The 1,153,433-nt window shown below is 46.9% G+C and overlaps 2 protein-coding genes and 1 long non-coding RNA gene across 3 annotated transcripts; 2 read left to right on the forward strand and 1 right to left on the reverse strand.

The window, feature by feature from the left end:
• Positions 1–22,630: 22,630 nt before the first annotated feature.
• LOC138299772 (uncharacterized) lies at positions 22,631–624,306 on the reverse strand. The gene is made up of 4 exons (XR_011204833.1): positions 624,254–624,306; positions 588,195–588,271; positions 232,880–232,956; positions 22,631–28,262 (listed from the first exon to the last, which is right to left on the reverse strand). It is a non-coding gene; the product is annotated as an uncharacterized lncRNA (long non-coding RNA).
• LOC138302216 (olfactory receptor 10A2-like) lies at positions 33,356–34,306 on the forward strand. Its single transcript, XM_069242547.1, has one exon. It carries the CDS (start codon positions 33,356–33,358, stop codon positions 34,304–34,306), a length of 951 nt encoding a protein of 316 aa, XP_069098648.1.
• Positions 624,307–968,185: 343,879 nt separating the features above from the next.
• LOC138301569 (olfactory receptor 6B1-like) lies at positions 968,186–1,129,838 on the forward strand. Its single transcript, XM_069242087.1, has 5 exons — positions 968,186–968,506; positions 1,089,065–1,089,220; positions 1,112,014–1,112,998; positions 1,122,384–1,122,508; positions 1,129,791–1,129,838. Exons 1-5 carry the CDS (start codon positions 968,186–968,188, stop codon positions 1,129,836–1,129,838), a joined length of 1,635 nt encoding a protein of 544 aa, XP_069098188.1.
• The last annotated feature ends 23,595 nt before the right edge of the window (positions 1,129,839–1,153,433 follow it).

The raw sequence follows: 1,153,433 nt of genomic DNA on the forward strand, positions 1-1,153,433 counted from the left end.
ACAACTCCACTCCACCCACAGAAGAGGCCCACAGTGACGATAGCAGCTCTGCCCTACTGGATCCTGATGACCAGCCCGGACCATCGTGGGCCTCGGGACAGTCGGTTCCCCTTGCACAGGGACAGCCCAACACTGACCTTCCACCCTATGGTAACACCAGCACAGCACCCACCCAGCGGGCCCAAACCTCCGTACCCAGGACAGGTCAATCAGCGGTGTGTCCACCACTACAAGGGAACCCAGGGTAACCCACCACCCCAACAACAACAGGGACCTGGGGGCAGTGGTAGTGGGCACACGGTCCAGGGGACGGAGGCACAGGAACACAGGGGAACTGGGAGGGCTGCTGTGCGACAGGGGGCGGACAGGCCAAGGGAACCCACTCTCCACGAGGCCCTATCCTCCATCATGGGAGCATACCACCACTTCCAGGAGACGATGGCGACGGTCCTGGACAAGTTTCAGGAGACCCTGCGCCTGCAGGAGGAACAGTATTTGGGGCTCAGGGAGGAGCTCAGGACCATCAGCTCCGCCTTGGGCACCATCGTAGAGGTGCTGAAGGACATACAGCAGACCTTGAGGGACACCGTGGCACTCCAAGGGGCCCCTGACACTAGCCAGGACGATGAATTGCCCACCACCTCCGCCGCCTCCAGTGGACAGGACACCCCGCCACAGGACCACCACACCAGCACCCCACCCCCTGCAGACGGACAACCACCTCGCAAGCAGTCCCTGAGATCCAGGAATAGGACAGAGCAAGATGGCAAGACCCCCGCCAGGAAATGAGACCACCCTGATTGTCCTCCCACTGTCCCACTTTGTTACCCTGTCCATACTTAAACTGCCCCAGCTCCACTTCCTATGCCCAGATGTACAGTGCACCTGTGAGACTAATAGACTGGACTCTGCCATGGACATTCCTCCACCATCCCCACTCACCATTTGACAACCCCCCTCCATTTTTGAGCACTTCAATAAACACCCTTGAACCACAAAAAAATCTGGAGTCAATCTATGATTTGGTAATATGTATTATCAATGACAGTGTCAAAATGCGTTTCTATTTGTAAAGGCAACATACCTATGTCACACATCACAAGTCCTTGAAGGATGCATGCAGATGACACACGTTGGTAACCACACCTGTGAAACCGTGATGGAAAGGAACAACTCAGTTACCAAATAATGCTATGAAATAACACACAGGATAGAGGAAGACGTGTGACAGTGAATGCAATTTAAAAAATGAAAATTTTCTCACCTGTGTGTCACTGGAAATATTGCTGTATGACTGACTCCCTGTTGTCGTTGTCTTCTTCCTCAGCTTCCTCCTCATCACTGTCCACAGGCTCCACAGGCTCCACAGCTGCCACAACACCGTCATCTGGACTATCCTCCTGCAGAAAAGGCACCTGGCATCGCAATGCAAGATTGTGAAGCATGGAGCAGGCGAAGATGGTCTGGCACACCTTCTTCGGTGAGTAGAATAGGGAACCACCTGTCATGTGGAGGCACCTGAACCTGGCCTTCAGGAGGCCGAAGGTGCGTTCGATCACCCTCCTAGTCTGCCCATGGGCCTCATTGTAGCGTTCCTCTGCCCTAGTCCTGGGATTCCTCACTGGGGTCAATAGCCAGGACAGGTTGGGGTAACCAGAGTCCCCTAATAGCCACACACGGTTCCTCTGGAGTTGACCCATCATATCAGGGATGCTGCTATTCCGCAGGATGTAGGTGTCATGCACTGAGCCAGGGAACACAGCATTAACCTGGGAGATGTTCTGGTCTGCCAAACAGACCATCTGTTCACTCATAGAATGATAACTCTTCCTGTTCCTGTACACCTGTTCACTCCTGTGGGGGGGGGGGGTACCAGAGCTACATGGGTCCCATCAATAGTACCTATGATGTTGGGGATATGTCCAAGAGCATAGAAGTCACCTTTCACTGTAGCCAAATCTTCCACCTCAGGGAAAATGATGTATCTCCTTACGTGTTTCAGCAGGGCAGACAAAACTCTGGACAGGTCGTTGGAAAACATAGGCTGGGACATCCCTGATGCCATGGCCACTGTTGTCTGAAAAGACCCACTTGCAAGGAAATGGAGCACTGACAGCACCTGCACGTCAGGGGGGATTCCAGTGGGATGGCGGATTGGTGGCATCAGGTCTGGCTCCAACTGGGTACATAGTTCCTGGATTGTGGCACGGTCAAACCGGTAGGTGACGATGACATGTCACTCCTCCATTGTCAACAGGTCCACAAGGGGTCGGTACACCGGAGGATTCCGCCACCTTCTCAAATGTCCCAGCTGACGGTGCCTAGGAAGGACAATAGCGACGACCGAGTCAAATTGTAGCAAGGTATGTACCCACAGTTACACAGAAGACGACACCAAACACAAAACACAAAACCCTTCCTGCATGTGTGTTGAGTGTAGGCCTAGCTATGTGTGACGCAGAAGTAAATGAAGCCATGTGGGCCCCTGAAATGGCGGCTGCCTGACCTCTACACTGAGACAATGGGATTGTGGGGTAACTGCATTGGCGTTGCACACCGTCGCGGTAGGCAGTCGTAGACCGCGGCGCAATGCTGCATTGGTTAACATCGGACCCTATGGGTCCCAGGAGCCAATGAACAAGTGCGCTGGTGGTGATGATACGCACCGCCGCGGACGTCACCGCCATTTTCTATCTGTTCAATCACTAGATACCTGACCTTCGACAGGAGAGGACCTACACTGCAAGTGCTGCTGTGACCTCGGTCTGGAAGTGACGATGGCTACTGCGTCTAGGGAAAGGGTCCCTGCCTTCACTGCTCAGGAGTTGAAGAAACTAGTAGACCGGGTCATCCCCCAGTACACGCTACTCTACGGTCCTCCAGACCAACAGGTAAGTACACAGGGAGCACGTTGTATGGGCTAGGCCTGGGTGGAGAGGGCTGGGTGTAAGAGGGAAGGGGGCAGAGTTCATGGAACATGATTGCACGTGCCAAATGGCAAGGGTAGGGAGGGGGGACACTTACATCTACGGTGCAGTTGGTAATGGCTTCTCTTCTTCCCTTGTGCATGTCATGTAGGTCAGCGCCCACCAGAAGAAGGACATTTGGCGTGCCATCGCCAAGGATGTCCGGAGCCTGGGGGCCCACCAGAGACGGGGCATCCACTGCCGGAAGAGATGGGAGGACACTCGCCGCTGCAGCAAGAAGACGGCGGAGGCTCAGCTGGGGATGGCCTTCCAACGTGGGAGGCATGCCCGTCGCACCATGACCCCCCTGATGTTCCGGATCCTGGCGGTGGCCTATTCTGAGTTGGATGGGCGCTTGAGGGCATCACAGCAGACACAAGGGGGTGAGTACAACCTCATTCTGCAGAGTTTGCTCGCAGTGGAGGGGTCTGGGTGGGGGAGGAGGGCTGTGGGTGTAGCTAGGCCAGGCAGATATACGTAGACTAGGCCCCTCTGTAATGCAGGCCATGTGGCACTCTACCCCACCGCAGTATAGTGGCAAGTACAGGTATAGATGCCCCTGTGACATCCATGTGTGCAGATGTCCACCATAGCCATGTAGGCCAGATCCCAGGAATTGCATCTGCAGAGGCCAGGAGCACAGCGTAGTGCAGGGGGCAGCTGTGTCTGTATTGTCCGCCAACGGTAGCGGTATGCCATGCACTCAATCTGTTCTTCTTCTGTCTCCCCCCCCCTTTTTGTGCTTTTCCTGCTCTTTTGTGCATCAGCATCATCAGGCGGAGGTACAGTGGCACCGGAGCACGAGGGAGCTGCATCCCACATGGCCATGGAGGGCCACACCACGGACTCTGAATGCCCCAGTGGGACGGAGGGCGAGGGGAGCTTCACATCGGCCACTGGATCACCAACCAGCGACACGGACTCGTCTGCCGATGGGAGCTCCCTTGTGGTGGCGGCACCTTCTGTGCGCCCCACTTCTACAGGTACAGCCGCCACCTCCCCTACCAGCACCGCCCTCCCAGCAGCCCCTCAGCGTTCGCCCCGTGCCCGCTCACCCAGGAGGGTGGGCATCACCTTCGCCCCAGGCACCTCAGGCCCTGCCCCAGTCACCTCTGCTGCCCTCAGTGAGGAGGCCATTGACCTCCTCAGGTCACTCACTGTTGGCCAGTCTACCATTGTGAATGCCATCCAGGGTGTAGAAAGAGAGTTGCAACACGGTAATGCATTCCTGGATGGCATTCATTCTGGTCAGGCTGTCCTTCAGCGAACCCTGCAATCTCTGGCCTCAGCACTGATGGCAGCCATTGTCCCTGTATCTAGCCTCCCCCCTCCAACCTCCTCCACCCAGACCCAATCCCCTGTACCCCAGCCCATCCCAAGCACACCTACAGACCAGCATGCACACACGTCAACACCCAAGGGAAGCTCTGGCAAACATAGGCACCACACAACCCACAGGCACTCAAACAAGCATCACACACATGCAGACACACCAACAGCCACTGCCTCCACTGTGTCCCCCTCCTCCTCGTCTGCCTCCTCCCTCCCAGTCTCGTCTACACTCTCACCTGCATGCACTACATCTACAGGCATCAGGAATCGCACCAGGACACCCAGCACCACAAGCCGCTCACCTGCACTCACCACCTCCACTCCAATTTACACGTCCCCTGTGTCCTCTCCCAGTGTGTCTGTGACGCCCCCACCCAAAGTACACAAACGCGGGCACCCACACACCCAACATCAATCCACCTCACGACAGCCTCCAGTACCTGCACCTGCACCCAAAACACCTAAAGTGACACCTCCTACAACCACCTCCTCTTCCTCCACTCCCAGACCCCTTCCAACTACCCATCCCAGTGTTCGTCAGATACTGTCCCTCTGTAAAATTGACCTTTTTACCCCCTCCAATTCATCAGTCCCGTCGTAGCGCCTCAGCCAAAAAGCCTCCAGTACCAGTGGTGCCTGTTCAAGGTGTGTGGAGTGCACCGGCCACCAGGGCAGGCAGTGTGACCCGGAGCCAAGGCATTGGCAGCCCACCCCCTGTAAAGGCTCTGAAATTGGAAGGTGGCCGACGGGACCATGTGCAGACTCCTGGAGGCAAAACAACTCACAGGGGTTCCAGGGGTATTGCAGAGTCACCTGTGACTCCTCCAAAGGTGGGGAAGGGCCAGAGGAAGTCTGCACAGCCTGGTGTGAGCATCACGGCGGAGAAGGGCGGCATCCTTCCCGGCGGTCAGGATGCCACCACCAGCACCGTCGTTACTGGTCCGGAGACCACCGCCAGAGTCAGTGCCCAGGAGGGCCCAAGTATCGTCACTGGTCAGGAGACCACCGCCGGAGTCAGTGCCCAGGAGGGCCCAAGTATCGTCACTGGTCAGGAGACCACCGCCGGAGTCAGTGCCCAGAAGGGCCCAAGTATCGTCACTGGTCAGGAGACCACCTCTGGAGTCAGTGCCCAGGAGGGCCCCGGCTGCCACAGCCCAGCTGGGCAATGAGGAAACGTCATGCCACACACCAATGCCCAGTCCAGGGAACGTCATGCTACACACCAATGCCCAATCCAGGCAACGTCATGCCACACACCAATGCACAGTCCAGAGTCTGCCATGGCAAAGCACCGCTGAACAGTCCAGAGACCGCCATGGCAAAGCACCGCTGAACAGTCCAGAGACCGCCATGGCAAAGCACCACTGATCACTCGAGAACCGCCATGGCAAAGCACCGCTGAACAGTCCAGAGACCGCCATGGCAAAGCACCGCTGAACAGTCCAGAGACCGCCATGGCAAAGCACCGCTGATCAATCGAGAACCGCCATGGCAAAGCACCGCTGATCACTTGAGAACCGCCATGGCAAAGCACCTCTGAACAGTACAGAGACCGCCATGGCAAAGCACTGCTGAACAGTCCAGAGACTGCCATGGCAAAGCACTGCTGATCACTCGAGAACCGCCATGGCAAAGCACCGCTGATTACTCGAGAACCGCCATGGCAAAGCACCGCTGAACAGTCCAGAGACCGCCATGGCAAAGCACCGCTGAACAGGGCATGAACCGGGGAAGGATGGCAAGGCCGCCACATCACGCATCATTATCCCATGTGCAGCTAGGACAGTGACGGGAGAGGAACTGTCAGAGGGAGACTAATCCAGTCTGGGCACCAGTCCCCCTACAGAACCAGGGGAGGCTGTTATCTACTTGCGATAACTGTGGCTTTGCACTCCCCAGGATGGTCCAGTGGGCAAGCCAGCCACTGTAGAGACTTGAGAGACTGTGGCTTTGCACTCCCCAGGATGGTCCAGTGGGCAAGCCATCCACTGTAGAGACTTGAGAGACTGTGGCTTTGCACTCCCCAGGATGGTCCAGTGGGCAAGCCACCCACTGTAGAGACTTGAGAGACTGTGGCTTTGCACTCCCCAGAATGGTCTAGTGGGCAAGCCACCCACTGTAGAGACTTGAGAGACTGTGGCTTTGCACTCCCCGGGATGGTCCAGTGGGCAACCCACCCACTGTAGAGACTTGAGAGACTGTGGCTTTGCACTCCCCAGGATACATCAATGGGCATGGAGCCCCGTTGTGGATCTAGCTTTGCTGTCATCCGGCTGAGGTGCCCTCCCTTCCCTTCCCCCTGAGGTGCCTGTAGTATTTCTCTCTGATGCCCCGGCAGTGTTCTCTCCGTCTGTGGACAGGTATCTTTTGTGGGCCTCGCCCATGCGTGTTTGGACTAGTGATGCACGGACATTGATATGTGCATATCTGCACTACTTCTCGTAATGTATATACATTTGACTGATTTAATGATATATCTGTATATTTTTGAGACATCTATATTGCTACATTACAATGTTTGAACTAATTTCGTTTGGTCTTTGCATTCTTCCGGGGGGGTTGTGTGTTGTTCCTGAGATTTTGTAAATGCATTGGTGTGTGTGTTGTACTATGCGTGGGTGGGGGTGAGGGTGGGGGTGTTTCGTGTGTGTGTCCCTAACTTTTGCCTCCCCCCTCCCCTATGTTGTAGGTGCAGTACTCACTGTTGTCTTCGCCGGCGCTGGCGTTGGTCTTCATAGATGAGTAGGAATACAAGTGCCGGTAGGATTTGCAATTCCGGCTCCATGGAGTCCTCCTTCCTCGTGGGATGTGTTCAGGTGAGCATTTTCCCATTGCAGAAACTGTTTCCGCCATGTTTTTATCCACGGTGAAACCGCCCCAGAAAAGGTGGCGGATTGGCGGGTTGTGATACGGTGGGTGGTACATTGTCTTCCGCCTGTAGATTGCCGGTGACCGCCGCACTGCTTGTCTGTACCGCCGTGGCGGGCGGTGTGTTAAAGTGGATGTCTTTGTTGGCGGTTTCCGCCTGGGTCATAATTCCCTTTTTTGGTCCGCCGGCCTGTTTGTGGTATTACCGCACCTTTAACACCGTCCGCCAGGGTTGTAATGACCACCATAGTGATGTTTTGGTGTGATTTGGCGCTTCTTCAAAAAGTATTTTTTTATCATATTGTGTAAACATTTTTGATGATTTATAGGCTTTTTCTGATTCCCTTATTTGCATGCTCTTGAGGTCTTATAATCTGGCCTCTTAATTTTGGTAGGGGTCAAGCCGGTGACTGTTCTGGAGGTGGGTGCTGACCAGTGATTGACCACAGCATGAATATGGTGTTGGGGGGTTTGAAGGTGAAGATCTTGGTTTCCCTTGTGAACCCGGGCAAGCCCGGGGTGTGGGAGTGGGAGTGGCAGAGAGTTGGGAGTGGTGGTTTGATGCCTGGGAGGAGGGTGGCTATGACCGTGATAACGCTAAATAGTTTTTTTGTTGGTTGCAGTCTTGGTATCAAAAGTCAGGTATTTATGCAGAGTAATACAGTAATCTGAGTTTTTAACATTTGAGGATGGCCAATACAATTGGTATCTGTAGCCAGGACTTACACTTGATCAGTTGGAAGATTAACGGTCTGATATTGACTGCTAAGTGTTGATATGTCAAGGAGGATCTCACCTTCATTGTCTCCAAGAGACCCATCTACCCCTGTCAGAGATTAAACATCTGAATATCTGGGACTATAGCATACTTGTTGCATTAGGTGGGCATGGGTATCAGGGAGGGATGGCCTGATAGTAAGGAATCAAGGGTGGAGGTTGTACAAGTCTAAAATTCACCTGTTAGGCAGACGGTCTATTGCAGAGATAGGGAAGGACAATGTCTAATTGACGGTGTGTGTGGTGTACGTATCAAGTAACGATGAGCCATTCATTTTCAAATTCTTGCTATCTGAATTGAGCCAATGAGGCACCTCCTTTTTAGGTCGAGCCTAGGCAGCGCGCATGCGCTGTCTCTCGAACTGTTGTAATTGCTCTGTGGGCTCTATGCCCACCTACTGGCTTGTTATTGGCTGTGTGCTTGTTGTAATTATATTCTTTGTTTGCTATTGGTTTCTGGCATGCATTTGTCATGCCTCCCTTCGTGTTTATCCCTCCCAAAGCGCAGCAACCAAGTACAATCTTCTTACACAGGTTTCCTTTTTTTAGATGTTTGTGGAACTTTTTTTTTTAGTATCTGTTGTCGCACTGTAGCGATCAGTCTGTTAAGCGCCGGTTGCACGTTGCCTTTAACTTGTGTTTGCACAGCTTTGGTTAGTACATTTTAAAATGTGTTTAAAAATAACAGTGCGCGCGTTGTTTTATTGTTAATGTTTGAACAGTTTCGTTTATTATTAATTATTTTGCAATACATGCTTTCTTACACAAACACGGTCTCATGCACATCACACATCTTTCTCCCACACAGAAGTGCTCTCTTTTACACACACATGCTCTGCCTCAAACACATCACTCACAGAGACATTCATATAGAGTTTATTCGAAGTTTTCACCATGTCAGGTTAATACCGCAGCACGCTTCCCCTTTGATCTCGTGTTTGCACAGTTTCTGTTATTAATTGCCTTGCTTCCATATTATGCAGAGTTTATGTGCTGTAAATTGACAAATCTTGACAGTGTCAGCACGGTTCAAATTATACACTGACCCTATTTCAAACACTGCCAGTACAGGCTTAGTTGTGCTTGCTTAATATTTAGGTATGTATTGGCATTTTTAGAAGACGACAAGTGGTATCGTAAACTTTTACATTTCTTCCGCACAGCTTAAAATAACACGTTACGGTTCAGCTGTGCCTGTTTAAATGTTATTATTTATTAACATTTATTTAAAGCCTATCAGTGAGAACTTTGTACTTTGTTTAGTGTTTGCACAGCTTAAAATACTCCTATTTACAACTCACCCTTCTATTATGCAGAGGCACATTTTTATTGAATTACTAATGGTGGTTCAGTTATTTTTTAGGCACCAGTATTGCACAGTTTTTTATAATCTTTTATTATTACCAAACAACGTGCAAAAACAAGTCTATTGACATGCAGCACAATAATCTGAAGCCTTTGAAGGTTACTTTTGATCCTTAAAGGTATGTGCGCCTAGTTTTTTCCAAGGAACAAAAGTCATTTAGGCACAAAGAAAGAGCCTTTAAGTGGCCAGACAGGGTTCAGTAGTTTGTTGATGTGTTGAGAAAGATATTGCTTAGCTTCAGTTGCAAGAGAATTAGCATAGCTTTAAAGATCGTTATCATGAACCTAAACAGCAGATGCGGATGTTGATGGTGATGTTTACAACTATGTTAATTCTCTCTTCAATGAAGACGAGTGGGATTTTTGATGAATACAGCCTAGTTTTTAACAATTTCACACCTCTCCAGACTTTGTCCTTATTTTTGTTTAGTAATTTTATAAACGTTTGTAAATCTAGCAGGTTATAGGTTGCCTTTTATATCGTGTTTGCACATCTTTAGTTTTAACATTGGAAATAATGCCTACATTTAACATTGCGCTATTTGTTTTTTCTGTAAGGTATGCACAGATTTAGTTAGTAAATTTCAAAACATGTTTAAATATAACATTGCCCGCATATGCATTTCACTTCGGTTGGCCCAGTTTTAGGGATTAAATATCTTGCAGCGATATCATGCTAAATTACCGTGCCATTACATTGGTCTTAATAACACACACACACTCTTTCAAACATACAGGCTCTCACAAACATACACACATCCTCTTTCCAACACATATGTTTTTCTCTCACTCTCTATAACACATACACTCTCTTTTTTTCTATCTCTCTCTTTCCATCTGTTTTATTCACACAGCACTGTCTCTTTCTTTCTCTCTAGCACACACTCCGTTACACACAGCACTATTTCTCTCGCACAACCGCTGTCTCTCTTTTTCATCTTTTCTTCCCTTTTTCTTTAACAGATACACACACAAACAAGCTTTCACGCACATACACACATCCTTTCTCACATACACACGTACTCTCTTTTACACACACATACTATGGCCCATATTTATACTTTTTGACGCTAAACTGCGCTAACGCAGTTTAGCGTCAAAAAGTTTTGCGCCGTCTAACGCCATTCTGAAGCGCCATGCGGGCGCCGTATTTATGGAATGGCGTTAGACGGCGCAATCAGACCGGCGCTGCCTGGTTTGCGTGGGAAAAAACCACGTAGACCAGACAGCGCCGGCGTAGGGGGAAAATGGCGCATGGGCGTCTTAAAATGGGGCAAGTCAGGTTACGTCGAAAAAATCGTCTTAACCCGACTTGCGCCATTTTTTAACGACGCCCATCCCCCATCAACATGACTCCTATCATTGTAAAGATAGGAGTCATGCCCCTTTGCCCAATGGCGATGCCCAGGGGACTTCTGTCCCCTGGGCATGGTCATTGGGCATAGTGGCATGTAGGGGGGCACAAATAAGGCCCCCCTATGCCACCAAAAAAAAATATAAAAAATAAAAAATTATACTTACCTGAACTTACCTGAATGTCCCTGGGGTGGGTCCCTCCATCCTTGGGGGTCCTCCTGGGGTGGGCAAGGGTGGCAGGGGGGGTCCCTGGGGGCATGGGAGGGCACCTGTGGGCTCATTTTGAGCCCACAGGCCCCTTAACGCCTGCCCTGAGCAGGCGTTAAAAAGTGGCGCAAATGCGCCGTTTTTTGCCACGCCAACTCCCGGGCGTCTCTTTTGCCCGGGAGTATAAATACCACGTAAAGGCCTGGGAGTCATTTTTTAGACGGGAACGCCTCCCTTGCATATCATTAACGCAAGGAAGGGGTTCACGCTAAAAAATTACGCACATTCCGGGAACTTTGGCGCTATTCGCCTCTAACGCCATAGTATAAATATGGCGTTAGTTGGCGTTAGTTTTGCGTCGAAATTGCGTCAAAAAAAACGACGCAATTTCGGCGCAAACGGAGTATAAATATGGCCCTATGTCTCACAAACATCACTCACAGAAACCTTCAGATACATTTTATTATAAATTTACACCATGTCAGGTCGACATTACGGTGCGCGCCTTGCTTTTCAAATCGTGTTTTCTGTTTTTTCGTTTAGTAATCTTTAAACGTACTTAAATATAGCACTGTGCGCAATAACTTTCATCTGGTGTTTGCATTGTTACTTTGGGTCATAATTTTTAAAACGTGATTAGATATAGTAGTGCTTGCATTTGTTTTTATCGCATTTGCACAGTTTTGAATAATAATTAGCTTGCAGGTATATTAGTAAAAAATCTGTGCCGTTACATTAGATATTATAACACACACACGCTCTCTCACATAAACCCCCTCTCACGGACATACACACATCCTCTCTCTCACACCATTGCTTTTTATCTCTCTCTCAAACATAAATTATTTTTCAGTTTTTTGTTTATTTCTCACTTTCTCATTCACACAGCACTCTCTTTCTGTCTCTCTCTTTCCCTCTGTCACTCACTGCACTAACTTTTTCACATACACACTGTCTCTCTCTCTCACATTATCCTCTCTTTCTTTCACACACACATACGCTCTGTTACTTATACAAGCTCTCACTCACATGCATACATCCTTTTTGTAATACACACGCGCTCTCTCTTACACACACATGCTGTCTCACACACATCACTCACAGAGACATTCACATAGATTTTATTCTAAGTTTTGACCATGTCAGGTTAATACCGCAGCGCGCGCTTTGCCTTTCATCTTGTGTTTCCACAGTCTCAGTTATTAATTAACTCGCTGCCATATTATGCAGAGTTTTCGTGCTGTTAATTGACAAACAGTGTCCGCACAGTTTTAATTATACACTGCCACAATTTTAAACACTGCCAGTACAGGCTTAGTTGTGCCTGCTTAATATTTTCGTATGTATTGGCATTTTTAAAAGACCAGAAGTGCTCTCGTAAACTTTTAATTTAGTTCCGCACAGCTTAAAATAACACCAGTTACGGTTTAGCCATGCCTGTTTAAAATGTATTATTTATTAACATCAATTTAAAGCCCATTAGTGAAAACTTTGTATTTTGTTTAGCGTTTGCACAGTTTAAAATATTCTTATTTACAACTCAGCCTTTCAGTATACAGAGCCATATTTTATTTAAATACATGCCAGCTACTTTTTCCCAAGGAAGTAAAGCAATTTAGCCACAAAAAAGGGTCCTCAGTGGCCAGACAGAGTTCTGGAGTTTGTTGATGTGTTTTGGAAGATATGCCTAGCTTCAGTAGGAAGAGAATTAGCATAGCTTGAAAGATCGTTATCATGAACCTACACAGCAGATGTGGATGTTGATGGTGATGTTTACAACTATGCTAATTCTCTCTTCATTGAAGACCAGCGTGATCTTTGATGAATACAGCTTGGTTTTTTTACAATTTCACACCACTACAGACTTTGTCCTTATTTTCGTTTAGTAATTTTATAAACCTTTATAAATCTAGCAGGATATGGGTTGCCTTTTATATTGTGTTTGCTCATTTTTAGTTTTAACATTGGACAAAAATGCCTAAATTTAACATTGCGCTTTTTGTGTTTTCTGTAAGGTATGCACAGATTTAGTAGAAAATTTCGAGACATATTTAAATATAACATTGCGAGCATATACATTTCACTTCGGTTGGCCCACTTTTAGGGATTAAATATTTTGCAGCGATCTTATGCAAAGTTTATTTGCTGGTATATTGGTACTCATAACACACATGCACTCTCTCACATATATACGCTCCTACGGACGGACACTATTTTCGTTTACACACATACGGTATTTCACTTTCTCTTACTTACACACTCTCTGTCTTTCTTTTTCTCTGTCTCTATTCCACTCACTCATTCATACAGCATTCTCTCTCTTTCTCGCACACCTTCCTCACACACAGCAATAACTCTCTTACACACACACAGTCTTTTTGTTTACTTTATTCTCTAGATGTCATCTAGTCATCAAAGACATTCTTCAAGAAATGTTCTCAATATAAACTAATAAATGAACATGCTTTATATTTAGACCAATGCTTTTACTGCTATTCAAATCAACAATCTGCACCAAAATTAAAATACTGCATATATATGTATATATATATATATATATACTGTATATATATGTATATATATATATATATATATATAATATATACTAAAAACAAATAAAATCATTTTTTTTAAAAAATACCGTATTTTCTGAAATTACACTTACTTGTTGAAGCAAACATACCATTATATGATCACAATACCATTTGTATTATAATACAATAACATAAGCAACACCAATAGCTCAAATGATCACAAATGCGAGACCTATTGCATTGCAAATGCTTGTTAATAGGGTGATTTTAATTTGATATTAGTACCGCAACTTGATACTGCATTAGACTTGCTGCTAGGTGAATCGTACATGAAAAAATCTTGCGCTGCATTGAGTTAGGTCATTATCTCTCATCTCTTTATTAATATATGGTGTGCAGGTTGGGGTTCTGCGCCACGCCACACGTTTTACTTGGCATCACATGAAGCCCCTTCTTGGATTGCTACGATTCTTGCAAGTAACACTGTTACTTGTGCCCTCTCTGTTGATCAAATTTTATCCATGTGTTATTGTGAGAAAGTAGCCTCTTTCTAGCATGTGGACCCCCACTTTTGGCCTGTTTGTGAGTGTGTGTCAGTGTGTTTGTTCTGTGTCACTTGTATCCTGCTAGCCAGGACCCCAGTGCTCATAGTGAAAACCCTATGTCAGTGTTGTTTGCCTGTCTCACTGGGATCCTGCTAGCTAGGACCCCATTGCTAATAGTTTGTGGCCTAATGTGTCTGTTGTCAGTAGTGCTTAACTGTGTCAGTGAGGCTCTGCTAACCAGATCCCCAGTGCTTATGCTCTCTCTGCTTCTAACTTTGTCACTATAGGCTAGTGAATTAATTTACCAATTCCAATTGGCATTCCGGACCCCCCTTATAAGTCCCTAGTAATTGGTATCTAGGTACCCAGGGCATTGAGGTTCCAGGAGATCCTTATGGGCACAAGCATTTCTTTTGCCATCTATAAGGAGCTCAGACAAACCCTTTCACAGGACTGCCACTGCATAACTCCGAACATGGCCATGTAAAGTGTCTAAGATCATGGAATTGTCCCCCATTCCAAATCTGGCATTAAGAAGCCAATTCCATGCATCCTGGGGGCTCCACCATGGACCCCCAGTACTGCCAAACCAACTCTGAGGCTTGCACTGCAGCTACAGCTGTTGCCACCTCACAGACAGGGTTCTGCCCTCCTGGGGTCTGAGCAGCTCAGTCCCAGGAAGGCAGAACAAAACATTTCCTTTGGGAGGAGAGTGTTACAGCCTCTCCCTTTGGAAATGGGTGTTACAGGCTTGAGAGGTGTAGCCTCCCAGAGCCTCTGGAAATGCTTTGAAGGGCACAGATGATGCCCTCCTTCCGTAAGCCACTCTACACCGGTTCAGGGACCCCCAGTCCCTGCTCTGGCACAACACTTGACAAAGGAAAGGGGAGTGACCACTTCCCTGTCCATTACCTTCGTAGGGATGGTGTCCAAGGCTCCTCCAGTGTGTCCCAGACATCAACCATCTTGTTTTCCAAGGTATGGGGCACTCTGGAGGCCTCTGAGTGGCCAGTGCCAGCAGGTGACGTCGGAGACCCCTCCTGATAGGTCCATACCTGATAAGGTAGCCAATCCTCCTCTCAGGGCTATTTAGGGTCTCTGCTGTGGGTTCTCTTCAGCTTCTGCTTGCAAGTTTCCATCAGGACCCTCTGGAAATACTACTTTATACTCTGACCGCGGATTGACCACAGACTGCTCCAGACACCGCAGTAACTGCAACAAAGTATACAGAAGGGCTACTTTGACTCTGCAACTTCAGCTCCAGCCAGCAACTGCAACAGTTTCCATGGTGTGCATGCTATTGGGACTCCCTGTCTTCACCCTGCACCAGAAGGACCAAAGAATTCTCCCATGGGGTGACAGAGTCACTTCCCTGCTCCAGCAGGCACCTTCTAAGATAACAACCGGTTCTCTTGGACTCCTCTCCTGGAAACGAGCATGCTCCTTGGAACACAAATGGTGGGCCCCTTTGACACAGACTGCTCTAAGGTCCTGCTGTCCAAATTTGGAGGAGGTAAGAGGTTGCCTTCCCTGCTTGCGACAGTACCCCTGTGCACTTCATCATGGTCACCTTCTTAGACCTCTTTGTACTATTTGCAAGAATCCTTCATGCACAGCTTGGCCCAGTTCCCCAGCACTCTATCCTGCAATGCTCAACTCACTGAGTTGTTCTCCGGCGGCGTGGGACCATCTTTTGTAGTGCTGCAGCAACCACAATTTGCACCTTCTTTGTCCCCATGTCCTGGGACCTCCGTGGGTGCTGCCTGGTCATCTGTGGGTTCCCTCCAGTGTTGGGAGCCCCCTCTGGCTCCTCAGTCTGAGTTGAAGCCCCCAGGTCTCTCCTGGGTCCAGGCAGCACCATTTTGATGCAATTTCTGACATTGTTTGAACCAAGGACTTTTGGACCAATCCAGAGCTGTAACTCGCCTTCATCCAACATCTCAACGTGGGACTTCCTTTGCATCAAGCAGGAATCCGCAGCCATCTTCCTTGGTGCTTTTCTGCAGTCTTCTTCCAACCGGAGACTCCTCTTTTGCACCATCTTCTATGTTGGCAGGGGCTCCTGTCCTTCATGGAATCTTCTGCGGCTTCTGCACTTGGTCTCCTCTCTTTACACATCTTCTGGTCCAGGAATCCACCATTTGTTGCTTGCAGTCTTGCTTTGTTCTTTCAATAACTCTAATCACGACTTGTAGTGTGTACTAAGGAAACTTGCAGTACTTTAATCCTACTTTCCTGGGCCCTGGGGTGGGGTATTTTACTCACCTTTGTAGTTTTCTTACTCTCTCACTCATTCTCTACACACTACACTTGTCTAGGGGAGAATATGTGATTCACATTCCACTTTCTTAGTATATGGTTTGTGTTGCGCCTACATCTATTTCTTCCTATGGCATTCTATGGTATTTCCTATTGTTTGCACTATCCTATGACTATTTATTACCTGCATTAGATGTCTAGTATAATATTGTGTATAATACTTACCTCCAGATTGAGTATTGCCTCCAAGATATTTTGGGCCTTGTGTCACTAAAATACATTTTTGGTAACAATGACTATTGCCTTTTATTGTGTATAAGTACTGTGTAACTATAGTGGTATTGCAGGAGCTTTGCGTGTCTCCTAGTTCAGCCTAAGCGGCTCTGCTACAGCTACCTCTATCAGCCTAAGCTGCTAGAACACTACTACATTTCACTAATAAGGGATAACTGGACCTGGTATAAGGTGTAAGTACCCGAGGTACCCACTACAAACCAGGCCAGCCTCCTGCAGATATCTCAGATCATAATGCTCTATCTGTATTTATTACATTGAGCTTGAGTGCCATCATTGCTACCCCCTCTAGGTGGTTCTTGGACCACATCTTGCTGCTGGAGAAGTGCTATCTGAGCCATATATCAGCTTGTTTGGAAGAATACTTTCTTTATGATAAAAATGGGCTCTCCTATAATAGTTTGGGATGCAATGAAAGCTGATGTGTGTGGGCAGACTCTTAGCTACACTATTCAGTAGGATAAGAGGAATAGAACTAGGGCAGAGAAGGTTCCCGCTGATCTTCTGTCCTTGGAATTAGAACATTCTAACACTCTGGTTAATGGTATTTCTGTTAAAGTAGAAAAGATATTAAAACAATTAACATTTATGCCCATGATGCTACAAAAAGGATCTGGGACAAAGATGGAAGACAAAACAGCCTCTTTGCCTTCAACACAGTGAAGAGATAGGTTGGCTTCTATCTTTACATATCCGAGATAGATAATTCAGGAATACAATCATCAGTATTCAGAATTTGACACATCAGGCCCGGTCAGGTCCCGCGGACATCCTATCTGTATTTCAGGTATTTTATGCTGCTCTATACCACAAGAAGACTCCCCCTCATTATCAGCTATTAAGGAATACTTGCAGGGATTGATTTTGCCCTGCTTATCTACCACTCAAGCAAGATTATTGATGTTCCCATCAAGTCAAAATAGATAAGGAAAGCCCTGTCTCCATTAGCCTCAGGAAAAGCTTGAGGCCCGACTCTTTACTCTTGAATTTTATAAAACCTTTGCAGATATTCTTGTACCTATACTGGAAGGGCTGGTTAATTATCCAGCCTTTTCACAATTGGTGCCTGCGTCATGGGGGGGAGGGGCATATACTTCAATCTTAAGGTTTTTGGATAACATTCCCCCACCTCTTAATCAGTTCTTGGGTAAGGAAATTGCTTATTCAGACAAAACCACCATCCTCTCATCATCTCCTGAGCAAGCACTCATCAGTATTGAGGCTGCAATCACTGACTTTGGTACAATCTCTGTTAAAGTACACTGTTCACAATTGACTTGGACCTCAGCCACAATTGACCATCCACAATGGAAGGGAGGTTGGATAGCCCAAGTGGGTCATAGTGGTCAAAGATTTTACCCTCTGACTTAGGGCCTGGTTTAGGTTTTGACAGAGGGAATACTCCATCGCTAATGTGACGGATATCCTCTCTGTCATAATATAATTCCCATAGGAGATAATGGGATCGTAATATGGCAGACTGGATATCTGTCACCGCCAAGACCTGAATCAAGCCCTTAGTATTGAAATGGAAGACAAAATCCTTTTGCAGGGCAAAATTGAAGACTGTATCCCGTGAATTCCTCTTAAAGCTCGATTCAGACGTGTAATGCTGCTCAAGTTCCCATTGAAGCAATTGCTTTTGGTTGGAAAATGTCTGGGTAGGAAAAGTCAAAATTTTGTGATGGCCAATAACCAGATCAGTAGATAACTTTCACACGTTTGCCCGGTCACGATTTCTACCTTTAGCCTTAGTGCTTGATTTGAGATTTGGCAGATGGGTGACTTCATTGCAAATGTTATAGATATACCATTCATCTTATTATGAGTCTATTATATTCTATAACACTTGCAGAAACAGGCATATGAGAAATGTTATTAACGCTCAAGTAAATAAAGCTAGTACAGAGGAGAGAGAGAGAGCGACACATTGCTATTGCTGTTCATGTCCTGTAGCTATTTTCTTAGTGCAAAATGCATCATCAAGCCCATTTTGGATTTGAGGCTGCATTTGTTACTACGAAAATAGTGCTAAATGCTTGATTACACTTCTCTTGCAATTACACCTAATTACAATCAAGTTTGAGTTAATTAGGAGTAATTATGCTAGAGAAAGTTATGCCAGTTACACCCACCCACTAGTAGAAATGTGGGTGAGGCATGCATCATGTTTGGGAAAGTGTGCCTGCCCCCCAGCCTTTGAATCATACCCTTAGTCTTTTTTATGGAACTAAAAATGTCCATGTATCTGAAGACCTCTTGAAATTGAACACCTTTGCTGTGAAGTCCCACGGAAGCTCTGGACGTCTTGAAATTTCAAAAGTGTTCTAACTCTCAACTTTTCTGACTAGAGCAGCTAGAGCAACTCCTCTTGGCCACTTTTAAGACAGTCATGACCTCAGGGACAGGACTTACTCTCCAGGGCTCACTCCAGAATAGGCCTTCAGAAGGGTCTAGCACAGATCTAATTGTAACTCTTCCCTTCAGGGAAAAGGCTTGTGGCCAACTGACCTTTAGAACCCACCACTCATTCCTGGGTACAGGTGGTAGATGATCTAGCCTCTCAGGTCTCCAAACAGTTTGCAGACAGTAACAAGAGCAATCCTTCCATCTTTTGCAGTACATCCTGTTAACCTAAAGGCAAAAAATTTCTCAATGCACAATTCTGAGCAAAATCCATCATGGTATTACCCTTCTGCTCCCGGATGTTAGTGGTGCACCTGTTAGGGGTGAGTTTAGGGAAACACCCCTCACTTTCACCTCACCTATGCTATACTATTTCTGTGACCAGCTCCCTCTCCTATCGTCTGGTGCTAAGCTGGCTGCAGTTGGCTCAGGGAACAAAGTATTCTCTACCCCACGCCTACAGTTTAACAACTCTGAATGGGCAGGCTTCACCCTGTTCTCTTTTAAGTTAAAAAATGTCCTCAACTGTCCGCAGCTGTTGATCTTGAAGGAGCTTCCAAACGTCATTACGGGAAAGAACTGACAGGGGATGAGAGGCTAGTGCTAATTAGCCCACCGGAGATTCTGGCAATATTTAACCTTTTAAAAGTTATTTTTACTAAGTATTTATACAAAATTCAACTTTGCCAGTGAATTCCACTTTTAATAAATATTAAAAGTAGTGGATAAATCAGTCTGTTAGTTTTTCCAGAATCTGAGCTAGCAGAATAATATTTTATTCAGATCTTTAGTTTTTCTCATAGGACAAAACTAAACGCCTTTTAAACTCAAAATAGCATTTGAAAATCATTCACTGTCAGCACGTGCCATCACTAAATTCTTACATGTATTACTTTTAAATTCTAGATACAACATCTTGTGTGATATAATGGCTATTTATTAGTGAATTATTTAATATTTAAAAGTATGGTCCTTTGCTGCCAAAAAACGTTTGCCTTGTTTTATTTTTTATTGGAAAGTATCGAGAAACAAAACGCAATAAGCAATACAATATTAACACTTCATTACAGTAATAGTTCTATAAAGAAGCAAATATTTGAAGAAACATTAGTACAGCACCATATCTCTGAAATGTAAAGATCCTGAAAGAAATTCTTACGTGGCCAACTTATTCAATTTCTGAATTATTTAAAATCCCTGAAAGGTGGACAAAAAACACAAATCTCCCTAGCCGGTTCCCAGAGCTTTTTAAAATGTTTGCCTTTTTGGGTTATAGTAAATGATCCTTAATTCCAAGCCACAGGCAGGAATAAACTTGTGCTATTACGTCCTAGGATCAGGTTATTCACTCTGCAGCCAAGCCCTAGCAATACATAGTCCAGCCACTGTAATAGCATAAAATTAGATCAAAGCCAGATTGTACCAGATAGAGCTTGAACAGCCCAACATAAGGAGATTTGGATCACAAGCTAGTTCCTATTGTAATATGTAATTTAATTTATTAACTATTGAAGTGCAAAATAAAGAAAGGGAAGGGCAGGTGGCGAAACTAGGAGTACTATCGGTTCCTGGGGCCGAGCAATGAAAGAAGTCAAAGGTTGCCCGGACACCCATTTTGCACAATTTATAAGGAGTGTAATATATATCATATAAGGTCTTAAAACATGAGCATTAAATTGTGACACATTAAGTATGACATGTGCCAGGTAAACGCTGACCTGGATATCCTCCTCGGTCACCCTCAAGCCTAACTTCTTTTTCCATTTATTTGCTGTTATATACTATTGGAAATGTCGTTCATTGGATCCACTGGAGACCAAGGTGTTATACAGAATGCTAATAGAACCAGCTTTAGGGAATAGAGCAAACCATTCCAAAAATAGATTGGGACACATAGAAATATCATTAGCCAGCGGAAGGGTAACAAAAATCCCTTAGCTGGAGGTATCTAAAGAAACCCTGCAAATGTGTACCACGGGGGCCACAAAGAGACTCACAAGAGTGGAATATCCCATTAGAGAACAATTGGCCACGTTGTTTAATACCACCCTGTTGCCAGGATTGCAAATAACAGTCGCGAAAATGCAGTGACAAGTTAGGTTGTCATCCGAGGGGAGTATACCGATTAAAGGGTAAAATACTGCAATATGTGTTAATTGAAGTCCAAATCCTATGATAGTTGGCCAACGTCTTAAACCTTGTATATTTCCATTAGACTGTATTTGTCAAGCCCTGGGTGGGTATTGTAGTACATTTAAAAATCTGATATTCTGGAAACAGATACAATAGCTGCCAGTTGAACCTACCCATAACGAACAGGAGTCGGTATCCAAATGAAGAATGAAAGAGAGAAAAAACAGCCACTGTGAGGTAAGGGCCACACTGCCCATATTACGTGGTATCTGTTGATATCCCTACATAAATCCCTGCCAGCTAGTCCCTACCATTTAAAAAATATAACTGCTTAGAAAGATAAAGTGGTATGAACCAAAACAAAGTACAAAATCTGAGGGAAGATGACCGTTTTAAATAATTGCTGCGCCCAGTAAGCCCCAAATGAGCTTATTCTATTTCAGGAAAAGTGAAAAAGATTCATGATAAAGCCCCCCATGATTAAATTCGACTGTGTCCCTCATGGACGGGGAGATGCGGACATCTAGAGAAATAGGTTCCCTGACACGGCAAAAATTTGAGGCTTCTAACGCAGAGCTAGATATTTTTACAGCTACTCAGTTTATATTTACACTTTAGGTTTTCATTGTCCTTTTTACCCTTACATCATATAAATTTATATCTCAGGTTTCCCTTATGGGACTTTAGGCATTTTCTTGTCCTTTTTCTGATTCAGTTTCTTTCTGTTTTAGCAACTGGTTGTGGTATTTTTATTGTGTTGTGAATGGACTTCGTAATTTTTTGGTACTGCTAAAAATTTAATATTTCTTATGTTAAGCCTGTCTGCATGGTTGAGACCAGGTATATTTATTGAACCTGTGCGTTAAATCTAACAATATGTTATTCCTAACATATGGAAATGACTCACATCCTCCTCAACGAATGGCCCCTCTTCTTACAATATAATAAGTCATCTGCTATGGAATATCATGCAGGAGCTATTAAGAAAGGTTAGTAACATTCCTGCATGACCAATTGATAAATGGAAAACAGTTCATAGTAATCCTATCCCTAGTGTAAGTGTGTTGGAAATGTGTCTATGAGTTGTGTAGCCATCACAAGTAACAGATTGTCCTCAATGGGAACTATACACTCTATTGCTACACTCTATTGTAGCACTTCGCACTCATAGGGTAGCGAAACGGAGAGGTCCAATGCCTACTCAAGGAAGATGGTGTGGACTAGTAATCACCAATCACTGGCATGCATTAATATGCACTCAAAGATTGATTGCCCAGTCAGTATTTTGTTTTTAGGAAAAGGAAAAATACATTTATTGCGCATGCACTACTAAATATTATGCAATAATTTACAAATATAGACAATGGCAGATGGGACATATCATAGATGGTATTGTGTAATCACCTGCGTGTGTACTCCCCAGAGTGGTCGCCCTACCTTATCAAGTTAGTTTTAACAGTAGTTATACAGTATAATAGGCATGTTGATTTTGCGTGTCATTGTCATTATTGCAATAATGATGAACACATAAAATATGTATAATCATTATGAAAACCCAATAATACATTTACCAGGGATAAAATCTGTGTTTGTGCATTCTTTCATATATTTGGCGCTAGACTGTAATTATAAAAATAACCCCTAACGGGCATCACAGTTGTTTCTTGAATGTGGATTTGCTTAAAAAAAATGAAAGACAAGAGGTGATTGGCAAAACAGGAACAGATGGTTTAATTAAAATCAGCGGCCGGGAGAGCAGTACAGAGTTAGGGTCTCATGACTGTCTCAAAGCACATTGGTTCTGAGCACCCTTACATATATTTCTCAAAGCATCATAAAACATTTCTATGCATTCTTTAGAGAAAGGAATCCGGACCTAGTCACAGAGCTATAAGTCTGACCATCTGATAAAGTACGCAGGTGGGTCTTGACCTTGCGTGCACATTAGACGGGCCAGTAGGTAACATGTCCAGGTGTCCAGCATGGGGAGCACATGATCAGTGCATGTTGTGTTTGTGTCCTGTTCTGATAAGCTGAGTGTTCCTAACTTTATGTGGTGTCTAACTTTTATGGTGTTTGGGAACGTGCACCCCTCCGGTCAAATATGGTTTATTGGTGGACAATCTCCTAGGACCATTGTGGTTTCACTGTCTATCTGACGGATCTATTTGGGTTTTTCCTGTTTGCATGTTTGTCTACGAGCTACGTGTCACCCCACCTGTGATCCATTAATCAGATCCTTCAGGCCTAGGTCACAGGGCTTGACTGACCATGTATTTCTGACTCTGGGTTGAGGTTGAGTTCACAACGGGTGTATTAGACAACAATGATGCAAATTCGTTGTTATGCGTTCACATATCATGGTGTACATTGACATAGTTGTTATCAATATTAACGCTGTGATAAAAGCATTGTGAAAAAGCACTGCATTACAATCATACAATCAGGCCCTAGAGGGTGTAACAAGAGGAACAGTGCATTACACATTTATAAGCCTCCAGGCCTTTTGAGGTGTGACCATTCACGAGGCATCTAGAGGACGAGCCACTCGCCGCTTTTTCTTTGTAAAGTGGCCTTGTATTGTGCTTTAGGGGGGTGCCTGGTCCCACCCAGGCACCCCAGTTGCAGTTCTTTGTAGGGGGCAGCTCTGGGAGCCCACCCTTGGTTGCCCTCACTGGCTCCCCATGCCAGCAGCACAATTGTGTAGCCTCCATTTGGGTATGCCGCTCCAGCAGGCAGGCATGCACTTACCTCTCGTTCCCTTCAGACACAGGCACAGGTAGTGGGGAGAGCGGACCACGTGGGGTGTGTGTCGCACTCCTCTGTCCTTATCCTCCATAACAGGGCCCAGGGATGGGGTCCTGGGCCCTTCCCACCTTCTGCGGGGGACCACAATGGCACTCTCCCATAATTAAAACTCCAGGGAAGAATGATGCCGCTTCCCTACATCACTGCATCACTCAGGGGTCTGGGGATGGGATCTGGGCCCCCATGTTGGAATTCACCCAGGGGATGTGGTTCCCGGGAGAGGTAGCAGAATGAGTAAGGTGGTGTCCCACACATGCCCTCATCCCCAAGCTGATTAATCCCAGCTTCTTGGTGCCACCCCCCGCATTGGTCCGCCAAGTGGAAATTATTAGTATGGCAGCGGAGCCTCAAGTGCTCCAGAGGAAAAATATGTCAAAGGGCACCTAACTTTAGAATTCCATAACTCTGGCCTTGTTGAGCTGATGTGGATGAACCTGGACTCATTGTGCCCCTGGAGGTGAGCTCTATACACCAGCTGCAACACCCTCTTCACCATCAAAGTGGTCCAGTCCTCAAAATGCTGGTCCTCCTGGCTCCCTACAGCAATTCTCCTTTGGTGCTTTGTTGGTAGGTACAGGTAAGTCCAGGGCTTTCCCTCAACTGGTCCTCAGACGGTTTAAGGAGGGCAGTATCACTGGCCCTTGGGGAGGCCCACTGGTCCTGAGGCCAAATGAGCAGAGTCTTGGATCCTGAGTTTGGTTACATTTTGCAATGGCAGTCCAAGGATCCATCAGCAAATTAGGTAGACAATCTGTTGCAAGAAAAAGTTTTCCCCTTGTGCAAGAGTTTATAAAGGGGAGAGAGAAAAGTTCCAGAAGACAGGCACCCCAAGCCAAACCCGGGTTGCCACATCACCTCCCTATCACTGTTCCAACCCTCCTGCACAGCATGTGGGACAATTTTAAATTACATCATTGAGGAGCCACTGGCTACATCAGTTCCTGGGGTCTCAGCTCCACCCCTCACTGACATCACTGCCAGGAACTTGCACACTAGAATTTCAATTGTAGTCCCAAAGGGGGTTGGCCCCAGTTATCTGGGTACTCTTCTATGTTCAGTGGGCATGGACAGGCTCATCCCTGGTGCATTGCGACAGCTGGGTGACTGATACAGACCATTTCTCCCACTCTTTTTCATCCTCGGGGGCTGAGAGATATTCTGCTAATTGCTTCTTTTGTGTGGGGCGGCCTTTGTTCCTGCTCATGGAGAATATGTAATAACTGGGCATATTTTAGGGTGCTACAAGGTCTGGGGTCTGATCTTGAGCTGAGCCAAGACAATACGAACATTCAGAATGACCCATCAGATGTAGTTTCATTTTGGAAGTTACAAATATGGCTTTCTTCAGAGGCTACAGTTCAATTCAAGATGTAATGGTCTGTGTAGGCCAAGGGGAAGTGGAGCTACATTCTAAGGCAGTTCCTTCTGTATGTGTATAATGGGGTGGCCTATATGGACTGAGTAGACCTAAGGCTACTCTTGGCCTGGGTCATGCAAAACTGCATCCACCACAATGTTTCTGGCAAAGGGTCTAGTGCCTCTGCACTGATTCCAAAACAAATGATAGGTCTAAAACCTGTCCCCTGGAACACTGGGGGTCCCCCCACTGAAGAAGACACAAACTAGTACCCCCATTGAACTGAGTCATATAAGCCCCTGAACAAGCTGCTGACCTTCACCCTCAATAGTTACTCTGCATCTATGCTGCCATCACCATTTTGGTATGACTATGTCCCCTAAGGGGACTCCAATCCAATCACTTAGTTCTCCTAGATAAGAGTCACCTCCACAGTTCCCACTACAGGAACCCTTCACCTGTGGATTCCCTCCAGCCCCACTGGGGCACCAGAAGTGATGCAGGACACTGAGTGGGTCATGCCCGAGTCAGGCACCATGGAAACCAAATTACAACCTCCATGCCACAACCATAAAGACCAATGGGGATTACGCAGGTTACTACAGTGAAAGGTTCTACATGTCAAAACAAGGCCAACACATGCCTCCTTCCAGCACACTCAGCAGAGGACTTGTCCCCTCTGACTGAGCCTTTGCTTGGTGAACCACAACTTTGAGGGGGCCCAAGGCATCCACCCTAAGGCTGACACACAATAATGCACCATGCATTTACCTATTCCCTCAGGGCCTCCTGCGCTCCATCACAAGGGCCATTCACCCCTCCAGTACACCCACCTAGAGTGCAGTTCACAGAAGTCTGTCAGGCTTAGTCCTGGAAAGCTCTGCCCATTTGACAGCCCAAATCAACAGTGCTCAACAGAAGTGACTATACCACTCCAGTCCGAAGAACAGGGTCCTTTCACTTAAAATAAGTCCCCACCTGGCCTCATGGTTGGGTCACTGTGGGCAGAACCACCTTCTGCACTTGGCTGTGGGCCACACTGCCCAGTACGTCAAATGCCTGGCTACCTTTGGCATCTAAGGGCCCCAGGGCATCCCCAAGGCTACACCAGTAATGCACCAGTAGGCAGGGGGTTGCTTAAGGTAGAGCCTCCGACCCACCTGCTCCATACTCAGGTGCCGAAACCACCATCCAAAGCCTTCCTATCTATTTAGCTCTTATCTGGCAAACCAGGATTTCAATGGCCCTCAAGGCATTTTCGAGGCTGGTACACCCAGCAATGCACCAGGAAGGGGTGTGCTTAAGGCAGAACCTCCTGCATTTCCTCAGATTATGCTGAGGCCATAGACCACAAGTATAGGGCTTCTACCCTCATTCCGGGGACCTTATACCACAGGACCCACCTGATTGGCCTACCAGCTGGTCACCACCCCAGCCTTCACCTCTTGTATAGGAAAAAAGTCCTAGGATGACATTCTACAATGCTCTTGGGCAGTTGTCTGCCCTACCCTGACACCTCAGGGTCAGCCACTACACCTTCACCTCAGGGAACATCCCTCTTCAGGCCCTCCCCTTCCCCATCAGATAACAAATGGAGACCATGAGAACCACAGCTTTCTCACACCCCCATAGTCGGAAAATGTCTCTGGAACCTCCCACCCTCCTGTTGAGAACCTGTGGGGGGGCACTAATTCTAGGTACTCAAATGATTTCTGGCCTGCACCAATGCCAGGAAAAAGGCTGTACAAAGAAAGACTCACAGTGGGCCACCTTGCCAGGAAATCTGGACTGCCCAAGGCAAGTGTGAGCATTTTCTGGAGGCCCCAAACACTTCCTAGACCCTTGAAAGCAGATCTATGGTGTGGGTAACTGTTGTTGCCCCTAAACCTATAGAGAAGAATCCTCCTCATACAGGCCCAGTGTATTGTGCAGAGATTTGAAGGACACTTTAAAGTTTGTAATACTCTAGTGGGAACATTGTTTGTAAAAGCCTAACCCGGCATCACATAATTTAAAAAATGTAAGCTGGCCGTAACTAACACACTTAATACATTAGTCAACAATCAGTGCTTTTACATGACATGTGTGTGGAGACTTTTCCCTCACACATCTAGAGTTCACCAAACCAAACCTTTGAATCCCCCTCAGAGCCTTGTGCTTTGATATTTGCACAATAATGCATAAGTAATGTGTGGCAAAACTGGACTTATCAAATCTTATCACTTTGTACTGGAACTGTGATACTATATCCCACCACTGCCACCAATGTTGGATATTGGGCTGTTAGTTGTGTGGCCATCACAAGTAACAGATCCACAATTGTCCTGAGTGGGAACCAAATACTCCATTGTAGCACTTGCCTCTCACAAGGTAGAGAAGTGGAACAGTCTAAGGCCAAGTCAAGGGATGTGGTATCAATCAGACCCATCAATCAGGGGGTTCTTATACAGCACAAGCTTTTCACTAGGAGGGTCTCTAGGCACTTATTTGGTGTTGCAGATCCATCCCGGTTGGCGGTGGTGGTCAAAGAGGCAGGACTTGAGCTGCTTTCTGAAGTCTGGATGTGTGCAGGTCTAAGGGGCAGGTTGCTCCAGATTTTGGCAGCGAGGTGGGAGAAGGTGCACCCTTTGATAATCTCAGGATAGATGTGGGGGGCGTGTGCCTGTGCAAGGGGGACTGAGTGTAGTTTTCTGGTTGCTCGTTGGAACATGAGGTTGTTGATATAGGTGAGTCCGATATTATGGAGGGACTTGTAGGCATGGGTATGGAGTTTAAAGATGCATCTGTGCTGTACGGGGAGCCAGTAGAGGGCCTTGAGTTGAGGCGAGATGCTGGTTCTTCTGGGAGGGTCGAGGATGAGCCTAGCTGCAGAGTTCTGGATGGTTTGGATGCTGTTAAAGAGCTGTTTTGTGGTTCCAGCATACAATGCGTTGCCATTGTCGAGGCAGCTGGAGATGAGGGCCTGTGTGACTGTTTTTCTGGTGGAGATGACTATCAGTTGAAAGATCTTGTGGAGCATGCGGAGGATGTTGTATGTGCTAATGATCACCAATCACTGAAACACAAAAATAACATTCAGTAAATGATTGCGCAGTCAATACGTTTTCTTTAGGAAGTGAAGTACATTTATTACATACTCTACTAAATACTGAACCATAATTTACAAAAGTATACAATGGCAGATGGAACCTACCATAGATGACATTGTGTAATCACTGATGACCCACACAGAGGTCACCCAATCATATCAAGTGAGTTTCAACAGTTGGTAATGAATAAATACCATGAGTCATTGTCATTATTGTGATACACTCAAATATAAGACCTCAATGGTCTCTATAGGCCACGGGGAAGTGAAACTACAACCTAAGGCAGTTACCTCCCTCTGTGTATAATGGGGTGTCACTATAGTTCAACAGTAAAGCACACTGACTTCCTCTAATAGTATACACTACCCTCATGAGGCTTATCCTAGGTAAATACCTAATCCAGCAAAGTCCCCATTGCGCCAGGCTACCTATGCGCTGTTAACAGGCTGCACATAACAGCAGTCATCCACATGCAGCCCACACACAAATGCACATGCATGTGAACACGTGTTCATGTATAACATCCAAGTTCCTTTTCACTTGCTGTGTTGCAGTGCCTTATCTTAAAAGGTAGACACTGACAGTAAACATGCACAGTCCTTTTGCCATGATTATCGTGGGTCAGACATTGGTAGTGAGACTTACTCACTGAAAAAAGCCCCAAAAAACGAGTAATCAGAAAAGCAAAACAATCCAGGCGTACTGCATGGGCAGAACCCAGTGCAACAGGGTGTATAGAAATCTATTAATACATTTTTAAACTAGGAACACATGAAATAGTTACAACATCTCAAGAGTTTGAATGTTTTTCCAGTAAGCAATAAAACCTTTTTCCAAACCACTATAGATATTTAATTTCTTCTTTTCAATTAATTTAATGTAAATAAATACAACAACTCAAAACTAGGGGTCTTTCTAGATACCTTTGATTATGATTACCAAAAGTATCCTTTTCCCTCTGTATCCCTGAAATCAAAGAGAAATGACCATAACTATGGGAACACCTTCGGAATACAACTACATTTTCTTAAGTGTAACCTTTCCTTAAGTAAGCAGGAGACACCTGCTGGACCCCATTTTCACCTCTAGCCATTGCGTCAAATTCAGCCATGTACAGAACTCATGTGGACCGATCACTCCGTTGTCCACTTCAGAATCTCCAGCCCCTGCACCTCCAGCCCCAAGATGATCAGCACTCCCCACCAGAGGTAGAACAAAATCTCAGAGACCAGCTGAGTGGATGCCCTAAACACCTCCAATCCCACTACCGTGACCAACCTAGAACAGGGAGTGAAAAACATCAATGCCTGGATCACCAATTGCACCAACAGCATTGTCCCCATCAAGTGCAACATCCACAGCAAATCCTCCAAAAAAGCCAGTTGGTACACCTGAGAACTCAGAACAGCAAATCAAGACAGCAAACAGCTGAAGAGAAGATGGCATGCCAGCAAGGGCACCTCTGACAGAGCAACCTATAAGACCTCCCTCAACCTCTACTACCACTTGCTGAGGGCAACAAAAAAGACAGTCTTACCAACATCATTAAGGGATTCCCTAACCCGGCTTCCAGCGAAAGCAACATCACATCCTCTCAGGAGCTGTGTGACAATCTTGGCCACTTCTTCCATGACAAGATTGCAACCATCTACAGAAACTTCGAGCCCCAACTCACACCTACAGACTTCCTTGACAGATACACCACCACTGTAATCAACACAAACCACATACTGACCATTTTGACCATCCTCTACACCCAGGACATCACCTCTGCCATGAAATCCATCCACTCTGGAGCTACCACAGACCCATGCCCGCACTACATCTTCAACCTTAGAAACCAAAGGATCAGCCATGAACTCACCACCCTGCTCAACACCTCTATCAACACTGCAACATTTCCAGATGCCTGGAAACACCCCAAATTCAGACCACTACTCAAAAAACCCTCCACCGACCCCAGTGAACCCAAAAACTATTGGCCAATATCCCTGCTCCCATTCCCAGCGGAGGTACTGGAAAAGATCATCAGCAAGCAAATCATGACATACCTGGAGCAGAAGCAACTATTCGATGCCTCCCAATCCAGCTTCTGGAGCAATCACAGCACCGAAACTGTCCTGATCCCAGCAACCAACGACACCCAAACCCTCATTGACTGAGGAAAAACAGCAGATTTGATCCTCCTTGACCTCTCAGCAGCCTTTGACACCTTATCCCATCACGTGCTGATAAAAAAAACTCCACCACATCAGCATCAAAGCGGATGAGCTCAGATGGATCACCTCCTTCCTCTCCAGATGAGCCCAGAAGATCTATCTCCCTCTGAACCCAAGGAGATCATCTGTGGTGTCCCTCAGGGCTCATCCCTCAGCCCCATGCTCTACAGCGCATATATGACCCTGCTGGCCAACATTGTCAGATCCCATAGTCTCAACATAATTTTCTACGCAGATGACACACAACTCATGCTCTCACTCACTAACAACTTCCACAGATGCATGAGAAGCGTTCCTGACTGGATGAAGGAAGTACTGATCTTTGGCAACAGCAGCACCACATGGAACAACTCCTGGTGGCCATCAGATCTAGAACCCACTCCCTCTGACCACACTAGAAACCTCAGAATCATCATTGACAGCAAGCTCATATAACCATGCCATTTCCTTTGCATGCTTCCTCATCTTGTGCATGCTATGTAAGATCTTCATGTGTCTCCCTGCATGCGATGCACCATAACAAAGGCCCTCATCAACAGCCAACTGGACTATGGCAATGCGCTCTATGAAGGAATCACTGCACACCTCCTACAGAGACTTCAGACCATACAGAATGCACAGCCAGACTCATTCTCAGCGTTCCTTGATGAACCCACATCACACCCCACCTCAGGCAACTCCACTGGCTTCCCCTACAGAAGAGATGCCAATTCAAACTGCTGACCCATGCACAAAAGGCTCTACACAACCAATGACCCACATACACTAACCACCACCTGAACTTCCACGAACCGTCAAGAAGACTACGCTCTGCCTCCCTTTCACTTGCCCATACTCCCTGCTTCTACCGAAGCAGAAGTGGAGGATACTCCTTCTGTTACATCACAGCAAAAACCTGGAACAGCCTCCCCAACACCTTCCGGCCCTCACCTCACAACCGGAATTCTGAATGGCCCTCACGATCTGGCTGATCAAATAAGCCTCTGGGACCTGCAAGCATCTGGATACTCTATTAGGTGTTTAGCCATGCATTATAAATCCTGATTGATTGCTTGATTGATTGAGACTGAATATGATGCTTCCTTTCCGCAAAGTGTGGCACAGAGTGGATCCATCTTTGAACAGGGCAAATCAATCACCAGCATTCTGATCCACATCTGTGTGAATGATATCTATTAATACCACTTATGTAGCATTCTGATAGTTTATCTATAATCCTGTTACATGAGGGCTTCCTCACTGCAAAATTGAATGAAACTTTGTTCATAATTGTAGGAAAGAACCATCTTGCCTGGCATGTTACCCCCATATTTCACTGTATATATGTTGTTTCAGTGTATGTGCCACTGGGACCCTGCCAGCCAGGGCCCCAGTGCTCATAAGTGTGCCCTGTATGTGTTCCCTGTGTCATGACTAACTGTCTCACTGAGGCCCTGCTAATCAGAACCTCAGTGGTTATGCTCTCTCTGCTTTCTAAATTGTCACTAACAGGCTAGTGACCAATTTCACCAATTCACATTGGCATACTGGAACACCCTTATAATTCCCTAGTATATGGTACTGAGGTACCCAGGGTATTGGGGTTCCAGGAGATCCCTATGGGGTGCAGCATTTCTTTTGCCACCCATAGGGAGCTCTGACAATTCTTACACAGGCCTGCCACTGCAGCCTGAGTGAAATAACGTCCACGTTCTTTCACAGCCATTTACCACTGCACTTAAGTAACTTATAAGTCACCTATATGTCTAACCTTTACCTGGTAAAGGTTGGGTGCTAAGTTACTTAGTGTGTGGGCACCCTGGCACTAGCCAAGGTGCCCCCAAATCGTTCAGGGCAGATTCCCCAGACTTTGTGAGTGAGGGGACACCATTTCACACGTGCACTATACATAGGTCACTTTGTCGCGACTCTTGGACTTGGTCCCCTTGTTCCACAGGTACTCTCGTCTGGAAATCCACTTTGGTTGCATTGCTGGTGTTGGTCTTCCTTGCAGAATTCCCCTATCATGACTTCTGTGCTCTCTGGGGAATATAGGTGCACTTTACACCTACTTTTCAGGGTCTTTGGGTGGGCTATTATTCTAACCCTCATTGTTTTCTTACAGTTCCAGCGACCCTCTACAAGCTCACATAAGTTTGGGGTCCATTCGTGGTTCGCATTCCACTTTTGGAGTATATGGTTTGTGTTGCACCTATACCTATGTGCTCCTATTGCAATCTACTGTAACTTTACATTGCTTGCATTACTTCCTTTTGCTATTACTGCATATTTTTGGTATTGTGTACATATATCTTGTGTATATTTGGCATCCTCATACTGAGGGTACTCACTGAGATACTTTTGGCATGTTGTCATAAAAATAAAGTACCTTTATTTTTAGTATATCTGTGTATTGTGTTTTCTTATGATATTGTGATATGACACCAGTGGTATAGTAGGAGCTTTGCATGTCTCCTAGTTCAGCCTAAGCTGCTCTGCTATAGCTACCTTCTATCAGCCTAAGCTGCTAGAAACACCTTTTCTACACTAATAAGGGATAACTGGACCTGGTACAGAGTGTAGGTACCCCTTGGTACCCACTACAAGCCAGGCCTGCCTCCTACAATAATGAACTGGGTTTAATCATTTAGGATCTTAACACTTCTTTTGTGAAAGCCATTGCATTTCACAATAAAGTACTTGAAAGAAGGCTCTGTAGAAATGTTGATGAAATAGATTCTTGTTTTTTACCTGCATCATACTTTCTACTTTCGGTTAAAACTAGATCAGCATTCTATGATGAAAGTGTGTAAACTTTTTTCAAATGATAATCTGTGCTATGTATCTCTCTGCAGATGGCGATGTCTATATCAGCAAGAAATGACACTCAGTCTTCAGTGACTCACTTCATTTTAGTTGGCTTCTCTGACATGTCGACTGCACATCAGGGATGGCTTTCTGCACTGTTTCTCTGCATCTACCTGCTGACAATAATCTGGAATACAATTATGATTCTCTTGGTGACCTTTGACCCTCTTCTACAAACCACTATGTACCTGTTCCTCAGAAACCTTTCCTTCTTAGAGATTTGTTACTCATCAACCACTCTCCCCAAATTGCTGATAATATTTTTCTTAGGGGTTAAATATATTTCATTTGTAGGATGTGCATTCCAAATGTATTTCTTTTTCTCAGTTGGGGTTACAGAGTGTTTTCTTTTAGCTTTCATGTCTTATGACAGATATGTTGCAATCTGTATCCCTTTGAGGTACCCCACCATCATGACCAAGTCTATGTGCAATTCCTTGACAGCTGTTTCATTTATGGGTGGTTTCTTTGAATCTCTTGTACAGACAGGATACATTTTCAGTCTGCCATATTGTGACTTTAATATAATAAACCATTTCTTTTGTGATATCCCATCAGTTTTAAGACTGGCCTGTACAAACACATTCAACAATGAAGTGTTCTTCTGGGCCTGCACTGTTGTGTTTGCAGTCATTCCTTTTATGTTGGTCCTCTCATCATATGTCCAAATCCTCCTCTCCATTCTCAGGATCCAGTCGATATCCGGGAGATATAAAGCCTTCTGTACCTGCTCATCACACCTAACATCTGTTATTCTGTTCTATGGGACTGGGACATTCACCTACTTAAGGCCAAGGTCCAGTCATTCACCTAAGAGAGACAAGCTTCTTGCTTTGCTTTATAGTATTATGACACCAATGATGAACCCTCTCATCTACAGTTTAAGGAATCAAGAAGTACAAGCATCCCTAATGAAAATTATGTCTCTGAGAAAAAGAGAATAAGTTAATAGGTTAAAGTCCAAGAAAGGGCAACCTAACTTTTAATGTCTTTCTCCATTTCATATACTTTGGGTGAGCTGGTGTCCTTGAGTGAACAATAATTTATATATGGGAATAGATGTGAAAATGGATGTGGAGGTCAGATGTGGGACAGGTACTACTCTGGCAGTAGATCACAAGTAGTTAAAGCCAATCTAAAGAGAATGAACTTAATTAGATTGCTGTATTTTTTGTTTTTAGAAGAGATGGATCTGGTCAGTTTGGGTAGGAAGACCACTGTACAGTTTACCTGACACTTGCATTCCATTGGCACAATTCTTAGTCAAATGTTTATATAAATAATTCATGTAAACGTTTCAGTCAACAAGGTGCGAGAAGCCCCAAGGGCCATGAGAGTGAGTTGGCATTGCATTCAATGAAGTAGCAGCTTGCTCATATGGGCATCAGGGCTCGTCCCACCTTACTTTCGTAATCTTTTTGTATTATTCCAATGGTTACCAATACCCTATTATTTACTATTCACCTGTCACCCCACACATTCTCAGTTCATTACACAGTTCGAAAAGGGTGGTGTCAGAAAGTAAGAGGCTGACAGTTTGCACCTACTGCTGTACAGGTTCAAACATTCAGTTTACTGCTTCAGTGCTGCTTGAGGTGGGAAGGAGGAGTATTCCTGCAGAAAAGAGTCAATAGTAACAGCTCAAACAGTACCTGAGATGTTAAAACCTCTGCACTACCCTGATCCAAGTTATCTGTGGCACCCTCCTCACTCAGCACTATGGGCCAGATGTAGCAACCCGTTTGCGAGTCGCTAATGGCGAAAATCGCCGTTTGCGACTCGCAAACGTGGGTTTGCAATTCAGAAATGCATATTGCGAGTCGTTACCGACTCGCAATATGCATTTCCGACTCGCAAATAGGAAGGGGTGTTCCCGTCCTATTTGCGAGTCGCATTGGGATGCAATACCATTTGCGACTGCATATGCGGTCGCAAATGGCATCGCAGTTACCATCCACTTCAAGTGGATGGTAACCCAATCGCAAATTGGAAGGGGTGCCCATGGGACCCCTTCCAGTTTGTGACTGGACCCCAAAATATTTTTTCAGGGCAGGGAGTGGTCCAAGGGACCACTCCCTGCCCTGAAAAAAAACCGAAACTAAAGGAAAACGGGCTACACTTAAAAAAAAAACAACTGCTTTATTTAAAAGCAGGTCGCTAACATGGAGGTCTGCTGACGTCAGCAGGCCTCCATGTTAGCGAGTGCCTATACTCGCAATGGGGCCGCAATTTGCGACCCACCTCATGAATATTCATGAGGTGGGTCATTGCGACCCCATTGCGAGTTGCAGTCGGTGTCTGAGACACCGTACTGCATAGCAATTTGCGACTTGCAAATTGCGAGTCGCAGGGACTCGCAATTTGCAAGTCGCAAATTGATTTTTTGCTACATCTGGCCCTATATTGCTAACACTTGGGGTAGGCACACAAGTCTGCAGCTGCTTGTTCCTAGCACTGATGCCATCTCCATTCATGCATGCAGAGTGGTAACATTTTAAGCACTTGAGCTGGTAAAGCCCCAGGGTGTCTTCCCAAAGAACCCCCCACACCCTTTGTATGGTTAGAGGATGATTGAGACAGCCCTTTGACTGAACGCTCTTTTGGGGGTCTTTAAAGAACACCTCTTGGTTTTCACTGTCCCCCCATCTTCCTGTTGAGGGGCTTTCGAAGCACCTTTCTTGCGGTCCCCCTTGGGTACCTTTCTGGTCTCCCTGGGATGGATGCAGTGGTTGGCCACTTTCCCAAGCTATCTGGGTACAGTTAACACCGAATCAATTAGATGCTGGACCAGCTGTGCAAAACAATTACTCAAAAGGTGCCCATTAATCATTAGATTTTAAAGCCCATCATAATCATTCACTTTGATGTCCATTGCCTAACCATCTTGATAAAACCTCAAAATTAACAAGTGACTGACATGACTACTTCTGGCTATACCTGAACTTCAGGCAATGTTTCTCAGGGGTCAGACCACACTCTGTCATGCCAGGGCAACCAATTCAGCCTCAGCACTCCCTCTCACCTTGCCTGTTCTCCAACTGTGACTGGGTGAAGCTGCTGGAGCACACTGATCTGTACTCTGAACAAACAGGTGACCTGGATCCCATATGTACCTCCTCCTCCACTAGCACTGAGACCATGGCAGGGCTATCCCCATCTACCTCCTCTTTTTCATACTCTACTCCATCATCCTCGTGCTCCAGTGTGGTGGAATGTAGCAGATGGGCTTAATCCCATGCTCTGAAGGCTGTCTGACACTCTTCCTCCTTGGATCCCTTTGACAGTTTCTGCACTCTCTCCTTGCATAGCTTCCTCAACTACGCCATTCCAAGGCCCTCATTGCTACTCAGATCCACTTCCATCCTTTGAAAAATGATAGGTGCAAAATAGAAGGGTAGGAGTGAAATGTAGGGAAAAAATGGCCAATTAGGCAGGCAGGCTTAACTTAGAGGCAGAGTTTAAAGTAATTAGGCAGTAATCAAACAGTGTTAAAGTCAAAACACAAAACAAGTATAATCCCAAACAAACTTAGAAAAATAAAGTACATTTTAATTAATAAATTGACACAAAATTATGAAAATCTAGTAAGAGAAACCAACGCTTTGAATTTTTAATTCTCAATTTTTAAAATAGTGCCAAAAAGTGTTAAGCTCCAACCGAGGTCATCTGCTTGCACTTTTCCAGTACCTAGGTGCAAATCACCAGTGACCAGGGTAGAGCGAGTTTTCAATGCTTGACCCACCCAGAAGTTTTATCTTCAGACTTAGCCCATATTTATACTTTTTAGTGCTGCATGTGCGTTGTTTTTAATGCAAAATTGGCGCAAAGTTACAAAATACAATTGTATTTTTTTAGGGTGCGCCGATTTTGCATCCAAAAAAGTATAAATATGGGCCTTGGTGTCTAAAATGGAAGTAAAAAATCATCAATGAGGCAAGGCAGTAGGATGCGGATGAAGAGGGCTCCACATCATTGACTAGCCACTGGACAAGGGCTAGTTGAAGCCATTGACTTTTGGTGGGAAAGCTGAGAGCAGGAGAAATGTAAACCAGCAGAATATAGTTGTGCCTTTGCCTCGTGATGGGTTATACCTTTGGACTTAGTCACTGTTATAAGGGTCAGCCTTATGACCCTTGAAGTCACCTTCAATGTTCTGGGTGCAGGAGGGAGAGCAGATCCAGTCTTCTAGACACTTCTCATGTTACAGACAGCAGGTCAAATCCTTCCGCAAGTTCAGTGTACTGTGGGTGCCAAAGTAATGCCTGGCACCAGCCTGGGAGGGGAGAAGATGCATGGCCGACATTCCTAACCAATAAGGTAAAACTTCTCAAGGGCAACTCTATCTAAATTTGAAGCACTTTCTATGTGTCCTACTGAAATCAATCCTGCAGTGCTCTCTCTGCCTAAATCCTAAATGGTAAAAACCTACGCCCCTAGTGCAGATCCTGTACATCTACTCTAGAGGTGTGGCCAGGTAAATGAGCAACCCCTCCTCTGTAATGACTCTAAACCAGTTCTTGGGGCAGCTCTGGGTTTGGAACATGCTTGGCTGGGGGAAAAAGAAGGGCCTGCCCAGATATCACCTAACATTTCCCTGTTTCAAGAGTATGCTACAGCTGGCTAATACTGAGCTTCAGAAAATCTGAAATGCATGGTATCTATCCAGGTGAAGGTAAGGAGTAGCCATGTTGAATTTAGGGCTTCTCTGAATTATTACATGAAAGTAGATGTAAAACAAGGAGATGGCTGTGTTGCAGAGTAGGCCCTTTTTTAAGTTAATTAAGTTTCTGGGTATTGCCCTGATGGTCACCCTGCCAGTGGAACAGTACACCTCCCTACAGCCAAGGTCTTTGTCTCAACTCTGGGAGCAACTTTACACCTTATCAAGGGAGTATTTCAGCTGCCACGTAACAGCTAGGCTCATGCAAATGATCATCCAGAGTCTTTTGTGCAAGGAAAAGGTAACTTCCTAAATGTAGCTTTTACAAATTAGCCACTACAAATCTGACTTCACCAGTGAATCAGGTCTGTAATACATATTTCCAACATCCAAGAAACCTTTGTAACGGCTTACTAAGCACAAATAATAATATTAGATGCATTATTGTATCCCAGTGATTTCCTTTAGAGCAGTCAACCCTGCTTCCATAGAAAATAGTGTATAGGGTTTTTTCACTGCTAAGGACATGTTTGACTTTAACATGTCCTACTTTTAAATACCATCCGGTTTTATGCCTACCTACTGGTGACTTATTACTATTTAAAACAAAGATTTAGGCTGTGTAAGGGGATTATTTTGCAGGCTGAAGAGGCAGTTTAAAACTGCCCAGCTAGGCTAAACCTGGCAGACTTGCAGTCATGTTTGCACTATCATTGCATTGTATGGGATAGCACAACTGGTGCTGTATTCCACTAGTGACATTTAACTTATAGGCTCTGGGTCCCCTTTTGTACTATATACTAGGGACCTATAGGCAAGTGATTTATACAAATTAGGATTATTCCAATTTCATCATTTTGAAAGGAGAATCACAGGCACTTTACCACTGGTTAGCAGAAGTAAAGTGCAATTTGTTCTTCAGCCAGCAGAAAGAGTAAATGCAAATATATGGGAGGTACACCATGCAAAATAAGGCCATTTCCCAAAGTTCTGAATTTGAATGCTGATTGCAACTCATCCTGCAAAGTCATTTAACATCAGGTTTTAAGTGCACCATGATAAAGGAACTGGTCATATCCACTTGACTCCACTCTCAAGGGGGAAGCTCTTAAGTTGCTGTCCTTTGACTGATCCACTAAAATGGGGAAACCTTGTGTAAAATCAGAAAAACATCAGAAAACCCAGAAGGTTTTTGTGGCAGGCATAACTTGCATCCATATTCAATATTGTGGTCAATTGCCTCATCCCACCGCTGTAAATTTCCTTTTATCTTCAGACACATCACCAAATGGAGCCTTAGAGATGGCATATCTGTACTAATGCATTGTGAGTTACTCTTGGCTACCTGAATGAATTAAATTGTGGAAGAGACACGTTGCTCTAAGTCAAAGATCACACCATAGTTTTCGACTTTCTGAACTAGGTGTATGGCTATTACTAAAGATCGAAGATTTCTTCAGGACTCTACTACAACTGGCTATTACTGGACTTCAAATACTCTGAAATGCATGATGTCTCTCCAGGTGGATGTAATTACTAGCCATTTTGGATTCAGGGCTTCTCTGAGTTATTAAATGAAAGTAAAAGTGGAGAAAGGAGTTGGCAGTAGGGCAAAAATGTAGATATGAATGAGTGGAAAAAATAATCCAGTCTCGTGCTAGTGCACAGGACACAACTGGCATCCCAGCACCACCTACTGAGTATGTCCCTGGACCTGCAAAAATTATATTTAGAAATATGAAGGCGCTGCTTGAAGAAAGGTGACTTAAGCATTCCTGACTCCTGCTGGTACCCAGGGCCTGAAACTGTTCTCCAAGTATTAATGAGTTGGCCTCATGTTTTACTGCTATAGGGACACAAAAAGCAGAAAGACTCCCAATGGGCCACTGGCGAGAGAGAGACCTTGTTCCTCGAAGCCTGCTGTCAGAAAGCACTAACTTTAAACTGTGGTCCCAACAGGAGAGATGCAGTCATATGTCCCTTACTTCCTCCACCATCAATAACACAATAAAATATATTGTTCTGTGAATCTACACAGGGAAGGAGGAATGTCATAATAGAGAAAAAGAGACACTGATATTACCACCCTGATCCTTTTACTTTGCTTGGCACTAACGTCTGAAGGTTGAAGTGGATATATAAAGACAAGATCAGATATCTTAATAACGTACCACTAAGGTGGTGTGTATAATCTCAAAAGCAAGCTGATATACATTGTAAGTATCTATACACTTTCTGTGTTTTGAAGTGAAATTGAAGTTTCTGAAAAAGTAAAAATAATATGATTAAAATAACAGCAAAAGTAATACTAAATAACCTTTATTGAAAAAATGACTACCTTCTGTTTTGTGAATCTGTGCTCTCTGGTGATGATGAACTTAGTTTCTATAATGAACATTTCTGTTTAGCTAACACCTGTTGGAAAATGGGTCAATGGTAAGGGTGGGTAAGTACCTACACTTAGCAATAGGCCAATAACCTCCACTTAGGTCCAATTAGGTCTCAATAAATTAAACCCAGCTCAACCCTTGGCAGCTTGGCAACGAGCAGCAAAGCTTAACTCAGGAGACATATGTGTAAAGCATTTAAAAATCACAAAACACTGAGTAGGTAAAACACAAAACACAATACAAATGCAACACCAACTTATAAACATAGATAATATTTGTATTTTTAAAATGACACCAAAACTAATTAAATCAGATCAGGGGAACCAGAGATATGAATTTTTAAAGAATTAATGCTTTTTAGCGCTTAGAAATGAATTGCGCCAATCTGGTCATATGGTCCCAACTCGACCGGGGCAAAGTCAAAGTTAGAGGCCGACCGCGATGGAGCCCTGCTCGGCTACAGCTCGCAGGAGGCCTTGGTCAAAAGTTTACCTTCAGACTTAGTCGTTTTTCTGGAGATTTTCTTCAGCGGGACCAAGTCGCCATTCCAATCAGACCTCCTGGAACTCTTCCTCGGATATGCATAGCCCTCCGTGGAGATTTTTACCTTTTGATTTAGTCATTTTTTTTAGATGAAAATCCTACGACCGGGCAAACCTGAATCTTGATCTGACGTCTCTGGAGCCCTCTTCGGAAACACTGACTGGGAGGTCCCGGTCAACTTCCTACATTCGGACTTAGTCACTTTTTCTGGGATTTTCTTCACCGGGACGAACCTGCAAATTAGGCCGGGTCGCGGTGGAGGCAGGGCGGCTAGAGTTGCTGTGGCGGGTCGGTCCCTTTATGGAGCTTTTTTTCCAAAAGTTCTCCAAACTTCTCCAAACTTATGGATCTTCTTCCAGATGTTCCTTTAAGGTTCTTGTGAGGTCCACATCTCACCCCAATGTTCCAGAAGCTCTCAAATGCTCCTTGAGGGGTGCAGACTACAACTCCCAGAATGCACCTGGAACAATCTCCTTTTTGTTCGCTGGACAGTGATCAGCTGGTCAGTTTATTCAGGGGTTGGTGCAGGGGACTCTGGTTAGCAAGTTTTCACCAATTTAAGCCCAGCAAAGTCCATCCTGTGGTGAAGTCCAAGTGTGCAGCTGGTGCAGTCCTCCAGAGTGCAGTGTCTGGGTGCAGGTCAGGGGTCCAGCAGGGCAGTCCTTCTTCTTCTGTAGTTATTCCTTGTTGGAATTTGGCAGGGATCTGAGGTGTGGGTGCAGGTCTGCCAGTTTTATCCTTGCTCATGGGTGAAAAACAGTGGGGTTCTGGTTCTCCAGTCAGGTGCAGGGTACTTCCCCCCGCGATGACCACTTCCTGGGAAGTGGCAAAAGTCAATCCCAGGGAGCAACATTCCTCAAAAATCCATCATGGCTGAAACTGATTTTTGGATGTTACATCTGGCTGAACCCACCCACTGGTATGCCTAAAAACCTTAAACACACCCTTTTCCTGCCCTCTCCTAACATAATGACGGAGGTGCTGGGTTGCTCCAAATGTCCTTCCCTGCCTTTCAAGTCCAGTTTGGCAGCCCTCCCACCTTCCTGCCTCTCCATCTGCTGAGGGAAGATCTCCTCCCCCGGGCACATGTCTTTTTGTGGAGTCAGGCCACTTCACCCCTCATCAAGCAGTCTGGCCAGGCTGCCAGAGGCTGGTCAATCAGAGCAAAGCAGCAAAACACTGCATGGCTGAAGGTGGCAACTGTTCAGGTAAAGTTTAAAACTCTTTACCTGAACAAGTTATATTAAATCCAACAGCTGGAAGTTGTGGGATTTATTATAACAATTATTTTTATATCAAACTTGAGGTATCATTTACTTAACGGGACTTTTAAAATTAAAATAAAGTCTTTCCATTCTAGCCTATGGAGGCCATTCACTACAATGAGGGAAAAATGAATTTGGCTGTTTTACCTCACCAGGGTTTATAAAATTATTTTATAAGGTCCTGCTTATAGTTATACGGCACACAGCCGTAAGGGCACATAGGGCACACCTTAGGGGTGACTTATATGTAAAAATAAGGTAGTTTAAGACTTTGGAACTACTTTTAATTCCAAAGTCGAATTTGCATGTAACTTTAATTTAAAAGCAGCCAGCAAGGCAGGCCTGCAGTTGAAATGACACTGGGTACCTCAGCAGTGCACTGTAGGGACACCACCTATGCTGGGGTCCCTAATCCTACATGCCCTACCATATACTAGAGACTTATAGGTAGTTTGACTTAGCCAATTATAATTAGCCTAATTTGCATTCTCATTTCATACAGAGCACAGGCCCTGGAACTTGTTAGCAGTACCCAGGACACCATCAGAGTCAGGAAAACATCAGCAAAATGTGAAAAATGGGGGCAAAAAGTAAGGGGGCCTCTGCAATCAGCCCTGTTTTCCCACAATACCTTTCACACAGTTTGACGAATCTTCACTAAACTTTCCATAAAATGTTAGTCCCTTTTTTCTAATAATTTGTTTCTTCAGCATATATGCTATTACAATTATAAGAACAATACCATAATTAATACAAACATCTGCAAAGATTTAAAATAATTACATTCAACAAACTGAATTCATATTAAAAAAATCCTGTTTAGGGACAGAATTTAAGCTAAAAGCTCATTGTTTGGAAGCATACATTCCTAACACAGATCTAGGCTAATAATAATACTAAACATTCGTGCAATCAATAGAACATGCACCCGGCCTTGCATAGATAGTAGTTGATCATGGCTGGCAAAAATCATTAGATTACACATACAAATATACATAAAACACTAGCATAATTGCTCAGTCAATCACAAGGTTTATTTGATCAGCATGTGACAATAAAAAAATTATAAAACCAATACAACTTTTAAAACACATTTTCCTTCGAAATAACAGTTGCCCACTGCCATTTAGTACATTGAGCACATTTTACGGTTAACAACTAGATCCTTGCTGTTGTCACTGACTGCAGAAATGCCACAGCAGCCCTACAATATTTGAGTTTGGCCTGTTTTAAAAAAAGGTAAAATATGGACCTTTCTCAGTAATGTATTATGTTTACAAAAAAGCATAAAGTGCATTGCACAGAAAAGCCATCACAAGGACACAGGTAATTTGGGAATGTAGTTGCCCTGCGCAGGGTAGGCCACTAGAATATGTACAATATTCAGTCCGAACTTCTCTAGCAAAAATCTGTGATGAAGGTTGCTGGCCCAAGCTAGATAACGCTCAATACCATTGCTAGTGCAGATAACAGCATATGCCTGAAAGGTGAGCTTATCAGCTGCTAACCTCTGTCTCTTGTCATTGCATTTGTCTAGAAACATAGACTTTGATAGCGCGTCAGAGCCTTGATAAGTAAACTTACAAGGGGACACGCCTAGGTCGATGAACCTTTGGACCACGTTTGGAGACTTCCCAGTACAAAATATTTTCTTGGCATAATCGATCAACAGATCAATATTCAAATCCATAAAACTAATCACTAATCAATAAACAATCCAATAAGAATCAGTAACTGAACACACCATGACCTTTCAGTCATGAATAACCATGCCAGTTTAGTTAAGTGTTAGGATATTTATTTCCCTATTTGTTACAAACTAATATCATGTTTATTAGTCTCAATAGCAATAAGCTCATCAAAACCACTATTATTTTGCAATCAGAACACAACTTAATCAATGCATAGATTATGTCAATTCGGTATTTAAGAACATCGTTAATATGTATCAAATTTGCACAGTCTCATTAATACATGATTCAACAAAGCAAGAATTCAGTCATTTGTCTATTTGCATCAGATATTAGTGAACAACTTAACTAACCTCGAATTAGCATTAGCATGTTGGGCTTTATGCAAAGCATTTTTAGCAAACAAGAATTTAGAAAACATCTAAACTAAGGCCTCTATCAAAAGAGCAGTTGGTACCTAGAAAGAAAAGGCAAAGAGACAATTACAATTTTTCATCAGATACTTACCAATCCAACAGATCAGCAAACAGCGTCAGTCTTCATCCTCAGGACATCAGTCGATTCGCCATCAGCAGAGATAGAACGGGGCAAAGTCTCAATATAACATAGCTAAGAAATAGGATCTTCCCTCATATGGAGGAGAAGTTAGCAGCAAGCAAAGAATGGTAGAAGATGTTTTAAAATATAAGGACAAAGCAAAAAGGAAACAATCAAGACTCTGGGGGTGATTCCTACTTTGGCTGGCGGCGGGCGCCGCCAGCCAAACGGGAAGCGCCAGAATACCGCTGCGCGGTCAGAAGACTGCCGCGGTTATTCTGAGTTACCCCCTTCCATGAGGATTCCGGCTCCGAATGGAGCCGGCGGAGTGGAAGGGGTGCGACGGGTGCAGTTGCACCCGTCGCGATTTGCAGACACTGAAAATCTTGGTGGGGCCCTGTTATGGGGGCCCCTGCAGTGCCCATGCCATTGGCATGGGCACTGCAGGGGCCCCCAGGGGCCCCACGACACCCCATACCGCCATCCTGTTCCTGGCGGCCAAAACCGCCAGAAACAGGATGGCGGTATGGGGGTCGGAATCCCCATGGCGGCGCAGCATGGAGGATTCCCCAGGGCAGCGGGTTTCCGTTTCTGACCGCGGCTGTACTGCCGCGGTCAGAATGCCCATGGGAGCACCGCCAGCCTGTTGGCGGTGCTCCCGCGGTCGTTGGCCCTGACGGTCCATGACCGCCAGGGTCAGAATGACCCCCTCTGTCTCTCTGAGTCTCTCTCTCTTTTTCTTGTTGGGTCACTCCGTTATATCAAAACTACTCAATTAGCCCATAAATGCTCATTGAATCATAATTGGTGCATCGTTATCTCTGTCCAAAATTTTCCACGCACTTCACCAGAATTTTCCACAAACCACAGTTCTCATGTTGCTGATTGGCCCTTGTCATTGATGTCTTCATCAGTTGGAATGTCAGGTCAGAAAAGTTACAGTTTACACTCCAGTCAGTGTCCCAATTGTTTTCTCGTGCTCCAGGCAGCCTTGCACCTGTTACAAATTACACTGTTGCATTCAGCAAGAATGTCTCCTTGAGCAAGTCGAGTCTCATGAGAAAGAATTTACTACAGCTACACACACATAACTTCTGGAAAAGTACAGCTTTGTGTCCTTAAGGAAAACAGCACAATGCACGTTAGAAAGTACAGTTTAATATGAGACCAAGCAGCTAGGCCCAGACCCTCGCTAAGCTAAGGCCTAATGATTTAATAAGCAAACTCCTAATACATGACTTTAATTATGATATGTTAATATAAATTCAAAACATTAGTACAAATTTAATTCAGCATTTATATGTTTCATTAGTCTTCGTATACATTGGTAGTCCTTCCCCATGGGCACGTTTCAAACATGTGCATTATTTTCTATGTTAACACATTTTTCCATGCAGCTTCATCACACAATATATTTCAAGCTTTTCATGTTAATATTGTTTTTGGAAAAACACACTCCAACAATCCCTCCTCTGATGACTCTTGTCATCACACAAAACCTTTACCTGAATTTTACACCCTAAAATTCTCTCATCTCAATTTCTTCCCTTATTGGCTTCACTTTTGATTTTGCCCTAAACAAATTTTCCCTTTGTTTTTCTTCCCTCCTCTTATTATTTTTCACCATCTTCAATTTTATTCTTTTACTAATTTTACATGCTACCCATAACCCAAATAAGCAAGCTATAACAATCAATATCCCCTATATTACTTTAGACAATATCCTATGCCAAATGTTACTAAGCCAAGTTCCCACTGAAGCAAATCCCTTTCCAACCTTCTCCTAAACACCTGGTTCCTTCAATTCCTTCAAATCTGTACTATCCCTAGTCAAGTTAATAAGCATACTTCTAATCTCATTACTACTATCTGGTATATAGGCACAACAATGACGCTCATTAAGCATCTTACAAACTCTGCCATTTTTCACTAAAAGAATGTCTAAATCAAGCCTGTTTTGAAGAGTCATAGCCCTCTCCGCAGCAAGTTCAGTATCCATCAGGAGTATAGCCCCTGAAAAATTTGTCAGCATGTTATCCACAATAGTAGACAACTTTCAAATCATTATGGAGTTTAAGATAACTCCCACTGAAGGAATTATTGCCCCAAATATGTCTCCTACTACACCAGTAGCAGTCTCTCTCTTTTGTGTAGTACGATGTAATTCAGACAATTTTGGAAACCTTTTCAAATCGTCAAGTTGATATATCTTTGGGTAAACTATCCACAAATAACATATCCTATACCATCCCTTTGGAAGATGGTAATAAGCATTAAGTCCACATATGTAATAGATCTCTGGGATCGCAGGATCCTGTCCATTTAACATGAACGTCCATTTACTCTGAATCAAAAAACACATGCTTACATTCACTCATTCCCACAAACACATTGTCATAATATGATTTTGGCCTAGATATGCAAAGCTTCCCTACGTGTAGTGCATCTAAAGCTAGCTTCCCTTGCTCCCTAATTGCACCATAACCCTCATTACTAGCAAAAGCCTTCTGTTGTAATCCTTTCTCTAGTTTACCCTTTAATGCTTTTCTTCTATCTTCCGTGTGATCTAGAAAGCTTTTCTCTACAGGTGTAAGAAAGCATGTCAAATTATTGCGGTGTGCATAAGATGTACTAATTGTTAATGTCGGCTCAATGAATCCTTTGACTAACTTTATACTATAGTACTTAGCTACCCTATTCAAATCCTCTATTATAGGCACATAAGAAAGCACAAGGTCATAATTCGAGTGAAAGTATTGAATCTCGTCCTGGTTATAGAATCTTCTTAGTAACAGACTACAACTTATCCCATATGTTAGTGGCAGACTATGATAAGTAACCACCTCTTGTACTGATACAGGAATCTGTGGACACACAAAGCAATCCTTCGCATCCATTGTGTCAACATACTCACTCAGCAAGCAATAGAAAACGTTAGTGGAGAGTTCCCCTTTTGCGTTAGTTCCCTCATGCAAATATCTCGTATCCAGCTCAGACCTCTCCCAAGTTGTTAGTGCAGTGGAAGTCTTAGGAATTGTAGCTCTGTTCGTCCCACTCTTATCCATTAGTGTCATACCCACAACCACAACCATAATGAATATCAGACACACAACACCTAAACCAACACCCACATATCTACAACGCCTACTTCCTGTATTATCCTCTCCAATGTTAGCCATGATCTGTAAAGAATCAGAAAGTGAAGGATGGTTAATTCAAACAACAACAGAGGATGGTTAAAATGCAATTTTCTCCTTTTTTTTCTGCAGCAGGTAAAACAAGCGAAAGTCCTCCTTCAGTAGTTATTTACAGCTTCACTTTCACTCCCAGGATCCTTGTCAATTCAGGTTAGCAGCTTGTCAAAATCAGGTTCAAAGTCAATCCAGGTTATCAAAGTCTCATCCGGTAAATTCTCAGTCTCTTTTTCTCAATTTTGTTTCTACTTTAGTTCAATCTTTATACCAATTCAGTCTCCTGCGGTCAGGCTCAGGTGCCAAAGTACTTACCTGGAATCTCTCGATCAAAGCAAAACGACAAGAACTCTTGTTGCCATTCAGCTGTCGTTGCATACGTCCATTCAGGACCTGCGTATCTTCTGTTTGCTACTCTCTTTCTCTTCAACTTACGATCACCTTGCAACTCTCCTTCACTCAGACCTTCTCTCCTTGTTGTATCAACTTCTTCCTCTATTGCATCTACGACAACCACTTCTCCCTTTTTCACTTCACTTGCAATTCTGGCCACTTGTCTCCTTTCAGTATCTCTCTTGCCTTTGATCTCTCTTGTGGCGACCCTTCACCCTCCTCTGGCTCTATGGTTTTTTCTCTTGATGGACCTGCAATTTTCTCAGGTGGAGTGTGGACACTCTGACTCTCTTCCACCTCAACTCCTTCGCCTTCTGGGTCTGTCAAATGCTCTAGCTCATTTCCATAATCGTCTGCTTCTGGGAGAACCTCTCTCTGATTAGGCTCTCCTGCTGCCTCAGTTGAGATAGGCTATCATTCCTGCGTGTAGGGTACACTTCAACCCAATGACTAAAGATACACACAATCACCAGCACATATCTCAAACCTCCACACACGGGCATCTCAATGAAATCCAATTGCATTCTGCTAAATGGAACTCCATCTCTCCTAATGTGGCTCAAATTCACCACTGTCCCTTTCCCCGCATTCATCTGTTGACAGATGATACACCTATGGAAAATCACTTCTGCAGCTTGTCTGAACTTTGGGTTAAACCAGTCAATTTTGAACAACTTGATCATTGGTCCCCTCCCAATATGTGCTTGATCATGGTAAAACCTTGCAAATTGTGACAAAAGACTGTTTGGCAAAACCATTTTCCCTTCATCTGAGAATAATTATACCAAATCCAGGCTAATTCAAGCGTCATGAATGTATGTTAACCAGATGATTTTCAAACAATGATCCTACTGCCTGTTTGAAGGAGTTTTTTGTTTTTGTCCAAATTGATAATCATAGAAGGAGTGGCTGCGTCTTTAAGGTGTTGCTAATAAACCCTAACACAGTTTCAGAGTGGCAGACAAACAAACTGGTGGATTTTGGAACAGCAAATAGCCTTTCTTGGCCCCTTCCATCCCTTTGGTCACTATAGCCCCAAACACAAGCACAATAGCTGGCGGTTGCACAGCACTTTCTTTCGCATACAGTAGTGAGCTCTTTGCTAGGTTTACTTCCTATCCAGGAGGCAAAACCAAAAACTGCACAATGGTTTTTATGAGAACCGCAACCCTCAAACTCCTCAGTAGACTACAAATCTCATTGAATGGTATGCCTGTGAGAAAGTAGCCTCTTTCCAGCATGGCTACCCCCAATTTTGGCCTGTTTGTCAGTGTGTTTGACTCTTTCTGTGCACTTCTCTCTCCCCATTAAATTTGGTTGCTGGATATTGCTAACACAGGATTCCACTCATAATTGGCCTAATGGTGCCCCCTTATAAGTCCCTAGTATATGGTACCTAGGTACCCACGGCATTGGGGTTCCAGGGGATACCTATGGGCTGCAGCATTACTTTTGCCACCCATAGGGAGCCCATGCAAAGGCTTCTACAGAACTGCCCTTGCCGCCTGTGTGAAATGATGCATGCACCCTTCCACCGACATTTCCACTGTACCAGGTCACTTATAAGTCACCTATATGTCAGGCCTTCAAATCCTGAAGGCTGGGTGCAAAGTACTTGTGTGTGAGGGCACCCCTAGACTAGCAGACGTGCCCCCATATCTTCAGGACCATTTTCCTGGACGTCGTGGGTGTGAGGACGCCATTTTACGTGTGCACTGGACATAGGTCAATACATATGTTCAGCTGCACAATGGTAACTCCGAATATGACCATGTAAGGTGTCTAACATCTTGGAATTATACACCAATACTGATTCTAGTATTGGTTGTATAATTCCATGCACTCTGGGGGCTCCACAGTGGACCCCCAGTACTGCCATACCAGCCTTTTGAGGTTTTCCAGGCAGCCCCAGCTGCTGACACCTCACAGACAGGTTTCTGCCCTCAAGCAGTTCAATCCGAGGAAGGCAGAACACAGCATTTCCTTTGGGAGAGGGGTTTTACACCCTCCCCCTTTGTAAATAGATGTTACAGGCATAGGAGGGATAGCCCACCAGAGCCTCTGGAAATGCATTGAAGGGCACAGTTGGTGCCCTCCTTGCATAATCCAGTCTACACTGGTTCAGGGACCTCCAGTCCTTGCTCTGACAAGAAACTGGACAAAGGGCAGGGGAGTGACCACTCCCCTGTCCATCACTGTAGGAGGCTGGACTGGCTAGTAGTGAGTACCAAGGGGTACTTACACCTTGCACCAGGCCCAGGTATCCCTTATTAGTGTATAGGGTGTCTAGCAGCTTAGGCTGATAGATAATGGTAGCTTAGCAGAGCAGCTTAGGCTGAACTAGGAGACGAGTGAAGCTCCTACAGTACCACTAGTGTCACTTGCACAATATAATAAGAAAACACAATACACAGATATACTAAAAATAAAGGTACTTTATTTTTATGACAATATGCCAAAGTATCTCAGTGAGTACCCTCAGTATGAGGATAGCAAATATACACAAGATATATGTACACAATACCAAAAATATGCAGTATAGTCTTAGAAAACAGTGCAAACAATGTATAGTTACAATAGGATGCAAAGGGGACACATAGGATAGGGGCAACACAAACCATATACTCCAAAAGTGGAATGAGAACCACGAATGGACCCCAAACCTATGTGACCTTGTAGAGGGTCACTGGGACTGTAAGAAAACAGTGAGGGTTAGAAAAATAGCCCACCCCAAGACCCTGAAAAGTGAGTGCAAAGTGCACTAAAGTTCCCCAAAGAGCACAGAAGTCGTGATAGGGGAATTCTGCAGGAAAGACACAAACCAGCAATGCAACAATGATGGCTTTCCAGTCGAGGGTACCTGTGGAACAAGGGGACCAAGTCCAAAAGTCACAAGCAAGTCAGAGATGGGCAGATGCCCAGGAAATGCCAGCTGTGGGTGCAAAGAAGCTGCTACTAGGCAGTAGAAGCTGAGGATTCTGCAGGAACGACAAGGGCTAGAAACTTCCCCTTTGGAGGATGGATGTCCCACGTCGTGAAGAGCAGAAGTATTTTCCCGCCGAAAGACCGCCAACAAGCCTTGCTAGCTGCAAATCGTACGGTTAGGGTTTTTGGATGCTGCTGTGGCCCAGGAGGGACCAGGATGTCGCCAATTGAGTCAGAGGGGGCATAAAGCAAGACAAATAGCCCTCTCAGAAGCAGGCATCACCTGCAGAAGTGCCAGAACAGGCACTACAAAGAGGAGTGAAACGGTGCTCACCCGAAGTTGCACAAAGGAGTCCCACGCTGCCGGAGGACAACTTAAAAAGTCGTGCAATGCAGGTTAGAGTGCCGTGGACCCAGGCTTGGCTGTGCACAAAGGATTTCCGCCGGAAGTGCACAGAGGCCGGAGTAGCTGCAAAAGACGCGGTTCCCAGCAATGCAGTCTGGCGTGGGGAGGCAAGGACTTACCTCCACCAAACTTGGACTGAAGAGTCACTGGACTGTGGGAGTCACTTGGACAGAGTTGCTGGATTCAAGGGACCTCGCTCGTCGTGCTGAGAGGAGACCCTGGGGACCGGTGATGCAGTTCTTTGGTGCCTGCGGTAGCAGGGGGAAGATTACGTCGACCCACTGGAGATTTCTTCGGAGCTTCTAGTGCAGAGAGGAGGTAGACTACCCCCACAGCATGCACCACCAGGAAAACAGTCGAGAAGGCGGGAGGATCAGCGTTACAGAGTTGCAGTAGTCGTCTTTGCTACTTTGTTGCAGTTTTGCAGGCTTCCAGTGCGGTCAGCAGTCGATTCCTTGGTAGAAGGTGAAGAGAGAGATGCAGAGGAACTCTGATGAGCTCTTGCATTCGTTATCTAAGGAATTCCCCAAAGCAGAGACCCTAAATAGCCAGAAAAGAGGGTTTGGCTACTTAGGAGAGAGGATAGGCTAGCAACACCTGAAGAAGCCTATCAGAAGGAGTCTCTGACGTCACCTGCTGGCCCTGGCCACTCAGAGCAGTCCAGTGTGCCAGCAGCACCTCTGTTTCCAAGATGGCAGAGGTCTGGAGCACACTGGAGGATCTCTGGGCACCTCCCAGGGGAGGTGCAGGTCAGGGGAGTGGTCACTCCCCTTTCCTTTGTCCAGTTTCGTGCCAGAGCAGGGCTGAGGGGTCCCTGAACCGGTGTAGACTGGCTTATGCAGAAATGGGCACCATCTGTGCCCATGAAAGCATTTCCAGAGGCTGGGGGAGGCTACTCCTCTCCTGCCTTAACACCTTTTTCCAAAGGGAGAGGGTGTAACACCCTTTCTCTGAGGAAGTCCTTTGTTCTGCCATCCTGGGCCAAGCCTGGCTGGACCCCAGGAGGGCAGAAACCTGTCTGAGGGGTTGGCAGCAGCAGCAGCTGCAGTGAAACCCCTGAAAAGGCAGTTTGGCAGTACCCGGGTCTGTGCTACAGACCCGTGGGATCATGGGATTGTGCCAACAATGCCAGGATGGCATAGAGGGGGCAATTCCATGATCTTAGACATGTTACATGGCCATATTCAGAGTTACCATTGTGAAGCTATACATAGGTATTGACCTATGTATAGTGCACACGTGTAATGGTGTCCCTGCACTCACAAAGTCCGGGGAATTTGCCCTGAACAATGTGGGAGCACCTTGGCTAGTGCCAGGGTGCCCACACACTAAGTAACTTTGCACCTAACCTTTACTAAGTAAAGGTTAGACATATAGGCGACTTATAAGTTACTTAAGTGCAGTGAAAATGGCTGTGAAATAATGTGTGCATTATTTCACTCAGGCTGCAGTGGCAGGCCTGTGTAAGAATTGTCAGAGCTCCATATGGGTGGCAAAAGAAATGCTGCAGCCCATAGGGATCTCCTGGAACCCCAACACCCTGGGTACCTCAGTACCATATACTAGGGAATTTTAAGGGTGTTCCAGTATGCCAATGTGAATTGGTGAAATTGGTCACTAGCCTGTTAGTGACAATTTGGAAATAAATGAGAGAGCATAACCACTGAGGTTCTGGATAGCAGAGCCTCAGTGAGACAGTTAGTCATACCACAGGTAACACATTCAGGCACACTTATGAGCACTGGGGCCCTGGCTGGCAGGGTCCCAGTGACACATACAACTAAAATAACATATATACAGTGAAAAATGGGGGTAACATGCCAGGCAAGATGGTACTTTCCTACACAACCCCCCCACAAACAAAGGACAATAAGACTAGTCATTACCTGATGGGTCTTCATTGTCTAAGTGGAAATATCTGGAGAGTCCATCTGCATTGGAGTGGGTACTCCCAGGTCTATGTTCCACTGTATAGTCCATTCCCTGTAGGTATATGGACCACCTCAACAATTTAGGATTTTCACCTTTCATTTGTTTTAGCCAAAGTAGAGGTTTGTGGTCTGTCTGAACAATGAAGTGAGTGCCAAATAGGTATGGCCTCAACTTCTTTAGTGCCCAGACCACAGCAAAGGCCTCTCTCTCTATGGCAGACCAACGCTTTTCTCTAGGGGTCAACCTCCTGCTAATAAAAGCAACAGGTTGATCCTGGCCCTCAGAATTCAGTTGTGATAGGACTGCCCCTACTCCTAATTCAGATGCATCAGTTTGGACATACATTTTTTTAGAGTAACAGGGGCTTTTCAGGACAGGTGCAGAGCACATGGCCTGCTTCAGCTCCTCAAAAGCTTTCTGACAGTTTGCTGTCCATAATACCTTCTTAGGCATTTTCTTGGATGTGAGGTCATTAAGAGGGGCTGCAATGGAGCCATAGTTCTTTATGAACCTCCTGTAATACCCAGTGAGGCCTAAAAAGGCTCTCACCTGAGTCTGAGTAGTAGGGGGAACCCAATCTATAATAGTTTTGATTTTCCCCTGAAGTGGTGCAATCTGTTCCCCACTAACCAGGTGTCCCAGATAAACCACCTTCCCCTGCCCTATCTGGCACTTTGAAGCCTTGATAGTGAGGCCTGCCTTTTGCAGGGCCTCTAAAACTTTCCATAGGTGGACCAGGTGATCATCCCAGCTGGAGCTAAAGACAGCTATATCGTCTAGATATGCTGCACTAAAAGCTTCCAGCCCTTGCAGGACTGTGTTCACCAACCTCTGAAAAGTGGCAGGTGCATTTTTCAATCCAAAAGGCATTACTGTGAATTGGTAATGGCCTCCAATGGTTGAAAAGGCAGTTTTTGCTTTTGCATCTTCTGATAATTTGATCTGCCAATACCCTGCAGTCAAGTCAAAAGTGTTTAGATACTTGGCAGATGCCAGTGTATCTATGAGCTCATCTGCCCTGGGTATAGGGTGAGCGTCAGTTTTGGTTACCTGGTTGAGACCTCTGTAGTCTACACAAAACCGCATTTCCTTCTTTCCATCTTTGGAATGAGGTTTTGGTACAAGTACCACAGGAGAGGCCCATGGACTTTCAGAGTGCTCAACCACTCCCAGTTCTAACATTTTCTGCACCTCTTGCTTTCTGCAGTCTCTGGCATGGTCAGGCTGCCTATAAATCTTACTTTTGACAGGCAAGCTGTCTCCAGTATCTATAGTGTGCTCACACCAAGAAGTGGTACCTGGCATAGTAGAGAAGAGTTCAGAAAACTGACCCAGGAGATTTATGCAGTGGTCTTTCTGCTCAGCAGTAAGACAATCTGCCAGTACAACACCTTCCACTAGAGCATCTTGTTCTGTAGAAGAGAAGAGATCAGGGAGAGGGTCACTCTCTTCTTCCTGTCCCTCATCAGTTGCCATGAGCAGGGTGAGATCAGCCCTGTCATAGTAGGGTTTCAGGCGATTGACATGGAGCACCCTAAGGGGACTCCTGGCAGTGCCTTAGTCAACTAAGTAGGTGACTTCACCCTTTTTCTCAACAATTGTATGGTGTCCACTCCATTTGTCTTGGAGTGCTCTTGGGGCCACAGGCTCCAAGACCCACACTTTCTGCCCTGGTTGGTACTGAACCAAAACAGCGTTCTGGTCATGCCATTGCTTCTGGAGCTCTTGGCTGGTCTGAAGGTTTTTACTGGCCTTTTTCATGTACTCAGCCATCCTTGATCTGAGGCCAAGTACAGAGTCCACTCTGTCTTGCTTTGGAGCTTTTAAAGGTTGTTCCCAATCCTCCTTAACAAGTGTTAGAGGACCTCTCACGGGGTGACCAAATAGGAGTTCAAAGGGGCTGAAGCCCACTCCTTTCTGGGGTACCTCCCTGTAAGCAAAAAGGAGGCATGGTAAAAGAATATCCCATCTCCTGCTGAGTTTTTCAGGGAGACCCATAATCATGCCTTTGAGAGTTTTGTTAAATCTCTCCACCAGTCCATTTGTTTGTGGATGATAGGGTGTGGTGAACTTGTATGTAACACCACACTCTTTCCACATGGCCTTTAAGTAAGCGGACATGAAATTGCTTCCCCTGTCTGATACCACCTCTTTTGGGAAGCCCACCCTGGAAAAGATTCCCAGGAGGGCTTTTGCCACTGCAGGAGCTGTAGTGGTCCTTAGAGGAATTGCTTCAGGATATCTGGTGGCATGGTCCACTACCACGAAGATAAACCTATTGCCTGAAGCAGTAAGAGGGTCAAGGGGGCCAACTATGTCAACCCCTACCCTTTCAAAGGGAACCCCAACCACATGCAGTGGAATAAGGGGTGCCTTTGGAGTGCCACCTGTCTTGCCACTGGCTTGACAGGTTTCACATGACTTACAAAATTGTTTTGTGTCCTCTGACATTCTAGGCCAATGAAACAAGTGAACAAGCCTTTCTCAAGTTTTCATTTGCCCCGAATGTCCAGCTAAGGGAATGTCATGAGCAAGAGTTAGGAGGAACTTTCTGTACTCCTGAGGAATCACCAATCTCCTGGCAGCTCCAGGTTTTGGATCCCTTGCTTCAGTGTACAAGAGGTTGTCCTCCCAGTAAACTCTGTGAGAGTCACTGACATCCCCATTTGCTTGTTTGACAGCTTGCTACTTTAGACCCTCTAGTGTGGGACAGGTCTGCTGTGCCACACTCAGCTCCTCCCTGGCAGGCCCCCCTTCACCCAAAAGGTCAGCAGTGTCTGCTTTCAGCTCCTCTGGTGTAGGTTCTGCACAGGGTAGAAATTCTTCTTCCTCAGAAGTAGAATCCACTGTAGAGGGAGGGATAGTAGGTAGTGATTTACCTCTACTAACCCTAGCTTTAGGGAGCACTTGGTCCATTCTTCCAGGATCCAAGTCACCCTGTCCTTTTTGCTTTTTGGCCTGAGCCCTGGTCAAAGCAAAAATATGCCCTGGAATGCCCAGCATTGCTGCATGAGCCTCCAACTCCACTTCTGCCCAAGCTGATGTCTCTAAATCATTCCCTAATAGACAGTCTACAGGTAAATCTGAGGCAACCACAACTTTCTTTGGGCCAGTAACCCCCCCCCCCAGTTGAGATTCACAACAGCCATGGGGTGGCAAAGGGTGTTGTTATGAGCATCGGTTACTTGGTACTGGTGACCAAGTAGGTGTTGTTCAGGGTGGACCAGTTTCTCTATTACCATTGTAACACTGGCTCCAGTGTCCCTGTAGGCCTGAGCCTCAACACCAGTTATTAGGGGTAGTTGCTTGTACTTATCCATGTTAAGGGGACAAGCAACCAAGGTGGCTAAATCAATAGTCCCCTCAGAGACTAACACAGCCTCTGTGGTCTCCCTAATCAGACCAACCCCAACTAAGTTACCAATAGTGAGCCCTGCTACTCCCTTGGATTGGGTATTAGTAGGTTTGCTCCCACCACCACTGCTATTAGTAGGGACACTTGGTGTAGCAGTAGGGGTTGTAGTGGTAGGAGGCTTGGTGCTTTTCTTTTGACAACTGGGATCTGCTGTCCAATAGCACCATGGTTTCTTTTCTTTGTTTTGATTTGAAGAGGATTTGGGCCCACCACCCCCACCAGACTGTTTTTGTGGGCCTGATGAAGACTCATTTTTAGATTTGTCCCCACCCTTGTCAGAAGACTTACCATCCTTCTTCTTATTGCCATCTTTGTCACCCCCTGTATGAACTTTTCTGTTCACCCTTGTTCTGACCCATTTGTCTGCCTTCTTTCCCAATTCTTGGGGAGAGGTCGGATCAGAGTCCACCAAGTACTGGTGCAACAAATCAGACACACAATTATTAAGAATATGCTCTCTCAGGATCAAGTTATACAGGCTTTCATAATCAGTAACTTTACTGCCATGTAACCACCCCTCCAAGGCCTTCACTGAATGGTCAACAAAGTCTACCCAGTCTTGTGAAGACTCCTTTTTGGTCTCTCTGAACTTCATCCTGTACTGTTCAGTGGTTAGGCCATAACCATCCAGGAGTGCATTCTTAAGAACTGTACATTTATTGGCATCTTTTTCTTTCACAGTAAGGAGCCTATCCCTACCCTTTCCACTAAATGATAGCCATAGGATAGCAGCCCACTGCCTTTGAGGGACATCTTGTACAACACAGGCCCTCTCAAGTGCAGCAAACCACTTGTTAATGTCATCCCCCTCCTTATAAGGGGGAACTATCTTGTGCAGATTCCTAGAATCATGCTCTTTTGCAGGATGACTATTTGGAATACTGCTGCTGCCACCATGGGGTCCAAACCCCAACCTCTGCCTTTCTTTTTCTAAGTCAAATGATTCCCTGTCTAGATCCAGCTGTTGCTTTTTAAGCTTCAGCCTGGCCTCTTCCACTCTCAATCTATTGAGTTCCCTTTCTAACACTCTGTCATCAGGGTGGGTGGGTTGGGCATGCCTTGACACAGAAGAATGGTGTGAATGAACAGAGGGAGACCTGTCCCTACCCAATGGCACCCTAACAACCTGGCCTAAAGGAGTAATCTCTACACTATGTTGAGAACTCACATAAGTACCAGCCCTGCTAGGTGGTCTGCTAAGGGGCAGGTTGGAAAGATTCCCTCCCAAATCTTTTGCTAGGGGTGCCCCAGAATCAGAATGGGAACCATCAGCTAATCTCTCACCAGAAGTGTCACCTAAGGTCTTATCTTGTTCAATGAGCATATTAACTAACAGTTGTCTTGAGGGATTCTTCCCTACCCCTAAACCTCTATCTACACAGAGACTCCTTGCTTCCTTCCAGCTAAGGTTGTCATAAGTTGTGTTGGCCAGATCAAGAGTCTGGCCTGTACCAGACATAATAGAAAAGGTTTAAGGGACAGAAAAAGAAATCAAAAGTTTTCAGTACTTTTTAAGGAACAGAAAAAAACTTTTTAAACTTTTTAATAACTTTTTAGAAAGTTAGAAGTACTTTTCAGCACTTAGAAAATAAGTGAAAGAAGAAAAGCAAAACTTTTTGGCTATGTGTACACACACTGAACTTGTTTTGTATATTTTTCTCTTATGAAAAGTACAGTGACAAAAGTGGTAAGTAGTTGCAAAGTACTTATCCCACCGCTGCACAACCAATGTAGGAGGCTGGACTGGCTTGTAGTGAGTACCAAGGGGTACTTACTCCTTGCACCAGGCCCAGGTATCCCTTATTAGTGTATAGGGTGTCTAGCAGCTTAGGCTGATAGATAATGGCAGCTTAGCAGAACAGCTTAGGCTGAACTTGGAGACGAGTGAAGCTCCTACAGTACCACTAGTGTCACTTGCACAATATCATAAGAAAACACAATACACAGATATACTAAAAATAAAGGTACTTTATTTTTATGAGAATATGCCAAAGTATCTCAGTGAGTACCCTCAGTATGAGGATAGCAAATATACAGAAGATATATGTATACAATACCAAAAATATGCAGTATAGTCTTAGAAAACAGTGCAAACAATGTATAGTTACAATAGGATGCAAAGGGGACACATAGGGATAGGGGCAACACAAACCATATACTCCAAAAGTGGAATGCGAACCACGAATGGACCCCAAACCTATGTGACCTTGTAGAGGGTCGCTGGGACTGTAAGAAAACAGTGAGGGTTAGAAAAATAGCCCACCCCAAGACCCTGAAAAGTGAGTGCAAAGTGCACTAAAGTTCTCCAAAGAGCACAGAAGTCGTGATAGGGGAATTCTGCAGGAAAGACACAAACCAGCAATGCAACAACAATGGATTTCCAGTCGAGGGTACCTGTGGAATAAGGGGACCAAGTCCAAAAGTCACAAGCAAGTCGGAGATGGGCAGATGCCCAGGAAATGCCAGCTGTGGGTGCAAAGAAGCTGCTACTAGGCAGTAGAAGCTGAGGATTCTGCAGGAACGACAAAGGCTAGACACTTCCGCCTTGGAGGATGGATGTCCCACGTCGTGAAGAGTTGTGCAAAAGTATTTTCCAGCTGAAAAACTACCAACAAGCCTTGCTAGCTGCAAATCATGCGGTTAGGGTTTTTGGACGCTGCTGTGGCCCAGGAGGGACCAGGATGTCGCCAATTGCGTCTGGGGACAGAGGGGGCGTCGAGCAAGACAAGGAGATCTCTCAGAAGCAGGCAGCACCCACAGAAGTGCCAGAACAGGCACTACAAAGAGGAGTGAAATGGTTCTCACCCGAAGTTGCACAAAGGAGTCCCAAGCTGCCGGAGGACAACTTAGAAAGTCGTGCAATGCAGGTTAGAGTGCCTTGGACCGAGGCTTGGCTGTGCACAAAGGATTTCTGCCAGAAGTGCACAGAGGCCGGAGTAGCTGCAAAAGACGCGGTTCCCAGCAATGCAGTCTGGCGTGGGGAGGCAAGGACTTACCTCCACCAAACTTGGACTGAAGAGTCACTGGACTGTGGGAGTCACTTGGACAGTGTTTCTGGATTCAAGGGACCTCGCTCATCGTGCTGAGAGGAGACCCAGGGGACGGGTGATGCAGTTCTTTGGTGCCTGCGGTAGCAGGGGGAAGATTCCGTCAACCCACGGGAGATTTCTTCGGAGCTTCTAGTGCAGAGAGGAGGTAGACTACCCCCACAGCATGCACCACCAGGAAAACAGTCGAGAAGGTGGCAGGATCAGCATTACAGAGTTGCAGTAGTCGTCTTTGCTACTTTGTTGCAGTTTTGCAGGCTTCCAGCGCGGTCAGCAGTCGATTCCTTGGTAGAAGGTGAAGAGAGAGATGCAGAGGAACTCTGATGAGCTCTTGCATTCGTTATCTAAGGAATTCCCCAAAGCAGAGACCCTAAATAGCCAGAAAAGAGGGTTTGGCTACTTAGGAGAGAGGATAGGCTAGCAACACCTGAAGAAGCCTATCAGAAGGAGTCTCTGACGTCACCTGCTGGCCCTGGCCACTCAAACTGTCCAGTGTGCCAGCAGCACCTTTGTTTCCAAGATGGCAGAGGTCTGGAGCACACTGGAGGAGCTCTGGGCACCTCCCAGGGGAGGTGCAGGTCAGGGGAGTGTTCCCTCCCCTTTCCTTTGTCCAGTTTCGCGCCAGAGCAGGGCTGATGCAGAAATGGGCACCATCTGTGCCCATGAAAGCATTTCCAGAGGCTGGAGGAGGCTACTCCTCCCCTGCCTTAACACCTTTTTCCAAAGGGAGAGGGTGTAACACCCTCTCTCTGAGGAAGTCCTTTGTTCTGCCTTCTTGGGCCATGCCTGGCTGGACCCCAGGAGGGCAGAAACCTGTCTGAGGGGTTGGCAGCAGCTGCAGTGAAACCCCTGAAAAGGCAGTTTGGCAGTACCCGGGTCTGTGCTACAGATCCGTGGGATCATGGGATTGTGCCAACAATGCCAGGATGGCATAGAGGGGGCAATTCCATGATCTTAGACATGTTACATGGCCATATTCGGAGTTACCATTGTGAAGCTATACATAGGTATTCACCTATGTATAGTGCACGCGTGTAATGGTGTCCCCGCACTCACAAAGTCCGGGGAATTTGCCCTGAACAATGTGGGAGCACCTTGGCTAGTGCCAGGGTGCCCACACACTAAGTAACTTTGCACCTAACCTTTACTAAGTAAAGGTTAGTCATATAGGTGACTTATAAGTTACTTAAGTGCAGTGAAAATGGCTGTGAAATAATGTGTGCATTATTTTACTCAGGCTGCAGTGGCAGGCCTGTGTAAGAATTGTCAGAGCTCCCAATGGGTGGCAAAAGAAATGCTGCAGCCCATAGGGATCTCCTGGAACCCCAATACCCTGGGTACCTCAGTACCATATACTAGGGAATTATAAGGGTGTTCCAGTATGCCAATGTGAATTGGTGAAATTGGTCACTAGCCTGTTAGTGACAATTTGGAAAGAAATGAGAGAGCATAACCACTGAGGTTCTGGATAGCAGAGCCTCAGTGAGACAGTTAGTCATAACACAGGTAACACATTCAGGCACACTTATGAGCACTGGGGCCCTGGCTGGCAGGGTCCCAGTGACACATACAACTAAAACAACATATATACAGAGAAAAATGGGGATAACATGCCAGGCAAGATGGTACTTTCCTACAATCACTACCCCAGGGGTGGTGCCCAGAGCTCCTCCAGAGTGTCCCTGGATTTTGCCATCTTGAATCCAAGGTTGGCAGGGAACTCTGGGAGCATCTGAGTGGCCAGGCAGGAGAAGTCAGAGCCCCCTTTCTGATAGGTGGTCTCCCAGCTAGGTGACCAGTCATCCTTTCAGGGCTATTTAAGGTCTCTCTTTTGGGTGGTACCTCAGATTTGGCTTGCATGATTCCAGCAGGATTCCTCTGCATCCCTTGCTTCGACTTCTGACCAAAGAAACTGCAGCTGGTCTCTCCCGGACCCTACAATCTGCAACAATGATTGCAACATTGATTCCACAGCTCCTTCCAGCTTCTGCAACATTTCCCTGGTCGGGCATCCTCTGAGGACAGTCCATCTTCAGTCTGCACAGGAAAGAAGAAGGAATCTCCCTTGAAGTAAAGGAGTCACTCCCCTGCATCTGCAAGCACCAACAGAAATGACAACTAGCTGTGTGGATCCCCTCTCCACTGAGCTGCATTGACCCTGCAACATGGGTGGTAGTCAGAAGTGGTCCAGAATGTTCTCTATACCAGCTGTCCAACTTGGGTGGAGGTAAGACCTTGCCTTCCCATGCAGGACAGTACCCCCGTGCACTGTGTCTTTTGCAGGTGCCAAGGTTTATTGTCACTTCTTCCAAGGGGTCTTTAGTCTTCATGTAGCTCTAGCCTCCAGCACTCCTTCTTGCGGCGGACAGCTCCCTGAGTGATTCTTCTGCTACGTGGAACTCCTTTTCTTACTGCTGCATGTGCTCCTTTTGCACCTTCTGTGTCCCCGTCCTGTGGCACTCCTGTGAGTGTTGACTGTGCTTCTGTAGGCTCTCTGTGATGCTGAGGGCTCCCTCTGACTCCCTGTCCTGGGTTGAGTCCTCTTGTGCCTTGCTGGTCCCCTGCAGCAAAACTTTCTTCCAACTGTGAGTTTTGCCTGTGCCAAGGCTTGTTGGTGGAATCCAGACACACACACCTGACTGCAATCTTCCTTCTGGCATGGGGCATCACCTGCATCCTCCAGGAACTCGACTCCGACTCCGACTCCAGGGCTGCAGTGCTGATTCTTCTTCCTCATTGTTGACCAAATCCTGCTATCCTCAGCTTGGTGGGTAAGGGGTACTGCACCCACTGGACTCTTCTGTGTTTTCTGGACTTTGTCCCCTCTTTTCATGGGTCTTCCTCTCCAGGAATCCACTGTTGGGTTCTTGCAGTCATCTCTGGGTTGTCCAGTTTTCTTCTTTTCTTCTAAGTAGGTGTTCTGGGGGAATTCTAGTAAATTACTCCTGGTTGCTGGGGAGTGTTGTAGCACTTACCTTTGTGAGCAACCCTCTACACACTCCACTTATTGAGGTGGGGGTGACACTCTTGCATTCCATTTCTTTAGTATATGGTTCGTGCTCCCCCTAAGCCCACTATTCTCTATTGTGTTTTACACTATTTGCACTGTTTTCTAACTATTCATATGCTTATTATTGACAATTGGTGTATCTATCTACATATATGTATTGTGTATTACTTATGTCCTAAGGGAGTATTGCCTCTATAGTAATTTTGGTGTTGTGTTGCCGTAGTAAAGTACCTTTATTTTTGTAACACTGAGGCCCTCAGTATGACATTGGCGGTAAGTGCTGCTTACCACCATGCCGACTGCCGCCAACATACCGTGGCCGCAGTGGTTTACCGCTACCCATATTATGACACACACATAGCAATCCATCACTATACAGCAACACACACAAGTCCACCAGCTCAAAGTGATAAACTGGTGGTAGCAAAACCCACACCATTATGCCAACAGAACCACACCCACAGCGTTATGACCCATAAATCACTGAGGCGCACATTCAACCGCGGTAAACCATTGGCAGTACATACTGCTGTGCTCAAAATACACACACACACATACAAACCAACACTACATTGGACAGTTCAAACTACACACACCTGACACACATACACACACCACACCCACATTAACCAAAACCCTTCACGACTCAAAAAAATTGACAACTGAGAGAGAGAGACACACACCAAGAGCACTCACAGAACCATAGCCACAGAACACCATCACCAATACACCACCCACGCACCTTATAGCACACACCCCAACACATCACCCCACACTCCCTCACACACACCACACACTACACCCATGGCACTACAAAGACACTCCAGGTTCTCAGAGGAGTAGCTAAGGGTCATGGTGGAGTAACTCATCCGGGTAGAACCACAGCTATTTGGATCACAAGTGCAGTAGACATCCATTGCCAGGAAGATGGAGCTATGGCAGAGAATCGTGGACACGGTCAACACCAAGCGACAGCACCCCAGAGCAAGGGATGATATTGGAAGAGGTGGAACGACTTCGGGGGAAGGTGCATTCCGTGATAGCAAGACACCAGATAGCAGTACAGAGAACTGGGCAGTGTCCCTCCATTTGTATATATGTATAAACTGTTTTGATTTTTTCTTATTACACTCACTTTAATCAATTCCTTTTGTCCTTGCATTATACCTGAGGGGTACTGGGAGAATATGTTATGTTACTGCTCCTGGATGTGTGTATGGTGTTGGGGGTGGGGGTGTTGGGTGTTGCGTGTGTGTATGTCACTCTCTTTTTCCTCCCCCCTCCCTTGTGTGCGAGGCAGCAGTAGTTACCGTGGTCATCTTCACCAGCGTTGCTGTTCGTAGTGCATGAAGAGGTATACAAGCATGTGGAAGATATGCAACTCTGGCTCCATGGCGTCATGGTTCTTCCTTGAGTGTCCAGAGGTGAGTCCTTTGCCTTCTGTGTACTGTTTCCACCGAGCTTTTGATGTCGTTGGTACCGACCCGGAAAAGGTGGCTGATAGGCCTGTTGAAATAGTGTGGGTTGTACATTGTCTTCCGCCTGGCTGTTGGCGGTGACCGTCGCAGTGCTTGTTGCTACCGCCGTGGCGGTCGGTGTGTTAAAGTGGCTGTCTGTGTGAGCGGTTTCCGCCATGGTCATAATTCCATTTTTTTACCGCCGGCCTGTTGGCGGTATTACCGCCGCTTTAACACCGACCGCTAGGGATGTAATGATTGCCTGAGTGTATTCTTTCATGTGTGTGAGTGCTGTGTGACTACAGTGGTATTTCATGAGCTTTGCATGTCTCCTAGATAAGCCTGGGCTCATCCACAGCTACCTCTAGAGAGTCTGGCTTCTAGACACTGCCTACATCACACTAATAGTGGATACCTGGGCCTGGTATAAAATGTAAGCAACATAGGTACCCACCACACACCAGGCCAGCTTCCTACAGAATTGAAGTGTTATCTGCTGATAAAGGAATATATTCTATCACTAAAACATGCCATGAATTGTGAAAGAACTGTTAAAGTCAATGTTTAAAATGTAACTTGAACTTACGTTGAAAGAAGAGACATCTGATTCATAAACCAGATGAGTAAACAAAGGTATTATCCTGAAAGACATGCAACAGATATTTGGACCAGGGGGCCAATTAATTACATTAATTTTCCTTGCGTATGTGGTAGAAAGCTGTAAACATGAGCCTTCTGCCAGAGAGCCAGATGAAACCAACTTTCTGATGTGGTACCTGCAATCAGCTTAACTCAGGGGTACAGCTTACTGTGCAATTGTTGGGAAATCAGGAGAATTCTACAGTGATACTAATGCAGTCTCAGTATGTGATCATGGTGTAAAATAGGATACTTTCAAGGTGGTGAGACAGAAGTTACACATTGGTATGCCCTGTTGTCCATGTACCTCGTTCTTAGGACCATGAACAATCTTGCAAATGCAAGTTATCATAGACAGTTCCCTCTGTGAACACCAATGCTGTGCCAACTCAGATTATACAGGATGAATAATTCTGTACTTTTTGTACTACCATGTATAAACTGCTAGACAACACTGGGAGGAATGTAAGCCAGAGTGTCTTTAGCATGACTGCTTTGTGATCTCAAAAGACACTTTACAAACTCAGCCTTGAAGGCAGATGAAAGTTTCATTGTTTCTCATGGGAGGAAATCAATGTGATATTCCACTCATTGTACTGTAATTAATTTGAGAGGCTCGATCACATCATGTTAGAGATAGTTGATTGGGAAATGCTTTCATTGGTAACCTCATTGGACACTGACAAGATCTTTGAAATGGAAACGGAATGATCTACATATGCATGCTCTGTGCTTGAAATAGGTATCAGTTGCTACTGAGAAGGGCCAACACTCTCTCATTAAATGTATTTCACCTCTGCTAAGAAATGCTGGCGTTCTTCCTTTCAAATAAATAATAGCACATGTACCTGGAACTTGACAGTACTTTTATTTTTGAAAGCACTGAGCACACTCCAACGCCTACAATAATGTCAGAACTACAGGTGAATTTGGACACATTCTGCCTCGTTCTGCCTTATCTCATCACTGAATCGGAACTGGAGGCAATGGATCCTTCCTCCTTAAACCTTGTAGCTGCAAGGAATCCCTTATGATTTCATTCTAAATGGACAGGGACCTTGTTTGATATTTCAGCTTTGCCAGAGAGGACATTACATCATATCCTATTTAAAAACGTCCTTCTATTCCCAGCATTATAAATGCACTTTGAGAAGTAGTGATATCAAAAGAAAACACAACAAAAGAAATATCTCCCACCCATGTAAAAACAGAGCAAGATTTAATGAATTATTTGAGACCAAAATTCCTTCTATTCCCAACAGTATAAATGCACTTTGAGAAGTAGTGCTATCAAAAGAAAACACAACAAAATAAATATCTCCCACCCATGTAAAAATAGCGCAAACTTTTATGCATTATTTGAGACCAAAGTGACAAAAAATCAATCAGTAGAACCGGAGATATGCAATCTTAAATACTTCTGTGAATTTAGGCAAAAAAACACAACACTTCAACTATGGACATCTGGTTGCAATCGTGTGGGACAAATTGCACGTTCAGTCTAATTAGGATGGGGCACGGGCTGGCTACCGGGACCCACTTTGGTCCGCTGAGCACAGTACCTTAATTTTGGCTGTGAAGAGATGCGGAGTCTCACGTAGAGGGTGCATGACGCAGCAGAATTGATGCATAGCTCAGCTGTGTTTCCAGGAAGCTGCAGTGAGCAATGAGATGTCCCTGTGTGGCGATGCCTCACAGAGCAGCAGTTTCAGTGGTCTGCTGTAGGCGATGCTGAGGCCTTGCATGGGGGTGCATTACACAGCAGCATTTCTAGCAGGCTGCTGTAGGTGAGACAATGTCCATGCATTGGGGAAGTCCATGCAGCCGAGGTGATGCATGAGTTCTGCTTGGGGCTTTGCCACACAGCAGAGGACATGCATAAGTTCTGCTGGGTCCACAGATGGGCTGTCAGAGCACCTTCAAGCCCTCTTCCAAGAGTCCAGGTCTGAGGTGGCACCACTTGGCAGGGTAGGGTTCACAGTTGCAAAGTCCAGGTGCTGATTACAAGAGAATAGTCCTTGGAGTCCCTCTGTTGTCCCTCTGTACAGGTAGAGGGTCTCATGAAGTCAAAAGGGGTGCAGGGCCAAAGTACCGTAAAATGGCAGACTTTTTAACAGCACAGCAGTGCTTACTCTAGGGGTGAGTTATATGTTTAAAAAAAGGAAGGTTTGGTCCTTGTAAAAGGTTTTTTTGCCAGGTCAAAATGGCAGTTTAAAACTACACACAGGCTGCAATGGCAGACCTGAGAGAGGTTTAAAGGACTACTTAAGTGGGGGCACAATCAGTGCTGCAGCTCCGTTCTTAGAATTCAATTTACAGGCCCTGGGTACATGTAGTGCCACTTTGCCAGGGACTTAGAAGTATATTAAATATGCCAATTGGGAGTAAGGCAATTTCATTATGTATAAAGTAGAGAGCACAAGCACATTGGCACTAGTTAGCAGAGTCCTAAACGCCAACAAAAAGAAGTTCAGAAAACAGGAGGATGAAGGCAAAATGTTTGTGGATGACCCTGCAGAAAGGGCCAAGTCCAAACCAGCCTTCACAAATACACCTCCTGGTCTCTGCAGAAAGCCAGTTGTACCTGATGGATGGTTGGTATTAGCCCATCAGGTCCTTTTGATGCAGCCAAGCTACCCAAGCCAAAATTAAATGTACCTCTCCCTTTTCTGCCTAAGACCCGCATCCCCTGCAAAATAGCTGCCCAGAAAGACCCATTTCACATCCACCAAGATCAACTTAAAATTATCTCAAGATGAAAAGCAGAGCCTGAAACCTGAAAATATGCTCTCCAACAGTTAGAATAATTTTCTGCCAGATTTGTACAATCCTCAATACTTTGGAAAAGTGCAGTGCCCTGATTGGGCAGATCTGGCTCCCATTGGAGGGTAAGCACTTGTTTCTCTTAGCTAGTTCTTTGTGTACAATTTGACTCAACACAAAGTATGACCTGTGGGACAGCATTCGAAAGAAAGAAGAATGAAACATCCAGGAATGAAATCCACATTCCATTCAGATTGAGCAAATCCTGTGAAGTTGCCATGCTGCTTAATTTGAAGAGAGAGAGAGAGAAAGAAGACCTGGCTGCTTGTCAAAGGAGCTGGATTACGCCTGTCAGGAAAATGTTACCTGATCTAAGGTGAGAGAAGCAAGGCCCACCTCTCTGAAAGTACATGTATGTGTAAATATCTCCATGTATGGGAATATTGTCCAGGATCCCTGAGGTAACCCCAACCCAGCTGTCCAAGAGAATCAAAAAAGAGGCACAGTATAAGTGGCAGTCTCCATCTCTACTCTGCTTGACAAGTACCTCAAGCTACTTTCTTTGTCACTGCTGTATGAGATCCAGACAATTGAGCTTCATCCCCCAGATTGTAGGTCCTCATGGCTGTAGTGTGTTGCTCTTGACCCGTATCACTTTGGACCATTAATGTAGCACTCACAGCTAGGGGAGTGTGAAATTCCCATAATTACGTGAAATAGAAATCTGCCATTTAGTACTGTTTTTAGTGTCAAATGGGTCTTTGCATCACTTTTTGAGGCAGGTGCACATTTCACAGTAGAAGAATTGCACAAAAAACATAAGTGGTGCGATCAATAGCTAATCACGTTCAGGCCATATGCCTGATTCCCACTCACTAGTGAAAACAGCACGTAACTACACAGTTTTAAAAGTTTCACATGGCAATCATAAAGTGCAATTCCTGAAATTACACCTTCAAAATGTAAACATCATCTAGTTCAATACATAGCACCAGCAACATTGCTATTTAAAGACACAGTGCTATACGGGTTCATATTGGATGCTCCTCATCCAAGTGGGTGCCCTTCAACTGCAAAATATCTAATATAACCAGTAGATTCTGAGATGCAGGCCCTCGCAAAAGACACAAACTATGGGAAATGGCCCACTAGGTTACCAAGTGTCGCCAATCAAGTGTACCAGTGAATAACTATGATGTGTGTTGGTCAACAGTGGCTAGCCCACCTTGCCAGTAGTGCTCACTAAGGAAGTGGCAAGTACTATCAAGAGAGGGTATTTATTGCTTGGGTTGATATTTTGGAAAATCCATCTAAAAGGCTATCGGTTGCCTCTATTTTTAGGAATGCCTTTTTCTAATCTAGTCCAAATCAAACCAGATCAATCCGCATATTAAGAGGAAAATAGAGACAAAATGAAATAGAAACTAAAGAGATTCCTCTTCGGCATGTTGTAGCACCAATCTAGATAGTAATCAACATATAATTAGAATGTAGGGACTAACGTAGTACAATCATTAAATGTGATTGCTTTGTATACCATTTATACAGAAGTGGAAAAGAGAAGTTGACACAGTGCTCAGTGTGAATATAAAATTAGAGAATAATTCTATAAAACAGTAGATAATGAATTCCCATTGAAATATATAAGTGGTGGTCAGGTAGGAAGACAAAGAACCTAACCAGGCCTTGTGAATCATTCCAAACAAAATCTGATTGCCAAATGTGTGGTTTAGAAGAGCAATGAGCAACATTTGAGTGTCAGTGAAAATTATGAGCAGCATCCAAACCTTAATGGAAAATATTGGCACAGATGATTTGGTCATTGAAGCGTGATTTAGGTCTTTATTGAACATAATATCCATAAAAATGCATAATATTTTTAGTAAGAAACAACACTTGGGATGGGCAATTTAGTGGCACACAGACTTTTTATATCAATCAGAGGTCATTTTCAGTGATCACAATTTGATATGGTTAAACAAAATTATAGTGGGTAAAGGTTCTTCTTAAGAAAATAATAGTTTGTTAATTGTTGTAGGAAAGTACCATCTTGCCTGGCATGTTACCCCCATTTTTACTATATGTATGTTTGTTTTTGCCTATGTATCACTGGAATCCTGCTAGCCAGGACACCAGTGCTCATAAAGTATGCCCTTTATGTGTTCCCTGTGTGGTGCCTAACTGTACCACTGAGGCTCTGCTAACCAGAACCTCAGTGTTTATGCTCTCTCTGCTTTTAAAATTGTCACTGCAGGCTAGTGACTAATTTGACCAATTCTGATTTGCACACTGGAACACCCTTATAATTCCCTAGTATATGGTACCTAGGTACCCAGGGTATTGGGGTTTCAGGAGATCCCTATGGGCTGCAGCATTTCTTTTGCCACCCATAGGACGCTCAGACAATTCTTACACAGGACTGCCACAGCAGCCTGAGTGAAATAACGTCCATGTTATTTCACAGCCATCTTACATTGCACTTAAGTAACTTATAAGTCACCTATATGTCTAACCCTCAGTTAGTGAAAGTTATGGGGAAAAGTTACTTAGTGTGAGGGCACCCTGGCACTAGCCAAGGTGCCCCCACATTGTTCAGGGCAATTTCCCCAGACTTTGTGAGTGCGGGGACACTATTACACGCGTGCACTACATATAGGTCAATACCTATATGTAGCGTCACCATGGTAACTCCGAACATAGCCATGTTACATGTCTAGGATCATGGAATTGTCACCCCAATACTATTCTGATATTGGGGGGACAATTCCATGCATCTCCGGGTCTCCAGCATAGAGCCTGGGTACTGCCAAACTAACTTTCCGGGGTTTTCTCTGCAGCTACCACTGCTGCCAACCCTCAGACAGGTTTCTGCCCCCCTGGGGCCTGGGCAGCCCAGTCCAAGGAAGGCAGAACAAAGGATTTTCTCTGAGAGAGGGTGTTATACCCTCTCCCTTTAGAAATAGGTGTGAAGGGCCTGGGAGCACTAGCCTCTCTTGGCCTCTGGAAATGCTTTGAAGGGCACAGATGGTGCCCTCCTTGCAAAAGCCAGTCTACACCTGTTCAGGGATCCTCCCAGCCCTACTCTGGCGTGAAACTGGTCAAAGGAAAGGGGAGTGACCACTCCCCTGACCAGCACCTCCCAGGGGAGGTGCCCAGAGCTCCTCCAGTGTGTCCCAGACCTCTGCCATCTTGAATGCAGAGGTGTGAGGGCACAATGGACACCTCTGAGCGGCCAGTGCCAGCAGGTGACGTCAGAGACCCTTCCTGATAGGTGCTTACGTTTCTCTGTAGCCAATCCTCCTCTGAGGGCTATTTAGGGTCTCTCCTGTGGGTGTCTCACCAAATAACGAATGCAAGAGCTCACCAGAGTTCCTCTGTACTTCCCTTTTTGACTTCTGCCAAGGAGCGACCCCTGACTGCTCAAGGATGCCTGCAAAATGGCAAAAACGTAGCAAGAAGACTACCAGCAACATTGTAGCGCCTCATCCTGCCGGCTTTCTGTTTCCTGGTGGTGCGTGCTCTGAGGGCTGTCTGCCTTCACCCTGCACTGGAAGCCAAGAAGAAATCTCCTGTTGGTCGACGGAATCTTCCCCCTGCCAACGCAGGCATCAAACTTCTGCATCACCAGTCCTCTTGGTCCCCTCTCATCCTGATGAGCGTGGTCCCTGGAACACAGGAGCTGGGTCCAAGTGTCCCCGACAGTCCAGTGGCCCTTCTGTCCAACTTTGGTGGAGGTAAGTCCTTGCATCCCCACACCAGACAGTAATCCTGTGTACTGCGTGAACTGCAGCTGCTTGGGCTTCTGTGCACTCTTGCAAGACTTTTTTTTCAACAGCCTAGCCCAGGTTCCCAGCACTCCGTCCTGCATTGGCCAACTCGCTGAGTTGGACTCCAACATTGTGGGACCCTCTTTTGTTGTGCTGAGTCGACCGTCGTTCTCAGCTTGTCTGAATGCCTGTTCAGGTGCTTTTGCGGGTGCTGCCTGCTTCTGCATGGGCTCTCTGTGTTGCTGAGCGCCCCCTCTGTCTCCTCCTTCAAGGGGCGACCTCCTGGTCCTTCCTGGGGCCTGGCAGCACCCAAAATCCTCAACTGCAACTTTTGCAACTAGCAAGGCTTGTTTGCAGTCTTTCCGCAACTCTGCATCCTCCAGCACGCCGTGGGACATCTTCTGACCAAAGGAGAAGTTCCTGGCACCTTCCGTTGTTGCATAATCTTCGGCTTCTTCCACCCGGAGGCAGTCCTTTTGCACCTTCATCCGGGGTTTAGTGGGCTCCTGCCCCCCAGGACACTTCCGTGACTCTTGGTCTTGGTCCCCTTCCTTTGCAGGTCCTCAGGTCCAGGAATCTGTCTTCAGTACTTTGCAGTCAGTTGTTGTCCTTGCAGAATCCCCTATCTCGACTTCACTGTCTTTCTGGGGTAGTAGGGTAACTTTACTCCTACTTTTCAGGGTCTTGGGGAGGGGTATCTTGGACACCCTTAGTGTTTTCTTACACTCCCAGCGACCCTCTACACACTACACTAGGCCTGGGGACCATTCGTGGTTCGCATTCCACTTTTGGAGTATATGGTTTGTGTTGCCCATAGGCCTATTCTTCCCTATTGCATTCTATTGTGTTCTACAGTGTTTGCACTATCTTTCTAACTGTATACTTACCTGATTTGGTTTGTGTGTGTATATTTTGTGAATATTACTTACCTCCTAAGGGAGGATAGCCTCTGAGATACTTTTGGCATATTGTCACCAAAATAAAGTACCTTTATTTTTAGTAACTCTGAGTATTGTGTTTTCTTCAGATATAGGCGGTCATTACAACATTGGCTGGAAAAGCCGCTTACCGCCGTGCAGAAGTCAGCCAACACACCGTCGCGGTCACGGAATTCCGCCACAGCTATTATGACCCACATTTCGGAATCTGCCAAAATTCAGACACCCACACAAGTCCGCCACACCAAAGATCAGTGATAAGCGGGCGAAAACAAAACTTCCACCGCCACGGCAACAGAAATAAGCCCACACTATAACGACACACGAATCCACGCGCCGGTCTTTCAACTGCGGTATTCCATTGGCGGTACACACCGCCGCGCTCAAAATACACACACACATACAAAACACAGCCACATTGGACAATTCGAAATACACACACCTGATACACATAAACACACCACTCCCACACATCCAATACTATATAAACCACACACCCACATCACACACAAACCCCTACTACCAAAAATTCGAACGAAGCACAGAGAGAGACATCACCAGCAAGTACAACAGCATCCACAGGCACATAACACCATCAACCACACAACTTCCACGCACCTCACACAACACACCACTACATATCACCACACTTATCACCCCACACACCACCCCACATATCACCCACACCACCCCATGGCACGGCAAAGACACCCCAGGTTCTCGGAGGAGGAGCTCAGGGTCATGGTGGAGGAAATCGTCCGGGAAGAGCCACAGCCATTTGGATCATAGGTTCAGCACACCTCAATTGCAAGGAAGATGGAGCTATGGCGAAGAATAGTCGACAGGGTCAACGCAGTGGGACAACACCCAATAAATCGGGAGGACATCAGGAAAAGGTGGAACAACCTACGGGGGAAGGTGCATTCCGGGGTCTCAAGACACCACCTGGCGGTTCAGCGGACTGGCGGCGAAACCCCACCTCCTCCCCCACAACTAACAACATGGGAGGAGCAGGTCTTGGCGATTCTGCATCCTGAGGGCCTCTCAGGAGTTGGTGGAGGAATGGACTCTGGTAAGTCAAATCTTAACTATTACATCCCCCACCCTACCTGCATGCTATCACATACCCCCATATCACTCCAACTCCTCACAAATGTACCAATATCACAAACCACCCATCCCAACACCAAGCCCTGCATGCAACAACAAAGCATGGACACCCATCACTAAAGCATGCCCACTGCACATACCCATACAACCCCCTAAACCATCATCACACAAGGTCCCACACAGGAATGCTAGCACTGGGGTACACGGTCACCCACCCATTGCACACTATGACACACACAGATGCACTAATCATGCCTTTCCACCCCTGCAGGACTACTACCCAACGTCACCAGACAGGAGGGTCCAGACATGTCCATTCCACCCACAGAAGAGGCCCACAGTGATGACAGCAGCTCTGTCCAACTGGATCTAGATGACCAGCCCGGACCATCGGGACCTCTGGACAGTCGGTTCCCCTCACACAGGCACAGGCCATCACAGACCTTCCCCCCTCTGGAAACACCAGCACAGCACCCACCCAGCGGGCCCATACCTCCGTCCCCAGGACACGTCAATCAGCTGTGTGTCCACCACGACAGGGAACCCAGGATAACCCACCACCCCAACAACAACAGGGACCTGGGGGCAGTGGCAGTGGGCACATGGTCCAGGGGACGGAGGCCCAGGAACACAGGGGAACTGGGAGGGCTGCCGTGCGACAGGGGGCGGACAGGCCAAGGGAACTCACTCTCCTCGAGGCCCTCTCCTCCATCATGGGAGCATACCACCACTCCTAGGAGACGATGGCAACGGTACTGGCCAAGTTTCAGGAGACCCAGCGCATGCAGGAGGAACAGTATATGGGCTTCAGGGAGGAACTCAGAACCATCAGCTCCGCCCTGGGCACCATCGTAGGGGTGCTGAAGGAACTACTTAACACCAGGAGGGACACTGTGGCACTACAAGGGGCCCCTGACACTAGCATGGAAGATGAACTGCCCAATACCTCCGCCGGCGCTAGTGGACAGGACGCCCCGCCACAGGACCACCACACCAGCACCCCACCCCCTGCAGACGCAGAACCACACCGCAAACGGTCACTGAGATCCAGGAACAAGAAAGAGCACGATGCCAAGACCCCCGCCAAGAAATGAGACCACCCTGATTGTCATCCCACTGTCCCACTTTTTCACCCTGTCCATAATTAAACTGCCCAAGCTCCACTTCCAATGCCCATATGGGCAATGCACCTGTGAGACTAATAGACTGGACTCTGCCATGGACACTCCTCCGCCATCATCCCTCACCATTTAACTTCCCCCTCCAATATTTTGCATTTAAATAAACACACCTAAAGCACAAAATGATCTGGAGTCTGTCTGTGATTTCGAAATAGTGTATTTGCAATTACAGTGACAAAATGTTCTTGAAATTGTAATGTCAACATACTTATGTCACACAGCTCTAGTCCATGAGGAATCTCAGCAGATGACACACGTTGGGACCCACATCTGTGAAACCATAAGGGAAAGTGACAACTCAGTGACCATACACTGGGTGAAAACGACAGACAGTAGAGAGGTAGTAGTTGAAAAGTACATGTAGTAGGCAGGAATGTATTCTCACCTGTGTTTCACTGGAAATATTGCTGGATCACTGCGTCCCTGTTCTGCATGTCTTCTTCCTCTGCTTCATCCTCATCACTGTCCACAGGCTCCACAGCTGCCACAACACCGCCATCTGGACCATCCTCCTTCAGAAAAGGCACCTGTCGTCGCAAAGCCAAGTTGTGAAGCATACAGCAGGCCACAATGATCTGGCACACCTTCTTTGGTGAGTAGAATAGGGATCCACCTGACATATGCAGGCACCTGAACCTGGCCTTCAGGAGGCCAAACGACCGCTCGATCACCCTCCTAGTTCGCCCATGGGCCTCATTGTAGCGTTCCTCTGCCCTTGTCCTGGGATTCCTCACTGGGGTCAGTAGCCATGACAGGTTGGGGTAACCAGAGTAACCTGCAAATGGCAAGGGACAACTGTTAGACACACACTAACCTGTAGGGATAACCCCAGACAACCATTCCCACTGTCTTGCTCCAGGGGCTCACCCAATAGCCACACACGGTTCCTCTGGAGTTGACCCATCACATAAGGGATGCTGCTATTCCGCAGGATGTAGGCGTCATGCACTGAGCCAGGGAACATGGCATTCACATGGGAGATGTACTGGTCTGCCAAACATACCATCTGTACATTCATGGAATGATAACTCTTCCGCTTTCTGTACACCTGTTCACTCCTGTGGGGGGGGGGACCAAAGCCACATGGGTCCCATCAATGGCACCTATGATGTTGGGGATATGTCCAAGGGCATAGAAGTCACCTTTCACTGTAGGCAAATCGTCCACCTGAGGGAAAACAATGTAGCTCCTCGTGTGTTTCAGCATGACAGACAACACTCTGGAAAATATGTTGGAAAACATAGGCTGGGACATCCCTGATGCCATTGCCACTGTTGTTTAAAAATACCCACTTGCAAGGAAATGGAGCACTGATAGCACCTGCACTTGAGGGGGGATTCCTGTGGGGTGACATCAGGTCTGGCTCCAACTGGGTACACAGTTCCTGGATTGTGGCACAGTCAAACCTGTAGGTGATTATCAAATGTCTTTCCTCCATTGTCGACAGGTCCACCAGCGGTCGGTACACCGGAGGATTCTGCCATCTCCTCTCATGTCCCAGCGGACGGTGCCATTGAAGGACAACAGCGGGCAGCCCCATCCCAGCTTCCCAGGAGGGCCCCGCCAGCCCCAGCCCAGCTGCCCAGGAGGGTCCCGCCAGCCCAGCTGCCCAGGAGGGCCCCGCCAGCCCGAGCCCAGATGGGCCATGAAGGGCCGCCAGCACAAGACCCGCTGGACCATGAAGGACCGCCAACTGAAGCACGCTGAACAGGGCACCGCCAACTCAAGCACCGCTGAACAGGGCACCGCCAACTCAAGCACCGCTGTACAGGGCACCGCCAACTCAAGCACCGCTGAACAGGGCAAGCACCGCTGAACAGGGCACCTCCAACTCAAGCACCGCTGGACAGGGCACCGCCAACTCAAGCACCGCTGAACAGGGCACCGCCAACTCAAGCACCTCTAGCCCATGAGCGGCAGGGACACTGACGCAACTGGGACCGTCACGGGGTGAGTGATGCACTCTGGGCACCAGTCCCCCTCCAGAACTAGTGGAAACATGCATCCACTACCTCTGTCCTTCAAAGGATGAAGCACTCTGGGCACCAGTCCCCCTCCAGAACCAGTGGAGACTGTTATCCACTTGAGAGACTGTGGCTTTGCACTCCCCAGGGTAAAGCAGTGGGCAACCCTCCCACTGGAGAGACTTGAGAGACTGTAGCTTTGCACTCCCCAGGATAATGCAGTGGGCAAACCACCCACTGGAGAGACTTGAGAGACTGTGGCTTTGCACTCCCCAGGATAATGCAGTGGGAAAACCACCCACTGTAGAGACTTGAGAGACTGTGGCTTTGCACTCCCCAGGATAAGGCAGTGGGCAAACCACCCACTGTAGAGACTTGTGAGACTGTGCAGTTGCATTCCCCAGGATAATGCAGTAGGCAAACCACCCACTGTAGAGACTTGAGAGACTGTGGCTTTACACTCCCCAGGATAATGCAGTGGGCAAACCACCCACTGTAGAGACTTGAGAGACTGTGGCTTTGCACTCCCCAGGATAATGCTGTGGGCAAACCACCCACTGTAGAGACTTGAGAGACTGTGGCTTTACACTCCCCAGGATAATGCAGTGGGCAAACCACCCATTGTAGAGACTTGAGAGACTGTGGCTTTGCACTCCCCAGGATTGAACAGTGGGCATTGAGACCCCTCGTGGATCTGGCGTCGTGCACGCATCCGGCTGAGGTGCCCCCTCTTCCCTTCCCCCTGAGGTGCCTGTTATTTTTCTATCTGATGCCCCTGCAGTGTTCCCTCTGTTTTGATCTGGTATCGAGTGTGGGCCTCGCCCATGAATTTTGGGCCCAGTGGTCCACGGACTATAAATGGTGCAATACCTGGACTACTATTCTTGGTGAATATTTTGTTAATAGTGTAAATATGTATATTTTTTGTACTGCATTTTAATAGATTACAATGGTTACACTCATTTCCTTTTGTCTTTGCATTCTTCCGGGGGGTTGGGGGTGTAACAATAATGTATAGATATGTATTAGTGTGTGTGTTGTAGTGGGTGAGGGTGGGGGTGGGGGTGTTGCGTGTTGCGTGTCCGTGTTTTTTGCCTCCCCCCTCCCCTGTGTCGTAGGTGCAGTACTCACCATGCTCTTTGCCGCAGGTGTTCGTGCTCCTGGTACAGGAGCAGGAAGACTATTGCAGGTAAGATTTGGAGTTCCGGTTCCATGGTGTCCTCGTTCCTCGTGGAGTGTGATGAGGTGAGCGTTTTCCCTTCGAAATTCCAGTTTCCGACTTGTTTTTATCCCCAGAAACGGTGGCAGATTGGTCTGTCATAATAGTGTGGGCGGTACATTGTCTCCCGCCTGTCTGTTGGTGGTGACAGCCGCGCTGTTTGTTTGTACCGCCGTGGCGGTCGGAGTGTTAAAGTGGCTGTCTTTGTTGGCGGTTTCCGCCACGGTCGTAATTGCAATTTTTTTTCCGCCGGCCTGTTGGCGGTCTTACCGCCGCTTTAACACCGTCCGCCAGGTTTGTAATGACCACCATAGTGCTAAGTAATATAAGTGGTATAGCAGGAGCTTTACATGTCTCCTAGTTCAGCCTAAGCTGCTCTGCTATAGCTACCTCTATCAGCCTAAGCTGCTAGAACACCTCTAATCTACTAATAAGGGATAACTGGAACTGGCACAAGGTGTAAGTACCACAAGGTACCCACTATAAGCCAGGCCAGCCTCCTACAATTGTGACGAACATTGTTTTGAACTGGATGGATTTATGGATATCCCCACAAGGATGTCAATATCTCCTTTCCATAGATATTTGGAGAGTTGAAGGCCAGATTGTGTGTTAATAAAAACAGTAACATTGGTTAAAATTGATTAAACCTCAAATATCATTTTATATAGAGATTTTGAGTGTTCTCACCAAAGAACTTGCAACAAATGTAGTGAAAGTTATGTAATTTAACTACATTAGTCTTGTAACATTAATAGAAAAATTAGGATATAAATGGGAGGTTGTGATTCTCCTTCAGTGATTTTGTGGGAGAGTCATGGACAAAAGGTGCATCTTTTATCAAAACAGGCTAGTAATTGTGGAACTTGGTTGGATGTAGGACCACTTGACAAGAGAGCACTTTTATCATTTTCATAATGGCAGTGGTGTAACACTTTGCATCTCTACATTGTCAGATTCTGCTCTGGAACCTTCTACCGCTGTGCATTCTTTACAAATTCCATAATAGTCTTTTACACAAATGTAAAGGCAGGCACCAAAATATCTCAGGTCCTAATTAAAAATTAATTTTTATCTAACCTTATTAGACACGGTTCCTGTACCAGATCTGTCAAGTATCAGTGCAACTTTCTGAGATACATGGGGCCCATTAACGAGAATGTCACCCAGGACAGTTCAGCAGGTCACCTTGCTGCACTGCACTGCATGACAGAGAAAGTGCAGGAATGTGTCATATTTAAAGCAATACAGTGCATTCCTCCCTTTTCCCCTGCACTCATGCCCTTTTGGCAGCCTAGCACCAATGCAGGCACCTTTGCACATTCCCAGGTCTGCTAGTTCTGATGAATCTAGGAGTGCATCAAAAACATAGGAGTAGCATGTGAACACCCAAGCAATGTCAATGAAATGCCTTCCCAGAGAAGAGTTAGGCAACGCACTGATTTTCACTGAGTTGCCTTACGCGGGATTTATAGAGTCTCTCAGAGCCATGCAAATTGGTCTTGCATGGCTTCATAAATCACATGTAATGTTCGCAAGAGTGAAAGAAATGGCTCATAAATAGGCCCTATGGTATTTACTTCACAATTCCATTATCAACCCAAATGCAAAAGCCAGGGTGTTTAAAGTTCCCTTAATTCACTAGCAACACAATTTTTAGTTTTTTGGGAATGTCCCGCTAGCAAGCATTGCTATTTTCCAAAGTGCCATAACCAACACATTAGGGGGCATTTTTACAAGATGTGGTGCATTAGTTATGATGCACCACTTTTCTTGCAACTCCCTGCACCCCCTATCATCACCATGGTAGTGCCATATTTACAATATGTCACATCATGGCACACATTAGCACAATAGCCTCAACATTATGGTGCTAGTCCAGCAGTACATGGGGAGGCCCATTGGAAACAAGCAGACTGTGGCGTGAAGAATTTCAAAGTGGCACACAGTTTGCATTGCACCACTTTGTAGATCTGGTGTGGGGAAAATTCTTGTTGATGCTGCCTTAGCGTAAAAAACAAATGACACTAGGACAACAAAAGAAGGCACTAGGGGCTTGTAAATATGCCCCTTGATTTTTCCATATTTTTCCAGTTAATCTATTTTGCAAGCCTCCACAATGCTAATAGTGCATACTCTTGCACAAGTCCATAGTGCCCACTTTTCCCACATTCATGTACTATAAATAGTTTCCTAGCTGGCACACTTGTCACATTTATTACTCTTGTTAGTAAAATGCATGATTTATACCTGACTGTGGGTAGTTTGGCCCTAGTACGTTGGAAGACGAAAATTGAATGAGGTAAGGCTTTATGTGATGTTCATGGATTCACATTCTTCCCATGCATTACATTTCCTGTTTTGCTTCAAAATAAGAAAGCATCATCAAGGGCATAGCATTGTTGGTGTTTCAGGTCGAAGAGCAAGAATGCAGATGTTTTCACTCTTCCTGCTCATCCTTTCCCTGTTCATTGCCATGTACCTTATGCATCCTGCAGTTTTCTCTGAGGGAGAAGTATGTTTGCAGAACCCTTTCAGTGACACCAACATACCATTAAAGAGGGCATGCCTTCTCTACCTCTAACTCAAGGATCCTGGGCCCTTTGTGTTTTTTCAAGCCTTGCCTCAGGGATATACGTTTTAGGAGAGTAGCCCCTCAAGTGACAACAAACCTTGGAATTGGATCATCTGGTTAGCAACATTTTGCTTGTGGTCAGCAACATACTGCTCACTACATACCTATTGGAGACCACTGGTTTAGATGTTTTGGGCAATTAGGTCTAATCACTGGATCATCATCAGGACAGTAAAAAAAGAAAAAGGAAATGGCATTTGAGATAATAGAAATGGGATAAATATGGGTCTTCATACTTGATGGTGTAATGTAGAAATTATGAAGAGTGGATCCAATTATTAGAATGCATTATATTGAGCTTGTTGAAGTAGTCAACAGCTGCTAGTGGACAGTGACAGTTACTGCTACCCGACATACAAACATATTCAGTTAAGCTGCGTCAGTGCACTTGATACAACGCATCCTAGTGTTTTTCTTACTTTTTTTGATCTAGAGGGTATTTGAGTACCTGGAGTTGTTACATCATAGCAATGCCTTAGTGACCGTATCTCTAGCTTTATCCTGTAACTCAAAACTTGATTTTAGGGGACAACCATGAATGGTTCTAAGCATGACCATGAAGCCCCAAGCTATTCCTCACAGAAGAATATGTGCTGTTTCAATATTCAGCTATTTTTTGTTATCTACCATTAGTGAGATACAACAACATTTGTTGGTTGGTTATCTTGCCCAGCTGGGACTGGCACTTCTGATTTCAAAGTGATACAGGGCCTTTTTTAGAGTTTGGCGGATGGGTTATTCCACTACAAATGTGACAGATATCCCGTCCGCCGTGGACAACATATCCATTATATTTGTAAAAGAGTAACTGCCCTCTCCAAACTCTAAATCAGGCCCAAAGTCTTTTTCTTCCTAGAAAATACAAATTGTCTAGATATTCAAGTTTTTAGCTGCAATTGAAAGTGTTATACTGTTGACAATTTTCTAACCCATACTCCTAATGTAAACCTTGACTACTTGAGACCACTGCCCTGGGAGAATCAGTTGCAACAGAAATGGAGGCCTTGACTAATCAGTGAAGAATACTGTGGCATCAGGACAGTAGAAGTGAGTTTTAATAATCCTAAATGCTACATCAAATCCTAAACAGATGGTAAAACATCTTCCTATGACATTGTTGTTTATGATGTTATTACAACAACATCAGAAGTTAGCATACCACACCTCCGAGGTGTGAGATCTTGTATACTGGCACCACTCTTCAGTGCCCCAACTATTGTATCAAGCTAAGGTATTTCAGTTCCAGCCCCATACAGCTGTGCTTAGATATGCAACTCTTAAAACAAGTACATGCCCTTACTGTTCAAGACAGCTTACATATTAAGTGTCATGGTAATTGCCTGAAGCGCATGGATGTGAGTTTCTCAGAACAGACAGTGTTCATTTTCCTAAAGGACTTATGGTATTTATTTCAAGGCAAGAGATTTAGGTCCTCATTATCAGTTAATCATGATTCCTAATTTCAGCTGAAACTGTAGTTTCTACCTGAAGTGATGCAGCATTAGTTCAGGCAGTAATAAAGTAGACTTTACTGCACCTATTTGCCAACTCAAACCTGACTGAAAATGTCTCTGGAAAATGGTGTACAACTTAGGAATCAGCTATGCAAATTACCTTTGAAATTGATGTGATTTTCCACAATTCCCTTTTCTACAGTGAGCAAATCAAAATCCTATGGTAATATTGCACCCCGAAGTTACTGACAACCAATGGTATCAGATTGCTTGTCCCTGGATGCTGACTTTAGTCACATGATATGGGACTGCTCAGACACTCACCAATTCTGAGAAATAGTGATCAGCACTATTAATGAGGTTCTGGATCGTACACTGTTTTGCACAGCAGAGATGTGCCTGCTGGGGCTGTTCCCTAGGCTAAGACCCAAGAGCGTGGACAGCAGATTTACAGATCTGGCTTTAGCCAGAAGCTCCATAGCACAGCACTGGAAGGTGTGTGTGCGACCGATGGTACCTGCCTAGGTACGAGTGGTGACATTGTGGGCCAGAGCAGAGGAGAGAGAGTTGATTAGAGAAGATTCTCAGGGAGTGAGACAACAGCCACTGATGGGACTGACTGTGGTCAGCGGTGCTGGAGGCCTGGGAGCTTCAAAGAGAAGATTCAGAGAATGACACAAGTGTTCAGGTCATGCCTCCTGGGGAGACAGGATAGACCATATAGGATGCCTTTACTAATAAGGTTCATCCAACTTAACAGTTCTGATTTCTGACCCGCATAGACTGCCCAAGGTTGGTGGTTCTAGCCGCATGATTCTTCACAACCTACCCTCCTCTTGGACTCCTGCCCTGACCACACATGGGCATGCACTGGAACAACAACATATTCTGAAACTATCCACCTCGAGATCACTCAATGCAGACTGGAGGTCAGACCCCCAGGGTGGAGCTCGGTTTACTTTAACCCCTTCTGTGCCGCGGACGTAGTGGTTACGTCCTGCGGCACAGTGCTGCTGTGCCGAGGACGTAACCACTACGTCCTCGGCACACAGCCCAGAGGGAGCGCTCTCGCTCCCTCTGTGTGCTTCCCCCCACACCCCAAAGTCAGGGATGGAAGGGGAAGCCCTTCCCCTTACACCCCCGACCCCCCCACCCCCCCATAATGAAGTCAGCGCGCGATCGCGCGCTGACTTCATTATCGGGTGCCGTCGCACAGGAAGCCATTTGCTTCCTGTGCGGCGTGGTGTGAAGAGGTGAGTTCCTCTTCCCGGTGGGTGGGGGGTTTGGGCTAAAGAGGCACCGGGGGAAAGGAATGGCTTTTCCTTTCCCCCGGTGTCTCTTTGAGCATTCCTGCTGCCCGATCGCATTGCAGGAATGCCCACTAGACACCAGGGATTGTTTTTTTTTTATGTATTTGCCGATTTCGGCTTGCGGGGAGTGGCCCCTTGGGCAAGGGTCGCTCCCCTTTAGGGGGCAATTACATAGGCCATTTCTGCCCCCCTTGGGGGCAGATTGGCTACTTTTTAGCCAGATCTGCCCCCAAGGGGGGCAGAAAACACTAGATCACCAGGGATTTATATTTTTATGTGCATTTATGTGTGGGGGGTGCCACCTTGGGCAAGGGGCGCCCCCCCAAGGGGGCAGAGAACTGTTGGCCTTTTCTGCCCCCCTTGGGGGCAGATCGGCCTATTTTTTTTAGGTCCATCTGCCCCCAAGGGGGGCAGAAGCCACTTAGGCACCAGGGATTGTGTGTGTAGTGGATGGGGGGGTGCCCCCTTGGGCAAGGGTCGCTCCCCTTTGGAGGGCATGTCTTTTAGGGCCATTTCTGCCCCCCTTGAGGGCAGATTGGCAACTTTTTAGCCAGATCTGCCCCCAAGGGGGGCAGAAAACACTAGATCACCAGGGTTTTTTATTTTTATGTGTATTTATGTGGGGGGGGTGCCCCCTTGGGCAAGGGGCGCCCCCCCCAAGGGGTCAGAGAACTGTTGGCCTTTTCTGCCCCCCTTGGGGGCAAATAGGCCTATTTGTTTTAGGTCCATCTGCCCCCAAGGGGGGCAGAAGCCACTTAGGCACCAGGGATTGTGTGTGTAGTGGATGGGGGGGGCGCCCCCTTGGGCAAGGGTCGCTCCCCTTTGGGGGGCATGTCTTTTAGGGCCATTTCTGCCCCCCTTGAGGGCAGATCAGCCTATTATTTTTAGGCTGATCTGCCCCAAGGGGGGCAGAAACCACTAGAACGCCAGGGATTTTTTTTTATGTGTTTATTTTTGTGGGGGGGCGTCCCCTTGGGCACGGGGCGCCCCCCCCCCGAGGGGGGCATTGACCTGTTGGCCATTTCTACACCCCCTGGGGCAGATGGGCCTATTTTGTTAGGCCCACCTGCCACCAAGGGGGGCAGAAGCCACTTAGACACCAGGGATAGTGTGTGTGTGTGTGTGTGTTAGTGGATGGGGGGGGGGGGCCTTGGGCAAGGGTCGCCCCCCACTTTGGGGGCACATGTACCCAGGCCATTTCTGCACCCTTTGGAGACAGATCAGCCTATTATTTTTAGGCTGGTCTGCCCCCAAGGTGGGCAGAAACCACTAGAACGCCAGTTTTTTTTTTTTATTTGTTTATTTTTGTGGGGGGGGCGTCCCCTTGGTCACGGGGCGCCCCCCCAAGGGGGGCATTGACCTGTTGGCCATTTCTACACCCCCTGGGGGCAGATGGGCCTATTTTGTTAGGCCCACCTGCCCCGAGGGGGGCAGAAACCACTTAGACACCAGGGATAGTGTGTGTGTGTGTGTGTGTTAGTGGATGGGGGGGGCCTTGGGCAAGGGTCGCCCCCCACTTTGGGGGCACATGTACCCAGGCCATTTCTGCACCCTTTGGAGACAGATCAGCCTATTATTTTTTAGGCTGGTCTGCCCCCAAGGGGGGCAGAAACCACTAGAACGCCAGGGATTTTTTTTTATTTGTTTATTTTTGTGGGGGGCCGTCCCCTTGGTCACGGGGCGCCCCCCCAAGGGGGGCATTGACCTGTTGGCCATTTCTACACCCCCTGGGGCAGATGGGCCTATTTTGTTAGGCCCACCTGCCCCCAAGGGGGGCAGAAGCCACTTAGACACCAGGGATAGTGTGTGTGTGTGTTGTGTGTTAGTGAATGGGGGGGGCCTTGGGCAAGGGTCGCCCCCCACTTTGGGGGCACATGTACCCAGGCCATTTCTGCACCCCTTGGACACAGATCAGCCTATTATTTGTAGGGGGGCAGAAGCCACTTAGGCACCAGGGATAGTGTTGTGTGTGTTTTTTTGTTTTTTTGTTTGATTGAGGGCTGTCCCCTTTGGCAAGGGTCGCTCTCCATGGGGACACACTACTAAAGCTATTTTCTGGCTTCCTTGGGGCAGACAGGCCTATTTTTTTAGTAGGCCCATCTGCCCCTATGGCAGAATCCACTTAGGCACCAATTTCTAAATGTTTGATGGTGGGGTGTTTGTCAACTGAAGAAGTCTTTGCATTTGTGATAAAAAATGTTTTCCTCCTTTTTGTTCTAGTTCAAAGCTTTTGCTTTATTTGCTGTGGCTCCTTGCGGTTTTGGCGGTGGTTGACCTGCAGTTTGCAAAGTTGCATGTTTTAGGTGAGTAAAAACAATTTACTCCAAAGGAGTATTGTTGCAATGCATGAATGACATGTTTGTAGGGGGTGTACTAAATGCAGGATTGTGTGTGAAATTGTCCTTAGGTTTGTGCACAATGATAGTTGTTTTGTCTTATTTCTAATTTGCCTTTCTTTATTTATTTTTAGTGGGATATCATTGGTGATTGCTGTGTAGTTGCTGGTGAATCAAGCTTTTTCAGGCAAGCGAGCGGTATAGTTTTTGAGTTTATAACTCTTACTAACAAAGCTACACTTTGTTACTTGTCTTACACAGTGCTGGTTGTTGGTGGTGAATTTGTCCAGTTAATTTTAGCAGGAGAAATCATGGCTAGCCGCAGGATGACCGCTCAGCAGGTGGTTGGTATGCTTTTTGAGTCACAGTCTGATCATGACTATGAGACGGACTCTGCATCTGAGGCAGAGGAGGAAGTCAGAGATTCTGGCAGTGATGTTTCTGTTGGAGGGGAATCTTCTGATGATGAAGCCACACTCAGTGCAGATGAAGGGCCTGTTTTAGAGGAGGACATTGATGTGCCAATAGTGCAGCAACCTGGGGCTGAAAGGTTTCCCGTTATAAGACCTGATGTCTGGGTTGCCCCAAACATGGAGCAGCCAGAGTTGCCTGCCTTTACTGGTCTCCCGGGGTGTAACGCCAATACAGAGAACTTTATGCCTATCAATTTCTTTGAGTTATTCATGGATGATATGTTTTTGGAAGAGATTGTTGAGCAGACTAATTTGTATGCGGAGCAGCATTTGAGGGACAACGCTGCTAGACTTAGGCCACACTCTAGAGCTGCCCAGTGGATTCCCACAAATTTGGAGGAGTTAAAAAAGTTTTTGGGTTTGACTTTTTTGATGGGGCTGATAAGGAAGCCGTCACTGGCTTCGTATTGGTCTACTAGTCCCTTGATGGCAACAGCTATATTTCCAGCGACCATGAGTCATAATCGGTATTTGCTTCTTCTTAGGATGCTGCATTTTGTTGACAATGCAATAGCCTTGCCACGAGATCACCCAGATTCTGACCGTCTTTTTAAGATTAGGCCTGTACTTGATAATTTTGTAGATCGGTTTTCAGAGGTCTATGTTCCAGGCAAAGAGTTAAGTGTGGACGAATCTTTGGTCCTCTTCAAGGGTCGTTTGGTTTTTAGGCAGTACATTCCTAGCAAAAGGGCACGATATGGAATTAAATTGTATATGCTGTCTGAAAGTAGGACAGGATATGTGTATAGTTTCCGTGTGTACACTGGTAGGGATTCCAATATTGACCCCCCTGGTAGTCCTCCCACTTTTGGAGTTACTGAGAAAATTGTGTGGGATCTTGGTAGACGACTGTTCAACAAAGGTCACCATTTGTATGTAGATAACTTCTACACTGGTGTGCAATTGTTCAAGGAATTGTTTAGAGTGGACACAGTTGCTTGTGGCACAATCCATTCTAACCGGAAAGGCTATCCAAGGGAGCTTGTCTGTAAAAAACTTGAGAGAGGACAGTGCTGTGCCTTGCGGAACGAGGAGCTGCTAGCTTTGAAATTTTCAGACAAGAGGGATGTCTACATGCTAAGTACCATCCATGATGAGAGTACTTCCCCTGTGACTGTTTGGGGCCAGGTTGCTGAAGTGCGCAAACCTGTGTGCATTTTAGATTATAATAAGCACATGGGAGGTGTAGATAGAGTTGACCAGAGGTTGGAACCTTATACTGCTATTCGTAAGTCTTACGTTTGGTATAAGAAGTTAGCACTTCACCTCTTCCACTTAGCAACCTTCAATGCTTTTATTGTGTTTAGGGATAGGTCTCCAGAGTCAAAGATGACATTTGTGAAATTTCAGGAGTCAGTGATAGAGAGCCTTATTGTGGTGGAACAGGCCAGAGTTCCTAGAGAAGCAGTGGTGGAGGATGTGGCTAGATTGAAAGATCGCCACTTTGCTGAGCACATTCCTCCCACACCCAAAAAAGACTTTCCAGCTCAGAAATGTAGAGTGTGTTTTCGAAGAGGTATCTGGAGGGAGACTTGAATGTACTGCCCAGATTGTCCTTCAAAGCCTGGGCTGTGTGTCGGTGCTTGTTTTAAGAATTACCACACCCAGAAGAATTTCTGGGAACAACCATGAGTGTAAACTCATGTCTGTTTTGTATTTTCATGTGTTTAGTTTCATGGTTAGCATTTCTGTCATGTTCTTAGTTAGAGCTTTTGTGTTTGTAGTTTTGTAATTCTTTCTACTTAGTTAGGGGTTCCTCTGTTAAAAAAAAAAAAAAAAAATGATGCCATTGTGTGTGGAGTGGGGCTTGGCTGAGAGTGTACATATTGACTTGCTGTTGGCTACTGCAACACACTGCCAGCCAAACACCAGTCCACACACTCCCATCAGCTGGTGTGATTGTTGTATCAGGCATGTGGGCGTATGTAAGTGATGGGCCCTTGAGTGGCGCTGTCTGTCGATGTGAGTGTTGTAATGTGCTGGGCCCGTGGCTGGCGGTGTGAATGGCCTTGTGTGTGTCATGTATGAAAGTTGTGTGAATGGACTGTAAAGCGGTTGGTGCCTTGTCGCGGCTTTACAGCTCACGAGCTGTGAGTCATAGGTTCAGTTTTTTGCCTTTCAGTTACTAACCGTGCATTTCATTTTTGTGAAAGCTCTTGTTAGTAAAATTTGATCCACTGAACCATCACTCACCCTCGTGCCAAATCCAACCAGTATGTGTGGTAAAAATGACAAAACCTGCTCCGCTGTAATCAGGCGTCGCAGCACACCTGTGACACGCTAGGTGCCTCAGGTGGGACCCAGATGATGAAGCATGCCACCAACTTGGTTGGTGGGTGAGGGGTCTTTTTCACATAACCTAAGTGTGTTTCTTTTCAAAATTTTAGTGTTTGGCACATCACGGACGTATGTGGGCACATCAAAACGATATATTACAAAACTACCTGTGTTTTGGGGGGGAGAGGGCACCTATGTTTTTGTTCCTGTGTGCGGCCTCCATCTAGGGAAACCTACCAAACCCAGACATTTTTTAAAACTAGACACCCCAAGGAGTCCAGGGAGGTGTGGCTTGCGTGGATCCCCCAACATTTTCTTACCCAGACTCCTCTGTAAACCTCAAAATGTACTTAGAAAAGCATATTTTCCTTACTTTTCTTCGTAGGATCACCACTCCAGCACAAAATTCCTACTCCCCAGTGTTCCCCTCAGTCTCCCAAGTAAAATAACACCTCACTTATGTGGGTCCCCAAAGCAGAGTCAGTCTAAAGATGTATAAAAGAATATGTCCTTATAAACTTGCTGTGCTATCCCCTCTATCTCTACAAGTTTTGGGCCTTATTCTGTTGCAGGCACCTGGCCCACCACACAAGTGAGGTATCATTTTTATCGGGAGACTTGGGGGAACGCTGGGTGGAAGGAAATTTGTGGCTCCACTGAGATTCCAGAACTTTCTGTCACCGAAATGTGAGGAAAATGTGTTTTTTTAGACAGAATTTGAGGCTTGCAAAGGATTCTGGGTAACAGAACCTGGTCAGAGCCCCGCATGTCACCCCATCTTGGATTCCCCTAGGTCTCTAGTTTTCATAAATGCACAGGTTTCGTAGGTTTCCCTAGGTGCCGGCTGAGCTAGAGGCCAAAATCTACAGGTAGGCACTGTTTTCAATGAAAAAATGTGATGTGTCCACGTTGCGTTTTGGGGTGTCTCCTGTTGCGGGCGCTAGGCCTACCCACACAAGTGAGGTATCATTTTTATCGGGAGACGTGGGGGAACGCTGGGTGGAAGGAAATTTGTGGCTCCTCTCAGATTCCAGAACTTTCTGCCACAGAAATGTGAGGAACATGTGTTTTTTTAGCCAAATTTTGAGGTTTGCAATGGATTCTGGGTAACAGAACCCGGTCCGAACCACACAAGTCACCCCATCTTGGATTCCCCTAGGTCTCTAGTTTTCAGAAATGCACAGGTTTGGTAGGTTTCCCTAGGTGGCGGCTGAGCTACAGGCCAAAATTTACAGGTAGGCACTTTGCAAAAAACACCTCTTTTTTCCTTCAAAAATTTGGCTGTCCACGTTGCGCTTTGAGGCGTTTCCTGTCGTGGGCGCTAGGCCTACCCACACAAGTGAGGTATCATTTTTATTGGGAGACGTGGGGGAATGCTGGGTGGAAGGCAATTCGTGGCTCCTCTCAGATTCCAGAACTTTCTGCCACAGAAATGTGAGGAACATGTGTTTTTTTAGCCAAATTTTGAGGTTTGCAAAGGATTCTGGGTAACAGAACCTGGTCCGAACCACACAAGTCACCCCATCTTGGATTCCCCTAGGTCTCTAGTTTTGAGAAATGCACAGGTTTGGTAGGTTTCCCTAGGTGGCGGCTGAGCTTCAAGCCAAAATCTACAGGTAGGCACTTTGCAAAAAACACCTCTGTTTTCCTTCACAAACTTGGATGTGTCCACGTTGCGCTTTGGGGCGTTTCCTGTCGCGGGCGCTAGGCCTACCCACACAAGTGAGGTATCATTTTTATCGGGAGACGTGGGGGAACGCTGGGTGGAAGGAAATTTGTGGCTCCTCTCAGATTCCAGAACTTTCTGCCACAGAAATGTTAGGAACATGTGTTTTTTTAGCCAAATTTTGAGGTTTGCAAAGGATTCTGGGTAACAGAACCTGGTCCGAGCCACACAAGTCACCCCATCTTGGATTCCCCCAGGTTTCTAGTTTTCAGAAATGCACAGGTTTGGTAGGTTTCCCTAGGTGGTGGCTGAGCTACAGGCCAAAATCTACAGGTAGGCACTTTGCAAAAAACACCTCTGTTTTCCTTCAAAAATTTGGCTGTGTCCACGTTGCGCTTTGGGGCATTTCCTGTCACGGGCGCTAGGCCTACCCACACAAGTGAGGTATCATTTTTATCGGGAGACGTGGGGGAACGCTGGGTGGAAGGAAATTTGTGGCTCCTCTCAGATTCCAGAACTTTCTGCCACAGAAATGTGAGGAACATGTGTTTTTTTAGCCAAATTTTGAGGTTTGCAATGGATTCTGGGTAACAGAACCTGGTCCGAACCACACAAGTCACCCCATCTTGGATTCCCCTAGGTCTCTAGTTTTCAGAAATGCACAGGTTTGGTAGGTTTCCCTAGGTGGTGGCTGAGCTACAGGCCAAAATCTACAGGTAGGCACTTTGCAAAAAACACCTCTGTTTTCCTTCAAAAATTTGGCTGTGTCCACGTTGCGCTTTGGGGCATTTCCTGTCACGGGCGCTAGGCCTACCCACACAAGTGAGGTATAATTTTTATCGGGAGACGTGGGGGAACGCTGGGTGGAAGGAAATTAGTGGCTCCTCTCAGATTCCAGAACTTTCTGCCACAGAAATTTGAGGAACATGTGTTTTTTTAGCCAAATTTTGAGGTTTGCAAAGGATTCTGGGTAACAGAACCTGGTCCGAGCCACACAAGTCACCCCATCTTGGATTCCCCTAGGTCTCTAGTTTTCAGACATGCACAGGTTTGGTAGGTTTCCCTAGGTGGCGGCTGAGCTACAGGCCAAAATTTACAGGTAGGCACTTTGCAAAAAACACCTCTGTTTTCCTTCAAAAATTTGGCTGTCCACGTTGCGCTTTGGGGCATTTCCTGTCACGGGCCCTAGGCCTACCCACACAAGTGAGGTATCATTTTTATCGGGAGACGTGGGGGAACGCTGGGTCGAAGGAAATTCGTGGCTCCTCTCAGATTCCAGAACTTTCTGCCACAGAAATGTAAGGAACATGTGTTTTGTTAGCCAAATTTGGAGGTTTGCAAAGGATTCTGGGTAACAGAACCTGGTTCGAGCCACACAAGTCACCCCATCTTGGATTCCCCTAGGTCTCTAGTTTTCAGAAATGCACAGGTTTGGTAGGTTTCCCTAGGTGGTGGCTGAGCTACAGGCCAAAATCTACAGGTAGGCACTTTGCAAAAAACACCTCTGTTTTCCTTCAAAAATTTGGCTGTGTCCACGTTGCGCTTTGGGGCATTTCCTGTCACGGGCGCTAGGCCTACCCACACAAGTGAGGTATAATTTTTATCGGGAGACGTGGGGGAACGCTGGGTGGAAGGAAATTAGTGGCTCCTCTCAGATTCCAGAACTTTCTGCCACAGAAATTTGAGGAACATGTGTTTTTTTAGCCAAATTTTGAGGTTTGCAAAGGATTCTGGGTAACAGAACCTGGTCCGAGCCACACAAGTCACCCCATCTTGGATTCCCCTAGGTCTCTAGTTTTCAGACATGCACAGGTTTGGTAGGTTTCCCTAGGTGGCGGCTGAGCTACAGGCCAAAATTTACAGGTAGGCACTTTGCAAAAAACACCTCTGTTTTCCTTCAAAAATTTGTCTGTCCACGTTGCGCTTTGGGGCGTTTCCTGTCACGGGCGCTAGGCCTACCCACACAAGTGAGGTATCATTTTTATCGGGAGACGTGGGGGAACGCTGGGTCGAAGGAAATTCGTGGCTCCTCTCAGATTCCAGAACTTTCTGCCACAGAAATGTAAGGAACATGTGTTTTGTTAGCCAAATATGGAGGTTTGCAAAGGATTCTGGGTAACAGAACCTGGTTCGAGCCACGCAAGTCACCCCATCTTGGATTCCCCTAGGTCTCTAGTTTTCAGACATGCACAGGTTTGGTAGGTTTCCCTAGGTGGCGGCTGAGCTACAGGCCAAAATTTACAGGTAGGCACTTTGCAAAAAACACCTCTGTTTTCCTTCAAAAATGTGGCTGTCCACGTTACGCTTTGGGGCGTTTCCTGTCACGGGCGCTAGGCCTACCCACACAAGTGAGGTATAATTTTTATCGGGAGACGTGGGGGAACGCTGGGTGGAAGGAAATTAGTGGCTCCTCTCAGATTCCAGAACTTTCTGCCACAGAAATTTGAGGAACATGTGTTTTTTTAGCCAAATTTTGAGGTTTGCAAAGGATTCTGGGTAACAGAACCTGGTCCGAGCCACACAAGTCACCCCATCTTGGATTCCCCTAGGTCTCTAGTTTTCAGACATGCACAGGTTTGGTAGGTTTCCCTAGGTGGCGGCTGAGCTACAGGCCAAAATTTACAGGTAGGCACTTTGCAAAAAACACCTCTGTTTTCCTTCAAAAATTTGGCTGTCCACGTTGCGCTTTGGGGTGTTTCCTGTCACGGGCGCTAGGCCTACCCACACAAGTGAGGTATCATTTTTATCGGGAGACGTGGGGGAACGCTGGGTCGAAGGAAATTCGTGGCTCCTCTCAGATTCCAGAACTTTCTGCCACAGAAATTTGAGGAACATGTGTTTTTTTAGCCAAATTTTGAGGTTTGCAAAGGATTCTGGGTAACAGAACCTGGTCCGAGCCACACAAGTCACCCCATCTTGGATTCCCCTAGGTCTCTAGTTTTCAGACATGCACAGGTTTGGTAGGTTTCCCTAGGTGGCGGCTGAGCTACAGGCCAAAATTTACAGGTAGGCACTTTGCAAAAAACACCTCTGTTTTCCTTCAAAAATTTGGCTGTGCACGTTGCGCTTTGGGGCGTTTCCTGTCACGGGCGCTAGGCCTACCCACACAAGTGAGGTATCATTTTTATCGGGAGACGTGGGGGAACGCTGGGTCGAAGGAAATTCGTGGCTCCTCTCAGATTCCAGAACTTTCTGCCACAGAAATGTAAGGAACATGTGTTTTGTTAGCCAAATTTGGAGGTTTGCAAAGGATTCTGGGTAACAGAACCTGGTTCGAGCCACACAAGTCACCCCATCTTGGATTCCCCTAGGTCTCTAGTTTTCAGAAATGCACAGGTTTGGTAGGTTTCCCTAGGTGGCGGCTGAGCTACAGGCCAAAATCTACAGGTAGGCACTTTGCAAAAAACACCTCTGTTTTCCTTCAAAAATTTGGCTGTCCACGTTGCGCTTTGGGGTGTTTCCTGTCACGGGCGCTAGGCCTACCCACACAAGTGAGGTATCATTTTTATCGGGAGACGTGGGGGAACGCTGGGTCGAAGGAAATTCGTGGCTCCTCTCAGATTCCAGAACTTTCTGCCACAGAAATTTGAGGAACATGTGTTTTTTTAGCCAAATTTTGAGGTTTGCAAAGGATTCTGGGTAACAGAACCTGGTCCGAGCCACACAAGTCACCCCATCTTGGATTCCCCTAGGTCTCTAGTTTTCAGACATGCACAGGTTTGGTAGGTTTCCCTAGGTGGCGGCTGAGCTACAGGCCAAAATTTACAGGTAGGCACTTTGCAAAAAACACCTCTGTTTTCCTTCAAAAATTTGGCTGTGCACGTTGCGCTTTGGGGCGTTTCCTGTCACGGGCGCTAGGCCTACCCACACAAGTGAGGTATCATTTTTATCGGGAGACGTGGGGGAACGCTGGGTCGAAGGAAATTCGTGGCTCCTCTCAGATTCCAGAACTTTCTGCCACAGAAATGTAAGGAACATGTGTTTTGTTAGCCAAATTTGGAGGTTTGCAAAGGATTCTGGGTAACAGAACCTGGTTCGAGCCACACAAGTCACCCCATCTTGGATTCCCCTACGTCTCTAGTTTTCAGAAATGCACAGGTTTGGTAGGTTTCCCTAGGTGGCGGCTGAGCTACAGGCCAAAATCTACAGGTAGGCACTTTGCAAAAAACACCTCTGTTTTCCTTCAAAAATTTGGCTGTGTCCACGTTGCGCTTTGGGGCATTTCCTGTCACGGGCGCTAGGCCTACCCACACAAGTGAGGTATAATTTTTATCGGGAGACATGGGGGAACGCTGGGTGGAAGGAAATTAGTGGCTCCTCTCAGATTCCAGAACTTTCTGCCACAGAAATTTGAGGAACATGTGTTTTTTTAGCCAAATTTTGAGGTTTGCAAAGGATTCTGGGTAACAGAACCTGGTCCGAGCCACACAAGTCACCCCATCTTGGATTCCCCTAGGTCTCTAGTTTTCAGAAATGCACAGGTTTGGTAGGTTTCCCTAGGTGGCGGCTGAGCTACAAGCCAAAATCTACAGGTAGGCACTTTGCAAAAAACACCTCTGTTTTCCTTCACAAATTTGGATGTGTCCACGTTGCGCTTTGGGGCGTTTTCTGTCGCGGACGCTAGGACTACCCACACAAGTGAGGTATCATTTTTATCGGGAGACGTGGGGGAACGCTGGGTGGAAGGAAATTTGTGGCTCCTCTCAGATTCCAGAATTTTCTGCCACAGAAATGTTAGGAACATGTGTTTTTTTAGCCAAATTTTGAGGTTTGCAAAGGATTCTGGGTAACAGAACCTGGTCCGAGCCACACAAGTCACCCCATCTTGGATTCCCCTAGGTCTCTAGTTTTCAGAAATGCACAGGTTTGGTAGGTTTCACTAGGTGGCGGCTGAGCTACAAGCCAAAATCTACAGGTAGGCACTTTGCAAAAAACACCTCTGTTTTCCTTCACAAATTTGGATGTGTCCACGTTGCGCTTTGGGGCGTTTCCTGTCGCAGGCGCTAGGCCTACCCACACAAGTGAGGTATCATTTTTATCGGGAGACGTGGGGGAACGCTGGGTGGAAGGAAATTCGTGGCTCCTCTCAGATTCCAGAACTTTCTGCCACAGAAATGTGAGGAACATGTGTTTTTTTAGCCAAATTTTGAGTTTTGCAAAGGATTCTGGGTAACAGAACCTGGTCCGAGACACACAAGTCACCCCATCTTGGATTCCCCTTGGTCTCTAGCTTTCAGAAATGCACAGGTTTGGTAGGTTTCCCTAGGTGGCGGCTGAGCTACAAGCCAAAATCTACAGGTAGGCACTTTGCAAAAAACACCTCTGTTTTTCCTTCACAAATTTGGATGTGTCCACGTTGCGCTTTGGGGCGTTTCCTGTCGCGGGCGCTAGGCCTACCCACACAAGTGAGGTATCATTTTTATTCGGAGACGTGGGGGAACGCTGGGTGGAAGGAAATTTGTGGCTCCTTTCAGATTCCAGAACTTTCTGCCACAGAAATGTTAGGAACATGTGTTTATTTAGCCAAATTTTGAGGTTTGCAAAGGATTCTGGGTAACAGAACCTGGTCCGAGCCACACAAGTCACCCCATCTTGGATTCCCCTAGGTCTCTAGTTTTCAGAAATGCACAGGTTTGGTAGGTTTCTCTAGGTGGCGGCTGAGCTACAGGCCAAAATCTACAGGTAGGCACTTTGCAAAAAACACCTCTGTTTTCCTTCAAAAATTTGGCTGTGTCCACGTTGCGCTTTGGGGCATTTCCTGTCACGGGCGCTAGGCCTACGCACACAAGTGAGGTATCATTTTTATCGGGAGACGTGGGGGAACGCTGGGTGGAAGGAAATTCGTGGCTCCTCTCAGATTCCAGAACTTTCTGCCACAGAAATGTGAGGAACATGTGTTTTTTTAGCCAAATTTTGAGGTTTGCAAAGGATTCTGGGTAACAGAACCTGGTCCGAGCCACACAAGTCACCCCATCTTGGATTCCCCTAGGTCTCTAGTTTTCAGAAATGCACAGGTTTGGTAGGTTTCCCTAGGTGGCGGCTGAGCTACAAGCCAAAATCTACAGGTAGGCACTTTGCAAAAAACACCTCTGTTTTCCTTCACAAATTTGGATGTGTCCACGTTGCGCTTTGGGGCGTTTCCTGTCGCGGGCGCTAGGCCTACCCACACAAGTGAGGTATCATTTTTATCGGGAGACGTGGGGGATCGCTGGGTGGAAGGAAATTTGTGGCTCCTCTCAGATTCCAGAACTTTCTGCCACAGAAATGTAAGGAACATGTGTTTTGTTAGCCAAATTTGGAGGTTTGCAAAGGATTCTGGGTAACAGAACCTGGTTCGAGCCACACAAGTCACCCCATCTTGGATTCCCCTAGGTCTCTAGTTTTCAGAAATGCACAGGTTTGGTAGGTTTCCCTAGGTGGCGGCTGAGCTACAGGCCAAAATCTACAGGTAGGCACTTTGCAAAAAACACCTCTGTTTTCCTTCAAAAATTTGGCTGTCCACGTTGCGCTTTGGGGTGTTTCCTGTCACGGGCGCTAGGCCTACCCACACAAGTGAGGTATCATTTTTATCGGGAGACGTGGGGGAACGCTGGGTCGAAGGAAATTCGTGGCTCCTCTCAGATTCCAGAACTTTCTGCCACAGAAATTTGAGGAACATGTGTTTTTTTAGCCAAATTTTGAGGTTTGCAAAGGATTCTGGGTAACAGAACCTGGTCCGAGCCACACAAGTCACCCCATCTTGGATTCCCCTAGGTCTCTAGTTTTCAGACATGCACAGGTTTGGTAGGTTTCCCTAGGTGGCGGCTGAGCTACAGGCCAAAATTTACAGGTAGGCACTTTGCAAAAAACACCTCTGTTTTCCTTCAAAAATTTGGCTGTGCACGTTGCGCTTTGGGGCGTTTCCTGTCACGGGCGCTAGGCCTACCCACACAAGTGAGGTATCATTTTTATCGGGAGACGTGGGGGAACGCTGGGTCGAAGGAAATTCGTGGCTCCTCTCAGATTCCAGAACTTTCTGCCACAGAAATGTAAGGAACATGTGTTTTGTTAGCCAAATTTGGAGGTTTGCAAAGGATTCTGGGTAACAGAACCTGGTTCGAGCCACACAAGTCACCCCATCTTGGATTCCCCTACGTCTCTAGTTTTCAGAAATGCACAGGTTTGGTAGGTTTCCCTAGGTGGCGGCTGAGCTACAGGCCAAAATCTACAGGTAGGCACTTTGCAAAAAACACCTCTGTTTTCCTTCAAAAATTTGGCTGTGTCCACGTTGCGCTTTGGGGCATTTCCTGTCACGGGCGCTAGGCCTACCCACACAAGTGAGGTATAATTTTTATCGGGAGACATGGGGGAACGCTGGGTGGAAGGAAATTAGTGGCTCCTCTCAGATTCCAGAACTTTCTGCCACAGAAATTTGAGGAACATGTGTTTTTTTAGCCAAATTTTGAGGTTTGCAAAGGATTCTGGGTAACAGAACCTGGTCCGAGCCACACAAGTCACCCCATCTTGGATTCCCCTAGGTCTCTAGTTTTCAGAAATGCACAGGTTTGGTAGGTTTCCCTAGGTGGCGGCTGAGCTACAAGCCAAAATCTACAGGTAGGCACTTTGCAAAAAACACCTCTGTTTTCCTTCACAAATTTGGATGTGTCCACGTTGCGCTTTGGGGCGTTTTCTGTCGCGGACGCTAGGACTACCCACACAAGTGAGGTATCATTTTTATCGGGAGACGTGGGGGAACGCTGGGTGGAAGGAAATTTGTGGCTCCTCTCAGATTCCAGAATTTTCTGCCACAGAAATGTTAGGAACATGTGTTTTTTTAGCCAAATTTTGAGGTTTGCAAAGGATTCTGGGTAACAGAACCTGGTCCGAGCCACACAAGTCACCCCATCTTGGATTCCCCTAGGTCTCTAGTTTTCAGAAATGCACAGGTTTGGTAGGTTTCACTAGGTGGCGGCTGAGCTACAAGCCAAAATCTACAGGTAGGCACTTTGCAAAAAACACCTCTGTTTTCCTTCACAAATTTGGATGTGTCCACGTTGCGCTTTGGGGCGTTTCCTGTCGCGGGCGCTAGGCCTACCCACACAAGTGAGGTATCATTTTTATCGGGAGACGTGGGGGAACGCTGGGTGGAAGGAAATTCGTGGCTCCTCTCAGATTCCAGAACTTTCTGCCACAGAAATGTGAGGAACATGTGTTTTTTTAGCCAAATTTTGAGTTTTGCAAAGGATTCTGGGTAACAGAACCTGGTCCGAGACACACAAGTCACCCCATCTTGGATTCCCCTTGGTCTCTAGCTTTCAGAAATGCACAGGTTTGGTAGGTTTCCCTAGGTGGCGGCTGAGCTACAAGCCAAAATCTACAGGTAGGCACTTTGCAAAAAACACCTCTGTTTTTCCTTCACAAATTTGGATGTGTCCACGTTGCGCTTTGGGGCGTTTCCTGTCGCGGGCGCTAGGCCTACCCACACAAGTGAGGTATCATTTTTATTCGGAGACGTGGGGGAACGCTGGGTGGAAGGAAATTTGTGGCTCCTTTCAGATTCCAGAACTTTCTGCCACAGAAATGTTAGGAACATGTGTTTATTTAGCCAAATTTTGAGGTTTGCAAAGGATTCTGGGTAACAGAACCTGGTCCGAGCCACACAAGTCACCCCATCTTGGATTCCCCTAGGTCTCTAGTTTTCAGAAATGCACAGGTTTGGTAGGTTTCTCTAGGTGGCGGCTGAGCTACAGGCCAAAATCTACAGGTAGGCACTTTGCAAAAAACACCTCTGTTTTCCTTCAAAAATTTGGCTGTGTCCACGTTGCGCTTTGGGGCATTTCCTGTCACGGGCGCTAGGCCTACGCACACAAGTGAGGTATCATTTTTATCGGGAGACGTGGGGGAACGCTGGGTGGAAGGAAATTCGTGGCTCCTCTCAGATTCCAGAACTTTCTGCCACAGAAATGTGAGGAACATGTGTTTTTTTAGCCAAATTTTGAGGTTTGCAAAGGATTCTGGGTAACAGAACCTGGTCCGAGCCACACAAGTCACCCCATCTTGGATTCCCCTAGGTCTCTAGTTTTCAGAAATGCACAGGTTTGGTAGGTTTCCCTAGGTGGCGGCTGAGCTACAAGCCAAAATCTACAGGTAGGCACTTTGCAAAAAACACCTCTGTTTTCCTTCACAAATTTGGATGTGTCCACGTTGCGCTTTGGGGCGTTTCCTGTCGCGGGCGCTAGGCCTACCCACACAAGTGAGGTATCATTTTTATCGGGAGACGTGGGGGATCACTGGGTGGAAGGAAATTTGTGGCTCCTCTCAGATTCCAGAACTTTCTGCCACAGAAATGTTAGGAACATGTGTTTTTTTAGCCAAATTTTGAGGTTTGCAAAGGATTCTGGGTAACAGAACCTGGTCCGAGCCACACAAGTCATCCCATCTTGGATTCCCCTAGGTCTCTAGTTTTCAGAAATGCACAAGTTTGGTAGGTTTCCCTAAGTGGCGGCTGAGCTACAAGCCAAAATCTACAGGTAGGCACTTTGCAAAAAACACGTCTGTTTTCCTTCACAAATTTGGATGTGTCCACGTTGCGCTTTGGGGCGTTTTCTGTCACGGGCGCTAGGCCTACCCACACAAGTGAGGTATCATTTTTATCGGGAGACGTGGGGGAACGCTGGGTGGAAGGAAATTGGTGGCTCCTCTCAGATTCCAGAACTTTCTGCCACAGAAATGTTAGGAACATGTGTTTTTTTAGCCAAATTTTGAGATTTGCAAAGGATTCAGGGTAACAGAACCTGGTCCGAGCCACACAAGTCACCCCATCTTGGATTCCCCTAGGTCTCTAGTTTTCAGAAATGCACAGGTTTTGAAGGTTTCCCTAGGTGGCGGCTGAGCTACAAGCCAAAATCTACAGGTAGGCACTTTGCAAAAAACACCTCTGTTTTCCTTCAAAAATTTGGCTGTGTCTATGTTGCGCTTTGGGGCGTTTCCTGTCGCGGGCGCTAGGCCTACCCACACAAGTGAGGTATCATTTTTATCGGGAGACGTGGGGGAACGCTGGGTGGAAGGAAATTCGTGGCTCCTCTCAGATTCCAGAACTTTCTGCCACAGAAATGTGAGGAACATGTGTTTTTTTAGCCAAATTTTGAGGTTTGCAAAGGATTCTGGGTAACAGAACCTGGTCCGAGCCACACAAGTCACCCCATCTTGGATTCCCCTAGGTCTCTAGTTTTCAGACATGCACAGGTTTGGTAGGTTTCCCTAGGTGGCGGCTGAGCTACAGGCCAAAATTTACAGGTAGGCACTTTGCAAAAAACACCTCTGTTTTCCTTCAAAAATGTGGCTGTCCACGTTGCGCTTTGGGGCGTTTCCTGTCACGGGCGCTAGGGCTACCCACACAAGTGAGGTATCATTTTTATCGGGAGACGTGGGGGAACGCTGGGTCGAAGGAAATTCGTGGCTCCTCTCAGATTCCAGAACTTTCTGCCACAGAAATGTAAGGAACATGTGTTTTGTTAGCCAAATTTGGAGGTTTGCAAAGGATTCTGGGTAACAGAACCTGGTTCGAGCCACACAAGTCACCCCATCTTGGATTCCCCTAGGTCTCTAGTTTTCAGAAATGCACAGGTTTGGTAGGTTTCCCTAGGTGGCGGCTGAGCTACAGGCCAAAATCTACAGGTAGGCACTTTGCAAAAAACACCTCTGTTTTCCTTCAAAAATTTGGCTGTGTCCACGTTGCGCTTTGGGGCATTTCCTGTCACGGGCGCTAGGCCTACCCACACAAGTGAGGTATAATTTTTATCGGGAGACGTGGGGGAACGCTGGGTGGAAGGAAATTAGTGGCTCCTCTCAGATTCCAGAACTTTCTGCCACAGAAATTTGAGGAACATGTGTTTTTTTAGCCAAATTTTGAGGTTTGCAAAGGATTCTGGGTAACAGAACCTGGTCCGAGCCACACAAGTCACCCCATCTTGGATTCCCCTAGGTCTCTAGTTTTCAGAAATGCACAGGTTTGGTAGGTTTCCCTAGGTGGCGGCTGAGCTACAAGCCAAAATCTACAGGTAGGCACTTTGCAAAAAACACCTCTGTTTTCCTTCACAAATTTGGATGTGTCCACGTTGCGCTTTGGGGCGTTTTCTGTCGCGGACGCTAGGACTACCCACACAAGTGAGGTATCATTTTTATCGGGAGACGTGGGGGAACGCTGGGTGGAAGGAAATTTGTGGCTCCTCTCAGATTCCAGAATTTTCTGCCACAGAAATGTTAGGAACATGTGTTTTTTTAGCCAAATTTTGAGGTTTGCAAAGGATTCTGGGTAACAGAACCTGGTCCGAGCCACACAAGTCACCCCATCTTGGATTCCCCTAGGTCTCTAGTTTTCAGAAATGCACAGGTTTGGTAGGTTTCACTAGGTGGAGGCTGAGCTACAAGCCAAAATCTACAGGTAGGCACTTTGCAAAAAACACCTCTGTTTTCCTTCACAAATTTGGATGTGTCCACGTTGCGCTTTGGGGCGTTTCCTGTCGCAGGCGCTAGGCCTACCCACACAAGTGAGGTATCATTTTTATCGGGAGACGTGGGGGAACGCTGGGTGGAAGGAAATTCGTGGCTCCTCTCAGATTCCAGAACTTTCTGCCACAGAAATGTGAGGAACATGTGTTTTTTTAGCCAAATTTTGAGTTTTGCAAAGGATTCTGGGTAACAGAACCTGGTCCGAGACACACAAGTCACCCCATCTTGGATTCCCCTTGGTCTCTAGCTTTCAGAAATGCACAGGTTTGGTAGGTTTCCCTAGGTGGCGGCTGAGCTACAAGCCAAAATCTACAGGTAGGCACTTTGCAAAAAACACCTCTGTTTTCCTTCACAAATTTGGATGTGTCCACGTTGCGCTTTGGGGCGTTTCCTGTCGCGGGCGCTAGGCCTACCCACACAAGTGAGGTATCATTTTTATTCGGAGACGTGGGGGAACGCTGGGTGGAAGGAAATTTGTGGCTCCTCTCAGATTCCAGAACTTTCTGCCACAGAAATGTTAGGAACATGTGTTTATTTAGCCAAATTTTGAGGTTTGCAAAGGATTCTGGGTAACAGAACCTGGTCCGAGCCACACAAGTTACCCCATCTTGGATTCCCCTAGGTCTCTAGTTTTCAGAAATGCACAGGTTTGGTAGGTTTCTCTAGGTGGCGGCTGAGCTACAGGCCAAAATCTACAGGTAGGCACTTTGCAAAAAACACCTCTGTTTTCCTTCAAAAATTTGGCTGTGTCCACGTTGCGCTTTGGGGCATTTCCTGTCACGGGCGCTAGGCCTACGCACACAAGTGAGGTATCATTTTTATCGGGAGACGTGGGGGAACGCTGGGTGGAAGGAAATTCGTGGCTCCTCTCAGATTCCAGAACTTTCTGCCACAGAAATGTGAGGAACATGTGTTTTTTTAGCCAAATTTTGAGGTTTGCAAAGGATTCTGGGTAACAGAACCTGGTCCGAGCCACACAAGTCACCCCATCTTGGATTCCCCTAGGTCTCTAGTTTTCAGAAATGCACAGGTTTGGTAGGTTTCCCTAGGTGGCGGCTGAGCTACAAGCCAAAATCTACAGGTAGGCACTTTGCAAAAAACACCTCTGTTTTCCTTCACAAGTTTGGATGTGTCCACGTTGCGCTTTGGGGCGTTTTCTGTCGCGGACGCTAGGACTACCCACACAAGTGAGGTATCATTTTTATCGGGAGACGTGGGGGAACGCTGGGTGGAAGGAAATTTGTGGCTCCTCTCAGATTCCAGAATTTTCTGCCACAGAAATGTTAGGAACATGTGTTTTTTTAGCCAAATTTTGAGGTTTGCAAAGGATTCTGGGTAACAGAACCTGGTCCGAGCCACACAAGTCACCCCATCTTGGATTCCCCTAGGTCTCTAGTTTTCAGAAATGCACAGGTTTGGTAGGTTTCCCTAGGTGGCGGCTGAGCTACAAGCCAAAATCTACAGGTAGGCACTTTGCAAAAAACACCTCTGTTTTCCTTCACAAATTTGGATGTGTCCACGTTGCGCTTTGGGGCGTTTCCTGTCGCGGGCGCTAGGCCTACCCACACAAGTGAGGTATCATTTTTATTCGGAGACGTGGGGGAACGCTGGGTGGAAGGAAATTTGTGGCTCCTCTCAGATTCCAGAACTTTCTGCCACAGAAATGTGAGGAACATATGTTTTTTTAGCCAAATTTTGAGTTTTGCAAAGGATTCTGGGTAACAGAACCTGGTCCGAGACACACAAGTCACCCCATCTTGGATTCCCCTTGGTCTCTAGCTTTCAGAAATGCACAGGTTTGGTAGGTTTCCCTAGGTGGCGGCTGAGCTACAAGCCAAAATCTACAGGTAGGCACTTTGCCAAAAACACCTCTGTTTTCCTTCACAAATTTGGATGTGTCCACGTTGCGCTTTGGGGCGTTTCCTGTCGCGGGCGCTAGGCCTACCCACACAAGTGAGGTATCATTTTTATTCGGAGACGTGGGGGAACGCTGGGTGGAAGGAAATTTGTGGCTCCTCTCAGATTCCAGAACTTTCTGCCACAGAAATGTTAGGAACATGTGTTTATTTAGCCAAATTTTGAGGTTTGCAAAGGATTCTGGGTAACAGAACCTGGTCCGAGCCACACAAGTCACCCCATCTTGGATTCCCCTAGGTCTCTAGTTTTCAGAAATGCACAGGTTTGGTAGGTTTCTCTAGGTGGCGGCTGAGCTACAGGCCAAAATCTACAGGTAGGCACTTTGCAAAAAACACCTCTGTTTTCCTTCAAAAATTTGGCTGTGTCCACGTTGCGCTTTGGGGCATTTCCTGTCACGGGCGCTAGGCCTACGCACACAAGTGAGGTATCATTTTTATCGGGAGACGTGGGGGAACGCTGGGTGGAAGGAAATTCGTGGCTCCTCTCAGATTCCAGAACTTTCTGCCACAGAAATGTGAGGAACATGTGTTTTTTTAGCCAAATTTTGAGGTTTGCAAAGGATTCTGGGTAACAGAACCTGGTCCGAGCCACACAAGTCACCCCATCTTGGATTCCCCTAGGTCTCTAGTTTTCAGAAATGCACAGGTTTGGTAGGTTTCCCTAGGTGGCGGCTGAGCTACAAGCCAAAATCTACAGGTAGGCACTTTGCAAAAAACACCTCTGTTTTCCTTCAAAAATTTGGCTGTGTCTATGTTGCGCTTTGGGGCGTTTCCTGTCGCGGGCGCTAGGCCTACGCACACAAGTGAGGTATCATTTTTATCGGGAGACGTGGGGGAACGCTGGGTGGAAGGAAATTCGTGGCTCCTCTCAGATTCCAGAACTTTCTGCCACAGAAATGTGAGGAACATGTGTTTTTTTAGCCAAATTTTGAGGTTTGCAAAGGATTCTGGGTAACAGAACCTGGTCCGAGCCACACAAGTCACCCCATCTTGGATTCCCCTAGGTCTCTAGTTTTCAGAAATGCACAGGTTAGGTAGGTTTCCCTAGGTGGCGGCTGAGCTACAAGCCAAAATCTACAGGTAGGCACTTTGCAAAAAACACCTCTGTTTTCCTTCACAAATTTGGATGTGTCCACGTTGCGCTTTGGGGCGTTTCCTGTCGCGGGCGCTAGGCCTACCCACACAAGTGAGGTATCATTTTTATCGGGAGACGTGGGGGAACGCTGGGTGGAAGGAAATTCGTGGCTCCTCTCTGATTCCAGAACTTTCTGCCACAGAAATGTGAGGAACATGTGTTTTTTTAGCCAAATTTTGAGTTTTGCAAAGGATTCTGGGTAACAGAACCTGGTCCGAGCCACACAAGTCACCCCATCTTGGATTCCCCTAGGTCTCTAGTTTTCAGAAATGCACAGGTTTGGTAGGTTTCCCTAGGTGGCGGCTGAGCTACAGGCCAAAATCTACAGGTAGGCACTTTGCAAAACACACCTCTGTTTTCCTTCACAAATTTGGATGTGTCCACGTTGCGCTTTGGGGCGTTTTCTGTCGCGGGCGCTAGGCCTACCGACACAAGTGAGGTATCATTTTTATCGGGAGACGTGGGGGAACGCTGGGTGGAAGGAAATTTGTGGCTCCTCTCAGATTCCAGAACTTTCTGCCACAGAAATGTTAGGAACATGTGTTTTTTTTGCCAAATTTTGAGGTTTGCAAAGGATTCAGGGTAACAGAACCTGGTCCGAGCCACACAAGTCACCCCATATTGGATTCCCCTAGGTCTCTAGTTTTCAGAAATGCACAGGTTTGGTAGGTTTCCCTAGGTGGCGGCTGAGCTAGAGGCCAAAATCTACAGGTAGGCACTTTGCTAAAAACAGCTCTGTTTTCAGTGATGTGTCCACGTTGTGTTTTGGGGCATATCCTGTCGCGGGCGCTAGGCCTACCCACACAAGTGAGGTATCATTTTTATCGGGAGACTTGGGGGAACATAGAATAGCAAAACAAGTGTTATTGCCCCTTGTCTTTCTCTACATTTTTTCCTTCCAAATGGAAGACAGTGTGTAAAAAAGACATCTATTTGAGAAATGCCCTGTAATTCACATGCTAGTATGGGCACCCCGGAATTCAGAGATGTGCAAATAACCACTGCTTCTCAACACCTTATCTTGTGCCCTTTTTGGAAATACAAAGGTTTTCTTGATAGCTATTTTTTACTCTTTATATTTCAGCAAATGAATTGCTGTATACCCGGCATAGATTGAAAACCCACTGCAGGGTGCAGGTCATTTATTGGATCTGGGTACCTAGAGTTCTTTATGAACCTATAAGCCCTATATATCCCTGCAACCAGAAGAGTCCAGCAGACGTAACGGTATATTGCTTTCGAAAATCTGACATTGCTGGAAAAAGTTACAGAGTAAAACGTAGAGAAAAATTGATGTTTTTTTCACCTCAATTTCAAAATATCTTTCTTTTTCAGTTGTTATTTTCTGTAGGAAACCCTTGTATGATCTACACAAATTACCCCTTGCTGAATTCAGATTTTTGTCTACTTTTCAAAACTGTTGCGGTTTCTGGGATCCAGCGTTGGTTTCATGGCCATTTCTGTCACTGACTGGAAGGAGGCTGAAAGCACAAAAAATCTTAAAAATGGGGTATGTCCCAGTAAAATGCCAAAATTGTGTTGAAAAATTGGGTTTTCCGACTCAAGTCTGCCTGTTCCTGAAAGCTGGGAAGCTGGTGATTTTATCACCGCAAACCCTTTGTTGATGCCCTTTTCAGGGAAAAAACCACAAGCCTTCTTCTGTAGCCCATTTTTCCAATTTTTTTTAAAAAAAACGAAATTTTCACAGTTTTTTGGCTAATTTCTTGGCCTCCTTCTGGGGAACCCACAAAGTCTGGGTACCTCTAGAATCCCTAGGATGTTGGAAAAAAAGGACGCAAATTTGGCATGGGTAGCTTATGTGAACAAAAAGTTATGAGGGCTTAAGCGCGAACTGCTCCAAATAGCCAAAAAAAGGCTCGGCACAGGAGGGGGAAAAGGCCTGGCAGCGAAGGGGTTAAGTTTGATGTTTACATACTGTAGAGTTAGATGTCTAATGGCCACTACAACATCTTTACTATCCCCGTGCTAGGAGTAATACACACAAAAGGTTGATACATGCTGCTGAAATGTGGGTCCAAAATGTAATGCATTGACCACCTTGTTACTCACCAGTTTATCTTCAACATCTGCCTGCGAAATGTAAACAAAACAGCTGGCTGTATATGCATGCATAGTTTCTTGTAAATGGCAATAAAAATATGTTTAAAAAAACGATGGCCTCAGATAATTATGGTGTAACATTATTGCACTGGAATAGCAAATCCACTTTTTTTGAGGGCCTTTCTGAGGACTACTGGAATCATGTGTCATTGGAGGACTAAGTTATTAAGCCTGAACAAAACTTGCTTAGTTTAATTTGCAGAAATAATGTGAAACGCCAAAACACCATATTAAATTATGCTTCATTATGTGAAATGCTGGTTCTGCAGATCATGTTCAAAGTGAGCATATGGATGCATTTCACACTAAAAATCATTATGAAATCGCAAGATTTGCAAACAACAGCCGCTTGCATTTGGTTTGTTTGCATGGTTCTGTGCTCCAAAAATAGGATTTTCATCCCAGCAAAATCTTGTTAATGTTCAGAATCTCAGGCATTTTGCATAACAATTGTAATGTGAAAAGTCAGAAATGATGCAAACTTATACCAGCATAAAGAAAATATTCCATGGGCTTCAAATAATATGGCAGGGTTGTCAAACGTTTGTCGAATACATCCAATTATGTAAATATAGTATGGTACATCTAAGCTGGATCTGATGGCTTCGTGGATGAACACATCCACTCTTGGAGTCTTTGTTTGACTGCATTGTCACAGGTTTGAATCCTGACAAGGCCACTCAGCCTTTCATCGTTCTGAGGTAAAACAATTGAGTTGGGCAGCAATAAACGTCTGTTATTTCAGTCACGGCCAATATATCCCTGCTGGAGTGAATGTACGCTTTACAAATGCACATGTTAGGTTCTGTAAAAATGTTATGTCATCATTTAACCCCTTCACTGCCAAGCTTTTACCCCCTGAGGTGCTAGGCCTTTTTTTGGTTATTTGAAGCATTTCGTGCTTAGGCCCTCATAACTTTTTGTCCACATAAGTCACCCACGCCAAAGTTGCATCCTTCTTTTTCCAACACCCTAGGGATTCTAGAGGTACCCAGAGTTTGTGGGTTCCCCTGGAGGGGACCAAGAAATTAGCCAAAATAGAGCAACAATGTATTTTTTTTTTTTTAAATGGGAAGAAAGGGCTGTCTGAATTCCAGGGTTACCATACTAGCATGTGAATTACAGGGCATTTCTTAAACAGATGTCTTTTACGCACACTGTCCTACATTTGGAAGGAAAAATGTACAGAAAGACAACAGTTGTTCTTCTACTCTGTGTTCCCCTAGGTACCCCGATAAAAATGGTACCTCACTTGTGTGGGTAGGCCTAATACCGGCGACAGGAAATGCAACATGGACACATCACATTTTGCTAAAGAAAACGACCTGTTTTTTCCAAAGTGCCTAGCTGTGGAATTTCACCTCTAGCTCAGCCGGCACCTAGGAAAACCTCCAAAACCTGGACATTTCTAAAAACTAGACACCAAGCGGAATTCATAATGGGGTGACTTGTGGGGCTCTCACCAGGTTCTGTTACCCAGAATCCTTTGCAAACCTAAAAATTTGGCAAAAAAAAACTTTTTCCTCACATTTCGGTGATAGAAAGTTCTGGAATCTAAGAGGAGCCACACATTTCCTTCCACCCAGCATTTCCCGAAGTCTCCCGATAAAAATGGTACAGTCACTTTTGCGGGTAGGCCTACTGCCCCCAAAAGGAAATGTCTCAAAACACTAAGTAGACACATCAAAATGATCAAACACAAAACTACCTATTTTTGCAGTGTGGGCACCTGCGTTTTTGGTCCTGGTCTCAGCAGACATATAGGGAACCCTGCCAAACCCAAACATTTCTGAAAACTGGACACTCGAGGGAGTCCAGGGAGGTGTGACTTGCGTGCATCCCCTAGTGTTTTCCTACACAGAATCCTCAGCAAACCTCAAATGTAGCTAAAAAAATCACATTTTCCCACATTTCTGTGTGGGATCAATGCACGAGTACCAATTTCCTACCACTCAATGTTCCCCTCAGTCTCCCAATAAGAATGATACCTCACTTGTGTAGGTGGGCCAAGTGCCTGTGACAGGGAAGAGCCAAAAACATGTTGAAATTGAGGGGGAACCAAAGCGGGTCTAAAAGGCAGTTTGAAAAAAACATTTTTAGGCAGAATTGTTATCGGTATAGATGTAACAATGCTGGGTGGTAGGAATTACGTGGATTCCTGCAGATTCTGTAAGGTTTCATCACAAAATTGTGGGAAAAATGTGTGATTTCCCATCAAAGTTGGAGGTTTGCAGGGCATTGTGGGTAAGAAAATGTGACAGGGTGCATATGAAACACACCACCCGGGACTCACCCAGATGTTTAGTTTTCATATGTGTCTAGGTCTCATCGATTTTTCTAGATGGCAGCGTCCCAAAGTCCAAAAAGTGCAGCCCTCACCATTCCAAGTGGGATGATTTTGAGAGTTAGACAAGCTCTCATGGCCCAAATGTAAAACCAAAACCCAAAATAATCAAATGTCCTCTTGCTTGCTGTGGGATAAGATGTTTTAGTGTGTGGGGAGTGAGCTAAAAGACTGTTACCCCCTTCAGTTGGGGTGCGGGCATAACCAGGCCCATACTGGTTGGTAGCCACCACCCCACTATTTTGTTATTTTTTTAAAATTCCCTGGCATCTGGTAGACTTTCTGCCCCTCAGGGGAGTGGATTGGGGGTACTTGTCCTATCTGCCCACCGGTGGGCAGAACAACTTTGGCCCTCATTTATTTGGGGGTGGGGGTATGGCCATGCTGGGGTTTCTGCCCCACCTGGGGGCAGACGAGCCTTCCAAAAATAGGCTGATCTGCCCCCAAAAGGGGCAGATATGGCCAACAGTAATGTGCCCCCATGAGGAGTGGCCCTTGCCGAAAGGGCTGCCCCGCCCAAACAAAACACACACATACACACACACCAATCAATGGTGCCTAAGTGGTTTCTGCCCCCCCAGGGGGACAGAAATGGCCGAAAAAATGTTTGCCCTCCTAGGGCAGTGACCCTTGCCTAAGGGGTCACTCCCCTTGCATGAAATTAGTGCAAAATAAATATCACTGGTGCCTAACGGTTTCTGTTCCCCGTGGGGGCAGATCGGCCTAATAAACATAGGCTGATCTGCCCTCAATAGGGGCACAAATTGCCTAAAATAAATTTGCCCCCCCAGGAGAACAACCCTTGCCTAAGGGGTCACTCCCCTTGCATGAAATTGACGCAGAAAAAAAGAAAATCTATGGTGTCCTAGTGGTTTCAACTCCCCTTGGGGGCAGATTAGCGTAATAGAAATAGGCTGATCGGCCCCCAAAGGTCTAAAATAAATTGCCCCTTGTTAGAAATGGGGTCTTTGGTTGGCAGTCAGGTTACCCCCGTCTAAGCAAGGACCCTCACTCTAGTCAGGGTAAAGGAGAATCACCCTCAGTTAAGCCCCGCTCACCCCCTTGGTAACTTGGCACAAGCAGGCAGGCTTAACATCTACGTGTAAAGTATTTGTACCAACACACACACTACCTCAGTGAAAACACTACAAAATGACACAACACCAGTTTAGAAAAATAGGAAATATTTATCTAAACAAAACAAGACCAAAACGACAAAAAAACAACATACACAAGTCAAGTTATTAATTTTAAAAACAAAAAAGTCTTAAATCCTTTAGTACATAGTAAAAACACTGTTAGTGTTGAAAAGTACCTGGGTAGCATCAAAGTGCCACACACAGGTGAGTGTGCATCGAAAAATGTTAGCGATGCATCAGTTGCTCACCCGCAAGCGAGACCGTGCGTCATTTCTCCTTCTCCGGTCAGGTCAGCGTGCTTCGTTTTTCCTATCCACAGGAGAGCGATGCATCAATCCAGGCAAGCACTCGGGTCTGGGCAGGCATTGCATAGTTTTTTCAGCACCCAGCAAGGTTTGCAAGAAAATCCTGTCGCATTGGTATCAACAAAACCACGCAATGTGGGTTTCGACGTTATCAGCCTCCATCAGCAGGTGTTGCGCATCGTTTCTCCAGCTCCGTACATCGATCTTCCAGCCGCGATGCCGGTGGAACGTCAATTTCTGCCGCAAAGCCAGCAGTGTGTCATTTTTCAGCCGCATCTCAGAAGGTGCATCGATATTTTCTCCACACGGCGGTCTGTGTGTGGGTTTTCAGTCTTGGTCTGCCAGCTTCACCTTCCAATGCTCCAGGAACTGGATAGGGCACCACTTGGCAGGGCAGGAGTCTCAGCAGAGAATCCAGGTGCTGGCAGGAGAGGTCTTTGATGGCCCTGAGACCTCAACAACAGGAGGCAAGCTCAGGGCAAACCCTTGGACATTTCTTCACAAGCAGGTGTGCACAACAAAGTCCAGTTTTTGTCCCCTTGCACAGGCAGAAGCAGTAACTGCGGGATAACTCCACAAAGCACAGTTACAGGTAGGGCAGCACTCCTCCTCAGCTCTTAAGCTCTTCTCCAGGCAGAGGTTCCTCTTGATGTCCAGAAGTGGTCTAAAGTCTATGATTTTGGGTGCTCTTCTTATACCCATTTTGCCCTTTGAAGTAGGCCTACTTCAAAGGAAAAACTCTCTTGTTTGTAAGGTCCTGCCTTGCCCAGGCCAGGCCCCAGGCACACACCAGGGGGTTGGAGACTGCATTGTGTGAGGGCAGGCACAGCCCTTTCAGGTGTGAGTGACCTCTCCTTCCCTCCCTCTCACCACAGATGGCTCATCAGGATGTGCAGGCTTCACCCCTGCTCCCTTTGTGCCTCTGTCTAGAGTAGAGGTACAAACAGCCCAACTGTCAAACTGACCCAGAGAGGGAATCCATGAACAGGCAGAGTCACAGAATGGTATAAGCAAGAAAAAAACTATTTTCTAAAAGTGCCATTTTCAAACACACAATCTTAAAACCAACTTTACTAAAAAATGTATTTTTAAATTGTGAGCTCAGAGACCCTAAACTCCAAACTTCCATCTGCTCCCAAAGGGAATCTGCACTTTAATACTATTTAAAGGCAGCTCCCACGTTAACCTATTAGAGAGATAAGCCTTGCACAGTGAAAACCATATTTGGCAGTATTTCACTGTCAGGACATATCAAACACATTAGTATGTTCCTACCTTATACATACAGTGCACCCTGGCCGTGGGGCTACCTAGGGCCTACCTTAGGGGTTGCCTTCCATGTAAGGTAAAGGAAGGTTTAGGCCTGGCAAGTTGGTACACTTGCCAGGTCGAATCAGCAGTTAAAACTGCATACACAGACACTGCAATGGCAGGTCTAAGCCATGTTTACAGGGCTACTAATGTGGGTGGCACAACCAGTGCTTCAGGCCCACAAGTAGCATTTGATTCACAGGCCCTGGGCACCTCTAGTGCACTGTACTACTGAAGTACTAGTAAAGCAAATATTCCAATCACAGACAGCCAATTGCACATACATTTCACATAGGACCACTTGCACTTTAGCACTGAAAAGCAGTGGGAAAGTGCTCAGAGTATCAACAACAGCAAAAACAGAGTCCAGCACACATCAACAACCAGAGGAACAGAGGCAAAACGTTAGGGGAGACTATGCCAAGGATGCCAAGTCTAACAATGGTCAAGAAATAAAACAAATCTTACTGCCATGCCGTGGGAGAAATGGTGAGAAATCTTGCTGTATGAAGAAAAGAAACATGATGGTGAGTGTACATTCTTTCTCAATCTATCAGCAGATAAATATGTATAAGATAAATAGGCAGCACACCGCATATATAGAATAAATAGAAGTCCTCCTTGCTTTCCAAAGGTGGCTGATCTTACACGTGTTATTACTTAATCAAGATGGATATAATCTTCCATGGTGACGATGAATTGTGCAAAGACGTTAGAGTACAGCAGCATTTAAAACATCACTCCTTCTTGCTGGATACCTAGTACTCTCTCTTGCCTGAAATGAGCAGGATTCAGTTTTGTTACAATTTAGCTAAGCTGGTGGCACTTCCTGATTTCAGTTTCCCTGTGAACACGTACAACTATCATTGTCAGGTGCAGATTGGGGCATCCCTGTACATATTTATTAACAGTTGAATAATTTCTGACTTGTCTTCACGCAGAATGTTTGGTCATGGCACTCCACCTTTGTGAAACAATTATCAAAATTGATGGGCTTCTCAAGAAATCTGTTTCTTGTGTGGTCTAACGTTTATTTTCTGTACATTGGCACTACAATATTTGTGGCAGGTGACATTAGAGAGGGCCAACCAGTCTGCCCGGTTCCCTACCTCATTTAACACCATTCACCATATTGCATTATGCCTGCTCTTTGCTTTCACACTTACATGGGCATATCTGTTACTAACTTTTTTCAATTGTTTCATGACTCCTGCAAAATTACATTCTAAACCCCCCATCAAAAACAGTTTCAAATTAATTCCACATGTCATTGCAAAGCAGGGAAATACTCAAGGACGCACTTGATAGTTATTTTACAGTGTGAGTTTTCACAATGTTTGTATCATTTTATGGTGTGTTCAAATATTTGTTATTCATATTCTCAAACATGTGATCCTATATCAGTGAAAGGCCCATATGCAGTCCCCCATTTTTTTACCACATATGCTTGGCAGACTTCTCTGGGTATCTGGCATTATGTGGCACAGAGCAAGCACTAGCTGCTTCTAAACTATCTGTTCCTGGCTGAGGTTCCTGAAGACTCAGAGAGGCTTTGGGGGGTGGAAGTTGTTTCCAAATAGCAATACATATGCTAATGTGGCCGTGTTTTCCTGTGTTTATGTCTTCTGCATGAAGGTTAGGCTAGGGAAACTAACGCTTTGTTTTGTAAAGTTACTTCCTGTTCAGACTTGGCCTCTCAGCTCTTTCTCATCAAACAAAAACAATTAGTATTTAAAAAACCCAAGTGTCTTTAATGTAAACTCTTAAGAATGTTAAGGCTAGTGCAGCAACATAGGACTAAAGTGTAAAGAAGTTAGACCCTTTTAGGGTCGACTGCAAAGTGCTCGGTCACTGGTGTAATCTCTCTATGGGCTATTAACCACGGCCAAGTCAAGCCCATCCATTTGGTTGGTTTGTGGGCTTGCCTTTTAAAATTAGCTTGATTTCATTAGTTGGAATCATGCATATGTCATGCCTCTTCTGGTGTTTAGCCCTCCTCGAGCACATCGGCCAACTACTGAAAAAATACGAGGCTCCATGTTTTCGGTATGGTGTATGCACTATTTTTTCTCTTTGTGTCGTTGACACTGCTATCTCACTGGGCAGAAGTCGAGTGCTTTGCATGACATCGACCCTGTTACATCGATATTTGCACTTTTGCCAGTTTACATGGATAATTGCACTTTTGAGGTTATATGGATAATTGCACTTTTGCCGATAAATTCCACTGCGAGCGGACTTCTGTATCCTTTTGTTTTTTTGCTTCGTGCTCATGGTGGCCATCAGTTCGCTTATGTGAAACTGTTCTACTTTTCAGTTTATGTCGCAAGAAAAGTACGGTTAGGAGTATACAACACTAATAGCTTTAACTCGAGTAAACATGAGACCCATTGCATTGCATATGATTGTGAAATAGATTCTATCCGAGTCCCCTTGTTTTAAAAGGCCCCTCAGGAAGGCACTGTGCTGTACTCAATTCAGAGGAAGTGGTTTAAAACATGTTCTTCAGGTAAGTGCGTTATAAACAGAAAATGTTTGCACGTTATTCATGAACATATCAGATTGCGGACCCACCACGAAGGGTTGTATGTCACCACCTGAAATACAACAGAGTCCATATACAGCTACTGTAGGAAGTTGGCTCTGTATGCACTATTTCAAAGTAAGGAATAGTATGCACAGAGTCCAAGGGTTCCCCTTAGAGGTAAGATAGTGGCAAAAAGAGATAATACTAATGCTCTATTTTGTGGTAGTGTGGTCGAGCAGTAGGCTTATCAAAGGAGTAGTGTTAAGCATTTGTTGTACATACACACAGGCAATAAATGAGGAACACACACTCAGAGACAAATCCAGCCAATATGTTTTGTTATAGAAAAATATATTTTCTTAGTTTATTTTAAGAACCACAGGTTCAAATTCTACATGTAATATCTCATTTGAAAGGTATTGCAGGTAAGTACTTTAGGAACTTTGAATAATCACAGTAGCATATATACTTTTTACATAAAACACAATAAGCTGTTTTAAAAGTGGACAGTGCAATTTTCACAGTTCCTGGGGGAGGTAAAGTATTGTTATTTTTAACAGGTAAGTAAGTCACTTACAGGTCTCAGTTTTTGGTCCAAGGTAGCCCACCGTTGGGGGTTCAGAGCAACCCCAAAGTCACCACACCAGCAGCTCAGGGCCGGTCAGGTGCAGAGGTCAAAGAAGTGCCCAAAACACATAGGCTTCAATGGAGAGAAGGGGGCGCCCCGGTTCCAGTCTGCCAGCAGGTAAGTACCCGTGTCTTCGGAGGGCAGACCAGGGGGGTTTTGTAGGGCACCGGGGGGGACACGAGTCAGCACAAAAAGTACACCCTCAGCAGCGCGGGGGCGGCCGGGTGCAGTGTGTAAACACGCGTCGGGTTTCCAATAGTTTCCTATGGGAGACCAAGGGGTCTCTTCAGCGATGCAGGCAGGCAAGGGGGGGGCTCCTCGGGGTAGCCACCACCTGGGCAAGGGAGAGGGCCTCCTGGGGGTCACTCCTGCACAGAAGTTCCGTTCCTTCAGGTGCTGGGGGCTGCGGGTGCAGGGTCTTTTCCAGCCGTCGGGACTTTAGGTTCAGGCAGTCGCGGTCAGGGGGGGCTCAGGGGGGACAACTTTGGTTACTCACGGTCTTGGAGTCGCCGGAGGGTCCTCCCTGAGGTGTTGGTTCTCCACCAGTCGAGTCGGGGTCGCCGGGTGCAGTGTTGCAAGTCTCACGCTTCTTGCGGGGATTTGAAGGGGTCTTTAAATCTGCTCCTCTGTAACAAAGTTGCAGTTCTTTTGGAGCAGTGCCGCTGTCCTCAGGAGTTTCTTGTCTTTCTTGAAGCAGGGCAGTCCTCAGAGGATTCAGAGGTCGCTGGTCCCTTGGAAAGCGTCGCTGGAGCAGGTTTCTTTGGAAGGCAGGAGACAGGCCGGTAAGTCTGGGGCCTGAGCAGTTGGTGTCTTCTGTTCTTCCTCTGCAGGGGTTTTTCAGCTCAGCAGTCCTCTTCTTCTTGTTGCTTCAGGAATCTAAATTCTTAGGTTCAGGGGAGCCCTTAAATACTAAATTTAAGGGCGTGTTTAGGTCTGGGGGGTTAGTAGCCAATGGCTACTAGCCCTGAGGGTGGGTACACCCTCTTTGTGCCTCCTCCCAAAGGGAGGGGGTCACATTCCTATCCCTATTGGGGTAATCCTCCTTCTACAAGATGGAGGATTTCTAAAAGTCAGAGTCACCTCAGCTCAGGACACCTTAGGGGCTGTCCTGACTGGCCAGTGACTCCTTCTTGTTTTTCTCATTATCTCTCCTGGACTTGCCGCCAAAAGTGGGTGCTGTGTCCAGGGGGCGGGCATCTCCACTAGCTGGAGTGCACTGGGGCATTGTAACACAAAGCTTGAGCCTTTGAAGCTCACTGCTAGGTGTTACAGTTCCTGCAGGGGGGAGGTGTGAAGCACCTCCACCCAGAGCAGGCTTTGTTTCTGTCCTCAGAGAGCACAAAGGCTCTCACCGCATGGGGTCAGAAACTCGTCTCTCAGCAGCAGGCTGGCACAGACCAGTCAGTCCTGCACTGAACAATTGGGTAAAATACAGGGGGTATCTCTAAGATGCCCTCTGTGTGCATTTTTTAATAAATCCAACACTGGCATCAGTGTGGGTTTATTATTCTGAGAAGTTTGATACTAAACTTCCCAGTATTCAGTGTAGCCATTATGGAGCTGTGGAGTTCGTTTTTGACAGACTCCCAGCCCATATACTCTTATGGCTACCCTGCACTTACAATGTCTAAGGTTTTGCTTAGACACTGAAGGGGCATAGTGCTCATGCACATATGCCCTCACCTGTGGTATAGTGCACCCTGCCTTAGGGCTGTAAGGGCTACTAGAGGGGTGACCTACCTATGCCACAGGCAGTGGGAGGTTGGCATGGCACCCTGAGGGGAGTGCCATGTCGACTTAGTCATTTTCTCCCCACCAGCACACACAAGCTGGCAAGCAGTGTGTCTGTGCTGAGTGAGGGGTCCCTAGGGTGGCATAAGACATGCTGCAGCCCTTAGAGACCTTCCCTGGCATCAGGGCCCTTGGTACCAGGGGTACCAGTAACAAGGGACTTACCTAGGTGCCAGGGTTGTGCCAATTGTGGAAACAATGGTACATTTTAGGTAAAAGAACACTGGTGCTGGGGCCTGGTTAGCAGAGTCCCAGCACACTTCTCAGTCAAGTCAGCATCAGTATCAGGCAAAAAGTGGGGGGTAACTGCAACAGGGAGCCATTTCTTTACAGCTACATAGAATCTACTACACTGAAATGAGCCCCTCTGAGATTTCAACTGCAGGTATTTCCACTCCTGAGGTTACCACCCTTGAAATTACCACTGCAGCGATTACCACTGCTGAGATTACCACTACTGTGATTACTATCTGTGAGATTATAACTGCAGGGATTACCACTGCTGAATTGCCACTATTGAGATTACTACCTCTGAGAGTACCACTGCGGGGATTACCACTGCTGAGATTACAACTGCTGTGATTACTACCTTTGAGATTACCCCTGCAGGGACTACTACTGCTGACATTACCACTGCTGAATTCCCACTACTGTGATTACTATCTCTGAGAGTACCACTGCAGGGATTACCACTGCTGAGATTACCACTACTGTGATTACTAACTCTGAGATTACCACTGCTAATATTACCACTACTGTGATTATACCTCTGAGATTACCTGTGTAAGGGGTTACCACTGCTGTGATTACTACCTCTGAGATTACCAGTGCAGGGATTACCTGTGCTGAGATTACCACTGTTGAAATTATCACTGCAGGGGTTACCACTGATGAGATTACCACTACTGGGATTACTACCTCTGAAATTACCACTGCAGAGATTACCACTGCTGAGATTACCACTGATGTGATTACTACCACTGAGATTACCACTACTGATATTGCCACTACTGTGATTACTACCTCTGAGATTACCACTGCAGGGATTACCACTGCTGAGATTACCACTACTGTGATTACTACCGCTGAGATTACCACAGCAGGGTTCACCACTGTTGAGATTACCACTTCTGAGTTTACCACTACATTGAGTAAAATAGATTTCAAGATTAAGTGTACTGACCCTATGCTAACCTACATCTTAAAATTAAACCTTACTTTATAACTACCCACCACCCTATCTTTAAGGCCATACAGTGCCCTCTCCTTAACCTAGGGGTTACATTGCACCGGGGGGTGCCAGTGGGCCTACCAGTATATATTTTGGAGGACCGGGACTCTTCCACTCTCTCCAATGGTGGTCCTATTGGTATTTACAATGCATGGGCCTGCCCTGTCCATTAGTCCCACCCAGGCATAGACATGACTGTAGCATTCTCAAGTGGCAGGAACACCAAGCGTTTCATTTTCCTGCATCCATTCTTATGTTAAAACATTCTGTGCCCAGGCAAAGACACTCTTTCATTTTCATAAAATAATATTTTGTTACCTTGTAACAAGTACAGCATTTCAGGATTTTTATTGAGTATTTCCCTGTTCTTTGTCCATGTACACAGGCATGGTAGATCAGCCCCTTCTATATTTTAGTAGATGCTGCTTTGTTTCACTCTTTGTCTTTTTTTCAGTAGAACACTAAAATGTGTTAAGCATGTTCTAGAACTGCTTCTGCTTCATAAAGGGTGTTTGGGAAAAAAGGCTGCATTTACTTCTTCACTTCCTGTTTCTCTGCAGTTCTAAATTGCCAGCTAACTTATTCACTCTAACTCACATTCTCTCACTTACTCATTCTCACTCCAACTCAGGGGCGTAGCTTCAGGAGGGGCACTTATAAATGTATATTATGATGAATTGTTGGATACAGGTGCTTTCATTTGGGGATGGTGAGTTGTCTGCGAGGTTCACCTGGGATTTATGAATGCACACACTGACAAAGCACACACACTCTTTGCTTTGTTCTCATGGTGGCCGTCGGCTCGCTTAAGTGAAACTGTTTTACTTTCAAGTTCATGTGGCAAGAAAAGTGTTTAGGAGTTTATAACGCTAATAGCTTTAACTCGAGTAAACGCGAGACTCATATGCATTGCAAATGCTTATTTCTGTAGCAGTTATTATGCCCTGTAACAGGAGACATTTGGAACCTGTCCAAACGCACAGACAATTACAAAGTATCTGTATCTGTATGTGACTCATCTGTTTAACAATGTGATCTTTGCAGAGCTTTATTATTCTAGCTATCAGCAAAGAAGTATGTGCACATTCATGAACTGCATACCTATTGTGGTAGTAGCTTATCCTAATTCTTTGGCCTTTCATCAGGTTTGATTTGCGTGTTATCTGTGTCATTTAAACATGAGCTCTAGTACACAAAAAGGGACACAAGCACACGTTATGCCTGTATTTGCTGTGCCTTAAGATCAGCATAAATTATGCTCACTCATGTTTAGCTATTGTTATCACCATCTTTGTGCTCATTGTCATAGCATATAAAGTAAAAATTGCAGCAAAATCATGCACAAAACGGGAACAAAACATACATGTCCACATTTGCTTCCTTTTTTTAAATCAGGTGTAAAGAATAAGTGCCCATTACAGATTGTTTTGTGCTGGTGAAGTGTGTTTAAATTACCTGGTGTTTTAACCACCTCCTGTCTACAGGGGCGGAGCTGAGCATAAAAATTAACACACTTGGGGTCCCCACAAGATCAAATTTAAAAAAGTTGTGAAAATTTGCAGACAGGATTATAAAGTTGTTTTATGACATTTGGAAGGCATTGAACTGTGGGGACTTGGGTTCAGGTCCCCACAGTGAAATCAAGTCCCTACAGCGTGAGTGTGTTATCACACCCTAGTCCCCACAAGGATAGTAACACAAACTCACACACACACACACACACACACGTGTTATCATCCTTGTGAGGACGATGGCCCTCATTACAAGTTTGGCGGACGGCAACCGCCACCCGCCAAGTTGTATCCGCCGTGCGGCCGCCAATGCGGGCGCACTCCCACGGTGGCCATAACAACATCCCCGCTGGGCCGGCGGGCGTAAACCAAGTTTCCCCCTGCTGGTCCAGCGGGGATGTCAGCCGCAACACAGGAGCCGGCTCGAAATGGAGCTGGCGGTGTTGTGGCGGTGCGACAGTGCGACGGGTGCAGTTGCACCCGTCGCGCTTTTCACTGTCTGCTATGCAGACAGTGAAAAGCTCCATGGGGCCGTGCAGGGGCCCCCAGGGGCCCTGCGACTCCCCTTTCCGCCAGCCTTTTCATGGCAGTTCCTACCGCCATGAAAAGGCTGGCGGGAGGGAGACTCGTAATGCCCCAAGCAAGCAGCGCTGCCCTGGGGGATTACAACTGCCGGGACCAATGTGGTGGGAAACCGCCGGTCCTGGTGGAGCGGCCGCGCCGCTTACGCCGCAGTCATAATCCCCGAGTTTGTACCGCCAGCCTGTTGGCGGTACAAACTCCAGAACAGCCCTGTCGGTCTTTGACCGCCAGGGTTGTAATGTGGCTACCTGCCTTGTGGGGACTAACCTTTCCTAATGTTTTTAAAATATACTAATAACAGAAAAAGTTTCAAATATATTGTTATTTAATTGCGTGCACAGAACCATCCTTGTGGGGACTTGAACATGTGCTACCATCCTTGTAAGGACCTAGTCCATAATACTATTTTTGATTGTACACGGTCAAAAGCACGTGGATAAATGTTTATTTTATCAAGAATACACACAAACAGCATTATAATCTATTCATATATGAATTGCTACAAATATACTAGGGGTGTACTCAAAATACAGATTGTGTTAAGGTGTCAGAAAATCTCATATCATAATTACAGAAAGGCATTTACAACTGTATTTAGCATATTTATTAGTGTTCAAAACCTTTGGAGATGAGGGTACCAATACAAAGAAATTAACACATGGAACCAAGGAACATGGTCAAGTGGAACCCAGAAAATTACGGGCACTGAAAAGCGTGACAGGTGCAATCGCACCCAACGCACCACAACATTGCCGCCGGATTCTTCTGCCTTGGTCTTTGTGGGCCACCTCATGTTAGAGCAACTACCAATGGGCAGTGGCACGTGACCCTCTTATGTTTTTACTAGCATTCAGGTTGAAGCTCCTGGCTACCCACACACATAGGCCAGGCACCATTTGGGGGATCTGTCTGCCAGACAGAATCCATGCAATGTCACTCTATGTGGATGACATCTTATTTTATATCAGGGACCTCGCAGAGGCTAACTCCAGGATCTTTGACCTCCTATAGACCTTTGAGACATTATCAGGTCTCTAGGTCAACTGGGACAAATCATGTTTGTTACCTGTGGTTCAGCTGTAGCACAGGAGGACTTGCTCCTGGGAGAGGTCAGGTACATTGGAAGGCCTCATCCTTCTGGTATCTGGCGATCTGAATTTTTCATGAATACCAGGACCTCCTGGATGGTAACCTTACAGCAGCAGTGACGCCTCTCTGTGCTTAGGTGACCTTTAGGGGCGGCTTCTCCTGTCTCCATTGGGCAACCTTGCCATCACCAAGATGATGATGCCTGTTGGACTTTTGCTTATGCAGGGTCATCCCGAATCTTTTTGCCTCCTGCCTCCTATTTTTTCTGACCTGCCGCTGTTGGCTTTTGAACTCTGAGCACTTTACCACTGCTAACCAGTGCTAAAGTGCATATGCTCTCCGTGTAAATTGTATATAATTGGTTTATCCATGATTGGCCTATTTGATTTACTAGTAAGTCCCTAGTAAGGTGCACTAGAGGTGCCAGGGCCTGTAAATCAAATGCTACTAGTGGGCCTGCAGCACTGGTTGTGCCACCCACATAAGTAGCTCTGTAATCATGTCTCAGACCTGCCACTGCAGTGTCTGTAAGTGTATTTTTACACTGTAAATTCGACTTAGCAAGTGTGCCCACTTGCCAGGCCTAAACCTTCCCTTTTCTTACATGTAAGGCACCCCTAAGGTAGGCTCTAGATAGCCCCAAGGGCAGGGTGCAGTGTATGGATAAGGTGGGACATATAGTAATGTGGTTTATATGTCCTGACAGTGAAATACTGCCAATTTCGTTTTTCACTGTTGCAAGGCCTGTCTCTCTCATAGGATAACATGGGGGTTACCTTTAAATATGATTAAAGTGTAGATTCCCCTAGAGAGTAGATAGACATTTGGAGTTTGGGGTCCCTCAACTCACAATTTAAAAATACATCTTTTAGTAAAGTTGATTTTGAGATTGTGCGTTTGAAAATGCCACTTTTAGAAAGTGGGCATTTTCTTGCTTAAACCATTCTGTGACTCTGCCGTGTTTGTGGATTCCCTGTCTGGGTCAGTTTGACAGTTGGGTTGTTTTTCACCTCACACCAGACAGTGACACAAAGGGAGCTGGGGTGTAACCTGAATTTCCTGATAAGCCATCTCTGCTAGGAGGGAGGGGTGGAGTGGTCACTTTCATCTGAAAGGACTGTGCCTGCCTCTGACAATGCCGGCTCCAACCCCCTGCTGTGTGTCTGATGCCTTGCCTGGGCAAGGCAGGATTTCACAAGTAGGTGTGAGTCCCCTTTGAAGAAAGGTGACTTCAAAGACTAAAATGGGTATAAGAAGGGCACCCAAATCTACAGACTTGAGAAACACTTCTGGAACCAAGAGGAACCTCTGCCTGGAGAAGAGCTGATAGCTGAGGAAGAAGTGCTGCCCTTCCTGTGACTGTGCTTTGTGGAGCTTTCCTGCAGTGCTGCTTCTGCCAGAGTAAGAGGGCAAAGACTGGACTTTGTGTGCCTTCCATCTTGTGAAGAAATCTCCAAGGGCTTGATTAGAGCTTGCCTCCTGTTGTTTGAAGTCTCAGGGACAGCAAAGACTTCTCTCTGCCAGCACCTGGAGTCTCTGGAGAGACTCCTGCTCTGACAAGTGGTGCCCTATCCAGTCCCTGGGCCCTTGAAAGGAAAGCTGGTGGAAATCGACTTCAGACGACTCCGGACCGACGCCGCTGCTGAATCTGGTAACGCCGCCTGCACCTGACGCCGTGACCTTCGCTGGAACGCGACGCTCTTCGCAGGCCCGACGCCGCAGCAGCCCCGCTGAAGTCCACGACTCCGTGGAAGTCGCCGCACCTCGTCGTGACCGACGCCGCTTGAAGTGCACGGATTCAACGTTTCGCACAGACGCCGCGATTCCCGACTTTGCGCATCGGCTTGTTTTCACTCTTCACCAAAGGTACTGTACTTGGGGGTCTACACGACTCCGTGTCCGGCGCCGCTGGTGTCGGCTTGTTGTGAACGACTCCGTCACGACGCCGTGTTAACATCTCATTGAAGCATTTTTTGTTTCTAAGTGCTATTTTTGAGTTTAATCTTTAAAAATTCATAACTTGACTTGTGTATGTCGGATTTTTGTTGTTTTGGTCTTGTTTTGTTTAGATAAATATTTCCTATTTTTCTAAACCAGTGTTGTGTCATTTTGTAGTGTTTTCATTAAGTTACTGTGTGTGTTGGTACAAATACTTTACACCTAGCACTCTGAGGTTAAGCCTACTGCTCTGCCAAGCTACCAAGGGGGTAAGCAGGGGTTAGCTGAGGGTGATTCTCTTTTACCCTGACTAGAGTGAGGGTCCTTGCTTGAACAGGGGGTAACCTGACTGTCAACCAAAGACCCCATTTCTAACAATGTCCCTTGACGTTTGACTTATTTTGCCAATCTTCCACTGGCACTTCTCTGTACTCAATAGACTACTTGGCGAACTTATCCTGCATAACTCTTGCCATAAGATAGCTCTAACCATCAGCTCCTACTGGAGTCAATGGCATGGGGACCCTAATTTTGAGTTCTTCTGCTTGTCAATTGAGGTGCAGTGGTCAGCCCACTGGATTTCTGAGTCCTACTTGGAGGATACTGGTACCCATAATCCCTCGCTATCAGAAGAGAGGGCTTTAGCAGTACTGGTCCTCAGAGCTGATCGTCGGGTCAACTTTCCTTGTTTTTTATTGGTGGCCCAGAACAGCCTTGCAAGAGGCTTTTGTATTACTCAGGGCTCTCCTCCTTACAGCCAATTGTTGCCTCTGAACCATCTTCCAGAGGAGCAGGAACATTTGACTAAGCAGGAACTGCGATATGGAGACCAGGCAGGAATCTCCATGTTGGGGTAACTTTTTCACGACAGCCAACTATTAACGTTTGCAGAGCTTACTGAGTATTCAGCTCTCTGGAGGAGGTACAATTCACCAAATATTCCTGAGTACATCATGCCCTAGCAACCCTGGAATGCACGGAAATCTGAACCAGCTACCAACCAGCTTTCTAATCCCCTACACACATTGATGATGGGAAGTAGCCTCATAATCCGGCTAAATAGGCCATTGGTAGCTCATTCGCAAAATTGCCCTACAACCCATCAGAGACACATGGTTGACAGAGATAGGCAGAATCCTTCACAATAAGGAATGGTCCAGGATTCTTGAACAACCCAGGAAGGTCTCCCAGAATGCTCGCTTTAAATTAATCCAGTTCTGTATCTTCCGTAGAGCCTACCTCTGGTCACCTGTGCCCATTGCAATACCTCAGAAGCAGATTTTAAACACACTGTTTAGGAACCTAGGCTGAGCCTATACTGGACTGAGGTGACCTGTAAACTCTCTGCCATTGCAGGTGCAGCAAGCCACCTTTCTGCGCTGCACTGCCTGATTGGGATAGGACAGGAATGTCCCATATTTAACATTATACAGCACATTTCTATTGTTTCCTTCTGCTCGCGCACAATGTGCTGCCTAGTGCCAACCACTGTGCAAGGGTTGTAAACTGGATTGTTTTTTTTCAGGAAGGGACACCTTCCTGCACATAAACAATCCTCTAAGGCATTTCCTCTTTCTATGTTTGCATGGCACAAGGGTGATGCAACTCTTTGATAAATATGCTGTGTAGTGTCTTATTATAATGTTATTCATGCCCGACCAAGATAGTGTTTCATTATAGCAGTGTTGAAGCCCCTAGAAAGATCGTGTGTGGGCAATTGTGATATCTAAGCCCCCACAAAGATAGTGTGTAAAGATAACATTTGTCAAGTCCCTTTAGAAAAGTGCATAAAGGCAATCTTCAGGTCTACCCACTGATAGTGTGAAGATAAGTATGTTCAAATCGAAAGAGAGATAGTGCGGGATTATAGGAATGTTCAAGTGCCCCCAGAGATGGTGTGTGAAGGTAATCATGTCAAAGTCCCCACAATCATAGTAACTAATTTCATGTTAAAGTCCTCACAGAGATAGTGTGTGCTTATAGGGATGTTCATGCCCACAAGGCATTCTACACCATGAGGGAGTATGTGGCTGTCAGAGTGTTATGTTCATAATCATTCTATACCGGAAGTGTTTTGATTTTATGGATAGGTGACCAGAGAGGTGCTCTTCTCTTGCCTTGGGGCACCGTGCCTATGAGTAGAGCAGGAGCTGTGAGAGATAGGTTTGCAATTTATAATATAGTTAGAATTAACACATATAGGCAGGGCCGATGGAATCATTTGATTCTGCGGCAATGGTGATTTTTTTTTATAATTATGTATTTGCCGCATTTGCCACGTAATCCATCATCTACTGCTTAATCTGCAGTCGGTTTTAGCTCAAACGGTTAAAAAGTTACAAAGTAATATAGTGACTCAGATTCCCACTCATTGGAACGTTTTTTCCAAAGTTTGACAGTTCATTTTTAAGTTGCTTATTTCTGCATTTGGGTATTAAATTGTTACTAATAAACTGAACTCTATTACTAGACACTAATGCCATATATAAAAATGAAAAAATAATGAAGCACCACTATCACAAAATGTGCAGCATTATGCTGCATAATTTGCATTTTGCTTGCCACATAATTTGTTCAACCCTTCCACATAACTTAGCCCTCCTATGCTGCATAATTTCAGTGGCCCTGCCTACAGACAGCAGCACAGCACTAGCCTAGTCAGCAGGACAGCAAGGTGATGTACATATACACTAAAAAAAGAGAGACAATCAGAGAAGGCCTATTAATCCATCTGGCAACATCTGAAAGGCAGCTATCCTGCCAAATGTGTAGAATGACAGAGCATGTGAAATTTGCATCATTTACTTTTGTGTAATTATGTGAAATTTCAGGAAAACTATGCAAAATGACATGTAATTACGCAATTGCAAATCTATTATTTAGTGCTGTATGTGAGCTCAAAAAGAGCTTTGCATAAAAACAGCATAAAAAACATAAATGGCACATGCAACAACCGGTCACATTCTGGGCATTCACATTATTGCCATTCACTTGTGTGGCTCATAGTTATTTGAAGTGGCACACTTTCTGGAATCCTGCATAATACATAATAAGTGAAGCGTGAAATTCTAGAAATTACATGAATCACACACCTTAATTTAAATTTCAAACGCCCTAAAAACTATGCCACACAGTAATAATGAGAGTTGGTGCTACATTTTTTAAAGGCAGAGATACTGCCTGGTAATGTAGAATTATACGTCATTGTAGAAGATCACCATGAGATGTGAGAAGATCAGTCCAGTGAAAGACTTTTAACCAGGCCCACTGGGATTACGCGGCAGGGGAGGGCAACATTTAGCATCAGGTTTCAGTAAATTATGCAGTTTATATAGGCAAATTATATGGCATAATGCAACACATTTTGTGATAGTATTACTTCATGACTGCCATTTTTTAACTGGTTAATACTGCCTGTGCATTAGTATGACTCTGAAATATATCAATAAGCCACACAACACATTTTACTATGTTCTTAGAAACTTTTGAACCGATTTTGCTGGAAACAAGTTTTTGTTAAAATCACCAGATTGTGCATCAGATGATGAATTATGTGGAAAATGCAGCAAATCTATACTTATACAGAAATCGTTGTAGCCGCACAATCGCATAGTTTCAACAGCCCTGCTTTTAACTAAAAGAAATGCTGCTCATGCTGTGATTTAATAAAGGGGAGGGTAAGTTATAAGAAAAAGACGACCATTAGACTGTAAGGGACCTGCTGATAAAAAAAACACAGTCTTTAGCGTGCAGTCAACATTTGTACCTAAATATATATTTAAGTCACAAGTATAGGTTTTCCTTCTAGTTCTAGAAAGAAAAATTACAATATAAATGTGTTTTGTTGGACATTTGCCTCTGTCCCAAGGCCTTTAAAGAATGTGAACTATTTCCTCACTTGACTAAAGGCTTCAGGAGCCTATTTGGGCACTATTAGTTGGGCTGCTTTGTTTTATCACACACACAGGATTGTAAATATTAAAATGAAACTACAGACATTGTACTCTGTCGTGTAGTCCGTGAAACAGCAATCTCGAACTATGTCTGAATAAAACCGCTGTTGATATTTTATGTGTATAATTAACAAAATGATAAATAAAGATGAAATTTTTTTTTAAAGGGCTGCAGCTTTGAAAACGTTTATTTTTCACTGCAAGACATGCCGTACTTTCAGGCTTGTGTGCTGTGGGGATGTAAGAGTTTGTGAAGTGAGTACAGTCCACAGAAATCTACAGACACTGGTGCCTAGGGGTCAAGGAGACTGGCTGGAGCTGGAAGTGTCAAGGTCGAGGACCTTTGTCATTCAGAGCTGCCTGGGAGAGCGCTCATTGGCACCTCTTCCTGGGACACAAGAATGACAATGGAAACCCTCACCTCGCTTATCAACAGGAGGGGGAAGGAACTGTCTCGGAGGATGGAGTGGGAATCGCGCTTTTCTCAGTTTGTAATGGTCTCCCTATGCAGTACAGCAAAGGGTGTTTCCATTCTTAAGCAGGGAGAAGGTTATAGGAAAGTACGATCTTGCCTGGCATGTTACCCCCATTTTTACTTGTGTGTCAGTTTGTTTTGCCTGTCTCACTGGGATCCTGCTAGCCAGGACCCCAGTGCTCATAGTTTGTGGCCTGAATGTGTGTCCCTGTGTAGTGACTGACTGTGTCACTGAGGCTCTGCTAACCAGAACCTCAGTGCTTATGCTCTCTGTCTGCCCATAAAATTGTCACTGCAGGCTAGTGACCATTTTCACCAATTCTAATTGGGACACTGGAACACCCTTATAATTCCCTAGTATATGGTACCTAGGTATCCAGGGTATTGGGGTTCCAGGAGATCCCTATGGGCTGCAGCATTTCTTTTGCCACCCACAGGGAGCTCAATCAAATCTTACACAGGACTGCCACTGCAGCCTGAGTGAAAAAATGTCCACGTTATTTCACAGCCATTTTACACTGCACTTAAGTAACCTATAAGTCACCTATATGTCTAACCCACAGTGACGGTTAGGTGCAAAGTTACTAAGTGTGAGGGCACCCTGGCACTAGCTAAGGAGCTCCTACATAGTTCATGGCAATTTCCCCGTACGCTGTGAGTGCGGGGACACCATTACACGCGTGCACTACATATAGGTCAATACCTATATGTAGCTTCACAATGGTAACTCCGAATATGGCCATGTAACATGTCTAAGATCATGGAATTGTCCCCCCATGCTAAATCTGGTATTGGGGTGCCAATCCCATGCATCTCCGGGGCTCCAGCTTGGACCCTGAGTACTGCCAAACCAGATTTCTGGGGTCTTCTCTGCAGCTACCGCTGCTGCCAACCCACAGACAGGCTTCTGCCCTCCTGGGGTCTGAGCAGCCTAGTCCCAAGAAGGCAGAACAAAGGATTTCCTCTGAGAGAGTGTGTTACACCCTCTCCCTTTGGAAATAGGTATTGAGGGCCTGAGAGGAGTAGCCTCTCTAGGCCTCTGGAAATGCTTTGAAGGGCACAGGTGGTGTCCTCCTTGCATAAACCAGTCTACACCTGTTTAGGGAACCCCCAGCCCCTGCTCTGGTGCGAAACTGGACAAAGGAAAGGGGAGTAACCACTCCCCTATCCATCACCACCCCAGGGTTGGTGCCCAGAGCTCCTCCAGTGTGTCCCAGACCTCTGCCATCTTGAATCCAGAGGTGTGAGAGCACAATGGAGGCCTCTGAGTGGCCAGTGCCAGCAGGTGACGTCAGAGACCCCTCCTGATAGGTGCTTCCCTGACTAAGTGGCCAACCCTCCTCTGAGGGCTATTTAGGGTCTCTCCTGTTGGCTTTTCCTCAGATAACGATTTGCAGGAGCTCACCAGAGTTCCTCTGCATCTCCCTCTTCGACTTCTGCCACGGATCGACCGCTGACTGCTCCAGGACACCTGCAAAAATGCAACAAAGTAGCAAGAAGACTACCAGTGACATTGCAGCGCCTAATCCTGCCAGCTTTCTCAACTGTTTCCTGGTGATGCATGCTCTGGGGGCTGTCTGCCTTCACCCTGCACTGGAAGCCAAGAAGAAATCTCCTGTGGGTCGACGGAAACTTCCCCCTGCTAATGTAGGCACCAAACTTCAACTTCACCAGTCCTCTGGGTCCCCTCTCATCGTGACGAGCGTGGTCCCTGGAACACAGGAGCTGGATCCAAGTGACCCCCACCGTCCAGTGGTCCATCTGTCCAAATTTAGAGAAAGTAAGTCCTTGCCTCCCCTCGCCAGACAGTAATCCTGTGTACTGCGTGAAGAGCAGCTGCTAGGGCTTCTGTGCACTTTTGTAAGGAATCCTTTGTGCACAGCCTAGCCCAGGCTCCCAGCACTCCGTCCTGCATTGCTCAACTCGTTGAGGTGACCACCGGCTTCATGGGACCCTCCTTTTTAGTGTTGAGATGACTGCCATGCGCAGTTTTCTTAAACCCGTGTTTGAGTACTTCTGCGGGTGCTGCATTCTTCTGCATGGGCCCTCTGTGTTGCTGATGGTCCCCTATGTCTCCTCTTCCAAATGACGACCTCCTGGTCCTTCCTGGTCCCGGGAAACACCCATTTTCTTCACCCACAACCTTTGCAGCTAGCAAGGCTTGTTTGCAGTCTTTCTCCAAAGAAACAACTCTGTGTCCTTCAGCACTCCGTGGGGCATCTTCTGTGCAAAGGAAAAGTTCCTGGCACCTTCATTGTTGCAGAATCTTTAGCTTCTTCCACCCGAAGGCAGCCATTTTGCACCTTCATCCGGGGTTTAGTGGGCTCCTGCCCCCCCAGACACTTTTGTGACTCTTGGACCTGGTCCCTTTCCTTTACAGGTCCTCAGGTCCAGGAATCCGTCTTCAGTGCTTTGCAGTCAGTTGTGGTCTTTGCAGAATCTCCTATCACAACTTTAGTTTGTTTCTGGGGCAGTAGGGTCACTTTACTCCTACTTTTCAGGGTCTTAGGGTGGGGTACCTTGGACACCCTTAGTGTTTTCTTACACTCCCAGTGACCCTCTACACACTACACTAGGCCAGGGGCCCCTAAGTGGTTCGCATTCCACTTTCTTAGTATATGGTTTGTGTTGCCCCTAGCCTATTGCATCCTATTGTATTCTACAGTGTTTGCACTAGTTTTCTGTTTACTTACCTGATTTTGTTTTTTGTGCATATTTTGTGTATTTTTCTTACCTCCTAAGGGAGTATATCCTTTGAGATATTTTTGGCAAATTGTCACTAAAATAAAGTACCTTTAGTTTTGGTAACTCTGAGTGTTGTGATTCTTATGATATAGTGCTATATGATATAAGTGGTATAGTAGGAGCTATGTATGTCTCCTAGTTCAGCCTAAGCTGCTCTGCTATAGCTACCTCTATCAGCCTAAGCTGCTAGAACACTACTAATCTACTAATAAGGGATAACTGGACCTGGCACAAGGTGTAAGTACCATCAGGTACACACTATACGCCAGGCCATCCTCCTACAAAGGTGCAATACAACAAAGGCATTTGCCAGTCAATAAGGTCACAGAGGGTCAGGATCTGCAATGGAACATACCTGCAGGGTATCAATCAATCAATTATTTGTTAAGCGCGCTTCTCACCCAGTACGGTCTCAAGGTGCTAAGTGGGGAGGGGGTGCTACTGCTCGAAAAGCCAGGTCTTGAGACACTTCATGAAGGACAGACGGTCCTAGGCCAGATGTGGAGCCAGTGCAGGTCTCTGAGGTGGGCTGAGATGTGTTCGTGGCGAGGGTGGTTAAGGATGAGTCATGCTGAGGCATTCTGAATGCGCTGAAGTTTTCTCTGGAGCTTGGTCGTTCTTCCCACGTAGAGTGCTTTGCCGTAGTCCAGTCTACTGCTGATGAGGGCGTGGGTGACCGTTCTTCTGATTTCAATGGGGATCCATCTGAAGGTCTTGCAAAGCATGTAGAGGGTGTTGAAACATGAGGATGAGATGGTGTTGACTTGCTGGGTCATGGTGAGCGATGAGTCCAGTATGAAGCTGAGGTTGCGTGCGTGGGTGGTGGGAGTTGGAGCAGCTCCTTTAGTGGCAGGCCACCAGGAGTCGTCCCATGCTGATTTGTTGGAGCCGAGGATGACGATCTCATCTTATCTGAGTTCAGTTTGAGGCGGCTTACCTCCATCCATTTGGCAATGGTGTGAAGTCCATTGTGTAGGTTGGTCTTGACAGTGGTGGGGTCCTTCGTGAGAGAGAAGATCAGTTGTGTGTCGTCCGCGTAGGAGACAATGCTGAGGCCATGGGATCAGATGATGTTGGCAAGCATCGCCTTGTAGACGTTGAAAAGGGTGGGGCTGAGAGAGGATCCTTGGGGTACTCCGCAGATGGTCTTGGTGGCTTTTGCCAGGAACGGGGGGGAGGCGTACTCTCTGACTTCTGCAGGAGAGGAAGGATGTGATCCAGTCCAGGGCCTTGTGGCTGATTCCAGCATTGTGGAGGCGTGTGCAAAGTGTGTGGTGACAGACGGTGTCGAAGGCTGCCGAGATGTCAAGGAGGATGAGGGCCACGGTTTCACCTTTGTCCAGCATGATCCTGATATTGTCTGTAGCAGCGATAAGAGCAGTCTCAGTGCTGTGGTTCGTGCGGAAACCGGACTGGGAGATGTCGAGCAGGCTGTTGTCCTCCAGGAAGCGTGATAGTTGGCTGTTGACTATCTTCTTTGTGACCTTTGTTCGAAAGGGGAGTAGGGAGATGGGTTGGTAATTCTTGAGGTCTTCAGGGTTGGCCTTGTGTTTTTTGAGCTGAGCGTTGACTTCGACATGTTTCCAACTCTCCAGGAAGGTGGCGGTCTCAATGGAGCTGCTGATGATGGTACGGAGCTGGGGAGCGATGATTTGGCTGGCTTTATTGAAGACATGGTGAGGGCATGGGTCGGCGGGTGATCCGCGAGTGGATGGTGCTCATGGTCTTGGTGGTTTCCTCGTCATTGGTGTGGGTCCAGGCACTCAGGAGATTGGTGTGGTTGGGTGCATTGGGGTTGGCGTCGGCAACTGTGGTCATGGGGATCGGGGAGGCAAAACTGCTGTGGATGTCCGTGATCTTGCTGTGAAAAAAGGTGGCGAGGGAGTCGCAGAGGTCTTGGGAGCGGGAGGGGTAGGTGGAGCAGGACTTGGGGTTGGTGAGTTCTTTGATGATGCTAAAGAGCTCCTTGCTGTTGTGTGCATTGTTGTCGATTCGTTGTTTGTAGAATGATCGTTTGGTGGTCCAGATGAGCTGGTGATGTTTGCAGATGGCAGTCTTGAGGAAAGTGTGGTTGCTCTGTGTTTGTTCTTGGCGCCAGATGTTCTCGGTTTTCCGGCACTCCCGCTTGGAGGCCTGAAGGTCGGCGGTGAACCAAGGTGCTTTCTTGCTGGTGCGGGTGTTGGTTGATTTCCTAAGTGGAGCGAGGGTGTTGGTGCAGTCGTCTAGCCATTGTCTGAGGTTGAGGGCGGCGGTATTGAGGTTGCTGGTGTTGGGTGGAGGGTGGAGATCAGTTGGTCCTTTGAGATCTTGTTCCAGCTGCGGTGAGGGGTCCATTGTTGTTGGTGGTGAGCAGTGGGTTCCTGGAAGAAAAAGTGGACACAGCAGTGGTCTGTCCAGTGGTGTTCGGTGGTATGAGTGAAGGTGATGTGGCTGCTGTTGGAGAAGATGGGGTCGAGGGTGTGGCCAGCTGAATGTGTGGGTGTTGTGACGAGTTGTTTGAGACCGAGGTTGGCGAGGTTGTGGAGCAGGGCTGAGGATTTGTTGTCGTCGGTGTTCTCCAGTTGAAAATTCAGGTCACAGAGAAGCATGTAGTCCGTGGAGGCGAGGGCGTGGGTGCTGATTGCATCGGTGATGGCGTCGCCGAATGGTGGCCATGGGGGTCTGTAGACAAGGGTTCCCCGCTGGGTGGTGTTGGCGTTGATGTACATCTGAAAAAGCAGGTGTTCGGTGGAATTAAAGGTGTCATGGGTGTTGGTTGAGATCCTGATGGTGCTCCTGTGGACTATGGCGATTCCTCTTTCCTGGTTTGTTGGTGCGGTCTCTTTGGGTAATTTTGTAGCCTTCAGGAATGGCTATGGCGATGTCAGGTTACGAGGAGGGATTCATCCATGTTTCGGTGAGGAAGGTGATGTCTGGGAAGGTTGAGGTGAGCAGGTCCCAGAGTTCGACGGCGTGCTTGTGGATGGAGCGGGTGTTGAGGAGGATGTAGCTGAGGTGGTTGTTATGGGTGGAGTTGTTGTGGTGCTTGGTGTCTTGGGCGCAGGTGAAGTTGCACGTCGGGCACGAGAAGGGTCCATGGTTGTGCCTTAGGGAGGTCTGCACACAGGCAGTGGAGCGGCCAGGGTTGAGTGTGTGGAGTTTTTTGGCGGTGTAGTGGCATCTGGTGGCATGGCGGGTGCGTTGGACAGGGGGACTAGCGCTAAGCTCGGTCCAGGGTATACAAGTTCAGTAGCGGCTTGACATTATCATGTGCTGTGATTTTATTTTGGCTTAGATTTCATTTATCCTGATGCTGTTTATTTTTTCACATTAAAAGTAAACATTACATGGTGCATGCGAAGACAGTGGCTGCCTTTTTAGCTATGTTTCCTCTGTGCTTTACAGCAACCTTCAAAAGTAAAGTTAGTAATCCATGACATTCAGTTTTAATGTGGCTTTAAAGGGTGTTTCAATCCCCACAGCCACAGCCCCTCTTTGGAGCAATTATCTGCCTGGACAAGGTCACTTGAGCTTTACTTTCTGATGACTGCATTCAAGTCTTCAAAGATGTGAGTGTTCCTCCGTCCTAATTGTTGAGGTAAATGACATAGGGACAGATGTATCAAACAATTTTGCATTTGCAAACAGTACGAATCACAAAATTCCACCGTTTGTGAATGCAAAATAGTCTTCCACAATTTATGAAAGTCATTCTCAGTGAAATTTTAAGTTTTAAGGAATAGCTAAAATAGTAATTCCCTCAAGTTGTGACTCAATTTTGCAAATCACTAATTATGACTCCCTAAATGAGAAATAGCAAATAGGGAATTCCTATTTGCTATTCCCTATGCACATGTATCACGCATTTCCTAAATGCGAACTGGGAATTTAGGAAATGCAATTACCACCAACTCCAAGTTGGTGGTTACCATGTGCAGTTTTAAAAGAATGCATTAAATGCATTTTTTAAAGTGTTATGTACGGCATGTGTGCACTTCACATGTGCACAATTAAATGTGCACAATTACATTTTGGGGTGCCTCAAAGGGGGCCTTCAGGCCTTGGGCCTCCTTGGTTTTGCATTTCCTAATTTGTGATTCCCTAATAATGAAACGCAGATTAGGAAATGCAACTCCATTCGCACCTATGGACCTGAAAGCCCATAGGAACGAATGGAGTTGCATTTCTTAATAGCGATTCCTTAATAGCAATTGCGACTCTGTGGGAATCCCTATTAGAGAATCGCTATTTTCTTACATACCATTTTGCATTTCATGTATAGCGATTTCTTAATATTCATTATTTAAGAAATACAAAACAGTAATTTAATAATCTGTGCTTAAATACATTAAAAAATGTAAGACCAAGAAACCAATGCATCACACTTTCCTGGTTGGTAGAAACACTCATTTTTGTTACTAAAAAGCATAGATCCCGTGCTTAAAGCATAAACCTTGTGCTTTTATCATAAGCACTTGAAATAGAACATTTGATTTTGTGATTTGTATTTCACCCAGTTAGATTAAAATGTGGTGTTAAAAATCAAGAGATGTGGGGTCAAAAGGAAAGCTATTGATTGTTTTGGTCTAGTGTAATCAGGCGCATCTTAACTGGTTTCCCTAAAACATGGTACAGCAATGGCATGGGCAGGAATGGTGTAAGCCTCCTTAACACAAGGAACACATTCGATACAAGTAGCAAATGCAACACGTGGAACTGCAGAAGACACAATATCCTTCCACTCAGTCTTCTTGGATCGGATCATGGCAGTTTACACACAGAATTCAGTAATAGGCAGTCGTCCCATCAGCTTTTCTAATTAGGATTTAACATGTAACCGTGCTGGCCTCTGAAGTGTTTTCAGCTGATCAATTACTAAAGTTAGAAATGGGGTCTATAGTTGGCAGTCAGTTTACTCCCTGTCCAAGTAGGTACCCTCACTCTAGTCTGGGTAAGGGAGTCACACACACCTAAGATACCTCCTTCTTACCACCTTGGTAGCTTGGCACAAGCAGTCAGGCTTATCTTGGAGGCAATGTGTAAAGTATTTGTACCCACACACACGCACAGTAACACAGTACCAACACTGCAAACGTACTCCACACTCGTTTAGAACATAGCCAATATTTATCCAAGTTGAACAAGACCAAAATGACAAAAATCCAACATACACAAAAAAAGATATCAATTTGTAAATTAAGAGTCTTAAACTATAGGAAACAATGGATGTGCTGTTTTAGCACAAAGTACCTTGTATATTTAAAAAATAAAGCTGCAGGAGAGGTGATGCTTCAGAAAATCATGTTATGCTTTAATTCCTTACTTGCAAGTGAGGCTGCGTGCCAATACTTTCCCTTCTGAGTAGGTGATGTGTTGATTCTTCCACCACAGGAAAACGTGATATTGATTTCCAGCCACGCAACCTCCGTTCCTTGCACTGATGTAGGAGATTTGACGAGCAGGGCCGATGCTTGGAAAATCTAGATGCACAGCAGCGATGGATCCACACTGAAGCAGGCGATATATCAATCTCGCTGGCCCTGCATCAATTTTTTTGCTTCAGTGCAGGATCTGCATCAATTTTTCAGCCGCAACGACCATAGTGCGTGGATTTTTCTTTAGGTCACCAGCTTCCACTTCAAAGGTCCCAGGGACTGGATTTGGCACGACTTGGCAAGTAAGGACTCTCAGTAGAAGAGCCTGGGCACTGGTGATGAAGTCTTTAATTTCCCTGAGACTTCACATAGGAAGCAAGCTCAGTTCAAGCCCTGGGAGAACCTTGGAAAGCAGGATGTAGAAAACAAAGTCGGGTCCTTTCACTCCCAGGGCAGAAGTAGCAGAAGCAGGCCAGCACAGGAAGCAGCAGGCAGAGTGGCAGGTCCTCCTCAAGCATCCAGCTCTTCTCTCTGGCAGGATGTCCTCAGTCCAGAAGCGTTCTGAACTTGTGGGTTCAGCAGTCCAATACTTATACTCATTTCTGCCTTTGAAGTAAGCAAACTTCAAAGGAAAGTCTTGGTAGTGCACACAACCCGTTGCAGTACAGAGCAGTTGACAGCATTGGTGTATTGCGGGTTCCAATTCTCCATTTCCCAAGTGCTAAGTCCCCGAGTGGTAGCAATGTTCCTTCTCAATGAGGGTCTGTTTCATGGGTTATCCCATAGGCAGTCCACCCTGCTATTCCCCCAGTGCTCCCTCATCTGCCATCAGTTTCAGCCAACGTAGTTGCAGGCTTAGCAAGTAAGGTGTACAGGTGCGGGTTCGCTGTGAGCAGCGTCACCAGCATTGCTGTACCACCACGTGGGAGGCGCCGCTGGGGAACTAAGAGGACTGAGAAGATACCCAACAGATGAGGAAGCTAGGTGATAGTTCCCCTCTCTGGGTGCATTGTATAGTATATCTTTTACTTAAACCATTGCAACTGTGCTGTTAATTAGTGTGTCTTTAGGTCTGGTGCTGCCATTTCGCCCCTCGTCACATGGTGCTGCACAATGCCATTCTGTGTCTACCCATCCCCAGATCAGCTCCAACAATAAGGAGTTCATGCCTTGGAACAGACGGCATGGAACCAGCAGAGGCAATACGGAGAAAAAGTAATCTCTGGAGTGCCACCATCATGGCCACTGCTATCCTACCTGCGATGGATAATGACAATGATTTCCAGAAATTTACACTGGATTCGAGCACTCCAACAGCTGCTCCGATATTACCATCTAACAGGTCTTGGTGATCATGGTATACTTTAGCTCCTAACTATTGCAGACAGGCAGGGTTCCTGGTGAGGCCACTCAGGATCTGGGGCAGGGTGGCGTCTCTACAGACTGGAAATAAATGGAACTTCTTCCAATTAATGTGCAGGCCTGACACTGTACCAAAGCACCCTAGTAGATCTATTGCCCTAGGGGAGTCTAGCTCTACGTCTCGGAGGAACAGCAATATGTCATGTGCATACAATGCTGCATACTGGTAGTGTCCTTCTAACTTCTAATCCATGACAAAATCTACCTGTGCACATTCTGCAAGACAGTTACTTCACTGCTATGATGAACAATATTGGGAAGAGGAGACACTCATGTCTGGCTCCATGACCTACAGTGTATGAGTCAGATATGGGTCTAGCAGTGTGGATTCACACTGTGGGACCTGACTGTGCTGTGACCAGATAGAGGAAGTCCCAACTCAGGCAGTCGAAGGCCTTCTGTGTGCCTATTGCCATAACAGCTGCTGTTCCCTTGTCCACGGAGTCATCATTCATAATCGAGAGGAGCCTGCGAATTTTGAGCACAGTGTCATGCCCTGGGTTAAAACCCGTTTGATCGGTCTGAATCAAGGTTGACATACAGGATAGAAGCCGAGTTGCCAATATTTGACTAAGAGCCTTATATTCCACGTTTATTGTGGACAAGAGGCAGTAGGCTCGAACATCTGTGGGAGGGCAACTTAGTTTCAGGAATGAAATAATCAGGGCCTCAAAGGTGGAGATTGAGAGGTGGAGATTGAGAGGTGGGCTACGTCATAAGCTGCAGTGTAAAGATCAACCAGCTTCGGCATTAGATTGTCCCAATAGGAAACGGAAAACTCAACTGGCAGACCATATGCACTGGGGCACTTTACCCGGCATCATATGTTTAATGTCAGCCCTAACCTCTTTGATCATGATGGTGCCCCTCAGCTCATCAGCATCATCTTGTGCAAGCACTGCGACAACATGTTTGAAGTCCTCAAATATGTGGTTTTGCACCACGGATGATGGGGCATAAAGGGTTGTGTAACAGTCCTGGGACCTAGCATTCATGGCAGTCAGGTCATAGATGGGCTTGCCGGTAGTGGATTCCACCTCCAAGATTAAGGAACCCCGAGTGTTGGGATTAGGGTGTCTGTTATATCACTCGACATGGGCACAGGTAAAGTATTCATGGTAATCAAAGCAGTAAAGTATCTTGACTCGGGCTGCTAGCAATTTCTGTGCTTCTAATAGTGGGAGTGGGTGCTTGAGTGCTGGATTTCCGGGGCTCCATTTTTCGAGGTCTCTCAGGACTTTACCTTGCTCCTCAACCTAACCCATTAGTGTGTGTCACACTCCCAGTATTTCAGCAACATGCTGGCCCCGGATAACTGTTTTAAAAGTGTCTCACTAGATCAGAGGAGGGGCAGCTGTCCCAGAGTTATCAGCAAAGTAGTTAGTTATGGCCGCACAGATGTTATGCTGAAGATGAAAACAGAGCTCCAGAGCTGGAGAGGGTCCAAAGTCACTATTCTCCTGTAAAAAAATGCCTTGTTCATGAAGTGGGGGACTTGACCAGAGGACAAGGTCCCACGTCCTCTAGAAGGGGTATACAATACAAACAGAAGGTAAAGTCCCACTCAAGAAGTTCTTGAGGTTATCAAATTAGAAATGTATTTCATTATTGTACAGACGTTTTGATTCCAAAAGCTCAAAGAGTCACTTATTTTCAAAACAAAAGCAATATCCAAAATGATGACAAGGGATGCGAGGATCAGCCAACACATGTTTCGCCCCCTCTGGCTATATAAGCTGGGGCTTTCTCAAGGCTGAAAAAGAAGAGAAAAGTCAAATTCTCTAATAGAGTTAATCATTTAGGACGAAAAGAAAAAAGATACCATCAAACACCATCAAATGGTGAGCAAAGAACGAATCCCGTGCGAAGTAGTTTCTGATGTGATATTCCAAAATTGGAAATTCTTGAGCCCAGGCATGAGAAGAGTTAGAAGGTGATTAGAGTGGAATTCGAGGTTTGACAGTCCATAAGAGTCAGAAAAAAGAGCACTGGAAAGTCAAACAAGGACCAGGCGTGCTGCAAAATCTGTAATGTTACAGAATCTGTGATATTAGAGAAGGAAAAGATCTGTGATTACAGCAAAAATCAGGCGATAACCAAGGGTCAATCAGCTAGTATCATAATCACTTCAATTTTGAGAAGAGATTTACGAAAAAAGGTTTATAGCAACTAAGCATGTAGTGCCCAAGTTCAGAAAAGACCTAAAAAACTGCCCCAAAGGAATGAACAAACCAATGCTTAGAAATGAGAAATAGTGATAGAAGAATATTAAGGTGTTAGCAAACATACCGTAAAAAGTAAGGCAAACATATTATAATTTGGATACTGAATTAGTCATGTTCTGTAAAGAAACAAAGTCAATTGTTTGAGGCATACCAAACTTTGAAAAAGAATGTAGAACAAACTATGTGTAACAATAGTATCAACTGTGATATAAATAAATTGCTAACTGAGAAGGACATGCAAATTATATTTAGCCGTTTAGACAATCATTCGGTATTCAATAATGAAATACATTTCTAATTTGATAAACTCAAGAACTTCTTGAGTGGGACTTTACCTTCTGTTTGTATTGTGATGTTATGCTGAAGACTGGCTCACCCATTGCTTCAACCTGTATCTGTCAATTGGGGATGCAAGGACACCGATGTCGCCAACTTACGAAGAGTAACACCAGAATATAATCGGAGGCTGTTCAGCACAGACATTGTGAATCACTCCATGGACAGCTGATGCACAGAGGATTTTATCAAGGCGAACATGAAGTTGATGCATGCCTAAGTAGAATGAGTAGTCACGTGCCACCGTGGAGGCATCTCCAAGAGTTCACCAGTCCCCACTGCCTCTGTCAATCTGAGAAAGCACGTGCAAAGCAGGTCACCATAGAGTCTCCTAGAGGCGGGTGGGACAGATCAAGGGCGGGACCAGCAATGCTATTGAAGCATCCTCCCAGAAGTATGTTTTGCGTTAAATAGGGGCTAAGATTCTAGCGAGCTCAACAAAGAATCCTCCCTGATCTGTTTTGGGGGCATATACTCCAACTATTTCAAGGTCACATCCTACCAATCTCCCTGTAACCATTATGTATCTACCCTCTGGCTCAATGAGTTCAGTTGTCTTCTGGAAGGGTACCCCTGGCCTTACTCATAACAGAACCCCCCTGGCAAATTCCAAATAGATTGTTGCTGCTGCCTGGCCACGCCATCTCTTATGAAGTGCCAAACCTTAAGCTACAGTAAGGTTTCTTGCAGTAGGGCTATACATGTTTCTCGTCTTTTAAGGTACTTATTTACTTTATTTCTCTTGGACATATTGTTAAGGCCCTGGCCATTCCAGGAGATGAAGTTTTAAGTCAAGGGGGTTGCTATTGGGGAAAGCTAACGCTATATGGCAGATTTCCTTGTGTCATTTTTTATGGCACTTTTAACGCCTGCTCGGAGCAGGTGTTAAAAGAGGTCCCTATGTACTATGCAGCACTAGCATCAATATTTTGACGCTACTCCTGCAGAGTACATCAATAGCATCATGAAAAATGACGTCTTTGCCCCCTACCCTGCACCGTGGTGCACCGTATTTTAAATACGGTGCACCCATGGTGGCAGTAAGGGGACAGTAAAGGGCACAAGAAAAGTGGCGCTGCATACAGTGCAGCATCACTTTTCTTAAATATGCCCCTAAGTGTCTTGGGGTTCACCTTCACTGTTAAGAGATGTGGAGAGCAGCCCAGTGCTTATGGCAGGCACTGCCTCCACCACCCACTGGAATCTTGGGGTACCTGGTACTGGGATGGAGCAGCTCCCTTCTGAGGTGGTTGCCGGCTGTGTCATTTGTTCTTGTTCTTCAATGAGGTGTCACCACCCTGTTGAGTGAAGCGATCCAACCATTCCCATAATGCTTGAGGGGATGTAAAGAAAGGCACTTCATCTCCCATAGCCTCGGCCTTGCTGGAAATAGCATAGCATAATTGAGACCTAGGTGACTGAGGCATTGTTTGGCATCAGTGAATGAGACTCTGTTTTTGGATCTCTCATGGGAAGTCAGGAAAAACATGATTTTGTGTTTTTTAACCATAATATCCCCCTGGAATCTGGCCTGATTCCCAGTATGGTCATAGTCGCTGTACTGTAAACGTTTCACCACTAATGGGCAAGGAGCTGCTCCAGGTAGCGGAAGTTGTGCCGAAGTGATGAGCATGCTCTAGTGCATAGAAAGGGGAGGGACTCTCTGGGGCCACCTTCTCCCTATTCCATTTTTCCAGGAAGTTTTGTGGCCGTACCTTCAATACACTCTGGGAGCCTAATGATTCTAACATTGTTCTGGTGTGCTCTATTGTTGGCACCTTCAGCCCTGGTCTCTAAGGGGCTGATTTAAGAGCTCCTAGCGCCATCCTAACAACATATTAGCATAATTTTTTATGCTAATGTGGTGTTGGATGGGCAAAAACGCTGCACAATATTTACAAAGTGGAGCAATGCATGCATTGTGCCACTTTGTAACCCTTTACGCTACATTATGCCTGTGATAAGCATAATGTATGCAAAGGGGACGCTCCCCCAAAAGGGGCGGGGGGCAAAAAAATGACACAAGGAAATCTGAAGATTTTCCTTGCACCCTTTTTCTCAGCACTTTTAAAGCCTGCTCAGAGCAGGCGTTAAAAGGGGGCATGCTGTTGAATATAATGCACCCTAATGTACTCTGCAGGAGTAGCGCCAACATTTTGGCACTAATCCTGCAGAGTTTAAAGTGTAAAAACAATTACGCTACTGCTCCCTACCCTGCACTATGGTGCAATGTATTTTAAACATGGCACACACATGGTGGTAGGGGAGCAGTAGGGGAGGCGCTAAGGGGCGTAGGAAAGTGGCGCTGCACTGGGTGCAGCACCAGTTTTCTCAAATCAGCCCCTAAGTTTTTGATCTTGGTTTCCATGGTGGACATCTGGTTCTGTACTGAATTAATTTCTAAGGTTAGGTTACCCACAGCACTTTCAGTGGCGGTAACTCATTCAGCCAGTCTCTATTGGTCATCTCGCAAAAGGCCCATGTTCGCCACCATTTTATTGATCTTTAATTTAAGTGCCTCCCTAGAGGCAGCAATGGCTTGTAGGATTGTGTTCAGGGTTGGCCCTCAGGATGCCCCTCCTGGGGTCCCCAAATCAGGGGCCGAACCATCCATGTCCTGAGCCCCCAGCATCTGAGAGATGAGGGGCTTAGCTGCCTCTTTCATATGCTCTTTACCATGATGGCAGTCACACTGCCCAGGTTGAGGAATTCATTCCTGGGCTAGTGGCCCCAATGCTAAGGTTCATCCTAGGGCAGAGGCCATGACGATCAACGTAGTTATTCAGTCAAATGAAAGATTGGGCCCAGCATCCACAAAGTCCCCAGATCAGCCATGCCAGGTAGTAAAAAGTGCTCTTGTGAAGCCAGGCATTGTTTGAAGGCTGCGGACTGGGCTCTGTGCTCCTGGAAACCTAGGGCACCATTCTCTTTCATATTATACTATCAGTCAGACAGTATTCTTGGTCCCGTTGAAGTTTGGACTTTGGGCTTGGGAAGCAGTAGTAGTGGGCAGAGGTAGGGGAGAGGAAAGCAGATAAGCAGGCCTCCCAAGGCAATCCAAGCTTGTCAAGCTGCCGGAACCACCAGATTCCAAAAAGTGGGGCAACCAAAGTGTATGACTTACAGGATGCAGCATGTTCTAAAGTCCCCACAGGTCAGCTGAGAAGCCATGGGATGGTGGAGAGAAAAAAGTGCCAATCACCCCAGTCGCATGCCAATGATAGAGGTCTGCAGTGGTGAACCATTCAGATAGAGGTGCACCTCTCATCACCCACGCTTTGTGCAGGGTCCCATAGTGTTTATGGTTGCTCCTCTCCTGTCTGCCTCAGTCAGCTACAGGGATCTCTGAAGGCCAGCTGCCACAGCAAGTAAAGGCATAGTAGAGTGAGGCACAGAATATAGCTCCTGTGCTCTGCAGACTCGCACCTGCCCCCCCCATCATGTCACTTCACCTTTACAAGCCCAATTAGTGTGCAGTCCTCACCTCTTTAGATACCGCAGCTGCTGGGGTGTGTTGTGTTCAGGGTTGGCCCTCAGGATGCCCCTCCTGGGGTCCCCAAATCAGGGGCCGAACCATCCATGTCCTGAGCCCCCAGCATCTGAGAGATGAGGGGCTTAGCTGCCTCTTTTATATGCTCTTTACCATGATGGCAGTCACACTGCCCAGGTTGAGGAATTCATTCCTGGGCTAGTGGCCCCAATGCTAAGGTTCATCCTAGGGCAGAGGCCATGACGATCAACGTAGTTATTCAGTCAAATGAAAGATTGGGCCCAGCATCCACAAAGTCCCCAGATCAGCCATGCCAGGTAGTAAAAAGTGCTCTTGTGAAGCCAGGCATTGTTTGAAGGCTGCAGACTGGGCTCTGTGCTCCTGGAAACCTAGGGCACCATTCTCTTTCATATTATACTATCAGTCAGACAGTATTCTTGGTCCCGTTGAAGTTTGGACTTTGGGCTTGGGAAGCAGTAGTAGTGGGCAGAGGTAGGGGAGAGGAAAGCAGATAAGCAGGCCTCCCAAGGCAATCCAAGCTTGTCAAGCTGCCGGAACCACCAGATTCCAAAAAGTGGGGCAACCAAAGTGTATGACTTACAGGATGCAGCATGTTCTAAAGTCCCTGCAGGTCAGCTGAGAAGCCATGGGACGGTGGAGAGAAAAAAGTGCCAATCACCCCAGTCGCATGCCAATGATCGAGGTCTGCAGTGGTGAACCATTCAGATAGAGGTGCACCTCTCATCACCCACGCTTTGTGCAGGGTCCCATAGTGTTTATGGTTGCTCCTCTCCTGTCTGCCTCAGTCAGCTACAGGGATCTCTGAAGGCCAGCTGCCACAGCAAGTAAAGGCATAGTAGAGTGAGGCACAGAATATAGCTCCTGTGCTCTGCTGACTCGCACCTGCCCCCCCCATCATGTCACTTCACCTTTACAAGCCCAATTAGTGTGCAGTCCTCACCTCTTTAGATACCGCGGCTGCTGGGGTATGTAGTGGGCAGGGGCTCCGTAAGAGCAGAGTAGCTGATTGAATGGCTCTACGCCATGTGGTATGTCCTGGAGATTGAGGGCTATTGACTGATGAAACAGCATCAAGGGTTGAGTTGCTGGCAGACAATATGTAGGAGGCTGGACTGGCTTGTAGTGAGTACCAAGGGGTACTTACACCTTGCACCAGGCCCAGGTATCCCTTATTAGTGTATAGGGGTGTCTAGCAGCTTAGGCTGATAGAAAAGGTAGCTTAGCAGAGCAACTTAGGCTGAACTAGGAGACGAGTGAAGCTCCTACAGTACCACTAGTGTCACTTGCACAATATCATAACAAAACACAATACACAGATATACTAAAAATAAAGGTACTTTATTTTTATGACAATATGCCCTCAGTATGAGGATAGCAAATATACACAAGATATATGTACACAACACAAAAATATGCAGTAATAGCAGTAGAAAACACTGCAAACAATGTATAGTCACAATAGAATGCAAAGGGGGCACATAGGGATAGGGGCAACACAAACCATATACTCCAGAAGTGGAATGCGAACCACGAATGGACCCCAAACCTATGCAACCTTGTAGAGGGTCGCTGGGACTGTAGGAATAATGAGGGTTAGAAAAATAGCCCACCCCAAGACCCTGAAAAGTGAGTGCAAAGTGCACTAAAGTTCCCCAAAGAGCACAGAAGTCGTGATAGGGGAATTCTGCAGGAAAGACCAACACCAGCAATGCAACAATGATGGATTTCCAGACGAGAGTACCTGTGGAACAAGGGGACCAAGTCCAAAAGTCACGATCAAGTCAAGAGTGGGCAGATGCCTAGGAAATGCCAGCTGTGGGTGCAAAGAAGCTGCTACTGGACAGTAGAAGCTGAGGGGAAACTTCCCCTTTGGAGGATGGATGTCCCACATCGTGAAGAGTCGTGCAGAAGTGTTTTCCTGAAGAAAGACCGCAAACAAGCCTTGCTAGCTGCAAAGCTTGCGGTTATGGTTTTTGGATACTGCTGTGGCCCAGGAGGGACCAGGATGTCGCCAATTGCATGAGAGGACAGAGGGGGCGTCCAGCAAGACAAGGAGCCCTCTCAGAAGCAAGCAGCACCCAGAGAAGTGCCGGAACAGGCACTACAAAGTGGAGTGAAACGGTGCTCACCTGAAGTTGCACAAGAGAGTCCCACGCCGCCGGAGGACAACTCAGGAGGTCGTGCAATGCAGGTTAGAGTGCCGTGGACCCAGGCTTGGCTGTGCACAAAGGAAATCCTGGAAAAGTGCACAGGAGCCAGAGCAGCTGCAAAAGACGCGGTTCTCAGCAATGCAGTCTGGCGTGGGGAGGCAAGGACTTACCTCCACCAAACTAGGACTGAAGAGTCACTGGACTGTGGGAGTCACTTGGACAGAGTTGCTGAGTTCAAGGGATCTCACTCGTCGTGCTGAGAGGAGACCCAGAGGACCGGTGATGCAGTTCTTTGGTGCCTGCGGTTGCAGGGGGAAGATTCTGTCGACCCACAGGAGATTTCTTCGGAGCTTCTAGTGCAGAGAGGAGGCAGACTACCCCCACAGCATGCACCACCAGGAAAACAGTCGAGAAGGCGGCAGGATCAGCGTTACAAGGTCGCAGTAGTCGTCTTTGCTACTTTGTTGCAGTTTTGCAGGCTTCCAGCGCGGTCAGCAGTCGATTCCTTGGCAGAAGGTGAAGAGAGAGATGCAGAGGAACTCTGATGAGCTCTTGCATTCGTTATCTAAGGAATTCCCCAAAGCAGAGACCCCAAATAGCAAGAAAAGAGGGTTTGGCTACTTAGGAGAGAGGATAGGCTAGCAACACCTGAAGGAGCCTATCAGAAGGAGTCTCTGACGTCAACTGCTGGCCCTGGCCACTCAGAGCAGTCCAGTGTGCCAGCAGCACCTCTGTTTCCAAGATGGCAGAGGTCTGGAGCACACTGGAGGAGCTCTGGGCACCTCCCAGGGGAGGTGCAGGTCAGGGGAGTGGTCACTCCCCTTTCCTTTGTCCAGTTTCGTGCCAGAGCAGGGCTGAGGGGTCCCTGAACCGGTGTGGACTGGCTTATGCAGAAATGGGCACCATCTGTGCCCATGAAAGCATTTCCAGAGGCTGGGGGAGGCTACTCCTCCCCTGCCTTAACACCTTTTTCCAAAGGGAGAGGGTGTAACACCCTCTCTCTGAGGAAGTCCTTTGTTCTGTCTTCCAGGGCCAAGCCTGGCTGGACCCCAGGAGGGCAGAAACCTGTCTGAGGGGTTGGCAGCAGCAGCAGCTGCAGTGAAACCCCTGAAAAGGCAGTTTGGCAGTACCCGGGTCTGTGCTAGAGACCCGTGGGATCATTGGATTGTGTCAACAATGCCAGGATGGCATAGAGGGGGCAATTCCATGATCTTAGACATGTTACATGGCCATATTTGGAGTTACCATTGTGAAGCTATACATAGGTAGTGACCTATGTATAGTGCACGCATGTAATGGTGTCCCCGCACTCACAAAGTCCGGAGAATTTGCCCTGAACAATGTGGGAGCACCTTGGCTAGTGCCAGGGTGCCCACACACTAAGTAACTTAGCCCCCAACCTTTACTAGGTAAAGGTTAGACATATAGGTGACTTATAAGTTACTTAAGTGCAGTGAAAATGGCTGTGAAATAATGTGTGCATTATTTCACTCAGGCTGCAGTTGCAGACCTGTGTAAGAATTTTCAGAGCTCCCTATGGGTGGCAAAAGAATTGCTGCAGCCCATAGGGATCTCCTGGAACCCCAATACCCTGGGTACCTCAGTACCATATACTAGGGAATTATAAGGGTGTTCCCGTATGCCAATGTAAATTGGTGAAATTGGTCACTAGCCTGTTAGTGACAATTTGGAAAGAAATAAGAGAGCATAACCACCGAGGTTCTGGATAGCAGAGCCTCAGTGAGACAGTTAGTCATAACACAGGTAACACATACAGGGCACACTTATGAGCACTGGGGCCCTGGCTGGCAGGGTCCCAGTGACACATACAACTAGAACAAGATATATACAGTGAAATATGGGGGTAACATGCCAGGCAAGATGGTACTTTCCTACACAACACCCCCCAAACGAAGGACAATAAGACTAGCCATGACCTGATGAGTCTTCATTGTCTAAGTGGAAATATCTGGAGAGTCCATCTGCATTGAAGTGGGTACTCCCAGGTCTATGTTCCACTGTAAAGTCCATCCCCTGTAGGGATGTGGACCACCTCAACAATTTAGGTTTTTCACCTTTCCTTTGTTTTAGCCAAAGTAGAGGTTTGTGGTCTGTCTGAACAATGAAGTGAGTGGCAAACAGGTATGGCCTCAACTTCTTCAGTGCCCAGACCACAGCAAAGGCCTCCCTCTCTATGGCAGACCAATGCTTTTCTCTAGGGGTCAATCTACTGCTAATAAAAGCAACAGGTTGATCCTGGCCCTCAGAATTAAGTTGTGATAAGACTGCCCCTACCCCTAATTCAGATGCTTCAGTCTGGACAATGAATTGTTTGGAGTAACAGGGGCTTTTCAGGACAGGTGCAGAGCACATGGCCTGCTTCAGCTCCTCAAAAGCTTTCTGACAGTTTGCTATCCATAATACCATCTTAGGCATGTTTTTAGATGTGAGGTCATTAAGAGGGGCTGCAATAGAGCCATAGTTCTTTATGAACCTCCTATAGTACCCAGTGAGGCCTAAAAAGGCTCTCACCTGAGTCTGTGTTGTAGGGGGAACCCAATCTATAATAGTTTGGATTTTCCCCTGAAGTGGTGCAATCTGTTCTCCACCTACCAGGTGTCCCAGATAAACCTCCTTCCCCTGCCCTATCTGGCACTTTGAAGCCTTGATAGTGAGGCCTGCCTTTTGCAGGGCCTCCAAAACTTTCCATAGGTGGACCAGGTGATCATCCCAACTGGAGCTAAAGACAGCTATATTGTCTAAATATGCTGCACTAAAAGCTTCCAGCCCTTGCAGGACTGTATTCATCAACCTTTGAAAAGTGGCAGGTGCATTTTTCAATCCAAAAGGCATTACTGTGAATTGGTAATGGCCTCCAATGGTTGAAAATGCAGTTTTTGCTTTTGCATCTTCTGATAATTTGATCTGCCAATACCCTGCAGTCAAGTCAAAAGTGCTTAGATACTTGGCAGATGCCAGTGTATCTATTAGCTCATCTGCCCTGGGTATAGGGTGAGCATCAGTTTTGGTTACCTGGTTGAGACCTCTGTAGTCAACACAAAACCGCATTTCCTTCTTTCCATCCTTGGAATGAGGTTTTGGTACAAGTACCACAGGAGAGGCCCATGGACTTTCAGAGTGCTCAACCACTCCCAGTTCTAACATTTTCTGCACCTCTTGCTTTATGCAGTCTCTGACATGGTCAGGCTGCCTATAGATCTTACTTTTGACAGGCAAGCTGTCTCCAGTATCTATAGTGTGCTCACACCAAGAAGTGGTACCTGGCACAGTTGAAAAGAGTTCAGAAAACTGACCCAGGAGATTTATGCAGTGGTCTTTCTGCTCAGCAGTAAGACAATCTGCTAGTACTACACCTTCCACTAGAGCATCTTGTTCTGTGGAAGAGAAGAGATCAGGGAGAGGGTCACTCTCTTCTTCCTGTCCCTCATCTGTTGCCATGAGCAGGGTGAGATCAGCCCTATCGTAGTAGGGTTTCAGGCGATTGACATGGAGCACCCTAAGGGGACTCCTGGCAGTGCCTAAGTCAACTAAGTAGGTGACTTCACCCTTCTTTTCAACAATTGTGTGGGGTCCACTCCATTTGTCTTGGAGTGCTCTTGGGGCCACAGGCTCCAAGACCCACACTTTCTGCCCTGGTTGGTACTGAACCAAAACAGCCTTCTGGTCATGCCATTGCTTTTGGAGCTCTTGGCTGGCCTGAAGGTTTTTACTGGCCTTTTTCATGTACTCAGCCATTCTAGATCTTAGGCCAAGTACATAGTCCACTATGTCTTGCTTTGGAGCTTTTAAAGGTTGTTCCCAACCCTCCTTAACAAGTGTTAGAGGACCTCTTACAGGGTGTCCAAATAGGAGTTCAAAGGGGCTGAAGCCCACTCCTTTTTGGGGTACCTCCCTGTAAGCAAAAAGGAGGCAAGGTAACAGGATATCCCATCTCATGCAGAGTTTTTCAGGGAGTCCCATAATCATGCCTTTGAGAGTTTTGTTAAATCTCTCCACCAGTTCATTTGTTTGTGGATGATAGGGTGTTGTGAACTTGTATGTCACACCACACTCCTTCCACATGGCCTTTAAGTAAGCAGACATGAAATTGCTTCCCCTGTCTGATACCACCTCTTTTGGGAAGCCCACCCTGGAAAAGATTCCCAGGAGGGCCTTTGCCACTGCAGGAGCTGTAGTGGTCCTTAGAGGAATTGCTTCAGGATATCTGGTGGCATGGTCCACTACCACCAAGATAAACCTATTGCCTGAAGCAGTAGGAGGGTCAAGGTGGCCAACTATGTCAACCCCTACCCTTTCAAAGGTAACCCCAACCACAGGCAGTGGAATAAGAGGTGCCTTTGGGGTGCCACCTGTCTTGCCACTGGCTTGACAGGTTTCACAGGACTTACAAAATTCTTTTGTGTCCTCTGACATTCTAGGCCAATGAAACAGGGGAACAAGCCTGTCCCAAGTTTTCATTTGCCCCAAATGTCCAGCTAAGGGAATGTCGTGGGCTAGAGTTAGGAGGAACTTTCTGTACTCCTGAGGAATCACCAATCTCCTGGCAGCTCCAGGTTTTGGATCCCTTGCTTCAGTGTACAAGAGGTTGTCCTCCCAGTAAACTCTGTGAGAGTCACTGACATCCCCATTTGCTTGCTTGACAGCTTGCTGCCTTAGACCCTCTAGTGTGGGACAGGTCTGCTGTGCCACACTCAGCTCCTCCCTGGCAGGCCCCCCTTCACCCAAAAGCTCAGCAGTGTCTGCTTCCAGCTCCTCTGGTGTAGGTTCTGCAGAGGGTGGAAATTCTTCTTCCTCAGAATAAGAATCCACTGTAGAGGGAGGGATAGTAGGTAGTGTTTTACCTTTACTAACCCTAGCTTTAGGGAGCACTTGGTCCATTCTTCCAGGATCCAAGTCACCCTGTCCTTTTTGCTTTTTGGCCTGAGCCCTGGTCAAAGCTAAAATATGCCCTGGAATGCCCAGCATTGCTGCATGAGCCTCCAACTCCACTTCTGCCCAAGCTGATGTCTCTAAATCGTTCCCTAATAGACAGTCTACAGGTAAATCTGAGGCAACCACAACTTTATTTGGGTCAGTAACCCCCCCCCCACCCAGTTGAGATTCACAACAGCCATGGGGTGGTTAAGGGTGTTGTTATGAGCATCGGTTACTTGGTACTGGTGACCAAGTAGGTGTTGTTCAGGGTGGACCAGTTTCTCTATTACCATTGTAACACTGGCACCTGTGTCCCTGTAGGCCTGAACCTCAACACCATTTATTAGGGGTAGTTGCTTGTACTTATCCATGTTAAGGGGACAAGCAACCAAGGTGGCTAAATCAATAGCCCCCTCAGAGACTAACACAGCCTCTGTGGTCTCCCTAATCAGACCAACCCCAACTAAGTTACCAAAGGTGAGCCCAGCTACTCCCTTGGACTGGCTATTAGTAGGTTTGCTCCCACCACCACTGCTATTTCTAGGGGTACTAGGTGTAGCAGCAGGGGTTGTAGTAGTAGGAGGCTTGGTGCTTTTCTTTGGACAACTGGGATCTGTTGTCCAATGGCCTTTTATTTTACATAAATAGCACCATGGTTTCTTTTCTTTGTTTTGATTTGAAGAGGATTTGGGCCCACCACCCCCACCAGAGTGTTTTTGTGGGCCTGATGAAGACTCATTTTTAGATTTGTCCCCACCCTTGTCAGAAGACTTACCATCCTTCTTCTTGCCATCTTTGTCACCCCCTGTATGAACCTTTCTGTTCACCCTTGTTCTGACCCATTTGTCTGCCTTCTTTCCCAATTCTTGGGGAGAGGTCAGATCAGAGTCTACCAGGTACTGGTGTAACAACTCAGACACACAATTATTAAGAATATGCTCTTTCAGGATTAAGTTATACAGGCTTTCATAATCAGTAACTTTACTGCCATGTAACCACTCCTCCAAGGCCTTCACTGAATGGTCAACAAAGTCTACCCAGTCTTGTGAAGACTCTTTTTTGGTCTCTCTGAACTTGATCCTGTACTGTTCAGTGGTTAAGCCATAACCATCAAGGAGTGCATTCTTAAGAACTGTAAAATTATTGGAATCACTTTCTTTCACAGTAAGGAGCCTATCCCTACCCTTTCCACTAAATGATAGCCATAGGATAGCAGCCCACTGCCTTTGAGGGACATCCTGTACAACACAGGCCCTCTCAAGTGCAGCAAACCACTTGTTAATGTCATCCCCCTCCTTATAAGGGGGAACTATCTTGTGCAGATTCCTAGAATCATGCTCTTTTTCAGGATGACTATTTGGAATACTGCTGCTGCCACCATGGGGTCCAAACCCCAACCTCTGCCTTTCTTTTTCTAAGTCAAATGTTTCCCTGTCTAAATCCAGCTGTTGCTTTTTAAGCTTCAGCCTGGACTCTTCCACTCTCAATCTATTGAGTTCCCTTTCTAACACACTGTCATCAGGGTGGGTGGGTGGGGCATGCCTTGACACAGAAGAATGGTGTGAATGAACAGAGGGAGACCTGTCCCTAACAGATGGCACTCTAACAACCTGGCCTAAGGGGAGTAATCTCTATACTGTGATGAGAACTCACATAAGTACCAGCCCTGCTAGGTGGCCTGCTAAGGGGCAGGTTGGAAAGATTCCCTCCCAAATCTTTTGCTAGGGGTGCCCCAGAATCAGAATGGGAACCATCAGCTAATATCTCACCAGAAGTGCCACCTAAGGTCTTATCTTGTTCAATGAGCATATTAACTAACAATTGTCTTGAGGGATTCTTCCCTACCCCTAAACCTCTATCTACACAGAGACTCCTTGCTTCCTTCCAGCTAAGGTTGTCATAAGTTGTGCTGGCCAGATCAAGAGTTTGGCCTGTACCAGACATGATAGAAAAGGTTTAAGGGACAGAAAAAGAAAGAAAAAGTTTCCGAACTTTTTAAGTAACAGAAAAAAAACTTTTACAACTTTTTAAGAACTTTTTAGAAAGTTTAGATGTACTTTTCAGCACTTAGCAAATAAGTGAAAGAAGAAAAGCAAAACTTTTTGGTTATGTGTACACACACTGAACTTGTGTTGTATATTTTTCTCTTATGAAAAGTACAATGACAAAAGTGGTAAGTAGTTGCAAAGTACTTATCCCACCGCTGCACAACCAATGTAGGAGGCTGGACTGGCTTGTAGTGAGTACCAAGGGGTACTTACACCTTGCACCAGGCCCAGGTATCCCTTATTAGTGTATAGGGGTGTCTAGCAGCTTAGGCTGATAGAAAAGGTAGCTTAGCAGAGCAGCTTAGGCTGAACTAGGAGACGAGTGAAGCTCCTACAGTACCACTAGTGTCACTTGCACAATATCATAAGAAAACACAATACACAGATATACTAAAAATAAAGGTACTTTATTTTTATGACAATATGCCAAAGTATCTCAGTGAGTACCCTCAGTATGAGGATAGCAAATATACACAAGATATATGTACACAACACAAAAATATGCAGTAATAGCAATAGAAAACAGTGCAAACAATGTATAGTCACAATAGAATGCAATGGGGACACATAGGGATAGGGGCAACACAAACCATATACTCCAGAAGTGGAATGCGAACCACGAATGGACCCCAAACCTATGTGACCTTGTAGAGGGTCGCTGGGACTGTAAGAATACAGTGAGGGTTAGAAAAATAGCCCACCCCAAGACCCTGAAAAGTGAGTGCAAAGTGCACTAAAGTTCCCCAAAGAGCACAGAAGTCGTGATAGGGGAATTCTGCAGGAAAGACCAACACCAGCAATGCAACAACAATGGATTTCCAGACGAGAGTACCTGTGGAACAAGGGGACCAAGTCCAAAAGTCACGATCAAGACGAGAGTGGGCAGATGCCCAGGAAATGCCAGCTGTGGGTGCAAAGAAGCTGCTACTGGACAGTAGAAGCTGAGGATTCTGCAAGAACGACAAGGGCTAGAAACTTCCCCTTTGGAGGATGGATGTCGCACGTCAAGAAGAGTCGTGCAGAAGTATTTTCCTGAAGAAAGACTGCAAACAAGCCTTGCTAGCTGCAAAGCTTGTGGTTAATGTTTTTGGATGCTGCTGTGGCCCAGGAGGGACCAGGATGTCGCCAATTGCGTGAGGGGACAGAAGGGGCGTCCAGCAAGACAATGAGCCCTCTCAGAAGCAAGCTGCACCCAGAGAAGTGCTGGAACAGGCACTACGAAGTGGAGTGAAACGGTGCTCACCCGAAGTTGCACAAGAGAGTCCCACGCCGCCGGAGGACAACTCAGGAGGTCATGCAATGCAGGTTAGAGTGCCGTGGACCCAGGCTTGGCTGTGCACAAAGGAAATCCTGGAAAAAAGCACAGGAGCCGGAGCAGCTGCAAAAGACGCGGTTCTCAGCAATGCAGTCTGGCGTGGGGAGGCAAGGACTTACCTCCACCAAATTTGGACTGAAGAGTCACTGGACTGTGCGAGTCACTTGAACAGAGTTGCTGAGTTCAAGGGACCTCGCTCGTCATGCTGAGAGGAGACCCAGAGGACTGGTGATGCAGTTCTTTGGTGTCTGCGGTTGCAGGGGGAAGATTCCGTCGACCCACAGGAGATTTCTTCGGAGCTTCTAGTGCAGAGAGGAGGCAGACTACCCCCCCAGCATGCACCACCAGGAAAACAGTCGAGAAGGCGGCAGGATCAGCGTTACAAGGTCGCAGTAGTCGTCTTTGCTATTTTGTTGCAGTTTTGCAGGCTTCCAGCGCGGTCAGCAGTCGATGGCAGAAGGTGAAGAGAGAGATGCAGAGGAACTCTGATGAGCTCTTGCATTTGTTATCTAAGGAATTCCCCAAAGCAGAGACCCTAAATAGCAAGAAAAGAGGGTTTGGCTACTTAGGAGAGAGGATAGGCTAGCCACACCTGAAGGAGCCTATCAGAAGGAGTCTCTGACGTCACCTTCTGGCCCTGGCCACTCAGAGCAGTCCAGTGTGCCAGCAGCACCTCTGTTTCCAAGATGGCAGAGGTCTGGAGCACACTGGAGGAGCTCTGGGCACCTCCCAGGGGAGGTGCAGGTCAGGGGAGTGGTCACTCCCCTTTCCTTTGTCCAGTTTTGCGCCAGAGCAGGGCTGAGGGGTCCCTGAACCGGTGTAGACTGGCTTATGCAGAAATGGGCACCATCTGTGCCCATGAAAGCATTTCCAGAGGCTGGGGGAGGCTACTCCTCCCCTGCCTTAACACCTTTTTCCAAAGGGAGAGGGTGTAACACCCTCTCTCTGAGGAAGTCCTTTGTTCTGCCTTCCTGGGCCAAGCCTGGCTGGACCCCAGGAGGGCAGAAACCTGTCTGAGGGGTTGGCAGCAGCAGCAGCTGCAGTGAAACCCCTGAAAAGGCAGTTTGGCAGTTCCCGGGTCTGTGCTAGAGACCCGTGGGATCATGGGATTGTGCCAACAATGCCAGGATGGCATAGAGGGGGCAATTCCATGATCTTAGACATGTTACATGGCCATATTCGGAGTTACCATTGTGAAGCTATACATAGGTAGTGACCTATGTATAGTGCACACATGTAATGGTGTCCCCGCACTCACAAAGTCCGGGGAATTTGCCCTGAACAATGTGGGAGCACCTTGGCTAGTGCCAGGGTGCCCACACACTTAGTAACTTAGCACCCAACCTTTACTAGGTAAAGGTTAGACATATAGGTGACTTATAAGTTACTTAAGTGCAGTGAAAATGGCTGTGAAATAATGTGTGCATTATTTCACTCAGGCTGCAGTGGCAGGCCTGTGTAAGAATTGTCAGAGCTCCCTATGGGTGGCAAAATAATTGCTACAGCCCATAGGGATCTCCTGGAACCCCAATACCCTGGGTACCTCAGTACCATATACTAGGGAATTATAAGGGTGTTCCAGTATGCCAATGTAAATTGGTGAAATTGGTCACTAGCCTGTTAGTGACAATTTGGAAAGAAATGAGAGAGCATAACCACTGAGGTTCTGGATAGCAGAGCCTCAGTGAGACAGTTAGTCATAACACAGGTAACACATACAGGGCACACTTATGAGCACTGGGGCCCTGGCTGGCAGGGACCCAGTGACACATACAACTAAAACAACATATATACAGTGAAATATGGGGGTAACATGCCATGCAAGATGGTACTTTCCTACACTATACTCTCAGAGAGAGAGTGATTTTGTAATTGTTAAAAGCATGCAAAGCCAAATTGCATGGTTTTTTTTACATGATAGTATAATGTTATTTTGTGCACACAACACATTTTTGCAACTTACAAGAGGGTATTTCGCATATCACTGAAACTTCAATACAATGTTCCAAAAGGTAATTCGGAGCTGGATCCTGTGCAGACAATTAAGATTTCCAACCACACCATCCACTTGTATCATTCTCATTCATAAAGGGAAAGCAGCCTGGCTAGTTCAAAGACCACAGCAACACCACATCAACACATTTAAAATGAATGGGATTCCACCCCTTCCTTCTCAGGCTAAAAGGAACAACATCACCTTTCACTGTTTTGAAACTCAACCATCTGTACATGCTCCGGTAGTGTCCTGCTCCTGAAGTGAATAAAGAGCACACGTTTTGAAGATGTTTTCACTTTTTTATTTAGTTTTTTTCTTACTTGAGAAGGAGCTAAGAAGAATAGATAGTATCATCCCAGTGGCTATTTCTCTATTTTCATGTTTAGAAGCGAGCTGTTAGGACACTGCCTACACAAGTCACCTATTTTGGTATTTCCTCCTTTTTATATAATTGTCCTTCACCCACCCTTTGGAATATGAAAAAAAATGTTATAATTTGTAAAGTTTTAGAGACACTTTTTAAAGTAAGCAATTCAAATGATTTAAATGCAATTACATAATATGACAAAATTTGAATAAATCTTCCAAGAAGATTATTAATTTTATAACATGACTTTTCTGTTAAAAATAAACTTTGCAGCGCTGAGGGTATAACATTGCTTCTGTTCTCTGTCTGCGAGAACACAGTCCTTAGCAAAAGTGACCCAAGTCACTCATTCATCTAGCCATCGTCTAAAAGAACAAATTGCACTGTGCATATTAATACGTAAACAAAGGAAAAGCAACTTAAGACTCTGAAATCCTAGTACAAGCATTGACATATATCATTAGGCAATGATGCATGTAGGTTACATGCAAAAAAAGATTAAATCAGTTTATATTGAATCACAGTGTAGTGTGCCATCATTTTTTAATTGCAGGTAAAAATCAAATGGCAATAGTGAAGTTAATGGGATTTAAAACTGACCCAATTTGCTTTTAGTAATGTTCATCAAAGCACTAGCAATTTTCAAACAAAAAAGTCTAAATTCAAAAGCTCCATGTAAATAAAGTTTTATTTTAATAAAAGAGAGGAAAGGTTAATATGCATGAAAAATATTTGGATAAACACCAGTTATGAAGCTTTTTCAATTGAAATGCATGTCCATTTTGCTGTTACCGAGTGTATCTGGTGAATAAAGTGTGTTTAAATGCAAAGTGTGTTTAAGATTGCAGTACTGCCTTCTGCCTACAAGGGCAGAGCTGAGCAAAAATATAAACACACTTGATGAATACTGGTCCCCACAAGGCCATTTTTAAAAAAGTTGTAAAAATTGGCACAGATGTTCCTGAAGTCATTTTTTATCATTTAGAAGACATTGCCTTGTGGGGACCTGAGTTTAGGTCCCCACAGTGCAATCTTGTCCCCACAGCGTGAGTGTGTTATCACACTCAAGTTCTCACAAAGATAGTAACACAAACCCACACACACACACACACACAAACCTCAGGTGCTGCCGGCACCATTATAGTTATAGTTAGGTGAGACTTTCCACAGGGAAGGAATTTTCCCTTCATTAATATCGTGGTTGATAAAACAGCACAAAACTTTTTAAAAAATGTTTGTTTACTTTGGGCCTGATTTAGATCTTGGTGCGACTACTGCTATCTTTCTGCGGCAGCGGTAAAATGAACTCCATCAGTTTGATGGAGTTCTGGCCTCCGGGTTTAGATGTCTTGCAGTTGAAATGTCAAATGCCATGACAGAATGTTCTTCCTCGCCGCCAGTCTGGGGGGCTCCCGCCGACCCCACCTAGATGTTGCAGTTCAGCCAGCAGTGTACTGTCAATGGATTGCTGATGGAGGAAGCCCATCACGGGAACCAATATGCATTGTATTATGACGGTGGCTATTGAATAGAGGCACATTACACACACACCTTGTACCTAGGTTATACGTGTCCACTTATATAACACACTACACAACACACTACATATACACTAATATCCCTAGCCATTCTACCACAGCACAAGCTGTACATGCCGAAAACACACAATGGCATACATCCATAACACAAAATATACACACTATTGACATTACACTCACATACAACACAACCACAACAACCAACAAAATTACACAGTAATCTACACAAACACACTCATACAAAAGCTCAAATGGACACATCCCAGCAACAACCACAATAAAACTGCAACAGTCAAGGTGAATGTTGTACACATATACACAACATAAAACCAAACAAACACAACAGACACCTGACCTACATACAAGTGGCATGCATACACACAGCCACATCACCCACACCAGCTCCCTCTACCTCAACCAACCAATCCATTCCCACCCCTCCCAAGTAAAAGCTTTGAGGTGCCAGATATGTTCCCAATGAATGTCCATACATGAGGGGGACACCCCTGGACTATAGGTAGGACACAAGTCAAGAGCAACACAGCCAGGGGCAGTCACATATGTCACATGTTAGTCACTTTGCTATCAAATTAGTAGGAAAGTAGTAGAAGTACATCTCTGAAAACAGGAGTCCAACTTTCACTCAGTATGGCCCACATTGAGTATTGAAGTATAAGTCATTGTGTCATTGGGCTGGTTTTGCAGTTACAGTGATATACATGTACTGACTTTCATTTGCATCTGGAAGCATTACACTCACAGGTCCCATTGCAAAAGTGCGCACATGGACACAGTTTACAATTGTGATGGTCAGTGTTTTATGGTGTAAGAATAAATGTATTAATGAATATGTATTCCAAAATAAGATTTGTGTACATGATCTGCATTTTCAAATGCAGGTGTGTCCAAATTTTTTTTTATAGACTTGTTACAAGTTGTTACAAAATAACAATACTGTGACGTATATTACTGCACTGGTTCTGAGACAACGTTAATTGCTAAGACAATGTTCACTGGTAATATGTAATGCCTGCCTTTGAGTCCAGCAATAGCGGTGTCTTGTTTTCTTCATGGTCCAGTGACAGCAGCGATGGCAGGTCTTGTCCAGTTGTATCCAGACAGAAACGGAAATGGAAATGGAAAAAGGTAGACTTTTACCTCATTTCCTTTCCAATCTGCCAACTCAGGTGTGGAGGTAACACTGCCACAGTTGGCTTGAGGGCCAGGCATATTGTGATTGGCTGGCAGAAACAGTGGCTGGAGTCCCACCACCATCCACTGTCACCACTAATGTGGGTGGAGATCCTGGCGGACTTGGCAGGAATCGGGTGGTCTTTCGTCTATGGTCCCACCAAGATCTAAATCCCAAGGCCAAGCCACCAAGTCAGCAGTCAGGTTTTTTTATGGAAAACCAATGGCGGAACTGTTACTGCCAAGATCTAAATCAGGCCCTTAGGCTCCTTTACTGAATGTTTTATGCAAATCTGTGAAACGGGGACAAAGAAAATTATCAGGTCATAAAAAATGCTTTTCTATTTCAATCTCCATAGGAAACTTTGCACTTTGATACAAAAAAAGTGGCTGAACAGATTCACACCAAATGTGGCACATAGGTAGAACTTTGCTCAGAAAGTGTGCTATTGTGGCTGAGTGTAAATCTGTTTAGCCGTTTTGAACAATTGTTGTAAAATTAGCATTTAAAGATGGTGGGTTGGGCATTAAGGAGTTAACACACAGAAAAAAGTTAAACAGATGCTTATTCCTGTGGTACTCCCGGGTTCTGGTGCTGTAAAACACCCATAAACTCTGAAGGCCTGACTTTGCGGACAACGTTCACCTCACAGTTAATATGCAAATGGGGGTTGGGTGCCCCATAAGGGCATGGCCACAAGCCAGGACCTGCGCCAAAGACTGTGCCCTGATGGAGTTTGTCACCCAACAGTATGTTGGGTGCTGGCCATGTAAGGCTAGAGTTGTCCTCTCCATGGAAGATTAAGAACTGGACCAACTAAGAAGAACACAAAAACATGCACAAACTTTATTTTTTTAAATCTATATCCTTATAGTGCTTGCACTGGAAGGATATTTTTTAGGGGTGTACTAGTGGGTGGTTCATGTCAGCCACCCTAGAGAGGTAGTATAGCTGACAGAATGGTTTATCAGCCACACTAAAGTGGTTAATGACCTGAATCTCCTTAGTAGTGATTATATAATTTGACTATGCAGGTGGGAGTTGCATAGAAAAGTAACCTTCAGAGGTGAATCTGACCTTTGATTGTATTTCTCTGCAATAAAGCATCTCCTAGAAGTAGAATCCATCTCAACAATTAAAGGCTATAGTACCATAAGGGTTTCTGGCAGGGAACGGGAAGAGGCACTTCTACCGTCGGGAGCACCCCCCCATCAGGACACCACCAGGCCGAAGTATTGTTCATAATACGGCAGGCGGTGCCCTACTGGTGGGGCGGGGCCAGTGGTGCAACCACCAAAGCGCCTCAACCTGCCAGTACAACTACTGCCTGATTTTCAACCAAAGTGTGTCAGAAATCCAGCAGTACCTGTGATATTGTGGGCAAAAGACCGCTAGCACTGGTTGGCTTCTGGTGCCCGTAGGTTTGGATGTCTTCATGGAAGACCGCCTAAGTCATAATGAGGGTCAGAGTGTCTAGATAATAGCTAAGTGGTTGCATGTCCTTTAAATGTGTAGTAATTGTTGAATGTTACAAAGCACAGAGAAAACATTGACATCACTTGAGGGTGCACACTCTGAGAGTCAATGCAAAGTCAATGAAATCTGAAAAATTGAAAAAATTACAATGTTTGTTCAAGGAAGTCTTCTTGGACTGTAGCTTCCCTGTACAGTGGAAACATAAGACCTAGCAGGTGATGCCCATTCCACGTTTCAGAATTAGCAGGTTTGTAGAGCCAAATTTCAGTCAGAAGGATTAGGCATTAAGTTATGTCCCAGAGGACCTCCACCTGTGCTCTCAGTCAATTTTGAATCACTGTCTGTAAATTCAAAATTAGGTAGTTCATTTGTGACACCTCAATCAGAGGTCTTTGCAGGGATTAGATGACACTGTGCAGGACACCGCTTGATATGAAACTAGTAAGATTGCTTAGAATTTGAAACGACAATACTGACTAACCTGACTTGTTAATAGTAATGTTACCAGCAAAGCAGGCTACCACAGATCCATTCAACATATCCAGCTAAATGTGTCTTTCTCGTCTTGCACATGCAATTGCACTCATACTGATACTGCATTCATGACTGATATCCTGTGCTTAACTCTATTTTGTTTATTTTAAGTCCTTCAGATATGTTTAGTTTTGCCTCAATTATAACTGTACAATTACATATTCAATGCAAATTGATGTAATTATGCTTTTGTTTGATGATACCACCCCAGGTATAATATACAAAACAGCAAACAAGGTAAGTAGATTAAACAAATTATGTCAGAATTACAGTAAAAACAATGATATAAATTCAAGGTCAAAATGTGAAGACTGGCAGGCTAGCCTTTCAAGTCTTTGTGTGGGCTACCGATGAAACATGATATACCTTTGAATATAAAGGTAATTATCATGTTGCACAACTAACTTCCATTCATGTAAGCAAGCACAGTGATCTTTACTGTTCTAGGCAACGTACAATGCCAAATATGTGTCATACATTTATATCCGTGTAGCAGAGTGTCAAAGTGTCAGACCAACTTCTTATTAATTTGGGCTTCACTGGGAAGCAGAAAGGAGAACCATTGTGGTTAACCATACAGAGTTGATGCTTGTACAACAGGCCTCTGGTCACAGTATATGAATAAAGTTTGTAGTGGTGCTAAAAATGAAATATGAAATGGAAAAGATAATTTCTCACTGTCTTTTACTGATTAGCTGACTTAGCTAAAACCCTTGACACTAGTAATCATTATCTAGATCAATCTCAATCAATTGTACAGTCACAAGAACATCACAAAACATTTACAAATGCTGCACCATACTAGTGAAATAACCTAAAAATCAAACTGACTTGAATTGTGGTGTTGCAAACATGAGTATAAAAAAAATGTATAAAACAAAGGAAATCAAATTATCTGCATACATAAAATGCTGGAAATGTGCAATATAGCCTCTACATTTATATTTTCAATATGCTTCCAGAGGAACTCATAAGTCAATAATAATGGAAATATGTTTACTGATCTCTGCCTTTCATGTTAGAGTACTCCTGAGATGATGTTGGTGCAAGAATGGAAACCTTTTGACATATGTAGACCAAACACCTTCATAATCGATTGGTTCACTAGAGCAAATGCATAAAATATTACAGATGTGCAGTGCATTGAGCGTATGCTTGAAACTGGGAGCACTCTCACATTGTACCTTGAACGGTGGACAGCCATAAATGTTCAATTGGAGGATGCAGCAAATCCATCTTTTCTGCATGGACATCCCAGATTATTTACCCTTTTCTTGATTTTATTCTTTCTGGGTTTCAACCTCTGTGCACCTTTACCCTTGTTAAACAGGAGTAAAGTGCCTGTGTTCCATCTTTAAACATTACATTAGATTTCTTAACTTGGCGTGAGGGTTCCATTTTGTCTAACCTTTAATCTCCATTCTGTATATGGTACGAGCACAATTGTATGCCTTCAGCAGCCCTGATTATTTTAGTTTCTCACAAATTTGCTGGTTTCTTAGAATTGTTTTTGAAACTTTGCAGAGGGCCTAACCGCCCCATGCTCTCAGAAATGTTATTTATGTGCTTGACCATCCTGTTCTTGTGGTTCAACAGTGTTACAGAAAATGTTTGCTTGAACGTGTTTGGAAATTATGACGCATGTTTAGTGTGGTAAAGTGGGTACTGCAATAAGACATAGGAAGAAAGGAGACGAGGTCAGTTGCTCTTGGCCAGAGAGTGTCATTGATACTCTTTGGAGGTGATCCGCTGCAGCAAAATAAAATGCTATCTTGAAGCATACTCCGAATCCTTGTATTCTAACTTGTAGAAATTCAGCCTTTTACAGGAAGACTCATAAATTTATTTCACACAACCTGTCCCTAGTATATAGGCCTCATTATGACTTTGGCGGTCTACAACGTAGACCGCCGAAGTCCCACCAGCCACAAGATCGCCAGTGATGAACACAACACCACCACGCCTATTAGGACTTAGTAGTAGGCATGACAGTGTAGTATTGGCTGGGCGCTGGTGGCAGAGCAAGGCGCCATGGCATTTGAACGAAAGGGGAGGGGGAGGGAGGTGTCGAGTGTTGTGTGCATGAAGGGGGTGTGTGTTTGTGTGAATGGAGGGGGGTGTGTGTTTGTGTGCATGTGTAAGCAAGTGTATGTGTGCGTGTGTAAATGCATGTATGTGGGGGGTTGTTGAGGCCGTGTGTGCCTGTGTGTGTGAATGAGTGTGCATGTATGTGTGCATGTATGTATGTATGTGTGATGTGTGTCTGCATGGATGTACGGGGGTGGGGCATCGGATGGGTTTGGAATGGTGATTGGGAGTTGGGCATTGGACTGGGGATTGGGGCTGGGGTTTGGAATGGGGATCACTCCTTGGGGGCTGGAGGGCTTCAGATGGGGTTGGGAGTGGGGGGTTCTACATGGAGGGGGGGGCTGGGGAGTCCTGCAGTGGCAATAGGAATGAGCATTCCTGTCGCTAGTATCGCTTCCCCCAGGGATTCCGTGGATGGGCTGCCACCACAGAATCCCTGGTGATAAGGATGCACAAAATACCATGGGCGGTATTAGGTGGACCACCGGTCGAAAGTGGTCACCCTTCAGCCAAGCGGACCCACCACCCTGGCAGTACAGGTGGTGAACTGGCTGCAATGCAGCTAGTTCACTTCCACTGTCAACATTTGGCGTTTCTGCACTGCCACGCTTTCGGCGGTCTGGCCGCCACCACCAGCATAGTAGAGCAGAACCACCAGGGTCATAATGACCCCCTTCATGCAGAAAATGCCTTTAGGGCCACAAAGTTAAATATCACCTGTGGACTGCAGCACCTAATTGCCATTCACAAAGTGGGTCGGTAAAACGTGGCTTTAACCCCTTCGCTGCCAGGCCTTTTCCCCCTCCTGTGCCAGGCCTTTTTTTGCCTATTTGGAATAGTTCTTGCTTAGGCCCTGTTGGACCTGGCTTTTTGACAGGGTCATCCCCAAACTTTTTGCCTCCTTCCCCCTATTTTTTCTGACCTGTTGTTGTTGGCTTTTGAACTCTGGGCACTTTACCACTGCTAACCAGTGCTAAAGTGCATATGCTCACTGTATAAATTGTACTGTTGATTGGTTTATCCATGATTGGCTATTTAATTTACTTGTAAGACCCTAGTAGAGTGCACTATATGTGCCTAGGGCCTGTAGATTAAATGCTACTAGTGGGCCTGCAGCACTGGTTGTGCCACCCACTTCAGTAGCCCCTTAACCTTGTCTCAGGCCTGCCATTGGAAGGCCTGGGTGTGCAGTTTTACTACCACTTCGACTTGGCATTTAAAAGTACTTGCCAAACCTAAAACTCCCCTTTTTCTACATATAAGTCACCCCGAATGTGTGCCCTAAGTAACCCCTAGAGCAGGGTGCTGTGTGGGTAAAAGGCAGGACATGTACGTGTAGTTTATATGTCCTGGTAGTGTAAAATTCCTAAATTCGTTTTTACACTAATGTGAGGCCTGCTCCCTTTATAGGCTAACATTGAGACTGCCCTCATACATTGTTGAAGTGGCAGCTGCTGATCTGAAAGGAGCAGGAAGGTCATATTTAGTATGGCCAGAATGGTAATACAAAATCCTGCTGACTGGTGAATTTGGATTTAATATTACTATTCTAGAAATGCCACTTTTAGAAAGTGAACATTTCTTTGCACATAAATCTTTCTGTGCCTTACAATCCACGTCTGACTAGGTTTAGTTGACAGCTCCATGTGCATTCATTCAGACACACCCCAAACACAGGGTACTCGGCCTCACTTGCATACATCTGCATTTTGAATGGGTCTTCCTGGGGTGGGAGGGTGGAGGGCCTGCCCTCACACAAAGGACTGCCACACCCCCTACTGGGACCCTGGCAGACAGGATTGAACTGAAAGAGGACATGGTGCATTTCTTAGCCACTCTTTGAAGTCACCCCCACTTCAAAGGCACAATTTAGTATAAAACAGGGCCTCTGCCCTACCTCATCAGACACTTGCTGGAGAAGAAACCTGAACCAGAACCTACATCCTGCCAAGAAGAACTGCCTGGCTGCTCAAAGGACTCGCCTGTCTGCTTTCTAAGAAGGACTGCTGCCTTGCTGTTGGCCTGCTGCCTTGCTGAACTCTTGTCTGGCTGTAAAAGTGCTTTCCAAGGGCTTGGATAGAGCTTGCCTCCTGTTCCCTGAAGTCTCAGGACCAAAAAGACTTCTCGTTTTCATTTGGACTCCTCTTGCGCCGAAAGGTTCGATGCACAGCTTGTTCCGCGGTTAGAAATTCACTGTACGCTGATCGAGAAAGACGCAGCTTGACACGACGTCTGCAGTGCAACCAGAACTTCGAAGCACGGGCTCGCATGGACAACGCCGCCTGACTTCCAGAGAGGAAATCGACACGACGCCTGCCGTGAGAAAGAGAATTCCACGCACAGCCTCCCGGAACGACGCGCAGCCGGATAACAAGCCGAGGAATCCACGCACAGACCCTGGGACATCTGGTAATCCCACGATCCATAGAAGGAGACGGTCCGCATGCCGGAAAATGACGCACGTCTTCCCCGAGTGAAAAATAATGACGCAAGTCCGTGTGTGAAGGGGCGCAACCGACGCACACACCATTTTTCCTCCCGTAGAACGACGCACGTCTCCCCGTGTGAAAAATAACGACGGAAGTCTGTGTGTGAAGGGGCGTAACTGACGCACACACCATTTTTCCACGCATCTCCTCTTCTGCGGCCCACTGCAGAGATTTTCCACACCAAACCAGGTACTTTGTACTTGAAAGAGACTTTGTTTACTTTTTAAATAATTAAGACCCTCTATATCACTTTTCAGTGATATCTTTACAAATTCATATTGCATCTTTGATCGTTTTGACCTGCAAATACTCAGATGAATATTATATATTTTTCTAAACACTGTGTGGTGTATTTTTGTGGTGCTATGTTGCGTTATTGTATGATTTATTGCACAAATGCTTTACACATTCTAAGTTAATCCTGACTGCTCGTGCCAAGCTACCAGAGGGTGGGCACAGGATAATTTGAATTGTGTGTGACTTACCCTGACTAGAGTGAGGGTTCTTGCTTGGACAGAGGGCAACCTGACTGCCAACCAAAAACCTCATTTCTAACAGGCCCTCATAACTTTTTGTCCACATAAGCTACCCACGCCAAATTTGCGTCCTTTATTTCCAACATCCTAGGGATTCTAGAGGTACCCAGACTCTGTGGGTTCCCCTGAAAGAGACCAAGAAATTAGCCAAAATACACTGAACATTTTATTATTTGATTTTTTTAAAAATTGGAAAAAGGGGCTGCAGTAAAAGGCTTGTTTTTTTCCCCCTGAAAATGGCATCAACAAAGGCTTTGCAGTGCTACAATCACCAGCTTTCCAGCTTTCATGAACAGGCAGACTTGAATCAGAAAACCCAATTTTTCAACACAATTTTGGCATTTTACTGGGACATACCCCATTTTTACGATTTTTTGTGCTTTTAGCCTACTTCTAGTCAGTGACAGAAATGGGTGTGAAACCAAAGCTGGATCCCAGAAACCTAAGCATTTCTGAAAAGTAGACAATATTCTGAATTCAGCAATGGGTAATTTGTGTAGATCCTACAAGGGTTTCCTTCAGAAAATAACAACTGAAATAAAAAAATATTGAAATTGAGGTAAAAAAACAAGCATTTTTCTCTACGTTTTACTCTGTAACGTTTTCCTGCAATGTCACATTTTTTAAAGCAATATACTGTTACGTCCGCTGGACTCTTCTGGTTGCGGGGATATATAGGGGTTGTAGGTTCATCAAGAACCCTAGGCACCCAGAGCCAATAAATGAGCTGCACCTTGCAGTGGGTTTTCATTCTATATCGGGTACACAGCAATTAATTTGCTGAAATATAAAGAGACAAAAATAGGTATCAAGAAAACCTTTGTATTTCCAAAATGGGCACAAGATAAGGTGCTGAGGAGCAGTGGTTATTTTCACATCTCTGAATTCCGGGGTGCCCACACTAGCATGTGAATTACAGGGCATTTCTCAAATAGACGTCTTTTTTACACACGGTCTTATATTTGGAAGGAAAGCATGTAGAGAAAGACAATGGGCAATAACACTTGTTTTGCTATTCTATGTTCACCCAAGTCTCCCAATAAAAATGGAACCTTACTTGTGTGGGTAGGCCTAGTGCCCGCGACAGAATATGCCACAAAACACAACGTGGACACATCACATTTTTCCACAGAAAACAGAGGTGTTTTTTGCAAAGTGCTTACCTATGGATTTTGGCCTCTAGCTCAGCCGGCACCTAGGGAAACCTACCAAACCTGTGCATTTGTGAAAACTAGAGACCTAGGGGAATCCAGTACAGGGTGACTTGTGGGGTTCTCACCAGGTTCTGTTAACCAGAATCCTTTGCAAACCTCAAAATTTGGATAAAACAACACTTTTTCCTCACATTTCGGTGACAGAGAGTTCTGGAATCTGAGAGGAGCCACAAATTTCCTCCCAACCAGCGTTCCCCAAGTCTCCCGATAAAAATGGTACCTCACTTGTCTGGGTAGGCCTAGTGCCCCCGACAGGAAATGCCCCAAAACACAAAGTGGACACATCACATTTTCTCAAAGAAAACAGAGGTGTTTTTTTGCAAAGTGCCTACCTGTGGATTTTGGCCTCTAGCTCAGCAGGCACCTAGGGAATCCTACCAAGCCTGCGCATTTTTGAAAACTAGAGACCTAGGGGAATCCAAGACGGGGTGACTTGTGTGGCTCTCACCAGGTTATGTTACCCAGAATCCTTTGCAAACCACAAAATGTGGCTAAAAAAACACTTTTTCCTCACATTTTGGTGACAGAGAGTTCTGGAATCTGAGACGAGCCACAAATTTCCTTCCATCCAGCGTTCCTCAAGTCTCCCGATATAAAATGGTACCTCACTTTTTGTCTGGGTAGGCCTAGTGCCCCCGACAGTAAATGCCCCAAAACACAACGTGGACACATCACATTTTTCCACAGAAAACAGAGGTGTTTTTTGCAAAGTGCCTCCCTGTGGATTTTGGCCTCTAGCTCAGCCGACACCTAGGTAAACCTACCAAACCCGTGCATTATTGAAAACTAGAGACGTAGGTGAATCTAAGATGGGGTGACTTGTCAGGCTCTCACCAGGTTCTGTTACCCAGAATCCTTTGCAAACCTCAAAATGTGGCTAAAAAAAATACTTTTTCCTCATATTTCGGTGACAGAAAGTTATGGAATCTGAGAGGAGCCACAAATTTCCTCCCACCCAGCGTTCCCTAAGACTCCCGATAAAAATGGTACCTCACTTGTGTGGGTAGGCCTAGTGCCCGCGACAGGAAATGCCCCAAAACACAAAGTGGACACATCACATTTTCTCAAAGAAAACAAAGGTGTTTTTTGCAAAGTGCCTACCTGTGGATTTTGGCCTCTAGCTCAGCCGCCACGTGGGGAAACCTACCAAACCTGTGCATTTTTTAAAACTAGAGACCTAGGGGAATCCAAGATGGGGTTACTTGTCGGACTGTTATCAGATTCTGTTACACAGAATCCTTTGCAAACCTCAAAATGTGGCTAAAAAAACACTTTTTCCTCACATTTTGGTGTCAGAGAGTTTTGGAATCTGAGACGAGCCACAAATTTCCTTCCACCCAGCGTTCCACAAGTCTCCCGATAAAAATGGTACCTCACTTGTCTGGGTAGGCCTAGTGCCCCCGACAGGAAATGCCCCAAAACACGACGTGGACACATCACATTTTTCCACAGAAAACAGAGGTGTTTTTTGCAAAGTGCCTCTCTGTGGATTTTGGCTTCTAGCTCAGCGGACACCTAGGTAAACCTACTAAACCTGTGCATTATTGAAAACTAGAGACGTAGGTGAATCCAAGATGGGGTGACTTGTCGGGCTCTCACCAGGTTCTGTTACCCAGAATCCTTTGCAAACCTCAAAATGTGGCTAAAAAAACACTTTTTCCTCACATTTTGGTGTCAGAGAGTTCTGGAATCTGAGACGAGCCATAAATTTCCTTCCACCCACCGTTACCCAAGTCTCCCGATAAAAATGGTACCTCACTTGTCTGGGTAGGCCTAGTGCCCCCGACAGGAAATGCCCCAAAACACAAAGTGGACACATCACATTTTCCCAAAGAAAACAGAGGTTTTTTTTTGCAGAGTACCTACCTGTGGATTTTGGCCTCTAGCTCAGCCGCCACCTAGGGAAACCTACCAAACCTGTGCATTTTTTTAAAACTAGTGACCTAGGGGAATCCAGTACAGGGTGACTTATGGGGCTCTCACCAGGTTCTGTTACCCAGAATCCTTTGCAAACCTCAAAATTTGGATAAAACAACACTTTTTCCTCATATTTCGGTGACAGAGAGTTCTGGAATCTGAGAGGAGCCACAAATTTCCTCCCAACCAGCGTTCCCCCAAGTCTTCCGATAAAATTGGTACCTCACTTGTGTGGGTAGGCCTAGTGCCCGCAACAGGAAATGCCCCAAAACACAAAGTGAACACATCACATTTTCTCAAAGAAAACAAAGATGTTTTTTGCAAAGTGCCTACCTGTGGATTTTGGCGTCTAGCTCAGCCGCTACCTGGGGAAACCTACCAAACCTGTGCATTTTTTAAAACTAGAGACCTAGGGGAATCCAAGATGGGGTTACTTGTCGGGCTGTCATCAGGTTCTGTTACCCAGAATCCTTTGCAAACCTCAAAATGTGGGTAAAAAAACACTTTTTCCTCACATTTTGGTGTCAGAGAGTTCTGGAATCTGAGACGAGCCACAAATTTCCTTCCACCCAGCGTTCCACAAGTCTCCCGATAAAAATGGTACCTCACTTGTCTGGGTAGGCCTAGTGCCCCCGACAGGAAATGCCCCAAAACACGACGTGGACACATCACATTTTTCCACAGAAAACAGAGGTGTTTTTTGCAAAGTGCCTCCCTGTGGATTTTGGCTTCTAGCTCAGCGGACACCTAGGTAAACCTACCAAACCTGTGCATTATTGAAAACTAGAGACGTAGGTGAATCCAAGATGGGGTGACTTGTCGGGCTCTCACCAGGTTCTGTTACCCAGAATCCTTTGCAAACCTCAAAATGTGGCTAAAAAAACACTTTTTCCTCACATTTTGGTGTCAGAGAGTTCTGGAATCTGAGACGAGCCACAAATTTCCTTCCACCCACCGTTACCCAAGTCTCCCGATAAAAATGGTACCTCACTTGTCTGGGTAGGCCTAGTGCCCCCGACAGGAAATGCCCCAAAACACAAAGTGGACACATCACATTTTCCCAAAGAAAACAGAGGTGTTTTTTGCAGAGTGCCTAACTGTGGATTTTGGCCTCTAGCTCAGCCGCCACCTAGGGAAACCTACCAAACCTGTGCATTTTTTTAAAACTGGTGACCTAGGGGAATCCAGTACAGGGTGACTTATGGGGCTCTCACCAGGTTCTGTTACCCAGAATCCTTTGCAAACCTCAAAATTTGGATAAAACAACACTTTTTCCTCATATTTCGGTGACAGAGAGTTCTGGAATCTGAGAGGAGCCACAAATTTCCTCCCAACCAGCGTTCCCCCAAGTCTTCCGATAAAATTGGTACCTCACTTGTGTTGGTAGGCCTAGTGCCCGCAACAGGAAATGCCCCAAAACACAAAGTGAACACATCACATTTTCTCAAAGAAAACAAAGATGTTTTTTGCAAAGTGCCTACCTGTGGATTTTGGCATCTAGCTCAGCCGCCACCTGGGGGAACCTACCAAACCTGTGCATTTTTTAAAACTAGAGACCTAGGGGAATCCAAGATGGGGTTACTTGTCGGGCTGTCATCAGGTTCTGTTACCCAGAATCCTTTGCAAACCTCAAAATGTGGCTAAAAAAACACTTTTTCCTCACATTTTGGTGTCAGAGAGTTCTGGAATCTGAGACGAGCCACAAATTTCCTTCCACCCAGGGTTCCACAAGTCTCCCGATAAAAATGGTACCTCACTTGTCTGGGTAGGCCTAGTGCCCCCGACAGGAAATGCCCCAAAACACGACGTGGACACATCACATTTTTCCACAGAAAACAGAGGTGTTTTTTGCAAAGTGCCTCCCTGTGGATTTTGGCTTCTAGCTCAGCGGACACCTAGGTAAACCTACCAAACCTGTGCATTATTGAAAACTAGAGACGTAGGTGAATCCAAGATGGGGTGACTTGGGCTCTCACCAGGTTCTGTTACCCAGAATCCTTTGCAAACCTCAAAATGTGGCTAAAAAAACACTTTTTCCTCACATTTTGGTGTCAGAGAGTTCTGGAATCTGAGACGAGCCACAAATTTCCTTCCACCCACCGTTACCCAAGTCTCCCGATAAAAATGGTACCTCACTTGTCTGGGTAGGCCTAGCGCCCCTGACAGGAAATGCCCCAAAACACAAAGTGGACACATCACATTTTCCCAAAGAAAACAGAGGTGTTTTTTGCAGAGTGCCTAACTGTGGATTTTGGCCTCTAGCTCAGCCGCCACCTAGGGAAACCTACCAAACCTGTGCATTTTTTTAAAACTGGTGACCTAGGGGAATCCAGTACAGGGTGACTTATGGGGCTCTCACCAGGTTCTGTTACCCAGAATCCTTTGCAAACCTCAAAATTTGGATAAAACAACACTTTTTCCTCCTATTTCGGTGACAGAGTTCTGGAATCTGAGAGGAGCCACAAATTTCCTCCCAACCAGCGTTCCCCCAAGTCTTCCGATAAAATTGGTACCTCACTTGTGTGGGTAGGCCTAGTGTCCGCAACAGGAAATGCCCCAAAACACAAAGTGAACACATCACATTTTCTCAAAGAAAACAAAGATGTTTTTTGCAAAGTGCCTACCTGTGGAGTTTGGCGTCTAGCTCAGCCGCCACCTGGGGAAACCTACCAAACCTGTGCATTTTTAAAAATTAGAGACCTAGCGGAATCCAAGACGGGGGGACTTGTGTGGCTCTCACCAGGTTATGTTACCCAGAATCGTTTGCAAACCTCAAAATGTGGCTAAAAAACACTTTTTCCTCACATTTTGGTGACAGAGAGTTCTGGAATCTGAGACGAGCCACAAATGTCCTTCCACCCAGCGTTCCCCAAGTCTCCCGATAAAAATGGTACCTCACTTGTCTGGGTAGGCCTAGTGCCCCCGACAGGAAATGCCCCAAAACACAAAGTGGACACATCACATTTTCTCAAAGAAAACAGGTGTTTTTTTTGCAAAGTGCCTACCTGTGGATTTTGGCCTCTAGCTCAGCCGGCACCTAGGGAATCCTACCAAATCTTCGCATTTTTGAAAACTAGAGACCTAGGGGAATCCAAGACATAGTGACTTGTGTGGCTCTCACCAGGTTATGTTACCCAGAATCCTTTGGAAACCTAAAAATGTAGCTAAATAAACACTTTTCCTCACATTTTGGTGACAGAGAGTTCTGGAATCTGAGATGAGCCACAAATGTCCTTCCATCCAGCGTTCCCTAAGTCTCCCGATAAAAATGGTACCTCACTTGTCTGACAGCAAATACCCCAAAACACAACGTGGACACATCACATTTTTCCACAGAAAACAGAGGTGTTTTTTGCAAAGTGCCTACCTGTGGATTTTGGCCTCTAGCTCAGCCGACACCTAGGTAAAGCTACCAAATTGTGCATTATTGAAAACTAGAGACGTAGGTGAATCCAAGATGGCGTGACTTGTCAGGCTCTCACCAGGTTCTGTTGCCCAGAATCCTTTGCAAACCTCAAAATGTAGCTAAAAAAATACTTTTTCCTCATATTTCGGTGACAGATAGTTATGGATTCTGAGAGGAGCCACACATTTCCTTCCACCCATCGTTCCCCAAGACTCCAGATAAAAATGGTACCTCACTTGTGTGGGTAGGCCTAGTGCCCGCAACAGGAAATGCCCCAAAACACAAAGTGGACACATCACATTTTCTCAGAGAAAACAAAGGTGTTTTTTGCAAAGTGCCTACCTGTGGATTTTGGCCTCTAGCTCAGCCGCCACCTGGGGAAACCTACCAAACCTGTGCATTTTCTAAAACTAGAGACCTAGGGGAATCTAAGATGGGGTGACTTGTCGGGCTCTCACCAGGTTCTGTTACCCAGAATCCTTTGCAAACCTCAAAATGTGGCTAAAAAAACACTTTTTCCTCACATTTTGGTGTCAGAGAGTTCTGGAATCTGAGACGAGCCACAAATTTCCTTCCACCCAGCTTTTCCCAAGTCTCCTGATAAAAATGGTACCTCACTTGTCTGGGTAGTTCTAGTGCCCCGACAGGAAATGCCCCAAAACACAACGTGGACACATCACATTTTTCCACAGAAAACAGAGGTGTTTTTTGCAAAGTGCCTACCTGTGGATTTTGGCTTCTAGCTCAGCCGACACCTAGGTAAACCTACCAAACCTGTGCATTATTGAAAACTAGAGACGTAGGTGAATCCACGATGGGGTGAGTTGTCGGGCTCTCACCAGGTTCTGTTACCCAGAATCCTTTGCAAACCTCAAAATGTGGCTAAAAAAATACTTTTTCCTCATATTTCGGTGACAGAAAGCTATGGAATCTGAGAGGAGCCACAAATTTCCTTCCACCCAGCGTTCCCCAAGTCTCCCGATAGAAATGGTACCTCACTTGTGTGGGTAGGCCTAGTGCCCGCGACAGGAAATGACCCAAAACACAAAGTGGACACATTATATTTTCTCAAAGAAAACAGAGTTGGTCATTACAACCCTGGCGGTCTGTGTTAAAGCAGCGGTAAGACCCCCAACAGGCCGGCGGTAAAAGAAATTGGAATCACGACCGTGGCTGAAACCGCCAACAAAGACAGCCACTTTAACACAAACAAACAGCGCGGCGGTCACCGCCAACAGACAGATGGGAGACAATGTACCGCCCACACTATTATGACAGGCCAATCCGCCACCTTTTCCGGGGCAGATTCACCGCAGATAAAAACACGGCGGAAACAGGAATCACTAAGGGAAAATTCTCACCTATACACACACCCCACAAGGCACGAGGACGCCATGGACCCGGAACTCCAAATTCTACCTGCAATAGTCTTCCTGCTCCTCTACCAGGAGCACGAACGTCGGCGGCGAAGACCACAGTGAGTACTGCACCTACGACACAGGGGAGGGGGAAGGTAAAAAACAGGGACACGCAACACGCAACATCCCCACCCCCACCCTCACCCACTACAACACATACACTAATACATAGCTATACATTATAGTTACACCCTCAACCCCCCGCGGAAGAATGCAAAGACAATAGAAAATGAGTGTAACCATTGTAATATATTAAAAGCAATTAGGCAGAAATATATATATACACCATGTACATAATATATACCAATTATAGTAGTCCAGGTAGTGTTCTAAGAAAGTCCGTGGAACACTGGGACCACTCGGTATGGGCGAGGCCCACATAAGATCCACGACCATGACGGAGAGAACACTGCAGGGGCATCAGAGAGCAACTAAACAGGCATCTCAGGGGGAGGGAAAGGGGGTGCACCTCAGCCGCTGAGTGCATGACGCCAAATCCACGAGGGGGCCACATGTCCACTGTCACATCCTGGGGAGTGCCAAGCCACAGTCACACAAGTCTCTACAGTGGGTGGCTTGCCCACTGTTCAATCTTGGGGAGTGCAAAGCCACAGTCTCTCAAGTCTCTACAGTGGGTGGGTTACCCACTGCTTTCTCCTGGGGAGTGCAAAGCCACAGTCTCTCAAGCCTCTACAGTGGGTGGGTTGCCCACTATATTCACCTGGGGAGTGCAAAGCCACAGTCTCTCAAGTCTCGACAGTGGGTGGGTTGCCCACTGCTTTCTCCTGGGGAGTGCAAAGCCACAGTCTCTCCAGCCGCTACAGTGGGTGGCTTGCCCACTGTTAAATCCTGGGGAGTGCAAAGCCACAGTCTCACAGGTGGATGCCTTACTCCACTAGTTCTGGAGGGGGCATTGTGCCCAGAGTGCTTCATCCTGCTAAGGACAGAGGTAGTGGATGCCTTACTCCACTGGTTCTGGAGGGGGCATTGTGCCCAGAGTGCTTCAGCGTGCTAAGGACAGAGGTAGTGGATGTATCTCTCCAATGGTTCTGGAGGGGGCATTGTGCCCAGAGCGCTTCATCCTGCTAAGGACAGAGGTAGTGGATGTATCTCTCCACTGGTTCTGGAGGGGGCATGGTTCCCAGAGTGCATCATTCACCCTGTGACGGACTCAGTTGCGTCAGTGCCCTTGCTGCTCATGGGCCAGTGGTGCTTGAGATGGCGGTGCCCTGCTCAGCGGTGCTTGAGATGGCGGTCTCCATTGCAGGGTCTCAGCTGCTGGCGGTCCTTCATGGCCCAATGGGGCTTTTGCTGGCAGTCCTTCATGGCCCAACTGGGCTTTTTCTGGCGGTCCTTCATTGCCCAACGGGGCTTTTGCTGGTGGTACTTCATGGCCCAGTGGGGCTGGTGCTGGCGGTGGCCTCCTGGGCAGCTGGGATGGTGCTGGCGGTGGCCTCCTGGGCAGCTGGGATGGTGCTGGCGGTGGCCTCCTGGGCAGTTGGGCTGGTGCTGGCGGTAGCCTCCTGGGCAGCTGGGATGGTGCTGGCTGTGGCCTCCTGGGCAGCTGGGATGGTGCTGGCGGTGGCCTCCTGGGCAGCTGGGATGGTGCTGGCGGTGACCTCCTGGGCAGCGGGGATGATGGCGGTCTTCTCCACCGTGCTGCTCTTCCCGGACTTGACGGGTTTCTTGTGGCCCTTACCCACCTTGGAAGGTGTCACAGCTGACTCCACACTCCCACTGGGACATCTGGGAACGGATTTGGTGGCAAGAGTCTTCCCCCTCTCCCGCCGGGCACTGGCCAACTTTTGATGATTTACAGGTGGGGGACTGTCTGTGCTGTGGCTTCGTGCCACACTGGCTGCCCTGGTGGCCGGTGCACTCCAGATTCCGGTGACTACAGGCACCAATGGTCCCGGAGATGTTGTGGCTGAGGCGCTAGTTCGGGACCTAGGAGATGGACGGGGTGGAGGAGGTGTGGGAAAGAGGTCAAGGGTGGACAGGAAAAGTTTTTGGGATACACTGGGACGGGTAGCTGGAGGGGGTTTGGGAGTGGACGAAGAGGTGGTGGTTGTAGGAGGTGTACGTTTGGTGACTTTGGGTGAAGGTGCATGCGCTGGAGGCTGTCGTGAGGTGGATGGCTGTTGGGTGGGTGTGTGCCTGTGTTTGTGTATCTTGGGAGGGGGTGTCAAAGACACACTGGGAGAGGACACAGGAGACGAGTGAATGGTAGTGGGGGTGGTGACTGCACGTGAGCGGGGTGTGGTGGTGGGTATGCTGGAGAGGGACGTAGTGGCTGTAGAGGTAGTGCTTGCAGGTGTGAGTGTAGACGAGACTTGGAGGGAGGATGGAGACAAGGAGGAGGGGACACAGTGGAGGCAGTGGAAGTTGGTGTGTCTGTATGTGTGTGATGCTTGCGTGAGTGCCTGTGGGATGTGTGGTGCTTATGTTTGCCTGAGCTACCCTTGGGTTTTGACGTGTGTGCATGTTGGTGTGCTTGGGTACAGGGGATTGGGTTGGGGTGGAAGAAGTTGGAGGGGGAGGCTAGAGACGGGGACAATGGATGCCATCAGTGCTGAGGCCAGAGTCTGAAAAGCTCAGTGAAGGGCCGCCTGACCAGAATGAATGCCCTCCAGGAATGCATTAGTTTATTGCAACTGCCTCTCTACACCCTGGATGGCATTCAAAATGGTAGACTGCCCAACAGTGAGGGACCTGAGGAGTTCAATGGCCTCCTCACTGAGGGCAGCAGGGGTGACTGGGGCAGGGCCTGAGGTGCCTGGGGCGAAGGTGATGTCCACCCTCCTGGTGAGTGGGCACGGGGCAAAGGCTGAGGGGCTTCTGGGAGGGCGGTGCTGGTAGTGGGGGGTGGCGGCTGTACCTGTAGATGCGGGGGCACAGATGTTGCCGCCACCACAAGGTAGCTCGCATTAGAGGACGAGTCAGTATCGCTGTCTCAGCTCCTGTCCCCGCCGTGGAGCTCCCCTCGCCCTCCGTCCCACTGGTGAATTCTGACTCCGTAGTGTCGCCCTCCAGGGCCATGTGGGATGCAGCTCCCTTGTGCTCAGGTGCCACTGCTCCTCCGCCTGATGATGCTAATGCACACAAGAACAGGGAGACCACAAAAAGGGGGGGAAGACAGAAGAGACATGTTGAGTGCATGCATTACCGCTACCGTTGGCCGACACAACAGACAAAGAAGTCCCCTGCACTACGCCGCGCTCTTGGGCTCCACTGTTCAATTCTGGGTAAATGGCCTACAAGGCTATGGACGACATCTGCACACATAGATGACACAGGGGCATGACTAGGTGTACTTGGCACTCTACAGAAATGGGCTGGGGTGTCACATGGCCTGCCTTACGGAGGGGTCTTGCCTACGGAACTCGCCCTGGCCTAGGGAAACCCACAGCCCACCTCCCCCACCCAGACCCCTCCACTGTGCGCAAAGTCAGCAGATTGAGAGTGTACTCACCCCCTTGTGTCTTCTGTGATGCCCTCAAGCGCCCATCCAACTCCGGGTAGGCCACCGCCAGGATCCGTAACATCAGGGGGGTCATGGTGCGACCGGCACCCCTCTCACGTTGGGAGGCCATCACCAGCTGAGCCTCCGTCGTCTTCTTGCTCCAGCGGCGAATGTCCTCCCATCTTTTACGGCAGTGGGTGCTCCGTCTGTGGTAGACCCCCAGGGTCCGGACGTCCTTGGCGATGGCACGCCAAATATCTTTTTTCTGGTGGGCGCTGACCTACATGAAATGTACAGGGGAAAAAGAGAAGTTATTACCAACTGCACCGTCAAAGTGATTGGCCCCCATCCCTACCCTTACCATGTGGCACATGCATTCACCGTCTTTCATGCACGCAGCACTCTCCCCCCTTCCTTCTTACATCCAGCCCTCTCCACACAGGCATAGCCCATACAACATGCTCCCTGTGTACATACCTGTTTGTCTGGAGGACCGTAGAGTAGTGTGTACTGGGGTAGAACCCCATCCACAAGCTTCTCCAACTCCTCAGAGGTGAAGGCAGGGGCCCTTTCCCCAGACACTCGAGCCATTGTCTCTTCCAGACCGAGGTCACAGCAGCACTTGCAGTGTAGGTCCTCTCCTGTCGAAGATCCGGTAGTGAGTGATTGAACAGATAGAAAATGGCGGTCACGTCCGCAGCGGTGCGTACCGTCACTGCTGGCACACATCGTCATTGGCTTCTGGGACCCATAGGGTCCAATGTTAACCAATGCAGCATTGCGCAGCGGTCTTCGACCGCCTACCGCAACGATGTACAACGCCAGCGCAGTTACCTCACATCCCATTGTCCCACTTTAGAGGTCAGGCAGGCACCATTTCAGGGGCCCACATGGCTTCATTTCCAACTGCGTCACACATACCTAGGCCTAGACTCAACACACATACAGGCCACTTTTTGAGTATGAATGGTGTTCTGTGTAAGCTGTGGGTACGTACCTCTGAGTTGTTTGACTCTGTGCTCGCTGTTGTCCTTCATAGGCACCGTCCGCTGGGACATGTGAAGAGATGACGGCTTCCTCCAGTGTACTGACCGTTGGTGGACATGTCGACAATGGAGGAACGACATGTGATTATCACATACAGGCTTGACCGTGCCACAATCCAGGAACTGTGTACCCAGTTGGAGCCAGACCTGATGTCAGCTATCCGCCATCCCACAGGAATCCCCCTCTCAAGTGCAGGTGCTGTCAGTGCTCCATTTCCTTTAACGTGGGTCATTTCAAACAACAGTGGTCATAGCATCAGGGATGTCCCAGCCTGTTTTCCAACGTATTGTCCAGAGTGTTGTCTGCCCTGCTGAAACACATGCTTAGCTACATCGTTTTCCCTCAGGTGGAGGATTTGCCTATAGTAAAAGGTGATTTCTATGCCCTGGGACAAATCCCCAACATCATAGGTGCCATTGATGGGACCCATGTGGCTTTGGCCCCCTCTCACAGGAGTGAACAGGTGTACAGAAACCGGATGAGTTATCATTCTATGAATGTACAGATGGTATGTTTGGCCGACCAGTACATCTCCCATGTTAATGCCAAGTTCCCTGGCTCAGTGCATGACGCCTACATCCTTCGGAATACCAGCATCCCTTATGTGATGGGGCAACTCCAGAGGCACCGTGTGTGGCTATTAGGTGAGCACCTGGAGGCAAGTCAGTGGGAATGGTTGTCTGCGTCTGGGGTTACACTACAGGTTAGTGTGTGTCTAATACTTGTCCCTCGCCATTTGCAGGTGACCCTGGTTACCCCAACCTGTCATGGCTACTGACCCCAGTGAGGAATCCCAGGACAAGGGCAGAGGAACGCTACAATGAGGCCCGTGGGCGAACTAGGATGGCGATCGAAGGCCAGGTTCCAGTGCCTCCATATGACAGGTGGATCCCTATTCTACTCACCAAAGAAGGTGTGCCAGATCATCGTGGCCTGCTGTATGCTTCATAACTTGGCATTGCGACGACAGGTGCCTTTTCTGCAGGATGATGGTCCAGATGGCGGTGTTGTTGCAGCTGTGGAGCCTGTGGACAGTGAAGACGAGGAAGCAGAGGAAGAAGAAATGAACAACAGGGAATCAGTGATCCAGCAATATTTCCAGTGAGACACAGGTAAGAGTACAGACCTGCCTACTACATGTACTTTAATACTACTACCTCTCTACTGTCTGTCATTTTCACCCAGTGTATGGTCACTGAGTTGTCACTTTCCCTTACGATTTCACAGATGTGGATCCCACTGTGTGACATCTGCTTTGATTCCCCATGGACTTGAGGTGTGTGACATAGGTATGTTGACATTACAATTGAAAGAGCATTTTGTCACTGTACTTGCTAATACACTATTTCAAAATCACAGAGAGACTCCAGGTTGTTTTGTGTTTTAAGTGTGTTTATTTAAGTGCTCTATATTGGAGGGGGTAGTGAAATGGTGAGGGGTGATGGCGGAGGAATGTCCATGGCAGAGTCCAGTCTATTAGTCTCACAGGTGCACTGCCCAAATGGGCATAGGAAGTGGAGCTGGGGCAGTTTAAGTATGGACAGGGTGACAAAGTGGGACAGTAGGATGACAATCAGGGTGGTCTCATTTCTTGGCGGGGGTCTTGGCATCATGCTCTATCTTTGTCCTGGATCTCAGGGACCGTTTGCGGGGCGGTTCTCCCTCTGCAGGGGGTGGGGTGCTGGTGTGGTGGTCCTGTGGCAGTGCCTCCTATCCACTAGCGCCGGCGGAGGTGGTGGGCAGTTCATCGTTCATGCTAGTGTCAGGGGCCCCTTGTAGTGCCACAGTGTCCCTCCTGGTGTTGAGTAGTTCCTTCAGCACCCCTATGATGGTGCCCAGGGTGGAGCTGATGGTTCTGAGTTCCTCCCTGAAGCCCATATACTGTTCCTCCTGCAGGCGCTGGGTCTCCTGAAACTTGGCCAGTACTGTTGCCATCGTCTCCTGGGAGTGGTGGTAGGCTCCCATGATGGAGGAGAGGGCCTTGTGGAGAGTGTGTTCCCTTGGCCTGTCCGCCCCCTGTCGCAGAGCAGCCCTCCCAGTTCCCCTGTGTTCCTGGGCCTCCGTCCCCTGGACCGTGTGCCTGGCTGCTGTGCGACATGGGGCGGACAGGCCAAGGGAACCCACTCTCCACGAGGCCCTCTCCTCCATCATGGGAGCATACCACCACTCCCAGGAGATGATGGCTACGGTCCTGGCCAAGTTTCAGGAGACCCAGCGCCTGCAGGAGGAACAGTATTTGGGGTTCAGGGAGGAACTCAGAACCATCAGCTCCGCCCTGGGCCCCATCGTAGGGGTGCTGAAGGACATACAGAACACCATGAGGGACACCGTGGCACTCCAAGGGGCCCCTGACACTAGCATGGACGATGAACTGCCCATCACCTCCGTTGGCGCTAGTGGACAGGACTCCCCGGCACAGGACCATCACACCAGCCCCCCACCCCCTGCAGACGGAGAACCGTCCCGCAAGTGGTCCCTGAGATCCAGGAACAGGACAGAGCACAATGGCAAGAACCCCGCAAAGAAATGAGACCACTCTGATTGTCATCCCACTGTCCCACTTTGTAACCCTGTACATATTGGGACTGCCCCAGCTCCACTTCCTATGCCCATATGGGCAGTGCACCTGTGAGAATAATAGACTGGACTCTGCCATGGAAATTCCTCCACCATCACCCCTCACCATTTTACCACTCCCTCCAATAATTAGCACTTCAATAAACACCCTTGAAGCACAAAACAATCTGGAGTCAGTCTGTGATTTAGAAAATGTGTATTAGCTATGACAGTGACAAAATCCGTTCTCAAATGTAATGTCAACATACCTATGTCACACATCACAAGTCCATGAAGGATGCAAGCAGACGACACACGTTGGTAACCACACCTGCGAAACCGTAATGGAAATGTACAACTCAGTTACCAAATACTTCTTGAAATTGACAGACAGGATAGAGGTAGAAGTGCGAAAGTACTTGTAGTAGGCAAGAAAGTGTTCTCACCTGTGTGTCACTGGAAATATTGCTGGATGACTGAGCCCCTGTTGTCAATGTTTTCTTCCTCTGCTTCCTCCTCATCACTGTCCACATGCTCCACAGCTGCCACAACACCGTCATCTGGACCATCCTCCTGCAGAAAAGGCACCTGGCGTTGCAAAGCAAGATTGTGAAGCATACAGTAGGCGATGATGATCTGGCGCACCTTCCTTGGTGAGTAGAATAGGGAACCACCTGTCATATGGAGGCACCTGAACGTGGCCTTCAGGAGGCCGAAGGTGCGTTCGATCACCCTCCTAGTCCGCCCATGGGCCTCATTGTAGCGTTCCTCTGCCCTGGTCCTGGGATTCCTCACTGGGGTCAGTAGCCATGACAGGTTGGGGTAACCAGAGTCGCCTAATAGCCACACATGGTGCCTCTGGAGTTGACCCATCACATAAGGGATGCTGCTATTCCACAGGATGTAGGCGTCATGCACTGAGCCAGGGAACATAGCATTTACCTGGGAGATGTACTGGTCTGCCAAACATACCATCTGTACATTCATCGAATGATAACTCTTCTGGTTCCTGTACACCTGTTCACTCCTGTGGGGGGGACCAAAGCCACATGGGTCTCATCAATGGCACCTATGATGTTAGGGATATGTCCAAGGGCATAAAATTCACCTTTAACAGTAGCCAAATCCTCCACCTGAGGGAAAACGATGTAGCTCCTCATGTGTTTCAGCAGGGCAGACAACACTCTGGACAACACGTTGGAAAACATAGTCTGGGAAATCCCTGATGCCATGGCCACTGTTGTTTGAAAAGACCCACTTGCAAGGAAATGGAGCACTGATAGCACCTGCACTTGAGGGGGGATTCCTGTGGGATGGCGGATTGCTGACATCAGGTCAGGCTCCAACTGGGTACACAATTCCTGGATTGTGGCACGGTCAAACCTGTATGTGATGATTAAATGTTGCTCCTCCAGTGTCAAAAGGTCCACCAGCGGTCGGTACACCGGAGGATTCCGCCATCTCCTCACATGTCCCAGCTGACGGTGCCTAGGAAGGACAACAGCGACCACAGAGTCAAGCAACTCAGAGGTATGTACCCACAGCTACGCAGAACACGAAACATAATCCAAAAAGTTGTCTGTATGTGTGTTGAGTCCAGGCCTAGGTATCTGTGACGCAGTTGAAACTGAAGCCATATGGGCCCCTGAAATGGCGGCTGCCTGACCTCTAAAGTGAGACAATGGGATGTGAGGTAACTGCGCTGGCGTTGTACACCGTCGCGGTAGGCGATGGAAGACCGCTGCGCAATGCTGCATTGGTTAACATTGGACCCTACGGGTCCCAGGAGCCAATGACGAAGTGCGCCAGTGGTGATGATACGCACCGCCGCGAACGTGACCGCCATTTTCTATCTGTTGAATCACTCGATACCTGATCTTCGACAGGAGAGGACCTATACTGCAAGTGCTGCTGTGACCTCAGTCTGGAAGAGACAATGGCTTGTGTGTCTGGGGAAAGGGTCCCTGCCTTCACTGCACAGGATTTGGAGAAGCTTGTGGACGGGGTCCTCCCCCAGTACATGCTACTCTACGGTCCTCCAGACCAACAGGTGAGTACATAGGGTGCAAGTTGTATGGGCTATGCCTGGGTGGAGAGGTCTGGTTGTAAGAAGGAAGGGGCAGAGTTCTGCGAGCATGAAGGACTGTGAATGCATGTGCCACATGGTAAGGGTAGGGATGGGGGCCAATCACTTTGATGGTGCAGTTGGTAATAACTTCTCTTTTTCCCCTGTAAGTTTCATGTAGGTCAGCACCCACCAGAAGAAGGATATTTGGCGTGCCATCGCCAAGGACGTCTGTACCCTGGGGGTCCACCAAAGACAGAGCACCCACTGCCGGAAAAGATGGGAGGACATTTGCCGCTGGAGCAAGAAGATGGCGGAGGCTCAGCTGGTGATGGCCTCCCAACGTGGGAGGGGTGCCCATCGCACCATGACCCCCCTGATGTTACGGATCCTGGCGGTGGCCTACCCTGAGTTGGATGGGCGCTTGAGGGCATCACAGCAGACACAAGGGAGTGAGTACACTCTCTTTCAGCGGACTTTGCGTGCAGTGAAGGTGTCTGGGTGGGGGAGGAGGGCTGTGGGTTTCCGAAGGCCAGGGCGAGTTCCGTAGGCTATGCCCCTCCGTAATGCAGGCCATGTAGCACTCCACCCCACCTCTGTAGAGTGCCAAGTACAGGAATACATGCCCCTGTGTCATCTATGTGTGCTGATGTCCACCATAGCCATGTAGGCCATATCCCAGGAACTGCATCAGTAGAGGCCAACAGCACGGCGTAGTGCAGGGTACTGCTGTGTCTGTATTGTCCGCCAACGGTAGCGGTAAGCCATGCACTCAACCTGTCTTTCTTCTGTCGTCCCCCCCCCCTTTTTGTGCTCTCGCTGTTCTTTTGTGCAATCATCAGGCGGAGGTACAGTGGCACCGGAGCACGAGGGAGCTGCATCCTACATGGCCATGGAGGGCCACACCACGGACTCTGAATACACCAGTGGGTTGGAGGGTGAGGGGAGCTTCACGGCGGTCACCGGATCAGCAACCAGCGACACAGACTCGTCCTCCGATGGGAGCTCCCTTGTGGTGGCGGCAAAATCTGTGCCCCCACTTCTACAGATACAGCCGCCACCCCCCCTACCAGCACCGCCCTCCCAGCAGCCCCTCAGCCTTTGCCCCGTGCCCGCTCACCCAGGAGGGTGGGCATCACCTTCGCCCCAGGCACCTCAGGCCCTGCCCCAGTCACCCCTGCTGCCCTCAGTGAGGAGGCCATTGACCTCCTCAGGTCACTCACTGTTGGGCAGTCTACCATTGTGAATGCCATCCAGAGTGTAGAAAGTGAGTTGCAACACACTAATGCATTCCTGGAGGGCATTCATTCTGGTCAGGCTGCCCATCATCGAACCCTGCAATCTCTGGCCTCAGCACTGATGGCAGCCATTGTCCCTGTCTCTAGCCTCTCCTCCAAATTCCTCCACCCAGACCCAATCCCCTTTACCTCTGCCTATCCCAAGCACACCATCAGACCAGCCTGCACACACCTCAACACACAAGGGAAGCTCAGGCAAACATAAGCACCACACATCCCACAGGCACTCACACAAGCATCACACAAATACAGACACAGCAACATCCAGTGCCTCCACTGTGTCCCCCTCCTCGTCGTCTCCCTCCTCCCTCCCAGTGTCGTCTACACTCTCACCTGCATGCACTACCACTACAGCCACTAGGTCCCGCACCAGCACACCCACCACCACACCCCGCTCACCTGCACTCACCACCCCCACTACCATTTACACGTCCCCTGTGTCCTCTCCCAGTGCGTCTGTGACGCCCCCTCCCAAAGTACACAAACGCAGGCACACACACACCCAACATCCATCCACCTCACGACAGCCTCCAGCGCATGCACCTGCACCCAAATCATCAAAAGTGACACCTCCTACAACCACCTCCTCTTCCTCCACTCCCATACCCCCTCCAGCTACCCGTCCCAGTGTTCGTAAGAAACTTTTCCTGAGCAACCTTGACCTCTTTCCCACCAACCCCCTCCTCCAATTCATAGGTCCCGTACTAGCACCTCAGCCAAAAAATCTCCGGTACCAGTGGTGCCTGTTAGACGTATGTGGAGTGCACCGGGCACCAGGGCAGCCAGTGTGACACGGAGCCACAGCAAAGCCAGTTCCCCCTGTGAAGCACCAGAAGTTGAACAGTGCCCGACGGGATAGGGGGAAGACTCCAGCTGGCAAAGCCGCTCACAAGGGTCCCGGGGGGACTGTCCACTCAGCTGTGACTCCTCCCAAGGTGGGTAAGGGGCAAAAGAAAGCGCCAAAGTCTGGGAAGAGCAGCACGGGGGAGAAGCCCGCCATCATCCCCGCTGCCCAGGAGGCCACCGCCAGCCCGATCGTCACTAGCCAGGAGGCCACCGCCAGAGTCAGTGCCCAGGAGGGCAGCCCGATCATCTCTGGCCAGGAGGTCACCGCCAGAGTCAGTGCCCAGGAGGGCAGTCCCATCGTCACTGGCCAGGAGGACACCGCCAGAGTCAGTGCCCAGGAGGGCAGTCCCATCGTCACTGGCCAGGAGGCCACCGTCAGAGTCAGTGCCCAGGAGGGCTCCGGCAGCCACAGCCCGCCTGGGCAATGAGGGACCGCCATGGCAAACACCGCTGCACAGGTCAGAGACAGCAAATTCAAGCACCGCTGAACAGGGAAAGACCGCCATGGCATGCACAGCAGAACAGGTCAGAGACAGCAAAGTCAAGCACTGCTGAACAGGGCAAAGACCGCAATGGCAAGCACCGCTGAACAGGGCAAGCACCTCTGAACAGGGCAAAGATCACCATGGCAAGCACCGCTGAACAGGGCAAAGACCGCCATGGCAAGCACCGCTGAACAGGGCAAGCACCGCTGAACAGGGCAAAGACCGCCATGGCATGCACCGCTGAACAGGTCAGAGACAGCAAAGTCAAGCACCGCTGAACAGGGCAAAGACCGCCATGGCAAGCACCGCTGAACAGGGCAAGCACCGCTAGCCCATGTGTGGCAGGGGCACTGACGGAACTGGGACCGTCACAGGGACAGTGATGCACTCTGGGCACCAGTCCCCCTCTAGAACCAGTGGAGAACAGCATCCACTCCGTCTGTCCTTAACAGGATGAAGCACTCTGGGCACCAGTCCCCCTCCAGAACCAGTGGAGAACGGCATCCACTCCGTCTGTCCTTAACAGGATGAAGCACTCTGGGCACCAGTCCCCCTCCAGAACCAGTGGAGACTGTTATCGACTTGAGAGAATGTGGCTTTGCACTCCCCAGGATATGGCAGTGGGCAACCCACCCACTGTAGAGACTTGAGAGACTGTGGCTTTGCACTCCCCAGGATATGGCAGTGGGCAACCCACCCACTGTAGAGACTTGAGAGACTGTGGCTTTGCACTCCCCAGGATATGGCAGTGGGCAATCCACCCACTGTAGAGACTTGAGAGACTGTGGCTTTGCACTCCCCAGGATATGGCAGTGGTCAACCCACCCACCTGTAGAGACTTGAGAGACTGTGGGTTTGCACTCCCCAGGATGGTACAGTGGGCAAACCACCCACTGTAGAGACTTGAGAGACTGTGGCTTTGCACTCCCCAGGATACATCAATGGGCATGGAGCCTCCTCATGGATCTGGCGTGGTGCTGTCATCCGGCTGAGGTGCCCCCCTTCCCTGTCCCCTGAGGTGCCTGTTGTATTTCTATCTGATGCCCCAGCATTGTTCTCTCTGTTTTGATCAGGTATCTGGTGAGGGCCTCGCCCATGCATTTTGGGCCCAGTGGTCCACGGACATCGAATGGTGCATTACCTGCACTACTACTCGTGATGTACATTTTGTTTAATGTGTATATATATGTATTTTGATATATTACAATGGTTGCACTCATTTCCTTTTGTCTTTGCATTCTTCCGGGGGTTTTGGGGTTGTTACTGTTATGTTTGGATATGCATTGGTGTGTGTGTTGTAGTGGGTGAGGGTCGGGGTGGGGGTGGGGGTGTTGCGTGTGTGTGTCCCTGACTTTTGCCTCCCCTCACCCCTATGTCATAGGTGCAGTACTCACCGTTGACTTCAGCGCCGGCGTTGATGATGATTGTACAGGAGCAGGAAGACTATCGCAGGGAGTATTTGGAGTTCCGGCTCCATGGTGTCCTCCTTCCTCGTGGAGTGTGTAGAGGTGAGCGTTTTCCCATTGAAATGGCTGTTTCCGCCGTGTTTTTATCCACGGTGAATCTGCCCCGGAAAAGGTGGCGGATTGGTAGGTTGTGATACTGTGGGCGGTACTTTGTCTTCTGTCTGTCTGTTGGCAGTAACCGCCGCGCTGTTTGTCTGTGCAGCTATGGCGGTCGGAGTGTTAAAGTGGCTGTCTTTGTTGTCAGTTTCCGCCACGGTCATAATTCCCTTTTTTTTTTCGCCGGCCTGTTTGCGGTCTTACCGCCGCTTTAACACCGTCCGCCAGGGTTGTAATGACCCCCAGAGTGTTTTTTGCAAAGTGCTTACCTGTGGATTTTGGCCTCTAGCTCAGCGGCCACCTGGGAAACCTACCAAACCTGTGCATTTTTTAAAACTAGAGACCTAGGGGAATCCAGGATGGGGTGACTTGTCGGGCTCTCACCAGGTTCTGTTACCCAGAATCCTTTGCAAACCTCAAAATGTGGCTAAAGAAATACTTTTTCCTCACATTTCGGTGACAGAAAGTTCTGGAATCTGAGAGGAGCCACAAATTTCCTTTCACCCTAGCGTTCCCCCAAGTCGCCCGATAAAAATGGTACCTCACTTGTGTGGGTAGGCCTAGTACCCGCGACAGGAAATGCCCCAAAACAGAAAGTGGACCCATCACAGTTTCTCAAAGAAAACAAAGGTGTTTTTTGCAAAGGGCCTACCTGTGGATTTTGGACTCAAGGGCAGCCGCCACCTGGGGAAACCTACCAAACCTGTGCATTTTTGAAAACTAGGTACCTAGGGGAATCCAAGATGGGGTGACTTGTGTGGCTCACACCAGGTTCTGTCACCCAGAATCCTTTGCAAACCTCAAAATGTGTCTAAAAAAATACTTTTTCCTCATGTTTTGGTGACAGAAAGTTCTGGAATCGTAGAGGAGCCCCAAATTTCCTTCCACCCAGCATTTCCCCAAGTCTCCCGATAAAAATGGTACTTCACTTGTGTGGGTAGGCCTAGTGTCCGTGACAGGAAATGCCCCAAAACACAAAGTGGACACATCAAATTTTCCCAAAGAAAACAGAGGTGTTTTTTGCAAAGTGCCTTCCTGTGGATTTTGGCCTCTAGCTCAGCCGGCACCTAGGGAAACCTATCAAACCTGCGCATTTTTGAAAACTAGAGACCTAGGGAAATCCAAGACGGGGTGACTTGTGTGGCTCTCACAGGGTTCTGTTACCCAGAATCCTTTGCAAACCTCAAAATGTGGCAAAAAAAACACTTTTTCATCACATTTTGGTGACAGAGAGTTCTGGAATCTGAGAGGAGCCACACATTTCCTTCCACCTGGCGTTTTCCCAAGTCTCCCGATAAAAATGGTACCTCACTTGTGTGGGTAGGCCTAGTGCCCGCAACAGGAAATGCCCCAAAACACAAAGTGGAGACATCACATTTTCTCAAAGAAAACAGAGGTGTTTTTTGCAAAGTGCCTGCCTGTAGATTTTGGCCTCTAGCTCAACCGGCACCTAGGGAAACCTATCAAACCTGCGCATTTTTGAAAACTAGAGACCTAGGGGAATCCAAGACGGGGTGACTTGTGTGGCTCTCACAGGGTTCTGTTACCCAGAATCCTTTGCAAACCTCAAAATTGGCCTAAAAAAACACTTTTTCCTCACATTTTGGTGACAGAGAGGTCTGGAATCTGACAGAAGCCACAACTTTCCTCCCACCCAGCGTTTTCCCAAGTCTCCCGATAAAAATGGTACCTCACTTGAGTGGGTAGGCCTAGTGCCTACGACAGGAAATGCCCCAAAACACAAAGTGGAGACATCACATTTTCTCGAAGAAAACAGAGGTGTTTTTTTGCAAAGTGCCTACCTGTGGATTTTAGCCTCTAGCTCAGCCGGCACCTAGGGAAACCTACCAAACCTGCGCATTTTTGAAAACTAGAGACCTAGGGAAATCCAAGACGGGGTGACTTGTGTGGCTCTCACAGGGTTCTGTTTCCCAGAATCCTTTGCAAACCTCAAAATGTGGCAAAAAAAACACTTTTTCCTCACATTTTGGTGACAGAGAGTTCTGGAATCTGAGAGGAACCACATATTTCCTTCCACCCAGCGTTTCCCCAAGTCTCCCGATAAAAATGGTGCCTCACTTGTGTGGGTAGGACTAGTGTCCGCGACAGGAAATGCCCCAAAACACAAAGTGGACACATCGCATTTTCTCAAAGAAAACAGACGTGTTTTTTGCAAAGTGCCTGCCTGTGGATTTTGGCCTTTAGCTCAACCGGCACCTAGGGAAACCTATCAAACCTGCGCATTTTTGAAAACTAGAGACCTAGGGGAATCCAAGACGGGGTGACTTGTGTGGCTCTCACGAGGTTCTGTTAACCAGAATCCTTTGCAAACCTCGAAATTTGGCAAAAAAAACACCTTTTCCTCACATTTTGGTGACAGAGAGTTCTGGAATCCGAGAGGAGCCACAAATTTCCTTCCACCCAGCGTTTTCCCAAGTCTCCCGATAAAAATGGTACCTCACTTGTTGAGGTAGCCCTAGTGCCCGTGACAAGAAATGCCCCAAAACACAAAGTGGACACATCACATTTTCTCAAAGAAAACAGAGGTGTTTTTTGCAAAGTGCCTACCTGTGGATTTTGGCCTCTAGCTCAGCCGCCACCTGAGAAAACCTATCAAATCTGCGCATTTTTTAAAACTAGAGACCTAGGGGAATCCAAGACGGGGTGACTTGTGTGGCTCTCACAGGGTTCTGTTACCCAGAATCCTTTGCAAACCTCAACATTTGGCTAAAAAAACACTTTTTCCTCCCATTATTGGTGACAGGGAGGTCTGGAATCTGAGAGGAGCCATACATTTCCTTCCTCCCAGCATTTCCCCAAGTCTCCCGATAAAAATGGTACCTCACTTGTGTGGGTAGGCCTAGTGCCCGCAACAGGAAATGCCCAAAACACAAAGTGGACACATCACATTTTCTCGAAGAAAACAGAGGTGTTTTTTTGCAAAGTGCCTACCTGTGGATTTTGGCCACTAGCTCAGCCGGCACCTAGGGAAACCTATCAAACCTGTGCATTTTTGAAAACTAGAGACCTAGGGGAATCTAAGACGGGGTGACTTGTGTGGCTCTCACCAGGTTATGCTACCCAGAATCCTTTGCAAACCTCAAAATGTTGCTAAAAAAACATTTTTTCCTCACTTTTTGGTGACAGAGAGTTCTGGAATCTGAGACGAGCCACAAATTTCCTTCCACCCAGCGTTCCCCCAAGTCTCCTGATAAAAATGGTACCTCACTTGTGTGGGTAGGCCTAGTGCCCGCGACAGGAAATGTCCCATAGTACAACGTGGAACCATCACATTTTTCCACAGAAAACAGAGTTGTTTTTTGCAAAGTGCCTACTCGTGGATTTTGACCTCTAGCTCAGCCGCCACCTGGGGAAACCTACCAAACCTGTGCATTTTGTAAAACTATAGACCTAGGGGAATCCAAGATGGGGTGACTTGTCAGGCTCTCACCAGGTTCTGTTACCCAGAATCCTTTCCAAACCTCAAAATGTGGCTAAAGAAATACTTTTTCCTTACATTTCGGTGACAGAAAGTTCTGGAATCTGAGAAGAGCCCCAAATTTCCTTCCACCCAGCGTTTCCCCAAGTCTTCCGATAAAAATGGTACCTCACTTGTGTGGGTAGGCCTAGTGCCCGCAACAGGAAATGCCCCAAAACACAACGTGGACACATCACATTTTTCCACAGAAAACAGAGGTGTTTTTTGCAAAGTGCCTACCTGTGGATTTTGGCCTCTAGCTTAGCCGGCACCTAGGGAAACCTACCAAACTGGGCAGTGTTGAAAACTAGGGACACAGGGGAATCCAAGATGGGGTGACTTGTGCAGCTCTCACCAGGTTCTGTTACCCAGAATCCTTTGCAAACCCTTAAAATTTGGCTAAAAATACACCTTTTCCTCATATTTTGGTGACAGAGAGTTCTGGAATCTGAGAGGAGCCGCAAATATCCGTCCACCCAATGTTTTCCCAAGTCTCCCGATAAAAATGGTACCTCACTTGTGTGGGTAGGCCTAGTGCCCGTGACAAGAAATGCCCCAAAACACAAAGTGGACACATCACATTTTCTCAAAGAAAACTGAGGTGTTTTTTGCAAAGTGCCTACCTGTGGATTTTGTCCTCTAGCTCAGCCGCCACCTGAGGAAACCTATCAAACCTGCGCATTTTTGAAAACTAGAGACCTAGGGGAATCTAAGACGGGGTGACTTGTGTGGCTGTCAACAGGTTATGCTACCCAGAATCCTTTGCAAACCTCAAAATTTGGCTAAAAAAACATTTTTTCCTCACATTTTGGTGACAGAGAGTTCTGAAATCTGAGAGGAGCCGCAAATTTCCTTCCACCCAATATTTTCCCAAGTCTCCCGATAAAAATGGCACCTCACTTGTGTGGGTAGGCCTAGTGCCCGTGACAAGAAATGCCCCAAAACACAAAGTGGACACATCACATTTTCTCAAAGAAAACAGAGGTGTTTTTTGCAAAGTGCCTACCTGTGGATGTTGTCCTCTAGCTCAGCCGCCACCAGAGGAAACCTATCAAACCTGCGCATTTTTGAAAACTAGAGACCTAGGGGAATCTAAGACGGGTGACTTGTGTGGCTGTCAACAGGTTATGCTACCCAGAATCCTTTGCAAACCTCAAAAGTTGGCTAAAAAAACATTTTTTCCTCACATTTTGGTGACAGAGAGTTCTGGAATCTGAGACGAGCCACAAATTTCCTTCCACCCAGCGTTCCCCCAAGTCTCCAGATAAAAATGGTACCTCACTTGTGTGGGTAGGCCTAGTGCCCGCAACAGGAAATGTCCCAAAACATAAAGTGGAAACATCAGATTTTTCCACAGAAAACAGTGGTGTTTTTTTAAAAGTGCCTACCCGTGGATTTTGGCCTCTAGCTCAGCCGATACCTAGGTAAACCTACCAAACCTGTGCATTTTTTAAAACTAGAGACCTAGGTGAATCCAAGATGGGGTGACTTGTCGGGCTCTCACCAGGTTCTGTTACCCAGAATCCTTTGCAAACCTCAAAATGTGGCTAAAAAAAATACTTTTTGCTCATATTTCAGTGACAGAAAGTTATGGAATCTGAGGGGAGCCACAAATTTCCTTCCACCCAGCGTTCCTCAAGTCTCCTGATAAAAATGGTACCTCACTTGTGTGGGTAGGCCTAGTGCCCGCGACAGGAAATGCCCCAAAACACAAAGTGGACATATCACATTTTCTCAAAGAAAACAAAGGTGTTTTTTGCAAAGTGCCTACCTGTGGATTTTGGCCTCTAGCTCAGCCGCCACCTGGGGAAACCTTTCAAACCTGTGCATTTATTAAAACTAGAGACCTAGGGGAATCCAAGACGGGGTGACTTGTGTGGCTCTCACGAGGTTCTGTTACCCAGAATCCTTTGCAAACCTCGAAATTTGGCAAAAAAAACACCTTTTCCTCACATTTTGGTGACAGAGAGTTCTGGAATCCATGAGGAGCCACAAATTTCCTTCCACCCAGCGTTTTCCCAAGTCTCCCGATAAAAATGGTACCTCACTTGTTGAGGTAGCCCTAGTGCCCGTGACAAGAAATGCCCCAAAACACAAAGTGGACACATCACATTTTCTCAAAGAAAACAGAGGTGTTTTTTGCAAAGTGCCTACCTGTGGATTTTGGCCTCTAGCTCAGCCGCCACCTGAGAAAACCTATCAAATCTGCGCATTTTTTAAAACTAGAGACCTAGGGGAATCCAAGACGGGGTGACTTGTGTGGCTCTCACAGGGTTCTGTTACCCAGAATCCTTTGCAAACCTCAACATTTGGCTAAAAAAACACTTTTTCCTCCCATTATTGGTGACAGGGAGGTCTGGAATCTGAGAGGAGCCACAAATTTCCTTCCTCCCAGCATTTCCCCAAGTCTCCCGATAAAAATGGTACCTCACTTGTGTGGGTAGGCCTAGTGCCCGCAACAGGAAATGCCCAAAACACAAAGTGGACACATCACATTTTCTCGAAGAAAACAGAGGTGTTTTTTTGCAAAGTGCCTACCTGTGGATTTTGGCCACTAGCTCAGCCGGCACCTAGGGAAACCTATCAAACCTGTGCATTTTTGAAAACTAGAGACCTAGGGGAATCTAAGACGGGGTGACTTGTGTGGCTCTCACCAGGTTATGCTACCCAGAATCGTTTGAAAACCTCAAAATGTTGCTAAAAAAACATTTTTTCCTCACATTTTGGTGACAGAGAGTTCTGGAATCTGAGACGAGCCACAAATTTCCTTCCACCCAGCGTTCGCCCAAGTCTCCTGATAAAAATGGTACCTCACTTGTGTGGGTAGGCCTAGTGCCCGCGACAGGAAATGTCCCATAGTACAAAGTGGAACCATCACATTTTTCCACAGAAAACAGAGTTGTTTTTTGCAAAGTGCCTACTCGTGGATTTTGACCTCTAGCTCAGCCGCCACCTGGGGAAACCTACCAAACCTGTGCATTTTGTAAAACTATAGACCTAGGGGAATCCAAGATGGGGTGACTTGTCAGGCTCTCACCAGGTTCTGTTACCCAGAATCCTTTCCAAACCTCAAAATGTGGCTAAAGAAATACTTTTTCCTTACATTTCGGTGACAGAAAGTTCTGGAATCTGAGAAGAGCCCCAAATTTCCTTCCACCCAGCGTTTCCCCAAGTCTTCCGATAAAAATGGTACCTCACTTGTGTGGGTAGGCCTAGTGCCCGCAACAGGAAATGCCCCAAAACACAACGTGGACACATCACATTTTTCCACAGAAAACAGAGGTGTTTTTTGCAAAGTGCCTGCCTGTGGATTTTGGCCTCTAGCTTAGCCGGCACCTAGGGAAACCTACCAAACTGGGCAGTGTTGAAAACTAGGGACACAGGGGAATCCAAGATGGGGTGACTTGTGCGGCTCTCACCAGGTTCTGTTACCCAGAATCCTTTGCAAACCTCAAAATTTGGCTAAAAATACACCTTTTCCTCACATTTTGGTGACAGAGAGTTCTGGAATCTGAGAGGAGCCGCAAATATCCGTCCACCCAATGTTTTCCCAAGTCTCCCGATAAAAATGGTACCTCACTTGTGTGGGTAGGCCTAGTGCCCGTGACAAGAAATGCCCCAAAACACAAAGTGGACACATCACATTTTCTCAAAGAAAACTGAGGTGTTTTTTGCAAAGTGCCTACCTGTGGATTTTGTCCTCTAGCTCAGCCGCCACCTGAGGAAACCTATCAAACCTGCGCATTTTTGAAAACTAGAGACCTAGGGGAATCTAAGACGGGGTGACTTGTGTGGCTGTCAACAGGTTATGCTACCCAGAATCCTTTGCAAACCTCAAAATTTGGCTAAAAAAACATTTTTTCCTCACATTTTGGTGACAGAGAGTTCTGAAATCTGAGAGGAGCCGCAAATTTCCTTCCACCCAATATTTTCCCAAGTCTCCCGATAAAAATGGCACCTCACTTGTGTGGGTAGGCCTAGTGCCCGTGACAAGAAATGCCCCAAAACACAAAGTGGACACATCACATTTTCTCAAAGAAAACAGAGGTGTTTTTTGCAAAGTGCCTACCTGTGGATGTTGTCCTCTAGCTCAGCCGCCACCAGAGGAAACCTATCAAACCTGCGCATTTTTGAAAACTAGAGACCTAGGGGAATCTAAGACGGGTGACTTGTGTGGCTGTCAACAGGTTATGCTACCCAGAATCCTTTGCAAACCTCAAAAGTTGGCTAAAAAAACATTTTTTCCTCACATTTTGGTGACAGAGAGTTCTGGAATCTGAGACGAGCCACAAATTTCCTTCCACCCAGCGTTCCCCCAAGTCTCCAGATAAAAATGGTACCTCACTTGTGTGGGTAGGCCTAGTGCCCGCAACAGGAAATGTCCCAAAACATAAAGTGGAAACATCAGATTTTTCCACAGAAAACAGTGGTGTTTTTTTAAAAGTGCCTACCCGTGGATTTTGGCCTCTAGCTCAGCCGATACCTAGGTAAACCTACCAAACCTGTGCATTTTTTAAAACTAGAGACCTAGGTGAATCCAAGATGGGGTGACTTGTCGGGCTCTCACCAGGTTCTGTTACCCAGAATCCTTTGCAAACCTCAAAATGTGGCTAAAAAAAATACTTTTTGCTCATATTTCAGTGACAGAAAGTTATGGAATCTGAGGGGAGCCACAAATTTCCTTCCACCCAGCGTTCCTCAAGTCTCCTGATAAAAATGGTACCTCACTTGTGTGGGTAGGCCTAGTGCCCGCGACAGGAAATGCCCCAAAACACAAAGTGGACATATCACATTTTCTCAAAGAAAACAAAGGTGTTTTTTGCAAAGTGCCTACCTGTGGATTTTGGCCTCTAGCTCAGCCGCCACCTGGGGAAACCTTTCAAACCTGTGCATTTATTAAAACTAGAGACCTAGGGGAATCCAAGACGGGGTGACTTGTGTGGCTCTCACGAGGTTCTGTTACCCAGAATCCTTTGCAAACCTCGAAATTTGGCAAAAAAAACACCTTTTCCTCACATTTTGGTGACAGAGAGTTCTGGAATCCAAGAGGAGCCACAAATTTCCTTCCACCCAGCGTTTTCCCAAGTCTCCCGATAAAAATGGTACCTCACTTGTTGAGGTAGCCCTAGTGCCCGTGACAAGAAATGCCCCAAAACACAAAGTGGACACATCACATTTTCTCAAAGAAAACAGAGGTGTTTTTTGCAAAGTGCCTACCTGTGGATTTTGGCCTCTAGCTCAGCCGCCACCTGAGAAAACCTATCAAATCTGCGCATTTTTTAAAACTAGAGACCTAGGGGAATCCAAGACGGGGTGACTTGTGTGGCTCTCACAGGGTTCTGTTACCCAGAATCCTTTGCAAACCTCAACATTTGGCTAAAAAAACACTTTTTCCTCCCATTATTGGTGACAGGGAGGTCTGGAATCTGAGAGGAGCCACAAATTTCCTTCCTCCCAGCATTTCCCCAAGTCTCCCGATAAAAATGGTACCTCACTTGTGTGGGTAGGCCTAGTGCCCGCAACAGGAAATGCCCAAAACACAAAGTGGACACATCACATTTTCTCGAAGAAAACAGAGGTGTTTTTTTGCAAAGTGCCTACCTGTGGATTTTGGCCACTAGCTCAGCCGGCACCTAGGGAAACCTATCAAACCTGTGCATTTTTGAAAACTAGAGACCTAGGGGAATCTAAGACGGGGTGACTTGTGTGGCTCTCACCAGGTTATGCTACCCAGAATCGTTTGAAAACCTCAAAATGTTGCTAAAAAAACATTTTTTCCTCACATTTTGGTGACAGAGAGTTCTGGAATCTGAGACGAGCCACAAATTTCCTTCCACCCAGCGTTCGCCCAAGTCTCCTGATAAAAATGGTACCTCACTTGTGTGGGTAGGCCTAGTGCCCGCGACAGGAAATGTCCCATAGTACAAAGTGGAACCATCACATTTTTCCACAGAAAACAGAGTTGTTTTTTGCAAAGTGCCTACTCGTGGATTTTGACCTCTAGCTCAGCCGCCACCTGGGGAAACCTACCAAACCTGTGCATTTTGTAAAACTATAGACCTAGGGGAATCCAAGATGGGGTGACTTGTCAGGCTCTCACCAGGTTCTGTTACCCAGAATCCTTTCCAAACCTCAAAATGTGGCTAAAGAAATACTTTTTCCTTACATTTCGGTGACAGAAAGTTCTGAAATCTGAGAAGAGCCCCAAATTTCCTTCCACCCAGCGTTTCCCCAAGTCTTCCGATAAAAATGGTACCTCACTTGTGTGGGTAGGCCTAGTGCCCGCAACAGGAAATGCCCCAAAACACAACGTGGACACATCACATTTTTCCACAGAAAACAGAGGTGTTTTTTGCAAAGTGCCTGCCTGTGGATTTTGGCCTCTAGCTTAGCCGGCACCTAGGGAAACCTACCAAACTGGGCAGTGTTGAAAACTAGGGACACAGGGGAATCCAAGATGGGGTGACTTGTGCGGCTCTCACCAGGTTCTGTTACCCAGAATCCTTTGCAAACCTCAAAATTTGGCTAAAAATACACCTTTTCCTCACATTTTGGTGACAGAGAGTTCTGGAATCTGAGAGGAGCCGCAAATATCCGTCCACCCAATGTTTTCCCAAGTCTCCCGATAAAAATGGTACCTCACTTGTGTGGGTAGGCCTAGTGCCCGTGACAAGAAATGCCCCAAAACACAAAGTGGACACATCACATTTTCTCAAAGAAAACTGAGGTGTTTTTTGCAAAGTGCCTACCTGTGGATTTTTTCCTCTAGCTCAGCCGCCACCTGAGGAAACCTATCAAACCTGCGCATTTTTGAAAACTAGAGACCTAGGGGAATCTAAGACGGGGTGACTTGTGTGGCTGTCAACAGGTTATGCTACCCAGAATCCTTTGCAAACCTCAAAATTTGGCTAAAAAAACATTTTTTCCTCACATTTTGGTGACAGAGAGTTCTGAAATCTGAGAGGAGCCGCAAATTTCCTTCCACCCAATATTTTCCCAAGTCTCCCGATAAAAATGGTACCTCACTTGTGTGGGTAGGCCTAGTGCCCGTGACAAGAAATGCCCCAAAACACAAAGTGGACACATCACATTTTCTCAAAGAAAACAGAGGTGTTTTTTGCAAAGTGCCTACCTGTGGATGTTGTCCTCTAGCTCAGCCGCCACCAGAGGAAACCTATCAAACCTGCGCATTTTTGAAAACTAGAGACCTAGGGGAATCTAAGACGGGGTGACTTGTGTGGCTGTCAACAGGTTATGCTACCCAGAATCCTTTGCAAACCTCAAAAGTTGGCTAAAAAAACATTTTTTCCTCACATTTTGGTGACAGAGAGTTCTGGAATCTGAGACGAGCCACAAATTTCCTTCCACCCAGCGTTCCCCCAAGTCTCCAGATAAAAATGGTATCTCACTTGTGTGGGTAGGCCTAGTGCCCGCAACAGGAAATGTCCCAAAACATAAAGTGGAAACATCAGATTTTTCCACAGAAAACAGTGGTGTTTTTTTAAAAGTGCCTACCCGTGGATTTTGGCCTCTAGCTCAGCCGATACCTAGGTAAACCTACCAAACCTGTGCATTTTTTAAAACTAGAGACCTAGGTGAATCCAAGATGGGGTGACTTGTCGGGCTCTCACCAGGTTCTGTTACCCAGAATCCTTTGCAAACCTCAAAATGTGGCTAAAAAAAATACTTTTTGCTCATATTTCAGTGACAGAAAGTTATGGAATCTGAGAGGAGCCACAAATTTCCTTCCACCCAACGTTCCTCAAGTCTCCTGATAAAAATGGTACCTCACTTGTGTGGGTAGGCCTAGTGCCCGCGACAGGAAATGCCCCAAAACACAAAGTGGACATATCACATTTTCTCAAAGAAAACAAAGGTGTTTTTTGCAAAGTGCCTACCTGTGGATTTTGGCCTCTAGCTCAGCCGCCACCTGGGGAAACCTTTCAAACCTGTGCATTTATTAAAACTAGAGACCTAGGGGAATCCAAGATGGGGTGACTTGTCGGGCTCTCACCAGGTTCTGTTACCCAGAATCCTTTGCAAACATAAAAATGTGGCTAAAGAAATACTTTTTAATCACATTTCGGTGACAGAAAGTTCTGGAATCTGAGAGGAGCCCCAAATTTCCTTCCACCCAGCGTTCCCCCAAGTCTCCCAATAAAAATGGTACCTCACTTGTGTGGGTAGGCCTAGTGCCCGCGACAGGAAAGGCCCCAAAACACAACGTGGACACATCACATTTTTCCACAGAAAACAGAGGTGTTTTTTGCAAAGTGCCTACCTGTGGATTTTGGCCTCTAGCTCAGCCGGCACCTAGGGAAACCTACCAAACCTGTCCTTTTTTGAAAACTAGAGACCTAGAGGAATCCAAGATGGGTTGACTTGTCGGGCTCTCAACAGGTTCTGTTACCCAGAATTGTTTGCAAACCTCAAAATGTGGCTAAACAAATACTTTTTCCTCGTATTTCGGTGACAGAAAGTTGTGGAATCTGAGAGGAGCCACAAATTTCTTTCCACCCAGCGTTCCCCAAGTCTCCCTATAAAAATGGTTCCTCACTTGTGTGGGTAGGTCTAGTGCCCACGTCAGGAAATGCCCCAAAACACAACGTGGACACATCACATTTTTCCACAGAAAACAGAGGTGTTTTTTGCAAAGTGCCTACCTGTGGATTTTGGCCTCTAGCTCAGCCGGCACCTAGGGAAACCTACCAAACCTGTCCTTTTTTGAAAACTAGAGACCTAGAGGAATCCAAGATGGGTTGACTTGTCGGGCTCTCAACAGGTTCTGTTACCCAGAATTGTTTGCAAACCTCAAAATGTGGCTAAACAAATACTTTTTCCTCGTATTTCGGTGACAGAAAGTTGTGGAATCTGAGAGGAGCCACAAATTTCTTTCCACCCAGCGTTCCCCAAGTCTCCCTATAAAAATGGTTCCTCACTTGTGTGGGTAGGTCTAGTGCCCACGTCAGGAAATGCCCCAAAACACAAAGTGGACACATCACATTTTCTCAAAAAAAACAAAGGTGTTTTTTGCAAAGTGCCTACCTGTGGATTTTGGCCTCTAGCTCAGCCACCACCTGGGGAAACCTACCACACCTGTGCATTTTGTAAAACTAGAGACATAGGGGAATCCAAGATGGGGTGACTTGTCAGGCTCTCACCAGGTTCTGTTACACAGAATCTTTTCCAAACCTCAAAATGTGGCTTAAGAAATACTTTTTCCTCACATTTCGGTGACAGAAAGTTCTGGAATCTGAGAAGAGCCCCAAATTTCCTTTCACCCAGCGTTTCCCCAAGTCTCCCGATAAAAACGTTCCCCTCAGTCTCCTGGTGAAAATTATACCTCACTTGTGTAGGTGGGCCAAGTGTTTGTGACAGTGAAGAGCCAAAAACACGTAAAAATTGAGGGGGAACCAAATTGGGTCCAAAAGGGCAGTTTAAAAATAAAACATTTTTAGGCTGACAAGTGCAGCAGAAATTTTATCAGTATAGATGAGACAATGCTGGGTGGTAAGAATTTTGGTAATTACAGCAGATTCCGGAAGGTTCCATCACAAAAATGTGTGCTTTCCAGCAAAGTTGCAGGTTTGCATGGAATTGTGGGTAAGGAAATGGTGCGGGGTGAATGTGAAGCACACCACCCTGGAATCAACTAGATGTTTAGTTTTCAGAAGTGTCTAGGTCTTGTGGATTTTTGTACATGGTAGCGCCCCAAACTAAAAAAAGTGCATCCCTCACCATTCCTAGTGGGACGATTTTGAGAGTTACCAAGCTCTCATGGCCCAAATGTCAAACAAAAACCAAAAATAATCAAATGTCCTCTTGCTTGCCATGGGATAAGATGTTTTAGTGTGCGGGGGAGAGCTGAAAGACTGTTAGCCCCTTCAGTTCGGGTGGGGGCATAACCAGGCCCATACTGGTTGGTAGCCACCACCCCACTATTTTCTTTTCTTTTTTATATTCCCTGGCATCTAGTATACTTTCTGTCCCCCCGGGGTGTGGATCGTGGGTAATTGCCCAATCTGCCCACTGGTGGGCAGAACAACTTTGGCCTCATTTATTTGGGGTGGGGATATGGCCATACCGCCAACCTCTTATTTTGAAAAAAAATCTTCCCTGGTCTCTGGTGGGCTTTCTGGCCCCCTTGGGGGCAGATGGGCCTTCCAAAATAGGCCAGTCTGCCCCCAAGGGGGGGCAGGTATGGCCAACAGTAATGTGCCCCCATGGGGAGAGACCCTTGCCCAAGGGGCTGCCCCCTCCAAACAAAACACACACATACACACACACCAATTCATGGTGTCTAGAGGTTTCTGCCCCACTGGGGGTAGCTCGGCCTAATTTTATTAGGGCGATCTGCCCCCAGAGGGTGCAGAAATGGCCTAATAATGGTTTGCCCCCCCCCCCCAGAGCGACCCTTGCCCAAGGGGTTGCTCCCCAAACATAAAAAATTAAAAAAATTATCCCTGGTGTCTAGTGGATTTCTGCCCCCCGGGCCTAATAATATGGCCTAGAAATAATTTGCTCCCCCCCAAGGGGGGCAGAAATGGCCTAGAAAAGTTTTTGCCCCCAGGGGAGCGACCCTTGCCTAAGGGGTCCCTCCCCACAAATAAAAAAATAATTTAAAAAAAAACCTATCCCTGGTGTCTAAGGGATTTTTCCCTCCCCCCCCCCCCCCCGGGGGCAGAAACAGTAAAAAATAAATTGCCCCCCTTGAGAGCGGCCCTTGCCCAAGGGGCCACTCTCCTTATTTAGTAAATAAAATTTGTAAAAAATCCCTGATGTCTAGTGGCATTTTTGCTGCCCGATCGCATCGCGATCGGGCAGCAGAAATGCTCAGAGATGCCTGAAAGGAGAGGAAAGGCCTTTCCTCTCCTTCCAGGCTTCTTTCTCTGACCCCCTCCATGTTATTGGAGGAGAAATGCAAAGCATTTCTCCTCCGATCTGGCACTGGAAGCTGAGCTTCCAGCTCAGGAGGGAAGGCCTCTGATGAAGTCAGCGTGCAAAAGCGTGCTGACGTCATCAGACGCCACAGGGGTGTCACGGGGGGGGCCGAGGTGGAAGGGGAAGCGATTCCCCTTCCATCCCTGCCTAGGGGAGGGGTGTGCCTTGGCATCGGGGTGCGCTAGCGCCCCCCCCCCCCCCCCGGGAACCCATAGCAGGACAAGGTAATCTCGTCCATGGCACCGGGGAACCGGTGCCTTGGACAAGATCACCTCATCCTGGGCACACTAGAGGTTAAGCCAGCCATGTGTAGCTTTACTACGTCAGCCTCAAAACTTGCTGTCAAACCTGCCAAAACAATCCTTTATGACTAGGGGAAACCCAGTGTTTAAATATTAAGAAATCATTCAGGTGTGAAAGTAAGGTTGGCATGTTCCTCAAATGACTAGGGTTGTTGCAGTTATTACGTGTGCTGGTATGCATATGTGCTGATGTTATTTCTATTATTTTGTATACGCTTTGATCTTTTGTAATGATTTTAAGTAACTGTCCAATAAACTATGAAACAACAACTTCTAGGAGTATACCTGAAAGCCAACAATCCGAAAGGTATATCCAGACAGAGATTAATATATGTAAGCCTACGAATCATTGAGAAAAAATGCAGTCCAGATTCAGAATAGTTCTTTGAGCACTTATGAATGTTCAGCAACAGTACATGATAATAAGGTGTTGAAAGGTCAAGTGGAAGTAGTACTGCTACTCTATTCAAGTTAACTGTTGTTTTCATATTATCCCATGTGGTGGTCTGTGTTGCTTCAGTGTCAAAGCTAGGAGGGGTGTAGTTCAATAATACAAAGGAAGGTTAGTGTTTTTTATGCTGTGCTTTATTTCAGCAGAAATGGACCCCAAGAGCTGGTATTGGAAGGAAATTGTACAACCAAGGCACTTTTAGTGTATATTTTCCCTTTGTGATTGTAACTTTACCTTAGAGACTTCCATTTGCTGTGAAGCGTTTGATGATGTCTGAGTAAAGGATTTCTACAGAGCCTTTAAGGAGGATGTCTTTACATGTGTAGGTCAACCAGGGATTTGCTTCTAAGCCCCATACTTTATGAGTGTGGTGATGTTTTCGGAGATTATGGGATGAAGAAGAGTAATCTCTCTTGTTGACCTGTTGTGAACGTTAAAGGTGTGATGGATACTGTATACTGTTTTCATTTGGTTTAATTCAACCCGGTATTTTACATGGAGTATGGCTTTTGCCAGAAAGTCTCATAGCTCATTAGATAAATTATCTGAATTCTTATTCATTTGTTTAGACAAATTGCTGTAATACTCCCAATATTGTGTTTTATGTTTTATCAGTTATATGATGTGTTGTTTGATGTGTGCTGTAGGGAACTAGTAGGCAATAAGCACCCTTGTTGATTGATTTATTAACCCCTTAGCTGCTGGGCCTTTTCCCCCCCAGTGCTGAGCCCTTTTTTGGCTATTTGGGGTAGTTCGCGCTTAGGGCTTCATAACTTTTTGTCCACATAAGCTAACCACGCCAAATTTGCGTCCTTTTTTTCCAACATCCTAGGGATTCTAATGGTACCCAGAGTTTGTGGTTTACCCTGGAGGAGACCAAGAAAATAGCCAAAATACAGTGAAAATTTAGTTTTTTCCAAAAAAATGGGAAAAAAGGGCCGCCGAAGAAGGCTTGTGGTTTTTTCCCTGAAAATGCCATCAACAAAGGGTTTCTGGTGCTGAAATCACTATCTCCCCACCTTTCAGGAACGGGCAGACTTGAATCAGAAAACCACATTTTCCAACACAAATTTGGCATTTTACTGGGACATACCCCATTTTTACTATTTTTGGTGCTTTCAACCTCCTTCCAGTTAGTGACAGGAATGGGTGTGACACCAATGCTGGATCCCGGAAAGCTAAACATTTCTGAAAACTAGACAAAATTCTGAATTCAGCAAGGGGTCATTTGTGTAGATCCTACAAGGTTTTCCTACAGAAAATAACAGCTGAAATAAAAAAATATTGAAATTGAGCTGAAAACAACAGCCATTTTTCTTTATGTTTTACTCTGTAACTTTTTCCTGCGATGTCAGATTTCTGAAAGCAATATACCGTTTTGTCTGCTGGACTCTTCTGGTTGCGGGGATATAAAGGGCTTATAGGTTCATCAAGAACCCTAGGTACCCAGAGCCAATAAATGAGGTGCACCCTGCAGTTGGTTTTCATTCTATACTGGGTATACAGCAATTCATTTGCTGAAATATGAGGAGTGAAAAAGAGGTATCAAGAAAACCTTTGCATTTCCAAAATGGGATCAAGATAAGGTTTTGAGGAGCAGTGGTTATTTGCACATCTTTGAATTCCGAGGTGCCCATACTAGCATGTGAATTGCAGGGCATTTCTCAAATAGACGTCTTTTTTACACACTCTCTTATATTTGGAAGGAAAAAATGTAGAGAAAGATAAGGGGCAATAACACTTGTTTTGCTATTCTATGTTCCCCCAAGTCTCCCGAAAAAAATGATACCTCACTTGTGTGGGTAGGCCTAGCGCCCGCGACAGGAAATGCCCCAAAACACAACGTGGACACATCCCATTTTTTCACAAAATACAGAGCTGTTTTTTTGCAAAGTGCCTACCTGTGGATTATGGCCTCTAGCTCAGCCGGCACATAGGGAAACCTACCAAACCTGTACATTTTTGAAAACTAGAGACCTAGGGGAATCCAAGATGGGGTGACTCGCGGGGCTCTGACCAGGTTCTGTTACCCAGAATCCTTTGCAAACCTCAAAAAGTGGCTAAAAAAAACAAGTTTTCCTCACATTTCGGTGACAGAAAGTTCTGGAATCTGAGAGGAGCCTCAAATTTCCTTCCACCCAGCGTCCCCCCAAGTCTCCCGATAAAAATGATACCTCACTTGTGTGGGTAGGCCTAGCGCCCGCGACAGGAAATGCCCCAAAACACAACGTGGACACATCACAGAAAACAGAGCTGTTTTTTGCAAAGTGCCTACCTGTAGATTTTGGCCTCTAGCTCAGCCGGCACCTAGGGAAACCTACCAAACCTGTACATTTTTGAAAACTAGAGACCTAGGGGAATCCAAGATGGGGTGACTCGCGGGTCTCTGACCAGGTTCTGTTACCCAGAATCCTTTGCAAACCTCAAAAAGTGGCTAAAAAAACAAGTTTTCCTCACATTTCGGTGACAGAAAGTTCTGGAATCGGAGAGGAGCCTCAAATTTCCTTCCACCCAGCGTCCCCCCACGTCTCCCGATAAAAATGATACCTCACTTGTGTGGGTAGGCCTAGCGCCCGCAACAGGAAATGCCCCAAAACACAACGTGGACACATCACAGAAAACAGAGCTGTTTTTTGCAAAGTGCCTACCTGTAGATTTTGGCCTCTAGCTCAGCCGGCACCTAGGGAAACCTACCAAACCTGTACATTTTTGAAAACTAGAGACCTAGGGGAATCCAAGATGGGGTGACTCGCGGGGCTCTGACCAGGTTCTGTTACCCAGAATCCTTTGCAAACCTCAAAAAGTGGCTAAAAAAACAAGTTTTCCTCACATTTCGGTGACAGAAAGTTCTGGAATCGGAGAGGAGCCTCAAATTTCCTTCCACCCAGCGTCCCCCCAAGTCTCCCGATACAAATGATACCTCACTTGTGTGGGTAGGCCTAGCGCCCGCGACAGGAAATGCCCCAAAACACAACGTGGACACATCACAGAAAACAGAGCTGTTTTTTGCAAAGTGCCTACCTGTAGATTTTGGCCTCTAGCTCAGCCGGCACCTAGGGAAACCTACCAAACCTGTACATTTTTGAAAACTAGAGACCTAGGGGAATCCAAGATGGGGTGACTCGCGGGGCTCAGACCAGGTTCTGTTACCCAGAATCCTTTGCAAACCTCAAAAAGTGGCAAAAAAAACAAGTTTTCCTCACATTTCGGTGACAGAAAGTTCTGGAATCGGAGAGGAGCCTCAAATTTCCTTCCACGCAGCGTCCCCCCAAGTCTCCCGATAAAAATGATACCTCACTTGTGTGGGTAGGCCTAGCGCCCGCGACAGGAAATGCCCCAAAACACAACGTGGACACATCACAGAAAACAGAGCTGTTTTTTGCAAAGTGCCTACCTGTAGATTTTGGCCTCTAGCTCAGCCGGCACCTAGGGAAACCTACCAAATCTGTACATTTTTGAAAACTAGAGACCTAGGGGAATCCAAGATGGGGTGACTCGCGGGGCTCTGACCAGGTTCTGTTACCCAGAATCCTTTGCAAACCTCAAAAAGTGGCTAAAAAAACAAGTTTTCCTCACATTTCGGTGACAGAAAGTTCTGGAATCGGAGAGGAGCCTCAAATTTCCTTCCACGCAGCGTCCCCCCAAGTCTCCCGATAAAAATGATACCTCACTTGTGTGGGTAGGCCTAGCGCCCGCGACAGGAAATGCCCCAAAACACAACGTGGACACATCACAGAAAACAGAGCTGTTTTTTGCAAAGTGCCTACCTGTAGATTTTGGCCTCTAGCTCAGCCGGCACCTAGGGAAACCTACCAAATCTGTACATTTTTGAAAACTAGAGACCTAGGGGAATCCAAGATGGGGTGACTCGCGGGGCTCTGACCAGGTTCTGTTACCCAGAATCCTTTGCAAACCTCAAAAAGTGGCTAAAAAAACAAGTTTTCCTCACATTTCGGTGACAGAAAGTTCTGGAATCGGAGAGGAGCCTCAAATTTCCTTCCACGCAGCGTCCCCCCAAGTCTCCCGATAAAAATGATACCTCACTTGTGTGGGTAGGCCTAGCGCACGCGACAGGAAATGCCCCAAAACACAACGTGGACACATCACAGAAAACAGAGCTGTTTTTTGCAAAGTGCCTACCTGTAGATTTTGGCCTCTAGCTCAGCCGGCACCTAGGGAAACCTACCAAACCTGTACATTTCTGAAAACTAGAGACCTAGGGGAATCCAAGATGGGGTGACTCGCGGGGCTCGGACCAGGTTCTGTTACCCAGAATCCTTTGCAAACCTCAAAAAGTGGCTAAAAAAACAAGTTTTCCTCACATTTCGGTGACAGAAAGTTCTGGAATTGGAGAGGAGCCTCAAATTTCCTTCCACCCAGCGTCCCCCCAAGTCTCCCGATAAAAATGATACCTCACTTGTGTGGGTAGGCCTGGTGCCTGCGACAGGAATAGATCACACAATGGTCAATGTTGGTCCTTACGTGAGGCAGCTGTTGACCCTGGGGTGATCCATTCCTGACACAGACACTAGGTGTAGGCACTCAAGTGGGGTAGTGTTTTTATCAGGACAGGTGAGGAGTCACTGGGTGGTAGGAATATTGTGGATCCCAGCATATTCCTGTAGTTTGTGTGACAGAAATGCGAGAAACATTTAGGTTTTTTTCAACATTTCAGCTTTGCAGGGTATTCTGGGTAAGAAAACTTTGGGGAAGCCACACAAGTCACACCTCTGTGGACTCCCCCGAATGTCTAGTTTCCAGAAATGTTTGGGTTTAGTGTGTTTCTCTATATGGCCGCCGAATCCAGGACCAAAAACACAGGTGCCTGCCTTACAAAACCAGTTTCTTTTGCCATGGATAATTTTGATGTCTCCACAATATGATTTGGGTGGTGGAATTTGGGGCTGAACTAAATTGGGGAGCTCCCAAGAGAGCACTCTCTCTCTGCTTGCCGCCACATTCACCTGCTCTCTGGGTTGACCTAACCCACTATTACCCAGTTGCACAAACAGCTTGCGAAGGGACAGCAGGACTGTCCTCATCACCTCCCTCATAATGTACTGGAAGAGGAGTTATCGAATGGGACTCCTCTGACTGAAAAATCACTCCCAGAGTCTGCACCATTGTCCTATCCCTCAGATGCTGTCTCAGTATCTGATGTCTCAGTCTCTGATCCTATGTCAGAGCGGTCCTCTATAACCCGAGTGTAGGCAGCAGTCATCCATCAAGATGCCATCTCTGCTATTGGCTAAACTGTTGCTCTAAAACACTAGCCTACGTAGACAGTCACAAAATCGATGGTGTGTGAGATACGTGCAACAGTAGAGGCCACCTTACCTGCGCTTCTTCCCTCAATCAGCACGTACTTTCAAGACACTCAAAAAACACCTTGTCACATACCATTCGTCACAGTCTTTAGCACCTCCTGCGCCCAGTCCAACAATCATTATTGGTGCTCCCACTCCCTCCTCCTCGGATTCCCTCATTACCACCCAGCAAAAGTGCCCTTCATCTCTCCATAGACTTTGCTAATGTACTCAGCTATTTACATAAAATACAGATTTGCTCTTTGCAGTAGGCATATAAACCTTCTGCGCTTCTTTATGGCACTAAAACTGCCACTAGAAAAGTCGGACCCTTTTCCCCCCAAGGAAACCACACACATATTGACAAAAGTGATATATATATGACCGCCAATCACCTGAAACTCAACTCAAGCAAAACCGAAATAATCCTCTTTGGCCCACACAAAAACACCTGGGACCCCTCATGGTGGCCCACCACGCTAGGCCCTGCACCCACCCCCGCCAACCACGCACGCAACCTCAGCATCATCCTAGACTCCTCCCTCTCGATGACCCAACAAATCAACGCTCTCACCTCCTCATGCTTCAACACACTCCGTATACTGAAAAACATTCAAATGGATCCCCACAGAGACCAGAAAAACTGTCACTCACGCACACATCAGCAGCAGGCTTGATTACGGAAACGCCCTCTACGCCGGCACCACTCTAAAACTCAAGCGCAAACTACACGCATCTAGAACTCAGCAGCACGACTCATCCTCGACCTCCGCCGACACGAACACATCTCTCCACACCTCAAATCCCTCCACTGGCTCCCCATTGACAAAAGGATCACCTTCAAGATCCTCATCCTCGCACACAAATCACTCCACAACACAGGCCCTGCCTACCTCAACGAGAGTCACCTTCCACACCCCCACACGAAACGTCCGCTCAGCTGACCTCTCTCTCGCCTCTGTCCCCCGCATCAAACACACCACCACCGGGGGCAGATCCTTCTCCTACCTTGCACCCAAAACCTGGAACGCCCTCACAACCCACCTTCGCAAGACCCAAAACCTACTTCTTTTCAGGAAGGGCCTCAAAACCTGGCTTTTCGAACAGTGAACCTCCCAGCCCCTTTCCCTCCCCCCGCCCCCCCCCCAAGCGCCTTGAGACCCTCACAGGTGAGTAGCACACTTTATAAATCTCTTTGGTATATATAGATCTACCTCTATATATATATATATATATCTATGTACATAGATATATCTATAGATATATCCATGTACATAGATATATCTATCTACATAGATATATAAATATAGATCTATATATAGATCTATTTTTTTTAGTTGTTGTATAGTTTCCTTGGGGGCCAAAATGGCCCCCAGGGAAACCCTACAACATCTAAAAAAAAAATTGCCCCCACAGGGGGTCACCCTGCCGACGGGCGACCCCCTGACATTTTTTATTGTTTTTTCATTATTTAAAAAAAAAAAAAAAAACAATCCCCTGGGGGGGAGGGGCGCGATCGCGCCCCCCCCCCCAGGGGGCACCTACCTTTTTTTATTTTTATTAATTATGCCCCCGGGGGGGGGGGCGGCCCATTTTCCGAGGGGGCCGCCCCCCCAAAGTGAAATCCCTGGCGTCTAGTGGTGTTTCCTGGCCCCCGATCGCAGCTGTGCTGCGATCGGGGGCCAGGAAACACTTTGAGAAGGCCTCGTAAGAAAGGGGAGACTCTCCCCTTTCTTACGAGGCCTTCCCGAACGTGAGAAAGGCCGTTTTCCCCATCAAAGCAGGAAGCGGCCGCAAGGCTGCTTCCTGCTTTGATGGGGAAAACACCTTTGCAACGTCAGCGCGCCGCGAGGCGCGCTGACGTCACAAAGGGGCGGGTGGGGGGGCGGGGGGAGACACGGAAGCTTCCGTGTTTCCCGGGGGGGGTTTAAAAAAAAAAAAAAATCCTCGGGTGCGACGCACCCGAGGATTTATTGATACCCTTCCTGGTGTCGGCCACTGGTCGTGACCCGCACCAGGGAGGGTGTGTGGGCGTCGGCCAGTGGCCGACACCCGCACCTATCAGGTTAAGTAAACCACTTAGGTGTGGTTGTTTCATTTTTGGGTTTTCATGCTTTCTTGAAACTGATAATCGTAAATTATATTGGGGGTCATTACAACATTGGCGGTAAAAGCCGCTTACTGCCGTGCAGAAGACCGCCAGCACACCGCCGTGGCTGCGGAAATCCGCCACAGCTATTATGACACACAGCCCGAAATCTGCCAAAATTCAGACACCCACACAAGTCCGCCACACCAAAGGTCAGTGATAAACTGGCGAAAACAAATCCTCCACCGTCACGCCAACAGAAATACGCCCATGCAATCACGACCCACGAATCCACGCGGCGGTCTTTCAACCGCGGTATTACATTGGCGGTACACACCGCCGCGCTCAAAATACACACACATCTCCAAAACACCACCACATTGAACAATTCGAAATACACACACCTGATACACATACACACACCACTCCCACTCACTCAATACTATATAAAACACACACCCACATCACTCACAAACCCCTACGACCTCCATTACAGTGAGAAGGCCAGAGAGAGACACCACCATCTACAAACTAGCAGCCACAGGCACTCAACACCATCACCCACACTACTTCCACACACAAAACACCACACACCACTACATATCACCACACTTATCACCACACACACCACCCCACACATCACCTACACCACCCAATGGCACTGCAAAGACACCCCAGGTTCTCGGAGGAGGAGCTCAGGGTCATGGTGGAGGAAATCATCCGGGTAGAGCCACAGCTATTCGGATCACAGGTGCAGCACACCTCAATAGCAAGGAAGATGGAGCTATGGCGAAGAATAGTCGACAGGCTCAACGCAGTGGGACAGCACCCAAGAAATCGGGACGACATCAGGAAGAGGTGGAACGACCTACGGGGGAAGGTGCGTTCCGTGGTCTCCAGACACAACATCGCGGTACAGCGGACTGGCGGCCGAACCCGACCTCCTCCCCCACAACTAACAACATGGGAGAAGCAGGTCTTGACTATTATGCATCCTGAGGGCCTCGCAGGAGTCGGTGGAGGAATGGACTCTGGTAAGTCAAATCTTAACTATCATATCCCCCACCCTACCGGCATGCTATCACAGACCCCCACCGCAATGCAGGACGGAGTGCTGTGGACCTAGGCTAGGCTGTGCACAAAGGAAGTCTTGAAAAGTGCACAGAAGTCCTGGCAGTTCACGCAGTACACAGGATTACTGTCTGGCGTGGGGAGGCAAGGACTTACCTTCACCAAATTTGGACAGAAGGGCCACTGGACTGTCGAAGACACTTGGACCCAGCTCCTGTGTTCCAGGGACTACACTCGTCAGGATGAGAGGGGACCCAGAGTACCGGTGATGAAGAAGTTTGGTAACTGCGTTGGCAGGGGGAAGATTCCGTCGACCCACAGGAGATTTCTCCTTGGCTTCCAGTACAGGGTGAAGGCAGACAGCCCTCAGAACATGCACCACCAGGAAACAGTTGAGAAAGCCGGCAGGATGAGGCGCTACAATGTTGCTGGTAGTTTTCTTGCTACTTTGTTGCAGTTATGCAGGTGTCCTGGATCAGTCAGGGGTCGATCCTTGGCAAAAGTCGAAGAGGGAAGTGCAGAGGAACTCCGGTGAGCTCTTGCATTCGTTATCTGGTGAGATGCCCACAGGAGAGACCCAAAATAGCCCTCAGAGTAGGATTGGCTACAGAGAAAGGTAAGCACCTATCAGGAGGGGTCTCTGACCTCACCTGCTAGCACTGGCCACTCAGAGCTGTCCATTGCGCCCTCACGCCTCTGCATCCAAGATGGCAGAGGTCTGGAACACACTGGAGGAGCTCTGGGCACCTCCCCTGGGAGGTGCTGGTCAGGGAAGTGGTCACTCCCCTTTCCTTTGTCCATTTTTGCGCCAGAGCAGGGCTGGGGGATCCCTGAATCGGTGAAGACTGGCTTATGCAGAGAGGGCACCATCTGTGCCCTTCAAAGCATTTCCAGAGGCCAGGGGAGGCTACTCCTCCCAGGCCCTTCACACCTATTTCCAAAGGGAGAGGGTGTAACACCCTCTCTCAGAGGAAATCCTTTGTTATGCCTTCCTGTGACCAGGCTGCCCAGGCCCCAGGGGGGCAGAAACCTGTCTGAGGGGTTGGCAGCAGCAGTAGCTGCAGTGGACACCCCGGAAAGCTAGTTTGGCAGTACCCGGGCTCTATGCTGGAGACCCAGGGATGCATGGAATTGTCACCCCAATACCAGGATGGTATTGGGTTGACATTTACATGATCCTAGACATGTTACATGGCCATGTTCGGAGTTACCATTGTGACGCTACATATAGGTATTGACCTATATGTAGTGCACACGTGTAATGGTGTCCCCGCACTCACAAAGTCCAGGGAATTTGCCCTGAACAATGTGGGGGCACCTTTGCTAGTGCCAGGGTGCCCACACACTAAGTAACTTTGCGACTAAACTTCACTAAGTGAGGGTTAGACATATAGGTGACTTATTAGTTACTTTAGTGCAGTGTAAAATGGCTATGAAATAATGTGGACGTTATTTCACTGAGGCTGCAGTGGCAGTCCTGTGTAAGAATTGTCTGAGCTCCCTATGGGTGGCAAAAGAAATGCTGCAGCCCATAGGGATCTCCTGGACCCCCAATACCCTGGGTTCCTAGGTACCATGTTCTAGGGAATTATAAGGGTGTTCCAGCGTGCCAGTCAAAATGGAAACCGGCTCAGGAATCCCCCAGCCCTGCTCCTGCGCGAAACTGGACAAAGGAAAGGGGACTGACCACCCCCCTGACCAGAACCTCCCAGGGCCCAGAGCTCCTCCAGTGTGTCCCAGACCTCTGCCATCTTGGAAACAGAGGTGTTGGGGGCACACTGGACAGCTCTGAGTGGCCAGTGCCAGCAGGTGACGTCAGAGATACGTCTGATAGGCACTTACCGCTCTTGGTAGCCAATCCACCTTTCTTTGTAGCCAAACCTCCTTTTCTGGTTATGTAGGGTCTCTCCTCTGGGGAATTCTTCAGATAATGAATGCAAAAGCTCACCAGAGTTCCTCTGCACTTCCCTCTTCGACTTCTGCTAAGGATCGACTGCTGACTGCTCCAGGACGCCTGCAAAACCACAACAAAGTAGCAAGACGACTACCAGCAACATTGTAGCGCCTCATCCTATCGGCTTTCTCAACTGTTTCCTGGTGGTGCATGCTCTGGGGGTCACCTGCCTTCACCCTGAACTGGAAGAAAAGAAGAAATCTCCAGTGGGTCGATGGAATCTTCCCCCTGCATCACCGGTCCTCTGGGTCCCCTCTCATCCTAACGAGTGTTGTCCCTGGAACACAGGAACTCTATCCAAGTGACTCCCACAATCCAGTGATCCTTCAGTCCAAGTTTGGTGGAGGTAAGTCCTTGCCTCCTCACGCTAGACTGCAAACTTGTGTACTCCGTGATTTGCAGCTCCTCTGGCTCCTGTGCACTCTTCCAGGATTGCCCTCGTGCACAGCCTAGCCTGGGTCCCCAGCACTCTGTCCTGCAGTGCTCAACCCTCTGAGTTGGCCTCCGGCGTAGTGGGACCCTCCTTTCTGACTCTGAGCCAGCTCCGGTTCACAAATATTCTAAGTGCCTGTTTGGGTACTTCTGCGGGTGCTGCCTGCTTCTGTGGGGGCTTTCTGAGTTGCTGAGCGCCCCATCTGTCTCCTCCTCCAAGGGGCAACATCCTGGTCCTTCCTGGTCCCCAGCAGCACCCAAAAACCTCGACTGTGACCCTTGGGTACTTCTGCGGGTGCTGCCTGCTTCTGTGGGGGCTTTCTGAGTTGCTGAGCGCCCCATCTGTCTCCTCCTCCAAGGGGCAACATCCTGGTCCTTCCTGGTCCCCAGCAGCACCCAAAAACCTCTACCGTGACCCTTGCAGCTAGCAAGACTTGTTTGCGGTATTTCTGCGTGGGAACACTTCTGTAACCTTCATCGCGACGTGGGACATCTTCCATCCAAAGGAGAAGTTCCTAGTCCTCTTCGTTGTTGCAGAGCTCCAAGCTTCTCCCCTCCGGAGGCAGCTTCCTTGCACCTTTATCCGGGGTTTCCTGGGCTCCTGCCCCCCTGGACACTATCGCGACTCTTGGACTTGGTCCCCTTGCCTTGCAGGTCCTCAGGTCCATGAATCCACCTTCAGTGCTTTGCTGGTGTTTGTTGTTCTTGCAGAATTCCCCTATCACGACTGTTGTGTCCTTTTGGGGTAGTAGGTGTACTTTACTCCCACTTTTCAGGATCTTGGGGTGGGGTATCTTGGACACCCTGACTGTTTTCTTACAATCCCAGCGACCCTCTACAAGCTCCCATAGGTCTGGGGTCCATTCGTGATTCGCATTCCACTTTTAGAGTATATGGTTTGGGTTGTCCCTAGACCTATGGTCACCTATTGCATCCTTTTGTAATCCTACACTGTTTGCATTACTTTTCCTACTATTACTTACCTGTTTTGGGTTTGTGTACATATAACTTGTGTATATTACTTTCCTTCTTACTGAGAGTACTCACTGAGATACTTGAGGCATATTGTCATAAAAATAAAGTACCTTTATTTTTAGTAACTCTGAGTATTGTGTTTTCTGATGATATTGTGCATATGATGTAAGTGGTATAGTAGGAGCTTTGCATGTCTCCTAGCCTAAGCTGCTTTGCCATAGCTACCTTCTATCAGCCTAAGCTGCTAGAAACACCTCTATTCTACTAATAAGGGATAACGTGACCTGGCACAGGGTGTAGGTACCACAGGGTACCCACTATAAGCCAGGCCATCCTCCTACAATTAGTCACTAGCCGCAGTGACAATTTTAAAAGCAGAGAGAGCATAAACACTGAGGTCCTGGTTAGAAGAGCCTCAGTGATACAGTTAGGCACCACAAAGGGAAGACATATAGGCCACAAACGTATGAGCACTGGGGTCCTGGGTAGCAGGATCCCAGTGAGACAGAAAAACACCCTGACATCTACTCACAAACAGGCCAAAAGTGGGGGTAACAAGGCTAGAAAGAGGCTACCTTCCTACAGGTAGCAAATTGTCTGTGATGGTTAGCTGATAGGGATCGAGATAAAGAAGAGAAGGATGAGTCTGATGATCAAGTGACAGTATACTCATTAACAAGAGTACACATAGGTGAAGAGCATGTTCAATAACAGAAGTATGCATAGGTGAGGATGAGTGGAAACAAAAGGTTAAGAATGTTGACATTTTTTAAGAAGCTGTAGAGAATTTGGGGACAGGGAGTGAAAGGTAGAATGGAGTCATGGGATAGTATGATGAGATGTCATTAGAGCAGGATTCCCCAATGAGTAGCTCATGAGCAACTGGTAGCTCTCCAGCTACCTGTGAGTAGCTTTCCTGTGTGCAGCTTAGCCAACTAAATTAGCAGCTTGTGCCTGGTTGAATTAAGATATGTATACCAAAATTGAAAGGCATGTATTTTCACAAAGGAATGTGTATTTTCAAAAGTCATATGCTGATGTGTGAAGAAAAATTGTCAAAATGCCAAAAACTATTTAAAATGATAATTCAGTGAAAAAAATCAAACCATGTTATGGAGGTCTACTGCTAATATTAACTTGGTGGCAGGAGCATTGGTTCTATTGATCTTATGTCTTACTCATGTAGAGGCATTCCACCTTGACAGAGCACTTTTACAATACTGCTAAGTAATGGAACCTGATGCACTGAAGGGATCACTGCTGGTCATCTTTGTATATGGTGGCCACTATTCTAATCTTGTCCGATATGGTTACTGTTACATCTTTAATGTTAGTAGCTTGCTAGGATTTTCATCGAATATAAGTAGCTCTTATCACAGAAAAGGTTAGAAACCCGGGCATTTAATAATCTTGGAGTAATTTTGAGGAACTAAAAGGTGAAATCTGTCTAGAAGCTGTGATGCATATGGAATACATCTTATTCTTTGATCACCATTTCCTATGTCTAGCGTCCAACTTGCAGTGCATCTAAAAGATGTACTCTAAGATTCTCTAATGGCATGCCACATTCTATCCTGTGCCTCGATTCTATAAGATGACTTCACATCTATTCAGTGTACATGGGCAAACTAACACATACAAACTAAGGGCCATATGTATGAAAACTGGAGCTTGCGAATCACAAATAGCGATTTTTAAAAAATCGCTATTTCCGAGTCGCAATTGGCCATGCAACAATATTGCGATTTGGAAATAGCGATTTTATAAAAAATCGCTATTTGTGATTTGCGAGGCACATTTACCGAATCGCAATTTGCATTTTCGCAAATTGCGATTTTTTTGCGATTCGGTAAAAAATCGCAAATTGCAAGAAAGTTTGAGAAAGCACACCTGGAGGAGCCTGATGACATCACCAGCAGGAAATGAGTCATCCCAGGCAGTTTCAGGTGCCACACCCAAACCAGCATCCTGAGAGAGAGCAGCCCAGCCACACAGAGCAGCACTCAGGAGCAAGAACACCTGAGCAAGGATGGATACCCCAGGCCAAGCACAGGAGAAGGGTGAAAGGAAGCGCAAGCTGAAATTCAGCGAGCAGGAGCTTGAGGTACTAACTGAGGAGGTGGTGAGGAGCCATGACCGCCTGTTTGGAAAAAGCTCACTCCAGGTGCCTGAGAGTGAGAAGAGGAGACTATGGTTGGAAATACAGTCCAAAATCTGCGCAATTGGAGTGGCACAGCGCTCCATTGAAGAGATAAAAAAAAGGTGGTATGACCTGCGGTCCCGTGCAAAGGAGAGGGTGGCAAGGAGACGTGCGGAGGCCAGGGGAACAGGAGGCGGGCCACCCACAGAGGCACCATCAACACCATTGGAGGACCTAGTGGAGTCCACACTCCTCTCTGAAGCTGTGACTGGGGTCACAGAGATCGACACCTCCGGCACACCAAGTACCAGCCCAGGTAAGTGCAATATTGTTGTGTAACCCCATATGTGTATGCACAAAAGCCCCTTAGGAATTAGCAAGTAATGTGAAACAGTGTGAGAAGTAGTCCAGTCCACATCTTAGAAGCAGCACAACAATGCATTATGGGAGTGGCAGTCCACAACCCAGAACTGAAAGTAGCACAACAATGTATTTAAATAGAGTGACACCCAGAGGAGCACAACACACACAACACCGTGTAGAGAAGTACCTGTACCTTTAATGCCATTGTCTGACTGAAAATGTAACATACATAACTGACATGCTGCATATTGTTGTTGCAGGTGGGCCAGGCCCAGCAGCCACAACATCTGCATGGGTAGGTGAGACAGACACCCATCTGGCCTCAGATTCTAACACCAGTGGGTCCCTCAACATAGCGACTGTCCGACGCAGGCCCAGGGCACTGCCACTGCCAGAGCTCAGCAACGACTCCGATGAGCAGCAGGAAGGGCCAAGTACCCCATCAGCAACAGACAGGCGCAGTCAGATTCAGGAGGGCAGGTGTCATCCAACCACAGCACCACGCAAGATTGCGACAGATTCCTGGGCACAGCAGCATGAGTCAGGTGAGGGTCCCTCCTTATTTGGTGGCCTGAAAGCTGCTATATTTCAGCAGCAGCGTCTACAAAATAAGCGGATCCTTGCATTAGATAAAAACCTGCGCAAACATAACCGCAACATGATGGGCCTGCATCGCCAACTTGACTCCCTCAATAGTAACATTGTACAGCTGCGTGAGGGACAGGTACAGGCATCACAGGACACCAGGGACCTTACAAGTGCTGTCCTGGAAGTCTGCCAGGAGCCGTGCCATGAGAGGGTGAGCCAGGGCAGACAGGAGCGTAGATTCCATACCATGTTTGGCAGCTTCTGTCGTTCCTCTAACAGGATGGCAAATTCTACAGCAATGATTGCCCGTCGTGCAGTGGCTGCACAAGTGGAGGCAGCACACAGCAGCAGGGACGTTGTCAATGGACTTGTGCAGATCACAAATGTGATCAAACACATTATGGGACCAAGATCAGCCACTCCGAGTGAGCTAGCACTGGGGGACACTAAGGACAGTTCCAGCCTCAGAAGTGTTGCCGTACCAGCAGCGGACACCAGACGGTGCAGTGCCAGGCACAGCACTGCCACTGAGGGTGACAAAAGAGGTGCCAGTGACGTAACTGGGCACCCGAGTGGTGTGCGTGGGCGCAAAAAATTACTCTAGCTGCCATTGGACTGCTGTTGACACTATGAAGTAATAGTGCGTAACTCTGGCTCTTTATTGGTTTGCGTTTATCACATTACCTGTTTTTTGTTATTCCTCTTAGTACATTACCTGACTTAAGGTAATACATTTATTTCACTACAGGTACAGTTGTCAGAGGATTTGTGTCATTAATACTCACGTCTGAAATGGTTGTGTGTGATGTCGGCACGCCTTTGCCTTCCCTCTGCTGCACTTGTCCTGTCTGCTGGCTGTAGAGGTGGTATGGGATCGTCATCCTCATCTGATTCAGTATCACATATTTCTACAGGTATGCCCCTGGTGATAGCTATATTGTGCAGGATTCCACAAGTAGCCACTATTCTGCATGTTGTCTCTGGACTGTACTGTAGTGCCCCTCCACTTTTGTGGAGGCACCGGAAGTGACTTTCAGCAGTCTAAATGTGCGCTCCACCACGTTGCGGGTTGCCCTGTGTGCTGCATTGTATCTCCGTTCAGCTGGTGTTGTAGGATTGAGGTAGGGCGTCATCATGTAGGTGCGCACTGCGTAAGCACTGTCTCCTGGAAGGGACAGAGGGTGTGATGAGTAACTGAGCCACCTGACATTGGTACGCCATCAATGCGCCAGTGTACAGAGGGACATTGCCTAGTAGATATCCTTCACCAAACTCCCCAGCTAGCAGTCTTGTGTGAATCCCGCTATGGCGAAAGATGTAAGAATCATGTGTGTCCCCTGGGTACCTGGCCACCAGATCAGTAATGATGTAGGAGGCATTGCATATCACCTGTATATTCATGGAATGTGGGTATTTCCTGTTGCGGTACACAACCTCTGTGGCTGATGGTGGACAGATTGCCACATGTGTGCCATCTTTGGCAACTAGGATGTGGGGGAACTGTGCTATCTTTTAAAACTCTATTTTTGTCTGCTGTAATTCCTGTGGGGTGTGAGGGAATCTGATGTACTGTTGTAGTTTGCTCAGCATGGCGTTGATGAATGCATTGAAAAATCTGGAGAGGGTACTCTGTGTGACCCCTCCAGCTGCTGGTATGACCCCTTGATAGGTCCCTGAGGCGAATAGGTGGAGGGAGCATAATACCTGCACATGGGTGGGTATGCTGTGAGTCCTTAGTGTTCTGCGCTGCAGTATGGATTGTAGCTCAGCTATCAGATCAAGTATCATGGCTGAGTTCAACCTATACCTCTCATATTTTTCCTCCTCTGTCAGGTCAAAAAGTGTAATGCGCACTCTGAAAATGCGCTCCTGTCGTCTCCTCCCTCTCCTCAAACCTGCCAAGATCCTCATTCTCGTCGCCATGACGTAGAGTGCAGCCATTGTGGAAAAGAGGCTGAGGCATTCTGGGCCTCTTTATATAGGTTGCCCTTTGTTACCACCTGGTTTCAGTTCATGGTATTTTGCATGTGCAAAATGCCATTCTGAGAAAAATCGCAATTTGCGATTTTTTTATGCATCTCTTTGCGACTTGGATTTTGCGAATCGCAATTTGCGCCTCGCAATTTCCTACTGGAAATACTGAATCGCAAAATGCGACACGCAAAACCTGGTTGCAACGCAAAAAATAGCAAATATTTCGATTTCTTATTTTTGGTCTGCGAATGCCTTTCATGCATCGCAGACCACGTTCTTGCACTCTCAAACGGCCGATTTTTGCGATTCGCACCATTTGCGAGTGCAAAAATAATTATACATCTGGCCCCAAATTATTTACATTGCCACAAGCTTATTTTCAGTGACTCCCTGCTATACTCTTTGGGTCATAACCTATAGGTGAGAAAGACCAAACAATGCCCCCTCACCTATTTGTTGATTTGTTATACAACAACTCCAACTTCCTTCCAAGAAGCATTTGACTGTTATCTGAGGGGCTGACTGTGGCCAACAGTCTTCAGTATTTGTATATTGGAGAATGCCTGATTAAGGTCAATAAAGGAATTTTGACACTGACTAAAACATGTTACCCACCTGGGGTGTGGGAACAAACTATCACATCCTGGGTTTTGGCTTTGAGATGCTGATCATTTCAACTAGCCAACTGGTGCCAAAAATAGACCATTTAGAATTGAATAGCATGTCTTGTTATCTTTGATGTTCAACTCATTCATGTAATGCAGTGGTCAACCTTTGGATGTAATCTAAGTCCTCTTCAAAGCTATTGATAATGTTAGCAATGTTAAGATATGACTCATAATAGGCTTCTAGACTTACCACCTCAAAGCTCAATGGAGCCTGGAATGAATCTGGCCCATTTTTTAAGCCAGAGGTCAATATAATAAAGTTATATGAGACCTCATGTCTAAGGAATATTCTTGTGTCTTTGGGTTTAATGCAAAGACAATCAAATCTAACAATCTGTGCACAAAGGAGATCAGGAAGAGTTAGAAGACCTGTGGGTAAGAGTGTGTTCCCTGGCCTCAGAGGACTGGTGATGGTTCTTTCAGCCCCTCCTGTACTGCCATTTGATGAATTTTGTTTTGACCAATGACTTTGTGTTTCACCACTGCGCATATTAGTTGCTCAATGTTCACCAGTAGCACATTGTATGTTTTGTTCAGCCTAGCCGCCTATTGGCTTTGACATGGCATTAGCCATTACTTTCTGTATTCAGTTTAGCTGCCTATTGGCTTTGACATTGCATTAGCCATTACATTCTGTATTCTGCCTATTGTCTTTGACATGCTGTATCCAGTTTAGCCGCTTATTGGCTTTGACATTGCATTCATATTGGCTTTGACATGATGTATTCAGTTTAGCTGCCTATTGACTTTGACATGCTATTAGATATTCTGCCTATTGGCTTTGACATGATATCATATATTACATTTTGTATTCAGCTCAGCTGCCTATTGGCTTTGACATGATATTAGACATTGCATTTTATATTCAGCTCAGCTGCCTGTTGGCTTTGATATGACATTAGACATTGCATTTGATATTTAGGTTAGCTGCCTATTGCCTTTAACGTGGAGTTAGACATTGCAGTTGAGAATCCAAGCTGTATTTTTCCAAGCTGTGTTTTTGCACAAGATGAACTAAGATGTTTTTCTCACAGTAGACTAGACCTGATAAGAGAGGGTACACTGGTTGTTTTTCTCTCCGCTTGAGCCTGGGAAGAGGAGAAGTCTCGGAGACCTGGCCAGTCTCCAAAGACTTACTCAGTTTTTCCGAGTCTGAGAGGAGGGGGCACACCTTTGTAACGAATGTCACAGGCTGCAGAGATTCAGATTCGAATCTGCCTGACTTCGTGCTGGAACGAGGAGCCCGTTGCCAGTATCCCGTGTGGGTAGATGAATCTCTTTCTCGCGGCTGACAGGGGGTCATCAGCTTGCAGACCTTAGAAAGATGAAGCTGTAAATAGTTTCCCACACGGTGAAGTATTTGTTTTGCTTTGCATTCAATATCTTATAAATATAACCTGCTGTGTATATTGCAAACTGATATATTTTTTTGATTAACGCGGGCTTGAAAGCTACTAATTCGTCAACATAAAAATTGTGGTTGGGGAAGAATTAACAACAATAAAAGTCTTCTTTGAACTCAGAAGTGCATTTCTGGTGTGTTATGTTAGTGCTTAGAAACTAGATAAGAGGAAAGCACTACAATTGGTACCAGAAGTGGGGTCGATCATTAAGAGTTGATTAAAGGTCATTGACGAATTAGTAGATTTCTACGTGCACACTTTAAAAGTGTAATTGTTTTTTGTTGTTTTGAGAATTACAGAAATAGTTTTTTGTTGTTTGGAGAATCACAGTAGCACGGCAGACCATGTCTGAGAATGCATGTGTTGTTAAACTGCCCGATGGTGCTATGAAAAACTGTGAATTGTTTTCTGTTTGGGGAATTACAGAAGCACGGCAGACCATGTTTGAAAATGCATGTGTAGCTAAACTGCCTGATAGTGCTTTGAGAAATAATTTCTGTTGTACATATGTAGAAAATGTGTCTTTCGAAAGTAATGATGACACTTTTGTATATGGTCACTGTGAAAAATAATATGCAGCTGCGTGCTTGTGATTTGGCAAATGAAATAATGCAGACTTTAGGTTTCTGCGCAGTGCAAGAAGGAAAAACTGATGTACATGTAATTCAAAAACAAGGAAAGAAAATAGTGCCCCTAGCTAGAATCATACACTGGATCTGGTACTTGCAAGACAGGGCTAGAGTACCACAGGTAAAAGAGTTACCAGTAAAATTGAGTGCACCATTTGAATTTGTGTCCACTGAAGAGAAAAAGCATGTTTGTTTTACTAATGATTCATTGACGGAAATGTTGTTTTATGGCACGTTAGAAGGAACAGCGTTGTATAATGTGTGTCAGATTTTAAAGCAAGAGCTACTTGAGATGTGTCATTTTTACGCTGATTTTTGGTTCATTGCTAATGTTTTAGCACCTAACTGGTTCAATTACCTTGCAGATGTTAATGAGAAAAATTCAGAGAGAGAAGTGTACACCCAGAATTCTGCCTTAGTGGGGATGGCTAAGTGGGTGCCCCAGAAATGTGAACAGCTGAGAGAAAAGGCCACTTACAGGTGGGCAGAGATGAGAGAGATGCACATTCCCCTAGATTTGATAAAAACTGTGCAGCACGCACAAAAGCAATCTGTCATGCAAGCAGTAACAGAGCAGTTGGGGAGAGGAAAGTTACCAGGACAGAAATGGCAAATTGATCAGGTTTTAGGGAGAGTGATTGCTGCAAATTACCAAGGAAAAATCGAAATTATGCTGATAACTAGAAAAGAATCTGATTCACTCATACAAATTGGAGACAGAATGGCCCAAATTGACAAAAATGCAGTGAATGGAGGTTTGGTAAAGAAGGAGTCTGCCCCAGCCCTCTGACAGTGCAAGAAAAGGGAAGCTGTGGTGCAGCAGATAAAAACCTCAGTGCTGATGTGTGGGCTGAAGCCCCAAGTGATCCTCCAGAACCTGCAGAGAATATAACAAAGGGCCCCAAAAACGTCCTGCTGATTATAAAACAGGGAAAGAAAGAGGAAGGGTGCAGTTTAAATGAAAAATGTTATTTGCAAGAAAAGTCATACTTGTTTCTTTTGCAGATCCTACCACGTTTCGCCACTGTCCCTGAGTGTGCTGTGTGGTCCCCCTTCCGGTGTGTGCGTGTGGGGTCGGGGAAGGGACCGAACCCCCAACCTGAACCTGGCAGAGTAAAGTGCCAGCACCATGGATCCATTTTGCGCAAACTGCTCCTTCAGTTCAAGTTCAACTTGTTTGATTGCATTCTTCCACTGGAACTAAGCTGTGTTTTTTGTTTTTTTTGTTTTTTTTTCCCTTCTCGTATGGAACTCTGACTTTTGCTTACCTTCCAGCATACCTTTCAGATGGACCGTGCACCTTTACATGAGTAGAACTCATGCTACATCAAATTGCTAACACTGTTGAATTAGAGACTCATTCAGAGTACAAATTGCTCAGTCTTTTCTATGTAGATGTATCTGATGTGAAAGGTTATGAGATCAATGTGTTAATTCACTTCTATTGCTTTACAGGGATTGCTTTGATCATTCAAATGTGACTTGCTGATAATGTTTTTTTTGTGCTGATGTTTTTTGTTTTTTGTTTTTGTTTGAAACAAGAGATATGTGAAACAAAAATTCATTGGTCAAAGGGCGGAATGTACTGCCATTTGATGAATTTTGTTTTGACCAATGACTTTGTGTTTCACCACTGCGCATATTAGTTGCTCAATGTTCACCAGTAGCACATTGTATGTTTTGTTCAGCCTAGCCACCTATTGGCTTTGACATGGCATTAGCCATTACTTTCTGTATTCAGTTTAGCCGCCTATTGGCTTTGACATTGCATTAGCCATTACATTCTGTATTCTGCCATTTGGCTTTGACATGCTGTATCCAGTTTAGCCGCTTATTGGCTTTGACATTGCATTCCTATTGGCTTTGACATGATGTATTCAGTTTAGCTGCCTATTGACTTTGACATGCTATTAGATATTCTGCCTATTGGCTTTGACATGATATCATATATTACATTTTGTATTCAGCTCAGCTGCCTATTGGCTTTGACATGATATTAGACATTGCATTTTATATTCAGCTCAGCTGCCTGTTGGCTTTGATATGACATTAGACATTGCATTTGATATTTAGGTTTAGCGGCCTATTGCCTTTAACGTGGAGTTAGACATTGCAGTTGAGAATCCAAGCTGTATTTTTCCAAGCTGTGTTTTTGCACAAGATGAACCAAGATGTTTTTCTCACAGTAGACTAGACCTGATAAGAGAGGGTACACTGGTTGTTTTTCTCTCCGCTTGAGCCTGGGAAGAGGAGAAGTCTCGGAGACCTGGCCAGTCTCCAAAGACTTACTCAGTTTTCCCGAGTCTGAGAGGAGGGGGCACACCTTTGTAACGAAACAGGCTGCAGAGATTCAGATTCGAATCTGCCTGACTTCGTGCTGGAACGAGGCGCCCGTTGCCAGTATCCCGTGTGGGTAGATGAATCTCTTTCTCGCGGCTGACAGGGGGTCATCAGCTTGCAGACCTTAGAAAGATGAAGCTGTAAATAGTTTCCCACACGGTGAAGTATTTGTTTTGCTTTGCATTCAATATCTTATAAATATAACCTGCTGTGTATATTGCAAACTGATATATTTTGTTTGATTAACGCGGACTTGAAAGCTACTAATTCACCAACATAAAAATTGTGGTTGGGGAAGAATTAACAACAATAAAAGTCTTCTTTGAACTCAGAAGTGCATTTCTGGTGTGTTATGTTAGTGCTTAGAAACTAGATAAGAGGAAAGCACTACACCTCCTTATAACCCTTCCTCTGCATTGGGTTTGATATTTAGAATGGTTCAACACCCTCAGCAAAACACACATATCTTAGCTTGACTCCACAAAATATCATGTTTCACACCAATTACTAGCATCATGGTTACATCTCTCTTTAACAATGTGTAATATGTTTAGTCAGATAATGGGTTGTTCTCCATGGGTCATCCGTTGTATTTGCTCAGTCCCTTGCTTTCCATCAGTGTATGGTGTTGTTCTCCCAAAACAGGTTCAAAGAGCCATCCATTTGCTCATGAAGGCCTATGTGAGTATATGTGTTGTATTGTGTGCTCATCTCCACTATAGTCATTGAAAGAGTTATGTGTAACTCACTTTTTAAACAAGTATTGTCTTTGGTGTCAACAGATGACTACAACTACCATGATGCACTGTGTTTCGATCTTCAAAACAATAGTACAATGCAATGTTGTTCCACCTTTCTTTACTTCCATGTTAGAAATTAGGTCTCTAGTTGGCAGAGATATACACCCTTGTCCAAGTAGGGACCACAATCCTAGTCAGAGTAAGTCACAACACATTCCAAATTATCCTGTGCTCACCCTATGGTAGTGTGGCACTGAGCAGACTGGTTTAACTTAGAAAGCAATGTGTAAAGTATTTATGCAATAACTCATATAGTAACACAGTGAAAACACAACAAAAAGATCTCCACACCAGTGTAGAAAAATAAATAACGTTTATCTGAATAAAATAAGATCAAAGTAATAAAAATCCAATGTGCAAGAGCCAGGATATCACTTTGTAAAGGTTTAAAAGATTTTTAATCCTTAAGAATCAGTGGTTGTATCCTTGTAACTGGGAAGCATCAAAAATAGTGATGCACGGGAGCTGCAGAGGAGGAGATGTGTTGAAAAATAAGGCGCTGTGTTGGATTATCCGGTGTTGCACAGACGATGCATTGTTTATTTCCACAATGCTAGGTGATGTATCAATTTCCAGGAGTGCAGCCTTGGTTCCTTAATGCGATCCAGGGATAATTGGATGCCCATGGATGATGCATTGAAAATTCTTGACATGCTGGTAAGAAGGAGCAGGCGCTGTGTGGATCCGGTAGGCAATGCAGTGTTTTTTATAGCCGCAAGGCGGGTGCTGCATCGATTCCTGCAGACGTTGCATTGATTTTTCAATGCAACAGAATTTCCTTCTATAGGGTTAAGTCTTTGTGGTACTGAGACTTCAGAACAGGAGGCAAGCTCAATCCAAGCCCGTGGAGAACACTTGTGGGGACGGCGGAGTCCTTCCAGCAGAGTCAAAGGCCAGCAAGTAACAGGGAAACACGCAGGGTATAGGCAACAGGGAAACAAGCAGGGTATCAGTCCTTCTCAGCAAAGTATTCCAGAGGAGACCTTTGGGCAGCCAAGCAGTTCTCTGATAGAGTCCAGGTGTAGAACCAGAAGTGTCTCATTTGGTGGTGTCAGAGACCCAGTATACATGCCTAAAATGCATTTGAAGTGGGAGAAACGTCAAAGAGTGGTTTTGAAGTGCACAAGTTCCCCTTTTTCCCAGTCCCGTCGGCCAAGATCATTGTGGGGGGTTATCAGTCCTTTGTGTGAGGGCAGACCACAGACCTTTAAAGTGTAAGAGAGACCCTTCCTGACCATGGATACCCATTGAGTATGCAGATGAATGCAGATGTGACTGAATGTCCCGTGTTTATGGCTGTCTGGTTGGAATGCACAAGGGAAGCTGTCAACCAGCACAGACCAGACATGGGTTGGAGACAGGCTGTAAGGCACAGATGGCATTAAGTGCAGAGAAATGCCCACTTTCTAAAAGTGGCATTTCTAAAATAGTAATATTAAATTCAGCTTCACCAGTAAACAGGATTTTCCTTTACCATTTTGGCCATACTAAACATGACACAGCTACTTCTTTCAGATCAAAATCTGTCACTTAAAAGTATAAGGGCAGTTCTAATGCCTGCCTATGGGAGGAGCAGGACCCACAGTAGTGGAAAATGAATTTGTGAGTTTTCCACCACCAGGACATGTAAAACCCACAAGTACAGCTCCTGCCTTTTACTTACACAGCACCCTGCCCTATGGGTTACCTAGGGCTTACCTTAGGGGTGACTTATATGTATACAAAAGGGGAGTTTAAGGCTTGGCAATTAGTTTTAAATGGCAAGTCAAAGTGGAAGTGAGCGAACCAGCACATACAATGGCAAGCCTATGACATGGTTAAGGGGCTACCTATGTGGGTGGCACAATTAGTGCTGCAGGCCCACTGGTAGCATTAAATGTACATGCCCTGGACCCATGTAGTACTCTTTACTAGGGACTTACAAGTAAATTAAGTATGCCAATTGGGTATGAGCCAATGTTACCATGTTTTTAGGGAGAGAGTACGTGCACTTCAGCACTGGTTAGCAGTGGTAAAGTGTCCAGAGTCCTAAAGTCAACAAAATGATGTCAGAAAAAGAGGAGGATGAAGGCAAAAGGTTTGTGGTGACCCTTCCGAGAGGGCCATTTTCCAACATTCCATATGTGCACACATCTCAACAACTTGTGCATTTTACAGCCACAATATCATGCTATGACTTAAAACGTCACTTGTGTATCTCAAGCATATTGATACCTTCTCATAGCTACACTGATGGAAATGCTCACATAATTCATAGTCTTTTCAATCCAAGTTTTCCTGAAATGTGATGTGGAATGCTGAACAGAAGTAGTAGCTGCATATAATTTACTTTGCACTGGATATATGATAGCTAATGACATTATCAATATTAATTTGAACCACAGAATGTTTTATAGCCTACTAGCCTTTCCAGTATTCTAATCTCCACACCACTGTGTTGGGTTGAATGTGCAATTCAGAAATAACACTTTTGAGTTTCTGGTCATCTCTACAATGTCATCACTGGAGTTGGCATCTGTGGAAATCTGCCTGCATGTGTAAAACAATGAAAATCACAGAAACTTCTAATCAGTCTGTTAGTCTGCTTTCCTTTTTTAGGTGGCCCCATTTGTAGCTGAAGGCACATATGATGCACAAACTAGATATTAATTGCATATTTTCTGCATTCTTCTCAGGTCCAAACCCCCAGGCGAGTGGACCACAGTCTGTCACCTAAGACACCTCCACTCCAGAGCAGGAGCAACTTTAGTGAGGATTCCACTCCTGCAAGTCCAGATGATTGAGAGGCAGCTGGTTCATCTGGTGTCTCTGCCCAGACTGCTCTAGTGAGTCACACTTGGCCCACTCCTGTACCTCCCAACCCAGCTGCAATACCATCTCAGTATAAGGACACCTCCAATTCCTGTGTACTGAGAAGCTACACACCAATCCTTTACCCCAAACCCCAGTCCTTGCTGCTGTTGAGACAACCCCAACACCACCTCCAGTTATGCCAGGACCCACTGGAGTGGAGCACACTGCTGAAAGGGCACAGGGTATTAAGGAAGGGCTCATGGGAGGGAATCTATAGGTCAGCTATTTGAGGCCACTGGGGTCTTTGTCAACCAGACCACTATTGGGCAACTCTTGGGAGCAATACAACAGTCCCAAGGCTTGATGGGCCAGGTTGTAACTGAGCTCCAGGAGATCACAGAGGTGTAGAAAGAGCACATGTTGGAAACATGCAACCACAATGGTAATATGAGCTCCCTGACTGGGGTAGTTTACGGCATCTACCACCACATGAGCAGGGCTTTTCCTGTTCTGTATGCCCCTGTCTATGTTCTTTCTACATTTGGCCCAAGTACACTACTGCCAGCCACAGACAGGGAGGCCCTGCCAAATGTGGAGCATGCTCCTCCCACACAAGTCCCTACACCTGTGTCCCCCTTTTTCCCAGCAGGGACAGTCATATGGACTACCATGAGAGGATGGAAAGACCTTCACCACTACCATCTCCAAGAGATGCAGATCCTAATTTCCTACAGCATGTGTCTACCATTCATTCTGTGGAATATTTCAGGGACACATTTACCTTTTCGGAGGGAAGTTGTATTTTGTATATTTGACTTTAAACTGCTTTTGACTCTGCTACTATCCTTTCATCCTTTCATCCACTACAATAGACTTTTTTTGTTAATTTTCACAATTGTTGAATCACCTTTCTGTTCTTTTCTATCATGCAAATTGATTGAGACAAATTACAAACTGTTGGATTTATTGGGACATTTCATTTGTCATGTCTGTCTTCCACCATCATGTTGTCTAATCTTTTAATCATTTATTGGCAAAGGAAAATTAGAAAATTAGAAATGACAAAAAGAGGTAATGTGTTACCCATTTAATTCAAAGAAAACAAAACAAATTCCCAATATTTTGTCCACAAAGATATGTATGTAACAAGTCCTCATGGACATTCGAGCTGAGTTACACAAACCATGCATTACCTCAATAGTCTGTGTCATTTAGAGATAGACAAACCCCAATCTTGACACCGTGGAAGAAAGGGAATATTGTATGGGATCAAATAGGAGAACTATAAATTATTTATGACCTTAGGTGGAATCATACTTCCTGCCCTCACAATAGGAGTCAAACATCAATAACACCAATAGTCCACATCATGGCAGTATAAAAATTGGAGGCCACATGATCTTTACAGGACACTGTGGCAGTATCTGCTGCAATGTCCCAAACACCATTCAGTGCTGTACTAAAAATAGTTCAGTCAGCATCTTCCACAGAACACAAATTGAAGATTTAGTCAATGTGAAGGAAGAACAGTATGCTATGGCTGAGCATACACATATAGTTTGAGCAGGTTAAGTGGCACATTGTCAAGCACTAAACTGCTTCTCCCATGGAGACACAATGTTAAAGTAGGATTTATGCAAGAGATCCTCCAGGCATATTGTACTTACCAAGCCAGGCCCTCTCTGGTCCAAGTTGTAAGATTTGCAGACTTTTTGCATATTGATGGAGTGGAAGTTGGTCCAATTGTGGTAGACCTGTTCCCTTTTATGTGGTAGCACCAAGATAATATACATGCTAGCTATTGCTCCAACAATATGCGGTAGTCCACCCAAAACATAAAATTTTCCCTTCTCACTGGCCAAATACTTTTGCTGTGGGAACTCGGTGTAGCTGTTGATGTGTCTCAGCATTGAAGAAAGGACTTCTTGTAGAATACCACTGAAAGTTGGTTGGAACATGCCCCGAATACTGCCACAGTGTATTGAAAGGCACCAGTGGCCAGAAAATGAAGTACTTTCATGAGTTTCACTATTGGTGTTATTGCTGTTGTATTTATATTGTGAAGCAGGAGATCAGGCTCCAGCTGGTGACACGGCTCCAGGATAGTTTGCCAATTTAGCCAAAACTTTTTTATCACTGTTTTCTTCTATGGTGGCAAGGTCTAAAAAAGTCCTGAAGACCTGAGATCATCATCTCCTACCCATGTCTGGGTTCAAATGACTGCATGTGTGGAAAGGAAAATATCTGTTTAACTGGTCACATAACACATACAATATCTTAATATCATTATGAATCTCATTGTGGCATATAGGTACATACAATGTTTCTAAAAAAATTGCAAAGTCAAAAAACACTTTTTCCTCTGTCTTTTTTTATATTATGTGCAAGTACCTGATTTGAGAGGTATTATTTGCAAATATTTTTTTCTTTAGATTTTTTTCAAATGCTGTCAATGGAGATATTCCTTCCACCGAGACACTATCAATGTCAAACACATTCATGGTTCACTTTTAATGTGTGATATCTTGCCAAAAACAGTGCAGTTTATGCCTCTCTTTTGTAAATACACGAGGCTCCATTGCACTAACAATTAAAAAATACACAGCTTCACACCCTAAGATGGTGGATTCCTGGCCTTATTGTCAGGACAGTCGCTACCCAACAGCTGTAGGTGGAAGTTGAGCGCATAGTAGGTGGTACCCCGCAGGACAGTACCTGTCATAGATGAACATGTATGACGGCTATGCACGAAAGCCAGTGGTTGTGTCCATTACTGTCACTGATCGCATTAGCTTTGTACTTGTATGCAGCATATTGAAAAAAAGCTCACTTGCCTCCTAGCACTGCAGCCAACAAGACCTCCACACTTTATGATGCTGCTACTGACCTGAGGGAGCCATGACACCATGCAAAGTAGGTAACATAGCCTGTCTTCAAAAGAGAAAAGCTGGAGTTTCTTGCCAGGGAGATCCTGTTTTTTGGGACTCGAGAGGAACACTAAAATGTCTGATTGGGAAATGTTTGACTAACTAACCTTTTTTGTTCACAGCCTATTTTGCCCCTGTTCCGTCATGAAAGAGCTATTGTGATTCTCTCTCTACCCTCCCTCTTCTCCCCTCCGTTGGCCATAGATGCCCCCTAAAAGGAGTAACGTCACCTTTCTGCCTGCACCTCCTGCCCTGCCCTGGTGTCCCAGGCTGCTCTCAATCAGGAGGTTGTTAATCTTTGAAGGACAATTGCTGTAGGCCAGACCATGTTACTAAATGCCACCCATACAGAGTGCCCTGCCTGCCCTACAGTGTGCAGCCTCCCACCCACCCCAACCTCATGCCCAGGCTTTTACCGCCTCTCAATCCAAAATCTCTCCAACCAGTCCTATCCCAAGTATACTCAAACATGTGTGTGCACCCACTACAACTACTACAAGCAGCACATCTGCACACCGACATAGTAGGAAACACAGACGCAAACACACACATGCAGGCACTCACAGCCCACTACCACAACCACCACAAACATACCCACCCAGCACCACACCCACCATGACACAAATACACACACTCGCTACCAGCACACCTGCAGGCATCATATCCACTATGACACAGATATACATACTTACCACAAGTACACCTGCAGACACCACACTCACCTCTACCCTTACACCCACACACACAAACCATTACACATGCAGTCAGCACAACCACCACTACACCAACACCCACACCCACACACACCACCAGCACTCCCACAGACATCACAAAATCACACACCACCTCCACAACAGACACATCAACACATACAAATACCAAACAGAATGCCCATATTCACCCACCCATTAGACACCCAGTAAGAAACACAAATCAAAACATACAGTACATACACCCGACCCTCAGGTGCCCACGCCTTCAACAGACACATGCACATCAGACACTTCTACTCCCTCCACCTCCCAACCCAAACTCCCTGCTAAACTCTCTTCACATTTTCCCTGGAAAGACCTTCTTTTTTTCCTGGCCCTGACCCCTTCAACATCCCAAAACACCCCCCAAATGTCTTTCCATCCCTTCCACATCTCAAACCACCCATTTAGCATTCCAACTGACCACTCTCGAATGTGTATCCACCCTCCCAAACATCTCAATTCACCCCTTCCAAATCCCAACTCACCCCTTCCAAATCCCAACCCACCCCTCTCAAACTCAAACCCAACACTCCCAAACCCAAGGACCCCACCCAACAGTGGCATCATTGAGGTGCCAGGTCCCTGTCCCACATAGGCTCCTTCCGGAGGAGGTTTATTTTAGCAGTGACAGTAGGAGGCAATTTGTGGCCATGCAACTCATGCTATGGACTAATGAACTTGTGCCATTGTTTCTTTCTTTGCTGTATTCCAAAGTTTCCTTCTGAAAGAGTTATCTCATTACATACATGATTTTCATTTTGAGACTACCTTTGTCATGGTCTTATTTAATGATTGTTACTAATTGTTAACTGATAATGTTATTTCTGATAATATGTGTGTATGCTCTTACTCTTATTTGTGAAAGTGACCATCACAGTTTGCAGATTATAGCTATTTTTAATAAATGCAAAGAATTTACGTTGCAACTGGACACTTAAACCAACATTAATTGTGTTTCTCCTATTGTGACTGGAGAATTCATGTGAGTTTATGCTGACATGATGTGTTCATGATATGTACATATGCATTACATAGGGACAATGGCACTTTGCAGTTAAGTTATATCTGATGTTTGTGATATATTGCGCACACCAAGGGGACATGTGACCTTCATATATCTCTGCCATGTTTGCAGTTTGGAGGTAAGATTGGTAGTACATTCTGTTCATACTCACTTGTAAAATGTGGTAGTGGAATTGCTACTTTATCATGGGATTGAATAGTTCCTATTGGGTATTTTGTTTTTAATGGGAAATTATTGCACACATCTGTATGGACACATTCCTATTTGTGATTGCTGTGACTTTTGTGTAGGTGTCAATTGCCATGAAGGAAGTTCGTACGAGATTGGTGTGTTCTACTAATAACTCAAGGTGTCTTATGATACATTTCCTAGTACAACACTACACATATAAGCATTGCCCATCATCATGGGGTTGTTTGCCAAACTTTTTTACACATGCATGAGCCCAGTGGTACTGTACAGCAACAATTCTGAGGATAGGAAGTATGACAGTGACTTACATTGTGTTCCGGTGATGACAGGATTGATTTCCATCTTGGCCCAGGAGCAGCAGCAACGCCTGGATTTGCATGATTGGCTTCATGGTGGCAGAAAAAGGGAAAAGTGAAAAAAATGTGTTACATCCTTTTATCCTTCCCAATCTGCCAACTCCGGTGTTGAGTTTTAGCCTCCACAGTTGCATTGGCAGGAATACATATCATGATTGGCTCAACGGTAAAAGGGGCTGATGTACTGCCACCAGCTGCTTTAACATATGGTACCATCGACATGGGTAGAGATTCTTGGGGGTGACGGCAAACCTTTGGTGATCATTCACCTGTGCTCCAGCATACATCTAAATAGGGCATGTGGACAATTCTGGCAGCAGTTGGGTTTGATGGCAGAAAATCAATGGTGGTCCCTATGTTTCCATGCACAGGAACCCAATAGGAAGGGGCTGAGTTACCGCATGGGAGCATAACTTGAGCACCACACTCACGCTGATAAACCTCCACATTCCTCAAAAGTGGGTGGGAAGAACAACAAGGAGAACAGGGTGGCAATGAGGACAAAATAGGAATGTGGGGTCTCCATGACAGGACTATTTATCTATATGTTTTTCTAACATAGAGCACTACAACATTGTAGATTTGTTGATATCTTATGGATGTAATGCACATAAAGCCTCTACTGACCAAATCTTGCTCTTAAAAAAATGTATACATCAGATTTCAATTGTGAAATATTGTGTCAACATTCACAAAATTGTTTGGTGTATTTTATTTCATATTTCTCATTCTGAGTGATGATTTATTTTCAGATGTTTTTCCTGTGTGTACGTTAATATAATATAATATAATATAATATAATATAATATAATATACAACTTCACATAGGCGCACTTAGTAGAGTACACTACTGTTTCAAAGGTTTTCAGTTTTTTGGCAATCCAAGATAGTGTAGCACTTCAAACATGGATAGGTTCCAACATTTCACTGTGTATCTTTTGTTGCTTGAAACTCTGCTATTAACAATTTGTTGGAATGGACATACTTGGTGTCATATTCCCCCAAACTGTTTGCCTTCACACCTTCTGTTTGGCTGAAATCGTTTTTGTTGGTTTTACGACTCTGTGCAATTTACCACTAGCTAACCAGTGCTAACCAGCGCTAAAGTGCTTGTGCTCTGTACTCCAAACATAGTAAAAGTTGGCTACATCTAATGGGCATATTCAATTTACTTGTCAGTTCCTAGTATGTGGTACGACCTGTACTCAGCGCCTGTTAATTAGTTGTTACCAGTAGGCCTGCTGTCCTTATTGTGCCACCCAGTAAAGTAGCACTTGCCTCAGGCCTGCCATTGTCCCTTCCCTTCAAAGGGCTTGCCTCCATCACACATTGAGGATTGTGACACCAGAGTTTTGTCACCCCAGATATCTTGGATTCTTCACAGGGGGGTGGGAGAGCTTTCTAGAGACAAACCACTTGACCCTTGCAGAGTAGTTCAAGTCTGTGGGTACCGGTAAGAGTCAGGAGACCATAAGTTACTTTCTTCCAGCAAGAGTCAAGAGTCTTATTTCTTCCAATAGGGACTTCTTTATCACGAGGACTCTTCCCAAGGCCTGGGAATGTCCTGAAGAGGTAGCGAATAGTTGCCAGTCTTATTCTATGTATCAGCTAGTGATTTGATCATTTTCCCTACCCTATTCCGGATACTTTTTTTACCCTATGACCCCCTTTACCCTATTAGCACTTCCTTATGCAGCACATCCATTTTGCATGTAAAAATATCCATGAAACTCTATTTAAAGATGTTACAACCAGTCTGCGACCAGAGAGGCTTCTCTCCTGCTTGCAGGCCACTCCCCTGTTTAGATAAACTCTCCTCCAACATGATAGGATCACAACTGGTTCTTCCTGGTGCTGATGAGGGGGTACATTCTGTAAGCTTCATTTGAGATCAACAAGCCAAATCAACTTTTAGAGATGTCTTTGCCATCTCTGAACTTGTAATACATGACAGAATTGGATTTAAGCCACTTTTGTCTTAGGCTTCACAAAGTAAATTTTTGTAAAATGATCTTTCCTCTGAAATAATCAAATTAAGAGAAAAATATCAATAAATGACCTTTTCAGCATTTTCCAAAGTGAGGACGAAAAAGAATGACCTGTCTTTCTGGAGCTGAACCTACATAGTGGGAATAGTTTTCAGGCCTTCAGTGTTTAACAATAGCATTTAAGGACACAGCACATACACTAGCACTGAAAATGAATATCACAGTGCACCCACTCCCAGTATCAGCAAAAATAAGCTACAGAAAAAGGCAAAAAGTAGGGTGAGGATGCAAAAAGGCAAATTTGTGATATTGTCAAACAATCAATCAATCAATCAATGCATTGGTATAGCATAGAACTAGCACCCCTAAGGGTATGTTGGTACTGAGGATGATGTGTCTCTGTCACAAAAAAAAGTGTCTGGAGAAGTCCAGAGGTGGAGGGGCAGGTTTGAGAACTTGGCTGTGATGTAGGAGAAGGTGCGATGGATGCAGAAGGTGTGTCTGAGGTTGAGCATGGAGGGGTGCAGTTGGCTTGCGCGGGCATGGAAACTTAGTCGGTGGTTGATGTAGAATGGCCCTTTGTTGTGCAGAACCTTGTTTGTGAGTGTGAAGATCTTGAACTGGCATCTCTTTTGGATTGGAAGCCAGTAGAGATCTCTGAGGTGAGGGATGATGCTGGAGCATTTGGGGAGGTTCAGGATGAGTCCGGCGGCAATGTTCTGTAAAGTCTGAAATCTTTTGAGTTACTGAGTGAAAAATTCGGTATTGAGAGCGTTGCCGTAGTCCAGGCAGCTAGTGACCAGTGTACATGTGACTTTTTTTCTGTTGTCAGTAGGGATCCATTTTAAAATACGGTGGAGCATTCAGAGGATATGGAAGTGGAAGGTGGCAACTGAATTTACTTGTTAATTCAGGGACAATTGGCTGTCCAGGATGTTGTTGATCTGATGGAGTGGGTATTGAACCGAGTTCTGCTGGCCACCAGCTATGGTCCCATATGGAGGTGATTCTCCTGAATATCAAGACTTCCTTTTTGTCGGTGTTTCATTTAAGGCAGCTGCCTTTTATCCATGTTGCTAAGTTGGTCATGGTGTTGTGGAAGTTGGTTGTGGGAGTCCTCCGTGAGTGAAAGAATCAGTTGGGTTTCATTGGCGTAGAGGACTATGTTGAGTCCATGGTCTGACAATATCTTTGAGGGGTTCAGTAGAAAAGGTTTAGGCTGTGTCAAATGCCGCAGAGAGGTCCAGGAGGATTAAACCCGCAGTTTTTTCTCGGTTGAGGAGGGTACTGATGTCATCTGTGGTGACAGTCAGTGCGGTCTTCCTGCTGTGGTGAGCCTGGAATCCTGATTGTGAGGTATCTAGAAGGTAGTTTTGTATGAGGTATTCGTCAAGCAGTTGATTGATGGCTTTCTCAATGTATTTTGGCAGGGTAGGGGAGCAGGGTAATCGGTCTATCATTTTTGGGGTCGCTGGGGTCGGTGGAAAGTTTCTTAAGGAGGGGAATGACCTCTGCGTACTTCCATCCATCTAGGAAGGTTGCAATGGATATGGAGGTTTTGAGGATGCTGGTTAGTTCTCTGCTGATAGTGTTGGTTCTGAGGTTGAAGAGACAGTGGGGGCAGGGGTTGGTAGGTGCCCCTGAGTAGATGGAAGACATGATGGCTGCTGTCATCTGTGTGCTGACTGAGGACCAGGTTGTTTTCATGTGGTTGTTTTTGCTGGTTCAAGGGGTTGCCTAGGCTGGAAATGGTGGTTTGGGAGTCAAAGTCGGTGTAGATGCTGGTGATCTTGCTATGGAGGTAGTCTTGAGAGGGTGTCACAGAGCTCCTGAAATGGGTGGATGGTGGTCTCTGTGGCTGTTGGGTTGGAGAATTCCTTGATGATTTTGAAGAGTTCTTTCATGTGGTTGGGTGCGGTGCGAATGAGGGTGGTGATGACTGCTCTCCTGAATACCTTGATGTGCAAGTGGTAGTTGTTGAGGGCTGTCTTGTGAGCTGCTCTGTCAGAAGGGTCTTTGGTCATGCTCCATTGTTTCTCAAGATGGTGGCAGTTGCGGGTGGAGTTTCTGAGCTTCAGAATGTTCCATCTAGCTTGCTTGGAAGTGTTCTTTTTTTCCTGGTTTCAATGGGGTGACTCTTTCGACACATCTGGTAATCCAGGTGGTGGAGTTCTGGATGGCCTGGGCTTGAGTTGTGTCTCTGTGGATCTCTGTCCATAGGGCCTTGGTTACCTTGGCCCAGAATTGGTGGAGGGTGCTGTGGTGCTTGCAGATAGTGTGCTGGTCATCAGAAATGGTGGAGTGGATGATAATGTGGTCAGTCCAGGTGTGTTCAGTTACGTGGGTAAATTTGATTCTATCCCTGGAAGTGAAGATGGCATAAAGTGTGTGACCAGCTTTGTGCATGGGTTTGGTGACCAGGTGGGTAAGGCCGATGTTGCTGAGGTTTTCCAGGAGAGAGGTGGACTTGGTGTTGCAGGTGATGACATTGCAGAAAGCTGGACATGGTCCTGGGGTCTGTACACAAGGGTACCTCGCATTGTGGTGTTGGCATTGGTCTGGAGTCAGAAGTTGAGGTGTTCCATGAGGGGTGCTGGGTCATCACTGTTGATTGTGCATTTGATGGTTTGCTTGAATATGATGGAGACGCCCATGCCACGTTTGTTGGTGTGGTCTCAGTGTATCATCTTGTAGCTGTCGGGGTGGCCATGGCAATGTCGGGGTTTGAGGAGGGATTTAGTCATCTTTAGCCATGTTTTGGTGAGGAATGCAATGTTCTGGTCATAGGTAATGAGGGCGTCCCAGATTTCTGTGGCATGTTTGCATAGGGAGTGGGCTTTGAGTAAGATGCACTGGAAAGGTTCTGGGTTGTTCATAGTCCCCTGCTTCAGTGCGGTGCAGGCATCCGTGTGGGCAGGTGGGCCAGTGTTGCAGAAGAACCAGCAGTGTCTGGAGCTGAAGGGTCTTTTGATTGATCGTCGGAAGGTGGTAAAGGAGCTGTCCTTGTGGAGTCCAATGTTCAGCACCTGGAGCTCCTTTGTGGTGTAGCGATAGATGGTGGGAGGACCAGGGGTTGTGGTGCTGGGCGCAGTCTAGGTGTGGACGACTACAGAGGGGTGCAGATGGGTTTGCCTTTGGTGCGCCAGTAGTCTTCATGAAATGTCCTGCGGGGTTGGAGGGGTCGGAGTGGGAGGTGGGAGGGCAGGAGGGCTGAAGTGGCAGAGGTGGGAAAAGAGCATTAGAAGATCAAGTAAAGAGGAACGTAGTTGGAGCTGTCATTTGAAGGGAAGGCCTAGGAGCATCTGGGGAGCTGTTGCCCTCCCAAGGAGGTCAGGCACTTCTCATCCAAACCACGCAGTGGCCTCAATTAAATATCCTGGGAGGTGGGAGGGCTCAGGGTTGGAGGTGGGAAGGCAAGAGCAGCAGAGGCAGAAAAAGAGCATCAGCAGACATAAGCGAAGAAGAATATGGGTGTAGCTGTCAATCAGCAGGAAAGCCTTGGAGCCACTGGAGAGCTGTGGCTGGCCAAAGGAGGTAAGGCACTGCCCATCCAGTCTGCGCTGCGGGCTCCAATAAATGTCCTCGGAGGTGGGAGGGGCCAGGGTGGGAGGTGGAAGGGCGGGAGCGGCAGAGGTGTGAAAGTAACATCAGCAGACATGAGCAAAGAGGAATGCAGGTGGAGGTGTCAATGGGCGCGAAAATCCAGAAGCAGCTGAGGAGCTGTGGATGGCCACAGGAGGTCAGGCACTGCTCATCCACTCCACGCAGAGGCCTCCATTAAATGTCCAAGGTGGTGGAGGGGCAAGGGTGATAGGCAACAAGGTGGGAGGGGAGAGTGGCAGAGGCCAGAATCAGCAGGCGCAAGCAAAGAGGAATGCAGGCAGAGCTGTCAATCGGCGGGAAGGCCTAGGAGTGGCTAGGAGCTGTAACTGGCCCAAGAAGTCAGGCACCACTCATTCAGTCCACACAGCGGCCTTGGCCAACTGTCCGGGGTGGTGGGAGGGGCTGGAGTGGGAGGAAGGTGGGTGGGAGCAGCAGAGGTGGGAAAAGAATGTCAGCAGATGTGAGCTTTATCAAATTCACGTTAATGGTGATATGTTTTACAATTCATTTTGTTATCAAAAATGAGCTAATGTTGCCTCTGTTATTTAATATTTCCATCTCCTCAATTATCTCTAAATCATTTGAAAAGCATAGGGATAGGGGAAATACAGCTTTGAATGCTTTGGTATTTTTCAAATTTTGTTTATTTATTAAATACCTTGTGTATAAAATATTACCGTATATGAGACAACACAAAGAAAGGTTTGAGTGGTTCAGGGGTACATTTGAGTAGTCAACCTTGGTAACTTGACGAATGTAGTGATGTACTTCTTTACTTTCTCCCAGGGCCTGCGTGGAAGTTGGTCGCCACCACCAGTACCCCCAAGTGAGTAAATACTTGTTTCTAAGTTTTCTATTCCATCACCATACCCCCAGGTGTTTGTGATAATGAAGTCCTTTTGTGTCACCCTTCCATCAGACATTGATATTGCTAGTCTGAGGGCGAATTGTGGAAAGGGAGCTGACACCCGTACCCAATACCATGACGTAAGATACATCAACAAAACGAAAGGAAAAATGTCTAAATAATCAAAGTGGCCCATGCGGAGTGAATAGAGAACTCTAGAGTGAAGAGATGTTATCTGAGTCTTAACAGGGTGTCCCTGAACCTGTCTGTTAGACTTGTTATCACAATCCCAAAAGAACAACAATTCTAAGACCCTTCAAGGACATAGACCAGTTCCCCAGCAGTATAGGTTTACAGCCCTTTTCTTCCTCTGTCACAACTCACTCATCGCATTAGCCACAATTCTCCTGAGTTGTGCTGGGCTGCTGTATCTTGTCTATTAGCGGTCACCACTCCTTCGACCAGGTTTCTAGTGCTCTCTCTGTCCCTCTGTCTCCGGCAAACTCGTTAGCTTCTTTTTCAGCTGGGCTCCCCAATCCTCTGGCACTACCTCTTCCAAGGGGCACCCTGAAGTTCTTGTCACCCCTGATTACCAATCAGCTGTCTTTTTCTCAGACCTGGTCCCGCCGCTATGCTCCTGCAGAAAGAAGCCTGTTTTCAATTACTGGTACTGAAAGATCTCTGGGTGTCATTCCAACCCTGGCGGTCGGTGTTAAAGCGGCGGCCAACCCGCCAACAGGCAGGCGGTCAAAAAAATGGAATTCTGACCCTGGCGGGAACCGCCAACAGAGACCGCCACTTTAACACTTCGACCGCCACGGCGGAACAAACAAACAGCGCGGCGGTCACCGCCAACAGACAGGCGGCAGACAATGTACCGCCCACCCTATCACAACTCACCAATCTGCCACCTTTTCCGGGGCGGGAGCCCTGCCGATAAAAACACGGCGGAAACATACTACGATCAGGAAAACGCTCACCTCTACACACTCCACGAGGAATCTGGACAGCATGGAACCAGAACTACACATCCTACCAGCTATTGTCTACCTGCTCCTGTACCAGGAGCAGGAACGCCGGCGCAGAAGACAACGGTGAGTACTGCACCTACGCCACAGGGGAGGGAAAAAATTACAGGGACACACATACGCGACACACCCACCCTCACCCTCACCCACAACTACATACACATCAATGCAGAGCAACAACTCAGAGTGACACCCCCCACACCCTCCGGAAGAATGCAAAGACAAATTAAATTGATCATGAAATTGAAATATATATTGTACGGCTAAGTTAAAATATTTTTACGAACATCTATAACTGTATACACATATGTAAATTGTCCTGTCCAAATTGGGTTTCAGTCATTGTACGTGGACCAATGGGCCTGAACACATGGGCAAAGCACACACAGGAGACCCGAATCCATTGGAGAGAACACTGCAGGGGCATCAGATAGCAAAACTACAGGCAACTCAGGGGGAAAGGAAGGGGGGGCACCTCAGCCACATGAGTCCACAACACCAGATCCACGAGGGGCCTCCATGGCCACTGTCCCATCCTGGGGAGTGCAAAGCCACAGTCTCTCAAGTCTCTACAGTGGGTGGGTTGCCCAGTGTGTCATCCTGGGGAGTGCAAAGCCACAGTCTCTCAAGTCTCTACAGTGGATGGGTTGCCCACTGTGCCATCCTGGGGAGTGCAAAGCCACAGTCTCTCAAGTCTCTACAGTGGGTGGGTTGCCCACTGTGCCACCCTGGGGAGTGCAAAGCCACAGTCTCTCAAGTCTATACAGTGGGTGGCTTGCCCACTGTGCCATCCTGGGGAGTGCAAAGCCACAGTCTCTCAAGTAGATAACAGTTGGTGGGTTGCCCACTGTACCATCCTGGGGAGTGCCAAGCCACAGTCTCTCAAGTCTATACAGTTGGTGGCTTGCCCACTGTGCCATCCTGGGGAGTGCAAAGCCACAGTCTCTCAAGTCTATACAGTGGGTGGCTTGCCCACTGTGCCATCCTGGGGAGTGCAAAGCCACAGTCTCTCAAGTGGATTACAGATTCCACTGGTACTGGAGGAGGCATGGTGCCCAGAGTGCATCGTGCAGCCCTGCCCGACACAGATCCGGGCCTGCCCCTTCTGCCAATGGGCCAGCGGTGCTTGACTTGAAGGGCCCAGCGGAGCGGTGCTTGAGATGAAGGGCCCAGCAGAGCGGTGCTTGAGAGGAAAGGGCCCAGCGGAGCGGTGCTTGAGATGAAGGGCCCTGTTCAGCGGTGCTTGAGAGGAAGGGCCCAGCGGAGCAGTGCTTGATAGGAAGGGCCCAGCGGAGCGGTGCTTGAGAGGAAGGGCCCAGCGGAGCGGGGCTTGAGATAAAGGGCCCAGCGGAGCGGTGCTTGAGGTGAAGGACCCTGTTCAGCGGTGCTTGAGAGGAACGGCCCAGCGGAGCGGTGCTTGAGATGAAGGGCCCTGTTCAGCAGTGCTTGAGATGAAGGGTCCAGCGGAGCGGTGCTTGAGATGAAGGGCCCTGTTCAGCGGTGCTTGAGAGGAAGGGCCCAGCGGAGCGGTGCTTGAGAGGAAGGGCCCGGCGGAGCGGTGCAGAAACAGCGGTGCCCAGCGGAGCGGTGCAGAGACGGCGGTGCCCAGCGGAGCGGTGCTTGAGATGAAGGGCCCAGCGGAGCGGTGCTTGAGAGGAAGGGCCCAGCAGAGCGGTGCTTGAGAGGAAGGGCCCAGTGGAGCGGTGCTTGAGAGGAAGGGACCAGCGGAGCGGTGCTTGAGATGAAGGGCCCTGTTCAGCGGTGCTTGAGATGAAGGGCCCAGCGGAGCGGTGCTTGAGATGAAGGGCCCTGTTCAGCTGTGCTTGAGAGGAAGGGCCCAGCGGAGCGGTGCTTGAGAGGAAGGGCCCAGCGGAGCGGTGCAGAGATGGCGGTGCCCAGCGGAGCGGTGCAGAGACGGCGGTGCGGAGCGGTGCTTGAGCTGAAGGGCCCAGCGGAGCGGTGCTTGAGATGAAGGGCCCAGCAGAGCGGTGCTTGAGAGGAAGGGCCCAGCGGAGCGGTGCTTGAGAGGAAGGGCCCAGCGGAGCGGTGCTTGAGAGGAAGGGCCCAGCGGAGAGGTGCTTGAGATGAAGGGCCCTGTTCAGCGGTACTTGAGAGGAAGGGCCCAGCGGAGCGGTGCTTGAGAGGAAGGGCCCAGCGGAGCGGTGCAGAGACGGCGGTGCCCAGTGGAGCGGTGCTTGAGATGAAGGGCCCTGTTCAGCTGTGCTTGAGAGGAAGGGCCCAGCGGAGCGGTGCTTGAGATGAAGGGCCCTGTTCAGCGGCTCTTGAGACGGCGGTGGTGCCCTGTTTAGCGGTGCTTGTCTTGAAGGGCGCTGTTCAGCAGTGCTTGTCTTGAAGGGCCCTGTTCAGCGGTTCTTGAGACAGCGGTGCCCTGTTCAGCGGTGCTTGACATGTGTCACCAGGGCACCAGATCCGCCCAACATTTGGAGTTCACTCGCCATCCGACTTCTCGCTTGCGGGGCCCTCCTGTGCTGGAGTCCTGGGTCCGTGGGTGTCCTCCTTCACACCCGGAATGGGGCTGGTGGGGCCCTCCTGGGCAGCTCGCCTGCTGCCGGACTTGTCGGCCGTGCTGCCCTTGCCATCCTTCCGTGATTCTCTGTGGCCCTTGCCTCCCTTTGTCAAAGTGCCAGGTGGCACCCCACTTCCTGACGGTGCCAGGGTAGTGCCTTTGGAGGCTGCCTTCTCTGGCCTCTCGCGCCGGGCCTTGCCTTTCTTTGATTTCTTCCCAGGGGGTGGGCTGGCTGTCCCTTTACTGCTGGCAGATGTAGCCCTCGAAGGTGGTGGACTCCAATATCCCTGGACTATGGTCCTTGTAGGTCCAGGGGTTGTGGTGGCTGAGGTGCTGATTGGACTCTTACGAGATGGAGGGGGTGGGTCAGGTGATGGAAAGAGGTTAATTTTGGACAGGAAAAACTTTTTAGGAGCAGTGGGAAGGGTAGGTGCAGTGGGTATGGGAGTGGAGGAGAGGATGTGGTTGTAGGAGAGTCAAGTGTGGTGTCTTTGGGTGCAGGTGCTTGTGACAGAGGCTGTAGTGAGGTGGATGGCTGTTGGGTGGGTGGCTGCCTGCGTTTGTGTGGTTTGGAAGAGGGGGTGACAGACACAGTGGGAGAGGACACAGGGGACGTGTAAATGGCAGTGGGGGTGGTGACTGCACGTGTGCGGAGTGTTCTGGTGGGTGTGCTGGTGATGGACGTAGTGGCTGATGATGTTGTGCATGCAAGTGTGAGTGGAGACGTCACAGGGAGGGAGGAGGGAGACGAGGAGGAGGGGGACACAGAGGAGGCAGTGGCTGTTGGCATGTCTGCATGTGGCTGTTGCTTGTGTGAATGCTTGTGTGATGTGTGGTGCTTCTGTCTGGATGAGCTGCCCTTGGGTGTTGAGGTGTGTGCAGGCTGGTCTGTAGGTGTGTCTGGGATAGGCAGAGGAACAGGGTAGTGGGACTGGGTTGAGGAAATTGGAGGAGGGAGGCAGGAGACAGGGACAATGGCTGCCGTCAGTGCTGAGGCCAGAGCGTTGAACGATCGCTGATGGGCAGCCTGACCCGAATTAATGCCCTCCAGGTATGCATTGCTCCGGTGCACCTCCCTTTCTACACCCTGGATGGCATTCAAAAGGGTAGACTGCCCAACAATGAGCGTCCTGAGGAGGTCAATGACCTCCTCACTGAGGGCAGCAGGGGTAACTGGGGCAGGGCCTGAGGTGCCTGGGGCGAAGGAGATGCCCGCCTTCGTGTGCGATCGGGCACGGTGCGAACGCTGAGGTGCTGCTTGGAGGGCGAAGCTGGTGCGCTGGGTGGCGGCTGTACCTGTTGTTGCGGTGGGCACGGATGTTGCCGCCACCACAAGGGAGCTCCCTTCCGAGGACGTGTCTGTGTCGCTGATGTCTCCACGTGCTCCCGTTGTGGAGCTCCCCTCGCCCTCCGTCTCACTGGTGAACGCCGAGTCGGTTGCATGGCCCTCCGGGGCCATGTGAGATGCATCTCCCTCGTGCTCCGATGCCACTTCTCCTCCGCCTGATGATGCTAATGCACACATGTACAGGAAGAGCAGCAAAACAGGGGGGGGGGAATAAAGACATGTTGAGTGTATGCATTGGCAACACAGTTGGCGGAGAGGACAGACAAAGAAGCCCCCTGCACTACGCCGCGCACTTGGGGTACACTACTCAATCATTGGGACTTGGCCTTCAAGCCTATGGACGACAATTGCACACATAGATGACACAGGGCCATGGATAGCTGTACTTGGCACCCTACAGAGGTGGGGGGCGGGGGCACAGGGCCATGCCTTACGGAGGGGCCTAGCCTACAGAAATAGCCCTGGCCTAGGGATACCCACAGCCCTCCTCCCCCACCCAGACACCTCCACTGCACGCTAAGACAGCAGAATGTGCTGGTACTCACCCCCTTGTGTCTGCTGTTCAAGGGCCCACATGGCTTAATTCCTACTGCATCACACATACCTAGGCCTTGCATCAACACTCATACAAGCCATTCAATGCAATGTGAATAGTGTACTGTGCAAGCTGTGGGAACGTACCTGTGGGTTGATTGACTCTGTGCTCCATGTTGTCCTTCCTAGGCACCGTCCGCTGGGACTTGCGAGGAGATGGAGGAATCTTCCCGTGTACAGACCGCTGGTGGACCTGTCGACAATGGAAGAAAGACATGTCATACTGACATACAGGCTTGACCGAGCCACTATACAGGAACTGTGTGCCCAGCTGGAGCCAGACCTGATGTCACCCATCCGCCAACCCACAGGGATTCCCCCTCTAGTGCAGGTTCTGTCAGTACTCCATTTTTTGGCAAGTGGGTCATTTCAATCAACAGTGGCCATTTCATCAGGGATGTCTCAGCCAATGTTTTCAAAGGTGTTGTCCAGAGTGTTATCTGCCCTGATGAAATACATGCAGAGCTACATCGTTTTCCCTGAGGTGGGGGATTTGCCTACAGTGAAGGGTGATTTCTATGCCCTTGGACATATTCCCAACATAATTGGTGCCATTGATGGGACACATGTTGCTTTGGTCCCCCCCAGCAGGAGTGAACAGGTGTACAGGAACAGAAAAAGTTATCATTCGATGAATGTCCAGGTGGTCTGTTTGGCTGACCAGTACATCTCCCATGTAAATGCCAAGTTCCCTGGGTCAGTGCATGACGCGTACATCATGCGAAATAGCAGCATCCCTTATGTGATGCAACAACTACAGAGACACCGTGTGTGGCTAATTGGTGACTCTGGTTACCCCAACCTGTCGTGGCTACTGACCCCAGTGAGGATCCCAGGACCAGGGCAGAGGAACGGCACAATGAGGCCCATGGGCGGACTAGGAGGGTGATCGAACGCACCTTCGGCCTCCTGAAGGCCAGGTTTAGGTGCCTGCATATGACAGGTGGATCCCTAATGTACTCACCGAAGAAGGTGTGTCATATCATCGTGGCCTGCTGTATGCTTCACAACCTGGCTTTGCGACGCCAGGTGCCTTTCCTGCAGGAGGATGCTCCAGATGGTGGTGTAGTAGCAGCTGTGGAGCCTGTGGAGAGTGAAGAGGAGGAAGACGACGAGGACGACACAGACAACAGGGACACAGTAATAGAGCAGAATTTTCAATAACACACAGGTAAGAATCAACACCAGCATTTTACATTTACTTACAGTCTCCTGCCTCTCTACTGTCTGTCCTATTCCCCCAGTGTATGTTAACTGAGTTGTGACTTTCCCTTCCAATTTCAGAGATGTGGGCCCCACTGCGTGACCTCTGCTTTGTTTGCCCATGGACTACAGCTGTGTGACAGTGGTATGTTGTCATCAGATTGTAACTTGACATTTTGCAACGGTTAAGTCTAATACATTTGTTCAAAATACAGGCAGACTCCAGATTATTTTTGTGCAATAAGTGTTTTTATTAAAGTGCTGTTTTTAGGGACATGGTTGAAAAATCGGTGATGGGTGATGGTGGAGGAATGTCGATGGCAGAGTCCAGCTTTTCAGTCTCACAGGTGCATTGTCCATATGCCTGTGGAAGGTGGAGCAGGGGCAGTTTAAGGTTGGACAGGGTGACAATGTGGGACAGTGGGATGATATCAGGGGGTATCCTTTCCTGGCGGGGGTCTTGGCATCCTACTCTGTCTTCTTCCTAGATCTCAGGCCCGCTTGCGGGGTGGTTCTCCTTCTGCAGGGGGTGGGGTTCTGGTGGCCTGTTGTTCTTGCGTGGGGGCCTCCTGTCCACTAGCGCCGGCGGAGGTGGTAGCCTGTTCTTGGTCCATGCTAGTGACAGGGGCCCTTTGTGGTGCCACAGTCTCCCGCAATGTGGCGACAATCTGGTTGAGAGCCACGACGATGGTGCCCATTGCGGAAGTAATGTTTCTCAGTTCTTCCCTGAACCCCATAAACTGTTCCTCCTGCAGTACCTGGATCTCCTGGAACCTGGCCAGTACCGTCGCCATCGTCTCCTGGGAGTGGTGGTAGGCTCCCATGATGGAGGAGAGGGCCTCGTGGAGAGTGGGTTCCCTGGGCCTGCCCCCCCCCCCTGTCGCACAGTAGCCCTCCCAGGTCCCTGTTGTTGTTGGGGTAGTGGGTTAACCTGGGTGCCCTGTAGTGGTGGACACACCGCTGATTTACGTGTCCTGGAGACAGAGGCATGGGCCCGCTGGGTGGGTTCTGTGCTGGTGTTCCCAGAGGGGGGTAGGTCTGCTGTGGCCTGTGGCTGTGTGAGGGGAACCAACAGTCCTGAGGTCCCCGATAGGCCGGGCTGGTTATCTGGGTCCAGGGAGACAGAGCTGCTGTCATCACTGGGGGCATCTTCTCGGGGTGGGATGGACATTTCTGGACCCTCCTGGGCGGTGTGGTGGCGTTCGGGTCCTGCAGGGGTATAAGAGTATGGTTATTGCTTCTGTGTGTGCCATATCGTGCAATGGGTGGGTGCCCGTGTACCCCAGTGCTGGCATTTCCTTGTGGGGGCTGTAGTGACAGTGGTTTGTGGGGGAGATGGGTATGTGCAGTGGGCATGCTTAGGTGATGGGTGTCCATGGTTTGTGTTGGCATGCAGGGTTTGGTGTTGGGATGGGTGGGTTGTGATGGTGAGACATTAGCAAGGAGGATGTGTGATGGGGGTGAGGGTGGGGGTATGAGTTGGCATGCTGGATGGGGTGGGGGGATGAAGTAGTGAAGATTTCACTTACCAGAGTCCATTCCTCCAGCTACTCCTGCGAGGCCCTCAGGATGCAGGATGTTCAAGACTTGCTCCTCCCATGCTGTAAATTCTGGGGGTTGAGGTGGGGGTCCGCCGCCAGTCTTCTGCACCGCAATGTTGTGTCTGGATACCATGGAACGCACCTTCCCCCGTAGGTCATTCCAACGCTTCCTGATGTCGTCCCGATTCCATGGATGCTGTCCCACAGCGTTGACCCTGTCCACTATTATTTGCCATAGCTCCATCTTCCTGGCAATGCTGGTGTGCTGCACCTGTGTCCCGAAGAGCTGGGGCTCTACCCGAACTATTTCCTCCACCATGACCCTGAGTTCTGCGTCTGAGAACCTGGGGTGTCTTTGGGGTGCCATGGAGTGGTGTGGATGAGGTGTGGAGTGGAGTATGTGTTGATGAGTGTGGTGAGTGTGGTGGTGTGTGGTGTTTTGTGCGTGGATGTTGTGTGGGTGATGGTGTATTGTGCCTCTGTGTGATGGTGTTCTCTATTCTGTGCTGTCTATCTCTGGCCTTCTCTCGGTATTTGTGGTCATAGGGGTTTGTGGGTGATGTGGGTGTGTGTTTTATATTGTATTGGGTGTGTGGGAGTGGTGTGTGTATGTGTATCAGGTGTGTGTATTTTGAATTGTCCAATGTGGTTGTGTTTTGTAAGTGTGTGTGTATTTTGAGCGCGGCGGTGTGTACCGTCAATGGAATACCGCGGGTGAAAGACCGCTGCGTGGATTCGTGGGTCGGAATGGCATGGGTGTATTTCTGTTGGCGTGACGGTGGAGGTTTGGTCATCGCCAGTTTTTCGCTGCCCTTTGATGTGGCGGACTTTTGTGAATGTCGGGCTTTTGGCGGTTTGCCTGTTGCGGGTCAGAATGACCGTGGCTGTTTACTTGCCTCCCTTTGTCAAAGTGCCAGGTGGCACCCCACTTCCTGACGGTGCCAGGGTAGTGCCTTTGGAGGCTGCCTTCTCTGGCCTCTCGCGCCGGGCCTTGCCTTTCTTTGATTTCTTCCCAGGGGGTGGGCTGGCTGTCCCTTTACTGCTGGCAGATGTAGCCCTCGAAGGTGGTGGACTCCAATATCCCTGGACTATGGTCCTTGTAGGTCCAGGGGTTGTGGTGGCTGAGGTGCTGATTGGACTCTTACGAGATGGAGGGGGTGGGTCAGGTGATGGAAAGAGGTTAATTTTGGACAGGAAAAACTTTTTAGGAGCAGTGGGAAGGGTAGGTGCAGTGGGTATGGGAGTGGAGGAGAGGATGTGGTTGTAGGAGAGTCAAGTGTGGTGTCTTTGGGTGCAGGTGCTTGTGACAGAGGCTGTAGTGAGGTGGATGGCTGTTGGGTGGGTGGCTGCCTGCGTTTGTGTGGTTTGGAAGAGGGGGTGACAGACACAGTGGGAGAGGACACAGGGGACGTGTAAATGGCAGTGGGGGTGGTGACTGCACGTGTGCGGAGTGTTCTGGTGGGTGTGCTGGTGATGGACGTAGTGGCTGATGATGTTGTGCATGCAAGTGTGAGTGGAGACGTCACAGGGAGGGAGGAGGGAGACGAGGAGGAGGGGGACACAGAGGAGGCAGTGGCTGTTGGCATGTCTGCATGTGGCTGTTGCTTGTGTGAATGCTTGTGTGATGTGTGGTGCTTCTGTCTGGATGAGCTGCCCTTGGGTGTTGAGGTGTGTGCAGGCTGGTCTGTAGGTGTGTCTGGGATAGGCAGAGGAACAGGGTAGTGGGACTGGGTTGAGGAAATTGGAGGAGGGAGGCAGGAGACAGGGACAATGGCTGCCGTCAGTGCTGAGGCCAGAGCGTTGAACGATCGCTGATGGGCAGCCTGACCCGAATTAATGCCCTCCAGGTATGCATTGCTCCGGTGCACCTCCCTTTCTACACCCTGGATGGCATTCAAAAGGGTAGACTGCCCAACAATGAGCGTCCTGAGGAGGTCAATGACCTCCTCACTGAGGGCAGCAGGGGTAACTGGGGCAGGGCCTGAGGTGCCTGGGGCGAAGGAGATGCCCGCCTTCGTGTGCGATCGGGCACGGTGCGAACGCTGAGGTGCTGCTTGGAGGGCGAAGCTGGTGCGCTGGGTGGCGGCTGTACCTGTTGTTGCGGTGGGCACGGATGTTGCCGCCACCACAAGGGAGCTCCCTTCCGAGGACGTGTCTGTGTCGCTGATGTCTCCACGTGCTCCCGTTGTGGAGCTCCCCTCGCCCTCCGTCTCACTGGTGAACGCCGAGTCGGTTGCATGGCCCTCCGGGGCCATGTGAGATGCATCTCCCTCGTGCTCCGATGCCACTTCTCCTCCGCCTGATGATGCTAATGCACACATGTACAGGAAGAGCAGCAAAACAGGGGGGGGGGAATAAAGACATGTTGAGTGTATGCATTGGCAACACAGTTGGCGGAGAGGACAGACAAAGAAGCCCCCTGCACTACGCCGCGCACTTGGGGTACACTACTCAATCATTGGGACTTGGCCTACAAGCCTATGGACGACAATTGCACACATAGATGACACAGGGCCATGGATAGCTGTACTTGGCACCCTACAGAGGTGGGGGGCGGGGGCACAGGGCCATGCCTTACGGAGGGGCCTAGCCTACAGAAATAGCCCTGGCCTAGGGATACCCACAGCCCTCCTCCCCCACCCAGACACCTCCACTGCACGCTAAGACAGCAGAATGTGCTGGTACTCACCCCCTTGTGTCTGCTGTTCAAGGGCCCACATGGCTTAATTCCTACTGCATCACACATACCTAGGCCTTGCATCAACACTCATACAAGCCATTCAATGCAATGTGAATAGTGTACTGTGCAAGCTGTGGGAACGTACCTGTGGGTTGATTGACTCTGTGCTCCATGTTGTCCTTCCTAGGCACCGTCCGCTGGGACTTGCGAGGAGATGGAGGAATCTTCCCGTGTACAGACCGCTGGTGGACCTGTCGACAATGGAAGAAAGACATGTCATACTGACATACAGGCTTGACCGAGCCACTATACAGGAACTGTGTGCCCAGCTGGAGCCAGACCTGATGTCACCCATCCGCCAACCCACAGGGATTCCCCCTCTAGTGCAGGTTCTGTCAGTACTCCATTTTTTGGCAAGTGGGTCATTTCAATCAACAGTGGCCATTTCATCAGGGATGTCTCAGCCAATGTTTTCAAAGGTGTTGTCCAGAGTGTTATCTGCCCTGATGAAATACATGCAGAGCTACATCGTTTTCCCTGAGGTGGGGGATTTGCCTACAGTGAAGGGTGATTTCTATGCCCTTGGACATATTCCCAACATAATTGGTGCCATTGATGGGACACATGTTGCTTTGGTCCCCCCCAGCAGGAGTGAACAGGTGTACAGGAACAGAAAAAGTTATCATTCGATGAATGTCCAGGTGGTCTGTTTGGCTGACCAGTACATCTCCCATGTAAATGCCAAGTTCCCTGGGTCAGTGCATGACGCGTACATCATGCGAAATAGCAGCATCCCTTATGTGATGCAACAACTACAGAGACACCGTGTGTGGCTAATTGGTGACTCTGGTTACCCCAACCTGTCGTGGCTACTGACCCCAGTGAGGATCCCAGGACCAGGGCAGAGGAACGGCACAATGAGGCCCATGGGCGGACTAGGAGGGTGATCGAACGCACCTTCGGCCTCCTGAAGGCCAGGTTTAGGTGCCTGCATATGACAGGTGGATCCCTAATGTACTCACCGAAGAAGGTGTGTCATATCATCGTGGCCTGCTGTATGCTTCACAACCTGGCTTTGCGACGCCAGGTGCCTTTCCTGCAGGAGGATGCTCCAGATGGTGGTGTAGTAGCAGCTGTGGAGCCTGTGGAGAGTGAAGAGGAGGAAGACGACGAGGACGACACAGACAACAGGGACACAGTAATAGAGCAGAATTTTCAATAACACACAGGTAAGAATCAACACCGGCATTTTACATTTACTTACAGTCTCCTGCCTCTCTACTGTCTGTCCTATTCCCCCAGTGTATGTTAACTGAGTTGTGACTTTCCCTTCCAATTTCAGAGATGTGGGCCCCACTGCGTGACCTCTGCTTTGTTTGCCCATGGACTACAGCTGTGTGACAGTGGTATGTTGTCATCAGATTGTAACTTGACATTTTGCAACGGTTAAGTCTAATACATTTGTTCAAAATACAGGCAGACTCCAGATTATTTTTGTGCAATAAGTGTTTTTATTAAAGTGCTGTTTTTAGGGACATGGTTGAAAAATCGGTGATGGGTGATGGTGGAGGAATGTCGATGGCAGAGTCCAGCTTTTCAGTCTCACAGGTGCATTGTCCATATGCCTGTGGAAGGTGGAGCAGGGGCAGTTTAAGGTTGGACAGGGTGACAATGTGGGACAGTGGGATGATATCAGGGGGTATCCTTTCCTGGCGGGGGTCTTGGCATCCTACTCTGTCTTCTTCCTAGATCTCAGGCCCGCTTGCGGGGTGGTTCTCCTTCTGCAGGGGGTGGGGTTCTGGTGGCCTGTTGTTCTTGCGTGGGGGCCTCCTGTCCACTAGCGCCGGCGGAGGTGGTAGCCTGTTCTTGGTCCATGCTAGTGACAGGGGCCCTTTGTGGTGCCACAGTCTCCCGCAATGTGGCGACAATCTGGTTGAGAGCCACGACGATGGTGCCCATTGCGGAAGTAATGTTTCTCAGTTCTTCCCTGAACCCCATAAACTGTTCCTCCTGCAGTACCTGGATCTCCTGGAACCTGGCCAGTACCGTCGCCATCGTCTCCTGGGAGTGGTGGTAGGCTCCCATGATGGAGGAGAGGGCCTCGTGGAGAGTGGGTTCCCTGGGCCTGCCCCCCCCCCCCTGTCGCACAGTAGCCCTCCCAGGTCCCTGTTGTTGTTGGGGTAGTGGGTTAACCTGGGTGCCCTGTAGTGGTGGACACACCGCTGATTTACGTGTCCTGGAGACAGAGGCATGGGCCCGCTGGGTGGGTTCTGTGCTGGTGTTCCCAGAGGGGGGTAGGTCTGCTGTGGCCTGTGGCTGTGTGAGGGGAACCAACAGTCCTGAGGTCCCCGATAGGCCGGGCTGGTTATCTGGGTCCAGGGAGACAGAGCTGCTGTCATCACTGGGGGCATCTTCTCGGGGTGGGATGGACATTTCTGGACCCTCCTGGGCGGTGTGGTGGCGTTCGGGTCCTGCAGGGGTATAAGAGTATGGTTATTGCTTCTGTGTGTGCCATATCGTGCAATGGGTGGGTGCCCGTGTACCCCAGTGCTGGCATTTCCTTGTGGGGGCTGTAGTGACAGTGGTTTGTGGGGGAGATGGGTATGTGCAGTGGGCATGCTTAGGTGATGGGTGTCCATGGTTTGTGTTGGCATGCAGGGTTTGGTGTTGGGATGGGTGGGTTGTGATGGTGAGACATTAGCAAGGAGGATGTGTGATGGGGGTGAGGGTGGGGGTATGAGTTGGCATGCTGGATGGGGTGGGGGGATGAAGTAGTGAAGATTTCACTTACCAGAGTCCATTCCTCCAGCTACTCCTGCGAGGCCCTCAGGATGCAGGATGTTCAAGACTTGCTCCTCCCATGCTGTAAATTCTGGGGGTTGAGGTGGGGGTCCGCCGCCAGTCTTCTGCACCGCAATGTTGTGTCTGGATACCATGGAACGCACCTTCCCCCGTAGGTCATTCCAACGCTTCCTGATGTCGTCCCGATTCCATGGATGCTGTCCCACAGCGTTGACCCTGTCCACTATTATTTGCCATAGCTCCATCTTCCTGGCAATGCTGGTGTGCTGCACCTGTGTCCCGAAGAGCTGGGGCTCTACCCGAACTATTTCCTCCACCATGACCCTGAGTTCTGCGTCTGAGAACCTGGGGTGTCTTTGGGGTGCCATGGAGTGGTGTGGATGAGGTGTGGAGTGGAGTATGTGTTGATGAGTGTGGTGAGTGTGGTGGTGTGTGGTGTTTTGTGCGTGGATGTTGTGTGGGTGATGGTGTATTGTGCCTCTGTGTGATGGTGTTCTCTATTCTGTGCTGTCTATCTCTGGCCTTCTCTCGGTATTTGTGGTCATAGGGGTTTGTGGGTGATGTGGGTGTGTGTTTTATATTGTATTGGGTGTGTGGGAGTGGTGTGTGTATGTGTATCAGGTGTGTGTATTTTGAATTGTCCAATGTGGTTGTGTTTTGTAAGTGTGTGTGTATTTTGAGCGCGGCGGTGTGTACCGTCAATGGAATACCGCGGGTGAAAGACCGCTGCGTGGATTCGTGGGTCGGAATGGCATGGGTGTATTTCTGTTGGCGTGACGGTGGAGGTTTGGTCATCGCCAGTTTTTCGCTGCCCTTTGATGTGGCGGACTTTTGTGAATGTCGGGCTTTTGGCGGTTTGCCTGTTGCGGGTCAGAATGACCGTGGCGGTTTACCGCGACCGCGGCGGTGTTGTGGCGGTCTTCTGACCGGCGGTAAGCGCCTTTTACCACCGAGGTTGGAATGACCCCCTCTGTCTGTTGTTATGTCAATAACAGTTTGTCCCTTTTCTTTTGCAGATATTGTCATTCACAGGGCCCTGAGGACAGAGATATATCACTATTCCCATTTTTATCAGGTAAGAAGAAGGAAGAAGGAAAGACAAGAGAAAGACCCCTCACAGTCTTTTTCATGTAAGGAAATTGACTTCACCACTTACATTCCTTTTATTTATTTTTTATGACAAACCAGTGGTATTTTTAACTATATTGGTGCAAACTGTAGCAACCCTAACACGTATTTAATTTAAAAACAAAGAGTGAGTCAATTCTATAAACATTCATAACTAAAGAAAAACTTTCTTACAAATGGGCAAAAATAAATGTCTTCCCAGTTTTATGACTAGTCACCCGTTAAAAACACAAATCATTTAGGGCCATATGTACGAACACATTTTCCCATTGACACAGAATGGGAAAAACCCTTTGCTACATCTGGCCCTTAGATTGATAACATATCCTTAGAAGCAAAGGTATCACTTACATTGAGGAAAGATGGCATCAAACTTTTGAATGGAAGAGAGGCAAATAGTAGCAGGAAGGGCATGCAATATAGTTTTAATAGAACTGCCCTGTCTCAAGGGAAAGGTGGTGTCATAAGTGACAATTGGAACACTTCTGCCACTGCAAAGTGGATGAATGTGGCAAAAGCAGAAATTCATGAGAGGATCTTTAATTTAAGAGGGACAAAGAAAGGCACCACAACACCTTTGATGGAATAGTTGAAAGATGAAGAGTGTTGACAAAGGGCCGGATTTAGAGATTGGCAGACGGCTACTCCATCACAGACGTGACGAATATCCCGTCCTCTGTATTATGATCCCATAATAGCCTGTAGAGATAGTAATACAACGGAAGGGATATCCGTCATGTTTGTGACGGAGTAACCTGTCCACCACACTCTAAATCATGCCAAACTCCAGTACTTAGTTGATGGGCAGCCTCTAATGGCTCTACTGGTTAGCTATGGCCAGAGAGAAGGAAGGCTGGTAGAATAATTTATAAGCCTAACTACCTGAAGCTCAGAATGCCTCTTAAGATTTGGGACTGGTTGGATGAATGTTATAAGGAAGAATGTGCCTGCCCTATACCAACTACTGGAAAATCATTTTATTTTTATTTTTCCGCCAGTGAAGGGAAGAATATTTTAATGGGGAGTTCAACAATTGAGGAATGGGGGTCTTTTCTCTTGTTGCATCCATTTCACTGTGCTTGCAAGTAAAAAAGAATTGATGTGGGTGGTATAAGAGACACATTTTACAGGACTGTTCCATTGGTTTAAAAAAGAAGGAGGGTTTAAGGTTTTAAGGTTGAAAATGGGTTAATTGTGACCTACAATTAATTTGATAATGATTTTAATACTGGCCATCCTTAGAAGGATAACATCAAGATCAACTCATGCAATGTGTGGTACCCTGACCAAACATGAATAGACCTACCTCAAGGCAGATGTGAGTTTCCTATGAAAGATACATGTTAAATGAGATGCATTCAAATCTTCACTCTATATTTTCCATAGTTGGCAGTCAGTTTATATCCTGTCCAAGTAGGGACCCACACAGATCGGATAACCCCTGCTCACCTCCTTGGTAGCTTGACACAAGCAGTCGGGCTTATCTCAGAGGCAATGTGTTAAGTGTTTGTACCCACACACAGTAACGGAGTGAAAACACTACAAATGGCCACCCACAAGTTTAGAAACTTAGACAATATTTATCTAAGTGAAACAAAACCAAATTGACAAATATCAAACATACACAATCAAAGATATACATTTGTAAACATTAAATCCCAATTGTCAGGGAGACCAGATCCTCGGGTCCTGCGCATGTTCCCAAAATGTCCACCCCTAGACATCTCCAAAACTCCAATAGATATGCCACTGAGCCTGAGAGAGTCCAAGTGGGGGAAAAGGGGATTAGGTAGGGAACAGCTGGGAAGGAGACCTGTAGGAAGCAAGAGGTTCAATAACACAATGTCAAGATATAATTACATTGACTTTCAGTAGACTATGGTTCTAAGAATTCGTATACTGTAATCATGGATAACCTAGGACATGACTATAACTAGGCCTCAAGAAATCTAGGTACCTGGAAAAATCAAGAATGGGTTGATACAATGTTTCATTTGAGCTTTATAGGAAATATCATATACTGTCTAGAATACAAGAACCTTCTTCAAAATAGTTTCAGAATAAACATTGCATTTTTACAGGAGGACAAAGGCTATCTGAGCATTCCATGAAAAAAACAACAGGAAATGTACCAGGAGCTTAATTAGCACAAAGAATGCTGCACTTTGAATTAAATGTTTCGAGAAAACCAAAAGCTCAGGATAAATGTGTGTACCTCAACAAACAGTGCACACCAAAGTACTCAATGCCATGAAAAGATCGCGTGCACAGCCGATCTAAAAATCAAGAGTTTACTGCCAGAAAAGAATAGCCCACCTTGCTGCCGATTTGAAGTTTCACAATGCTAATGTCATGAAATGATCGCGCACACTGGCGATCTGAATGTCAAGAGTTTTTATGTCAGGAAATGAATTGCGCACCCTGCCGATTCGAAATACACAATGCAAATATCATGAAAAGATCGCCCACACTGTTGCCGATCTGAATGTCAAGGTTAAATGCCAGGAAATGAATCGCGCACCTTGCTGATTTGAAATACACAATGCAAAAATCATGATATGATCGCGCACACTGTTGCCGATCTGAATGTCAAAGTTTAAAGCCAGAAAATGAATTGCGCACCTTGCCGATTCGAAATACACAATGTAAATATCATGAAATGATTGCGCACACTGTTGCCGATCTGAATGTCAAGAATCATATGCCAGAATTGAATTGCGTACCTGGCCGATTCAAGCAAGAATATGTAAATGTCATGAAAACACAATCACACACACAAGGAGTTTCACAACTAGGCCCAAAAACTCGAATGTCTTTGAAAACTGGGGTCAGGGACCAAGCCCAACCTCCGCCTTACCGCCCTGCTAAAGGATCGTCAATATAATGAGGGCAGGCCTGGAAATATCATTGTAGGCCTCCGGGACCGGAGCTCAGGAAGTTGCTGCTGTTCTGCACCGTGACCTCTGAATAGTGAGCTAGAGTCAAGCCCAGCCCACAAACCACACCCAGTCATGGGGCAGGGAAAGCTTCTAGAAGGTCCAAGAAAGGGACCACACCCTGACACACTTGGTAAGCCTGCAGCAATACCTTGCAAATGAACAGTTATTACAAACATCATTAATAGTGTTTTTCAAGGTTAAACTCTGCAATGCAAAAGGTTAACAAACTGTATATAAACATAATGTTTTTGCATTTTAGTCGCCCGTAGAGTGCGCACTGTCCTGATGTTGACACCAATAATGTGTTTAGAAACACAGAAGCTCCAATTGGTGTTATCATGGCATCGTGATGGAGTTGTTTGCAACAGTCCAGCACCACTCATGAGGGGATGCGGCTCCAGGCACAGAGTCGCTTGGACCCCAGGTACTGCATCTTAGAATGATGCAGAGTCAAATACATGGCACAGAGTTCGGGAGGTGAGGTGTCGCTTGAGCTGGTGCAGCATTGGTTCCGTGCAGCCACGCAGAAGGTGAGGCGTCGGTTTGTTACAGAAGTGAGGTGGCATTGGCAGTGAGGCATCAGTTCCTGATTATCTGGCGGGGTCAATGAGTCCAGTGGGTCAAGACTCAATGAGGTGACTTCACAGGATTGCAGACATACCACCAGGACACAGGTACCACGGCGAAGTCAGATGTCACGGACATCGGTGGCACAGCACTCAGGACTGTTGCAGGACTTCAGCGTTGATGCGGCGGCATTGGGCCTGCTGCTTCAAACAAGTGCAGTTGCTGCACTTCAGCAGGGACCATGGCTTCAAGTTGCAGTCAGCTCCATAGTCATGCAGTGGCACCCATTATGGAGTTGTCCGGAGTCTGTGTGCCAGGTTCTTCTTGTTTTTAGGCCAGCTTTCACTCCCTAGGTCCCAGGAACTGCAGTGGGCATCACTTGGCAAGTCAGGGTCCTCAGCGTAAGAACTCAGAGGCTGGCAGGAGATGTCTGTGCTGTTCTTGAAACTTCTTAACAGGAGGATAGCTCAGTCCAAGCTCTTAGAGAAACTTCACAAGCAGATTACACAGCAAAATCCAGTCCTGAGTTAAGATGGGAAAGCGGGGCTCAAAGAGCAGGGTTATCCTATCAGGGTTCGATGCAGGCCTCAGGCAGCAAAGCAGTACTTCCAGGTGCAACCAAACAGTCTTGCAGAATACACAGAAGGCCATAGCAACAGGCAGTCTTCTGAGAAGCTTCTGCAGTTCCATAACGTGAACTGAAGAGTGGGTATGAGGGCCATCTGTATTATACCTGGTACCTTCTTTGATATGGTGGAAGTTTCTAGAGGTTTCTCTTTGAAGTATGTGGAATTTACTGACTCCCCTGTACTGGCTACAAGCTAACTGTAGAGAGAATGCAGTGGTGATAAGTCCTTTGTGTGAAGGCAGAAGACAGCCTATTCATTTACAAATGAGCCTGTGCTCATCCTGACAATCCCTCTATCGTATGACAGTCTGTAAGGAACTCCCAGTCATGTGACTAAGGGGAGGCTGCAGGTAGCAATGGGTAAGGGAAGGAAAATGCCAACTTTCTAAAACTGGCATTTTCAAAATTGTATGATAATACTCAACATAATCATTAAATAGGACTTTTAATTACAATCTAATAGATCAAAAACATGAAATGCTTATCCTTCTCCAGTCAACGTTAAGCACCAATTAAATGTAATTAGTTAGCCCAATGTTATTCTATTGAACAGGTAGGCCTCAGAATAACTGATTTAGGGGTTTTCAGTACTAAGACATGTAAAACTTAAATGTACATGTCCACAATTTAATTACTGTGCACCCTCCCTGAGGGCTACCTAGGGACTACCTTAAAGGTGACATATGCAATAAAAGGAGAGTTTAATGCTTGGCAGGGTATATTTGCCCAGTTGAATTGGCAGTTTAAAATTACATTCAGGTGGCTATGACAGACCTGTACATGCTTTAAGGGACTACATAAGCGGGGGGTGTTGGAAAATGGGTTATTGGTAAGGGCAGGTAGGTACCTACACTTAGCAATAGGCCACTAACCTCCACTAAGGTCCAGTTAGGTCTCAGTAAATTAACCCCAGCTCAACGCTTGGTAGATTGGCAATGAGCATCAAGGCTTAACTTAGGAGTGTAAAGCATTCAAATATCACAAAACAATAATTAAATAAAACACAGGAAACAGTTTAAAAATCCAAAACCAATTTAAAAAATAGATTATATTTTTATCTTTAAAATGACACAAAAACGAATAAAATCGGATAAGGGGAACCGGAGATATGAATTTTTAAAGAATGAATGTTTTTTAGCGCCTAGAAACAAAAAACGCCAATCGGGTCATCTGCTTGCACCTTGACCGGGCAAAGTCAAAGTTTAAGGCCGACCGCGATGGAGCCCTGTTCGGCTACACCCCGCGGGAGGCCGGGGTTAAAATTTTACCTTCACACTTAGGGGGTCATTACAACCCTGGCGGACGGTGTTAAAGTGGCGGTAAGACCGCAAACAGGCCGGCGGAAAAAAATGGGAATTATGACCGTGGCGGAAACCGCCAACAAAGACAGCCACTTTAACACTCCCACCGCTACGGCGGTACAGACAAACAGCACGGCGGTCACCGGCAACAGACAGGTGGAAGACAAAGTACCGCCCACAGTATCACAACCTACCAATCTGCCACCTTTTCCAGGGCGGATTCACCGCGGATAAAAACACGGTGGAAACAGCCATTTCAAAGGGAAAACGCTCACCTCTACACACTCCACGAGGAATGATGACGCCATGGAACCGGAACTCCAAATACTCCCTGCGATAGTCTTCCTGCTCCTGTACGACCATCATCAACGCCGGTGCCGAAGACAACGGTGAGTACTGCACCTACGACATAGTGGAGGGGGAGGCAAAAGTCAGGGACAAACACACGCAACACCCCCACCCCCACACCGACCCTCACCCACTACAACACACACACCAATGCATATCCAAACATTACAGTAACAACCCCCAAGCCCCCCGGAAGAATGCAAAGACAAAATGAAATGAGCGCAACCAATGTAATATATCAAAAGACAGTAACCAAATATATACAGATAAATATACATAGTCAACAAAATATACATCACGATTAGTAGTGCAGGTAATGCACCATTCAATGTCTGTCGACCACTGGGCCCAAAATGCATGGGCGAGGCCCACATCGGATACCTGATCAAAATGGAGAGAACACTGCTGGGGCATCAGATAGAAATACAACAGGCACCTCAGGGGGAAGGGAAGGGGGGGCACCTCAGCTGGATGAGTGCACCACGCGAGATCCATGAGGGGGCTCCATGCCCATTGATGTATCCTGGGGAGTGCAAAGCCACAGTCTCTCAAGTCTCTACAGTGGTTGGTTTGCCCACTGTTCAATCCTGGGGAGTGCAAAGCCACAGTCTCTCAAGTGGATAACAGTCTCCACTGGTTCTGGAGGGGGACTGGTGCCCAGAGTGCTTCATCCTGTTAAGGACAGATGGAGTGGATGCTGTTCTCCACTGGTTCTGGAGGGGGACTGGTGCCCACAGTGCATCACTCTCCCCGTGACGATCCCAGTTCTGTCACTGCCCCTGCCGCACATGGGCTAGCGGTGCTTGACTTTGCAGGACTGACCTGTTCAGCGATGCTTGCCATGGCGGTCTTTGCCCCTGTTCAGCGGTGCTTGCCCTGTTTCAGCGGTGCTTGCCCTGTTCAGCGGTGCTTGCCATGGCGGTCCTTTATTGTCCAGCTGGGCTGGGGTAGGAGGTCCTTCATTGCCCAGTGGGCTGTGGCTGCCGGGGCCCTCGTGGGCACTGACTCTGGTGGTGGCCTCCTGGCTAGTGACGATGGTGCTGCCCTCCTGGGCACTGAATCTGGCGGTGGCCTTCTGGCCACTGACGATGGTGCTGCCCTCCTGCGCACTGACTCTGGAGGTGGCCTCCTGGCCAGTGACGATGGAGCTGCCCTCCTGGGCACTGACTCTGGTGGTGGCCTCCTGGCCAGTGACGATGGTGCTGCCGGTGGCCTCCTGGGCAGCGGGGATGATGGCGGTCTTCTCCGCCGTGCTGCTCTTCCCAGACTTTGGCAATTTCTTCTGCCCCTTCCCCACCTTGGGAGGAGTCACAGCTGAGTGGACACTTCCCCCGGGACCCTTGTGAGCGGCTTAGCCGGCTGGAGCCTTCCCTCACTCCCGCCGGGCACTGTCCAACTTCTGGTGCTTCACAGGGGGGGACTGGCTGTGCTGTGGCTCCGTGTCACACTGGCTGCCCTGGTGCCCGGTGCACTCCACATACCTCTAACAGGCACCACTGGTACCGGTGATTTTTTGGCTGAGGTGCTAGTACGGGACCTATGAATTGGAGGAGGGGTGGTGGGAAAGAGGTCAAGCTTGCTCAGAAAAAGTTTCTTAGGAACACTGGTATGGGTAGCTGGAGGGGGTCTGGGAGTGGAGGAAGAGGAGGTGGTTGTAGGAGGTGTAACTTTTGTGGCTTTGGGTGCAGGTGCATGCCCTGGAGGCTGTCGTGAGGTGGATGGATGTTGGGTGGGTGTGTGCCTGCGTTTGTGTACTTTGGGAGGGGACGTCACAGAAACACTGGGAGAGGACACAGGGGACGTGTAAATGGTTGTGGGGGTGGTGAGTGCAGGTGAGGGAGGTGTGGTGGTGGGTGTGCTGGTGCGGGACCTAGTGGCTGTAGTGGCAGTGCATGCAGGTGAGAGTGTAGACGACACTGGGAGGGATGAGGGAGTCGACAAGGAGGGGGACACAGTGGAGGCAGTGGATGTTGGTATGTCTGTATGTGTGTGATGCTTGAGTGTCTGTGGGATGTGTGGTGCTTATGTTTGCCTGAGCTTCCCTTGTGTGTTGACGTGTGTGCAGGCTGGTCTGAAGGTGTGCTTGGGATAGGCAGAGGTACAGGGGATTGGGTCTGGGTGGAGGATGTTGGAAGGGGGAGGCTAGACACAGGGACAATGGCTGCCATCAGTGCTGAGGCCTGAGATTGCAGGGTCCGATGAAGGGCAGCCTGACCAGAATGAATGCCCTCCAGGAATGCATTTGTGTGTTGCAATTCCCTTTCTACACCCTGGATGGCATTCAAAATGGTAGACTGCCCAACAGTGAGTGACCTGAGGAGGTTGATGGCCTCCTCACTGAGGGCAGCAGAGGTGACAGGGGCAGGGGCTGAGGTGCCTGGGGTGAAGGTAATGCCCACCATCCTGGGTGAGCGGGCACGGGCGAAGGCTGAGGGGCTGCTGGGAGGGCGGTGCTGGTAGGGGGATGGCGGCTGTACCTGTAGAAGTGGGGGGCACAGATTTTGCCGCCACCACAAGGGAGCTCCCATCGGAGGACGAGTCCGTGTCGCTGGTTGCTGATCCTGTGACCACCGTGGAGCTCCCCTCGCCCTCCGTCCCACTGGTGTATTCAGAGTCCGTGGTGTGGCCCTCCATGGCCCTCCATAGCCATATGGGATGCAGCTCCCTCGTGCTCCGGTGCCACTGTACCTCCGCCTGATGATGCTGATGCACACAGGAACAGGGAGAGCACAAAAAGGGGTGGGGGCGACAGAAGAAAGACAGGTTGAGTGCATGGCTTACCGCTACCATTGGCAGACAATACAGACACAGCAGCCCCCTGCACTACGCCGCGCTGTTGGCCTCACAGATGCAGTTCCTGGAATATGGCCTACATGGCTATGGTGGACATCAGCACACTTAGATGGCACAGGCGCATGTATACCTGTACTTGGCACTCTATAGAGGTGGGGTGGAGTGCCACATGGCCTGCATTATGGAGGGGCCTAGCCTACGTAACTCGCCCTGGCCTAGGGAAACCCACAGCCCTCCTACCCCACCCAGACCCCTTCTCTGCGCAAAGTCCGCACAATGATGCCCTCAAGCGCCCATCCAACTCAGGGTAGGCCACCGCCAGGGCCCTGACCATCAGGGGGGTCATGGTGCGACGGGCACCCCTCCCACATTGGGAGGCCATCCCCAGCTGAGCATCCGCCGTCTTGCTCCAGCAGCGAATGTCCTCCCATCTTTTACGGCAGTGGGTGCTCCGTCTCTGGTGGACCTCCAGGGTCCGGACGTCCTTGGCGATGGCACGCCAAATATCCTTCTTCTGGTGGGCGCTGACCTACATGACATGTACAGGGGAAGAAGAGAAGTCATTACCAACTGCACCGTCAAAGTGAGTGGCCCACATCCCTACCCTTGCCATGTGGCACATGCATTCACAGTCCTTCATGCACGCAGAACTGTTGCACCTTCCTTCTTACAACCAGCCCTCTCCACACAGGCATAGCCCATAAAACTAGCTCCCTGTGTACTCACCTGTTGGTCTGGAGATCCGTAGAGTAGCGTGTACTAGGGGAGGACCCCGTCCACGAGCCTCTCCAACTCCTGTGCAGTGAAGGCAGGGGCCCTTTCCCCAGACGCACAACCCATTGTCTCTTCCAGATCGAGGTCACAGCAGCACTTGCAATGTAGGTCCTCTCCTGTCGAAGTGATTCAACAGATAGAAAATGGCGGTCACGTCAGCGTCGGTGACGTCCGCGGCGGTGCGTATCATCACCGCCGGCGCACTTCGTCATTGGCTCCTGGGACACATAGGGTCCAACGTTAACCAATGCAGCATTGCGCCGCGGTCTTCGTCCGCCTACCGCCACGGTGTACAATGCCAGCGCAGTTACCTCACATCCCATTGTCCCAGTTTAGAGGTCAGGCAGCCGCCATTTCAGGGGCCCACATGGCTTCATTTTCAACTGCGTCACACATACCTAGGCCTGGACTCAACCCACATACAGACAACTTTTTGGATTCATTTCCGTGTTCTGTGTAGACTGTGGGTACATACCTCTGAGTTGTTTGACTCTGTGGTCGCTGTTGTCCTTCCTAGGCACCGTCAGCTGGGACATGTGAGAAGATGGCGGAATCCTCCGGTGTACAGACCGCTGATGGACCTGTTGACAATGGAGGAACGACATTTAATCATCACCTACAGGTTTGACTGTGCCACAATCCAGGAACTGTGTACCCAGTTGGAGCTTGACCTGATGTCAGCTATCCGCCATCCCACAGGGATGCCCCCCCAAGTGCAGGTGCTATCAGTGCTCCATTTCCTTGCAAGTGGGTCTTTTCAAACAACAGTGGCCATGGCATCAGGGATGTCCCAACCTATGTTTTCCAACGTGTTGTCCGGAGTGTTGTCTGCCCTGCTGAAACACATGCGGAGCTACATCGTTTTCCCTCAGGTGGAGAATTTGGCTACAGTGAAAGGTGACTTCTATGCCCTTGGACATATCCCTAACATCATAGGTGCCATTGATGGGACCCATGGAGCTCTGGTCCCCCCCCCCCACAGGAGTGAACAGGTGTACAGGAACCGGAAGAGTTATCATTCGATGAATGTACAGATGGTATGTTTGGCAGACCAGTACATCTCCCAGGTAAATGCTATGTTCCCTGGCTCTGTGCATGACGCCTACATCCTGCGGAATAGCAGCATCCCTTATGTGATGGGTCAACTCCAGAGGCACCGGGTGTGGCTATTAGGGGACTCTGGTTACCCCAACCTGTCATGGCTACTGACTCCAGTGAGGAATCCCAGGACCAGGGCAGAGGAACACTACAATGAGGCCCCTGGGCAGACTAGGAGGGTGATCGAACGTACCTTCGGGCTCCTGAAGGCCAGGTTCAGGTGCCTCCATATGACAGGTCGTTCCCTATTCTACTCACCAAGGAAGGTGTGCCAGATCATCATCGCCTGCTGTATGCTCCACAATCTGGCTTTGCGACGCCAGGTGCCTTTTCTGCAGGAGGATGGTCCAGATCACGGTGTTGTGGCAGCTGTGGAGCCTGTGGACAGTGATGAGGAGGAAGCAGAGGAAGAAGACATTGACAACAGGGACTCAGTTATCCAGCAATATTTCCAATGACACACAGGTGAGAACACCTTCCTGCCTACTATAAGTACTTTCCCACTTCTACCTCTATCCTGTCTGTCAATTTCAACCTGTATTTGGTAATTGAGTTGTACATTTCCCTTACGGTTTCACAGGTGTTGTTACCAACGTGTGTCATCTGCTTAGATTCCTCATGGAGTTGAGATGTGTGACATAGGTATGTTGCCATTACATTTGAGAACGGATTTTGTCACTTTCATTGCTAATACACATTTTCAAAATCACAGACTGACTCCAGATTGTTTTGTGCTTCAAGGGTATTTATTGCAGTGCTAAATATTGGAGGGGGGTGGTAAAATGGTGAGGGTTGATGGTAGAGGAATGTCCATGGCAGAGTCCAGTCTATTAGTCTCACAGGTGCACTGCCCATATGGGCATAGGAAGTGGAGCTGGGGCAGTTCCAATATGGACAGGGTTACAAAGTGGGACAGTGGGATGACAATCAGGTTGGTCTCATTTCTTGGCGGGAGTCTTGCCATCCTGCTCTGTCCTGTTCCTGGATCTCAGTGACCGCTTGCGGGGTGGTTCTCTGTCTGCAGGGGGTGGGGTGCTGGTGTGGTGGTCCTGTGACGGGGCGTCCTGCCCACTAGCGCCGGCGGAGGTGGTGGGCAGTTCATCGTCCATGCTAGTGTCAGCGGCCCCTTGGAGTGCCACGGTATCCCTCCTGGTGTTCAGTATCTCCTTCAGCACCCCTACGATGGTGCCCAGGGCGGAGCTGATTGTTCTGAGTTCCTCCCTGAACCCCAAATACTGTTCCTCCTGCAGGCGCTGGGTCTCCTGAAACTTGGCCAGGACCGTAGCCATCGTCTCCTGGGAGGGTTGGTAGGCTCCCATGATGAGGAGAGGGCCTCGTGGAGAGTGGGTTCCCTTGGCCTGTCCGCCCCCTGTCGCACAGCAGCCCTCCCAGTTCCCCTGTGATCATGGGCCTCCGTCCCCTGGACTGTGTGCCCACTACTACTGCCCCGAGGTCCCTGTTGTTGTTGGGGTGGTGGGTTATCCTGGGTTCCCTGTAGTGGTGGACACACAGCTGATTGACGTGTTCTGGGTACAGAGGTATGGGCCCGCTGGGTGGGTGCTGTGCTAGTGTTACCAGAGGGTGGAAGGTCTGTGGTGACTGGGTGTGGGGAACCGACTGTCCCGAGGCCCACGATGGTCCGGGCTGGGCATCTAGATCCAGTTGGCCAGAGCTGCTGTCATCACTGTGGGCCTCTTCTGTTGGTGGGGTGGAGATGTCTGGACCCTCCTGTCTGGTGACGTTGGGTAGTGGTCCTGCAGGGGTGTAAAAGCATGATTATTGCATCTGTGTGTGTCATGGTGTGCAATGGGTGGGTGACCGTGTACCCCAGTGGTAGCATTCCTATGTGGGGACTTGTGTGATGATGATTGGGGGGGTTTTATGGGTATGTGCAGTGGGCGTGCTTTAGTGATGGGTGTCCATGCTTTGTTGTGTCATGCAGGGCTTGGGGTTGGGATGGGTGGTTTGTGTTAGTAGTACACATGTGAGGAGTTGGAGTGATTGGGGAGGGGGTGAGGGTGGTGGTCTGTGATAGCATGCAGGTAGGGTGGGGGATATGATAGTTAAGATTTGACTTACCAGAGTCCATTCCTCCACCGACTCCTCCGAGGCCCTCAGGATGCATAATGGTCAAGACCTGCTCCTCCCATGTTGTTAGTTGTGGGGGAGGAGGTGAGGGTCCGCCGCCAGTCCGCTGTACCGCGATGTTGTGCCTGGAGACCACGGAACGCACCTTCCCCCGTAGGTCGTTCCACCTCTTCCTGATGTCGTCCCGATTTCTTGGGTGCTGTCCCACTGAGTTGACCCTGTCAACTATTCTTCGCCATAGCTCCATCTTCCTAGCTATGGAGGTGTGCTGCACCTGTGATCCAAATAGCTGTGGCTCTACCCGTATGATTTCCTGCACCATGACCCTGAGCTCCTCCTCCGAGAACCTGGGGTGACTTTGCGGTGCCATGGGGTGGTGTAGGTGATGTGTGGGGTGGTGTGTGTGGTGATATGTAGTGGTGTGTGGTTTTTTGAGCGTGGATGTTGTGTGGGTGATGGTGTTGTGTGCCTCTGTGTGGTGGGGTTGTCTATGCTGTGCTGTCTCTCTAGCCTTTGTCAACATTTTTGGTAGTAGGGGTATGCGGGTGATGTGGGTGTGTGTTTCATATTGTATTGATTGTGTGAGAGTGGTGTTTGTATGTGTATCAGGTGTGTGTATTTCGAATTGTCCAATGTGGCAGTGTTTTGGAGATGTGTGTGTATTTTGAGTGCGGCGGTGTGTACCACCAATGGAATACTGCGGTTGAAAGACCGCCACGTGGGTTGTGATAGCATGGGAGTGTTTTTGTTGGCGTGACGGTGGAGGTTTTGTTTTCGCCAGTTTATCACTGACCTTTGGTGTGGCGGACTTGTGTGGGTGTCTGAATTTCGGCAGATTCCGAGATGTGGGTCATAATAGCTGTGGCAGATTTCCACGGCCGCAGCGGTGTATCGGCAGTCTTCTGCACTGCGGTAAGCAGCTTTTACCGCCAATGTTGTAATGACCCCCTTAGTCTCTTTTTCGAAGATTTTCTTCAGCGGGACGAACCTGCCAGTCCAATCCGACCTCCTGGAGCCCTTATCCGGATACGCGATGCGGGAATCCTTGGTGGAGATTTTTACCTTCGGACTTAGTCGTTTTTTCGAGGTGAAAATCCTTCGACCGGGGTAAACCTGGATCTTGATCCGACGTCCCTGGAGCCCTCCTCGGATATGCTGCCTGGGAGGTCCCGGTCACCTTTTTACCTTCGGACTTAGGGGGTCATTCTGACCCTGGCGGTAATTACCGCCATGGCCGAGGTTGGCGGTAGCACCGCCAACAGGCTGGCGGTGCTCCGCCGGGCATTCTGACCGCGGCGGTACAGCCGCGGGCAGAAGCGGAAAGCCGGCGGAAAGCCGGCGGTGTACCGCCGACTTTCCGCTGCCCATGGGAATCCGCCATGGCGGCGCAGCTTGCTGCGCCGCCATGGGGATTCTGACAGCCCATACCGCCATCCTGTTCCTGGCGGTTCACCCGCCATGAACAGGATGGCGGTATGGGGTGTCGTGGGGCCCCTGGGGGCCCCTGCAGTGCCCATGCCAATGGCATGGGCACTGCAGGGGCCCCCGCAACAGGGCCCCACAAAGAATTTCAGGGTCTGCTTTGCAGACACTGAAATTCGCGACGGGTGCAACTGCACCCAGCGCACCTTCCCACTCCGCCGGCTCCATTCTGAGCCGGCTTCCTCGTGGGAAGGGTGTTTCCCGCTGGGCTGGCGGACTTTCGGCGGTCGCCCGCCAGCCCAGTGCGAAAGCCAGAATGACCGCCGCGGTCTTTCGGCGGGAACCGCTTGGCGGGCGGCGACCGCCGTCCGCCGCGGTCAGAATCACCCCCTTAGTCTCTTTTTAGGAGATTTTCTTTACTGGGACGAACCAGCAAATCAGGCCGGGTCGCGGTTGAAGCAAGTGGGCTAGAGTTGCCGCGGCGGGTCGGTCCCTTTATGGAACTTTTTTTACAAAAGTTCTCCAAACTTCTCCAAACTTCTGGGGCTTCTCCCAGATGTCCTTTTAAGGTTCTTTTGAGGTCCACAGCTCACCCCAAGGGTCCAGAGGTTCTGAGATGGTCCTTGGCGGTGCGGACTACAACTCCCAGAATGCACCTGGCACAAACTCCTTTTTGGCCACTGGGCAGTGGCCATCTGGTTGATTTCTTCAGGAGTTGGTGCTGGGTGAGCAATTTTTCACCTGTAGCAAACAGGGAGTCCCTCCTTCAACCAGTTGAAGCCAGGCAAAGTCATTCTTGTAGTGAAGCCCAAGTGTGCAGCTGGTGCAGTCCTTCTGAGTGCAGGTTCAAGGTACAGGCCAGGGGTCCAGCAGAGCAGTCCTTCTTCTCCTTTGGTTCTTCCTTGTTGGAATCTGATGGGGATCTGAGGTGTGAGTGCAGGTTTGCCAGTTTTATCCTTGCTCCTGGGTGAAAAGCAGGGGGGCCCGGGTTCTCCAATCAGGTGCAGGGTTCTTCCCCCTGTGATGACCACTTCCTGGGAAGTGTGGCAAAAATCAGTCCCAGGAGGCAACATTCTCCAAAAATCCATCATGTCTGAATCTGATTTTTGGAGGTTACATCTGGCTGAGCCCACCCACTGGTAGTTAAAAATCATAAACACACCCCTCTCCTGCCCTCTCCTAATCTAATCAAGGGGGCACCTAGTTGTCTGAGGTTGCAGGATGTGGGAGTGTTGCTGGTTGCTCCAAATGTCCTTCTCTGCCTTTGAAGACCAGTTTGGCAGCCCTCCCTCTTCCTGCCTCACTATCTGCTGAGGGGAGATTCCCTCCCGCAGGCACATTCCTTTGTGTGAAGCCAGGCCACTTCACACCTCATCAAGGAAGCCTGGCCAGGCTGCTAGAGGCTGGCCAATCAGAGCGCAGCAGCAAAAACAATGCAGGCCTGAAATTGGCAACTTTTCAGGTAAAGTTTAAAACTCTTTACCTGAACAAGTTATATTAAATCCCACAACTGGAAGTTGTGGGATTTATTAGAACAATTAATTTGATACCAAACTCTTGGTATCCATCATTTAAGGGGACTTTAAAAATTAATTAGTCTCCCCATTCTAGCCTATGAAGGCCATTTACTACAATGAGGGAAAAACGAATTTGGCTGTTTTTACCTCACCAGGGCTTATAAAACTATTGGTATAAGGTCCCTGCTTATAGTTACATGGCACCCAGCCCTAGGGGCACATAGGGCACACCTTAGGGGTGACTTATATGTAAAAATAAGGTAGTTTGAGGCTTTGGAACTACTTTTAATTCCAAAGTCGAATTTGCATATAACTTTAATTTAAAAGCAGCCAGCAAGGCAGGCCGGCATTTAAAATGACACTGGGCACCTCAGCAGTGCACCTATGGGTGCACTACCTATGCTGTGGTCCCTAAACCTCCATGCCCTACCATATACTAGGGACTTATAGGTAGGTTAACTTAGCAAATTATAATTAGTCTAATTTGCAGAATGATTTTACACAGAGCACAGGCCCTGGGACTGGTTAGCAGTACCCAGGGTACCATCAGAGCCAGGAAAACACCAGCAAAAAGTGACAAATGGGGGCAAAAAGTTAGGGGGCCTTTGCAATCAGCCCTGTTTTCTTACAGGGGGCACAATAAGTGCTTCAGGCACGCTGGTAGCATTTCATATACATGCCCTAGGTAAATGGTATACCACTCTACAAGGTGCTTGAGAGTAAATTAAATATACCAGTTGGGTAATAGAGTCCTAAGGCGTACAAAAATGAATTTCAGCAGAAAGATTGAGGGAAACAAGCAAAATGTGTGGGGAAAGACCCCATACACCTGACAGGTCTAACAACAGGAGTCCAAGCTGTTCAGTAAACTAATAGAATGTCAGGTTAGAGTGGCCAGCAACATGTTACAGATATATAAAATACTAAAACAATGGTCATTGTTAGGCTACTCTTTCAGGTACAACAGAATATGGAACATGGCAGAGGTTTACAACTTAGTTGAGATGCACAGGAATCAAGACCATGGTAGAAAGCCACTATATTAGTCTCCTGCTGACATCTGGTGCTGGTTTATCTCCACATCTTGTATCACTATAGATTGGACATTTGCTGCATGGGTATTCATAGATGGCTGACATTACACATATCCCCTAACTCTGTCTGGCTTTCGCCACCTTTCAGGACAACATGTTGGGAGGCATACATCAGGCATGATAGGCCCAGCTGATGAAGAACATGAAAGTGATCTTGTTGGGAAGTCTCTAAAGGTGATCAACCAATTAAGACATAAGTTTGGCAGGTCAATATCACATCTTCTTCTGATTGCAAATTATGTATTTATATGGTAGTGAGGCAATCCCAAGATTTGAGGGTGCAGACAGTCTGGACACTTCAAGTAGGGGCAGGTAAATTATGAGATAGATGTTTGTGGTGTGGGAAAAAAAGAAGGGTAAGGGCTGTGGAAGTATTTAAGTGGCAGGATAGGGGCTTTGGCTCGATGTTATGCACTGTTCTGTTATCTCCTGCCTGCTGTGGGAGCCTGCCTGTTGTTGTCTCCGGCCGGTTGTGGGAGCAGAGACTTAAGAAGTTGTGAGAATACAACAAGTGAATCAGTGCATGTGAAATCCCTGAGCCTCAAACAGGCAGTAAAAAGGGGCCATCTTATCTTCCACTGACCATCTCCTTCCACAAACCACCCAGACACCTCCAATTCCCAGGACTCCAATTTGCACACATCCCAAGCATACATAAAACCAGATCAGGAGTGCTGGTATTTTCTTACGTCACTGCTAAAGCATGAAACAGCCTTCTCCACACCAGAGCCTTCTCCTCTCTTTAACCAACTGTAGACGTAATTTAAAGTGTACACAGTTTTTTGTTTAGAGGTCCTTTTTCACATACGATAGGCTGACATACTGGAATGTGCTTGATCCATGGAATGTGGACACAAATGTTTCTTCTGGCTACATTTAAGGTAATGAGATTTCCAACAAGATACACAATACTTGTTTACATGGCTGCCAAACAGAGGGTGAAATTGCATTAAAGCAGTAGTCCATTGGGGAAATGCAATATAGGAGAGAGAAGACATTTTACATCACTATTCCTCTAGTGCACTCTTAACCCTACTGATATTTACATTTTGGAGATACCCTAAGCTCGGTACCTCCACACCTCCTTTATCCAGGCACACCTAAACGCACAAAGTACAGACCCCCAACTTTGGCATGCTGGTAAAAAGGTCTGTGTACCATGATTATAGATAGAGCCCTTAGATCTGCTGTGAAGCCACCTACATAATCACATAGAGTGACAGTCAGAGTACTTTTGGCACAGGTGTTTTGGAGAGAAAAGGCTACGAGGTGTGTCCGAGTGGTGAAATATTCAGCACAAGTGTACTTAGCTACTGTCCCAGGAATGTTCTACCTTGCAAGGTAGTTTTACATTATATCCCAATATTGATGAAAACATACAGGTACAAATAACCGACTGCTATGGGTGATCCAGCCCTGAATTATTCACACTGCTGTTTCTAGGAATGACTAGTTTGGTTTGCAGAACTGATGAGCAGTAGCTACTAACATTGGATCAAGTGTCAAAGATAGAAGTGTTTTCCTCCTTCCATATACCAAAAACATTTGATTATCTCATTAATCATGTAAGGATAGAATATTTCCTAAAGGTAAGACAGTACACAATTTTCAAATACAAAGTATATATGCTATTGTATGGCCTCAGCTGAACTATGTGCTGACTATAGCTGTCCTTATATTAAATCTCATTTTCTTCGAACATGTCATGTGCAGTAAACTATGAGGTTGTGAGGGAGAATTATCTGTAATCAAGTATTTTACAATGTTTGCCATGCTGCATTTTAAGATATCTATGGAAATTCATTTATGTAGTTTACTACATAGTTATTCATAGCAAATCTTTGCAAATAGAATATTTTGTGGAATAGCAATTAAATAAATTCAAAAGTGATAATTGTTCTGCTTCTTAAAAGTATGACACAATTAAGAGTCTAATTTCACCCAATTAATCATGTACATACAGCATACTATTACACAATAAATATGAGAACATACAGCATACTACTCTAGAAATGGGTGGGGTACAGGCAACGTGATGGCCATTCATTACTTTGCTGTCTGGGGGATGAGGTCCTTGGACCGTAAATAAGCAAATGCAGAACCATCTTCCCTGGCCTCATGTCTTCTTGCGTCAGCCCCCAGGGAAATGAGAGCCCAAGGGACAATCCAAAGATGGGGTTTGGGGCCCTATGCATGCTTGCTCTACAGCAATATTTTAATGAGTGTTGAATCATCCCATTGGGGCTTGGACCTTTCCCAAGGAAATAAGGAGAAGAATGATGGAACCTCACATGCTCCGTTGCTCAGTTTGGGTTTGTTCAAATAGGACCATTGTTAAATGTTAAATGTGTTGTAAGCTCATTGTACTCCTGGTGTGGAGTTCTAGCCATCAGGAGCAGATTCTGTGAGAGCTGGTTTCACTGTCTCCTGTGCCAGTCTTCTCCTCTGTTGTGCCCTTCATGGTCCCCATAGTCTCCTAGATGTCTTACGGGCATTTGGAGCAGAGGAGTCCAAGTCTTCCCACATCCAGCACTGAGGAAGTGAAAGGGAATTAGTCTCTCTGGCCATTGATGAGAACCACTGGTCCTGTGTTCAGTTGTAGACAGAGGCCCTCATTACAACCCTGGTGGTAAATCCCGCTTTCTGCCGTGCAGAAGACTGCCAACATATCGCTGCGACCGTGAAATTCCGCTACAGGTATTACGACCCACAGTTCGGAATCCGCCACAATACAGACACCCACACAAGTCCACCACACCAAAGGTCAGTGATAAACTGGTAATAACAAAACCGACACCATCACGCCAACAGGAATACACCCACAGTATCATGACATATGAATCAACGTGGCGGTCTTTCAACCGTGGTATTCCATTGACGGTGCACACCACCGTGCTCAAAATACACACACATTTACAAAACACAATCCCATTGGACAATTCGAAATACACACACCTGATACACATACACACACCACTCCCACACACCCAATCCAATATAAAGCACACACCCACATCACCCACAAACCCTTACTACCAAACCTTTGAAAGAAGGCCAGAGAGAGACAACACCAGCATCCACAGACACTCAACACCATCACTTATACAACATCCATGCACCTCAAACAACACCCACCAACACATTGCCTCACACATTACAATAGACACCACCTCACACATCACCCACACCACATCTTGACACCTCAACGACACCCCAGGTTTTCCGAGGAGGAGCTCAGGGTCATGGTGGAGGAAATCGTCCGGGTAGAGCCACAGCTATTTGGATCACAGGTGCAGCAGACATCCATTGCTAGGAAGATGGAGCTAAGGCAGAGAATCATCGACTGGGTCAACGCAGTGGGACAGCATTCAAGAACACAGGATGACATCAGGAAGAGGTGGAACGACCTACGGGGGAAGGTACGTTCCGTGGTATCCAGACACTAGATTGCTGTACAGAGGCCTGGTGGTGGAGCCCCACCTCCTCCCCCACAACTAACAACATGGGAGGAGCAAGTATTGGCAATTATGCATCCTGAGGGCCTCGCAGGAGTAACAGGAGGACTGGACTCTGGTAAGACATATCTTTACTACTTTATCCCCACACCCCACCTGCATGCCATCACATACCACCACCCTTACCCTCACACCCATCACCCCAACAACCCATAGATACCCCACTAACACAACCCACACATACCATAATCGAGCCCTGCATGTAACACCAATGCATGGACACCCATCACCAAAGCATGTCCCCTACAGAGACTCACTCATGCCCTAAAAATCACCAATCACACAAGGACCAAGCCAATAATGCAAGCACAGGAGTAGAGGGTCACTCACCCATTGCACCAGATGGCACACACAGATACAATAACTATGCATTTACACCCCAACAGGACCCATACCCAACGTCAGCGGAGGTGCCAGCAACATCCAGTCCCCCCACAGAAGAGACCCACAGTGATGACAGCAGCTCTGCACGCCTGGATCAAGATCACCAGCCAGGCCCATCAGGGACCTCGGGACAGTCGGTTCCCCTGACACAGTCAAAAACCACCACAGAGCCTCCCGACTTAGGAAACACCACCACAGCACCCACCCAGCGGGCCCATCCCTCTGTCCCCAGGACACGTCAATCTGCAGTGTGTCCACTACTACAGGGAATCCTGGCAACCCCACTAACACCGGATGATCAGGGACCTGGGGGCAGAGGCAGTGGGCACAGGGGACAGAGGCACAGGATAACAGGGAAGCTGGGAGGACTGCTGTGTGACAGGGGGAGGACAGGCCCAGGGAACCCACTCTCCATGAGGCACTCTCCAACATCATGCGAGCATACCACCATTCCCAGGAGACCATGGGCACGGTACTCGCCAAGTTTCAGGAGACCCAGCGGATGCAGGAGGAACACTACCTGGGGATCAGGGAGGACTTGAAGTTCATTAACAACACCCTAGTCACCATTGCAGGGGTGCTGGCACACCTACTCAACACCAGGAGGGACACAGTGGCACACCAACGGGCCCCTGACACTAGCCTGAACGATGAACAGCCCTTCACCTCCGCAGGCGCTAGTGGACAGGAGGCACCACCACAGGACCAACAGGCCACCAGCACCCCACCCCCTGCAGAAGGAGAACCACCCCGCAAACGGTCCCTGAGATCCAGGAACAAGACAGAGAATGTTACCCTTCTGTGCCACTTTGTCACCCTGTCCACCTTAAACTGCCATTGCTACCCTTCCTCTGCCCCATTGGACAATGCACCTGTGAGACCAATAGACTGGACTCTGCCATGGACATACCTCCACCATCACCCTAGCCCATTTTACAACCCCCTCCACTTATTTGCACAGGAAAAAACACACTTCAATCACAAAACAATCTGGAGTCAGTCTGTGCTTTCACAAATGTGTAATTGCAATTTCTATGGAATATTATGTCAATTTACTTGTTCACATACCAATGTAACACAGCTGTAGGCCAGGAGTAAACAGCAGAGGGCACAAAGTGGGACCCAGATCTGTGAAATGGAAAGTCAAAGTGACAAGTCAGTGTCCATACACTGAGTGAAAATGACAGACGTATGCTAGCTCCAACAATAGTATAGATGTGGGAAGCAGTTACATCTTCTCACCTGTGTCTCACTGGAAGTATTGCATGATGATGTTGTTTCGGTTGTCGATATCCTCTTCTTCTGCCTCCTCTTCCTCACTGTCCACATTCTCCATAGTTGCCACAAGACCACCATCTGGCCCCTCCTCCTGCAGAAAAGGCACCTGCCGTCGCAAAGCCAGGTTGTGCAGCATACAGCAGGCCACGAGCATCTGGCACACCTTCTTCAGTGAGTAGTATAGGGAACCACCTGTCAGATGGAGGCACCCGAATCTGGCCTTCAGGAGGCCGAAGGTGCGTTTGATTATCCTCCTAGTTCGCCCATGTGCCTCATTGTAGCGTTCCTCTGCCCCTGGCCTGGGATTCCTCACTGGGGTCAGTAGCCATGACAGGTTGGGGTAACCAGAGTCACCTGCAAATGTCGAGGGACAACTGTTAGACACACACTAACCCTTAGGGACAACCCCAGACCCAGACACCTATGTCAACTGTATTGGGACCTTGGTCTCATCTATTAGCCACACACGGTGCTTCAGGAGTTGCCCCATCACATAAGGGATGCTGCTATTCCTCAAAATGTAAGCGTCATGCACAGAGCATGGATGCTAGGCATTGACATGGGAGATGTACTGGTCTGCCAAACATACCATCTGCACATTCATCGAATGGTAGCTCTTCCGGTTTCTGTACAACTGTTCATTCTTGCAGGGGAGGGACAAATGGCACTTGTGTCCCATCAATGGCACCAATGATGTTGGGGATATGTCCCAGGGCAGAGAAGTGACCTTTCACTGTGGGCTAATCCTCCACCTGAGGGAAAACGATGTAGCTGCGTACGTGTTTCAGCAGGACAGACAACAATCTGGACAACACGTTAGAGAATATTGGCTGGGACATCCCTGATGCCATGAACACTGTTGTTTGAAAAGACCCACTGGCCAGGAAATGGAGTACAGAAAGGACCTGCACCAGAGGGGGGTATCCCTGTGGGATGGCGGATAGCTGACATCAGGTCTGGCTCCAACTGGGCACACAGTTCCTGGATTGTTACACGATCAAGTCTGTATGTGATAATTATGTGTCTCTCTTACATTGTGGACAGGTCCACCAGGGGTCTGTACACCGGAGGATGCCGCCATCTCATCACCTGCCCCAGCAGACGTGCCCTATGGAGGAGAACAGGGAGCAAAGAGTCATCCAACACTGAGGTATCACAATGTGTTATTTGCAGAAACGTTTGTAATCTGCTATGTGCCTGTATATGTCTGTATTCTCGGCCTAGATAGGTGTGACGCAGTTTGTTTCCATGCCATGTGGGCCCCTGAAATGGCAGCTGCCTGACCTGTAAAGTGGGACAAGGAGATATGAGGTAACTGTGCTGGCGTTGTACACGGTCGCAGTGGGCGGTCGAAGACCGCTGCGCTATTCTGCATTGGTTAACATTGGGCCCTATGGGTCCCAGGAGCCAATGACGATGTACGCCGGCAGTGACGGTATGCACCTGCGTGGATGTGACCGCCATTTTCTATCTGTTCACTCACTTGATATCTGACCTTCAACAGTAGAGGACCTACACTGCAAGTGCTGCTGTGACCTGTGTCTGGAAGCGACGATGGCTACAGTGTCTGGGGAAAGGGCCCCTGCCTTCTCTTCGGAGGAGTTGGAGAAACTAGTGGATGGGGTCCTCCCCCAGTACACGCAACTGTACGGTCCTCCAGACAAACAGGTGAGTACACTGTGAGCATGCTGCATGGGCAATGCCTGCTTTGAGTGGTGTGGATGGAAGATACACGGGTGGGGCTGAGGCCTGCATGTGCGGATGGGGAGTGTATGTGCGTCAGGGCATGGGTAGGAACTGGTGGGCAATGACTATGACTGTCCTGACGGGTGAGTAATTTCCTTTCCCTCTGTACCATTCCTCTAGGTCAGCGCCCACCAGAAGAAGGGTATTTGGCGTGCCATCGCCAAGGACATCCGGAGGCTCGGAGTCTACCACAGACGGAGCACCCACTGCCGTAAATGATGGGAGGGCCTGCGCCGCTGGAGCAAGAAGATGGCCGAGGCCCAGATGGGGATGGCCTCCCAACGTGGAAGGGGTGCCGATCGCACCATGACCCCCCTGATGTCCCGGATCCTGGCGGTGGCGTATCCGGAGTTGGATGGGCGCTTGAGGGCGTCACAGCAGCCAAAAAGGGGTGAGTACACTCTCATTCAGCTGACTCTGCACGCATAACGAGGTGTCTGGGTGGGGGAGGTGGGCAGTGGTGGGCAAGGTCCCTTGTGAGGCAGGCTATGTGGCACCCCAACCCCACTAGTGGTAAGAACCATCTACACCTAGTCAGGCTCCTATGACTTCCAGGTGTGCAGCAATTGGGCTTAGGCCTTGTACCCCATGGTCATGTGAAATCTCTAGGAACTGTTAGTGCATGGCGTAGTGAAGAGGGCTGCTCCCTGTGTGTTGTGTCCGCCAACGGTAGTGGTGTTGCATGCACTGAACATGTTTTTCTTCTGTCTCCCCCCCTTTTTGTGGTCTCCCTGTTCTTGTGTGCAATAGCATCATCAGGCGGAGGAGCATTGGCACCGGAGCAGGAGAGAGCTGCAACCTACTTGGCCCTGGAGGGTGAAGCAATGGAGTCTGAAGCTACCAGTGGGATGGAGGGTGAGGGGAGCTTCACGGCGGGGACAAGAGCAGACATCAGTGACAGCGACTCCTCCTCTGATAGGAGCTCCCTTGCAGTGGCGGGCACCTCTGTGCCCACCGCATCAACAGGTACAGCCGCCACCCCCCCTACTAGCACCGCCCTCCCAGCAGCCCCTCAGCGTGTGTCCCGTGCCCGCTCACACAGGAGGGTGGGCATCTCCTTCACCCCAGGCACCTCAGGCCTCTCCTCCCTCAGCCCTACGTTGTTCAACGTCTACATGGCCCCCCTCGCTCAACTGGCCCGCCAACATCATCTCAGCATCATCTCCTACGCCGACGACACCCAGCTCGTCCTCTCCCTGACCAAAGACCCGCTCACCGCCAAAACAAACCTCCACGAGGGACTAAAATCCATCGCCGATTGGATGAACAACAGTCGCCTGAAACTCAACTCCGACAAGACGGAAGTCCTCATCCTCGGGCGCACTCCCTCGGCCTGGAACGACTCATGGTGGCCCTCCGTCCTCGGACCCCCGCCCACCCCTGCCAGCCACGCAAGAAACCTCGGCTTCATCCTGGACTCCGCCCTCACCATGTCCAAACAGGTCAGCGCCGTCTCCTCCTCCTGTTTCAACACCCTTTGAATGCTCCGCAGAATCTTCAAGTGGATCCCAACAGAAACCAGAAAGACGGTGACCCAGGCCCTCGTCAGCAGCAGACTTGACTACGGCAACGCACTCTACACAGGCATCCCAACCAAAGACATCAAACGACTCCAACGCATCCAAAATGCCTCCGCCCGACTGATCCTCGACATACCCCGCCGAAGTCACATCTCCCCTCACCTAAAGGAACTCCACTGGCTCCCGATAGACAAGAGGATCACCTTTAAACTCCTGACCCACGCTCACAAGGCACTTCACAACACCGGACCCTCCTACCTCAACACCAGACTTAACTTCTACACTCGAACACGTCAACTCCGATCCGCCAACCTCGCCCTCGCCATCGTACCCCGAATCCAGCGCAAGACATCCGGCGGCAGATCCTTCTCCTTCTTCGCCGCCAAGACCTGGAACTCTCTCCCCACATCTCTTCGCCAGACCCAGGACATCCTCGCATTCAGAAGGCTCCTCAAGACCTGGCTTTTCGACCGCTAAATCAGCAGCGCTCCCCCCCCCCTCTCAGCGCCTCGAAACCCTGACGGGTACATAGCGCGCTTTATAAATACTATGATTGATTGATTGATTGATTGAGGCCCTGCCCCAGTCAGCCCAGCGGCCCTCAGTGAGGAGGCTATTGACCTCCTGAGATCCCTCACTGTTGGGCAATCTACCATTTTGAATGCCATCCAGGGTGTTGAGAGGCATTTGCAACAAACAAATGCATACCTGGAGGGCATTCATTCTGGGCAGGCAGCCCAACAGAGAGTATTTCAGGCTCTGGCTTCAGCACTGATGGCAGCCATTGTCCCTGTGTCCAGCCTCCCCCCTCCAACTTCCTCCACCCAGACCCAATCCCCTGTACCTCAGCCTATCCCAAGCACACCATCAGACCAGCACGCACACACATCAACACACAACAGTGGCTCAGGCAAACATAAGCACCACACATCCCACAGGCACTCACAGAAGCACCATCCCCATGCAGACACACCAACATCCACTGTCTCCACAGTGTCCTCTCTCCACGTTCTCCTCCTCCCTCCCTGTCTCGTCTTCACTCACAGCTGCATGCACTACATCCTCAGCCACTACCTCCATCACAGCACGCCCATCACCACACACCGCTCATGTGCAATCACCACCCCCACTGCTATTCACACATCCCCAGTGTCCTCTGCCAGTGTGTCTGTGAGCCCTCATCCCAAAGTACACAAACGCAGGCACACACCCTCCCAACAGCCATCCACCTCACAACAGCCTCCGGCCCATGCACCTTCACCCAAATTCAGCAGACATACACCTCCTACAACCACTACCTCTTCCTCCACTACTAAACTCCCTCCATCTTCCCGTCCCAGTGTGTCTAAAACCTTTTCCTGGCAAACTTTGACCTCTTCCCTTCACCTCCCCCCCGTCCTTCCCCTAGGGCCAGGCTTTCCAGGTCCCAGCCCAGCACCTCAGCCACAAAATCCCTAGGCACAGTGGAGAAGTGAAGCTGAGCCATATAAGATTGGCAATTATGGATGACCTATGAGGTGTATGTGGGAAAGGTATCCTTTTTGCCTTGATCACCCCAGCAAACCTTTGAACTGATAATGGTGGTTACTGACTCTGACTGTGCCCTGGGCACTGTTAACCAGTGTAGGAAGGTAGCCTCTTTCTAGCCTTGTTACCCCCACTTTTGGCCTGTTTGTGAGTTTATGTCAGGGTGTTTTTACTGTCTCACTGGGATCCTGCTAGCCAGGGCCCAGTGTTCATAGTGAAAACCCTAAGTTGTCAGTGTGTTTGATATGTGTCACTGGGATCCTGCTAGCCAGGACCCCAGTGCTCATAGGTTTGTGGCCTGTATGTGTTCCCTGTGTCATGCCTAACTGTATCACTGAGGCTCTGTTAACCAGAATCTCAGTGTTTATGCTCTCTCTGCTTTTAAAATTGACACATCAGGCTATTGACTAATTTTACCAATTCTCATTGGCACACTGGAACACCCTTATAATTCCCTTGTATATGATACCTAGGTACCCGGGGTATTGGGGTTCCAGGAGATCCCTATGGGCTGCAGCATTTCTTTTGCCTCCCATAGAGAACTCAGACAATTCTTACACAGGTCTGCCACTGCAGCCTGAGTGAAATTATGGTCACGTTATTTCACAGCCATTTTACACTGCACTTAAGTAACTTATAAGTCACCTATATGTCTAACCCTCACTTAGTGAAGGTTAGGTGCAAAGTTACTTAGTGTGCAGGCACCCTGGCACTAGCCAAGGTGCCCCCACATTATTCAGGGCAAAGTCCCCGGACTTTGTGAGTGCGGGGACACCATTACACGTGTGCACTACATACAGGTCAATACCTATATGTAGCTTCACCATGGTAACTTCGAACACGGCCATGTAACATGTCTAGGATCATGGAATTGTCACCGCAATACCATTCTGGTAATGGGGGGAATATTCCATGCATCCCCGGGTCTCTAGCGCAGAACCCGGGTACTGCCAAACCACTGCTGCTGCCAACCCCAGGTTTCTGCCCCAGGTTTCTGCCCCCCCGGGGCCTGGTCCCAGGAAGGCAGAACAAAGAATTTCCTCTGAGAGAGGGTGTTACACCCTCTCCCTTTGGAAATAAGTGTGAACGGCTGGGGAGGAGTAGACTCCCCTAGCCTCTGGAAATGCTTTGATGGGCACAGATGGTGCCCTCTCTGCATAAGCCAGTCTACACCGGTTCAGGGATCCCCCAGCCCTACTCTGGCGTGAAACTGGACAAAGGAAAGGGGAGTGACCACTCCCCTGACCAGCACCTCCCAGGGGAGGTGCACAGAGCTCCTCCTGGGTGTCCCAGACCTCTGCCATCTTAGATACAGAGGTGTGAGGGCACAATGGACAGCTCTGAGTGGCCAGTGCCAGCAGGTGGCGTCAGAGACCCCTCCTGATAGGTGCTTACCTTTCTCAGTAGCCAATCCTCCTCTGAGTGCTATTTAGGGTCTCTCCTCTGGCTATTCCTCAGATAATGAATGCAAGAGCTCACCAGCGTTCCTCTGCACTTCCCTCTTCGACTTCTGCCAAGGACCCACTGCTGACTGATCCAGGGCCCCTGCAAAACCGCAACAAAGTAGCAAGACGACTACCAGCAACATTGTAGTGCCTCATCCTGCTGGCTTTCTTTACTGTTTCCTGGTGGTGCATGCTCTGAAGGCTGTCTGCCTTCACCCTGCACCGGAAACCAAGAAGAAATCTCCCGTGGGTCGACGGAATCTTCCCCCTGCTAATGCAGGCACCAAACTTCTGCATCACCTGTTCTCTGGGTCCCCTCTCATCCTGACGAGCATGGTCCCTGGAACACAGGAGCTGGGTCCAAGAGTCTCTCACAGTCCAGTGGCCCTTCTGTCCAAATTTGGTGGAGGTAAATCCTTGCTTCCCCTCGCCAGACAGTAATCCTGTGTGATCTGCAGCTGCTTGGCCTTCTGTGCACTTGTCCAAGACTTCCTTGGTGCAAAGCCTAGCCTGGGTCCCCGTCCTGCATTGCCCAACTCGCTGAGTTGGACTCCGACGTCGTGGGACCACTGTCCTCAGATCTTCTAAGTGCCTTTTCTGATACTTCTGCGGGTGCTGCCTGCTTCTCTGGGGGCTCTCTGAGTTGCTGAGCGCCTCTCTGTCCCCTCCTCCAAGGGGCGACCTCCTGGTTCTTCCTGGGCCCCTGCAGCACCCAAAATCCTCAAGCGCAACTCTTGCAGCTAGCAAGGCTTGTTTGAGGTTTTTCTGCATGGAAACAACTCTGCATCCTCTGGTACACCACGGGACATCTTCTGACCAAAAGAGAAGTTCCTGGTACCTTCCGTTGTTGCAGAATCTTTGGCTTCTTCAACACAGAGGCAGCCCTTTTGCACCTTCATCCGGGGTTTAGTGGGCTCCTGCCCCCCTTGGACACTTGCGTGACTCTTGGACTTGGTCCCCTTCCTTTACAGGTCCTCAGGTTCAGGAATCCGTCTTCAGTGTTTTGCTGGCAGTTGTTGTTCTTGCAGAATACCCTATCTCGACTTTACTGTCTTTCTGGGGTAGTAGGGTAACTTTACTCCTACTTTTCAGGGTCTTGGGGTGGGGTATCTTGGACACCCTTAGTGTTTTCTGACACTCTCAGGGACTCTCTACAACCTACACTAGGCCTGGGGTCCATTCGTAGTTCGCATTCCACTTTTGGAGTATATGGTTTGTGTTGCCCCTAGGCCTATTTCTACCTATTGCATCCTATTGTGATTCTACATTGTTTGCACTACTTTTCTTACTGTTACTTACCTGATTTTGGTATGTGTACATATAATTTGTGTATATTACTTACCTCCTAAGTGAGGGTATCCTCTGAGATACTTTTGGCATATTGTCACTAAAATAAAGTACCTTTATTTTTAGTAACTCTGAGTATTGTGTTTTCTTGTGATATAGTGCTATATGATATAAGTGGTATAGTAGGAGCTTTGCATGTCTCCTAGTTCAGCCTAAGCTGCTCAGCTATAGCTACCTCTATCAGCCTAAGCTGCTAGAACACCTCTATTCTACTAATAATGGATAACTGGACCTGGCACAAGGTGTAAGTACCACAAGGTACCCACTATAAGCCAGGACAGCCTCCTACAACCAATCCCAGGGTCAGTGCTCTGTGCTCTGTGTAAAATGGTATATGCAAATTAGACCTAATTATAATTGCCCCTGACAACCTACCTGTAAGTCCCTAGTATACGGTGGGGCATGTAGATTTATGGACCCCAACATAAGTCGAGCACACATAGGTGCAGTGCTGTGGTATTCAGTGTCATTTTCAAAGCCAGGCCTGCCTTGCTGGCGGCTTTTAAGTTAAAAGTACCCCATATTTGACTTTAGAAACAAAAGTACTTCCAAAGTCTCAAACTACCTAATCAATCAATCAGCATTTTAAAAGTGACTAATCACCCAGGGGGGCTCAAGACACTATCTGGGGGACACGGGTCAGTCAAAAAGCCAGGTCTTGAGGTCTTACCTGAACTGAGCCAGCAAGGGGGACTGCCTGAGGAGGAGCAGCATTGTGTTCCAGGTCTGCTCAGAGAGGTAGGAGAACGATCTCAGTAGTGGTGGGGCCCAAGATGAGAATCTCTTTCTTGTCCGAGTTGAGCTTGCGTTTGTGGCAGCTGTCTCTCATCCAGTCATCAACTACCTTCATATCAATTCTTTCTGGCTGTTGATGGTTCATCCGTGAGGGAGAGAATGAGCTGTGTGTCATTGGCATATGAGATGATGTTGAGCCTGTGGTGTCTGCCAATCTCGGTGAGTGAGGTCTTGAAGACGTTAAAAAGGGTGAAGCTCAGGGAGGTGCCCTGGAGAACTCCGCATCTGGTTTCCATCAGCTTTGAGGTGAAAGGTGGGACCTTGAGTCTCTGGGTTTGGCCAGTTAGGAAGACGCAGATCCATTCCAGGGCTTTGTGGCAGGTGCTGGCACTGTGTAGTCTGGTGCACAAGATGGTATGAGAGACGGTGTGAAAGGCAGCAGAGAGGTCGTGGAGGATGAGGATTGCTGTTTCGCCGTGGTCTAGTAGAGTGCAGATATCATCTGTGGCTGCTAGGAGTGCAGTTTTGGTGCTGTGGTTGCTCCTGAATCCTGAATGGGAGGGGTTGAGGATGTGGTTGGTCTCTATGCAGTCAGTGAGCTGTGTGTTAATTGCTTTTTCAATTACCTGGGCTGGAAAAGGGAGCAGTGAGATCGGAAAAGGTTGGCGGAGAACAGGTGCAGGGGATCACAGGGGGGCCCCTGCACTGCCTATGCACTTGGGATGGGCAGTGCAGGGGCCCCCATGGCCAGCACCCTTGCAATGTTCACTGTCCACTTTGCAGACAGTGTACATTGAGAAGGTGCTGGTGCACCCTGCAGGCTGCAGCACTGCCGCCGGATCAATTATTAGCCAGAGACAATGCTGTAGCCTGTTTCCCGCTAAGTCTAAGTTTGCGCTCGCCGATCTAGCAGAAAACCGATAATAGCACCGGGGGGGGGGGAGGTCGCTGCGTAGGCAGCAGTCACCCTGTCAGGAGTTTGGAGGATGGATTTTTCCGCCAAACCAACAATGGGGCCCTATATCTGACGGATCTTGAACATCACTGTAACCATATACTACACTGTTAGGGTTTAAACATAATATCCTTCACATACCATCTCAGTGGGGATTTGAGCATTCCTACATAGCTACACTATCTTTGGGGGGATTTAAACATCATTATATTCACACATAAACTTTTTATGATTTGCACATCCCTATAAGTACAAATAATCTATGTGGAGGGTCCAACATGCCTATAACTGCACAGGGCCTGAATCATAAATGTAAATGTGCACTGCTGTGTTTACATTTGTACGGCAATCACATAACTGCATTTTAACCATAAGTTTATGAGTGCAGAGATTCTGCAGTCAGGGCAGGGAACTCCGCACATAAAAAGATAGGCATGTTGTATCTTTTTAAATGCAGAGTTTTCCACCCCAACTGCAGAGTCTCCACACTTTTGAATTTACTATTAAAATGCAGTTTCGTGAATTCCAAACAAATATATAATTACACAAAATTGAGAGTTTACCTTTGTGAATTAGGCCCACACTGTTTCTGTTCTCTTTTATTTTCATGCAGAACGTAGGCACTCAAACATTATCTTTAGGCACTATCACCAAGGAGCATGAATACACTCACACACTATTTCTGTAGGATCTGATTGGCCCTATAATCATCCCATGAACACAACTATATTCACACATTATCTGTGTGTAGACATGAACATGCAATATAAACAGAATGGGCCCAATTCAGAAAGGTAAACAGACTGAAAGTCAAGTTTACGAATTTCGGTATTAACAGAGGTAAGTTATGAGTAGTATCTTTACATATGCACTTGGGGTGGAATCTCTGTACCTGAAGTGGAATCTCCACACTCGTGGTGGAATCTCCGCACTCGTGGAGATTCCACCCCGAGTGTGCATGTTAAAATACTCCCCGTAACTTACCTTTGTTAATATCAAAAAGTAGTAAAGTTAGACTTTTGGTCTAAACCTGGATCTAACTTTATCTTTGTGAATCAAGTCCTTTATCTCTGGACATGAACTTCATTATCCTCACACATTATGTGTGAGGGGACTTGCACATTACCTTTACACACTACCTTAGTGGGTCTTGAACATGATTATCTTAACACACTGTCTCTGGGGGACTTGAACATCCCTATTACCACACACTGGTGGTCATTATAACCCTGACGGTCGGTGTTAAAGCAGCGGTAAGACCGCCAACAGGCCGTCGGTAAAAAATTAGCAATTACGACCGTGGCGGAAACCGCCAACAAAGACAGCCACTTTAACACTCAGACCGCCACGGCGGTACAAACAAACAGCGCAGCGGTCACCCCCAACAGACAGGCGGAGGACAATGTACCGCCCACACTATTATGACAGGCCAATCCGCCACCTTTTCCGGGGCGGATTCACCGCGGATAAAAACACAGCAGAAACAGGAATCCCAAAGGGAAAACGCTCACCTCTACACACCCCACGAGGAACAAGGACGCCTTGGACCCAGAACTCCAAATTCTTCCTGCAGTAGTCTTCCTGCTCCTCTACCAGGAGCACGAACGCCAGCGGCAAAGACCACGGTGAGTACTGCACCTACGACACAGGGGAGGCAAAAAACAGGGACACACACACGCAACACCCCCACCCTCACCCACTACAACACACACACTAATGCATATCAATACATCACAGTTACACCCCACAAACCCCCCGGAAGAATGTAAAGACAATAGAAAATGAGTGTAACCATTCTAATATATTAAAAGCAAGTAGGCAGAAATATATATATATACACCATGTACATAATATATACCAAGCATAGTAGTCCAGGTAGTGCTCTAAGAAAGTCAGTGGAACACTGGGACCACACGGTATGGGCAAGGCCCACACAAGATCCCCGACCATGACGGAGAGAACACTGCAGGGGCATCAGCCAGCAACTAAAGAGGCACCTCAGAGGGAGGGAAAGGGGTGCAACTCAGCCGCTTGAGTGCATAATGCCAAATCCACAAGGGGGCCACATGCCCACTGTTAAATCCTGGGGAGTGCAAAGCCACAGTCTCTCAAGTCTCTACAGTGGGTGGCTTGCCCACTGTTCAATCCTGGGGAGTGCAAAGCCACAGTCTCTCAAGTGGATAACAGTCTCCACTGGTTCTGGAGGGGGCATGGGGCCCAAAGTGCTTCATCCTGCTAAGGACAGAGGTAGTGGATGACAGTCTCCACTGGTTCTGGAGGGGGCATGGTGCCCAGAGTGCTTCATCCTGCTAAGGACAGAGGTAGTGGATGACAGAGTGCATCATTCACCCCGTGACGGACTCAGTTGCGTCAGTGCCCTTGCCGCTCATGGGCCAGCGGTGCTTGAGATGGAGGTGCCCTGTTCAGTGGTGCTTGAGATGGCGTTGCCCTGTTCAGCGGTGCTTGAGATGGCGGTGCCCTGTTCAGCGATGCTTGAGATGGCAGTGCCCTGTTCAGCGGTACATGAGATGGCAGTCTCCATTGCAGGGTCTCAGCTGCTGCGGTCCTTCATTGCCCAGCGTGGCTTTTGCTGGCGGTCCTTCATGGCCCAGCGGGGCTTTTGCTGGCGGTGGCCTCCTGGGCAGCTGGGCTGGTGCTGGCGGTGGCCTCCTGGCCAGCTGGGCTGGTGCTGGCGGTGGCCTCCTGGGCAGCTGGGCTGGTGCTGGCGGTGGCCTCCTGGGCAGGTGGGCTGGTGCTGGCGGTGGCCTCCTGGGCAGCTGGGCTGGTGCAGGCTGTGGCCTCCTGGGCAGCTGGGCTGGTGCTGGCGGTCCTCTCCTGGGCAGCTGGGCTAGTACTGGAGGTGGCCTCCTGGGCAGCGGGGATGATGGCGGTCTTCTCCACCGTGCTGCTCTTCCCAGACTTGCCGGGTTTCTTGTGGCCCTTCCCCACCTTGGAAGGTGTGACAGCTGACTCCACACTCCCACTGGGACTCCTGGGAGCGGCTTTGGTGGCTGGAGTCATCCTCCTCTCCCGCCGGGCACCGGCCAACTTCTGATGCTTTACAGGTGGGGGACTGTCTGTGCTGTGGCTTCGTGCCACACTGGCTGCCCTGGTGGCCGGTGCACTCCAGATTCCGGTGACTACAGGCACCACTGGTCCCGGAGATGTTGTGGCTGAGGTGCTAGTTCGGGCCCTAGGAGACGGACGGGGTGGGGGAGGTGTGGGAAAGAGGTCAAGGGTGTACAGGAAAAGTTTTTGGGAGACACTGGGACGGGTAGCTGGAGGGGGTTTGGGAGTGGAGGAAGAGGTGGTGGTTGTAGGAGACAGACACTCGAGCCATTGTCTCTTCCCGACCGAGGTCACAGCAGCACTTGCAGTGTAGGTCCTCTCCTGTCGAAGATCAGATATCGAGTGATTGAACAGATGGAAAATGGCGGTCACGTCCGCAGCGGTGCGTACCGTCACCGCCGGCGTACATCGTCATTGGCTCCTGGGACCCAAAGGGTCCAATGTTAACCAATGCAGCATTGCGCCGCGGTCATCGACCCCCTACCGTGACGGTGTACAACGCCAGCACAGTTACCTCACATCCCATTGACCCACTTTACAGGTCAGGCAGCCGCCATTTCAGGGGCCCACATGGCTTCATTTTCAACTGCGTCACACATACCTAGGCCTAGACTCAACACACATACAGGCCACCTTTTGTGTATGACTGGTGTTCTGGCTAAACTGTGGGTACGTACCTCTGAGTTGTTTGACTCTGTGCTCGCTGTTGTCCTTCATAGGCACCGTCCGCTGGGACATGTGAGGAGATGGCGGCATCCTCCGGTGTACCGACCGTTGGTGGACCTGTCGACAATGGAGGAGCGAGATCAGATTATCACAAACAGGCTTGACCGTGCCACAATCCAATCCAGGAACTGTGTACCCAGTTGGAGCCAGACCTGATGTCAGCAATCCGCCATCCCACAGGAATCCCCCCTCAAGTGCAGGTGCTGTCAGTGCTCCATTTCCTTGCAATTGGGTCTTTTCAAACAACAGTGGCCACAGCATCAGGGATGTCCCAGCCTATGTTTTCCAACGTATTGTCCAGAGTGTTGTCTGCCCTTCTGAAACACATGCAGAGCTACATCGTTTTTCCTCAGGTGGAGGATTTGCCTACAGTAAAAAGGTGATTTCTATGCCCTGGGACACATCCCCAACATCATAGGTGCCATTGATGGGACCCATGTGGCTTTGATCGCCCCTCACAGGAGTGAACAGGTGTACAGAAACCGGAAGAGTTATCATTCCATGAATGCACAGATGGTATGTTTGGCAGACCAGTACATCTCCCATGTGAATGCCATGTTCCCTGGCTCAGTGCATGACGCCTACATCCTGCGTAATAGCAGCATCCCTTATGTGATGGGGCAAATCCAGAGGCACCGTGTGTGGCTATTAGGTGAGCAGCTGGAAGCAAGTCAGTGGGAATTGTTGTCTGGGTCTGGGGATATCCCTACACGTTAGTGTGTGTCTAACAGTTGTCCCTCGCCATTTGCAGGTGACTCTGGTTACCCCAACCTGTCATGGCTACTGACCCCAGTGAGGAATCCCAGGACAAGGGCAGAGGAACGCTTCAATGAGGCCCATGGGCGAACTAGGAGGGTGATCGAGCGGACCTTCCGCCTCCTGAAAGCCAGGTTCAGGTGCCTCCATATGACAGGTGGATCCCTATTCTACTCACCAAAGAAGGTGTGCCAGATCATCGTGGCCTGCTGTATGCTTCACAACTTGGCTTTGCGACGACAGGTGCCTTTTCTGCAGGAGGATGGTCCGGATGGCGGTGTTGTGGCAGCTGTGTAGCTTGTGGACAGTGAAGACGAGGAAGCAGAGGAAGAAGACATGAACAACAGGGACTCAGTGTTCCAGCAATATTTCCAGTGAGACACAGGTAAGAGTACAGACCTGCCTACTACATGTACTTTAACACTACTACCTCTCTACTGTCTGTCGTTTTCCCCCAGTGTATGGTCACTGAGTTGTCACTTTCCCTTACGATTTCACAGATGTGGGTCCCACTGTGTGACATCTGCTTAGATTCTTCATGGACTACAGCTGTGTGACATAGGTATGTTGACATTACAATTGAAATAGCATTTTGTCACTGTAATTGCTAATACACTATTTCGAAATCACAGACTGACTCCAGATTGTTTTGTGCTTTAAGGGTGTTTATTTTAGTGCTCAAAATTGGAGGGGGTAGCAAAATGGTGAGGGGTGATGGCGGAGGAATGTCCATGGCAGAGTCCAGTCTATTAGTCTCACAGGTGCACTGCCCAAATGGGCATAGGAAGTGGAGCTGGGGCAGTTTAAGTATGGACAGGGTGACAAAGTGAGACAGTAGGATGACAATCAGGGTGGTCTCATTTCTTGGCGGGGGTCTTGGCATCGTGCTCTGTCTTGTTCCTGGATCTCAGGGACCATTTGCATGGTGGTTCTCCCTCTGCAGGGGGTGGGGTGTTGGTGTGGTGGTCCTGTGGCGGGGTGTCCTCTCCACTAGCGCCGGCGGAGGTGGTGGGCAGTTCATCCTCCATGCTAGTGTCAGGGGCCCCTTGTAGTGCCACAGTGTCCCTCCTGGTGTTGAGTACTTCCTTCAGCACCCCTACGATGGTGCCCAGGGTGGAGCTGAGGGTTCTGAGTTCCTCCCTGAAGCCCATATACTATTCCTCCTGCAGGCGCTGGGTTTCCTGAAACTTGGCCAGTACTGTTGCCATCCTCTCCTGGGAGTGGTGGTAGGCTCCCATGATGGAGGAGAGGGCCTCGTGGAGAGTGGGTAGCCTTGGCCTTTCAGCCCCCTGTCGCACAGCAGCCCTCCCAGTTCCCCTGTGTTCCTGGGTCTCCGTCCCCTGGACCGTGTGCCCACTGCCACTTCCCCCAGGTCCCTGTTGTTGTTGAGGTGGTGGGTTATCCTGGGTTCCCTGTAGTGGTGGACACACAGCTGATTGACGTGTCCTGGGGACGGAGGTATGGGCCCGCTGGGTGGGTGCTGTGCTGGTGTTTCCAAAGGGGGGAAGGTCTGTGGTGACCTGTGACTGGGTGAGGGGAACCGACTGTCCTGAGGTCCCTGATGGGCCGGGCTGGTCATCTAGATCCAGTTGGACAGAGCTGCTGTCATCACTGTGGGCCTCTTCTGTTGGTGGTGTGGACATGTGTGGACCCCCCCGTCTGGTGACGTTGGGTAGGGGTCCTGCAGGGGTATAAAAGGATGGTATTACATCTGTGTGTGTCATGGTGTGCAATGGGTGGGTGACCGTGTACCCCAGTGCTTGCATTCCTGTGTGGGACCTTGTGTGATGATGGTTTAGGGGGTTGTATGGGTATGTGCAGTGGACATGCATTGGTGATGGGTGTCCATGCATTGGTGTTGCATGCAGGGCTTGGTGTTGGGATGTGTGGTTTGTGATGTTGGGACATATGTGAGGAGTTGGGGTGCTGGGGGTGAGGTTAAGGGTGGGGGTATGTGCTGGCATGCAGGTAGGGTGGGGGATGTAATAATTAAGATTTGTCTTACCAGAGTCCAGTCCTCCTACTACTCCTGCGAGGCCCTCAGGATGCATGATCACCAAGACTTGCTCCTCCCATGTTGTTAGTTGTGGGGGAGGAGGTGGGGGTCCACCGCCAGTCCTCTGTACAGCAATCTGGTGTCTGGATACCACGGAACGTACCTTCCCCTGTAGGTCGTTCCACCTGTTCCTGATGTCATCCCGTGTTCTTGGATGCTGTCCTACTGCGTTAACCCTGTTGACAATTCTGCGCTATAGCTCCATCTTCCTTGCAATGGGTGTCTGCTGCACCTGTGATCCGAATAGCTGTGGCTCTACCCGGACGATTTCCTCCACCAGTACCCTGAGCTCCTCCTCAGAGAACCTGGGGTGTTTTTGAGGTGCCATGATGTGGTGTGGGTGATGTGTGAGGTGGTGTCTGTTGTGATGTGTGAGGGGATGTGTTGGTGTGTGTTGCTTGAGGTGCGTGGATGTTGTATGAGTGATGGTGGTGTGTGTCTGTGGATGCTGGTGTTGTGTTAGGTATTCTCTCTCTCTGGCCTTCTTTCAAACTTTTGGTTGTAAGGGATTGTGGGTGATGTGGGTGTGTGCTTTATATTGGATTGGGTGTGTGGGTGTGGTGTGTGTATGTGTATCAGGTGTGTGTATTTTGTCCAATGTGGTTGTGTTTTGTTAGTGTGTGTGTATTTTGAGCCGCGTTGATTCGTGGGTCGTGATACTGTGGGCGTATTCCTGTTGGCGTGACGATGTATGTTTTAGTATCGCCAGTTTATCAATGACCTTTGGTGTGGCGGACTTCTGTGGGTGTCTGTATTGTGGCGGATTCCGAGCTGTGGGTCGTAATACTTGTAGCGGAATTCTGCTGCTGCAACGGTATGTTGGAGGTCTTCTGCACGGCGGAAAGCAGGATTTACCACCAGGGTTGTAATGAGGGCCTAGGTACTGAGTCAATACCATTCCTGAGGTAGCGTCATGGTAGTGTCCCTTGCAGTCACACCTTGCAACTGCCTTGCTTCATTGCCCAAACACGTGTGCTGCATCTCACAGCACACAAGCCATTGTAACTGTCTTAACAGTATCCAGACATGTGCTGGTAGCACCACCACCCAGCACATTGACTACACATCCACATAAGGCAGCCGCCACTCCAACATACAGTCAGGGTGCCCCCTGGGTGCAAGGAACAATGAACTGAACAGGCGCTGAGGAAATAGCAGGCTGGTCCTGTATCAATGGTAACATGCCACTAACCAGACCAACTAAACTGCATTAGTGTTGAACCACACATCTTGATGCTGAACTGAAATTTGCCACTACAGAAAATATGTACCACTGATAGCAAACAGTAGGTCACAACAGTCACAGGCTGAGCCCACAACTATTCTGACACAACCATGTGGGACACATCTGAATGGGGAAATGAACACACACATACAATACATGGGGTATGACTGTGAACATAATGGTGTAAAATTCCACATCGAGGGGTGGGGGATGGTGCATGGGCAAGTCCGGTGTTGGTAAGACTGCTAGTGCAGTGTACCCTTTGCGGGTTGGCAGTATGAGTCACACGTTGGGATGATGACTGGAAATCTGTCTGCTCATGGTAGCTCTGTGGGGCACTTAGTACAACATTGTTGATGGATCAGATAGACTCAGTGCTAGTTTTGGGCTGCATTGGGTGTGACAGGACACAATGCACTCAGCCCTGCAAATCAGGCACTGGAAAGGGCAAAGGGCCAGGGCATAGGACCCTTTGCACTGCCCATGCCAAGTGCATGGGCTGTGCAAGGGCACCCAGGGGCATACCACATCACATCACCATCAACTTTTGCATGGGGGTTTCAGTGCCATGCAAAGGCTGGTGGAAATGAGGAAACAGACCTGGAGGGTAGCGTTGAACGTAATACTGTTCTGGTGTCACAGGACAGCTGACATAAGCAGTCTGTAAGCTGCTGGAAACCTGCCAGTGCCAGGCCATTGGCCCATGGGGCATTCCACATTGACAACAGTTTCCACTACCACCTGTGCTGTTGGGGGTTGTCTAATAGACAATGGCAGTCAGGTGCCCATAGGACTGACGAACTTGAAATGAGGGACCAGTATGACTACCTGCAGAATCACCTCAAACTAGCTTCAGGCCCTGACCTAAGTACAACTGTTAACTGGCTATGTCCATAGACTCATTTACCATCAGGCACTGTCATATGCATGATGATGTACACAGCAGAAATTTCATACCCATGCTGGCCATCCCTAGCTCTAACCCTGTTCATGTGTCAAATTAGCTGCACTCCCACCATGCTGCACTCATGTATGATAGTGCAAGGAGGACTACATTGAGGAGGAGGACATAGGTGTGTAGGAAGGGAAACACACCTGCACAGACAGAAGATGAAACTGAACTCTGCTAGGTCCTTGACTACTATGCAATGTAGCACACATACACAAACATCAACATGAGAAGCCATCAATGGTAACAAGAGCATAGTGTCCTTGCAATGCCATCCCTGGGGTGGTTCAGGGTCTCAGCACTGCATGTAAAACATGTAAGTCTGGTACAGGGGAAAATTACTGTGTGTGGTGCTGTGGCATGAGCAACACCCATTGCAAGGCCTCATCATGCAAATGATGCATAGGGAGGGTTGACAATGACAAGATGGTGTCAAGCCACAAAAAGGAAATACATCACACCCAGAAGATATGACGCAGCCAATTGCACCAACTAGGCTTCCTTCTATGTGACACGCAGGTGGGACAGAGGGCTGATAGACTGCAGCCATGATGTACAGGAACAACATTTTGGAACTAAGATGTTATTGAGCCTCAAATGGCAAGTCAGTGACGTGATATATCAACTGCTACAACACAGATAGACTGATTTTACACCATCTCATTGTGGAGGATGATGGATCTCCTGTGGATCTGCCTGTCCTGGAGTACCCTGATGACATGGATGACAAGCTGACAACCATCAGCCAAGAGACCCTCCAAGAAGTCCTTGCTAACCTCCAGACACCACCTCCAGTCGCAAGGAGGAGTATTAATGTAGCAGCCATCCCACAGGCCCCACCTCACACCCTAATAGTATGACCTTCCAGCACCGACACAGCTGAGGACCCAGGGACCAGCTTTGAGAGGACTGTGGTAGGAGTCCAGCGGGAGCTGGCCAAGGAGGTGCAGGTGGGGATGCAAAGTATGGCAGCCAGCCTTGAGGGTATGCACACGTGTCTTGTTATGGCTACTGAACAGACTGCAGCCAACCAAGGCACACTCTCCCCAATGCATGGAGTCCAGCAGTGTATGAGGGACATAGCTGCTGCCATGAGGAAGAGGCCACAACAACTACCCTCCCAAACTGGCATCAGCATGCTTGAGGACAAGATGAACTCCTTGCACCTGGAAATGGCCTCCCTCAGGGCAGACATGGCTGCCTACCACAGGGATGTTGCTGCTATACTAAAAAATCATCAGTTCCTCCTTGCTGCAGTGATGCCATATGTTGTTCCACAGACGGCAGCTGCTGGGAATTGGGAGTCCACATCTCCAACCACTGTAGTGTGTATGGCCCCCTCCACCTCCCCACTACCACAACCAAGGGCAGATGAGACACCACACACATCGGAGGATAAAGATGTGGAACAGATCATCTTCACCCGTAGGAGTTCCCGGTAGCACCAGCCCATGCCACATAGGCAGTGTTTTCCTTTGTCCTGTGTTTGACATCATGCCATTGTTAGCACAGTTGCAGGTATGCACTCTTCACCGACACACTGTTGACCTTTCTGCTATGGACTGCAATTGTCTCTTACTTTTCAATTCGGAATTCATGTTCCCCTGCTCTGAAAGGCACTTTACCCAAGCATGTCCTATGACGTGTCCCTCAAACCTGGACTTGTGTTGTGTCACAATTGGATGGATTCCACTAAACGGGTCACAGACCTGGACATTGTAAATATTTCACTACGACACTTAAATAAACATCGCCTACACAACCAGCATGTCTTTGGGTATTGTGACACATCTACTACACTTATGAATTGTGATGCTGTTTTGATGGACAATTGGCTGTTTCTGTGTGTGCAGCAGTATGCAGCATGCATTGGGGGCACAATCATCCGAGTTCAAAGCACAGTCAACTTCCTTATTGCAACCTGCATACCCCTGCATACCCCTGGGGTAGTGTTTGTTGTTGGCACTGCCTCAGGATTTAGGTGACACCTACATCTGAGTAAGCATCATCTTGCTGTGACAGACCTGCAGCAACACACATTTCACACCCCTTCCACGCTACATACTGCATGGGAGGGTGGCCGATTTACAATGTGGCTTTAAGTCATTAAAAAATTGTAATCTGCCAAGTTGTACATACAGTGCCGGCCATGACAGAGGTCCCTTGGTGATCCAGAGTAGCAGTTAATGTTTGTGGCAACCATGAGTTGCCCAAGGGTGTGTAACCCATAGTTACAGGATGGTCAACATAACTACCACTGTCTCACCTATCTTTCAGCACATGATTTAGCATTTATACTGTCAACACATGCACAGTGCAGGCTATGGGATGGAGCTCAGCTACTTAGCAAATGTGTTCCTTCGCACAGTGCATGTGAGGTCAGTGATGTCCTGTATTCTCCTACAGGGTCCCACTATGACATCCATGATCTGCACAGTCTGACAGTGACTATGCCCCATTGTGGGCCACTTATTGTATCTGGTACAGACGTGATGGTGTTGTGGGTCACTAAGTGGTGCATGTGAGGTGACACTACAGTGGGTGTGGTACCACTTATCACACTTCTGGCACATGGTATGTGATGGGCACTGATCTTGTATTTCTATGTGTGTGAGCCAATGCATCAGGCAGATGTCTCTACACACTACAGGTAAGTCAGGTATTTGTTGATGAGATGTAGTTGGTATAGGCAGCAGTTGTCTAGCGTTTCATGTTTGTTATGGCAGTGGCTTGCACGGCATGATTTGAGGGATCTGTGTCTATATGGAACTTACATTTCATGAGCATGGTGTATGCCATTGACATGGCTGTGCTGCTATTATTTGTTTGGTGTACTGTGTGTGACGTGTACATAGTAGGCAACCTGTGGGCACTTGTAGTAGTCTGTGTAGTTCTTCTGTTAGCAAAGGGTACATGTCTGCACCTGTCCTTCATGTGGTGTGCCTGTCAAGTAGTGGGTGTGTTACGTACATGTGGGTGTATGTGTTTGTGGTGTGCACTGATTGTGCTGTACTGCAGCATGGTGCATATGTGTTGTTACATGGACATCTGTGTTACCCTGGCCATGTGTTAATGTAGTGGTGTATGTCTTGGTGTGTAGTGTGTATATTGCTAGGTTTGTTGACTTACCCACAAGTAGTCCATTTCCATATTACCCATCCTGGAATTGTTCATTGATCCTGCTGTGCCAGAATATTAAGGCATCATGGATACTCCGAGGATACTCTGCTAAACTGTTTATGAATAGTCCCCGGTGGTCCACTATGGCCTGCACTTCAATGGAATACGTGTGCTTACTATTCTGGAATAAGTGCTCGGTTGCTGCATGACATACGAGCCGGACATGGGTGCAGTCAATTGCACCAAGCACATGCGGGAAGCCATAGATTTGTTAGAACCCATGTTTTGTCTCCTGCTGCTTTTGCTGGGTGTCGGGGAAGCTGATGTGGAGGGGAGTCAGGGAGATTATAGCATCTAACACATTTGACAGGAGTGCAGAGAATGACAGCTGTGAGACACTAGCAACCAGGGCACCCATTGTTAAGAATGAGCCACATGCCAGAATGTGCAGGACAGCTAGAAGCTTTGTCACAGGTGGTATGATGTGTGGGGTCTGCAGGCTAATTGTGATTTGTGGCTCAATGTGTTGCAGCAGGTGTAGTCCTTATAATGTCCTGGTCCCTGAGGCCAAGGAGGGTTTTCCTGGTTCTGAAGACCCTCTACTGCCTTCTGAGTTGCTTTTGTGGGCTGTGTGGTGGTGGTGATTGCTGTACTTGTTGCAGTCCTCTGGATCAGTATCACCTCCATCTTCTCCTGTGGGTTGGTAATGTTGCTTCTGTGTGTTCTCCTAAGTAGTGATGTGTATTCCTCATTTTAATGCTTGCCCCGACCCACGCTTTAAATTTTGATGCAAATCGGAGTTAACGTCATTTGTTGGGTCCGCCTCTCACCCGTGCGTCAGTTTTGCCCTGGTGGAGAAATATGGCGCTAGAGGGTTAGAGTCATTTTTTGGACATGAACGCCTACCTTGCATCTCATTGACGCAAGGAGGTTTCACGCACCTGAAAAATGACGTTAACACCAATATTTTGATGCTCGACTGGTCTAAATATTAATATGGCGTTAAGGTTACACTGAATTAGCATAAAAAATGATGCTAATTCAGCGCAAACAGAGTATAAATATGCCTCTCAGACTGGTCTGACAAATTGAAGCAACAAAGAACTTCATATTCTGAGCAACCATGATTGTGCTTTAACAGTAAATAATCAATAGTGGCTCTGTTTTGTAATGCAGCCTTTCTAGTACCTCATATATCTAGCAATAATTCAGCTAAAGCAATGGAAGTATGATTGATATTCTTAACCATTAAACATGATAACTTTTTAATAACCCAAGTATTATTAACAGCTAATCCTGGAACTCCTACAATCAACAGACTTAAGCGTATATATTCTAATTTAGATAATAATTGAATTTCAGAATCACACTCCTTGCTTAATTGAACTTTTTCCTTTGGATAGCGAGCATGTACAGCATGAAATGGAAACATCATCAGTCCTAACTGTGTTAAGGTATATGGTCCATCAGTTATTTTAGCAGGAATGTATGTAAAGATGGTATTTCCACAAGAGAAGAACCATCACCCTTGTAGTTTGTCATGTTTGATGTGACTAGTAGCAGTCACAATGTGAAGCCAAGACATGCCATTGTCTACGCGTTTGCAAAGATTTTTGGTTCAATAGTAACATAGAGTTTGTTGTTCCCACGGGATCTTTTGAGGAGACCACGTTGTTGCCTCTAGGCGCAGTTGAGCACATTTTCTGATTTTGTGAGAATCACAGGTCATAGCATAACATACTTTGCCATGATTATATTGTGAGTAATCACTTGGGTCAAGTTGTCCCACTGTGTCCATTACTTCTTCGCAAGATCTACATTACGTGTAGGGACTAAAAATAGGATAACACATCACTTTCTTGTACATCTCCATCTTTGTTAGTGACATTAAAAATCTCGAGTAAAACTTTTGCAGGGGTTGGTATGGCCACCAGACAGGTGGATATAACATCCACCGTACTTTGCATGGGAGTCACACAAAAGTACGACCTGTTGAGTACGGTTCGTGCCAGATGTGTCCATTTTCGGTCAAGTGCAGTAAAGGTGTTGATCAGCGTGGTCGATCAATCATTTCAGAGCTGGGGGCTTTCGTTCCCTCTCGACCCCACATGCACATGACCCAAAGGAGACCATGTAGCACAGCTAGCACACAGACACCTCATAGTATGACCTGTGAAAGAGGCAGGGATGATCATTCTCGCAAATAAAATTCGTTAGCTGGTACATGCTCCAACTTTTCTTTTCCTAGTTTTATGACTAGAGGGATATTATCCCGGCCTTTCGCTATAATTTCTGCCGGTTCAGGAGGACAATTTGGGGATCCTACCCACACCTTAGCACCAGGGTTTTTATCAGTTGAGGCAAAACCTCCCTCCCGATGGACTGTAAGAAGGCCTGGGACAGTCCCCTTTTTCAGTATCCCTCCATGCATACGTATGATCACAATCTGAACAATTCTGTCTCCAGACTGTATTATCAAGTCAGTATCTCCACAATTCAGGAGAATGATTTTAATTTCTGTTTGTTAGTCTGCATCGATCACTCCCCCCAAGCGCTAAATACTTTTGAGTGCCAACCCAGATCTGGGAGCAATCAATCCGAAATGTTCCAAATTCCAATACCTGTATCACAGAGTACCATGTCTCTTGATTTCAATGTGTAAGCTTCTAAAGCATGTAGATCTAGACCTGCAGATCCTGGGGTGGCTCGGTAAGGAGCTAAGGCTCCTGGTTTTATTTCCCAAAACTTTATGGTGTTAGTCGCCACATGGGGTTTTATCTGTAAGGTTGGGGTTAACATTCTCATCAATGGAGTCTCTGCATTTGTTTGTTTTTCAAACTTCCATCTGACAGTTTTCATAATTGGGCTTTCAGAAAGCCGTTCATTCTCTCATTCAGTACTGCAGCTTGTGGATAACATGGAATGTGATAAATCCACTCCATATTGTGTTGTTAACAGTAATCTTATATCAATTTTCCTTTGAAATGTGAACCAGTGACACTCTGGACAGGAAGTGGGACTCCATAATATAACATTAACAAGTCCAGATTCTTGATAGTGTTATATTGGGTGGCATGTTTGCGGGGACAGCAATTAGGTAACCAGAATAAGTGTCTACTACTGTACAAACGTATTGACACCCGCGACTAATCAGTAGTGGCCAAATATAATCAATTTGCCATAACTGTCTCAGTAATTTCCCTCTCCCCAACTGACCTTTGAATGTTTGCGGGATAGATCTCTGTTGCGTGTGTTGACAAGAAGGACATTGCATGATCACAGTTTTGATCAAGTGTAGGGGAATGTGCATCCCTCTAATCACTGCCCACCTGCATGTGGCTTTCTCTCCCATGTGTCCACACTTTTGGTGCGCCTACTTAGCCATCCCCACAAAGTCAGAATCCTATGGTACCACTGCCTCTGAAATTTTGGCTTTGTTGTCTGCACGAGAATTGAACCATTGTTCTAGTGAATCAGTGGGGTAGTGGGCATCTACATGATACACAGTAACAGTACTTTGCTCTAGTATTTCTCACATTTCTTGCCACAACTCTTTGCCCCACACTTCCTTAGAATGTATTTGTCAGTTATGTGCATGCCATGTGGGAAGCCGGGTGGCTAACCCATTGGCGGTAGACCACGAATCAGTGTAAATGTGACAAGTCCGAGGTAATTCTTGTTTCAGTGCCTGATACACAGCGTATAATTCTGCATATTGACTAATCTTCCCTTCTCCTGTAGTAGTTAACAACTTCTTGGTGAATGGGTTATGAGACACTGCTGTTTAATGTCTTTTAGCCACCACATACTTGGCTGAACCATCTGTAAACCATACATGATTCTTATCATCAGGGGATAAGGATTTAAAAGGCTCACCCCACCTCACTGGTGACTCTTTTATTTGCAGTACCTCCTGCACCCTTTCCTCATCCTCCACAGCGGCTTGTGACACTTTGTTTATGTAGAGCAGCTGTCCCTGCTGGTCCCACTGGGGCCCTATCCTGCATGTACCATTTCCAAAATATGATACTAGCTTCTTCATCATCCACTATGTTATTGGAATCTCAGGTCTCAGAATCACATTATGACCTACAATCATTTGCTCAGTATCCACTAGAGCCCAGTAACAATCAAGAAACTGCTTCTCAAAAGGAGTATATCGTTCTCCAGCATCAGGCAGCTTTTTAGTCCAGAAACCCTGGGGCACACTAGTTCTTCCCCGTTTTTGCCACATGTTCCAATTGGCATATTGCCCCTGAATGGTTACGTGCAACTCAATGTCTCCTTCCTGTACTGGCCATAAGTCTAAAGCCTGTTGAATTACCTCCTTTGTCAAGTCAAATGCACACTTCTGCAGTTCACCCCATTCAAACGCTTTTGTGTCACTTTGTACAAAGGGGGCAAAATCCGACTCAAGTGAGGGATATGTTGTCTCCAAAAAACCAAACAATCCAATGATCGCTGTGTCTCCTGCTCAGTGCGGGGAATGGCAAACTCTAAAATCTTTCGTTTCGCCTCTGGCAATACTTCTCTATGTCTCTGATTCCACTAAATTTCTAGAACCTACACATTTTGTGAGGGTCCCTCTGTCTTGTCTGGATTAATCTCCTTGAATCATCACATCATCAATGTAATGGGGCAGTTGTACCCCTGTAATGACAGATACTTCATCCAGGTGCTCTGCCACCAGCTGGTGACAGATGGTGCGGCTATGTACTTACCCCATAGGCAAAGATAACATCTTAAATTGTATGCCACAATGTTAGAAGCTGAATTGCTCTTGACACTCAGAGGAGAATGGTATAGAAAAGAAAGCATAAGCAATATCAACGGTGGCATATCAGATCCCTTTATGATTCTGTATTCTTTCCATCAAAGTGATGGTGTACAGAATCACGGCCATCAAAAGGGGTGCATGTTTATTCAGCTCGCGATAATCAACTGTCATTCTTTAGCGCCCATCAGGTCGGCGAACGGGCCACAGAGAATTATTCCATTCATTGGTGACTGGAGATATCGAAAGACAGTCTGGCTGAAATACAAGCAGGGGAAAGGGGAGTGGAAGAGAAAAGAGAGACTACCTCCAGAGTCAGGTGTTCTCCTTATTTTAGAAATGGCTTAAGGGCATTCAGGGACGCCATGGCTTTGTTGGGGGTCCAACTCCAGTACTCCTCTCCATTTCATCCAGAGGGAGATTAAAGACCGAGAACAACAACTGTATGCTGATTGCCGAATGCTTCGCTACAGATGCTAATGCAGACTGCAGGCCTTTGCTCAGGTATGGGGGATGATGTCTTCCCAGGAGAACCTGAGGGGCAGAATTAGAGCTTAACATGCTGTGCTCTATTATAGCTTAGGTAGAAGTTAGTCTAGTGACCATAGTGACAAAATGATAGCGTCATTTATATGCTTCATTCTCCTCATCACAATTTTAATACTGTCATGCTGTGTCGTCCTGGTTATTGCAGCTCACGCTTTGCTATTTAAGATGCAGTCGCTTCATTAAAACATTATTGAAAGATATACTGCCTCTGTTTGTCATTTATATATGAGACTAAGGTAACTGAGAGAAACAGATGAGACCTGAGTGACCACGGCTTCCCTGAGAAACCAATTATGTCATGCGCTCGGCTGCCCAGTCATCCCTGCCCTTGGGTAGAGATGAGGCACTGCTAGGTAGCCGGAGCAAAACCTGTATTAGAGTGACAGGTGTCACCCTCAGTGGGTCAGACTTAGTCTCCCACGCCGCAGGCAATTCTGCAGCTCAAAATCCAGTAGTCTCATTAGAATAATGAGAACCTATGCGACATGGCAGGGCCCTCGTCTGAGTGGAAAGCAGCAATCGCATATGTACAGATAGAGACTCGCAAATCTTTAATAACAGTTTGAGCGTCAGCCGAGTATTGTGGCCACACCCATAAAAGCCTAAGCGCGTCTTAAATTTGATTAGCTGCAACACCTACAAAACAATAAATAAAGCAACTAAATATATATTATTCTGTTAAAGATATCCATTCTTCTTGTTTCTTCACCGTTTAACCTTGAATATATTAACTGTCTCTGGACAAGGATAATGTCGGAATAAACATTTAAATAATATCTTGGACTGAACTGAACGCTGCCTTATATTAGTAGCTTCCTGACATTTTAAGTTGAAGAAGGGAAGTCTCTTCTTGCAGTCAATTTGATAAACCTCTCTCTTATTTGAAAAATCACTGACAGTCATAATTTCAATGACAATTCAGCCAAGACTTCTTCAGAAATAGCAGTTTATTAGAACATTACAATCGTCCAGAAAATGAGTTGGGTTGGGACAAAATATGAGGAATTTCAAGTCCTGAAATAGTATCAGACAGCAGCGCTGAAGAAATACTACTCTCCTTGAAGTACGACGGTTGAAGTTCGCATTCTCTGGGAGCACTGTGGTGAGGAGAAGTCAGCACAAGGAAGTCATAGAAAGACTAGAGCGCTGAACACTAGAGCTGCCATCCTAAGGGTGGAAGTAAACGACAGCCTTTGGAGCAGGGCTCCAAGTAAGGACCACAATAGATTCTTTCTCAGTTTCAGACGAGAATGAAGAGGGAATCTTCCACCAAATAATGAGTGAGTTAGAGTATTGGCTACTGTATTTCTGACACTTTGAAGTAGCTTAAATAGTATTATTGTAGAAACATGTTTTATGTCAAATCCTTATGTGCCCTACTTTTAAATATCATGCACCCTGCCTTATGGTCAGAAAGAGCTAACTAGGGTTGGCTTTTTTTTCATCTTAACCCCTTAGGTGCCCTAGACATAATGGTTCTGTCTATGGCTACAGTGCTGCTGTGCCTAGCACATAACCCTTGCGTCCAGGGACTGACACATGGGGAAAGCAATGGTGGTCCTCCCTTGGGCCACCCACCCACAGGCCCCAACCGGGGATGACATCAGAAGACCTTCCGCTGATGATGAGGGTCTGTGTGCACAGCATGTGAACATCATCAGAGCAGGCTGGGGCAGCATTGGAAATAAATATTCCAGTGCAGTCAGAGGAAAGGTAAGTTTCCTTCCTCCAGGGAGAGTTTGGGGGCAGCAAAGAGAAATTGGGGAAAGGAAGGAGTTTTTCTTTCCCCGATGTCACTTTGCAGTGCACTCCTGCTGCTCGATCATAAGTAGGGGCCACGATCATGTAGCAGGAATGCACCCACTAGTCCACCAGGGATTTTTTGGGGAATTGGGAGTGGGCCCAGTTTCCCAAAAGTTGTGATGGCAAGGAGATGTACATTACAGAGAGAGTATGCATTGAAAGTAAAAAGCAAAAAAAACAGCAAAACATTACTGCACACATACCCCTTAGTCAATAACAGGCATACTGGTTGGATTTGTCACAAGGGCAAGTAAATGATCATAAAACAAACTAGTTTTCAGAAATGTCTGGGTATGGTAGGCTTCCTTAGCTGACTGCCCACCCCGGGACAAAAACTTCAGGTTACTTCCTTGCAACACCAAATCATTTTGCAATAGATAATTTTGGTGTCTCCACAAAATGTTTCAGGGAGTTTCTGTTGCGGGCACTAGGCCTATCCACACAAATGAGGTACCATTTTATTCAGGACACTTGGGTGAATGCTGGGTTGAAGACATTTTGAGGTTGGAGGTGTGCAAAGGATTTTGGGTGACAGAACCTGGTGAAAGTCCCATAAGTCACCTGATCCTCAATTCCCCTAGGGGTCTAGTTTTCAAGGACGTACAGGTTTGTACGTTTCCCTAAGTGCCAGCTGAGCTATATCCCAAAGTCCACAGCTAAAAATGCAAACAATGCATCAGTTTTCAGTGTAAAAATGTTATGTGTCCACGCTGCGTTTTGGGGCATTTTCTGCATGGTCTTTAGGCCTACCCACAAAAGTGAGGTACCATTTTAATCAGAAGACTTAGGGGAATAGTGGTAGGAAGTTTGAGGCTCTCCTCAGATTCCAGAAGTTTCCGACCATCAAAATGTTGAGGTTTGCAAAGGATTCTGGGTAACAGAACCTGATAAGAGCCCCACAAGTGACCTCATACAGAATATCTCTAGGTGTCTGGTGTTAAAAAATGCACAGGTTTTGTAGGTTTTCCTAAGTGCCGGCTGAGGAAGAGCCCAAAATCCACTGCTAGGCACTAGGCAAAAAAGCACTTGTTTTCTGTGTAAAAATGTAAATGTAATGTGTCCACTTTGAGTTTTGGGACATTTCCTGTCGCGGGCATCAGGCCTAACCACACAAGTGAGGTACCACTTTCACCGGGAGACTTAGGGGATCAAGAATAGAAGTGTGACTGCCAATTGTCTTTCTCTACTTTTGTGCCTTCTAATTTTAAAACAGTGTGTAAGAAATAAGGCCTTTTGAGAAATGCCCTTTAATGCACACACTAGTATGGGTACAGCAAATTCAGAGATGTGAAAAATAACCACTGCTTCTAAACTCCATTTCTTGTGCTCATTTCAGAAATACATACGTTTCCTTGATACCTATTTTTTCCACTCTTTATATTTTACCAGATAAATTGTTGTATACCTGATATACAATGAAAACGCATTGCAAGGTACAGCTCATTTATGTGCTCTGTGTACCTTGGTTCTTGATGAACCTACAAGCCCTTTATATCCCTGCAACAAGAAGGGTCCAGCAGACTTAATGGTATATTTCTTTCAAAATTCTACAATAGCTGTAAAAAGTTACAGAAGAAAAAGTAGTTGGAAATGGTTGGGTTTTTTCAACTCAATGTCAATATTTTTTATTTGCAACTGTTAGATTCTATAGGAAAAACCTGATGGATCTTCACAAATGACCCCTTGCTAAATCCAGAATTGTATCTACTTTTTTAAATGTTCAGTTGTCCAGGATCCACCATTGATTTCATGTCCATTTCTGTCACTAATTGGAAGGAGCTGAAAGCACAAAAAGTAGTAAAAATGGGGTATGTCCCAGTAAAGTGTCAAAACTGTGTTGAAAAATGTGATTTTCTGATTCAATCCTGCCTGTTCCTGAAAGTTGGAAAAATTGGGATTTTAGTACCACAAACCTTTTTCTGATCCTATTTTCAGGGAAACAATACAGATGCTTTCTTCTGCAGAAAATATTTCCCATTTAAAAAAAAAAAAAACAATGCTTAGCTATGTTTTGGCTATTTCCTCAGTCTCCTCCAGAAAAACCCACAAATTCTGGGTGCATTTGGAATCCCCAGGATGTGGGAAAAGAAGGATGCAAATTTGTCAGGGATAGTTTATCTGAACAAAAAGTTATGAGGTCCTAGGCACAAACTACCCCAAATAGCCAAAAAAGGCTTGGCACAGGAGTGGGAAAAGGTCTGGCAGCGAAGGGGTTGAAAGGACGTTTAGGCCTATCAAAAAGGGTTAGTTTGACAAGTCAAATTTGAAGTTTTAACCCGCAAAGTCAGCCTACACTTAGCAGGCCTGCAGTCTAGTTTACACCATCACTGTAGTTGGAATGGGTGTAACAGTCCACTAATGTCATTTACCTTACAGGTCCTGTCCCACATACTAGGAATTTATACATATGTCAAATATTCCATTTAGGAGAATGCTACTTTCATTATGTTGAAAGAGAGTGCACAGGCACTTTACCACTTATTAGCAAGGATAAACTGCACAGAGTTCTACAGCCAGCAATTAAGTCAAATCAAAAATCTGGGGGCACTCCACACAAAAACTGGTCACTTTAAACAATATTGGTACCCGGATCTTTATTTTAAAAAATTCAAAAGGAAACCTGATAGCACATCTTTTATGGCTTCCTTTAATTTATCATTAGAGACTTTGGGCCTTATTACGAGGCTGTCGGCCTGACTGCCACATTACAAGGTTGGTGGGTGAACCCACTGACAGACCTCCATCACCACCAGGCTCAGCGATCCTGGTGGGCTAATGTCAGTCTTGGTTGCAATCAGCCAGGGCGGCTATGAAGTCAGCACCACCCTCCTGATTACAACCTTGTTCTCTGCCAGCCTTTTCATGGTGAGTTCACTGCCATGAAAATGCTGGTGGGGAACAAGTGCTGGGGGCCACAGGAGGGCCCCTGCACTGTCCATGCCCAGCACTCTTGAAATGTGCACTTTCTGCTGTACAGACAGTGTGTATTTCAAGGATGCTGGTGCACACTGTGTGCTGCAGCATTGCCACAGGCACAGTGATGATCTGGCGGCAACCTAGTGGTAAAGTAGTACTTGGGCCAGTGGGGAGACCACCATTACCAGGGCAATATCCTCATCTGGCGTTTGGCGGTTGATGTTTCTGACGGCCAAACTCGTAATGACCCCCTTTATGTTCATCTGTGGCTTCATCAGGTATGCACAGAACTGGAAGATGTTCAAACAAGTAAAAGTTTGGGTGCAAAGAATCTTCATTGTTTCCCCAGGAGTATACCTGCTCACAAAGTCTTGAAATCTTGTGTGATATTGATTGATTAGCAATTGGGCCTGCTGTTATTCAAATTTTTGGAATTGAATGGGTAGCTTCTTTTTGTTTTATTTTTTAAAAAAATATATATGTTTAAATTTTCATAAACGTGAGATACAAGCACAGCCAAATGGTACAGAAAGGTAGAACAAAATATATCAGCTGAGTGGCCGACGCTGCAAAGGTCTTATTTGTTAATTAAGTGACAATTTGGGAAGCAGTCACATGGAGTAATAACACAGAAGGGTCGGAGATTATGGCATAACTGAGCGGTAGGATAGCATATGCATCGGGGAGAGGCCCTTTGATGCCCAGCAGGAGGAGTGGGAGGGAAGTTATGCACTGCAGGAAATGGTGGGGGGGCACAGTGGTGCCTGTTGTGTGTTTAAAAGTAAGCAAGCTCACAAAACTAGAAGTTTAGTCCTCCTGGGTTAGTGCAAGGTCTTGGTTCAAAAAGGGGATTCAAATATGTATGGGTGTTTGGAGAAAAATCTCTGTTGTCACAGAGAAAGGTGTTGCAGCAGTGTGTCGGCAAAGGACTATATCCCTCAGGAAGAAGGGGGATGAAAAAACGGGATAGCAGATCATTGTTTAAGAACAGTGCCCATACCTTTTGATAGTTTGTCAGAAAGCTTATAGATGGGCTTCTCATACAAGGCCATCTAAAACATCTCAGTCAACCAGTGTGTGTTTTAGTGTTTGTTGGGAACACCAGTAGAAGAATATTTAGAGTATGGTCATGGTTAGTGCTGAAGAAAGAAAGCAGCATTTTTGGTGTGTTAGCAGGGAGCTGTCTGCCTTGTCATGTAGAATTACCAAATGCCTTGGTACTGGGGAGGGGAGAAGCAGGGTGCTACATAATGTATTTTCCACTGCGGTCCACAGACACTCAATATTCGGGCAGTCATATAGGATGTGTACTGTGTTGAAGACAAGGCGGTTGCAGTATTGTGAGAGATGTAGGAGTCTCTCATGCTCTAATTTTGAAGGGGTCCAGTACCAGCCCTGCATGGTTTTAAAAAGGCAGAATTTCATCCTAATTTCCTTTACCTCTCATTCCTGTTTATCCAGAACTTTGGCCCAGTCATCTTCTGTATAGTCTATTTGCAGTCATTCCTGCTGTGCGGTCGGCAGTTGTTTTGACTCTGGTAGGGAATACTTTTGTTATCTCAAGAGGCTTATAGACCAGACATAACGCTAAAAGGCAGAAATAGGTAACAATAAGGAATTGTGTCTCCAACCATTGTTTCATGCCCAGTTTATTGAAGAAACAGTGACAGAGTTGTAAGTACTGCCATTTCTGGTGTAAGGAGACATGGAATTCCTCCCTTAGGATGGAACAGGGTTTGAGGCAGTGCCAATCAATGACCTGCGAGATTGTTTCAATAGCTGTTTAGCACCATATCAGTCAATTGGGTAAGGGTCTCCCTCTGCTGATGCTGGTGTTCTGCTAGAGGGTGCAGCGTTGTGGACATAGGGATCGCTCAAGAGAAGAGTGTGGGCACATCACCATTGCTTGGATCATTGGTTTGGAAATTTGTGAAGCAGGAGCACCATGCATGTATAGTGAGTGCAATCCCGGCAGTTTCTGGAAAGATTTTTCTCTATCAGAACACAAACAAGGGGGTCCGGTGACCTTTGCTGAATTTAGACATGTTGTGCAAGGCAGAGTTTTAAACTATAAAGGTCAAGTGAGGGGAGCCTCAGACCACCATGTTTTCTGTGTGCCATTAGTTTGGACATTGCCAGTCATGGTCTAGCGATAACTCTGATGAAACGCTTGACATCTTTTTCAATAAGAGCAATAGCGAGATCAGAAGTGGGAGCTTCCCAAGAACATATGTAAATCTAGGAATGGTAACCATTTTAACAGCTTGTGTCCCACCCCAGAGTGAGATATTAAGGTGTGTATGGTTCTAGGTTATACAGTGTCATTTGTACAGGCCCCTGTTAAAGTAGACTTAAAGATATCTGAGGCAGTACAGCCTCCAGTAGAATTGATAGCCCTGAATGGTAGCCATTGTCATAGTATTTGAGACTGGTAGGGCTTCACTCTTATTACAGTCTTCTTGGTATCCAGCTATTGCTGCAAACATTGTGATGAGATTAAGAGTGTTGGGAGGGATCTGGAGAGGTAAGCAAATGTCAACAGCATGTCACCTGCATTGAGGAGCGCTGATGAGGGGCCTCTTGTGGTGAGTATGCACACAATGTTTGCTGGTTGGTTGATGGCTGAGGCCCTGGGTTTAAGGGTGCTTAGGAAGAGCACTGGGGCAGCGGACACCCCTGTTGCGTCATGCAGTCCTGCATCAGACCAGGAAGGGGGCAGACAAGAACCCCCTCACCGTTAACCTGCTCAATGGGGGAGTGGTGTATATTAACCTCCAGATATAAATCATTAGCAGCTACAGGATAATGGCTCCATAAGTGGCTTGGGGAGTCTCGTTATCAGGGCACAGTTAAATATCAGCCACAATCCACCTGTCTGATCTCCCTCCTGTAGGCAGCATGGAGGGAGTCTACTATGTCAGATGTTGTCCATTTGTAGAACTCCGCTGGGATATAGAATGCAGAGCCTCCTCTTTAGTGATCTCCCCTGAGAGCAGTGCCCATTCATCTTCGTTAAGTTGGGCAAGGCTAATGTTTTTGAAGAAATTGTCAATCTTGGCATCATCTGTGGTGATCAAAAGGGGTATGAAGAACTTTAAAGCACTAAGGCCCTCATCATGATATTCGTGGTAAATCCCACTTACCACCATGCTGACTGCCGCCAACTTACCCCCCGTACGGATATCCATTCACCATATTATGACACACACACACCAATCCGTCAGTATTCAGCCACATACACAAATCTGCCACACCAAGGTCAGTGATAAACTGGCAGTATCAAAACCCACACCGTTATGCCAACAGAACTACGCCCACCACATTATGACCCATGAATCACCACGGCGGACATTCAACTGCAGTAAACCATTGGCGGTACATATCGCTGTGCTCAAAATGGACACCTACAGATAAAACAACACCACATTGGACAATTCAAATAACACACACCTGAAACCCATACACACACCACACCTACTCATCCACACCACTATAATACACACACCCACAGTACCCACAACCCTTTACCATTCCAAACCATTGCCAGCAGAGAGACATCAAGACCACAGATACAACCAGAGCCACACACTATACACACCTATTCATCACTCATGCACCCCAAATCACACACCCCAATACATTACCCAACACACCCTCACCTACACACCTCCCATGGCACCACAAAGACACCCCTGTTTCACAGAGGAGGAGCTAAGGGTCATGGTGGAGGAAATCATCAGGGTAGAGCCACAGTTATTTGGAGCACAGGTGCAGCAGATATAGATAGCTAGGAAGATGGAGCTATGGCGGAGAGTCGTGGACAGGGTCAACACCGAGGAACAGCACCCAAGAACTAGGGATGACATCGGGAACAGGTGGAACGACATACAGGGAAGGTACATTCCATGGCAGCAAGTCACCAGCTCGCGATCAAGAGGGCTGGCAGTGGACCCCCCCCCCACAACTCACAGCATGGGAGGAGCACTTCTTGGCAATCCTGCATCCTGAGGGCCTGGCTGGAGTAGGAAGAGGACTGGACTCTGGTAAGTCAACTCTCTACCCCTATCACCCCCCTACCTACATGCCATCACATACCACCACCCTCACCCTCACTCCCACCACTCCACCACTTCCCACACACCACCATCACATCTCACTCATCCCAATGCTCTACCAATGCATGGATACGCCTCACAGCCCTGTATGGACACTCATCACGAAAGCATGCACACTATAGAGAACTAATCATCCACCATACACCAACGTACACAAGTGAAAGCTGCCAAGGCAAATACAACCAAAGAGGGCAAGCCATGGATGCACAATGTGTCAGACACAGAAACCATAACACATCATTTACATCCCCACAGGTACCCCAGCCAATGTCAGCGGAAAGGAGGTGCCAGCAATATCCAGTCCCCCAATAGAAGAGGCCCACAGTGATGACAGCAACTCTGGTCTTCAGAATCTGGATGACCAACCTGGCCCATCAGGGACCTCTGGACAGCCGGTTACACAGGCCCAGTCACACACCACCACAGAGCCTCCCCCATCAGGAAACACCACCACAGCACAGCACCACCCAGCGTACCCACACCTCTGTCCCCAGGACACATCAATGAGCAGTGTGTCCACCTCTACAGGGACCCCAGGCCACTCCTCATACCCAAGACAATCAGGGACCAGGGGTCAGAGGCAGTGGGCACACGGTTCAGGGGACAGAGGCACAGGCCAACAGGGAAACCGGGAGGAGTGCTGTGCGCCAGGGGGAGGACAGGCCCAGGGAAACAGCTCTCTGGGAGGCACTTGCAGAGATCCTGGGAGCCAATCGACATTCACAGGACATGATGGGCCAGATCCTGGACAATGTGCAGGAGAACAGGCGGCTGCAGGAGGTACAGTACCAGGGGATCAGGGAGGACTTGTAGGCCATCAACACCACCCTGATCTCCATAGCAGGGGTGCTGGCAGACATGGCCAATATTATGAGGGAGGCAGTCACACAATAGCAGGCCCCTGCCACTAGCTAGATATCTGAACAGCCTTCCACCTCTGCTACCGCTAGGGGACAGGAGGCCCCGCCACAGGACTGTGGAGGAGGAGTGCCTTTCTTCGGACATTTTGCATCATTTTGTAACAAAAGGTATTAAACAGCAAGAAGCTTGAATAGAAGCTTGAATAGAGAGCTTCAGTCCCAGGTTAAGCAATACGGGTGTGGAGAGTGATCAAAGCGCACACCATCTAGATTGGTAGCATCCTCCACAATTTATTTGAGGGACTCGTTGTAGTTGAGCCTTGACTGGTACCATCAAAAAGGGAGAGGTAAGTATACATCTTCTCGGTAGAGAAGGTGCCAGATGTCAAGAGGTCTGTGGTCCAACGGTATGTCCCTTAAGATCACTCGGTGTGTGTTGATGGCCCTATCCAATGTGCCAGTGCGGTCTAACATCGCAACCAGAGCCAGGTTGCAGTAACCCAGGTGGAATGTGGTCCCCTGTGCCCAATTCAGTTAGGCTGTGATATAAGCAGGGAAGGAATGTTGCTTTCATCCATATTGGGGTGTTGATCCAGGCCACACACAGAACTTTGTCAAAGGAATATCTGACCTCAGGATCTGTCCATGTCTTAAGTACTATGCAGGGGAGCATTTAAGTCTGTCTGCCTTTAAGGCTGGTGAGGTGGGTTTTCTGCAAAAGAGCAATGTCCCCAGGTTTGGAGCTCAGGTAAGAAGCATTATTTGCATTTGATGTAGGGAGTAAGGCAGTGGACGGTCCAGGTTAGGACAGTCAAGGGCATTGTCATCATGGAGTATAATTGGTGTATATGACCGGGGGGGCAAAGGTGGAGTAGGGTGGGGAAGATGATGTCATTTGCATGAAGGTTATAGGATGAAAGGGCCAGTGCTGATGGGTTTAAGGCCTCTCTGGCGGGAGGTTGGGGGGTAGAAAGGATGGGGGGAAGGTCATACCTTAAGGAAGAACATATAATGCAGCCAGTCGACAAATTCCAGAGGTGGGAGTCCACCGGGAAAAAAAAAAGGGGGGAGAGAATTGAGGGGCTTCTCTCAGGTTGTAACTTTGACCGGTAGAGCAAAAACATCTTGAGTTCTGGTATTCTGTCTCCACAGAAGAGGAGAAATTGAGTCAGTACCCCAGGGAGAGAGGAGTATGATGATGACAGTGTCTGAGAAGTAGTGAAGCTCCCTGAGGGGGCCAGGGCTTCACCATGCCTGAATGAGTGGAAAGACCCATGGGTGCCCAGTGGTGCCATTGGGAGAAGGAGCAGCAGCGGCTGGGGACGGAGCCATTTTACTTATAAGACTGTGAGCAAATGGCCTGCGTGAAGAGAATGTTGGGCTGTCAGGGAACAGGAGGCCTTGTTTACATCAGAACTGTAGAACCACTCTCATTAGCAACTTGGAACAGCATTGAACATCATACAAAACAATGAACAGGTGCATATGTAGATGCAAAGGCTGTTACAGAGACAGAGACAGAGACAGCTGATACTCAGCTAGCTCTCAGTCATCGGGGTGGAGGGAGGTCGCAAGGGTGCTAGATGACCATCATCAGTCTGGTCTTCAGCCATGGAGATCTTCAGCAGTGAGCGGGAACTGTCCTATTCTGATTTGCATGTGAGTTCCACCACTGTCCTAATTGTTTTGTCCCGACTGCTTTGGGATTCCTCAGTCCTGTAGGCTGCCCATGTGTAGTGCTTTCCTCTTATCTAGTTTCTAAGCACTAACATAACACAACAGAAATGCACTTCTGAGGTCAAAGAAGACTTTTATTGTTGTTAATTCTTCCCCAACCACAATATTTATGAATGACGAATTAGTAGCTTTCAAGTCCGCGTTAATCAAACAAAATATATCAGTTTGCAATATACACAGCAGGTTATATTTATAAGATATTGAATGCAAAGCAAAACAAATACTTCACCGTGTGGGAACTATCTACAGCTTCATCTTTCTAAGGTCTGCAAGCTGATGACCCCTGTCAGCCGCGAGAAAGAGAGATTCATCTACCCACACGGGATTGCTGGCAGCCTGCGCCAAGCTCCAGCACGAGGTCCGGCAGATTCGAATCTGACTCTCTGCAGCCTGTTACATTTGTTACAAAGGTGTGCCCCCTCCTCTCAGACCTGGGAAACTGAGCAAGCCTTTTGGAGACTGGCCAGGTCTCCAAGACTACTCCTGTTCCCAAGCTCAAGCGAAGAAAAAACAACACCCATGTACTCTCTCTTATCATGTCTAGTCTACTGTGAGAAAAACATCTTGGTTCTCTGGTGCAAAAACACAGCTTGGAAAAATACAGCTTGGATTCTCAACTGCAATGTCTAACTCCACGTTAAAGGCAATGGGCAGCTAACCTAAATATCAAATGCAATGTCTAGTGTCATGTCAAAGCGAATAAGCATCTAAGCTGAATACAAAATGCAATGTCTTATATCATGTCAAAGCCCATAGGCAGCTGAGCTGAATACAAAATGCAATGTATAATATGTCAAAGCCAATAGGCAGCTGAGCTGAATATATGATATCATGTCAAAGCCCATAGGCAGAATATCGAATAGCATGTCAAAGTCAATAGGCAGCTAAATTGAATACATCATGTCAAAGCCAATAGGAATGCAATGTCAAAGCCAATAGGCGGCTAGACTGGATACAGCATGTCAAAGCCAATAGGCAGAATACAGAATGTAATGGCTAATGCAATGTCAAAGCCCATAGGCGGCTCAACTGAATACAGAAAGTAATGGCTAATGCCATGTCAAAGCCAATAGGCAGAATACAGAATGTAATGACTAATGCAATGTCAAAGCCCATAGGCGGCTAAACTGAACAAAACATACCATGTGCTACTGGTGAACATTGAGCAACTAATATGCGCAGTGGTGAAACACAAAGTCATTGGTCAAAACAAACTTTAACAAATGGCAGTACATTCCGCCCTTTGACCAATGAATTTTTGTTTCACATATCTCTTGTTTCAAACAAAAACAAAAAAAACATCAGATCAAAGCAATCCCTGTAAAGCAATAGAAGTGGATTAACACATTGATCTCATAACCTTTCACATCAGCTACATCTACACAGAAAAGACTGGGCAATTTTTATACTCTGAATGAGTCTCTAATTCAACAGTGTTAGCAATTTGATGTGGCATGAGTTCTACTCATGTAAAGATGCACGGTCCATCTGAAAGGTATACTGGAAGGTAAGCAAAAGTCAGAGTTCCATACGAGAAGGGAAAAAAAAAAAAAAAAAACACAGCTTAGTTCCAGTGGAAGAATGCAATCAAACAAGTTGAACTTGAACTGAAGGCGCAGTTTGCGCAAAATGGATCCATGGTGCTGGCACTTTACTCAGCCAGGTTCAGGTTGGGGATTCGGTCCCTTCCCCGACCCCACACGCACACACCGGAAGGGGGACCACACAGCACACTCAGGGACAGTGGCGAAACGTGGTAGGATCTGCAAAAGAAACAAGTATGACTTTTCTTGCAAATAACATTTTTCATTTAAAATGTACCCTTCCTCTTTCTTTCCCTGTTTTATGATCAGCAGGACGTTTTTGGGGCCCTTTGTTATATTCACTGCAGGTTCTGGAGGGTCACTTGGGGCTTCAGCCCACACATCAGTACTGAGGTTTTTATCTGCTGCGCCACAGCTTCCCTTTTCTTGCACTGTCAGAAGGGCTGGGGCAGACTCCTTCTTTAACAAACCTCCATTCACTGCACTTTTGCCAATTTGGGCCATTCTGTCTCCAATTTGTATGCATGAATCAGATTCTTTTCTAGGTATCAGCATAATTTCGATTTTTCCTTGGTAATCTGCAGCAATCACTCTCCCTAAAACATGATCAATTTGCCATTTCTGTCCTGGTAACTTTCCTCTCCCCAACTGCTCTGTGACTGCTTGCATGACATTTTGCTTTTGTGCGTGCTGCACAGTTTTTATCAAATCTAGGGGAATGTGCTTCTCTCTCATCTCTGCCCACCTGTAAGTGGCTTTTTCTCTCAGCTGTTCACATTTCTGGGGCACCCACTTAGCCATCCCCACTAAGGCAGAATTCTGGGTGAACACTTCTCTCTCTGAATTTTTCTCATTAACATCTGCAAGGTAATTGAACCAGTTAGGTGCTAAAACATTAGCAATGAACCAAAAATCAGCGTAAAAATGACCCATCTCACGTAGCTCTTGCTTTAAAATCTGACACACATTATACAACTCCATTCCTTCTCCTGTGCCAGAAAACAACATTTCAGTCAATGAATCATTAGTGAAACAAACATGCTTTTTATCTTCAGTGGACACGAATTCAAATGGTGCACACAACTTCATTGGTAATTCTTGTATCTGTGGTACTCTAGCCCTGTCTTGCAAGTACCAGATCCATTGTATGATTCTAGCTAGGGGCACTATTTTCTTCCCTTGTTCATGATTTACATGTACATCAGTTTTTCCTTCTTGCACTGCGCAGAAACCTAAAGTCTGCATTATTTCATTTGCCAAATCACAAGCGCGCAGCTGCATATAATTTTTCACAGTGACCATATACAAAAGTGTTAGGATTTCTCTCAAATGAGGGCTATTCTTTTTCCAAAAATCAAACAAGCTAATGAAAGTCGGTGTCTCTTTCTCTAAAATCTTTCGTTTTACTTGTGCATTTTGCAAGGTAACTCGTAAATCACATTCCGAGCTCTCTCGTCCGTGTTATCAGTTAAGGAATGCATTTTGTCTGCCAAAAACCCTGGCTCACACGAAAGCTCAGTGCAGCTCGGAGCTGTCTTAACCCCCTCATTACTGGAATGGGACAAGAAAGATTCTTCAAAAACAGCCCTTTTATAACTTTCAGTCGGGCTAATTTGCTCACGTAAATTCCTATTTTCATGTTCCAACTTCTTACATTTCTCCTGCATTTCTCTGTAAGCAGATAAAGGTATCCAGACCTTTCTGTCATCATTACTTCCAAAAGACACGTTTTCTACATTAGGCATTTTAGCTACACATGCATTTTCTTCTGTAATTCCCCAAACAGAAAACAATTCACAGTTTTTCTTAGCACCATCAGGCAGTTTATCAACACATGTCTCAGACATGGTCTGCCGTGCTACTGTGATTCCCCAAACAGAAAACAATTTCTGTAATTCTCCAAACAACAAAAAACAATTACACTTTTAAAGTGTGCACTTAGAAATCTACCAACTCGTCAACACCCTCTTAATCACCTCTTAATGACCGACCCCACGACTCCTGGTACCAATTGTAGTGCTTTCCTCTTATCTAGTTTCTAAGCACTAACATAACACAACAGAAATGCACTTCTGAGGTCAAAGAAGACTTTTATTGTTGTTAATTCTTCCCCAACCACAATATTTATGAATGACGAATTAGTAGCTTTCAAGTCCGCGTTAATCAAACAAAATATATCAGTTTGCAATATACACAGGAGGTTATATTTATAAGATATTGAATGCAAAGCAAAACAAATACTTCACCGTGTGGGAACTATCTACAGCTTCATCTTTCTAAGGTCTGCAAGCTGATGACCCCTGTCAGCCGCGAGAAAGAGAGATTCATCTACCCACACGGGATTGCTGGCAGCCTGCGCCAAGCTCCAGCACGAGGTCCGGCAGATTCGAATCTGACTCTCTGCAGCCTGTTACATTCGTTACAAAGGTGTGCCCCCTCCTCTCAGACCTGGGAAACTGAGCAAGCCTTTTGGAGACTGGCCAGGTCTCCAAGACTACTCCTGTTCCCAAGCTCAAGCGAAGAAAAAACAACACCCATGTACTCTCTCTTATCATGTCTAGTCTACTGTGAGAAAAACATCTTGGTTCTCTGGTGCAAAAACACAGCTTGGAAAAATACAGCTTGGATTCTCAACTGCAATGTCTAACTCCACGTTAAAGGCAATGGGCAGCTAACCTAAATATCAAATGCAATGTCTAGTGTCATGTCAAAGCCAATAAGCATCTAAGCTGAATACAAAATGCAATGTCTTATATCATGTCAAAGCCCATAGGCAGCTGAGCTGAATACAAAATGCAATGTATAATATGTCAAAGCCAATAGGCAGCTGAGCTGAATATATGATATCATGTCAAAGCCCATAGGCAGAATATCTAATAGCATGTCAAAGTCAATAGGCAGCTAAATTGAATACATCATGTCAAAGCCAATAGGAATGCAATGTCAAAGCCAATAGGCGGCTAGACTGGATACAGCATGTCAAAGCCAATAGGCAGAATACAGAATGTAATGGCTAATGCAATGTCAAAGCCCATAGGCGGCTCAACTGAATACAGAAAGTAATGGCTAATGCCATGTCAAAGCCAATAGGCAGAATACAGAATGTAATGACTAATGCAATGTCAAAGCCCATAGGCGGCTAAACTGAACAAAACATACCATGTGCTACTGGTGAACATTGAGCAACTAATATGCGCAGTGGTGAAACACAAAGTCATTGGTCAAAACAAACTTTAACAAATGGCAGTACACCATGTGACAAGATCGTCTTTCATCCCTGGATGTGGCACATTCTTGGTAGATGCAGGGATAGGTATTCTGTCCATAGTAGCATCTTGCATGCTGTCCAAGAAGGCATGCAAGTCCTCTGTCTCAAGAAAGTCTTTGGACTTCCCAACTATGGAGCTCCACATGTGTGTAGGCTCAAGCAATTCGTATTTGTGCAACATTGGTTGCAGTGACAGAAAGGCTCTCCATTTCTCTTTTGTTTCTATGGAGTAATCCAGTGATATGCAGATGTTGCTACCTTCATAGTCGTAGAGGCAATGACTGTGGGAAACAGCTAGGACTTGGCAGACCTATGTGTGCCTCAGAGAGCATGTGATAAATATGTAGGGATTATCTATAGTAGCGAGTCTGCAGGTACAAATGTGGTGGACTATTTGGAAATCTATTGGTGGGATAAAGAGCTGTGGAAATGGGTCACACAGGAAGCCCCCTTTAACAGTCAGTGACCTTGTGCCACAGGTATGAGAGTTCTGATTCCCTGGAATGTGATTGGAATGTGATTGGGCCATTTGGTAATCCAGTGTGGTAATCCAACTGTCTATCCCATCCAGCCAGCCATCTCCATATCCCCAGTCACGGTTTTGATGGATTTTGTGTCCGATGTGAGCTCCTTAATCTTGGTGTGCATCATTTCCAGTCAGTGACCAACTGCCATTATTTTTGGTAGTGCTAGGTTCATCGTGTTTTCCGGGCATCAATGACAGTGTGGATGACTTGTGCTGAGGGGTCGCATCCCGGGTCGTCATGGGAAGCGAGTGTAGCTGATAGTAAAGAGTTCATCCTGACACTGTCACACATGTGAGGAAGAGCAGGCTCAAAATGTGGAAATGAAGTGGAGAGTCACCAAGATCAAGTGAGGTTATGACCAGTGGCTGGTGGTTGATGATTTTTGGCCGGATGCCAGGCCCACAGGTAATCCTCCAAGGCAGTGTGACTGCAGTGATTGGGAAAGAAAGGCTTGGTCTTGAAATGGTAGGCACTGCATGTATAAGATGATGGACATGATGATTGAGCAGGATCCGGTGGGGCTTCCTGCATGTGGAGGTGGGTGTCCCGAGTATGGAGCTAGAACACTACCCTTTAGAAAGTACTTCTCTCCAATGGGGCCCCACAGAGTTATGTGAAGTAAAGTTGCAATGGCACACTGGATGGGCCCCAGTGGGGGACCCATGTTGAGTGGTTGTGCCTTTTATGGAGGCCGAAGACAAAGACTATCAGTATTTGGAGGGGGGGGGAGAGAAAGTCTTGCTCCCACTGCTCTTCAATGTGGGGACCACAGGGCCACACAAATGTGAGTCTGTTGGCTGCCACTGTAGACCTATGAAGATGTCTGGGTGGGGCAGGGCTCCCCCACCCACTCAAAGGTACTGATAAAGTCCTGCAACCAGCCATGGTGAGTGAATGCAGGCCACACCAGGGATCCCGGCTGCTCCCAAGGGGAGTCAGTGCAGGTCAGAAAAGGTTGGGAGGACCATTTCTGGGGGCTTGCAAGGGCTATCTCTTTGGCAATCTTCCACACTCCCCTGTGCCACTGTAGGCATTTAATTATGTCACGTGTGCCCCAGGATGCCAGTATGGCAAGATGGTGTAGGACTCACCAAGAATTCTGTCCACTCCTATAACCCCTTCGCTGCCAGGCCTTTTCCTTCTCCTGTGGCGAGCCTTTTTTTGGCTATTTGGGGCAGTTTGCGCTTAGGCCCTCATAACTTTTTGTTCACAAAAGCTACCCACGCCAAATGTGCGTCATTTTCTTTCAACATCCTACGGATTCTAGAGGTACCCAGACTTTCTGGGTTCCCCAGAAGGAGGCCAAGAAATTAGCCAAAATACAGTGAAAAGGTTTTTTTTTTCAAACAAATGGGAAAAAGGGGCTGCAGAAGAAGGCTTGTGTTTTTTCTCTGAAAATGGCATCAACAAAGGGTTTGCGGTGCTAAAATCACCAGCTTCCTAGCTTTCAGGAACAGGCAGACTTGAATCAGAAAACCCAATTTTTCAACACAATTTTGGCATTTTACTGGAACATACCCCATTTTTATGATTTTTTTGGCTTTCAGTCTCCTTCCAGTCAGTGAGAGAAATGGCGTGAAACCAATGCTGGATCCCAGAAACCGAAACATTCCTGAAAAGTAGACAAAATTCTGAATTCAGCAAGGGGTAATTTGTGTAGATCCTATAAGGGTTTCCTACAAAAAATAACAACTGAAAAAAAAAATATTGAAATTGAGGTGAAAAAAACTGCAATTTTTCTCTACATTTTACTCTGTAACTTTTTCCTGCAATGTCACATTTTTCAAAGCAATATACCGTTACGTCTGCTGGACTCTTATGGTTGTGGGGATATATAGGACTTGTGGGTTCATCAAGAACTCTAGGTACCCAGAGCCAATAAATGAGCTGCACCCTGCAGTGGGTTTTCATCCTACACCGGGTATACAGCAATTCATTTACTGAAATATAAAGAGTAAAAAATAGCTATCAAGAAAACCTTTGTATTTCCAAAATGGGCACAAGATAAGGTGTTGAGGAGCAGTGGTTATTGGCACATCTCTGAATTCCAGGGTGCCCATACTAGCATGTGAATTACAGGGCGTTTCTCAAATAGACGTCTTTTTTACACACTCTCTTATATTTGGAAGGAAATAATGTAGAGAAAGACAAGGGGCAATAACACTTGTTTTGCTATTCTATGTTCCCCCAAGTCTCCCGATAAAAATGGTACCTCACTTATGTGGGTAGACCTAGCGCCCGCAACAGGAAATGCCCCAAAACACAACGTGGACACATCCCATTTTTTCACAGAAAAGAGAGGTGTTTTTTGCAAATGGCCTACCTGTGGATTTTGGCCTCTAGATCAGCCGGCCCCAGGGGGGGCAGAAATGGACTAAAATAAATTTGCCCCTCAACCCCCCCGGGGAGCGACCCTTGCCTAAGGGGTCACTCCCCCTGCGTGACATTGGCACAAAAAAAAGATCCCCGGTGCCTAGCTGTTTCTTGGCCTAAAATCGGCTAATGTGCCCGCAATGGGGGCAGAAATGGTCTAAATACAATTTGCCCCCCAGGGGAGCGACCCTTGCCTAATGGGTCGCTCCCCATCTCTAAAAAAACATACAAACAAACAAAAACCACACAAAAGAAATTGCCCTGGCGCCTAGAGATTTCTGCCCCCCCTCGGGGCAGCGATCTGCCCCCGGGGGGCAGAAATGGCCTAAAATAAATTTGCCCCCCAACCCCTCCCCCCGGGAAGGACCCTTGCCTCCGGGGTCGCTCCCATTGCTTGACATTGGCGCAAAAAATAAATCCCCGGTGCCTAATTGTTTCTGCCCCCCTTGAGTGGAGATTGACCTAAAATCAGCCGATCTGCCCCCAAAGGGGGCAGAAATGGCCTAAAGATCATTTGCCCCCTAGGGGAGAGACCCTTGCCTAAGGGGGTCGCTCCCCACCTCAAAAATACAAAACAAAACAAAAACAACAACAACAACAAAAAAATGATCCCTGGTGCATAGAGGTTTCTGCCCCCCCTTGGGGCAGATCGTCCTAATTATAGGCCGATCTGCCCCTGGGGGGGGGGCAGAAAAGGCCTTTAAAAAAAAATGCCCCACCTGGGAGCAACCCTTGCCCAAGGGGTCACTCCCCTCATGCCAATTTCATTTTAGAACAACATCCCTGGTGTCTAGTGGGAGTTTTGACTGCCGGATTGCTTTGCAATCCGGCTGCCAAAACGCTGAGAGAGACTTCAAAGGGAAGGAAATAACTTTCCTTCCCTTTGAAGTCTCTCTGCCTCCTCCACGTGATCGGAAGGGAAATAATTTTTGCATGTCACAGGGGGGTTGGGATGGTTGGGGGTGGAAGGGGAAGGGCTTCCCCTTCCATCCCTGCCTTGGTGGGGTGGGGGGGAACCCCAGAGAGGGAGCGCTAGCGTTCCCTCTGGGCTCTGTGCCCAGGACGTAATGGTTACGTCCTGGGCACACGGGCACTGCGCCTCAGGACGTAACCATTACGTCCTGGGCACAGAAGGGGATAATGAACTGGCGTGGACCAGGTGAGGTCGGAAGTTATCTCACAAGTTCCTGTCCTAATCTAAGGGTAGGGGAAGTATTGAGCATCTGCAAGGGGAGAGGCCTTCCACTCTCCCTGGTCTCATTGTGAATGGGGCAAAGATGGTGACTGGGTGTGTCCCAGGGGTTCAGGGATCAATTACTGCTAAGAAGATGGGTGGTTCCCATCAGGACATGTTGTGTTCTTCTTCAATAGCCTGAAACGCCCAGGAGACTTGGCGTTTGGGAGGAATCTTTGTTGGTGGCAAGCCAAGCCCCTTTCCATTTGCTTTAAATGTTGTGCCTATTGATGCCCCAATTTTTCACCAAAGTTCAGAACCTTTGTAGCTTGAGTCAAAAGACAGCATTTTCTGGTGACTGGAGCCTTCTATTATGGCCAGTTATTTACTATCTTCACTGCTCTAAATGGTGTTGTAGATCTGCAGTTTGTTTCTGGGATAGGGAAGAGTCTTGCATCAGCTGTTCTCCCCTACATGTCTTACATGCTGCTCAGGGTATCTGTGATGAGCAGACCACATGCTCATTATCAGCCATATTATCCTTTATATTGGGCCTCCAATTTCATGTTTTGCATCCAAAGGGTTGAACTTCTAGACAGGCATTCTCTATCCCCACTTTTAGGGATCAGAATTCTCAGTTCAAGTTCTATCTTTACTAGTGAATGGTATGGTATGAGAGCCAATTATCAATGGTAACACAGGATTGCAAAGTGGATTGTTCCCTTTTCTCTGATACATGTACAGGAGTAAAAACTGTTCTGTTTTTTTTTTCCTGTTGGGTGGAGCGGGTTCCAGTACTCCAAATGGGCATGATCTGTTAATAAATCATTCTGAAATATTCTATCCCTGTTGGACCTGTTTCTGGGGGACCCATGCAACGTTACATCTCGCGTTATAAGCCTAGTATGGCCGAACTCAGGAAACAGCCTAGTTAATTTAGAAATGTAGGCCGGCTTGGTTCCATTAGGAGTATAAATATTACCAAGTATTATATATGAAGATTGTATGCAAAGTTTGGCAAAGACATAGGGCCTCATTACGACCCTGCTGGTCTAATGACTGCCAGGGTCGTGGTGGCAATCGGACCACCGCCAATGCGGTGGTCCAAACACCACATTACGACCGCAGTGGTAGTGCCGTGGTCGGACTGCCATGACTGTCAGTTTTTGTCTCCACGACGGTCTGGCGGTGCTGGATGTCCTAATCTGCCAGGGCAGCACTGCAAGCAGCACTGCCCTAGGGATTATGAACCCCTTCTCCGCCAGGGGTTTCATGGCGATAACCCCAACATGAAAAGGCTGATGGGGATGAGGAGCAAGGTGCCCCAAGGGGGCCCATGCACTTGGCATGGGCAGTGGGGAGGCCCCCTGGTCAGCCAGGTTGCAATGTTCATTGTCTGCTTAGCAGACAGTGAAATTTGCAATGAGTGCTGGTGCACCCTACGCACTACAGCATTGCTGCTGGCTCGATTACGAGCAGGAGACAATGCTGTCGGTCGTTTCCTGCTGGGCCAGCGGGCAGAAACTGTATTTCCACCTGCTAACCTAGTTGGAAACTCACAATAGCCCCTGAGGGGAGGCAGCCACAATGGCGGCAACCTCCCGTCAGAACTGTAATGAGGGCCATAGCCTTCATCAGGATCCAACCACTTTTTCCATTTACAGTCCATTACATTTTTATGGAGCAATATTGCATTTACTCCTTTTTTATACATACCTCCCATTGTAAAAATAACTTTTCTCAATCAGACTTTTTGAAATTTGTCAGATACTGCTGTAGAAAGATGGGTTTCTTGGAGTACAACCACATCTGGTTCTCAGTTATAAATAGAGCTACTTTTTACATTTAAAATAACTTTTAAAAACCCTTGCATTCATTCAAAGTATTTTCAGGCCTTGAAGTGTGGTTGTCTATGAAGCACAAGAAATATTAGACCCAACAGAAAACTTCCATTGTGAACCTTACTTTTCTCAACCAGTCTTGACCCTATGACTACATGTGGGCACCATAAAATAACAATATCTTGATGTGAACCCTTTCTTTTCAGGCCATTATGATTTTGTTGTCCAAGATGTTCATCACCTGATACTTTCCAGCTTGTTCTTCAGTCCTCTCCAGCAGGGTCTGCAAGTGATAGACATTTGCTTTAGAATGGTACCACAGTTATGTCGCTGTCCTAATCCTTTAGCAGCTTTATGAACTGTTCCAGACTGATGAGGTAATAAAATTCTCTAGTGTATCATCAATTGACATCTCATCTGGGTTAAGTATCCCTTACCTCAAATATCTTTGGGTGAGTTGAGGTCTCAGTGCCAGGATATGTTTAGTGGACAATGTTTGTTTCCTATAAAAACTCCACAGCAATGACAATTTTATGTCTGTTATACTGAAAAGGACCATGAGGTTTGTATATAGGTCTTGTTGGAGCTCAATAAATTAAACCCAGCTCAACCCTTGGTAGCTTGGCAACAAGCGACAAGTCTTAACTTGGGAGACAAGTGTGTAAAACATTTAAAAATCACAAAACAGTAAATAAGTAAAACACCAATTTATAAAAATAGATTATACTTTTATCTTTAAAATGACACCAAAATGATAAAAAAAACGGATAAGGGTAACTGGAGATTTGATTTTTTTTTTTTATAATGTTTTCTAGCGCATAGAAGCAACTTGCGCTCAAAGGGTTAAAAAAGGTCACACTGGAGAGGGACAAAGTCCAGAGTTCAGGCCACTCAAGAAGTAACCCTGTTACACTTACTTTCCGAAGTGTTTCTTGATTCAGGAAAGTGGACCACAGGACCAGCCAATGGTTCAGAGGCTCTAGTTTGCCTCTTGGAGTCTGGGACCACAACTCCCACAATGCACCGCTTCAGTTTATGGAGTTACTCCAAACATCTCCATCTGGATCTTCTTCTGGGGGTCCTTTTTGGGTCCTTGAAGTGTACACAACTTGATCCAAGGTTCCAGAAGCTCTCAGTGCCGCCTTGGGAGTTGGGAGTACAATTCCCAGAATGCACCTGGTCAGAATCCTCAATATGGTCACTGGACGCTGGTCAGCTGGGCTCTGCATGCAGGACTTGATGCAGGGGACTCTGGGCTGCTCCTTTGTACCTGTAGAAAACAGGAGGTCCCTTTTTGAAGGTGTAGAAGACAGGCAAAGTCCTTTTAGTGTTGAAGCCCAAGTATGCAGCTGGTGCAGTCCTTCAGAGTACAATGTCCAGGAGCAGGTCAGGGGTCCAGCAGGGCAGTCCTTCTTCTTCTTTGTCTTGTTCCTTGTAGGGATCTGATGTGTGGGTGCAGCTATGCCATATTTATCCTTGCTCCTGGGTGGAAAGCAGCGGGGTCCTGGTTATCCAATCACAGAAAGGCTCCTATCCCCTTTGAAGCCCACTTCCTGGGAAGTGTGGTAAAAATCAATCCCAGCGAGCAAAATTGTTACAAAATCCAACATGGCTGAAAGTGATTCTTGGAGGTTAGATCCAGATGAGCCCACCCTCAGGTGTGGCTAAAAATCATAAACACCCCCTTCTCATGCCTTCTCCTAATCTAATCAAGAGGGCACCTAATTGTCTGGAATGCAGGATGGGAGGGTGGTCCTGAGCTGCTCCAAATTGTCCTTCCCTGCCTTTGAAGACCAGTTTGGCTGCTCTTCCCCCCATCCTGTTTCCCCATGTGTTGAGGCAGATATCCTCCCCCAGGCACATCCTTTGTGCTCAGCCCAGGCCACTTCACACCTCATCAAGGCAGCCTAGTCAGGCTGCCAGAGGCTGGCCAATCAGAGAAGAGACCTACAGAGCTGAAGATAGCAACTTCCAGGGGAGTTTTAAAACTCTTTACCTGAACTAGTTATTTTAAATCCAACAATTGTAAGTTGTGGGATTTATTATAACAATTAATTTGATACCTAATGCAAGGTATCTGACACTTAAGGGGGCGTTGGCCCTGATTATGACATTGGCGGTAAATCCCACGCGGACTTCCGTCATCTTACCACCGCGGCGGCGGATATCCGTTCACCATATTATGACACACACACACACGCACACCAAACCGTCACTATTCAGCCACATACACAATTCCGCCACACCAAAGGTCAGTGATAAATTGGCGGTATCAAAACTTACACCGTTACGACAACAGAACAACGCCTATCACATTATGACCCACAAATCACCATGGCGGACATTCAATGGCAGTAAATCATTGGCAGTACATACCGCCACACTCAAAATACGCACATACAAACAAAACAACACCACATTGGACGATTCACATAACACAAACCTGACACCCATACACACACAACACCCACCCACTCACACCACTATAAAACACACACCCACATTACCCATAAACCTTTACCATTACAAACAATTGCCACCAGAGAGACAGCAAGACCACAGACACTACCAGAGCCGCACACTACCTACACCTATACACCACCCACGCACACCACATCACACACCCCACCACATTACCCAACACACCCTCACCTACACACCTCACACAATACGAATGGCACCACAAAGACACCCCCGCTTCACAAAGGAGGAGCTAATTGTCATGGTGGATGAAATCATCAGGGTAGAGCCACCGCTATTTGGAGCACAGGTGCAACAGATATCGATAGCTAGGAAGATGGATCTATGGTGGGGAATCGTGGACAGGGTCAACGCCGTGGGACAGCACCGAAGAAGAAGGGGTGACATCAGGATGAGGTGGAACGACCTACGGGGAAGGTACGTTCCACTGCAGCAAGACACCAACTCGCTGTACAGAGGACTGGTGGTGGACCCCCACATCCTCCCCCACAACTAATAACATGGGAGGAGCAAGTCTTGGCAATCATGCATCCTGAGGGCCTGGCCCAAGTAGGAGGAGGACCGGACTCTGGTAAGTCAACTCTTTACTACTATCACCCCCCCTACCTGCATGCTATCACATATCCCCACCCTCACCCTCACTCCCATCACTTCAACACCTTCCACACCCCCCACCATCGCATCTCAGTCATCCCATTGTCAAGCTCTGCATGCCATATCAATGCATGGACACCACTCACAGCCCTGCATGGTCACCTATCACTAAAGCATGCACACTAGAGAGAATCAGCTATCCCACCACATAGCAACTTACACAAGGGAAAGCTGTCAGGGCAAATACAACAAAAGAGGGCAAGCCACGGATGCACAATATGTCAGACACAGAAACAATAACACATCATTTCACATCCAGACAGGTATCCCAGCCAGTGTCAGCGGAGAGGAGGTGCCAGCAATATGCAGTCCCCCAAATGAAGAGGCCCACAGCGATGACAGCAACTCTGGTCTTCTGGATCTGGATGACCAACCTGGCCCATCAGGGACCTCTAGATAGTCGGTTACCCAGGCCCAGTCACACACCACCACAGTGCCTCCCCCATCAGGAAACACCACCACATCACCCACCCAGCATACCCACACCTCTGTCCCCAGGACACATCAATCAGCAGTGTGTCCACCTCTACAGGGACCCCAGGCCACACCTCATACCCAAGACAATCAGGGACCTGGGGTCAGTGGCAGGGGCACATGGTTCAGGGGAAACAGGCAGAGGCCAACAGGGAACCTGGGAGGAGTGCTGTGCACCAGGGGGAGGACAGGCCCAGGGAAACAACTCTCCAGGAGGCACTTGCAGAGATCCTGGGAGCCTATCAACATTCCCAGGACACGATGGGCCAGATCCTGGACAATGTGGAGGAGAACAGGCGGCTGCAGGAGGGTCAGTGCCAGGGGATCAGGGAGGACTTGTAGTCCATCAACACCACTCTGGTCTCCATAGAAGGAGTGCTGGCAGACATAGCCAATATTATGAGGGAGGAAGTCACACAACAGCGGGCGGCTGTCACTAGCCAGACATTTGAACTGCCTTCCACCTCTGCTGCTGCTAGTGGACAGGAGGCCCTGCCACAGCACCAACAGGCCACTAGCATACCTCCCCCTGCAGAAGGAGAACTACCCCGCAAACGTTCCTTGCGTTCTAGACAGTAGCCTGAGACACTTGCAAAGACCCCTGCCAGGAAATGAGACTCTCCTGATTGTCACCCTTGTGTCCCACCCTGTTCACCTTGAACTGCCATTGCTCCCCTTCCTATGACTCCTTGGACAGTGCAGCTGTGCTCCAGACTGGAACAATACCCTGGAATTTCCTCCATCATCAGCCCATCCCCTTGCACTTGCCACTCAATATTTTAGTACTCCAGTAAACACTCTTGGAAAAAATAGAAGTATGGAGTATGTCAATTTTTTCAAGTATGTGTTCATTTAAAAAGGTTCAAACATTGCAATTCAACTGTACAGTAAATGAGCACATGTTAGTGACCTGTAGCTGGCTGCAGTGATCATGGCAGGAGCTATTGTGAGTCACCAACATCTGTAAAAATGAATTGCCAAAGAGTAGAGTAAGTGGGCAAAGAAGTGGGAAATAACAGCATGCCAGTGCCACAGAAATTCAAACAAATGTCATTGAAATGTGAATTAACACTGTCTTACCTGTGTGTCATTGGACATTTGTCTGATGACTGCTGTTCTATTGTCCTCATCCTCATCCTCTGCCTCTTCATCCTCACATTCTACAGGGTCCACTGCTGCCGCACGGGCATCTCCAGCCTCTTCCTACTGCACAAAAGGCACATGGCTTCTCAGGGTAAGGTTGTGCAACATGCACCATGCCACGATTATCTGGCAGGCATTCTTGAGTGAGTAGCACTGTTAGATGGAGGCACCTGAACCTGGCCTTCAAAAGGCCATAGGTCCTTTCTATAATCCTTCTCATTCGCCCATGTGCCTCATTGTAATGTTCTCCTGCCCTTGAACTGGCATTCCTCACAGGGGTCAGCAGCCAAAATACGTTGGGGTAACCAGAGTCACCTGCAATATTGAGGAACAACATTTAGCAACACACTATCCCATATGGCCCACACCATACCCATACACCAACATATACTGGTGGGGACCAGGGCTCACCTATGAGCCACACCCTGTGCCTCCGTAGTTGGTCCATCACATTTGGGATGCTGATATTCCTCAGGATAAAGGCATCATGCACCGACCCAGGATACTTAGCATTGACGTGGGAGATGTACTGGTCCGCCAAGCACACCATCTGTACATTCATAGAGTGGAAACTCTTACGATTTCTGAACACCTGTTCATTTTGATTGGGAGACAAATGCAATATGTGTTCCATCATTCTCCCCAATTATGTTGGGGATGTGTCCCATTGCATAGAAGTCGGCCTTCACCGTGGCCAAATCTTTCACCTGGGGAAATTCAATGAAGCTGCACATGTGTTTAATCAGGGCACACAACACTCTTGTCATCACGTTTGAGAACATTGGCTGTGACATTCCTGCTGCCGAGCCCACCGTCACTAGGAAAGAACCATGTTGCCAGGAAATGGAGCACAGATAGAACTTGCACAAGAAGGGGGATCCCAGTGGGGTGATGAATAGCAGATATCAGGTCAGGCTCCAATTGGGCACACACCTCTGAGATTGTGGCCCTGTCAAGTCTATAGGTGAGGATGATGTGCCTGTCCTCCATTGTTGCCAAGTCCACCAGGGGTCTGTACACGGGGGTATGTCTCCATCTCCTATTCATTTGCAGCGTTAGCAATCTATGGGGCAAAAGATTGAGGAGACGATCACAAACTGAACAATGGGGATACAACAGAACATTGCTGTGGGAAAGTACCATCTTGCCTGCCATGTTACCCCCATATTTCACTGTATACATGTTATTTTAGTCTATGTGTCACTGGGACCCTGCCAGGAAGGGCCCCAGTGCTCATAAGTATGTGCCCTGTATGTGTTCCCTGTGTGATGCCTAACTGTCTCACTGAGGCTCTGCTAGCCAGAACCTCAGTGGTTATGCTCTCTCTGCTTTCCAAATTTGTCACTAACAGGCTAGTGACTGAATTTACCAATTCACATTGGCATACTGGTACACCCATATAATTCCCTAGTATATGGTACTGAGGTACTGGGTACTGGGTATTGGGATTCCAGGAGATCCCTATGGGCTGCAGCATTTCTTTGCCACCCATAGGGAGCTCTGACAATTCTTACACAGGCCTGCCACTGCAGCCTGCGTGAAATAACATTCATGTTATTTCACAGCCATTTACCACGGCACTTAAGTAACTTATAAGTCACCTATATGTCTAACCTTCACCTGGTGAAGGTTGGGTGCAAAGCTACTTAGTGTGTGGGCACCCTGGCACTAGCCAAGATGCTCCCACATCGTTCAGGGCAAATTCCCCGGACTTTGTGAGTGCGGGGACACCATTACACGTGTGCACTATACATAGGTCAATATCTATGTATAGCGTCACAATGGTAACTCCGAACATGGCCATGTAACATGTCTATGATCATGACCATTCTGGCATTGGGGTGACAATTCCATGATCCCCCGGGTTTCTAGCATAGTACCGGGGTACTGCCAAACTGCCTTTCCGGGGTCTCCACTGCAGCTGCTGCTGCTGCCAACCCCTCAGATAGGTTTCTGCCCTCCTGGGGTCCAGGCAGCACTGGCCCAGAAAGGCAGAACAAAGGATTTTCTCTGGGAGAGGGTGTTACACCCTCTCCCTTTGGAAATAGGTGTGAAGGCTGGGCAGGAGTAGCCTCCCCCAGCCTCTGAAAATGCTTTGATGAGCACAGATTGTGCCCACCTCTGCATAAGCCAATCTACATTGGTTTAGGGATCCCCCAGCCCTGCTCTGGTGCGAAACTGGACAAAGGAAAGGGGAGTGACCACTCCCCTGACCTGCACCTCCCAGGGGAGGTACCCAGAGCTCCTCCAGTGTGTCCCAGACCTCTGCCATCTTGGAAACAGAGGTGTTTAGGGCACACTGGATTGCTCTGAGTGGCCAGTGCCATCAGGTGATGTCAGAGGCTCCTTCTGATAGGCTCTTACCTCTCTTGGTAGCCATTCCTCCAAACCTGATAGCCAAACCTCCTTTTCTGGCTATTTAGGGTCTCTGCTTTGGGGAATTCTTTAGCTAACGAATGGAAGAGCTCACCAGAGTTCCTCTGCATCTCCCTCTTCACCTTCTACCAAAGGTTCGACCGCTAACTGCTCAGGACACCTGCAAAACCGCAACAAAGTAGCAAGACGACTACTAGCAACCTTGTATCCCCTCATCCTGCCGGCTTTCTCAACTGTTTCCAGGTGGTGCATGCTCTGGGGGTAGCCTGCCTTCACCCTGCACCAGGAGCTCTGAAGAAATCTCCCATGGGTCGACGGAATCTTCCCCCTGCTAACGCAGGCACCAAAAGACTGCAACACTGGTCCTCTGGGTCCCCTCTTATCCTGACGAACATGGTCCCTGGAACTCAGAAACTCTGTCCAAGTGACTCCCACAGTCCAGTGACTCTTCAGTCCAAGTTTGGTGGAGGTAAGTCCTTGCCTTCCCACGCTAGACTGCATTGCTGGGTACCACGTGTTTTGCAGCTGCTCCGGCTCCTGTGCACTCTTCCGGGATTTCATTCGTGCACAACCAAGCCTGGGTCCCTGACACTCCTTCCTGCAGTGCACATCCTTCTGAGTTGTCCTCCGGCATCGTGGGACTCCCTTTTGTGACTTCGCATGGACTCCGGTACACTTTCCTTCCAAGTGCCTCTTCAGGTACTTTTGCATGTGTGCCTGCTTCTGTGAGGGCTTCCCGAGTTGCTGGGTGCCTCCTCTGTCTCTTCCTCCAAGTGGGGTCATCCTGGCCCCTTCTGGGCCACAGCAGGACCCAAAATCCTCTTCTGCAACCCTTGCAGCTAGCAAGGCTTTTTTGCAGTCTTTCTGCATGGAAACACCTCTGCAATCTTCATCGCGACATGTGACATCCGTCTTCCAAAGGAGAAGTCCCTAGCTCTCTTCTTTCTTGCAGAACTCCAAGCTTCTTCCATCCAGTGGCTGCTTCCTTGCACCCTCAGCAGGCATTTCCTGGGCTCCTGCCCACTCTCGACACTGTCGCGACTATTGGACTTGGTTCCCTTGTCTTACAGGTACTCAGGTCCAGAAATCCACTGTTGTTGCATTGCTGGTGTTTGTTCTTCCTGCAGAATACCCCTATCACGACCTCTGTGCTCTCTGGGGGTAGTAGGTGAACTTTACACCTACCTTTCAGGGTCTTGGGTTGGGCTATTTTTCTAACCCTCAAGGTTTTCTTACAGTCCCAATGACCCTCTACAAGCTCACATAGGTTTGGGGTCCATTCGTTGTTCGCATTCCACTTTTGGAGTATATGGTTTGTGTTGCCCCTATACCTACGTGCTCCTATTGCAATCTATTGTAATTCTACACTGTTTGCATTACTTTTCTTGCTATTACTTACCTAATTTTGGTTTGTGTACATATATCTTGTGTATATAACTTATCCTCATACTGAGGGTACTCACTGAGATACTTTTGGCATATTGTCATAAAAATAAAGTACCTTTATTTTTAGTAACTCTGTGTATTGTGTTTTTAGTAACTCTGTGATATTGTGCATATGACACCAGTGGTATAGTAGGCGCTTTACATGTCTCCTAGTTCAGCCGAAGCTGCTTTGCCATAGCTACCTTCTATCAGCCTACGCTGCTAGAATCACCTCTTCTATACTAATAAGAGATAACTGGACCAGGCAGAAGGTGTAAGTACCTCCGGTACCCACTACAAGCCAGGCCATCCTCCTACAATTGCTTGCTGTTAACTTGTAATGGGTCAGTGTAAATTGTCCAGTATGCCCAAATTTAAACAGTGACGCAGCAGTTATGCAGGGCCTGCAACCCCCTGAAATGGTGTCTGCCTGTCCTGTGTGGAGGAACAGGTGGAAGTGAGGTAATTCCGCTGACGTTGTGTGCCGTTGTGGAAGGCGGTCGAGATCCGCTGTGCAACTCCTCATTGGTTATCATTGGGCCCTATGGGTTACAGTGCCCAATGGTGATCTACGCCGGCGGTGATATTATGCACCGCCACGAACGTGACTACCATTTTATAACAGATTCCTCACTTTCTACCTGACCTTCAACAGGAGAGGACCTACACTGCATGTGCTGCTGTGACCTGTGTCTGGAACCTACAATGGCCCTTGTGACTGTGGAAAGGGCCCCTGCCTTCACTTCAGCGGATTTGAAGTGACTGGTGGATGATGTCCTACCCCAGTACAGACTGCTGTATGGGCCTCCAGACCAACAGGTGAGTAAACTGTGGGCACGATGCATGTGGCATGAATGCATGGAGTGGTGTGTGAAGGCCTTGTGTAAGGGGGGTGGGTGGATATCTTCTGGGCAGTGTATTGGTTGTGTGCTGAGCCATGTGTGTTGAAATGGTGATGTGAAGGAGTATGGTGGGCCATAAGTATAACAGGCAGGACTGTCTGACTAATACTATTTTCCTTGACTGTATTTCCTCTGCAGGTCAGTGCCCATCAAAATAAGGGTATATGGCATGCCATCGCCAAGGATGTGCAAACCCTGGGGTTCTTGGGCAGGTAAAGCACCCACTGTCGGAAACGGTGGGAGGACCCGAGACGCTGGACACGGGGATGGCCTCCCAACGAGGAAGGGGTGCCCATCAAACCCTGACCCCCCTGATGGCCCGCATACTGGTGGTGGCCTATCCAGAGCTGGATGGGTGCTTGAGGGCATCACAGCAGCCACAAGGGGGTGAGTACAGTGTCCATCATTACTACTAATGCCTGGTGGGGTGGTTTCCGGGTGGTGGATGTGTATCAGTGGGTGCCCCTAGGACAGGCATGACATTGTAGTGTAGGTCCACTGGTGGCTAGGGTTCTGAAGGGATAATCCTGCTACCTAGCTTGTAGGCATCCACTACTGGTTAGGGCTGCGTGGGTCCCAGGTGTGCTGGATTTGCTGGTGTGTGCCCCTCCCCATGTCTTGGTGGGTAGCAATATCACTAGTAGTGCAATGCATAGTGTGTAGGCCTGTTCCTTGTGTATGATTGTGCTGTGTACGCCAACGGTTGTATTCGTGCAGCCATTGATCAAGTGTCTCCCACCCTTTTTGTTTTGTCACCCTGTCCTTATGTGCATTAGCATCGTTTGGCGGAGAGCTGCATCCCACATGACCCAGGAGACAGAGCCCACCGACACTGAGGGCACCAGTGGGACTGAGGGCCAGGGGAGCACCACGGCAGAGACCGAAGGGGACAGTTCTGACACAGATACCTCCTCCGATGGAAGCTCCCTGGTGGTGACGGACACCTCTGTGACCACACCTCACTGGCAGACGCCGCCACAACAGCCATGCACACGCCCCCTGTGTCCTCTCGCACTGTGTCTGTCCTCCCCCTCCCAAGGTACACAAGCGAAAGCAATCAGACACCCAACAGACATCCACCTCACAACAGCATCCAGCCATGCACCCAACAGGCACCTCCTACAACCACTTCCTCTTCCTCCACTCCTAAACCTTCTCTCTCTTCCCACCCAAATGTCCTAAAAACCTGTTCCTATGCACCATTGACATCTTCCCCGCCCCTCCCCCCATCCTGCATGTCTGGCCAGGGTAGCAAAAACCCAGCCAAGCACCTCAGCCACCCAGTCCATGGGCCCAGTCGTCACCACACTCACTCGTGGTGGAAAAGGATCCATGGCACATGTCCTGAGGGTGAAGGAGCATGCACCAGGCAGCCTCAAGGCAAAGAAGCCTGCCGTAGCTGCCGAAAGGAGCAAGGAGCCTGCCCAAGCTGCTGCTAGGAAGACAAAGGAGCCTGCCCCAGCTACTGCTAGGAAGACTAAGGATCCTGACCCAGCTGCCAGGAAGAGCAAGGAGCCAGCACCAGCAGGCAGGAAGGGCAAGGGGCCTGGGGCAGGAACTGTGACGGAGCCCCTACCACCAACCATGGTTGTTCAGCCGTCTGAGGCTGCAGGGGATGGGCAGGAGCCTCCCGCCACCAGCAGCACCTCCACCACCATTGAGCAGCCGTACAAGGTTGCAGAGGATGGGCAGAAGCCTCCCCCCCAGCAGCACGACCACCCCCATTGAGCAGCCGTACGAGGTTGCAGGGGATGGGCTGGAGCCTCTCCCCCCAGCAGCAGCAGCACCACCACCACCACCACCACCATTGAGCAGCCTTCCAAAGTTGCAGGGGATGGGCAGGAGCCTCCCTCCCCAGCATCATCACCACCAGTGAGCAGATGTCATCGCCGACGATGGTATGCAATTCTGCGGATGTGACACCCACCTAAGAGACTGTGACCTTGCACTCCCCAGGATCAAAAGCACAGGGCACGATGCGCCCTCCAGAACCACTGGGTAAGACACCTACCAACCCTAGACTCCCAAGGATCAAGAGCACAGGGCATGTTGCCCCTTCTAGAGCATGTGGGGCAAGTCACCTACTTGAGAGACTGTGGTCTTGGACTCCCCAGGACCAAACACAGGGCATGTTGCCCCCTCCAGGGCATGTGGGAAAGTCACCCACTTGAGATACTGTGGCTTTGCACTTCCCAGGCCCAAGCACAGGGCATTTTGCCCCTCCCAGAACCAGTGGTCTTGTTCCATCTGCCGACTGAGGTGCCCCCCATCTCCCGTCCTCCTGAGGTGCCTGCCTATTTCCAAACTGATGCCCCTGCAGTGTTCTTTCCGTGTTGAGGCAGGTGCCATGTGAGGCCTTGGAATTTGGCCTGTGGCCATGTGGACAATGTACATTGTGGACTGGGCTGTGTCTCTTTTTATGTACACATGTATATATCTATTATCTTGCCTCACCTATTTATCTTGATGTGTTGCTCTCATTACATTCACTTTTTCTAAAACGTTTTGTCCTTGCATTATTCATGCGAGGTACGGGGAGAATATGTTTAAGTACTGCAGCTGATTGTGTGTATGGTGTTGGGGGTGTGTGCTGTGGGTGTGTGTTACCCTCGTTTTCCTCCCCTCCCTTGTGTGCTTTGTGGCTATACTCACCGTTGTCATTTCCTCCGTTGTTGGTGTTCATGGTGGAGTGCACATAGAATACCATGGGGAAGACATGCAGCTCGGGTTCCATGGCGGAGTGGTTGTTCCCTGTGTCTCCAATGGTGAGTCCTTTCCCTTCTGAGCTCAGTTTCTGCCAGGCTTTTGATGTTGTTGGTCCCGCCCTAGAAAAGGTGGCGGTTTCCTAGGTCATAATATGGAGGGCGGAGCATTGATTTCCGCCTGTCTGTAAGCGGCTACAACCGTGGTGGCTGTTGTTTCCTACCTGGCTGTTGGTTTGGTACATTGGCTCTCTATCACAGATAATACCGCCATGCTCATAATTTGGCGGTAGTTACCACCAGCCTGTTGGCTGTATTACCGCCACTTTTACACCAACCGCCAGGGTTGCAATGAGGGCCGTTGTTAATTAAAATAAAGTCTTCCCATTCTAGCCTATGGAGGCCATTCACTAGAGTGTGGGAAAACGATTTGGCTATTTTATCAGGGCTTATAAAAAAAAATTGTAAGGTCCCTGCTTATAGTAACATGGCACCCAAGCCTAGGGGCACATAGGGCACACCTTAGGGGTGACATGTGTAAACATAAGGTAGTTTAATACTTTGGAAGTACTTTTAATTCCAAAGTCGAATTTGCATATAACTTTAGTTTAAAAACCACCAGCAAGGCAGGCCTGTCTTTAAAATGACACTGGGAACCTCAGCAGTGTACCTATTGGTATACTACCTATGCTGGGGTCCCTAAACCCACATGCCCTACCATATACTAGGGACGTATAGGTAGATTGATACTTCCAATTATAATTAGCCTAATTTGCATATACACTGTACACAGAGCACTGGTCCTGGGAGTGAGTAACCATCAGTATCTGTCCAAATAGTTTTTGGGATGACCAGGGCAAAAAGGAGGACTTTCCTGCACTGCCCCCCCCAGATGAAAGGTGATGGGTATTAACCAAAACCCTGGTAGTCCTCATCAGCTAAGTGGAAACATCTGGAAAGGCCATCTGCATTGGCATCAGCACTTCCAGGTCTATGTTCCACTTTGAAGTCCATCACGCGTGGGTTGTATCACGATTGGCAGTGGCATAATTTCACTTATGAACAATTCGAAAAAAATAAAATAAAAAAAGCTTTTAAAACACATGAGCAGTGTCCAAGGGCATCTAGTGCATACTATGGTAAAGCATTGTTAATCTTCAGTATGCAGACTTTAATGCAGAATGGGGACAGCCTCAGGGTGAATATTGGAAGCCCATACAGTTTCACGGTGAGAAAGAAATGTGTTAATGCTACCCAGATAAGAGGCAATCAGGCACTACGCACAAGTTACCTTTGCTAAATTTGATATGGCAGCTAAATACACCAAGGATACAGCCATACTGAAGACCATAAACACTAAACAGTTTATGCACAGCTTATGCACACTGCTTCATGTATCCAGCAAATAACTGAGCATCATTGGTATGACATCTTCTTAGGCTGGGCACTAGGAGCTATAAAGACGCTAACTATAGTGTTACAACAGCTAATTTGGTTATTGATTGTTTGTGTTACGCTAATGATTATACTATGTGGACTACATGTATGCACAAAGCAGCTTCATACTAAAGATGCAAGCGCTTAGAATAACGTTGACCAGTATTAGTAGCAACCTAGCTAGCGGAATGTCAAAGTAAATGATATCTGTTTCAACATGCATCACGCTAATCTAAGGGGTGGAGTGTTCAGTATAGGGAAAGATGCGGAAGACATTGTCACACGAAAGGTTAATTAGCTTGAGCAGTGTAGATGAGTGTAATGCCTGTTGAAACCCCCTCCCAAACATTGTGGAAAAGTTCATATTATTTTCAAGCTTGTTTGTGTAGAAGACTCCGTCTCAACCTTGAGAACGAGAGTACAGGGAGAAGATGGAATGAAAACAAAGGCTGGAGAAGGGCAGAGCAGCCAAGTACTGATAACATAGCTAGAAAATGCCAGAATGAGATAGAATCCAAGCTTCGAGTTATTTAAGCACTGAAGTGTGGGTGAGGGATTTGGAAGCTCGCAGATGGAATTGTGGAAGCTGCCATGGCCCAGCGCTGCCTCCCTGTTTTGCTGACCGTGGTGCTTGAGGGAGAGAGAGGTTCAAGCAGGCGGTAGAGGGCTTCCCAGCATGTCGTGGACTAAGTTAAGTTTCCACACAGGGGTTAAAGGCCATTGTTTCTCTGCTCTATTATTATGACTAATTATTTATGCTTGCACTGTGTTTATAACCTGAAGTATTCAGCTCGTTTATATCTTGCTTTCTAAACCTCTTAGTGTGAACTGTTACAATAACTGAAACATGCATGTTGGTGTGCAGTAAATCAAAGCTTATCTGAAGTATTCAGTTTGTTTATATTTTGCCTCCTGAACATCGTAGTGAGAGCCTGCTGCAGTAATTGAAACATGCATTTTGGTGTGCAGTAAATCAAAGCTTATCTGAAGTATTCGACTCATTTATATTCTGCTTCCTGAATATCGTACTGTGATGCATTTTATGTAGTGTGATGCATTTTAGTATACAGTTAATCAAAACCTATATCTGTCAATGAACACTTTGCTTATATATATATATATATACATATATATATATATATTTATAAATAGATGCTCCTTGTAGTGTACTTTTATATATATAAACAGATGCTTTTCATTGCTATTCTTATTCTACTATTGTTAATGTGCTGAATGCCTACATTTTACCTGCAATTCTAATAAAGCTAAATTGTATTTATAATTGGCGTGTGGGCCTTCATTGAGAGTCCTTATTGACTTATACCGAACAGGTGTCAACCAGTCACCTGGATAAGACAGCCCTCTTCATTAACTTGTACTAACACTGCCCCAATCCCTTCATCTGAAGCATCTCTTTGCACTATAAACTATTTGCTACAGTCAGGGGCCAGTAACACTGCTGCTGAACACATAGGCGGTCATTCTGACCCTGGCGGTCAAAGACCGCCAGGGCGGAGTACCGCGGGAGCACCGCCGACAGGCCGGCGGTGCTCCAATGGGGATTCCGACCGCGGCGGTAAAGCCGCGGTCGGACCGGCACCACTGGCGGGCTCCCGCCAGTGTACCGCCGCCCCATTGAATCCTCCAAGGCGGAGCAGCTTGCTGCGCCGCCGAGGGGATTCCGACCCCCCCTACCGCCATCCAGATCCCGGCGGTCCGACCGCCGGGATCCGGATGGCGGTAGGGGGGGTCGCGGGGCCCCTGGGGGCCCCTGCAGTGCCCATGCCACTGGCATGGGCATTGCAGGGGCCCCCGTAAGAGGGCCCCTACATGTATTTCACTGTCTGCTGCGCAGACAGTGAAATACGCGACGGGTGAAACTGCACCCGTCGCACAGCTTCCACTCCGCCGGCTCGATTCCGAGCCGGCTTCATCGTGGAAGCCTCTTTCCCGCTGGGCTGGCGGGCGGTCTGAAGGCGACCGCCCGCCAGCCCAGCGGGAAAGTCAGAATTACCGCCGCGGTCTTTCGACCGCGGAACGGTAACCTGACGGCGGGACTTTGGCGGGCGGCCTCCGCCGCCCGCCAAGGTCAGAATGAGGGCCATAGACTGTTTCAGAGTGCCAATGCCTTTTTAACACTCTGGAGTCCAAATGACTAACTTGGGCTGTATATTTGTGGTGAGTTTTGTCAGAAGGGCCACTATGGCCCCATAATTTTGAACAAACCTTCTGTAGTACCCAGTCAGGCCACAAAAGGCCCTGACGGGCGTCTGGGTTTTAGGAGCCTCCCAATCCAGGTTGGTCTGGATCTTAGGCCGGAGAGATTGTACATGGCCTCCACCAAAAAGGTGTCCCATGTACACCACTCAACTCTGCCCAATCTGGCACTTGCTTGCCTTGATAGTCATGACTGCTTAGAGCAGGGCCTGAAGCACTTCCTTCCAGTGGAACAGGTTGTCCTCTCAGGTGGATCTGAATAGAGCTATATCATCCAGATAAGCTGCATTGAAAGATTTCAACCCACACAGGACTCTGTTCACCAACCGTTGGGAGGTGGCAGGAGAATTGTCCAGGCCAAAGGGCATCACTTTAAACTGAAAGTAGCCCTCTGGAGTAGAAAATGCAGACTTCTCCTTAGCTCCTGGACTTAAGGCAATCTGCCAGTGTCCTGAGGTCAGATCAAATGTACTCAGAACTTGGCAGCCCCAACCTATCAATGAGCTCATCAGCTCTAGGTGTGGGGTGAGCATCAGTCATGATGACTGCATTAGACGTCTGTTGTCTACACAGAATCCTAATTTCCTTTTCCCACCTTGGGGATAGGGTTTGGGTACCAGAAGCACTGGGCTGGCCCAAGGACTATCAGAGGGCTCAATTTCCTTGAGATCAAACATATTAGCCACCTCAGCTTTGATGTCGGCCTTGACCTGCTCAGACAGCCTGTACAGCTTGTTCTTGAAAGGTAACCTGTCACCAGTGTCAATATCATGGACACACCAATTGGTGAGTCCATGGGTCAGAGAAAACAGGCCAGCAAACTGCTCCAAAACTTGTCTGCAGTCTTTTTGCTGCTGGGCTGTCAACTTGGGAGAGAGTACCACTCACTCCACTGACCCATCCTGTGCATTTGTGGAAAGAAGGTCTGCATAGGTTCACTCTCCTCCTCTTTCCCTTCATCAGTGACCATAAGCATTTCATGTCTGCCCTGTCCTGGTGGGGTTTCAGTCTATTTACATGCAGGATCCTATTAGGATTCCTGGCGGTGCCAAGGTCTACCAGGTAGGAGACCTTCTTTTCCAAAATTGGATAGGGCCCAGCCCATTTCGCCAGAAGTGCCCTGGGAGCCAAAGTCTCCAAAACTCACACCAGCTGACTAGAGTGATACTCAGGCATGGTAGCCTTCTGGTCATGCCAGAGCTTCATAAGATTTTGGCTGGCCTCCAGGTTGCTGCTTGCCTTCTTCATATACTCAGCCATGCGTGACCGCAGGCCCAGCACGTAATCCAGCACATTCTGCTTGGACTCTTTGAGAGGCTTCTCCCAAGGTTCTCTCACCAAGCACAATGGGCCTCTTACAGGGTGCCCGCACAGTAACTCAAAGGGGATGAATCCAACCCCTTTTTGTGGCACCTCCCTGTATGCAAACAGTAGACATGGGAGGATATCATCTCATCTCCTCCTGAGTTTGTCAGACAAACCCATGATCATTCCCTTCAGGGTCTTGTTAAATCTTTCCGCCAGACCCTTGGTCGGGGGATAATAGGGGGGGTGGTGAACTTATATGTAACACCACACTCAATGCCACATTGCATTCAGATAGGCTGATATTAAATTTGTGCACCTATCTGAGACCACCTCCTTTTGGTAATCCCAATCTTGTGAACACACCAAGTAGGGCCCTAGCCACTGTGTGAGCAGTGACTGTTCTGTGGGATATTACCTCAGGGTACCTGTTGGCATGGTCCATAACCACCAAAATATACCTGTTGCCTGAGGAGGTTGGTAGGTCTAGGGGACCAACAATGTCAATACTCACCCTCTCAAAGGGAGTCCCAACCACTGGCAGTGGAATCAAGGGAGCCTTTGGCTTCCCTCCTGCCTTGCCACTGGCCTGGCAGGTGACACAGGTACTGCAAAACTCCTTGACTTTCTCTGACATGTGGGGCCAATACAAATAGTTGACCATCAGGTTCCAGGTCTTGGTCTGCACCAAATGTCCAGCTAAAGGAATATCATGGCTTAATGTCAGGAGGAACTCTCTATACTTCAGGTGAACCCACACTCCCCTGGTTGCCCCTGGTTTGGGGTTCCTTGAGTCAGTGTAGAAAACTCTATGCTCCCAATAAACCATGCGGGTCCCACTGGTATCCCCTTGTTTGTGCCTGGGACCCTCTCTTAGTCCCTGGCACAAACCTTCTCTGGTGGGCCCACCTGCACCTTGCAGTTCTGCCAAGTCAGGCAAAGCTTGCAGGAGAAGGGACCCTCTGTCAGAGGTCAGATCCTCCTCCTCTAGTTTGTATTCCTCCATACTCTCTGTACTTGGTGGAGCTTGCAAGCCAGACCCACTGCACTTTCTCTTCTTCTTGGAGACTTGCCCCATTGTTCCAGGGTCCAAGTGTTTAGTACTTCCCTGTTGTGCTGCCTGTGACCGGGTCACATCACACACCCATTCAGGGAGGTCCAGCATCTGTGCATGGACCTTTCTTTCCACTTCTGGCCATTCAGATGCTTCCAGATCATTTCCCAGCAGACATTCTACTGGGAGGGCAGGAGCTACTGCTACCTTCTTAGGGCCAGTCACACCTCCCCAATCCAGGCTCACGATGGCCATGGGATGGAGTTTGGTTCTGCTATCTGCATATGTTACTTGGTGGAAGACACCAGGTAAGACCTGTTCTGGAGAAAACAATTTTTCTGAACTATGGTCACACTGGTTCCTATATCTCTCAGAGCTTCCACCTCTGTCCCATTGACTTTAGACCTCTGCCTATACCTCTCCATGCTGGGAGGTAAGGTGGCTATAGTTGCAATGTCTACCCTAGCCACAGACAATAAGGCGAGCTCTGTGTACCCTGATCCAAGCCCTGGGCCAACTTCCACCACATACCTACACTAGCAATCCCATGGGACTGCCCACCAGTGGGGGCCTTTGGAGCAGATAGCATCCCCTCTTTTGTGTCCAGATTGATGACACTCAAAACACTTGCTGGCCTTAGCAAGCTCCTGAAACCTTCCCACCTTAACAGGATCAAAATGCTTCCCCTGGTACCCATTCCCCTTAGAAGTGGCATGGCTTGGGGCTCCCCAACCTTAAGAAAGTTTTGGAGACTCTTGTGAGGACTCTTTAGACTTTTTATCATCTTTTCTTTTGTTCTTCCCCTGAGATGAACCATGTCCTTCCTTTTTCTGGTCACCCCCTAGGGATTTCTAGTTAACTCTAGTTCTTAACCAGTCAACTGCTGCCTTCCCCAGCTCACTGGGATTGGTCAACATACAGTCAACTGGATACTGTTGGAGCTTCTCTTGAGCATAATTAGTGAGAAGGTGCTCCCTCATAATCAAATTGTTACACCCCTCAAATGTACTCTCCTTGTTGCCCTGTATTCAACACTCTAGTGCCTTAACTGGGATGTCCACAAAATCAACCCAATGCTGGGTAGCTGTCTTCTGTGTGTCCCTAAACTTAAGACTATATTGTGCTGGGGTCAGACCAAACGTTTTAGTTAAGCAGCTGATCATACTAGGGTATGAATCAGCCTCCTCCCCACTTAAGGTCAGAAGCCTATCCCTCCCAGTGTTGGGGACCAAGGGCCAGATGTAGCAATTTCCGATTTTGCGAATCGGAAATTGCGTGTCGGTGCGACTCGCAATTTCCGATTCGCAAAATCGGATGCAGTACGGTGTCTCAGACACCGACTGCGAGTCGCTATGGGGTCACAAAGACCCACTTCATTAATATTAATGAGGTGGGTCGCATTTTGCGACCCCATAGCGAGTCCCTGCACTCACAGGGATGGTGGCCTGTTGAAGTCAGCAGACCTCGATGTCTGTGGCTGCTTTTTAAATAAAGCTGTTTTTTATTTTTTATTTTGCAGTCCGTTTTCCTTAAAGGAAAACGAGTTGCAAAATAAAAAAAATAACAAAACCTTTTGGTTTCGGTTTTTCAGAGCAGGCAGTGGTCCATTGGACCACTGCCTGCTCTGAAAAACCCTTATTGGCAACATTCACAAAGGGGAAGGGGGTCCCGATTGCGAATGGGTTACCACCAGTGTGACACTGGTGGTAACTGCGAATTGCTTTGCGACCGCATTCGCGGCCACAATGCAATTTAGCATAGCGATGCGAGTCGCAAATAGGAAGGGAACACCCCTTCCTATTTGCAAGTCGCATTCACAATTTGCGAGTCGGTACTGACTTGCAAATTGTGAATGTTCAGCGCAAAAGGCATTTTGCATGGCGCAAACTGCGAATTTCGCAGTTTGCACCATGCAAAATGCTTTCTGCATCTGGCCCTATCTCCCATAAAAGGGAACCGCAGTATTGAGGCTTAACTCTCCTCATCTAGAGACCTCCAGCTATTTATCTATATCATCCCTCCTCTACATAAGCAGGAACCACCCCCTTGGGTAGACTGGACCAAAACCTCCACCCATGGACATTTCAGCTTCGCTGTCACTGCCACCATCTCTTTTTTCTTTGCTTGCCCACTTTTGTTTCCAGCGCCTGCTTCTCTGCCTCCAAAGCTAAATGTACTAGCTGGGCCTCCAGCTCACTTTCTCTAAGGAACAGGTTCTCTCTGTCTGAAGGGACCCCCTTCCCCCAACTAGCTTTTGGTATGGCCCTAGAAACTGTGTGCAGTGAGGACCGGTATTCCTCAAACTCACCAAGGCTCAGATGCCTTCACTCCCCAGAGTGGTTAGATCTGGTATCCTCCCCTACTTCTTCCTCCCCTAGAGCTTCCTCTTTGCCTACGTCTCGGGCCTCAGCCCAGGCTGTAAGGGATTTAATGAAAACATTTCTTCTGAGGTTAGTAGCTGCAGACAACCCCCTCTCAGTTCACAACGCCCTAAGCTGGACTACCGTCATTGTGGGTAGGCTAGTCAAATCAAGCTCCATGGTTACCTAGTTTTGTGTGAACAAAAACATTTTGCAAAAATTGGAATCAAGAATTTAGAAAAATCACAAAAATGCAATAATTGAAATTAATCCAAATTAAAAATCAAAAGATTTTTTGCACTAGGACAATTTAAAGGATTTTTCATTTACTCTACTTAAAACTGTAGTGTGATACTGAACACAAGTACTGGATCCCTCCACTGTGCACCAAAAATGTTAGAAAGTGGATTATTGATAAGGGCAGGTAAGTACCTACACCTAGCAATAGCCCACTAACCCCACTAAGGACCCGTAAGGTCTCATCAAATTAAACCCAGCTCAACCCTTGGTAGCTTGGCAATGAGGAACAAGGCTTAACTTAGGAGACAAGTGTGTAAAGCATTTAAAAATAAAAAAAAACAGTGAATAAGTAAAACACAAAACACAATAAAATTAAACTCTGTCATAGTCTCCTTCTGTCTCACAGTGTTTCCATTTGCAATTTCTCTTTCTTGGAGTATCTTCTAGCTTTTCTTTCTCAATGACAGTCTTACTCTCCATGTCTCCTTCAAGATCTTGAAGTGAGCCCATGTATGAATTCTGACTTAAAGTTGAGCTAGCACTTTAATACATTTAGGGGGTTATTCTAACTTTGGAGGAGTGTTAATCCGTCCCAAAAGTGACGGTAAAGTGACGGATATACCACCAGCCGTATTACGAGTTCCATAGGATATAATGGACTCGTAATACTGCTGGTGGTAAATCCGTCACTTTTCCGTCACTTTTGGGACGGATTAACACCTCCTCCAAAGTTAGAATAACCCCCTTAGTCTCTGGCCTCTTTCTCTACATTGAATCTCTTTTTCCCAAAAGAGGTCTTTTTCACCTTAATTAAGAACTGTAACTTGTTTCTGTTTTGATAAGAGATGATTTTTTTTGCTTCCACTTGTGCTTTGCTTTTCAGCACTGTAGCAGTTCTTATCTCTGATCACTATGAAACTGGACTTCTGGACTTTCAGTATCTTCATCTGAATGTTTACTCACCTGAAACTGTTTCTTTTGTTTTTGGACTTTACCCTCAACAGTTCTATCCCTTCTCCCCCGGGTTAATGCTGCAAAACTACACTTGACTTTGAGCTTTATCTTGTACAGACTGTGGGGGTCATTACGACCCTGGCGGAACAAGTCCGCCAGGGCCGTGGGACGCGGTGGCACCGCCGACAGGCCGGCGGTGCCCCGCGGGGCATTCTGACCGCGGCGGCTCAGCCGCGGTCAGAGAAGGGAAACCGGCGGTCTCCCGCCGGTTTCCCGCTGCCCCAAAGGAATCCTCCAAGCCGGCGCAGCATGCTGCGCCGGCATGGGGATTCCGACTCCCCCTCCCGCCATCCAGTTCCTGGCGGTTCTCCCGCCGGGAACCGGATGGCGGGAGGGGGAGTCGCGGGGCCCCTGGGGGCCCCTGCCGTGCCCATGCCTATGCCTATGGCATGGGCACGGCAGGGGCCCCCGTAAGAGGGCCCCTAAAAGTATTTCAGTGTCTGCAAAGCAGACACTGAAATACGCGACGGGTGCAACTGCACCCGTCGCACCTTCCCACTCCGCCGGCTCTATTACGAGCCGGCGTCATCGTGGGAAGGGAGTTTTCCCCTGGGCTGGCGGGCGGTCTTGTGAAGACCGCCCGCCAGCCCAGGGGAAAACTCGGAATACCCTCCGCGGTCTTACGACCGCGGAGCGGTATTTCGGAGGGGGGAAGCCTGGCGGGCGGCCTCCGCCGCCCGCCAGGCTCGGAATGAGGGCCTGTGTATTTTGATCATTAATCTCATTCACTGTTCCAGGTGCTCTTACCTTCTTTGTGTGAGCTGCATGGATCTTCTGAGACACGCCTGTGCATCTGGCTTCTCGATTTGCAGTCAAAATTACTTTGAAAGGCCCTTGCCATCTTTTTTGAGACAACCCTCACAAAAACATTTTTTAATTACCAACTTGTCACCAGCTTTCAGCCCATTGTAGGGTGTGTCTTTATAGTCTTCTGTTGATATATTCACCTTGTGAATGACAGATTTTACGATATTAGTCAAACCCCTGCAATAATCCAGAACAATGTCATCAGTTATTGAAACTAGTGCAACTGAAGGTATATATGCAAGCCTCATTGCTCCGTCTGTTCCTATCTCATGAGGAGATAAACCAGTTTTTCTGTCAGAAGTATTTCTCATATTTGTGAAAGGAAGATGACGACCATCACACCATTTGAGGTCATTAAGGCCCATATTTATACTTTTTGACGCTAAACTGCGCTAACGCAGTTTAGCGTCAAAAAATTTTGCGCCGTCTAACGCCATTCTGAAGCGCCATGCGGGCGCCGTATTTATGGAATGGCGTTAGACGGCGCAATCAGACCGGCGCTGCCTGGTTTGCGTGGGAAAAAACCACGTAGACCAGACAGCGCCGGCGTAGGGGGAAAATGGCGTATGGGCGTCTTAAAATGGGGCAAGTCAGGTTACGTCGAAAAAATCGTCGTAACCCGACTTGCGCCATTTTTTTTCGACGCCCATCCCCCATCAACATGACTCCTATCATTGTAAAGATAGGAGTCATGCCCCCTTGCCCAATGGCCATGCCCAGGGGACTTCTGTCCCCTGGGCATGGTCATTGGGCATAGTGGCATGTAGGGGGGCACAAATCAGGCCCCCCTATGCCACAAAAAATTTAAAAAAAAATACTTACCTGAACTTACCTTAATGTCCATGGGATGGGTCCCTCCGTCCTTGGGTGTCCTCCTGGGGTGGGCAAGGGTGGCAGGGGGGGTCCCTGGGGGCAGGGGAGGGCACTCTGGGCTCATTTTGAGCCCACTTGTCCCTTAACGCCATGCCTGACCCAGGCGTTAAAAAGCGGCGCAAATGCGCCGTTTTTAGCCACGCCCACTCCCGGGCGTCTCTTTTGCCCGGGAGTATAAATACCACGTAAAGGCCTGGGAGTCATTTTTTAAGACGGGAACGCCTCCCTTGCATATCATTAACGCAAGGAAGGGGTTCACGCTAAAAAATGACGCACATTCCGGGAACTTTGGCGCTAGACGCCTCTAACGCCATAGTATAAATATGGCGTTAGTTGGCGTTAGTTTAGCGTCGAATTTGCGTCGAAAAAAACGACGCAAATTCGGCGCAAACGGAGTATAAATACGGGCCTAAATGTGCAAACCTTCAATAGTTTAGAGAGTTTTGTTTGTATGTTCCACCAAGCCTAAAGATTCTGGTTGATAACTACAATAAAGCCTCTGTTTGATCTCAAAAGCTGTACAAGTTACTTGTTCTTTGTTCTTTAGGTATGCACTATAATCAGTCTCAATAGAAGTCGGGAGGGCAAATCTCAGATTCAACTCCCTCAACAACAATTGGCAATTGTAATTCTATCTTTGCTCATTGTAGGAAACACTTTCATCCATTTGGAGGACTGGTGTCCCCCAGCATGATTTTTGAGCACTAGGACAGAATCCAGTGACATTTTCCAAACGTCACAAGAGATCAAGACCATTCATGCTGAGAAAATTGGCACTCGAGTAAAAAATCTATTTGAGCCGCAGCCAAACCACGAGCAGGTAAGGTGATTGGCGGACAGGGGAAGGGGAGGCAGGGAGGAGGGGGTGTTGAGTGTTATGTGTGTGAGTCGGGGTGTGAGTGTGTGTGAATGGAGGGGAGGGTTTTTGTGTGTGTGTGTGTGCACATGTATCTGTGTGAATGTGTGAATGTGTGTCAGCGGGGTGAGAGGGTGTCATGGAGGCATGTATGTTTGTGAATGTGTGTGCGTGGATGGTTGAGTGTGAATGTGGTGTGTGCATGCAGAGATGGGGGCTGAAGGGTATGTATGGGGTTCAGGGGTGGGGGAGGGTGATGTCTACATGGTCCAGTGGGGTACGAGGGGGGCCGTGGCTATTTTGGGGGGTGTGGGGGAGTCACATACTGGTGACAGGAATGTTAATTGAGTGAAAAATCTAGTGGACTGTTAATATGCTAGATAATCAAACATGTGTCATATAACTTTCCGCTCATCTATATCCACAATAGTTATATTGTAAGGTTATTAATGCATTTAGTTAGAAATTTTATGGACTAACATTGTGTTATATAAACAGGAGAATAATATTGTAATATACATGTATATTAGCACAACACGCTCACGGACCATTAGCAGTATTTATTAATAGTAATTGTTCTGCATTTTGTAATTGCTGTGTAATTATGAGTGCGAATTTCACATTAGTTTAAGATGGCCCTCGTATTTTCATGTCTTTCTCTGCACTTTATCACTTGGTCTCTCTTTTATGTTTATAATGAAAGGAGTGATTTCCTGTCTTAAGGATACTCGCTATGCACGTTGGGTAGGTGATCAAGGCTGCTGTGTGGCAGAAACATTTTCATTGTTTGCCATAGTTTTGCCATTGAAGCAATTTTTCGCTATAGTATGACCCAGAGTGAGTGTTTCCTTGAGGATTATTGGTGTTCGAGTTTGATATGGGGGCAGCTTGCTTGCCCTCCATGGCATGGGATTTCTGGTCGGAGCTTTATTTCTTTATATGGGTCTTTGAATATATACATACACACGCACACACAAATATATACTTATGTACATACACTCACTCACACACACATATATATAAACACATACACACACACATATAAATATATATATAAATATATACATATAGATATATATAACAACAAGACAGATTCTTGTAGTAACAAGAAAGGTCAGGACACTTCCAGTGAAATTGAAGCTTTTACTCTCCACAGATTATTCTGGTGGGGAGGAATAATCTGTGGAGAGTAAAAGCTTCAATTTCACTGGAAGTGTCCTGACCTTTCTTGTTACTACAAGAATCTGTCTTGTTATATTTATGGTGTTTCTCAAAACCATGGTCGGACCGCCACTTTTTTGAGCCTCTGTAATTCGGGTCTCCTTAGCGAATATATGTATATATATATATATATACATATATATGTATATATATATGTATATATATAATAATTATTCCTTTTAAAAATCAAAGGTTACAGGGACTTATTGATCTGAATTTCCTGGCAGAGAACCCTAGAAATTCAGGAGTCATAGATAGAGTTATTTAAGGTAACTATAAATCACACAGTAAGGTAACTATAACTTGCATCCCCGCTATGCACAGTTTTTTCTTTAATACTTTCACTGCTAACGTTAATTTATATTTTAAATTATATTATAGAGGTTTTCATGATTGGTGTAATATGTGGGGTAATTAACAATGTAACCTTTGGTTTTTTAAGCAAGATGATATGTTTTTTTTAAATGTAAAATTAATTTATTTGCTATACACTATACATTAATCCAACTACTGCCACTCACAAGCCAGTCCCTGCGGTCAACCCCCTATAACCACCCAACCCCTTTAGCCAACCCTGCATGTGTTAGAGGTTGCATGAGTCTCTGAGTGTGTCTATGAGTGAATGCATTAGTATCTGAATGAGTCTGTAAATGTATTTTTAAAAATGTTTTCACCAATATTTGCAAATTCTTCATTCTGCATAAAAAAACTGTTTTTCTGCATATTATACATATGAGTGGTCCCTCAAAGACCCCTATATTCCACCCATGGGGTGAGGGCACTCTACTCTGACCCCTTTTAGCCATATTGATTTGAAATTTCAGCAGTGTACCATTTCCTAAAATGATGGACACAAATTTCTGCTCAAGTTGCGGCCAGCCAGTTGCAACATTCTTCTTAGCACGCACATTGGCAAATTTGGTGCAATAACCACAAATACTTTGCCAAAAGATCCACGGCCCTAGATATTCAAATTTCTTTTCCACGAATATCTCGTCAACTACTGAACAAATATAAACCAAATAAAAAACACAATCTATGGAACAAACTCTAGCTTTCTGCCAAATTTGGTGTAAATCTGTCCAACGGTTCATGCTGTGGTCATGTTGAAAACTCCTATGGGAATTAATATGCAAACATACTTTTTTGGACCCCTGTCTTTTTCCTGGACCCCGCTTAAGGGATCACCGCAAAACTTTCCATGCACAACAAGAATCACCGGCATACCTTTTTTGGGAAACGTTTGTGAAGATTCAACAAGCGAAGTCAAAGAGATAGTTATTGTTAGAGCTCTTTCAAGTAACTATAGCTTGCATCTTAAAGTAATTGTAGCTCGCACCCCCACCATGCACAGCTTTTTCTTAAAAAATGTGACTGCTAATGTTTTATTTATAGTTTTAAAGACATTATAGAAGTTGTCATGACTGCGGCAATATTTGGGGAAGTTAGCAGTGCATGGCAAGTGTCAAATTACAGTTACATTAGGGCTCAAGTTATAGTTACTTGGAAGAACTCTAACTATGGTTTTGCATGATTAAATTAATAACATAACTATAATGTGCCTGTAATCTTTGTTTTTTTTTCAATGAATATCTAGGTTTTTTTTCATTCTATTACCTAACTATAATGTTCCTGTAACTTTTAGTTTTTTCAGTGAATTTCGACAATTTTTTTATATGTTAATCCAACCACCACTGCGCACATCCTTCGGCCGTGCACAGCGGCAGTTGGCTGCATGGCCTGGCCTTAGGCACTGAGCGTTCATTGTAGTTTTCTTCTGCATTCCCAGCTCTTTTGGCATGTATGCCCGTGGTGTGTCACCATAACAGATTTTATACACTAGTTTGTTACTGAAGAAAAAAATTGCAATACCTTTATTTACATCGCTAGGATTTTATGGAGGCTATACTGGAATTTCCTGTTGCGCCTGCCAATTTATTTACACAAAACATAGTTGTAAAGCCTTCAGCTAGACAAATTCTAACAGCATTAGGATATTATGAACTGAAATTCCTCTTTAACAATAGGACAGGCCTCTTTTAAAAAACTTGAAAACTTCAATATTGGTTCCATTTTTTCAGTAGATATTCTCATAGTATGTTCGACTAGATTCCTTGTTTAGATGGCTGGCACAATCACGTAAAGACTGCAGCATGCTGCATGCTGGTAAACTCTGCTCTGACATCAGCTGGTGGAGTATTTTGTGCTGAACTCCGTACTCTGCTTGGAGAATGGAATACCTGAACTCTGTGAACTCCAACAGCGGAGCGAAGTTCACTGCCCAACCCTAGTTATAACTAGGACCTAGTTTCTATCGGAAAGGGTTTTCTTTGGTGCCATTTGCCGAATCTTCAGGGTATTTTTGTACATGGAAAGTTTCAGGGTGATTTGTCAAATGGGCCCAAGATAAAGCAGGTCAAAAAAGTGTGTTTCCCATGTAAATTCCAATACAGATTTTGAAGATGACTACAGCCCAAACCACTAGACAGAATTACAGTAATTTGGCAGAAAGAAAGCATGCTTTTTGTTATTTGGTGTAAATACGTTCAGCAGTTTTTGAGAAATAAAAAAAAATCCAACCTTGTTTATATAGGATTGCAAATGTTTGTGAATTCTCCCAATCTAATGCAGAGATCTGATTAGCTGTTAACGCTTCAACCAAGATGTGTTGGCAGCCATTTTGGAACTCGGACTCAGTTGAGTCCAACACAAAAACATAACAAATGAAGAAAAGTGGTCAGGGTATAAATATCCTGATCCTCTATCCTGCTCATGTGTTTATTCCTGACTCTTTTTCTCTATTTTTTTAATCTTTTTTGCTTAGGACTCAGCTTTTATTTGCTTTCTTCACTTTAGCAAGGCCATACATGGCACAGGATTGACTGTGTATAGGGGATAGGTTGCAGGGATTGGCAACTGGCCAGGCCCTGCAGACTACCCCAGCCATGTACTGCCAAATGGCACGGGTTTGGTGCAAATTATCCCACATATTACATAAATAATAAAATCTTTCATAACATACTTTAGAAAATGAACGTAACATTTGCAGTAAAATTATTGAGGACAAAACTGTGGCTGGTGGGGGCTTGATGTATAGATTCCTTAGGGTAAGAGTAATAGTAGCTTGAGATAACTATAGCTATAACTGCTGAATTTCTAATGCTTACTGCGAGTAAATTCAGAACCTAACTATAACATCCATGTAACAGTTGGTTATGCATATATGCACAGTTTGTTCGTCAAAATCTTTTACTGCATCTAATACATTGATATTAGCAATAATATTATGAAAGAAGTCCTGAGTGCTGTAATTTGTAGGGGGATTAGCAGTGCATGGCAAGGGCCCAGTTATAATTACCTTAGGGCATGAGTTATAGTTACTTGAAATAACTCTAACTATCACAGGTGAATTTCTTTGGTTTGGTACTTTTAAAGGTGAGCCTAACCATAACGTCCCTGTAACCTTTGTTTTTTTAAGAGAATGTCTATGTTTTTTTAAAATTCTATCTCCTAACCATAACCTTTAACGTAAATCCAACCACCACTGCCCTTGGCCTGTGGCCAGGCCCAGCAGCCAACATCCCTAACCACCCAACCCCATGCTGTGTACACCCTTTGTCCATGCATAGCTAGAGTAGGCCCCAGGTCCATAAGCCCCCTCCCCAGGGCAATCTCAGCCCCAGGGACCCCATCCTCTGGGGTCCAGCCTAAATACTTATTTTTTTTAGGGAGGGGGACGCATGGTCCCCCTCACCAGGGCCAATCTTGGCTGCGGTGACCCCATCCCTGTCTGACCTGTCTGCCCTCCAGGGCGCTCAGTGACAATGTTGTAGATATAAAGAAAAGACTCACTCCAAATCACTCAAATATTTAATTCTATCGATTTCTAAATTCCGTAGATTAATATCTCTTTTCATTAACCATGATTTTCGATCATTTTAACACAAAACATAATTCGTGAGAGCGACCGAACAGAAAACATAACGATGTTGACGGTCACGAAATTGCCCATATTCTAAATCTATTTCGCTTACATTGCGATAATCGTTGTTTTGCTAAAGCGATCATGTGATATATAAGGAAACAAAACATGGCAACCATCAGGTTGACAAAGGCAGAAATGTCAAAACGCTTTCCTGTTGGTCAATAAACCCGTTTTTATACTTCCTTTGCTTGTGGAGTGCCGTACTTCTAGATGAAAGAGGAAAGTGCGGATATGTAGTTGCGGTGGCACGCGTCATTTATTCGGTACCACCGGCCGTTAGGTGCGGGAAGGTCACGCTGTAGTGAAGTGCTTGTTCATTTACCTTTCTGCTCCCGCTTTGGATTTGGATATAATTGCACTGCCGAAGCCATGTAAGGGCCCGCTGTGGGGTCAGAGAGCACCGGAGCAGGAAACACATTGGCTAGAGGTAAGCATGACAAGTTATTATTATATAGGCGGAGCCGGGTGCCACTGAACTTTGCAGTCTATAACGATGATATTTTAACAGACAAACAAGCGTTTGGACTATTGATTTATTAACAACTGGAAGAGAGAAGAGAGTATACGAAGATGGCTAGCAAAATACACAGTGCCTATGGCAATAGAAAGCAGAGAGCTGAAATGGTGTTTGCAAAAACCATGAGTAATGTGATGAATCAGCAAGGACCTGAACGAGTTAAAAGTGGAACAAACGTTTATGGTCTATTCAAGGAACTGGAGAGGGTTAAGAAAAGAGAATTAAATAAATGGTGGGAATGTGAATCGCTAAAAAGATGTTTTGATGCAGAAAGCGTCCCCAGAGGAATAAGAATTTTCATTACACCAACATATGATGATCCCAATCAAGATATGTTAAAAGAAGGGGCAACACACAATGCACAAAGCTCAGCGGGAATGATGAAAATACTAATTAAATATGGACAGATAGACAGAGACAATGTGATTGAAAAGATAGAGGCCCTCATTATGACATTGGTGGTAAATCCCACTTACCGCCACGCTGACTGCCGCCAACATACCACGGCGGCAGATATCCGTTCACCATATTATGACACACACACATCAATCCGTCACTATTCAGCCACATACACAATTCCACCACAACAAAGGTCAGTGATAAACTGGTAGTTTCAAAACCCACACCATTACTCCAACAGAACTACGCCCATCACATCATGACCCATGAATCACCACGGCGGACATTCAATGGTGGTAAACCATTGGCAGTCCATACTGCTGAGCTCAAAATGCACACACACATACAAAACAACACCACATTTAACAATTTAAATAACACACACCTGACACCCATACACACACCACACCCACACACCCACACCACTATAAAACACACGCCCACAATACCCACAACCCTTTATGACTACAAACCATTGGCACGAGACAGACACCACAACAGACAAGACCAGAGCCATACACCACCATCACCTATACACCACTCACGCACCCCATATCACACACCCCAACACATCACCCTACAAACCCTCATCCTCACAACTCACACAACACCCATAGCACCACAAAGACACCCCAGATTCTTAGAGGAGGAGCTAAGGGTCATGGTGGAGGAAATCATCAGGGTAGAGCCACAGCTATTTGGATAACAGGTGCAGCAGATATCTATTGCAAGGAAGATGGAGGTATGGTGGAGGATCGTGGACAGGGTCAACGGCGTGGGACAGCACCAAAGAACCACGGACAACATCAGAAAGAGGTGGAACGACCTACAGGGGAAGGTACGTTCCATTGCAGCAAGACACCAACTCACTGTACAGAGGACTGGCGGTGGACCCCCACCTCCTCCCTCACAACTAACAGCATGAGAGGAGCAAGTCTTGGCAATCATGCATCCTGAGGGCCTGGCTGGAGTAGCAGGAGGACTGGACTCTGGTAAGTCAACTCTATTCTACTACTACCCCCCTACCTGCATGCCATCACATCCCCCCACTCTCACTCCCATCACTTCACTCCATCCCACACACCCCACCATCACATCCCACTCATCCCAATGCCAAGCCCTGCGTGCCATACCAATGCATGGACACAACTCACAGCCCTGCATGGACACCCATCACCAAAGAATGTGCACTAGAGAGAATCAGCTAGCCCACCACATACCAACTTACAGAAGGTAAAGCTGCCAGGGCAAATACAACCAAAGAGGGCAACCCACTGATGCACAATATGTCACACACAGAAATAATAACACTGCATTTACATCCCCAGAGGTACCCCAGCCTATATCAGTGGCAAAAAGGTGCCAGTAATATCCAGTCCCCTAACAGAAGAGGCCCTCAGTGACGACAGCAACTCTGGTTGCCTGGATCTGGATGACCAACCTGGCCCATCAGGGACCTCTGGACAGTCGGATACCCAGCCACAGTCACACACCACCACAGAGCCTCCCCCATCAGGAAACACCACCACAGCACTCACCCAGAATACCCATACCTCTGTCCCCAGGACACGTCAATCAGCAGTGTGTCCACCACTACAGGGACCCCAGGGTACACCTCGCCCCCAAGACAATCAGGGACCTGGGGTCAGTGGCAGTTGGCACACAGTTCAGGGGAAAGAGGCACAGGACAACAGGGACACTGGGAGGACTGCTATGTGCCAGCGGGAGAACAGGACCAGGGAACTGACTCTCCAGGAGACACTTACCGAGATCCTGGGAGCATACCAACATTCCCAGGGTACTCTGGGCCACATCCTGGCCAAAGTGCAGGGGAACGGGTGGCTGCAGGAGGGACAATACCAGGGGATCAGGGAGGACTTGCAGGCCATTAACACCACCCAGGTCTCCACAGCAGGGGTGGTGGCAGACATGGCCAACATTATGAGGGAGGCAGTCTTACAACAGCAGGCCTGTGCCACTAGCCAGACATCTGAACTGCCTTCTACCTCCTCTGCCGCTAGTGGACAGGAATTCCCACCACAAGACCAACAGGCCACCAGCACCCCCCCCCCTGCAGAAGGAGAACCATCCTGCAAACGTTCCCTGTGATCCAGGCAGAAGCCAGAGACTATTGCCAAGACCCCACCAGGAAATGAGACTCTCCTGATTGTCACCCTTGTGTCCCACTCTGTCACCCTGTTCACCTTGAACTGCCATTGCTCCCCTTCCAATGTCCCCTTGGACAATGCACCTGTGTAGTAAATAGACTGGAACAATAACCTGGACTTTTCTCCATCATCACCCCATCCCAATGCACTTTCCCCTTTACTTCTTAGCACTTAAATAAACACCCTTTGAAAAAATACAGGTATTGAGTATGTCAAACTTATTTAAGTCTGTATTCGTTTAACCATGTTCAAATATTGCAATTCAACTGTACAGTAATGGTCAAATCGGACAGACCTGTTGTTGGCTGCAGTGATCACACCAGGAGCGTTAGTGGGGCACCAACATCTGCAAAATGAGTTGCCAAAGGGTACAGTAAGTGGGCATAGAAGTGGGAAATAACAGCATGCCAGTGCCAAAGATATTCAAATAATTTTTAATGAAATGTGAAGTACCACTGTCTTACTTGTGTGTCATTTGAAGTATTGTTGAATCACTGCAGTTCTGTTGTCCTCATCCTCATCCTCTGCCTCCTCTTCCTCACTGTCCACAGGGTCCACTGCTGCCACACAGCCATCTCCAGCCTCCTCCTCCTGCAGAAAAGGCACATGGCGTCTTAGGGCCAGGTTGTGCAACATGCAGCATGCCACGGTTATTTGGCAGACCTTCTTGGGTGGTAGCACCTGTTAAATGGAGGCACCAAAACTTGGCCTTCAGGAGGCCAAAGGTACATTCAATAATCCTTCTTGTTCTCCCATGTGCCTCATTGTAACGCCCCTCTTCCCTTGTCCTGGGATTCCTCACAGGGGTCAGTAGCCATGATAGGTTTGGGTAACCAGAGTCACCTGCAAATATCGAGGGACAACATTTAGCCACACACTATGCCACATGGCCCATACCATAACCATACACCAACATATACTAGGTGGGAACCGAGGCTCACCTATTAGCCACACCCTGTGCCTCTGTAGTTGGCCCATCACATTTGGGATGCTGCTATTCCTCAGGATAAAGGCATCCTGCACTGACCCAGGATACTTAGCATTGACATAGGAGATGTACTGGTCTGCAAAGCACACCATCTGGACATTCATTGAGTGAAAACCCTTTCGATTTCTGAACACCTTTTCATTTTGCCGGGTGGGGGGATAAATGCAATATGTGTACCATCAATTGCCCCAATGATGTTGAGGCTATGTTCCATTGCATAGAAGTCAGCTTTCACTGTGGCCAAATCCTCCATCTGGGGGAAAACAATGTAGCTGCATATGTGTTTAATCAGGGCAGACAACACTCTGGTCTGCACTATTCAGAACATTGGCTGTGACATTCCTGCTGCCAAGCCCACTGTCACTTGAAAAGAACCAGTTGCCAAGAAATGGAGAACAGACAGGACTTTTACAAGAGGGGGGATCCCAGTGGGGCAGATATGAGGTCAGGCTCCAGTTGGGGACACAGCTCCATTATTGTGGCCCTGTCAAGTCTGTAGGTGAGTATTATGTGCCTATTCTCCATTGTTGCCAAGTCTATCAGTGGTCTGTACACAGGGGTATGTCTCAATCTCCTATTCATCCGCAGAGGTGGCAATCTAAGGGGCTAAAGAGTGAGGAGCCGGTCACAAACTGAACAATGGGGCTACAACAGTACAATGCATGGTTTTATTTTGAAATGTATATGTGGCATTTGCCCTGTATGTACAATTGTGAACTGTGTTGTAGATATAATCCAGGGCCTGCCCCCCCTCGAAATGGCATCCGCCTGTCCAGTGTGGAGGAACAGGTGGAAGTGAGGTAATTCCATTGACGTTGTGTGCTGTTGCGGGAGGCGGTCGCGATCTGCTGTGCAACTCCTCATTGGTTATTTTTGGGCCCTATGGGGTACAGTGGCCAATGGTGATCTATGCCGGCGGTGATGGTATGCACCGCCGCACACGTAACCGCCATTTTCTATCTGCTCACTCACTTGCTACCTGACCTTCAACACGAGAGGACCTATACTTCATGTGCTGCTGTGACCTGTGTCTGGAACCTACCATGGCTCGTGTGACTGGGGAAAGGGCCCCTGCCTTCACCTCGGCGGAGATGGGGCAAATGGTGGCAGGGTACAGACTGCTATATGGGCCTCCAGACCAACAGGTGAGTACACTGTGAGCACGATGCATGGGGCATGAATGCATGGAGTGGTATGTGTGAAGACCTCGTGTGATGTCCCCTGGGTGGGTGCAGCTTGTGTGATGGGCCCTGTGTGTGCAAGTGGCGATGTGAAGGGGTATGGTGGGCTATAAGTGTATCAGTCAGGACGGTCTAACTGATACCTTTTCCTGTGTGTATTTCTCTGCAGATCAGCATCCATCAAAAGAAGGGTATATGGCGTGCCATCGCCAAGGACGTGCGGACCCTGGGGGTCTACGGCAGGCTGAGCACCCACTGTCAGAAACGGTGGGAGGACCTGAGACGCCGGGCACGGAAGACAGCAGAGGTCCAGCTGGGGATGGCCTCCAATGAGGAAGGGGTGCGCGTCGAGCCCTGAACCCCCTGATGGCCCGCATACTGGCAGTGGCTTCTCTGGAGCTAGATAGGTGCTTGAGGTCATCACAGCAGCCACAAGGGGGTGAGTACAGTTCCCATCATTGCAACTTACACATAGCAGGGGGGTACCCGGGTGGGGGATGTGGGTCAGTGGGTTCCCCTAGCCCAGGTCTGACATTGCAGAGTAGGTCCCATGTTGAGCAGGGTTCTGAAGTGATAATCCTGCTACCTGTCTTGTAGGCATACCCTACTGGGCATGGCTGTGTGGGTGGCAGGTGTGCTGCATTTGGCAGTGTGTGCCCCTCACCATGCCTTGGTAGTGCTATGGCATATTGCGTAGGGCTGTTCCCTGTGTCTGAGTGTGCTGTGTACCCCAACGGTGGTGTTGGTGCAGCCATTGACTAAGTGTATCCTTTGTCTCTTCCCCCCTTTTAGTTTCGTCACCCTGTCCTTATGTGCATTAGCATCATCTGGCGGAGGAGCAGAGGCACCGGCGACGGAGGGAGCTGCATCCCACAGGACCCAGGAGGCAGAGTCCACCGATGGTGAGGGCACCAGTGGGGCGAAGGGCAGGGGAGCTCTATGGCAGAGACAGGAGGGGACAGTTCGGATACAGATACCTCCTCCGATGGAAGCTCCCTGGTGGTGGCGGAACCCTCTGTGCCCCTCCAGGGGCTGGCAGCCCAAATGGAACAGACAAATACATTTCTGGAGGGCATTCACACTGACTTGGCGGCCCAACAAAGACCAATCCAGGCTCCTCCTCTCTGATGGCAGACTTTGTCCCTGTTCCCACCCTCCCCCTCCAACTTCCTCTACCCAATCCCATTCCCCTCAACCCTAACCTATCCCAAGCACACCGGCAGACCAACATGCACACAAGACAACACACAAGAGTGGTTCAGGCAAACATAAGCACCACACTTCATCCCACAGGCACTCACACAAACACCATCCAGATGCGTCTACGCTCACACCTTCATGCACTACATCCTCATCCACTACCAGCATCACCACCACACCTAGCAGAACACACACCTCACTGGCAGAGACCACCCCAACAGCCATGCACACGTCCCCTGTGTCCTCTCCCACTTTGTCTGTGCCCCCCCTCCTAAGGTACACAAACGCAAGCACTCAGACGACCTACAGCCATCCACCTCACAACAACATCCATCCTATGCACCGGCACCCAAACACAGCAGACAGACACCTCCTACAACCACTCCCTCTTCCTTCACTCCCAAACCTTCTCCCTCTTCCCGCCCCAATGTCCCTAAGCAGCTTTTCCTCTCCACCATTGACCTCTTCCCTAGCCCACCCTACCTCCTTCATGTATGGCCATGGTAGCTAAAACCCAGGCAAGCACCTCAGCCACCCAGTCCACGGGCCCAGTAGTGTCCACAGCAACTCGTGGTGTGAAAGGATCGGGCACCAGGCAGCCTGACGGAAAGGGTGCCTACCCCTGCTGCTGGCTGGAAGGGCAAGGAGCCGTACGCAGCTGCTGCCCGGAAGGGCAAGGAGCCATCCCCAGCTGCTGCCAGGAAGGGCAAGGGGCCTGCACCAGCTGCTGCCCTGAAGAGCAAGGAGTCATTCACAGCTGCTGCCAGGAAGGGCAAAGGGCGTGCACCAGCAGGCAGGAAGGACAAGGGGCCTGGTGCAGGGACTCAGTCGGAGCCCCCACCACCAACAATGGTTGTTCAGCCATCCAAGGCTGCAGAGGGTGGGCAGGAGCTTCCCCCCACAACCACCACCAGCAGCAGCACCACCACCACCAGCAGTGGTCAGCCGTCCGAGGCTGCAGGGGATGGGCTGGAGCATCCCACCACCACCAGCAGCAGTAGCAGCACCACCAGTGGGCTGCCGTCCAAGGCTGCAGGAGATGGGCTGGAGCTCCCCCCCCACTACCACCACCAGCAGTACCACAACCACCAGGGGGCAGCCATCCGAGGCTGCACGGGATGGGCTGGAGCCACCCCCCACCACCACCAGCAGCTGGAGCAATACTGAGCAGCCGTCACAGCCGGCGGACAGTCTATAATCCTGCATCCATGGGTTGTTGTGCGGCCTGCACCCTGCAAATCCTGTGGGTATGACACCCAGCTGTGAGACTGTGACCTTGCACTCCCCAAGATCTGCATCATGGGGCACAATGCCCCCTCCAGAACCAGTTGGTATGGCGCTCACTCAACCCATCCTCAGCAGGATCTGAAGCGCAGGGCACAATCCCCTCTCCAGGACCAGTAGGCAAGTCACCCACTTGAGAGACTGTGGCCTTGTACTCCCAGGACCAAGCAGTGGGCATATAACCCACTTGGGAGACTGTGGCCTTGCACTCCCCAGGACCAAGCACAGGGCATGTTGCCCCCTCTAGAACCAGTGGTGTTGCTCTACCTGCCAGCTGAGGTGCCCCCCCATTCCCCGTCCCCCTGAGGTGCCTGCCTATTTTCGAACTGATGCCCCTGCAGTGTTCTCTCCATGTTGTTGCAGGAGACAAGTGGGGCCTTGGACTTTGTCATTTGGCCCTGTGGCCCACGCACATTGAGGACTGGGCAGTGTCCCTTGATTTGTACATATGTATATACTTTTAGATTGTCTATACGTATTTTTTATGTATTTATATTATTACACTCACTTTCATCTATTCGTGTTCTCCTTTCATTATTCCTGAGGGGTACAGAGTAAATATGTTTTCTTACTGTATCTGATTGTGTGTATGGTAGTGGGGGCGGGGGGGTGTTGTGCGTGTGTGTGTCACTCTCTTTGTCCTTCCCCCTCTCCTGTGTGTTGGCTGCTGTACTCACCGTGGTCGTCTTCACCGTCTAACACAAGCGGCCATTGTGTTTCAAATTTTAATTGGTCTAAAAGCCCATATTATCAAATCAAGCGCAGCCCACATAGAACATCAACAACTACACTCACGATCCGCATTTGGCAACATCGTGAAACACATTTTGAAGAGCCATAAAAAAACCTGACTGTTTACATTTTAAGCTTGTTGCGGACTTCACAGCTTATCACAGACTGCAGATATAGCGCCCGCATGTCATTGCCACACAAGATCAAGGTAAATGACAATGAACTGCATTAATGTAGAGTAATTCCCACACATAGATTCTGCCTGTGCACCCCACCCCCTTTCTTCATCGTTAACTTCCAAAACACCAACTGCAAAATCTGGTAAGGGGCGCAGAAGTGCGTTCTGACCCCCATGAAAAAAACACAGGCATGGGAGAGGTGTGCGGAAACCAGGAGCTAATTATAACATTTATAAAGATACAGAACATTTGTCTGCACCAAACTACTAATTCCCAGCCAGCAGCCATTAGACCTAATACAATCCGGGTCCAGCTTTTCACACATTGGAAAACATTACCACCCAAGGGTAAAGCAATCATAAATGAACTAACCTCTACTTTATATCACACACATAAGACCATACACAATGAAATCTATCTCTTCCAATGGTCACGCACATTGGCCTAAAATATAAATACCAACTAAATCTTACAACCACCAGATCATACACATCTCACAACTAAAGCTCATCCACAACTCTAGTTTTGGACTGAAATCAGCACGCCATACAAAATAGAATCCACCCATACCAATGGTCATACACACCAGACTATTTATAATGAAACCCATTACCAGAGCTACCAAAGTACACGAAATTGAAACCATGTCAAAGTTTCATAAAAACAGCTGACCACATGCAATAGAATCAATCCTTCAGAAAAGGCCACACACGAAAAAGAATACTATTACCAGCTCATACACAACGGACTACCCACACCACAAGCGCATCACAAACGAATATATAATAGTACAGTATTATAAACAAATGAATCCAAGGTTAGCACTTGGGACGAACATCCCACCATAATTTAAGTAAAAACCAAAAGACCATTCATCTCCTCCATCTAGGGATGCAGCTGTCAGGCCATACACAATATAATCTATTAACACCTTGTAGACACAAACACAATGCATTGTTTTATTTAACTCCGACATGGCCACCAGACATATAGCAAACCAAATTATCTACATATCAATCTCTATCCAAACACACAACCATAAACAGCGTGATTTATCTACACCCACTGGCACAACCACCAATAAACTCATGGGTGGTCATTACAACCCTGGCGGTCGGTGGTAATGCGGCGGTAAGACCGCCAACAGGCCGGCGATAAAAGAAATGGAATTACGACCGTGGCGGAAACCGCCAACATAGTCAGCCACTTTAACACTCCGACCGCCACGGCGGTACAAACAAACAGCGCAGCGGTCACCACCAACAGAAAGGCGGAAGACAACGTACAGCCAACAGTATCACAACCAACCAATCCGCCACCTTTTCTGGGGCGGATTAACCGCGAACAAAAGCACGGCGGAAACAGGACTTTAAAGGGAAAACGCTCACCTCTACACCCACGAGGAACCAGGACGCCATGGAACCAGAACTTCACATTTTCCCAGCTTTCATCTTCTTGCTCCTCTACCAGGAGCATGAATGCCGGTGGCGAAGACCACAGTGAGTACTGCACCTACGACACAGGGGAGGGAAAAAACAGGGACAGACACAGGCAACACGCAACACCCCCACCCCCACCCTCACCCACGACAACACACACACTAATACATATTGATACATCACAGTTACACTCCCCAATCCCCCCAGAAGAATGCAAAGACAAAATTAAATGAGTGTAACCATTGTAATCTATTAAAATCCAGTACGCAAAAATATATATAGACTATTAACAAATATATACACCAAGAATAGAAGTCCAGGTATTGCTCCATTTAAGTCCGTGGAACACTGGGCCCACACTGCATGGGCGAGGCCCACACAAGGTACCCAACCATGATGGAGAGAACACTGCAGGGGCATCAGATAGAAATAAAAACAGGCACCTCAGGGGGAAGGGAAAGGGGGGGCACCTCAGCCAGAGGAGTGCACAATGCCAAATCCACGAGGGGGCCACATGCCCACTGTTCAATCCTGGGGAGTGCAAAGCCACAGTCTCTCATGTCTCTACAGTAGGTGGTTTGCCCACTGCTATATCCTGGGGAGTGCAAAGCCACAGTCTCTCAAGTCTCTACAGTGGGTGGGTTGCCCACTGTTCAATCCTGGGGAGTGCAAAGCCACAGTCTCTCAAGTCTCTAATGCGGGTGGGTTGCCCACTGTTCAATCCTGGGGTGTGCAAAGCCACAGTCTCTCAAGTCTCTACAGTGGGTGGGTTGCCCACTGTTCAATCCTGGGGAGTGCAAAGCCACAGTCTCTCAAGTCTCTAATGCGGGTGGGTTGCCCACTGTTCAATCCTGGGGAGTGCAAAGCCACAGTCTCTCAGGTGGATAACAGTCTCCACTGGTTCTGGAGGGGCTTTGTGCCCAGAGTTCTTCATCCTGCCAAGGACAGAGGTAGTGGATGTAAATCTCCACCGGTTCTGGAGGGGGCTTTGTGCCCAGAGTGCCTCATCCTGTCAAAGACTGAGGTAGTGAATGTAAATCTCCACTGGTCCTGGAGGGAACTTTGTGCCCAGAGTGCTTCATCCTGCTCGTGGGGGACTCAGTAGTGTCAGTGCTCTTGGCGCTCATGGGCCAATGGTGCTTGTGGCGGCAGTGTCCATTGCAGCGGTGCTTGTGGCGGCGGTGTCCTTGGCAGCGACTCAGCTGCAGGCGGTCCTGTCTGGGCCAGCAGGGCTGGTGCTGGCGGTCGCATCCTGGCCAGCAGAGCTGGTGCTGGCGGTCCTGTCTGGGCCAGCGGGGCTGGTGCTGGCGGTCGCATCCTGGGCAGCGGGGCTGATGGCGGTCGCCTCCTGGGCAGCGAGGCTGATGGCTGTTGCCTCCTGGGCAGCGAGGCTGATGGCACTCTTCTCCGCCGTGCCGATCTTCCCAGACTTGCCGTGTTTCTTGTGCCCCTTCCCCACCTTGGAAGGTGTTGCAGCTGACTCCACACTCCCACCTGTACCCCTGGGAGCGGCTTTGGTGGCTGGTGTCTTCCCCCTCTCCCGCCGGGCACTTGCCAACTTTTGATGCTTGACAGGTGGGGGACTGTCCGTGCTGTGGCTCCTTGCCACACTGGCTGCCCTGCTGCCTGGTGCACTCCAGAATCCAGTGACTACTGGCACCATTAATCCTGCCAATGTCGTGGCTGAGGTGCTATGGTGGGACCTGGAGAGTCAGGCCCTAGGGGACTGATGGGGTGGGGGAGGTGAGGGAAAGAGGTCAAAGGTGGACAGGAAAGGTTTCTTGGAAACACTGGGACAGGTAGCTGGAGGGTGTTTGGGGGTGGAGGAAGAGGTTGTGGTTGTAGGAGGTGTACGTTTGGTGATTTTGGGTGAAGGTGCATGTGCTGGAGGATGTCGCGAGGTGGATGGCTGTTGGGTGGGTGTGTGCCTGCGTTTGTGTACCTTGGGAGGTGGCGTCACAGACACACTGGGAGAGGACACAGGGGATGTGTGAATTGTAGTGGGGGTGGTGACTGCACGTGAGCGGGTGTGGTGGTGATGGAAGTAGTGGCTGTAGATGTAGTGCATGCAGGTGTGAGTGGAGACGTGACTGGGAGGGAGGAGGGAGATTAGGAGGAGGGGGACACAGTGGAGGCAGTGGATGTTGCTATGTCTTCATGTGTGTGATGTTTGCGTGAATGCCTGTGGGATGTGTGGTGCTTATGTTTGCCTGAGCTTCCTTTGTGTGTTGGGGTGTGTGCATGCTGGTCTGATGGTGTGCTTGGTATAGGCTGAGGTACAGGGGTGTGGGTCTGGGTGGAGGAAGTTGGAGGGGGGAGGCTAGAGACAGGGACAATGGCTGCCATCAGTGCTGAGGCCAGAGTCTGAAAAGCTCGCTTAAAGGCTGCCTGACCAGAATGAATGCCCTCCAGGAATGCATTTGTCTGTTGCAACTGCCTCTCTACACCCTGGATGGCATTCAAAATGGTAGACTGCCCAACAGTGAGGGACCTGATGAGGTCAATGGCCTCCTCACTGAGGGCAGCAGGGGTGACTGGGGCAGGGCCTGAGGTGCCTGGTGCGAAGGTGATGCCCACCCTCCTGGGTGAGCGGGCACGGGGCAAAGGCTGAGGGGCTGCTGGGAGGGCGGTGCTGGAATGGGGGGGTGGTGGCTGTACTTGTAGATGGGGGGGCACAGATGGGCCTGCCACCACAAGGGAACTTCCATCAGAGGACGAGTCCGTATCACTGGTCTCAGCTCCTGTCCCCGCCGTGGAGCTCCCCTCGCCCTCCGTCCCACTGGTGAAATCCGACTCTGCAGTGTCACCCTCCAGGGCCATGTGGGATGCAGCTCCCTCCTGCTCTGGTGCCACTGCTCCTCCGTCTGATGATGATTATTCACACAAGAACAGGGAGACCACAAAAAGGGGGGGGAACAGAAGAATAACATGTTGAGTGCATTCATTACCGCTACCATTGGTGGACACAACAGACACAGAAGCCCCCTGCACTACGCCTCACACTTGGGGTCCATTATTCAATCCCTGGGACATGGCCTACAAGGCTATGGGTGACATCTGCACAAATGGATGTCACAGGAGCCTGACTAGGTGTAGTTGGCACTGTACCCAGGTGGGGTGGGGTGCCACAGGGCCTGCCTGAAAAAGGAGACCTAACTAGCACACTCGCCCTGGCCTGGGGGAACACACAGCCCACCTCCACTGTGCGCTGAATCAGCAGAATGAGAGTGTACTCACCCCCTTGTTGCTGCTGTGATGCCCTCATGCGCCCATCCAACTCCGGGTACGCCACCGCCAGGATCCTGAACATCAGGGGGCTCATGGTGCGACGGGCACCCCTCCCACGTTGGGAGGCCATCCCCAGATGGGCTTCCTCCGTCTTCTTGCTCCAGCGGCGAATGTCCTCCCATCTCTTACGGCAGTGGGTGCTCTGTCTGTGATAGACCCCTAGGGTCCGGACGTCCTTGGCGATGGCACGCCAAATATCCTTCTTCTGGCGGGCGCTGACCTACAGGAATTGTACAGTGGAAAAAGAGAAGTTATTTCTAATTGCACCGTCACAGTCATTGGCCCGCATCCCTACCCTTGCCATGTGGCAAATGCACTCACCGTCGTTTCATGCAAGCCTCATTCTCCCCCCCCTATCTTTCATCCACCCCACTCCACACAGCCATAGCCCATACAGCATGCTCCCAGTGTACTTACCCCACTCCACACAGCCATAGCCCATACAGCATGCTCCCAGTGTACTTACCTGTTTGTCTGGAGGACCGTAGAGTAGCATGTACTGGGGGAGGACCCCATCCACGAGTTTCTCCAACTCCTCTGATGTGAAGGCAGGGGCCCTTTCCCAGACGCATGAACCATTGTTTCTTCCAGATTGAGGTCACAGCAGCATTTGCAGTGTAGTTCCTCTCCTGTTGAAGATCAGGTATCAAGTGATTGAGCAAATAGAAAATGGCGGTCACGTACACGGCGGTACGTACCGTCACCGCCGGTGTACATCGTCATTGGCTCCTGGGACCCATACGGTCCAATGTTAACCAATGCAGAATTGTGCCGTGGTCTTCGACCACCTACCGCGATGGTGTACAACGCCAGCGCACTTACCTCATATCCCATTGTCCCACTTTACAGGTCAGGCAGCCGCCATTTCAGGGGCCCACATGGCTCTATTTTTAACTGCGTCACACATAACTAGGCCTTGCCTCAACACTCATACATGCTTATTTCGGATTATGAATCTTGTTCTGTGTAAGCTGTGTGCATGTACCTCTGAGTTGGTTGACTCTATGTTCGCTATTGTCCTTCATAGTCACCATCCACTGGGACATGTGAGGAGATGGTGGCATCCTCCGGTGTACAGACCGCTGGTGGACCTGTTGATAATGGAGGAAAGACATGTAATCATCACATACAGGCTAGACCGTGCCACAATCCTGGAACTGTGTGCCCAGTTGGGTCCCACAGGAATCCCCCTCAAGTGCAGGTGATGTCAGTACTCGATTTCATTTCAAACAACAGTGGCCATAGCATCAAGGATGTCCCAGTCTATGTTTTCCAACGTGTTGTCCAGAGTGTTGTCTGCCCTGCTGAAACACATGCAGAGCTACATCGTTTTCCCTCAGGTGGAGGATTTGCCTACAGTGAAAGGTGACTTCTATGCCCAGGACATATCCCCAACATCACAGGTGCGATTGATGGGACACATGTGGCCTTGGTACCCCCCCGCAGGAGTGAACAGGCGTACAGAAACTGGAAGTGTTATCATTCGATGAATGTGCAGATGGTGTGTTTGGCCGACCAGTACATCTACCATGTGAATGCCAAATTCCCTGGCTCAGTGCATGATGCTTACATCTGCAGAATAGCAGCATCCCTTATGTGATGGGGCAACTCCAGAGGCACCGGGTGTGGCTATTAGGTGAGCACATGGAACCAAATCAGTGGGAATAGTTGTCTGGGTCTGGGGATATCCCTACAGGTTAGTGTGTGTCTAACAGTTGCCCCTCACCTTTTTCAGGTGACCATGCTCCTAGAAAACAATCTCCCTTGGCCAGGTCAATGGACATCTGACTTCCCAGCTCAATGAAAACATCAAATTTCTTCAGAATGCCACAGACACTGAACACCAGAAAGGTCTTTAGTAGAGTCAGCTCATTTTACTTTCATGTTAACTAACAAAAAACTCTACTATACAAGACTTTTAGGAAATCACTTCTAACAATCACTACCAAACACAAACCAAACATCCATTGTTAATTGATTGATATAAATCTCCCAATGTATGCAAGGGCACAAATACTATAAAAGCACTATAATGGCGTGCTAATGGTACATGCCTATAAAGAATAGATAACATGACAACATTACATTACTTTAGAAAACACAGTGCTCGCAAATTAACCCTCTACTTCTCAGGCTAATGTCCCTTGGCATACTCTACTAACTCAGCATTGCAAATATTTGCCCAGGGTCCCCAATTCAACAATAATGTAGTGATTTGCCCTGTTTCCACAATGTCCACAATACAACAACAGTAGACGTTTAACGCAGTGTAGCACAACTCATTGACACACTGGTGAAATAATTGTGTAACAAGCGGGCACACATATACAGAGGCCTATAAAGTCAGATTCATTGAGCAAACACCAGCAAACAGGTTTACAGTAGCACACAGACGTGCACATAAACAGACTAACAGTACAAAAGCACTGTCTCTTGCAAGCCACCCACACAGCCACTCACCAGTTTGCTGCCTGACATTTAGACATGACCAAGGTTGTGTAGGCAGAGGAATGCACTTCATACAGAGAAACTGGGGCAGAAGTGTAGATAGACATTTGGTGTACAGGCAAAAGGTGGCAGGAAAGCATTTGAGAAAATCAGCCTTTTGCCATGCAACACACAATGGGAAAGGTCATGCAGTTTTCCACAGTGCTCCTTCTCTATGTACCTATTCTCTGTCTTCTGCCTCCACCCCTGCCCCTCTGTGCACATCTCACTACAAATGTTTCTCCAACTGGCGACCAGGTGACTCTGGTTACCCCAACCTGTCATGGCTACTGACCCCAGTGAGGAATCCCAGGACAAGGGCAGAGGAACGCTACAATGAGGCCCATGGGCGAACTAGGAGGATTATAGAGCGGACCTTTGGCCTACTGAAGGCCAGGTTCTGGTGCCTCTATATGACAGGTGGTTCCCTATTCTACTCACCAAAGAAGGTGTGGCAGATCATCGTGGCCTGCTGTATGCTTCACAACTTAGCTTTGCGACGACAGGTGCCTTTTTTGCAGGAGGATGGACCTGATGGAGGCGTTGTTGCAGCTGTGGAGCCTGTGCACAGTGAAGGCGAGGAAGCAGAAGAAGAGGACATCGACATCAGGAACTCCGTTATCCTGCAATACTTACAGTGAGACACAGGTAGGAAGACAAACCTGCCTACTACAAGTAATGTAACACTACTACCTCTCTACTGTCTGTCCTTTTCACCCAGTGTACGGTCACTGAGTTTTCACTTTCCCTTATGATTTCACAACTGTGGGTCCCAAAGTGTGACATCTGCTTTGTTTCCTCATGGACTAGAGCTGTGTGACATAGGTATGTTGACATTACAATTGTAAGAGCATTTTGTCGCTGTAATTGCTAATACACTATTTTGTGCCTTAAGGGTGTTTATTTAAGTGCTCAATATTGGAGGGTGCTGTAAATGGGGAGGGGTGATGGTGGAGGAATGTCCATGGCAGAGTCCGGTCTATCAGTCTCACAGGTGCATTGTCCAAAGGGGCATAGGAAGTGGAGCTGGGGCAGTTTGAGGATGGACAGGGTGACAAGGTGGGACAAAAGGATGACATTCAGGGCGGTCTCATTTCTTGGCGGGGGTCTTGGCATTGTTCTCTGTCTTTGTCCTGGATCTCAGGGACCGTGTGCAGGGTGGTTCTCCATCTGCAGGGGGTGGGGTGCTGGTGTGGTGGTCCTGTGGTGGTGCCTCCTGTCCACTAGCGCCGGCGGAGGTGGTGTGCAGTTCATCATCCAGGCTAGTGTCAGGGGCCCCTTGTTGTGCCACAGTGTCCCTCCTGGTGTTGAGGACTTCCTTCAGCACCCCTACGATGGTGCCCAGGGTGGAGTTGATGGATCTGAGTTCCTCCCTGAAGCCCAAATATTGTTTCTCCTGCAGCCGCTGGGTCTCCTGAAACTTGGGCAGTGCCGTTGCCATCGTCTCCTGGGAATGATGGTACGCTCCCATGATGTTGGAGATGGCCTCATGGAGAGTGGGTTCCCTGGGCCTGTCCTCCCCCTGTCACACAGCAGCCCTCCCAGTTCCCCTGTTTCCCTGGGCCTCTGTCGCTTGAATGGTGTGCCCACTGCCACTGTCCCCAGGTCCCTGTGGTTGTTGGGGTGGTGGGTTAGCCTGGGTTCCCTGTAGTGGTGGACACACTGCTGATTGACGTGTCCTGGGGACAGAGGTATGGGCCTGCTGGGTGGGTGCTGTGCTGGTGTTTCCAGAGGGGGGAAGCTCTGTGGTGGCCTGTGACTGTGTGAGGGGAACCGACTGTCCTGAGGTCCCAGATGGGCCGGGCTGGTCGTCTAGATCCAGATGGACAGAGCTGCTGTCATCAATGTGGGCCTCTTCTGTTGGTGGTGTGGACATGTGTGGACCCTCCTGTGCGGTGACGTTGGGTAGGGGTCCTGCAGGGGTGTAAAAGCATGATTGCTGCATCTGTGTGTACCATGGTGTGCAATGGGTGGGTGACCATGTACCCCAGTGCTTGCATTCCTGTGTGGGACCCTGTGTGATGATGGTTTAGGGGGGTGTATGGGTATGTGCAGTGGCCATGCATTGGTGATGGGTGTCCATGCTTTGGTGTTGCATGCAGGGCTTGGTGTTGGGATGTGTAGTTTGTGATAGTGAGACATGTGTGAGGAGTTGGAGTGATAAGGGTGAGGGCGGGGGTATGTGATGGCATGCATGTAGGGTTGTAATAGTTAAGGTTTGACTTACCAGAGTCTATTCCTCCAGCTACTCCTTTGAGGCCCTCAGGATGCAGAATCGCCAAGACTTGCTCCTCCCATGTTGTTAGTTGTGGGGGAGAAAATGGGGGTCCGCCGCCTGTCCTCTGTAGCGCAAGGTGGTGTCTGGATACCACAGAACGCACCTTCCCCCATAGGTCGTTCTACCCCTTCCTGATGTCAACCCTATTTCTTGGGTGTTGTCCCACCGCGTTGACCCTGTGCACTACTCTGCGCCATAGCTCCATCTTCCTAGCTATGGAGGTGGCTGCACCTGTGATCCGAATAGCTGTGGTTCTACCCGGATAATTTCCTCCACCATGACCCTGAGCTCCTCCTCAGAGAACCTGGGGTGTCTTTGCTGTGCCATGGGGTGGTGTGGGTCATGTGTGGGGTGGTGTGTGTTATGATATGTGGGGTGATATTTAGTGGTGTGTTGGGTGTGTGGATGTTATGTGGGTGATGGTGTTATGTGCCTGTGGATGCCTGGTGATAGATTGTGGTGTCTCTCTCTGGCCTTTTATCGCAATTGTGGTCGTAAGGGTTTGTGGGTGATGTGGGTGTGTGTTTTATATTGTATTGGGTGTGTGGGAGTGGTGTGTGTATGTGTATCAGGTGTGTGTATTTCGAATTGTCCAATGGGGTAGTGTTTTGTAAATGTGTGTGTATATTGAGCGCGGCGGTGTGTACCGCCAATGGAATACCACAGTTGAAAGACCGCTGCGTGGATTAGTGTGGCGTGATAGTGTGGGTGTATTTCTGTTGGCATGACGGTGGAGGAATTATTTTCGCCAGTTTATCACTGGCCTTTGGTGTGGCGGACTTGTGTGGGTGTCTGAATTTTGGCGGATTCCGAGCTGTGGGTCATAATAGCTGTGGCGGTTTTCCGCGGCCCCAGCGGTGTGTTGGCGGTCTTCTGCACGGCGGTAAGCGGCTTTTACCACCAATGTTGTAATGACCCCCATAATGTCTCCCACCTAAAATTAAGGGACCCACCAATGGCCCAGACATATTATTTAAGGCAACATCTACGCAGATTGCTGTTTTATGAAAAATATGGTTTCACTGACGAGTATAGCCAAATGAAGAACACTACACAACGTACATCGATTGAAAACTGCATGTAGCCTATCTTAGAAGGACAGTATTACTAGTGCCCCCTGCACACAGATTATAACTGCATCTCTGTTGAGATGCTGCGTGGTCAGACAGCAGCTTCGAAAATGATGTCACTGTATTACGTCCGGTAGTTTCAGTGAGTGAGCAGTTCCCAACTCGTCCCCCCATCTCCAGTTTCGCTTGAAAGGATAACACCGTTTGGTTTCGATTCGTATCCATGCAGCTGTGCCCTGTTCCCCGTTCAGCCATGGGGGTCTCTCATACAGAGGATGGCTTACAGGCTTTTCCAGGAAGTGTCATGGGGATTGTGTGAGCCCCGCCCCCACCTGCTAATAGCCATAATGCACAGCTGCCCTGCTCAGAATATGGCGTGTAGCTACAGAAGGCCTGAGGCAAAGATGCAGTCCTCGCTCTTTTTAAACCATCTTTGGAGGGAAAAAAGCAGAACCTTAGTTATTTGATTGCGGAATTCTCCTATTGGACTACACACTACCTGCCCTTACAGCATACATGCTGCCTTAGCAGCACTATAGAACAGGCCCTGGGTGCTGCTCTGTACTGCCAGGATTAAGTAGGTTACCAAGTCACGCTGTTTCCATTCTACTCCAGTACTCGTTTTTCTTCACAGAGCACTATGGGCTAGGGTATACTGAGGCAGATGTGCGGTGGTGCCCTCTTTTAGAGAGGAGTGCCGGTGTCATCTTGCAGCCGTGCCAGGGTACTCATTCAAGAGCAGAAAGGGGCTAGTTTCTTCTTTGCTGCTGCCACCCCTTCTCTCCCAGTCTGAGGATGATAAAGGGTGCCCAAGCATTATTCAATGGGGCATGCGGTAGGCAGGGCCTGCCCCTCTGCTGGAGTCTGTGTAGGAGCAGAGGGGGGTTCAGTGACAACCAATGGCGCTGCACCACGTCCATGTGGTGTGGCTATAAGTGTAGAAAGGGCTTTTAGGTTTTTTACATTTTGTACGTCGTTGCAAACATGCCATGGCGGTAATACACCAGAGTTGCTGCTCGCCAGTTAAGTCTTAGCAGAGCTCCAGTTCTTTTAGGCCTCCCATGCCGAACTTACTATACCCAGCCGGCACAGATGGGAGCCAGCATAATTTAGTCTGGACAGAGTTGTGCTCAGCACCAGTCTTTCCCAGGAACTGTCATCACAGCCTTCTTGGGACCCTCCTTTGTAGTGTTGAGATGACCGCCATGCTCTGATTTCTTGAACCCATGTTCAAGTGCTTCTGCGGGTGCTGCCTGCTTCTGCATTGGCTCTCTGTGCTGCTGAGCACCCCCTCTGTCTCCTCCTCCAAGGGGCGACCTCCTGGTCCTTCCTGGGCCCAGGCAGCACCCATTTTCTTCAACTGTGACCTTTGCAGCTAACAAGGCTTGTTTGCGGTCTTCTGCGTGGAAACAACTCTGCATCCTCCAGCACGCCATGGGACATATTCTGTGCAAAGGAGAAGTTCCTGGCATCTTCCGTTGTTACAGAATCTTCAGCTTCTTCTACCCGAAGGCAGCCATTTTGCACCTTCATCTGGGGGTTAGTGGGCTCCTGCCCCTCGGACACTTTTGTGACTCTTGGACTTGGTCCCCTTCCTTTGCAGGTCCTCAGGTCCAGGAATACGTCTTCAGAGCTTTGCAGTCTGTTGTTGTCTTTGCAGAATCTCCTATCATGACTTTAGTGTGTTTCTGGGGAAGAAGGGTAACTTTACTCCTACTTTTCAGGGTCTTGTGGTGGGGTATCTTGGACACCCTTAGTGTTTTCTAACACTCCCAGCGACCCTCTACACACTACACTAGGCCTGGGGTCCCTAAGTGGCTCGCATTCCACTTTTGGAGTATATGGTTTGTGTTGCCCCTAGGCCTAATGCATCCTATTGTATTCTACAGTGTTTGTGCTACTTTTCTAACTGTTTACTTACCTGATTTTGGTTTGTGTGTATATTTTGTGTATTTTACTGACCTCCTAAGGAAGTATATCCTCTGAGATATTTTTGGCACATTGTCACTAAAATAAAGTACCTTTAGTTTTAATAACTCTGAGTATTGTGATTTTTATGATATAGTGCTACATGATATAAGTGGTATAGTAGGAGCTTTGCATGTCTCCTAGTTCAGCCTAAGCGGCTCTGCTATAACTACCTCTATCAGCCTAAGCTGCTAGAACACTACTAATCTACTAATAAGGGATAACTGAACCTGGCACAAGGTGTAAGTACCATCTGGTACCCACTATAAGCCAGGCCAGTCTCCTACAACTTCCCCTTGGCTGTAGGTGGCTACCACTGTGGTGGCTGTTGTTTCCGCCCTGGCGGTCGGTGTGGTAATGTGGCTGTCTATCTGAGCTCTTTGCGCCATGGTCATAATTTAGCGGTAGTTACCCCCAGCCTGTTGACTGTATTACAGCCACTTTATCACCGACCGCCAGGGTTGTAATGAGGGCCATAGTGTGATAGATGGGATAGCTAAAGATATCAGAGGAGGAGATGGAGAAAAGAAATTGAGGACACTAGAGTCAAGATATATAATAGCCCTAGATACCTTGGAACCAATGGACTCAACAGTAGTGAAGAGCTTTATATACATTTACATTGAAACTAATATGTCTTTAGATGTAGTGAGAAGAAGGGTATGCGAATGAATAAAGAATAGAAATTTATTTAATTGGAAAAAAACTATTTCACTCTTTCAAGAAATCAATGATAATAATTTTGTAGTAGGGAACACGAACATATCAATACACATTATATTTATGGAAAGGCCATATGATGCAATATGGAATGAAAAACTCAATCTACAGTACAGACACTATTTAAATAAATATGAATTTCTTTTTTGGATTATAACCACTAAAGTGTCTGTAGAAGTGGAAATTATCGCAATCTAAGAGAAATAGATGTAGAATACGGCTAATTATGTGACTGTCAACATAGTTATGTTTTCTGTTCGGGTGCTCTCACGAATTATGTTTTTTGTTAAAACGATCGAAAATCATTGTTAATGACAAGAGATATTAATCTAAGGAATTTAGAAATGATAGAATGAAATATTTGAGTGAAAAGAATGGTGACCATCAGGTTTGCAAAGGCAAAAATGCTGAAACACGTTCCTGTGTGTCAATAAACTTGTTTTTATACTTCCTTTACTTGTGGAGTGCTGTACTTATGGATGAAAGAAGAAAGTTTTCATATAAAGACGCGTTGCCGCACGTCATTTATTCGGCCCCAGCGGCGATTAGGTGCAGGAAGGTCACACCGCAGTGAAGTGCTTGTTATATACACTTGGATTTCCTTTATTGTCTCAAAAACTGCTGACTGGAATTACACCAAATAACAAAAAGTGTGCTTTCTTGACAAAGAACCACATTTCTGCCAAATTTGGTGTCATTCCATCCAGCGGTTTGGGCTGTAGGGAATTAACATGGGAATCACACTCTTCTTTATCCCACCTGTTTCTCAGTTCTGGCTTGATGGATCACTCTTAAACTTTCCATGTACAGCAAGATTCAGAAGATTCATCAAATGGCACCAAAGATGTAGCCAAGTCAAAAACACATTTCCAATGGAAGCTAAGCCCTAACTAACTGCAAAAGGTAATAGGTATATTGAATAGAAAAGCAAAAGATTGCACGGACATTATAGTTAGGCATTGAATTTAGCTAAATAAATTTACAATTTTATGGCAAGACCGGAGGCTCATATTATGCATTTTCTTTTCAAAGGCCAAACGAAAAATTGGCCAATGGGAGCAAAACAGTAGTTTCAAGTGTCCACCAATGACAGGGCACCAATCCCCTAAATACGTATCTTGACTGTGAACAGCCCTCTTTTCTTGCTGCTCGCAGTCAAGATAAGTATTACTTTGTTTCTGCTCGTCTTATCATTGTTTGCTTTTACATTTTTATTGTCTGTTTTACATTAACTGTGGTGTTTTGCCTATGCGCAGCTTTGGTGTCCCACTGTACTCTCCCCCAGTCAGCTTGTAGCGGCATACTTCCTTTCATCAGCGCGCCTCTCCTCGTGTGTCGGCATTCTAAACTGCTGTTTCTGTCAGCGCGTCTTCATTCTGACAGACGCCTGACAGAAATGGAAGCGTTTACTGCTGTTCTTCGTGTGTCAAAAAAGCTCCCTATTGTTTATTTAATCTCCGCTTTCCGACGCCCTGTTCCTCACCTGTTCAGCCGAATCCTGCGCTCCGTACCCGCCCAAAAGCCGGAGGACGCGGTTCCTCACAAGGCTCCGTCTAAGGAGGGTTCTTCTATTTTCAACTCTACATCGTCTGTAAAAGTGCCCTAAAAAACCAAGCATATTACTGCGCCTATTGTTGTTTCCAATATTTTGGATACTGACGATGCTGATTCTGATTCCACTTCTGGTGTACCCAATTCAGATGATGACGACTCTGTTTTGCCTCCTCCTCCAAAGAAGGCGAAGTTAATCGCGCAAGAGGCTGCCCAACCTCTAATCATATCTGATGGAGAAGGGGTTCTTATGTTCAACCCAAACAATATCCATCACCCGAACTCAACGGAATGGTTCCCAATAGATCATGTGGGTAATTATGTGGCGTCTAGGTTCCGAACGTCGACGGACAAACAAACCAGAGCCAAACTCCATTCTGAATGCCCTCGTCCCTCTTTTTCATCAAAAATTACGGCCCAACCATTGACCCATCTCTTATTACTTTCTTCTCTAAATTTGGTAATGATCCACAGAAAAGAGTGGACAAAGCCTGGTCCACGTGCCAGGATAAGACTTTGGATGTTGTTGGTCCTCTCACCCGCATTTTTGATTTGGCTGAAGCTGCCCTTCTGGATAATTCTCCCATTGATCCAGTGGACCTCTCTCTCTGGGTTCAGAGATCCTTTTGTCTTCTAGGCAATGCCAATGCTGCTATCACACATGAGAGAAGAAAAGGTCTCCTTCTCAAGTTAGATCCAAAGTTGGTCAATCTGGCTGTGTCAGACCCACGAATCAAGGCTGAAGGACTCCTTTTTGGTGATTCATTTATCAAGGAGTTGAGTAAATATGTTTCCACCTTTGTCTCTTTGGGCAAGGGCCAACAATCCCTCTAAAAGATGTTTCATGATCGGGTTTCAGCAGGGCCGGCAGAGGTAGGAACCGCTTTGTCGGCCACTCGTACAACAACCAAGGTTCCCCTGGCTCCTTCAATGCCTCCTACCAAGACTACAAGCCACAGTTTTACCCCCAGAGAGGACGCGGTTTCCGCCGCAGAGGCAGCCGACCTTCCAGGCACGCAACCCAAGCCGGTAAGTCTGTCTTCTGGCCAACCTATTATAGGGGCCGTCTTTTGTTGTTTCTTCCAAAGTGGCAGTCGATTACTGCAGATCCTTGGGGTTTGAACACAGTTCAAGGTTACAATATCGAGCTATACACCAAGCCTGTTCAGACTCATTTTCCTTACCCTCCCAAATATTCACACAAAATGATGTTGGCAATATCAGCGGAAAATCAAGCTTTACTTCAAAAACACACCATCGTCCCCTTTCAGCTGGATCCTTCAGGCTTCATCATTTCTATATTCCTAGTTCTCAAAAAGAACACAAAGATGTGCCCAGTCATCAACCCAAAGCATTTCAATCAGTTTGTGGTTTACCGTCATTTCAAGATGGAAACTATTCTCAATCTCAGAGACTCTCTTCTTCAGGGCGATTGGATGGTTCGTTTGGATCTACAGGACGCTTACCTGTCAGTTCCTATGCATCCAGACTCCAGGAAAATACTTCAGTTCAAATGGACAAATCACTTCTATCATTTTTCTTCCCTACCCTTCGGGCTCTCTTCTGCCCCTTGGTGTTTCACAAAACTCATGAGGCCAGTCGTGGCTTTTCTCAGGTCACAAGGTATCAGGCTAATCATTTATTTGGATGATATCCTTATTATGAACCAAAATTGAACTTCCCTTCAATATCATCTTCTCTTGACCTCCACTCTTCTCATCGATCTCGGTTTCCTTATAAACAACGAAAAGTCTTTCCTAGTCCAAGTCCAGCGCATAGACTTTCTAGGGTTTTTAGTAGATTCGGTATCAGCTCCTCTTCATCTTTCCCCCGCAAAAGTAAAGTCTATCAAATCCGAAATTATTCACACTCTTTGCAAATCCCTTATATCCCTCAGATCTTTGGCAAGGATTGTAGGCCTTCTTTCTTCGTCCATCCAAGCAATACTTCCGGGTCCTCTTCACTACAGAGCCCTTCAAAGAGTCCAAATTAATCATCTTCAAAAGGGGCTCGCTTATACAGACAACGTGGCTTTAGATCTCGATTTTCGCGTAGAGCTCCAATAGTGGATAGACCATTTAGATGCCTGGAATGGCAGGACCATATTTGCATCAGCCCTAGATCTAGTATTAGAATCCGATGCAAGCCTCTCAGGTTGGGGAGCCCGATGTGGTACAATCTCGACTGGGGGCACATGGTCTCTTCAGGAATCACAGTTGCACATCAACTGTTTAGAGATGCTTGCCGGTTCCTTTGCCATCAAGAGTTTGGCAAGAAATTGAGTTTGCTGTTCAGTCCTTCTCAGGATGGACAGCATTTCAGCTGTCAGATATATCAACCGTTTGGGAGTCACAAGATCCAAACCTTTAGCAAATTAGCAAAAGGGTTCTGGGAGTTTTGTCTTCAAAGAAAAATCTCAGCCCAGGCAGAATATATCCCAGGCAATCTCAATACCGTAGCGGATTGGCATTCTTGCTTTCTCCAGGATTCCAGCGACTGGAAACTTCATCCCGAAATTTTCAGGGCTATTTTTTGCAAATGGGGTACATTTCGAATAGACCTTTTTGCATCACGTCTCAACACTCAGTTGCCTCAGTTCTTCAGTTGGCGCCCAGATCCGTTAGCTCTGGCCTTCGATGCTTTTTCTCAGGATTGGTCTTCTGCTCTCAATTACGCTTTCCCCCCTTTCATTATGATAAACAAGCTCTTGGCTCACATCAGAGGTCAGCAAGCAGTGGTGGTACTTGTAGCCCCCTTTTGGCAATCCCATGTATGGTTTCCGTCTCTTCTAGAATTAGCAATAGATTCCCCTTTTCTTCTTCCTTCCTTTCCAGACCTTCTTACCAACCCTCTTGGGTTTCCTCACAACTTGATTCTAGACAATCTTCTCTCCCTCTCAGTTTGGAAATTGTCGGGGATTCCCAAGCAATCCCTCAGATTTTGGCAGAAGATTCTAGCCTCATTGAACAGTCCTGGGCGCCTGGCACAAAAAAGTCCTATAGCTCAGCTTTATTCTTATGGCATAGCTGGTGCATGGGAAAAGTATTGATTCCCTTTCAGCAGATATAACCTTTATAGTTAATTTCCTGGCAGCTGAAGTTAGCAAACATAAGTCCTATCGTACTATTAACCTGTACAGATCTGTGATTTCTTCCCATCACCCATACATCAAAGGTAAACCAGTTGGGGAACATCCTCTGGTTTGTTGTTTATTAAAGGGGGTAACGTTTTCTAATTCTCCTTTACCCAGATACAGCTCTTTATGGGATGTCAATGTTGTGTTTAATCTGTTTTTATCCTGGCCTGACAATGATATGCTTTCATAAAAACAATTGTCTGCAAAGTTGGCTGTGTTACTATGTTTGGTTTCATTTAAACGCCTTTCAGATGTCAGAGCTATGGATATCTCTGCCCGTCATTTTACCCCATCCGGTGTTTTATTTAATATTCACAGACGCACAAAGACTAATTTGTCATCAGTTTTTATCCTTATTTTCCTGATCACCCTAAACTCTGTGTAGGTCAATGTTTAAAATCATATGAACATCAAACAGCCGATTTGAGATCTTCTGCTTCCCAACTCCTTATTACTTTTAAAAGACCTTTCAAACCAGTCTCCTCCCCTACTCTTGCTTGTTGGGTTAAACGGATTATGTCCTTAGCTGGTATTGACACTTCCATTTTTGGTGCACATTCCACCAGAGGTGCTATGGCCTCCAAGGCTTTTTGGGGAGGTTCCCGTCTTGAGGATATTCTCAAATTGACTGATTGGTCTAATGATAATGTGTTAAAATTATTTTATTGCAAACCCATACATCATGCTGCGTTGGATGTGATTAATTTTCTTTAAACTTGCATAATATGAGCCTCCGGTTTTGCCATAAAATGTAGATTTTCCTAGTAAGATTTGACGGAAAGTCTTAATTTGATTACAGACACGGAGGCGAGTATTATCCCGCCTCAGCAACTAATGGTCTTCATTGTTTTTCCCTCCCTTCCAGCATCAACTACTTCGTCACAGCCTGCAGTGTAACCGCCAGTTTTCAGTGGATCTACTTTGTTCAACTCCATTGGGTCCTCTTCCTTATCCACATCGGCTCCATTCCGAAGTCATCCTTCCTTTGTCGGAAATCCAGTTATTGAATGTTTGTCAAGACTTTCTGGCTTTCATAATGGCTCTCTGCATCATTTATTCTATCCTACCTTTGTTTCATACTTTTTGGCCCTCGCACAAGAAAAGAGGGCTGTTCACAGTCAAGATACGTATTTAGGGGCACTGTCATTGGTGGACACTTGAAACTACTGTTTTGCTCCCATTGGCCATTTTTTCGTTTGGCCTTGTGGGAGTTGTTGTTTTTCTTGACTGCTGCTGTTTAATAAACAAGAAAAGAAAATGCATAATACTCGCCTCCGTGTCTTTAATAAAATTAAGACTTTCCATCATATCTTACTAGGAAAATCTACATTACCAGCCATAACTATAACTTACACTATTGGAATGCACTGCTTATGACCTCACATATTTCATTCAATCATGGCATGGTCAGTAACGTCACTGATGACATCTCAAATTACATCAATTATGAAATCAGCTATTCTGTATATGTGTTTGCATAAATGTTTATCTGAGTTAAAGATACATACTAAGGTATTGCTTATGTTAAATAAGTACTCGTCCAGACCTATTGATCAGTGATAGTATTTGTAATGGATGTCCTCTGAGGGGATATGTCTGTGTCTGCATTTGTATGTGAGTGGTTGTGTGAGTGGCTATACAGTTGGGTGATTGACTGGCAGTAGTTGTTTTACTTAGTGATTGGGTTTCTATGTAGTTGTGTGGATAAACAAGTGGATGTGTGAATAGTTCTATGTGTGAGTGATTTTTTTTGTCAAGTAGTTTTAGTGCTGAGTGACTGTTTGCATGCTTCTATGCTGAGTGAGTGACTATGTGAGTGGCTCTTTGAGTGATTTAGAGGCTGTGTCAGTATCTGTATGGGCAAGTTAGTGGTATGTCAGTGACTGTACACATGAGTGAGTGTGTCATTGAATATATGGGTGAGTGTGGATTGTATCAGTGGATTAATAGGAGAGTGAGTTTATTTGTTAGTATCTCTATGATTAAGTGAGGGGGTGTGTGAGTTATTGTGTGGGTGAGTGAGTGGGTGTACAACTAGTTGTATGGGTGAGTGTATACCTTTATGATTGGATGTCTGTGTGGCTGTATTGCTGAGAAAGTGGGTGTATGAGTGGGTGTATTGGTGTCTGGCTCAGTCAGAGGCTGTATATGAGTATAAGTGAAGATTGTATTAGCTGTGTAGGTGGCTGCTTAGCTATGTCAGTGAATGAGTAATTGCAAGGCAAAGTAAGTGGTTGTGTGAATGGCCATATGAGTAAGTGGATGGATGTGTGAGTGTATTTTCAAATGAGTGAGTGTTTGTAGTATGAGTGTGTGAATGGGTATGTGAGTAGTTGTATGAGGGTGTGAGTGGGTGTATGTGAGGTTTGTATGGGCGCTTGACCTTTAACCTTTGTTTTTTTCATTGAAGCTCTAAGGTTTTTGTATTCTATTTCCTAACTATAACATCCCTATAAAATGTTGGTTTTTTAAGTGAATTTGTATGTTTTTTTTAAAAAAAGCAGTAGGAGTTTGTCCAGAAGGCCTGGTCTATTGCCAGGCCCTGTGGCCAACCTTCTGCATTGTTCCTACTTCCCCCTACAAGTACAAGTAAAAAAGAATAAAAAGGTAGTTCTAAAATATAGCAAAAAGGAAGGAGAAAGTACTAAAAGTATGGAAATGTGTGTGCATGGATGTGTATATCAGTATGTGCCTGGGTGTTTCAGTGTATGCATCAGTTTGTACCCAGGGTGTGTTAGTGTTTGCATAAGTGTGTGTTTGGGTATGAAAGAGTATGTATCTGTGTGCGCTTGGGTGTGTCAGTGTGTGTAACAGTGTATGCCTGGGTGTGCTACTGCATACATCGGTGTGTGTCTGGGTATGTTAGTGCATGCTTAAGTGTGTGCCTGGGTATGTTAGTGTATAATCAGTGTATGCTTGGGTGTGTTACTGCATATATATCAGTATGTGCCTGAGCATGTTAGTGCATGCTTAAGTATGTATTTGCACATGTTAGTGTGTGTATCAGTGTGTGTTTGGGTATGTCAGTATATGTAACAGTGTGTGCCTGAGTGTGTTAGTGCATGCTTAACTGTGTGCCTGGGAATGTTAGTGTATGCATCACTCTATGTCTGGGGTTGTTAGTGTATGCATGAGTGTGTGTTTGGGTGTGTTAATATATGCATGAGTGTGTACCTGGGTATGTCAGCGTAGACATTAGTGTGTCCCTGGGGATCTTACTGTATGTAGCAGCATGTGCATAAGTATATTACATCAGTGTGTGCTTAGGTGTGTCAGTGTTTGTATCAGTGTGTGTCTGAGTGTGTTTGTGCATGCTAAACAGCATGCTTGGGTATGTTAGTGTATGTATCAGTATGTGCCTGGCTATATTACTGTATGCATGAGTGTGTGCCGAGGTGTGTTATAGTATGCATGCATGTGCATACTATAACACGGGTGTGTTAGTGTGTGTATCAGTGTGTACCCAAGTTTGTTAGTGAATGCATCAGTATGAACCCATGTGTGTCAATGTATTCATTAGTGTTTGCTTGGGTGTATCAGTGTAAGCATGAGTGTGTGCCTGGATGTGTTACTGTATGCATCAGTGTGTTCCTGGGTGTGTCAGCGTATAAATTAGTGTGTGACTGGGTTTATTAGTCCATGCATGAGTAAGTGCATGAGTGTGTAAGCATATTTATCAGTGTGTGTCTGGGTGTGTTAGTGTATGTATCAGTGTGTGCTCGGGTGTGTTAGTGTATGTGTCAGTGTGTGCCCGGGTGTGTGAATGTATACATCAGTGAGAGCCTAGGTGTGTCAGCATGTGCATTAGTGTGTGCCAGGATATGTTAGGTTATGCAGTAGTGTGACTGAATATGAAAGCATATTAGAGGTTAGGAATCCTTGTCTGCCTGTGCTTGTTTGTTTGTAGGTGCATTTATGTATGTCTGAGTGCGTAATTGTATGTATCAGTGTATGTCTAGGTATCTTAGTCTGCGCATCCATCTGTGTCTGGGTGTGTCAGTATATATGTAACTATGAGGTGGGGTATGTTAGTACATATAACGGTGTGTGCCCGGGTATGTCAGTCTATGCATCAGTATGGGCCTGGGTGTATGATCAGATGCATTACTATCTGACAGGATGTATCAGTATCCACATATGTATGTGCCTGGGTATTTTACTGTGTCTGCTAGTGTATGACTGGCTGTCTCAGTGTATGCATACATCTGTGTATGGGTGTGTCAGTGACTGTATCAATGAATGACTGAATGTGTCAGTATATTAATTAGTCCGTCCCTTGGTGAGGTAAACAACATGCAGTGGCTGTATCAGTGTTTTCATTAGTGTGTGTTAGTGTATCACTATGTTTGGTTGGGGTATATTTATGGATGTTGTTTGAATGGAGAAAGAGGTAATCATTTACCTACATTACCACAATAAATAGGTTTGTCAGTCTTGGTAAAAAGAAAGAAATAGAAGTTAAAGTTTCATATTTTAAATGTGCCTATTAAAGTTATACAATCTGTAATAAAAAAAAAGCTATTGTTAATATTAAAACACAATACATTTATGCCATTTTATAGTAATTATACATATTATTTAATTATCTAATTTTCTCTGTTTTACTGTTTTCATCTTCCATACTTTTATACCATAAATGAAGTGGTGTATGGATACTCATCACTGAACAGTGGTGGAAAACAGTCATGTAGGCCATAAAACAAAACATAAGAGGATAGTACATTATTTTAAATTAACATTACTATGCGTCACACCCACTACAACTAAATACTTAACTGTTTTACCTCTACTTATTAAGTTATGTAATAGACATATGCTTAAGATAAGATTTTTTGTTTTTACTAACAGCGTCATAATACAATTACTATATCTGAAAGATGGCACTACATGAAAAACCTACAGGTAGGCTGCGCAATGTCATAGAATCTGTTAATCCACTAAATAGGAGTAGAGTATATTAGAGTTCCAATTATAATTTTGTAGCTGTTGTTCCAGTTTCTCGTCCATTGTTACATTTTTCTTATGATTTTCAGTCTATCTTGTTTACCTTTTTAAAAACAAGTTCAATATCTGCAAATGTGTTGAACTTTTTTTACTTTAGTAGCATTTCTTTCTGTATCAAATATTTTTTTCATCCAGTTTTAGTTTGCGACCTCTATTTCTAATTTAGTGGTATCTCTGATGTTTTGTTCCATGAGTGCATTTCAGCATTTGGAATCCCTTATGTTGACATTACCCTTGGTAGGGCATATGTTGTCTTAACTCATTAGGTTCAAGAAAGAGTAGATAGGAATTTGGTAGTTTATAAGGTACTATCTACTTGAATGTAAAGTTGCTGTTGTTACTCTCTGTCCATCCAGTTGTATTTTTTGAGTAGATGGTGTAGGGTCCAGGTGTAATACGTAGTCCTTCACGAAAAATCATCGCTATACAGCTATATGCTTTACCAGAAAATAGAGATTTGTTAAGCTTTAAAATTTGTAAGTTGTGTTTCCAATTGAGTTCTATTCACTGTGCATAGTGTACCAATAGGATTACATATTTGCCAGTTCTTCTTATAATCAAAGTTGACAGTGCTGAGTGGCATTTTGTGCATGTATTATTCTGTGATGCATCTTTATGCAATTTGTCAAAACTAACAGTTTTACAGTCTGGTTAACTTAAGTAGATAAGTCCAACTAGGTCATCAATAGGTACCATCTTTTTTTCTAAAATACCAAGTACAACCATCAAGAATTATTGTGCATCTTCCTGAGTGTCTTGAGAGAAATGCCCAGATCCACTAGACAGCTATGCAAGATCTTTAATACAAGATGAAGAATATGTTTTTGTTTTATCACTGCACAAGCGCCACCACAAAGTTGAGAGTGCAGAGCACAATCTTTATTTTTTTTTCTTGCGTGAACGAGATGAGATGAAGAGAATAGATCATTCAGAACGACATTGGCATAGTACTTGACTCCAGAGGGGTTTTACAACTGGTAACCAACTATTTTACCAGCAATTTCATTTGTTCTCCAAATATTCTTTCCTGTCTTTCTTGCATTTTGTCTCAGGAATGCCACTTTTATTCCTTGAAGCCTTTTGTTTTGCTAAGATTCTAGCCCTTTTTTAAACTGGATACTGTCCTAAATGAAGAACATATAGGCTTCTCAAATGATTATACTTTTTAGCACAATTTGAATTGGCATTTACACTGTTGTCATCAAACTCCATGAGATACAAACCTGACAAGGTTATAACTGCTGCAATGCTACATAAGACATACCTTCCTTGAAAACAGTACTACCAATGTTAATGAAGGCTGCATTTACACTTAGACCTCAAGATTTATGGATTGTTACAGCATATGCTAGAGGCACTGGGAACTGTTTCCTTCGGACACACAAGCCTTTGCAAGCAAGAAACGTGCTATCTGTTCGACACCTTCAAGTTGATCAAACTTAACTGCCAGGTATTCAACCTCATTTCTGTTTTGATAGAAAATGAAATCAACTATTTTACCTATGGCACTATTGACTTATCCTTCCTCAATGTTTAAATTATGACATGAAATTACCCTACAGTTTTTACAAACATGTAACACTTGTCTAATCCCCCAGTTTTGGAAACAGACATCTCTAGTTTTTCAGTTAACAGTATTGCCACTCCTTGGTGTCCCATTTTATCAATTGCTATGAGATCCAATATTTCTTATTTTTCTATTTGAAGCAATTGTTCATTAATAGAGATCCATTCCTGAAGAGTAGGCATTAGACATTCATGGATTTATGTTGTTGAACAAAGTCAAACATTAGCTGTGCTGCAGATTTTTTAAAGTAATCTCATTATGACCCCGGCAGTCGGCGATTATGTGGCCGTAGTACCGCCAACAGGCTTCGGTAGGCTCCATCAGTGACAGGGAATTCCTTCCCTGTCACTGATAGGGGGTGCCCCCTACCTTGCCAAAGACCCCTCACCCCCCCCACCTCTCCAAAGACCCCCCACTCCACCCCCTACATCCACCCCCATTCACACACACACGCATACACACACTCATTCACACATACATACACGCATGGATACAGCCACACACACACACACATCCGCACACACTTCCAAACATACACGCAGACATGCATTACAATTTCTAAACATACACGCACTCACACTTCCATACATTCACGCACACAATCAACACTCAGCACACACCCGCAATCACACACACACATACATGCACCCCCCACACACACAACACCCCCCACTGCCCTCCCCAGTCAGAGACCCGAGTTAACTGGATCCCGTGGGTCTATCGGCAAGAGACGGGACAGGGCGCTGCTACCACCAGCAGAACATCACCAGGCTGTATTATTTTTCATAATATGGCTGGGGGCGGTCTACTGGCATGGCGATGCGGGTGGTAGCAGCGCCACCTTACTGCCTTCCGCCAGTATGGCCACAGCTGGACTTCCGCCCTTCTTGTGGCAGAAAACCAGCTGTGGTCATAATATGGTGGACGGCTGGTAGCCACAGCGAAGGTCTTTTGGTGGCCATCGCAGCGGCGGTGGGTGGTTTTTATCACCAATGTGATAATGAGGGTGTATGTTCCTTATTAGGCGAGTTTGTAAGCAACTTTTTCCTTCTTTTCACAGTAATCCTACTCTAATCTCCTTCAAAATGTTTGCATATTGCATATCAGATGCTTGACGCATGTTTTTGATAAGTTATTTGCATCGGAAATTAAACCAAATGTTCATATTTCCAATACTTCCTAAAAACTTTGAGTTTCTTCATATAGAGTTGTCTTAAACACAGGCTGTCCATTCACGGAGACAAGTTGCAATAAATTATCAAAAACAATTACATGCATTCCTCCTAAAAGTACATCATACTCTGGCTTCAGTATGTGTTGCATTCTAAACTGGACAAAAACAAGCATTGACACTATGCTCACCTCATCGATGTGTAAAAGTTTCAATTTCTTTGAAACTCTGAAAACTTTGTGACATGCTTCACCAGATAATGTTTGGTACTCCAGTTTATTATTGTTTTCAACAAGTAGCATAAGTAGACAATCCAAGGTAATTCCTTTTCTATTGTGTGCAGCTAATCCAGTAGGTGCTGTTACTACATACACAAAAATGGAGTGTTCAGTTCTTTGTAGGTAAGTGGTTAGAACTTGGATTAAAAAGCTTTTTCCCCATGCCTGCTTGTCTGCTGACTTACAATAGAATTGGCGTGAAAGTTTGACTTTTTCCTTTCACTACCACACATCTTTCTTTCTGTTCATTATTCAGGTGTCCACCTAACTGTTCCAAGTCAACATTTTCTTCTTTTGCTTGAAGCATTGCTGTCTCCACCTCATTCAGGACTATGGCAGCTTCATTCATCTTGACTGAGAGGTATGGAACTGTGGCTGCATTGTGAACTATCCTTTGCTATCTCAGTGGCATTTCTTTGCTCTTGTTCAATTTCTTCATTTAACATTTTGAGGTAGTTGGGAAAGATGCTGTCTTTTAAAGCATTGAAAGAGTGTTCATAACAGTCATGCCGTCCAAGTAACTGTGTTTCAGAATGCTAAGGCTTGAATAGTTAAAGAAATGCTAAGTAGAAAACAACTCTTTTCTCAGCAGTTTGACAACTAAGTTTTCTGTGGTTTATTAAGTTACCTTTTGCACGTCAAACCAAACAGCCATTGCAATCAACTGCAGCATATTTCCCTTCATTGATGTTTTCCTTCACATTGTTTCTGTAACTATAATGTTGCAGAATATCGTAAAGGCACTTGTTTTCGAGGTACGGACTTCTTCTTGGATAGTAGGTATCAAACATATTTATTTTTTTACAATATCTGTACTCTCTGGATCAAACTCTGATAGGTACTGAATTTATGGGAATGACTTCAAGACTCTGTTTTGCATGTTGGCAAGGCTTAGGCTGGCCCAAACAATTCCCTTAGACTTTGAATACAAGGTAGTTGAACTCAACTTATCACAGCACTCATAGGAACTTATCTCCTTGTGCAAAAGCATTTTCAAGCTGAAGTTGTACATTTTCTTTTTTGCAGAAATCTCCACCCACATTTCCTTCATCTCAGATTTCTCTTATTTTGTAATGTTTGAAGTGACATAGAGCGCCACAGCAAAGGAGTTGCCTGCAACAAACTGTATGTCTATGTATTTTTGTGGTGATGTTTGTGTCAGTGAATGCAGATAAAAGGCTGCAGATAAAAGGCTTTTCAGTTTTCCTTTGGAATTGATAGGTCTTAGAAATCCATAACAACACCTTATATAACATTTTCCTTTACATCTGTACCTTCAGTGATAATATTCATCTATGTGTTTGGAAGCATATAACCTGGTGTCCTAGGCCTTTGTCATCATTGTCTTTTGGAATGGTACATGTAACACACAGACTCAAAACTGTACTTTCCAAATATTGGCACATCCTTTATCCATAATAGTAGGTGTATATAAGGAACACTTCTTGCCCAGGGCTCTTAACGCTACAAGAAATCTGTAACTTCACCAAGTAGAATGTTTGTTCTATTGCATATCAAATAGAGCATTGCTTGAAAAATGTGAATAAAATATCTACACACAATAGCAGGATCTAAAGATCAAAGTTCTCCTGCTGTCTTCAAATTAATTTATTTAATGTTAGAGTTTGCTTCTCTTATAAACTCAAGTAAATCATCCCAAACATACTCTTTGCAACTCAGTGTGACAAACCAAGTAGGCACACCTGAGTTTCACAGCATACATTTAATTTCTCCATGAATTTATACCAATACTCGTTATTACCACTTTGACATGCCATCAAATTAATTAAGTTGTGCTCTAGGTTTCTGTCCTCACCTTGTACTTTGTCAACATATTCCCTTGCAGAGAGATTTTGCAGATTAACTCCTGTCTTTAGAAAAAAAATGTTTCACAGCCTAAGACAGTCCTGACAAGTCACTCTCAAATAGTAGATGGAATATATAGGATACACACTGACGAAACTTTAGGTCCTCTGAATATAGTATTTTTGATCTATATTATGCTGCTGGTATGTGTACAGGCCAGTAATCATATTGGCAACTTACTCCTGTGGGAAATTAGCATGGAAAGCACCGGCCTCTTAACTTTTTTCCCACACACTCATTTGAGCTTCTAAAGCTGGTTTCATTTAGAACAGATCAATGGCATCCCCAACAGATTTACTGATTATAATTCTTCATCACTGGTACACGTTACATCTCCAACAATATCCAACCTTTTATTAAAAAAACATTTTCTTTCAAGTATAATGTACTTCTTTTTACTTTACTTATATTTACTAATTCCTGCCATATTTTTGGAATGATTAGTGGTTCATCAATACCTCTCAATATAAATCTAGAGGTAAGTACACTAATCTTCCTTTAAGTCCTTTCTGTAGCTCTGTTGATGGGAGTTTCCCTGTCTTCTGTTCCATTCAAACTACTTCTTGAAAAGGATATATACTTTGAATGATAATTGATTCATAAACATTTAATTGATGCAGTTCTACTGGGATCAATACCAATACTAATCTGTTATGCACCTCTCTAGCTGGCATTTTATTATCCTCTAACTTATCATCACAATATTTACATATTGTTTGCTTTGTGGCTAAATCAAAGCCTTCTTCTCCAAATAGATATGCACTAAATTCTTGCCATCTATCTCTGTTTTCATCCTCAATTTTACAAAATACAATTACTTTATGAGTTTGGCTTTTGTAGTGAGTGCTGCAACAACAAATGTAAACATACTCTGGTTTCTCTGAAGATACTGCTTTAAACTTAACTATTTCTCCCACACTTTTGTCAGTACTAATCTCTGTGCCCTGTTGCTCTACACATGCAGTTATTACCGCCTTATTTTCCATATACTCATCTTCTGGTCCAAAGAAACAAATCTGAACATTCTCACAGTCTTTCTCTGCCACAGTATCATGCACTAGAGTTCAATAAATCTCTCCTAAGAGTAAAGCTGGAGTTTTTACATAGTAAACTCCCTTAACTAAATTTCACATTTTTGAATGATGCACAGCTAACATTCTAAAGTGATGGAAAGTTTTTTGCACACATTCTTTGAAAGATATGCCATTGAATGCCCTTTTAAGTTAGTGTATGTCCTAACTTTACATGAATTTAATCCTTGCAGCATTGTAATTTTCTGTTTTAGACTTCTACATGAAAATTCTTTAAGGAGACATCTCAATTTATCAATTGATTCCTGACAGACAATACTACTGCAATAACACTACACTTTCACTTGTACATAGGGGCTTGTCTACATCTTCCTTGTACCTCTTCAGCTATCACTTCGTCTACATTCCTAGGAACTATCTCTTCTTTTTCTAAGGGAGTATCATCTTTTACTTCATAGCAACAACCAGTTGTGTCAGCTGTATACACTAATGTGTTCTATTGAATGTTGCACTCTTCATTAAAAAACATTCTGTACTAGATTTGTGCACCCATTCACCTTTAAAATATATATTAAAGGTGAAGCAGACCCCTGTAGGTGCTGTGTGCATCTTTTAATTGTTTTATTGTGCAGTTTAAAATTTTATTTTTTCATGTTGTGAGTACCGTGGCAGCATATTTTTTAAACATTTAGTTTAAAATTACAATTTCAGTTACCTTTAGTGTATTTTGGTGGGGTTGTGTTTGGTGGGTAGGTGGGGCCTTCTCCTATGGTTTTTCTTTTCTTTTCCCAACACCCTTCGGTCTGCCGTAGCCACATTCACTGATTGTGTGGAGAGGGTGCTGCCTTCGTTTTCTGTTTTTGTTTTGTCCCCCCACTTCTATTGTGTGCATTCTAACATTGCGTAGGTTGGTGGATAGTAGTTCTTGATGTCTCTGCTTTTACCCTTTATAAACAGCATGCCAGAGTGGATGCGCAGCGGACCCCTGGTTCTCCGGCTCTTGCAACAACTTTTTTGTTTTGCTGTTTAATTTTTTTTCAATATTGAGAGGACCGTGGCAGCTTACATTTTTAAACATTTGGCTTAAAATTGCAATTTCAATTACCTTCAGTGCTTTTTGGTGAGGTGTTGTTTAGCAGCTAGGTGGGGCCTTTTCCTATGGTTTTTTTTTCTTTACTCTTCTGGACACTCTCTGGTCTGCTGCAGCCATATTGACTGACTGTACAGAGAGGGTGCCATCTTCATTTTCCCTCACTTCCGTTGTGAGCATCCAGCCATTGGATAGGTTGCCGCACAATAAAGCTAATTTAGACTTTTCTCAGACCAATACCCCATGTATGGTAACCTTACATTCTGGAAAGTTGCCATGCGTCCTGTTTTAAACTCGCTCACTAGTTAAACATAACATTGAAACACATTGTAGGAGGCTGGACTGGCTTGTAGTGAGTACCAAGGGGTACTTGCACCTTGCACCAGGCCCAGTTATCCCTTATTAGTGTATAGGGTGTCTAGCAGCTTAGGCTGATAGATAATGGTAGCTTAGCAGAGCAGCTTAGGCTGAACTAGGAGACGTGTGAAGCTACTACTGTACCACCTAGTGTCATATGCACAATATCATAAGAAAACACAATACACAGTTATACTAAAAATAAAGGTACTTTATTTTTATGACAATATGCCAAAGTATCTTAGAGTGTACCCTCAGTGAGAGGATAGGAAATATACACAAGATATATATACACAATAGCAAAAATATGCAGTATAGTCTTAGAAAACAGTGCAAACCATGTAAAGTTACAATAGGATGCAATGGGGAAACATAGGGATAGGGGCAACACAAACCATATACTCCAAAAGGGGAATGCGAACCACGAATGGACCCCAAACCTATGTGACCTTGTAGAGGGTCGCTGGGACTATTAGAAAATAGTGAGAGTTAGGAAAATAACCCTCCCCAAGACCCTGAAAAGTGAGTGCAAAGTGCACTAAAGTTCCCCTAAGGACAAAGAAGTCGTGTTAGAGGAATAATGCAGGAAAGACACAAACCAACAATGCAACAACTGTGGATTTCCAATCTGGGGTACCTGTGGAACAAGTTGACCAAGTCCAAATGTCAAAAGTAAGTCGGAGATGGGCAGATGCCCATGAAATGCCAGCTTCGGGTGCAAAGAAGCTTCTACTGGACAGAAGAAGCTGCGGTTTCTGCAGGAACGCAAAGGGCTAGAGACTTTCCCTTTGGAGGACAGATCCCTCTCGCCTTGTAGAGTCGTGCAGAAGTATTTTCCCGCCGAAAGAATGCCAAAAAGCCTTGCTAGCTGCAAGTTGTGCGGTTAGCGTTTTTGGATACTGCTGTGGCCCAGGAGGGACCAGGAGGTCGCAAATTAGACCAGGAGGTAGAGGGGACGTCGAGCAAGACAAGGAACCCTCTTAGCAGCAGGTAGCACCTGGAGAAGTGCCAGAAACAGGCACGACGAGGATGCGTGAAACGGTGCTCACCCGAAGTCGCACAAAGAAGTCCCACGTCGCCGGAGAACAACTTAGGAGGTCGTGCAATGCAGGTTAGAGTGCCGTTGACCCAGGCTGGACTGTGCACAAAGGATTTCCGCCGGAAGTGCACGGAGGCCGGAGTAGCTGCAAAAGTCATGGTTCCCAGCAATGCAGTCTAGCGAGGTGAGGCAAGGACTTACCTCCACCAAACTTGGACTGAAGAGTCACTGGACTGTGGGGGCCACTTGGACAGAGTTGCTGGATTCGAGGGACCTCGCTCATCGTGCTGAGAGGAGACCCAAGGGACCGGTAATGCAGCTTTTTGGTGCCTGCGGTTGCAGGGGGAAGATTCCGTCGACCCACGGGAGATTTCTTCGGAGCTTCTAGTGCAGAGAGGAGGCAGACTACCCCCACAGCATGCACCACCAGGAAAACAGTCGAGAAGGCGGCAGGATCAGCGTTACAGAGTTGCAGTAGTCGTCTTTGCTACTATGTTGCAGGTTTGCAGGCTTCCAGCGCGGTCAGCAGTCGATTCCTTGGCAGAAGGTGAAGAGAGAGATGCAGAGGAACTCGGATGAGCTCTTGCATTCGTTATCTAAAGTTTCCCCAGAGACAGAGACCCTAAATAGCCAGAAAAGAGGGTTTGGCTACCTAGGAGAGAGGATAGGCTAGCAACACCTGAAGGAGCCTATCAGAAGGAGTCTCTGACGTCACCTGGTGGCACTGGCCACTCAGAGCAGTCCAGTGTGCCAGCAGCACCTCTGTTTCCAAGATGGCAGAGGTCTGGAGCACACTGGAGGAGCTCTGGACACCTCTCAGGGGAGGTGCAGGTCAGGGGAGTGGTCACTCCCCTTTCCTTTGTCCAGTTTCGCGCCAGAGCAGGGCTAAGGGGTCCCCTGAACCGGTGTAAACTGGCTTATGCAGAATTGGGCACATCTGTGCCCAAGAAAGCATTTCCAGAGGCTGGGGGAGGCTACTCCTCCCCTGCCTTCACACCATTTTCCAAAGGGAGAGGGTGTCACACCCTCTCTCAGAGGAAGTTCTTTGTTCTGCCATCCTGGGCCAGGCCTGGCTGGACCCCAGGAGGGCAGATGCCTGTCTGAGGGGTTGGCAGCAGCAGCAGCTGCAGTGAAACCCCAGGAAGGGCAGTTTGGCAGTACCAGGGTCTGTGCTACAGACCACTGGGATCATGGGATTGTGCCAACTATGCCAGGATGGCATAGAGGGGGCAATTCCATGATCATAGACATGTTACATGGCCATATTCGGAGTTACCATTGTGAAGCTACATATAGGTAGTGACCTATATGTAGTGCACGCGTGTAATGGTGTCCCCGCACTCACAAAGTCCGGGGAATTGGCCCTGAACAATGTGGGGGCACCTTGGCTAGTGCCAGGGTGCCCTCACACTAAGTAACTTTGCACCTAACCTTTACCAGGTAAAGGTTAGACATATAGGTGACTTATAAGTTACTTAAGTGCAGTGTAAAATGGCTGTGAAATAACGTGGACGTTATTTCACTCAGGCTGCAGTGGCAGGCCTGTGTAAGAATTGTCAGAGCTCCCTATGGGTGGCAAAAGAAATGCTGCAGCCCATAGGGATCTCCTGGAACCCCAATACCCTGGGTACCTCAGTACCATATACTAGGGAATTATAAGGGTGTTCCAGTAAGCCAATGTAAATTGGTAAAAATGGTCACTAGCCTGTTAGTGAGAATTTGGAAAGAAATGAGAGAGCATAACCACTGAGGTTCTGATTAGCAGAGCCTCAGTGAGATAGTTAGTCACTACACAAGTAACACATTCAGGCACACTTATGAGCACTGGGGCCATGGTGAACAGGGTCCCAGTGACACATACAACTAAACAACATATATACAGTGAAAAATGGGGGTAACATGCCAGGCAAGATGGTACTTTCCTTCACAACCCCCCCCCCAAACGAAGGACAATAAGACTAGCCATGACCTGATGAGTCTTCATTGTCTAAGTGGAAATATCTGGAGAGTCCATCTGCATTGGAGTGGCTACTCCCAGGTCCATGTTTCACTGTATAGTCCATTCCCTGTAGGGATATGGACCACCTCAACAATTTAGGATTTTCACCTTCCATTTGTTTTAGCCAAAGTAGAGGTTTGTGGTCTGTCTGAACAATGAAGTGAGTGCCAAACAGGTATGGCCTCAACTACTTCAGAGCCCAGACCACAGCAATGGCCTCCCTCTCTATGGCAGACCAACGCTTTTCCCTAGGGGTCAACCTCCTACTAATAAAAGCAACAGGTTGATCCTGGCCCTCAGAATTAAGTTGTGATAGGACTGCCCCTACTCCTAATTCAGATGCATCAGTTTGGACATAGAATTTTTTAGAGTAACAAGGGCTTTTTAGGACAGGTGCAGAGCACATGGCCTGCTTCAGCTCCTCAAAAGCTTTCTGACAGCTAGCTGTCCACAATACCTTTTTAGGCATCTTTTTGGATGTGAGGTCATTAAGAGGGGCTGCAATGGAGCCATAGTTCTTAATGAACCTCCTGTAATACCCAGTGAGGCCTAGGAAGGCTCTCACCTGAGTCTGAGTGGTAGGGGGAACCCAATCAATAATTGTTTGGATTTTCCCCTGAAGTGGTGCAATCTGTTCCCCACCAACAAGGTGTCCCAGATAAACCACCTTCCCCTGCCCGATCTGGCACTTTGAAGCCTTGATAGTGAGGCCTGCCTTCTGCAGGGCCTCCAAAACTTTCCATAGGTGGACCAGGTGATCATCCCAGCTGGAGCTAAAGACAGCTATATCGTCCAAATATGCTGCACTGAAAGCTTCCAGCCCTTGCAGGACTGTGTTCACCAACCTTTGAAAAGTGGCAGGTGCATTTTTCAAACCAAAAGGCATTACAGTAAACTGGTAATGTCCTCCAATGGTAGAAAATGCAGTCTTAGGTTTAGCATCTTCTGACAATTTGATCTGCCAATACCCTGCAGTCAAATCAAAAGTGCTTAGATACTTGGCAGATGCCAGTGTATCTATGAGCTCATCTGCCCTGGGTATAGGGTGAGCATCAGTTTTGGTTACCAAGTTGAGACCTCTATAGTCTACACAAAACCACATTTCCTTCTTTCCATCTTTGGAATGGGGTTTTGGTACAAGTACCACCGGAGAAGCCCATGGACTTTCAGAGTGCTCAACCACTCCTAGTTCTAACATTTTCTGGACCTCTTGCTTTATGCAGTCCCTGACATGGTCAGGCTGCCTATAGATCTTACTTTTGACAGGTAAACTGTCTCCAGTATCTATAGTGTGCTCACACCAAGAAGTGGTACCTGGCACAGTAGAGAAGAGTTCAGAGAATTGATCTAGGAGATTTATGCAATGGTCTTTCTGCTCAGCAGTAAGACAATCAGCCAAAACTACCCTTTCCACAAGAGCATCTTGTTCTGTGGAAGAGAAGAGATCAGGTAGAGGATCACTGTCTTCTTCCTGTCCCTCATCAGTTGCCATGAGCAGGGTGAGATCAGCCCTGTCATAGTAGGGTTTCAGGCGGTTGACATGGAGCACCCTAAGGGGACTCCTGGCAGTGCCTAAGTCAACTAAATAGGTGACTTCTCCCTTCTTTTCAACAATTGTGTGGGGTCCACTCCATTTATCTTGGAGTGCTCTTGGGGCCACAGGCTCCAAGACCCACACTTTCTGCCCTGGTTGGTACTGAACCAAAACAGCCTTCTGATCATGCCATTGCTTCTGGAGCTCTTGGCTGGCCTGAAGGTTTTTGCTGGCCTTTTTCATGTACTCAGCCATCCTTGATCTGAGGCCAAGTACATAATCCACAATATCCTGCTTAGGAGCTTTTAAAGGTTGTTCCCAACCCTCCATTACAAGTGTGAGTGGACCCCTAACAGGGTGTCCAAAAAGAAGTTCAAAGGGGCTGAAGCCCACTCCTTTCTGGGGTACCTCCCTGTAGGCAAAAAAGAGGCATGGTAGAAGGATATCCCATCTCCTGCGGAGTTTTTCAGGAAGACCCATAATCATGCCTTTGAGAGTTTTATTAAATCTCTCCACCAGTCCATTTGTTTGTGGATGATAGGGTGTAGTGAACTTGTAAGTTACACCACAATCCTTCCACATGGCCTTTAAGTATGCAGACATGAAATTGCTTCCCCTGTCTGATACTACTTCCTTTGGGAAGCCCACTCTGGAAAATATTCCCAGGAGGGCCTTTGCCACTGCAGGTGCTGTAGTGGTCCTTAAAGGAATTGCTTCAGGGTATCTTGTGGCATGGTCCACTACGACCAAGATAAACCTATTGCCTGAAGCAGTAGGAGGGTCAAGGGGGCCAACTATGTCAACCCCTACCCTTTCAAAGGGAACCCCAACCACAGGCAGTGGAATAAGGGGTGCCTTTGGAGTGCCACCTGTCTTGCCACTGGCTTGACAGGTTTCACAGGACTTACAAAAATCTTTTGTGTCCTCAGACATCCTAGGCCAATGAAACGAGGGAACCAGTCTGTCCCAAGTTTTCATTTGTCCCAGGTGCCCAGCTAGGGGAATGTCGTGGGCAAGAGTTAGGAGGAACTTTCTGTACTCCTGAGGAATCACTAATCTCCTGGCAGCTCCAGGTTTAGGATCCCTATGCTCAGTGTACAAGAGGTTGTCCTCCCAGTAAACTCTGTGAGAGTCACTGACATCCCCATTAGCCTGTTTGACAGCTTGCTGTCTGAGACCCTCTAATGTGGGACAGGTTTGCTGTGCTACACTCAGCTCCTCCCTGGCAGGCCCCCCTTCACCCAAAAGCTCAGCAGTGTCTGCTTGAAGCTCCTCTGGTGTAGGTTCTGCACAGGGAGGGAATTCTTCTTCCTCAGAAGTTGAATCCACTGTAGAGGGAGGGATAGTAGGAAGTGGTTTGCTTCTACTAGCCCTAGCTTTAGGGAGCACTTGGTCCATTGTTCCAGGATCCAAGCTTCCCTGTCCTTTTTGCTTTTTGGCCTGAGCCCTTGTCAAAGCAAAAATATGCCCTGGGATGCCCAGCATTGCTGCATGGGCCTCCAACTCCACATCTGACCAAGCTGATGTCTCCAAATCATTTCCTAGTAGACAGTCTACAGGTAAATCTGTGGCTACCACAACTTTCTTTGGACCAGTAACCCCCCCCCAGTTGAGATTAACAACAGCCATGGGGTGGCTAAGTGTGTTGTTGTGAGCATCGGTTACTTGGTACTGGTGACCAAGTAGGTGTTGTTCAGGGTGGACCAGTTTCTCTATGACCATAGTCACACTGGCTCCAGTGTCCCTGTAGGCCTGAACCTCAACACCATTTATTAGGGGTAGCTGCTTGTACTTATCCATATTAAGGGGACAAGCAACTAAGGTGGCTAAATCAATAGCCCCCTCAGAGACTAACACAGCCTCTGTGGCCTCCCTAACAAGGCCAACCCCAACTAAGTTACCAATAGTGAGCCCAGCTACTCCCTTGGATTGGCTATTAGTAGGTTTGCTCCCACCACCACTGCTATTAGTAGGGACACTAGGGGTAGCAGTAGGGGTTGTAGTGGTAGGAGCATTGGTGCTTTTCTTTGGACAACTGGGGTCTGTTGTCCAATGGCCTTTTATTTTACATAACTAGCACCATGGTTTCTTTTCCTTGTTCTGATTAAAAGAGGATTTGGGCCCACCACCCCCACCAGAGTGTTTTTGTGGGCCTGACGAAAACTAATTTTTAGATTTGTCCCCACCCTTGTCAGAAGACTTACCATCCTTCTTTTTGTTGCCATCTTTGTCACCCCCTGTATGAACTTTTCTTTTCACCCTTGTTCTGACCCATTTGTCTGCCTTCTTTTCCAATTCTTGGGGAGAGGTCAGATCAGAGTCCACCAAGTACTGGTGCAACAAATCAGACACACAATTATTAAGAATATTCTCTCTCAGGATCAAGTTATACAGGCTGTCATAATCAGTAACTTTACTGCCATGTAACCACCCCTCCAAGGCCTTCACTGAATGGTCAATGAAATCAACCCAGTCTTGTGAAGCCTCCTTTTTGGTCTCTCTGAACTTTATCCTGTATTGTTCAGTGGTTAAGCCATAACCATCCAGGAGTGCATTCTTAAGAACTTGGAAATTATTGGCATCATTTTCTTTCACAGTAAGGAGCCTATCCCTACCTTTTCCACTAAATGATAGCCATAGGATAGCAGCCCGCTGCCTTTGAGGGACATCCTGTACAACACAGGCCCTCTCAAGTGCAGCAAACCACTTGTTAATGTCATCCCCCTCCTTATAAGGGGGAACTATCTTGTGCAGATTCCTGGAATCATGCTCTTTTGCAGGATGACTATGGGGAATACTGCTGCTGCCACCATGGGTATCTAAACCCATTTCTGTCTTTCCTTCTCTAGTTCAAAAGACTGTCGATCCAAATCCAGCTGTTGCTTTTTAAGCTTCAGTCTGGTTTGTTCCACCCTCAACTTATTGAGTTCCCTCTCTAACATTCTGTCATCAGGGTTGGTGGGAGGGACATTCCTAGATACAGAGGTATGATGGGAATGAACAGAAGGAGACCTGTCTCTTACAGAAGCCACCCTAACAGCTTGGCTAACAGAAACATTACTACCAGTATGGTGAGAATAAATGCTTTTGCTATGATGTGAGACAACACTATTTGTATGGTGTGGCTCATCATCATTACCAACTATGCTAGACTGTCTAGTAATGGGCAGGCTAGGAAGTTTCTTTCCTGAATCTTTTCCTGGGGGAGTCCCTGAATCAGATTGGGAACTATTAGGTACTTTTTCAACAGATGGGGCACTTATAGCCTTATCTTGTTCTCTAAGCATGTTAATTAACAATTCCAAGGAAGGATTCTTCCCTACACTCAAACCTCTCTCTATGCAGAGACTCCTTGCTCCTTTCCAGCTAAGGTGATCATATGCAAGTTTGGACAGATCAACATTTTGGCATGTGGCAGACATTTTTTTAGAGAGAGTTAAAGTGATAGAAAAAGAGAAAAAAAGTTTGTCAGAGCTTTTAGAAAGACAGAGAAAAAAACATTTTACACTTTTTAGAACTTTTTAGAAAGTTAGAAGTACTTTTCAGCACTTAGAAAAGAGTGAAAAGAGGAAATGCAAAACTTTTTGGCTATGTGTATATACACTGACCTTGTTTTGTATATTTTTCTCTTATGAAAAGTACAATGACAAGAGTGGTAAGTAGTCTCAAAGCACTTATCCCACCGCTGCACAACCAATGTAGGAGGCTGGACTGGCTTGTAGTGAGTACCAAGGGGTACTTGCACCTTGCACCAGGCCCAGTTATCCCTTATCAGTGTATAGGGTGTCTAGCAGCTTAGGCTGATAGATAATGGTAGCTTAGCAGAGCAGCTTAGGCTGAACTAGGAGACGTGTGAAGCTACTACAGTACCACCTAGTGTCACATGCACAATATCATAAGAAAACACAATACACAGTTATACTAAAAATAAAGGTACTTTATTTTTATGACAATATGCCAAAGTATCTTAGAGTGTACCCTCAGTGAGAGGATAGGAAATATACACAAGATATATATACACAATAGCAAAAATACGCAGTATAGTCTTAGAAAACAGTGCAAACCATGTATAGTTACAATAGGATGCAATGGGGAAACATAGGGATAGGGGCAACACAAACCATATGCTCCAAAAGTGGAATGCGAACCACGAATGGACCCCAAACCTATGTGACCTTGTAGAGGGTCGCTGGGACTATTAGAAAATAGTGAGAGTTAGGAAAATAACCCTCCCCAAGACCCTGAAAAGTGAGTGCAAAGTGCACTAAAGTTCCCCTAAGGACAAAGAAGTCGTGTTAGAGGAATAATGCAGGAAAGACACAAACCAACAATGCAACAGCTGTGGATTTCCAATCTGGGGTACCTGTGGAACAAGGTGACCAAGTCCAAAAGTCCCAAGTAAGTCGGAGATGGGCAGATGCCCAGGAAATGCCAGCTGCAGGTGCAAAGAAGCTTCTACTGGACAGAAGAAGCTGCGGTTTCTGCAGGAACGCAAAGGGCTAGAGACTTCCCCTTTGGAGGACGGATCCCTCTTGCCTTGTAGAGTCGTGCAGAAGTATTTTCCCGCCGAAAGAACGCCAACAAGCCTTGCTAGCTGCAAGTCATGCGGTTAGCGTTTTTGGATGCTGCTGTGGCCCAGGAGGGACCAGGAGGTCGCAAATTGGACCAGGAGGTAGAGGGGACGTCAAGCAAGACAAAGAGCCCTCTTAGCAGCTGGTAGCACCCAGAGAAGTGCCAGAAACAGGCACTACGAGGATGCATGAAACAGTGCTCACATGAAGTCGCACAAAGAAGTCCCACGTCGCCGGAGAACAACTTAGGAGGTCGTGCAATGCAGGTTAGAGTGCCGTGGACCCAGGCTAGACTGTGCACAAAGGATTTCCACCGGAAGTGCACGGAGGCCGAAGTAGCTGCAAAAGTCATGGTTCCCAGCAATGCAATCTAGCGAGGTGAGGCAAGGACTTACCTCCACCAAACTTGGACTGAAGAGTCACTGGACTGTGGGGGCCACTTGGACAGAGTTGCTGGATTCGAGGGACCTCGCTCGTCGTGCTGAGAGGAGACCCAAGGGACTGGTAATGAAGCTTTTTGGTGCCTGCGGTTGCAGGGGGAAGATTCCGTCGACCCACGGGAGATTTCTTCGGAGCTTCTAGTGCAGAGAGGAGGCAGACTACCCCCACAGTATGCACCACCAGGAAAACAGTTGAGAAGGCGGCAGGATCAGCGTTACAGAGTTGCAGTAGTCGTCTTTGCTACTATGTTGCAGGTTTGCAGGCTTCCAGCGCGGTCAGCAGTCGATTCCTTGGCAGAATGTGAAGAGAGAGATGCAGAGGAACTCGGATGAGCTCTTGCATTCGTTATCTAAAGTTTCCCCAGAGACAGAGACCCTAAATAGCCAGAAAAGAGGGTTTGGCTACCTAGGAGAGAGGATAGGCTAGCAACACCTGAAGGAGCCTATCAGAAGGAGTCTCTGACGTCACCTGGTGGCACTGGCCACTCAGAGCAGTCCAGTGTGCCAGCAGCACCTCTGTTTCCAAGATGGCAGAGGTCTGGAGCACACTGGAGGAGCTCTGGACACCTCCCAGGGGAGGTGCAGGTGAGGGGAGTGGTCACTCCCCTTTCCTTTGTCCAGTTTCGCGCCAGAGCAGGGCTAAGGGGTCCCCTGAACCGGTGTAGACTGGCTTATGCAGAATTGGGCACATCTGTGCCCAAGAAAGCATTTCCAGAGGCTGGGGGAGGCTACTCCTCCCCTGCCTTCACACCATTTTCCAAAGGGAGAGGGTGTCACACCCTCTCTCAGAGGAAGTTCTTTGTTCTGCCATCCTGGGCCAGGCCTGGCTGGACCCCAGGAGGGCAGATGCCTGTCTGAGGGGTTGGCAGCAGCAGCAGCTGCAGTGAAACCCCAGGAAGGGCAGTTTGGCAGTACCAGGGTCTGTGCTACAGACCACTGGGATCATGGGATTGTGCCAACTATGCCAGGATGGCATAGAGGGGGCAATTCCATGATCATAGACATGTTACATGGCCATATTCGGAGTTACCATTGTGAAGCTACATATAGGTAGTGACCTATATGTAGTGCACGCGTGTAATGGTGTCCCCGCACTCACAAAGTCCGGGGAATTGGCCCTGAACAATGTGGGGGCACCTTGGCTAGTGCCAGGGTGCCCTCACACTAAGTAACTTTGCACCTAACCTTTACCAGGTAAAGGTTAGACATATAGGTGACTTATAAGTTACTTAAGTGCAGTGTAAAATGGCTGTGAAATAACGTGGACGTTATTTCACTCAGGCTGCAGTGGCAGGCCTGTGTAAGAATTGTCAGAGCTCCCTATGGGTGGCAAAAGAAATGCTGCAGCCCATAGGGATCTCCTGGAACCCCAATACCCTGGGTAACTCAGTACCATATACTAGGAAATTATAAGGGTGTTCCAGTAAGCCAATGTAAATTGGTAACAATGGTCACTAGCCTGTTAGTGACAATTTGGAAAGAAATGAGAGAGCATAACCACTGAGGTTCTGATTAGCAGAGCCTCAGTGAGACAGTTAGTCACTACACAGGTAACACATTCAGGCACACTTATGAGCACTGGGGCCCTGGTGAACAGGGTCCCAGTGACACATACAACTAAAACAACATATATACAGTGAAAAAGGGGGTAACATGCCAGGCAAGATGGTACTTTCCTACACACATGACCTAATTTTAATTAAGGCTCTAGATTGCGTTTTTATTACTGAGACTTGAGCCAAAGCTGATTAAGACCCTGACCTTATTGACGTCATTCCGCCCAGCTACTCTATTCTTAGACATGATCATCAAGATCGGATGGGTGGGGGCCATGCAATTATCTTCAGAAATACTTCTTACTGCACATTAGACTCAATATCCCCCAACATCAAAGATGGCACTGAGGCAGCCTTTTTTAGACTCAACGTCCCCACGGAGAACACTTTTTCAGGGATCTCAGTTTATAGAACACCTGATACAAGGGTTCTCTTTTTTATACGATCTCAGGCTCAGACTATTGTACCTTATATCAATTATAAATTCATCACTATTGTAGGGGTATTTAATTTTCATTTTGACGATCCACCCAATAAGCATACTTCCTCACTGGTTGAGTCAATGTCTAATCTTGAATTGTCCCAGAGAGTTAGGAGATTTACTCATTCCTCAGGACACATCTTTGATGGCATTTTTGTGAATCATCCTGGTCTCAGTATAAATGAAATTTGCCCTCTTAGTTGGACAAACCACTGCATTATTCTTTTTAGTATCCTTTTGGCCCATCTCAATGTTAATCAAGTCCCTACATAGCATATAACGTGTAGAACTGTAAGCAAGATTACCCTCGTCGATTTTGAACTGGTCTCTGTAATCTAAATCAAAACATTGAGCTTCTCAGGTGAACCTTTTGACACATGGGTCTCTTCCTCCTTAGGCCCCCATCGCCACTTTAAGAACTAAGACCATGACCAGAACCAAACCAGTTGAACTTAAGGAACTGCGTTTGAAATGTTGCCGACAAGCGTGCAAGTGGTTGCTTACTACTACTGCTGAGGGAAAACTCCTGCAAAAAGCAAAACAGAATTTTGCTGTTACATTCTAAATCAGCTATGAGGGCCACTAAAACAGCTTTTTTTACTGATAAAATTAGGATGGCAGGTAATTCTACTAAACGATTATTTAAATCTATCATGGATCTGACCGCCCCTCTTTCCCAGAATCAGACTGCTACCTCCAAAGCTTTTTGTGATGGTATGGCACTCTTCTTCAAAAAAGTTCCTAGACCTATATTCCATCTTTGATAATTCCTTAGAGGGCGGACTCCTCCTTATAGACTCCCATGGACTAAAATTCATGGAGTTTCCAATTATTTCTTATCAGCAAACCAAAGAACTAATTTTTTGTTTGAAAATATTTTCTTTGTAAATCATGAGTTATCTGGGACAAGGGGGGGACCTTCAAGGACTCCACCGCGGTCCCAATCACGTTTTTTATTTTTATTTTTGGAGACCCTTTATGGGCTATTTGGGACCACAGGGGCTGTGTGAGTAGGACTTTGCTCCAGCATGCAGGGACCTGCTTTTAATAGCAACTCCCTGAATGCTGGAGCAATGTTTTAATCTGTCTTCCCTGCATGCACATCTGTATGCAGGGAAGACAGACGAAAACTCTGCTTTCTGACAGTGGGACCTGTTAGATAGGTCCCGCTGTCAGAAAGCGGAGTTATGTTTGCCCTGACTTGGCTGCAGCTGTCAAAGCTTCAGCCAAGCTATAGCACACAGCTATGTCCAGGGGGAGATGACCCTGGGGTATAGAAGGAGCTGGTCCTGGGGGATGGCATTCCCCAGGGCCATAATTGGCTCTTCAATGGGGGCTGCGCGGCTCCCCTACAATATGTAAGTAGCCCTGAGGAGAAGATGGTCCCTTGGGCTTGGGACATTATTTTTACAAATTGCCCTCAGGGAGGTGGTGGTCCCTAGGGCTGTGGGGCGGATATGTGCCCCCCAGACCATATAAGATAAAAGCCTCGGGTGGTGCTCCCTGGGGCAGTGGAAGGGCCATGCAGCCCCCTGGATGATATTTGTATGGTTGGGAGGTGAGGTATAGTTACCTTAGGACATGAGTTATATTTATTAAAGGTCAATCTAACTATAACTGGTCAAATACTATGGTTTGGTACGTTTAAAGTATGAGCCTAACTATAACATCCCTGTAATCAGTTTTTTTAAAATATATATATATATATATATATATATATATATATATATATATATATATATATGCACACACATAATAAATTCACAGAAACTACTGAACTAATCTACATTAATTATAGCAAAGTCACTTCTTTGAGTCATTGGGGGTCATTCTGACCCTGGCTGGCGGTGCTCCCAAGGGCATTCTGACCGCGGCGGTTCAGCCGCGGTCAGAAAGGGTAAACCGGCGGTCTCCCGCCGGTTTACCGCTGCCCCAATGAATCCTCCATGGCGGCGGAGCGCGCTCCGCCGCCATGGGGATTCAGACACCCCCTACCGCCATCCTGTTCATGGCGGGAAACCCGCCATGAACAGGATGGCGGTAGGGGGTGCCGCGGGGCCCCTGGGGGCCCCTGCAGTGCCCATGCCAATGGCATGGGCACTGCAGGGGCCCCCGTAAGAGGGCCCTGCATAGTATTTCAGTGTCTGCTTTGCAGACACTGAAATACGCGACGGGTGCAACTGCACCCGTCGCACCCCTGCAACTACGCCGGCTCAATTCTGAGCCGGCGTCCTCGTTGCAGGGGCATTTCTGCTGGGCCGGCGGGCGCTCTTTTGGAGAGCGCCCGCCGGCCCAGCGGAAATGTCTGAATGGCCGCTGCGGTCTTTTGACCGCGGTGCGGTCATTCGGCGGCGGAACCTTGGCGGACGGCCTCCGCCGTCCGCCAAGGTCTGAATCACCCCCATAGTTTCCTGCTGTATTTGGAGTGATTGCTAGAAAATCATAGGAAGAGCAATTTATGTTTTTTGTTTTGCTTATAACATTTGAACTGTTTGCTGAATCTTCAAAATTACAATAAAAAGTTCATCCACCTGAGCAAGCACTTCAGCAAAGAGGTAAAGAGAGTAATCTAAAAACACCTTTTCTCCATGGAATTTCCAAAGGGAATTGTACACATATATACAGAAAACACAGGTGGCTAAAATTAAACCAGATTGCAATTTAAGCAAGAGCTTAACAACAGAAAGCGTGGTTTTTGTGATTTAGTGTAAATCTGTTCAGCAATTCTTGAGAAATCAAAGTTAACATATGGAGCTTTCTGGACACTTGAATTTGTTGGAGTCCCCAGAGAATACTGCAAGACTGCAACAAAATATACATACCATAAGCTGACCCGAGAAATTTGATTGGATACTGCAACTAGAAGGAAAATGTTACGACTGCTATAACTGGACACATAAAATCAGGATAAAGTTTGTGTAGGGGCTCTGCAGGATTACCTCTGTTGCTTGGACACAACATGAACAATTTGTTGTTTGTTGTGGCAACTATTATACCACTCAAGGATATAGGCCCTCTTTATGACACTGGCGGTAAGTGCCGCTTAATGCCATGCTGACTACCGCCAACATACCGTGACCGCGGAGGTATACCGCTACTTGTGTTATGACCCACACATAGAAATCCGCCACTATACAGACACACACAGAAGTCCACCAGACCAAAGGTTAGTGATAAACTGGCAGTACCAAAACCCACACTGTTACGCCAACAAAACTACACCCACAGCATTATGAGCCACGAATCACCACAGCAGATATTCAACCGCGGTAAACCATTGGTGGTACATACCACCACGGTCAAAATACACACACTCTAACAAAACAACACCACATTGGACAACTCAAACTGCACACACCTGACACACATACATACACCACACCCACACACCACTATAAAACACACACCCAGATTACCCACAACCCATTACCACTACAAACAATTTACAACAGAGAGAGAGACACACACCAGGAGAACCAACAGAACCAGAGCCACAGAACACCATCACCAATACACCATCCACGCACCTCACAGCACACACTCCAACACATCACCCCACACACACTCACACACACCACACATACTACACCCATGGCACCACAAAGACACCTCAGGTTCTCATAGAAGGAGCTAAGGGTCCTGGTGGAGGAAATCATCAAGGTAGAGCCATGGCTATTCGGATCACCGGTGCAGCAGACATCCATTGCAGGGAAGATGGAGCTATGGCAGAGGATCGTGGACAGAGTCAACACCATGGGACAGCAGCCCAGAACAAGGGATGACATCAGGAAGAGGGGGAACGACCTACCGGGGAAGGTGCGTTTCGTGTTTGCAAGACACCAGATAGCTGTACAGAGGACTGGCATTGGACCCCCCACTTCCTCCCTCACAACTAACAACATGGGAGGAGCAAGTCTTGGCAATCATGCATCCTGAGGGCCTGGCAGGTGTAACAGGAGGACTGGACTCTGGTAAGTCAAATCTTTACTACTCTCACCCCCCCTACCTGTATGCCATCACATACCCCCACCCATACCCTCACCCCCATCAACCCACCACCTCACATACACCCCACCATCACAACCCACCCATCCCAGTTCCCAGCACTGCATGCAACACCAATGCATGGACACCACTCACAGCCCTGCTTGGATACCCATCACCACAGCATGCACAGTAGTGACAAGCTCTTAGCCAACCAAATAAAAACTCACACAAGCCAAAGATGCCTTGGAGAGAAACATACCCATGCACAAGATGTCACACGCAGAAACAATAACACTGCATTTGCATCCCCACAGGACCCACACACAACGTTACCGGAGAGAAGGTGCCAGCAACATCCAGTCCCCCCACAGAAGACGCCCACAGTGATGACAGCAGCTCTGCACGCCTGGATAAGGATGACTAACCTGGCCCATTAGGGACCTCTGAACAGTCGGTTACCCAGGCACAGTCCCATCCCACCACAGAGCTTCCTCACTCAGGAAACATCAGCACAGCACCCACCCAGCAGGCCCCTACCACTGTCCCCAGGACACGTCAATCAGCAGTGTGTCCACCACTACAGGGACCCCAGGAAACCCCACAAACACAGGACGATCAGGGACCTGGGGTCAGTGGCAGTGGGCACATGGTTCAAGGGACAGAGGCACAGGACAACAGGGGAGCTGGGGGGACTGCTGTGCGACAGGGGGAGGACATGCCCAGGGAACCGCCTCTCCACGAGGCACTCACCAATATCCAGGGAGCATACCACTATTCCCAGGAGACCATGGGCCAGATACTGGCCAAGTTGCAGGAGACCCTGTGACTGCAGGAGGCACAGTACCTGGGGATCAGGGAGGACCTGAGGGACATCCACACCACCCTGGTCACCATTGCAGGGGTGCTGACAGACATGGCCAACACCATGAGGGAGGCAGTGGCACACCAACGGGACCCTGACACTTGCCACACCGATGAACAGCATTCCACCTCCGCTGACGCTAGAGGACAGGAAGGCCCACCACAGGAACATAACAGGCCACCAGCACCTCACCCCCTGCAGAAGGAGAACCACCCCGCAGACGGTCCCCGCGACCCAGGCAGAAGCCAGAGAACATTGCCAAGAAACCTGCCAGGAAATAAGACTCTCCTGATTGTCACACTTGTGTCCCACTCTGTTACCCTGTCCACCTTGAACTGACATTGCTCCCCTTCCAATCCCCCCTTGGACAATGCACCTGTGATACCAATAGATTGGACTCTATCCTGGACTTTCCTCCACCGTCACCCAAGCCCAATGCATTGCATATCCCCATGTACTTCTCAGCACTGAAATAAACACCTTTGGAGAAAACAAGTATGGAGTATGTCAAATGGTTTAAGGATGTAGTTCTTTAACAATCTGTAGACATTGCAAACAGACTGTACAGTGATGTATCTATAGTTGTGACCTGTAATGTGCTGCAGTCAATACACCAGGAGCCACAGGAGAGCACAAATATCTGCAAAGAGGCATGTAAAGGGTAAAATAAGTGGCCTTTGTAGTGGGAACAGCAGCCAGCCAGAGAAAATTCACTTCACAAAACAGCAATGGAAGGTGAGGTTACAGTGTCTTACCTGTGTGTCACTGGAAGTACTGTTGTATTATAGTTGTCTGTTGTCCATATCCTCTTCCTCTGCCTCCTCCTCGTCACTGTCCACAGGCTTCACCGCTGCCACACGAACATCTCCAGCCTCGTCCTCCTGCAGAAAAGGCACCTGGCGTCTCAAGGATAGGTTGTGCAACATGCAACATGCAACGATGCTCTGGCAGACCTTCTTGCGTGAGTAGCACAGGGATCCACCAGTCAGATAGAGGCACCTGAACCTGGCCTTCAGAAGGCCAAAGCTGTGCTCAATAATCCTCCTAAATATCGAGGAATACCTGTTAGCCAGACTCTCCCCCTTAGGGCCAACCCCACACCCATATACCAACATGCACTGAGTGGGAACCATGGGCTCACCTATTAGCCACACCCGGTGCCTCTGGAGTTGAGCCATCACATATGGGATGCTGCTCTTCTTTCGAATATAGGCATCATGCACAGACTCAGGATACTATGCACTCACACTGGAGATGTACTGGTCTGCCAGGCACACTATCTGCACATTCATAGAGTGATAGCTCTTTCGATTTCTGTACACCTGATCATTTTTCCGGGGGGGGACAAAGGCAATATGTGGATCATCAATGGCACCAATAATGTTGGGGATATGTCGCATTTCATAGAAGTCAGCCTTCACTGTGGCCAAATCCTCCACCTGGGGGGAAATGATGTAGCAGCACATGTGTTTCATCAGGGCACACAACACTGATCAGCACGTTTGAGAACATAGGCTGTGACATCCCTGCTGCTATGGCCGCTGTCACTTGGTAGGAGCCACTTGCCAAGAAATGGAGCACTGATAGGACTTGCACAAGAGGGGGGATCCCAGTGAGGTGACTGATAGCTGAGATCAGGTCTGCCTCCAATTGGGCACACAGCTCTTGGATTGTGGACCTATCAAGTCTGTAGCTGAGAATAATGTGCCTGTCCTCCAATGTTGCCAGGTCCACAAGGGGTCTGTACAAGTGGGTATGCCTCCATCTCCTATTCATCCTCAGCGGTTGAACTCTAGGGTAAAAAATGGTGAGCAGATGGTCATGTTCAAACATATCCTCAGAGTAAAATGCCTTGCATGTTGTGACAGAAACAGTATGTTAACATGCAGTCCCGTAAATGTGCCTACGTCTGCTGTGACTCAGTTAGATGCCATGGCCTGTTCCCCTCTGAAATGGCCACCTGACCTGTGTGGAGGGACAAGTGGAAATTAGGTAATTCCGCTGACATTGGGCACCGTTGCGGGAGGCGGTTGAGGACCGCTGGGGCAACACCTCATTGGTTATCATTGGGCCCTATGGGTTCTAGTACCCAACGGTGATGTACGCCGGCGGTGACGATACACACTGCGGCGGGTGTAACCGCCATTTTCTATCTGTTCACTCACTTGCTACCTGACCTGTGTCTGGAAGTGACCATGGCTTGAATGTCTGGGGAAAGGGCCCCTGCCTTCACTTCGGAGGAGTTGGAGAGACTAGTGGATGGGGTCCTACCCCAGTACTGTTTACTGTATGGTCCTCCAGACCAACAGGTGAGTACACTGTGAGCATGATGCATGGGGAATGAATGCATGGAGTGCTTCGTGTAAGGAGGGTGGCTGAGGGGTCCTGGGCAGAGTGCTGCATGTATGGTGGTCAATGTCTGTGTGTAAGGAGATGGGAGGGATATGGTGGGCCATGAGTGTAACAGGCCGGACGGTATGGCTGATCCCATTTCCTATCTATCATTGTCTTCAGGTCAGCGCCCATCAGAAAAAGGGTATTTGGTGTGCCATCGTCAAGGAGGTACTGACCCTGGGGGTCTTTGACAGGTGGAGCACCCACTGTTGCAAACTTTGGGAGGACCTGCACCGCTGGGCAAGGAAGACGATGGAGGCCCAGCTGGGGATGGCCTCCCAATGAGGAAGGGGTGCCCGTTGAACCCTGATCCCCCGGATGTTCCGCATCCTGGCGGTGGCCTATCCAGAGTTGGATGGGCACTTGAAGGCATCACAGCAGCCACAAGGGGGTGAGTACAGTTTCAGATTCATAAAATTGCGCGTGGTGAGGTGTTATCTGGGTGGGGGATGTGGGCCTGTGGATGGGCCTAGGCCAGGACGAACATGGCAGGGTAGGTTCCATGTTGGGCAGGGTCTGATGCACTCCAGCCCCAAATATGCTAGTGGGCATCTACTACTGGGCAGGGTCCTGTGGGGTTCAGGTGTGCTGCTATTGGCCTTAGGCATTATACTCCATGGCCTGTTGACTAGCTTTGTAACTGGGAGTGCATGGCCTAGTGCATAGGACTGTTCCCTGTGTGTTGTGTACGCCAGCAGTGGTGTTGTTTCTGGCATTGACCAAGTGTATCCTCTGTCTCTTCCCCCCTTTTTGTTTTGTCACCCTGTCCTTGTGTGCATTAGCATCCTCTGGTGGAGGAGCAGAGGCACCGGTGACAGAGGGAGCTGCATCCTACATGGCCCATGAGGCCGAATCCACCAAGGGTGAGGGCACCAGTGGGACGGCGGGCAAGGGGAGCACCACGGCGCAGCCTGGAGAGGACAGATCGGACAGCGACACCTCCTCCGATGGAAGCTCCCTGGTGGTGGTGGCCCTCCCAGCAGCCCCTCAGCGTGTTTCCTGGGCCTGCTCACCCAGGAGGGTGGGCATCTCCTTCGCCCCTGGCAGGTCAGGCCATGGCCCAGTCAGCCCTGCTGCCCTCAGTGAGGAGTCTATTGACCTCCTGTGATCCATCTCTGTTGGGCAGTCAACCATTGTGAATGCCATCCAAAGGATGGCAGGGCATTTGCAACAAACAAATGCATTCCTGTAGGGCATTCACTCTGGAGTGGCTGTCCAACAGAGATCATTCCAGGCTCTGGCCAACTCCCTGATGGCAGCCATTGTCCCTGTCTCTAGCTTCCCCCCTCCAACTTCCTCTACCTAGTCCCATCTCCCTCAGCCCCGGCCTAACCCAAGCACACTATCAGACCAGCATGCACCCAAATCAACACACAGAAGTAGCCCAGACAAACACAAGCACCAAACTTCATCCCACAGGCACTCACACAAGCACCATCCAGATGCAGATACACCAACATCCACTGCCTTCACTGTGTCCCCCTCCTCCTCCTCATCCACCTCCCTCCCAGTAGCATCTCCACTCACACCTGCATGAACTACATCCTCATTCACTACCCCATCACCATCATGCCCATCAGTACATGCCCCTCACTGGCAGTCACCACCCCCACATCCATGCACACTTCCCCTGTGTCCTCTTCCACTGTGTCTGTGCCGCCTCCTACCAAAGTACAAAAGCGCAAGCACTCAGACACCCAACAGCCATCCACCTCACGATAGCATCCAGCCCATACACCTGCACCCAAACACAGCAGACAGACAACTCCTACCACCACTCCTTCTTCCTCCACTCCCAAACCTTCACTCTATTCCAGCCCTAGTGTCCCTAAAAAGATTTTCCTCTCCACCCTTGACCTATTCCCTGCCCCTCCGTCCCCCATCCTTCACTTCAGGCAAGGGTGGTCAGGACCCAGGCTAGCACCTCAGCCACCCAGTCCACGGCCACTGTCGTTTCTGCAGCAAGTGCAGTTGTGAGAGGCTCCGAGAAGACACCCATCCACACAGTCAGAGTGCATGTACCAGCTGCCAAGGGCAAAAAGGGAGAACCAGCTGGCAAAGCCAAAAAGGGAGCACCAGCTGGCAAAGGCAAAGAGGCACCACCTGTTGCCAAAAGCAAGGAGGCACCACCAGCTGGAAAAAGGAGGCACCACCAGCTGGCAAAGTCTAGGAGGTACCATCTGCTGCCAAAAGCAAGGAGGCACCACTAGCTGGCAAAGGCAAGCAGGGGCCACCACTTGCTAAGGGCAGTAAAGGGCCACCAGGTGCCAATGGCAATGATAAAGGCACAGACGGGATGGATATGGAGCCTGGTGCTGGAGCAGCATCTGAGCAAACAACACCAGTCATGGCACTTCAGCTGTCCGAGGCTGCAGGGGATAGGCTGGAGCCTCCCCCCACCACCGGCAGCACCGCTGCCAGCACCGCCACCTGCACCACCACCAGCAGCAGCAGCCCCAGTGGGCAGCCGTCCGAGGCTGCAGAGGAAGGGCTGGAGCCTCCACCCACCACTAGCAGCTCCACCGCCACCGCCACCACCACCGCCACCACCACCACCTACACCGCTGCCACCACCACCTGCACCGCCATCAGCACCACTGCTAGCAGCAGCAGCCCCAGTGGGCAGCCGTCCGAGGCTGCAGGGGAAGGGCTGGAGCCTCCCCCCACCACTGGCAGCGCTGCAGCCAGCACCGCAGCCAGCACCACCACCTGCACCGCCGCCAGCACCACCATCTGCACCGCCACAAGCACCACTGCCATCAGCAGAAGCCCCAGTGGGCAGCCGTCTGTGGCTGCAGGGGAAGGGCTGGAGCCTCCCCTCACCACTTGCAGCACCACCGCAGGCACTGCCACCACTGAGCAGCCGTCACCACCGGGGGGCAGTGTGTAGTCGTGCCTCCATGGGCTGTAGCGTGTCCGGGCCCCTGCAAAAACTGTAGGTGTGACACCCAGGTGAGGGACTGTGACCTTGCACTCCCCATGTGCTGCATCACAGGGCACAAAGCCCTCTCCAGAACCAGTGGAAGAAGGCATCCACTCACCCCCTCCTTTCCAGGATGAAGCACACTGGGCACAAAGCCCCCTCCAGAACCATTGGAAGAAGGCATCCACTCAACCCCTCATTGCCAGGATGAAGCACACTGGGCACAAATCCCCCTCCAGAACCAGTGGAAGAAGGCATCCACTCACTCCCTCCTTGCCAGGATGAAGCACACTGGGCACAAAGCCCCCTCCAGAACCAGTGGAGAAGGCATCCACTTGAGAGACTGTGTCTTTGCACTCCCCAGGACCAAGCAGTGGGCAGACCACCCACTAGAGAGACTGTGGCTTTGTACTCCCCAGGACAGAGTGATGGGCATGTGGCCCCCTCCAGGACCAGTGGCGTTGTACCATCTTCCGGCTGAGGTGCCCCCCTTCGCCTTCCCCTGAGGTGCCTGTGTATTTTCGACCTGATGCCCCAGCAGTGTTCTCTCTGTATTGAGGCAGGAGTCAAGTGGGGCCTTGGCCTATGTGATATGGCCCTGTGGCTTACGGACATTATGGACTGGGCAGTGTCCCTCCATTTGTATATATTGAAGACACTGTTTTGTGCTTTGAGGACATATTTCTAGAAATGTATATTATTACACTGACTTTACTCACTTCCTTTTGTCCTTATGTTATTCCTGAGGTGTACGGGGTGGATATGTAATGTTGTTGCATCTGTCTGTGTGTATGGTGTTGGGGGTGGGGGTGGAGGTGTTGAGTGTTGAGTGTGTGTCACTCTCTTTTTCCTTCCCCTTCTTTGTGTGCTAGGTGCGGTACTCACCATGGTCATCTTCGCCATCGTTGGAATTCCTGGTGTAAGAGGAGGTAAACCAGCATGGGCAACACCTGTAGTTCGGGCTCCATGGCGTTGTGGTTCTTCCTTGAGTGTCCAGAGGTGAGTCGTTTCCCTTCTGTGTACTGTCTCCGCTGTGCTTTTGATGGCGTTGATACCACCCCAGTATCTGGTGGATTGGCTTGTTGTAATAGGGTGGGTGGTACATTGCCTTCTGCCTGGCTGTTGGCAGTTAACTCCGCGGTGCTTGTTGCTACCGCCATGGCAGTTGGTGTGTTAAAGTGGCGGTCTATTTTGGCGGTTTCCGTCGTGGTCATAATTCAATTTTTTTTACCGCCGGCCTGTTATCAGTGGTAAAATTCAATACTGGGGCCTGATTATAAATTGGGCGGCTGAACTGCCACAACTCTAATATGGTGGTGGTGAGGCAGCCGTCGAGCCGGAGGCCTCACTACCATCATATGTTTCCACCAGGCTGACCAGTGGAAACATCATATTACGATGTTTCCACTGGTCAGCCAGTGGAAACAGAGCAGCGGCATTGGCCTTGGCCCCTTCAGGGATCCGAGGCCAATGCCCTCACATACAGCACCTTCGGACTGCACACTGTGTGCTAGTGTGCATTCTGAGGATGCTAACTTGAACCCCTGCACTGCTCACAACATGGTGATGGGCTGTGGAGAGGCCCCCCTGTGGCCTCCAATGCTGCCTTTCCACCAGGCTTTTCAAGGCAGGGACCTCGCCATTCAAAGGCTGGTGGAAAGCAAAGTCATGATCAGCATTGGGATGCCAAACTTGGCATTGCCGTGGCTGACTATGACTTTGTCAGCCGCCAACCCGTCGGGATCAATGATCCCAGTGGAGGCAATGGTCCACTGGTGGTCCTACCACCATGATCGTAATCTGGTGGTCGGAGTGCGAAGAATGCGGCAGTCCAACCGCCACCACAAGTTTGGTAGTTCTAGTACCGCCAAACTCATAACGAGGCCCTGAGGCTGCAGACTACTGGTGCAGACCTAGAATGTGTCCATTTGCTTAATGGTCTGTATTCTTGTTACTGAAATGACAGACTCTGTAATGTGACCATGGGTTGCCTGTGTCTGTAAGTGTTTGTAAGCTCTCACAAGTTTTTTGACTCCACTACCCAATTATTTTTTATTTTGACGTTTTTGGAGTCATTTATGTGCCACACCAATTTGGCCTGGGGACCACAGTGTGCAACCCTTCCCCTTTATGTGTCCTTTGTTTTGTTTTTTTGTTTCGGGATGTGAGGAACATGCTCATCACCATTTGATGAGGCAAGCAAAAGAAAAAATCCTCTTGCAGCCAGTCAATTAATTAGAAACTTCAGTTCTGCAAACCCAACTTGGAGTTTATTGACCCTGAATGGAAAATGAGAAAAAACGCGCATGCCGAATTGCAAGCCTTTTTGTTTTAAATTTGAGTCCTCTAACTCTCCTTAAACCAAGGTTCGAGGACAGTGCATTAACGTTCTACTTTTCAACACTTTTAAAGTATCCTGGCAATTTTTTGCTATGCTGAATTGGGAGAAATTACTGAACTCTTTTAACCCAAAGCCAGCAAAGGCACCTCTTCGAACCGATGTAACTCTTTTGAGCGTTTTCTTCCCTTACAGAGAGTACATTTTATTCTACTTGCCCCAGACAGATCTGCATAATATTGTCAGTGCCAAAACCAAATTGGATAGTTTGTGTTTTAAGGTTTCATGCGAATTCTTTGAACAAAACTAAAAAGCAGTTTTATAATGGAAATTATGAGCTAACCTTCACTACAGCTTTGTTATGCCTGTCTGTATAATATATTTCAAGACTGTTGGCGCTGAGATGCTCATAGTGGGTGGTAATACAGTGACATATTTGCTCATAACTGGCTTGTTTATTCAAATTTACAGGTAATAGTGTTTTTTACAGAGAGACGTAGTCTTTAATTTACCTATACAATCCACAAAATATACCTTCATCCAGGCAAACAGTTATGAAAAGCAATGTCTCACACAGCGAAACATTTCAATAATGCATCACAGAATTTATTACAAGTGAAAGAGAATTCTGTTAAGTTTTACGAGTAAAATATTTAATTGTGCCAAAATAAAATGAAGGACACAAAAAGTAGGCTACTCCATGGTAAATTAAGGATACTTAAATCCTAATTTGAGAAAAAGTCCCACAAGGTAGATGAGGTGATGCTGGAGTTTGCGACCAATCAATTCACTCACTAAATAAGTAGGATCTTTTGAACAGGTTTGATGTTGATGATCAAATATTTTGAAATATAATGAGCTCTGTGCATTTCCACTTTACCTCAAAGACATCATATGCTGCATAGGAGAAGATATTCTGGCAAGAAGAAAATCAGTTTTATTCTGGAGATACTAAATATAAAAAAGAGCACACACCAGGCATTTTCTTGTCTAGCCTCAGGACTTTGGAATAAGATCCCTGAAAACATCAACCGAATCATAACATTATCTTTTTTAGAATAAATCTTAAGACTTAAAAGCTTTATCTACTTCTTCCCATTTTATGGCCTGATTTAGATCTTGGTGACAAGTTATTCCGTCACAATGGTGACGGATATCCCATCCGTCAGAATATAAATCCCATAGGATATAAGACCTGATTTAGAGTTTGGTGGGTGGGTTACTCCATTACAAACATGACTGATATCCCGTTCACTATATTAAGATTCCCATAGGATATAATGGGATCATAATGCAGTAGGCGGGATGTCCATCACAATTGTCATGGAGTAACCCCATCCATCAATTTCTATATCACGCCCATAATGAGATTTATATTTTGGCAGTCGGGATATCCATCACCGTTGTGACAGAGTAACTCATCTGTCAAGATCTCAATCAGGCCCTTAGGGGGTCATTCCGACCCTGGCGATCCATGACCGCCAGGGCCGGGGATAGCGGAAGCACCGCCAACAGGCTGGCGGTGCTTCCTGGGCCCTTCTGACCGTGGCGGTAAAGCCGCGGTCAGAAAAGGGGAACCGGCGGTTTCCCGCCGGTTTACCCCTGGCCCAGGGAATCCTCCATCAGCGCCGCCATGGGGATTCCGACCCCCTTCCCGCCAGCCTGTTTCTGGCGGTTTTCACCGCCAGAACCAGGCTGGTGGGAACGGGTGTTGTGGGGCCCCTGGGGGCCCCTGCACTGCCCATGCCACTGGCATGGGCAGTGCAGGGGCCCCCTAACAGGGCCCCACAAAGATTTTCAGTGTCTGCTTTGCAGACACTGAAAATCGCGACGGGTGCCACTGCACCCGTTGCACCCCTGCAAATCCGCTGTCTCCATTCGGAGCCGGCTTCCTCTTTGCAGGGGCTTTCCCGCTGGGCCGGCGGGCGATCTTTTGGAGATCGCCCGCCGGCCCAGCGTGAAAGTTAGAATGACCCCGCGGTCATTTGACTGCGGTGCGGTCTTTTGGCGGTTTCCGCCCGGCGGGCGGCGCTCGCCGCCCGCCGGGGTCGGAATGACCCCCTTAGTCTTCTACAGTCTTCCATTTTTTTGTTCCATTTCCACTGCTTTACTGGTTGTTTTTTTTATTTCTTCTGAAAACTATTGTACCTGTGTTACGTTCTATGACCCGGGGGCTAAGTTTGTGCTTTAGAACCGCCCCCCATAATAATTAAATAAATAAACACAAGAATAAATATATTCTTTAGTTAAGAGGATGTCTTCTGTACATAAGTTGATTTAACACCTGTTTCACTGTTTTATTGCTGAAAGTGTAAATGAAAGGATTCATCACAGGATAAATAATGCTGCTAAACATTTGCACTGCTTTGTAAACCTCTTTTGATGGATTTAGTGCTGGACTCATTTCAGTAAATATAGCACTCCCATAGCCTATTGTTACCATTGCTAGGTGAGAGCTGCAGGTGGAGAAAGCCTTCCGTCTTCCACTTGTTATTGGGATTCGAAGCACAGTTGAAATGATGAAGATGTAGGAGACAATGATTAACCCCAACGTGCTCAGCAGCAAAGAGAGAGCAGAGATTATGATCATCCAAGCGATTAATTCAGTGCTGGCGCATCCTAGACTCAAAAGCGCCAAACTGTCACAGAAAAAATGGTTTATAATATTAGGGCCACAGAAAGGAAGCCTGGCAACTAGAATCACTGGTCCAATGATGCAAAGGAGAGATCCCACCCAGGAAACAATGACTGATTGAATGCAGAACCTACCATTCACAATAGTGGTGTAACGCAAGGGATTGCATACAGCTACATAACGGTCATATGACATGACAGGCAGAAGGAAAAAAACAATAGTGGCAAAGTAAACATAGAAAAAAGACTGGGTGAAGCAATAAGCTAATGATGTTGATGTGTGTACTGAAAAAATATGTACTAGTATAAAAGGGACAGTGTTAGAGATGTTCAAGGTCTCCACCAAAGATACATTCCACAGAAAAAAATACATAGGGGTGTGCAGACGATGGTCCAAGTATATTATGATTAGCAAGGTGAGGTTCCCTGCCAGTGCTACTACGTAGATCAACAGTAGAATGATGAACATTGAAATCTTCATCACAGGCCCTCCAATGAACCCCACAAGAATAAATTCTGTCACTGTGGACTGATTACTCATATCCACAACGTCCTAAGAGTGCCTAAAGGAAAGATTGATATTAAACGATTGTCAAACTTCTGTACCATATTCAAATTAAAGTTAAAACAAGTCAAGTTAATGCTGCACCCTCTACTGACTACTTACTGTTAAAATAACCAAATTCAATAAGGTAAATAAAGTGGAAGAATAAAGAAGGAGATATGCAGAAAACATGAGAGAACGTGAAAAAGGCACACAAAGAGACAACAGACAAATATACACTTACACTCTTTGTGGGAGAAAATGTCAGTTACCACACTCACCAATGAGCAGTAATCCGTTTATTATTCTTATAGTTGTGCTTCTGCAGTGACATAGAATATACCTTAGGTACATCCCTACCACACAAAGCAGAAAGTGTTTTCCAAAAGTAAGGTACTTTTGCACTGTTGGAATTAATAATAGACAAATTTGGTAAAAAAAGGCTCAAATATCGCAATCAAAGTACTGGTATATATAAAACCGTCATTATACAAGAGATAAAACAGGAGTGTAACAGATTTTAATGGATGCCGACAGTAGCCTTCTCCGTAATGTAATATGCAAACAAGAAAGAGGATAGTTGATTATGTTTTAAATCACAATATAAACACAAAAATGCTATTTCTCCTAAAATGTTGCAAAGAAACCCAAAAAACTGGATTGTGTGTAGTTGTAGGTCTGTAAATTGCTGTGAAATACAGTGGCGGGTTGCCTGGGTTGCAGGGTGCTGGGTTGCGCACTGGGGCAAGGTGGAGCGTTTAGGATTGGAAGATATTAATAATAAAAAATAATTAAAAAACGTACCTCCTCTCTGCGCTGCCGCTCCTTCTTCCTCACAGGAGGCACAGGCTCCCAGCCTGCCCTGCGCCAATCCTGACGCTGCTCAGAGCAGTGTTAGCATTGGCTGAGAGCACCCAGCCAGGGTGCTCCCAGGCATAGTGGGAGCCTGTGCCTGCTCTCTCCAGCCCTGTGCTGGGCTGGAGAGAGCACATTGTGCATGTATGTTTGGCTGGCCGGAGATGGCCAGCCAAACATATATGTGCTATGAGGGGGAGTGCTGAGCACTCCCCCTCAGTCCTGTCATCCCCAGTGCTGCGCAGCTTGTACTACAAATGATAATAAACGTTGTTTGTTACCTTTTTGTAGTAAAAGGCTTGCAGATGCTGCTGCTGTAGGGGGAGGATAATGTTCCTCCGCCATAGTGGAGGAACCGCCACTGGTGGAATAATAGTGCACCAATCCCATAAGATCATCTGGATACACATGTGTCAAAACACACAACACATGCTGCAGTCCGATATGAACTGTAAACAGTAGATATAATCGGTGAGTACCGGACTGGAAAATATAGCCACCTTATTTATACATAAAATCAAGTGCACCAGGAAATGAGGGCCAAAAGTCTCATAGAAAGAGAAGTCTAAGGAACAAGTACTGTTAATGAAAGTGTTTAGAACATGCAGTAAATGCAGTAGAGTAGAAGGTTAATGTGAGCTGGGAGGTAAATTTTGGTGTTCTAGGAGTGGGTAAGGGTTACAAATTGGGTCTCTTGTTGGCAGAAATATGAACCCTGTCCAAGTAGGGACCACAGTCATAGTCAGGGTAAGTCAGATACACACCCTAAATTAACCTATGCTCACTCTCTGGCATCTTAGCACAGAGCAGTCAGGGTTAACCTAAGAGGCATTATGTAAAGTACCTGTGTAATACGCACTCATAACAAAATGAAACCACCACAAAGAGGACTACACACCAAATTACAAAGAATAGAGAATATTTATCTAAGTAAATCAAGACCAGAACTACAAAAAATCAAATCAATAGAAGTCAAGATATTCATTTTTGAAGTTCAAATGTGAAATAGTGCTTAGACGTCACTAGCTGTCAAAATGTTACTTGAGGTTGCAAGGGACTGGTGCAAATTCAAAGTTCTGGCCAACCACCATGGAGGGTAGGCTGGCTACAGAACTCACCAAGGTCTGGAGAGAAACTACCTTGTACGGAGCAAAGCGTCAAAACTGAAGGGATGATGCATCAGTATTTTCCACGCAGTCTGGTCACTGCATCATCGTTGGGCTTCATAGAGATTGATACAATGTGTCATTGTCGGTCTGCACAGGCTGTGGGCCCTATGTTATCGGGCAGCTTCTGCATTGGTGTCGAAGGAGCGATGCAGCAACATTTTACAGGCACTCCAGGGGATGCGTCGAGCTTTGCAGGATTCAGCTGCAGAACCCACTTCAGAGGCCCAGGACTGGAGAAGGGCACCTCAGGCAAGGGTAGAACTCACAGATGGCAGAGTCCAGCAGCACCAGGAGAGTTGCAAGCAGCCTTATATGTCCCTGAGACTGAAAAAGGACAGGGGGCAAGCCAGCAAGCCCTTGGAGAAACTTTTGTTCAACAGAATGGATTCAGTCCTTGTCCTTGCGGGGCTGAGATCAGCAGGTAGCATGGTAGCTCAATCAATCAATCCATCAATCAATCAGTACATTTGTAAAGTGTGCTACCTACCAGTGAGGGTCTCAAGGCACTGAGGGGGGAGGTGGGAAGGGGAGTCTGCTACTGATCGAACAGCGAGGTCTTGAGGTGTCTCCTGAAGGTCGGTAGGTCCTTGGTCTGCCGTAGGTGGATGGGGAGGGTGTTCCAGGTCTTGGAGGCGAGGTAGGAGAATGATCTGCTGTCCTTAGGATGCGTGGAATGGTGGCGAGGGCAAGTTTGGCAGAGCGGAGCTGTTCATTCCGGGGTGTAGAAGGTGAGTCGTGCATTGAGGTATGCTGGCCCGGCGTTGTGGAATGCTTTGTGAGCGTGGGTGAGGAGCTTGAAGGTGATCCTCTTGTTGATGGGGAGCCAGTGCAGGTCTCTCAGGTGGCTGCAGCAGGGGATGTCGAGGATGAAGCGTGCTGAGGCGTTCTGAATGTGTTGCAGTCTTTTCTGGAGATTGGCTGTGGTTCCAGCGTAGAGAGCATTGCCGTAGTCCAGTCTGCTGCTGACAGGGGCCTGGGTGACCGTCCTTCTGGTTTCGGTGGGGATCCACTTGTAGATCTTGTGGAGCATGCGGAGGGTGTTGAAACAGGAGGATGAAATAGTGTTGATTTGCTGGGTCATGGAGAGCGATGAGTCCAGGATGAACCCCAGGTTGCGTGCTTGGTCGGTGGGTGTTGGTGCGGCTGCCAGTGTGGCTGGCCACCTGGAGTTGTCCCAGGCAGAGGGGGTGGAGCCGAGGATGAGGACCTCCGTCTTGTCCGAGTTCAGTTTCAGGTGACTGTTTTCCATCCAATTGGCGACGGCCTTTATTCCTTTGTGGAGGTTGTGTTTGGCGGTGGCGTGGTCCTTGGTGAGGGAGAGGATCAGCTGGGTGTCGTCGGTGTATGAGATGATGTTGAGGTTGTGAGATCGGACGATGTTGGCGAGCGGTGCCATGTAGACGTTGAAGAGGGTCGGGCTGAGGGAAGATCCTTGGGGTACGCCGCAGATGGTCTTGGTGATTTCGGATCGGAAGGGAGGGAGGCAGAGTCTCTGGGTTAGGCCAGTGAGGAAGAAGGTGATCCAGTACAGGGCTTTGTTTTCTCTCTCTGTCCTAAACCCTTTCTGTCGTGTCTGCAGTAGAGCTTACTCCCACAGTTGTCCAGGCAACATATGGTAATTTAAACTTTAAACGTTTGAGGGGTCTCTGCATTGAAAGAGTTTAGCCATTGGTAAGAATCCTACCAAAGATCTTCTCCTTAGTCTTCCCCTAGAAAGTGACCAGATCCTGTCTGGCCCATCCCAGGATCAGGAAGTAGAGGAGGGGGGTACCCAGAAAGACTGAGAGGAGTCCGCTGAGGATGCTGAGGAGGGTTCTTCCAAGGACCTGTCAGCTAACAGGCCATCTAGTGACACTGGTAGGGGGAGGGGGTCACACACTAGTGGGACACCTTTCACTCTTAAAGGTCAGGTTACTTGAGTCCAGCCAGTTAGAGACAGGTCTCTCTGCCAAGTCCCACATTTCTTCTGTGTCTCACAATTCCCAAGCCTCCCACCCTGAGGATAACTTAATGGAAAGGGAACTCAGAAAGCTGAGGTTGGAAGAGGCCAGGCTGGAGCTTAAACAGCAGCAGCAGGCCTTAGACAGGGAATCTCTGGATGTGGAAAGGAAACGGCAGAGGTTAGGGTTAGTTCCCCATGGTGGCATCAGCAGTGCTTTTGATAATAATCCTGTTAGAGAGCAAGATTCCAGAAACCTGCTGTAGGAGGCTGGCCTGGCTTATAGTGGGTACCTTGTGGTACTTACACCTTGTGCCAGGTGTCCAGTTATCCCTTATTAGTAGATTAGAAGTGTTCTAGCAGCTTAGGCTGATAGAGGTAGCCATAGCAGAGCAGCTTAGACTGAACTAGGAGACATGCAAAGCTACTACTATACCACTTATATCACTTAACACTATATCATAAGAAAACACAATACTCAGAGTTACTAAAAATAAAGGTATTTTATTTTAGTGACTGTAGGAGGCTGGACTGGCTTGTAGTGAGTACCAAGGGGTACTTACACCTTGCACCAGGCCCAGGTATCCCTTATTAGTGTATAGGGTGTCTAGCAGATTAGGCTGATAGATAATGGTAGCTTAGCAGAGCAGCTTAGGCTGAACTAGGAGACGAGTGAAGCTCCTACATTACCACTAGTGTCACTTGCACAATATCATAAGAAAAAACAATACACAGATATACTAAAAATAAAGGTACTTTATTTTTATGACAATATGCCAAAGTATCTCAGTGAGTACCCTCAGTATGAGGATAGCAAATATACACAAGAAATATGTACACAATACCAGAAATATGCAGTATAGTCTTAGAAAACAGTGCAAACAATGTATAGTTACAATAGGATGCAATGGGAGCACATAGGGATAGGGGCAACACAAACCATATACTCCAAAAGTGGAATGCGAACCACGAATGGACCCCAAACCTATGTGACCTTGTAGAGGGTCGCTGGGACTGTAAGAAAACAGTGAGGGTTAGAAAAATAGCCCACCCCAAGACCCTGAAAAGTGAGTGCAAAGTGCACTAAAGTTCCCCAAAGAGCACAGAAGTCATGATAGGGGAATTCTGCAGGAAAGACACAAACCAGCAATGCAACAATGATGGATTTCCAGACGAGAGTACCTGTGGAACAAGGGGACCAAGTCCAAAAGTCACGATCAAGTCGAGAGTGGGCAGATGCCCAGGAAATGCCAGCTGTGGGTGCAAAGAAGCTGCTACTAGGCAGTAGAAGCTGAGGATTCTGCAAGAACGACAAGGGCTAGAAACTTCCCCTTCGGAGGATGGATGTCCACGTCGTGAAGAGTCGTGCAGAAGTGTTTTCCTGAAGAAAGACTGAAAACAAGCCTTGCTAGCTGCAAATCGTGCAGTTAAGGTTTTTGGATGCTGCTGTGGCCCAGGAGGGACCAGGATGTCGCCAATTGCGTCAGGGGACAGAGGGGGCACCCAGCAGGACAAGGAGCCCTCTCAGAAGCAAGCAGTACCCGGAGAGGTGCCGGAACAGGCACTACAAAGTGGAGTGAAATGGTGCTCACCCGAAGTTGCACAAGAGAGTCCCACGCCACAGGAGGACAACTCAGGAGGTCGTGCAATGCAGGTTAGAGTGCCGTGGACCCAGGCTTGGCTGTGCACAAAGGATTTATGCCGGAAGTGCACAGAGGCCGGAGTAGCTGCAAAAGACGTGGTTCCCAGCAATGCAGTCTGGCGTGGGGAGGCAAGGACTTACCTCCACCAAACTTGGACTGAAGAGTCACTAGACTGTGGGAGTCACTTGGACAGAGTTGCTGGATTCAAGGGACCTCGCTCGTCATGCTGAGAGGAGACCCAGGGGACCGGTGATGCAGTTCTTTGGTGCCTGCGGTTGCAGGGGGACGATTCCGTTGACCAACGGGAGATTTCTTCGGAGCTTCTAGTGCAGAGAGGAGGCAGACTACCCCCACAGCATGCACCACCAGGAAAAGTTGAGAAGGCGGCAGGATCAGCGTTACAGAGTTGCAGTAGTCGTCTTTGCTACTTTGTTGCAGTTTTGCAGGCTTCCAGCGCGGTCAGCAGTCGATTCCTTGGCAGAAGGTGAAGAGAGAGATGCAGAGGAACTCTGATGAGCTCTTGCATTCGTTATCTAAGGAATTCCCCAAAGCAGAGACCCTAAATAGCCAGAATAGAGGGTTTGGCTACTTAGGAGAGGGGATAGGCTAGCAACACCTGAAGGAGCCTATCAGAAGGAATCTCTGACGTCACCTGCTGGCCCTGGCCACTCAGAGCAGTCCAGTGTGCCAGCAGCACCTCTGTTTCCACGATGGCAGAGGTCTGGAGCACAATGGAGGAGCTCTGGGCACCTCCCAGGGGAGGTGCAGGTCAGGGGAGTGGTCACTCCCCTTTCCTTTGTCCAGTTTCACGCCAGAGCAGGGCTGAGGGGTCCCTGAACCGGTGTAGACTGGCTTATGCAGAAATGGGCACCATCTGTGCCCATGAAAGCATTTCCAGAGGCTGGGGGAGGCTACTCCACCCCTGCCTTCACACCTTTTTCCAAAGGGAGAGAGTGTAACACCCTCTCTCTGAGGAAGTCCTTTGTTCTGCCTTCCTGGGCCAAGCCTGGCTGGACCCCAGGAGGGCAGAAACCTGTCTGAGGGGTTGGCAGCAGCAGCAGCTGCAGTGAAACCCCTGAAAAGGCAGTTTGGCAGTACCCGGGTCTGTGCTACAGACCCGTTGGATCATGGGATTGTGCCAACAATGCCAGGATGGCATAGAGGGGGCAATTCCATGATCTTAGACATGTTACATGGCCATATTCGGAGTTACCATTGTGAAGCTACATATAGGTAGTGACCTATGTGTAGTGCACGCGTGTAATGGTGTCCCCGCACTCACAAAGTCCAGGGAATTTGCCCTGAACAATGTGGGGGCACCTTGGCTAGTGCCAGGGTGCCCACACACTAAGTAACTTTGCACCTAACCTTTACCAGGTAAAGGTTAGACATATAGGTGACTTATAAGTTACTTAAGTGCAGTGGTAAATGGCTGTGAAATAACGTGGACGTTATTTCACTCAGGCTGCAGTGGCAGGCATGTGTAAGAATTGTCAGAGCTCCCTATGGGTGGCAAAAGAAATGCTGCAGCCCATAGGGATCTCCTGGAACCCCAATACCCTGGGTACCTCAGTACCATATACTAGGGAATTATAAGGGTGTTCCAGTATGCCAATGTGAATTGGTGAAATTCGTCACTAGCCTGTTAGTGACAATTTGGAAAGAAATGAGAGAGCATAACCACTGAGGTTCTGGATAGCAGAGCCTCAGTGAGACAGTTAGTCATAACACAGGTAACACATTCAGGGCACACTTATGAGCACTGGGGCCCTGACTGGCAGGGTCCCAGTGACACATACAACTAAAACAACATATATACATTGAAAAATGGGGGTAACATGCCAGGCAAGATGGTACTTTCCTACACAACCCCCCCCCCCCCCCCCCAAACAAAGGACAATAAGACTACCTAGTCTCTAGTCATTACCTGATGGGTCTTCATTGTCTAAGTGGAAATATCTGGAGAGTCCATCTGCATTGGAGTGGGTACTCCCAGGTCTATGTTCCACTGTATAGTCCATTCCCTGTAGGGATATGGACCACCTCAACAATTTAGGATTTTCACCTTTCATTTGTTTTAGCCAAAGTAGAGGTTTGTTGTCTGTCTGAACAATGAAGTGAGTGCCAAACAGGTATGGCCTCAACTTCTTCACTGCCCAGACCACAGCAAAGGCCTCCCTCTCTATGGCAGACCAATGCTTTTATCTAGGGGTCAACCTCCTGCTGATAAAAGCAACAGATTGATCCTGGCCCTCAGAATTAAGTTGTGATAAGACTGCCCCTACCCCTAATTCAGATGCATCAGTTTGGACAATTAATTTCTTGGAGTAACAGGGGCTTTTCAGGACAGGTGCAGAGCACATGGCCTGCTTCAGCTCCTCAAAAGCTTTCTGACAGTTTGCTGTCCATAATACCTTCTTAGGCATTTTCTTTGAAGTGAGGTCATTAAGAGGGGCTTCAATGGAGCCATAGTTCTTTATGAACCTCCTATAGTACCCAGTGAGGCCTAAAAAGGCTCTCATCTGAGTCTGAGCAGTAGGGGGAACCCAATTTATAATTGTTTTGATTTTCCCCTGAAGTGGTGCAATCTGTTCTCCACCAACCAGGTGTCCCAGATAAACCACCTTCCCCTGCCCTATCTGGCACTTAGAAGCCTTGATAGTGAGCCCTGCCTTTTGCAGGGCCTCTAAAGCTTTCCATAGGTGGACCAGGTGCTCATCCCAGCTGGAGCTAAAGACAGCTATATCGTCTAGATATGCTGCACTAAAAGCTTCCAGCCCTTGCAGGACTGTGTTCACCAACCTCTGAAAAGTGGCAGGTGCATTTTTCAATCCAAAAGGCATTACTGTGAATTGGTAATGGCCTCCAATGGTTGAAAATGCAGTTTTTGCTTTTGCATCTTCTGATAATTTGATCTGCCAATACCCTGCAGTCAAATCAAAAGTGCTTAGATACTTGGCAGATGCCAGTGTATCTATGAGCTCATCTTCCCTGGGTATAGGGTGAGCATCAGTTTTGGTTACCTGGTTGAGACCTCTGTAGTCTACACAAAACCGCATTTCCTTCTTTCCATCTTTGGAATGAGGTTTTGGTAAAAGTACCACAGGAGAAGCCCATGGACTTTCAGAGTGCTCAACCACTCCTAGTTCAAGCATTGTCTGCACCTCTTGCTTTATGCAGTCTCTGACATGGTCTGGCTGCCTATAGATCTTACTTTTGACAGGCAAGCTGTCTCCAGTATCTATAGTGTGCTCACACCAAGATGTGGTACCTGGCACAGTAGAGAAGAGTTCAGAAAACTGACCCAGGAGATTTATGCAGTGGTCTTTCTGCTCAGCAGTAAGACAATCTGCCAAAACTACACCTTCCACTAGAGCATCTTGTTCTGTGGAAGAGAAGAGAACAGGGAGAGGGTCACTCTCTTCTTCCTGTCCCTCATCAGTTGCCATGAGCAGGGTGAGATCAGCCCTGTCATAGTAGGGTTTCAGGCGATTGACATGGAGCACCCTAAGGGGACTCCTGGCAGTGCCTAAGTCAACTAAGTAGGTGACTTCACCCTTCTTTTCAACAATTATGTGGGGTCCACTCCATTTGTCTTGGAGTGCTCTTGGGGCCACAGGCTCCAAGACCCACACTTTCTGCCCTGGTTGGAACTGAACCAAAACAGCCTTCTGGTCATGCCATTGCTTCTGGAGCTCTTGGCTGGCCTGAAGGTTTTTACTGGCCTTTTTCATGTACTCAGCCATCCTTGATCTGAGGCCAAGTACATAGTCCACTATGTCTTGCTTTGGAGCTTTTAAAGGTTGTTCCCAACCCTCCTTAACAAGTGTTAGAGGACCTCTCACAGGGTGACCAAATAGGAGTTCAAATCCCCTTTCTGGGGTACCTCCCTGTAAGCAAAAAGGAGGCATGGTACCAGGATATCCCATCTCCTGCGGAGTCTTTCAGGGAGTCCCATAATCATGCCATTGAGAGTTTTGTTAAATCTCTCCACCAGTCCATTTGTTTGTGGATGATAGGGTGTAGTGAACTTGTATGTCACACCACACTCCTTCCACATGGCCTTTGAGTAAGCAGACATGAAATTGCTTCCCCTGTCTGATACCACCTTTTTTGGGAAGCCCACCCTGGAAAAGATTCCCAGGAGGGCCTTTGCCACTGCAGGAGCTGTAGTGGTCCTTAGAGGAATTGCTTCAGGATATCTGGTGGCATGGTCCACTACCACCAAGATAAACCTATTGCCTGAAGCAGTAGGAGGGTCAAGGGGGCCAACTATGTCAACCCCTACCCTTTCAAAGGGAACCCCAACCACAGGCAGTGGAATAAGGGGTGCCTTTGGAGTGCCACTTGTCTTGCCACTGGCTTGACTGGTTTCACAGGACTTACAAAATTCCTTTGTGTCCTCTGACATTCTAGGCCAATGAAACAAGGGAACAAGCCTGTCCCAAGTTTTCATTTGCCCCAAATGTCCAGCTAAGGAAATGTCGTGAGCAAGAGTTAGGAGGAACTTTCTGTACTCTTGAGGAATCACCAATCTCCTGGCAGCTCCAGGTTTTGGATCCCTTGCTTCAGTGTACAAGAGGTTGTCCTCCCAGTAAACTCTGTGAGAGTCACTGACATCCCCATTTGCTTGTTTGACAGTTTGCTGCCTTAGACCCTCTAGTGTGGGACAGGTCTGCTGTGCCACACTCAGCTCCTCCCTGGCAGGCCCCCCTTCACCTAAAAGCTCAGCAGTGTTTGCTTCCAGCTCCTCTGGTGTAGGTTCTGCACAGGGTGGAAATTCTTCTTCCTCAGAAGTAGAATCCACTGTAGAGGGAGGGATAGTAGGTAGTGATTTACCTTTACTAACCCTAGCTTTAGGGAGCACTTGGTCCATTCTTCAAGGATCCAAGTCACCCTGTCCTTTTTGCTTTTTGGCCTGAGCCCTGGTCAAAGCAAAAATATGCCCTGGAATGCCCAACATTGCTGCATGAGCCTACAACTCCACTTCTGACCAAGCTGATGTCTCTAAATCATTTCCTGATAGACAGTCTACAGGTAAATCTGAGGCGACCACAACTTTCTTTGGGCCAGTAACCCCCCCCCCCAGTTGAGATTCACAACAGCCATGGGGTGGCTAAGGGTGTTGTTGTGAGCATCGGTTACTTGGTACTGGTGACCAAGTAGGTGTTGTTCAGGGTGGACCAGTTTCTCTATTACCATTGTAACACTGGCACCTGTGTCCCTGTAGGCCTGAACCTCAACACCATTTATTAGGGGTAGTTGCTTGTACTTATCCATGTTAAGGGGACAAGCAACCAAGGTGGCTAAATCAATAGCCCCCTCACAGACTAACACAGCCTCTGTGGTCTCCCTAATCAGACCAACCCCAACTAAGTTACCAATAGTGAGCCCAGCTACTCCCTTGGATTGGCTATTAGTGGGTTTGCTCCCACTACCACTGCTATTAGTAGGGACACTAGGTGTAGCAGTAGGGGTTGTAGTGGTAGGAGGCTTGGTGCTTTTCTTTGGACAACTGGGATCTGTTGTCCAATGGCCTTTTATTTTACATAAATAGTACCATGGTTTCTTTTCTTTGTTTTGATTTGAAGAGGATTTGGGCCCACCACCCCCACCAGAGTGTTTTTGTGGGCCTGATGAAGACTCATTTTTAGATTTGTCCCCACCCTTGTCAGAAGACTTACCATCCTTCTTCTTATTGCCATCTTTGTCACCCCCTGTATGAACTTTTCTGTTCACCCTTGTTCTGACCCATTTGTCTGCCTTCTTTCCCAATTCTTGGGGAGAGGTCAGATCAGAGACCACCAAGTACTGGTGCAACAAATCAGACACACAATTATTAAGAATATGCTCTCTCAGGATTAAGTTATACAGGCTTTCATAATCAGCAACTTTACTGCCATGTAACCACCCCTCCAAGGCCTTCACTGAATGGTCAACAAAGTCTACCCAGTCTTGTGAAGACTCCTTTTTGGTCTCTCTGAACTTCATCCTGTACTGTTCAGTGGTTAAGCAAAAACCATCCAGGAGTGCATTCTTAAGAACTGCAAAATTATTGGCATCACTTTCTTTCACAGTAAGGAGCCTATCCCTACCCTTTCCACTAAATGATAGCCATAGGATAGCAGCCCACTGCCTTTGAGGGACATCCTGTACAACACAGGCCCTCTCAAGTGCAGCAAACCACTTGTTAATGTCATCCCCCTCCTTATAAGGGGGAACTATCTTGTGCAGATTCCTTGAATCATGCTCTCTTGCAGGATGACTATGGGGAATACTGCTGCTGCCACCATGGGTTTCAAACCCAATTTTCTGTCTTTCTCTTTCTATCTCTAAGGACTGGCTATCTAAATCCAGCTGTTGCTTCTTGAGCTTCAGCCTGGATTCCTCCACTCTCAATCTATTGAGCTCCCTTTCAGACACTCTGTCATCAGGGTGGGTGGGAGGGACATGCCTAGAAACTGAAGTATTGTGAGAATGAACAGAAGGAGACCTGTTCCTAACAGATGGAACCCTAACAGCTTGGCTAACAGAATCAGCACTTCTACTATGATGAGAAGGAATACTCTTACTGTGATGTGAGACCACACTATCTGTATGATGTGATTCTACATCAGTTCCAGCTATGCTAGATTGTCTGCTAATGGGCAGGCTAGGAAGTTTCCCTTCCAAATCTTTTGCTAGGGGTGCCCCAGGATCAGATTGGGAACCATCAGCTAACTTTTCAACAGAAGTGCCACCTCTGGCCTTATCCTGTTCAACAAGCATATTCACCAACAGTTCTCTAGGGGGATTCTTCCCTACACTTAAACCTCTTTCTATGCAGAGACTGCTTGCTCCTTTCCAGCTAAGGTGATCATAAGCAAGTTTGGACAGATCAACAGTTTGGCCTGTGCCAGACATTTTAGAAAGTGTTTAAGTGATAGAAAAAGTGAGAAAAAGTTTTTCAGAACTTTTGGAAAGACAGAAAAAATCTTTTTAAACTTTTTTAAGAACTTTTTAGAAAGTTTAGAGGTACTTTTCAGCACTTAGAAAAGAAGTGAAAAGAGGAAATGCAAAACTTTTTGGTTAGGTGTACATACACTGAACTTGTTTTGTATATTTTTCTCTTATGAAAAGTACAATGACAAAAGTGGTAAGTAGTTGATACTTATCCCACCGCTGCACAACCAATGTAGGAGGCTGGACTGGCTTGTAGTGAGTACCAAGGGGTACTTACACCTTGCACCAGGCCCAGGTATCCCTTATTAGTGTATAGGGTGTCTAGCAGCTTAGGCTGATAGATAATGGTAGCTTAGCAGAGCAGCTTAGGCTGAACTAGGAGACGAGTGAAGCTCCTACAGTACCACTAGTGTCACTTGCACAATATCATAAGAAAACACAATACACAGATATACTAAAAATAAAGGTACTTTATTTTTATGACAATATGCCAAAGTATCTCAGTGAGTACCCTCAGTATGAGGATAGCAAATATACACAAGATATATGTACACAATACCAAAAATATGCAGTATAGTCTTAGAAAACAGTGCAAACAATGTATAGTTACAATAGGATGCAATGGGAGCACATAGGGATAGGGGCAACACAAACCATATACTCCAAAAGTGGAATGCGAACCACGAATGGACCCCAAACCTATGTGACCTTGTAGAGGGTCGCTGGGACTGTAAGAAAACAGTGAGGGTTAGAAAAATAGCCCACCCCAAGACCCTGAAAAGTGAGTGCAAAGTGCACTAAAGTTCCCCAAAGAGCACAGAAGTCGTGATAGGGGAATTCTGCAGGAAAGACACAAACCAGCAATGCAACAACGATGGATTTCCAGACGAGAGTACCTGCGGAACAAGGGGACCAAGTCCAAAAGTCACGATCAAGTCGAGAGTGGGCAGATGCCCAGGAAATGCCAGCTGTGGGTGCAAAGAAGCTGCTACTAGGCAGTAGAAGCTGAGGATTCTGCAGGAACAACAAGGGCTAGAAACTTCCCCTTTAGAGGATGGATGTCCCACGTCGTGAAGAGTCGTGCAGAAGTGTTTTCCTGAAGAAATACCGAAAACAAGCCTTGCTAGCTGCAAATCGTGCAGTTAGGGTTTTTGGATGCTGCTGTGGCCCAGGAGGGACCAGAATGTCGCCAATTGCGTCAGGGGACAGAGGGGGTGCCCAGCAGGACAAGGAGCCCTCTCAGAAGCATGCAGCACCCATAGAAGTGCCAGAACAGGCACTACAAAGTGGAGTGAAACGGTGCTCACCTGAAGTTGCACAAGAGAGTCCCAGGCCGCCGGAGGACAACTCAGGAGGTCGTGCAATGCAGGTTAGAGTGCTGTGGACCCAGGCTTGGCTGTGCACAAAGGATTTCCGCCGGAAGTGCACAGAGGCCGGAGTAGCTGTAAAAGACGTGGTTCCCAGCAATGCAGTCTGGCGTGGGGAGGCAAGGACTTACCTCCACCAAACTTGGACTGGAGAGTCACTGTGGGAGTCACTTGGACAGAGTTGCTGGATTCAAGGGACCTTGCTCGTCATGCTGAGAGGAGACCCAGGGGACCGGTGATGCAGTTCTTTGGTGCCTGCGGTTGCAGGGGGACGATTCCATCGACCCACAGGAGATTTCATCGGAGCTTCTAGTGCAGAGAGGAGGCAGACTACCCCCACAGCAAGCACCACCAGGAAAACAGTCGAGAAGGCGGCAGGATCAGCGTTACAGAGATGCAGTAGTCGTCTTTGCTACTTTGTTGCAGTTTTGCAGGCTTCCAGCGCGGTCAGCAGTCGATTCCTTGGCAGAAGGTGAAGAGAGAGATGCAGAGGAACTCTGATGAGCTCTTGCATTCGTTATCTAAGGAATTCCCCAAAGCAGAGACCCTAAATACCCAGAAAAGAGGGTTTGGCTACTTAGGAGAGGGGATAGGCTAGCAACACCTGAAGGAGCCTATCAGAAGGAGTCTCTGACATTGCCTGCTGGCCCTGGCCACTCAGAGCAGACCAGTGTGCCAGCAGCACCTCTGTTTCCAAGATGGCAGAGGTCTGGAGCACAATGGAGGAGCTCTGGGCACCTCCCAGGGGAGGTGCAGGTCAGGGGAGTGGTCACTCCCGTTTCCTTTGTCCAGTTTCGCGCCAGAGCAGGGCTGAGGGGTCCCTGAACCGGTGTAGACTGGCTTATGCAGAAATGGGCACCATCTGTGCCCATGAAAGCATTTCCAGAGGCTGGGGGAGGCCACTCCTCCCCTGCCTTCACACCTTTTTCCAAAGGGAGAGGGTGTAACACCCTCTCTCTGAGGAAGTCCTTTGTTCTGCCTTCCTGGGCCAAGCCTGGCTGGACCCCAGGAGGGCAGAAACCTGTCTGAGGGGTTGGCAGCAGCAGCAGCTGCAGTGAAACCCCTGAAAAGGCAGTTTGGCAGTACCAGGGTCTGTGCTACAGACTCGTGGGATCATGGGATTGTGCCAACAATGCCAGGATGGCATAGAGGGGGCAATTCCATGATCTTAGACATGTTACATGGCCATATTCGGAGTTACCATTGTGAAGCTACACATAGGTAGTGACCTATGTGTAGTGCACGCGTGTAATGGTGTCCCCGCACTCACAAAGTCCGGGGAATTTGCCCTGAACAATGTGGGGGCACCTTGGCTAGTGCCAGGGTGCCCACACACTAAGTAACTTTGCACCTAACCTTTACCAGGTAAAGGTTAGACATATAGGTGACTTATAAGTTACTTAAGTGCAGTGGTAAATGGCTGTGAAATAACGTGGACGTTATTTCACTCAGGCTGCAGTGGCAGGCCTGTGTAAGAATTGTCAGCGCTCCCCATGGGTGGCAAAAGAAATGCTGCAGCCCATAGGGATCTCCTGGAACCCCAATACCCTGGGTACCTCAGTACCATATACTATGGAATTATAAGGGTGTTCCAGTATGCCAATGTGAATTGGTGAAATTCGTCACTAGCCTGTTAGTGACACTTTGGAAAGAAATGAGAGAGCATAACCACTGAGGTTCTGGATAACAGAACCTCAGTGACACAGTTAGTCATAACACAGGTAACACATTCAGGGCACACTTATGAGCACTGGGGCCCTGACTGGCAGGGTCCCAGTGACACATACAACTAAAACAACATATATACAGTGAAAAATGGGGGTAACATGCCAGGCAAGATGGTACTTTCCTACAGTGACAATATGCCAAAATTATCTCAGAGGATATACTCCCTTGGGAGGTAAGTAATATACACAAAATATACACACAAACCAAAATCAGGGAAGTAAACAGTTATAAAAGTAGTGCAAACACTGTAGATCACAATAGAATGCAATAGGAGACAATAGGCCTAGGGACAACACAAACCATATACTCCAGAAGTGGAATGCGAACCACAAATGGACCCCAGGCCTAGTGTAGTGTGTAGAGGGTCACTGGGAGTGTAAGAAAACACTAAGGGTGTCCAAGATACCCCAACCCAAGACCCTGAAAAGTAGGAATAAAGTTACCCTACTACCCCAGAAAGACAGTAAAGTTGGGATAGGGGATCCTGCAAAGAAAACAACTGACTGCAAAGCACTGAAAATGAATACCTGGACCTGGGGACCTGCAAATGAAGGGGTCCAAGTCCAAGAGTCACGCAAGTGTCCAGGGGGGGCAGGAGCCCACTAAACCCCTGATGAAGGTGCAAACGGGGTGCCTCTGGGTGGAAGAAGCTGAAGATTCTGCAACAACAGAAGGTGCCAGGAACTTCTCCTTTGGCCAGAGTATGTGCCACGGAGTGCTGGAGGATGCAGAGTTATTTCAATGCAGAAAGACTGCAAACAAGCCTTGCTAGCTGCAAGAGTCGCTTTTGAAGGTTTTGGGTACTGCCTGGGCCCAGGAAGAACCAGGAGGTCGCCCCTTGCAGGATGAGACAGAGGGGGCACCCAGCAACACAGCGAGCCCATGCAGAAGCAGGCAGCCGTCGCAGAAGCACCTGAACAGGCATTCAGAAGATCTGAGCACAGCAGTCATCTGAGCACAACAAAAGAGAGTCCCACGAAGTCGGAGTCCAACTCAGCGAGTTGGGCAATGCAGGACGGAGTGCTGGGGACCTGGGCTAGGCTGTGCACAAAAGAAGTCTTGCAAAAGTGCACAGAAGTCCTAGAAGCTGCATTTCACACAGTAAACAGGATTACTGTCTGGTGTGGGGAGGCAAGGACTTACCTCCACCAAATTTGGACAGAAGGGCCACTGGACTGTTGGGGGACACTTGGATCCAGCTCCTGTGTTCCAGGGACCACGCTCGTCAAGACGAGAGGGGACCCAGAGGACCGGTGATGCAGATGTTTGGTACCTGCGTTGGCAGGAGGAAGATTCCGTCGACCCACAAGAGATTTCTTCTTGGCTTCTAGTGCAGGGTGAAGGCAGACAGCCCTCAGAGCATGCACCACCATTAAACAGTCGAGAAAGCTGGCAGGATGAGGGTCTACAATCTTGCTGGTAGTCTTCTTGCTACTTTGTTGTGGTTTTGCAGGCGTCCTGGGGCAGTCAACGGTCGATCCTTGGCAGAAGTCGAAGAGGGAAGTGCAGAGGAACTCTGGTGAGCTCTTGCATTCGTTATCTCATGAGAAACCCACAGGAGAGACCCTAAATAGCCCTCAGAGGAGGATTGGTTACAGAGAAAGGTAAGCACCTATGAGGAGGGGTCTCTGAAGTCACGTGCTGGCACTTGCCACAGAGGTGTCCATTGTGCCCTCACACCTCTGCATCCAAGATGGCAGAGGTCTGGGACACACTGGAGGAGCTCTGGACACCTCCCCTTGGGAGGTGCTGGTCAGGGGAGTGGTCACTCCCCTTTCTTTTGTCCAGTTTCACACCAGAGTAGGGCTGGGGGGATCCCTGAACTGGTGTAGACTGGCTTATGCAAGGAGGGCACCATCTGTGCGCTTCAATGTATTTCCAGAGGCCAGGAGAGGCTACTCCTCTCAGGCCCTTAACACCTATTTCCAAAGGGAGAGTGTGTAACACCCTCTCTCAGAGGAAATCCTTTGTTCTGCCTTCCTGGGACTGGGCTGCCCAGACCAGAGGAGGGCAGAAACCTCTCTGAGGGTTGGCAGAGAAAACCCCGGAGAGTTAGTTTGGCAGTACCCGGGCTCTATGCTGGAGCCCCGGGATGCATGGAATTGTCACCCCAATACCAGAATGGTATTGGGGTGACAATTCCATGATCCTAGACGTGTTTTATGGCCATGTTTGGATTTACCATTGTGACGCTACATATAAGTATTGACCTATATGCAGTGCACACGTGTAAGGGTGTCCCCGCACTCACAAAGTGTGGGGAAATTAGCCTGAACAATGTAAATTTGCACCTAACCTTCACTAAGTGAGGGTTAGACATATAGGTGACTTATAAGTTACTTAAGTGCAGTGTAAAATGTCTGTGAAATAACATGGACGTTATTTCACTCAGGCTGCAGTGGCAGTCCTGTGAAAGAATTTTCTGAGCTCCCTATTGGTGGTAAAATAATTGCTGCAGCCCATAGGGATCTCCTGGAACCCCAATACCCTGGGTACCTAGGTACCATATACTAGGGAATTATAAGGTTGTTCCAATGTGCCAATCAGAATTGGTAAAATTAGTCACTAGCCTGCAGTGACAATTTTAAAAGCAGAGAGAACAGAAACACTGAAGCTCTGGTTAGCAGAGCCTCAGTGATACAGATAGGCACCACACAGGGAAAAAATACAGGGCACACTTTATGAGCACTGGGGTCCTGGCTAGCAGGATCCCAGTGACACAGGCAAAACAAACATACATACAAGTAAAAATGGGGGTAACATTCCAGGCAAGATGGTACTTTCCTACATAACCCCCCTAAATGAGGGACGATAAGGCTAACCTTGTCCAAATGAGTCTTCATTGTCTAAGTGGAAATATGTGGAGAGTCAGTCTTTACTGGAGTGAGTTATCCCAGGTCTATGTTCCACTGTATAGTCCATTCCCTGTAGGGATATGGACCACCTCAACAATTTAGGGTTTTCACCTTTCATTTGTTTTAGCCAAAGTAGAGGTTTGTGGTCTGTCGGAACAATAAAGTGAGTACCAAACAGGTATGGTCTCAACTTTTTCAGTGCCCAGACCACAGCAAAAGCCTCCCTCTCTATGGCAGACCAATGCTTTTCTCTAGGGGTCAACCTCCTGCTGATAAAAGCAACAGGTTAATCTTGGCCCTCAGTATTAAGCTGTGATAGCACTGCCCCAACCCCCCTAATTCAGAAGCATCAGTCTGGACTATGAACTTTTTGGAGTAGCAAGGGCTTTTTAGGACAGGTGCAGAGCAGATGGCCTGTTTGAGGTCATCAAAAGCTAGCTGTCCACGATACCTTATTAGGCATCCTTTTTACTAGTGAGGTCATTAAGAGGATCTGCAATGGAGCCATACTGTTTAATAAACCTCTTATAGTACTCAGTGAGGCCTAAAAAGGCTCTCACCTGGGTTTGAGTTGTAGTCGGAGCCCATTCCATAATGATCTGGATCTTCCCCTGCAGTGGTGCAATCTGTACCCCACCTACCAGGTGGCCCAGATAAACCACTTTCCCCTGTCCTATCTGGCAGTTTGAGGCCTTGATAGTGTGGCCTGCTTTTTGCAGGGCCTCTAAAACGTTCCACATGTGGACCAGGTGCTCATCCCAGGTGGAACTAAAGTCAGCTATAGATATGCTGCACTAAAAGCTTCCAACCCTTGCAGGACTGTGTTCATCAACCTTTGAAAAGTGGCAGGTGCATTCTTCAGACCAAAGGGCATCACAGTGAATTGATAGTGCCCTGCAATGGTTGAGAATGCAGTTTTAAGTTTTGCATCTTCTGATAATTTAATCTGCCAATACCCTGCAGTTAAATCAAAAGTGCTTGGATACTTGGCAGAAGCCAGTGTATCAATCAGCTCATCTGCCATGGGTATAGGGTAAACATCTCTCTTGGTTACTTGGTTGAGCCCTCTATAGTCAACACAAAACCTCATCTCTCTTTTTCCATCCTTACTGTGAGGTTTTGGAACCAGCACCACTGGGCTACCCCATGGGATTTCTGAAGGCTCAATCACTCCTAAGTCTAACATTTTCTGAACTTCTTGTTTAATGCAGTCTCTGGCATGGTCAGGCTGCCTAGAAATCTTACCTTTGACAGGTAAACTGTCTCCAGTATTGATTGTATGCTCACACCAGGTAGTAGTACCTGGTATTAGTGAGAAGAGTTCAGAAAACTGACTTAAATGATTTACACAGTTATCTTTCTGCTCAGCAGTAAGACAATCTGCAAGTACTACTCCCTCCACTAAGCCATCAGCTTCAGTGGTGGAGAAGAGATCAGGAAGAGGGTCACTCTCTTCTTCCTGTCCCTCATCAGTTGGCATGAGCAGGGTGAGATCAGCCCTGTCATAGTAGGGTTTTAGGCGGTTGACATGGAGTACCCTAAGGGGACTCCTGGCAGTGCCCAGGTCTACCAAGTAAGTAACCTCACCCTTTTTCTCTACAATTAGATGGGGTCCACTCAATTCGTCTTGGAGTGGTCTTGGGGCCACAGGCTCCAATACCCACACCTTCTGTCCTGGGTGGTACTGTGTCAGATCAGCCTTCTGGTCATGCCATTGCTTTTGCAGCTCACGGCTGGCCTGAAGGTTTTTACTGGTCTTTTTCATGTACTCAGCCATTCTCTATCTTAGGCCAAGTACATAATCCACAATGTCCTTTTTAGGAGATTTTAAAGGTTGTCCCCAACACTCCTTAACAAGTGCAATGGGACCTCTCCCAGGGTGCTCAAAAAGGAGTTCAAAGGGGCTAAAGCCCACTCCTTTTTGGGGTACCTCCTTGTAAGCAAAAAGGAGGCAAGGTAACAGGACATCCCATCTCCTTCTGAGTTTTTCAGGGAGTCCCATTATCATACCTTTGAGGGTTTTATTAAACCTCTCAACCAGACCATTTGTTTGTGGATGATAAGGAGTAGTGAACTTGTATGTTACACCACACTCCTTCGACATTGCTTTGAGGTATGAAGACATGAAGTTACTACCTCTGTCTGACACCACTTCCTTAGGGAAACCCACTCTGGAAAAGATTCCCAGGAGGGCCTTTGCCACTGCAGGAGCTGTAGTGGTCCATAAGGGGATTGCTTCAGGGTACCTAGTGGCATGGTCCACTACCACCAGAATGAAACTATTGCCTGACGCTGTTGGAGGGTCAAGGGGGCCAACTATGTCAACCCCCACCCTTTCAAAGGGCACCCCAACAACTGGAAGTGGAATTAAGGGGGCCTTTGGAGTGCCACCAGTCTTGCCACTGGCTTGGCAGGTCACACAAGAGCGATAAAACTCTTTGGTGTCCTCTGAGGGGAACAAGCCTGTTACAAGTTTTACTTTGGCCCAAATGCCCAGTCCAAAGGAATGTCATGTGCCAAGGTAAGAAGAAACTCTCTGTATTGCAAAGAGATGACCAATCTCCTGGCAGCTCCAGGTTTTGGGTCCCTTGATTCAGTATAAAGGAGGTTGTCTTCCCAATACATCTTATGGCTATCACTGACATCCCCATTCTGCTGTTTGAAAGCTTGCTGTCTCAAACCCTCTAGTGTGGGACAGGTCTGCTGTGCCACACTCATCTCTTCTCTAGCAGGCCGCCCTGCACCCATAAGCTCAGCAGTGTCTGCTGCCAGCTCCTCTAGCGTAGGTTCTGCACAGGTAGAGGATTCCTCTTCCTCAAAATGGGAATCTTCTGGTGAGGGAGGGATAGTGGGCAAGGATTTACCCTTCCTACCCCTAGCTTTTGGGAACACTTGGTCCATTGTTCCAGGATCCAAGTTTCCCTGTCCTTTTTGCTTTTTGGCCTGAGCCCATGTTAAAGCACAAATATGCCCAGGAATGCCCAGCATTGCTGCAAGAGCCTCTATCTCCACTTCAGCCAAAGCTGATGTCTCCAAATCATTTCCTAGTAAGCAATCCACAGGTAATTCAGTGTCTACCACAACTTTCTTTGGACCAGTAACCCTCCCCCCAGTTGAGAATCACAACAGCCATGGGGAGGCTCAGTGTGTTATTGTGAGCATCAGTCACTTGGTACTGCTGATGAAGTAGGTGTTGAGCAGGGTGAACCAGTTTCTCTATAACCATAGTTACACTGGCTCCTGTGTCCCTGTAGGCCTCAACCTCAACACCATTAATTAGGTGTAGTTGCTTATACTTACCCATATTAAGGGGATAAGCAATCAAGGTGGCAAAGTCAATGCCACATCAGAGACTAAAACAGCCTCTGTGGTCTCCCTAACAAGACCAACCCCAACTACACTGCCAATAGTGAGCCCAGTTACACCCTTGGATTGGCTATTTGTAGTAGACTTCCCACCACCACTGCTATTACTAGGGGACTAAAGGTTGCAGTTAGAGTTGTGGTGGTGGGAGCCTTGGTGTTTTTCTTTGGACAAGTGGCATCACTTAACCCAACGGCATTTTACTTTACATAAATAACACCATGACTTTTTCTTATTGTGAGAAGAGGATTTGGACCCACCACACCCAGAGGATTTTTGTGGGACTGATGAAGACTCAAAATGTTTTTTTATCTTTGTCCCCAGCCTTGTCAGAAGACTTACCATCCTTCTTATTGCCATCCTTGTCACCCCCTGTATGAACTTTTCTGATCACTCTTGTTCTGACCCATTTGTCTGCCTTCTTTCCCAATTCTTGGGGAGAGGTCAGAGCTGAGTCTACCAAGTACTGGTGCAACAAATCGCATGCACTTTAGCACTTGCCAGCAATGATAAAATGGTCTGAATCCTTAGTCCAACAAAAAGATACAGCAAAAACAGTAGTGAAAGGCAAAAAGTTTGCGGTAAGACCAACCTAACGATGACAGAGCTAACAGTATTGTATAAAGAAAACATTTGTAAGTAGAGGATTTTGATAGTAGCCAAACTTCAGTTAAAGAAAAAAAAAGTCACATGCCTGTAATATGAAAAAACAAACATGAGTCATCTTTAGTTGTAAATGTATCTCATTGCTATGTCAGAGTACAGGTAAGAATCTAGTTTGACACATTATAAAGAACAAGCAACACAAAGTGAGATATGTTGAATTCCATAAAAGAATGGTTAGATATAACCACATAATATTCAACTAGGTAAAGAGATATCTTTTAACTAGTTAGTATAGGTAATTAAGAAAAACTGCAGTTGTATATATACATTTAAGAGGAACAAGCAAGTAGTAGTGTGCTTCCAGTGTGTCTGAATGCCAAAAAGCAGACAGTAAATGACAAAGCATACAGTTATAGTGGAAAATAAATGTGAATGGTTACTAAGGGCCTTATTACGTGTTTTGCGGTCAGACTGCCTTATTACAAGTTACACAGAAACAAGGCAGGGCAGCGGAAAGACAGCCAAAAAAGGCAGATTGCCAGTGGCGCAGAGGCTGGGAAAAAGGCAGTCTGACCTCCAGCACCGACAGCCCCACGACCAACCACTGACTGTATTACTAGTCGAAAGTTGCAGTGGCGGACACCCATGGTGGTCAGACAATGGCGGTCCGAACTTCAGCTGTCCGCAGTTGCCAAAGACACAGCTTCACGTTGGATGAATTTGAAAAAAACACATCTGAAAAACATTGCCACCCTGGACACATATGGAAACGGAATTATAAGACACACCCCTTCACACACCACAATACTCTGCATATTCACTGCTAGGCACAGAAGCCAGAGCACATAATTAAAAAAATATATAGTCTAGGTACCACCCAATTTTTCTTTTACATCCCTCACCACACCTTGCACACACTTTTGTCTAGTCACACCCTTTTGCCCTTCCACTCCTCAGCAAGTGACTGTCACCTCTTAAATATTTTTTTCCACCATTTCACCTTTTAAGAATCCATGTTTCACTGATGAAGAGTTAAGAGTCATGGTGGATGAAACAATAAGTGTTGAGCCACAATTGTTTGGAGCACACATCCAGCACACTACTATCAGTAGGAAAATCAAAATGTGCGAGAAGATAGTCAACAGAGTACATGCTGTAGGCACCACCATGGCACAAGGGAGGACATCAGGAAGATGTGGAACAACCACAGGTGCAAAGTCAGTTCCATACTCTCCAAGCAGCAGCTGCAGGCCATAAAGACTGATGGTTGCCCTCCTCCTTTACAACTCACTTTCTGGGAGGAGGTCTTGGCCATCCTGCATCATGAGGCCTTGACAGGAATACCTGGGGAAGTCTAGTCTAGTAAGTCACAACAATAAAAATGTCACGAAAATGCTATGTCACGCATGCTGTTTGCTCACATTTTGCCACTTTCACTGCCACTCCACTCACCAGCCCAGTGTCTACCTGCCCAAAGACCCCTTTATGGCATCCCACAGTTCAAATAGACTCAGCTAGGGGGATAACATTTGTCAAGTGTGTGTAGTACAGTGACTGGCATGACTACAACTCCCATCAGGCACTGTTCTACAGCTACAAACACCAGACCAGTGTTTCCTTCTACAAATACCCTTGCTTGTGAACTCCCCATTGAAGTGTACTAACATGAGAGGAAAACATTTGAATAGTGTGTCTAGTTCATTGACTGACAGGACTGCTAAGGCCAGGAGGCACTGTCACTGTTACTCCACTCAGCCAGCACAGGTTTCTCTGCCCTGAAGACCCTTGTTTGTCAACTCCCCATTGAAGTGTACTCACCTGGGAGAATAACATTTGAATAGTGTTTATAGTACAGGGACTGACAGGAGTACAGCTCCCAACAGGCACTGTTTTTCTAACTCAAAACACCAAACCAGTGGTCACTTCCTCAAATACATCTGTTAATGATCTCTCAATTAAAGGGTACTTAAAACACAAGCACAGTGTTCTTTTCTCCAAAGACCACTGTATGTCAATTCCCAAATTACTCACTTGGGGGGATAAAACTTGTCAGGTATTCTGGAGTATTGAAAGTGACAGGACTGCAACTCCAAACAGGCACTGTTCCTCCAACTCCAAACACCGGACCAGTGTTCACCCCTTAAAAATCACCTCTGTCTTCACTCTCTATTATATTGTGTTCACCTGGGAGGAAACCATCTGTATAGTGGGAGTTATATGACTGCAACTCACAGTAGGGCCTGTCCCTGTAACTCCAATAACCAACCCAGTGTCCACCTTTCCAAAGACAATTGTTTGGCATCTCACAATTAAAGTGGACTCACCTGGGGCGATAACATCTGTGTATAGTGTGTGCAGTACAGGGACTAACCTGACTACTAAGGCCAGGCTCCTCTGTTACTGTTACTCCACTCACCAGCCCTGTGCTCTCTTCCGCAAATACTATTGTTTGGTAACCCATAAATGGAGTGCACTCTCCTGGGACAATAATATTTGTGTGGTGTGTGTAGTACAGGGACTGACAGGACTGCTAAGGTCACAAGGCTCTGTGTCTGTAATTTCAAACACCAGCCCAGTGTTCAATCATCTTAATACACCAGTTTGGTTACACCCAATTGAATTATACTCACCTGGGAGGATACCATTTGTCAAGCACCTGTAGTAAAGAAAGTAAACCGATAAAGTAGCCTCTTTCTAGCATGGTTAGCCCCACTTTTGGCCTGTTTGTGAATGTGTGTCAGTGTGTTTTTACTGTGTCACAGGGATCCTGCTAGCCAGGACCACAGCGCGCATAGATAAAAACCAATATGTCAGTGTGTTTTGCCTGTTTCACTAGGATCCTGCTAGCCAGGGACCCCAGTGTTAATGTGTGTGTTGTCAGTAGTGCTTGACTGTGTCACTGAGGCTCTGCTAACCAGAACCTCAGTGCTTATGTTCTCTCTGCTTTTAGATTTGTCACTGTAGGCTAGTAACTTCATATACCAATTTTAATTTGCATACTGGACCCCTCTTATAAGTCCCTAGGATATAGTATCTAGGTACCCAGGGCACTGGGTTTCCAGGAGAACCTTATGGGCTGCAGCATTTCTTTTGCCACCCATAAGGAGCTCAGACAAACCCTTTCACAGGACTGCCACCGCAGCCTGCTTGAAATAGTGCACACACTATTTCACAGCCATTTTCACTGCACTCAAGTAACTTATAAGTCACCTATATGTCTAACCTTCACTTGCTGAAGGTTAGGGACAAAGTTACTAGGTGTGAGGGCACCCTTGCACTAGCAAAGGTGCCCCCACATAGGTTAGGGCCATTTCCCAGGACTTTGTGATTGTGGGAACTCAATACCTATATGTAGCTTCACAATGGTAACTCCGAATATGGCCATGTAACATGCCTAAGATCATGGAATTGTCCCCCATTCCAAATCTGGTATTAGTGAGCCAAATCCATGCATCCTGGGGGCTACACCATGGACCCCCAGTACTGCCAAACCAGCTCTTTGAGGCTTGCACTGCAGCTACAGCTGCTGCCACCTCACAGACAGGGATCTACCCTCCTGGAGTCTGGGAAGCCCAGTCTCAGGGAGGCCGAACAAAGCATTTCCTCTGAGAGCAGGGTGTTACACCCTCTCCCTTTGGAAATAGGTGTTACAGGCTGGGGAGGGGTAGCCTCCCACAGCCTCTGGAAATGCTTTGAAGGGCACAGATGGTGCCCTCCTTGCATAAGACAGTCTACACCGGTTCAGGGCCCCCTTGTCTCCTGCTCTGGCGCAAAACTGGACAAAGGAAAGGGAAGTGACCACTCCCCTGTCCATCACCACCCTACGGGTGGTGCCCAGAACTCCTCCAGTGTGTCCCATACTTCAGCCATCTTGCTTTGCAAGGTGTGGGGGCACCCTGGAGGGCTCTGAGTGGCCAGTGCCAGCAGGTGACATCAATGACCCCTCCTGATAGGTCCTTACCTGATAATGTAGCCAATCCCCTTCTCAGGGCTATTGGGGGTCTCTCCTGTGGGTTCTCTTCAGATTCTGCTTGCAAGTTTCCTTCAGGAATCCTCTGCAACTACTTCATCATCCTCTGACCTCGGATCAACCATAGCCTGCTCCAGGAACCGCTGTAACAGCAACAAAATATCCACAAGGGAAGCTTTTCCTCTGCAACTTCAGCTCCAGCAACTGCAGCAGTTTCCACGGTGTGCACGCTCTGAGGACTCCCTGTCTTCACCATGCACTCTTCACCATGCACCAGAAGGACTGAAGAATTCTCCTGTGGGGTGACTGAGTCACTCTCCTGCTCCAGCAGGCACCCTCTAAGACAATGACCAGTACCCTTGGACTCCTCTCACAGTGACAAGCGTGCTCCTAAGGACACAGAAGTTAGACTCCATCGACATAGACTGTCTTGAGGTCCTGCTGACACAATTTGGAGGAGGTAAGACCTTTCCTTCCCTGAGAGCGATGGTACCCCTGTGTACTGCGTCTTATTCACCTCCTGAGGCCTCTGTGCACTATTTGCAAAATTCCTTCATCAATAGCCTGGCCCAGGTCCCCAGCACTCTCTCCTGTGATGCTCAACTCGCTGAGTTGTTCTTCGGTGGCGTGGGACCTTCCTTTGTTGTGCTGCACCAACCACGTTTTGCACCTCCTATGTCCCCATGTCCTGGGACTCCCGTGGGTGCTGTCTGGCATCCTGAGGGCTCTCTAAAGTGCTGAGAGCCTCTTCCTCCTCCTCACACAGAGTTGAGGCTCCCAGATCCCTCCTGGGTCCAGCCAGCACAATTTTGACGCAAAACACACTTTTGTTGTAACCAAGGCATGTTGGCGACATCCAACATAAAATCACATCTGCGTCCATCTTCACGTCGTGGGGCATCCTTTGCATCATTAAGGAACCCCTGGCATCTTCCTAGGGTGCATTTCTGCAGTCTTTGACTAACCACAGACTCTTCTTTTGCACCCTTTTCTGGGTTGGCAGGGGCTCCTGTCCTTCCTGGAACTTCTTTCGACTTCTTTTGCAGGTGTTCAGGTCCAGGATCCAGCAGTTGTTGTTTGCCGACTTGGTTGGTTACTGCAAAAACCCAATCACGAGGTGTAGTGTGTCCTACAGAAACTTGCAGTACTTTACTCCTGCTTTTCTGGTCTCTGGGGTGGATTAATTTACTTACCTCTATTGTATTCTTACTCTCACAGCGATTCTGCACACACTACACTTGTTTAAGGGGGAATTTGTGATTCAAATTCAACTTTCTTAGTATATGGTTTGTGTTGCCCCTAGACCTATTTTCTCCCATTGCGTTCAATAGCATTTCCTATTTTTTGCACTGTTCTATGACTATTTGCTTGTCTAATTTTGGTGTCTAGTGTATATATTGTGTATAATACGTACCTCCAGAAGGAGTATTGTCTCTAAGATATTTTTGGTACTGTGTCACCCAAATAAATACCTTTATTTTTGGTAACACTGAGCATTGTCTTTACTTGTGTATAAGTACTGTGTAACTATAAGTGGTATTGCATGAGCTTTGCATGTCTCCTAGTTCAGCCTAAGCTGCTCTGCTATAGCTACCTCTATCAGCCTAAGCTGCTAGAACACTACTACATTTCACTAATAAGGGATAACTGGACCTGGTATAAAGTGTAAGTACCCAAGGTACTTACTACAAACCAGGCCAGCCTCCTTTAAACTCCCAGCAGCCACAGTTTCTCTAACTCGAAGCACCAGTCCTGTGATCACTTGTCCAAATACATCTGTTAGTGAACTATCAATCGAAGTGTGCTTAGTAGGGGGAGAACATTGGTCAAGTGTGTGTACTAGAGAGAGTGACATGACTTCAAATCACAGCAGGCCCTGTATCTTGAACTCAAAACACCAGCATGGTGTTCTCTTTTCCAAAGACCACTGTATATCAATTCCCAAATGAAGATTACTCGCCTTGAAGGATAACATTTGACAAGTATTGGGGAGTAGTGAGAGTGACAGGACTGTTCCCCCAACTTCAAACACCAGACCAGTGTTCTCCCCTTAAAAGACAGCAGCGTCTTTACTCTTTATTATTGTGTGCTCATCTTGGATAGTGTGTGTAGTCCAGGGTGTTGCAGAACGCCAACTCACAAGAGGCTCTATTACTGTTGTTCCAACTACCAGTCCAATGTCCTCTTCTCCAAAGAACCATTTTTGGGAAGTGACACATGAAGTGTACTCACCTGAGGGGATAACATTTATCAGGTTTATGAAGTAGACGGAGTGACATGACTGCTAAGGCCAGGAGTGTGAGAAGGTAGCCTCAAGTGTGAGAAACTTTCTTTCTGCTATTCAGGACCACAGTGCTTATGGGTTGTGCCCTTTTAGTTAGTATGTTTTACTGTTTTTGTCAGTATGCTTGACTGTGTCACTGGAGTCCTGCTAATCAGAACTTCAGTGATTATGCTCTCTCTGGTTCAAAATTTATATTTACATACGGGTAACCCAGTATTTCACTCCAAATTGGCATACTGAACACCCCTTATAAGTCCCTAGTATATGGTACGTAGGTACCCATGGCTTTGGGGTTCCAGGGGATCCATATGGGCTGAAGCATTTCTCTTGCCACCTATAAGGAGTCCATAGAAAGACGTCTTCAGGACTGCCATTGCAGCCTGAGTGAAATAGTGCATGTGGTATTACACAGCCATTTTCACTACACCAGGTCACTTATAAATCACCTATATATCAGGCCTTCAGACCCTGAAGGCTACTGCCGAGTAACTATGTGTGAGGGCACACCTGCACTAGCAGAGATGCTCCCACATCGTCCAGGCCCATTTTCCCAGACTTCGTGAGTACGGGGACACCATTATAAGTGTGCAATATGCATAGGTCTATACCTTTGTACAGCTTCACAATGGTAACTCTAAATATGGCCATGTAAGGTATCTAACAACTGGGTAATGTACCCCAATACTGATTCCATTATTGGTTGCACAATCCCATGCACTCTGGGGGCTCCACAGTGGACCCCCAGTACTGCTATTCCAGCCTTCCGAGGTTTTCACTGCAGCCCCAGCTTCTGCCACTTCACAGACAGGCTTCTGCCTTCCTGGTGCTTGAGCAGCTCAACCCCAGGAAGGCAAAACACAGCATTTCCTTTGGGACAGGGGTGTTACACCCACTCCCTTTGGAAAATAGGTGTTACAGGCTTGGGAGGGGTTTCCTCCCAGAGCCTCCAGAAGTGCTTTGAAGGGCACAAATGGTACCCTCCTTGCATAATCCAGTCTACAACGGTTCAGAGACCCCCAGTCTCTGCTCTGGCACAAAACTGGATAAAGGAAAGGGGAGTGACCACTCCCCTGTCCATCACCACCTGGGGGTGGTGCCCAGAGGTCCTCCAGAGTGTCCCTGGGTTTTGCCATCTTGGATTACAAAGCTGTGGGACACTCTGGGACGATCTGATTGGCCAGTGCCAACAGGAGACATCAGAGTCCTCTCCTGATAGGTCCTTACCTGATTAGATGACCAATCCCCCTATCAGGGCTATTTCGGGTCTCTCCTGTGGGTGTTTACTCAGATTTGAATTACAAGACTGCAGCAGGACTCCTTTGCATCCTTTACTTCACCTTCTACTGTGGGATCAACCGCAGAACTGATCCAGGAACTCTACCACTTGCAACAAAGAAGCAAAGACGACTTCTGCCACTGTAACTCCAGCTCCTGCCAGCAACTGCAACAGTTTTCAGGCTGTGCATCCACAGAGGACTGCCTGTCTTCAGCCTGCACCAGAAGAACTGAAGAAATCTCCAGTGGATTAATGGAGTCACTTCCCTGCTTCAGCAGGCACCTCTTTGTAGTGATGACTGGTGCTGTGGATCCCCTGTCCTGACGAAGAGTCTGGATCCTGGAACACGGGTGGTGGACTAAAGTGACCCTGACTGTCCAAAGGTCCAGCTGTCCAAATTTGGTGGAGGTAAGAGCTTGCCTTCCCACGCAGGACAGTACTCCCATGCAGCACGTTTTGCTTGTGTGTGACATTCCAAGAAGTTCTTCGAGCACAGCACAGCTTAGTTCCCCAGGACTCTTTCCTGTAATGCACAGCTCCCTTAATTTCTCTCCGGTGGCGTGGGAATCCTTTGTGTAGTGCTGCATGGACCTCCATTTGCACCTCCTTTGTTCCCATGCTGTGGGACTCTTGTGCATGCTGCCTAGTCTTCTGAGGGCTCTCTGACTTACTGAGAGCCCCCTCTGTCTCCTCCTCCTGATTTGAGACCCCCAGGTCCCTCCTGGGCCCAGGCAGCGCCATTCTCTGCCAATCGCATATTTTGCGTGAGCCATGCCTTTTTTGCGGAATCCAGCGATACAAACCAGCCTGCATTCATCCATTCGACGTGGGACATCTCCTGCACCAACCAGGACCCCACAGCTGTCTTTTTTGGAGCATTAGTGACTTTGACTTCCAGTCAGAGGTTCCACTTTTGAACCTTCATTCAGGTTAGTAGGGTCTCTTGCTCTCCCTGGACTCTTCATCAGTTTTTGGACTTGGTCCTCTTCTTCCACAGGTTTTCAGGTCCAGGATTCCATCATTGGTGTCTTGAAGTCTCTTTTGGTTTTTGCATAAGCTTCTACCACGACTTCTAGTGTGTTTTAGGAAACTTGCTGTACTTCATTCCTGCTTTCCTGGGCTCTGGGATGAGGTATTTTACTCAGCTTTGGTGTTTTCTTACACTCCCAGTGCCCCTCTACACACTACATTTGCCTAGATGGGAAACCAACTTTCACATTCCATTATTGAACTATATGGTTTGTGTTCCCCTTAGGCCCAATGCAACCTATTGTGATTTTCACTATTTGCATTTTTTTTCTGACTATTTACTTACCTATTTTTGGATACTAGTGTATAGATTGTGTATAATACTTATCTTCTAAGGGAGTATAGACTCAAAGGTATTTTTGGCATTGTGTCACTAAACTACAGTACCTTTATTTTTGGTAACACTGAGTATTGTTTCATGTGTGTGAGCATGGTGTGACTACAGTGGTATTGCAAGAGCTTTGCATGTCTCCTAGTTCAGCCTTGGCTGCTCTGCCTACAGCTACCTCTAGACAGCCTGGCTTCTAGATACTGACTACATTTCACTAATAAGGGATAACTGGACCTGGTATAAGGTATAAGTACCTGTGATAACCACTACAAACCAGGCCAGGCTCCGACATGGGGGTTCTATTTCTCCAACTCCGAAAACAAGCCCAGGGATATTTGGGACCAATTGTATTTTGTAAGTTTACGCCGCTTTTGCGTCAAAAAATGACGCAAACGCGGCGCTAAAAAAGTATAAATAAAGACCTTGGACACTTGTCGAAATACCCCTGTGCCTTAACTTTCAATTGAAGTTAACTCTTCTGGGAGGAAATCATTTGTCTTGTGTTGGGAAATAGAGGGAGTAATCTGACTACAAAACTCAAATGGGCCCTGATTTGCTAATTCCAATCACCAGCCCAGTGTCCACTTGTTAGAATGCATCTGTTAGTGAACTCTCAAAGGAAGTTTACTCAGCTTTATGTATTGCACATATCGTTGGGCACTGTGCAGAGGGTCCGGGCAACCACATGTTGGGTTTTAGAGGTAAAACCAGACCACCTAATGTTCTAATTTTTATGTTGGCTTGGTTGAGCAGTGAAGCTAATCTTTGAGAAGTGCAAACTTACTGTATCAATAAAGCCAAACACACACTAAAAACAATAACATGAGACCAATTTCACAAAAATTCTTCAGATTTTAATAACATTTTTAAGACTATGATCATCAAAATCAGGTAAGTACTTTTTATGTTATGAATTATTAAAGTTTGGAAAATGTCTCAGTTGTGTGCATAATTATGCACCATAGGAATCAATAGAGAAGTACTTTAAAAATGCACTTAAGATCAGTCAATCCCTTTGAAGCTCACTAGCAGGGCAGTGCAGATTCCTGAGAAGGGAGGTGTTACACCTCCAGTCAGGGAAGGCTTTGTTTTGGGATCCAGAGAACAGAATCTCTCACCCCAGGGTTCCAGAATCATGCCTGGTGGTGGCAGGCTGGTTTTGACCGGCCAGCAACCATGGCAATGTTAGTTAACTTTGCAGGGGTCACCGCTAAGGTGGTCCCTGAGTACATTTTGCAGTGAATCCAATACTGGATGGCACTGGTGGCAAGATGTGATTTTCAGCCCATCCTCACAAGCGCTAATGACTTGCACAAGGACTTTCACAATCCAGCAGCTGCTTGACTTAAATGGAATTGATATGTTTGAAATATGTTAGGTCAATACAACAAATAGCATGGGTACCTGTCACAATACGATAACCTGCAATCAACTATGTACATGGGCTTTGTAAACATTTAATGTAATCTTTTGGAGGTAGATGTCACAATACAAACAGTAACATTGTATCTTTTACATCAACAGGTCTGGCTGCCAGTGGGTACACAGAGGCCACATAAGAAACTGCCACTACCCCATGGATGAAGCCCTCAGTGAAGAAGCACTTCTGGAAGTATGGACGTGGGAAACAGTTCTGGCCCATCTGGACAACCTGGTCAGACACCAACAGTGAGTCTCACTGTGCCACATCAAGACCTCCCAGCCCGGTTGCATCAACATCATGGGAAACCATTTGCACCCCAACCTGTGCCACTAGGACAGTGTCAACCATCTTGTGCCCCCCAGTCCAGGAGCCTGAGTTGGACAATGATGGTCCTGGAACCAGTAGTAGGGGTCACCCTGTGGCAAGGGTACAGGCCTGTGGGGATAAGGTGAATGCGAGGGATGTTGTGGGCCAGCAGGGTGAGGCCACTGGGGATGCTCCCGGCCAGGACACCATCAGCCATATCTTGGGGGTCTGTCGAGAGTCCCAAAGCGTGTTGAGCCAGGTACTTGCAGAACTCTGGGAGATGGAGCAGCTGCAGAGGGACATGCATAGGGAAATGCTTCAAAATTAGGAAGCCACCAATACCATCAAGGCCTCCCTAACAGGCGTTTTCAGGAAGATTAACGGTACCCTGATAAGGAAATGCAAGCAACACCATACCCATTATGTTGACCCAGCAGCACCAAGCCCTTCATCATTGGTGCCAATGGAAGTGGAAGTGGAAGTGACCCCCAGTCAGGAGAAGAACCTGCTACAGACACCCCTACCTTTGTAGTAGCAGCTTCCCCCAGGCAAGTGGGGACGTTCAGCTACAAATCCAGGAGGCGCAGATGTAAAGACACCTTTGTGTGCCACATATTCACTCTGTTGACTGTTCTTCAACCACCTTCTATTTCCTATGGGAAGAGTACAGTGGACTTTGAACTTCCTATGTTGTGGCATCTACTACAATGATTCACCCACCATGAAAGTCCCTCACTTTTCTGTACTATCATGTTCCTAATTTTTTACCTATGTAGAAATTCACAATAAATACCACCTAACACAATATTTGTTTCTGTTTCCACCTGTTTCAATATTTTTCATGTATGAACATATGACCATGTGAAGCAAATGATATAGATACCAGCTACTGGTGCAAGGGTGGATGTGTTACAGGTACACTGCCCTTCTAAGGATCACAACCAACTCACACAAACACATTGGTACAAGTATCTGGTCACACAAAACATTTTATTTCACTGTATAGCACATAAGCTGTTGAAATGTCTGGACTGTCATAGCCAAGAATGGATGACTCATACTGTGTCAAGGTAGATATATGAAGGTACAGTCCCCCAAACCACAGAACAACAGGCCTTGTCAGATATTGTCCTGTAAAAAAGGCAAACAGAACCTGGATGGTGTCACTAGCTTGAGCCTTATCACATACCAAAACCAAGTAATCCAACATCACATAAACAATGGTACAGCCAGAGTGCAGTACAGCAGTCACTGATCACATAATCCAATGACCATGCATCTGGTGGTATGTCACAACCATATGTCAGTATTGTGGCACAGGCACTGTGGCCTGCAATGATGAAACACATCTACAGCTATATACAGGTCATACAAGAATAGCGTTTAAATAATGTTAAGTGTGAATGCCTGGCTTGCACTTGATGACAACATAGTTCATGCCCCCAGGGGCACACACATGATGCAATTGGCCAAACACAGCACAAAAACAAGTATATTATGCGCTTCAGGCTTCCACCCACACACGATGCAAGCTGCCTTGGACCAGGCCTCATACACCACAAATCTGTGACGTACATGACCTGGATAAATCAATGTTACCTTCCTATGTTCCTATGTCAGAACAATATCAGATACCTGCCAATATCACAACTCTGAAATGGCCACATGAGGATGTCATGGTGAAGGTACCTAGCCTAACACAAATCAAGGAGTAAAGGCTTGAAATGGATAACTATTACAGAAGTCTCATAGCAATCATCTGTAAATTAACGTACATTTAAGTGAGACTGACACACAAAGCAGCTACATCAAGGTCGGGATATGTCAAAGGCTAAATCTTCAAGCGCCCTTTGGCTGAATATTACAGAGCTATAGCTCACCACTGTTTGTCAAAACACCCTACTCCACACATCCTGACAGCGACAGTTCTTCATGTAGTCACAGTCATTACATCACATGACATACTTACACTCACGTAAAGCAGTTATTGCTGAGATCTTCCTGCAAGTCAACTCCTTCCTCTTTATCACTGTCATCCTCACTTGGCATTTCAGGAGGCTCACCTGGTGGCACTGCAACTTCCCCTTTAACTGGGATGTATCGGATATGCATCCCAGGGCAACGTTATAGAGCATACAGCATGCCACAATGATCTGACACACTTTTCCGGGTGAGGACAGGAGGGCTCCACCAGTGCATTCCAGACACATAAATCTGGACTTCAAGATCCCAAAAGCCAACTCCACGATGTGCCTTGTTCTTTCATGGGCCTCATTAAAGTGGACTTCCCCAGACGTAGTCGGATTCCTTAGTGGAGTCAACAACAATGGGATATATGTGCAATGATGAGTCCCTCTTATCAGAATTGATGCAGCAGACATTGCACATACTCAAACAGGACAGATGTGACTTACCAACTAACCAGGCCCTCTCTGGGTACATTTGTGACATCAGCTGGGCGATTGCACTGTTCCACATAATGAAGGCATCATGGACTGAACCCGGATAATGGGCACAGACTTGTGAAACGTAGATGTCCGCTAAACATACAACTTGGACGTTGATGGAATGGAAGTTCTTTCTGTTGTGGTACATTTGTTCATTGGCATGCAGAGTGACCAAGGCAACATGTGTGCTATCAATAGCCCCCACCACATGTGTGATATGTGCACAACCAAAAAAGTTAGCCTTCATATTGTCTAAATCCTCACGTTGGGGAAACTGGATATAGCTGTACAGGTGCTTCAAAATTTCTGAGAGGACATCTTTGAAAACCAGACTGAACATAGATTGGGACATGCTTCCAGATAAGACCACTGTCTGTTGGAAGAACCCTGTGTCTAGGAAGTGCAACACTGACATGACTTGTACAATGGGTGGTATGCTGGTTGGATAACTAATAGCTGGCATCAGATCTGGCTCCAACTGATGACATAGGTCCACTATTGTTCGCCGATTCTGACATTACAGCTGGATGATGTGGCATTCTTCTATGGTCTGAAGGTCTGTTAGTGGATTGTAAGCAGGAGGTTGTCACATACTTTTCCTCCCTGAGTACCTATGTATAACAAGAAAATGGGTTAGAACATTTTTCATTGTGTCCCCAGCAACATACATGAGGCATGCCAATGACATCATGTGACAAGGCATACTAGAAGGGATAAACATGACAAACAGTACACATTACAGATGCTAATAACACAAGGGTCACATGCTACCCCCTTGGTTTGCCACACATGCATACACATCATGTATCTAGACCTCAACAAGAATGTGCATTAAAATTGCCACTCATAATGTGACTGGATGTCCTGAGTGTAAAAATGACCTTTGATGGGGATAGACTGTGCCCCATTGCCATCTGTGCCCTGCAACATACCACAATGGTGTTTGAGTAGTACGACCTAATTGACAAGGCATGATAAACAGGTTTTTGAGCTTAAAACATCATTTTCAGATGATTTTTGAAAGCCCAATACCTCATACCATTCTTCTAAAATGACAAATGCTTGACCTACTCCACTGGACATTAGGAATCACCCGCGACCGCCTGTGGAAGTCATCATGGCTGTAGGCGGTTGCAATCACGGCGGACACAGCCATAGCCTAATGTGGTTGCCAGTGGTTGTCATGGGACAATGGCTGTGTCACCGGCGGTGACATGTTCTGCAAAATCCCTAATTTGACTCCTGACACTGCAGCCAGCATCACCTTCACTACTGAGCTGCTGGGTACCACATCTGGGAGCAATCATGCCAAGTCCCGTAGGTGAAAGGGAACCTGCCCTCTCACATGAGGAAGTGGAGGGGCTGGTAAGGTTGATGAGAGAGGTCTTACCCCTGTATGGACAGATTTATAGTGACCCAGAGGAGCAGGTAGTGTTCCCTGATCCTCTGTGCTGGTTGCACATAACTAGGCAAGGTGACATTACAGCTGTTATATATGCGAGACAACATGTATGTGCATGATAGCATGAGCTGAGTATGCATGTTGTATATCAGTTATGTGTAAAGTGATCTATGTGTATGTTGCCACAAAGATTTCTTCACACATCTGCCTTTGCTAGAATGTGTTTGGAAGGCATGTCATCACTCTCTCTGCCCCTCAGGTTAACACTCACTCCCCATGCCAATTTGCTCTTAGCTACATGATGTAGTGTAATGCATGGAAGTGAGGGGAATGGAGTGTCATGTAGGTACTCAGCCTACAGAGACCAGGGCCAGTCACAAGTATCTCCAATATGGGTCGTAGTGTAAGCTGGGGTGGGGTCAGTGTGGCTATGCAACTGTGACACTGTGCCCACTCCCGGTACCCGAGCAGATCCTGTCATGTGGCCAATATGAGACACTGTGGTAATATGCTGTTTAAAATTCCATATTGCTTTGATAGGATTATGAAGAGGCCCAGGTGTGAGTTACTGATCTGTGACAGATGTGCTGTTGGCTACATTGCCAATGTGTTTCTCCTGACAGGTCCCTTACTCCCAAGCTCTGTTGTTACCTTCATACAGGTCATATTTGTCCTGCACAGGCTCATTGAATTACTGAAAATTCAACACCGCATACAATGTGCTGATTCCTGGGAACCCATGACATGTGACTCAGTAGCTTAGCCACATAGCAGAAAATGGATAATGCACACCTTTGTTTGTGATATGTCCAAAAGAGTGCTATGTGGTGCTGATACATAACACAGAACTCCACTCCCTGAAGTGACATGAGTCTGCATTTGTTATTGCAGATGTCCATAAATGGACAGTCTAGACACTTTCTGTACCCACCTTGCCAGTCCCTTCATTGTTACCCAAGTGTAATTTTGGAGTTTGTTCTCCGGCAGTAGCCTGTAGGGACTGTATGAAGAGAGTAATTCTCACAGAGTGTGAATGTGTTGGCCAATTCATGCCTAAGGTTTCTACCTTTCAGAAGCCACAGAGGTGTGTTGTATCTCATTGTGGCTCACATCTCAGTCAGCTTGCTAGAGCATGCCCCACAATATTTCATTTGACCTGCCTAGTCATGGTAGGGCCTCAGCAGGGTGGTGAGTTGATCTGCAGATTGGTAAATTTGTGTCTGTAGATATGTCCCTGTACTGAATGGCTAGTATGTATCACACTTGGGAGTATAGACAAAATAGAAAAGCCTAGCTTGGTGTTACTGACATGTATGTGACTCAACCGTTTGTGATAAAACTTGTGTTCATGATCTCATGATTTATCTTTTGAATCCATGCAAGTCAACACCCATCAAAAGAAAGGAATATGGAGAGCCATCGCTAGGAAGATGTGGACACTGGGAGTCCACAGCCGGTGGAGCACCTACTGTCGCAAGAGGTGGGGGGGCCTGAGATGCTGGGCCCAGAGGATCGTGAGACCTAGTGGGCCTGTCCTTCCAACATGGGCGGGATGCCCATAAGACAACGACTCGCCAAATGTCCTGCATCATGGTACTGGTTGCTAATCAGAGTTGTTGTTTAAGTTTGATCATGGACATGTGATGACCTCATTCCTCTTTGTCTTTGCAGCATCAGAACAGGTAAGCAGGGGAGATGGGGCACAGCCAAATGGTGAAGCAGCTGGCCACTGGACCTCGGGTCAAGACACCACTGGCACAGAGGGACCCAGTAGCCCAGAAGATGAGGGGAGTGCTACAGAGAAGACTAGATCTACAGCCTCAACATCATTGGATTTTTCCTCCAGTGGTCATTCCCTAGTGATGGCAGACCCATCAGGGCATTCCCCGGTACCATCTTTGTCCACCACCCCTATTTTATCACCACCCTCCCTGTTGCTCTGTACCCAGTTGGCCGTGCCCGCTCACCCAAGATGGTGGGCATCTCTTTTGCTGCAGGCAACTCTGCCCCAGCCCCTGTTTATCCAGTGAGGAGGCTATTGACATCCAGATATGTCTCTCTGTGGGTCAGTCAACTATTGTGAATGCCATCCAGGTTTGGGCAGCTCAGCTACAACAGATGAATGCATTACTGGAAGGCATTCATGGTGCAATGTCTGGCCTAAAAAGATCTTTTCAGGATCAGGCCTCCTCACTGAAGGCAGAAAGTCACCCTCCACCTTCCGTCCCTCCTCCAACTCCCTTATCCCAATCTCAAAATGCCTGCTCCTCTACCTACCCAAAGCACACAGACAGATCCACAGACATCCACATCAACAGCAAAGAGGAGCACACAGAAACACAAGCTCTACAAAACACACCAGCACACACACCAACAACAGCCACCTACAGACAAAATAACAGTCACCACTTCCCTGGACACTCCTACCACCCCCAGCAGCACAGTCACCACATCCAGAATACCTACAGGTACCACAACAGTCACTGACACATGTACCTGCAGACACCACTCCAGCAAACCCCAGACATCTAACACAAGCACTACACCCACAGACACCAAAACTACAGACACCACCACATCCAGCATACCCACATTTGCCACAAGATATACAAACATACCTTTCAGAAGTATAGACCCACGACAACACTGCCTAAACCACTCCCTCAACCTTCAAATCCCAACCCCTTCTGATGACTGTTCCGGTGTATCTAAGAAATTGTTTTTGTTGGACCATCCCCTTTCTCCTGTTTGTTTCACCCCTGTCCCAACCCCAAGCGGCTATCACCCAGCTCCAAGGCCACCCCGTCCATCTCCAATACCATCCCTGGCCCTGACAGCACCCATGCCTCTCCCTCCAAGAAGAAGCCCGCCCCTCCCAAACCACCATCTAAAATCTGAATCCTCCCACCCCCCAGACAATACCTGAGGTGCCTGCCTGCCCCCATGATGTCCCTTTCTGTGGAGGATCCCTAGTAGGTAGGAGTCAAGCGCTGACACAATAGTATGCTATTCAGGAGCTATTTAGGACATTTATTAGACTGATCAATTTCCCTTGCTCCTATTTGTTTTGTTATTAAAAATCCCAAAGAGTTGTTTTGTTTTGTATACACATTTGTCCTGCAATTCCTCTTCTAACGTAATGTTCTTCCTGAGTGTTTTGTGTTGTCTGCCTACAGTTGTGTTTTTAAAACTTGCTTGCTGATGCATGTGCTGCTTTTTGCAGTATTTGACCATGTGGGCAGTGCTGGTGTCCCAAAAGAGAAGGGTATATGTTGAGTGTATGGATATCTGTGTGTAAATTTGATGATGGTTGTGTCATGGCACTGTGTACTGTTTGTTGTGGTAAGTACTGCATCTTGTGTTGTCCAAAATGAGGATGTATGGTGTTAGACTTTTCTACCTGATATGGCTTCTGTATGTATGTGATGTGTGTCAGATTGGGTTTTGTTTGTGCAGACATGAAGTGGGTTCTGTTGTGCTAGCTCTGTTTTCAATTGACTTTGCATGTATCCATTTATGTGTGTGTCCTTTGCAGCTAGTTTCTGTTGAGATATGTGCAATGCGGTCGGAATTGCGTGTACTTTTTTGACTTGTGCTTCCCCATTGTGCAGATGGGCATGACATTTGGGTCTTGTATTGTTTGTACCTGAGACTCATGTAGGGCCATTTCCTTTGGAAATGTTGTTTAAGGGGTCTGTTCAAAGTGACGTGTCCCAGTGCAACCTCCTTTCCTGAGTGTCCCTGTTGCACCCAGGTATTGTTAGCATAGTCCTCTTTGACACTGTATGTAGCATATTCCCTTGTGCTGTGATATGTGTGATATATGTGTCCATTGTAGGGCCTTTTAATTGTGGTGTTGTTTGTGTTGCATGCCATATCGATACATGTGTGTATTGTATATGAGGATGGTATCTGACCAGTGTGGAATGTGAGTATGTTTGTTGTATTTGTATATATAATGCTGGTGTGTTGTTGGTGATGTGTGAGACAACGTTGTGTAGCCTTCACTGTCCCTGAGCTGTGTGGCTGTGAGTATTTGTGTAGTGTTGCCGTACAGTGTGAGATGGCCAAAGGGGGAGCATTGTGACTGTGAACGTGTCCTTTTCATGTATGTGTCAGACTGTGTATAGAATGAGAAGTGTACTTGATGACCGTGGCGTGCCCCCCATATGATGTGCATGGCAGCGCTACAACCTGATTTTAAGGATTAATGACACAGGTATGTATTTGTACTAATGGTTGGTAGAGTCCACGGTGGTGTTGATTTTGTCATCATTCGATGACCATCAGCAGCAGCAGAATGTGTGTGATGGGCTCCATGGCAGCACCAGACAAGTAATGCTGCCTGAAGGTGAATATCTCCCTTTATACTGTCCGTTTCCACTTGCTGGGACATGGTGATTGGACCGCCATGATCACATTGGAGGTGGGCAACCTTGTAATGAGACCGGCAGAAACACTGTCTACACCAACCTCTTTGGCAAGCCTCATGACCGTGGCGGTCTGTGCTTCCTGGCGGTGCCGGCGAAACAGCAGCGGTCTTTGCACCAAAGATCCAACTAACTCGTAATATGGCAGTCTGATCACCAACCCAATGGCCGTCCGTAGAAAAGTATCCTCTTTTTGGCATGTTACCTTCAATTTCTGCCTGATGTCAGTGTGTTTGACTGTGTCTCTGGAGTCCTGCTAACCAGGGCCCAAGTGCTTATGCTCTCTCTCCTCTCAAATTTGTCACTACATACTGGTAACACAATATTTCACCACACATTGGCGTACTGGTCACCCATTATGAGTCACTAGTTTATGGTACTGAGGTACGCAGGGCATTGGGGTTCCAGGGGATCCCTATGGGCTACAGCATTACTCTTGCCACCCATATGGAGCCCATGCAAACGCTTCAACAGGACTGCCTTTATAGCCTGCTTGAAATGGTGCATGCACACTTTCACAGCCATTTTCATTGCACCAGGTCACTTATAAGTGACCCATATGTCAGGCCTTACAACCCTGAAGACTGGGTGCAAAGTACCTATGTGTGAGGGCACCTCTGCACTAGCAGAGGTAGCCTCATGTCGTCCAGGACCATTTTCTTGGACATGGTGAGTGCAGGATGCCATTTTACGTGTGCACTTGACATAGGTCAATACCTAAGTCCATCTTCACAATGGTAAATCTGAATATGGACATATAAGGTGCCTAACACCTGGGAACTGCACCCCAATACTGATTACAGTATTGATTGTACAATTCCATGCACTCTGGGGGCTACACAGTGGACCCCCAGTACTGACATACCAGCCTTCTGAGGTTTTCCAGGCAGTCACAGCTGCTGCCACCTCACAGACAGGTTTCTGCCCTCCTGTTGCTCAGGCAGCACAAACTTAGGAAGGCATAACAAAGCAATTCCTTTGGGAGTAGGGTGTTACACCCTCTCCCTTTGAAAATATATGTTACAAGCATGGGAGGGCTAGCCTCCCAGAGCCTCTGGAAATGCTTTGAAGGGCACAGATGGTGCCCTTCTTGCATAATCCAGTCTACACCGGTTCAGGAACCCCAAGTCCCTGCTCTGGCGCGAAACTGGACAAAGGAAAGGGGACTGACAACTCCCCTGTCCATCACCACCCCGGGGGGGGCCCAGAGCTCCTCCAGAGTGTCCCTGGGCTTTGCCATCTTGGATTCCACGGTGGTGGGGCACTCTGGGAGCATCTGAGTGTCCAATGCCAGCAGGTGACCTCAGATCCCTTCCCTGATAGGTGCTTACCTCTGTAGTTAGCCAATCCCCCTTTCAGGGCTATTTACAGTGTTTCCTCAGATTCGGATTGCAAGACTTCAGGAGGAATCCTCTGCATCCTTTAATTCATCTTCTACCAACTAAACTGTATCTGGACCCTCCAAGAACTCTACAAACTGCAAGAAAGAAACAAAGATGACTTCTGCAACATTGTACCTTCAGCTCCAGCCAGCAACTCCAACCGTTTCCAGGTCATGCATCCTCTGAGGACTGCCTGTCTTCAGCCTGTACCAGAAGAAGCAAAGGAATCTCCCTTGAAGTTAAGGAGTCATTTCCCTGCTTCAGCAGGCATCCCTCTGCAGCAACGACCAGTGGCGTGCGTTCCCTCTCCAGACGATGAGCATGGATCCAACAACACGGGTGGTGGGCTAAAGTGACATCGACAGTTCCAAGGTTCAGTTGTCCAACTTTGATAGAGGCAAGAGCTTGCCTCCCCACACAAGACCGTAGCCCCGTGCACCACATGGCTTGCATTTGCCAAGGCTTGTGTGCAGTCTTCCATGAAGTTCTTCATGCACAGCACAACTTAGCCCCCCAGCACTCAATCCTGTGATGCAAGGCTTCCTGAGTGGTTCTCCGGCTGCATGGGATCTCTTTGTGTCGTGCTGCGTGGGCCTCCTTTTGAACCTTCTTTATCCCAAGCTGTGGGACTCCTGTGTGTGCTGCCTGGTTTTCTGGGGGATCCCTGAGTTGCTGGGAGTCCCTTCTGCCTCCCCCTTCTGGGTAGAGGCCACCAGGACCCTCCTGGTCCCAGGCAGCGCCATTTTCCGCTAACTGCAAGCTTTACGTGTGCCAAGGCATTTTGGCAGAATCCAACGACGGAAACCAGACTGCAATCATCCATCCAGTGTGGGACATCATCTGCACCAATCAGGAACCCACTTCTGTCTTCTTGAGTACAGTACTGACTGTTCTTCCTCACCAGTGGTTCTTCTTTTGCACCTTCATCTGGGTCATCAGGTACTCCTGTTCTCCATGGACTCTTAAATGCTTCTTGGACTTGGTCCCCTTCTTCCACAGGCCTTCAGGTCCAGGAATCCATCATTGTTGTCTTGCAGTCTCTTCTGGTTCTGGCATAATCTTCTATCACAACTTCTTGTGTGTTCTAGGAAACTTACAATGATTTTCTCTTGTTTTCCTGGGCTCTGGGGTGTTTTCTATTACTTACCTTTGGTGTTTTCTTACACTCCCAGCGCCCCTCTACACATTACACTTGCCTAGGTAGGAAACCGATGTTCGCATTCCACTATTTTAGTATATGGTTTGTGTTCCTCCTATATCCATTGCAACCTTTTGTGATTTTCTAACAGTTTTTACAGCTAATTCTGCATTCTAGTGTATATATCATGTATATCACTCACCTCCTAAGGGAGTATAGTCGCTTAGGTATTTTTGGCATTGTGTCTCTAAAAATAAATTACCCTGAGTATTTTCTTTCATGTCTGTGAGTACTTTGTGACTACAATGGTATTGCCAGAGCCTTGCACGTCTCCTAGATAAGCCTTGGCAGCTCAGCTACAGCTACCCCTAGACAGCCTGGCTTCTAGACACTCACTACACTTCACTAATAAGGGATAACTAGACCTGGTATAAGGTGTAAGTACCTTTCAGGTACCACTACAAACAAGGCCTACACTGTTGGACCGCCTCTGCTGCCATGATGGTCCAGGGACCACGAAACTCATAATCAGGGCCTAAATCTTGAAGCACCAAGAAAGAGTGCTACGCTAAGGTCAAGCAGTGAGTCACAGAATATGTTTAAATAATGTATTTATGTGCCTTTGCAAAGGACATGTTGCATATGAAGGGCTGTAAAACTGAAAATAGCTGAGGCCTGTAGCAAATCAAAGTGATTAAGTGTCAATACCAACCCAACACCAAGGGTAAAGGATTTGCAAACCAGGTAAAAAATACAAGGTAGAAGTTTGGATGCGTGAAACCATCTTTCATCAATAAAATGCAAGGTGGGCGTTCCCATCCAAAAAATGACTCTAAGGCCCTAGTGCCTTATTAATCCTCCCATGCACGGTGCAGAGGAGGGAGGCGGGCCTAAAGGATGCTGCTAAGCCTGCTTAGTCCCGTTATTTAACACTTGGGTCTGTGCAGTCGTTAGAAGACCTGTGGACCTATTTCCATGGTCAAACTTCCTGGAAAGAGCCCAGAGGTGTCCTCCCCAAGTCCCAGGAACACACCCACCCACACCAGAGGAACACCAGAGGATGGGGGGCGACATCCGAGGTAAGTATAGGTAAGTAGAGGTTAGTTTTGAAATTAGTTTAGAAGTGCCATTGGGGAACCTAAAATGGGCCCCCCTACATGGCACAGGGTGCGATGGCCGTACCCAGAGGACCCTTGTCCCCTGTGCAGGCCATTGGGGTGGTGGGCATGACTCCTGTCTTTTATAAGACAGGATTCATGTGGTATGGATGTTACTGCGTAAAGAAATTATGCTAGGCTAGTTAGAGTCATCATTTTTCCTCTAACCAGCCTAATGTCTTTTTTTCTGGTGCAAAACACCATTCTCCTCTACCGCCACCTCCACCTGGCTAATCTCAGTTTTTTTTTTACGCTAGCCCACTCTTTGCGCTGGATTGTGCCATTTCACTAATATGGCGCCCGGCTGGCGTCCTGGAATGGCGCAAGCCGGTGCTATACTTTTTTACACAAAACTGCGCAAACACAGTTTTGCCTCAAAAAGTATAAATATGGGCCTAAATGTTTTTTACCGCTTAGAAACTAAGGGGTAGATTTATGGAAAGTGGTGCTGCACTGAGTGAAGCGCCACTTTCCCTGAGCCCCTTAGCGCCCCCTTACAGCAACTATGTTGGTCATTACAACCCTGGTGGTCGGTGTTAAAGCGGCGGTAAGACCGCCAAGAGGCCGGCGGAAAAAATGGAATCACGACCGTGGCGGAAACCGCCAACAAAGACAGCCACTTTAACACTCCGACTGCCACGGTGGTACAAACAAACAGCGCGGCGGTCACCGCCAACAGACAGACGGGAGACAATGTACCGCCCACAGTATCACAACCTACCAATCCGCCACCTTTTCCGGGGCGGATTCACAGCGAACAAAAACATGGCAGAAACTGGACTTCGAAGGGAAAACGCTCACCTCTACACACCCCACGAGGAACCAGGACGTCTGGAACCAGAGCTTCACATTTTTCCTGCCCTTATCTTCTTGCTCCTCTACCAGGAACATGAACGCTGGCGGCGAAGACCACGGTGAGTACTGCACCTACGACACAGGGGAGGGGGGAGGGAAAAAACAGGGACACACACACGCAACACGCAACACCCCCACCCCAACCCTCTCCCACGGCAACACACACACTAATACAGAATGATACATTACAGTTACACCCCCAAACCCTCCGGAAGAATGCAAAGACAAAAGAAAATGAGTGTAACCGTTGTAATCTATTAAAATCCAGTACGCAAAAATATATATACACTATAAACAAATATATACACCAAGAATAGAAGTCCAGGTATTGCACCATTTAAGTCCGTGGAACAGTGGGCCCACAATGAATTGGGCGAGGCCCACACAAGGTGCCCAAACATGACGGAGAGAACACTGCAGGGGCATCGGATAGAAATAAAACAGGCACCTCAGGGGGAAGGGAAAGTGGGGGCACCTCAGCCGGTTGAGTGCCCGATGCCAAATCCACAAGGGGGCCACATGCCCACTGTTTAATCCTGGGGAGTGCAAAGCCACAGTCTCACAAGTCTCTACAGTGGGTGGTTTGCCCACTGTTCAATCCTGGGGAGTGCAAAGCCACAGTCTCTCAAGTCTCTACAGTGGGTGGTTTGCCAACTGTTCAATCCTGAGGAGTGCAAAGCCACAGTCTCACAAGTCTCTACAGTGGGTGGTTTGCCTACTGTACAATCCTGGGGAGTGCAAAACCACAGTCTCACAAGTCTCTACAGTGGGTGGTTTGCCAACTGTTCAATCCTGAGGAGTGCAAAGCCACAGTCTCTCAAGTGGATAACAGTTTCCACTGGTTCTGGAGGGGGCTTTGTGCCCAGAGTGCTTCATCCTGCCAAGGACAGAGGTAGTGGATGTGATACTCCACTGGTTCTGTTGGGGGATTTGTGCCCAGAGTGCTTCATCCTGCCAAGGACAGAGGTAGTGGATGCTTTTCTCCACTGGTTCTGGAGGGGTTTTGTGCCCAGAGTGCTTCATCCTGACAAGGACAGAGGTAGTGGATGTGATACTTCACTGGTTCTGGAGGGGGCTTTGTGCCCAGAGTGCTTCATCCTGCCAAGGACTGTGTGAGTGGATGCTTTTCTCCACTGGTTCTGGAGGGGGCTTTGTGCCCAGAGTGCTTCATCCTGCCAAGGACAGAGGTAGTGGATGTGATACTCCACTGGTTCTGGAGAGGGCTTTGTGCCCAGAGTGCTTCATCCTGCCAAGGACACAGGTAGTGGATGTGATACTCCACTGTTTCTGGAGGGGGCTTTGTGCCCAGAGTGCTTCATCCTGCTCGTGGCGGACTCAGTAGCGTCAGTGCTCTTGGCGCTCATGGGCCAGCGGTGCTTGTGGCGGCGGTGTCCTGTTCAGCGGAGCTTGTTGCGGCGGTGTCCTGTGCAGCGGTGCTTGTGGCGGCAGTGTCCTTGGCAGGGGTGCTGGTGGGGGCGGTGTCCTGTTCAGCGCGGTGCTTGTTGCGCAGTGTCCTGTGCAGCGGTGCTTGTGGCGGCGGTGTCCTGTGCAGCGGTGCTGGTGGCAGCGCTGTCCTTGGCAGCAGTGCTTGTGGCGGCGGTGTCCTGTTCAGTGGTGCTTGTTGCGATGGTGTCCTTGGCAGCAGTGGATGTTCCTATGTCTGCATGTGTGTGATGCTTGCGTGAGTGCCTGTGGGATGTGTGGTGCTTATGTTTGCCTGAGCTTCCTTTGTGTGTTGATGTGTGTGCATGCTGGTCTGATGGTGTGCTTGGGATAGACTGAGGTACAGGGGATTGGGTCTGGGTGGAGGAAGTTGGAGGGGGGAGGCTAGAGATAGGGACAATGGCTGCCATCAGTGCTGAGGCCAGAGTCTGAAAAGCTCGGTGAAGGGCTGCATGACCAGAATGAATGCCCTCCAGGAATGCATTGGTTTGTTGCAACTGCCTCTCTACACCCTGGATGGCATTCAAAATGGTAGACTGCCCAACAGTGAGGGACCTGAGGAGGTCAATGGCCTCCTCACTGAGGGCAGCAGGGGTGACTGGGGCAGGGCCTGAGGTGCCTGGGGCGAAGGAGATGCCCACCCTCCCGGGGGAGCGGGCATGGGGCAAAGGCTGAGGGGCTGCTGGGAGGGCAGTGCTGGGGGGGGGTGGCGGCTGTACTTGTAGATGCGGGGGGCACAGATGGGGCCGCCACCACAAGGGAGCTTCCATCAGAGGACGAGTCCGTGTCGCTGGTTTCAGCTCCTGTCCCCGCCGTAGAGCTCCCCTCGCCCTCCGTCCCACTGGTGGCTTCAGACTCCGTTGTGTTGCCCTCTAGGGCCATGTGGGATGCAGCTCCCTCCTGCTCCGGTGCCACTGCTCCTCCGCCTGATGATGCTAATGCACACATGTACATGGAGCCCACAAAAAGGGGGGGAAGACAGAAGAAAGACATGTTCAGTGCATGCATTACCTCTACCGTTGGCGGACATGACAGACAGAATCCCCCTGCACTAAGGCGTGCATTTGGGGTCCACTATATAATCCCTAGGACATGGCCTACAAGGCTATGGCTGATATCTGCACACATGGATGTCACAGGAGCCTGACTAGGTGTAGTTGGCTCTGTACCCAGGTGCCTGAAAAAGGGGACTTAACTAGCACACTCCCCTTGGCCTAGGGAAACACTAAGCCCACCTCCCCACCCAGACACCTCCACTGCACGCTGAATCAGCAGAATGAGTGTATACTCACCCCCTTGTTGCTGCTGTGATGCCCTCGAGCGCCCATCCCTCTCCGGGTACGCCACCGCCAGGATCCTGAACATCAGGGGGGTCATGGTGTGACGCGCACCCCTCCCATGTTGGGAGGCCATACCCAGCTGGGCCTCCGCCGTCTTCTTGTTCCAGCGGCGAATGTCCTCCCATCTTTTCCGGCAATGGGTGCTCCGTCTGTGATAGACCCCCAGGGTCCGGACGTCCTTGGCGATGGCACGCCAAATATCCTTCTTCTGGTGGGCGCTGACCTACATGAATTACACAGGGGAAAAAGAGAAGTTATTACCAACTGCACTGTCACAGTCATTGGCCCGCATCCCTATCCTTGCCATGTGGCACATGCACTCTCCGTCGTTTCATGCACGCATCATTCTCCCCACCCCTATCTTTCATCTGCATCACTCCACACAGGCATTGCCCATACAGCATGCTCCCACTGTACTTACCTGTTTGTCTGGAGGACCGTAAAGTAGCGTGTACTGGGGGAGGACCCCATCCACGAGTTTCTCCAACTCCTCCGTGCTGAAGACAGGGGCCCTTTCCCCAGACGCACAAGCCATTGTCTCTTCCAGACTGAGGTCACAGCAGCACTTGCAGTGTAGGTCCTCTCCTGTCGAAGATCAGGTATCTAGTGATTGAACAGATAGAAAATGGCGGTCACGTCCGCAGCGGTGCGTACCGTCACCGCCGGCGTACCTCGTCACTGGCTCCTAGGACCCATTGGGTCCAATGTTAACCAATGCAAAATTACGCCGCAGTCTTCGACCGCCTAGCGCAACGGTGTACAACGCCAACGCAGTTACCTCACATCCCATTGTCCCACTTTACAGGTCAGGTAGCTGTCATTTCAGGGGCCTACAAGGCTTTATTTTAACTGCGTCACACATACCTAGGCCTTGCCTCAACACTCATACAGGCAAAATTGGGGTTATGAATGGTTTTCTGAGTAAGCTGTGTTTACGTACCTCTGAGTTGGTTGAATCTTTGTTCGCTGTTGTCCTTCATAGGCACCGTCCGCTGGGACATGTGAGGAGATGGCGGCATCCTCCGGTGTACAGACCGCTGGTGGACCTGTCGACAATGGAGGAAAGACATGTGATCATCACCTACAGGCTTGATTGTGCCACAATCCTGGAACTGTGTGCCCAGTTGGAGCCAGACCTGATGTCAGCTATCCGCCATCCCACAGGAATCCCCCCTCTAGTGCAGGTGCTGTCAGTACTCCATTTCCTTCCAAGTGGGTCTTTTAAAACTACAGTGGCCATAGCATCTGGGATGTCCCAGCCAATGTTTTCCCACTTGTTGTCCAGAGTGTTGTCTGCCCTGCTGAAACACATGCAGAGCTACATCGTGTGGAGGATTTGCCTACAGTGAAAGGTGACTTCTATGCCCTGGGACATATCCCCAACATTACAGGTGCCATTGATGGGACACATGTGGCCTTGGTCCCCCCACGCAGGAGTCAACAGGTGTACAGAAACCGGAAGAGTTATAATTCGATGAATGTGCAGATGGTATGTTTGGCAGACCAGCACATCTCCCATATTAATGCCAAATTCCCTGGCTCAGTGCATTAAGCTTACATCCTGCGGAATAGCAGCATCCCTTATGTGATGGTGCAACTACAGAGGCACCGGGTGTGGCTATTAGGTGAGCACCTGGAAGCAAGTCAGTGGGAATAGTTGCCTGGGTCTGGGGATATCCCTACAGGTTAGTGTGTGTCTAACAGTAGTCCCTCGCCATTTTCAGGTGACTCTGGTTACCCCAACCTGTCATGGCTACTGACCCCAGTGAGGAATCCCAGGACAAGGGCAGAGGAAAGCTACAATGAGGTCCATGGGCGAATTAGGAGGATTGTAGAGTGTACCTTCGGCCTCCTGAAGGTCAGGTTCAGATGCCTCCATATGACAGGTGGTTCCCTATCCTACTCACCAAAGAAGGTGTGCCAGATCATTGTGACCTGCTGTATGCTTCACAACTTAGCTTTGCGACGACAGGTGCCTTTTCTGCAGTAGGATGGTCCAGATGGAGGTGTTGTGGCAGCTGTGGAGCCTGTGGAGCCTGTGGACAGCGAAGACGAGGAAGCAGAAGAAGAGGACATCGACAACAGGAACTCGGTTATCCTGCAATACTTCCAGTGAGACAAAGGTAAGAAGACAAACCTGCCTACTACATGTACTTTAACACTACTACCTCTCTACTGTCTGTCCTTTTCACCCAGTGCATAGTCACTGAGTTGTCACTTTCCCTTACGATTTTTCAGATGTGGGTCCCACTGTGTGACATCTGCTTTGTTTCCTCATGGACTAGAGCTGTGTGACATAGGTATGTTGACATTACAATTGAAAGAGCATTTTGTCACTGTAATTGCTAATACACTATTTCGAAATCGCAGACAGACTCCAGATTGTTTTGTGCTTTAAGGGTGTTTATTTAAGTGCTCAATATTGGAGGGTGCTGTAACATGGTGAGGGGTTATGGTGGAGGAATGTCCATGGCAGAGTCCAGTCTATTAGTCTCACAGGTGCATTGCCCGAAGGGGCATAGGAAGTGGAGCTGGGGCAGTTTGAGGATGGACAGGGTGACTAAGTGGGACAGAAGGACGACATTCAGGGCGGTTTAATTTCTTGGCGGGGGTCTTGGCATCATTCTCTGTCTTTGTCCTGGATCTCAGGGACTGTTTGCGGGGTGGTTCCCCCTCTGCAGTGGGTGGGGTGCTGGTGTGGTGGTCCTGTGGCGGTGTATCCTGTCCACTAGCGCCGGCGGAGGTGCTGGCCAGTTCATCATCCAGGCTAGTGTCAGGGGCCCCTTGTTGTGCCACAGTGTCCCTCCTGGTGTTGAGGACTTCCTTCAGCACCCCTGCGATGGTGCCCGGGGTGGAATTGATGGATCTGAGTTCCTCCCTGAAGCCCAAATACTGTTCCTCCTGCAGCCGCTGGGTCTCCTAAAACTTGGCCAGTACTGTTGCCATTGTCTCTTGGGAATGATGGTATGCTCCCATGATGTTGGAGAGGGACTCGTGGAGAGTGGGTTCCCTGGGCCTGTCCTCCCCCTGTCGCACAGCAGCCCTCACCAGTTCCCCTGTTTCCCTGGGCCTCTGTCCCCTGAACGGTGTGCCCACTGCCACTGCCCCCAGGTCCCTGTTGTTGTTGGGGTGGTGGGTTAGCCTGGGTTCCCTGTAGTGGTGGACACACTGCTGATTGACGTGTCCTGGGGACAGAAGTATGGGCCCGCTGGGTGGGGGCTGTGCTGGTGTTTCCAGAGGGGGCAAGCTCTGTAGTGGCCAGTGACTGTGTGAGGGGAACCGACTGTCCTGAGGTCCCAGATGGGCCGGGCTGGTAGTCTAGATCCAGTTGGACATAGCTGCTGTCATCACTGTGGGCCTCTTCTGTTGGTGGTGTGGACATGTGTGGACCCTCCTGTGCGGTGACGTTGGGTAGGGGTCCTGCAGGGGTGTAAAAGCATGATTATTGCATCTGGGTATACCATGTCGTGCAATGGGTGGGTGACCGTATACCCTAGTGCTTGCATTCCTGTGTGGGACCATGTGTGATGATGGTTTAGGGGGCGTATGAGTATGTGCCGTGGCCATGCATTGGTGATGGGTGGCTATGCTTTGTTGTTGCATGCAGGGCTTGGTGTTGGGATGTGTGGTTTGTGATATTGGGACATTTGTGAGAAGTAGGAGTGACGGGGGTGGAGGCGAGGGTGGGGGTATTTGATGGCATGCAGTTAGGGTGGGGGATATAGTAGTTAAGGTTTGACTTACCAGTGTCCATTCCTCCAGCTACTCCTTCGAGGCCCTCAGGATGCAGAATCACCAAGACTTGCTCCTCCCAAGTTGTTAGTTGTGGGGGAGGAGGTGGGGGCCCGCCGCCAGTCCTCTGAACCGCAAGGTGGTGTCTGGATACCACGGAACGCACCTTCCCCCGTAGGTCGTTCCACCTCTTCCTGATGTCATCCCTATTTCTTGGGTGCTGTCCCACTGCATTCACCCTGTCCACTATTCTGCGCCATAGCTCCATTTTCCTAGCTATGGAGGTATGCTACACCTGTGATCCGAATAGCTGTGGCTCTACCTGGATGATTTCCTCCACCATGACCCTCAGCTCCTCCTCAGAGAACCTGGGGTGTCTTTGCCGTGCCATGGGGTGGTGTGGGTGATGTGTGGGGTGGTGTGTGTTGTGATGTGTGGGGTGATATTTAGTGGTGTGTTGTGTGAGGTGCGTGGATGTTATGTGGGTGATGGTGTCGTGTGCCTGTGGATGCTTGGTTGTAGATTGTAGTGTCTCTCTCTGGCCTTCTTTCGGGATTTTTGTCGTAGGGGTTTGTGGGTGATGTGGGTGTGTGTTTTATATTGTATTGGATGTGTGGGAGTGGTGTGTGTATATGTATCAGGTGTGTGTATTTGGAATTGTCCAATGTGGTTGGGTTTTGTAAATGTGTGTGTATTTTGAGCGCGACGGTGTGTACCGCCAATGGAAAACAGCGGTTCAAAGACCGCCTCGTGGATTCGTGGGTCGTGATAGTGTGGGCGTATTCCTGTTGGCATGACGGTGGAGGTTTTGTTTTCGCCAGTTCATCACTGACCTATGGTGTGGCGGACTTGTGTGGGTGTCTCAATTTTGGCAGATTCCGAGCTGTGGGTCATACTGGCCTTTGCGGATTTCCGCGGCTGCGGCGGTGTGTTGGCAGTCCTCCGCACGGCGGTAAGCGGCTTTTACCGCCAATGTTGTAATGAACCCCTATGTGTGCACCATTTTTAATACAGTGCACCATGGTGCAGGGTATGGGGCAATAGCGTCATTCAATGTGACGCTATTGATGTACTCTGCAGGAGTAGCCTCAAAATTCTGGCACTATTGCTGGAGAATACATAAGGGTCCATTCTAAATAATGTAAGCCCCCTTTTAATGCCTGCTCTGAGCAGGCATTAAAAGTGCTGGAAAAAAGGGCACAAGGAAATCTCATAGATTTCCTTGCACCAATTTTTGGCCCCTCCAATGGGGGAACGTCCACTTTGCATACATTATGCCTGACGCAGACAGAACTGTGGGAAAGTACCCTCTTTCTTGGTATAGTTACCCCCTTTCTACCGGATGTCAGTGTGTTTGAATGCGTTCAGTGGGATCCTGCTAACCAAGACCCCAGTAATTATGCTCTTTCTCCCAAAATTCTGTATTTCATCCCACAATTGGCATACTGGTGCCCCCACGTGAGCCCGTAGTATACGGTACCAAGATACCCAGGGCATTGGGGTTCCGGGGGATCCCTATGGACTGCAGCAGTTATTCTGCCACCCTTAGGGAACCCATGCAAAGGATTCTGCAGGACTGCCATAGCAGACTGCGTGAACCAGGTGCATGTACCCGTTTTCACTGTAGGTCACAACACCAGGTCACTATAACTCACCCCGATGGTAGGCCTACTCAGCCCAGAGGTCAGGTTGCATGTACCTGTGTGTAGGGGCACCCCTGTACTAGCAGAGGTACACCCACAAACTCCATACCAATATTCCTGGACTTTGTGAGTGCAGGGGCGCCATTTTACGCATGAACTGGACATAGGTCACTACTTCTGCCCACCTACATAATGGTAACTCCAAACCTAGGTATCAAACATGTTGGAATCATACCCAAATACTTTTTGTATTGGTTAAATGAATATATGCACTCTGGGGGCTCCTTAGAGGACCCCCAGCATTGCTCCAACAGCGTTCTGAGGTTTTCCAGGCAGCCCAAGCTGCTGCTATCTCACAGACAGATTTCTGCCCTCCTGTTTCTTGAGCAGCTCAAGCCCAGGAAGGCAAAATGAAGGATTTCCTTTGGAAGAGGGATGTTACACCCTCTCCCTTTGGAAATAGATGTTACATGGCTTGGGAGGGGTAGCTTCCCTAAGCCACTTGTATGCTTTGAAGGGCACATTTGGTGCCCTCCATGCATAAACCAGTCTACACCAGTTCAGGGACCTCCAGTCCCTGCTCTGGTTCGAAACTGGACAATGGAAAGGCGAGTGAACACTCCCCTGGTCATCACCACCCCAGGGGTGGTGCCCAGTGCTCCTCCAGAGGGTCGTTGGGATCTGCCATCTTGAATTCAAGGTTGGCAAGGAACTCTGGGAGCATCTGAGTGGCCAGGTCAGGTAGGTGGCATCAGAGGCCCCTCCTGATAGGTGGTCACCCAGCTAGGTGACCAACCCCCCTTTCAGGGCTATTTAGGGTCTCTCTTTTGTATGGTTCCTCAGATTTTGGATTGCAAGATTTCAGCAGGATTCCTCTGCATCCATTACTTTGACTTCTGCCCAAAGAAACTGCATCTGGACTCTCCAGGACCCGACAATCTGCAACAAAGACGAAGACTTCAGATGCAACATAGTTTTTCCGGCTCAACATTTACTCAGTCATGCAACCTCTGATGACAGCCCATTTTCAGTCTGCACAGGAAAGAAGAAAGAATCTCCCTTGGAGTGAAGGAGTCACTCCCCTGCATCTTCAGGCACCAACAGCATCGCCAGCTGGCTGCATGGACCCCCTCTCCCGCTGAGCTTCATGGAACCTGCAACACGGGTGGTGGTCAGCAGTGGCCAAGATGGTCCTCTCTACCAGCTGTCCAACTTGGGTGGAGGAAAGCCCTTTCCAGCCCACGCAGGACAGCACCCACATGCACTGCGTCCTTTGAGGTTGCCAAGGCTTGTTGGCACTTCTTCCAGGGGTTCTTCAGTCCTTGTGTAGCTCCAACCCCTAGCACTCCTTCCTGCAACACACAGCTCCCTGAGTGACTCTTCTGTGGCGTGGGGCACATTTTCGTAGAGCTGCATGGGCTCCTGTAGCCACTTCTGTGTCCCCATCCTGTGTGACTCTTGTGTGTGCTGCCTGTGCTTCTGTGGGCTCTCTGTGATGCTGAGGGTCCCCTTTGAGTCCCTCTCCTGTGTTGAGCACCCCTTTTACCCTTTTAGCCAACTGCAAATTTTGCTTGTGCGAAGGCTTGTTGGTGGAATCCGGACACGCAAACCCAACTGCAAACTTCAGTTCGGCATCGGACATCATCTACATTGTCCAGGAACTTAACTCCGACTCCAGGGCTGCAGTGCTTCTTCCTCAATGTTGACCAACTCCTGCAATACTCAGCTTGGTGGGTAGGAGCTCCTGCCCCCAGTGGACTCTGCTGTGTCTTCTGGATTTTACCACAGTTCTTCCTCTTCAGGAATCTACTGTTGGTTTCTTGCAGTCATCTCTGAGTTTTGTAATTCTCTTCCTTTCTTCTAGGTGGGTGTTCTGGGGAAATTCTAGTAATGTACTCCTGCTTTCCTGGTTCTTGGGGGTGTTGTTGTACTTATCTTTGTGCTTTCCTGGTACCCCTCTACACCCTCAACTTACCTGGCTGGAGGTGACACTCTTGCATTCTATTTTTTTAGTATATTGTTTGTTTTCCCCGTAGATTCACTATTCTCTTTTGTATTTTACACTATTTGCACTGTTTTCTAACTATTCTTATGCCTATTTCTTTCAAATAGTGTATATATCTTGTGTATTACTTACATCCTAAGGGAGTATTGTCTCTATAGTATTTTGATGTTGTGTTACCATAATAAAGTACCTTTATTTTTGTAACACTGAGTGAATTTTTTCGTGTGTGTAAGTGCTGTGTGACTATAATGGTATTGCATGAGCTATGCATGTCTCCTAGATAAGCCTTGGCTGCTCATCCACAGCTACCTCTAGAGAGCCTGGCTTCTAGACACTGCCTACATTAAACTAATAGGGGATGCATGGAACTGGCATAAGGTGAAAGTACCTTAGGTACCCACTACACAGCAGGCCAGCTTCCTAAAATAATGTAGCGCAAAGGGTTACGGAGTGGCGCAATGCATGCTTTGTGGCACTCTGTAAATATGGCACAGGGATTTCAGCCTTGTTGGGCCACATAAACATAAAAAATAATTACAGTAATGTGGCACAAGTTGGCGTTAGGGGCTCATAAATATGCCCCTAAGAGTGCCAATCTGGTTCCGCTCGATCAGGAAAAAGTAAACATTTGGGGCCGATTGTGAAGGAGCCCTGCTCGGCTACAGTGAGTGGGAGGCCAAGGTCAAAGTTTTACCTTCTGATTCTCTTTTTTTTTGCAAGACAAGTATCTTCATCGGGACGAAGTAGCAAGTCGAATCTGACCTCCCTGGAATCGTCTTCAGATATGTGTCACAGGAGGCTTCAGTAAAGAATTCATCCTTCGGACTTAGATGATTTTTCGTGACAGAAATCTTCGTCTGGGCCAACCTTGAAATGGGATCCGACTTCCCTGGACCCCTCTTCTGATAAGCTGCACGGAAAGCCTCTGTCAACTTTTTACGTTTGGACTTAAAAACGTTTTTGTAGCGTTTTCTCTACGATGTTAGATGACCCTTCAAGGCACGCCAGTTTTGAGTTGACATCATCAGATTGCCTTTCCATGAGCCCCCAGTGTATTTCTGGAAGTCTGGGGCCCCAGAGCTTTTTAGCTGGACAAACCTGCAAGTCAGGCCGGGTCGCGGTCGATGTAAGCTGGCTTGACTCACGATGTCGGGTCAGGTCGGTCCACTTATGGAATTTCTTTCCAGGTCTTTGAAGGTCCTTTAGGAGTCCACAACTCACCCCAAGTTTCCAAAAGCTCTGCGTTGCTCCTAGAGGGTTAGGACTCCAGCTCGCAGAATGCACCTGGCCAAAATCCCAAAATGACCACTGGTCAGCTGGTCAGTTTCTTCAGGGCTTGATGCACGGGACTCTGGTCAGCTATTCTCTACCTGAAGTAAACAGGGAGTCCCTCCTTGATGCAGTTGAAGAACAACAAAGTCCTTTTAGTGGTGAAGCTCAAGTTTGCAGCTGGTGCAGTCCTTCATAGTGCAGTTGCCAGATGCAGGTCAGGGGTCCAGCATGGCAGTGCTTCTTCTTCTTGTCTTTGTTCCTTGGTGGGATCTGAGGGGGAGTGCAGTTCTGCCAATTTTATACTTACTCCTTGGGTGGAAAGCAGGGCGGGGCCTCTTGACCAATCATGTGCAGGACACCACCCTCTTGAGTGACCATTTCCTGGGAAGTTTGGCAAAAATCAATCCCAGGGAGCAACACTCTCCCAAAATCTAAGATGGCAAAAATGTAATCTCAGAACTTAGGCCTGGTTGAGCCCATCCACTTGTATGGCTAGGTTTCCCTTAACATACCCCTTTCCAACCCTCTTCTAATAAAATCAGAGGACATCTGGCTGTCTGTTTTTGCAGGAAATGGGTGAAGTCCACTTTCAGAACCAAATGTCTTTCTCTCCTTTGAAGTATAGTTTGGCTGCTCTCCCCCTATCAAGTTTCACCATCTGCTGAGGCAGGTTTCCTCATCAGGCGCTTTGTTTTCATCCCAGTCCACTTCACACCTTGTCAAGGCAGCCTGGCCAGGCTTCCAGAGGCTAGCCAATCAGAGAAGGGCACTACAGAGCTGAAACTGGTAACTTTCAGGCAGAGTTCTAACTCTCTTTTCCTGAGTGAGTTATGTTAAATTCAACAATGGCAAGTTGTTTGATTTATTAGAACAATACGTTTGATACCAAACCTGAAATATTTAGCTCCTTCTGAGACTTTATTAATTAAAAATAGTCTTCCCATGTTAGCCTATGGAGTTTATTCACTACAATGAGGGGAAACAAATTTAGCTACTTTTCCCTCCCTGGGGTTTATAGAACATCTTTTGTAAAGTCCCTGCTTATAGCTGCTCTGCACCCAAACCTGGGGGCATCTAAGGCACACCTCATGGGTGACTTTTATGTAAAAATAAGGTAGTTGGAGACTTTGGAAGTACTTTTAATTCCAAAGTCGAATTTGGAGTTAACTCTATTTTTAAAGCAGCCAGCAAGGTATATACTATGGACTTAGAGGTTGGCTGGCCAAGCTAATTATAATTAGCCTAATTTGCATGATCCATTTTATACAGAACACTGGCCCTGAGACTGATTAGCAGTGCCCAGGACACAGTCAAGAGTCAATAACCACCAGTATCTGTCCAAAATGTTTTGGGGGTGACCTGGGCAAAAGGGAAGATTTTCCTACAATGACATTCTAATTGCTGCCCTCAATGCTGATTTGGAACCGATTTGTACACAATTTGGCCGGGATAGAACTGGAACTTATCAAGCATAACCAGTACATGCAAACCTTGGAAGCTCCTAAATCTACCTCTGTGAATTTCTCTCCTCCTATTGCTGCAATCCCATTGCCTACAAAAGCTGTGGTGGGGGAAAGGGGTGTTGAGCTGCCTTATGCCTAAGGAAGTACTACATACACAGTACCTGGACTCCTTCCAGCCTTCAACATGCAGGTTTATCAGGCCAGACAAACTTTAGTGGATAAGCCAACTTCTTCAGCCACAGTGGGGAAAGTGTCCAGTTACATGGTGCCTTGCATGATTTATTCGTAGGGGCCCAGGATAACACCTCCTCTAGAAGTGAGATGTTGCCTCCCTTATCAAACTCTGTTTTTCTTTTCTTTATTTATCCCCCGCCCTATGTTGTTGTGCTGGGCAATGTGCCTCCAGTTGAAGCTGGTACTTCAGAAAATTTCAACCAATTGAAGAACAAGGTAATTAATTGGTTGGATTCAAACCCTTCTCTGGGGCTTTTATTGGGGAATGGATTAACATGGTATATATAATAAACTGGATAGGAAAAGATGAGGAAACCTTTGAAGAAAACTGTGTAGTCATAAATTTTAAAAGAGCCTTTGTCGCAGGAATAATCCTTGCTTCTACTAGGCACCCTTGTGCAAGTAGTTCCCCATATTCCATCTTAGCTCTTCCTCAGAGTTTTTTCTATAGACCTGGGCCAGTGGTCCGTGCCCCACAGTTTAATCAGTGGCAGTTTCCAAGGCACAGAGCTCTGTCATGGAGTCACCAGCAAGGAGCCTTTTAGGAGTTGGATACTTTTAATAGATACACCTCCCACCCTTGAGGCCTGTGATTGACCGGCCGGGATGATTACATGGGTGGGGTCACAATGGCTTCAATGGCTTTGTGTAATGAGGTTTTGAACCACCCCAACCCTTCCCCAGGTGTTGACAGTGTTAGTTACCCCACACTCCATCCTCAATTGGCTGCCATATTAAGGATAATACTATTTCCAAGGTTAAACTTCTCTTTTGGAACATTGCTGGCTTGCACAACAATTTGGATGATGAAAACTGAGTTGCACTTACCACCAGCCATGTTTTGATTTTTCTGGAAGAAAGTGCTCTATGGAGATTTTCAGCATTGTTGAAGAGATGGTGACCCCCTGGATCACAGACACTTGCCTACCAGGAATGTTCTCTCTCAGCACTGGGAGTATCACTGTTATGTTGTTTTCCATGTTTTTCTTTCATCCCTTTACATTGGCTCCTCCTTCACCGCACTAGTTGTAGCTGCTACAATAGTGAGACCTCATGGTGGATGTAGGTTCTGTCTCCCCCATGGGTCTCTGGCCACTTTCCATAGTAGGAGATTACTGGCCCACACGGTCTCATGATCAAAATTCCTAGCCTCAATGTCCGCGGCCTCAACTGCCCAGTGAAGAGGCTGGCACTATTGTCTATGCTGAAAGAAGCCAAATGCTATATCTTCCTTGTCCTAGAGACCTTCCTCATAAAGCGGGACTGGCATCGCCTGCGATCTCATTGGTTTGACTTGCCAGTTTTTTTCCTCTGGATCTCTGAAGTGAACTGGAGTTGCAATAGTCCTGGCCGCTCATTTCCCTGTATGAGTTCTGCATATGTATGACAAAAGGACGGGCCAATTGCTTGCACACAGGATTACCTGCACACTTCCACATTTACACTCATTACAATATATGCTCCTAATGACCAACAAGAACCATTTTTAGTGGACGCTGTGTGGAGGGTGTTTACATCCCATGACTTGGACATTCTAATATACGGGGACTTTAACTTAGTACCCGACACACTTATGGACCGGTCAGCCCAGAGTATAGGCCAAACTGGGGCGTTCTCTGAGACCATTCTCAGCTGGATGTGGGAGATGAGTCTTGAGGATATTTGGCAGACAAAACATCCCATGTACAGGGCCTACACCTTTTTTTGGCATCAAACGTATACCTGCATAGATCTTTTTCTGACCTCTCTCCACTTGCCAGCCTTGCCCTGGGTACACAAGGAGGATCTAGGACCCAAAAAACTTAAAACAACACAATGTGACTGAACTTAAAATACAGCACTGGCCAGCAGTACCCGCACATTGTCCATCCCAATGATGCCACATATACAAGAGGCACAAGAGTAGTCTAACTGGCACACAGAAAAAATTGTGCAAATGAGGTACTTAGGTCCACTTCTGGTGAGCCATAGAGCTGTTCATATAGGGGTAGGACGTCAGTCACTAGCCTCTCCAGTTCCTCTGACTGCTGGACGTGGCATGATTGCTCCCAGCGGTAACACACTGCAGCTCAGGTTGTGGAGGTGTTGCTGGCAGCAGAGTCAGGAGTCAAGTGAGAGAGTATGCAGAACATGACAGTCATGCCCACCATGTACACGGTCATCACCGCTGGTGGACTAAGCCATTGGGTCGTGACCACCACTTGCAACAATGTTAGCCTACCAGCTACTGCCATGACGACTTCTCCTGGCGGTCATGGATGGTTTCTAATGTCCAGTAAAGTTGGTAAGTCAGCCGCCATTTTGATGGCCTGAAATGCTCTATTGGGCTTTAGATACTGCATCACACCGGCAAAAATAGTTTTTTGACCTCACAAACATGCTTATCCTGTCTTGTCATGTAGGTGCTAGTACTCAAACACCATTTTATTATGTTACAGGGTACAAATGGAATTTAACAGTAGGACAAAATCTCACTCCGCCGATGGTCATTTTGGCAGTCAGGATATCCAGTCACATTTCGAGGTGCAATTCTGCTGCACATCTTTGAGTTTGGTCCATATACATGTTGAGGACACATGTATGGAAAATCATGGGGTCACATGTGACCCTTGTGTAATTTGCAGCTGTGATATGTACTGGTTGCCGTGTCTATCCATTCAGAAATACCTTGCCACATGATATCATTGACATGCATTATTTATGTTGCTGTGGACACACTGACTAATGTTACAAATCATGTCTTGTCATACATAGGTACCCAGGGAGAGGGATGATGTGACAACCTTCTGTCTACCATCCACTTACAGACCTTCAGACCATGGAGCAATGCCACATAATAACATATTATTGCCTGGATAGGCAAACAATTGTGGTCTTATGTCGTCAGTTGAAGCCAAATCTGGTGCCAGCTATTAGTTATCCAACAAGCATAAAACCCATTGTACAAGTCATGCCAGTATTGCACTTCATAGCTACATGGTCCTTCCAACATACAGTGGCCCAATCTTCTTGTATTTCTCAACCTATGTTCAGTCTGGTATTGAAGGATGCCCTATCGGTAATGTTGAAAAACCTGAACAGCTATGTCCGATTTTCCTGATGTGAGGATTTAACCCATGTGAAGGCTGATGTTTATGGTTTTGCGTGCATCCCGCATGTGGTGGGGGCCATTGAAGGCACACTATTGGCTTAGTCCTACTGGAAGCCAATAAACAAGTATGTAGCAAAAGAAAGAACTTCCATTCCATCAATGTGCAAGTTGTCTGTTTGGCTGATCTCTACATTTCACGTATGTGCCCGTTATCCGGGTTCAGCCTATGATTCCTTCATAATTCAGAACAGCACCATACCCCAGCTGATGTCGCAACTGTACCCAGAGAAGGCTGATTGGTAAGTCACATCTGTCCTGTCAATGTGTGTTCAATGTCTAGTGCTACAATCTTGAAGTGAGTGACTCATTGTTGCACATATGTCCCATTACTTAACAGCAGACCACGCATATCCAAACCGTCCTTGGTTGTTGATGCCACTAAGGAATCCAACTACGCAAGAGGAAGTCCACTTCAATGAGGGCCATGGAAGAACATGATGGGTAGTGGAGATGGCTTTTGAGCTCCTGAAAGACAGAATTAGGTGTCTCAACAGGACTGGTGGAGCCCTCCTTTACTCACCGGGAAAAGTGTGTCAGATCACTGTGGGGTGCTGCATGCTCCTCAGCATCACCCTGCCGATGAGTATACTGTAAATCCCAAAGAAGAGGGAGCCTGCAATGCCATGGGATGATAATCCTAAAATGCCGAGTGAGGATGACAGTAGTGATGGGGAAGGAGCAGACTTGAAGGAAGATCTCATCAAAAGCTACTTTTTGTGAGTGTTAGTATGTCAAGAGATGTAATGACTATGACTGTACAATAATCTGTAGTTGTCAGAATGTGTGGAGCGGAGTGTTTTAGCAACAAATAGGGAGCTGATCCTGTACAATAGTCAACCAAAGGCTGATTGAAGAGTTAACCTTTGACATATCACCACCTTGATGATATTGCTTTGCTTGTGTCAGTGTCATTGCACTGTAATTACATTTCCAGTAGCTTGCTATATGATTTGCATAATAGGTGTGATTCCAATCCTATACTTCTTGCTTTGTGTTTGTACATGTACCTTCACCATGACATCCTCATGTGGGCATCTCAGAATTGTGACATTGGGAGGTATCCGATGCTGTTCTGACATACAAAGTGGAAATAGATTGTTTCAGGTAATGTAGGTCACAGATTTGGGGGTATATGAGACCTGTGTCAAGGCAGATTGCACAGCGTTTGGGTAGAAGGTCAGAAGTGCACTTTTGTTTTGTGTGCTGTGTTGGGTTGGTTGCATCATGTGTGTCATCATATGGGCATGAAATATGTAGTCATTGATTGCGAGCAAACCATCTTTGTAGGCCACAGTGCCTGTGCTACAACACTTACATATGTTTGTGTCATGCTAGCAGATACATGGTCATTGGATTATGATTGACCTGTGATCAGGAACTGTTGTACTGCCATCTGTCTGTATCTTGGATTATGTGATGTTGGATTACTTAATGTGGCATGTGATAAGGCTCAGGCTGCTGATATCATCCTTCCTTCCTTTGACCCAGTATGAGTCACACATTCAGTGTCACAAAGGTCCAGACATAGGGATACCCTATGTGCTGTACACTGGAATAAATGTTTTGGTGTGACCAAACACTTGTATGTATGTGTTTGAGTGTAATGGTTGTAATCCAGAGGAGGACACTGTGTATCTGTAACATATCCCTCCTTGCACAAGAAAGATATGTCTTCATCATATGGTTCACATGATCGTATATCTCTACATATCAAAATGTTGAAATTAAGCAAGCAGACAATGGGTGTGTTATGGGTGAATGTATTACACTGCTGATGCAGTAAATACATTTTTAACAGAGAATAATAATTTTCAATAAAGTGAAGGGGTCAGTCAACAGAGTGAATGTGTGCTACGTAAAGGAGTTCCTTTAGGAAGAGATCACCAGCTGGCAGTGGTGGCTTTCCTGCCATCCCCTAAATTCTTCTCAGGACATCCCCGCTTATGTGGTGGGGGGATGTGCTGCTACAGAGGCAGGAGTATCTGGGGCTTGTTCCTTTGGCAGGGCCTCCCTTTCAGTGACTGGCAACAATGAAGAAGGGCCTGGTGTTTATGCGCCAAAGAAAGGGGTAGAGTGGTATTGTAGAGCCCAGCTCAAGGTGGTGTTACTGTCCCTTATCACCCCTGTTAGGGAGACCATGATGGTATTGTGAGTCTCCAGCTGTTCACATACATCCCTCTAGATGTCACTCTATAGCTGCTTTATTTCCCGAGGTACAGTCAAGACCTGGCCCATCACGCCTTAGGGCTTCTGATCGACCCTCAAGACGTGTCTGATGGTGTCCTAACCAGGAGCAGCCCCAGTGGCCTCACCAGCTGTTCCACAGCATCTCTCCCAAACAACCTCCCCCAACGGGCCTGTACCCTTGCCACAGGATGCTTTCTCCCACTGGGTCCTGGACCCTCATTGTCGGAAGTGTTGCACTCCAACTCAGGTTCCAGGACTGGGGAGCATGAGACGGCAGACACTGTGCTGGGGACACAGGTTGGGGATCAACTGGTTGTCTGTGATATTGAGGTAATCAGGCTGGGAGGTGTTGATTTGGCCGCACTAAGACTCACTCTTGATGTCTGACCAAGTTGCCTAGATGGGCAATAACCGTCCTCCATGTCCAGATGCCCAGGAGTGTCTTCTTCACTGAGGGTTTTATCCAGCAAGCTAGTGGCAGTCTCTTCTGTGGCCTCCATGTGCAGCTGACCTGTTGACGTGAAAGATACAATGTTACAGGTTGTAAGGTGACATCTACCCCCAACAATTCAGTGCTACATTCAGCATAGACCTTGTACAAAGTTATTTTGCAGTTACTCATATTGTGACAAGTAGCCATGATAATGATTGTATTGACCTGATGTTTGTGAAGCATTCTAATTTCATATGTCGAGCAGCTGCTAAAATGTGCAGATTATTGTTCTTTGGGATGATGGCCTGTGAATGCCATCTTGCCACCAGTACAGGCAAAACAGATATGTCTTTGGCCATTTTGAGGCTTAATTGATTGTTATTCAGGCAAACCCAGAACTTTGTTGTATATGTGACTTGAGTCGTCATGTGATCAGAGCATTGTGAATGTGTCTGCTGCCACTACTATTATTGTTTTGCATACTGTGTAAGCTGTCCTTCTTATCCTAAATAGTTTAATCTTGGGTTAGCTGGTCAAGATGGAGCTAGGTGGCCAGACATATCTCTGAGTTGAGCATGATCTGTATCTTGGTCCCTCCCAGGTGAGTAAACTCCAATTGATAGTTAGCAGGCAAGGGTATTTGGACTAGTAGCCAATGTTCCTGTGTTTGGAGTTACTAAAACAGTGCTATCTGGGAGTTGCAGTCATGTCATTCTGATATCTTCCCAAGTGAGTAAACTTCAATTGACAGTTCATAAATAGATAGATTAGAGCAAGTGAGCATTGTTTTTGTGGTTGGAATTAGAGACACAGGGCCTATTGTGCTTAGCATTCTGCTCACTCCCTCCACTTCCCACCACCATAGAAATGTCGTCCTCCCAGATGAGTAAACCTCATTTGAGATTTAAGACACAGGGGTATTTGGTCATGGGAACAATAGCCTTGTGTTTGGAGTTCATTAGCATTCAGGTCACTCCCTCTACTTCATATACTAGATAAATGTAATCCCATCAGGTGAATACAATTCTTGTGTGAGTTTCAAACGAAGGGTATTTAGAGAACAGAACACTTGACTGGAGTTTCTGAATTAGTGAAACAGAGACTCTTGGCCTTTGCAGTAATGTCACTCCCTGTACTATACACACTATACAAATATCACCCTCCCCGGTGAGTACACTTCTATTGAGAGTTACGACACAGGGGTCTTTGAAGAAGAGAACACTGGGCTGGTGTTTGGAGTTACAAAAACAGTGTTTGTTGGTAGTTGCAGTCATGTCACTCTCTCTAGTAAACATACTTGACCAATATTCTCCCACCAGGTGAATAAACTTCATCCTGGGAGTTGCAGCCAGGTCACTCTCACTAGTCCCCAATACTTGACCAATGGTATTCCCCCAGGGGAGTGAACTTCATTTGGGAGTGAGTTGCCAAACAGGGGTCTTTGGACAAGAGAACTCTGGGTTGCAGTGTGGAGGTACACAAATAAAGCATGCTGGAAGTTACAGTCATGTCACTCTGTAGTGCACACACTATGCAACAGTTATCCCCCCATGTGAGTACACTTTGAGTGAGAGTTAAGGGACAGGGCTCTTTGGACAAGAGAATACTGTGCTGGTGTGTGGAGTTAGAGAAACAGTTCCTCCTGGCCTTTGCAGTCATGTCACTCCCTGTACTACACACACTATACAAATATCACACTCCCGGGTGAGTATACTTCAATTGAGAGTTAAGACACAGGGGTCTTTGAAGAAGAGAACACTAGGCTGGTGGTTGGAGTGACAGAAACAGTGTCTATTTGTAGGTGTAGTAATGTCACTCTCTCTAGTACACATATTTGACCAATGTTCTCCCCCAGATGAATAAACTTTATTTGAGAGTTCACCAACAGATGTATTGGTGCATGTGACCACTGTACTGGTGGATGGAGTCATACAAACAGTACCTCCTGTAAACTTTGCACTTGTATAGCGCACTACTCACCCGTTAGGGTCTCAAGGCGCTGTACTCATACCGCTATGGAACCCCTCCTGGCTTTTCCCTGTGAGGTGCCCACTCCTGGGCACCCCCAGGGTGAAGCCAGGCATCCAAGCGCTGTTGGAGCCGTTGTGGAGATTAAGCAAGCTATCGCCCAGAGTTGGACTCATTAATTAGATTAGGCACAGAGGCGAGAATTATCTGGTCCAAGGGAATTGAGCCCAAGACCTGCCAAAGTGGGACTTGAACCCTGGTCTTGAGCCAGGTCTCTGCTTCAGGGTCTGCCGCTCTAACCATTGTGCCACACTTCTCCTCTTGGGAGTCGCAGTCAGGTCACTCTCACTACTCCCTAAAACTTGACAAATGGTATCCCCCCAGGGGAGTGAACTTCATTTGGGAGTGAGTTGCCAAACAGGGGTCTTTGGACAAGAGAACTCTGGGTTGTTGTGTGGAGGTGCAGAAACAAAGCCTGCTGGAAGTTACAGTCATGTCACTCTCTAGTGAACGCACTATGCAACAGTTATTCCCCCAGGTGAGTACACTTTGAGTTAGAGTTAAGGGACATGGTTCTTTGGACAAGAGAATACTGTGCTGGTGTGTGGAGTTAGAGAAACAGTTCCTTCTGGCCTTTGCATTCATGTCACTCCCTGTACTACATAAACTATACAAATCACACTCCCGGGTGAGTACACTTCAATTGAGAGTTAAGACACAGGGGTCTTTGAAGAAGAGAACACTGGGCTGGTGGTTGGAGTTACAGAAACAGTGTCTGTTGGTAGTTGCCATCATGTCAATCGATCGCACTAGTACATGTACTTGACCAATGTCCTCCTCCCAGATGAATAAACTTCATTTGAAAGTTCACCAACGCTTGTATTGATGCGTGTGACCACTGTACTGGTGGATGGAGTTACAGAAACAGTACCTCCTTGGAGTTCCAGTCAGGTCACTGTTGCTACTCCCCAATACTTGACAAATGGTATCCACTCAGGTAAGTGAACTTCATTTGGGGTCTTTGGACAAGAGAGCACTGGTTTGGTGTTTCAAGTTACAGATACAGGGCTTGTTGGGAGTTGCAGTCATGCCACTACCTCTAGTTCTCTAACATTTGACAAATGGTATACTCCCATGTGAGTAAAGAGCATTAGAGAGATTACAAGTAGGTGTATTTGGGCAAGTGATCCCTGTGTTAGTGTTTGGAGTTACAGACACAAGGGCTACTGGGAGCTACAGTCATGTAATTCCCAGTACTACACACACTATACAAATGTTAACCTCCCAGGTTAGTTCACTTCAATTGAGAGATCACAAACAATGATATTTGGACAAGACAATACTGGGCTGATTGTTGATTTTACAGACACAGGGCGTTCCTGGTCTTCGTAGTCATGTCTCTCCGTCTACTTCCCACATTTGACAAATGGTGTACTACCTGGTGAATACACTTAAATTGTGAGTTACCAGACAGTGGTCTTTGGAGAAGTGAACACTGTTCTGTTGTTTGGAGTTTCTGAAACAGTGCCTCTTGTGAGTTGCAGTAAGGCCCCCTCTCCGTAGTATGCACATGTGACCAATGTTCTCCCCTCATTCGAGTCCACTTCAATTGAGAGTTCACTAACAGATATATTGTAGCATGTGACCACAACACTAGTGCCTACTGGGAGTTGTAGTGCCTGTACTACAAACACTTGACAAATGTGTCTTCCCAGGTGTATACCCTTAAATTGATAGATAACAAACGGGGGATTTGGACAGGTTACCACTGGTCTGGTGCTTGGAGTTATACAATAGTACCTGCAGGGAGTTGGAGTCATGTCAGTCCATGTACTACACACACTATACAAATGTCATCTCCTCAAGTGAGTTCACTTCAAATGTGAGATGCTAAATAGAAGTTTTTGGACTGGTGGACAGTGGGCTGGTGAGTGAAGTGACAGTAAATGTTGCAAAAGCTGAGCTGTAAGCATGCATGACACAGCAATTCTTTTAAACTTTTAGTATTGCGACTTAACAGACTCCACTCCCCCAGGTATTCCTGTCAAGCCCTTTGGATGCAGGATGGCCAAGACCTTCTCCCCCCAGGGAAAGAAATGTAATGGGGCACGGGGAGGTCCACCACCAGTCTTCTTGGCCTGCAGCTGGTGCCAGGAGACCAGGGAATACACTTTGCCCATCAAGTCATTCCACCTCCTCCTAATGTCCCCCCTTGTGCGTAGGCTACTGCCTACAGCATTGACTCTTTTGACTATCCTGTCCCACATTTCCATTTTCATACTGACAGGAGTATGCTGGACAATTGTGGCTTTACTCTTATGATTTCATCCACGATGACTCTTAATTCATCTTCTCAGAAACAGGGATTTTTTTAAATGTACAATGGTGGATGTAGGAAAGTACCATCTTCCCTGGCATGTTACCCCCATTTTTACTTGTGTGTCAGTTTGTTTTTGCCTGTCTCACTGGGCCCCTGCTAGAAAGGACCCCAGTGCTCATAGTTTGTGGCCTAAATGTGTCCCTTGTGTGGTGCCTAACTGTCACTGAGGCTCTGCTAACCAGAACCTCAGTGCTTATGCTCTCACTGTCTTTAAAATTGTCACTGCAGGCTAGTGACCATGTTTACAAATTCTGATTGCCACACTGGAACACCCTTATAATTCCCTAGTATATGGTACCCTGGTACCCAGGGTATTGGGGTTCTAGGAGATCCCTATGGGCTGCAGCATTTCTTTTGCCACCCATAGGGAGCTCAGAGAATTCTCACACAGGACTGCCACTGCAGCCTGAGTAAAATAACGTCCACATTATTTCACAGCCATTTTACACTGCACTTAAGTAACTTATAAGTCACCTATATGTCTAACCCTCACTTAGTCAAGGTGAGGTGCAAAGTTACTAAGTGTGAGGGCACCCTGGCACTAGCCAAGGTATCCCCATATAGTTCAGGGCAATTTTCCTGGAATTTGTGAGTGCAGGGACACCATTAGACGCGTGCACTAAATATAGGTCAATACCTATATGTAGCTTCACAATGGTAACTCCAAATATGGCCATGTAACATGTCTAAGATCATGGAATTGTCCCCCCATGCCAAATCTGGTATTGGGGAGCCAATCCCATGTATCCCCGGGGCTCCAGCATGGACCCCGGGTACTGCCAAACTAGCTGTCTGGGGTTTTCACTGCAGCTTACGCTGCTGCCAACCCACAGACAGGCTTGTGCCCTCTTGGGGTCTGGGCAGCCCAGTCCCAGGAAGGCAGAACAAAGGATGTCCTCTGATAGAGGGTGTTACACCCTTTCCCTTTGGAAATAGGTAATAAGGGCCAGAGAGGAATAGCCTCTCCTGGCCTCTGGGAATGCTTTGAAGGGCACTGATGGTGCCCTCCTTGCATAAAACAGTCTACACCGTTTCAGGGATCCCCCAGCCCCTGCTCTGGTGTGAAAGTGGACAGAGGAAAGGGGAGTGACAACTCCCCTGTCCATCACCACACCAGGGGTGGTGCCCAGAGCTCCTCCAGCCATTTTGAATGCAGAGGCGTGAGGGCACAATGGAGGCCTCTGAGTGGCCAGTGCCAGCAGGTGACATCAGATACCTCTCCTGATAGGTGCTTACCTGGTTATAGAGCCAATCCTCCTCTGAGGGCTATTTAGGGTCTCTCCTGTGGGTTTCTCATCAGATAACGAATGCAAGAGCTCACCAGAGTTCCTCTGTATCTCCCTCTTTGACTTCTGCCAAGGATCGACCGCTGACTGCTCCAGGATGCGTGCAAAACCACAACAAAGACGACTACCAGCAACATTGTAGTGCCTAATCCTGCCGGCTTTCTCAAATGTTTCCTGGTGGTGCATGCTCTGAGGGCTGTCTGCTTTCACCCTGCACTGGAAGCCAAGAAGAAATCTCCTGTGGGTCGACTGAATCTTCCCCCTGCTAACGCAGGCACCAAACTTCTGCTTCATCGGTCTTCTGGGTCCCCTCTCATCTTGACGAGCGTGGTCCCTGGAACACAGGAGCTAAATCCAAGTGGCCTCGACAGTCCAGTGGTCCATCTGTCCAAATTTGGTGGAGGTAAGTCCTTGCCTCCCCACGCCTGACAGTAATCCGCTGTACTGGGTGAACTGCAGCTGCTAGGGCTTCTGTGCACTTTTGCAAGGAATCCTTTGTGCACAGCACAACCCAGGTCCCCAGCACTCCGTCCTGCATTGCTCAACTCACTGAGTTGACCACCGGCTTTGTGGGACTCTCCTTTGTAGTGTTGAGATGACTACTGCTGTGCTCAGTTTGCTTGAACCCCTGTTCCAGTACTTCTGTGGGTACTGTCTGCCTCTGCATGGGCTCTCTGTGCTGCTGAGTACCCCCTCTGTCTCCTCCTCCACGGGTTGACCTACTGGTCCTTCCTGGGCCCAGGCAGCACCCATTCTCTTCAACCGTGACCTTTGCAGGTAGCAAGGCTTTTTTGCAGTCTTTCTGCATGGAAACAACTCTGCATCCCCCAGCACGCCACGGGACATCTTCTGTGCAAAGGAGAAGTTCCTGGCATCTTCCTTTGTTGCAGAATCTTCAGCTTCTTCCACCCAGAGGCAGTCATTTTGCACCTTGATCCAGGGTTTAGTGGGCCCCTGCCCCCCCTGGACACTTTTGTGACTCTTGGACTTGGTCCGCTTTCTTTGCAGGTCCTCAGGTCCAGGAATCCATCTTCAGTGCTTTGCAGTCAGTTGTTGTCCTTGCAGAATCTCCTATCACAACTTTAGTGTGTTTCTGGAGAAGTAGGGTAACTTTACTCCTACTTTTCAGGGTCTTGGGTGGGGTATCTTGGACACCCTTAGTGTTTTCTTACACTCCCAGTGACCCTCTACACACTATACTAGGCATGGGGTCCCTAAGTGGTTTGCATTCCACTTTATTAGTATATGGTTTGTGTTGCCCCTGGGCCTATTTCATCCTATTGTATTCTACAGTGTTTGCACTACTTTTCTAACTGTTTACTTACCTGATTTTGGTTTGTGTGTATATTTCATGTATTTTACTTACCCACTAAGGGTGTATATCCTCTGAGATATTTTGGGCACATTGTCACTAAAATAAAATACCTTTATGTTTAGTAACTCTGAGTATTGTGATTCTTATGATATAGTGCTATATGATATAAGTGGTATAGTAGGATCTGTGCATGTCTCCTAGTTCAGCCTAAGCTACTCTGCTATAGGTACCTCTATCAGCCTAAGCTGCTAGAACACTATTAATCTACTAATAAAGGATAACTGGACCTGGCACAAGGTGTAAGTACCATCAGGTGCCCACTATAAGCCAGGCCAGCCTCCGACAGTGGAACAAAACAAAATGGGCGACAGTGACTTATTAAAGAGGGGAAGTGCAAAAGGGTGTTACTGGAGAAAAGTGTATGCTTGGTGTTGCAGTGTAAATGCAAAGGATTGTGGTTTGTGAATAGGCATGTATTATAGTGTCCTTTGCAAGTTTGTCCACTGTGGCAATGTGTGTCAGCTCCGTTATTTTCAAATTCATCCAATGTGCTGTTGTGTATTACTGTTGACTGCAGACCGCCATCATCCAGACTGCCATTGGCTGACCACTATGTGGTCCGCCATGGCAACTGTGTGCTTGTAATATGGTTAGTGGCTGGTTGTGGTGCTGTCGGTGCTGGAGGTCAGAACGCCTATTTCCAGGCCTCAGCACCACCGCTGGTTTGCCTTTTCTGGTTGGTGGTCCTGACTGTATGACTTGTATTAGGGTGGTCTGGAAGACCATCAGCATGGCGGTCTTTTTAGAAACACCAACATGGCGGCCTGGCGGTCCAACTGCCAAACTCGTAATGAGGTCCTTAGTGTTCCCAAACCACTCTCCAACACAGGGAATTGTTACTTGTGCAACACCACAGTCTTTCTTGGAACAGACATAGGTAAACAAGTGCATCAGGTGGATCTAGGGATACTATATACCAACTATATTTTGCCCTTATACCCTGTTTATCTATGACTGCCATAACAAAAATCCCAATGGTTCCATGGCCTAGAACACAAATAATGGCTGACATGGGTCATCCATAATGCGTGCTTCTATTAACCCTTTGGGCGCCACAGACGAAATGGTTACATTCGGTGGCGTAGCGCTGTGGCGCCACGGACATAACCATTTCGTATGTATATATATATATGAATAATACTCAATTTATTCATTATTGTGTAATTACCATGTATATATTTATATTCATGATAGTTTGCACATGTTTAATGAATATGTATTTTTTAATGCTGTTATTTTATATAGAAGAGTAAATTGCTAAGAAAATTAAATATATATTAGATCTTTTTATATCAATCGAAATGTATATGTAATTTATTATTTAGTATATGTGTGTGATGTTTTCATATTTATTAATTTGTTTTAAATGTAATGTTTTTAATGGTACATGTGAAATTTTGTTTATGGAATACGTAATTGTAAATCTAAACCATCTAAAAACCAACACTATCCCTATTGGTGTTTAGATTTCAGTGAGAATAGTAAATGTATCCCCCCAAAGGCTACTATATAAAGGTGCACTGTTCCAAAAATAGGAAAAGAAGAGGTTGAGAACAGGGAAGACCTATATTCTCAGGAGCAAGAGCCCTCAAGCATCACTCTGGATGACTGGTATGATCATCGGGAATTGCTCCTCACTAGGCCGGCGCTGCAATGCCTAGTGGGCACCCCGAAATGGGGGCTCTCAGCCGAATTCTGAGATGGTGACTGAAAAATACAATAGTGCAAGACACGGGTGCTGTAAGTCACGGTCAAAGAAAAAAAGAGGTAAGAAAGGAATTTAAAATTGGTTATTCATCCATAAACTTCATCATTTAATTAGTCAAATGTAACAAGGATGAAGACCAAGGTTAAAACAATTGAAAGTTAGGTTGAGGATTATGCTCATACGCCTTTCAGAGAAAAATTGAGTAAATAAATATACTAGAGAGACCTAAAATTTTAAGGCACCTCTATTTTATGGTCTAAAATTCCCCCCAAAGGCTGACATTTTCCTTACTGTTTTATAAACTGGAGACACACTCCACACTCCAATGTGGTCAGCCACACCCATCCACACCCAGCACCGCTTGAACTGGCCTGTGCTCCAATGTGGTCAGCCACACCCAGCCATACCCAGCACCACTTGCACTTCAAAAGACCTTTCCTCACACACACACACACACACACACACACAAGAATCAGACACCAGGCCCGCCTTGCCTTTTGTACCCCCAGTCAGTTTATAAGAGTTTAGAGATTTGACAGGGGAAGGGGAAGAGCTTTCTAGAACATGATGTTGGGGGTAGGACAGTGAGATCCCCACACAGAGACTTTCACTGGGTTGAAATATTAGACCTCCATTGCCACTCATCAGAGCACTCCTAGACCTCTGGAAGTTACAGAAGAAGGCTTGCCCTGATGCCAGAACACTGCCCTGCTGCTTGAACCACTGCGTTGCTGTCTGAGAGGGAACACTGGCCCTGCTTGCCTTCATCCGCGGCTAAACCAGAGTGACTGCAATGGTCAATTGGCTGGCCTGATGTGTGAGCTACAGGAAAACAACAAGCTTCAGAGCCTTCCCTACAACTGCCCAGCTAACCTGCTGCAAATGAACCTGTCTGGACCTGCATTTGGACCTGTCTGATGCATTCTGGGCTCTACTGGAGTGAGTCTCTGATACCCAAGAGGTGCCCTCCAGGCCCTTGACTCTTGAATGGCATCTGAGAGAGCTCCTCCTTGCCAAATCTGACACAAATTGACACAAAGCCCCAGAAAGCCTCTTCTCACAGCTGAAAGACTCAATGGAACCGATGCCGAGAAGAGTCGCAAAGTAAAATAGTGTAGACAACTCACAGGACTAAACCTGATCCTATGCCTGCCTATGCTCCAATGTGGTCAGCATGAACTTGGGGCTTTGTTCCAGTCCAGTGAAACCAGACTACAACACTTGATGCTATTTTTATTTAAAACCTTAAAATAGAATATCTATTGTTCTACTGATTGGATTTTGTTGGTGTGGTATTTTGTCTATTAAAAGTGACTCTGTTTCCCTAAATGGGTTTGAGATTCTTCTTGTATTGTGTTGTCTTTATTACTGTTTGCATATTACTCATTACTGTGTTTTGCCAAGCTACCAGTAGGTTAGGCACAGCTTAATTTATTGACTTTTGTGGCTCATCCTGACAAGGATTGTGGTTGTTGCCTGAGAGCGCCTTCAATCCTTCGCAGTCAAACACCCAGGGCCTCATCTACAAGGCCCTATCTCATACTGTGTCCCCTGAACATCATTTTTTTACGCTCTAGTGGTGCAGTGCGACATCCCATAATTACAAGGCCGTGCAAAGCCACTTTGCATGGTGGCGTGATGGCCTTGTGTTCACATAAGCTTTATTTGGCCAGCAGACCATCAAAGCAATACAATACAATACAAACTAAATAAATAAACATCATAGATAATATCAAAACCAATTTTAAAAGAGAGTAAAATCCCTGTTTGCCCAACTTAAAACAGTTAAGATCATTGTAAATAAAAATTACGTATACGCCATGCCGCTACTAAAAACTTGCTTACAGCAAAAACTATCACATTCAAATTATGGCTTTTTAAAATTCTCAAAGCTAGAACATGTTTCCTTAACTTCAATTCCCGACAAATTTTGCGAATCCATTTAAACCTTGGGGTTGAGTAAGCAGGACAAAAAAAACATAAAGTGTTCTACTTTTTCAGAGGAAATGCCACACGCAGGACAAATATCAGAACTTGAATTAGATCCCCATCTGCTCGTCAAGGCCTTCAAAGGTAATGTTCCAAATCGAAATCTAGCAAACAAACTTTTACCTAGTAGGTCAGGTATTATGTCTAAATATAGTTCGAACTGTGGGTACCATTTAAAATCAATAAACAAATGAGTTAAACGACCATTAGATTTGTGAGAAATGTAGTTATTGCGTATATGGGACCAGTAAACTCCCTTCAATGCTTTTACATGGGACTTCACAAGTTGATGGGGATTCTCCCAAAAGTCTCTCAATCCCAACATACAAAACCAACTGAATACGTGTTTGATCCATAGGATGGAAATGGAGTTAGGACATTTTAACAATTCTAAAAGTGAAGACTTATATACGGCCAATTCGGGGACTATCCATAGCCTCACTCAATACAACAGAGGGCGTAAGATAATTAGGTCAGTCATTCGTTTTAACCCTAGATCTAGAAATAGGGGAGTTAATGGGGTGCTAATGGGGCAAGCGCATAAAGCCCGTGCAAAGCTATTCTCAATTTTGGTTATTCTGCTCCTATCTGACATGCCCCAAATCTCTGCGCCATAGGCAGCAGCACCCTGTGTCCCTTAGCCACATAAATCTTTACTGCTGGAGACACAACTTTAGCAATCGTATTCCTATAAAGGCGCAATATGGATGCTGCCCGATGTTGCAAAAGCCCAGCACTCTTGCCGACCTGTTCCTCCCAAAGGAGTGAATCTGTAAGCCTCACACCCAAATAATCAATGGAGCTAAGCTGGTCCAAAATAACTCCATCTAACTTAGTACATTTCTTCCGGAGGCCAGAGCGAAGCACCATCAATTTCGTTTTCTTCAAGTTCAACTCTAGACCAGAATTCCAACAGAATGAATTAAATCTGTCCACGAGAATTTGTAAACCCATAGGGGTTTTCGAAATCAATAGGGAATCATCCACAAAAAGGAGAATAGGAATTTTCTGATTGACTAGAGTAGGAGTATCATTCTGACATGCCATTAGTTTTTGGACCACCTCATTAATGAATAGAGAAAACAGAAGTGGAGCAAGCACACAGCCCTGACGGACACCTCTTTTATCGGGAAATTTGTTAGTCAATTCACCTTGATTGCCACATCTTACTTGCGCATATGTGCCTTCATGCATGCATTTCAACAGATGAATAATATTAGGTGGTGTCCCTATTTTGTATAACACTCCCCAAAGCTTTTCTCTTGGGACCAAATCAAAAGCAGAACGCAAATCAACAAAAGAAACATATAAATTTTGCTTTGCCAACACTACATATTTCCAATGTAGCACGGCCAGCCTAAAGGCCTGGTCAACCGTACTAATTCTAGGCCGGAACCCTGCCGGAAGCAGTGAAAGAATCTGCTGTTCCGTAACCCAGCTCGATAATCTAACTAGCAGCTGTTTGGCAACGATTTTTTGCAAATTGTCAATTAAACTGACCGGTCTGTAGTTGGTTGGGAGGTTTGTATTACCCTTTTTATAGATGGGGATAATTTCTGCTCCCTTCCACGTCTCAGGAATCTGTCTTCCTTTTGTGATTTTATTTGACAGTAGGTTAATATACCTGGTCCATATGGATAGCTCTGATTTATAAAGATCGCCTGGGATTTTATCGGGACCTGGGGCTTTACCTGACTTCAAGGAGTTAATAGCATCTGCAGTTTCTTCTAAGGAGAAACAAATATGACTCTCAGGGTCATATAGACTCCCATCAGGTGAAGAAATGGCAAGGTTAGCATTTAGTAAAATAAGGGGGTCTAATCCCACGTTATTACAGTCAGAAACCCCAGTGGAGGTAGCTCCCTTATAAAGAAGAGTAAAGTGCTCCACCCAGCTTCCGGGTTGAATATGGTTCCTTAGATTTGACCTACCCCCTCTCTCATGCTTAGTCAGCAATTCCCAGAAAAGCGTATTATTACTGGCTTTTGTAGCATCAAACAACTCCTGCCAAATAGAATCTTCCCAGGATTTCTTTGATTGTAGAATTGTCTTTTTATACATACATCTTGCTTGTTTAATCACCCCGGGGTCCTGGCCTTAATAGCCTTTTTTAGGCCGGACTTAGCCCTCATACACGAATGAATCATTAAACCATCTACTGTTAGTCGAAACCCCGCGTCGCCGGCTTGCCGTGGCCGCATTTTTGTAAAAAATACTTTGAAATTTGACCATCATATCTTCGTGAATATCAAGAAGTGGGATGGCCTCAGAATCAAGATCTTCATAAGCTGACAAATTATCTAAAAACATTTGGTAAATCTCACGTAGCAAGTAGGGGTTCGACATAACTTTGGGCCACCTCACCTTTGTATAAGCATTGTTCAAGATAGGGGGAGGGACCATTGTTGGTTGCGTGTTCGAGGTTCTACCAAAGATATTCCCTGAAAGGGTAAGCAACAGGGGGAAATGATTGCTCTCGCACCTTGAATCTACCCTCATATCTAGCAACAACGGCCAAAGACGCACATCCACCAAAAAATAGTCAATAACACTGGTCAAGGAACCTCGTTGAAATGTAGGTGCAAGGTTTAGATCAGAAGGAGTTCGACCATTACAAGCCCTTAGGCCAAACTTTAAACATAATGTAGCAAGCTGTGCTGCAACACGAGAGCGTGGACAATGGCTACCACCATCCAATTGTGCAATCCCCCATAATTTGTCCTCTTCCACAGTTAAATCACTAAGAGATGCAGAGGGTTCAAAAGTACAATTTACATCCCCGGCAATAATTAAATAGGAATTAGTTTGTATAGTGTCTAAAAAGTCAGAAAGTAAAGTTAAAATGTGTGATTCTGAACCACGTGAAACAGATCAGTCGTAAACATTAATAAGAGTTATGTTAAAATTCTGTTGAAAAGAAATTTGTAAACCCATCAAGTCGAGACAATCAAATTTTAAAACCTTATAATCACATTGGAGTTTTACATTTAAAATAATTAAAAGTCCCCCTTTTGCGTGACCGGTTGCTTTCTCTGATGGCTGTGCAGGGATATTAAAAGAAAGAAACCCATCCATACTAATTTGGCCCTCAACCCAGGTTTCTTGGAAAAGACACACATCTTGAGACTTTATGTAAGCAACCCAATCCATGTCATCCAGTTTCCTAGCAAGGCCAGCAAGATTCCAAGTCATAATGGATAAACCATTAGTGTCAATTACAATCTCATAGGTTGAGGGTGGAGCATCCTTACAGTTCGACTCATTAGCGATGGTCTTGTCAAAATTATCTAAAGTAGATTCCTCTAAATTGTCCTTATTAAGAGCTTTCTGGGCGGAAGACAGTCATACAGGACCATGGTGTATAGATTCGCCTTCCTCCCTAGAGCCTCTCCTATTAACATGGGCAGTGGAACCAAACACAGGAACCTGTTTGGAATCAGTTAGATTAGAAACTAACATAATGCCTCCTCCTTTTAGCCCCTTGTGCTGGCACTTAAGTGCAACAGAGTCGATGAGTTGGTCTGCCAAAAATTTGTCCAAAAACACAATCGAAATTACATCGAAATTTGACCCAGAGGGGCTCCATCTTTCAGTTTTTAGGATGTCCGAACGTATAACTGAGAGGCATTCCTGTTGATGGCGTAGCCAGTGAATAACCTTATTAAGCCTAGACTCTTGATCCTCAACAGACCTGGATGACAACTTTGGAACATTAGTTAAAAAAAGAGTATTGGCTCTATGTCTAGGACCAATACTATTTGAAGGCACATCTAAAGCACTATTAATTCCTTGAGAAGAAATAATGCAAGCTGGATCCTTAGTCGGAGGGCTGACAGGCATCCTTTTAGTAATGAGAGAAGGGCTGCCCCTATTATTTGGAATATTGGTCGAAGGATTATGCCTCGTAGTAGAGTGACAATTCGGTGGGGCAAGAAGACTACCAGCAGTGTCAACACCGTCCATTGCCATAGCTCCACTGAGGGGAATGCTGTTGCCCCCAGTGTATTTGCTTTTAGAATGGGTAAAATGAGGAAGTAAATTATCCTCTGCGGCCCTCCTATAAGAGCCAGTTCTCTGGGCATGGTAAGTTGGCCCTTCGCATACATTAATATTAGATAAAACTAATTTGGCTGCCAAAATGGCCTTGTAAATATGGCCCTTTTCTTGTGCAACATCCATAGAACCTGATGGAATCTGATGTATTCCCAGATTCCCAGGGCTGGGAATGCATCCGAATGGCGTTAAAGTGGCCCAACAGGGAGAAATAACAATTATTTCTCCCTGTTTTTTCCACATACAGCACTCATAGAAAAAGGACAAATCCATTAGTGATTGTTTATGTGCAGGAAGGTATACCTTCCTGCACATAAACAATCATCCCTCCAACAAATGCACCCTTGCTCCATGGCACAAGTTATGTTATGTTAGTATTCTTTTAAGGCATATGAATACCAAGGAATAGTGTATTGGCACCAGTGTAAATACTGTATTATGAACAAAAAGGCATGTGGAACCTATTAGTGCTCAGAGGGAACAGCTAGGTTTGTAATTGTTTTCCGAAACTTTATACATTGGACTGCTACCTCAGGTGGTCAGGCAATGCATTCCACCATACACATACAGTATGGGAGAAACTTATTTTTCCCTGGTGGGCTTTTCTCATTCTAGGGACAACTTACTTTCTAGCAGTGGAGGGACATAGATTACATGGGTACATACAATTTGAAAATCTTTTGAAAGGAAAGAAGGCCAACCATATGTAGTACCTTATGGGCCTGGCAAAGGGACATGAACTTACTCTGCTCTCAGACTGGTAGCCAATGCAGGTTCAAAATGATCTGTGAGATAGAGCTAAATTTAGGAAGCTTCAACAACACTTGAAACACAACATTTTGAAGTATTTGTAGTTTTCCTAATAGACACCTCTGAGAGCCTACATACAAAGCATTACAGTATCTAGGCTCTAAATTACCAAGGCTAAATTACTGTTTTATCACATCTCTAAGAAAAGAACAGGAAGAACTTTCTTCAAAACTTGTAGTGTAAAGATACAAGAGGAAGTCACCTGATTTATATGATCAGCAAAGACCAGCTTGGAGTTAAATATAACCTGCAAGTTTCTTGCTTTTTAGACCAGCGATTGAAGTGAGATTAAATTGGACTGCAACCATGAGGTATTCCAGTAGGAGGTATTGCTACCAAAAAGCAATACCTCAGTCTCCTCAGAGTTTTATCTGCATCCATTCCACAATATTCCTCAGGAGGTATTACATTGTTTAGCTATTTTTTCAAGGTTTGAAGAGACTGACACCACTATTTGAGTGTCATCAGCATAGGAAAGTACTGAAAAGCGAAAAAATCTAATTAGTTCAAATAAGGGGAAAATGTATACACTGAAAAGAGTAGGCCTGAGCAAAGACTGATGTGGGACCCGGCATGGGAGTATAAAGGAATTCAAAGTAAAGCTTTAAAAGATCACAAGTTGGTCTCAATTGGATAAAAAGTAGCCAAACAGGTCTAATGCTCGATCCCTGATGCCTATATGTTTGAGCTAGTTGATCAGTAAGGAATGATCAACATTATTGACTGCGGTTGAGAGATTGAACAAGATCTGCCTTGCTCCCATTATCAACAATTGCTTTTATTTCTTCTGTTGCATCTACAAGAACTGACTTTGTACAATGATTGTGGATAAGCTCTTTCTAGAACCTTGGCTGCAAGGGCAAGTCGGGAGATTGGCCTATAGTTTTTTTTTTTTACTTCATGGGGGTCCATCGAACTTTTTTTCAGGAGAGGCAGTATAGAAGCTTTTTTCAAAGCTAGTTGAAAGCAACCACAAGATAATATTTGATTTATGAGTGTGGTAAGGTGGTACAATACAGTATTTGCTACCAGATACAGAATCTGTGGTGGGCAGGTATCTGATGTGGCACCGGCCTTAGCACTTTCGATTGGTTTGGTCACTTTATCCTCTGTCAAAGGGGTAGCGATAGAAAACAATACCTGCCTTAGCTCAGTATTATAAGTACTAATTGTAGGAAGCAGGCCTGGCTTATAGTCGGTACCTGATGGTACTTACACCTTGTGCCAGGTCCAGTTATCCCTTATTAGAAGATTAGTAGGTGTTTTAGCAGCTTAGGCTGATAGAGGTAGCTATAGCAGAGCAGCTTAGGCTGAACTAGGAGACATGCAAATCTCCTACTATACCATTTATATCATATAGCACTATATCATAAGAATCACAATACTCAGAGTTACTAAAAATAAAGGTACTTTATTTTAGTGACAATGTGCCTAAAATATCTCAGAGGATATACTCCCTTAGGAGGTAAGTAAAATACACAAAATATACACACAAACCAAAATTAGGTATGTAAACAGTTAGAAAAGTAGTGCAAACACTGTAGAATACAATAGGATGCAATAGGCCTAGGGGCAACACAAACCATATACTAAGAAAGTGGAATGTGAACCACTTAGGGACCCCAGGCCTAGTGTAGTGTGTAGAGGGTCGCTGGGAGTGTAAGAAAACACTAAGGGTGTCCAAGATACCCCACCCCAAGACCCTGAAAAGTAGGAGTAAAGTTACCCTACTTCCACAGAAACACACTAAAGTTGTGATGGGAGATTCTGCAAGGACAACAACTGACTGCAAACCACTGAAGACGGATTCCTGGGCGTGAGGACCTGTAAAGGAAGGGGACCAAGTCTAAGAGTCACGAAAGTGTCCGGGGGGGCAGGATCCCACTAAACCTCAGATGAAGGTGCAAAATGGCTGCCTCTGGGTGGAAGAAGCTGAAGATTCTACGACAACGGAAGATGCCAGGAACTTTTCCTTTGTGCAGAAGATATCCCACAGCGTTCTGGAGGATGCAGAGTTGTTTTCATGCAGAAAGACTGCAAACAAGCGTTGCTAGCTGCACAGGTCTCGGATGAAGAAAATGGGTGCTGCCTGGGCCCAGGAAGGATCAGGAGGTCGCCCCTGGAATAGAAAACAGAGGGGGTACTCAGTAGCACAGAAAGCCCATACAGAAGCAGGCAGCACCCGCAGAAGCACTTGAACAGGGGTTTAAGAAATCTGAGCACTTCGGTTGTATCCAACGCTACAAAGGAGGGTCCCACGACGCCGGTGGTCAACTCAGCGAGTTGAGCAATGTAGGATGCAGTGCTGGGGACCTGGGCAGTGCTGTGCACAGAGGATTATTTGCAAAAGTGAACAGGAGCCCTAGCAGCTGAAGATAACGTAGTACACAAAATTACTGTCTGGCGTGGGGAAGCAAGGACTTACCTCCACCAAATTTGGGCAGATGGACCACTGGACTGTCGGGGTCATTTGGATCCAGCTCCTGTGTTCCAGGGACCACACTCATCAAGATGAGAGGGGAACCAGAGGACTGGTGATGCAGAAGTTTGGTTCCTGCGTTAGCAGGGGGAAGACTCAGTCGACCCACTGGAGATTTCTTCTTGGCTTCTAGTGCAGGGTGAAGGCAGACAGCCCTCAGAGCATGCACCACCAGGAAACAGTTGAGAAAGCCGGAAGGATTAGGCGTTACAATGTTGCTGGTAGTCTTCTTGCTACTTTGTTGTGATTTTGCAGGCATCCTGGAGCAGTCAGCGGTCAATCCTTAGCAGAAGTCAAAGAGAGAAGTGCAAAGGAACTCTGGTGAGCTCTTGCATTCGTTATCTGGTGAGAAACCCAAAGGAGAGACCCTAAATAGCCCTCAGAGGAGGATTGGCTACCTAACAATGTAAGAGCCTACCAGGAGGAAGCACTGGCCACTCAGAGGTCTCCATTGTGTCCTCACACCTTTGCATTCAAGATGGCAGAGGTCTGGGACACACTGTAGGAGCTCTGGGCACCACCCCTGGGGTGATGATGGACAGGGGAGTGGTCACTCCCCTTTTCCTTTGTCCAGTTGCGCACCAGAGCAGGGGCTGGGGGATCCCTGAACCGGTGTAGACTGGTTTATCCAAGGAGGGCACCATCTGTGCCCTTCAAGGCATTCCCAGAGGCCAGGACAGGCTACTCCTCTCAGGCCCTTAACACCTATTTCCAAAGGGAGAGGGTGTAACACCCTCTCTCAGAGGAAATCTTTTGTTCTGCCTTCCTGGGACTGGGCTGCCTAGACCCCATGAGGGCAGAAGGCTGTCTCTGGGTTGGCAGTAGCGGTAGCTGCAGGGAAAACCCCAGAGAGCTAGTTTGGCAGTGCCCAGGGCCCATGCTGGAGCCTCGGGGATGCATGGGATTGGCACCCCAAAACCAGATTTGGCATGGGGGGACAATTCCATGTTCTTAGACATGTTACATGGCCATATTCGGAGTTACCATTGTGATGCTACATATAGGTATTGACCTATATGTAGTGCACACGTGTAATGGCATCCCCGCACTCACAAAGTCCTGGGGAAATTTCTCTGAACAATGTGGGGGCACCTTGGCTAGTGCCAGTGATCCCTCACACTTAGTAACTTTGCACCTAACCTTCACTAAGTGAGGGTTAGACATATAGGTGACTTATAAGTTACTGAACTGCAGTTTAAAATGGCTGTGAAATAATGTGGACATTATTTCACTCAGGCTGCAGTGGCAGTCCTGTGTAACAATTGTCTGAGTTCCCTATGGGTGGCAAAAGAAATGCTGCAGCCCATAGGGATCTCTTGGAACCCCAATACCCCGGGTACCTAGGTACCACATACTAGGAAATTATAAGGGTGTTCCAGTGTGCCAATCAGAATTGGTAAAAATGGTCACTAGCCGGCAGTGACTATTTTAAAGACAGAGAGAGCATAATCACTGAGGTTCTGGTTAGCAGAGCCTCAGTGCACAGTTAGGCACCACACAGTGAATACATTTAGGCCACAAACTATGAGCACTGGGTTCCTGGCTAGCAGGATCCCAGTGAGACAGGCAAATACAAATTTACACAAGTAAAAATGGGGGTAACATGCCAGGCAAGATGATACTTTCCTACACAACCCCCTCCCCCCAAACGAGGGACAAAAGGCTAACCTTGCCCAGATGAGTCTTCATTGTCTAAGTGGAAATATCTGGAGAGTCCATCTGCATTGGAGTGGGTACTTCCAGGACTATGTTCCACTGTATAGTCCATTCCCTGTAGGGAGATGGATCACCTCAACAATTTAGAGTTTTCACCTTTCATTTGTTTAAGCCATAATAGAGGTTTGTGGTCTGTCTGAACAATAAAGTGAGTACCAAACTGGTATGGTCTCAACTTTTTCAGTGCCCAGACCACAGCAAAGGTCTCCCTCTCTATGGTAGAACACCGCTTTTTTCTAGGGGACAACCTACTGCTGATAAAAGCAACAGGTTGATCCTGGCCCTTAGTGTTAAGCTGTGATAGCACTGCCCCAACCCCAAATTCAGAAGCATCAGTCTGGACTATGAAATTCTTGGAGTAGCAAGGGCTTTTAGGACAGGTGCAGAGCACATGGCCTGTTTTAGCTCATCAAAAGCCTTTTGACAGCTAGCTGTCCACAATACCTTTTTAGGCATCTTCTTACTAGTGAGGTCATTAAGAGGAGCTGCAATGGAGCCATAGTTCTTAATGAACCTCGTATAGTCCCCTGTGAGGCCTAAGAAGGCTCTCACTTGGGTTTGAGTTGTAGGGGGAGCCCATTCCATAATGTTCTGGATCGTCCCTTGCAGTGGTGCAATCTGTTCCCCACCTACCAGGTGGCCCAGATAAACCACTTTCCCCTGCCCTATCTGGCACTTTGAAGCCTTGATAGTGAAGCCTGCCTTTTGCAGGGCCTCCAAACCATTCCATAGGTGGACCAGGTGCTCATCCCAGATGGAGCTAAAGACAGCTATATCATCTAGATATGCTGCACTAAAAGCTTCCAGACCTTGCAGGACTGTGTTCACCAACCTCTGAAAAGTGACAGGTGCATTCTTCAAATCAAAGGGCATTACAGTGAACTGATAGTGCCCTCCAATGGTGGAAAATGCAGTTTTAGGTTTAGCATTGTCTGATAATTTAATCTGCCAATACCCTGCAGTTAAATTAAAAGTGCTTAGATACTTGGCAGAAGCCAGTGTATCAATTAGCTCATCTGCCCTGGGTATAGGGTGAGCATCAGATTTGGTTACTTGATTTAGTCCTCTGTAGTCAACACAAAACCTAATTTCTCTTTTACCATCCTTACTGTGAGGATTTGGGACAAGCACCACTGGGCTAGCCCATTGGCTTACAGAAGGATCACTCACTCCCACATCTAACATGTTCTGTACCTCTTGTTTTATGCAATCTCTGACATGGTCAGGCTACCTATAAATCTTACTTTTGACAGCTAAACTGTCTCCTGTGTTGATTGTGTGCTCACACCAGGTAGTGGTACCTGGTATCAGTGAGAAGAGGTCAGAAAATTGGCCTACGAGATTTTTACAGTTGTCCTGCTCAGCAGTAAGGCAATCTGCAAGCACCACTCCCTCCACTAAGCCAACAGCTTAAGTGGTGGAGAAGAGATCAGGGAGAGGGTCACTCTATTCTTCCTGTTCCTCATCAGTTGCCATGAGCAGGGTTAAGTCAGCCCTGTCATAGTAGGGTTTTAGGCGATTGAGATGGACCACCCTAAGGGGAGTCCTGTCAGTGCCCAGGTCTACCAAGTAGGTAACCTCACCTTTTTTCTCAACAATTAGATGGGGTCCACTCCATTTGTCCTGGAGTGCTCTTGGGTCCACAGGCTCCAATACCCACACCTTCTGCCCTGGGTGGTACTGGGTCAGGACAGTCTTCTGGTCATGCCATTGCTTTTGGAGCTCTTGGCTGGCCTGAAGGTTTTTACTGGCCTTTTCATGTACTCAGCCATCCTGGATCCTAGGCCAAGTACACAATCCACAATGTCTTGTTTAGGAGCTTTTAAAGGTTGTTCCCAACCCTCCTTAAAAAGTTCAAGGGGACCTTTCACTGGGTGCCAGAGGGGGTTAAAAGGGGCTACAGCCCACTCCTTTTGGGTGTACCTCCCTGTAAGCAAAAAGGAGGCACGACAACAGGACATCCCATCTCCTTCTGATTTTTTCAGGGAGTCCCATAATCATACCTTTGAGAGTTTCATTAAAACTCTCAACCAGACCATTTGTCTGTGGATGATAAGGAGTAGTGAACTTGTAAGTTACACCACACTCCTTCCACATAGCTTTGAGGTATGCAGACAAGAAGTTACTACCTCAGTCTGACACCACTTCCTTAGGGAGACCCACTCTGGAAAAGATTCCTAGGAGGGCCTTTGCCGCTGCAGGAGCTGTAGTGGTCCTTAACGGGATGGCTTCAGGATACCTAGTGGCATGGTCACCACAAGGATAAACCTATTGCCTGAAGCTGTTGGAGGGTCAAGGGGGCCAACCATGTCAACCCCTACCCTTTCAAAGGGCACCCCAAAGGGGGCCTTTGGAGTGCCACCAGTATTGCCAGTGGCTTGGCAGGTCACACAAGAGCGACAAAACTCTGTAGTGTCCTCTGACATATGAGGCCAGTGAAACAGGGGAACAAGCCTGTCCCAAGTTTTACTCTGGCCCAAATGCCCAGCCAAAGGAATGTCATATGCCAAGGTAAGAAGAAACTCCCTGCACTGAAAAGGGATGACCAATCTCCTGGCAGTTCCAGGTTTAGGGTCTCTTGATTCAGTATACAGGAGGTTGTCTTCCCAATACACCTTACGGCTATCAGTGACATTCCCATTCTGCTGTTTGGCAGTTTGCTGTCTTAAACCTTCTAGTGTGGGACAGGTCTGCTGTGCCACACTCATCTGTTCCCTAGAAGCCCCACTGCACCCAAAAGCTCAGCAGTGTCTGCTGCCAGCTCATCTGGTGTGGGTTCTGCACAGGGAGAGGATTCCTCTTCCTCAAAAGAGGAGCCTTCTGGAGATGGAGGGATAGTGGGCAAGGATTTACCCTTTCTACTCCTAGCTTTTGGGAGCACTTGGTCCATTGTTCCAGGATCCACGTTTCCCTGTCCTCTTTGCTTTTTGGCCTGAGCCCTTGTCAAAGCAAAGATATGCCCAGGAATGCCCAGTGTTGCTGCATGAGCCTCCAACTCCACTTCAGCCCAAGCTGATGTCTCCAAATCATTGCCTAGTAAGCATTTTACAGGTAAATCAGTGGCTACCACAACTTTCTTTGGACCAGTAACCCCCCCTCCCCAGTTGAGATTCACAACAGCCATGGGGTGGCTAAGAGTGTTGTTATGAGCATCAGTCACTTGGTACTGCTGACCAAGTAGGTGTTGATCAGGGTGAACCAGTTTATCAATCACCATATTGACACTGACTCCTGTGTCCCAGTAGGCCTAAACCTCAACACCATTTATTAGGGAAAGTTGCTTGTACTTAACCATATTAAGGGGACAAGCAACCAAGGTGGCAAAGTCAATACCACCATCAGAGACTAAAACAGACTCTGTGGTCTCCCTAACAATACCAACCCAATTACACTACCAATGGTGAGCCCAACTACACCCTTTGATTGGCTATTTGTAGTAAACTTCCCACCACCACTGCTATTACTAGGGGCACTAGAGGACGCAGTTGGGGTTGTGGTAGTGGGAGCCTTGGTGTTTTTCTTTGGACAAGTGGAATCACTTGCCCAATGGCTTTTACTCTTACATAAATAACACCATGGCTTCTTTTGATTGTGGGAAGAGGATTTGGACCCACCACCCCCGGAGGATTTTTGTGGGCATGATGAAGACTCAGAATGTTTTTTATCATTGTCCCCACCCTTGTCAGAAGAATTACCGTCCTTCTTCTTGCCATCCTTGTCACCCCATGTATGAACTTTTCTGTTCACTCTTGTTCTGACCCATTTGTCTGCCATCTTTCCCAATTCTTGGGGAGGGGTCAGATCTGAGACTACAAAGTACTGGTGCAACAAATCAGACACACAACTGTTCAAAATATGCTCTCTCAGGATTAGATTATAGAGGCTTTCAAAGTCAGTCACCTTACTGCCATGTAACCAACCCTCCAAGGCCTTCTCTGAGCAGTCTACAAAGTCTGTCCAGTCTTGAGAGGACTCTTTTCTGGTATCTCTGAACTTAATCCTGTATTGTTCAGTGGTTAAGCCAAATCCATCTAAGAGTGCATCCTTCAAAACTTTGTAATTATTGGTATCACTTTCTCTGACAGTAAGGAGCCTATCCCTACCCTTACCAGTGAAAGATAGCCACAAGATAGCAGCCTACTGCCTTTGAGGGACCAACTGTACCATACAAGCCCTCTCAAGTGCAGCAAACCACTTGTTAATGTCACCCCCCTCCTTGTAAGGGGGGACTATCTTATGCAGGTTTCTGGAGTCTTGTTCTCTTACCAGATTACTATCAAAAACACTGCTGCTGCCACCACGGGGAACTGACGCCAACCTCTGCCTTTCCCTCTCTACATCTAGAGATTCCATGTCTAAGGCCAACTATTGCTGTCTTAGCTTCAGTCTGGCCTCTTCCAACCTCAGCTTTCTGAGTTCCCTTTCCATAGTGTTATCCTCAGGGTGGGAGGCTTGGGAATTGTGAGACACAGAAGAGATGTGGGAATTGGCAGACGTGGACCTGTCTCTAACTGGCTGTACTCTAGTAACCTGGCCTTTTGGAATGAAAGGTGCCTACTAGTGTGTGACCCCCTCCCACTACCAGTGTCAATAGATGGCCTGTTAGCTGACAGGTACTTGGAAGAACCCTCCCCAGCCTCCTCAGGGGACTCCTATGAGTCTTGCTGGGTACCCCCCTCCTCTACCTTCTGATCCTGGGATGGGCCAGACTGGTTCTGGTCACTTTCTAGCAGAAGGCTAAGGAGAAGATCTTTTGTAGAATTCTTACCAATTGCTAAACCTCTTTCTATGCAGAGACCCCTCAAACATTGAAAGTTTAAACTACCATAGGATGCCTGGACAACTGTGGGAGTAAGTTCTACTGCAGACATGATAGAAAAGGTTTAGGACAGAGAGAGAAAAAACGTTTTTGGAGCTTTTAAAAGAACAGAGAAAAACTTTTGAAAACTTTTGAAAACTTTTGAAAGTTTTCAGAAACTTTTCAGAAACATTTTAGAAAGTTTTAGTGAAGGAAAGTTAAAGTATTTAGGTTACTGTGTATATTCTGAAGTATTTGGTATATGTTTTTGTTATGAAAAGCACCAATGACAAAGTGGTAAAGCTGTTACAAGTATTTATCCCACACCTGCACCACCAATGTAGGAGGCTGGCCTGGCTTATAGTTGGTACCTTGTGGTACTTACACCTTGTGCCAGGTCCAGTTATCCCTTCTTAGTAGATTAGAAGTGTTCTAGCAGCTTAGGCTGATAGAAGTAGCTATAGCAGAGCAGCTTAGGCTGAACTAGGAGACATGCAAAGCTCCTACTATACCACTTACATCATATAGCACTATATCACAAGAAAACACAATACTCAGAGTTACTAAAAATAAAGGTACTTTATTTTAGTGACAATATGCTAAAAGTATCTCAGAGGATATGCTCCCTTAGGAGGTAAGTAATATAGACAAAATATACACACAAACCAAAATCAGGTAAGTAAACCACTTATAAAAATAGTGCAAACACTGTAGAACACAATGGAATGCATTAGGAGACAATAGGCCTAGGGACAACACAAACCATATACTCCAAAAGTGAAATGCGAACGACGAATGGACCCCATGCCTAGTATAGTGTGTAGAGGGTCACTGGGAGTGTAAGAAAACACTAAGGGTGTCCAAGATACCCCACCCCAAGACCCTGAAAAGTAGGAGTAAAGTTACCCTACTACCCCAGAAAGACAGTACAGTCGAGATAGGGGATTCTGCAAGGACAACAACTGACTGCAGACTTGAGGACCTGCAAAGGAAGGGGACCAAGTCCAAGAGTCACGCAAGTGTCCAGGGGGGACAGGAGCCCACTAAACCCCGGATGAAGGTACAAAAGGGCTGCCTCTAGGTGAAAGAAGCCAAAGATTCTGCAACAACGGAAGGTGCCACAAACTTCTACTTTGGTCACAAGATGTCACACAGTGTGCTGGAGGATGCAGAGTTCTTTCGACGCAGAAAGACGCAAACAAGCCTTGCTATCTGCAAGAATCACGGTTGAGGATTTTAGGTGCTGCCAGGGCCCAGGAAGGACCAGGAGGTTGCCCCTTGGAGGAGGAGACAGAGGGGGCACTCAGCAACAGAAATAGCCCATGCAGAAGCAGGCAGCACCCATAGAAGCACCTGAACTGGCGTTCAGAAGATCTGAGCACAGCAGTCATCTCACCACAACAAAAGAGGGTCCCACAAAGTCTGAGTCTAACTCAGCGAGTTGAGCAATGTAGGACCGAGTGCTGGGGACTTGGGCTGTGCTGGGCACAAAGGAAGTCTTGCAAGAGTGCACAGAAGCCCTAGCAGCTGCAGTTCACGCAGTACACAGGATTACTGTCTGGCGTGGGGAGGCAAGGACTTACCTCCAGCAAATTTGGACAGAAAGGCTACTGGATGGTCGGGGACACTTGGATCCAGCTCCTGTGTTCCAGGGCCCACGCTCATCAAGATGAGAGGGGACCCAGAGGACCGGTGATGCAGATGTTTGGTGCCTGCGCTAGCAGGGGGAAGATTCCGTTGACCCACAGGAGATTTCTTCTTGGCTTCTCGTGCAGGGTGAAGGCAGACAGCCCTCAGAGCATGCACCACCAGGAAACAGTCAAGAAAGCCGGCAGGATGAAGCGTTACAATGTTGCTGGTAGTCTTCTTGCTACTTTGTTGCGGTTTTGCAGGCGTCCTGGAGCAGTCAGCGGTCAGTCCTTGGCAGAAGTCAAAGAGAGAAGTGCAGAGGAACTCTGGTGAGCTCTTGCATTCGTTATCTGGTGAGAAACCCAAAGGAGAGACCCTAAATGGCTCTCAGAGGAGGATTGGCTACCTAACCAGGTAAGAGCCTACCAGGAGGGGGCACTGGCCACTCAGAGGTCACCATTGTGCCCTCACACTTTTGCATTCAAGATGACAGAGGTCTGGGACACACTGTAGGAGCTCTGGGCACCACCCCTGGGGTGATGATGGACAGGGGAGTGGTCACTCCCCTTTTCCTTTGTCCAGTTGCGCACCAGAGCAGGGTCTGAGGGCTCCCTGAACCGGTGTAGACTGGCTTACGCAAGGAGGGCACCATCTGTGCCCTTCAAAGCATTTCCAGAGGCTGAGGGAGGCTACTCCTCTCCAGCCCTTAACACCTATTTCCAAAGGGAGAAGGTAACACCCTCTATCAGAGGAAATCCTTTGTTCTGCCTTCCTGGGACTGGGCTGCCGAGACAACAGGAGGGCACAAACCTGTCTGAGGGTTGGCAGCAGCGACAGCTACAGAGAAAACCCCAGAGAGCTAGTTTGGCAGTATCCGGGGTCCTTGCTGGAGCCCCGGGGATGCATGGAATTGTCCCCCCAATATCAGAATGGTATTGGGGTGACAATTCCATGATCCTAGACATGTTACATGGCCATGTTCGGAGTTACCACTTTGAAGCTACACATAGGTATGGACCTATATGTAGTTCACACGTGTAATGGTGTCCCTGCACTCACAAATTCCAGGGAATTTGCCCTGAACAATGTGGGGGCACCTTGGGTAGTGCCAGGGTGCCCTCACACTAAGTAACTTTGCACCTAACCTTCCCTTAGTGAGGGTTAGACATATACAGTGGCAGTCCTGTGTAAGAATTGTCTGAGCTTCCTATGGGTGGCAACAGAAATGCTGCAACCCATAGGGTTCTCCTGGAAACCCAATACCCTGTGTGCCATATACTAGGGAATTATAAATGTGTCCCAGTGTGCCAATGAAAATTGGTCAAATTAGTCACTAGCCTGCAGTGACAATTTTAAAGGCAGAGAGAGCATAAACACTGAGATTGTGGTTAGCAGGATCCCAGTGACGCAGGCAAAAACAAACATACATACAAGTAAAAATGGGGGTAACAAGCCAGGCAAGATGGTACTTTCCTTTAGTTACCCCCATTTTTGCCTGTTTGTCAGTGTGTTTTTACTGTGTCACTAGGATCCTGCTAGTCAGAAGGGACCCAGTGCTCATAGTTTGTGGCCTACATGTCAGTATGTTTTACTGTTTTGTCAGTATGCTTGACTGTGTCACTGGAGTCCTGCTAATCAGAACTCCAGTACTTATGCTCTCTCTGGTTCCAATTTTGTACTTACATACTGGTAACCCAGTATTCCACTCCAAATTGGCGTACTGGACCCCCCTTATAAGTCCCTAATATATGGTACATAGGTACAAAGGGAATTGGGGTTCCAGGAGATTCTTATGGGCTGCAGCATTTCTTTTTCCACCCATAAGGAGCTCATACAAACACTTCTACAGGACTGCCACTGCAGCCTGAGTGAAATGGTGTAAGCACGATTTCACAGCCATTTTCACTGCACCAGGTCATTTATACATCACCTATATGTCTAACCTTCCGACCCTGAAGGCTAGGTGCATAGTACCCGTGTGTGAGGGCACCCCTACACTAGCAGAGGTACCCACACATTGTCCAGGCCCATTTTCCGAGACTTCGTGAGTGCGGGGACGCCATTATGAGTGTGCACTGTATATAGGTCAATACCTATATATAGCTTCACAGTGGTTACTCCGAATATGGCCATGTGAGGTGTCTAACAACTGGGAATTGTATCCCAATACTGATCCCAGTATTGGTTGCACAATCCCATGCACTCTGGGGGCTCCACCATGGCCCCCAGTACTGCCAAGGTAACTCTCTGAAGTTTTCACTGCAGCCTCAGCTGCTGTCACCTCACAGAAAGGCTTCTGCCCTCCTGGGGCTTGGGCAGCCCAAGGCATTTCATTTGGGATAGGGGTGTTACACCCTCTTCCTTTGGAAATAGAAATTACAGTGTAGGAGGCTGTACTGGCTTGTAGTGAGTACCAAGGGGTACTTACACCTTGCACCAGGCCCAGGTATCCCTTATTAGTGTATAGGGGTGTCTAGCAGCTTAGGCTGATAGAAAAGGTAGCTTAGCAGAGCAGCTTAGGCTGAACTAGGAGACGAGTGAAGCTCCTACAGTACCACTAGTGTCACTTGCACAATATTATAAGAAAACACAATACACAGATATACTAAAAATAAAGGTACTTTATTTTTATGACAATATGCCAAAGTATCTCAGTGAGTACCCTCAGTATGAGGGTAGCAAATATACACAAGATATATGTACACAAGACCAAAAATATGCAGTATAGCAATAGAAAACAGTGCAAACAATGTATAGTTACAATAGGATGCAATGGGGGCACATAGGGATAGGGGCAACACAAACCATATACTCTAGAAGTGGAATGCGAACCACGAATGGACCCCACACCTATGTGACCTTGTAGAGGGTCGCTGGGACTGTAAGAAAACAGTGAGGGTTAGAAAAATAGCCCACCCCAAGAACCTGAAAAGTGAGTGCAAAGTGCACTAAAGTTCCCCAAAGAGCACAGAAGTCATGATAGGGGAATTCTGCAGGAAAGACCAACACCAGTAATGCAACAACGATGGATTTCCAGACGAGAGTACCTGTGGAACAAGGGGACCAAGTCCACAAGTCACAATCAAGTCGAGAGTGTGCAGATGCCCAGGAAATGACACCTGTGGGTGCAAACAAGCTGCCACCGGATGGTAGAAGCTGAAGATTCTGCAAGAACGACAAGGGCTAGAAATTTCCCCTTTGGAGGATGGATGTCACATGTCGTGAAGAGTCGTGCAGAAGTGTTTTCCTAAAGAAAGACCGCAAAGAAGCCTTGCTAGCTGCAAAGCTTTCGGTTAGGGTTTTTGGATGCTGCTGTGGCCCAGGAGGGACCAGGAGGTCACCAATTGCGTGAGGGGACAGAGGGGGTGTCCAGCAAGACAAGGAGCCCTCTCAGAAGCAAGCAGCACACAAAGAAGTGCCAGAACAGGCACTACGAAGTGGAGTGAAACAGTGCTCACCCGAAGTTGCACAAGAGAGTCCCACGCCGCCGGAGGACAACTCAGGAGGTCGTGCAATGCAGGTTAGAGTGCCGTGGACCCAGGCTTGGCTGTGCACAAAGGAAATCCCGGAAAAGTGCACAGGAGCCGGAGTAGCTGCAAAACATGCGGTTCCCAGCAATGCAGTCTGGCGTGGGGAGGCAAGGACTTACCTCCACCAAACTTGGACTGAAGAGTTACTGGACTGTGGGAGTCACTTGGACAGAGTTGCTGAGTTCAAGGGACCTCGCTCATCATGCTGAGAGGAGACCCAGAGGACCGGTGATGCAGTTCTTTGGTGCCTGCGGTTGCAGGGGGAAGACTACCCCCACAGCATGCACCACCAGGAAAACAGTCGAGAAGGCGGCAGGATCAGCGTTACAAGGTCGCAGTAGTCGTCTTTGCTACTTTGTTGCAGTTTTGCAGGCTTCCAGCGCGGTCAGCAGTCGATTCCTTGGTAGAAGGTGAAGCGAGAGATGCAGAGAAACTCTGATGAGCTCTTGCATTCGTTATCTAAGGAATTCCCCAAAGCAGAGACCCTAAATAGCCAGAAAAGAGGGTGTGGCTACTTAGGAGAGAGGATAGGCTAGCAACACCTGAAGGAGCCTATCAGAAGGAGTCTCTGACGTCACCTGCTGGCACTGGCCACTCAGAGCAGTCCAGTGTGCCAGCAGCACCTCTGTTTCCAAGATGGCAGAGGTCTGGAGCACACTGGAGGAGCTCTGGGCACCTCCCAGGGGAGGTGCAGGTCAGGGGAGTGGTCACTCCCCTTTCCTTTGTCCAGTTTCGCGCCAGAGCAGGGCTGAGGGATCCCTGAACCGGTGCAGACTGGCTTATGCAGAGATGGGCACCATCTGTGCCCATCAAAGCATTTCCAGAGGCTGGGGGAGGCTACTCCTCCCCTGCCTTAACACCTTTTTCCAAAGGGAGAGGGTGTGACACCCTCTCTCTGAGGAAGTCCTTTGTTCTGCCTTCCTTGGCCAGGCCTGGCTGGGGGGTTGGCAGCAGCAGCAGCTGCAGTGAAACCCCGGGAAAGGTAGTTTGGCAGTACCCGGGTCTGTGCTAGAGACCCGTGGGATCATGGGATTGTGCCAACAATGCAGAATGGCATTGAGGGGGCAATTCCATGATCATAGACATGTTACATGGCCATATTCGGAGTTACCATTGTGAAGCTATACATAGGTAGTGACCTATGTATAGTACACGCGTGTAATGGTGTCCCCGCACTCACAAAGTCCGGGGAATTTGCCCTGAACAATGTGGGAGCACCTTGGCTAGTGCCAGGGTGCCCACACACTAAGTAACTTAGCACCCAACCTTTACTAGGTAAAGGTTAGACCTATAGGTGACTTATAAGTTACTTAAGTGCAGTGAAAAATGGCTGTGAAATAATGTGTGCATTATTTCACTCAGGCTGCAGTGGCAGGCCTGTGTAAGAATTGTCAGAGCTCCCTATGGGTGGCATAAGAAATGCTGCAGCCCATAGGGATCTCCTGGAACCCCAATACCCTGGGTACCTCAGTACCATATACTAGGGAATTATAAGGGTGTTCCAGTGTGCCAATGTAAATTGGTGAAATTGGTCACTAGCCTGATAGTGACAATTTGGAAAGAAATGAGAGAGCATAACCACTGAGGTTCTGAATAGCAGAGCCTCAGTGAGACAGTTAGTCATAACACAGGTAACACATACAGGGCACACTTATGAGCACTGGGGCCCTGGCTGGCAGGGTCCCAGTGACACATACAACTAAAACAACATATATACAGTGAAAAATGGGGGTAACATGCTAGGCAAGATGGTACTTTTCGAAACAACCCCCCCCCCAAATGAAGGACAATAAGACTAGCCATGACCTGATGAGTCTTTATTGTCTAAGTGGAAATATCTGTAGAGTCCATCTGCATTGGAGTCGGTACTCCCAGGTCTATGTTCCACTGTATAGTCCATCCCCTGTAGGGATATGGGCCACCTCAACAATTTAGGATTTTCACCTTTCATTCTTTTTAGCCAAAGTAGAGGTTTGTGGTCTGTCTGAACAATGAAGTGAGTGCCAAACAGGTATGGTCTCAACTTCTTCAGTGCCCAGACCACAGCAAAGGCCTCCTTCTCTATGGCAGACCAACACTTTTCTCTAGGGGTCAACCTCCTGCTAATAAAAGCAACAGGTTGATCCTGGCCCTCAGAATTCAGTTGTGATAAGACTGCCCCTACCCCTAATTCAGATGCATCAGTTTGGACAATGAATTTTTTGGAGTAACAGGGGCTTTTCAGGACAGGTGCAGATCATATGGCCTGCTTCAGCTCCTCAAAATTTTTCTGGCAGTTTGCTGTCCATAATACCTTTTTAGGCATTTTTTTAGATGTGAGGTCATTAAGAGGGGCTGCAATGGAGCCATAGTTCTTCATGAACCTCCTACAGTACCCAGTCAGGCCTAAAAAGGCTCTCACCTGAGTCTGTGTTGTAGGGGGAACTATCTATAATAGTTTTGATTTTCCCCTGAAGTGGTGCAATCTGTTCTCCACCTACCAGATGTCCCAGATAAACCACCTTCCCCTGCCCTATCTGGCACTTTGAAGCCTTGATAGTGAGGCCTGCCTTTTGCAGGGCCTCCAAAACTTTTCATAGGTGGACCAGGTGATCATCCCAGCTGGAGCTAAATGCAGCTATATCATCTAGATATGCTGCACTAAAAGCTTCCAGCCCTTGCAGAACTGTGTTCACCAACCTTTGAAAAGTGGCAGGTGCATTTTTCAATCCAAAAGGCATTACTGTGAGTTGGTAATGGCCTCCAATGGTTGAAAATGCAGTTTTTGCTTTTGCATCTTCTGATAATTTGATCTGCCAATACCCTGCAGTCAAATCAAAAGTGCTTAGATACTTGGCAGATGCCAGTGTATCTATTAGCTCATCTGCCCTGGGTATAGGGTGAGCATCAGTTTTGGTTACCTGGTTGAGACCTCTGTAGTCAACACAAAATCTCATTTCCCTTTTACCATCCTTGGAATGAGGTTTTGGTACAAGTACCACAGGAGAGGCCCATGGACTTTCAGAGTGCTCAACCACTCCCAGTTCAAGCATTTTCTGCACCTCTTGCTTTATGCAGTCTCTGACATGGTCAGGCTGCTGATAGATCTTACTTTTGACAGGCAAGCTGTCTCCAGTATCTATAGTGTGCTCACACCAAGAAGTGGTACCTGGCACAGTAGAGAAGAGTTCAGAAAACTGACCCAGGAGATTTATGCAGTGGTCTTTCTGCTCAGCAGTAAGACAATCTGCCAGTACTATACCTTCCACAAGAGCATCTTGTTCTGTGGAAGAGAAGAGATCAGGGAGAGGGTCACTCTCTTCTTCCTGTCCCTCATCTGTTGCCATGAACAGGGTGAGATCAGCCCTGTCATAGTAGGGTTTCAGGCGATTGACATGGAGCACCCTAAGGGGACTCCTGGCAGTGCCTAAGTCAACTAAGTAGGTGACTTCACCCTTCTTTTCAACAATTATGTGGGGTCCACTCCATTTATCTTGGAGTGTTCTTGGGGCCACAGGCTCCAAGACCCACACTTCCTGCCCTGGTTGGTACTGAACCAAAACAGCCTTCTGGTCATGCCATTGCTTTTGGAGCTCTTGGCTGGCCTGAAGGTTTTTACTGGCCTTTTTCATGTACTCAGCCATTCTAGATCTTAGGCCAAGTACATAGTCCACTATGTCTTGCTTTGGAGCTTTTAAAGATTGTTCCCAACCCTCCTTAACAAGTGTTAGAGGACCTCTCACAGGGTGTCCAAATAGGAGATCAAAGGGGCTGAAGCCCATTCCTTTTTGGGGTACCTCCCTGTAAGCAAAAAGGAGGCAAGGTAACAGGATATCCCATCTCCTGCGGAGTTTTTCAGGGAGTCCCATTATTATACCTTTGAGAGTTTTGTTAAATCTCTCCACCAGTCCATTTGTTTGTGGATGATAGGGTGTGGTGAACTTGTATGTAACACCACACTCCTTCCACATGGCCTTTAAGTAAGCAGACATGAAATTGCTTCCCCTGTCTGATACCACCTCTTTTGGGAAGCCCACCCTGGAAAAGATTCCCGGGAGGGCCTTTGCCACTGCAGGAGCTGTAGTGGTCCTTAGAGGAATTGCTTCAGGATATCTGGTGGCATGGTCCACTACCACCAAGATAAACCTATTGCCTGAAGCAGTAGGAGGGTCAAGGGGGCCAACCATGTCAACCCCTACCCTTGAAAAAGGGAACCCCAACCACTGGCAGTGGAATAAGGGGTGCCTTTGGAGTGCCACCTGTCTTGCCACTGGCTTGACAGGTTTCACAGGACTTACAAAATTCCTTTGTGTCCTCTGACATTCTAGGCCAATGAAACAGGGGAACAAGCCTGTCCCAAGTTTTCATTTGCCCCAAATATCCATCTAAGGGAATGTCGTGGGCTAGAGTTAGGAGGAACTTTCTGTACTCCTGAGGAATCACCAATCTCCTGGCAGCTCCAGGTTTTGGATCCCTTGCTTCAGTGTACAAGAGGTTGTCCTCCCAGTAAACTCTGTGAGAGTCACTGACATCCCCATTTGCTTGTTTGACAGCTTGCTGCCTTAGACCCTCTAGTGTGGGACAGGTCTGCTGTGCCACACTCAGCTCCTCCCTGGCAGGCCCCCCTTCACCCAAAAGCTCATCAGTGTCTGCTTTCAGCTCCTCTGGTGTAGGTTCTGCACAGGGTGGAAATTCTTCTTCCTCAGAAGTAGAATCCACTGTAGAGGGAGGGATAGTAGGTAGTGTTTTACCTTTGCTAACCCTAGCTTTAGGGAGCACTTGGTCCATTCTTCCAGGATCCAAGTCACCCTGTCCTTTTTGCTTTTTGGCCTGAGCCCTGGTCAAAGCAAAAATATGCCCTGGAATGCCCAGCATTGCTACATGAGCTTCCAACTCCACTTCTGCCCAAGCTGATGTCTCTAAATCATTCCCTAATAGACAGTCTACAGGTAAATCTGAGGCAACCACAACTTTCTTTGGGCCAGTAACCCCCCCCCAGTTGAGATTCACAACAGCCATGGGGTGGCTAAGGGTGTTGTTATGAGGATCGGTTACTTGGTACTGGTGACCAAGTAGGTGTTGTTCAGGGTGGACCAGTTTCTCTATTACCATTGTAACACTGGCACCTATGTCCCTGTAGGCCTGAACCTCAATACCATTTATTAGGGGTAGCTGCTTGTACTTATCCATGTTAAGGGGACAAGCAACCAAGGTGGCTAAATCAATAGCCCCCTCAGAGACTAACACAGCCTCTGTGGTCTCCCTAATCAGACCAACCCCAACTAAGTTACCAAAAGTGAGCCCAGCTACTCCCTTGGATTGGCTATTAGTAGGTTTGCTCCCACCACCACTGCTGTTACTAGGGGCACTAGGTGTAGCAGCAGGGGTTGTAGTAGTAGGAGGCTTGGTGATTTTCTTTGGACAACTGGGATCTGTTGTCCAATGGCCTTTTATTTTCCATAAATAGCCCCATGGTTTCTTTTCTTTGTTTTGATTTGAAGAGGATTTGGGCCCACCACCCCCACCAGAGTGTTTTTGTGGGCCTGATGAAGACTCATTTTTACATTTGTCCCCACCCTTGTCAGAAGACTTACCATCCTTCTTCTTGCCATCTTTGTCACCCCCTGTATGAACTTTTCTGTTCACCCTTGTTCTGACCCATTTGTCTGCCTTCTTTCCCAATTCTCGGGGAGAGGTCAGATCAGAGTCCACCAGGTACTGGTGCAACAAATCAGACACACAATTATTAAGAATATGCTCTCTCAGGATTAAGTTATACAGGCTTTCATAATCAGTAACTTTACTGCCAATGAACCACCCCTCCAAGGCCTTCACTGAATGGTCAACAAAGTCTACCCAGTCGTGTGAAGACTCCTTTTTGGTTTCTCTGAACTTCATCCTGTACTGTTCAGTGGTTAAGCCATAACCATCCAGGAGTGCATTCTTAAGAACTGCAAAATTATTGGCATCACTTTCTTTCACAGTAAGGAGCCTATCCCTACCCTTTCCACTAAATGATAGCCATAGGATAGCAGCCCACTGCCTTTGAGGGACATCCTGTACAACACAGGCCCTCTCAAGTGCAGCAAACCACTTGTTAATGTCATTCCCCTACTTATAAGGGGGAACTATCTTGTGCAGATTCCTAGAATCATGCTCTTTTGCAGGATGACTATTTGGAATACTGCTGCTGCCACCATGTGATTCAAATCCAATTTCTGTCTTTCTCTTTCTATCTCTAAGGACTGCCTATCTAAATCCAGCTGTTGCTTCTTGAGCATCAGCCTGGATTCTTCCACTCTCAATCTATTGAGCTCCCTTTCTAACACCCTGTCATCAGGGTGGGTGGGTGAGGCATGTCTAGAAACAGAAGTATGCTGAGAATGAACAGAGAGAGACCTGGCCCTAACAGATGGCATTCTAACAACCTGGCTAACAGAATGAACACTCCTACTATGATGAGAATGAACACTTTTACTGTGATGTGAGATAACACTATTACTGTGGTGTGAAATCACATCAGTGCCAGCTATGCTAGGTGGCTTGCTAGGGGACAGGTTGGCAAGACTCCCTCCCAAATCTTTTGCTAGGGGTACCCCAGAATCAGAGTGGGAATCATCAGCTAATTTCTCACCAGAAGTGCAACCTAAGGTCTTATCTTGTTCAATGAGCATATTAACCAACAGTTGTCTTGAGAGATTCTTCCCTACCCCTAAACCTCTATCTATGCAGAGACTCCTTGCTTCCTTCCAGCTAAGGTTGTCATAAGCTATGTTGGACAGATCAAGAGTTTGGCCTGTACCAGACATGATAGAAAGTGTTTAAGGGACAGAAAAAGTGAGAAAAAAGTTTTCAGAACTTTTTAAAGAACAGAAAAAAACTTTTACAACTTTTTAAGAACTTTTAGAAAGTTTAGAGGTACTTTTCAGCACTTAGCAAAGAAGTGAAAGAAGAAAAGCAAAACTTTTTGGTTATGTGTACATACACTGAACTTGTTTTGTATATTTTTCTCTTATGAAAAGTACAATGACAAAAGTGGTAAGTAGTTGCAAAGTACTTATCCCACCGCTGCACAACCAATGTAGGAGGCTGGACTGGCTTGTAGTGAGTACCAAGGGGTACTTACACCTTGCACCAGGCCCAGGTATCCCTTATTAGTGTATAGAGGTGTCTAGCAGCTTAGGCTGATAGAAAAGATAGCTTAGCAGAGCAGCTTAGGCTGAACTAGGAGACGAGTGAAGCTCCTACAGTACCACTAGTGTCACTTGCACAATATCATAAGAAAACACAATACAGAGATATACTAAAAATAAAGGTACTTTATTTTTATGACAATATGCCAAAGTATCTCAGTGAGTACCCTCAGTATGAGGATAGCAAATTTACACAATATATATGTACACAAGACCAAAAATATGCAGTATAGCAATAGAAAACAGTGCAAACAATGTATAGTTACAATAGGATGCAATGGGGGCACATAAGGATAGGGGCAACACAAACCATATACTCTAGAAGTGGAATGTAAACCACGAATGGACTCCACACCTATGTGACCTTGTAGAGGGTCACTGGGACTGTAAGAAAACAGCAAGGGTTAGAAAAATAGCCCACCCCAAGACCCTGAAAAGTGAGTGCAAAGTGCACTAAAGTTCCCCAAAGAGCACAGAAGTCGTGATAGGGGAATTCTGCAGGAAATACCAACACCAGTAATGCAACAACGATGGATTTCCAGACGAGAGTACCTGTGGAACAAGGGGACCAAGTCCACAAGTCACGATCAAGTCGAGAGTGGGCAGATGCCTAGGAAATGCCAGCTGTGGGTGCAAAGAAGCTGCCACTGGATGGTAGAAGCTGAGGATTCTGCAAGAACGACAAGGGCTAGAAACTTCCCCTTTGGAGGATGGATATCACACGTCGTGAAGAGTTGTGCAGAAGTGTTTTCCTGAAGAAAGACTGCAAACAAGCATTGCTAGCTGCAAAGCTTGCAGTTAGGGTTTTTGGATGCTGCTGTGGCCCAGGAGGGACCAGGATGTCACCAATTGCGTGAGGGGACAGAGGGGGCGTCCAGCAAGACAAGGAGCCCTCTCAGAAGCAAGCAGCTCCCGGAGAAGTGCCAGAACAGGCACTACAAAGTGGAGTGAAACAGTGCTCACCCGAAGTTGCACAAGAGAGTCCCACACCGCCAGAGGACAACTCAGGAGGTCGTGCAATGCAGGTTAGAGTGCTGTGGACCCAGGCTTGGCTGTGCACAAAGGAAATCCCAGAAAAGTGCACAGGAGCCAGAGTAGCTGCAAAACACGCGGTTCCCAGCAATGCAGTCTGGCGTGGGGAGGCAAGGACTTACCTCCACCAAACATGGACTGAAGAGTCACTGGACTGTGGGAGTCACTTGGACAGAGTTGCTGAGTTCAAGGGACCTCGCTCGTCATGCTGAGAGGAGACCCAGAGGACAGGTGATGCAGTTCTTTGGTGCCTGCGGTTGCAGGGGGAAGATTCCGTCGACCCACGGGAGATTTCTTCGGAGCTTCTAATGCAGAGAGGAGGCAGACTACCCCCACAGCACGCACCACCAGGAAAACAGTCGAGAAGGCGGCAGGATCAGCGTTACAAGGTCACAGTAGTCGTCTTTGCTACTTTGTTGCAGTTTTGCAGGCTTCCAGCGCGGTCAGCATTCGATTCCTTGGTAGAAGGTGAAGAGAGAGATGCAGAGGAACTCTGATGAGCTCTTACATTCGCTATCTAAGGAATTCCCCAAAGCAGAGACCCTAAATAGCCAGAAAAGAGGGTTTGGCTACTTAGGAGAGAGGATAGGCTAGCAACACCTGAAGGAGCCTATCAGAAGGAGTCTCTGACGTCACCTGCTGGCACTGGCCACTCAGAGCAGTCCAGTGTGCCAGCAGCACCTCTGTTTCCAAGATGGCAGAGGTCTGGAGCACACTGGAGGAGCACTGGGCACCTCCCAGGGGAGGTGCAGGTCAGGGGAGTGGTCACTCCCCTTTCCTTTGTCCAGTTTCGCGCCAGAGCAGGGCTGAGGGATCCCTGAACTGGTGCAGACTGGCTTATGCAGAGATGGGCACCATCTGTGCCCATCAAAGCATTTCCAGAGGCTGGGGTAGGCTACTCCTCCCCTGCCTTAACACCTTTTTCCAAAGGGAGAGGGTGTGACACCCTCTCTCTGAGGAAGTCCTTTGTTCTGCCTTCCTGGGCCAGGCCTGGCTGGACCCCAGGAGGGCAGAAACCTGTCTGAGGGGTTGGCAGCAGCAGCAGCTGCAGTGAAACCCCGGGAAAGGTAGTTTGGCAGTACCCGGGTCTGTGCTAGAGACCCGCAGGATCATGGGATTGTGCCAACAATGCCAGGATGGCATTGAGGGGGCAATTCCATGATCATAGACATGTTACATGGCCATACTCGGAGTTACCATTGTGAAGCTATACATAGGTGGTGACCTATGTATAGTGCACGCGTGTAATGGTGTCCCCGCACTCACAAAGTCCGGGGAATTTGCCCTGAACAATGTGGGAGCACCTTGGCTAGTGCCAGGGTGCCCACACACTAGGGGGGTCATTCTGACCCTGGCGGTAATTACCGCCATGGCGGAGGTCGGCGGTAACACCGCCAACAGGCTGGCGGTGCACCGCTGGGCATTCTGACCGCGGCGGTTCAGCCGCGGCCAGAAACGGAAAGTCGGCGGTGTACCGCCGACTTCCCGCTGCCCTTTAGAATCCTCCATGGCGGCGGAGTGCGCTCCGCCGCCATGGGGATTCTGACACCCCCTACCGCCATCCTGTTCCTGGCGGGTCTCCCGCCAGGAACAGGATGGCGGTAGGGGGTGCCGCGGGGCCCCTGGGGGCCCCTGCAGTGCCCATGCCAATGGCATGGGCACTGCAGGGGCCCCCATAAGAGGGCCCCACGAAGAATTTCAGTGTCTGCTTTGCAGACACTGAAATTCGCGACGGGTGCAACTGCACCCGTCGCACCTTCCCACTCCGCCGGCTCCATTCTGAGCCGGCGTCCTCGTGGGAAGGGTGTTTCCCGCTGGGCTGGCGGGCGGACTTTCGGCGGTCGCCCGCCAGCCCAGTGGGAAACCCAGAATGACCGCCGCGGTCTTTTGACCGCGGTACGGTCTTCTGGCGGTTCCCGCTTGGCAGGCGGCTACCGCCGCCCGCCAAGCTTAGAATCACCCCCTAAGTAACTTAGCACCCAACCTTTACTAGGTAAAGGTTAGACATATAGGTGACTTATAAGTTACTTAAGTGCAGTGAAAAATGGCTGTGAAATAATGTGTGCATTATTTCACTCAGGCTGCAGTGGCAGGCCTGTGTAAGAATTGTCAGAGCTCCCTATGGGTGGCATAAGAAGTGCTGCAGCCCATAGGGATCTCCTGGAACCCCAATACCCTGTGTACCTCAGTACCATATACTAGGGAATTATAAGGGTGTTCCAGTGTGCCAATGTAAATTGGTGAAATTGGTCACTAGCCTGATAGTGACAATTTGGAAAGAAATTAGAGAGCATAACCACTGAGGTTCTGAATAGCAGAGCCTCAGTGAGACAGTTAGTCATAATACAGGTAACACATACAGGGCACGCTTATGAGCACTGGGGCCCTGGCTGGCAGGGTCCCAGTGACACATACAACTAAAACAACATATATACAGTGAAAAATGGGGGTAACATGCCAGGAAAGATGGTACTTTCCTACATACAGGCATGGGAGAGGTTTCCTCCCAGAGCCTCTGGAAGTGCTTTGAAGGGCGCAGATGGTGCCCTCCTTGCATAATCCAGTGTACACCAGTTCAGGGATCTCCCAGTCCCTGCTCTGGTGCGAAACAGGACAAAGGAAAGGGTAGTGACCACTCCCCTGTCCATGACCACCTCAGGGGTGGTACCCAGAGCTCCTCCAGAGTGTCCCTGGGTTCTGCCTTCTTGTTTTCAGGATGGTCTCTGGGAGCATCTGAGTGGCAAGTGGCAGCAGGTGATGTCAGAGACCCCTCCTGGTAGGTGCTTACCTGGTTAGGTGACCAATCCCCCTCTGACAGATATTTAGGGTCTCTCCTCTGGCTGTCTCCATAGATTCCGATTGCAAGACTCCAGCAAGAATCCTCTGCATCCTCTGCTTCATCTTCTACCATCGGATCAACCACAGAACTGCTCCAGGAACTCTACAACTTGCAACTAAGTATCCAAGATGACTACCACAACTCTGTAACTTCAGCTCCTGCCAGCAACTGCAACAGTTTCCAGGTTGTGCATCCTCCTAAGGCTACCTGTCTGTCATCCTGCACTGGAAGAATTGAAGGAATCTCCTGTGTATTGAGGGAAACACTCCCCCAGACAGTCCCCTATGCACAATGTGTTTTGCAGCTCCTAGGGCTTCTGTGCGCTTCTCCAAGAAATCCTTCATGCACAGCGTAGCCCATGTGCCCAGCACTCTATCTTGTAATGCTCAGCTCCCTGAGTTGTACTCCGGCGGCGTAGGATCCCTTTGTGTAGTGCTACAATGACTGCCATTTGCAACTCCTTTGTCCCTGTTTTCTGGGACTCCTGTGGGTGCTACCTGGTCTTCTGGGGTCTCTCTGAAGTGCTGGGAGATCCCTCTGTCTCCTCAGTCTGAGTTGAAACCCCCAGGTCCCTCCTGGGCCTAGGTAGCGCCTTTTCCAGCCAAATGCATCTTTTGAGTGAGCCGAGGCTTGTTGGCAGAATCCAATTCTAAAAAGCAGCCTGCATTCATCCACTCGACGTGGGACATCTCTTCCACCAAGCAGGAACCCGCAGCTGTCTTCTTTGGTGCATTTCTGACTTTTTCTTCTAACCGGAGAGTTCACTTTTGCACCTTCATCTGGATTAGAAGGGGCTCCTCTTACTCCTGGACTCTTCAGCAACTCTTGGACTTTGTCTCCTCTCTCCACAGGTATTCAGGTCCAGGAATCTATTATTGGTGCCTTGCAGTCTTGCTTGTTTTTTTCATAATTCTTTATCACAACTTCTAGTGTGTTCTGAGGAAACTTGCTATAGTTTACTCCTGTTTTCCTTGGCTCTGGGGTGGGATACTTTACTTACCTTTGGTGTTTTCTTACACTCCCAGCGTCCCTCTACACACTACACTTGCCTAGATGGGAAACTGACATTCGCATTCCACTATTTTAGTATATGGTTTGTGTTCCCCCTAGGCCCAGTGCAAACTATGGTGTTTGTCATTGTTTGCACTATTTTATGATTGTTTACTTACCTGACTTTGGTTACTAGTGTTTATTTTATGTATAATACTTATCTCCTAAGGGAGGATAGCTTCTAAGATACTTTTGGCCTTGTGTCACTAAAATAAAGTACCTTTATTTTTGGTAACGCTGAGTATTGTCTTTCTTGTGTGTAAGTACTGTGTGACTACAGTGGTATTGCAAGAGCTCTGCATGTCTCCTAGTTCAGCCTTGGCTTCTCTGCCTACAGCTACCTCTAGACAACCTGGCTTTTAGACACTGACTACATTTCACTAGTAAGGGATAACTGGACCTGGTAGAAGGTGTAAATACCTGTGGTACCCATCACAAACCAGGCCAGCCTCCTACAACACGTCAATGTTATGTCTTGAAATGTCAATGTTTTGTTACCAACATGATTTCCACTATGTAGGATGCACATCCTGATCAAAAGTTACCTTTCCCAATATATAAGTCAGATCTGACAATGAGGATACCCTTTCAGACTTCATAGGGAGTGTAGTGAGTTGACGTAGCTAAATCCTGCTTGGGATGACAGCCTCACATGAAGTTTTCATCTATTTCAGGACACAGGATTACTTGGCTCTGTTACTCATCTGTCAGACCCAGTGTTTCACATAGAGCAACATCCAGTGGAATAGGACTGGTCAGAGACGAAAGACCTACAAATTGGTCAATACCCACTAGGTGGGTAGGATGACATAGCTGGTTACACATATGTGTGGCTGAGTACAATTACACATATGACAGTCACATCTGCTTCTCCACATGCAGTCCTACTATTTGGTTGACATAGGTTATGAACATATCCCTATACACAATAGTATGTCCACATCTGTGTTTCTATGTTGCCAATTGTAATACTATGTCTACCTAGAAGACATTTTACCTGTATGACTTACCACATTGTCACAGATGAGATACTTATACATCATACACTGAACTTGCAGAGGCATATACATGGGTTTAGTCAGCCGTTGTGGCTGCTGTGCTGCCCTCAAACTCCCATCCTCCTCTGGGTGGGCCACTGGCAAAATGTGGACCATTAGGGCAGTCAAGGTCCTACGGGCACCCCTCCCTCGTTGGTAGAATATCCCCAGCTGGACCTCTGCAGTCTTCCAGGGCCAGCGTCTCAGGTCCTCCCACCACTTCCTACAGTGGGTGCTCTGCTGGCTGTGGACCCCCAGGGTCCATACTTGCTTCGTGATGGCATGTCAAATTGCCTTCTTCTGATGGTCGTTGACCTGCATGGACGACACAGACAAAAGGAAAAAGTCATGTCCCCATGTACCATACCAATAGTATTGGACAGAACACCAAAGTGACAGGAAGTAGACAAACATTGCCATCCTCTAAGCTCACACTCATTTACAAAATAGCATCTGCATCCATCAACACCTTCACTACTTTACATTTCAGCTACACAGATCTACACCACACCCATCACACATTGGTTTTGCATTGGACTCACCTGCTCCTCTGGTGCACCATATAGCTGTCCAGACAGGAGTAGGATCTCCTCCACGAGCTTATCCAGCTCTTCATGGGTGGAGGCTAGGGCCCTGTCATGTGCAGGATGTGGCATGATAGCTCCTAGAGCCATCACACAGTAGCTCAGGTGGTGGATGTCTTGCTGGCAGCAGTGTCAGGCGTGAAGTGAGCAATATTGCAGAAGATGGTGGTCACGTCTGCCACATACATGACTGTCAACGCCGGCAGACATCGCCATTTGCCCATGTCCACCAAAGACAGCAATGTCGCCCAGTGGCAATTTCCACCGGGGTTGTGACCACCGACCGCCATGACGACTTCCACGAGCGGACTTATGTCACTTCCACATGTCCAGTACAGTATGTCAGGGGGCTGCCATATTAATTATATTTCATGTATGGAAGAGTTTTAAAGTCTCCGTCATAAGCTATACCCCATATTGGCAGTATATCTCTAAGTACGGCCTTCATGTTAAGTCTTTTTGTGCATATGTACAGTAAATGCTGTGTAACGGAGGACATGTGCTGATAGCAATGTACACTTACTCTGAGGTTCCTCTGCGCTTTGAAAATGTAGATAATGTGCAACAGTATGTGTAAGACATGTCAAATCAATGAGACTTACAAACATGTACAGTAACAAACTAATATGTAGGTGTAGTTAAATAGTTAGTTGAGGGGATGTGCACTACTGCTATACTGTAGATATCAGAGGTTGTAACTGACCTTGACAGAAGATATGTATGAGTTGTTTATTTAATTTTGCACAATGTGTACAGGCTGCATGTCACATATCATGTTTACATCTTTTCTCATAGTTACCCTGCCATGAGGAGAGGAAAACAACCACCAGTGCACTGTCCACTAGTAGTCCTGCACGCCATGGGGGAGAGACATTGTATCCAGACATATTGGCTGAATCGTCATACTATCATGGATCATTGTGATCAGTTGGAGCAAAATTTGATGCCTGCCATTCTCAATCTCTATAGCATACCTCCCATCGTTCAAATCTTGTCTGTGCTACGCTGGCCACTGGGCCCTTTCAGAATACACTGGCCCTAACTGCACGGATGTCTCAGCCCATGTTCAGGCTGGTTTTAAAGGATGTACTATGTGCATTGTTGAAACACCTGGACAGCTACATTAGGTTACTCCAACATGCAGATTTGGCCTATATGAAGGCAGAGTTTTATGCAATAGGACACATTCCACAAGTGGTTGGAGTCATAGATGGCACGCATGTAGCCTTGGTTCCCCCCATTGCCTAGGAACAGGTGTATAGGAACAGGAAAAACTACCACTCCATAAATGTTGAAGTGGTGTGTCTGGTAGACCAGGACACTTATCAAGTCATTGCTAAGTATCCAGGATCAGTCCATGATTCCTTCTTCATGTGGTACAGCAATGTCCCACTGCTGATGACACAACTCCACACAGAGAGGACCTAGCTGGTTGGTAAGTTACAATTGAAATGTGTGTTTGCAATGTATGCCTCCTGCAGCACAATGTTAAATGTCCCACATATATGTTTGTGTTGTCCTACAAAACTGTTCACAGGTGATTCTGGCTATCCAAACAGTCCTTGGTTGTTGACACCAGTTATGTACCCAACCATGCTAGGGGAAGTCCGCTACAATGAGGCCCATGGGAGGACAATGCATGTTGTTGAGTGGAATTTGGGCTCCTAAAGGCAAGATTTAGGTGCTTGGACATATCAGGAGGAGCCCTCCTCTACTCACCCAACAAGGTATGTCAAATAATTGTTGCCTGCTGCATGCTCCACAATCTTGTCCTGAGATGGCACATACAATTTATACCTGATGGGGGAGGAGCCAGGAGAACCTGTGGGTGGAAATGCAGATTTGCCAAGTGATAAAGAGCCAGAGGAAGATGAAGCAGGAGACTCTAGGGCCGATCTCATCAATCAGTACTTCAACTGATTAAAAGGTATGTTAAGTTGACGTAATGTTGTGATATAATTTGTAAACCTGAAGTAGATGGGTAGCATCTCACCTCCTTTCTTGCATCATTTGTGGGGATGTGGATAGCTCCAATGCCTATGAGTGAGTTGTGCATGCAGATTGAAAGTTTGTATTGTGTACAAGACAGAGAGGTCATGTAGTGTTAAAGCAGATGCAAAGTCACACTTGTGGACATTACTTCTCTAATTTAAGGAGTGTATTCTGCTATGTCCTCTAGCTTTTCTCTTTCAGTCACAGATTTGCCTAGATCGTGTTTGACTCATCATTCTTGGCAAAAGAATGATGACAGTGTCAGAAGCAGATGGCAATTGCAGACATACATGAGAAGTGGACATGGCTGAAACCAAGTACTATTAGTCTTGATTATGTAGAGTGTAACGAACATTGTTAGACTGTCAGGACACTGGGGTGGAAAAGTGTTTTCCAGTCAAGTTCACCTGTAGGGTACAGGAGGTTGTTAAGTGTTATCATTTGTGTCTTGATATATATCTGGCAAATATTTAAATCTAGGATAATAGCCGCTCCCATCACAATGGCTTCTGCTGCATGTAATCTACATTGAACCAAGCTGTCAGTGTGGCCCTACTTTGCAGCCCAATGTGCATGTCACTGTGGTCTGACAAGCCCACAGGTATCTGACCAATGTAAGTGAAAGGTTTCAGCACTGGGAACATCAGTACTGATCTCTGTCTGTACCATGGGATATGAATATTTGGAAGCTATGATACGGGTATGTGATAAAGCTTTGCCAGGTGATAGAAAGGACCCATCTGCGTACCTCCTACCTTGTTGGTAGACTAACAGGCCCCTAACTTATGTATCCTGTGGTTTAGCATTGTGTGAAACCTTAGCAAACATCCCGATGCTGCTCTGAGACATGCTCTATGTGCTGTTTGCATATCTACCAATGATTGTGTGTAGTTGTAGCTCTCAACCTTTTGGAATTTGTCCTGTACAATCCTATTGCAATGAGTCTCCTGCTGATGGAGTCCACATTTGATGTCCATAACAATGGGTGTACAATACAGAGGGACATTTTCCGACTAGAGTTGGTATGAATAACTATTGTACATGGATGATAAATGCCACATACACAAGACCTGTGCTTAAGTGTGATTTATTGTAGAAAAAAACAATATATATGACTTTTAACATAAAAAAAACACACAATAAACAGTGATCGGTTCAGTCATGGTGGCTGGAATATGAGGGTAGCTGCTACACTATCAGAATACACAAGTCCAGTGTACTTGCATCATAGGAAAATGGAGACTGGTTGCAGAACAGTCAACAGCGTGCATCTGTGGCACACAAGGGGTACAAGTCAGGAGAGGTTTACTTCCTGGCAGTGGGTTTGGTATTGGCATCTGCTCCTACTGGATGTCTGGGTGGACGCCCATGTTTCCGGGAGGGGGTGTTCTTCAGCTACAGAGGGTGGGGTGTCTGAGGCATGTCCTTCCCCTGGCAGGACCTCCTTTCCACGAGTAGCCGCAGATATAGAAGAGCCTGCTGTTTCACTGCTAGTGGAAGAGGCTAGATGGGTACAGAACCTATTCAGTGTGGTATTCATGTCTGTCAGCACCCCTGGAATGGAGGGCAAATGGGCATTTTGTGCCTGCCACTGCTGCATGACTTCCTGCCATTTGTCCATCTACAGCTTTTGGATTTCCACCCAACATGGTGATAACTTGGCCAATCATGCCTTGGGAACTTTGGTAGGCCCCCAAGACTTGGGATATGATTTCCTGGTCAGTATTGTCTGTTTGAGACCCCATCCTCTGGCTCACAGCATCCCCCCCCACACACCCTACCCCCACATGCCTGTGCCCCTGGCACAGTGTGCCCACTCCTAGTGGTGGCAGGTCCACCATTGTCAGGGGTGGCAAGGTGAGACTCCGGTACCTGTACTGTGGGGCACACAATGGATGAAGCAGTCCTTGGGACACAGCTTTGGGGGTGAATGGTTGCCTGTGATGTTGATGCAACAGGGCTGGGAGGAGTTGGTGTTGGCGGGATGAGGCTGACACTTGTTGACTTACCAGGTGTCCCACATGGGCCAGGTTCGTCATCAGTGTCCAGACATTCACGGGCGTTGTCCTCTTTGGGGCCTTCATCCAGAGGGTTAGTGACAGTCTCTGGTATTCTCTCCATGGTGACAATGGCAAGGTTTCCTTTGGAAGGAGTGAAACACAGAGTTCAGGTTAAATTGGGTGTATTGGTGCTGTTGTGAGAGATGCAGACATTGCTTTAATATGATCCCCAGCAATGACATTGACAGCTGCTGCACTGAATAATGTAGTACAACATACAACGTTGTGACTTGAATTAGATACTCCATGGATAGAGTTGTTAGACTAGGTTGATATTGTTTGGACTGCTGATGGCATCTGATATTGTCTGATTATTGACCTGGCTGTTCACATCTGTTACTTAGTGAACTGTCTGTGATGAAGGTGGCACAAATAAGAGCTGTACAATGCACATTGGTATGCTTGTAGGAACACAGTATATGAGTAAGCAATGAACACTGACCTGTATCCGGATGTGCTGGATGTGCATCCACTCAGCAATCTGAATTTCCAAACCAGGTAAGTATATTTCGAGCTTGAGATCTTTAATCTATCACCATTTTAAATGGGCACTCAGCTATAGCTGTGTTTTGCTTGGGATGCTAGTGTGAGTGAGCCATTGCATTACTATCATTGCCATGTACTGTTCCACACAAGAACAATCAAGATGGTGTGGATAGAAAATTAGTTTAACACGCATGACATGTAATATTTGGAGTAGTGTCCAGGTTATGAAAATGATGGAATATTGTATTTTGGGAGTTGTAATGCTATAATTAGCCAGTACTTCACATGCCATTTTCAAGGGCTGTTGGGCCAGATGAGTTTAGTGGACATGTGGCATTCCAGAGAGGGGTATTAGGTTAATAGGACAGAGCTATATTGCGTGGTGTGTTAATTGGGGTGGTTTTAGGTGGTAAGGGAGTATCCAGGACTAGACAATTGGGTGACATGTATATTGTGGGTACTTATCAGACTCCGCTCCCCCAGGTATTTACTGTCAGGCCCTCAGGATGCAGGATGTCCACGACCTTCTCCTCCCAGATGTGAAAGTAGGCGGAAGAGGTGGGGGCCCACCTCTAGTCTTTACTACTGCGAGCTGGTGCCTAGATGCCATGGAACAGGCCTTAACTCTGAGGTCGTTCCACCTTTTCCTGATGTCCTCCTTTGTGCGTGGATTAACTGCCTACAAAATTCCCCCTGTCGACTATCCTTTGCCACAACTACATTTTCCTGGCAATAGATGTTTGTTGGACCTGTGCTTCGAACAGGTGTGGCTCTACCCTTACAATTTCATCCACCATGACCCTCAACTCCTCATCAGAAAAACGTGGGTGTTTTTGTGGGGATACGGTAGTGTATGTGAAGATGGTGTCTTTGTGTTCAAAGTGAAAGGGTGCAGAGTTAGGTAAATGGTGAGGTGTAGGTGCTGTGATATGAGTGGGTGACGGGTGTTGTGGATTGTGTGTAGTACTAATATATGTGTTCTGTATGTTGTGGAGGTGTGTGATGTGTACGTAGTAAAGTGTAAATGGGTGCCTATTCTTGCTAATTTAAACTCTCTGGGATGGTGGCTGTCTGTGGCTGTGTGTAGCATTTTGATTGCAAAGTATTGTGGGTAGTGTAGGGGTGTGTCATATAGTGCAGTGAGTAAGTGTGTTGGGTGTGTGGATGTGTATCAGGTGTGGGGTATTCTAACTATCCAATGCGGTGTGGTCTTCTGACTGAAGTGAGTTGAGACCACCACGGTTCACACAGCAAATGGTTTTCAGCCATGGAAGAACCTCTGCTGTGATTTGTTTTGTGGTGGATTTCACAGTGTAACTGTTAATACGGCGGTTGTATTACCTCCAATATGGTGGTCTTTTAGCGGTCGCCCCCACTGTGGTCTCCCCAAAAGACCACCAAACTTGTAATGAGGAACCATGTGTGGCTTTCTGCCTGGGATGGGTAACACCTCTTTCAACAGCAGGCATCTATTGCTAGGGAGATGTTCACACCTCTCCCAAGAAGGAAAGATAGCTGTAATTTGTCCAGCATCTGCGAATGGCCACTGGAAAACCTAGGCAGTAAAGTGGCAACTTTCTGAAGTTGCCTTTTAATCCAAAGTTACAATAAATTTGACTTCACCATCAAATCTGGTTTAATGTATTGATTCTGTTAGGACATCTATTGTAGGCTGTTAGAAGTGGTATTGCAGATGTTTTCCACTGCCGCTCCTATTGCCTGCCCAACTTGACTTATATTCTTTTTGTCCTAGAGACAGTGGGTGTGAGTCAAGCGGTAGACTTTTTGGCTTTGGTCAAGTAGAGTGAGTACGGCTCTGGAAATAAGGAGCTGTGGCAAAGCCTGGCTCCCTTGGGAAGTTCAATGAGCTGGAGGCTTCTTGTTATCTCAGAGCTATTTGCTGGTTAGTGCACAGGCATTTCTGGCTCCAGAGTAGGCCTCAGTAACATTTTGATTATGCTGGAGTAATTGTTGTGAAATTTAGTAATTTGGCAAACAAAAATTACATGAAATTACAGTAGTACTCTACATTACGTAAATTTCAGGTAGAAATCCTAATGTAATATGTGCTATTCAGGTAATTCTTTGAAGCAAATAGCAATTCAGGTAGATTTTTCATTCGACCATTCAGATAAATTTAAGCATGAACATCTAAATCGAAATGTAAATCGCAGTGTCTGGGACACTAGTGGCAGTTCCTTCAACTTGGGCAATCAACAAACATTTATGATAGATTCTTTTACCTAAGCGGATCATTTCTGTAATTTTTTTGCGCAAACCTACAGATCCAAATGCAGGAAACCAGAACTTGAGTCAAAGTTACATTTTCAAGTTAACTTTTTACCTGACAGTTTTTTCTTCCCAACTTGAAAACACTTGTAAATCGGATTTTAATTGAGTGACTATATAGTGATGATAGGTGTGGGAATGGTGTATCTTGGGTTAGTGACAGAATTCAGGGTGTAGCACCATGGCACCTGGGTAGCTGGGTTGCAGATAGCTCTTGGTTAATGATAGTCAAATCTCAGTCTACCACTTCTGGGGAGCTAAGAGGGATAGAACAATGGCAAGGTAGTATTCTGCTTTCTTTCTTGTTTATTTTGCAAAGACAATACAAGTAGATTGCATTTATCAATTCAAGTGATTATTGGGGATTTAGGAATGTTTGCTGATGGTTCATGCTTTGATATAACACCTATTCAACCTTTTGATGGGTGGTATATTTGGGATAACATCTTGCAAAGTTAAGAGTCCAGTTAACAAGAATAAAGATGATTCTACTCTAAAATGGTTGAAAGCATTTAATCCCAGCTACTTTCAGGAGCTGCATTTAAAATGCAGTGAGCCTAAGTTGTCATTCCCTAAATATTTCTCCAATACATTTTTTCATATGCTTCTGATGCTGAAGGCCTTCAGAGGAGTAACCATTTTATACTTCCGTGCTATTGAAAGGAAATAGAGGAAGATGGTTATTAATTTCAGTCTCTCTTCAAAGAAAGTTGTATAATTGTGTGAATTATTTTGTACCCACAGAACATCAAACAATGTCGATAAAGCAGCTTTAAAATCTTGCTATGAATGTTTTTGTGCCCATAAATATGGGTAGTCATTTTAATTGTATCAATAATTTGTCACTCAGTTCTTCTCTGTTTGGGAGAAGACAAACTAACCTTTAGCTACATTTCTACATAAAATGAAAAGTGACTATGGCAAGATCAAACCACAATATTTTGACAATCTCACTTGCAAGCAATTTACTCATTTCTCTAAAGAATTTAATCCAGCATCTGTGCCTCAACTTCTTATATATATATATATATAAATATATATATATATATATATATATATAGCATTTTTTGTTCTGCTAATAACTTTGGCACCGTTTGATGAATCTTTACAAAATTTTCCAAGAAAATGTGAAGCTCACTTCAGTTGTTGTCTGGTGATCCTTCAAGCAGGGTTTGAGAAAAAGGGGGGTCCTAAAAAGTATTTTCCCCATTGATTTTTCTATAGGGATTCTGAACTGCGATAGCTGAAACAACTAGACAGAATTACACTAAATTTGGCAGAAAGGTAGCTCTTGGTCCAGAAAGAGCCTTTTTTGTTATCCGTTCAGTAATTTTAGAGAAGTTAAAGGAAATTTGTATATATAGGGATGCAAAGGATTTGCAACCCCTCCCGATCTCATGCTGAGATCTGATTGGCTGCCAACACTTCAACAAGGAACTGTTGTCAACCATGTTGGGATCCGCTTCAGCTGAGTCCCAGAAAAAAGAATAAAAATTACAACAGGGGCCAGGATACAAATACCCTGACCCCTAAGCACATAGGGTCCCCTCCAGGGCTAAAAAATATTTAAAAAAATATTTTGCCACAGAATCATGATAGGGTCAGAAATATGTGGCAAAAAATGTTAAATAACAAAGCATGAGCTTCCTTGCTTCATCATTTTGAAGACCCCAGGAGGGCCAAGTACCAGGGTCATTAGTTAAGCGCATGGGGGCCACCCTGCCCCCTCCCACTGCCGTGGGGACCTCAACCTCCTGGGGCACTAATCAAAGTAAACACCTGGCCCCACTGCAGCCCCAGGGACAACTTCCTCCCTGGTGCATTTATCTCATTTTGTGCAGGAGGGCCTTGTGCCCCCCCCGGACAGCCAGGTAGCACCATCTCCCTGTGGCATTTGTCTCATAGTGTTCAGGGGGCCACATGGCCCTCCGCAGTCCCGGGTATCAACACCTCCCTGGGACTATTATAAGAAAATGAAATGGGTTCATTTCGGCCACCACACCCCAGGAACCACCACCTCCCTGGGGCTTCTTCTACATTGGAAGGGGCCACGCAGCCCCCCTCGAAGAGCCACTGATGGCCCTGGGTACCGCTACCTCCCAGGGCCAGCTCCTGCTATGTCCTGGGGTGTTCACCCTGAGACATAGTTGTTTGCTGTGGCTTGGCTGAAGCTTTGACAGATACAGCAAAGTCACAGCAAACACTCCACTTTCTGACAGCGGGACCTGTCAAACAGATCCCACTCTCAGAAACTGGAGTTGTCATCTCAGTTACCTGCATGCAGATATGCATGTAGCTGCTTGCTGGAGCAATGGGACCATGGTGGAGGCTTGGAGGCTGCCCAGTGATCGCAGATAGCCTGTAAGGGACCAAAACAAAATGTGAAAAAGAAAGGAACCGTCGGAAAGGCCTTGAGGTACCCACTGCTGGGCCAGATAGCCCATAACTGCCTAAAAAGAATATATAAAAAAATACAATGAAAAACTCTGTGCGAACGCCACAGACCTTTTCACTGAGCATTGGGGGTTTGATCCCAGGTGTATCCCTGGATATTTCCCTTTTTTATTTTTATTTTTTTTAAATATAAATGTTGATGGGTCCTGCTGACAAATACATTTTTCTTTTCGAATCGTGCAGAAGTTTCTCATGCTATGTATATCATACATAAAAGCCTAAAAAACTCTCTATCTCTCTCACTCTCTCTCTCTTTCAATCTCTTTCTCCCACTAACACACCCACTCAGACACTTATGCAACCCCTCACAGACACACTCAGACACTCACGTACCTACTTACAGACCCACTTGGACCCTCACGCACTCATTCACAGCTGCAGTCAGACCCTCTCACACCCACTCACAGACCCACTCAGACAGTTACCCACCCACTCACAGACCTGCACTCACACTGACACACTCACTAAAATATGGATGTACGCACTCTCATACCAAGACAGACACTCTCACAGACACTTTCACCCCCAGATACAACCTCTCACACCTATTCTCACATCCAGGGAGGCCACTGCCATCTCCAGCTGTGCACAGCCAAAGGGCCGTGCACAGTGTGGGGTTGGGTGGTTAGGGTGGGTTTGCCGCAGTGTCTGCCTGCAGGCTAGGTCTTGCTAGCAACCTCCGCTGCACATGGGTGAAAGCTGTGCACTTTGCAAGGTTGGGTGCTCATAGGGGGTTGGCCAACTGCTGCTGTGCGCGGCGGTAGTAACAAAGGTTACATATATGTTATTGTTAGGCTCACATTTTAAACATACAAAACCACTGAAATTCACCAGTTACAGATAGAGTTATTTCAAGTAATTATAACTCGTGCCGCAAGGTAACTATAGCTCGCTCCCATGCCATGCAATGCTAATTACCCCACAAATTACAGCACTCATGACATCTTTGATAACATCATTGATAATATCACTGTAATATTTGCAGTAAAGATTTTGATGAATAAACTGTGCATGATGGGGGCGCGAGTTATTGTTGCCTTTGGGCAAGAAATAAATAAAAAAATGTAAATACCATTACAAAGTCCTGTGTGTGCCCCTGTACACTCAGACCCAGACAGCTGCATGAACTAAAAAAATGATTGCAGCTGTGTGTCGGGCAAGGACTTTTTTGAAGAAGCAAACAACTTCTGCCCAATCAAAATATGCACTCCTGGTATGAACATGTGGGAGGAGTCAAATCCCCTCTCCTTGTGATTGTCCCATAATTGAACGGAGGCTGCAGCACTGTCAAGCCAGATCATAAAAAAGGAAGAAGAGAGAGAAAAGGGAAGCAAGTAAATAGATGAAAAGAAAAACTGACAGTGTAAGTGAAGAAAAACAGGATGCGGTGAAGGAAGAATTAAAACAGAAGTGAAAGGAGGAATTTGGTGAAAAAAAGAAGAAAGAAACTAGTTGTTGGTATATAAAGTAGAAAATGTAAGGAGTGATGTTTGTGAGAAGGGTTAGAAATGCTCCAATGAAATACAAATGAGAGATTATAAAGGAAGAGCAAGCATAGGTCAAAAAAAGAATAAAGGAAATAAGATAGACAAAATGAAATGGAAGACGAGAGGGGAGAGACTAGCAGTAAGAAGATAAGTCCTCAGAATGGAAAGATAAGGGACAAGAGAAAAAAGGACAAAAACTCAGAAGGCCACAAATAATAGAAAGTAAGATGGAAATAGATATATAGGAAGGACAAATTGAGGAAGAAACAGAAACTGAGAGGAGATATTTGAGTGTAGAGAGTGAAAAGGAAGAGAGAAATTGAGAGTTTAGAGAGAGGAAACTAACAAAGGAGGAGGTATGCAGATGAAAAGGGTGAATAAGAAAAAAAAGAAGATAGAATCAGGGGAACATGGGGAAAAGAAAATGAAGAAAGACAAGGAGATTGTAAGTGATCAATGAAAGGAGTAAATATTTAAAAAAGGGAATGAGATGACAAAGGAGATGAAAATAAGCAAAAGGGAATTTAAAGGTGAAAGACAAGAGAAAGCAACAAGGAGAATTGGATGAAAGATATGAAAGATAGAGATGAAAGAGAGGAAGGAGATAGAAAGGGTAGGGAACGAAAGGGAGGTGAGCAAGAAAAAAATGACAGAAATTGGAGAAGAGGATGGATGAGGAAGTAAGTGAGATAGAGTGAAATGCGAAAGAGAAGAGGTTAGCAGGGAATATTACATCCTTTAAAAGGCCTATACATTTGAAATATGTGAATTACACAACATCTAAAACATGCACATATTTATTTCACATTTGAGGGTAGGAATCAATATTTTCCCACATCCCGGTACTGCTACATTTGTATAAGGCAAGGAAACAGTTTGCAGTATGCAGGATAAAGAAAACAGGGAATTAATATTTAATACAAATTAAAAAGTATTAGCCACAATAGAGATTGAAATTAAGAATAAAATGCAGTTTTTAGATGTATGGACATGTACAAATTACTTAGTATAAATGTGTTGGACCTGATTCCTTTGGCATGGTATTGTCTCAGATTAATTTGTCTTTAGCACCCTGTTTTTGATGAACCCCCTTTTGTGGCATTAGGACTCTGTGTGCTTTATCCCAGCGTGTGCTTGTTCTCTCTCCCTTCAGCATGTTAAAATTGGTATATATATCATTGGAACATTTTCCCTAGTATTTGGTACTACATATACTCAGGACCTGTAACTTTAATGCTACAAGTGGTCTTGAACTCTCATTGTGCCACCCACTAAAGGAGGACTGCATAACAATTCTCAGGCCTGCCACTTTAGAGAGGGTTGGTATTCAAAATATAGGACATCTGTACTAACTGTTTTGCTGGTATTAGGACTCTATGCACTTCACCACTGCCAACCAGTGCTAAAGTGCTTGTGCTCTCTCCACTCAAACATTGTAATATTGGCTTGTCTACAACTTCCATATTTAGCTTACTTTTAAGTCCCTAGTAGATTGCACTATATGTGTCCAGGGACTGTTGATTAAATGCTCCAGTGGGCCTGCACCACTGATTGTTTCACCCACTTAAGCAGCCCTCTAAATACATCTGAGACCTGCATTGCAGGGCTTCTGTGTGCAGTTTTAAACTTCCATTTCGACCTGGCAAAATAAATGTTTTGCCAGGCCCAAAACTTCCTTCTTATTACATAGGTCACCGCTAAGATAAGCCTAGACAGTCCAGAGGGCAGGGTGCAATGCATTAAAAAAGCTGAACATGTACTTTAAAGTTTGACATGACCTGGGGCCGTATTATAGAATTGCCATGATGGTGCATTGGGTGATTGCACCTGCCTTGGGCACCCCTGGGGCACTTTGGTATTACAGAAGGAGCTACAAATGCTTGTGTGGTCTCTTCTGCAATACAGATAGTCCTGGTGCACATATCTCACTAACACTATCACTGGAGGGCATTGCTTCATCAATATGGGGTCATAGCCCAAGGGAATCACTTTGCCTCTGCGCTTGTGCCATATTATCGTTATGGGCACAGAGGCCAATATGCCTTTAGGGGGCACACTGGAAGTCTACCACAAAAAAATTACACACTTTCAGTGCTCCTTCTAAAGGCAGTCCTGTGGGGAGGATAAAAGTGGTCCCATGGACCCTTCAGATATCCCCTTGTGGTGGGTGCAGTCACTCACTACACCCACCTGAAAGGGTATCTGTTATCCCCCTTGGTATTGGAGGGGGAGTGTTTCCTGCACAGTTAAACATGAAGCAGCTTTTATTTCCCTCAATAAATTAAACCGTGTTGCTCATTGCCAAGTTACCAAGGGTTGAGCTAGGTTTAATTTATTGAGGCCTAACTGGACCTAAGTGGGGGTTAGTGACCTATTGCTAAGTGTAGGTACTTACCTGCCCTCACCAATAATCAATTTTCCAACAGTTTTGGTGCACAGTGGTGGGATCCTAAACTTGTGGTCAGTATCACGTTACAGTTTTAAGTAAAGCAAATAAAACATCCTTTAAATTGTCCTAGTGCAAAAATTGTTTTTTTATTTTTTTATTTGGATTAATTTCAATGATTACATTTTTGTGATTTTTCTAAATTCTTGTTTCCAATTCTTCAAAAAGTTTTTGTTGACACAAGATTAGGGTACCATGGAGCTTGATCTGGCTAACCTACCCACAACGATAGTAGTCCAGCTTAGAGGGTTGTGTACTGAGAGGGGGTTGCCTGCAGCCACTAACCTCAGGAAGCATGTTATGATTAAATCTCTGACAGCATGGGCTGAGGCCCCAGACGTAAGCCCAACGGAAGCTCCTGAGGAGGAAGAAGTAGGGGAGGATGCTAGCTCCAACCACTCAGGGGAGGGAGGGCATCTGAGCCTAGGTGAGGAGGAGGAAAACGGGTCCTCACTGCACACAGTCACTAGGGCCATACCCAAAGCTAGTTGGGGGAAGTGGGTCCCTTCAGAATGAGAGAACCTGTCCCTTAGGGAAAGAGAGCTGGAGGCCCAACTAGCAATTATAGCTTTGGAGGCAGAGAAGTTGGCCCTAGAAAAGAAAAAGTGGGCAAGGGAAGAGAAAAGTAATGGTGGCAGTGACAGAGAAGCTGAGATGTCCATGGGTGGGGGTTTTGCCCCAGATTACCCAAGGGGGTGGATCCTGCCTATGTGGAGGGGGATGACATAGACAAGGGGCTGGGGTCCTTTGAGAAGGCCCTCCAGATAAGGAGAGTTAAGCCTCAGTACTGGGGTTCACTTCTTTGGGAGTTGGTCCCCAACTCTGGGAGGGATATGTTTCTGACCTGCGGAGAGGAGGCAGGTTCATACCCTAGCATGAAGATGTGCTTAACTGAAAAGTTTGGTCTGACCCACGAGCAGTATAGGGTCAAGTTTAAGAACACCCAAAAGACAAGCACCCAGTCCTGAGTGGATTTTATGAACATCTCCGTTAAGCGCCGCCAGTATCTAGTTGACTCTACGTTGACCAACCCCAGAGAGCTGGAGGAGGCAGCAGATGACTGGTTAAGAACTAGGGTTAACCAGAAAAGCCTAGGGGGTGATCAGAAAAAGGGAGGACATGGTTCTTCTCAGAGGAAGAACCAAGGGAAAGATGATAAAAAGTCCAAAGAGTCCTCAGAAAAGTCCCCAAAAACTTCTCAGGGTGGGGGAGCAGCAAGCCATTTCACTTCTAAGGGGAACGGGTATCAGGGGAAGAATTATGATCCTGCTTAGGCAGGGAAGTTTCAGGAGCTTTCTAAGGCCAGCAAGTTCTTTGAGTGTCATCAAAGTGGACACAAAAGAGGAGATGCTATCTGCTCCAGGAAACCCCCCATTGGTGGGCAATCCCATGGGATTGCTAGTGTAGGGATGGGGGTGAAAGGTGGCCCAGGGCTGGGATCATGATACACAGAGGTCACCTTAGTGTCCGTGGGTGGGTTGGACATTGCAACTATGGCCACCCTACCTCCCAGCATGGAGAGATATGTAGGCAGAGGCCTAAAGTTATTGTGACTGAAGTGGAAGCTGTGAGAGATACAGGAGCCAGTGTGACAATGATCACAGAGAAGCTGGTTTCTCCAGAACAGGTCTTACTTGGTGTCTTCCACCAAGTAATTTATGTAGATAGCAGAACCAAACTCCATCCCATGGGCATGGTGAACCTGGAAAGGGGAGGTGTGACTGGCCCTAAAAAGGTTGCTGTAGCTCCTGCCCTCCCAGTAGAGTGTCTCCTGGGAAATGATCTGGAAGCATCTGAATGGTCAGAAGGATCCATGCACATATGCTGGACCTCCCTGAATGGGTGTGTGCTGTGACCAGGTCACAGGCAGCACAACAGAGAAGTGCTGGACACTTGGACCCTGGAACAATGGGCCAAGCCTCCAAGAAAAAGAGAAAGGGCAGTGAGTCTGGCTTGCCAGCCTCAACCAGTACAGAGAGTCAGGAGGAATTCAAACCTAAGGGGGAGGATCTGACCTCTGAGGGAGGTCCCCTTCCTCTGAAAGCTCTGCTTGCTGGACTTGGCAGAACTGCAAGGGGCAAGTGGGCCCACCAGAGAGGAATTGTGCCAGGGACAAAGAGAGTGTACCACTGTTGGGGCAGACTGCTGCCAGGCAAGAACAAGGGGATACCAGTGGAACCCACAAGGTTTATTGGGGGGATGGAGTTTTCTACACTGAGGCAAGGGACTCCAAACTAGGGACAACCAGGAGAGTGGTGGTCCCCCAGAAGTAAAGAGAATTCCTCCTGACTTTAAGCCATGATATTCCCTTAGCTGGACATTTGAGACAGATATAGAGCCTCCAGAACAGGCTGGTCAATCATTTTTGTTGGCCCCAAATGTTACAAAAAGGCAGGGAGTTTTGCAGCTCCTGTGTCACCTGCCAGGCCAGTGGCAAGGCAGGGGGCAAGCCAACGGCTCCCATGATACCACTACCAGTGGTTGTGACTCCCTTTGAGAGGATGGGAATTGACATGGTTGGTCCCCTAGACCCACCAACTGCCTAAGGCAACAGGTACATTTTGAGGCAATACCCCTCAGAAGACGCATTGCTCCCACAGTGGCTAGGGCCCTACTTGGTGTGTTCACCAGAGTGAGATTCCCAAAGGAGGTGGTCTCAGATAGGGGCACACATTTTATGCCTGCCTATCTGAAAGCAATGTGGGATGAGTGTGGTGTTACTCATAAGTTCACCGCCCCCTATCATCCACAGACCAATGGTCTGGTGGAAGTATTTAACAAGACCCTGAAGGGCATGATCATGGGTTTGTCTGACAAACTCAGGAGGAGATGGGATGTTCTCCTCCCATGCCTGCTGTTTGTCTACAGAGAGATGCCACAGAAAGGGGTTGGATTCAGCCCCTTTGAGTTACTGTTTGGGCACCCTGTACGAGGCCCATTATGCTTGATATGAGAGTCTTGGAAGAAGCATCTCAAAGAAGCCAAGGAGAATGTGCTGGATTATATGCTGGGCCTGCAGTCATGCAGGTCTGAGTATATGAAGAAAGCAAGCAGCAACCTTGAGGCCAGCCAAGAGCTCATGAAGCTCCTGCATGACCAGAAGGCTACCATGCCTGAGTATCACCCAGGTCAGCTGGTGTGGATTTTGGAGCCTATGGCTCTTAGGGCACTTCAGGCCAAATGGACTGGGCCCTATCCAATTTGGGGAAAAAAGGGTGAGGTCACCTACCTGGTGGACCTTGGCACCCCCCAGAATCTTCATAAGATCCTGCATGTCAACAGATTGAAACTCCACCAGGTCAGGGCAGACATGACCATGCTGATGGTCACAGATGACGGGAAGGAGGAGGAGAGTGAACCTCTGCCAGACCTCCTTTCCACAAATGCACAAGATGGGTCAGTGGAGGGAGTGGTACTCTCTTCCAAGTTAATAGCCCAGCAGCGGAGAGACTGCAAACAGGTTTCGGAGCAGTTTGCTGGTCTATTTTCCTTGAGCCCTGAACTCACCAACTGGTGTGTTCAGGATATTGAAATTGGTGACAGCTTATCAGTCAAGAACAAGCTGTACAGGTCAAGACCAACATCAAAGCTGAAGTGGCTAAGATGTTGGAGCTCAAGGTAACTGAACCCTCTGACCGTCCTTGGTCCAGTTCAGTGGTACTGGTATCGAAACATAATCCCCAGGGTGGGAAAAAGTAATTGAGATTCTGTGTGGACTACAGGGGTCTAAATACAGTCACTAGTACTGATGCTCACCCCATACATAGAGCTGATGAGCTCATTGATAGGTTGGGGGCTGCCAAATTCCTGAGCACATTTGATCTGACCTCAGGATACTGGCAGATTGCCTGAAGCCCAGGAGCTAAGGAGAAGTCAGTGTGTTCTACACCAGAGGGCCACTTTCAGTTCAAGGTGATGCCCTTTGGCCTGACAAATGCTCCTGCCACCTTCCAACGGTTGGTGAATAGAGTCCTGTCTGGGTTGGAATCTTTCAGTGCAGCTTATCTGGACAACATAGCTTTATTCAGTTCCACCTGGGAGGACCACCTGGTCCACCTGAAGTAAGTGCTTTAGGCCCTGCTTCAAGCAGGCCTGACTATCAAGGCAAGCAAGTGCCAGATAGGGCAAAGTTCAGTTGTGTACCTGGGCCATCTTGTTGGTGGAGGCCATGTACAACCTCTCCAGCTCTAGTTCCAGACTATCCTGGATTGGGAGGTTACTAAAACCCAGACTCAGGTCAGGGCCTTTCTTGGCCTGACTGGGTGCTACAAGATGATTGTTTAGAATTATTGGACCATAGAGGACCCTCTAAATGAGCTTACCTCAAAGAAACAGCCCAAGAAGGTCATTTGGACCCCAGAGTGTCAAAAAGCCTTAGACACTCAGAAGCAGGCTATGTGTTTAGCACCAGTTACTGGTCCCTGACTATAGCAAAGAGTTTATAGTACAAACAGATGCTTCAGAAGAAAGGATTGGGGCAGTGTTAGCACAAGTTCATGAAGAGGGCCAAGATCAGCCAGTTGCCTTTATCAGCAGGGGACTACTTCCCAGAGAGAAAAGAAGCTGTGCCATTGAGAAGGAGGTCTCTGCTGTGGTCTGGTCTCTGAAGAAGTTGAGACCATAACTCACTTCCGTGTACAAACTGACCACAGACCTCCCAGATGGAGTACCAAAAACTGTTAAGGTGGTCAATTTCCCCACAGGGGATGGACTTCACAGTGGAACACAGACCTGGGACTGCCCATGCCAATGCAGATGGTCTTTCCAGGTTTTTCCTCTTAGATGATGAGGACTACCAGGGTGTAGGTTAATACCCATCGCCTCTCATCTGGGGTGGGGGAGGCAGTGTAGGAAAGTCCTTCTTTTTGCCCTGGTCACCCTCAAACATTTTGAACAGATACTGGTGGTTACTAACTCTTGGCTGTGCCCTGGGTACAGCTTACCAGTCCCAGGGCCAGTGCTCTGTGTAAAGTGGATATGACAATTAGGCTAATTATAATTGGCAATATTAACCTACCTATAAGTCTCTAGTATATGCAGGGCATGTACCCAGCATAGGTAGTGCATCCATAGGTGCACTGCTGAGGTGCTGAGTGTCATTTTAAAGGTCGGCTTGCCTTGCTGGCCTCTTTTAAATTAAAGTTACAACAAATAATTAAAAGTAGTTCGAAAATCTTAAACTACCTTATTTTTACATATAAGTCATCCCTAAGGTGTGCCACATGTGCCCCTAGGGCTGGGTGCCATGTAGCTATAAGTAGGGACCTTACAAAAATAGTTTTATAAGTGCTGGTGAGGTAAAACAGCCAAATTTGTTTTTCCCTCATTGTAGTGAATGGCCTCCATAGGCTAGAATGGGGCGGACTTCAATTTTAATATATAAAGTCCCCTTAAGTGTCAGATACCTCAAGTTGGGCATCAAATTAATTGTTATAATAAATCCAACAACTTACAATTATTGGATTTAATATAACTTGTTCAGGTAAAGAGTTTTAAACTCTACCTAAAAAGTTGCCAAGTTTAGCCTTGTAGTGCTCTGCTCTGATTTGCCAGCCTCTGGCAGCCTGGCCAGGCTGCCTTGAAGAGGTGTGAAGTAGCCTGTGCTAAAGTCAAAGAGATTTGCCTGGAGAAGAGATCTTCCCTCAGCAGATGGAAACGCAGGAAGGAAGGAGGGCTGCCAAACTGGTCTTCAAAGGCAGGGAAGGACATTTGGTGCAACCCAGCACCCCCCTCACATCCTGCAAACCCAGACAATTACGTGCCCCCTTGATTAGATTAGGAGAGGACAGGAGAGGGGCATGTTTAGGATTTTTAACCATACCAGTGGGTGAACTTAGCCAGATGTAACCTCCAAGAATCATTGTCAGGCATGATGGATTTTTGAGGAATTTTGCTCCCCAGGATTGATTTTTGCCACACTTCCACGGAAGTGGTCATCACAGAGGGAATAACCCTGCACTTGATTGGAGGTCCAGGACCCCCCTGTTTGTCACCCAGGAGCAAAGATAAAACTGGCAGACGTGCACCCACACCTCTGATCCCTCCAAGCAAAAACTACAGGAGAAGAAGGAATGCCCTTCTGGACCCGTGACCTGCACCTGGACACTGAACTCAGGAGGACTGCACCGGCTGCACACTTGGGCTTTACCACAAGAAGGACTCTGACTGTCTTCAGCTAGTTCAAGGAGGGACTGTACCAACTCCTGAAGAAACTGACCAGCTGACCACTGTCCAGTGGCTGTTTTGGAGTTTGCGCCAGGTGCATTCTGGGAGTTGTAATCCGCACCCTCAAGGAGCATCTCAGAGCTTCTGGAACCTTTGGGTGAGCTGTTGACCTCAAATGAACCTTTAAAGAACATCTCAGAGAAGATCCAGAAGTTTGGAGAAGTTTGGAGAACTTTTGGCAAAAAGCTCCATAAAGGCGCCAACCCGCCGCCACAACTGTAGCCGGCTTGCCTCATCCATGACCCGGCCTGACATGCAGGTTCATCCAAGTGAAGAAAATCTCAGAAAAAGTGACTAAGTCCGAACGTAGAAAGTTGTCCGGGACCTCCCAGGCAGTTTATCCAAAGAGGGCTCCAAGGATGTCGGATCAAGATTCAGGTTTCCCCAGTTGAAGGATTTTCACCACAAAAAAACGACTAAGTCCGAAGGTAGAAATCTCCACTGAGAGCTTTCGGGACGCGTATCCGAGGAAGAGTTCCAGGAGGCTGGATTGGACTGGCGACTTGGACCCATTGAAGAAAATCTTCGAGAAAACGACTAAGTCCAAAGGTAAACTTTTTGACCAAGGCCTCTGATGGGCTGTAGCCGAGCAGGGCTCCATCATGGTCAGTCTTGAACTTTGACTTTACCCCGGTGTGGTGCGACCAGATGACCAGATTTGCGCTATTTGTTTCTAAGCGCTAAAAAGCATGAACTCATAAAAAATTTATATCTCCAGTTCACCTTATCCGATTTTATTCATTTAAGTGTCATTGTAAAGCTAAAAGTATTTCCTATTGCCATAAAAAGGTTCTGGATTTTTAAACTCTTTCCTGTGTTTTATTTGATTACTGTTTTGTGATATTTGAATGCTTTACACTTTGTCTCCTAAGTTAAGCTTTGTCGCTCGTTGCCAAGCTACCAAGGGTTGAGCTAGGTTTAATATATTGAGACCTAACTGGACCTAAGTGGGGGGTTAGTGGCCTATTGCGAAGTGTAGGTACTTACCTGCCGTTACCAATAACCCATTTTCCAACATAAGTGTAACGACCAATTGGGTAGAGATGATTTCATCAAGTTTGGTCTCCCTGGAACCACAATTTAAAATCCATACATGGTGAAGTCAGATTTTAAATTACAGTTCTGACAATGGAAGGAGGAGCTGGACACGGCCTCACTTACACATTAATAGGCTGTGTCCTGCCTATACTTGAAGGTCTTAATGACCCTATGTTGCAACTAAAGCTATCTTGGAGCCAGAACAGGGATAGCAGACAATTACCTGCACTTCCAAGCCACTGTCTAGAAGTTTCTCCCACCTTCCAGAATCAGGGCTCCAAGGTATAAAGAGTGGACTTCAGACACTACCACATCAGTACATTTGTGGACCTGTGGAAAATCTACCAGGAATAAGGACTCCTGTGCTGCTGAGTGACTGCTACTCTGCTGGACTCCTGCTCTGCTGTGCTGCCCTGCTACCTGCTGCCCTCTTGTCTATATGAAAAGGTGTGTTCCTAGATCTCTTGAACCTAGAACCCAGAGTGACTCAAAAGGTTAGTTTGCTGGCCTCCTTATCTTAAATCTCAATAATATAAAAGACTTCCAACCATCCTGCTTCTGCACCTTGACTCTGTCACATGGGAGTCTACTCTGCCAAGTGGCCCAGTCCTTGACCGTTGGAAAAGGGACCAAGGTGCTTGCCAGCAGAACCAATGCATTCCCTCTACTGAGCAACGCATCTCCCAGCAGAACGGATAGATCTCGTCGGCTGAGCGGTGAATCCATGAGCAGAACTGATGCATCGCCCCTGCTGTGATGCATCGCCCCTGCTGTGTGGATTGGACCAGTCAAAAAAAACTTGCATCACTATTGAATACAACATCTTGGGTTTGACGCATTGCCTTCGGAACTGCTGCCACACAATGCTACTTTAGAGTAGACCCTAACATTTCTTGTCAATTTCAGCCTCGACAACTGCAATGAAAGCTCTGCATCGCAGCCTTACAGATCATTGGAACCAACACATTGTCTTGACTGTGCAAAACATCTCCGATAACGGCCTTTTTATCATAGGGCTCATAGATGCGATCCTTGATGATGATGATGATGCAACAAGACCTTGTACTGCAGCCTTGCAGCATCTCAGAACTGATGCATTGCTTTGTCTGTGTAATGCATCTTCAACTCAAACCCACACAATGCTCCACAACCAATATTTAAGGTACTTTGTTCAGTTGGCCTAGCTGGGTCCCTGTTGCCGGCCCATGCTCCATCGAGGTCAGTCTGAACTTGTGACTTTGTCCTTGTCTGGCACAACCAGGTAGCCCCAACATCACTCTGCTCTTCTTTGCACTCTTTTTACTTAAAATAAAATCCAATATCTCTGATTCTACTAATTGGACTTTTGTGGTTTTGGTCTTGTTTTAGTTATTAAAAACAACTCTACTCTTCTAATTTAGTTGAGTACTCCTTTTGTGATGTACTTGCATGATGTTACTATTTGAAGTGTTACACAAATACTTTACACATTGCCTTCAAATTAAGCCTGAGGGCTCTCTGCCAAACTACCAGGGGTTGAGTACAGCTTAATTTGGGGTTTGCTTGTGTCTTATCCTGACAAGGATTGTTGTTGCTGCCTGACCAGTGTTCACAATGCTCTAATATCTTCTGTAATTGTTAAGTCCACATTTGTCACAATTCTGAAAATGCCACTTTAAGATAGATGGCATTTTACTGCTCAAACCAAATGTCCCTTTCTGCCAGTATCCAAGGTCACATACCTATGATGGCTCCCCTATGACGTGGTGGGTATTCTTTACAGACAGGGAACAAAAGGGCCTTGAGTATGGGGAAAGAGTGTTCCTCTTCAGGGCCTGATGACTGTACCAATGCCTCCCTGACTTCAGATGCCGCTCCACTTGTTACTAGCAAATGCAGCCCATGCCTAGACATTTTGTAGTCAAACCCAGGGGTAGGAGTAGAACTTACAAGAATCAGTTTATGGATAGACAAAAGGGACATACAGAGACACACAGGCTTGCACTGGGTACGACACCCTCATGACCTATTTCAGAAGAAGGACTGACTGTCTGAAGAAGGAAGACTTAACTTGCATTACTTGATCTTAGAATCCCTGAGACACTGCTTGCAATTGCCAGTTGGCTGGCTTCCTGTTTGAGCTGCAGGGACACAACAAACTTCCAGGGGCTCACCTGCAACTGCTGTGCTGACCAGCTTCAAGTGGATCTGCCTGAGCACTTATGTTTGAAATGTTTTAGTTATGAATCAAGGAAGTAGCTTGTTTACATTTGCGACTTATACAGTGATATATTCAGCTTCTACTGAAATGGATATACACAAGGTGTGACAAAAGTTGATTAATGGCCTTGACTAATATTTGGTAAACAATCAGTTTGGTAGCCACTGAGGTACAGAAAATAAAATGCAACAGCAAATCGGGCATAGTTAAATATCTACATTAAAGAAAACACATGCCTTTACTTATAGAAACATTTTATAGGTGAATTAAAGAAAGTAAATCATACCATTGCTGAGGGCTTATGACCCTTATGGCACCTCAACATGAAACCTAAAGGTATGCTTTTATGATATTCATGCACCATGGAAAAGAAGCATTGCTTAGCAAAAGAATAATGTTAACATTTAGAACAGCAATTGGGAAAACATGGGTCTAAATACACAGAAAGAGATAGCCAGGGACAAACCTCTTCGGCCACAGAAGAAAAACATGTTTTTAGGTCAGACGTTGAAGCAAATATTAAAGGAAACAAAAAGAAAAAAATAGATGTGATTGATAAACAGAAATGCAGAATTATTGTAATAAACGTAATGAGTTCAAGAATTACTGGAGACACAATTCAATATTTAAACTCAGCACAGTAAAGAATTGGCCACAATATTAGAGAGAAACTTTAAAAGCGCTAGCAAACTAAATTATGGAAAACATGAAATGAATATTACAAGTTAGCATGAGAAGCATACGGCCGGCTGTGAAATTGAAAAAATATATTGTCAGGAACACTCAAATAGAGAGACTGCACAGATTTAAGGTTAGAAGGAAGGTCCAGGGACTAGGGCAGAACAGGGGAAGTGTCAGGCCAGGCAGGGTAGATTCAGGGCAGGTTCATTTAGCAAACAGGTGTAATTTATTTAAATACATTCTGCTTCAATTCAAAAGAAATTCAGTAATAAAGCTGAACTAGCATATTTCATTAGTCTGAAATGAACTGTATTTCTCAAACCTAATAAAAAGGGGTACATTTATAAACAATGCAATGCAGCCCATAGACCCTAGTTAGGTTTAAGGGAGAGAATAGAACATCTTCAAAGATAGTGCACTGTCTGTCTCTCTCTCCCTGCTGTAGGAAAGTACCATCTTGCCTGGCATGTTACTCCCATTTTTACATGTATGTAGTTTCGCCTGTCTCACTGGGATCCTGCTAGCCAGGACCCCAGTGCTCATAGTTTGTGGCCTGAATGTGTATACCTGTGTAGTGACTAACTGTGTCACTGGGGCTCTTCTAACCAGAACCTCAGTGCTTATGCTCTCTCTGCCTTTAAAATTGTCACTATAAGCTAGTGACCATTTTCACCAATTCTAATTGGCACACTGGAACACCCTTATAATTCCCTAGTATATGGTACCTAGGTACCCAGGGTATTGGGGTTCCAGGAGACCCCTATGGGCTGCAGCATTTCTTTTGTCACACATAGGGAGCTCAGACAAATTTCACACCGGCCTGCCACTGCATCCTGAGTGAAATAATGCACACGTTATTTCACAGCCATTTTACACTTTACTTTTGGACTTGCACCAGAATTGGTGAAAATGGTCACTAGCCTATAGTGACAATTTTAAAGGAAGAGAGAGCATAAGCACTGAGGTTCTGGTTAGCAGAGCCTCAGTGACACAGTTAGTCACTACACAGGTACACACATTCAGGCCACAACCTATGAGCACTGAAGTCCTGGCTAGCAGGATCCCAGTGAGACAGACAAAAACAAACTTACATATATGTACAAATGGGAGTAACATGCCAGTCAAGATGGTACTTTCCTACAGTGTTCCAGGCCCACTAGTAGCATTCAATTTACAGACTCTGGGCACAGGCCATACCACTTTACTAGACAGAAAAGTAAGTTAAATGTGCTAATTGGGTGAAAACCAGTTTTTCCATACTTAAAGAAGATAGCACAAGCTCCTTAGCAGTAGTTAGCAGTGTTAAGATGCACAGACTCATAAGGTCAACAAAAATGAGATCAGGAAAAATAGGAGGGGTGAAGGCAAAATGTTTGGGGGAAGGCCACCGTAAGGCTGACAGGTCTATCAGTGGGAACCCTGGTACTTACAAACGTTTTGCTCCAAAAACCTTTAGAGGATAGTGACAAACCATCCAATCTGACTTTGCCACTAGGCTGAAGAGTCAGATTTCCCTGACTAGTGGCTTTTACAAAGCAGCAAATCTGATTCAGGAGGACACTGCAGAGAGGTCAATGGCTTTACTGAGAACTTTCATCATGAAGACCTCCTCAGACCCACTCTGCTGCCTACCCATAAGTGAAGATTTTTGGCTTCCATGTCCAAAGTTAAAACTTAAGACCATCAAAACTGGCTTATACATCCAACTCTCACTTCACTGCTGTCAATCTTAACTCAAACCTAGGTACTGGTTAAGCACATCCAGATGACTGTAGTTGGCACTCACCACATTTGGTGCTATTTTGAACCAACAATTTCATAAACGTTTTCAACTTTTATAACTTAAACAAATAATTTATTCAATATAAAGTAAAAATTAATGCATTCCTATGTATTCAATTGAGTCACTTTGAATACTATGCAGGCACCATTCTGGGTCAGACAGTGATACCAATATTCGACATCCAGCTGAGGCTTTAATAATTCCAACCTTTCACCATTCCCCAGGAATTTTTTTGTCCTGATGGGACCCTGGTATCCAGCATGAGGGTCGAAACACCGTTGACGCGTTAATCAGACATGACCTCTTCGATCTTGTTTTGAATTCTCAATCAATGTATTGACAAGCATACTTTACAACTTAATAAGAGGCTGTCTTTGTGAGATACAGGTGTGGTGTCTCTTTTCTCACTTGGGGATCACTTTTTTCAATTATCACTCTTTGTTTATCTTCCTAAAGTATGATTATAAAAATGATTCACCATTATATGCTGATGCAGCTTCCAAAACATTAAAAACACATTTTTCACATATGTGTTGCTACTGGATTCAGTGGCACTTTTTTGAAAAATTCTAGACAGATGAGTTTCGAATTCATTTAAGAATTTTTTGTATAAGTTAACCAGTAGTAAGATACTTCTGCTATAATATTTAAATTGATTGAAAAGGACTAAAATGTCCCTGAACTCTTGAAAGGTGAAGCTGGTGGAACCAAGATGGAAATCCATGCACAGGAGCCATGCCGGGAAATTTTTGACGCACCACGTGCAAAGCGGCTGTAAAAATGATGCACCACCTGCATCCAGCTGAAATAAATGACCCACCTGCATCGCAGCTGGGAAATCAATGCAACACCCGCTTGCGGCTGCTGAAATCGCTGCGACCCCCACGCAACATGGATTCCCTTCTTATGTGGCCAGATATTGCATGCAACTTCGCTGGGTATCAACATTGACATAAACCTGCCCAGAACCGAAGTGCCTGTCTGGAAATTGACGCATCGTTCTCTTCTGGGAAAGAAAATCAATGCATCGACTACCCGACTGGAGAAGAAACAATGCACGGCCTCACTTGCGAGTAAGGAATCGGCGCATCACTGATTTTTCTGATGCATGCTCACCCATGCAGCTTTATTTTTGATGCAAACCGGGTACTTTGTGTAACATCAACGCATCCATTGTTTACTATCGTGTAAGACTTTTTTTAATTTAAAAATTCATAAGTTGACTTGTGTATGTTGGATATTTTGTTTTTTCGGTCTTGTTTGATTTAGATAAATATTGACTATTATTCAAAACGGTGTGGTGTCCATTTTGTAGTGTTTTCACTGTATTACAGTGTGTGTTGGTACAAATACTTTACATATTGCCTTTGCGATAAGCCTGACTGCTTGTGCCAAGCTACCAAAGGGTGAACAGGGGTTGTCTTAGGAGTGTAACTCCCTTACCCTGACTAGAGTGAGGGTCCCTGCTTGGACAGAGTGCATACTGATTGCCAACCAGAGACCCCATTTTTAACAGTGAAAATCTAAATACAGTACAACAAAGCTGTCACAGGTGCAATTAAGTATGAATGTTCAGCCAGAGACATGTACTAACTCAACACTTTTATAATATATAATTAATATGTAAAATATAATTACAGTTCAAGCAATAGTCAAAGCAGTAAAAGTTCAAAAAACACAACTCACAACACATTACCAATTGCAGTCCTGCAATCCTACATTGAATCCAGTGTATGAAAATGGTAGGCTTATGAAGACTCCAGTAATATTGAATAGAAACGGTAATTTCATGCTGAAATGTTAACCATGATATAGTAATGAAAAAGAACTAACCATACTGTAAAATGTTCATAAACGTCTTGTGACTGGTGCTCGCGGTGACATACAGAGGCCAGCGGTCCCTCTGTTAAATACCCCTCCACCAAATCCCTAGTGAGCATGACAAATGTAACGTGTTGTCTTTGCCTCTTCATGTAAGTGGTCCCACAGAGGTTAATCACATGGATGTTTCATGTACTGCTGTAAATCAGTGGACGGGTTTTTATTAAACATGCACTTATATGCACAAAGTACCTCATGAGCAGACAATGCCAATTTAATATTTAATTAAACCTCAGTGGACAAGATCCCAACCTTAAGCTTCCTCCATGCTTAATTACCCAAGTTTTCAGATGCACCCTTATCCAGAAAGAAAATATTTTCCACAACACAAATATGACACACAACGTGGTATAGACAAGGTTTCAAACCAATCACAAATGGGCTCGTATAGGAGGTGTGCTGATCTGCCCAAAGCAACACTACCAACGCCATGAAGATTGGCATAAAAATAAAATGAGAAGTTCTCATTTACGCCATTATATAAACGAAAACAATAATAGACTGAGTGACATTTTTATCAAGACTTTTGTGTTGCCCTTGCACCACACAGAGGGTTGTAGCACAACAGAAAACCTATAATGAGATATATCCAGCCATACAAGGCTGCCTTGCGTGGCTCTGTGTGGCATAGTAAATCTAATGTTATGCATGGCAGTGCAAGTCCCTGCCTTGCGTTACTCTGCCGTAGGGTCGAAAGTGGGTGTTTCGATGCATCCAGCCATGGATTGTGAAGCACTCCCTGATTTGCCATTACTGATAGACCTGGAAATGTGCCAGAATGCTATGCCTTCCCAGGGAGGCATATCCAGGAGAAATACCTTTACTTCTCCTTGTTTTTTCCTCTTTTGAAAAACCCTCAGACGATTGTTTTGTGAGGGAAGGTGCACAAATGCAATCCTGCCTGTAGGTAGCAGTTTGTGCGCCAGTGCAGGCAGACAGCAGAAATGTGGCATATCTTGATGGATATTGTGAACTCCTGCACTTTCATAAAGTGCTGTGCAGCAAGATGCTTGACATAATTATAAATATGGCTCTGAGAACATAGTGTGAGGCATTTATCTCCAGTCATTTTCAAGAACAGTGGTCTGGAGCAAAATCAAGGTAACTCCACCGGACCTTTTTTGATGCTTATCCCATACAAAATGTTTCAAACAAAGATGGCCCAGTTCCTATCACAGAAGCATTTTGAACAAAGCCAAAACTGGAGAAACTGAACGTATGTATAAGACGTGTAGGTGGCTGTAAAGATTTGGAAACTAAAATGTAAATGTATTCTTTTTAATAAAATAAAGCAACCAATGAAATAAAGCAAAATAGACGAGACAGAGGTAAACATGAGATCCAATATTTTAGTGCAAATATTTAGCTAACCTATACTGCACAACATTTCATTGGGAACCTTTCATACTAAAAAGAAATAAAGAGACTCATACGGTTATATCTTATTGTAGGGATGACATCAACTAACAGCAGAAAGGTACATTGAGACCAATTTACATGGTGCAGCCTCCACCACTAATTGCAGTGAACCTCACTAGCCATTACACAGGGGAAATCACTGAGCAAAGAAAATGACAGCACGGACACGTAATGTGTTTATACCTTACACATTAACTGATTAAAGGATTACAAAATAGAGTGGATTTAGCATGGAAAAAGACCAGTAACTATCAACATTGAATAGATGATCCAGAGGGCATTTAAAATGTCTTGCAAAGTAAAGAATGAGGAATTGTCCTAGGAATGTGAAATATTTAACCTACCGTTGACAACTTTCTACAATTTTATATAATAAGGATGAGGGCTTGAGAAATGAAACGGTATGAGTGGTTGCATACTTTCTGTGAGGAAAGCTATATCCAAGAATCCTGCAAAAAGGCAGCGAGACAAAGGAACATAAGCCATATATGGAGAACATCGGTGCAAGATATTGAAGTATTATTTGAGTGAGGGGCGAACCTAACTCAAATAATAATCACAATCCTTGACAGGGTGAACCATTACAGTCACTAAACAAATCTGAGCTCAACACTGTAGTAGCTTGGCACACAGCAATACGACTTCACTTAGAGGCAATGTGTGAAGTATTTATGCAGTACTCAAACAGTAGCACAGGGAAAACACAGCACAAGAAAAATCCCATGCCAATTTAGAAAAAATAGGAGATATTTTAATAAATATAACAACACCAAAATACCAAAACTCCTATTACTAGAACTAGATAATTTGTAAAAATTGAATTAAAAATAGAGCCAAAAAGCCATGCTGGGGATGTCACTTTTAAGTATCTATTTGTCCTGGGCTGGGCCTGAAGTACTGGGTTTTTCAGAACCCAGTGGTGCCAGGGAACACACCCTAAGACTTCGAGTCCTTCCTGTTTCAGACTACAGAAACACAGAGTCTTCTTGGTGAAGTCAAAGATCTTTTTTATTGGCTGCAGCCAGTAACAGGTATCCTAGAAGTACAACACAGTGTATATTCTCAGGAGACTGCCCCCCTTGCAAAGCTAACCTTCTCTTTTATACAAAATATTATGCTTTAGGCAAACATTCCTTATTTTACAGTTGACCATTCACATATTTTCACTACAAAGAAATAGCAGGGTTATGATGACAAGCCATATTTCAGTTTGTCCAGCCCTCAATCAATTACCCGGCAAGGCTCAGTACTTTCATCAGATATCAACGGACCCCCAATATAAACAGGCACCTCCTCCTTGTAAAGCAAGTCATAAAGAAAGAAACAGGGACAGGTGTGTGTAAGATTAGGCATGGTTTGTGTGTGATTAAAGGTTTTATGATGTGTTGTGCCTTGATACTAATCTCATTCGGCCACTGGGAAAGAAAACTGGCCGAACAGGTTTGGATTCAGGCAGTGGAGTCAGCTTGCCCAGGTCACAGAGGAGTCAGCAAAGATGTACGTGTCCTTCAGACTCGTTTTCGGCATTAGTCATTGGCCTATGTGAGGGCAATCACAAAATGGCTGTCGTTTAAATGGAACCTCAGAGTTTCAGGACGGAAACTCTGATATTCAGGTGATTTCGTCACCTGAATATGAATACAATGCTTGTGCATACTATTCTAATCATTCTCGGTCTGCTGATACCAAAATCGTTGTGATACGACGATGTTTATAACACGGGTCCAGAATTTTTCAGTACCACATGCCAAAGTCAAAAAGTATTGCCAACTACAATGAATCGCTGGCCTAATACAGGGACTGGGGTCTTCCATATGGAAAGCTACCTCTAGTCTTTTTTCGGAGGTCAAAGGCCTTCAGAGGGGACAGGCAGCAGGCATAATAAAAACAAAGGGCTCAACAACAACAGAGAGCTGCTTTGCAAAATCTCGAAGTCAGTCAGAGGCTACTAGGCGCCAGCCTGGAGCCATTGATGAAGGCGTCCATCACTGCCTCGATACTGCTTGATCTCAAGTCTGATAAAGCCATCAGTCAGGTGCTGTTTGCCATCAAGTCCGTGGAAGCTGATGTTGAAGTGTGTTGCTTCCATGATGTTCAACGTTAAGTCTGGTAAAACTTTTAGTTAGGTAGGGAGGAGAACACTCTGACCACAGCCAAGTGTTCATGACTTTTGCAACAGTATTTAAGGTCAGGCCTCACTCCCACAAAGGCCAGCAGAGGGGATCAGGTGAGGCTGAGTTGGTACTAGTTAGCTGGAAAGAGGAAAAGGGCCTCTTGAAGCTTGTCGTAGCCCTGTAATTTAAACAGGAGTTCAGCCAAGTGAAACCTTCAAGTTACTTCTGGGGTTGTGGTCACAAGGCAAGCAGGTTCAATCTTCCCTCAGGTTCTTCAGATAAGATGGCAGTCCTTCTTCTAGTTCTTTTCAGGACTTGGAGTGTTCTGAGAAGACCTCTGGGGATGTCACTTTTAAGCCCAGTGGCAACCTATTGATGGAGTGGTGGAGGACAAATCATTGTTCAACCTCTAAACACGTCCTGGGCAGCCCCACTTTGGGTTCAGAGCCAGCCTGGCTAGAAAACAATAGGGAGGCAGGCCTAGGAGTGCGTAACACTTGCATCATTTGACTCTCAGGGAGGTACTGACACAGCCTGAAGGTCATTCTGCCAAGGAATTCTCTCCAAGCTCCGGGCCATTTGGACACTCTCTACGAGCAATACACATCTCACCATAGGGAAGCCATCAATAGTCAGGTGACAATTGGACACGGGCAGAAAGGCCTTTTGATTTTAGGTATTAACAAGACTTTCTAAAAGTGTATTTCACAAAATAGTAATGCAAAATGTTTCCTTACCATTGAATTTCAACCTACTATGAAAATGAGTCCTTAAAATATTTTTTATAGAGATACACAAACTGAATTTAGCATTTATTCAGTGTAATAATGTGTAAAATTGGATTATTATGTGAGGGAGTGGAAGCCCCACCCAAATGTAATGGTTCTCAAGGTGAATCCCAAAACTCAATAAATAAACCGATACTTAACCCTCAGGTAGCTGGGCACAAAAGCAGTCACATTTAACTTAGAGGCAGTATGTAAAGTAATTATGCAGCACTGGTGGGAACTGCAGAGATTGCTTGAACTTTGTGTTGGTGGTCATCATGGGCAGTTATTGCTGGTGTGAAGAGCGATCGCACAGGAGCCTTGAACTGGCACTTGTTGCGGGTGGTCAGTTCTTATAGTGAAGAGTTCACTCTGCTGTTGTGAGGAGCCCAAAACTCCAAAACTCCTGCGTCTTTACCTTTTCTTCAGGAGGAGTACACGCTGAGGCTAAACAAGGTCCAAGGACCTAGTGGGGGGGCCTTCAGGAAACAGAACATGCAGCAGCACCAGAACCAAGGGATTAGGAACTTCCAGGTAGGTTGTTAGCACTGAAAAATGAATTTATGTTTTTTTACTGCTAGGACACACACAACTCAAACCCACATACCCTACTTTTTAAATACCATACACCCTGCACTAGGAGTGGCATAAACATTTTAAAGGAAGGTTTAGGACTGGCAAAGTGTTTATTGTGCCAGGTTGAAATGGCTGTTTAAGATTGCACAACGGTCTGCAGAAGCAGAATTGAGCACACTGGCACCCCTAAGGATCTCTGGGTGCTTAGGTGCCTTGCTTCTGTCAAAGAGCCACGTCTTGAGTTTTTTTTTTTGGAACTCTGTCAGTGAGGGTGATGCTCCAAGGTGTATCAGTAGGGCGTTCCAGGTCTTGGCGGCAGTGTAGGAGAATGAGCTGCCTTCGCTGTGGCAGATGCAGGGGGATCATAAAATATGGTCACTTAGACCCAGTTAAAGTGAAAGATGGCCCCTAATCAAAGAAATTCATAAGGCTTGTCATGTAAATATAGTTTCTGGTAGAACTCAATACCACAGCAAATAACACTTCAACAGTTACCTCATCCTGGAAAGGCAAAACTTTGAACTGGAAATTGGACTTGTGTGATTTCAGCGATTGTTGTTAAATACTCATTTGACTTCTCTCTTAACATGTCACTCCTTTTGAGTTAGAATAGCCTGCTTTCAGCCTGCTTTGTAAACAGTGCAAAAGAGTAATCCTGGGAATAAAGGCCTATGCACTTAAGAGCCACGAGACCACTGAGTGCGTGTAATCAGTGAAACCCTCTCAAATTTTGACAGAAAGACCAGTGGTCGACTTTTTTTTTTCTTTTAGTTTATTGCACATTCTGATGCATGTGACTAAATGGTGCCCTCTTATGAAATGTGTGCACCTTGTGCAGGGATGTATGGAGTTCCAAAACACACCTGGTTCAGTTAGGTTCCCTGCATCCCCACCCGCCCTCTTCTTTTAAGTGTGAGTGGGAAGCGAACTTCCTCTGTTCTGGCCTACCTCCGTTGCTCTCCTGTTCTGACTCCTTTGAGTACAGGTTGAGCGGGAAGCTGAGTAGCTTCCCATGGTCCAGGGCCTCCTCACCTCCTTAAAGATTGTTATGTTATCTGTCGACATATTTATTCTGCAAGAAGTATTTTTACAGACCGCTCTGTGTTTTCTAACTCACTGATTAATTCAACATCCTTAAGAAGCAATAGAGCCTACCTCTGATGCTAGTTTTGCAATTTTCCATTTTTCTGGTAATAATTTACCTATATTTCAACTTAAGAGCTTATATTGTGGAAAGACTGAACATACTTAAACTGCAGAAGACACTGTAAAAAAAGGTACTTATTTGATCAAAGTGAGATTGTTGCATGGTCAGCTTCACTAAGAAAAAGAGGTGAAGTTTACCTGAAGACATGGGAATCTAAACCAAACTGATCTTCATGTTCTACGTCTGCCCTATGAAGAAACACTGTAGCCTCCAAACACTGAATATGAAATCTGGAGAAAGTTTACTAGCACCATAGACACTGTCAGGGAGCTTTCATTGATGTGCTTTATGGCAAAAAAACATAAATGCTACATTTTGACCTGGCTTTACAAGGCAGTTCTCTTTTATCATGCCTTTAATGTTTGACAATACTTTAAAGAAATTAGTTTATGGTATAATTCGGTATTCTTCCCATTTTTCAACACTGACATGACGTGAGTCATATCACTGTACTACTCTTCACTTTCTATTCAAATGTAAAATGAGCTTATTTGGATCTGTTACAGGTTTCTATATCAGTATCTGTATTTAATTTGAAATTTGGAGAGCACATACTTCATTTATTATGTCAGTATAATAGCCTGCTAAAGTATGTTAACTGTTAAAAGCCTTCAATGTGAGTTATCCCAACCCACTGTTGCGGGTCTACATTCATGGTGAAAGCCGCTAACAACTGGTATAACACAATGCTGAAGACTGGCAGACAGAATGCAGTAGTAAAATGTAGATACGAAGGGACAAAAAAAGGGAAAACCACACACTTCTCCACTTAAGGACAGAAAAGATAACCCCATCTTTACAAGCGAGATTATCAATTCCTCATCACTATATACAGGCTGTATCTATGGATAGGGATGCATATAGGGCATATGAGACATCACTTTCGTATGAGGGCAGTCAAGTGTTTATCTACGGGTTGCCTGGAGGAGCTGCATGGGAGGAAGCATGCTGCGAGGCATGCTGCGGGGCCTGCTGTGTATTGCGGGCTGATCTGCCTTCTCTGTGGCCTGACTCCCCGGCTCCAAGTGAGAGACCTAATTACCAGCCTGACTTTCAGCTTTCCTGCTTTTTCGGCTGCCGGTGGAGGTGCGGAGGAGGAGGCGTGCTGCGAGGCATGTTGTGTGCCATGGTCTGATCAGCCTTCCCTGCAGCCTGACTCCCTCGCTCGTAACAAGAGGGCTAATTCCCAACCTGACTTTCAGCCATCCAGCCTTTTTTGCTGCCATTGCCATTGCACAGCGTGGCTGGAGTGGCCTCCCACTCTCCCAACACACAACTCATGTGCAGCACCACAGCCCATGGAAAGCACGATGAGAATGTGAGTACAGCAACGACAATACCCGGGTCTTCCAGCAAGCAGTGGGACAGCCATACCAGTAACACCAGCAGGGCCATAGAACTGTGCTGTTCAGGCCATTAGCATGCTCCGCCCTTGTGAAATTATATAAGGAATAGTGGGTGTCCAGGGGATGAGGCAGCACTAGGGGGAATTTGGAATGGCTTTAAAAATTAGGAGGATTGAGCCCTACCATCCCATCTACTAAGCATTGTGAGAACATTGGATGCTCATAGCCTCATAGTGTCAATCTTGGACTCAGAACCTTTGTTACCCAAGCCTGTTGGCCACTCCCAACCCCTAGGGTGCTCACTCCCCCTATGCTAGACACAAAAGAAGCAGCTGGTATTCTGGGGGAGTGTGGTGGCACTTGGTGGAGTTCTGACGATCAGAGAAGAGCAGCCTACCTCTACGAAATAGTCAAGGAGTTCAGTGTCCCCAATTTTACTTAACTCGCCAGTTGACAAAGTTTCAAATTGTTTGACAACCTGTAGGCAGCCTCAGTTGTTCTCAAAATTGAAATGTGGTCTGGGAAAATGAGAGGTCAGGCCCGATCGGGATCCAAACAAAGGAAGCAGGAGTTGAAGATGGGGAGAAGATGGGGAGAAGATGGAGGAAGCGGCATCAAAAAGGAAGGCAAAGGAGCAGTAGCAGCTGGGAACCCTTTACTGAACAACCACAATTTAATCATTGAGGAGGATAAAGCTGTTCCTGAGGATTTCCTACCTAAAATAAGTTGAGAGAGAGAGTCTGACAGTGTGCTGGCCCAAGTGACAAGCTGCACCACTTGAGATAAGCAAGATATCAGACTTCCTCCAGTCTCTGAGCACAGCCGGAGATGGAGGAGCTACTACTGGGGTGAGTGACATTAACTTTTTAGATGGAAAGAGACATCTTGTGGCATCGGCCTTAACATCAGGCCAAATAAATGAGTAGCAAAATGTGACTCGAACAGAGGAGCTGCCTTGTGTCCCTTTGCCACCAAATGAAGTGATCCTAAAAAACCAATGCCCTCCCTCTACTGAGAGAGGTACAGATGATTTATGCAGCTCCATAATAAAGACCCTGGAGCTCTCAGGTAACCAGCACATCACTCAGTTTTTGCCCGAGTATAAGCACAGTCTCATTCCTGATAACATAAATACCTCCCAGCATGTATATTGTTCCTTCCCAGAGTATAAAGTTGGCATTAGCGGGAGGGTTGTCAGCTCAATAACGTTGACAGGGCTCCTTAAGGTCAGGGTGAAGTCAAAAGAGCAGAATGGTGGCTCCCAAAGCTAGGTTGATGCAAACAAACTGTGGTCTGCTCTCCTGAATTCCATGCAAGCGACGGTTTGCTGCTGTTAATCATCGTGCCAACAAAATGGACATCCAAGTGGATTTACTTAATACCATGGCAGTTTTTGTGATGGATATTGATCATAACTTTTAATAATGAAAATCTCTGGTCATGCAGGTGCAAGACAATAAGAATAATTACTTCACCACGTGTTCCTATAAGGATGTGATCCACAAGTTAGTGCAGCTTCTGGCAATCCTTGAAGGAATACTCTGAGAAGTAAAAGTTAACCTTGCACCTTATCCCTACTGCAACAGACGGCTGTGTTGTTGCTGGGAGTCTGGTAAATCATAATTCCACCACTCAGGAGGAAGATGGAAAGAACTTATTGTCAGTGAAGCTTCTGGGCGATGGGATATGTTGTTTGCAAGCTCTTAACCCACAAGGGGCAGACCCCACAGCTCGAAACTCACACTGGGATTTCTCCTCAGCAGGTTTACCTCTGGCAAAGAGGGAAAAGAAACTGTCTGCCCTCTGTTTCTTACACAACAACCCCAAAGCACTGAATAGTGTCTCAAACTAGTTTTGAGGAGTGGGCTGGTCCACTGATTTGTTCGTAGAACATGAAAGGTGTGCAGTCAATAATAGAAGATCCTATCCTTGTGGAATACATGGCTGTAATGATACAGAAAACATGGGCTCAGGCCAGGGTCCCCTCATAGACATTGTAGAGTTTGGAAAATGAGCACAGAAAAGCAGTCACCTTGGAAGGGCGAGGCGTGGCCTGGCAGTCTATGTCAACTTAAACTTGTCTATAGAAGCCATAGAATTACCAACAAGTGACTCCTGGTTTCTCGCCCTGTACCAGGACATCTAGGCACACCATTCAGGTGAGTCATTGCTATTGGTCAGCATTTTTATAAATCCAAAAAGGAATGCCACAACAGTGGACAAATTCATTACACACATGTTGCAATTAAATACCATATGCCATTCAGCAAATTGCCTAGTTTCAGGAGATTTTACCAAAAACAATTTCACTGGACATGTGAGGAACACATTGCAGTAACTGGGCACCTCCCTGATCAAACTGTTCCCTATTTCAAGTGAAGGAATATAATTGGGGAGAAGCTAGTAAAATAATGTGAGCTGGCTGGACTTCTTGTGCTACATAGTCCCCTACCAAGTGACACACCACCGAAATTGACCAGGTCATCCAACAAATCAGTCTTCTACATAAACTATGTGATGGTAAATTATATCATTGTGCAGTGGTTTTCAGTATTTCCCACAGGTCAGAGAGTGCCCATCATCATTAAATAATATCTATCGAAATCAGGAAATATAATCACAAGACTGTAAGGGCCCTCCTGGAAGACGCTCACTCTCAAAATCTGAAGCAGCTGAAGTGGAGCCCAACCTCAACCTAAAATCTGTCAGAAGACACCATGGAAACCTTAAAACTTTTCATTGAAGGAGAGGCTAACCCAAAAAGGGCCTGGGAAAACTTTTCTGATCATTTGACATCTAAATATCCGGCTAAAAGCACGAACAATGCGGCATGTATTGGGCCCTGTAAGATGCCAGTGATTCCAGGATTCATCTGTGTGATGAGAGCTAAAATCGGCACAATGCTCAAGCAGTAGCGACAAACCCCGAAGGACTGAGAGCTTTTACACTCTTTGCGCAAACAGAGAAGGACATTAATAAGAGAGGTATATGTCTATAAAATAAATAATCAGGAAATGCTATGCACGTCTCAAACCCAAAAGACTCGAATACATTTTGGAGGCTGATTAGAATATTGAAAAAGGCACAAGATCAGCCTATGATGATTGGGTCACTCATTTGAAGTTGCATTTAAGTGGAAGCATACATATCGGTAAGCTTTGAGGGGGATCAGTTAAAATCTAAGTTTAATTAGAGTCTTTAATCTCTTACTCAAGGTTTCCAACATATAATTTGGGATTGACCCAGCCTTGAAAAAATTGGTTGCCCAGCTACCATGGAAATTCCTTTCAAGGTCCTCCTGTCCTGCTCTGCAGATATTAGTTTTGTTTGCTTTAATAATAACTTTGACATCTGTTTTGTGAGAAAGTTTGCATTCCATATTTTCTGTGCTTCTCGATCTGCCAATGAGCTCTTCAAATACTCATTCCAAGGGGAATGTGGCCAGTTCAACAAGATGTATTTTAAGCTATCTGTCTGGGTTATTTCGACTTTAGGCAGTAGGCCAAAACATTTGCATTCAGAATTAACTGTTATGAAGATAAACTGAAGTCTAGATGTATCAGGGCATGTGTTGTACAATTAGGAAGAGAGAAAACCTTTCTATAGCAGTTCATCTAAGATCTCTCTAGCCAGTTTGCCATTTTCTTTCAGAGTGGCAACATACGTACACTGTTGTGGGCATTAGATTGCTAGCGCCCACCTATGATATCGGTTTCATGTCGGGGGACTGTAGCAACTTGTGCATCTTTCAAAAGGCCCGACTCAAAGAGTTGGCCAAGCCGAGCTGAGCATACATGTGAGGTGTTATGCACCAGCCAAACCCAAGATATTTATTAAAGGTCACTTTTATAAACCAGTTTCCTCTTTTTGCTTACTTGCGGCTAACGACCACGACTTTTGTTTTCAAAGCATTGATCATTAGACCGGTAAATTAGCAGTACTCAGCCAAGGGATCCAAGAATTTCTGTAGGCTGACTTGAATCTGGTCAATGAGCACTGTATCATCATTTGCATACTTAAGAATTTTTATAGTCCACCTCACTTTCCCTGGATTCCCCTAGATGTTCCAGGGCTGCTGAATACAAATTAAATAACAGGGGACCAAGAGTAAATCCTTGCTTAAACCCTTGCTGGTCTGGATTTCTGAGGATATAGTCTAGCTGGAACTGATCTTTATTTTTACTCATGCTTTAGAGTATATTGATAAAGCAAGATGGATTGAATGCCCCACTTATGTACTTTTGCCCCCGGTTTGTACTGATACACTGTCAAAGTCTGCCTCAAAATTCAGTAAAACCTATATCGAAAGATTTATATGTTTCGATCCCATTGCTGAAGCAAATATGCTAATTAGAAAATTATTAATGATTCTTTATGTGTTAACCAATAAAAGCTCATAGAGAATTTAATCGTAGAGAAAATAATGTGCACGTTGGAAAATTTGCCCACGGGGCATGACAGCCACTATACGAGATTGTATTAATATAACTGAAATTGTGTGAATAAATGAAAATATAAAAGAATAATGTAATAATATGTCATATTGAAATGTATAACCTGTGTTTTATATTGATTTGTAGAGATAACAATGTGAATAAGGCCTATTCTTTTTCCAGGCCTCACAAGAAGGGCTGAATCACTAACGCGCTGTAGAGAAGCAAATGCATGACTTGACCCTGAACTACCCGATGTTAAAGTTGCTTAGCTAGATTTTTCTGTATTGTACCGGCGGACAGGAGATGATGAAGACAATTTGATACAATCATGTGTAGAGTGGGCTAAATGTACTTTTCCAGGACTTAATCAATGTAAGCACTGGCTGAAGTGGATCATGCAACATTTTCAGTAACTGAAGAGCCGGATGATGAGGACATCGTAAAACTTCGCACTTGTATAGCGCACTACTCACCCGTTAGGGTCTCAAGGCACTGTACACATACCGCTGTGGAACCCCTCCTGGCTTTTCCCTGTGAAGCGCCCACTCCTGGGCATTTGGTAAATGTTAGACTTTTCATCCTTGGCATGGTCTCCCTTAACTTTTTGCCTCTGTTCCACAGGTTGTTGATGTGTGCTGGACTCTGATTTTGCTGTTTTTGTTACTCTGGGCACTTTACCACTACTAACCAGTGCTAAAGTGCAAGTGCTCCTTTACAAAGTGTGTATGTAATTGGCTTATCCATGATTGGCATAATTGATTTACTAGTAAGTCCCTATTATATTGCACTAGATGTGCCAGGGCCTGTAAATCAAATGTTACTAGTGGGCCCGCAGCACTGGTTGTGTCACTCACATAAATAGCTCTGTAATCATGTCTCAGACCTGCCACTGCAGTGTCTGTGTGTGCAGTTTTAACTGTAAATTCAACTTGGCAAGTGTACCCACTTGCCAGGCCTAAATCTTCCCTTTTCTTACATATAAGACACACCTAAGGTAGGCCCTAGGTAGCCCCAAGGGCAGGGTGCAGTGTATGGTTATGGTAGGACATATAGTAATGTGTTTTATATGTCCTGACAGTGAAATATTGCTAAATTCGTTTTTCACGGTTGCAAGGCCTGTCCCTCTCATAGGTAAACATGGGGGCTACCTTTAAATCTGATTAAAGTGTAGATTCCCTTTGGGAGTGGATGGACATGTGGAGTTTGGGGTCTATCAGCTCACAATTTAAAAATACATCTTTTAGTAAAGTTGATTTTAAGATTGTGTGTTTGAAAGTGCCACTTTTAGAAAGTGAGCATTTTCTTGCTTATACCATTTCTGTGACTTTGCCTGTTTGTGGATTCCCTGTCTGGGTCAGTTTGACAGTTGGGCTGGTTGCACCTCACACTAGACAGTGACACAAAGGAGCTTGGGTGTAGTCGGCGTTTCCTGATGAGGCATCTGTGCTAGGAGGGTGGGAAGAAGTGGTCACTTCCACCTGAAAGAGCTGTGCCTGCCCTCACACAATGCAGTCTCCAACCCCCTGGTGAGTGTCTGGGGCCTGGCCTGGGCAAGGCAGGATTTCACATTCAAAATAGACTTTACTTTGAAGTAGGCCTACTTCAAAGGCGAAATTGGGAATAAGAAGGGCACCCAAAACCAAAGACTTTAGAACACTTCTGGAAACCAAGAGGAACCTCTGCCTGGAGAAGAGCTGAGGAAGAAGAGCTGCCCTGCCTGTGACTGTGCTTTGTGGAGCTATCCTGCAGTTGCTGCTTCTACCAGAGTAAGAGGGCGAAGACTGGAATTTGTGTGCCTTCCATCTTGAGAAGAAATCTCCAAGGGCTTGATTCAGAGCTTGCCTCCTTTTGTTTGAAGTCTGAGGGAAAGCAAATACTTTTCTCTGCCAGCACATGGAATCTCTAGAGAGACTCCTACTCTGCCCTGTGATTCCCATCCAGTTCCTGGGACCCTGAAAGGAGAAGCTGGCAGCCTAAAAGGAGGAAATCCACACACAGAGTGCAGTGCAGGGAAAAGATCGATGCAACTCCGATCTGCGGCTGAAGAAACGATGCGGCGCCGGCTCTGCAGCTGAAAATCGACGCTCGCAGGAAACGCGACCGACGAATCGATGCACGGAGCAGGAGAAACGATGCACATCATCGCTGACGGAGGCTGGGAGATCGCAACCCGTGTTGCGTGGTTTTCGGATTATCGTGTGGCTAGATTTCCGAAGCCAACACCGCTGGGCGTGTAAAAACAATGCAAGGCCTGCCCGGACCCAAGAGTGCTGACCATATCAATCAATCAATCAATTGAATTTCGTAAGCGCTCTACTCACCCGGTAGGGTCTCAAGGTGCTGGGGATAGGAGGGGGAAGGTGTTTCTGTTCAAAGAGCCATGGTTTTGAGGCGTTTAATGAAAGTTAGGAGGCCCTGGGTCTTGCATAGGTTCGTGGGGAGGGTGTTCCAGGTTTTGGTGACGAGGTGGGAGAAAAAACTTCCGCCGGAGGTGGTGCGTTTGATGCGGGGGACTGTTGCAAGGCGAGGTCGGCGGAGCAGAGCTGGCAGGTTCAGATACGGAAGTTGATTCATTCGTTGAGGTAGGCTGGTCCGGTGCCATGGAGGGCTTTGTGAGGATGGATTAGGATTTTGAAGACAATCCTTTTGTTGATGGGCAGCCAGTGTAGGGATCTGAGGTGGGCGGAGATGTGCTTGTGGCGAGGGAGGTTGAGGATGAGATGTGCGGCGGCGTTCTGGATGCACTGGAGTTTTCTCTGCAGCTTCGCTGTGGTCCCTGCATAGAGGGTGTTGCCGTAGTCCAGTCTGCTGCTGATGAGGGCTTGGGTGACCGTTTTTCTGGTTTCTATTGGAATCCACTTGAAGGTCTTGCGTAGCATGCGGAGAGTGTTGAAGCAAGAGAATGATATGGTGTTGATTTGCTGAGTCATGGAGAGAGATAAGTCAAGTATGATGCCGAGATTGCGTGCGTGGGTGTTGGGGGCGGGCCTAGGGGGGCGGGCTACCAGGAGTCATTCCATGCTGTCTTGTTGGGACCGAAGATGATGATCTCGGTTTTTCCTGAGTTAAATTTGTGGTGGCTTGCTGTCATCCAGCTAGCGATGGTGAGGAGTCCGGCGTGTAGGTTCTTCTTGGCGGTAGATGAGTTTCTCGTGAGGGCGAGGATGAGCTGGGTGTCGTCGGCATCTGAAATCATGTTGAGGCTGTGGTGGTGGACAATTCTGGCAAGCAGAGCCATGTAGATATTGAAAAGGGTGGGGCTGAGAGAGGATCCTTGGGGGACCCCACAAATGGTCTTTGTGACTTTAGATCAGAATGGAGGGAGGCGAACTCTTTGGGTTCTTTCAGATAGGAAGAAGGTAAGCCAGTTCAGTGCTTTGTGGCGAATTCCGGCATCGAAGAGACGTGTGCGAAGGATTTGGTGGCATACGGTGTTGAATGCTGCAGAGAGGTCTAGAAGGATGAGGGCGATGCTATCAACCTTGTCCAATCTGGTCCTGATGTCGTCTGTGCAGGTGATGAGGGCGGTCTCGGTGCTGTGGTTTTTGCGGAATCCGGACTGGGAGACGTTGAGTACGTTGTGGTCCTCCAGGAAGCGGGACAGTTGTTACTATCTTCCCTATGACCGTCGCGGGGAAGGGGAGTAGAGAGATAGGTCGGTAGGTTGTGAAGTCTTCGGGGTTTGCTTTGGGTTTTTTGAGCAGAGCGTTGACTTCGGCTTGTTTCCAAATATCTGGATAGGTTGCGGTCTCGAAGGAGCTGTTGATGACGGCCCAGAGCTGGGGAGCGATGATTTGGCTGGCCTTGCTGAAGACGTGGTGGGGGCAATGGTCTGTTGGAGAGCCTGAGTGGATGAAGCTCATGTTTTTGCTGGTTTCTTCATCGTTGGTGGGGGTCCAGGTGTTCAGCACATTGGCGCGGCAGGGTGCTGTGGTGTTGGCTGCATCAGTGATGGTGGTGGTGGGTGGCGACGATATGAAGCTTTCGTGTATGTCTGCGATCTTTCGGTGGAAGTAGCTGGAGAGGGAGTTGAAGAGGTCTTGAGAGTGTGGAGGGTTGATGGTGGAGTATTTGGGTTTGGTGAGTTCTTTAATGATGGTGAAAAGTTCCTTGCTGTTTTGTGCATTGTCGTCTATGTGTTCTTTGTAGTAGGATTGTTTGGTGGTTCGGATGAGCTGGTGGTGTTTGCGAATGGCAGATTAGAGGGTGGAGAAGTGGCTCACTATTGGTTCTTGGTGCCAGGCTTTCTCAATTTTCCAGCATTCCTGTTTGGAAGTCTGCAGTTCTGCTTTGAACCAGGGGGCTGTCTTGTTGGTGCAGATGTTGTTGGGTTTTTTAAGTGGGGCGAGGGAGTCAGCGCATATGTTGAGCCGTCTAGTGAGGTTGAGGGTAGCGGCGTTGGGGTAGTTGGTAATGGGTGGTGGAGCTTGGGCGAGGTTGGAGATCAGTTGTTCCTTGGAGAGCTAGTTCTACTTGCGGTAGGGGATCGGATGTTGTTGGTGGTGGGTGATGAGCTTCAGGAAGGAGAAGTGGATGCAGTGGTGGTCAGTCCAATGGAATTCTGTGGTGTGAATGAAGGTGATGTGGCTGCTGGAGGAGAAGATGGCGTTCAGCTTGTGACCGGCTGAGTGGGTGGGTGAGGTGACCAGTTGCTTGATGCTGAGGTTTGCGAGGTTGTCCAGCAGGGCAGTGAAGTTGCAGTCGTTGGTGCTCTCCAGGTGGAAGTTTAGGTCACCGAAGAGTAGGAATTCCGCGGAGGCGAGGGAGTGGGAGCTCAGAGCACAGAATGGGTGGCGGGGTTCTGGTGGTCTGCAGACGAGGGTTCCTCTCAAGGTGGTGTTGGTGTTGATGTGTACCTGAAAGTGCGTGTGCTCTGCGGCGTCCAGGGTGTCGTTGGTGTTGGTGGAAATCCTGATGGAATCTCTGTGTATTATGGCGATTCCTCCTCCTGGTTTGTTCATACGGTCTCTACAGGTGATTTTGTACCCCTCCGGGATGGCTGTGGTCATGTCGGGTTCCGATGAGGGGCTCATCAAAGTTTCAGTGAGGAAGGCGATGTCAGGAGAGGTTGTCGTGAGTAGGTCCCAAAGCTCGATGGCATGCTTGTGGACGGAGCGGGTGTTGATGAGGATGCCGCTGAGGTGATTGGGGTGTTTGGTGTTGTTGAGGCGCTTGTTGGTGTGAGTGCAGGAGAAGTGGCATGAGTGACATGTGAAAGGCCAGTGGGTGTGTCTGAGGTCAGCCTGGGCACAGGCGGTATGCCAGCCGGGGTTGAGGGCAAGGAACTCTGTGGAGGAGTACAGGCACTTGGGGACGTCGGAGGAGCATGGACCAGGGGGACAGGCGCTGGGCGCGGTCCAGTCACGACAGGCGCAGACAGGCTTGCCTCCATCGCACCAGTGGCGCGGCTGCGCAGCAGCCGCCATTAAGAAGGGGAGGGAGGAGCAGCTGGGAGGTGGGTGGAAGTGGCCAATGGGGGGCAGGAGGGGGGCTGGGCCGCAGGGGAAGCAGGGCAGGGACGGGGAAACCGGCAAGAGCCGGGTGCGAAAAACAGGCAAAACGGGCAGAAAAACAAAGCAGAGTACAAAATTGGCACAAAAGTCGGCAACAGTCCGGGGAAAACAATTACAAAAACGGAATACAAAATACAATGAACACTAGATACGCCTACTACTAGGCACCAGGGATGAGGCGCAGGCGGGTGCCTGCGGGTGGTGGAGGGCCTCGAACTTCCTTCAGCAGCAAGGATGGGGTCTGGGGCACGGAGGCAGGTTGGTGGAGCTGTCTGGTGTGTCGAGGGTCTCCTGGCCTGAAGGTAGGTCAGGGGGTCACACTCAGCAACGTGCTGCGGCCACCATTAAGAAGGGGAAGTGGGAGGGAGGAGCAGCTGGGAGGTGGAAGGGAGTGGCCAATTGAGGCACAAGAGGGCGAGCCGCAGAGGATGCAGCGGCAGGGACGGGGGTACCGGCAAGAGCCGGGTGCCAAAAACAGGCAAAACGGGCAGAAAAACGAAGCGGAGCAGAAAATGGGCACAAAAGTCAGCAACAGTACAGGGAAAACAAAATACAAAAATGGAATACAAAATACAATGAACACTAGATACTCCTACCACTAGGCACCAGCGATGAGGCGCAGACAGGTGCCTGCGGGTGGTACTTACACCTTGTGCCAGGTCCAGTTATCCCTTATTGGTAGAATAGAGGTGTTCTAGTAGCTGAGGCTGATAGAGGTAGCTATAGCAGAGCAGCATAGGCTTAACACATATCATTTAGCACTACATCATAAGAAAACACAATACTCAGAGTTACTAAAAATAAAGGTACTTTATTTTAGTGACAATATGCCAAAAGTATCTCAGAGGATATACTCTCTTAGGAGGTAAGTAATATACACAAATTATATGCACACAAACCAAAATCAGGTAAGTAACAGTTAGAAAAGTAGTGCAAACAATGTAGAATCACAATAGAATGCAACAGGGAGAAATAGGCCTAGGGGCAACACAAACCATATACTCCAAAAGTGGAATGCAACCCATGAATGGACCCCAGGCCTAGTGTAGTGTGTAGAGGGTTGCTGGAAGTGTAAGAAAACAGTAAGGGTGTCCAAGATACCCCACCCCAAGACCCTGAAAAGTAGGAGTAAAGTTACCCTACTACATCAAAAAGACAGTAAAGTCGAGATAGGGGATTCTGCAAGGACAACAACTGATTACAAAACACTGAAGAAGGATTCCTGGACCTTTTGATCCCCGGATGAGGGTTCAAAAGGGCTGCTTCCGGGTGGAAGAAGCCGAAGATTCTGCAACAACGGAAGGTGCCAGGAACTTCTCCTTTGGTCAGAAGATGTCCCATGGCGTTCTGGAGGATGCAGAGTTGTTTCCACACAAAAAGACTGCATCAAACCTTTCTAGCTGCAAGAGTCGTGATTGAGGATTTTGGGTGGTCCTCGGCCCCAGAAGGATCAGGAGGTTGCACCATGGAGGAGCAGACAGAGGGGGCGCTCAGCAACAGAAAGAGCCCACGCAGAAGCAGGCAGCACCCACATAAGTACCTGAACAGGCACTTAGAAGATCTGAGGACAGCGGTTGACTCAGAGTCACAAAAGAGGGTCCTACGACGTTGGAGTCAAACTCAGTGAGTGGGCAATGCAGGACGGAGTGCTGGGGACCTGGGCAAGGCTGTGCACGAAGGAAGTCTTGCAAAAGTGCACAGAAGCCTGAGCAACTGCAGTTCACGCAGTACACAGGATTACTGTTGGCGTGGGGAGGCAAGGACTTACCTTCACCAAATTTGGACAGAAGGGCCACTGGACTGTCGAAGACACTTGGACCCAGCTCCTGTGTTCCAGGGACCACACTCGTCAGGATGAGAGGGGACCCAGAGGACCGGTGATGCAAAAGTTTGGTAACTGCGTTGGCAGGGGAAAGATTCCGTCGACCCACAGGAGATTTCTTCTTGGCTTCCAGTGCAGGGTGAAGGCAGACAGCCCTCAGAGCATACACCACCAGGAAACAGTCGAGAAAGCCGGCAGGATGAGGTGCTACAATGTTGCTGGTAGTCTTCTTGCTACTTGTTGCAGTTATGCAGGCTTCCTGGAGCAGTCAGCGGTCAATCCTTGGCAGAAGTCGAAGAGGGAAGTGCAGAGGAACTCTGGTGAGCTCTGGCATTCGTTATCTGGTGAGATGCCCACAGGAGAGACCCTAAATAGCCCTCAAAGGAGGATTGGCTACAGAGAAAGGTAAGCACCTATCAGGAGGGGTCTCTGACTTCACCTGCTAGCAAAGGCCACTCAGAGCTGTCCATTGTGTCCTCACACCTCTGCATCCTAGATGGCAGAGATCTGGGACAGACTGGAGGAGCTCTGGGCACCTCCACTGGTAGGTGCTGGTCAGGGACGTGGTCACTCCCCTTTCCGTTATCCAGTTTCGCGCCAGAGCAGGGCTGGGGGGATCCCTGAACCGGTGAAGACTGGCTTATGCAGAGAGGGCACCATCTGTGCCCTTCAAAGCATTCCCAGAGGCCAGGGAAGGCTACTCCTCTCAGGCCCTTCACACCTATTTCCAAAGGGAGAGGGTGTAACACCCTCTCAAAGAGGAAATCCTTTGTTCTGCCTTCCTGGGACCAGGCTGCCCAGGCCCCAGGGGGGCAGAAACCTGTCTGAGGGGTTGGCAGCAGCAGTAGCTGCAGTGGAGACCCCGGAAAGGCAGTTTGGCAGTACCCGGGTTCTGTGCTAGAGACCCGGGGGATCATGGAATTGTCACCCCAAATACCAGAATGGTATTGGGGTGACTATTCCATGATCTTAGACATGTTACATGGCCATGTTTGGAGTTACCATTGTGACACTATACATAGGTAGTGACCTATGTATAGTGCACGAGTGTAATGGTGTCCCCGCACTCACAAAGTCCAGGGAATTTGCCCTGAACGATGGGGAGGCTTTCTGAGTTGCTGAGCGCCCCCTCTGTCTCCTCCTCCAATGGGCAACATCCTGGTCCTACCTGGTCCCCAGCAGCACCCAAAAACCTCTACCAGCTAGCAAGGCTTGTTTGCGGTATTTCTGTGTGGGAACACTTATGCAACCTTTATCGCGACATGGGACATCTTCTATCCAAAGGAGAAGTTCCTAGTCCTCTTCGTTGTTGCAGAGCTCCAAGCTTCTTCCATCCGGAGGCAGCTTCCTTGCACCATCATCCGGGGTTTCCTGGGCTCCTGCCCCGTTGGACACTATTGCGACTCTTGGACTTGGTCCCCTTGCATTGCACGTCCTCAGGTCCAGGAATCCACCTTCAGTGCCTTGCTGGTGTTTGTTGTTCTTGCAGAATCCCCCTACCACGACTATTGTGTCCTTTTGGGGTAGTAGGTGTACTTTACTCCCACTTTTCAGGGTCTTGGGGTGGGGTATTTTGGACACCCTGACTGTTTTCTTACAGTCCCAGCGACCCTCTACAAGCTCCCATAGTCTGGGGTCCATTCGTGATTCGCATTCCACTTTTGGAGTATATGGTTTGTGTTGCCCCTAGACCTATGTTCACCTATTGCATCCTATGGTAATTCTACACTGTTTTCATTACTTTTCTTACTATTACTTACCGGTTTTTGGTTTGTGTACATATAACCTGTGTATATTACTTATCTTCTTACTGAGGGTACTCACTGAGATACTTGTGGCATATTGTCATAAAAATAAAGTACCTTTATTTTTAGTAACTCTGAGTATTGTGTTTTCTTATGATATTGTGCATATGATGTAAGTGGTATAGTAGGAGCTTTGCATGTCTCCTAGTTCAGCCAAAGCTGCTTTGCCGTAGCTACCGTCTATCAGCCTAAGCTGCTAGAAACACCTATATTCTACTAATAAGGGATAAGTGGACTTGGCACAGGGTGTAGGTACCACAGGGTACCCACTATAAGCCAGGCCAGCCTCCTACAATTAGTCACTAGCCTGCAGTGACAATTTTGAAAGCAGAGAGAGCATAAACACTGAGGTCCTGGTTAGCAGAGCCTCAGTGATACAGTTAGGCACCACACAGGGAAGACATATAGGCCACAGACATATGAGCACTGGGTTCCTGGCTAGCAGGATTCCAGTGAGACAGTAAAAACACCCTGACATCTACTCACAAACAGGCCAAAAGTGGGGGTACCTAGGCTAGAAGGAGGCTACCTTCCTACAGGTAGCAAGTTGTCTGTCATGGTTAGCTGATAGTGATAGAGATAAAGAAGAGGAGGATGAGTCTGATGATCAAGTGACAGTATACTCAATAACAAGAGTATACATAGGTGAAGATCATGTTCAATAACAGAAGTATGCATAGGTAAGGATGAGTGGAAACAAAAGGTTAAGAATGTTGACATTTTTTAAGAAGCTGTAGAGAATTTGGGAACAGGGAGTGAAGGGGAGAATGGAGTCATGGGATAGTATGATGAGATGTCATTAGAGCAGGATTCCCCAATGAGTAGCTCATGAGCAACTGGTAGCTCTCCAGCTACCTGTTAGTAGCTTTCCTGTGTGTAGCTTAGCCAACTAAATTAGCAGCTTGTGCCTGGTTGAATTAAGCTATGTATACCAAAATTGAAAGGCATGTATTTTAACAAAGGAATATGTATTTTCAAAAGTCATATGCTGATGTATGAAGAAAAATGGTCAAATTGCCAAAAACGATTTAAAATGATAATTCAGTGATAAAAAAATCAAACCATGTTATGGAGGTCTACTGCTAATATTAACTTGGTGGCAGGAGCATTGGTTCTATGGATCTTATGTCTTACTCATGTAGAGCCATTCCCTCTTGACAGAGCACTTTTACAATACTGCTAAGTAATGGAACTTGATGCACTGAATGGATCACTTCTGGTAATCTTTGTATAAGGTGGCCACTATTCTAATCTTGTCAGATATGGTTACTGTTACATCTTTAATGTTACTAGCTGAAATCTGTCTAGAAGCTGGGATGCATATGGAATACATCTTATTCTTTAATCACCATTTACTATGTCTAGCGTCCAACTTGCAGTGCATCTAAAAGATGTACTCTAAGATTCTCTAATGGCATGCCACATTCTATCCTGTTCCTCGATTCTATAAGATGACTTCACATCTATTCAGTGTACATGGGAAACCTAACACATACAAACTAAATTATTTAGACTGCCACAAGCTTATTTTCAGTGACTCCCTTGCTATACTCTTTGGGTCATAACCTATAGGTGAGAAAGACCAAACAATGCCCCCTCACCTATTTGCTGATATGAGATACAACAACTCCAACTCCCTTGCAAGAAGCATTTGTCTGTTATCTGAGGGGCTGACTGTGGCCAACAGTCTTCAGTATTTGTATATTACAGAATGCCTGGTTAAGGTCAATAAAGGAATTTTGACACTGACTAAAAAATGTTACCTACCTGGGGTGTGGGAACAGACTATCACATCCTGGGTTTTGGCTTTGAGATGCTGATCATTTCAACTAGCCAACTGGTGCCAGAAATAGACCATTTAGGATTGAATAGCATGTCTTGTCATCTTTGATGTTCATCTCGTGCGCAGTAATGCAGTGGTCAACCTTTGGATGTAACCTAAGTCCTCTTCACAGCTATTGATAATTTTAGCAATGTTAAGATATGACTCATAATAGGCTTCTAGATTTACCACCTCAAAGATCACCGGAGCCTGGAATGAATCTGACCCATTTTTTAAGCCAGAGGTCAATATCCTAAAGTTATATAAGATCTCATTTCTAAGGAATATTCTTGTGTCTTTGGGTTTAATGCAAAGACAATCAAATCTAACAATCTGTGCACAAAGGAGATCAGGAAGAGTTAGAAGACCTGCGGGTAAGAATGTGTTTCCTGGCCTCAGAGGACTGGTGATGGTTCTTTCAGCCCCTCCTTATAACCCTTTCTCTGCATTGGGTTTGATATTTAGAATGGTTCAACACCCTCAGCAAAACACATGTATCTTAGATTGACTCCACAAAATATCATGTTTCACACCAATTACTAGCATCATGGTTCTATCTCTCTTTAACAATGTGTAATATGTTTAGTTAGATTATGGGTTGTTCCCCATGGGTCATCCGGTGTATTTGCTCAGTCCCTTGCTTTCTATCAGTGTATGGTGTTGTTCTCCCAAAACAGGTTCAAAGAGCCATCCATTTGCTCATGAAGGCCTATGTGAGTGTACGTGTTGTATTGTGTGCTCATCTCCACTATAGTATTGAAATAGTTATGTGTAACTCACTTTTTAAACAAGTATTGTCATTGGTGTCAACAGATGACTACAACTACCATGATGCACTGTGTTTGGATCTTCAAAACAATAGTACAATGCAATGTTGTTCCACCTTTCTTTACTTCCATGTTAGAAATTAGTAATAAGCTGTTTGCATGGTGCAAACTGCAAAAATTGCAGTTTGCGCCATGCAAACAGCCTTCTGCGATGCACATTCACAATTTGCGAGTAGGTACCGACTCGCAAATTGTGAATGCGACTCGCAAATAGGAAGGGGTGTTTGCTTCCTATTTGCGACTCGCATCGCAATGCAGAATTGCTTTGTGACCGCGAATGCGGTCGCAAAGCAATTCGCAGTTACCACCAGTGTCACACTGTTGGAAACTCATTCGCAAAAGGGAAGGGGTCCCCAGGGGACCCCTTCCCCTTTGTGAATGTTGCCCAAAAGGTTTTTTCAGAGCAGGCAGTGGTCCACTGGACTACTGCCTACTCTGAAAAAACGAAACCAAATGGTTTTGTTATTTGTTTTATTTTGCAACTTGTTTTCCTTTAAGGAAAACGGGCTGCAAAATAAAAACAAAAAACTGCTTTATTTAAAAAGCAGTCACAGACATGGAGGTCTGCTGACTTCAGCAGGCCACCATCCCTGTGAGTGCAGGGACTCGCTATGGGGTCGCAAAATGCGACCCAGCTCATTAATATTTATGAGGTGGGTCTTTGCGACTCCATAGCCAGTCGTAGACGGTGTCTGAGACACTGTTCTGCATCCGCATTTGCGCTGGAAATTGCGAGTCGCACAGACTCGCAATTTCTGAATTGCAAATGCGGAAGTTGCTACATCTGGCCCTAGGTCTCTGGTTGGCAGAGATATACATCCTTGACCAAGTAGGGACCACAATCCTAGTCAGAGTAAGCCACAACACATTCCAAATTATCCTGTGCTCACTCTATGGTAGCGTGGCATAGAGCAGGCTGGTTTAACTTAGAAAGCAATGTGTAAAGTATTTGTGCAATAACTCATATAGTAACACAGTGAAACACCACAAAAAGTACACCACACTAGTGTAGAAAAATAAATAACGTTTATCTGAATAAAATAAGATCAAAGAAATAAAAATCCGATGTGCAAGAGCCAGGATATCACTTTTTGAAGGTTTAAAAGAGTTTTAATTCTTAAGAATCAGTGGTTGTATCCTTGTAACTAGGAAGCATCAAAAATAGTGATGCACGGGAGCTGCAGAGGAGGAGACGTGTTGAAAAATAAGGCGCTGTGTTGGATTATCCGGTGTTGCACAGACAATGCATTATTTCCACAATGCAAGGTGATGTATCAATTTCCAGGAGTGCAGCCTTGGTTCCTTAATGCGATCCAGGGATAATTTGATGCCCAGGGATGATGCATTGAAAATTCTTGACATGCTGGTAAGAAGGAGCAGGCGCTGTGTGGATCTGGAAGGCAATGCAGTGATTTTTTCAGCCACAACGCGGGTGCTGCATCAATTCCTGCAGACGTTGCATTGATTTTTCAATGCAACAGGATTTCCTTTTATAGGGTGAAGTCTTTGTGACACTGAGACTTCAGAACAGGAGGCAAGATCAATCCAAGCCTGTGGAGAGCACTTGTGGGGAGGGCGGAGTCCTTCCAGCAGAGTCAGAGGCCAGCAAGTAACGGAAACAAGCAGGGTATAGGCAACAGGGAAACAAGCAGGGTATCAGTCCTTCTCAGCAAAGTAGTCCAAATGAGACCTTTGGGCAGCAAAGCAGTTCTCTGATAGAGTCCAGGTGTAGATCCAGAAGTGTCTCATTTGGTGGGGTTAGAGACCCTGTATATATGCCGAAAATGCATTTGAAGGGGGGGAAACGTCAAAGAGTGGTTTTGAAGTGCACAAGTTCCCCTTTCTGCCCAGTCCCGTCGGCCAAGATCATTGTGGGGGGGTTATCAGTCCTTTGTGTGAGGGCAGACCACAGGCCTTTAAAGTGTAAGAGAGACCCTTCCTGACCAGGGAGACCCATTTAGTATGCAGATGAATGCAGATGTGACTGAATGTCCTGTGTTTATGGCTGTCTGGTTGGAATGCACAAGGGAAGCTGTCAGCCAGCACAGACCAGACATGGGCTGGAGACAGGCTGTAAGGCACAGATGGCATCAAGTGCAGAGAAATGCCCACTTTCTAAAAGTGCCATTTCTAAAATAGTAATATTAAATTCAACTTCACCAGTAAACAGGATTTTCCTTTACCATTTTGGCCATACTAAACATGACACAGCTACTTCTTTCAGATCAAAATCTGTCACTTAAAAGTATATAAGGGCAGTTCTAATGCCTGCCTATGGGAGAAGCAGGACCCACAGTAGTGGAAAATGAATTTGTGAGTTTTCCACCACCAGGACATGTAAACACCATAAGTACAGCTCCTGCCTTTTACTTACACAGCACCCTGCCCTATGGGTTACCTAGGGCCCACCTTAGGAGTGACTAATATGTATAAAAAGGGGAGTTTAAGGCTTGGCAATTAGTTTTAAATGGCAAGTCAAAGTGGCAGTGAGCGAACCTGCACATACAATGGCAAGCCTATGACATGGTTAAGGGGCTACCTATGTGGGTGGCACAATTAGTGCTGCAGGCCCACTGGTAGCATTACATGTACATGCCCTGGACCCATGTAGTACTCTTTACTAGGGACTTACAAGTAAATTAAGTATGCCCATTGGGTATGAGCCAATGTTACCATGTTTTTAGGGAGAGAGTACGTGCACTTCAGCACTGGTTAGCAGTGGTAAAGTGTCTAGAGTCCTAAAGTCAACAAAATAATGTCAGAAAAAGAGGAGGATGAAGGCAAAAGGTTTGTGGTGACCCTTCATAGAGGGCCATTTTCCAACATTCCATATGTGCACGCATCTCAACAACTTGTGCATTTTACAGCCACCATATCATGCTATGACTTAAAACGTCACTTGTTGTGTATCTCAAGCATATTGATACATTCTCATAGCTACACTGATGTAAATGCCCACATAATTCATAGTCTTTTCAATCCAAGTTTTCCTGAAATGTGATGTGGAATGCTGAACAGAAGTAGTAGCCGCATATAATTTACTTTGCACTGGACATATGATAGCTAATGACAGTATCAATATTAATTTGAACCACAGAATGTTTTATAGCCTACTAGGCCTTTCCAGTATTCTAATCTCCACACCACTGTGTTGGGTTGAATGTCTGCTACATGTAATGTGCAATTCACAAATAACACTTTTGAGTTTCTGGTCATCTCTACAATGTCATCACTGGAGTTGGCATCTGTGGGAATCTGCCAGCATGTGTAAAACAATGAGAATCACATACACATCTAATCAGTCTATTAGTCTGTTTTCCTTTTTTAGGTGTCCTCATTTGTAGCTGAAGGCACATATGATGCACAAACTAGATATTAATTGCATATTCTCTGCATTCTTCACAGGTCCAAACCCCCAGGCCAGTGGACCACAGTCTGCCACCTAAGACACCTCCACTCCAGAGCAGGAGCAACTTCAGTGTGGATTCCACTTCTGCAAGTCCAGATGATTGGGAGGCAGCCGGTTCATCTGGTCTCTCTGCCCAGACTGCTCTAGTGAGTAACACTTGGCCCACTCCTGTACCTCCCAACCCAGCTGCAATACCATCTCAGTATAAGGACACCTCCAATTCCTGTGTACTGAGAAGCTACACACCAATCCTGTGCCCCCACCCTCCCAGTCCTTGCTGCTGTTGAGACAACCCCAACACCACCTCCAGTTATGTCAGGACCCACTGGAGTGGGGCACACTGCTGAAAGGGCACAGGGTATTAAGGAAGGGGTCATGGGAGGGAATCTATGGGTCAGCTATTTGAGGCCACTGGGGTCTTTGTCAACCAGACCACTATTGGGCAACTCTCGGGAGCAATACAACAGTCCCAAGGCTTGATGGGCAAGGTTGTAACTGAGCTCCAGGAGATCACAGAGGTGTAGAAAGAGCACATGTTGGAAACATGCAACCACAATGGAAATATGAGCTCCCTGACTGGGGTAGTTTACAACATCTACCACCACATGAGCAGGGCTTTTCCTGTTCTGTATGCCCCTGTCTATGTTCTTTCTATATTTGGCCCAAGTACACTACTGCCAGCCACAGACAGGGAGGCCCTGCCAAATGTGGAGCATGCTCCTCCCACGCAAGTCCCTACACCTGTGTCCCCCTTTTTCCCAGAAGGGATAGTCATATGGACTGCCATGAGAGGATGGAAAGACCTTCACCACTACCATCTCCAAGAGATGCAGATCCTAATTTCCTACAGCATGTGTCTACCATTCATACTGTGGAATATTTCAGGGACACATTTACCTTTTCGGAGGGCAGTTGTATTTTGTATATTTTACTCTAAACTGTTTTTGACTCTACTACTATCCTTTCATCCACTACGATAGACTTTTTTAATTCATTTTCACAATTGTTGAATCACCTTTCTGTTCTTTTCTGTCATACAAATGGATTGAGACAAATTACAAACTTTTGGATTTATTGTGACATTTCATTTGTCATGTCTGTCTTTCACCATCATGTTGTCTAATCTTTTAAGCATGTATTGGCAAAGGAAAATAAGAAATGACAAAGAGGTAATGTGTTACCCATTTAATTCAAACAAAACAAAACAAAACAAATTCCCAATATTGTGTCCACATACAAATGTATGTAACAAGTCCTCAAGGACATCCAAGCTGAGTTATACAAACCATGTATTACCTCAATAGTCTGTGTCATTTAGAGATAGACAAACCCCAACCTCGACACAATGGAAGAAAGGGAATATTGTATGGGATCAAATTAAATAGGAGAACTATAATGTATGCATGACCTTAGCTGGAATCATACATCCTGCCTTCACAATAGGAGTCAAACATCAATAACACCAATAGTCCACATCATGGCAGTATAAATATTTGAGGCCACATGACCTTACAGGACACTGTGGCAGTATCTGCTGCCATGTCCCAAACACCATTCAGTGCTGTACTAAAAAGTAGTTCAATCAGCATCCTCCACAGAACACAAATTGAAGATTTAGTCAATGTGAAGGAAGAACAGTATGCTATGGCTTAGCATACACATGTGGTTTGAGCAGGTTAAGTGGCACATTGTCAAGCACCAAACTGCTTCTCCCATGGAGCCACAATGTTAAAGTAGGATTTATGCAAAAGATCCTCAAGGCATATTGTACTTACCAAGCCAGGCCCTCTATGGTCCAAGTTGTAAGATTTGCAGGGGTATCATGTGTTGTCCCAGGAAAGCAGGCACACCCACCTGAGATGTACAAATCCAGTAAGCAGACAACTTGCATATTGATGGAGTGGAAGTTGTTCCAATTGTGGTAGACCTGTTCCCTTTTATGTGGTAGCACCAAGATAATATGCATGCTAGATATTGCTCAAACAATATGCGGTAGTCCACCCAAAGCATAAAAGTTTCCCTTCTCACTGGCCAAATACTTTTGCTGTGGGTACTCGGTGTAGCTGTTGATGTGTCTCAGCATTGAGAAAGGACCTCTTGTAGAATACCACTGAAAGTTGGTTGGAACATGCTCCGAATACTGCCACGGTGTATTGAAAGGCACCAGTGGCCAGAAAATGAAGTACTTTCATGAGTTTCACTATTGGTGTTATTGCTGTTGTATTTATATTGTGAGGCAGGAGATCAGGCTCCAGCTGGTGACACAGCTCCAGGATAGTTTGCCAATTTAGCCGAAACATTTTTATCACTGTTTTCTACTATGGTGGCAAGGTCTAAAAAAGTCCTGAAGACCTGAGGTCATCATCTCCTACCCATGCCTGGGTTCAAATGTCTGCACGTGTGGAAAGGAAAATATCTGTTTAACTGGTCACATCATACATCACACATACAATATCTTTATATCATTATGAATCTCATTGTGGCATATAGGTACATACAATGTTTCCAAAAAATTTCCAAAGTCAAAAAACACTTTTTCCTCTGTCTTTTATGTTATATTATGTGCAAGTATCTCATTTGAGAGGTATTATGTGCAACTATTTTTTTCTTTAGTTTTTTTCAAAATGCTGTCAATGGAGATATTACTTCTACCGAGACACTATCAATGTCAAACACATTCATGGTTCACTTTTAATGTGTGATATCTTGCCAAAAACAGTGCAGTTCATACCTTACTTTTGTAAATACATGAGGATCCATTGCACTAACAATTAAAACATACACAGCTTCACACCCTAAAATGGTGGATTCCTGGCCTTGTTGTCAGGACACTCGCTACCCAACAGCTGTAGGTGGAAGTTGAGCGCATAGTAGGTGGTACCCCGCAGGACAGTACCTGTCATAGATTAACATGTATGACGGCTATGCACGGAAGCCAATGTTTGTGTCCATTACTATCACTGACCGCATTAGCTGTGTACTTGTATGCAGCATATTGAAAAAAAGCTCACTTGCCTCCTAGCACTGCAGCCAACAAGACCTCCACACTTTCTGATGCTGCTACTGACCTGAGGGAGCCATGACACCATGCAAAGTAGGTGACATGGCCCCTGTCTTTAAAAGAGAAAAGCTGGAGTTTCTTGCCAGGGAGATCCTGTTTTTTTTTCAGTCAGCTGTATGGGACTCGAGAGTAACAATAAAATGTCTAATTGGGAAATGTTTGACTAACTAACCTTTTTTGTTCACAGCCTATTTTGCCCCTTTTCCTTCATGAAAGAGCTATTGTGATTCTCTCTCTACTCTCCCTCTTCTCCCCTCCGTTGGCCATAGATGCCCCCTAAAAGGGGTAACGTCACCTTTCTGCCTGCACCTCCTGCCCTGCCCTGGTGTCCCAGGCTGCTCTCAATCAGGAGGTTGTTAATCTTTGAAGGACTATTGCTGTAGGCCAGACCATATTACTAAATGCCATCCATACATGGTGCCCTGCCTGCCCTACAGTGGTCATTCCAGGGTCTAGCCTCCTCTTTGAGTGCAGCCTCCCACCCACCCCAACCTCATGCCCAGGCTTTTACGGCCTTTCAATCCAAAAGCTCTCCAACCAGTCCTATCACAAGTATACTCAAACATTTGTGTGCACCCACTACAACAACCACAAGCAGCACATCTGCACACCAACATAGTAGGAAACACAGACACACACATGCAGGCACTCACAGCCCACTAAGACAACCACCACAAACATACCCACCCAGCACCACACCTACCATGACACAAATACACACACCCGCTACCAGCACACCTGCTAGCATCACATCCACTATGACACAGACATACATACTTACCACAAGTACACCTGCAGACACCACACTCACCTCCACACTAACACCCACACACAAACAAACCATTACACATGCAGTCAGCACACCCACCACTACACCAACACCCACACACACCACCAGCACTACCACAGACATCACAAAATCACACACCACCTCCACAACAGACACATCAACACATACACATACCAAACACAACACCCTTATTCACCCACCCATTAGACACCCAGTAAGAAACACCAAATCAAAACATACAGTACATACACCAGACCCTCAGGTGCCCACACCTTCAACAGACACATGCACATCAGACACTTCCACTCCCTCCGCCTCCCATCACAAACTCCCTGCTAAACACTCTTCACATTTTCCCAGGAAAGACCTTCTTTTTTCCCTGGCCCTGACCCCTTCCACATTCCAAACCACCCCCCAAATGTCTTTCCATCCCCTCCACATCTCAAACCACCCATTTAGCATTCCAACTGACCACTCTCAAATGTGTATCCACCCTCCCAAACATCCTTCTAGCCCTTATGTATCCCAACCCACCCCTTCCAAATCCCAATTCACCCCTTCCAAATTCCAACTCACTCCTTCCAAATCCCAACCCGCCCCTCTCAAACCCAACACTCCCAAACCCAAGGACTCCACCCAACAGTGGCATCATTGAGGTGCCAGCTCCCTGTCCCACATAGGCTCCTTCCGGAGGAGGTTTACTTTGGCAGTGACAGTAGGAGGCAATTTGTGGCCATGCAACTCATGCTATGGACTAATGAACTTGTGCCAATGTTTCTTTCTTTGCTGTATTCCAAAGTTTCCTTATGAAAGAGTTATCTCATTACATAAATGATTTTTATTTTGAGACTACCTTTGTCATGGTCTTATTTAATGATTGTTACTAATTGTTAACTGATAATGTTATTTCTGATAATATGTGTGCATGCTCTTACTCTTATTTGTGAAAGTGACCATCACAGTTTGTAGATTATAGCTATTTTTAATAAATGCAAAAAATGTACGCTGCAACTGGACACTTAAACCAACATTAATTGTGTTTCTCCTATTGTGACTGGAGAATTCATGTGAGTTTATGCTGACATGATGTGTTCATGATATGTACATATGCATTACATAGGGACAATGGCACTTTGCAATTAAGTGATATCTAATGTTTGCGATATATTGCGCACACCAAGTGGACATGTGAAATTCATATATCTCTGCCATGTTTGCAGTTTGGAGGTAAGATTGGTAGTACATTCTGTTCACATTCACTTGTAAAATGTGGTAGTGGAATTGCTACTTTATCATGGGATTGAGTAGTTCCTATTCGGTATTTTGTTTCTGTTAATGTTTTAGATTTTAATGGGAAATTATTGCACACATCTGTATGGACACATTCCTATTTGTGATTGCTGTGACGTTTGTGTAGGTGTCAATTGCCATGAAGGAAGTTTGTACACGATTGGTGTGTTCTACTAATATCTCTAGGTGTCTTATGATACATTTCCTAGTACAACACTACACACATAAGCATTGCCCACCATCATGGAGTTGTTTGCCAAACTTTTTTACACATGCATGAGCCCAGTGGTACTGTACAGCAACAATTCTGAGGATAGCATGTATGACAGTGACTTACCTTGTGTTCCGGTGATGACAGGATTGATTTCCATCTTGGCCCAGGAGCAGCAGCAACGTCTGGATTCGCATGACTGGCTTCATGGTGGCAGAAAAAGGGAAAAGTGAAAAAAGTGATTTACATCCTTTTATCCTTCCCAATCTGCCAACTCCGGTGTGGAGTTTTAGCCTCCACAGTTGCATTGGCAGGAATACATATCATGATTGGCTCAACGGTAAAAGGGGCTGATGTCCTGCCGCCAGCTGCTTTAACCTATGGCGCCATCGACATGGGTAGAGATTCTTAGTGGTGACGGCAAACCTTTGGTGATCTTTCACCTATGCTCCAGCTTACATCTAAATAGGGCATGTGGACCATCGTGGCAGCAGTCGGGTTTTCTGACAGAAAATTTATGGTGGTCCCTATGTTTCCATGCACAGGAACCCAGGAATAGCAAGGGGCTGAGTTACTGCATGAGAGCATGACTTGAGCAGCACACTCACCCTGATAAACCCCCACATTCCCCAAAGTGGGTGGGAAGAACAACAAGGAGAACAGGGTGGCAATGAGGGCAAAATAGGAATGTGGGGTCTCCATGACAGGACTAATTATCTATATGTTTTTCTAACACAGAGCACTACAACATTGTAGATTTGTTGATATCTTATGGATGTAATGCACATAAAGCCTCTACTCACCAAATCTCGCTTTAAAAAAAAATGTATACGTCAGATTTCAATTGTGAAATATTGTGTCAACATTCACAAAATTGTTTGGTGTATTTCATTTCATATTTCTCCTTCTGAGTGATGACTTATTTTCAGATGTTTTTCCTGTGTGCAGGTTAATATAATATAATATAATATAATATAATATAATATAATATAATATACAACTTCACATAGGAGCACTTAATAGAGTACACTACTGTTTCAAAGGGTTTCAGTTTTTTGGCAATCCAAGATAGTGTAGCACTTCAAACATGGATAGGTTCCAACATTTCACTGTGTATCTTTTGTTGCTTGAAACTCTGCTATAAACAATTTGTTGGAATGGACATACTTGGGGGATATTTATACTCCGTTTGCGCCGAATTTGCGTTGTTTTTTTCGACGCAAATTCGACGCAAAACTAACTCCATATTTATACTTTGGTGTTAGACGCATCTAGCGCCAAAGTTCATGGAGTTAGCGTCATTTTTTGGCGTGAACACCTTCCTTGCGTTAATGATATGCAAGGTAGGCGTTCCCGTCTTAAAAAATGACTCCGATGCTATTGCGTCGGATTTATACGCCCGGGGAAAAATGACGCCCGGGAGTGGGCGGGACTAAAAAACCAGCATTTGCGCCGTATTTTAGCGCCTGGGTCAGGGCAGGCGTTAAGGGACCTGTGGGCTCAGAATGAGCCCAGAGGTGCCCTCCCAAGCCCCCAGGGACACCCCCTGCAACCCTTGCACACCCCAGGAGGACACCCAAGGATGGAGGGACCCATCCCAGGGAAGAAAAGGTAAGTTGTGGTAAGTATTTTTTTTAATTTTTTTTGGTGGCATAGGGGGGCCTGATTTGTGCCCCCCTACATGCCACTATGCCCAATGACCATGCCCAGGGGACTTAAGTCCCCTGGGCATGGCCATTGGGCAAGGGGGCATGACTCCTGTCTTTGCTAAGACAGGAGTCATGTTAATGGCGTCTGGGCGCCCAAAAAAAATGGCGCAAATTGGGTTAAGACGATTTTTTTGCCTCAGCCTGACTTGCCCCATTTTTGGACGCCCAAACGCCATTTTTCCCTACGCCGGCGCTGCCTGGTGTACGTGGTTTTTTTTCACGCACACCAGGCAGCGCCGGTCGGCTAACGCCGGCTAACGCCATTCAATAAATACGGCGCCCGCATGGTGCTTCAGAATGGCGTTAGCCGGCGCTAATTTTTTGGGCGCAAAACTGCGTTAGCGCAGTTTTGCGTCAAAAAGTATAAATATGGCCCTTGGTGTCATATTCCCCCAAACTGTTTGCCTTCACACCTTCTGTTTGGCTGAAATCGCTTTTGTTGGTGCAATTTACCACTAGCTAACCAGTGCTAACCAGCGCTAAAGTGCTTGTGCTCTCTACTCCAAACATAGTAAAAGTTGGCTACACCTAATGGGCATATTCAATTTACTTGTCAGTTCCTAGTATGTGGTACAACCTGTACTCAGAGCCTGTTAATTAGTTGCTACTAGTAGGCCTGCTGTCCTTGTTGTGCCACCCACTAAAGTAACACTTGCCTCACGCCTGCCATTGTCCCTTCCCTTCAAAGGGCTTGCCTCCATCACACATGAAGGACTGTGACACCAGAATTTTGTCACCCAAGACATCTTGGATTCTTTACAGGGGGATGGGGGAGCTTTCTAGAGACAAACCACTTGACCCTTGCAGAGTAGTTCAAGTCTGTGGGTACCAGTAAGAGTCAGGAGACCATAAGTTACTTTCTTCCAGCAAGAGTCAAGAGTCAAGAGTCTTATTTCTTCCAATAGGGACTTCTTTATCACAAGGACTCTTCCCAAGGCCTGGGAATGTCCTGAAGAGGTAGCAAATAGTTGCCAGTCTTATTCTATGTATCAGCTAGTGATTTGATAATTTCCCTACCCTATTCTGGATATTTTATTTTACCCTATGACCCCATTTACCCTATTACCACTTCCTTGTGCAGCACATCCACTTGGCCTGTAAAAATATCCATGAAACTCTGTTTAAAGATGTTACAACCAGTCTGCGACCAGAGAGGCATCTCTCCTGCTTGCAGGCCACTCCCCTGTTTAGATAAACTCTCCTCCAACATGATAGGATCACAACTGGTTCTTCCTGATGCTGATGAGGGGGTAAATTCTGTAAGCTTCATTTGAGATCAACAAGTCAAATTAACTTTTAGAGATTTCTTTGCCATCTCTGAACGTGTAATACATGACAGAATTGGATTTAAGCCACTTTTGGCTTAGGCTTCACAAAGTAAATTTTTGTAAAATGATCTTTCCTCTGAAATAATCAAATTAATGATTTCGCTACTAAATCATATTCTGAAAATTAAGAGAAAAATATCAATAAATGACCTTTTCAGCATTTTCCAAAGTGAGGACGAAAAAGAATGACCTGTCTTTCTGGAGATCAACCTACATAGTGGGAATAGCTTTCAGGCCTTCAGTCTCAATGGGAGAACACTATTTAAATGTATATGTGCCAGCTTCTTTTTATTTATTTGGTGCTCTCCCTTGTGGGCTTACAAAAGCACTTTAGAGGTGACTTATTAATTAATAAAGACAATGAGTTAACTTTTCCTTTTCATGTGTTAGTGCAATGTCTTTAACCAGTAACACAACCAGGCACAGTGGTGCTACTGTCAGCCACAGTTGTTTTTCCAGTTACACAGTGCATCCCACATATAACATATTTCTTCAATGCTCTTGTCCATCTAATATAACCTAATTGAAAGTTACATAGGCTAATAGAGTGCACCCATTGTTACCAATAGCATTTAAGGACACAGCACATACACTAACACTGAAATTAATATCACAGTGCACCCACTCCCAGTATCAGCAAAAATAAGCCACAGAAAAAGGCAAAAAGTAGGTGGAGGATGCAAAAAGGCAAATTTGTGATATTGTCAATCAATCAATCAATCAATGCATTGGTATAGCATAGAACTAGCACCCCTAAGGGTATCTTGGTACTGAGGATGATGTGTCTCTGTCAAAAAAGCCATGTCTGGAGAAGTCCGGAGGTGGAGGGACAGGTTTGAGAAATTGGCTGTGATGTAGGAGAAGGTGCGATGGATGCAGAAGGTGTGTCTGAGGTTGAGCATGGAGGAGTGCAGTTGACTTGCGCGGGCATGGAAGCTTAGTCGGTGGTTGATGTAGAATGGCCCTTTGTTGTGCAGAACCTTGTTTGTGAGTGTGAAGATCTTGAACTGGCATCTCTTTTGGATCGGAAGCCAGTAGAGGTCTCTGAGGTGATGGATGATCCTGGAGCATTTGGGGAGGTTCAGGATGAGTCCCGTGGCAATGTTCTGTAAAGTCTGAAATCTTTTGAGTAACTGAGTGGAAAATTCGGTATTGAGAGCATTGCCGTAGTCCAGACAGCTGGTGACCAGTGTACATGTGATGTTTTTTCTGCTGTGAGTAGGGATCCATTTTAAAATATGGCGGAGCATTCAGAGGATGTGGAAGTGGAAGGTGGAAACTGAATTTACTTGTTAATTCAGGGACAATTGGCTGCCCAGGATGTTGCTGATCTGATGGAGTGGGTGTTGAACCGAGTTCTACTGGCCACCAGCTATGGTCCCATATGGAGGTGTTCCTCCTGAATATCAAGACTTCCTTTTTGTTGGTGTTTTGTTTAAGGCAGCTGCCTTTTATCCATGTTGCTAAGTTGGTCATGGTGCTGTGGAAGTTGGTTGTGGGAGTCCTCCGTGAGTGAGAGAATCAGTTGGGTTTCAATGGCGTAGAGGACTATGTTGAGTCCATGGTCTGACAATATCTGTGAGGGGTTCAGTAGAAAAGGGTTGGGCTGTGTCAAACGCCGCAGAGAGGTCCAGGAGGATTAAACCTGCTGTTTTGTCTCAGTTGAGGAGGCTACTGATGTCATCTGTGGTGACAGTCAGTGTGGCTTCATGCTGTGGTGAGCCTGGAATCCTGATTGTGAGGTATCTAGAAGGTAGTTTTGTATGAGGTATTCGTCAAGCTGTTGATTGATGGCTTTCTCAATGTACTTTGGCAGGGTAGGGGAGCAGGGTGATCGGTCTGTAATTTTTGGGGTCGGTGGAAAGTTTCTTAAGGAGGGGAATGACTTCTGCGTGCTTCCATCTATCTAGGAGCGTTGCAATGGATATGGAGGTTTTGAGGATGCTGGTTAGTTCTTTGCTGATAGTGTTGGTTCTGACGTTGAAGAGACAGTGGGGGCAGGGGTTGGTAGGTGCCCCTGACTAGATGGAAGACATGATGGCTGCTGTCATCTGTGTGTTGACTGAGGACCAGGTTGTTTTCATGTGGTTTCTTTTACTGGTTCAGGGGTTGCCTAGACTGGAAATGGTGATTTGGGAGTCAAAGTCAGTGTAGATGGTGGTGATCTTGCTGTAGAGGTAGTCTTGAGAGGGTGTCGCAGAAGTCCTGGAATGGGTGGATGGTGGTCACTGTGGCTGTTGGGTTGGAGAATTCCTTGATGATTTTGAAGAGTTCTTTCATGTGGTTGGCTGCGGTGCGGATGAGGGTGGTGATGACTGCTCTCCTGAATGCCTTGATGTGCAAGTGATAGTTGTTGAGGGCTGCCTTGTGAGCTGCCTGTCATAGGGGTCTTTAGTCACGCTCCATTGTTTCTCAAGATGGTGGCAGTTGCGGTGGAGTTTCTGAGCTTCAGAATGTTCCATCTAGCTTGCTTGGAAGTGTTCTTTTTTTCCTGGTTTCAACGGGGTGACTCTTTCGACACATCTGGTAATCCAGGTGGTGGAGTTCTGGATGGCCTGGGCTTGGGTTGTGAAGTGCCCATGATCTCTGTCCATAGGGCCTCGGTTACCTTGGCCCAGAATTGGTGGAGGGTGCTGTGGTGCTTGCATATAGTGTGCTGGTCATCAGAGGTGGTGGAGTGGATGATAATGTGGTCAGTCCAGGTGTGTTCAGTTACGTGGGTAAATTCGATTCTATCCCTGGAAATGAAGATGGCATAAAGTGTGTGACCAGCTTTGTGCATGGGTTTGGTAACCAGGTGGGTAAGGCCGACGTTGCTGAGGTTTTCCAGAAAAGAGGTGGACTTGGTGTTGTTGGTGATGACATTGCAGAAAGCTGGACATGGTCCTGCGGTCTGTACACAAGGGTACCTCGCATTGTGGTGTTGGCATTGGTCTGGAGTCAGAAGTTGAGGTGTTCCATGAGGGGTGCTGGGTCATCATTGGTGATGGTGCATTTGATGGTTTGCTTGAATATGATGGATACGCCCATGCCACGTTTGTTGGTGTGTTCTCAGTGTATCATCTTGTAGCTGTTGTGGTGGCCATGGCAATGTCGGGGTTTGAGGAGGGTTTTAGTCATCTTTAGCCATGTTTTGGTGAGGAATGCAATGTTCAGGTCATAGGTAATGATAGTGTCCCAGATTTCTGTGTCATGTTTGCATAGGGAGTGGGCTTTGAGTAAGATGCACTGGAAAGATTCTGGGTTGTTCATAGTCCCCTGCTTCAGTGTGGTACAGGCATCCGTGTGGGCAGGTGGGCCAGCGTTGCAGGAGAAGCAGCAGTGTCTGCAGCTGTAGGGTCTTTTGATTGATCGTGGGAAGGTGGTGAAGGAGCTGTCCTTGTGGAGTCCAATGTTCAGCACCTTGAGCTCCTTTGTGGTGTAGCGATAGATGGCTGGAGGACCAGGGGTTGTGGTGCTGGGCGCAGTCAAGGTGTGGACGTGTACAGTGGGGTGCAGATGGGCTTGCCTTTGGTGCACCAGTGGTCTTCAATAAATGTTCTGCGAGGTTGGAGGGGTCGGAGTGGGAGGTGGGAGGGCATGAGGGCTGGAGTGGCAGAGGTGGGAAAAGAGCATTAGCAGATCAAGTAAAGAGGAATGTAGTTGGAGCTGTCATTCGAAGGGAAGGCCTAGGAGCAGCTGGGGAGCTGTTGCCTGCCCAAGGAGGTCAGGCACTTCTCATCCAAACCACGCAGTGGCCTCAATGAAATATCGTGGGAGGGGTCAGGGTTGGAGGTGGGAGGGCAAGAGCAGCAGAGGCAGAAAAAGAGCATCAGCAGACATAAGCAAAGAGGAATATGGGTGTTGTCAATCAGCAGGAAGGCCTTAGAGCCACTGGAGAGCTGTGGCTGGCCCAAGGAGGTAAGGCACTGCCCATCCAGTCTGCGCTGCAGGCTCCAATAAATGTCCTCGGAGGTGGGAGGGGCCACGGTGGGAGGTGGAAGGGCAGGAGCGGCAGAGGTGGGAAAGTAACATCAGCAGACATGAGCAAAGAGGAATGCAGGTGGAGGTGTCAATGGGCGAGAAAATCCAGAAGCAGCTGGGGAGCTGTGGACGGCCATAGGAGGTCAGGCACTGCTCATCCACTCCCGCAGAGGCCTCCATTAAATGTCCAAGGTGGTGGGGGGGCCAGGGTGAGAGGCAAGAAAGTGGGAGGGGAGAGTGGCAGAGGCCAGAATCAGCAGGCACAAGCAAAGAGGAATGCAGGCAGAGCTGTCAATCGGCAGGAAGGCCTAGGAGTGGCTAGGAGCTGTAACTGGCCCAAGAGGTTAGGCACCACTCCTCCAGTCCACACAGCAGCCTTGGCTAAATGTCCGGGGTGGTGGGAGGAGCTGGGTTGGGAGGAAGGTGGGTGGGGAGCAGCAGAGGTGGGAAAAGAATGTCAGCAGCTATGAGCTTCATCAAATTCACTGAAATGGTGATATATTTTACAATTCATTTGGTTATCAAAAATGATCTAACTTTGCCTCTGTTATTTAATATTTCCATCTCCTCAATTGTCTCTAAATCCTTTGAAAAGCATTTATGATGTTGTGAGAGGGATAGGGTAAATACAGCTTTGAATGCTTTGGTATTTTTCAAATTTTGTTTATTTATTAAATACCTTGTGTATAAAATGTGAGACAACACAAAGAAAAGTTTGAGTGGTTCAGGGGTACATTTGAGTAGTCAACTTTGGTAACTTGACGGATGTAGTGATATACTTCTTTACTTTCTCCCAGGGCCTGCGTGGAAGATGATCGCCACCACCAGTACCCCCAAGTGAGTAAATACTTGTTTCTAAGTTTCCTATTCCATCACCATACACCCAGGTGTTTGTGATAATGAAGTCCTTTTGTGTCACCCTTCCATCAGACATTGATATTGCTAGTCCGAGGGCGAATTGTGGAAATGGAGCTGACACCCGTACCCAATATCATGACGTAAGATACATCAACAAAACAAAAGGAAAAATGTCTAAATAATCAAAGTGGCCCATGCGGAGTGAATAGAGAACTCTAAAGTGAAGAGATGTTATCTGAGTCTTAACAGGGTGTCCCTGAACCTGTCTGTCAGACTTGTTATCACAATCCCCAAAGAACAACAATTCTAAGACCCTTCAAGGATATAGACTAGTTCCCCAGCAGTATAGGTTTACAGCCCTTTTCTTCCTCTGTCACAACTCACTCATCACATTAGCTACAATTCTCCTGAGTTGTGCTGGGCTGCTGCATCTTGTCTATTTACATCCACCACTCCTTTGACCAGGTTTCTAGTGCTCTCTCAGTCCCTCTGTCTCCGGCAAACTTGTTAGCTGCTTTTTCAGCTGGGCTCCCCAATCCTCTGGCACTACCTCTTCCAAGGGGCACCCTGAAGTTCTTGTCACCTCTGATTACCAATCAGCTGTCTTTTTCTCAGACCTGGTCCTGCCGCTATGCTCCTGCAGAAAGAAGTCTGTTTTCAATTACTGGTACTGAAATATCTCTGTCTGTTGTGATGTCAATAACAGTTTGTCCCTTTTCTTTTGCAGATGTTGGCATTCACAGGACCCTGAGGACAGCGATATATGACTATTCCCATGTTTATCAGGTAAGAAGAAGGAAAGACAAGAGAAAGACCCCTCACAGTCTTTTTCATGTAAGGAAATTTACTTCACCACTTACATTCCTTTTATTTTTTTGTAATGACAACCCAGTGGTATTTTTAACTATATTGGTGCAAACTGTAGCGACCCTTGTAGGAAATAAAACACATATTTAATTCAAGAACAAAGAGTGAGTCAATTCTATAAACATTCATAACTAAAGAAAAAGTTTCTTACTAAAGGGTAAAAATAAATGCTTCCCAGTTTTATGACTAGTCACCCGTTAAAAACACAAATCATTTAGATTGATAACATACATGGAAGAGTGGAAAAGAGTAGCAGGAACGACATGCAATATAGTTTTAATAGAACTGCCCTGTCTCAAGGGAAAGGTGTTGTCATAAGTGACAATTGGAACACTTCTTCCACTGCAAAGTTGATGGATGTGGCAAAAGCAGAAGTTCATGAGAGGATCTTTAATTTAAGAGGGACAAACACCTTTAATGGAATAGTAGAAAGATGAAGAGTGTTGACAAAGGGCCTGATTTAGAGATTGGCGGACGGCTACTCCATCACAGATGTGACGAATATCCCGTCCTTGGTATTATGATCCCATAATAGTCTGTAGAGATAGTAATACAGCGGAAGGGATATCCGTCATGTTTGTGACAGAGTAACCTGTCCACCACACTCTAAATCATGCCAAACTCCAGTACTTAGTTGATGGGCAGCTTCTAATGGCTCTACTGGTTAGCTATGGCCAGAGAGAAGGAAGGCTGGTAGAATAATGTATAAGCCTAACTACCTGAAGCTCAGAATGTCTCTTAAGATTTGGGACTGGTTGGATGAATGTTCTAAGGAAGAATGTGTGTGCCCTATACCAACGACTGGAAAATCATTTTTTTTTTATTTATCCGCCTGTGAAGGGAAGAATATTTTAATGGGGTGTTCAACATTTGAGGAAAGGGGGTCTTTTCTCTTGTTGCATACATTTCACTGTGCTTGCCAGTAACAAAGAATTGATGTGGGTGGTATAAGAGACACATTTTGCAGGACTGTTCCATTTTTAAAAAAAAGAAGGAGGGTTTAAGGTTTTAAGGTGGAAAATTGGTTAATCGTGACCTACAAATAATTTGATAATGATTTTAACACTGGCCATCCTTAGAAGGATAACATCAGGATCACCTTATGCAATGTGCTATATTTTCCATAGTTGGCAGTCAGTTTATACCCTGTCCAAGTAGGGACCCACACAGATCGGATAACCCCTGCTCACCTCCTTGGTAGCTTGGCACAAGCAGTCGGGCTTATCTCAGAGGCAATGTGTTAAGTGTTTGTACCCACACACAGTAACGGAGAAAAAAAACACTACAAATGGACACCCACCAGTTTAGAAACTTAGACAATATTTATCTAAGTAAAACAAGACCAAAATGATAAATATCAAACATACACAATCAAAGATATTAAATCCCAATTGTCAGGGAGACCAGATCTTCGGGGCCTGTGCATGGTCTCAAAATGTCCACCCGTAGACAGCTCCAAAACTCCAATAGATATACCACTGAGCCTGAGAGAGTCCAAGTGGTGGAAAAGGGGATTAGGTAGGGAACAGCTGGGAAGGAGACCTGTAGGAAGCAAGAGGTTAAACAACACAATGTCAAGATATAATCACATTGACTTTCAATAGACTATGGTTCTAAGAATTCTTATACAGTGTCTGGGGAATGGGCCCCTGCCTTCTCTTCGGAGGAGTTGGAGAAGCTAGTGGATGGGGTCCTCCCCCAGTACACGCAACTGTACGGTCCTCCAGACAAACAGGTGAGTACACTGTGAGCATGCTGCATGGGCAATGCCTGCTTTGAGTGGTGTGGATGGAAGATACACGGGTGGGGCTGAGGCCTGCATGTGCGTATGGGGAATGTATGTGCGTCAGGGCATGGGTGGGAACTGGTGGGCAATGACTATGACTGTCCAGACGGGTGAGTAATTTCCTTTCCCTCTGTACCATTCTTCTAGGTCAGCGCCCACCAGAAGAAGGGTATTTGGCGTTGGAAGTCCTGACCCTCGGGGTCTACCACAGACGGAGCACCCACTGCCGTAAAAGATGGGAAAACCTGCCCCACTGGAGCAAGAAGACGGTGGAGGCCCAGCTGGGGATGGCCTCCCAATGTGGAAGGGGTGCCTGTCGCACAATGACCCCCTTTAAATATCCCAGATCCTGCCGGTGGCGTATCTGGAGTTGGATGGGCGCTTGAGTGCATCACAGCAGCCACAAGGGGGTGAGTACACTCTCATTCAGCTGACTCTGCACGCATAACAAGGTGTCTGGGTGGGGGAGGTGGGCAGTGGGTTCCCCTATGCCAGGGCGAACTTGGTAGGCAAGGTCCCTTGTGAGGCAGGCTATGTGGCACCCCAACCCTACTAGTGGTAAGAACCATCTACACCTAGTCAGGCTCCTCTGACTTCCAGGTGTTCAGCAATTGGGCTTAGGCCTCATACCCCATGGTCATGTGAAATTTCTAGGAACTGTTAGTGCATGGCGTAGTGCAGAGGACTGCTCCCTGTGTGTTGTGTCCGCCAGCGGTAGTGGTGTTGCATGCACTGAACATGTTTTTCTTCTGTCTTTTGTCTTTTCCCCCCTTTTTGTGGTCTCCCTGTTCTTGTGTGCATTAGCATCATGAGGCGGAGGAGCATTGGCACCGGAGCAGGAGGGAGCTGCAACCTACTTGGACCTGGAGGGTGAAGCATCGGAGTCTGAAGCCACCAGTGGGACGGAGGGCGAGGGGAGCTCCACGGTGGGGACAGGAGCAGACATCAGTGACAGCGACTCCTCCTCTGATGGTAGCTCCCTTGAGGTGGCGGGCACCTCTGTGCCCACCACATCAACAGGTACTGCCAACACCCCCCCCCCACCAGCACCGCCCTCCCAGCATCCCCTCAGTGTGTGTCCCGTGCCCGCTCACCCAGGGGGGTGGGCATCTACTTCACCCCAGGCACCTAAGGCACTGCCCTAGTCAACACTGCGGCCCTCAGTGAGGAGGCTATTGTCCTCCTGAGATCCCTCACTGTTGGGCAATCTACCATTTTGAATGCCATCCAGGGTGTTGAGAGGCATTTGCAACAAAAAAATGCATACCTGGAGGGCATTCATTCTGGGCAGGAGGCCCAACAGAGAGCATTTCATGCTCTGGCCTCAGCACTGATGGCAGCCATTGTCCCTGTGTCCAGCCTCCCCCCTCCAACTTCCTCCACCCAGACCCAATCCCCTGTACCTCAGCCTATCCCAAGCACACCATCAGACCAGCATGCACACACATCAACACAAAAGAGTGGCTCAGGCAAACATAAGCACCACACATCCCACAGGCACTCACACAAGCACCATCCCCATGCAGACACACCAACATCCACTGTCTCCACTGTGTCCTCTCTCCACGTTCTCCTCCTCCCTCCCTGTCTCGTCTCCACTCACACCTGCATGCACTACATCCTCAGCCAGTATCTCCATCACCAGCATGCCCATCACCAAACACCGCTCACGAGCAATCACCACCCCCACTACCATTCACACATCCCCAGTGTCCTCTGCCAGTGTGCCTGTGAGCCCTCATCCCAAAGTACACAAACACAGGCACACACCCACCCAACAGCCATCCACCTCACAACAGCCTCCGGCCCATGCACCTTCACCCAAATTCAGTAGACGTACACCTTCTACAACCACTACCTCTTCCTCCACTCCTAAACCCCCTCCATCTTCCCCTCCCAGTGTGTCTAAAAAACATTTCCTGGCAAACTTTGACCTATTCCCTTCACCCCCTCCCCCCGTCCTTCCCCTCTGGCCAGGCTTTCCAGGTCTTAGCCCAGCACCTCAGCCACCAAATCCCCAGGAACAGTGGTGCCAGGGACTGCGGGGTCATCGAGTGTGCCACCCATCAGTACTGCCAGTGTGCCACGTAGTGAGGGCAAGGAAATTCCGCCACTTGCCAAGGTGAAAAAGGTGCCCTTATCCCAGAGAGAGAATCCGAAACAACCAGCCACCAAGGGCTCATCAAAAATAAAAGGGGATAGTGGCAAGACAACTGCGGCACCATCAAAGGTGGGTAAGGGCCAAAAGTAGAAGAGCAGGTCAGGAGAGGGCATAGTGGCACCGACTGAGGGACCAGTGTCACACCTTCTGTCAACGACCAGACCAACCTGTACGGCGGTGAAAACCGCTAGCTGCCCTGCCACCACAACCGCCACCTGCACCACCACCGGCACGTCTACAGCCTCAGCAACAGTCCCCAGCCTCTTCTCCAGTAGACAGCCATCCGAGGCTGCAGGAGACGTCCTGCTGTGTCCCTCAGCAGGTGCTGACCCATGCACCGCTGCCAGAACCGCCACCACAGACACCGCCGCAAGCACCGCTGCCACAGACACCGCCGCAAGCACTGCCGCCACAGACACCGCCGCAAGCACCGCCACCACAGACACCGCAGCAAGCGCTGCCACTGGCCCCGTGACGTACTCGGACAGTGGCACCACTGCTGAAATGTCTACCATCCCCAGTGGTCAGTCATCCGAGGCTGGAGGAGAGTTCCTGGACCCTGGCCAGCTTCTATGAGGCATGACTTCCATCACTGTTGGCACCTGCAGGTGGAAGGCAAAGCCGCAGCAGTGTGAGGTATGTCTCTGCCTCCATGGCGTATCATGCTACCTGCACCTCGCCAATCTCGTGGCACACACACCCAGGTGAGGGAATTGTACCGGCCACACTACACATGGAGCACTCTGGGCACAAAACCCCTCCAGAACCATTGGAGAGATACATCCAGTACCTGAGTGCTTGGCAGGATGAAGCACTCTGGGCACAAAGCCCCCTCCAGAACCAGTGGAGAATCAAATCCACTACCTCAGTCCTTAGCAGGATGAAGCACTCTGGGCACAAAGCTCCCTCCAGAACCAGTAGAGAATCACATCAACTACCTCAGTCCTTGGCAGGATGAAGCACTCTGGGCACAAAGCCCCCTCCAGAATCAGTGGAGAATCACATCCACTACCTCAGTCCTTGGCAGGATGAAGCACTCTGGGCACAATGCCCGCTCCAGAACCAGGGGAGACTGTTATACACTTGAAAGACTGTGGCTTTGCATTCCCCAGGATAAAGCAGTGGGCAAACCACCCACTTGAGAGACTTGAGAGACTGTGTCTTTGCACTCCCCAGGATAAAGCAGTGGGCAACCCACCCACTTGAGAGACTTGAGAGACTGTGGCTTTGCACTCCTCAGGATAAAGCAGTGGGCAACCCACCCACTTGAGAGAATTGAGAGACTGTGGCTTTGCACTCCCCAAGAGAAAGCAGTGGGCAACCCACCCACTTGAGAGACTTGAGAGACTGTGGCTTTGCACTCCCCAGGATAAAGCAGTGGGCAACCCACCCACTTGAGAGACTTGAGAGACTGTGGCTTTGCACTCCCCAGGATAAACCAGTGGGCATGGAGCCCCCTCGTGCAGCAGTGGCATTGTGATTTCATCTGGCTGAGGTGCCCCCCCTCCCCTTCCCCCTGAGGTGCCTGTATATTTTCGGTGTGATGCCCCAGCAGTGTTCTCTACGTTTCGAGTCAGGTATCATGTGTGGGCTTCGCCCATGCATTTTGGGCCCAGTGGTCCACAGTCAATGATTGGTACACTATCTGGACTTGTGTAGTTGGTGTACATATTTGTATATACTGAATTTAGAATTTTGACTATCTGATTTTTCATGATTACACTGGTTACAATCATTTCCTTTTGTCCTTGCGTTCTTCCAGGTGGTGAGGGGGTGTATATGTAATTTTGCTGCATGTATTTGTGTGTATGGTGTTGTGGGTGGGGGTGGGGGTATTGCGTTTTGCATGCGTGTGTCACTCTGTTCCCCCCTCGCCTGTGTTGTAGGTGCAGTACTCGCTGTGGTTGTCGTTGCCGCCGTTCGTATTGCTGGTAGATGAGAAAATACACCAGCATCGGCAGTACGTGTAACTCGGGCTCCATGGCGTCCTGGTTCCTCGTGGGTGTCGAGAGGTGAGTGTTTTCCCTTCTGTGTACTGTTTCTGCCGTGCTTTTGATCGCGTTGGTACCACCCCAGAAAAGGTGACAGATAGGCGTCTTGAAATACAGTGGGCGGTACTTTGTCTTCCCCCTGTGTGTTGGCGGTGACCGCCGCTGTGTTTGTTTCTACTGCCGTGGCGGTTGGAGTGTTAAAGTGGCTGTCTATGTTGGCGGTTTCCGCCATGGTTGTGATTCCATTTTATTTTCCGTCGGCCTGTTGGCGGTATTACCGCCGCTTTAACACCGACCGCCAGGGTTGTAATGAGGGCCAGAGTCCTTAATCCATCAGGGCAGCAGAGGACTTGACCTTCCAGCTGGCCACCATCAAATTCCAGTGTCAAACTCTTTTTCTTTCTCTTGTACAAGGGATTTTAAATAAGGTAGAAAGGTCTAGATGCCAAGTAACCCAGAGGCGCTGCAGCACTGCTCCACCTCTATAGCAACCCTCCGGCAGAGCATGCTGGGCCAATCTCAGATGACACCATCAAGAAGTCTCTGTGCACTTCTCCTTTGGGGGCTTCAGCACTACCCCTAGTTGACATCATGTCAGGAACTTCAAAAGAAGCCTCTTGTGTTGGCTCATTCCTTTTTCATCAGGCCTGGGATGTCTCCACTCTGTTACAGTATGACAGGTATTTAACAGATGCAGGTTTCTTCCCCACCCCTTCCTCCTCAGGAGCTGAGTGAACCACTGTTAATTACTTCTTTTGGGTGGTGAGGCCTTTGTTCCCTCTGCTGGAGAGCAAAGTAATTGACTTGGCACAGGATGTGACAAAAGGCTTGGAATCTGAAGTGAAGCTGAGCCATATAAGATTGGTAATTATGGATGACCTATAAGGTGTAGGTGGGAAAGGCATCCTTTTTGCCTTGATTACCCCAGCAAACCTTTGAACTCATAATAGTGGTTACTGACTCTGACTGTGCCCTGGGCACTGTTAACCAGTGTACGAAGGTAGCCTCTTTCTAGCCTTGTTACCCCCACTTTCGGCCTGTTTGTGAGTATATGTCAGGGTGTTTTTACTGTCTCACTGGGATTCTGCTCATAGTGAAAACCCTATTTTGTCAGTGTGTTTCATATGTGTCACTGGGATCCTGCTAGCCAGGACCCCAGTGCTCATAAGTTTGTGGCCTGTGTGTGTTCCCGGTGTGGTGCCTAACTGTATCACCGAGGCTCTGCTAACCAGAACCTCAGTGTTTATGCTCTCTCTGCTTTTAAAATTGTCACTGCAGGCTAGTGACTAATTTTACTAATTCTCATTGGCACACTGGAACACCCTTTTAATTCCCTTGTATGTGATACCTAGGTACCCAGGGTATTGGGGTTCCAGGAGATCCCTCTGGGCTGCAGCATTTCTTTTGCCACCCATAGGGAGCTCAGACAATTCTTACACAGGAGTGCCACTGCAGCCTGAGTGAAATTACTTCCACGTTATTTCACAGCCATTTTACACTGCACTTAAGTAACTTATAAGTCACCTATATGTCTAACCCTCACTTAGTGAAGGTTAGGTGCAAAGTTACTTAGTGTGTGGGCACCATGGCACTAGCCAAGGTGCCCCCACATTGTTCAGGGCAAATTCCCCGGACTTTGTGAGTGCGGGGACACCATTACACGCGTGCACTACATATAGGTCAATACCTATATGTAGCGTCACCATGGTAACTCCGAACATGGCCATGTAACATGTCTAGGATCATGGAATTGTCACCCCCAATCCCATTATGGTATTGGGGGGACAATTCCATGCATCCACGTGTCTCTAGCGCAGAACCCGGGTACTGCCAAACCACTGCTGCTGCCAACCCCTCAGACAGGTTTCTGCCCCCCTGGGGCCTGGGCAGCCCAGTCCCAGGAAGGCAGAACAAAGAATTTCCTCTGAGAGAGGGTGCTACACCCTCTCCCTTTGGAAATAGGTGTGAAGGGCTGGGGAGGAGTAGCCTCCCCCAGCCTCTGGAAATGCTTTGATGGGCACAGATTGTGCCCTCTCTGCATAAGCCAATCTACACCGGTTCAGGGATCCCCCAGCCCTGCTCTGGCATGAAACTGGACAAAGGAAAGGGGAGTGACCACTCCCCTGACAGCACCTCCCAGGGGAGGTGCCCAGAGCCCCTCCAGTGTGACCCAGACCTCCGCCATCTTGGATACAGAGGTGTGAGGGCACAATGGACAGCTCTGAGTGGCCAGTGCCAGCAGGTGTCGTCAGAGACCCCTCCTGATAGGTGCTTACCTTTCTCAGTAGCCAATCCTCCTCTGAGGGCTATTTAGGGTCTCTCCTCTGGGCTATTCTCCAGATAACGAATGCAAGAGCTCACCAGAGTTCCTCTGCACTTCCCTCTTCGACTTCTGCCAAGGATCGACTGCTGACTGCTCCAGGACGCCTGCAAAACCACAACAAAATAGCAAGAAGACTACCAGCAACATTGTAGCGCCTCATCCTGCTGCCTTTCTCGACTGTTTCCTGGTGGTGCATGCTTTGAGGGCTGTCTGCCTTCACCCTGCATTAGAAGCCAAGAAGAAATCTCCTGTGGGTCGACGGAATCTTCCCCCTGCTAACGCAGGCACCAAACGTCTGCATCACCGGTCCTCTGGGTCCCCTCTCATCCTGACAAGCGTGGTCCCTGGAACACAGGAACTGGGTCGAAGTGTCTCCCACAGTCCAGTGGCCCTTCTATCCAAATCTGGTGGAATTAAGTCCTTGCCTCCCCACGCCAGACAGTAATCCTGTGTACTGTGTGATCTGCAGCTGCTCAGGCTTCTGTGCACTTTCCAAGACTTCCTTTGTGCACAGCCTAGCCTGGGTCCCCAGCACTCCATCCTGCATTGCCCAACTCTCTGAGTTGGACTCTGACATCGTGGGACCCTCCTTTGTGACTCTGAGTTGACCGCTGTCCTCAGATCTTCTAAGTGCCTGTTCCAGTACTTCTGCGGGTGCTGCCTGCTTCTGTGGGGGCTTTCTTAGTTGCTGAGCGACCGTCTGTCTGCTCCTCCAAGGGGCGACATCATGGTTGTTCCTTAGCCCTAGCAGCACCCAAAATCCTCAATCGCGACTCTTGCAGCTAGCAAGGCTTGTTTGAGGTCTTTCTGCGTGGAACCAACTCTGCATCCTCCAGTACGCCATGGGACATCTTCTGACCAAAAGAGAAGTTCCTGACACCTTCCGTTGTTGCAGAATCTTTGGCTTCTTCCACTCATAAGCAGTCCTTTTGCACCTTCACCTGGGGTTTAGTGGGCTCCTGCCCCCGCCTGGACACTTGCGTGGCTCTTGGACTTGGTCCCCTTCCTTTACAGGTCCTCAGGTCCAGGAATCCATCTTCAGTGTTTTGCTGGCAGTTGTTGTCTTTGCAGAATCCCCTATCTCGACTTTACTGTCTTTCTGGGGTAGTAGGTTAATTTTACTCCTACTTTTCAGGGTCTTGGGGTGGGGTATCTTGGACACCCGTAGTGTTTTCTGACACTCACAGGGACCATCTACAACCTACACTAGGCCTGGGGTCATTTGTGGTTCGCATTCCACTTTTGGAGTATATGGTTTGTGTTGCCCCTAGGCCTATTTCTACCTATTGCATCCTATTGTGATTCTACATCGTTTGCACTACTTTTCTTACTGTTACTTACTTGATTTTGGTATGTGTACAAATAATTTGTGTATATTACTTACCTCCTAAGTGAGGGTATCCTTTGAGATACTTTTGGCTTATTGTCACTAAAATAAAGTACCTTTATTTTTAGTAACTCTGAGTATTGTGTTTTCTTGTAATATAGTGCTAGATGATATAAGTGATATAGTAGGAGCTTTGCATGTCTCCTAGTTCAGCCTAAGCTGCTCAGCTATAGCTACCTCTATCAGCCTAAGCTGCTAGAAAACCTCTATTCTACTAATAAGGGATAACTGGACCTGGCACAAGGTGTAAGTACCACAAGGTACCCAGTAGAAGCCTCTGTGCTCTGTGTAAAATGGCATATGCAAATTAGACCTAATTATAATTGCCCCTGACAACCTACCTGTAAGTCCCTAGTATACGGTGGGGATTTATAGACCCCAACATAAGTCTCTCATGTGATCGGAAATGTGGCTGTAGCGGGGATGTCCAGGATCAATTTTGTCAAGGTGTTCTGCATTCTCTGGAGTCCAGTTTGGAATTTCCTATTGATTCTGGCATAGAGTGTGTTGCCGTAGTCGAGTACTGCTGACGAGTGTCTTGGTGACTGTCCTTCTTGCGTCAATGGGTATCCACTTGAAGATCCATTTGAACATCTTCCGGAGCAGGCGTAGAGTGTGGAAGCAAGACGATGAGACAGAGTTGACATGGCAGGCCATGGACAGTGATTAGTCGAGAAGTATGCCAAGGTTGCGTGCGTGGTCAGTAGGAGATGAGGCAGTTCTGAGGGTATTGGGCCAACAGGTGTCATCACAGGCAGTAGTGGTGGGGCCCAAGATGAGAATCTCTGTCTTGTCCGAGTTGAGCTTGCGTTTGAGGCAGCTGTCTCTCATCCAGTCATCAACTACCTTCATACCAATTCTTTCTGGCTGTTGATGGTTCATCCGTGAGGGAGAGAATGAGCTGTGTGTCATTGCATATGAGATAATGTTGAGCCTGTGGTGTGTCCCAATCTCGGTGAGTGGGGTCTTGTAGATGTTAAAAAGGGTGAAGCTCAAGGGAGGAGCCCTGGAGAACTCTGCATCTGGTTTCCATCTGCTTTGAGGTGAAAGGTGGGACCCTGACTCTCTGGGTTTGGCCAGTTAGGAAGGCGCAGATCCATTCCAGGGCTTTGTGGCAGGTGCTGGCACTGTGTAGTCTGGTGCACAAGATGGTATGAGAGACGGTGTGAAAGGCAGCAGAGAGATTGTGGAGGATGAGGATTGCTATTTCGCCGTGGTCCAGTAGAGTGCAGATATCATCTGTGGCTGCTAAGAGTGCAGTTTTGGTGCTGTGGTTGCTCCTGAATCCTGAATGGGAGGGGTCGAGGATGTGGTTGGTCTCTATGAAGTCAGTGAGCTGTGTGTTAATTGCTTTTTCAATTACCTGGGCTGGAAAAGGGAGCAGTGAGATCGGAAAAGGTTGTCGGAGAACAGGTGCAGGGGGTCACAGGGGGGCCCCTGCACTGCCTATGCACTTGGGGTGGGCAGTGCAGGGGCCCCCATTGCCAGCACCCTTGCAATGTTCACTGTCCACTTTTCAGACAGTGAACATTGAGAAGGTGCTGGTGCACCCTGCAGGCAACAGCATTGCCGCCGGCTCAATTATTAGCCAGAGACCATGCTGTAGCCTGTTTCCCGCTAAGTCTAAGTTTGCGCTCGCTGATCTAGCAGGAATCCCATAATAGCACCGGGGGGGGGGGTCGCTGCGTAGGCAGCAGCCACCCTGTCAGGAGTTTGGTGGATGGATTTTTCCGCCAAACCAACAATGGAGCCCTATATCTGAAGGATCTTGAACATCACTGTAGCCATATACTACACTGTGAGGGTTTAAACATAATAACCTTCACATACCATCTCAGTGGGGATTTGAGCATTCCTACATTGCTACACTATCTTTGGGGGGATTTAAACATCATTATATCCGCACATAAACTTTTTATGAGTACAAATAATCTATGTGGAGGGTCCAACATGCCTATAATCGCACAGGGCCTGAATCATAAATGTAAATGTGCACTTTTGTGTTTACATTTGTAAGGCAATCACATAACTGCATTTTAATCATAAGTTTATGAGTGCAGAGCCTCCGAAGTCAGGGCGGAGAACACCGCATATAAAAAGATAGGCATGTTGTATCTTTTTATGTGCAGAGTTTTTTACCCCAACTTTAGAGTCTCCACACCTTTGAATTTACTATTAAAATGCAGTTTCGGGAATTCCAAACAAATATATAATTACACAAAATTGAGAGTTCACCTTTGTGAATCAGGCCCACACTGTTTCTGTTCTCTTTTATTTTCATGCAGAATATAGGCACTCAAACATTACCTTTAGGCACTATCACCAAGGGTCTTGAGCATGAACACACTCGCACACTATTTCTGTAGGATCTGATTGGCCCTATAATCATCCCATGAACACAACTATAATCACACATTATCTGTGTGTAGACATGAACATGCGATATAAACAGAATGGGCCCAATTCAGAAAGGTAAACAGACTGAAAGTCAAGTTTACGACTTTCGGTATTCACAGAGGTAAGTTACGAGTACTATCTTTACATATGCACTTGGGGTGGAATCTCTGTACCTCAAGTGGAATCTCCACACTCGGGGTGGAATCTCCGCACTCGTGGAGATTCCACCCCGAGTGTGGATGTTAAAATACTCACGGTAACTTACCTTTGTGAATATCGAAAAGTAGTAAAGTTAGACTTTTGGTCTAAAATTAGATCAAAAGTCTAACTTTAGCTTTGTGAATCAAGTCCTTTATCTCTGGACATGAACTTCATTATCCTCACGGGACTTGAACATTACCTTTACACACTGCCTTAGTGGGTCTTGAACATGATTATCTTAACACACTGTCTCTGTGGGGACTTGAACATCTCTATTACCACACACTATCTTTATGAGGACTTGGACATCACTTTTAGGGCCAGATGTGGCAAGGGTTTAGCGAGTCGCAAACGGTGGAAATCGCCGTTTGCGAGTCGCTAAAGCCACTTTGCTATGTAGAAATGCATTTCCGACTCGCAAATAGGAAGGGGTGTTCCCTTCCTATTTGCGACTCACAATGCTATGCATTAACATTTGCGACCGCAAAGCGCAGTTACCATCCACTTGAAGTGGATGGTAACCCAGGCGCAACCGGGAAGGGGTCCCCATGGGACCCCTTCCCCTTTGTGTCTGGCAAAAAAATATATTTTTCAGGGCAGGTAGTGGTCCAATGGACCACTACCTGCCCTGAAAAATATTGAAACTAAAGGTTTCGTTTTTTTTTTTCAAAGTGCAGCTCATTTTCCTTTAAGGAAAACGGGTTGCACTTTGAAAAAAAAGACTGCTTTATTTAAAAGCAGTCACGGACATGGTGGTCTGCTGTTCCCAGCAGGCCACCATCCCCGTGAGTGCCCTGAATCGCTATGGGGTCGCAAATTGCGACCCACCTCATTAATATAATGAGGTGGGTCTTTGCGACCCCATAGCGACTCGCAGAAGGCCCTAAGTCACACACTACCTTTTTGGGGACTTGAAAATGATTACCTTTAAACATCATCTCCGTGGGGGCATGCACATTCCTATAATCATACACTGCCTACATTTCAACTTAATCATCCTAATCATCACTCTCTATCTGTATGGTGATTTGAACATTGTCTTTAAACAATATTTTAGTAGGGATTTCAATATGATTTTCTTCACACAGTATGTGGAGAGTTAAAGATCCCAATGCTCACACACTATCTATGTGGCAGCTTGGAAATTGTCGTTCCACACTATTTCAGTGGGGACTTAAACAAGATTATCTTTACACACTATCTCTATGGGGAATTTAACATTCCAATAATCGGGGGCCAGATGTAGCAAACCATATGCAACTCGCAAACGGCGAAAATCGCCATTTGCGAGTCGCAAACGTGGGTTTGCTATGCAGAAATGCATATTGCGAGTCGTTACCAACTCGCAATATGCATTTCAGATTCGCAAATAGGAAGGGGTGTTCCCTTCCTATTTGCGAGTCGCAGTGGGATGCAATACCATTTGCGACCGCGTACGCGGTCGCAAATGGCATCGCAGTTACCATCCACTTCAAGTGGATGGTAACCCACTCGCAAATTGGAAGGGGTCCCCATGGGACCCCTTCCAGTTTGTGACTGGACCCAAAAATATTTTTTCAGGGCAGGGAGTGGTCCAAGGGACCACTCCCTGCCCTTAAAAAATACCGAAACTAAAGGTTTCGTTTTTTTTTAAAGTGCTGCTCGTTTTCCTGTAAGGAAAACGGGCTACACTTAAAAAAAAAAAAACTGTTTTTTTGGCAAGCAGTCACGAACATGGAGGTCTGCTGACGACAGCAGGCCTCCATGTTTGCGAGTGCCTCTACTCGCTATGGGGCCGCAATTTGCGACCCACCTCATGAATATTCATGAGGTGGGTCATTGCGACCCCATAGCGAGTCGCAGTCGGTGTCTGAGACACCGTACTGCATTGCAAATTGCGACTTGCAATTTGCGAGTCGGATGGACTCGCAAATTGCAAGTCGCAATTTGCAAACTTGCTACATCTGGCCCCACGTACTTTCTCTAAGGGGACTTCAACATCAATATAATAAAACACTATGGGGGTCATTACGACCCCGGCGGTCGACGTTTATATGGGGCTAAGTACTGCCAACAGGCTGGCGGTACTTACCGCCATATTATGACATTGGCGGGTTGGCTGAAGCGAACCCGCCAATGTGGGTTGGCTGAAGCGAACCCGCCAATGTAGCACTCTGACTGCCATGGCGGTAACAGCCGCCGGGCTGGAGATAACCATCTCCAGCCCGGCGACCGTCATTGTTCCGCCTGCGGGATTATGACTCCGCCTACTGCCATGGTTTGCGTGGCTTTCTTAGCGCCTCAAAAACCATGGCGGTAGGCACTATCAGTGACAGAGAATTCCTTCCCTGTCACAGTTAGGGGTCTACCCCCCCTCTCCAGTTATCCCCCCCACCTCTCCAATGCCCCCATACATTCATGCCCCCTTCACACACACACGCATACACACAACCATTCCCACACGCATCCATGCATGCATACATCCATTTACACACACATCCGCACACACTTTCATACATACACGCAGACACGCATTCACATAACACAACATACATGCACACACACCTCCATACATGCACACACGCATTCAACATGCAACACACACCCGCAAACACGCACACACAAACATTCACACACACCCACACACAACACCCTCCTCCCCACTCCCCTGTCGGAGACCAGACTTACCTGTGTGCAGGGGGTCCTCTGGTAGGAGACGGGATGGGGCGCTGCTGCCACCAGCAGCGCCTGCCAGCAGAATGCCGCCAGGTCGTATTATTGCTCATAATACGGCTGGCGGCGGTCTACTGGCGTGGCGCTGCAGGTGGCAGCAGCACCACCTTCCCGCCATCCGCCGGCATGTACACAGCTGGATTTCTGGCATTCTTGTGGCGGAAATCTGGCTGTGGTCATAATACAGCGGACGGCTGGTAGCCGTGGCGAAGGTCTTTTGGCGGTCGTCGTTTTGGCGGTAGGCGGTTTTTACCACCAATCTCAAAATGAGGGCCTAGATGCCTGGATATATTGAGATCTTCACACTCGATCTCACTGGTCTTGAACACAATTATCTTCACAATCTGTCTCTGGGGTAATTGAACATCACTATTATAACACACTAACTTTAAGGAAACTTGAGCATGATTACCTTCCCACACACAATCTCTTTTTGGACTTGAAGGTCCTTATGTTCACGCCCTACCTGTGTGTAGACTTATACATTGTCTTCGCACACAATTTCAGTGAACACTTGAACAAGATTGTTTTTACACACTATCTCTGTGGAGTCTTTAACATAACAATAACAACAAGCTATCTCTATAGGGGCTTAAACAATGTTATGATAAAACATTATCTTTGTGAGGATTCGAACAAAATGAACTTCACACCCCATCTCTGTAAAGGCTATAACAATTCTATTACCAAACACTAGTGTTGTAAGGGTGTGAACATGCCTACAATCACATACTATCACTATTTCCACTTACACATCATCAACTTCCCACACTATCTGTTAGGGGACATGAACATTATCTTTACCCACCAGCTCAGTGGTTTTGAACACAATTACCTTCATATGCTGTCTCTCAGGAAAGACACTATGACACTCTATACTGAGTTGACTTCAGTATGACTACCTACACACTCAACATCTTCTTGGATTTGAACAACCTCATGTTTACACTTTATAGGTGTGTCCTTACACACTGTTTTAGTGAGAATTTTAACAAGATTGCCTTAAACATTATCTCTGTGGAGACACAAACAGGTTTACCTCCAGACACCTCCTCTGAGAAGAATATATCATTCTTATAATCACACACATCTCTGTGGGGGCTTGACTACAACTATAATCACATACTATGTATGTGGAAAATATAACATTTCTATAATCATACATTGTTTCTGTTTTGCCTTGAGCATCATCCTCATGCACTGTCTGTGTGGAGGCTTTGCATTGTCTTTAAATGCTATTTCAGTGGGACTTGAACAGAATTATCTTCTTACACAATCTCTGTGGGGACTTGAAAATCACAATAACCACGTCTATCCCTATGGGGAATTGATCACCACCATAATCACAGAACATTGTTGTGGGGACTATTAATTTCCTATTATCACACAATCTCTGTTTAGACTTGAACACCAGCATCTTCACCCACTATCTGTGTGGCGAGTTACATATTATCTTTACATGCTATTTCAACAGAGACTTGAAAAAGATTATCATTTTACACTATCTCTGTGGGGACTTGAGCATTGCTATAATAAAACACTATCTTTATGGGACTTGAATGTGATTAACTCCCCTACAATCTCTCTGAGTGCTATAACAATCACATAATTGCACACTATCTCCGTAAGGACTTGAACACCACTATAATCACGAACTATCTGTATGAGGACTTGAACACCACTATAATCCTATGCCATCTCTCTGGGAACAAACACACTGCTATAATCACACACTATCAATGTGGAAGATTGTACATACTTATAATCACACACTATCTCTTTGTGGACTTGAACATCTTTAACTTCACACTTTCTCTGGGTGGAGAATCAAACATTTCATATGGGTCTTGAACATGATCATCGTCGCATGCTATCTTTGTGGGGACGTACACATCCCAATAACAACACACACCAGCTCTGTGGGTGCTCAATGTCATTATAATCGCACAATATCTTTGTGGGGACTTGGGCATGATTACATTCAAAAACTATTTCTGTGAAGAATTGTATATTCCTTTAGGCATACACTAACCCTGTGAGGACTTGAATATAATTATTATCTCACTCTACCTCTGTGGGTACTTTTATCATAGCTGCAGACACCATCTCTTTAGAGACTATTGTGCTACTGTAAGTATATACCATCTCTGTGGCCATCATCAAACACCACCCCTATGCAGTGATCACATGCTATCGCTGTGGGTATTATCACACAGCATCCTTATACCAACATTCTCATAGCAGGACATTCCTAGGGAGATGTGGCCCAATAGCTACTTTGACAAAACAGTAAGTTACTACTTAAATTCTGTGTCCCACTAATCCACTTTGCTTGATTCCATCTGTTAATCTTTCCATGTGTTACTTCCCTTAGCTCCTAAGATATTGAGCTCTAAACAAGGGGTTGAATACTGTTTTTCATACCTTTCTGTGTTAATATATAGTAAATACTCTGATACATTATTAGGGAAATGTCCTTAACCATGCATTGTAAACAACACAGACATGTACCAGGCAAGTGTAACCAGACTTGCCAGAACAACAACTGCCTTTTTTTAGTGCCTTAACCACGCATGTGCCAAGCTACGCATACGTGTGGTTAAGGCACAGAAAAAGGCAGAGAGCAGGAGAGGATGCAGTGAGGTAAGTGGGGCTGGGGCAGGGTTGGTTGGTAGTTTTTAGAGGTGGGTGTGGATTAAGGGGTGGGTGGCGGGGTTGGGTATTTTTCTATAGAGGCATGAGTAGGGGTTTGGGGAAGTTTGGTATTTAGGGTTTATGTTGCATGGGGGTGAGTAGTTTATTTTTTACGGGTAGGTAGGTGGTAGGGGTTGGTTTTATTTTTAGGGCTTAGGGTGTAGGTGGGTAGTTTAATATTTAGGGGCGGCGGAGGAGATCAGGGTAGTATTACTTTTAGGGCTTAGGTTGGGTGGGCGGTCGAGGTAGTTTAGCTATTAGGGGCGGGGTCGTTTTTAGGGCTCTGGTCATGAGTGTCAGGATAGCTTAGTTTTTAGAGGCAGGGAATCAGAGTAACTTTTATTTTAGGGCTTAGGGTGGGTGAGCTGTTGTTGTAGTTTCGTTCGTAGGGGTGGGGAATGTTTTAGGCCTCAGCGTGGGAACGGTGTTGGGGTAGTTTAATTTTTAGGGGCATGGGTGGTGGGTCAGTGTAGTTTTTTTAGGGCTTAGGCTAGGTGGGGGGTCTGGGTAATTTAGCTATTACGGGTGGGGGTAGTTTTGTGCCTCAGGGTGGGTGGGAGGGAGTTTCAAGACAGAACCACAATGCGTTCCCACATATGCCTTAGCTAGGCATGCTTTTACAATGAAATTGGTTGTAAAGGCATGCATGGTGAAGGTATGAATGGAAATGATGCGTTCGTGGTTCAGACTGTGTTGTTAAGGCATGCCTTGTTCTGGCATGCATGGTTACTATTAGCATAATGCATGCTTTTTTGTACCTCTAGGATTAAGCAGCAATTCCTACACAAATGCTTTATGATGTTGTTTCTGTATATTGATTATATAATACATATTTAGCCATGTTCCTTCAACTGTATTCAATCACAGATGGGAATCATGGAGTAGGTCCTCACAAGGAGGGGAGCAAATGCCCGAGTCCCCTCAAACACTGTACTGTGCATGTGATGATATAACTATATATTTGGAAATGTGAAGCAGGATCCTGAATCACAAGTATTTTTCACATTAGTATATTTTAAGAACATCCAGGAAAGGTTAATCCCCCCTAAGCAGGTAAATACACATAGTTCCCATATGGATGGTAGCAGCTGGTAACATTCTGCAGTATAAAGACCCCAGGGTAAATCGTGTATACCTCACACACTGTTTTGGTGTGACAGTGTGGGACATCCCTATAGTGACCCTGTATCTGTGGTGAATTTAAAAACACCATTATAATCACGTACCATCTCTGTGGAGACATGAATATGCCTGTGATCGCACACAATCTCTGGACTTGAATATCATTATCTTCGCAAATTCTTTTTTTTGGGAACCTGAACATTATCTTCACACACTGTCTGTGTGGGAACTTTAACATCCCCATACCACAGACTATCGTCGCAAATACAACATAAAACCCAAATGAGATTTACCAAGCCATGCAAGGCCCCTTGTTGGTATTTATTTGTATTTGTATTTGTGTGTTTTCTCCAGAAGTCTCCTTCGCCAGCCCAAGCGTCCCGTTGCCAGGGGGGACAGAACACACCTTCCGGCTTCTCTTCTGGCCATAAGAGAGGCGCGCTCCCCACGGGACGCGTTCTCTCCAGAAGTCTCCTTCGCCAGCCCAAGCGTCCCGTTGCCAGGGGGGACAGGACACACCTTCTGGCTTCTCTTCCGGCCATAAGAGAGGCGCGCTCCCCGCGGGACGCGTTCTCTCCAGAAGTCTCCTTCGCCAGCCCAAGCGTCCCGTTGCCAGGGGGGACAGGACACACCTTCCGGCTTCTCTTCCGGCCATAAAAGAGGCGCACTTCCCGCGGGACGCGTTCTCTCCAGAAGTCTCCTTCGCCAGCCCAAGCGTCCCGTTCCAGAAGTCTCCTTCGCCAGCCCAAGTGTCCCGTTGCCAGGGGGGACAGGACACACCTTCCGGCTTCTCTTCTGTCCATAAGAGAGGCGCGCTCCCTGTGGGACGCGCGCGAGACACGCCCGGGCGTGTGCCCGGGCGAAGACCGGGCCAAGACGGGCCCATCTTCACCCGTCATCGCCCGATTGAGGCCGGGACGGGACTAGTTCCTTTAAAGGAAGCTCCCAAGTAAGACCTTTCCTTTCCTTTTCTGCCTATCATTGTCATTTTAGAACTATGGGGAAAAGGAAAGCTGTTGGCCCGCCGGCACCACTGGATGATATAAAAAAACTGAAAAAGCGACCTAGGAAACTAACTAACAAGATCGTTCAAGGTGATCCGAAATCACTCGATGAGATAGATCTACGATTTGAGGAGGTGGAGGCCATACTTAATAGTGAACTAGGTACCCATGGAACCTTGCCCCAGAAGAAGCCTTCACTCCAAACTAAGAGGATCCAGGAGTTTTTCAATGAGAAGAGAAAGGACCAAACAGTTGACTCTGGGGAACCAATTGATGGTGCAGGGAAGTTGCCCATTGTTAATGCCACTATTCCCTCAACTCAGCAGGGTATTGTGGCTTATAGTAGCACCTCTAATCCTTTACATACCCAGGGGACTTCTCACGTAGAGGAAATAGAATGTATACCCCTACCAATGAGCCCTGAGATAAGGCTGGCCCCTAACATACCATGTAAAAATCGCTTTGAGCTTTTGACTGAGGAGGGTGATCTGATCGATACCCATGACCTCCACATGGCTGATACAGCTATCGAGGTTGCCATTCCCCTCCTATTATTGTTACGTGCTCTGAACCACCTGCTAGTGTAGTTAACTTGCCTCTAATTCTTCATAGAGTAGATGAAGTTAGGAAGTTAGCATTGCAGCTAACCAAACTCCTCCAGGGGAATATGGCTCAACAACCGAGATGTAAATGCCAAATGTCAGAAGCAGTTGGGGCAGGTGGAATCTTGGCAGCCGAACTAGTTTCATCTAATACTAATGTATGCGAGGGGGCCAACCAACCATTCCCAAAGTACTGGCTTTTATATGGGTGCCGCAGAGGCTAATTTAATTCCTCATATAGCCCATTCTAAAAGTAAATACACAGTGTGCAATAGTATCTCTCTTGGTGGAGCTACGGCAGTGGATGGTGTTGACACTGTCGGCAGTCCCCTTGCCCCACCAAATCGTCACCTTACTATGAGGCATAATTTTACTACCAATATTTCAAACAAAGGGGACAGCCCTCCTCCTATTACGAATAGGTTGCTTGTCAACCCTCTGATTAAGGATCCAACCTGCATTATTTCTTCCCAAGGAGCTAATAGTGCTTTAGGCATGTCTTCAACGAGTATAGGTCCTAGGTACGGAGACAATACTCTTTTCTTAACTAATGTTCCGAAGTTGTCATCCAGGTCTGTTGAGGACCTAGAGTCCAGGCTTAATACGGTTATTCACTGGTTATGTCATCAACAGGAATGCCTTTCAGTTATACACTCGGACATTCTAAAAACTGAGAGATGGAGTCCCTCTGGGTCAAACTTCGATGTTATTTCGATTGTGTTTTTGGACAAATCTTTGGCAGGCCAACTCATTGACTTTGTTGCACGCATGTGCCAGTACAAGGGGCAAAAAGGAGGAGGTATTATGCTAGTCTCTAAACTAGCCGATTTAAAGCAGGTCCCTGTGTCTGGTTACATTGCCCATGTTAATAGGAGAGGCTCTAGGGAGGAAGGCGAATTTATGCACCATGGTTCTGTATGACTGTCTTCTGGCCAGAAAGTTCTTAACAGGGACAATTTAGAGGAAGCTATAACAGATAGTTTTGATAAGACCACCGCCAATGAGTTGAACCACAAGGATGCTCCACCCCCAACCTATGATATTGAAATGGACACTAATGGTTTATCCATCATGACTTGGAATCTTGCTGGCCTTGCTAGGAAACTGGACGACATGGATTGGGTTACTTACATAAAGTCCCAAGATGTGTGTCTTTTCCAAGAAACCTGGGTTGAGGGTTGAACTAGTATAAATGGGTTTCTTTCCTTTAATATCCCTGCACAGCCATCAGAGAAAGCAACAGGTCGTGCAAAAGGGGGACTTTTAATCCTCTTAAATTTAAAACTTCAATGTGATTATAAGGTCTTAAAATTTGACTGTACCGACTTGATGGGTTTACAAATTTCTTTCCAACAGAATTTTAACATAACTCTTATTAATGTATACGCCCGATCTGTTTCATGTGGATCAGAATCACATATTTTAACCTTACTTTCTGACCTTTTAGATACTATCCAAACTAACTCCTTTTTAATTATTGCTGGGGATGTAAATTGTACTTTCGAACCCTCTGCGTTTTTTAGTGATTAAACTGTGGAGGAGGACGAATTATGGGGGATTGCACAATTGAATGGTGATAGCCCTTGTCCACGCTTTCGTGTTGCTGCCCAGCTAGCCACATTATGTTTAAAGTTTGGCCTTAGGACTTGTAATCGCCGTAATCCTTCTGATCTAAACCTTGCACCTACATTTCAACGAGGTTCTCTGACTAGTGTTACTGATTATTTTCTAGTGGATGTGCGACTTTGGCCGTTGTTGCTAGATATGAGGGTAGATTCCAGGTGTGAGAGCGATCCTTTTCCCCTGTTGCTCACCCTCTCTGGGAATATATTTGGCAGAACCTCGAACATGCAACTTACAACGGTCCCTCCCCCATCTTGAACAATGCTTATACAAAGGTAGGGTGGCCCAAAGTAATGTCGAACCCCTACTTGTTACGGGAGATTTACCAAATGTTTTTAGATAACTTGTCAGCCTATGAAGATCTTGATACTGAGGCCATCCCACTTCTTGGTATCCATGAAGATATGATGGTCAAACTTCAAAGTATTTTTTACAAAAAGGCGGCTACGGCAAGCCTGCGATGCGGGGTTCCGACTAACAGTAGATGGTTTAATGATTTGTGTATGAGGGCCAAGTCCGGCCTAAAAAAGGCTATTAAGGTCGGGACCCCGGGGGCGATCAAACAAGCAAGATGCATGTATAAAAAGAAAATTTTACAATCGAAGAAATCTTGGGAAGATTGAATTTGGCAGGAGTTGTTGGATGCTACAAAAACAAATAATAACACGCTTTTCTGGGAATTGTTGACTAAACATGAGAGAGGGGGTAGGTCTAATCTAAGGAACCATGTTCAACCTGAAAGTTGGGTGGAGCAATTCTCTCTTCTTTATGAGGGAACTACCTCCTCTGGGGTTTTTGATTGTGATAACGTGGGATTAGACCCCCTTACTTTACTAAATGCTAACCCTGCCATTTCTTTACCCGATGGGAGTCACATTTGTTTCTCCTTAGAAGAAACTGCCGATGCTATCAATTCCTTGAAATCTGGTAAAGCCCCGGGACCTGATAAATTCCCAGGCGATCTTTATAGATCTGAGCCATCTATATGAACCTGGTATATCAACCTATTGTCAAATAAAATCACAAAAGGAGGACAGATTCCTGAGACGTGGAAGGGTGCAGAAATTATCCCCATCTACAAAAAGGGTAATACAAATCTCCCAACCAACTATAGACCGGTTAGTTTAATTGACAATCTGCAAAAAATCTTTGCCAAACAGCTGCTAGTTAGACTATCGAGCTGGGTTATGGAACAGCAGATTCTTTCACCGCTTCAGGCGGGGTTTCGGCCTAGAATTAGTACGGTTGACCAGGCCTTTAGGTTGGCTGTGCTACATTGGAAATATGTAGTTCTGGCAAAGCAAACTTTATACGTTGCCTTTGTTGATTTGCATTCTGCTTTTGATTTGGTCCCAAGACAAAAGCTTTGAAAAGTGCTATACAAAATAGGGATACCAGCCAATATAATTCAACTATTGAAACGCATGCACGAAGGCACATATGCGCAAGTAAGGTGGGGCAACCAAGGTGAACTGACTAATAAATTTCCAATTAAAAGAGGTGCCCGTAAGGGTTGTGTGCTTGCACCACTCCTGTTCTCTCTATTTATTAATGAGGTGGTGCAAGAACTATGGGCATGTCAGAATGATGCTCCTACTTTAGTCAATGAGAAAATTCCTATTCTTCTTTTTGCGGATGATTCCCTATTGATTTCGAAAACCCCTATGGGTTTACAAATTTTTGTGGACAGATTTAATTTATTCTGTTGGAATTCTGGTCTAGAGTTGAACTTGAAGAAAACTAAATTGATGGTGCTTCGCTCCGGCCCTCGGAAGAAACGTACTATTAGGTTGGATGGTGATATTCTGGACCAGGTTAGCTCGATTGATTATCTGGGTGTGAAGCTCACAGATTCACTTCTCTGGGAGGAACAGGTTAGCAAGAGTGCTGGGCTTTTGCAACATCGGGCAGCATCCATATTGAGCCTCTATAGGAGTACGATTGGCAAAGCTGTAGTCCCCAGCAGCAAAGATTTATGTGGCTAAGGGGCAGGGTGCTGCTGCCTATGGCGCAGAGATTTGGGGCATGTCAGATAGTAGCAGAATAACCAAAATTGAGAATAGCTTTGCACGGGCTTTATGTGCATGCCCCATTAGCACCCATTAATTCCCCTATTTCTAGGCCTAGGGTTAAAACGAATGGCTGACCTAATTATTCTACGACCTCTGTTGTATTGTGTGAGGCTATGGATAGTCCCCGAATTGGTCGTATACAAGTTTTCCCTTTTAAAATTGTTAAAATGTCCTAACTCTATCTCCATCCCTTGGATCAAACACGTATTCAGCTGGTTTTGTACATTGGGATTGAGAGATTTTTGGGAGAATCCCCATCAACTTGCGAAGTCCCATGTAAATGCATTGAAGGGAGCTTACTGCTCCTATATACGCAGCAACTACATTTCCCACAAATCTAAAGGTCGTTTAACTAATTTGTTTATTGATTTTAAATGGTACCCCGAGTTCGAATTATACTTAGATATAATACCTGACCTATTAGGTAAAGGCCTGTATGCCAGATTCCGCTTTGGAACATTACCATTGGTGGCCTTGACGAGCAGATGGGGATCCAATTCAATTTCTGATATTTGTCCTGGCTGTAGCAATTCCTCTGAAACAGTAGAACATTTTATGTTTTTTTTGTCCTGCTTACTCAACCCCAAGGTCTAAATGGATCAGCAAAATTTGTCGGGAATTGAAGTTAAGAAAATGTGCTTTAGCTTTGAGGATTTTAAAAAGCCACAATTCAAATGTGTTAATTTATGCTGTAAGCAAGTTTTTAGTAGCGGCATGGCGTATATGTAACTTTTATCTACAATGATCTTAATTGTTTTTAAGTTGGGCAAGCAGGGATTTTATTCTCTTTTAAATTCGGTTATGATAGATTTGTACTGTTTTATCTATGATGATTATTTATTTTGTACTGTATTGCTTTGATGGTCTGTTGGCCGAATAAAGCTTATGTGAAACCAAACAAAGGAATCTCTGGAGCTGTGTCTTCTTCTTATTATAGTTACTGATTGATGGAATTCCAAAATTGCCACATTGGGAACAACTCAAAGTACCTCATGACAGATGAGATTGTTAGAAACACAGAACAAATATAACCTTAATTTATGTGGTGAAGAATTGATAGTTAAGTAGGAAGCTTTTAACTCACTAAACCATCAAGCTGGCTCAGTGGGAACATGGCTGCCACTTATATTAGTATTTCTTTATTGTAATATATCCTGTTGACATTTGCTTGTGAAGGGAACGTCACACAAGTGGATCATGGGAGGAGAGTGGAGTCTGTAAGGAGTTGCTTTAACAGTCACTCAAAGAGTTTCTTCATTGTTAGGCAACTTAGCTTCAAGAAAGTGTTTTTGGCACCTGTCACGAAAGCCAAAGACAGCTCACTGGACCCCGAAAGGTGCACACAACAGTCCAGACCAGGATACTATGTCTAAATACTGCTTGTGTGACTCCTGCTGGGCACTGTAGAAATACAGGCTATAAATGTGGCATCTACTGAGCTGGTTGATGGGTACATATAGATTTTTTTTTCTGCTCTTTACCCATCCACATGCTAAATAGTATAGATTATTTACTAGGTGGCTGGTAGCCTTGCAAATAGCAGAGAATCTTCACTACTTACCTACCCCCTTGGAACATAATAGAGATTTTGCACTGTATAGCCAGTCACCATGCAAATGACAGGCAAATATCACTACCTGACAGCCAGCTAAGCACCACATGTTACGTACTGTTGGTCGACAGCCACGCAAATAGCAAACAAAGTGTACTATTTATCTGAACTGTGATTAAATAGTAGATTTTGCATTTAGTTTGGCTAGTGGATGAGCAAATAATGAAAAAACTTCACTACTATCAGCTTGCTAAATAGCAGGCAATATGCACAAGTTGGCTCACGGCTGTGCAAATAGAAGACAAACTTCACTATTTACCAGGCAGATGTCACATGTTTCACAAATGTGCCAGATTCATTAAAGTTTATCAGAGCAGATGGCTAATAATAAGCTAATGATAAGCATGGTTAGATCCTGTCCAGGACTAGGTGAAGTATTCATTCTCCTACAGCTATGTACCCCCTCTTACAAAGTCATGGGACTATACTAAGGCAAGATATAAGATTACTAAAAGGCTCTATATTATTAGAAGATCTATCTTGCTGTTTTGACTTTTCCTGCAAAAAATCACTGAAATACAATTAAACAAATCAGACTAAACCAAATGAAAACACAGAAGCAAAGGCCAAAACTGGAAATGTATTTCAGCAACATGGTTCAATCCGATATTTAGGGTGATCACTTAAAAATAGAAACACATGGCTCGTTATACAAATTACCAACATAGTGCAATTGAGAGGCATCATTCTAATCTCAAAACAGAAATGAGGAAAATTACAAATCTTTCTTTAAATGCTTAGAATCAATGTACCTATCCATGTGCCAGTCATGTTTTTTTTTTACAATGGGATTCCTAGCAATGTCCAATATGTAAATATCAAATACAGATACATTAAACTGGGGTTGGTAATGACATCATCATTCACATTTACTTCCTTTGAAAAGCAGTATTAGGGACGTGTGTGGGATCTGGAGAGAAATGCATGCTGCGCATCATTTGAGAGTTAGAATGTAAGAGGATTCTAGATTCCTCAGGGAGGAAGCATTTGGAGATATGAGTGCTGGTGTGGCTGTCTATGTGGATGGGATATTCTTTATTTTAATAAAGAAACCACTGGAATTAACAATCCTCAGGATCACCTTTATTACACTGGTGACGAGGGTCTGAACCTTTTGGAATATCTCAACATATTAGAATTACCTTCATTGGGCAACTGGTCTGCTTTTACTTCCTCAAATCGACTTTCATGAAAAAGACTGATTCCTCTGGGGAGCCTGTCATATATTTTATTAATACTACAGAAAGAGGAACGCTTCCAAAAAATCTGTTTTCCCTGGTGAGTCTGTTGGATATTTTAACTATTCTGCAGGAGGAGGAACTCTTCATTTATTGTGTTACCTTAAGCGCTGTGTGACTCTTTCCCTGTCATCCATAATTGATGATTTGAAGAAACGCTTTGTATAGTTTACAGCGTTTACTGGGGATTTCCTAATGCGCTCCCATTTCTTTTTTTGTTAAAATAAGCGAGCTCGCATTTTTTAAACTGCCTGCGCGTAAACAATTCTGCTGCATGCATAACCCTGCCGCATGCATAACTTTGTCGGTTCTTACCATAAGGAATACTTGAGCCAGTGTCATGTGAACAACCCTGCCGCACGCATAATCCTGCCCGCGTGCATGACACTGCCGGCTCCTCCGAGAAGGAAACTGTTGTGTTATGCCGCGTGCATTCTAACTAGCGCATATTCACACTTGCGCGTATCCTTTCACACGCGTATTCAATAACCTTCTGACGTGTGAAGGATTATACATTAAAGTAAACTCTACCTACCTTGCCAGGAGTTGGTTTGCCTATCGGTCTGGTTCTCAAAGCTCTGTATAGAGACACACGAAGGAAAAAAAAATAGAAATAAACAGAACAAGAAGAACTTCCTGTAAAAAACACCCTTTGGAGTCTTACATCATATAAAGATGTTAAAAGACATAATAAAGAAGTGATCTACATTAATATTGTTCAAGAATAAGAAAATAAACCTTTTATGAGAGGTTTTTGACAAAGTTTCAGCAACGTAGAACATACCACCTCCTCCTTTATTTTTAACAATCCCGGGTGAAGCACCTATAATCTGGTCTAAATGGAAAAAATCTTTTTTACATTACACCAGAGTGTGCGGCACAAACTTACCCAATGAAAGGAAAACTTCTCTCCTCATGCATTGTTTAGGAAGTGAGAGACAAGAAGTTTTTGAAACTCTACCAGAACCAAATTATAATGGGACTGACTTGAATGAATTTGAACTCTGTTTGAAAAAGCTGGACTTGCACTATTTAACAAAGATCAGCACAATCCTGGAACGTTATCACTTTGGCATGAGGGAACAGAAGCCAGGTGAAGCCATAGAGGATTAAGTTACGGCATTAAGGAAGCTGGCTGCTACATGCAAGTTCGGAATGACACTTGAGGAACGTGTAAGGGATCAGTTTATGTTGAACTGCTCCAGTGACAAGACGGGAACTTTGGAGCAAAGATGATCCTCCTCTACAGGAAGTTGTGACGATAGCTAAGAGTGTGGAACACACCTTAGCTTGTGTGTAAGAAATGGAGAGGAACAGGTGTCCGGCAGACAATAAAATAATTCAGAAGAATGAGCAACAAGGTGATTACAAAGACAGTGAAGGAGGAAAAGATAATAGCAAACTTAATCAAATTCAGAGGTCTAATTCAAAGACACCAAGTTTTACCGGTGTTGAAACCTAGGACGTTATGCTTCTTATAAAAAGTGTCCAGCTGCCAATGAAATATGTAAGTTGTGCAACAAACACGGACATTTTGCGAAGTGTTGTAGGTCAGACAAAGACTCTCCTTCAGTGAAACTTGTGGAAGATTGCATATTGACGGTCGATACACAAGAAAAGAAAAAGAAACACCCGAAAGACATTGTAACCATTGGTGGGATTGATAGTAAAGTTTTGTTCGATTCGTGAGCATGGTTTACTTTATTGTCCAATGATGCATTCGATAAGTATTTAGGTCAAAGTGTGAAACTGAAAGATTCTGATGTGATTCCAGGGGTTATGGGGGACAAACCATAGACCAGAGGGGCTATTTTGAATCGGAAATTACCTTCAAATCTAACACCATAGCTGGGAAAATCTATGTACCGGTGAAAGGTGACAGTGTTTTAAGCTGGCCACATCAGAAGGAACTGAATGTCATTTTAGATCCCAATAGCCTCACACCAGTTATGCTTAAGAAGGATTTTGGGCAAAAGTTGAGGGACGTATGTGAGATTTCTGTGAACGGAAAAAAAAAAAGTTGATTTTGTGCCAGATTTTGTCCATGAGTTCAAGGATGTATTTAGTGACAGTTTGGGATGCTTAGCAAAATATGTGCATTGTATCAAAATTAAAGAAGGGACAGTACGTGTAGTTTCCAAAGTGCGACCCATTCCTATATTGATGAAAGATGATGTAGAAAAGGAGATACAGAGGTTGTGCAGTGAAGGTATAATTGAACTGGTAGAGGCATCTGAATGGGTGTCTCCGGTAGTCGTCGCACGTAAATCCTCCAGTGAGATAAAATTATGTGTGGATTTAAGAAATCTCAACAAAACAGTCATTAGTGATCAGTTTCCCTTACCAAATATAACGGAGATGGTATCTTTATTACATAGTGCAAAGTACTTTAGTACATTAGACTTAGATTCAGCATATCATCAGGTTGTGTTGCATGCTGATTCAAGGGACTACACTACCTTTTTCACACCATTTGGTACCTTTAGATTTGTAAGGATACCTTTTGGGCTAGTGTCAGCTGCCTCAATGTTTCAGCATTTAATGCACAATTTATTTGGCTCTGAACCAGGAGTAAAGTATTTCCAGGACGATATTTTGGTTTATGCCCAGACAGAGAAGGAACATGTAGAAAGAGTAAAGAAAGTTTTGAGCATCTTAAGGGACCACGGTCTCACACTTAAGTTAAAGAAGTGTTCCTTTGGAAAAGAGGAAATTGAATATCTGGGTCATAAAATCACCTCAACAGGGTTGTATCCAAAACAAGAGTTGGTTAAGAATATTTTGAACCTGCATTCCCCAGAAAAAAAATAAGAATTATTGCCATTTTTAGGGATGGCAGAATTTCATGCCAACTTCCTGCCCAACTTAGCTTCTAAAATGGAGAATATGCATAAATTGCTGAGGATAGGGGTTGAGTTTTCGTGGGATGATGTGTGCGAAAGAGAATTTGGAAGTATTAAAGAAGAGTTATCCAAGGTGGGAAGTTTGAAATCATTTGATCCAAAAAGATTGTGTGTAATCATGACAGATGCCAGCACAAAAGGCTTCGGAGCTGTTCTGTTACAAAGGGGGAATGATCAGGAGTTGAAACCGGTGGTGTACAATTCACGGGCATTAAGGGGAGCAGAAGTAAACTACTCAGATCAATTATCGAGAGAGAGGCCTTAGCAGTATCTTGGGCTATCAATAAATTTAGGAACTTTGTGTAGGGAAGGAAGTTCCATGTTTACACTGACCACAAACCTCTAGTGGAAGTCTTCATGAAAAAGAGTCTTGACCAAATCTCAAGTAGGGTCAGTAGGTGGGTTGTTAATCTTCAAGATTTTTACTTCAAAATGTTTTATGTACCAGGAGCATGTAACAAAACGGCAGATTGCTTTTCTAGACTCGCTTCTGAATCTGAGGAAAATTTGAACATTTATCAGGAAGACAAATTTAGTGTGTGTAGTGTCACGGAAGGGATAATTGAACAGGATGAGTGGGTGAAGGTAGTTGCTGGTGATCCTGTGTTACAACGTGTATGTAATTTCCTCAAAAACTCTTGGGATGCTGAGTTGAAGAATTCTGAAACATTTAGAAGATCCTGGAAAGTAAGAGATTAATTATCTGTGTCTGATGAGTTATTGTTTTGGGGAGCAAGATTGGTAGTTCCAAGTGTTTTGACTGACAAAATTATTCAGTTGGGACATACGGGACACCAAGGTATGAGCAAAACTAAATCTAGAATTCGACTCAACTATTGGTGGCCAGGAATGGATTTGAGTATCAAGAAGTAATTAGAGAATGCCCTGATTGCTGTAACAGTGATAAGATTTATAAAACGAGAGTACCTTCAATGTGTGTCAGGAGTTTACCAAGCAGACCGTGGAATGTATTTGCAATGGATATTGCGGGACCAGTTCAAGGAAGAGCGGGAAGCAATTACATTTTGGTCTTGGTAGATCAGTTCTCCAGGTGGGTTGAGATGGGTGTGGTCAGCAGCGTGGAATCTACGAGGATAATTGGTTTGCTTGAAGACATTTTTTCTCGAGAGGGATTCCCTAACTCTATCTTGACAGATAATGGTCCGCAATTTGTCTCCAAGGAAATGGAGGAATATTTCAGGAGATTGGGGATCAAGCATAAGTTATATTCCTTGTACCATCCTGAAGGGAATGGAACTGTAGAAAGGTTTAACAAGTGTGTGAAGGAGTGTGTACAACTAGAGATAGCTGCGGGAAGAAATTGGAAAGAAGGTTTAAAAAACATTCTAGTGGCAAACCGATTTACTCCACATTCCACCACTGGAGCAGTCCCTTTTGAGATGTTCAGGGGTAGAAAGGGTAATACCATGTTAGCTCCAGGATGGGTGTTTGGGGACAAAAACAAAGCAGTTTCCTGGTCTCATGAGGAGTATGACAGAAGCAGTGAAAAAGTTTGCATGGAAAAAAGGAAAGAGTATTTTGATTAAAAAAGAGAGCACAAGTACTGTCAGAGTAAAGGTAGGAGATGAGGTTTTGATTAAGAAACCAACACTAAGTAAAAGTGGGAGTAAATGTTGGGGTCCTTTGTGGTACAAAGCTGTTTAAAAATGCAGTCAAAGTTAACGATGGAAGAATATGGAATCTCAATCGTGTCGTGATTTCCAGGAAGAAAGATTTCTAATTCTTCTCTTGTTCATTCTCTAAGGTAGTAGTGTTCTGTTACGATATTTTAGCACCGCTTATTGTTATTATATCATTTGTAGTTCATTTATTTTTGGTTGTATGTTACTTATCATATTCATTGAGGGGAAGGTGTGTGGTATCTGGAGGGAATAGCATGCTGTGCATCATTTGAGAGTTAGAATGTAAGAGGATTCTAGATTCCTCAGGTAGACTGGAGGAGACTGGTGGAGGAAGCAGTTGGAGAAATGAGTGCTGGTGTGGCTTTCTATGTGGATGGGATATTCTTTATTTTAAGAAAGAAACCACTGGAATTAACAATCCTCAGGATCATCTTTATTACAAAGTGGCTCAAGGTAGTCACTATGCATTGCCTTTATAGACCTTTTGAAGTGGTTCATGTTTAAAAACTCATGGACATTGATTACATACCTCACTAAATATTTCATATTTTTGACAAATAGTCTAGCACTAATCTCATAAAACTATTGCTCGGACAACAGAGTTAGCCAGTATAGCAATGTAGGTAGGCTGTGGTTGAGACTTAAGCTCTTTTATATATTCTACATGTTATCTGCACGTAATTAAGAGGCATGTAGTCTTTCAATAGGCCATTATATATGTCCCACAGACCCACAATGAAAGGACTCTTCCCCTTCTATTATGGTGTTCTGGTACTTGTGATATTAAAACATACTGTACAGAGGAAAATTATGGAAACATTTGAAATGACCTTAGAATTATCATTGTGTGTGGTTGAGAAAGTAAAGGAGTGATTTTTTCATTGATTATTTAATTGCTCTCCCACGGTCAGATAGTTTAACTATATTTTAGGGAAGAAAGCCATTTGCATTGCTTGGAAATTATTTTAAATCCTATGCAATCCCTGTGTTCCTTACCACTCTTTCCCCCCTGTGACCTGAACATGCATGTCCTCTACAACTGTTCCATCTGTTTTTCTGTTTGTCGGAGCTCTATTAACTGAGAGACACCTATATTGTATTTATTCTGAGTAAAATGAGTAAAATTAACTAGTGGCTGATCCCCCTAGGCAGTGCAGTGACAGGACATGGTAGCAGCAGCTTACCTTTGCATTGACACAGACCTTTGACATGTGTTGCAGTGGGAAGATTGGATATTGGCTGCCCAGGTCTCCAAACAGTGGGCTGTTGCTTTAGTCATATTTGGAACCTCAGTATATGTGGCTTACTGATACTGTTTGAATGATGGAGTGCATTTGAGCCCAGGTGCATGCTGCACAAGGTGGTCACCCTCACACAGAAAGCTGCATTAGTCAATTATGGACATGCAAGCATGAACATACTACTTTCTAAACCCACCTCCCTGATAGTCATAGATGAGGCATTAGGTTTCCTCATACTTTAGTGAAATTCACTTGTCCTATGCTTCCTATGTTCCTATCATCTCTGAGGCACGTAGAACAGATTGAGAGAAGGCTGTCTGGCTAGTTCATACTAGTCTGACCAGTGATAATTGGCTTCAGAATTCAAGAAAGTTTGGACAACAAAAGGAAGAAGTATTTCTCCAGGATTGTAATGATTTTTATTGCGAGATTTATATAGTGCTTCTTGCCCCAATACAATCCAAAAACAATTTTGAGTAGTCAGCTAAAAACAACTCTACTTGTTGTGCATGGTTAATATTATATGTCTTACATTTGAAACACTGAATTTCAAGCATGAAGATCAGCAATTAACTGTAATCATTTGATAGCAAATTTGTGGTTGTGCGTACTGCATTTTCACATATGTAACATCTTTTTCATGTTTGTGCTTGGTTGGTGGGTTTTATGTTTATAGGCTGACCTATATGAAAAATATGAGATGTCACATGATTAGAATGAGAGAAATGCTCCAATGGTATGACAACACTCTGGTATCAGTGCTTATGCATGGACTGTGACATAAAAGGTAAATGGAGGTCAAACTTGTGGACACATACAACCATCATCTAATCTGACCTACATATGGTCATCTGTGAGGAAACTGCAAGGGTGATCCTTTCAATGCAAAACTGGAGGAACACCATGCAATAATTTAAATTCCTTTAATGTAGCCATAAATAGTGACCCTTCATTAGCAGAAACTGATACAATGTGACTAACAATAGCCATCTCATGACTCAACAAAACACACAAAGGATGCTACGGGTGACAAAGTAGTCTGGTCCTAAACCAATTACATTGCTTGTATATGTCACAGAAACTGACTCAGTTTCTCTCCCACTTCCTAGTTACATTTCCCTTAATACATCTGTCAATGTTAAGTAATAAAATGCTGAAAACACTTTCTAAAATGAGTTTGATACAATAATTACAGCTTTCCAAGTACTAGCCTATTTGTCCACGTTATGTGGTGTTCCTACATCAAGCTATATCATCACTAGTTCCCACATAGATAATCTTCAAATGTAGAGACCATGACTTTTTGAAATATTTATCTTTTATTCTATGAATCCTTTAATCACAAATACAGAAGCAGCAAACATATCCAGTTTATGAGATTACAAGGAAAAGTAATTCTTAAATGTAAGCCCTTACTTATATTTGCTAGGCATTTGACAAACAGTGGTCCTATTTCTGAAAGAAAACTCTCAAACTACATTGTAAATACCATGTTTTTAGTGGAGAGACAATCCATCTCAATATGACACGTGTGTTTTTCAAATAAGCAAAAAGTGATTTACTGTGATTCCATTGAATACACATTCCTACAATGTTCTTATGTTATGCAAATGTGTTAATAATCTGTCATAATAAAACCTATGCAAATACATTCAATATAGTTAAACATGTCTTTAACTTTAAGAGCATACAATGATTAGGTATTACTAATATATGGAGCTCATGAAAGATTAGTAACTGCAAGAATGCTCTACTGCCTGATGTTTATTTTAATAGTTTTCAACAAGCTGTCTGACTAAATTTAGGAGGCTGGCCTAGTTTGTACTAGGTACCAAAGGTACTTACACCTTATAGCAAGTCCAGTTATCCCTTACTAGTGAAATGTAGTCAGGGTCTAGAAGCCAGGCTGTCTAGAGGTAGCTGTAGACAGAGCAGCCAAGGCTGAACTAGGAGACATGTAAAGCTCTTGCAATACCACTGTAGCCACACACATAAAAGAACATTCTCAGTGTAACAAAAATAAAGGTACTTTATTTTAGCCACACAATGCCAAAAATACTTTGGAGACTATACTCCCTTAGGAGGTAAGTACATTACACAATATATGCAGTAGTAACCAAAAACAGGTAAGTACACAGTAGGAAAGCAGTTCAAATAGTGAAAATCACAATAGGTTGCAATGGGTCTAGGGGGAACACAAACCATATACTAAAATAGTGGAATGCAAATTTTGGTTTCCCACGAAGGCCAGTGTAGTGTGTAGAGGGGCACTGGGAGTGTAAGAAAACATCAAAGGTAAGTAATGTACCCCACCCCAGCGCCCAGGAAAGCAGGAGTAAAGTACAGCAAGTTTCCTAAAACACCGTAGAAGTTGTGATAGAAGATAGTGCAACAACCATTAGAGACTGTAAGACACCAACAATGGATTCCTATACCTAAAGACCTGTGGAAGAAGGTGACCAAATCCAAGAAGCACTAAAGAGTCAAGGGAGAAAGGGAGCCCGTGCTGACCCGGATAAAGGTGCAAAAGTGGAACCACCCGTGAGAAGACAAAGTCAGTTTTGCACCAAAGAAGACAGATGCGGATTCCTGGTTGGTGCAGATGTCCCACTCTGGATGGATGAATGCAGTCTGGTTTGCGTTGCTGAATTCCGCTAACAAGCCATGGTAAATGCAAAGCTCACAGGTAGCAGAAAGTGGCGCAGCCCGTGACCAGGAGGGACCTGGCGGGCTCTACCCAGGAGGGGGAGACAGAGGGGACTCTCAGCAACTCAGAGAGCCCTCAGAAGACCAAGCAGTGTGCACAGGAGTCCCACAGCATGGGGACAAAAGAGGTGCAAATCGAGGCCCACACAGCACAACACAAGGATTCCCATGCCGCTGGATAACCACTCAGGAAGCTGTGCATCACAGGATGGATTGCTGGGGGCCTAAGCTGTGCATGAAGAATTTCTTGGAAGATCGCACACAAGCCTTAGCAACTGCAAGTCACATGATGCACAAGGTACTGTCTTGCGTGGGGATGCAAGCCCTTACCTCCACCAAAGTTGGACAGCTGGACGCTGAGACTGCTGGAGTCACTTTAGTCTACCACCCGTGTTTTTGGATCCATGCCTGTCATCTGGAGAGGGGACACAAACCACTGATCTTCACTGCACAGAGGTGCCTGCTGAAGCAGGGAAGTGACTCCGTCACTCCACAGGAGATTCCTTTGGTTCTTCTGGTGCAGGCTGAATACAGGCAGTCCTCGGAGGATGCACAACCTGGAATCTGTTGCAGTTGCTGGCAGGAGCTGAAGATATAATGTTGCAGAAGCCGTCTTAGCTTCTTTGTTGTAGTTTTGTAATGTTCCTGGAGCATTCAAAGGTTGATCCATCGGTAGAAGATAAAATAAAGGATCTATAGGATTCCTGCTGGACTTCTGCATTCCGAATCTGAAGAAACATCCAGAGGAGAGACCCTAAAAGGCACTGTAAGGGGGATTGGTCACCTAACCAGGTAAGCATCTTTCAGGAGAGGTCTCTGACGTCACCGGCTGGCACTAGCCACTCAGATGCTCCCAGAGTGCCCCACCACCTTGGAATCCAAGATGGAAAGCCCCAGCGACACTCTGGAGGAGCTCTGGGCACCACCCCTGGGGTGGAGATGGACAGGGGAGTGGTCACTCCCCTTTACTTTGTCCAGTTTCGGACCAGAGCAGGGACAGGGGGCCCCTGAACTTGTGTAGACTGGATTATGCAAGGAGGGCACCATCTGTGCCCTTCAAAGCATTTCCAGAGGCTCAGGGAGGATACCCATCCCATGCCCGTGACACCTATCTCCAAAGGGAGAGGGTGTAACACCCCTCTCCTAAAGGAAATGCATTTTTCTGCCTTCCTGGGATTGAGCTGCTCAAGCCCCAGGCGGGAAAATGCTGCCTGTGAGGTGGCAACAGCTGGGGCTGCAGTGAAAACCTCACAAAACTAGTATGGCAGTACTGAGGGACCATGGTGGAGCCCCCAGAGTGCATGGGATTGTACAACTAACACTGGACTCAGCCTTGGGGTTCAATGCCCAGTTGTTAGACACCTCACATGGCCATATTCGGAGTTACCACTGTGAAGCCATATATAGTTATTGACCTATACATATCGCACTTTTATAATGGAATCCCTGCACTCACAAAGTCTGGAAAAAGGGGCCAGAATGACGTGGGGGCACCTCTGCTAGTGCAGGGGTGCCCTCACACACAGGTACTATGCACCTAGCCTTCAGGGTCTGAAGGTTAGACATATAGGTGACTTATAAGTGACCTGGTGCAGTGAAAATAGCTGTGAAATAGTGCTTACACTATTTCACTCAGGCTGCAATGGCAGTCCTGAAGAAGTGTTTGTATGAGCTCCTTATGGGTGGCAAAAGAAATGCTGCAGCCCATAAGTATCTCCTGGAACCTTAATGCCCTGGGTACCTAGGTACCATATACTAGGGACTTTTAAGTGGGGTCCAGTATGCAAGTTTGGAAGGGAATACTGGGTTACCAATGTGTAAGTTCAAATTTGGAACCAAAGAGAGCATAAGCACTGGAGTTCTGACTAGCAGGACGCCAGTGACACAGTCAAACATACTTACGAAAACAGTGAAGCAGACTAACATGTAGGGCACAAACCATAAGCACTGGGGTTCTGACTTGCAGATCCCAGTGACACTGTCAAAATACACTGTCAAACAGGCCCAAAATGGGGATAACCATGCTAGAAAGAGGCTTCTTTCTCACAATAAACCTTATAGAAATCCTATGTATCAGGCCTGAGATCATTGAAGCCTTCACCTGGGTGGTCAAGAGAGGTTGAGCACAACATCAGTGTCCTCCTTAACTAGGGTTGCCACCTGGCTGCATTTTCACAGCCGTGGTCTGTATTTTAATGTCCCTGCCAGTACAAAACCTAGGAAAACCACCTAAAGCCAGTATAGTGCCCCCTTCTCAATAAATGACTAAAATAATAATTGACATCTTAAAATATGTTTCAGCTGCCTGAATGACCTATGAATGAAAATTGGAAAAAGAAAGATAAAAAAGGCACATTAAAAATGGAAACAGACAATATTGTTTAAAGTTCTTTTTAAACATAATAGTGTGGACCTTTGCAGAAACATAAAGCATGAACAAGTGACTGGTATTTTTCCTGGGAAATGTGGCAACCCTAACTGAATGCTATTGCTAGGTTGTTGACCTTCACCGACTGGTGTCAAGGCTGTGCTTGTTCTCAAACAGAAATAATTGCTCCTGCCCTTGTAATAGGGATAGCAAGCTTGCTACTTAAGATGGAACAGCAAACCCTGACCAAAACCAGAAATGCCCACCACATTTAAAATTCAAGAATAAGATTAATATGTACGAATAAGCTAAAACTAGACCAGCGGGGTGTGGTCTGGCTATGCGAAGACATGGCCGCCTAGACAGATCTCTCCGCTGTCGGCGGGCCCCGGATAAGGCAGGAGGGCGTCCCGACATCAGATGCCCCCCCTGACGGAGTTGTGGGAGACCTGCAAGGAGCAGGGGCAGCCACGGGTTCCCTCGATCGGAGCCACAAGAGACCCGTCCGAACCCTCCTCATCCCCGAGGCCTAAACGGCAGACGAGGCCTGCGCGCGGCTGTGAAGCCGCGGCCTCTAGCAAAACACTTGGGCCGGCGGGCTGCGGGCAGAAACCAAGAACAAAGAGAGGCGGTGAGCAGGCAAGGGGGCAGTGGAGGCACTGACGGCACCAGGGGGCCGTCGTGGGAAGGAGCCAGACTTGGGGCCTAATTTCAAGCATAAAACCCCTACCGATCTGGGGACCCGTACCACCCCACCCCACCGTGCCATACCCACCCTGAGAGGCAACATTAACTAAGCGGGAGCCCTCCTGTCCTCGCCCGGGCCAAAAGGAGTTGAGGGAGAAATACAAGGCCACCGGGCCCCAACTGAGGAGCAGCTGCAGGAAGACAATAGCTCCCACTAAATCCTGTGAGGCCACACCATAGAAGAGCTCCCAATGCACATTGCACATTCCTCTCTATAAGGGGATTGAACTGAGTACGTCGCTGTCTCACAGAGCTGCAGGACACCAACGCTGGGAGCAGCCATTTTCAAACCCACGTGCTGCTTATTGCAGGGTCTTACTCCACCCTCTGCCAGGTCAATATATCCCAGCCCTCCCTGACACCCCCTCCTCTCCTCCCAACCAAGAAGACCTTTCTCACATGGCATGAGGAGGGGACCCTAATCAGATGCTATATGACTGCAACTGGTCATTCTTTCTACAAAAGGGAGGAACGGTAGGCATAACAAGTAAACTGACGTGGCATTCCTACACTGTGGAGAGAAGAACCCCAACACTCTGGGCACTACCCTGCATCCGCCACCCTCCTTATTTCGATCCACTTCACGGGGCCTGAGCATGTTTACCGCCACATTCGCGGACACACAGATCAAGACTCGCAAGAGCCCGCTGTGACCACGGTAGTGACCCCCCTGACGTCGTAGGGAATGTCCACCCATCGATCACGCTGCCTCTCATCGAGGAGCCCACGCTCCGACAGTACCCTCGCCCGCCAGTGCCCATCATCTGGTGATGCCAAGGAACAAACCACCAAACAAACATCTGGGTAAACCAGCGAGACAGTTGCTCTTCTTGGAAGCCCTGAGAAAGAACAGAGCCCCACCTTCGACAAACCAGGAACATCTGACCAACCAGCCTAGTGACATGGCGGATACCTCACAGGGTGCAACAATGGATCGCATCCTGCAGGAGATATCGGCAGTGGGCCGCAGGCTCGAGGGCATGGATAGAATGATGATCTCCCTAACAGAGGAGACAAAGCCAATGTGGCTGGACATTGAGGGCTTCCAGTCCAGAGTGACCACTTTGGAGCAATTGGTGACGACGGTGGAGACACAAGCCATGCTCGCTGCGGACAGGGACCAGGAGCTCTTATACCTTCGCAGCAAGGTCATCGATCTTGAAGACAGAAGTCGCAGAGACAATGTCGGCTTCCTTGGCTTCCCAGAAGAGACTGAAAGAGCAGACGTGCAGTCTTTCCTAAAGAACATCTTACCTCAACTCACTGGCCTCACCTTTGACCCCCCCCCTGGAGTTTCAAAGAGCACATAGACTGGGCCCCAAACACCGGGAGGGGGCCAACCACGCTTGACCTATCATTGCTTACTTGTTACGACACACGCAGGCGCGCCAGCTTTCCCAACCAGTACACATGCAGGGCCCTTTCCGTATGAACGACCTCCGGATACGAATGACGGCCGACTTCTCCAAAGAGACCAGTGAACGCAGAAAGGCATTCATAGCCCTGCTCCCCCGCATGCGGCAACTAGAGATCAAGTTCGGCCTCTTTGAAATGGCAAGAATGTGGATCACAAAAAAGTATGTATCTAAGGACTTCTATGACCCAACGGACTTGAGTCTTTACCTAGACAGCATCTCAGACCATCCGATAGACATGACCAGCCGGATCCTACCTCACACCCAGGCCACACAAGCCCGGACCCCACCATCGATGGAAACGACTTCTGAACGTCAGGACCACGACCCTTCAGAAACCTCCAAAAGAGGCAGATACCTTGAAAGACTCTCTAAGAATTATGAGGACAGGGGCCAAATATTACAAGCAGTGGTTAAACACACTCAGGGGTCAGACAGGGACAAGTCCCGCTCTCCCTTAAAGTCCCAGCCCCCACCTGAGAAGGGTAAGAACAGAACAGGACCTACACCTTGCGGAAAGGGGAAAGAGGAGACATCCTTCTTCAAACCCCCCGTACCTACCTACCTGTTCTGAACCTACAGCCACGACGAATGGCAGATGAGTGTTGCACGAAGTTCTACCACTGTGAATTGTTATCCTTGCTTATTTTGTTATGAATTTGGGGTGTATTTCTACTGGGATACACAAGCCACTGGTTCCAGTTTGGCACTCTAATCCCCCGCTCCCTCACCTGCATCCCTGCATCCCACTAGCTATCCTGCGCCGCCCTCAGGTCGGCTCCATACCCATCCATTCTTTCTCCTTGCGGCCCCTCCTACCGGGAGAACGGCAGATGATTCTACACCCGCGACGAATGATGGGTGCCTCCCGCCCTCGACAGGGTTACTTCTGGTTCTCTATGAAACGCTTTCCCCCGCGCCCGTCCCCCTGTACCAATGCACTGAACTGTTACACAAGACACGACTTCCCTCTTCATGCCCTCCACCTCTCCCTTCTTTCTAGTACTTAAGAAAGGATGTCGTCCACTGTAAAAGGGTCATGAGGGCTCCTGCTGTAGGATACCGCTGTTGAAGACAGGGAAACAGAACAGAGGGGTTACGACATCCTTGCTACCCCAGGGGCGCCTACCCTTCCTGGTCGTGGGGCCCACCGGTCGGGATGGGGCTTCCCGATCTGGGTCTAGACCCGCAGACTGTAGGCATCTAAGGGTGGAGCTATAGCGCTTCGCCTCAGCTCCTTTCATTCCTTCCCCTCCCACCTATATCCTTTTCTTCCTCTCCTTTTCCCTTACTTCCTCCCAGCTACCACTAGCTCGTGTATCCATTTGCACAACCTTCCCCTTTTTCCCCATAGATATTTGTTCCCTTCCCCCCTGCCTTCCTTTCCTATCATTCTCTCTCTACCTCTCTCTCTTTCTGCTTCTCCTCTCCTCAGGTCGTTCCCTCTTGACCCTGCTCTCTGATCGTCCTAGCTTGATCCCATTTCCGCTTTGCGCTCTTCACCACCTACGACTTTCCCACCCTCCACTCCTCACTCCCCCCTCTGATCCTTTTTCTCATCCTTCGCCTCGTCTGCACTCTTATAGTAGTGCAAATACTCATTCCTGTTCCCTCTACACAGCTTATATATTCTCCCTTCTAACCCCTCTAGTACCTTTATACCTCTCCATCTCTTTCCCGTATACATCTACTATCTCCCCCCAATACCCAGATGAACCCCACACAACAGTCCTCATATGGCAGGATCCTGCCCACATACCTCCACCCCCCTACAGATTATCTCATGGAACGTCAACGGCCTGACCCACTTCATCAAGCGCAAAAAGATACTTTCATACCTCCAATCGAAACAAGCCTCCTACAAAAGACCCACTTAGACAAAGAGGAATCTGCCAAATTGCACTGGGATTGGGTGGGGATGGCGTTATACAGTTGTAGCCCTCCTTCTGGAGATAGAGACAAGGGTCCCCCACGCAAATGTGGTGTAGCTGTACTGATACGGACAAATATCTCCTGTTTGGTCTCTAAAACATGGATAGAGGGCTGGTATGTGTTTGCTAAACTCAAGTTCGGAGACTCCTCACTATGTGTGGGGTCCGTCTATGCCCCCACAGGCCCCAAGCACCTGTTTTTTCTGCGACTCAATCGTCTATTGTCGGAAATAGGAGCTACCAGAACTATAATGGGGGGGGACTGGAACCTAGTCAGAGAAGCAGTGCTAGACAGAACGGGTCCCCTAGATGTGGGCAACAATCTGATGTGGTGCAAGACAATGGTATGGTAAATTGCTGGAGAATGGCATACCCGACCGATAAGGAGTATACCTTCCTGTCATCGGTACATGGTACCCAGTCCCGCCTGGATTATTTTCTCATATCACACGGCCTGGCGGCGCAGGTCACAGATGCCCGGATACTGGACGGTTCAACTGGGCCTGACGTCCCCCGGTTGTAAGCCCTGGAGATTGGCAGTCCACCGATACCGCTCTCCACATGGCAAGGTACGATTACAAGAACATATGTCCATATACATCCAGAATAATCAAGGCTCTACTGATTCATGGAGGGTCCTGTGGGCAGCAGCCAAAGGCGACTGTGAGGGGACAGATGATGAGGGACGCAGCGATGGTGAATCAGGACAGGAAAATACAACAAGCGAACCTGGAGGAATCAGTCCGTCAATTGACAAGGCGATACACAGACCACCCCTCTCCCCCCGTGTGCAGGTGCCTGGAGGTCGCTCGCATGGCACTCAAAGACTTGCAAACCACACGAGCCAAATACGCTCTCCAACGTATACAGGGCAGGCATTATGAGTAGGGGGACAATGCAGGGAGACTACTAGCAGCCCAACTTCATCAGAGAACAGCAGCCATGGCCATACCAGTGCTGACAGCCCGCTCCGAAACAGCACTTACGCCCCCTCAAGACATAGTTAATGAGTTTGCATCTTACTACAGCCATCTTTATACCCCTGAGTCGACAACTACACCTGAATGCATAAACTCCTTTTTAAATGGTATAGAACTACCCTCCCTCTCTGCAGAGGGGCGCACCGTCCTAGAGGGAGACATCAGCCGACTGGCGATATCACAGGTTATCTCTGATCTCCCCTACCACAAATTGCTTGGTGAAGATGGCTTCCCAGCATAATTTTACAAATGGGCAGGGGATGAAGCGCTTGATGTCTTACATGGAGCAGTGGACGAAGCCTGTCAGACGGGCTCCCTAGGCACGATCTCTAATACTGCCACAATAGCGGAAATACCGAAACCCGGACGCGACCCTCTACTCTGTAGCAGTTATCGGCCAATCTCCCTCCTAAACAGGGACATCAAGATATTAGCCAGCGTTTTAGCGAACCGTCTACGTAAAGTCATACCCTCACTTATACACCAATCCCAGGTGGGCCATGTGCCGGGCTGTGCCTCTAGAAATCATCTGCGTACCCTTTACCACTCCATATGGACATTTAAAAATATGCCGGAAGCCGCCCTAGCCTTGTCCCTGGATGCGGCGAAGGCGTTCGACCGCATCAAATGGCCATACCTATTTGCAACCTTGAAAAGATTCGGCCTCGGAGAACTGTTCATCTCCAAAGTTCACCTCCTATTCGATAACCCAACAGCGCATGTCAATTGCGGGGGCTTTCTCTCAGAACCTTTCCCCATTCGAAGAAGAACCCGTCAGGGATGCCCCCTTTCCCCTCTTTTATCCCTACTAGCCATGGAGCCACTCGCGGCCACTATTCGCACCTCCCCCTAGATAACAGGACTCACCATACCCGGCGGCGTCTCCAAAATTTACCTTTATGCCGATGACATCCTACTCACTATAGCAGACCTTGGGGGCCCCCTTCCTGCGCTACTAGAGACCATTGAGGCCTTTGCCCCATCTCAGGCTACCAAGTGAACTGGGAAAAAGCGAGGCCCTCCCCCTTTCACGCGTGACAACGAAAGCCGACATACACCGACATCCATTTAGATGGACGCCAAAACATCTTAAATATTTAGGAATACTGTTCAACAGAGGACTGGACCACATGGTGATGGATAATATTACCCCTCTGAATACACGCATGAGGCTAGACTTTGACAAGTGGTCCCATTTGGGCCTCTCCATGTGGGGTAGAGTACAAGCGGTGAGAATGGTTACCGTGCCGCGCTTTACCTATGTCCTTGGCCTCTTTCCTCTCCAGATACCTCTCCCACTACTCTGTTCAATAGATGCAGGGATCAGAACCTTCATATGGGGCTCTATGTGACCACGCTTGGCCCCCGCCAAACTTTTGGCACGCCGTTCCTATGGAGGTCTAGGCCTCCCCTCAGTAGAATACTACGCCCTAGCCTTACACCTCTCGCCCTTGACCACATTAGCATCGAACATGAGGGAACCACCCCAGTGGGTAGCAATTTAGAAAGCCCTGCTCCCCCATGGCGGTAGTATAGAGAGTCTCTATTGCACTGACACAGTCTCCCCTACACTTGCAAATCCGATACTAAGAGCGACGTGAGCAGCATGGAGAAGGGTCCACTCCTTGGTTAGAGTCCATCCCTCTCTGCACACTTAAGCACCCCTGTGAAACAACGAAGTATTGCGAATAGGAAGGAAGGTCTTTACATGGCCGTCCTGGAGAGAGGCAGGTATAGTACATTTGGGCCAGATCCTGCAGGACGGAGCGATTAGGACTTTCGCCTCACTGAGAGAGAGCTTCGGTCTCCATCCGAGACAAGAATGGCGATACATGCAACTCTAACACTGCTTACAACATAACACAAACATTGCCCATTAAGGTTCAAAATCGTCACCTGTGAGGTAGTACACCCGAACATGGGGAAAACATAAGGGTGTTATGGCAGGCCTATACGAGGTCCTCCCACGACATAAATTCTCTCAACCCCTTTTAGAAACTCTATGTTTACAATGGCAAACCCGACTGCAGAGATCCTTCGACGCAGAAGACTGGGTAGACCTACTAGAGGTGTTGGACAGAGGTGTTTGCGAGGTACGCCTGAAATTCTGCCTCTTTAAGATCATAGATCATACATAACTGGTACTGGACCCCACTACGGCTACATAGAGCAGGTCTCCTACCGCACGCGACCTGCTGGCGCTGCTCAGAGGCTCAGTGTGATTTACTCCATATCTTGGTAGGCTGCCCATCGGTCTGCCCTCTGTGGGAGGCCGTCAGCCTCACCCTCTCCACCTCAATTCCGCTCCCAGAACGACTACCTCCCTCTCTTATCATCTTACACGACATGACCACCCTTCCGGTATTATTGCGACCCTTTCAGAGACTGTTGCATAGCGCACTCGCCACGGCGAAGATATGTATCCTTTGCCATTGGCGCTTGACGGACCCCCCCACATCAGGAGAATGGATAACGGCGATGACCCAGATAGCTACATGCCAGAAGATCATTTACAATCTCCTAGACCAGACGGCCATGTTCCATAGAGTATGGGCCCTGTTCCTTACCGATCCTTTGCTGCCGCAAACACTAAAAACACTGCAAACATTGCTCTGTAAATATTAATCCCACAACTGTGGTTCCTAATCATCTGACCTCACAACAGCACCACCCATGGCTTAGAACCCACTCTCGAAAACCCCACCTCCCCCTCTCCCTTCCACTTCTACTATTATCATGACCCAACCATGCATACATCTTACCGTCCTTATTCATTGTACATTTCCCAATCCCCTCTCCCTTCACACTATGACTCGCACTCCCCTCCGCCTTCCCTCCTAATTCTTTATTTGTTCCACTATTCCCATTTCCCCCCTCCTCCCCTTGTCTCCCCCTTCCCCCCTCACCCATTACACATCTCACATAAGGTACTCCATCCTCAGTAGACATCCTCATGTTCCTGGGCGACCATCTCTCTTTTTCTGCCTTTTTTCTTTCTCTTTCTCCCTCCCTTCCCTTTCTTCTCCCCTACCTCTCCGCTTCCTTCGCTCTCCCCACCCTTCCCCCCTCCTGCTTCCTCTCCCTTCTCTTAACTCCCTCGCTCTCTTTTCTCGCCTGTTCCCATCCTCTCCCTTCTCTTTCTCTCTTTCTCCTTACTAATCCATGACCTCTCACCTCTGGCCTCTCACGGATATATCCCTCTACTTCCCTTCCCTCCTCTCCCCCTCCTTACTTCCCTTCAGAACTCACCCACTACCTCCTCACAGTCTATTGTATAACCGTATAAATACCTACGCGACACGTTCTATAATGTACACCCCTTCGTTCCTTTCACACAGCCCTACCAACACTAAGACGGCCGGCTTGTTAGCAACTACGTTCTACAATGTTTCGTGGCACGACCTGCACGTTCCCCCAACCCGCCCCGGCCTTCCCCCCCCCCTCACCCCCTGACCAATGTTTCCTCGATTTTCCTCAGACTTAATACCCCCAAGATCACGACGGATGGTGTATTATCAAGACTATAGTCAACACCAGTTGAGTTATTCTTCTAAATGCATAGATACTAGAGTTAAGTATATGTATAAATAAATATTTGCCTTTTCCTTTTCTGTACAAAATGTTGAATAAGCCTGCAAAGGATGACTCGTGCTCATCCCCCTTTCTGTATTGTTCTTTCTTTTGTGGATTATAAAATAATTACAACACAAAAAAAAAAAACTAGCACAGCACTTAAAGCACAATGAGGGTATTAAGGCTATACAATTCAATCACCACTTTTTTCACTGTTCAGAAGTTGCCTTACTGCTTTATTTTTCATTCTCTCTTTTTTCAATAGATATTGTGTTCACTAGCTTAGGCATTTAAAATAAAAATTCTAAAAGGCATATTATATTTCTAGTGATCCTTTTTGGGGGTGGGGGGTCAGGGTACTTTTGTTTTTGGGCATGGGGGTTCGGGTAGTTTGGTTCTGGGGTGGGGGTCAGGGTAGTTTGGTTGTGGGGTGGGGGTCAGGGTAGTTTGGTTTTTGGGGGTGGGGGCTCAGGGTATTTAGGTTTTCGGCAGTGGGGGTGGGAGGATTGGGGTAGTTTTCTTTTTGGGAGTGGGGTCAGAATAGTTGGTGTTTTTGGGGGTGGGAGGTTGAGGTAGTTGGTGTTTTTGGGGGTGGGGTTTGGGGAATCAGGATGGTTTGATTTTTGGGGGTGGGAGGATCAGGGTAGATTGGTTTTTGGGTGTCTGGGTGGGGGTGGGGGGTCAGGGTAGTTTGGTTTTTGGGGGTGGGGATAGGGGTAGTTTTTTTTGGGGGGTCGGGATTGGGGTAGTATTTTTTTGGGGGGTGGTGGGGGTTGTTTGTTTTTAGGGTGGGTCAGTGAGGTCGGGGAAGAGTTTAGGGCTCAGGGTATGTGGGAGGTGTCTAGGGTAGTTTTGTTTTTAGGGGTGGGGGTCGGGATAGTTTTAGTATTAGGGGTTGGGTGCTTCTGGGCCTTAGGACAGGTGGGGGGGTCGCATGCTTGAACCATGCATGCAGTTCAGACACATGCCTTTACTAGACGTGCTTTTACAATGGAAAATCATTGTAAAGGCATGTGTGGTAAAGGCATTCGTGGTAACAGTGTGGCCATTGTTCCGACCACTTTGTTCAGGCATGTGTTGTTCCAACATTCGTTATTCCATCATACATTCATCTGGCACTCAGGGTGGGGTCACATACCCATATACCATGTAGAGGACATTCCCATCCCAACACTGTCTAATTTTCTTTATTGAACAGTTTATTTCAATGCCTCCACAAAGCCTACACCATGCCCATAGCACTTATTCCGACTAGTTTAATTTACACCCATCCCATGCTTGCAACACTATCAAAACCTCCTAAGTGCTTCTACCTACAAAGTCCCATCCAATTGTCTTTTTCACATCAGAGTCATGTTCATCTGTGAGCCAAGCATTCTAATCCCCATAGCACTGCTTGCTGTGTCTTCAGTCTCCCCATTTGGACCTCAGATCGTCCTGTCAATTTTAGGATTACCTCTACCTTGGGCCAATCCTTAGAACTTCTGTGGCAAGGACCAGAGCCTGTTATAGACATTCTGCCAGCCACTGTACCATTCAGATAACCCTTGAATCTTCCACCAACTTCAGGCCTGCTCTAACCACCTCCCTCGTCAGCAATCAATGAGCCTCATCCATAACTCCTCTGGCAGTTCTGAAATTCCTTAAATAATACCAGATGACATGACATCTTCCAGATTCCACACCACCAGTCATCAGACTGTTAACATATCTGACTTTTGAACTTCTCACTGTCACTAAAAAAAATTGAACTGCAGGAGTCCTTAAACAATTTCTGCCCCCCTTCATAGAAACTAATATTTTGTATTCATATACCTTAAGGACCCCTGCCAATTTGCAGTCCTTCTAATTTACCCACAGACCACTGTGCCAGCATTTGCTATGATTCAAGAACTCAGAGTATATCAGTCTTAGTTTTTATTCACTTTGCAACCATCTGATTTTTCAGCTAATAATTACCATTAATTATATATGTGGGTAAAGAAATATAAGGATTTTAGGGGGTAGATGGCATGAAAAGCATGAATAAGAATTGTTTACAAGTGAGATAGCCTAATATAATTGCACTGGCTATTCCTTCTTTTCTCAGTATTTTCCTTCTTATCCTGGCCCGTCTACACTTTCTGGTCTTGGGCCATCTCCTGGTTTTGTTTACAGTTCTCCATGTTGGCATTGTTTGGATCCTCGTCCTGGCCATGGCCTTGTCTGACTAGTGTGGCTAAAATATTTTGAGAAGCTAATATGTTGATTACTGATTCCCCCATTCTGAAGAAACATTTTAGTAGGAATCTGTGGGTTTTTTCTGCAGTACTTACTGTAGTGGGTCACTTTTGCTGACCATTCAATCAGGTTATTACAGCCATCACTTTGGCGTGTCAGCATGGAAAGGTAACTTCCTCTCACTTTGTCTCTGTTCGAAAATGTTACTGGGGTGATAATAACACCATACCTCTATTCCCGACATCTCTCGCCCCCTCGCCTGCTTGTCAAACTAATTGTGTGAGTTGGGGTATCACCTTCTGATCAGCAGTATGAATCAACTAAAATTGTAGCATCTTGCTAACATGGAGATGGCGTCCCCTTACGCAACACAGTCCTTCCAACCAGGGATTTGTGTTTAAATTCATCTGTTGTTTGTTGAAATAACAACTTGTCAAATAACACTCAAACTGTAATAAAGTCCTCAGTGATTTAAATTTTTCATGGTGATGCTATCAATAAATGCTTTAAATATAAACATTCAATTTGGTTCCAACAATGAATGTATTACGTTTAATTGTGCCAATGCATTTTGGGATATGCCCGTCAGGGGATATTGATCGAAGAACTGAACAAATATAATATAAAAAGCATAGTAAAGTGCACTGAACATCAGGCAAATGATCAGAATCATTTGCTTTCACAAGCAACCAGTATGTACATAATTATCAGTATCCTTACAGCCTCCCAAATGCATGTTTATAAGTGTATGTGCTATGTCTAATGGTGTATATGGCGGTCTAATAGGCAGTATGCGTTCTAAGAGCATTTTACTTACACTGTTGTCATCAATGACAAATGTAACATAATGTGTGGGTCATGTGTGTGCTTCTGATTGTGTGGATCACATAGCGTGTCTCAAAGTCAAGACTTTAAGTTATTACAAACGAAAATGTCAAAAGTCATTCAAGCACACTTATGCACACTTCTAAGAATAAGCAGATATTGAGATGCCTGGTGGTGAAGCATACTGCATCTATAAACCTCCAGATAGACAGTAGCACTGCCTAATATCTTTTTACATTTCATGGTGTGTGGGGGGATAGCACATCTGAATAAGGGGTTTTCTACAACTGCTAATTCAGCTTAACATAAAAATGCTCTGTGTTTAAAAATGCAATTCATCTAACAAAGTGCTCATAACTCGCCTCTAAGAAGTGTGGGTTCACCTCACAATCCGAATTTGCTCAAAATCATATCAATTTTGCATGTAAACTCACTGATGAGGTCCAGTGTTCCACAAATAATGTAGCTCCAGTGACGTTCATAATACCTGCCGTCTCGTTTCTTTTTTATACACAAGTTAAGTGTCATGGAAATAAGACCACGCTAGTTGATATCACTTTCTAGTTCCATGTTGCCATGAACTTAGAATGATCTATAAAAAACCACAGACTCATAACAATCACAAAACAACCCACAATTAGCGCAATGATGAAGGACACATTTTTCAGTTCATTTAAACCTGCCAATGAACGTGAAAAGAAATGAAAAAAGACACACTTGCACGTACCTATGCATCTAACTGTGCTACTGACCGAGTGCTGCTGATTTCAGTCTTGCTTGTGGTAGAATGGTGATTGAAAGTCCCTGCTCCTGTACGAGTGTGCGTCTTATCCTTAATAGGGAAATCTTGTGCATTTGTTTAAGGTAACTGAAGTCATTCAGAACATTTCTCAATGTGAAATACAAGGAGGTGCAACTATAAATAATCCTTAAATCTTGAGTTAAATGTTCAATCATTGGATAAACATGTAAGACGAGAGGACAAATGTATTTCACAATGAGTGCAAATGTAGAAGTATCCTTGCTAACAGAATGTAAATCATATTTATAAAAATCAACCAAATTCCAGGCAATAATTCAAACCCTTTGGAATTAAAGTGTCTAATTTATTGATCCAATATATCTCCTTCCAGAGTAGATCCATCCTGTTGTCAGTGTCTTCTCTTATTTGGACAGATTCCAATGGGGTGAAACACAGTTGGCTGATGTTGTGCCCATGAGTGTGGAAATGCAATGCCAATACAGATTTCTCATTCTTGGTGACTGATATTACTTTTATGCTTTGTCATTCTGGTTTTTATCTTGTATTGCTTCCTACCTACATTAGCCAATCTGCAATGGCATTTCAATAAGTAAATAACATTCACAGGATCGCACGTTGCTGTAGTGTATAACTTGATCTTGGTTCCCTTTGAAGTATTCTTTTATATGGGAGCATTGGTTTCTCTTTCATATGTAAATGTTCTTTGAGATTTTGTGACCTCTCATAGGAGAAAAGTGGGGGTAAATCAAAAGTGCCACGAAAAGCATTCTCAGTTTGCAGCACAGGTCAATACTTCAATATACTTCTCTTCAATCTAATGCTTCTGGATGAGTATTTCTAGACAAATATCATTCTTTTCCTGACCTTTACAGAGCTCTTTTGTGCCAATAGTTGTAATCTGTATTTGAAATTGACCTTTTTTTGCTGCTTTTTATATGACTGTTTTGGGATATACCCACTGTATGAGTTTGTTCACAATGATATTCTTGCCCTCATGAAGCTTCATTGGATCAGGTACAAGAAGCTTGATTTGTTGTTAAGAATCAAGCGGCGTAACAGTTTGACTTTTTACAGGTGACAGTCATGTGGTTCAAGCAGGGCTGGCTTTAACTCTGGTGGCACCCTGTGCAACAGTCTTGTCTGTTGCCTTTAAATCTCCCCATTTCCCCACCCAAAATGACCTCCTCCTCGGATTCCCTCAATATCACTCGGAAAAAGTGCCCCTCATCTCTCTATTGTACCGCTCTCCCATACATTTTTTAAAGCACTGGTAGAGGCTGGATTTAGTAATCCTCCCACATAAAATACAGCTCTGTACTTTGCAGCAGGCATATTAACCCTCTTTCTAGCAGAACAATAATCACAAGAGATATCTTGACATCTTTATTGCTGCCTGAAAGCTGGACACATATGGTACTCTGCAGCAGGTGCTTTCAAATTGTAAGTTATTGCTAAACACAACGCCCACCTCCGAGGTCAGTGCCCCCTTTCTAGGTCAGAGCCCAGTGCAGCCGCACCAGTTGCCCTAAAACTGACCCTCGTCCAGGCAGGCAGTGTGGTGGTCCAGTTTACTAATGGCGCTTGATAATTACATAACGCAGCGATCATCATTCCAGAAGAAGACTGCAGAAGTGTTTTATGATCCTCAGACCTTTGTCCAGCTAGACCATGTAAGGCACCTTTAATTCTAGCAGCGAAATGATTTATGCATATTGAGACTGCTAGAACTGAGCGTATTTTTCTGGGTCTGACCAGGGTTTCAGACAATATGCAGAAGAAACATCTCTTCTTTGTATCTTAAACCTACCTGGGTTTTTAGTAAATTCCATTTGAACATTTCTAACATAGTTAGCACAGAGATTCGAGGAAATCATTAGAGGACAGATGTTTAAATAAACCATTCCTTACCTTTTCCAGAAGCCTCGCACTGAGGGACAACCACTGACCTTGCACGGTAGCGTAGTTTAAACTGTTCTCAAAATGTGTGTTGTCCATTCCTTATCTCTTCCTCAGTTGCCTCAGTTTTAAAACTATAAATGCTTCTGTTAGGTGTCCCCTGCACAAACCCTCCATATACTCGTAACTATGTTTCCCTTATCCTCCAGGGACCACAGTACAGACGGTTGGTGGCTGAACACTGAATGGAAGCTCTACGTGTGAAACTATGCAACAAGAACACAGTAAAATCCAACATCCCCTTAACATGCGCATATGAATACCTTGGACTAAAACAAACGTACCACACCACAAGTGTCTGGGATGTGTCATTGAATTTTTTTGTGAAGTAAATGTGTTTCACGTTGAACTGTGGACTTCACACAAAATGCACCACACCCAAGGAAGGAAAATCGTAACTTTTGCCGCGCTTTTTTTCTCGGTAATGCCTGGTCTCCCATGATTTTACTTGATTTCACGTTTTTCTAACAGCATCAAAGAAAACTTGTGCCCTTGTGTATCATAAATTTGCAAGTTGAAAAAGTAATTTGGCAAAGTGCAGATATAAGCTATGGAAGGCGGCTACTGATATTTTAAAGTGGTTTTAAGGCTAGTACTGCTGGGGCTCAGACTAGGTTTACATAATTTTGTTTATGATGGTGTAATCAGGAAAAATCAAGTTTAAAGCTTGTGATTGTGCCATTACACCACCTCAGTTAAGTGAGATTTCTGTTTGGGGAAAGTACTCTTGCCCTAGCACAGAAACAACATTATCGACATGCTCACACCAGCAGCCAGTATTTTTTTTAACGCAATTACCGATAACATTTTTCAAAATGTAATTTTGCTTAATTTTTTCACCCTTGTGGAGCATTCTGGTTAATTTTGGGCAGAACGTGCGGAGTTCTACTCCGCGGAATTTCACAAAGATAGATAAAACGATTTCGTGGAGTTCTGCTGACCTCTCAACACACATGAAACCTGATGCTGATGTTCTCCACTGATAGCACAGAAGGTGGTAAATTTAATTACACAAAAAGGCTGCTGTCTTCTGGGCTTCAGGGCGTCACATGTGGACTAGTTTGGGTGGCTATTGCCTCTTGTGGATTGCAGAGGTTGGGGTACGTATGAGGACGTATAGGGACATACCTGCTCATAGCTGTGACCTGGTTGTGCTATTTCAGCCATATTAAGAGCGGAGCATGTTGGACGGCATTGTAGAGGTACAAGGAAGCTCATATTACACCATGCACCTAGGGCAGCCAGTTATTAAATTGCAGCAAACACTGCATCGCATTATTGCTTTCGTAGTCAAATGTTTATTTTAAAACACATTTTCTATCTATTGTATGATGAAAAAGAATCATTCAACTTTAGGGGAGTATGTCTTCTGTTCTCATGCTGATGTTAGAGCATCATGGGGCCACCGTGCCTGTAGATCATCCACTAGCTCCAGAGAACATTATTGTCTCTCAGAAGTCAGATGAAAGGGGAAGGGCGGTGATGTGTTCTCCAGCTGATAGGCAAGGGTAATTGTGCAGAGTCACTGTCACTGTCGCCTGTCAGCCACTGTGAAGTGTGACCTGTGTTCAAAAAGACATCTGAAAGTAAATAAACATACTGGTGGGCGGTAAACTCAAAATTCCGTGCTCCAAGTGGCGCTTGGCATGGACAAAACTCTGCAACCTCCACTAGCAGAGCAGAGTTTACCACCCACCCCTAATTCTGGTACATAATGCATTTTTATTATTTTATTTTGGATAACACAGATGAAATGCCATAGAGAGGGAGGCTACTGTAAGGACATTTTTCTTCCTGACCTAAAGACTATTCCCTGTGATTGATAATTACTTGGTAATGTTGTATTTGGAGTTTAGTGTGAAAGCATTAGTCTTCCCTTGTCTACAATCTCCGTTGCATCATCTACAATTGGACGTTTGAATCTGTACTTTCTTTTTTGTTATTTCTTAATTTTGTTTGTTTGTTAGTGATGGCCTGGCACTTAAGTTGATGAGGGAATGAGCAGGATCATCTAACGTTTGTAGAAAATGAACTTTTTTTGCTGGTGGAGGTCCAGGGTTAATATATGTCTTCATTTCCCTTGTATTTTCCTGTACTTTGTCCAGATTTGTCCTCACAATGTAGTGCTATTTACTTTTTGGGGCCAAGCCTACTGTAGGGCTTAGATGCTTTTTAAAGTATTTTTCCACAGTCTTACCACATGTGTGCTAGAAATATTTTAATTTATTCAAGAACTTGGGTGTGGTGTTATATTCATGTATTTTTTTCTGCATGCGCCTTTTGGTGATAAGTGTTAGGGTGGCTTCAGGAGTCTAGGTCCATGTAACAATAACATTTCCTTTGTTTTTCCCCATGTGCTCGTCTACCATTTTTATATGTGTGTTGTTGTGTTGGTGTGAGATGGCTCATTAAATGTTTTTTTCAACTTTTAAAGTGTTTTGCAGGGCAATTGTTGACTGTTAGAGGAATTTTTAAAGTTTACTTTACATTTTCTTTGGTGTTTTCATTCTGCTTTCCTGTTGAATGTATTGTTGCTGCTGTTTCTGGTGTTGCACTAGGCTCAGGAATGGCTCTGGTCTCATCTAGGGTGGATATTTGTCAATCCTTTCCCTGCAATCCTACAGGTTTTTGGTGATGGAGCAGAGGAGGGGGCTCCAGCCAGGGTACGGTGACAACCATTTTCTTTGGTGTTTTCATTCTGCTTTCCTGTTGAATGTATTGTTGCTGCTGTTTCTGGTGGTGCACTAGGCTCGGGAATGGCTCTGGTCTCATCTAGGGTGGATATTTGTCAATCCTTTCCCTACAATCCTACAGGTTTTTGGTGATGGAGCAGAGGAGGGGGCTCCAGCCAGGGTACGGTGACAGCCATTTTGTGGATCCAGTGTATAGGAGAATGTCATAGATGGCTATTATGTTTTTGTTCTTCATGCCTATTTTGTGGAGGCAGTTTGTGTATGTGTGTCAAAGTAGGCTATATTGCCATTGTTCTACTTCCGTGTTGGTAATGTGATGATGGCCGCAGCACACAAACAGTAACAGAGTGAAAACACAACTCAAGAAATAGTCCCCCCCCCCCGATTTAGAAAACTAGAGAAAAAGTTAATACATAAATTGACACCAACAAAATCATGATTGTTCAATGAAATCGAACACCTAAAAGGTAAAAGCACCAAGCGTGGGCATCTAGTCACCGGAGGTGGTGTCAAAGTTGAAGGCTGTGTCCGACTGCGATTGCATGCGATTTAAATAAAAGAAGTGAATTTAATCCGGTTTCAGCTTACCTCAGACTTAAAAGTATGTTTGAAGAAAAATGTCTATGAAGGTAAAGTTCAGTGGGGCAAGGCAGCCTGTGTTAGCCGAGGAAGAGGTATTGGTGTTGTCAGGCAGCCACTGGACAAAGTCACAGTGAAGATTTCTAAGCTGCAGGCTGTGACCAACAAGGTCTCCAGGAGAGTGGATACTCTTCCTTCCAAAGAGGAACTACTGAACAGGATATGCTGCCATGGATATCTACTGCAAAGTCCGGCTGACCCACAATGCTAATTGGGCAAATGGGAATCAGGTAGGTTCTGGTCTTCTGCCGGTTCTCAGGGCACTTTTTAGTGGAAAATTGTCCAAGTCCCTAGTTTTTGGGCACATTTAGTATCACTTACAAGGGTTCAGGACTTGGTGGGCACCATTTGGAGGGTCCAGGTGCAGGGTTCAATCTGCTGGAGCATTTTCTGTCCCGGTAGCTCAGAAAAGGAGGTCAGTTAATTAGACCTTGGAGTTGCTCTGCTAGCCCTGGGTTCAATCAGGAAGGAAGGCCTCAAGCAGCAGGCAGCCCTCTGAGATTACAAGGCTGGCTTCAAGCAGCAAGACAGAGCCTTGAAAAAATAGTACCAAAATCCTCTGAGATACAAAGCAGGCCTCAAGCAGCAGGGCAGTCCTCTGTAATACAAGGCAGGCCTTCTGAGAGTCCTCCCCAAGGTCAGGAGTGTACTGAAGAGTGCGTTTGAGAGTCTTATTGTTATAGAAGGTTCTAGCTTTGAGGCAGAAGAAACTTCTGATGTTCCCACACTCAGTTGGTTGGGAAATGTCTTCCTTCCTGCCCAGGTTCCAAGGGATTGCGGTGACAATATCCTGCTGTCAAGTTATTTGTGAGTGTGCTGAGGCAGCTCCTTTGAAATATAAGTAAGACAGAGAGCAGCTCCACCCCTCCCAAAAATGGCAGGATGTCCCGCCTGCCAACAGCTAGTCATGTGATCCAGGACACAGGCTTCAGGCACCAAATAGTTAAAACAAGTAAATGTCAACTTTATGAAAGTAGCATTTTCAGAATTGTGACCTAAAATCTGACTTTACCATTAAAGAGAATTTAAAATTAGAGTGTGGCCTTGCAGTAGTGAAAAGTGTTTCACTACTGGGACATGTGAAACTGAAAAGTACATGTCCAACTGTACAATACACTGCACCCTGCCCAAAGGGCCATTTAGGTCCTATGTTATGGGTGGTGTATTTGTATTAGAAGGGTATGGTTTGGGTTTGGCAAGGGTTTTTTCCAAGTGGAATTGGTGCCTTAAAACTCCACACAGCCTGCAATGGCAGGCCAAAGGCATGTTTTAAAGGGCCATGTAAATGCATGGTACAATAAGTGTTGCAGGCCCCCTAGTAGCATTTAAAGTACAGGCCCAGACTACATGTAGAGACTTATAAGTAAATTAACTGTTCCAGTTTGATGTAGGCCAATATTATCATGTTTAGTGAGAGAGAACACAAGTATGTTAGCACTGCTCAGCAGTAACAAAGGCCAATAAAACCAAAATCAGAAAAAAACAGGAGGGGTGAAGACAAATGTATGGGGGTGACCCTGCCAAGAGGGCCAAGCCCAGCATCAACCTTAATGCCAGTAAGGCAGCCTGCAGGGTATTTAAAAGTAGGGCATATAAAGGTTTCACAATGAATATTTATTTACAATGATAAAGCATTAAAAAGCTATTTTCCATATAGTAATGCTGGTTGATCGATAGAAAAACACCTGGTAACATCATTATACGTAATTATGCTAATTTTGGTTATGAAACAGCTAGAAATATTAGTCAAATACTCTTTGCAATAGTTATAGAAGATCCAATTTAATGGTAAATGCACATTTTTAGTATCTATTAAGGAAAGGTACTTTTAGATAGTTACAAGTTACCTGCCTAAAGTCTCTGGAGGCCCATTTCCATAAGCTACAACTGTCACAGGAACTAGATTGATTCAACAAGGCCTATCCTATCATAAGGAAATGCTAGCTGACACAATGACTGCCCCTTCCTTTGTCCACCCCCCGGACAGGCAGGCACCAATACTAGTGGGAAAGGAGTTGCCCCCAGAATGGATTAGAGTGACCACAGAGGCAAGGGTTCCTCATTTCCCTGGCCACGCTCTGGCGGTGAGAATATAGGCTCAGCACAGGGGGAAAATATTTTTGCCATTTTGGATTTATGCAGTGAGGGTCACTGTTGGATTGTTTGCTGCAGGGCATAAATAATGTGCTGCAAAAGTGGGTAGGGTTATCCTTGGCAACTTTTATCTTATATGTTAGGAAAGGGCCAGGAGTCACTCACCCCATCAAGCTGATGCCAGGAATAAATGCAGCACCCACAGTGCCCTCCTCAGAACAACAATGGACTTGTGGAAGATCACAAGGGGACTGAACCCACTATCTGATACCTGAGAAAAGCGCTAAAGTCTTACACATGGTCTTTCCCTTGTACCCAGGATAAAGATGTGTACTCCAAGAGTCATGAGACTGACATCCTCTTCAAACTACAGTAAGACAAAAAGCTATATAAGGCCTTTCGTGCAACTGCCCAGCTGACCAATTCTGACTGCTCATGCCCTGGACCCTGCTGGTGGCTTCTGCAGGAGTATGTTATGGCCCCAAATGCTGCTCCTGAGGTTCTGGAACCTTGGGCTGCATCAAAAGGTACTTCTTCTAACATCCTGAGAAACCCAAGACTTCTAATCTTTTTGGCTCCTAAGACCTCCGGAGGACATGTCCTAACCTGCCAGGCTGATCAGACAAAGGTGCGTTGTCGATACAAGCTCCATAAAAGTGACTAAGTGTGAACATAAACATCTTCACCCTGCCATGCCCCAAAAGTATCCAGCCAGAGAGAGAACTTCTTTTGGTGCAAAATTCTAATTTCTCTGAGTTTTCCTCCCAGAAGTCAATGGCTTCACCAGGACCTCATCTGACATATAGGACTTTTGGAGCCCTTCTCTGCCACAGTCTGCTACCTTGCACTGCACTTGGACTTCCATTTCAGAGACCAAGGGCCAGATGTGCGCAAAATGGTCTTGTAGGATGAACTAACCCTATTTTGCGAGTCAGTATCCAGTTGTCACTCTCAGTTAGGAAGGGGCGTTCCATGGTGGGCGGCCCTTCCAAATTGCAAATTGCAGACCCATGTATGATTGTTTTGTGACCGTGAATGAGGTCACAAAACAATCACTGTTACCAACAATTTGAAATTGTTGGTAACCCATTCACAAATGAGAAGGGGTCCCATAGGGAGCCCTTTGTGAATGAGGATGTCAACATTTTTTCAGAGCAGGCAGTGGTCCCATGCATCATTGCCTACTCTGAAAAAATGAAACATTTCATATTTATTTTTTAAATGCATCCCGTATTCCTTGAAGGCAAATGGGCTGCATTTAAAAAAAAACTGCTTTATTTAAAAAGCAGTCACAGACATGGTGGTTTGCTGACCCTAGCTTGCCGCCATCCCTGTGAGTGCGGCCATTCACAAATGGATCGCAATTTGCAACCTGTATTATTGATTAGGCAGGTCCCTTGCGACCCATTTGCAAATCACAAACAGTGTGCTTGACACAGTTGTACATTTTGTTTTGCGACTGCAAAACATCACAAATTGCGAGTCGTAAAACAAAATGGTCGTACATCTGCCCCATGTCCAAAAGTGAAACTTTCAACTGGTTTGAACCTTGTTTCTATAGCCAACCCTCGATCTATTGCTGTTAGCCTCAAATTGTGGCTTGGTGCTGATCTAGCATGACCAGTTGACCGTGGTTGATGCTTAACACTTTTTGGTGCTATTTTTAACCTCACAGTTTAAAAATTCATATCGCTCATTCCCAATATACGATTTTGTAATTTTAGCGTTATTTTATTCATTAAATCGTATCTATTTTTTTAATTAGTTTGGGATTGTTATTATATTATGTTTTGGCTTCATGAATGTTTTGTTCCTGCAAACATACTTTTCAAATTTCCTCTAAGTTAAGCCTGTCTGCTCTATACCATAGCTACCTGGGGATTTAACTCAGGTTTATTTAGTGACTGTAGTGGTTCACCCTGACAAGGGTTGTGATTATTGGTTGAGGTAGGTAGTCATGCCCCTCACCTAACGCTCCAATTATTTTCAGGTCACACACATGTTTTTTTCATCATGAAAGTAAAAAGCTTTTGTTTAGGGCAATTGCGTTTTTTCTTTCTTCAGATTTTGATATGAAACAAAGTTTTTTTTATAAACTTAGAAGCTACTGCTTTGGGCAAAAAGTGATTGCATTTCTGAATATTCTGATGGTCACCAATGTTGTCTGACACCCTAGACTGTAGTTCACCTGCTCAGTGACAGATCCACTGTATGAACCTTGTTTAGCCTTGTTGTGTAGCAGATTGGTGATTGTCACTGATAACCTATGATTGAGGGCAAAATTAGAAAGGGTAGGGTGGAAAAATAGAAAAAAGGCAGCTAGATGCTTTGAAACTAAGCCATGTGATATTACATTGTTAGACCAACCTTTTAAAAAAAGGTTTCTAGACACTTTTTAAATACATTGCTCAGGAATATGCACTATTTTTTTAAATGTCCTCAGCATAGGTGATTTGTCAACATTATTGGGGAGAGTCAGGCTTACTCCATACCAGGAACATTTGTTTCAAGGTCCCTGACTTTCTAGAATATGTTTATGCGTTATTTTCACTATACACTGTGCTCTTTGGCCCCATTTTTTTCAAAATATTATTGGGTAGAAACTCCTCTGAACCCTCTAAAAGAAAATGTAGTTGATTGCTTAACTCACTTTCTGCAATTCAGGACAGTTATTTATACTCCACCTTTTCCAAAAGTTTACCAGCAACACTGATACCCTGGACTATGACTGTCAGCTATCTCCAGGCTCTAAAGATTGTTTCAATGCCACATAAAGCATTGAGCTAAGATAAAACCTATGGACTAAATAATCAGTACAATATGTCTCACAGAAAAAATATGACAATGAATTGGATCTAACTAACCATACATTGACCTACTCTTCTGAAATGTGAACACTACTGACGTGCCTCATTATCTAGGCCGAACTGCCCTTTTCCCCTCCACTAACAGAGTGGTAAAAATGTGACTCTTGATGTCACTATGTATCATTAGAATTCTGTCACCATCCTCGTTCTTCAGCACATAGTCCTCCGTTCTAATGCCAGGGCCAAAGTACTACCCCATACTTCAGAAAGGTCACCATTATATCTCCTAGGTTTGTTTACATTTAAACAAATTTGCACTGTAGATCATGCATGTCAGAACTATGCCCTCTTCTTCACAGCCTGTGGTGGATTCTGAGCTTAATGGACCAACATGCTGCAGAAAGATCCAGATCCAGAGTGTGGTGCTTGAAGCTCACTTGGTAGTTTTACTTATGCTTGTACTGCAGCACTTATGCCACTCAAACCTTGCAATAAAAAATCCTTTAATTGTTAAGATGTGGTGGTGAAGCAACTTCACTGTCATTACTGACATTTTCTGTTATGTGGAATACAGTCCTCACAACGTATCCAAGTTCACAAAGCTCCAAAAACGTTTCTAAGTCTAAATGTAAAGAGTTGACCCAGGCTTCCAGCGCAGCGTATCTGAAGAGGGCTCCAGAGAGGTCGGATTCAATTTCAGGTTCGGCTCAGACGAAAATTTCTATCACAAATAATCACCTAAGTTCAGAGGTAGAATTCTTCACCGAAGTCTCCAGTAAAGCATATCCAAAGAGAGCTCCAGGGAGGTCGGATCCGACTTGCGACTTCGTCCCGGTAAAGAAAAGCGTCAAGAAAAAGGCTAAGTCCGAAGGTAAAACTTTGACTGAGGCCTTCCGCTCGCTGTAGCTGAGCAGGGCTCCATCACGGTCAGCCTCAGATTTTGACTTTGTCCCATCAAGTGCGATCAGATGACCAGATTGGCGCTTTTAGTTTCTATGTGCTAAAATACATCTTAAAAAGTTCATATCTCTTGTTCCCTTTTTGTCATTTTAGCATCATTTTAAAGATAAAAATATAATCTATTTTTTTAAAAATGGTGTAGGATTTTTATTGTGTTTTTTGTTTTACTTATTTGCTGTTTTGTGATTTTTAAATGCCTAAGTTAAGCCTAACTGCTCATTGCCAAGCTACCAAGGGTTGAGCTGGGATTAATTTATTGAGACCTGACTGGACCTAGTGGGGATTTGCGGCCTATTGCTAAGTGTAGGTGCTCACCTGCCCTTACTAATACTCCACTTTCCAACAAGGGCCTACTTTAAGGGTTATTTATACGTATTAAAATGGAAGGTTCAGGCCTGGCAAAAGGTTTATTTTCCAGGTCAAATTAGCAGTTTTAAACTCCATCAGATGCTGTTATAATAGGCCGGAGCCATGTTTTAAAAGGACACTTTTAGTGGGTGGCACAATAAGTGCTCAGACCCATTTGTAGCATTGAATTTACAGGCCCTGACTACATGTGGTATAACTTTACCAGGGACATATATGCAAATAAAATGTGCCAATTGGGGGTATGCCAATTTTTCCATGTTTTAGGGGGGGAAGCACAAGCAATTTAACACTGATTACCAGTAGTAAAGTGCACAGAGTTCTAAAAGCCAACAAAAACAGGAGGGGTAAAGACAAAAGATTTGAGGTAATAATGAAGAGAGGACGAAGTTCAACAGAAATCATGCCTTCAGGAACAAGTACCCGGTACAATATACATGATCTCAGTGTGTGGTTGAGTGAAATAGCTGTAGGAGTGACCAGCAGTTTATTAATTTAAATATCTTGGGGGCAAGTTGTTTTATGAAATTATACATATGAATGGTAACATCATCAAAAACAACTGTGTAGAGTAGCAAGTACTACAATTAATAAGAGTATCACTAAAATCATCAATGAAAAGTGAACCATTTCCCAGAGAACAATAAATGAGCATAAAAATTCTGGCCATATTGGCATGAGGAGCACAACTAAAAATGAAAACATCTGAACCCAATAACCAATGGACTGAAAGAACATGTACTTGAATAAGAAGCTTCCAAAATCTTACACTGTCCATATTGGTTGCCATTGCAGTTAACTTTAGTCATCTCATGTTTAGTAGGAATGGCTACTAAAATGCTGGTAAAAGAATTAGCTAATATTTTATTTGAACTGTAATTCAACTATAGTGCTCTTTGATTTCTTAAAGAACTCTATAAAGATCATCCCTTCTTGGTACCTATCCTTAGAGCTTAGAAACTGTTTTACGAGGGGCATACACTACCGCAACTGAATCTTCAAACTTGTTTATCATAAGTCTTCAACCTTTTCAACAAGAGCTACTTATATTTAATCAAAATCATCCCATTCTACTAATATTAGTGTTTTAATAGTGACCACACCAGACAAGATTACATTACTGGCCACCATAAATAAGATTACTTGATCATCTCAGAGCAAAAGGAAGGTTTTCTAGCATTAATGTTAAAAATGTTTTGTCAATTTCAAATGCCTCTACTTAATTAATAAATAGCCCAATGCACCTGGCACCAAGGTTATGGCATACATGATATGTCTACACTGGCACAATATTTATCACTCAAATATCAGTTTTAGATATATGTTGAAAATGGAGCCATTTTTCTCCAAACAGTCAATGAATTCTGAAAATATGCATATTTGGTCTTGAATACACTCTCAGTTACATTATACATATATTAATTCAGCCAAGTAAGGTCTTCTGATATAGTAGGCTGGGCGGCACATCGAAGAGATACTTACAGGTAGCTAGAGAGCCACTAGTAGCTCATGAGCTGCTCATTGGAGAACCATGGTCTATCTATAAATCGATATATATATAGCCATCTCCGGGGTTGGTTTCTGTCCTCACTTAGCTGTGCACCTGTAGTTAGCCTCTGTTACCCTCCAGAAATAATGCTGCCTGCCATATGTAGATGCCCCCAAATGAGTGGAAAGTTCAATGGTATCCCACTGGAGTACAAATGTTGTTGTGATGTATTTTCATGGATCTGGGCTCACAGATCATTGTATTAGATTACAAACATTTTTTTTTTTAATTGAGCGCTTCATGAAAAGAGTAAATGCACTGCCTAATCTCTGGAGATTCATCTGTATGCCACAATATAGGAATTAGAGAGTGATCTGCATACAGCAATCCTGGGATTGGACACTCACCCAATTGTAATAAATCCTTTCCATTTACCATTAAGAACCCCTCCACACCATTATCTAAAGAGTAAAGAGGTAAGGTGCCAATATGCAACCTTGTGGGTCACCTATATCAATTTTGATTGAATCAGTGCATTCACCACTTTGGCCAAAACTCACCATGGCTAACATATACAAATGGGTCAGCCATAAAAGGAATACTATTGATTTCTAACCCCCAATTGTTGTCATAATGTTCCAGAGCTTAGGCCGATGAATGCTATTGAAAACACAGCTCAAACTCATGTATGTGAGGTGAAAAGTTTACTTGCCGGCCAATGTGTACTTACTCATGAGCAATTATAAGTTCAACCACTGTTTCATCATCCTAAGGCTATACCAAAAGCCATATTGGACTTCTGATGGAATTTTTCTCAGTCCAAGCTTCCAGTCTTTCCAGCAGGAATCTTCCCATGATTATAACAGTAGACTGCGATAGTGATATGGGTCGATAGCAACTCGGATCGCTACCGGCCCCTTTTAAACAATTTACAATTATTGATCTAGACCAGGAGCGAAGCAATGTACTCATAGTGGTGGCCCCTATAACATTGGTTAAGATAGGAGCCCTCCAAGCAATGTTGACCCAGGTTTATGCTGAAGTGCTGCAGTGCAGTGCTGAGTCAAAAATAGAACAAAAAAGTGGCGGCGTTACACCTCCTTGTAAATATGGAGCAGTGCTTAGCACTCCCAGAGTGTCAGGAGAAGTGAAGCTCCGGTGGCGCTAGGGTCTTTTAAATACGCCCCATTGTTTTTTTAAGTGTGCAAAGGGATGCTGCCGGGTTTGCCCCTGGGGTTTTTCTTAATTCCATAGACTACCTCCGCAACTTCAAAAAGGGTGCTAAAATGACTGCTCTTTATCTCAGCATCTTAATTTCCTGTATCAGGTGGAGATAGTTGAAAGGGAGGGACAAAATTCTGAAAATGATCTATCATGCTGGCAGCTGGTATCAGAGTTTCGACTTTGTGAGGGGCAACATCACTAAAAAATGACAGACTTTCTCTTGATGGCCCGCTACAGCAAGCCAATTTCATGTCAATGTCGTTGGATTGCCTTTTCATAAGTCCCAGTGGATTCATAGAAGTCTGGGGCTCCAGAGCTTCTTAGCTGAACAAACTTGCAAGTCAGAATGGGTTGCAGTCGACGTAAGATTGGCTTGACTCACAATGTCGGGTTGGTCCACTTATAGAGCTTTTTTCCAAAGTTGCTCCAAACTTCTCCAAACTTCTTGATCTTCATACAGAAGATCCTTGAAGGTCCTTTAGGAGTCCACAACTCACCCCAAGGATCCGGAAGCTCTGAGTTGCTCCTTAAGGGTTAGGACTCCAACTCCCAGATGCACCCAGCTCAAGTCCAAAAATGATCACTAGTCACTGTTCATCTGGTCAGTTTCTTTGGGGCTTCATACAAGGGACTATGGTCAACTATTTTCTACTTATAGCAAAAAAGGAGTCCCTTCTTGCAGCAGTAGAAGGCAAGCAAAGTCATTTTAGTGGTAAAGCCCAGGTGTGCAGCTGGTGCAGTCTTTTGGAGTGCTGTGTCCAGGTGTAGGTCAGGGGTTCAGCAGGGCAGTCTTCTTCTTCTTGTTCCTTGCAGAGATCTGAGGTGGAGTGCAGCTCTGCCAGTTTTATCCCTTGGGAAATATGCATTGTATTTAAAAAGTAGGATGTGTTTTTAAGTTTTACATGTCTTGGTAGAGAAAAAGTAGGATAACTTGGGGCTACCATATTACATTTAATAAGTGGCAACCTTTGACTGGGGCAAATAGAAATGTGATGTTTAGACTCACATGAGTTGTAATGTAAATACTCTTAAATGAGAAAGCCAGATTTTAGATTACAATTTTGAAAATGCCACTTTTAGAAAAGTGGCATTTTCATGACCTAAAATTTCTGAGATTAGGCTTTCTAGGACTTTCCAGCTGCCTGATTCTGTTAATTGCTCCCATTGCTTATCGACCCAGACCATGAACAACAGCACCTGGGTGTAGCTGGGAGAGGTCCATCCTGCCAGGATGGAAGGGGCGGAAATGTTCCTTAACCCCAGTTACATCTTAAAGGGCTGCCTCCAGCACACTCTGAAAGGAAGTTGACGATAGCCTTTTGTCACCCTTGACCTCTTAGAGCCTGGACAGGGAAGAAAGGGGAAGGAAGGAACTTTTAAGGACCAGATGTAGGGATGGACTAAAGGTTTTTCTCATTTCAAGGTGTGAAACCAGGTATAAATAATGAACCTCCTGAGCCACTGATCAATACACTCCTGGAGCTGTGAATACTACCAAATGAGGACTGTCACATTCTCTAGAAAACAAACTTCCCTGCTCCCTAAGGTCAGCCTTACTCTTCAGAGATCTGCTCCACTACTTTAGGCCTGTCTTGTTCGTCAGAGGACTGCCCCGCTGCTTGAGGCCTGCTCTGCTCTCTGAGAAGGAAGACTGGGCATGCTCCCTTCACCCCAGGCAAACATGAGTAACTCCAATGGTCAGCTGGCTGACCTCCTGTTCTTAGTTCTAGAGAGCTTCCTGCAACTGCCCAGCTAACCTGCTGCAACTGGCCCTGACTAGACCTGCACCTGGGCCCTGCCTGAGCCATGCTGGCCTCTGCTGGAGTGAGCTGCTGATCACCAAGAGATGCCTTTTCAAGTCATGAACCCTTGGTAATCAATAGTTCAGCTCCTCCTTTGAAATCCTTAAGATTTTAAATCTTCGAATAGGACTTTGAGAAGGTAACTTTATCAACAGGACTAGCCTGGCCCCTGTGTCCAGCCCAAGTTCCATCACGGTCAACCTGAAACAGATACATTTATCCGGTCTAGCACGATTGGTGCTTTGTGCTTTTAGGTGCTATATCTACCTAAAATGTGAAAACTGCATATCTCCTGTTCTACTGATAGGACTCTTGCCCATTTGGCCTCATTTTATGTATTAAAATGGGCTCTTTTGGGGGATTTTTCTTGGCCTGTGTTATCACTTTATTACTGTTTGGTGCTGCATAAATACTTTACACTTTGCATCTAAGTTAAGCCTGACTGCCTTTTGACAAGCTCCCAGAGACTTATGAAGGTTGAGCAATTAATTTAGAAACTTTTGTCCATCAACCTGGGAAGATTTAAGATAGTTGCTTGAGTAGGGTTTCCACCCTCCTCAACGGACAACTTCAATTGTTTTTTTTTCTTCTATTTTTCTTCCTAGGATGGTCTGATTATTCTGCTGTACTTTTTCATTCACCATTTTCACACAATACCATCAACTGTGGTATCTCATAAGTAGGAAAAGATCACTCCAGTCTCCATGGACTGCTACTAGTGCTAAACCATAGAAATTCAGCAGTTGTAATTAGAGTTGTTTCAATTAACTATAACTTATGCACTAAAGTAACTATAACTCGTGCACTCACCATGCACTTCTAATTGCCCCAGGTATTACAGCCCTCATGACAACTTCTATAACGCCATTAAAAATATAAATGAAACATTAGCATACATATATATATATAGTTAGGACCATGTTTCCATAGAAAAATACTTTTTTGACTTGCCTATATTTTTGGCACCATATGGTGAATCTTCACAAAAATTTCCCAAACAAGTGTCAAGTTGGGTCTTGTTTTGGCATGTAAAGGTTTGGGATGAACTGTCAAGCAGTGTTCAAGTTAAAGAGGGAGTTCAAAAAAGTGTGTTTCCCATAGACTCTTTAGACATTGCTGCAGTCCTAACCACTGAACAGTATTACCCCAAATTTGGCCAAAAATTTGATTTTGGTCTGCAGATCACCCTTTTTTTGGTGTAAATATGTTCAGGAGTTTTTGGGATATTAAAGGGAAAAGAAAATTGTATACCTAGGGGCCGCATGTTATAGTTACCTTAGTGCATGAGTTATACTCGCTTGAGATAACCATAACTATAACTGCTGAATGTTTATGGTTTTGTGTGAGTATTTTCAGAACCTAACTATAACAACCCTGTAACATTTCTTTTTTTTAAGGAAATTTCTATATATTTCTTAACTACAAGGTCCCAGTAACCTTTGTTTTTTTCTGTCAATATACATGTATATGTATATTGAAAAAAAACTCATATGTCCATGTGACCGGGCCGCCCCGGGCAACAGCGGGGAACCGGCAGAAACGGAACCGCTACGGCCGCGTTCCCAGGTTCCCCTGGAAACGCGTACGCAACGAGGCCAGCGTCCTGAGGTTGCCTCGGCAACCTCCGGTGACGAGGAGGCTCCGGATTGGCCACCAGGCGGCCAAAAGACGGAAGCTCCGGTCGAGAGGGAGGGAGCCGGGAAGGAAGAGAGGAAGGAGAACGACGGCGGCGGCGGCGAACCGAAGGAGGAAGAGAGAGACGGCGACAAGGACATCGGAGGAGGACCCCAGTGGCCTGGAAGTGGCGGAACCCGAACCCAGAGGAACAGCGCCCGACCGGAAGCAGGGGAGACCAGCCCAGACCGACGAGAGGACCTCCACAGAGCCAGCCACGACCCTGGAGGGTCGTGGCTCTACAAGGTACGGTCCTTCTGGACAAACCGAGGGGCACAATAAAAGGGGAGAAACGCTGGGGAAGGGAGGAAGGCAGGGTGAGGGGAGGGAGGAGAGAAGGGCACTTTAGAGAGCACCGGGAGAGCACAAAAGGGTAAAGTACGGAATATACACAAGCCCTGAAGTCCTCACTGGCACCTATATCACACATAAACCCCCCCCCCTCCTTAAACCTTTTCCCAGTAAAACATATAAGTAGAAGACGTGGTATAAGGCGTCCGTTCCACTCACCAGCGGTATGTGTTCCCTTTTTCTTATATGTCACATCCGGGACCTGACGAGGACGATCCGGTACGCCACCTAGAAAAAAGGAAGAAAAGGGACACAGATTAGAAGGAAGATATTCACCACTCCAGAGAAGAAACTGGCGCTAAACGTCGAACTGACTTTTCATCAGTTCTTATTTCAAATTACTAATAAATACTTACCTCAAAAACCCAAACTTACCTCTCCTGAGTGTCTATACTGTGGGGACTGTCTACAGTGGTGTCAGAAGTGGGATTTTGTTTCTAATCCCTCTCCATAAAACAGTCCAGACAGTATACACAATGAGTGAGAGTCCATCGTTAGAGACCGTGATTAAGCAACTAGCGGAAGGGCAAAGACACTTACAACTAGTATGGGAGGCCCAACAGAGAGAGGCCAAAGAAGACCGAGAAACCTTACAATCTGCGCTGAAGAGCCAGGCGACCATACTGGCGAACAACCAGTTAGTCCATGAAAGTGCGATGAAAAAACTAACGGAGACTATCGCCGCTAGTAAGGTACATCCGAATGTACCTAGTTCCGTATTACAGAAGTATCAGGAGGGAGAGGATCTGGAATCCTTTTTCACCAACTTTGAACGGGTAGCCTCCTCCGCCCTATGGCCAGAAGATAAATGGGGACAATATGTGGCCCCCCTGCTCACCGGGCTCTTACAATCAGCATATCAAGCCGCTAACCCAGGTGGTGTCAACCCCTATCAAGACATAAAAACAAGTATACTAGAAAGGGTGGGTCACGACACAGAATATTACAGGATGAGATTTCGTAAAGTCAAATGGGGCACCAACGAAGACCCTAGAACCTTTTATTTTCGTGTGAAGGATCTAGCATTAAAATGGTTAGGCCATATTGGAGATAGTCGGGAGGAAGTCATCAAAACCATTATACTGGAACAATATCTAGATGGTCTACCTCCATCCACAAAACACTGGATAAGACAACACCCAAAAGTGGATACTGAGACGGCCATCGATCTGGCCTGTGCTTTTCATCGATCCACCGATGTCAGAAACTGTCCCACGCGAAGTATCATTAAACCAGTTCTACCGTCCCCAAAGACATTTGTAAAAAGTCCACCCGACTATCTAGTACCACGTAGGATTCCTGAAGGCCCGCCTACCATGGGACCCCAATGTTATAGTTGTGGTGAATGGGGACACATCGCACGTATGTGTCCCCAGAAACAAGAAATGGGAGAACCCATGGAGATAGGGATGACAAGGCGAAGGGTGTTATGTACTGGGAAGGGCGCCCTAAAATTTAAAACGATGATACAAGTGGACGGGAAAAGTGTATATGCCCTGGTTGACTCCGGCTGCAGCCAATCAGTAATTAGGAAAGACTTGATAAATAATGATATAGAAGAGAAACAATGGGTATCTATATGTTGCATACACGGGGACAAGGCCCAGTATCCTATACAGGTACTCCAGATCAGCTGGGGACCCTATCAGGACTTCCTCCCAGTGGGGATAATGCCCCGGTTAATCGAGGAATGCATCATTGGGACAGACTACATCCACTTCCAAGAACTATTAGACTACGTCAGAGATAACAAACAAACTAAGGATTGGTGGGGAGAGGCACCTTTTTCAGAGAGTGATATTGAGTGTCCGCTATATCGTAGAAAGTTGTCACGAAGAGAGAAACGACAGGGAAAAGGGGACTATCGGAAGACGAAAGGTGACAACACCTATGGAGAGATAGTGGCAGAAATTCATGAAGTTCCTAGTACTTTTGTCCAACAACAGAGAGAGGACCCCTCCCTTAACAATGCCTGGAGGTCGGCAGTAACAGAGGAGACAGAAGAGGTGGGGCCCTACTTTATAGTGCAAAAAAACTTATTATATCGGGTTACTACCACACGACGGGGAGAACGTAAACGCCAACTTCTGGTACCTACCCACTATCGGGAACATGTTCTTACACTAGCTCATAATCACCCAGGGGGAGGACACTTTGGGAGAGAAAACACCGAGGAATATTTGCTCAGAAGGTTTTATTGGCCTGGAGTGTACGCCCACATACGTAGGTATTGCGCCCAATGTCCCCGTTGTCAGTTAACCGAACCTAGTCGGCCTAGGAAGGCGCCTCTCCTACCCCTTCCCATCATCGATATCCCGTTCAAAAGAATAGGGATGGATCTAGTGGGACCTTTGATTCCTTCGTCAAAAGGACACACCTACATCTTAGTCATTGTAGATTATGCTACACGGTACCCAGAGGCCATTCCCCTGACTAGTATGACAACCAAGACAGTGGCCCAAGCTATGATTAACGTATTTTCTCGTCTTGGGTTTCCACATGAAATCCTCACGGACCAGGGGACCCCTTTTATGTCCACCTTAATGAAACAAGTGTGTAAAACATTGGGGATAGCTCAGATCAGAACCTCCGTTTACCATCCTCAAACAGACGGATTAGTCGAAAGATATAATCGAACCATTAAAACCCTGCTGAGAAAGACTATCAATGAGACAGGGAAGGATTGGGATCAAAAGTTACCCCTAGTGTTGTACGCCATACGGACACATGAGCAAGCATCCACGGGGCATAGCCCCTTTGAGTTGGTCTTCGGACGCCAACCTCGGTCCCTTTTAGACATGGCGGTAGAATCCTGGGAGGCCGAGGCTGAGGAAGCAGGGACTCCTTTGTTAGAATATGCGGAAAAATTGAGGAACCACCTACACAGCTTATGGACCGACGTACACGCAAACCTGGAACAGGCCCAACAAACACAAAAGTCCTATTATGACAAAGGAAGTAAACTACGGGTTTTCCAACCCGAGGACCAGGTCCTAATAATGAGACCCACCTCCGACCATAAACTCCTGGCCAAATGGCAGGGCCCATATCGAGTAATCAAAGCAGTTTCCCCTGTCACCTACCTTATCGAAATATCCTCCCGTCCAATAAAAACACAAATATATCATGTAAACCTGCTAAAAAAATGGGAGACCCCCGCACAACCTGAACGTTCCGTAGAAATGGGTCAGTTTGTGTGTCCCGACAAGACCCTAGATATCGAGTTCTACCCTACCAACCCCGATACTGAAAGTACCCTACCCATAGTAGACGATATTTTACCTGAAGGGCAAAAGCAACAAGCCCTCAAGGTTTTAAAACAATGGCAACCACTCTTTTCAGAGAAACCAGGAAAGACCTTTTTAATTCACCATAAAATACGCACAAGCTCCGGGCAGATCACCAGAGAACGCCCGTATCGTATTCCAGAAGCTAGAAAACACATAATCGAAGAAGAAATCAAAACAATGTTATCCCTAGGGGTCATCGAACCGTCCACTAGTCCCTGGTGTTCACCAGTTGTCCTAGTACCGAAGCCTGATGGTAGCGTCAGGTTTTGCATAGATTTCCGCAAACTGAACTCAAACTCCCTATTCGACACCTATCCCATCCCTAGGGTAGACGATGTTCTCGAAAAACTAGGGAAAACAAAATACATGTCTACTATCGACCTAACTAAAGGGTATTGGCAGATTCCCTTAGCTCCTCCAGATAGAGAAAAAACAGCTTTTTCTACCCAGTCCGGGTTATATCAATTCACAGTACTGCCTTTTGGGCTTCATGGAGCCCCTGCAACCTTTCAGAGATTGATGGATAGGATTCTAAAACCCTATCCTGCATTCTCCGCTGCGTATCTAGATGATGTAGTCGTATTTAGTGAAACATGGGAGGACCACTTAATACACCTACAGAGAATATTCCAAGCCCTTCAAACTGCTGGTTTGACGGCCAATCCCAAGAAATGTGTGATAGGTAAAACCGACATCTCCTATTTGGGATATCGGATTAATCAGGGTACACTACAACCTCAAAATGGGAAGGTGGATGCCATTTTACATGCCCCTCTTCCGCACACGAAAAAGGAATTACGCTCCTTTTTAGGATTAGTGGGCTATTATCGGCGCTTCATTCCACATTACTCCACCTTAGCAGCACCTCTTACGGACCTACTCACTAAACGATATCCCAATCGACTTTTGCCTTTTTCGGAGACGCAAAACGCGAGTTTTGAACAGTTGAGAGTTTCCTTAACCTCCGATCCCATCCTGCACTGCCCAGATTTTACGAAGCCGTTTCACCTCTACACTGACGCATCGGATGTTGGGCTTGGAGGGGTTCTGACTCAGCCAGATAGCGAGGGGCTTGACCATCCGGTGGTCTACATCAGTAGAAAACTGTTTTCCCGGGAACGTAACTATCCAATTATAGAGAGAGAGTGCTTGGCTATCAAGTGGGCCATTGACTGTTTGCAGTACTATCTCCTAGGGCGGCCGTTTATACTATTCACGGATCACGCTCCTCTTACGTGGCTGGCTGCGCATAAAGATTCTAACTCCAGGATACTGCGATGGTTCCTTGAACTGCAACCATTCTCCTTTCAGGTTCGGCACGTCCCTGGATCTCACCAGGCCCCCGCTGATTATCTGTCCCGATTTCCTCTGTCTTCGCCTGTCCTGGAACAGGACAGTTCTTGGGGAAGGGTGTGTGACCGGGCCGCCCCGGGCAACAGCGGGGAACCGGCAGAAACGGAACCGCTACGGCCGCGTTCCCAGGTTCCCCTGGAAACGCGTACGCAACGAGGCCAGCGTCCTGAGGTTGCCTCGGCAACCTCCGGTGACGAGGAGGCTCCGGATTGGCCACCAGGCGGCCAAAAGACGGAAGCTCCGGTCGAGAGGGAGGGAGCCGGGAAGGAAGAGAGGAAGGAGAACGACGGCGGCGGCGGCGAACCGAAGGAGGAAGAGAGAGACGGCGACAAGGACATCGGAGGAGGACCCCAGTGGCCTGGAAGCGGCGGAACCCGAACCCAGAGGAACAGCGCCCGACCGGAAGCAGGGGAGACCAGCCCAGACCGACGAGAGGACCTCCACAGAGCCAGCCACGACCCTGGAGGGTCGTGGCTCTACAAGGTACGGTCCTTCTGGACAAACCGAGGGGCACAATAAAAGGGGAGAAACGCTGGGGAAGGGAGGAAGGCAGGGTGAGGGGAGGGAGGAGAGAAGGGCACTTTAGAGAGCACCGGGAGAGCACAAAAGGGTAAAGTACGGAATATACACAAGCCCTGAAGTCCTCACTGGCACCTATATCACACATAAACCCCCCCCCCTCCTTAAACCTTTTCCCAGTAAAACATATAAGTAGAAGACGTGGTATAAGGCGTCCGTTCCACTCACCAGCGGTATGTGTTCCCTTTTTCTTATATGTCACATCCGGGACCTGACGAGGACGATCCGGTACGCCACCTAGAAAAAAGGAAGAAAAGGGACACAGATTAGAAGGAAGATATTCACCACTCCAGAGAAGAAACTGGCGCTAAACGTCGAACTGACTTTTCATCAGTTCTTATTTCAAATTACTAATAAATACTTACCTCAAAAACCCAAACTTACCTCTCCTGAGTGTCTATACTGTGGGGACTGTCTACAGTCCATTAACACAAAAAGTGGACAAACATATTAAAACATACAGAGACTTCCTTTGAAAATGGGCTGACATATTGCATTGGTACTCCTTTCCCATGTTATCAAAAGAAACTCAAAAAAATTACATTTATGGTATGTAATGATTATAAGGACAAATACTTATCCTATAAGAAGTAAAATGCAAAAACAAACATTACTTTTTGATGTCAAAACTCAACATCTCAGAAACATTAACATTATATCCATCACAGTGCTTAAACAATAGAATGTGGGTGATGTATTGAGATACTATGTGTTGGACCTGGCCCTTTTACAGGGTCATTCCCCAGACTTTTTGATTTTTACCTCCTTATTTTGCTGACGTTTGTTGGCTGACGTTTTGACTCTGAGCACTTTTTCACTGCTAACCAGTGCTAAAGTGCATGTGCTCTCCCTTACAAAATTGGTATGATTGGATTATACCTAATTGGCATATTTAATTTACCTATAAGTCCCTTGTAAAGTGGTATCCCTATACCCAGGGCCTATAAATTAAATGCTACTAGTGGGCCTACAGCGCTGCTTGCGCCACCCACTGAAGTAGCCTGTCAAACCTATCTAAGGCCTGCTAGCGCAGAGCCTGTGTGCGCAGTTTCCTGCCACAGGGACCTGGCATCTAAATTTACTTGCCGGGCCCAGAACTCCCCTTTTACTACATGTAAGTCACCCCTAAGGTACGCCCTAGCTAGCCCTTTGGGCAGGGTGGCATCTATGTAAAAGGCAGGACATGTGCCATGTTGCGTGGCCCGTCCTGGTAGTGACAAACAACCTAACTTGGTGTCTCACTGCTGTGAGTGCTGCCTCCTCATAGGATTACATTGGAAATGCCCTGCCTTATGTGTAAGGGGTATTGTCTAATTTATGAGGGGTAGCGTAGGCATGTTTGGTATGGTTGTGATAGTGGTGAGAAATGCTGCTTATTGGTGTAGGTGTATTTTTTATTACTATCACAGAAATGCCACTTCTAGAAAGTGTGTATTTATCTGTGCTTATGACTTTGGTGTTTTGCAGCTTGCCTCCAATCCACGTATGGGCAGACTGACAGTTGGGGCTTTGTGCATACTTCTCAGACAGCCTGAACACAGGGAGGGTGGAGGTGTCACAGAGGTGCATCTACATATTGTAAAGCCTTCCTGTGCTGAGAGAAGGGGGAGGCGGGACACACCTGCATTTGTAAAGACTGTGCCCTGACCTCACACAATAGGGTCATTAACCTCCCACTGATGTTTAGAGCCTGTGCTGAAAGGAGAGAGGGGGCACTCCCAGAACCAGTTGTAACTGGCTGGAACCTCCTCTCCCTACCATTGTAAAACACACTGTAATCCCAGTATAAGTACAGGGGAATTTTCCCCACAATTTGGACATTCTTGAGACTTAAAACTGGACACAGATGATAAATGGATTCACCAGGAAACCACCTTGGACTGCTGCTGCTGTGTTGACCTGTGACCTGCCTGGTCACTAGGAGGAACTGCCACCATCTGCACCCCTTGTGCTGGACTGTAGCTGGGCCCACCAGACTTGTGCTTCCTTGTGCTCTTGCTTGTTCTCAGAGGGCAGGGTGCTGTGGCCCCTGACCCCTGCAACCATCTCTAAAGCTTTGCCCAAAGTGTTTGGAAAAAACACTCTCTCTTAAATTGCTGCAGAAAATCACTGCCGCAGCCCGGGCTGAAGATTTGCCTTAGAGCTTTGAAAAGCGCTTTATTTGGATACCTGAAATCACCGCCTCAACCCGGGCTTTGAATCTTCCTTTAGCGCGGGGTCCGCGCTGTTTCTAGTGCCCCCAGGGCACGTAAAAAAGTAAACAGAGCAAGCGTGCTCCTCTCGCCACCCCCGAGACACGTACTGTGCCTGGGAGCGCCCCCGGGGCACCAGCCGCCTCTAGTTCCCTCAGAAGCCTCCCGGCGGCCCGGGAACAGCTTCCTACACTTGCACAGAACATCGGGTGCGGGCGAGTGTCTCCTCGGGCCCCCGGAGGGGTCCGAGCTTCCCACAGCATCAAAGCAGGACTCGGGGAAGGCGCCGGGAGCGCCCCCCCCTATCCCAGTCTCTGCACTAGGAGCAGGACGCTTCTTTTCCTGGTAGTTTTGTTTTCACCAAACGGGGACGGGAGACCTCGACAGAGGCCCCCCTCCTTCTCGCCCCCATAATTGCTTGTTGGGCCGCACCCGGCCCCCACCCCGCGGACAGGATGTGAGGTGTCTGAGGCAGGCCCCCACCAACATCATGGGCCCCCAGAGGGGCCCGTTCACTGCGAGGAGAGGGTGTTGACCGCCCCTCTCCCCCAAAAGCACTGCGTGGCCCCCGTTTTGCGCAGAGGAGCGCTGGGGGCCCTCTATGCTCACCTTCTAGGTACTGGGAGTGCCTTTACTTCAGAAACCAGGTACTGTTTACAGAATATGGGCTCCAGGAGCATAATATAGATCTTTGGATGTTTTTAGATTTCCTACCTGCTTTCTGTCACTGCATATATGTGCTAATGTTCCTTTTATGGGCAAGTCTAGCTGATATGTACTTGTATGACTTGTGAGATGTTCTCTAATGTTCCTTTTATGGGTATTTAGGAATTGTTCATGACAAGTGCATATAACTCCTATTTTAATTTCTGACTACTGCTTATGTTGTAGGATCCTGAGTACTTACATGTTCTAATGTGACAACTGTATATTCTTGTAGAGTATTAGTAACTTGTGTAACGATCTGACAACTGATAAGGTGGCAGGGTATTACTTACGTGTAATGTTGGTCTAATTATGTTTTGTGCAATACAGATTATTTTTACATAGGTCAGCGTTGTGTTTACTTTGTGGTGTACATTTTGTGTCACAGGTGTTGTGTGTGTTGTGCAAACGCTTTACACATTGCCTCTGTGATAGGCCTGACTGCTCGTGCCAAGCTACCAAGGGGGTGAGCAGTGGTTATCTTAGACGTGTAACTCCCTTGCCCTGACTAGAGTGGGTAGGTTCTGCCTGGCTGAGGTGCATATCCTAGCCAACCAGAAACCCCATTTCTAACATTGGTGGCAGCGGTGGGATAGGACTTGCGCTTGCACAGTACCTTGTGACTCATTTTTGCACCGCAAATTGCACTTAGACCATTACATGTTTTAATTCTCTTTTCTTAAATGATTCTCCTGTTCTCTCAAGCTAGTCATTTTATTTTCACTCCTGTGTTGTATACTTGCACCTTGGACTCTTGTTTTTTACGCTAGTGTTGTGCTCTTTACAAAATGGAGTCCACCTTTGATATGGATTATATGTTGTTTTACACTATAGAAGAGTTAAGGGGATTCTGCAGGGAGAGAGGTATAACTTTTGTAAAGTCCTTTATATATGTCTTGTTCACTAATATTGGTACTGGTATACCATATGATTCAACCCACATTTGAAACAACATTTCTAACAACAATAGAGCTTCTGCCCTTTGGTTAAATATTTGCACTTGCTAATCACATTTTTAGTAAATGACATGTTTCACAAATGTGCACTATTCCGACCTACAATGTCTAAAATAATAGAACATTGAAAAAGTATTCTGGTTCGGAGATAAGTGATTCAGGAAAACTGCACAATGCACATATTGTCAAATTCACATACTGACCCACCTATAATGGCCCTTATATTATTTTCTGGCAATAAGTGCTGCATTATGCTAACTACGTTTGAGATATCTCGGCAAATATACTATCTCCTACACTGATAGAGAGTTCCATACCAGATACCTTCAAAGGATTATGCTTAGGATCATATGTGAGTCAGGATATCATCTAAAGAGCCACCATTTTTAAAGGGTCACATTATTTGAGTCCATAAATAACATTTATGCACCATGTTCAAACTGTAGGAAACATACAGTGAATCCTGCTATATGACAGTTAATAAACCAGATGGCTAAATTAGGTATTCATTTATTTAAGCAAATAAGGGGCATAACAATTGAAATAATGTATTTTTGCTCTTTTGCAGAATTCAGCTCTCACGACACTATATAAGTTAAGAGTGCTACTCAGTCTCTAGATCTTTTGTGTGGACCAGGAATAAAGGGCACACTAGAAACAAATGTCAAGGTTTAATCACTCAAATAGGTCAAGATGTCTTCATTGGTATTCAAGCTCTAGGGATCATGCTATTGAATTCTAAAATAAATCTCAGCTCAAGTTGTCTCAATTTGCGTATCTTGTTCCCCTCTCTAGGGGAGAACAATATCTTACCCAGGGCAAAGAACTATAAAAGATCCCTATATTGGTGAGTGGACTCAAAGTGGAATGTCACCGGGTATTGTCTATCCCTATTGTGTATGTCCCACATGTATTTCCATCAGACATTATTTTACTGGGAATATCATTCTGCCAATGTAGATTTTCACAAGGGTAAATAAGCAGGCATTGCCAAAAATCAGAGACACACATAAGATGTTTCTCAATCTGTTTGTGAGTGTTGCTCAAAGGGCAATAATATTCCTTTATATTAAGGCTGAATTTACAAACTTTACATTCACCACATTTGAAAAAACCTTGCATAGTCATGCCAGTTCTTTTAACCTTACTTAACTCAATTTTGCATTGTCTGTCTCTGAGAGAACTTATTTTTCTGAAGGTGACACTGAGATGATCACCTAACAAATCTGTCAATGTGTCTTCAGTTTTCAAAACATCCCAGTATTTGTTGAATGATGTCTTATGACTCTGGCCCTATTGTTGAAAGTCATAATAAATATGTCCTTACCATGGGTTTTGGACTTAGGGGCTGGTGTCAGAGTTAAAAGAGTATCTCGGCTGGCTTTTTGGGCTTTACTTAATGCATCTTTGAGCAGTCCTTCTTTTTAGCCCTAGTCACAAAACTGTGGTAACATTTCAGAGCCCCAAAAAACTTCCCATATGGAATCCTACTTATTAGACTCTTTTTTGATGACTACTTTGTCCTGGCAGCACAGTGTTGCCTGCTGTTAATTTATAATGCAGTGTAGTTTTTTTATTTTGTTGTCTATGACTGTCACTCTTATATCCAAATAATCTATACTTTCCTTACTGAAAAATCCGTCCAGTTTTAGATTGCAACTGTTGTCATTCAGATTTGCAATGAATCTTAGCCCCTGTTCTTTATTTCTCTTCTATATCAAGAACAGGTTGTCAATATACTGCAGCCATGTTGCTATATGTATACCAAGTTCATCAATGGCTTCGGACAACTGCTGCTCCCACCAACTGATCAAAAGGTTGGCGCCACTGGGAGCAAAGCAAGTGCCCAACATAGTGCCTTAAACCTGTCTATATGAAAATGAAAAAGCTGTTAAATAGAATGTGTTGTTTAGGATCATTTCAGCATGGAAGAAAAGAAAGAATGATGTTGCTCTGAGAAAATGCTGACATGATGGTAGACCATCCTCATGGTAGATTCTAGTGTATAAACTGCAGACATCCAAAGTAAAAGTAGTCATTTTCCCAGGGCATATCATACACTCTCCTCAGACTATCACTGCTATCCTGGATGTAAGAGGGGAGGGAAGATACAAAAGGTCTTAAGAATTAATGAATTTATATTGAGGTATTCTTTAACAGAGTAACAGAGATCCAATACAGGAAACAAATGGCTTGCCAGAGGGATGCATATGATTCTTGAGTACTTTGGCAGTAAATAAAACACAGGTATCTTTGGCAACTTATTAAGAATTAATACTCTTTTAACTCAATAAGGCCTCTTTCCTTATCCACATGTAGCTCATAATATGTCACATTAGATGCTTCAATGTCACCTTTATATTCCAGATTAGAAAAGAAATAAAAGCAGAGAAGAAATCATGGTGGAAAAAAACGAAGAAAAAAAAATCAGTTCATTTTTAGATTTGGTTTGTAGCTAATGTATGGACCATTGCGCACAGCACAGATAGACAATCAAAAAGAACACAAATATTTTGACCTTGTTACTGAATGGTGAAAGAAAAATAATTCAACTTTAGGGTAAACCATAACCGTTGCAGTGAGAAATGAATGGCTCCGAAGCCTGCAGTAGACATTTCTAAACCATTTCCTGATAAAACAAGGTACTTGCCTCCCATGCTGAACTTTTAATTCCAATGCTCATTTGTAAGTGAAGATGTAAAGAAATGCCCAGTTTATGTGCATTGCTTTCATGGGAATAGAGAAGCATAGAAAGGTAGCTAGGCAGCTCACTTGGAGCAGGCAACTTGCATCACAGAATGCCAAATCACAATTTATGTGATTGATGGGAGAAGCTTGGCTCTCGTTTGAAGAAAGCTGGGGATGTTACTTGGTTGGTATTTTGTTAACTGAGTTTCAGGATCTCTTAGTTCTTCAGAATCTTCTCCTTTCACATAGATTAGACCAAGAATACAACTGTTTTTATTTTCATGCCCAACAGGGTTGTCTTTTGCTGAAAGAAATAACATCTGTAATATTGTCAGAATCATGTGGGAGAAGGACCAATGTCTATTTACTTCTGCAAGAAACAGAGACCGACCCCTGTGGATTTCATTGCTTGCAACAATGCAGATTAGTGGTGGAAAATCCTAAGTGATTTTAATTTTGTGGACAAGATGGGCACAGCCAAACATTTTTTGGATGATCAGTCATTTCTGGTATTTGTAGTAGTTGTCTGGGATTGTTGGCACTAGATTGACACTTGAGCTATTTTTCCACATTCTGATGCCTTGCACACCTTTTGTACCTTGACGTTTCTTTTCTTATTCTATAAAACGTCTATTCTGCAAGAAGAATGTAGTTGTACCATTTGGACACAGTGTCAATTGCTTACATTTAAAAAATAATAATAGCAATACTAATAATTATGAATTGTGCGTATTGTCACCTTCATAACAACAACTAAGTTGGAAAGCTGCTGGCTGTTAACCCCTTCGCTGCCAGGCCTTTTCCCCTTCCTGTGCTGAGCCTTTTTTTGGCTATTTGGAGCAGTTCGCGCTTATGCCCTCATAACTTTTTGTTCACATGAGCTACCCACGCCAAATTTGCGTCCTTTTTTTCCAACATCCTAGGGATTCTAGAGGTACCCAGACTTTGTGGGTTCCCTAGAAGGAGGCCAAGAAATTAGCCAAAAAACAGTGAAAAATTCATTTTTTTCAAAAAAATTGGAAATCTCTATGCCGGGTATACAGCAATTCATTTGCTGAAATATAAAGAGTAAAAAATAGCTATCAAGAAAACCTTTGTATTTACAAAATGGGCACAAGATAAGGTGTTGAGAAGCAGTGGTTATTTGCACATCTCTGAATTCCGGGGTGCCCATACTAGCATGTGAATTACAGGGCATTTCTCAAATAGACGTCTTTTTTACACACTGTCTTACATTTGGAAGGGAAAAATGTAAAGAAAGACAAGGGGCAATAACACTTGTTTTGCTATTCTATGTTCCCCCAAGTCTCCCAATAAAAAAGATACCTCACTTGTGTGGGTAGGCCTAGCGCCCGCGACAGGATATGCCCCAAAACACAACGTGGACACATCACAGAAAACAGAGCTGTTTTTAGCAAAGTGACTACCTGTAGATTTTGGCCTCTAGCTCAGCCGCCACCTAGGGAAACCTACCAAACCTGTGCATTTCTGAAAACTAGAGACCTAGGGGAATCCAAGATGGGGTGACTTGTGTGGCTCTGACCAGGTTCTGTTACCCAGAATCCTTTGCAAACCTCAAAATTTGGCTAAAAAAACACATGTTCCTCACATTTCTGTGGCAGAAAGTTCTGGAATCTGAGAGGAGCCACAAATTTCCTTCCACCCAGCGTTCCCCCACGTCTCCCGATGAAAATGATACCTCACTTGTGTGGGTAGGCCTAGCGCCCGCGACAGGAAACGCCCCAAAGCGCAACGTGGACACAGCCAAATTTTTGAAGGAAAACAGAGGTGTTTTCTGCAAAGTGCCTACCTGTAGATTTTGGCCTGTAGCTCAGCCGCCACCTAGGGAAACCTACCAAACCTGTGCATTTCTGAAAACTAGAGACCTAGGGAAATCCAAGATGGGGTGACTTGTGTGGCTCGGACCAGGTTCTGTTACCCAGAATCCTTTGCAAACCTCAAAATTTGGCTAAAAAAACACATGTTCCTCACATTTCTGTGGCAGAAAGTTCTGGAATCTGAGAGGAGCCACAAATTTCCTTCCACCCAGCGTTCCCCCACGTCTCCCGATAAAAATGATACCTCGCTTGTGTGGGTAGGCCTAGCGCCCGCGACAGGAAACGCCCCAAAGCGCAACGTGCACACAGCCAAATTTTTGAAGGAAAACAGCGGTGTTTTTTGCAAAGTGCCTACCTGTAGATTTTGGCCTGTAGCTCAGCCGCCACCTAGGGAAACATACCAAACCTGTGCATTTATGAAAACTAGAGACCTAGGGGAATCCGAGATGGGGTGACTTGTGTGGCTTGGACCAGGTTCTGTTACCCAGAATCCTTTGCAAACCTCAAAATGTGGCTAAAAAAAACACATGTTCCTCACATTTCTGTGGCAGAAAGTTCTGGAATCTGAGAGGAGCCACAAATTTCCTTCCACCCAGCGTTCCCCCACGTCTCCCGATAAAAATGATACCTCACTTGTGTGGGTAGGCCTAGCGCCCGCGACAGGAAACGCCCCAAAACACAACGTGGACACATCACAGAAAACAGAGCTGTTTTTAGCAAAGTGACTACCTGTAGATTTTGGCCTCTAGCTCAGCCGCCACCTAGGGAAACCTACCAAACCTGTGCATTTCCGAAAACTAGAGACCTAGGGGAATCCAATATGGGGTGACTTGTGTGGCTCGGACCAGGTTCTGTTACCCAGAATCCTTTGCAAACCTCAAAATGTGGCTAAAAAAACACATGTTCCTCACATTTCTGTGGCAGAAAGTTCTGGAATCTGAGAGGAGCCACAAATTTCCTTCCACCCAGCGTTCCCCCACGTCTCCCGATAAAAATGATACCTCACTTGTGTGGGTAGGCCTAGCGCCCGCGACAGGAAACGCCCCAAAGCGCAACGTGCACACAGCCACATTTTTGAAGGAAAACAGAGGTGTTTTTTGCAAAGTGCCTACCTGTAGATTTTGGCCTGTAGCTCAGCCGCCACCTAGGGAAACCTACCAAACCTGTGCATTTCTGAAAACTAGAGACCTAGGGGAATCCAAGATGGGGTGACTTGTGTGGCTCGGACCAGGTTCTGTTACCCAGAATCCTTTGCAAACCTCAAAATTTGGCTAAAAAAACACATGTTCCTCACATTTCTGTGGCAGAAAGTTCTGGAATCTGAGAGGAGCCACAAATTTCCTTCCACCCAGCGTTCCCCCACGTCTCCCGATAAAAATGATACCTCGCTTGTGTGGGTAGGCCTAGCGCCCGCGACAGGAAACGCCCCAAAGCGCAACGTGCACACAGCCAAATTTTTGAAGGAAAACAGCGGTGTTTTTTGCAAAGTGCCTACCTGTAGATTTTGGCCTGTAGCTCAGCCGCCACCTAGGGAAACATACCAAACCTGTGCATTTATGAAAACTAGAGACCTAGGGGAATCCGAGATGGGGTGACTTGTGTGGCTTGGACCAGGTTCTGTTACCCAGAATCCTTTGCAAACCTCAAAATGTGGCTAAAAAAACACATGTTCCTCACATTTCTGTGGCAGAAAGTTCTGGAATCTGAGAGGAGCCACAAATTTCCTTCCACCCAGCGTTCCCCCACGTCTCCCGATAAAAATGATACCTCACTTGTGTGGGTAGGCCTAGCGCCCGCGACAGGATATGCCCCAAAACACAACGTGGACACATCACAGAAAACAGAGCTGTTTTTAGCAAAGTGACTACCTGTAGATTTTGGCCTCTAGCTCAGCCGCCACCTAGGGAAACCTACCAAACCTGTGCATTTCCGAAAACTAGAGACCTAGGGGAATCCAATATGGGGTGACTTGTGTGGCTCGGACCAGGTTCTGTTACCCAGAATCCTTTGCAAACCTCAAAATGTGGCTAAAAAAACACATGTTCCTCACATTTCTGTGGCAGAAAGTTCTGGAATCTGAGAGGAGCCACAAATTTCCTTCCACCCAGCGTTCCCCCACGTCTCCCGATAAAAATGATACCTCACTTGTGTGGGTAGGCCTAGCGCCCGCGACAGGAAACGCCCCAAAGCGCAACGTGCACACAGCCACATTTTTGAAGGAAAACAGAGGTGTTTTTTGCAAAGTGCCTACCTGTAGATTTTGGCCTGTAGCTCAGCCGCCACCTAGGGAAACCTACCAAACCTGTGCATTTCTGAAAACTAGAGACCTAGGGGAATCCAAGATGGGGTGACTTGTGTGGCTCGGACCAGGTTCTGTTACCCAGAATCCTTTGCAAACCTCAAAATTTGGCTAAAAAACACATGTTCCTCACATTTCTGTGGCAGAAAGTTCTGGAATCTGAGAGGAGCCACAAATTTCCTTCCACCCAGCGTTCCCCCACGTCTCCCGATAAAAATGATACCTCACTTGTGTGGGTAGGCCTAGCGCCCGCGACAGGAAAAGCCCCAAAGCGCAACGTGGACACAGCCAAATTTTTTAAGGAAAACAGAGGTGTTTTTTGCAAAGTGCCTACCTGTAGATTTTGGCCTGTAGCTCAGCCGCCACCTAGGGAAACCTACCAAACCTGTGCATTTCTGAAAACTAGAGACCTAGGGGAATCCAAGATGGGGTGACTTGTGTGGCTCGGACCAGGTTCTGTTACCCAGAATCCTTTGCAAACCTCAAAATTTGGCTAAAAAAACACATGTTCCTCACATTTCTGTGGCAGAAAGTTCTGGAATCTGAGAGGAGCCACAAAATTCCTTCCACCCAGCGTTCCCCCACGTCTCCCGATAATAATGATACCTCACTTGTGTGGGTAGGCCTAGCGCCCGCGACAGGAAACGCCCCAAAGCGCAACGTGGACACAGCCACATTTTTGAAGGAAAACAGAGGTGTTTTTTGCAAAGTGCCTACCTGTAGATTTTGGCCTGTAGCTCAGCCGCCACCTAGGGAAACCTACCAAACCTGTGCATTTCTGAAAACTAGAGACCTAGGGGAATCCAAGATGGGGTGACTTGTGTGGCTCGGACCAGGTTCTGTTACCCAGAATCCTTTGCAAACCTCAAAATTTGGCTAAAAAAAACACATGTTCCTCACATTTCTGTGGCAGAAAGTTCTGGAATCTGAGAGGAGCCACAAATTTCCTTCCACCCAGCGTTCCCCCACGTCTCCCGATAAAAATGATACCTCGCTTGTGTAGGTAGGCCTAGCGCTCGCGACAGGAAACGGCCCAAAACACAACGTGGACACATCAAATTTTTTCATAGAAAACAGTGCTTACCTGTGGATTTTGGCCTCTAGCTCAGCCGGCACCTGGGGAAACCTAGCAAACCAGCGCATATTTGACAACTAGAGACCTAGGGGAATCCAAGATGGGGTGATTTGTGGGGCTCTGACCAGGTTCTGTTACCCAGAATCCTTTGCAAACATCAAAATTTGGCCCCAAAACACTTTTTCCTCTCATTTCGGTGACAGAAAGTTCTGGAATCTGAGAGGAGCCACAAATTTCCTTCCACCCAGCGTTCCCCTAAGTCTCTCCATAAAAATGGTACCTCACTTGTGTGGGTAGGCCTAGCGCCCACGAAAGGAAATGGCCCAAAACACAACGTGGACACAACATATTTTTTCACAGAAAACAGAGGTGTTTTTTGCAAAGTGCCTACCTGTGGATTTTGATCTCTAGCTCAGCCGGCCCCGGGGGGGGGGGAAAATGCCCTAAAATAAATTTGACCCCCCACCTCCCCAAAACCCCCCTGCCCAGGAGTGACCCTTGCCTACGGGGTCGCTCCCCCTCCGTGACATTGGCGCCAAAAAACAAATCCCCGGTGCCTAGTGGTTTCTGCCCCCTTGGGGGCAGATTGACGTAAAATCGACCAATCTGCCCCCAAGGGGGGCAGAAATGCTCTAAATACAGTTTGCCCCCCAGGGGAGCTACCCTTGTCTGATGGGTCGCTCCCCATCTCTAAAAAAACAAACAAACAAACAAAACAAAAAATTGCCCTGGCGCCTAGAGGTTTCTGCCCCCCCTGGGGGCAGATCGGCCTAATAATAGGCCGATCTGCCCCTAGGGGGGGCAGAAATGGGCTAAAATAAATTTGCCCCCCCAACCCCCACCCCCCCCTCGGAGCGACCCTTGCCTACGGGGTCGCTCCCCCTGCGTGACATTGGCACCAAAAAACAAATCCCCGGTGCCTAGTGGTTTCTGCCCCCTTGGGGGCAGATTGACATAAAATCGACCAATCTGCCCCCAAGGGGGGCAGAAATGGTCTAAACACAGTTTGCCCCCCAGGGGAGCGACCCTTGTCTGATGGGTCGCTCCCCATCTCTAAAAAAACAAACAAACAAAAAAAAAAACACACAAAAAAAATTTGCCCTGGCAACAAGAGGTTTCTGCTCCCCCCGGGGGCAGAAATGGCCTTAAATAAATTTGCCACCCCAACCCCCCCCCCCCCCACCAGGAGCGACCTTTGCCTACGGGGTCGCTTCCCCTGCGTGACATTGGCGCCAAAAAACAAATCCCTGGTGCCTAGTGGTTCCTGCCCCCTTGGGGGCAGATTGACGTAAAATCGACCAATCTGCCCCCAAGGGGGGCAGAAATGCTCTAAATACAGTTTGCCCCCCAGGGGAGCGACCCTTGTCTGATGGGTCGCTCCCCATCTCTAAAAAAACAAAAAAAAAAAAAAAAAAAAAAAATTGCCCTGGCCCCTAGAGGTTTCTGCCCCCCCTGGGGGCAGATCGGCCTAATAATAGGCCGATCTGCCCCCAGGGGGGGCAGAAATGGCCTAAAATAAATTTGCCCCCCCACCAGGAGCTACCCTTTGCTACGGGGTCGCTCCCCCTGCGGGACATTGGCGCCAAAAAACAAATCCCCGGTGCCTAGTAGTTTCTGCCCCCTTGGGGGCAGATTGACCTAAAATCGACCACTTCTGCCCCCAAGGGGGGCAGAAATGCTCTAAATACAGTTTGCCCCCCAGGGGAGCGACCCTTGTCTGATGGGTCGCTCACCATCTCTAAAAAAAACAAACAAACAAAAAAAAAAACACACAAAAAAAATTTGCCCTGGCAACAAGAGGTTTCTGCCCCCCCCCTGTGCAGATCGGCCTAATAATAGGCCGATCTGCCCCTGAGGGGGCAGAAATGACCTAAAATAAATTTGCCACCCCCAACCCCCCCCCCCCCCCTCGGAGCGACCCTTGCCTACGGGGTCGCTCCCCCTGCGTGACATTGGCACCAAAAAACAAATCCCCGGTGCCTAGTGGTTTCTGCCCCCTCGGGGGGCAGAAATGGTCTAAACACAGTTTGCCCCCCAGGGGAGCGACCCTTGTCTGATGGGTCGCTCCCCATCTCTAAAAAAACAAACAGACAAAAAAAAAAATGTGCCCTGGCGCCTACAGGTTTCTGCCCCCCCTGGGGGCAGATCGGCCTAATAATAGGCCGATTTGCCCCCAGGGGGGGCAGAAATGGGCTAAAATAAATTTGCCCCCCGAACCCCCACCCCCCCCCGGAGCGACCCTTGCCTACGGGGTCGCTCCCCCTGCGTGACATTGGCGACAAAAAACAAATCCCTGGTGCCTAGTGGTTTCTGCCCCCTTGGGGCAGATTGACCTAAAATCGACCAATCTGCCCCCAAGGGGGGCAGAAATGGTCTAAATACAATTTGCCCCCAGGGGAGCAACCCTTGCCTGATGGGTCGCTCCCCATCTCTAAAAAAAAAAAAAAAAAAAAAAAAAAAAAAAAATTTTTGCCCTGGCACCTAGAGGTTTCTGCCCCCCCTGGAGGTAGATCGGCCTAATACCAATAGGCCGATCTGCCCCCCGGGGGGGCAGAGATGTCCTAAAATAATTTTGCCCCCCCTACCCCCCCACGCCCGGGGCGCGACCCTTGCCTACAAGGTCGCTCCCCTTGCGTGACGGCGCAAAAAAAAGATCCCTGGTGCCTAGTGGTTTCTGCCCCCCTTGGGGGCAGATTGACCTAAAATTGGCCGATCTGCCCCCAAAGCGGGCAGAAATGGCCTAAATACATTTTGGCCCTCCAGGGGAGCGACCCTTGTCCAAGGGGTCGCTCCCCATCTGTAAAACAAAAAAACTAAAAAATCCCTGGTGCCTAGTGGTTTCTGCCCCCCTTGGGGGCAGATCAGCCGAATCAAAATGGCCTAAAATAATCCCCCCCCCCAGGGAGCGACCCTTGCCTAAGGGGTCGCTCCCCTTGCGTGAAATTCACGCAAAAAAAAACCTCCCTGGTGTCCAATGGTTTCTGCCCCTCATCAAAATAGGCCAATCTGCCCCCAAGGGGGGCAGAAATGGCCTAAATATAATTTGCCCCCTAGGCCAATCTGCCCCCTAGGGGAGCGACCCTTGCCTAAGGGGTCGCTCCTCACCTAAAAAAAAAAGAAAACATAACAAAAATAAAAAATAAAAGAAATGATCCCTGGTGCCTAGAGGTTTCTGCCCCCCCTGGGGGCAGAAAAGGCCTTCCCCAAAAAAATGCCCCCCCTGGGAGAGACCCTTGCCCAAGGGGTCGCTCCCGTTGCGTGAAATTTCCGCAAAAAAAAAAAACTCCCTGGTGTCTAATGGTTTTTGCCCCCCTTGGGGGCAGATTGGCCTCATCAAAATAGGCCAATCTGCCCCCAAAGGGGGCAGAAATGGCCCAAATATATATTGCCCCGTAGGGGAGCGACCCTTGCCTAAGGGATCGCTCCCCACCTAAAAAAAAAGAGAACATCACAAAAAAAAAAAAACCTCCCTGGTGCCTAGAGGTTTCTGCCCCCCCTGGGGGCAGATCGGCCTAATAATAGGCCAATCTGCCCCCAGGGGGGGCAGAAAAGGCCTTCCCAAAAAAATGCCCCCCCTGGGAGCGACCCTTGCCCAAGGGGTCGCTCCTGTTGCGTGAAATTCGCGTGCAAAAACAAAATTCCCTGGTGTCTAATGGTTTCTGCCCCCCTTGGGGGCAGATTGGCCTCATCAAAAAAGGCCAATCTGCCCCCAAGGGGGGCAGAAATTGCCTAAATATAATTTGCCCCCTAGGGGAGCGACCCTTGCCTAAGGGGTCGCTCCCCACCTAAAAAAATAGAAAACATCCCAAAAAAAAAAAAAAAAAAAAAAGGTCCCTGATGCCTAGAGGTTTCTGCATCGGCCTAATAATAGGCCAATCTGCCCCCAGGGGGGGCAGAAAAGGCCTTCCTAAACAAATGCCCCCCCTGGGAGCGACCCTTGCCCAAGGGGTCGCTCCCTTTTGCCAATTTCATTGAGAAAAAAAAAATCCCTGGTGTCTAGTGGGGTTTCAAAAGCCGGATTGCAAGCAATCCGGCTTTTGAAACCTGTGAGAGACTTCAAAGGGAAGGAAATACATTTCCTTCCCTTTGAAGCCTCTCGGGGCCTCCCCCATGGGATTGAAAAAGAAATGCAAAAGCATTTCTCTTTCAATCACGCTGGAAGCTCTGCTTCCAGCGCGATGGGGGAGACCCTGTGACTAATCAGCGCGCGCTCGCGCGCTGACGTCACAGGGGGGGTTGGGGGGGTTGGGGTGGGAGGGGAAGGGCTTCCCCTTCCATCCCTGACTTGGGGGGGTGGGGGGGAACCCCACAGAGGGAGCGCTAGCGCTCCCTCTGGGCTCTGTGCACAGGACGTAATGGTTACGTCCTGGGCACAGCAGCACTGTGCCTCAGGACGTAACCATTACGTCCTGGGCACAGAAGGGGTTAAAGTTTGTTTGAGTAGGTTAACTTAACTGTCATCATCCTTCCATGACAGACATGCCTCAGTCAGAAACATAGATGAATTCTGTGTTGTCTTTCCCAGATGTTTATGCTAATTCCTTCCATGCATCCATTCACTGATACCCAAAGCCTTTTAGTCAAAGTTGTAAGATCTATTGTGTTGGCATCTATCTCCATCATACACAGATCATCCACCGGGCAAGAAAATGACATCATAGAGCAGAAAATATATCATAACAAGGGTACGCTAAGGATAGTCAGAATGGCTTGACTTTACATTATGCTTACGTTTACACTGTTGCTGGTTTATGCTGGTCTTTGTCCTGGATTTCCCACTCACTTTGGCCCAGATTCTAACCCCGGCGGGCATTCTGACCGCAGCGCTTTGGCCGCGGTCAGAAAGGGTAAACCGGCGGTCTCCCGCCGGTTTACCGCTGCCGCCGCCATGGGGGATTCTGACCCCCCCTACCGCCATCCTGTTCATGGCGGGAAAGCCGCCATGAACAGGATGGCGGTAGGGGGGGTCGCGGGGCCCCTGGGGGCCCCTGCCGTGCCCATGCCAATGGCATGGGCACGGCAGGGGCCCCCGTAAGAGGGCCCCGCAAGGTATTTCAGTGTCTGCCTTGCAGACACTGAAATACGCGACGGGTTCTACTGCACCCGTCGCACCTTCCCACTCCGCCGGCTCGATTACGAGCCGGCATCCTCGTGGGAAGGGAGTTTTTCCCTGGGCTGGCGGGCGGTCTTTTGGAGACCGCCCGCCAGCCCAGGGAAAAACTCATAATACCCTCCGCGGTCTTCTGACCGCGGAGCGGTATTATGGGGGCGGAATTCTGGCGGGCGGCCTCCGCCGCCCGCCAGGATTAGAATCACCCCCTTTGTCTTTTCTCTTAGAATAATGTTTCAAAAAGAGAATATTTCTTTGTTTGTTCATCTCCTCATTCGGAAGAAGAAACCTATTTCCTGAGACATCCTTTTTGTTTGGGTCTGTTAGGGCCACCTGCAGTTAGTATCTGTGGAAATGCTGGAGAATATACTTCTGCTCAAGTAAGAACTGAAAGGAGAGAGCTAGAAATAACCCGCTTTTTTGTTACATTTCACCAGATTTTTGCCATCTTTTGCTGAGCCAATTTTTGTTGGCCATGGTAAACACCATACCTTACTGTTGCTAGGAAGTGGTAAAGTACTTTTTGCTCACACGTCTAAACAGTAAAATTGGCAAGTCCCTAGTTTATGGTACTACATGTACCCAGGGCCTGTAAATAAAATTATAGTAGTGGGCTGCAGCATTGTGCCACTCACTAAGGTAGCACTGTAAAACATGTCTTTGGGCCTGCCAATGATGCATGGGTGTAGGAGGCTGGCCTGGCTTGTAGTGGGTACCAGAGGTACTTACACCTTGTGCCAGGTCCAGTTATCCCTTATTAGTGTAGAAGAGGTGTTTCTAGCAGCCTAGGCTGATAGAAGGTAGCTATGGCAAAGCAGCTTAGGCTGAACTAGGAGACATGTAAAGCTCCTACTATACCACTGGTGTCATATGCACAATATCATAAGAAAACACAATACACAGAGTTACTAAAAATAAAGGTACTTTATTTTTATGACAATATGCCAAAAGTATCTCAGTGAGTACCCTCAGTATGAGGATAAGTTATATGCACAAGATATATGCACAAACCAAAATTAGGTAAGTAATTGCAAGAAAAGTAATGCAAACAGTGTAGAATTACAATAGATTGCAATAGGAGCACATAGGTATAGGGGCAACACAAACCATATACTCCAAAAGTGGAATGCGAACCACGAATGGACCCCAAACCTATGTGAGCTTGTAGAGGGTCGCTGGGACTGTAAGAAAACAGTGAGGGTTAGAAAAATAGCCCACCCCAAGATCCTGAAAGGTAGATGTAAAGTGCACCTACTAACCCCAGAGAGCACAGAAGTTGTGATAGGGGGATTTTGCAGGAAGAACAAACACCAGCAATGCAACAACAGTGGATTTCTGGACCTGAGTACCTGTAAGACAAGGGGACCAAGTCCAATAGTCGCGACAGTGTCGAGAGTGGGCAGGAGCCCAGGAAATGCCAGCTGAGGGTGCAAGGAAGCTGCCACCTGTTGGAAGAAGCTTGGAGTTCAGCAAGAAAGAAGAGGACTAGGAACTTTTCCTTTGGAGGATGGATGTTCCACGTCGTAATTAAGCTTGCAGAGGTGTTCCCATGCAGAAAGACCGCAAACAAGCCTTGCTAGCTTCAAGGGTTATGGTAGAGGTTTTTGGGTGCTGCTGTGGTCCAGGAGGGACCAGAATGTCGCCACTTGGAGGAGAAGACAGAGGGGGCACCCAGCAAGCCAGGGAGCCCTCACAGAAGCAGGCAGCACCCGCAGAAGTACCTGTACAGGCACTTGGAAGGAAAGTGAACCAGAGTCCATGCAAAGTCACAAAAGGGAGTCCCACGATGCCGGAGGACAACTCAGAAGGTTGTGCACTGCAGGAAGGAGTGCCGGGGACCCAGGCTTGTATGTGCATGAAGGAAATCCTGGAAGAGTGCACAGGAGCCGGAGCAGCTGCAAATCACACGGTACCCAGCAATGCAGTCTAGCGTGGGGAGGCAAGGACTTACCTCCACCAAACTTGGACTGAGGAGTCACTGGACTGTGGGAGTCACTTGGACAGAGTTGCTGAGTTCCAGGGACCATGCTCGTCAGGATGAGAGGGGACCCAGAGGACCAGTTATGCAGTCTTTTAGCGCCTGCGTAAGCAGGGGGAAGATTTCGTCGACCCTCAGGAGATTTCTTCGGAGCTTCTGGTGCAGGGTGAAGGCAGGCTACCCTCAGAGCATGCACCACCTGGAAACAGTCGAGAAAGCCGGCAGGATGAGGCACACAATGTTGCTGGTAGTCGTCTTGCTACTTTGTTGCGGTTTTGCAGGCGTCCTGAGCAGTCAGCGGTCGATCCTTTGGTAGAAGGTGAAGAGGGAGATGCGGAGAAACTCTGGTGAGCTCTTGCATTCATTATCTAAAGAATTCACCAAAGCAGAGACCCTAAATAGGCAGAAAAGGAGGTTTGGCTACCAAGGAAGGAGGATTGGCTACCAAGAGAGGTAAGAGCCTATCAGAAGGAGCCTCTGACGTCACCTTCTGGCACTTGCCACTCAGAGCAGTCCAGTGTGCCACCAACACCTCTGTTTCCAAGATGGTAGAGGTCTGGGACACACTGGAGGAGCTCTGGGCACCTCCCCTGGAAGGTACTGGTCAGGGGAGTGGTCACTGAACCGGTGTAGACTGGCTTATGCAGAGATGGGCACAATCTGTGCCCATCAAAGCATTTCCAGAGGCTGGGGGAGTCTACTCCTCCCCAGCCTTCACACCTATTTCTAAAGGGAGAGGGTGTAACACTCTCTCTCAGAGGAAATCCTTTGTTCTGGCTTCCTGGGCCAGGGCTGCCTGGACCCCAGGAGGGCAGAAACCTGTCTGAGGGGTTGGCAGCAGCTGCAGTGGAGACCCCAGAAAGGCAGTTTGGCAGTACCCGGGTACTGTGCTAGAGACCCAGGGGATCATGGAATTGTCCCCCCGATACCAGAATGGTATTAGGGTGACAGTTCCTTGATCTTAGACATGTTACATGGCCATGTTCGGAGTTACCATTGTGACGCTATACATAGGTAGTGACCTATGCATAGTGCACGTGTGTGATGGTGTCCCCGCACTCACAAAGTCTGGGGAAATTGCCCTGAACGATGTGGGGGCACCTTGGCTAGTGCCAGGGTGCCCACACACTAAGTAACTTTGCACCCAACCTTCACCAGGTGAAGGTTAGACATATAGGAGACTTATAAGTTACTTATGTGCAGTGGTAAATGGCTGTGAAATAATGTGGGCATTATTTCACTCAGGCTGCAGTGGCAGGCCTGTGTACGAATTGTCAGAGCTCCCTATGGGTGGCTAAAGAAATGCTGCAGCCCATAGGGATCTCCTGGAACCCCAATACCCTGGGTACATCAGTACCATATACTAGGGAATTATATGGGTGTACCAGTATGCCAATGTGAATTGGTGAATTTAGTCACTAGCCTGTTAGTGACAAATTTTAAATTAAAGAGAGAGCATAACCACTGAGGTTCTGGTTAGCAGAGCCTCAGTGAGACAGTTAGGCATCACACAGGGCACACAGATAGGCCACAAACGTTTGAGCACTGGGATCCTGGCTAGCAGGGTCCCAGTGACACATAACAAACATACTGGCAACATAGGGTTTTCACTATGAGCACTGGGACCTGGCTAGCAGGATCCCAGTGAGACAGTGAAAACACCCTGACATATACTCACAAACAGGCCAAAAGTGGGGGTAACAAGGCTAGAAAGAGGCTACTTTCTCACAATGGGTGGGCATTTTTAAACTGGCATTTCACTCTGGCAAAATATTGGCACCCATAAATCGTCCTATTTAATCTTAATAAATCAATCCTAATGTGGCTGTGAAAAGCTCAGAGGCAAGGTGCATAGTATTTAAAAAGTAGGGCATGTATATTTATTGAGGTACATGTCCTGACAGTGAATCTCCCCCCAAAAGTCGTTTGTCGCTTAACATGACTGTTTTAATACTTGTTTACACTGATACATTTAATACATGCTAAATTCAGTTTGGGTGTAGCTAGAAAAATGGTTCAAGGACTTTTTTTTAATAGTAATGTAAAATCCAACTTAATGGTAAAGTCAGATTGAAAATGTCACTGCCTAAACCAAATGTTCCTTTCTGCCAGTGTCAAGTGTCACCTGACAGGAGAATGGCTCTTCTTTGGTGAGATGTTTATTTCTCACAAACAATGAACACACGGCTCTGGGTGTGGAGAGGGGGGTCCTCTCTTGGTAGGATGGTCTGAGGGGCTGTTAGCATCTTCCTGAGCTTCAATGGATGCCTGCCAAGTCACTGGCTGATGAAGCTCACACCTAGCTTTGCCTCGCTCTCATCTCTCTACTGAGGATAGTACCACACCCAGTGGGAGTAGGAGGCCTGACCAGTACTGGTTTAAGGGGTGGACAAAGACTTGCCCTCCACACTCAGGCTGGCATTGAGCATAACTGTAGATCCCACAGACCACCCCACATTACATTTAAGGACCTTGGAAAATCAGAAAAAGGGCTACCCTGCTGTCTGAAACCTGAAGGAAGACTGGACCTGCTTTTCTTAAACCCAGGACCCCAGAAGTGACTCTCAGGGTCAGTTGGTTGACCTGCTTGAGCTACAGGCACACAATACATTTCTAGAGATCCCTTTCCCCTGCAACTGCCTAGCTAACCCGTTCAAACTGGACCTGGCCTGGATCCAGCTGTTGGCCTCTGTTGGAGTTAGTCCTAAACCCACAAGTAGTGTACCTCAGAGATTCTGACCGTTGGCCGGTGTTAAAGTGTACACCTACTGTCTACGAACTACAAAAAATGGGATTTTTAAACTTTTTGCTAGCTTTCGGCCTGGAAAAATACTGTAGACTAGGACAGCAGTCACAAACACACCTGTTGATGTTAAATTGATGGTTGGCCTGAGCTTGCTTATTTGCCTCATTGAAGAAGATATAACTTTAAGAAAAGTATTTAAGTCCGAAGGTAGAGGACTTCATCTGAATTGAACCATGCAGCAACCCGTTGACATCAACTCTTCCTGGGCACAGACATCAGAAATTGCCTGCCAGGACCTCATTCTTCCACAACCTGCCACTGTCGAGCCCACTTTGGATCTAGCTTTCAGGCTACTCTGCCAACAACAGGTTACCAACTACTCTTCCTACATAAAAGGTTCTAAGTTAGAAGGTCAATTTTCCACTAATATGAACCTGGTCCCATTATCCGCTCTTCATTTTAGTTACCTTTGACTTCTGCCTTTGATCTGGTGTTCCATGACCAGATAACCGGGGTTGGTGTTTTCTTCATTTTGTCACTGTTTTTAATTCAAATTTTAAAATGTATATCTCCGGTTCTACTTATTGGATTTTTACTGCGTTGATGTCTGTTGCACTAGATTCTGCCCCAGCAATATGCCCGAATGTTTTCTCTCTTCTGATCACCTCTTTTTTGGACTTTTTACGGTGGGTGAATCTCACTACCTGCGTCTCACCTACGGTAATCGCATGGTAAATGGATGGACTGCGCATGTTTTCTGATATTGCCTGGCTTTTAGGATAAGGCTGCTGCTACGCAGCAAGAGTAGGGGGCTCCTGGCTGGTTACACATGTGTGGCTGCGTGGCAGAGATTACTGTTGCGCACAGCCTGGTAACAGCGCACAGGTACCCTAGTGCAATAGGAACTCTGAAGGGCTATGCATTCACCTGGGATAGGCCTAATGAGGGTAGAGTACACTATTAGGGATAGTCAGTTTTCTTTGCTGTTCTAACTCTATTGGTACCCCATCATGCACACAGAGAGAGAATTACTTTAAAGTGTAGTTGTCTTTCTCCTTGGCTACAGAAACCATTGACATCTTGATTCAGAGTGTAACCTGTCCGGGAAAATCACATTTGTAACTTAAGAAATGATAACTATACATCTTGTGGGTCATTCAGAGTATACATGTTTTCCTCGCTCAGCTCAGGATCAGAACCCAGGCCTGTTGTCACTGTGCTGTGTCCCGTAATTACATTTTCTCCAGCAGCAGAAACAAAGGCCACCTCTACAAAGAGGAGCAATTAGCATTATTTCTCATAGCTCCTGAGGAGGAAAGGGGTGGGGTGGAATGCTCTGTATCAATCACTCAACTGTCACACTGAACCAGGAATGGGTCTGACCAAGCCCACTGAATGAATCAGAGTGACTGGACAACTCTAGCCAACCTACCGGGGGACAGCCTTTGAAATTCTAGTGTGCAAGTCCCTAGCAGTGTTGTCAGTAAGGGGTGAAGCTGAGATCTCAAGAGCTGATGTGACTAGTGGCTCCAGGATGATGCCATTTTGGATTGACCCAACCTTGCTGTGCAAGAGGGTTGGGACAGGGGTGGAGAGGTGATGTGGCACCCTAGGGTTGGTTAGGGGTGCCTGTGTTATGGAACTTTCCTCTCCCCTTCATAAACTCCTGCACAAAGGCTGACTTTCTTCTTACCTGAAGATTATCCAACTACCTGCTATGTTGCTGGATCCAGGGACTGTCCTGGAAAACTGGAAGAAGGAACCCTGGACCCAGGATTCTGTCCAGTTGACCCCAGGACAAGTGAGTCTTCCCAAAGTCCAGTGAGTCTGCCCCTTTTACTCCCACTGAGGACCAGTTGGGTGAAGTCCTGGACTTTTCTGCACCCGCCAACAAAGAACAGAAGGAAAACTGGGGCAGGGGACAAGAAAAAAAAACTTTTTGAGGATTGCACTGCTTGAGAGGTGAGAACGGTTGCTGAAACTGCCCCTGATTGCCACCAGGAGTATGAGTCCAAGATCATCAAATGTGGCCTCTACTGGGTCCTGAGTTATGACATTTTAAAGTTTGGCAACCTGTAAATTTATGCTCGGCAAAAAAGCATGTGGGGCTACACCATCATTTTACTTCTTGCCCCCAGGGCGGGCTAGAGCCCCGGGGTTGGTGCAAGGATATTTACACTATGTCCCAGGAAGGGGTTGTGCATGGGGCCCCCTCCCTTTATTCATTTAGACTCTTGTGGCATCAAAGCCAACTCCATTTAGGGTGCCGGGACCCCATCATTGTGCCCACATACAATGAAATGCCGTCCTCCAATCAGCTGCCTGTTCCAAATGCCCATGTCTGGGAGGAGTAGGAGACTGCCAGATATCACAGTGCACCTGCCAGGAGGAGGATGCAGCCGGCTTCCGCAGCTGCACACGGAGGTATGGGCTGCATGGGAGCAGTGGAGCAGTTGAGCAGTGGAGCAGCAAATGGTAGGCTGCCTCCACTGTCCCCAATGAAATGGAGGTATGGGGCCCCTGAGTGGGACCGAGCATTCCCACAAAATGTAAAAACATAAAGAAAACAGCAGCACAGCTCTGCCAGCTCAGCGGGAGAGCTGATACTTACTTATTCACTACACTACATAAACTTTCCCCAGAAATGCTTTGCGGGGCATTTTGGTTGAAACACATTTTTGCCCCTAAATCAGTCTGTGATTGTTGGAGGACGATGAGCCGGCCACCAATTTCTTTCTTCTTAGGTCATTCTCTGGGGCCCCACCTCAGGCTGTGAGAGACCCCAAATTCACCACCTCCCATGTTTTTATATGCATTTCCAAGCTCTCTCATGTCTGGAGGTTTTAATCTATAGCCGTGAGTAGTTCTCCCTCTAGGTGCCTTGTGTATGGTAACATTTTAAAAGGCCTGGAAGTCCTACAAATGTGTTATGCATGTTCATGTGGTTACGTTCTCTAGGGGCTGAGTGTATGATTACATTGTAATGCTTTTCACCATTCTGTTTGCATGTGGTTATGCCCTTTAGGTGCTGATTATATGGTCACAGGACAATGCTTATTCACCATGCCGTTCTTACGGTGATGCACTATAGATGCTGTTCTGACTATTACAGTCTAATTCCAAGTTTAAGAAAGACTGCACAAACACAAAGTTTATTTTGGATAAATGTTTTATTTGGTGTTCATGATGACAGCGTACATTTTATTGATACATCATTATCATGCTTATGACAATAACTTATGCCAAAGGAATATTGTTATTACTCATTAGAAAAAACATGTGTTTTATCTCTGTAGACAACATAGCTGCAGACTTCATCAGAGCTACAATATCAAAGTAAATGAATTAACAACTATTTTAAAGGTTACCAATGCTCAAACTGTGACCATCATAATGAAAGCCATGAACCAAAACACTGCATTTCATTTTCCAAAAGTCACTAAAAGTAAACAGCACCCAGTGACAAAAGGAAAATACATGGTGAAAAGGCCAGTGAATAAACATGAGCCTAAACTACTCATTAGGTATATATTTTTTCCATAACTGCTCATCTAAAGTACAGTAGAAAATGTAGTATTCCCTTCTTCTCAATATTTCATAAGTCTGTCATTCTGCAAAACTAATCAAATAATTATAGATCTCAAAGTCATCAGTTTGGGTAATAATTAACATGATCACAGCAAGGCCTGAACAGTTTAAAATAATATTGAACACAAGAGGGAAAATCCACTGTCCAGATTAAAGTATCCAAAATTATCTGCAAATTAACATCCAATCATTGTCATAAAAAATAACTCCATAGCATCCAAACTGTTTAAGGAATATCAGGTGCAATATACAGTCCCAAGTGAACATATCATCCAAAATAAGTATCAACAAGTAACTAGGTAAATCACACATTAAATAATGTACCCTACATAAAATGTTAATCAGAAAATGTGATTATGTAACACCTCTGTTGAAATATTGGTTGTATTGTTGTAAGTAGTATTCTTCAGTGGTGACTAAATGCAAAGGGTAGGGCATTTCACAATCCTTGCTGCTGAAAGGAGCGTGGGTGCCCAGGTGACATGAAGCCATGAAGGGGGAGGAAAAGGTTATGCAGCATTAGCTTTTGAACACTAATTGCAGGAGGGCTGATTGGGTGCCATATTAGGGTGAGCCCGGTAACATAGTTCAAATCAAATTAAAACTAGAGAATGCAACAATGAGGGTGGACAGTTAGATATTTTATTTGTGATGGGCCACATTTGGGGCCAAGCATATGTCAGTCGGTATGTGGAGCATCCCGTTTTTATCAATAGAGATGGTACATGTAAGAAATGTGCCCTTTCTGCAGGGTGATCCAATGTTTTTGCCATTTTGCCTTAATTTCTGGCTATTGAACTCCGCAAAGCCTGGCGGAAACAAACCAAATAAAAGGAAACACTCAGTATGCTGAGGTGTGGTGGATGTGTGTTGAGTGGGTGTCTGGGAATGTTTCAGTGTTTTGGGTGGAGGGGGGTGGACACAGTGGGACAAGACAGGCTGCCAGTGTACATGGATGTTGTCTGGGTGTCTGCAGGTCTGGTGAGTGTGCTGCATGTGTCAGTCAATGTTGTTGTGGTGAGTGCAGGTGTGGTGTCTGGCGTGCATGAGTGGATGTCTGATGTTGTGGAGACTGCAAGAATGGCGTCAGCAACAGTGAATGAGGGTGCAGTGCTTGTGAGTGTGCATGCTGAGGTGACAGACAGGGAGGTGCGAGAGATGGACACACTGGGGGAAGTGGATGTTGTTGTGTGTGCCTTTGGGTGTTGGCTGTGTGTATGCTTGTGGTGGAAAGTATGGTGCTTGTGTTTCTGTGTATGTTTTTTGTGTGCTGAGGTGTGTGCATGGTTGTCTCAACATGTGCTTGGGATGAGTGAAGGAAGTGGGGTGCTGGGAGGGGCAGAGGTGGTTGGAGGGGGGACGGAAAGACCAGGGACACTGGCTGCCATCAAAGAGGAGTCCAGAGTCTGAAAAGATCTCTGTAGGCCAGACATGGCACAGTGAATGCCTTCCAGGTATGCATTGCACTGCTGCATCTGGGATGCTAGCCCCTGGATGGCATTTACGATTAATGTCTGCCCTGCAGAGGTGGTCCTCAGGAGGTCAATAGCCTCATCCGTGAGGGCAGCAGGGCTGACTAGGGCAGGGGATGAGGTACATGGAGGGAAGGAGATGCCCACCCTTCTGGGTGAGTAGGCACGAGCAACTGGGTGGGGAGCAACTGGGAGGGTGGTGATGGTATGGGGGTGGCAGAAGATAATAAAGAATGGGTGGGCCTACTAGGGTCCACCACCGCCAGGGAGCTCCCATTGGAGGAGGTATCAGAGTCACTACAGCCAGTGGTAGTGTAGTGTGGTCAGTTTTATGTATATTTTGCGCATTAGCTTCAGGCCTTAGGCCTCTGTGCACTTTGCCCTAAATATATTTTATTCATTTGCTAACAGCTTAGAGCCTCTGTGCACTTTGCTCTAAATGCTTTCTATTAGGCTTCGTACTGTTATTTTACAGAATAGCCAGTTCTACGGTGTTGTTTTTTATTCATATCACACTGTTTTGCCTACTTCAGCACTGGAGTTCTTCATAACATATTCACTCTGTGCTTTAGTCAAGGATACAGTCTGGTACATTGCCGATAGACGTGGTAGGAGTCTAGACTTGCCATTCCTGCGTAGGAAAATGTTGTGATCACGATGACATGTTAGTTATAAAATCACTTCCTTGTCCCAATACATAGAAGAGGGAGATTCCGACCAGGGAACCACAACTAGACGCTGACTGCCTCGTTGCAGATGCTGAACCAGATCACAGGCCTTTGCTCAGGTATGAGTGTGTCCGTCTCCCTAGTGATACAGAAAGGCAAGCTGAAAGCTTAACATGCTGTGCTCTAAATAGAACAAGCAGAGGGAGAGTAGAAACGGTTAGGAATTATGATAGCTTTATTTCTATGTTTTACTCTCCTGGTTACTATATCAATCCTACTATGTTGTATTGTTCTGGTTATTGCGGCTCACGCCTTAATATCTAAAATACAGTTGTTTTATTAAAACATTATATAAAACTTATACTGTCTTTGTCATTTGTATATGAGACCATATAGTGAATGAGAGAGTTGGTTTGGATCTGAGTGACCACGACTTCCCTGAGAAGTTCCAAAGATGTCATGCGCTCGGCTGCCCAATCATTTCTTCCCCGTGGGAGAAATGAGGCACTGCTAGTTAGCCGGAGCAACAACCGGATTTAGGGTGACAGAGTTCCTTACACGTGGGTCAGACTCAGTCCCCCACACCGTTATCGATCCTGCTGCCTAGAAATCCAGTAGTCTCATTTAGGATAATGAGAGCCCACGCGACATGGCACCGCCAACGTTTGGTCTGGCTCTAATGTTTGGGTCCGACTGACTCTCTCGGTCTCGTATATATTTTGACTCCTCGGTTCCGTATGTGGAGACGTCCGTGGGGCTGAGGGTTTCCGCCACCACAGGTTGGGTACATCCTATTACTTAGTGGTTGGTTGTTCAAGCTTGAACTTTGAAAGGAAATACCCCGATATTGGTGTGCCTTCTCTGTCCTAGAGCTATTATTGTTATACTAATGGCGAATCCAGTTGTAGTAAATATACCGCTTAATATGCGATTTCCGCTCACGGGTCATCTGATAGCACATGGACTGACGGTCCAGGGGGGTCTGGTCACTTTTGTGGTGGACGCCCATGCAGCCTATAGAACAGAACTTTTTTATTCTTGGGTCGTATTTCCAGCAGCTGATGGGGGTACAAATACTTTTCACGAATATACTGTTGCGAATGTCCCTGGACAATACAGGGCTTATGCATACTTAGAAATACCTTTATCTTATCAAGAACACCATAATTGGCTTGATGGCGCCCTCCCACATTCAGTAACACCAGTACGGTTAGGTCCGTTGAGTAATGATGGTCCGACCTGGCCTTTATTGGCTACATATACACCATATCCTGGAGTGGCAAATGTGGCAGTGGCTGAAGTGCGTCGTTTATATGTGGAATTAACTGCAACGTACAGACGATTAGTTCAGTTTGTGATGCAGACATTAAATACTAATGCAGCGCGTGCTGCTCCAGCTCATCCACATGCGGTGGTGCCGGGAATAAATCCGGCCACTGTACACTCTGTAATGGGCAAGGTACCGGCTAAACGTGAGGAGACTCCATTTTGGCTGGCGCAAAAAATGAATACGCTGGAAGCAGTATTTCCCCATACGGGACCTCAGGATAAGCATAGAATTTTGACGATGTGTTTGCCGTATGGGATGGTTCCTACAGTGGATCTTTGTAATACTTGGGGCACGGTGTTTGCCGCTCTCTATACTACAGCACACGGTACACCGACTTTGGCTAATTTGCCGGAGGTGCTTAAACAAATTCAGGATGAATATGGGGCTGCCCCTGCCTTGGATTTAGGCATGCAATTGATGGGTAATTTTGACGCGGTTTCTTCTATTATTTTGAGTAATCTCAAGGGGGAGGCTGTAGCACTAGCAGTGCGAATGCGTCTTCGGGACGTTCCGCAGATTAATCAGGAGCGGGAACTTCTGAGAATAATAGCTGAAACATATTCTATTATTGGTCGTGATAGCCTAGGGGCTCGACCACAGAAACCACAATTGCAGGGTAAAAATAATAAGGATAATTCTAAGCAACAGCAACCTGAGGGTGCGAAAAAGCGCTGGGATAAGAAACAGCAAACACCTAAGAAAGATGGTGGGCAGTCTCTGCAACCGGAGACCCCACAAAATAAGTATAATCTCAGGAATAGGGATACTTTGAAGACGCCTGATAGATATCAATATACTGATACGCGCCAATCTCGTTCCTTTCAGGACTCCTCGGAGAAAAGAAGTGAGAGAGGTGGGCGGTCAGAGCGGAGGACGGAGTACGTGAAACCGAGACAGGATTCACAACGCTCAGCGGAGGTTTCTATTAAACAAGAAGAGAAACCGCTGCAACAAAAACAGCAGTTTAAAAAGAAGAAAGTGGCAGCAGTCTCAGTTAGACATGCCGCTCAAGAAGAGAGTTCTCTTGACGAACAAGACATGGGCTGTTAGACAGCGCGGCAGAGGTCACAATAGTTCGCCGGAGTCTTCTAGAGCATCTGGAGGCGAAAGCAACTGATGACTTCATACAAGTCGAGACGGCGGATATGCAAGTCTCTGATCCTGATCAAGTATATCTTGTGACTCTACGATTAGAAGGGGACATTGACCGCGTTGTACACGCCATCTTTTGGGACCATATGGTGAAATCATATGATGTCCTGTTGGCCGAACAAGATTGGCCACCTGACTTTGTTCGCGACTGTCCAGTTGGGGAGGAGGTTATTGCGCCTTCCTTTTCACCACTTGTTCCGAGAGAACTAGCGGAGTCATATGGTAAATCATGGGCTCTAGCACAAGCCCCCGCCCTATATAGAAATAATGTGGGGTGGGATAAACAATCACCTTATCATGTCATTCCCATTAAAGGAGAACCTCAGCCACAGCCGCAGTATCCTATTAAATTTGAAGCAAGGGCATCGGTTCGGAAAATTCTTACACAATTGGAGTACCAAGGTGTGATTGAGCCTTGTGTCTCGCCGATGAATAATCCCTTATTTCCGGTTGCTAAACCGGACCATTCCTATAGGATAGTGGTGGATTACAGACATTTGAATAGTCATACACGCACATATGCTATACAGAATTCACATAGCGCTGCGCTTATGAATAATATAGTGCGTAAAAAATACAAAACGACCTTGGATATCTCAAATGGATTTTTCTGCCAGAATATAGCACCCGAAAGTCGGGACTATACCGGTTTCAGTGCGTTTGGCTCTCAGAAAAAGTTTTGTCGTTTACCTCAGGGGTATAAGAATAGCCCATGACTGTTCTCGGCTCGTGTGACTGAACTTCTGCACGAGTTGGACCCTGAGGCGTTATCATATGTTGATGACATTTATTTGACGGACGATGAGATTCTACAACATCTCAGTCGCGTATCGCGCATTGTTGTGGGTTTTGCTGATATTGGTTATAAGTTTAATTTTAAGAAATCGAAGATTGCCTTCCTCAGTGTTATTTTCCTGGGATATGAGTTATCGAGTGAGGGCAAGAGCCTGGCGCCACATTTTTTGGAGAAATGTGCTTTACTGCAGCCTCCTAATACGGTTCGGAAGCTCCAGTCTTTGTTGGGGTTTCTGAATTTTGGCAGAACTTACATTCCTGATTATGCTACACGTATAAAACCGTTATATGAACTGATTCGCCCGAATTTTTCAAGTAGATTTTGGACGATTGAGCATACACACATACTGCGAGAGCTGCAGAATGATCTCTTAGCGGTTAAACATTTACACATGCGGGACAATAAAACTCATTTGGTCATCAGGGTGATTCCTGGGGCTGTTGGATTTACGTATGTCACCTATAATGAAGGGGAGATAGTCCCGATAGCATACAAGTCCCACTTGTATTCTGCTGCAGAACAACGTTTTGCACAGACTGAGAAAATTCTCACTGCAGTACAGATGGCTGTGATCAAAGAAAGACCGCTAGCCCAGGGCCAACGCATTATTGTCGTTTCCCCAATTCCGGCCTTGGAGGCTGTTACAAAAGCGAGTGTTCCTAATTCGAAAGCTTTACACCCGCGGTGGATACAATGGGCTACGTCTTTGACGGCCACTGATGTGGATTACATATTTGACCCTAGGCTGCAGACTCAAGAATTTCTTCAATATGAAATAGAGTACCCGGTTCCTGCTGGCACATTACCTATTGACCAATATGAAGTGGTCATGTATACCGATGGCTCTGCGCAACCGGCGGTTGGGACTAAACAACAGTATTCTGCTGCTTGTGCGGTGGTGAGCGGGACTATGGAGGAGCGGGAGTTTTCTGCCCCCGACATACTTATACTAAAACCTTGGGAGATTGCGCGGCGCAGCTGGCTGAGCTCAAAGCTCTTTTGTTAGCGTTGGAGCATGCAGAGCCGGCGATATTGACCTTGCTAGTCTGTGACTCCTACTACTGTGTGCAATCCTTCAATGAATATCTGCATTATTGGAAAATGAATGGGTTCAGAGATTCTAAAGGCAACACCATTAAACATAAATTGTTGTGGGGTAAGGTTGCGGGTCTGAAAGAGACGCTTCCTAAAGTCCATGTTGTACATACACTTGGACACCAGCGCGTTGGAATACACGTTGCTGGGAATACTTTGGCTGATGAGGCTGCAAAGTCGGCAGTGGCTATCGCTACTGTAGCCGCGGTAACTCGTTCGAGTTCAAAACCAGACATAGAGATTTCGGCTGCCATAAAAGCTACGGCTGATGGCACGCCATTTCCTAAAGGATTCCCTTCTAAATATAGTTACTGCTTGAGTAGTGCACTAAATGCAGTTGTTAATATTCCAGGCGTTGGTGTACGTGAGTTACCGAATAAGATTGAGAGACCTCGATTAATTTCTGCAGCGCATGAAGGGATGGCATCTGCGCATGCTGGTGTGGCTGCCACGATTTCGCTTTTACAGGCCCGTTATTGGTGGCCTGGTCTCTATAAGGAGACAAAGCAGTATGTCCTTTGTTGTGACGTCTGTCAACAAATTAAAGTATCGTCGGCTAGACGCCCGCAGCAGACTCCTCTTCTGATATCAAATAGACCATAACAGTGTGTATACTTGGACCATTGTGGTCCACTGACACCAGATAGTGCATACAAATACATATTGGTTGCAGTAGATTCGTGCTCCAGATTTGTGTGGGTCTGGCCACAGCGCTCGGCTGACGCTCGGACTGTTATTAAAGATTTGCGTATCTTTGTCGATACATTTGCAGTTGCGGCTTTTCATTCGGACCAGGGCCCTGCTTTTGCCTCTAAGGCATTCAGGGACACCATGGCTTCGTTGGGGGTCCAACTCCAATTCTCGTCTCCATTTCATCCCGAGGGAAATTCTGTCGTGGAGCGTTTAAATCGTGATTTAAAGCAATCCTTAACAGCCAGGGTTATAGGTACGGGTCGTAGTTGGCTAGCCCACCTGTATGGAGTACAGAGAGCACTTAATAACTTGCCTAGAAGGTCACTGGGGGGTCGTACTTCATATGAGTGCCTGTTCGGAACACAAATGTATGTTCCTGATCTAGATGGTCCTGGTGTGGAGGCGGCAGAAACGCCCTTTGACATAAATGATCGTGTCACTGTTTTGCAGGATTTACAACGATTCCGTGAAGATAACTCTTCTGCGAGTGCTGCCTCCTCTGGAATTAAGGATGAGCCAGTAACACCTACTGGTTGGATACCCAGGATTGGGGATCTAGTGCGTGAAAAGGTCACAGTAAAGAAAGAATTTGGTCCTTCTTATCGAGCACCTGTCCCGGTGTTGGGGGTGAGCGGCACGAGAACTGTGATTTTGCCGCCGCTGCAAGGGGCCAAAGGAAATCGTTTTGTTTCCATTGATAATGTCAAGTTACAACATGTGGCCGATTCTGCACAGCAGACCAAGAGGGACACCCAGTAGTTCCGGCATCCCTCTCACTACTGGGGAAGAAGTCCCGCTGCAGGTGATTAGCAACGACCATTTTTCCTCTCCGAGCTTGGGGAGGGTGGAAGATGATCTTGCGATTGTTCCACAGTCGACGATTGATATCGATTCTTTTTCTCAAGTTGCTGTACGTTCTACTGATGTTTCTGAACATGTGATTTATAGCGTACCTAGGAGAGAACCTCCATCAGCTTCCTTGTTCACTGTTGCACCTTTTGCGAGAACTGCCTCTGGCTGCTTCAACGACGCGGATGCGGCTGTATCCAGCTCTTCGTCTTCGCTGTCTTCAATCCGAGGTCCACGTAAGCTACTAAGTTGGCTTAAACATACATATTTTGTTGTTCCTTGGAACTATTTGTGGCTTTTTATGGCTGTACTGACTATTTTTTTATGGTTGGGATTTGTGGTTACCTTTTTTCTGGTAATACATGGTCATTTTCTTCCTGATCGATCAGACATTGAGCACGTGGAGACTGTGTTGAGACCACATTTTTCGTCTCATATGGTTCGAAGAGACATATCCAATGTGAACATTTCTGCGATACCAATTCCGGATGGAATTGTGTGGGATAAAGTAATGTTTGAAATATATGGTCCCACTGAATTGATTCAAATACCGTATGTTCTTAAGTTATCAATGAATGATATTGTTATTCCAGGCATTGTTTCTGATGATTGGGATGTGAAGACAGTAGATGCTATGCTAAAAGATTTGCAATATTATACTGTCTATGACGATGAAGATGCTTACCAATTTAAAGATAATCATGGTGATATGTTTTGCTACACCTATTATGGACACCACTTTATTCACAAAGCGAGTAGCCCTAAGTCCATCTTTCATTATGTACAATGGGAACATTGCTCGACTACTCCACCAGGGAGTTCGAAAACGTATAATGATAAATTTGCATATTTTTCTGGGCATGATCAGCGAAGCGCTAAGTCTTACTATTTTAAAGTGACACCGTATTCTAATAAGCAAATTTTGTTGACCAATACTAAATTACTGTATTCTAATTCGTTTGTATCTAAACTTTCGGTCAAAGGATATGAATACTGGTTGAAGACTGTTGACTTGAAAAGTGTTTGGGGTACGAAAAATTGGCAGATGCAAGGCAGAGATACATTATTTCGAGCATGCATTATCCCTGTGCAAATGATTTTCCTCAATGACACAGTACAACAGACTAGTTGTTTGGGCTTGGCGTCGATTAGAAAATTGACTTTGCCTAGCATACCTGTCCCTTCTAAATTAAATAACTGGCAGCACTATGTGAATGGTACTTTTAGTGAATTTACGCATTGGGTCCAGAATGGTACGCTTAACGCTTCATCGTTACATCCGGGCGGGTGGTTATTGTGGCCTGTAGACACTAATCAGTGTCATCAACGTTTTGTTACCTCTTCTGGGGGGTTCAGGACTAGTAGGGCAGACCCTCGTTACATTTCACCAGAACATGCAGATATAATAACTACATACAGTGTGGGGAAACTTTGTCAACAATGGTTGAAGTACTCCACGCTGGGTGCAGTTAAGTCACACCTCAAGTTACTGTCTAATGGTACTGATTTACAAGATTTCCTGTCAGGTCCCAAGGTGCCCCGGAGAAAAAGGTTCTTATACGAAGTGTATAATGAGTTTTGGAAACTTTCCCAGCAGGAGGCAAGACAGATTGATCGAGAAAATCTGCTGCAGACTTTGGGGGTCATTCTGACCCCGGCGGTCTCAGACCGCCGGGGCCAGGGTCGGCGGGAGCACCGCCGACAGACCGGCGGTGCCCCGCAGGGCATTCTGACCGCGGCGCTTTGGCCGCAGTCAGTGCAGGAAAACCGGCGGTCTCCCGCCGGTTTTCCGGTGCCCGTCAGAATCCTCCAAGGCGGCGCAGCATGCTGCGCCGCCTTGGGGATTCTGACACCCCCTACCGCCATCCTGTTCCTGGCGGTTCGCCCGCCAGGAACAGGATGGCGGTAGGGGGTGTCGCGGGGCCCCTGGGGGCCCCTGCAGTGCCCATGCCAATGGCATGGGCACTGCAGGGGCCCCCGTAAGAGGGCCCCGCTTGTATTTCACTGTCTGCATAGCAGACAGTGAAATACGCGACGGGTGCAGTAGCACCCGTCGCACCTTCCCACTCCGCCGGCTCGATTACGAGCCGGCTTCATGGTGGGAAGGTCGTTTTCCCCTGGGCTGGCGGGCGGCCTTTTGAAGGCCGCCCGCCAGCCCAGGGGAAAACTCAAAATACCCGCTGCGGTCTTCCGACCGCGGTACGGTATTTTGGCGGCTCCCGCCGGGCGCGCGGTGACCGCGCCCGGCGGGAGTCAGAATGACCCCCTTTGTCTGTTGTTGATAATGGCATGCATACCCTTTCTGACCGTGTTTACACGATTGACAGCATTGTCTCTTCTGCTATTGACATTATAAAATCAGACATGTCTTCTTTATATCATGGGCAGAGTCAGACACGATCTATCATGCAGCTGGGTTGGACTCTTCAGACCTTGAAGGCGGGTCGCGTTCCATGGCAGCACATTCGTGCCAGAGAGATCTTTATCTCCTTTAATTTAACTCGTCAACAACAATTGATGGCTAAGAAGGAAGCGACGTATGTTATGTTAAATATTGAAAAGTTGGAGAAACTGCCTTTTACGGTGGCTGAGATTCCGTCAGCTGAGTGGTTGATTCATGGGGTTATTAATTTGCCTATCTCCACTCTGCAATTTACTTCTTGTTTGAAGCACATTCCGGTGGGTAGATATGAACTATTGGGTGACAGTTACATACACGAGGTGTGGGAGCTTCCTTTTCAGTACAGATGTGTTAATGGTTTGCGGGAAGTTTTTCTTAGCGGTAGCGACTGCAAAACTTCTGTTAGACATTCCATGGTTTGTAAACAGCTGTCCTTGCACGGAGCGTGTAATGCTTCGATTGCTAACTTAGCTTGTTATCTGAAGGGAGTTCCGGTCCCGGTAATTAAAAACACTTTGCAGGTGCTTTCTAACGGCAGTTACATTGTTCTTAACAGCGAACGCTGCTGTGGCATGCGTGCCGGAATAGTTTACATCGTCGTTGTCAACAAGGCTGTTACGTGCTGCGGGAATGTGTTGTTTCCCCCTACTGAATTTAGGGAGGTAGTGGACATCTGGCCTCATATTGCTACTTCCAAGGTTGATTTCGACAAGTTGAGTCGGCTGAAAGCTTTATTGTTTCAAAAGCATATGGCCCTTACATCTGCTAGCGAGACCTACGCACTTCAAGTGGCAAGGTCATCGGCGGAGATACAGTCCCTTTTGAATACTAACTTTCCGAGTCACTTCGGTGAACTTGTGGGACGTATATTTAATGCATCTAGCACTGCTGGTATTGCTCATTTTTTCAAAGCCGTTGGTGTTGGTTTCGTTCACACCTTCTCTTCCGTATTCGGTTTGATACCTTTGGCTATACACTCTATTTCGGAAGCATTTTTGGGGGTTTCCCAATTACTTTGGCTTTATTTGCTGGAGTTTTGCTATTGTTGCAATTTTTTCGCAATGGCTGTCCCGCCGCAACGAGATCCTGTATTGCTGCTCCCGTCAGCGCAGCTGTGTCGTGAACGCATGATGCAGCGTTTTGGAGCAACACTCCTGGCTCATTTGGAGTGTGACTGGTCTTTGTCGTTCCGACCGGTTTTGGATTGTGTGCAACCCGTGTTTCGGTGCCTTTGGTGCTCGTTTGAACATGCACTGGCTTTCTGTCTCTCACTGCAGCGCTCTCCAGTGGTTGATCTTGATCTGTTGATGTTCCCGATTAGGGCTCATTCCCAGACTTGTGCACTGCGGTTGCGTTTGCTTCGTGAAGCGGATTTTGAGATTCCCTTCCTGGAGGAAGATGGTTTTGTCTCTTTCCGTGGCACTACACGGGGTGCCGCCCTGAATGGTTTTGAGGCTTTGGAACACACCTGCTCCATGGTACTTTGTGGCGTGGATCTTCCGATATTGACATATCTCGAAGTGGAGGAGCTTCTACGTTCTGTTGCTTCTGTTTGACAATTGGATTTTTTTTTTTTCTCTCTCTCCCGACTAAATTGACACTATATTGCAATTCGCTCTATTGTCACGTTTCCTAAATTTATGACTTTGTTGTCTTCTCATCTTGTCGAAATGTTGGGTTTAAATTTAGGTCATGTTTTTTTTTTATGTTGTTGGAACCACTTGCTACCGACAAGGGGAGGGTGTAGTGTGGTCAGTTTTACGTATATTTTGCGCATTAGCTTCAGGCCTTAGGCCTCTGTGCACTTTGCCCTAAATATATTTTATTCATTTGCTAACAGCTTAGAGCCTCTGTGCACTTTGCTCTAAATGCTTTCTATTAGGCTTCGTACTGTTATTTTACAGAATAGCCAGTTCTACGGTGTTGTTTTTTATTCATATCACACTGTTTTGCCTACTTCAGCACTGGAGTTCTTCATAACATATTCACTCTGTGCTTTAGTCAAGGATACAGTCTGGTACATTGCCGATAGACGTGGTAGGAGTCTAGACTTGCCATTCCTGCGTAGGAACATTTTGTGATCACGATGACATGTTAGTTATAAAATCACTTCCTTGTCCCAATACATAGAAGAGGGAGATTCCGACCAGGGAACCACAACTAGACGCTGACTGCCTCGTTGCAGATGCTGAACCAGATCACAGGCCTTTGCTCAGGTATGAGTGAGTCCGTCTCCCTAGTGATACAGAAAGGCAAGCTGAAAGCTTAACATGCTGTTCTCTAAATAGAACAAGCAGAGGGAGAGTAGAAACGGTTAGGAATTATGATAGCTTTATTTCTATGTTTTACTCTCCTGGTTACTATATCAATCCTACTATGTTGTATTGTTCTGGTTATTGCGGCTCACGCCTTAATATCTAAAATACAGTCGTTTTATTAAAACATGATATAAAACTTATACTGTCTTTGTCATTTGTATATGAGACCATATAGTGAATGAGAGAGTTGGTTTGGATCTGAGTGACCATGATTTCCCTGAGAAGTTCCAAAGATGTCATGCGCTCGGCTGCCCAATAATTTCTTCCCCGTGGGAGAAATGAGGCACTGCTAGTTAGCCGGAGCAACAACCGGATTTAGGGTGACAGAGTTCCTTACACGTGGGTCAGACTCAGTCCCCCACACCGTTATCGATCCTGCTGCCTAGAAATCCAGTAGTCTCATTTAGGATAATGAGAGCCCACGCGACAGTAGTAGCCTCACCCGTGGTACTCCCCTCACCTCCAACCCACTGGTCCCCTTGGCATCAGTAGATTCTGCCTCCTTGGAACTGTGGGCCGCCACATCCCCACTCGCCCGTGCCACTGCTCCCTTGCCAGATGATGCTGATGTACACAGACAAAATAAGAGTACAGGGGTGAGGAGACAAAACATGAGAGATATATATATAAATACCTGAATGGATTTACAAATTTGGTTCACTCATACTCCCACCCAGCTTATACACCAACATGCAGCACCTACAACTATAGTCATGCCTATGCCCCTGACTAGTGGCCACAACCCTAGCATACAACTCAAGAGTACAGGGGTGGGGAGGCTAAAGATGAGAGATATATGTAAATACCTGAATTGATTTACAAATTTGGCTCACTCATACTCCCACCCAGCTTATACACCAACATGCAGCACCTACAACTATAGTCATGCCTATGCCCCTGAACAGTGGCCACAACCCTAGCATACAACTCTTCTCCCACATTACACAAGGACCTGATGAACTGCAGACCTGCCCCTAATCATCTCAGTGCCCATGGGGGCCGGATTGCTGTTAGACATTTTGTCAGAGTAGCTGGCACTAGACAGCATACATCCTACAGCACCCAAACACATCCATCAAAGATGCCTGATATGGTGTTGGTACTCACCCCCTTGTGGCTGCTGTGCAGCCTTCAAGCGCCCATCCGAGTCTGGATATACCACCGCCAGAATGCAGCGCATTAGGGGGTTCAGGGCCCAACGGGCACCCCTTCCTCGTTGGGAGGACTCCCCTAGCTGGGCCTCCCAGGTCTTCCTGGCCCAGCGCCACAGGTCCTCCTACCACTTCCTACAGTGGGTGCTCTGCTGGTTGTAGACCCCCAGGGGCCGCACCTCCCTGGCGATGGCCTGCCAGAGTGTCCTCTTCTGATGGGCGTTGACCTGTAGGGGACACACAGAAAAAAGAAACAGAGTTCAGAAAATGGCCATATGATACCACTGACTATACATCCCCTATGGGCCGGACACTTCACAACACCATTTCACCACCTCACTTACGGTACTTGCCACACATTCTACGCTTGTGCAGGTACATACTGACCACACATGGATACAGGCATTCACCACCATCACACACATTCATGCACATCATCCTCCTACTCACTTGCTCCTCTGGTCACCCATACAACTTGGCATACAGGGGTAGGACCCCATCCACCAGCTTCTCCAGCTCCTCCGTGGTGAAGGCTGGGGCCCTTTCCCCTGTGACTTGTGCCATTTGAGTAACAAGAGTCAGGACACAGCAGCACACTCACTGGAGTAAATCCATGCATGAGATCCGGGAGTCAAGTGAACCTGGGGTGACGATATGGCGTACTATCCGCTGCGGTGTGCACCGTCACCACCGGCGGCGATCATGATAGGCCCAGATTCCCCATTGACAGCCATGTTAACTAATAAATGGGTGCACGGCGGTGAACACCACCTTATACCATAACAACTATCGCCAGTGGAATGAGGTCACTTCCTCTGCTACATATCTGGATGGCAGGGGGCCGCCATTTTGCTAGCACACAGCAGAAATTTCCAGGTCATGGGCCCCATGCAGGCCCTATGGACCCCAACCCTTAGCGGCATGCACACATGACTCTTTTCTCCCCACAACAGTCCAGACATATCATTTCATAGATGTCCCTACAGTTGTACGTCATACATTGCTTGTGTGTAACCTATATATTGTACAGCAGTTATTCACACACAACATGATGTGCAAATGTATGTGTGTCCCTCACATGTGTTCTCCACTCCCCCTAGGTACAGACCCATGTGGTGAGGGAAGGACCCATCTGTGTACAGACCTTTGTTGATTTAGAGACCATGATGGAACGTCACATCATTATCAACTACAGACTACAGTCCATGAGCTATGTGCATTACTGGATCCAGTACTGAGACCGGCTAATCGGAATCAGCATGCCATCCCTACTGAAGTGCAAATGCTCTCTGTACTCCATTTCCTGGCCACAGGCTCATTTCAGGTGACAGTGGGCATGGGTGCAGGGTTCTCACAGCCAATGTTTAGCCTCATCCTGTCCAAATTCCTGGATGCATTTGTACTACAACCTGCAAACATATGTGAAGTTTCCTCAAAGGGCTGATCTCCCTGCCATCAAGTCTAAATTGTATGCCTGTGCTAACATTCCCCATGTGATAGGGGCCATCACTGGCACCCGCATAGCTCTCATCCCCCCAAGAGTAAATAAGCAGGTGTACAGGAACAGAAAGAACTTCCAATCAATGAACATACAATTGGTATGTACTGCAGACCAGTACATATCACATGTGAATGCCATGTTTCCAGGATCAGTCCATGATTCATTTGTCCTGAGGAACAGCAGTGTATCGCACATGATGGATCAACTACAAGGGGACAGAGGATGGGTCATAGGTGAGTGTATGTGACACTGGTTCTGTACATACCTGACCGCCAGGCTGTCTGCAATTAATAGCAGTCTGTTACAGTCCTGTTTCAAACACCTTTGCAGGTGATTCTGGCTATCCTAACATGCAATGGTTCCTGACATCTGTGAGATACCCTAGGACAGATGCAGAGAGGAATTACAATGAGGCCCAAGGACACACTAGGAAGGTGATAGAGCGCACTATGGGTCTCCATCTCTCTGGGGGTTCCCTGTGCTATGGCCCGAGAAGGTGTGTAGAATAGTGGTGGCCTGCTGCATGCTGCACAACATGCTTGTGAGGAAAGCTATCCCCCTACTGGAGGAGGAGGGAGCTGTATATCCAGACCTGCATCCTCTGAGAGTGATGGTGAGGATGAAGAGGGAGAAGATGTCCACTCCAGGAACCAGTTGATCCAACTATACTTCCAGAGATTATGAGGTACTCTTCACTGATGATGTTGTCTGCAATGCATAATATCTGTCTGACTTATTCACTATGTGGATGTGGGGTCTCTAGTCATTGACAGTGTTGCCTGAATATTGAGGTGGCATGTGCCATGGAGACAAATATGGTGTACATTTCTGTTTACTCCACACAATGTTGTGTGGGGGTGCCATTCCTGCAATAAAGGTCTGATTATGGAATTGACTGGCAAATGCATTCACATTTACAATTGATTCATTTGGTGTCCCTAATGCATTGGTGCGCTTTACAGAGATAGGGAGTGGGCTAATGGTGGATATCCATAGTGGGTACATGGGTTGGGCGATTGGTGGCAGTGGGTATAGGTCCATCTGTCCCTTGCAAAGTGGTTATGTTACAATTGGTGTGTGAGGATGGTGGCACAGTGGCACACTTGGGAGTCAGTCCATATCAGAGTCACTTCTTGGTGGGGGCATTGGTCGTAGCAGGTGTTCCTGTGCCATATCTGGGTCTGAGGGATCGTTTGAGGGTCTGGTGCTGGGCTGCCCAGGTAGGGGTGCTGGTCTCCTGTGTGTCCTCTGCCAGTGCCACCAGTCCAGTTGCTGTTGCTGATGTAGATGGCTGGTCTGTGTCCTGGTCAGTGGTAGGGGCTTCCTGGTTTGTGGGGGTCTCAGGCTGGGTTAGGTGGTGGTGCTGCAGCACCCCTGCCATGGTGGCCATGGTGGCATTCAGTTGTTTCCACTGCTCCATGGTCTCTTGATGTTGGGCTATCTGCAACCTTTGACTCTGTTCCAGGGTGACCAGGATCTGGCCTATCCAGTCCTGGGTATGGTGGTATGCTCCCAGGACCTCAGAGATCACCTCCTGGGCTGCAGCCTTCATCCTTTGGCCTCCCCCCGGGTCACTGATACCCTGCTACTGGGTCTAGCCCCCTGCGCCTGTGTCCCATTCACAGGTCTGGCAGTACCACTTGTACTGGGGCCAATGTCATCCTGCCTGTTAGTAGGTGGAGACTCTGACCTCTGTACTTGTGTTCCACCAGTCTGTGGCCTGGAGACACTGGTGTGGGGTCATTTGGCCAGATCGGATGTTGGTAGCTGCGTGGTAGGGGTGTCAGTGGTATCCTGGTTAGGGCTACTAGAGGGTGACAGCCCAGGACTGTGCGATGGGCCAGGGTATTACTCACTGTCCACACTTCCCTCTCCAGTGTCCTGAGTGGGGCCTCTGTCTCCATGTGGGGCCCTGGCACTCCTTGGCCTTTCTGTCAGGGTGGCATGGGTGGTGATGCCTGTTGGGGGGAATGGACATGTATGTTACATTTACTAAATCGGATGAGGATGCACAGTTCTTCACTATTTTCTGCAGTTTATTCCCCAGTTGGACCATGCAGGGACCTATTGTGGGGTTGCAATTTCATTTTGCATGGGAAGTGGCAGTGCATTGTGGGTAGTGTAGTGCCATTGTGATCCCTTGCAGGGGTAGGTGGCTGTGCACAGGGGAAGGGATGTGGGCGTGTTGGTGGGTTTGTGGGCATGCAGGGTGACTGGATGAAGTGGTTGTGGCCTGGGTTGGGTAGTGGTCCTGGTGGTAGTTGGAGGGGTGGGATGATGCATGCATTACAGGTGTGGTGGATATGGGGTAATTGTAGATGACTTACCCGAGTCCATCGGTACAGTGAGTCCAGTAGGGACCTCAGGGTGCAGGATGGCCAGTACCTTTTCATCCCAGTCGGTGTAGTTGGGTGGTGCAGGTGGGGGTCCTCCCCCAGTCTTCTGGACCACAATGTTGTCCCTGGATGCCATCAACCTCACCTTCCCGTGCAGGTCATTCCATCTCTTGCGGATGTTGTTCCTCATGCGTAGATGGTTTCCCACTGCTTTGACCTTGCTCACTATTGTCTGCTATAACTCCTCCTTCCTGGAGATGGGTGCGTGCTGGACCTGTGCCCCGAAGATTTGTGGCTCGACGTTGAGTATTTCATCCACCATTGTTCTTAACTCCCTATCTGTGAAGCATGGGTGCTTAGTGGGTGCCATGGTGTGTGTTGTGGGTGGTGTGTTGTGTGGATATTGGTGAGGGTGCTGTTGGGTGGTTGGGTGTGTGACTTGTGTGATATTGCGTTCAGTGTCTGTGTGTTGTCATTCTCAGTTGTCCTACTGGCAATGCAAAGGATTGTGGTGTGTGTATGTGAGTTTTGTATAGTGTTGTGGATGTGTGTCAGGTGTGTGGGTTTCACACTTGCCAATGTGTGCATTTCTTGCTGTTGCAATGTGTGCCAATGTGTGCATTTCTTGGTGGCCGTGGCAGTCTGTACCGCCAATGGTCGTTCAACATCCACTATCTGCTGTGGTGATTTATGCATCATTATTTGGAGGGTGGGGGATTTGTCTGCTTGGCTGTGGCAGTGTGGGGTGTACAGCCTTTCCGCCGACAAGGTCCCTGGCGGTGGCTGGTGGTAGCAGAATGTTTGGCGGTTTCCGATTTTGGCATAATTATATGGCGGGTTTCTGTACACCGCCAATGGCGGTCTTCTGTTCACCGTCGCCACGGCGGCAGACGGTGTTTACCGCCATGTTCAAAATGAGGGCCTCAATGTATGTTATGTTACGTTAAGTTCTGTTATGTTATGTTATGTTTAGCCCTCAGCAGAATGTGTGGAGCTGCGCTAGGTGGAACTCTGGGGAGTGGCAAAAAAACTCTTCTGCTCTATGTAGAGTTCCGTGATCTGCCTGCTCGTATTGTGCTTTATGTCAAACGTAATGCAAAGTATGTACTCTCGTTCAAATCCCATGCGAATAGTACCAGACAGTTGGCATGGGCATGGCCATCTTATTTTTCAATCTGTTCATGGTGCTGAGCCTGATTTTTTCATCCCTTAATAAACTTTCCAATCCTCTACCCTCCTAATTAATCTACCCCTCATTTTTATTTATTGCATTAGTGTGTCTTTTTGTGTCTATGTATTTTTTACTTTTTAACATTTTTTGTGTTTTTGTAACTTTTTGTATTTGTGTTTATTATTCTGTTTACTTCCGCAGTTATTTCTGCCTTCCTTTCTTCTGCTCCTGTTTCTTTTCCTTACCCCCACCACTCAGTATCATGGCAGAGCATCAGCGAACAGGGGAGTGGCAGTGTCAGCCCCCCCAGACAGTCAACAGCAGCTGTCTACCTTCCTGGCAGCAGCACCACCATGGGGTGCAGCCCCAGCCCATTTTGTGTGAGCAGAAGGTGTCAGCACTGGTTTTCTATGTGCAGTACCACCTCCCCTCCATGTCAGCAGTAGGCGGCAGGCATGGCAGCAGATACTGCCTGTGGGAGCATTGACTGCAGTGGGCTAGGGTGGGCATGTACTGACACCACCAAGCATGCTGATCATACTCAGAGGTAAGTTACTTTTAAATTATGTTAAGAATATTATGTATTATGTGATCCAGGTAGAGCTAGGCAGGTGCTCCGAACTATATCATCATACTCGTAAACACTCACTTTGGCTGACTATTTAAGAAGCCTTTGCAATCTAGACACCTCTGACTTACTATCACCATAGTGAATTATTGATATTAATGAGTTAACATTCACTGTGACTTTCTTTATATAGCTCATACAGTCCCTAGCAATTTCACAGTGATGCGTTTACTAGTATGCATCTATGCACTGCAAAAAAGGGAGACTGAGTTGGTCTATCAACGGAGTTGAGAAATGAGAATAGAATCAAAATTCCTTCTTTGCAATGCATTAGTGCAAATACAGTGTTTGTTTGGAATAGGAATTTTAGGAGTATAGCGAACTCAATGATAGTCGATGATACTAGTGCCACAGGTGATCTGATTTAAGCACAATGTCACTCCATTGACATTAATGGACCACTTATCAATTTTTTTATCTTCTTTATTTCTTACATCAGCACCCAAGGGCAAGAAGAGGGGCACCACAGAGGCGGGTCCGGCAACAGCTAGACAGGCACCAACCACCAGCACCGAAACGCTTTGCTCATCCCAGGAATACTATTATGTAATATTATCATTGTTTCCACAACTTTTTACCTCTGCCCATTATTATACTACTTTTAATTTTGTCCTATTTGCTTTTGTTATAGTTCCTCTTTTTTTCCAACTCCCCTATCCAATGTTTGTTTTATTCGGTTTATCCCTGCATTATCTTTTTTTCTGTCTTACATTGACCATTTTTATTCCACCCCTTTATTGTATCTCAGTGATTCCAAGACTTCATCATACTAGGCTACAGCTCTGCCCCGTCATTGTGCAAAGTTTTTGGTTGGCTTGAGTACCTGGCGTTTTATAACATTTGGAACCAACAAAATGCCAAGAGTGATATTTTTGATATGAGAGACTGTCGAACTGTAATGATGTAGTGGGTTTGCATTTTTGTTATTAAAGAAATTAGGGGGGGTATACCTGGCATATAAAAAACATATAGGCCCTCATTATGACATTGGTGGTAAATCCCACTTACCACCACACTGATGGCCGCCAACTTACCACTGCAGCAGCAGATATCCTTTCACCATATTATGTCACACACACACAACAACCCGACAGAATTCAGCCACACACACAAATCCGCCAGACCAAAGGACAAAGATGAATTGGGACTATCAAAGCCGACATTGTTACGCCAGCAGAACTACCCCCATCAAATTATTACCCACGAATCACCACAGTGGACATTCAACGGCGGTAAACCATTGGCGGTATATACAAGCGCTCTCAGAATGGACACCCATATTCAAAACACCAGATTGGACAATTCAAACAACACACATCTGACACCCATACACACAACAGACCAACATATCCACACCACTATCAAACACATGCCCACATTACCCACAACCCTTTATGACCACACAGCATTGCCAAGAGAGAGACAGCAAGACCACTGACACAACTAAAGCCACACACTACTCACACCTATTCACGCACTCCACATCATATACCCCAACACATTACCCAACACACCCTCACCAACACACCACACATAACACCCATGGCACCACAAAGACACCCCTGTTTCACAGAGGAGGAGCTAAGGGTCAGGGTGGAGGAAACTTTCAGGGTAGAGCCACAGCTATTTGGAGCACAGGTGCAGCAGATATCTATAGCTAGGGAGATGGAGCTATGGCGGAGAATCGTGGGCAGGGTCAATGCCGTGGGACCGCACCCCAGAACTAGGGATGACATCAGGAAGAGGTGGAATGACCTACGGGAGAAGGTACGTTCCGTAGCAGCAAGACACCAGCTTGCTATCCAGAGGACTGGCGGTGGACCCCCACTTCCTACCCACAACTCACAGCATGGGAGGAACATGTCTTGGCAATACTGCATCCTGAGGGCCTGGTAGGAGTCGGAGGCGGACTGGACTCTGGTAAGTCAACTTTCAACAATTATCACCCCCCTACCTGCATGCCATCACATACCCTCACCCTCACTCTCATCACTTCACTACATCCCACACACCCCACAATCACATCTCACTCATCCCAATGCCAAGCCCTGCATGCTCTACCAATGCATGGATACCCCTCAGAGCCCTGTATGGACACTCATCACTAAAGCAAGCACAGCATAGAGAACTAACAATCTCACCATACACTAACATACAAAACTGAAAGCTGCCAGGGCAAATCCAACCATAGAGGGGAAACCACAGATGTACAATATGTCAGACATATTAGCCATAACACATAATTTACATTCACACAGGTACCTCAGCCAATGTCAGCTGAGAAGAGGTGCCAACACTATCCAGTCCCCCAACTGAAGAGGCCCACAGTAATGAGAGCAACTCTGGTCTTCAGGATCTGGATGACCTGCCTGGCATATCAGGGACCACTGGAAAGCTGGTCACCCAGGCCCAGTCACACACCACCAAGCCTCCCCTATCTGGAAACACCACCACAGCACCCACCCAGCTTACCCACACCTCTGTCCCCAGGACACATCAATCAGCAGTCTACCTCTACAGGGAGCCAAGGCCACACCTCGCACACAAGACAATCAGGGACCTGGGGTCAGTGGCACTGGGCACACGTCTCAGAGGACAGAGGCACAGGCCAACAGGGAAACTGGGAGGACTGCTGTGTGCCAGAGGGACGACAGGACCAGGGAATTGACTCTCCAGGAGGCACTCTCCGAGATCATGGGAGCCTACCAACATTCCGAGGACACGGTGACCAGATCCTGGACAATGTGCAGGAGAACAGGCGGCTGCAGGAGGGACAGTACCAGGGGATCATGGAGGACTTGCAGGCCATCAACAACACCCTGATCTCCATAGCAGGGGTGCTGGCAGACATGGCCAACATTATGAGGGAGGCAGTCTTACACCAGCGGGCCCCTGCCACAAGCCAGACATCTGAATAGCCTTACACTTCCACTGCCTCTAGTGGTCAAGAGGACCCGCCACAGGACTCACAGGCCACCAGCACCCCTCCCCCTGCAGAAGGTGAACCACCCCACAAACGTTCCCTGTGATCCAGACAGGAGCCAGAGACACTTTCCAAGGCCCCTGCCAGGAAATGAGACTCTCCTGATTGTCACCCTTGTGTCCCACTCAGTCACCTTGTCCACCTTGAACTGCCATTGCTCTTCTTCCTATGTCCCCTTGGACACTGCACCTGTGCTACAAACAGATTGGAACAATACCCTGGACTTTCCTCCATCATCACCCCATCCCATTGCACTTTCCCCCATATATTAGCACTTCAAAAAACACCCTTTGAAAAAAATCCATTTGGAGTATGTCATGTATATCAAACATGTACTATTTGAAAAAGGTACAAACATTGAATATGAGCTGTACATAGAATGAGAATAAATTTATGACATATAGCTGGCTGTAGTGATCACACCAGGAGTATGCGTCAAGTCACCAACACCTGCAAAATGAATTGCCAGAGGGAACAGTAAGTGGGTATAGAAGTGGGAAATATCAGCATGCCATACAGAAAGTCATTGAAATGTACAGTTACAGTATCCTAACTGTGAAGTATTATCGGATAACTGATGTTCTGTTGCCTTCATCCTCTGCCTCCTCATCCTCACTGTTCACAGGGTCTACTGCTGCCACATGGGCATCTCCACTCTCCTCCTCCTGCAGAAAAGGTACATGGCGTCTGAGGGCCAGGTTGTGCAACATGCAGCATGACACTACTATCCGGCAGACCTTCTTGGGTGAGTAGCACAGGGATCCACCTGTTAGATGGAGGCACCGGAACCTGTCCTTCAGGAGGCCAAAGGTCCTTTCAATTATCCTTCCTGTTCGCCCATGTGTCCCATTATAACGTTCTTCTGCCCTTGTCCTGGCATTCCTCACAGGGGTCAGCAGCCGTGATAGGTTTGGGTATCCAGAGTCACCTGCAAATATTGAGGGACAACATTTAGCCACATACTATCCTATATGGCCAACCCCATACCCATACACCAACATCTACTGGGTGGGAACCAGAGCTCACCTATTAGCTATACACTGTGCCTCTGTAGTTGGGACATCACATTTGGGATGCTGCTATTCCTCAGGACAAAGGCATCATGGTCTGACCCAGGATACTTAGCAATGACATGGGAGATGTACTGGTCCACAAAGCACACCATCTGAACATTCATGGAGTGAAAACTCTTACGATTCCTGAACACCTGTTCATTCTGCCAGGGGGGGACAAACGCAATATGTGTTCCATCAATCGCACCAAACATGTTAGGGATATGTTCCATTGCATAAAACTTGGCCTTCACTGTGGCTAAATCATCAACCTGGGTTCAAACAATGTAGCTGCACATGTGTTTTATCAGGGCAGATAACACTCTTGTCAGCACTATTAAGAACATTGGCTGTGACATTCCTGCTGCCAAGCCCACTGTCACTTGGAAAGACCCAGTTGCCAGGAAATGGAGTACAGATGGCACTTGCACAAGAGGGGGGATCCCAGTGTGGTGACGCATATCAGATATCAGGTCAGGTTCCAATTGGGCACATAGCTCTGTGATTGTGGCCCTGTCCAGTATAGAAGTGAGGATAATGTGCATGTCCTCCAGTGTTGCCAAGTCTACCAGGGGTCTGTACAGGAGGGTATGTCTCCAGCTCCTATTCGGCCACAGAGGTAGGTTTCTAAGGGATACAAGAGTGAGGAGGCTGTCATAAACTCAACATTGGACCCACAACAGGAGTTTGCAATCTGTAAACTTGTAATGGGTCAGTGTGATTTGTCCAGTATGTGCCTATTTGTCCTGTGATGCAGCAAGAATCCATAGGGCTCACCCCCCACCCTGAAATGGCGTCCGCCTGTCCTGTGTGGAGGCACAGGTGGAAGTGAGGTAATTCCACTGATGTGTGTGATGGCGGGAGGCGGTCAGGAACCACCGTGCAACTCCTCAGTGGTTAATATTGCCCCTATGGGGTACAGTGACCAATGGTTATCTACGCCGGAGGTGATGGTATGCACCGCCGTGGACAAGACTGTAATTTTCTCTCATATTCCTCACTTGCTACCTGACCTTCCACAGGAGAGGACCTACACTGCATGTGCTGCTGTGACCTGTGTCTAGAACCTACCATGGCCTGTGTGATTGGGAAAAGGGCCCCAGCCTTCACTTTGGAGGAGTTGGAGAGACTGGTGGGCACGATGCATGTGGCATGGATGCATAGAGTGGTGTGTGTGAAGGCCTTGTGTAAGGGGGGAGGGTAGATTTCCTCTTTGCTGTGTACAGCTTGTGTGCTGGGCTATGTGTGTGCCAATAGTGTTGGGAATGGGTATGGTGGGCCATATGTGTAACAGGCTGGACTTTTTGTCTAATTGTATTTTCCTGTCTGTATTGCCTTTGCAGGTCAGCGCCCTATCAAAAGAAGGGTATATGGCATGCCATCGCCAAAGAGGTGCGGACCTTGGGGGTCTATGGCAGGCAGAGAACCTGCTGTCACAAACGGTGGGAGGACCTGAGATGCTGGGCATGGAAGAGGGCGGAGGCCCAGCTGGTGATGGCCTCCCAAGGAGGAAGGGCTGTCCGTCGAACCCTGACCCCCCGATGGCCCCAATAATGGTGGTGGCCTGTCCAGAGCTGGATGGGCGCTTGAGGGCATCACAACAGCCACAAGGAGGTGAGTACAGTGCCCATCATTACAACTTACGCCTGGTGGGGTGCTATCCGGTTGATGGATGTGTGCAAGTGGGTACCCCTAGGCCAGGCCTGACATAGCAGTGTAGGTCCTCTGGTGGCTAGGGTTCTGAAGGGATAATCCTGCCTACCTAACTTGTAAGCATCTACTACTGGTCAGGGCTGTGTGAGTCCCAGGTGTGCTGCAGTTGGGGTGTGCACTTCCTCATGCCTTGGTGGCTAGCAATATCAGTGGTGGTGCAATGCATAGTGCGTAGGCCTGTTCCCTGTGTGTGAGTGTGCTGTGTATGCTAACGGTGGTGTTAGTGCAGCCACTGACCCAGTGTATCCTTTGTCTCTATTTCCCCCTTTTTTGTTTTGTCATCCTGTCCTTATGTTCATTAGCATCATCTGGTAGAGGAGCAGAGGCACCGGCGACAGAGGGAGCTACATCCCCCAGAATCCAGGCGGCAGAGTCCACCGATGCAGAGGGCACCAGTGGGATGGAGGTCGAGGGAAGCACCACGGCAGAGACTGGAGGGGACACTTCAGGCACAGATACCTCTTCCAATAGAAGCTCCCTGGTAGTGGCAGACACTTCTGTGACCACCCCAGCTACAGGTACAGCTGCCAGCCCCTGTACCAGCACCTTCCTACCAGCAGCCCCTCAGCGAGTTACCCATGCCTGCTCACCCAAGAGGGTGGGCATCTCCTTTGCCCCAGGCACCTCAGGCTCTGTGCAAGTTAGCCCTGCTTCCCTGAGTGAGGAGGCTATTGACCTCCTGAGATCCATCTCTGTAAGGCAGTCAACCATTGTGAATGCCATCCAGGGGCTGGCAGCCCAGATGCAACAATCTAATGCATTCCTGGAGGGCATTCACCGTGGATTGGCGGCCCAACAGAGATCGATTCAGGCTCTGGCCTCCGCTCTGATAGCAGCTTTTGTCCCTGTTTCTACCATCCCCCCTCCAACTTTCACCTCCCAGTCCCATTCTCCTCAACCCCAACCCATCCCAGGCACACATACAGATGAGCATGCATACAAGACAACACCCAAGAGTGTCACAGGAAAACACAAACACCACACGTCACCCCACAGGCACTCACACAAACACCATTATTTTGCAGACACTACAACATCCACTATTTCCTCTGTCTCCCCTCCCTCACCACCACCTCCTTCCCAGCCACGTCCACACACGCCTGCATGCACTACATCATCATCCACTACCAGCATCATCAACACACCCAGCAGAACACACACCTCCCTGGCAGACACCTCAACATCATCCATGTACACGTCCCCGGTGTCCTCTGCCACTGTGTCTGTCCCCCCCTCCTAAAGTACGGAAGCACTGAGACACCCAACAGCCAGCTACCTCACAACAGCATACAGCCCCTGCACCTGCACCCAAATCCAGCTGACAAACACCACCAGCAACCACTCCCTCATCCTCTACTCCCATTCCTTCTCCCTTTTCTCATCAGAATGTCCCTTAGAAACTTTTCCTATCCACCATTGACCTCTTCCCTACCCCTCCCTCATCCTGCATGTATGTCCAGGGTAGGAAGGCCCCAGCCAAGTACCTCAGCCACACCGTTCACGGGCCCAGTTCCATTCGCACCTACTCGTGGTGGAAAGGAATCCAGGCCACATTTACTGAAGGGGGAGGAGCCTGTACCAGCCAGCCTAAAGGGGAAGGAGCCGGCACTGGCAGGCAAGAAAGGCAAGGAGCCTGCACCTGCCACCCGAAAGGGCAAGGAGCCTGCACCAGCAGGCAAGAAGGGCAAGGAACCTGTCCCAGCAGGCAAGAACGACAAGGAGCCTGTCCCAGCAGGCAAGAAGGGCAAGGATCCTGCACCAGCAGGCAAGAAGAGCAAGGAGCCTGCATCAGCAGCTGTCACTGAGCCCCCGCCACCAACCATGGTTGTCCATCCATCCGAGGGTGCAGGCGATGTGCAGGAGCCTCCCACCACCACCACCACCACATTGCATCCATCCGAGTGTGCAGGGGATGTGCAGGAGCCTCCAACCCGTACCAGCACCACAAGAGTGCATCCATCCGAGGGTGCAGGGGATGTGCAGGAGCCTCCCACCACCACCAGCACCAACATAGTGCAGCCGACACCGCCGGTGGACGCAATGTAATCATGCCTCCATGGGCTACTGTGGGGCCTGTCCACTCCAAAACCAGTGGGCAAGTCACCCACTTGAGAGACTATGGCCTATCACTCCTCAGGACAAAGCGCAGGGCATGTTGCCCCTCCAGAACCAGTGGTCTTGTTTCTGCTACCGGCTGAGGTGCCCGCCCTCCCCCTGAGGTGCCTGGCTATTTGCCACCTGATGCCCCTGCAGTGTTCTCTCTGTGTTAATGCAGGTGACAAGTGGGGCCTTGGACTTTGGCCTATGGCCATGTGACCCACGCGGTCTGAGGACTGGGCAGTGTCCCTTGTTCTGTACATTTGTAAATATCTGTTACATTAGCTAATGTAATATTTTTTACTGTGTTGATATTATTACACTCACTTTGGTAAATTTGTTTTGTCCTTGCATTTTCAGCCGATTTAGGGGGATTAGCTTGCTTGCTTGTGCAGCTGGTTGTGCGTATGGTGTGTGTGGGAGTGGTGTGGTGTGTGTGTGTCACTCTAATTTTCCTCCCCCCTCCCTTGTGTGCTAGGCAGCTGTACTCACTGTTGTCATCTTTGCCGGCGTTGGTATTCATGGTGGAGCAGAATGCAGAATATCATCGGAAATCCATGCAGTTCGGGTTCCATGGCAGGGTGGTTTTTCCCTGTGTCTCCAACGGTGAGTCCTTTCCCTTCTGAGCTCAGGTTCCACCAGGCTTTTGATGTTGTTGGTACCGCCCAAGAAAAGGTGGCAGATGGTGTTGTTGTAATATGGTGGGCAGTACTTTGACTTCTGCCTGGCTGTAGGCGGCTATCGCCATGGTGGCTGTTTCCTCTCTGGTGGTCGGAGTTGTTCATTAGCTGTCTTTCAGAGATCTTTCCGCCATGGTCATAATTTGGCAGTAATTACTGCTGACCTGTTGCCCGTATTATCGCCACTTTATCACCAACCGTCATGGTCATAATGAGGGCCATCATTTTTTTTTCTAGCTACACTGACCACCGGTATAGCCAATTCAAAATCTGCTGCAAGAGCAGATGATGCAGGGGGAAAGTCACATTGTTTGCATATTGATAATTACTATTACTCACTAGCTACAAGGGCGTCATTGTGATCATGAACACCCCACGTTACAGCTACAGCAGTGGTTTGGTTACTTATGGCCTGTTCTATCTGCAATTCAGCAAAAGCACACATAGGCCCTCATTATAACTTTGCGTTTGGACCGCTGAGCGGCCGCCTATGCGGCCACAAACCTGCCTGCCGCATTACAACATCCCTGTTGAGTCAGCGGGGATGTCGGCCATAACATTGCAGCCGGCTCCTAATGGAGCCGGCGGTGTTGTGGCCGTGCGATGGGTGCAGCTGCAGCTGCAGACAGTGAAAAGCAGAGTGGGGCTGTGCATGGGGGCCCTGCACTGCCCATGCCAAGTGCATGGGCAGTGCAGGGGCCCCCAGGGGCCCCGCGACTCCCCTTCCCGCCAGCCTTTCCATGGTGGTCTCTACTACCATGGACAGGCTGACAGGAAGGGGAGTCATAATCCCCAGGGCAGCGCTGCAAGCAGCACTGCCGTGGCGGATTCAAACCGCCGGACAGCCATGCTGGAAAACCGCCGGTCCCGGCGGTGCGACCACGGCGCTAACGCTGCGGTCATAATATGGCGATTCGTACCGCCAGCCTGTTGTAATGCGGGCCATAGTGTATGCTGAGAATGATGGCTTGATGAAAATTGGAAATAACGGAAGGTTAAAAGAAGGGGTGGGTGAAATGAGTGAAAGGAAAGGATGCGTGATGGTGAAAGGATGGGTGGATGAGTATTGGGTAACTGGATAAATAGGTGAAAGGATGATCGAAAGAAAGAGTGGATAGTAGGTACTGAATGGATGGATAATGGATTGTGAATTTTGGTGAATAACTGGATGAGCGAAAGTAAAGCATAAATTTGTGGTGGCCATAGGTTTATACAGTAGGAAGAATGAGTGAATGTGCAACACCATTGACCAGATCTGCCGTCCTCCCCCTGGTCACTAGCACTGCGAAGTGCTGTACAGCATCCTCTGTCTGCCTTGCCCTCTGCTTGCTGCATTAGCCTTTGCTGTTCTCAGGCCCCAGGCCTTGCTGTCTTCAGGCTCCTTCCTCCCTTCCAGCGTCTCAGATCCCCCACGTTTCCTGCCTTTTTCCCACCACCCACCTCCCACCCCTTCCGTTCCCAGGACCTATTTAGTGGCAGTCACTGCATGACACCATTGAGCATATTTGCTGTGCCCTCGGGCACTAGCACTGTGAAGCATTGTACCACGCCTGCAGTGAGGCACCCTCTGCCTGCCTTGCCCCCTTTTGCTGCATAGGCCTTGCTGGCCTTTGGTATTTTCTGGCCCCAGGCCTTGCTGGCCTTGCTGTCTTCAGGCTCCCTCCCCCTTCCCACATCTCAGGCCCTCTGCATTTCCCACCTTTTTTTCCCCTGCCCTGCGCCTGCCTCCTCCTCTTGAGGACCTATTTTATGGTGGTCACTGTGCATCCGAGCAGCGGGCGCACCAAAGGCACACCAAAGACAAACCTGTATCCACAAATTCACGCCCAGACTGCACCCAGCACCAGGACCCCTGGATTTGCCATCCACACCTGGACTGCACCTAGCTCCAGGAGCCCTTGCTTTTCTATCAGACAGCCAGTGCTTTTCATGTGAGGAATGTGTGGGTAAACATATAAAACTGGCCCTGTGACTCTCCTAATCACAATCACATCAAATTCCAATGTACCTATGGGACCAGCAATGCAGTACTACTGTGCCGTGCACCCACTGCATACTTTTGAAGGAGTGTTTGTTCAGAGCATAGTTTACAAATTTTTTTATTTATTTTTTTAGTTTTCTCCAGCTGGAGAACTATCAACCAGGCAGGAGATAGCAGCCCATCAGCAGGATGGGACGTAGCAGAAAACATTACTCAAATCAGAACAGTCATGATCACAAGTGTGACTTTGAATCTGCTATAACAAAACATGACACTGTAGACCACTCTGTCCAATACACAATACAAATTTACAATCTCCATACACAACTTACGCATAGGCATTGGTGATACCTACAATCCCATAGATGATTCAAAAAAGGAGGTGACATGCTACCCATCAGCTGTAGGTTACAAAATGACATCACAACATTAAGTAAACATCACATGCCTTTTAGTCAGTTGAAGTACTGATTGATGAGATCTGCCCTGGAGACTCATGCTTCATCTTCATCTGGCTCTTCATCACTTGGCAAATCTTCATTTCCAACCAAAGGTTCTACTGGCTCCCTCTCATCTGGTAGGAATGGTATCTGACGTCTCAGGGCAAGGTTGTGGAGCATGCAGCAGGCAACAATTATTTGACATACCTTGCTGGGTGAGTAGAAAAGGGCTGCTGCAGAAATGTTCAAGCACCTAAATCTTGCCTTCAGGAGCCCAAAGGTCCGCTCCATGACTCGCCTTGTTGTCCTGCGGACCTCATTGTAGCAGACTTCCCCTGGCGTGTTTGGGTAGCTCACTGGTGTCAACAACCAAGGAAGGTTTGGATAGCCAGAGTCCCCTGTAAGCAAATTGGTAGAACAACACAAATATATATGTGGGACATGCAACATTGTGATGGCAGGAGACATATTTTGCAAACACACATTTCATATCAAACATGCCAACCAGCCAGGCCCTCTCTGTGTTGAGTCATGTTATCAGCAGTGGGATATTGCTGTTCCACATGATGAAGGAATCATGGACTGATCCTAGGTACTTTGCACTAACTTGTGAAATGTACTGGTCCACCAGACATTCACTTGAACGTTGATAGAGTGGCAGTTTTTCCTGTTCCTATACACTTGTTCATTGGCAATGGGGGGAACCAAGGCTACATGGGTGCCACCTATGGTTCCAACCACATTGTGCAAACATGATGTAGCGGTCCAGGTGCTTCAACAATGCACACAGTACATCCTTCAAAACCAGACTGAAAAAAATTGGCTGAGACATTTCTGAAGTTAGGGCCACTGTATTCTGGAAGGACCGAGTGGCCAGGAGGTGTAGCACTGACATGACTTGAACGATGGGAGGTATGCTATAGGGATTGCGAATGGCAGAGATCAGATCAGGCTCCAACTGATCATAAAGATTCATGATAGTATGCCGATTCAGCTGATATTTCTGGATAATATGTCTTTCCTTCATGGTTTGCAGGTCTACTAGTAGACAGTATACTGGTGATTGTCTCCCTCTCCTCATGGCAGGATAACTGTGGAAACATGTAAATATAGTATGTGCATGAATAATGCACACATCATGTAAATATCCAAATACAATTCACACATATCTGCTGTCGAGGTTGGTTACAATCTCTACAGTCTACAGTACAACATATGGCTATGCATCCAATGACAATCTCCTGGTGCACATTCCCTCAATTACCTAATGTACTACACATGCATATTCATCTGTTACTGTCTGTGTTTGTTAGTCCATAGGACTTTACATGTTTGTTTTTTTATTTTGTTTATATTCTTTATTTTCAGTTCAGGAATCGATATACAAAAAATAAAACAGAAACTATGCCCAAGTAGCATTAAGCATTGAGAATGATCATTTTCTTGCCCCCCCCTTCGGCTGGTGACATGACAATGTCCTTCTTCGTATTGGTGAATTGATTACATTAGTCCCCAATATTTACTGTGTTGGCCTTGATTATAGAATCGGCAAAGCATTAAAAAACAAAACAATTCCTTAATCACTTCCCGATATATAAACACATCCGAGTTTCAATCATTTTGTATAATGTTAACACAATGTTAACAAACAATTATTTACTATGCCTCCAGACTTCCATTTTGCTTGGCTTCCTATTCCCCTAAATGCTGCCTTATAAGTGTAAACCTTTTTATACTCCTGAAGCGTTTTGAGTATGCTTCTTCATATTTCTTGGTTCTTAACAGTATATTCCACCAGTTCTGCATTGTAGGGATCGTTTGGGTCCGCCAAAACAGGAGTACTAATGATCGGGCTACTGCAAAAACTATCACTATAAAATATTGTTGATATTTAGCTAGCTGGCGCATTTTCTCAGATAAACCAAACAAAACTGGACTTGGTTCTAGCTCACTCCTTGCGTTAGATCTGTGATTTATTATCTTCTCTATTTCCAACCAAAAAATAGGTTATTTTGGGACAGTTGAAAAAAATATGGCACCAGTTGCCCTGCCCCTCCAGATGGCAGCGAAAGCATTGATCAGGAATTGATGGGAACATTTTGGGGGTCATTACAACATTAGCGGTAAAAGGCACTAACCGCCGTGCAGAAGACCGCCAATACACCGCCGCGGCCGTGGTAGACCGCCACAGCTATTATGACACACATCTCGGAATCCGCCGAAATTCAGACACCCACACAACACCGCCACACTAAAGGTCAGCGATAATCATGCGGAAACAAATCCTCCACCTCCACGCCAACAGAAACACGCCCATGCTATTCCGACCCACGAATCCACGTGGCGGTCATTCAACCGCGGTATTCCATTGGCGGTACACACCGCCGCGCTCAAAATACACACACATTTACAAAACACCGCCACATTGGACAATTGCAAATACACATACCTGATACACATACAAACAACACTCCCACACACCCAACACAATATAAAACACACACCCACATCACCCACAAACTCCTATGACAAAAAACTGAAGACGAAGGTGACAGACAGAGACTACAGCAATAGACAACCCCACCACACAGAGGCACACAACACCATCACCCATACAACACGCACAAAACACCACACACCACTACACTCACCACACTCATCAACACATACACCACCCCACACCTCACCCACACCACCCCATGGCACGCCAAAGACACCCCCGCTTCTCCGAGGAGGAGCTCCGGGTCATGGTGGAGGAAATCGTCCGGGTAGAGCCACAGCTATTTGGCTCACAGGTACAGCACACATCAATAGCCAGGAAGATGGAGTTATGGCGCAGAATAGTCGACAGGGTGAACGCCGTGGGACAGCACCCAAGAAATAGGGAGGACATCAGGAAGAGGTGGAACGACCTACGGGGGAAGGTGCGTTCCACGGTCTCCAGGAACAACATCGCGGTACAGCGGACTGGCGGCGGACCCCCACCTCCTCCCCCACAACTAACAACATGGGAGGAGCAAGTCTTGACCATCTTGCGTCCTGAGGGCCTCGGAGGTGTCGGTGGAGGATGGGACACTGGGAAGTCAAAACTTAACTATCAGATCCCCCACCCTACCTGCATGCTATCACACCCCCCCACCCTCACACCCTCCCCTATCACCCCAAATCCTCACTAATGTACCAATAACACAAACCACCCATCCCAACACCAAGCCCTGCATGACGCAACTAAGCATGGTCACCCTTCACTAAAGCATGCTCACTGCACATACCCATAACACCCCCCAACCATCATCACACAAGCCTCCACACAGGAATGCTTGCACTGGGGTTGACGCACACCCACCCATTGCACACCATTACACACACACATGCAATAATCATGGTCTTATGCCCCTGCAGGAACCCGAAGGACCGTCACCACACCAGAGGGTCCAGACAACACCACTCCACCCCCAGAAAAGGCCTGCAGTGACAAGAGCAGCTCTGCCCTACTGGATCTTGATGACCAGCCCAGACCATCGTGGGCCTCAGGACAGTCGGTTCCCCTTGCACAGGCACAGCCCAACACCGACCTTCCACCCTCTGGTAACACCGGCGCTAGTGTACAGGACGCCCCGCCACAGGACCACCACACCAGCACCCCACCCCCTGCAGATGGACAACCACCCAGCAAGCGGTCCCTGAGATCCAGGAACAGGACAGAGCAAGATGGCAAGACCCCTGCCAGGAAATGAGACCACCCTGATTGCCCTCCCACTGTCCCACATTGTTACCCTGTCCATATTCGAACTGCCCCAGCTCCACTTCCTATGCCCAGATGGGCAGTGCACCTGTGAGACTAATAGACTGGACTCTGCCATGGACATTCCTCCACCATCCCCCATCACCATTTTAAAACACCCCTTCATTTTTTGAGCACTTAAATAAACACCCTTGAAACACAAAACAATCTGGAGTCAGTCTATGATTTGGTAATTTGTATTATCAATCATAGTGTCATAATGGCTGTACAATTGTAAGTCTAACATACCTATGTCACACATCACAAGCGCTTGAAGGATGCAAGCAGTTGACACGTAGGTTACCACACCTGTGAAACAGTAATGGAAGGGTACAACCCAGTTAACAAATAGTGATTGAAAGCGAGGAACAGGATAGAGGTAGACGTGCGAAAGTTAATGTAATGTTAAACCTGAAAATGTTCTCACCTGTGTGTCACTGGAAATATTGCTGTATGACTGACTCCCTGTTGTCGTTTTCTTCTTCCTCAGCTTCATCCTCAACACTGTCCACAGGCTCCACAGACTCCACAGCTGCTACAACACCGTCATCTGGATCATCCTCCTGCAGAAAAGGCACCTGGCATCGCAATGCCAAATTATGGAGCATGGAGCAGGCCATGATGATGTCGCACACCTTCTTCGGTGAGTAGTATAGGGATCCACCTGTCATATGGAGACACCTGAACCTGGCCTTCAGGAGGCCGAAGGTGCGTTTGATCACCCTCCTAGTTTACCCATGGGCCTCATTGTACCGTTCCTCTGCCCTGGTCCTGGGATTCCTCACTGGGGTCAATAGCCAGGAAAGGTTGGGGTAAACAGAGTCCCCCAATAGCCATACACGGTGCCTCTGGAGTTGAGCCATCATATCAGGGATGCTGATATTCCACAGGATGTAGGTGTCATGCACAGAGCCAGGGAACATAGCATTTACCTGCGAGATGTACTGGTCAGCCAAACAGACCATCTGGACATTCATGGAATGATAACTCTTCCTGTTCCTGTACACCTGTTCACTCCTGTTGGGGGGACCAGAGTTACATGGGTCCCATCAATGGCACCTATGACGTTGGGGATATGTCCCAGGGCGTAGAAGTCAAATTTGACTGTAGGCAAATCCTCCACCTGAGGGAAAATGATGTATCTCCTTACGTGTTTCAGCAGGGCAGACAACACTCCGGACAAGACGTTGGAAAACATAGGCTGGGACATCCCTGATGCCATGGCCACAGTAGTGTGAAATGACCCACTTGCAAGGAAATGGAGCACTGACAGCACCTGCACGTCAGGGGGGATTCCAGTCGGATGGCAGATCGGTGACATCAGGTCTGGCTCCAACTGGGTACATAGTTCCTGGATTGTGGCACGGTCAAACCGGTAGGTGACGATGACATGTCTTTCTTCCATTGTCAACAGGTCCACCAGCGGTCGGTACACCGGAGGATTCCGCCATCTTCTCACATGTCCCAGCTGACGGTGCCTACGAAGGACAACAGCGAAGAACTAGTCACTATTCCTCCAGGTATGTACCCACAGTTACACACAAGACTACACCAGACACAAAACCCTTCCTGTATGTGTGTTGAGTGTAGGCCTAGCTATGTGTGACGCAGTAGTAAATGAAGCCATGTGGGCCCCTGAAATGGCGGCTGCCTGGCCTCTAAACTGGGACAATGGGATTGTGAGGTACCTGCGCTGGCGTTGCACACCGTTGTTGTAGGCGGTCGTAGACCGTGGCGCAATGCTGCATTGGTTACCATTGGACCCTATGGGTCCCAGGAGCCAATGAGCAGGTGCGCTGGCGGTGATGATGCGCACCGCCGTGGACGTCACCTCCGCGGACGTCACCGCCATTTTCTATTTGTTCAATCACTAGATACCTGACCTTCGACAGGAGAGGACCTACACTGCTAGTGCTGCTGTGACCTCGGTCTGGACGCTACGATGGCTGCTACGTCTGGGGAAAGGGCCCCTGCCTTCACTGCACAGGAGTTGGAGAAACTTGTGGATGGGGTCCTCCCCCAGTACACGCTACTCTACGGTCCTCCAGACCAACAGGTTAGTACACAGGGACCACGTTGTATGGGCTAGGCCTGGGTGGAGAAGGCTGGGTGGAAGAGGTAAGGGGGCAGAGTTCATAGAACATTAATGCATGGGAATGAATGGGCCACATGGCCAGAGTAGGGAGGGGGCCACTCACATTGACGGTGCAGTTGGTAATGACTGTTCCTCTTCCCTTGTGCATGTGATGTAGGTCAGCGCCCACCAGAAGAGGGACATCTGGCGTGCCATCGCCAAGGAGGTCCGGACCCTGGGGGCCCACCAGAGACGGGGCACCCACTGCCGGAAGAGATGGGAGGACATTCGCCGCTGCAGCAAGAAGATGGCGGAGGCTCATCTGGGGATAGCCTCCAAACGTGGGAGGGGTGCCCGTCGCACCATGACCCCCCTGATGTTCGGGATCCTGGCGGTGGCCTACCCGGAGTTGGATGGGCGCTTGAGGGCATCACAGCAGACACAAGGGGGTGAGTACAACCTCATTCTGCGGACTTTGCGTGCAGTGGAGGGGTCTGGGTGGGGGAGGTGGGCTGTGGGTGTCCCTAGGCCAGGGCGAGTTAGGTAGGCAAGGCCCCTCCGTAATGTAGGCCATGTGGCACTCAACCCCACCTCAGCATAGTGCCAAGTCGAGGTATAGTTGCCCCTGTGGCATCCATGTGCGCAGATGTCCACCACTGCCATGTAGGCTATAACCCAGAAATTGCGTGTGCAGAGTGCAGGAGCACGGCATAATGCAGGGGGCTGCTGCGTCTGTCTTGTCCGCCAACGGTAGCGGAATGCCATGCACTAAAACTCTCTTTCTTCTGTCCCCCCCCCCTTCTACTGCTCTCCCTGTCCTTTTGTACATCAGCATCAACAGGCGGAGGTACAGTGGCACCGGAGCAGCGAACCCTGCAATCTCTGGCCTCAGCACTGATGGCAGCCATTGTCCCTGTGTCTAGCCTCCCCCCTCCAACTTCCTCCACCCAGACCCAATCCCCTATACCCCATCCTATCCCAAGCACACCTACAGACCAGCATGCCCACAAGTCAACACCCAAACGTAGCTCAAGCAAACATAGGCATCACACATCCCACAGGCACTCACACAAGCATCACACCCATACAGACACAGCAACATCCACTGTCTCCACTGTGTCCCCCTCCTCCTCTTCTCCCTCCTCCCTCCCTGTCTCGTCTACACACACACCTGCATGCACCACATCTACAGTCACCAGGAATCGCACCAGGACACCCAGCACCACAAGCCGCTCACCTGCACTCACCACCTCCACTGCCATTTACACGTTCCCTGTGTCCTCTCCCAGTGTGTCTGTGACGCCCCCTCCCAAAGTACACAAACACCGGAAATCACTCACCCAACATCCATCCACCTCACCTCAGTACCTGCACCTGCACCCAAAACAGCTAAAGTGACACCTCCGACAACCACCTCACATCCTCCACTCCCAGACCCCCTCCAGCTACCCATCCCAGTGTTCGTCAGAAACTGTTCCTCTGTAAAATTGACCTTTTTGCCACCACCCCCCCTCCAATTCATCTGTCGTAGCACCTCAGCCAAAAAACCTCCAGTACCAGTAGTGCGTGTTGAAGGCTTGTGGAGTGCACCGGCCACCAGGGCAGGCTGTAGGACCCGAAGCCAAGGCACTGGCAGCCCACCCCCTGTAAAGGCTCTAAAATTGGAGAGTGGACGACGGGACCGTGTTGAGACTCCTGGTGGGAAAACAACTGACATCAGTTCCAAGGGGATTGGTGAGTCAGCTGTGACTCCAACAAAGGTGGGGAAGGTCCAGAGGCTGTTGTGAGTGTCACGACGGAGAAGTGCGCCACCCTTTCCGGCGGTCCAGACACAACCGCCAGCTCTGTCGTCACTGTTCCAGAGACCACCGCCGGAGTCACAGCCCAGGAGGGCCCAAGTATCGTCACTGGTCAGGAGACCACCACCGGAGTCACAGCCCAGGAGGGCCCAAGTATCGTCACTGGTCCAGAGACCACCGCCAGAGTCACAGCCCAGGAGGGCTCAAGTATCGTCACAGGTCAGGAGACCACCGCCAGAGTCACAGCCCAGGAGGGCTCAAGTATCGTCACTGGTCCACAGACCACCGCCGGAGTCACAGCCCAGGAGGGCTCAAGTATTGTCACTGGTCCAGAGACCACCGCCAGAGTCACAGCCCAGGAGGGCCCAAGTATCGTCACTGGTCCGGAGACCACCACTGCAGTCACAGCCCAGGAGGGCCCCGGCTGCCACAGCCCCACTGGTCAATGATGGAACGTCATGCCACACACCAATGCCCAGTGTAGAGAACGTCATGCCACACACCAATGCCCAGTGTAGAGATCGTCATGCCACACACTAATGTCCGTATAAGAACTTCATGTCAAAGCACCACTGAACAGTCCAGAACCGCCATGTCAAAGCACCGCTGAACAGGGCAAAGACCGCCATGTCAAAGCACCGCTGAACAGGGCAAAGACTGCCATGTCAAAGCACCGCTGAACAGGGCAAAGACCGGCATGGCAAAGCACCGCTGAACAGGGCAAAGACCGCCATGTCAAAGCACCGCTGAACAGTCCAGAACCGCCATGTTAAAGCACCGCTGAACAGGGCAAAGACTGCCATGGCAAAGCACTGCTGAACAGGGAAAAGACCGGCATGGCAAAGCACTGCTGAACAGGGCAAAGACCGCCATGTCAAAGCACCACTGAACAATCCAGAACCGCCATGTCAAAGCACCGCTGAACAGGGCAAAGACCGCCATGGCAAAGCACCGCTGAACAGGGCAAAGACTGGCATGGCAAAGCACCGCTGAACAGGGCAAAGACCGCCATGTCAAAGCACCGCTGAACAGGGCAAAGACCGCCATGGCAAAGCACAGCTGAACAGGGCAAAGACCGCCATGGCAAAGCACCGCTGAACAGGGCAAAGACCGCCATGGCAAAGCACCGCTGAACAGAGCAAAGACCGGCATGGCAACGCACCGCTGAACAGGGCAAAGACCGCCATGGCAAAGCACTGCTGAACAGGGCAAAGACCGCCATGGCAAAGCACCGCTGAACAGGGCAAAGACCGCCATGGCAAAGCACCGCTGAACAGGGCAAAGACCGCCATGTCAAAGCACTGCTGAACAGTACAGAACCGCCATGTCAAAGCACCACTGAACAGGGCAAAGACCGGCATGGCAAAGCACCGCTGAACAGGGCAAAGACTGCCATGTCAAAGCACCGCTGAACAGGGCAAAGACCGCCATGGCAAAGCACCGCTGAACAGGGCAAAGGCCGCCATGGCAAAGCACCGCTGAACAGGGCAAAGACCGGCATGGCAAAGCACCGCTGAACAGGGCAAAGACCGGCATGTCAAAGCACTGCTGAACAGGGCAAAGACCGCCATGGCAAAGCACCGCTGAACAGTGCAAAGACCGGCATGGCAAAGCACCGCTGAACAGGGCAAAGACCGCCATGGCAAAGCACCGCTGAACAGGGCAAAGACCACCATGGCAAAGCACCGCTGAACAGGGCAAAGACCGCCATGGTGAAGACCGCTGAACAGGGCAAGCACTGTGTAGGAATGAAAAGGCCACCACATCAGGCATCCTTATCCCATGTGCAGCTGGGACAGTGACAGGACATGAACTTTCACTGGGAGATTCATCCAGTCTGGGCACCAGTCCCCCCCAGTACCAGTAGAGAACTGCATCTACTGAAGAGACTGTGGCTTTGCACTCCCCAGGATGGCACAGTGGGCAAACCACTGACTGTAGAGACTTGAGAGACTGTGGGTTTGCACTCCCCAGGATGGCACAGTGGGCAAACCACCCACTGTTGAGACTTGAGAGACTGTGGCTTTGCACTCCCCAGGATGGCACAGTGGGCAAACCACCCACTGTAGAGACTTGAGAGACTGTGGCTTTGCACTCCCCAGGATGGCACAGTGGGCAAACCCCCCACTGTAGAGACTTGAGAGACTGTGGCTTTGCACTTTCCAGGATACATCAATGGGCATAAAGCCCCGTCGTGGATCTGGCTTCGCATTGATCTGGCTGAGGTGCCCCCCTTCCCTTCCCTCTGAGGTGCCTGTAGTATTTCGATCTGATGCCCCGGCAGTGTTCTCTCCGATTGTGGTCAGGTATCGTTTGTGGGCCTCGCCCATGCATTTTTGGACTGTTGGTGCACGGACATTGTTGTGTACTTATCTGCACTACTTCTCGTATTGTATATATAATTATGAGTGATTTTCTAATAAATATCTGTATATTTTTGTATGACATGTATATTGGCACATTATAATGTTTGACCGAATTTTGCATTGTCTTTTCATTCTTCCGGGGGGATTGTGAGTTGTTACTGTGATTTTTGTGAATGCATTGGTGTGTATGTTTTAATATGCGAGGGTGGGGGTGTTTGATGGGTGTCCCCCTAACTTTTGCCTCACCCCTCCCCTGTGTCGTAGGTGCAGTACTCACCGGTGTCTTCTGCACCTACTTAGCTGTTGGTCGTAGAGGAGCAGAAAGACAAGGGCAGGGAGTATTTGTAATTCCGGCTCCATGGTGTCCTCCTTCCTCGTGGGATGTGTTGAGGTGAGCGTTTTCCCATAGCAAAAGCTGTTTCCGCCGTGTTTTTATCCACGGTGAATCCGCCCTGGAAAAGGTGGTGGATTGGAGGGTTGAAATACTGTGGGCGGTACATTGTCTCCCACCTGTCTGTTGGTGGTAACTGACACGCTGCTTGTCTGTACCGCCGTGGCGAGCCATGTGTTATAGAGGCTGTCTTAGTTGGCGGTTTCAGCCAGGGTCATAATTCCCTTTTTTTGTCCGCCGGCCTGTTTGTGGTATTTCCGCAGCTTTAACACCGTCCGCCAGGGTTGTAATGACCACCTTTGTGTGTGTAGCCATCCATCTGGAAAGAAAATACATTCTCTTATAGTTAGTTGCCCTTAATGATGTGTACCCTGCTTTCAAAATAATTCTCCAATCTTCGTTAGTTATTTCACATTGTGTTGTTCTGCTGATTTTATCCCTAAAGTCGATAACTATTTCAGAGGCGGGTCGATCCGCCAGCCATCTGTACTAGTTCCGTGTACCGGGTATTTTGCTCCTGATTAGAGCCCTCCATATCGGGTGTTCTTCTGTCCTTGCCCTGGGTAGCTTACCACTATGAAAGTGGGAGATCTGAAAAAAACTCCTAAAGAGTCTGGTTGCCATGTTCTCCAGCCTAGTTTTGACCTCTTCCCATGTGATGTATCTACCTCCTAGAAAACAATCCCCCATCTCTTTAAACCCTTTGCTATTCCATTGAGTTATCACCGTTTCTGGAAGGTATAGACCAAAGTATTTACACTCCTGTAATTGTGGATAAATATAGCCTGATGGTATTTGATGTGTTTTACTTAAAATCTCTGCTCTTTCACTTAGATCGCAAATATATTTATATTGGTTTTCTTGGCCAAATTTAGTGGTTTTAATGAATTCTGGGAGACTTATTGCTGATTCTAAGATCATCCTATTGACCAAAAAATATTTCCAGGGTTTTTCTGTTGTCTAAGTATTGTGCCAACATATCCTGCAAAGAAGGCTAGCAATAAACTTGACAATTAGGGAGTGCCAGGCCCCTGGAATCCAATTAATGAAAATAAGAGCTATTTATTTTTACTGGTACATTATTGAATAAGAAAAGAAAAAGCGGAAGAACTGACTTCCTAATTAGGGAGACTCTCCCTATCAGAGTCAATGGGAGAACCATCCATCTTTCCAAAAGTGCTTGTACTTTTGCAAGCATCTTTGCATAGTTGAGGTTAAACAACTGCCCATAATGCTTCATGAAGTAGATTCCCAAATACCTGATGGGTTCGGAGGAGTTAGCTTGGTTTTGCAAGGCAAGAGGAGGATTCTCTATTCCTGCGTTAAATAGGAGGACCTCTGTTTTGCTTTTGTTAATCTTGTAGCCCCCTATTTGCATAAACTCATTAATTTTATCGAGCACTCTTAACACGTTGTCGATCTCTGGTTTTAAATATAAAATGATGTCGTCGGCGAAGAGCTTATTTTTTGTGATTGCTGCTAACAGCAACATAGTTTCATTCGAGCTACCTTTTATATGGGCCAAAGGTTCAATAAAAAAGGCAAAGAGTATAGGAAAGAGAGGACACCCATGTCTGGTGCCTTGTTTAATCTGAATTGTGCCCCTGACCTTCGAGTTGCTAACAATTCTGGCATAAGCACCCTGATACAGCTGTCTTATCATTGACGTAAATTTCAGGGGGAATCCGAATTTGGTCAGACTATGTAACAATATAACAAGGCTTCCCAGTTTACTAGATCGAAAGCTTTCTCTGCGTCTAGCAATATCATCACCGCAAGGATTATATTGACCGAAAAATACTCGATTTCCTTTATTAGGGAATTTGTGTTGGATGACAGAAGTCTGCTAGCTACAAAACTGTTTCGGTCTTTATGTATTAATTGTTGCATGACTGGTGTGACCCTGGGGGACCAGACCTTTGTTATGATTTTATGATCTGCATGCAGTAGGCTGATTGGGCGGTATGCATCTGGTTTCAGTGAATTTTTATCTTTTTTTCAGAAAAAAATTGTACTAGCTCTTCGTAAAAGGTTTTGTAGAATTCTATTGGGAATCCATCCTCGCCACAAGCTTTTACATTTGGCATTTTCTGGATAGCTCCCTTAATCTCAGAGGGTGTAGTCATCTGCGCTATCTTGTTTTGAATATTTAACAACATTTTTGGTAGCGTAGTTGGCTTATAATACTGGTCTAACTGTGTACGTGAAACTACATAATCAATCTCACAAACTTTAGAGTAATGGGACATAAATACCCGAGCAAAATCCTTTTCATGAGTAACGATTGTACTTGTCTTGTGATCGTGAATTTGATGTGATGTCTGGTTTTCGGGTTTTATGCGAGTGGCCCAAGCAAGGTATTTACTTATTTGCTGACTTTCTTCATAAACCTGCTGCGTGTAGGCCCTCGAGCTAGTTACATTCTCAAGAATAAAAACATCTTTTAACTTTGCTTTAGTTTGATTAAGATAGCACCTTGCTGCTTCCTGCCCCCCTGCTTTCATACAATCGTCTGTTGCCTCATCTACTGCCTTCTGACATTTTTTCATTTCAATCTCTCGCTGTCGAGTCTGCGATGCTATGACCCCTAGCTGTGGCTTTAAGTGCCTTGCAGACATTAAACAGAGATGCAGAATTCAGGAGCGCTGAAAGAACTCCTGTAGAAATGTTCTCATATCTAAGACCCACTGCTGATTACTAAGTAAGGATCTATCGAATTGCCACCTGGGTCCCTCTTGCTAGCTGCATCTAGTTCTATTGTCGCCATCACCACTCAATGGTCAGAAAAAGTGTTAGCCCATATATGTAAACCAGCCTGCTTCAGTATACAAGATATTAGAATGAAGTCTATCCGTGAGGCAGTGTTATGACGGTATGAAAAGCAAGTATATTGAGTGGCTGCTGGGTATTCTTTTTGCCAAGGGTCCACAACCTGAAAATCACTCTTTATTATATTCAAGATTCTCTTAGTTTTTAGGTTGTAGTTGTCTTTTAGTCTGATTAGAGGTATCGAATCTAATATCTTGAACATAATTGAAATCCCCTCCAATAATAAAGGGACCCATCGCACTCATTGGAATATTATAGAGTTCCACTAGTGGCTCTACCTCATCCATGATCGGCCCACAGTAATTGACCAAATTGATTAAAACTTCTGACTGTCTAACTTTGAGCCAGATCCACCTCCCCTGGGATCTCTAATGACCTCTTTTATAGTCCAGTCAACTCTGTTACTCAAGTATATTGCCCCCCCCTCACTGCCAACCCAGATGAAGCAAATAAAGCTACTGAGTACTGTTTTGGAATATATATTTTTGGGGCTATTACATTTTAGATGGGTTTCCTGAAAAGAAATTACTTTGGGATTGAATGATATCAACCATTTTAACATTGCCTTATATTTCTTCCTATTTAAAATGCCATTTGCATTGCAGGAAATAATCTTAAGTTTTGTCATATCTTTTAATTAGTTTGAAAGTAACCCGTTTTCCCCCAGCCATGCCCAGTGTCTGCTAATTTGTGGGCAAACCTGAATTTTCTCAACCTTTTACTCCCCCCCACCATCAAGCCCTTCACTCCCACCATGCCATCCCATCCCTCCATCCTTGGGTGCTCTGAGCTTGAGGCCCTTCCATCTAGGACTCTAAGGACTCTAAGAGGACTCCCCTCCCTTGATCCTACCCAGTGATCTTGCCTTAACCATACTAATCTGTTGTGCTTCTCCATCTCTTTACGCCTGATATGGTGCCTTGAAATAGCACTGTTGATGCTGAAGAAGTCTGGAGGCATCTTAGTCTTTTCCCTTTTCGGACGCTTAGCAAGCTACAAACAATTTTCCGACTGATTTTTCTTAGCCTCACAGCCCTATACTAGCAGGCAATATTTTTTAAATCCCCTCCCCTCTGAACTCTGTATGGAATTTAGAAAGGTTTTTGCCACTTCCTTCGTATGAAATATATTAGCCCGCCCTTTTTAGAAAACTTTTAGTTTTGATAGCTGGATGAGGCCAGCTGGCACCCCCATTTTCTGAAAAACCGGGATCAGCTCCTTCGGTTTCCGGTGTCTACATGTCGCTAGTGCAGACATGTCAGAGAAGCTTTTAAATGAATAATCACCAGGAGTTACAAAAGTCCTAACTTTGATGGGCAAGGAAAGATTTTTTTTTAATTCAATAGTCACCAAAGTTGACCACTATCGTCCATGGGTATTTGGCACAAATTAACTGAACTGCTGGGACTCAATGAACGCATGTAATTTTAAGATCCATTTTGCTGTCGGAAGGCTCCGTTAAAGCATACTGTTTAATCAGATCTGTACCTAATTTAATAACCGTCTGACTCAACTCTGTCCCTTCTGGTATTCCAGTGAACCCCAGTGAGCGACAGGAGCGATTCTCTGCATCATTGACTCAAATCTGAAGGTCAGTTAATTCAGCCTGGTATCTAGCAACTGATGATTTTATCTGTGATCCACCATCCTCCAGGTCTGATACTTGTTGTTCGACTTTTTTGACAGGAGTCTTAATTTCTGTAAGTTATTATTTATGAGACTGAGTTGAGTTTCCATCTGACAAGTTGCCTCCTCTTGTGATAGCTTTAAAGCCTTAAGTTCAGTAAGAATCTGAAGAAGCACAGACTCTGTAGCTGAAGAGCCTTCGCCTGCTTGTCCCCCTTCTGCCTTGTTATGAGAAGTCTACCTAGCATGCCCAGAACCAGGATATGGTGAAGAGCTGGTATTTTCAGCTATTTTGCCAACTTCCTGGTGCCCTTCTGTGACCCCGATCTGAATAGAGTCTGTCGTCAGCGAATAGTTGCTTAATGCGGGAGAGATGTATGGATCTGAGTGACGTTCAGTATTGAATAAATTATAGGAAGTTGGAGACTGGCGAATAGGTACTGTGTTGAGTCTAGCCTGCCCCCCTCCTTAAACCGTTCTGCTGGAAGTGCTAGTTTACATGGTTCTTGGGGCTCCTTGGGTCCTGCCACGGTAAATAGCGGATACGTCTGTAGTTGCCCATTGCTATTCTGTTGGGTGGTAATCTGACCTTGCGCTGTCTGTTCGGAGGGGGTGAAGGTCTGGTGAGCAATTCTGGATATTGCCAGTGTTCTGTAGATAACCCTCTATCCGGCAACTAATTACCCGTTACTTGCTGTTCGTTTCCATAATTGCACCTTTTGCTTCGGAAATGGTCTGGGAATCAAAGGAGGGTAGTGCTGCTTGGGAGGGGGGTTGCAGTACTGGAGAGGTTGTGCCTGGGCTAGAGGTTTTCTCCCATGAAGCAGGGCGTTTAGTTTTTAGATTTTGTGTTCCCTTTATGTTTTTGCCGGATGGGCGTACCTTTGACTATAGATTGTGAGTAATCCTTTTCATAAGGTCAGATAGTTGTTTCTTTTGAGGTATAGCAGGTCCTCGCTCCCCTTTTACTTATGTGTACCAGCTTGGTTGCCACAAACCCCACCCACACCTACAAGGGCTGCTTCCGTAGCGTACCAGTCTGGTGGCACCCCTATAAAGAAGGCCTAGTGCCACTCTCTCAGGGGGGATTATGTGCTCCTTTTGACAAGCCTCGGCCCCCCTTTGTTCATGCTGTTGTAGCACTTTCAATTCTGTGTCCTCATACGCTATACCAATGGCCAATGTCCGTATACTTATACTTTTACAAAATGTTAAATTACATCCCCTAAAACACTCCCTAATGCCTCCTTCTGCCTCCGTCTGCTAGCAGGAGGTTGTACCCCATAGCTAGAAGTAATAATAGTAAGGCACTGAGGATATATAGTAGAACATTTGAGAAAGCACAGAATATTATATTAGTCGAGTTCTTTAGTAGGTTGAGCTTCTTCTGTTGCAAGCTGATATAAGGTGATGTGCTGAATATCACCAAATGTAAACAAAATGCATTTCAGGTGCCTAATTATAGTCAAATGAGAGTCCAATGCAGTCTATGAAAGCCTTTATATTGATTTTTTGGCCAATTTCACTGATAGCCTGGCACCACAAAGTTAAGAAGTGAGAGTGAAGGTTTTTCTCCCTCTCTCTTTTTTTCTCTTCTTTCACTCACCGCTGGTCTCCGTGGCCATAACCGAGATCATGCTGCTCCATGACTTCGGATCATTCTCCTTGTTTCCAATAGGCTGCAGTTTCCAGATCCAGCTCGGGTTCCAGTGAGGAGGGGGGCAGAGGGGCTTTCGTAGGCTTTGTGGGCTTAATATAAGTCCCAGATTGCTTCTGGGAAACGTAGCAGCCCAAACAGATGCTTTCTTTAAAGAAACTGTTGCTTGCAGCCTGCCCAATCAAAAGTTCCCAAGTGGCTTAGATTACTTGTCTTCCGATGCTCCACTACTGTGCCGATGCCTCCGTCGCTTCAGCGTTAGCTGCGGAGCATGATGTGAGCTCCAGACATTGCTAAATGATCTTGTTGGGGTCAAGTGTACCACGGTTGTGTTTCTTCTCCGGACTTTACATGTTGTACACATATTCTTGTACATTATCTATAGTAACAACACACATAGTATCCTGAGAATAGGTGTACATTGCTATCACCACAAATCCCTCAGTTACACAGCTTTTATTACTCACATGCACAAATAGACAACTAAACAGGAAGGCAGTACTTACAGATATATTGCATAATATAGGCTTAGTTTATGACGCAGATTCCAAAACCTGGTAAAGGCATGCGTGGAATGCCCTTAAAACCTCAAACTACCCCGACCCTCGACCCCTAAAACCTAAACTAAACCTACCCCTGCCCCTAAAACCTAAACTACTCCAATCCCGACCCACCCCTAAAACTACCACGACCCCTCACCCCACCCCACCCCATAAACCTAAAACTACCCTGAACCTCACCCCTAAAACCTAAACTACTAAAACTCACCACCCCTGCTCCTAAAACTACCCCGACCCCCCACCCACCCCTAAAACCTAAACTACCCCAACACCCCACCCCGCCCCTAAACTTACAGCGACCCCCCAACCCACCCCTAAAATCAAAAACTACCTGACTCCCACCCCTGCCCCAACAACCTAAAACTACCTGACCCTGCCCCTAAAACCTAAACTACCCCGACTCCCCGCCCCTGCGACTAAAACTACTGCAAACCCCAGCTCCACCACAAAATCTAAAACCACCCCAACTCCGCCCCTAAATCATAAACTACCCCAACACCCCATCCCTATCCCCACCCTTAAAATTACTTTGTCCCCACACCCCACCCCAAAACCTAAAATTACCCAACCCCCCACCCCACCCCTGCCACTAAAACTAAAATTACCCCGCCCCTAAAACTGCCCCCAACTCTACCTGAGCCCCACTTACCTGACTGCGTCCTCTCCGACCCAGAGTCTGTTTTCCTTTGCCTTAACCACGCATGTTCTCTGTTCTGGACATGTGTGGTTAAGGCAGAGAAAATCAAGGTTGTTGTTTAGGAAAGCGTTGTTCCGCTGGCACGGACATAGACCCTCTGTCGTGGCTTAGGCTGATTGACTGAAAGTAGTGAAGTTGTTGATGCATGCAGATGCTAGTTTGTAAATGAGTGTAAAATGAGAGGATGGGAATTTTACCCTACTTGCTGTCACTGAAGTGGTCTGTCCATTAGTGTTGGTATGGTGCATGTAGACATGACTTTTTCCTTTTGTCAGTGTCATCGATGCAGGTCAACAACCATCAACGAAAGGGAATATGGCATGCCATCGCCTGGGGGTCCACACTCGTCAGAGCACCCACTGTAGGAAGCTGTGGGAGGACCTGAGATGCTGGGCCCAGAAAACCGCAGAAGTCCACTGGGGATGTCCTCCCATGAAGGGAGGGGTGCCCGTTGAACCTTGACCCCAATATTGGCACGCATTTTGGCGATGGCCTACCCTGAGGTAGGTGGGTATTTGAGGGTAGCACAGCAGCCACAAGGGGTAAGTACTGAAAAAACACATGTACATGCCGCTGCCAGTTATGTGTATGATGTCCAAGTATTGCAGCTGGGACAATGTGGTAAGTGCTACAGGTAAAGGGTCTCCTAGGAAGACAAAGCACTACAGTTGCCAACATTGAAACACAGATGTGGACATTGTATTGTATATAGGGACAATTTACTCACTTATGTAAATAAAATAGTATGACGGCATGTGGTGATGCACATGTGAATGTCATGTTTGTAACTTTACTCAGCCATACATATGTGTATCCTGCTGTGTTATCCTTCCCACCTACTGTTCCACAGGCCATTTACCCAATTTGTGAGTTGCATTGCTCTTTGGTCTCTGACCAGCCCAATTCCACCAGATCTTGCTCTGTGTGCAACACTGGGTGTGATAGATGAGTAATAGGGCCAAGTAATCCTGTTTCCTGAAATAGATGGAAACTTCATGTGAGGCTGTCATCCCTATCAGGATTTTAATATTGCAAACTTACTACACTCCCTTTGAGGTTTGAGGTTTCCCCATTGTTATGTCAGAACTATACATTGAGAAATGTGAAGTTTGATTAGAGTGGACATATTGAAAATCATGGTGGTAATAATTCATTGACACTACAAGACATATCATTGACATATGTTCCCATACTTTTTATAAAAGTTTATGTTGGTGTTGAGAAGGTAAGTGGTTAGCGTGCTGATCCCACAGCCCATGTATTTTGTCCATTATACATAGGGCAGTACCATACCTATATGTGTGCAACATACACTATTTTGTGCCTACATCAGGTGTCAATTGATATTTCATGCCTATTGTTATGTTGAAACCTCTTCTTTGCCAGGATTACTTTTGCTAATCTTAGGCTATTTTGACAGTTTTAGTAATGGATCAGCTCATTTCTTCCTGACTTACTAATGGAGGAAGCCTGTATAGTTGAATGGTATGTGGCCTTTATGCACATGATTGGTGTCCGTTGAATTTGAGGTGTTGGTATGCTCCGTGTGGTTGTCTGTTGTTTTACCCTGTGTGTAAAGTAGGCCCCTATGGCAAGAAATACATTTGTTGTCTGTGAGTCAGTAAGTTAGCTAGTGGGTCCAAAATCACTTTTGATAGATGTTTCAATGACATGCTATTTTACTTTTATGAGGCACACTATTTGGGTATGCCATATGTAGTGTCTTCATCTGAGATATTTGACATTGTGAATGATATGAACAGATTCACATGTTAGGTATGTGATTGCAAATCAACATGCTGTGTTGTATTTTACGTGAGATGAGTTTACTTTCATGTTACATGTCTACTGGTGATGGACTGGGCAAGTGTTGTCAGTAAACAGCATTTCCTAAGGATGATTTATTGATAGACAGTGAGGATCGGTATAGGGAGAGTTTTGGTGCAGCCAATTCATCTTGTGCATGATTTATTTGTGTTACTGCTACCACCAGCAGTGCCCCGCCAGCAGAACATAACCAGGCAGTATTACTGGTCATGATACACCTGGCAGCGTACTACTGGCATGGCAGTGCTGGTGGTAGCAGTGCCAGCTTACCGCCATCCACCACCATGAGCACTGCCGGATTTCCGCCCTTATTGTCGCAGAAGTCAGGCAGTGCTCATAATATGGCCAACGGATGGTAGCCGAGGTGGCGGTATGTTGGCAGCCATCACCACAGCAGTAGGCGGTATGTACTGCCAATGTTATAATTTGGTCCTACTTATTATTATTTTTCAAAAAGCTCTTGCACAACCAGGTTGTTGCAGTGGACCAGGAACCTGAAACAGCCATCATCTGTCATGGCCTTGACTATGTCACTGCCATTGTCTGTGGCAACAAATCCAATTCGTAGACCTCTGGGTCACAGCCATTCAAACACCTTGTTATTAAATTGGTCGGAGATGTTTGCAGCTGTGTGTGAATTTTCCTTGGCGAACATGGCTTCTGTTGCATGCCTCAAAACGCTCTAAAAATGTTAGCTTTTGCTTTATCCCAACAAAAGAGATCCAGTGTATAGTGATGCACATGTAGTCAGTAGCCAGACAACTGGTCCACATGTCTGTCACCAGGTGTATAGTGTAGACAACACTTTGCTGGAAATCTTGTCCAACCAATTGAAGCACACTGTGATGCACTGCTGGAACAGCAACTCTAGCAAAATATGCCCAACTCATAACCTTCCATTTAGAGCAGATGGTTGCCACAAACTCTAAGAATCCCACTTCTTCCACAAAAGAAAAAAGGAGGTGATCCAGCGCTAATATTTTTGCCAGCTTCTCAATGTACAAACATGTCATTGGGCGGCTTGCAGTTGTAGGGCCCCTCCTGCCTAAATATGCCCATAATTGCAACCTGGGTTTCCTCTTTTGTGGGGCATTAATGCAGGTGACTTTTGAGATGTAGGTGTTTGTAAACTCAATGTGCGTCTTGATGCAGTCACTGTATGCCATGGTGTCTCCATCTGACTCCGAGTCTTACTGTGCCATTGCGAGGTCACTGAGGCAGGTGATTCAGGTGCACTGCTAGGGACAGGGCTGATTTGCGTGAGGATGTCACCCTCTTCTTCCTCACCTTCCACTGTGATTTGACTAGTTGTAGCTGCTGTTTTCCCGCTCTCCTCACCTTCACCACTGTGACTACGTTCAAGAAATATTTTAAGATGTTCCTCCCACCGGATTGTTTTTTCATTTGGGTCATCTGGCCTCCAGTACCATAATGTGACTCAGGCTTACCTCAATGAACACACATGTGGCAAATGGACTATATAGTAATGTACTCCTCCTGTTTGCTAATCGTAAAAAAAGTCCCAAACTGCTAAGGGAGACTTTCTTTGTTAAGCCCGGGCTAATGCCTGAGGAAGAACTGGAGGTGTGTGGGTGTATTGATTGCTTCTCTGCAGAGCATATTTCTACTGAGGTACGGGTTAGTGCAGGTCTCCGCTGGGGCCTTACAAATATCGGAGCTGGTGCTGCTGCCTGTGCCGTGCCACATGTCTTGGAGCAGGTAGGATAGTACTGTCAGAATCTTCTGTGCCATCTGCTACAATGACTGGCTCGTCGTCATCATCCTCTTCATCATCATCCCCTTAATGATTCTAATGCTTTCTGGAACGTTTCTTTTCCCTTGACACTCCTGGAGCCTCGGGACTCTGATGGGGCCCACTTCATGTTGCTATCATTGTCATCAGAAGTAGTGCTTGGAGAAGATTGTGGAATAGTACCCTTCCTTTTTCTTTTTCAGGGAGCCATTGATTCTTAAAGAGGAGGATCTTGCTCAGCAGGAAGCTCAACCTCCTGTTCTGCTCCATCTTCTGAAAGATCTACCATTGCTGAATGTGGCTGCTGTCCACTTGGGTCTGTTTCCTGAAATGACAGGATACTACTTTGCAAAAGGGACTAATCCAATTAAACGTCACTGCTCCTTGGCATCACCATAATTGCAGTGGCTGCCTCACTGAAAGACATGTTCTTGGGTTTAGGTTGGTGTGGTGCTGTTGATGCGCGATTTTTGCTCCCAGGTTCCTCCCTGGAGGCCAGTATGGCAGGCACACGTCACCAGAAGAAGGTTGCAGTTGGTACACCACTGGTGGAATGCTGCTTCTTCTCACTGCACACTTTATTGGGAGAAAGTTTCTTTGGGGCCATCTTCAGCTCTATGTTGGCAGTGGCACAAAGATGCACAAGCAGAAGAGTTTGGAGGACCAAAGTAATGAAAGGCCTTCTTTTGACAGTACTGCAGATGATGTGAGGCCTCTTCTCTGGCGCACCTAAAAGCAACTAAGCAAGACAAACATGCAGTAAGTGAAACGTGGCATTGTTGCACATTGAAATAGTACAGACAAATGCAACCTTAGTGCTGTTGGTTACTTATTTATTAATTCCAATTTAATAAAAAATTATAAAGGTAACCATACCAACACACCATAAAATTTAATTTCATTCATTTCAAATAAGGCAGCACAACATGCAGATATAGCTCTTTGCTTTATCGCCATCTGTTTTAAAGGAGAGACCTGGGGTAGTCAGAGAGAGGTGCATTGGTAAATGTAATTACCCTAAAAAATTATGGCGGCAAGGTGGTCCACGGGAAATGGAATAATCATTGAAATAATGAATTGTGCTGTTGATTTGTCTGCAGTGCTCCTCAGCTGGGATGTCTAGGTGAATATGGAATTATTATGCACCTAAAGAAAGCGAATGCTGTAGTGACGATGTGCACCTTTGGTGGATGGATGAATGGAGGAATGGTTGTGGATGGGTGTATAAAGGCAAAATGCAGGATTAAATAAAATTACAATACAAAATAAAACCTCTAAAAAAAATACGCAAAAAATTTAAATAAAAACAAGAATTTAAAAGAATAAAAATGCAAAAATAAAAATTAAAAAATAAAATTTAAAACTCAAATTAAAAATTAAAATAAACAATACAATTAAAAATTGATTTAAAAGTAATAAAAAATAAAAAAATAGAAAATAAATCTAAAAGATTAAAATATTAGCTAAAAATAAACAAATGATCAATAATTAACGGTTTGCATGTGAGACTATGCAAAGACACACTGGTTCGATGCACAAAATGGTTGCCAGACGCATGGTAAAACAACAATTAGGAGTAAGGAGGCATGGTAAAGATAGATCACATGCAAGCCTATGGCAAAGGGACACTAGGTAGGTTGACTAAATGGCTGCCAGCCACATGGTGAAACAACAAGGAACAAAGAGGCATGGGGAACAAAGAAAGAATACATGCAAACCTATGTCAAAGGAACACTGGCTGCATGCACAAAATGGCCACCAACCACATATTCTATCAACAACAACAAGGAGCAAGGAGGCATGGGGAATAAAGCAAGAACACATGCAAGCCTAAGGCACATGCATAATGTCTGCATGCACAAAATGGCTGCCAGCCACATGATCAAACAACAACAACAAGGAGCAAGTAGGACAAAGAAAAACACATGCACACCTATGGCAAAAACACACTGGCTGGATGCAGAAAATGGCCACAAGCCACACCTGCAAACCTGTGGACATAGAATACACAAAACAGCCCCTGGCAGGATGGCATGGAGAATGGTGGATGATGACAAACAGACACACACACACACACACACACACTCACACACTGACCATAAGGAGAAGAAAACATTAACATTAATTTAGAAATGCAAGACACAAAAATTATTTGAGCTATAAAAACAGTACACACATACTCCTGTCCCATCAAACATTACGGCACAACATATACACTTTTTGTTAAAAATTGAAATAAATAAACAATAACCAACATTTTTCATTTAATCCAATGCCATCCCTGCCTAAATGATGTTTTAAAAACATATACCACTGAAATATTGATCTCATGCACTGGTGACTACCAGCACTAGGACTACTGGCTGGATGGCCCTTTGGAAATATAGGCCACATAGTAAAATAATATTGGAAATGTTACAAACATGTAGAAAAGGGCAGGTGCTGAGCTCTGCACCTGCAACGATTGTCCTTCACAAAAGATGAAAAATCAATGAAATCCAAATAATACCTACGCCCATACTTAAACTCCAGGCCACCCACCACCATACATTTTTACAATCAAATTAAAGTACATTCCTAAGCAAACAAACAATACTCTTATTCAGTAGTTTTGGAACTTACTTGTGTGGTTTCTCAGAAACAAAGTCCTGAAATCCAAAAGTATATCCAGGAGATAAAGAGAGTGATCTTTCCATCTTGCAATCCAAGTGAAAAGTGACCAGGAAATGGACAAAACACTGGGAGGAGCCTGCTGGACAGGAACAGGAAGTTGAAGTTTCTGGGGTGCTTCCTTCTTATTTGAAAAAAAAGAAAAAAATGCTTCTTTTACTAAGAAACATCTTGAAGGGTCCATTGGAGTAGAAAATCAACTGAAAAAACTATTTTTGACTGGAATTAGATGCATCTTGAGTTGAAAATTTACTCTTGGTACATTTGCGTGTGGGTGTTTTGGCTGCTGTCACGGCCAGAAGCAGCACGGGTAAATGCAAAATCTTGCGTGCAAGGCTAAAAGCAGCGTGAGTTGAATGCAAAGTCTCATGCATGCTCGCTTGTGGCTCAAGAGTATTGTGGCTCTTGCGAGAGAGAGACAAAACCAAATGTTATTTTATGTAGGTTTGCAGAGGGTATACTGGTGCTGAATATGTTAAACGTGTTCATAGAGTGTCCCTACAGTGAAAATGTCCTAAAAAGCTATTTCTACTGTAGAAGGTTTAGCATTTCAATTAGGAAACACTAGGATTCAATATTAAGTACTAATTCAGTAGCTCAGTAACTGGAACTACTCGGAAAATATTAAACAGCCATTTTTAATAGATGTTAAAATCTAATTCAATGGTGAAGCCAGATTTGTTCTAAATATTGGAGAAAGGTAACTTTTAAAAACATACCACTGCTCTGCCTGAAGTCCCAAAAAATCATATCTGCATTTTGCTCTCCCAATTCAGTTAGCCAGTAATTAGCATTTAAATAGGCATGAATGTGATGTGAATTTGCTCCCAGTATAGGAACATTGAGTTGGCAAAGATGACCCCTCTGAACCTGAAAGAATATGCAAGAGGAGCAAGGAGTATCCTTTTTGACATTCAAGTATCATATCCTGCTTGAATGTTGCAGTCTCTTTGACGGGTCTGCTGGGGCTTTTCATGTGACACTTCGGGCAACCTCTCCTTTCACAGGCAAATGTTAGCTGACACTTTTGCAGGAGCCTTCTGTTGTCTTCACAAGCAGTCAGATCCCAATCACAATGGGCCTCTTTAGATATTACAATTTCAACGCCTTATTCTACAGATCTGCTAAGTTTATCTATAACTGTTGGGGCACAAGTCAAATGAAGGATATATAAGGTCAAAGAAATGTGTGTGTATAAGCTGTCTGGTTACAGAAAGCTCACCTTTGTTTTACCAGACTTCTGTCTCTGAGGTTGTTATAGGTACAGGGACTTCATTAAACTGGATTTTGGTGTTAGATTCCCCACACCCTCTCAGGCCTCAGAACCCAAGTTGAGTACGACCAGAGGCTACGGTCATCTTGAAAATGCCCAAAGTAGGTAGGGTTAAACCTGGAAAGACTAACCCCATTGGTTAGGAAGTCCAATGGTGGCATTCCCACCCAATAGATCGTGCCAGGCATATATGTGACACCTTCAGGGACCCACTTCAGAGCACTCTTAGAGGAAGACGGTACCTGCTGCTGGCAACCTGAGAAGAGCCCTGTTGGATTGAACCTGCTCTCTCTACTCTCCTTCTTGTATTCAAGACAAAGACATGGACTCCAAGGGTCACTCAACTGTCCTCCTGGTAAATCTACAGGTAACAATAAGCTACAAGAGGCCTTTTTCTGTTACTGCCCAGTGGACCAGTGGTAACTGGATCTGGACTGTGTCCTCCTGCTGACCTTTGCCTGCCAGCCTGTGAGTATCTAAGTGCCTCCCCTGAGGCCCTGGGGACCTTTAGAAGTGCCTTCATGTGATAGATTTGGACATGATGGATAGTGTTTCTGACCCATGCTTTTTTTACTCAAAATGTTAACAATTCATACCTCTGGTTCCCCTTGTTGCCTTTTTGTCATTTTTATATCATTGTATTTATTAAATGTAACTCTGCTGTTGTAATTCATTTTTAGAATTTTATTGTTTTACTTTTCAACTTTATTGTAATTTTAGTACTGCATAAAGATTCTACACAATGGGGGTCATTCCAACCTCGGCGGTAAAAGGCGCTTACCGCCGGTCAGAAGAGCGCCATAACACCGCCGCGGTCGCAGTAAACCGCCACGGTCATTCTGACCCGCAACTGGCAAACCGCCAAAAACCTGACAACAACAAAAGTCCGCCACACCAAAGGTCAGCGGGAAACTGGCGATGACCAAACCTCCACCGTCACGCCAACAGAAATACGCCCATACCATTCCGACCCACAAATCCCCGCAGCGGTCTTTCAACCGCGGTATTCCATTGGAGGTACACACCGCTGCGGTCAAAATACACACACCTTTACAAAACCTAACCACATTGGACAATTTGAAATACACACACCTGATACACATACACACACCACTCCCACGCACCCAATTAAATATAAAACACACACTCACATCACCCACAAACCCTCACGACCACTATTGCGACTGAAGGACAGAGAGAGACAGCACAGCATAGAGTAGACCATCACACAGAGGCAAATCACAACATCACCTACACAATTTCCACGCACAAAACACCATACACCACCACACCCACCACACTCTACAACACATACACCACCCCTCACCTCATCCACACCACCCCATGGCACCCCAAAGACACCCCAGGTTCTCTGACGCAGAACTCAGGGTCCTGGTGGGGGAAATAGTTCGTGTAGAGCCCCAGCTCTTCGGCGCACAGGTGCAGCACACCAGGATTGCCAGGAAGATGGAGCTATGGCAAAGAATAGTGGACAGGGTCAATGCTGTGGGACAGCATCCACTCAATCGGGACGACATCAGGAAGCGGTGGAACGACCTACGGGGGAAGGTGCGTTCCATGGTATCAAGGCACAACATCGCAGTGCAGAAGACTGGCGGCGGACCCCCACCTACTCCCCCAGAATTCACAGCATGGGAGGAGGAAGTCTTGCACATCCTGCATCCTGAGGGCCTCGCAGGAGTAGGCGGAGGAATGGACTCTGGTAAGGAAAATCTCCACTACTTCATTCCCCCCACCCCACCTGCATGCCAAATCATACCCCCACCCTCACCCCCACCCCCATCACACATCCTCCTTGCAAATGGCTCACCATCACAACACACCCATCCCAAAACCTACCCCTGCATGCGTCCCCAAAGCATGGACACCCATCACCAAAGCATGCCCACTGCACATACCCATCTCCCCCACAAGCCACCGTCACAAAAGCCCCCACAAGGGAATGCCAGCACTGGGGAACACAGCCACCCACCCATTACACAAAATGCCACACACAGAAGCAATAACCATACTCTTATACCCCTGCAGGACCCGAACGCCACCACACCGCCCAGGAGGGTCCAGAGATGTCCATCCCACCCTCAGAAGAGGCCCCCAGTGATGACAGCAGCTCTGTCTCCCTGGACCCAGATGACCAGCCCGGCCCATCGGGGACCTCGGGACAGTCGGTTCCCCACAGACAGCCACAGGCTACACTAGACCTAACCCCCTCTGGGAACACCAGCACAGCTCCCACCCAGCGGGCCCATGCCTCTGTCTCCAGGACACATCAATCAGCGGTGTGTCCACCACTACAGGGCACCCAGGTTGACCCACCACCCCAACAACAGCAGGGACCTGGGGGCAGTGGTAGTGGGCACACCGTCCAGGGGACAGAGGCCCAGGGAAACAGGGGAACTGGGAGGGCTGCTGTGCGACAGGGGGGGGACAGGCCAGGGAACCCACTCTCCAAGAGGCCCTCTCCTCCATCATGGGAGCATACCACCACTCCCAGGAGACGATGGCGACGGTACTGGCCAGGTTCCAGGAGATCCAGGTCATGCAGGAGCAACAGTACATGGGGTTCAGAGAGGAACTGAGGAGCATTAGTTCCGCAATGGGGACCATCGTCGTGGCCCTAAACCAGATACTCACCACATTGCGGGACCATGTGGCACCACAAAGGGCACCTGTCACTAGCCTGGACCAGGAACAGCCTACCACCTCCGCCGGCGCTAGTGGACAGGAGGCCCCCACACAATGACAGGCCACCAGAACCCCACCTCCTGCAGAAGAAGAACCACCCCGCAAGCGGAACCTGAGATCTCACAAGAAGACAGAGTAGGATGCCAAGACCCCCGCCAGCAAACGATACCCCCTGATGTCATCCCACTGTCCCTCATTGTCACCCTGTCCAACCTTGAACTGCCCCTGCTCCATCCTTCCACAGGCATATGGACAATGCACCTGTGAGACTGAGAACTGGACTCTGCCATGGACATTACTCCACCATCACCCATCACCGTTTTACAATCATGTTCCTCATTTTAGCACTTTAATAAATTCACCTATTGCACTTAAAAAATCTGGAGTCTGCTTGTATTTTGAACAAATGTATTAGACATAACGGTGCAAAAATGTTCAGTTACATTGTGATGACAACATACCACTGTCACACATCTGTAGTCCATGGGCAAACAAAGCAGAGGTCACGCACTGGGGCCCACAGCTCTGAAAACGGAAGGGAAAGTCACAACTCAGTTAACAGGAACTGGGGGGGAACTCAGACTGTAGAGAGGCAGGAGACTTTAAGTAAATGTAAGATGGCGTGGTTGATTCGTACCTGTGTGCTACTGAAAATACTGTTGTATCACTGTGTCCCTGGTGTCTGTGTCGTCCTCTTCGTCTTCCTCCTCTTCACTCTCCGCAGGCTCCACAGCTGCCACAACACCACCATCTGGACCATCCTCCTGCAGGAAAGGCACCTGGCGTCGCAAAGCCAGGTTGTGAAGCATACAGCAGGCCACGATGATCTGGCACACCTTCTTTGGTGAGTACATTAGGGATCCACCTGTCATATGCAGGCACCTAAACCTGGCCTTCAGGAGGCCGAAGGTTCTTGCTATAATCCTCCTAGTTCGCCCATGGGCCTCATTGTAGCGTTCCTCTGCCCTTGTGCTGGGATTCCTCACTGGGGTAAGTAGCCACGACAGGTTGGGGTAACCAGAGTCACCTATTAGCCACACACGGTGTCTCTGTAGCTGTTCCATCACATAAGGGATGCTGCTATTTCGCATGATGTACGCGTCATGCACAGACCCAGGGAACTTAGCATTTACATGGGAGATGTACTGGTCAGCCAAACAGACCACCTGGACATTCATCGAATGATAACTTTTTCTGTTCCTGTACACCTGCTCACTTCCACTGGGGGGAACCAAAGCCACATGGGTCCCATCAATGGCACCAATGATGTTGGGGATATGTCCAAGGGCATAGAAATCACCCTTCACTGTAGCCAAATCGCCCACCTCAGGGAAAACAATGTAGCTCCGCATGTATTTCATCAGGGCAGACAACACTCTGGACAAAACCTTAGAAAACATAGGCTGAGACATCCCTGATGGTATGGCCACTGTTGTTTGGAATGATCCACTTGCCAAAAAATGGAGTACTGACAGAACCTGCACCAGAGGGGGAATCCCTGTGGGTTGGCGAATGGGGGACAACAGGTCTGGCTCCAGCTGGGCACACAGTTCACGTATAGTGGCTCGGTCAAGTCTGTATGTCAGTATGACATGTCGTTCTTCCATTGTCGACAGGTCCACCAGTGGTCTGTACACAGGAACATCCCTCCATCTCCTCGCAAGTCCCAGCGGACGGTGCCTAGGAAGGACAACATGGAGCACAGAGTAAAGCAACCCACAGGTACGTAACCACAGCTTGCACAGTACACGATTCGCTATGCATTGAATGGCTTGTATGAGTGGCAATGCAAGGCCTAGGCCTGTTTGATGCAGTAGAAATTAAGCCATGTGGGCCCTTGAAATGGCGGCTGCCTGACCTGTGAAGTGTGACAATGGGATGTGAGGTCAATGCGCTGGCGTGGCACACCGTGGCGGTAGGCGGTCAAAGACCGCGGCGCAAAGCAGCATTGGTTAACATTGAACCCTATGGGTCTCAGGAGCCAATGACGATGTGTGCCGGCGGTCGCGGTACGCACCGCCACTGTACGCTACGCCGCGGGCGTGACCGCCATTTTCTAACTGCTTAATCACTCGAGACCTGATCATCCACAGGAGAGGACCTATACTGCAAGTGCTGCTGTGACCTCGGTCTGGGAGATACGATGGCTGCTGCGACTGGGGAAAGGGCCCCTGCCTTCACTTCTGAGGAATTGGAGAAACTTGTGGATGGGGTCCTCCCCCAGTATGCGCTACTCTACGGTCCTCCAGACCAACAGGTAAGTACACAGGGAGCACGTAGTATGGGCTATGCCTGTGTTGAGTGGGGTGGATGTAAGATGGTGGGGAGGGGAGCGAATGAGGAGTGCAACGCACGACAGATGAGAGCATGTGCCACATGGCAAGGTTGGGGAGGGGGGGCCACTCACATCGACCATGCAGAAAAGTGATGCTATTTCTTGTTCCACCCTGTACATGTCACATAGGTCAGCGCCCATCAGAAGATCGACATTTGGCATGCCATCGCCAAGGACGTCCGGGCCCTGGGGGTCCACAACAGACGGGGCACCCACTGCCGCAAGAGGTGGGAGGACATCTGCCGCGGGAGCAGAAAGACCGCCGAGGCTCTGCTGGGGATGGCCTCCCAAACTAGGAGGGGTGCCACACGGCAATTGACCCCCTGGATCCTGGCGGTGGCCTACCCCGATTTGGATGGGCGTGTGAGGACATCACAGCAGACACAAGGGGGTGAGTATCAGCACATTCTGCTATATTAGCGCACAGTGGAGCTGTCTGGGTGGGGGATGAGGGCTGTGGCTATCTCTAGGCCAGGGCGGTTTCTGTTGGCTAGGCCCCTCTGTTAGGCATGGCCCTGTGCCCCCGCCCCCCACCTCTGTAGGGTGCTAAGTACAGCGATTCATGGTCCGGGGTCACCTATGTGTGCATTTGTCGTCAATAGACTTGTAGGCCAAGTCACAATAATTGAGTAGTGTAACCCGAGTGCGCGGCGTAGTGCTGTGTCTGTCCTCTCCGCCAACGGTGGCGCCAATGCATGCACTCAACATGTCTTTCTTTCTCCCCCCCCCCTTTTGTTTGGTTTTCCTGTTCGTGTGTGCATTAGCATCATCAGGCGGAGGAGAAGTGGCATCGGCGCACGAGGGAGCTGCATCTCACATGGCCCCGGATGGCCATGCAACCGACTCCAATTACACCAGTGAGACGGAGGGCGAGGGGAGCTCCACAACGGGGACCCGTGGAGACGTCAGCGACACCGACACGTCCTCGGAAGGGAGCTCCCTTGTGGTGGCGGCAACATCTGTGCCCACTGCAACAACAGGTACAGCCGCCACCCAGCGCACCAGCCCCGCCCTCCCAGCAGCCCCTCAGCGTTTGCCCCGTGCCCTCTCGGCCCAGAAGCCGGGCATCTCCTTCGCCCCTGGCACCTCAGGCCCTGCCCCAGTTACCCCTGCTGCCCTCAGTGAGGAGGTCATTGACCTCCTCCGGACGCTCATTGTTGGGCAGTCTACCCTTTTGAATGCCATCCAGGGGGTAGAAAGGGAGGTGCATCGGAGCAATGCATACCTGGAGGGCATTCATTCGGGTCAGGCTGCCCATCAGCGATCATTCAATGCTCTGGCCTCAGCACTGACGGCAGCCATTGTCCCTGTGTCTAGCCTCCCCCGTCCAACTTCCTCAACCCAGTCCCACTCCCCTGTTCCTCTGCCTATCCCAGCCACACCTACAGACCAGCCTGCACACACCTCAACACCCAAGGGCAGCTCATCCAGACATAAGCACCACAGATCACACAAGCATTCACCCAAGCAACATCCACATGCAGACATGCCAACAGCCACTGCCTCCTCTGTGTCCCCCTCCTCCTCGTCTCCCTCCTCCCTCCCTGTGACGTCTCCACTCACACCTGCATGCACACCACCATCAGCCAGTACATCCATCACCACCACACCCACCAGAACAGTCCGCACACGTGCAGTCACCACCCCCACTGCCATTTACACGTCCCCTGTGTCCTCTCCCAGTGTGTCTGTCACCCCCTCTTCCAAACCACACAAACGCAGGCAGTCACCCACCCAACAGCCATCCACCTCACGACAGCCTCCAGCACAAGCACCTGCACCCAAAGACAGCACACTTGACTCTCCTACAACCACATCCTCTTCCTACACTCCCATTCCCACTACAACTACCCGTCCCTGTCTGTCTAAATTGATTTTCCTTTCCAACCTTGACCTCTTTCCAACAACTGACCCACCCCCTCCATCTAATAAGACTCCAAACAGCACCTCAGCCACCACCAGCCCTGCACATACTAGGACCATCGTACAGGGCTATTGGAGTCAACCAGCTCCTAGGGCAGGAACATCGGCCAGCAGCAAGGGGACAGCCAGCCCACCCCCTGGGAAAAGAACCAAGAAAGGGAAGGGCCAGTGCGACAGGCCTGAGACGGCTGCCCCCAAGGACACCACCCTTGCACCGTCACCTGGCCCATCCAGAAAGGGAGGCAAGGGCCCCAGAGTTTCTGCCAAGGAGGGCAAGGGCAGCAGGGCGGACAAGTCCGGCAGCAGTCGAGCTGCCCAGGAGGGCCCCACAAGCCCCATTTGGGGTGTGACGGAGGACACCCACGGGCCCAGGACTCCAGCACAGGAGGGCCCCGCAAGCGAAAGGTCGGATGGTGACTGAGCGGGAATTATTGGCCAGATCTGGTTCCCTAGGAACACAAGACAAGCACCGCTGAACAGGGCCCCGCCGTGAGAAGCACCGCTGAACAGGGCCCCGCCATGAGAAGCACCGCTGAACAGGGCCCCGGCATGAGTAGCACCGCTGAACAGGGCACCGCTGTCTCAAGCACCGCTCCGCTGGGCACCGCCGCCTCAAGCACCGCTCCGCTGGGCCCTTCATCTCAAGCACTGCTCCGCTGAGCCCTTCCTGTCAAGCACCGCTCCGCTGGGCCCTTCCTGTCAAGCACCGCTCCGCTGGGCACCGCCGTCTCAAGCACCGCTCCGCTGGGCCCTTCATGTCAAGCACTGCTCCGCTGGGCCCTTCCTGTTAAGCACCGCTCTGCTGGGCCCTTCATCTCAAGCACCGCTCCGCTGGGCCCTTCCTGTGAAGCACCGCTCCGCTGGGCACTGCCATCTCAAGCACCGCTCTGCCGGGCACTGCCGTCTCAAGCACCGCTCTGCTGGGCCCTTCATCTCAAGCACTGCTCCGCTGGGCCCTTCCTGTCAAGCACCGCTCCGCTGGGCACCGCCGTCTCAAGCACCGCTCCGCTGGGCCCTTCATCTCAAGCACCGCTCCGCTGGGCCCTTCCTGTCAAGCACCGCTCCGCTGGGCCCTTCCTGTCTAGCACCGCTCCGCTGGGCACCGCCGTCTAAAGCACCGCTCCGCTGGGCACCGCCGTCTCAAGCACCGCTGGACCATTGGCAGGGCCGGATCTGTGTCGGGCAGGGCTTCACGAAGCACTCTGGCCAACATGCCTCCTCCATAACCAGTGGAGTGTGTAATCCACCTGATGGACTCTGGCTTTGCACTCCCCCGGATGGTACAGTGGGCAACCCACCCACTGTAGAGACTTGAGAGACTGTGGCTTTGCACTCCCCAGGATGGTCCAGTGGGCAACCCACCCACTGTAGAGACTTGAGAGACTGTGGCTTTGCACTCCCCAGGATGGTACAGTGGTCAAGGAGGCCCCTCGTGGATCTGGCGTCGTGGACTCATGTGGCTGAGGTGCCCCCCCTTCCCTTCCCCCTGAGGTGCCTGTGGTTTATCATGTGATGCCCCAGCAGTGTTCTCTCCAATGGAAACGGGTCTCGTGTGTGGGCTTTGCCCATGTGTTTATGCACATAGGCCCACGAACAATGGAATATAGGCAATATGTGCCGGACTTTTGGACTATGGATATATTGTTGATGTAGTAATATATTTATTTGATAAATTTCATTTTTCACTTCAGTTCAAATATGCTTTAATATACTTCAATTTTAATGAACATTTAATTTTGTGTTTGCATTATTCCCGGGGGTTTAGGTGGTGTCACTCTGACTTTTTACTCTGCATTTGTGTATAGGGATTGGGGGTGGGTGGGGGGGTGGGTGTGTCGCGTATGTGTGTGCCCGTAACCTTTTCTCCTCCCCCCTCCCCTGTGTCATAGGTGCAGTACCCACCGCTGTCTTCTGCGCCACCGTTCGTGCTCCTGGTAGAGGAGCAGGAAGACAATAGCTGGTAGGATGTTTAATTCGGGTTCCATGCTGTCCAGATTCCTCGTGGTGTGTGTATAGGTGAGCGTTTTCCCGTTCGTAGTCTGTTTCCGCCGTGTTTTTATCGGCGGGGCTCCCGCCCCGGAAAAGGTGGCGGATTGGTGGGTCGTGATAGTGTGGGCGGTACATTGTCTGCCGCCTGTCTGTTGGCGGTGACCGCCGCGCTGTTTGTTTGTCCCGCCGTGGCGGTCGGAGTGTTAAAGTGGCGGGCTATGTTGGCGGTTCCCGCCAGGGTCAGAATTCAATTTTTTTGATCGCCTGCCTGTTGGCGGGTTGGCCGCTGCTTTAACACCGACCGCCAGGGTTGGAATGACCCCCAATGTCTCTAACTGAAGCCTGCCTGCTCTTTGTAATAGCTATCACAGCATTACACTCACATTAGTTGAGTGATTTGAGTGGTTTACCCTAACAAGGATTGTGATTATTACTTGAGGTGGGTACATACCTTCTCAATGCATACCCCAATTTCTTACAGTACAGAAATTAAACAAATATTAGCCATAATACCAAAACATATAAGTTGTAAAAAAAAGTATTTATTTATACAAACAATTAACCTACCCACTACACCCACAAAAGACCTATCACTCTTCAAAAATAAATCCAATTTTATCTATTCCCCAACTGTTCCCTTCCTCTCCAACCATGAAAGACTCACCCCTAAACCCAAGAAAACCATAAAAGTTTTTTTTAAACTACTTTGACCCTAAATGTTCCCATCCATACCACCCTTAACGGGTCCAATCTCTTCCTAAATAAAATGCCTCTCTAAAATGTCATTACTATTCATAACCTCCCTCTGGGCCACCTTAATTTCCTCCATGCCTTGAAAAGCCTCCCGGAAGAGAACCTGACCTCGGTATTTGAGGAGGAAGAAGGAAGGCTGGAGGCAGCCCTGTAACTGTTCCCTCCTACTGAAGGATCACAGGCAGGTGAAATCACCAGGCTCCATCTTTTGGCAGTGCAACCAAGCAGCTATCTACTACTAATACCAGTTCTCCTTACAATGGAACTCTGGGGCCTGGTATAGGAGGCTGGCCTGGTTTATAGTGGGTACCTAGTGGTACTTACACCTTGTGCCAGGTCCAGTTATCCCTTATTAATAGATTAGAAGTGTTCTAGCAGCTTAGGCTGATAGAGGTAGCTATAGCAGAGCAGTTTAGGCTAAACTTGGAGACATGCAAAGCTCCTAATATACCACTTATATCACCTAGCACTATATCATAAGAAACACAATACTCAGAGTTACTAAAAATAAAGGTACTTTATTTTAGTGACAATATGCCAGAAGTATCTCAGAGAATATACTCCCCTAGGAGGTAAGTAAAATACACAAAATATACATACAGACGCTGGGAGTGTAAGAAAACACTAAGGGTGTCCAAGATACCCCACCCCAAGACTGTGAAAGTAGGAGTAAAGTTACTCTACTACCCCAAAAAGACAGTGTAGTCGAGATAGGGGATTCTGCAAAGACAACAACTGACTGCAAAGCACTGAAGACGGATTCCTGGACCTGAGGACTTGTATAGGAAGGGAACCAAGTCCAAGAGTCACGCAAGTGTCCAGGGGGGGCAGGAGCCCACTAAACCCCGAAGGAAGGTGCAAAAGGGCTGCCTCTGGGTGGAAGAAGCCAAAGATTCTGCAACAACGGGAGGTGCCAGGAACTTCTCTCTGGGTCAGAAGATGTCCCATGACGTGCTGGAGGATGCAGAGTTGTTTCCATGCAGAAAGAACACAAACAAGCCTTGCTAGCTGCAAGAGTCGCAGTTGAGGAATTTGGGTGCTTCCAGGGCCCAGAAAGGACCAGGAGATCGTTCCCTGGAGGAGGAGACAGAGGGTGCGTTCAGCAACACGGAGACCCCACGCAGAAGCAGGCAGCACCCGCAGAAGCACCTGAACAAGCAATCAGAATATCTGAGCATGATGGTCAACTCAGCACAACAAAAGAGGGTCCCACGAAGTTGGAGTGCAACTCAGCGAGTTGGGCAATGCAGGACGGATTGCTGGGGACCTGGGCTGTGCTGTGCACGAAGGAAGTCTTGCAGAAGTGCACAGAAACCCTAGCAGTCGCAGTTCATGCAGTACACAGGATTACTGTCTGGTGTGGGGAGGCAAGGACATACCTCCACCAAATTTGGACAGAAGGGCCACTGGACTGTCGGGGACACTTGGATCCAGTTCCTGTGTTCCAGGGACCACGCTCGTGAAGATGAGAGGGGACCCAGAGGACCGGTGATGCAGAAGTTTGGTGCCTGAGTTGGCAGGGGAAAGATTCCGTCGACCCACAGGAGATTTCTTCTTTGCTTCCAGTGCAGGGTGGTGGCAGACAGCCCTCAGAGCATGCACGATCGGGAAACAGTTGAGAAAGCTGGCAGGATGAAGCGCTACAATGTTGCTTGCAGTCTTCTTGCGACTTTGTTGCAGTTTCGCAGGCGTCCTGGAGCAGTCAGCGGTCGATCCTTGGCAGAAATCGAAGAGAGAATTGCAGAGGAACTCTGTTGAGCTCTTGCATTCGTTATTTGATGAGAAACCCACAGGAGAGACCCTAAATAGCCCTCAGAGGAGGATTGGCTACAGAGAGAGGTAAGCACCTATCAGGAGGGGTCTCCTACATTGCCTGCTGGCACTGGCCACTCAGGGGTGTCCATTGTGCCCTTACACCTCTGCATACAAGATGGCAGAAGTCTGGGACACACTGGAGGAGCTCTGGGCATCTCTCCTTGGGAGGTGCTGGTCAGATGAGTGGTCACTCCCCTTTCCTTTGTCAAGTTTCACGCCAAAGCAGGGCCGGGGGGATCCCTGAACCGGTGTAGACTGGCTTATGCAAGGAGGGCACCATCTGTGCCCTTCAAAGCATTTCCAGAGGCCAGGAGAAGCTACTGCTCTCAGGCCATTAACACCTATTTCCAAAGGGAGATGGTGTAACACCCTCTCTCAGAGGAAATCCTTTGTTCTGCCTTCCTGTGACTAGGCTGCCTAGGCCCCAGGGGGGCAGAAACCTGTCTGAAGTTTGGCAGCAGCGGTAGCTGCAGAGAAAACCCCAGAGAGTTAGTTTGGCAGTACCCGGGCTTTATGCTGGAGCCCCAGGGATGCATGGAATTGGCCCCCCAATACCAGAATGGTGACAATTCCATGATCCTAGACATGTTACATGGCCACGTTCGGAGTTACCATGGTTACCATGGTGACGCTACATATAGGTATTGACCTATATGGAGTGCATGCGTGTAATGGTGTCCCCGCACTCACAAAGTCAGGGGAAATTGCCCTGAACAATGTGGGGTCACCTTGGCTAGTGCCAGGGTGCCCTCACACTAAGTAACTTTGCACCTAATTTTCCCTAAGTGAGGGTTAGACATATAGGTGACTTATAAGTTACTTAAGTGCAGTCTAAAATGGCTGTGAAATAATGTGGATGTTACTTCACTCAGGCTGCAGTGGCAGTCCTGTGTAAGAATTGTCTGAGCTCCCTATGGGTGGCAAAAGAAATGCTGCAGCCCATAGGGATCTCGTGGAACCCAATACCCTGTGTACCTAGGTACCATATACTAGGTAATTATAAGGGTGTTCTAGTGTGCCAATCAGAATTGCTAAACTTAGTCACTAGCCTGCAGTGACAATTTTAAAAGCAGAGAGAGCATAGACACTGAGGTTCTGGTTAGCAGAGCCTCAGTGAAACAGTTAGACACCACACAGGGAACACATACAGGGCATAGTTTATGAGCACTGGGGTCCTGGCTAGCAGGATCCCAGTGACACAGGCAAAAACAAACATACATACAGTAAAAATGGGGGTAACATGCCAGGCAAGATGGTACTTTCCTACACTTTTGGTTAATAAAAAGCAGAAGAAGACTCAGTGTAAGGGATGAAATTAAAGAGAAATTTAGAGAGAAAGTTGGCAAATGCTGGGCTGAGACACTCCAAGAGGTTGGGGGTTGTAGGTACTGGGTGACACATTTCTTCCTCCACCCATTAATTTAAATTGCACAGAGACAGACATTTAGGAAGGTGGATAATTCAAAATGGTTTGGGGAAGATGTACTTTAATAAATACAACCATTGTCATTGAGAAAAGAAAAGACTTACCACTTGCCACAGCCGCTGTTTCAGCCTGCTGTTCTCCCTCCATAGGCTGTTGGTCCTGGCCCTACTCTTCCACGTTTTCAGTCTGGCAGGAGCGGGAAAAAAAACAGAAGGCACTTGGGATCTGTGAGAAATTGAGTTGTTGATTGACTGGGGTGGGCTTTGGTGCTTAATCCTGAGTGGCTTGGCACAGACAAAAAGCAGTCAGGTGAAACTTAGAGGCAATGTGTTAAGTATTTATTCCATACACTAACAGCAATACAGTAAAAATATTACACAATAAAAATCCCAAACCAAAATAGAAAAATAGATTTGACACCAAAACCATGAAAATCCAATTAGTAGAACAAGAGTTTTGATTTTTTTAAAGTTCAAGGTTCAAAATAGCATGTCTTCAGCTTTGGAAAAGACCACCTGAGGACCTTTAACACCGCAACCCAGGGTCAAGGAATGAATGGAAGCCTCTTGGGGGTTCAAACCTCATGTAGGCTGGGTCCAGGGACAGATTTAAGATGGTGGCAGCCTGTTATGTCCATGTAACTCAGAACAGGAGACCAGCTAAACTAGACATTGCAGTCACTTCTGAAGTCCTGGGTGCAGGTGGTAAAGCAGGGCACCACAGTAGGGCTGGCCTCTAAAGGTTCCAAGCAGGTTCCATATATAGCAGCAGCCTAGCAGAGTTAGAGCAGGTCACAGCAGCAGGTAGTCCTCTGACATTCCTTCAGCAGCAGGTCCAGTAGTGAACTAAAGAGTGGTTCAGACACCCCTATTTTTATACCCTGGTGCCCTGCTTCTAGAAGTTAGGAGAGGTTTTCAGAAGGGTTCTCTAAATTTCCTTTAGGTTCCCGCCTCCCCTGCTCCGTTCTGGCCTGGCTCCTAGCTGGCTGCACTGATGACACAGGGTTGTTAAGCCTATTGTTTGGTGGCAGAGCCCGGTCTATTTAGTTGAAGTTGGGCTGTGCTTAGCTATTCCTCCCATCAAGTCAGTTAATGGCCCATTCATGCTCTGCTAATCTCCCTATTGTGTGACTGTCTAGGATGAATTCACAAAGTTTCAACTGTCAGTTGCACCCAGTCTTGCGACGTAAGGTAGGCTGCAGGCACCAAGGGATAAAGGCAGGACAATACCAACTTTCTGAAAGTGGTAGTTTCAAGCTTGTAATGATAAATCCAAGATAACCATTAGAGAGGGTTTATCATTACAAGTTCATAGATACCAAACATGATATATCACCACCTCTGGTTTAGGAATTATAGTGTATTAATTTCAATAAGGAATCACCAATGTTACCCTATGGGACGAGTAGGCCTCTCAATAGTTAGAAAACTAATTTGGGAGTTGTATAAGGCTTGGTAAGGGGTTTTAAATGCCAAGTCAACATGACAGTGGGACATTGCCTTCAGGATGCAATGGCAGGCCTGGGACAAGGTTTTAAAGTGCTACTTGAGTGGGTGGCACACAATATTCTGCAGGCCCACAGATAGCATTTAACTTACAGGCCCTGGGTGTGCAGTGTACCACTCTGCAAGGGACTTACAAGTAAATTAAATATGCCACTCAGATGTATGCCAATCAAGCCATGTTTAGGGGAGTGAGCACATGAACGTTAGCACTGTTTAGCAGTGGTAAAGGGCACGAGTCCTAAGGCCAATAGAGCAAGAATCCAGACAAGATGAAGGCAAGCAGGCAAATGGTTTTGGGGAAGACCACCCGAAGGCTGACAGGTTTAACACAACGTTATTTGGAGTTTTTGCATATGGAATACTTGCTCACAAACATGGCAGATGTTCTACCTGCCCGGTGCATTATAGGCTATGATACTTTTAACATTGTGGACGGAATATCTGACATGTTTTGACAGAGTATCCAGTCAGTCAAACTCAAAATTATGCCCTTGATTTGTAATATCACTAACAACCATATAATTTGTACAAGAAAACAAACACAATCCAATAAAAACTGAATTTTTGGCTAGCCAGATTATCATTTTGGAAGGTGTACTACAGTAAAAAATTAAAATAGACACAAATTGTCTGTATAAAACAATAGTTGTGGGGAAATGTCAAGGAAAGGCTCAGGAAAACAATGATTAGGAGAAATGTAAAAGAGGTTTAAGGGAGAGGTTGCTTCCATAGTGAGCAACAAGAATTGGCAAGCCGACTATTTCTGGCCTTGGCAAACCAAGCAAAGTTTTTTTTTTTTTTGCACAAACATGCAATAGACAACAAATGGGTAAAAGTAATAATAAAATATAATGCTAAAATGGAAGTATACAGTACATTCTATTTTATTCTGATGTTTGTGTAAAAAGATATTGACAGAGTACCATTCTGAACTTTAGATTTATTCAGGGCTTTAGAAATGGTGTTCAGCAGTTTTCTAAAGTTCACTTCTGACGACTAAAATATAAAGGGGGTCATTACAACATTGGCGGTAAAAGCCGCACACCGCCGTGCAGAAGACCGCCAACATACCGCCGTGGCCGCGGAATTCCACCACGGTCATCATGACCCAAAGGCCGGAATCTGCCAAAATCTAGACACCCACACAAGTCCACCACACCAAAGGTCAGTGATAAACTGGCGATAACAAATCCTCCACCATCATGCCAACAGGAATACGCCCACACTATCACGACCCACGAATCCACGTGGCGGTCTTTCAACCGCAGTATTCCATTGGCGGCACACACCGCTGCGCTCAAAATACATACACATTTACAAAACACAGCCACATTGGACAATTCCAAATACACACACCTGATACACATACACACACCACTCCCACACACACAATCCAATATAAAACACACACCCATATCACCCACAAACCCTTACGACCATAATTGCGACTGAAGGCCACAGAGAGACACCATCATCTACAAACGAGCATCCACAGTCACTCAATACTATCACCCACATAGCATCCACGCACCTCACACAACACACCTCTAAAATCACCCCACACATCACAACACACACCACTCCACACATCACCCACACCACCCCATAGCACGGCAAAGACACCCCAGGTTCTCTGAGGAGGAGCTCAAGGTCATGGTGGAGGAAATCATCTGGGTAGAGCCACAGCTATTTGGATCACAGGTGTAGCACACCTCCATAGCTAGGAAGATGGAGCTATGGTGAAGAATAGTGGACAGGATCAACCAGAAATAGAGATGACATCAGGAAGAGGTGGAACGATCTACGGGGGAAGGTGCGTTCGGTGATCTCAAGACACCACATCACGGTACAGAGGACTGGCGGCGGACCCCCACCTCCTCCCCCACAACTAACAATATGGGAGGAGCAGGTCTTTGCTATTCTGCATCCTGAGGGCCTCGCAGGAGTAGCTGGAGGAATGGACTCTGGTAAGTCAAATCTTTACTATTACATCCCCCACCCTACCTGCATGCCATCACATACCCCCATCCTTGCCCTCACCCCCATCACTCCTACTCCTCACACATGTCCCAATATCACAATCCACCCAACCCAACACCAAGCCCTGCATGCAACACCAAAGCATGGGCACCCATCACAAATGCATGGCCACTGCACATACCCATACACCCCCCTAAACCATCATCACAGAAGGTCCTACACAGGAATGCAAGCACTGGGCTACACGGTCACCCACCCATTGTACACCATGGCACATACTAATGCAATAATCATGCCTTTACACCCCTGCAGGACCCCTACCCAATGTCACCGGACAGGAGGGTCGAGATATGTCAACTCCACCCACAGAGAGGCCCACAGTTATGACAGCAGCTCTGTCCAGCTGGAACTAGATGACCAGCCCGGCCCATCTGGGACCTCAGGACAGTCGGTTCCACTCACAGTGGCACAGGCCACTACAGAGCTTGCCCCCTCTGGAAACACCAGCACATCACCCACCCAGCGGGCCCATACCTCTGTCCCCAGGACACATCAATCAGCAGTGTGTCCACCACTACAGGGAACCCAGGCTAACCCACCAACCCAACAACACTACGGACCTGGGGGCAGTGGTAGTGGGCACACAGTTCAGGGGACAGAGGCCCAGGAACACAGGGGAACTGGGAGGGCTGCTGTGTGACAGGGGGAGGGAGGACAGGCCCAGGGAACCCACTCTCACGAGGCCCTCTCCAACATCATGGGAGCCTACCACCATTCCCAGGAGACGATGGCAACGGTATTGGCCAAGTTTCAGGAGACCCAGTGGCTGCAGGAGGAACAGTATTTGGGCTTCAGGGAGGAACTCAGATCCATCAATTCCTCCCTGGGCACCATTGTAGGGGTGCTGAAGGAACTCCTCAACACCAGGAGGGACACTGTGGCACAACAAGGCGCCCCTGACATTAGCCTGGACGATGAAGTGCCCACCACCTCTGCCGGCGCTAGTGGACAGGAGGCACCGCCACAGGACCACCACACCGGCACACCAGTCCCTGCAGAGGGAGAACCACGCCGCAAACGGTCCCTGAGATCCAGGACAAAGACAGAGAATGATGCCAAGACCCCCGCCAAGAAATGAGACCACCCTGATTGTCATCCTTTTGTCCCACCTTGTCACTCTGTCCATCCTTAAACAGCCCCAGCTCCACTTCCTATGCCCCTTTGGACAATGCACCTGTGAGACTAATAGACTGGACTCTGCCATGGACATTCCTCCACCATCACCCCTCACCATGTTACAACCCCCTCCAATATTGAGCACTTAAATAAACACCCTTAAAGCACAAAACAATCAGGAGTCTGTCTGTGATTTCGAAATAGTGTATTAGCAATTACAGTGGCAAAATGCTCTTTCAAATGTAATGTCAACATACCTATGTCACACAGCTCTAGTCCATGAGGAAACAAAGCAGATGTCACACTGTGGGACCCACATTTGTGAAATCGTAAGGGAAAGTGACAACTCAGTGACCATACACTGGGTGAAAATGACAGACAGATGAGAGGTAGTGGATTAAACTCAGATGTAGCAGGCAGTGTTGTCTTCTTACCTGTGTCTCACTGGAAGTATTGCAGGATCATCGTGTTCCTGTTGTCGATGTCCTCTTCTGCTTCATCGTCTTCACTGTCCACAGGGTCCACAGCTGCCACAACACCTCCACCTGGACCATCCTCCTGCAGAAAAGGCACCTGCCATCGTAAAGCCAAGTTGTGAAGCATACAGCAGGCCATGATGATCTGGCACACCTTCTTTGGTGAGTAGAATAGGGAACCACCTGTCAAATGGAGGCACCGGAACCTGGCCTTCAGGAGGCCAAAGGTCCGCTCTACAAGCCTCCTAGTTCGCCCATGGGCCTCATTGTAGCATTCCTCTGCCCTTGTCCTGGGATTCCTCACTGGGGACAGTAGCCATGACAGGTTGGGGTAACCAGAGTCACCTGCAAATGTCGAGGGACAACTGTTAGACACACACTGACTCATAGGGACATCCACAGACCCAGACAACTATTCCCACTGATATGGGTCCAGGTGCTCACCTAATAGCCACACCCGGTGCCTCTGGATTTGCCCCATCACATAAGGGATGCTGCTATTCCGCAGGATGTAAGCGTCATGCACTGAGCCAGGGAATTTGGCATTAACATGGGAGATGTACTGGTCTGCCAAACACACCATCTGCACATTCATCGAATGGTAACTCTTCCAGTTTCTGTACACCTGTTCACTCCTGCAGGGGGGTGACCAAGGCCACATGTGTCTCATCAATGGCACCTATGATGTTGGGGATATGTCCCAGGGCACAGAAGTCACCTTTCACTGTAGGCAAATCCTCCACCTGAGGGAAAACGATGTAGCTCCGCATGTGTTTCAGCAGGGCAGACAACACTCTTCACAACACTTTGGAAAACATAAACATAGGCTGGGACATCCCTAATGTTATGGCCACTGTTGTTTGAAATGACCCACTTGCTAGGAAATGGAGTACTGACAGCACCTGCACTTGAGGGGGGATTCCTGTGGTATGGCGGATAGCTGACATCAGGTCTGGCTCCAACTGGGCACACAGTTCCAGGATTGTGGCACAATCAAGCCTGTAGGTGATGATCACATGACTTTCCTCCATTGTCGATAGGTCCACCAGCGGTCTGTACACCGGAGGATGCCGCCATCTCCTCACATGCTCCAGCGGACGGTGCCTATGGAGGAGAACAGCGAGCACAAAGTCAACCAACTCTGAGGTACGTAAGCACAGCTTACTCTGAAAATATTCATAAATCGAAATTTGCCTGTATGAGTGGCTAGGCAAGGCCTAGGTATGTGTTGAGCAGTCAAAAATAATGCCACGTGGGCCCCTGTAGTGGCGGCTGCCTGACCTGTAAAGTGGGACAAGGGGATACGAGGTAACTGCGCTAGCAATCTACACTGTTGTGGTAGGCGGTCGAAGACCGCAGAGCAATTCTGCATTGGTTAACATTGGGCCCTTTGGATCCCAGGAGCCAATGACGATGTACGCTGGTGGTGACGATACGCACCGCCGCGGACGTGACCGCCATTTTCTATAAGTTCAATTACTCGATACCTGATCTTCGACAGGAGAGGACCTACACTGCAAGTGCTGCTGTGACCTCAGTCTAGAAGAGAAAATGGCTCGTGTGTCTGGGGAAAGGGCCCCTGCCTTCAACACAGAGGAGTTGGTGTAACTAGTGGATGGGGTCCTCCCCCAGTACACGCTACTCTATGGTCCTCCAGACAAACAGGTAAGTACACTGTGAGTATGATGTATGGGCAATACCTGTGTGGAGTGGGGTGGATGTAAGATAGGGGGGGTGAGAATGAGGCGTGTATGAAACGACGGTGAGTGCATGTGTGTCATGGCAAGGGTAGGGATGCGGGCCAATGACTGTGACGGGGCAGTTGGTAATTATTTTCTCTTTTCCCCTGTACAATTCCTGTAGGACAGCGCCCACCAGAAGAAAGACATCTGGCCCGCCATCGCAAAGGAAGTCCGGGCCCTGCGGATCTACCACAGACAGAGCACCCACTGCCGTAAAAGATGGGAGGACATTCGCCGCTGGAGCAAGAAAACGGTGGAGGCCCGGCTGGGGATGGCCTCCCAATGTGGGAGGGGTGCCCGTCGCACCATGACCCCCCTGATGTTCAGGATCCTGGAGGTGGTGTACCCGGAGTTGGATGGGCGCTTGAGGGCATCACAGCAGACACAAGGGGGTGAGTACACTCTCATTCTGCTGATTGAGTGCGCATTTTAGGTGTATGGGTGGGGGAGGTCTCTTGTGGGTTCCCCTAGGCCAGGGCGAGTTTGCTAGTTAAGTTCCCTTCTTCAGGCAGGCCCTGTGGCACCCCACCCCATCTGTATACAGTGCCAACTACACCTAGTCAGGCTCCGGTGACATCCATGTGTGCAGAAATCGGACAAAGCCTTGTAAGCCATGCCCCAGGGATTGAATAGTGGAGGCCAAGTGCGTGGCGTAGGGCAGGGGGCTTCTGTGTCTGTCGTGTCCGCCAACGGTAGCGGTATTGCATGCACTGAACATGTTTTTCTTCTGTCCCCCCCCCCTTTTTGTGGTCTCCCTGTACTTGTGTGCATTAGCATCATCAGGCGGAGGAGCAGTGGCACCGGAGCAGGAGGGAGCTGCATCCCACATGGCCCTGGAGGGCGACACTACGGACTCTGAATTCACCAATGGGACGGAGGGTGAGGGGAGCTCCACAGGGGGGACAGGAGCTGACACCAGCGAGACGGACTCCTCCTCTGATGGGAGCTCCCTTGCAGTGGCGGCCCCATCTGTGCGCCCCCCGCATCTACAGGTACAGCCGCCACCCCCCCTACCAGCATCGCCCTCCCAGCAGCCCCTCAGCCTTTGCCCCGTGCCCGCTCACCCAGGAGGGTGGGCAGTACCTTTGCCCCAGGCACCTCAGACCCTGCCCCTGTCACCCCTGCTGCCCTCAGTGAGGAGGCCATAGACCTCCTCAGGTCCCTCACTGTTAGGCAGTCTACCATTTTGAATGCGATCCAGGGTGTAGAGTGGCAGTTGCAACAAACCAATGCATTCCTGGAGGGCATTCACTCTGGTCAGGCAGCCCTTCATTGAGCTTTTCAGACTCTGGCCTCAGCACTGATGGCTGTCCATGTCTCTAGCCTCCCCCCTCCAACTTTCTCCACCCAGACCCACACCCCTGTACCTCAGCCTATCCCAAGCACACCATCAGACCAGCATGCACACACCTCAGCACACAAGGGAAGCTCTGGCAAACATAAGCACCACACATCCCACAGGCACTCACGCAAGCATCACAAATGTGCAGACACACCAACATCCACTGCCTCCACTGTGTCCCCCTCCTCCTTGTCTCCCTCCTCCCTCCCTGTCTCACCTCCACTCACACCTGCAAGCACTACATCCTCAGCCACTACGTCCATCACCAGCACACCCACCACCACACCCCGCTCATGTGCACTCACCATCCCCACTACCATTCACACATCCCCTGTGTCCTCCAACAGTGTGTCTGTGAGGCCACTTCCCAAGGTACACAAACAAAGCCACACACCCACCCAACAGCCATCCACCTCACGACAGCCTCCAGCCCATGCACCTTCACCCAACGTCACCAAGCGTACACTGCCTACAACCACTACCTCTTCCTCCACTCCCAAACCCCCTCCAGCTACACGTCCCAGTGTTCCTAAGAAACTTTTCCTGGACAGCCTTGACCTCTTTCCATCACCTCCCCCACCCCGTCAGTCTCCTAGGGCCCGACTCTCCAGATCCCAACGTTGCACCTCATCCACAACATCAGTGGGACCAGTGGTGCCAGTAGTCACCGGATTATGGATTGCACCAGGCAGCAGGGCAGGCAGTGTGGCAAGGAGCCAGAGCACGGACAGTCCCCCACCTGTAAAGCATAAAAAGTTGGACAGTGCCCGGCGGGAGAGGGGAAAGAAACCAGCCACCAAAGCCACTCCCAGGGGTACAGTTGGGAGTGTGGAGTCAGCTGCGAAACCATCCAAGAGGGAAAGGGGCACAGTAAAACAGGCAGGTCTGGGAAGATCAGCATGGCGGACAAGACCGCCACCATCCCTGCTGCCCAGGAAGTGACCGTCAGCAGCAGCCCCGCTGCCACAGACAGGACTGCCAGCAGCAGACCACCAGCAGCAGCCCCGCTGCCCAGGAAACGACCACCAGCAGCAGCCCCGCTGCCACAGACAGGACCACCAGCAGCAGCCCTGCTGCCCAGGAAGCAACCACCAGCAGCAGCCCCGCTGCCATAGACAGGACCGCCAGCAGCCCCGCTGCCCAGGAAGCGACCGCCAGCAGCAGCCCCGCTGCCACAGACAGGACTGTCAGCAGCCACGCTGCCCAGGAAGCGACCACCAGCAGCAGCCCCGCTGCCCAGGAAGCGACCCCCAGCAGCAGCCCCGCTGCCACAGACAGGACCGCCAGCAGCTGAACCGCTGCCCAGGACTCTGCCGCCAGCAGCCCCACAGGGCAGAACAAGACCGCCAGCAGCTGAACCTCTGCCCAGGACACCGCCTCCACAAGCACCGCTGCCAAGCACACCTACACATGCACCGCTGCCCAGGATACCACCACCACAAGCACCGCTGCCAAGGACACCGCCACAAGCACCGCTGCCCAGGACACCGCCGCCAGCCGCCCCGCAGGCCAGTCAGCACAAATGATTCCGACGCTGCTGAGTCCGCCATGGGCAGGATGAAGCACTCTGGGCACAAGGCCCCCTCCAGAACCAGTGGAGAAAGGCATCCACTACCTCAGTCCTTGGCAGGATGAAGCACTCTGGGCACAAGGCCCCCTCCAGAACCAGTGGAGAAAGGCATCCACTACCTCAGTCCTTGGCAGGATGAAGCACTCTGGGCACAAGGCCCCCTCCAGAACCAGTGGTGACTGTTATCCACTGAGAGACTGTGGCTTTGCACTCCCCAGGATTGAACAGTGGGCAAACCACCCTCTGTAGAGACTTGAGAGACTGTGGCTTTGCACTCCCCAGGATTGAACAGTGGGCAAACCACCCACTGTAGAGACTTGAGAGATGGTGGCTTTGCACTCCCCAGGATTGAACAGTGGGCAAACTGCCCACTATAGAGACTTGAGAGACTGTGGCTTTGCACTCCCCAGGATACATCAATGGGTATGGAGCCCCCTCGTGGATCTGGTTCCATGGGCAAAGTGGGCAAACCACCCACTGTAGAGACTTGAGAGATGGTGGCTTTGCACTCCCCAGGATTGAACAGTGGGCAAACTGCCCACTGTAGAGACTTGAGAGACTGTGGCTTTGCACTCCCCAGGATACATCAATGGGCATGGAGCCCCCTCGTGGATCTGGTTCCATGCACTCAACCGGCTGAGGTGCCCCCCCCTTCCCTTCCCCCTGAGGTGCCTGTTTTATTTCTATCTGATGCCCCTGCAGTGTTCCCTCCGTTTTGATCGGGTATTGAGTGTGGGCCTCGCCCTTGGCTTTTGGGCCCAGTGATCCACGGACTATGATGGTGGAATCCCTTGGACTTGTGTTCTTGGTGTATATAATTGTATATCGTATAAATTTATATATTTGTATGTTTTTGATTCATGTCTTTGAATATATCACAATTATTCAACTCACTTCCTTTTGTCCTTGCATTCTTCCAAAGGGGTTTGGGGGTGTAACTGTGATGTATCAACATGTACTTGTGTGTGTGTTGTAGTGGGTGAGGGTAGGGCTGGGGGTTTTGCGTGTTGCGTGTGTGTGTCACTGTTTTTTCCCCCCTCCCCTGTGTCATAGGTTCTGTACTCACCATTGTCTTCGCCGCTGGCATTCGTGCTCCTGGTAGAGAAGCAGGAAGATAAAGGACGGCAGAATTTGGAGCTCTGGGTCCATGGCATCCTGGTTCCTCGTGGGGTGTGTAGAGGTCAGCGTTTTCCCTTCGGAGTCCTGTTTCCGCCGTGTTTTGTTTGTGGTGAATCCGCCCCGGAAAAGGTGGTGGATTGGTGGGTTGTAATAGTGTGGGCGGTACATTGTCCTCCGCCTGTCTGTTGGTAGTTACCGCTGCGGTGTTTGTTTGTACCGCCGTGGCGGTCAGAGTGTTAAAGTGGCTATGTTGGCGGTTTCCGCCACGGTCGTAATTCCATTTTTTTTACCGCCGGCCTGTTGGCGGTTTTACCACCGCTTTAACACTGACCGCCAGGGTTGTAATGACCACCAAAGTCTGCAGGGGGATTGCATTTGCAAACAAATTTAAAACATGACCCAAATCAAAATAGTCACACAGGAATCAAATGCAGAAAAGATAAGGATTGACTTACTAGCCCTGGCACATAAATTAACTCCTGTTTTGACAATACAACATCTCTAACACTGAAGAGAAGCAATGACAATTTTGCTCCATGCTGTAGGATGTGGTGGAAGAAAAATATGAATGGCACACTTGAACAGACCAATGGATAACAGGGGATGACCAAAAGGCTATATTATAAGGACTTTTGCGGAAAACATGAGGTTGTTGTGCCTAGACCAAATATAAACAAAAGAAATATGCTGCTTAAAATGCATTGGACATGATCAATGTCAGGGGTTAAACCTACTTGCCTTTGAAGGAAGGTCTGGGAAACTCTGTGTAAAGTCGACTCCTAATCTCTTTAAGGAAGGACTTTCAAAGCCTATTTTGTAAATAGCCCACATTTTTGGGGGAAAGCATAGTCAATGGAATGGAGGTGCACTATGTCCTCCGGCTTGAATGTATCCCAGAATAGTTGGGTTTGAGATTAACCAGAAGGACCTTCGTCTGAAGAAGGGCCCAAATGCCTCTTCTTAGCGCCTGCAAAACAGATCTATCATCCTCATCCTCAGACATATCAGTATACACTTCTGGAGGTTCAATATCTTGTATAGTCAATATACTGTCTTGGGAGTTGCTCTAGGGCATCTGTCTTGGATGTAACTTTGATGGAAGAAGGGTTCTGGCCTGAAGGTAGAGATGTGTCTTGAGGCATCATATATGGCATGGCTTAAAAGAAAGCCTGGAGTTTCTCCATCAAGGGACTCAAAGATTTTGTGATGGTCCTGTGTACATAAATTTGCATGACCTGAGATCCAGCCTCTTTTTCAGGGCGATATATAAAATCTGAAACAGTCTCCTACCTTAAACCCACTGGTGAAACAGTTGGATTAGAGTGAGACATTGTGGAGCACAATGTAAGCAGAATCAATTGAAGTCCCCAATAACAGATCTCCTTAAAGATACTTAGGGTTCCTTGCATCTGCTGCAAGAAAGCTGGGGTAGTACAGGAGGGTGAACCCTCACCAGATAACAAGCTATCTCTTGCTTTGAATGTAAATACATATTCAGAAAACATCAGTGATGCGAAAGCAGAAAGAACCCAAAGTAAATCTATATATTCATGAAAAGTCAGAGCAAGAGGCTGGATGGAGCAGCAAGAAAAAAAGGAGAGGAGAGGGGAAAAAGGACCATCAAGATAATGTAATAAACTTACAGGCCTGTCTTGAACAATTATTGAAGCCCTGGCCAGGCATCGAGGGTTAATGAAATGATTACAGCCCACGGTGTCATCTCGCCAAGAGAGTGAACCACCTCTGAACAGGCCTCCTGAAGGTCTGAGGCATGGCCAACAAGGTGTGCATCAGGGCACGAAAGTGATCTGAGGTGTGCATCAAGAGTCCGGAGACATGGCACTAGCTTGGGAAAATGCCTGTTTTATGCCCGCTGGGAGTTGGGGAAAGCTGCAGCAGAGAGCAAGAGTGCAATAGGAGGAGGTTTTGGTAGGGCTCCTGACAAGAAGAAGATGGACGCGGTTTACCACTCACGTCCGCCACCAGAGCAGTCCTCCAAAAATGTTGGTAGCAACACCCGCTGTGTGGTGCTCCCCAGAGATGATAGTCTGCGAGGTAAATTAGAAAGGCCTTTGAAGCTGCTTAACACAAAAAGTAATAAGGTCAACAATATTACACAAAATCAGTAAAAAATAGAAAAGTAAGCAAGCTGAGAAAACGCTGAACAGGGCCACCGAATACCAAAGTTAAAATGGTTCACTTGGTTCTTCACACGTGCTTACTACTATCAGCTGGGAAACTAAACCTATCCACTTTTCCCCCTCCACCTATATGGTCCCTTTTCTACTCTTTTTTCCAATTTCATAAATTCACATTCTCACACTCACTTCTCTCTTTTGGTCCACATTTGTTTTTCTTCTCCATTCTCACTCTCCTTTCTCTCATTCTTTCTTGTTCTGTCCCCCCCCTTAATTCCTCTTACCTCTTTTCTTCCACACTTCTTTCCTCTGCTCCTGGAGCACGGAAGGCATTGCTCCTTATAATCTATGGTGGGCCCTGTACACTGGTTCATGACCCAGCAACAAACGGCAGAGGCACACATAAACAAAAATCACACAACAACCACTAATCTACTGTACCTATGTTACATCACCATGAGGCAAATGGCTCCCAATTCTTCCTTGATTGCATATGGGCCAAGCTCAGTAGTGTTAATCATTTTGAGCACTTCCCACCTGCTTATTTGCAACCAGAGATAATTTGCATTTGTCTGCAAGGTGAAGAAGGTTATGGACACTCCCACTGATACTTGGATGTCAGTGAACAGACTAAATTCCTCTGGAATGTCCTTGTACTGACCCTAGCCAAAATAATTAGCAGGTCTTTTTTCTTGAGTCTGATGCAACAGTGTTGTTTTCTTTCTCAGCGGCTGTTGGTGCAGTTCAGATAAATCTTCTCAGGGAATGAACAATGGTGGAAAGAGAGCAGAGGCCATGACATTCAGGGATGATCTGAGTATACGCAAACTCACTGCATTGCCAGTAAGTGTCCATCAGCATGGAAGTACTTAATTGCAAGTCTGGAATGTGCAGGATTGTGCCACAGTTTTCATCAGTGGCCAACAGAATTGTTCTTTTGCCTCTGAAACATAAGGAATACAGTGTGAGTTTCCGTACCATTAGGAGTTGCCCCTTCTCTTCTATCCATGTGTACCTATCAATCTCAGTGTCCCAGATTTCCCAACACAGGGTATCTATGCTGTAATTTAACCCTCCCCCATGAGGCCCATTTCCCTTCATATCATTGAGATAGGTGGCCTTGCACTTAAACTCCATGGCTAGGATCCACATTTTGTTAATGAAGATAGCCCCATGTATGCTAAGGGCCACCCTGAGACCACACATAGAAGTGGGAGTGGGAGTGGAAGTGTTTGTGCACTGGGTATTTGGTTTAGCTACCTCCATGAATCGCTTCTCTGGAAATTTTCGGGCCAAACAATACCACCCATATCTCCTTTTCTGTGCATCCTGTCTAGCTCAGTTTGGATATTGTTAGGCTTGGTGAGAAGGTACAATGCTGCGGGGTTAGTCTTGTAGTGGGTCAGATTTACTACTATCCTTTGAGGCTTTACTCTATTAGGTTGTATTTTGCTCCTAATCCTGCATAGGTAGAAAAGGAATTTTGGTTTTTCAGGGGCTATCTCTTGGGATAAGTAAAGCCTATCTCTGCCTACTGCATGTTGTATCAGCGAACCAATGTGACATGACCCGGCTGATGTCTTAGAGCCCCTGGCAGTCATGTGCTAAAACCACATGTTGTGTAATAGGGTGCTGTGCATTGTGTGTTAAACTCTAGTGTTAGATGCGGTGTAATTTTAGGTGATATGGGAGAGATCCCTCCCTGAGTGCTGTGGTGATTTCTGAATAGACTCCATTAGAAAAGGCCTCTTTTTAGAAATGCATGGATGGAGTAGCACCCCTACAAATAGAGGATGTATAAATTTATAAAAACATATAATTTGTAGAACATTGGAAGTCTTGAGATGGTTCCAGAAGAGATGTCCATAATACTCTGGTGATGGGAGTTTCTTGAGTGCAAATAGTTTGACAAAAGTCTTGGATCAAGGTGTGGTTTGGGATCCCATTGGGGGTATTGATGTGGAAAGGTCTTTGAGCAGTGTGAGGCTCTAGATCCTGTTGGATGAGAAGATTCTCAGAGTAGTTTGTGGCTCTTGATCTTGTTGGGATACTGGTGAGAAGATGATGACCTGCCGTAGAGGTTATGCACTTAGTGGCTCAAGAGAAGACCTGTTGAAGAAGAGCTATGTTTGGTTATTGAAAAAAAAAACATTACATCCTTGCATATCACAAATTACTCCATAGGAATTCCTGTGTTTTTTTTATATTTAAGTGAGGCACTGGAAAGTCCCCACTCAGGATACCTAGTTTGGAAAGAATAGGCTATTGTTTGTGAATGTTTTTAATGTTTATGAGTTTTTAGGCCTCCCCTCTCTCCTTGTCTGATTAAGTGTGCCTCTGTGAGGATTTTTTATGGGGTGATTCTTATGAGCTTGTGGGTAATTTACATTTTTTACTGATGCTCTGTCAACTTTGCCAGCCCTCCAGTACCCTAGCACGCGTATGGAGGTGCCATCGCATGGGCGGTGTTTTCAAGTTACATGCGCATGGGGGATGTGTCGCACTCAACATTGGTCAGCAATCCCAACGTGCCTTAAGGTCACATATGTGCTCGTCTAGTCCTGGCATGTGGGCTGCAATGTGACCCTCCCAAGTGGCACGAGGTGTCTTGCATATGCTCCTTTCTAGGGGCTTTCTTTGGGCTAGCGGTAGGCTTCTTTTTATTGGTCTTTGGGTGCTTCCCTAGACCTTTGCATGATCTGTTGTTTCCATTGTGATGAGCCAGAGGGGATCTGAGAGTTCTGCGGCCCCTGTGCGCCTCTGATTTGTGGAGTTGGAAATTGGGATTTTTGCTTGTTTCAGACAGTGTGTGTGAGGCCTTGCATGTTAGCCGGTTGCTAGGCCTGATGTGGGGTGAGCATATCTCTGTGTTCTATTCTACTTTGAGCTATGATGGATTTGTTGGACTCATTATGGGTGAGCGCCAAGCACTCCGTCCCATGCTGTAATCTCTTTTTGGGCTTTGAACCACGCCCATGTCAGTCACTTTCATTGGTTTGTGGGCTTGCCTTTTAAAATCTGCTTGCTTTCATTTGTAAAAGGCATGCATATGTCCTGCCTTTTCCAGTGTTTAGCCCACCTACACAGCAGAGGTAAACTACTAAAAACTTACGAAGCTCGATGTTTTCAGCATGGTTTCCGGACTACTTTATCTGTTTATTTTCCACACAGCGCAATCACGCTGCATTTAACATAGCGCGATCGCGCTGCATTTTTTTTTCTTTTAATATGTGTGGCAAGAAAAGTTTGGTTAGGAGTTTACTACACTCTAACTCGAGCAAATGTGAGACCCGTTGCATTGAAAATGCTTGTTTTAGCTTTATTGTCAAACTAAGGACAATGCATTAAATTATCTATTGGTGCAAACCAAGCTCAGATAGTTGTTGGGAGCAGGAACCCTGAAAGCCTGAAGGTGTGTCTGTCATGTGCTTGGTACTGAATAACATCAAGGGTTAATTGAGTTCATGGACTGCTCTTGTGCTTGTGTAGAAAGGAAAACAACTGGGAATGTGACGTGACTCGTATTCAAAGCTTCTGAGCTTGGAAGAGAAAGAGAGATATTCTGATACCACCCATCAATATAAAGCCGAGCAGCTGCTGCCCTGAAGCCGCACATTACCACAGTGCAGGGAGGATGGATCAGTTTGCTTCAAGCATACTTTTGGGGGGGAACTGCAGTGTCAAATGATTGGGTTTCTGTGTGGCTGTGTCAACTATTTATTGGACCTGCTGAATTAATTTTATAACGTCCTTTACAAAAATGTTGAGGCAGTTGATTTTTTTAGGTCTGGTGTTACCACCGCCTTTTGTATTTGATTAATTCCAAAAATGCATACATTTACTATCAGCCGAGTCAGTCGCACTGATTTCATCGGCCTCAGAGAGATGAAAGGCTGAGTGCACCCTGCTGCTCTTCAGGCTGCTCACAGATCTCTACAGCAGGTGCACATCTCACTGAGATACATTTCCAGGCCAATGAGTGGCTCTGGCACCTCTGATGGTTAAAACGGGACCTGACTCACACGGTCATGACTGGCTGACTGCTTCCAGCTTTCTGGCAGCCATGTCCGCCTCTGCTTTGATAAATTGACATTTTCCTGTCGATCAGGCCCCAAGTTACTACACAGCACCCAAATTTAGTGAACTATAGTAACAATGTAATAACAAGCTTTGGCAAAGCCAATAGAGGCGGCTTATGTTTTGAGCCCTGGGTAAAACATTATTAAAGCTACGACCAATTTAGCGGTGTCCCTCTGTGATTGCTCTTGTTTTTCCTTATCTTTTTCCTTTTTTTCTTTGCTGAAAATGCAATATATGCACTTGTTTCTCCCTCCTGGATTTAGTGTCTAGCCCTAGTATGCTGACCAGACCACTTTGTATTTTGGTGGGCAACCCCTTCTTCAGGGTATTGTAAAGGAAGATGACCTGAGGGCCCGTAATGGTCCATGGCTGCCCTGTCTCCTGTCTAAACCGTTCTCTCAAACTGTCTAGAAAGTCTGCTATGAACAAAAACAAGAAGGGTGGTTGAAGCTGTATAATACGCACATCCGTGGTTGTGATGACAGGCTAGTTGATCAAAAGTGAAGTATTTGGGTTCTAGATCCGGTATGACACCCAACCACCCAGGTGTCAATTGCACTGGTCAAAACAAAGTTATGAACTTTGCTAGAGACATTAATTGACAAGATAACAGAGCACACCAAAAGGTAGTCCAAACAATAAATGGCAAAGTCCATGAAGCAATTCTTCTTCTTTCAACGAATGATCTTTATTTCTGATGAGCACAGAAATACACAAAACAGCCAACACGTGTTTCGTTCAAGGGACTTTTTCAAGGCTGTAAATTAGAGATTAAAAGCCAAAAGTAAAAGTATGGAAACAGTACATAGCATGTGCAGATAGGGCTATACAAGGCACTACGCGAGTGTGTATATGATATACTAAGAATAGTGGAGGAAAATACAAAATGACGTATTTGTGGTCTCTGCCATCAATCCTCCTACATCTGGGCAGTCAGGGCACATTTCCCTCATAGGCTATCCATATTTGGTGCCTGTATGAATTGAATGTAGCCCCGTCATGCCCTGTGTTTCTCATTGTGATTGCTGGGACGTGAGCACGGGTGAACTCCATGTTAAGCTGCTCACCAATAATGCTATTTAGCAGACTTTTAATATTGCCTACCGCTAGGGTTATTCCCACTGTGTTGATTTCAGAGCATGAGATCCATTTCCCGGACCTATCTAACAGCGGCAGCAGATTGGCTTTTAGTCCTTCCTTATTCATCTGAGCTCAAGGTACATCGATGATCCCTGACATGCCCTTCTGCAGTAGCAGGCACATTCTCGTTTTGGGCAGCTCCACTGGTTTTCCCTCAACATAGGATTCATATCTCCTCAGGCAATCCTGCATGTAAGGGACGTTCCACTTGAGGGCTCCCCCTCTGTGTTGGATGCAGTCTTCCACAGCAGCTATGTTCAAGGGGCCCTCCTCTAGACAGGGTCTAGCATACTTATAACTTCTTTCGGTCCAGCAGGCTAGCAGGTGACAAAAGGGTCACACAAATATCTTGCCTTCCTCTTGAGCTACTATATCCCTGGGCGTTAGTTTATCTTTTGTGCACGTTTGGGAGGAACAGAGGATGTCTTCATCAATGCTCTCCTCATGTACATGCAAAGGTGTCATCTTAGTTCTAAGCTGAGTCTGCACCAGGCTACCTTGGTCTCTAATTTCCTGGTCAGCCCCCTCCTATGTTGGTGCTCTGGTGAGGCTCAGACCCAGGTCAAAAGCCTTTCCCCTAATTCTACCTCAGATTCTTTCTCAACTGGGGCTCTGTGCCTACACCCACTCTCCTCAACTAGAGCAGAGGCTGCTCTACAGTCTTGTTGGGCTTTAAAGGTGCTCTCTCTCTCTCTCTCTCTCTCTCTCTCTCTCTCTCTCTCCTCAGTTCATGTCTTACTTCTAAATCCCACCTAGATTATCTCCTTCGGTCTGAGCTATGCGTCGTTCTTCTTATTTGGGACACACCCTCAACCTCGCTCTCTGTTGTTTCTTCATCTACCTGAATATATCCTGTGTCTCCTTCTTCAACATTTTATCCCAGAGGACCGGGCCCCCTCTTCTCACCCCCACTAGTTGTTTCATTATTCAGAACTGCTATGAATCTCCCTGTCACTCAGGTAGGTTCCCCAGCACCAGTGGTAGTGCGTGTTATCTGTGCCACAGAGGTTTGGTGGGCCAAATGTGATGGACAGGGGCGGGCCAAACTTCAGGGAGCTCTATTGCTGGAAAACGGTGGTGCTGGGATTGCCTGGGACTGTTGGCCTTTTAGTCTGTCATGTCTGGACATGACAGCTTGTTGTTCGGTAGGGGCCCTTGTGCTCCCTTGAATGTCAGATTGGTTTATTCCAGTGCAGGGATATCAGGCATTGGGGAGAGCATCTCTATTTCCCCATAGGGTGGGGGAGGTGTAAACTTCTTGCTTGCTGTTTGCGGATTAGTGTTATCAGCCTGGGCTTCCTCAAAGATAGCCCATAATTCTAGTAATGCTTCTCTTTTGTCATTTATTTGCCCTGTGTATTTCATTTGTTTGTCTATTCTTGTGTGTTCAATTATATTGGTGTCAAAGGTTCTATATTTTGGCCAGGGGAACAAGTGTTATTTGGTGTGTGCCATTCATGGCAAAACTTGTCAAGCCTTTTACCCTGTGTGTGGAATTTATTTTGCATATGCTTTAGAGGCGATTCCATTATGAATTTGAATAGTCTTTTATTGGGTAGTCTACTCTTTTTAGCGTATATGCATGTACGGGATCTTGAGTTATACACATTCAAACTTTTCTGTTTATAGAGGATTTTAAAGTTTTATTGTGGTAATAACAGAGAAAAATGCACACAGGAATTACCAGTTCTACTCTGGTAGTTGGAAATATATACACATGGTTTACTCGATTTAATTAACTCAACGTTATTCACAAATGCATAACATAAACATTTAACAAACACAAATATGAATGCATATGAAGGATCACAACCGAGGAATAAGTCCAATTGTTAACTCAAACATATTGAAATTTGGCATCAAAATAGTGAGCCTTTCTTTTGCATCAAATAGTAATTTGTGAGAATCAGCAATGTCTTCATAGCACATTAAATCATCGACAAAACAATATCCAAGTAAAAACAAAATTACAAAAACTTATTGGTACAGCACAATGAGTCATCAACAAACACAACACTCAAGACAAAACAAAGCCACATTAATTTACCAGCAGCACAATATTAAAACAACACCATTTCAACTGGCATGAAGAAAAGGTGAAAAGACACAAAAAATAAAGGGAATGGCTTGTCAGACATAACTTCGCCCGCTCCTAGCGCATCTTATCCTGCGACCAGGGGAAGCTCTGCATAGTGCTCAGGAATAAGTGAGCCTGATAATCTTGTTGATATCAGGTCTGGGTAAAGATTACAACAATTTATGCAGAGAAAGAAAGGAATAACCAACAAACATAGGCCCGTCTTGGACAAACTCAAACTATGTCTAATCTACTGAATCCCAATCGTTCTAGTTCCCTAATGTCTGAATTACACCCTGTGCCACACTCAGGGGTCCTGCATATCATCTGTGTCACGCTCAGCATTTCAAGCAAACACACCTCTCACTTCTTTCAGATACTAACAGTGTTAAAAAAACTGTAGCACTGGAAAAACCTGTTTAGCCTAGTAAGATTGAATTGTGTGCCCTAATCAGACCCATAGCTTATGCATACCATCTGTGGCATGCCCAGCAGTCCAAGCAAACAGCACTTCTTACAACAGAAGCACTGACCCTATATCACACCCAGGGCCTATGCGTACCATCTGTGTCACGCCCAGTGGTCCAAGCGATCAGCAACCCAAAAACAAAAAATGGTTCAAGCAATATTCACCTTCAATCAATTAATGAATCAGTCAATTATTTTTAGATGCGCTACTCACCCATAGGGTCCCAAGGCGCTGTGGGGTATGTACTCAGTGTTCAGTAGGAGATCCAGTTCTTGAGGTACTTCCTGAACTGAGGTAGTAATGGTGACTGTCTGAGGTAGAGAGGTAAGGTGTTGCACTGTTTTGCTGCCAGGTAGGTGAAAGATCTTCCTCCAGCTGAGGACTTCTTTATGCGGGGTACGTTGGGGAGAGGCTGCTGGGAGGAGTGGGGAGATCTGGTAGGGGGGTACCAGGTGAGTTAATGATTGAGGTAGCTGGGTCCAATGTTGTGGAGGGCTCTGTAGGCATGTACGAGGAGTTTGAAGTTGATCTTCCTTTCGACGGTGAGCCAGTGGAGGTCTCTTAGGTGTCCAGTGATGTGTTCAGGACGAGTCTGGTGGTGGCGTTCTGGATTTGTTGCAGCTTGCTCAGGTTCTTTTTGAAGGTTCTGGCATTGAGGGTGTTGTTGTAGTCAAGTCTGCTTGTGATCGGGGCGTGTGTCACAGCCTTTCGGCAGTGGGTTGGTATCCATCTGAAAATCTTCTGTAGGAGTCGGAGGGCGTGGACGGGGTGGATGCTACGGAGTTAACCTGTCTGGTCATGGTGAGTGCTGAGTCGGGGACGATGACGAGGTTTTGTGCGTGGTCTGAGAGGTTCGGGGGTCTGCTGAATGTTGAGGGCCACCATTAGTCGTCCCAGGCTGAGGAGGAAGGTTCCCAGGATGAGGTTCTCTATCTTGTCAGAGTTCAGCTTAAGGCAGCTCTCCTTCATCCAGATGGGGACTGCTTCCATCCCGCCTTTGAATTTCTTCTTGGCTGTTGAGGCGTTTTTGGTCAGGGAGATGATCAGCTGAGTGTCATCAGCATAGGAGGCGATGATCATCTCATAGTTCCTGTTGATTCCCTGACACTGATAAACAAAAGGTGACTTCTCTGAGTTATGGAAGCTATGCTTTTTCCTAGTTTGTCACACGCCAAATGCTAAGACTAAGGCTCTGATGTAGTCCTTTACACTTCTGAACGGCGGCTTCTGACCTCTGCCCCACATATTCAGCCTAGCTTTCAGTCACTTGCGGCATCTGCTCACTTTCCTTGTTGTGCAAATGTGAATCCGTCTGGGCAGGGTCCCCTTCCTTTGGTCACAGTTGGGTCCGAGGAAACAATCAACTCCAGGCTGGCTCCCCAAAATTTTGCTCGAAGAAGAATTTACCTTTAAAAAAAAGACAAGAGGAGTTTGGCAAAACAGGAACAGTCATTTAAATGAACATTATGACCGGGAGAGCAGTTAAAGAACCAGGGTCCGAGGACTGTCTCTCAATGTACATCTGTTTGGTGTAGGTTTTATACATTTCTCTGAGTACAATAAAGAAATAAAATGTTACTTCTTCGATTAAAATGTGAACAGTTGTCATGGAGTCGTAAACAAAGTACCAGATAATGAATGCAGATGGACCTCGACCTTGCATGGACACAATGTAGGTCAGTGAGTGTGTTTTCAGATGTCCGGCCTGAGGGACGTGTGGTTGCTGCATGTGCTGTGTGTGCTGTGTTCTGATTGGCCAAGTGTTCCTAGCTACATGTGGCAACTAACTTTATGGTGTTTTTGGAAAAGCAAGCACCCCTTTGGCCATGTGTGTGTTATTGGGGCCAATCTCCTGTGACCATTGTGTCGCTGTGTCTATCTGTGGGATCTGATCTAAGTTTCCTGTTCATGCATTTGCCTGTCAGCTACGTTACCTCACCTGTGACCTGTGAATCAATATCCTCTGGCCTAGGTCTCAGCGCCTGCCTGACCACATACCTTTGTGCTGGGGTTGAGAGAAAGTTCATGACAAGGAATCTATTAATAGTGATGCAACTTTGTTTGTGTATGGCTGTGTGCATTGACATTAATTACTACAATAATAACCCTTTCACTCTAAAAGATCTGCATTTCACATGAAAAAGAAACCTAACCAACACTGAGAGGACTTCTTGATATCTCCATATGACACGGGCCAAAATGAAATTACTTTCTGCACTTGATTGCATTGAACAAACCTAGAACTGCACTTACTCCATAATATACAAGAAATACATTTATTGGTGTCTCTGTGTTAATTGAGCCAATTTTGAAGTACATTGCTACATATTGGCTGCTATATAAACTATCAAAACATGTATGCACTTTTCATAGTAAATTTGTTTTTTTGATGTTTCCTTACCAGTGCGATTCTATCCGTAGATCAACTGGTGCCCCATTTTTAGGTCGAGCGTAGTGTTCGATGTATTGTATACTTTTAAGTATACTTATACTGTGGTTCAAAGTTATTTCATTTGTTGGTTCCAGTGTCCTTCAAAAATCCTTGCTTGCTAGTGGCTATCGCAGCGAGACGATTTATTTATTAGAAAAGGGCTCGGAGCCCTGTCGACGTCAAGTCAGTGTGTTTGATTGGTACGTGGGCTTGCCTAGTAAAATCTGCTTGCTTTCATTAGTCGAAGACATGCCCACGTCATGCCTTTTCCGGTGGTTAGCCCTCCTCGAGTGCAGCGACCAAGTACAGAAAACATGCGAGGCTCGCTGTTTTCTGACGGATCGTGGACTACTTTTTCTCTATTTTCCTAGTGCGATTTCGCTTGCTGAAGTCGAGCGCTTTACACAGTTAAATTCACTTTTTCGGGTTACGTACATAAAAGCACTTTTGCCGATAGATGAAAAGTCGGGTTAAGTGTTTACAACACGTTCAGCTCTAACATGAGCAAACGCGAGACCTGTTGCATTGCAAATGCTTGTTCACTTTGGGAACAGCACAAACTAATGTATAATTACACTATGTCCTGTTTATCTCTTCTGTAGGGGACTTTTTTTTAGTATTTGCTAGTTCGTCTTACACTGTGGGTGCGTGTTCAGTCTCTCCTTCCCACCAGCTCCCCCTACAAACATGAGACCAACAGCAGAGGGGGGCTTTTCCAGGGCCAGCTCGCCCTCATTAGTGATTTCCCTACACACTGCCGATGTGTAGAGAAAATCGCTACCAATAGAATATTTAAAGTATATTTCTCCAATTGAGGATGGCGGCCGCACGTCATGCGCGATAACGTCATGCCGTGGCCTTCTGTTTTCCTTTGCCATGGCTTGTTTAGCATGATGTCGCTGGAGGCTTCCTGCTGCTGGAGCCGGGGTATGGGGTCTGTGGGCATGGCTGCAACCAGGACAACAAGCTGCAGCCTGGACCTCTGCCTGCTGCTGCTACTGGTCTGGCCCGAAAATAGGAATTGGACCTGGTCTGCTGCCTTCCACAGTAACTGGTAACTGCCGGACACCTTGACCTCCATGGGACCCTGGCAGCCCTAGTTGGCAGCACCCCCTTATTGCACTTTTGTTTGCTTGCTTTTGGTGTGTTTTGGGGCGTTTCCTGTTTGTTAGGTTGAGCATTGCAGCAGGTAGCGCTTTGAATCGGTTTGGTTGTGTGAAACTGTAGTACTTTTCATTTTCAATTTATGTGGGAAGAAAAGTCTGGTCAAGAGTTTACAACGCTAATAGCTCTAATTTGTTTATACAGTTAACAATTTAAATGTTGTTCTTAGTTATTTTTCTCCATAGTCTGCTTTTAATAAATGATTCTATGTTTTTGTTCTTTTCAAATAGCATTGTGCATTCTCGTTTTAAATGTTCACACACTGCATCGTTTACACGATTTCTACTATCCTAGTCCGGGCATCCAGAAATGCTGGCCAGTTGATGAGGTAAATTAGTATTCCCTGTGCAGCCTGACCATGGCGACCTCGCTCTGTTAAAGAAAGGAGTATTAGTCAGCAAAGGCGCCCGCTTCCCCACGCTTGCTCCCTAGTGCATGGAGCCAGTCTATCTGTCTTGTCATGTTGCAACTCGTCTCCGCCCTTGTGCTTTAGAAGCCAGTCTTCCAGAAACTGCCCTATAGATGGATGGATTTCCTCGGTAATGTAATTGTTGTCCTCCTCTTTCTTGTATGAGCAGTCTTTGGCTGCAGTACAAGAAGAGACGAAAACCTAAGCTCCACTGTGGGCACAAACCACCCGCCTCCACATTTTGGAACCGTGTTGGGCGCTGATTACCTAGGTTCTCTTCCGCTTACATGCTGATGTTTTTTTTCAATTAAATAACGCTAATTTCTCATAAAATAGACAAAAGACAGTAGTGTGTAATACCCATGGCTAGAATCCTGATGTTTCTGGAACATTTCCAAATATCAGATCGTGACCATTTTAAAAAATAATAATTAAAAAAAACTGCGACCGGGTTGCATTTTATGTCATTTAATAAATTGTCCTGATAATTGCTTTCACTGAATGCAAATTCACTGAGATGCTATCATCCTGCAAAGACGGACGCCTCGTGCTCGAAGTCTAACCCAATTTGTTTTTGTGGTTCTCAAGCATATTAGTTCATGGATTGTGTTTCATACCGCACTTACTACGTTGATAATATTGCGCTAGGACAGAGGATTTCCTCATTGCACGGTGTCACGTTGAACAATTTACATCTCTTACTGGCAGGCTTTTTATTGAGAGGAAGAAAGTTCATTATTTGTCAGCACTTTATTAATTTTGTACTTGCCTAGTGCCCCTTTATTCTGTACTTGCCAAGTGCCCCATGTCATGCGTGCTATCTTGTGCTCTAGTCATTATTGCTTTTGTATGTTCCCCTTCATACCAGAGTATTGTTCTGTCTAGGAGATGTATGAAACACGCTACAATGCCCAATTCGGTAGCACTCAGTTTGAAAACGTAGGTACGATATAGAGGTAAGTCAGTTCTGCCCAGTTTAAAAATTCTAAACTGCATATTACACCATTTGCCAGTAGTGAGCACTTAACTCACCTTTAACCAATTCTATTTCTAGGCAAAACAGTTGTCATTGTGGAAGTTCTATTTAAACCTTACAGCTTTGCCAGTGACTTTAGAGATACTGTACAGCATCTCTGAGTCTGTGATGCATGGCTAAAGTGAATAAAAAAACGCTCTGTGACAGGGCTGTATAATTTTGTGGCGAACACACCTATCAACAGACGCTCCTAGATTTTCTTTTTTATTTACCATTTCAAAATGGATTGTTATATTAAAAAAAATAACAGAAAGGCATTTTTTTTTCTCATCAAAAAGGGGGTCGGGGAGAAGCAACATGGAATGCGTGGGTAGAGGGAACAATATGGGTTGTTTAACTTGATTGCAGGAGTAAAAGCAGGAAGTCAGTAACTTAAATTTCATTTTCCATTTCACAAGTCTACCTTGTGGTGCCCTCTATAAGCATTATAGTCAAGATACTACAATATTTGCTGAGCTCGTAAACACACATTTTTGCTTTCTACTCACCATCTGTTGGCCCCAGGATAATAGGACCACCACGAAGACGGAAATAATAATATAAATATAAATAATGGCAATATTTTAATTTTTGCAGCACATAGAGGAAGAAGATAAATGGAAGTGCTTTAGGTATGAGCAGGGCCACTGGAATTACGAGGCAGAGGACCAAATTATGTTCCGGGGTTGATCAATTTATGTGGCAAGAAAAGTTCAGCTATGTATTTACAGCGCCAATAGCTCTAACTCAAGCAAATGCGAGACCTATTGCATTGCAAATGCTTGTTCTCCTAAGCCACTCGTCATTGATGGATTGAAGTGAAGCAGCCCTGAGCTGTGTGAGCCAGGACTAAAATCTACAGAGCGTCTACATTTTGGGGCTGTGAACTCGGATTTTCAATTGCTAAAATGTAATCGGCACATAACCACACAGGCCCCTCTCTCGGCGTCTCAACCACGAACGCTGTACACAAAGTAGGAAGGAAAATAGCGAGTGCTACAGAGTTCGGACTCTCGGAGGTGACACAATGCATCAAGGTGCTGGAAGACAGTTGCTGCTCACAAAATGCAAAGTCAAGTAAGCGCTAGTGAGAGTACTGTTGTCTTAGTTAAAGAAGAACTTGTGTCGGAAATAATTATTTTTAGGAGAATGTGCCTGCAGGCTGAGAGAAGAGGAGCAGCGGGGTCGGGACGGCGGCGACGGTGGCGGCAGTGAGGGCGGCGATGCTCGAGGTAAGTTTTTTTTTTATTAATCCATCCCTCCCACCCCCCCGCCCCCTGCTATCGCTCAGCATTATCAATAAAAATACAAAAACACATTAGATAATTTACAGGCACAAACGTCTACTGTTTGAGTAACCAGTCCCTAGATCCATACCCCTTTATTCATATCTGCCATACAAATTATTTACTAAAAGGGATATTGGTCCTTCTCTAGCTCAATACGTTGTTGCTGTTCTCCCATCAAAACTATGCAGAGCGAATTGCTACACCCGACAACGACAAAGACTGTGCAGTGACAAATGAAATGTATATATTTGTTTAAAAACAAATGTTTTTTGCAACAAATATGGTGGATATGGGCACCTGGGTGCAAAATTATGCTTTATTTATACGAGAATCAGCAATGTTTTACAGCTCTGAAATATATGTTGTCACTGGATGACTCATTTTAGAGCTATAACACATTGGTGCCCCAGATAAATGCACTTTCCCCACCAGAGTGCCCACGCCCACAGTATTTGTTACAAAGAAGCGGTGAATTGAATAAATGCTAATTATGTATTTATTTGGTGCAAAAAGTGTGTATATTTATATAAATGCACCAACACTATTTTACTCTGAAAAAAACGTACACTGATTGTAGTGCAACAAAACGGAATGAGAGCATTTCAGAGAACTGTTCCAGGAAATGTTTCTAAAGAACAATACAGAAGCAAGTTCTCTAAAAACATTGTGTCAACTGTGGTCTTCTACATTTAATTCTAACACATTTTCTAGGAACTCTGATGGACAGAGGGAACCAAACCAAAGTGACCGAATTCATCCTAGTTGGTTTTGCTGGCGGTCCTGTGCTGAAGATTTCACTTTTCATAATTATTCTCATGATTTGCATAACCGCACTGGTGGGAAATCTCCTCATCATAACCATAATCTCGGTCAGCCATGAATTGCACAATCCTATGTATTTCTTCCTTTGAAACTTGTCCCTTCTTGAGACTTTATTCATCTCAAATGTTATCCCTTTAATGTTAATACACACCATTTCAGGTCAAATCAATTGCTCTGGCTGCTTGCTTTACACAGCTTTTCTTCTATGTTTACCTTTCTACCGTTGATTTCTACATTCTGTCCATTATGGCACATGATCGTTATGTGGCCATTTGCAATCCATTGCGTTACACCTCTTTCATGAACAGTAGACTCTGCATTGGACTGGTCATTGCTTGTTGGATCGGATCACTCATTATCATTTTTCCTGTCAAAATGATCGCCAGGTTGCCATTTTGTTGCCCGAATAATATAGACCACTACTTCTGTGATAGTTTGGCTCTCATGAAATTCGCCTGTTCTGACTCTAGGATTATCCACTTTATCAATTTGTTGATAGCCCTTGTTGTCCTGCCAAGCTCTTTGGGGCTGACCACCACATCTTACAACTACATTATTGTGACTGTTCTACGAATTCCATCAGAAAATGGAGGTGGAAAGCCTTCTCTACTTGTGGGTCCCACTTAACCATGGTATCAACACACTATGGAAGTGCTCTCTTCATTGAAATAAGTCAAACTCTGAATCCGTCAATGCACGTCTATAAAACAGTCAGTGTGATTAGTTCTGTTACTGGCCCTTTGTAGCAATCCTTTTGTTTACACGTTAAGAAATGCTACAGTGAAGAAGGTATTGAAGACACTTGTATACAAGCAATTCATTTTCAATGAATAGAGATATTTAAACTGAAAATATGTAAGGCCATTAAAGAACCGTCTATTGATTTTACGTGGTGTTTTAGCATAAACATAAAGTGTCCTGTAAGATCGAAGCCGTTAGTCTGAAGCCCTTCTTTAGAATAACCAAAAACATGCTAATTGTTCGGTCATGGGACTGTTACCTAATTCTGCTGATCTAGAGGAATGCGCTGTTGCTGTATTGCAAATGCTGAAATATAATATTACCACACAGAAATTCCAACCTTGTTACTATCAGCAAAAACACACAAAACAATTAGAAAAGTTTTGCAGGCACCTTACTCTTTCATGTTGTCCTAAATTGGCAGGTGGAAACTGCTAAATCTGCTTTACCCTAAACCCAAATGATTTAATTAAATACATAAAGCACTGTTTCCTCGAATGCATAATAGAACGTGCATTACTGTGTCCAAAAAGAAATAGGCACTAACAGGGCCACGAGCTTGCAACGGTGGCAGGCAGGTCCCGCGAAAGCAACACAAGAATGAGGTGTGTAAGGCTTCAGGAATGGTGTGCACAGGCGGTTAATCTTTGAAGCCACTGGGGTGGTCACCGTTGGGCTTCTAGTGACCGGTATACTAGCAGCGAAAGTATATTCTTGCAAGGCCGCTAGACACAAGTAGAAATGGAGAAGCTGGGAAGATGCGAACTGCGGGGGCGTAGCCCTAAGCACCAGCTAGGCAGCTACATCCCAGTCACCAGTGCTGTCCACAGAAGCAGTTTGTGCTTTGTTGACCCCTGTACTGAAGTTTCTCCTAATTTAGAACGGAACTCTAAATTGCGGTGTAAGGCAATGTTAAAAGGCGGCTACTTCATCATAAGTTATATTGCAACTGTGAAATGACTCTATTAATAGCACTGTCAGCAGTAACACGAAGGACTCCATCAGGGCCAAAACTGCATTATTTTTAAAGGCAGGAGAAGGAAGGGAACACAATGAGAAGGGCTGTAGAGAATAGGGGTTCTCTTCAGGTAAAAATAAAGAAATTGTGGGCAGGTGCAATTGTACGTGCTTATTTCTATTATTTTTGTATACACTGACATGCGTGAATTCTTGCATGGCAAAAAGAAAATGTTCCAAGGATTTCTTTAAGCAGACCTGCAAATGAACAATTTTCGCTCTGAATCGGCCGAATTATTTTAGCGCAGGCTTCTGACTTCTTTGTTGAATTAAGCCATGCAGTCTGAGTCCAAGCAACATTCTTATTGACGTGAGTACACCCACTCAGCTAGCAATGGCTTCATCTGTCAGTGTCAATCCATAAAGCACTAACAATCACACAAAATGCCTTAGTGATTGAGGTTTTGAGCTCAGCTATGTAACAAAGCTCCCTCTTAAGACTACATCATACCTAATGTATATTAAAAAGTGTTAGCTCGAAGTTGTTTTGATTCCGTAATAGTTCAATTTAATATCAAGTGAACAGGGACATTTTTCTGAACTGTTGGTAACATCTGTTCAATTTCATCTTCTAACTCTTCGTTATAGTTTCAAAGTGAGGCTTATGATACACCAGTTGTACTATTGCCAATGCATAACAGACATGGTCGTGGGCAGTGCATGGGCCCCCCTGTGGCCCTCAGCACTGTCCTTTCACCAGCCATTCCATGGCAGGGACCACACCATGAAAAGGCTGGCAGAAAGTGAAGTTTGATCAGCACTCCAGTGCTGCTTTAAGCACCGTTGTGGATGAGCATGACTTCAACCGCTGCCTACCCATCAAGATCTATGATCCGGGAGTGGCAGCGGTCCCCTGGTGATCGGACCACCAGGGTTGTAATATGGTGGTTGGGACAACCTGGTGTGTGGCAGTCCCACCGTCACCATGGGTTTGGCGATCCTTGGACAGCCAAACTCATAATGAAGCACTAAGTCAAAATCCTACATTATGGAGCATTGTCCATAACAGCAGAGTTAAAGAAGGCTTAGCAGGCATGTATCTGATCAAATAAGCAGCTCATACGTTTTTCATAGGATCACATAATTGCCATATTGTAGGAGGCCGGCATGGCTTATAGTGGGTACCTGATGGTACTTACACCTTCTGCCAGGTCCAGTTATCCAAACTTCACTAAAAGATATATTTTTAAATTGTGAGTTCAGATACCCCAAACTCCACATGTCTATTTGCTTCCAAAGGGAATCTTTGTTTTAATCATATTTAAATGCAGTCCCCATGCTAACCTATGAGGAAGATAGGCCTTGCAACAGTGAAAACCGAATTTGGCAGCATTTCACTGTCAGGACATATAAAACACATCAATACATGTCCCACCTTTAACATACACTGCACCCTGCCCATGGGGCTACCTAGAGCGTAACTTAGGGGTGCTTTACATGCATAAAACGGAAGGTTTAGTCCTGGCAAGTGGGTACAGTCGAATTGGCAGTTTAAAACTGCACTCACAGACACTGCAGTGGCAGGTCTAAGCCATGTTTACAGGGCTACTAATGTGGGTGGCACAACCAGTGCTGCAAGCACAGTAGTAGCATTTGATTTACAGGCCCTGGGCACCTCTAGTGAATTTTACTAGGGACTTACTGGTAAATCAAATATGTCAATCATGGATAGCCAATGTACACATACAATTTATACAGGGAACACTTACACCTTAGCACTGGTCAGCAGTGGTAAAGTGTCCAGAGCAAACAAAACAGCAAAAACAGAGTCCAGCACACAGACACAACCTGGGAAGTAGAGGCAAGAAGTTAGGGGAGACCACGCCAATGATGCCAAGTCTAACAGTTCCTCACTGCAATGCAGGGATATTTTGAACCGCATGGACGACGCATGGAAAACCCAGAAAACGTTGCACAGAGGCAACAGACACTGCATCAATCAACAGGCGTTGCTTGTAATTTTGCAGGTTGTGTATCAATTTTCTGACTCACTGGATTTTCTTTCTTTGGTCTTTGATAGCCCTGAGACTTCAGACTAGGAGGCAAGCTCAATTCAAGCCCTTGTAGAGCACTTAAAGAGGAAGGCAGAATCCTTCCAGCAGATTCAGAGGTCAACAGGCAGCAGGATCGCAAGCAGGCCAGCAGTCCTTCCAGCAAAGCAGTCCAGATGAGTCCTTCAGGCAGCCAGGCAGTCCCTCTGACAGAGTCCAGTTGTAGATCCAGAAGTGTCTGACTTGGTGGGGCCACAGGCCCAGTACATATACGCTAAAGTGCCTTTGAAGTGGAGGAAACTTCAAAGAGTGGTTTTGAAGTGCACAATTTCCCCTTTTAACCCAACACTCTCTGCCAGAATCCTTATGAGGGGTTATCAGTCCTTTTTGTAAGGGCAGGCCACTGGTCTTTGAAGTGTAAGAAAGAGCCCCTGCACCCTTCCTGCCAAAGTAAAGCTGCCTGTATGCAGATTAATACAGATGCAGTTAATGTCCTGTGTATGGCTGTCTCGGTGGAATGCACAAAGGAAGCTGTCAACCAGCACAGGCCAGACCTGCACTGGAGACAGGCTTTAAGATACAGATGGCAGTAAGTGCAGCAAAATGCTTACTTTCTAAAAGTGGTATTTCTGAGATAGTAATGTAGAATCCTTCTTCACCAGTAAGTAGGATTTTTACTACCATTCCTACCATTCCAAACATGACAAGTCTATTCCTCTCAGATCAGAAATTACCACTTAATGCATGTAAGGGAACCTCTAATGCTAGCCTAGAAGAGGAACAGGCTTTACAGTTGTGAAACACAACTTTCTGGGTTTTTCACTACAAGGACATGTAAAACGTATCAGTACATGTCCTGCCTTTGACCTACACAGCACCCTGCCCTATGGACCACTGAGGGCCTACCTTAGGGGTGACTTTTATGTAAGAAAAGGGGAACGTAAGGCTTGGCAAGTAGTTTTAAATGCCAAGTCGAAGTGGCAGTGAAACTTTACACGCATGCCTGACAATGGAAGACCTGAGACATGGTTCAGGGGCTACTTATGAGGGAGGCACAATCAGAGTTGCAGGCCCACTAGTAGCATTTAATTTACTGGACCTTGGCAAATGTAGTGCACTTTATTAAGGACTTACAAGTAAATTAAATATGCCACTTGGGTATGAGCCAATATTACCTTGGGAGGGAGGACATGCACATTAGCACTGGTCCTAAAGACAAAAAAAACGAGGTCAGAAAAAGAGGAGGATAAAGGCAAAATGTTTGGGGTGACCCTTCAGAGAGTGCCATTTTCTAACAGTGGGTCATACCTGATACACCAGTAATGTCATAGAGAAGGATCAGCTTTGGTGTAGCATGTAAAGATGCGTATTGGTGGAGTTAGTGTTGAATAACAACTTTTGCCATAATGTTTGACATGATTAGAAAGTCCAGCTCAGGTGGTTTATGCCTCCATTCTGATCACAACATCTCCAGCAGTTGACATGTAGCTTAAATTGGCCATATGCAACCTGTGGCAATCATGTAACAGCTGTTGTCATAGGTGAAATTTGTTCTGAATATATTTAGAGGATTTCATATGGTTATCCAGTATCAGAAGGTCTTGCAAATTCATTCCCATATTTGACCATTCCCTCCAGCTGAACATAGAAAATAAACTGGATTAATACATCATGCTAGATAGGTGCATGACTGTGCAGAAAGGTATGGATATTTAACTGCTTATGAACAGTGGTCATATTTGTTCTGTCTTCCAGACAACCGGGTATTAAAAAAAACAGAATGTGCTTTCTTCTTAGAATTTGCAGTCTATCCGGGACCCTATGTTGTGCTTTTGGATCTATAACAAAGAGACATGCCAAATGAGTAAGGTGATGTGTCTTATAGTAAAGATCTTTGACAGGCAAGTATAGACTGTCCAAAATTGTGTGTTTGCACGCTGTCTTTGTTACAGATTATGGTGTTGTGTAGGCTCTCATTGTTCTAATGAGACTACTGGATTTCGAGCGGCCGAACCGCCTGCGGTGTGGGAGACTGAGTCTGACCCACTGCAGGTGACACCTGTCGCTCCAATCCGGGTTTTGATCCGGCTAACTAGCAGTGTCTCATCTCTACCCAAGGGCAGGGATGATTGGGAAGCCGAGTGCATGATATAACTGGTTTCTCAGGGATGCCGTGGTCAGTCAGGTCTCATCCATTTCTCTCAGTTACATTAGTCTCACATACACAACAACAGTCAGAGGCAGTATGTGTTTCAATAATGTTTCAATGAAGGGACTGCATCTTAGATAGCAAAGCATGAGCTGAAGTAACCAGGACGATACAGCATGACAAGATTAAAATTGTGACAAGGAGAGTAAAGCATAGAAATAACGCTACCATATTGTCACTACAGTCAAGAGACTAATTCCTACCTCAGCTATAATAGAGCACAGGGTGTTAAGCTCTAATTCTGCCCTTCAGGTTCCCCTGGGAAGACATCCTCCCCCATACCTGAGCAAAGGCCTGAGATCTGAATAAGCAGCTGTAGCAACGCATTCAACAATCAGCATACAGTTGTGGTTCTTTGGCTGGAATCTCCCCCTAATGTGAAAGAGACAGGGAAGTGTTTTTATAACAAAACAGTTGATGTTCTGAGAAAATGTCCCTACTTTAGGATGTGTGTTTTCTATGAATGTCAGAGACAAAACTTTACCACGTTCACCGACAACCTATCTTACTGTAGCCTTGGAAGAAGCACAGAGTGAGCAAGAATATCTTGTTTGAGAACAGAGTGCTGGCCTATGCAAAAACAGTTAGAAAGAGAGAAATAAAACAAGACCGTAAAAGCTGCTATTGTAACAATATTAAAATGAAGCCTAATAAAATATATCTAGGTTAAAGTGCACAGCGGCAGGCCTAGTATGTTAAAATAACTTGCATGGAGCTATAACTATAATGGCTACACACCAATGGTGTTTGCTGTTTTAAGGGTAAGGCCTTGCTTTTACTTCAATGAATTTTATAGCCAGAGAAATACCCAAAGCGCATTACAATTTAAAGCAGTTTTGCTAGTGTGTCTGTGGTTTCTTGCGACACAATAAAATATTACCTGCAAATAGGAGCAGTTTTACCTAGCCTGCTGCACTTGTAATATTGGTTATTTAGATGAGACTCTAGTCTTAGTTGAAAGAGGCTCCAGCACCAACAAAAAGAAGAGCTGTGACAATGTGCACCCTTGGTGCGTGCCTGTATGAGTTTGAAAAGGCTCTGAATTGAAGATGTTGCATGTTACTGTTATGGAAGAAAACTGATAGAGTAATCATTATTTCTGAATAATGAGCATAGCAAAATCTTATTCCATGTCCAAAGATATAGCTAATCATGCTTACTCAGCACTTGTCATATTATATGGGACAGTAGCCTCATGTGATTATTAGACAGACGTTGCAGCAGAAAGCCCAATTGACTTTTATTAACCCATAAGGGCAAAGCAAGAAAAAGTATTCATGTATCTTTCAAGAAAATAGGTCTGTAAACACCATATTGTAGCTGTTAGACCATTTAGCCTTAGGGTCGTTCCCCCCTAACGTTTTGCCTTCACCCCTCCTGTTTCGTTGAATTATTTATTTTTGGCCTTCGGACTCTATGTACTTTACCATTGCTAAGTAGTGCTAAAGTGATTGTGCTCAGTTGCTACAACCTGTCAAATTGGCTTACACCTGAATGGCTTATTTCATTAACATGGAAGTCCCCAGTGAAGAGTTATATCTTATACCCAGGGTTGGTAAATTGAATGCTTCTAGTGTGTCTGCAGTAGTTAGTGTACCACTAACTTAAAAAAACCCATTTAAAACATGTCTCAGATCTGCCATTGCCGCTCTTTTGGACAGTATTGAACTGCAAAATAGACTTGCAGAAATAAACCTTTTGCTAAGCTTAAAACTCCATTTTTAATACATGTAAGTCACTCTTACGGTAGGCTCTAAACAGCCCAAAGGCTGGGTGCAGTGTATTTAGAAAGTTGGGCATGTACTTTACATGTCATTGCAATGAAAAACTCCTCAATTTGATTTTCCCAGCTGTGAGGTCTACCTCTCTCAAAGGATTACTTTGAGTTACCTTATTACATTTAATAAGTGATAATGGTCATTTGAGTACAGACAGAAATTTCATGTCTAGTATCTAAGGAATTGTATTTTAAAATTCTCATTAATGATAAAGTAGGATTTCATGACACAATTATTAAAATGCCACTTTCAGAAAGTTGGTATTTTCTTCTACTAACAATTTGGTGCCTTCACCTGTTTCCTGGGTCTAAAGACTGTGTAATTCATATTTGGCCTTTGTGTATTTCTCCTAGACAGGAGTCTGAGTAGTGGCAGGATCAGCTCCTCTGGCAAGGTGGAAGGTAGAACTATGCACAGCCCTACTTGCACTTAAACAGCACTGCCTCAGCACACACATAAAACTTCAAAATAGCCTTTTGTGACTCTAGACATCCTGGGACCAGGACTGTTAGGCAGGAAATCCTGCAACTTCTGTGGGGAAAACTCAAGAAGTTTCGACCACATCAAAGCTGTTACCGGATACAAAAATAGGACCCTCAGACCTACTCTGCAGATCATTCCTGGACCTGTGAAAGATTCAGAAGGACTGCCTGTTGTTCTGCTGCCACAAATACTGCCCTGCTGCCCTGCTCCTTGAAGGACTGACTTGCTCTCCTTCTGACTGAATAATAGCTGAACCTGCTCCTTGGACTCAAGAAGAGCAGAGCGGTCCCAAGGGCTAGGTGATGGGCCTCTTGTTCTGAATTACAGGAACATAACAAGTTTCAAGATCTTTGAACTCTGAAAGTGAACTCTGCCTGTGGTCAGTACTGACACAAATGGTGCCCCCCATTTCCGGACCAGTGGATGTGGTGATAAAGGATGTGAGCCTAACTGTGTGCTCCATCAAACCAGAAGCATCCTGATGCAACTTGACTCAGGATTTTGCATTACAGCACCTAGGAATTCCTCATCAATACCGATGAAACTCAATGAGACTTCTGTGGAGGTTGAATGAAGAGGCTTAAGCAAAGTCAGGCTTCATATGTAGTTGTATTCATGAATCCAATAGGCCATGCATTTACAAGCAACATGTCTGATAAGTGGAACATCTGCCAGAACTTTTAATCATGAAAACCACAAAAGAGGGAAAACACATCATCCAATCATGAATGAGAATTTTCTTTTTTTTCATCACTATGGACATACATGGGGTGATGTTGATCAGAAGATGCATGGACTTACTCAAACATTAGCATCTAACCAATATCAGTTAAACAATATTTTGTGATGGCAGTACAATACAAGATGAATACAAGCATGACCTTAGCATTACTTAAAATGTTGGGACTTCCCAAGGCATCAATAAAACAATTTCTTTTCAACCCCTGTGTAGGAGGCTGGTGTGGCTTATAGTGAGTACCTGATGGTACTTACACCTTATACCAGGTCCAGCTATCCCTTATTAGTAGATTAGTAGTATTCTAGCAGCTTAGGCTGATAGAGGTAGATATAGCGGAGCAGCTTAGGCTGAACTAGGAGACATGCAAAGCTCCTACTATACCACTTATATCATATAGGTACTATATCATAAGAAACACAATACTCAGGATTACTAAAAATAAAGGTACTTTATTTTAGTGACAATGTGCCAAAAATATCTCAGAGGATATACTCCCTTAGGAGGTAAGTAAAATACACAAAATATACACACAAACCAAAATCAGGTATGTAAAACAGTCGGAAAGTAGTGCAAACACTGAAGAATACAATAGGCTGAGGGGAACACAAACCATATACTAAGAAAGTTGAATGTGAACCATAAATGGAGTCCTATGCTAGTGTAGTGTGTAGAGGGTCGCTGGGAGTGTGAGAAAACACTAAGGGTGTTCAAGATACCCCACCCCAAGACCCTGAAAAGTAGGAGTAAAATACTACTATTTACCCAAAAATACACTAAACATGTGATAGATGATTTTGCAAAGACCACAATAGACTGCAAAGCACTGAATATGGATTCCTGGCTCTGAGGACCTACAAAGGAAGGGGGCCAAGTCAAAGAGTTGTGAAAGTGTTCAGGGGGGGCAGGAGCCCCCTAAACCCCGGATGACGGTGCAAAATGGCTGCCTCCTGATGGAAGAAGCTGAAGATTCTGCAACAACGAAAGGTGCTAGGAACTTCTCCTTCATGCAAAAGATCTCCCATGGAGTGCTGGAGGATTCAGAGTTGTTTCTTTGGCAAAAAACCACAAACAAGCCTTGCTAGCTGCAAGAGTTGCGATGGAAGAAAAAGGGTGCTGCCAGGGCTCAGGAAGGACCAGGATATCGCCACTTGGGAGAGGACACATAGGGGGCCCTTAGCAATGTAGAGAGCCCACGCACAAGAAGATACAACCCACAGAAGTCCTTGAACATGGGTTCAAGAAGACTGAGCACATCAGTTGCCTCAACACTACAAAAGAGGGTCCCACGAAGCCGGAGGTCAACTCAAGGAGTTGAGCAATGCAGGACGGAGTGCTGGGGACCTGGACTTGGCTGTGCATGAAGGATTCATTGGAAAGGTGCACAGAAGCCCTAGCAGCTGCAGTTCACGCAGTGCACAGGATTACTGTCTGGAGAGGGGAGGCAAGGACTTACCTCCTCCAAATTTGAACAGTTGGACCACTGGACAGTCAGGGTCACTTGGGTCCACCACCTGTGTTCCACGGGCCACGCTCGTCAGGATGAGAGGGGTCCCAGAGTACCAGTGATGCTGAAGTTTGGTGCCTGCTGGAGCAGGTGGAAGATTCCGTCAACCCACAGGAGATTTCTTCTTGGCTTCCAGTGCAGGATGAAGGCAGGCAGCCCCCAAAGCATGCACCACCAGGAAACAGTCAAGAAAGCCATTGGGGTTAGGCGCTACAATGTCACTGGTAGTCTTCTTGCTACTTTGTTGCAGTTTTGCAGGCGTCTTGGAGCAGTCAACGGTTGATCCTTGGCAGAAGTTGAAGAGAGAGCTGCAGAGGAACTCTGATGAAGTTGTGATCTGAGGAAAAGCCCACTGGAAAGACCCTAAATAGCCCTCAGAGGAGGATTGGCCACCTAGTCAGGAACACACCTATCAGGTGGGGTCTCTGATGTCACCTGCTGGCACTGGCCACTCAGAGGCCTCCAGAGTGGCCTCACACCTCTGTATCCAAGATGGCAGAGGTCTGGGACACACTGGAGGAGCTCTGGGCACCACCCCAGGGGAGTGGTCATTCCCCTTTTCTTTGTCTGTTTTCGCACCAGAGCAAGGACTGGGGGCTCCCTGAACCGGTGTAGACTGTCTTATGCAAGGAGGGCACCATCTGTGTCCTTTAAAGCATTTCCACAGGGTGGGGGAGGCTACTCTTCCCCAGCCCTTAACACCTATTTCTGAAGGAAGAGGGTGTAACACCCGCCCTCAGAGGAAATTCCTTGTTCTGCTTTCCTGGGACTGGGCTGCCCAGACCCGAGGAGGGCAGAACCCTGTCTGTAGGTTGGCAGCAGCGGTAGCTGCAGAGAAAACCCCAGAGAGCTGGTTTGGCAGTACACAGGGTCCATAGAGGAGCCCCGGGGATTCATGGATTGGCACCACAATACCACATTTAGCATGGGGGGACAATTCCATGATCTTAGACATGTTACAAGGCCATATTTGGAGTTACTATTGTGAAGCTACATATAGGTATTGACCTATATGTAGTGCACACGTGTAATGGTGTCCCCAAACTCACAAAGTCCAGGGAAATTGCCCTGAACTATGTGGGGCACCTTTGCTAGTGCATGGGTGCCCTCACACTTAGTAACTTTGCACCTAACCTTCAGCAAGTGGAGGTTAGACATATAGGTGACTTATAAGTTACTTAAGTGCAGCTTAAAATGGCTGAGAAATAACGAGTGCGTAAGATTTGTCTGAGCTCCCGATGGGTGGCAAAAGAAATGCTGCAACCCATAGGTATCTCCTGGAACCCCAATACCCTGAGCACCTAGGTGCCATATACTAGGGAATTATAAGGGTGTTCCAGTGTGCCAATTAGAATTGGTAAAAATAGTCACTAGCCTATAGTGACAATTTTAAAGGCAGAGAGAGCATAAGCACTGAGGTTCTGGTTAGCAGAGCCTCAGTGACACAGTTAAGTACTACACAGGTATACACAGACAGGCCACAAACTATGAGCACTGGGGTCCTGGCTAGCAGGGTCCCAGTGAGGCATATAAAACACACTGACAAATAGGGTTTTCACTATGAGCACGGGTTCCTGGCTAGCAGGATCCCAGTGAGACAGTACAAACACCCTGACATATACTCACAACACAAACAGGCCAAAATTGGGGGTAACAATGCTAGAAAAAGGCCACCTTCTCACACCCTGTCAAATCAATTGCGGGCTCTTAGCCTCAGACCTGCAATGCATGTCACGTTGTCAGGTAAGACTCTTGCCTGTCAGCGAGAATTCTGGATTAGGGTCAGCAACTTTTCTGCTCACATGTGACTGAGTCTCTCCTACACCAGCGGGAAGCTGTCAGTCCAAACCTCCTGGATCTCTAGCAGCACCTCACCCAAACACTAAATAGTAAAGGTGATTTCTGACAGACTAGTAAATTGGACTCGGAAGACCTCTCAGAGAAGTCGTGGTGTAACAAATATTACCCTTTTTTCTCTTTAAAAATTAAGGGCATATTTACAAACCTCTAGTACCTCCATGCGCCATATTAATGTCATTTTTTTACACTAATGTGGCGTTAAGGAGACATTTTCGCCGAGCCAGATTTGCTAAGTGGTGCAATGCATGCATTGTGCCACTTTGCAACCTCTTGCACCACATTATGCCTATGCCAGGCATAATGTACGCAAAGGGGTGTTCCAGCGTTAGGAAGTCTGAAAAAAGGGTGTAGTGAAATATACAAGATTTCGCGATGCCATTTTCTCCATCATTTTTAACGCATGATCAGAGCAGATGTTAAAATGATGCACCCATTGAAATCAATGCATCTTCCTGCACTTTGCTGCACTAGCATCAACATTGTTTACACTAATGCAGCAAAGCGCCACAATAGCATTAAAAACGTTGATGCTATTGGCCTAGTGGCTGCCATGGTGTGAGGTATTGTAAATATGGTGCACCCATGGTGTCATTAAGTGGGGCAGGGTTGACGCAAGAAAACTGGTGCATCAGAGCTGATTCACCAGTTTCTTGTAAACATGCCCCTAAGTCTCTTACACACACAGGCAATGAAGGAGATGCAGGATAGTTTTCAATGATTTTATTGAAAAGACTGCAACCTGCACTAAAATGTATGTGCTGCAATGATTATGAAATGAGAAGTAACAGAAGCAGAACGATGAGGATAAAAGTGGTGAATATGAAACCCCCCAACATATTACAATAAACATGACATATGCAGTTCTTATCAAAGATGACTAAATCCTACCCTATAGGGAGAGCTGGGCATGATAAGCCTGATCTGCCAATGCACTGCCCAAGAGAGGTGCCCCCAACCCTCCTGTTACCTTGGGACGTGGTCGTCCTCTAAGTCTCCAGATCAGGAATCGTAGAGACACAAGGCTGAAGTCACTGCAAAGATGCTTGGAGTCCAGATGGTGTATTCTGATAGAACCTTTTCTAACGACCTTGGTCTTGTGAGGTGCATATATAACGAACATGTTATTGTTTGTGCAGGAAACCTGCCGCAAGTGTGTACCCAAACATCAGATTGAGTGTGCAAACTTGTGTCTGCAATTTCATAATAAATACCAGACATGTTCACACTCTGTATAAACATGGCAACACTACCCATGTACATCACTGATAATGACACTTTCTCAGAATGACACTGAATGGAAAAGCAAATGCCTTTCCTAAGATGGCGGCATGTGCAAGCACTGCTGGAAGGAAGTAAAGAATAAAAGAGAGCATAAGTAGATGAAAGAGGAGTAGGAAAAAAGGGCAACAGGCCCGTAAGCTGAAAGCTAAGCTATCTCCTGTGCCCAAGTGGGTAACTAAAATGGACCTACGACACCCTCCCGTTTGCCAAAACAAGGGTGCTGAGGAAAGATTCCAAGCAAGGGTGCAAGAGCCCAAATCTAAATTTGCTCTAAGCAAAAATCTAAAAACATATTTCAAAACATATATAAAACAGGCTAAAAGCATACATGAGAGATATATGTAATGCCAAAAGTGACAAGCAAAGCAGGCCAACAGATCGGCTGAATTAAAAGGCAACTCTGGTGTCACATTTTAAACTTTTTGTAAAAACAGCCAATGGTTGAATTTCACCAATAAGTATGATCATGCAGGAGGTCTCTGATGTCATCCAAAGAGTCAGAGACCAGGAAGGACTCCACTTCAGCAGGTGTCAGGGTTACCAGCAGATTAGCAGAAGGATCCACAGAGCAATAATGTGCAGAAGGGCTTGTCTATGGGGCACTGTCCATTGTGCCAAAGGGTGTTGCAGCCTTTAGGTTCACAAGTGGGGGCTCAGAATTTGCCACGCAAATCAACCTTAGTCTCAAGGGGCACAACCATGAATGGACCCACAAACATGAATGAACCCTCACTCAGAACAGTAACAGTTCCTGGTTCACAGGAGACACAGGCTGTTCGGCAAGACACATTGTGGGTGTGCATTCAAAGAAGCACCAGATGCAATGGAACACCGGGTGCACACACCATAGGATTGGTCTGAATAACAGCGACCAATCACATTTCAGTTCTTTCAGCAAGGGAGTACCAAAGTACTACATCATGTGCTCATGACACAGCTGGGCTGATGGCAGCTCATCACTCCACTTTGCTGAGATGGGACAGCCACTACATATAAAAAATAGCAGCAAAAGAATTCTGTTAATTAATGTTAAAGTTATGGTGAAACCACCAAAGACACTCTAAAAAGAATGAATGTATGGCCGAAGGTATCGCTCTAAAAACAGGCTGGAAGGTGCAGACAAATTCAGAACCGACAACTTGTGAAAAGTGAACAATATTCTGGATACCACTTCTCCAAAGTGCTTGTGGAAGCTGGTAATTAATAGGGACTGTATCTTAGCCGATGATCTTGCTATCTGGAGATTATGGTGGTCATTACAACCCTGGCGGTCGGTGCTAAAGCGGCGGTAATACCGCCAACAGGCCGGGAGTTAAAAATTTGCAATTACGACCGTGGCGGAAACCGCCAACAAAGACAGCCACTTTAACACTCAGTCCGCCACGGCGGTACAAGCAAACAGCTTGGCAGTCACCGCCAACAGACAGGCGGTTGACAATGTACCGCCCACACTATTATGACAGGCCAATCCGCCACCTTTTCCGGGGTGGATTCACCGCGGATAAAAACACGGCAGAAACAGGAATCCCACCCCATGAGGAACGAGGACGCCATGGATCCGGAACTCCAAATTCTACCTGCATTAGTCTTCCTGCTCCTCTACCAGGAGCACGAACGCCGGCAGTGAAGACCACGGTGAGAACTGCACCTACGACACAGGGGAGGGGGGAGGCAAAAAACAGGGACACACACATGCAACACCCCCACCCCCACCCTCACCCACTACAATACACACACTAATGCATATCAATACATCACAGTTACACCCCCCAAACCCTCCGGAAGAATGCAAAGACCATAGAAAATGAGTGTAACCATTGTAATATATTAAAAGCAAGTAGGCAGAAATAGATATATACACCATGTACAAAATATATACCAAGCATAGTAGTCCGGGTACTGCTCTAAGAAAGTCCGTGGAACACTGGGATCACACGGTATGGGCAAGGCCCACACAAGATCCCCGACCATGACGGAGAGAACACTGCAGGGGCATCAGAGAGCAACTAAACAGGCACCTCAGGGGGAGGGAAAGGGGGGGCACCTCAGCCGCTTGAGTGCACAACGCCAAATCCACGAGGGGGCCCCATGCCCACTGTCCAATCCTGGGGAGTGCAAAGCCACAGTCTCTCAAGTCTCTACAGTGGGTGGGTTGCCCACTGCCATATCCTGGGGAGTGCAAAGCAACAGTCTCTCAAGTCTCTACAGTGGGTGGGTTGCCCACTGTTCAATCCTGGGGAGTGCAAAGCCACAGTCTCATAAGTCTCTACAGTGGGTGGGTTGCCCACTGTTCAATCCTGGGGAGTGCAAAGCCACAGTCTCACAAGTCTCTACAGTGGGTGGGTTGCCCACTGTTCAATCCTGGGGAGTGCAAAGCCACAGTCTCACAAGTGGATGACAGTCTCCACTGGTTCTGGAGGGGGCATGGTGCCCAGAGTGCTTCATCCTGCTAAGGACAGAGGTAGTGGATGGATCTCTCCACTGGTTCTGGAGGGGGCATGGTGCCCAGAGTGCTTCATCCTGCTAAGGACAGAGGTAGTGGATGACAGTCTCCACTTGTTCTGGAGGGGGCATGGTGCCCAGAGTGCTTCATCCTGCTATGGACAGAGGTAGTGGATGACAGTCTCCACTGGTTCTGGAGGGGGCATGGTGCCCAGAGTGCTTTATTCTGCTAAGGACAGAGGTAGTGGATGACAGTCTCCACTGGAGTGCTTCATCCTGCTAAGGACAGAGGTAGTGGATGGATCTCTCCACTGGTTCTGTAGGGGGCATGATGCCCAGAGTGCATCATTCACCCCCGTGACGGACTCAGTTGCGTCAGTGCCCCTGCCACTCATGGGCTAGCGGTGCTTGAGACGGCGGTGCCCTGTTCAGAGGTGCTTGAGATGGCAGTGGCCTGTGCAGCGGTGCTTGAGACAGCGGTACCCTGTTCAGCGGTGCTTGAGACGGCGGTGCCATGTTCAAAGATGCTTGAGACGGTGGTGCCCTGTTCAGCAGTGCTTGAGATGGCGGTGCCCTGTTCAGCGGTGCTTGAGGCGGCGGTGCCCTGTTCAGCGGTGCTTGAGACGGTGGTACTGAGTGGTGCCCTGTTCAGCAGTGCTTGAGACGGCGGTGCCCTGTTCAGCGGTGCTTGAGGCGGCGGTGCCCTGTTCAGCGATGCTTGAGATGGCGGTGCCCTGTTCAGCGGTGCTTGAGATGGCGGTCTCCATTGCAGGGTCTCAGCTGCTGGCGGTCCTTCATGGCCCAGCGGGGCTTTTGCTGGCGGTCTTTCATGGCCCAGCGGGGCTTTTGCTGGCGGTCCTTCATGGCCCAGCGGGGCTAGTGCTGGTGGTCCTTCATGGCCCAGTGGGGCTAGTGCTGGTGGTCCTTCATGGCCTAGCGGGGCTGGTGCTGGCGGTGGCCTCCTGGGCATCTGGGCTGATGCTGGCGGTGGCCTCCTGGGTAGGTGGGCTGGTGCTGGCAGTGGCCTCCTGGGCATCGGGGCGTGATGGCGGTCCTCTCTGCGGTGCTACTCTTCCCAGACTTGCCGGGTTTCTTGTGGCCCTTCCCCACCTTGGAAGGTGTCACAGCTGACTCCACACTCCCACCTGTACCCCTGGGAGCAGCTTTGGTGGCTGGAGTCTTCCCCCTCTCCCGCCGGGCACTGGCCAACTTCTGATGCTTGACAGGTGGGGGACTGTCTGTGCTGTGGCTCTGTGCCACACTGGCTGCCCTGGTGGCTGGTGCACTCCAGATTCCGGTGACTACAGGCACCACTGGTCCCAGAGATGTTGTGGCTGAGGTGCTAGTTCGGGACCTATGAGACGGACGGGGTGGGGGAGGTGTGGGAAAGAGGTCAAGGTTGGACAGGAAAAGTTTTTGGGACACACTGGGACGGGTAGCTGGAGGGGGTATGGGAGGGGAGGAAGAGGTGGTGGTTGTAGGAGGTGTACGTTTAGTGACTTTGGGTGAAGGTGCATGCGCTGGAGGCTGTCGTGAGGCGGATGACTGTTGGGTGGGTGTGTGCCTGCGTTTGTGCATCTTGGGAGGGGGTGTCACAGCCACACTGGGAGAGGACACAGGGGACGTGTGAATGGTAGTGGGGTGGTGACTGCACGTGAGCGGGGTGTGGTGGTGGGTGTGCTGGAGAGGGACGTAGTGGCTTTAGAGGTAGTGCATGCAGGTGTGAGTGTAGACGAGACTGGGAGGAAGGAGGGAGACAAGGAGGAGGGGGACACAGTGGATGCAGTGGATGTTGGTGTGTCTGCATGTATGTGATGCTTGCGTGAGTGCCTGTGGGATGTGTGGTGCTTAGGTTTGCCTGAGCTTCCCTTGGGTGTTGAGGTGTGTGCATGTTGGTCTGTGGGTGTGCTTGGGATAGGCTGAGGTACAGGGGATTGGGTCGGGGTGGAGGAAGTTGGAGGGGGGAGGCTAGAGACGGGGACAATGGCTGCCATCAGTGCTGAGGCCAGAGTCTGAAAAGCTTGCTGAAGGGCCGCCTGACCAGAATGAATGCCCTCCCGGAATGTATTGGTTTGTTGCAACTGCCTCTCTACACCCTGGATGGCATTCAAAATGGTAGACTGCCGGACAGTGAAGGACCTGAGGAGGTCAATTGCCTCCTCACTAAGGGCAGCAGTGGTCACTGGGGCAGGGCCTGAGGTGCCTGGGGCGAAGGTGATGCCCACCCTCCTGGGTGAGCGGGCACGGGGCAAAGGCTGAGGGGCTGCTGGCAGGGCGGTGCAGGTAGGGAGGGTGGTGGCTGTACCTGTAGATGCGGAGGCTCAGATGTTGCCGCCACCAAAAGGGAGCTCCCATCAGAGGACCAGTCCGTGTCGCTGGTGTCAGCTCCTGTCCCCGCCGTGGAGCTCCCCTCGCACTCCGTCCCACTGGTGAATTCAGACTCCGTAGTGTCGCCCTCCAGGGCCATGTGGGATGCAGCTCCCTCGTGTTCCGGTGCCACTGCTCCTCCGCCTGATGATGCTAATGCACACAAGAACAGGGAGACCACAAAAAGGGGGGGGAGACAGAAGAAAGACATGTTGAGTGCATGTATTACCGCTACCGTTTGCAGACACGACAGACACAGAAGCCCCCTGCACTACGCTGCGCTCTTGGGCTCCACTGTTCAAATCCTGGGAAATGGCCTACAAGGCTATGGATGACATCTGCACACATAGATGACACAAGGGCATGACTAGGTATACTTGGCACTCTACAGAGGTGGGCTGGGGTGCCACATGGCCTGCCTTATGGAGGGGTCTTGCCTACGGAACTCGCCCTGGCCTAGGGACCCCACAGCCCACAACCCACCTCCCCCACCCAGACCGCCCCACTGCATGCAAAGTCAGCAGAATGAGAGTGTACTCACCCCCTTGTGGCTGCTGCAATGCTCTCAAACGCCCATCCAACTCCAGGTAGGCCACCGGCAGGATCCTGAACATCAGGGTGGTCATGGTGCAACGGCACCCCTCCCACGTTGGGAGGCCATCCCCAGCTGAGCCTCCGCCGTCTTCTTGCTCCAGCGGCGAATGTCTTCCCATCTTTTACGGCAGTGGGTGCTCCGTCTGTGGTAGACCCCCAGGGTCCGGACGTCCTTGGCGATGGCACACCAAATATCTTTTTTCTGGTGGGCGCTGACCTACATGAAATGTGCATGGGAAAACGAGAAGTTATTACCAACTGCACCGTCAAACTGATTGGCCCCCATCCCTACCCTTGCCATGTGGCACATGCATTCACCGTCTTTCAAGCACTCTCCCCCCTTCCTTCTTACATCCAGCCCTCTCCACACAGGCATAGCCCATACAACATGCTCCCTTTGTACTTACCTGTTTGTCTGGAGGACCGTTGAGTAGTGTGTACTGGGGGAGGACCCCATCCACGAGCTTCTCCAACTCCTCCGATGTGAATGCAGGGGCTCTTTCCCCAGACACTCGAGTCATTGTCTCTTCCAGACCGAGGTCACAGCAGCACTTGCAGTGTAGGTCCACTCCTGTCGAAGATCAGGTATCGAGTGATTGAACAGATAGAAAATGGCGGTCACGTCCGCAGCGGTGCGTACCGTCAACGCCGGCGTACATCGTCATTGGCTCCTGGGACCCATTGCATCCAATGTTAACCAATACAGCATTGCGCTGCGGTCTTCGACCGCCTACCACGACGGTGTACAACGCCAGTGCAGTTACCTCACATCCCATTGTCCCACTTTAGAGGTCAGGCAGCCGCCATTTCAGGGCCCCACATGGCTTCATTTCCAACTGTGTCACGCATACCTAGGCCTAGACTCAACACACATACAGGCCATCTTTTGTGTATGATTGGTGTTCTGGGTAAACTGTGGGTACGTAACTCTGAGTTGTTTGACTCTGTGCTCGCTGTTGTCCTTCATAGGCACCGTCCGCTGGGACACGTGAGGAGATAGCGGCATCCTCTGGTGTACCGACCGTTGGTGGACCTGTCGACAATGGAGGAGCGACATTTGATTATCACATACAGGCTTGACCGTGCCACAATCCAGGAACTGTGTACCCAGTTGGAGCCAGACCTGATGTCAGCAATCCGCCATCCCACAGGAATCCCCGCTTAAGTGCAGGTGCTGTCAGTGCTCCATTTCCTTGCAAGTGGGTCTTTTTAAACAACAGTGGCCATAGCATCAGGGATGTCCCAGCCCATGTTTTCCAACATATTGTCCAGAGTGTTGTCTGCCCTTCTGAAACACATGCAGAGCTACATCGTTTTCCCCCAGGTGGAGGATTTGCCTACAGTGAAAGGGGATTTCTATGCCCTGGGACACATCCCCAACATCATAGGTGCCATTGATGGGACCCATGTGGCTTTGGTCCCCCCCCACAGGAGTGAACAGGTGTACAGAAACCAGAAGAGTTATCATTCTATGAATGTACAGATGGTATGTTTGGCAGACCAGTACATCTCCCATGTGAATGCCAAGTTCCCTGGCTCAGTGCATGATGACTACATCCTGCAGAATAGCAGCATCCCTTATGTGATGGGTCAACTCCAGAGGTACCGTGTGTGACTATTAGGTGAGCACCTGGAGGCAAGTCAGTGGGAATGGTTGTCTGGGTCTGGAGATATCCCTACAGGTTAATGCGTGTCTAACAGTTGTCCCTCGCCATTTGCAGGTGACTCTGGTTACCCCAACCTGTCATGGCTACTGACCCCAGTGAGGAATCCCAGGACAAGGGCAGAGGAACGCTACAATGAGGCCCATGGGCGAACTAGGAGGGTGATCGAGCGGACCTTCGGCCTCCTGAAGGCCAGGTTCAGGTGCCTCCATATGACAGGTGGATCCCTATTCTACTCACCAAAGAAGGTGTTCCAGATCATCGTGGCCTGCTGTCTGCTTCATAACCTGGCTTTGCGACAACAGGTGCCTTTTCTGCAGGAGGATGGTCCAGATGGCGGTGTTGTTGCAGCTGTGGAGCCTGTGGACAGTGAAGACGAGGAAGCAGAGGAAGAAGACATGAACAACAGAGACTCAGTGATCCAGCAATATTTCCAGTGAGACACAGGTAAGAGTACAGACCTGCCTACTACATGTACTTTAACACTACTTCCTCTCTACTGTGTGTCGTTTTCACCCAGTGTATGGTCACTGAGTTGTCACTTTCCCGTACGATTTCATAGATGTGGGTCCCACTGTGTGACATCTGCTTAGATTCCTCATGGACTAGAGCTGTGTGACATAGGCATGTTGACATTACAATTGAAAGAGCATTTTGTCACTATAATTGCTAATACACTATTTCCAAACCACAGACAGACTCCAGATAGTTTTGTGCTTTAAGTGTGTTTATTTAGGTGCTCAATATTGGAGGGGGTAGTGGAATGGTGAGGGGTGATGGCGGAGGAATGTCCATGGCAGAGTCCAGTCTATTAGTCTCACAGGTGCATTGCCCAAATGGGCATAGGAAGTGGAGCTGGGGCAGTTAAAGTATGGACAGGGTGACAAAGTGGGACAGTAGGATGACAATCAGGGTGGTCTCATTTCTTGGCGGGGTTTTGGCATCGTGCTCTGTCTTTGTCCTGGATCTCAGGGACCGCTTGCGGGGTGGTTCTCCCTCTACAGGGGGTGGTGTGCTGGTGTGGTGGTCCTGTGGCAGGGCGTCCTGTCCACTAGTGCCGGCAGAGGTGGTGGGCAGTTCATCGTTCATGCTAGTGTCAGGGGCCCCTTGTAGTGCCACAGTGTCCCTCCTGGTGTTGAGTACTTCCTTCAGCACCCCTACGATGGTGCCCAGGGTGGAGCTGATGGTTCTGAGTTCCTCCCTGAAACCCATATACTGTTCCTCCTGCAGCCGCTGGGTCTCCTGAAACTTGGCCAGTACCGTTGCCATCGTCTCCTGGGAGTGGTGGTATGCTCCCATGATGGAGGAGAGGGCCTCGTGGAGAGTGGGTTCCCTTGGCCTGTCCGCCCCCTGTCGCAAAGCAGCCTTCCCAGTTCCCCTGTGTTCCTGGGCCTCCTTCCCCTGGACCGTGTGCCCACTACCACTGCCACCAGGTCCCTTTTGTTGTTGGGGTGGTGGGTTATCCTGGGTTGCCTGTAGTGGTGGACACACTGCTGATTGACATGTCCTGGGGACGGAGGTATGGGCCCGCTGGGTGGGTGCTGTGCTGGTGTTTCCAGAGGGGGGAAGGTCTGTGGTGGCCTGTGACTGGGTGAGGGGAACCGACTGTCCCAAGGTCCGAGATGGTCCAGGCTGGTCATCTAGATCCAGTTGGACAGAGGTGCTGTCATCACTGTGGGCCTCTTCTGTTGGTGGTGTGGACATGTGTGGACCCTCCTGTCCGGTGACGTTGGGTAAGGGTCATGCAGGGGTATAAAAGGATGGTTATTACATCTGTCTGTGTCATGGTGTGCAATGGGTGGGTGACCGTGTACCCCAGTGCTTGCATTCCTGTGTGGGACCTTGTGTGAGGATGGTTTAGGGGGTTGATGGGTATGTGCAGTGGCCATGCTGTAGTGATGGGTGTCCATGCTTTGTTGTTGCATGCAGGGCTTGGTGTTGGGATGGGTGGTTTGTGATGTTGGGACATATGTGAGGAGTTGGGGTGCTCGGGGTGAGGTTGGGGGTATGTGATGGCGTGCCGGTAGGGTGGGGGATGTAATTATTACGATTTGTCTTACCAGAGTCCATTCCTCCACCTACTCCTGCGAGGCCGTCAGGATGCAGAATCACCAAGACCTGCTCATCCCATGTTGTTAGTTCTGGGGGAGGAGGTAGGGGTCCGCCACCAGTCCTCTGAACCGCCAGGTGGTGTCTTGAGACCATGGAACGCACCTTCCCCCATAGGACATTCCACCTCTTCCTGATGTCCTCCCGATTTCTTGGGTGCTGTTCTACTGCGTTGACCCTGTCCACTATTCTTCGCCATAGCTCCATCTTCCTTGCAATTGAGGTGTGCTGCACCTGTGCTCCGAATAGCTGTGGCTCTACCCGGACGATTTCCTCCACCATGACCCTGAGCTCCTCCTCCGAGAACCTGGGGTGTCTTTGCCGTGCCATGGGGTGGTGTAGGTGATGTGTGGGGTGGAGTGTGTGGTGTTAAGTGTGCTGATATGTAGTGGTGTGTTGTGTGAGGTGCGTGGAAGTTCTGTGGGTGATGGTGTTGTGTGCCTGTGGATGCTGTTGTTCTTGCTGGTGCTATCTCTCGCTGGCCTTCTTTCGGAATTTTTGGTCATGGGGGTTTGTGGGTGATGTGGGTGTGTGTTTTATATTGTATTGAGTGTGTGGGAGTGGTGTGTGTATGCGTATCAGGTGTGTGTATTTGGAATTTTCCAATGTGGCTGTGTTTTGTAAGAGTGTGTGTATGTTGAGCGCGGCGGTGTGTACCGCCAATGGAATACTGCGGTTGAAAGACCGCCGCGTGGATTCGTGTGTCATGATAATGTGGGCGTATTTCTGTTGGCGTGACGGTGTCGGTTTTGTTTTCGCCAGTTTATCACTGACCTTTGGTGTGGCGGACTTGTGTGGGTGTCTGAATTTTGGCAGATTCCGTGCTGTGCGTCATAATAGCTGTGGCGGAATTCCGCGGCCGCGGCGGTGTGTTGGCGGTCTTCTGCATGGTGGTAAGCGGCTTTTACCGCCAATGTTGTAATGAGGGCCTATATGTCTCCTTTTTAGAATTGCACGTGTGTTGCTGAATTTGAAATAAAAGCTCACGTTATTTTTTCTGTTTATTAAATTTGGAAAGTGCATGCCTTTCACTGTGTTCCCTCTCAGTCTGAAGCAGAGCAGAACATTACCCCGGCACACTGTCACCATGGATCTCATTTGCAGATTTGCCATCTAGTCAAAGATATAATACAATTCTGGTGTTGGTTGATTCCTTCTCCAAGATAAGTAATTTCATTCGCATAAAAAAAGGCTCCCAGTGCCCCTGAATTAGCACTACTCTTTTCAGTAAAAATAGTTTGGGCCCAGGGTATTGCTGTGGTAGTAACTTCTGGCTGATTAACCCAGTTTGCCTCATATTTTTGGAGAGCCTTCATGGAAAATTAGGGATAGCTCCCTGGTACTCTACTAGTTATCATCCAGAGACCAATGGTCAAACTGAGAGAGTTAATCAGAAACTTGAACAATCTTTACTACTGTATCGCCAGGAGACTGGCCTGAGTTCTTCTAGATGGCTGAATTTGCATATAATAATGCAGTTTATGTCTCCACTGGTTATTCCCCTTTCCATTTGAAATCAGGAAGCGATCAAAATGTCTTAATTGGAAGTTCAGTCAGTGTAGCGAGAAAATGTGAAGGGCCTCTGATTCTGTTAAGAAGAACTTTCTTAAGGGCAAGACCTCTTATAAAAAATAGCTGACAAAATAAGAAGAAATAATCCTAACTACAAACTTATCAAAAGAGATAAGGTAGGGCTTTCCACCCATCACTTACACTTCAAGGGAAAGAGAAAGTTTCCACCAAGGTTTCTAGGTCCCTTTAGAGTTGATAGGGTAATGAATCCTGTGACATTTAAGTTCAAACTTGCTTCTCAGATAAAGATTAATCCTGTATTTCATGTCTGTCTGCCCTTCAGACTTAAGGTTGACTGCCTCTCCAGATTCTGTAGATCTTAGCTTAGATCATGAATATAAGGCTAGTTGGATTTTGCACTTGAAACTCAAGAAAGGAATAATGTACTACTTGATTGAATGGAAAGGGTTTGGCCCAGCAGAAGAATCTTGGGAACAATCCCAGAATGTGTATGCCTGAGTTTGATGACGCAATTGTATCGTTCATATCATGACAAACGCTTCCTAGAGGAGAGTCATTTGAGAGGGGGGACTGTCAGGAGTACAGTAGCCAACATTCTGAATTGCTCATCGTACGCTGGAAGATGGAGATTCCAACTTCATTCTTGTCTGAAACTGCAAAATTATCTATTTTGTTTATTACTGGTAACCCTGCTCCAAATGCTGTCTGATGCAAACACACATACTTTTCACACATTTAGAGTAGCAAACATACCGCAGCAGTACCAAGCTTATCTACACCTAGAAATATCACTTTCTTGTCAAGATCACCAAACCTGGTTTAATGGTGCCCTACCACATGTTTTACAACCCATGAAATTAGGTCCTTTCAGTAACAATGGACCAACGTGGCCTATGTTTACCATGTACACACCAAATCCAGGTGTATAGGTAATGCAAGTAGCTGATATATATACACTTTACAATGAGATATTATCAATTTACATATGACTAGTACAATTCGTTATGCCAACTTTGATCACCGCCCCCTCTGTGGGGGCTGCAACAGCTGACTATCAATTTCCCATTGCAGGAATTAATCCACAAACAGTCCACTCAATTATGGGTAAAGCACCCATGGAGTTGGAGAGGATTCCGTCCTGGATAGCGCAGAAAACAAAGCAGTGTGTCCCCGTACGAAACCCCAAGACAAACTTAGAATTTTCACGATGTGCTTTCCTTTCAGAATGGTTCCCACAGTAGAGGAATGCGCCACTTAAGACACAGGTGGTCATTACAACCTTGGCGGTCTTTTAACAGGACCGCTGAGGGACCGCTGTGCGGAAGACCACCAGTAGTGGTGGTTTGCCGCTCAGCGTATTATGACTGTTGGCTGCTCTCCGTCCTTTTACGGATGGAGAGCCGCCAACAGCCATACTAGCGGGTGGCGGGGAAGTGGAGGTTGCTCCACCTCCACCGCCACGCCAACAGAACACTGGCCTCCGAATCACGTCCTGTGATTCGGCGTGGCGGTGTTATGTTGGCGGTGTGGTGTCGGCGGAGCAGCCCCCATGGCTCCCGTCCCCTCCCAGCGGATCGACGGACCAGGTAAGTTGATCGTCCTTTAGGGGAGGGGGTCGGGGGGTGTTGTGTGTTGTGTAGGTGCATGGGGGTGTGCATCTGTGTATGTTGAGGGGGTGTGTGAGTGCGTGTATGGTTGCGGGGGTGTTGCATGTTTTGGGAATGAGTGAGTGTATGTCTGTGGGTATGTCTGTATGGATGTGTGCATGTATGTATGAATGTGGGTGTGCGTGTTTGTGTGTGGGGATGTTAGCATGTATGTCGGTGTGTGTGCGTGTGTGTGTGTGAGTTATGTCATGTTGGGGGTTGGGGTGGGGAGGGGGGCCCTGCCACCTTTGGGGGGTGGCAGGGGTGGTGGGGGCTGTAGGGGAGGGAGTCGGGGTGGGGATGGGGGGGTGGAGACCCCTATCTGGCACTGATATAGCTTACCGCCATGGATTTCATGGCGGGTCAAACCGCAGGAAATCCATGGCGGTAAGCCAGGTCCAATTACCGCCGGCGGTATAGTGACGACCGCTGGGCTGGAGACCCTGGTTTCCAGCCCAGCGGTCATCTCCGCCCTGGCAGGCGGAACGGAGAAGCGGCGGTTGACCATTGCGGTAACCGCCATGGTCATAATTCGAAAAAAAAGACCGGCAGCCTGTTGGCGGTCTTACCGCCGCTTCACCGCCTTCCACCAGGGTCATAATGACCCCTTAATCTCTGTAATAGAGACACTTTAAAAACATGCTGGATAAATGGAGTGAGAGAGTGGGTCAATGTTAGACCTGACAGCCTTAGGGTGGTCACCCCTAACTTTTTTGCCTACCTCCCTCCACTTTTTGGACACTGTTTTTACTGGGTTTAGGACTCTGCGAACTTTACCACGGCTAACCAGGGCTAAAGTGCATATGCTCTCTCCCTTAAAACATGGTGACATTGGTTCATGCCCAATTGGTTTATATAATTTACTTGTAAGACCACAGTAAAGTGAAATACATATGCCCAGGGCCTGTAGATTAAATGCTACTAGTGGGCCTACAGCACTGATTGTGCCACCCACATAAATAGCCTCTTAACCATGCCTCAGGCCTGCCTTTGCAAGGCCTGTGTGTGCAGTTTCACTACCACTTTGACTTGGCATTTAAAAGTACCTGCCAAGCCTTAAATCCCCCTTTTTCTACATATAAATCACCCCTAAGGTAGGCCCTAGGTAACCTATAGGGCAGGGTGCTATGTAGATGAAAGGCAGGACATATCCCTGTGCAGTTTATATGTCCTGGTAGTATACACTGCTGTGAGGCCTGCTCCTTTCATAGGCTAACATTAGGGCTACCCTCAGATACTGTTTGAGTGGTAGATTATGATCTGAAAGGAGTAGCAAGGTCATATTTAGTATGGCCAGAATGGTAATGAAACATCCTGCTGACTGGTGAAGTTGGATTTAATATTACTATTTTAGAAATGCCACTTTTAGAAAGTGAGCATTTCTCTGCACTTAATCCTTCTGTGCCTTACAATCCACGTCTGGCTAGGTTACTTGACATCTCCCTTGTGCATTCCACTCAGACAAACACAGGATGCTCATTCACACCTGCACACACCTGCATACTGGATGGGTCTTCCTGGGCTGGGACGGTGGAGGGCCTGACACTTACATGTCAAAGGACAGTAGCCTGCCCTCACACAATGGACTGCCACACCCTCTACTGGGACCCTGGTAGACAGGATGGAACTGAATGGGGGCCTCGTGCACTTCTAAGCCACTCTTTGAAGTCTCCCCCACTTTAAAGGCACATTTGGGGTTTTAAGCAAGATCCCTGACCCTACCAACTTAGACACTTCTGGACAAGATACCACTGGTGAAGAAACTCAGAACCAGAACCTGCAACCTGCCAAGAGGAACTGCCTGGCTGCCCAAAGGACTCACCTGACTGCTTTTCTGCAAAGGACTGCTGCCCTGCTGTTGCCCTGCTGCATGGCTTCCCTCTGGCTCTGCTGAGAAGTGCTCTCCAAGGGCTTGGATACAGCTTTCCTCCTGTTCTTTGAAGTCTAAGGACCAAAAAGACTTCATCTCGGCAAAAGAACTACTTGTGCAGTGAAAATCAACGCACAGCCTGCAAGAAACAACGCACAGCCTGCAAGAAACAACGCACAGCCTGCCTCGTGGTGAGAAAATCACCGCACGCCGAACCGGAGTGACGCAGCCCGGGTGTGTTGCTTGACACTTCAGAATAACAGAACTATGCACTTCAGAACAATTTAGGGCACAACTTGAAAAAATCACTGTCAAACACCTTAATAAGTAGAATAATCAAGTTTATTTATGGGACAAGTTCTCATATAGCAAAACTGACCACACTAAAATAACATGAAAAATAACATGAGAATAACTGCAAGAATATAAGCACTCTGTGATATAATAACTGCAAGAATATAAGCACTCTGTGATATCATGAAAAATAACCTGAAAGTAGCTGCAAGAATAAATGCATACTACACATACACACACAATAAGCTCAAATGACTATAAAATGAAAGGCTTCACCGAAAAGAGATTCTGCGTACACCAAGCCGGGGAACCCAAATCGACTTGCGCAGGGAGTCTGGTTCGGGACAATCAGTCCTCCTGACATTGCTTCCAACCCAGAAGAGAGTTCCTGAGCTAGTCCATAAGAGCTCCTGACCTTGATAGTATTTACTAACGCCCAGGAGTCTTTTTGACAAAAAGACCCCCTCATTTACAAATTGCTCAATCGGCAATACCTTGTTCACCCTTCGAGACGTCTCCTCGGAACGGGCCAGGTTCCCATAAGAAGGCTCCAAGGTGAAGCTTGCATTCCTCCTTGAGTACAGGCGCATCCCCCTGTCCTAACTGGTAGCTCGTGGAATGTAAATAGCTCCCTTCGTTCCAGGCAGATGGAGTGAAGTTGAGCAGAAAAACACTCCCCCCTGCAGCTTGTGGAAAAACACAGAACAGTGCTTCACGCACAGAACCAGACTCGACAATATGGAGTCGTGAGCCAATGTAAAATGGAAGCAGAGGCCAATGGTCCATCATATATTTGATTTCCCTTACTGTTCACCTTGCACGTAGTGCATGCAGCAATAAATTCCACCCTTGGATCATTTGGCCAACTTACCAACTAAGTATAACCTATAAGCTGAAATGGCAAAGCTCTTGGGCGACACTGAGATAGAAGGTTAGGCACACACTGAATACAACAACATAAGGAACTCAAAGATATAATGCAGTTGACCTAAATCAGGCAACCATCCAAACAACCAGTCCCCCAACCCTTGTCAACATCTTGTTTCACCCCCTGCACTAACTTATGCAGGGCCTCTATGTAGGATTTGATTGATATGGAGTGATCGGATAAATTAAAACAACACAACCCTTCAAAATCGCTGCAGCCATGGTTGTGCTTGAGAAGCAAATAGTCAATAGCAGCACGATTCTGCAAAGCAGCTTTTCTAGTTCCTTGTACATCAAACAACAGCTCAGCTAAAGCAGCTGATGTATGATTAATATTCTTAACTACTAAACATGCAAGTTTAATAACTCTGGTATTATACACTGCGAGCCCTGGCACCCCTACAATAGAAACAGCTAAGCTGACATATTCTGTTTTGGAAAGCAATGATATTTCAGAATCACAGTCTGCAGGCGATTGAATAGTGTCTCTGACATAGCAAGGGTGTAGAGCTGTATCCATAGGAAACATGAGAAAGCCTAAATGTGTTAAGGCACAAGGCCCTCCGGTTAGATTGGCGGGGATATAGGTAAAAGAGACGTTACGGCATGAAAAGAGCCAACCTTTAGGCAACTTAAAGTTTTGAGTGTGGCTGACAGCAGGCACCACATTCTGGCAGAACATTGAATTATTTACATTCAAACAGGTCATGTAATTTCGTGAGTGGCACAATGTCCGTTGTGCAGCATTCAAGTTTTTGTTTGAGTTCTCTAGTTTAAGCTGAGCACATTTACCTATTTTAATAGGATCATATGTCAATGAATAGCACACATCTCCATCTGAGATGTTAAACGTGAGTATTGATTTCATGTTACTCCACAACCGCCTTCCCACCTCAGGGCAATGACAGCAGTACTCATAGAGTGACAGATGGGAGCGAACGTCACTCACATCCACCATTTCTTCCTGGTTTGTACCATTAAAGATGTGCAATAATACCACAGCAGGAGTGGACACCACCACTAGACATGTGGTAATCAGATCTTGAACGCTTTGCATGTTACTCATACAGGATTGAGATACATTCAGCACTTCCTGCGCCAGATGAATCCAAACATTGTTCAGTTGATGCAGTAGCATCCGCATCTGCTGCTGACGATTGAATCTTTGGGCTATGAGCCCCTCCCACTCCCAGGTGGAGCCTCATAAAAGGGCTCCATACACCACACTCATCGCACAGGCTCCCCACAGGATGATCTGAAAAGAACAGAAGACAAAACACGTATTATCATTCTCGCAAATAACATTTGTCAGCGGGAACATGTTCCCATTTCTCTTGACCAGGTCGCATGACTACCAGGACATTGTCTGGTCCAGTGGCAAAGAGATCAACGGGTTGAGGAGGGTTATTTGGGGATTCAATCCACACTTTGGCCCCTGGGTTCTTGTCAGTAGATCCGAACCCTCCATTGCCTCTCACAGTGCGAAGGGCTGGGGCAGTCCCCTTTTTGACAATACCTCCGTAAACTGGTCTAATGACAATCTGGGCAACACGATCACCGGGATGCACCACTAGGTCTGTGACTCCACTGTTCAAAAGAATGACTTTCAAATCGCCCTGGTAGTCGGCATCTATCACTCCTCCTAAAATTGGATGCCTCTCAGGGCAAGCCCAGGTTGAGGGGCAATCAGACCACAATGCTCAGGGGGAATCTGACTTTTAACCCCCATTTCAATCAGAGTGATGTCTCTAGGCTTCAATCGATGCATTTGCAAAGCATGCAGGTCAAGCCCTGCAGATTCTGGTTTAGCCCGATATGGGGCTAAAGCTCTTGGAGCTGTTTACCAATACACAATGGTATTGCTGGCTGTGAATGGATTAATCTGTAAAGCAGGGGTGAGCATTCTCATGAGAGGTGTCTCGGCATTCGTAAGGGTTTGGTTGTTCAAAATTTGCAAAGAATCATACAAATTATCCCTCCACCCCTTTAGTGTCCCATCAGACAGTTTGCGCAATTGTTCTTTCAACAATCCATTCATTCTCTCAATCAATCCCGCTGCTTGCGGGTAATAAGGTATGTGAAAAATCCATTCATTAGTAAGTTTGTGCACAATAGTCCTGCACTAGTCTGCTAGTGGCTGGCGTTATCACTCTGAATTTGGAACGACACTCCATAGTACAAAATCAACAGAGCTAGGCCCTCATTCCAACCCTGGCGGTTGGCGGAGAAGTGGCGGTCTTACCGCCAACAGGCTGGCGGTAAAAAAATTGGAATTATGACCATGGTGGTTACCGCCATGGTCAACCGCCACTTCTCCGAACCCGACCGCCATGGCGGAGACGACCGCTGGGCTGGAGACTTGGGTCTCCAGCCCGGCGGCCATCACAAGACCGCCTGTGGTATCATGACCCAGCTGACTGCCATGGATTTCATGGGGTTGGGCACTGCCATGAAATCCATGGTGGTAAGCATTATCAGTGCCAGGGAATCCCTTCCCTGGCACTGATGGGAGTCTCATCCACCCCCCACCCCGAGTCCTTCCCCGACAGCCCCAACCCCCTGCCAGCCCCCAAAGGTGGCAGGACCCCCCCTCCCCACCCGACCCCTGACATCACTATACAGACACACACCCGACACGCATGCAGACACCACCAACACACATACCCACACACACACAAACAAACATGCCAACAGACACACACAGTCATACACACACACCCACATTCAGACATACACGCACACATCCATACAGACATACATACAGGCAGACACGCACACATTTCTTAACATACTACACCCCCCGCATGCAGACACGCACTCACACACCCCCTCTTCATACTCTCACTCACACCCCCATGCATGCACACAACACCCCCCGCCCCCCTCCCCTAACAGATGATCAACTTACCTGGTCCGTTGATCTTCTGGGAGGGGACCGGGTCCATGGGGGTTGCTCCGCCGCCAGCTCCCCGTCAACAGAACACCACCACGCCGAATCACGTAACGTGATTCGGTGGGCGGTGATCTGTTGACGGGGCAGTGGAGGTGGAGCAACCTCCACTTTCCTGCCGACCACCAGTATGGCTGCTGGCGGCTCTCCGTCCGGAAAAGGACGGAGGGCTGCCAGCAGTCATAATTCGCCGAGCGGAAAACCGCCAGCACTAGCGGTCTTCAGCACGGCGGTCCCTCAGTGGTCTTGTGAAAAGACCGCTGAGGTTGAAATTACCCCCCTCATGGTTTTAGGGTGCTCTGCTGAGTTGCGCGCTTGCAGGGAAAGGCTATGAGATAACTAGAGTAAGTATCCCCCACTGTGCAGGCATACTGACACCCTCTGCTCACTGACATTGGTCCAATGTAATCAATCTGCCATATCTGTCCTGGCAATTTACCTCTGCCTAGCTGGCCTCTCACCACCTGTGGAACCGGTCTGTGCTGTGTATGCTGACAAATGGGACATTCAATGATTGCTGTTTTAATCAAATCTAGGGGTAGATGCATCCCTCTAATCTCCGCCCACCTGTGAGTAGCTTTTTCTCCAATATGTCTGCATTTCTGGTGTGCCCATTTAGCTATTCCCACCAAATCAGAATTCTGCGCCTCCACTTCAGCCTCTTGAATCTTGGCTCGATCGTCTGCAAGACAATTGAACCATCGGTCTAATGAATCAGTCGGACAGTAAGCGTCCACATGGTAGACAGTAACTGTGTTTTGAGGTAACATTTCCCAGATCCCCTGCCATAACTCCTTCCCTCATATCTCTTTGTTAGGGATTTTGTACTGATGTGCATGCCACGTGGGAAGCCAAGTAGCTAACCCATTGGCGGTAGACCAGGAATCTGTATAAATGTGACATTTTCTGGGTAGCTCTTGTTTCAAAGCTTGATACACAGCGTAAAGCTCTGCAAACTGTCTACTGTTCCCCTGTCCTGTAGTTGTTAAAAGCTTCTTTGTAACAGGATTATAGGACACTGTTTTCCAGTGCCTTTTCACTCCCACATATTTTGCTGAGCCGTCAGTGAACCACACATGTTTTTTATCAACTGCAGATAACTCTGCGAACGGCTGGCCCCACCCTACCGGAGATTCACACACCGGAGGTACATTGTGCAATATTTCTGAATTATCCACGGGAGCCTGCGCTACCTGTTTGTGTAAAACTGCAATTCCTTTTGGACCCACTCGTGCCCTGTCCTGGACATACCATTTCCATTTTATAATGCTAGCTTCCTGCGCATGCCCAATTCTGTGAGTCTTAGGAGAACTCATCACCCACTGCATGACGGGGATTTCAGGTCTTAAAATCACATTATGTCCCAATGTAATTTGCTCGGTATCAACCAGAGCCCAATAGCAACCCAGAAGCTGCTTCTCAGAGGGAGTGTACTGCTCTCCCGCATCTGGTAACTTCTTTGTCCTGAACCCCAGGGGCACCCTCTTTCTTCCTTGTTTCTGCCACAAACTCCAATTATCATGCTGCCCCTGGACTGTCACATTCAGCTCAATGTCTCCCTCCTGAATTGGCCACAAATCCAAAGCACGCTGAATGGTGTCTTTCGCTAATTCAAATGTGCACTGCTCCTGCTCTCCCCATTCAAGCGCTTTCTTCTTTCGTGTAACTTTGTACAAGGGTGCCAAAATCTGAGACAAATGGGGTATGTGTTGTCTCTAATACCCGAATAGTCCAATAAAACACTGGGCTTCTTTCCGATTTCGCGGCACTGCAAATTCCTTCATTTTTTGTTTCACTTTTGGCAACACTTCTCTGTGTCCCAGATTCCACTGAATGCCCAGAAATTTCACGCTCTGAGACGGTCCCTGCACTTTCTCAGGGTTAATCTCCCACCCTTTACTCTGCAAATGTTCCACCACCCTGTCTAGCTGAATCTGCACCTGCTCTTGTGTCCCTCCCTGCATCATCAGGTCATCTATGTAGTGGGAAATTTGCACCCCGGGAACCACTGGTACTTCATCCAAATGCTCTGCCACCAGCCGGTGACAGGTGGTGGGGCTATGTAAATATCCCATTGGCAATCTACAAAATGTATACTGGCCCCCTCCCACTGGAATTCCAGCTGGAGCTGGCTCTCAGAGGCTATTGGTATAGTGAAAAAAGCATTGACAATGTCAATTATCATATACCAGGTCGCACTATGTTTCTGAATGTTTTCAATCAAAGTAATGGTATCTTGGACTATCTGCACTGCTGGGGTTTCTTGTCCACCCAATCACATGATGGTGAAGTACTGCCCCTTGAATTTTCTTGGGTTTCCATGAATAAAAGACGCCTCTGCTCCGTTGTCGACAAGGGCTCGAACTCTCTGAACATTCCCACGTTTCCCAAAAATTTCTACTTTAACATATGGTCTGCACCGGAGTTTGACCTATTTCCTAGTCTATTTTCACTCTGTGCACATCGGACTCTGCCCAAGTCAGATCTGGATATAGTCTATGGTAATTCTCATGGAACTCCTCCTCCCTGTCTCTGACTCGTAATCTCTCTGAACTTGCAAGCTCCCGCTCCCACTCTCTGTCTTGAGTTCTCTCAGGACCTGTGGGTTCCCGGTCTCTTTCTCTGCTTTGGGTTCTCTCTGAGCCTCTGTGCTCTTTCACCCAATCTTCATCATCCAGGCATCTCTCTCTACTGCGGGTCTCTCTCTCTCTCCCTCTCTCTTTATCCTCGCGTTCCTCAGAGTCTGCCTTTCTCTGGTTCACCTGTTTGTTATCTTTCTTGTTCCCTTTCCTACTTCCCTCCTTCTTATCCAAACTGCGCTTGTGGTACATCTCCCACATGTCCTTCGTGGTTATCCCGTCAATGTCATCGCTGGCTACCCCATCTTTCAGCAAGGCCATAAACATGTCCCCCCTTGACACCCTGTTGTTATCAGTGTGAGTCTCAGACCGTGAATTTCTCTCTGGCTTCGTATACTCACCTAAATCACTTAACTCACGCACAGCTTCTACCACCTGAGACAGTCGGTTACCAGTCTGATTAATCAACAGCGTCATGGTGACATGCGTATATGCAGGAGGATCTGAGCTAATCAGCCTGTTTCGCACTGACACATTTAAAACTCCATTCATCAAATCATGAGCATTACCCAGAAAGATAGCTGTTTTCATTCCTTCCTCTTTCAAGCTCTGTACTGCATCTCTTAAAGTATAGCAGGGTTTATCATTCGGTGGCCAGTCTGACTCTGTCTGATACTTCAGACCACACCCTTGTGCCGCTAGCTCCAACAGATTGATCATGGGACCATTTACTGGATAAGTTCTAAACTCACAGTACTTAGGATACAAAGCCTTGGGGCGTCACTGTGATCTAATTGGATCCCCTGACCTCCCATGTCATGCAATCGCACCATCCACGTAAGCAAGGTTTCCCCTGACCTTTGTCGAAATCTGTCTACCACATCACTTAGTTCTTGCTGTGTGGAATCCTACATGGCATACAGCATCATCCCGCCAGGGTTAGCTGTGCTATGCTGTAACTTTTGCCGATATATTGGCTGCGCATGGACAACATTCCTGAGCTCTGTCTTTTCCTGACTAACATCTTGACAATTATCACCGCTGGACTCATGTGAAAAATCAGACGTGCCACAGATGTTTCCACCCCAAAATTCAGGGTCAAAGGCTAAACCTGCCTGAGAGATGGCTAAATGTACCTTCTTTTTATTAACTTTCCCTCTTGCTCTTTTGTGCTTATATTGAGCGACACTAACTGCCGTCCTCTCTGCAACCAGCTGGTACATTTCAAGCTTATCACTTAACAATTTATTCTGACAAGCTAACATGGTAGAGGAATTTCAGGCCTCTGCTAAATCTTTTTCCATCTGCCCGTGGTCTCTCTGTAACTGTAAACATTCCTCATGCAACTTTCTGTACGTGGAGAGCAAAATCCAGCCTCGCCTCCCTAACGTACAAATCTCTTTCCCCATGTCGATCGACATTTTTTGTAAACATGTTAAAACATTTTCAGGTTCTGCATTCAACATACACGCACTCCAATTTTCACATAAACCAGCAAAACTTGACCATTCCTGAGCTAAAAGTTTATACTGGGCAGTTTCCCACCCCAGCATTTCTATGTCGGGATTTGAAATATGAGAACTTGCTTTTGAGCTTGCCTGTAACTTGTTAAACATTTTTCCCCTTCGAATCCTGCAATCGACTATGCCAAAATGTGTTGCTTGACTCTTCAGAATAACAGAACTATGCACTTCAAAACAATTTGGGGCACAACGTGAAACAATTATTCTCAGACACCTTAATAAGTAGAATAATCATGTTTATTTATGGGACAAGTTCTCATAGAGCAAAACTGACCACACTAAAATAACATGAAAAATAACATGAGAATAACTGCAAGAATATAAGCGCTCTGTGATATAATAACTGCAAGAATATAAGCACTCTGTGATATCATGAAAAATAACCTGAAAGTAGCTGCAAAAATAAATGCATACTACACATACACACACAATATGCTCAAATGACTATAAAATGAAAGGCTTTACCGAAAAGAGATTCTGCATCCCTCCACTGTACACCAGGCCGGGGAACCCAAATCGACATGCGCAGGGAGTCTCGTTAGGGACAATCAGTCCTCCTGGTGTTGGGTCCAACCCAGAAGACTGTTCATGAGCTAGCCCATAAGGGCTCCTGACTTTGATAGTATTTACTAACGAGAAAAAGACCCCCTCCTTTACAAATTGTGCAATCGGCGATACCTTGTTCGCCCTTCGAGATGTCTCCTCGGGACGGGCCAGGTTCCCAGAAGAAGGCTCCAAGGTGAAGCTTGCATTCCTCCTTGAGTATAGGAGCATCCCCCTGTCCTTACTGATAGCTCGTGGAATGTAAATAGCGCCCTCCATACCAAGCAGATGGAGCGAAGTTAAGCAGAAGAACACCCCAACCTGCAGCTTGCAGAAGCTTGTGGAAAAACACAGAACAGTGCTTCACGCACAGAACCAGACTCGACTATATGGAGTCGTGAGACAATGTAAAATGGAAGCAGAGGCCAATGGTCCATTGTATATTTCATTGCCCTTACTGTTCACCTTGCACGTAGTGGATGTAGCAATACACCGGGTACCCGAGAGGTGATCGATGCATCACCAGCATTGTGACAGGAACTAAGATGCACGGCCCACTGGATCAACGTAAAGCCATACTGGAACGACGCAGCCTGACTTCCTGTGAGAAGAATCAACGCAGCGCCTGCCGTGCAACAGAAATTTCCACGAATTGCCTACCGGATCGATGCAGCCCTGTGAATTCACTCTGCACACCCACGATTTCTCCGCATCAACCCCGGGGCATCCAAAAACTTGAAAACCCGAAGAGGATCCCTGTCTACGTGCCGGAAATCAACACAAAGCCTGCCCTGCATGAAAACTCAATGACGCATTGTCTGTTTGTGCCTCCCCGTTTTTCACGCATCTCCTCCTCCCCTTGCAGAGAATTTTAACGCAAACCAGATACTTTGTGCTTGGAAGAGACACTAAAGACTAAAGACTCTTTTAATCCTTCTCTGTGATGATTTAACTTGTACTACTCAAATCTTGATCGTTTTGACCCACATTTTACCAGATAAATATTATGTATTTTTCTAAACACTGTGTGGTGTATTTTTGTGGTGCTATACTGTGTTATTGCATGATTTATTGCACAAATCCTTTATATGTTGCCTTCTAAGTTAAGCCTGACTGCTCAGTGCCAAGCTATTAGAGGGTGGGCACAGGATAATTTGGATTGTGTGTGACTTACCCTGGCTAGAGTGAGGGTCCTTGCTTGGACAGGGGGTAACCTGACTGTCAACCAAAGGCCCCATTTCTAATAGCCGTTCATAGCCACGCACTGACTACATGAAGCCAAAGAAGGATTCACAGCAATCCTCAGACAAGAAGGAGGATAAATCCCCACAACAAAAGACACAACTTAAAAAGAAAAAGGTGTCAGCAATTACAATAAAACATGCTAACAACCTTGTTGAAGAACAAGATGTAGGCAGTGACTCTGCTGGACAGCGTGGCAGAGGTCATGATATGTCACCAGAATCTGATTGATCATCTGGATGTGACAGCAACTAACAACTTTCTTGTAGTTGAAATATCAGACAGGGGCATCTCCACACCCGACCGGGTTTATGAATTAAACCCTCAGTTTGAAGGAGATATAGAGAGCACCATAGAAGTAATATTTTAGGAAGAACTAAATTGTGATACCCTACTGGCAGAAAACGATTGGTCACCTGAATTTGCCCCACAAGCTCCCACATGGGGACCCAGCATAAAAAGCCTATGCTGTAGAATGGGCTTTTATTGCAGGCACCAGCACTATAGTGCAACCATGTACGGTGGGGTAAAAATTCCCCCACCATGTAATACCTATTAAATCCACACCTCACCCTCACTATCCTGTTAAATTGAAGGCTAAAACTCAATTGAGGGCTTTCACAAATGGAAGCCGCTGCACGTTTAAGGCAGATAGAGAAGGAAAACATTAAAAACACTTTTGCTGTTGTGGATAATGGCATGAACACTTTGCCCAAAAGAATTTACAACTCAAATAATATAGTATCTTCTGCGATTGATATCATTCAGAACAACATGTCCTTTTTACAACATGGGCAAAGTAGGCTGCGTTCCATCATGCAGCTGAGTTAGACATTGCAGGTTTTGATAAATGCCCATGTGCCATGGAACTATATTATCAGTAGTGATTTATTTGCTGCTTGCCCTTTGATTGGGACAGAGACACTGTCATCTGGGTGGTTAGTACGTGGTGTCATTTATTTGCCTAACTTCACTTTTCATTGCACGAAATGCTTAAAACATCTGGCTGTAGGCAGATATGAGTGATTAGGAAACAGTTACATCCAGGAAGAGTGGGAGTTGCCTTTCACTTTTAGGTGAGTGCTTGTCAAAACAGAGGTCTTTCGTAGTGGAAACGAGTGTGAGGGTACTGTTCATTCACTGATCTGTAAACAAGTGTTCTCGCACAGCCTTTGCAATGCCGAGGCCATCAATTTGGCATGCTTTCTGAATGGTACTCCCATCCCTCTGATTCATCCGGTATTCATATACTATCAAATGTAAGTTATGTGGTCCTGAATGATCAAAGCTGTTGTATCATGAAACCTGGCATTACCTATGCAATTTTGGTTTCTCAAATGGTAACTTGTTACAGCCATGTTTTCTTCCCCTCCACATGGGAGATAAGAACAGCAGACATGTAGCCCCACATTGCTACTTGTACTGTAAATTTGAAAAGCTGAGCAGACTAAAGGCGCTATTGTTTCAAAAACAAGAAGCTCGTTTCATACACAGAAAGAATAACATGAGCTATTGTTTCAAATTCAGCAACACACGTGCAATTCTAAAAATAATCAGAGCAGTAGAATAATGAGGATCACAGAAACAAAGAAAATTCAATACTTCAGCAATGAATATAATATATATATAGTGACTATGTATTCATGCATGCACACCACAACGTTAAATATAAGAATTAAAAATGCATTGCCATGGGGTTTTGACACTGACTTCATCCCTTGGTCTGCCAACTTCAGGTCAGGGAACCCTAGACCACCGAAACAAGAGGGAGACCACTCCAAATTGGATACTTTTTTCTAGGCAATGCATCCCTTCCCAGATGAGTTCCTCCTTCTACCAGTTGTCAAGCTTCCCCACCTTATATACTTTAAACAAACTTAAGAGGAAGGTTCTAGAAACCCCCCTCCCTTTGAGTAAGTTGTAAAATGTACACGTTGGTTAGGTCAGGTCAGTGTTGAGAAAACATACATCAGACTAGCCAAATCTCACTGTGTTTCTCCAAGACCGAGCTGTACCCTGCTCTATCATAAACATTCTCAGCCTGGTACCTGCTTAGCTTCAGTGCTCCCCCATGTGATGTTCCTTTCCCTGGGAAGAAGAGCAAAAACAGGTTAACAAGCTGTGTAAAGAAAATACCTGCACCACCAATGTGATGGTGTTTGAAGCTGAGCTAAGCACAAAATGAAGTCAGTGGTCAAGAAGGAGCCAGTTGATAAATACAGATAGCATTACACTCCATCCTTGTAACGCCGCGCCTCGACGCGGCGTCTCTTTTTACATCCATGGTCAGAATGCGCTGCCGATTCTCAGAGCGCCGTTACCCGTGTTCTCTTGTCAATTTGGCAACGCCTCCTGGGAAGCGTGTATTGGCTCCCGGTCACGGTGCCCTTACCAACTGTAGGGCGTTGTTGTCTCCCCTGTCTGTGGCGGTCTTCTTTTGGTCTTTTTCTTTTATTTCTATTTTCTTTTTCTTGCCTCTGTATTTTGCCTTTCTTCATGTTCATGTTGGTTTCCATATTGTCTTCTTCCTGTTTGCATTTCCCAGCATGCTCTTTTTCTTATATACTGCCTCTTTTTCCTATTCTTTTCAATGGACTTTTTCCCAATTCAAGATGGTGTTCTTTTCATTTCCTGTGATGTCACTTCCCCTTTTTCAGTGTATAAGCCACTCAGTCTTGCTCTACCTTGCATTGCAAACACTTCCCTTTGGTAGTGCTCTTCGCTCCTGTACGTCGTTCCTGTTTTCGCCTTGGAGTATTTTCCCTTGTTTTTTCCTGTTTTCAAGCCCTGTTTTTTCTTCTTCTTCTTTTTAGGAGTTTCTGTTTGAGGTTTTTCCCCAGTTCTTGGGGTTTTTTCCTCTGGGACTCCTTCTGGACTGTACGGTCTGCCTTGACGTTCCCTATCAAGCGACACCGTGGCTACTAGAAAGGGTCGCCCCTATCTGGGATTATCCAGAACCTGCAGAAGACCGGGTGTGTTCTCCAATCCTATATCCAGAGGTGAGAAGTCGAGTGCAGTTCGTGACAATCCTTTGACTAGTGACTCTCATAAAATACTGGCCTAAAATTAATTCTTTTTGGTTTAAACACTGTAAGCAAATTAGGTATGCATTGTACAAAGCAATATAGAATTATTACAATTGAAATTACAACCAGTATCCCGCTTAACGCATTGCTCAATTGCCCAAATCCGGCAACCAAATAAACAACCAGTCCCACCACCCTTTATCTACATCTTGTCAATATGGGACTGACGCAGTTTTACGTCAAAAAGTTTAGCGCTGACTGGTGCCATTATTTAACGCCACCCATGTATCATATTTAGAATATGACACTGGGTGGTGCTAAAAATAGTCTAGAGTCATTTTTCTTGACATTAAGAGCCTTGCTCTTTGTCGTAAGACAAAATGACGTCAACGCAGGAAAAATTACTCCACTCTGTTTTACGACATGTAAATATGTCGCAAAACGGAAATGCACCATTTTTGCCCGCAATAGCGTCAAATACAGAAGCTAACTGAGACAACAGTGCAAAGGAGAGGCAATTGGATCCAGGAAGCCTGGAAAGACCCCGGGGAGACCCAGTCAACCAGGAGGCAGACAGGAGGACACAGACAAGTCCCAGTGGAGGGAGAAGAAAAGGAGAGAAAGTGTTGTTTCAGTGCGGAGGAGCATTAAATACAGGTGAGAGAGGTAACGGAACATCAACATCAACTCTCTGTCACCTCAAAATTGCCAATTGGAAGGAGAGAGTCAATATGGTAGAAGATAGTAGACTAGATTAACAATGTGGCAGAGGTCAGGAAACCATAGCAGAGTGCATGAAACGCTGGCATGACTGCAAGCGAAGGACTGAGGAAAAAATGGCAAGGAACAGGAGGGCAGCACTGCAAACTGGAGGTGGGAGTCCAGCACCACAAGAGTACTTGGACGAGATGGAGGAGATGGTTGCAGCGGTCATCCCGGAGGAAGTCGTCATAGGAAATCTCAGGACAGGACAGCGCAGACTACCAGGAACACCAAAAATGCAGGGTAAGTTGCATGGGAGAAATGTATGCTAAAATAACAAGAGTAGGAAGGAGGAGACACATATGACTCATACAATGCATGTTAAAGGAGAGCATAGGGACACAATGCACATGAAGCAAGTTGCACCATCCTGACGTAAGCTACACATGTACCTACACCTTGGTAGTGCCATGCACCTTAACACATACACACACTGGACATATGTTGATCACCAGGCCTAAATACCCACATGTACATATGCAGCACATGGGATGGATCGCATGTATAATGACTGTTCCTCTGGTGGTGCCATCACAACATTCCTTGCATATAGTAATATCAATCCTACCAAGAGAACCAAGACTTTAGAGACTAGGTAGTGAGTCAATACCATTCCTGGGGTAACGTAATGGTAGTGTCCCTTGCAGTGACACCTTACAACTGCCTTGCTTCATTACTCAAGCATGTGTGCTGCATCTCACAGCACACAAGTCATTGCAACTGTCTTAACAGTACCCATACATGTGCTGGTAGCACCACCACCCAGCACATTGACTACACATCCACATAAGGCAGCCGCCACTCCATCATGCAGTCACGGCACCCCCTGGGTGCAAGGAACAATGAACTGAACAGGCGCTGAAGGACTAGCAGGCTGGTCCTGTATCAATGATATCATGCCACTAACCAGACCAACTAAACTCCATTAGTTTTGAACCACACATCTTGCTGCTGAACTGAAATTTGCCCCTACAGTAAATATGTACCACAGATAGCAAACAGTAGGTCACAACAGTCACAGGCTGAGCCCACAACTACTCTGACACAACCATGTGGGACACATCTGAATGGGGAAATGAACACACACATACAACACATGTGGTATCACTGTGAACATAATGGCGTATAATTCCACATCGAGGGGCGGGGATGGTGCATGGGCAAGGCCGGTGTTGGTAAGACTGCTAGTGCAGTGTACTCTTTGTGGGTTGGCAGTATGAGTCACACGTTGGGATGGCGACTGGAAATCTGTCTGCTCATGGTAGCTCTGTGGGGCACTTAGTACAACATTGTTGATGGATCAGATAGACTCAGTGCTAATTTTGGGGTGCATTGGGAGTGACAGGACACACTGCACTCAGCCCTGCAAATCAGGCACTGGAAAGGGCAAAGGGCCAGGGCATAGGACCTTCTGCACTGCCCATGCCAAGTGCATGGGCTGTGCAAGGGCACCCAGGTGCACACTACATCACATCACCATTAACCTTTGCATGGGGGTTTCACTGCCATGCAAAGATTAGTGGAAATGAGGAAACAGACCTGGAGGGTAGCGTTAAACATAATACTGGTCTGGTGTCACAGGACAGCTGACATAAACAGTCTGTACGCTGCTGGAAACCTGCCAGTGCCAGGCCATTGGCCCTTGGGGCATTCCACATTGACAACAGTTGCCACTACCACCTGTGCTGTTGGGGGTGGTCTAATAGACAATGGCAGTCAGGTGCCCATAGGACTGACAAACTTGAAATAAGGGACCAGTATGACTACCTGCAGAATCACCTCAAACTAGCTTCAGGCCCTGACCTAAGTACAACTCCTGTTAACTGGCTATGTCCATAGACTTATTTACCATCAGGCACTGTCACATGCATAATGATGTACACAGCAGAAATGTCATACCCATGCTGGCCATCCCTAGGTCTAACCCTGTTCCTGTGTCAAATTAGCTGCACTCCCACCATGCTGCACTCATGTATTATAGTGCAAGGAGGGCTACATTGAGGGGGAGGACATAGGTGTGTAGGAAGGGAAACACACCTGCACAGACTGAAGATGAAACTGAACTATGCTAGGTGCATGAGTGCTATGCAATGTAGCACACATACACAAACATCAACATGAGAAGCCATCAATGATAGCAAGAGCATAGTGTACTGACAATGCCATCCCTGGGGTGGTTCAAGGTCTCAGCACTGCATATAAAACATGTAAGTCTGGTACAGGGGAAAATTACCATGTGTGGTGTTGTGGCATGAGCACAGCAATACCCATTGCAAGGCCTCATCATGCAAATGATGCATAGGGAGGGTTGACAATGACAAGATGGTGTCAAGCCACAAAAAGGAAATACATTGCACCTAAAAGATATGACGCAGCCAATTGCGGCAACTAGGCTTCTGTCAACACCAGAGCAATGCGCGCTCTATTGGCGACAAAAATGCAAAAAACCAGCACTTCCAAAACAAAGTAATTTATGCATTGTGCTGATATGTTGTGGGTTAACCTTTTGCATTGCAGAGTTCAATCCTGAAAACGTATTTTTGATATGGTTACAAATACTGTTCCTTTGCAATGTATTGCTGCAGGTTTTCCGAGTGTGTTAGGGTGTGGCCCCTTTCCAGGGCCTTCCAGAGACTTTCCCTGCAACATGCCTGGGCGTGGTTCTGGGCTGTGCCAAGACTCTATAAAAGAGAGCCAGCCCAACTCCCAGTGCTCACTATTCAGAGGTCCCGGTGCAGAGCAGCAGCTTCTTCCTGAGCTCCTGTCCCGGCGGCCTATTTGGATCTTCCAGTCTTCTGCCCTAATCCTTCATTGGTGATCATTGTTCCAGGTGGTAAGACGGTGGTTGGACTGTCCCAACACCGTTATTTAGAATTTTCATATTCTTGGTTTAAATTCTTAAATGAGTAACAGATTACTTGCGTGCTACCATTTCTTGACATTTATATGGTAGTTTACAAATAGGCAAGACGCGCGATTTATTTCATAAAGGTTTGACTTTGTTATTCATTGCGCACTACCATTTCTTGACATTTACATGGTGGCTTAAGAATCGGCAAGAAGCGCGATTCGTTTTATGGTGTTTAAACATTGTTGTCCATTGCGCGCTACTATTTCTTGGCATTTACATGATGTTTTACGAATTGGCAAGACGCACAACTCGTTTCATGAGCATTTAACTTTGTTGTTCATTGCGCGCTACCATTTCTTGACATTTTACATGGTGGCTTTAGAATCGGCAAAAGAAGCTCGATTCGTTTCAATGTACTTTGATCTTGTTATTTATTGTGAGCTGTTATTCCTTGACATTTACATTGTGTTTTACGAATCGGCAAGATGCGCGATTCGATTAATGATGATTTGACTTAGATATTCATCGCGTGCTACAATTTCTTGGTATTTTACATGGTAACACTCGAATTGGCAAGACTCACGATTCTCTCCTCAAGTTTAATTCATGTTGTTTATTGTATGCTACTATTCTAAGATATTTATTATGTAATATTTGAGTTGACAAGTTATGTGATTTGTTTCCTGAATCCATATTGTGTTATTCATGGTGCATGTGAGAAAACAGGGCTGATGGCAGAGGCCCCATAACTTTTTGCCCCCATTTTCCACTTTTTGCTGGTGTTTTCCTGACTCTGATGGTGCCCTGGGTACTGCTAACCAGTCCCAGGGCCTGTGCTCTGTGTAAAATGGATATGCAAATTAGGCTAATTATAATTGGCTAAGTTAACCTACCTATAAGTCCCTAGTATATGGTAGGGCATGTAGGTTTAGGGACCACAGCATAGGTGGTGCACACCTAGGTGCACTGCTGAGGTGCCCAGTGTCATTTTAAAGGCAGGCCTGCCTTGCTGGCTGCTTTTAAATTAAAATTATATGCAAATTCGACTTTGGAATTAAAGGTACTTCCAAAGTCTTAAACTACCTTATTTTTACATATAAGTCACCCCTAAGGTGTGCCCTATGTGCCCCTAGGGCTGGGTGCCATGTAACTATAAGCAGGGACTTTATAAAAATAGATTTATAAGCCCTGGTGAGGTAAAAACAGCCAAATTCGTTTTTCCCTCATTGAAGTAAATGGCCTTCATAGGCTAGAATGGGCAGACTTTATTTTAAATTTTAAAGTCTCCTTAAATGTTACATACCAAGAATTTGGTATCAAATTGATTGCTATAATAAATCCCACAACTTCCAGTTGTTGGATTTAATATAACTTGTCCAGGTAAAAAGTTTAGACTTTACCTCAAAAGTTGCCAATTTCAGCTCTGCATTGTTTTTGCTGCTGTGCTCTGATTGGCCAGCCTGCAGCAGCTTCTGCCAGGCTGCCTTGATGAGGTGTGAAGTGGCCAGGCTTCACACAAAGGAATGTGCTTGGGGGAGAGAATCTCCCCTCAGCAGATGGCGAGGCAGGAAGGGGGAGGGCTGCCAAACTGGTCTTCAAAGGCAGAGAAGGACATTTGGAGCACCCAGCAACACCCCCACATCCTGCAACCCCAGACAATTAGGTGCCCCCTTGATTAGATTAGGAGAGGGCAGGAGAGGGGTGTGTTTATGATTTTTAGCCACACCAGTGGGTGGGCTCAGCCAGATGTAACCTCCAAAAATCAGATTCATCCATGTTGGATTTTTAGAGACTGTTGCCTTCTGGGATTAATTTTTGCCACACTTCCCAGGAAGTGGTCATCACAGGGGGACGACCCTGTCCCTGATTGGAGAACCAGGGCCTCCCTGCTTTTCACCCAGGAGCAAGGATAAAACTGGCAGACCTGCACCCACGCCTCAGATCCCCTACAGAATTCAACAAGAAAGGAACTAAAGAAGAAGAAGGACTGCCCTGCTGGACCCCTGGCCTGCACCTGGACCCTGCACTCAGAAGGACTGCACCAGCTGCACACTTGGGCTTCACCACAAGAAGGACTTTGCTTGGCTTCAACTGGTTCAAGGAGGGACTCCCTGTTTGCTACAGGTGAAAAATTGCTAAACCAGAGTCCCCTGCACCAACTCCTGAAGAAAGCGACCAGCTGACCACTGTCCAGTGGCCAAAAAGGAGTTTGCGCCAGGTGCATTCTGGGAGTTGAAGTCCGCACCCCCCAAGGACCATCACAGAACTTCTGGACCCTTGGGGTGAGCTGTGGACCCCAAAAGAACCTTAAAAGAACATCTGGGTGAAGCCCCAGAAGTTTGGAAAAGATTTGAGAATTTTTGGAAAAAAGCTCCAGAGAGGGACCGACCCGCCGCGGAAATTCTAGCCGGCTTGCCTCAACCGCGACCCGGCCTGACTTCGTGGTTCGTCCCGGTAAAGAAAAACATCCAAAAAAGAGACTAAGTCCGAACGTAAAAAGTTGACCGGGACCTCCCAGCCATCGTATCCGAGAAGGGCTCCATGTACGTCGGATCAAGATCCAGGTTTACCCCGGTCGAAGGATTTTCATCTCGAAAAAACGACTAAGTCCGAAGGTAAAAGTCTCCACCGAGGAAACCCACATCGCGTATCCGGACAAGGGCTCCAGGAGGTCGGATTCAACTGGCAGGTTCGTCCCGGTGAAGAAAAACTTCAAAATAAAGACTAAGGCCCATATTTATACTTTTTGACGCTAAACTGCGCTAACGCAGTTTAGCGTCAAAAAATTTAGCGCCGTCTAACGCCATTCTGAAGCGCCATGCGGGCGCCGTATTTATGGAATGGCGTTAGCCGGCGCAAGCAGACCGGCGCTGCCTGGTTTGCGTGGAAAAAAACCACGTACACCAGACAGCGCCGGCGTAGGGGGAAAATGGCGTATGGGCGTCTTAAAATGGGGCAAGTCAGGTTACGTCAAAAAAATCGTCGTAACCCGACTTGCGCCATTTATTTTCGACGCCCATCCCCCATCAACGTGACTCCTATCATTGTAAAGATAGGAGTCATGCCCCCTTGCCCAATGGCCATGCCCAGGGGACTTCTGTCCCCTGGGCATGGTCATTGGGCATAGTGGCATGTAGGGGGGCACAAATAAGGCCCCCCTATGCCACAAAAAATTAAAAAAAAAATACTTAACTGAACTTACCTTAATGTCCATGGGATGGGTCCCTCCATCCTTGGGTGTCCTCCTGGGGTGGGCAAGGGTGGCAGGGGGGGTCCCTGGGGGCAGGGGAGGGCACTCTGGGCTCATTTTGAGCCCACTTGTCCCTTAACGCCATCCCTGACCCAGGCGTTAAAAAGCGGCGCAAATGCGCCGTTTTTGGCCACGCCCACTCCCGGGCGTCTCTTTTGCCCGGGAGTATAAATACCACGTAAAGGCCTGGGAGTCATTTTTTAAGACGGGAACGCCTCCCTTGCATATCATTAACGCAAGGAAGGGGTTCACGCTAAAAAATGACGCACACTCCGGGCACTTTGGCGCCCGAAGCGTCTAACGCCAGAGTATAAATATGGCGTTAGTTGGCGTTAGTTCTGCGTCGAATTTGCGTCGAAAAAAACGACGCAAATTCGGCGCAACCAGAGTATAAATATGGCCCTAAGTCAGAAGGTAACTTTTTAACCGAGGCCTCCCGCGACCTGTAGCCGAGCAGGGCTTCATCGCGGTCGGCCTGAAAGTTTGACTTTGCCCCGGTCGACGTGCAACCAGATGACCCGATTGGCGCTTTTTGTTTCTAAGCGCTAGAAAAGTAATAATTCTTTAAAAATTCATATCTCCGGTTCCCCTATACCGATTTTAATCGTTTTTGTGTCATTTTAAAGATAAAAATATAAACTATTTTTATAAATTGGTTTTGGATTTTTAAACTGTTTCCTGTGTTTTATTTAATTACTGTTTTGTGATATTTGAATGCTTTACACTTTGTCTCCTAAGTTAAGCCTTGACGCTCGTTGCCAAGCTACCAAGGGTTGAGCTGGGATTAATTTACTGAGACCTAACTGTACCTATGTGGAGGTTAGTGGCTTGTTGCTAGGTGAAGGTACCTACCAGCCCTACCAATAACCCATTTTCCAACAGTGCACAATCCTTTTATGGTGTTTCCTATATATATATCTGCAATATGCGCAATTTATGTTGAAACATTTTTAGAGCACACAGAAGGCCAGAGTTTCTAGATGCAATATTGTATGGTCCTAGTATACATTCTCAAAACAGGATTTATATGACTGTTTTAAAATTTAGTCAGAATGTTTTTTTCTGATTCTCATGTAAAGAAAAGTACTTGAATAAGAAAGTGTTCATTTAATTCATCTTGATTCCCCTACAGGTATCCGGCCATCTTGAGACTTAGTCATTTTAAACTTAACTCTTAGATTGTTCATGTTTTCAGAGTGACTAGGCTTAGAATCATAGTCTAGTATTGATTTCAGGAGATATAATTTTCATATTGTGTATTCTAACCTTTTTCTTACTACAGGTCTCCTTCCCAGCTGTTCCCTTCCTAATCCCCTCTTCTCCTCTTGGACTCTCTCAGTGTCTGTGATTTATCTATCAGAGTCTTGGAGCTGTTCAGTGGTGGACGTGTTGGGAACGTGCACAGACCCCGAGGATCTGGTGACTCTGACAGCTTCCCTCCATGTGACACGCAGGTGGGACAGAGGGCTGATAGACTGCTGGAACTAAGATGTTATTGAGCCTCAAATGGCAAGTCAGTGACATGATATATCAACTGCTACAACACAGATAGACTGATTTTACACCATCTCATTGCAGAGGATGATGGCTACCCTGTGGATCTGCCTGTCCTGGAGTACCCCGATGACCTGGATGACCAGCTGACAACCATCAGCCAAGAGACCCTCCAAGAAGTCCTTGCTAACCTCCAGTCACCACCTCCAGTCGCAAGGAGGAGTATTAATGTAGCAGCCATCCCACAGGCCCCACCTAACACCCCAATAGTATGACCTTCCAGCACCGACACAGCTGAGGACCCAAGGACCAGTTTGAGAGGACAGTGGTAGGAGTCTAGCGGGAGCTGGCCAATGAGGGGCTGGTGGGGTTGCAAAGTATGGCAGCCAGCCTAGATCGTATGCACACGTGTATTGTTATGGCGACTGAACAGACTGCATCCAACCAAGGCACACTCTCCCCAATGCATGGAGTCCAGCAGTGTCTGAGGGACATAGCTGCTGTCATGAGGAAGAGGCCACAACAACTGCCCTCCCAAACTGGCATCAGCATGCTTGAGGACAAGATGGACTCCATGCACCGGTAAATGGCCTCCCTCAGGGCAGACATGGCTGCCTACCACAGTGATGTTGCTGCTATACTAAAAAAATCAGCATTTCCTCCTTGCTGCAGTGATGCCATATGTTGTTCCACAGATGGCAGCTGCTGGGAATTGAGAGTCCACATCTCCCACCACTGAAGTGTGTATGGCCCCCTCTACATCCCCACTACCAGCATCAAGGGCAGAGGAGACATCACACACATTGGAGGATAAAGATGTGGAACAGATCATCTTCACCCGTAGGAGTTCCCGGTATCACCAGCCCATGCCACATGGGCAGTGTTTTCCTTTGTCACGTGCTTGACATCATGCCATTGTTAGCACAGTTGCAGATATGCACTCTTCACCGACACACTGTTGACCTTTCTGCTATGGACTGCAATTGTGTCTCACTTTTTAATTGGCAATTTATGTTCCCCTGCTCTGTAAGACAATTTACACAGGCATGTCCTATGACGTGTCCCTCAAACCTGGACTTGTGTTGTGTCACAATTGGATGGATTCCACTAAAGGGGTCACAGACCTGGACATTGTAAATATTGCACTACAACACTTTTAAATAAACATTGTCTACACAACCAGCATGTCTTTGGGTATTGTGACACATCTACTACGCTTATGAATTGTGATGCTGTTTTGATGGACAATTGGCTCTGTCTGTGTGTGCACCAGTATGCAGCATGCATTGGTGGCTCAATCATCTGAGTTCAAAGCACAGTCGACTTCCTTATTGCAACCTGCATACCCCTGGGGTAGTGTTTGTTGTTGGCATTGCCTCAGGCTTTAGGTGACACCTATATCTTAGTAAGCATCATCTTGCGGTGACAGACTTGCAGCAACACACATTGCACACCCCTTCCACACTACATCCTGCATGGGAGGGTGGCTGATTTACAATGTGGCTTCAAGTCATTAAAAAATGGTCATATACTAAGTTGTACATACAGTGCAGGCCATGACAATGGCACTGGGGGCTTTTACAGAGGTCCCTTGGTGATCCAGAGTAGCAGCTAATGTTTGTGGCAACCACGAGGTGTCCAAGGGTGCGTAGCCCATAGTTACAGGATGATCAACATAACTACCACTGTCTCACCTATCTTTCAACACATGATTCAGCATTTATACTGTCAACACATGCACAGTGCAGGCTATGGGATGGAGCTCAGCTACTTAGCAAATGTGTTCCTTCGCACAGTGCATGTGAGGTCAGTGATGTCCTGTATTCTCCTACAGGGTCCCACTATGACATCCATGATCTGCACAGTCTGACAGTGACTATGCCCCATTGTGGGCCACTTATTGTATCTGGTACAGACATGATGGTGTTGTGAGTCACTAAGTGGTGCATGTGAGGTGGCACTACAGTAGGTGTGGTACCAATTACCACACATCTGGCACTTGGTATATGATAGGCACTGATCTTGTATTCCTATGTGTGTGAGCCAATGCACCAGGCAGATGTCTCTACACACAACAGGTAAGTCAGGTATGTGTTGATGAGATGTAGTTGGTATAGGCAGCAGTTGTCTAGCATTTCATGTTTGTTCTGGCAGTGATTTGCACAGCATGATTTGAGGGATCTGTGTCTATATGGAACTTATATTTCATGAGCATGGTGTATGCCATTGACTTGGCTGTGCTGCTATTCTTTGTTTGGTGTACTGTGTGTGACGTGTACATAGTAGGCAACCTGTGGGCACTTGTAGTAGTCTGTGTAGTTCTTCTGTTAGCAAAGGGTACATGTCTGCACCTGTCCTTCATGTGGTGTGCCTGTCAAGTAGTGGGTGTGTTATGTACATGTGGGTGTATGTGTTTGTGGTGTGTACTGATTGTGCTGTAGTGCAGCATGGTGCATATGTGTTGTTACATGCACATCTGTGTTACCCTGGCCATGTGTTAATGTAGTGGTGTATGTCTTTGGTGCCCTACAGGCTTGGTGTGTTGTGTGTATATTGCTAGGTTTGTTGACTTACCCACAATTAGGCCATTTCTATATTGCCCATTCTGGGATTGTTCATTGATCCTGCTGTGCCAGAATATTAAGGCATCATGGAGACTCCCAGGATACTCTGGCAAACTGTTTATGAATAGTCCCCGGTGGTCCACTATGGCCTGTACTTTAATGGAATACGTGTGCTTACGATTCCGGAATAAGTGTTCGATTGCTGCATGAGATACGAGCCGGACATAGGTGCAGTCAATTGCACTGAGCACATGCTGGAAGCCATAGATTTGTTAGAACCCCTGCTTTGTCTCCTGCTGCTCTTGCTGGGCGTCGGGGAAGCTGATGTGGTGGGGTGTCAGGGAGCATCTAACACATTTGACAGGAATGCAGAGAATGATGGCTGTGAGACACTAGCAACCAGGGCACCCATTGTTTGGAATGAGCCTCTTGCCAGCATGTGCAGGACAGCTAGTAGCTTTGTCACAGGTGGTATGTTGTGTGGGGTCTGCAGGCTAACTGTGATTTGTGGCTCAATGTGGTGCAGCAGGTGTAGTCCTTATAATGTCCTGGTCCCTGAGGCCAAGGAGTGTTTTCCTGGTTCTGAAGACCATCTACTGCCTTCTGAGTTGCCTTTGTGGGCCGCGTTGTGGTGGTGGTGATTGCTGTACTTGTTGCTGTCCTCTGGATCAGTATCACCTCCATCTTCTCCTATGGGTTGGTTATGTTGCTTCTGTGTGTTCTCCTAAAAAGTGATGAGTTTTCCTCATTTTAATGCCTGCCCTGACCCACGCATGAAATTGTGATGCAAATCGGAGTTAACGTCATTTATTGGGTCCTCCTCCCACCTTTGCGTCAGTTTTGCCCGGGTGGAGAAATATGGCGCTAGAGGGTTAGAGTCATTTTTTGGACGTGAACACTTACCTTGTATCTCATTGACGCAAGGAGGTTTCACGCACCTGAAATGACGTTAACACCAATATTTTGATGCTAGACTTGTCTAAATATTAATATGCCGTTAAGTTTACACTGAATTAGCAAAGAAAATTATGCTAATTAAGCACAAACAAAGTGTAAATATGCCTCTCAGACTGGTCTGACAAATTGAAGCAACAAAGAACTTCATATTCTGAGCAACCATGATTGTGCTTTAACAGTAAATAATCAATAATGGCTCTGTTTTGTAATGCAGCCTTTCTAGTACCTCGTATATCTAGCAATAATTCAGCTAAAGTAATGGAAGTCTGATTGATATTCTTAACCATTAAACATGCTAACTTTTTAATAACACAAGTATTATGAACAGCTAATCCTGGAACTCCTACAATCGAGATACTTAAGCATATATATTCTAATTTAGATAATAATTGAATTTCAGATTCACAATCCTTGCTTAATTGAACTTTTTCCTTTGGATAGCGCGCATGTACAGCATGAAATGGAAACATCATCAGTCCTAATTGTGTAAAGGTACATGGTCCACCAGTTATTTTAGCAGGAATGTATGTAAAGATGGTATTTCCACAAGAGAATAACCATCACCCAGGTAGTTTGTCATGTTTGATGTGACTAGTAGCAGTCACAATGTGAAGCTAAGACATGCCATTGTCTACGTGTTTGCAAAGTGTTTTGGTTCAATAGCAACATAGAGTTTGTTGTTCCCGCGGGATCTTTTGAGGAGACCACGTTGTTGCATCTAGGCGCAGTTGAGCACATTTTCTGATTTTGTGAGAATCACAGGTCATAGCATAACATACTTTGCCATGGTAACATTGTAAGTAATCACTTGGGTCAAGTTGTCCCACTGTTGTCCATTACTTCTTCGCAAGATCTACATTACTTGTAGGGATTAAAAATACGATAACACTTCACTTTCTAGTATATCTCCATCTTTGTTAGTGACTTAGAAAATCTTGAGTAAAACTTTTGCAGTCATTTGTAGGGCCACCAGACTATAACATCCACTGTACTTTGCATGGGAGTCATACAAAGTCCGACCTGTTGAGTACAGTTCGTGCCAGATGTATCCATTTTCAGTCAAGTGCAGTAAAGGTGTCGATCAGCTTGGTCGATCAATCATTTCGGAGCTAGGGGCTTTCTTTCCCTCTCGACCCCACATGCACATGACCGAAGGGAGACCATGTAGCGCAGCTAGCACACAGACACCTCGTAGTATGACCTGTAAAAGAGGCAAGGATGATCATTCTTACAAATAGCATTTGTTAGCTGGTACATACTCCAACTTTTCTTTTCCTAGTTTTATGACTAGAGGGATATTATCCTGGCCTTTTACTATGATTTCTGCTGGTTCAGGAGGACAATTTGGGGATTCTACCCACACCTTAGCACCAGGGTTTTTATCAGTTGAGGCAAATCCTCCCCCTCTATGGACTGTAAGAGGGGCTGGGGCAGTCCCCTTTTTCAGTATCCCTCCATACACTGGGATGATCACAATCTGAGCAATTCTGTCTCCAGACTGTATTATCGAGTCAGTGTCTCCACAATTCAGGTGAATAATTTTAATTTCTCTTTGGTAGTCTGCATCAATCACTCCCCCCCAAGCGCTAAATACTTTTGAGTGGCAACCCAGATCTGGGAGCAATCAATCCGAAATGCTCCAGATTCCAATACCTGTATCACAGAGTACCATGTCTCTTGGTTTCAATGTGCAAGCTTCTAAATCATGTAGATCAAGACCTGCAGATTCTGGTGTGGCTCAGTAAGGAGCTAAGGCTCCTGGTTTTATTCCCCAATACTTTATGGTGTTAGTCGCCACATGGGGTTTTATCTGTAAGGTTGGGGTTAACATTCTCGTCAATGAAGTCTCTGCATTTGTTAGTTTTTCAAACTTCCATCCGACAGTTTTCGTAATTGGGCTTTCAGCAAGCTGTTCTATCTCTCAATCATTCCGGCAGCTTGTGGATAATATGGAATGTGATAAATCCACTCCATATTGTGTTGTAAACAGTAATGTTATACCAATTTTCCTTTGAAATGTGAACTAGTGTCACTCTGGATGGGAAGTGGGACTCCATAATATAACATTAACAAGTCCATATTCTTGATAGTGTTATATTGGGTAGCATGTTTGCGGGGACGGCAATTAGGTAACCAGAATAAGTGTCCACTACTGTACAAGCGTATTGACACCCGAGACTAATCGGTAGTGGCCAAATATAATCAATTTGCCATATCTGTCTCGGTAATTTCCCTCCCCCCAACTGACCTTTAAATGTTTGCGGGATAGATCTCTGTTGCGTGTGTTGACAAGAAGGACATTGAATGATCACAGTTTTTATCAAATGTAGGAGAATGTGCATCCCTCTAATCACTGCCCACCTGCATGTGGCTTTCTCTCCCACGTGTCCACACTTTTGGTGCGCCTACTTAGCCATCGCCACCAAGTCAGAATCCTATGGTGCTACTGCCTCTGAGAATTTGGCTTTGTCGTCTGCACGAGAATTGAACTTTGTTCTAGTGAATCAGTGGGGCAGTGGGCATCTACATGATACACAGTAACAGTACTTTGCTCTAGCATTTCTCAAATTTCTTGCCACAACTCTTTGCTCCACACTTCCTTAGAATGTAATTGTCAGTTATGTGCATGCCATGTGGGAAGCCAGGTGGCTAACCCATTGGCGGTAGACCACAAATCAGTGTGAATGTAACAAGTCCCAGGTAATTCTTGTTTCAGTGCCTGATCCACAGTGTATAATTCTGCATATTGACTACTCTTTCCTTCTCCTGTAGTAGTTAACAACTTCTTGGTGAATGGGTTATGAGACACTGCCTTCTAATGTCTTTTAGCCACCACATACTTGGCTGAACCATCGGTAATCAATACATGCTTCTTATCCTCAGGGGATAAGGATTCAAATGGCTCACCCCACCTCACTGGTGACACTTATTTGCAGTACCTCCTGCACCCTTTCCTCATCCTCCACAGGGGCTTGTGATACTTCGTTTATGTAGAGCGGCTGTCCCTGCTGGTCCTACTTGGGCACTATCCTGTATGTACCATTTCCAAAATATGATACTAGCTTCTTCATCATCCACTATATTATTGGAATCTCAGGTCTCAGAATCACATTATGACCTACAATCATTTACTCAGTATCCACTAGAGCCCAGTAACAAGCAAGAAAATGTTTCTCAAAAGGAGTATATCGTTCTCCAGCATTAAGTAGCTTTTTTAGTACAGAATCCTTGGGGCACCCTAGTTCTTCCCTGTTTTTGCCACATGTTCCAATTGGTAAATTGCTCCTTCCTGTACTGGCCATAAGTCTAAAGCCTGTTGAATTGCCTCCTTTGTCAAGTCAAACTAACACTTCTGCAGTTCACCCCATTCAAACGCATGTTCCTTTCGTGTCACTTTGTACAAAAGGGCCAAAATCTGACTCAAGTGAGGGATGTGCTGTCTCCAAAAACCAAACAATCCAATGAATCACTGCGTCTCCTGCTCAGTGCAGGGAATGGCAAACTCTAAAATCTTTTGTTTTGCTTCTGGCAATACTTCTCTATGTCCCTGATTCCACTAAATTCCTAGAACATACACATTTTGTGAGGGTCCCTGTGTCTTGTCTGGATTAATCATTCACCCTTTACTCTGCAAGAGTTCCACAACCTGCTCCAACTGAGTTTGCACCTCTTCATGTGTCTCTCCTTGAATCATCACATCATCAATGTAATGGGTCAGTTGTACCCCTGGAATGACAGATACTTCATCCAGGTGCTCTGCCACCAGCCGGTGACAGATGGTGGGGCTATGTACTTACCCCATAGGCAAGGATAACATCTTAAATTGTCTGCCACAATGTGAGAAGCTGAATTGCTCTTGACACTCGAAGGAGAATGGTATAGAAAAGAAAGCATTAGCAATATCAATGGTGGCATATCAGATCCCTTTATGTTTCTGTCATTAGCGCCCATCAGGTCAACGAATGGGCCACAGAGAATTATTCCATTCATTGGGGACTGGAGATATCGAAAGACAGTCTGGCTAAAATACAAGCAGGGGAAAGGTGAGTGGAAGAGAAAAGAGAGACTACCTCCAGAGTCAGGTGTTCTTCTTGTTTTAGAAATGACTCAATGGCTTTCAGGGACACCATGGCTTTGTTGGGGGTCCAACTCCAGTACTCCTCTCCATTTCATCCAGAGGGAGATTCCAGACAGAGAACAACAACTGTATGCTGATTGCTGAATGCTTCGCTACAGATGCTAATGCAGACTGCAGGCCTTTGCTCAGGTATGGGGGATGATGTCTCCCCAGAGGAACCTGAAGGGCAGAATTAGAGCTTAACATGCTGTGCTCTATTATAGCCTAGGTAGGAGTTAGTCTATTGACCATAGTGACAATGTGATAGCGTCATTTCTATTCTTCATTCTCCTCATCACAATTTTAATACTGTCATACTGTGTCGTCCTGGTTATTGCAGCTCACGCTTTGCTATTTACGATGCAGTTGCTTCATTAAAACATTATTGAAATATATACTGCCTCTGTTTGTCATTTATATATGAGACCTGAGTGACCATGACTTCCCTGAGAAACCAATTATGTCATGAGCTCGGCTGCCCAGTCATCCCTGCCCTCGGGTAGAGGTGAGTCACTGCTAGTTAGCCGGAGCAAAACCCGGATTAGAGCAACAGGTGTCACCCGCAGTGGGTCAGACTTAGGCCCTAATTCTGAGTCTGACGGGCGGCGGAGGCCGCCCGCCAGACTTCCCCCCTCCGAAATACCGCTCCGCGGTCGAAAGACCGCGGAGGGTATTCCGAGTTTTCCCCTGGGCTGGCGGGCGGTCTTCGCAAGACCGCCCGCCAGCCCAGGGGAAAACTCCCTTCCCACGATGACGCCGGCTCGTAATAGAGCCGGCGGAGTGGGAAGGTGCGACGGGTGCAGTTGCACCCGTCGCGTATTTCAGTGTCTGCTTTGCAGACACTGAAATACTTTTAGGGGCCCTCTTACGGGGGCCCCTGCCGTGCCCATGCCATAGGCATGGGCACGGCAGGGGCCCCCAGGGGCCCCGCGACTCCCCCTCCCGCCATCCGGTTCCCGGCGGGAGAACCGCCAGGAACTGGATGGCGGGAGGGGGAGTCGGAATCCTCCATGGCTGCGGAGCGCGCTCCGCAGCCATGGAGGATTCCTACGAGCGGCGGAAAGTCAGCGGGAGACCGCTGGCTTTCCGCGTCTGACCGCGGCTAAACCGCCGCGGTCAGAATGCTCGTAGGAGCACCGCCAGCCTGTTGGCGGTGCTCCCGTGGTCGGTGGCCCTGGCGGCCACCGACCGCCAGGGTCGGAATGACCCGCTTAGTCTCTCACGCCGCCGCCGATTTTGCAGCTCAAAATCCTGTAGTTTCTATAGAATAATGAGAGCCTGCGTGACATGGCAGGGCCCTGGTCCAAGTGGAAAGCAGCAACCGCATATGTACTGATAGAGACTCGCAAATCTTTAATAACAGTCTGAGCATTGTGGCCACACCCATAAAAGCCTAAGCGGGTCTTAAGTTTGATTAGCTGCAACACCTACAAAACAAAAACTAGAGCAACTATATATATATTATTCTGTTAACGATATCCATTCTTCTCGTTTCTTCACCTTTTAACCTTGAATATATTAACTGTCTCTGGACAAGGGCAATGTCGGAATAAACATTTAAATAATATCTTGGACTGAACTGAACACTGCCTTATATTAGTAGCTTTCTGACATTTTAAGTTGAAGAAGGGAAGTCTCTTCTTGCAGTCAATTTGATAAAGCTCTCTCTTACTTGAAAAAGCACTGAAAGTCATAATTTCATTGACAATCCAGCCAAGACTTCTTCAGAAATAGCAGTTTATTAGAACATTACAACCGTCCAGAAAATGAGTTGGGTTGGGACAAAATATTGGGAATTTCAAGTCCTGAAATAGTATCCGAAAGCAGTGCTGAAGAAATGCTACTCTCCTTGAAGTATGACAGTTGAAGTTCGCATTCTCTGGGAGCACTGTGGTGAGGGGAAGGTCAGCACAAGGAAGTCATAGAAAGACTAGAGCACTGAACACTGGAGCTGCCATCCTATGGGTGGAAGTAAACGAGTCAGACAGCCTTTGGAGCAGGGCTCCCAGTAAGGACTACAATAGGTTCTTTCTCAGTTTCAGATGAGAATGAAGTGGGAATCTTCCAGCAATTGATGAGTGAGTTAGACTATTGGCTACTGTTTTTCTGACACTTTGAAGTAGCTTAAATGGTATTATTGTAGGAACATGTTGAATGTCCAATCTTTATGTGCCCTACTTTTAAATATCATGCACCCTGCCTTATGGTCAGAAAAAGCTAATTAGGGTTGACTTTTTTCATCTTAACCCCTTCGGTGCCCTAGATGTAATGGTTATGTCTTTGGCTACAGTGCTGCTGTGCCTAGCACGTAACCCTTGCATCCAGGGACTGACACATGGGGAAAGCACTGGTGCTCCTCCCTTGGACCACCCACCCACAGGCCCTTCTGCTGCCACCCCCAAACCCCTCTGATTTTGAATGTGTGTGCACAGCATGTGAACATCATCAGAGCAGGCTGGGAAAGCATAGGAAGTAAATATTCCAGTGCAGTCAGAGGAAAGGTAAGTTTCCTTCCTCCAGGGAGGGTGTGGGGGCAGCCAAGAGAAATTGGGAAAAGGAAGGAGTTTTCCTTTCCCCGATGTCACTTTGCAGTGCACTCCTGCTGTTCGATCACAAGTAGGGGCCACGATCGTGTAGCAGGAATGCACCCACTAGTCCACCAGGGATTTTTTGGGGCATTGGGAGTGGCCCAGTTTCCCAAACGTTGTGATGGCAAGGAGATGTACATTACAGAAAGACTATGCATGGAAAGTAAAAAGCAATAAAAACAGCACAACATTACTGCACACATACCCCTTAGTCAATAACAGGTATACTGGTTAGATTTGTCACAAGGGCAAGTAAATGATTCATAAAAAACTAGTTTCCAGAAATGTCTGAATTTGGTAGGTTTCCTTAGATGACTGCCCACCCCGGGACAAAAACTTCAGGTTACTTCCTTGCAACACCAAATCATTTTGCGATAGATAATTTTGGTGTCTGCATAAAATGTTTTACGGAGTTTCTGTTGCAGGCACTAGGCCTATCCACACAAGTGAGGTACCATTTTATTTGGGAGACTTGGGGGAATGCTGGGTTGGAGACATTTTGAGGTTTGAGGTGTGCAAAGGATTCTAGGTGACAGAACCTGGTGAAAGTCCCATAAGTCACCTGATCCTCGATTCCCCTAGGTGTCTAGTTTTCAAGGACGTACAGGTTTGATAAGTTTCCCTAAGTGCCAGCTGAGCTGTAAACCAAAATCCACAGCTAAAAATGCAAACAATGTATCAGTTTTCAGTGTACAAATGTGATGTGTCCACGCTGCCTTTTGGGGCATTTCCTGCATTGTCTTTAGGCCTACCCACAAGAGGCACCATTTTAATCAGAAGACTTAGGGGAATAGTGGTTGGAAGTTTGTGTCTCTCCTCAAATTCCAGAAGTTTCCGACCATCAAAATGTGAGGAAAATGTCTTTTTTAGCAAAATCTTGAGGTTTTCAAAGGATTCTGGGTAACAGAAGCTGATGAGAGCCCCACAAGTGACCTCATACAGAATACCTCTACGTGTCTAGTTTTAAAAAATGCACAGGTTTTGTAGGTTTTCCTAAGTGCTGGCTGAGGAAGAGCCCAAAATCCACAGCCAGGCACTTTGCAAAAAAGCACCTGTTTTCAGTGTAAAAATGTTAATGTAATGTGTCCACTTTGAGTTTTGGGACATTTCCTGTCACGGGCATTAGGCCTAACCACACAAAAGAGGTACCACTTTCACTGGGATACTTAGGGGATCGCAGAATAGAAGTGTTACTGCCATTGTCTTTCTCTACTTTTGTGCCCTCTAATTTTAAAACAGTGTGCAAGAAATAAGTCATTTTGAGAAATGCCCTTTAATGCACATGCTAGTACGGGTACAGCAAATTCAGAGATGTGAAAAATAACCACTGCTTCTAAACTTCATTTCTTGTGCTCATTTCAGAAATACATAGGTTTCCTTGATACCTATTTTTTCACTCTTTATATTTTACCAGATAAATTGTGGTATACCTGTTATACAATGAAAACTCATTGCAAGGTACAGCTCATTTATTTGCTCTGGGTACTTTGGGTTCTTGATGAACCTACAAGCCCTATATATCCCTGCAAGAAGGAACCAGCAGACGTAATGGTATATTTATTTCAAAATTCTACAATAGCTGTAAAACGTTACAGAAGAAAATGTAGGCGGAAATGGTTGGGTTTTTTCAACTCAATTTCAATATTTTTTATTTGCAACTGTTAGATTCTATAGGAAAAACCTGATGGATCTTCACAATGACCCCTTGCTAACTCCAGAATTGTATCTAATTTCTTTGAATGTTCAGTTGTCCAGTAACCACCACTGATTTCATGTCCATTTCTGTCACTAACTGGAAGGAGCTGAAAGCACAAAAAGTAGTAAAAATGGGGAATGTCCCAATAAAGTGCCAAAACTGTGTTGAAAAATGTGGTTTTCTGATTCAAGCCTGCCTGTTCCTGAAAGTTGGAAAAATTGGGATTTTAGTACCACAAACCTTTTTCTGATCCTATTTTCAGGGAAAAAATACAGATGCTTTCTTCTGCAGAACATTTTTCCCATTTTAAAAAGAAAACAACAACGCTTAGCTATGTTTTGGCCAATTCCTCAGTCTCCTCCAGAAAAACCCACAAATTCTGGGTACATTTAGAATCCCCAGGATGTTAGAAAAGAAGGATGCAAATTTGTCAGGGATAGTTTATGTGAACAAAAAGTTATGAGGTCCTAAGTACAAACTACCCCGGATAGCCAAAAAAGGCTTGGCACAAGAGGGGGGGGCAAAAGGTCTGGCAGCGAAGGGGTTGAAAGGACGTTTAGGCCTATCAAAAAGGGTTAGTTTGACAAGTCAAATTTGAAGTTTTAACCTGAAAAGTCAGCCTACACTTAGCAGGCCTGCATTCTAGTTTACACCATCTCTGTAGTTGGAATGGGTGTAACAGTCCACTAATGTCATTTACCTTACAGGTCCTATTCCACATACTAGGAAATTATACATATGTCAAATATTCCATTTAGGAGAATGCTACTTTCTTTATGTTGAAAGAGAGAGCACAGGCACTTTACCACTGTTCTACAGCCAGCAATTAAGTCAAATCAAAAATCTGGGGGCACTCCACACAAAAACTGGTCACTTTAAACAATATTGGTACCCGGATCTGTATTTTAAAAAATTCAAAAGCAAACCTGATAGCACACCTTTTATGGCTTCCTTTAATTTATCATTGGAGACTTTGGGCCTTATTACGAGGCTGGCGGCCTGACTGCCACATTACAAGGTTGGTGGATGAACCCAGTGACAGACCTCTATCACCACCAGGCTCAGCGATCCTGGTGGGCTAACGTCAGTCTTGGTTGCAATCAGCCAGGGCGGCTGTGAAGTCAGCACCACCCTCCTTATTACAACCTTGTTTTCTGCCAGCCTTTTCATGGTGATTTCACTGCCATGAATATGCTGGTGGGGAACAAGCGCAGGGGCCACAGGAATGGCCCCTGCACTGTCCATGCCCAGCACTCTTGAAATATTAACTTTGTGCTGTACAGACAGTGTGTATTTCAAGGGTGCTGGTGCACACTCTGTGCTGCAGCATTGCCGCAGGCACAGTGATGATCTGGCGGCATTGCTGTCGCACCTTTGTTGCTGACAGGTGGGAACCTTGGTTCCTGCCTGTCAACCTAGTGGTAAAATAATAATGTGGCCAGTGGGGAGACCACCATTACCATGGCGATCTCATCATCTGGCATTTGGCGGTCGATGATTCCGACAGCCAAACTCGTAATGACCCCCGTTATGTTCATCTATGGCTTCATCAGGTATGCACGGAAGTGGAAGATGTTCAAACAAGTAAAAGTTTGGGTGCAAAGAATCATCATTGTTTCCCCAGGAGTATACCTGCTCATAAAGTCTTGAAATCTTGTGTGATATTGATTGATTAGTAATTGGGCCTGCTGTTACTCAAATTGTTGGAATGGTACAGCAAGGTAGAACAAAATATATCAGCTGAGTGGCTGATGCTGCAAAGGTCTTATTTGTTAATTAAGTGACAATAGGGGAAACAGTCACATGGGGTAAAAACATAGAAGGGTCGGAGATTATGGCATAATTGAGCGGTAGGATAGCACATGCATCGGGGAGAGGCCCTTTGATGCCCAGTAGGAGGAGTGGGAGGGAAGTTATGCACTGCAGGAAATGGGGGGGGACAGTGGTGCCTGTTTTGTATTTAAAAGTAAGCAAGCTCACAAAACGAGAGGTATAGTCCTCCTGGGTTAGTGCAAGGTCTTGGTTCAAAAAGGGGATACAAATATGTATGGGTGTTTAGACAAAAATCTCTGTTGTCACAGAGAAAGGTGTTGCAGCAGTGTGTCGGCAAAGGGCTATATCCCTCAGGAAGAATGGGTATGAAGAAACGGGATAGCAGATCGTTGTTTAAGAACAGTGCCCACACCTTTTGATAGGTCTCAAGTTTGTCAGAAAGCTTATAGATGGGCTTCCCATACAAGGCCATCTAAAACATCTCAGTCAACCGTAGTGTGTTTTAGTGTTTGTGGGGAACACCAGTAGCAGAATATTTAGAGTTTGGTCATGGTTAGTGCTAAAGAAAGAAAGCAGCATTAGTGGTGTGTTAGCAGAGAGCTGTCTGCCTTGTCATGTAGAATTACCACATGCCGGGGTACTGGGGAGGGGAGAAGCAGGGTGCTACATAATGTATCTTCCACTGCAGTCCACAGAACCTCAATATTCGGGCAGTCATATAGGATGTGTACTGTGTTGAAGACAAGACGGTTGCATCACCAGTATTGTGAGGGATGTAGGAGTCTCTCATGCTCTAATTTTGAAGGGGTAAAGTACCAGCCCTGCATGGTTTTGAAAAGGCAGAACTTCATTCCAATTTCCCTTACCTCTCATATCTATTTGTCCAGAACTTTGGCCCAGTCATCTTCTGTATAGTCTATTTGTAGTCATTCCTGCTGTGCAGTCTGCAGTCGTTCTGACTGGAGTAGGGAGTACTTTTGTTATCTCAAGAGGCTTATTGACCAGACATAACACTAAAAGGCAGAAATAGGTAACAATCAGGGATTGTGGCTCCAACCATTGTTTCATGCCCAGTTGATTGAAGAAACAGTGACAGAGTTGTAAGTACTGCCATTTCTGGTGGAAGGGGAGATGGAATTCCCTTAGGATGGAACAGGGTTTGAGGGAGTGCCAATCAATGACCTGAGAGATTGTTTCAATGGCTGTTTAGCACCATATCAGTCAATTGGGTAAGAGTATCCCGCTGCTGATGCTGGTGTTCTGCTAGAGGGTGCAGCATTGTGGACATAGGGATCGCTCGAGAGAAGAGTGTGGGCACATCACCATTGCTTGGATCATTGGTTTAGAAAGTTGTGCAGCAGGAGCACCATGCATGTATAGTGAGTGCAATTCTCTATCAGAACACAAACAAGGGGGTCCGGTGACCCTTGCTGAATTTAGACAATTTGTACAAGGCAGAGATTTAAACTGTAAAGGTCAAGTGAGGGGAGCCTCAGACCACCATGTTTTCTGTGTGCCATTAGTTTGGACATTGCCAGTCATGCTCTAGCGATAACTCAGATGAAACGCTTGACATCTTTTTCAATGAGAGCAATAGTGAGATCAGAAGTGGGAGCTTGCCAAGAACATATGTAAATCTAGGGAGGGTAACCATTTCAACAGCTTGTGTCCCACCCCAGAGTGAGATATCAAGGTGTGTAAGGTTCTAGGTTATACAGTGTCATACGTTACAGGTCCCTGTATCTGAGGCAGGACAGCCTCCATTGGAATTGATAGCCCTGAATGGTAGCCATTGTCTTAGTATTTGAGACTGGTAGGGCTTCACTCTTATCACAGTCCTCTTGGTATCTAGCTATTGCTGCAAACATTGTGATGAGATTAAGGAGTGTTGGGAGGGATCTGGAGAGGTAAGCAAATGTCAACAGCATGTCACCTGCATAGAGGAGCACTAGTGAGGGGCCTCCTGTGGTGAGTATGCACACAATGTTTGCTGATTGATTGATGGCTGAGGCCAAGGATTTAAGGGCGATTAGGAAGAGCACTGGGGCAGCGGACACCCCTGTTGCGTCATGCAGTCCTGCATCAGATCAGGAAGGGGGCAGGCAAGAACCCCTCACTGTTAACCTGCTCAGTGGGGGAGTGGTGTATATTCACCTCTAAATAAAGGTCATTAGCATCTACAGGACAATGTGTCCATTAGTGGCTTGGGGAGTCTAGTTATCAGGGCACAGTTAAATATCAGCCACAATCCACCTGTCTGATCTCCCTCCTGTAGGCAGCATTGAGGGTGTCTACTATGTCAGATGTTGTCCATTTGTAGAACTCCACTGGGATATAGCATGCAGAGCCTCCTCTTTGGTGATCTCCCCTGAGAGCAGTGCCCATTCATCTTCGTTAAGTTGGGGAAGGCTAATGTTTTTGAAGAAATTGTCAGTATTGGCATCATCTGTGATGATTAAAAGGGGTATGAAGAATTTTAAAGCACTAAGGCCCTCATCATGACATTGGCAGTAAATCTCACTTACCTCCATGCTGACTGTCGCCAGCTTACCGCCCGCGCGGATATCCATTCACCATATCATGACACCCACACACCAATCCATCAGTATTCAGCCACATACACAAATCTGCCACACCAAAGGTCAGTGATAAACTGGCAGTATCAAAACCCACACTGTTACGCCAACAGAACTACGCACACCACATTATGACCCATGAATCACATTCAACAGCGGTAAACCATTGGCGGTACATATCGCTGTGTTCAAAATGGACACCTACAGATAAAACAACACCACATTGGACAATTCAAATAACACACACCTGACACCCATATACTAACCACACCTACTCATCCACACCACTACAATACACACACCCACAGTACCCACAACCCTTTACCATTCCAAACCTATTCCACATACTCATTTGAGCTTCTCTAGCTGGTTTCATTTAGAACAGATCAATGGCATCCCCAACAGATGTACTTGATTATAATGCTTCATCACTGGTACACGTTACATTTCCAACAATATCTACATTTGTATTTGAAAAAAAATACTTACAAGTATAATGTACTCTTTTTACTTTACTTATATTTACTAATTCCTGCCATATTTTTGGATTTTTTGTGGGCACACCAACTATTAGAATGATTAGTGGTTCATCAATACCTCTCAATACAAATCTAGAGGTAAGTACACTAATAATCCTTTACATCCTTTCTGTAGCTCTGTTGATGGGAGTTTCCCTGTCTTCTGTTCCATTCAAACTACTTCTTGAAAAGGATATATAGTTTGAATGATTACTGATTCATAAACATTTAATTGATGCAGTTCTACTGGGATCAATACTAATACTAATCTGTTATCCACCCCTCTAGAGGGCATTTTATTATCCTCTAACTTATCATCACAATATTCTCATATTGTTTGCTTTGCTGCTAAATCAAAGCCTTCTTCTACAAATAGATATGCACCAAATTCTTGCTCTCTATCTCTGTTTTCATCCTAATTTTACAAAATACAATTACTTTATGAGTTTGGCTTTTGTAGTGAGTGCTGCAACAACAAATGTAAACATACTCTGGTTTCTCTGAAGATACTGCTCTAAACCTAGCTATTTCTACCAAAACAATTTCTGTACTAATCTCTGTGCCCTGTTGCTCTACACATGCAGTTGTTACCGCCTTATTTTTCATATACTCCTCTTCTGATCCAAAGAAACAAATCTGAACATTCTCACAATCATTCTCTGCCACAGTATCATGCAATAGAGTTCAATTAATCTCTCCTAAAAGTAAAGCTGGAGTTTTTACATAGTAAACTCACTTAACTAAATTTCAAATTTTTGAATAATGCACAGCTAACATTCTAAAGTGATGGAAAGTGTTTTGCACACATTCTTTTAAATATATGCCATTGAATGCCCTTGTAAGTTAGCGTATTTCCTAACTTTACATGAATCTAATCCTTGCAGCATTGTAATTTTCTGTTTTAGACTTCTACATGAAAATTCTCCAAGGAAACTTCTCAATTTATCAATTGATTCCTGACATACAATACTACTGCAATACCACTACACTTCCACTTGTACATAGGGGCTTGTCTACAACTTCCTTGTGCCTCTTCAGCTATCACTTTGTCTACATTCCTAGGAACTATCTCTTCTTTTTCTAAGGGAGTATCATCTTTTACTTCATAGCAACAACCAGTTGTGTCAACTCTATACACTAATGTGTTCTATTGTGAGTTGCACTCTTCATTAAAAAACTGTCTGTACTAGATTTGTGCACCCATTCACCTTTGAAATTAACGTTTTAAAGGTGAAGCAGACCCCTGTCTCTCCGGCTACACTCTGTAGGTGCTGTGTGCATCTTTTAATTGTTTTATTTTGCAGTTTAAAATTTTATTTTTTTATGTTGTGAGTACCGTGGCAGCATAATTTTGAAACATTCGGCTTAAAATTACAATTTCAGTTACCTTTAGTGTATTTTGGTGGGGTTGTGTTTGGTGGTTGGGTGGGGCCTTCTCCTATGGTTTTTCTTTTCTTTTCCCAACACCCTCCGGTCTGCCGCAGCCACATTCACTGATTGTGTGGAGAGGGTGCCGTCTTCGTTTTCCGTTCTTGTTTCGTGCTCCTGGCTCTCCGGCTCCTGTGATACTCCTTAGGTACTGTGCACATCTTTTAACTTTTTTGTTTTGCTGTTTATTTATTTTTTTCATGTTGCGAGTACTGTGGCAGCTTACATTTTTAAACATTTGGCTTAAAATTGCAATTTCAATTACCTTCAGTGCTTTTTGGTGAGGTGTTGTTTAGCAGCTAGGTGGGGCCTTTTCCTATGGTTTTTCTTTTCTTTACTTTTCTGGACACTCTCTGGTCTGCTACAGCCACATTGACTGATTGTACAGAGAGGGTGCCATCTTCATTTTCCCTCACTTCCGTTGTGAGCATTCCGCCAGTGGATAGGTTGCCACACAATAAAGCTAATTTAGACTTTTCTCAGAACAATACCCCATGTATGACAACCTTACATTCTGGAAAGTTGTGATGCGTCCTGCTTTAAACTCGCTCACTAATTAAACATAACATTGAAACACATGACCTAATTTTAATTAAGGCTCTAGATTGCCTTTTTATTACTGAGACTTGGGCCAAAGCTGATTAAGACCCTGACCTTATTGATGTCATTCCGCCCAGCTACTCTATTCTTAGACATGATCATCAAGATCGGATGGGTGGGGGCCTTGCAATTATCTTCAGAAATACTTCTGACTGCACATTAGACTCAATATCCCCCAACATCAAAGATGGCACTGAGGCAGCCTTTTTTAGACTCAAGGTCCCCACGGAGAGCACCTTTTCAGGGATCTTAGTTTATAGAACACCTGACACAAGGGTTCTTTTTTTATACGATCTCAGGCTCAGACTATTGTTCCTTATTTAAATTATAAATTAATCACTATTGTAGGGGTATTTAATTTTCATTTTGATGATTCACCCAATAAGCACACTTCCTCTCTGGTTGAGTCAATGTCTAATCTTGAATTGTCCCACAGAGGTATGAGATATGCTCATTCCTCAGGACACATCTTTGATGGTATTTGTGTGAATCATCCTGGTCTCAGTATAAAATAAATTTGCCCTCTTAGTTGGACAAACCACTGTATTATTCTTTTTAGTATCCTTTTGGCCCATCTCAATGTTAATCAAGTCCCTATATAGCATATTAACTTGTAGAAATGTAAGCAAGATTACCTCAGTCGATTTTGATCAAGTCTCTGTAACCTTAATCAAAACTCAGTATTTCCATTGAGCTTCTCGGGTGAACCTTTTGACACATGGGTCTCTTCCTCCTTAGACCCCCATCGCCACTTTAAGAACTAAGACCATGACCAGAACCAAACCATTTGCCCCCTGGTTTTCAGTTGAACTTAAGGAACTGTGTTTGAAATGTTGCCGGCAAGCGGGCAAGTGGTTGCTTACTACTACTGCTGAGGGAAAACTCCTGCAAAAAGCTAAACAGAACTTTGCTGTTACATTATAAATCAGCTATTAGGGCCACTAAAACAGCTTTTTTTACTGATAAAATTAGGATGGCGGGTAATTCTACTAAACGATTGTTTAAAACTATCATGGACCTAACCGCCCCTCTTTCCCAGAATCAGACTGCTACCTCCAAAGCTTTTTGTGATGGTATGGCACTCTTCTTCAAAACATAAGTTTCTAGACCTATATTCCACCTTTGATCTTTCCTTAGAGGACAGCCTCCTCCTTGTAGACTCCCATGGACTAAAATTGATGGAGTTTCCAATTATTTCTTATCAGCAAACCAAAGAACTATTTTTTTGTTTGAAAATATTTTCTTTGTACATAATGAGCTATCCGGGACCGGGGGGGACCTTCAAGGACTCCCCAGCGGTTCCACTCATGTTTTTGTTTCATTTTTGGAGACCCTTTATGGGCTATCTGGGACCGCTGGGGCTGCATGAGTAGGACTTTGCTCCAGCATGCAGGGACCTGCTTTTAATAGCAGATCCCTGAATGCTTGAGCAATGTTTTAATCTGTCTTCCCTGCATGCATATCTGTATGCAGGGAAGACAGACGAAAACTCTGCTTTCTGACAGTGGGACCTGTTTGACAAGTCCCGCTGTCAGAAAGCAGAGTTATGTTTGCCCTGACTTGGCTGCAGCTGTCAAAGCTTCAGCCAAGCTATAGCACACAGCTATTTCCAGGGGGAGGTGACCCTGGGGTATGGAAGAAGCTGGTCCTGGGGAATGGCATTCCCCAGGGCCATAATTGGCTCCTCAAGGGGGGCTGCGCGGCTTCCCTACAATATGTAAGTAGCCCTGAGGAGATGATGGTCCTTTGGGCTTGGGACATTATTTTTACGAATTGCCTTCAGGGAGGTGGTCCCTAGGGCTGTGGGGTGGACGTGTGCCCCCCACACCATATAAGATAAAAGCCTCTGGGTGGTGGTCCCTGGGGCAGCGGAAGGGTCATGCAGCCCCCTGGATGATATTTGTATGGTTGGGAGGAGAGGTATAGTTACCTTAGGGCACGAGTTATATTTATTTAAGGTAAATCTAACTATAACTGGTCAAATACTATGGTTTGGTACTTTTAAAGTATGAGCCTAACTATAACATCCCTGTAATCTGTTTTTTTAAAGTGAAAAAAATCATATATATATATATATACACACACACAAAACAAATTCACAGAAACTACTGAACTAATCTACATTAATTATAGCAAAGTCACTTTTTTGAGTCCTAGTTTCCTGCTGTATTTGGAGTGATTGCTAGAAAAATCATAGGAAGAGCAAATTATGTTTATAACATTTGAGCTGTTTGCTGAATCTTCAAAATTACAATAAAAAAGTTCATCCACCTGAGCAAGCACCTCAGCAAGGAGGTAAAGAGGGCAATTTCAATACACTTTGGCCCTCATTACAACGTGGCGGTCGGTGTTAAATCGGCGGTAATACCGCCAACAAGCCGGCGGAAAAAAATGTGGGATTACGACCGTTGCGGAAACCGCCATTATAGACAGCCACTTTAACACTCCAACTGCACAGGCGGTACAAACAAACAGCGCGGTGGACACCACCAACAGACAGGAGGAACACAATGTACTGCCCACCCTATCACAACACGGCTATCCGCCACCGATTCCGGGGCGGAACCAACGCGAATAAAAACATGGCGGAAACAGTACTCCGAAGGGAAAACACTAACCTCTCCACACCCCATGAGGAACCAGGACGCCATGGAGCCAGAATTGCAGATCCTGCCGGTGATGGTCTTCCTGCTCCTCTATCAGGAGCTCCAACGACAGTGGCGACGACCACGGTGAGTACTGCACCTACAACACAGGGGGGGGAGAGAGTGACACACACACACACGCAACATGCAACACCCCCACCCCCACCCTCACCCACAACACCATACACACAAATACATGCTGCAACATTACATATACACCCCACCGCCTTTGAATAACGCAAGGACAAAAGGAAATGATTGGAACGATTGTAATCAATTAAATACCATTAGTCAAAATCCAGTAAATACAATTATGTACACCAACTACACAAGTCCAGATAGTGCACCAATCATTGTCCGTGGACCACTGGGCCCAAAATGCATGGGCGAGGCCCACACATGATACCTGACTCCAAATGGAGAGAACACTGGAGGGGCATCACATAGAAAATATACAGGCACCTCAGGGGGAGGGGGGGGGCACCTCAGCTTGATGAACACATGGCGCCACTGCTCCACGAGGTGGCTCCATGCCCATTGATGTATCCTTGGGAGTGCAAAGCCACAGCCTTTCAAGTCTTTTCAGTGGGTGGTTTGCCCACTGCTTTATCCTGGGGAGTGCAAAGCCACAGTCTCTCAAGTCTTTCCAGTGGGTGGTTTGCCCACTGCTTTTTCCTGGGGAGTGCAAAGCCACAGTCTCTCAAGTGTTTTCAGTAGGTTGTTTGTCCACTGCTTTATCCTGGGGAGTGCAAAGCCACAGTCTTTCAAGTGGATAACAGTCTCCACTGGTTCTGGAGGGGGCTTTGTGCCCAGAGTGCTTCATCCTGCCAAGGACTGAGGTAGTGGATGTATCTCTCCACTGGTTCTGGAGGGGGCTTGGTCCCAGAGTGCTTCATCCTGCCAAGGACTGAGGTAGTGGATGTCCATCTCCACTGGTTCTGGAGGGGGCCTGGTGCCCAGAGTGCTCCACGTGCAGTGTGGCCTGTACAATTCCCTCACCTGGGTGTGTGTGCCAGGGTGCTGGCTGCGGGGTCTGTGGCGATGGTGCCAGCTGCGGGGTCTGTGGCGGCGGTGCTGGCTGCAGGGTCTGTGGCGGCGGTGCTGGCGTTGGGGTCTGTGGCAGCGGTACTGGCGTTGGGGTCTGTGGCAGCGGTGCTGGCTGCGGGGTCTGTGGCGGCAGTGCTGGTGGCGGGGTCTGTAGCAGTGCAGGAGGCAGTGCAGGTGGCGGTGTTCTCTGCCGTACAGGTTGGCGTTGACGTGGACAGAAGGTATGACACTGGTCCCTCAGTCGGTGCCACCATGCCCTCTCCTGACCTTCCATTCTGTTTTTGGCCCTTCACCACCTTTGATGGTGGCGCAACTGTCTTGCCACTATCCCCTTTCGTTTTCCCTGTCCCCTTGGTGGCAGGTGTTTTTGGCTTTTCCCTCTGGGATGTGGGTACTTTTTTCACCTTGGCAGGTGGCGGAATGTCCTTGCCCTTGCTCCGTGGCACACTGGAAGGCCTGATGTTTGCGCACTCCATGACCCCGCAGTTGCTGGCACCACTGTGCCTGGGGATGTGGTGGCTGAGGTGCTGGGCTGGGACCTGGAAAGCTTGGCCCTAGGGGACGGACGGGGGGGAGGTGTAGAGAAGAGGTCAATATTAGCCAGGAAAAGTTTTTTAGACACACTGGGATGAGTAGATGGAGGGTGTTTGGGAGTGGAGGTAGAGGTAGTGGTTGTAGGAGGTGTACGTCTGCTGAATTTGGGTGAAGGTGCGTGGGCTGGTGGCTGGTGTGAGGTGGATGGCTGTTGGATGGCTGGGTGCCTGCATTTCTGTACTTTGGGACGAGGGCTCACAGACACACTGGGAGGACACAGGGGATGTGTGAATGGTAGTGGGGCGGTGAGTGCACGTGAGCAGTGTGTGGTGATGGGCGTGCTAGTAATGGAGGTAGTGGCTGAGGATGTAGTGCATGCAGGTGTGAGTGGAGACGATACTGGGAGGGAGGAGGGAGACATGGAGGAGGGGGACACAGTGGAGGCAGTGGATATTGGTATGTGTGCATGGGTATGATGCTTGTGTGAGTGCCTGTGGGATGTCGGGTGCTTATGTTTGCCTGAGCCACCCTTGTGTGTTGAGGTTTGTGCATTCTGGTCTGAATGCCTCTCAACACCTTGGATGGCATTCAGAATGGTAGACTGCCCAACAGTGAGGGATCTCAGGAGGTCAATAACCTCCTCACTGAGGGCAGCAGGGCTGACTGGGGCAGGGCCTAAGGTGCCTGGGGTGAAGGAGATGCCCACCCTCCTGGGTGAGCGGGCACGGGTCACACACTGAGGGGCTGCTGGGATGGCGGTGCTGGTGGGGGGTTGGCGGCTGTACCTGTTGATGTGGGGGGCACAGAGGGGCCTGCCACCGCAAGGGAGCTCCCATCTGAGGAGGAGTCGCTGTCACTGGTCTCAGCTCCTGTCCCCGCCGTGGAGCTTCCCTCACCCTCCGTCCCACTGGTGGCTTCAGTCTCCGTTGTTTCGCCCTCCAGGGCCAAGTGGGATGCAGCTCCCTCCTGCTCCGGTGCCAATGCTCCTCCGCCTGATGATGCTATTGAACACAAGAACAGGGTGACCACAAAAAGGGAGGAAAGACAGAAGAAATACATGTTCAGTGCATGCTACACCACTACCGTTGGCGGACACTACAGACACAGCATCCCTCTGCACTATGCCATGCACTTATAGTTCCTAGATAAATCACATGCCCATGGGGTACAAGGCCTAAGCCCGATTGCTGCACACATGGAAGTCACAGGAGCCTGACTAGGTGTAGATGGCACTAACCACTAGTGGGTTTGGGGTGCCACATAGCCTGCCTCACAAGGGACCTTGCCTACCAAGATCGCCCTGGCCTATGGGAACCCACTGCCCACCTCCCCCAACCAGACACCTCGTAATGCGCGCAGAGTCAGCTAAATGAGAGTGTACTCACCCCCTTGTGGCTTCTGTGATGCCCTCAAGTGCCCATCCAAATCTGGATACGCCACCGCCAGGATCCGGAGCATCATGGGGGTCATGGTGCGACGGGCACCCCTCCCACGTTGGGAGGGCATTCCCAGCTGGGCCTCCGCCGTCTTCTTGCTCCAGCGGTGAAGGTCCTCCCATCTTTTCCGTCAGTGGGTGCTCCGTCAGTGGTGGACCCCCAGGGTCCGGACGTCCTTGGCGATGGCACGCCAAATAGCCTTCTTCTGGTGGGCGCTGACCCAGAGGAATAGTACAGAGGAAAAGGAAAATCTTTACCCATCCGGACCTTCATACTCTTTGGCCCACGTTCCCACCCTTGCCCTGACGCACATACACTCACCGTCCACACATGCAGGCCTCAGTCCCCCCCTTTATCTTCCATCCACACCACTCCAAACAGGCATTGCCCATGCAGCATGCTCACAGTGTACTCACCTGTTTGTCTGGAGGACCGTACAGTTGTGTGTACTGGGGGAGGACCCCATCCACTAATTTCTCCAACTCCTCCGAAGTGAAGGCAGGGGCCCTTTCCCCAGACACATGAGCCATTGTCGCTTTCAGACTGAGGTCATAGCAGCACTTGCAGTGTAGGTCCTCTCCTGTTGAAGGTCAGGTATCAAGTGAGTGAACAGACGGAAAATGGCAGTCACGTACATGGCGGTGCGTACCGTCACCGCCGGCGTACATCGTCATTGGCTCCTCGGACCCATAGGGTCCAATGGTAACCAATGCAGGATTGCGCCGCGGTCTTTGACCGACTACCGTGATGGTGTACAACGCCAGCGCAGTTACCTCATATCCCATAGTCCCACCTTACAGGTCAGACAGCCGCCATTTCAGGGAGCCACATGGCATTAATATTAACTGCGTCACACCAATGTAGGCCTTGAATACACACAGTAACAGGCACATTGCTGATTTTTAAATGTGTGCAAATAACACGTTGTGATACCTCAGTGTTGGGTGACTCACTGCTTGCTGTTCTCGTCCATACGGCACGTCTGCTGGGGCAGGTGATGAGATGGTGGCATCCTCCAGTGTACAAACCGCTGGTGGACCTGTCGACAATGGAAGAGAGACACCTAATAGTCACCTACAGACTTGATCGTGCAGCAATCCATGAACTGTGTGCCCAGTTGGAGCCAGACCTGATGTCAGCTATCCGCCATCCTACAGGAATGCCCCCTCTAGTGCAGGTCCTGTCAGTACTCCATTTCCTGGCAAGTGGTTCCTTTCAAACAACAGTGGCCATTGCATCAGGGATGTCCCAGCCAATGTTCTCTAACGTGTTGTCCAGAGTGTTGTCTGCTCTGCTGAAACACATGCGCAGCTACATCGTGTTCCCTCAGGTGGAGGATTTGCCCACAGTGAAAGGTGACTTCTATGCCCTGAGACATATCCCCAACATCATAGGTGCCATTGATGGGACACATATGGCCTTGGTATCCCCCGCAGGAGTGAACAGGTGTACAGAAACCAGAAGAGCTACCATTCTATAAATGTGCAGATGGTGTGTGGCACATGGGTGAACTAGGAGAGTGATTGAACGGACCTTCTGCCTCCCGAAGGTCAGGTTCCGGTGCCTCCATATGACAGGTGGTTCTCACTACTACTCACCAAAGAAGGTGTGCCAGATCATCGTGGCCTGCTGTATGCTGCACCACACTTTGTGACGGCAGGTGCCTTTTCTGCAGGAGGATGGTCCAGCTGGTGGTCTTGTGGCAGCTGTGGAGCTTCTAGACAGTGAAGAAGACAAGGCAGAAGAAGAGGATATCGACAACAGAAACAACATAATCATGCAATACTTCCAGTGAGACACAGGTAGGAAGATGTCACTGCCTCCCACATCTCATACTATTGTTGGAGCTAGCATAAGTCTGTCATTTTCACTCAGTGTATGGACCCTGACTTGTCACTTTGCCTTTCCATTTCACAGATGTGGGTCCCACTTTGTGCCCTCTGCTATATTTCCTCCAGCCCTACAGCTGTGTTACATCGGTATGTGAACAATTAAATTGACATTGCTATATTCCATGGTTATTGCAATTACACGTTAGTGAAAGCACAGACTGAGTCCAGATTGTTTTGTGATTGAAGTGTGTTTATTTCTGTGCAAATAAGTGGAGGGGGTTGTAAAATGGGCGGGGTGATGGTGGAGGAATGTCCATGGCAGAGTCCAGTCTATGTGTTTCACATGTGCATTGTCCAAAGGGGCATAGGAAGTGGAGCAATGGCAGTTGAAGGATGGACAGGGTGACAAAGTGGGACAGAAGGGTGAAATTCAGGGGGTCTAATTTCCTGATGGGGGTCTTGGCAATGTTCTCTGTCTCGTTCCTGGATCTCAGGGACTGTTTGCGTGGTGGTTCTCCATCTGCAGGGGGTGGGGTGCTGGTGTTGTGTTCCTGTGACGGTGCCTCCTGTCCACTAGCGCCTGCAGAGGTGGAGGGCTGTTTATCGTCCAGGCTAGTGTCAGGGGCCCTTGTTGTGCCACAGTGTCCCTGATTTTCTTGGGTTGATGGGTTTGCCTGGGTTTCCTGTAGTGGTGGACACACTGCTGATTGACGTGTCCTGGGGACAGAGGGATGGGCCTGCTGGCTGGGTGCTGTGCTGGTGTTTCCTGAGGGGGAGGCTCTGTGGTGGCTTGTGCCAGTGTCAGGGGAACCAACTGTCCCGAGGTCCCTGATGGGCTGGGCTGGTCATCTTGATCCAGTTGTGCAGAGCTGCTGTCATCACTGTGGGTCTCTTCTGAGGGGGGACTGGACATGTCTGGTACCTCCTGTCCGGTGACGTTGGGTTGGGGTCCTGCAGGGGTGTAAAGGCATGATTATTGCATCTGTGTGTGCCACTGTGTGCAATGGGTGAGTGACCCTGTACTCCAGTGCTTGCATTCTTGTCTTGGTCCTTGTGTGATTGTTGGGTTGGGGTCTGTGTGGTATCTGTAGTGGACATGCTTTGGTGATGGGTGTCCATGCTTTGGTGTTGCATGCAGGGCTTGGTGTTGGGATGGGTGGATAGTGATAGTGGGGCATATGTGAGGTGTTGGAGTGATGGGAATGAGGGTGAGGGTGGGAGTATGTGATGGCATGCAGGTAGGGTGGGGAATATAATAGTAAAGCTTTGACTTACCAGAGTCGAGTCCTCCTGCTACTCCTGCAAGGCCCTCAGGATGCAGTATTGCCAAGACTTGTTCCTCCCATGTTGTTAGTTGTGGGGGAGGAGGTGGGGGTCCACCGCCAGTCCTCTGTACAGCAATCTGGTGTCTGGAGACCACGGAACGCACCTTCCCTGTAGGTCGTTCCACCTCTTCCTGATGTCACCCCGTCTTCTGGGGTGCTGTCCCACTGCGTTGACCCTGTCAACAATTCTGCACCATAGCTCCATCCTCCTTGCTATGGAGGTGTGCTGCACCTGTGATCCGAATAGCTGTGGCTCTACCCGGATGATTTCCTTCACCATGACCCTGAGCTCCTCCTCAGAGAACCTGGGGTGTAGTTGGGGTGCCATGATGTGGTGTGGGTGATGTGTGAAGTGGCGTGTGGCGTGTGGTGTGATGTGTGAGCTGGTGTGTTGTTGTCTGTTGTTTGAGGTGCTCGGATGTTTTGTAAGTGATGGTGTTGTGTGTCTGTGGATGCTGGTGTTGTTTATGGTGGTGTCTCTCTCTGGTGTGGTATCAGAATTCTGGTAGTAGGGGTTTGTGGGTGATGTGGGTGTGTGTTTTATATTGGATTGGGTGTGTGGGAGTGGTGTGTGTATGTGTATCAGGTGTGTGTATTTCGAATTGTCCAATGTGGTTGCGTTTTGTAAATGTGTGTGCATTTTGAGCGTGGAGGTGTGTACCGCCCATGGAATACCGTGGTTGAAAGACCGCCGCGTGGATTTGTGGGTCGTGATAGTGTGGGCGTATTCCTGTTGGCGTGACAGTGTCGGTTTTGTTAAACGCCAGTTATCACTGACCTTTGGTGTGGCGGACTTGTGTGGGTGTCTGGATTTTGGCAGATTCCGAGCTGTGGGTCGTAATACCTGTAGCCGAATTCCACGGCCGCAGTGGTATGTTGGCGGTCTTCTGCACGTCGGTAAGCGGCATTTACAGCCAGGGTTGTAATGAGGGCCTTTTCCTCCATGGAATTTCCAAAGGGAATTGTACACGTGTATACAGAAAAAATAGGTGGCTAAAATGACACCAGATTGCAATTTAAGCAAGAGCTTAACAACAAAAAGCGTGCTTGTTGTGATTTAGTGTAAATCTGTTCAGGAATTCTTGAGAAATCAAAGTTAACATATGGAGCTTTCTGGAGGCTTGAATCTCTTGGAGTCCCCAGAGAATACTGCAAGACTGCAACAAAATACATGTACCATAGGCTGACCCGAGAAATTTGATTGGATACTACAACAAGAAGGAAAATGTTACAACTGCTATAACTGGACACATAAAATCAGGATAAAGTTTGTGTAGGGCTCTACAGGATTACGTCTGTTGCTTGGACACAACATGAACAATTTGCTGTGGCAACTATTATACGACTCAAGGCCATAGGCCCTCTTTATGGCACTGGCAGTAAGTGCCGCTTACCGCCATGCTGACTACCGCCAACATACCGCGACCACGGAGGAATACCGCTACCCCTATTATGACCCACATATAGAAATCCGCCACTACACAGACACACACAGAAGTCCGCCAGACCAAAGGTTAATGATAAATTGGCAGTAACAAAACCCATACTGTTACGCCAACAAAACTACACCCACAGCATTATGACCCACAAATCATCAGGGCGGACATCCAACCGCGGTAAACCATTGGCAGTACATACCGCCGCGCTCAAAATACTCAAACACTAACAAAACATCACCACATTGTACAATTCAAACTACACACACCTGACACACATACACACACCACGCCCACACACCACTATAAAACACCCACCCACATTACCCACAACCCTTTACCACTACAAACAATTTACAACAGAGAGAGAGAAAGACACAACAGGAGCACCAACAGAACCAGAGCCACAGAACACCATAACCCATACACCATCCATGCACCTCACAGCACACACCCCAACACATCACCCCACACACACTCACACACCACACATACCACACCCATGGCACCACAAAGACACCCCAAGTTCTCAGAGGAGGAGCTAAGGGTCATGGTGGAGGAAATCATCCGTGTAGAGCCACAGCTATTCGGATCACAGGTGCAGCAGACATCCATTGCAAAGAAGATGGAGCTATGGGGGAGGATCGTGGACAGTGTCAACGCCATGGGAAAGCACGCCAGCACAAGGGATGACATCAGGAAGAGGGGGAACGACCTGTGGGGGAAGGTGCGTTCAAGATAGCTGTACAGAGGACTGGTGGTGGACCCCCCAAAACTAACAACATGGGAGGAGCAAGTCTTGGCAATCATGCATCCTGAGGGCCTGGCAGGTGTAGCAGGAGGACTGGACTCTGGTAAATCTAATCTTTACTACTTTCACCCCCCCTATCTGTATGCCATCACATACCCCCACCCATACCCTCACCCCCATCACCCCACCACCTCACATACATCCCACCATCACAACCAACCCATCCCAGTACCCAGCACTGCCTGCAGCACCAGTGCATGGCCACCACTCACAGCCCTGCATGGACATCCATCACCACAGCATGCACAGTAGTGACAATCACTTAGCCAACCAAATAACAACTCACACAAGCCAAAGCTGTCTTTGTAATAACAACCATAGAGAGAAACATACCCATGCACAAGATGTCACACGCAGAAACAATAACACTGCATTTACATCCCCACAGGACCCACACACAACGTTATCAGAGAGGAGGTGCCAGCAACACCCAGTCCCCCCACAGAAGAGGCCCACAGTGATGACAGCACCTCTGCACACCTGGATCAGGATGACCAACCTGGCCCATTAGGGACCTCTGGACAGTCGGTTACCCAGGCACAGTCCCATCCCACCACAGAGCCTCCCCACTCAGGAAACATCAGCACAGCACCCACCCAGCGGGCCCCTACCACTGTCCCCAGGACACGTCAATCAGCAGTGTGTCCACCACTACGGGGACCCCAGGAAACCCCACAAACACAGGACGATCAGGGACCTGGGGTCAGTGGCAGTGGGGATACGGTTCAGGGGACAGAGGCACAGGACAACAGGGAAGCTGGGAGGACTGCTGTGCGACAGGGGGAGGACAGGCCCAGGGAACCGACTCTCCACGAGGCACTCATCAACATCACGGGAGCATAGCACCATTCCCAGGAGACCATGGGCCAGATACTGGCCAAGTTGCAAGAGACCCAGTGACTGCAGGAGGGACAGTACCTGGAGTTCAGGGAGGACCTGAAGGACATCCATACCACCCTGGTCACCATTGCAGGGGTGCTGACAGACAAGGCCAACACCATGAGGGAGGCAGTGGCACACCAACGGGCCCCTGACACTTGCCACACCGATGAACAGCCTTCCACCTCCGCTGACGCTAGTGGACAGGAGGGCCCGCCACAGGAACATAATAGGTTACCAGCACCATTCCCCAGCAGAAGGAGAACCACCCCGCAAACTGTCCCTGCGACCAAGGCAGAAGCCAGAGAACATTGCCAAGACCCCCGCCAGGAAATAGGACTCTCCTGATTGTCATACTTCTGTCCCACTCTGTCCACCTTGAACTGACACTGCTCCCCTTCCTCTGCCCCCTTGGACAATGCATCTGTGATACCAATAGATTGGACTCTATCCTGGACTTTCCTCCACCATCACCCAAGCCCATTGCATTGCATATACCCATGTACTTCTCAACACTGAAATCAACACCTTTGGAAAAAACAAGTATGGAGTATGTCAAATTATTTAAGGATGTAGTTGTTTAACAATCTGTAGACATTGCAAATAGACTGGACAGTGATGTATCTATAGTTATGACCTGTAATGTGCTGTAGTCAATACATCAGGAGCCACAGGAGGGCACAAATATCTGCAGACATATTAAAGGGTAACATAAGTGGCCTTTGTAGTGGGAACAGCAGCCAGCCAGAGAAAATTCACTTCACAAAACAGCAATGGAAGGTGAGGTTACAGTGTCTTACCTGTGTGTCACTGGAAGTACTGTTGCATTATAGTTGTTCCGTTGTCCACATCCTCTTCCTCTGCCTCCTCCTTGTCACTGTCCACAGGCTCCACCACTGCCACACGACCATCTCCAGCATCATCCTCCTGCAGAAAAGGCACCTGACGTCTTAAGGATAGGTTGTGCAACATGCAACATGCAATGATGATCTGGCAGACCTTCTTGGGTGAGTAGCACAGGGATCCACCAGTCAGATGGAGGCACCTGAACCTGGCCTTCAGGAGGCCAAAGCTGCGCTCAATAATCCTCCTTGTTTGCCCATGTGCCTCATTGTAACATTCCTCTGACCTTGTCCGGGCATTCCTCACTGGGGTCAGTAGCCATGAGAGGTTGGGATAACCAGAGTCACCTGCAAATATCAAGGGATACCTGTTAGCCAGACACTCCCCCTTAGGACCAACCCCACACCCATATACCAACATACACTGGGTGGGGACCATGGGCTCACCTATTAGCCACACCCAGTGCCTCTGAGGTTGAGCCATCACACATGGGATGCTGCTATTTCTCAGGATATAGGCATCATGCACAGACTCAGGATACTAAGCATTCACATGGGAGATGTACTGGTCCACCAGGCACACTATCTGCACATTCATAGAGTGATACCTCTTTCGATTTCTGTACACCTGTTCATTTCTCCGGGGGGGTACAAAGGCAATATGTGTACTATCAATAGCACCAATAATGTTGGGGATATGTCGCATTTCATAGAAGTCAACCTTCACTGTGGCCAAATCCTCCACCTCGGGGAAAACGATGTAGCTGCGCATGTGTTTCATCAGGGCACACAACACTGGTCAGCACGTTTGAGAACATAGGCAGTGACATCCCTGCTGCCATGGCCGCTGTCGCTTGGAAGGAGCCACTTGCCAAGAAATGGAGCACTGTTAGGACTTGCACAAGAGGGGGGATCCCAGTGGGGTGACGGATAGCTGAGATCAGGTCTGGCTCCAATTGGGCACACAGCTCTTGGATTGTGGCCCTATCAAGTCTGTAGGTGAGAATAATGTGCCTGTCCGCCATTGTTGCCAGGTCCACAAGGGGTCTGTACATGGGGGTATGTCTCCATCTCCTATTCATCCTCAGCGGTTGAACTCTAGGGTAACAAATGTGAGCAGATGGTCATATTCAAACATATCTTCAGAGTAAAATGCCTTGCACGTTGTGACAGAAACAGTATGTTAACGTGCAGTCTCGTAAATGTGCCTACGTCTGCTGTGACGCGGTTAGGTGCAATGGCCTTTTCCCCCCTGAAATGGCAGCCGCCTGACCTGTGTGGAGGGACAAGTGGAAATTAGGTAATTCCGCTGAGGTTGTGCTCCGTTGCGGGAGGCGGTTGAGGACCACCGTGCAACACCTCATTGGTTATCATTGGGCCCTATGGGTTCTAGTAGCCAATGGTGATGTATGCCGGGTGTGACGGTACACACCGGTGCGGATGTAACCGCCATTTTCTATCTGTTCACTCATTTGCTACCTGACCTGTGTCTGGAAGCGACCATGGCTCGAGTGTCTGGGGAAAGGGCCCCTGCCTTCACTTCGGAGGAGTTGGAGAGACTAGTGGATGGGGTCCTACCCCAGTACCGTTTACTGACTGGTCCTCCAGACCAACAGGTGAGTACACTGTGAGCACGATGCATGGGGAATGAATGCATGGAGTGCTTCGTGTAAGGGGGGTGGCTGAGGGGTCCTGGGCAGAGTGCTGCATGTATGGTGGTCAATGTCTCTGTTTAAGGAGATGGGAGGGATATGGTGGGCCATAAGTGTAACAGGCCGGACGGTATGGCTGATCCCATTTCCTATGTATCATTGTCTGCAGGTCAGCGCCCATCAGAAAAAGGGTATTTGGCGTGCCATCGCCAAGGAGGTGCAGACCCTGGGGGTCTTTAACAGGCAGAGCACCCACTGTCGCAAACGGTGGGAGGACCTGCACCGCTGGGCAAGGAAGACGGCAGAGGCCAGCTCTGGATGGCCTCCCAATGAGGAATGGGTGCCTGTTGAACCCTGACCCCCCTGATGTTCCGCATCCTGGCGGTGGCCTATCCGGAGTTGGATGGCCGCTTGAAGGCATCACAGCAGCCACAAGGGGGTGAGTACAGTTTCAGATTCATAAAATTGCACGTGGTGAGGTGTTATCTGGGTGTGGGATGTGGTCCTGTGGATGCCTCTAAGCCAGGATGAACATGGCAGGGTAGGTTTCATGTTGGGCAGGGTCTGATGCACTCAAGCCCCAAATATGCTAGAGGGCATCTACTACTGGGCAGGGTCCTGTGGGTTTCAGGTGTGCTGCTATTGGCCTTAGGCATTATACTCCATGGCCTGGTGACTAGCTTTGTAACTAGTAGTGCATGGCCTAGTGCATAGGACTGTTCCCTGTGTGTTGTGTACGCCAGCGGTGGTGTTGTTTCTGGCATTGACCAAGTGTATCCTCTGTCTCGTCCCCCCCTTTTTGTTTTGTCACCCTGTCCTTGTGTGCATTAGCATCCTCTGGCGGAGGAGCAGAGGCACCGGTGAGGGAGGAAGCTGCATCCCACAAGGCCCATGAGGCCGAATCCACAGAGGGTGAGGGCACCAGTGGGACGGCGGGTGAGGGGAGCACCACGGCACATCCTGGAGGGGACAGTTCGGACAGCGACACCTCCTCCGATGGAAGCTCCCTGGTGGTGACGGACACCTCTGTGGCCACCCCAACTACAGGTACATCCGACACCCCCGTACCAGCACAGCCCTCCCAGCAGTCCCTCAGCATGTTTCCTGTATCTGCTCACCCAGGAGGGTGGGCATGTCCTTCGCCCCTGGCAGCTCAGGCCATGACCCATTCAGCCCTGCTGCCCTCAGTGAGGAGTCTATTGACCTCCTGTGATCCATCCCTGTTAGGCAGTCAACCATTGTGAATGCCATCCAGAGGCTGGCAGGACATTTGCAACAAAGAAATGCATTCCTGGAGGGCATTCACTCTGGCGTGGTGGCCCAACAAAGATCATTCCAGGCTCTGGCCAACTCCCTAATGGCAGCCATTGTCCCTGTCTCTAGCCTCCCCCTTCCAGCTTCCTCTACCAAGTCCCTTTCCCCTCAGCCCCAGCCTAACCCAAGCACACCATCACACCAGCATGCACCCAAATCAACACAAAGAAATGGCTCAGACAAACACATGCACCAAACTTCATCCCACATGCACTCACACAAGCACCATTCAGATGCAGATACACCAACATCCACTGCCTCCACTGTGTCCCCCTCCTCCTCGTCATCCACCTCCCTCCCAGTAGCATCTCCACTCACACCTGCATGAACTACATCCTCATTCACTACCCCCATCGCCATCCCGCCTATCAGTACACGCCCCTCACTGGCAGTCACCACCCCCACATCCATGCACACGTCCCCCGGGTCCTCTTCCACTGTGTCTGTGCCCCCTCCTCCCAAAGTACACAAACGCAAGCACTCAGACACTCAACAGCCATCCACCTCACAACAGCATCCAGCCCATGCACCTGCACCCAAACACAGCAGACAGACACCTCCTACCACCACTCCCTCTTCCTCCACTCCCAAACCTTCACCCTCTTCAAGCCCCAGTGTCCCTAAAAAGTTTTTCCTCTCCACCCTTGACCTATTCCCTGCCCCTCCATCCCCCTTCCTTCACTTCAGGCCAGGGTGGTCAGGACCCAGGCTAGCACCTCAGCCACCCAGTCCATGGCCACTGTTGTTTCCACACAGCCAGTGTGCCTGCACCAGCTGCCAAGGGCAAAAAGGGAGCACCAGCTGGCAAAGCCAAAAAGGGAACACCAGCTGGCAAAGGCAAGGAGGCACCACCAGCTGGCAAAGACTAGGAGGTACCATCTGCTGCCAAAAGCAAGGATGCACCACTAGTTGACAAAGGCAAGCAGGGGCCACCAGCTGCCTAGGGCAGTATGGGGCCACCAGCTGCCAAGGGCAGTAAGGAGCCACCTGCTGCCAAGGGCAATGAGAAAGGCACAGACACCACAAGCAGGATGGATATGGAGTCTGGTGCTGGAGGAGCATCTGAGCAAACAACACCAGTCATGGCACTTCCGCCGTCTGAGGCTGCAGGGGATGGGCTGGAGCCTCCCCCCACCACCGGCAGCACCGCCGCCAGCACCGCTACCTGCACCACCACCAGCGCCACTGCCAGCAGCAGCAGCCCCAGTGGGCAGCCGTCCGAGGCTGCAGGGGAAGGGCTGGAGCCTCACCCCACCACTAGCAGCACCACCGCCAGCACCGCCGCCACCACCGCCACCGCCAGCACCGCCACCTGCACCGCCATCAGCACCACTGCTAGCAGCAGCAGCCCCAGTGGGCAGCCGTCCGAGGCTGCAGGGTAAGGGCTGGGGCCTCTCCACACCACTGGCAGTGCTGCCGCCAGCACCGCAGCCAGCACCACCACCTGCACCGCCACCAGCACCACCACCTGCACCGTCACTAGCACCACTACCAGCAGCAGCCCCAGTGGGCAGCCGTCCAAGGCTGCAGGGGAAGGGCTGGAGCCTCCCCCACCAATTGCAGCACCACCGCCAGCACCGCCACTGCCACCACTGCCACCACTGAGCAGCTGTCACCACCGGCGGGCAGTGTGTAGTCGTGCCTCCATGGGCTGTAGCGCATCCGGGCCCCTGCAAAAACTGTAGGTGTGACACCCAGGTGAGAGACTGTGACCTTGCACTCCCCATGTGCTGCATCACAGGGCATAAAGCCCTCTCCAGAACCAGTGGAAGAAGGCATCTACTCACCCCCTCCTTGCCAGGATGAAGCACATTGGGCACAAGGCCCCCTCCAGAACCAGTGGAAGAAGGCATCCACTCACCCCCTCCTTGCCAGGATGAAGCACACTGGGCACAAAGCCCCCTCCAGAACCAGTGGAAGAAGGCATCCACTCACTCCCTCCTTTACAAGGATGAAGCACACTGGGCACAAAGCCCCCTCCAGAACCACTGGAGAAGGCATCCACTTGAGAGACGGTGGCTTTGCACTCCCCAGGACTAAGCAGTGGGCAGACCACCCACTAGAGAGACTGTAGCTTTGCACTCCCCAGGACCAAGCAGTGGACAGACCACCCACTAGAGAGACTGTGGCTTTGCACTCCCCAGGACAGAGTGATGGGCATGTGCCCCCCTCCAGGACCAGTGGCATTGTACCATCTTCCAGCTGAGGTCCCCTCCTTCACCGTCCCCCTGAGGTGCCTGTATTATTTTGACCTGATGCCCCGGCAGTGTTCTCTCCGTATTGAGGCAGGAGTCAAGTGGGGCCTTGGCCTATGTGATATGGTCCTGTGGCTTACGGACATTATGGACTGGGCAGTGTCCCTCCATTTGTATATATTGAAGACACTGTTTTGTGCTTTGAGGACATATTTCTAGAAATGTATATTATTACACTGACTTTACTCACTTCCTTTTGTCCTTGTGTTATTCCTGAGGGGTACGGGGTGGATATGTAATATTGTTGCATCTGTTTGTGTGTATGGTGTTGGGGGTGGGGGTGGAGGTGTTGAGTGTGTGTGTAACTCACGTTTTCCTCCCCCCTCCCTTGTGCGCTAGGTGCGGTACTCACTGTGGTCGTCTTCGCCGCCGTTGGTATTCCTGGTGTAGGAGGAGGTAAACCAACATTGGCAACACCTGTAGTTCTGGCTCCATGGTGTTGTGGTTCTTCCTTGAGTGTCCAGAGGTGAGTCGTTTCCCTTCTGTGATGGCGTTGATACCACCCCGGAAAAGCTGGTGGATTGGCTTGTTGTAATAGGGTGGGTGGTACATTGTCTTCCGCCTGGCTGTTGGCAGTTAACTCTGCGGTGCTTGTTGCCACCGCCATGGCGGTTGGTGTGTTAAAGTGGCTGTCTATGTTGGCAGTTTCTGCCGTGGTCATAATTCCATTTTTTTACCACCAGCCTGTTGGCAGTATTACCGCCACTTTATCACCGACTGCCAGGGTTGTAATGAGGGCCATAGTCCCTTAAAGCCATAAAAGGGGGCACAGTGAGCACACCCTGATGATGCCACCCATAGTGGTAAAATTCAATACTGGGGCCTGATTATAAATTGGGCGGCTGAACTGCCACAACTCTATTATGGTGAGGCAGCCATCAAGCCGGAGGCCTCACTACCATCATATGTTTCCACCAGGCTGACCAGTGGAAACAGTGCAGGGGCATTGGCCTTGGCTCCTTCAGGGATCCAAGGCCAATGCCCTCACACACAGCACCCTCAGACTGCGCACTGTGTGCTAGTGTGCATTCTGAGGATGCTAACAGGAACCTCTGCACTGCCCACAACATGGTCATGGGCTGTGCAGAGTCCCACCTGTGGCCTCCAGTGCTGCCTTACTACCAGGCTTTTCAAGGCAGGGACCTCGCCATTCCTGGCTGGAGGAAAGCAAAGTCATGATCAGCATTGGGGTGCCAAACTTGGCATTGCTGTGGCTGACCATGACTTTGTCAGCTGCCAACCTGTTGGGATCCCTGATCCCAGTGGAGACGATGGTCCGACCGCCAGGATCGTAATTTGGTGGTTGGAGTGCCAGGAGTGTGCGGCGGTCCATCCGCCACCACAAGTTTGGCAGTTCTAGGACCGCTAAACTCATAATGAGGCCCTGAGGCTGCAGACTATTGATGCAGACATAGAATGTGTCCATTTGCTTAATGGGCTGTATTCTTGTTACTGAAATGACAGACTCTGTAATGTGACCATGGGTTGCCTGTGTCTGTAAGTGTTTGTAAGCTGTCACAAGTTTTTTGACTCCACTACCCAATTATTTTTAGGGTCAAGCCTGCGTTGCATGCGCTCGCGCATGCGTATCGCAGCGAGACGCTTTTGTATTTAGAAAAGGGCTCGGAGCCCTGTCAACTTCATGTCAGTGTTTTTTATTGGTTCGTGGGCTTGCCTAATAAAATCTGATTGCTTTCATTAGTCGAAGGCAAGCATACGTCATGCCTTTTCCGGTGGCTAGCCCTCCTCGAGCGCAGCGACCAAGTACAGAAAACATGCGAGGCTTGCTGTTTTCCATCAGGCTCGTGGACTACTTTTTCTCTAATTTACCAGCGCGATCTCGCTTGGCAGAGGTCATTCTGACCTAACCTTCACTACAGCTTTGTTATGCCTGTCTGTATAATATATTTGTAGACTGTTAGCGCTGAGATGCTCATAGTGGGTGGTAATACAGAGACACATTTGCTCATAACTTGCTTATTTATTCAAATTTACAGATAATAGTGTTTTTTACAGAGAAACGTAGTCTTTAACTTACTTATACAATTCACAAAAATTACCTTTATCCAGGCAAACAGTTATGAAAAGTAATGTCTCACACAACAAAATATTTCAATAATGCATCACAGGATTTAGTACAAGTGAACCAGAATTCTGTTAAGTGTTACGAGTGATATATTTAATTGTGCCAAAATAATATGAAGGACACAAAAAGTAGGCTACTCCATGGTAAATTAAGGATACTTAAATCCTAATTCGAAAAAAAGTCCCACAAGGTAGATGAGGTGATGTTCGAGTTTGCCACCAAGCAATGCACTCACTAAATAAGTAGGATCTTTTGAACAGGTTTGATGTTGATGATCAAATATTTTGAAATATAATGAGGTCTGTGCATTTCCACTTTACCTCAAAGCCATCATATGCTACATAGGAGAAGAAATTCTGGCAAGAAGAAAATCAGTTTTATTCTGGAGATACTAAATTTAAAAAAGAGCACACACCTGGCATTCGCTTGTCTAGCCCCAGGACTTTGGAATACGATCCCTGAAAACATCAACCGAATCCTAACATTCTCTTCTTTAGAATAAATCTTAAGACTTAAAAGCTTTAACTACTCCTTCCCATCTTATGGCCTGATTTAGATCTTGGCGACTGGTTATTCCGTCACAATGGTGACGGATACCCCATCCGCCAAAATATAAATCCCATAGGATATAAGACCTGATTTAGAGTTTGGCAGACGGGTTACACCATCACAAACATGACTGATATCCCTTTTGTTGTATTAACATTCCCATAGGATATAATAGGATCATAATGCAGTAGGCGGGATGTCCATCACATTTGTGATGGAGTAACCCCATCCATCAATTTCTATATCACGCCCATAATGAGATTTATATTTTGGCAGACGGGATATCCATCACCGTTGTGAAAGAGTAACTCATCTGTCAAGATCCTAATCAGGCCCTTAGTCTTCTACAGTCTTCCATTTTTTTTTTCCATTTCCACTGCTTTACTGGTTGTTTTTTGTATTTCTTTTTAAAACTATTGCACCTGTGTTAGTTCTATGACCCAGGGGCTAAGTTTGTGCTTTAGAACCGCCCCCACAATAATTAAATAAATAAACACAAGAATGAATATATTCTTTAGTTAAGAGGATGTCTTCTGTACATAAGTTGATTTAACACCTGTTTCACTGTTTTATTGCTGAAAGTGTAAATGAAAGGATTCATCAAAGGATACATAATGCTGGCAAACATTTGCACTGCTTTGTAAACCTCTATTGATGGATTTAGTGCTAGACTCATTTTAGTAAATATAGCACTCCCATATCCTATTGTTACCATGGCTAGATGAGAGCTGCAGGTGGAGAAAGCCTTCCGTCTTCCACTTGTTATTGGGATTCGAAGCACAGTTGAAATGATGAAGATGTAGGAGACAATGACTAACCCCAATGTACTCAGCAGGAAAGAGAGAGCAGAGATTATGATCACCCAAGCGGTTAATTCAGTGCTGGCGCATCCTAGACGTAAAAGCGCCAAACTGTCACAGAAAATATGGTTTATAATATTAGGGCCACAGAAAGGAAGCCTGGTAACTAGAATCACTGGTCCAATGATGCAAAGGAGAGATCCCACCCAGGAAACAATGACTGATTGAATGCAGAACCTACCATTCACAATTGTGGTGTAACGCAAGGGATTGCATACAGCTACATAACGGTCATATGACATGACAGGCAGAAGGGAAAAAACAATAGCGGCTAAGTAAACATAGAAAAAAGACTGAGTGAAGCAATAAGCTAACGATGTTGATGTGTGTACTGAAAACATATGTACTAGTATAAAAGGGACAGTGTTAGAGATGTTCAAGGTCTCCAGCAAAGATACATTCCACAGAAAGAAATACATAGGGGTGTGCAGACGATGGTCCAAGTATATTATGATTAGCAAAGCGAGGTTCCCTGCCAGTGCTACTACGTAGATCAACAGTAGAATGATGAACATTGAAATCTTCATCACAGGTCCTCCAATGAACCCCAGAAGAATGAATTCTGTCACTGTGGACTGATTACTCATATCCACAACGTCCCAAGAGTGCCTAAAGGAAAGATTGATATTAAACAATTGTCAAACTACTGTACCATATTCGAATTAAAGTTAAAACAAGTAAAGTTAATGCTGCACCCTCTACTGACTACTTACTGTTAAAATAACCAAATTCAATAAGGTAAACAAAGTGGAAGAATAAAGAAGGGGATTTGCAGAAAACATGCGAGAACGTGAAAAAGGCACACAAAGAGACAACAGATAAATATACACTTACATTCTTTGTTGGACAAAATGTCAGTTACCACACTCACTAATGAGCAGTAATCCGTTTATTATTCTAATAATTGTACTTCTGCAGTGACATAGAATATACCTTAGGTACATCCCTACCACCCAAAGAAGAAAGTATTTTCCAAAAGTGAGGTACTTTTGCACTGTTGGAATTAATAATAGACAAATTTGGTAAAAAAAGGCCGGACAAACCTGAACTCAAATATCGCAATCAAAGTACTGGTATTTATAAAACCGTCATTATGCAAGAGATAAAACAGGAGTGTAACAGATTTGAATGGATGCTGAGAGTAGCCTTCTCCTTAATGTAATATGCAAACAAGAAAGAGGATAGCTGATTATGTTTTAAATCACAATATAAACACAAAAATGCTATTTCTCCTAAAATGTTGTAAAGAACCCCAAAAAACTCTATTATGTGGAGTTGTAGGTCGGTAAATTGCTGTGGAATACAGTGGCGGGTTGCCTGGGTTGCAGGGGGCTCGGTTGCGCATTGGGGCAAGGTGGAGCATTTAGGATTGGAAGATATTAATAATAAAAAATAATTAAAAAACGTACCTCCTCTCTGCGCTGCCGCTCCTTCTTCCTCACAGGAGGCACAGGCTCACAGCCTGCTCTGCGCCAATCCTGACGCTGCTCAGAGCAGTGTTAGCATTAGCTGGGAGCACCCAGCCAGGGTGCTCCCAGGCATAGTGGGCGCCTGCTCTCTCCAGCCCAGCAACACTGTGGCGGGCTGGAGAGAGCACATTGTACATGTATGTTTGGCCGGACGGAGACGGCCGGACAAACATATTTGCACTATGAGGGGGAGTGCTGAGCACTCCCCCTCAGTCCTGTCATCCCCAGCGCTCCGCCGGTTGTACTACAAATGATAATAAACATTGTTTGTTATCATTTTGTAGTAAAAGGCTTGCAGCTGCTGCTGCTGTTGGAGGGGGATGATGCTCCTCCGCCATAGTGGAGGAACCGCCACTGGTGGAATAATAGTGCACCAATCCCATAAGATCATCTGGATACACATGTGTCAAAACACACAACAGACAAGACATGCTTCAGTCCGATATGAACTGTAAACAGTAGATATAAACAGTGAGTACCAGAATGAAAAATATAGCCACCTTATTTATACATAAAATCAAGTAGACCAGGAAATGAGGGCCAAAAGTCTCATAGAAAGAGAAGTCTAAGGAACAAGTACTGTTAATTAAAGTGTTTAGAACATTCAGTAAATGCAGTAGAGTAGAAGGTTAATGTGAGCTGGGAGATAAATTTTGGTGTTCTAGGAGTGGGTAAGTCTCTTGTTGGCAGAAATATGAACCCTGTCCAAGTAGGGACCATAGTCAGGGTAAGTCAGATACACTCCCTAAATTAACCTATGCTCACTCTCTGGCATCTTAGCACAGAGCAGTCAGACTTAACCTAAGAGGCAATATGTAAAGTATCTCTGTAATATGCGCACACACACACACACATACAATAACAAAATGAAACCACCACAAAGGACTACACACCAAATTACAAAGAATAGAGAATATTTATCTAAGTAAATCAAGACCAGAACTACAAAAAATCAAATCAATAGAAGTCGAGATATGAATTTTTAAAGTTAAAATGTGAAATAGTGCTTAGACGTCACTAGCTGTCAAAAGGTTACTTGAGGTCACAAGGGACTGGTGCACACTCAAAGTGCTGGCCGACAACCATGGAGGGTAGGCTGGCTAGAGAACTCACCAAGGTCTGGAGAGAAACTACCTTGTATGGAGCAAAGCGTCAACACTGAAGGGACGATGCATCAGTATTTTCCATGCAGTCTTGTCACTGCATCATTGTTGGGCTCCGTAGAGATTAATGCAATGTGCCATCGTCGGTCTGCACAGGCTGTGGGCCCTATGTCATAGAGCAGCTTCTGCAGTGGTGTCGAGGGAGCGATGCAGCAACATTTTACAGGCACTCCAGGGGATGCGTCGAGCTTTGCAGGATTCAGCTGCAGAACCCACTTCAGAGGCCCAGGACTGGAGAAGGGCACCTCAGGCATGGGTAGAACTCACAGATGGCAGAGTACAGCAGCACCAGGAGAGTTGCAAGCAGTCTTATATGTCCCTGAGACTGCAAAAGAACAGGGGGCAAGCCAGCAAGCCCTTTTGAGAAACTCTGGTTCAACAGAATGGGTCCAGTCCTTGTCCTTGCGAGGCTGAGATCAGCAGGTAGCATGGTAGCTCAATCAATCAACCCATCAATCAATCAGTACATTTGTAAAGCGCGCTACCTACCTGTGAAGGTCTCAAGGCAATGAGGGGGGAGGTGGGAAGGGGAGCTGCTACCCAATCGAACAGCCAGGTCTTGAGGTGTCTCCTGATGGTCGGTAGGTCCTTGGTCTGCCATAGGTGGATGGGGAGGGTGCTCCAGGTCTTGGCGGTGAGGTAGGAGAATGATCTGTTACTGTTTGTTGTCCTTAGGATGCATGGAACGGTGGCGAGGCTGAGGTTGGTGGAGCGGGCTGTCGGTTCGGGGTGTAGAAGGTGAGTTGTGCATTGAGGTATGCTGGTCCGGCGTTGTGGAGTGCTTTGTGAGTGTGGGTGAGGAGCTTGAAGATGATCCTCTTGTTGATGGGGAGCCAGTGCAGGTCTCTCAGGTGGGCTGTGATGTGGCTGCGGCAGGGGATGTCAAGGATGAGGCGTGCGGAGGCGTTCTGAATGCGTTGCAGTCTTTTCTGGAGATTGGCTGTGTTTTCAGCGTAGAGAGCGTTGCCATAGTCCAGTCTGCTGCTGACGAGGGCCTGGGTGACCGTCCTTCTGGTTTCGGTGGGGATCCACTTGTAGATCTTGCGGAGCATGCGGAGAGTGTTGAAACAGGAGGATGAAATAGCGTTGATTTGCTGGATCAGGGAGAGCAATGAGTCCAGGATGAACCCCAGGTTGCGTGCGTGGTCGGTGGGCGTTAGTGCGGCTCCCAGTGTGGCTGGCCACCAGGAGTCGTCCCAGGCAGAGGGGGTGGAGCTGAGGATGAGGACCTCCGCCTTGCCCGAGTTCAGTTTCAGGTGACTGTTTTCCATCCAGTTGGCAACGGCCTTCATTCCTTTGTGGAGTCTTGTGTTTGGCAGTGGGGTGGTCCTTGGTGAGGAAGAGAATCAGCTGGGTGTCGTCGGCGTATGAGATGATATTGAGGTTGTGAGATCGGACGATGTTGGTGAGCAGTGCCATGTAGACGTTGAAGAGGGTCCGGCTGAGGGAAGATCCTTGCGGTATGCCACAGATGGTCTTGGTGGTTTCGGATTAGAAGAGAGGGAGGCAGAGTCTCTGGGTTCGGACGGTGAGGAAAGAGGTGATCCAGTACAGGGCTTTGTCACGGATCCCTGCGTCGTGGAGGCGTGAGCACAGGGTGTGGTGGCAGACTGTGTTGAATGCGGTCCGAGAGGTCCAGGAAGATGAGGGCCGCGGTTTCGCTTTTTTCCAGCAGAGTTCTGATGTCATCGGTGGCGGCGATGAGGGCGGTCTCGGAGCTGTGGTTGCTGCGGAAACCGGATTGGGATGGGTCCATAGTGTTGTTTTCTTGAAGGAAGTGGGTCAGTTGCCTGTTGACGATCTTCTCGATGACCTTCGCTAGGAATGGGAGCAGGGAGATGGGCAGGTAGTTTCTTAGGTCCTTTGGATCCACCTTGGGTTTCTTGAGTAAGGCGTTAATCTTGGCGTGCTTCCAGCTTTCTGGGAAGGTGGTGGTCTTGAAGGAACTGTTGATGATCAACCGGAGTTGGGCGGCGATGATGGAGCTCGCAGGGGTCGGATGGTGAGCCGGAGTGAATGATGTTCATGACTTTAGTGGTGTCTTTGTCATTGACGTGGGTCCAGGAGTGCAGAAGGTTGGTGTGGCTGGGGGGCAGTGAGTCTGAGGTGTTGGCAACTGTTGGGGGGGTCTTGGTGCTGAGGCTCTCATGGATGTCTGCGATCTTGCGGCGAAAGAAGGTGGTTAGTGTAGGAAGGTAGCCTCTTTCTAGCCTTGTTACCCCCACTTTTGGCCTGTTTGTGAGAATATGTTAGGGTGTTTTTACTGTCTCACTGGGATCCTGCTAGCCAGGACCCCAGTGCTCATAGTGGAAACCCTATTTGTCAGTGTGTTTCATATGTGTCACTGGGACCCTGCTAGCCAGGACCCCAGTGCTCATAGTTTGTGGCCTATATGTGTTCCCTGTGTGGTGCCTAACTGTATCACTGAGGCTCTGCTAACCAGAACGTCAGTGTTTATGCTCTCTCTGCTTTTAAAACTGTCACTACAGGCTAGTGACCATTTTCACCAATTCTACTTGGCACACTGGAACACCCTTATGATCCCCTAGTATATGGTACCTAGGTACCCAGGGTATTGGGGTTCCAGGAGATCCCTATGGGCTGCAGCATTTCTTTTGCCACCCATAGGGAGCTCAGACAATTCTTACACAGGACTGCCACTGCAGCTTGAGTGAAATAATGTCCACGTTATTTCACAGCCATTTTACACTGCACTTAAGTAACTTATAAGTTACCTATATGTCTAACCCTCACTTGGTGAAGGTTAGGTGCAAAGTTACTAAGTGTGAGGGCACCCTGGCACTAGCCAAGGTGCCCCCACATTGTTCAAGGCAATTTTCCTGGACTTTGTGAGTGCGGGGACACCCATTACACGCCACGTCTAAGATCATGGAATTGTACCCCCAAGCCAAATCTGGTATTGGGGGGCCAATCCCATGCATCCCCGGGGTTCCAGCATGGACCCCGGGTACTGCCAAACTAGCTCTCTGGGGTTTTCTTTGCAGCTACCGCTGCTGCCAACCCTCAGACAGGTTTCTGCCCTCCTGGGTTCTGGGCAGCCCAGTCCCAGGTAGGCAGAACAAAGGATTTCCTCTGAGAGAGGGTGTTACACCTTCTTCCTTTGGAAATAAGTGTTAAGGGGTGGGGAGGAGTAGCCTCCCCTAGCCTCTGGAAATGCTTTGAAGGGCACAGATGGTGCCCTCCTTGCATAAGCCAGTCTACACCGGTTCAGAGAGCCCCCAGTCCCTTCTCTGGCACGAAACTGGACAAAGGAAAGGGGAGTGACCACTCCCCTGTCCATCACCACCCCAGGAGTGGTGCCCAGAGCTCCTCCAGGGTGTCCCAGACCTCTGCCATCTTGAATGCAGAGGTGTGAGGGCACAATGGAGACCTCTGAGTGGCCAGTGCCAGGGCTTCTGTGTACTTTTGTAAGACTTCCTTCGTGCACAGCACAGCCCAGGTCCCCACCACTCCGTCCTGCATTGCCCAACTCACTGAGTTGACCTCCGGCTTCGTGGGACCCTCTTTTGTTGTGTTGAGACAACCTCCGTGCTCAGATTTCTTGAATGCCTGTTCAAGTGCTTCTGCGGGTGCTGCCTGCTTCTGCGTGGGCTCTCTCTGTTGCTGATCGCCTCCTCTGCCTCCTCCTTCAAGGGGCCACCTCCTGGTCCTTCCTGGGCCCTGGCAGCACCCATAATCTTCAACTGTGACTCTTGCAGCTAGCAAGGCTTGTTTGCGGTTTTGTTTGCATGGAAACAACTCTGCATCCTCCAGCAGGCCATGGGACATCTTCTGACCAAAGGAAAAGTTCCTGGCACCTTCCGTTGTTGTAGAATCTTTGGCTTCTTCCACCCAGAGGCAGCCCTTTTGCACCTTCATCCGGGGTTTAGTGGGCTTCTGTCCCCCCCGGACACTTGCGTGACTCTTGGACTTGGTCCCATTCCTTTGCAGGTCAGCAGGTCCAGGAATATGTCTTCAGTGCTTTGCAGTCAGTTGTTGTCTTTGCAGAATCCCCTATCTCGACTTTACTGTCTTTCTGGGTAGTAGGGTAACTTTACTCCTACTTTTCAGGGTCTTGGGGTGGGGTATCTTGGACACCCTTAGTGTTTTCTTACACTCCCAGCGACCCTCTACACCCTACACTAGGCCTGGGGTCCATTCGTGGGTCGCGTTCCACTTTTGGAATCCAGGGTTTGTTTTGCCTCTGGGCCTATTGTGTCCTATTGCATTCTATTGTGATCTACAGTGTTTGCACTACTTTTCTAAGTATTTTACTTACCTGATTTTGGTTTGTGTGTATATTTTGTGTATTTTACTTACCTCCTGAGATACTTTTGGCATACTGTCACTAAAATAAAGTACCTTTATTTTTAGTAACTCTGAGTATTGTGTTTCTTATGATATAGTGCGATATGATAAAAGTGGTATAGTAGGAGCTTTGCATTTCTCCTTGTTCAGCCTAAGCTGCTCTGCTATAGCTACTTCTATAAGCCAGAGCTGCTAGAACACTACTAATCTACTAAAAAGGGATAACTGGACCTGGCACAAGGTGTAAGTACCACAAGGTACCCACTATCAGCCAGACTAGCCTCCTACATTGGTGGTGCAGCGGTGGTAGAAGTACTAGTAACTGCTTTACCACTTTGTCATTGGTGCTTTTCATAAGAAAAACATATACCAAATACTTCAGAATATACACAGTAACCTAATCAGTTTAACTTTTCTTCTCTAAAACTTTCTAAAATGTTTCTGAAAAGTTTCTGAAAACTTTCAAAAGTTTTCAAAAGTTTGATTTTTTTTTCCTTTCTTTAAAAAGTTTCAAAACTTGTTTTCTCTCTCTGTCCCAAACCCTTTCTGTCATATCCGCAGTAGAGCTTTCTCCCACAGTTTTCCAGGCAACATATGGGAATTTAAACTTTAAAAGTTTGAGGGGTCTCTGCATTGAAAGAGGTTTAGCCATTGGTGAGAATCCTACCAAATATCTTCTCCTTAGCCTTCTCCTAGAAAGTGGCCAGAAGCAGTCTAGCCCATCCCAGGATCAGGAAGTAGAGGAGGGGGTACCCAGCAAGACTCAGAGGAGTCCCCTGAGGATGTTGGGGAGGGTTACTTCCAAGGACGTGTCAGCTAACAGGCCACATAGTGACACTGGTAGTGGGAGGGGGTCACACACTAGTAGTGTACCTTTCACTCCTTAAGGCCAGGTTACTAGAGTCTAGCCAGTTAGGGACAGGTCTCTCTCTGCCAATTCCCACATTTCTTCTGTGTCTCACAATTCCCAAGCCTCCCACCTTGAGGATAACTTCATGGAAAGGGAACTCAGAAAGCTGAGGTTGGAAGAGGCCAGGCTGAAGCTTAAACAGCAGCAGCTGGCCTTAGACAGGGAATCTCTGGATGTGGAAAGGGAAAGGCAGAGGTTAGGGTTAGTTCCCCATGGTGGCAGCAACAGTGTTTTTGATAAACATCTTTTTAGAGAGCAAGATTCCAGAAACCTGCATAAGATAGTCCCCCCTTACAAGGAGGGGGATGATATTAACAAGTGGTTTGCTGCACTTGAGAGGGCCTATATGGTACAGTTGGTCCCTCAAAGGCAGTGGGCTGGTATCTTGTGGCTATCTTTCACTAGTAAGAGTAGGGATAGGCTCCTTACTGTCAGAGAAAATGATGTTAACAATTACAAAGTTTTGAAGGATGCGCTCTTGGATGGATTTGGCTTACCACTGAACAATACGAAATTAAGTTCAGAGACACCAGAAAAGAGTCCTCTCAAGACTGGACAGATTTTGTAGACTGTTCAGTGAAAGCCTTGGAGGGTTGGTTCCATGGCAGTAAGGTGACTGACTATGAAAGCCTGTATAATCTAATCCTGAGAGAGCATATTTTGAACAATTGTGTGTCTGATTTGTTGCACCGGTACTTGGTAGACTCAGATCTGACCTCTCCCCAAGAATTGGGAAAGAAGGCAGACAAATGGCTCAGAACAAGAGTGAACAGAAAAGTTCATACAGGAGGTAACAAGGATGGCAAGAAGAAAGATGGTGAGAAATCTCAGGATAAGCATGGGGATAAATGTAAAACTAAAGGTCCTTCTTCAAATCCTAAACACTCTTCAGGGGGTGGGGATAAATCATCTTCTTCCTCTTCTTCACAACCCCCACATATTAAAAAACCTTGGTGCTATGTGGGTAAAAATAAAGGCCAGGGGATAAGTCCTGCCCAGGTAAACCCCCTGAGCCTACCACCACTAATACATCAAACTCTAGTGCCCCTAGCAGTAGTAGTAATAGTGGTGGAACTGCTGGCAACAGTCAAAATAAGGGTGTAGTTGGGATCACTTTTGGGTCCATCATAGAAACTGGGGTAGTCAGTCCCAAGACAGTTTCTGTCACACCTGGTTGCATAGGCCTTGCCACACTGGCTGCTTGTCCCCTTACAATGGATAAGTGCAGGCAGACAGTTTCAATAAATGGTGTTGAGGCTCAGGCCTACAGGGACACAGGTGCCAGTATCACTCTGGTGACTGAAAACCTAGTGTCTCCTGCACATCATTGGACAACAGTACAAGATTATTGATATCCATAACTCCACCAAGTTCCTCCCCTTAGCTATAATTCAGTTTAGTTGGGATGGAGTTACTGGCCCTAAGCAGGTGGTAATATCACCTAGCTTACTTGTAGACTGTCTCGTAGGTAATGAACTAGAGACCTCAGGTTGGGCTGAGGTAGAGTTTAATACCCATGCAGCCATGCTGGGTATCCCTGAGGAATTGCTTCCTCTCATTTCAGCTGAAATTAAAAAGCAAAGGAGAGAAAAAGGCCTGAAAACTCAGGATCCTTCTCCAACAACAGGTGAAAAGGGCATCAACGTATCCCCTACCCACCCTGCCATTCAGGATACCATTGCTGTGGTGGGAGAAACCTCTCCTGGGGTGGCACCTGTGCCAAGGGAACCGTCAGCTAGCACAGCTGTACTCCCTGAGGTTGAAGTACCTCTCTGTGGGATAACTAATATTAGTGAGAAAAAGTGCACCCTTTTAGTTAACATGGAGCATCCATCCAACCCTCCCAGAGAAACTTTAGTGCAGCAACCCTGCACTGCCTCACAACACTTAGGACAGCAGCCCTGCCCTAGTGTAGAGCGTATAGGACACCAGCCCTGCCCCTCTCCAACTCAAGAGAAACAGCAACCCTGTTCTCTCTTACAGCCATATGGATAAAGTTTTTGCCCAGCTATGGCTTTATTGAGACAGCATACCTGTATGGCATTCTCATCACTTGATATAGGCCCAGTGGAAAATTCCCACTGCTCTAAACTATAACATATTAATAGGAACTCTGAGAATATATCTTCACATTGTTGGCTTTCTAAAAAAAACTCCAAACAGGGTGGTTTACATCCCTACAGGGAAGTAACCATGCAGTGAATGATAAAGGGAGTAACCAATCTATTGCAGAGCTACTCTCCACTTATCACCACTTAGACAATAAAGACTCAACTGGCCAAGGTTAGCCTTGTTGTCCTTCGTTTGGGGGGGGTTGTGTAGGAAGGTAGCCTATTTCTAACCTTGTGACCCCCACTTTTGGCCTGTTTGTGAGTATATGTCAGTGTGTTTGATATGTGTCACTGGGACCCTGCTAGCCAGGACCCCAGTGCTCATAGTTTGTGGCCCATATGTGTTCCCTGTGTGGTGCCTAACTGTATCACTGAGGCTCTGCTAACCAGAACCTCAGTGTTTATGCTCTCTCTGCTTTTAAAATTGTCACTGCAGGATAGTGACCATTTTCACCAATTTGATTGGCACACTGGAACACCCTTATAATCCCCTAGTATATGGTACCCTAGGTACCGAGGGTATTGGGGTTCTAGGAGATCCATATGGGCTGCCACATTTCTTTTGCCACCCATAGGGAACTCAGACAATTCTTACACAGGACTGCCACTGCAGCCTGAGTGAAATAACATCCACGTTATTTCACAGCCATTTTACACTGCACTTAAGCAACTTATAAGTCACCTATATGTCTAACCCTCACTTGGTGAAGGTTAGGTGCAATGTTACTAAGTGTGAGGGCACCCTGGCTCTAGACAAGGTGCCCCCACATTGTTCAGGGCAATTTCCCCAGACTTTGTGAGTGCGGGACACCATTACATGTGTGAACTACATATAGGTCAATACCTATGTGTAGCTTCACAATGGTAACTCCGAACATGGCCATGTAACATGTCTAAGATCATGGAATTGTACCCCCAAGCCAAATCTGATATTGGGGTGCCAATTCCATGCATCCCCGGGGTTCCAACATGGACCCCGGGTACTGCCAAACTAGCTCTCTGGGGTTTTCTTTGCAGCTACCGCTGCTGCCAACCCTCGGACAGGTTTCTGCCCTCCTGGGGTCTGGGCAGCCCAGTCCCAGGAAGGCAGAACAAAGGATTTCCTCTGAGAGAGGGTGTTACACCCTCTCCCTTTGGAAATAGGTGTTAAGGGCTGGGGAGGAGTAGCCTCTCCCAGCCTCTGGGAATGCTTTGAAGGACACAGATGGTGCCCTCCTTGCATAAGCCAGTCTACACCGGTCAAGGGAGCCCCCAGCCCCTGCTCTGGTGCGAAACTGGACAAAGGAAAGGGGAGTGACCACTCCCCTGTCCATCACCACCTGGGGGCAGTGCCCAGAGCTCCTCCAGAGTGTCCCTGGGTTTTGCCATCTTGGAGTCCAAGGCGGTGGGGCACTCTGGGACGATCTGATTGGCCAGTGCCAGCAGGTGAAGTCAGAGTCCTCTCCTGATAGGTCCTTACCTGGTTAGATGGCCAATCCCCCTGTCAAGGCTATTTAGGGTCTCTCCTGTGGGTGTTTCCTCAGATTTGAATTTCAAGACTGCAGCAGGACTCCTTTGCATCCTTTACTTCACCTTCTACTGTCGGATCAACTGCAGAACTGCTACAGGAACTCTACAACTTGCAAAAAAGAAGCAAAGACAACTTCTGTGACACTGTAACTCCAGCTCCTGCCAGCAACTGCAACAGTTTCCAGGCCGTGCATCCATAGAGGACTGTCTGTTATCAGCCTGCACCAGAAGAACTGAAGAAATCTCCTGTGGATTAATGGAGTCACTTCCCTGCTTCAGCAGGCACCTCTCTGCAGTGACAACGGGTGCTGTGGGTCCCCTGTCCTGATGACGAGCCTGGATCCTGGAACAAGGGTGGTGGACTAAAGTGATCCTGACTGTCCAAAGGTCCAGCTGTCCAAATTTGGTGGAGGTAAGAGCTTGCCTTCCCACGCAGGACAGTGCTCCCATGCAGCACATGTTTTGTTTGTGTGTGACATTCTAAGAAGTTCTTCGTGGACAGCACAGCTTAGTTCCCCAGGACTCTTTCCTGTGATGCACAGCTCCCTGAATTTGTGTCCGGTGGCGTGGGAATCCTTTGTGTAGTGCTGCATGGGCCTCCATTTGCACCTCCTTTCTTCCCACGCTGTGGGACTCTTGTGCATGCTGCCTAGTCTTCTGAGGGCTCTCTGACTTGCTCAGAGCCCCCTCTGTCTCCCCCTCCTGATTTGAGACCCCCCAGGTCCCTCCTGGGCCCAGGCAGCACCATTTTCCGCCAATCGCATATTTTGTGTGAGCCAAGGCTTGTTTGCGGAATCCAGCAATGCAAACCAGCCTGCATTCATCCATTCGACGTCCGACATCTCCTGCACCAACCAGGACCCCACAGCTGTCTTTTGTGGAGCATTACTGACTTTATCTTACACTCAGAGGTTCCACTTTTGCACCTTCATTTAGGTTAGCAGGGGCTCCTGTTCTCCCTGGACTCTTCATTGGTTCTTGGACTTGGTCCTCTTCTTCCACAGGTTTTCAGGTCCAGAAATCCATCATTGGTGTCTTGAAGTCTCCTTTGGTTTTTGCATAAGCTTCTACCACGACTTCTAGTGTGTTTTAGGAAACTTGCTGTACTTCATTCCTGCTTTCCTGGGTTCTGGGATGGGGTATTTTACTCACCTTTGGTGTTTTCTTGCACTCCCAGCACCCCTCTACACACTACATTTGCTTAGATGGGAAACTTTCTCATTCCACTATTGAACTATTTGGTTTGTGTTCCCCCTAGGCCCAATGCAACCTACTGTGATTTTCGCTATTTGCACTATTTTCTGACTATTTACTTACCTGTTTTTGGATACTAGTGTATAGATTGTGTATAATACTTACCTCCTAAGGCAATATAGACTCTAACGTATTTTTGGCATTGTGTCACTAAACTAAAGTACCTTTATTTTTGGTAACATTGAGTATTGTTTCATGTGTGTGAGTACGGTGCGACTACAGTGGTATTGCAAGAGCTTTGCATTTCTTCTAGTTCAGCCTTGGCTGTTCTGCCTACAGCTACCTCTAGACAGCCTGGCTTCTAGACACTGACTACATTTCACTAATAAGGGATAACTGGACCTGGTATAAGGTACGTACCTGTGGTACCCACTACAAACCAGGCTAGGCACCAACATGGGGGTTCTGTTTCTTCATCTCCAAAAACAAGCCCAGTGATATTTGGACACTTGTCCAAATACCCCTGTGCCTTAACTTTCAATTGAAGTTAACTCTCCTGGGAGGAAATCATTTGCCTTGTGTTGGGAAATAGAGGGAGTGATCTGACTACAAAACTCAAATGGGCCCTGATTTGCTAATTCCAATCACCAGCCCAGTGTCCACGTGTTAGAATGCATCTGTTAGTGAACTCTCAAAGGAAGTTTACTCAGCTTTATGTAGTGCACGTATCGTTGGGCAATGTGCAGAGGGTCCAGGCAACCACATGTTGAGTTTTAGAGGTAAAACCAGACCACCTAATGTTCTAACTTTTATGTTAGCTTGGTCGAGCAGTGAACCTAATCTTTGAGAAGTGCAAACTCACTGTACCAATAAAGCCAGACACACACTAAAAACAATAACATGAGACCAATTTTACAAACATTCTTCAGATTTTAATAACATTTTTAAGACCATGATCATCAAAATTGGGTAAGTACTTTTTATGTTATGAATTTTTAAAGTTTGGAAAATGTCTCAGTTCTGTGCATAATTATGCACCATAGAAATCAATAGAGAAGTACTTTAAAAATGCATTTAAAATCAGGCAATCCCTTTGAACCTCGCAAGCAGGGTTGTGACCGGCCAGCAACCATGCCAGTGTTAGTTAACTTTGCAGAGGTCACCTCTAAGGTGGCCCCTGAGTACATTTTGCAGTGAATCCAATACTGGTACAAGATTGGATTTATCATTTTTAGTTGTTTGATACCAAACAACCCAGAGTTCAGGGTAGCCATCATGTAGCTGTGAAACTTGTACTGACCAGTGTCATGCACATGCATAAAGAATGCATGCTCTGTTCACTTACTATGTCCCAGGCTTGGCAGCTACACCCTCATATACAATATAGAGCCCCCTGCAATTGGAGTTTCCTCACCTAGGAGGGACCAAGATGCAGGTCATGCTCAACTCAGTGACATGTCTGCCCACCTAGCTCCATCTTGACCTGCTTGCCCATGATGAAACCATTGAGGACAGAAAGGACAGCTTACCCAGTGTGCAAAACATGATTCTAAAGGCCTTAAGATGCATCACCAGAATGGTATTGGCTGCACACACCTTCACAATGCACTGACCATGTGATGTCTCCAATCACATATACAGCAAACTCCTGTGTCTGCCTAAAGAACAATTAACTAGGCCTCAAAATGGTCAGACACATCGTGACCAGCCACTATTTTGCCTGCACTGGTGGCAGGATGTGATTTTGAGCCCATCCTCACAAGCGCTAATGACTTGCACAATGACTTGCACAATCCAGCAGCTGCTTGACTTAAATGGAATTTTCAAATATGTTAGGTCAATACAACCAATAGTATGGGTACCTGTCACAATAGGATAACCTGCAATCAACTATGTACATGGGCTTTGTAAAAATTCAATGTAATCTTTTGGAGGTAGATGTCACAATACAACCAGTAACATTGTATCTTTTACATCAACAGGTCTGACTGCTAGTGGGTACACAGAGGCCACAGAAGAAACTACCACTACCCCCATGGATGAAGCTCTCAGTGAAGAAGCACTTCTGGAAGTATGGAAGTGGAGGACAGTTCTGGCCCATCTGGGCAACCTGGTCAGACACCAACAGTGAGTCTCACTGTGCCCACATCAAGACCTCCCAGCTCGGTTGCATCAACATCATGGGAAACCATTTGCACCCCAACCTCTGCCCCTAGGACAGTGTCAACCATCTTGTGCTCCCCAGTCCAGGAGCCTGAGTTGGACAATGATTGTCCTGGAACCAGTACTAGGGATCACGTGGCAAAGGCACAGGCCTGTGGGGATAAGGTGAATGGGAGGGATGTTGTGTGCCAGCAGGGTGAGACCCCTGGGGATGCTCCCGGCCAGGACACCATCAGCCATATCTTGGGGGTCTGTCAAGAGTCCCAAAGCGTGATGAGCCAGGTACTTGCAGAACTCTGGGAGATGAAGTAGCTGCAGAGGGACATGCATAGGGAAAAGCATCAAAATTAGGAAGCCACCAATACCATCAAGGCCTCCCTAACAGATGTTTTCAGGAAGATTAACAGTACCCTGATAAGGTAACGTGAGCAACACCATACCCCTTATGTTAGCCCAGCAGCACCAAGCCCTTCATCATCGGTGCCAGCCACTGTAAGGGACCCCCTGTCAGGGGAAGAACCTGCCACAGATACCCCTACCTTTGTAGTAGCAGCTTCCCCCAGGCAAGTGGAGGCGTTCAGCTACGAATCCAGGAGGCTCAGATGTAAAGACACCTTTGTGTACCACAAATTCACTCTGTTTTTCAACCACCTTCTATTTCCTATGGAAAGAGTACAGTGGACTTTGAACTTCCCATGTTGTGGCATCTAGTACAATGATTTCACCCACCATGAAAGTCCCTCACTTTTCTGTACTATCATGTTCCTAATTTTTAACCTATGCAGAAATTCACAATAAATACCACCTAACACAATATTTGTTTCTGTTTCCCTCTGTTTCAATATTTGTCATGTATGACATATGACCATGTGAAGCAAATGATATAGATACAAGCTACAGGTGCAAGGGTAGATGTGTTACAGGTACACTGCCCTGCTAAGGATTACAACCAACTCACACAAAAACATTGGTACAAGTGTCTGGTCACACCAAACATTTTATTTCACTGTATAGCACATAGGCTGTTGAAATGTCTGGACTGTCATAGCCATGAATGGAAGACTCATACTGTGTCAAGGTAGATATATGAAGGTACAGTCCCCCAAACCACAGAAGAACAGGCCTTGTCAGACATTGTCCTCTAGAAAAGGCAAACAGAAAACTGGATGGTGTCACTAGCTTGAGCCTTATCACTTACCGAAACCAAGTAATCCAACATCACATAAACCATGGTATAGCCAGAGGGCAGTACAGCAGTGACTGATAACATAATCCAACGGCCATGCATCTGGTGGTATGACACAACCATATGTCAGTGTTGTGGCACAGGCACTGTGGCCTGAAATGATGAAACACATCTACAGCTATATACAGGTCATACAAGAATAGCGTTTTAATAATGCGAAATGTGAATGCCTGGCTTGCACTTGATGACAACATAGTTCATACCCACATGGGCACACACATGATGCGATTGGCCCAACACAGCACAAAAACAAGTATATTGTGCACTTCAGGCTTCCACCCACACACTGTGCAAGCTGCCTTGGAACTGGCCTCATATACCACAAATCTGTGACCTACATTACTTGAATCAATCAATGTCACCTTCCTATGTTCCTATGTCAGAACAATATCAGATACCTGCCAATGTCACAACTCTGAAATGGCCACATGAGGATGTCATGGTGAAGGTACCTAGCCAAATACAAATCAAGGAGTAAAGTCTTGAAAAGGATACCTATTACAGAAGTCGCATAGCAATCATCTGTAAATTAACGTGCATTCCAGTGAGACTGACACAAACAAAGCAGCTACATCAAGGTCGGGAAATGTCAAAGGCTAAATCTTCAAGCACCATTTGGCTGAATATTACAGAGCTACAGCTCACCAGTGTTTTGTCAAAACACCCTACTCCACACATCGTGACAGCGACAGTTCTTCGTGTAGTCACAGTCATTACATCACATGACATACTTGCACTCACCTAAAGCAGTTATTGCTGAGATCTTCCTGCAAGTCAACTCCTTCCTCTTTATCATTGTCATCCTCACTTGGCATTTCAGGAGGCTCACCCGGTGGCACTGCAGGTTCCCCTTTAACTGGGATGTATAGGATATGCCTCCACAGGGCAACATTGTAGAGCATACAGCAGGCCACAATGATCTGACACTTTTCCGGGTGAGTAGAGGAGGGTTCCAGACACATAAATCTGGACTTGAAGATCTCAAAAGCCCACTCCACAACGTGCCTTGTTCTTCCATGGGCCTCATTAAAGTGGACTTCCCCAGACGTAGTTGGATTTCTTAGTGGAGTCAACAACAATGGGATATATGTGCAATGATTAGTCCCTCTTATCAGAATTGATGCAGCAGACATTGCACACACACAAACAGGACAGATGTGATTTACCAACTAACCAGGCCCTCTCTGGGTAGAGTCATGACATCATCTGGGGGATTGCACTGTTCCACATAATGAAGGTATCATGGACTGAGCCCGGATAATCGGCACAGACTTGTGAAATGTAGAGGTCCGCTAAACAAACAACTCAGACGTTGATAGAATGGAAGTTCTTTCTGTTGTGGTACATTTGTTCATTGGCATGCAGAGGGACCAAGGCAACATGTGTGCTATCAATAGCCCCCACCACATGTGTGATATGTGCACAACCAAAAAAGTCAGCCTTCATATTGTCTAAATCCTCACGTTGGGGAAACTGGATATAGCTGTCCCGGTGCTTCATAATTTCTGAGAGGATATCTTTCAAAATCAGACTGAACATAGATTGGGACATGCTTCCAGATAGGACTACTGTATGTTGGAAGAACCCTGTGTCTAGGAAGTGCAACACTGACATGGCTTGTACAACTGGTGGTATGCTGGTCTGATAACTAATAGCTAGCATCACATCTGGCTCCAACTGATGACATAGGTCCTCTATTGTTCACCGATTCAGACAGTACAGCTGGATGATTTGGCATTCTTCTATGGTCTGAAGGTCTGTCAGTGGACGGTAAGCAGGAGGTTGTCACATACTTTCTCTCCCTGAGTACCTATGTATAACAAGAAAATGAGTTTGAACATTTTTCATTGTGTCCCCAGCAACATACATGAGGCATGCCAATTACATCATGTGACAAGGCATATTAGAAGGGATAAACATGACAAACAGTACACATGACAGCTGCTAATAACACAAGGGTCACATGCTACCCCCTTGGTTTGCCACACATGTGTACACATCATATCTAGACCTCAACAAGAATGTGCATTACAAATGCCACTCAGAATGTGACTGGATATTCCTGAGTGTAAAAATGACCTTTGATGGGGGTAGACTGTGCCTCACTGTAAATTGCCATCTGTGTCCTGCAACATACCACAATGGTGTTTGAGTAGTATGACCTACATGACAAGGCATGATAAACATCATTTTCAGATGATTTTTGAAAGCCCAATACCTCATGTCATGCCTCTAAAATGACAAATGCTTGACCTACCCCCCTTGACATTAGGAATCACCTGCGGTTGCAATCATGGCAGACACATCCATAGCCTAATGTTGTTGCCAATGGTGGTCACGGGACAATGGCTGTGTCACCGGCCGTGACATGTGCTGCAAAATCCCTTATTTGACTCCTGACAATGCTGCCAGCAACACCTTCACTACTGAGCTGGTGAGAGAGGTCTTACCCCTGTATGAACAGCTCTATAGTGACCCAGAGGAGCAGGTAATGTTGCCTGATCCTCTTTGTGCTGGATGCACATAACTAGGTGAGGTGACATTACAGCTGTTATATATGCGAGACAACATGTATGTCCATGATAGCATGAGCTGAGTATGCATGTTGTATATCACATATGTGTAAGGTGATCTATGTGTATGTTGCCACAAAGATTTCTTCACACATCAGCCTTTGCTAGACTGTGTTGGGAAGGCATGTCATCACTCTCTCTGCCCCTCAGGTTAACACTCACTCCACATGCCAATTTGCTCTTGGCTACATGATGTAGTGTAATGCATGGAAGTGAGGGGAATGGAGTGTCATGTAGGTACTGTCAGCTCAGCCTACAGAGACCAGGGCCAGTCATAAGTATCTTCAATATGAGTCCTAGTGTAGGCTGGAGTGGGGTCACTGTGGCTATGCAACTGTGACACTGTGCCCACTCCCTGTACCCAAGCAGATCCTGTCATATGGCCAATATGTGACACTGTGGTGATATGCTGTTTAAAATGCCATATTCCTTTGATAAGATTATGAAGAGGTTCAGGTGTGAGTTACTGATCTGTGACAGCTGTGCTGTTGGCTACATTGACAATGTGTTTCTCCTGACAGGTCCCTTACTCCCACAGCCCTGTTCTCACCTTCATACAGGTCATATTTGTCCTGTGCAGGCTCATTGAATTACTGAAAATTCAACACCGCATACAATGTGCTGATTCTTGGGAACCCATGACATGTGATTCAGTAGCTTAGCCACATAGCAGAAAATGGACAATGCACACCTTTGTTTGTGATATGTCCAAAAGTGTGCTATGTGGTACAGATACATAACACAGAACCCCACTCCCTGAAGTGACATGAGTCTGCATTTGTTATTGCAGATGTTCATACATGGACAGTCTAGACACTTTCTGTACCCACCTTGCCAGTCCCTTCATTGTTACCCAAGTGTAATTTTGGAGTTTGCACTCCGACAGTAGCCTGTAGGGACTGTATGCAGAGAGTAATTCTCATAGAGTGTTAATGTGCTGGCAAATTCATGCCTAATGTTTCTACCTTTCAGAAGCCACAGAGGTGTGATGTATCTCATTGTGGCTCACATCTCAGTCAGCTTGCTACAGCATGCCCCACAAGATTTTATTTGACCTGCCTAGTCATTGTAGGGCCTGAGCAGGGTTATGAGTTGGTCTGCAGATTGGGAAATGTGTGTCTGTAGCTATGTCCCTGTACTTAATGGCTAGTATGTATCACACTTGGGGAGTATAGACAAAATTGAAAAGCTTAGCTTGATGTTACTGAAATGTATGTGACTCAACCATTTGTGATAAAACTTGTGTTCATGATCTCATGTTTTATCTTTTGAATCCATGCAAGTCAACACCCATCAAAAGAAGGGGGGGTGCCATCGCCAGGAAGATGTGGACACTGGGAGTCCACAGCCGGTGGAGCACCTACTGTCGCGAGAGGTGGGAGGGCCTGAGATGCTGGACCCAGAGGATCGTGAGACCCAGTGGGACTGTCCTCCCAACATGGGCAGGATGCCCGTAAGACAACGACTCCCCAAATGGCCCGCATCATGGTACTGGTTGCTATTCAGAGTTGTTGTTTAAGTTTGATCATGACCTTATTCCTCTTTGTCTTTGCAGCATCAGAACAGGTAAGCAGAGGAGATGGGGGAGAGCCAAGTGGTGAAGCAGCTGGCCACGGGACCTCGGGTCAAGACACCACTGACACAGAGGGACCCAGTAGCCCAGAATATGAGGGGAGTGCTATAGAGAAGACTAGATCTACAGCCTCAACATCTTTGGATTTTTCCTCCGATGGTCATTCCCTAGTGGTGGCAGACCCATCAGGGCATCCCCCGGTACCATCTTTGTCCACCACCCCCATTCTATCACCACCTGCCCTGTTGCTCTGCACTCAGTTGGCCGTGCCCGCTAAGCCAAGATGGAGGGCATCTCTTTTGCTGCAGGCACCTCTGCCCCAGCCCCTGTTTCCCCTGTTGTCCTCAGTGAGGAGGCTATTGACCGCCTGAGATGTCTCTCTGTGGGTCAGTCAACCATTGTGAATGCCATCCAGGGTTGGGCATCTCAGCTACAACAGATGAATACATTCCTGGAAGGTATTCATGGTGCAATGTCTGGCCTAAAAAGATATTTTCAGGATCAGGCCTGTGAAAGCAGTAAGTCACCCTCCACCTTCCGTCCCCCCTCCAACTCCCTTACCCCAATCTCAAAATGCCTGTTCCTTTACCTACCCAAAGCACACAGAAAGATCCACAGACATCCACATCAACAGCCAAGAGGAGCACACAGTAACACAAGCTCTACAAACCACACCGGCACGCGCACAAACAACAGCCACCTACAGACACAATAACAGTCACCACTCCCCTGGACACTCCTACCACCCCCAACAGCACATACACCACATCCAGAATACCTACAGGTACCACAGCAGTCACTGACACATGTACCTGCAGACACCACTCCAGCAAACCCCAGACATCTAATAAAAGCACAACACCCACAGACACCACAACTACAGACACACAGACACCACCACATCCAGCATACCCACATTTGGCACCATAACAGACACACACATCCACCACTCTATCCCTCAGCACCTCCACCTCCTGTACCCAGAAGATATACAAACATACCTCTCAGAAGTACAGACCCATGACATCCACACTAACACTGCCTAAACCACTCCCTCAACCTTCAAATCTCAACCCCTTCTGATGACTGTTCTGGTGTACCTAAGAAATTGTTTTTGTTGGACCATCCCCTTTCTCCTGTTTGTTTCACCCCTGTCCCAACCCCAAGTGGCCATCACCCAGCTCCAAGGCCATCCTGTTCATCTCCAATACCACCCCTGCCCCTGCAAGCGCCTATGCCTCTCCCTCCAAGAAGAAGCCCGCCCCTCCCAAACCACCATCTAAAATCTGAACCCTCCCACCCCCAGACAATACCTGAGGTGCCTGCCTGCCCCATTGATGCCCCTTCCTGTGAAGGTTCCTTGGTAGTTAGGAGTCAATTGCTGGCACAATCGTATGCTATTCAGGAGCTATTTAGGACATTTAATAGACTGATCAATTTCCCTTGCTCCTATTTGTTTTGTTATTAAAAATCCCAAAGATTTGTTTTGTTTTGTGTACACATTTGTCCTGCAATTCCTTTTCTACCTTAATGTTCTTCCTGAGTGTTTTATGTTGTCTGCCTAAAGTTGTGTTTTTAAAACTTGCTTGCTGATCCATGTGCTGCTTTTTGCAGTATTTGACTATATGGGCAGTGCTGGTGTCCCCAAAGAGAAGGGTATATGTTGAGTGTATGGATATCTGCATGTAAATTTTATGATGGTTGTGTCATGGCACTGTGTACTGCTTGTTGTAGTAAGTATTGCATCTTGTGTTGTCCAGTGTGAGGATGTATGGTGTTAGACTTTTTTACCTGATATCGCTTCTTTATGTGTGTGATGTGTGTCAGCTTGTTTGTTTGTGCAGACATGGAGTGTGTTCTGTTGTGCTAGCTCTGTTTTCAATTGACTGTGCATGTATCCATTTATGTGTGTGTCCTTTGCAGCTAGTTTCTGTAGAGATATGTGCAATGCGGTTGGAATTGCGTGTGCTTTGTTGACTTGCGCTTCCCCATAGTGCAGATGGGCATGACATTTGGGTCTAGTATTATTTGTTCCTGAGACTCATGTAGGGCAATTTCCTTCGGAAATGTTGTTTAAGGGGTCTGTTCAAAGTGACATGTGTCTCATTGCAACCCGGTATTGTTAGCATAGTGCTCTTTGTCACTCTATGTAGTGTATTCCATTGTGCTGTGATATGTGTGATATACGTGTCCATTGCAGGGTGTTTAATTGTGGCATTGTTTGTGTTGCATGCCATATCGATACATGTGTGTATTGTATGTGAGGACGGTATCTGACCAGTGTGGAATGTGAGTATGTTTGTTGTATTTGTATATGCGATGCTGGTGTGTTGTTGGTGATGTGTGAGACAATGTTGTGTAGCCTTCACTGTCTCTGAGCTGTGTGTATTTGTGTAGTGTTTCCATACAGTGTGAGCTGCCCAAAGGGGGGTGTATTGTGACTGTAAATGTGTCCTTTTCATGTATGTTTCGGACTGTGTATAAAATGAGAAGGTTACTTCATGCCCCCCTTATGATGTGCATGGCAGCGCTACAACCTGATTTTAAGGATAAATGACACAGGTATGTATTTGTACTAATAGTTGGTAGAATCCACGGTGGTGTTGATTTTGTCATCTTTCAATGACCATCAGCAGCAGCAGAATGTGTGTGATGGGCTCCATGGCAGCACAGGATAAGTAATGCTGCCTGAAGGTGAATATCTCCCTTTATACTGTCCGTTTCCACCTGCTGGGACATGGTGATTGGACCGCCATGGTCACATTGGAGGTGGGCAACCTTGTAATGAGACCGGAGGAAACACTGTCTACACCAACCTGTTTGTGCAGCCTCGTGATCGTGGCAGTCTATGCTTCCTGAAGGTGCCGGTGGAACGGCAGCGGTCTTTGAACCATAGATCCACCTAACTCTTAATATGGCAGTCTGATCACCAACCCAATGGCCGTCCGTAGAAAAGTACCCTCTTTTTGGCATGCTAACTCCAATTTCTGCCTGATGTCAGTGTGTTTGACTGTGTCAATGGAGTCCTGCTAACCAGGACCCAAGTGCTTATGCTCTCTCTCCTCTCAAATTTGTCACTACATATTGGTAACACAAAATTTCACCCCACATTGGCATACTGGTCATCCCTTATGAGTCACTAGTTTATGGTACTGAGGTACCCAGGACATTGGGGTTCCAGGGGATCCCTATGGGCTGCAGCATTACGCTTGCCACCCATACAGAGCCCATGCAAACACTTCAACAGGATTGCCATTGCAGCCTGCTTGAAATGGTGCATGCACACTTTCACAGCCATTTTCATTGCACCCTGAAGACTGGGTGCAAAGTACCTATGTGTGAGGTCACCCCTGCACTAGCAGAGGTAGCCCCATACCATCCAGGACCATTTTCTTGGACTTGGTGAGTGCAGGATGCCATTTTACATGTGCACTTGACATAAGTCAATACCTAGGTCCAGCTTCACAATGGTAACTCTGAATACGGACATATAAGGTGTCTAACACCTGGGAATTGTACCCCAATACTGATTACAGTATTGATTTTACAATTCCATGCACTCTGAGGGCTACACAGTGGACCCCCAGTACTGCCATACCAGCCATCTGAGGTTTTCCAGGCAGCCCCAGCTGCTGCCACCTCACAGACAGGTTTCTGCCCTCCTTTTGCTCAAGCAGCACAAACTCAGGAAGGCATAACAAAGCATTTCCTTTGGGAGTAGGGAGTTACACCCTCTCCCTTTGAAAATATATGTTACAAGCATGGGAGGGCTAGCCTCCCAGAGCCTCAGGAAATACTCTGAAGGGCACAGATGGTGCCCTTCTTGCATAATCCAGTCTACACCGGTTCAGGGACCCCAAGTCCCTGCTCTGGCGCAAAACTGGACAAAGGAAAGGGGAATGACAACTCCCCTGTCCATCACCACCCTAGGGGTGGTGCCCAGTGCTCCTCCAGATTGTCCCTGAGCTTTGCCATCTTGGATTCCAAGGTGGTGGGGTACTCTGGGAGCATCTGAGTGTCCAGTGCCAGCAGGTGACCTCAGATCCTTCCACTGATAGGTGCTTAACTCTGTAGTAAGCCAATCCCCCTTTCAGGGATATTTACAGTGTTTCCTCAGATTCAGATTGCAAGACTTCAGCAGGAATCCTCTGCATCCTTTACTTCATCTTCTACCCAACAAAACTGCATCTGGACCCTCCAGGAACTCTACAAACTGCAAGAAAGAAACAAAGATGACTTCTGCAACATTGTACCTTCAGCTCCAGCCAGCAACTCCAACTGTTTCCAGGTCATGCATCCTCTGAGGACTGCCTGTCTTCAGCCTGTACCAGAAGAAGCAAAGGAATCTCCCTTGAAGTTAAGGAGTCATTTCCCTGCTTCAGCAGGCATCCCTCTGCAGCAACGACCAGTGGCGTGGGTCCCCTCTCCAGACGATGAGCATGGATCCAACTACACAGGTGGTGGGCTAAAGTGACCTCCACAGTTCCAAGGTCCAGCTGTCCAACTTTGATAGAGGTAAGAGCTTGCCTCCCCACACAAGATAGTGGCCCTGTGCACTGCATGGCTTGCAGTTGCCAAGGCTTGTGTGCAGCCTTCCATGAAGTTCTTCATTCACAGCACAACTTAGGCCCCCAGCACTCCATCCTGTGATGCAGAGCTTCCTGAGTGGTTCTCCGGCTGCACGGGATCTCTTTGTGTCGTGCTGTGTGGGCCTCCTTTGGACCCTTCTTTATCCCATGCTGTAGGACTCCTGTGTGTGCTGCCTGGTCTTCTGGGGGCTCTCTGAGTTGCTGAGAGTCCTTTCTGCCTCCCCCTTCTGGATAGAGGCCACCAGGACCCTCCTGGTCCTGGGCAGCGCCATTTTCCGCTAACTTCAAGCTTTGCGTGTGCCAAGGCTTGTTGGCAGAATCCAATGACGGAAACCAGACTGCAATCATCTATCTGGTGTGGGACATCATCTGCACCAACCATGAACCCGCTTCCGTCTTCTTGGGCGCAGTACTGACTGTTCTTCCTCACCGGTGGTTCTTCTTTTGCACCTTCACCCAGTTCATCAGGGGCTCCTGTTCTCCCTGGACTCTTCAGTGCTTCTTGGACTTGGTCCCCTTCTTACACAGGCCTTCAGGTCCAGGAATCCATCATTGTTCCCTTGCACTCTCTTCTGGTTCTGGCATAATCTTCTATCACAGTTTCTTGTGTGTGCTAGGAAACTTACTATGATTTACTCTTGTTTTCCTGGGCTCTGAGGTGTGTTCTATTACTTACCTTTGGTGTTTTCTTACACTCCCAGCAGCCCTCTACACACTACACTTGCCTAGGTAGGAAACCGATGCTCGAATTCCACTATTTTAGTACATGGTTTGTGTTCCTCCTATGTCCATTGCAACCTATTGTGATTTTCACTATTTGCACTCTTTTCTAACTGTTTTTACAGCTATTTCTGCATTCTAGTGCATATGTCATGTATATCACTCACCTCCTAAGGGAGTATAATCGCTAAGGTATTTTTGGCATTGGGGCCCTCATTACGAGCCTGGCGGTCTGTGACCTCCAGGCTCGCGGTTGGCGGGAGCACTGCCGACAGCCCGGCGGTGCCCCGCAGGGCATTCTGACCGCGGCGCTTTGGCCGCGGTCAGTGCAGGAAAACCGGCGGTCTCCCGCCGGTTTTCCGCTGCCCGTTGGAATCCTCCAAGGCGGCGCAGCTTGCTGCGCCGCCTTGGGGATTCTGACACCCCCTACCGCCATCCTGTTCCTGGCGGTTCGCCCGCCAGGAACAGGATGGCGGTAGGGGGTGTCGCGGGGCCCCTGGGGGCCCCTGCAGTGCCCATGCCAATGGCATGGGCACTGCAGGGGCCCCCGTAAGAGGGCCCCGCTTGTATTTCACTGTCTGCATAGCAGACAGTGAAATACGCGACGGGTGCAGTAGCACCCGTCGCACCTTCCCACTCCGCCGGCTCGATTCCGAGCCGGCGTCCTCGTGGGAAGGTTGTTTCCCGCTGGGCTGGCGGGCGGCCTTAAGGCGGCCGCCCGCCCGCCCAGCGGGAAACTCAGAATGCCGGCCGCGGTCTTCAGACCGCGGTGCGGTATTCCTGCGGCGCAACTTTGGCGGGCGGCCTCCGCCGCCCGTCAAAGTTGTAATGAGGGCCTGTGTCTCTAAAAATAAAGTACCTTTATTTTTGTAACACTGAGTATTTTCTTTCATGTCTGTGAGTACTGTGTGACTACAGTGGTATTGCCAGAGCTTTGCATGTCTCCTAGATAAGCCTTGGCTGCTCAGCTACCCCCAGACAGCCTGGCTTCTTTGGTGCCCTCCATGCATAAACCATTCTATACCAGTTTAGGGACCTCCAGTCCCTGCTCTGGTGTGAAACTGAACAATGGAAAGGGGAGTGACCACTCCCCTGTCCATCACCACCCCGGGGATGGTGCCCAGAACTCCAACAGAGGGTCCTTGGGATCTGCCATCTTGAATTCAAGGTTGGCAGGGAGCTCTGGAAGCATCTGAGTGGGCAGGTCAGGTAGGTGGCATCAGAGCCCCCTCCTGATAGGTGGTCACCCAGCTAGGTGACCAATCCCCCTTACAGGGCTATTTATGGTCTCTCTTTTGTGTGGATCCTCAGATTTTGGATTGCAAGATTTCAGCAGGATTCCTCTGCATCCCTTACTTTGACTTCTGACCAAAGAAACTGCATCTGGACTCTCCAGGACCTGACAATCTGCAACAAAGACGAAGACTTCACCTGCATCATAGTTTATCTGGCTCCTTCCAGCTTCTGCAACATTTCCTCGGTCGTGCAACCTCTGAGGACAGCCCGTCTTCAGTCTGCACAGGAAAGAAGAAAGCATCTTCCTTGGAGTGAAGGAGTCACTCCCCTGCATCTGCAGGCACCAACAGCATCAACAACTGGCTGCATGTACCCCCTCTCCTCCTGAGCTGCATGGATCCTGCAACATGGGTGGTGGTCAGCAGTGGCCAAGATGGTCCTCTCTACCAGCTGTCCAGCTTGAGTGGAGGAAAGCCCTTTCCAGCCCACGCAGGACAGTACCCCCGTGCACTGCGTCCTTTGCAGCTGCCAAGGCTTGTTGGCACTTCTTCCAAGGGTTCTTCAGTCCTTGTGTAGCTCCAACCCCCAGCACTCCTTCCTGCAGCGCACAGCTCCCTGAGTGACTCTTCTGCGGCTTGGGGCTCATTTTCATAGTGCTGCATGGGCTCCTTGAGCCACTTCTGTGTCCCCATCCTGTGGGACTCCTGTGTGTGCTGCCTGTGCTTCTGTGGGCTCTTTGTGATGCTGTTGGTCCCCTCTGAGTCCTCCTCCTGGGTTGAGTACTCCTGGGTCTTGCCGGTCCCTGGCAGCACCCATTTTTGCCAACCGCAAATGTTGCTTGTGCCAAGGCTTGTTGGTGGAATCCGGACACGCAAACCCAACTGCAAACTTCCTTCCGGTGTGGAATATCATCTGCATTCTCCAGGAAATCAACTCCGACTCCAGGGCTGCAGTGCTGACTCTTCTTCCTCAACGTCGACCAACCCCTGCAATCCTCAGTTTGGTGGGTAGGAGCTCCTGCCCCCAGTGGACTCTGCTCTCTACTGGATTTTTCCACAGTTCTTCCTCTTCAGGAATCTACTGTTGGTTTCTTGCAGTCATCTCTGAGTTTTGCAATTCTCTTCCTTTCTTCTAAGTGGGTGTTCTGGGGAAATTCTAGTAATGTACTCCTGCTTTCCTGGTTCCTGGGGGGTGTTGTTGTACTTATCTTTGTGCTTTCCTGGTACCCCCTCTACACCCTCAACTTACCTGGCTGGGGGTGACACTCTTGCCTTCAATTTGTTTTAGTACATGGTTTGTTTCCCCCCTAGATGCACTATTCTCTTTTGTGATTTACACTATTTACACTGTTTTCCAACTATTCTTATGCCTATTTCTGACAGCTAGTCTACATATCTTGTGTATTACTTGCCTCCTAAGGGAGCATTGTCTCTATAGTATTTTGATGTTGTGTTACCATAATAAAGTACCTTTACTTTTGTAACACTGAGGTGGTCATTCTGACCTCGGCGGTAAAAGGCGCCTACCGCCGTTCAGAAATCCTCCATAATCCCGCCGCGGTCGCGGAAACCCGCCACGGTCATTCTGACCCGCAGAAGGCAAACCTCCGAAAATCCGACCGCCACAACAGACCGCCAGACCAGCGGTCAGCGGAAAGGTGGAGGTGACCAAACCTCCACCGCCACGCCAACAGAAATACGCCCATGCCATTACGACCCACGAATCCACGCGGCGGTCATTCAAACGCGGTATTCCATTGGCGGGACACACCGGCGCGGTCAGAATACACACAAACGAACAAAACTCACCCACATTGGACGATTTGAATCCCACACACCTGATACACATACACACACCACTCCCACACACACAATACAATATAAAACACCCACCCACATCACCCACAAACCCCTACGCTTAAAAATTCGTAAAGAAGACAAGAGCGAGACACCAGCATCCAAAACATAACAGCCACAGCCACTCAACACCATCACCCACACACTATCCACACACAAAACAACACACACCACCACACTCAACTCACTTAAATACACATACTCCACCCCACACATCATACACACCACCCCATGGCACCCCAAAGACAATCCCGCTTCACAGACGAAGAACTCAGGGTTATGGTGGAGGAAATCGTTCGGGTAGAGCCCCAGCTGTTCGGCACACAGATACAATACACCAGCATTGCCCGGAGGACGGAGCTATGGCAGAGGATTGTCGACAGGGTGAACGCAGTGGGACAGCACCCCAGAAATCGGGAAGACATCAGGAAGCGATGGAACGACCTACGGGGGAAGGTGCGTTCCATGGTATCCAGGCACAACATCGCCGTGCAGAAGACTGGCGGAGGACCCCCACCTCAACCCCCACAATTCACATCATGGGAGGAGGAAGTCTTGAACATCCTGCATCCTGACGGCCTCGCAGGAGTCGGCGGAGGAATGGATACTGGTAAGTTGAAGCTTCAATACTGCTTCCCCCCCACCTGCATGCCAAATCAGACCCCAACCCTCACCCCCATCCTCGAACCCCACCCTCACCCCCACCCCCATCCTCACCCCCACCCTCACCCCCACCACCATCCTCACCCCCACCACCATCCTCACCCCCACCCCCAGCACACCTATTCCCCGCCAATGTCTCACCATCACAACCCACACATCCCAAAACCTAGGCCTGCATGCGTCCACTAAGCATGGACACCCATCACCAAAGCATGCCCAATGCATATACACATCCCCCCCACAAGCCACCCTCACCAAAGCCCCCACACACGAATGCCAGCACTTGGGGACACGGGAACCCACAGATACACCCATATGCCACACATTGAAACTATAACCATACCTCTATACCCCTGCAGGACCCGACCGTCAACACACCGCGGCGGAGGGGCCAGAATTATCCACACCCCCCACCCAAGAGGCCGTCAGCGATGACAGCAGCTCTGTCGATCTGGACACCGATGACCAGCCCGGACCATCGGGGACCTCTGGACAGTCGGTTCCCCTCACACAGGCACAGGCCACTATAGACCCTAACCCCTCTGGGAACACCAGCACAGCTCCCACCCAGCGGGCCCATGCCTCTGTCTCCAGGGTGCGTCAATCTGCGGTGTGTCTACCACTACAGGGCACCCAGGATAACCCACCACCCCAACAACAACAGGGACCTGGGGGCAGTGGTAGTGGGCACACCGGCCAGGGGGCAGAGGCCCAGGGAAACAGGGCAACTCGGCGGGCAGCTGTGCGACAGGGGGGGGAGGAGAGGCCCAGGGAACCCACTCTCCACGAGGTCCTCACCACCATCATGGGAGCATACAACCGCTCCCAGGAGACGATGGCGACGGTACTGGCCCGGTTCCAGGAGATCCAGGTGCTGCAGGAGGAACACTATCGGGGGTACAGGGAGGACATCAGAGCCATCAACACCACCCTGGTTACCATGGTAGGGCTGCTGCAGGACCTCGTAAACAGCAGGGCGGACACTGAACAACACCCAAGGGCCCCTGCCACTAGCCTGGACCAAGAACAGCCATCCACCTCCGCCGGCGCTAGTGGACAGGAGGCCCCCGCACAGCAGCAGCCCACCAGACCCCCACCTCCTGCAGGAGAAGAACCACCCCGCAAGAGGGCCCTGAGATCTCGCAAGAAGACAGAGTAGGATGTCAAGACCCCCGCCAGCAAAGGATACCACCTGATGTCATCCCACTGTCCCACATTGTCACCCTGTCCATCCTTGAACTGCCCATGCTCCATCTCTCCACAGGCCTCTGGACAATGCACCTGTGTGACTGTTACTCTGGACTCTGCCATGGACATTCCTTCACCATAGCCCCCACCCACTTGAAACCACCCATCCCATTTTGAGCACTTCAATAAACACCTATTTTGCACCAAAATATCAGGAGTCTGGCTGTGATTTCAATAGATTGTAATTGACATGACAGTGCAAATATGTCCTTGTACATGGTGAAGTCAACAAACAGCTGCCACAAAGCTGTAGTCCATGGGGAAACGAAGCACAGGACTCGTAGTGGGGACCCCAGATCTGAAATAGGGAGGGAAAAGCCAAAACTCAGTCATCATACACTGGGGCAAATAGACAGGCAGCAGAGATGCTGCAGAGTAGTTAACATTTACTAAATTATCTTTGAAATGTTACCTGTGTCCTATTGGAAGTACTGTTCAATGATTCTGTCCCTGTTGTCTGTTTCAGCCCCGTCGTCTTCCTCCTCGTCACTCTCCTCAGGTTCCACCGCTGCCACAACACCACCGTCTCGACCATCCTCCTGCAGGAAAGGCACCTGGCGGCGCAAAGCCAGGTTGTGAAGCATGCAGCAGGCCACGATGATGTGACACACCTTCTTAGGTGAGTACATTAGGGATCCACCGGTCATATGCAGGCACCTAAACCTGGCCTTTAGGAGGCCAAAGGTGCGTTCGATCACCCTCCTAGTACGCCCATGGGCCTCATTGTACCGTTCCTCTGCCCTGGTCCGGGGATTCCTTACTGGGGTCAGTTGCCACGACAGGTTGGGGTACCCAGAGTCCCCCACTAGCCATACACGGTGTTTCTGTAGCTGTTCCATCACGTAAGGGATGCTGCTATTCCTGAGGATGTAGGCGTCATGCACTGACCCTGGGAATTTGGCATTTACATGCGAGATGTACTGGTCAGCCAAACACACCACCTGGATGTTCATTGAATGGTAACTTTTTCTGTTCCTGTACACCTGCTCCCTGTCTCTTGGGGGAACCAAAGCCACATGGGTCCCATCAATGGCACCAATTACGTTGGGAATATGTCCAAGGGCGTAGAAATCACCCTTCACTGTAGCCAATTCGCCCACCTCAGGGAAAATGATGTAGTTCCTCACGGATTTCATCAGGGCAGACAACACTCTGGATAACACCTTCGAAAACATGGGCTGAGACATCCCGGAAGCAATTCCCACGGTTGTCTGAAATGACCCACTTGCCAAGAAATGTAGTACTGACATGACCTGCACCAGAGGGGGAATCCCTGTGGGTTGGCGGATGGGGGACATCAGGTCGGGCTCCAGCTGGGCACACAGTTCATGGATAGTGGCACGGTTAAGACGGTAGGTCAGGATAATGTGGCGTTCTTCCATTGTCGACAGGTCCACCAGCGGTCGGTACACGGGAGGATTCATCCGTCTCCTCGCCCAACCCAGCGGACGGTGCCTAGGAAGGACAACATGGAGCACACAGTCAGGCAATCCACAGGTACGTACTCACAGCTAGCACAGTATACGATTCTCTATGCAGTGAATGGCGTGTCTGAGTGGCTATGCAAGGCCTAGGCCTGTGTGACGCAGTTGAAATTGAGCCATGTGGGCCCTGGAAATGGCGGCTGCCTGACCTGTGAAGTGTGACAATGGGATGTGAGGTCAATGCGCTGGCGTGGCACACCGCGGCGGGCGGCGGGCGAAGACCGCGGCGCGAAGCCGCATTGGTTAACATTGAAGCCTATGGGTTTCAGGAGCCAATGGCGAAGGGCGCCGGCGGTGGCGGGACGCACCGCCGCGGTACGCACCGCCGCGGACGTGACCGCCATTTTCTATCTACTTATCCACTTGCGACTTGAACTTTCACAGGAGAGGACCTATACTGCAAGTGTTGCTGTGACCTCGGTCTGGAAGGGACAATGGCTGCTGCGACTGGGGAAAGGGCCCCTGCCTTCACTGGAGAGGAGTTGGAGAAACTTGTGGATGGGGTCCTCCCCCAGTATGCGCTACTCTACGGTCCTCCAGACCAACAAGTGAGTTTAATTCAATATGGATTTGGGGCCACTGGCTGGCTTGGGGGCCTGGCGGTGATGGGGGGCATGTTGGGGCTGGCGGGGGGCCTGGCGGGGGGCCTGGCGGGGATGGGGGGCATGTTGGGCCTGGCGGGGGGCCTGGCGGGGATGGGGGGCATGTTGGGCATGGCGGGGGGCCTGGCGGGGGGCCTGGCGGGGATGGGGGGCATGTTGGGGCTGGCGGGGGGCCTGGCGGTGATGGGGGGCATGTTGGGCCTGGCGGGGGGCCTGGCGGGGATGGGGGGCATGTTGGGCATGGCGGGGGGCCTGGCGGGGGGCCTGGCGGGGATGGGGGGCATGTTGGGCATGGCGGGGGGCCTGGCGGGGATGGGGGGCATGTTGGGCATGGCGGGGGGCATGGCGGGGGGCCTGGCGGGGATGGGGGGCATGTTGGGCATGGCGGGGGGCCTGGCGGGGATGGGGGGCGTTGGGCCACTGGAAAGGAAAATGCTGAGTAACTTGAATGTGGTATTTCTCCCTCCCTGTACGTGTCACATAGGTCCGCGCCCATGAGAAGATCGGGATTTGGCGTGCCATCGCCAAGGAAGTCCGGGCCCTGGGGGTCCACCATCGACGGGGCACCCACTGCCGCAAGAGGTGGGAGGACATCCGCCGCGGGACCAAGAAGACTGCTGAGTCTCTGCTGGGGATGGCCTCCCAACGTAGGCGGGGTGCCTGCCGTCAACTGAGCCCCCTGATGTTCCGGATCCTGGCGGTGGCCTACCCTGATTTGGATGGGCGCGTGAGGGCAGCACAGCAGACACAAGGGGGTGAGTACAAGCATTATCTACTCTGTTGTCGCGCAGTGGAGGTGTCTGGGTGGGGGATGAGGGCTGGGGGTCCCCCTAGGCCAGGGCGATATCTGTAGGCTGGGCACCCCCGTAAGCCCCTGTGTCCCCAGCCACCACCCTCAGTAGTTTGTCAGTACAGCCATCCCTGGGCCGTGTCATCCATGGGTGCAGTTGTCAACTCTAGGCGTGTAGGGCATGTTCCACGGAATGCGTAGCGTACCCCAAGTGCGCAACTTAGTGCAGGGGGCATCTGTGTCTGTCATGTCCGCTAACTGTACCGGAGATCCATGTACTCAATATCCCTTTATTTCTCTCTCCCCCCCCCTTTTTGTTTGTCTTTCTGTGCTTGTGTGCATCAGCATCATCATGCGGAGGAGAAGTGGCATCGGGGCAGGAGGGAGCTGCATCTCACATGGCCCAGGAGGGCCATGCCACAGAGTCAGACTGGACCAGTGAGACGGAGGGCGAGGGGAGCTCCACGACGGGGACGACTGGAGCCTGCAGCGACACGGACACGTCCTCGGAAGGGGGCTCCCTTGCGGGGGTGGCACCATCCGTGCCCCCCGCCATTACAGGTACAGCCGCCACCCAGCGCACCATCTCCGCCCTCCCAGCAGCCCCTCCGCGTTCGCCCCGTGCCCGCTCTGCCAGGAAGCCGGGCATCTCCTTCGCCCCAGGCACCTCAGGCCCTGCCCCTGTTACCCCCGCTGCCCTCAGTGAGGAGGTCATTGACCTCCTCCGAACGCTCATTGTTGGGCAGACTACCCTTTTGAATGCCATCCAGGGGGTGGAGAGGGAGGTTCATCGCAGCAATGCGTACCTGGAGGGCATTCATTCGGGTCAGGCTGCCCATCAGCGATCGTTCCAGGCTCTGGCCTCAGCACTGACGGCAGCCATTGTCCCTGTCTCCTGCCTGCCTCTACTAACTCCCTCCTCCCAGTCTCCTGTTCCTCTGCCTGTCCCACCCACACCATCAGACCAGCCTGCACACACCTCAACACCCAAGAGAAGCTCATCCAAACATAAGCACCACAGATCACGCAGACATTCACACACGCAACATTCCGATGCAGACATGCCAACAGTCACTACCACCTCTGTGACCCCCACCTCCTCGTCTCCCTCCTCCCTCCCTGTGACGTCTACACTCACACCTCCATTCACCTCACCATCAGCCAGTGTTTCCATCACCAGCACACCCTCCACTCCAGTCCGCACACGTGCAGTCACCACCCCCACTGCCATTTACACGTCCCCTGTGTCCTCTCCCACTGTGTCTGTCTCCCCCTCTTCCACACCACACAAACGCAGCCACCCACCCACCCAACAGCCATCCACCTCACGACAGCCTATCCCTCCTGCACCTGCACCCAAAGACAGCAAACGTGACTCACCTACAACCACATCCTCTCCCTCCACTCCCATTCCCACTGTACCTACCACTCTCCATTGTCCCAAGAAGCTCTTCCTCGCCACTACTAACTTCTTTCCTGACCCTGAGCCCCCCCCTCCTTCTCGTCGGGGTAAGAAGAGCACCTCAGCCACCACCAGCCCTGCAGCCCCCTTGACAAGGGTGCAGGGGTATTGGAGCCCGCCAGCCCGCATGTCTGGATCTTCGCCCAGCAGCAAGGGGACAGCCAGCCCACCCCCTGGGAAGAGGAGCAGAAGGCGGAAGGGGCGCCGCAGGAGCCCGCCTTCTACATCCCCCCCGGACACCACCCAGAGACAGTCACCAGCCACAGCTCCAAAGGGAGGAAAGGGCCACAGGCCGACGACTAAGGAGGGCAAGGGCAGCAAGTTGGAGAGGTCAGGCAGCAGGCCTGCTGCCCAGGAGGAGCCCACAACCCCCATAGCCGCTGCCCCGGGAGGAACCGGCACAGCTGCCCCGGGAGAGCCCACCAGCCCCATAGCCGCTGCCCAGGGAGGACCCAGCCCAGCTGGCCAGGAGGGCCCCACCACCCACAGCCCAGGTGGGCAGTGAAGGAGCACCATCCCCGCTGCCCAGGAGGGCACCACCAGGCATTTAGCAGTTGGCCATAGACCGTCCGCCGTCTCAAGAACCGCTGAACTGGGCCCTTCAAGGCAAGAACCGCTGAACTGGGCCCCGCCGTCTCAAGAACCGCTGAACTGGGCCCTTCAAGGCAAGAACCGCTGAACTGGGCCCTTCAAGGCAAGAACCGCTGAACTGGGCCCCGCCGTCTCAAGAACCGCTGAACTGGGCCCCGCCGTCTCAAGAACCGCTGAACTGGGCCCCGCCGTCTCAAGAACCGCTGAACTGGGCCCTTCAAGGCAAGAACCGCTGAACTGGGCCCTTCAAGGCAAGAACCGCTGAACTGGGCCCTTCAAGGCAAGAACCGCTGAACTGGGCCCCGCCGTCTCAAGAACCGCTGAACTGGGCCCTTCAAGGCAAGAACCGCTGAACTGGGCCCTTCAAGGCAAGAACCGCTAAACTGGGCCCTTCAAGGCAAGAACCGCTGAACTGGGCCCCGCCGTCTCAAGAACCGCTGAACTGGGCCCTTCAAGGCAAGAACCGCTGAACTGGGCCCTTCAAGGCAAGAACCGCTGAACTGGGCCCCGCCGTCTCAAGAACCGCTGAACTGGGCCCCGCCGTCTCAAGAACCGCTGAACTGGGCCCCGCCGTCTCAAGAACCGCTGAACTGGGCCCGCCGTCTCAAGAACCGCTGAACTGGGCCCTTCAAGGCAAGAACCGCTGAACTGGGCCCTTCAAGGCAAGAACCGCTGAACTGGGCCCTTCAAGGCAAGAACCGCTGAACTGGGCCCCGCCGTCTCAAGAACCGCTGAACTGGGCCCTTCAAGGCAAGAACCGCTGAACTGGGCCCTTCAAGGCAAGAACCGCTGAACTGGGCCCCGCCGTCTCAAGAACCGCTGAACTGGGCCCTTCAAGGCAAGAACCGCTGAACTGGGCCCTGCCGTCTCATGAACCGCTGAACTGGGCCCTTCAGGGCAAGAACCGCTGGCCCTTTGGCAGACGTGGCAGGGCAGGATCTATCTCGGGCAGGGCTGCAGGATGTCCTTTGGCCAACTTGCCTCCTCCAGTGGCAGTGGGGTCTGTTATGGACTGTATGGACTGTGGCTTTGCTCTCCCCAGGATGGCCCAGTGGGCAGGCCACCCACTGTATGGACTGTATGGACTGTGGCTTTGCTCTCCCCAGGATGGCCCAGTGGGCAGGCCACCCACTGTATGGACTGTATGGACTGTGGCTTTGCTCTCCCCAGGATGGCCCAGTGGGCAGGCCACCCACTGTATGGACTGTTTGGACTGTGGCTTTGCTCTCCCCAGGATGGCCCAGTGGGCAGGCCACCCACTGTATGGACTGTATGGACTGTGGCTTTGCTCTCCCCAGGATGGCCCAGTGGGCAGGCCACCCACTGTATGGACTGTTTGGACTGTGGCTTTGCTCTCCCCAGGATGGCCCAGTGGGCAGGCCACCCACTGTATGGACTGTATGGACTGTGGCTTTGCTCTCCCCAGGATGGCCCAGTGGGCAGGCCACCCACTGTATGGACTGTATGGACTGTGGCTTTGCTCTCCCCAGGATGGCCCAGTGGGCAGGCCACCCACTGTATGGACTGTATGGACTGTGGCTTTGCTCTCCCCAGGATGGCCCAGTGGGCAGGCCACCCACTGTATGGACTGTATGGACTGTGGCTTTGCTCTCCCCAGGATGGCCCAGTGGTCATGGAGTCCCCTCGTGGATCTGGCGTCGTGTACTCAAGTGGCTGAGGTGCCCCCCCTTCCCTTCCCCCTGAGGTGCCTGTCCTATTTTCTTTCTGATGCCCCTGCAGTGTTCTCTTCGTGGAGTTCTTGTCGTGGGACTGGGCCTTGCCCCTTTGCACAGGACCCCTGTGATCCACGGACAGTGGTTGGACTACATTTAGTAGCTGTATATATTTTGTACATAGTTTATTTATTTATTGGGATTAATGGCGTACATATTTCAATATATCTGCCCGTTTATGATCTCTTCTTTTGGTCTTTGCATTATTTCGGAGGGGGGTGGTTTGTGGGTTGTGACAGTGATCTGTGGGAATGCATTGATGTGTGTGTTGTAGTGGGTGTGGGTGGGTGGGTGTGTGCCGGTAATCTTTTCCCTCCCCTGTGTCGTAGGTGCAGTACTCACCGATGTCTTCCGCGCCGCCGGGCGTGCTCCTGGTATATGAGGAGGAATAGGAGTGCGGGGATGACCTGTAACTCTGGCTCCATACTGCCGGAATCTCGCGTGGAGTGCGTAGAGGTGAGCGTTTTCCCGTTCGTAGTCTGTTTCCGCCGTGTTCTTATCGGCGGTGCTCCCGCCCCGGAAAAGGTGGCAGATTGGTGGGTCGTAATAGGGTGGGCGGTACTTTGTCTGCCGCCGGGCTGTTGGCGGGAACCGCCGCGCTGTTTGTTTGTACCGCTGTGGCGGTCGGAGTGTTAAGTTGGCGGGCTGTGTTGGCGGTTCCCGCCAGGGTCAGAATTGCATATTTTAGACCGCCGGCCTGTTGGCGGCTTGGCCGCCGCTTTATCACCGACCGCCAGGGTCAGAATGAGGGCCTGAGTGTATTTATTCGTGTGTGTAAGTGATGTGTGACCACAATGGTATTGCATGAGCTATGCATGTCTCCTAGATAAGCCTTGGCTGCTCATCCACAGCTACCTCTAGAGAGCCTGGCTTCTAGGCACTGCCTACACTAAACTAATAGGGGATGCATGGAACTGGTATAAGGTGAAAGTTACTTAGGTACCCACCAGACACCAGGCCAGCTTCCTAAAATAATGTAGCACAAAGGGTTACAGAGTGGCGCAATGCATGCTTTGTGCCACTCTGTAAATACGGCACGGGGGATTTCGGCTTTGTTGGGCCACATTAACATAAAAAATAATTACAGTAATTTGGCACAAATTGGCGTTAGGGGCTCAGATATATGACCCTAAGAGTGCCAATCTGGTTTGACTCGATCAGGGAAAAATAAGAATTTGGGGCCGACTGTGATGGAGCACTGCTCGGCTACAGTGAGTGGGAGGCCAAGGTCAAAGTTTTACCTTCTGATTCTTTTTTTTACAAGACAAGTATCTTCATCGGGACGAAGTCGCAAGTCGAATCCGACCTCCCTGGAATCCTCTTCAGAAACGTGTCACAGGAGGCCTCAGTAAAGAATTCATCCTTAGGACTTAGATGATTTTTCGTGACAGAAATCTTCGTCTGGGCCGACCTTGAAATGGGATCCGACCTCCCTGGACTCCTCCTCTGATACGCTGCACGGGAAGCCTCAGTCAACTTTTTACCTTCGGACGTAAAAACATTCTAGGCCTGGCTGAGCCCACCCACTTGTATGGCTAGATTTCCCTTAACATACCCCTTTCCAGCCCTCTTCTAATAAAATCAGAGGACATCTGGCTGCCTGGTTTTGCAGGAAATGGGTGAGGTCCACTTTCAGAACCAAATGTCTTTCTCTCCTTTGAAGTACAGTTTGGCTGCTCTCCCCCTATCAAGTTTCACCATCTGCTGAGGCAGTTTTCCTCTTCAGGCTCTTTGTTTTCAGCCCAGTCCCCTTCACACCTCGTCAAGGCAGCCTAGCCAGGCTGCCAGAGGCTGGCCAATCAGAGAAGGGCACTACAGAGCTGAAACTGGTAACTTTCAGGAAGAGTTTTAACAGTCATTCCCTGAGTGAGTTATATTAAATTCAACAATTGCAAGTTGTTTGCTTTATTAGAACAACACATTTGGCACCAAACCTGAAATATTTAGCTCCTTCCTAGACTTTATTCATTAAAAATAGTCTCCCCATGTTAGCCTATGGAGTTTATTCACTACAATGAGGGAAAACAAATTTAGCTACTTTTCCCTCCCTGGGGTTTATAAAGCATCTTTTGTAAAGTCCCTGCTTATAGTTACTTTGCACCCAAACCTGGGGGCATCTAGGGCACACCTCATGGGGGACTTTTATGTAAAAATAAGGTAGTTGAAGACTTTGGAAATACTTTTAATTCCAAAGTTGAATTGGGGGTTAACTTTAGTTTTAAAGCAGCCAGCAAGGCATATACTATGGACTTATAGGTAGGTTGGCCAAGCCAATCATAATTAGCCTCATTTGCAGGATCCATTTTATACAGAACACTGGCCTGGGACTGGTTAGCAGTGCCCAGTTCACAGTCAAGAGTCAGTAACCACCAGTATCTGTCCAAAATGTTTTGGGGGTGACCTGGGCAAAAGGGAAGATTTTCCTTCAATAAATCTACCTCTGGGAATTTCCCTCCTCCTATTGCTGCAATCCCATTGCCTACAAAAGCTGTGGTGAAGGAAAGGTGTGTTGAGCTGCCTTATGCCTTGTGAAGTACCGCATACACCATACCTGGACTCCTTCCAGCCTTCAACATGCAGGTTTATCAGGGCAGATAAACTTTAGTGGATAAGCCAACTTCTTCAGCCACAGTGGGGAAAGTGTCCAGTTACATGGTACCTTGCATGATTCATTCGCAGGGGCCCAGGATAACACTTCCTCTAGAAGTGAGATGTTGCCTCCCTTATCAAACTCTGTTTTTCTTTTCTTTATTTATCTACCACCCTTTGTCGTTGTGCTGGTCAATGTGCCTCCAGTTGAAGCTGGTACTTCAGAAAATTTCAACCAATTGAAGAACAAGGTTATTAATTGGTTAGATTCAAACCCTTCTCTTGGGGCTTTTATTGGGGAATGGATTAACATGGCACATATAATAAACTGGTTAGGAAAAGATGAGGAAACCTTTGAAGAAAACTGTGTAATCATACATTTTAAAAGACCTTTTGTTGCTGGAAGAATCCTTGCTTCTACTAGGCGCCCTTGTGCAAGTAGTTCCCCATGTTCCATCTTGGCTCTTCCTCTGAGTTTTTTCTATAGACCTGGGTCAGTGGTCCTTGCCCCACAGTTTAATCAGTGGCAGTTCCCAAGGCACAGAGCTCTGTCATGGAGTGACCAGCAAGGAGCCTTTTAGGAGTTGGATACTTTTAATAGATACACCTCCCTCCCTTGAGGCCTGTGATTGACCGGCCGGAATGACTACCTGGGTGGGGTCACAATGGCTTCAATTGTTGTGTAATGAGGTTTCGAACCACCCCAACCCTTCCCCAGGTGTTGACAGTGTTAGTTACCCCACACTCCATTCTCAATTGGCTGCCATTTAAGGATGTTTTTGCGCTGCTGGATAATACTATTTCCAAGGTTAAACTTCTCTTTTGGAACATTGCTGGCTTGCACAAAAAATTGGATGATGAAAACTGGGTTGCACTTACCACCAGCTATGTTTTGATTTTTCTGCAAAAAATGTGGTCTATGGATCTTTTCAGCATTGTTGAAGAGATGGTGACCCCTGGATCACGGACACTTGCCTACCAGGAATGGTCTCTCCCAGCACTGGGAGTATCACTGTTATGTTGTTTTCCATGTTTTTCTTTCTTCCCTTTACATTGGCTCCTCCTTCACGGCACTAGTTGTAGCTGCTACAATATTGAGACCTCATGGTAGATGTAGGTTCTGTCTCCACCATGGGTCGTTGGCCACTTTCCATAGTAGGAGATTCCTGGCCCACACGGTCTCATGATCAAAATTATTAGCCTTAATGTCCGAGGCCTCAACTGCCCAGTGAAGAGTCAGGCACTATTGTCTATGCTGAAAGAAGCCAAATGCTATATCTTCCTTGTCCAAGAGACCCTCCTTATAAAGCGGGACTGTCATCGCCTGCGATCTCATTGGTTTTTTCCTCTGGATCTCTGAAGCAAACTGGAGTTGCAATAGTCCTGGCCACTCATTTCCCTGTATGAGTTCTGCATATGTACGACGAAAGGATGGGCCAATTGCTTCCACACAGGATTACCCGCACACCTACACATTTACAGTCATTACAAAATATGCTCCCATTGACCAACAGGAACCATTTGTATTGGACGCTGTGAGGAGGGTGCTGACATCCCCTGACTTGGATATTCTAATATACAGGGACTTAGTACCCGACACACTTATGGACCAGTCAGCCCAAAGGATAGGCAAAACTGGGGCGTTCTCTGAGACCATTCTCAACTGGATGTGGGAGATGAGTCTTGATGATATTTGGCAGACAAAACATTCCATGTACAGGGCCTACACCTTTTTTTTGTTGGCATCAAAAGTATACCTGCATAAATCTTTTTCTGACCTATCTCCATTTGTCACCCTTCCCTGGGTACACAAGGAGGATCTAGGACCCAAAAAACCTAAAACAACACAATGTGACTGAACTTAAAATACAGCACTGGCCAGCAGTACCTGCACATTGTCCATCCCAATGATGCCACACATACTGCAACAAGAGGCACAAGAGTAGTCTAACTGGCACACAGAATAAATTGTGCAAATGAGTTGCTTAGGTCCACCTCTGGTGAGTCAGAGAGCTGTTCATATAGGGGTAGGACGTCAGTCTCTAGCCTCTCCAGCTCCTCTGATGAGAAGGCAGGGGTTCTATCACCTGCTGGAAGTGGCATGATTTCTCCCAGTGGCAACACACAGCAGCTCAGGTTGTGGAGGTGTTGCTGGCAGCAGAGTCAGGAGTCAAGTAGGAGAGTATGCAGAACATAGCAGTCATGCCCACCATGTACACGGTCATCACAAAGCCATTGGGTCGTGACTACCATTGGCAACAATGTTAGCCTAAAGTTGTGTAAACCGCAGTTGCAACCGGCTACTGCCATGATGACTTCCGCTGGCGGTCATGGATGATTTCTAATGTCCAGTAAAGTCGGTAAGTCAGCCGCCATTTTGGTGGCCTGAAATGCTGTATTGGGCTTCAGATACTGCATCACACCGGCAAAAATGTTTTTTTGACCTCACAAACATGCTTATCCTGTCTTGTCATGTAGGTGCTAGTACTCAAACACCATTGTAGTATGTTGCAGGGTACAAATGGAATTTAACAGTAGGGCAAAGTCTCACTCCACCAATGGTCATTTTGGCGGTCAGGATATCCAGTCACATTTCGAGGTGCAATTGTGCTGCACATCTTTGAGTTTGGTCCATATACATGTTGAGGACACATGTATGGTAAATCATGGTGATCACATGTGACCCTTGTGTTATTTGCAGCTGTGATATGTACTGGTTGCCGTGTCTATACATTCAGAAATACCTTGTCACATGATATCATTGACATGCATTATTTATGTTGCTGTGGACACACTGACTAATGTTACAAATCATGTCTTGTCATACATAGGTACCCAGTACCCAGGGAGAGGGAAGATGTGACAACCTTCTGTCTACCATCCACATACCTTGACCTTCAGACCATGGAGCAATGCCACATAATAACATATTATCGCCTATAATCAGTTGAAGCCAGATCTGGTGCCAGCTATTAGTTATCGAACCAGCATAAAACCCATTGTACAAGTCATGTCAGTATTGCACTTCATAGTTACAGGGTCCTTCCAACATACAGTGGCCCAATCGTCTTGTATTTCCCAACCTATGATCATTCTGGTATTGAAGGATGCCCTCTCGGTAATGTTGAAAAAACGGGACAGCTATATCCGATTTTCCTGACATGAGGATTAAACCCATGTGAAGACTAATGTTTATGGTTTTGCGTGCATCCTGCATGTGGTGGGGGCCATTGAAGGCACACCATCGGCTTAATCCTACTGCAGGCCAATAAACAAGTATATGGTAACAGAAAGAACTTCCATTCCATCAACGTGCAAGTTGTCTGTTTGGCTGATCTCTACATTTCGCATGTCTGTGCCCGTTATCTGGGTTCAACCTATGATTCCTTCATAATTCAGAACAGCACCATACCCCAGCTGATGTCACAACTGTACCCAGAGAAGGCCAGCTGGTTGCTAAGTGTCAAAGCCCAGCTCACCTGAGTTCTTGTTCAGTTCTGATGGAGGTTGAAGACAATCCGACCCCACCCTGAAACTGCTTGTTCCAGCACCCTAGTTTTTAAAACAGTGCACTAAGAACAGAAGCTCAAGGGAAGGGGGGAAGTGGATAAAATAAAAAAAGGAGAGACAATACCGTTCTTGCGTTTCCACTGTTGAAGTGCTGCACAAATCTGCGGCCCTTTCTGACTTCTGTAGAAACTGGTGCCTAATGAAACATAAACAAAGAACAGATAAGTGCAACCTATTCCTAAATGGGTTCCTGACTATCCCTTTATTTATTGGAAATTCTCTTCTAAAAGTACCTCTTGGATCCTGGTCTCTAGTTTCCAGGTTTGGAATGTGTTACTGCTCTGGGATGTGTTTTCTATTACTGTTAAGCTTCTAAAAAATTAAACAAATACCGTTATCAGAATTACCAATATCAAACATTCATCATAATATAACTAAAGCCTAAATTCCCAATGGCAGACTCACTTTTCGCATATTTCCAGAATCTTTTATAAAACAAATACTGTACTTTTACATCAAAATACAGCATGTAATTTGTGCAAGTCCTTGATTTACTGTTTTCCTTGCTGTCAATGGTTTCCACTGTTCGATTCCCAAAAGTTCCATGAAAAAAAACAATGTCCGCTTCACAAAGTCCTGCAAAATAATCCTGCAACAAAGAGCCTTAATCACAATGCTCGTGGAAGGCACTTCGCCTCAAACTGTCTATACACGAATCCAGAAATTGCCGTCAAAGCTCCCTCAGGTAATAAAAAGTTTTGCACTTACTTGTTGCTGGCAAGAGATACTGATCAGCCTAACCTTGTCTTCTTTCTCTTTTGCAGGTTACTCGTAGGAGAGAGGCTGAGGCAAGGAGGAACCGGAAACCGGAAGAAGGAAGAGCCAGCAGCTGCGCCAATTGAAGTCAAAGAAAGTCTGTAAAGAGCAGGAGTGCCAGCGCCGAGGGATCTGTTCTCAGGTAAGCGGGAGGTAGACGAGCACAAGCACTGGGTGAGGCTCGGGGATGCCTTTTATAGACAGGGCTGGGTGTGGTTCGAAGAGCTGGGTGTGGTTTGAAGGGCTGGGTGTGGTCCTCACATGCTGCACATGTTCTTGGAAGGTGTGCAGAGCTGGGTGTGGTTTGAAGGGCTGGGTGTGGTCCTCACATGCTGCACATGTTCTTGAAAGGTGTGCAGAGTTTCAGTTATTATGCAAATGAGTTGGATTAACACATGGCCTAGGGAGGAGTGTTTTAAAGAAGCCTTGGTAAAAGCAAGGCCCAATGTGTAAACAAAACAGCACATTAAACAACATACACAGAAGCCTAGGGGGGGGGGGAAGGTGAGATAACAAGAAAGGCTTTGAATAGTAAGTTTAAAAGGGAGCTATTACAGAACCCACTAGTGCAGTGAGAGGGGACATGCTCTTTGCTGTGTACAAACCCTAACAGTTGCCCCCCTCAAAGGCCCTCCTACAGGACGGGGTTTTCCTGGATTTTTTAAATAAAACCGTCTAATCAGCTGTGGGGCATGTACATATGATGCTGGTTCCCATGAATTCTCAGATTCATCATATCCTTTCCATTCTACTAAATAAAACAGACGTCCACTAATTCTTTTTGAGTCTTTTATGCTTTTCACTTCATATTCCAGATTTCCTTTAATTGGTATGGGTGGAGGTGGTGGTTCAGGTCGGGTTTTTGAGTTGTACGGCTTAAGCAAGGACACATGGAATGTAGTATGTACTGGATATTCTTTTGGTAAATCTAATTTTACTGTTACCGGGTTTACTATGGCAGTTATACTAAAGGGTCCAATGAAACGTGGTTGCAGCTTTCGGGATCCCTCTATGTTTAGGTTTTTTGTGGAGAGCCATACCTTGTCACCAATTTTATACATTGGGGCCTCAGACCTGTGTTTGTCTGCTTGTCTTTTCATGCTTTCCTTGTACTTTAATAAATGTTTCCTGGCTTTGTCTTGTATGTCACCTAACCTCGTTAGTCTATCCGTTACTGTAGGCAACAGGGAATCTTCTAACAAAATGGGTATAGCTCTTGGATGATACCCCTGCAAGAAATAGAATGGTGAGCAAAGTAGAGCTGAATGCTCAGTATTATTATAAACAAACTCTGCTACAGGAAGAGCTTCCAACCATTCACTAGAATAATCAGCCAATAAACAACGTAGCGTTTGAAGTAAGGTTTGGTTCAGTCGTTCAGTCTGTCCATCTGTCTCTGGGTGGAAAGCAGTGGATAAGGCCACATCTATTTTCAGTTTTCACATCATTTTTTCCAAAATCTGAAGTTGAACTGGCTCCCTCGGTCTGACACCACTTTGCTTGGCAAACCATGTAAACGCACAATTTCCCTTATAAAAATATCGGCAAATTCTGCCGCCGTGGGTAATTTCCGTAATGGTACAAAATGTGCCATTTTAGATAAAAAATCCACTATAACCAACACTGTTGTGAAGGATTTTACAGGTGGTAAACCTACAATAAAGTCTACGCTCACAGTGTGCCAAGGTTGTTTGGGTGTTGGCATTGGTATTAACAAGCCGTCAGGAGCCTTATGAGAAGATTTATGTCTTGCACAAATTGGACAGGTAGTGACAAATTGCTTAATGTCCTTTCTTATAGTGTCCCACCAAAAGTGTTTTTGCACATTTTCCAGGGTTTTTACCCAACCAGGATGACCTGCCAACGGTGAGGCGTGATGCCAAATTATCACCTGTGTTTGTAATTCAGAGGTGGGCACTAACAGCATGTTGTCGTGATACAATAAACCTAGTTGTATTGTGTTATGGGAATCCTTTAACCAATCCTGAGGTGCTATTTGCATGTGTGCATTATATAGATCTGTGATGAAATCCTTCTGTTGTACTGGTGCCAACAACTTTTGGGGAGGAATAATGGGTTCTCCTATTTTATCTTGTTTCATGTCTGAGGTATGTCCGTATCTAGATAACACATCAGATTGAATTTGTTGTGCACCTGGACTATAGGTTATAACAAAGTCAAATGTGCTAAAAAAATTTAACCAGCGCATCTGACGTGGTGTTAGTGCTTTAAGTGATCCAAAAAACTGTAGGTTCTTATGGTCAGAAAAGATTGTAACTGGGTACTTGGCTCCCATTAAATGGTGCCTCCATTCTGAAAAGGCTACTTTGATAGCTAGTAGTTCCCTTTCAGCCACAGTGTAATTTTGTTCAGCTGGTAATAACTTTTTGGAATAGAAGGCTATAGGATGTAACTGGCCATCTACTGCATCTCGTTGAGAGAGAACTCCTCCTAAAGCTACTTGTGAAGCATCCGCTTCAACAAAAAAGGGCAAGTCAGGATCAGGATGTTTCAGAATTGGGGCTGAAGTGAACTTTTGTTTTAGGAGTTGAAAGGCGTGTGCCGCCTCATCAGTCCAAAGAAATCGTTGCCCTTTCCGCAACAAGGTAGTTATTGGGGCTGCAATGTCTGCAAAATGTGCAATAAACCTCCTATAAAAATTGGCGAAACCCAGAAATTTCTGAATATCTTTTACAGAGGATGGTTCTGGCCAATCAGCAATAGCACTGATTTTCTTTACATCCATAGTTATTCCTTGAGGTGACAGGCAGTATCCTAAAAAGTCCACCTTGTTGACATTAAAAGTACACTTTTCTAACTTAGCAAAAAGATGATTTTCTTTTAACTTTGATAATACTGCACGAACATGTTGGGTATGTTCTTCTGAGTTCTTAGAGTAAATGAGGATGTCGTCTATGTATACTATGACACAAACGTCCAGGAATTCGTGTAGGACCTCATTTATAAAGAACTGAAAGGCCGCAGGGGCATTACATAACCCAAAGGGCATTACTGTGTACTCAAATAAACCAAACTTTGTCTTGAAAGCTGTCTTCCACTCATCCCCCTCTTTTACTCGGACCAGGTGGTAAGCTCCCCGCAGATCTAGTTTAGTGTATACAGTAGAATGTCTTAATTGATCCAACAACACAGGTATTAGAGGAAGAGGATATTTATTCTTTATTGTAGCCTTATTTAGTCCTCTATAATCGATACACGCGCGCAGGGATTTATCCGGCTTCAGGATAAAAAAGAGTGGAGATGACACTGGAGATGTGGAATGACGGATGAACCCAGACTGTAGTAGGTCATCTAGGTAGGTTCTTAAGTATTTGGTTTCTTCGTCAGTCAAAGCATATACTCTGTTATTAGGTAAAGGGGCCCCTGGGATAAGATCTATACGGCAGTCATAAGACCGATGTGGGGGCAGCACACTAGCCTTTACTGGATCAAAGACGTCTTTAAAGTCAGAGTATTCAGGAGGGAGACTTGGTTCATCTTGTGTAACACTAGCACAGTGTAATACTGTGCTCTGTTCTGTACCTGCTTCTTGATAGCAATTGGTTCTACAGAAAGAGGAATCCAAAGTAACAGTTCTATTCACCCAATCAATTTTTGGGTTATGAGTTGTTAACCAGGGTACCCCGAGAATCAAATCAAAATTAGGAGTATCTATCAGATCAAAGCTAATCACCTCTGTGTGCCCGTTCTGACAGACCATAACAAGTGGACTTGTTTGTTTTGTGATTAATCCAGAGGTCAATTCTGACCCATCCACTGCACATACTGCTTCTGGACAAGGCTTTAGGCACATAGGAAGTCCTAAGATTTCAGCTAACTTATTATCCACAAAATTTCCTGTCGCGCCTGAGTCCAGTAGGACAGGGAGAGAATGCTTCACTTGGGTAGTAACAATTAAAACAACCTGAATTATGAAATGTCTAGGTATGTGCGGTACCCTGAAGGCTGCAGCATTAGAGGTTTGATTAAGATGTTTTCTCGAACAAGTAACCTCTCCCCTTGTCGAGCTTAATCGTTTCCCGATTCAGTTGAGGAGGTGGAGGAAACAGCACCCTTTCGTGGAGTTTTAGGCTTTACTGGACATTCTCTGGCAAAGTGACCTGCCCTGCCACAATATAAACATAATTGAAATGTTCTCCTTCTTTCTTTTTCCTCTGATGTGAGTGGACCTCTGAGTGTCCCTATTTGCATAGGCTCTGGTTCAGGGAGTTTATTATCTGTGTCTTTCTTCTCGTGTCTAATAAAAGTTAACCGTGATTCCAGTTTGTATTTATCTCTCTTTCTTTCTCCTAGTCTATGTTCTAATTTCACAACTAAATCTACAAAGTCTGAATAGTCTTTTGGCAAATCAACGGTATGAGCCAGCGCGTCTTTTAACTCGTCTCTCAAACCTTTATAAAAAAGGGAGACACGCTTTTCTTCTGGCCACTGTGTCTCGGTGAGTAAACGATTAAAACTAGTGAGATAGGTCAATAAATCCTTGTTACCTTGTTTAAGATTTAAAAGCTCATTATCACTTGCCTGCATGAAAGTGTGTTTTGCAAAAAGGCTGGTCATGGTACGTTTAAATTGATTCCAATTATGGAGGATGGGATCATCTCTATCCACGAAAGGAATTGACCAATTGGCTGCTGTGCCACCCAAATAAGACAAGACGAATGCCACTTTCGTATCATCAGTAGGGAACTGTTGTGGCTTACAAATGAAGTGTAATTGACATTGATTGATAAAAACATGGAATTTGTTACTATCTCCATGAAAACGTTCAGGTGCTGCTAAGGGCACAACATTAGGAACATTAACAGTAACCTCAACTGGGGAAGGCAAAGTTGTATGTTTTGATGGCGACCCTGTCTCTGAGGAGGTTTTAAACAAAGGCGTAGAAGCTGTGTTCCACTGAGATCCCCTAAATTTATATCTGCTTAAATCCTGTTTTAAAGAGGTATTCTCCATCTTTAATCTCTCTATTTCCTCTTGCATATGTTGCAAGATGCCAGACACTGATTCATTATGAGCCAAGTCCTCATTTAGGGCCTGCGCCATATCCGTGACGTCAATGCCCTCTATTTCTTCCCCGGTATTCATCGTCCACCAGAACTGAAATTATTTTTTAAGGCTTGTGCTTCTGTCAAAGCCCAGCTCACCTGAGTTCTTGTTCAGTTCTGATGGAGGTTGAAGACAATCCGACCCCACCCTGAAACTGCTTGTTCCAGCACACTAGTTTTTAAAACAGTGCACTAAGAACAGAAGCTCAAGGGAAGGGGGGAAGTGGATAAAATAAAAAAAGGAGAGACAACACCGTTCTTGCGTTTCCACTGTTGAAGTGCTGCACAAATCTGCGGCCCTTTCTGACTTCTGTAGAAACTGGTGCCTAATGAAACATAAACAAAGAACAGATAAGTGCAACCTATTCCTAAATGGGTTCCTGACTATCCCTTTATTTATTGGAAATTCTCTTCTAAAAGTACCTCTTGGATCCTGGTCTCTAGTTTCCAGGTTTGGAATGTGTTACTGCTCTGGGATGTGTTTTCTATTACTGTTAAGCTTCTAAAAAATTAAACAAATACCGTTATCAGAATTACCAATATCAAACATTCATCATAATATAACTAAAGCCTAAATTCCCAATAGCAGACTCACTTTTCGCATATTTCCAGAATCTTTTATAAAACAAATACTGTACTTTTACATCAAAATACAGCATGTAATTTGTGCAAGTCCTTGATTTACTGTTTTCCTTGCTGTCAATGGTTTCCACTGTTCGATTCCCAAAAGTTCCATGAAAAAAAACAATGTCCGCTTCACAAAGTCCTGCAAAATAATCCTGCAACAAAGAGCCTTAATCACAATGCTCGTGGAAGGCACTTCGCCTCAAACTGTCTATACACGAATCCAGAAATTGCCGTCAAAGCTCCCTCAGGTAATAAAAAGTTTTGCACTTACTTGTTGCTGGCAAGAGATACTGATCAGCCTAACCTTGTCTTCTTTCTCTTTTGCAGGTTACTCGTAGGAGAGAGGCTGAGGCAAGGAGGAACCGGAAACCGGAAGAAGGAAGAGCCAGCAGCTGCGCCAATTGAAGTCAAAGAAAGTCTGTAAAGAGCAGGAGTGCCAGCGCCGAGGGATCTGTTCTCAGGTAAGCGGGAGGTAGACGAGCACAAGCACTGGGTGAGGCTCGGGGGATGCCTTTTATAGACAGGGCTGGGTGTGGTTCGAAGAGCTGGGTGTGGTTTGAAGGGCTGGGTGTGGTCCTCACATGCTGCACATGTTCTTGGAAGGTGTGCAGAGCTGGGTGTGGTTTGAAGGGCTGGGTGTGGTCCTCACATGCTGCACATGTTCTTGAAAGGTGTGCAGAGTTTCAGTTATTATGCAAATGAGTTGGATTAACACATGGCCTAGGGAGGAGTGTTTTAAAGAAGCCTTGGTAAAAGCAAGGCCCAATGTGTAAACAAAACAGCACATTAAACAACATACACAGAAGCCTAGGGGGGGGGGGGGAAGGTGAGATAACAAGAAAGGCTTTGAATAGTAAGTTTAAAAGGGAGCTATTACAGAACCCACTAGTGCAGTGAGAGGGGACATGCTCTTTGCTGTGTACAAACCCTAACAGTAAGTCACATCTGTCCTTTCAATGTGTGTTCAATGTCTAGTGCTACAATCTTGAAGTGAGTGACTCATTGTTGCACATGTCCCATTACTTAACAGCAGGCCCGCATATCCAAATTGTCCTTGGTTGTTGATGCCACTAAGGAATCCAACTACGCAAGAGGAAGTCCACTTCATAGAGGGCCATGGAAGAACATGACTGGTAGTGAAGAGGGCTTTCGAGTTGCTGGAGGCCATAATTAGGTGTCTCAACAGGACTGGTGGGATGCAGCTCCCTCGTGCTCCGGTGCCACTGTTCCTCCGCCTGATGATGCTAATGCACACAAGAACAGGGAGACCACAAAAAGGGGGGGACGACAGAAGAAAGACATGTTGAGTGCATGCATTACCACTACCGTTGGCGGACCCGACAGACACACAAGCCCCCTGCACTACGCCGCGCTCTTGGGCTCCACTGTACAATTCCTGGGACATGGCCTACTAGGCTATGGACGACATCTGCACACATGGATGACGTAGGGACATGACTAGGTGTACTTGGCACTCTACAGAGGTGCGGTGGGGCGCCACATGGCCTGCCTTACGGAGGGACCTTGCCTATGGAACTCATCCTGGCCTAGGGAAACCCACAGCCCACCTCCCCACCCAGACCCCTCCACTGCACGCAAAATCAGCAGAATGAGAGTGTACTCACTCCCTTGTTTCTGCTGTGATGCCCTCTACCACCCATCCAACTCCGGGTACACCACCGCCAGGATCCTGAACATCAGGGGGGTCATGGTGCGACGGGCACCCCTCCCACGTTGGGAGGCCATTCCCACCTGAGCCTCCGCCGTCTTCTTGCTCCAGCTACAAACGTCCTCACATCTTTTCCGGCAGTGTGTGCTCCGTCTGTGGTAGACCCCAGGGTCCGGACGTCCTTGGCGATGGCACGCCAAATATCTTTTTTCTGGTGGGCGCTGACCTACATGATTTGTACAGGGGGAAGAGAAACTTATTACCAACTGCACTGTCACAGTCATTGGCCCCCATCCCTACCCTTGCCATGTGACACATGCACTCACCGTCGTTTCATGCACGCCGTTTATTACATCCACCCCACTCCACACAGGCATAGCCCTTACAGCATGCTCCCAGTGTACTTACCTGTTTGTCTGGAGGACCGTAGAGTACCGTGTACTGGGGGAGGACCCCGTCCACGAGTTTCTCCAACTCCTCTGATGTGAAGGCAGGGGCCCTGTCCCCAGACACTCGAGCCATTGTCTCTTCCAGACCGAGGTCACAGCAGCACTTGCAGTGTAGGTCCTCTCCTGTCGAAGATCAGGTTATCGAGTCATTGAAGAGATAGAAAATGGCGGTCACGTCCGCGGCGGTGCATACCGTCACCACCGGCGTACATCGTCATTGGCTCCTGGGACCCATAGGGTCCAATGTTAACCAATGCAGCATTGCGCCTTCCGCGACGGTGTACAACGCCAGTGCAGTTACCTCACATCCCATTGTCCCACTTTACAGGTCAGGCAGCTGCCATTTCAGGGGCCCACATGGCTTCATTTTCAACTGCGTCACACATACCTAGGCCTAGACTCAACACACATACAGGCCACCTTTTAGATTATGAATGGTGTTCTGTGTAAGCTGTGGGTACGTACCTCTGAGTTGTTTGACTCTGTGCTCGCTGTTGACCTTCATAGGCACCGTCCGCTGGGACATGTGAGGAGATGGCGGCATCCTCCGGTGTACCGACTGTTGGTGGACCTGTCGACAATGGAGGAAAGACATGTGATAATCACATACAGGCTTGACCGTGCCACAGTCCAGGAACTGTGTGCCCAGCTGGAGCCAGACCTGATGTCAGCTATCCGCCATCCCACAGGAATCCCCCTCAAGTGCAGGTGCTGTCAGTGCTCCATTTCCTTGCAAGTGGGTCATTTCAAACAACAGTGGCCATAGCATCAGGGATGTCCCAGCCTATGTTTTCCAACGTGTTGTCCAGAGTGTTGTCTGCCCTGCTGTAACACATGCGGAGCTACATCGTTTTCCCTCAGGTGGAGTATTTCCCTACAGTGAAAGGTGATTTCTATGCCCTGGGACATATCCCCAGCATCATAGGTGCCATTGATGGGACACATGTGGCTTTGGTACCCCCCCACAGGAGTGAACAGGTGTACAGAAACCGGAAGAGTTATCATTCCATGAATGTACAGATGGTATGTTTGGCAGACTAGTACATCTCCCATGTGAATGCCATGCTCCCTGGCTCAGTGCATGACGCCTACATCCTGCAGAGTAGCAGCATCCCTTATGTGATGGATCAACTCCAGAGGCACCGTGTGTGGCTATTAGGTGAGTACCTGGAAGCTAGTCAGTGGGAATGGTTGTCTGGGTCTGGGGATATCCCTCCAGGTTAGTGTGTGTCTAACAGTTGTCCCTCGCCATTTGCAGGTGACTCTGGTTACCCCAACCTGTCATGGCTACTGACCCCAGTGAGGAATCCCATGACAAGGGCTGAGGAACGCTACAATGAGGCCCATGGGTGAACTAGGAGGGTGCCAGATCATCGTGGCCTGCTGTATGCTTCACAACTTGGCTTTGCGACGACAGGTGCATTTCTGCAGGAGGATGGTCCAGATGGCGGTGTTGTTGCAGCTGTGGAGCCTGTGGACAGTGAAGACGAGGAAGCAGAGGAAGAAGACATGGACAACAGGGACTCAGTGATCCAGCAATATTTCCAGTGAAACACAGGTAAGAATACCAACATGTACTTTAACACTACTGCCTCTCTACTGTCTGTCGTTTTCCCCCAGTATATGGTTACTGAGTTGTCACTTTCTCTTACGATTTCACAGATCTGGGTCCCACAGTGTGACTGCTTTGATTCCTCAAGGACTAGAGCTGTGTGACATAGGTATGTTGACATTACAAATGAAAGAGCTTTTTGCCACAGTAATTGCTAATACAGTATTCAGAAATCACAGACTGACTCCAGATTGTTTGTGCTTTAAGGGTGTTTATTTTAGTGCTCAAAATTGTAGGGGGTAGCAAAATGGTGAGGTCGGAGGAATGTCCATGGCAGAGTCCAGTCTATTAGTCTCACAGGTGCATTGCCCAAATGGGCATAGGAAGTGGAGCTGGGGCAGTTTAAGGATGGACAGGGTGACAAAGTGGGACAGTAGGATGACAATCAGGGTGGTCTCATTTCTTGGCGGGGTCTTGGCATCGTTCTCTGTCTTGTTCCTGGATCTCAAGGACCGTTTGCAAGGTGGTTCTCCCTCTGCAGTGGGTGGGGTGCTGGTGTGGACGTCCTGTGGCGGTGCCTCCTGTCCATTAGCGCCGGCGGAGGTGGTGGTCAGTTCATCGTCCAGGCTAGTGTCAGGGGCCCCTTGTAGTGCCTCAGTGTCCCTCCTGGTGTTGAGTACTTCCTTCAGCACCGCTACGATGGTGCCCAGGGTGGATTTGATGGTTCTGAGTTCCTCCCTGAAGCCCATATACTTTCCTCCTGCAGGCGCTGGGTCTCCTGAAACTTGGCCAGTATCTTTGCAATCGTCTCCTGGGAGTGGTGGTAGGCTCCCATGATGGAGGAGAGGGCATCATGGGGAGTGGGTTCCGTGGGCCTGTAAGCCCCCGTCGCACAGCAGCCCTCCCAGTTCCCCTGTGTTCCTGGGTCTCCGTCCTCTGGATCGTGTGCCCACTACCACTGCCCCCAGGTCCCTGTTGTTGTTGGGGTGGTGGGTTAGCCTGGGTTCCCTGTAGTGGTGGGCACACTGCTGATTGACGTGTCCTGGGGACAGAGGTATGGGCCTGCTGGGTGGGTGCTGTGCTGGTGTTTCCAGAGGGGGAAGCTCTGTGGTGGCCTGTGACTGGGTGTGGGAAAACAGACTGTCCAGAGGTCCCCAATGGGCCAGGCTGGTCATCTAGATCCAGTTAGACAGAGGTGCTGTCATCACTGTGGGCCTCTTCTGTTGGTGGTGTGGACATGTGTGGATCCTCCTGTCCGGTGACGTTGGGTAGGGGTCCTGCAAGGGTATAAAAGGATGTTTATTACATCTGTGTGTGGCATGGTGTGCAATGGGTGGGTGCCCGTGTACGCCAGTGCTTGCATTCCTGTGTGGGACCTTGTGTGATGATTGTTTAGGGGGGTGTATGGGTATGTGCAGTGGGCATGCTTTAGTGATGGGTGTCCATGCTTTGTTGTTGCATGCAGGGCTAGGTGTTAGGATGTGTGGTTTGTGATGTTGGGACATTTGTGGGGAGTAGGAGTGATGGGGGTGAGGGTGGGGGTATGTGCTGGCATGCAGGCAGGGTGGGGGATGTAATAGTTAAGATTTGACTTACCAGAGTCCATTCCTCCACCTACTCCTGCGAGGCCCTCAGGATGCAGAATCGCCAAGACCTGCTCCTCCCATGTTGATAGTTGTGGGGGAGGGGGTGGGGGTCCGCCGCCAGTCCGCTGAACCGCCAGGTGATGTCTTGAGACCACGGAACTCACCATCCCCCGTAGGTCGTTCCATCTCTTCCTGATGTCCTCCCGATTTCATGGGTGCTGTCCCACTGCGTTGACCCTGTCCACTATTCTTTGCCATAGCTCCATCTTCCTTTCAATTGAGATGTGCTGCACCTGTGATCCGAATAGCTGTGGCTCTACCCGGACGATTTCCTCCGCCATGACCCTGAGCTCCTCCTCCGAGAACATGGGGTGTCGTTGCCGTGCCATGGGGTGGTGTAAGTGATGTGTGGGGTGGTATGTGGGGTGATAAGTGTGCTGATATGTAGTGGTGTGTAGTGTGTGGTGCGTGGATGTTATGTGGGTGATGGTGTTGTGTGCCTGTGGATACTTGTATTGTTTCTGGTGGTGTCTCTCTCTGGCCTTCGTTTGTGATTTGTTGTCGTAAGGGTTTGTGGGTGATGTGGGTGTGTGTTTTATTTAGTATTGGGTGTGTGGGAGTGGTGTGTGTATGTGTATCAGGTGTGTGTATTTCGAATTGTCCAATGTGGCTGTGTTTTGTATATGTGTGTGTATTTTGAGCGCAGCGGTGTGTACCTCCAATGAAATACCGCGGTTGCAAGACCGCCGCGTGGATTCGTGTGTCGTGATAGTGTGGGCGGATTTCTGTTGGCGTGACGGTGGAGGTTTTGTTATCGCCAGTTTATCACTGACCTTTGGTGTGGCGGACTTGTGTGGGTGTCTGAATTTTGGCGGATTCCGTGTTGTGGGTCATAATAGCTGTGGCGAAATTCCGCTGCCGCAGCGGTGTGTTGGTGGTCTTCTGCACGGCGGTAAGTGGCTTTTACCACCAATGTTGTAATGACCTCCTCAGTGTTACTAAAAAGAAAGGTACTTTATTTTAGTGACAATGTGGAAAAAATATCTCAGATGATATACTCCCTTAGGAGGTAAGTAAAATATACAAAATATACACACAAACCAAAATCAGGTAAGTAAACAGTTATCAAAGTGGTGCAAACACTGTAGAATACAATAGGATGCAAATAGGCCTAGGGGCAACACAAACCATATACTAAGAAAGTGAAATGCAAACCACTTAGTGACACCAGGCCTAGTGTAGTGTGTAGAGGGTTGCTGGGCGTTTAAGAAAACACTAAGGGTGTCCAGGGTACCCCACCCCAAGACCCTGAAAAGTAGGAGTAAAGTGACACTATGGGGGTCATTCTGACCCTGGCGGTCGGTGACCGCCAGGGTCACCGACCACGGGAGCACCGCCAACAGGCTGGCAGTGCTCCTAAGGGCATTCTGACCGCGGCGGTTCAGCCGCGGCCAGAAAGGGTAAACCGTCGGTCTCCTGCCGGTTTACCACTGCCCTAGTGAATCCCCCATGGCGGCGGAGCGCGCTCCGCCGCCATGGGGATTCTGACACCCCCTACCGCCATCCTGTTCCTGGCGGGTCTCCCGCCAGGAACAGGATGGCGGTAGGGGGTGCCGCGGGGCCCCTGGGGGCCCCTGCAGTGCCCATGCCAATGGCATGGGCACTGCAGGGGCCCCCGTAAGAGGGCCCCACAAAGTATTTCAGTGTCTGCAAAGCAGACACTGAAATACGCGACGGGTGCAACTGCCACTACGCCGGCTCAATTCTGAGCCGGCGTCCTCGTGGGAAGGTAGATTTGCCCTGGGCTGGCGGGCGGCCTTTTGGCGGCCGCCCGCCAGCCCAGGGCAAATCTCAAAATACCGTCAGCGGTCTTGCGACCATGGAGCGGTATTTTGACGGGGGAACATTGGCGGGCGGCCTCCGCCGCCCGCCAATGTCAGAATCACCCCCTATGTCCCCAGAAACACACTAAAGTCGTAATAGGAGATTCTGCAAAGGCAACAACTGACTGCAAAGCACTGAAGATGGATTCCTGGACCTGAGGACCTGCAAAGGAAGGGGACCAAGTCCAAGAGTCAAGCAAGTGTCCGGGGGGGGGGCAGGAGCCCACCAAACCTCGGATGAAGGTACAAAAAGGCTGCCTCTGGGTGGAAGAAGCTGAAGATTCTGCAACAACGGAAGATGCCAGTAACTTCTCCTTTGCACAGAAGATGTACCACGGCGTGCTGGAGGATGCAGAGTTATTTCCATGCAGAAAGACCACAAACAAGCCTTGCTAGCTGCAATAGTCGTGGTTGAAGTAAATGGGTGCTGCCGGGCCCAGGAAGGACCAGGAGGCCGCCCCTTGGAAGAGGAGACAGAGGGGGCACTCAGCAGCACAGAGAGCCCACGCAGAAGAAGGCAGCACCCGCAGAAGCACTTGAACAGGCATTCAAGAAATCTGAGCATGGCGGTTGTCTCAACACTACAAAGGAGGGTCCCACGAAGTCGGTGGTCAACTCAGCGAGTTGAGCAATGCAGGACGGAGTCTGGGGACCTGGCTATGCTGTGCACAAAGGATTCCTTGCAAAAGGGCACAGAAGCCCTAGCAGCTGCAGTTCACGCAGTTCACAGGATTACTGTGTGGTGTGGGGAGGCAAGGACTTACCTCCACCAAATTTGGACAGAAAGACCACTGGACTGTCGTGGTCACATGGATCCAGCTCCTGTGTTCCAGGGACCATGCTCCTCGAGATGAGAGGGGACCCAGAGGACCTGTGAAGCAGAAGATTGGTGCCATGCAGTAGGAGGGGGAAGATTCCGTCAACCCACGGGAGATTTGTTCTTGGCTTCCAGTGCAAGGTGAAGGTAGACAGCCCTCAGAGCATGCACCACCAGGAAACAGTCGAGAAAGCCGTCAGGATTAGGAGCTACAATGTTGCTGGTAGGTGTCTTGCTACTTTGTTGCAGTTTTGCAGTTGTCCTTGAGCAGTCAGCGGTCGATCATTGGCAGAAGTCGAAGAGGGAGATGCAGAGGAACTCTGGTGAGCTCTTGCATTCGTTATCTGAAGAGAAACCCACAGTAGAGACCCTAAATAGCCCTCAGAGGAGGATTGGCCACCTGACCAGACAAGCACCTATCAGGAGGGGTCTCTGACGTCACCTCCTGGCACTGGGCACTCAGAGGCCTCCATTGTGCCCTCACACCTCTGCATTCAAGATGGCAGAGGTCTGGGACACACTGGAGGAGCTCTGGGCACCACCCCTGGGGTGGTGATGGACAGGGGAGTAGTCACTCCCCTTTCGTTTGTCCAGTTTCACGCCAGATCAGGGGCTGGGGGATTCCTGAACCGGTGTAGACTGGTTTATGCAAGGAGGGCACCATCTGTGCCCTTCAAAGCATTCCCAGAGGCCAGGAGAGGCTACTCCTCTCAGGCCCTTAACACCTATTTCCAAAGGGAGAGGGTGCAACACCCTCTCTCAGAGGAAATCCTTTGTTCTGCCTTCCTGGGACTGGGATACCCAGACCCCAGGAGGGAAGACGTCTGTCTGTGGGTTGGCAGCAGCAGTAGCTGCAGTGAAAACCCCAGAGAGCTAGTTTGGCAGTACCCAGGGTCCATGCTGGAGCCCCGGGATGCATGGGATTGGCACCCTAATACCATATTTGACATGGGGGGACAATTCCATGATCTTAGACATGTTACATGGCCACATGCGAAGTTACCATTGTGAAGCTACATATAGGTATTGACCTATATGTAGGGCACGCGTGTAATGGTATCCCCGCACTCACAAAGTCCGGGGAAATTGCCCTGAACAATGTGGGGACACCTTGGCTAGTGCCAGGGTGCCCTCACACTTAGTAACTTTGCACCTAACCTTCACTAAATGAGGGTTAGACATATAGGTGACTTATAAGTTACTTAAGTGCTGTGTAAAATGGCCGTGAAATAACGTGGATGTTATTTCACTCAGGCTGCAGTGGCAATCCTACGAATTGTCTGAGCTCCCTATGGGATGGGATGCTGCACCCCATAGGGTTCTCCTGGAACCCCAATACCCTGGGTACCTAGGTACAATATACTAGGGAATTATAAGGCTGTTCCAGTGTGCCAATCAGAATTGGTAAAAATGGTCACTAGCCTGCAGTGACAATTTTTAAAACAGAGAGAGCATAAGCACTAAGGTTCTGGTTAGCAGACCCTCAGTGACACAGTTAGGCACCACAGAGGGAACACATTTAGGCCACAAACTATGATCACTGGAGTCCTGGCTAGCAGGATCCCAGTGAGACAGGCCAAAACAAACTGACATACAAGTAAAAATGGGGGTAACATGCCAGGCAAGATGTTACTTTCCTACAATTATCTTCCAAAAGCTCTAAATGAAAGTTAAAATCCACCAAAACCCTGAAATTTAGAAGGGTTAAACATGATTCAATAAGGCTCAATAGAGCTTGAGAACATGTTCCCTTACCCCAAGTGAGCAATAGATGAGAATGCTGTTAAAAGTATATGAACATAATAAAATTATAATGAATAAATAATCATTAAAATTTAACATAAGGGTTTCACAGCTTAGAATAGATGACGGTCTAAAAGTACCCTTAAGATGCTTGTGGTAAACAGTTGCAATCCCTTTTCCTTGCTTATTTTCTCTGTCAACTGATAATCTTAGGGAATGGCTATATTAAAATCAGGATCAGATGCAACATCAGTCCTGGTTTCAACGAGAAAAAAGCGATTTCTGGTTTCTCAAATTTTAGTAGGTCTGCAAGTTTACGACTATGTTTCATTAGGGACTTCATATTTAAAAGAAGGTGAGTAATGAATTATCAGAATGTGCAGAGTTCAGAGCTAAACGTGCTGGGCAGATTGCAGAGTCATTCATGTGTCGGAACTTGAGGCTGGGTTTAAATGCAAAATTACAACTAGAACAAACATATACATGGGCAGGCAATTGGTAGTCATATATAATGCAGGGCAGGTGCTTAGTTTTGTTTTCACCAACATTAAATCCAATCTGGAGTAAGTTTTGGGGGATGGGGACCAGATGTCCTGATGCAGGGTGCTGTCCTGCCTCAGAAGGCCGCAGAATTTTGCCTTTGGCACTCCAGTAGCACGCATCTGTGAGCCAGTGGTGCGCCTGCTGATTGCGTCCACTACATCCTTCCATGGCGTGAGTCTCCTTAGGTAACGTGACTGGGAGCAAGTCTTCTGTGTCTCTTTAGGTAAGGAGATTGGAAACAAGTCTGTTCACCAACCAAAAACGGTGCCGAAAGCCCAGGAAGACCCATTTAGCATGTAGATAAATGCAGATGTTACAGAGTGCCCTGTGTTTGTGGTTGTCTCGGTGAAATGCACAAGGGAGCTATCAACCAACCCAGACCAGACATTGATTGGAGACAGGCTGTAAGGCACAGATGGTTTTAACTGCAGAGAAATGCTCACTTCCTCAAAGTGGCATTTCTTAAATAGTAATATTAAATCAAACCTCAACAATAAGCAAGATTTTCTATCACCATGTAGGTCATATTAAATATGACCTGGTTACCCCTTTAAGATCAGAATCTACCACTCAAAATGTTAACGAGTGCAGTCCTAATGCTGCTCTATGAAAGGAGCAGGCCTCACAGTAGTGGAAAACGAATTTAGGAGTTTGTCACTACCAGGATATACAAAACACATATATACATGTCCTGCCTTTTGCCTACATAGCGCCCTGCCCTGTGGGTTACCTAGGGCCTATCTCTGGGGTGACTTATATATCGAAAAAGGGGAGTTTAAGGCTTGGTGAGTAGTTTTAAATGCCAAGTTGAAGTGGCAGTGAAACTGCACACACAGCCCTTGCAATGGCCGACCTGAGACATGGTTAAGGGGCTACTTATGTCGGTGGCACAATCAGTGCTGCAGGCCCACTAGTAGCATTTAATTTACAGGCTCCCGGCACATGTAGTGCACTTTACTAGGGACTTACAAGTAAATTAAATATGCCACTTGGGTATGAGCCAAAGTTAACAGTTTTTAGGTGGAGAGCACATGCACTTTAAAACTGGTTAGCAGTGGTAAAGTGTCCAGAGTCCTAAAGCCAGCAAAAATGAGGTCAGAAAAAGAAGAGGAGGAAGGCAAAAAGTTTGGGGTGACCCTCAGAGAGGCCATTTTCCAGCAACAGCCAAAGCACCGCCGGCACCGCCACTGCGTTCTGGCCACCGCAGCATTATGGCCGCCACAGATGACGTAGCCACCTGCAGGCCGGCAAAGACCATAGTTCCGCTGGACAGAATACAAGGTTGCACACCTTCGAGGTTTCCGCCGCGGTCGCACCACCACAGAAACCTGGGCGGAAACCAACTGCATAAAAGGAGACACTAACCTTTATAAAGAAAATCTCGCCCAGAGCCGCCATGGTACTAGAACTACACGTCTTCCCACTGCTCCTGCTCACCTAACGACTTTGGAATCTGTGATGACAACAGCAACTGAAAGTACACATTCTTACCTTTTATTGTTGTATATTGACAATTTTTGTACACACGCAAAACATACATTCGGGAAGGGGTTGCGAGGGCAACACTCACACATAACTGCACATTAACACACTCACAGACAGCCACACACACACTTGCATTTACACAACAAACATGTCACAGCCACCACACACACACACAAACTTCACTAACACACACAGGTATGCACAGAAACACTGCACAGGCCCAGATTCACACTATCACACAACACTACAATACCTCAAAAACACAACACATCCTCACCATTTACAATCACTTGGCAGGGTCACCCAGGGGACACTATTCAGAGACACATCAAACAGACTTCATAGCATAACACCAACAGGCAAAAGACACATATAAATATAAAATCAAACTAATTACCGCTCGACCTACAAAGAACTCTGTGTCCAACATTTCATGCACATAACACACACACAGACAATGCACACAAAGCCACACAACACACCAACAAACACATCACAACACCAAAAACACACAATACCAACACAACTAATCCCTTCAATACACAAATGTCCGTGACCCGACACATACCCAACCGCTTTCGGACAAAATCACTGGACACAACCTCACCTACTGCCCAAACAAATACACATAGCCCAAGCAGATACAGACACACAACTAGTGTCAGGCAGGAACAACTCAATTTGTAGGGAAATAAACACATGACAAAGATGTAACCAGGAAACCAACCACTGGTTGTTTCAAGTAATTATTGTAAGGCAAAAATAAATGAAAAAGCAGTGCCATAAGCCAGTCCATAGTGCACACATACTGTATGCGCACAGTGCACACATGTGTGCCCTAAACTTGATTCCTGACTGACATGTGACCTCCACAGGAAGGGGCATTAGTGGGAGAGGCAGGAACCACAGGGGTTATCTGGAATGGGTGGGTAGGGTTTTTGAGGGGGGCTTTTGGGATCAGACTTGGGAGGGGGTTGTTTTTTTAGGTGGAGGGGTAGACTTTTTCACAGGGGAAGGGGCATGGGAACTTGCAGGGGGGATGGGGAGGTCTTGGAGGTAGAAGGGCGAGACTTGGGGAGGGACACTGAACATTTAGGGGTATCATGCGGTGGGAGAGGATTCGGGAAAAGTGCAAACTCCGAAAGGTCATTGCAAAAGGGTTTGGGTGTAGAAGGAGATGGAGTGGTTTTCTGAGGTGCTGGTGTGGATGTCATCTGTGCATGTTTGTGCGAGGTATGCTTATGGGTGGTGGGTGTCTGTTGGGTGTGGGAGTGTGGGTGTGGGTGTTTATGTGCCTTGGGAGGAGGGTCGGTGGAGGTGCTGGGAGATGCCAATGTGGGTTGGTGAATGTCTGTTGGGGTGGTGACTGCAGGTATGGTGGATGTGCTGCATGCAGATGAGACTACGATTGTGGTGTCTGCAGATGTGGTGACTGGGGTGGATGTCTGAGGGTCTGCTGTGGTGGTGTCTGTGGGTAAGATAGGTGTAGTGACTGGGTCTGTGAATGATGGTATGGTGTCTGCAGGTGTGTCAGGTATGCTGTCAGTGATGCTAGGAGTTATGGGGCTGTCAGGGTAGGTTGTGACTATTGATGTGTGTGCAGGTGTATGTGTCTTGTGTGCATGCCAGTGGCATGTCTTGTGATGCTTGTGTTTGTCTGAGACACTCTTGGACTCTGTGGATGCCTTTTTGTCTGTCTGTGTGCATTGGCTGGCTCAGGGAAGAGGAGTTTGGGATTGGGAAGAGGAAGGTTGAGGGGGATGGAAGACAAAGGGTGACTGACTACCGAAGCCCAGAGCCTGAAAGGATCTCTGTAGTCCAGCCAGTGCACTGTGAATGCCCTCCAGGAACATATTACTCTGTTGTATCTGAGTTGCAAGTCTCTGTATGGCATTCACGATAGTCAGGAGGACAAAAGCCTCCTCACTGAGGACAGCAGGGACCTGCAGACCACTGGGTTCTCGGTGTCTCAGCACTCTGGGACCCGTGGCCAGCAGCCTCCCCACTCAGCTATGCCCCTTTTCCTTCACATGTTAATGCTGATGCACAGAAACAGAGAGAGGGCCACCACATTCTTAACATACACATACATTACAACATACACAACAGTAACAACACATCAATGTCAAATAAAGCCCCAAGTAGAAACCATTCAGAGCCTACATCATGTCACAACTAGATACTTCCAACATTCCCAAATGACCACAGTCTCACCCACACCATAAGCCAACCATCTGACCACTACATCACCATCCCATGAATTCACCAGTAACTCAAAAGCATTGTGCACAAGATGAATTGGTACATCTAAAATCTCTCCCCATACAGATTATCACTGTCTATCAACAAATCATTTTAAGGAAATGCAGTTTACTGACAACACAGTATCATGCATCCCCTTACTCCACATCTGCCCAGTCCATCACCAGTAGTCATGTTCCGTGAAAGTAAAATCATCTCACTTCAAATACAACACAGCATGTTGCTTTCCAAACACATGCCTAACTTATCACTCTGTACACAACTTACACAATGTCAAACACCTCAGATGAAGACATTACAAATGGCATACCCAAATAGTATGCCTCACAAAATGACATAGGATGTCATTAAAACATGTATCTAAATACTATAAAAAGATTAATAAAGAGTATCTGGACCCACTATTCTAACTCATTGACACCTAGGCAACAATTCTACGTCCTGCAATAGAGGCCTACGTAGCACACAGTATACTTCCACAGACAACCACAGGGAACATAGTAACACAACCAATACAATGGACACCAAACAATGTGCATGAAGGCCTCATAGCATTCCACTGTACAAGTTGACAAGAAACCTCTATATGACAACATCTAAACACCCACATCACTAACAACTATCCAGACATGTGATTCCTTAGTCTATAACTAACACTTACACAACTAATTATTAAGGTAACCCTGAATGACACTCACCGCCTGCGTCCAAGCCACCCCAAGGCAAACCCACGAACTCTTCGCCTGTCGGACCTGCAACTTCACCTGCCCCCAAGCCAGCAAGCACCACGCCAGAACCACACACAACCACCTCAGCTGCATCCTCCTCAACACCCGCTCCATCCACATGCACGCCGTCGAACTCTGGGACCTACTCACCTCATCGTCCCCAGACGTCGCCTTCCTCACCGAAACCTGGATAAACGCCTCCTTGGAACCAGACATCACCATATCCATCCCCAAAGGTTATAAGATCACCCGCAGAGACCACACCAACAGACCAGGAGGAGGAATCTCCATAGTCCACAAGAACACCATCAGAATCTCAACGAACACCAATGACACCCTCGATACCGCCGAATACCTACACTTCCAGATTCACATCAACGCCAACAACACCCTCAGAAGAACCCTTGTCTACAGACCCCCAAACCCCTGTCCAGAGTTCAGTGACACCATCACCGACATAATCAGCACCCAGGCCCTCGCATCCACAGACTACATTCTCCTCGGCGACCTGAATTTTCACCTCGAGAATGCCAACGACAGGGACTCCACCACCCTGATCGACAACCTCGACAACCTCGGTCTCAAACAACTGGTCATGGCGCCCACCCACTCCTCTGGCCACACGCTTGACCCCGTCTTCTCCGCCAGCAGCCACGTCACCTTCAGCCATATCACGGAACTCCACTAGACCGACCACCTTCCAGAAACCCACCACTCACCACCACCCACAACAGATCCCCTGCTGCAGCTGGAACAAGATCTCGGAAGACCAACTGATCTCCACCCTCGCCCTGGCCCCGCCACCTAGCACCACCGACCCCAACACAGCCACCCTCAACCTCAGACATTGGCTAGACAACTGAACCAACACCCTGGGTCCGCTCAGGAAATCCCCAAACAACCGCACCAGTGCCAGGGCCACCTGGTTCACTGCCAACCTTCATGCCTCCAAGCGAAAGAGCCGCAAAATCGAGAAGAAGTGGCGCCATGAACCAACAGAAAGCAACCACGCCGCCCTCAAGACAGCCATCTAAAAGCACCACCAGCTCATCCAGATCACCAAAAGATCCTTCTACAAAGACCGCATCAACAACAACGCTCACCACAGCAAAGAGCTCTTCAGCATCATCAAAGAACTCACCAACCCCAGATCATGCTCCACCAACCCCCCCTCCATCGCAAGACCTCTGCGACTCCCTCGCCACTTTTTTCCAACGCAAGATCACGTAAATCCACGATAGCTTCAACTCCTCACCCCCCCACTACCACCACAGCCACTACCAACCCAGACGCACCCAGCCACACCAACCACTTGCTCTCCTGGACCCACATCAACATCGAGGATACCATCAAAGCCATGAGCACCATCCACTCCGGATCTCCCTCTGACCCCAGCCCCCACCATGTCTTCAACAAAGCGAGCCCCATCATCGCCCCCCGACTCGTATGATCATCAATAGCTCCTTCAAGACCGCCATCTTCCCAGAGAGCTAGAAGCACGCCAAAGTCAACGCCCTGCTGCAGAAACCCAAAGCGGACCCCGAAGACCTCAAGAATTACCAACCCCTCCTTCCTCCCCTTCCCGGCGAAGGTCATCCAGAAGATCGTCAACGGCCAACTGACCCGCTTCCTGGAGGACAACAACACGCTGGACATCTCCCAGTCACAAGGAACCACAGCAACAAGACCGCCCTCATCGCCGCAACCGACGCCATCAGGACCATGCTCGTCAAAGGCGAAACCGCGGCCCTCATCCTCCTGGACCTCTCAGTTGCTTTTGACACCATCTGCCATCACAACCTCTGCACTCGCCTCTACGACCCTGGCCACAAGGCTCTGGACTGGATCACTTCCTTCCTCTCCGGCAGAACTCAAACTCCGCCTCCCTCCCTTCCTGTCGGTAGCCACCAAAACCATCTGCGGCATTCCCCAAGGATCTTCTCTCAGCCCAATTCTTTTTAACATCTACATGGCACTGCTCGCCAACATCGTCTGATCCCACAACCTCAACATCGTCTCCTACACCGACCTATGCAGCTGATCCTCTCACTCACCAAGGACCCCGCAACCACCAAAACCAACCTCCACGACGGACTGCATGCCATCGCCAACTAGATGGAGAAGAGCCACCTCAAACCCAACTTGGACAAGACAGAGATCCTCATCCTCTGCTCCAACCGCTCTGCATGGGATGATTCCCAGTGGCCAGCCACCCTAGGAACCACACCAACACCCACCACCCACACATGCAACCTAGGCTTCATCCTAGACTCATCGCTCACCATGACCCAGCAAGTCAACGCCATCTCACCTTCCTGCTTCAACACTCTCTGCATGCTTCGCAAAATCTTCAGATGGATCCCCACCGAAACAAGAAGGACGGTCACCCACGCCCTCTTTAGCAGCAGACTGGACTGCGGCAACATGCTCTACGCAGGAACCACAGCCAAGCTCTAGAAGAAACTACAACATATACAGAACGCTTCTGCACGCCTCTTCATTAACATCCCTCGCCATGACCACATCTCGGCCCACCTCAGAGACCTCAGAGACATTCACTGACTTCCTGTCACCAAGAGGATCACCTTTAAACTCCTCATCCACGCTCACAAAGCTCTTCACAACACAGGCCCGGCCTACCTCAACGAGCGACTCACCTTCCACACTCTCACCCACCAACTTCGCTCTGCCAACCTTGCTCTCACCGTTGTCCCTCGCATCCACAGAACTACAGCTAGCGTCAGATCCTTCTCCCACCTCGCTGCCAAGACCTGGAACACCCTCCCTGCCCACCTATGACAGACCGAGGACCTCCTTACCTTCAGGAAACACCTCAAGACCTGGTTATTCAAGCAGTATCAGTCCTTCCCTCCCTCCCTTTCAGCACCTTGAGACCCTAGCGGGTTAGTAGGGCGCTTTACAAATGTTTGATTGATTGATTAATTGAATGACAACATATCCCATAACACCAACAACTGTATGCCAAATGGATCAATTACTACACCATTAAGTAAGGCAGAAACAAGCAGATCCATTACTAAAACTGTCCAAACAGCCTCAGATTAGTAAACATAAGTCTGGCAAAAAAGAGGGTTCAACATTACAATAGGCACAAAGTATCAATTGACACATGATGTAGACAGGAAAAATATTTTGTTGCACTTATATAGGTATGGTATTCTCCTATGTAGCATGGACAATATACATGGGCTACGGGATGAGCAAACTAGCCACTTACCTTCTCATATGCATTAGAGTAAAAGGTATTAGTACACATATGTGAGAAAGTATCCTCTTTCTTGCATGGTTACCCCCATTTTTGCCTGTTTGTCAGTGTGTTTTTACTGTTTCACTAGGATGCTGCTAGTCAGCAGGGACCCACTGCTCATAGTGGCCTGCATGTCAGTATGTTTTACTGTCTTGTCAGTATGCCTGACTGTGTCACTGGAGTCCTGCTAATCAGAACTCCAGTGCCTATGCTCTCTCTGGTTCCAATTTTTGTACTAACATACTGGTAACCCAGTATTCCACTCCAAATTGGCATACTGGACCCCCTTATAAGTCCCTAATATTTGATACATAGGTACCCAGGAAATTGGGGTTCCAGGAGATCCCTATGGGTTGTAGCATTTCTTTTTCCACCCATAATGAGCTCATACAAACACTTCTACAGGACTACCATTGCAGCCTGAGTGAAATAGTGTAAGCACGATTTCGCAGCCATTTTCACTGCACCAGGTCGCTTATAAGTCACCTATATGTCTATCCTTCAGACCCTGAAGGCTAGGTGCATAGTACCTGTGTGTGAAGGCACCCCCTGACATACTGTACTGGACATGTGGAAGTGACCTAAGGCCACCCTCGGAAGTCGTCATGGCAGTCGGTGGTCCAACCCCAGTGGAAATTGCCACTGGACGACATTGCTGTCTTTGGTGGACCTGGGCCAATGGCGATGTCTGCCAGCGGCAACAGTCATGTATGTGGCAGACGTGACCACCATCTTCTGCAATATTGCTCACTTGACGCCTGACACTGCTGCCAGCAAGACATCCACTACCTGAGCTACTGTGTGATGGCTCTAGGAGTTATCATGCCACACCCTGCACGTGACAGGGCCCTAGCAACCACCCATGAAGAGCTGGCACCCTTCTGCAGCGGCAACCAGTAATCTGGGACTCCTCTCCTGATGACGACCGTGATCCCTGGAACACAGGTGGTGGAACGAAGTGACCGCGACTGTCCAAAGGTCCAGCTGTCCAAATTTGGTGGAGGTAAGAGCTTGCCTCCCCCACACAGTCCCCTATGCACTGTGTGTTTTGCATCTCCTAGGGCTTCTGTGTGCTTCTCCAAGAAATCCTTCATGGACAGCGTAGCCCAGGTCCCCAGCACTCTATCTTGTGATGCTCAGCTCCCTGAGTTGTTCTCCCGCGGCACAAGGATCCCTTTGTGTAGTGTTGCAATGACTGCCATTTGCAACTCCTTTGTCCCTGTCGTCTGGGACTCCTGTCGGTGCTACCTGGTCTTCTGGGGTCTCTCTGAAGTGCTGGGAGCCCCCTCTGTCTCCTCAGTCTGAGTTGAAACCCCCAGGTCCCTCCTGGGCCCCGGTAGCGCCTTTTCCAGTAAAATGCATCTTTTGCGTGATACAAGGGTTGTTGGCGGAATCCAATGATGAAAACCAGCCTGCATTCATCCACTCGACGTGGGACATCTCTTCCACCAAGCAGGAACCCGCAGCAGTCTTCTTTGGTGCATTTCTGACTTTTTCTTCTAACCGGAGAGTTCACTTTTGTACCTTCATCTTGATTATCAGGGGCTCCTCTTACGCCTGGACTCTTCAGCAACTCTTGGACTTTGTCTCCTCTCTCCACAGGTCTTCATGTCCAGGAATCCATTATTGATGTCTTGCAGTCTTGCTTGTTTTTTGCATAATTCTTTATCACAACTTCTAGTGTGTTTCAGAGGAAACATTCTGTAGTTTACTCCTGCTTTTCTTGGTTCTGGGTGGGGTACTTTACTTACCTTTGGTGTTTTCTTACACTCCAGCACCCCTCTACACCCTACACTTGCCTAGATGGGAAACTGACTTTCGCATTCCACTATTTTAGTATATGGTTTGTGTTCCCCCTAGGCCCATTGCAAACTATGGTGTTTTTCATTGTTTGCACTATTTTATGACTGTTTACTTACCTGACTTTGGTTTCTAGTGTTTATTTTATGCATAATACTTATCTCCTAAGGGAGGATAGCCTCTAAGATATTTGTGGCCTTGTGTCACTAAAATAAAGTACCTTTATTTTTGGTAACACTGAGTATTGTCTTTCTTGTGTGTAAGTACTGTGTGACTACAGTGGTATTGCAAGAGCTCTGTATGTCTCCTACTTCAGCCTTGGCTTCTCTGCCTACAGCTACCTCTAGACATTCTAGCTTTTAGACACTGACTACATTTCAGTAATAAGGGATAACTGGACCTGGTAGAAGGTGTAAATACATGTGGTACCCACTACAAACCAGACCAGCCTCCTACAACATGTCAATGTTATGTCTTGAAATGTCAACGTTTTGTTACCAACATGATTTGCACTATGTAGGATGTACACCCTGATCAAAAGTTACCTTTCCCAATATATAAATCAGACCTGACAATGAGGATACCTCCTGAGACTTCATAGGGAGTGCGGTGAGTTTGACATAGCTAAATCCTGCTTGGGATGGCAGCCTCACATGAAGTTTTCATCTATTGCAGGACACAGGATTACTTGGTTCTGTTACTCATCTGTCAGACCCAGTGTTTCACATAGAGCAACATCCAGTGGAATAGGACTGGTCAGAGACAAACGACCTACAAACTGCTCAATACCCACTAGGTGGGTAGGATGACATAGCTGGTTACACATATGTGTGGCTGAGTACAATTACACATATGACACAGTCACATCTGCTTCTCCACATGCAGTACTACTATTTGGTTGTCATAGGTTATGAACATGTCACTAGACACAATACTATGGCCAAATCTGTGTTTCTATGTTGCCAATTGTAATACTATATCTACCTAGAAGACACTTTACCTGTATCACTTACCACATTGTAGTTGTAGCTCTCAACGCATTGAGATACTTATACTTCATACACTGAACTTTCAGAGGCATGTACATGGGTTTAGTCAGACCTTGTGGCTGCTGTGCTGCCCTCAAAAGTCCATCCTCCTCAGGGTGGGCCACTGCCGAAATGTGGGCCATTAGGATGGTCAAGGTCCTACGGGCACCCCTCCCTCGTTGGTAGGATATCCCCAGCTGGACCTGTGTGGTCTTCCGGGGCCAGAGTCTCAAGTCCTCCCACTGCTTCCTACAGTGGGTGCTCTGCTGGCTGTGGACCCCCAGGGTCCGCACTTGCTTAGTGATGGCATGTCAAATTGCCTTCTTCTGATGGTCATTGACCTGCATGACAGACAAAAGGAAAAAGTCATGTCTCCAAGTACCATACTAATAGTAGTGGACAAAACACTTAAGTGACAGGATGTAGGCAAACATTGCCATCCTCTAAACTTACACTCATTTACAAATTAGCATCTGAATCCATCAACACCTTCACTACTTTACATTTCAGCTACACCGATCTACACCACACCCATCACACACTGGTTTTGCATTGGACTCACCAGCTCCTCTGGTGCACCATATAGCTGTCCATACAGGAGTAGGATCTCCTCCACAAGCTTATCCAGCTCTTCATGGGTGGTTGCTAGGGCCCTGTCACATGCAGGGCGTGGCATGATAGCTCATAGAGCCATCACACAGTAGACAGGAGCCATCTACTGTGTGGTGGCTCTAGGAGCTATCATGCCGGCAAGACATCAGGTAGTGGATGACTTGCTGGCAGCAGTGTCAAGTGAGCAATATTGCAGAAGATGGTGGTCACGTCTGCCACAAACATGACTGTCACCGCTGGCAGACATCGCCATTGGCCCAGGTCCACCAAAGACAGCAATGTCGTCCAGTGGCAATTTCCACCGGGGTTGTGACCACCGACCACCATGATGACTTCCGAGGGTGGACTTAGGTCACTTCCACATGTCCAATACAGTATGGCAGGGGGCTGCCATATTAATTAAATTTCATGTATGTAAGAGTTTTAAAATCTGCGTCGTAAGCTATACCCCATATTGTGCAGTATATCTCTAAGTACTGCCTTCTTGTTAAGCCTATTTGTGCATCTGTGCAGTAAATGCTGTGTAACGGGAGGACATGCGTTGATAGCAATGTACACCATACTCTGAGGTTCCTATGTGCTTTGAAAATGTAGATAATGTGCAACAGTATGTGTAAGACATGTCAAATCAATGAGACTGACAAACATATACAGTAACAAGCTAATATGTAGGTGTAGTTCAATAGTTAGTTGAGGGAATGTGCACTAAGAAGGGTGTCATCGGATGCATAGCTATGTGCTGTACTGTAGATATCAGAGGTTGTAGCTGACCTTGACAGCAGATATGTATGAGTTGTTTATTTAATTGTACACAATTTGTGCATGCTGCATGTCACATAGCATGTTTACATCTTTTCTCATAGTTACCCTGCCATGAGAGGAAGACAACCACCAATGCACCGTCCACTAGTAGACCTGTACGCCATGGGGGAGAGACATTGTATCCAGACATGTTGACTGAATCATCATACTATCATGGATCATTGTGATCAGTTGGAGCCAAATCTGATGCCTGCCATTCATAATCTCTATAGCATACCTCCCATCCTTCAAATCTTGTCAGTGCTACACTGGGCACTGGGTCCTTTCAGAACACAGTGGCCCTAACTGCAGGGATGTGTCAGCGCATGTTCAGGCTGGTTTTAAAGGATGTACTATGTGCATTGTTGAAACACCTGGACAGCTACATTAGGTTACTTCAAAGTGCAGATTTGGCCTATATGAAGGCAGAGTTTTATGCAATGGGACACATTCCACATATGGTGGAGCCATAGATGGCACGCATGTAGCCTTTGTTCCCCCCATTGCCAAGCAATAGGTATATAGGAACAGGAAAAACTACTACTCCATAAATTTTGATGTGGTGTGTCTGGTAGACCAGTACATTTCACAAGTCATTGCTAAGTATCCAGGATCAGTCCATGATTCCTTCTTCATGTGGAACAGCAATGTCCCACTGCTGATGCCACAACTCCACACAGAGAGGACCTGGCTGGTTGGTAAGTTACAATTGAAATGTGTGTTTGCAATGTATGTCTCCTGCCATCACAATGTTAAATGTCCCACATACATGTTTGTGTTGTCCTACCAAACTGTTCACAGGTGATTCTGGCTATCCAAACCGTGCTTGGTTGTTGATACCAGTTATGTACCCAACCATGCTAGGGGAAGTCCGTCTGCTACAGTGAGGACCATGGGAGGACAATGTGTGTTGCTGAGCGGAATTTAGGCTCCTAACGTCAAGATTTAGGTGCTTGGACATATCAGGAGGAGTCCTCCTCTACTCACCCAACAAAGTATGTCAAATAATTTTTGCCTGCTGCATGCTCCACAATCTTGTCCTGAGACGGCACATACAATTTATACCAGATGGTGGGGGGAGCCAAGAGAACCTGTGGGTGGAAATGCACATTTGCCAAGTGATAAAGTTATTGTCTGATTATTGGCATCGCTGTTCACATCTGTTACCTAGTGAACTATCTGTGATGAAGATGGCACAAATAAGAGCTGTACAATGCACATTGGTATGCTTGTAGGAACACAGTACGTGAGTAAGCAATGAACACGGACCTGTATCCGGATGTGCTGGATGTGCATCCACTCAGCAATATGAATTTCCAAACCAGGCAAGTATATTTCTAGCTTGAGATCTTTAATCTATCACCATTTTAACTGGGCACTTAGCTATAGCTGTGTTTTGCTTGGGATGCTAGTGTGAGTGAGCCATTGCATTGCAATTATTGCCATGTACTGTTCCACACTAGAACAATCAAGATGGTGTGGATAGAAAATTAGTTTAACATGCATGACATGTAATATTTGGTGTAGTGTCCAGATTATGAAAATGTTGGAATATTGTATTTTGGGAGTTGTAATGCTATAATTAGCCAGTACTTCACATGCCATTTTCAAGGGCTGTTGGACCATATGAGTTTAGTGGACATGTGGCATGCCAGAGAGGGGTATTAGGTTAATAGGACAGAGCTATAGTGTGTGGTGTGTTAATTGGGGTGGTTTTAGGTGGTAAGGGAGCATCCAGGACTAGGCAATTGGGTGACATGAATATTGTGGGCCCTTATCAGACTCCACTCCCCCAGGTATTACTGTCAGGCCCTCAGGATGCAGGATGTCCAAGACCTTCTCCTCCCAGATAAGAAAGTAGGAGGAAGAGGTGGGGGCCCACTGCCAGTCTTCAATACTGCGAGCTGGTGCCTGGATGCCATGGAACAGGCCTTCACTCTGAGGTCGTTCCACCTTTTCCTGATGTCCTCCTTTGTGTGTGGTTTAACTGGCTACAGAATTCATCCTGTCGACTATCCTTTGCCACAACTACATTTTCCTGGCAGTAGATGTTTGTTGGACCTGTGCTTCAAACAGGTGTGGCTCTACCCTTACCATTTCATCCACCATGACCCTCAACTCCTCATCATTGAAACATGGGTGTTTTTGTGGGGATATGGTAGTGGTTGTGAAGATGGTGTCTTTGTGTTCAAAGTGAAAGGGTGCAGAATTAGGTAAATGGTGAGGTGTAGGTGCTGAAGATATGAGTGGGTGACTGGTGTTGTGGATTGTGTGTAGTACTAATATATATGTTTTTTATGTTGTGCAGGTGTGTGATGTGTATGTAGTAAAGTGTAAATGGGTGCCTATTCTTGCTGATTTAAACTCTCTGGGATGGTGGCTGTCTGTGGCTGTGTGTACATTTTGATTGCAAAGTACTTTGGGTTGTGTAGGGGTGTGTTATATAGTGCAGTGAGTAAGTGTGTTGGGTGTGTGGATGTGTATCAGGTGTGGGGTATTCTAAGTATCCAATGCGGTGTGGTGTTCTGACTGAAGTGAGTTGAGACCACCGCGGTTCACACAGCAAATGGTTTTCAGCCATGGAAGAACCGCTGTTGTGATTTGTTTTTTGGTGGATTTAGCAGTGTAACTCTTAATACGGCAGTTGTCTTACCTCCAAAATGGTGGTCTTTTAGCAGTTGCCACCACTGCGGTCTCCACAAAATACCGCCAAACTTGTAATGAGGAACCATGTGTGGCTTTCTGCCTGGGATAGGTAACACCTCTTTCAACAGCAGGCATCTATTGCTGGGGAGATAGTCACACCTCTCCCAAGGAGGAACGATAGCTGTAATTTGTCCAGCATCTGCGAATGACCACTGGAAAACTTAGGCAGTAAAGTGGCAACTTTCTGAAGTTTCCTTTTACTCCAAAGTTACAATAAATTTGACTTCACCATCAAATATGGTTTAATGTAATGATTCTGTTAGGACATCTATAGTAGGCTGTTAGAAGTGGTATTGTAGATGTTTTCCATTGCAGCTCCTATTGCCTGCCCAACTTGACTTATATTCTTTTTGTCCTACGGACGGTGGGAGTGACTCAAGCAGTAGAATTTTTGGCTTTGGTCAAGTAGAGTGAGTACGGCTCTGGAAATAAGGAGCTGTGGCAAAGCCTGGCTCCCTTGGGAAGTTCAATGAGCTAGAGGCTGCTTGTTATCTCAGAAGCTATTTGCTGGTTAGTGCACAGGCATTTCTGGCTCCAGAGTAGGCCTCAGTAACATTTTGATTATGCTGGAGTAATTTTTGTAAAATTTAGTAATTTGGCAAACAAATATTACATAAAATTACAGTAGTACTCTACATTACGTAATTTCAGGTAGAAATCCTAATGTAAGATGTGCTATTCAGGTAATTCTTTGAAGCAAAGAGCATTTCAGGTAGATTTTTCACTCGACTATTCAGATAAATTTAAGCATGAACATCTAAATCAGAATGTAAAGTGGCAGTTCCTTCATCTTGGGCAATCAACAAACATTTATGATAGATTTATTTACCTAAGCGGATCATTTCTGTAATTTTTTTGCGCAAACCTACAGATCCAAATGCAGGCAACCAGAACTTGAGTCAAAGTTTCATTTTCAAGTTAAATTTTGACCTGACAGTTTTTTCTTCTCAACTTAAAAACCTTTGTAAATCAGATTTCAATTGAGTTACTATATAGTGATGATAGGTGTGGGAATGGTGTATCTTGGGTTAGTGACAGAATTCAGGGTGTAGCACCAAGGCACCTGGGTAGCTGGGTTGCAGGTAACTCTTGGGTAATGATAGTCAAATCCCAGTCTACCACTTCTGGGTAGCTAAGAGTGATAGCAGCACAATGGCAAGGTAATAGTTTGCTTTTTTTTCTTGTTTCTTTTGCAAAAACAATACAACTAGATTGCATTTATCGATTCAAGTGATTATTGGGGATTTAAGAATGTTTACTGATGGTTCATGCTTTGATATAACACTTCAACTTTTTTATGGGTGGTATATTTGGGATAACATCTTGCAATGTTAACGGTCCAGTTAACAAGAGTAAAGATGATTCTACTCTAAAATGGTTGAAAGTATTTAATCCCAGCTACTTTCAGGAGCTGCATTTAAAATCCAGTGACCCTAAGCTGTCATAACCTAAATATTTCTCCAATATATTTTTTCATATGCTTCTGATGCTGTCGGCCTTCAGAGGAGTAACCATTTTATACTTCCATGCTATTGAAAGGGAATAGAGGAAGATAGTTATTGATTTCAGTCTCTCTTCAAAGAAAGTTGTATAATGTTGTGAATTATTTTGGACCCATAGAACATCAATGTCGATAGAGCAGCTTTAAAATCTTGCTATGAATTGTTTTGTAGTCATTTTAATTGTATCAAGAACTTGTCACTCAGTTCTTCTCTGTTTGGAAGAAGACAAACTAACCTTTAGCTACATTTCTACATAAAATGAAAAGTGACTATGGCAAGATCAAACCACAACATTTTGACAATCTCACTTGCAAGCAATTTACTCATTTCTCTAAAGAATTTAATCCAGCATCAGTACCACAACTTCATATATATATATATATATATATATATATATATATATATATACATACATATATATATATATATATATATATATATATTTATATATATATATATATATATATATAATATTGTGGTGCTCACCACTAGGTAGTTATAGTTAGGACCTAGTTTCTACAGAACAAGCACTTTTTGTTCTGCTAATAACTTTGGCACCATTTGATGAATCTTTACAAAATTTTCCAAGAAAATGTGAAGCTCACTTCAGCTGTTGTCTGGTGATCCTTCAAGCAGGGGTTGAAAAAAAGGGGGGTCCTAAAAAGTATTTTCCCTATTGAATTTTCCATAAGGATTCTGAACTGCGATAGCTAAAACAACTGAATGGAATTACACCAAATTTGGCAGAAAGGTAGCTCTTGGTCTAGAAAGAGCCCTTTTTGTTATCCATTCAGTCATTTTAGAGAAGTTAAGGGAAATTTGTATATATAGGGACGCGAAGGATTTGCAACCCCTCCCGATCTCATGCTGAGATCTGATTGGCTGCCAACACTTCAACAAGGAACTGTTGTCAGCCATGTTGGGATCAGCTTCAGCTGAGTCCCAGAAAAAAAGAATAAAAAATACAAAAGGGGCCAAGGTACAAATACCCTGACCCCTTAGCCCAAAGGGTCCCCTCTAGTGCTAGAAAACATAAAAAAAAACATTTTGCCACAGAATCATGATAGGGTCAGAAATATGTGGCACAAAATGTTAAAATAACAAAGCATAAGCTTCCTTGCTTCATCATTTTGAAGCCCCCAGGAGGGCCAAGTACCAAGGGCATTAGTTAAGTGCAGGGGGGCCACCCAGCCCCCTCCCACTGCCCAGGTGACCTCAGCCTCCTGGGGCACTAATCAAAGTAAACACCTCGCCCCACTGCAGCCCCAGGGACAACTTCCTCCCTGGTGCATTTATCTCATTTTGTGCAGAATCAAATCAAATCAAATCATTAACATTTATAAAGCGCGCTATTCACCCGTGCGGGTCTCGAGGCGCTAGGGAAAAGAGGGGGTTACTGCTGCTCGAAAAGCCAGGTTTTTAGGAGTCTCCGGAATGCGGAGTGGTCCTGGGTGGTCCTGAGGCTGGTGGGGAGGGAGTTCCAGATCTTGGCCGCCGGGAAGGAGAAAGATCTCCCACCTGCCGTGGAGCGGCGGATGCAAGGGACGGCAGCGAGCGCGAGGCCAGAGGAACGGAGGAGACATAGAAGCTGAGGTGTCGGTTGAAGTATTCCGGTCCCTTGTTGTGGAGGGCTTTGTGTGCGTGGGTGAGAAGTCGAAAGGTGATCCTTTTGCTGACTGGGAGCCAATGCAGGTGTCTCAGGTGTGTGGAGATGTGGCTGTTGCGGGGTACGTCGAGGATGAGGCGGGCCGAGGCGTTTTGAATGCGTTGCAGGCGATTTTGGAGTTTGGCTGTGGTCCCAGCGTAGAGGGTGTTGCCGTAGTCCAGGCGGCTCGTGACGAGGGCGTGGATCGCGGTTTTTCTAGTGTAGGTGGGGATCCAGCGGAAGATCTTGCGGAGCATGCGGAGGGTGAGGAAGCAGGCGGAGGACACGCGTTGACTTGCTTGGTCATGGAGGAGGGTCATGCAGGAGGGTCTTGTGGCCCCCCTGGACCGCCAGGTAGCACCATCTCCCTGTGGCATTTGTCTCATAGTGTGCAGGGGACCACATGGCCCTCCGCAGTCCCGGGTATCAACACCTCCCTGGGACTATTATAAGAAAATGAAATGGGTCCATTTCGGCCACCACACCCCAGGAACCACCACCTCCCTGGGGCTTCTTCTACACTGGAAGTGACCACGCAGCCCCCTTCCTGGAGCCACTGATGGCCCTGGGGACCTCTACCTCCCAGGGCCAGCTCCTCCTATGTCCTAGGATGCTCACCCCTGAGACATAGTTGTTTGCTGTGACTTTGCTGAAGCTTTGACAGATACAGCCAAGTCACAGAAAACACTCCCGCTATCAGAAACTGGAGTTTTCATCCCAGTTACCTGCATGCATATATGCATGTAGCTGCTTACTGGAGCCATGGGACCGTGGTGGAGGCTTGGAAGCTGCCCCCGTGGTCCCAGATAAGGGACCGAAACAAAATGTAAAAAAAGAAAGGAACCGTGGGAGAGGCCTTGAGGTACTCCCTGCTCGGCCAGATAGCCCATAACTGCCTAAAAGGCATATATTAAAAAATAAAATGAAAAACTCTGTGTGAATGCCACAGACCTTTTCACTGAGCATTGAGGGTTTGATCCCAGGTGTATCCCTGGAAATTTCCCTTCTTTATTTTTATTTTTTTTAAATATAAATGTTGAAGGGTCCTACTGACAAATACATTTTTCTTTTCAAATCGTGCAGAAATTTCTCATTCTATGTATATCATACATCAAAGCCTAAACAACTCTCTATCTCTCTCACTCTTTCTCTCTTTCAATCTCTTTCTCCCACTCACACACCCACTCAGACTCTTATGCATCCCCTCACAGACACACTCAAGCACTCACGCACCTACTTACAGACCCACTCGGACTCTCACACACTCACAGCCCCAGTCAGACCCTCTCACACCCACTCACAGACCCACTCAGACAGTTACGCACCCACTTACAGACCTGCACTCACACTGACACACCCACTAAAAGACTGATGTACACACTCTCATACCAAGACAGACACTCTTACAGACACTTTCTCCCTCAGTTACACCCTCTCACTCCTATTCTCACACCCAGGGAGGCCGCTGCCATCTCCACCTGTGCACGGCCAAAGGGGGGTTGGGTGGTTAGGGGGGTTTGCCGCAGTGTCTGCCTGCAGGCTAGGTCTTACTAGCAACCTCCGCTGCACATGGGTGAAAGCTGTGCCTTTTGCAAGGTTGGGTGCTCATAGGGGGTTGGCACGGTAGTAACAAAGGTTACAGATATATTATAGTTAGGCTCACATTTCAAACATCTGATACCATAGAAATTCACCAGTTACAGATAGAGTTATTTCAAGTAATTATAACTCGTGCCATAAGGTAACTATAACTTGCGCCCACGCCATGCAATGCTAATTACCCCACAAATTACAGCACTCATGACATCATTGATAACATCATTGATAATATCACTGTAATATTTGCAGTAAAAATGTTGATGAATAAACTGCTGCATGAAATAAAAAAAGTTTGCAGCTGTGTGTCGGGCAAGGACTTTTTTTGAAGAAGCAAACAACTTCTGCCCAATCAAAATATGCACTCCTGGTTTGAACATGTGGGAGGAGTCAAAGCCCCTCTCCTTGTGATTGTCCCATAAATGCCGGAGGCTGCAGCACTGTCAAGCCAGACCAAAAAAAAAGGAAGAAGAGAGAGAAAAGGGAAGCAAGTCAATAGATGAAAAGAAAAAATGGCAGTGTAACTGAAGAAAAACAGGATGCGGTGAAGGAAGAATTAAAACAGAAGTGAAAGGAGGAATTTGGTGAAAAAAGAGGAAAGAAACCAGTTGGTGATATATAAAGTAGAAAAAGTAAGGAGTGATGTTTGTAAGAAGGGTTAGAAATGATCCAATGAGATACAAATGAGAGATTATAAAGGAAGAGCAAGCACAGGTCAAAAAAAAGAATAAAGGAAATAAGAAAGACAAAATGGAATGGAAGACGAGAGAGGAGAGACAAGCAGTAAGAAGATAAGTCCTCAGAATGGAAAGATAAGGGACAAGAGAAAAAAAGGACAAAAAATCAGAAGGCCACAAATAATAGAAAGTAAGATGGAAATAGATATAGAGGAAGGACAAATGGGGAAGAAACAGAAAGGGAGAGGAGATATTTGAGGGTAGACAGTGAAAAGGAAGAGAGAAATTGAGAGTTTAGAGACAGGAAACTAACAAAGGAGGAGGTATGCAGACAAAAATGGTGAATAAGAAAAAAAAGAAGATAGAATAAAGGGAACATGGAGAAAAGAAAGTGCAGAAAGACAAGGAGATTTTAAGTGATCAATGAGAGGAGTAAATGTTAAAAAAGGGAATGAGATGACAAAGGAGATAAGAATAAGCAAAAGGGAATTTGAAGGTGAAAGACAAGAGAAAGCAACAAGGAGAATTGGATGAACGATATGAAAGATAGAGAAGTACAGACAATATATAGAGGTGAAAGAGAGGCAGGAGATAGAAAGGGTAGGGAACTAAAGAGAGGTAAGCAAGAAAAAAATGACGGAAATTGGAGAAGAGTATGGATGAGGAAGTAGGTGAGATAGAGTGAAATGTGAAAGAGAAGAGGTTAGCAGGAAATATTACATCCTTTAAAATGCCTATATTTTTGAAATATGTGACTCACACAACATCTAAAACATGTACATATTTATTTCACATTTGAGGGCAGGAATTAATATTTTCCCACATCCCGGTACTGCTACATTTGTATAAGGCAAGGAAACAGTTTGCATTATGCAGGATAAAGAGAACAGGGAATTAATATTTAATACAAATAAAAAAGTATTAGCCACAATAGTGATTGAAATTAAGAATATAAACGCAGTTTTTAGATGTATGGACATGTACAAATCACTTAGTATAAATGTGTTAGACCTGATTCCTTTGGCATGGTATTGTCCCAGATTGTTTTGTCTTTAGCACCCAGTTTTTGATGAACCCCTTTTTGTGGCATTGGGACTCTGTGTGCTTTATCCCAGCTTGGGCTTGTGCTCTCTCCCTTAAGATGTTAAAATTAGTAAATACATCACTGGAACCTTTTCCCTAGTATATTGTACTACATATACCCAGGACCTGTAACTTTAATGCTACAAGTGGTCTGGAACACTCATTGTGCCACCCATTAAAGGAGGACTGCATTACGATTCTCAGGCCTGCCACTTTTGAGAGGGTTAAACTGCTGTTTTGGCATGCACCTTCTTTTTTAATATTTATAAATCACTCCTAATTTAGTCCATTAAAGCTCAAATGGCAGAGTGCATGGTATTTAAAATAAAGGACATCTGTACTAAATGTTTTGCTGGTATTAGGACTCTGTGCACTTAACCACTGCCAACCAGTTCTAAAGTGCTTGTGCTCTCTCCACTCAAACATTGTAATATTGGCTTGTCTACAACTTCCATGTTTGACTTACTTTTAAGTCCCTAGTAAATTGCACTACATGTGTCCAGGGCCTGTTGATTAAATGCTCTAGTGGGCCTGCAGCACTGATTGTTTCACCCCCTTAAGCAGCCCTCTAAATACATCTCAAGCCTGCATTGCAGGGCCTCTGTGTGCAGTTTTAAACTTCCATTTCGACCTGGCAAAATAAATGTTTTGCCAGGCCCAAACCTTCCTTCTTATTACATATGTCACTGCTAGGATAGGCCTAGACAGTCCAGAGGGCAGGGTGCAATGCATTAAAAAAGCTGAACATGTACTTTAAAGTTTGACATGACCTGGGGCCGTATTATAGAATTGCCATGAGGGTGCATTGGGTGATTGCGCCTGCCTTGGGCACCCCTGGGGCACGTTGGTATTAAAGAAGGAGCTGCAAATGCTTGTGTGGTCTCTTCCGCAATACAGATAGTGCTGGTGCACATATATGTCTAACACTATCACTGAAGGTCATTGCTTCATTAATATGGGGTCATAGCCCCATGCAAATAAGGGAATCACATTGCCTCTGCACTTGTGCCGTATTACCGTTATGGGCACAGAGGCCAATATGCCTCTAGGGGCGCACTGAAAGTCCACCACAAAAAGATGACACACTTTCAGTGCTCCTTCTAAAGGCAGTCCTGTGGGGAGGATAAAAGTGGTCCCATTGAAAGGGGATCTCTTATCGCCCTTGGTATTGGAGGGGGAGTGTTTCCTGCACAGTGAAACACGGAGCAGCATTTTTAAACAGGTGCTCTGTATTTCTCTTAAATGTGCTGCCCAGAGGGCAGCACGACTTGGCGGCTGCTCTGGGGTTAGTGCATTCACTCTAATGTGCCATGCTTTCCTTGTTTGCTCAGGGCGCACATTATGAAAGGTGCACAATGGTGCAAACAAGGAAAGTGTGTTGTATGTGTAATACAGCCTCAGGTAGTGAAAATGTCTTAATCTTGTTTTTTACTACTGTAAGGCCTATCTCTCCCGTAGGATTACATTGGAATTGACTTATTACACTTCATAAGTTGTGGGAAAATGGTTTATTGGTAAGGACAGATAAGTACCTATACTGAGCAATAGGCCACTAACCCCCACTTAGGTTCAGTTAAATCTCAATAAATTAAACCTTGTCGCTCATTGCCAAGTTACCAAGGGTTGAGCTAGGTTTATTTTATTGCGGCCTAACTGGACCTAAGTGGGGGTTAGTGGCCTATTGCTAAGTGTAGGTACTTACCTGCCCTTACAATAATCCATTTTCCAAAAGTTTTGGTGCACAGTGGTGGGATCCTGTACTTGTGGTCAGTATCACGTTAAAGTTTTAAGTAAAGCAAATTAAAAATCCTTTAAATTGTCCTAGTGAAAAATTGTTTTTTATTTTATAATTTGGATTAATTTCAATGATTTAATGTTTGTGATTTTTCTAAATACTTGTTTCCAATTTTTCGAAACGTTTTTGTTGACACAAAATTAGGGAACCATGGAGCTTGATGTGGGTAGCCTACCCACAATGGTAGTAGTCCAGCTTAGAGGGTTGTGTACTGAGAGGGGGCTGCCTGCAGCCACTAACCTCAGGAAGCATGTTATGATTAAATCTCTGACAGCATGGGCTGAGGCCCATGAAGTAGGCCCAGAGGAAGCTCCAGAGGAAGAAGAAGTAGGGGAGGATGCTAGCTCCAACCACTCAGAGGAGGGAGGGCATCTGAGCCTAGGTGAGGAGGAGGAAAACCGGTCCTCGCTGCACACAGTCACTAGGGCCATAGCCAAAGCTAGTTGGGGGAAGGGGGTCCCTTCAGAATGAGAGAACCTGTCCCTTAGGTAAAGAGAGCTGGAGGCCCAACTAGCAATTATAGCTTTGGAGGCAGAGAAGTTGGCGCGAGAAAAAAAAAGTGGGCAAAGGAAGAAAAAAGTGATGGCGGCAGTGACAGAGAAGCTGAGATGTCCATGGGTGGGGGTTTTGCCCCGGATTACCCAAGGGGATGGATCCTGCCTTTGTAGAGGGGGATGACATAGACAAGTGGCTGGGGTCCTTTGAGAAGGCCCTCCAGATAAGTAGAGTTAATCCTCAGTACTGGGGCTCACTTCTTTGGGAGTTAGTCCCCAACTCTTGGAGGGATATGTTTCTGACCTGTGGAGAGGAGGCAGGTTCATACCCTAGCATGAAGAGGTGCTTAATTGAAATGTTTGGTCAGACCCACGAGCAGTATATGCTCAAGTTTAGGGACCCCCAAAAGACAAGCACCCAGTCCTGGGTGGATTTTATGAACCTCTCCTTTAAGGCACTAGAGGGCTGGGTACAGGGCAAGAAGGGGCTTTACAGTTTAATTATGAGGCAGCACCTTCTAAATAATTGTGCCCAAGAGAAGCTCCGCCAGTATCTAGTTGACTCTAAGTTGACCAACCCCAGAGAGCTGGGGGAGGCAGCAGATGACTGGTTAAGAACTAGGGTTAACCAGAAAACCCTAGGGGGAGATCAGAAAAAGGGAGGACATGGTTCTTCTCAGGGGAAGAACCAAGGGAAAGATGATAAAAAGTCCAAAGAGTCCTTAGAAAAGTCCCCCAAAACTTCTCAGTGTGGGGGAGCACCAAGCCATTTCATTTCTAAGGGGAAAGGGTATCAGGGGAAGCATTATGATCCAGCTAAGGCAGGAAAGTTTCAGGAGCTTTCTAAGGCCAGCAAGTGCTCTGAGCGTCATCAACGTGGACACAAAAGAGGAGATGCTATCTGCTCCAAGAAGCCCCCCACTGGTGGGCAATCCCATGGAATTGCTAGTGTAGGGATGGGGGTGGAAGGTGACCCAGGGCTGGGCTCATGGTACACAGAGGTCACCTTAGTGTCCGTGGGTGGGTTGGACATTGCAACTATGGCCACCTTACGTCCCAGCATGGAGAGGTATAGGCAGAGGCCTAAGGTCATTGAGACTGAAGTGGAAGCTCTGAGAGATATAGGAGCCAGTGTGACAATGATCACAGAGAAGCTGGTTTCTCCAGAACAGGTTTTACTTGGTGTCTTCCACCAAGTAACCTCTGTAGATAGCCGAACCAAACTCCATCCCATGGCCACGGTGAACCTGCAAAGGGGAGGTGTGACTGGCCCTAAGAAGGTAGCTGTAGCTCCTGCCCTCCCAGTAGAGTGTCTGCTGGGAAATGATCTGGAAGCATCTGAATGGTCAGAAGGGTCCATGCACAGATGCTGGACCTCCCTGAATGGGTGTGTGCTGTGACCAGGTCACAGGCAGCACAACAGAGAAGTGCTGGACACTTGGACCTTGGAACAATGGGCCAAGCCTCCAAGAAAAAGAGAAAGGGCAGTGGGTCTGGCTTGCCAGCCTCAACCAGTACAGATAGTCAGGAGGAATCCAAACCTGAGGGGGAGGATCTGACCTCTGAGGGAGGTCCCCTTCCTCTGAAAGCTCTGCTTGCTTGACTTGACAGAACTGCAAGGGGCAAGTGGGCCCACCAGAGAAGAATTGTGCCAGGGACAAAGAGAGTGTCCCATTTGTGTGGCATACTGCTGCCAGACAAGAACAAGGAGATAGCAGTGGAACCTACAAGGTTTATTTGGGGGGATGGAGTTTTCTACACTGAGGCAAGGGACCCCAAACCAGGGACAACCAGGAGAGTGGTGGTCCTCCAGAAGTAAAGAGAATTCCTCCTGACTTTAAGCCATGATATTCCCTTAGCTGGATATTTGAGACAGATCTTGAGCTGGAACAGGCTGGTCAACCATTTTTGTTGGCCCCAAATGTCACAAAAAGGCAGGGAGTTTTGCAGCTCCTGTGTCACCTGCCAGGCCAGTGGCAAGGCAGGGGGCAAGCCAACGGCTCCCTTGATACCACTACCAGTGGTTGGGACTCCCTTTGAGAGGATGGTGATTGACATCGTTGGTCCCCTAGATCCACCAACTGCCTCAGGCAACAGGTACATTTTGGTGGTTGTGGACCATGCCACCAGGTACCCTGAGGCAATACCCCTCAGATAGTCACTGCTCCCACAGTGGCTAGGACCCTACTTGGTGTGTTCACCAGAGTGGGATTCTCAAAGGAGGTGGTCTCAGATAGGAGCACACATTTTATGCCTGCCTATCTGAAAGCAATGCGGGATGAGTGCGGTGTTACTTATACGTTCACCACCCCCTATCATCCACAGACCAATGGTCTGGTGGAAATATTTAACAAGACCCTGAAGGGCATGATCATGGGTTTGTCTGACAAACTCTGGAGGAGATGGGATGTTCTCCTCCCATGCCTGTTGTTTGTCTACAGAGAGGTGGAACAGAAAGGGGTTGGATTCAGCCCCTTTGAGTTACTGTTTGGGCATCCTGTAAGAGGCCCATTATGCTTGATGAGAGAGTCTTGGAGGAAGCACCTCAAAGAAGCCAAGGAGAATGTGCTGGATTATGTTCTGGGCCTGCAGTCTTGCAAGACTGAGTATGTGAAGAAGACAAGCATCAACCTGGAGGCCAGCCAAGAGCCCATGAAGCTCCTGCATGACTAGAAGGCTACCATGCCTGAGTATCACCCAGGTCAGCTGGTGTGGATTTTGGAGCCTTGGCTCTTAGGGCACTTCAGGCCAAATGGACTGGGCCCTATCCAATTTTGGGGAAAAAGGGTGAGTTCACGTACTTGGTGGACCTTGGCACCCTCCAGAATCCGCATAGGATCCTGCATGTCAACAGATTGAAACCTCACCAGGATAGGGCAGACATGACCATTCTGATGGTCACAGATGAAGGGAAGGAGGAGGAGAGTGAACCTCTGCCAGACCTCCTTTCCACAAATGCACAAGATGGGTCAGTGGAGGCAGTGGTACTCTCTCCCAAGTTAATAGCCCAGCAGCGGAGAGACTGCAAACAGGTTTTGGAGCAGTTTGCTTGTCTGTTTTCCTTGACCCCTGAACTCACCAACTGGTGTGTTCATGATATTGACACTGGTGACAGCTTATCTGTCAAGAACAAGCTGTACAGGCTGTCTGACCAGGTCAAGGCCAACATCAAAGCTGAAGTGGCTAAGATATTGGAGCTCAAGGTAACTGAACCCTCTGATCGTCCTTGGCCCAGTCCAGTGCTACTGGTACCGAAATATAATCCCCAGGGTAGTAAAAAGGAATAGAGATTCTGTGTGGACTACAGAGGTCTAAATGCAGTCACTAGTACTGATGCTCCCCCCATACCTAGAACTGATGAGCTCATTGATAGGTTGGGGGCTGCCAAATTCCTGCGCACATTTGATCTGACCTCAGGGTACTGGCAGATTGCCTTAAGCCCAGGAGCTGAGGAGAAGTCAGTATGTTCTACACCAGAGGGCTACTTTCAGTTCAAGGTGATGCCCTTTGGCCTGAAAAATGCTCCTGCCACATTCCAACGGTTGGTGAATAGAGTCCTGTCTGGGTTGGAATCTTTCAGTACAGCTTATCTGGATGATATAGCTTTATTCAGTTCCACCTGGGAGGACCACCTGGGCCACCGGAAGGAAGGGCTTCAGGCCCTGCTTCAAGCAGGCCTGACTATCAAGGCAAGGAAGTGCCAGATAGGGCAAAGTTCAGTTGTGTATCTAGGCCATCTTGTTGGTGGATGCCATGTACAACCTCTCCAGCCCAAGATCCAGACTATCCTGGATTAGAAGGTTACTAAAACCCAGACTCAGGTCAGGGCCTTTTTTGGCCTGACTGGGTGCTACAGGATGTTTGTTTAGAATTATGGGGCCATAGTGGCCCCTCTAAATAAGCTTACCTCAAATAAACAGCCCAAGAAGGTCATTTGGACCCCAGAGTGTCAAAAAGCCTTTGACACTCTGAAGCAGGCTATGTGTTTAGCAACAGAGTTACTGGTCCCTGACTATAGCAAAAAGTTTATAGTACAAACAGATGCTTCAGAAGAAGGGATTGGGGCAGTGTTAGCACAAGTTAATGAAGAGGGCCAAGATCAGCTAGTTGCCTTTATCAGCAGGGGACTACTCCCCAGAGAGAAAAGGTGTGCCATTAAGAAGGAGGTCTTTGTTGTGCTCTGGCCCCTGAAGAAGTTGAGGCCATAGCTGTTTGGCACTCACTTCTGTGTACAAACTGACCACAGACCTCTCAGATGGTTGATGCAAATGAGGGGGGAGAACCAAAAATTGTTAAGGTGGTCCATTTCCCCACAGGGGATGGAGTTCACAGTGGAACACAGACCTGGGACTGCCCATGCCAACGCAGATGGTCTTTCCAGGTTTTTCCACTTAAATGAAGAGGACTACCAGGGTGTAGGTTAATACCCATCACCTCTCATCTGGGGGTGGGGGAGGCAGTGTAGGAAAGTCCTCTTTTTTGCCCTGGTCACCCTCAAACATTTTGAACAGATACTGGTGGTTACTAAATCTTGGCTGTGCCCTGGGTATTGCTCACCAGTCCCAGGGCCAGTGCTCTGTGTAAAGTGGATATGACAATTAGGCTAATTATAATTGGCAATATTAACCTACATATAAGTCCCTAGTATATGCAGGGCATGTAGGTTTAGGGACCCAGCATAGGTAGTGCACCCATAGGTGCACTGCTGAGGTGCCCAGTATCATTTTAAAGGTAGGCTTGCCTTGCTGGCCTCTTTTAAATTAAAGTTACAAGCAAATAATTAAAAGTAGTTCAAAAGTCTTAGACTACCTTATTTGTACATAAAAGTCAAGGTGTGCCACATGTGCCTCTAGGACTGTGCGCCATGTAACTATAAGTAGGGACCTTATAAAAATAGTTTTATAAGCGCTGGTGAGGTAAAACAGCCAAATTTGTTTTTCCCTCATTGTAGTGAATGGCCTCCATAGGGTAGAATGGGGCGGACTTTATTTTAGTATATAAAGTCCCCTTAAGTGTCAGATATCTCAAGTTGGGTATCAAATTAATTGTTATAATAAATCCAACAGCTAACAATTGTTGGATTTAATATAACTTGTTCAGGTAAAGAGTTTTAAACTCTACATAAAAAGTTGCCAACTTCCGCCTTGTAGTGCTCTGCTCTGATTGGCCAGCCTCTGGCAGCCTGGCCAGGATGCCTTGATGAGGTGTGAAGTAGCCTGTGCTAAACACAAAGAGATGTGCCTGGGGGAGGAGATCTTCCCTCAGCATATGGAAAAGCAGGAAGGGGGTAGGACTGCCACACTGGTCTTCAAAGGCAGGAAAGGACATTTGGTGCAACCAAGCACCTCCCTCACATCCTGCAAACCCAGACAATTAGGTGACCCCTTGATTAGATTAGGGGAGGACAGGAGAGGGGCATGTTTAGGTTTTTAGCCATACCAGTGGGTGAACTCAGCCAGATGTAACCTCCAAGAATAATTTTCAGTCATGATGGGTTTTTGAGGAATGTTGCTCCCTGGGATTGATTTTTGCCACACTTTTTGCCACTAGGAAGTGGTCATCACAGAGGGAAGATCCCTGCACCTGATTGTAGAACTAGGACCCCCTTGTTTGTCACCTAGGAGCAAAGATAAAAGTGGCAGACCTGCACCCACACCTACAAGGAAAAACTACGGGAGAAGAAGGACTGCCCTGCTGGACCCCTGACCTGCACCTGGACACTGTTCTCAGGAGGACTGCACCGGCTGCACACTTGGGCTTCACCACACGAAGGACTTTGCCTGTCTTCAGCTAGTTCAAGGAGGGACTGCACCAACTTCTGAAGAAACTGACCAGGTGACCACTGTCCAGTGGCTGTTTTGGAGTTTGCGCTAGGTGCATTCTGGGAGTTGTAGTCCGCACCCTCAAGGAGCATCTGAGAGCTTTTGGAACCTTTGGGTGAGCTGTGGACCGCAAATGAACCTTTAAAGAACATCTGGGAGAATATCCAGAGGTTTGGAGAAGTTTGGAGAACTTTTGGAAAAAAGCTCCATAAAGGGGCCAACCCGCCACAGCAACTGTAGCCGGGTTGCCTCAACCACGACCCAGCCTGACTTGCAGGTTCATCCCACTGAAGAAAATCTCTGAAAAGTGACTAAGTCAGAACGTAGAAAGTTGTCCGGGACATCCCAGGCAGTGTATCAGAAGAGGGCTCCAAGGATGTCAGATCAAGATTCAGGTTTTCCCCAGTTGAAGGATTTTCACCTTGAAAAAAAGACTACGTCCGAAGGTAGAAATCTCCACTGAGAGCTTTTGTGATGCGTATCCAATGAAGAGTTCCAGAAGGTCGGATTGGACTGGCTACTTGGACCCACTGAAGAAAATCTTTGAGAAAACGACTAAGTCCAAAGGTAAACTTTTGACCAAGGCCGCCGCGGGCTGTGGGCGAGCAGGGCTCCATCATGGTCGGCTTGAACCTTGACTTTACCCCGGTGAGGTGCGACCAGATGACCAGATTTGTGTTATTTGTTTCTAAGTGCTAAAAAGCATTAATTCTTTAAAAATTCATACCTCTGGTTCATCTTATCCAATTTTATTCATTTTGGTGTCATTGTAAAGCTGAAAGTATTTCCTATTGTCATAACTTGGTTCTGGATTTTTAAACTGTTTCCTGTGTTTTATTTTATAACTGTTTTGTGATATTTGAATGGTTTACGCTTTGTCTCCTAAGTTAAGCCTTGTCGCTCGTTGCCAAGCTACCAAGGGTTGAGCTAGGATTAATATATTGAGACCTAACTGGACCTAAATGGGGGGTTAATGGTCAATTGCTAAGTGTAGGTACTTACCTGCCCTTACTAATAACCCATTTTCCAACATAAGTGTAATGCCCAATTGGGTAGAGATGATTTCATCAAGTTTGGTCTCCCTGGAACCACAATTTAAAATCCATACATGGTGAAGTCAGATTTTAAATTACAGTTCTGGCAATGGAAGGAGGAGCTGGACACAGCCTCACTTACACCTTAATAGGCTGTGTCCTGTCTACACTTGAAGGTCTTATTGACCCTATGTTGCAACTAGATCTATGTTGGAGCCAGGGCAGGGAAAGCAGACAATTACCTGCACTTCCAAGCCACTGTCTAGAAGTTTCTCCCACCTTCCAGAACCAGGACTCCAAGGTGCAAAAAATGGACTTCAGACACTACCACATCAGTACATTTGTGGACCTGTGGACAATCTACCAGGAATAAGGACTTGTGTGCTGCTGAGTGACTGCTACTCTGCTGGACTCCTGTTCTGCTGTGCTGTCCTGCTACCTGCTACCCTCTTTCCTAGATGAAAAGGTTTGTTTCTAGATCTCTTTAACCCAGAACCCAGAGTGACTCAAAAGGTTAGTTGGCTGGCCTCCTTATCTTAAATCTCAATAATATAAAAGACTTCCAACCATCCTGCTTCTGCACCTTGACTCTGCCACATGGTAGTCTACTCTGCCAAGTGGCCCAGTCCTGCACCATTGGAAAAGGAGCCGAGGTGCTTGCCAGCAGAACCAATGCATTCCCTCTGCTGAGCAACGCATCTCCCTGCAGAACCGATGCATCTCGTCGGCTGAGCGGTGAATACATGAGCAGAAGTGATGCATTGCCCCTGCTGTGTGGATTGGACCAGTCACAAAAAACTTGCATCACTACTGAATCCAACATCTTGGGTTTGACGCATTGCCTTCAGAACTGCTGCCACACGATGCTTCTTTAGAGTAGACCCTTACATTTCTCGTCAGTTTCAGCCTCGACAACTGCAATGAAAGCTCTGCATCGGTTATATGTCGAAACCACAGGTGCTTTAAGCACCTGTGACTCAACAACGAGGTTGGAACAACAACCTCGTTCTAACCAATAATGCCTTTACCACGAATGCGTTTACAATGATTTTAGCGTTGTAAACGCATTCCTGGTAAAGGCATTAACAATCAGCATGCACGATCCAGCATGCTTTCCCCCTAGCCCCCCACCCCCAAATAATACTGCAACCCCCCCATCCCCACAACAACCCCAACCCCCCACCCCCAAAATTAACAGAACCCAACCCCCCTCCCCTAAAACCTAAAACATCCCCACCCCCACCCCACCCCTTAAACCTAAACCTTGTCCCCCCTCTCCCACAAACCCTAATCACCCCGAGCCCCTCACCCCTCCCCAAAAATTAAAAATTCCCTGAGTCTCCACTCCCGCCCCTAAAACCTAAACACCCCAACCCCCCCTTAAACCTAAACCCTGCCCCCAAACCCTAATCACCTGAGCCCCCCACCTCCCACCCCCACCCTGAAAACAGCCCCAGTCCCAGCCCAACTTACCTCCTCCTTCACCTCGACTCCGACTCCCTTCTTCTGTACCTTAACCATGCATGTACGTTGTTGAGACATGCGTGGTTAAGGTACCAAACCCAGGAAGTCATGGAAAATGAAAGCGTTGTTTTGCTTTAATTTTTCACAACTTTGTGGTTCCGGTCTCATTCTTCAGGGTGTTTCCCCTCTGCAACTCAGCCTTACCAATCATCGTAACCAATACATCGTCTTGATTGTGCAAAGCATCTCCGATACCGGCCTTTGCATCATAGGGCCCATAGACGAGATCCTTGATGATAATGCAACAAGACCTTGTACTGCAGTCACGCAGCATCACAGAACTGATGCATTGCTTGGTCTGTGTAATGCATCTTCAACTCAAACCCACACAATGCTCCACAACCAATATTTAAGGTACTTTGTTCAGTTGGCCTAGCTGGGTCCCTGTTGCCGACCCATGCTTCATGGAGATCAGTCTGAACTTGTGACTTTGTCCCTGTCCGGCACAACCAGGTAGCCCCAACAGTACTCTGTTCTTCTTTGCACTCTTTTCACTTAAAATAAGATCCAATATCTCTGGTTCTACTAATTGGATTTTTGGTCTTGTTTTAGTTATTAAAAACGACTCTACTCTTCTAATTTAGTTGAGGACTCCTTTTGTGATGTATTTGCATGATGTTACTATTTGAAGTGTTACACAAATACTTTACACATTGCCTCTAATTTAAGCCTGACTGCTCTCTGAAAAACTACCAGGGGTTGAGTACAGCTTAATTTGGTTTGCTTGTTTCTTATCCTGACAAGGATTGTTGTTGCTGCCTGACCAGTGTTCACAATGCTCTAAAATCTTCTGTAATTGTCAATGCCTCATTTGTCACAAATCTGAAAATGCCACTTTAAGATAGATGGCATTTTACTGCTCAAACCAAATGTCCCTTTCTGCCAGTATCCAAGGTCAAATACCTATGATGGCTCCCATATGACGTGATGGGTATTCCTTACAGACAGGGAACAAAAGGGCCTTGAGTATGGGGAAAGAGTGTTCCTCTCCTGAGCCTGATGACTGTACCTATACCTCCCTGACTTCAGATGCTGCATCACTTGTCACTAGCAAATGCAGCCCACACCTAGACAGTTTGTAGTCAAACCCAGGGGTAGGAGTAGAACTTACAAGAACCAGTTTAGGGGTAGACAAAAGGGACATAAAAACACACACAGGCTTGCACTGGGTATGACACCCTCATAACCTCTTTCATGAGAAGGACCGACTGTCTGAATAAGGAAGAATTAACTTGCATGCCTTGAACTTAGAATCCCTGAGACACTGCTTCCAATGGTCAGTTGGCTGGCTTCCTGTTTGAGCTGCAGGGACACAACAAACTTCCAGGGGCTCACCTGCAACTGCTGTGCCGATGAGCTTCATCTGGATCTGCCTGAGCACTTATGTTTTAAATGTTTTAGTTATGAATCAAGGAAGTAGCTTGTTAACATTTGTGACGTATACAGTGATATATTCAGCTTCTACTGAAATGGATGTACACAAGGTGTGAGAAAAGTTGATTAATGGCCTTGACTAATATGTGGTAAATAATCTAGAGACAGTTTAGTGGCCCCCTGAGGTGCAGAAAATAAAATGCAACAGCAAATCGGGCATAGTTAAATATCTACATGAAAGAAAACACATGCCCTTACTTATACAAACATTTTATATAAGAGGTGAATTAGAGGAAGTAATTCATATCATATCTGAAGGCTTATGGCACCGTATAGCACCTCAACATGAATCATAAAGATATGCTTTTATGTTATTCATGCACCATGGAAAAGAAGCATTGCTTAACTAAAAAACAATGTTGACATTTAGAACAGCAATTGGGAAAACATGGGTCTAAATACACAGAAAAGAGATAGCCAGGGACAAACCTCTTCCGCCACAGGAAAAAAACATGCTTTTAGGTCAGACGTTGAAGCAAATATTAAAGGAAACATAAAGAAAAAAATAGATGTGATTGATAAACAGAAATGCAGAATTATAGTAATAAACTTAATGAGCTCAAGCATTATTGGAGACACAAGTCAATATTTAAACTCAGCACAGTAAAGAAACGGCCACAATATTAGAGAGAAACTTTAAAAGCACTAGCAAACATTATGGAAAACATTAAATGAATATTACAAGTTAGCAAAAGAAGCATACGGCCGCCGGCTGTGAAATTGAAAAAATATATTGTCAGGAACACTCAAATAGAGAGATTTAGGGTTAGAAGGAAGGTCCAGGGACCAGGGCAGAACAGGGGAAGTGTCAGGCCAAGCAGGGTAGATTCAGGACAGGGTCATTTAGCAAGCAGGTGCAATAAAACTGAACTAGCATATTTCATTAGTCTGAAATGGACTGTATTTCTCAAACCTAATAAAAAGGGGTACATTTATAAACAATGCAATGCAGCCCATCGACTCTAGTTAGGTTTAAGGGAGAGAATAGAACATCTTCAAAGATACTGCACTGTCTGTCTCTCTCCCTGCTGTAGGAAAGTACCATCTTGTCTGGCATGTTACCCCCATTTTTACATGTATGTAGTTTTGCCTGTCTCACTGGGATCCTGCTAGCCAGGACCCCAGTGCTCATAGTCTGTGGCCTTAATGTGTATCTGTGTAGTGACTGTGACACTGAGGCTCTGCTAACTAGAACCTCAGTGTTTATGCTCTCTTTACTTTTAAAATTGTCACTATAGGCTAGTGACCATTTTCATAAATTCTAATTGGCACACTGGAACACCCTTATAATTCCCTAGTATATGGTACCTAGGTACCCAGGGTATTGGGGTTCCAGGAGATCCCTATGGGCTGCAGCATTTATTTTGCCACCCGTAGGGAGCTCAGACAAATCTTACACAGGACTGCCACTGCAACCTGAGTGAAATAACGCACACGTTATTTCACAGCCATTTTACACTGCACTTAAGTAACTTATAAGTCACCTATATGTCTAACCTTCACTTAGTGAAGGTTAGGTGCTAAGTTACTAAGTGCAAAGGCACCCTGACACTAGCCAAGATGCTCCCACATAGTTCAAGGCAATTTCCCCGGAATTTGTGAGTGCGGGGAAACCATTACACACATGCATTACATATAGGTCAATACCTATATGTAGCTTTACAATGGCAACTCCAAATATGGCCATGTAACATGTCTAAGATCATGGAATTGTCCCCCCATGCCAAATCTGGTATTGGGGTGCCAATCCCATGCATCCTCAGGGCTTCACTATGGACCCCGGGTACTGCCAAACAAGCTCTCTGGGGTATTCGCTGCAGCTACCGCTGCTGCCACCCCACAGACAAGTTTCTGCCCTCCTGGGTCTGGGCAGCCCAGTCCCAGGAAGGCAGAACAAAGGATTTTCTCTGAGAGAGGGTGTTACACCTTCTCCCTTTGGAAATAGGTGTTAAGGGTTGGGGAGGATTAGCCTCTCCCAGCCTCCGGAAATGCTTTGAAGGGCACAGATGGTGCCCTCCTTGCATAAGCCAGTCTACACCAGTTCAGGGGAACCCCAGTACCTGCTCTGATGTGAAACTGGACAAAGGAAAGGTGAGTGACCACTCCCCTGTCCATCACCACCCCAGGGGTGGTGCCCAGAGCTCCTCCAGTGTGTACCAGACCTCTGCCATCTTGAATGCAGAGGTGTGAGGGCACAATGGAGGCCTCTGAGTGGCCAGTGCCAGGAGGTGACGTCAGAGACCCCTCCTGATAGGTGCTTACCTGGTCAGGTGGCCAATCCTCCTCTGAGGGCTATTTAGGGTCTCTCCTGTGGGCTTTTCCTCAGATAACGACTTGCAAGAATTCAACAGAGTTCCTCTGCACCTCTCTCTTTGACTTCTGCCAAGGATCGACCACTGACTGCTCCAGGACACATGCAAAACTGCAAAAACGGAGCTAGAAGACTACCAGCGACATTGTTGCGCCTAATCCTGCCGGCTTTCTTGACTGTTTCCTGGTGGTGCATGCTCTGAGGGCTGTCTGCCTTCACCCTGCACTGGAAGCCAAGAAGAAATCTCCCGTGGATTGATGGAATCTTCCCCTTGCTCCAGCAGGCACCAAACTTCAGCGTCACCGGTACTCTGGGACCCCTCTCATCCTGACGAGCGTGGCCCCTGGAACACAGGTGTTGGACCTAAGTGACCCAGACTCTCCAGTGGTCCAATTGTCTAAATTTGTATGAGGTAAGTCCTTGCCTCTCCTCCCCAGACAGTAATCTTGTGCACCACCTGAACTGCAGCTGCTAGGACTTCTGTTCAGTTTTGCAAGGAATCCTTTGTGCACAGCCAAGCCCAGGTCCCCAGCACTCCATCCTGCATTGCTCATCTCTCTGAGTTGACCACTGGCTTCGTGGAACCCTCTTTTGTAGTGTTGAGACGACTTCTGTGCTCAGTATTCTTGAACCCATCTTCAAGTAATTCTGTGGGTTCTGCCTTCTTGTGCGTGGACTCTCTGTATTGCTGAGGGCCCCCTCTGTCTCATCTCCCAAATGGCGACATCCTGGTCCTTCCTGGGCCCGGGCTGCACCCTTTTTCTTCATTCATGACCTTTGCAGCTAGCAAGGCTTGTTTACGGTCTTTCTCCAGAGAAACAATGCTGCATCCTCCAGCACTCCATGGGACATCTTCTACACAAAGCAGAAGTTCATAGCACCTTTGGTTGTTGAAGAATCCTCAGCTTCTTCCATCTGGAGGCAGCCACTTTGCATCTTCATCTGGGGTTTAATGGGCTCCTGCCCCCCCATGACACTTTCATGACTCTTGGACTTGGTCCCCTTCCTTTGCAGGTCCTCAGGTCCAGGAATCCATCTTCAGTGCTTTGCAGTCGGTTGTTGTCTTTGCAGAATCCTCTATCGCAAGTTTAGTGTGTTTTTTGGGGAAGTAGTATCACTTTACTCCTACTTTTCAGGGTCTTGGGGTGCGGTATCTTGGACACCCTTAGTGTTTTCTTACACTCCCAGTGACCCTCTACACACTACTATAACCTAGGGGTCATTCGTGGTTTGCATTCCACTTTCAGAGTATATGGGTTGTGTTGCCCCTAGGCCTATTGCATCCTATTGTATTCTGCAGTGTTTGCACTACTTTTCTAACTGTTTACTTACCTGATTTTGGATTGTGTGTATATTTTGTGCATTTTACTTACCTCCTAAGGGAGTATATCCTCTGACATATTTTTGGCACATTGTCACTAAAATAAAGTACCTTTATTTTTAATAACCCTGAGTATTGTGTTTCTTATGATATAGTACCTATATGATATAAGTGGTATAGTAGAAGCTTTGCATGTCTCCTAGTTCAGCTTAAGCTGTTCTACTATAGCTACCTCTATCAGCCTAAGCTGCTAGAACACTACTAATCTACTAATAAGGGATAACTGGACCTGGCACAAGGTGTAAGTACCATCAGATACTCACTATAAGCCAGGCCAACCTCCTCCATTGGTGGTGCAGCCGTGGGATAAGTACTTGTAACTGCTTTACCACTTTGTCATTGGTGCTTTTCATAAGAAAAACATATTCCAAATACTTAAATATATACACAGTTAACTTAAACAGTCTAACTCTCTTTCTAAAAACTTTCTACAAAGTTTCTAAAAAGTTTTGAAAAGTTTTCTCTTTTCTTTAAAAGTTTCTAAAATGATTTTCTCTATATTCTAAACTCTTTCTTACAACTATGTCTGTAGTAGAGGCAACTCCCAAAGTTGTCCAGGTAACTTATGGTAGCTTAAACTTTAAAAGTTTGAGAGGTCTCTGCATAGAAAGAGGTTTAAGAATTGGTAAGAACTCTACCAAAGATCTTCTCCTTGGCCTTCTCCTAGAAAGTGACCAGAACCAGTCTGGCCTATCCCAGGAACGGGGGGTAGAGGAGGAGGGTAGCCAGGAAGAATCAGGGGAGGGCCCTGAGGACTCTGGGGAGGGTTCCTCCAAAGACCTGTCAGCTAACAGGCCATCTAGTGAAGTTGGGAGGGGGTTATTCATCAGTAGGGCACCTTTTACTCCTAAAGGCCAGGTAACTAGAGTTCAGGCAGTTAGAGACAGGTCCACTTCTACCGATTCCCACATTACCTCAGTGTCTCAGAATTCACCAGCCTCCCACCCTGAGGATAACACCCTAGACAGGGAACACAGAAAGCTGAGGTTGGAAGAGGCCAGACTGATGCTGAGACAGCAGCAGTTGGCCTTAGACAGGGAGTCTCTAGATATAGAGAGGGAAAGACAGAATTTGGGGTTAGTTCCCCATGGTGGCAGCAGGAGTGTTCTTGATAGTCATCCTGTAAGAGAATTAGGGCCTCATTACAACCTTGGCGGCCGGCAACGTTGGCAGCACATGGGAGCCGGCTCCTAATGGAGCCGGCGGTGTTGCGGCCGTGCGACGGGTGCCGCTGCACCCGTCGCGCTTTTCATTGTCTGCTGTGCAGACAGTGAAAAGCAGTGTGGGGCTGAGCCAGGGGGCCCCTGCTATGGACAGGCTGGTGGGAGGAGGACTCGTAATCCCCTGGGCAGCACTGCAAGCAGCTCTGCCCTGGTGGATTACAACCGCTGGGACAACCATGGCGGTAAACCGCAGTTCCCGGCGGTGCGACCGCCGCGCTTCCGCTGCTGTCGTAATCCGCAAGTTTGTACCACCAGCCTGTTGGCGGTACAACCTCCAAAACAGCCCTGGTGGTACTATGGTTCAAGAAACCTGCACAAAATTGTCCCCCCCCTTAAAAGGAGGGGGATCACATAAACAAGTGGTTTGCTGCACTTGAGAGGGCCTGTATGGTACAGTTGGTCCCTCAAAGGCAGTAGGCTGCTATCTTGTGGCTATCTTTCACTGGTAAGCATAGGGATAGGCTCCTTACAGTCAGAGAGAGTGCTGCCAACAACTACAAAGTTTTGAAAGATGCACTCTTAGATGGATTTGGCTTAACCACTGAACAATACAGGATAAAGTTCAGAGATACCAGAAAAGAGTCCTCTCAAGACTGGACAGACTTTGTAGACTGTTCAGGGATGGCCTTGGAGGGATGGTCACATGGCAGCAAGGTGACTGACTATGAAAGCCTATATAATCTTATTTTGAGAGAGCATATTTTGAATAATTGTGTGTCTGACTTGTTACATCAGTACTTAGTAGACTCAGATCTGACCTCTCCCCAAGAATTGGGAAAGAAGGCAGACAAATGGGTCAGAACAAGAGTGAACAAAAAAGTTCACACAGGGGTTGACAAGGATGGCAAGAAGAAGGATGGTAAGTCTTCTGACAAGGGTGGGGACAAAGATAAAAAACATTCTGAGTCTTCATCAGGCTCACAAAAATCATCCTCTGGGGGAGGTGGGTCACAATCCTCTTCTAACAATCAAAAGAAGCCATGGTGGTATTTATGTAAAAGTAAAGGCCACTGGGCAAGTGATTCCACTTGTCCAAAGAAAAACACCCAGGCTCCCACTACCACAACCCCATCTGCGTCCTCTAGTGCCCCAAGTAATAGCAGTGGTGGTGGGAAGTCTACTACAAATAGCCAATCAAAGGGTGTAGCTGGGCTCACCATTGGTAATGTAGTTGGGGTTGGTCTTTTTAGGGAGACCACAAAGGCTGGATTAGTCTCTGATGGTGGTATTGACTTTGCCACCTTGGTTGCTTGACCCCTTGATATGAGTAAGTACAAGCAACTGCCCCTAATAAATGGTGTTGAAGTTGAGGCCTACAGTGATACAGGAGCCAGTGTCACTATGGTGATTGAGAAACTGGTTCACCCTGATCAACACCTACTTGGTCAGCAGTACCAAGTGACTGATGCTCATAACAATACTCTTAACCACCCCATGGCTGTTGTGAATCTCAACTGGGGGGTTACTGGTCCAAAGAAAGTTGTGGTAGCCACTGATTTACCTGCAGACTGCTTACTAGGCAATGATTTGGAGACATCAGCTTGGGCTGAAGTGGAGTTGGAGGCTCATGCAGCAATGCTGGGCATTCCAGGGCATATCTTTGCTCTCACACAGGCTCAGGCCCAGAAGCAAAGAGGACAGGAAAGCTTGGTTCCTGGAACAATGGACCAAGTGCTCCCAAAAACTAGGGGTAGAAAGGGTAAATCCTTGCCCACTGTCCCTCCATCTCCAGGAGATTCCCCTTTTGAGGAAGAGGAATCCTCTCCCTGTGCAGAACCTACACCAGATGAGCTGGCAGCATACACTGCTGAGCTTTTGGCTGCAGGGGGGCCTGCTAGGGAAGCGTTGTTTCGCTTTCATTTTTCACAACTTTGTGGTTCCGGACTCGTTCTTCAGGGTGTTTCCCCTCTGCAACTCAGCCTTACCAATCATCGTAACCAATACATCGTCTTGATTGTGCAGAGCATCTCCGATACCGGCCTTTGCATCATAGAGCCCATAGACGAGATCCTTGATGATAATGCAACAAGACCTTGTACTACAGCCTCGCAGCATCTCAGAACTGATGCATTGCTTGGTCTGTGTAATGCATCTTCAACTCAAACCCACACAATGCTCCACAACCAATATTTAAGGTACTTTGTTCAGTTGGCCTAGCTGGGTCCCGGTTGCCGACCCATGCTCCATCGAGATCAGTCTGAACTTGTGACTTTGTCCCGGTCCGGCACAACCAGGTAGCCCCAACAGTACTCTGTTCTTCTTTGCACTCTTTTCACTTAAAATAAGATCCAATATCTCTGATTCTACTAATTGGGTTTTTGGTCTTGTTTTAGTTATTAAAAACGTCTCTACTCTTCTAATTTAGTTGAGGACTCCTTTTGTGATGTATTGGCATGATGTTACTATTTGAAGTGTTACACAAATACTTTACACATTGCCTCTAATTTAAGCCTGACTGCTCTCTGCCAAACTACCAGGGGTTGAGTACAGCTTAATTTGGTTTGCTTGTGTCTTATCCTGACAAGGATTGTTGTTGCTGTCTGACCAGTGTTCACATTGCTCTAAAATCTTCTGTAATTATTAAGTCCACATTTGTCACAAATCTGAAAATGCCACTTTAAGATAGATGGCATTTTACTGCTCAAACCAAATGTCCCTTTCTGCCAGTATCCAAAGTCAATTACCTATGATGGCTCCCATATGACGTGATGGGTATTCCTTACAGACAGGGAACAAAAGGGCTTTGAGTATGGGGAAAGAGTGTTCCTCTCCTGAGCCTGATGACTGTACCTATGCCTCCCTGACTTCAGATGCTGCGTCACTTGTCACTAGCAAATGCAGCCCACACCTAGACAGTTTGTAGTCAAACCCAGGGGTAGGAGTAGAACTTACAAGAACCAGTTTAGGGGTAGACAAAAGGGACATAAAAACACACACAGGCTTGCACTGGGTATGACACCCTCATAACCTCTTTCAGGAGAAGGACTGACTGTCTGAATAAGGAAGACTTAACTTGCATGCCTTGAACTTAGAATCCCTGAGACACTGCTTCCAATGGTCAGTTGGCTAGCTTCCTGTTTGAGCTGCAGGGACACAACAAACTTCCAGGGGCTCACCTGTAACTGATGTGCTGACCAGCTTCATCTGGATCTGCCTGAGCACTTATGTTTTAAATGTTTTAGTTATGAATCAAGGAAGTAGCTTGTTTACGTTTGCGACGTATACAGTGATATATTCAGCTTCTACTGAAATGGATGTACACAAGGTGTGAGAAAAGTTGATTAATGGCCTTGACTAATATGTGGTAAATAATCTAGAGACAGTTTAGCGGCCCCTGAGGTACAGAAAATAAAATGCAACAGCAAATCGGGCATAGTTAAATTTCTACATGAAAGAAAACACATGCCCTTACTTATACAAACATTTTATATAAGAGGTGAATTAGAGGAAGTAAATCGTATCATATCTGAAGGCTTATGGCACGGTATGGCACCTCAACATGAATCATAAAGATATGCTTTTATGTTATTCATGCACCATGGAAAAGAAGCATTGCTTAACAAAAAACAATGTTGACATTTAGAACAGCAATTGGGAAAACGTGGGTCTAAATACACAGAGATAGCCAGGGACAAACTTCTTCGGCCACAGGAAAAAAACATGCTTTTAGGTCAGACGTTGAAGCAAATATTAAAGGAAACATAAAGAAAAAAATAGATGTGATTGATAAACAGAAATGCAGAATTATAGTAATAAACTTAATGAGCTCAAGCATTATTGGAGACACAAGTCAATATTTAAACTCAGCACAGTAAAGAAACGGCCACAATATTAGAGAGAAACTTTAACAGCGCTAGCAAACATTATGGAAAACATGAAATGAATATTACAAGTTAGCAAGAGAAGCATACGGCCGCCGGCTGTGAAATTGAAAAAATATATTGTCAGGAACACTCAAATAGAGAGATTTAGGGTTAGAAGGAAGGTCCAGGGACCAGGGCAGAACAGGGGAAGTGTCAGGCCAAGCAGGGTAGATTCAGGACAGGGTCATTTAGCAAGCAGGTGCAATAAAACTGAACTAGCATATTTCATTAGTCTGAAATGGACTGTATTTCTCAAACCTAATATAAAGGGGTACATTTATAAACAATGCAATGCAGCCCATCGACTCTAGTTAGGTTTAAGGGAGAGAATAGAACATCTTCAAAGATACTGCACTGTCTGTCTCTCTCCCTGCTGTAGGAAAGTACCATCTTGTCTGGCATGTTACCCCCATTTTTACATGTATGTAGTTTTGCCTGTCTCACTGGGATCCTGCTAGCCAGGACCCCAGTGCTCATAGTCTGTGGCCTTAATGTGTACCTGTGTAGTGCCTGTGACACTGAGGCTCTGCTAACTAGAACCTCAGTGTTTATGCTCTCTCTACTTTTAAAATTGTCACTATAGGCTAGTGACCATTTTCATAAATTCTAATTGGCACACCCTTATAATTCCCTAGTATATGGTACCTGGTACCCAGGGTATTGGGGTTCCAGGAGATCCCAATGGGCTGCAGCATTTCTTTTGCCACCCATAGGGAGCTCAGACAAATCTTACACAGGACTGCCACTGCAACCTGAGTGAAATAACGCACACGTTATTTCACAGCCATTTTACACTGCACTTAAGTAACTTATAAGTCACCTATATGTCTAACCTTCACTTAGTGAAGGTTAGGTGCTAAGTTACTAAGTGCAAAGGCACCCTGGCACTTGAGGGTGCCCAGACCACAGCAAAGGCCTCCCTCTCTATGGCAGACCAATGCTTTTCTCTAGAGGTCACCCTCCTGCTGATAAAAGCAACAGGTTAATCCTGGCCCTCAGTGTAAGCTGTGATAGAACTGCTCCTAACCCTAATTCAGAAGCATCAGTCGGGTCTATTAATTTTTTGGAGTAACAAGGGCTTTTTAGGACAGGTGCAGGGCACATGGCCTGTTTTAGTTCATCAAAAGCCTTTTGACAGCTAGCTGTTCACAATACCTTTTTAGGCATCTTCTTGCTTGTGAGGTCATTAAGAGGCGCTGCAATGGAGCCATAGTTCTTATTGAACCTCCTATAGTACCCTGTGAGGCCTAAGAAGTCTCTCACCTGGGTTTGGGTTGTACAATTCCATATTGGTCAGGATCTTCCCCTGCAGTGGTGCAATCTGTTCCCCACCTACCAGGTGGCCCAGATAAACCACTTTTCCACTGCCCTATCTGGCACTTTGAAGCCTTGATAGTGAGGCCTGCCTTTTGTAGGGTCTCCAAACCTTTCCATAGGTGGACCTGGTGATCATCCCAGGTAGAGCTAAAGACAGCTACATCATCTAGATATGCTGCACTAAAGGCTTCCAGTCGTTGCAGGACTGTATTCATCAACCTCTGAAAAGTGGCAGGTGCATTTTTTCAAACCAAAGGGCATAACAGTGAACTGATAGTGCCCTCCAATGGTGAAAAATGCTGTTTTAGGTTTAGCATCTTCTGACAACTTAATCTGCCAATACCCTGCAGTTAAATCAAAGGTGCTTAGAACTTGGCAGAAACCGCCATTGTATCTATTAGCTCATCTGCCCTGGGTATAGGGTGAGCATCAATTTTGGTTACTTGATTGAGACTTCTATAGGCAACAGAAAACCTAATTTCCTTTTTACCATCTTTACTATGAGGTTTGGGTACAAGCACCACTGGGCTAGCCCGTGGTCTTTCTGAATGCTCAATCACTCCCAGATCCAACATTTTCTGTACCTCTTGTTTTATTCAATCCCTGACATGGTCAGACTGCCTATAGATCTTACGTTTGACAGGTAAACTGTCTCCAGTGTCAACTGTGGTCTCACACCAGGTAGTTGTACCTGGGATCAGTGAGAATAGGTCAGAAAACTGGTCTAAGAGATTTATGTACTTGTCCTTCTGGTCAGCAGTAAGGCAATCTGCAGCACAACTCCCTCCACTAAGCCATCAGCTTCAGTGGTGGACAAGAGGTCAGGGAGAGGGTCACTCTCTTCTTCCTGCCCCTCATCAGTTGCCATGAGCAGGTTTAAGTCAGCCCTGTCATAATAAGGTTTTAGGCGATTGACATGGAGCACCCTAAGGGGACTCCTGGCAGTGCCCAGGTCTACCAAGTAGGTGACCTCACCTTTCGTTTCAACAATGAGATGGGGTCCACTCCATGTGTCCTGGAGTGCTCTTGGGGCCACAGGCTCCAATGCCCACACCTTCTGTCCTGGGTGGTACTGGGTCAGGACAGCCTTCTGGTCATGCCATTTCTTTTGGAGCTCTTGGCTGGCCTGAAGGTTTTTACTGGCATGTTTCATGTACTCAGCCATCCTAGATCTCAGGCCAAGTACATAATCCACAATGTCTTGTTTTGGAGCTTTTAAAGGCTGTTCCCAACCCTCCTTCACAAGAGCCAGGGGACCTCTTATAGGGTGCCCAAAGAGGTGTTCAAAGGGGCTAAAGCCCACTCCTTTTTGGGGCACCTCCCTATAAGCAAAAAGGAAGCATGGCAACAGGACATGTCATCTCCTCCTGAGTTTTTCAGGGAGTCCCATGATCACACCTTTGAAAGTCTTATTAAACCTTTCAACCAGACCATTTGTCTGTGGATGATAAGGAGTAGTGAACTTGTAAGTTACACCACACACCTTCCACATAGCTTTGAGCCATGCAGACATGAAGTTACTACCTCTGTCTGACACCACTTCCTTAGGGAAACCCACTGTGGAAAAAGATTCACAGGAGGGCTTTTCCCACTGCAAGAGCTGTAGTGGTCCTTAAGGGAATAGCCTCAGGATACCTAGTGGCATGGGCCACTACCACTAGGATAAACCTATTGCCTGAAGCTGTTGGAGGGTCAAGGGGGCCAACTATGTCAACCACTACCCTTTCAAAGGGCACCCCCAACCACTGGCAGTGGAATTAAGGGGGCCTTAGTTGTGCCACCAGCCTTGACACTGGCTTGGCAGGTCACATAAGAGCGACAAAACTCCTTAGTGTCCTCTGACATGTGAGTCCAGTAAAACAATGGAACAAGCCTGGCCCAAGTTTTACTATGGCCCAGATGCCCAGACAAAGGAATATCATGTGCCAAGGTCAGAAGAAACTTCCTACACTGCAAAAGGGTGACCAATCTCCTTGCAGCTACAGGTTTAGGGTCCCTTGACTCAGCGTAGAGGAGGTTATCTTCCCAATAGACCTTATAGCTATCAGTGATATCCCCATTCTGCTGTTTGACAGCTTGCTGTCTTAAACCCTCTAGTGTGGAACAGGTCTACTGTGCTCTTCCCTAGCAGGCCCCCCTGCAGCCAAAAGCTCAGCAGTGTATGCTGCCAGCTCATCTGGTGTAGGTTCTGCACAGGGAGAGGATTCCTCCTCCTCAAAAGGGGAATCTCCTGGAGAGGGAGGGATAGTGGGCAAGGATTTACCCTTTCTACCCCTAGTTTTTGGGAGCACTTGGTCCATTGTTCCAGGATCCAAGCTTCCCTGTCCTCTTTGCTTTTGGGCCTGTGCCCGTGTGAGAGCAAAGATATGCCCTGGAATGCCCAGCATTGCTGCATGAGCCTCCAACTCCACTTCAGCCCAAGCTGATGTCTCCAAATCATTGCCTAGTAAGCAGTCTACAGATAAATCAGTGGCTACCACAACGTTTTTTGGACCAGTAACCCCCCCAGTTGAGATTCACAACAGCCATGGGGTGGTTAAGAGTATTGTTATGGGCATCAGTCACTTGGTACTGCTGACCAAGTAGGTATGGATCAGGGTGAACCAGTTTCTCAATCACCATAGTGACACTGGCTCCTGTATCACTGTAGGCCTCAACCTCAACACCATTTATTAGGGACAGTTGCTTGTACTTACCCATATCAAGGGGACAAGCAACCAAGGTGGCAAAGTCAATACCACCATCAGAGACTAATCCAGCCTTTGTGGTCTCCCTAACAAGACCAACCCCAACTACATTACCAATGGTGAGCCCAGCTACACCCTTTGATTGGCTATTTGTAGTAGGCTTCCCACCACCACTGCTATTACTAGGGGCACTAGAAGACCCAGATGGGGTTGTGGTAGTGGGAGCCTTGGTGTTTTTCTTTGGACAAGTGGAATCACTTGCCCAGTGGCCTTCACTTTTACATAAATAACACCATGGCTTCTTTTGATTGTTAGAAGAGGATTTTGACCCACCTCCCCCAGAGGATGATTTTGTCAGAAGACTTACCATCCTTCTTCTTGCCATCCTTGTCACCCCCTGTGTGAACTTTTCTTTTCACTCTTGTTCTGACCCATTTGTCTGCCTTCTTTCCCAATTCTTGGGGAGAGGTCAGATCTGAGTCTACCAAGTACTGATGTAACAAGTCAGACACACAATTTTTCAAAATATGCTCTCTCAAAATAAGATTATATAGGCTTTCATAGTCAGTCACCTTGCTGCCATGTGACCATCCCTCCAAGGCCATCCCTGAACAGTCTACAAAGTCTGTCCAGTCTTGAGAGGACTCTTTTCTGATATCTCTGAACTTTATCCTGTATTGTTCAGTGGTTAAGCCAAATCCATCTAAAAGTGCATCTTTCAAAACTTTGTAGTTGTTGGCAGCACTCTCTCTGACTGTAAAGAGCCTATCCCTACACTTACCAGTGAAAGATAGCCACAAGATAGCAGCCCACTGCCTTTGAGGGACCAACTGTACCATACAGGCCCTCTCAAGTGCAGCAAACCACTTGTTTATGTGATCCTCCTCCTTGTAAGGGGGGGGACAATTTTGTGCAGGTTTCTTGAATCATAGTACCACCAGGCTGTTTTGGAGGTTGTACCGCCAACAGGCTGGTGGTACAAACTTGCGGATTACAACTATCAAGGCTTGTTTGTGGTCTTTCTCCAAAGACACAACGCTGCATCCTCCGGCACTCCGTTGGACGTCTTCTGCACAAAGGAGAAGTTCCTAGCACCTTTTGTTGTTGCAGAATCTTCAGCTTCTTCCATCTGGAGGCAGCCATTTTGCACCTTCATCCGGGGTTTAGTGGGATCCTGCCCCCACTAGACACTTTCACGACTCTTGGGCTTGGTCCCCTTCCTTTTCAGATCCTCAGGTCCAGGAGTCCGTCTTCAGTGCTTTGTAGTCGGTTGGTGTCTTTGCAGAATCTTCTATCACAAGCTTAGTGTGTCTCTGGGGAAGTAGTATCACTTTACTCCTATGTTTCAGGGTCTTGGGGTGGGGTATCTTGGATGCCCTTAGTGTTTTCTTACACTCCCAGCGACCCTCTACACACTACACTAGCCTAGGGGTCCATTCGTGGTTCACATTCCACTTTCAGAGTATATGGTTTGTGTTGCTCCTAGGCGGAATGTATCCTATTGTATTCTACAGTGTTTGCACTACTTTTCTAACTGTTTACTTACCTGATTTTGGTTTGTGTGTATATTTCGTGTATGTACCTCCTAAGGGAGTATATCCTCTGAGATATTTTTGGCACATTGTCACTAAAATAAAGTACCTTTATTTTTACTAACCCTGAGTATTGTGTTTCTTATGATATAGTACCTATATGATATAAGTGGTATAGTAGGAGCTTTGCATGTCCCCTAGTTCAGCCTAAGCTGCTCTGTTATAGCTACCTCTATCAGCCTAAGCTGCTAGAACACTACTCATTTACTAATAAGGGATAACTGGACCTGGCACAAGGTGTAAGTACCACCAGGTACCCACTATAAGCAAGGACGGCCTCCTTCAAACACGTATTCTACTCCTCACTTAAGAAGCCTTTTAAAACATATCAGAGGCCTTCCATTGCATCCTGTGTGTGCAGTTTTAAACTGTCGTTTTGACCTGACAATATAAACATTTTGCCTGGCAAAAACCTTCTTTTTTAGTACATATATACCACATGTACAGTAGACTCTCAACAGCTCACAGGACAGGATGTAGTGTAATTTAAAAGGTGAACATGTACTCTTAAGTTTTACTACTACTGAAAAACTCCTAAATTCATTTTTCGCTACTGCAAAGCTTACCTCTCCCATACATTGAGTTACCTTCTCATACTTAATAAGTGATAACTTTCAATAAGCAGGTCAAAAGGTTCAGTGTGGTGTCTAATGAACTATAGTTAAAATCCCTCTCTAATGGTAAGTCAGATTTTAAGTCACAATTCCAAAACTGCCACTTTTGGAATATTGACATTTTCTTGTTCCAACCATTTGGTGCCTGCAGACTTTTCCGGGGTCACATGACTGGGTGTAGCTGGCAGTTGGTTTTTGTGTATTACTCCCACACAGAGGGGCAAAGGAAAGCTAGTTGTTGGCAGGATGAGCCACTCTGACTTAATGGGGGAAGAAGCTATCACCTACTGCACCTGCACATTACTACGGCTTTGACTGAGCACTAACACAAAGGGTTTGTCACTAGTCTTTTGTGTCTCCAGACTAGCTGTTGTCAGGGTAGAAAGGAAGGGGAGGTCTTACACCTCAGAGGATGGAAGCCTCTAGAAATGTCTCCTACTTCACACCAGTTCTAGATATTGGCATTCAGATCCCATAATCCATGTCCTCTGGACATGTGGAAGACTCAGAAGAATGGGTGGCAAAAGAAATGCTGCAGCCCATAGGGATCTTCTGGAACCCCAATACCCTGGGTACCTAGGTACCATAAACTAGGGAATTATAAGGGTGTTCCAGTGTGCCAATTAGAATTCGTAAAAATGGTCACTATCATATAGTGACAATTTTAAAGGCAGAGGGATCATAAGTACTGAGGTTCTGGTTAGCAGAGCCTCAGTGACACAGTTAGTCACTACACAGGTACTCACATTCAGGCCACAAACTATGAGCACTGGGGTCCTGGCTACCAGGATCCAAGTGAGACAGGCAAAAACAAACTTATATACAATTAAAAATGGGGGTAACATGCCAGGCAAGATGGTACTTTCCTACTGTGTCCCAGGCCCACTAGTAGCATTCAATTTACAGACTCTGGGTACTGGCCATACCACTTTACTAGACAGAAAAGTAGGTTAAATGTGCCAATTGGGTGAAAACCAGATTTCCATACTTAAAGAAGATAGCACAAGCTCCTTAGCAGTAGGTAGCAGGGGTAAAATGCACAGACTCCTAAGGTCAACAAAAATGAGATAAAAAAAAATAGGAGGGGTGAAGGCAAAATGTTTGGGGGAAGGCCACCGTAAGGCTGACAGGTCTATCAGTGAGAAACCTGGTACTTACACGCGTTTTGGCTCCAAAAACCTTTAGCGGATAGTGACAAACCTTCCAATCTGACTTTGCCACTAGGCTGAAGAGTCAGATTTCCCTCGCTAGGGGCTTTTACAAAGCAGCAAATCTGATTCAGCAGGACACTGCAGAGAGGTCAATGGCTTTACTGAAAACTTCCATCATGAAGACCTCCTGAGACCCAGTCTGCTGCCTAGCCATAGTGAGGATGTTTGGCTTCCATGTACGAAGGTAAAACTTATGACCATCAAAACTGGCTTATACATCCAACCCTCACTTCACTGCTGCCAACCTTAACTCACACCTAGGTACTGGTTAAGCACAGCCAGATGACTGTAGTTGGCACTCACCACATTTGGTGCTATTTTGAACCAACACTTCCATAAACATTTTCAACTTTTATAATTTAAACAAATAATGTGTTCAATATAAAGTAAAAGAGAATGCATTCCTATGTATACCATTGTGTCACTTTGAATACTATGCAGGCACCATTCTGGGTCAGACAGTGATACCAATTTTCGACATCCAGCTGAGGCTTTAATAATTTCAACCTTTCACCATTCCCCAGGTCAATTTTTTGTCGTGATGAGACCCTGGTATCCAGCATGAGGGTCAAACCACCGTTGGCGCGTTAATCAGACAAGACCTCTTTGATTATGTTTTGAATTCTCAATCAATGTATTGACAAGCATACTTTACAACTTAATAAGAGGCTGTCTTTGTGAGATACAGGTGTGGTGTCTTTTTTCTCACTTGGGGATCACTTTTTTCAACTATCACTCTTGTTTATTTTCCTAAAGTATGATTATAAAAATGATTCACCATTATATGCTGATGGAGTTTCCAAAACATTAAAAACACATTTTTCACATATGTGTTGGTACTGGATTCAGTGGCACTTTTTTTAAAGATTCTAGACAGATGAGTTTCATCTTCATTTAAGAATTTTTTGTATAAGTTAACCAATAGTAAGATTCTTCTGCTATAATATATAAATTGAAAATGACTATCCAGTCCCTGAACTCTTGAAAGGTGAAGCTGTTGGAACCAAGATGGAAATCTATGCACAGGAGCCGTGCAGGGAAACTTTTCAAGCACCACGTGCAAAGCGGCTGTAAAAATGATGCGTCACCTGCATCCAGCTGAAATAAATGCACCACCTGCATCACAGCTGGGAAATCAATGCATCACCTGCATCACTGCTGGAGAAACTAAGCATCACCTGCTTGCGGCTGCTGAAATCAACGCAACCCTCACGCAACATGGATTCCCTTCCTATGTGGCCAGATATTGCATGCAACATCGCTGTGCATCAACATTGACATAAATCTGCACAGAACTGAAGTGCCTGTCTGGAAATTGATGCATCGCTCTCTTCTGGGAAAGAAAAACAACGCATTACCTTCTCGACTGGAGAAGAAACAAAGCACGGCCTCACTTGCGAGTAAGGAATCGACGCATCACAGATTTTTCTGATGCACGCTCACCTATGCAGCTTTATTTTTTAAGCAAACCCGGCACTTTGTGTAACATCAACGCATCCATTGTTTTCTATTGTGTAAGACTTTTTTTTAATTTAAAAATTCATAAGTTGACTTGTGTATGTTGGATATTTTGTTTTTACGGTCTTGTTTGATTTAGATAAATTGTGACTATTATTCTAAACTGGTGTGATGTCCATTTTGTAGTGTTTTCACTGTATTACTGTGTGTGTGTTGGTACAAATACTTTACATATTGCCTTTGGGATACGCCTGACTGCTTGTGCCAAGCTACCAAGGGGTGAGCAAGGGTTGTCTTAGGAGTGTAACTCCCTTACCCTGACTAGAGTGAGGATACTTGCTTGGACAGAGTGCATTCTGACTGTCAACCTGAGACCCCATTTTTAACTGTGAAAATCTAAATACAGTACAACAAAGCTGTCACAGGTGCAATAAAGTATGAATGTTCAGCCAGAGACATGTACTAACTCAACACTTTCATAACATATAATTAATATGTAAAATATACTTACAGTTCAAGCAATAGTCAAAGCAGTAAAAGTTCAAAAAACAGAACTCACAGCACATTACCAATTGCAGTCCTGTAATCTTACATTGAATCCAGTGTATGCAAATGGTAGGCTCATGAAGACTCCAGTAATATGTAAAAGAAATGGTAATTTCATGCTGAAATGCTAACCATGATATAGTAATGGAAAATAACTAACCATACTGTAAAATGTTCACGTCTTGTGACTGGTGCTCGCGGTGACATACAGAGGCCAGCGGTGCCTCTGTTAAATACCCCTCCACCAAATCCCTAGTGAGAATGACAAATGTAATGTGTTGTCTTTGCCTCTTCATGTAAGTGGTCCCACAGAGGTTAATCAAATGGATATCTCATGTACTGCTGTAAATCAGTGGACAGGTTTTTATTAAACATGCACCTATATGCACAAAGTGCTTCATTAGCAGACAATGCCAATTTAACATTTCATTAAACCTCAGCGAACACAATCCCAACCTTAAGCTTCCCCCAGGCTTAATTACCCAAGGTTTCAGATGCACCATTATCAAGAAAGAAAATATTTTCCACAACACAAATATGACTCACAACGTGGTATAGACAAGGTTTCAAACCAATCACAAATGGGCTTGTGTAGGAGGTGAGAAATTCAACTTTACGCCATTATATAAATGAAAACAATAATTGACAGAGTGACATTTTTATCAAGACTTTTGTGTCGCCCTTGCACCACACAGGGGGTTGTAGCACAACAAAAACCTATAATGAGATATATCCAGCCGTACAAGGCTGCCTTGCGTGGCTCTGTGTGGCATAGTAAATCTAAAGTTTTGCATTGCAGTGCAAGTCCCTGCCTTGCGTTACTCTGCCGCAGGGTCAAAAGTGGGTGTTTTCATGCAACCAGCCATGGATTGTGAAGCACTCCCTGATTTGCCAATACTGATAGACCTGGAAATGTGTCAGAATGCTATGCCTTCCCAGGGAGGCATATCCAGGAGAAATATATTTACGTCTCCTTGTTTTTTCCTCTTTCGAAAAACCATCAGACAATTGTTTTGTGAGGGAAGGTGTACAAATGCAATCCTGCCTGTAGGTAGCAGTTTGTGTGCCAGTGCAGGCAGACAGCAGGAATGTGATATATCTTGATGGATATTGTGTATTTCTGCACTTTCATAAAGTGCTGTGCAGCAAGATGCTTGAAATAATGATAAATATGGCTCTGAGAGCAGTGTGAGGCATTTATCGCTAGTCATTTTCAAGAACAGTGGTCTGTAGCAAAATCAAGGTAACTCAATCAGATCTTTTTTTATGCGTATCCCATACAAAATGTGCCATACAAAGATGGCCCAGTTCCTATCACAGAAGTATTTTGCACAAAGCCAAAACTGGAGAAACTGAACGTATGTATAAGACGTGTATGTGGCTGTAAAGATCTGGAAACCCTAATGTAAATGTATTATTTTTAATAAAATAAAGCAACCAATGAAATAAAGCAAAATAGACAAGACAGAGGTGAACATGAGATCCATTATTTTAGTGCAAATATTTAGCTAACCTATACTGCACATCATTTCATTGGGAACCTTTCATACTAAAAAGAAACAAAGAGACTCGTTCGGTTATTTCTTATTGTAGGGATGACATCAATGAACAGCAGAAAGGTACACTGAGACCAATTTACATGGTGCAGCCTCCACCACTAATTGCAGTAAGCCTCGCTAGCCATTACACAGGGGAAATCACTGAGCAAAGAAAATGACAGCATGGACACGTAATGTGTTCATACCTTACACTTTAACTGATTAAAGGATTACTAAATAGAGTGGATTTAGCATGGAAAAAGACCAGAAAATATCAATATAAACTTGAATAGATGATCCAGAGGGCAATCTAAAATGTCTTGGAAAGTAAAGAATGAGGACTTCTCCTAGGAATGTGAAATAATTAACCTACTGTTGACAACTTCCAACAATTTTATATAATAAGGATGAGGGCTTGAGAAATGAGGGTAAGCTGCATTAGTGGTTGCATACTTTCAGTGAGGAAAGCTATATCCAGGAATCCTGCAAAAAGGCAGAGACAAAGGAACATAAGCCATGTATGGAGAACATTGGTGCAAGATATTGGAGTATTATTTGAGTGAGGGGCGAACCTAACTCAAATAATAATCAGAATCCTTGACAGGGTGAACCATTAAAGTCAGTAAACAAATCTGAGCTCAACACTGTAGTAGCTTGGCACACAGCATTAAGACTTCACTTAGAGGCAATGTGTGAAGTATTTATGCAGTACTCAAACAGTAGCACAGGGAAAACACAGCACAAGAAAAATCCCATGCCAATTTAGAAAAAAATAGGAGATATTTTAATAAGTATAACAACATCAAAATACCAAAACTCCTATTACTAGAACTAGATAATTTGTAAAAATTGAATTAAAAATAGAGCCAAAAAGCCCAATCCGTGCTGGGGATGTCACTTTTAAGTATCTACTTGTCCTGGGCTAGGCCAAAGTCAAAAATGATTGCCAACTACAATGGATCGCTGGTCTAATACAGGGACTGGGGTCTTCCTTATGGGAAGCTACCTCTAGTCTTTTTTAGGAGATCAAAGACCTTCAGAGGGGACAGACAACAGGCTTAATAAAAACAAAGGGCTCAACAACAACAGAGAGCTGCTTTGCAAAATCTCGAAGTCAGTCAGAGGCTACTAGACGCCAGCCTGGAGCCATTGATGAAAGCTCTCATCACTGCTTCAATACTGCTTGATCTCAAGTCTGATAAAGCCATCAGTCAGGTGCTGTTTGCCATCAAGTCTGTGGAAGCTGATGTTGAAGTGTGTTGCTTCCATGATGTTCAACGTTAAGTCTGGTTAAACCTTTAGTTAGGTAGGGAGGAGAACACTCTGACCACAGCCAAGTGTTCATGACTTTTGGGACAGTATTTAAGGTCAGGCCTCACTCCCACAGAGGCCAGCAGAGGGGATCAGGTCAGGCTGAGTTGGTACTAGTGAGCTGGAAAGAAGAAAAGGGCCTCTGGAAGCTTGTTGTAGCCCTGTAATTCAAACAGAAGTTCAGCCAAGTGTACCTTCAAGTTACTTCTGGGGTTGTGGTTACAAGGCAAGCAGGTTCAATCTTCCTTCAGGTTCTTCAGATAAGATGGCAGTCCTTCTTCTAGTTCTTTTCAGGACTTGGAGTGTTCTGAGAAGACCTCTGGGGATGTCACTTTTAAGCCCAGTGGCAACCTATTGATGGAGTGGTGGAGGACAAATCATTGTTCAACCAGTAAACACGTCCTGGGTAGCCCGACTTTGGGTTCAGAGCCAGCCTGGCTAGAAATACAATAAGGAGGCAGGCGTAGGAGTGAGTAACACTTGCATTCTTTGACTCTCAGGGAGGTGCTGGCACAGCCTGAAGGTCATTCTGTCAAGGAGGGAAACTTTCTCTCCACGCTCCGGGCCATTTGGACACTCTCTAGGAGAAATACACATCTCAACATAGGGGAGCCATCAATAGTCAGGTGACAATTGGAAACTGGCAGAAAGGCCTTTTGATTTTAGGTATTAACAAGACTTTCTAAAAGTGTATTTCACAAAATAGTAATGTAAAGTGTTACCTTACGATTGAATTTCAACCTACTATTAAAATGAGTCCTTAAAATATTTTTTATGGAGATACACAAACTGAATTTAGCATTTATTCAGTGTAATAATGTGTAAAATTGGATTATTAGGTGAGGGGGTGGAAGCCCCCCCCAAACATAATGGTTCTCAGGGTGAACCCCAAAACTCAATAAATAAACCTATACTTAACCCTCAGGTAGCTGGGCACAAAAGCAGTCACATTTAACTTAGAGGCAATATGTAAAGTAATTATGCAGCACTTAAACAGTAATAAAGTAAAAATTAATAAAGTTAGGAAAATAGAGTCAAATGTAAAAAAGAAAATGACACTAAAATTACAACATACAATCATTAAACCTGGTAATATGAGATTTGTATACTTCTGGTGAAAATAGTGACAACAAGCACAAAGTGACACTTGTGGTTATCTAGTCGCACTGGACTGTGTTTAAGCTGACCAGAATGGAGTGCAGGTCGAAATCAGGGACCATGTTCATCTCACTGAAGAGCTACCTTCCCAAGTCTGCATGAGGGGCTGCTGTTCATGTTGCAGGGGGTTACTGTTTTGTTGTGATGAGCCAGTCATCACTAGAGCTTCATGTTGGCGGATGATGTGGTCTGTCGCAGATGGTGGGAACTGCAGAGATTGCTTGAACTTTGTGTTGGTGGTCATGATGGGCAGTTATTGGTCTTGTAAAGAGCAATCCCACAGGAGCCTTGAATTGGCACTTCTTGCGGGTGGTCATTTCTTATAGTGAAGAGTTCACGTTGCTGTTGTGAGGAGCCCAAAACTCCTGCGTCTTTACCTTTTCTTCTGGAGAAGTACACGCTGAGGCTAAACAAGGTTCAAGGACCTACTGGGGGGCCCTCAGGGATCAGAACATGCTGCAGCAGCACCAGAAGCAAGGGATTAGGAACCTCCAGGTAGGTTTATAGCATTGAAATATGAATTTAGGTTTGTTTACTGCTAGGACACATACAACTCAAAACCACATGCCCTACTTTTTAAATACCATACACCCTGCACTAGGAGTTGCGTAAATATTTTAAAGGAAGGTTTAGGATTGGCAAAGAGTTTATTTTGCCAGGTTGAAATGGCTGTTTAAAACTGCAAAATGGTCTGCTGAAGCAGAATTGAACATGTTTTATAGTTCTACTTTAAGGAGCGGTAAAATAGGTGCTGCTGACTACCTGTGGCATTTAATTTACATGCCCTTGCTACATGTAGTAACATTTACTAGGGACTTGGAAGTAAATCAAATGATTTGATTGAGTGGATTCCAATTTTACCACCTTTAAAAGTGAGAACACTAGCATTTTGCTCCTGGATGAGAGGAGTCATAATGGCAACAAAACCAAATTCAGCAAAACTTAGGAAGTAAAACCAAAATGTCTGAGGAAACACCATGCCAAAGATAGCAGTTCTACCATGTGCCCCACCCCAGCATACAACAGAGAGAACTACCCACCCTCATTGGAGTTCTAATTCTTTAGGCAGAAAAACCTGGAAAAACAATCAGCATTGGCTTTGTCAGTGCCAGGTCCATGTTTCACCATAAAAGTTATTCCCTGTAGTGTGTTTGTGGCCTGTTTCAACCTGGAAGTGATTCCCAAACAAGTATGTTCTCAACATTTTCAGTGCCCAGACTACTGCGAAAGGCTTCACTTTCTATAGCACTCACCTCTCTTCTTTGGGACGAAGCCTCCTGCTGATGAAGGCTACAGGCTGATCTAAGGCCTCTTCAATTAGCTGTGAGAGCACAGCAGCACTGCCATTCTCTTAAGTTTCTGCGTGTACTACAAACTGCTTGGAGAAGTCAGATGCCTTGAGCACCAGGGTGACTTTCTTCAGATTATCAAATACCTTCTGACACTCCTCTCTTCTCTACCGGCCCCATGTACTTGATTCCAGTACAGGGAGGACGTGGCCTGGCAGTTTGGTCTGGACTGATTTCCATATGGCGGAGTTCAAACTGGAGTGGCATGGTGGGGAAAAAAACAATGGATTAAACCCAGATCTTTGTGACTGGGGGTGAATGTTTGCATTGTTCAGTATTCTGTCAATCATCTGGGGGGTTGCACTTCACCCCCACCAACTTGGATGCCTAAATACACAGACAGACCTTGCCATCTGTGGCACTTACTGGGCTTGATAGTATAGCCTGCCCTCTGCGGGGCCTGAAGCAACTCTATAGGTAGGCTTTGTTGTCTCAGTAGGTGTCACTAAAGTCTTCCAACCCAGTCAGGACCCAGTTGATTAGCCTCGGAAAGGGTAATACCCAACTTGGATGTGGCCCTCTGGACTGGATAATGGAGATCTAATGGAGATCTCTCTTCTGCCCCCTTAGTTAAGGTAATCTGCCAGTACCCTGAAGTCAAGTCAAAGATGCTCAGGATCTTGGCAGCTCCCAACTTGTCAATGAGTCCATCAGCTCTGGGGATGGGGTGTGCGTTAGTCCTAATGACTGTGATACATACAGGAGTTTTGGTGTGTCACCTTACCTGCGGGTCAGTATTAGGTGCCACAACCACTGGACTGGGTCAGTGGCTGTTAGAATGCTCAATCACCCCCTATTGCCAGGATTTTGGACATCTAATCATTAACACTGGCTTTCAACTTGTCAAACAACCTGCAAATGATGGGTTTGACAGGCATGCTATCCCATGTATAAACATCATGAATACACCAAGTGGTGAGTCCTGGGGTCAGGAGGAAAAGAGGCGAAGTCTGTTGTTTTGGGTCAGGGTAGGGGAGTGGACAACTTCTTCTACTGACCCATCTTACTGTGTGGAAGACGGGAAGTGGGGTGAGTCTCACTTTTCTCCTCCACACCATCTTCTGTCGCCAAAAGCATGTTTTTTGGACCTCTGAAGGTGAGGTTTGAGGCAATTGACATGTACGACCCTTAAGGGATTTCTATGTGTCCTGAGGTCGTCCAAGTAAGTGACCTTTTGCTTAAGCTCCTTCTTCTCATAGCAGAGATGTTTTAAGGGATGGGTAAAATGAGCAATTGCCCAGGACTCCCCCTTCTAAGGGGCAGGTCGGGAAAGTAAACTTTCCCTCTATTTTGTTCCTTTATTCTACTATTCCTTTACCTAAATCTCACTGCCTCCCTCCAACTCTGACTCTATCACACCAGTTTTTCCCTTTAGTATTTTTTAGGTCCCAGTCAAGACATATTTAAGCTGCTTTTGTCTGACTCTGTTAAAGTTTACTATATAATTGAGTATGCTTTTGCATCATCCATCCTTGAATTAGCAGGCAATTGTCAATAAAAGTCAAATTTCTTATGTAAAGGAGCCCCTAAAATATGTCTTGCCTGGGGCCTCTAAAAGACTTAAAATGACACTGCCCACAAATGCCTGGTTCACTGGTCCTTTAAGGCCAGGAACTCCACTGGATCCGTAAACCATGCCTTTGGAAAAAATTGTTACACTACCAGAATGTTCTTATAGTTATACCATTGCTGCATCACTTCCTGGCTGGCTCCCAGGTTCTCAATGGCTTCTTTACAGGAGCACTTCATCTGAGACCTGAGTGACAATATGGAGCTCACTGCGTCCTGTAGGGGTTTCTTGGGAGCGTCTTTCCCTATATTCTTGACAGGAATGAGTGGTCCAAGCACAGGTGGCTAAACAGAATTTCAAAGGGGCTGAATTCCACTCCTTTTTAGGCTCTTTCTTGTAAGCAAAGAGAAGGCATACTAAGAGGACGTCTCGTTTATACATTATGGGTTTCAGCTTCCAACAAGCCCATTTAGGGGTGGTATGGCGCAGACAACTTGTAGGTTACCACACACTCATTGCAGAAGGACCTTATGTAGACAGACATGAGGTTGGTGCCCTGGTCAGATACAACCTCCTTGGGGAAACCAACTCAGGTAAATGTCCCCACTAGTGCCCTGGCCACTGTGGGTGCAGTCACCATTCTCGGAAGAATCTCTGGTACCATGTGGAATGGTCCACTAAGGCCAGGTTGATCATGCTACCTAGGACAGTAATGAGTTGCATAGGTGCAAAATGTCTATACCTACACTCTCAGAATATGTCCTCACCATGGAGAGAGGAATCAAGGGTGCCTTTTGTTTTGCCCCTGACTTGTCATAGCCCTGGCAGGTGTGGCTGGACCTGCAGAATATATCTGAAGTCCTTGTCATCTGGGGTTAACAAAAGTGAGAAACAAACCTTACAAAGGGTTCGACCTGCCCTAGATGTCACACCAGGAGCATGTCATTATCCAACTCCAGGAGTAAGACTCTGTAAAATTGGGGGTGAGGGGGGTCACAAAAACACATATTGCTCCAAGCTCATGGACCTCACTATACAGGAGTCCATTTTCCAATGCATCAAGTGATCATCATTGGTGTCACCACCTTCCTGTGCCTCGGACTACCGCTGTAGGCCCTCAACAGTCAGGTCATCCTTCTGTGTTTTACAGAATTGTGCCTAGGAAACCCCCCTTCAGTTTGCCATCTCAAGTAAGTCCTCCATGGCAGCAATGTCTTCCTCTGAGTGTTATGGGGCATTACCCTCGGCATCAGCCTCCTCGCAGACCATGGGAATAGCAGACATGGGTTTCTCACGCCCCTGTCCTTAACCCATGGGGCCTGTACCAAGGCTTTTTTTTCCAGTCTCCTTTTTCTTTAGACTTCCCTCTTGAACCATCGTGGACTGTGTAGTCGGGCAATCCTAACATTTCCAGGTGAGAACAGTGTTCTACCTCTTTGTAGGTGTTCCACATAATTCTTGAACGGAGAGTGAACAGGAATGGACGGACTCACAATGACCTTTCAGGAATATGAGTTCTCCCCATTCAAAGGAAACTAGAGCTACTAGATAGCTGATCACCTAATTGTCCGCTCTCACAACCTGGTGGATTACATCAAGGACTACCTGCTCTGAGGACACTGGGTGACATATAACAGCAGTCATACTGGCTCTTGTCCCTCTGTTCTGCCCTTTGATCGTAACCCACTGCTTGGACTTTGTCAGGCACATAGGACATAGGCCTTTGGCATCTTCAAGCACTACACTCACCATCCCCATGGTAGACCTACCAGTGGGAGATTACTTCCTTTTCTCGCAGATAGGATCCCCCTTCAAGTGCTCATGTTGGTAGTGGTCAGAGAATGTGGGTGGAAAATGGTCTGAGGGCTAAGTTCCAATGAAACCATTTTTGTTTTGTCAGGATGGAACAAGGAATCTTTCACTGAAAATTCTTTTGGAGGCCTTGAGAGAACTCTAGTTTTAACCTTGTCTACCTCTTCTTTCCCCTGGTGAGGTCCCTGTCGACTCTTTTGGCTATCCTTCAGGAACCTTCTTAGACAATCTGGTGTTGATCCAGAGGTCAGTCTACTTTGTAAGCTCTATGGGTACCGTGACCTTAGTATCTATCATGTCTATGTGCAACACTGTAAAGCAATTACTGAACATATGCTCTCTCAAAATCAGGTAATACAACTCATCAACATCACTCACTTTGCTGCTCTTCACACCACAATTTAGTGCCTTACCAAAGTATTCCACAAAATCCACCAAGTCTGGTTAGACGGTTTGTGTCTGTCCCTGAACCTCAAGTGTGACTTCTCCGGGGTGGGACTGAATTTGGTAATAATGGCTGCTTTCATGGGGGCATATGTCATCTGGTCAGGTACATCTAAGGCATCAGGTCTTTAGTAATGCGGAATCTCTTGGTGCCAGTGCACACTGCATTGTCAATCAATCAATCAGTTTATTTGTGGAGAGCACACTGGCACCCCTAAGGATCTCTGGATGCTTAGGTGCCTTGCTTCTGTCAAAGAGCCATGTCTTGAGTTTTTTTTTTGGAACTCTGTCAGGGAGGGTGATGCTCCAAGGTGTATCAGTAGGGCGTTCCAGGTCTTGGCTGCAGTGTAGGAGAATAAGCTACCTTCACTGCGGCAGATGCAGGGGGATCATAAAATATGGTCACTTAGACCCAGTTAAAATGAATGATGGACCCTCAATCAAAGAAATTCATAAGGCTTGTCATGTAAATATAGTTTCAGGAAGAACTCAATACCACAGCAAATAACCGTTCAACAGTTACCTCATCCTGGAAAGGCAAAACTTTGAACTGGAAATTGGACTTGTGTGATTTCAGCGATTGTTGTTAAATACTCATTTGACTTCTCTCTTAACATGTCACTCCTTTTGAGTTAGAATAGCCTGCTTTTAGCCTGCTTTGTAAACAGTGCAAAACAGTAATCCTGGGAATAAAGGCCTATGCACTTAAGAGCCACGAGACCACTAAGTGCGTGAAATCAGTGAAACCCTCTCAAATCTTTGCAGAAAGGCCGGTGGTCGACTGCCACATTTCAGGCACTCCCAACAAATTCCTTCAGGAGAAGCAGAACAATTATACAAATTAGTGCTATTTCGCCTCGAGGCATTGGCTGCCTTTGATATGGCTGCCCAACTTTGCTAGTAGATTTATTTCTGTTTTTCTTTTCGTTTATTGCACATTCTGATGCATGTGACTAAATGGTGCCCTCTTATGAAATGTGTGCACCTTGTGCAGTGGATGCATGGAGTCCCAAAACACACCTGGTTCAGTTAGGTTCCCTGCATCCCCACCCGCACTCTTCTTTTAAGTGTGAGTGGGAAGCGAACTTCCTCTGTTCTGGCCTACCTCCGCTGCTCTCCTGTTCTGACTCCTTTGAGTACAGGTTGAGCGGGAAGCTGAGTAGCTTCCCATGGTCCAGGGCCTCCTCACCTCCTTAAAGATTGTTATGTTATCTGTCGACATATTTATTCTGCAAGAAGTATTTTTACAGATCGCTTTGGGTTTTCTAACTCAGTAAAAAAGGTACTTATTTGATCAAATTGTGATTGTTGCATGGTCAGCTTCACTAAGAAAAAGAGGTGGAGTGAAGTTTACCTGAAGACATGGGAATCTAAACCAAATTGATCTTCATGTTCTACGTCTGCCCTACGAAGACACACTGTAGCCTCCAAACACTGAATATGAAATCTGGAGCAAGTTTACTAGCACCATAGACACTGTCAGGGAGCTTTCATTGATGTGCTTTATGGCAAAAAACATAAATGCTACATTTTGACCTGGCTTTACAAGGCAGATCTCTTTTATCATGCCTTTAATGTTTGGCAATACTTTAAAGAAATTAGTTTATGGTATAATTCGGTATTCTTCCCATTTTTCAACACTGACTTGACGTGAGTCATATCACTGTACTACTCTTCACTTTCTATTCAAATGTAAAATGTGCTTATTTGGATCCGTTACATGTTTCTGTATCAGTATCTGTATTTAATTTGAAATGTGGAGAGCAAATACTTTATTTATTATGTCAGTATAATACCCTGATAATGTATGTTAACTGTTAAAAGTCTTCAATGTGAGTTAGCCTAACCCACTGATGCGGGAGTACATTCATGGTGAAAGCCGCTAACAACTGGTATAACACAATGCTGAAGACTGGCAGACGGAATGCAGTAGTAAAATGTAGATACGAAGGGACAAAAAAAGAGAGAACCACACACTTCTCCACTTAAGGACAGAAAAGATAACCCCATCTTTACAAGCGAGATTATCAATGTCTCATCACTATATACAGGCTGTATCTATGGACAGGGATGCATATAGGGCATATGAGACATCACTTTCGTATGAGGGCAGTCAAGTGTTTATCTACGGGTTGCCTGGAGGAGCTGCATGGGAGGAAGCATGCTGCGAGGCATGCTGCGGGGCCTGCTGTGTATTGCGGGCTGATCTGCCTTCTCTGTGGCCTGACTCCCCGGCTCCAAGTGAGAGGCCTAATTACCAGCCTGACTTTCACCTTTCCTGCTTATTCGGCTGCCGCAGGAGGTGCGGAGGAGGAGGCGTGCTGCGAGGCATGTTGTGTGCCATGGTCTGATCAGCCTTCCCTGCAGCCTGACTCCCTCGATCCCAACAAGAGGGCTAATTCCCAACCTGACTTTCAGCCTTCCAGCATTTTTTGCTGCAATTGCCATTGCACATCGTGGCTGGAGTGGCCTCCCCCTCTCCCAACACACAACTCATGTGCAGCACCACAGCCCATGGAAAGCACGATGAGAATGTGAGTACAGCAACGACAATACCCGGGTCTTCCAGCAAGCAGTGAGACAGCCATACCAGTAACACCAGCAGGACCACAGAACTGTGCTGTTCAGGCCATTAGCATGCTTCGCCCTTGTGAAATTATATAAGGAATAGTGGGTCTCCAGGGGATGAGGCAGCACTAGGGGGAATTTGGAATGGCTTAAAAAATTAGGAGGATTGAGCCCTACCATCCCATCGACTAAGCATTGTGAGAACATTGGATGCTCATAGCATCATAGTGTCAATCTTGGACTCAGAACCTTTGTTACCCAAGCCTGTTGGCCACTCCTAACCCCTAGGGTGCTCACTCCCCCTATGCTAGACACAAAAGAAGCAGCTGGTATTCTGGGGGAGTGTCGTGGCACTTGGTGGAGTTCTGACGATCAGAGAAGAGCGGCCTACCTCTACGAAGGAGTCAAGGAGTTCAGTGTCCCCAATTTTACTTAACTCTCCAGTTGACAAAGTTTGAAATTGTTTGACAACCTGAAGGCAGTGCCAGTTGTTCTCACAATTATAATGTGGTCTGGGAAAATGAGAGGTCAGGCCCGATCGGGATCCAAACAAAGGAAGCAGGAGTTGAAGATGGGGGAGAAGATGGGGAGAAGATGGGGGAAGCGGTATCAAAAAGGAAGGCAACAGGAGCAGTAGCAGCTAGGAACCATTTATTGAACAACCACAATTTAATCATTGAGGAGAATAAAGCTGTTCCTGAGGATTTCCTACCTAAAACAAGTTGGGAGAGAGGGTCTGACAGTTGGCTGGCCCAAGGGACAAGCTGCACCACTTGAGATAAGCAAGATATCAGACTTCCTCCAGTCTCTGAGCACAGCCGGAGATGGGGGAGCTACTACTGGCGTGAATGACATTACCTTTTTATGTGGAAAGAGACATCTTGTTGCATCGGCCTTAACATCAGGCCAAATGAATGAGTAGCAAAATGTGACTCGAACAGAGGAGCTGCCTTGTGTCCCTTTGCCACCAAATGAAGTGATCCAAAAGAACCAATGCCCTCCCTCTACTGAGAGAGGTACAGAGGATTTATGCAGCTCCATAATAAAGACCCTGGAGCTCTCAGGTAACCAGCACATCACTCAGTTTTTGCCCGAGTATATGCACAGTCTCATTCCTGATAACATAAATACCTCCCAGCATGTCTATTGTTCCTTCCCAGAGTATAAAGTTGGCATTAGCGGGCGCAGTACATATGCCATGCAGACAAGGGAGGTTGTCAGCTCAATCACGTTGACAGGGCTCCTTAAGGTGAGGGTGAAGTAGTCAAAAGAGCAGGATGGTGGTTCCCAAAGCTAGGTTGATACAAACAAACTGTGGTCTGCTCTCCTGAATTCCATGCAAGCGACGGTTTGCTGCTCTTAATCATCATGCCAACAAAATGGACATCCAAGTGGATTTACTTAATACCATGGCAGTTTTTGTGTCGGATTTTGATCATAACTTTTAATAATGAAATTCTATGGTCATGCAGGTGCAAGACAGTAAGAATAATTACTTCACCATGTGTTCCTATATGATGTGATCCACAAGTTAGTGCAGCTTCTGGCAATCCTTGAAGGAATACTCTGAGAAGTAAAAGTTAACCTTGCACCTTATCCCTACTACAACAGATGGCTTTGTTGTTGCTGGGAGTCTGGTAAATCATAATTCCACCACTCAGGAAGACGATGGAAAGAACTTATTGTCAGTGAAGCTTCTGGGCGATGGGATATGTTGTTTGCAAGCTCTTAGTCCACAAGGGGCAGACCCCACAGCTCGAAACTAACACTGGGATTTATCCTCAGCAGGTTTACCTCTGGCAAAGAGGGAAAATAAACTGGCTGCCCTCTGTTTCTTACACAACAACCCCAAAGCACTGAATAGTGGCTCAAACTAGTTTTGAGGAGTGGGCTGGTCCACTGATTTGTTCGTAGAACATGGAAGGTCTTCAGTCAATAATAGAAGATCCTATCCTTGTGGAATACATGGCTGTAATGATACAGAAAACATGGGCTCAGGCCAGGGTCCCCTCATGGGCATTGTGGAGTTTATCAAATGAGCACAGAAAAGCAGTCACCTTGGAAGGGCGAGGCGTGGCCTGGCAGTCTATGTCAACTTAAACGTGTCTATAGAAGCCATAGAATTGCCAACAAGTGACTCCTGGTTTCTCACCCTGTACCAGGACAGCTAGGCACACCATCCAGGTGAGTCGTTGCTATTGGTCAGCATTTTTATGAATCCAAAAAGGAATGCCACAACAGTGGACAAATTCATTACAAACATGTTGCAATTAAATACCATATGCCATTCAGCAAATTGCCTAGTTTCAGGAGATTTTACCTAAATTTGTTTCACTGGACATGTGAGGAACACATTGCTGTAACTGGGCACCTCCCTGATCAAACTGTTCCCTATTTCAAGGGAAGGAATAGAATTGGGGAGAAGCTAGTAAAATAATGTGAACTGGCTGGACTTCTTGTGCTACATAGTCCCCTACCAGGTAACACACAACCGAAATTGACCAGGTCATCCAACAAATCAGTCTTCTACATAAACTATACAATGGTAAATTATATCATTGTGCAGTGGTTTTCAGTATTTCCCACAGGTCAGAGAGTGCCCATCATCAAATAATATCTATCGAAATCAGGAAATATAGGTGGTCATTCCAACCCTGGCGGTCGGTGATAAAGCGGCGGCCAACCCGCCAACAGGCAGGCGGTCAAAAAAATTGAATTCTGACCCTGGCGGGAACCGCCAACACAGCCCGCCACTTTAACACTCCGACCGCCACGGAGGGACAAACAAACAGCGCGGCGGTCACCGCCAACAGGCAGGCGGCAGACAAAGTACCGCCCACCCTATCACAATTCACCAATCCGCCACCTTTTCCGGGGCGGGAGCCCCGCCGATAAAAACACGGTGGAAACAGACTACGAATGGGAAAACGCTCACCTCTATACACTCCACGAGGAATCAGGACAGCATGGAACCCGAATTAAACATCCTACCAGCTATTGTCTTCCTGCTCCTCTACCAGGAGCACGAACGCCGGCGCAGACGACAACGGTGAGTACTGCACCTACGACACAGGGGAGGGGGGAGGAGGAAAGGTTACGGGCACACACATACGTGATATACCCACCCCCCCACCCCCCCAAAATACCTACACACCAATGCAGAGCAACAAGTCAGAGTGACACCCCCCAAACCCCACGGAATAATGCAAAGACAATAGAAAATGATCATTAAAATTGAAGTATATTATAGCTCAATTGAAGTAATGTGAAATATGAAATACATAAATAACATCATGAACAATATATACATAGGCCAAAAGTCCGGCACATTTTGGAAAACTTCCATTGTTCGTGGGCCAATGTGCATTAACACATGGGCAAAGCCCACACACAAGACCCAATTCCATTGGAGAGAACACTGCTGGGGCATCAGATAATAAAACTACAGGCATCTCAGGGGGAAGGAAAGGGGGGGCACCTCAGCCACATGAGTCCACAACGCCAGATCCACGAGGGGCCTCCATGCCCACTGTTCCATCCTGGGGAGTGCAAAGCCACAGTCTCTCAAGTCTCTACAGTGGGTGGATTGCCCACTGGACCATCCTGGGGAGTGCAAAGCCACAGTCTCTCAAGTCTCTGCAGTGGGTGGGTTGCCCACTGCTTCATCCTGGGGAGTGCAAAGCCACAGTCTCTCAAGTCTCTGCAGTGGGTGGCTTGCCCACTGCTTCATCCTGGGGAGTGCAAAGCCACAGTCCATCAGGTGGATTACAGACACCACTGGTTATGGAGGAGGCATGGTGGCCAGAGTGCTTCGTAAAGCCCTGCCCGACACAGATCCGGCCCTGCCAATGGGCCAGCGGTGCTTGAGAGGAAGGGCCCAGCAGAGCAGTTCAGAGACGGGGGTGCCCAGCGGAGCGGTGCTTGAGAGGAAGGGCCCAGCAGAGCAGTTTAGAGACGGCGGTGCCCAGCGGAGCGGTGCTTGACAGGAAGGGCCCAGCGGAGCGGTGCTTGAGATGAAGGGCCCAGCGGAGCGGTGCTAGAGCAGAAGGGCCCAGCGGAGCGGTGCTAGAGACGAAGGGCCCAGCGGAGCGGTGCTTGAGATGAAGGGCCCAGCGGAGCGGTGCTTGAGATGAAGGGCCCAGCGGAGCAGTTCAGAGACGGCGTGCCCAGCGGAGCGGTGCTTGAGAGGAAGGGCCCAGCAGAGCAGTTCAGAGACGGCGGTGCCCAGAGGAGCGGTGCTTGAGATGAAGGGCCCAGCGGAGCGGTGCTTGAGATGAAGGGCCCAGCGGAGCGGTGCTTGACAGGAAGGGCCCAGCGGAGCGGTGCTTGAGATGAAGGGCCCAGCGGAGCGGTGCTTGACAGGAAGGGCCCAGCGGAGCGGTGCTTGAGATGAAGGGCCCAGCGGAGCGGTGCTTGAGATGAAGGGCCCAGCGGAGCAGTGCTTGTCTTGGCGGGGCCCTGTTCAGCGGTGCTTGTCACGGCATGCCCTGTTCAGCGGTGCTTCTCACGGCGGGGCCCTGTTCAGCGGTGCTTGTCACGGCGGTGACCTGTTCAGCGGTGCTTCTCACGGCGGGGCCCTGTTCAGCGGTGCTTGTCACGGCGGGCCCTGTTCAGCGGTGCTTGTCACGGCGGGCCCTGTTCAGTGGTGCTTCTCACGGCGGGGCCCTGTTCAGCGGTGCTTGTCACGGCGGGCCCTGTTCAGCGGTGCTTCTCACGGCGGGCCCTGTTCAGCGGTGCTTCTCATGGCAGGGCCCTGTTCAGCGGTGCTTGTCACGGCGGTGACCTGTTCAGCGGTGCTTCTCACGGCAGGGCCTGTTCAGCGGTGCTTGTCACGGCGGGGCCCTGTTCAGCGGTGCTTGTCACGGCGGGCCCTGTTCAGCGGTGCTTCTCACGGCGGGGCCCTGTTCAGCGGAGCTTGTCTTGGCGGGGCCCTGTTCAGCGGTGCTTGTCACGGCGGGCCCTGTTCAGCGGTGCTTCCCACGGCGGGCCCTGTTCAGCGGTGCTTCTCACGGCGGGGCCCTGTTCAGCGGTGCTTGTCTTGGCGGGGCCCTGTTCAGCGGTGCTTGTCACGGCGGGCCCTGTTCAGCGGTGCTTCTCACGGCGGGCCCTGTTCAGCGGTGCTTGTCTTGAGTTCCTGGGGAACCAGATCTGGCCAATATTTCCCGCTCAGTCGCCATCCGACCTTTCGCTTGCGGGGCCCTCCTGTGCTGGAGTCCTGGGCCCGTGGGTGTCCTCCGTCACACTCGGAATGGGGCTGGTGGGGCCCTCCTGGGCAGCTCGCCTGCTGCCGGACTTGTCCGCCCTGCTGCCCTTGCCCCCCTTCGCAGAATCTCTGGGGCCCTTGCCTCCCTTTGTGGATGTGCCAGGTGACGGGGCAAGGCTAGTGTCCTTGGGGGCAGCCGTCTCAGGCCTGTCGCGCCGGCCCTTCACTTTTTTTGTTCTCTTCCCAGGGGGTGGGCTGGCTGTCCCCTTGCTGCTGGCCGATGTTCCTGCCCTAGGAGCTGGTGGACTCCAATAGCCCTGAACTATGGTCCTAGTAGATGCAGGGCTTGTGGTGGCTGAGGTGCTGATTGGAGTCTTATGAGATGGAGGGGGTGGGTCAGTTGTTGGAAAGAGGTCAAGGTTGGAAAGGAAAATCAATTTAGAAAGACAGGGACGGGTAGTTGTAGTGGGTATGGGAGTGGAGGAAGAGGATGTGGTTGTAGGAGAGTCAAGTGTGCTGTCTTTGGGTGCAGGTGCTTGTGACGGAGGCTGTCGTGAGGTGGATGGCTGTTGGGTGGGTGGCTGCCTGCGTTTGTGTGGTTTGGAAGAGGGGGTGACAGACACAGTGGGAGAGGACACAGGGCACGTGTAAATGGCAGTGGGGGTGGTGACTGCACTTGTGCGGAGTGTTATGGAGGGTGTGCTGGTGATGGACGTACTGGCTGATGGTGGTGTGCATGCAGGTGTGAGTGGAGACGTCACAGGGAGGGAGGAGGGAGACGAGGAGGAGGGGGACACAGAGGAGGCAGTGGCTGTTGGCATGTCTGCATGTGGATGTTGCTTGGGTGAATGTTTGTGGGATGTGTGGTGCTTATGTCTGGATGAGCTGCCCTTGGGTGTTGAGGTGTGTGCAGGCTGGTCAGTAGGTGTGGCTGGGATAGGCAGAGGAACAGGGGAGTGGGACTGGGTGGAGGGAGTTGGAGGAGGGAGGCTGGAGACAGGGACAATGGCTGCTGTCAGTGCTGAGGCCAGAGCGTTGAACGATCGCTGATGGGCAGCCTGACCCGAATGAATGCCCTCCAGGTATGCATTGCTCCGATGCACCTCCCTTTCTACACCCTGGATGGCATTCAAAAGGGTAGACTGCCCAACAATGAGTGTCCTCAGGAGGTCAATGATCTCCGCACTGAGGGCAGCAGGGGTAACTGGGGCAGGGCCTGAGGTGCCTGGGGTGAAGGAGATGTCCGCCTTCCTGGGCGAGCGGGCACGGGGCGAACGCTGAGGGGCTGCTGGGAGGGCGGAGCTGGTGCGCTGGGTGGCGGCTGTACCTGTTGTAGCGGTGGGCACGGATGTTGCCGCCACCACAAGGGAGCTCCCTTCCGAGGACGTGTCGGTGTCGCTGACGTCTCCACGGGTCCCCGTTGTGGAGCTCCCCTCGCCCTCCGTCTCACTGGTGAACTCGGAGTCAGTTGCATGGCCCTCCGGGGCCATGTGAGATGCAGCTCCCTCGTGCGCCGATGCCACTTCTCCTCCGTCTGATGATGCTAATGCACACATGAACAGGAAGACCAAAAAAAAAGGGGAGGGGGAAGAAAGAAAGACATGTACGCCGCGCACTTGGGGTACACTACTCAATCACTGGGACATGGCCTACAAGCCTATGGACGACAACTGCACACATAGATGACACAGGGCCATGAATAGCTGTACTAGGCACCCTACAGAGGTGGGGGACGGGGGCACAGGGCCATGCCTCACGGAGGGGCCTAGCCTACAGAAATCGCCCTGGCCTAGGGATACCCACAGCCCTCCTCCCCCACCCAGGCACCTCCACTGCGCGCAAAGATAGCAGAATGTGCTGGTACTCACCCCCTTGTGTCTGCTGTGATGTCCTCACGCGCCCATCCAAATCGGGGTAGGCCACCGCCAGGATCCGGGACATCAGGGGGGTCACTTGCCGTGTGGCACCCCTCCTAGGTTGGGAGACCATCCCCAGCAGAGCCTCGGCGGTCTTTCTGCTCCCGCGGCGGATGTCCTCCCACCTCTTGCGGCAGTGGGTGCCCGTCTGTTGTGGACCCCCAGGGCCCGGACGTCCTTGGCGATGGCACGCCAAATGTCGATCTTCTGATGGGAGCTGACCTATGTGACATGTACAGGGTGGGAAAAGAAACATCATCACTTTTCTTCATGGTCGATGTGCGTGCCCCCCCCCAACCTTGCCATGTGGCACATGCTCTCATCTGTCGTGCGATGCATTCCTCATTCGCTCCCCTCACCACCATCGTTCATTCACCCCACTCAACCCAGGCATTGCCCACTAAGCATGGTCCCAGTGTACTCACCTGTTGGTCTGGAGGACCGTAGAGTAGCGCATACTGGGGGAGGACCCCATCCACGAGTGTCTCCAACTCTTCTGAAGTGAAGGCAGGGGCCCTTTCCCCAGTCGCAGCAGCCATTGTCACTTCCAGACCGAGGTCACAGCAGCACTTGCAGTGTAGGTCCTCTCCTGTGGATGATCAGGTCTCGAGTGATTAAGCAGATAGAAAATGGCGGTTACGCCCGCGGCGGTGCGTACCGCGACCGCCGGCGCACATCCTCATTGGCTCCTGAAACCCATAGGGTTCAATGTTAACCAATGCGGCTTTGCACCGCGGTCTTCGACCGCCTACCGCCACGGTGTGCCACTCCAGCGCAATGACCTCACATCACATTGTCACACTTCACAGGTCAGGCAGCTGCCATTTCAAAGGCCCACATGGCTTAATTTCTACTGCATCACACAGGCCTAGGCCTTGCATTGCCACTCATACAATCCATTCAATGCATAGAGAATCGTGTACAGTGCAAGCTGTGTGAACGTACCTGTGGGTTGATTGACTCTGTGCTCCATGTTGACGTTCCTAGGCACCGTCCACAGGGATTTGTGAGGAGATGGAGGGCTGTTCCAGTGTACAGACCGCTGGTGGACCTGTCGACAATGGAAGAACGACATGTCATACTCACCTACAGACTTGACCATGCCACTATACAGGAACTGTGTGCCCAGCTGTAGCCAGACCTGATGTCACCCATCCGCCAACCCACAGGGATCCCCCCTCTAGTGCAGGTTCTGTCAGTACTCCATTTTTTGGCTAGTGGATCATTCCAAACAACAGTGGCCATTTCATCTGGGATGTCTCAGCCTATGTTTTCTAAGGTTTTATCCAGAGTGTTGTCTGCCCTGATGAAATACATGCGGAGCTACATTGTTTTCCCTGAGGTGGAGGATTTGGCTACAGTGAAGGGTGATTTCTATACCCTTGGACATATTCCCAACGTCATTGGTGCCATTGATGGGACCCATGTGGCTTTGGTATCCCCCAGAGAAAGTGAACAGGTGTACAGGAACAGAAAAAGTTATCATTCGATGAATGTCCAGGTGGTCTGTTTGGCAGACCAGTACATCTCCCATGTAAATGCCAAGTACCCGGGGTCAGTGCATGACGTGTACATCATGCGAAATAGCAGCATCCCTTACGTGATGGAACTACTTCAGAGACACCGTGTGTGGCTAATAGGTGACTCTGGTTACCCCAACCTGTCGTGGCTACTGACCCCAGTGAGGAATCCCAGGACCAGGGCAGAGGAACGGTACAATAAGTCCCATGGGCGTACTAGGAGGGTGATCGAGCGGGTCTTCGGCCTCCTGAAGGCCAGGTTTAGGTGCCTGCATATGACAGGTGGATCCCTAATATACTCACCAAAGAAGGTGTGTCATATCATCGTGGCCTGCTGTATGCTTCACAACCTGGCTTTGCGACGCCAGGTGCCTTTCCTGCAGGAGGATGGTCCAGATGGTGGTGTTGTGGCAGCGGTGGAACCTGTGGAGAGTGAAGAGGAGGAAGACGACGGGGACGACACAGACAACAGATATCAGTATTTTCAATAACACACAGGTAAGATTCAACACCGGCATTTTACAATTACTTACAGTCTCCTGCCTCTCTACTGTCTGGCCTATTCCCCCAGTGTATGTTAACTGAGTTGTGACTTTCCCTTCCAATTTCAGCGATGTGGCCCCCACTGCGTGACCTCTGCTTTGTTTCCCCATGGACTACAGCTGTATGACATTGGTATGTTTTCATCACTGTGTAACTGGACATTTTGGCAGCATTATGTTCAATACATTTGTTCACAATACAGGCAGACTCCAGTTTGTTTTTGTGCAATAAGTGTTTTTATTAAAATGCTGAATTTAGGGACATGGTGGAAAATCGGTGATGGGTGATGGTGGAGGAATGTCCATGGCAGAGTCCAGCTTTTCAGTCTCACAGGTGCATTGTTCATATGCCTGTGGAAGGTGGAGCAGGGGCAGTTAAAGGTTGGACAGGGTGACAATGTGGGACAGTGGGATGATATCAGGGGGTATCCTTTGCTGGCGGGGGTCTTGACATCCTACTCTGTCTTCTTACGAGATCTCAGGCCCCGCTTGCGGGGTGGTTCTTCTTCTGCAGGAGGTGGGGTTCTGGTGGCCTGTTGTTGTGTGGCGGCCTCCTGTCCACTAGCGCCGGCAGAGGTGGTTGCCTGTTCTTGGTCCATGCTAGTGACAGGGGCCCTTTGTGGTGCCACATGGTCCCGCAATGTGGTGACAATCAGGTTGAGTGCCCCTACGATGGTGCCCATTGCGGAACTGATGCTTCTAAGTTCTTCCCTGAACCCCATGTACTGTTGCTCCTGCATGACCTGGATCTCCTGGAACCTGGCCAGTACCGTCGCCATTGTCTCCTGGGAGTGGTGGTATGCTCCCATGATGGAGGAGAGGGCCTCGTGGAGAGTGGGTTCCCTGGGCCTGTCCCCACCCTGTCGCACAGCAGCCCTCCCAGTTCCCCTGTTTCCAGGTGCCTCTGTCCCCTGGACCGTGTGCCCACTACCACTGCCCCCAGGTCCCTGTTGTTGTTGGGGTGGTGGGTTAACCTGGGTGCCCTGTAGTGGTGGACACACCGCTGATTGACGTGTCCTGGAGACAGAGGCATGGGCCCGCTGGGTGGGAGCTGTGCTGGTGTTCCCAGACGGGGTTGGGTCTGCTGTGGCCTGTGGCTGTGTGAGGGGAACCGACTGTCCCGAGGTCCCCGATGGTCCGGGCTGGTCATCTGGGTCCAGGGAGACAGAGCTGCTGTCATCACTGGTGGCCTCTTCTGGGGGTGGGATGGACATTTCTGGACCCTCCTGGGCGGTGTGGTGGCGTTCGGGTCCTGCAGGGGTATAGAGGTATGGTTATTGCTTCAGTGTGTGCCATATCAGTCAATGGGTGGGTGCCCGTGTACCCCAGGGCTGGCATTCCTGTGTGTGGGCGTTTGTGAGGGTGGCTTGTGGGGGAGATGTGTATGTGCAGTGGGCATGCTTTGCTGATGGGTGTCCATGCTTTGTGGACGCATGCAGGTGTTGGTGTTGGGATGGGTGGGTTGTGATGGTGAGCCATTTGCAGGGAGTAGGTGTGATGGGGGTGGGGGTGAGGGTGGGGGTATGTGCTGGCATGCAGGTGGGTTGGGGGTGGGAAGAAGTAGTTAAGATTTGACTTACCAGAGTCCATTCCTCCGCCTACTCCTGCGAGGCCCTCAGGATGCAGGATGTGCAAGACTTCCTCCTCCCATGCTGTAAATTCTGGGGGAGTAGGTGGGAGTCCGCCGCCAGTCATCTGCACCGCGATATTGTGCCTTGATACCATGGAACGCACCTTCCCCCGTAGGTCGTTCCAGCGCTTCCTGATGTCATCCCGATTTCGTGGATACTGTCCCACAGCGTTGACCCTGTCGACTATCCTTTGCCATAGCTCCATCTTCCTGGCAATGGTGGTGTGCTGCACCTGTGTCCCGAAGAGCTGGGGCTCTACCCGAACTATTTCCTCCACCATGAGCCGGAGTTCGGCGTCTGAGAACCGGGGGTGTCTTTGGGGTGCCATAGGGTGATGTGGATGAGGTGTGGGGTGGTGTATGTGTTGATGAGTGTGGTGATGTGTGGTGTTTTATGCTTGGATATTGTGTGGGTGATGGTGTGGTTTGCCTCTGTGTGATGGTGTTGTCTAAGCAGTGCTGTCTATCTCTGGCTTTCTGTCGAATTTTTTTTCGAAGGGGTTTGTGGGTGATGTGGGTGTGTGTTTTATATTGTATTGGGTGTGTGGGAGTGTTGTTTGTATGTGTATCAGGTGTGTGTGTTTCAAATTGTCCAATGTGGTTGTGTTTTGTAAGGGTTTGTGTATTTTGACCGCGGCGGTGTGTACCGCCAATGGAATACCGCGGTTGAAAGACCACCGCGTGGATTCGTGGGTCGTAATGGCAGGGGCGTTTTTCTGTTGCCGTGACGGTGGAGGTTTGGTCATCGGCAGTTTTTCGCTGACCTTTGGTGTGGCGGACTTGTGTGGATGTCGGGTTTTTGGCAGTTTGCCAGTTGCGGGTCAGAATGACCGTGGCGGTTTACCGCAGCCGCGTCGGTGTTATGGCGGTCTTCTGACCGGCGGTAAGCGCCTTTTACTGCCGAGGTCAGAACGACCCCCATAATCACAAGACTGTAAGGGCCCTCCTGGAAGACGCTCACTCTCAAAATCTGAAGCAGCTGAAGTGGAGCCCAACCTCAACCGAAAATCTGTCAGAAGACACCATGGAAACCTTAAAACTTTTAATTGAAGGAGAGGCTAACCCAAAAATGCCCTTGGAAAACTTTTCTGATCATTTGACATCCAAATATCTGGCTAAAAGCACGAACAATGGGGTACGTATTGGGCCCTGTAAGATGCCAGTGATTCCAGGATTCATCTGTGTGATGAGAGCTAAAATCGGCACAATGCTCAAGCAGTAGCGACAAACCCCGAAGGACCGAGAGCTTTTACACTCTTTGCGCAAACAGAGAAGGACATTAAAAAGAGAGGTATATGTCTATAAAAGAAATAATCAGGAAATGCTATGCACGTCTCAAACCTAAAACACTCGAATACATTTTGCAGGCTGATTAGAATATTGAAAAAGACACAAGATCAGCCTATGATGATCAGGTCACTCATTTGAAGTTGCATTTAAGTGGAAGCATACATATCGGTAAGCTTTGAGGGGGATCAGTTAACATCTAAGTTTAATTAGAGTCTTTAATCTCTTACTCAAGGTTTCCAACATGTAATTTGGGATTGACCCAGCCTCGAAAAAATTGGTTGCCCAGCTACCATGGAAATTCCTTTCAAGGTCCTCCTGTCCTGCTCTGCAGATATTAGTTTTGTTTGCCTTAATAATAACTTTGACATCTGCTTTGTGAGAATGTTTGCATTCCATATTTCCTGTGCTTCTCGATCTGCCAATGAGCTCTTCAAATACTCATTCCAAGGGGAATGTGGCCAGTTCAACGAGATGTATTTTAAGCTATCTGTCTGGGTTATTTCGACTATAGGCAGTAGGCCAAAACATTTGCATTCCGAATTAACTGTTATGAAGATAAACTGAAATCTAGATGGATCAGGGCATGTGTTGTACAATTAGGAAGAGAGAAAATCTTTCTATAGCAGTTCATCTAAGATCTCTCTAGCCAGTTTGCCATTTTCTTTCCGAGTAGCAACATACGTACGCTGTTGTGGGCATTAGATTGCTAGCGACCACCTATGATATCGGTTTCATGTCGGGGGACTGTAGCAACTTGTGCATCTTTCAAAAGGCCCGACTCAAAGAGTTGGGCAAGCCGAGCTGAGCATACATGTGAGGTGTTATGCACCAGCCAAACCCTAGATATTTATAAAAGGTCACTTTTATAAACCAGTTTCCTCTTTTTGCTTACTTGCGGCAAACGACCACGACTTTTGTTTTGAAAGCATTGATCATTAGATCGGTAAATTAGCAGTACTCAGCCAAGGGATCCAATAATTTCTGTAGGCTGACTTGCATCTGGTCAATGAGCACTGTATCATCATCGGCATACTTAAGAATTTTAATATTCCACCTCACTATCCCTGGTTTCCCCTAGATGTTCCAGGGCCGCTAAATACAAATTAAATAACAGGGGACCAAGAGTAAATCCTTGCTTAAACCCTTGCTGGTCTGGATTTCTGAGGATATAGTCTAGCTGGAACTGATCTTTATTTTTACTCATGCTTTAGAATATATTGCTAAAGCAAGATGGATTGAATGCCCCACTTATGTACTTTTGGCCCTAGTTTGTGCTGATACACTGTCAAAGTCTGCCTCAAAATTCAGTAAAACGTATATCTAAAGATTTATATGTTTCGCTGCCATTGCTGAAGCAAATATGCTAATTAGAAAATTATTAATGATTGTTTATCTGTTAACCAATAAAAGCTCATAGAGAATTTAATCGTAGAGAAAATAATGTGCACGTTTGAACATGTGCCCACGGGGCATGTCAGCCACTATACGAGATGTATTAATATAACTGAAATTGTGTGAATTAAGGAACATATACAGTATAAGAATAATGTAGTAATATGTCATATTGAAATGTATAACCTATATTTTATATTGATTTGTAGAGTTAACACTGTGAATAAGGCCTATCCTTTTTCCAGGCCTCACAAGAATGGCTGAATCACTAACGCGCTGTAGAGAAGAAAGTGCATGACTTGACCCTGAACTACCCGATGTTAAAGTTGCTTAGCTAGATTGTTCTGCAATGTACCGTCGGACAGGAGATGATGAAGACAATTTGATACAATTATTTGTAGAGTAGGCTAAATGTACTTTTCCAGGACTTAAACAATGGAAGCACTGGCTGAAGAGGAACATGCAACATTTTCAATATCTGAAGAGCCGGATGATGAGGACATCGTAAATCTTCGCACTTGTATAGCGCACTACTCACCCGTTAGGGTGTCAAGGCGCTGTACACATACCGCTGTGGAACCCCTCCTGGCTTTTCCCTGTGAGTCACCCACTCCTGGGCATTTGGTAAATGTTAGAGTTTTCATCCTTGGCATGGTCTCCCTTAACTTTTTGCCTCTGTTCCACAGGTTGTTGATGTGTGCTGGACTCTGATTTTGCTGTTTTTGTTCCTCTGGGCACTTTACCACTGCTAATCAGTGCTAAAGTGCAAGTGCTCCTTCAAAAGTGTGTATGTAATTGGCTTAGCCATGATTGGCATAATTGATTTACTAGTAAGTCCCTAGTAAATTGCACTAGATGTGCCAGGGCCTGTAAATCAAATGCTACTAGGGGCCTGCAACACTGGTTGTGTCACCCACATAAGTAGCTCTGTAATCATGTCTCAGACCTGCCACTGCAGTGTCTGTGTGTGCAGTTTTAACTGTAAATTCGACTTGGCAAGTGTACCCACTTGCCAGGCCTAAACCTTCCCTTTTATTACATATTAGACACACCTAAGGTAGGCCCTAGGTAGCCCAAGGGCAGGGTGCAGTGTATGGTTAAGGTAGGACATATAGTAATGTGTTTTATATGTCCTGACAGTGAAATATTGCTAAATTCGTTTTTCACTGTCGCAAGGCCTGTCCCTCTCATAGGTTAACATGGGGGCTACCTTTAAATCTGATTAAAGTGTAGATTCCCTTTGGGAGTGGATGGACATGTGAAGTTTGGGGTCTATGAGCTCACAATTTAAAAATACATCTTTCAGTAAAGTTGATTTTAAGATTGTGTGTTTGAAAATGCCACTTTTAGAAAGTAAGCATTTTCTTGCTTAAACCATTTCTGTGACTTTGCCTGTTTGTGGATTCCCTGTCTGGGTCAGTTTGACAGTTGGGCTGGTTGCACCTCATACTAGACAGTGACACAAAAGGAGCTTGGGTGTGGTCTGCATTTCCTGATGAGCCATCTGTGCTAGGAGGGTGGGGAGGAGTGGTCACTCACACCTGAAAGGGGTGTGCCTGCCCTCACACAATGCAGTCTCCAACCCCCTGGTGAGTGTCTGGGGCCTGGCCTGGGCAAGGCAGGATTTCACATTCAAAATAGACTTTACTTTGAAGTAGGCCTACTTCAAAGGCGAAATTGGGAATAAGAATGGTACCCAAAACCACAGACTTTAGAACACTTCTGGAAACCAAGAGGAACCTTTGCCTGGAGAAGAGCTGAAGAGCTGAGGAAGAAGAGCTGCCCTGCCTGTGACTGTGCTTTGTGGAGCTATCCTGCAGTTGCTGCTTCTACCAGAGTAAGAGGGCGAAGACTGTACTTTGTGTGCCTTCTATCTTGAGAAGAAATCTCCAAGGGCTTGATTTAGAGCTTGCCTCCTGTTGTTTGAAGTCTCAGGGACAGCAAATACTTTTCTCTGCCAGCACCTGGAGTCTCTGGAGAGACTCCTACTCTGCCCTGTGATTCCCATCCAGTTCCTGGGACCCTGAAAGGAGAAGCTGGCAGCCTAAGAGGAGGAAATCCACACACAGAGTGCAGTGAAGGGAAAAGATCGACGCAACTCTGATCTGCGGCTGAAGAAATGATGAGCCGCCGGCTCTGCAGCTGAAAATCGACGCTCGCAGGAAACGCGACCGATGAATCGATGCACGGAGCAGGAGAAACGATGCACAGCTTATCTGACAGAGGCTGGAAGATCGCAACCCATGCTGCATGGTTTTCGGATTATCGTACGGCTGGATTTCCGATGCCAACACCGCTGGGCGTGTAAAAACAACGCAAGGCCTGCCCAGACCCAAGAGTGCTGACCATATCAATCAATCAATCAATCAAATTTCGTAAGCGCGCTACTCACCCAGTAGGGTCTCAAGGCGCTGGGGATAGGAGGGGGGAGGTGTTTCTGCTCGAAGGGCCATGTTTTGAGGCGTTTAATGAAAGTTAGGAGGTCCTGAGTCTTGCGTAGGTTCGTGGGGAGGGAGTTCCAGGTTTTGGTGGCGAGGTGGGAGAAGTAACTTCCGGCTGAGGTGGTGCGTTGGATGCTGGGGACTGTTGCAAGGGCGAGGTCGGTGGAGCGGAGCTGGCGGGTCGGGATATGGAAGTTGATTCGTTCGGTGAGGTAGGCTGGTCCGGTGCCATGGAGGGCTTTGTGAGCATGGATTAGGATTTTGAAGACAATTCTTTTGTTGATGGGCAGCCAGTGTGGGAATCTGAGGTGGGCGGAGATGTGCTCGTAGCGAGGGAGGTTGAGGATGAGACGTGCGGCGGCGTTCTGGATGTGCTGGAGTTTTATCTGCAGCTTGGCTGTGGTCCCTGCGTAGAGGGCGTTGCCGTAGTCCAGTCTGCTGCTGATGAGGGCGTGGGTGACCGTTCTTCTGGTTTCTATTGGAATCCACTTGAAGGTCTTGCGTAGCATGCAGAGAGTGTTGAAGCAAGAGAATGATATGGTGTTGATTTGCTGAGTCATGGAGAGAGAAGAGTCAAGTATGATGCCGAGATTGCGTGCATGGGTGTTGGGGGTGGGCCTAGGGTGGCGGGCTACCTGGAGTCGTTCCATGCTGTCTTGTTGGGACCGAAGATGATGATCTCGGTTTTTCCTGAGTTAAATTTGAGGTGGCTTCCTGTCATCCAGCTAGCGATGGTGAGGAGTCCGGCGTGTAGGTTCTTATTGGAGGTAGATGGGTTTCTCATGAGGGCGAGGATGAGCTGGGTGTCGTCGGCGTATGAAATGATGTTGAGGCCGTGGTGGTGGACAATTCTGGCGAGCAGAGCCATGTAGATATTGAAAAGCGTGGGGCTGAGAGAAGATCCTTGGGGGACCCCACAAATGGTCTTTGTGACTTTAGATCAGAATGGAGGGAGGCAATCTCTTTGGGTTCTTTCGGATAGGAAGGAGGTGAGCCAGTCCAGTGCTTTGTGGTGAATTCAGGCATTGAAGAGGCGTGTGCGAAGGATTTGGTGGCATACGGTGTTGAATGCTGCAGAGAGGTCTAGAAGGATGAGGGCGACGCTCTCACCCTTCTCCAGTCTGGTCCTGATGTCGTCTGTGCAGGCGATGAGGGCGGTCTCAGTGCTGTAGTTTTTGCGGAATCCGGACTGGGAGACGTTGAGTATGTTGTTGTCCTCCAGGAAGCGGGACAGTTGTTTGTTACTATCTTCCCTATGACCGTCGCGGGGAAGGGGAGTTGAGAGATAGGTCGGTAGTTTGTGAGGTCTTCGGGGTTTGCTTTGCTTTGGGTTTTTTGAGCAGAGCGTTGACTTCGGCTTGTTTCCAAATATCTGGATAGGTTGCGGTCTCGAAGGAGCTGTTGATGACGCCCCGGAGCTGGGGAGCGATGATTTGGCTGGCCTTGTTGAAGACGTGGTGGGGGCAATGGTCTGTTGGAGAGCCTGAGTGGATGGAGCTCATGGTTTTGCTGGTTTCTTCATCGTTAGTGGGGGTCCAAGTGTTCAGCACATTGGCACTAGAGGGTGCTGTGGTGTTGGCTGCATTGGTGGTGGTGGTGGTGGGTGGCGACGATATGAGGCTTTTGTGTATGTCTGCGATCATGCGGTGGAAGTAGCTGGAGAGGGAGTTGCAGAGGTCTTGAGAGTGTGGAGGGTTGATGGTGCAGGATTTGTGTTTGGTGAGTTCTTTAATGATGGCAAAAAGTTCCTTGCTGTTTTGTGCATTGTCATCTATGCGTTCTTTGTAGTAGGATTGTTTGGTGGTTCGGATGAGCTGGTGGTGTTTGCGCATGGCTGATTAGAGGGTTGGAGAAGTCGCTCACTATTGGTTCCTGGCGCCAGGCTTTCTCAGACAGGCCTGCCTCCGTTGCACCAGTGGCACGGCTGCAATGCGGCCGCTATTAAGAAGGGGAGGTGAGAGGGAGGAGCAGCTGGGAGGTGGGTGGAAGTGGCCAATGGGGGGCACGAGGGGGGCTAGGCCACAGGGGACGCAGGGCAGGGACGGGGAAACCGGCAAGAGCCGGGTGCAAAAACCAGGCAAAACGGGCAGAAAAACAAAGTGGAGTAGAAAATGGGCACACAAGTCGGCAACAGTACAGGGAAAACAAAATACAAAATCGTAATACAAAATGCAATGAACACTAGATACGCCTACCACTAGGCACCAGGGATGAGGCGCAGGCGGGTGCCTGCTGGTGGTGGAGGGCCTCGAACTTCCTTCAGCAGCAAGGGTGGGGTCTGGGGCATGGAGGCAGGCTGGTGGAGCTGTCTGCCGTGTCAAGGGTCTCCTGGCCTGAAGGCAGGCCAGGGGGTCACACTCAGCAACGCGCAGCGGCCGCCATTAAGAAGGGGGGGTGGGAGGGAGGAGCAGCTGGGCGGCGGAAGGGAGTGGCCAATGGAGGCACGAGGGGGGCACGGCCGCAGAGGATTGGGCGGCAGGGATGGGGAAACCGACAAGAGCTGGATGTGAAAAACAGGCAAAACGGGCAGAAAAATGAAGCGGAGCAGAAAATCGGCACAAAAGTCGGCAACAGTACAGGGAAAACAAAATGCAAAAATGCAATACAAAATACAATGAACACTAGATATGCCTACCACTAGCCACCAGCGATGAGGCGCAGGCCAGTGCCTGCGGGTGGTGGAGGGCCTCGAACTTCCTTCAGCAACAAGGGTGGGGTCTGGGGCACAGAGGCAGGCTGGTGGAGCTGTCTGCCGATGTCGAGGGTCTCCTGGCCTGAAGGTAGGTCAGGGGGTCACACTCAGCAACGCGTAGCGGCCACCATTAAGAAGGGGAGGTGGGAGGGAGGAGCAGCTGGGAGGTGGGAGGGAGGGGCCAATTAGGGCGCAAGTGGGCGGGGCCGCAGAGGATGCAGCGGCAAGGAAGGGGAAACCGTCATGAGCCGGGTGCCAAAAACAGGCAAAATGGGCAGAAAAACGAAGCGGAGCAGAAAATGGGCACAACGGTCAGCAACAGTACAGGGAAAACAAAATACAAAAACGGAATACAAAATACAATGAACACTAGATACTCCTACCACTAGGCACCAGCGATGAGGCGCAGAAGGGTGCCTGTGGGTGGTGGAGGGTATAGGAGGCTGGCCTGGCTTATAGTGGGTACCTTGTGGTACTTACACCTTGTGCCAGGTCTAGTTATCCCTTATTGGTAGAATAGAGGTGTTCTAGCAGCTTAGGCTGATAGAGGTAGCTATAGCAGAGCAGCTTAGGCTTCACACTTATATCATATAGCACAATATCATGAGAAAACTCAATACTCAGAGTTACTAAAAATAAAGGTACTTTATTTTAGTGACAATATGCCAAAAGTATCTCAGAGGATTTACTCTCTTAGGAGGTAAGTAATATACACAAATTATATGCACACAAACCAAAATCAGGTAAGTAACAGTTAGAAAGGTACTGCAAACAATGTAGAATCACAATATAATGCAATAGGGAGAAATAGGCCTAGGGGCAACACAAACCATATACTCCAGAAGTGGAATGCGAACCACGAATAGACCCCAGGCCTAGTGTAGTGTGTAGAAGGTTGCTGGGAGTGTAAGAAAACACTAAGGGTGTACAAGATACCCCACCCCAAGAACCTGAAAAGTAGGAGTAAAGTTAGCCTACAACCTCAGAAAGACAGTAAAGTCGAGATAGGGGATTCTGCAAGGACAACAACTGACTACAAAACACTGAAGAAGGATTCCTGGACCTGAGGACCTGTAAAGGAAGGGGACCAAGTTCAAGAGTCATGCAAGTGTCTGGGGGGGCAGGAGCCCCCTAAACCCCGGATGAAGGTGCATCCCTGTGAAGTAAACCCTGTGCCTGCAGGGCCCTTTGTTACGCCACTGGCCTTTTTATATGTGCAATGATCAAGCCTGGCTGTGGCAGCCTGTGTCCTGGCTTAGACGTCAAAGAGGGAGATGCAGAGGAACTCTGGTGAGCTCTTGCATTCATTATCTGAAGAGAAACCCACAGGAGAGACCCTAAATAGCCCTCAGAGGAGAATTGGCCACCTAGTCAGGTAAGCACCTATCAGGAAGGGTCTCTGGCATCACCTGCTGGCACTGCCCACTCAGAGGCCTCCATTGTGCCCTCACACCTCTGGATTCCAGATGGCAGAGGTCTGGGACACACTGGAGGAGCTCTTGGCACAACCCCTGGGATGGTGATGGACAGGGGAGTGGTCACTCCCCATTCCTTTGTCCAGTTTTGCACCAGAGCAGGGGCTGGGGAATCCCTGAACCGGTGTACAGCATTTCCAGAGGCTGGGGGAGGCTACTCCTACCCAGCCCTTAACACCTGTTTCCAAAGGGAGAGGAAATTCTTTGTTCTGCCTTCCTGGGACTGGGCTGCCCAGACCCCAAGAGGGCAGAAACCTGTCTGTGGGTTGGCAGCAGCAGTAGCTGAAGTGAAAACCCCAGAGAGCTGGTTTGGCAGTACCCGGGGTCCATGCTGGAGCCCCGGGGATGCATGGGATTGGCACCCCAAAACCATAATTGGCATGAGGGGACAATTCCATGATCTTAGACATGTTACATGGCCATATTCGGAGTTACCATTGTGAAGCTACATATAGGTCTTGACCTATATGTAGTGCACACGTGTAATGGTGTCCCGCACTCTCAAAGTCTGGGGAAGTTGCCCTGAACTATGTGGGGGCACCTTGGCTAGTGCTGTGTACCGCCAATGGTTTACTGTGATTGAATGTCCACTACGGTGATTTGTGGGTCATAATGCTGTGGGTGTATTTCTGTTGGCGTAACGGTGTGGGTTTTGGTACCACCAGTTTATCACTGACCTTTGGTCTGGCAGACTTGTGTGTGTGTCTGTATAGTGGCGGATTTCTATGTGTGGGTCTTAATATGCGTAGCGGTATAGCGCCTTAGTCGCGGTATGTTGGCGGCAGTCAGCATGGCAGTAATCAACACTTACCGCCAATGTCATAATGAGGGCCACAGTGCTTTCAAATGTTCCTAGATGTTTTAAAACTCATACATTGCCACTGATGTCCTGAGCATGCATCAGAGCCCGGAAGCATACAGAGGGAGCGTCTGGTTAAGTCAGTGATCTGTTTATGAACAAGCTGGGACTCTGAGAGATTGTAAAGCACATGAGGCATTGGTGTTCTGGTGCTTTCTCCAATTCTCCGAGCATGGCTAGGGGGAGGTGACATCCCCAGAGCCAACCCCCCTAAACAACTCCAAAGCTGTTTCCAGCATGAAAGCAGCACAAGGACTGGATGGACTGGGCTGGCTCACTACTCATACTGGCACTAGGGTTTTGGGCTGGCTCACTACTCATACTGGCACTAGGGTTTTGTGCTGTATCTACCCGGCTGTCTAACACAGATAGGGCTGGAGAAACTTACACTGTGTGTGTCAGGCTGGCCATCACTAGGCAGCTGGCCAAACTCACATGTTAAGTTTAAACTGCTGTAACCAGGCACCGCTCCTCCCTGCTCCCAGTATGCACTGCAACAATGGCCCGCCCAGCAATGCCCTAACACTCATTTCCGGTGGCTGGCAGAGCAAAAAAATAAAATGGTAATAAAGTCACTAGATTACAATTTTATTTTTCACTTTTGCTGTGCCCACAGCAAGGGTGTTGACGCTCCTCCTCCCAAATGGAGCAGCCACCACTAGCCCCAGGTCAGCCTCCCAAGTGTCTTGAATTTTCCCGTCACACTGCTGCAGCAGGGCCAAACTTGCATGTTACAGCTTTGATACTAACCTATCGTTGTCAGTGATCACTAGGATCAGAGGTCAAACTCATGCGGAGCCAGTGGATATGTTGGGATAAGGGTCATTAGCACACTGTGGACGTGTCGCATAATGAAGCGCTCCACACAGGAGGCATTAGCGAAACGGATGTTGTCAGCTTGTGAAATAGTGTGACCATCTGATAAGAGGTCTCAGAAAGTGTGTATGGCAGGTTGTGTCAATGCATGTTGGACCTTTCTCCCATGTTACACCCTGTTATGGGGAGCCAGGGGTTATCTACCAGTGGTAGTGATAGGGAGTAGAGAAGCACTCCCCAAAAGTCAAGGTTTCCTCCAAGCCCAGCTGGTGATGGGTAAAGTTTGGATATCTGTGGGGTAGAATGGGAGTCATGAAGGGAGGAGTAAACCTAGGGGCATCAGGGAAGCTTGATCTATTTCAGCTTGGATTAGGGAAGGCATGCAACAGCATGATATCAATGTGGGCGAAGTGACATTGTGCAGCTAAGACTAAGTAGTATAAGTGAAAGTGTGGTATGCCAAACCCTCCTCACTCATATGGGAGCACAAAGGTATCCCAGCTTATTTGAGGACGCCGGCCAGCCAAGGTGAGTCTCAATAGTAAACTCCATAGTGTAGCAAAGAAGGAATTGGTAATGTAAGTGGGATGGACATGTTTAAGAAAAGATGTAAATGGCAGGGTAGGACCACCATTTTCATGAATGTGATACGGCCAGCCATGAAAGTGGAAGACAATAGGACCATTCCACCTGAGTGGTCAGATTTTTTATGGCTGGGGCATAGTTAATTCGTCTTACCTGCTCTTTGTCGCAGACAATGTCCAAATATTTAACAGGACTATCACACCAAGACAGGGGTAACTTGCATTGCAAAGGCGCGGTGGTGTCTGTAGGAGGGAACTACTCAGATTTGGTCCAATTGATGTGAAGGCCAGAGAAGCCTCCAAAGTGAAGAACCTCACAGAGGATCTGAGGTAAGTTATCTGCGAGGATGGCATACAAATAAAAAAATGTCATTTGCATAATGAAAGAAGTAAGGAGCCAAGCTTGAATTGCACTCCCCAATGCAGATGTTTCTATTGGAGATGCAGCAACAAAGGGTCCATAGCGATGACAAAGCGTAAAGGAGACAGGGAACAAACCATGCCAAGTCCCTCTAGTGATGGCATAGGGAGCCATAATGGAGCCATTGGCCTGGATCTGGACCACTGGTTTAGAATACAATTTTGATTGAACGAAACCACTCAGCATTCCTAGTTTGAGGAGTATAGCATGCAGGAAGGGTCATTCTAGTGAGTTGAAGGCTATCTCAGCATCCAAAAAGGCAACAGTGGCCAGAATATTGCGGAATTTTCCATAAAGGACTTAGAAGACCGTGCACAAATTCAGGGATGTGAAGCATTGAGGGACCAAACCTGACCGGATTGGGTAGACACTTTGGTCCATCATGATGGAAAGGCAGTTTACAAGCACCCTGTTGCATATCTTATTATCGCAAGATGATCACAACTTCTCGTAGCACTGAGGGGAGCTCCATGGCGTCAAGGGATTCTGTATATACGACAAACAGGTGGGGAGCAAGGAGATGCTTAACGTTCTTATTAAAGACCTATATAAGCTCATCAAGGCCTTGGGACCCATCAAATGAGTAGATATCTTGCACTATCTACTTGATTGACATTCGTTCACTGAGTAACTATTTTTGGGCATTGGTAAGCCAAACAATGGCTATCTCCGTGAAGTATTCTGCTAGGTCGGTAGTGCCACCTGCAAACTGGGAAGTATACAGGCATGAGTAATAACTAAGCAATACAGCAAGAACCTCTTCATTGTCGGTCACCCATGACCTCCTAGCCAGCTGCCTCTTAGAGATACAAGAGGAGCCTCTTGGGGGTGAAGCAGCCTGACCATTGTGTGGTCTGATCTCTCCCCCTCGCTATAGCAGCAGGCTCTAGAGTATTTCCCCAAGATGTTTGGCTCACGAGTTGTAGTCTATGATGCTGTGGGGCATCTGTGCTCCCCAGGTCTGTCAGTTCAGTTTCTATATAAGTCAGGCTCCTGCTTATGTCATGCAGCACCCCAGTGTGCTTGGAAATGCATATGCAGCAAATCTAGGCCTTGAAGGTCTCCTGAAGGGGGGCCTGTGATGTGACTTAGCCTGCGTTGAGCTTGAAATAGTCTACAGCTGCTGAGTGAAGTTGAGAGCAGAACACCTTGCCATGCAGTGCCATGTTTGGGAAGCTCCACTGTTGCTCCAAGCCTCCACTGACAGGGATGCACAGCATCATCTGAAAAGGGGAGTGGTGAGACAGGTTGCAGGCAAAGTGTAAAAGAGATCGAAGCAAGGGCTGAGAGTAGTAGAGATAAGCCAATAGTCAATACGGGACCATGTATTTTGCAGAGTGTAGAAGCACATGTATGCCAGAGTGGATGCATTGTACAACCATCAGGAACCTCGGAGCAGGTAAGTGTTGCAGAGATCACAGAGGATGTAGAACAAACATGGCTTACCCATTGATGCAATAGCAGTGGTTTCTACTAGGGGGCCCAGGAGCAGGTTAGAGTCACAGCACAGTATGATGTGCTTGGTGTCTATGCATCCTATCAGAGTCACTAGGGTTTTAAAAACATAAGGAGTATCACCATTCAAGGCGTATTTGTTAGCCAAAAGTACTCGATGTCCTGCCAATGCTCCAGCCACACGTACATAACTACCATCCTCATCAAGGAAACTGGATGTGGGATGAATTCAAAGGTTTTTGTGTTTTAACGTGCAGACTCCACATGAGTGTAGGTTGAAAAATATCAGTGTGGTTCCTATGTTGAAGTGAAGACATGCGAATTCCCAGGGGTAAGGTGCATCTCTTTTAAGAAGGATATCTGTTTGTTGTGTCGGGTCAGATATAGCAAAACCTTTTTTCCCATTTGGGGATTATTGAGGCATCTGATGTTCCATGATAGAAATGTGAATTCCCCCAGTCTTGTAGTACCACCATTTAATAGAATGGTGTAGGAGGCTGGACTGGCTTGTAGTGAGTACCAAGGGGTACTTGCACCTTGCACCAGGCCCAGTTATCCCTTATTAGTGTATAGGGTGTCTAGCAGCTTAGGCTGATAGATAATGGTAGCTTAGCAGAGCAGCTTAGGCTGAACTAGGAGACGTGTGAAGCTACTACAGTACCACTTAGTGTCATATGCACAATATCATAAGAAAACACAATACACAGTTATACTAAAAATAAAGGTACTTTATTTTTATGACAATATGCCAAAGTATCTTAGAGTGTACCCTCAGTGAGAGGATAGGAAATATACACAAGATATATATACACAATAGCAAAAATATGCAGTATAGTCTTAGAAAACAGTGCAAACAATGTATAGTTACAATAGGATGCAATGGGGAAACATAGGGATAGGGGCAACACAAACCATATACTCCAAAAGTGGAATGCGAACCACGAATGGACCCCAAACCTATGTGACCTTGTAGAGGGTCGCTGGGACTATTAGAAAATAGTGAGAGTTAGAAAAATAACCCTCCCCAAGACCCTGAAAAGTGAGTGCAAAGTGCACCAAAGTTCCCCTAAGGACAAAATAGTCGTGTTAGAGGGAAAATGCAAGGAAAACACAAATCAGCAATGCAACAACGATGGATTCCTGACTGAGGGTACCTGTGGAACAAGGGGACCAAGTCCAAAAGTCACAAGCAACTCGGAGATGGGCAGATGCCCAAGAAATGCCAGCGGTTGGTGCAAAGAAGCTCTTACTAGGCTAAAGAACTGTGAATACTGCAGGAACGACAAGGGCTAGAGACTTCCCCTTTGGAGGATGGATCCCCCACGCCTTGGAGAGTCGTGCAGAAGTGTTTTCCCGCCCGATGGACGCCAACAAGCCTTGCTACACGCAAATCGTGCGTTTGGCGTTTTTGGACGCTGCTGGGGCCCAGGAGGGACCAGGAGGTCGCAAATTGGACCTGCAGAGAGAGGGGACGTCGAGCAAGACAAAGAGCCCTCACAGAAGCAGGTAGCACCCGGAGAAGTGCCAGAAACAGGCACTACGAGGATGCGTGAAACGGTGCTCGCCGAAGTTGCACAAAGGAGTCCCACGTCGCCGGAGACCAACTTAGAAAGTCGTGCAATGCAGGTTAGAGTGCCGTGGACCCAGGCTTGGCTGTGCACACAGGATTTCCGCCGGAAGTACACAGGGGCCGGAGAAGCTTGCAAAGTCGCGGTTCCCAGCAATGCAGCCCAGCGAGGTGAGGCAAGGACTTACCTCCACCAAACTTGGGCTGAAGAGTCACTGGACTGTGGGAGTCACTTGGACGGTGTCGCTGGATTCGAGGGACCTTGCTCGTCGTGCTGAGAGGAGACCCAAGGGACCAGAGATGCAGCTTTTTGGTGCCTGCGGTTGCAGGGGGAAGATTCCGTCGACCCACGGGAGATTTCTTCGGAGCTTCTGGTGCAGAGAGGAGGCAGACTACCCCCACAGCATGCACAAGCAGGAAAACAGTCGAGAAGGCGGCAGGATCAGCGTTACAGAGTTGCAGTAGTCGTCTTTGCTACTATGTTGCAGGTTTGCAGGCTTCCAGCGCGGTCAGCGGTCGATTCCTTATCAGAAGGTGAAGAGGGAGATGCAGAGGAACTCGGCTGAGCTCATGCATTCGTTATCTAAAGTTTCCCCAGAGACAGAGACCCTAAATAGCCAGAAAAGAGGGTTTGGCTACCTAGGAGAGAGGAAAGGCTACTAACACCTGAAGGAGCCTATCAGCAGGAGTCTCTGACGTCACCTGGTGGCACTGGCCACTCAGAGCAGTCCAGTGTGCCAGCAGCACCTCTGTTTCCAAGATGGCAGAGGTCTGGAGCACACTGGAGGAGCTCTGGACACCTCCCAGGGGAGGTGCAGGTCAGGGGAGTGGTCACTCCCCTTTCCTTTGTCCAGTTTCGCGCCAGAGCAGGGGCTAAGGGGTCCCTGAACCGGTGTAGACTGGCTTATGCAGAATTGGGCACATTTGCACCCAACAAAGCTTTTCCAGAGGCTGGGGGAGGCTACTCCTCCCCTGCCTTCACACCATTTTCCAAAGGGAGAGGGTGTCACACCCTCTCTCAGAGGAAGTTCTTTGTTCTGCCATCCTGGGCCAGGCCTGGCTGGACCCCAGGAGGGCAGCTGCCTGTCTGAGGGGTTGGCAGCAGCAGCAGCTGCAGAGAAACCCCAGGAAGGGCAGTCTGGCAGTACCAGGGTCTGTGCTACAGACCACTGGGATCATGGAATTGTACCAACAATGCCAGGATGGCATAGAGGGGGCAATTCCATGATCATAGACATGTTACATGGCCATATTCGGAGTTACCATGGTGAAGCTACATATAGGTAGTGACCTATATGTAGTGCACGCGTGTAATGGTGTCCCCGCACTCACAAAGTTCAGTGATTTGGCTCTGAACAATGTGGGGGCACCTTGGCTAGTGCCAGGGTGCCCTCACACTAAGTAACTTTGCACCTAACCTTTACCAGGTAAAGGTTAGACATATAGGTGACTTATAAGTTACTTAAGTGCAGTGTAAAATGGCTGTGAAATAACGTGGACGTTATTTCACTCAGGCTGCAGTGGCAGGCCTGTGTAAGAATTGTCAGAGCTCCCTATGGGTGGCAAAAGAAATGCTGCAGCCCATAGGGATCTCCTGGAACCCCAATACCCTGGGTACCTCAGTACCATATACTAGGGAATTATAAGGGTGTTCCAGTAAGCCAATGTAAATTGGTAAAAATGGTCACTAGCCTGTCAGTGACAATTTGGAAAGAAATGAGAGAGCATAACCACTGAGGTTCTGGTTAGCAGAGCCTCAGTGAGACAGTTAGGCACCACACAGGGAACATATACATGCACACCTATGAGCACTGGGGCCCTGTGTGACAGGGTCCCCGTGACACATACATATAGGCCACAAACCTATGAGCACTGGGGTCCTGACCAGCAGGATCCCAGTGACACATAACAAACATACTGAAACCATAGTGTTTTCACTATGAGCACTGAGGCCTGGCTATCAGGATCCCAGTGAGACAGTGAAAACAGTGACAAACACCCTGACATACACTCACAAACAGGCCAAAAGTGGGGGTAACAAGGCTAGAAAGAGGCTACCTTCTCACACAACCCCCCCCCAAACGAAGGACAATAAGGCTAACCTTGGCCAGTTGAGACTTTATTGTCTAAGTGGTGATAAGTAGAGAGTAGCTCTGCAATAGACTGGTTACTCCCTTTATCATCCACTATATGGTTACTTCCCTGTGGGGATGTAAACCACCCTGTTTGAAGTTTTTTAGCTAAGCAACAATGTGAAGATGTATTTTCAGAGTTTCTATCAGTAAGTTTTAGTTTAGAGCAGTGGGAATTGTCCACTGAACCTATTTGTAGTGATGGAAATGCCAGACAGGGATGCTGTCTCAGAAAAGCCATAGCTGGGCAAAAACTTTGTCCATATGGCTGGAAGAGAGAACAGGGATGCTGTTTCTCTTGGGTTGGAGCAGGGCAGGGATGCTGTCCTATCAGCTCCACACTAGGGCAGGGATGCTGTCCTGAGTGTTGTGAGGCAGTGCAGAGCTTCTGCACTAAAGTTTCTCTGGGAGGGTTGGAGGGATGCTCCATGTTAACTAAAATGGTGCTCTTTTTCTCACCAATGTTAGTTATCCCATAGAGAGGTACTTCCACCTCAGGGAGTCCAGCTTTGCCAGCTGATGATTCCCTTGGAACAGGTGCCACCCCAGGAGAGGTTTCTCCCACCACATGAATAGTATCCTGAATGGTAGGGTGGTTAGGGGATACTGTGATACCCTTTTTACCTGTTGATGGAGAGGGATCCTGAGTTTTCAGGCCTTCTCTCCTTTGCTTTTTCATTTCACTTGAAATGAGAGGGAACAATTCCTCAGGGATGCCCAGCATGGCTGCATGGGCATAAAACTCTACATCAGCCCAACCTGAGGCCTCTAGGTCATTACCTAAGAGACAGTCTACAGGTAAGCTAGGTGATACCACCACCTGCTTAGGGCCAGTAACTCCACCCCAACTAAACTGAATTATAGCTAAGGGAAGAAACTTAGTGGAGTTATGGACATCAATAATCTTAGACTGTTGTCCAATGATGTGTTGTTCAGGAGGCACTAGGTTTTCAGTCACCAAAGTGAAACTGGCACCTGTGTCCCTGTAGGCCAAGGCCTCAACACCATTTATTGAAACTGTCTGCCTGTACTTATCCATTGTAAGGGGACAAGCAGCCAGTGTGGCAAGGCCAATGCCACTAGGTGTGACAGAAACTGTCTTGGGACTGATGACATCAGTTTTCACTATGGACCCATAAGTGAACCCAACTACACCCTTTGCTTGACTGTTGCCAGCAGTCCCACCACTAGTACCACTACTGCTAGGGGCACTAGAGTTTGATGTATTAGTGGTGGTAGGCTCAGGGGGTTTACCTGGACAGGACTTATCCCCTGGCCTATGGCCTCTGTTTTTACACACAAAGCACCAAGGCTTTTTAATGTGTGCAGGTTGGGAAGAAGAGGAAGAATTTGTTTTATCCCCACCCTCTGAAGAGTGTTTAAGATTTGAAGTGGGATCTTTGGTTTTACCCTTATCCCCATGCTTATCTTGAGATTTTTCACCATCTTTCTTCTTATTGCCATCTTTGTCACCCCCAGTATGAACTTTTCTGTTCACCCTTGTTCTGACCCATTTGTCTGCCTTCTTTCCCAATTCTTGGGGAGAGGTCAGATCAGAGTCTACCAGGTACTGGTGCAACAAATCAGACACACAATTATTAAGTATATGCTCTCTCAGGATTGTGTTATACAGGCTTTCATAATCAGTAACTTTACTGCCATGTAACCACCCCTCCAAGGCCTTCACTGAATGGTCAATGAAATCAACCCAGTCTTGTGAAGACTCCTTTTTGGTCTCTCTGAACTTTATCCTGTACTGTTCAGTGGTTAAGCCATAACCATCCAGGAGTGCATTCTTAAGAACTGTAAAATTATTGGCATCACTTTCTTTCACAGTAAGGAGTCTATCCCTACCCTTTCCACTAAATGATAGCCATAGGATAGCAGCCCACTGCTTTTGAGGGACATCCTGTACAGCACAGGCCCTCTCAAGTGCAGCAAACCACTTGTTAATGTCATCCCCCTCCTTATAAGGGGGAACTATCTTGTGCAGATTCCTGGAATCATGCTCTTTTGCAGGATGACTATGGGGAATACTGCTGCTGCCACCATGGGTATCTAAACCCAACTTCTGTCTTTCCTTCTCTACTTCTAAAGACTGTCTATCCAAATCCAGCTGTTGCTTCTTGAGCTTCAGTCTGGTTTGTTCCACTCTCAATCTATTGAGCTCCCTTTCTAACAATCTGTCATCAGGGTGGGTGGGAGGGACATTTCTAGATACAGAGGTATGATGGGAATGAACAGAAGGAGACCTGTCCCTTACAGAGGGCACCCTAACAGCTTGGCTACCAGTATAATGTGAGAGCACACCATTAGTATGGTGTGATTCAACCTCTGTACCAACTATGCTAGACTGTCTAGTAATGGGCAGGCTGAGAAGTTTCTTTCCTGAACCTTTTCCTGGGGGAGTCCCTGGATCAGATTGAGAACCATTAGCTACTTTTTCAACAGATTGGGCACTTATGGCCTTATCCTGTACTCTAAGCATATTAATTAACAGTTCTAAGGAAGGATTCTTCCCTACACTCAAACCTCTCTCTATGCAGAGACTCCTTGCTCCTTTCCAGCTAAGGTGATCATATGCAAGTTTGGACAGTTCAACATTTTGGCCTGTGCCAGACAATTTTAGAGAGAGTTAAAGTGAAAGAGAAAAAAGTTTTCAGAACTTTTTGGAAAGACAGAAAAAAACTTTTTGAACTTTTAAGAACTTTTTGAAAGTTTTAGAAGTACTTTTCAGCACTTAGAAAAGAGTGCAAAGAGGAAATGCAAAACTTTTTGGCTATGTGTATATACACTGACCTTGTTTTGTATATTTTTCTCTTATGAAAAGTACAATGACAAGAGTGGTAAGTAGTCTCAAGCACTTATCCCACCACTGCACAACCAATGTAGGAGGCTGGACTGGCTTGTAGTGAGTACCAAGGGGTACTTGCACCTTGCACCAGGCCCAGTTATCCCTTATTAGTGTATAGGGTGTCTAGCAGCTTAGGCTGATAGATAATGGTAGCTTAGCAGAGCAGCTTAGGCTGAACTAGGAGACGTGTGAAGCTACTACAGTACCACTTAGTGTCATATGCACAATATCATAAGAAAACACAATACACAGTTATACTAAAAATAAAGGTACTTTATTTTTATGACAATATGCCAAAGTATCTTAGAGTGTACCCTCAGTGAGAGGATAGGAAATATACACAAGATATATATACACAATAGCAAAAATATGCAGTATAGTCTTAGAAAACAGTGCAAACAATGTATAGTTACAATAGGATGCAATGGGGAAACATAGGGATAGGGGCAACACAAACCATATACTCCAAAAGTGGAATGCGAACCACGAATGGACCCCAAACCTATGTGACCTTGTAGAGGGTCGCTGGGACTATTAGAAAATAGTGAGAGTTAGAAAAATAACCCTCCCCAAGACCCTGAAAAGTGAGTGCAAAGTGCACCAAAGTTCCCCTAAGGACAAAATAGTCGTGTTGGAGGGAAAATGCAAGGAAAACACAAATCAGCAATGCAACAACGATGGATTCCTGACTGAGGGTACCTGTGGAACAAGGGGACCAAGTCCAAAAGTCACAAGCAACTCGGAGATGGGCAGATGCCCAAGAAATGCCAGCGGTTGGTGCAAAGAAGCTCTTACTAGGCTAAAGAACTGTGAATACTGCAGGAACGACAAGGGCTAGAGACTTCCCCTTTGGAGAATGGATCCCCCACGCCTTGGAGAGTCGTGCAGAAGTGTTTTCCCGCCCGATGGACGCCAACAAGCCTTGCTACACGCAAATCGTGCGTTTGGCGTTTTTGGACGCTGCTGGGGCCCAGGAGGGACCAGGAGGTCGCAAATTGGACCTGCAGAGAGAGGGGACGTCGAGCAAGACAAAGAGCCCTCACTGAAGCAGGTAGCACCCGGAGAAGTGCCAGAAACAGGCACTACAAGGATGCGTGAAACGGTGCTCGCCAAAGTTGCACAAAGGAGTCCCACGTCGCCGGAGACCAACTTAGAAAGTTGTGCAATGCAGGTTAGAGTGCTGTGGACCCAGGCTTGGCTGTGCACACAGGATTTCCGCCGGAAGTACACAGGGGCCGGAGAAGCTTGCAAAGTCGCGGTTCCCAGCAATGCAGCCCAGCGAGGTGAGGCAAGGACTTACCTCCACCAAACTTGGGCTGAAGAGTCACTGGACTGTGGGAGTCACTTGGACGGTGTCGCTGGATTCGAGGGACCTCGCTCGTCGTGCTGAGAGGAGACCCAAGGGACCGGAGATGCAGCTTTTTGGTGCCTGCGGTTGCAGGGGGAAGATTCCGTCGACCCACGGGAGATTTCTTCGGAGCTTCTGGTGCAGAGAGGAGGCAGACTACCCCCACAGCATGCACAAGCAGGAAAACAGTCGAGAAGGCGGCAGGATCAGCGTTACAGAGTTGCAGTAGTCGTCTTTGCTACTATGTTGCAGGTTTGCAGGCTTCCAGCGCGGTCAGCGGTCGATTCCTTATCAGAAGGTGAAGAGGGAGATGCAGAGGAACTCGGCTGAGCTCATGCATTCGTTATCTAAAGTTTCCCCAGAGACAGAGACCCTAAATAGCCAGAAAAGAGGGTTTGGCTACCTAGGAGAGAGGAAAGGCTACTAACACCTGAAGGAGCCTATCAGCAGGAGTCTCTGACGTCACCTGGTGGCACTGGCCACTCAGAGCAGTCCAGTGTGCCAGCAGCACCTCTGTTTCCAAGATGGCAGAGGTCTGGAGCACACTGGAGGAGCTCTGGACACCTCCCAGGGGAGGTGCAGGTCAGGGGAGTGGTCACTCCCCTTTCCTTTGTCCAGTTTCGCGCCAGAGCAGGGGCTAAGGGGTCCCTGAACCGGTGTAGACTGGCTTATGCAGAATTGGGCACATTTGTGCCCAACAAAGCATTTCCAGAGGCTGGGGGAGGCTACTCCTCCCCTGCCTTCACACCATTTTCCAAAGGGAGAGGGTGTCACACCCTCTCTCAGAGGAAGTTCTTTGTTCTGCCATCCTGGGCCAGGCCTGGCTGGACCCCAGGAGGGCAGCTGCCTGTCTGAGGGGTTGGCAGCAGCAGCAGCTGCAGAGAAACCCCAGGAAGGGCAGTCTGGCAGTACCAGGGTCTGTGCTACAGACCACTGGGATCATGGAATTGTACCAACAATGCCAGGATGGCATAGAGGGGGCAATTCCATGATCATAGACATGTTACATGGCCATATTCGGAGTTACCATGGTGAAGCTACATATAGGTAGTGACCTATATGTAGTGCACGCGTGTAATGGTGTCCCCGCACTCACAAAGTTCAGTGATTTGGCTCTGAACAATGTGGGGGCACCTTGGCTAGTGCCAGGGTGCCCTCACACTAAGTAACTTTGCACCTAACCTTTACCAGGTAAAGGTTAGACATATAGGTGACTTATAAGTTACTTAAGTGCAGTGTAAAATGGCTGTGAAATAACGTGGACGTTATTTCACTCAGGCTGCAGTGGCAGGCCTGTGTAAGAATTGTCAGAGCTCCCTATGGGTGGCAAAAGAAATTCTGCAGCCCATAGGGATCTCCTGGAACCCCAATACCCTGGGTACCTCAGTACCATATACTAGGGAATTATAAGGGTGTTCCAGTAAGCCAATGTAAATTGGTAAAAATGGTCACTAGCCTGTCAGTGACAATTTGGAAAGAAATGAGAGAGCATAACCACTGAGGTTCTGGTTAGCAGAGCCTCAGTGAGACAGTTAGGCACCACACAGGGAACATATACATGCACACCTATGAGCACTGGGGCCCTGTGTGACAGGGTCCCCGTGACACATACATATAGGCCACAAACCTATGAGCACTGGGGTCCTGACCAGCAGGATCCCAGTGACACATAACAAACATACTGAAACCATAGTGTTTTCACTATGAGCACTGAGGCCTGGCTATCAGGATCCCAGTGAGACAGTGAAAACAGTGACAAACACCCTGACATACACTCACAAACAGGCCAAAAGTGGGGGTAACTAGGCTAGAAAGAGGCTACCTTCTCACAAATGGTCAAATTATGTTGGCTTTGTGTATGAGCAGTGTCCTCTATTACTGAAGGATGCAGGCATACAAAAGCTATCAAACTTAAAACAACCATCTACCTCACCCACTAGGCAACACCAAGACATGAATCCCATTGAAAGAACCCTAGAAACACAAATCCCTTCAGAGTCACCTTGGGACTCTACACCACTGGGGGGTAGCAATGCTGCAGCAGATTGGCCCCACCTGTCAGATCATTTGCGGGAGCGGAAGTAAAAATGTGCCACATATTGTCACTAATGAGGTGTAATTGGAATTGTGGTTTCTGAAAACAGAATGCACAAATGTCAGTTTAGTGAGACTGAAATGAGACCATTCAGTGACTTCAGTCTGGGCGGAGCAGGTCAATGCTCACCGTTGCATGTATGTCTGGTGGGGATTGCTCAGGTGTGGTGCACCAAGGGGGAGAATGATCTTTAGCATGTTGCTTACAGAAAGTTAGGGCTTCCGCTGGGATATCAAAGAAGACAGCTACTTGGAGATGGTCTGAATAACGCTTTCCATACTGCAGCTCCAATTTTCCTAGTACTGATTTGGCATCATCAAGCTTGCGGTGTTCCTCATGAACTGCCACTGTGAAGCCTGGAAAAAGGGAGACTGTGGATCCTTGCCTTTGCAGTGGTCCATGTTCACACACAAGTCTTAGGGTTATATCATGGTCCCTACAGTTTAGGAGCCTGATATTGTTCATGGTGGTGCGCTATGGGGGTGTGGGCCAAGGGATCTATGGGCCCTCTCTACAACAAAGGTGGAAGTGAAGTTTTGGTGGCCGAAGAGGTCAGTGAGTAAGTGTTCAATAATTAGGCTGAGGCGGCCATGTCTGTAGACTACACCACATTAAGTATGTGGAAATTGTTGCAGATCCCCCATGCTTTACGGTCATCATTCTTGATAGCTACTGCTTTGAGGAAGCATAGGTCTCATGTCTGCAGGGTCATCAATCGGGTGCACATGGAAATTGTGCAACTCATCCAGGTGGTTTCAGGAAGTCTCATGATTGCCTCTATTCCATCAGGCCTGGATTGCGTGGTAGCCCGGTCTCCAAATGTGGCACTGGTCCTGCCCCATGCAATGTAGTGAGCGGCACCAGAACTCTGTGAAGCATATCAGAGTAGACCAGGCAGCCTGTTGTGGCCTGTGGCCACGTACCTCAGGCTCACATGCAGCCCCTCTCACTGCTGGCCTTGGAGGTGTGGGTTGCGCTGCCAGGCTTTCAGCTCCATTGGGCATCACTGGGATGTATATTCACCCTCAAACCACTGCCATCTGGCCACTGATGTCAGGAAAGGGACAGTGGGATGCCTACATTCTCAGGAATGCGGAGTCAGGCACATTGTGGCCTCAAGCCGAGCTGAGCTAGCCAGAGATTCAATGCCATGCCACCATCTTGCTAGTCGGCTTGGTCATGCCCTTTCCATTCTACCTCTATACTTGTAGGAGGCTAGCCTGGTTTGTAGTTGGTACCCAGGGCCGGCTTTAGGACGACTGGTGACTCCCTGTGTGACAGTTTACTGTGGTACCCCCCACCCCATGACCTCCTCCTTGGTTTCACTCACTACCACCCGGCAAATGTGCCTCTGATCTCTCCATTGCTCCCCTTTCACATACAATCATTTGTTTTAAAACATTTGTAAATGCTGGCTTTACTAATCCACTCAGCTAGCCACTTATAATATAGGGGCATATTTAAGAGCCCCTAGCGCCAATCTAATGCCACATAGCATCATCTTTTTACACTAATGTGGCATTAGAAGGCCAAAAGGCTGTGCCATATTTACAAAGTGGCGCAATGCATGCATTGCGCCACTTTGTATCCCTTTGCTCTGCATTATGTCTGTGCCAGGCATAATGTATGCAAAGGTGGCATTCCCTCATTGTGGGGTGGGGGGGGCAAAAGAATGGTGCAAAGAAATCGGGCAGATTTTTTTCCGGCACTTTCAACACCTGCTCAGAGCAGGCGTTAAAAGGAGACTTCTGTTGGTTACAATGGGCCTCTGGGTGCTTTGTGGGATGAGCATCAACATTTTTTACACTAATCCTGCAAAGCACTGGACTAGCTTAAAACATTCTGACACTAGTCCCCTAACTACCGCCATATGGCGCTGTATTTGGCACTGTGGTGGCATTAGAGGGGCGCTAAGGCACGCAAGAAAAGTGGTGCATTATTGTGTGCAGCACCATGTTTTTCAAATATGCCCTATAGAGGCATATTTAAGAGCCCCTATTGCCATTCCAGCGCCACATTGGTGGAATTTATTTTAAGCTAATGTGGCGTTAGAAGGCCAAAAATGCTGTGCTATATTTACAAAGTGGCACAATGCATGCATTGCACCAATTTGTAACCCTTTGTGCTACATTATGCCTGCACCAGGCATAATGTATGCAAAGGGGGCATCCCCCCTTTAGAGGGGCCAAAAAACGGCACAAAGAAATCTGACAGATTTCTTTGCATCCATTTTTTCCTGCACTTATAACGTTTGGTCAGAGCAGGCATTAAAAGGAGGCTTCCATTGATAACAATGGGCCTCTGGGTGCTTTGCAGGATTAGCGCCAACATTTTTTATGCTAATCCTGCAAAGCGCTGGACTAGCAAAAATAAAACTGACACTAGTCCCCCACTCTGTGCAGCACCACTTTTCTTAAATATGCCCCATAGTTTGTTTTTTGCAGCAGGCATACTAACCCTCTATGCTACTTTATGTTGCGTCAAAGCTGCCACTAGACAAACTCCCATCTCTCTCTCTAGCAGGAACATTAATAACAAGAGGTATCTTGACATTTTCATTGTTTCTTGAAGCCTAAAGCACAAGGAACATTTCAGCAGGTGCTTTTAAATTGCAAGTTTCGGAAGTTATTGCTAAACAAAGTGCCACCCTGAGGTCAGCGCCCGGTGCGGTCACACCGCTCGCACCACCCAAAAGCCAGCCCTGTGAGCACCTATGGTACTTACAGCTTATACCATGTCCAGGTATACCTTATTAGTGAAATGTAGGCAGTGGCTAGAAGCCAGGCTCTCTAGAGGTAGGTGTAGCTGAGCAGCCATCTTTTCTTATCTAAGCTCGTGCAATACCACTGTTGTCGCACAGTACTCACACACATGAAAGAAAATACTAAGTGTTACAAAAATAAAGGTTCTTTATTTTGATGACACAAATGCCAGAGATACCAAAGAGACCATACTCCCTTAGGATGTAAGTAATGCACACATTATATACACTGGTATGCAGAAATAGGCATAAAGCAGTTAGAAAACAGTGCAATTAGTGAAAATCACAATAGTTAGAAATGGGCCTAGGGGGAACACAAACCATATACTAAGAATGTGAAATGTGGAAGTCGGTTTCCCACCTAGGCAAGTGTAGTGTGTAGAGGGGAGCTAGGAGTATTCGAAAACACCAAAGGTAAGTACTAGAAACCACCCCAAAGCCCAGGAAATCAGGAGTAAAACACAGTGACTTTCCTAGAACACCCAGAAACACGAGAAAGAAGATTATGCAAGAATCAGAACCAGAACAAGCCTTGACAACTGCAAAACATGCAGTGCACAGGGGTACTGTCTTGTGTGGGGAGGCAAGCTCTTACCTCACCAAAGTTGGACAGTAGGACATCAGGATCATTGGGACCACTTCAGTCCACCACCCATGATGCAGGATACACGCAGCTCGTCAGGAGAGGGGATCCACGCAGCTGGTCGTTGTTGCAGTAGGTGCCTGCTGAAGCAGGGGAGTGACTCCTTCTCCCCAAGGGAGATTCCTTCACTCTTATGGTGCAGGCTGAAGACAGGCTGTCCTCTGAGGATGCACAACTGGGAAACAGTTGCAGTTGCTGGCAGGAGCTGACAATACAATTTTGCAGAAGTCGTCTTTGATTCTTTGTTGCTGTTTGTAGAGTTCCTGCAGGGTCCAGATGCAGTTTCTTCAGTGAGAAGTTGAAGTAAAGGATGCAGAGGATTCCTGCTGGAGTCTTGCAATCTGAATCCGAAGAACCACCTAAAGGAGAGACCCTAAATAGCCCTGAAAGGGGGATTGGTCAGCTAAAGAGGTAAGCACTTATCATGGGAGGGCTGTGACGTCCCCTGCTGGCACTGGCCACTCAGATGCTCCCAAAGTTCCCAGCCAACTTGGAATCCAAGATAGCAAAACCGAGGGACTCTCTGGAGAAGCTCTGAGTGCCACCCCTGGGGTGGTGATGGACAGGGGAGTTGTCACTCCCGTTTCCTTTGTCCAGTTGTGCGCCATTGCAGGGACTGGGGGTCCCTGAACCGGTGTAGACTGGATTATGCAAGGAGGGCACCAAATGTACCCTTCAAAGCATTTCCAGTGGCTTAGGGGCTACCCCTCCCAAGCCTGTAGCCCCCATTTCTAAAGGGAGAGGGTGTAACACCCCTCTCCCAGGGGAAATCCTTTGTTCTGCCTTCCTGGGCTTGAGGCTGTGATGGCAATACTGGGCGTCCTCTAAGGATACCCCACACTGCACGGAATCATACAACCAATGCTTGCAAACACCTTGAGGTATGATTCCAACATGTTTGATGCCAAAAATTCCTATGTTATGAGTTACCATTTTGTAGCTGGACATAGGTAGTGACCTATGTCCAGTACACGTGTGAAAAGGCACCCCCGGACTCACGAAGTGCGGGAAAATGGTTGTCAGGGAACCTCTGCTAGTGTAGGCATGCCATTACACACAGGTATTCTGCACCCTGCCCACATGGCTGGAGGGCCTGCCATAGGGGGTGACTTACAAGTGACCTGGTGCAGAGTAAATGGCTGTGAAATTGTGCATGCACCTTTTCACACAAGCATGCAATAGCAGTCCTGCAGAAGCCTTTGCATGGGTTCCCTATGTGTGGCAAAAGATATGCGGCAGCCCATAGGGATCCCCTGGAACCCCAATGCCCGGGGTACCTAAGTACCATATATTAGGGACTTATAAGGGGACCAGTATGCCAATTGTGGGTGAATTGCTGGGTTGCCAGTATGCAACAACCAAATTTAGAAGAGAGATAGCACAATCACTGGGGTCCTGGTTAGCAGGATCCCAATGAACACAGTCAAGCACAATGGCATCAGGTAGAAAATGGAGGTAACCTTGGCAAAACAAGGGTACTTTCCAACAATACTTTGATGTATTAAAGCATTACAAACCTATATTTACTTCAGTTACTTTAGTTGAGCCATAATGATTTTTTGATGTTGGCACGCATTTTGTAATTCCTACCCCTTTGATATTTTCAATAGTCTTTCCAACTTTAAATATACCAATTCAATAAACATTTTAATCATTGCTTCTGAGTGACGAAAAGAGGTTGACTAAGTTAGTGAAAGAGATAGAGCGAGGTAGTGATACTGAAAAATAAAGAAGTATATTAATAGAAATGGAAACCGTTTGATAGTCAAAAAGGAAGTGAGAGAGTAGACAGAGAATGCAAAACACAGGTAGAAATAAAGGCTGAGAGAAGTCTATCAAGACAAAGAGTGACAAATATAAAGTGATATAGAAATAGATACCAATTGTAACACAGTAACACTTAGAGAAAGACAAAGAAGTAGACACACGTTTAAAGAAACAAAGAGAGAAGTACATAAAGTACGCAACACACAATTGGATAGTGCAAAATAGAATGTCAAACAGTAAGAGAGCGAGTACATGAAACAAATGAGGGAAAACAATAACTATGAAAGTACGCAGCAAAGGTGCTGACACCCAGAGATACACAGACAAAGACAGAGAGAGAGAGAAGGGTACGGCACAAAAGGCAGTCAGTGAAAAAATCATTCAGGCAGTTAAAGAGACAGAGCCACCAAGAAAAAAGACAGAAAGGGTGAGAAGGACAATGGGACATGGATGGAAAACGAGACAGAGTGACTGAAAGAAAGAGGTGTACAGAGAGTGACCGAATGTGAGATTTAGACACAGAATAAAAAGATAGTTTGACAGAGAGTGTGAATGTTTCTAAGGCTAAAAACAGTTCTCTCTATATCAGGTTTTGTGATCTGTGACTAATATTGTTCCTGCCTTTTTTAGGCCATTTATATGGATGTTAAGCTTCGAACAGTACTTATTTGATCAGATGGTAGCTGCTAGAGCCCACCAGCACAAAGTTTTGAGTACTGGCACTTACTTTTCCTCAGCAAACAGTTTTTTGAGTTTTTCAAGAGCAAGGGAGGGACAAACACACAAAGGAGAAAGAAGGAGGTAGAGAAAGAAGGAAAAAAACATCCCAGATGATGAAATCAGGAACCTGCAAGAGTGAGATAAAGGGGCAGGGATTGTCTGGTAGTGCATATAAAGAGACATGGGGTGGATTCAAGACTACAGAGCTTTGGTTTGCATTGCAGCAACATGTATTAGTGCCAGCTGCATGTCATTGAGCAGAGCTTTGGGCACCATTGCTATTCTTTTACATGTTGAGTACTGGCTTCAACACTTTAACAACATTTCTCTCCTTCCCTCACTCAATTCTACTCTTCCCGTACTTCTTTTTCTCTTTTTTTGCCTTATGCACCCTTCCTCTCTCATTTCCTGTCTACCTTTGCTTTCACACTCAACCATCACCTGCCTCCCCCTTATTTATTTGGTCACTACATCTCATTTTCTCTTTCTCTTTCTTGCTCTCTCCTTTGCGGCTTCTCTTTCACTTGCTCCCTCTTGGAGCCTCTCCTGACTTACTCTCTCCCTCCTCACCTCCCTGTCTTTCTTTACCTCACATTCACTCCTTCTTTCCTTTCCTACCTCCCTTTCTCTTATCACCCCCTTCTTTTTCTGTCTCCCTCTTTTTACTCTTTCCTGCTTTGCTTCCCTCTCTCACTATCCACCCCTCCCTCTTTCATTTCCCGGCTGCCTTTTTCTTGTACTCTCCTGTTTTCCTATTTTTTCTAGGTCTCTCCCTTCCACGTTCCCGGTTCTCTGCAGTCTCTGCCCCTAGCTCTTTTTTCATTGCCTCCCATTCCAGCCTCCCCGTTATCTCCATCATTTATCTTTCCCCTTCTCTCCTTCAGTGCCCTCCTCTGCCTCCCTCTCTCGCTGTCCCTGTGTTTCTCTGTCCATGTCTTTTTCTACCCCTCTCAATTATCTCCTCCTCCCTCTTTCCCTCTGTCTCTTTCACTTTGCTTCCTTCTTCTTTTCTGTCAAAAAACTGTGACTCAAATTTGAATTGTGGCTCTCCACAAATATACAATTGGTCAAATTTGCCTAAGTATTTTTCTATCCGACAAAAAATGAGTTTACACCTGGTTAAATTATTGTTATGATGATGACTTTCATCACTACTTAAAATGGCGACAATACAATTGGAATCGCGATCTGATTTTGAATTATGAATCATGGCATATTTAGTCTACTTTTTTCTTGTATATTACTCTAATTTTCCATGAAGGAAGCTCACATAGTGCATCCCTTCTGTTCTGCTAGCTCCAACTGAGATACACTGTGATTCTCAGGATAGTAAACGCATTCTAAGAGGACCTTGTCCAAGCTAAATAACTTCTCTAATGATCCAAACACACAAATCAAAAATGAAAATATCTGCGCTAACATTTTTTTACAGAGGTATATCAGAGGGCTTTATGTTAATTATTCCTCAATTATATTAAACATTGGCATGCATGAAATGAATAAGTTACTTACCTTCGGTAACACTTTTTCTGCTGGATACAGTAGCTACCTGTGGATTCCTCACCTTATGAATTCTCTCAATGCGCTACAATTGCACGGCTCTGCATGCGACTCCATCTGACGTCATTCTAGCAATAAGAAGTCCTCGCTGGCATGCTGACGTCAGTTTCACCATTTATTACGTGCCTTCGAGGCGAACAGGTGAGTACCGACCTCACAAGAATAATATATGCCAATCCAAATGCAAATATAAACCACAATATCTGTTTACATAGAAACACCAAAAAGATATATATACATTTATAATAAATTAAGTCTTGGTATGACCAGACAGTCAACGGGGAGGCAGGTGGGACTGCGAGGAATCCAGAGGTACCTACTGTATCCACCAGAAAAAGCGTTACAGAAGGTAAGTAACTTGTTCTTCTGATGGATACAACTACCTGTGGATTCCTCACCTTATGAATAGAATCCCAAAGTAGTCCTGCACTCAGAAGTGGGTGCCCGACTGGTTAAAACAAGACGTCCTGCATAACAGAACTTGCAAAAAGGCCATCCTAACTTCCGAGTCCAAGCAATGATTCTTTGGGAAAGTGTGGAGGGATGCCCAAATTGCTGCCTTACAGATATCAACAATTGGTGCACCTCTAGCTAAAGCCGAAGTGGCAGACTTAGCCCTGGTGGAATGGGACCTAATACCTTCAGGAGGAACCTTCTTTGCTAGCGAATAACAAATATTTATGCAAAGAATGACCCACCTTAAAAGGGTTCTCCTGTGGATGGCTTTGGCCTTCATCTTGCCGACATATCCAACAAAGAGTTGACCATCAATTCTAAAGTCTCTTGTCCTCTCAATGTAGAAATTCCGAGCCCTTCTTGGATCCAAGCGGTGCAGTCTTTCCTCCTCCTTTGAAGGATGGGGAGGAGGGTAAAAGGACGAGAGTGTTATAGATTGTCCAAGATGAAAGGGAGTGAATACTTTAGGAAGGAAAGCCGCCCTGGTTCTTAGCACCACCTTGTCAGCATGAAAGGTTGTAAAAGTAGGTTTCACACTAAAAGCCTGAAGCTCACTCACACGTCTAGCAGACGTGATAACTGTGAGGAAAACTGTTTCTAAAACTAAAAGTCTCAGCAGACAAGAATGCATAGGCTCAAATGGTGAACCCATTAAAAAAGTAAGAACTAAATTTAAATCCCACCGAGGCATTGATAACAGAATGGGAGGAAACTTGTTAGTTAACCCTTTAAGGAACCTAAGAACAAAAGGGGACTTAAATAAGGAAGGCTGATCAGGAAGCCAAAGAAAGGCCGACAGTGCTGACAAATAGCCCTTCACTGTCGCCACTGCACTACCCCCCGTGTGCCAGGGAAGGAGCAAAAAGCAAAATATCAGACAAATGGGCCTTCAAGGGATCAATTTGTCTCTCTCCACACTAAGCAGCAAATTTCGTCCATCTGCCAGCATAGATTGTCTTGGTGGAGTGTCGCCTGGCCAATAAGATAACATCCACCACTTCTAGAGGGATAGAAAAAGAACTCAGATTGCCCCGTTCAATCTCAGGGCATATAGGCACAGGCTCTGGAGATGGGGGTGTAGAACCTGCCCCTACAACTGCAAGAGGAGGTCTACCCTGCAAGGGAGATGGAGCGGCAGGCACAGTGAGAGTTGGAGAAGGTCTGTATACAGCACCCTTCTTGGCCAATCTGGGGATATTAAAATGACTTGAGCCTGATCATGGCGAATGTTCCTCAGAATTCCAGGAGTAAAGATATGAGGGGAAATGCGTAAAGCAACTGGTCTCACCAAAACGTCTGAAACGCGTCCCCCTACTCTCCCTGCACCGGGTACTGGATGTTGCAGAACAACAGGCAGTGTGTGTTTTCCTGAGTGGCAAACAGGTCTATCTGTGGAAATCCCCACATCCATAAGATGTGACGAACCAGGTCTGGATGGAGACGCCATTCGTGATCAGCCGAGAAATGCAGATTGAGACAGTCCGCACATACGTTGAAAACTCTGACCAGATGCAAATCCGATGGTCCTGTGCCCAGGACCAGAGCCGCAGAGCCTCTCTGCAGAGAAGGTACGACTGTACTCCTCCCTGCTTGTTGATGTACTACATCGCAGTAGTGTTGCCTGCCAAGACTTGAACTGACTGACTGCAAAAGTATGGGAGGAAGACCTTGAGAGCCAGACATATTGCTGGTAATTCTAACAGATTGATGTGAAACATCTGTTCCACTGGAGACCAATGACCTTTGATCTCCAGGACCCCCAGATGAGCTCCCCACCCCAGAGTGGATCTGGAGATCGTTATCGACTCCTTTGTGTTGAAACCACTGCTTGCGGAGGCACCCCAGAGAGCTCTCATGTGCCAACGTGCATGAGTGACCAACAGAGTGCAGAAAGCGAACAGACCAAGCAGACGTAGGATCTTGAGGGCTAGAACAGCCGCTCCATTCTGAAACATTGAAATCAACGCCTGAAAGTCCTGAATCCTATGTGGAGGAGGGTAGGCCTGATTCAATGTTGTATCCAGTACTGCCCCTATGAACAGGAGGCGGTGAAAGGGCTCCAGGTGAGATATGGGCATATTTACTGTAAAGCCCAGGTTGAGCAACAACTGGGTTGTCACTTGGAAGTGATGCAGCATGAGCTCTGGGGACCCGACTTTGATTAGTCAATCGTCCAGGTAAAGGAATACAGATATGCCCTTCCTTCTGAGGTCCACTGTAATCACTGCCATCACCTTCGTGAAGACTCAAGGTGCGGAAGTAAGACCAAAAGGAATGACCACAAACGGGTAGTGTTGCGATCCTACTACAAACTGCAGATACTTCCTGTGCGACTTCAGAATAGGGATTTGAAAATAAGCATCCTGCAAGTCAATAGACACCATCCAGTCTTCCTTGTTCAACACAAGAAGCACCTGAGCTAGGGTCAGCATTTTGAACTTCTCCTGTTGTGGAACCAATTTAAAATCTTCAGATCCAGGAGATAGGCCTCAATCGACCAACCTTCTTGGGAATCAGGAAATACCTTGAATTACATCCCTTACCTTCTCCTGCTCTGGAGCTAACTCCACTGCACCTTTTAACAAAAGGACTTGCACCTCCTGTTGAAGCAACAGGAGATGATCTTCCATACAAATGACTGGGAGGGATGGGAGGGGGATCTCCTGAAAAGGAAGGGCATAACCTTTTCCCACTATATTCAGCACCCAAGAGTCTGATGTGATTAACTCCCACTCGTGGAGAAAATAAAATAGCCTTCCCCCTACGTGTAAAACATGCTGGAAAATGGAGAGAAAACTAGGGCTGCTTTCCTTGATGGGCTCCCCCAGAGGAAGAGGATGAAACGGAAGGCTGCTGAGTGGCTCCTCGCATTCTAAACCTCCCACGTCCCCTATAAGATCTGTACAGAGGGTTGGCAGGCTGCTGAACATTGGATTGTGGCCTTCCATGAAAAGAGAACCCCAGACCATAACCCCTGAATCTTTGAAAAGACCTAAAGGGTGCAGATGAAGAAGCTTGGAGTCCCAAAGATTGAGCCGTAGCCCTGCTTTTTTTAAATCAGTCCAAGGCTGAGTCGGCTTTGGCCCCAAACAACTTCTCACCATCAAAAGGAAGGTCATTAAGCGTAGCCTGAACATCAGAGGAGAAACCAGAACCTCTGAGCCACGTATGCCTCCTGGTTGCTACAGAAGTGCCCATAGCTCTTGCAACCGAATCTGCAGTGTCCAAGCCAGACTGAATTATCTGCTTTGCTGCCGCTTGACTGTCCATCAGGAGTTCATCAAATTGCCTCTGCACATCCTGAGGCAATCAGGGCATGGATATACCTGGTGGATTGATCGACTTCAAGGCCATACTGTCTGACTTCTTAGCCGTCTGCCCCATATGCTTAGACTCCCTGTCAGATGGAGTTGCAGGGAACGAACCAGGAGCAGATCGTGCAGAACAAGAGGCTTCACCACCAAGCTCTCAGGCATTGGATGTTGTGACAGAAACTGCGGATCTCCTGGAACAACTCTGTATCTCTTAGCCACAGTCCTGGAAACCACTACCTCCAAAGTTCTAAAACGGGCTCATTAAGGGCATCATTAAAATGGAGGAGAGGCTGAGAGGACATAGCCAATGGATGCAACACCTCAGTTAAAATGTTTGTTTTTGTCTCCAATGTTGGTAATGGTAAGTCCAAAAACTCAGCAGCTTTTCTTATCACACTGTGGTAAGGAGTTGCCTCCGCTGTAAGTTCTCCTCCAGGGAATGAGAAATCCCACTCAGGGGATGTATCCAGACCACTAGCAGAATCTAGGCCCTGAAATTCACCTAAAGGCTCAGCAATTTCCCCTTCCTGCAACAGCTGTTGCTGATATTCTTGCTCCACCAAGAGTCTCAAGGCCCTCCTTCACGCCCTCAGTCTGTACTCCAAACAGAGCATCGACAGAGAATTAGCTGACATCGACGACACCGGTTTCAAAGTAGAAGGATGCTCTGGCGGAGGAGAGGGAGGTGAGACCCTGTGGGTCGATCGGGATCCATCTGGCACCGGTATCGACTCCGATGGCGCCATTGGCACCATCATCTGGGGTAGAGGAGGTGAAGTCATTTGCGCCGAGCCAGCCCGTTCACCAGGTAAAAAGGGCACAAACGGAGCCTGCTTGTATTGTTCCAGCGAACCCAGCGTGAATGCCAATGGACCTGGGGGGCGAGCAGGTGCACCAGAAGGGGCCATAGCTCTGTTAAATATGCTAAACAAAGCATTGAGGAACACAAAAGGATCCGCTCCCGAATCCGGGAAGGCAGGAAACCATTGCTCCTCCTGAGGTGTCTCAACCGACTCCCATACTTGCACACCCGACTCCTGATCATGAGTAGACCCAGGAGAAAACTGATCCATATGGCTTTACGGTGTCTCAGAGATTTCGATCAAAGTCGACGCTGGAGAAGTATGTGGACTCTGAGGCTGAGGAGACACTGCAGGGCTGTTCTCCCACACCATGAGGGGACCGAGACCGATCTCTGGAGACCTATGTCGAGATTCGTGTTGGTGCCGCTTCGAGGATCTATGCGATAATGACTCCCTCGCCTCTGATCTTTGGTGACCTCTCTGCTCCTTCTTAGCTTTTGACAAGAAAAACTTAGCCTCTCTCCCTTTCAGGGCCTTTGGGTTCACCCGCTGGCAGGACATGCACTCCTCCACGTTGTGGTCTGAACTCAGACACCACAAGCAATTTTCGTAAGGATCCCTCACCGACATGCGCCCCCCGCAATAATTCCAGGGCTTAAATCCCGATTTTTTGGGCGGAGACATTGTAACGCTCTACAACACTTCCTCGAAACAGTAGCTGCGAAGAGGTAGGAATAAACCCATTAGCGTCGAAGGTGCCAAAAAAAGGCAACTGACGTCAGCACGCCAGTGAGGACTTCTTATTGCCACGATGATGTCAGATGGAGTCACGTGCGGAGCCCTGCAATTGTGATGTCCTTGTCGACCTGGGGAGCTAAGAAGAAAATTTCCGTAGAATGTTGGTATATTGGAAGAATTCATAAGGTGTGCAATCTAAAGTTGTGCAACAGTTGATCAAAATGTTTTTGCAAGTTGTAATGTTGTGTTTAGATTTTATTTTAAAAGCAAAACTTTCACCAATTCTACTGTCAGGCTGCTGCATGTAATCAGGGAAGATTCTGGAAACTTGATAAGTAACCTCAAATAGTAAAATGTTGCTTGGGTCTGTACATGTTGATGTACTTTCCTTACAGTGCTGGCACTAACAGTTGAGCCTTTGCATTAATGAATCATATATACAGGTTTACATCATATAAATGTAAGAATACACAGCTTGCTTTAGTACACACAATCCTTTCACAAAATGTTTCTGTAAACTGGCAGCCAAAAGATTTGTGCTTCAAGGGGCTTGGTCTACTTGACCAAAGGAAAACGTAAACATGAAACCTGCTTTCCCTTGACACCAAAAAATATTTTCAGGGCATCAACTCTTAGGAATTTCACACCCCTACACATAATGGACAAGGTTATGCCATTACACCAGATATGGTAAACCAGATTTAGTTCAGGTAAAAATCACATTATGGGAGCACACAAACAACGAGAATGAACTGAACGTTAGTGGCTGCTTCTTCAACACCAAGCACTGATACATTAAATCAATGAGTCATTTTGGAATGACGTTTCAACTGAGCAGTATGTTTGGGTAACCTTTAGCACACAATTGATCTTTTATTGCAGTATCAACTTCCTCTTCCTGTCATGAAGACTCCTCCATTTTCTTTGTTGATCATTGGCCATTTTGGACATGGTTTCTGATGGGAAGGAAAAGCATTGCTCATCCTCTGTCTGAAATTTCCTCATCATCATCCAACCTTAAAAGATTTGAACATTTTAGAGAAAATAAAGTATGGGCAGTGTAGCACTTTGTGAAATATTTGATGTTCGAAGGAAGGTCGGATCTTTCATTTTTTATGTTTTGTGGATTTTTTTTTTTATTTTGTTCATTTGTGAAGATGGCTACTTTGCTCAAACCCATGTGGGATTGAGGGGGGCAAGAGTTAGGGCAATGGTCATTTTTTGGAGGGTGAATACATATTTCCACATTTCCTTCAGCTGTTGGGCCTTGGACTGCTTTAGAACATTGATATACTTTTTAAATAAATTCATATTTTCACTTTTGCTGTGCTAGAGATCATTTTTGGAACGTTTTAGGGGGCTGTAGGTGGAATTCCTGCAAATTTTAGTTTTTTTCTGTCTGCATGTGTCTGTAGGTGGCTGGGGTGCAGGTGAGTCCGGCAACTGTAGCTCATTTAGGCAGATATTTTCTTTTGTTCCCAGGCACCTTCTTGTCCTTAACATCATTTCCCATCATAGTGTTTTTCTGTGTATGTGTGGAAGAAAGAGAGAGAGAGAGCAGGAGAGAGCAAGAGAGCTAGAGCAGCGACATAGAGACAGAGAGAATCTTGATTAATGTGCATTTAATGTGCATCTTTGGCTGAGGTCACTGTTGCCTAGTGTTGTTGATGTACAGCCCATTTTTAAAGTTTATTATAAATAGATTTTTCTCACTTTATGAGTTGCTGTTGTATTATTATTTATCAACCAAGTTAACTTTTTACATTGTCATTATTGCTTTATTGTTTGTGTGCAGGCCCTTAAATGAGTGAATACAAGAAGAGGAAAAATGAGCTACAACCAATATTAAGTACTATCCAAAAAAATAAAATCAACAAAAAATGATGACATAAATTCAAAAAATGATATTTATTACAAATGTATGTACATCCAAAAACAAAAACAAATATCTCAATTTATACAATAATACAAATATTAACACGGGAAAAAAGAACAAGTGCTAATACAAAAAAGCTCAATAAATACAAACACATATACGAAAAAATTGTTACACAAAAAACAAGGTGCCACACAAGACAAGACAGTGAAAATAATCAAACCATTACAATTAACAGAAAAAGATATGTAACTCTAAATTTCATAAATATATCTGAATGCAAACTAATATATAAAATGTTCTTCTTTTGAAAGCTTATTGATGGTCACAATGAGGTCATTCAAATATACAAATCCTAATTGTGTCTCCATTTTACTTAATCCCATAAAGAGGAAGATTTTGGCGCCATATGTTCATAGTCCATCTAAACAAACAGTAGGAACCAAGCCTATGCGCGTTTCGGCGGTGACCTTCTAATTTATAAGGCCGCCTTCATCAGGGCAGTTCCTTTTCAGAATTTGATATATATAATGCCATAAATGTCATCAATTCTATTGTCCTTCCCGTTGATATACATCCTAATAAAAGTAAAATACAAAAGGAGATAATCAATTAATAGATTCAATCCAAATTCTTGAGATGCAGTGAACCACCACCAACAATGCCCAGTGCAGATCCAAAACGAAAAATAAAAAAATAAAATAAAAAAAAAAAAGATAAAGAGAGGCAGAGTAAAGGTAAAACAGACACAGTGATGAAAATAATAAGAGTGAAAACATATTTTTGGTATATATTCATGGACTACTTTCCCTGCAATGGTGCATGTGTTTGTTAATGGAGGGAGAAGAAAGGAGCTGCTAATGGCTGTATAGACTTTTGTTCATCGACAAGGAGAAATTAAAAGGGGCAATCTTATTCATCAAACATCATGAACATTGAAGTGCATGTGGGGCTCCACAATAATCAAAAAAGAGAGTTGGTGTGTGTTAAAGGGATTTTTTAAATTTTAATAGCTTCAAATTGTTTTATTAAGTAAATATTCAGTGAATATTAGGTTTTTGTCATTATCATTACAAACTCAAATAATCGATGAATCAGTGTTTCAAAACAAGGTAAAATGCTAAATTAGTGACTATTACAAATAAAGTAGAGATGATAAAGCAGGTGATACAGCAGTTGTGTGTTCCATAAAGGAATTTCCCTCATCAGAATTAAGGATAAAAATACCAATTTCCTAATTAAGCCAAGAAAAAGGAACGGCGTCACTTCAGAAACCCAATAAAGAGTTTCGATGAAAGCATAAAATGCATGACCAAGAAGCCTTTGCACTGAAGCAATAAAGAAATCAGCACAATCTTCTGAAAAGGTAAGGACTCAAACAGGGATCTCTCCTCAAGAGAAGTAGCCCTAAGCATCTCAGTTCGGGGAAGAGAGAGTGTCCTAACTAATTCTAAGAACACACACTAGTATAAATATACTGAAGCACAAGATGAAACAATTGACACATTTCTCATTCTTGGCATTCAGTCGAATTTCAACAAACCCATGGGAGCAGGTAATCTCCCTAGTTTCTCAGGTCTTCACAATAGACCACAGACCCAAATCCTTGAAAAGATACCTCATTCACATCTTGCGGTTCAGGCAGTTGTTCACATGTGTTATCTTTTCTGCCATCTTCCCTTCTCCCAAAGAAAACCTCATAACAGTTGTCTCATACATAACAAATGCCTATTCACTAACTAACAGAAGGCGTCTGGAAAGTTACAGCATTGCAGTGAAGAGAAAATCATCTTGTGCAAGACAACCGTTTAATGTGAAAACAGGCCTTTCACTGTTAATGTATAAATCACTGTTAATATTGCATCAGTAGTTGGACTAACTTAAGTAAATTATTGTCATGATGATGTCTTGTATTGCATTGACTAGAATGGCTAAGTCTGACTGTCTTCTTATTGTTTACTTGGAGACTGAGAAAGAGAGAAATCGCTGAATTAGTTGGCACTAGAAAAGAGAGACCTTTCTATGGAGGCTGCTACTCTTTAGCAGCTTGATGACCCCTGTATCTTCTCAAGGGGTAAAACAGTACTCAATGTCTCCAAATTAACATGTTATACCCAATGTTGTAATCTATAGTCCTGTACAACAGGGAAAGGGTGGCAAACTTTATGGAATAGTTTTCCTCTCAAATTAGGTGTTCCATTAACATAAATATGGCATTAAATAGGATGACTACTGCCAAAATATAATATCTTTCAGCTTTAATTATGGTGCACCATCTTGCAATATTTAGTGTTTGCCTTGTATTTATGGCCCTTATTCACTGGGCGTGTGGTAATCGTTGCATAGTTTTAAGGAAATCATATCTTCAGCCAAACGGGGCAAGTCAATACCTATATTATTTGTACATAATATTTGTTTAAATTGGCAAATGAGCAAAAAGAATTTGCCCAACCTGGGCTCATGACTGAAAATGCTATTAGCTCCTATCAACTGAAATAATAACCCTTAGCTGTGGAAAGGGAAATATCTTTCTCAACATTTCAGGCCAGAGGTAGTCTTTGTTTTCCTATGAAATGGTTAAAAAGCTATTTTTGATCAACCAGGTAGTTGTTCTAAATATCTGTTGAAAAGAACAGATTACTCCCAATTTCCCTTGTACAAGAGCCAGGGCCGGACTTTGATAAACAAAAAAAAAACAGCCCTAACAACAATATTCAAAAAAGTCCTCTCCCTTCCTTCCCTATCTCTCGCCTTTCATTGTAGGGGGCTGGCCCGCTATGTAGGGCACAAAACTAGGCACATTGAGAGGGGGGTCCCCAGCCAACCACACATTGGTTTACAGAGGCAAAAACTAGGTCACCTAATGCTCTAATTTTTTAGGTAGATTGGTGAGTTACCTCATTTGTTGTACTCACAGTATCGATCATGCACCACACACACAACAAAGGAACAACTCAAGACCAATTTATAAGATACTTCAGCTTCTTATATAAATTTTAAGACCAAGATCATTAAGATACTTTTTGAGATATGAATTTCTGAACTTTTAGTAAATGCATCTTTCTTTGTGTAATTATGCACCATAGGACTCAATAGGCAGTCACTTTTAAAATTCTATATAAAATCGTACAGTTGCTTTACTAAGTTCAGCTTTCGCAGGTTGGTCGAGGTTAATAGTGGGCATGCTGTTGCAGCAGAAATAGTTCAGGCAGCTCTAGGTTCCGGAGTGTTGGAAAGTCTCTTGGTGCGAGTGCAGTTCCAGTGCGAGAGACCACTAGGAAAAAGTCCTGCAGTTGCATTCGGGTCCCCTTGTGGTGTCAAGGTTGCAAGAGGTGTGGGGCCCTGAGAGCCATTGCAGTATGCTGGGCGGCTGAGTGCAGACTGAGTTGGTGATCCAAGAGCTGTGCACAACGGGGTACTTTGGAGCTGGAGGTGAGTCTCTTTAAGGGCTGCTTACAGGACAACGGGGGCACTCTGGTGGGAGGTCTGGAGTGCTCCTGAAGTCCTGGACTGGGGCTTCATCCTGATCCTTTTTCAGCTCCTTGGGAGTCGGTTTTCTGGTTGTTTTTACATGACCCAACCAGTTCCCATGGTATTGGCACAACTCAGCCAGTGGAGGATGCAGTGCCACCAAATTTGGCACACTTGTGGGGTTTGTCTGGGCAGCTGTTGGTGTTTCATCAGGTTTGGCTGTATCCTCCGGTTCAGGAGTTATCGGTCGGTCGGTGAGGTGACCCTCACTGGCTTGTTGGTTGTAGGGTGGTACTACTGAGGGCTGGCCAGAGGACCTCCACACTTTTGAAAATTGCAGAAGATCTCCCTTCAGAGTGAAGACAACACTCTTTTGCATCAAATATCCAAAATACACTGAAATCTAATTCTCTGACCAGCTGCTGACCAAGGAACCAGATGCTGCAGCCAGATTAAATTTCACCCAATAGATCCAGACGTCAAACCCTGCCAGGTTGCCAAGTTTGATAGCACTGCAACCTCTAGTGACTGAACCGGACAAACATCCAGGCTCATTTTTGTTCTACCTCCTTTACTCATTGTACCCTACCCAATTTGGGGATTGTTTTTTTTTTTTATAGCAGGAATCCCCAATTGTAGGATACCACACAAAAACAGTAAAATTACAAAAAAAGGGCAATAATGATCTGCACAAACTGGTCAGCCACCATGGGTGCAAGGAGAACCAGTTTGTGTGCCACTCCTGCTTAGGGGAACCTCACTCTCCATGGATGTGCTTTTGTAGTTAGTGCAATGCTTGAATGGCAAGTCACAAAGTTCCATTGTCCATGTCATTGCCTGGTATGAAAGTGCAACAGGATGCACTGATCTTGGTACACACCCCACCTTCCATTGCGCTCATCAGGTACAAAACATACCAATGTTTCATCACCATGAGGTGGATGGCTCTCAGTTCTTCCCTGATTGCATTAAGGCCGAGCTCAGTATTGTTCATCATTTTGAGCATTTCTCACCATGTCATTGCAACCCCTGGGCATTTGCTTTTGTCTGCAGGATGAAGAAGAGTGTGACCCTTCTGATGATACTTAGGCATTAGTGAACAGTCAAAACTCTTCAGGAATGTCCTTGTATTTAGCCAAGCCAAAATAATCAGCATTTTTTTTCCTTCAAGCCTGATGCAACAGTGTTATTTTCTTCCTCACTGGATGTAAGTGCAGTTCAGATAGATCTTCCCCAGTGATGGCCAGGGTTGGATGTGTGTGGTAACAAGGGAGCAGAGACCACACCATCCATGGACATGCTGGGTGTAAGTGAACTTTCCGCACTGCCAGTAGGTGTCCATCAGCAAGGACATGCCTGGAATGTGCAGCATTGTGACACAATTCTCATGTGTGCCCAGCAGAATTACTCCTTTGCCTCTAAAATATAAGGAATACAATGTTGGTTTCCATACAATTAGGAGATTGGAATTGCTGCTCCCTTCAAGCAAAGTATGTGAGGCCTTGCGTGCTGCCCGATTGCCAGACCTATTGCAGGGGTTAGCTGCTCAGAGCTGGGATGGATATTTTGGACTCACTTCCCTGGCCCCTCTCTACCTCGGACCCTATCTTTTTGGTCTTACTGTTCCCGGCTACTAATGGGGAACCCTGAGGGTAAGGAGGAGGAGGTAAAACACATCATGGTGTGGAGAGTCCGGGGCAAAGTTGGGAACTTGTTGGAGTTTCTCCTGCATTATGGAAGTAGACTGGGGTGACTGGATGTCCTGGTGAACCTTCTTTCTACAGACTCAATGTTCTGTGGTGCTTTGTTGGAACTCATGCATGCACTGTGAGCATTATGGTCTCATTTACCTCGAGCCAACAGAGAAGCCTGGATCCTGACCCTAGAGGACAGTTTTGTGTTGGAACAAAAATGGGGACCCCCATTTGACTTGGCTGGCTGCTGAGATCACTATTGCTGCTGCGGCTACATGACAAAGACTTGTTGGTCCCCGCTGGGGCCAGAGAATGGGGACCTTTTAATTTTCTAATTGGAACCCGTCCCGTTTGGTAGTGGGTTTGAGGACCTGGGGTGCCTGCCTCTTAAGCGACGTTTGGGGAGCCTGCCCCATTCAGTCAGACTGCCCTCCCTTGGGGTGTGTCCGGCTAGCCCTACCCCGGGGGAGGAGCAGTGCCCAGGCTCTGGTGGGCACCCTAAATGATAAACTCCGGTGAGGATTCCCAATCGACAGCCACATAGCAGCCCAGGATTATGGACTCTAGTGAGAACATCCAGTCCCCGGCCTCACAACAACCCAGAATGTTCCCAAGTACAAGTAATTGTTGAAATCCCTAATGTTATTCTCACTTGTCTTTTATTTTGAATTCTACTGCAGTGAATTTTCAATTTGTGCTCAGAATGTATACTTTTGTACCAAGAGTTCTAAGGCTTAATGGGCATTTGAGTTCTGGGTCTGCGTGAAAGTATTGCTCCCCCAAACATTTACCCCTTCCCATGTGGCTGTGGCCCCAGGTTGGGCCTGGTTCTCTTGCTGCAGAGACTGATGCCATGCACTGGTTCATTTAGCTGACCCCTGCTGTGGTGTTGCGGCAGCAGACGCATTTCAATGCAGCTGACTATAAGGTGCGTCTAGGTTTTCCTGGGCCTTATTCTGTGGATGGGAGTTCTGTGGGGCCTGGCCTCAGCTCATTGACTTTTGCATGTGGTGTGCCTGTAGGCCTTGTGGCCCATTCTATGTCAATAGTAGCATTGTATGGGGTTTGGCTCCTGCAAACCACCCTGGTTTCCATCACTGGAGTACATTCTGGAACTCCTGAGTGTCCTGCAGCAATATTCCCTTCATAACTGGTGCCATTTGCATGCTTCCAGACAACGTGGCCCCTTTAAGAGCACCCTTTCTAAGCTTATGTTGGATCAACTTAGCGTTATCCCTCTGGGTCTGTTCATGCTTCTCCTTATCTTTTTCTTGTTGCGTCTTGTGGAAGTGAAGCATATGCACTTTTATCTCTTGCCAGTACTTGGTGTCCCCCTTCCACGCAGTTCAAAACACTTTTTTTAAATTTCAGTGGGCAGCCCCTTCTTGGGGATATTGTAGAAGAAAATGACTTGAGGGCCCATATCCGTCCATAGCTGTCCTGTCTCCTGTCCCTACCTTTCTCTCTTCCTGTCTAGGAAGTCTACTATGATTTCACCAGGTTTCATGGTTTCTACCATTAACCCACCTACATCTAGCCAGTCAGGGAATAGTTCCCCCAGGTACACCAATATCTGGTGCCTGTATTAATGAAATGCTGCCCAGTTGTGCTCCGAGTTGGTCAGCGTAACCGCTGGGATGCAGCAGCGGGCAAACACTGTGTTGGTCTGCTCACTGATAATGCTACTTAAGATATTTTTGACATTGGCTATTGCTAGGGTGATCCCTGCTGTATTCTTCTTGATGCAGCTTGGTTCTTAGCCCCTCTTAGTCCCCGAGAACAGGGCACACAGATTGTCCCTCACGTGCCATTCTGTAGTAGTGGACATAACCTTGTTTTGGACATCTCCACCAGTTTTCCTTCTGCATAACATTCCCATCTCCTTAGACAGTCCTGCAGGTAAGGGAAGTTCCACTTATGATCTCCCCCTCTGTGCTGGATGCATTCTTCGGCAATTGCTATGTCCTCTGGTTTGGGGGATCCCTCCTTAAGCCAGGGCCTATTGTACTGATCACTTCTCTCGGTCCAGTAGGCCAGCAGGTGGCAAAAGGGAAGGCAGTAGATTTAACCTTATTCCTGAGCTACTACGTCTCTTGGGGATGGTTTACCCATCCTGCGCATTTGCAGGGACTAGTGGGCCTCCTTGTCTCTGCTTTCCTCATGCGCACACAGTGGTGCTATTTTGGTCCTCCTGTTTCTAAGCTGGGTCCACACCATGCTGCCTTGGTCCCTAATATCCTGGCCAGTCCCTCTCCTTTGCTGGTGCTCGGGCAAGACACGGATCACAGTCAAAAGCTTTCTTTCTGAGTTTATCTCAGATTCCTCCACATCTCGGGCTCTGTACCTACTCCCGCTTTTCTCAGGTGGTTGGCATGCTACTTGCTACTCTGTTCTCTTGTTGGGCTTGCAGGGTGTGAGTTCTCTCTCTTTCTTTCTCCTCAGTTTGTGCCTTTCCGCCAACTCCCATCTAGATTGGCTTCTTAGCTTGGAACTATGCGCTGTCCTAGGTCGAGATCTACTTACTTGCTAACTTTCTATGGTTTTCTCCCTTACCTGATCATTCCCTGTGGCGCCCTCCTCACTGTCAGAGGACTTGGACCTCTTCCCTCATTCTCGCTAGCTGTCTCCCTGTCCACGACCACTAGAAATCTCCCTTTCCATTGCATTTGCTCCACAGAAACAGCAAAGGTGTGAGCTATGGAGGATCAGTCCATCAACAATGACGGACAGTAGAGTTGAGTTTTGCGGTGCTCTAGTGCTGGACTGGAGTGGTGCAGGGGGTGTCGGGCTGGGTGGCCTCTCGGTTCCCTGTGCCTTGGCGTAACGGCCTGCTGTTCAGTGGGGAACCCTTAAGCCCCCTCGACTGGCAGGTTAATGTATCCTAAAATGGGTATGGCAGGCATTAGGGAGAGTACCTCCATACCTACATATGATGGGGGAAATGTGGGCACTGTGCTTGCTGATGGTGGGTCAATGTTATCAGCCTGAACTTCCTCAAAAATGGTCCAAAGCTCTAGTAATGCTTTCTTCTTGTCCTTTGTTTGCCTTGTTTATTTTGTTTGTCTGTATGGCCTTGTGTGTGCAAATATATTAGTGTTTTAGGTACCCTCTTTTGGGCAGGGGGACGTGTGTATCTTGGTATGTGCGTGTAACTCGTGGCAGAGCTTGCTAAACTTTTTAGTCTGAATGGGATGTTCATCTGCATGTGCTCTAAGGGTCATCCTGGTAACGCGTCCCTCTATGATAATTTATTACACATCAGGACTCGTTTTAGGCCAATGAATCTTTTGACTCAGTTGAGAGAAACCTTAGGACAAGATAGCTAATCAATATGTCAATCATTACGTCAATAATGTCATCAATATTTATTACAACAATGCATTTCACTTTAGTCAAAGACATTAATCAACTCAAGACACCACCATGACCTTGCAGTCATGAATAACTACGCCAGGTTATTAGAATTTTATGAGGTTTTTTCCCTATTGATTACAATTCTAAAAGCAGATATGTCAATCTCAAAAGCAAAGCACTCAATAACATTGTCATAATTTGGCAACTCGAATAAGATTTAACCAAAGCAAGGAACGCAATTATTAGAACATAACACAGCGTCACCATAGATAACTTTTTTAGCAGAGTGTCATTAACGCGTCAGTTCAGCAAAGCATAGTTTCAGTCATTTCTCTATTTGCGTCAGTTTAGTGGACCCCTGTCCTAACCACTGATTAGCATTGGCACGTTGGGCTTCATGCAAAACAATTTAGAACACCAATTTGGAAAACATCTAGCTATGGTCTCTGTCAAAAGTAAGCAGTTGCTACCTAGAAAGGAAAACAAACAGACAATCACAATTTCATTGTCATCGTTACCCTCCAAAGTTTTGGGTCAGCACTCAGGTTCGGTCTTCGTCTTCCGGACATCAGTTGATTCGCCATCAGTCAAAACTCAGCTCTGGGGCAAAAGGGCACTTTCCTCATAAGGAGGTAAAGTGTAAAAGGTCAGTCTAAGGAAGAGGATGGTTTAGTAAAACCAAAATGAGTCACCAAACAGAATGACAAAGTTTCTGGATAAAATCAATAGCATTTTCCTACCCAATCTAAATGGCTCCCTGTGTCATAGGTTTTTATCCCTTTTTCGTTGTACATTCCCCTAAAACTTGATTGGACAAATGTTGCACCCCACTATCTTTAACCAATTAAAAACAGATTATGTCATTAAATCTTTCACCCCGCACTAGTTCTCAGATAGTTTATTAGTCCATATGATTGACGTCTTCAGAGGTAGCACGTCCGGTATGATTTCATCCTTCTGTAATTCTTTGCTTATCTTCGGTCAGTAGCTCAATTGTCTGTACCGGTTTGGGCGACCTTGTACATTATACTAATCTACACTGTTGCTTTTTGCTAATACATTTCTACAAGCAATATGAATTTCATGAGAACGGATCTACTATAGTTACATTCAGCTTCTAGTTTGAAGAAAAACAAGAGTTCATGTCCTTTTGCGAGTCAGCACACTGCACGTTAGAAAAAACACATTTAATATGAGAGCCAGGCAGCTAGGCCTGGACTCATGCTAACTAAGGCCTACAAGATTTATTTAGCAAAACTTTAATAACATAATCATTAATGATTAGTACAAAACCATTTTTTAACATAACATTAGTCATTTTTATTAGTCCCCGTATAGATTGGCGGCCACTCCCCGTGGTCACATTTCAAGTGCACGTTTTAGCAAAATACACTAATATTTTCTATGCGGCATTATTATACATTAGTTCATAAACGCTTAATGTTAATATAGATTATATAAACTACGTCTCTCAATCCCATGGTGGTATTTGGGTAATCTTTTCAGGGGATAGATAGTCTGCTAGGTTTATGTTCTTTAGGGATTTTTCTACGCTGCACACAATCTAACTTTTTATTTTTATAGGTTTTCTAAAATTTTACTCTGGTGACGGGAAGTATGTATAATGGACTACTCTGGTAGTGGGAAATATATATTTATAAGGGGTTTACCAAATGTAGGGCCTCAGTACAAGGCTGGTGGTCTAAAGACCACCAGCCTCGTGATGGTGGTCGGACCTCCGCAGACAGGGCGGTCCGACCGCCCCATTATGACCAAGGCAGTGCCGCCATGGTCCAATTGCCGACACCGCCAGGCTGCAGCCAACCTGAAGCCTGGCGGTCCTGGTGGTTGTAATCCACCAGGGCAGTGCTGCCCTGGGGATTACAAGTCCCCATCCATCAGCCTTTCCATGGCGGTAAACACTGCCATTGATAGGCTGGTGGAATGGAGGTGCTGGGGGGCCACTGGGGACCCCTGCACAGCCCATGCACTTGGCATGGGCAGTGCAGGGGCCCCCGTACACAGCCCCATCGTGCTTTCGGGCAGTGAAATGCGCGTTGGGTGCTGTTGCACCTGATGCACAATAAGAGTGCTCCCGGCTCACATACGAGCTGGCGTCAGTGTTGTGGTTTGTGTTCTGCTGGGCCAGAAGGTGAAAATGCTGTTTTCACCCTCTGGTCCAGCGGAACACTCCTAATATGGCAGCAAAAGACCTCCAGCACTGGCAGTCTTTTGATTCAGCAGCTTTGGTGGTCCTATTAAAAGACCGCCAAAGTCATAATGAGGCCTATAATTTGGTGGGTGAGGATATACACATGGGAAAATGAGCTTATCATTATTTATATATGCATCAAAATATACATTTAACAAACAAATGCATGAAGATTTATAATACTAGGAAAAATACAATTGCTAGTTCACAAAAGCATGCAATCTACTAACAAAATAGTGAGCCTTACTTAGGCATTAAATAACTATTTGTGTGAATCAACAATATATTAATTTATACATTAAACAAAGAACACAACATTTAAAATTTAAGAAAAACAGTCACTTTGGTCTACCAGCATCATAATATCAAATCAACACCGTTTCAACCAGCATGGAAGATGGTGACTAGACCCGCAATACCTTAGCCATGCCCACTCCTATTACAAGCTATCCTGTGACCAGATTAAGCTCTGCGCTGCGTGAGACAAGGAGAACCTGATAATCTTGTCGATACCAGTTCGGAGGGAAAAATTGCAATAATTTATAAGGAGAAACAAAAGACTTACTTCAATGACCATAGACCCTTTTTGGTGAGCTTTTTGGTAAACTCCAGGATCCCAATCGCTTTAGTTCACTAATTCCCCTATGTCACACCCAGTTGCCCAAGTGAAGCACACGTCTCACTTCTTTCAAATCCCATCAGTGGTAAGAAACTGCTGGCAGTGGTGGCAATGAAAAAATCCAGATAGCCTAACAAGATCGAGCTGTGGGACCTATATCACATCCAGAGCCTAGTGTACTGACTGCAAACACTCAGTGGTCCAAGGGAAGTTACCTCTTAAAACAGAGAACTGTCCCTATGTCACACCCACAGCGTTATGCGTACCATCTGTGTAACAATGTCGAAGCATCCAGTTACCCAAAAACCCTGCAATATAACCAAGGATCAGGCACACCATCTGTGTTACTCCCAAGAAAGTAACTTCCATGGACTATGCTTTATCCTGGTTTGCCATACGCCAAATGCTTGGACTAAGGCTCTTATGTAGTTTCTTACCATTGTGACAGCAGCTCCAAGATGGACCTCCGCTCTGTGGATTTAGCAGAACTCTCAATCAATTGTGGCGTCTGCATACCTTTCTTGTGCAAATGTGAATCCATCTGGGCAGGGTCCCCTTCCTTTGGTTGGAGTCGAGTTAGAAGAAGTAATCAGCTCCTGGCTGGCTCACCAAAAAGTTGTGTGATAAGGATTTACCTTAAAAAACATGCAAAAAAAGGCATCTGGAAAAAATAGGAAAAGGTTTGTTTAATTAAACATTACGGCCGGGAGAGCAGTTGCAGCACCAGTGTCTGAGGATTGTCTCTAGTAGTACACTGTAGGAGGCTGGCCTGGCTTATAGTGGGTACCTTGTGGTACTTACACCTTGTGCCAGGTCCAGTTATCCCTTATTAGTAGGTTAGAAGTGCTCTAGCAGCTGAGGGTGATAGAGGTAGCTATAGCAGAGCAGCTTAGGCTGAACTAGGAGACATGCAAAGCTTCTACTATACCACTTATGTCATATAGCACTATATCACAAGAAAACACAATACTCAGAGTAACCAAAAATAAAGGTATTTTATTTTAGTGAAATATGCCAAAAGTATCTCAGAGGATATACTCCCTTAGGAGGTAATTAAAATACACAAAATATACACACAAACCAAAATCAGGTAAGTAAAACACTTAGAAAAGTAGTACAAACACTGTGGAACACAATAGAATACAATAGAATAAAATTGGCCTAGGGGCAACAAAAACCATATACTCCAAAAGTGGAATGTGAACCACAAATGGACCCCAGGCCTAGTGTAGTGTGTAGAGGGTTGCTGGGAGTGTGAGAAAATACTAAGGGTGTCCAAGATACCCCATCCCAAGATCCTGAAAAGTAGGAGTAAAGTTACCATACTACCTAGGAAAGACAGTAAAGTCGAGATAGGGGATTCTGCAAAGGCAACTACTGACTGCAAAGCACTGAAGACGGATTCCAGGACCTGTAAAGGAAGGGGTCCAAGTCCTAGAGTCATGCAAGTGTCCAGGGTGGGCAGGGGCCCACTAAACCCAGAATGTAGGTGCAAAAGGGCTGCCTCTAAGTGGAAGAAGCCAAAGATTCTGCAATAACAGAAGGTGCCAGGAGCTTCTCCTATGGTCAGAAGATGTCCCATGGCATGCTGGAGGATGCACAATTGTTTCCACGCAGAAAAACTGCAAACAAGCCTTGCTAGCTGCAAGAGTCACGGTTGAGGATTTTGGGTGCTGCCAGGGCCCAGGAAGGACCAGGAGGTCGCCCCTTGGAGGAGGAGACAGTGGGGGCGCTCAGCAAGAGAGAAGCAGACAGCACCTGCAGAAGCACCTGAACAGGCATTCAGAAAATCTGAGCATGGCGGTCGTCTGAGCACAACAAAAGAGGGTCCCATGAAGTCGGAGTCCAACTCAGCGAGTTGGGCAATGCAGGACGGAGTGCTGGGGACCTGGGCTGTGCTGTGCACGAAGGAAGTCTTGCAAAAGTGCACAGAAGCCCTAGCAGCTGCAGTTCACATAGTACACAGGATTACTGTCTGACGTGGGGAGGCAAGGACTTACCTCCACCACATTTGGACAGAAGGGCCACCGGACTGTCGGGGACACATGGATCCAGCTCCTGTGTTCCAGGGACCACGCTCATCAAAATGAGAGTTGACCCAGAGGACTGGTGCGTTAGCAGGGGGAAGATTCGTTGGCCCACGGGGGATTTCTTCTTGGCTTCTATTGCAGGCTGAAGGCAGATATCCCTCAGAGCATGCACCACCAGGAAACAGTTGAGAAAGCCGGCAGGATGAGGCGCTACAATGTTGCTGGTAGTCTTCTTGCTACTTTGTTGCTGTGTTGCAGGTGTCCTTGAGCAGTCAGCGGTCCATCCTTGGCAGAAGTCGAAGAGAGAAGTGCAGAGGAACTCTGGTGAGCTCTTGCATTCGTTATCTGGTGAGAAACCCACAGGAGAGACCCTAAATATCCCTCAGAGGAGTATTGGCTATATAACCAGGTAAGAGCCTATCAGGAGGGGTCTCTGACGTCACCTGCTGGCACTGGCCACTCAGAGGACTCCATTGTGCCCTCACACCTCTGCATTCAAGATGGCAGAGGTCTGGGACACACTGGAGGAGCTCTGGCCAACACCCCTGAGGTGGTGATGGACAGGGGACTCGTCACTCCTATTTCCTTTGTCCAGTTTTGCGCCAGAGCAGGGGCTGGGGGATCCCTGAACCGGTGTAGACTGTTTTATGCAAGGAGGGCACCATCTGTGCCCTTCAAAGCATTTCCAGAGGCCAGGAGAGGCTACTCCTCTCAGGTCATTAACACCTATTTCTAAAGGGAGAGGGTGTGACACCCTCTCTCATAGGAAACCCTTTTGTTCTGCCTTCCTGGGACTGGGCTACCCAGGCCCCAGGGGGCAGAAACCTGTCTAAGGGTTGGCAGCAGCTGTAGCTGCAGAGAAAAACCCCAGAGAGCTAGTTTGGCAGTACCCGGGGTCCATGCTGGAGCCCCGGGGACGCATGGAATTTCCCGAATGGCATTGGGGTGACAATTCCATGATCCTAAACATGTTACATGGCCATGTTTGGAGTTACCATTGTGAAGCTACACATAGGTATTGACCTATGTGTAGTTCACGCGTGTAATGGTGTCCCCATACTCACAAAATTCAGGAAATTTGCCCTGAACAATGTGGGGGCACCTTGGCTAGTGCCAGGGTGCCCTCACACTAAGTAATTTTGCACATAACCTTCACTAAGTGAGGGTTAGACATATAGGTGACTTATAAGTTACTTAAGTGCAGTTTAAAATGGCAGTGAAATAACGTGGACGTTATTTCACTCAGGCTGCAGTGGCAGTCCTGTGTAAGAATTGTCTGAGCTCCCTATGGGTGGCAAAACAAATGCTGCAGCCCATAGGGATCTCCTGGAACCCCAATACCCTGGGTACCTAGGTACCATACACTAGGGAAATATAAGTGTGTTCCAGTGTGCCAATCAGAATTGGTAAAATTAGTCACTGGCCTGCAGAGACAATTTTAAAAGCAGAGAGAACATAAACACTGAGGTTCTGGTTAGCAGAGCCTCAGTGATACAGTTAGGCACCACACAGGGAACATATACAGGGCACACTTTATGAGCACTGGGGTCCTGGCTAGCAGGATCCCAGTGACAGAGGCAAAAACAAATATACATATAAGTAGAAAATGGGGGTAACATGCCAGGCAAGATGGTACTTTCCTACATACACTGAAATGAACCACGTGTTATATATTTCTCTGGGAGAAGTCACAAAGCAACCTTTCTGATGAAAAATGCGAACATGTGATAAGGAGTCCTAGATACAATTTCCAGATAGGGAATGCAGGTGGGCCTCGACATTAGAGTAGAGACTATGGCCCGTATTTATATATTTTTTCCGCCGCATTTGCGTCATTGTTTGACGCAAAAGCAGCGCAAACTTTGAAAATATCATTGTATTTTGTAAGTTTATGATGTTTTTGCGTGAAAAAAACTATGCAAACGCGGCACTAAAAAAGTATAAATATGGCCCTATGTGGGCCCGCGAGTATGTGTCAAGATGTCCGGCCTGAGGGGCGTGTGGTCACTGCATGTGCTGTGTGTACTGCAGCCAGATTGGCTAAGTGTACCTAACTATATGTGGCGTCTAACTTTAAGGTATATTGGGAATACATTCTCTGGTCATTTGTGCTTTATTGGGGCCAATCTCCGGGCATCATTGTTGGGTTGCTGCCTACCTGTGGATTCTGATCAAAGCTTATGTGTTTGGCTGACAGCTAAGTGTTACCCCATCTGTGACCTGCCAGTCATTATCCTTCAGGCCTGGGTCTCAGAGCCTGCCTGACCACGTACCAGATGCTGGGGTTCACAGAGATTTCATGACGGGGGAATCTAACAGGGGTAATGTGATGTTTGTGTATGAAAATGTATTGTTAATGTATAAAGGTGTCTGTTGTCATGCACATTGAATAATCTGATATCAACAGAGCCCTTGCTCCATGAGCTTTGCAGGGATACTCCCATTGCTGGGTACATTTTTCTGAGTTTGGTAAACAAAGTTTATGACTTAGGCCCTCATTATGACCTTGGCAGTCAGGTGACCGCCACACCGCCCATGATGGTAGTACAGTCGCCAGGCCAGCGGTAATGACGCCAAATAATGACCATGGTGGTGATCCCTCCCATAGACAGCCAATGTACCACACCAACTGCCAGCACAATACAACCACTGAACATGGCTTTAGCCACCTACAGGCATGAAGAAGACAAGGATACACCCACAATATTATGACATAGCACACCCCCAGGATTTCTGGGGCAGCAGCATCGCCACCAAAAGCCTGGCAGAAACACATCATACAAAAGGAGACACTCACCTCTAGGGACACAAAGGAGTCGTGGCCGCCATAGAATCTGAACTGCAAGTCTCATTTGGAGGGGTCTCCTTGCCCACTGGTTCTGGAGGGGTTCACCTTGTCCTCTGGTGATGGAGGGGGCCCCATTTCCTCTGCTTCTGGAGGGGGGTGCTTGGCCTTAGTTTTGGGAGAGGTCTCCTTGTCCTATGTTTTGAAAGGGGTCTCCTTGGCATTTGTCTTGGGAGGGTCTCCTTGGCCTTGGCCTTTGTCTTGGGAGGGGCCACCTTGGCCTTAGTTTTGGGAGAGGCCTCCTTGGCCTTAATTTTGGGAGAGTCTCCTTGACCTTTGTTTTGGGATGGGGCTCCTTGGCCTTTGTCTTGGGAGGGGCCTCCTTGGCCTTAGTTTTGGGAGGGGCCTCCTTGGCCTTAGTTTTGGGAGGGGTCTCCTTGGTCGTTGTCTTGGGAGGGGTCTCCTTGGCCTTTATTTTGGGAGGGTCTCCTTGGCCTTGGTTTTGGAGGTGGCTCATTGATTTTGGTTGTTTGATTGGGAGGGGGCGGCACTTTAGCCCTCCATTTTGGGGGCGGATGAGTGCCCTTAGGGTGGGGGGCTGGATTTGCACTCATGTGCCCCCTAGTGGCAGCTGGAGACTTTGGGGGTGGAACAGTGTCAGACCGGGTGCTTGAGGTATTGGACTGGGGGGTGGGACCTCCTCTTATGGGGAGGATGTGGGGGAGAGAAGAGGTCAAGGCGAGCAAGGAAAATCTTCTTAGGGCCAATGGGTGGGATGTGGGAGGAGGGATGAGAGTAGAGGTAGAGGGAGTGATTGGAGGAGGAGGAAGATGTGTGCTGGACTTGGGTGCAGGTGCACGGATAGTGTACATGTGTGAGGTGGATGGCTGTTGGGGGTCTGAGTGCAAGTGTTTGTGTGTCGTTAGATGGGGCAGACACTGTGGGGGAAGTCAAAGAGAACATGTGGATGGATGTTGTGGTGTCTGCAAGTGAGGTGGGTGTGCTGCATGAGGTGGTGAAAGTGGTGGTGGTGACTGCGCATTTGGTGTATGGGGTGCATTTCTGTGGGTCTGCTGTTGTGGTGACTGTGTGATAAAGCTGTACAGGTGGCAGATTCAGGGACTGTTGATGCAGTGCATGGAGGTGTGAGTGCGGATGTGACTGTGAGGGAGGAGGAGGAGGGGAGACAGTGGAGGCAGAGGATGATCTTGTGTGTGCATCTGTGTGTTGGCTGTGTAAGTGCTTGTGGACCAAAGTGTGATGCCTGTGTTTGTCTTTGCGAGTCTTGTGTGTTGTTTTGTGTGCATGCTTGTCTGAATATGGGTGTGGGATTGGTTGGGGGTGAGGAGTCTGGGACTGGGAAGTGGTAGTTGGAGGGAGGATGGAAGAAACAGGGACACTGTTTGATGTCTGTGAGGAATCCAAAGCCTGAAACGATCTCTGTAGGGCCACAAAGCCACCGTGAATGCCCTCCAGGAAGGCATTTCATTGCTGCATCTGGGATGCCAGCCCTGGATGGCATTTACTATGGTTGACTGCCCTACAGAGATAGATCTAAGGAGGTCAATAGCCTCCTCACTGAGGGCAGCAGGGCTGACTTGGGCAGGGCTGAGGTGCCTGGGGCGAAGGAGATGTCCACCCTCCTGAGTGAGCGGGTATGGGCAACTCGGTGGGGGGCTACTGAAAGTGCGGTGCTGGTACAGGGGATGGGGTGGTAGAACCTGTAGCTGGGGTGGTCCCATCAGATGAGGAATCAGAGTCAGTGGTATCAGCTCCTGTCCCCGCTGTGATGCTCCCCTTGCCCTCTGTTCCACTGTCCCACTGGCCCCCTTGCCGTTGGTGGACTCTGCCTCCTGAGTCCCGTGGGCTGGAGCTCCCTCACTCATCAGTACTCCTGCTCCTTCACCAGCTGATGCTAATGCACACATGGACAGGATGAAAAAAGGAGAGGGGGGAGAAAGAAAGGGAGCACAGGGTCAATCACAGCACCAACAGCACAGATGGCATACACATTACTGTCACACACTGAGACTGAGAATGGGCAGTATGGACCACACTGGCATACTTTTAGCTAAGTACCACAACAGATAGTACAGACTGCTGAGACACATTTGTAGGATGGATCAACATAATACTGGACATTTACACAGGATCATGCAGTTCATTACAGTTTAGTACATTGTACATTACCTTCAGATAAAGCCCTATTACTCAAGTTGTGTTCAAGGGTGTTTATTGAAAAATTGTATAGAATTCAAAGTGTAATAGAGTGGGGTGATGGTTGGGAATAGTCCAGTGTAGTGGGCCAGTCTGTTTGTAGCACAGGTCCAGTGTCCAAGGGAGGATAGGAAGGGGAGCAATGGCAGTTCAAAGCAGACAAGGTGACACAGTAGATCACAATGGGGACATTTAGGAGGGGCTAATTTCCTGGCTGTGGTCATGGTCTTGCCAACTGTATCTGGTGTCTGTCTGGCACTCAAGGACCGTTTGCAGGGTGGTTCACCTTCTGCAGGTGGAGGGGTGCTGGTGGCTTGTGGGTCCTGTGGCAGGGCCTCCTGACCACTAGCTTCAGCAGATGTGGAGGGCAGGTCTGTACACTGGCTAGTGGTAAGGGACTGCTGGTGTGCTGCGTATGATGTTGGCCATGCCACCCAGCACCACCGCAATGGAGACCATGGTGGTGTTCAGGGCCTGCAATTCTTGCTTGGTCTCCTAGTGGTGTTCCCCTGCAGCCGCTGGTTCTCCTGCATGATGTTTATCACCTGACCCTTCTTGTCCTGGGATTGTTGGTAAGCCCCCGGGATATTAGTGAGTGCCTCCTGGGCAGTCGGTTCCCTGGGCCTGTCCTCCCCTGGCGCACAGCTGTCCTCCGACCATCCATGGCCCCCTGTGCCTGTGTCCCCTGAAAGGTGTGCCCACTTCCACTGACCCCAGGACCTTCATTGTCTTGCCTGTGAGGTGTGGACTGGGGTCTCTGTACAGGTAGGCACACTACTGATTGATGTGTCCTCGCGACAGAGGTCTGGGGACGTTGGCTGGCTGCTGTGGTATTGAATTCTGAGGGGGGAGGCTCTGTAGAGGACTGGGTGTGGGATAGGATAGCCGACTGACCAGTGGTCCCTGATGGGCCAGGTAGTTCATCCAGATCCAGAGCTCCAGAATTGCTGTCATTACTGGGGGCATCTTCTGGTGGGGGACTGGGTAGCCATGGCATCTCCTTGCCTCTTACATTGGCTGGGGTGCCTGTGCGGATATAAATGATGTGTTATGGTACAAGGCGGTGATATATTTAGCATTGCTGGCTTTCCCTATGTGATTGATGTTGTGCTCCCAACTTTGGTTGTGTATGATGATAGATTGTGGGATTGTTAGTTCTCCATGCTGTGCATGTATTGGTGGTGGGTGTGCATGCAGAGTTGGGACGGATGTGCATGCAGTGGGTATGTCATGCAGGGCTAGGCATTTAGGTTTGTTAATTGGGGTGGTGCACTGTGTGGGTTGGGGTAGGGTGATGGGAGTCAGGGTGAGGGGCACAGATGGTATGCAGGCATGGGGGGTGATAGGTAGTAAATGTTCACTCACCAGTGTCCGGTCTTCCTGCTACTCCACTCAGTTCTTCAGGATTGCCAATACTTGCTCCTCCCATGCTGTCAGCTGTGGGAGAGGAGGTGTGGTTCCACTGCCAGTCCTCTGGATGGTGAGCTGGTACCTTGCTGCAATGGAACGCACCTTCCCCCGTAGGCCATTCCACCTCTTCCTTATATCGTCCCTTGTGCGTGGATGTAGCCCGATGATGTTCACCCTCCGCCAGAGATCCATCTTCCTGGCAATGGATATCTGCTGTACCTGTGCTCCAACAAACTGTGGCTCTACCCTGACTATTTCCACAAGCATGACCCGCAACTCCTCATAGGTGAAATGGGGGGGCCTTTGTGGGGACATGGGTGTTGTGTGGTGTGTGTGGGTTGTGCAGAGGGTGATGTATGATATGGTGGGGTATGTGGTGTGTGTTGCGTGTCAGATTAATTGGTAGTTGTGATATGTGTGTGCAGTTCTCTTTTGTATTGTTGTTGCAAAGTGTAGCTGTCTTGTCGTGTTAGCAAAGGATTGTGGGTGGGTATTTTATAGTGCTATTGGTGAGTGTGTGGGGTGGGTGTATTTGTGTCAATTGTGGGTTTTGTGTTCTAGCCAATGTTGTCATGTTCTGTATTTTGGTGGCCATATCAGCTGCGGTGGTGTTCACTGCCAATGGTTTACCGCTATTGAATGTCTGCTGTGGTGATTTGTGGGTCATTATTTTGAGGGTGTAATATTGGTGGTGTAACGGTATGAGTGATAATACTGACAGTTTATCACATACAGTGAGTCTGGCGGATTTGTGGTTGTGCCTGTTTTCTGTCGGTTTTGTATGTATGTGTCATAATCTGGTAAGCGGATGTCCGCCTCTGTGGCGGAATGCTGGCGGCAGTCAGCGTGGCGGTATTTGGTATTTACCGCCAAGATCATAATGAGGGTCTTAGTGTTTTGGACCATTTGCTGGTAACCAACCCAAGAAATATTATAACAATTATAATATAGCAATTAACAACCAAATTAAGGGGTGCAACACTGGATTAACAATTTACGTGGCTCCTGGTGCCCAACCAAGAAATATGTCATACCAGCTGTTAGACTTGGCATCCTAGGCGTGGTCTCCCCTAACTTTTTGCCTCTGCTTCTCAGGTTGTTGGTGTGGGCTGGACTCTGTTTATGCTATATTTGATGCTCTGTGCACTTTACCACTGCTAACCAGTGCTAAAGTGCAAGTGCTTCTGTATAAAATGTATGTGAAATTGGCTTTTCCTTGATTGGCATATTTGATTTACTAGTAAGTTCCTGGTAAATGACACTAGAGCTGCCCAGGGCCTGACAATTAAATGCTACTAGTGAGCCTGCAGCACTGATTGTGTCACCCACATTAGTAGCCCTTTAAACATGCTTCGGACCTGCCACTGCAGTGTCTGTATGTGCAGTTTTAAACTGCCAATATGACTTGGCAAGTGTACCCTCTTGCCATGCCTAAACCTTCCCTTTTTATACATGTAAGGTACCCATAAGGTATGCCCTAGGTTGTCCCATGGGCAGGGTGCCGTGTAAGTTAAAGGTAGGACATGTACCTATGTGTTTTACATGTCCTAACTGAAATACTGCCATCTTCAGTTTTCACAGTGCAAGGCCTATCTCTCTTATAGGTCCACATGGGGGCTGCTATTAAAGTATGGATTCCCTTTGAGAGTAGATAGAAATTTGGAGTTTGGGGTCTCTGAACTCACAATTTAAAAATACATCTGTTAGTGTAGTTGGTTTTTAGATTGTTAGTTTGAAAATACCATGATCAGAAAGTAGGCATTTTCTTGCTTAAACCATTCTGTGACTCTGCCTGTTTGTGGATTCCCTGTCTGGGTCAGTTTGACAGGTGAGCTGTTTGTGAATCCCCTCTAGACAGTGATACAAAGGGAGCTGCGGTGTAGCCTGCATATCCTAATGAGCCATCTGTGCTGGAGTGTATGGAAGAGTGGTCACTTCCCCCTGAATGGGATGTGTGTGCCCTCTCACAATGCAGTCTCCAACCTCCTGGTGTGTGCCTGGGGCCAGGCCTTGGCAAGGCAGTATCTTGCAAACAAGAGAGACTCCCCTTTGAAGTTTACCAACTTCAAACTCAAAAAGGGGTATACGTATTAAACCCAAAGCCCCTGAAAATTAGATCACTTCTGGATTCCAGAGGAACCTCTGCCAAGGAGAAGAGCTGAGGAAAAGTGCTGCCCCTGCCCGTGACTGCGCTTTGTTGGGCTATCCTGCAGTTGCTGCATCTGCCTGTGAAAGGGGACAAAGACTGGACTTTGTTGTGCATTCCTGCTTGAGAATAATCTCCAAAGGCTTGAACTGAGCTTGTGTCTTGTTTTGAAGTCTCAAGGCCATCAAAGACTTCCTCTGCCATCATCCGGACTCTCTGCTGAGACCCCTGCACTGCCAAGTGGTGCCGTATCCAGTCCCTGGGCCTTTGAAAAGGTGGAGTTGGCAGAACAGGAGCTGAAAATCCATGCACAGAATGCAGCACAGGGACATTTTCTGACGCACCATCTGTAACGCAGCTGATAAATGATGCGTGGCCAGCTTTGTGGCTGAAATCAACACTCCACCTGCATCACAGCTCAGAGATCGGCGCATCGCGGCTGGAGAAATGACGCACAGCACCTACTTACGGCTGCTGATAACAATGTAAACCCCACGCAGAGCGTTTTTCTAACACTGTGCAACTGGATTTTCCACACATCATCCTTGGGCGTCAAAGTCATCCCGATTCTGCGCGGATCTGAGGTGCTCTATCTGGAAATTGACGCATCGCTCTCTTGCGAGGGAAAAAGCAATGCACCGTCGACCCAACCGGAGAAGAAACAACTCCCAGCCTCCCTTGCGAGGAAGGAATCAACGCATTGTTGAAATTTTAGATGCACACTCACCTGTGCGGCTTTATTTTTGACACAAACCAGGTACTTTGTGCAAAATCATTGTTTCCATTGTTTTCTGTGGAATAAGACTCTTACTCCTTTGAAAATTCATATTTTAACTTGTGTACGTTGGATTTTTGTAATTTTGGTCTTGTTTGATTTAGATCAATATTGGCTATTTTTCTAAACTGGTGTGGTGTCCATTTTGTAGCGTGGTTCACTTTATTACTGTGTGTGTTGGTACAAATACCTTACACATTTCTTCAGAGTTAAGCCTGCCTGCTTGTGCCAAGCTACCAAGGAGGTGAGTGGCGGTAAACAAGGTGTGTTTTTCCTTTGCCCTGACTAGAGTGAGGGTCCTTGCTTGGACAGGGGGTAACCTGACTGCCAATGAAGACCCCATTTCTAACACCAGTGATGCTCTGTTAACTGCTGATTATGTTTATTGGTATACACAAGTTGCTTGACATCAATAGTCATACAAATAGTCAAATCTTTTCTATACTTTGCAGAGGTGTCAGAATTAACAAAATTGACCTTTGAATAGTGTGCAATAGAATCTTATCTAGGTACCTTAATGGCAGAAGAGACTTCCCATTCAATAGACCCTTGAACTTGCAACCCAGCTCAGTTGTTACAAATTTGGTAGGTAAGTACAATACATGGGTACTTATTTCAATTATACTAGCTAATCTGTGAACACACTTGACTTGCTCTCCCATGATTTGAATGAATCTGAATCTGGCTACAAGATCTCCTGCAGAGACCGCACCAACGGAGTGGGAGGTGGAATCGCCATCATCCACAAAGACTCCATCAAAATCCCAACGAACACCGATGACTCCCTCACCACCGCCGAGCACATGCACTTCACACCGACCCCAACACCACCCTCAGTGGAAGTCTCATCTACTGACCTCCCGGACCCCGCCCATAGTTCAGTGACACCATCGCTGACCTCATCAGCACCCATGCCCTCGCTTCACCGGACTACATCCTCCTCGGGGACCTGAACTTCCACCTCGAGAACAACAACGACGCCAACTCCACCGCCCTGATCGACAACCTTGCCAACCTCGGACTCAAACAGCTCGTAACGACACCCACTCACGCCGCTGGACACACGCTCAACCCCATCTTCTCCGCAAGTCCCCACGTCTCCTTCAACCACACCACCGAACCACACTGGACGGACCACAGATGCGTCCACTTCACCTTCAGAAAAGCCACCACACACCACCGCACCCAACAGCTACCACACCGCTGCTGGGGCAAGGTCACCGAGGACCAACTGACTACCGCCCTCGCCCTGAGACTACCCACCGACCCCACCGACCCAAACACCGCCGCAACCAACCTCACACAGTGGATCAACGACTGCGCCAACACCCTCGCCCCCTCTCAAGTCCTCTACAACCAACCACACCAACAAGAAAGCCGCCTGGTTCACCGAGGACCTCCAGATCTCCAAGCACACCTGTCGGAAGCTGGAGAAGAAATGGCTCCACGACCGAACACCAGACAACCACACAGCCCTCAAGAGGGCCACTCGCAGACATCACCAACTCATCAGGAGCACCAAGAAGACCGCCTTCAAGGACCAACTAGACAACAATGCACACAACACCAAAGAGCTCTTCAGCATTGTGAAAGAACTCTTCAACCCCAGCTCCATCACCAACGACATCCCGCCATCTCAAGACCTGTGCGACTCCCTGGCCACCTTCTTCCACCGCAAGATCACCGACATCCATGACAGCTTCAACCCCGACCCCCCCGCACCCACCACCGAGTCCACCACCCCTGCGACTACCACTTCGCACCAGTCGCCTGACCGTCTGGTCCAGCGTCAGCGACGAAGACTCCATCAAAACCATGAACTCCATCCACTCCGGATCCCCATCGGACCCCTGCCGTCACCACGTCTTCAACAAAGCCAGCGCAGCCATCGCGCTCCACCTCTGGAAAACAATCAACTGTTCCTTCAAGACAGCAACCTTCCCAGAAAGCTGGAAGCACGCCGAGATCAACGCCCTTCTGAAGATGCCCAAGGCAGACCCCAAGGACCTTAAGAACTTCCGGCCCATCTCCCTGCTCCCTTTCCTGGCAAAAGTGACCGAGAAGATTGTCAACAAACAGCTGACCCGCTACCTCGAAGTAAACAACATCCTGGACCCTTCCCAATCCGGTTTTCGCAGTAACCACAGCACCGAGACCACCCTCATCGCCGCCACTGATGACATCCGGACCCTGATGGACAAAGGAGAAACAGCCACCCTCATCCTCCTGGACCTATCAGCAGCCTTTGACACGGTCTGCCACCGCACCCTATCAGCACGCCTCCATGACGCCGGTATCCAAGAGAAGGCCCTGGCCTGGACCACATCCTTCCTCTCCTGCAGAACCCAGAGCGTCCGCCTCCCACCCTTCCGCTCCAAAACCACCGAGATCATCTGCGGCGTCCCACAGGGATCCTCCCTCAGCCCGACACTGTTCAATATCTACATGGCCCCCCTCGCCCACGTCGCACGACAACACAACTGATCATATCCCTCACCGAAGATCCCCACACCGCCAAAGCTACCGAGGAATGAAGGCCATAGCCGACTGGATGAAGGACAGCAGACTGAAGCTGAACTCAGGCAAGACGGAGGTCCTCATTCTCGGACCCACCCCATCAGCCTGGTATGACTCTTGGTGGCCCACGTCACTAGGCACAGCCCCGGAACCCACGGACCACGCACGCGACCTGGGGGTCATCCTCGACTCCACTCCTCCATGACCAGGCAAGTCAACGCCGTCTCCGCATCCTGCTTCAACACCCTGCGTATGCTCCGCAGGATCTTCAAATGGATCCCCCTCGACACGAGAAAAACCGTTACCCAGGCCCTCATCACCAACAGACTCGACTACGGGAACGCCCTCTACTCAGGCAGGAACTACAAACAAGCTCCTTAGACGACTCCATCGCATCCAGAATGCCTCGGCCCGACTCATCCTCGATGTCCCCCGCCGCAGCCACATCACACTCCACCTGAGAGGCCTGCACTGGCTCCCCGTCAACAAAAGGATCACCTTCAAGCTCCTGATCCACGCCCACAAAGCACTGCACAACACCGGACCCACCTACCTCAACAACCGACTCAGCTTCCACACCCCCACCCGAAGCCTCCGCTCAGCCAACCTCGCCCTCGCCACAGTCCCCCGCATCCGAAAAACCACCGCCCGTGGGAGATCTTTCTCCTACCTCGCCGCCAAGACCTGGAACACTCTCCCTGCCATCCTACGACAGACCCATGACCTGCTGGCCTTCAGAAGACTCCTCAAGACCTGGCTCTTCGACCAGTAGCACCCCCCCATCCCCAGTGCCTTGAGACCCTCGCGGGTATGTAGCGCGCTTTACAAATGCAGTGATTGATTGATTGATTGGTTAATGAGTATTGGGTGACATAAAAAATAGCATTTGTCCGTACTTGACATAGGTATGTGCCTTTAACGAGGTAGGGTAACCACTCACAATCTCCTGTTATAACATGTAGACATAGATCGTTTGCTCTCCCAACCTTAGTACACAACCATCCCGTTGACCATTCTTCACACTTTGTGGGGTCTACTGTGTGGTTAGGTTGATACTCAGTGTGTGATACTCACCAGCTATTTCCTATCATTACAGGAAGCAATACACAAGTGTACCGTATCTGTGGAGGATGGATACTTCGTTCTACCATAAAGTGAGCAGAAACTAGTTCTCCTTTGCATTGCAATTGCATTAGATTGACCCATAAATATCTGGGCAGCTGTAATTGTTGCCTCCAATACTCTCCCTGTAGCTATATCCATTTGAATTAGAATTCTGTTGGTTGCTGATTCACAATATTCTTCCCTAATATACATTGTATACCTTTGAATCATTTCTGTGCACTTTTGAATGCTGATGCAAACTGCTCATGTGTACGATTATGCCATTGTCAAGCTCTGCAGGACTTTCCATACTTCCTGTGACTGAATGGGGCCCCACTGAGATATAACTTTAATAGTCTCACCTGTACTAATTCCTGTGGATGATAATGTATTCCCCATTTGCTTTGATATCAAAGGAGTCAAGGGTTGCTGCTCCTATTCAAGTTACTCCACCTACTAGGGAACCTAAATCTCTCTTAATTCACAATTTTGGCAAGAGCCATAACTGTTGTATCTATTCAGCACATAGTGGATCATCGAGTGTAACATTCCTTTCGGAAAGATTGATATATAATATGATTTGGTTAAAGATACTTGCATGCAGAGAATGCTTGCATCCTATCCCATATACAGGATTATTTACTATATGCAGTATGATTTCTGATTTACTAATAATGCGCTTCTGTGCTACGTAAAACATGACTGATGAGCCTCTAACATCCATTTTCCATGGTGACCACCACTATGTGACCTGGTAATATGATTTTCCCCTTTGAACACTCATACTGCTTACAGTGATACGTTAAAGACAGCAAAAAGGGCAAAAAACTTCATTACAGTATTAGAATGTCATGTTCGTGATAGATTTCAGGATCTGCAACCTCACAGATCCTCCTTGTAGTTCATTTAGTCAAAGGTTATGGCACATTTGTTGTCCTGTCACCTTGGAGGCCATCCATTTGCGTCTAGGCACTGGCACGTTGCAGAGTGAAACGTCCCCTTCGTTATCCATGATGTCGGGTGCTTGCAGTGCACAAAAAACATGAAGGTCACTGGTAATACTCTTGTTTACATTCAACTGTACCCATATGGCTCCCACCCTTGTAATCATCAGGGTGAACTAAAGCCACATATTTGGCATGTATTCACCTATTCACGATTACGGAGTGAACCTCAATGCAGGTATACATGCAGACACATTCCAATTTTTCAAAAGCACCACATATGTACTTTCTACTCCCTGACTTACAATCTCATCAGCTTCTGCTTTCTTTCCTGAATGATGTATCCTCACATACTTTTCAAAACTCTCAAATCCTACTTCCCCTGTTTGGGTAGTATCTGAGGTCCAGATCTTTCCTCAATTTGTCAGATTTGCACTTTTTCACAGATTAGTTGTGGAATTCTACCATGTGTTTGATGCAACACAGCAGTATCTTTCTGGTGAGGCAGTACCACCTTTCTTTGCCCTCTTAATCTGGATCAATAACTCCTCCCAACACTGAATTCCCTTTCATCACCAGAGTAGACCAGGGGGGCCATCCAGCCAGTTGTCCCCACTGACACTTTCACTCCTACTCCCAAGCATATCACCTTTGTCTATCCTGTGTGTATTTCACCCTCCTTTAGGGCAAATAGGTCTTGTCCTGTGCTGGCAGGAGATGTTTGTAATAGACGTCTAGCTCAGGGGTCTGTTTTCAAAATAATCATAGTTGGTGTAGATTCATTTTGAATAAATGGAGTCTGTTGTCCTACTGGCCTATTGTTTAATTCAAACAATGTTCTTTTTGGGTTGTTACTCCATCCTTTCAAGTTCTCATGAGCTGATAACTTCCTCAAATGCCCTTTCAGCAAACCAATGTATCTCTCAATTATTTCTGCTGTTTGTGGGTATGTGGGGAATAACCACTGTTTAACACCCACTGAACCCTTTGTTCAGGTGCCCAGTCCTGTAAAGCTTTCCCTAAAAAATGTGTGCCTCTACCTGTCTGGATCTCTTTTAGCACCCCACTGTATTAGGGAATCTATCCCCTGCAAAGTAGATTTTTGGACCACTGACTTATGAGGAAAGGCTAGCGTGAGGCCGGAGTAAGTATCCACTTTTGGAAACTTCCCTTTCTGCTGGGTCATCCCCAAACTTATTGGTTTCCTCCTCCTATTTTTCTGTCCCTGATTTTGTTTACCTTAGGATTCTGGGCACTTTACCACTGCTAAACAGTGCTAAAGTGCATGTACTCTCTCCTCTAAACATGTTATGATTGGGTTACACCTGTTTGGCATATTTAGTTTACTTGTAAGTCCTCGGTAAAGTTAACTCTATGGGTTCAGGGCCTGTAAATTAAATGTTACTAATGGGCCTGCAGCACTGATTGTGCCACCTACTACAGTAGCCTTTCAAACATGTCTCAGGCCTGCAGGGCCTGTGTGTGCAGTTTTAAAATGCCTTTTCGACCTAAGCCTTCCTTTTTATGACATTTAAGCCACCCCTAAGGTAGGCCCTAGTTTGCCGCAAGGGCAGAGTGCAGCATATTTAAAAAGTTGGACATGCTCTTTCAAGTTTAACATGTCCAGATAGTGAAAAACACTTAACTTAATTTTTACGTATTGCAAGGGCTATCTCTCCCATAGGATAGCATTGGGACTACCTTAAAACATATTTTAAGTGTAATTTCCATTTGGAAAGATCTAGGTATAAGGAGTTTGGTGTCCATGGACTCACAAGTTAAATTCACAACTTATTTTATAAATATATGCATCATAGACCAAACGACACAGACCATAACCATTGGACTTACAATGCACAGACTGGCCTGGTATTCTTTACTCTGATAGGACAATAACCAACATGACAGCTATCATACCATTAGGGACTTGCTAAAGCATGAATTGCAATCGACTAGGAAATAAACATGAGTAATATCATAGATCACCAGCATCAGATCATGAGACACAGCCGGCAGCTTTCAGGAAGACTGTGCAAAAAAATATAATGACTGTTAATAAAGTTCAGGTGGTCAGAAGACAGGAATCACATAATCAGCATGCCAAGGCCCTCTCCTTTAGGGGAACAGCTGAATCATGATACACATAACCATACAATGGGGCCCAGACACCTGAATGTGCAAGAAGGGCACATGACATGTCCCATCATGAAATGCAGCAGTTTAGTTAGAATTGGCAACCACATGAGTCATCATGCAATGTGGTACAAACAGTAGAAGGCATTAGGGGTACCCATGCTTAAGGCCAGGACACCCACAATATATTCCCCCAATGAACAGTCCCACCTAGGCCTCGAGAAGCAACCGGCTATGTGGTCTAACTGTCAAAAAATTGCTCCCCAACAGAGATAGATACACCAGTGCTACAGCTCACATTTCGCCATAATCAATCAGGGGACTCTGTGATTCCCACGTGCCTTTTAGGTTAAATACGATAATTCCTACCGAAAGGCCACCTTCCGAGTGCAGAGTGCAGACTGCAGCTTCTCCCTGGCATCTGGAGAGAGAGCCTCCATCACAGTTTGCAGGTGCAGCCCCAACTCCTCGCCTGTCGACTGTAGCATGTGAGCCCTGCTGCCTGCATCTTTTGTGGCAGAGGGGCCCTAGCAAGGAGAGGAGGGTCTGAGAGGGCTGACGGTGGTGTTTCTGGAGATGGTGCCCTGAGACTATACTTTCTTCCTGAGAATTGTGAGTTGAGGCCCGCTTGTGTGGCCCATACTTGGAGGGCTTTCTTCCGGGATGATGTCAGGGGTAGTCTCTGTATTGCCTCTATAATGCACTCGGACAAGGATGCGGCTTGTGGTCTCAGCATAAACTCCCTGCTCCGGTGCTGGTGTTCATTCCCTTGGCAAACAAGGGGATAGCACAGGTCCTTTAACAGCATCTGCCCTTCAAACTCAGGGTAGGAGAGAAAGCTTCACACAGCAATACAGGTGCAAAAAGTCTCTCTCATATCCCACTATGAAACACTGGTGACTCTTGAATGCTGGAGTGCAATGATAGAGGGCACAAAGTACTTGAGGTCAATGGTGCCCTAGACTACAAAACCACACCAAGACCCAACGCACAAGAATAAGAGCCAATGAGCAGGAAAACAGTGCCCTCTCTGCACTGGACTCCTTGGGAGTCACACAAGGGGCACAAAGGGGCAGGCAGGACAGCACCACTAAGTAGGTTCCTACTGATAGTCCTCTAGCAAACCAGAAACAGGGACAGGCTGGCACCAGAACAACAATCAGGAAAGCAACCCAGATGAGTTACTTAGTCCACCCAGCAGACATCAGGCAACAGGACAACAACAGGAGAGCATTACATATGGGTCCCTAGTGCAGTCGAGCAGTCCTTCTGTCAGGGGTTCAGTCCCAGCTCCAAAAGTTCTTTAAAACTCAGGGGGCAACAGCTCCTCTACAAACACTCCAAGTGCCCAGCTCTTGGAAGGTGGGAGAATGTTCCAGCAGATCTGACCTGTTCCAGGAATGTCCCTTCCCCTCTACCTCAGTACCAGACATCAGTGAGGGGTAAATGAGCCCTTTGTACAGGACATAGCCTATTCAGGTGTAAAGTGCACCCTCCTCCCTCTCTCCCAGCCCAAGAAGACCATCAGTATGTAGCTGTAACCCTATCACACCTAACTCTTCCTGATGGATGGCTGTCTGCACAAAGTGGAGCTGTCACCCTGTCCTACACGTGGATTGGAGCCATGCTGCAAAAGCACCACAGTTACAAGCAGAGAGAAATGCACACTTTCTAAAAGTGGCATTTCTAGAATAGTAATGTAAAACGCACCTACAGCAGTAAGCATTCCAAACACATCAAACATGCCCACACTGCTCCTTATAGATCAGAAATGACCACTTAGACATATAGAAGAGAATTTCAAATGCAATCCTAAGAGAGGAGCAGCACTCACAGTAGTGAGAAACTAAATAGGCTGTTTGTCACTACTAGGACATGTAACTCAAAAATACGTATGTCCTACCTTTTACATACACAGGAGCCTGCTCATATGGCTATTTAGGGTCTACCTTAGGGGTGACTTAGCTCTATCAAAAAGGGAGTCAAGGCCTTAGCAAGGGGTTTGTCTTACCAAGTCAGTGTGCCAGAAAACTGTGCACACATTCTCTGCAGTGGCACCAGGCTTGAGGACTCTGGCCTTAGTGAACAGAAGTCCATCCTCCCAATATGCCCTGTGGGTACCACTGACACTACCCTTTTCTTCCTGTTCAGCTTGCAGCCTCAGGCCTTCAAGAGTGGGGCAGGCCCTCTGCCCCTGGCACAGATCCTCCCTAGAGGGTTACCCTGTGCCCAAAAGCTCTTGGTGGGAAGGCCCAAGCTCTGCAGACTCAGTTCCCTCTGGGAATAGCAAGTCCTTATCCTGGGAAGAGGGGTCCTGACTTGTGATCTGATTAGAAGCTGGCTCCTCAGATGTCCTGCCTTTTCTCTTGGAAAGTTGGTCCACTATTTCAGGATCCAACACATCTTTTTCCTTGTGCCCTAGAATTAACACCGGCCCATTCTGGTATCCCAGGCATGGCTGCAATGGTCTTCAGTTCTTCTTCAGCCCAGGGCTATCCACCGGGATGGATTAGGACACAACCACTTCTTTCTGTCCAACTATATCCCCCAATTATATATTACCATAGCCATGGTATGGAACTTTGTCTCATTGTCAGCATTGGTGACAGGATAAGACTTCCCTACCAGAAACAGATTTGAGTGGACCAAGTGCTGGGTCACCATTGTGACACTGGCTCATGTGTCCCTTTGGGTTTCAACCTTTTCCCCATTAATCAAAGAGTACCACCTGTATTTTTCAAATTACTTGGCCATGCTGCACAGTATAATTATATCCATCCCTTTGAGACTAGAGTTGCCTCTGCGGGTTCCCTGACATGGTCAGGCCACAACTGTGATCCCATCTTGAGATTAGCAACTGCATTTACTGCAGGTTGAGTACAGGCATCCTTTTTGATTTTACAGTTAGAGTCTCCAGTTTGGTGTCCATTATTTTTGCAATCATGGCACCAAGCCTTGTTGGAATCAAAGCCCCTAGCTTTGTACCTTCCTTAGGCTGTAAGGAGTCTTGGGGCCCATCCTCCTGTGCAGGTTATTGGGGTCCTTGAGAGAACTCTCTGTTTTTATTCTGGTTCTCATCCTTCCCTTGGGGTTCTTTTTGTCCTCTTGCTTTTGGCCTCCCCCACCAGTGATATTTTTGGTAAACCTTGTCTTGACCCAATGGTCTGCCTTTATCCTCAACTCTTGAGGGGAAAGTGTACCTAGGTCTTGATGTAGCCTCTCATTGTAACAATTACTTAGTAGATGCTCTTTCATTAGCAGGTTCTACAGCCCATCATAGTCTTGTACCTTGTTACCAGCTAACCAACCACCCAGCATTTTTACTGAATAGTCCTCAAACTACCCAAGGGATTTTCGAGCCTCCCTGAACTTTAAGCGCTACTCTACAGTTGTAAATCTAAAGCCCTCAATCAGGGTACCCTTAAAAATGTCATAGGATTTAGAATCTGCTTCATTCAGTGATAGGAGCCTGTGCCTGAACTTCCCTGAGAATAACTCCCACAGCAGTGTGCCCCAATGTTTCTTTTCCATTTCACAGCCAACACAGGCTCCTTCAAAGGCAGAAAACCATTTGACTGTATCATCCCCTTTAGAGAAGACAGGGACAGAGAAGGACAACTTTGTTTGGGAGTCTGAGATTTAAAGATTTTGTTGTGAATCTATTTTTGTTCCCCTGTTTGGAAACAGGAGGCACCTTAGCATTTAGTTTGCAGGCCTGTTGCCTTTTTTACCTAGTTCCCTTTTACCTGCTTGGTATGCTCTATTTTATTACTTATTTTGTTCAGCCATCTTGGAGAAATGCTTTGCTTTTCCAAGCAGCGTCATTCTGAGAAAGTGTCATTATCAGTGATGTATGTGGGTAGTGTTGCCATGTTCCTGCTGAATGCAAACATCTCTGGTATTTGTTATATAATTGCAAACACAGGTCTGCACAAACAATCGGATGTGTAGGTACACACCTGCGCTAGGAATCCTGCACAAACATTAACCTTTGCCTTATAAATATATCTCACAAGACCATGGTAGTTAGAGGGAATTTCGTCAGGATACACCATCCAGACTCAACGCTGCTTTGCAGTGACTTCAGTCTTGTGTCTCTATGATTCCTGATCCAGAGACTCAGAGGCCAACTTTGCCCAAAAGTAACACGAGGGTTGGGGCACTTCTCTCGAACATTGCATTAGCATATTAGGCTTATCATGCCCAGCTCTCTTTTTATGGTAGGATTTATGCCTCTTTGTTAGGAATTGTATATTTCATGTTTATTGCAATGTGTTGGGGGTTTTCATGTTCACCACTATTCTCACCATTTTTCTTCTGTTATTTCTCATTGTCATAATAATTGCAGAACATGCATTTCATCGCAGATTGCAGTCTTTTCAATAAATCTATTGAAAGTTATCCTGCATCTTCTTCATTGCCTGTCTGTAGGTAAAAAAAAAAATTCTAATGAGAGCAAAAGGTAAGATGTGTTACACTGTGACTTCCCTTGGAGGTCTACAGAGTTCAAGTGCTAGGCTGCCAGAAATCACCTTTATTTTAAGTGTTTGGCTGAGGTGCTGCTAAGTAGCTGGAAGGTTTGGGCTGACAGCTTCCAACTAGCTTAGGAGAGACTGGTCACCTACAAGCAGAAGGGTTGCCTCCCCTAATACAGCCATCTCGCTGAGAGGTGAGAGTCATACACAACAGTTTCCCTCTCAAAAAGTGTATGCTGCCACCAAATATGATTCCAAGAACCAACTCTTTTCTCTTTGTTTCAATCTCCAAAAGCTGAGACTCCAGGGCCAGTCTTTTGGTCAACCTGGCTAAGGCAAGGTCTTCTTCGGTGGATGCACACATGCTAGGGGATGAGGAGATACCCTTCACCCCCATTGTCCACAGCATCCTCTTCTCCCACAGAGACTTCATCTACTTCCTCTTTGGGCATTCTGGGCACCAGAAAGCCAAGCTTGTCTGTGTTGCCATTTTTCCCAGTACGTATCTTGCACAGCTTGTAGAGTTTCTTCAACTGGTCACAGCTATTTGCCTGGTAAGGGGCAAGGTTGAGCTCCTGCTCTGGTTCTCTGAACCTGTCATGTTTACTTTATTAAAGCTGGGACATTTTTATGAATTTGGAACCCCTTTAGACAAGGCCACCTAAAATAAGGACTTTTAAATTCTAACTATTGTTGTGAGGACCTAACCTGGGCCCTAGGCAATTATATTAAAAATGTGGAGAACTTATAGCCAGTTGAAAACAATGCAATTGAGCTACAGAAAATTGGGAGAGTTAGTCAGGTGCTCACAAAGTGACAAAGTAGTATCAGCAAATGCAAAGTCGATATCCCACTGCTGAGACACCAAATGTAGGAGGCTGGCCCTCTATGTAGTGTGCAAAACATTGTATACTGTGCAGAGGGTCCCAGCAACCACGTGATGGTTTACTGAGGCAAAAACTAGACCACCTTATGCTCTAATTTTTATGGTAGCTTTGTCGAGCAGTTAGGCTAATTTTTGAGAAGTGCTAAGCATTTGTGGTACTCACAGTATGAATAAAGCAAGACACACACTCAAAAGAATAACTCGAGACCAATTTATAAAAATACTTCAGATTGTTATACAATTTTTAAGACCAAGATCATCAAACTTGGGTAAGTACTTTAAAAGTTATGGTTTTTCAAAGTCTAGAAAATGTCTTATTTCTGTGCGTAATTACGCACCATAGGACTCAATGGAATACAATTTTAAAATGAATATTAAATCAGGCAGTGTGTATACCAATGTCTCCTTTCAGATGCAGTTTGAGGTCGTCGGTGGGCCCTATCGACCAGCTGGAAAAGTTTGGGGGATTCTTATTCTCTGCAGGGACAGCTGCAGAATAATCTTTGGAACTGGCACAGGACCACTGCGGGAGACCAGTTGGAAAAGCACTGCACAGGTGTACTTCAAGGTGAGTCTGATGGGTCCTCTTGGAGTGTCGAGGTTGCAAGGGGTGGGGGACAATTAGAACACAGCTGGATCTCCAGTGGAGGGCCCAGGTAGGCCGAGTGCAGAGCAAATTTGTGAGCTAAGAGCTGTGCACAAAAAGTGCCCTTGGAAGCAGGTGGTAGATCAATTTGAGAGGTGCATGCAAGTCAACAGGGACACTCTGGTGGGTGGTTATGATGTTTTCTGAAGTTTCTCGAGTAGGGATTCATCGTGGTCCTTATGGAGTCCAAGAGGACTATCCTTTTGGGTGTTCAATGCTGCGGGGGGTCCAGTACCCTTGGCTACTGGATGGTTCAGCCACTGGAGCTTGCTGCACCACCAAACTTGGCACATTTACAGGGTTTGTCCTCTAATTAGTATTCCTGGCCCATCAGGTGAAACTTAGTCTTGCTTGCTCCGGTTCCTTGGTCAGCAGCTGGTCAGTGAAATGGACTTACCTGGCGCTTGGGTCTTTGGTGCAAAAAAGTGATGCCTTCACCCTGGAGGGAGATCTTTGGTGATTTTCAGAAGGGTGGAGTTCCTCTGGGGGGGTTTTAGAGTCCTTCCAAAGTCTGAGCAACCCCTTAGTGGCAATTGTCGAGTCCTGGGTGCAGTGGACACGGTTTAATGCCTTTTTTTGGAGCAGCAGGACTTCAGTTCTCGAGGATTAGGTCTTCTTTGTTGTTTGTCTTCTTGTGTCCTTGGAAACTGATCTGCAGGTCCCGGGGTGCCCACTAAATACTCTACTTAGTGGGCATTTTGGGGAGTACCTAGTAATGATTACTGGGTCATCACCCTCAAGGTGGCTACACCCACTAAGTGACCATTAACTGTACACAGAGGTCACTTCCCTATCTCTGATTGGCAATTTTCCTATCATGCAAGATGGAGGAAAATGAAACAGAGGGGTCACCTCACCTGCAACACCTTAGAGGTGGTGAAAGCTGCGGGTGGCCACTCCTCCTGTCCATTGTGCATATTCATGCTGTTGCTCCTGCCAAAAGTGGGGGTTTTCAATAAAGTCGGCCAATTGCTGCTGGTGGCAGGCTTGGGGTCGAGCCTCAAAGGTAGTAAGCCCTTCGAAGCTCGCTAGCAGTGCAGTGCACATTCCTGAGGAGGTAGATTGTTCGAAATGGGGTCTTTAGTTGGCAGAGGTATACACCCTTGTCCAAGTAGTGACCACAATCCTAGTCAGGGTAAGTCACACACAATCCAAATCTTCCTGGGGCCACCCTCTGGTAACTTGCACTGAGCAGTCAGCCTTAACTTAGAAGGCAATGTGTAAAGTATGTATGCAATAAGTCATACAGTAACACAGTGAAAAAAACACCAAAACATACCACACAGGTTTAGAAAAATATAGGATTTTTATCTGGTTAAATTAAGGTAACACTTTAAAGGTTCTGTAAGTACTAGTTGAGATATCACTTTTTGCAAGAATAAATAGAGTCTTAAATTGTAGAAATCAACAGTTGTCTCTTGATTACACAAAGTACCTGGTTTGTGTAAAAAATAACACGCACAGAAACCACAGAGGAGGAGATGCATGGAAAAATAGGGTGTGCGTCAGATTTTCCAACGCAGCACAGACAATGCGTTGTTTCTTTCCACGCTGCCGGGAGCTTTTTTAGTCGTTTTTTGGCATGCAGTCTGAATCCTCACTGTGATGTGGGGATCTATTTGATGCCCAGTGATGATGCGAGGAAATCCTGGGCATGCGGGAAGAAGTCACAGGTGTTGCGTCGATCTGGTGTGGTGATGCACCAAATCTTCTGTCGTACGGCAGGCGCTGCATCGATTTTCCACCCGGGGAATCAGCAGCATCATTCTGGTTTGGCTGTGCGTCGATCCGGTAGGGCTGTGTATCTAATTTCTGGTCACAAGGCAGGCACTGCATCGAATCTTCACTAGGGTAGTTGGGCTGCGCTGTTCCGATTCGGCTGTGCAGCAATTTCTCGGTTGCACAATGCTGTGCGTCGTTTCCGGAAGGCTTTTTCTAAACAGCTGAAGTCTTTTTTGCCCTGAGACTTCAGAAAACAGGAGGCAAGCTCAATCCAAGCACCTGGAGAGCACTTCTCATCAAAGTCAGAGGGCAGCAGGTCAGCAGGGCAGCAGGGCAATAGCAGGGCAGCAGTCCTTCTCAGCAAAGCAGTCCAGATGAGTCCTTTGGGCAGCCAGGCAGTTCCTCTTGACAGGTTGCAGGTCTAGATATAGAAGTGTCTGATTTGGTGGGGTCAGAGACCCAGTTTATATACCCAAAACTGCCTTCGAAGTGGGGGAGACTTCAAAGAGTGGTTTTAAAGTGCACAAGTTCCCCTTGCAGTACAGGGTCCCAGTAAGGGGTTTGACAGTCTACTGTGTGAGGGCAGGCCACTAGCCTTTAAAATGTAAGTGGCAGGCCGTCCACCCTTCCAGCCCAAGAAGACCCATTCAGTATGCAGATAAGTGCAGGTGTGACTGAGTGTCCTGTGTTTGTGGATGTCTGGGTGAAATACCCAAGGAAGCTGTCAACCAGTCCAGCCCAGATGTTGATTGGAGTCAGGCTGTAAGGCACAGATGGACTTTAAGTGCAGAGAAATGCTCACTTTCTAAAGTGGCATTTCTAAAATAGTAATATAAAATCCAACCTCACTAATAAGCAGGATTTTCTATTACCATTTTGGCCATACTAAATATGACATGATTGCCCCTTTCTGATCGGAATCTACTACTCAAACATATATGAGAGTAGTCCTAATGCTATGTTATGAAAGGAGCAGGCCTCACAGTAGTGGAAAACAAATTTAGATGTTTTCCACTACTAGGCCATTTAAAGCACACATGTACATGTAGTGCCTTTTAACTACATAGCTCCCAGCCCTATGGGTGACCTAGGGCCTACCTTGGGGGTGACATACGTAGAAAGAGTTGAAGGCTTGGCACGTACTTGTAAATGCCAAGTAGAAGTGACAGTGAAACTGCACACACAGGCCTTGTCATGGCAGGTCTAAGACATGGTTAACGGGCCACTTATGTGGGTGGCACAAACAGTGCTGCAGGCCCACTAGTAACATTTAATTTACAGGCCCTGGGCAAAGGTAGTGCACTTTACTAGGGACTTACAAGTAAACCTGTAATCGTGTCTCAGACCTGCCACTGCAGTGTCTGTGTGTGTATGTTTACACTGTAAATTCAACTTGGCAAGTGCATTCACTTGCCAGGCCTAAACCTTCCCTTTTCTTACATGTAAGGCACCCCTAAGGTAGGCCCTAGGTAGCCCCAAGGGCAGGGTGCAGTGTGTGGATAAGGTAGGACATATAGTAATGTGGTTTATATGTCCTGACAGTGAAATACTGCCAATTTAGTTTTCCACTGTTGCAAGGCCTGTCTCTCTCATAGGATAATATGGGGGCTACCTTTAAAATATGATTAAAGTGTAGATTCCCCTAGAGAGTAGATGGACATGTGGAGTTTGGGGTCCCTGAACTCACAATTTAAAAATACATCTTTTAGTAAAGTTGGTTTTGAGATTGTGTGTATGAAAATGACACTTTTAGAAAGTGAGCATTTTCTTGCTTAAACCATTCTGTGACTCGGCCTTGTTTGTGGATTCCCTGTCTGGGTCAGTTTGACAGTTGGGTTGTTTTTCACCTCACACTAGACAGTGACACAAAGGGAGCTGGGGTGTAGCCTGCATTTCCTGATTAGCCATCTCTGCTAGGAGGGAGGGGTGGAGTGGTCACTCTGATCTCAAAGGACTGTGTCTGCCTCTGACAATGCCGGCTCCAACTCCCTGGTGTGTGTCTGAGGCCTTGCCTGGGCAAGGCAGGATTTCACAAGTAGGTGAAGAAAGGTGACTTCAAAGACTAAAATAGGTATAAGAAGGGCACCCAAATCTACAGACTTTAGAAACACTTCTGGAACCAAGAGGAACCTCTGCCTGGAGAAGAGCTGATAGCTGAGGAAGAAGTGCTGCCCTGCCTGTGACTGTGCTTTGTGGAGCTTTCCTGCAGTGCTGCTTCTGCCAGAGTAAGAGGGCAAAGACTGGACTTTGTGTGCCTTCCATCTTGTGAAGAAATCTCCAAGGGCCTGAGTTAGAGCTTGCCTCCTGTTGTTTGAAGTCTCAGGGACAGCAAAGACTTCTCTCTGCCAGCACCTGGAGTCTCTGGAGAGACTTCTGCTCTGACAAGTGGTGCCCTATCCAGTCCCTGGGCCCTTGAAAGGAAAGCTGGTGGAAATCCAAGAAAATAGACTTTGGACGACTCCGGACCGACGCCGCTGCAGAATCCGGTAACGCCGCCTGCACCTGACACAGTGACCTTCGCTGGAACGCAACGCTCTTCGCAGGCCCGACTCCGCTGCAGCCCCGCTGAAGTCCGCGGCTCCGTGGAAGTCCACGCAAACCCGGCGTGACCGACGCCGCTCAAAGCGCGTGGTTTCGCACAGACGCCCCGATCCCCGACTTCACGGATCAGCTTGTTTTCACTCTTCACCAAAGGTACTGTACTTGGTGGTCTACGCGACTCCGTGTCCGACACCGCTGGTGTCGGCTTGTTGGGAACCTACTCCGTCACGACGCCGTGTTAACATCTCATCGAAGCATTTTTGTTTCTAAGTGCTATTTTTGAGTTTAACCTCAAAAAATTCATAACTTGACTTGTGTATGTCGGATGTTTGTCGTTTTGGTCTTGTTTTGTTTAGATAAATATTTCCTATATTTCTAAACCGGTGTTGTGTCATTTTGTAGTGTTTTCATTAAGTTACTGTGTGTGTTGGTACAAATACTTTACACCTAGCACTCTGAGGTTAATCCTACTGCTCTGCCAAGCTACCAAGAGGGTAAGCAGGGGATAGCTGAGGGGGATTCTCTTTTACCCTGACTTGAGTGAGGGTCCTTGCTTGAACAGGGGGTAACCTGACTGTCAACCAAAGACCCCATTTCTAACAGTTATGAGCCAATGTTACCATGTTTTTAGGTAGAAAGAGCATGCACTTTAGCGCTGGTTAGCAGTGGTAAGGTGTCCAGAGTCCTAATGCCAGCAAAAATGAGGTCAGAAAAAGAAGAGGAGGAAGGCAAAATGTTTTGGGGTAACCCTTCAGAAGGGCCATTTCCAAAAGAGAAATAACACCTCCACCCAGGAAGGACTTTGTTTCTTGACCCAGAGAGCAGGGGCTCTCACCCCAGGATTTCAGAATCTTGTCTGGTGGTGGCAGGCTGGTTGTGACTGGCCTGCAACCATGCCAGGTTTAGTTAGCTTTGCCTCTTAGGTAGCCTCTGGGTACATTTTGTAATAAATCCCATACTGGTACCAGTTTGGATTTATCATTCTGATTCGTTTGATACCAAACGACCCAGGGTTCAGAGTAGCCATCATGTAGTTGTGAAACTCATACTGCCCAGTGGCCAGCATGCATGTAAAATGGCTGTGCTGTTCACTTACTATATCCCAGGTTTGGCAATGACACAATAGAGGCATGTTTTCTAAGCATATATGCCCACACATGCATCATAGCACACCCTGCCTTAGGACTAGAAAGTCTGCCAGAGGGTGACTTACCTAGATTGCATACAGTGTGTTGTGGACATGGCACTCAGGCTGTGGATGCTCTTGGCACTGCAATGTTAATGTGCTTCCTGCAGCTCAAAAATAGAGAATTTAGCCTATGGCAATTACTTCACAATGACCAAAGGTTGGGGAAAATTAACCCACCACAGTAGGGGGGCATGGAGCAACTCTAGTAAAGCAGGAAAGCATAATACTCAACGAAAGGACTTTGGTTACAGTTTTTATCAAGGAATGTTATTTATACTAAAATGATGTGCTAATATTTAGAGTAACTTAATACCAGGGTCTTTCAACGCCTGTTAATTGAACACAAGGAGCAGCTTTGTTTAGAAAGGGTGTGCTCGAATCCTTTAACAAATATCCATTTGCCTAAATGATGCAGTAATTAAGATCATCACATGGGACGCTGATGTTTTGTCTTTTAATTAAAGGCGAAGCGTATTTATGACCTCTGCTATATAACTGTGCATGTGCTAATTATCCGTAAACAGTGAGAAGTTCTCTATAAGGGCAACGGAAATTAGACGAACCTCCTTTCTGAGGATGGTGCAAGATTTTTCCTTCACAGCAGCGCTCCGAAAAGGATGGTAATCTACTTGGAAGGTGTAAGTAACACGGTCACAGTAAATGTTACTTGACGGGAACTTAGGCGTCTGCTTTTTATTTAAAAAGATTTTAATTTAAAAAATCAAAAGAAGAACAACGAATTTCATAGGTTACACGCAGGTGTCCAATAAAGTACGTTTTATAAAAACGATGAATTCACAATAATTAATTGTCAAGAGGTTTACTTACTCGTTTCAGAATTAGAAATGTTAAACCTTTCTGGTTTTCAGGCCTAATAGGAAACAGTTAAATGTATTTGAGGTCAAATAAATTATTTCATAAACGAAGGAAAGGGGTAGCTTAAGGTATAACAGCTGAGTTCTGTAGCCCACATACACACCACAGACACAAACACACACCCCAGACATAGAAACAAAGAGAAACTGCAATAAACAACTCCTCTTTATAGTAGAGGTGGTGATGCCAATTGTTGCTATCTTTCACGTACAATAAATCTTTCTAACTAGGAAGTAAACACATTTTATGATTTATCACGTCTAGAGAGAATGAATACCAAGTTTAAAAGAAGAAAGTTGATTATCCAAGAGATTGTATGGAGTATTGAGGCGTCCAGTAAAGAGAGTTAGCTAGGCAGGCCTCAACATGGCCATCGCTACCGCTCCCAGCCGAAAGCCAGATTTTCTAGCTGTCCTGGTCTAAGGAGCCGTTCTCAAGTGACAGTAGATCTAATGAGATCAGCCTGCTAATTATGGCAGCCAAGAAGGGCTCCAATATAGAATTTCTGAAGGCTAGTGACTGCAGCTGAAGAGCTGCACCCAGACCTGACTGCTGTATTTTAGGAGAAAACAGAGATTAAAGAATAAGACACTACAATTTAGCCTAAGGGAGCCGGATGCAAAGTACCCTGAAGATAAAGCTGTGTAAGACACATAGAGTGTCTAATATGGAGGGTCTGCAGCAGCAGCCAGATGTTCTCAGGAGGAGGAAAGCACAAGATTAGATACAATGGATGGAGCACATTAGAAGGAACCATAGCCTAGCTATCACAGTTTTCTGCTTTTCAGCCATTGGTGGTGCGGGTTATGTAAGCGAATTTGGGGCATCACATGAGGCCGTTCATCCAGTTCTTGGATAATCAGAGACTGCTGGACGGTATCCATGGTAGATAATGAATATCCATACACGAGGGAGAAGCAAGAATAAGCACATGCAGTGAAGAGTGACAGTACAAGTGCAAATAGAGATGTAGGGAAAGACAGCGAAAAGCGAAGCATAAAGACAAGAGGGCAGAAGTTGTAACGAATCTAACAATTACCACATGAAAAGTAGTCGAGGGGAGAACACCAGTCAAAGGTATAAAACTCAGTCTACACATAGGAGAAAGCTTTAGTTTAGGTTGTGTTGGAGCACGAAGGATGTAAATGTAAGTTTTCTCGGCTCAGCAGCAATGATTATTGACAGCATGATGCTTACAGGAAAGGAGTTCCAGAATTAGGGTGCAGTCCCAGAAAAGTCTTAGATGGCCACTGGTTTCCAGTGTGAGATTCTGAAAGCTCACCAGATTTTTGTAGCCACTAGAGAGTTCAGTGGCGTAGAGAAGGATTCCAGTTTTTTTTGTTTTTTTAAGGGAACAAAGCAGTCATGTAATGCATGGTAGCTTAAACGTTATACCGACTTCTAGAGGGAAGCAGTCAAGCTCTTTGACCACTGGTGCCAAATGATCACCTTTATGTTGCTAGAAGTAAGTCTAGCAGTAGAAAGAATCATTAGAGTGATTGGCTTAAAAGGAACCGGGAACATATCTAGGCACAGTTACCGTAATAAAATTTTAACAGAACCAATGCCTGATTCTTTGAGTGGATGAAGGGCTTGAGTTTTTATTTTTGTTTTGTCAAACTATTGTTTTGGCTTTCAAAGGTACAGAGTAAACATGACACAGTCAATATCACATTAGTCCGTCATCAAAGGCAAAGGCTAATATCAGGATCAGTTTCAAAACAAGTGAATCATGGCCACAATGCGGTACAACAATCTAAGTTGAAAGCAACCGAGTAGGGCAAATTCTGGGGTGCAATAATTGGGTATCTAAGGATCTCTTTAACCTGTGCTAGGATTTCAGTCCAATTGGGTCGTATGGTCGGGCAGTCCCACCAAATATAATGAAAATCACTCAACAGCCCACAACCTCTCCAGCAGCGATCATATGTGTTTTGAAATATTTTCTGGAGTTATGCTGGATATAAATACCAATTATAGAGCACTCCGTAGTGTACTTCGTGTAAACCTAATGAGTGGTTAAATTTGGAGATGTCATCCCAAAGAGTGCACCACGATCTAGCATCAATAGATATCCCCAGTGTTTGTTCCCGGAATGAGATGTGAAGGGGAGTGAGGGTGTAAGTGGTGGACATCAAGTGGAAATAGAGAAAGAGAATACACCCACTGGTTGTCTCTGTGCTTCATTCACATTGTTTGATAGGAAGTCGTTTTCAGGTTGCAGCTATTCTTATAACTGGATGTAGCACCTAATGCTTCAAGTTAGTATAGTGATAAACGTCTGATGCTGGTATATTACATTTACAACAGCTTTCTTAAAATGTAAAAATGTCCCACCCATGAAATAAATCTGAAATAGTAGGCCTTATATCAAAGAGGCCTGGTGGCTAAGCAAGTTGGATATAGTGGATAGGTGTATTTGAAGAGGGGAACGTCGCCAGTCCATTTGTCCAAGTTAAAATATCCCACACTTTAAACATGGTGGCAGTTGGGGATGCTTAAGTAAGCATTGATTGGGTGATCAGGTTTGGGTTTTCATGATACAGCCAATATTGTCCTACCTACTATCGCCCTATCCATATGCAGACAATGTTTTTCTGATTTCTTAAGGGACCATTCAAATATGACTCAGAGTTGGGCTGCTATTTAGTAGTATAGCAAGTCTGCGGGAGCTAAGCACCCTGCATCTTTAGGGAGCATCAACAACTGATGTGAAAGCAAGGCCCTGTGATTCTGTCAGATGAACTTCGTTATCAGTAAGTGGGTAGAAAAAAAAAAAGAAGTCTCAATTGACTTCAACAGGGAGCCCCTGGAATAGTATGAGTGGAAGCACAGCCATTTTAATCACATTAATGGGGACGTGCCTAGTTAAGTACAAGGGGTCTGTTTTTCATTGTCCTAGTTGGAGGGGCAGTTTGGCAAGTACAAATCAGTCACTTTAGTTGTGATCTTTAGCCCTAAATAAGTCATTTATTTCTTCTCCCAGTGTAAGGGGGAGGTGGATCCTATCACTGCCATCTTCGCTGATCGAACAGTTGAATTGAACAATAAGGATTCATGAAGATTAATACGGAAGCCATCTACGTAGTTGTAGTGTTGGAGTTCGATCTGTAAGGCTTGGAGTGATGACTGGGTAGAGGTGATGGAGAGAAAAATATCAGCAAATCAAGAGATTTTGCAGTCAACTGAGTCAAAAAGGAGGCCATGAATTTTAGGTGTAGCCCGCATCTTTGCAGCTAAGGGTTCAATGCTGAGAGTGAAGTGTAAAGGAGAGAGGGGACATCTCCGTCTCATTCCCCGAGTTTGATTGAAAAATTATGAGGCGGTTCCATTCACTATTACTTTAGAGCTGGTGCATGCATAATTGGCCTGTATCATAGCATTAACAGGCTCTTCAAACCCAAAGTGGCTAAAATGTGGAATAGGAATGCCACTGGGTTGAAAGCTTTCTCACTGTCTAATGCCAGTAAGATTGCAGGGGTGTTGTTCTTCGTGGTTTCTCCACCAAGAGGAATACTCTTCATAAGTTGTCATGGGTTTGTCTCCCTTCAATAAAACCAGATTGATCTGGGTGGTGGATCAATTCCAGCATGATGTCCTCCAGTTTAGAGGCTAATATTTTAGTACATGATTTAACATCAAGGTTAAGTAAAGTAATTGGCCAATAAAATGTACAAAAATAGAAGGTTTTTCCTGGGCTTTGGGATGACAGAAATCAGGGCTTCTCCCATCGAGATAATCATTGCTTGAGAATTCACTATATGGTTAAAGAGCTCCATCAAATGAGGGAGTAGGTCTGAGCTGAAGGTCTTGTAGAATTGATCATTGTATCCATCCGGTCTGGGAGCTTTATTTAGCTTGAGGGAGTCTATTGCAGATTGTATCTCTTTCCTTCTCTTTCCACTCTGTTGGTCTCCTGATGGCCGTCCACCCTGGGAGCCGCACCAACGCCCACCAACCACGCACGCAACCTGGGTTTCATCCTTGACTCATTGCTCTCCATGACCCAACAAGTCAACGCCGTCTCATCCTCCTGCTTCAACACCCTCTGCATGCTCTGCAAAATCTATAGGTGGATCCCTACCGAAACCAGAAGGACGGTCACCCAAGCCCTTATCAGCAGTAGACTAGACGACGGCAACGCTCTCTATGCGGGAACCACGGCCGTTCTCCAGAAAAGACTGCAACAGATACAGAACGCCTCTGCAAGCCTCATCCTCGACATCCCCCACCACAGCCACATCACAGCCCACCTGAGAGACCTACACTGGCTCCACGTCAACAAAAGAATCACATTTAAACTCCTAACCCACGCCCACAAAATACTCCACAATGCCGGACCAGTATACCTCAATGATCGACTCACATTCTACACCCCAAACCGTCAGCTCCATTCCGCCAACCTCGCCCTCGCCACCGTTCCACGCATCCAGAGGACAACAACCGGTGGCAGATCATTCTCCTACCTCGCTGCCAAGATCTGAAACACCCTCGCCATCCACCTATGTCAGACCAAGGACCTTCAGGAGACTCCTCAAGACCTGGCTGTTCGAGTAGTAGCAGCTCCCCCCCCTCAAGCACCTTGAGACCGTCACGGGTGAGTAGCGTGTTCTACAAATGCAATGATTGATTGATTGACTGTTTGAGGTGTCTTTGGGACACTTATGGCAAGGTACCATCAGCTAGGTAGGCTAGCTGTTCCCCATTGTCCCAAGGGTCAAAGTTATAGAGTTGTTTGTTGACATTTTGAAAAGCCTTAGATTCCCTTCCTCTGTAGGGTGAATTGGACTCATCTTGTATATGACATATGTGTTAATTATCTTGCTTGATTCTCAGTTGTCCTGCTAGTAGGGACCTATCTTGTTGCCACATTTGTAGGTAGTTTTTTGATTCACAAAAGGGTCAGTTCCGCCCTATTAGCGTATGTAGCCTTGTGGTTTCCCAGCAGGGCAGTAACTTTCCTCTGAAGGGTAAGGGTAAGTGTGGCCTTATGAGCCTTTTCAGCTTGAAGGAGTTCTGCTTTTAGTGTTTGTCATTCCTTGGTTGTTTGTTGGGTCAAGGTCGTCATTAGTGACATACATTTCCTCCAGATAACTGCCTTGAAAGCATCCCAAGTTGTTGAATTGGATGAGTGGTGTCTAGGGTTTTGTTTAACTGAAAATCATTTTTAATTGTCTTACGGAGCTTGTCACAGAAAAGACAGTCTTGTGTAAGAACACTAGGGAAGCACCATCTCTGGAAGGAAGATCTTGGAGTGTGCCAGTCTAATATTATTTCCACTGGGGCATAATCTGAAAGAGCAATAGTATGTAAGGTGGCTGTTAAAACAGTGTGGCACAAATGTAAGCAACAAAAATGTGAATGAGTCTAGAGTAGGTTCTATGAGAATGAAAAAAAGGTGTAGTCTTTTGTGGTGGGATTCAGAGCCCTCCAAGTGTCCAGTTAGCCTTAATAATGGAGTTCGGATTTTATAGCTTTGATAAATATACTAGCGTGCGATCTGTGAGGGTGGGTACTATCCAAGTTGGGGTCTCAAAAATAAATTAAAATCCTCCATCAATATAATATCCCCCTCAGCGAATCCACCCAGCAGGGAGAGGGAAGAGAAGAGGAACTTAGATTGACCTGTATTAGGGTCATAAACTGTGGCAATTGCACAGAGACGGCTTTTGATAAATTCTTTAACCATCAGAAGCCTTCCCTCTTTGTCTGACCTGCTATCCATGATTTGGAATTTAACCATGGAGTGGGCGAGGAGAGGAACTCCATTATGTTTAGTGGTGGTAGACAATATATATATGAGGGCGTATGATTTGTGACGCAGTCTGTGATGTTTGTTTAATCTCAGATGTGTTTCTTGGAGGGCTATAAAATTGAGGCATCTGTTGAGGATATACTTTCAGAGTTGGTAGCATTCATTGGGGGAATTTAGCACCCCTCCAACTAGCGACCCCTAAATGTATATCTATCCTCCTTCAACCAGACCCCACTGATTGAGGATCACAAATCCAGCCATGCAGTAAAATAAAAATATTAAAGTGCAAATAAACAACATGAACTAGGGAGTCCACACTCCCTCCGAACTAGCGGTTTCACCTGAAATTGAAACTTTTATGAGTTTAATGGACACAGACCCACCAAAACACCCAACAGGTTTTGCCTATATATCACAAAGTGACTGATGAGAGGAGACATAATCAAGCAAATGATCAGAACAGTTTCTATGGATTCAGGACACATAAATTGCAATCACAAGGAGAAATGGGAAGGATTGTGGCCCGGGGTTAATTTATTGCGGTCACATTTCCCTTTCCTCTGTGAACTCCACATTCCTGTGGTAGAATTGTTGATGGGGTCTAATGAGGGCTTTCTGCCATGTTTTTCGAGGCCAGATGGAGCAGGTACAGTGAGGCCAACTAAAAAAGCTGAGTCCTCGAACTTCATGAAATTATTTTGCTTATTATGAGGCTCAAAGACAATGCCAAAAGGATAAGTCCATTGATATCTAACATGGCCCTAAATGTAGATGTTGTATTAAGGTGGCCAACAACTTGGTACAGGGAACATGTCACTTCTTGGAAAGAGATATCCCACTGTCGGGCTGCCTGGGGGATCATTTTTTTGATTAAAATAGCTCAGTTTAGCCAGTATGTCTCTGGGCCATTTTCCATCACTCAAAACTGGAGGGCTCACTCTATGTACTCTTTCCAGCCACATATCTGAATGGCCAGTGCCCAGTAATTCACAGAATAGGCCAACCACAAAGGTGTCTAGGTCAGGGCTCTCAATTCCTGCTTCCTCACCCTGCACCCTAATTTTGTCTCTCTAAGTGTGATTTTCTATGATACTCCACTCTATGCCACTGCTCTTTACTCCACTCCACAGCACTCTACTCCACTCTACGATACTCTACGCCCCTCCACTCTGACACTCTACTCCACTGTTAGACCTGACAGCCTTAGGGTGGTCATCCCCCAACCTTATGCCTGCCTCCCTCCACTTTTCTGACACTGTTTGTGCTGGTTTTAGGACTCTGCACACTTTACCACTGCTAAACAGTGCTAAAGTGCATATGCTCTGTCCCTTAAACATGGTAACATTGGCTCATACCCAACTGGCATATTTAATTTACTTTTATGTTCCTAGTAAAGTGTACTACATGTGCCCAGGGCAAAGGTAGTGCTCTTTACTAAATTCTAATGCTAGTAAATTAAATGCTACTAGTGGGCCTGCAGCACTGATTGTGCCACCCACATAGTAGCCCTTAATCATGTCCCTGGCCTGCCATTGCCAGGCCTGTGTGTGCAGTTTCACTGCCACTTCGGCCTGCCATTTAAAAGTATTGCAAGCCTTAAACTCCCCCTTTTCTTCATGTAAGTCACAGAAAGAGGTAAACAGGTCATATTTCGTATGGCTAGAATGGTAATAGAAAATTCTGCTTATTGGTGAAGCTGGATTTTATATTACTATAGTAGAAACGCCACTTTTGGAAAGTGAGCATTTCTCTGCACTTAAAATCCATCTGTGCCTTACATCCTGTCTCCAATCCATGTCTGGGTTGGGCTGCTTGACAGCTCCCTAGTGCATTTCCCCCAGACAACCACAAACACAGGATACTCAGTTACACCTGAACTCATCTGCATACTGAATGGGTCTTCCTGGGCTGGAAGGGTGACTCTTACAATTCAAAGGCTAGTGTCCTGCCCTCACACAATGGACTGCCAAACCCCCTACTGGGACCCTGGCAGACAGGATGGTACTGAAAGGGGAACTTGTGCACTTCAAAACCACTCTTTGAAGTTTCCCCCACTTCAAAGGCATTTTTGGGTATATAAAAAGGGTCTCTGACCCCACCAACTCAGACACTTCTGGACCTGAGGTTAAACAACGAGAGAGGGACCGGTAGGTTGATGGACCAGTGTACAGTCTCCCAAAATAGTTAATCACAAAAACCGTAGAGTACACTGTTTCAGAATAAAAAGGCAGGGAGACCTAACTCTCTAGGTGCAAGAGCCCTCACACATCGCAATTGATGTCATGCTTCATCATCGTGAATGCTCCTCGTCAGACCGGCACTGCAATGTCTGACGGGCTCCCCAGAAGGGGGCTCTTTGCCAAAGTTCTTTAATAGTGACTGCTATAATTGACTTAATTTTGGAAAATTTCTATCTGCAGACACTGAACAATCAGGAGAGAGAAAGACTAAAATTGACTCTAAACCTCAAATCACATCACCAATTTATTCAGCAAATATAAGGTATAGGCCAAGGTTAAAAACAAATAGAAAGTGAAGTATGAGTGGTCATGCTCAGTCCATTTCAGAACAAATGAATGGGAGGCCTGAAAATACTTAGAACCTCTAATCTAGGGTCAACATGTTTTTCACGTCTAGTGGTCCAGCCGGATCCCTCGATGCTTCATCAGGACCAAAATGTAACTTCTCCTATAACCAAGAATGTAGATAATGCTATGTCATCGTAGTCAATAAACTAAAGAACAGTCACTTACTTTAAGCCAACTGTATGCCCGGTCAAAAATAAAAGTGCAGGTTGCCCTGTAAAACAAGGTATAGTTTAGTATGTATCTAAAACGGAGTACTGTTAATTACCCAATTTGTGGCAAACAGTGTGAGTAGGTGGAGACAGTGCTCAGTGGTAGACGGAACTGAAACGGAGTCTTACCATCCCAAATTATGAAATGTGGCTCCATGGGAAAGCACACGCCTAGGACTAATGCTGTTACTATCTGAAACAGTAATCATAAATCAGATAACATATCAACATACAGTCCCATAAAAATCATCAAAGTAGTGATAGAACATTGACCAGCACTCATTGCAGCAAAACAACATCTGTAAAAAAGTGAATCCAAAGTAGTAGTGACGGCGTCATAGTTAATTACACTAACACAGACTGAGAATGTCAAAAGATTATCATGTATCATAGCTGTGTGGTCGGTTAAAGTAAGAAAGGAAATTAGCCAAAAATCGTCGACATCAGTGCCACATCTCAACGATGTAAAAATATCAAGTGTCCTCTAATTAGAACACATGCGGTAACATGCAGAAAAGCTGGACTTGCAATGCTGCTTCTAAGGAAAAGAGGAACACAGATCTATTTTTAAGTCACCGGCGCGAAAGGAATTGTTTGGCCGGCAACCGTGTCAAAATTTCGGTACTTACATTTAAGCAACCAGTCCACGGCAACCGGTCCACGGCAGTGCTCCTGAAATAAGAAAGTGGAGCGCTGTCGGGGCTTTTCTTAGACAAGGGGAAACCCGAAAGTCAAACCGTCTTCTGGATCACACGCGTCCAGGTAATTGACAAAATAGAAAACGGAGGGGAAACCCTCTCTGTCAGGAGTCACCGGCATGAGGAAAGAACTCGGGATGTCACTGTACACTCGGTATTGCGGTAATAGCCACGTGTCCTTGCTATTATACGTGTTCCTGCAAAAAGTCGTATTAAAATGCGGAGAAACAGCAAGGCACATAATAAATCAGTCTGTAAAAAGGGCAAGACACATGTTAGTCAAATAAAGGGGGGGGGACAACAACCTAATTAATATCAATACTATTGTCAGTCCAAAATGGTAGATTATAAATGGTTCACACACGATGATGACCACCGTTCATAAAGAATTTGTCCAATTCAAATTCCCTCATTGTGGCTGTAGGGAAATAATTAATGGAAAAATGGCACAAAGGTCAAAAGAGCACAATTTAACAGATGAGTATCCACATTCAAAGGGTCAAATGTAATTTACGCAGAGAGACTGATCCAAGGTATTTCATCATTCAACCCAAGTACACTAGTCCCCAATTTGTAGACCCAACGCTGTTCAATCCTGAATAGTGAACGTGTAATGTTAGAGCTAATTCTTAGTGCGTCCAGGACCACCCACCATAAATCATCAGGGTTGTGGGGGGTTTCAAAGAAATGTGCACAGATTTTGGTGGTGACATGCCCACATCTAATATTACTCCGATGTTCATTGATTCTTATTTTAACTGGTCTAGTGGTCATGCCAATGTATTGTAGACCACATGGGCAAGTGACCATATAGATACAATTGCGAGTGACCTATCTGATCTACTCTATTGACCTCTAAGCACTCAATATTTACGTCTGGTATAGTCCGTAATATGTGTCCTGGCTGGGTTGGAGAACTTCAGTGCTGTCTATCTGGGTGATGACATTTCAGTCTTCATTTCTATCCGAGCGGACCAACTGTGGCAGCTCAGAGAAGTTCTACAGGGTCTGCAGAGAACAGGCCTAACTATCAAGGACAGTAAGTCCAAGATAGGGCAGGGTTCAGTGGTCTACTTGGATCACCAAGTGCGAAGAGGCAAGGTGCAGTTCCTCTGGGCCGGAATTGACATCCTTCTAGCTTGGGACTCCCCAAAGACCCTTAAAGCGGTGATGGCCTTCTTAGGCATCACTGGCTAGAATGTGAGATTTGTCAAGGACGTCCAAGAAGCAGCCATGTCAGATGATCTGGACAGATGCGCCCCCAAAAGTTTTTCACACCCTGAAGGTGGCCATGTGCATGGCACCCATGCTCAAGGACCCTGACTTCTCCTAAGCAAAATGAATTGTGTTGATATATGCCTCAGGGCATGGTGTAGGGTCTGTGCTATCACAGCTAAGCGAAGAGAGCCTGGATCAACCTATAGCCTTTATCAGTAGGCAGTTTCTTCACAGGGAAAAGAGTTAATGTGCAATAGAGAGGAAAGCCTTTGCCGTGGTCTGGGCACTGAAGAAGTTGAGACCATACAATTTTGGTGTTTAGACAGATCACAGACCCCTCAGATGGTTAATTCAGATGCAGGGCTAGAATCCCAGACTGTTAAGGTGGCCCATCTCTGTAGGAAAGTACCATCCTGCCTGGCATGATACCCCTATTTTACAGGAATGTAAGTTTGTTTTTGCCTGTCTCACTGGCATCCTGCTAGCCAGGACCCCAGTGTTCACAGTCTGAGGCCTGAATGTGTGTACCTGTGTAGTGACTAACTGTGTCACTGAGGCTCTGCTAACCAGCACCTCAGTGATTATGCTCTCTCTGCCTTTAAAATTGTCACTATAGAATAGTGACCATTTTCACCAATTCTAATTGGCACACTGGAGCACCCTTATAATTCTCTAGTATATGGTACCTAGGTACCCAGGGTATTGGGGTTCCAGGAGATCCCTATGGGCTGCCGCATTCCTTTTGCCACTCATAGGGAGCTCAGACAAATCTTACACAGGACTGCCACTGCAGCCTGAGTGAAATAACGCACATGTTATTTCACAGCCATTTTACACTCCACTTAAGTAACTTATAAGTCACCTATATGTCTAACCTTCACCTAGTGAAGGTTAGGTGCAAAGTTACTAAGTGTGAGGGCACCCTGGCACTAGCCAAGGTGTCCCCAAATAGTTCAGGGCAATTTCCCCAGACTTTGTGAGTGCGGGGACACCATTACACGCATGCATTACATATAGGTCAATAACTATATGTAGCTTCACAATGGTAACTCCGAATATGGCCATGTAACATGTCTAAGATCATGGAACTGTCCCCCCATGCCAAATCTGGTATTGGGGTGCCAATCCCATGCATCCCCGGGGCTCCACTCTGGACCCCGGATAGTGCCAAACCAACTCTCTTGGGTTTTCTCTGCTGCTACCGCTGTTGCCACCCCACAGACAGGGTTCTGCCCTTCTGGGGTCTGGGCAGCCCAGTCCCAGGAAGGCAGAACAAAGGATTTCCTCTGAGCGAGGGTGTTACACCCTCTCCCTTTGGAAATAAGTGTTAAGGGCTGGCGAGGAGTAGCCTCTCCCAGCCTCTGGAAATGCTTTGAAGGGCACATATGGTGCCCTACTTGCATAAGCTAGTCTACACCGGTTCAGGGAACCCCCAGTCCCTGCTCTGGCATGAAACTGGACAAAGGAAAGGGGAGTGACCACTCCCCTGTCCATCACCACCCCAGGGGTTTTGCCCAGAGCTCCTCCAGTGTGTCTCAGACCTCTGCCATCTTGAATCCAGAGGTGCGAGGGCACCATGGAGGCCTCTGAGTGGCCAGTGCCAGCAGGTGGTGTCAGAGAGCTCTCCTGATAGGTGCTTACCTCACTAGGAGGCCAATCCTCCTCTTAGGGCTATTTAGGGTCTCTCCTGTGGGCTTTTCCTCATATAACAACTTGCAAGAATTCACCAGAGTTCCTCTGCACCTCTCTCTTTGACTTCTGCCAAGGATCGACTGCTGACTGCTCTAGGACCCCTGCAAAACTGCAACAAAGTAGCAAGAAGACTACCAGCGACATTGTAGCACCTAATCCTGCCGGCTTTCTCAACTGTTTCCTGGTGGTGCATGCTCTGAGGGCTGTCTGCCTTCACCCTGCACTGGAAGCCAAGAAGAAATCTCTCATGGGTTGACAGAATCTTACCCCTGCTCCAGCAGGCACCAAACTTCAGTGTCACCGGTACTCTGGGACCCCTCTCTTCATGATGAGCGTGGCCCCTGGAACATAGGTGGTGGACCCAAGTGTCCCAGACTATCCAGTGGTACAACTGTCCAAATTTGGAGGAGGTAAGTCCTTGCCTCCCCTCTACAGACAGTAATCCTGTGCACCATATGTACTGCAGCTGCTAGGGCTTCAGTGCACTTTTGAAAGGAATCCGTCATGCACAGCCTAGCCCAGGTCCCAAGCACTCCCTCCTGCATTGCTCAACTTCCCGAGTTGACTACCGGCTTCGTGGGACCTTCTTTTGTAGTGTTGAGATGACCAGCATGCTCAGTCTTCTTGAATCCATGTTCAAGGACTTCTGCGGGTGCTGCCTTCTTGTACGTGGGCTCTCTGTGTTGCTGAGGGCCCCTTCTGTCTCTTCTCCCAAGTGGCAACATCCTGGTCCTTCTTGGTCCCGGGCAGCACCCTTTTTCCTTTTCTGCAACTCTTGCAGATAGCAAGGTTTGTTTGCAGTCTTTCTCCCAAAAAACAACTCTGCATCCTCCAGCACTCAATGGGACATCTTGTGCATGAAGGAGAAGTTCCTAGCACCTTTCGTTGTTACAGAATCTTCAGCTTCTTCCATCCGGAGTCAGCCATTTTGCACCTTCATCAAGGTTTAGTGGGCTCCTGCACCCCATGAACACTTTCACGACTCATGGTCTTGGTCCCCTTCCTTTGCAGGTCTTCAGGTCCAGGAATCTGTCTTCAGTGCTTTGCAGAATCCTCTATCACTACTTTAGTGTGTTTCTGGGGAAGTAGTATCACTTTATTCCTACTTGTCAGACTCTTGAGGTGGGGTATCTTGGACACCCTTACTGTTTTCTTACACTCCCAGCAACCCTCTACACACTACACTAGCCTAGGGGTCCATTCGTGGTTCGCATTCCACTTTCTTAGTACATGGTTTGTGTTGCCCCTAGGCCTATTGCATCCTATTGTATTGTACAGTGTTTGCACTACTTTTCTAACTGTCTAGTTTGTGTGTATATTTTGTGTATTTTACCTACCTCCTAAGGGGGTATATCCTCTGAGATATTTTTGGCACATTGTCACTAAAATAAAGTACCTTTTTTTTTAGTAGCTCTGAGTATTGTGTTTCCTATGATATGGTACCTATATGATATAATTGGTATAGTAGAAGCTCTGCATGTCTCCCAGTTCAGCCTAAGCTAGTCTGCTATAGCTACCTCTATCAGCCTAAGCTGCTAGAACACTACTAATCTACTAATAAGGGATAACTGGACCTGGTACAAGGTGTAACTACCATCAGGTACCCACTATAAGCCAGGCTAGCCTCCTACAATCTCCCTTCAGGGAATGGACTTTACTGTGGAAAACCATCCTGGAAAAGACCATGGCAATGCTCATGGTTTCTCCAGGTCTCTCTACCTTAGTAAAGTGAGCTCCCAAGGTATTGGGTAGTTCTCCATACTTTCAGCCCCCTAACTTTTTGCCTTCAGACCTCCTAATTTTGCTGACTATGTTTTTGCTGTCTTAGGATTCTGCTAACCAGTGCTGACACGCATGTGCTCTTTCCCTAAAACATTGTAACATTGGCTTAATTGGCATATTTAATTTACTTATAAATCCGTAGTAAAGTGCTTGTGCTCAGGGCGTGGAAATTAAATGTTACTTGTGGGCCTGAATCATTGATTGTGCTGCCCACGTAAGTAGCATTTTAAGCCTATCTCAGGCTTGTCATTGCAGAGCCTGTCTGTGCAGATTTGAACTGTCATTTTGACCTGGCAAAATAAACCTTTTTCCAGGCCCAAACCTTCCATATAGGTCTCCGCAAGGGTAGGCCCTAGACAGCCCAGAAGGTGGGATTGAATGTATTTAAAAAGTAGTATATGTACTTTTTAGTTTTACATGTCCAGTTGGTGAAAAACTTTAAAATTCATTTGTAACCACTTCAAGGCCTATCACTTCTTCAGATTAACATTGGAATTGTTATTACACTTTATAAGTGCAATTTTCAGATGAGACGAGAAAACCACTAGAACTTTGCTGTCTCTGCGGCCTGTCTCTGGTCAAATTAGTGTATGTAGTTGGCAGTTAGGCTTTGTGAATTCCTTCTAGACAGCCACACAGAATTGGAGCTTAGGTCTGGCTTGATGGGCCATCCTGGGCAGGATGAGAGGTAGGAGCTGGGAGCAGCCTCATGTACATCAGAATAGACTGTATCCTATTGCCACACAAAGGGCTGCATACTCCCTGTAGTCAATCTGAAGCCATGGCAGGAAGGGCTGGACATCTGGGTACTTCAAAGGACATGAAGGAAGTCTTCTGTGCTTCTGAAGGGCTGCCACTCTGCTCTACTGCACTCTGTTGGACTCCTACTTTGTTCTGCTGACCTTTTGCTCTGCTGATCTGTGCACTTAAAAAGCATGTCTTTGATGTCTACCCCATATTAAAGGCACCGCTGTTTATAGGTACTGGACCACCACCAATTCAGCACACTTCTGGAAAGGTGAACATGCTGCCAGGAAGAAGGGCAGGAAGAAAGACTCCTGTGCTCCTGAAGGACTGCACTCTGTTGGACTTCTGCTTTGCTCTGCTGACCTGCTGCCTGCTGCCCTCTTGCCTAGGAGTGAGAAGGACTAGACCTGCCCAATTTTGGACATAAACGACTTGTAACCAACTTGCTTGAACACCTGGACTCTGCCATCAGTAAGTCTACCATGCCAAGTTGTGATACTACACAACTGAACCCTTGGAAGTGGGCCTAAATTGCTTCCCAGTGGAACTAATGCATCCTCTCTGCTGAGCACCACATCCCCCAGCAGAGCTGACATATCTCCTCAGTTGAACAGCGCATCCTCAAACAGAACAGATGCATTGCCGCTGTTGCATGGATTGAACCCAACACAGAAGACTTGCATCACCACAGCATCCAACATCTTGGGTTCTTTGCATCACCTTTGGAGCCACCGTGCATAAGGCTTCCCTGGAGCCGGTCTTCTCAGCTCTACATCACAGCTTCCCTGCCATCAGAACTGGCACATCAACTCAGCTGCGCAAAATACCCTCTACACCAGCCTTTGCATCTGATCCTCAATGTCTGTGCAACAGGACCTTGCATCGCATCCTTACCCCATCTCAGAACCAATGCATTGTATCACTGGCATGGCACATCTTCGACTCGGATCCATACAACAATCCACAACCAGGATTAAGGTACTTTGTTCAACTAGGTCTCTTTACCTGACCTGCACCCCATCGAGGTCGGCCTTAACTTTTGACTTTGTGTCAGTCAGGCACAACCAGATATCCTTAGTTGGTGCTTTTTTCTTATAAGCGCCATACTACAGATTATTCTTTAAAAAATCATAACTTTAGGTCTACTAGTTCGATTTTTTCAGTTTTGATCTTTTTTAATCTCTTAAATAAAATTTTCTTTTTCTAACCGAATCCTTTTTGAGTGAACTTTTCAGTGTGCAACTGTTTGAAGTTTTGCACATATACTTTACATGTTGCCCTTTAAGTTAACCCTGACTGTTCTACACCAAGCTACCAGAGGGTGAGCACAGGTTAATTTGGGGTTTGCTTTTTCCTTATCCTGGCACGAATTGTGGTTGCTGTTTTACCAGGGCTCCCACTCCAGTCAACCAACAATCCAATTTCCCACCAAGGGTGTACAATGGAGGTAATTATTCCCAGGAATAAATAGGCAAGTATTGTACACATTAAACCCCTCCTATCTGCCTCCAGATGAAAGCACCTACTTTCGCCAGAATACTCGAACTGTGGAGAGAATTTACTTAGTGCTGAAAATGTGAATACAATATGTTGAAAAATATATTAAATCGTTCTTTATAATCTTAATCAAAATAATTATGATAACATTTTGAATATTTTTTGTCAATTCTGCTGATAACCGTCTTCTATTTATTGCAGGTTGATTTAGAAGGCTTACTGGCGGCACCTAATCAGACTGTTCCTACAGAATTCATTATCTTGGGATTTCCTCAGAGTAGGAACCTGCAGCCTCTGATCTTCTCATTGCTGTTTATGGATTACTTGCTGACCGCGTGTGAAAATGCGGTCATCATTTTCATCATCTGCAAGGACCGAAAGCTCCACACACCTATGTATTTCTTCTTGGGTTATTTTTCATTACTGGAAATGTGTTGTATATCTGTCACTGTGCCAAAGATGCTGGCATGCCTTCTTTCTGGTGGCAATGCCATCTCTTTTGGTGGCTGCATTGCTCAATTGTTTTTCTTTTTTTTTCTCAGCTCCACTGAATGTATACTCTTTACAGAAATGGCTTTTGACCGCTATCTAGCCATTTGCAACCCTCTTCGCTACTCATCCATCATGAGCAGAAGGTTATGCTTTCAGCTAGTAATGTTATCATGGATTGGAGGATTCATCACTACCTTTATACCAATATTTCTAATATCTAGGTTATACTTTTGTGGTTTAAACATAATAAATCATTTCTTCTGTGATGCTCCACCTCTATTGAACCTTTCATGTTCAACAGTTGCCTTAAATAACATTATTAACCTTATCTGTTCCTCTTTAGTTATTGTCAGCTCCGTCCTTATCATCCTGGTCTCATACATCTACATTATTTCTGCAGTCCTCAAGGTACCATCCACCAAAGGCAAGAGAAAAGCATTTTCCACATGTGCTTCACATCTTACAGTAGTTTTCATTTATTATGGGACAGTCTCATTCATGTATGTCAGGCCAAAAGCCAGCGATGCCTTTGACTCAAGTAAAATTGTGGCGGTTTTCTATACCCTTGTGACCCCCCTTTTAAACCCATTCATCTATTGCTTTAGGAACAATGATGTAAAGAAAAATTTGAAGAATTTACTTTGTGTGAATAAAGAAAATCTAAATTTTAAAACATATAAACATGTCAAGTTATGTAATTGGCATGACCTGCATACCATCCTAAGTAAACATGCTTTGGTTTCCTTCCAACCAGCCAACTTCTCAGCATGGTCAACCCAAAGCCTAGTCTCTATCCTATGAGTTTCTGGTCTCCTGCTCATATGCCATTACTGGCCTAGAATTGTGGGAGTTGATCATTCTCAGTTGTCTGTCTCAGTAGGGATATCACTTTTTGCTTGTAGTTTTAACTAACTTATCCCAAGGGCATCAGAACATTCTACATAAGAAGCAAAGTATGTTACAGGCTTGTATGCACAAAGAGATTAAGTAATTTGCAGAGAATCAAAGGCTGTTGATCTGAGGCCAGGACCTACACCTAATTTTCCAGTTCCAATGTCAGCCCCTCTAGCTGTTAAGCCATATCTCCTCCCCACCTGAGAAAGAAAAAACCTCATGAGGGCTCCCTCTGAGAGAACTACATCCAAGAGGGTCTTCAGGGTAGATTGTAGTAAAAGTCTGAATAACTGATAGCTGAGACATAGCTGTCATAGATTACCAGTATGCTTGACATTTAGAGCAGGTGGAACAGTCGCTAATGGCTATGACTGAGGAGAGATAATAATGAAGTGCCGGAGTGCTCTCGTTCATAGGTAGAAACCCTACACAGGGATTTGATCCAATGGATCCTTGAGCATGATTTGACTAACCCAGTGGGTAAGCCTCTGTATGGATGCCTATGTGATATTCTGTATATCAAATGCCACAACCACAGCACTTGTCACACCACAGATACTCATAAAAACAGCAGTTGTAATCAAGGAGACTTTTGGCTTTCAGAAGAACCTGAATATGGTGAAGGAAAGCTGTTCTCCAAAGCTCAGGAAATGTGGGAATCGCTGCATGTGAATATTCGTGGGATAATCCTTAGCGCTATATTACCTGCTCGTGCATTGGCACTCATTCCATACAACTGATTATCACACTCTGAGTACCATTTAAATTGTGAGAAGTTTTTCAGAGCTGAAGCACAAATGTCAGGCACCTACTGACAGTATTTAATTTGTGAAAAAATAAGTGCAGGTGGCAAAATGTTTTTGAGAGAGGCCTCCATCCACTTTCATCACATTTGCAGCCCAATTCTACCATTGATAGGACCCAATCCCACCACTGTTCATGACTAATTTTGACCACTATAATGGCCCCCTAACAACACTGATGTGGACCAATTTCACCACTTCCTGCATAGGCACTGCCCAGAGCCTTTAGTGCTCTCACTACTTCTCTGACAAGTTGTTCAGCTGGCATGTGTCACTGGAATCCCGGCTTTGTATGTAAAGGCATATTTAGATTTTTAGCTTAGTCTTGAATTGTGTGTTGCTAATTTACACCTAAGATAAACCATTACATATCAGATCAAACTAAACTGTGCAGAAGCTGCTACCATATTACATCAGTGGCAGCCAGTGATCTTTGACTTTTCTTAGATGTAGTTCCTGGAATGAATTGCAATATATTGGTGGTGCAGATAACATCTCCCTCAAATTAGGTTTGTGGAAGTGTTATTTATTTACAATGAAAGGCATGAACATTCAAAGAGGAAAATTGTCACCTCTGCAAATGATTACTGAGCCAATGGAAAAGTCCTGACAGAAGAGAAACGGTAGAGTGAGTAACATAGGCTTCGACTTTAGAAGCTGTACTGTTCCAGTTGTTGTTTATGGTCAGGGGAGTCCTCACTTGGCATTTCAGGCTGAGCTATTCTTATTGAAGTAGAAAGTCTGGTCTCTGTATAAAGTAGTATAGTGGATGAACTGGAATATAACTCAAGTGATTGCCAATGGATGAAATGTTTGCAAGCTACCTATCACGTTTTTCCACAGTAACAACTCAGTCCATGGCATTAAAAATGTTAAACTGAGAAAAATTATTTAGGATGTTTGTCTAAAGAGTTCCAGAATGAATCTTGATGATACTGGAAGTATGCTCTATGATCACATATATAATATGTAATGCTAGACAAACCAGGAAATTAATATAGTGAGCTGAGCCAAACCTGAGCCATGGGTCTGACTTGTCACTAAGAGTGATAATATGATGCATCAATATAGTTGGTATGCTCAACAAAGATAAAATAACAGTATGATACAGTCTATATACACATCCAAAAGTGTATTTCTCTGACATGTGGAAAGGTTTTATTTACATATGTACATTAGATTATATCACTGCACTGAGGTGCATTTATTAGAAATTATAGGGGCATATTTAAGACCCCCTAGCGCTACTTTAGAGCCACCATAGCATCATTTCTTTTACAATAAGGCAGCACTAAAGTGGATTTGCATTGCGCCTCTTTGTAACCCGTTATGCCACACTATGCCTGCGCCAGGCATAATGTATGCAAGAGGGGCATTCCGGCACTGGGAGACTTGTAAAAATGGTGCAGTGAAATTTAAAAGATTTCACTGTGCCATTTTTAGCATCATTTTTAATGCCGTCTCAAAGCAGGTGTTAAAGTGATGCTCCCTTAGTAACCTGTAGGCCTCCTCGCACTTTGCTGCACTAGTGTCAAAAATGTTGATGCTAGTGTAACAAAGCGGCACAATAGCATAAAAAATGTTGACACTATTGTGCTGACGACCCCCATGGTGTGCGTATTATAAATATGGCGCAACCATGGTGTCGTTAGATGCCGGTAGGGGGCGCAAGAAAAGTGGTGCATCATAGCTATTGCACCACTTATTCTTTAATAAGGGCCATAGTTTCTAAACATGAATTTACAAGTATTCATGCCCTAACCCCACTGTATAGGATGTCAATAATGATAGAAGAGACATGAATGAAGCTGTTATATGCATCCTTCAGGTGGCTTATGTCTTGATTATAAAATAAGAATACTTAGGCCCTCGTTACAGCCCTGGCGGTTGGTGTAAAAGTGGCAGTAATACTGCCAACAGGCTGGCAGTAATTACCGCCAAATTATGACCATGACAGATAGATCTCCGATAGACAGCCACTTTACCACACCGTCCGCCAGGGCGGAAACAACATACCCCATGGCGCTAGCCGCCTACAGCCAGGCGGAAGTCAATGTTCCGCCTACCATATTAGAACATGCCAATCCGCCACCTTTTCCGGGGGGATACCAACGACATCAAAAGCCTGGCAGAAACACTGCACAGAAGTGAAAAGACTCACCATTGGAGACACAGGGAACACCACGCAGTCAATGGAGCCCGAAATGCATGTCTTCCCCATGGTTTTTTACGTGCTTCTCCACCACGAACACCAACGACGGCGAAGACGACAGCGGTGAGTACAGCCACCTAGCACACAAGGGGACGAGGGAGGGAGGAAAACCACAGTGACACATACCACACACACACGATATACACACCCCATACACACAGCCAGATGCACAAGAAAACAAGTTAATTCCCCTAAATCGACTAAATAATGCAAGGACAGAGCAAATTTACTAAAGTGAGTGTAAAAAGATCAACACAGTATAAATAATAATTTAGCCAATGTAACAGATAGTTACAAATGTACAGAACAAGGGACACTGCCCAGTCCTCAGTTTGCATGGGCCACATGGCCACAGGCCAAAGTCCAAGGCCCCACTTGTCACCTGCATCAACACAGAGACAACACTGCATGGTCATCAGTTGGCAAATAGGCAGGCACCTCAGGGGGGTGGGAGACAGAGGGGCACCTCTGCCGGCAGATGGAACAACACCACTGGTTCTGGAGGGGGCAACATGCCCTGTGCATGGTCCTGGGTAGTGTAAGGCCACAGTCACTCAAGTGGGTGATTTGCCCACATGCTCTGGAGGGGACAACATACCCTGTGCTTAGTCCTGTGGAGTGCAAGAACACAGTCTCTCAAGTGGGTGATTTGCCCACATGCTCTGGATGGGGCAAAATGCCCTGTGCTTGGTCCTGGGGAGTGCAAGGCCACAGTCTCTCAAGTGGGTGATTTGCCAACATGCTCTGGAGGGGGCAACATGCCATGTGCTTGGTCCTGGGGAGTGCAAGGCCACAGTCTCTTAAGTGGGTGATTTGCCCACTGGTTCTGGAGGGGGCCTCGTGCCCTGTGCTCTTGATCGTAGGGAGGCTGGGGTAGGTGGGTGTCTTACTTACTGGTTCTGGAGGGGGTATTGTGCCCTGTGCTCTTAATCCTGGGGAGGCTGGGGAGGTGGGTGTTTTATCCGCTGGTTCTGGAGGGTGCATCCTGCCCTGTGCTCTTGATCCTGGGGAGGATGGGGTAGGTGGGTGTCTTACCCACTGGTTCTGGAGGGGGCAATGTGCCCTGTGCTCTTGATCCTGGGGAGTGCAAGGTCACAGTCTCTAAGGTGGGTGTCATACCCACTGGATTTGTAGGGGGCAGGATGCACAGCAGCCCAAGGAGGCAGGATTACATACCGTCCACCGGCGGTGATGGCTGCTCAATAGAGGTGGTGGTGCTGCTGGTGGGGTGAGGCTCCAGCCCATCCCCTGCAGCCTCGGATGGCTGCCCACTGGAGGTGGCAGTGCTGGTGCTGCTGCTGGGGGAAGGCTCCAGCCCATCCCCTGCAACCTCCGATGGATGCACAACCATGGTTGGTGGTTGGGAGCTGCACCAACTCCACCGTTGGCGTACACAGCACCCTCACACACAGGGAACAGGCCTATGCACTATGCTTTGCACCACCACTGATATCGCTAGCCACCTAGGCATGAGGAGGGGCACACACCACCAACAGCAGCACACCTGGGACCCACGCAGCCCTGACCAGTAGTGGATGCTTCCAAGCTAGGTAGGCAGGATTATCCCTTCAGAACCCTAGCCACCAGAGGCCATACGCTGCTAAGTCAGGCCTGGCCTAAGGGCACCCACTGACACATATCTATCACCCGGCTACCTCCCCACCAGGCGTTAGTAGTAATGATGGGCACTATACTCACCCCCTTGTGGCTGCTGTGATGCCCTTAAGCGCCTATCCAGCTCTGGATAGGCCACCCCAGTATGCGGGCCATCAGGGGGGTCAGGGTTCTACGGGCACCCCTTCCTCGTTGGGAGGCCATCCCCATCTGGGCCTCCAACGTCATCCGTGCCCAGCATCTCAGGTCCTCCCACCGTTTCCGACTTTGGGTTCTCCACCAGCCGTAGACCCCCAGGGTCCACACCTCCTTGGCGATTGCACCCCACAAATCCTTCTTTTGATGGACACTGACCTGCAGAGACAATACAGACAGGAAGATAGTATTAGTCAGACAGTCCTGCCTGTTACACTTATGGCCCACCATACCCTTTCACATCACCATTTGCACGCACATGTCCCAGCACACAACCAATACCCTGCCCAGAGGACATCCACCCACCCCCCTTGCACAAGGCCTTCACACACACCACCCCATACATTCATGCCTCTTGCATTGTGCCCACAGTATACTCACCTGTTGGTCTGGAGGCCCATACAGCAGTCTCTCCAATGCAAAAAGTGAAGGCTGGGGCCCTTTCCCCAGTCACACGGGCCATGGTAGGTTCCCGACACAGGTCACAGCAGCACATGCAGTGTAGGTCCTCTCCTGTTGAAGATCAGGTAGCAAGCGAGGCATCAGATAGAAAATGGCGGTCATATCCGCGGCGGTGCATACCGTCACCACCGGCCTAGATCACCATAGGCCCCTGTAACCAATAGAGCCCAATGTTACCCAATGAGGAGTTGCACGACGGCACCCAACATCAGCGGAATTACCTCACTTCCACCTGTCCCTCCACACAGGACAGGCGGACGCCGTTTCAGGGGTGGGGGGCAAACCCTGGATAATTGCTGCATCACTGTTTAAATTTGGACATACTGGACAATTCACACTGACCCATTACCATTAACAGCATGCAATGTTCTGTGGTAGCCTGATTGTTCAGTTTGTGACCGGCTCCTCACTCTTTTGCTCCATATATTGCTACCGCTGCGGATGAATAGGAGATGGAGACATACCCCCGTGTACAGACCCCTGGTGGACTTGGCAATACTGGAGAACAGGCATATTATCCTCACCTATAGACTGGACAGGGACACAATTGGAGCCTGACCTGATATCTGCTATCCGTCACCTGACTGGGATCCCCCCTCTTGTACAAATTCTATCAGTGCACCATTTCCTGGCAGCTGGTTCTTTCCAAGTGACAATGGGCTTTGCAGCAGGAATGTTACAGCCAATGTTCTCAATTGTGCTGACAAGAGTGTTGCCTTCCCTGATTAAACACATGCAGCTACATTGTATTTCCCCAGGTGAAGATTTGGCAACGGTGAAGGCCGAGTTCTATGCAATGGGACATATCCCCAACATGATAGGGGCGACTGATGGTACACATACTGCATTTATCCCCCCGTCAAAATGAACAGGTGTACAGAAATCATAAGAGTTTCCACTCTATGAATGTACAGATGGTGTGCTTAACGGACCAATTCATCTCCCACGTCAATGCTAAGTATCCTGGTTCCGTGCATGATGCCTTTGTCCTGAGGAATAGCAGCATTTCAAATGTGAGGCCTAGTCTCCACCATTAGATGTTGGTGTATGGGTATGGTGTGGGCCATATGGAATACTGTGTGGCTAAATGTTGTCCCTCAATATTTGCAGGTGACTCCGGTTACCCCAACCTATCTTGGCTGCTGACCCCTGTGAGGAATGCCAGGACAAGGGCAGAAGAACGTTACAATGAGGCACATGGGCGAACCTGAAGGATTATAGAATGGACCATGGCCTCCTGAAGGCTAAGTTCCGGTGCCTCCATCTAACAGGTGGATCCCTGTGCTACTCACCCAAGAAGGACTGCCAAATAATAGTGGAATGCTGCATTTTGCACAACCTTGCCCTGAGACGCCATGTGCCTTTTCTGCAGGAGGAGGCTGGAGATGCCTATGTGACAGCAGTGGGTCCTATGGACAGTGAGGAGGAGGAGGCAGAGGATGAGGATGAGGACAACAGAACAGCAGTCATCAGACAGTACTTCCAATGACACACAGGTAAGACAGTGTTACTTCACATTTCATTGTAATTATTTTTAATATCTGTGGCACTGGCATGCTGTTATTTCCCACCTCTATGCCCACTTACTGTACCCTTTGGCAATTAATTTTACAGATGTTGGTGCCTCACAATATTTCCAGGTCTGAACACTGCAGCCAGCTACAGGTCATTAACATGTGCTCATTTACTGTACTGTTGAATTGCATTGTTTGAATCTTGTTAAATGAATACAATTTGTGAAAATTTTTACATACTCCATGTGCAATAGGCTGGGGTGATAATGGAGGAAGGTCCAGGGTATTGTTCCAGTCTATTTGTAGCACATATGCATTGTCCATGGGGACATAAGAAGGGGAGCAATGGCAGTTCAAGGTGGACACAAAGGTGACAAACCGGAGAGTCTCATTTCCTGGCGGGGGTCTTGGCAATAATTTCTGTCCTCAGTCTGGATCGCATGGAACGTTTGCGGGGTTGTTCTCCTTCTGGGGGGGTTTTGGTGGCCTGTTGGCCCTGTGGCGGGGCCTCCTGTCCACTAGCGCCAGACGAGTTGGAACGCAGTTCAGATGTCTGGCTAGTGGCAGGGGCCCGCTATTGTGAGACTGCCTCCCTCATAATATTGGCCATGTGTGCCAGCACCCCTGCTATAGAAACTACAGTGGTGTTGATGACCTGTAAGTCCTCCCTGATCCCCTCGTGCAGTTCATTCTGCAGCCGCCTGTTCTCCTGCACATTGTCCAGGATCCTGCCCATCATGTCCTGGGAATGTTGATATGCTACCAGGATCTGTGCAAGTGCCTCCTGGAGAGTCGGTTTCCTGGGCCTGTCCTCCCCCTGGCCCACAGCACTCCTCCCAGTTTCTCTGTTGTCCTGTGCCTCTGTCCCCTGAACAGTGTGCCCACTTCCACTGAGCCCAGGTCCCTGATTGTCCTGGGTATAAGGGGTGTCCTGGGGTCCCTGTAGAGGTGGACACACTACTGATTGATGTGTCCTGGGGACAGAGGTATGGGTACGCTGGGTGGGTGCTGTGGTGGTGTTTCTTGATGGGTAGGCTCTGTGGTGGTGTGTGACTGTGCCTTCATAACCGACTGTCCAGAGGTCCCTGATGGGCCAGGTTGGTCCTCCAGATCCTGAAGTCCAGAGTTGCTGTCATCACTGTAGGCCTCTTCTGTGGTGGGGGGGCTGGATAGGTTGGACTATCAAACACTGACAGTTACAGATAAATATGCATGTACAGTACATTTGAGGATTAAGGGAATGTGAACCAATGGAACTTTCATAGGATGCATAGCAAGATGCTGTACTTCAGATGTCATATGTTCTCTCTGTATCGACAACAGATACGTCTGACTTGTGTATGAATATATTAATTATGTGTACATTGTAAAAGTCACCTACAATTGTTTTTCCACATAGTTAACCTGGCATGAGGAGAGGAAGGCAAACTCTAGTGTACCGCCCAATAGTACACCTGCACACCATGGAGGAGAGACATATTATATAGATCTATCACCTGAATAGGCAGACAATCAAAGACCTTTGTGATCAGTTGAAGCCAGATCTGATGCCTACCATTCCCAATCCCAATAGCATTCCCCCCATCATTCAAGTCATGTCAGTGCTAGACTTTCTGGCCACTGGGTCCTTTCAGAATACACTGGCCCTAACTGCAAGGATGACTCAGACCATGTTCAGTCTAGTTTTGAAGGATGTACTGTGTGCATTGTTGAAACACCTGGACCGCTACATCAGGTTTCCCCAACGTGAGGATTTGGCCCATGTGAACATAGAGTTTTATGCTATGAGACAAATTGCCCATGTGGTTGGAGCCATCAATGACACCCATGTTGCCAATGAACAGGTATACAGGAACAGGAATCTCTCTTACCTCATCAACACCCAACTGGAGTGTTTGGCCGACCAGTACATTTCAAAAGTCTGTATCCAGGATCAGTCCATGATTCCTCCATCATGCTCAACGGTAATATCCCACTGTTGATGACACAACTCTACACAGAGAGGGACTGGCCTGGTTGGTAAGTCACATTTTACATCTGCGTTTGTTAAGTTGCTTTCTTGCTATCACAAATGTGCATTTCCCAGATATATATCTTTGTGTTGTTATATCGATTCCTTACAGGGACTCATGCTATCCAAACCGTCCTTGGTTGTTGACACTAGTGAGGTACCCAACCACACCAGGGGAAGTCTGCTACAATGAGGCCCACAGAAGGACAAGACATGTTGTTGAGCAGACTTTTATATTCCTGAAGGCACAATTTTTCTGGCTTGATTTATCTGGAGGAGCCCTCCTCTACACACCCAGCAAGGTATGTCAAATAATTGTTGCCTGCTGCATGCTCCATAACCTTGCCCTGAGACTCAGATACCATTCATACCAGATGAGGGGGAGGCAGTGAAACATGTGGGTGGAAATGTAGATTTGACAATTGATGATGAGCCAGATGAAGATGAAGCTGGAAACTCCAGGGCAGATCTCATTAATCAGTACTTCAACTCACTCAAGGTATGTGATGTCCTCTTAATGGTGATATTTCATTTTGTAACCTTGAATTGATGGCTGACATGTCACCTCCTATTTATCGTCATCCATGAGGTCTTAGGTAGCTCCAATGCCAATGAGTCAGTTGTGCATGCAGTTTGTAATGTAGTATTGTATACAGAACAGAGTTGTATACAGTGTCCTGAATTGTTACCGCACATGCAAAGTCACACCTCTGAAAATGACTTGTCAGAATTGGTGTATGTTTACAGCTATTTCCTAACCCTCAACTCTGTCAATCTCAGATTTGCTGAGTTTCTGTTTGGCTCTTCATCATTGGCAATGCAGAGGCAGATGGGAATTGCAGGCATACATGAGAAGTAGTAAAGGATTAAACCAGGTACTGATTGGCAAGAGTATGGGAGTGTAACCAATGTGAAAACAACAAGTGATGGACAGAATGCTGAACATTGTCAAACACTCACCCCCAGTCATAGATCTGGGTTTAATCCATCATTCTTTTGCTCACCATGCCACCTCAGTTTGGACCCAGCCATATGCAAATCAGTCTTGACCCTGTTCCTCATGGGAACAGTCCAGACTGAACTGCCAAGCCAGGTCCTCACTGGACCGGAAACAAGCATCCTGAGACTGGTTTCGGGGTGTCACCCCTCATCAGCCAGGCTAGCTTGAATCCAGTGGCATGGGAAGCACGGGACCCACGTCTGGGCATACCCTTCCCACTTAGGGCGACAAAGCAAAAACAACAAGTGATGGACGGAATGCTGAACATTGTCAAACACTCACCCCCAGTCATAGATCTGGGTTTAATCCATTGTTCTTTTGCTCACCATGCCACCCCAGTTTGGACCCAGCCATATCCAAATCAGTCTTGACCCTGTTCCTCATGGGAATAGTCCAGACCAAACTGCCAAGCTGGGTTCTCACTGGACCGGAAACAAGCATCCTGGGACCGGTTTCAGGTCCAAACTGGAATGGCATGGGCAGCAACAAAATGATGGATTATACCCAGATCTGTGACTGGGGGTGAATGTTTGACAATGTTCAGCATTCCGTCCATCACTTGATGTTTTTATAAGTGTAACCAATGTGGCCAGACTGTCAGGACACTGGGGTGGAAGTTGTTTTTCCTCCAAGTAGACCTGTTTGGTACTAGAGGTGGTCAAATGGTGTCATGCATGTGTCCATATGTGTCTGACATGTGAAAATGTTGAACCAGAGCCTCTATCATCATAATGATTTCTGTTGTATGTGACCTACCTGTAACATAGCTATCAGTGTTTTACTTCTTTGCAGACAATTATGCATCTCTGTGGACTGTCACAGGTGAGTGGCAAGCCTACAGATACATAGCCAATGTAAGTGAAATGTACCTGGAATGGGGACATCAGTACTGATATTGTCTGTATCATGGGGTATGATTATTAGGAAGCTAAGGTATGGGTATGTGATAAGACTTTACATGGTGTTACAAAGGACCAATCTGTATCCCTCCTGGCTTGTAGGAAGACTGACATGTCGCTAAATTCTCTATCCTTTGTGTGAGTAGTGTATGACACCCAAGCTGACAATCATAAGTCAATAGCAGTACTATTCTCTCTGTTGTTTGCAAATCTAGAAATACATGTATGGAGGTGTAGAATGCAGCAGTATTGGCTTATGTCTATGTTACAGCATTAATGTAATGAGTCTCCTTGTGCTGGAGTACACATGTGATGTCCATAGCAAAGCTTGTACTATACAGAGGTACATATTGATTCTATAGTTGGCATACATGACAGTTGTACCTGGTTGACAAATGCCACTTGCACAGGACCTCTGTTAAAGTATATTTATTGGGGAGTGCACAACAATATGTGTGAATAGTAACCAACAAAACACAAAGTAAACAGTGAAGGATTCAGTCATGATGGTTGAAATCATCAGGGTAGATGTTACTCCATTAGGAAGCTCAGTGTCCTTACACCACAGGAAAATAGAATTAGGTTACAGAACAGTCAACAAGGGTGTATCTGTGGCACAGAAGGGAAACCAGTCAGGAGAGGTTTACTTCCTTGCAGTGGGTTTGGTCTTGGCATCAACTTCTCCCAGATGTCTGGGTGGACATCCATGTTTGCGGGGGGTTCCTCTGCTACAGAGGGTAACATGTCTGAGGCATGTCTTTCCACAGGCAGGTCCTCCATTCCACTGGCAGCCGTAGCTGTTGAAGGGCCTGAAGAGTCATTACTAGTGGAACAGGGCGTGAAGATGTGTGGTAGACCTACTCAGCGTAGTAATAATGTCCCTCAGCAATGTAGCAATGGACGCCAGGATGGCATTTTGTGCCTGCCACTGCTGCATAACTTCCTGGTGGTTGTCCCTCTGCAGCTGTTGGATTTCTCCCATCATGGTGACTACCTGCCCCATCATGTCTTGGGAATTTTGGTAGACTCCTAAGACTTGGGAGATGGGTTTCTGGTCAGTATTGTCCCTTGGAGCTTCCATCCTCTGGCCCATACCATCCCTCTCACACACCATACCCCAACATGCCTGTGCCCACTCCCGGTGTTGTCAGCACCATCATTGTCGGGGTAAGAGGGAGAGACTCAGATACTGGGGGGAACACAATGGATGAAACAGTCCTTGGGACAGACATTTGGGAGTGAATGGTTGCCTGTGATGTTGATGCAACAGGGAAGGGGAGGAGTCACTGTGGCAGGCTGAGGCTGACAGTTGTTGACTAACCAGGTGTCCTTGATGGGCCAGCTTCATCCTTAGTGTCCACACATCCAGGGGTGTTGTCCTCACTATGGCCTTCATCTAGGGGGTAGTGGCAGTCTCTGGTATCTTCTCCATGGTGTCAAGGGTACCTGTGGAAGAAGTGAAACACAGAGTTGCAGTACATGTTTCAAATGATGTTTCATTTAGAATATTATTGATGTTGTGTGTGATGCACACAGTGCCTTAACATGATCCCCAGAAATTACAATGACAACTGCTGTAAAATCTTACTTAGTACAACATGAGACTCTGTAATTTCAATACCATACACCATGTGTAAAGATGTTTATATTGGTAGTAATTAGACTGCTGATACCATCTTTTGTTGTCTGACTATTGATATGGGTGTTCACCTTTGTTGCTTAGTGAAGTGTCTAGCGTAATACATGGCACAAACTAAGCTGGACACTTCACAATAGTGTCAGAGTAGGGGCACAGCAAGTGAGTAAGCAATAGACATTGACCTCTATCTGGATGTACTGCATGTGCATCCACTTTGCCATCCAAATTTCCAGCCTAGGTTAGTATATTTCAATCTTAGGTATTTGTTCTAAGAGCAGTTTGCTGGGGCACTCAGCTGGTGCTGTGTTTTGCTTGTAATCAAAGTGGGAGTGAGTCTTTGCATTGCTGTCATTGCCATAAACTGTTTAACGGTTGGACATTCATACTGGTTTAGAGTGGTAGTTTCACATGCATGACATCTCACTTTCGGGTTTTCATAAAGGTGAGATATTTCCTCCTGAGAGTTGTGGTGCTATCGGTTCACAGTACTTCACATGCCATTCCCAGAAGCTGCGCTGCCAGATGAGTTTAGTGGACATATGGCATGGAAGTGAGGGGTATTAGGACATTTGGACAAAGGGCTGGTGGGTGGTTTGTTAATTGAGGTGGGATAAGGTGGTGAGGGAGCCTGCAGAAAAGAACAATTGGGTGACATGAATGTTGTGGGGACTTACCAGACTTCACTCCCCCAGGTATTCCTGTCAAGCTCTCAGGATTCAGTATGACCAAGACCTTCTCTTCCCAAGATATGAAAGTATGGGGAGGAGGCGGGGGCCCACGGCCAGTCTTCAGTACCGCCAGCTGGTGCCTAGATGCCATAGAATACACCTTCAACTGGAGGTCATTCCACCTCTTCCTGATGTCCTCCCTTGTGCTTGAATAGGTGCCTACAGCATTGACCCTGTTGACTATTTTTTGCCACACCTCAATTTTCTGGGTTATTGATGAGTGCTGGACCTGTGTTCCACCATGACAATTTCATCCACCAGGACCCTCAACTCATCATCCGTGAATTGTGGGTTCTTTTGTGAGGACACAGTAGAGGTGGTGAGGACAGTGAGGTAGCATTAAAGGAAAAAGGCTGAAAAAATGTAAGTGATGAGGTATAGGTGCTGTGATGTGAGTGGGTGCAGGTTGTTGTGTGTTGTGTGGAAGAGTGAATTGTGTGTTGTGCAGGTGTGTGATGTATGCGTGGTGCAATGTGTATAAGTAACAGAAGGTGTTTTCCGAAATCTGTGTGGGTTATTGCTCCTCTGAGGCTGTGTTTGGCATTTTGTTTGCAAAGGATTGTGGGTTCTGTAGGGGTGTGTAGAGTGTGCAGGTGTGTCGTGTGTGTGGATGTGGGTCAAGTGTGGGGTATTCAAACTATCCAATGTGGTGTTGTGTTCAGTGTAATGTGAGTTGAGACTTCAGTGGTTCACACCACCAATGGTTTTCCACCATGGAAGAACCGCTGTTGTGATTTGTGGATCATAAGATGAGAGGAGGATTTTTGTCGGTTTGGTGGTGCTGTTGGTGGAACCGTCTCTTTTCCATCCTCCAGTGTTCTGGCAGTTTTAAAAAATTGGCAGTTTTTTGGCAGACTTCACAGTGTAACTCTTAATACAGTGGAACGATTACTACCAACATGATGATCTTTTTCCGGCTGCCACTGTGGCAGTCCTCAAAAAAGACAGCCAAAACTAACTTATAAATATAGATTTTTTTAAATCTTTAATTTGACACAAGAACAAATAAAATCAAATAAGGGGAACCGGAGATATGCATTTTTAAACAATAAATGTTTTTTATCGCCTTGAAACTGTAACCGCCACTTAGGAAATCTGATCGCACCTCGACCAGCTCAAAGTCAAAATATGAGGCAGACCACAATGGATCCCTGCTCTTCTACAGCAAGGGGGAGGCCTGGGTCAAAAGTTTACCTTTGGACTTAGTCATTTTTTCAGAATGAGTTTCTCAGTGGTACGCAGAAGACCTTGGTGAAAACTTCCACCTTCGATCTTAGTTGATTTTTCAGGACAGAAATCTTAGTCCAGGCCAAACTTGAAACTGGAGGTGATGTCCCTGGAGCCCTCCTTGGATACGCTGCTCGGGAAGTCCCGCTCAACTTTTAACATTCAGACTTTGTCACTTTTTTAGAGCTTGTTCTCTCCGACGTCAAACAACCCCCCGCAGCAAGCCGATTTCGAGTCAATGTTGTAGGATTGCCTACCCAGGAGTCCCTGGTGAAATCCTGGAAGTCTAGGGCTCAGGAGCTTTTCAGCGGGACGAACCTGCAAGTCAGGCCGGGTCGCAGCCAGCTTGACTCACAACGTTGAGTCGGTCCCTATATTAGAATTTGTTTCCAAAAGTGCTCCAGCCTTCTCCAAACTTCTGGATGTTCTTCCAGAAAGTCTTTGAAGGTTCTTTAGGAGTCCACAGCTCACCCCAAGGTTCAAGAAGCTCTGAATTGCTTCTTAAGAGTTAGGACTCCAACTCCCAGAATGCACCTTGTTCAAATCCAAAAATGAAGAGTGGACAATGGTCAACTGCTCCGTTTCCTCAGGTTTTGATGCAGTGGACTCTGATTAGCTATTTTCTACCTGTAGCAGTTAGTCCATTCTTGAACCAGATGAAGTCAGGCAAATTCCTTTTTGTGGTGAAGCCTAAGTGTGTAGCTGGTGCAGTCCTTCGGAGTGCAGTGTCCAGGTGCAGGTCAGGGTCCCAGCAGGGCAGTCCTCTTTCTTCTTCTCTTGTTCCTAGAAGGGGTCTGAGGTGTGGATGCAGCTCTTCCATATTTATCCTTGCTCCTGGTGTGGAAAGTACGGTGGAACTCTTGACCAATCACAAGCAGGTCCGTCACCCTCTTGGATGACCACTTCCTGGGATGTGTGGCAAATATCAATCCCAGGGAGCAACATTCCTCAAAAATCTAAAATAGCAGAACTTCAATCATGGAGGTTAGGTCTGACTGAGCCCAACCACTGATGTGACTAAGTTCCTTTAACACATCCCTCTCCAGCCCTCTCCTAATCTAACTAGGGGGGCGTCTGGCTATCTGGTTTTACAGGAAATGGGGGGTCCACTAGTAGGTCCAGATGTCCTTCCCTAGTTTGAAGTCTGGTTTGGCTGGTTCTTCCCCCATCCTGTTTCACTATCTGCTGAGGCAGATCTCCTCCCCCAGGCACTTCCTTTATCCTCATCCCCCGCCACTTCAGGCTGCCAGAGGCTGGCCAATCAGAGAAGGGCACTGCAGGGCTGAAGATGGCAATGTTCAGGTAGAGTTCTAAATTGAACTGGAGCCCATTCAATACTATGGGGGAAAACAAATGTGGCTATGTTTCCCTCACCAGGGCTTACAAAACATCTTCTATAAGGCCTCTGCTCATAGTTACATTGTACCCCATGGTGAGTTATATATAAAAATAATGTAGTTTAAGACTTTGGAAATACTTTTAATTCTACAGTAAAATTTGAGGTTAACTTTAACTTAAAAGAATCCAGCAGGATAAGCCTGCCTTTAAAATTACTCTGGGAACCACAGCACTGCACCAATGAGTGCACCACCTATGCTGGGGTCCCTAAACCTACATGCTCTACCATGTACTAGGGACTTATAGGTAGGTTGATACAGCTAATTATAATTAGCTTAATTTGCATAATACTTTTGCTCAGAGCACAGGCCCTTAGACTGGTTGGCAGTGCCCAGGGCACCATCAGAGTAAACAAAATACCAGCCAAAGGAACAATGGGGACAAAAGGTTAGGAGTATTCTGTAATGAGCCCAGCTTTCCCACAGGCCCATACAGAGACTCACCATCTCTGGGGCTAATGGACAGCCCATCACAGTACCTTTAATTTGGAAGAAAAACTAATTGAACTTGGAATTGTTTTTTCTCAACGCTATCCAGGCAAAATTCATAATAACCTCCGCTGGTTCTCTATGTGGTCTCCGTCTCTGATACTTCTGTATAATCTCAAAACCTTTCACCTGTGGGATTTTAGTATAAAGAGAAATTACATCAAGTACTACTAGAGATTATGTTTCTGAATCAAATGCTAAGTTATTATTTTTTTCAGTGATATCACATAAGCATGATGGTAGATTGGAAATGAATGGGCTTAAGAAAGTATCAACCTATTTTAAAATAAGTTTGAATGAGAAATCACACATATTTCTGAGCCAGGGACTTCTCTTTGGAAAGATTATTTTTACAATATTGATTTTTATAACTGTTTTAATTTATATTTCATATAACCATAGCAACAAGCCCCATTGCGCAAGGAGACAGGAAAAGTATCGACATATTAAGGTAGTGCAGAAGAAGTCCTTACAGATATGGCTTGACTGTCTGTCATATGAGTTAAGGGTTGTGTTACTGGAGCAGTCGCATCTGTCATCCTGGATGTTCAACATGTCAGCAATCAAATGCGGTGTCTTCATCTTGGATTGTTGTGTATCCTACAAATCATGATACGCCCTCCAGTGACCCCATACCTTGATAAATTTCCATGGACAGCCCCGGGTCTGATAGGTCACTTTCTCTGCAATCATGTAGATGGGGAGTCCCAACAATGCATAGCATGGATTAACAGGGATCTGAACCTCAAGCGCCTCCCCTAGTTCTCCAAGAATATTAGACCAATACTTCTGAATATGTACCACAGCCACAATGGATGCATAGAAGTGCCCCTGCCCGTCTCGCATCTTAGGCAGCTCAGAGCTGGGGCCCTCCCAATTTTATGGAGCCTCACTCTACCATAGTAAATTCTATGTAGGATTTAAAACTGTTACCCATAGTTGGATACATATGTCCACTTTACGTGGTTGCATAAGAGCGGCCTCCCAGTCAGTGTCATCTGCGGACCCAAGGTCTTCTTTCCACCTCTCCCTCAAGCATCTGAGAGTGCCAGGCATGTTGTTAGTCAGGGATTTGTATATCTATAATATTGCTTTCTCTTCAATTTGACCCATAGGTAGCCTCTCTTTCAGCAAGGCATATTCCAGAAGGTCTGATATGTCTGGCCAGGGACTCCATCATAAGGGCAAACAACAATGGTGAGGGGGGTACCATTGGTGTGTGCTTCTCGCTATGGGAAATTCCACTGATTGACCCCCGTTCACAGGGAATACAGCAATGGGCTGTCTCAAATGCTTTTTGGGTGTACAGATGGGGTTCACCCACTCCCTTATGGTATCGACTCAGACATGGAGCCTACAAAGGTTGAAACTATTTGACCTCTTGGGAATAAAGCCTGTCTAGTCCTGGTGAAACAGGGATGATATAATTGCCACTAGGAGCATGGCGAGTATCTTGGCAAGGATTTTCTCTTTTATATTCAAGAGCAAAATCGGATGGTAGGAATCGCAGTCCTCAGGGGGCTTTCCATCCTTAGGAATTACCACTATTGTAGCCCCATGCAGATTCCATCGTAACTGGAACATTCGGAGACAATAGGAGCAGAGAGTGTCAGTATTTTTCTTGAAGTGCTCTACCGGAAGGCCATTTGGTCTGGGCGTGCAGCAATGGGCACTTTGATTTCTGACAGGTCTATGTCCTTGTATAGGGAATCGCTGCCTTTTACCGACAATTGTGACAGGGGGATGGCAGTCAGGTAGTTCTCATCTAGGGGCATGTTAGTGGATGTGTGCATGTGGTAGAGCTCATAAAAGAGCTTTGCAAATTTGTTAGCGATCTCAAGGTCAGTACTATAACTAATTCTATTGCACCCCCTCGGTGGTATGCACCCAACTCACTTCCATTCCGTGCTTCCCCAGGCAAGGAGCCTGCCTGCTCTGTCCCACGCTTCATATAAGCAGTGCGCACTGCCAAATCTTGGGTCTTTGTCTCTGTTGCACTAATGCACGGTACTCCTTTTGCAGGAGCATGAGTTTCTGCTGGGTGTGTGGGTTTTTCGTAGCCCCAGGTGTATTTCTAGGTCAAGCAGTTGCTGTTTCATTAGCTCCATGTCTAGCCATTCTCTCTTCTTTCGTTTGTACGCTATAATGTTTTGGGCCCTATCTCTGAGAACTTTTTTGTGTGTCTCCCAGATCGTCAAAGTACACCTTGATTTCAACTCTCACTGCTCAAGCTATCATCTTTTAGCTTCCAGGCATTCAATAGGGCTATGGATGAAGCCAGAGAATTGCATGAGTGGAAGCGTCGCTGACCTGGATTTTTGATGCCTGGAAGACCTAGGTCTCGTACTAGAGTTTTGTTCCCTGTTTTGGGATGGCCGTTGTGGTATGGAGTGTGTATCGCCTGCAGGATCAGGTGGGGAGTCTGTTTTCCTCTTCGCTTCCCAGCTAGTAAGCCACGATCCCTCTGCAAGCCATTCCAAGCCTCTTCTGCAGTTTGAAAGATGTGAGCCTTTCCTTGCAAAAGGACTTTCAGTTTGGCTAGGAAGAGGAAAATGTATTTCAGTTGGAGACTGCACAGCTTGGATTTCACTGCGTCAAAGGTGCACAGTTGGCGCTGGACTTCCCTGATTAAGTCAGGGAAGATTTGTATGATTGTCATGGCGCACCTCCTTCACTTTTCTAGCATCAGATAAGATTAGATTGCAGGCTTGATTTGTTGCTCAATGCTCAGTGGGTGAGTAGTATAGCGAAGCAGGTTGACAATCTCTCTTTGGGAAACACTTAGGTGAGCCAATTACTCACGAACTTGACTGAGTTGGGCCTTCCTCTGGAAACCCCACGAAACGTAAGTTATTTCTCCTTGCTGTTTTCTGCGTCTTTGAGGTTTCACATCACATCTTTATAAATTACGCGAGCCTCTGTGTTCTCTTTTCTTAGGGTGTGGGCAGCGTCCGCCAGGTCTGATATCCTTGTTTCAGCTGTTGTCACTCTTTCTGCAAGGTTTCCTAGATCGTGTCTGAGGAGGGAGACTTCTGTTCTGACTTTGTGAATTCCACCCTCCAATGCTGCTGGGGAAGACTGTATGGCCTGCATCAGGGTAGTGTTGTCTGGATTAGACTGTACCGATGATTGGCCATCTTCCCCGCAATGGAGGAGACCACTCTGGCATATTTCTCTACCTTCCCCTGATGAGGTGGGGCTGTCTTCCTTGTCTTTGGTCATGGCTGCCAGATATATGGGATGCAGGAGTGCTGGGCCCATACCTACTACTGGCAATGGGGGCATGGATGTAGTTGCTGGCGTGGGCATTGATGTAGTTGCTGTATGTCCAGCCAGGGGCCAGAGAGGATGGACAAGGTGCAGTTGGGACACAGGGGGACAGACAATAGGGGACAAAAGCTTGACAGACAAGGGGGACGTGGGTGGCACAAATGATGGGCTGGAAAGTAAGGAGTTCAGAATCAAGCAGTTGCCATATATTGGGATGACGAAACCTTTGAGGGCCCATTTAATATTGGCTAACAAGGAGAAAATATGGATAGAGTAATATAAGGAGATGTTCAACATCTTCATAGGGAGCTGCTCTTCACAGAGGGTTTAAAAGGGGAGGAGTACGAGCTGGCCAAGAGACCAAAGGTTACCATGATGAGAGAGAAAAGGACTGTAGCATTTTTAATATATACGAGTGCCTATTACGAGAAGTTACCTGAACGTTGAGTTGACCTGTTCAAATACATAGACGTAATACGCAGGACACAACTGACTTTTGGTGGGTATGCCTAGGCTCATTATGATGAGGAATACTTGGTGAGGTTGGTGTGGGACACAGAAGCGAAGTGGGGGAAATCAGATATGGATCCATGGCAGCATACCATGGGCTCTGCTAAGTTAGGGAAGACGAGTTTCAATGCTATCAGTCTGCCCATAGTCTAGGAACCCTTTCAGGAGCACCCCAACTGGGTGGGGGTGGGATCAATGACCCAAGGTCACAGAGGACCCGGGAGTGCATGCTTGCTCGAATTACAACAAGGGAATGTGTACCAGGGAGTACTGCAAATTTAGAAACAAGTGCTCCAAGTATACAGGCAGGCACGCACTTATCCACTATTTTGGGAACACAAGTGGGTATAAGGGGCATAGCTCAGGATATTGTGAGCAGTATGCAAGTGGCCAAGTGCCTCACCCACAGCAACAGCAATATAACAAACAGAGATGGGAGAGGGTCTCAGGGACCTTGAGCAAAATGCTCTTAATATGGTTAAATTGTACAGGTTGGAATACTGGCTAGTGTTTTATGATTGGTCAGTTGAGGCTGAGATCCTGAGAGAAGATTTCAGCAAAGCTTTTTGACTGGGGTATGAGGGCCCCTGGATTCAAAGGTAGGCTGATAATTTGCTGCAAAAGAACATAAAAAGTGGAGTACAGGGAAAACCAAATAAAGACATTTCCCAGGGGAGAATGGTGGGCCCCTTTGAGTATTGGCCACTGGTGGACATAATTGTATCACCTATAGATGTGGTGCCTAAAAAAGAACAGGGACAATTTCACTCAATCCAACATTTTTCATGGCCTGAAGGAGGGTAAAGGAGGGTTGGTAAATGATTTCATTCCCAATGAAATGGTGTCAGAGTCCTAGTCACTAGTGGAAGTGGCTATGGCCCTTGTGGTGTCAGCAGGCCAAGGGGCTCATATGGCAAAATGGCATGTCAAGGCAGCTTTGCGGCTTCTTCCAGTGCATCCAGACGATTTTCAATTGTTTGGCAAACATTTTGAAGGCAACTGTTATGTAGACAAGCGCTTGCTAATGGGATGTTCTATCTTAGGCAAACTGTTTGAGTGCATCTGTTTTTGCTTGCAGTGGGCCTTCATATGGCATAAGGGCAATAAGCTGGTGATACACTACCTTGATGACTTCTTTTTCATGGGGGTACCCAGCTCGTGGACTACCAGAGTCCGTTGGTAATATTCCAGGAGCTCATTGGTGATCTGCGTGTCTCCGAGTAAGGGATTGTTGTTTCAGGGGACTGAATCGGATGCAGAACAAATTAAGGAGAGGTTGCCAAAGGAGAAAAATGAAGGTCTGCAGACATTATTGGCAAACATGTTCGCCAGAGAGATGGTTAAGGTGAGGGAAGTGCAGGTCTTGTTGGGTCACGTAAATTTGCTTGTAGGGTGGTCAAAGCAGTGAGGATATTTTGTAGGAGGCTAGGTTTGGCCTTTGCAGGGGGATTTCACTTACACCATCATGTACGCATATTGGCAGGGGCATGGAAGTGGAGGTTCTTCTTGGAATCTTTCAATAAAATCAGATTGGGCCAGCAGGACAATCTTGAATGGGATGTGCAAATATTCTTAAATGCTGCTTGGGGTTTGAGTTTCAGTCTGGTTTTGCAGGGTTGTTGGTGTGTGCAGGAATGGCCAGCCCCGTGGAATAATGGGGGAATACTTTTCTGAAAAGTATCAGTGTTGTAAAAACGGGGTATGGCCAGGATGGTCGGACTCTGTGAGGAGCTCTGATGCGAGCCTCAAATGTTTCCTACATAATACTATGTGCCAATGGTGAGTGGAGCTGTGCCCTCACTACAATGTAGTTTGGGAAGCACTACGAGTTGAAACTCGGTGTGGAAAGGCCTTGATCCGCTTGACTGCTACATGAGCAGCCTGCCTGAAGGCAAGAGCAAAGACCCCCTAACTGTGGCTGATCCACAGCTCCTATTGGTGACTAGGGTGGTGCTCTGGGTGAGAACTGTGATGGGGTGTGAGTTGCCATTGGACCAATACCACATTGCCCACACATCTGACTCCTCTGGAGGATGATCTGTGAGCCCACCGGCCTCGTGGCAGTGAGAGGAAGTGCAAAATGGTGAACTGCGTAATGCATGACAAGACCTTCCCGGCACGTCCCTGAGCCAAGGCCTCCTGCAAAGCAAAGAAGTGCATGGCACTCTACAGTGTGGCAAGAAGTTGCACTGAATACCAAACTATCTATACTTAATTGCACGTTGTATATAGTTCACTACAGCCAAACATACATTCAAAGATCATCCGTAGAAGATGAAGAATAGAAGAACTATTTTCCCTGTGGCACTTGCTAATCAATTTCACAAATGTGTGACCTATAATTGGTATCAATAAAACCAGTTCTACCACTTGTCAAACATCCAGAGCCTAAATACACATCCTTGGCTGGGACAGTTAAGGACCATGGCTCAGAAGGTAATGGCCTGCCTCTTAGCATGGAGGTCCTACCTGCTGACCACTTAGAAGGGGTTAGCTATCTAGAAGTAGACAAGAATAGTTGGCAGAGCAAAAGATACCTTTGACATTACTACCTCTTGATACCAGGAATGGATTTGCCTTTTCACAACCAGGACCCTCCTAGACAGCCACCCTCTAGCCACAGTGGTAGAGAGAACCAGGTTTAACTTTGTCAGTTAGGAGTGAAGCCCCTTTAAATAGGGGAGTGATCAAGGCAGCAGCTGGTATATTTCATCATGAAACAGATGTAACTAGATAATGGTGAAGTAAGGAAAAGAAGAAGATTGATAAAATGAGTAGCATGGGGATGGTGCTTGTGTGAGTGCCTGTGGGATGTGTGGTGCTTATGTTTGCCATGTCCACTCTTGTGTGTTGATGAGTGTGAATGCTGGTCTGATGGTGTGCTTGGGAAAGGCTGAGGTACAGGGGATTGGGTCTGGGTGGAGGAAGTTGGAGGGGGGAGGCTGGACACAGGGACAATGGCTGCCATCAGTGCTGAGGCCAGAGCCTGAAATGCACAGAATGAATGCCCTCCAGGGATGCATTTGTTTGTTGCAAATGCCTCTCAACACCCTTGATGGCATTCAAAATGGTAGATTGCCCAACAGTGAGGGATCTCAGGAGGTCAATAGCCTCCTCACTGAGTGCAGCAGGGCTGACTGGGGCAGGGCCTGAGGTGCCTGGGGCGGAGGAGATGCCCACTGACCTGGGTGAACGGGCACCGAACGCACGCTGAGGGGCTGATGGGAGGGCAGTGCTGGTTGGGGGTGGCGGCTGTACCTGTTGATGTGGTGGGCACAGAGGTGCCCGCCACCGCAAGGGAGCTCCCATCAGAGGAGGAAGCGCTGCCCTTTGTGTATGCTCCTGTCCCCATCGTGGAGCTCCCCTCGGCCTCCATCCTACTGGTGGCTTCAGACTACGTAAATTCACCCTCCAGGGCCATGTGGGATGCAGCTCCCTCCTGCTCCAGTGCCACTGCTCCTCCGCCAGATGATGCTAATGCACGCAAGAACAGGGTGACAAAACAAAAAGAGGGGGAAAGACAGAAGAAACACATGTTCAGCGAATGCAACATTACTACTGTTGGCGGACACAACACACAGGGAGCCGCCCTATGCAGTAAGCCATGCACTAACAGTTCCTAGGAAATTCACATGCCCATGGGGGATGATGCCTAAGCTCAATCGCTGCACACCTGGATGCCACAGGAGCCTGACTAGGTGTAGATGGCTATTACCAATAGTGGGGTTGGGGTGCCACAGAGCCTGCCTAACAAGGGACCTAGCCTACCAAGTTCGGCCCGGCCTAGGGGAACCCACAGCCCACTTCCCAAATCCAGACACCTCGTAAAGCACGCCGAGTCAGCTGAATGAAATTGTACTCACCCCCTTGTGGCTGCTGTGATGCCCTCAAGCACCCTTCCAACTCCGGATAGGCCACTGCCAGGATCTGGTATATAAGGGGGGTCATGGTGCGACGGGCACCCCTTCCACGTTGGGAGGCCATCCCCAGCTGGGCCTCCCCCGTCTTCTTGCTCTAGCGGCGCAGGTCCCCACAGCTTTTCCAGCAGTGGGTGCTCCATCTATGGTAGACCCCCAGGGTCCGGATGTCCTTGGCGATGGCATGCCAAATACCCTTCTTCTGATGGGCGCTGACCTAGAGGAAAAGTGAAGTTAGAATGGATGTTACTATCCCGTACATTTCATCTTACGTATTGCCAAACACCTCCCACCCTGGGCCAGACATACATACACACACACTATCCTGACATGCTGGCCTGTCCCCCTCCCCACCCTCTTCCATTCACGACACTCCACACAATCATGTGCCATCCACCATGCTCACAGTGTACTCACCTGTTTGTCTGGAGGACCGTACAGTTGCGTGTACTGGGGGAGGACCCCATCCACCAGTTTCTCCAGCTCCTCCGAAGTGAAGGCAGGGGCCCTTTCCCCAGACACTGTAACCATTGCTGCTTCCAGACACAGGTCACAGCACCACTTGCAGTGTAGGTCCTCTCCTGTTGAAGGTCAGGTATCAAGTGAGGGAACAGATAGAAAATGGCGGGCACGTCTGCGGCAGTGCGTACCGTCACCATTGGCGTACATTGTCATTGGCTCCAGGAACCCAGAGGGCCCAATGTTAACCAATGCTGAATTGCGCCACGGTCTTCAACCTCCTACTGCGATGGTGTACTACGCCAGCGCAGTTACCTCATTTCCCCTTGTCCCACCTTAAAGGTCAGACAGATGCCATTTCAGGGGGCCACATGGCAGGGAAGAAAACTGTGTCACTCCTATTTAGGCCTGGAATACGGACAGATAAAGGCAAATAGCGAATTTCTAAAGTTTTAGCAAATAACATATTGTGATACCTAAGTGTTGGATGACCCACTGCTCACTGTTCTCCTCCATAGGGCATGTCTGCTGGGGCAGGTGATGAGATGGCGGCAGCCGATGGTGTACAGACCCCTGGTGGACCTGTCGACAATGGAAGAGAGACACATCATTATCACTTACAGACTTGATTGTTCAACAATCCTGGAACTTTGTTCCCAGTTGGAGCCATACCTGATGTCAGCTATCCGCCAACCCACAGGAATCCCCCCTCTAGTGAAGGTTCTGTCTGTACTCCATTTCCTGGCCAGTGGGTCTTTTCAAACAACAGTGGCCATGGCATCAGGGATGTCCCAGCCAATGTTCTCTAATGTGTTGTCCAGAGTGTTGTCTGCCCTGCTGAAACACATGCACAGCTACATCGTTTTCCCTCAAGTGGAGGATTTGCCAACAGTGAAAGGTGACTTCTTTGCCCTGGGACATATCCCCAACATCATTGGTGCCATTGATGGTACACATGTGGCATTTGTCCCCCGCAGGAATGAACAGGTGTACAGAAACTGGAAAAGCTACCATTTAATGAATGTGCAGATGGTGTGTTTGGCAGACCAGTACATCTCCCATGTGAATGCCAAGTATCCTGGCTCAGTGCATGATGCTTACATTTTGAGAAATAGCAGCATCCCTTATGTGATGGGGCAACTCCAGAGGCACCGTATGTGGCTAATAGGTGAGCCTGAAGTCCCCACATAAATTCATTTGGGGTTTGGGTATGGGAGATTCCGTAATGTTTGGAGGATGTCTAACAGTTGTCCCTCAATATGTGCAGGTGACTCTGGTTACCCCAACCTGTCATGGCCCCAGTGAGGAATCCCAGGACAAGGGCAGAGGAACGCTACAATGAGGCACATGGGCCAACTAGGAGGATTATAGAACGCACCTTCGGCCTTCTGAAGGCCATATTCCAGTTCTTCTATCTTACAGGTGGCTCCCTATACTACTCACCTAAGAAGGAGTGCCAGATCATCGTGGCCTGCTGTATGTTGCACAACCTGGCTTTGCGACACCAGGTGCCTTTTCTGCAGGAGGATGAGCCTGATGGTGGTTTTGTGGCAGCTGTGGAGCCTGTGGACAGTGAAGAAGAGGAGGCTGAAGAAGAAGATGTAGACAACCGAAACAACATCATCATGCAACACTTCCAGTGAGCCACAGGTGAGAAGATGGAACTGCTTCCCACATCTCATACTATTGTTGGAGCTAGCCTAACTCTGCCATTTTCACTCTGTGTATGGACCCTGACTTGTTACTTTGCCTTTCCATTTCACAGATCTGGGTACCACTTTGTGACCTCTGCTGTGTTTACTGCTGGCCTACAGCTGTGTAACATTGGTATGTGCACAAGTACATTGACATTGCTATATTCCAGAGGTTTTGCAATTACACATTTGTGAAAGCAGAGACTGACTCTAGATTGTTTTGTGATTCAAGGGTGTTTATTTCTGTACAAATGAGTGGAGGGGGTGTGTGAAATGGGCTGGGGTGATGGTGAAGGAATGCCCATGGCAGAGTCCAGTCTATTTGTATCACAGGTGCATTGTCCATTGGGGCATAGGAAGTGGAGCAAAGGCAGTTTAATGTGGACAGGGTGACAAAGTTGGACAGAAGGGTGACATTCAGGGGGGTCTTATTTCCTGGCAGGGGTCTTGGCAATGTTCTCTGTCTTGTTCCTGTATCTCAGGGACCGTTTGCGGGCTGGTTCTCCTGCAGGGGGCGGGGTGCTGGTGGCCTGGTGTTCCTGGGGCGGTGCCTCCTGTCCACTAACGCTGGAAGAGGTGGAGGGCTGTTCATCGTCCAGGCTAGTGTCAGGGGCCCTTTGGTGTGCCACTGTGTCCCTCATGGTGTTCACAAGGTCTGCCAACACCCCTGCAATGTTGACCAGGGTGGTGTTAATTGGCTTCAAGTCCTCCCTGATCCCCAGGTAGTGTTCCTCCTGCAGCCGCTGAGTCACCTGAAACTTGGCCAGTACTTTGCCCATTGTCTCCTGGGAATGGTGGTAAGCTCCCATGATGTTGGAGAGTGCCTCCTGGAGAGTGGGTTCCCTGGGCCTGTACTCCCCCTGTCACACAGCAGTCCTCCCAGCTCCCCTGTTATCCCGCCCCTCTGTCCCCTGAACCGTTTGCCCACTGTCACTGACCAAAGGTCCCTGATTTTCTTGGGTTGGGGGGTTTGCCTGGGTTCCCTGTAGTGGTGGACACACTGCTGATTGACGTGTCCTCAGGACTGATGGATGGGCCCGCTGGGTGGGTGCTGTGTTTCCTGAGGGGGATGCTCTGTGGTGGGTTGGGACTGTGTCAGGGGAACCGACTGTCCCAAGGTCCTTGATGGGCCAGGCTGGTCATCTTCATCCAGGCGTGCAGATCTGCTGTCATCACTGTGGGCCTCTTCTGTGGGGGGACTGGATATGTCTGGCACCTCCTGTCCGGTGACGTTGAGTATGGGTCCTGTTCGGGTGTAAATGCATAGTTTTAGTATCTGTGTGAGCCATACTGTGCATTGGGTGAGGTACCCTCTACTCCTGTGCTTGCATAATTGTGTTTGCCCTTTTGTGATAGTTGTTTTGGGGTCTGTGTGGGTTTCTGTACTGGACATGCTTTGGTGATGGTGGTCCATGCATAGGTGTTGCATGCAGGGCCTTGGTATTGAGATGTGTGGGTTGTGATAGTGGGACATATGGAGATGATGGTGTGATGGGGGTGAGGGTAAGGGTGGGGGTATGTGATGGCTTGCAGGTGGAGTGGTTGAGATAAAGTAGTTAAGATATGACTTACCAGAGTCCAGTCCTCCTGCTAGTCCTGCGAGGCCCTCAGGATGCATGATTGGCAAGACTTGCTCCTCCCATGTTGTTAGTTGTGGGGGAGGAGGTAGGGGTCCACCGCCAGTCCTCTGTACTGCTATCTGGTGTCTTGATACCACGGAACGTACCTTCCCCGTAGGTTGTTCCACCTCTTCCTGATGTCATCCCGTGTTCTTGGATGCTGTCCCACTGCGTTGACCCTGTCGACGATTCTCCGCCATAGCTCCATCTTCCTGGCAATGGAGGTCTGCTGCACTTGTGATCCGAATAGCTGTGGCTCTACCCGGATGATTTCCTCCACAATGACCCTGAGCTCCTCCTCTGAAAACCTGGGGTGTCTTTGAGGTGCCATGATGTGGTATGGGTGATGTGTGAGTGCTGTCTGTTGTGATGTGTGAGGGGATGTGTTGGTGTGTGTTGTTTGAGGTTCGTGGATGTTGTATGGGTGATGGTGTTGTATGTCCGTGGATGATGGTGTGGTGTTAGCTAATCTCTCTCTCCTGCCTTCTTTCAAAAAAGTTGTTGTAAGGGTATGTGGGTAATGTGGGTGTGTGTTTTATAGTGGTGTGAGTGTGTGGGTTTGGTGTGTGTATGTGTATCAGGTGTGTGTCTTTTGAAATGTCCAATGTGGTTGTGTTTTGTAAATGTGTGTGTATTGTGAACGCAGCAGTATGTACCGCCAATGGATTACCGCGGTTGAATGACCGCCACGTTGATTCGTGGGTCGTGATAGTGTGGGCGTATTCTTGCTGGCGTGACAGTGTGGGTTTTGGTATCGCCAGTTTATCACTGACCTTTGGTGTGGCTGACTTGTGTGGGTGTCTGTCAGAGTCACCAGATCCTCGGGGTCTGTGCACGTTCCCAACACATCCACCACTGAACAGCTCCAAGACTCTGATAGATAAATCACAGAGACTGAGAGAGATCAAGAGGGGAAGAGGGGATTAGGAAGGGAACAGCTGGGAAGGAGACCTGTAGTAAGAAAAAAGGTTAGAACACACGATATGAAAAGTATATCTCCTGAAATCAATACTAGACTGTGATTCTAAACCTAGTCACTCTGAAAACATGAACAATCTAAGAGTTAAGTTTAAAATGACAAAGTTTCAAGATGGCCGGATACCTGTAAGGCAATCAAGATGAATTAAATGAAAACTTTCTCATTCAAGTACTTTCCTTTACATGAGATTCAGAAAAAACATTCTGACTAAATTTTAAACGAGTCATATAAATCCTGTTTTGAGAATGTATACTAGGACCATACAATATTGCATCTAGAAACTCTGGCCTTCTGTGTACTCATAAAATGTTTCAACACAAATTGCGCATATTGCAGATATATATATATATATATATATATATATATGTATATATATAGTAAACACCATAAAAGGATTGTGCACCATGATTAACACAATATGGATTCAGGAAACAAATCACATAACTTGTCAACTCGAATATTACATAATAAATATCTTAGAATAGTGGCATACAATAAACAACATGAAATAACCTCGAGGAGAGAATCGTGCGTCTTGCTGATTCGAGTGTCACCATGTAAAATACCAAGAAATGGTAGTACGAAATGAATATCAAAGTCAAATCATCATTAATCGAATCACGCGTCTTACCGATTCGTAAAACACGATGTAAATGTCAAGAAATAACAGCTCAAAATAAATAACAAGATCAAAGTACAATGAAATGAATCGCGCTTCTTTTGCTGATTCTTAAGCCACCATGTAAATGTCAAGAAATGGTAGCGCGCAATAAACAACAAAGTTAAATCCTCATGAAACGAGTTGCGCGTCTTGGCAATTCGTAAAACATCATGTAAATGTCAAGAAATAGTAGCGCGCAATGGACAACAATGTTTAAACACCATAAAACAAATTGTGCGTCTTGCCGATTCTTAAGCCACCATGCCAATGTCAAGAAATGGTAGCACGCAATGAATAACAAAGTCAAACCTTTATGAAACAAATCGCGCGTTTTGCGTATTTGTAAACTACCATATAAATGTCAAGAAAAGGTAGCGCGCAAGTAATCTGTTACTCGTTTAAGAATTAAACCAAGAATATGAAAATTCTCAATAACGGTGTCGGAACAGTCCAACCACCGTCTTACCGCCTGGAACAATGATCACCAATGAAGGATGAAGGGTCGAAGACTGAAAGATCCAACTAGGCCGCCGGGACAGGAGCTCAGGAAGAAGCTGCTGCTCTGCACCGAGACCTCTGAATAGTGAGCACTGGGAGTTGGGCTGGCTCTCTTTTATAGAGTCTTGGCCCAGCCCAAAACCACGCCCAGGCATGTTGCAGGGAAAGTCTCTGGAAGGCCCTGGAAAGGGGCCACACCCTAACACACTCTGAAAACCTGCAGCAATACATTGCAAAGGAAAAGTATTTGTAAGCATATTAAAAATAAGTTTTCAGGATTGAACTCTGCAATGCAAAAGGTTAAACCACAACATATCAGCACAATGCATAAATTACGTTGTTTTGAAAGTGCTGGGTTTTTGCATTTTTGTCGCCAATAGAGCTCTGGTGTTGACAGTGTCTGTATTGTGGCGGATTCCAAGCTGTGAGTTGTAATACCTGTAGCTGAATTCTGCTGCTGCAACGGTATGTTGGTGGTCTTCAGCAGAGCGGAAAGCAGGATGTACCGCCAGGGTTGTAATGAGCGCCATAATGTTTCTGTTCTGAAGAGCTGCATAACTGTGATTTAAGAAACTGCATCATCATTAGGACTGCTGTCAGTGTGGGATTTGTGATGGAAAGGCCTGCATTGGTGAGGTGTTAAACAGTGGCAGTTCCAATTCGGGCATTGAGGTCAATATGGAGTTCTTGCACTGGGAGAACACTCGTCACAGAGGTGATACTTTGGTTCTATTCAGTGTTGCTCTGAACAGCAGAGGAGGTGCATCGTTGTGTTGGATCCACAGATGGGCCGGCAGATCACATTCATGCCCACGTCCAAGGATCCAGGACTGGGGTGGCACTATGTGGTAGGGCAGGACTGAAAGATGGCAGAGTCTATGTCAGAGATGGTTGGTGTTTTTTAAAAGTGATGGGGCAGAAAACTTTGGTTGGATTTAGACACTTCACTTACCCTACATTCATACAGAGACATCGCTCTCTCAGCCTGTGCTCACAGATGGACACAACTTTACTCACCCTAAACTCACATAAGCATACCTCTAACCCTGCTATAACTATTTCACACCATTTATTGAGCGCATTCACATTTCTCACCCTGCACCCAAAGAGGTATATTGGTCATCTTGTATACCCATACAGTCACACAAATCACTCTATGCTCACACAGGCACACCACTCACCATGTACTCAAAACACTCCCCCAGCTCCTATGCAGGCACACAAATCACCCTGAACACTGGCACTCACACAGGCACATCCTTCCACTGCACTCATACAGTCTCTTAACTGATCCAGTGGACTCTCATTATTCACTCTGCTTTCACAAAGGCATACCACAAACCCTGCACTCATACAGTCACACTGCTTATTTGTCACAGTCACACATGTACATCACTTCCCCCGCATTCAAACATTGACAGCACTTTGTATTCACCCTGCATGCACACAGAGACCTCAGGGTTTCAGCTCCACTCCAATTGAGTGCTCTCCCTGCAGTGTGGTAGGGAGGAAGAGTTGATGTGTAGGCCTAGCAGAGGAAAGATTGGGCTGCCGGAGTTTGGGAGCCCACATTGATGGCGACCCCCTGGGAAGTACCAGTTAGGGGCAGAGAATAGACATATTCTGTCCTCTCGCAGCCTCCCTCTCCTTCAGACACTACAGGAGACTGAACCCTTGGAGATAATCTGAGACTGTAAAAGCACAGCTTTTACCATCCTGGGCATACCACCTCACTCAGACTGAGCCTGGTTTGTGGATGACAGTTGTGCACAAAGGACTTCAACTAATAATTTTATGCATCTATGTACATTTTCCCCACAATGTCAATGTTTTATAGATCAGCAAATGTCCTAACGTGCTTATCTTTCTGGATGTACACAGTATGTCTTACAGATGTTGATATCTTTCTTAGTATTAATATTACAGCAGGTGTACATTTTTCCATTTTTAATGTTCAATAGATATGCATTTCTCCCCATTAGTGTTGTGTTACAGAGGTTCATATTTCCCACACAGTATTGGAATATTGCTTTCATGATTGCATATCTCAGTATGTAATATTTAAGAGGTGTATCATTCTCCTCAGTATTACTATTTTACAGATGTACACATTTTCCCATGAGTTGAGTTATTGATGGTGTGCACAGTTCTTTCCCATGTTGCTCCTTGCTGATGTACACAGTTCTTCCTCAGTATAAAATTGTACAGGAGTGAATACCTCTCACCTGTATTCATATCCTAGAAGCAGGACTGGGCAGCAGTCAAACGATCTCCACAGCCTCTGCCCTTTTCACCTTTTCTTGCTGTGAAGAGTGGGGCTTCCTCACCCGTCAAACACAACCCCTCCGTCCTCATTTAGACAAAATTATTTTTATAGGCTAGGTCTAGTTTTTCACACAGAGCAAGACTGGAATTTGACAGGCCAAACACACTCCCAGTGACAAAGATGCAAACACCACCATTGCTTATAAAATAACATTATGGATCTTGTTTAACAATGTTTCTGATTAATTTTCATTTTTGTAAAATATTTGTCCAAAGACAGAGGCTAAACAGGTGATTTCACAATAATCACTTACTATATCTGTTTACATCATATGTGTCCGATTGGTCAGCAATATTCAGAAAGAGAAAGACCTTATTAACCTAGTTTTGTGCCCAGAAATACAGTTGCCTCCATTCCCCATGCTTGTTTTCATTTGTGCCCTGCTATGCACTGTAAAATAAAATGCTGTGCCCACCATCCTGATGTCATAATACTGCCCTGTTCCTCTAGGGTGAGTAAACTCACATCCAAACTGGCACATGCACAGCTGCATTCAATTTTCTAACTCTAAAAAGCATGAGGTTCAGGTTACTGCTTGAGAATGATTACCCACCAAGACTTTTGTTACAGTAGTTCGGTGTGTTTTTTCTTTCTGTACATTGGTGATGGGGCAGCATCAACTATGCTCACTGATATTATCCACCCCTGGTCCAAATGCTGAGTTCAAGGTTGTTGAAGCTCTCTGTTCCTGGGGCTATAGTCAGGAGGCCAGTCAACTAGTCTTTGGATTCACTCTGGGGTCTTGGACTCAACAGATGCAGTTCCAGTCCTGTTCACCCAGGCAAGAGAGCAGTAGGCAGAAGGTCGGCCCAGGAAGGCAGCAGCCTTTCACAGCAGCAGTTCAGCAGAGTCACAGTCATTTCAGCAGCACAGAAGTAATTCTTCCTGAATAGTACCTACAGGCCCAGAAGTATAATGAAGGGTTGGTGTTTGAGGTCCAATATTTGTAGCCGAGTCTTCCTTTGAATTGGGAGAAGCGTCTTGAGGTTTTTCAATGAAGTCCACAGACTTCCTTCTCTCGCTGTCCTGGCTCCAGACCAACTACAGGGGGTTTATAGCCCTTTGTGTGGAGGCTGAATAAAGCCTATGCAAGTGTTAGTAGTCCTGTAGCCAGCTCCACAATGCCATCCTGACAGTACTGGCACGTCTAGGCACACCTAAGCTCTCTATTGTGTGTGGCCGTCTAGGAGGGATGTACAACGTCCAACTGTGAGCTACACCCAAACATGCAACTCAGAGTAAGGCAGCAGGTACTAAATGGCTACGGCAGGAAAATGACAACTTTCTAAAAGTCAATTTGCAAAATGGTTGGATCCTTGAAACCAGGCAAGAGTGGACCACAGATAATTATAGAACAAAAATAAGTAACTTGTCTAAATCAATTGAAACAACTAGGTTTCACCTTGTGATCAAAATGTAATTTGCATGAACATATTGATTTAAGTACATTTGTAATTCATCATCTTATTCATCATTTTTATGTCTCAAAAAGGATTTTCACATTTCATATACAACAAGACTAAACATGATTTGACATTACTACTGCATGTTAAACGCATATGATTAAAAATTACACAGACTCTAAGACCCTTAATGTTCAAACATTTAGAAATTCAATAAAATTGCCCAAAATCATTGCTCCATTCCAGTTCAGTTCAATGGAGAAAATAGTGCGGAGTAAAATGTCCCAAATTTAATTGTCCATACTCTGTTATTGAACCCAAAAAACAGGGGTTGAAAGTCCTTTTTACAGTGAGAGACCCGACTTTTCAAGGGTTAACTCCTCAAGCATAGGAATTAAACAACTCTCTAGAGTGAAGTGTCGGCGTATCCAATCTCTTGCTTTTAGGGTCTCCTCAGATCGATGAACTCGTGGGAGCTCCAGAAGTAATACAACATTGAAAAGGAGTGAATTGAAAGAACTTACAATAGTGGGAAACAAGATATTTGCTTGTGCTTCCCTTCAAAAATCAGTTTTTGTTCGAAATATCCCTCATCCCTGTTATGGGCCCTCGTCATCGGTGACATAATGTTTATGTTGTGGAAGACTTTGAAAAAAAACAGTAAGAGGAATTGACTGTCAGCCTCGAAAGACAGTTCAAAACTTACAATATAACACTCATTTGATTCTAGGAATACCCAAGTTGGTTTATATGCTCCGTGGAATGCAGCAGCATGACGACAGTGGCGCTCCATGAAATGCGGCTTGGATCAAATGTCTGAAGCTGAGCGAAGAGTATCTCTTGAATTCCTCAGCAATTCAATTCAAACATGTTGATGCAGCACAGTTCCATGCTCCGCTGTCCTTGGAATGTTGCACTTGAATGTATGTGATGCATTGGTCACAAACGGCTTCACAATACTTTAACCCTCAAGTGGTCTTCCACATAGGATGTTTGGATTTGTAGATCAAGGCAAATATGTGCCATGAATCCTGTACATTTGCTAGAGTGTTGGCTGGTTTTAATAAAAGTGCAAAATGCTGACATTAAAAGACAAAGTTGAAATTGAAAAACAAACAGAGACCGAGAATCTGAATTAAAGAGGTTTTCCATTTTATGTCTATAATGCCTTTACTAATGGTTAAACCCTGAAGCAACCCTTGATAATGCATTTGAAGAACTCAATATTGTCAAGGATTGTAGTTCGGAAAAATAAGTACATGCAGTAACAAGCTTGTCTGTTTGATTGAAATGTAATCATCAAACTTGATTTCATAAATTATGTAATTTGGACATTTAATTGAGACCATAAATCATTGTATTGAATCTGAGAATTACATTTGATTGCTCAAAACTTAACACTTTTTCAGAGTGGTATTCAGAGGGGGGACATAAAAAAGGATTTCTTTCCTTAACCAGAAGGCTCATCATTCTGTAGGCAATCCATATCCTTTAAAAATATTTTAAGTCATACTTTGTGGAAGAACTCCAGGGCCTCAGATTTTAGCTGCTTAAGGTCTATATGTCCAAATGATAATCCTTTCTATAAGACCGCTATCCCATCACCACTTAGAACTTTAGAAGAGAGATTGATAATGGAGGACTTAATTGAGTCTTGTAGTACTTATGTTCGGTAAGTATTTCCTACAGTTGGTTGGCTGTTGCTTTGTCCTAGGGGCATTTTGCCTGGATCTGACTCTGTATAATTTTCAATCATGTGGGTTTAACATGCACTAGTAATATCAAATCAAGTTTAGTCTTGATGTATATGACACGTAAAAATGATGAATTACCAATATTGATAGATCAATGTGATCATGCAAATTAAAATCTTGATCACAAGGTAAAACTTAGCTGTTTAAATTGATTAAGGGAAGGTACTTATATATTCTTTATAACTTTCTAAAAGTGGCTCTACCATAAGGGAATATTTTTTAATACAATTTGAAAGATACCAAACAGGAACTATTTACCTCTCCCCAGTTGGAAGTCACAGCATATTACATGTAATAAGGTAACTCCAATGTTGTCCAAAGGGAGAGGCAGGGCTTGCAGTAGTGAAAGAAATGAATGTAAGAATTGTTCACTACCAGGACATGAAAATTTAAAAGTACATGTTCAAATCTTTAAATACATCGCACCCTGTCCTATGGCATCTCAAGGGCCTATCCTAGGGGAGACAATATGTATGAAAAAGAAAGGTTTAGTCCATGCACCAGGTTTATTTCTCCAGGTCGAAATGGCAGTTTAAAACTACACGTACGGGCGGCAATGGGAGGCCGACGACATGATTTACAGGGCTGCTTATGTGGTGCAGGACACTAGTAGCATTTAGTTTGCAGTCCCTGGGTACATGTAGTTCCACTTTACTAGGACCTTAAAAGTAAATTGAATGTGCCAGTCGGGTGTAAGCCAATTTTACCATGTTCAAAGGAGACAGCGCACACCGTTTAGCAGGGGTTAGAAGTGGTAAAATGTACAGAGCACTAAGCCCAGTGTGAGAAATTGGGTTCTTCAGTGACTGGATTGTGAGCTGCACTAAATTCACCTGTGTTTAACCCTGGGTGGCTTAGTACAAAACACAGTAAGGTTTAACTCAGAGGCAATGTGTAAAGTATTTGTGCAGCACACAAACAGTAATAGATTGAAAGCACAACACAAGAAAAATCTCAAGGCAATTTAGAAAAATAGTGTAAATTGTTATGCATTATTTGACACTAAAATGACAATGTAGTAAAAAGGAAGGATTATGACTGGCAAAAGGGTTTCAAAAGTGTGTAGGTCTCTCTGTTGACTACTGGTAGAGCAGCGGAAAACATTTAAACCTCTTTGTATTTGTCATCAAGCATATTATGTAAGTAAGGAAGCATTTTCCCCGCCCCTTTGCCCCAAATAGAAGACTCCATGATCACTAAGAGAGGAACACCAAAAACTCCTTGTGACACCTCATTTTATCAAGTTTAAAAAAGAGTGGCATTGCCCTAGCAGTTTGACACCTTTTATAATGGAACACTAATCAACATGAGCTGAGCTAGAGAATTTAACATTTTTCCCCTTCAAAAAAACTGAAAACTCATCAGCTCTGTTAGGTCAATCTATTCCACATACCTACGCTTTCAGAAGTATAGAAAAAAGTGATGGAAAGAATGCTTGAATTAATTTCAGCCATTGATAATTACTCAGAGCTGCATTCCAGTCCATCATTGTTTTGCATACAATGCCACCTCAGTTTAGACACAGCCATATGCAAATCAGTCCAGACCCTGTTCCAATAGGCATAATCCAGCCCATACTGTCAGGTCAGGTCTGTCCTGAACCAGAACACAAGCAACCCAGCACCGGTTTCAACCTAGTTAGGGCTCATCAGCCAGATATAACTTGGTTCCAGTGACGCAGTGTGCAGGGGACCCACGTCTGATGAAAATTATAGATGGGAGCTTGATATAATCTCGATCACTGATAATTACTCTGACTGAATCTCAGTCCATCATAGCTTTGCACACCAAAGCCACTTCAGTTTTGACCAGGCCATGTGCAAATCAGTCTTGACCCTGTTCCAATGGAAACTGCCCAGCCTGAACTGTCAGGTCTAAGTAATTACCAATGGCTGAGATTAAGCCAAGCATTCCATGCATTACTTTTTATGTATGCTTTAGTGTGTCAGCCTAGTCTTTCAGGCAGGTTTTGCTATTAGTATTTCCTAAAGCACCAAGGAGCCCATATGCACATTTATAAGCTTTTTAAATAGTTGTTTCATTAATGCATTTTATTCATTCCATTATAAGAGAACACAGGGCTGATTCAACCCTAAGAAGTTATGATGGATTGTACAATAGTGTTAAATACTTAAACTTCCATCTTATTAACAAGGGGCCAGACGTACATACCTATTTTATGGTTGTAAAAATTCTGATTAGGATTTCGCAATTGCAAAATAGTGTTTTCATTTGTAACAATCACATTTTAGGAGTCGGTAAGGATTTACAAATTCATTAAATATAATTGTGGTCCCATACGGATTCATTATTTGGAAGGGTCATGGTGTAGGCATCCCTCACAAATACTGAAATAATATGAGATGTTTTGCAACTGAAATCTGGTGGCAAAACACTGAAAGATGACTGACTCCTCACTTGGGGCATCCCATTTGTGAATGTAAAGAAATGTTTGTTAGGGTGAGGGTAGTGGTCCAGGGAACCAATGCCAATGGAATGTTTCAACTTTTTTTTTAGGACAGAACTAAGTTTCCTGTAAGGAAAAGGAGATGAATTAAAAACAAAGTTTACTTTATTTAAAAGGATCCTAGTCGGTCCCCATCCCTGTGATGGTCACCAATCGGAGTGAGTCACAACACCAGTTAACCTACTGTATTAGAACATAGGTTTGTTCATACAATTCCTTTCTAGTTACAAAGAAACAAGTCACAGATTGTGGCCTGGTTATTGTGGCCAATAATTCATACTTCAGATGTTTAGAACCTTGATTTACAAAGAAAATACCATAGAAGAACTTACCACATTCATAATCCAAATTACAGGAAGAGTACCTCCCATCATCAACCACAGCAAGAATCATGCCTCTTTCCTGAGTTAATGGACTCTCATAGCAAGTCCAGTTATCTTAGAATACGTGATTGCAATTTGGCACACGCAGCTTTTGTCAAAGAAGAAGTGTTTGCAACAATTTCCTATGCCTTGGTAAGATCCAAACAATCCTGAACTTTAACTTATCAAAAAAGAAAACATTAATAACATAACTGGTCCTGAACAAACCTGAATACTGTAATAAGCTCTTAAGTGGCTTAAGTGGCTCTTAAGTGGCTGTCTTCCCTACTTATCCAAATTTCTCGTATACACATCTCTCTCTCTTTCTCTTAAAGCTACACAGACAATTCCCACCTTTTGCTAACCTCCACAGGCAGGATAGTTCTCAGTATACCACTCATCCTCTTTTCTAAAGAAGGTCTCCCTTATATTATTTGGATCATGCCTCTCCACATTTCAAGTTGCTCATTGTTCTTATGTAATCAGTATCTTCAGGGCACTTCCAAAAACCCTTTAAATGCATTCCAATTTAGACTGCCCTTACAGCACTAAAGAGACTTCACAAACCACTGGTATAACTGGAAAATACCAACAAACAGGGGCATGCACTGTGGGATCTTTGCACCTCAGGCCTATACACAAGGACGTTAATTTTATACACATTCAATCAAATACAAGGAACGGCTTCTGTTAAACAAGTGCAACAGGTAAGGCACTTACTGAAACTGTCAGCAAAATGTTACGTGATTGATTTATTGGGAGATAGGGGTGCAGCACAAACCACTGACCCACTTACAAAGTGTGGAAAAGGCGACTTTATTGAAACAGCTGCACAATTACAGCTTATTCCTTGCACACTGCCTGACAAAACTAGCACCTTGCTAAACATCTAATTAACTAATGAATGTCCAACCTCCACCCCCATTGTTCCATCCACAATACTCCACCCCGCAAGTAACTCATTGATATTAAATCACTTTCCCCTCCTTCCTATGAATGCAAGTATTACATTCTAAACACTAGGGGGCAAGCCTTCTTGCTGCACAGTCCTGCATAAAAGAAAGGGCAGGACTGTGCCGTATCCCTGAGATACGCGCATTCCTGTCCTTTTCCCCTGCGTTGGCACACAATGGACTGACATGTGCCAATGCAGGCACCCTTGCACCATGGTCCAAGGGTGTCTGCGTTGTGGGAAGGATTGTCATTGTGCAGGAAGGGACTCCTTCCCGCACACAAACAATCATGGAAGAGCACTCATAGAAAAAGGAAAAACTAGGAGAAATAAAGGTGTTTCTCCTTGTTTCACCTCCCTTATGCTTACGCTGGGGAGATGTAACCTTTCAAATCATTCCCAGCTTTAGGAAAGCTTGTAAATCTGGTAATGTATCAAATGTCATGGGTGTTATATGGGAACACCCACTGCAACGGCCATGGCATGCCTCCCTGACGGAAAGTGAGGCAATGCAGCGATTTGCGCTGCATTGCATCAGTCCATATCTACAAGGCCATGAAAAGACACACGGGGTGACTTAACGTGGCCATGTAAATATGGCCCTGCAGTGTGAGATGTTGGACCATCACTAAATATGATGTTCCAGTGGCACAGAGGGGCTTGTAAATAAACCCCTAAACTTTTTAACCTTGAACTTCCTGCCTACCCACCTTTTCACCATTTTTGACCACTGTCAAAGCCACTCTAACTTCTGTAACATCCTGGAAAACTTTTCAGGCCACCCAGAAGAAGGCTGTTTGATGACTTCTTCTGCCTCCCCAGTCTAGGCGGTCTTCTCAGGGTCTCCTTACATCCATGTATGTTCAGGGTCTCTGTCACAACCTTCTTCAGCTTCAAAAGGTACAATTCCTTCCTACCTGACACAGCTGCACCCTTGACTGTGGAATGAACTCCACATTGTAATACTGAATGTTCAAGTGGTGAATGCGGCCAAATCCAATCTCCCTGCAGAAACGGCTTATCTCCTGGTTAATGTGCCCTGTAGACTGATGCTGGCTTCCTAGCACTCCTCCACTGCCTGCTGGGCATAAGGTCTGTCCAAATTATAAAGCAACCAGACCACTGAGCCTTTAATTGTCTCAAATCATGCTTCATCACCCTCACCAACGCCACA

Source organism: Pleurodeles waltl, chromosome 6, assembly GCF_031143425.1.
Source record: "Pleurodeles waltl isolate 20211129_DDA chromosome 6, aPleWal1.hap1.20221129, whole genome shotgun sequence".
NCBI lineage: Eukaryota > Metazoa > Chordata > Amphibia > Caudata > Salamandridae > Pleurodeles > Pleurodeles waltl.

Coding starts and splice junctions, on each gene's coding strand:
- LOC138301569 (XM_069242087.1), top strand. CDS start 968,186: ATGACCATTCTGATGGTCACAGATGAAGGGAAGGAGGAGGAGAGTGAA. Junction 968,507..1,089,064: donor CTAAGATATTGGAGCTCAAG/GTAACTGAACCC, acceptor GTCTCCTTTCAG/ATGCAGTTTGAGGTCGTCGG. Junction 1,112,999..1,122,383: donor ATATAAACATGTCAAGTTAT/GTAATTGGCATG, acceptor CATTCATACCAG/ATGAGGGGGAGGCAGTGAAA.
- LOC138302216 (XM_069242547.1), top strand. CDS start 33,356: ATGTCTATATCAGCAAGAAATGACACTCAGTCTTCAGTGACTCACTTC.